This window comes from Notamacropus eugenii, chromosome 3 (assembly GCF_028372415.1).
Source record: "Notamacropus eugenii isolate mMacEug1 chromosome 3, mMacEug1.pri_v2, whole genome shotgun sequence".
Classification (NCBI taxonomy): domain Eukaryota; kingdom Metazoa; phylum Chordata; class Mammalia; order Diprotodontia; family Macropodidae; genus Notamacropus; species Notamacropus eugenii.
The window spans coordinates 480864619-481910244 of record NC_092874.1 but is presented as its reverse complement, the minus strand read 5'-3'; the positions used below and the strand labels follow the sequence as shown (position 1 = coordinate 481910244).

At 42.8% G+C, this 1045626-nt stretch overlaps 5 protein-coding genes, 3 long non-coding RNA genes and 2 pseudogenes across 17 annotated transcripts; 4 read left to right on the top strand and 6 right to left on the bottom strand.

Annotated features, from left to right (window-relative positions):
- Window positions 1–12216: 12216 nt before the first annotated feature.
- On the bottom strand, window positions 12217–61134 carry LOC140531777 (uncharacterized). The gene is made up of 4 exons (XR_011976436.1): window positions 61032–61134; window positions 34760–34880; window positions 13848–13989; window positions 12217–12593 (listed from the first exon to the last, which is right to left on the bottom strand). It is a non-coding gene; the product is annotated as an uncharacterized lncRNA (long non-coding RNA).
- A 9723-nt stretch (window positions 61135–70857) lies between these two features.
- Window positions 70858–705835, bottom strand: SUGCT (succinyl-CoA:glutarate-CoA transferase). 5 transcript variants are annotated; one of them, XM_072599104.1, is made up of 14 exons: window positions 705439–705825; window positions 690736–690787; window positions 690555–690628; window positions 685802–685887; window positions 684407–684457; window positions 674273–674393; window positions 642769–642860; window positions 632221–632364; window positions 588135–588230; window positions 492132–492203; window positions 471342–471439; window positions 439965–440067; window positions 201451–201514; window positions 70858–72127 (listed from the first exon to the last, which is right to left on the bottom strand). In XM_072599104.1, exons 1-14 carry the CDS (start codon window positions 705518–705520, stop codon window positions 71964–71966), a joined length of 1299 nt encoding a protein of 432 aa, XP_072455205.1. In that variant the 5' UTR covers window positions 705521–705825; the 3' UTR covers window positions 70858–71963. The 5 variants fall into 5 exon arrangements, 4 of the variants coding, with proteins under 4 accessions (XP_072455205.1, XP_072455207.1, XP_072455209.1 ...); XR_011964838.1 differs by lacking the exons at window positions 70858–72127; window positions 201451–201514 and adding exons at window positions 409326–409692; window positions 409812–409929 and having other exon boundaries at window positions 705439–705828; XM_072599106.1 differs by lacking the exons at window positions 70858–72127; window positions 201451–201514 and adding an exon at window positions 409326–409929 and having other exon boundaries at window positions 705439–705828.
- On the top strand, window positions 126246–128263 carry LOC140531177 (SH2 domain-containing protein 6-like; annotated as a pseudogene).
- On the bottom strand, window positions 368905–402149 carry LOC140497773 (uncharacterized). Its single transcript, XR_011964840.1, has 2 exons — window positions 381449–402149; window positions 368905–379376 (listed from the first exon to the last, which is right to left on the bottom strand). It is a non-coding gene; the product is annotated as an uncharacterized lncRNA (long non-coding RNA).
- Window positions 467189–475601, top strand: LOC140497772 (uncharacterized). The gene is made up of 4 exons (XR_011964839.1): window positions 467189–468525; window positions 469449–469720; window positions 473878–474060; window positions 475433–475601. It is a non-coding gene; the product is annotated as an uncharacterized lncRNA (long non-coding RNA).
- A 126-nt stretch (window positions 705836–705961) lies between the features above and the next one.
- Window positions 705962–710205, top strand: MPLKIP (M-phase specific PLK1 interacting protein). Its single transcript, XM_072599109.1, has 2 exons — window positions 705962–706398; window positions 709445–710205. Exons 1-2 carry the CDS (start codon window positions 706138–706140, stop codon window positions 709646–709648), a joined length of 465 nt encoding a protein of 154 aa, XP_072455210.1. The 5' UTR covers window positions 705962–706137; the 3' UTR covers window positions 709649–710205.
- Window positions 710206–717136: 6931 nt separating this feature from the next.
- Window positions 717137–830387, bottom strand: CDK13 (cyclin dependent kinase 13). Of its 2 annotated transcripts, none has more exons than XM_072599102.1 (15): window positions 829015–830387; window positions 803288–803899; window positions 797663–797833; window positions 795695–795834; window positions 794249–794419; window positions 770848–770877; window positions 753351–753540; window positions 751783–751839; window positions 736605–736706; window positions 736432–736509; window positions 732291–732407; window positions 731523–731654; window positions 726950–727155; window positions 724937–725212; window positions 717137–720232 (listed from the first exon to the last, which is right to left on the bottom strand). In XM_072599102.1, exons 1-15 carry the CDS (start codon window positions 830370–830372, stop codon window positions 719397–719399), a joined length of 4476 nt encoding a protein of 1491 aa, XP_072455203.1. In that variant the 5' UTR covers window positions 830373–830387; the 3' UTR covers window positions 717137–719396. The 2 variants fall into 2 exon arrangements, with proteins under 2 accessions (XP_072455203.1, XP_072455204.1); XM_072599103.1 differs by lacking the exon at window positions 770848–770877 and having other exon boundaries at window positions 829015–829853; window positions 829938–830387.
- A 29594-nt stretch (window positions 830388–859981) lies between these two features.
- Window positions 859982–869568, top strand: LOC140497768 (lupus La protein pseudogene; annotated as a pseudogene).
- Window positions 869569–904789: 35221 nt separating this feature from the next.
- RALA (RAS like proto-oncogene A) lies at window positions 904790–971344 on the bottom strand. 4 transcript variants are annotated; one of them, XM_072599099.1, is made up of 7 exons: window positions 971215–971344; window positions 944274–944339; window positions 943955–944020; window positions 917196–917346; window positions 915876–916084; window positions 909346–909520; window positions 904790–906828 (listed from the first exon to the last, which is right to left on the bottom strand). In XM_072599099.1, the coding sequence occupies exons 4-7, from the start codon at window positions 917307–917309 to the stop codon at window positions 906706–906708; spliced, it is 621 nt and encodes a 206-aa protein (XP_072455200.1). In that variant the 5' UTR covers window positions 917310–917346; window positions 943955–944020; window positions 944274–944339; window positions 971215–971344; the 3' UTR covers window positions 904790–906705. The 4 variants fall into 4 exon arrangements, with proteins under 4 accessions (XP_072455200.1, XP_072455199.1, XP_072455202.1 ...); XM_072599098.1 differs by lacking the exon at window positions 943955–944020; XM_072599101.1 differs by lacking the exons at window positions 943955–944020; window positions 944274–944339 and having other exon boundaries at window positions 971215–971319.
- Window positions 971345–1015240: 43896 nt separating this feature from the next.
- Window positions 1015241–1022759, bottom strand: YAE1 (YAE1 maturation factor of ABCE1). Of its 2 annotated transcripts, none has more exons than XM_072599095.1 (3): window positions 1022616–1022759; window positions 1018329–1018450; window positions 1015241–1017580 (listed from the first exon to the last, which is right to left on the bottom strand). In XM_072599095.1, the coding sequence occupies exons 1-3, from the start codon at window positions 1022718–1022720 to the stop codon at window positions 1017154–1017156; spliced, it is 654 nt and encodes a 217-aa protein (XP_072455196.1). In that variant the 5' UTR covers window positions 1022721–1022759; the 3' UTR covers window positions 1015241–1017153. The 2 variants fall into 2 exon arrangements, with proteins under 2 accessions (XP_072455196.1, XP_072455197.1); XM_072599096.1 differs by lacking the exon at window positions 1022616–1022759 and adding an exon at window positions 1021653–1022486.
- Window positions 1022760–1045626: the final 22867 nt, after the last annotated feature.

Here is a 1045626-nt window from a genome sequence, read left to right as displayed (position 1 = left end):
AACACAGGTGATGTGACATTGGAAGATTAATACTCAGGTCAGTCAATCAATAAACATTTCTTGTTGTTTGTCCTTCACTCTGGAAGAGGACCATGTCGTCAGGGAGGGGAAGCCATGACGTTCGAGTGAATTGGATTTAAGTGAGGGAGGCTGTGCCAGGTCACCAGCCTCACTGTCTCCTCCAGAGCCATCTGGGGCCAGTGACCAGATATGGATCAGGATGTTGTGGGGAACCTTGGCCTCCTACTACATTCTAGGCACTGGATCAGTGGAGGGGGCACAAAGAAGGATAAAAGACAGCCCCTACCTTCATGGGTAGGCAACATGCAATCAATTAGATAGAAGATAAAGCAAAAGTAATAAACACAGGGAAAGCACTGGAACCAAAAGGGAGGGCTTGGAAAAGATTTCCTGAAGAAGGCAAGATTTCATCTGGTACTTGATGGAAGCCAGAGGCAGAGGTGAGAAGGGAGAGAATTCTAAACATGGGGGAGAAAATACCTGGAATCTGAAAATGGAGTGCTTTGTTGGAGGGGCAAGAAGGTCAATGTCATCAAATCACAGTGTTTGTGTATGTGTGTGTGCGTGGTGTGTATGAGTATGTGTGTGTACGTGTGTGGGTATGTGTATATATGTAGTATGTGTGTGTGGTGTGTATGTGAATGTGGTGTGTGGTGTATGTGGTGTGTGTGTGAATATGTGTGGACATGTCTGTGTATATGTGTGTAGTGTGCATGTGTGTGATGTGTACATGTGTGATGTGTATTGTGTGGTGTGTATGTGTGTGTGTGTGTGGTACGTGTGCATGTGTGGTGTGAGTGTGTGGGTATGTTTGCACACACACATAGTAGTATGGAAAGAGGTGTAGGTATAAGAAGGGACCTGGTTATGAAGGACTTTTACACCAGGGCATTTTATATTTGATCCTGAAAGGAGAACAAGCACTTATTCAGTACTCCTGTGTACCAGGCAGTGGGCTGAGCCCTTCACCAGTATTACCTCATTGATCCCAGCTGGGAGGTCGCTGTTCATATTTTCTCCACTTTACGGTTAAACTGCCTGAGGCAGATGGGTTAAATGACCTGCCCAGGGTCACACAGCTAGGATGAATCCAAGGCTGGATTTGGAAATCTTGAGTCTTTTTGCCTCCAGGCCCAGTGGCCTAACCAGTGTACCACCTACCTACCCAAGGTGACAGGGAACCACTGGGGTTTACTGAATAGGGGGTGACATGATTAGATCTATGTTTGAGAAAGATTCATTGGAGAGCTGAGTGGAGGATGGGAAGTTGTCACATTGCAAGTTACCCATGCCAGGCCAGAAGATTTCTTTTTGTTTTGTTTTGTTGTTGTTTTGGTTTGTTTTTTTTTAATTTAAATTTATTTATTTTTAGTATACAACATTCAGTTCCATAAGCTTTTGAGTTTCAATCTTTCTCCCCCTCCCTCCTCTCCTCTACCCTCCCCAAGACGGTGTGCAATCTGATAGAGGTTCTACATATACATTTATGTTAAACATATTTTTGCATTGGTCATGTTGTAAAGAATTATTATGACCAGTGGAATGAACCATGAGAAAGAAGAAACGAAATAAAACAGAAAAGAAAGGGAGCAAATGGTATGCTTGGATCTCATTCTGACGCCATAGTTCTTTTCCTGGATGTGGATGGCATTTTCCATCATGAGCCTTTGAGAATCTTGCATTCCTGAAAAGAGCCAAGTCTATCGGTTAGTCATTACACACTGTGGCTATAACTGTGTACAGTGTTCTCCTGGTTCTGTTCTTCTCATTCAGCATCAGTTCATATAAGTCTTTCCAGGTTTTTCTAAAGTCTGTCTGCTCCTCATTTCTTCTGGCACAATAGTATTCCATTACATTCCTATACCACAACTTGTTCAGTCATTCCCCAACTGATGGGCATCCCCTCCATTTCCAATTCTTTTAAACCAGAGGATTTCAAGAAGCGTGTAGCTTAAACTCAAAGACTGTCTTTCATCTTTCATGTAATACTTTATTCTAAGAACAGATAGTACGAGTCCCTGAGTGCTGCAAGCTGATCAGGACAGTGTGGGTCCTGGAGCAGGGCTACTTGAAGTATATCCTACCTAGGAATCATCACTGGAACAGACACCAGAACTGCAAGTCTTCCAAGAGGCCCCATTAGCACTAGCAAGTCTGTGGGATTAGAGGGGTTTTCATCACTTGTCATGTTCCCCTTTCCAAGTTTCGTTAGTCCAATTTGGTGGCTCAGGAACCCAGACTGAGAGCAAAATCTGCTGGTCACAGAACTTCCTTCCTCTGGGTCCTTTGTAGTAGACTGGTGATGATGGGGGCACTCTCTATCATTCTGTGCAACAGGGCTTTATGCTTTCTCCCCAAACAGAAGGTAAACTTGAGGAAAGGACCTGCTTCATCTTTGGCATTGGTAACTCCGTATCTGTTGTACACTTAGGACATTATTTTTTAAACAAGTTTAAGACTTTCTATTTTCCCTATGACAGTGCTGGTCGTATCTCCTTGTACCCCAGCACCCAGCTGCCCAGAGTAGCATAGTAGTCACTGAGTAAACATTAGCTGAATATAATTGAATCATCCTAAAGCTAACCTTCTTAACCTAGGATTCGTAGACCTCTCAAGGGCTCAAGGGTAGATTCTGGAGGGGGAGGAGTGGGGCTATGAATTTGTTACTTTAAAAAAAAAAGAAAATAAATTCAATCTAATTGATTTCCTTTGCAAAGTCTGCATAAATATATTTTATACATTAAAAATATGATTCTGAGGGGGTTAGAGGTCCATTAACTTCACCAGACCACAGCCAAAGGGATTTCCATGCCACCAAAAAATGTTAAGATCTCCTGCCCTAAAGGAATCTTGAATTTTCAAAGAAAATGAACTTTTAGTATTCGCCATTTCTAGTGCAGCCCTCTGAAATCGAAGAAATAGCTATCAGCATCAGAAAATCCCAAATCACAGATACCCAAGGGCCATGATATGGGCTTCTATTGCTCAGTGCACCTGGACAGACTATAGGATTTCTGCCCTTTACCTGGGCTGAGGGATGCAGGGCCCTGAGGGGGCAAAAGCTCTTGGGGCAGAAGGGAGTAGTTACATTGAAGATTCCATAAACTCAACATGAACTAGCAGTGTAATAGGGCAACCTACAAAGTGAATGCAATCTTTATCTGCAGAGAGACAGAGATGTTCTAAGACCTAAGGAGTTTTCTTATCTTTAGTGGGTTATCTCAGGCTTCACCAACCATGGACTGACTGACTCCCCATACTAGAGGTCTTCACACAAAGGCTGTGTTGTGACATAATCAGTTATCGGACACATAGCAGAGAGGATTCTTATTCAGATAGGAGTTGGACCACATGGCCACTGGGTCCCTTCCAGTGCTGAGATTCTCAACAGAGATTGGGAAACATCCCGAGTTACAGTGTTGGGGAGCAAGGTTATAGAATGAGATCATATATTGATAGAATCCCCAGCTCTTTTCAAGTGTCCTCTACTATTCAAAACCTTTCCTGATCTACCTACAATTGTTAGTTCACCCTGAAATTATTTTGTCAATTTGGCAAGCTTTTATTAAGAGTCTACTTTTTATTTTACATTAAGAACCTATATTTATTAAGAACCTACTAAATACACACATATACTAAAAAAATGCAAGATGATAGGAATAAATGGATACAGTCCCTGACCTCAAGAAGCTTCCATTCTATTGGAATTGTATTGCTGTTATTTATCTGGGTTATGCATTTCTTTAACTGTAATATACATAGCACACCCACCCACCCAATAGAATGTAATCTCCTTGAAGACTAGAGTTGGTTCATTTTCATTTCCATGCCCTTAGCATTTAGAACATAGCTGGTGTAGTGAATACCTGAATGAATGACTAGACTGAGAGTTGGGAGGGATCTTAAGGGCCACCTAGTGGAATCCCTCATTTTAGAAAGTAGGAAACTGCAAAAGGCTAAATGATTTGCCCCAAGCCATGAAGCTCTTAGAGGTATCAACATGGCATAAGTCAGGGAACAATTAACTAGCCCTTAGCAAAATGGCAGGTGCTGTCATGCTACATCTCCTTCCCTGCAAGAGATCTAGCTACCACATGCCTGCAAAACCCCTGCTCTAGCTGAGCGTCGTGATGGCCGGGAGCCTGAGCACAGAGGGGGGAGGGTACACATGGCTGGCTGAAACAACCTGGACCCACGGTGAAGACAAACACTGACCATAATCTGAGTAAGAAAAAACCCACTTTCAGGACTTGTCTGAGGTTCCTTGGAAGCCTCTCAATCCATCTTCAGCCTGGCTCAGTCTTCTTGCAGAATGGGAGCAAACTCAGAGGAGACATGGCCCAGAATGGTCTTTGGTCTCATCACTGCACCATTGGCTGATGGGCCACCTTCCTTTAAGGGGCAAGGTCGATCTCAGACTCCTGATGAGCATGCTCCATTCAGAGGTCTCTGTTAGTCACTGCAATGAGGAAAGGGTATTGGGAGCTCAACGTTCAGCCTGGTTTATGTCGTTCATCCTTTGAATATGGCTCTGAAGATTAGAGTGACTTGTGATATCCTGTTTTTCTAACATTTCTTCACCAACCTCAGGATATGTTGCAGAGTTGGGTGTGGGCTCTTTTTTTTTCTTGAGTTATTGTTTCATATAATTCTGCATAAGAAATCAGGATGGTCTAATTTCAGGCACTCCCAGAATATGGGAAAGGAGACCCAAAGCCCCATACCCCAGCTTTATCCAAATCCAGGTTCAATTTGGGTGTTGGCTTTTTGAGTGAAAGGTGGAAGGGAGAGAGATTGTTTTGTTTTAATGACTTGGGTGTGGAGGGGTTTGGTTATCTGTTGCCTAGGAAATGTTCTCCAGCTAAAAGATCCTTGCCCATGTCAGCTGCTAAATAGAGATTCCAGGGTCCTCTCATTAATTCTACATTAACTTGGTGACTTGCAATAGCCCTTCAGCCTATAATTCCAACTTGCTCATTCTGATCTCAAAAAGACAACATCCCTGTGCCTTGGGAAACTGCAGGAATCCCAGCTCTATATGGCCATATGTCTTCTGAAGCATTGCAGGTAGAGGAGCTATGGAAGGAAGGGAAGGTGATGTCTCTATCATCCATGATGATGGAGTCAGGAAACACAAAGAGAATGCCATCTCAGCCAAGGTCTTCATCAAACATTTTCTCGGAATCACGGATAGAGAGTCAAACTGAATGGTTTGTACTAATCAAGATGTTTTGCATTAGCAGTTATAGTACATGGGCAGCACACATCTAGGTGCTTTAAGGAATATCATTCATGACCCCTTCAAAGAGTCTACAATCCAGTGGATGAGCTAAGACTGACACACATTAGTAAACAGGGCAAGTGAGTAGATAATGAAGTGCCAAGACTTGACACAGTATTTTCATAGGCTTCTGGGAGCAATTAATCAACAAGCATTTATTAAGCACCTGTTGTGTAAGTCACCTAATCCTGTTTGCCTCAGTTTCCTTATCTGATAAATGAGCTGGAGAAGGAAATGGCAAACCACTCCAGATCTTTGCCAAGAAAACCTCAAATGGGGTCATGAGGAGTCAGCCACGACTGAAAAATGACAACTGTGTACCAGGGAGCATACAGGGACAGGGGACAGGGAACGATGGCGACGATGATGACGATGATGGTGACAACAATAATGATAATGATGATGATAAGATGAAGCTCATTATTATGCAAAACATTTCTACAGGGCTTAAAGTTTGCAAAGTACTTTAAATACACTCTCTCAATGAACCCATCCAGCTGAGAGGGAGGAGCTATGGTTATCCTCATTGAACAGATGAGAGAAGTGAGGCTCACAGTAGCAACCTAACCACTATCAGTCATACTGCAGGTAAATAACTGAGGTAGGATTTTAACCCACTTGACTCCAAATCCCACACTTCATGTCCCACACTAGGAGGATGGAGAGTCTCCTAGATGAGGATGATGAAAAGCTTGGCCAAAGACTTTCAATCTGACAAGGGCCCCCAAAGATCAGAACTTTCCAAAATGGATCTCATATATGAAGTAGGACCAAAGAACTACTAGCAGACTTGAAGAAACAGGCATGGACAAGTCCTGTGAGAAGGGCCTATTGGTCTCCAAAGGCATAAGGGATTACTGAGAGCCAGTAGCTAGAATGAGATGTCCCAAACTCTTAATTGCTATAAGATACAAGAAATAATGATATGCTATTATTTGATGACTCACTGTATCTGTACTTTTGTCAAGAGCCAATAAAGTGAATTGGGATATCATGGCTTATTGTGTAACAGAATGATGTAATGTCCTTAGTCTGACCTAAGCAGAATAATCTTCTATAGTAAATCTCTCTCTCTCTCTCTCTCTCTCTCTCTCTCTCTCTCTCTCTCTCTCTCTCTCTCTCTCTCTCTCCTTTCCTCTCTCTCTCTTTACTTTCTCTCACTCTCGCATGTATATCAGACATTCACAGGATCATGGATTTAAAACTGCATAGGACCTTAGAGAGTCAAATATCCAGCCCTCTCATTTTATAAATGTTAAGAGAAGGTAAGAGATTTGTCCAAAGTCACATAGAAAGTAAGTAGAGGAAATGAGATTTGAACGCTGGTCCTATGAATCTGAATCCACCATTCCCCAATGTGCTGCACTGCATGCATCTCTAGTTTTTTTTTTGCTTAAAGCATGGCTTTCTTTCTGAATGTAAGGTTGCATCATTTCTTCTTCTTGCCTGATAGTTCATTGACATGTTAGATCATAGAATCTTGAAGTTCAAAGGAACCATCTAGTACATCCCCTTCTTTTGCTAGTAAGGGTCAGAGTCCCAGAGAAGAAACATGATTTCTTCTGCCATTTTCAGAAAGGCTGACTTTATTGAGATTTTATTGGCTCTTTCCCCACTACATTCAGCATCCAAATCAGATCTATGTATGTATGTTATTAGAATAAGGTGATTGACATGCAAGGTTTTCTGTGTCCTGTTGTTCATGCAACATTGACTCTGCAGGAGTATTGACAAATACCTCATTTGTCAGTGATGCAACGGGCAGGATCATGCTTTCCTGAAGGCGGTGGTTTGCTCTGGGTCTGAAACTCAAGAAAACACAAAAGCAGATGGAATTGTTTGGTTTGGATTTCTTGTTCTTTCAAAGCAAATCAGTGCATGTTATGAAAGAAACCTCAAGTACCATTCAAGCATGAGGAATTAAAATGGCCCCCAAAATCCAAGCACAGTTCATTTGGGACTGGTCTGTCTATCCTTTTTGTGAGGTTTATCAAGCTTCCCCAGAGAATTCTAAACACTGTGAATCCATCAAACAAAATGAAAGCGCCTGGATTACCAAAAAATGACATGCATTTATACTAAATCATACCGACAATGTTTTTAGCTTTGTTTGGATAGTTCCTGCACATCCCCCATCTTGGAAGAGAGATCATCCCAATCTTTGAGGAATACATGTTGGACTTCAAAAGCCCTCATGGCAGGCATTCGTTTACCCCAGTCAGTAACTGTGTCTTCATAAAGGAGGGTGGCTTGTGTCTACTGTATAAGCATTGAAACTCCTTACCTGATTGGACAAGAATTAACACCCTGGGACCTAGGAAGAAAGTAGAAATGCTACTGGTGAATGATATCTTAGGCCAACCAGAAAATGGAAATGCCAAATGACTTAAAAGAAGAAAGCCAGTGGCAAGGATTTGCTAATGTGGTATCCAATCATTTGGGGGCTCAATCAAGAAGAGGGGTTGACCCAGACCTCTTCAAGTGGATGTGGCATCCTTGTCTATCCTTTTCAGAGGACTATTCTTTGTGCACTCAAAGTAAAGGTCCTCTGAGTTTCTGAAATGGTTCAGTCTCATGAAAACAGTTGAAAAGCATTGACAGTAGTGGAGCTGCCTAGGCATTGCATAAGATTTCTCTAGTTGCCAACATTATTGTGAGCTAAAGCACAATAAGAATAATTATTTGGGCAGGCACTAATGGAGCTCTCTTCTTAAGGACTATCATGATTTATGTACCATGACCCTGCTGGGCAATGGGGGATAAACCAGTCAGAGAACAAAGAGTTGGCTTAAAGGCAAAGTTTGAACATTTCCTTTCCCAGGTTCCATTACAATTGTGTACCCTTCTAAGATGTGCCCTTTGAAGAAAGAAGTGAAAATGAGGCACCATGTACTTTTGAGTGTTGTTGGCTTTTTCTGTTTCACAGAGGGCCAGACAAGGCAGGGATGGGGGTAGGGTGGCAATGAGAGGATTTTCTAGTCATCACAGCCCATTGGATAATGCAGTAGTGGAGATTGTTTGCTAGTGTTCACATGGATACTGTTTGGAGCATGAATTCCAATTCAGGAAATGTCAGTCATGGAATGGATGATAAAGTTACTCGTTAAATGGTGACTGAATGATCCTTGAAGAGTTTGGGGTGAGAAGTTAGGATGTGAGGCCTACAGGAATATTAGTCACACAAGGCAAGAAACTTCTATTCATGTAAGTAGCAGTGAAGCCAGGGATAAAAAAGGAGAACCTACTACATAAAGTGGGAGCTCCAGAGTTCAGGAAAAAGGAAATCATTCATTAAGAAAATAGAGCAAGTAACAACATATCCCCAGAGTCACCATGAATTGGCTCTGCGAGCTGCTTCTTGTATACTTTCCTTTGCTAAAAGGTGCCACCCTAGACTCCCATTCCTGGGCTTCCATGGATGGTGTTTGCTATTAGAGGGAGATGGGGGGTTCCTCATAAAGTCCCTCTTCCTAGCTGGCCTCCCCCTATTCCCTTTGCCCTCCAACCAAGTTTCTTTGTGGAATATCAGGATTTGTCTAGGTCTCCAGAGATGGGGGTAAAAGGCCCAAATTCCCAAGGAGTCATTCAGGCTAACAGTATCAAATCGAGGACAGCCTTCATCCTCTGTACACACTTTTCAAAAAAAAATTCCAGTTCTGAAAATGAAGAATGTGATTGAAAGTGTCAAACACCACAGCTCGTAGTCCCTGCTCCAATACAGGCAGGATTCATGCCTAAACCAAAGTCTCCACTCACAACGTCATCTCCTGAAATTTACGCTCTGCCACAGACCCCTTTTCAATACTTACTCCATTCAGAGTTCAGCGATGGTGAAAGCCCAAGCATGGAGCAAAATTTCCACTAACTTCTGTTTTCACCTATGGCTCCTTTTCCTCAGAGAATCCCAATGAACATGACCCCTGAGGTCTTGGGAAACAAAGCCTCTCACTTGGTCTGGAGTAAACAGGCCCTGACATCTCTTCCACCCACGTTTCCAGGCAGAGGGGTGGATGAAGGGAACTTCTTCTCTCTTCCAAAAACAGGGATGTGAACTTGGAGATCCAGGACAGGCCAGGACAGTTTAGAATCCTGCCATGAACATGGTACAATGCCTGATGAGCCAGAAATTCAGATCTTAGGGGAGGTGATTGCTAATCATTCCCTGACTGTGTAAAATGGTGATACAACTGTAAACAGTCAGTGGGGGATGAGGTAGGGGGTGGAGGCGGGGTGGAAGCCTATTAAAGGAACATGCCACAGGGCAAACTATCTATTTCTGGTATTCTAATGTGTCCCATCACACAAGCTGAGTCACTCCCCACCAGCAATGGAATCTGGGTGCTGTTTCTTTTAGGAAGGGCCTCTCCAACTTTTGGGAAACAACATTTCACAGTAAAGAGACAACATGTCATAGTGGAGGGAGATCTGGTCCTGGGGTCAAGAAGATAAGGGCTCAAGTGCCATACCAGACACAAACCTTGTGACGCTCGGCACGTGTCTTGGCCTCTTGGTGTCCCAAGCAGAGCAGTAGCAATCTGCCTTGGGAGATGAAGTTTCTGACTGGAAGTTCCCCTCACTGAGGAAGTCATGGATCCTTTTACAGAATAAATCTATGAAGACAGAGTTTAGATCTAGACACCAAGAGCAATTTCACTTCATTGATGAAAAGCATGAGGCTTATGCAGAATTGGGGGTTGTGGCCAAGGTCTCACATGGAGCAGGAAAAGGGAAACATGTCAGGTCCTGTCTCCAGCTCCAAGGGCCCATGCTCCCTCTAAGCATCACCTCAAGCCCTGGGCATCTCTGAGTGAAATAAACCCCATTACAGGAACCATTGTTGTAATGAATATGATCACAAGGAGCCCCAAAGCTGTTAACTCATTTGTGTGACTTAGCTGTGTCCTCCCAAAGCCACAGTCTTTGAAGGATTGCCCTCTTCCCATGTGTCTCTAGCCTGGATTGGAGCTATTTCTGCTTCCCGATGGGTTGACACCAGTCATACCATGGGACCCTCCAAAGGGGGCAAGATGTTTTGCCAGAACACAGCATCTAGTCTTTTCCTCCATGAGCTGGTATGGTGGATACCCCAGGCAGGCAGGAGACTCATTGAGGGAGAACAGCTCCCCACTGAGGCAGTTGACTTGAAGACCTAAAGTACTGAAACAGGGGCACTGAAAGTAGAGTGTCGAAGCCCACACAGCTAATTAACAATAGCTCCTGGCTTGGAGACCGAATCTGCTGCAGTAACTGTGGGCAAGAATGAGAAAGCCATAGCACCACCAATCTTTAGGATGACAAGGAGCCTTAGATATCTCCAAGTCTTTCCATAGCTCTGCAGTAGAACAGTCTAGAAGCAAAACCATCAACAACATGGAGGATTCCAATTGAATGGTCTTTGGAACACCCTTTTTGGCTTCAATCCAATATTCTTAGCTCTCTATTCTTTCCTTTTTTTACCAACTAAAGCATTAGCACTCCACTCTCCAACAACTTCGGATTTAATTACATGGCATTTAAAAAATATTTATTCTGCGCATACTGATCGATGTACCTGATGTGTCCCGTTAGAATGTAAGTTTTCTGTAAGTACGGATTGTTTCATTCTTTGTAACCGTACCCCTGGTTCCCAGCACAATGCCTGGCATACATTTACTGATTAGTTGATGTATAACCCCATTAGATGATAGAAAGCCCCAATATCGTCAAGAATCTCCTACAGAAGCCAGTATCCTATGCACCAATGGGGGTTATAAGTGCACCCACCCAAAATTCTGGGAAAACCACCCCACTTGATGGACTCCCTCTGGCCACAAGGCCCCCAGGCAGCTTTGACATGAAAGAATTCTAGAAAGGGGAGCAGAGCATCCTCACAAATGATCCTATGACTCCGTTCCGGTCTCAGAGGATGTTCAGCGCATAAACCCACTTTCTCTTCATGATTCCTGTCGCTCTGAACTTTCTCCTGGAGTGAGAGTTTGAAGCAAATTCTTTTGCTCCATCTCCTCTTTCATATGTGGGGGGCAAGGAAGATGGCAGTGGGAAACACAGAGAAGGACATCAGAGCAGGAACTCCGATAAAAGAGCAGAACAGGCAGGTGAAGAGAGAAGGTGAGGGAAAAATGAAGAAAGCCCAATTTAGATATGGAGATCCCAAAGGACTAAACACAGACCTATGGGGAGCTTCTAGCACACTCATGCTACCTGGTAGATGGGAGGGGCTCTCTGCCAGGGACTGCTGGAGGGAAAAACCACACCCTTTGTCTGGTTTCTTTAATGAGTATATATGGCAGCGCTACCATGTGCAATGGGTCTGAATGAAGTCATCCATGATTCCCATCCCACAGTGATAGAGCATCCTCTTCTCAGGAAAAAGCAAATTAAGCCACAAAGGAAGCCAGAGGGCTGGCCAAGCATCACAAAGGGAGAGGCTGGCATAGCTCCCACCCCTTCCCCACCCCCAATCATCTGCCCTGTGGTTTTGCACTTTAATTTTATCAAAGGTAAAGCAGAAAAACACCCATTCTCTCTCTGTCTCTCCTCATCTCCTCTCTCTCTCTCCCTCGTCCTCTCCCTCACCTCTTCCCTCCCTCCCTAGCCCCCCTCTTCCTCCCCCTCTTTCACTCTCCTCTCTCTCTCTCCCCCATCCTCTCCCTCACCTCTTCCCTCCCTCCCTAGCCCCCTCTCTTCCTCCCCCTCTTTCACTCTCCTCTCTCCCTCTCCTTCTCCCCATCTCCTCTCTCTCTCTCCCCCTCCTCTCCCTCACCTCTTCCCTCCCTCCCTAGCCCCCCCTCTTCCTCCCTCTCTCTCCCTCTCCTTCTCCCCTTTCTCCTCTCTATCTTCTCTATCTGTGTCTTTGTCGGTATCTTTATTTATTAACAACGTACTTAATTCCTGAGCCTGAATCCTTGCTTAGTGTCCCTGACTTAGAAAGGAACATGGCAGGCCAGGCCCATGGGTGACCGGGGCATGGCAGGGGATTAGGGCACTTAGTCTCAAAGAGACAATGGGAAGACAGGCTGCAGCATTTGATCAACTCTGCAGCATACCCCTCTGTTTCTCCCCCTAATCAGATACTGACCTGCTGGCTGGACATCACACTCCTATAATCACTTCCCGCTCCAGCATGGGATCGTAGAGTCAGAGGCAGAAAGGACCTTAGGGGTCACCAGGTCTAGCAATTGAGGTGAAGCACTATGATCAAAGTTATAGAGAGTCCTGCAGTTGGAGCTGGAAGGGATGCTGGAGGCCACTGAGTCCAATTGAGCCATTTCCCAGAAGAGGGAAGTGATGCCTGGGGAGGTAAAGTGACTTGGCCACAGTCATACAGGTACTAATGGGAAAGCTAGGATCTTCATGTGGGCCCCCTGACTCCACATCTCAAGCACTTTTCACTGCATATGACTTTCTTCTGGGTATTAATGTACAGATGAAGCTCTGACCTTCACTGCACACACATGTACACACACATGTGTACACACACTCACGCACATGCACACACATACTCTCCCCAAAGAAGTTCCCTCACCTGAGGATTTCCCTGTATTAATAACCTCAGGAACCCAGTCCTCCCAGTCCTTAATGATGACTGGGCATCTGACAGTTGGAGAGCAGGGTAAAGAAGTGACTACTATATTAACCAGAGGTTCCAACAAATGGACCAAGAGGAAAAGGAAGGGAGCTGCATCCTTAGGACTCTGTGTAAAATACATAGCAAATGCTCCCCACTTTGCACAAGAGAAACTCCCTTGGGAATTCCCATTCAGATTTTTGCTTTGTGAATACAGAATGAGGGCTAAAGTAGTTGACTGATCCCAGGAATGTTTGTACCCAATTATCTGAGCCTAATGCATTCATTCAGGTGAACCTTCAGCAAGCACTTAGTTACTCAGGGATCTTACTTTCTTAAAATAAAAGAGGAGGGGGAGGGAAAGGAAGTGGAGAGGGAGGAGGAGGAAGAAGAGGGGAAGGGGAAGAAGGAGGAGGAAGGCTCTTATGGATGTTGGGGCTGGTCCCACTCTCTTAGAGAAGGTCTCTGCAGAAGATTGGTCTAATGTCATTTTGATCTCTCACTACCTTGTAAAGAGTCAGAGACCTTGAAAAGTTTTCTCTTGGCCTTAGCAATAGGTCACAGACTTTTTGTAGCACCACATTGCATCATGGAATCAGCCAGTGAGTTCCCCAAGCACTTCCCTAGAGACCTGAGGTGGATGGGTATTGGTCTGACCAAGACATTGTTTATTGATTTCTAACTTCTTGGGGCCAAGACACCACTGGCGGCAGGAATTCTACATTGGCAGATGTGTGCCTTCTAGAAATGACCCTCCCACTTCTCCTTGCCCAGCCTAATTGCCTCCAGCTTTGGAAGCTGGCCTGCCAGAAAGCAGCCAGAATAACCAGTTCATAGCTCCAAGTGGGAGATTGTCATTGAAGAACTAGAAGCACACAAGATTGAGGGGTCCCACCTAACTGAAATCAACAATACTTCTTCCTGTCCCACAAACTAGGGTCTAGACAAAGCCCAGAAACAGAAGGGAGAGAAACTCACCAGCTGCAGAGATCAATAAAGGTGAAGGACAAAGGGACGGATGCCTGACCCCAGTGAGAAAGTCCTTTCCATGACCAGGCCAGGAATTCTTTGGCAGAGATGTCTGTTTGCTCCAAGTTCCATTACACATGGAAGACTAACCCTGAAAGACATAAAATAACATAACGGTAAGGAGTGGAATATCGGACCAAAGTCTGTGAACAGAGTTAACATTTGGGTTAAAAGGGTAGAATAAGTCACAAGAGGGAGAGGGTGGCATGGGGAAAATACAAGGTGTTTGCACCTAGTTACACCTGAAGCCAAGCCGACAGTAGCTACCTGTGGGCACAGGCTCTGGGTCTAGGCAAGGTCAGACACCATCCATTATATTTCAGGCCTGAGGCCAGTGCACAGTCTAGCTATGGCAAAAAAAGGTGGGGGGCGGGGAGAGGCAGGAAGGAGCTGTTGATTCTGGATAATGCACAGGGTTATATTTCTATCACATCAGAATTTTCGGTTGTTCTGACCTTTCAGAGGACAGGATAATGAAAATGAAGTTTGGATTTTATCAGAGATTGATATTTCAAATAAGCCCCATGGTATGCTAGTGGACAAAGGTTTTGAAAGCCCTTGGATCCCTAGTTTTTCCAGATTCTGCAGAATGTCTATAATTTTTTTTGCAAAGAGGAGAGAACTAGCAGAGTGCTATGCCTCTATGAAAAGTTAGTTCCCATACATAGATTCAGATCTACCCATCCTCCAACAAGCCCTATCCACAGACTACTACTGTATTGTATGTACCATCCCAGAGGAAGTACACGCACCTCTACCCAGGCTGCCATATTTGGAATGATGGCAGCAAGGCATCCTTCCCAAAACATCTGTCACCCTGTGACCAGCCCAGCATCAAGCTCTATGACGTTGGCCATTTGGACTGGACTGTAGAGTATGAGAGAACAGACTGTGGAATCATCCTGAAGAGGCCATCTGGGGCCAGATTGTGAGGTTCTTTAAATGTCAACCACAGAAGCTCATACAATGAGCTAAAAGCAGAGGGGCCACTGGAACTTCCTGAGAAGAGTGACAATGGTCGGCCTGTGCTGCAAGATATTCATATGGCAAGGGCACAGAGGGTGGCTAGGAAAGGGAGAGAATGGATGAGGGGAGAATTAGGAGGTGACTGAATTAGGCCAAGTGAGGGGCAATAGGGGCTGAGTGTGATGGTGTAAGTAGAAGGGAAACAAACACAAGATGTGATGAGGTGGGATTAACAAGGTTTCACAACTGGCTGCACATAATGAGGGAAGGAGAGCTAGAAGCCTAGCATAAAGCTCAGATTGTGATCCTGGAGGGGGCAGGAAGAATGAAAGTCTCCAAGAGATGTTTGGGATTGGTTTGGTGGGAAAGGGAAGCTGGCGAGTTCTGTTACAAATCTGGGGACTTTGACATGCTTATGGACCATCAGATGAAGATGTCAGCCAGGCAGTAAGTGATGAAGGACTGGAGCTCAGGAGAGAGATGAGGGCTGGATATATCAATTTGGGAGCAATCTGTGCAGTATAGATGCTAACTGAACCCATGGGGGCTGATGAGACCACCGAGAGAAAGAGCAGAAGCTAAAAAGAAGATCCAGTAGACGATGACGCACCTGCAAAGGAGACCAAGAAGAATCAGTCCCACAGGCAGGAGAACGTAACCAAGCACTGACATGAGCACCTAGGGAGAAGAAGCCATCAAGAAGGGTTGGCACCGGGGTGGGGGTGGGGTGAGGAGCTAGAGTGGCAGATGCTGCAGAGAAATCGAGAAAACAAATACATTTCAATGAATTTCACTGAATCCTGATGGAAATCTTCAAGATGCTCTCCAAAGTGTCAATGCCCTTCCTAAAGCAGGCAACCCAGAACTTGACATATACAAATTTATGCATAATATAGGTATATGTCACATACATATATGACATATCCACATATTATATACACACATATGTGCATTGTGTGTGTTAGCCAGCATTTATATAGCTCGTTAAATCTTGCAAATTGCCTTACATGTTAGCTCATTTGATTCTCACAACAACCCTGTGATACAGGAACTATTATCTACATTATACAGATGAGGAAACAGGCTGAGGGACTTGGCCAGGGTTTGAGGTAGAACTCAAATCTTCTTGATTCGATTGCACTTCTGAGATTCCCACAGTATCCCAGAAGTTGTCTCCCAAGGATAGAGTGCAGTAAAATGCACTCTGCTTCTTGTAAAGCTAAAGATGGCAAGAAGTTTCTGATGACTGTGCAAAGAATCACATTGAACTTGCAGTCCACTGAGACTCCCAGATCATTTTTTCAGACAAACTTCTGCCTAACATTGCCTCCTTCATCTTAAACATGTAAAGCTATTCTTTTAAAACTATTTCTTCAATATCGTGGCATATACAAACTCTTCCAGCATGCCTGGGAAGGTCGGCATCCAGAGCTGGTGACTGAAAACTTCCCTCTTCTCTCAGATCTCTACTCTACCAAATTAATATTCCGGAAACAAATCCATGTTCCTCCCTGCTTAGGAAGCTTGAGTAGTTCTCTAATGCCTCAAAAACAAAAAACAACTACTTCATTCAGGGGGAGAGGGAAGGATAATAAAGAAGTTTGCCCAATAATTTTGTTGTGTTTTTAAACTTCTAGGCAAGTTATGCATAGAAGATCTGCAGTTTCATGTGCAGTCATCTTTTTATTGTATTATGTTATGGAAATGCTTGTTTGATTCCATAAAATGAAAACAAAATTTAATAATAAAAAGAGCAAGGAAGGTTTCCTCAGTCTGGCCACTTCCATCCTTTCTAAGCTTGTTTCATAGGACTCCTCTCTGTTCCAGACAAATTTGCCTCCCAGCTGGTCCCTGATTTGGACATTCCCTCTCATCTTGACTCCCTCTCTGTGCTTGGAATCCTCTGCCTCCTAAAATCCCCTCATTTCCAAGGCTCAGCTCAGGTACCACCTTCTATTTAAGGTTTGACTGATCTCCCCCCCACCACCACCACCATTTCCACATGGGCTTTCTCTCTGCTCATATTACTAATGCATACTTCTCTGTGCGCACGCTACTAAATGCCATCTCCTCCAAACAGAATAGAAGTTCTTTGAGGGCAGTGATTGTGTATACCCCACGGTGTTAGCTATATATGGTGCTTTGCATATTGGAGGGTCTTAAGAAATCTTCACTGAACTGAATTTACAGCACATAGAGGAACTCATTACCTCTTTCCGTCTTTCCTGAGCTTTATCTACCTATTACTTGCTTCGTCCAGTCTTCTAGCAAAAAGATCACCCTCTTTAGCAGAGGAGTACAAAGAAAAATAAAGAGTACTTAGGTTGGAAACAAGTGGGGAATGGCTAACCAAAGGGTGGTGCAGGGACAGAACGGAACGCTCCAAAGCTGTGAGAAATGAGACATCTGATGGCTACAGAGAATGAAGTTTATGAACTGATGCAGAGCCAGGAAAACACTACCCAGTAACTAGAATCATGTCAAGGGAAAGCACAACCACATATCCTTAGAATCGAAGATCAATGTAACAGAAGTATAAAGATCAAGCAGGACTCAAAGGAAAAGATACAGGAAGACACAGGGTGCATGGAGGCAGAAGATCCACAGGATTTTGGATTTTGCAATATATCAATCACTTGTGCTGATTTTTTAAATCTCTTTAAAAATGCTATTTACTATATGGGTTGGCTCTCTGAGAAAGGGTTTGGGAGGGATACAGGGCATAGCTAAAAGGATACAAAAAATAGAAGGCAACAAGAGAAGCTTTAAAAATCTACTCTTTGGGTCTGGCCATTCAACCATTTTCAAATCCACTGAACTTCACTGTCATCTAGTCCCCATTTTCATGTGTCTGCAGAATAAATAACAGGGGGGATTTTGTCAAATGAGCCAACTCTCCAGTCAGGAGAAGGATACAAGAATCGGGGAGTTTTCTAAGTATTTAGAAGTTTGCAGTCCAACTCACAGGGAGAATCCATTGTAGATTCTGAATGACAATGCAAAGAGCTATTTTTAAAAGGCAGAGAAGCAAGGCAAAAGAAGATGGAAAAGGAAAGGCCATTATGGGAGCAAAGGATGCTGCATCATGGCTATTGGTCAAGTCCCTTGGGGGCATCTTGTAATATGTGGTCTAGAACAAGCATCTACATTCTAGACATCAAAAAGACTCTGGCCTAAACTTAAGAAATGAAGACAATGACCCTAGTACTTTTTTTTAACTTCCTCTCTACTTCCTTGTTCCCCTCTCCCAAAATGGATATATTGGGCAGCCATTTATGACTTTTTTCCCTGTTTAAATTTATTCCTTATTCTCATACTGATAGTGTTTTTCTTCACATAAAAATATAATTGATCATTTAAAAAAAAAAAAGAACTGGTTATGCTTTCTCATTTGGAGCTAAGGTCACTGATTCATCCTCTAGCAATAATGATTGCATTAGCTATCTGATCATCATATTTTCTCTAAGAGTTTTAAGAAAATTTAAAAAAGCATGTTGATGGTAATTATTGCACATCTACCTCATCTGCTCCTGACACAGGTCTTCTAGAACCATGACACATATTTGTATTCATGCCCTATCCCCGTCCTTGTTTTCTTCCCATACATGTATCTTTTTCAGACTCAGTTTAATTGGTGACCTCCCTGTGCAGGCTCCTTGGCCTCTTCTGACAAGTCTCTCTGTCTTTCCTCACTGGAATACTTTTCATTTGTATCTTCTGGATTCCTTTGTGTCCTTAATATTCATCATCTTGGTAATACAGTAATAGTCTATAGCTCCCCTAGGCTATGATTCATCCCAGCATTTCCTCTATAGTGGTCAATGCTTCAATCACTACTTCAAGGATTCATGATTTCAACAGAATGGGGACTTAATGAGACCCATCTACGATCTATCAAATTGTCTTTGAGTGAGGATGGCCTATCATTCCTTGGAACTAGCCCTCTCCAATCTTCATGAAGTGGGTCTTTGGACAATAAATGCATGGACATTACATGGTCCATTTACTAGCCTTCAATGGCTGGTAAAACCTAACAGACTTCCGGTTTCATTGGCTTAACATTCAAGGTCACAGTAATAAAGCATCAGAATAAGGCTGGAGTGGAGGATTTTGCTCTTCAAAAATGGGGACACTTCTCCATTTGATTGGTCCGAGATCAGAGTATCATTTTGGGGTGACCATAATTTCTCATCTCTCCTCTCCCTCCCTCCCTTTCTCTCTTTTTCTCTCTCTCCCCATCTCTCTCTCTCTCTCTCTCTCTCTCTCTCTCTCTCTCCTCTTTCTTCTCCCATTCCTCCCTCTCTCCTTCCTCTCCCCTATAGGCCCACTCTTCATCTTTCCTCTTTGTTTTCCTTTTTCCTGCATCTGTGTATATATGTGTATATGTATATGTGTGTGAGTGTATGTAAGTATGTACGTGTGTATACATATACATTAAAGATTATATATTTTTTCCCTCCTTGGCCAATATTTTTTGTTAACCCAAACATCCCACTGCTCTCCTGCCCCACTGCAACTTCTCTATTGTTTCCTTTGCAGTTCTCTGAACCTACTCTTTTGCTGGTTTATGACTTCTCTCTCCTGGGTGGGTTACACTGATATAGTTACTGATCAAAACAAGGTTTCTGCTGCTTTCTATTCCTAAATCAATCCATCATTAAGCATTTATTAATTAACCCCTTATTATACACCAGCCACAGTGCTAGGAGCTAAAGAAACAGACAAAGAAATAAATGTTCTCAGTTTTCAAAAAGTGTCCTTTTTGAACACTTAACTAGTGCATAGGGATAAGGGCTGTCACTGTGAGCTCGCTGGTACAGAGAACTGTCAGATGACAAAACTACCTCTGACATTTCAAGTTTGTACCTTTTCTCCAATTTATAGTCTTAGGCAGTGCCCTAGAGAGGCCAGAGGTCAAGTGACTTACCCAGGGATGCACGTCAGCACAAGTCATAGGAAGGACTTAAATCTGGCTCTTCCCAGTACAAAGGTCAACATACTATGCATTACACTATGCTGCCTTTTGTAGGCACACACACATATACATGCATTTATACACATATGCCTAAATATATAGGATATACAGAATAAATAGACATGAAAATACAAAACAGTAGAAGGTAGCTTGGGAAGGCAGTGCTAGAAGTTGGGAGGATCAGGCAAACCTTTGTGCAGGTGATGCTTGAATTGTTTCAAGGAAAGGGAGGGACTCTGGGAGGCAGAGTGAAGAGCACGGTGAATTTGCCACATTGGGAATGGCAAGGGTAAATTCATAGAGATAAGAGATGTATGTCTAGAACAGAGAGAAGGCCATTTTGGCTGGATTAAAGAATGTGGGAGGGCCATGTGAAGCTGGAAAGATAGGCAGGGGCCTGATTCAAAAAAACTTTAGAAGCTAAGCAGAGTAGGTTTTAGAATTTGCTTTTACTTAGGAGGTGATGAAAAAGTCTCTTCGGTTAACCTTGTTCTTTTCCTGGAGCCTTCACCGGGATTTTTCTATCAACATCTCTCCCAACACTGGTCTTGTCTCTACACATTTCTGAAGTCTTTTTGTTGTGATGAACATTGGAGTATGTGACCTGTCACTCTTCTCTCCCTCATACTCATGCAACATTTCTTTGAATAGAATGGTCATTCTTGGTGGCAGCTAATTCAGGGATGAGGCTGAACTTCTCTTGATTTTTTATATACTTATTTTCCAGTTTTTTCTCTCAATATACATGTTGCATTTGAAAATCTTGTATAATTCACATTAGTGTTCTTTGGAGAAAAAAAATCATTATATATTTTATTGGCTGTTTGTAAAATTATTTCTTTGTTATTGTAGTCTTGGAGTTTGGTGATAGTATGTCTCGGTAAGCTGAATCTGGAACTCATTCCAATTGGCATCTGGTAGATTCTGTCAATCTGATATCTATCTTTTGATTTCAATAATTATGGAAAGCTTTATTGTACAATCTCCAGAAATGTGATTTTTTTTTATGTTTCTTGGCTGTCTGATAACTTCATGATATGTACTCTGAGGCTATCTCTTGAATATCTGTCCTCTAATATCTCTAACCACCTCCATCCCCATCTAGTCAGTTGCCAGATCTTGTCAATTCTACTTCCTTGGCATCTTGCTCATTCATCTCCTTCTCTCCACTCACAAGGCCACCACCCATGTCCTGGTCATCATCAGATTTAACCTGGATAATGGAGATGGCCTCCTCATTGGTGTCATTCTCCAGTCTCCCCTTTTCTACCTAGATTCCACAGATTCTCCAAATTGATATTTCCAAAGCATTTCTGACATCTTTCTACTGCTCAAGAAATTCCAGTTACATCCTTTTGCCCCTGAAATACAAAGCTAGCTCTTCTCTTTGACTCGTAAAGCCTTTTACAGCTTTGGTCCAGGATTATCTTTTTGATCATTTCAAATTCATCCACTTTATGTATGCTAAGATACCTACTTTCTGTTTCTCACACATCGTCCCATCTCCCACCTCTATACGTTTGCAAAGGCTTGTCCAGAATGCTCTCCCTCCTCACTTTTATCTCTTAGGCTCCAAGTTTCCAATAAAGCTCAGCTCAAGTGCTATCTGCAGGAGAATGCCAAGCCAGACATCAACCACTTTCCCCTCTTTCTACTTTATTTCCCACTAGAAATTAACTTTTAAATTGCTTTGTATTTAATTTTTGGTGTTCATGTTCTTACCTACAATAAAATATAAATTTTTTGAAGTAATAAAATATTTCCTTTTAATATTTTTTATCCCCAGCACAGTACTTAGTATAAAACCCAACACATAGTAGGTGCTTAATAAGTGCTTCGTGATTCAGACTGGATTCAGGTAAGCCTCAGAAGAAGTGCAGGTAAGGTCTGGTTCCCCAGTGGGACAACTCACGCTCAATGGATCTTACCATAGTGATATGGATAGTTACAGGTTTGGTTTATAGTTAAAGTTATGGTTTATCTCAATTCATACCCTCTGCTCTGGCATAGTGGTTGAGTATGTCCAAGAAAGGACAAGAAGAGATACAGGGAGGTCTCAGGCAGACTCACGGAGCGGTAAACATGGTGGAAGGAAAGCAAAGAGGCCCTCAGAGGGCAGGGTCTGGTCACTCTGGAGACTCTGAATCCCAGAATGCCAGAGGTGGCTACCAACTTCAACCCAGTACTGAACAAGGATTCCTGCTCTGATCTATCTGAAGAGTGGTCACCAGGGAAGTCTGTGTACACCAGCACACCAAAGAGAGTTCAGAAGAGTTCAGAACTGGAAAGCTGAGTCAATGCACAGCCATGTTCTCTGACCCCAAGACCTCAGGCAGTTTACAACACAGTCCCAAGACACAAGTTTTTAAATCTGTTTTGTTTTCCTTTGTTTTCTCCCCAGAGACAAAGGCAGAAAATACAAGCTCACCAGAGCATTGCAGCTCCTCATTAAACAGTCATCCTGTGTCCTTTTGTTCTCAGTCTCTTCCATCAGACTCAGCTCTCCAATTACATTAGAAACTTCAGAATTCCAGCTCAAAAGCCAGCCCCCCTACACACACACATACACACAGGCACATGAACACACACATGCAGACACATGCACACACTTTTATATATGGATTATGAGTTATATTGGAGTGGGGGAGAGGCTGATGAGCTCATCAGAGCTTGTGGCAGAAGCTTCTGGCCTCCTCCTTTCCCAACTCAGCTACTTTGCCTCCCTAGTGTGGCAACAGGGAAGAGGACCACAGAGATCCTGGCCACTATTTTCCAATTCTCTTCAACATTCCTGAGCTTTAGCATCCCCTACCCACACAGCATCAGCTCACCTGGGACCCTGGGCAGGTAAACATTTGACATATGTGGCCCATGCGTGCAGATCCACTCTAGAAGTCCCCCCCACCCCAGGCCATGGCCCTCTCTCTGCACTTTCCTCATCCCTCCTACCATCCTTTTAATGTCTAGTTCTGAAAAAAGTAACCTAATCAACATTAATCCCTGGAAAGGACATTTCAATTAATTGCTTGATTATGCAAATAACTGTCCAAAACTCTGCTCTGTGACTACTGATATATATTTATGTAATTTTCAAATATATGTACATATGTATGTCTCTTGAGTGATATATATGTACATATATGGAATGCTATGAAGACAACCTGAAGAAAGAAGAGACTTTACCATGCCAGGTATGCCAGGCATGATTTTCTGTTTGCAGATGATCGTGCACTCAATGCAGCCTCTGAAGCTAAAATGCAACAAAGTAGGGACCAATTCTCTGCTGCCTATGCTAATTTTGGCCTAATAATTAACATCAAGAAAACACAGGTGCTCCCTCAGCCATCCACACCATCCATACATGGAACCATCAATTACAACAAATGGAGAAGTTTTGAATGCTGTGGATAAGCTCACTTACCTTGGTAGTGTACTTTCCAGGGATGTCCACATTGACAATGAGGTTGATGCAGCATTGCCAGAGCCAGCAGTATGGGAGAGAAGAGGTATTAGACTGACTACCAAACGGAAGGTCTACAGAGCAGTTGTGTTGACCTTATTGTTATATGCCTATGAAATATGGACAGTCTACCACCACCATGCCAGGAAACTGAATCACTTCCATTTGAACTGTCTGAGGAAGATTCTGAGGATCACCTGGCAGGATAAGGTACCAGACACTGAAGTCCTTGCTCAAGCTCAACTAACAAGCATTCAAACTATGCTTCAGAGAGCGCAACTCCAATGGGCTGGCCACATTGTTTGATTGCCAAATGTATGCTTGCTAAATAGACTATTTTATGAAGAACTCACATGGGGCAGGCGATCACATGGTGGCCAGAAGAAACGATACCAGGACACTCTCAAGGTCTCTCTCAAGAACTTTGGATTTGACTGTGCCACATGGGAGACACTGGCACAGGACCACTCAGCATGGCGTGCCCACATCAGAAAGGGTGCTGTGCTCTATGAGCAAAGCAAAATTGAGACAGCACAACATAAATGTAGGATGCGAAAATTTGGAGTAACCACCCCCAAAATTCATATGAACTATCTGTGCCCAACCTGTGGTAGAGCATTCTGAGCTCATGTTGGTCTGATCAGCCACAGTTGGACACGCAATGGTGAGGCCATTTTGGCCCTCTTCAAAAAGGAAGGACAACAACCAACCAATAAGAAATACCCTAGGGCTGTCCCCTCAGGAACAATTCTAGAATTCTGGGAGAAAGCAACATTCACTCTACTGGACCCAATCTGTGAGTGAGAATTAGCATTTGGGTGAGTGGCCCAGAGTGTGTACTCCACTTGGATTATTGTAGTAACTTCCTGAATCATCTTCCTGCTTCAAGTCTATCCCTTCTACAATTTATGTCCAGTATAGTGGCTTAAATAATCTTCCCAAAGAATCAGTCTGAACATCCTTTACTTAAACACATTCATTTCTGTTACTGCAAAAGACAAGATCTTCCAATCTACTTTGTTTCACAAACAAATTTCCTACATCTTGGTTGAATCATTGGAACTTAAAATCATTTAACACACCCCAAGGAAGTTAATTAAAATTCTTTCATGTCACCTCTGTCAAACTGATTGAAATGATCCACCCAAAGTTTCAGCCTCACTTTGTATCGAAATGAAACCCAGACGGGTCCAAGTTATGTCTTCAAGGAACCTGGGAAGGAGTGAAAAGTGATGTTTCCAGGGAGTCATTATCTGAGTGTTGGCCACACCCTGCCTTCCACCTCAAACAATCAAATCAATTCTCCGAGTCCTTGTCAGAAAACTGCCCTCTAATTATGATTAGCATTGTTTGTGTAGCCACATCCAGATCAATGACATGAATGCCTCCATTTATATCATACACTGTAAAACTATGGTGTTGTCCATGTGTTTAGAGTAAAAGGACTTGGGAGGAGGGTCTTTCACCCCCACTACTCCCTTTCTGTTTGACCTTGAGTGAGCTGTCCCCTGTTTCCTCTTCCTCCATCCAATGAGGGTCTTCTGTTAGATGATCTCTAAACTCCCCAGCAGCTCTAACAGGGCACGGATAATATGTGTATGGAACCCCTCATTACTATGCATACAAAGACCTCATAGATGGGTGATCTAATCCAACCCCTGGCCTCATGATGGGGATACTTTCCATCTGGAAAGCACAAAGCCTCTTTCTTTGGCTTTGTTTAGTTAGCTGAGCCTAAACAGTCTAACGACCCCACCCCAGGGGTGAAGCTCAGGGCTCTGTCTGCACACTTCTGTTTTCCAGTGGTACAAATGTAGTTGTAAAAATATACACGCTACTCATTGTAAACGGGCTCACTGTAGCTGAACTGTAAATAGACGTGTAATTTGCCTGTAAAAATTCACTACTTGACGAAAGGGGGTGTAAAAGCTGTCATGACCTGTAGCACAGATATACTCCAGGAGGACCGGACTTTCTGGCTGGCCTGGTACAGATGCTCCTGACTGGAAGGAAGATGGCAGGCCATCCAGCCTTGTCTGGGGTAAGGCTAGGTGCAGGTTCCAACAGACCACACTGCTTTCCAAACATCGCTGCTAGGAAGCTGGAGCCCTGACTAAGAACTATCAAAGAAAGAAGAGGTTGTTCATGGAAACAGTAAGAAAGTCAAAGAAACCAACTCCAGTGTGGTCACTGTTTTCTCTGTCAAGGAGAAAAGTCTGGGGATCAGAAAGGACTTTGTAGAAATCTTTAGCAGGGAACTCAATCCCATTATCCGTGAAGATGGCAAAGAATCAAAGCATTAGGAAGAAGAAGAGGGAAAGCAGACTGAGCGGGGTGGGGGCACAGGGCACAGAGTGGTATACTTAGTGAGGAAGACCTGAGTTCAAATTATGCCTTTGTCTTTTATTAGCTGTGTGACCCTAGGGAAGTCATTTAGCCTAGCTCAGCCTCCGTTTCCTGAGTTGCCAAAAGGGAATAATAATACCCTCACTTCACAGGGTTGTTGTAAGGATGAGATTATACATGTATATGTTTATGCGTACACATACACATATGCATGTGTGTATATATATTTAACATATACATATATATTATAATCTCTAAAACCTTAAAGTGCTATACAAATTACATATGTATGGATCTATACACACATATCACTTTAGGACCAGGAAAGCATGCTCCATGTAATATTACCTCTGATTCTCCTAACAAGTCCATGAAGTAGGTATTCTAGCTATCTTTTCCCTTTTTACAAATCTGATCATTGAAATTCCGGTAAGTTATGTGATGTTCCCCAGGGCACAGAGATAATGAGATTAGTGGTCATAAGTTGCTGAGTTCTGGCCAGGTGGCTCCACTGATCACAATGTTGGGTATTGAAAGAACTGGCAGGTGTGATTGCTGTGATATTGTCAAGGATATATGAAGAATCATGAAGAATGGCACAGATGCCAGGATCCATCAATCAAACACTCATTTAGTGCTCCCTATGGGCTAGGCACTGTGCTGTGCTAGAGATATAAAGACCAAAAGTTAAATGGTCCCTGTCCTCAAGGGCATTACAATCTAATGGCAGAGACAACAGGCATGCAAGTGGGTCCATACAGAGTATATAGGATGCATCTACACTGAGTAGATGAAAGGTAATCTCAAGGAGAAAAGGCTAAATTTGCAGTTGGGAGAAGTAATAAAGGTCTCATGTGGAAGATACAATTTGAGCTGAGTTTTGAAGGAAGTTCTGGTTGAGGTGAGAGGAGAGGGCATTCCTAGCATGGAGGACAGTGAGTATAAAGGCACAGAGGTTAGAGATAAGACTATTTGTTGTCAAGATCTGCAAGTAAACCAGTGTGCCTAGACCACAGAGTGTGTACAAGAGGGATGGATAAGATAAAGAATGAAACCATCAGAAGAGACCAGGTTGTGAAGAACTTGAATACTGATCAGAGGAGGGGATAAAGAGGTCATATAGGGAAAGAGCAGTGATTCTGGAAGTGGAAGGAGAGCTGTGACATGGGCAGACCTACATTTCAGGAAAATCACTTTGGTACAAATCTGGAGACCAGTCCCTGATCAATTAAAGAAGTGAGGGAAGGGCAAATAACAGTTTGAAAATTAGAGGCTGATGATTTTCATGTTCATCATTGACAAAATTCTGTGATACGTTACTAGGGCTAAATGGAAAAGCTTTCATTTCAACTTAAAAAAACCACCTACTTCCCTTGTACCCAATGGGGGTGGGGGGCAGCTTGGCTAGATGAATGTCTGTCCAGGGGAGAGCAGCCAAGATGGCGACTGTCTTGGGTTTGAGGGTTCGAGACCTTGGTCTTGAGGGCAGTTGAAGGAATTCAAGCAGATGAATATGATTGTTCTCCTCAATACCTGGTGGCATGTAGCACAATGCCTGGTATACAACAAGTGCTTAATCAATGTTGACTTCAAATATTCAAAGGCTGCCATGTAGAAGGGTTATTAGAGCAGAACTAGAAAGTGTGACCAGCAGCCACCCAGGGGCCAACCTCAGCTGAATGTTAGGAGCACCTCCCTCCCTGTTAGCAGAATGGCCTGGTGAGGGTTGCAGAGGGTTCTCTCTCATCGGAGGCATCATCTTGCAGCCTGCTTGTTAGGTGTGTTGTAGAAAGGATTTTGTTCTAGACACTGGTTGGTGTTGATGGCAGTCAAGGTCCCTTCAACCCTGAGACATTGTGACTCCATAAGCATTCAAGATGGGAAACAAAGATTATTGAAAGTTGACCTGACTTCCTCAAGACCAGGCATCCTGGGAGAGTCATTTCCTTTTTTTTGTTTTTTTTTCTTTTTCTGGTCAAGGTAGAAGGTTTAGACAATTTTTTCAACTGGTAGAAGGAGAGATGAATCAACATGAGCCCAATGTCAAGCATGCGTGTGTTGATTTGGGATTGGTTTATCGGCTAAGCAAAAAGGGTAGGAGAGGCAACATGCATTTATGAAGTGCTTTCTACGAGCCAGGGACTATGCTAAGGCCTTGGATACAAACACAAGCCAAAAGACAATCCCTGCCCACCTGGGAGAGACAACACACCAAAGAAAGCTGAGAAGAGAGGAGAAGGCCAGAGGAAGGGGGGCACCCCCTCAGGAACATGTTAGCAAAGTCCTAAGGCTACGGTAGTTAGTGATACATGGATGCCCACTTGGAAGGTCATCTCTCCAGAAGTGCCCACCCCAGAGTTCTTGCACAGGGACTGCTTTTTCTTATCAGTGACATAAGCCAAAGCGGAACAAGGAGCATATAAGCTGGAAGGGACAGATAGCCTGCTGGGTAACAGAAACCAGATCTAAAACTTCAGAACTGGGAGTCAAACGTAATTAGGTGAAACCTTATGGGGATAAACTTGAATGTCTGTATTGAGGTTAAAATGAAAACAATCTCACCAAGGAAGAAGAGGGGAAGCATGGCCAAAGGAAAAAATCATTCCTGTGAAAATGAGTTCTAAGAGATGTGTTTCGGTGGAAAGAGCATGGCTCAAATCGCCCCTCTGCCATTCCTCCGTTTGGGGCTCAGTTTCTTCATTTGTGAAAGAAAGCAGTTGAATTGGACAGTGTCATTGCAGCTCATCATCTCAGAGCCTCCCATGGTACCTTGCATATTGAGGCATTATGGTCCAGTAAGGAAAAAAATCGACTGGAGCTAGAGGCAAAGGTCCTGGATTCAAGTCCTGCTTCTGTCACTAAATAACTGTGATTTTAGGCAAATTACTTAATCTCCATGGGAATCAATTTCTTAATCTGTAAAATGGAAGAGTGAGGTGGGAAAAGGGTCAGAATTAGACCTCAGAGGAGTTGCCTTCCAGCACTAAAGGCATTGACCTTTAACTGCCCTGATATTGGGCACACCAGGTGAGCAAAGTTCCTGCCCTATGGCAACTGCACTTCTCTGCCACTTACAGAGTTGCTTGGGGCACTAAGATATTAAAGTGACTTGCCCAGGTTAACACCCCAGAATGTGTCAGAGGTAAGATCTGAACCCAGGTCTTTTTTTTACTCCAGAGTCAATCCTGACTCCATCAGCCTCACACATAGTAAAGCACTCAAATCCATCAGTGAGTGAGGGGGCGTCTGCCCCAAGCATGTGAAGACTTTCCCAAGTGGAAGTATATGAGAACAATGTGTTCCAATGATTATGAAGGTGCGGGCTGCAGGTGCCATGGAGTCCTTAGCGCATGGTTAGACATGGAAGATGCCAGGGTCATCCACGGCCTCCCAGGCCATCACCAGTCCTCCCAACTTTTGTCCTGTGGCTAGATTTTGACCCATCTGGAAGAGAAAGTGAGGCAGGGGACTTTGTTTGGCCCCACCTTCCTTCAATCCAACTTGCCCAGGGGTCAAGACCCCATGGACATCACTGATTCTTTCCACAAATGAAGCAAAAACAATGTTAACAGTAAAGGCCAAAGCCATGGTTATTGAGCTGAACTGAATTCTTTCCAATTTGCCAGTGGGTAAACCAAGGGGCCAGTGGTGCCTTTCCCAGGGTTACAACACATTTCACCGAGCATCCAAGGCCAAACGGAAAGTCCTCTCTTTCGACATTACAATTCCCCCTTTAAAGATACTCCCTGCCACCTCCACCCCCACTGCACACGCACACTTACACACCTCAGTTTTTTACGAGCCAGGCCTCTAAGATGGATGAGGGCTGCCTGGTCTCTCTTGGGGGTGACGACTCCAAGACAGCAAGAAATGGAGCTACAACTCATGCGCTGGGCCCCCACTTTCCCCACTCTGACTTTGAAGCCCACAGAGCTCTGCACTGTCCCTTTATCTTTGGGGTCAGGCATATTTCATCCTTTCAGAGCCCAGCAGTGTAATGGGATCCCAGGACAGAAGGGAGGGGAAGGGCGGCCGCCGAAACACGGAATTTCCTGCCCACTCCAGGCACGTGTCACCGCCCCAATGTTATTCCAACCTTGTGTTTTATCCTTTAAATTAAACATACAGTAAGTGTTTTGTGTTTTTGCATTTAATTTCCTGGAGTTTTTTTTAAGTGTGTGGGGGTGAAAAGAATAGAAGAGATTCATGGAGAGTTTTATTGTGTACTCAAGAGGCTGCAGTGACATTTGTGGAGCCGATTGGGTCTCCAGAGAAAACTCATAATGAAGGGTTTTTTGTTTTGTTATTTTAGCATGTGCGTTGGGTCCTGAAGCGCACAGAATTATAAAGGCTCCTCAAACCTCACACAATAGCCTGGAGCTAGAGCTTTGGCGCCATTTGGGTTCTGTTGGGTAATTACATCGTCCTGATGTATTTATAGAAACTTGGGGGCTCATGCTGTGTTGGACTGGAGCACCCAGTAAAACCAGAAGTCTTCAGGAAAGGTACCTGGGTCGCTCAAAAGCATGGCCAGGGAGTGAGGAGAGATATGGCCATCTTTTCTCACAACGAATCCTTCTCAATTTATCTGCATCCGACACTGTGCCCTCCCTGCTCTTCTTGGGTGCTCTCTCCACTCTCTTGGTTCACCTTCTACCAGCTTGACCACTCTTTCTCAATCTCCTTTGCTGGATCCTCCTCTGGATCAGGAGCCCTACCTGTGGGTGCTCTCCAAAATTCTGTGTTGAGCCCTCTTCTCTCTATTTTTTCTTAGTTATCTCACTGGTTCTGTGGGTTTAAATATCTTCTCTACAAGTTGGCTCCCAGATCTGTACCTCCAGCAACCAACCCCTTCCTGAATGTCTGTGCAGTGTCACCAATTACCTATTAGAGATTTCAAACTGGAGGCATCTCAAAGTCAACATCCCCCAAAGTGATCCCATTATCTTTCCTCCCAAACACTCTCTTCTTCTGAACATGCCAGCTTCTGCCAAAGGCACCACCATCCTTACAGTCTCCCAGGCTCAGAACCTCACCATTAGCCTTGATTCCTCACTTGCCCTTTCTCCACATCCAATCATTGGCCACAACTTACAATTTCACATGGGTCTACTTCTCTCCACTCACACAGGTATACCTTACACCTGCCATTGTCGCTCCTTGCCTGAAGCTCTGACCCTATGGCCCTATGGATTCTCTTTGCTCTCTTCTACCAAGTCTCCTCCATCCTCTGGTTCTTAGATGTCCTAATGGTGTGGGGCCCTACCATAGCCCAAGCTAAAAAACAGACAGCATCTGCTCTCATACCCATCCCCAGCCTTCTGCTAGAAGAGTAGAGAAGTTCTCTGATAGTCTGGGAAATGTCCCCTGGTCCCATGGAGTCACACAGTAAGTGTCTGAGTTCACATGTGAATTCCTGACTCCAAGCCCAGAGCTCTGTCTCCTGGACCATCAAGCTTCCTTGTGGCTCCTGCCTTTTCCTCTTTCCACAAGTTCAAAGTGTAGGGGTGAATTTGAGAAAGTCAAGCCAAACTCTCAGAGAGTGGAAAGGAAAGTTCAAGAAGAAGGAGGCTGGGGGAACTTCGACCCAAACAGCAAACATCAATCTCTAGCATCTTGATTTCCTTGGTAACAGCTGCTAGAGGTGTAGGCAAAACAGGAAAACAGAACCACAACATCTCAGAGATGGAAGAGTCATGGAGGGCTGTGGAATCCATCTCTACAGAGAACAACCCTCTCCACTCCCTAAGAAGCATAGGTCCAGCCTTCACTCTAGCACCTCCATTAATGATCAGTGTCCTGCTTTGGGGAGGGGTGGGGGGGGGGCAGGAAGGGGCAGGAGATGCAGATTCATCCCACTTTTGTTGCCCATCAGGCAGGATGGTTTTTCCCTCCATTATGTCCAAATTGGAATTTTGAAACTCCTACCTCCTGCCCATGGGACTCTCCTCTGGGGCCAAGGAAAGGGAGTTTTCTAAGGACAGTGTTCAGACAGCAATATTAAGTTATATTGTGAGTTATATTGAGGTCTCAGAGGATGCCTACCACACTTTTCCATTGTCTCCTGGAGCTAATTTCAGAGACAAAATAGAAAAGGCATTTGGCCAATGGAAAAGAGCATTAAATTAGGAGTCAGGAGACCTGCATTTTATTCCCATCTGCCTAGGGCCTTCCCAGGATCCCAAAGAGGAGTTGTCCAGCCTCAGGGGGTTGGGTAGCCTCCCATCTGGGAGGAGTGAAAGCTATTTAGGCTGGAAAAGAGGCCTGGAGGGGACGCAATAACTCTATTCAAGTACCTGAAGGATTGCTATATGAAAAAGAGACTAAACTTTTTCAGTTTGGCCCCCTGAGGAAGGAATCAAGAGATATGGGCAGAGGAGGCTCAGTGTGAGGAGACATCTACCACGTGTCCCAAAGAATGGATTACCGTTGAAGACAGTGAGTTCCTTTGCCCTAAATGGAGGTCTCCAAGTAGAAGCTGGATGAGTACTGGCTGGGTGTCTTCCAGTGGGTGGTTTTCCTGATTTTGTCTAGACTGGAAGGCCACTGAGGTCCTTTCTCCCCTAAAATCACATGATTCTTGAACTGTTCAGGCACATGTTCCCTAGTCTCTAGCCCACAGGACGCAGAAGGAGAGGGCTGGGGCTCCTGCTAGCCTAGAGGACTTCCATGCCCTAAAGGAATTGAAATCCCTTTTAAGTGCCTAGCATCAATCAACCAATTAACAAGCTTTTATTAGGTGCCTACCCTGTGTGGGCACTGTGCTAGGCAGGGGGCATACAGAAACAAAGAACAAAACAGTTACCACTTGCAATGAACTTGCATTGGAATAGGGGAGGCAGGAATGTATATAAATGTATATGGCATGAATGTAAGGAGGAGAAATGTGACTCTGTACGAAGTGGATTGTATCCGATAAACACCAGGGGCTTTGGGAGGGAGAGTCCAGGCAATGGGAGGGTCATAAAAGGTGGCACATGGTAAGTGCTTAACAAATGCTCATCCATCCATCTATCCATCCATCCATCCATCCATCCATCCATCCATTTATCCATCCATCCATCCATCCATCCATCCAACGCACAGAGTTCACACATGGTGTAGTCCCTTCATCTGCTGCCCTGAAGCCATGAACTTCCTTGATTTTAACAAAATAAGTAAAATTGCAATAAAACATAATGTTAGTAAGTGGATTTTTTAAGTCAATATGTGGCCCCCAGGGATACTCATGCATTATTTGGTGGCCCCCCATTTCTATTTCAGTTGCATACTACTGGTTGGTGTCTGCCTCAGTCTGCCAGCCATTACAGGTCAGAGGACTTCCAGGCTCCAAAGCCAGCCCTCTTTCTGCCAAAGTAAACCATTCTGCTCATCTTTTTATCACCAAATCATTTCTACATTTAAATCACATCATGGAGCTCATGTCCTGGAAAGACGAACTTCCACATGAAGTCATGGTCCTGTGTGTTCAAAGATCAGCTGTGACCAATGACTGTTCTGGACTATCCTGGAGAGCAGGAATTGGGCAAGAAGTGTGGATGGGAGGAATGTGGATCCTGCTGATTCCATGTAGCATGACATGAAGGACATTAGAAGCACGATGGCTCTGTAACAACAGAGCTGGAGTCACAAAGAAATCGATTCAAATCCTACTTCAGATACTGACTAGCTGCACAATCCTATGCATGCAACACTGAGCCACCCTTCTCCATCTGTAAAATGGGCTAGCTTCATAAACCTTCAATTACCTCAGATATGTGAGTTATATTACGTATTCTAAAATAGATAAGGCATGCAGTGGTACATAGAAAGCCAGGATCAAGCAAATGAAAGATCAAGAACATTTCACAATATTGTTAACAGAAAGTAATAAGAGGTTAGGGGGAAAAGGTCAGGAAATTGGCAGCCAGATGTTCCAAGGTTCATGAAAATTCCTGCCAGTGCCTAGGAAACTGTCGATGGTGGCCTCACCATGACATTTCAGCCTGCCTTTTATGGGCCATTAATTGCAAGAAGGAGGAGTTTTATCTGGTCTTTGGTCTAGGATGAGATAATGTTCTCCATCCTTCCAAAAGTTCCCACCCCAGCTCAGGAAGACAGGAGAAGTAAAGGGCAGGCCAGACCCTGGGATCTATGTGTCAGCTTAGGAGGGGCCTCCTGCCAGAGTCAAAGGTTGGTTCCTAGGGGTTGATTCAAGGAAATGGTACCTTTCTCTTCAAAAACCCAACCCAGAACTGAATGTGTGGGAAGTTGATATTCACAGTCACCACTCCTGGTTTGCTGGCCTGGGCCACAGGAAAAGGGATAAACATTCCCAAAGAGTTTGAATTATTGTCCAATCTGTTCCTTGACTCTCAGAAAACCTCCAAGAGAATCGTGGGGGAGCTCCCACTGAGCAGGACTGAGGTTCATGGCTGTTTAAAAAAAAAAATTTTTTGAAGTCCAGTCCCTTTCTCCAATAGAGTACCTAGAAGTAGATGAGAATCATGGCTCAGCTGACTCGGTGGACCAGTGAGATCTGGTACTCTACCTTCTACAGAACCCATGTGGGGAACATGACCCACAGAGAGTCTCAGAAGTTGTAAGAGGCAAAACAGGGATTTAAACCAAGGTCCTCTGATCTGTTTAAATGCCAAGCTGAGGACATTGTCATTTTTTCCTTTCTACACAGTAGCCAAAATGATGGTTTCTCACATCTGCCACAACATTTGGGAAAAAATAGTAGAACCAGCTTTCATAGACTGGATGGGCTATTTATTGGGTACATGAATCCTGATACCCAGGAGCTCTCATGGAACACAGGATGATGATCACTATAAAAAGCAATTGGACATGAAGTCCTAGAGGGAGAGAACCATGTGGGGCATAGACTCAGATATCATCTCACTCACTTAGAAAATCTCTCCATCAAGGTAGTCCCAATCCACCCACACATGACCTTCCTGGGTAACTCATGCCCACATCTTCCCCTCATCTCTACCAAGGAGTCCACCCAACAGGCTGGAGACTTGCCACACTTCCTCCTGGCATTTTAGAGTTAGCTGTGGAACACTAGGGCTGACCACCTAGTGTCTTTCACCCTTGCCCCATGGTCAGTCCATGTTCTATGCTCACCTTTCATTTCCTCGATGATGCTTGTGGATCCAAATGCTTTTCGGAGTTCCTCATAGGCTGTATGCCACAGATAGCAAGCACACACCAAGCAGGAGCCTCTCCACTGACCTCTGGATGATACCTGCTTTAAAAAAAAATTCTTCAAAGACTGTTGTTTCAGATCTAACAATCAGAGAGCAGCACCAGTGAGATGGTGGATGCTGAACTTCTGTTTATTAGAGACAAAGTGTAGGGCAATAACATTTTGTTCAACTGAATTGAGCTAAACTGAAGCACAATTCAAAATTGTCCCTAGGCCTCTCTGGTTGTTCTCTGTGCATAAAGCCTGTTGGGGAAACTGAGAGCTCTGGGATTTCTAAAGAGCTAAACTCTGTTCTTAAACCAGGGAAAATCTTCATTGTGCTGATGGTTCCCAGAACATTTTCTCTGGACATGCCAACAGCAGAGGAGAGCACTGGCCAGGTTCAATGCTCCTCAGACAGTTTTCCAATGGAATCTTCAAAAATCACCCACAGAATAAAGCTGACTCTTGTACATACATCAAGTATCAGGAGAGCGCAGATGGAAATTGTGTCTCTTTGACTTCAAGTTTCGTTTGTTGTTTCTTGTTTTGGGGTCATTTTGTTTTGTTTTTCCAGGGAAATAATACTACTTAGTAATTCTGAAGCCAACAACATCAGTGAAGGCATGATGGCAGGAAGATTATCCTGTTTTCCTTCTATCTTGGTAGGTTTCTTTCTACCCATGGTAAAAGCATTCCCTTCCTTGGAACACAGTTCCTACGACAAAGCCTTCCTGTTATTTAAGCTTCTGGAAACTAAATTTACAGGAGGCCATTTCTGGAGATGCACATCCCTAAATACTTCCAACTGAGGAGAAATTGTTCCTTGCTTAGGCAGCCGGACCCCAGCTCATCTGGCTGCTAGTTCTTGAGGCAGGGACAGGAGGTGATTGCTGCTCTCTGGGGGCTGCTTAGAGGAAAGGTAACTGGCCTGAAAAGAGGAAGGACAAAATCCTCTGTGCCAATTGAGAAATGAGACCCATTAGAGTCTGGGAAATTTCATTCAATTAAGCAAAGAAAAAAATATATATATATATAATATGTATAGTTATATTCATTTATAGACACATGTGTGTGCATACATATGTGTATATACATATATGAATTTATTTATAAATATAAAACATTAATATATGCAGAAAGACAGAGAGAGAGGGAAAGGGAGAAAGAGGGAGAGAGAACTACAAAATTGAAATGGTAAATAAAGGCCTTGTATAGGAGGTAACATTTGAACTATGCTTTCAAGAAATCTAGGAGTTCCAAGAATCAAGAGCGAAAGAGTGAGGAAAGTTCTTTCTAGACATTAGTACCACACTGGGTAAAGGCATTGTGATGAGAGACGACATTCCCTGTATAGCTAACAAGTCAGTTTGAGAAGAAAAAAAGGCCATAGAAGGGAGGTATATGAAATAAGACTGGAAGAAGGTGGGAGCTAGACTGTGAAGGGTTTTAAATGAGAAGACAAGTGGTTTATATTTTATTTTAGAGGTATTAAAGAGAGACTGAAGATTTTTGAGTGACTAAGGAGACAGGGTTATAATCAGGTTGGCTGTTAGGTTGGAGAATGCATGTGATAGTTATGTGGGAGATGAATTAGGAAAGGGTAAAGAGTCCAAACAAATGACATATATCTCAGCCAAGTCTATCCATCACTATCCTAAAACCACAGGTGACAAACAAACCTCAGGTTTTCTTGAGATTTGGCTGATGAATTTTCTAACTCTAAAATAATTGTTGGTAGATTGATTGGTGTGGCACTGAGTAACTAATTTAATTTAGGTAGAACTGTCATTTTTAATTATTAGTTCAGTCCTTCCATGCACAATTGATATTTTTCCAATTATTTAGATCTGACTTAATTTATATGAAAAGTATTTTGTAATTTTGCTTATATAATTCCTGGGTTGTCTTGGCAGTCGACATCCAAATATTTTATAATGTCTACAGTAACTTTAAATGGTATTTCTTTTTCTATCTCTTGCTGTTGGGCTTTGTTAGTTATATATAGAAATATACATATACATATATATACATACATATATATGTATGTATGTATATATATATATATGTATGTATGTATGTATGTATGTATGTATAAATGCCAGTAATTCATGTGGGTTTATTTTATATATCCTACAACTTTGCTGTTTATTATTTCAAGTAATTTTTATTTGATTCTCTAGGATTCTCTAAATATATCATCATGTCATCTGCAGAGAGAGAGTTCTGTTTCTTCTTTGCCTATTCTAATTCCTTCAATTTCTTTTTCTTCTCTTATTACTATAGCTGACATTTCTAGTCCAATACTGAATAATAGTGGTGATAATGGACATGTTTTTTCACCCCCAATCTTACTAGAAATGCTTCTAACTTATCCCGATTACATATTATGTTTTCTGATGGTTTTAGATAGATGCTACCTGTCATTTTAAGGAAGACTCCATTTATTCCTATGCTCTCTAGTGTTTTTAATAGAAATGGGTATGGTATTTTGTCAAATTCTTTTTCTACATTTCTACATCTCTTAAGATAATCATATGATTGCTATTAGTTTCATTGTTGGTATGATCAATTATGCTGATAGTTTTCCTAATATTGAATATCTGCATTCCTGATATAAATCCTACCTCACCATAATGTATTTTCCTTGAGATGTTACTGTAATCTCTTTCCAAATATTTCACTTAATTTTTTTGCATCTATATTCATTAGGGAAATTGGTCTATAATGTTCTTTCTCTGTTCTGGCTCTTCCTGGTTTAGGTATCAGCACCATATCTATATCATAAAAAGAATTTGGTAAAACTCTTTCTTTAACCTATTTTCCAAAATAGTCTATATAGTATTGAAATTAGTTGCTCTTTAAGTTTTCAGTGGAATTCCCTTGTAAATCCACCTGACCCTAGAGACTGTTTTCTTGGGGAGTTCATTGATAGCTTGTTCATTTTCTATTTCTCAAATGGGGCTAAGTATTTTATTTCCTCCTCTGTTAATCTGGGCAACTTATATTTTGTAAACATGAATCCATTTCATAAGATTATCAAATTTATTGGCATACAGTTGGGCAAAATAGATCCTAATAATTGTTTTGATTTCCTCTTCATTGATGATGAATTCAACCTTTTCATTTTTGATACTGGTAATTTGGTTTTCTTCTTTCTTTTTTTAATCAAATTAACCAAAGGTTTATCTATTAGGTTTTTTTTTTCATAAAACTAACTCCTAGTTTTATTTATTAGTTCAACAGTTTTCTTAATTTAAATTTTATTAGTCCCTCCTTTGGTTTTCAGAATTTCTAATTTGGTACTTAATTGGAGATTTTTAGTTTGATCTTCTTCTAGCAGTTTTTAGTTGCATGCCCAATCCTTTGATTTTTCTTCCTCTATTTTACTCATGTGAGCATTTGGAAAGAACCACTTTCACTGCGTAGCGTAAGTTTAGGATATTGTCTCATTATTGTCATTCACTTGGATCAAGTTATTGCTGTTATGGTTTGTTTGACCTATTCTTTCTTTAGGATTAGATTATTTAGTTTCTAAGTAATTTTGACTCCATCTTTCCACGGCCCTTTATTACACGTAATTTTTATTGCATCATGATCTAAAAAGGATGCATTTAATACTTCTGCCTTTCTGCATCAGATTGTGAGGGTTTTTATGCCATAATAAATTCATTTTATTGTGCAGTCAATTTTTGTGTAGGTGCCACATACCACATTATGTGTCTAGTTATGTGCATGTTGTCTCCCATATTAAAATGTGAGGCAGATGCTGTGTTTTTGCCTTTCCTTGTATCCTCAGCACTTAGCACAGTGCCTGGCACATAATAAGTGCTCAAGAAATGTTTGTGGACTGACTGAGGAAAATAGAGGCAAAAGTGATTGAAGAGAGAGGGGAAGAACATTTCTACCAAAAGCATGGACAGCTAGTCAGATAATAATAGGTCATCTTTGGATGGTGATCTCTGACCTAAGATGGATTCACATATGCCATCTTGTTTGGTCTTCACAAAACATCATTCTCTGGGGTGGAGCCAAGATGGTGGAGTAGAACGACACACGTATGGAAGCTGCCCCCACACAGCCCATAAAACACCTGTAGAGAGGGACTCTCAACAAATTTTGGAGCAGCAGAAGTGAAGAACAACAGAGTGGAAGAGATTTCCAGCCCAGGGTGACCTGAAAGACCCACAGGAAGCATCAGTTGCACTGATGCGGAGGGGAGCTGGGAGTATGGAGCCCAGCCCAGCCTTGACCTCGTGCACACGGCTCATGAGCAGCCCACAAGGGCGGAATCTCCAGTCCTGGAATCCCCGGTCCCAGTAGCAGAGGATCTGCAGATCCCTCAACCCACAGGTGCCAAAGGTCAGTGACAGGGTTTATTCAGGAAGGGAGAAGGGCCTTCACATGGGGCAGGTGGCAGGAGTTCTCAGGGCAGACCCTACAGCAGCCTGAGACCATAGCTGGATTGTAAAAACCCCTGGGGGCTCTGAAGAGCTGAGTCTTGCCTCAGCCCTTTGTAGATGCATTGAGGCAGCTGGTCTTTGTCTCACACTGAATGGTGGCCCTGCCACCACAGCTTGACTGAATCCCACCCCCTCACCCCCCAGTGCTAGCTTGGTGGAACTGGAGGTCAGGTGCCTGTGGAGAGGAAATGCTGCTAAGATTCTGGGCACAAAAATCCTTCCCTGTGCCCAGACCAGTACACACTGGATTGTGCCACCTTGATGGAACTGATATCTTACAGGTCCCCAGAGTATACCCTACTCTTGACAAAGGACCCAAAAGTCAAGTAACTGGTTGGCAAAATGCCCAAAAAAGGGGAAAAAAATAAGACTATAGAAGGTTACTTTCTTGGTGAACAGATATCTCCTCCCATCCTTTCAGATGAAGAAGAACAATGCTTACCATCAGGGAAAGACATAAAACTCAAGGCTTCTGTATCCCAAACATCTAAAATAAATATTCAGTGGGCTCAGGCCATGGAAGGGCTCAAAAAGGATTTTGAAAATCAAGTTAGAGAGGTGGAGGAAAAACTGGGAAGAGAAATGAGAGAGATGCAAGAAAAACATGAAAAGTAGGTCAACACCTTGCTAAAGGAGACCCAAAATATTGCTGAAGAAAATAACACCTTCAAAAATAGGCTAACTCAATTGGCAAAAGAGGTTCAAAAAGCCAATGAGGACAAGAATGCTTTAAAAAGCAGAATTAGCCAAATGGAAAAGGAGGTTCTAAAGCTCACTGAAGAAAATAGTTCTTTAAGACATCATTCTCACTTTCAGATCGTCACACTGCAGGCTCAGAGAGGATCAAGGTTTAAGTTAACTTGACCAAGGTCACAAGGCCTAATGAGTTCACACTTATGTCCTCTAACTCCCAGTATCATCTGTTTCCCTTCTTCCCCTGGCATTCCCTAAGGACTGGAGGGATTTTAAGAGTTCTCTTATTCTTTGGGAAGGAAAAGTGAACTGACAGCATTCATTGTGAGCCTGGTTGTAAGGGGCTGATGTTGCAGATGTGGAAGAGAATTAAGCCTGCAAAGGTCATCTTGCTAGGACCAGGAAATGGGGAAGAGGGTAGTGGAAGTGGAGATAGGACAGCTTACCTGTAGTAGACATGGCGAGTAGACAAGGAAAGGGTTTAGATTTTGGCAGAAATGACAAAGGGCTATAGGAATAAGCATAAGAGATATATGTGCTCTTCCTATACTTCAGAGGCCAGAAGATTTCCCCCACTGGAAGTTAGAGATGCTAGCACAGACAGATATTAACCCAGACAGATGTGGGCTGTAATTAAGTACTCCTTTGGTACGTCCAATGTGCAGAAGAGATATGGAAGATGGGAGCACCATGACAATACAGGACCTGTGTGTCAATGCATGGAGGCTCAGACTGTCTCTTGAAGACCAAGAGAGGAAGTGCATAGACCTAACAGAGTGACAGGAAGTGTTACCTGAGTAGGAAAATGACATTCAATCCATCTCAGGGTCCCATGAAATAGGAACACGAGATCCCCCACTAGAATGTTAGCAAATGGAAGATGGGGCTGGTTTCATCTTCGTCTAGATAGCTCTTGACTCTATCTCAGTGTCTTTTACATAGCAGGCACTTAGTAAATAATTGTGGGATTAAATTGACAGTAATGTAGGCTCCCCTTCCAGAAAGTGGCCTTCAGGAATTTTCCCCAGAATGAAGGGTGAAGGGGCCAGGAGTCGAGAGGCACAGGTTCTGTCATTTGTTACAGTTCATTTTCCTCCAATTTCTGAAATAGCTCATGCTGAAAAAGAAGGACAACTAAAAGATTTGAAGATATCTCATTTGTTGCTCAACATGGACTTGTGATATAAGCAATGCTTGATAGAGTCATGTCAGTGTCCTGTGAGAACACTAAGAATAATCTTATATCTTGATAGACCAAAGGGAAGACAATGGAAATTCACCAATCATTACCTTTGCATTCTACCTTTATCCCTTTAAAGAAGAAAGAGGAAAGAGAAAGAAAAAGAGAGAAGGCAGGAGAGAGAAACAGAAAAAGAGAGATGGGGAAGAGGGGGAAGACTGGGAGAAAGAGTGGAAAAGAGGGAGAGTAGGAGAAGAAAGAAAAGGAAAGGGAGGGGAGAAAGGAGGAAGGAGGAAGGAAGGGAGAGGGGGAGGGAAGAAAAAGAATACTACATTAGTTGTAGAAACAAACCACACCTGAGTTACAGAAACACTTCCAAGACCACCAGAGGGGTGGAATTTTTCTACAGATACACACGGGAAGAGAAGGCTTCTCATCTTTCTGTTCAAAGGCTGGCCAAATTCTATTTGGCAATTGGGGTTAAGTGACTTGCTGAAGGTCACACAACTGGTAAGTGTTAAGTTTCTGAGGTCATATTTGAACTCACATCTTCCTGACTCCAGGGCCAGTGCTCTATTCAGTCACCACCTAGCTGCCCCTCAAATTCTAAATTAACGAGCAATCATTATTCTATATTATTACAAAGAGAAGACAGTAGGTCCTGGTGGTCTGACTACAAGATCCAGAGCCAGGAACTCAAAGTCCTAATTTCTTCCAAGTAATATCCAGTTTGAATAAAGATGGACAACCTGTCCAACAGCTCACAGACCTCAGGAAGAATTAGAATGATGAGATTGCGTGCCTCAACATCCTTTGTATGTAGAACAGCTCCTTGAACAGAGTCACAGTTTAAATCATTGAACTGAAAAATCGAAGTTCACCTTAATTCTTGACTCTTCAGTCTTTCCTATAAACACCAGGGACTACTTGACACGAAGCACTGGTCCCATTCACGTGCCATATTTCCCCTCTTAGGCACTGGTTTTCAAAGAAGTAACCCTCCTGAAGTAGTAGAATGACAACCTCTCCCCTGAACCCCACTTTTTATCCTAGAAGGTAGTGTTTCTATTTTTCCAGAGCTGGAACCCATTCCCCACGGATGGGAGGAAGGAAACAGAAAAAATTGGAAGAGCTCACTGCCCATATCCTGACCACAGACTGCTCAGAGACCTCAGGTACCATTTACCAAATCACTGAAGGTCATGATGAACGGGATCTCAACAGCTATCTAATTCAACTCATACCAACAAAGGAATTTCTCCTAAAACATCCAACAAGGGACCACCCAGTCTTTGCTCTAAGTTTTCCAATAAAGGGGAACCTACTGGCCTTGAAGCAGCCCAGTCCAACCTTGGAGAGCTGTAATGGTAATCAATTCAATTCAATTCCACTCGTTTTAATAAAATATTTTCTATGTTCTAAAGCTAGGCTCTTGTCCAAGCATAAAGAGACCCTGAGCTCAAATGGGACCGGGGGGGGGGGAGTGTATTATTATATTTTTTCAGAAAATTTACAGGTCCCTCCATGTCAGTTTTCCACATCTTGAGCCAAGATAGGATTCCTGGAACTGTTCTAGCCAAAGTAGCGGATGAAGAGAACACAAGGGCAGCTTTGGGGCCCAGGCCCTCATGATCTCTGGGCACTTAAGGATGGTCTTTGAGGGCATCCTAAATCCCCACAAGGACTTGGGGGACAGGCTAGAAACAGATCTTTGGGTTCTAGGTCTCTCTCTAAGTCCCCCCAACACACTTGGGAAATTCAAGCTTCCTCCTTAACGGTTGGCAGGGGCCCACATTACCCTGGTCAGCAAGGTGAGGTGTGGGTTAATGGGAGGACAGGCCACCAGCTGGCTGCCCCAAACTCCAGGAAGCAGAGAGAAGTAGCACACCCAGCCCTCCCTCCATGTTCCTGTAAGAAGTGAAACGCCACCCTTGGCCAACACCAAGACAATCTGCCGCCCTGCAAGCGTCTGAGCAGCAGGAAATTGTCCATTGAATAAACCAGTTTATGTTGGCTCGACTGCAGAAATAATTAGGGCAAGCTCTTATTTCTCTAAACTTTCACCAATTACTGAATTTTTCCCTGAAGTTTCCAACAGTAGGAGTGGGTCTTGTCCTCCTTGGAAGGCCCATGGTAGAGCCCACTGGCCCTCTGAAGCCAAGGTGCACTACCACCTTCAGCCACTGGGCTTTGAAAAAGGAAGAACCAGGTTGAACAGTGGCCTCTAGTCTATTCAATGGGCACTGATTGGAGGAATTAGGAATATTAGCTTACAGAAGAAAAGACTCAGGGGGAAAATGATAGTCAACTTCAAGCATTTCAAAGGCTGCCACGTGGAGCCACAAGACTCATTCTCATTGTCCCCAAAGGGTAGATTTAGGAGCAATGGGTGAAAGTTGTACACAGGTAAATTGAGGCCCAAGGTCAGGAAAAACTTCTTTATGACCAGAGATCTCCAAAAATGACCTGGGTTGCTGAATAAATGTTGTTGGATTTTCTGGTTGCGTCAGGAGTGCGCAAGTCCCTCTTATGGGGAAGTCACCAAGCAAAGTCTGGATGAGTACCTTTGAGGTATGTTCTCAAGGAAACTGTGTCTCCCAAAGGAGTGCCTTGAAAAAGCCACTGACATCTCTCCCGCTGTTGAAATTCGAGGATTCTAAGGCAGCTGGGAATTTCAAGCTGCGTGTTTCCTTTTCTCACTAATTCCTTCTGTTTGGGTTTTGTGCCTTTTAGTAACAGACATTTTAGGAAATGCTCATAAGGGCTGCAAAATCCTAGATCTCCAACTCTGCCATCCCAGGACCCTGCTCTGCTCTTAAAGTTACTGAGGACCCCTATGTTAGTATTCACCATATTAGATACTGAAACATCTTAGTATTATTTCTAAGGAACTAGGTAAGCAGGTTTAGAGTACCAGATCTGAAGTCAGGAAGACTCATTTTCCTGAGTTCAAATTTGGCCTCACATACTTACAAACTGTGTGATCCTGGGCAAGTCTCTTAACCCTGTTGCCTCAGTATCTGCATCTGTCAAATGAACTGGTGAAGGAAATAACAAACCACTCCAGTATCTTTACCAAGAAAACCCTAAATAGGGTCATGAAATAGGGTCATAACTGAAATGATTGAATGAGAAAAATATTATTATGAGAATAATTGATTCCATGACCCCTTCAAAGGCTATAGGGACCCCAAAGGGTCCCCAGACCATACTTGACAAACTACTGATCTCGTCCAAACCACTTATTTTGCAGATGAAGAAACTGAGTCTAAGTGAAATGACCCCAAATCATTTAGCTCTAAGTATCAGATTCAGATTGGAAGCCAGGTCCTTGACTCCAGAATCAGCGTTCTTTCCAATCTCCCCTTCTTTTGACTCAAAGCTGTCTTAACTGGTCTTTTTCTCATTGATAGTGAGGTAGAACAATACTTCAAGCAACTGCTCAGAGAACATGCATCCTTGCTTCTAAATGCCTGTTGGCCATTTGGACTACTTCTTCAATGGACCGCTGGGCTATTTCTAGCAATTCCTTCTAAATGTTTACCATATTTTCCATCTGCTTTGGTAGAAAGAATACTGGACTTCCATAGAGAAAGACTTGAGTTTCAATTCCACTCCTGCCATTGACTCACTGCATGACTCTGGCAATCCCTTTATCTCTCTGAGTCAGTTCCCCAATCCATAAAATAAGGATGGTAGTAGTACTTCCCTCACAATGTTGATGTGAGCCTGAAAAGAGATAATGCTGCTAAGCTCTATAGCCACTGGTGCTCATGGGACGATGTCTCTGAAGTCACATGAATTGAGGGAAGCAGAAGAATGCTAGGCATAGAAACAACAGAAGAATGCAAAAACTAATGGAAGCAGAAATGACAGAATGGCACACAGAGGAAAGAATCAGAGAAATTCATTTTTCAATGTAAATGGTTGTAAATGCTGGTTTATTTTGCTTTGCTGGGGTCCAACATTATATGCGGAGTGAGTTATTCCTAATAAAAAATGGACCTTGAGCTCCCCCAGAAAACTCCTCAGTGGGTCCCAGCCAAAGGAGAGGTGTTTCTGGTCTCTGGAGGACTCCTGTCACTGCTGCAAAATGAGGTCAGGCCATTTCTCTGACTCACCAGTTTGCCTTATCCCAGTTTGTTGCTTGAATTTCCCACAAAAGAGTGCCCTTCACAGAACATTCCACCAACTAGATTCAAGCCCTGGGCCTGAACAAAGGTCCATAGGTAGGGGCTAAGCCAGAGAGCAGCGTCACCCATGCTGGCCTTGCCTGTTCTCAAATGCAGCAAAGGGAAGAGCAGTTCCAGTAGTCTGGCTTAGAGGAGGGCAATGGGGACATTCTCCTCCCTGATCTGGGAAGGAGTTTGGGGGCCCAAGTTTATTACTGATGGTGTTTCTTCACCTGCTACAACTAAAGAATGGGATGCTCACATGTAACTCATCCTTCTAAGGGGTGTCAGTAGGGAGAAGGTGCATCCTAAATGAATGAGACCAAGCCTGGGATGAGAGACATATTACAGAAGCAAACTCATGATGTTTGTCTGAAACTCCTAAGAAGGTGGTTCTATGGCCCTTTTCCTAACAGTTACAACCTTTTGATACAGAGACCAGTAGGAGGGCAAAGACTCAGTTATCCTGCTATTGCCACCCTAAGCAAGAACCTCTGGTGTGAGACATTTATCTAAGTGCCCTCTAAATCTACTGAAGCTTGGTTTGCTCTTTTAGATTGTTGAATTGGGGGCATTGGGGCAGGAAGAGATGATTGACATAGGGTGAAAGATTGATAGAAATATAGCAGCTGATCTTTGGAGGAGAAGTAGAGTAACCCTTCATGCTCTCAGTGGTTCTGACATGAAACTGGCACGAACCATTCTGTTCACTTGCCTTCATCGGCGCAGCTCCCCCTTCCTCCAGTGCTCTGTGCGGACTTACTCCTCAATGGATAGCAATCTCTAATCTCCTCTCATTCATGCCATCCTTGCAATCTTTCTGGAATACTTAAAAGCATTTTAATTCATGTCATTTGCTTTTCCCCCCACATTCCTCCTTCTGCCCTTCCCAGAGAGTTGTTCTGTGTAACAAACAGTGTTTTTTAGAGACTAAAAAGAAAAAAGAGGAAATCAGCACTAAAGATCAATACCTCGGTAAAGTCTGAAAACATGAGCAGTGTCCAACAGATGAGGACCTCCCCCCTCCACACAGGGGTGTATTGGAGTGTTCTTTCAAATATCTCCTTTTTGGGGGAGGGGAGGGTTTCATGCTGGATCTTTCCAATTTGACTATGTTTACTCTGGATTGATGGTTGTGGGTGTGGTTGTCCTTTCCATTTGCATGGTTTTAGTTACCTGTAGATTGTTTTTCTAACTGTCCACTTCACTCTGCCTCCATTCATAAAGCTCTTTCCATACTTGTCCATATGCATCAGATTCATCATTTCTTACAGCCTAATAATATTCCATCACATTCAAGGACCACAATTTGTTTAGCCATTCCCTATTTCACATTTACTTTGTTTCCAATTCTTTGCTATCACAGAAGTGCTGCTAGAAGTATTTTGGAGCATAAAGGGACTTTCCTCTTATTGGTGGCTTCCTTGGTGTATAAGCCCAGTAATGGAATCTCGGAGTCAAAGGGTTGGAATATTTTAGACACTTTGTTTGCATGATTTCAAATGACTTTCCAACATGGAAAACAAATGCTTAGACTTATTTCCTGGTGGATAACATTCTCTCATCTCCTCCTACCCCACCCCCACCCTTAGGATACTGAATCCTGGACCACCTAAATGCAAACTCAGCGCTCCAACCCCACCCCCCATTCAGTGTTCCAGTTCTCATCTTTCCACGCCTTCCACTGTGCCCTCTGGAATGCTTAGTCTATAATTTACAAACTTCCCTTTATTTCACATTACTTCCCTGCCTGCTCTTTTTGTCCTCTGACTCTCCCTGAGCTCTGCCTCCTCCTGGATATTACCTCCTTGGGCTTCCTTTCCAGAATGGGTTGCAGCTTCTTTCAAAGTCTCTGACTTATGCATCTGAAGTGGGGAAATAGGCTACTCCTTGCCTCCTCCATACCAATTCCAGTTTTCTCACCAGTGCCATCACTTAGCAACCTCTCATTTGTTGAGGTTCATTATGTTCTTATTTATTTTAGATTTCATATTCTGGTGATTTGTACCCACTGGCTTCCAGGACATCCTCTCTCCTTTCTCAATAAGGTCAGTGCCTGGTTCATAGTATTCCTCTCCATGCTGTCTCCTCTTATACTAGGGAGCTTCAGTATACATGTTGACATTCCTTCAAATACTCTTACTTACCAATCCCTTAATCTACTCAACTCTTATGACCTGCCTACACCAAGGATGGCCAGATCCTTGACCTTGCCATTACCCACCAAATATATTATTTCCATAACTATTTACTTTAAAAATCCTTTACCTGATTCTCTCATTCCATCTCTCCTTATGTCTTATTCCTTCCAGACCTATTTTTATCCCCACCACAATCACTACTGCACTTGGGAGAAGGGAGGAGGTAAGAGAAGGAACAGAGCATTTATAGGGTGCCTACTATAGGTCAGGCACTGTGCCAAGTGCTTTACTGCTATTGCCCATTTCATCCTCACAACAATCTTGTGAGGTCGATGCTACTGTCATTCTCATTTTACAGAAGAGGAAGCTGAGGCAACCAGAGGGTCACATAGCTACTCAGTATCTGAGGCTGGATTTGGACTCATGTCTTCCTGATTCCAGGTCCATCAGCTTTAACCACTGTGCCCCTGAGCAGAACCAGACACCAAATCTTCTGTTTAACATTCAACACCCTTCATAAGCTCTCCCCCTCTTGTCAATCTTCTTAAGGCTCACACTCCTATCATATACTCTGCAATTCAGTGAGAGTGGCCTCTTTAATCACAGAACAAGACCCTCCATCTCTTGCATTTTCTCTGGCTACCCCTGGCACAGAAGACTCTCCTTCCTCAATTCTGCTTTCTGGCTTCCTTCAAATCCCAACTGAAGTCCCACCTTCTGCAGGAAGTCTTTCTCTATCTTCTTAATTCTGGTGTTTTACCTTTCATGTCTGTTCATTATTTCTTGCCTATATTTTACTTGGTTGTTTGCATCTTGTCCCTCCCATCAGAATGTGAACTCCTCAGGGGAAGGAATTGTCTTTTCCCTTCTTTTGTAACTCTAGCACTTAGCATCGTGCCTGGCATGTACTAGGCCTTTGATGTCTCTTTTATTGGCTGACAAGCAGGCAATTCAGTTAAGGCACTCAGCTGATTTAACTCCCTTGTGGGATAATCAATGTAGCAGCACCCTGTTTCCTTTTAGATTAATGAGGCAACACCCAAGTTACTACAGAGGGTTAAATGAGGGACCCCATATACCTGAGAATACAGAGGAAACCCATCTCACATGGGCTAGCCCTAGTTTTTTCTCTCTCTATCATGCCCACCAACTGCAAACACATCTGCAATGGTGATACCAGCTTCTCTTTTTAACTGCTGCATTGAGATAGGGTTCTCACTGGCAATCAGGATCCATCTACATAGCTTAGAGTATTGTTCTAGTATAGAAGTCATAGAATGCTAGGTTTTTGATCTTGGAAATAACTTAGAGTTCACAAAGTCCCATTGTGTTGCTCTGAAGATGAAGGAATTGAGCTCTAGAGTGGTAAAGGGACTTGACCAAGGTCAAGAAAATGTCAGAAGGAAGGGCAGAGCCAAGATGCTGGAATACAAGGACTGACCTGCGGTAGCTCTCCTCTCCCCCAATAGCTGATAAAATACCTGCAAAAAATTATTCTAAACAAATTCTAGAGCAGCAGAAGCCACAAAATGACAAAGTGAAAGAGATTTCCAGCCCAGGACAGCCTGGAAGGTCAACAGGAAAGGTCTATCACACCGGGCTCAGAGCAGAGTGCAGTCCAGCCTTGGGAACACTGCATGGCTCAGACAAGACTGGAGCATGCTTCAGGGCACAGAATCATGGGTAGCAACTGTGGTTACCAGATTTCTCAACCCACAAATGCCAAAGACAGCATCAAAGGTCAGTAAGAAAGTTCTTTCACTTGGGTAAGAGGGGAGTGCGTACTTGCCCCAGCCCCAGGGCAGCAGTAGCATCCACTTTGGAAGCCCTGGGCCTAAAGACCCTGAGGGGACTTGAGCAGCTGATCTGGGTCTCAGTTCTGAGTGGCAGTCCTGGGGTAAGGAGGAGTGCTGGCATGGTAGAACTAGTTGTGACTGTGGAGAGGGAATCCTACTCACAGATCCTGGGCAGCAAAGCATGATTGTGGTTGCTCACAGACGAGTGTGCAGGCCAAGAGAGGAATAAACTCCTCTCCCTTGATTGTGCCACCTTGAAGGAACTGAGAATTATATAGTAACTGTCTGGGAAAGTGTCCAAAAAAGGGAAAAAATAAGGGTAGAGAAGGTTACTTTCTTGGTGAAAAGGTATTTTATTCCATCTTTTCAGATGAGGAAGAACAAAGCATACCATCAGAGGAAGACATCAAAGTCAAGTTTCTACATTCAAAATCTCCAAAAAAATATTCAATGTTTTCAGGCCATGGAAGAGCTCAAAAAGGATTTTGAAAATCAAGTATGAAAGGTGAAGGAAAAATTGGGAAGAGAAATGAGAGTGATGCAAGAAAATCATGAAAAGCAAATCAATTGCTTGCTAAAGGAGACCCAAAAAATTGCTGAATAAAATTACACCTTTAAAAATACACTAACCCAAATGGTAAACGAGGTCCAAAAAGCCAGTGAGGAGAAAGATGTTTTAAAAAACAGAATTGGCCAAATGGAAAAAGAGGTTCAAGAGTTCTCTGAAGAAAACAGTTATTTAAAAATTAGAATGGAGCAGATGGAAGCTAATGACTTTATGAGAAACCAAGAAATTATGAAACAAAATGAAAAGAATGAAAAAATAGAAGACAATATGAAATATCTCATAGGAAAAATCACTGACCTGGATCCAGGAAAGATAATTTAAAAATTATTGGTCTACCTGAAAACCATGATGAGAAAAAGAACCTAGACATCATCTTCCAAGAAATTATCAAGGAAAACTTCCCTGATATTCTAGAACCAGAAGGTAAAATAGAAATGGAAAGAATTCACTGATTGCCTCCTGAAAGAGATCCTAAAAATAAAACTTCTAGGAATATTGTAGCCAAATTCCAGAGTTCCCAGGTCAAGGAGAAAATTTGCAAGCAGTCAGAAAGAAACAATTCAAGTATTGTGGAAATACAATCAGGATAATACAGGATTTAGCAGCTTCTACACTAAGGGATCAAAGGGCTTGGAATATGGTATCCCAGAGGTCAAAGGAGATGGAATTAAAACCAAGAATCACCTACCCAGAAAAACTGAACATAATACTTCAGGAGAAAAAAAAAGGAATTTCAGTGAAATAGAGGTCTTCCAAGCATTCCTGTTGAAAAGACCAGAGCTGAATAGAAAATTTGACATTCAAATACAAGAATCAAGGAAAACATGAAAAGGTAAATGGGAAAGAAAATCCTTAAGGAACTCATTAAAGTTGGACTGATTACATTCCTTCATGGAAAGACATTATGTGTAACTCATGAGATCTTTTTCAGTATTAGGGTAGTTAGAAGGAATATATATAGAGAGAGAGAGAGAGGTAAGTGTGCATGGGTATATATGCATGTGTATATTATATACTTGTAGGAATGTGTATGTACATGGGTGTATGCATATATGTATATATGTATACATGTGTACATGTGTATATTGTGTGTATATGTATACATACATATATGTACACACATAGATAGAGGGCACAGTGTCAGCTGAATATGAAGGGAGAACACCTATAAGAATTAAAATTTACTGTTGAATGAAATGTACTAGGAGTAAGAGAAGGGATAGGTAGAATGTAGCAAATCATCTCACATAAAAGAGGGAGGAAAGAGCTTTTACAACGGAGGGGAAGGGGGATAGATGAAAGGAAATAACTGAGCCTTACTCTCTTGGGATTTGGTTTAAGGAGAGAATAACACACACTTAATTGGACATGGGAATCTATTTTGCCCTGCAAGAAGGCAAGAGGGAAGGGGATAGGAGAGGGAAGATAATAGAAGGGACAGCAAATTGGGGAAAGGGATAATCAGAAGCAAATACTATTGTGGAAGGACAGGTCAGGGGAGAGAATGGAATAAATGAAGGGCAGGATAGGACAAAGGGAAATGTGGTTAGTCTTTTACAACATAAATATTATGGCAATGCTTTGCATTGTTACACACGTATGAACTATATTGAATTGCTTGTTTTCTCAATGAGGATGGGTGGGGACAGAGGGAGAGAATATGGAACTCAAAGTTTTAAGAACGAATGTTAAAAATTGTTTTGGCATGCAACTGGAAATTAAAATATACAGGCAATGGAGTGTAGAAATCTATTTTTCCCTAAAGGAAAATAGAGGGGAAAGGGGACAGAAGAAGGGTGGGTAATAGAAGGGAAGATGGACTGGAGGAAGGGATGGATGGGATGCATGATGTCCTGGGGTGGGAGGGTGGGGAGGGTTGGGGAGAAAATTTTGAATTCAAATTCTTATGGAAGTGAATGTTGAGAACTGAAAAATAAATAAATTATATATATTTTTTAAAAAAGATAATGTCAGAGCCAGGATGAGAAACCAACTTTCCAGAATCCAAGTTCCAGACTCTTTCCCCCACACCTGTTTGCCTCCTGCATCAAGCATCCTCATTAGTCTTCTGTGTTGTTGGTGTTTCTAGGTGCCTCCAGAAATCCTTTATTGACTAGGAATAAATTAATAGAAGGAAGGGAATGTATAATGGGAGTAGCAGCCCTCAAGGACCATTAGACTGTGCACTCCATGTTCATCTGGGGATCTCTAGATTTTAGCCATAAGACAAATTCAGTAAATAGTTGCTGAATTAATTAAAGGCAATATTCCCCCAATATTCAGGCTTTAACTTTGTGTATGTGTGCACTTATCTATTCAGTGGGGATAAACCTCTTTATACTAGCCCTCCCCGCCAAAAAAAGATAGAGTGAGAAAGTTGTAGATAGATAGATAAATGGATGGATCAGAAAATTGTACTTCCTTTCTTTTTTTGCTATTAGGAGACCATGGTTGTGGAATTTTGTGTATTCCTTCAGACTTGTTTGATGTGTTAGTTTTGCTGAAATAATTATTTTCTCTTTGTCTAAGGAATGGATCACTGGGAGAGAGAGATGAATGATATAGTTTGAAAGGAAGGTATAAAGGCCAATGTTCTCAATAAGAACTTAATTTTTAAATTTAAAAATAATTTCAGGGGCACTTTTCCTGGTAGCAAAGTACTGTTACCAAAGGTGGATTTTTTAATACTCTAAAAAGAAGTGGAACTTCTTAATTGAAAAATCCATGAAGTGTTGCAGAGAAGATGAAACCTATTGATTTCCTGTCATCAGAAGTGGGGGACTACTAAGGCAGAACGTCGTATGCCTTCTCTTATTTTGACAACGTATCTGGGGGTTTTCTTTTTATAAAGAAGAAAGGTTCTTTTTTTTTCCCCAGGGGGAGGCAGGAAATATCTTCTGTTTCAACACTAATGATGAGTACTTGGTGTATAAAGATCTTATCTGTCCATTTCCAAAATAACTGGTCCTCTTTCACAATGAAAGAAGTCTCCTGGGGAAGGCTTCCTTCCTTGAGTTTCAGTAAATGGAAGGTTTAAAATCTGTGGGTTTTCTGACGTGAGCAAGGTTTTTTTTTCCTTTTTTTAAAAGGGGAAAAGTTCACATGTTAAGTAAGAAACAATTTCTCCCCCTTCTCTAAAACAAACTCTCGGGGTTGTAACAAAACACATCATTTAGAAATTCACGGACAAGCCCAAGGTCCTGCTGCCAGGTTCAGGCTAGACCATGTCTTGCAAAGTGCCAATCGGAGTCTCTGACTTGGAATGTAACTGCTCTGAAATTACTGGTGATTTTCCTTTATTTTTTTCGTATAATCATGAAGCTTAGTTTTAAGAAGTGGTTGCTAATTTTTTTATTCATTTATGTACCGATTCATTTATTTTTCATTTATTGAATTTAGAGGAAACGTAGACTTATGACCACTGCAACATTTCCAAATCTATTTTCTCCATCTGGACACACCCTTCAGCTAAGCAAGGCTTCTGTGTCCAAATGGGGCTCCATTACTGTCTCAAGGTGATTAATCTGCAAAAATGGTTTTCTTTTTTAAAAAAATTGAAGTAGAAGACTTCCACATGAAACACTCTTGAATTGAATCCAGCTGCTGTGTTATACATATAGAAAATCTATGTATGCTCGGGGGAAAGGAGAAGCATTGAGCATTTGGGGAAGAGAACTGTCAATTCTAAAATGGTCCTTCTCTTGGGAAGGGAGAGCAATATGGGCCACAATGTTGGAGATTCTCCAAAGGCTGCACACACTCCATCAGCAAGTAGCCTTTGCATTGGCAGGGACTTATGTCAACTGGGAACCAGGGCTCAGAAGAGCATTTATCAAGGATGAGGGCCTTGAGGGAAATCCAGAAACAAGGGCTCATTCAGAGAAGCACTTCACCAACTAGCTCTCAAGTGCTCTCCCACCAGCTCTCTCCGTGCTGGGCCCAAGGCGCCTCATAGGGTGCACACAGCAGAAAGTAGATTTATGTGAGAAATGCTTCCTTTCGGGCCCAGTGGAAAGGAAAGGGCCAAACTAAACATTTCATATGGAATGATTTCCAAGGTATGGGTGGACAGGCAGGCTATAGCTCAGATTTAGTAGAGACTCATCCCCCTTTTCTTTTAAATGTCACAAAAAGGACCTTAAGTTGCCTAGGACTTGAGCTCCAAGTTTGGGATTTAACAAGAAAGGAAGGTCAGTCAATGGGTATTTATTAAGCTTTTACTATATGCCAGGGAATGCTTATAGGACATAAGCAATTGGGATACAAGGAAAGGCAAAAACATTCTCTGCCCTCACGGGGCTCCCCTCTTCATGGGGGTGACAACATGCAAACAGGTAGATACAATTTATTTACAGGGTAAATAGAAGTAGAAAGGGACTGAGTCATGAAAGACATTAAAAGAAAAACAAAGGTTTAAGATAGACCATCCTGGAAGTAATAAAGAAGAATTTATTGAATAGTTAGGTCACATGCTCAGACCTGTGCTTTAGGAAGATCCATTTTGAACCATTGAATCAAGGATGGATTTCAGTGGGAAGACACTTGAGGCAGGGAGACCAAGCCCAGACAGTTGTAATGGTCCAGGTATGAGGTGATAAGGGCCTGAGCCAGGGTGTAGAAGACATAAGGGGGTGTATATAGGAGATGAAGGTAGAATCCACAGGATTTGGCAAAAGATCAAGTGTCAGAGTTGAGAAAGAGTGAGGTCTAGCAGGCAACACCAGTAGGATGGTGGTTTCCTTGAGAGTAATTCAAAAAGTTAGGGAGAGGCAAACATTTGGGGGAAAACATAATGAATTTCATTTTGGACATGTTGTGTTTAAGATATCTATGTCCATTCCATTTAAGTTATCTAATTAAGGCAAATGGAAATGTGAGTCTAGATTTCAGGAAAGAGATCAGGGCTTGATAAATAAGTTATAATAAATAAGTAAATCACCTTTATAGAGAGGGAAATTAAACACATGGGAACTGAGGAAATCGCCAGGTGGCATAGTATAGAGGAAGGAAGAGAAGAGAGTCTATACAAGCACACTGGGGAAGTTGCTGGACCTGGGGTCAAAGGTTAGAATCCCTGCTCTGCTACTTATGACCTATGCTACCTTAGACAGGTTGCTTCATTTTGGGGGCCCTCAGTTTCCTGATATGCACAATCACAAGTTTGTACTCATTAACTCCTCCCTACTTTAAAACTATGGACTATCCTTTTCTTCTGCTTGGCTAGTGTGCTGGATAACAATCTAACGAATGAGAAAGAGGGGATGAAAGAATAGATGAAGCTCAGATTCACCAGTTTTCCTACCTCCTAGCAGTGGATTTCCTTCATTCTTGAAGATCAAAATGACATCACTTTGGTGGAATCAAGGTACAGTGTGTCCAACTGTGACTGATCAACCAATAAGAGCTCAGAAGGCTTGACCACAGGTCAGGCACAAACAATCCATATGAGCATCCAGAGTGGACATATCTCCAAATATGCTCATCTCATGGCTCAGAAGGCTCTACCCCAAGAGAGGCACAAACAATCCATATGAGCATCTCTAAATTTGCTCATCTCATGGTTGCTGCTTTTTGAGCTACTACAATTCTGTTTGCTCTTGGAGCACAACACCATTTTTGATGTGGACATGCCATAGTGGGCAATCCTGTGTCAGTATCTCCCATGACATGTGATCAGTGTCAAAGCTCTTCAGAGAGACCTTGAAAAAAAAGGTCCTTGTATAGCTTGTTATGACCTCCATGTGAGCACTTGCTTTGTGTGAATTCTCCATAAAATAGTCTTTTAGGCAAACATACTTTTAGCATTCAGACAACATGTTCAGACCATCAGTAGTTGAACTCTTTGCAGTAATTTGAATACTTGGCACTTCAGCTAGAGAGAGGACCTCTGTGTCCAGTATCTTATCTGGCTGAGTTATCTTCACAATATTCCTAAGACAATTCACATGGAAGCAATTGTTTCCTAGCATGGCGCTGGTAGAATGTCCAGGCTTCACAGGCGTACAGCAATGAGGTCAGTATCATGGCTCTGTAGACTTTCATTTTGGTAGGCAGTCTAATACCTCTTCTCTCCCACACTTTCCTTTAGAATCTCTCTTTGGGAGGACTATGTACTAGTAAGATAAGGTGAAAGGAGTCCTAGACTTAGAAGCAAACGTTCTAGGTTACAATTCTACCTTTGATATGAGCTGTGTGAACTTGAGGGATTCACAAGCTCTCTGATTCCTCAATTCATTATGTGTAAAATAATGGGGGCAGGCTCAGTGGCCTCCCCACCCAGCTCCACATCTATTATCCAGTGACCCTGCTTCTCAAAAAAAATCTTAAAAAGATAAGAAGCTGGAGTCTAGACTCTAGACATTATGGTTTCAATTCAAGATAGACTTCCTCTATACTCCTTTTCCATTCCATTTTTTCCCTAGCCTGTGCTGTAGGTATCCATCAAGTACCTCACTAAATTAGTGCCTAGCACTGTGCTAAGAAAATATGAAATGTAGTCCCCTCCTCACAATAGCTTGCGATCTAGGTTGGAAAATAAGACAGATAAGATATAATCAAATGTAAAGTCCAGGTTGCATGGGAGCCAATGAGCGAGAGAGATTCAAAGTGCTCTGGGTGCTATTTTTCCCACGTTTGCATCCTAAGGGTCACTTCCTTGGGGGGATTCAGTAGCTACCTGTAGTTCTGGATTTCTGATAGGATACAGGTTGATTCAGAGTCTTGCACCAGATACTGATTCCTCACAATAGAATCTAAGCAATCCGAGGGCAGGGATAGTTCGATTCTTGTCTTTGAATCCACAATGTCTAATACGGTGCCTGACAGTTTATAAAAATACATGCTTTTTGTTTGGCTGGAATAGGATGGCGCACAGTCCTTTCTTCCTCCTTCTGTCTCTCCTCTCCATCCTTTCTTCCCTTCCCTCCCACCCTCCTTCCTTTCTTCCTTCCTCCCTCCCCACCTCCCTTCCTTCCTTCCTTCCTTCTTTCGTCATTTATTAAACATTTTACTTATTGGTTTATTAAAACAAAACTGCCAGGTGCTGTTCATGAAGCTGGGCACACAAAGACACAAGTGAACCAATGCCTTCTCTCAAGCATTTGGCATTCTATTGGGGTGGGGGACACAACAGAAACCCAAATAATATCGAAGATAAATTGAAAATAAATGCGAGGGGGACATGGCGGTGCACACCAGGGGTCCTTGGTACTGCGAGGTTGAGGCTGATAGAGCCTCTAGAGCTCTCAGCTGTCTTATGTGAACTAATCTGGTTCCTTTCGAGGTCCAGCACCAATAGGCTGAGCCTTCCAGAGCAGGTGTCCTCTAGGTTCAAGGAGGGGAGAACAAGGCCATGGTAAAGCTCTTTGCACAGATCAGTTGTGGGAGCAGGTCTGTGGGTGGTGAGGAGCAAGGGGGCGCGGAGAGGAAAAAAAAGGAAATTCAAAATAATGAGATCTTTTCTAAATCCATCAACAACAGGAAATGTATCAGACATAACATTATCAATTGTAACATGCTGACCTGTATTGTGTTAGCAGCTTCAGGGTCTTCTTGGTGTAACTAAAATAACTTCAGACAAGTTGGGAGGAGGACAGGATAACTCCGCTAACAAGTAGTTTGGTGATTTATGGAATGTTCATTATTTGCTGAGTACAATGAGGGTGGGGTTGATGGGATCAGAAATACTGGACCAGCGCCTGAGACTTCCTTGGGGAGACACAACCAAATTACAAATCCACACCCAAGCAAGTGATGCTACTTCGGATCCATAACACCTTAGGCAAAACAGACTTTCACAACTTCCTCTAACTGGCTGCCAGGCTGTATTCCCTCCCTACTCCAAGCCATCCTGCTTATGGCTGACAGAAAACTGCTCCTGGAAAACATTATTTTGTGCGCATCACTCCCCTGTTCAAAAGCCTCCAAAGACCTCCCCCCTCGTTGCCTATAGCAAACATTCTTCACCTTGTTCGGGCTGTGAACCCTTTAACAATCTTGTAAAGCTCATGGATTCCCTCCTCAACATCGTATCTCTAAATGCCTAAAATAAAATGCAGAGGATCATGAAAAAAACCAATTCTACTGAAAAATGTATTTAAGAAAAGAAACAAATTAAGAATCCCCATTAAAGGTAGCGAGTAATAGCTTTCAGGGAGTGGCTTTCAAGCTAGGTGGAGGTGAGAAGGGGATAATGGAGTGACTGGCATTGAGCAGTGACCTAGGGTGGGATCAGCCAATGAGCCTTACAACAAAGGGCCAGAACCCGGGAGGGCAGGTGCTGAAAGAGAAACAGGGCACAGATGGAGAGTTGGGGACTAGAAGGTGGAGGCCAGGGAGACAGCAATATACAGCACCCATCCAGAGCATCGATTCCAAGACCTTTCTCTCTTCTGGGACTTCACTCTGCATCATACAGGGAAGTCACAGAAGAGAAGGTCTTTGGACTTCCCCAGGTTTGAGTACAAACCTTTTCAGTCTCTTTAAATGTATAAATCAAATCATTTTGGTTTTGAAGCCTTGTGACCCTGAGTACTTTAAAGGAATGTGCAGGCCACCCTTGGGAGAGTGTGAGATATAGAAGTTCCCAGCTTCCACATGAGTGGGGTCAATGAACCAGAGAACTGCAGAGGCCCCCAAACCATACTTAACCCTTAGAATCCAGGGGTAGCCTCAACAAGGCTTCTCACCTCAGGCATCATCTACTCCAAGTCACCTTTGGTGATTCCCCAGCTAGAGAGGATCCCTCTCTCTCTCATCCTTTACTTTTTCTCTTCCTAACATGTATAAGTTGCTTTCTTCATCTGCCAAGTGGGAATAATAAAACTCTGTAGCACCTACTTCCCTGAGTTGCTGGGAGATTCAAACGTGATCAAATTTGCAAAGTATTTTTCAAACTCTAAAGTGTTCTATAAATTGCTGTTGCCATTAATTTGGGTTAATGAGTCAACCTTCTAACCAGTAAATTTACAGAGGATAGAACTGTTTTTTATTTTTGTTTTTGTAATTCCAGAATCTAGAAGAGTGTTTTGCATGTAGTAGACCCTTAATAAGTTTGTTGAATTGAATTATATTCGAATGAGTTGAATTGAATTGTCTTACAAATTCCTTAAGGGTGGGAGGCATGCGGCAGCCCTCTGTATTCCCAGCTCCCAGCAGGATGGGTAGCAGGATGGCACCCACACTCAAAGAGAGACTGTTGATAATGGCCCACAAATGAAAAGCATGCCAGAGCATAAGAGGATATTTGATGAGGAAATGAGGAGAATAAGTTTTAAGCAGGGAATTAAAGGAAGGCAGGATTGGCATGGACAAACAGGGATGCCAATGGCTGTGATGGTGTCTGTGCAAAGTGGCACAGCTGGATGTGGGAAAACAGCTTTCAGTCACATTTGCCCCAAGTCCAGTCAAGTCATTGCCATCTTGCATTTTTAGAAGATTTTTAGGTTTGGGGGCTGAACTCATTAGATATCTCATTGGATATTAGCAACAACCCTGTGAAGTCCCCCAGGCAGATCTCATTGTTCTTGTTTGGAAAGATGAAGAAACAGGCTCAGGAACTTGCCCCAAACCACACTACTAGAACAAATGTAACCAGGCATTGTCTAAAGCTAGACCATTCTCGAGATCTTGCTATCAATCATTTCCCCTTTTCTAGAATCAGGTTTGCAAATGTCAGGAAGCTGGAAATGCCAGCTAATAGATCAGGAAGCAGATGCCATATCCAAAGGGGTCTGGGCAGCATAAAACACTGGGCAAAGGCTGGAATTCAACAGGGACAGATGAAAGTCTTACTCTTCAAAAGGACCAACTTCATAAATGCACGATGGGGAGACAAGGTGAAGCTGTCTTTAGCCTGAAAAGGATCCTAGGGTGTTAGTGAACCTCAAGCAGAATGTGAGACAGTCATCCCTAAATGCTAATGTGAACTTGGGCTATATTAAATCTATAAGATGCAATGCATCCTGGGATCAGTCCTGGATTCACCTTGCAGGGCTCACACCGATAAGCCAGAGAGAGGGCAAACAGAATGGGACAAGGCCTTGGGACTATGTCATGAGGAATGGTTGAAGGTTGAGGGGAGGCTGATTTAGGAAAAGAGAAGAGTTGGGGGAGAGGATATGAGAGTGGCATTACAGTATCTGAAGAGCTGTTACAAAGGGAGGGAGGATTAGGGTTGTTTGGCTTAGCCCCAGAGGGAAAGAAGCCACAAAGAGGCAAAATTAGGATTACAGTCTGGAAAAACCAAATCTCAACACTCCCTAGAAGTGAGAACCCCCCAAAATGGGATGGCCTGCCCCATGGTCTGGTGGGGGCTGTTTTTCAGCTGAGGGTGGGGTGGGTGGCCTTGAGTTCCCTGCCAACTCTCAGATACCATAATTCTATGATCCTCTAGGTGCTAAACAAGGCCTGCTCACCTTCAAGTGAGGTCAAGAAAAAGGCACAGATACTAACACTCTGCCTGACCTTTCAAGACTTGGATTCTTTTCAACACCCTCTGGAACTGTTTCCTTTAGCTTGGTTTTGGTAGGAAACATTCATTATCAAGTACCAGGGCTCAGGTCCACATACTTTGATTACCTCTGAGCTCTTGGTTGCCATTAGGATGACTGGGAAGGGAGGAAGGGAAATGACTCTCCCAGTGTGCCCAGGCAGGCTGTCCAACCCTCCCATCCATCTAGAGATGGATGAAGGCTTTCCTTCTCTTGCTCAGCTAACAGATAGGTCGGGTCACTTGGCACACAGAGACAGGAGAGGTCACTAGGCTTTGCTGAATCCAGATCTTGGCAACTCTGCCTAACTAAGCAGATCCAAAGTTCCCCCCAGGCTCCATGTTCTGGCTATCAAATTCACCTGGCACCTTGTCAGATCTCTAAAGTGAACAGCTATGTGACTTGCCTATCAGGAAACCATGAGAAGAAATGCCAGGAAAATTAGACTTTACACTCTCACATTGTTGATTCTCCAAACGCCCCAACCCCGAGGTTTCAGGTTAACCTACAAGTTGCGAGGCCACAGGTTCTGTGGGTGACCCTCCACCCAGGCCTGGGAGCAGCAGTTGGGTATGGTCATGGTCAGGCCCCCACATCCACACATTCAGCCAAAATGATAAGGGAAAAGAAGAGGTGTGGGTCAACACCTCCAGAAAAAAAGGGGAAAGACCCTACACAGTATCAACTGAGAACAGGAACAGGACCCACCTTTTGTTTGCAAATGAGGGATCCAAAGACCAAAACGGCTACTAATTGACCTTCCCACACAGCTGGTGAGGAGTGGAGTGGATCTGAAGCCAGGTCCATCTGAGGAACGGTCCATAGACTATGTGCCAACCTGTTCTGATAGCTTATTTTGACAGAGCTGGTCACGTGTTTTCTCTGCCTTCAGACTGCGATTTCAGTCTTTTGCCTTTCTTCATATTTCCAGCACTTAACATGGTGTCTGACACATAGTAGGTACTTAATAAATGCAGGTTGACTTGACTTAACCTGACTTGCTATGCAGCTCTGCCCATCCTTGAAGATTTAAGATTCTCTATATCTTTTTAAAGTTGGGAAATTTGGCAATCCAATCACCTCCTGAATAACATGCTCTCTCTTTTGTTAACAATCCCAAAGCCCACACTCAGCCCCGTAATGGAGCTTCTGACAAGTATGAACTCATAGATCAGACCTGTGGGGCAGGTCATCAAAGTGGTCATTGAACCCAACTCCCTCTTTTTATGGGGGAGTGAAATGAAAACCAAGGAATTTAATCCACTTGCCCAAGGTCACCCAGCTGGTAGTTTCTGAGGTAAAATTTGAACTCATGTCTTCCTGATTCTGAATCCAAGGGATCTATAGTTTCCATAGTGCAGGGAAATCCTCGTAATATTCCAAGGCTCCCAAATGATCCACAACTTCTAAGAGAAGTCCTAGGTAGACCCTGAGACCATAGACATCCTCATGACCCCAAGTCTGGAACTTTATTAACAACAGTTCTCTTCTGCTTCTAAAACTTTTAATAATAAAGCCTGACTTCAATGGGAATCAAAAACAAATTCCTATCAGAGACTGAATAACATTAATTATTATCATTTGCTCAGAAAGGGAGTCAATCATAATTGGCACAGGGCACAGCCTATGCAAAGTCATGGAGGTTGGAGATGGAATGATGTACACCACATTTATCCATCTTCACTTCTATGGCAGCTTTCTCATCTTTCATGATTTCTCAAGGAGAGCTGCCATCACATACTCAAGTTCTTTGAATTTCCTACAATGTCATTATCTAGAACCACATAATTTAAGCTTGTTGAAGCCAGTGAGGTGTTCTCAAATCATCTTATTTTGGAGAATTCAACAAGGAACTATGAAGCAAAAACGTCCTGCAGTTGAGGCTCCTAAGCTTGGGGTCTATCCTGTATGCACAGGATTCCAGGGTCATCTACAGGTATGGAGGCTCAGGAAAGGTTACATGACTAGTCTGAGGTCCCACAGGCAGTCAGCTTTGCAGACAGGACAGAACCTCTGACTCCCAGTCTAACAGGTTTTCCAAAATGGAGTCCCACAGGGTCTGCACGCACCAGGGTGGTAAGGCCTGGCACATCGACTTAGGCTGGAGGACTCCTGGGAGCTGTGGAGATGATGGACTGAGGATGGACAAACTGAAGACAAGGAGACCAATTGGGAGCCCAGCACTGGAGCCCAAGGGAACCATGGGGGATGGCCACAAGGGCAGGGGCAGTGGGAGGGCTTGCTATGGCCTTTTATTCCCTGCTGCTCATTTTTGCTCTATCCTGCCCAGATTGGCAGATTGTTGTTTTGGTCTGAACAAATGCTATTTCAGCACCTGGGCCACCTCCTTTTGTACTTGAGACCCCAAGATGGGCTAGCCTAGTTCAAAGTGCTTCGGTGGCTCCCTATCCCCTTAGAAAAACACAAAACTCATGAACTCCCACTGACGTGTTTACTTATACTAGTCAATCAGAAGGTACAGTTAATTTAAAGGAAAGGTATTAGTGGCAGCAGAGTGAGACAAGCAAAAATAAAACATCTTCCCCCTAAATCTGGGGCTCTCCAGCTCCTCACATTGTCAGAGAAGTGAGCTTGACTGGCAGGTATGGCCAGGGCCCACAGTTTGGGGAGAAGTGCCCCTCTTTCACTCCTGGACTGCCCCTGTTGGACCTGCTCCTCTCTAGTCTGCCATGGTGCTCACTCTGCCAGGCTGGATAATTAATAATAACTCACACTCACATGACTGAGTAAAGTTTTTGCCTACAGTTCTTTGCCTTCTGAGTCTCATTTGAACCTTGCACTGTTCCTGTGAATGGGTATCACCACCTTTTACAGATGAGGAAGCTGATTCTAGGCAGCTGGGAATTGAGGGTACCCCAGATGGTGAAGAACCATAAGTCCTACTCTGTGAGTATTAAAGGAGCTGGAAACATTTATCCTGAAAAAGAAGATTGGAGGGTGGAAGATGTGATAGTCACCTTTAAGTATAAGAAAGGCTAATGCATGGAGGAGAGATGAGCCCAGACTCCAAAGGACTGAACTGGGAGCAGGAGGTGTGAGCTCTGGAGAGGCTGACGAGGTTGACTGTGAGGAAGATCTGGCTAAGGGTCTGAGTCTGTCCAAAGGAGGAGGCAGACAGCCTTCAAGCAGAACTGGCTGACCACTCATCAGCGATATGGGTCATATACAAATGAGGGGGAGTTGGTAGTGTCTGAGGGTTTCCAACCCTGAGCTTCTGGGATTCTGTGACTCAGTCCTTGTCTATGCTGGTAGGCGACTCCATGGCTATGATGCCACTGACTGATTCCACTGACCTTCAAGGACCTCACTGACGCCAGCCTAGGCAGACTTATCTATGACCCAATTACAGAACAGCTCCATGTCTTAGGAGGGGATAGGCTGACATTATTGCACTTTTTGGAGGTCCTTTCCCTCCCCTACAAGTGCATTTTAAAAATAACAAAAACAAAGGAATTAAAATAACCCTATCTGGGTAGGAGGTTCTGATGTCACAGAGGTCAGTCTATTACCTCTACTGCTGTGGGATGCAGCTGACAGATTCCTCTTCCTCCTCCTCCCCCTCCTTGCCCCTCATTGGAGTCTGGGTGGGTTTTCCTCCTTCTAAATCAGAGCATTGAGAGCTAACTCTGCTGAGGTAAGAAGCCCTCCCCCAGAAGCACACCCACACAAGCCCCCACACTACTCACTTCAGCTCATGTCACCTGGGAGCAGCAGTGGAGAGGGGGGTGAATATGTGTGTATGAGTGTGTGTGTGTGTGTGTGTGTGTGTGTGTGTGTGTGTGTGTGAATGCTGCTGTAACTTTCCCTCTGAGCATTTCCATCAGCAAATGAAACCAGAAAACTACACAGAATACTTAATATCTACAAGAACAAGGGCATGGAGACCAAGCCCAAATGACTGCTTCCAGGCAATCAACAAGCACTTATTAGGCACCAACTGTATGCCAGGCACTATGATAGCCACTGTGACTCCAGAGGGGTGAAAATGAAATGGCTCCCACCTTCTAAGTGTTGACCTTCTGGAGAAGAAGGAGGTAGCACATCAAAGAATTCTAGGACCATAGAGAACTCTAAAACTCTGGGGCCATTTAGTCTATCCCCCCCCTTTTACAGACAGAGAAATTAAGGAAAGTCAGAGAAGCTAAGTGATCCCTCAAGGTCACACAGATAGTGCATGCCAGGGGTAGGATCTGAGGCCAGGTCCTCTGATTTCAGTGCCATACACCCCAAGAAGTATGGACAAAATAGAGACAATCCAGGCTGTGCTCATCACTGCCTGGGCTGGCATGGCCCAATCACACGGCACTTCCTTCCACATCTCAGCTCCATCCTCACCCTGGAGGTGGACACAAGGGTCAGATAGTCCTGGGCTGGATGTCAGGTCAAACGTCCCCAAACCAAAGCCCCACAATACTAAGCTATGGGATGTCAGGGTCACCATTGTTGCCTCTGTCCTCTCCTATCCAAATACCATCTTGCATGAGGATTTCTGGGTAATTCCATAGGGAAGGCCAGGCCTTGAGTTCTCGTATAAGAGAATATTAATGCTGAAAGACACCATGGACATCGCTGAGGCCTGTATCCTCCTGGCCAGAAGGGGCCTTTGACCAAGGAAACGCTAGCAACCTCCCTCACTACCAAGCTCTACCCAACTGCCATTTTCCTGAGATTCTTCCCCCACAAATGTCACTATTTCTTTCCAAGTTAGCAGCATCCTTCTAGCCAACCAAGCTCACAAGCTGCAGGCCTCTGGCTTTCTGTGGCAGGTAACTTCCCCAGGCCTTTTTGGATTTCTTTTACTTGTTTTCATCATTAGAATGTAAACTTCTTGTCTGTTTCACTTGTATTTCTATTTTCAGGGTTTAGCACAGTCTTTGGCACACAGTAGGCACTTAGCAAATGCTTCTTGACTGACTGAGCCACTATGAGAAACCTCCCTAGTTAGTAACTTCCTCTTTCCTCCCATCACCTCATGCCTGCCTATTTGCTTATCAGAGGAAAGTGCAAGCGCCTTGAGAGCAGGCAGGGAATGCTTCATTTGTTCCTAGCCTCCTCTGGGCCAGGAAGATGGAAGGTCCTTCCATGGAAGGGATGTCTCCAGTTTCTAGCACGAACTTGTCCCAAAGCTTTATGACCCCACCTGTCGGTGACTTCTTGGGAAGATGAAACATAGTCCCGTATGTATATGGGGGGGGGGGGGCTGTGTATGTGTGTGTGTGTGTGTGTGTGTGTGTGTGTGTGTGTGTGGTGGGTGAGTGGACGGGGGGAGGCTGGATAGCGCCTGGGTTCCTGGGGTGCTGGAACTGACTCGTCCTGGCTGACAACTGAGCTGATGATTCCAGTCTTACAGCCACTGTTGGCACCTGGGGAATTAGCAAATGATACAAATGGATTATTTTATTGATTGTCTAAACTTAATAAAGTGAAGGAGAAAAGGTAAATAGAGCAAATTAAACCAAAAAAGCATGTCCTGCCACAGTTGTGTTTTTGTTTCAGTTTTTTTTATCCAGAGAGCTAACTGTTAAATGTTTACCAGCTCAGCCCCAGCTCTGCTGATGGGAAGTTGGCTTGGCTCAGGCTTCAACCAAACAGAAAGGGGGACAAAAGGAAAGAAAAATATCTCCCCTTGGACTCCTTTCTTTCCCTCCAAACACAGCAGGACCATAAGGGAGATGAGTGAATTCTCTCAATTCACCTTCCCTGTGGCATTTCTGGGTATCTGACACTCTCCTCCAGGCTTTGCGTGAGGCCTGTGTACCGACAAGCCACCAGCCCCAAATGGAGCTCTGGCCAAGGAGAGAGCAGGGATTGCCTCGCCTTCCCCTGGAGGTTTTGAACTTGCAATGGGGACCCTTGTCTCCTCACTCCTCCAATATTTGCTCGTTAGAATGGAAGGTCCACAAGAATGGGATCTCACACACACACACACACACACACACACACACGAACAGTGACTCCTCTGTTCCTCTTTTCTTCTTCCTCCTGTTCCCTTCGGTGTCACGGGGCTGAAGCCTTGGCAATCATCATCAAAGCACCCTACCAATGATTATGGCCTGTGGAAGGGAAAGTCATGGGGAGAAGGAGACTCCCAGGATTCAGAGTCAGAAAGGAACTTGGAGACCCTGACTCTCAAATGACCTTCCTCAGGGTGAGGCACGTTGAGTTGTGCAGTATGTATTCATCAGCATTTGAGTTTCACTTATTCATGACATATATCTATGTGGGAAGGAGAGAAAAGATGAGAGGCAGGCGGGGAGAGGAAGGAGTCATCAAGAGGCATTTATTAACTTCCAGCTCTGTGTTGGGCACGTAGTTGGGGGCACAGAGACAAAAACGGCTTCTTCCCTCAAAGGACTGGTCATCTAATGGGGGAGGTGGGAGGAATCTGGTGTCTGGTGCCTTACCTGACTTATTTCTGTACAGATGACCTGGAGCCTGAGTCCATCACTTTGCCATGTGACTTGGCCTGAGCACATCCCTCCAGTTCAAGGTTCCTCTAATCTAGTCAGTGCTATATGCAAACACTAATTACTATTATCATTTGTCTGCATAGGTGGGCCTTCGTCCAACCAGAACCTTCCTACTCTCTGTATCCAATAGCATGGCTTGCATCAGAATTGTTGCCTGGGAAGTGGATGATGCAGAAGATGGGAAGGTTTGAGATTTCATCCTTCTAGGGGCTTTGTCAACAAAAGGCCAAGAAGTAGACCAAAGAGAATCTGGCCAGATCAGCCACAAGCATCAGATACTTCGAGGTCTGATCAGCAAGCATCAGCCTCGGCTTCAACTCTTAGAGAGGTGCTCAGCCCCTCCCAATTTTGCCTTCCTGTTAGGGGCTGGAGAGGGCAAAAGGACACAAACATGGCACTTAGGGAAAGCAAGGCCTTGGATATCCCCTGGCTTCCTGAAACAACAAAGCCCAGAGGCTGAAAGAGCCCTTTTGGGATTCAGCACTATCAGGACAGACACTGAGACATCCTCTGAAAGTCAGTGAAGGCAAAGGGTCCTAAGTTTTTCAATACTTCCCAAAAATCCCCATGGTGTGTGACAATATGAAGCAGTGGAAAAAGCACCAAACCTGGAGTTAGCAGAGAAATAGGTTCAAATGACAGCTCTGATCCACTGACACTGATTAGCCTCAATTTTCTCATCTATAAAGGAGGGATAATCATAGTGACTATGAAGCCTTGGTTAGGTTCTTTCTCCTCTCAGTATCTCTACTTCTCAAAGTTGGCAGAATGGATGGCAGTCTGCATTGGGAGAGGGTCTTTCCTCCCTGGGGGTTCTTTGCACCAATTAAATCCCCCTTGAGGACCAAACATAAAAAGGTAGCTTATTCTTGCCTCATCAGAAAGAACTGAGGTGGGGATGGAAGGAGTTAATCGACTTAAAGTATTTGATAAATATTAGCTATTATGGTCCTAATAGTCCATCCAGTTTGTTCCCAAGCCCTATAGATTTGGCCTCTTGAATGTCTGTTTCTAGTGTCTGTCCCATACTTTCCATTTCTCCCCCCATCCTTAATTCAGTTTCTTTCCTGATCTTCTCAGCACTGAATACCTTCCCCCCCTGCCCTCCTATCTATTTTGCATATACTGTGCTGTCACCCTGATTAGAACGTGTCATCCTCATCATCTGCCTTTAGATGTGCTCCAACTTATCAATGCCCTTGCTAAAACATGGCACCCAGAATAGAACAGAACCCTCCAGCTGGGGACTGCCCAGGGCAGAGTGTGGTGGGACTGTGCCATGTCCTCATGGTAGGACCTGCAGAGCCTGACATCTATGGTCATAGTTTTCTGTTCCTCAGGCCACCTCCACCTTGCAGTGACTTCAGTGCCTGGGCTTTGAAAATAAAATAGACTTTAAAACCCTAACCGTGAAATAGTGAAAAGGGCCCACAAGCAGAGGGTTTCTACGTCTGAAATGACCTCCATTTCTCTTCCAAGGGACAACTGCCCCCACTTCTTGTACTGTAAGCTTGCTTTTTACTGGAAAAATAGAAAGTACCAACTGCTTAACAGGAAAAGTCTAGGAGCAGAATCTTGGGCTAGTGACAGAATGCCCAGCTCTCCTTACACACACCCTTGAATAACATCAACTCAAGTTGCTTTTTTAAAGGGGGAGGGATGTTTTTAAGTCATAAACTGCCAGAGTGGGAAAAGACCTGAAGGATTATTTAACCCAGTTATTTTGCAGATCAAGGAAACAAGGCCCAGAAAGGTCAAGATGAAGGTCATCTGGCCAGCCTAGGATGCAGGTCTCCCTCCTCCATAGCCACGTCTCACCCCATCTCCCAGTCAGTCTTTGCAAAAGCCAGAACAAACCTGAGGGAAGGCCTTGGAGAGAGCAGAGTTTGGGCACAGAGCATCTTATCTGTGGATTCAACGTTGGAGATGGGAAGAAAATGGCTCCTTGTTAATGCAAACAATCCATGGGCTTGTAAAGGCCACTTGATAAGAGGCAAGGCTGTACACATTTCACTCAATAGCATTTATCTGGAAACTTGGCCTAGCTAGTACTTTTCCCAAGTATATTCTCCACTGGAATCCATGATTCCCTTCTGTGTGATCCAGTGATCAGATGTTTGTCACTGAGTCCTCTCGGAGAGTTCCATGATTCCCTTCTGTGTGATCCAGTGATCAGATGTTTGTCACTGAGTTCTCTCGGAGAGTTGGAGGCACATTGCATGACCCTCCCCTCATGAGAATGACTCCAATGAGAGCATCTAGGGTTTGCAGCATTGGCTATGCTGGAGAAAGGCAGTCTTCAGGCGACCTTTGCAAGCTCCTTCTCTATTTGGAATGAAAAGTGATCTTTTCAAGGTCACTAAGTGACCTTAGGTGATGAAGGGGTTAGCCTGGATGGCCTCTAAAGTCCCCAGCCACTCTAGATCTATTATCCCATGACTTTTATGGAGCTGTTCTTCCAAAGCAAAGAGGTCAATGAATCAACGTTCTGGATTGCCTTCTGGAAAAGGACTCATCATCACGATGGCACACGGTTGCCTTGATTTTCAAGCTGAGCTGATGAATTTTTACATGATCCCCCAATGCAGACACGATGCCCATTTGCACAGAAATGGAGATGTCACCTAAGAAGGCTGCTCCTAAGACCTTGTCTTCCAAACCTTATCTGTTTGGATAGAATTAGAATCAGCCATCAGCAAAACGCCTTTTGAGGTCCTGTAATGACACTGTGGTCTGCCCAAAATGGGCAGAGAAATTCTGCAGCTCAAGATGCATGTGCAGACAGGAGCAGTATTGGAGTCCTTTACCCAGAGTGAGAAAGGTCCACAGACATTTACCTGGGCCAGATGAGGGCATACGGAACTTACAGATAAATCTGGTAAAATCTGGTAAACAGTCAGTCAACAAGCTTTTATTAAGTGCTTACTGTGTGCCAAGCTTTGTTCTAAGCACTAGGGATACACAGAAAAGGAGCTCACCTTTTTAATGGTAATGGTGAGTAAAACAAGATATCCTGAGGGGCCTGGAAGGGAGGAGCTGACTTTTTGCCGAGGCCAAGGCACATGGCCTCATGGGGACATGGTCATGCCATCATACAGAGTGACTGGGCTCCTACCTGCTTGACCTCCACATGGCAGCCAAACAGCAGCAGCAGCAAGAGCAGTCTTGTTTATGTAATTTAGCAACATAAGGAATGTCTGAGCTAACATGGAGATGGTCCGATCACATGGTGAGACTGAAGAACAATGAGCAGGGACTACCTATGTGTACCAGTGACATGTTTGAGACATCAAGAGAAAGTGAGGAATGCCTGAAACATGCTGGGCAGGTCCCCATGGCAAAATTATAGGAAAGAGTGACTAAGAAGTACAGGATAGGCAGGTAGAAGCTGCAATGTATATCATTGGAGAGATGGTCATATTGTTGAGGTCACAGAACCAATGAAGTATTTAGAATTTGCAAAATCGTGTATGGTGATGAAGCAATTCAGAGACTTGACTCACTGGATCTTCACAACAACCCTGTGACGCAGGTAGACCAAGTATTTGCCAGTGTCATTTTACAGAAGAAAAAAGTGAAGCTTTTGAAAGACTGTTATCTGTTCAAGTGTCTAGGCAAGGAGGGAGATCCGAGGACTTTACTAGGAACAGGGTCTAGACATGCAGTGATGGCAGAAACTTCAAGGTGAGAGTACCAATCTGTGACATGTCCTCTTCACTTGGATAGACAGCAGCCTCTCTGCACCTTAGGAGATAATCTAGATGAGTCGCTGCAGCTGAAACAAGGAATTCCCTGGGGACAACCTTGTGACTGATAAGGGAGATGGAAAGCAGGCTAGACGGTTGGTCATTAAGCCCATGAGAAGATGAATGCCTTATTTATTTAGGGTTCTTGATCTAGTTAATGACAGGGACTAAAAACTGGAGTTATGGGATCAGGAGAAAGAAAAGAGAGTCTGAGTAAGGAGCAAGGAAAGTGAATGGAAGGCCAAACCACAGTCAGAGACATGAACTGCAATGAAAGCTTCAGTTGCAACACGAGTATGCAATAACATTATTTTTTTAATAAGGAGTACATAACAAGCATGAAGGAAGGACTTTGCAATCTATGGAAAATATTGGCTAAAGGGCAACCCTAGGGACAGGGTCAGCCATTGGCCCAAGTCCCCTTCCTTACATGGCTAGAGCCTAGCTTGGCTGGATGTCAGTCTGAATTAATGTGCAGGCCCACTCCAGGGCCGATGTTTCAACGGTTCAAGCCTTCCAGGACCCTGTTTACTTTCCTTGTAAATTATACCCTTGAACACTCAGGTTTCAAGGGCCAAAGAGCTGCCAAACTTGTTAGCGGTGGGGAGGTGCCTTGCTCCCCATCTTGCAAGGGCCGCTCATTCTCCGTTCCTTCCACTCTGGGGGCTGGGCACCGTGGAGGAGCCATTTCCATCCACACTTGACTCAAGCTAGCCTGCCCCTCAGGAACCATGCCACCAGGAAGGAGCGGAGATTGATGGTCTGCAAGCCATCATGGGACCATCAGAGCGATGCACCCTAAAGCAAATATTTACACAGCCCAGCCTGAGAGTGGCTCTCGGTTTTACAATGGACATGGGTAAAGGCCATGGTTTAAATTACAGATTTACAAAGGCTTCATGAGCACAAAATTAGGTTATTCTGTTTAAAATCAATCACAGAGCCTGTCATTTTGCTTATTGCCTTGACTTCATAACAACGGTTTAAATGCGGGCTTTATGTGTGAGTGGAGAGCTGGGAAGACGCAGAGGCTGCCAGGCTCTGTCCAGGCTCTGCTCTTCCTCACCCTCATGCTTGTTCCTGGAGCAAACACAGGGGCAATTAGCAGGATCGGAATGAGAAGGACATTTTTCAGGATTGGGGGATCAGGGAACAAAATCATTGCCTAAAGATGACCCTACAATTGGAGCATTAATTGAAAACAGTTGTGGGATTCCACAGGTGTGGGGAAATTGAAAAAGGGACAAGGGATTTATCAGCCCCAGGCTCATTCTTGGGGAATTGATCATGCCTTCATTTTTATTTTCTGTAGCACCAGAAGAAGGGTGAAGGAACCAGAAGAAGAGCTTTGCCTTCACCAAGGGTGCTCAGTATGGGCTCTTCAGCAATGGAAACAGCCCTTCTCATTGGACTTTGGCTTGGGCCACCACTCCAGCATGGAGCAGGTCACTGATGGTGCTGTCATCATAGCCCAGGGATGTCTTCAATACTTCTACTGTGTGCTGCCCAAGCAAAGGAGGGGGCCTTGGTTCAGCCATGGTGAACCCGCTGTATCTCACAGCTGGTCCTGTCAAAAGAGAAAGAGAACAGGAAGCTTGTTAATGACAAACCGTAGGAAATTAATTCATTGCCCGAGTAGCCTTGGGCATCGTCCGGGAAACCAAACATTTCTTTGCAAGTTCCAACGCTCTGGATCTACCAGCATTTGGGGAAGAAATGGACTTCGGCATGCAGTTTTCCTTGAATCAGGTTACAGGTCACATATTTCTGCCATCTGTTGGTTACCCAGTGTACCTCTCAAAGCAATAACATGAATGTTAGCATGAATAAATGGAAGAAGCTTGGCTGGTCACAGGAGCAGCCAACAATTTCCCAGAAATACCCTCTGCTCTTCAGGGCCAACAGAACCCATCTGAGCTAATGCTCATGGGAGTATTCAACTAGAGCTGAAGCCAAACACAGAAGCCACTCAAGCCAAACTGTCTTTTTAATGAGAAAACCAAAATCCAGGGAGGTAAGTGATTTGGTTGTTCCATATCTATCCTTTCATTTCTCTCTTTTCTTCCCTGCCAACCTCCCAGAAAAAAGCCTACAATAGACACACCAGCTTCTTCTCCAAACATGCACTTGTTAGCTCCTTTCAAACTGCTTTTCTCTCCTACCACTCTACAGAAAGTCTTCTCTAAAATTATCTTCCTCAAGTGTCACTTGGCCCTAGACCTTTATGTCACCCAAGCATCATTTCCATCAGATACATTAACTCCAAGTCTTCATCCCCCTTCACCTCTCAGGCTATAATTGTCCTTGTGGAGCACTCCCTCCTTCTTATTACTATCTACTCATTTGGATCCATAGTATACAGAACTGTTGTGCTGACCTCATTGTTGTATACCTGTCAAACCTGGATAGTCTACCAGTGCCATTCCAGGAAACCGAATCGCTTCCATTTTAATTGTCTTAGGAAGAATCTGAAGATCACCTGGAATAATAAGGTACTAGAACCTGAGGTCCTTACTCGAACTAAACTGTCAAGCATTCAAACTCCGCTTCATAAAGTGCAATTCTGATGGACTGGCCACATTGTTCAAATGCAAAACATACACTAGCCAAAAAGAGTGTTTTATGGAAAACTCACACAGCACGAGCATTCACATAGTGATCAGAAAAAGGGTTACAAGGACACTTTCAAGGTCTCTATCAAGAACTTTGGAATTGATTGTGTGACATGGGAGACACTGGCACAGGATGGCTCAGCATGGTGGGCCCACATCAAAGAAGGTGCTTTGCTCTATGAGCAAAACAGAATTGAAACAGCTCAAAGGGAATGCAGGATGCACAAATGTTCCACCCCAGATGTCCACACAGACTATTTGTGCCTGACCTATGGTAGGTTCATGTTGGTCTGCTCAGTCACAGTCAGACACATTGAAACTCTATTCTAGCACTGTGATATCATTTTGGTCCTTTCTGAGAATGAAGGACAGCAACCAACCAACCAACAAACCAATCCATTTTAATCTTTAACCTGGTGATTTACAAACCAAAGGAATACTCCCTGAGTTCCCTGAAGGCAGGGACCATGCTATTTTTCATCGTCCTATCCCCTGCAACAAATAACATAATATAAACAAAATGGAATACAGCTTGACAGGAATCAATTGATTACTATGGTGGTTGTCATTTATAAATCAGTTCTCTGTGTATAGTCATATATTTTAGTATAAGGAAAAAAGTCAATCTTATATAAGATGAATGAAGAAAAATGAGGCAGTATAGTATGTAAATGAGGCAACTCCAATATGACTTATTTAAGCAAGCTAATTAAGTTAAAACTGAGAAATGGATAAAAGAACACATGTTGACCCAGACTATCACCAATCCCTAAGAATGTCTAACGCATATAAATTAGTATCTATAATAAACATACCAAAAAAGCCTAGAAATCAACTCATTCAGAAATTACTGAATCTCCTTTCCAGACACATAGACATGGCAAGCAATAGCAACTCTTCTTTATAACTGAAACTGAGTTATGACACCTCAGAGGATGATGGAAATATTATGAGTAGTACAACTTCAAAACAGGAAGAGGTAAAGTAAAAAGAATGAGTTGATAGAAAGCTTATTGCAGCATCAAAATTAGGCAGATCATTGCAAAGATATTTAAGAATGAAATTGAAAGGACCATGAACAGATAAAATGGAAATGAGCTTTAAGGATTTCTAAAACAAATTCTTTTATTCATCAATGAGCTATGACACTTGCACTCTAGAAATACAGTCCCCATAGTCCAATGGCTCAGTTGGCAAGAGATCTGTTTATATGTCACAGGCAGATTCTATAACAAAAACTGTTCCTAGAAGCAGCTAGGTGGTAAGATGTACAGAGTGCTGGGTCTGGAGTCAGAAAGACTTGAGTTCATATCCAGCCACAGACACCTACTAGCTGGGCAACCCCAGCAAGTCAACCTCTATTGGCCTCATAATCCTCTATTATAAAGTGAGATAATAATAGCACCTACTTCCCAAGACTGTGGCACTTAACATTTAGTAAATAAATATTTCATCCTCTGATTGTATTGAAATGAAATGATGGTCTTAATATCCAGGGATTTATCTCAGAATATAGACAGGATTATAATAAGGAGAGAGAGAGAGAGAGAGAGAGAGAGAGAGAGAGAGAGAGAGAGAGAGAGAGAGAGAGAGAGAGATTATAGATATATAAGATTATAATAAGTATCAATTTTTCAAAATGACATGGTAGAAGCAGTAACTCATCTGAGCTCTTCCAAATTCCTCTTCTAATAACTTTAAGCTAACAACTCAAATTGAATTCCATGACAGCAGAGCCAACAAAAGTTCAGGACCAAGCCTGCTTTGGAGGACAACAGGAAAAATCTGTCTCAAAAGGGGGGTGGCAGGACCTGGAGCACAACACAGACCACACAGTGGCAATGCTAACAGCAGGTCTTACAGGTAACAGCATCAGTAGCAGCAGCAGCTTCAGGAGCTATCAACCCACAAATAATAAAGGAGTCAGAAGGAGATTACAGGGGACCTTTTGATGGCACTGGAATCAGGATTCTGTTGCATTGCCCTTATGCGATTCTGGGTTGCAGTACAAGGATTAACATATTATACGTTAACATATTAGTACTTGCAGGCTCAGTTGAGCAGGGGCACTGACCACAGTTCCCAGGTGAAGAAGAGTGCTTATGGTTACTCACAAAAGCATAGGACCCTAGGTATCAGTTCCAGGCAGAAAGGAGCACTAGCACTTGAGGCTGTAGGACAGCAGGGGCTCAAGTCACACTTCTGGGCCAAAAGGAGCACTGGCACTTGTGACAACAGAAGAATGAGGTCCCTTCCTAAGTAAAAACCAGAGCTTAGGCCAGGGGAACAGTGACCACACCTCTCCTTACACCATATCACTGTGGAGGAACTAAAAACGGACCCCCAGAACTGATTCTGAAAAGAGCAGCATAAAAAACCTGAAGCTTGTCACAGTGCCACCTCCACTCCAAGAGTAAAGTCAGACTTTAACATAAAGTTAAAAGTAAAAGAAAAAAATAAGCTGAAAAAATGAGCAAAAAAGAAAACCCTAACCAAAAAAATTTACTGTGGTGACAGGAAAGATCAATACACAAATTCAGAATTAGACAATAATGTGAAAACAGATACAAGCAAAGCCTCAAAGGGAAAAAATGTGAACTGAATACACGCTCAAAAAGAATTCCCAGGAGACCTCAAAAAAATTTTCAAAATCAGAGAGGTAGAAGAAAAATTGGGTAAAAAATGAAAGTGATGCAAGAAAATTATGAAAATAGAGCAAATACCTTGGAAAAGGAGGCAAAAAATACTGAAGAAAGTAACACTTTAAAAAACAGAATTGGCCAAATGGTCAAAAGAGGCACAAAAATCCATTGAAGAGAAGTACTCATTAAAAAAAAAAAACAGAACTGGTGACCAAATGGAAAATGAGGTATAAAAATTCACTGAAGAAAATAACTCCTTAGAAGATAGAATGGGACATAAGAAAAAAGTACAAAAATTCACTGAAGAAAATCACTCCTTAAAAAATTAGAATTGGGGAAATAGAAACTAATGATTCCAGGAGACCTTAAGAGATAATAATACAAAGTCAAAAGAATGAGGGGAAAAACCCTGAAGAAAATGTGAAGTATCTCCTCGAAAAAAATAACTGACCTGGAAAAGAAATTGAGGAGCGATGATTTATTATTGTACTACCTGAAAACCAAAATAACAAAAAGCTTAAACATCAGGTTTTGTGAAATTATCAAGAAAAACTTCCCTGATTATCCCAGAGTCAGAGGATAAAATAGAAATTAAAAGAATCCACCAATCACCTCATGAAAGAGACCTCAAATTGAAAACTCCCAGGGATATTATAGCCAAATTCCAGAACTATCTGGTGAAAGAGAAAATATCACAAGCATCCAGAAAAGAAATAATTCTTTTTAAAACTATGAAGCCATAGTCTGGGTCACACAAGGCTTAGATGCTTTCACTCTAAAGGTTCAGAGGTTTGGAATATGATATACCAGAAGATAAAAGAGCTAGGATTTCAACCAAGAATAACTTATCCATTAAAACTGAGTATATTTTTGGGGGGTGGGGGAAATGGATATTTAATGAAATGGAGGACTTTCAAAAGTTGCTGATGTTTGACTAGAGCTGAGGAGAAATTCTGATTTTCAAACGTAAGACACAAGAGAAGCTTAAAAAGGTAAACATCAAAGAGAAATCATGAGGGATTCAATAAGATTAAGTTGTTTACATTCCTATATGGGATGGTTATACTCCTAAGAACTTTATCATTATTAGGACTACTAGAAAGAGTACACATAGACAGAGGACATGGGTATGAGTTGACTATGACAGGAGGATTTAAAAAAAATAAAATTTAAGAGTGATAAACAGGGATGTAGTGCGAGAAGAAGAAAGGGGAGACAAAATGGGGAAATGTATGTTACCAAAAAGAGTTACACAAGGGACAGCTTTTACAGTGGAGGGAAAAACGGAGAGGGTGGGCAATGCTTGAACCTTACTCTCATTGCAATTAGCTCAAAGAAGGAATAATATATACACTCAATTGGTTATATAAATCTATCTTACCCTACAGGAAAGTAGGAAGGGGGAAGGGGAGAAGGGGATTGAGAAGATGCTAATAGAAGGGAGGACAGAATAAGGGTGGTAGTGGTCAGAAGCAAAAGAGACTTTTGAGGAGAGATGGAGGGAGGCAGGAAATAGGATGCAAGTAAATAGTAATTATATGGAGCTAATACATAAATCATAAAGAGAAAAAGCAGAGAAAGAAAACTATATACTAATTTCTTTAATGAATATTGATGTAAAACATTTTAAGAAAAATACTAATAAGGAAATTAAAATAATATATTGCAAAGATCATACATTACAACCATGTGGGATTTATACCAGAAATGCAGGACTGGTTCACTATTAGGAAAACTACCAGAATATTTGGCCATATCAATAATAAAAACAACAAAAATCATACAATTATCTCAATAGATGCAGAAAAAAGCTCTTGAGAAAATACAACACTCATTCCTATTAAAACACTAGGAAACAGAAATAAAATGAGCTTTCCTTAAAATCATAAATAATATCTGTCTAAAACCATTAGCAAGCATTATCTATAATAGGAAAAATCTAAAAGTCATGTCAATAAGATGAGGGGTGAAGCAAAGATTCCCTTTTATCATCACTATTATTCAATTTTATACTAGAAATGCTCACTATAGCAATAAGAGAAGAAAAAGAATTTGAAAGAGAATAGGCAATGAGGAAACAAAAGTATCACTTGTTGAAGATGATATCATGGTATACTTAGAGAATCCTAGAGAACCAACTAAAAAGTTATTGAAATAATTCACTTCAGCAAAATTGCAGGATATAAAATAAACCCACATAAATCATCAGCATTTCTATGTAATATTAACAAAGTCCAGAAAGAAGAGATAGAATGAAAAATTTCATTCAAAAAAAAAATCACAGAAAGGGGGGCAGAGGCAAGATGGCAGAGTAAAAATAGGGATTTACTAGTACTCTCTCCCCAAAATCCAGCCAAATGTCTACAAAAATGACTCTAAACAAATCCTGGAGTTGCAGAACTCACAGGATGATGGAGTGAAGCAAATCTCCAGCCCAAAACAGCCTGGAAGATCAACAGGAATCATCTATAGCTCCATGCTGGGAGCAAACCACCGTCCAGGATGGACCATGCAGTCATAGATTGGACCTGAACAGGACTGAACTAGCACCTGTGAAGTTTGAAGACTTCATGATCTCAAAACACTGAGGACAAATTGGAAGGTTAGTGGAAAAATCTGTGGGACCTGTATGAGAGAGTACAGTGGTTTGGCCCCAGCTCTAGGGTGATAGAGGGGGTGGAGGAGCCCACAGCAGCCACAGCAGGAGTAGCAGCAGTCACTGTTTCTGGAGCTATAGAACTATAGATTGTGGGGGTATGAAGCGACTGATAATACACCCGTCCACCCCCACTGAAAGTAGAGAACTGCCTTGACAAAGAGCTCAAAAGTCAAGTAATAGGCTGGGTAAATGAGCAAAAACAGGAAAAAGACTATAGAATCTTACTTTGGTGACAAGGAGGACCAAAACATACAATTAGAACGAGACAACAAAGCCAAAACTCATGCATCCAAAACCTCTAAGAAAAATATGAATTGGTCTCAGACCATGGAAGAGATCAAAAAGGATTTTGAAAATCCAGTAAGAGAAGTAGAGGAAAAATAGGGAAGAGAAATGAGAGTGATGCAAGAAAATCATGAAAACCAAGTCAACTGCTTACTAAAGGGGACACAAAAATGCTGAAGAAAATAACACATTAAAAAACAGATTAACCCAAATGGCAAAAGAGATCCATAAAGCTAATGAGGAGAAGAATGCTTTAAAAAGCAGAATTGGCCAAATGGTAAAGGAGGTCTAAAAGCTCACTGAAGAAAATAATTCCTTCAAAATTATAATGGAGGGTACCAGTAAGCCGAGGAAGAAGCCCTGGGTGGTCTGAAGCAGCAGCAGCACTGCAGATTCTCAAACATATAAGCCAAGGATGGGAGTCTAGTGGAAGTGAGCAAGAGAGAACTGCAGAACCCCAGGTAACTGCAGAAGCCACTCCTGAGACTATCAGCCTGCAGATTAAATGTAAGTCACCTACTTGAACTTCCAGGACCCAAGATGGTGAAGTGATCAGTAAATGTTATCCCCCTCCCCTTGCTAAACCTGAAAAACCCAGATAATATTTCCCCAAGAAAAATCCTGGAATAGGGAGATCAGCTGAAGGGGTAAACAGTCTCTTAGCCTGTGAGGCTAGGAAAATTGCAAAGGGGGGTCCTTGTTACTGTGGCTGAAGGGGACCAGTGCAGAACCAGAGATGTCCCAGACAGCCCCACCTCAGCAAACCAGGAGAGGATCCTGAGCTTCAGGGGGTGGAGCTCGTAATTGCCAACACTAGGACCCCAGGCAGGCCTCAGCTCAGCCAGGGGAATCAGGATGACACTAGCACAGATGTGGTTCAACAATGACTGAGCTTGCCTGCGCTCTAGCTCAAGAGATTAGACTTCCTGTGGCCAGACCACCCCTCCTCCACATCTTTGATGAAGCTGACTCCAGAGTAACTATGGGGAAACTCAGAAAGACTTCACCTGGCCTCTGCTTTGGCACACCAGCCAGTTCAGCACCAGGTAAGCTGCATCATTTTAGCTTCTAGCTGAAAGAATTAGAGGCCACAACACACAAAGCCTCAAGTTCCTAAAGGGGACTCAAAAATACTGAAGAAAATAACGTATTAAAAATAGATTAACCCAAATGGCAAAAGAGATCCAAAAAGCCAATATAATATTCCATAAGGCAAAGGAGCTCGGACTACAACCAAGGACCAATTACCCAGCAAAACTGAGCATAATATTTCAGGCAAGGGGATGGACACTCAATGAAATAAGGGATTTCCAGACCTTCCTGAAGAAAACAGAGCTCAAGAGAAAACTGGATCTTCAAACACAAGTCTCAAGACAGGCATAAAAAGACAAATGGGAAAAAAAACTTGCTATTCAATATGGAAAAACTGCTTATATCTCTATAAGGGAAGGTGATACTTATTGATCTTGAGAACTGTATATTTATTATGACATATAATAAGGATATACATAGATAGAAGGAGTAGGTATAAGTTAAATGATATGATGATAAAAATGTGATTACAAAGGAATTGTAATGGGAGATACATAAAGTAGGGGGCAGAAAAAGGTAAATTACATCACAGGAAGAGGCACAAAAATATATTAAAGTAGAGGGAAAGAGGGGAGAGAGATGAGCATTCTTTGAGATTTACTCTCATCTGATGTGGTTCAGGGAAGGAACAACAACTCAGTTAAGTACAGAAATCTAACTAGCACTATAGGCAGTGGGAGGGGAAAGGGGAAAGAAAAGGGGGTGCTAAAATGGAGGGAAGAAGTGTAAGGGAAAAGGGGAATAAAAGGGATGGGGCTGAAAGAAGGGAGGAAAGATTGAGGGAGGCGGTGGTCAAAAAACAAAATTAGAATGGAGCAAATGGAAGCTAATGAATTTACAAAAAATCAAGAAATTATAAAACAAAATCAAAAGAATAAAAAAGAGACCATGTGAAATATCTCATTGGAAAAAGAATTGACCTGGAAAATAGATCAAGGAGAGACAATATAAAAAATATTTAACTACTTTGAAAGCTATGATCAAAAAAAGAGCCTAGACAATGTTTTTTTCAAGAAATTGTCAAGGAAAACTGCCCTGATATTCTAGAACCACAGGGTGAAATAAATATGGAAAGAATCCACTGATCACCTCTCAAAAGAGATTTGAAAAGAAAAACTCCTAGGAATACTGTAGCCAAATTCCAGAGTTCCCAGGTCAAGGAGAAAATATTGCAAGTAGCCAGAAAGAAACAATTTGAGTATTGTGGAATTGCAGTCAGGATAATAAAAGATATAGCAGCTTCTACATTAAGAGATCAGAGGACTTGGAATATGATATTCCAGAGGTCAAAGGAGCTAGGATTAAAACCATGAATAACTTACCCATCAAAACTGAATATAATACTTCAGGGGGAAAATGGTCATTCAATGAAGCAGAGGACTTTCAAGCATTCTTTTTGAAAAGACCAGAGGTGAGTAGAAAATTTGACTTTCAAACACAAGAATCAAGAGAAGCATGAAAAGGTAAACAGGAAAGAGAAATCATGAAGGACTTACTAAAGTTGACTTTCCTACATGGAAAAATAATACTTATAACTCTTGAAACTTTTCTCAGTGTTTGGGTTGTTGGAGGGATTATACATACACACACACACACACACACACACACACAGAGGACACAGGATGAGTTGAATTGAAAGGGATGATATCTAAAAAAATAAAATTAAGGGTGAGAGAGGAATATATTGGGAGGAGAAAGGGAGAAATGGAATGGGGCAAATTATCTCTCATAAAAGAGGCAAGAAAAAGCTTTCACAATGCAGGGGAAAAGGGGGGAAGTGAGAGAGAAAAAGTGAAGCTTACTCTCATCACAAGTGGCTTAAGGAGGAAACAATATACACATTCAATTTGGTATGAAAGTCTATCTTAAACTATAGGAGAGTAGGGGAGAAGGGATAAGTGGGATGTGGGGGATGATAGAAGAGAGGGCATATGGGAGGAGGGAGTATTTAGAAGTAAGCACTTTAGGGGAGGGACAAGGTCAGAAGAGAGAATAGAATAAATAGAGGGCAGGATAAAATGGAGGGAAATATAGTTAATCTTTCACAACATGATTATTATGGAAGTCTTTTGCAAAACTATACATATATAGCCTATATTGAATTACTTGCCTTCTCAGTGGGGATGGGTGGGGAGGGAGGAAGGGAGAAAAGTTGGAACTCAAAGTTTTAGGAATGCATGTTGAGAATTGTTTTTACATGTCACTGGGAAATAAGAAATACAGGTAATGGGTATAGAAATCTATCTTGCCTTACAAGAAAAGAGAAAAGATGGGGATTAGGGAAGGGAGGAGTATGATAGAAGGGAGGGCATATTGGGGGAAGGGGTAATCAGAATGCACAGTGTTTTGGGGTGGAGGGTGTGGAGAGATAGGGAGAAAATTTGGAACTCAATATCTTGCAGAAATGAATGTTGACAACTACAAATAAATAAATTAATTTAATTTAAAAAAAAGAATTAAAAACTAAGGGGATGCCCATCAATTGGAGAATGGCTTGAACAAGTTTTGATATGTGATATGATGGAATACTTTTGTCCTATAAGAAATGATGAACAGGATGATTTCAGAAAAGCCTGGAAAGTCTTGCATGGGCTGATGCAATGTGAAATATACTGTCTACAACCTATCTGATGTACAAAGTAACATCAGTGTTGTAAGATGATCAACTGTGAATGACTTAGCTATTCTGAACAGTACAACAATCCAAGACAATTCTGAAGGACTTAGGATGAAAAATGTTATCCACCTCAGAGAAATAATTGATGGTTTGAATACAGACTGAAGCATACTATTTTTTTACTCTCAAAAAAAAAATGCAGACAATATAAAATACTTGGGAGTCTATCTGCCAAGACACACTAAGGAACTATATGAACACAATTATAAAACACTTTTTACACAGAGATCTAAATACATAGATCTAAACAACTGGAGAAATATCAATTGCTCATGGGTAGGCAGAGTCAGTATAATAAAATGACAATTCTACCTCAATTAATTTACTTATTCAGTGCCATAGATATCAAGCTATCAAAAACTATTTTACAGAGCTAGGAAAAATAACAAAATTTTATCTAGCAGGGCAAAAGATCAAGAAAGCCAAGGGATTCAATAAGAAAGCCATGAAGGAAGGCAGTCTAGCAATCCCAGATCTCAAATACATTACAAAGGAATAGTCATCAAAAACAAACTGGTATCGACCACTAAATAGAGTTGTGGATTAGTGGAAGAGATTAAGCACACTAGAACAGTAGTAAATGACTCTAATAATATAGTGTTTGATAAGCCCAAAGACCCAAGATTTAGGGATAAGAACTTACTATTTGACAAAAATTGCTGGGAAAACTAGAAAGCAGTTTGGCAGAAAATATGTATAGACCAACATCTCACACTGTAAAATAAGATAAGATCAAAATGGGCACATGATTTAGACAGAAAAGGTAAAATCATAAGCAATTTAGGGGAGCATGGAAAATGTACCTGTCAGATATGTGGAGAAAAGAAGAATCTATGATCAAACATGAGAGAACATTATAATGTGTAAAATGGATAATTTTGATTACATTAAACTAAAAATGTTTTGTACCAATAAAACCAATGCAGTCACAATTAGAAGAAAAGTGGAAACGTGCAAGGAAAATTGTTTTAGTAAATTTCTGTTGTAAAGGCCTGATTTCTATAAGTCAAATTCATATAAATACAAATTATCCTCCAATTGATAAATGCTGACTCATTCATTCAAAAAGTGGTTATTTGGAGCACTTCGTTGTAAACTCTTCAATGTAATCCTGTCACATGCCATCCATGAAGTTTCCCAAAATGAGAAGAATTGGACAACACTCTGGATAAACACCAATACCTTCACCTAGATCTGCACTAAGCTCCGTTTCAGCAGTTTTGATTTCTGAGCAATTGAATGATCAGTACACATTTATTAAGACATTATTGTGTGTCAGAAACTGTGGAGAAACGTGAAAAAGTCAAAACAGACCCTGCCCCCTGGGAATTTCTATTTTAGGTGAAAAATGTACATAATTACCATATATGCAGGAACCCTGAGATGGGGAAGGCTCAGGGAACTGAGAAGCATTGGGAAAACCTTCTCTAGAATATGGCCTTGAGATAACTCTTGAAATGTGCCAGACATTTTAAGTCAAAAAGGAAGTGGGAGAACCTTGCTGTCATATAAGTAATGGTGCTTATGCATGGAGTGATTTTTTATTTCATCAGTCTTCAATGAAGCAAGAGAAGGGAGCATTTTTATTATTCAATGAATAAACTGATAAACAAGAATTTATTAAAAACTTAATCCTGTGTGCCAAGCACTGTGCTAAGTGTTAGGGACACAGAGGCTAACATGAAATGGTCCTGCTCTCAAGGAGCTTATAGTCTTTGACAGGAAACAACAGATACTTGCATAGGTATAGGCAAAATAGGTGCAGGTTAGATGTGAAATACTTGGGGTGGGAAAGGTAATAGAACAAGCTTCCTATAGAAGGAGGCACTTAAAGTAACTTGAGGAAAACTGAAGATTCTGGGAGGTAGACAGAAGTGAGGAAGAAGTATGACCTGCGCTGGCAGGATGGTCAGTACAAAAGCATGTTGTGTGCTATGGGGGATCAGTAAGGAGACCAGCTGGGCTGAACCATAGTGTGTGTGTGTGTGTGTGTGTGTGTGTGTGTGTGTGTGTGTGTGTGTGTGTGTGTCTGTGTGTGTGTCTGTGTGTCTGTGTGTCTGTGTGTCTGTGTGTGTGTGTCTGTGTGTGTGTGTGTGTATGTGAGTGTGTGTGTATAAGGAAACGAAAAGACTGAAAAGGCTTTTTGTACAGATTCAGGCTGTCATGAGCATGGGATGGATTTGTTCAGGGACCTCTACTTTACTTGCTCCAGGAAAGAAATGGATCCTTCTCTATAAGAATCTTAAGAAGTTGGCTGATCAATACTTGGCATCGCTGTCTCTTTGAGTCAATGCTTAGTCCCCTTCTGCTCAGGTTCCATGGTGAAAGTGGTAGCTGGTTGGCCCCGGGTAAATGTTAATTTGCATTGCTTGTAGTTGTCAGGCCTTGGCACACTCCAATCTCTGTCATTAGGCTGATGCTGGCTTAGGTATCCTTTAAAAGGAAAACTATGCAAAGCCCTGACACAATCATACTCCATTTATTTCCAAATGTTTCTGGGAAAAACCCCACCCCCTACAAAAGACGACAGCATCTGAATACCAGAACTCCAAAGTGGTTGAAGCCCTACCATGAGCTCACATAAGACTCCCCAACCATGGCTATTTACAGGAGCCAATTAAGGGGTCTAAGTCAGCTTGCGGAGTTGACTTTCCATGGCCTCTACTTGGTTTCTCTCTCCATTTGGTATACAGATGAATGGGCAAAGTTCAACTATTATTTACCTTATTTCACTCATCAGATATGCTCCTTTTCTCCAAAGGCCAGTTATTCAGGAAACACAGTTCATGTCTATGTTATGCTCTTAATCATAAGTACAACCTATCTTTTGGGCCACAAAAATAACTGGTCAAACTGTATTTCCCTGAGGAAGCCTGCAGGAAGCAGAAATCAGGGCTATATCTGAATTCTCTGCTGAATGGCACCTGGACCTTAGGCAAAGGGATAAAATGCTCTGGGCTATGTGGGGAATTAGATGGATGGAAAGCATTGTTTTGGTTTGCTCTTACAGAGACAAGACCTCTGTCTCCAGAGCTGTCAGCTTGGCCCTTCATACTCCACATAAAATTCACCAAAGGGGAAAGGAGACCCTTGGCAGGGATCCAAGGGATTTTCCCTGCTCAGAAGTTCTGCCACACTCATCTTTTTTCATTCTCTCCTCTGCCATGCTTGATCACTTATCTGCCATTGTGTTTGCTCAGGACCTGCTTCCTTTTAAAGCTCCTAAAGCTACACACACACACACACACACACACACACACACACACACACACACACACACACACACACACACACACACACCATGCCAGAATCCCCGGCTCATTGTTGCCCAAGACAATTTATTATCAGATTGGTTTCAAAGATCTGGTCAAATCTCATTTCTTACCCTCCTGTCACCCCCTTCCCCCAATTTAAGTATGGCATTTTAGAAAATTAAAAATGTGGGGAAATATGTTCAGAGGAGATTAGATTGAGACTTAGCAGATTCCTGGCCAGCTGACTGAGGACTCTGAGCAAGATGGTAGCCTAGCCAACTGGAACTGGGCATATGCTAGGGTAGATAGTGCTTCTGAAAATCTCCAGGAATTGGAATTGAGGCTAGAATTGCTTCAAGCTAACTATCTCCACTGGGCTTTTCCAAGGGTACTTTAACTCCAGCTATGGAAGGAACAGGTCAAGCAGTCCATATCATTTCTTCCATGGACAACTCTCCAGTGATTTCTGCAGTAAGTCTTATCAAATTTTAGCTCTCAGAATATAGGAATCTCCTAAGTCTCCAGTGGAGTCATGCTGCTTGCCTGGAAGAAGGGATTAGAATCCCCAGAAGAATTCTGAATTGGTAGATGGAGACTGGATAGAATATTTGGAGCTACTGTGACACTCATGAAGACTCGGGTTTGTTTGTACTGAGGAAAAGAACAAGAAGCTCTGGAAGCTCAAAGGAGGATCAGCCCCAGGTTAGTGAGAAAATGGCGGCTCTTTCTGTGTCGCCTCCCCACACCCAAACTTTGGAGGGTCATGGTAAAGGATGGACTGCTGAATGTTGGAAGGGGAGAAATGGGTAGGCTGGAAAGGTAGGTAGGGCCATGGATGGGAAGAGCTTTGAATGCCAAACCTGAGAGTTCCTATTTGATCCCAGATGTGAAAGCACCTGGATTTGCTGACGTTAAGTGGGGAAGGCCAAGGGTCAGACTTTGGCAGCTGACTGGAACATGGGCTAGGATGGGGAGAGGCTCAAAGCATGGCAGACCTCATCACTCAGTGTAGCAATGTCTGCAATCCAATACGTGCTTACCCACGGGCCTGGATAAAATATTGTCAGCAAAACTTAATTTTCTTAACTGGTCAATGGGAAAAGAAACACAGACACAACTGTTCACAATTTAGGCATTAAACAAAAGGTGTCATGTTTAACATGAGTGCATAGGTCTGTAATGAGCATCTGGTCACTGTTCCCTGGATGACAGCCCCTATTATACTTGAAGACAATTATTAGGTCAGCCTCTACTGTTTTATTTTTGGAACATGTAATCCCAGGTCCATTAACCTCTCCTTATGGATCCTACCCTCCAGAACTTTAATTATCTTTGTGGCTGCGTCTATCAACCCAACCAAGCTGTCTTTGTCCCCTCTGAGTGGTAGGAGGTAGACTTCTCTGACTAGTGCTGCAAAAGCATCCACTGGGCCTTGTTCTATACATTCCTCCTTAGAGTCCTTTTATATCAACTTCCAAGTACCATGTACTTGGATACCATGTACTTGGTGGTACTAGAAGCCACTTCTCTGAGCTCCAGATCTTTTTTTTTTTTAATTTATGCTCAGCAAACCATCCCTGTATTGGGTCTTTTAGATTCCTCTTTTAAATGAACATTCCTAAATTTTTCCTTACTTAACCCCATTCTGGTACCTCTGAATGCTCCCACAACTTCTCTACTGGCTACTGAGTTCTGATCCTCATTGATCAATTGCAGTGGAAAGAGTGCTGGGTTTGGAATCAGAAAGACGTCTTCATGAATTCAAATCTGGCCTTAGACACTACCTGTGTGACCTTGGTCAAGTCACTTAACCTTCTTTGCCTCAGTTCCTCATGCATAAAATGAGTTGGAGAAGGAAATGACAAACCACCACTATATCTCTCCCAAGAAAATCCCCTTTGTGATCAAAAAGAGTCAGACATGATTGATTCAGTTCAACAACGATACATATTTGGTGTGATAAGAGAAATGCAAAAAGAAAAAGTTAATATAAATGACAAAATAAATTTAGGTCAAAATAGTGTGCTGGGAAACTAAACCTTTTTTTAATCATAAATCTATGATTTTATTAGTTGGAGAACTCCCTGTATGGAAACTCTCTTCACAGATACAGGTTGACAACCTAAAGTCCTACAGAGGTGCCGACAGCACTGAGAGGTGTGACTTTCCTTTGGTCACACATCAGTACGTGGTCAGAGCTGGAATTTTGAAGGCACCTTTTTCTGACTCTAAGACTCTCCTAGTCCAAATGCTCTGATGCTCTGACTCACAGTCTATATACAAGATAAGTTCAAACATTTACAGCAATGACCCCCAAACTTCTGAGTTTTGACATGATTTCTGCCCAGACTTCTGATACCTTTAAACTTTCCTCCAGTTTGACATACCAGGCAAACATCTATTGACCAGAGGGCAGAAACCCATATGGGGGTGCTGTCTGCAAGAAGAAAGATGCACCTGAGTCCTTACAGGAGGAATCTGAGAAAGCAGCTTTCAGTTCTCCCCCACTGAGCCCTAACAATTCAGGAGTCAATCAGGTTGTGCCTTTGGCTTCTTCTAGACTACCTCTATGACCGAGGGCATCCCCTCTTGGGGCTCCGGTTCCCTCATCTGGAAAATGAGGGCGTTGGACTTCGGTGATCTCTGATGTCTCTTCCAGCCTTGATTCCATGATCCCATGAAATGCATGACTTTGGACAAAAATAAAGGACACAACCTTCCGTCCTAGAAATTAGTCCCATCCTAGAAAGGTAGAGAAGAAAAAACCCGAGGCTGCTTATATGGTTGAGAAAAGCAGGGCTCTTTCATGGGAGGCAAGGTAGCCCACAGACTCGCTACCAAGCTCAGAAACACAAGCTTGCTCCTGGAGCCCACACACCCCTTCTTATCTTGCTGAAATCACACAGTGTTTCTGCTCAATGGAAGCAGAACAGTTTAGTGGGCAGCAAACTGGACCCAGAGTCAGGAAGACCTCCTTTCAAATCCATCTGCGGGATAGATGGAAGTCACTAAACATCTCTGGGGCTCAGTTTCTTCCTTTGTAAAGCAGAAACTGTCTCCTCAGAGAATACCGAGAAGCTCAAATGAGCTAATGTTTGCAAAGGGATTTGCAAACAGGGCAATATAATCTGGCCGAAATCCTGCTAACGCTGGAATCAGAAGACTTGAGTTCAAATACAATCTCTGACACTTTCTCCATATGTCACCTTCAGCAAGTTCCCTGGGCTTCAGTTTCCTATTTGTAAGATGAGGAACTTGGATGGTGTCAGAGGTCCCTGTCAGCTCCTAGTCTACAGTCTACATTTTAAAAAAATAAAATAAATGGAGAGCTAATTGTTGTGCTTTGAAAAGTCTCACTAAGCACAAGGGTTGACAATAACAAGGTACCCAGAAAAGAAAGATTGGAGTCAATGCTCCCTAGTTACTGTTTGGGTCCCCAAAGCAGCAGAGGAGCTATCTTACTTCTCTAGATTATACTAGACTAAACTGCACAGGTGTTTTATCTCCTCCCCCTCCCTACTAATCTCCCCCAACCAAAGTTCCAGAATATGATGCTGATTGTAGGTATCTGGAAACCAGATCAGACCAAAAGTAATCTACCAGATGGAAAATGCCTTTACTGCCCTTGACTCTTCAGGATGCTGACATTAAAGAAGGACAAGGAAGAGATATCCCGGAGCTCCTGTCCTGCCTCCCATAGACCTCTCCCAATTCACACATCCTCCAGTCCCATCTGACATGCATTTGCTGTCTGCCGTGAGTAAAGCACTGGGGATGCAGGCTACACTGGGGGAGAGATTCCCCCAAATGGGGAGACAGAGACTACCTGAGGGAGTGAGTTGTGTCAGGTGGTGCTGATTCAGAGACAAAGAGGGAAAGAAACAAGCTAGTGAGCTGTCATTGCTCTCAAGGAGGGCATAATCTCTTGTGACCAAGGGGCAGGAGGTGGAGGCTTATCACCTGTCAAGATGCCCCAATGTTGCTGAAAATGTGAGCCCCTCCAGCATCTGGGTTAGAAGACAAATTCCTGGGGAGAACAGTCCGCTTCCTTCTTTGTGCCCGTGGCACCTAGCACAGTGTCCATAACACAGGACACAGTAAGGGCTGAATAAATGCTTTTTCATTCACTGAGAATAGGTGTTCCATGAATGTTTGTGGGTTCATTGACTCTTAGGATGCCTTGTGGTAGTATCAAGGTGTCTCTGAGTCCTTGAAGGTTATGGCACAGGACCTCAAATGGGAAAGGAATCTATACTTAAAGCTGGAAGGGACCTCAGGGGTCATCGACTCAAATGCCCTCAGTTTACAGATGAAGGCACTGAGGCTCAGGTAAATCAAGTGCCTTGTCTAAAGTCCCTCGGGACACCAGGGTCATAGAGCTAGAGCCTGAAGAAGGTGCAGAGGTCATCACATTTAACACTTATTTACCGTAGAAGAAAACTGAGACCCAGGAAGTGGGCTTGTCCAAGATTGCAAAGGCACCAAAATCTTTGATGCAGAACTGGAAGAGCCTACAGAGGTCTCCGAGTTCAACCCCCGATATTTTACACATAAAGGAAATGAGGCTGAGAGAGGTTAGCACCTCCTCCTGCTCATCTGTAAAATGGGGATAATAATAGTAGCTGCCTCACAGGGTTGTTAGGAGGATCAAATGAGATAATAGTTGTAAAATCTTTGTAAATCTTAAAGGCCTCCATATACGTAAGCTAGTAATAGTGGTAGTGGTAGTAATAGTAGTGGTGGTGGTAGTGGTAGTAATAGTAATAGCGGTGGTAGTGGTAGTAGTAATAATAGTAGCCCTACCATTTGCCTCCTTTCCCCCCACTCTGTTGACATCACTGGCAGCTGAGTGGCACACTCGCCCTCAGAATGGTAAGGACGTAGACAAAAGCCTCCAACAAGGTGGGTAGGACAAGGATGAGTGGAATGGTATGGGAAGGGAAGGATGAGCAGTGAATGGGGTCACTAGAGAATGACCCACATCCATGACCTCATCAATGCCTCAGTATTGATGCCTCAAGAAGGCTTCACAGACATCATGCCATTGACATTTTACCACAAGCCTAATGGATATATGATGAACATGTTATCATTCTTATTTTATCAGGAGTAAAGCAAGCTTTGCATAGATTTGGGGCTTAATGGCCCTCAAATGGTAGAGCCACGACTCAGGTCTTCTAGCCCCCAATGTAGAGTCTCATTCATGAATGCCCAACCTACTCTATCTAATGATCAAAACACAATGCAGTGTAACAGAGTACCAGGATTTCGGTCAGGAAGACCTAGGTTTAAATATCACCTCAGACACTCACATTCTGTATGTCCCTGGGCAAATCAGTTAATGTCCCTGGGCCTCAGTTTACTCATCTGTAAAATAATAAAACAGCAAAGTACAATACCAGCTGTTGCTAGTAGTGTTATTTTTTGTGTAGTTATGCAAACCAGTTTAGTTCAGGCCATGTGCCCAGCTGCAGGGTACCTAAAATATGGAAAGAATCATCATAGACCCTCAGCCTGGGCACAATTTATTTTAATTGCTTAACTTTTTTTTTTAATCCTCCTCCTCAACATCCAACCTACCCCAATGACAATCCTCAATGAAATGATCTGGAACCTATGCAGAGACAGCATGAAGGCCAGGAAGAAGCTCCACTGTGCAAAAGGCCCCTAATCAGCACTTGGTGGTCTGAGCCTTAGTGGAGCTAAAGGAGGGCACCCTGAGACCATCAGTGTCCAGGTCTCTAGGCTCTGACCACCAGAACCCTATCCATCTGTTCCCAGCATCTCCCAATTGGCAATAGCATGGCCGACAACAGCCTATCTATTGCCACCGGAACGGGGGAAACCTTCCCCAAGTAGACAGTGCTTCACTTCCTTCAACTGTCTCCCTTGGGAGGCAGAGCAGAGGGTACAGGTATGGGTGTGGGTGAGTGGTGGTCAATGGGAGGAAAGTCCTAGCAGCATCAGAGAAGGGGTATGGCCCGCGGCATTTTCCTAAAGTTGGTGTATTTTCTAGCCCCGGCAAAGAAATTTCTACTGAAACCTTTAAACATGCAGTGGTTCATTATTAGCTCACTCTCAGATCATCACCAAGAGTCAAATTCCTGGTAAACCACTCCCCTCTCCCCAGTATAATCACTGGGGTCTTCCTTGAGGAGAGACAGGTCAAGCTAGAGCTGCTTGGAGAAGTAGTATTTTATTTCTCTTTTTTGTCATTTCTGAATTGGGCACTACATTTCCCAAAGTCAAGAATCTGGAAGAAAAACAAACATCTGTTGTAGAATATATGAAATTCCATAGCAAAACATGTTTTATTTTGGCTCCTTGGGTCCATGGTTAAAATACTTGCTAGAGATACAGTTTAATCTTCAAGGCTTAACTGGTGTCAGAAGGAGACAAACTTCATTTGGCTGAAAAGAGAGAACGCTCCAGCCCAGGGTTCTTTGGCAATTTCCCCTCCAGAGCTTGATCTTAGTGTCATCGTTATTGCCACAACATTTTGTATATGGTGCCTATCAGCCGTAGCATCCAAAACAAAAAGCTAAGCCATCCAGTTAGAACACATTAAACCCATTAGATACTAGATAAGACCAGATAAAACCATCCAAATTAGCATGACATAGTGGAAAAAGGTCATAAAGCATAAATGTGCGCTAGGATATTTTAAGAGAGTCTCAATCTGTGGCACTCCTTGGTTTCTGTGATAAAGCATCCAGGAAAATTGCAGCATCAGAGACAATATTATCTATGCTCCAAATCTTGGGACCCCCTTCCACAAGTCACCCAGGGTTCACAAGTACATAGATTAGCATGGCCTGCAAGAAATTTAATCCATTTCTTTCTGGATTTAATACAAATACATTGCATACTAGAGCAAATCAGTTTAGAGTCCAATAAATAATTAAATACTTCTGTCTCATTCCTTCCCCACCCCTCACTATCTCCCCCGCCCCATATCCAAGCTATTTCTGAGACTTGTCAATTTCACTTCTGCAACTTCTCTCAAAAATGCCCCCTTCTCTCCTCTGACACCGCACCCTACTGCTGCAGACCATCATCACCCCACTCCTAGGTTATTATAATAGCTCCTGGTGGGTCCACCTGCCTCAAGTCTCTCCCCACTCACATCCACCCTCCACTCAGTCACCAAAGTAATTTCCCTAAATTGAAGGTCCAATCATGTCAACTTCCTACTCAATAAACTCCAGTGGCTCCCTATCACCTCAAGGATCAAATATAAAATCCTCTGTTTGGCATTCAAAGCCCTTCACAATGCAGTCTTCTCCTATGTTTTGTGTTTTCTTAAACCTTACGACCCATTATGTACTCCTCTATCCAGTGACACTGACATTCTGGCTGTCCCATGAATAAAACATTCCATCTCTCAGTTTGGGGCATTTTCTCTCGCTGTTCTCTATGCCTAGAATGCCCCAACTACTCATCTCCCTAGCTTCTTCTAAGTCTCAGCTAAAATCCCACCTCCTACAGGAAGTCTTCCCCAGCCCATCTTAATTCCACTGCCTTCCTCCATTCATCACCATGTAATAGCACTCTCTCCTCTCTCTCCCTTCCTCCCTCCTTACTTGTGTGTGTGATGTTTGCATGTTGTCTCCCCCGTTAAACTGTAAGCTCCTCAAGGAACTTTTGTATATTTTGTATCCCCATTGCTCAGCACAGGACTTGACCCATGGTAGGTGCTTAATAAATGCTTATTGATTGATTGATTAAAACGTTTGTGGCTAGCTGATGAATATGGAAGATGGCATTTTTAATCCAAACCCCATATCTCTAGTCTTTAATAATATTTAACATCACAGTCTCAAATACTTAGTAAAGGAACAAATGGAGGGGGGAGAATATGTGCGCACCTGTGCGTGTATTTCTGATGTCACATTAATGCTATCCTCTGGCAACCACTGTTAGTATATAAGCATAGATGTAGCTCACAAATCAGAGAAGGAAATGGCAGTCTACTCTGAGAAGGGAATCCCACTGACTCCATTGGCATGCTATGGGTCACAGGATCACAAAGTCAGAGGAGATCGAATGACTGAACAACAAGTCATGAATGTTATGTTCAGTTCTTGGCAATATGACTTAGTAAGATATCAATAAACTGAAATGTCTCCATTGAAGGACCACCAAGATAATAAAGGCCCTGATAGGAGGATAGGCTGAAGGAATTAGGGATGTCTAGTCTGAGGAAGAAGAACCTGCATGTGTTATAGGGGTATTCAAGTATTTGAAAGCTTGTCCTATGAAAGAGAGATTGGACTTGTTCCATTTGGCTACAGAGGGCAGAACCAAGAACAATCAGGGATGATGTGAATTGAGGATTGATGTTAGGAGGGAAAACCTTCCTAACAATGAGAGCTCTAAATGGAATGCACCTCCATAGGTGGCAAAGACTAGATGTTCATTTATAAGGAATGTTGTAGAAAGGACTTGTTTTCAGGTGGAATTTGGCCTGCATGCTTGCTACAAGTCTATGATTTTACGAACTGTTCTGACATGGATTTTTCCTTCTGAAGAAAGAACGGACAATTTGCATTTGCTTATCTCCTCCCCCAATCATTTTACTACCCAATGAGGATAAGGGTCATATCAGGTCCTGGACCTCACCCTAGATCCAAGCAACCATGGGAAAGCCCCATTGGTATACATCTGCCAAAGTCATGGCTCCTTGGGAAGGTCCCAATCCTTTAGCCTAGGGTCCTTTAAGAAGTTGGGCATCTCGCCTACAAGCTTGACCCTCCTCCTTGAACTATCCTTGACCCTTCTGCTCTTTTCAACACTTCTCCAAATGATCAGCCTGGCCATAAACCACCTTGATGACAGTGCATACTTTGCCAAGATAATCAATACTTCTCTTTTTCACCCTCGTAATTCAAAGATTCAACACGCTCTCTGTGGCCAAGTTCCCAAGACTTTGTTTGGTCAGCCTGAAGCATGGGAAACAGTATCAGTTCAACTGGAGCCTGTATCCAGAACATTATAAACTTCATCAGCCTTCAAAGTCATGACCTTCTCTTCACCTCCTCTGCCTCTGAGCACCATGGAGGAGAAGTGGGGAATAAAGTTTCCAGTCAAGAAAGCCGAATTCGATGGAGGTTCATCTCAGAGGCATGAAGGACAGACTGAAAGCTGGACCAGGTGGCTATTCTTGGCTCTGGATACCAGGAAATTCAGAGAAGGCTCTGATGTCAAGGCTCCGGAATCTTCTGGAGTTCATCAGAAGTTCTTTCCACTTGTCTTCCTCTGCTTTGCCTGAGTTTGCCTCTTGCCCACCAACTTTTCCAAGAGGTCTTCAGGTTCACTCAAACTCAAAGAGCAGCACATTAATGGCAATATTTTTTACATCAAGTAGAGGGAAAAGACCATTTTCTGAAAAATTCAATGAAAAAAAGGTTTTTTTAATTGTTGTAGAAGAAAGGCTTTTGTATTCATTGTGGTTTTGATAGTAATTACTGATATGATCTATTTTGGCCTGAGTTAAGTTGGACCAATATCTTCGGGCAGAATATTATTAACAATGCTGTATTATATACAGCAAAAAGTGTTACTTTTAGAGTCAAGATGATTTGGATTCTTGTTAGTTGTATGACCTTGCTTATAGACTCAGAGTCCTTGCTCATAGAGGAGTTTCAGTCTTCTCCTCCTTAAAATGGGAATAAAGAATACTAGCAGGACATCCCTCAAAAGATCACTGTGAGGATCAAATAAAAGAACTGCTGTAAATTTGCATCTTTGCTCTATCAGAGCTGGGAGGGACCTCAGACACTGTCAAGTCCAACCCCACTGTTTGTTGGTTTTCCCTTTTTAAAGGAAGAAACAAGTATACAGAGAAGAATGATGTGGCCAAGGTCACACTGGTCTTATATTTCAGAGCCAAGACAAACTTCTGTCCTCTACAGGGTCATAGCTCCAGAGCTGGAAGGACTCTCAGAGGCCTTCTGGTCCAGCCCCTCCCCCAGTTTGGAAGTGAGCAAACTAGAGTTATGAGAAGGGACCTAAGTTGCTCAAGGTGACACAAGAAGATGTAGCAGAGTGAACATTCAGCCCCAGGTCCTCTGAAGCCAAGTCCAACACTCTCTCCTATCGCCTGATGCCTCTTTTGCCTTCATTTTGCCTGAACTCATCAGACTAAAGAGCACTTTTGGAACAATGCCCCCACCAGAGATGTGTGAAAGAACCCTAACAGCAAAATCTGAGAAAGTGTCTTATTTTTCTGAGGCTTGAAAATATGTGTGATTTGGACAGAATGTCAAGCTGCCCTGATTTAGATTTGAACCAAGTCCCAGTGTCTACTGACTTCAAATTTTTAGGTTCTTGAGACGAACCCTCAAAAACAGAATTAGACAGCTTCATTAACCACTGCTGTGAGTACAATAAACTATATTCACTGTTTGTACTCTACCTGACTTTCCCAAATCTCAAAGCTTTATGTACAACAAAAACAAAACAAAATACAAACAGAGACAACATTAGCAGGGAGCATTTTTAGGTGTCTAAGGTTTACAAAGCATTTTACAGATCTGATCCTTACAACAATCATGGAAGATAGGCGCAACTACTATCCCTATTGTATAGATGAAGAAACTGAGATAGACAGTGACAACAGAACTCAGAAGATGCCTCATCTTAACAACTGGGAGGACTTCAGATCAACTCCTTTAAGTGAGAAGATGTACAGCAGAGAATGGTGCAGTAACCAGGTAATATGTAAGCAGGCAGAATCTGTTGCCGGACTAACTGAGATAGAAAGAAGAAAAAGAAAATTACAAATGAAGGAAAGACATGTTTTTATCAAAATCCCACTCAAATATAACAATTAAAAGCTATTCATACTTTGTTAGGACAATGGCAGAATACAATTTTTAATTTCAGCTCAAACACTAAGCAGATTATACGAGAAAGGATTGAAAAAGCCATAAAAAGGAAAGTCAAGGGGGCAATACCGGTTTAAAAGTCTGAAAAACATCCTTTTTAGATGACAGAAACCTGGGGCAGAGACAAGAAGGTTTTCTTTCCCATTTAGCATCAAGAGTAATCTCAGTTTAGGCAAAGGCTATGCAGGTGAGCTGAAGACTCTGTTTTGCTTGTATTTCTTCCAATGTCCAGTAACATCTATGTGGGTACTGGTACCCCACTGGAGGAGAAAGTAAAGACACTGGGGATAGGCACATTTTTCTGCTTCCCTGCATATCAAGACAATGGCACATTCCCTGAAAGACTGAAAGGATTACTCCAAGAGAAAAACATTCTAAAGAGACAGTGAGACTCCAACAACTTGAATCAGAAGGCTGGAAGATTGATGAAGGTAGCACAGAAGAGACAAGGAATAAAAGAACTGAATAGGCTTGGGGGAGCTTTGTTGTTGTGGTTTCAGTAGAAGATTAAAGTCTAACCCTAGTGGGAGGAATAAGATGCTGGTGTTCTGTAGAATGATAAGGAGGCCCCACTGCTGCAGTCAAGACAGAGGCATTCAGTTCTGGTTATAGGAAGAAGGGAAAAGCTTGGTGACTCCTTGAGGGAGGGTTCTGATGAAGCCACTGATTGACTCAACATGGCTAGCTGAGAGACATGTTGTTTTCCTAGGTTATGCAAATAGAATGAGATGGAGAGACTTCTGGTGCTTGTTAAATCTAATCACCTAAATCCATTTCTGGTGATTTATGTGGAAGTAAAAGATGCTGCCAGAAGGAAGATCTCTAAGGAATATGAAGTACTAAGGAACTAATGCCTTCAGGGGCACAGATAGCATTTCCATCACTGCTGAAGACTGGGAGTAGGAAATTTGGAAGAAGGGGTATATATAAGAAATAAATCCTGAGTTAACAAGACAGTGTCAAGGAAAGGGATGAGGATTTTCTGTCCCAGGACTACAAGCACAGGAATGGAAAATTTTTGTTCAAGAATTGAAGGTTTCATATGATGACCTGAAGAAAAAAATCTATTTAATTAGAGATATATAGATTTGATTTGGTTTGGTAAGCTTTATGTTGAATATGGTAGTGAAAATAGGGAGATGGAGAAAAAAACTATTCAAATCCATCAAAAAGCAATTATCAACACAAATACCAACTAAGCAAGACATTACAGAGATTCAGAGGCAGAACATAAGATTACGCTGAGAGAAGCTCAGAAATCCATGCAGGTAATGTCTAAGAAGAGAGGCATCCATGGCTCAAACTCTATATACAAATGCTCAGACTATGTATAACAAACACAATGAACAAGTGATTTTAATTCAAGGAGGCAAATTTGATCTCAGATAGCACTGAGACTTAGTGAGATGTGACGTATTTCTGAAATATGGCTCTGAAAGAATATTCCTTATTCACAAGATACAGATTAATTTATGGGGTAGTGGAGTTCAATTTTATGTCAAGAAGACATACTCCATTAGGAAATTAATGAACCAGAGCAGAGGAAACAGAGGAAAAAACAAAAAGGATATTGTACTAGAGTTATACTGTAGACCAGCCAGCCAGAAGGAGCACATGGATGAGTTCCAGGCACAGATCAAGCAGCGTGATATACTGATGTGGAACACCAACTAATGGGATATCTACTAGAGCCCTGGCTCTGTTCAAAGTGGAACAACTAATAAATCCTTTATTTGAATTGATGGTAACTTTTTTCTTCAAAAGGCAGAAAACATGATAAAAGAAATTGCTATTCTGAAATTGATTCTGATCAGAAAGGAGGAACTGGCTGCCAAAATACAGGAAAAATAACAGGAAGCTGGGATGGATGGGGGCATGTCATCTCCAAGGTCAGGAGAGATAAACAGGAGAAATCCAGGCAAGTACCCTGAGGTGCTCCCTAGTTTTGTGAGAGCAAAATTCAGAGGATAGATAAAGGTTAGGTAGGAACTCAAATCCTACAATTCTGAGAAGGAAGTTGGCCCAAGAGGAAGGGAATGCTTTCATGAATAAAATTTAGACAACACACACTCAGATTGTGCTGATGAGGGAGAAAGGGTGGGGCGGGGATGATCAAAGCTGTCTAAGAGGAATCAGACCGCAGAGAAAAACTGTAAACCAACTCAGGTTTTATGAAGATATATCCCAAAGATGGAAAAGTGGAAGGAAATGAGGATAAGTATAAGGAGAGGGATTAGAATGTCAGAAACACTAAATCCAGAATGATCTGAGGATGGCAATAATTGTCTTGTTTTTTCCTTCTCTAAAACTCTTTGTGGTACAGAATCAATACTTAAGGTGGATGGGATGGTGATGGCTATTGGAGGGAAAGAAGAGAGACAGGAGAGAGAAGGATTTCTGGAGTGCTCGGGGCCAGAACACAAATCACCTCATGGCATCTCAGAACGTTGCCCATTCAAGAAAGTTGTTTGTGGATTTGCTTTTAGGTTTGCTTGTGGGGTTTTTTTTAATTTTTACATTCCATCACTACATGGGCATTTTGGAGAAAGATAAACACATAAGAAGTGATCCTTGGAGCAGCCTGTTACCTCCCACCCTTATGGTCAGTCTCCAACAAAAGAAGCCATAAACCTATCCTGTTGTGTCTGGGGACCACTACCAATTCAGCTTGGGCTGGAGACAGTAGCAACATTTAAAATGGGCTCAGTACCTGGTCATGAGCTACATGGACCACAATGATTTTTTAAGGACATATCCCCACCATCTGGATCCCATATGCACTGAGCACTTGTGCATTTTTTTCTTCATGTAATTTATATCTAGGGAATTAACAATGCCCTGGCAAACACTCTGTCCCAGAGCATGGACTTACAGGAGCATGGTATCTGGAGGGGGGTAAGACAAACATGGTCATTTTTATATCACAGTTAAAGGCCAGGAAAAGCAGGAATTGCTTATTTCAACAGGAGAGTGAAAGTCCCACCAAAGTCCCACCAAGAAATGGCAAGAGGAAGCCACTGGTTCATCATGACATCCCCTTCCCCCTTCCCTGGTGATTTATCTGACCCGATGCAGTGAAGTAAATAGAACCAGAAGAACAAGATACACAATAACCACACTAATGTAAATGAAAGGATCCCCCAAAGGAAGTAGGACAGTGAAGGAGTGAAAACTCAAAGAACATCCTGGAGGACAGATGATGGAACATGGCTCCCTGCTCAAGGAAAAGAGGTGAGGGACTGCTGGGACAAAGTATAGCATGCAACATCAGATGTCATCAGGGCTTGGGGTGGGGGGAGGAGAAGGGAAGAATCCTTTCCTGCTCTCCCTTACCACTAGTACCTTCCATTTATCTCATCCCATTGGCATATTGTATGGACATGGTAGTTGCACATTATGCTCCCCCATTAGATTGTGAACTCGCTAAGGACAAGGACTATCTTTTGTCTTTCTTGTATGTCCAGTGCTTAGCATAACATTTGGTAAACAGTAGATGCTTAATAAATGCTTGTCCGGTTCTAAGGTAATTGTGCCTGTGTCCTCAGTGGCCCTCTGCTTTCTGAATTCTCAAATAATTCCAAATAAAGGAGTGGAGCAGCTTTTCAAAGCTGCATTCCTTGGAACCCCCTGGCTTATCAGAAAGGGCCAACTATAAGATAAGCCGCTTGCATGAATTGTTTCACTGAGATTGAGCATGGGGGTCAGGCCAGATGTCTGGCATAGGTAAAGCCCATTTTAGGGGGAACAGGCTCTCTGCTCCCTCCTTTCTTTATTTTCTACTCCAGCTATTGAGTGGTGCTAGTGTTTGGAGCCTAGTAGCTGCAAAGATAGCTCAGATTTCCATTTTAAGGTTTACAAGGTATTTTCCAATGTTAACTCACTGGATCCTCACAACACCCTTAAAGTACAGGTGTCACTATTATCTCATTTCATAGATGAGGAAACTGAAGCAGAAATTAAGTGACTTGTCCAGGTCTCACAGTTATGAAATGTCTGAGGCAGAATTTGAACTCAGGTCTTTCTGACTCAAAGATCCACATCGTGTTGCCTTTCCTGGTGACATGAGAACAGATGGGACCCTGCATATCACCACAGGCCTTGGTCTGCCCCTGGAGCACACCCATACTGCAACAGTACCATACAGAGGGAATGCACCCTATCTGGAAGCGCCAGGACGGTTCTTGGGGCTGCAGCATAAATGCTTCCTATCCTGAAGCTTCTGTTATGCTCAACACCTCCTAAAGATGCCCATTTCCATACCATTAGGGGACATCTGTAATTGTTAGGACACTTTTCCTGAAGCCAAGCCTGCATAGGAGATAGGAAAGGAAGGAGAGCATCCAATTAAAGAGAGCCCTGAATGCCAGGTAGAGAAGGTCAAACTTTACTTGGTGGGCATTAAGAAGCTAAATTTTGTTAGGGTTTTTGTTTGGTTGTTTTTTTCTTTTTCTAATAGAGGAGTTAACAGACTTTTTTTCTTGTAGCAGTATGAAGAATGTATTGGAAGGGAGAGACAGGGGAAGAAGAAAGACAGACCTAAGCTCCATGGTCCAGGCAGGTGGTAATGAGGGCCTGAGATGATTAGAGAGAAAAGAGGACAGATTTGAGAAATGCTTAGATATGGAATTGACAGGCCTTGGTAACTGATTAGATCTGAGTCAAAGAAAAAGAAGATCACAGACATGGGCGACTGGTTGAACTGTGATACCACTGACAGAAATAGCAAAGTGAGAAGGAGGAACAGATTTAGAGGGAAAGATAATGAGCTCAGCATGGGACATATTGCATTTGAGGTGGCAATGGGGCTTCCTTCCGGAGAGAGAGGTCTTGTACGTCGGCAGATGGAGATGTAGGTTTGGAGCTCAGAAAAGAGATCTGGACCAGAGCTGCAAACTTGGGATCATTTGCATAAAGAGGATACTTGGAGCCGTGGACCATAAAGAAGACGGTGAAGGAAGATGGTGGTGAGAGAAGATAAAAGGGCTAAGGACTGTCCCTTGGGAAGGGTCCTTTAGGTGGTCAGGAAGAAGATGGGGAGGGAGTGGGGAACCAGGAGAAGGAGGGATTTCTGAAGTCGAGAAGAGAGAGCAGTCTGGAGAAGCAGGGAGTCAACAGTATCAAGCAGTCAACAAACATTTTAAACATTTATCATATGCCAGACACTGGACTAAGTGCTGGGAATGCAAAGAGACAAAAGACAGTCCCTATTCTCAAGAACAGAGCCTAACAGGGGCAAAATATGCAAACAACTATGAAAAGCTAAGTACAAGAAAAATCGGAGAGAATCAACAGATTAGTAATAATCAAAAACTTCAGAAAGGTCAAGAATGATGAGGTCTGCAGTGAGATCCAGGAGATCATTGGATTGGTTGACCAGAGTGTCAATGGTGAGCTTGGAGAACAGTCATAGTGGAGAGCTATGGGATGATAAGAGCTGTGGAGAGTGAGGAGACAAAAAGCAAAGTGATGCATAGTGACAACTTTTTTAAAGCTACTTTGCAGTGAAAGGCAAGATAAATGGAATAGTAACTGGATGAGCCAGAGGGGTCAAGGGATCTTTTCTTTGTGAAGAATTGGGGAGATCCGAGGCAATGTGTAGGAAAATAGAGAAGCCAGTGATGACAGAGATATTGATGATACATGAGGAAGAGGACAAGGCCCTGGAAGGAGAAAGGAGGACTGGAACAAGAATGTAGATAGAAGGACTCTCTACAGAGATTATTCCAGGTTATAGAAAGAGCAAGAACGTGCCTGATAATTGTAGCATCATAGAGCCAGAAGGCAAACCATATTCCAAATTTTCCAAATTAGGGAACTGAGGGTCACATATTAAAAGATTGTAAATACTAAGATTCAAATCCAGGTCCTCAGGGTACTCTAAGACCTACTCCTACAAGGAATGAGCAATGGTGGAGGGGTGCTGAAAGCAATAATGGTGAACAGTTCCAGATTTGGGGGAGAAGGAAGATGATAAATAATATGATATATCTCTGTGTGTTTGCTCATGAGGATAATCACTGATTGACTGATAACTGATTTCATCTGAGAAGTAAGAGATGAGGTGAACATCACCAGTTTGGGACGGGAGGTGAACTGTGATTTCTAAGACAGAGATAGAAGAATTCAGTGAATGAATAGATAAGAAGCCAAGATTAGGTATAATTGGTAGCAAAGAGGAGGAAAAAAAAGTTTAGATCATGTGCTAGGTTGAGTTAAGGAATTGTCTGGGCAGCAGATGATTGTGAAGGGAGGGTCAGCCAGGGCTGAAATTTGTCATAAGGGAAGTCAGTTCAATTTAGGATAAAACATAATAAGCTTAAGATATGTTGAGTTGGCTATTCCAATGGCTGAATCAGCCCTGGAGTGGTAGTGGAAAAATTGTAGGGTAAAGTTACTTAGGGATGAGGTTCCCAGATCAAGAAGGACTGAGAGTAAAAGTATTCGGGGGTAGTAGGGTCACTTTCAGAGAGCTAGAAGGGACCTTGGAGGCCATGTAGGCCAACAGGTTCATTTAATAGATGAGAAAATGGAGACCCAGAGACTCAGCTAATGAAGCACTAAGGGACATACCATGGATTAAATCTAGGTATGGAAGCAAGTAAAACTAAAGTGTGGGAGACAGACTGAGAAAATAGGGAGCAGTCATAAGACTGGAATCCATGATAAGAATCAAGAATAGGATGCTGCAAGTGAACAAGAGGGAGAGAAGGATCAGAGGCTGTGTTTGGAGAGTGGACTTTCAGGGCTCCATATTGAGATGAAGAGAGAACTAGCCAACTTCCACTTGTCATCCAAAAACCAAAGTCACACCAGACCAGATGGCCTCTGAGTTCCTTTCCAATTCTTAAGTTCTGTGATTTTGATTCTTCTGATGTAAGTTTTGAGGAAGGAATTTTAGACTTGAAAACCAGGTACAAACAATCCACCAATGGATAAAGAAAACAAGTTGGAAGACATTGGTCCCCCAATTTACTAATTTTACTAATTTCTCTTGCCAGTGCAAGGCCATAGAACAGAATTCACTGAATGAGTTCTATTTCAGCCCATTAGAGCTTGAGGTGTCTAGGGCACATCCCATTTGAAATGCCAAATACTAGTTGAGGACGCAAGACTGAAGCAGGGGAGAGACTGAGGCTGGAGATGGGGATCTATGAGAGATCTACCTAGAGAAGAGAGGGAGATCCATGGCACCTGATGAGGTCAACAGCAGAGAGGGAATAATAAGAATGGTGGGTACAGGACGAAGCCTTAGGATGCATCACTTACAGTTAGGAGTCATACTCTAAGTGGCGAACCAGAAAAGGAGACTGAATGGGAAAAGTCAGATAAGCAGGAAGATAATCAGGAGAGACCAGCATTGGGAAAACTCAAAGAAGAGAGCGGTAGGAAATAGATTTCAAAGTAGCAGAGAGATCAAGAAGTATGAAGATGAAGAAAAACTATATGATCTGCCAAATAAAAGGTTTTTAATAGCCTTAGAAAGAGCATTTTTCATTTTACTCGCCCTGACATTTGGCACAGGCCCACTGGCCACAAGGGCTGAGTGGTGTGCTCTCTAGAACTCTCAGTCAAGTGTCAGAAGCAAGATTCTTTGAAGTTGGGTTTTCCTTCCTCTAAGCCCCCTCTTCACTGTTCCATAGTGCCTCTGACACTAAAATGGGACTCCTGTTATCTCAGAATCTGATGTGCTAGATGAGGAAGCAGGAAAAAAACATCAAGAATAATGAACCTGACTAGAACATCCGAGAAGAAATGCACACAAGAGGCAACACAATTCGAGGATCGAGGGTTCAAGATATTTCAAAGAGGGGATGGTATCCAAAAAATGGGTGGGGGAAACCCAGATGGCATTATTATGTAACAAGTCTCCAGAGAAGACATCGGCAAGCACCAAGCAAGTGCCTCCTGTCCTATTTCCACAAAACATTTACAACGATGATCTATGCCTCTCTAGAGGGCATCCTCCATAATAATTTCAGAAGCTTTCACAGATGGCTTTCTAGAGCAGATTTTATCATCAAAATCAGACAATTGGCTGAAAAGGCAGACAATAGAACATGCTCCTTTGTTGTTATCGTTGATTACCACGGAATGAATCAGGTAGAACAGAATTCAATCTCAGAGGTGGATATTTTTTCTTACTAGCTTTTATTAAGCACCAATTTATTATATGCCAGGCACTGTGGTAAGGACAGTATATACAAAGAAAAGAAAAAACATCCCACAGTCTATTGGTTAAGACAACATGCAGACAACTGTCACCAACCAAGATCTATACCACAATCCATTGGGAGTGGTCTCAGAGGGAAGACACAAAGGTTAGGAAAGACAGGGAAAGCTTGACGCACCAGGGAGGACTGGAGCAGATGCTTGAGTCTAGAAAGAAGAGACAAAGAGCGAGAGGATTCCAGAACTAGGGGAGACCCACTGGAGAAAGTGTGACGGGGAGATGAAGTATGGTTTGTGAGAAGGCTAGTGTCACTGGGTACTGTATACAGTTGGTTTAGTCTTAGCATAGAATCAAAGCAAGACAACTTGGATACAAGAAAACAAAGCACAAAAATAAACCATCTCCTGAGAAAGTGAGAGTCTGCCTCTCTTAGACCCTGAAAATTTTCCCAGAAACAGGACTGATCCAAACACATGGGGTCTAAGAAATTTCTTATGCTTAAGTCTACCCCTAAACTAGGCAAAAGAATGTCAACAACACATCTTGACAAGAAGCCCAATTCACAATCCATTAGGGCTATTTATCAGATGAGGACACACGAAGTCTGCAGGAGAGATCTTTGTCTCACAGCCTGAGATGTAAGGATCTGGGTCTACTGGGAGCTTGAACTTTACAAGGGTGATGTTTTCCCTCATCTCAAGAGTCCAGTCTCATCTAATCAATCAAGGAAGACAGCAGACTCAGTAGACAAGTTCAATAAGGAGACATGTCACCACTCTCACGTTAGCCTGTCATCCCTTTGTCTCAAACCTTGACCATATTGGCCACTCTTAACTATAACTCTGAGAACTTTCCAACCAAATGTCCATTTGTCCAAGTAGCAGGAATGAAGATGGGGAGACTGGGTGTTATGTGAATCTCATGGATGACATCCCATATAAGTTCTAAACCTCATACATACAGTGCTTTAACCACTGCCAAGTAAACACTCACACACATACACACGCATCATCATTGTCATCATCATCATCATCATCATCATCATCATCATCATCATCATCATCTTTCTTGATCCTCCCAACAATCCTGCAGGACAAGTGCTATTATTATCCTCATTTTGTGGATGAAGAAACCGAGGTTCAGTGAGCTATGAGATATTCTAGGGTCACAGAGCTCTGACGTATTCAAGGGACAATTCTAAACCCGGTCTTCCTGAGTCACAAGTTGGCTCTCCATCCTTTGCGATGCTTTGCCTCTCTCTTTGCCAGGTGCCATAATGTTTCTGCTTCCTCCTTAACTGTGGTTAGGCACTGAAGTGAGACATTAAGATTGCTCCAGTTCTCTCCAACTAGACATGCAAAGAGTATGTTGATCCTTGTACCCTATAGCAAAGGGGCTGCACATCCTCCTTTAGCGGAGAGTGTCAGTCCCAGGATGATTACTATCCCAAGAGCTGACAAACTTAGTCCCTTCTACCAGTAAATAGTAAGAGCACTTAAGCTGATTTCTCTTGAGTTACTTCTTGTCTACCACTATCTAATATTCCAATCGTGCTTTATTTCTATTTTAAATTCTCTGCAGAACAGGCAGTGTTTGGAGTAGGACTCTAAGGAGATGGGGGTAGGCGGTGAGCACATTCCAGATAAGGACCCATACATGCCTTTGGAAGTGGCAACAGGAGCTCAAGGCTGAGGGACATTATGGTGGTAGATTTCTAGTCCTGGCTGTCAGAGTAGGACCTCCTCCTTCCCCTCAGAGGTGAGAGTCCCCAAACACCATGGCATGTCACAGAAAAGCAGCTCTGAACAAGGGGATAGTCTTCTATTTCATTGTATTTCATTGCTGTGCATGGGTGCGGCTCTTCCTGTTCAGTTCCAACTGATCTTCTCTGGAAGTTCTTGTGGCTTTTTAGTACATGCCAGCTTGGCATATGACAAGAGAGGCCTTGATGGTCACTGCTGCCCTGGGAAGGGCAATGGAGCTGGAGGACATGCCTTCTGAGGCCACAAAGTCCAAGAAGGGATTAGGAACAGAAATCTCTGCTGGTCAGCAAGATCTGCCCCACCCATGAGGAGGAAGGAGCCACCAGGGTAGGCATCAGCCCAAAGTTCATTTGCTGATCCTCTTACTGGAATTAAGAAACTCTTCACATTGCCACAGAAAACTGGAAAGTCTGGGTGCCCCAAATTAAAATCAGGTTGAAGCCGGCAAGTGGAGAGGCAATATCTCCCAGTGGTCCAGCTTAGTTTCACTGGAAAATTCCCATCCTCTGTCCTGGGCTCTTGCCCCTCTTCCAAGACACCAGCCAGCAAATTCTAACTCCTTCACCAAATGCTTTTCCCTTATTTAAGTTGTGGGGGGGGGGGGGTCTCATTTCCAAGCAGCAGGTGCTGGATTCTAGTGAAACTTTTCCACCACAGAATAGCTAACAGCATCAGCAGCACCTTCCACCCACACAGTCCATCATCACCTTTGATCACCAGCCATTTGGACTGGGAGCTTTTCAGTTTCCTGGGCTGGATGAGCTCAGTCCAGAAGCTGTTTTTGTGTGTTTCCTTGCCTATTTCCTCACCCCACCAGTAGCTGCTCTTTCCCTCATTTTGCTCCATAAGCAGGAAGATCTTTCTGCACACTTGTACATGGGGCTGGGATTGGGGAGTGAGAAAGAGGATTTGGTTTTTCCATTTTTAAATAAGGAAAGTTCCAATACGAGGATGTCTGCTAGAAAAACAAGCAAGTAAAATCCAGCATCCTGCTGGAAACCAAACTGGGGGTCCAGACAACTCTTTGACCCTACACCATATTCACTGCATCAGTTAATCCCTTGGTCACTCACAGCAGTGCACAATTTTTCTACTTTTCTGCTAGGTTGCCATATTTTATCCCGATGGTGGCAGATAAAGGTCCTTGCCAAATACTTCCTAAATTTCTAAAGGAAACACAATCTCTCTCTCCACATATAAGGGCTGTGTACAAGATTTTAAAAAAATACAACTAACAGGTCCCATAAAACTATGAGTTACTGTGAAGGAGTAAGAAGAGAGATCCTACGCGTGGAGCCCTGGTCAGGCATTGCACTGGATAGTACCCCGGAAAGGGCCCACATGGTCACCATTTGACGAGTGATGCCCAGACTTCTACCAATGTCCTGTTCTCTAAATGGAGAAGCCAGACTATTCCAGGGATGAACTTTCCCTGAACCTCACCTTGAGACTTTTGAAAGCAGACGTAGTATGACTCCAAGGAAGCAAAGCTATGATTAGAAGGGAAAGTGTCACCCCAAATAATATTTAAAGGTGGGGTTCTTCATCATGAGCTTCCCCCCACCATTTCCTGAAAGCCATCCCTCCAGGCAGTCCCAGCTCTTGCTTTGGTCAAGAGGCCCCAAGGTCTAATCTTCTCCCTGGCGCATGTAAAAATGTTTAACGCTCACTCACATACCTCTGGTAGATTGGCCAGGTTCTTTGAATGATTTCTCTACCAGCTGTTCCCAGCCTGATTCAATGAGCAGAATTTCCTGCTAAATCACTGGCTATTCCCTACTGCCACTGCCTCCACTTCTGAATCTTACAGGTGTAGGGCATGTTTGCAACACGTGTGCATCCTCTCACAGGGAGAGGGAACAGAAAATCATAAAATCTAATACTTGGTGTAATTTTCCTGGACCCTGAAGCTTCCCCGACTGCAAGGTGCCAGGAGTGACTTCACCGCATGGTTGTGTACCTGCTGTCGGGGAGGGCGGTGTTCAAATGACTTTCAAAGCCAGCTGCTATTATTATTATCACTCATTTCTATTATTATGAAAGGTAATCCTTGACGGTCTTCTTCCCCCAAATTCCATTTAATATATATTTTTTAAAAAAAGACAACAACTGACTGAGCTGGGCTTGGGAAAAGATACCAGCTGTCATCTTTACCTGTTGTGTTTGTGTCTCCAACTTCATTCACGCTCTCTCTAGACACTCAAGAAGATGGAATTTCAAGGGAAAAAAACAAAACACAAAAGGACACAGCCAGACCTTTGGAGCTTCCTGGGGCTTGTTTGCTTTCTTCTTTCTAGCCGACATATATATAGGTTTACAAAGCTGTGTGTGTGTGTGTGTGTGTGTGTGTGTGTGTGTGTGTACACATATATAATTTTATTTGGTCCTCTCAACATTATCTTATGGCAATAATCATCATTGACCCATGAGTGCAAGCCCTGCCCCCCCAACATACACACACACACACACACACACACACACACACACAATTTGTGAGTGATGAACTGGCTACTCAGAGACCTGTAGATTCACACAGCACCTTATCTAACAGTATAATTTTTTCATTTATTTTCCATATATGTTATTTAGCTGGATTTCTGTTGTTCCCACCACAGCCTGCCCCTGCAGCTCACTGGAAGCTCCTTGAGGGCAGCATTTCCCTTTTGACTTGGAATCCTTAGTGTCTTGTCAAGAGACTTCCACCAAGGAAAAGTTTCATAAATCCCCTTGGACAATTGAAAGCCCTTGGAATTTGGGATTTCTCTTAATTACTACCCAGACAACCTGCAGGCAGAGTTTAATTGCATCTGTTCCCTAACAAAACTTGCAAGAACTGAAAGCAGAGCTCAAGACCAACATTTGCCATGCATCTTTGAAGAGATAAGACAGTCTGGGGCCCTTGCCCACAGTAGAAATTTCTTCATTGCCTTTCCTATATCTTCACCTCCTGTTCCCCTATCTCCTCCTTCATCCTTATTTGGAGAAGAGAGCTAAGAAAACAGTTGTCCTGCCCCATCTCCTCTCCCTGTTCCTCCCCCACCCCCTCAGCCTCCTTTTTCTCCATCTTTGCTTTGAAATAGCAACTCGGCTGGGTTTGTCAGCTGATGCTCCAGGGCTTGGAGACTATCAATCCACTTCACAGCTGGAGGCAGAGCCCTTTCCTTAGGGAACACTTTTGTATAAAGGAATGTGCTTTGTCTTCATCAGGACAGACTGAATTAAATGAAAGGAGTAAAAGCTGCTTGTCACTGGCTGGGATGAGGGGAGGAGAAAGTTGTGTTACTTTTTGATGCTTAAATACCAGCCCTCTAACTTTTTACAATTTACATTTCCCATCTCTCATTTCTCCTGTCCAAAGACTATTGGTCTGCAGATAGAGGACCTGGGTCCAAATCTCGTCTCTAGTACTTGCTACCTGTATGGTTCGGAGCAAGTCTATAAACCTCCCTTAGTCTAATCTAGAAAGTGATGGGGCTGAACTGGATAGCTCTGGGCTTCTGTCTACCTCCCCATCTCTGATGCCACAGCCCTATAATCCATCCTACGTATAGCAAATGAAGTATCAGATAGGAAACCTTTCTGAGCACCCCACCTCTGACAGAGGAGTCCAGGGATCAATCAATCAATTAATTAACATTTATTGAGTATTTACTAGGTGCTAGGCACTGTGCTAAGAGCTAAGGATACAAAGAGGGCAAAAGAGAGTGGCCACTTAACCCTTATTTCTGAAATTTGATAGGAAAGGAAATCTTAACTAATCATGGCAGTCCTTTAAGCCCTTAACAAATTATCACTCTCCCCTCTTTTCACTTGCAAATACAAATAGCATAAAATGAAAAAAGAAAAAAGCTTTTTGGTGAAAATGGCACATTAAGCTTCAGACATTCAGATAATCTTCTCCTCTCCATATAAAGTAAAAATGGGAGAGAAAATCCCAGAAAGCTATCACAAGAAAGGGACCTTGCAAATCACCTACCCCAGTTGTTTTAATAGGCACATGAGAAAACTGAGGCACAGGATGACTTAGTGACTTCTCAAGGTGACACTGTGAGTATCAGAGCTGGGACCCTCAATCCAATTCTCTAGACTAGAGCAGGCTGTCTTCACCTCAATTGCCTTTTAGATATTTCAAACTGGATGTCCCAAAGACATGTCACAAGCTTCACTGTTTTTATCCAAAATAGTTTTCCCTCCCTAACCTAATAGACTTAAGTGTGCATTCAATTAGCTAATTGAACTGTTCTTGTGTGTCAAGTGTGCGTGTGTATGTGCATGTGTGTGTGTGCGTGTGTGTGTGTCTGTATGTGATAGATTTTGAGTTAGATGATGTGAGCTCCAGCTCTGGGCTTCTCACTGTTTAGCTGTATGACCTTGTGCAAGTCTCAAAACTTTTCTGAGCACTGGTTCCTCATCTGTGAGATGAGAGTGGTTGAATTCGATAGCCTCTAAATTTGCTTCCAATTCCACATCTGTGATTTCATAAACCTCTGACAACACCCAAATGATAGAACCTCCATCAACTTTGTTGCGAGTCTTAAATGAAATAACACATGTCAAGTGCTTTGCAACCTTAACGTACTACAGAAATGCCAGCTTTAAGCTCCTCCCCACCCAAGGGTTCCTGATTTAACTCCTGCCCTGCCTTAAGGGACTAGAAGGCTATAATCCCATAACTTGATTGACTTATAGCTTTCTGCTCCAACTTGTCTGCTCGGGTCAATAAACCAAGAGGGCCCCGGGTCTGACCAAAAGCACTGAGAGAAAGAGTGAATGAGTGGTCTCTGAAAGATACTGGAGCATGAGGGAGGCATTGTGTGATGGGAGACCAGGACGTATGATTCTGATTTTTTAAGCAAGTGAAGAAAGTTTAGGAAAGTGAAATTTTCCCAATAAAATGTCATGTTCATTAGATTTGCTGAAGACATATAGCTAGAAAGGACTGCTAAAATAAGCGATGCCTGAATCAGAATGCAAGCATACTTCCACAGGTTTGGCACTGAACTGGATGAACTGAATGAGACTGTGTTGAAGAGAATACAGACTCTTATACCTGAGCATTTTCATGATCAGAGAAGGCATCTCTGGAAGCAAAAACACACAGGCTTCCAGTGGCCCACCAATGGGCCATGAAGATCGGGAAGGAGAAGAATGGATTGCCCACCATACACATCTACCTCTATAAATAAGCAAGACATTCAGAAAGATATATGAGAAATACCTCTATGTTAATTGCTACAAACACATTTCATCCAACATAAAAGTGTTTGAGACACATTTTAAAGTCCTCATGAGAATAATAACAGCTAGCAATTGCATGCTGCGTTAAGGTTCCCAGGAGAAATTTACACACTACTTCATCTGATCCTCATGACAACACTAGGAGGAAGGCACTATGATTATTGCCACTTTAAAGAGGGGAAATTGATATAGACAGAAGTTGGGTGACCTGCCTAGGGCCACATGGTTGACCTATCCACTTGGCATATAAGTGATAATATTCTTCCTTGGATTATACACTATTTATTGCCTAACAGTATTTTTCTCCACAAAAAGCCAGAAACAAAGAGATAACATACATTAATAAAATAGAAAATTTGTTGGCCCCTTCATAACCCAAGGAGGAAAACTGTGTCCATGTGTCTTAAAGCTAGTTTATAGATGAATCAAGAAACATCTTCCTAATACAGAGATACTAAAAGTTGCTGGAAATAGACTTCTCTGGTCAAGGGAGAAGGCAAAATATTTTGTTCTAAATTCCAAGTTGGGGAAAGGGATGTAAAGCCAATATATCAAAGGGAATTGAGCATTTGTGCTGAACTCTCCCAACACAACCCTCTAAACAACTTTTTTTAAAAAAATTCTTCATATCAAATTCACATAAAAGAGATGCACAAGGAGATTTTGCACAATGGCAAGGAAAGCAGAAGGAGTAAACAATGCTTGAACCTCACTCAGGTTCTCACCAGTTCTCAGAGATGAAGTGGTTCAGAGAGGGAATACTATTCATGGTTGAATATAAAAATTGATCTAACATAACAAGTAGGAGAAAGAGAGATTAGTAAGAGGGAGAATAAATTAAGGGAGAAGATCAAATGTAAACAGGTTTTTGATGGGACAGGGTAAAACAAAGAAGAGGATAAATAGAAAAGAATATGATGGAGGGAAATACATAGTATTCATAATTGTAAACATAAATGGAATGAATTCATCCATTAAAATGGAAGTGAATAGCATAATGGATTAAAATCCAAAATCCTTCAATATGTTATGTTTACAAGAGATACATTTGAAACAGAAAGATGCACACAATGTTAAAATAAGAGGTTGGGACAGAATCGATTTTGTTTCAGATGAAGTAAAAAAGACAAAAGAGCAATCATGATTTCAGACAAAGCAAAAGCAAACACAGACCTAATTAAAAGAAATATTCAAGATTTTGCTAAAAAATTATCATAGACAATGAAATAATATCAATATTGAACATATCTACCAAGTGGCATAGTATCAAATTTGTTGAAGAAAAAGTTAAATGAGTTACAGGAGGAACTAGGCAGTAAAATTATACTATTGGGGGACCTCAATTTATCCCTTCAGACTTAGAGAAATCTAACCATAAAATAAAAAAGAAAGAAGTTAAAGAACTTAATAGAATTCTAGAAAAGTTATATATGAGAGATTTCTGAAGAATATAGAATGGGGATAGAAAAGAGTATATCTTCTTCTCAAAGCACCTTCACAAAAAATGATCATATAGTATGTCATAAAAACTTCACAAACCCTTTTAGGATCATATGATAAAATTACAGTCAATAAAGGGCCTTGGAATCATAGATTAAAATTAATTGGAAACTAAATAATCTAATCTTAAAGAATGAGTGGGTCAAAAAACAAATCATGGGAGCAACTAATAAATCCATTAAAGATAAGAACAAGACAATATGTCAAAGTTTGTGTAATGCAGTCAAAATAGTACCTAAGAGAAAATTTTATCTCTGTTTACATCAGTAAAAGAGAGGAAGAGTGAATCAATGAATTGGACATCTACATTAAAAGAAAAACTAGATAAAGAACAAATTTAAAATCCCCAACTGAACACCAAATTAGAAATTCTGAAAATCAAAAGTGAGAGTAATAAAACTGAAAGTAGAAAAAATTAAACTAATAAATAAATACAGGAGATGGTTTTATTAAAAAAAACTATTGACTAACTTGATTTTAAAAAAATACCAATATCAAAATATCCAATCAATAAAGATGAAATTAAGGTAAATACTAGGAGGTGTTTTGCCCAAATATATGCCAATAAAAATGACATTCTACATGAAATAGATGAATGTTTACAAAAATATAAACTGCCAAGATTAACTAAAGAGGAAACAGAATACTTAAATAGCTTTCTCTTTAAAAAATGAAATTAAGCCATAAATGAGTTCCATAAGGGCAAAAAAAAAAAGACCAGATGGATTTGGTAAATTCTACTAAATATTTTTTAAAAACAAGTAATTTCAATATTATATAAAATGTTTAAAAAAGGAGTCCTACCAAATTCCTCCCATGGCACAAATATGGTTTTGATACCTAAATCAGGGATAGCAAAAACAGAGAAATAAAATTATAGATCAGTTTTCCTAATCAATATTGAAGCAAAACATTCAACAAAATACTAGCAAGCACATTACAGCAATAGTTAAGACATAATAAACAATGACTAGGATGGATTTATACCAGGAATGTACAGTTGGTTTCATGTTACAGAAACTATAAGCACAATTGGCCATATTAATAACAAAAACAACAAAATTATATGTTTATTGTAATAGAAATAGAAAAAGCTTTTGACAAAATACAGCACTCACTCCTATTAAAAAGACCCAGAAAACACAGAAATAAATGGAGCTTATAAGTAGTATCTACCAAAACCCAAGAGCAAGCATTATTTGTAATGAGGATAAACTAGAAGCTTTCCCAATAGGATCAGGAGTAAAACAAAGCTGTCCATCATCACTGTCATTATCCAATATTATACTAGAAATGGTAGCTACAGCAATCAGACAAGAAAAAGCAACAGAAAGAATAAGACTAGGAAATAAGGAAACAGAACTATCAGTCTTCTGGTATAGGGAAACCTAGAGAATCAACTAAAAAGAGGTGAAAAAATTAAGAGCTGTAGCAGAGTTGCAAGATATAAAATAAACCTAAATAAATCCTCATTATTTTTATATATTACCAACAAATTTCAGCAGCAAGAGATAGAAAGAGAAATTCCACTGAAAATAATGACAGATGGTAAGAAATACTTCAGAGTCCACCTGCCAAGTATACACAGGAACTATATGAACTACAAAACACTTTTCAAATAAAGACAGATCTACACAACTGGAGAAATGTTTATTGCTCACAAGTAACCTGAGTGAATATAATAAAAATGATAATTCATTTACTCATCCAACGCCATACCAATCAAATTATCAAAGAATTATTTTATGGACTAAGAAAAAATAATAAATTCATCTGTAGGAACAAAAGGTCAAGAATATCAAGAAAATTAATTTAAAAAAAAAAAAAGAGGGAAGGTGTCCTAACAGTACCAGATTTTAAACTATACTACAAATCAGGAATTGAAACAATCTGTTACTGGTTAAGAAACAAAGTGATTGATCAATGGAGTTAGGTAGACAATAGATAGAAGTAAATGATCTTAGTAACCTAGCATTTGATAAACCCAAAGATCCAAGTTTTTGGAGAAAGAACTCACTATTTTACAAAAGCTGCTGGGAAAATTGGAGAGCAATTTGGCAGAAACTAGGCATAGATCAACATCTCACAGAGTATATACCAAGATAAGGTAAAAAGGGGTACATGATTTAGATATAAAAGGTGATATCAGAAACAAATTAAGGAAGCATGAAAAGAAATTTACCTATCAGGTTCATGGATAAAGGAAGACTATGAACAAGCATGAGATAGAAAGGATGGCAGGAAGTAAAATGAATAATTTTGGTTATATTAAATTGAAAAGGTTTTGCACATAACTAATGCAGCCAAAATTAGAAAAGCAGAAAACTGGGCAGAGGGGAGAACTTACTGCAAATTTCTCTGATAAAGGTCTCATTTCTCAAATATATAGGGAACTGAGTTAAATTTATAAAAATGGAAAACATAAATGGTCAAAAGATATGAACAAGCAATTTTCAGATGAAGAAATCAAAGCCATCAATAGTCAAAGGGGAAAAAAGCTCTAAATCACTAATAATTAGAGAAATGTAAATTAAAATAACTCTATAAATTAAGATACCTATCAGATTGGCTAAGGTGACAGAAAAGAAAAATGACAAACACTGGAGAGAATGTAGAAAAATAGGAACACTAATGCAATCCTGGTAGAGTTGTAAACTAGAGAACAATTTAAAACTATGCCCAAAAGGTTTTAAAACTGTTCATACCTTTGACCCAGCAATACCATTATTAGATATATATCCCAAAGAAATCAAAGAAAAAGAAAAAGGACCCTTATGCCCAAAAATACTGACAGCAACTTTTTTTGTAGTGGCAAAGACCTGGAAATTGAGGGAATGCCCATCCATTGGGGAATGGCTGAACAAGTTGTGGTATATGATTGTGACAGAATACTACTGTGCTATAAGAAATGATGAGCAGGATAATTTTAGAATAACCTGAGAAAATTTAGATAAACTGATGCAAAGAGAACTAGAAGATCATTGTACACAGTAACAACAATATTATATGAATAATCAAACATCAAAGACTTAGCTATTTTGATCAAAACAACAATCCAAGGCAATTTCAAAGAACTCATAATGAAAAATGCTACCCACCTCCGAAAGAATTGATGAAATGAGTACACATTGAAGGAGATTTTTTTTTCACTTTCTCCATTTTCCTGCTTTTTTTCACAACATGATTAATGTATAAATATGTTTTGCAGGATGTTATATTTATCTATCTGTATCTTTCTATCTATCTATCTACATATATAATGAGGGTTGTATTTCCTGCCTTCTCCATGGGTGGGAGGAGTGGAGAGAATGTGTAATTGAAAATAAAAAATTTAAAAATAAATAAATATCAAGGACTTCCAAGCCTTGGGACCATCGTGTGCCATTGAAGAAATCAATTTCACTTTCAAGAAGTCTTAGGTTGGATTAAATGCACCAAGATCCCTCAAAATTATTGCACAGCCCCTTCACTGATTTTCTTCATTTCCAGCTTCTACCCTCACCAATCCATTCTATGCACAACTGCCAAATGAGCATTCCTAAAGTGACCTAATCAGGTCATTCTTCTGTTGAAGAAGCTTCTGAAGCTCCATTACCTTTAAGAGACCATGAAAATGCCTCAATTTGCCAATTCAAACCTTTAAAAGTCTAATTTCAGACTGCCTTTCCAAGCTGATTGCTCATAACCTCCTCACATACTCTAAGCTTCTGTTACATGACCCTCCTCCCAATATGACATTCCATGTTTCCCCATGCCTTTGCTCAGACTGTCTCCCACAGCTGGGATGTGTCTGCTCCTTGTAACCCCTAGTTTCCCTGATGGCTCAGCTAAAATGATCCTTTCTTTAATAATTTTTCCAATTAGTAGTAGTATTTCCCCTACAACACTTGTATATACAATCTGCATTTATGTATCTGTGAACACAGTCTCACTAGTAGAATCTATATGCTCCTGGAAAGTAGGAATTGTATGACTTCGATCTTTTTCTCTCCAGTGCCTAGTACAATGCCTAGCATGTAGTTGATACTTAGTAAGTTCTTATTGATTGATTAATTGGCTTAGAATGAGATTCTATGGTTCTGACATTTGGGGGAGGGGAAGTCATATTTAATCATAATTAAATTCCATAGGGACAAAACGCAAGGCACACTTAAAGGTATACACATGCTATCAAGATCAGAACTCTTGGATTGCAACAATAGAAAGAAACTAGAGTGTCAGAGAGGACCACAAGCTGAGAGTGCATTGAGTTTCTAAGGGCTATCTTAAAAAGTGTTGGCTTACATTAAGACCTGACCTGCAGAGCCCAAGATATATAATAGGGCTAGACATTAATCAGACGATGATGATGATGATGGTAGTAGCCAACATTTAAGGTTTACAAAGAACTTTACCAATATTATCTCATTTACTCTTCACAGCACTGGGAGGTAGGTATTATTATGATCCCCATTTTACAGATTGGGAACCTGAGGCAAAGAGAGGCTAAGTAACTTGTCCACAGTAAGTATCTGAGACAGGATTTGAACTCAAGTCTTTCTGACTCCTGTTCCAGTCTTACCCATCACACTACCTAGCAGCATTGCTAAATATTAGCAATTTTAATTGATACATTTTGAAAAATACTGCCATAGTATCACCATAAATATTGATAATTCTTTTGGATAACACAACTTGAACAATCACAAAGCACTTTATATGTGTAATCTCGTTTGATTCTAGACGGCACCACAGTGGAGAGAGTTCCAGAACCAAAGTCAGGAAGACCTGAATTCAAATCCAGCCTCAATCACTTACTAGCTGTGTGACCTTGGGCAAATCGCTTCATGTCTGTGTGCCTCAGTTTTCCATTTGTCAAGCAAGGACAAGAAGAAGCACTTACCTCCCAAGGTATTTTATGAAAACTAAGTAAGGTAACATGTAAAAGTACTTTTCAAATTTTAAAGTACTACTTAAATTCAAGGTGTTATATTATTATTATTATCTTTTCAAGAACTGTCAGACACAGGAGCTATTATTATCCTCATTTGACAAATCAGGAAACTGAGGCTCAGAAGAGTATGTACCTGGCTAAGAATCAGACAACTAAGAAGGTCTGGATTAGGATTCGAACTCTGGTCTTCCTGACACCAAGTCCTGGTCTCTAGCCACCACCCCATTGTGAGGATCTCCAGTTGGGATAGTAGAGAGTTTGGAAAATCAACCATAAGGATTGAAAGAACATAAAATGAAAACAAAGGAAAAGCTAAGGGAAGTGAGCACTTCCTCTTCCAAGACTGAGGGTGTTGTGAGTCAGGTCCTCTGGGCCTTTGGAGATAGTGTTCTCCACTTGCAGGGTGAGGTAGAGAAGAGGAAGCTGGGGGCGGGGGGGAACGTGTTGGTTAACCATTGATCACCAAGAAGATTGCAAAAACCATAACAGATCCCCAGGGAGGTTTTGCCTGCCTCTCCCTGGAGTCAGGATGGCATCCAAAAAGCTTTCAGGGCCCCTTCCTCTCTGGGATTTTATAGTCATATCATGTCTACTTATTGCCAAAAGTTACCAAGAAGATTCCTTTAGTTGCCAGCATAATAGTGAATAGTGCTAGTTTTGAGGTCCCAAAGACCTGGTTTCCAGTTCTGTCTGATACATACTGATTATGGGACCTCTAGATAATTCATTTACTCTCTAATGTGCCTCAAGGAGATGCCTAGGACTGATCTACCCACTCATAGAGCATAAGTTCAGAGATATGGAGCTGGGTGGACTATAATTTGCATAAATGGAATGAGTTTCCAACCCAGGAGTTCACAAGACTGATGCAATCAGCACAATCTCTCAGGAGTGGGAGGGTTTGGAAGCATACCTCCAGGACCTCTCAGCCTCTGAAGTTAGACCCTCAGAAGGTGGGTTCCCAAGAGCCTTGCCTTTAGTTCACTTCTCACTTTTCTGCTTTGCTCATGAGCCTTCTCAGGCAAGGCTCACAAAGGGAGACAGAGCTAAAAGTCAAGTCACCTCCCTCATTGCCTTGACTACAACAGTCTGATAACACATATGGAACCATTTAATGTGTTCCAAAGCATAGTGGGAGCATTGTTACAAAGGACCCCAAAGGAAGCCATGCTCTTTTCATAGGGACAGAAAAGGCAAGACCACATTGACCTGCTGTAGGATAGATCTCAAGCTGTGAAGGCATGAAGACTTGGCTGGAGTGGAGTCCTTGAGGACCTGATTATGAAAGCTCTCCCTGGCAACCAGAGCTCTGAGAGGACCCAGGGCACAGGGAGCAGTCTGGCCATGCACCCACATGCAGCAGCACACACATACATAAACATACACACACACACACACATAAACACACACACACACACACACACACACCTCTCTTCTTTGGGATCCTACTCCCTGTGGTTGGTGCCATCTTGCTCTGGAGTGGGCAGTACAGTTTGGCTTCAACATCTATGCGGATAATGGCTTCCCATTCCCAATCCCAGCTTCCATGTCTGTTTTGATGAATTAGTTATTCAGAAGCAGTGAGTTCATCTCTTTTGGCCTCCAGAAACAGTTGAAGATCCATCTAAATAGTAAACAATGCTCTTTGGCCAGATGCCCCATGACAGCCAGCATGTTTTGTGAATCTAGCCAGATTCTGTCCTGGCCACACCCAGGCAACTCTCGACTACAGTCAATGAGAATTGCATGCAAGTGTTTAAGGGAGCAGCACTTGGCTGGGGTACCATTGGCCCCTGAGCCTGTGAAGGCAAGGCTTTGGCCCAGCACCTAACTAGATGGGTTGGAGTCATAGAAGGCTAAAAAGCAATGCCTTTGCCTTCACAGAATGTAACTGGCATCCTTCAAACAGGCCTGGGAAAGCTGACGCAGGAGCCAGTGAACCCTAAAAGTGTCAGAGTTGTCTGAAGTCACTCTGCTGTCTTCTGAAGTGTGCTTTCGTGTAGACAAGTAGGGGCTGACCACAAATAAAAGTGAAAACAGATTGGGAATCAGAATCAAGGGAAAACAATAGGAAACAAATGGGGGTCTGGATGCAGATGGGACCAGCTTGGGTTCACATGCCCTGTGCTGTTGTCTTAGCATGGCAAGCAGTATTAATGGAATTAAATCATTCCACATGGGTGCTGAAGAGGAGCCAGCCAGGGTGCCAGCATTTGCTTTTCACCCGGGAGATGTGAGAAACACGGAGGCCTTCCCAGAGAATGATCTGCTCTTTCTAACAGCCCTTTAATTTTTGCTGGCTACCCATGGCGAGCCCAGCGACACTTGGAACATATGATGGCATGTTCTCGGCCTGCAAGGATCTAAAAATATTTTTGGTGGGTGAGTTCACCCCAATCTCCATGGAGAACTTGAGGCCTTAGGGTAACCCACATGTAAAGGACAGCTAGTGGCATATAAAGCATATCCTGCCTCTGAAAATCCCAGAGATATGAATGGGACATTCCTGTGGAAAGGGAAATGGAAGGCAGTTCCCATTCCTGTTCTCCCTCCCCATCCCACATTGTGGATTCTGAAATTTGAGACAGAGCACTCAAACCCTTCTGCTACTTAAGCCCCCTGTGGAAATGGCATGTCTTCATTCATGATAGCAACATTTTATCCAAATCAGGAAGCATTTAGTAAAATGCCTACTATGTGCCAGGCACTGGGGAAACAAATATAAAAGAGAGTGCCTGTCCTCAAGAACATTTTATTGGGGGTTGGTATCATGTCCAAGGAGAAGTGGACAGAAAGTCCATACAGAATCCAAACAAAGCAACTTGAAGCAGGGGGGAGGGTATCATCAAAGGGCTCTTGTAGGAGGTTGTACCTGAACTGGAACACTGCAGGTGGGGGGAAGTTTTGTCCATTCCCGTCTAGGATCAGTGCATTTATCCAGTCACTTTATGGCCCTAGAGGTTGGTGTGTAGAGCTCCATGTGCATTCAATATGCATTATATTAACTCTGGTTTAAATTAAAAGTCCCTAGAGGACAACAATCAGTTCTGTGTGGTTCCCTTTGTATCATCAGCCATTAGATGTTTAGGGTCAGAGCCTTCTAAGACTTACAGCTATAAGGGACCTTACAGGTCATGTAGCCATCTCCCTCATTTTTACAAAATTTCATATCTTGACATGTGAAGTGACTTCCTCATGGCCAAATAGACATTAAGGGGAAACATCAGGATTTGATTCCCAGCCATTAGATTCCAAATCAAATTATTTCCACCCCAACCAGTATGCTCCTCCCATGATTTTCAGTGGATATTGATTAGTTAGCCAGACTCAATGAGTTTTAAAGAATGAATATTTACTGCAGTGGTATAATTGGTACAAAACCTCTCCCTTCTCCCAAAAAGTCTGACTTACTTGCCCACCAGTATGTCCAGAGTCCAGCAGAAAATAGGCTTAAGCTTGGAGATCACATGTGATAAAGGGTAAATCCACATCTGCTAGAAATTCTTCTACTGGAGTTTTTAAGATATCCCCCTTAGGTCTGGAGTAGTTTTTTTGTTTGGGTCTTTATAGAACTCTGCTTTCCTCAACTTGTCCATTCTGTCTCTGTCCACAAATGCGGACCCTGCTGCTAGTTGATCAATAGAACACTAAGGTGAAGAAGGAAATTATCAGTTGGTTGTTGTCCTTCAATCTCAAACAGGATCCAGATGACATCAACATGTTGTGGTCAAGGCACAGTGTATCCACCTCAGACTGATCGGATCAATAAAAGCTCAGAAAGCTCTATCCCAGGTTGAGCACAAGTAATCCATATGAACATTTGGATAGAGATGTCTCTAAACTTTCACATCTCCCATTACTTTTGAGCTACTACAATTCTGCTTTGCTCATTGAGTACAATGCCTTCCTTGATGCAGGCACGCTACACTAGATGGTCCTGTGCCAATGGCTCCCATGTCTCACAATCAATTCCAAAGTTCTTCAGAGAGACTTTGAGAGTGTTCTTGCATCACTTCTGACCTTCATGTGAGTGCTTGTTTTGTGTGAGTTCTCCATAAAATAATCTTTTAGGTAAATGTATATTTGGCATTTGAATAATGTGGTTATCACTTTCTGTGACAGAGTTTGAATGCTTGGCAATTCAGCTTGAGAAAGGACCTCAGGGTCTGATACCATATCTTGCCATGTGTATCAAGTCAACATTCATAGCACTGATGGTGACTATGAACATGCTGATGCAGTTCTGAATTGCAAAGGATAACAGACTCTCCATACAGAAGGCAGAAGAAAAACATTTATTCAGACACCAGAAAGCCAAACACAACATAGTAACCAAGAAGTCAATACACATTAGCACTGTAGGGGACAACACCGTTCCCAAGTTGTCTCCATTTCCCCACCTTGCTGGGGCCTTCCCACAAGCAAACTCTCACAGGACTAGCTATGCCTGCCTATATCCTCTCTCCTCCACTCTAACTGCTCTCACTAACTTCCTTCCTGCTCTGCTCCACCCTTCCTGTTCCACCAGTTCAGCAAGCTCCACCCACTACATGTGACTTAGGCTTCCATGTGATCTAAGCAAGTCACATGGGTCTATTAATGAACAGGAAAGATCTTCCCATTTAAATCACCATTACACCAGGTGATCTTAAGAATCTTCCTAAGACAATTCAAATGGAAGCAATTCAGTTTCTTGTAACGGCACAGATATATTGCCCAGGTTTCATAGGCATACAACAATGAGGTTAGTAAGACAGCTCTGTAGACCTTCATTTTGGTAGGCAGTCTAATGTCTCTTCTCTCTCACACTTACCTTCAGAGACTCCTAAACACTGAGCTAGCTGTGGCAATACATGTGTCAACCTCATGTGTAAATCCCTGAATGTATACTACCAAGGTAAATGGATTTATCCACAGCATTCGAGACTTCTCCATCTGCTGTAACCAGTGGTTCCATGTATGCAAGGTGTGGTGCTGGCTAGTGAAGAACTTGTTCTTTCTTGGTATTGTCAGGCCAAAATTAGCACAAGCAGCAGAGAACTGAACTGTACTCTATTGTATCACAGCCTCAGAAAGCTGCGCTACGTGTACAATCATCTGTGAACAAAAAGTCACACACCAACACTCCTCTTTAGTCTTGGACATTAAAGGAAAAGAGAAAATGATAAAATCCTCTAGGACCTTCCAAGTTCATGAGAACCCTTTCTGACCAAAAGGGAAGTGGGAGGAGGTTAAGGCAGAGACATTCTCTATCTATCACTGATTCCTCTGCCACAAGTGTTTCTCAGGAAAATTCCGGAGTTTGCTCTCTGGACTTGCAATTTACTCAGATCTCCTCCTGGTTGGCAGATGCCTGAGTCCTTTGGGTTCTGAACCAGTTCCTGGTTTCTTAAGCCAATCTGTTATTTCCTGTACAACATCATTCCATAAATCAAGGACATTTTTTACACTTAATCTAAAGCCTAAGATTGACTGATCCAGCAGCAAAGTATTCTCTCCTGGTTAGAGTTCCAGAGCTTAAAATCTTTGCACTTGAAATGGGATGAGATGTTATCATTGATTTATTCAAATGACATCTCCCCCATCCTAACACAAGACTGAGGCATCACCACTAGTAATCACAGAAGCAGGATCCATACAGATCATGAAAAGAATAATAGAAACTCAAAAATGCAAAAGTTGGCAACTAGTGAATACTCACAGCCTAGCTAGGGATTCATACCAGAAGCTTTGTACTTTTCAAAAACTAACAAAAAATAAATTCCTACACAAAAGTACAGATTTCTAAATATTTTTGAGATATAAACAAATAAGCTGTATCAGAAATGGAGCATTATTTGTTTACAATCGTCCTTTCATAAAACTGATCAATAAAAACAAGGTGAACAGGATGAGGAAAAACGAGATAACAATGCTGACAACTCAATCCACAAAAACTTAAGAAACTCTTTTTAAATTCATTTTTTTTACATTAGACTCTTCCTCTTCCTCCTCTTCCTACTGAGGAGGCAAGAAAAACAAAACAAAACCAGTTAAAATATGTGTACTTGTGGAAAACAAATTCCTGATTTAGATATATGGGAGAGACAGAGACAGAGGCAGAGGGGAAGGAGAGGGAGGAGAGACAGAGGAGGAGAGAGGAGAAGGGAGGGGAAGGGAGGGGAGGGGAGAAGAGACAGAAAAAGGGGCAGGGGAAATATGATTTAAACCATACAGAGTTCGTCAGCTCTCTGTCTGGAGGTGGGCAACCTATTTCATCATAAAGTCCTATGTAATTGTGGTCAGTCATTGTATTAATCAGATCTTTCTGATTAAGTCTTTCAGAGTTGATTATCCTTACAATAATGCTGTCACTGTATAAATTGTTCCTCTTGTTTTGTTCATTTAATTCTTCTCAATCAATTCATACAAGTCCGCTTAAGGTTTTCTGAAGCTATTGCCTTCATCATTTTGTACAGCACAACAGTATTGGATCGCGTTCATACAACACAACTTGTTCGGTCATAATCTAGAGAGGAGATCATAAGCATGAAAGAACTGAATGAGCTCCATGTTTTCTCCACTGTCCCATCTGATACTAGAATTGTACGGCTAAAGATACTCTCAGGGAATTGATGAAGGATGAACTTACATCCTAATACCTTTTTTTCTGGCTACATGAATTTCATCTACCTGTGCAATGGACCACTGAATGTTAAATATAAAAGTATAGAAGCAGGAGAGGAACTTGCCCCAGGACCTTACCCTGTTAAAAAAGATGGGAACATGAGGATGATTGTTAACCACTATTTCTATTTGAATTCAGTGCAGAAGATAAAGATAAAATGAATGGGAATATAGCAGATATCTTCAATATACAAATAATATATTTGTATATCACTTTTACTCGTACAAAGCATATTACAAATGTTATTTCAATTTACAAAGTAAATGAAGATAAGCTCTTGAATTCGATGACATTAAATAATTAGTTTGGAAGAGTAATAAACCCCATCTCAACCCCTCCCATTCCACATGTATTCTAGGAGATCACCTTCTTATGTCATTTCTAATGACTGCTACTAATATGATATTTTACTCACCTGTAAGGTTGGGGTGTTGAGGGTTTTGAATAGAAGAAAATTTCAAAGAAGTAAGAAGGGACCCAGCAAAAATGTAGTGGAATATGGCACTCTCATTTACCGCAGTTTTCTCTAGACCAGGTGCCTCATTTCCTCTGGGCTCACTCATATACCTTTAGGGTTCCACTGCATTTGCACATGGTTATTCTGGGATGTGGTTTTGCATTTCACAAAAATTAATAATATGGAAATTGGTACTATTAATTCCAATTTGAACAGCAATCTTTTTTTTAAATTGATCACTATTTTCCCTGGGGCTAAGTTGTTTAAGAGCAAAGGGCAGCAGTTACAAAGTTTGATGATAAGAAAAATCTCTGAATAATTAATCAAGAAGAAAAGCTTCTATTTATGTAGCACTTCAAGGCTTTCAAAACACTTTGCATATGTTCACCTCATTTGCTCCTTACAGTAACCTGGTAAAGTAACAGAACCTATCATTATTCCCATTTTACACATGAGGAAACTAAGGCATGGGAAAGTTAATTGATTTGTCCAGGTTTACACAGTAAATGCCTTAGGTAGGATTTGAAACCAGGACTCCAAGACTCCCAGGCATGCACTATATCGACCGCATCCTCTATTTCTCTTTTAGATCTCTCTTATAGTAAAATGGGCTGCCCTGAGATATGGTAGGATCATCCTCACTGGTCTTCAAGCACACTCTAGCAGACTACATGTGACATATGTAGTAGTAAGGATTTTGTTGTGGTATGTGTTGGGCCACACAGCTGAGGTGTTTTATACCTCTAGTACTCTGTGGTTCACTTTCTGGTATTACTTTAGGGCAGGTTTTCTTAGCCTGGGGGGCTGTAAACTTTTTAAAATATATTTTGACAATTGTATTTTTTTGCTTATTTTTTTACTTTGTTTTAATAGTATTTTGGCTTTTTCCAATTACACATAAAAACAATTTCTAACATTCATTTTATTCATCTGGAGTTCCAAATTTTTTCCCTTTCTCCCTTCCCTAAAAAGGTAAGAATTTTAAATAGGTTATATACGTGCAATTATGTGGAACACATTTCCATATTAGTCATTTCTGAAAGAAGAGATTGACCAAAAGGGAAAAGGCACATGAAAAAGATAGAGAAAGTGAAAATGGTATCCTTGCTCTGCATTCAGACGCCATCAGTCTTTCCTCTGGGCGTGGGTAGCATTTTCCATCATGAGTCGTTTGAACTATTGTGTTGCTGAGCAGACCTGAGTTATTCATAGCAGATCACTGCACAATGTTACTGTTACTGTGTATGATCTTCTCCTGATTCTGCTTCAGTTCATGTAAGCCTTTCTAAGTTTTTCTGAAACTATCTTGCTCATCATTTTTTCAAAGCAAAATGGTATTCCATCACACTCATATACTACAACTTGTTCAGCCACTATTCAGTTGATGGGCATCCCCTCAATTTCCAATTCTTGACTACCACAAAAAAGCTGATATAAATATGTTTCTATACGTGGGTCTTTTTCCTTTATCTCTGATATCTTTGGGATACAGACCGAGTAGTGGTATTTCTGGATCCAAGGGTATAAATAGATTGAGTGCCCTTTGGGCATAGTTCCAAATTACTCTCCAGAATGTTTGAATCAGTTCACAACTCCACCAACATTGCATTAGTGTCCCAATTTTCCCACATCCCCTTCAACATTTATCATTTTCCTTTTCTTTCATATTACCCAATCTGATGGATGTGAGGTGGTACCTCAGAGTTGCTTTAATTTGCATTTCTCTAATCAATAGTGACCTAGACCATTTTTCATATGACTATAGTTTTGATTTCTTCATCCAAAAACTGCCTGTTCATATCCTTTGACCATTTATCAATAGTAGAATGACTTGTATTATTTTAAATTTAATTCAATTTTCCATATATTTGAGAAATGAGAATTTTACTGGCGACATTTGCTATAAAAAAAATGTTCCACAGGAAGGGAGAGCAGGAGGGGTGTGAGCAGCTAGGGAAGGACTTGACAATATGGAGAAGGGGAAAGAGAGAGGAAATGGCAAACAAAGAGAGGGAGGGGAGGGAAGGTGGGGAATCTACATAGTTACCAGCCATGGTGCACAGTCCTTTTTTTCCAGATCGATCTATCACTCCTGGATATCCCAAGCCAGTGCCCCAGCCCACCACAGTGCTGGCTGCCCTGCACCTACAGAAGACTGTGGGTGGAGGAGACCGCATTGGGAGAAAAGATTTGACTGCATCTGAAAGCACAGGTTTAGCTGAAGAAGATGCCTCTGAGGAAGCCATCTACCTGGAACTCAGTCTAGTTTCACCTTCAAACCAAGCCTTAGGTATTCAGGCTCCACACTTCTCCCAACCATGATCCCAAGACCAACAATGGCCTCCAGATATGCCTATGAGCCTGTCTCTGTCCCCCCAGAAGCTCGGAGTGGGACAGCAGACATAGCTTACAATGCCCTGCCATGTAATCTCCCTCTTCCAGCTGGGAGGGATCTATTCACAGGGAACACCTCTTACTCTGAGAAGGCCAGCATGCTGAATCAGCCCTGGTATTCAGCACATTATGACTGTCAGACTGTTAAGAATGCCCTTCACTAACTCCAAAAGGCTAACCTTATGGTCATCTCTGCAGGATGGCACCTACACCATGTGACCCAGCTCAGACCCCTAAAGACTGAAGCCATTCACTCTGGCTGTATTCTTCCACAACTATGTCTACAATATCCCCATCTGGTGGCTAGATGCCAGGTGACAATAAGTTCTAGGTTGGGAGGGCGAGAGCTATAAAAAGTTCTTTCTCACCATGGCCACCATGATCCAACATTTGTCCCAGCAGCCACTCCCCCTTGTGAAGAGACATACCGGCAATCACCTTTTCCCTGCCAAGTCCAGACCTTCCCAGTAGAGTAGAAGCCCTTGGAGGACAGGAACTGTCTCCCTTTTGTCTTACTATCTGCATCATGTAGCATGGTGCTTGGCACATGGCAGGAACTTATTAAATGCTTGTTATTGACTGAGAGAAAAAAAAGTGTTTCCCAGCTTTGTTTTCCTTCTAATCTGGGTTACACTGGTTTTGTTTGTCCAAACCCTTTCTAATTTCATATAAACAAAATTATCGATTTTACATTTCACAATGCTCTCTATCTCTAGTTTGGTCAAAATTTCTTCCCTTCTCAATAAATGTGACAGATAAACTATTTCTTGCTTAGGCTATCACCCTTCATGTCTAAATAATGTACTCATTTTGAACTGATCTTGGGATATGGTGTAATATGTTGGTCTATACCTACTTTGTGTCTTATTGTTTTCAAGTTTTTCTCAAATAGTTAGTAATTATCCCAGAAGCTGGGGTCTTTGGGTTAGTCAAATACTAGGTTACTAGCATCATTTACTACTATGTCTTTCGTATGTAATCTATTCCACTGATCCAACCCAATCTATTCCCCTGATCCAGATAATTATATTTCAGTATAATCAGTTTCTTTTGAACATCATATGCATTTTATCTTGTGCTTCTCCAAACATGATTTTGATAAGAGGTCCATAGGCTTCACCACACTGTAGCCAAAGGGATCCATGACATAAAAAAGAGTAAGGACACCACTTATTGGGTAAAGACTTTCAGAGAATATGGTTGATTAGTTGTTGTCCTTCATCTTCGAAGAGGACCAAAATGATATCACCGTGATAAAATCAAGTTTCAGTGTGTATGACCGTGGCTAATCAGACCAATACAAGCTCGGAATATTCTACTACAGATTGGGCACAGATAGTCTGTGTGAACATTTGGGGTGGTTACTCCAAATTTGGGTATTCTACATTTCCTTTGTGCTGTTTCAATTCTGTTTTGCTCATAGAACATAGCACCTTTTCTGATGCGGGCATGCCATGCTGAGCAGTCCTGTGCCAGTGTCTCCCATGTCCCACAATCAAACCCAAAGTTCTTGAGAGTGTCCTTGCATCACTTTTTCTGACCACCATATGATCTCCTGCCCCATGTGAGTTCTCCATAAAATAGTCTTTTTGACAAGTGTACATTTTGCATTCAAACAACGAGGCCAGACCATCAGAGTTGAGCTCTTTGAAGCATAGTTTGAATGCTTGTCAGTGTAGTTCAAGCAAGGACCTCAATGTCTGGTACCTTATCCTGCCAGGTGATCCTCAGAATCTTCTCGAGACAGTTCAAATGGAAGCCATTCAGTTTCCTGGCATGGTGGTGGTAGACTGTCCATGTTTCACGGGCATACAACAATGAGGTCAGTACAACAGCTCTGTAGATCTTCATTTTGGTAGTCAGTCTAATACCTCTTCTCTCCCAAACTTTTCTTTGGAGCCTCCCAAACACTGAACTAGCTCTGGCAATGTGTGCATCAACCTCATTGTCAATGTGTACCTCCCTGGAAAGTGCACTACCAAGGTAAGTGAACACAGCATTCAAAACTTCTTCATTTGTTGTAATTGATGGTTCCATGTATGGATGGTGTGGTGGTGGCTGATGGAGCACCTGTGTTTTCTTGGTGGTGATTATTACTTCAAAGTTAGCACAGGCAGCAGAGAATTGATCCATACTTTGTTTCATCTCAGCTTCAGAGGCTGCATTGAGTGCACAATCATCTGCAAACAGAAAATCATGCACCAGCACTTCCTCCACTTTGGTCTTGGCTTGTAGCCTTTTCAAATTGAAGAATTTATCATCAGTATGGTAGCTGACCTTGATGCCTTGCTTATCCTCACTAAAAGCATTTGGCAACATGACTGAAAACATCATACTAAAAAGCATGAAAGCAAGCACACAGCCCTGTTTCTGTCCATCAGTGACAGGGAAGGCATGAGAGCATTGTCCACTATCCAGAACCCGGGCAAACATGCCATCATGAAATTGACATACAATATTGATGAACTTCTTCAGGCAACCTGCATCTCTCTAAGCTTTGCTTGTACTTTGCTACTGATGGAATTAAATGCTGCCTTCTTAGAGGTGGATGAACTATCCTGTGGCAGGTGGGGAATTCCACTATACAGTCAAAATGCCAAAAAAAAAGTGTACAAAATGTACAAAAACATCTGCAAAAAATGATTCCACTCACCATCAGCACATGGAACGTGTGCACACTCTGGACAACACAAAATCCAGTAGACCTGAAAGATGAACTGCTCTTGTTACAAGAGAACTCAACAGGAATCACATCCAAATAGCAGCCCTGAGTGAATTGAGGCTGGCAAATGAAGGCCAGCGTACTGAAGTTGGAGCTGGATGTACATTTTTCTGGAATGGCTGTAAAGAAGGGGAGCACCATGAAACTGACATAGGTTTTGCTCATCTGGGTCATAGCACTTGAAAACACCAAGACTGGCTTGGTGAAAATGATGGTGAAATCCAGAAATTGCTAAATGAAAAATGAGAACTCCACAGGATTTACCAGCAGGATAGATCATCTGTCTCTAAAAAAGCAACATTTATTTCCATCAAAAATAAAGTACAAGCAAAGCTTAGAGAGATGTAAGATTCCTGGTTCAGCAAGAAGGCAGATGAAATTCAGTTTTATTCTGATAGTAACAATCCAAAGAGATTTCATGATTCCCTGAAAGCTATTTGTGGACCAAAATCCTATGGTGCATCACAACTATTTAGTGTTGATGGAGCCACATTGATTAGTGATAAGGGCATGATCCTAGAGAGATGGGTTCAACACTTCCATAGTATTCTCAACAGACCATCATCAATCAATGCTGAGGTCATTGACCTCAATCAATCCCTCCTTAGCTGAACTTCCAACTGAAGAAGAGGTTTTGAGGGTCATTACGCTCCTTTCATGTGGTAAAGCACCTGGTGCTGATTCTGTTCCAGCTGAGATTTACAAGGTAGGGGGACCATTGCTCATACAAAAGCTGACTGCAAATATTCAGAGAACATAAGGTAGTAATAGACCACTAAGGTCCCTTTGAGTTCTAGTGTTTTATGATTTCATCCATAGCATTCTTGTTTAGCCACCCAAAAAGGCACAAAAAGAAGGGGAACAGGTGGAAGGGAATTGAGAATAATCAGGGTCAAGTGAGTGTTATTGATTTTTAATGAATATTAGAAATCAAATATTAGTATCTTCATTGTGTCTTTTAGGGGGACCCTCATCAAGAACTTCTAAAATAAATGTAGTTAGACTTCTAGGAAAATGACAACGTGAGAGACTCCGAGGGAGCCCGTCTCCATAGTATGGGAAGTCACAGTACGAAATTATGAAAGTCATATGACTTCATCAGGGTAGGGAACTTCTGGTATGGAAGATCATTTCCAACAAAGGAGTTGCAATCCATCTAAGACTACAAGTAGATAGTCCTAGGGGCTGCCTCCAGCACAGAGTGGTTAAATCAATCAACCAATAAGAATTTACTGAGTGCCTTCTACATACCAAACACTGTGCTAAGCTTGGGGATAAGAAGAGGAAAGTGAAATAGTCCCTGCCCTCAAAGAGCTTACATTATTATCTACAGTGACACAGTATCAGAAATGAGAGTGAAAGCAAGTCTACCTGGTTTTTCAAGACAAAATAAAATGGATAAGAAATTAATACAAATAATTCTCAGAATGAACGGAAATAATAAAAATACCTCAAGGAGAATGAACTATGAGATTATCTATCACCCAACCAACAAATATTTATTAAATTTAACTTTAGCCTTGGTGCTGCAGAAGTAAATACAATGAGAGGCAGCCCCTGCCTTAGGCAGCCTGTTACTGTCCAGGGAAGCTACATATGTAAGCAGATATAAAATATACACAAAGCACATACAAGGTCATTTCAGGAAAGTGCCCCAACAGCAAGGGCATAAGAACAGGCCTTGCGTAGGTGGAAGTATTTAATATCTAAAAGTAAGCGTGGTCACTGACTATATAAATCAATCAAATTACCTCCCCCATCATCTCAAGTAAGAAATCAAAAGCTATGCCCTAGTACCTTAACCAGGTGTAACTGCATTTCTATTCAGTAAAAGGCACTCCAACTGGGATTTGATCACTTTTGATATTTCTGATGAGTCACTGGATGAAGCAAAAGGCATTTGTACAGAAAGAGTGCTGAAATTGGTTGAAGAAACTTGTCATACTCTAGAAATGGTCTATAAATTATGAATCCAGTTCAGGTCTGAGGGGAGATTTGAAGTAAAGTGAGTATCCAATGGCCAACAGAAACCAGAGCTGTCTCTGAAAAGAAATGACAGGAAAGAGGTGATGCTGTGGTGGAGAGGTAGAGACCTCCTTGACTTCAGACCTAGGATCCTTCCATCTCATGTTAGGTGGAGAAGGTCCATGTGAATTTTGGAGATCTAATGGACTTCGCATCTCCCTGTCAGCACCCCCAACAGCATCATTGGAATTTCCAGTGACTGTGTCAGCCAAGGAGAGATTGGGTATAGATTCAAGACCATTTAGGAATTAGGGGGCTTACTAAAAACTTTATAATGAAAAATAATACAACAACTATATTTTAGTAATATATTCAGTCCAAATTTCCAAAAATACTGATTTTTAAATAGCAAATATAATGAAAATGGAAACAAGAAAATTCCATTGCCAATATGAGAAAACAACATGCAATACATGTGAAAAATATTTCTTAAAATGATAGACAGGCTAGTATGTGTATCTGTAAGTCAATACAAAAGAAATTTTAAAATATAAATTATTTGTAAAAGATATACATTGAAAATGAATTGACAACAGAAGACAGAGAACCTAAATAAACAAATTTCATGGGAAGACATTCAACAGGTTGTTAATGACCTTTCATTTAAAACATTCCTAGAGGAAGTCCGGGTAATCATTTATGTAATGCATGGAGTCACAGATCTAGCTGGAAGCAATCTGTGAGGCCATCTGATTTACAAGTGAATTCAGGGAAACATTTGAAAAATAACAATTTTCTGCTATGTAGAAATACATAGAAATATACTGTATATGTTTTCGACAATGAAGATAACATGCTACCTACTTTTCTCTCAGAGGCAAATATGAAGGATGATTTTTAATTCTTACAAAGAAAAGGCAAAAATAGAAAAGTACAATCCAACATCTTTAATGACCCTTCATAGAAAATTATTAAACAGGATTATTTATTAAGCATAATGCTATTTATGTTTAAAAGAGAAAATTATTAAACAGCTGCATAACAGTGCAGCAAAATCACAAAAAATTATCTCCAATGAAGGTACATAAGGAACATAAGGAGATCACGGTATTAGAAAAACGATAACTATTTTAAAAATCACATTTACATTTAAAACCGTAAAATGAGATCTTGTGTCAAGACTTTTTAACATTAATGATGGATTTTTAAAAACATTGAAATATGGAAAGGGAGAACGTTTTCTTTCAAAGTGCGAGTTGTAATCAAAATATAATATTATATGTAATGGTGGCACATTAGAAGCCTTCACAGTAATGCCTGGGGCACAGCAAAGTGTCCATCCTCACAATTACTATTTGCCCTAAATTTACAAGTATCGAGGATAGCCATGAGACAAGAACAAAAAAGAAGAAGAATCCCAAAGAATGAAGCAGAATTTCCCTATTTGCAAATGATCTTTAGACAGCTCAAGAGAACTCCAAAACAAAAATTATTCAAGATAACAAGTCACTTTGGCAAAATAATGGGATATAGAATAAATCCACACAAATCTCCAACATGTCAACACATCTCCAACAAAAAACAAAGGAAGTTAGCAGAAGAATGTCATCTGCAATGTTGACAAAGGGCTTCCCGGAGGGGCACCATCTCAGCTGGAAGAAGACATGTAGTCTAAATCATCCTTGAGCAAGAATCCTCTCCATGACCTCCCTGACAAGTGGTCCTCCAGCCTTGACTTGAAGACCTCCAGAGAAGGAGACACGTGGCACTTCACAAGGCAGTTCTACTTCTGGAGAACTTGCGTGGTTAGCATTTGCTTTCTTTTGACTTAACATCAAGTTTCAATGCCTCCCTTTAACTTTCACACATTTATCTTCTATTCACTGGGACAAATGAAAACAAATTTAATAGTATTTTTTTCCTCAAGACAGACCTCAAACCTACCACGGTAATGAATGTTACCTCCCTTCTCTTGCTTTAAATGATTTACATGAAATATCTTGCTTACATTTATTGCAATGATATGCTTATACCGACTTCATTTTCTCACGTCTCTGCCACCTAACCCGGCATCTCTGTGCGGATTTCTTTTTCTCCCATGCCTTGAACTATGTAAGATCTCCTATGTCATAACCTAGGTTGTGCCTCAACTCGGTGATACAGTGGACAGAGCACCAGATCTGAAGTGAGGAGGGCCTGAGTTCAAATCTAAACTGCAGACACTTACTAGCTCTGCGACTCTGGGTAAATTACTTAACCTCTGTTTGCCTCAGCTTCCTAAACCATAAAATGGGAAAAAAACATAGTGTCCACCTCCCAGGATGACTGTGAGAATAAAATGAGATAACACTGTAAAACATATAGCACATGATAGAGTTATATGAAAGTTATTATTATTGCCATTTTCTCTCTATCTATGAATTTTATTATATTGATTTTCTGCCTTTTGCACAATGACTTATCACTGATGCAAAGCAAGCCTTTATCAGCAGTGAGGGCTCAAGCAGATGCCTTGAAAATTGGGAGTCCTTCTCACTATTTCATTGTATTTTTTTGCATTGTGCCTTTGGCCAAGTTAGTGATTTGCTTCCTGTATACAATGCTCCCATCATAAAATCAATTCCATTCCTCTGTCCGTTGACCCTCATTCAAATATTCTCATCATTCCATACACATCCCAGTTCATAAATTTCTTCATGGATAGATCTTCCCCATATTCATTTGTACTTTGAGCTAATTTGCTCCTTTTGAGGAAGACAAATTTTTCTGCTGACGTATTTCATTAATGACCTGTAGTATACCATGTCTCAGTGATGCCGATTAGGTAGAACTTACATTGGTATGGTAAATTCTTAGATTTGTTTTTTCCTATATTCTGCTCCATTCACATAGATGTCTAAGACCATTATTGCCATTATGAATCTCTAGTTTGGGCTATTGTTCCTTCTGAATTATTGGGCTTTCCCTTGGATTTTTTCCATCTCATAACTGCTGCCCTATGTGATATCTGCTACTTAGAAGATAGGCAAGACAACCAATACGAAGCCACCAGATGCCCTAAAGGGGAGATAGGAGATGGCATATGCCAGGAAGGCAAACCACTCCTACTTTTACCATAACCACTCCTCAGTCCCCAACAGAGATAGCCCAGGACTCTGAAGATAAGCACTTTGGAAATAACGGTACCCTTCAGACCATCAGTCTAGGCCCTGTGGTCATCATTAAGGGGGAAAAGTCCTGTGGAGAAGGGCATCACTATCTTCACTACCACAAACTCCAGTTGCTGACTAACTGCCACCAAAGGGCAGGGAAGCCCAATCTCCCTGAGAGTGACAGCAGCCCACAGACCCAGACACTAGTCCTGCTTTCAGCCCATCCCCCATAGCCATCATCCTGGAAAGCAAAACCTGTGGAGATGAAGCTCGGTTACTGCTTCTGCGGGTCTTCCAGCCTTAGCTATTGAAAGTACAGGGGGGGAAATTACCTACATGTATGTCCACACATATACATGCACACACATATATACATATATAATGTGTGCATATATGTGAATATATATGCATATACTTACGAATGCATATTCTTATCACCAAAGTCCTTGACCTTGTCAAATGGTCAGCATCTGAAATGTAAATGATTGTATCTGTGCAAATGACATTAAGGAGGAGAACAATCCAAAGACCATAAAGCCTTTCCATTTGGCTGGCACTGAAATTGTCCTTGCATGTTTTCTCCTCCCATTCAAATGTGAGCTTCTTTATAACAGGGATTGTCTCACTCTTCTGTTTGTATGCACAAGGGGTGGCATGCTGCTTTGTACGTAGCAAGTACTTACTAAATGCTTCCTCATTCATTCATTCATGTGCCTTAAGAGAGGCATGCAAATTTCTCTCTCACTCTTCAACTCTTCAACTTCAGTTTATACCCCGGAAATAGCAATGAGATCTTTGAGGCTAGATCATCTATAGTTACAGCAATATTATGGATACTTGAAGGGCCAATATAAATACAATTATCAAGTAACTCTACTAAAAATAGCGGTGAATTAAATAGAAATCTGGCTAACATCTGTATGTAGGTTGAGCCAATAAAATAAAGATCATGAGATTCCAGGATCACAGGCTTAGAAATGGAAAGCACCTTAGAGACCATTAGGTCCTACCCTCTCACTTTACAGGAAAAGAAACTGAGTCAGGCAACAGTTAAGTGACTTACTTGCCCAGGGCCACACAGATATGTCTGATTCAGAATTCAAATCCTGTGAGAATTCAAGGGAGGGGTGAGAATTCAAACTCAGAAGCCAAGTCTAATACTCTACCCATGATATTCTTGGGTCACTTCAATGAATTAGATAAAATTATAACATCATTTACATAGAAGAACAAACAAAACTCTAAAGGGGAATTCTGAGAGGAAGGAAAAAAAACCCAAGAAAACTTTCACAGCCAGATGTCAACGACACAGTAGAGCTGTAATTGTCGAAAGCTATCTGGTGAGTTAAAAAAGCATTAAAGATAATTAGAAGATAATAAATAATCTCCAATTTGAAGCAAAGGGATGTGATAGACTTGTCTGATGAATTAAAGATTTAAAAAACACTAAGGGAGGTAGAGCCAAGATGGCAGAGTAGAGGCAGTAACCCAGCTGAAATCTCCCACCATCCCCCTCCAAACAACTTTAAAGTAACACATCGAAATGAATTCCACAGAGATATGACCAACAAATGGTCAAATCAAAACATTTTTCCAGCCTAAGACAACTTAGGAGGTGGGAAGGAGAAGTCTGCGGCACTGGGCAGGGGGCAGCCCTGAGTGCAAGCGCAAGGAAGTGGCCACAGCAGCAACTGAAGCAATTTCAGGAACTCTCAGCCCAAAGACATGAGGTCAAACGAGTGGTCAGGAAGAGATTGCAGGGAAGCTGAACTGACGTTGGTACAGGACCACGTTGCACTGCTCACGTGCAGTTCCAGGGCCAAGAGGACCATCATGACTGCAGGAGCCTCTCCATAGTGAATATCAGGGTGCACATGAGGAAAACAGTGACCACACTTCTCTCAGGATCATACCACATTAGAAGAACTAAAACCTTACAGAACCCCAGAATGAGCTCTGAAAACTGAGGAGCAAAAAAAAAAAAGCTTGAAGCTTGGGACACTGTCTCTCCTACCCCAACCTAGAAAGAGAAGTTAACTTTAAAATAAATTCAAAGTCAAGAAATAGACTGAAAAAGTAAGCAAACAACAAAAAGAGAACCTGAACCATAAAAATGACTACGATGATGGGGAAGATGAAGATAAAAGCTTAGAAGACAACAACACATTAACTAACATGACAAATGCTGGGGGGGATGTGGAAAAATAGGGACACTAATGCACTATTGGGAGAGCTGTGAACCAGTCCAACCATTCTAGAGAGCAATTTGGTACTATTCCCAAATAACTAGAAAAGAACCATATACACCTTGTGACAAGTAATACCACTACTAGATTGATATTCCAAAGAGATCAAAGAAAAGAGAAAAGGATCAGTATGTACAAAAATATTTATAACAGTTCTTTTTGTCGTGGCAAAGAATTGGCAATTAAGGGGATGTCCATTAATTAAGAAACTGCTGAAAAAATTATGGTATATGATTGCGATGGAATACTATTATAAGTTATAAGAAATAAGAAGCAGGATGGTTTCAGGAAAACCTAGAAAAAATTTACATGAACTCATACAAACTAAAATGAGCAGAATCAGTAGAACATTATACACAACAATAGAAAACTGATCAATACAGTGATCAAAAACAGTTTTAAAGAACCCATAATAAAAAAGTGTTATCCACCTCCACAGAAAGAACTCATGAAATGTGAATGCATATTCAAAAGCATCCTTTTTTAAAAAGTCTTCATCTGTATTACTTTTTTGTGTTTTCTTTTTTAACTTGACTAATATAGAAATATGTTTTGCATTAACTCACATTTATAATTAATACATAATATATAATTCCCTCAAGAAGGAGGGAAGGGAAAGAAGGAAAGGAGAAAATTTGGGAGTCAAAATTTTAAAAAATTGTTTAAAAATTTACATGCAATTGGGGGATATTAAAAAAATGAATTTTTAATTTTTAAAAGATAACAATGTAAACATAGGCACAAGCAAAGCTTCAGAGAAAAAATGTTAGTTGACAAAAGCCCAACAAGAATTCCTGGAAGAGTTAAAGAAATAAGAGTTATAGACAAAAATGGGGGAAGGAAATAAGAGTGATGCAAGAAAATTATGAAGAGATAATTAACAGCTTGATAAAAGATGCACAAAAAATACTGAAGAAAATAACACCTTAAAAATAGAATTGGCCTAATAGTAGAAGAGAAACAAAAATTCACTGAAGAGGAAAAAAAAAACTCCTTTAAAGCAGAAGTGGCCAAATGTATAAAGAGGTATAAAAACTCACTGAGAAAAATAATTCCTTAAAAATTAGAATTGGGCAAGTGGTATCTAATAACTCCATGAGACATCAAGAAACAATAATACAAAATCAAAAGAATGAAAAAAAAAGAGGAAATTGTTAAATATGTCACCAGAAAAACAACTGACCTAGAAAACAGATCAAGAAGATATAATTTAAGAATACTTGGACTACCTGAAAGCCATGACCAAAGAAAGAGCCTAGACACCATATTTCAAGAAATTATCAAGGAAAACTGCCCTGATATCTTTGAGCCAGAGGGTGAAATAAAAATGGAAAGAGGTCACCAATCACCTCCTAAAAAAGATACCAAAATGAAACTCTCAAAGATATTACAAATGAATTTCAGAATTCCCAGATCAAGAAGAAAATATTGTAGACAGCCAGAAAGAAGTCATTCAAGTACTATGGAATGACAATCAGGATAATACAAGATTTAGCAGAATTTTTCCATATTAAAGGATCAGAGGGCTTGGAATATGATATTCCAGAAGTCAAAGGAACTAGGACTAAAACCAAGAATCACCTACCCAGCAAAACTGAGTATAATACTTCAGGGGAAAAACTGGTCTTTCAACGAAATTGAGGACTTTCAAGCTTTCTTGATGAAAAGGCCAGAGCTGAAAAGAAAATCTGACTTTTAAACACAAGAATGAAGAGAAGCATGAAAAGGTAAATAGCAAAGAGAAGTCATAAGGGACTTACTAAAGTTGAACTGTTTACATTCCTACATGGAAAGACAATATTTGTAACTCTTGAAACTTTTCAGTATCTGGGTAGTTGGTGGGATTATACACACACACACACACACACACACACACACACACAGAGCACAGAGTGAATTGAATAGGATGGGATCATATCTTAAAAAATGAAATTATGTGGTGAGAGAGAAATATATTGGGAGGAGAAAGGGAGAAATGGAATGGGGCAAATTTCTCTCATAAAAGAGGCAAGCAAAAGACTTTTCAGTGGAGAGAAAAAGAGGGGAGGAGAGAGAAAAACATGAAGCTTACTCTCATCACATTCAACTAAAGGAGGGAATAAAATGCATACTCATTTTGGTATGAAAACCTATCTTGCAATACAGGAAAATGGGGGAGAAGGGGATAAGCAGGGTGGGGGGGATGATGGAAGGGAGGGCAGTGGAAGGAGGGAGCAATTTGAAGTCAACACTCCTGGACAGGGACAGGATCAAAAGAGACAATAGAAGCAATGGGGGCAGGATAGGATGGAGGGAAATATAGTTAGTCTTACACAACACGACTATTATGGAAGTCATTTGCAAAACTACACAGATATGGCCTATATTCAATTGCTTGCCTTCCCAAAGGGAATGGGTGGGGAGGGAGGGATGAAGAGAAGCTGGAACTCAAAGTTTTAGGAACAACTGTCAAGTTCTGTTCTTGCTACTAGGAAATAAGAAATACAGGTAATGGGGTATAGAAAGTTATCTGGCCCTACAGGACAAAAGAAAAGATGGGGACAAGGGAAGGGAAGGATGATAGAAGAGAGGGCAGATTGGTGATAGGGCAATTAGAATACTCGGCATTTTGGGGTGGGAGAAGGGGACAAATGGGGAGAAAATCTGGAATCCAAAATTTTGTGAAAATGAATGTTAAAAGTTAAATAAATAAATTAAAAGAAATACCATAAAAAAAAGTATGCAATCATAGCAATTATGATCTCATACAAGGCAAAAGCAAAAATAGGCATAATTAAAACAGATAATCAGCGAAACTACATCTTGATAAAAGGTATCAAAGACAATGAAGTATTATTAGTGATAAACATATATGCAACAAATAGCAGATGATTCACATTCTTAAAGGAAAAATGAAATGAATTACAGGAGGACATGTATATTAAAACTATAGTAGCAGGGAATCTGAACTTTCTCATCTCAGAACTAGACAAATGTAATCATAAACTAAATGGAAAAGAAGTTAGAGATTAATAGAATTTTTTAAAAAGTGAAGTATAGCAGATTTCTAGAGAAGGTTGAATGAAAATAGAAAAGAGTCTACCTTTTTCTTAGCTAACTATACATCTCTCTCCATCCTGTTTTCCCATTGTTTGTCCTTCTCTCTCTTACCTTTCACCCTATCCCTCCTCGCAAGTGGTTTACTTCTGATCACTGCCTCCCCCAGTCCTCCCTTCTTCAATAAGTTCTTCCCTCTTCTCTTATCCTTATCCTCTTTTACTTCCACATAGGGTAAGATGGATTTATTTCATTTTAATTAATTTATTTGTTTTCAGTTTTCTCCAATCACTTCCATATATCTTAGATTCCCCCCCCCCAAGACAGTGTTCAATCTTATATAGGTTCTACACATACATTCTTATTAAATGCATTTTCATCTTAGTCATGTTACATAGAAGAATTAAAATGAATGGGAGAAACCATGAAAACAAAATAAAACATAGGGGGAAATGGTATGCTTCCTTCTGCGATCCAATTCCATGGTTCTTTCTCTGGATGTGGAAGGCATTTTGCCTCAAGAATCCACTGGGAATTTTTTTAGATTGAAAAATTCCTCACACATTGTGGTTGTTGCGGAGTACAAAGTTCTCCTGGATCTGCTCCTTCCATAAGATGGATTTCTATTCCAAAGTGTGTAGGACATTCTCTCTTTGAGCCCATTCTGATGAGGATGAGAGAGGAGGGGAGATGGCATTACTCCATGAATATGTTTTTGATAAAATATTGATACCTAATATCTAGAAGGAATTGATATAAATTTTAAAAATTGAGTCATTCCTCCAAATGATGCCAAATTATGGTATGCAAACCAATAGTTCTTGAAATAATAAAGTTATAGAAGGGAAGGAAGAAGGAAAAGGATGAGAATTACAAAGCTTATGGTTTCACAAACTTTTTAATATTTTTGGCCATCCAATGGCTTCCCTTGATGGCTATTAAGTTTAAAGTAAATAAAACAATTAGAAATCTATTTAAAAAGTAAATTCCAAGTTCATTCACTTAGCTGTGGTCAGGGAATATAAGGCTAGCAAAGATAAATGGAAAACCACAGGTGAAAGCCAAATCTCACTCAAACTACACTGTATTTTCAATAACTTCCTTTCTGAAAATGACCAGAGTCACTAAAAGGAAATAATAGTCACAAAAATTGTTTCCACACCCCCCCAATTCTTTTCTCTTGTCCCTATCCTGGTACAAGACTTAGAGAGAGGAGAAACTGACAGATTTTGAAGGCACGGAGGAAGAGGAAGGAGTAATACATATTCCCAGCTCCTTAGCTAGGCTATTACATGCAGACCTTCCTTCTAATTCATACTGCACATACTGTCATAAATAGGAAGCACATATCCGTCATTACAGTGTTTTCTGCACTTTCTTGTACTCATTCTCAATTAAGTAAATTGTCCAAAGGAAACTGAGGAATAAAATTTTGGATTCCCAGGAACATGTTCCTTTTGAATAAATTAAATAGAAAATCCACATCAACTATTCAAATCATCTTAATGTCCCAGTTTACTAAATATTTTCATTTATGTCATCTCACTTTATCCCCAAAACAACTCTGAAGTGCACAGTTCAAAATTTAGCATTCCCCTCTTGAAAGTGAGGGAATAGATTCAGGGACAATGAATGGATTGTCCCAAGTCACAGAAGCACAGAATTTCTGAGTTAGAAGGGGCTTCAGTAGCTACCTAATCCAAATCATACCTCGAAAAGTATTCCTTCTCCAATATGCTCAATCAAGTGTCACCCAAATTTTGCTTGAAGTTGTCCAGTGAGGGAAATTCACTCCTGTACTTCTCCCACCTGCCTGTTCTCATTTTGAATGGATCTAAGTATTAGGGAGCTTTCCCTTACCTCAAGTTCAAATCTGCCTCTGTAGCTCTCACCCACTCTTCTTAGATTAAATCCCATAGCTTTCAGGGGGTGAGGGCTGAATGAAGGACAGAACCCAGGACTTCTACTTTGCAGGTGAGGACTCCTTCTAATTCTTCCTGCTTTCTATCATCTAGAAGTGGTCCCATCTGTAGAGAAACTGATCTATATAACCAGAAATTCACTGCCATTAGCCACAGGGCAGTGTTTTCATGGAATTCTGTCTGAAATAGAACCAAATGCATTTTTACTTTTAAAACTCAGAGAAATAGCTACTATCCTATAGCTTCTCTCGTCCCTTCCATCATCTCCCTTGAAAGGAAAACAAAAAGTGTGATGGTTTCCCCAAGCACAGAGGAATAGTGAATAGACAAAGTTCATATGAAGGAAATGATTAAGCAAGCAGTGATGAGACCACCAGAATGGGTTAATGTAAGGACCATGACTGACAGAGTCAAGGCAGATCTGAGTCTAGTCTCCCCTCTGCCATTAAAGTAACTGTACAACCTTGAGCAAAGGTCACTTCCCACTTTTATGCCTTGGTTTTGCTCAACTATAAAATGAAGTGGCTGGGCTCCATCCGCTCTAAGGTCCTTGCCAGGTCTCAAATGTTATGATTAATTTCATGGGACAGACATAGCTTTGGGAGGAAGAGAAAAATGCCTCTTGTATATTCTTACGTTGGCAGGGTATATTAAGCTATATGTAGCTCATTTCCTTTTTCCTTAAATATTTTGGCTACATCTAAATATTAAAAAATAAAATGGTCAGATTGACATCTTGAGTTAAAAACACAGAATTGGGAAAGTCATTTTCTCTACAAAGTGCCTCCACCCCTAACCCTAAATGCCTCTAATTCTAACCGTCTGACTCTAACTCTATCTTTTGGTAATGGTGAACTCACAAGAGAGGTGAGGTGATCTAATCAGATAACTGTATTTGAAATCAGAAGACTGGGATTCAGATAGCCATTTGACTGTTTGGAAAGCCTCAGACTTGGAAGAAAATCAGAGGCCACCTAGCTCAGTCATGCCCTGCAAGGATTCCCTCTCTTAACACAGTGATGACACAACCTCTACTGTGAAGATCCCAGTTGTGCTTGAGATGGCCATTCTCAGTGATGGAGATATTTAATGAATTCTTTCTGACATTAAGCCTTAATCTGTACCTTTGCACCTTCTGTCCACTGCTCTTAATTCTACCTTCTGAGATCAAGTAGAAAAAACACAGCCTACGTTTCAGATGATAGCTCTTCAAATACTTAAAAATAGCCATCACCCAACTCTTAAGGTTTCTCTTAGCCTAGCTAAATGGTGCAGGATCTTTTAATCATGTGGCATGACCTTGCAGTCTTTCTCTACCCTGGATGTCTTCCTCTAGTACCTGCTTAGACTATTGGTATCCTTTGTCAAATCTGGTGCCAGAATGGAATTTAATACTTTGACTGTGGTCTGGCCAGGACAAAGAACGGCACTGCCTCATTGAGTCCTAAGGGGCCTTCCAATCCATTTTCCTATAATCCTCCAAACTCTAGAATCAGCTCCATGATAGAAGACACTGGATGCTGGAGTACTGAGTATATAAAAGTATGTGCTTCTCAAGGGACAGAAGAAAGAGACATTCATTTTTCAGCTTGAGTGTTTCACAGGAGGCCAATGAGGTCTCTATTTCCTGCCCCTGTAGAGCAGCCTAGCTTGGTTGGAGTTACAGTTGACTCCTTCTTACCCATCTATTCTCATAAAGAAAGCACTACTGTGGAGTACTAGAGATCACTCGAGCTCACTAGGGAAGGTGTTTACAAGGCTTTAAAGATGATGGAGAGGAAACTATAAGAGTTTTATGACCTCAGCAGAAAACTCTTTGCCTTAATGAAGGAAAAAAAGAGTCATGATATACTTTCACTGCTGAACAAGCAATCCATGTAAGATTGCAAACTTGGTTAAAGGGCTCTTGTGGTTGGGAGGTTTTTATCCCCCCCTTCTCTACCACTCAAAAAAATCTGTCTTGGTAAATTTGAAGTAGAGAGTAACAAGACACCTAGAAATTGATCTTCTTGAGTATGCACAGGTAAGAGTATCTCTGTGTTGCCGTGTGCAGCCACACATGCTCTGAGACATGTAGAAAATGTAGTGAGCAATCCAGAGTTTACTTCCATCTGCTCCTCTGAGTTCTGTAGTTTGGGAGGACTTACTGATGATCTTTCCTTTCAAATCATTCTCCATAGTGCAATGTAATGAATGTAGTTTTTGTTTGGGTGTGGATGGATGACCTCTGTGCCAAAACTGCCACTACCTGAGTGATCTTGGGCAAGAACTTTCACCAGTCTAAGCCTCCACTTCCTTATCTATAAAAGGTAAGTTTTCTAAGGGCAGGGGACAACTTCATTTGTGTGTGTCTCTCTCAGTGCCAAGGACAACGCCTGGCACATGGAAGTTGCTTAATAAGTGCTGGTTGATTATTAAGATGAGGTCAGAGTAGACAGTCTCTAATGTCCCTTTGAAGTCAAAGTTTCTGATCTTATAAATGGTGCCAGAGTTGAGAAAAGTTGACTGGGGTTTTTTTAGCCCAATTTTCTACTTTCACTCATCGCTTCTCAAATTCCCCTGGCAAAAACAGTAACATCTAATAGCCAAAAACCACCACAGAAACCCAGAACTCCCTTCTGTCAGGGCAATGCCTGAAGAGACTATCTCCTTTTTAAGGTGGCTCTCTTTGGCCATGTGTAACATGAATGAGAAGCACACTGTGCACCTCTCTGAGTGGTGACATCATTTTATTTCTTAAAACAAATCTCTTTGCTGGTCTTCTGTCACATCTTCATCAAGATGATTCAGAGAAGGTCATTGGTGTTGTCTGAGCACTGGCTTATTCAGTGTCATCACTGTCCCAGAAAGAGGTGGATCAATGTGCTACTCCTCCATGTCTTCCCCCATCATCTTCGAGGCATTCCAGACAGAAGTGACCATCCCTGGCTGGACTCCCCTCGACGCACTGTTTTCCCCTATTAGCCTGTACATTGGCACCAAACATCTTGGATCTTTTGTACCCTCATTGCTTAGCACATAGTAATAACAGTGCCTTGGTCACTCATTCACTCATTCATTGAGGCCTCAGATGTGACAGTCACACCAAGCTTTGTCCATTATTGATGACAGTTCTTTCTGTCTCACTCTTATCCCCAAAGGGTGTGCACAGAAAAGAAAGGTTTTTGGAATGACCAGGCTGGGCCATTTCAATCCACTTTAAATCCTGTCCACTTGTATACCATAGGAAGCTTCTGGTCTCGTCTTTTCCAAAGAGGAGAACAGTGCCACCTGCTGCATGTGTCTGAGTAAATGGGGTCCTTCCCAGGTGCATTCTTCAATGTCCTGAGAGGCCATCCACACACACTCCCAGAGTGATCAATCCTAACTCGCCCAGTTCCCTACACACCCCTGACCACCCAGAATGCTGAGCAGGATGGAAGCATGACTCATCTCTGTGAGAGGAGCTTGGGAGCTGTCAAGGTCTCTCACCCCACAAACAGCCACAGGGATATACTGGAACCCACGACTGGGGCATATGGAATGTGGTAAGGTCAGGGTGGGATGTAAAAAGGAGGGAGAGGCAGCCCCTGCTACTTAGTTTCAATATGACTTCCTATTTGTGGAGCTAAGTGAAAGTGGCCTGTCGGTAATTCCCATATCCAAGACATTTCCTTTCTCTGGGCTAAGTGGGAAACCAGAGCTATTTACCTTGGCACTTAAAAAAAAACAAAACAAAACAAATGGCTGAGAAAAGATAGGCTTGTCCTAAGCAAAGCTGGTGCAGTTGGGAGGTGATAGGCAATTTCTCAGGCCCTGTGTAGAGTCACTGAGCCTGGAGGAGTTCATGGCAAGGTGGCCCATGCTGATACCAGAGACTGACACACACAGTGCATTTGTATCAATAATGGCAGCCCGAACTTAGATAATGGTCCAGTGTTTGCTGTGCTGGTGTAAGCTCCTTTGAGTTCCACAATAACTTTGGGTGATAAGTACTACTCATTTTACAGATGAGGAACCTGACCCCTTCCCTCACCTTAACTAACTTGCCCAGGATCACTTCGTAAGTGTCAAAGGTGGGGTCAGAACCTAGGCTGACCTGGCTTCAATTTCAGTGGCTAAGGGCCACCATGAATTGCAGAAGCTGTGATAGGTAGGTCTATGTTAGACAATATCATGGAGTAGAAGCATTCCCAGAGACCCTGTCCTGATGCCCAGGAAGCTCTACTCTGCCACCAGCATCTCCAGAGAGTCCTGGGCCTTCAACAGAACTAGAGAATTGATTGTACATACACAGAAAGTAGAACTGCTTTGCATTTGAATAAATGATCCTGGAGGTGGAAAGACCCACAAGGTCCAAAAGAATGGGGAGCGATGAAAGAGCTTCAAACACTGTAGTGTAGGGTGGGGATGATTTGGGGGCACCTGGAGGGAAGGTCAGTCCAAAGCTTCTGGGGAGTGACTGACTCCACCCATTTCTAAGGTTGGCCACAATGGTGATGAGGGCAAATACTACTTCTCTCATCCCTCCATGTGATCATAGAATTGGTACGACATCAGGCAATTCTGCAGTATTGGAGATGCTTAAAATGAAGACAGTAGCAGATTCCCTCTGATGCTGCAGCCAATATTCAAGGCACAGAGGGATGGGAGAAGATGAAAGGATGACGCAAGTCAATACCCCCAATGTGTTACGGTTACTATGTCGTATCATGTGATATTGTGTCATGTTACATGATATGATACTGAATATGATATCACAACATATCATACAGGCCCACTTGACTCCTGTTGAGTATTTTCACTTCATGTATCACTATTTGGATTGTTGCCTCTCAGGATTTGCACACACACACGTGCACACATATTGAATGTAAGATCTTCAAGGAGCAGCAACTGCCTCCCTTTTGTCTTGGTATTTCTAGTGCTTGACACATATTAGGTGCTTAATAAATGTTTGGTGCAATATTGCTTGATCAATAGAGCCCCATCAAGTGTCGTGACCCAGATCATTAGGATCCCTGGGAAAACAGTGTCGAAGAATTTTGAGAATGAGGAGGGCATTCAAGAGTTTATTTTGGCCACTGCCAACCTTAACAAGTGTGACCGTAAAGTCATCCCTAAGAGAGGAGAACTAGAAATCCATGACAGAATTTCAGATACTTGTGTTGGGGAAGGAAAGACTGAAATGTTGGCGATGAAGTTGGTTTGTCTCACAAAAGTCAAAGACAGTCAAGAAAAAACAGCTGTTCTCCTAAATGACTATGGACCATAAAATCCCCAATGTATAGTATATATACTCCATACATTAAACAATACCAGAGGACCACTAGCAGAATTCAGCTCTGTCTTTTTCAACTGACCTGACAGAGGATAACAGGAATGATCACCATCCATCATGGAAAGTAAACTGACTTGGCAAGGATGGTCTTGAGACAAGGACTATATAACTGTTGGGCACGAAAAGTGAAGCTTAGTGTCTTCTCCATGAGACTGTAGCTGTTAGCCAGGACACAGAGAATAGTGGAGTCTTTAAATCCTCACCTATTTTTTTTAAAATTAGGAATTTCTCCTTGTACAAAGCAACACTCGCCGTAACCCTGCTGGCATACAGTTAGTGATACCCAGGCTGTTTCCCCAGGCTGTTCCTTTGAAAGTTTGGTCACTTCCCACAGGAGGGCTACTTCTTGATACCCTGCAGGACCCCTCAAATGCATTTTCTAGCCAAATACCAGGAGTGAGGTCCCTTCATGCCAGGATTTCTCCCCAAATTCATAAATCTGCTGCCATGATCCTACTGCTTCAACTGACAAATGTAATAAACTCCAGGATACAAAGCCTCACATTCCTACAGGGAGTTCTGCCTTTTTTTCCCCTTGACAAGTTTTACAGAGCAGCACTTGAGAGATGTGTTCACGTGCCATAAACTTAATCCGGAGCAATTTCCTCTTTTGCTCAAATAATTTTATGAATGGTAAAGGGTTTCATATGTCAGCCATCTTTCCTGGTCCATCTATCCTCACCCTGCCCCCCTTCACCTCTGTCCCCCCCTTGTCTAGGTCATTCTTTTTTAAGGAAATATATTTTTACCTTAAAAAGAATTCAATCTAAATCTTGTCACTCTACAATACATTTTAATGGAGAGTGTTATTGCCGTAAGAGGCAGCTAAAATAGAAAACAAATATTGATGAAAACGTTCAAAACAGTTTTGACAACGAATACAAATCTTGAGTAAGATTTACAGAGAAATGATTTGTCACTTGGCCTGTCTTCCCGTTTGACATTCTAGCTCCTTTCCTTTCCATCTTCAGACTTGACTATTAAAATGATACAATGCCCCAATTGGTTCATGTGGGTCTGTTGGAAGTATACAGCAGGTGTTTTGTTTTCTTGTTTAATCCCCTGGGAGAACTGCTTTAGACTGCTTGATTTCCTGGGCCATTCCCCAGGGACGACTCTGGAAGTCCCCTCATCCTCGAGATTAAGATGGACTCAAAAAAACAACCCAGGAAATCTGAAGGACTCTGGTGGGTGGGAGAAAGGGAGGGAGGCCAGGCCCCCACTTTTGTGTCTTTCCCAGGGAAGTTGGCCTGCTTTGTTAGCCTTCAGAAATTCCCTACATTGAATCAGCAATTCTTTGCAGCTCAGGAACCAATCAATCAGCAAGAATTTATTAAGCACCTACTCTGTGCCAAGCACTGTGCTATGCATGCGCTGGAACTACAAATACAATGAATGAAACAATCTCCATCCTGAAGTCTCTTACATTTTAATAGAAGAAAGAATGAAGAGAAACTTCAGTACATACAAAGAGAATCAATGGAAGTAACAAGAATTGCTATTGCCAAGCATCAAGGCCATCCAGCCTTCTCCTAAAGGCCTGCCCTGGGGCAGAAAGCACTGCCTCATGGACCAGCCCATTCAGGGAGCTATTCTCTTCCAAGCAGAAATTGGCATTTTTGCAATTTCCAACCATTGTTCAAACTTAAGTCCTTTGGGTCCAAACTGAACCAGCTGAAGGTTTCTCCCACCTGTAAGTGCTTGAAAACAAAAGACCCAGACCCAGATGGAGACTTTGTGAAGAAATCGCTCAATAACAAGTAGGTCAAAGGACAAAGTAGAGAAGCAACTAAGAATTAGGCCAGTGACAATGGAGACGATGAAACAGCATGCTAACATTTCTAGAATGCAACTAATGCTGTCCCCAGGGTGGGGAAATATATCCTTACAAACTATAATAGAAATAGAAAAGTAGATGACTATGAACTGAATACAACTTAATGAAAAATAGAAACCATACAAGTAAAGGAATCCAAAAGAAGCAAAAAAAGAGAAATATTCAAATTTTGAGAAGAAATAGACTAAAGTGGAGCAAAAAGATTACAACATGATAAGAAAAGCTAAAAGCTGGTTATTTAAAAGGGTTAAAAAATGGACAAAATTTTAGCCAATCTGATTAGAAAGAATAATCAAATAAATAAAACATCAAATAAACAAGATGAAATCCTAATAAAACCACAAGAAATAAAAATGATATTCATTACTACTATGCATTCCATGCTAATAAAACTTTCTTTTTGTTAGTATAGAAAATTATCTTCAAAAATATAAAATGTACAAATTAATAGAACATGAACTGGAGAGCTTAAAAATTCAAACCTCAGAAAAGGAAATAAAATTGATTCCAAAGGAACAATCAATGAAAAAATTTCTGATCCTAATGGATTTATAGGAGAATTCTATCAAGCTTTTGAAGAAAAATGAATATCAACACTATACAAACTATTCTCAGATATCAAGAAATAAAGTACTTCACAAGAAATAATGAACAATTCAAATACCTGAAAGAATATTAAAACACTCCTTCTATGAGATGAATGTAGAGCTCATAATTAAATCAAGGAAGGCTAATTGTGACAGATAAGTACAGGAGAACTATAGGAATATTGATTCAAAACCCTAAAACAAAATATTAGCAGATTATAAAAATTCACTCAAGCAACTATTCATGAAAATCAAGCAGGATTTATATTATGGATGCAGAGAGAGTTCAATATTAGGAAAATAATCGATATAAAATAATCATATTAAAAACTAGAATTTTGAGATTTTAAACATGGTTACTCAATAATGTGCAGATTCAGAAAAAAAACTTTGAAAAAGTACAATGCCCATTTATGCTAAAATCCTATGAAGTATAAGTAAGAGAGATACTTTTAATAGCATGAAAATATCTAAAATGTGATGCAATAATCATGTTCAATGAAAATATACTGGAAGTTTTCATAATAAATACCAGAGTAAAACAGAGATGGCCGCTCTTATTTGATGCAGTTCTAGAAGTACTAGAAATAGCAATAAGACAAAAGAAAGAAATCAAAGACGTAAAGATACACAAAGGGGACATAAAATTTTCCTATTTTCTGATTATATGGTGGTTTACTTAGAAATCATAGGGAATCAATAGAGGAATAATTATTTAGGCAATGACTTCAGCAAAATTTCAGTCTATAAAATGACCCAAAATATCCTATTATAATATTAACAAATACTAACAAAAAATTCAAGAGACAATAATACACAGAGAAATTTCATTCTAAATAACTGCTAAATGCATAAGATATAGGGGAGTCAAAATATAAAATTATGTTCAATACTTTTATAGGTTCAATTTCAAAGTGCTCCTTAAAGAAATAAAGAAAAACTCAAATAGTTGGAAGAGTATTAAATGTTCATGTCTGGCCCATGCTAATATAAAAAATTATGATATTATAAAAGTTGTCAGTTTTATTGCTATGCCAATCACACTATACAACACAAAATTCATATGGGCAAACAGACTATCTAGAATATAAAGGGAAATAATTCCTAACTCCAGCACTTAGATCTGTGCCTGGCACATAATAGGCACTTAATAACATTTATTGATTGAGTGCTTAAAATAACAAAAAAATATAGGTATGAAGATGGAATAGCACTTCCAGACCTCAAACTATATTATTAATCATCAGTCACCAAAACCATCTGATATTGGTTTAAAGGCAAAGAAGTACATCAGTGTAAGACAATCAGAAATAATGGAGCATAAAGACCCTGTGTTCAATAAACACAAAAACATGAATTACTTAGGAAAGAAATCCATATTTGATAAGAACTGCTAAGCAAAGTAGAAAGCTATCTGACAAAAAATATACTTGGATTATTACTGTATCCCATAGTAATTTCAAAATGGCTATGTAACCTAAATATTAATAATCATGCTACAAAAAAGCAGAAGCAGATGACGTACCTCTTGCAACTATGTGAAGGAGACTTATTTTTAGCCAGAAAGGGATAGAGGCAATTGCAAAGTGAAATGGAGATGTTTCTGCACAAACAAAATTAATGTCTCTAAGGTAGGAAGCAGTCAAATGGAGAAAAATCTTTGTATCAATTTTTTTCATATATTTTATATTCATAATATAGAGAACTATCAGAAAAATATAAAACCATATGTCATGTCCCAACAGGGAAGTGCTGAAAGCATAAGGACAAAGGGAAGAATTTCACACAATATGAAAGAATTCCCCAAAACACTAATGATAAAGAAATTCAAGTCAAAACAAACCTGAAGTAGTTTCACCTCACACTCAGCAAATTGCCAAAGATAACTGAAGATGGGAATGGTGAATATGGGAAAATAAGCACCCTAATGCATTATTGGTGGAGCTATGAATTAGTACAACCATTTTTAGAAAGCAATTTGGAATTATACAAATAAAGTAATTAAAATATCCATACCTTTTGACCCAGAGATTTACTAGCAGGCATAGAACCCAAGGAGGTAATTGACACTACTAATAACAAAACAGTCCCCATATACACCCAAATATTTGTGGTAGCATTGTTAGAGTTCACAAAGATCTAGAAACAAAGGAAGTGCCCATCTATTGGGGAATGGCCAGACTCATTGTGGTACATGAAAATAATGAAATATTATTATGCTATATGAAACAACAAATATGATGAATAAAGAGAAAGATTTACATTAAATGATACAGAGTGAAGTCAGCAGAGTCAAGAAAATAATATACAACAATGAATACGTAGATGTAAACAGAAAGGACAACTGCAAAACAATCAAAAGTGAAAATTACAAAGTAGAGACATAAGAAGACACCAAAAAAAAAAAAAAAAGGAAAAAGCCAAATGTTGGCAGGGCTGTGGGAAAACAGGCACACTGATGCACTCCCTACTGGTGGAGTGATGAACTGATCCAGCCATTCTGGAAGGTAATGTGGAAATATGTCCCCAAAGTGATTAAACTGTGAATACCCTTTGACCCAGAAGTACCCAGACACAGGTCTATGACCCAAGCAGATCTAAGAAATAGGAAAAAGTATTTTCTGTACAAAAATATTTACAGTATCTCTTTTTGTGATAGCAAAAAAAAAAAACCTCAGGGAGTGTTTATTCATTGGGTAATAGCTAAACAAGCTATGGTAAATTAATATTATGGGCTACTATTGTGTTGCAAGAAATGAGAGGGTTTCAAAGAAATATGAGAACATTTGTACAGACTGAGGTAAAGTGAAATGAATAGAAGCAGAAAAGCACATTTTCGCTATAACATCAACACTTTAAAAACAATTTTGAAAGCCTAAAGGATTCAATCAATGCAGGGAATGATCAATCATGATTCTGGAGGAGCTACAATGAAGAATGCTACCCATTTCCTGATAGAGAGGAGATGAACTCAGGATGCAGAGTGAGACATACATTTCTGGACATGAGCAACATGGACGTTGGTTTTGCTTGACTACGTTTATTTGTTACAATTGTTTTTCTTTTTCATTTGGAGGAGGAAGTAGAAGAGACAACGAATACAAATGGAATTTTAAAAATGGCCATTCCACACTAACCTCATTTCCTTTGTTGACAGGATTACTGCACTAGTGCATGAAGGGAATGTGGTAAATATAATTTATCTAGATTTTATCAAACATTTGATGAATAATCTCCTAAAATTGTTGTGAAGAAGATGACAAACTATGGATTAGACAATAATATATATAGATGGATCTGATTCTTACTGAAGGAGCAGATTCAAAAATTACTTATCAATGGCTCAATGTCAACATGACAGGAGGTCTCCAGTGGAATGCCCTAGGGATCTCTGCTGGGTCTTGGACTATTGAAACTTTTGTCAATGACTTGAAAAAAGAATAGAAAGTGTATGCTCATTGAAGCTGAGAGGAAGAGTTAACATACAAGATGACAGAGTTGAGATCAAAACTGATCTGTCCAAGGAAGAGTTTTGAGAAGAATCTAATAAAATGAAATTTAATAGGAATGAATGCAAAATTCTGCTCTTGGGTACAAAAAAACTCCAAAAATATAAGATGGAGGGAAAAGGGTTAGATACTAAGTGTTCTGACAAAGCTATTAAGATTTTAATGGATGGAAGGCTCAACAGGAGTCAGTAGAGTGATGTGACTTCCCCCACCAAAAAAAAAAAAATTATATGAGCCTGTATGAAGAGGAGAAGAGCTACCAGGAACAGGAAGGCAATGTTCCCACTGTACTCTGTCCTTACTGAAACATGGCTGGAGTGTCAGGCCAAATTCTGGGTACCAGGCTTTACGAAGAGCGTTAAAAAGTTGGATGATGTTCAAAGGAGAGCCTTGAGTACAAGACAAGATGATCAGTTGAAGAAATTGGGTGTGTTTAGCCTGGTACCCAGGAACCCTGAGGGTCTTTCCCTCCTAGTTGGACTTTTTTATTAAAGGAACCATCCCCTGAGTAACTTAAAAAGCCTGTTCATTGAATGGGTTTATCTCTCTCAAACTGAGAATGTGATAAGACCTTAGTCTGAAAGGGTCAGGATCTCCCATTGCATCCTGGGCCATCTCCAGTCATCCTGATGAGTATCAGGCCACTGGACTCAGATGGCTTAGGAAGAGAAAGTGAGGCTGATGACCTTGCACAGCCCTCCCTCCCTCACTCAAATCAAAGTCAACTGCAAGTCATGTCATCCTCTTGATGTCATGCTTCTCTTCGAGAACGAAGGACAAACACATGACAGCTGTCCTGGAGAAAGTCATGATGACTGTCTTCAGGTATCTGAAGGGCTAAGGGGGTACATTTCTTTTGCTTGACCTCAGAGGGCAGAAATAGGAATGATGGGAGGGTACAAAATGACAAGTTTAGGCTTGATTCAAGGAGAAAGCTTTGTAACAAGGAAAGTTGCTTCAAATGAGCAAGATGACCTTCCTGAGGCAGCAGCACATTCCCTGCCCTGGAAGGTCTTCAAGCAGAGAGGGACAGACCTTTGTCAGATAAGGACCAGTAGTGACTCTTTCCGGTGTGCGTGTCTAGCTTTCGCATTATGTGATTCTGTGATTAAGGTCAGTAGTGGAGTAACAGAAAGAAAGCCCTCTGCTTTTAGAGTCAAAGGATTAGGTCTGGACTCCAGCTGAACCATTAAACACCCATGTGACCTTGGACAAGTCACTTCTCTCTGGGCCTCAGTTTCCTCCATTGTACAATGGGAAAAGGGTTGTTAGATGGGGTCTGAGCCTCCTTGGAGCCCTAAATCTATGATTCCAATGCCCAGTGCTTTCCCCTCAGTATTCTTCTTTCTCCTGAAAGGCATTTTGTATGCTGGGAGGGTGGGGGAGAAAAAGAAAGTTGAGAAAGAAAGAACTTTTTGATCTCAGATGGTGAAGGGTTATTGTAAATAACCAGGAGTGGGGGAAGAAAAGGAGGCCATTTAAAAGAGGTCAAAAATACTTAGACAGCACCCTTTTCATTTACATGTTTTCAAATAAAATATCACATCTTCAAAATGTTCCTATTAATTTTTCATATGTGGTACTTAGTCATCATGTTTGACGGTTTCCCTTCATAATGTTTGGGCAGAAAAATGTAAACAGCATTGCACGTCTCCAGCCAAGGTTCCCACAGTCAATTTTCCGTGTAATCGGGGGACCAACAGGCAAGGCCGTGTGCGGCCTTCTGGGGGAAGTCCAAAGACGCGGGATGTGTGTGTGTGTGCGTGTGTGTGTGTGTGTGTGTTTATCACAACTTGTTCTTTTAAGTTTATCTCTGAAATTTAAAAAAGCAACACAGGAGAGCCACAAAAATAAATAAATAGAAATGAGCCATGCAGGACTATATTTCTGTGACAACTAGGGTTGGAAATGTTATGAATTTTTTTTTTAATCTCTAGTTTCTCAACATGTTAAGCCCAAGTCAAGCTCGTGAGCTCCTGTTTTCTGAGTTCATCTCTGTTGTTTTCTCATAGAACTCCACAGATGTCATTATAGCCTTCTTTTGCCTGAAGAAACTTATTTTCGCTTCAAGTAATGAAAAATGTTTGTGTGAAAGGAAAGAGAGATCTCTGGGAAGGAGATCTGTGGACGTCTGGTACAAACTAACAGATCATTATTAATTTGCTTTTTTTTCTTTTATGACAAAGGATAATGGGAAAAGAGAAGAAAGAAAAGGCATGGTCCCTGGACTCTACTCTTAATGGAGGTGCAATGTTGGGTATATTACCTTCACTTCATTTTCTCCCCACACAAGGGTGTGAACTGCCCCATGTGATTTCTAAGGTCCTACATCTAAAATGGTCATTGTCTAAAATGATTCTCCAAAGCATAGGGAGGAGAAAAAGGTCTGGAAATGTAAGTGATTTGCAGACACTATAGAAGGCATGGCACATGGCAACTGGAAGATCTCACAGCATTAAGAATGGTGCAGTATCTAGGACACAGAAGCTGAGACCCCCTCTGTACTCTGCCCTCTCCACACCATTTCTGCAGTTTTATGTTCAGCTCTGGGGGCCACGATATAAGGAGGATGTTGATACTTCAGAAAGTGTCCAGGGGAAAACCAGACTGTAGAAAGGCCTTGAGATCATGACTTACAAGGATCAGCTGGAATGAGGGATGTTTATGCTGGAGTAAGGAAAGTTGATGGGGAGCCTGAGATACCTCTTCAAGGATGGGAAGGGGAAGTGTGGCCAAGACATTCTGTCCATTCTGAGCAGTCAGTAGCCACATGTGGAAGCTGAAATGAGACAACTTAAAGTTCAATGTCAGGGAGAAGGTAAGAAAAAAGTCCTTGTTTCTAAGAAATCATGAGTGGGCTACCTAGAGCAGGGTGGGGTCTGCTTCATGGGAGGTCTTCAAGCAGAAGCTATGTGGCCACTTGCCTGACTTGTGATCTTGGGTGTTCTTTTTTCAGTTATGGTTTGGTAATCCATATTGGCCCACGGTCACACAGCTAGAAGATATCAAAAGTATAACTGAAAAGCAGGACTTCTGTGGCTCTGAGGTCGACTGTATAGCTCCAAACACTGGTGCCTTAATAAATGCTTGGTCAGCATGGTTGAACCTTAATAAGTAAGCAAACAATGCAAGGCTAGTTGAAAAGCGTCCTGTGTAAAGGTAGCCAGAGGAAGGCTATTCTATCTCCTGTTACTGTTTCTAGAGAGGGGGATAAATAATTAGCCTGCGCATAGAACGACCCCAAAACAGATACTGGCATTTTCCAACCCCCTGGTCCAGACTGCTAACTCCTGAGCTGACCACCTATCTTTCAGCCAAACAGTAGCTTTAATGTGCTTATCAGTAATCAGCACAGAAGGGCAGATGGAAGTCAGGTTGTGTCATTGTATAATGCATCTTAGAGACTTTAGGGAGTCATTCAAGTTTCTTGAGCAGGGCAGTGTCACAGTCAGATCTGTGCTTTAGGAACGTCACAGTCTTTTAACTAAAGAGTAGTCTCACTGTGCTTACATGTCACAAACAAATCTAGAAACTAAACCCATCTAGAACTTCCCAGAAAATCCCAAGAGGCTCTCTACATTCACTAAAATTCAGTGCCATTCAAGTATCTATGGGCTTACTGCCTTTTTCTGTTTTGGAGAAATCAAGCCCCAAAAGTGTGAAAGAGAATTAAATTCCAATCCCTGGAGCACAGACAATTTCACCTGCAATAAACAAAACAGGAAATCTCTCTGTTTCTTCTCTGTATGTCAGATAATTAGCGTTGTCTCCTATTTCGCCAACCCTGCCACCCTAGCCCAGTGATCCCACTCTGTCTATGACTTTGCCTCTAGGCTCCAGGGAATTGTGAGAAGGAAGCAGAGGATTCTTATCCAATATTAGTGGTGGGATTTGCACCCAAGGCTTCCTGACTATAAAACCATCAGTCTTTCCACAAGGCCACGCTGCCATTCAAACAGCAAATGTCTAGTCATTTGGAATCAAATTGACCAAAACTCATATTCTATGAATAAAGTAAAAATCCACCACTGAAACAAAAATTCTTACATATTTTGCCAGAGTCAAAGTTGGTCTCCCCTTCTCATTGTGACTGACTTAAGTCGGAGGGGAGTGAGGGCTGGCCTTCCCCAGGCGGAGGTTGGTAATATGTTTCCATTTCTTCTCTTCTTGGAGGGATTGGGGGCTGGAAGGAATGAGCAGGCATGGGGAGAAGCCAGCTTGCTCTTGGATTTTCTTTATGACTTACTCAAAAGAAGATGAAACATTGGACTGTTTGGTCTTTCTCTGTGTAATCATCTCATCCATATTGCATGCCTTTCCTTTGTATGTGGCAAAATCAATTAGCTTGTCAGAGCCTAGAAGGAAGGGACCACATCTGCTGAACCCCAACTTGCAGATAATTACCAAGCCCCTTTATCCAGCCTACAATTTATTTCCCTTTAAAATAAACATACAAGCTTCCATTAGAAATCCCAATGTAACAACCAAGGCGCCATTGTGAGCACCTCATTGAGAGGGGAGTTATTTGAAAGCCTGATCTACCCTACTTGGAACTGCTCCTCATCTCATCAAACCATATTATTTAAGGATCATGACCATATGGGGCATGTGTTCTGTTAAGTCCCAAATATCTTGGGCTGTGATATTCCTAAAGCATAGTTCTGTTCAAGAAACTCCGGGGGCCTCCCTAAGGCGTCTAGGATCAATTACACCATGGGGCTCCACCCTGCCCCTCCATGCATATTACTCACCAGTCCCCTTCACATTCTCTACATTCCAACTCATTCAACCTCATCCCAATGACCCATCTCTTGTCCCGGTCCCCTTTTCCTGGAGTGCTTCACCTTCTCATATCTGCTTCATGTCAGCTCTAACTCTCTTCAAGGTTCAGCCTGAGGGCTCTGGCCTCCAGCAAGCCTTTCTAAGTCCCTTCACCCATCTGTGAGTGCCTCATCCCAGAAATCATGTTTATATATGTATATAAGTACAGACATATAGACTTATGTATATATGTGTGTATATATTTATACATCTCTATCTACACACACATCCAAATTTCCTAATTGTATTATGTTCTCCCAACAGAACATAAGTTTCTTGAGGGCCAGAATTACTTGCATTTTCAGCACCTAGCAAACTACGTGGCACACAGTCCATTGAGTTACATTGCATATCTGTCATCACCAAACACTGGTTAATGTAGATAATGCCCAGGCTGAGAAAGCCCAGTTTGAAAAGAAAGATCTCCAACAAAGACACTCCTTGTCCAATGTCAGGGACTGCCATCAGGGCATACTCTCACCAACAAACTGTTCCTCTGCCTAAGCCTTATTAGGAACTGCAGACAGAAGTTCAGGCCGGAACGTTCCTTTTAAGAGACAAATAACCCTGACTGGAGAGGGGCCACAGAAAGGAAACTATTCCGGGTGCCCCAGATAGTTTACCAGCAGTGACCAGCACCACTCCATAAGTGGCCCTTCTCAAATCCCTGACCACTCATGCGCACCCGCAGACTGGAGCTGTTCCATGCTCCCCCACCCCAGCCCCCATATTGATTTGCCAAGAGGTTGGCCAGACTTCCTCTAGCTCTCTGTGACTGAGGGACCCTCAGTGGCTTTTTATGACCTGGAGGAGAAAATCCACATTCCTTTGTCTGATGTTTCTTCCCTTCAAAGCCTTGTACTATGCTACCTTCCCAACCTTACATCTTGAGTCACATCAACAGAAACCTTGCACTCCAGTCAAGACAAAGAAGCAGAGCACGGAGCCCTGTGGGCCTTCTGGATCTGATGGATGTCAGCTTTCTGAGAGCAGAGAGAGCCTTATTTTTGTTTGCATCCTCAGTGCCAGTTACAAGTAGGCACTCGATAGAAGTCTTCTTGGTCGCCTGATTGCCAGGCATCCAGCTAAGTGTGGAATCAGACCCTGGGCATGTCACTTAACTTCTCTCTGCCTTTTCGTAAAAAATCACGCCAAATGATTCCTGACTCCCAGGCACCTACATTTATTTTTCTTCTAGGGGAGACACAATTTGTACACATAGAAGTATATGCAAAAGAAATTTAAATGATGGAGATGAATTTGGAACTCAATTTTTTAAATGATTGCTAATTTTTTATGCATAATTGGGAAATATTAAATAAATAAAAATAATTTTAGAAAAATAATAATGTGGAAGGAAAAGCTTTCCTCAAGTCTTCCAAGTATTCCATACAAATTCCCTCCTCTGCACCTTTGTCTTGCTTCCCATTCATCAAGTCCCAATCTTCCCATTCTTTGGGTCCTGCTTTCTTCTTCATGAGAGAGGCAGTGGAGTGAAAAGGGTATTAAATATGGATCCGGAAGAGACCTGGTTTCAATCCTGCCTTGGAGATTTATGTGACCATTAGTGAGCTTCCATTTTGTTGTCTGTAGCAAGAGGATGATGATACCTGGAGAATTAACCAGTAAGCATTTATGAAGTGCTTCCCATGTGCTAGGCACTGTGCTGAGCACTGGGGAATCAAAGAAAGGTGATAACAGCCCCTCTCCTCAAGGAGCTTATATCTAATGAAAGTGTATCTGGTGCTTTATAAACCTGAGATCACTGTAGAAATAACAGCCACCATCGACAAAAAGAGCTAGCCCTGGTCTATTAACTCATGTAAGCATCATCGTAATAAAATATTAATTATAATAGCTAAAGGCAGTGCTAGTTGACTCAGTGGATAGTACGCTGGACCTGGAGTCAGGAAGACCCGAGTTCAAATTTGGCTTCAGCCACTTACTACCTGTGTGAACCTGGGCAAGTCATCTAACCTGTTTGCCTTAATCCACTGGAGAAGGAAATGGCAAATCATTCAGGTATCTTTGCACAAAAGGCTCATGTAGGATCACGAAGAATCAGACACGACTGGAAATGGCTGAACAACAAAATGAATCCTCGCTAGCATGTATGGAGTGTTTGAGGGCTCCTAAGTGCTTTATGGATATTATATCATTTTATCTTTAAGATAATATGGAGAAGTGTGATTAGCCTCATTAGTGTCAGATTTGAACTCAGGTCTTCCTGACTCCAGGTCCATGGAGGGAGGTACTGTTATTTTTCCCCTTTTGCAGACAGGGAAACTGAAGCAAACAGGTTGAAGCTATTACATAATTAATTACTATTAATAATTATATCTATAATTATTAGAATTGTTATCATTATTATTACAAAGCCTTCCCTGACAACTCTGCCCTTGAAGCAGTCACCTCCTTTTCTCTGAATCTCTCCAGAACTTAATTCCTCAACTGATTATCTTATCCAAACAAATGCTAAGCTCTAGGAGGAGCGGAACTTTCCAGAAGTTCATAGGAATTCTTCACCTGGGTTCCATGGACTGACTGACTGACTCTCTCTCTCTCTCTCTCTCTCTCTCTCTCTCTCTCTCTCTCTCTCTCTCTCTCTCTCTCTCTCTCCTCTCTCTCTCTTTCTCTCTCTCTCTCTTCTCTCTCTCTCTCTCCTCTCTCTCTCTCCTCTCTCTCTCTTTCTCTCTCTCTCTCTCTCCTCTCTCTCTCTCTTTCTCTCTCTCTCTCTCTCCTCTCTCTCTCTCCTCTCTCTCTCTCTTTCTCTCTCTCTCCTCTCTCTTTCTCTCTCTCTCCTCTCTCTCTCCTCTCCCTCTCCCTCTCCCTCCCTCCCTCCTCTCTCTCTCTTCCTCTCTCTCTCTTTCTCTCTCTCTCTCTCCTCTCTCTCTTTCTCTCTCTCTCTTTCTCCATATATATACGTGTGTGTATGAATAATACGAATGTATGCATATGAATGACAGATCTATATAATTTGTTATATAATGGTATATTTTATATATTATATGTAAAATATTATATGTTTTCAATCATTATATTTCACTAAAAGTCTTTTCAATATATTTTGTTTTGCAGATTCAGAAACATGATTTGGGGAGGTCCCTACGCTTCTGCAGACTGATTCCTCAAGGGGTACAGGGCATCAAAAAGCCGAGCATGCCCTAACTAAGTAAAGGTTTTCTCGGATGCCTTGCTGAATACTCTGTAAAGAGCGAATGAATACCTGTTGGGATGAAGAATAACTCCAGAGTTAAAGAGGAGACCACGAAAGGATGGAAAAGCCATTAAAGTTCTGTGGAGAGAGCTGGAAAGCCTGGCCTTGCCAAGGAAATGTGGTAGGAGAGTGGAGGTCCAGCCGCAGTTGGAAGCCTCCGGCAGGTGGTGGCCTTCTCAGGCCTTTTAATAGGTGGCTTCTGTCTGAAAGCATGAAATCGATCCAAGAGGCATGTGGGCTGTGTCCTGGTGTCAGGCCTGGGTGAAGCCCGGCCGTCGGCTCACAGATTGCCTTAACAGTAAGACTCTGGCCCGAGATAAGAGAAAGTGGGAAACCAGGAAGAAAATCCCCCCTTCCGAGGCCTTCCTGGCTTTATTAAACAATGGCACTGATTGGAAAAACTTGCAAATATTCCACTGTTTGTTTACTTGGGACCTATGGAAACAGAAATTAGAGTTTGCCTCAGCAGGCGCTGCCCAGCCCTTGGAAGCCGGCGTCAGCATCAGAGGGATCTCTTTCAAGGACATGAAGCGGCCGGGCCAGCTGGCACCCCAGTTGCAGACCGTCTCCCTGAACCCGCAGCCCAAGGCCTCCCGAATGAGGGGGAAAGCAAACCCAGAGCTGGGAGGGTAGGGGGCCCTGCTGCTGAAGCTCAGTGGCTCAGCCGGAACTGAAATGTTCTTGGAACAGGGAAGCTGTTTCTCTTCTCTGCAGGCGAAGTCGGGCTCCCAAGCCGCAGCAGAAGCCCACAGCGGGTAACGGAGAGATGGATGCCCTAGCAGAGCTTGGTCAGAGGTCTGGGCCAGCCTGCAGAGGGACCAATTCCCTGGGAAGAACCGGGAGTGCCAAGCCTGGGGGGTGAAGGTACTGGGTTCAAATCCCAAATCTGCCCCTGGTTGCTGGGTCACCCTGGGCTAGTCTCCTTGACACTGTGACGCTCAGTTTCCTCATGTATACACAGAAGGTTCCTAAGGTTCCATCTAGCTCTAGGTCTCTGACTCTGTGAACTTCTTTTAACTGAAAAGAAAATAAATCTCAAAATTTCAGTAAAGAGCAAATGTATTTTGTCTTCATTAAATTTAATAGTCAATTTGTTTTTGTTTTTCTTTTAATGGGGAGAGCGCTCAGATCCAGGATTTCATTGATGGCAGGAGCTCCTGGTGTGACAAGTCCCTCTACCAAGATAACCCTCCCCCTAATCTGTAATGTGAGTCTCAGGAAACACCTGGAACACAGTAGGTGCCTGACAACGTTTACTGACTGGAACAGATCCTGAGGGCCAAAGGACCTGTTCAGGGTCCCACAGACAGTACATGACAGAGGCCCTTCTGGACGCCCAGCCCTGCTGACTATATCCATAATACCACATGGCTCCACACACTCTGGAAGGGTCTCAGACCTTAGATGGGGGCCCAGCTTGCTTTCCTTTGTTTGGTTCAAGCTCTCTGCCCAATAGCTTTCCCTTTTTCCTTGACATCTGTTTGCCTCTCCATATCCGGGAAGCATTCAGCACATTAAGTTTTCAGCTGGAAGCCAATGAGAACACATCTCAGCCACCTCATTTTGTAAAGCCCTTCAATCAATGGTAATGTTTTCTGACTAGCAAATAAAAGAGTTGCATCAAAAAAACCAATTTAACTCATTACTTACAGATGGGGGTAATGAACAACAGTCACCGTTGGCCTGTAGAGCAGGGAGCAACGTATTCTGAAAGTCGGGTCACAAGACCCCAACACAAACAAGCTGGAAGGGACTTTGGTGCCCTCCAGCTTAGTCCACCTAGGAAGGGATCGCCAGCATCCTAGAGCTGACAAGCGGTCATTCAGTGCCCCCTCACTCTATCTCATTGGGAGCAGGGTTCTCCTGGCATCAAACTGAAATCTGCTTCCCTACAAATGGCACCCAAGGCTGCTGGTTCTTCCATGGGAGGCCAAGCAGAAGGTGAATCCCTCTCCTCAGGACAGCTGACTAAATACATGGTCTGTATCGCAGTTTTCATGTCCCTCTCCCCACCCCCCTCCCCAACTCCATTCCAGGCTTCTCTTCATGCCCAGTTCCTCCTACCAACACTCCTGGAGCCTGGACTTAAGCAAGGTCCTTTCCTGTTTCAGTTGTCCCCTCTGGTTTCTGGATTATTACACTGGATTATTGGACTCTGGGTTCCAAACAGGGAAGGTTTTAAAATTCATTAGTTTCTACCAGATGCTTCCTTTTTCCAAAGGAAAGTGGTCACAATTTTACTTTTTAAAGCAGATGTGTTATCATAGCATGGAGTGAATTAAATGCTACAATGGATTTCAGAGGCCAACTAGCCTAATATCCTCATTGGACAGATAGGAAAACCAAGGCAGAAAAAGATGAAATGAATTAGCCACTCTAAGATCTAAACTCAAGCCTTCCGACCATAAATCCAACACTTCCCACTATACATGCATGGGACCCTCTTCTCATTCTTCATGTATGCATATTCATGTGTATGTGCATATGGGTAGGCATGTAGTGGATTGAGGAGGGAGACTTTGCAATGACAGCGACCCATTGTAGGCCATTCCTAAGAGACACAGCTCAGGTCACAAAGAAAACAAAAAAGAAATGAAAAGATGAGATTAATCAGTCTTCTGGATGCCTGGCCCACTTTCCTGGGCTTCTCCTATCTGTCTCAGATAACAATTCAAGGAGATGGTCAGGGTGACTTTCTGCCTTCCCAGCTTCCAGGGTTTTCCTGGGGCTCAGCAAAAATCAGGCCCCAGCTCTGAAAACAATCCTTCTGAAAACAGTCAGTTAAAGTCTGATGGATTTTCAAGATCACAGTGAAATGTCCATGGCCTGTGAGATGCAGGTGACACTTCTCTGAAGCCTAGTTCACATCAGGTGGAACCTTCTGACAATATGGAATAGGAACCATTCACTGGGCAGGTGAAGAAGACTTGGTTCCCCAAAGGAGCCCTAACTGGATTCCTGGATGTCATCAGCTCCTCTCTAAAAATGGTGTTAGTGCACACCTTGGGGGAGAGGGGGTGTGTGTGTGTGTGCACGTGTGTGCATGCATGCACTTACATGTATATGTGTGTGTATATGAGGTTAGACGCATGAGGCAGTGGCTCTAATGAGATGGCTGCCATCTTTGTCTCTTTTGTCTCTCCATCCATTCACATATTCATCTGACAAACACTGAAGGCTCATTGAGGAGAGAGTGCTATGGCAAACCATGGGAGGGCTTATTGCCTACTGAATATTTCAAACTAGATTTCCTTGTCGAATCATTCCAACAGAGGTGTAATCCACAACACACTCACATACCCCTAAAATTGGTGAGGTAGCTAGGTGGAATAATGGATAGAGCCCCAGGCTTGGCATCTAGAAGTCCTGAGTTCAAATCCAGCCTTGGATATTTATAAGTTGTGTGGCCTTGGGCAAATCACTTACCTTCTGTCTGCCTCAGTTTCTTCATCTGAAAAATGGGGATAAACAAGCACCTATATCCCAAGGCAATTGTGAGGATCAATTGAGTTAATGTTTTTAAATTGCCATATAAACACTAGTTATGGAGTAACATTTTATTTCTCTATAAAACCCAGTAACTCACTACTGCCTCTAGATTCACCAGGCAGCCTGCTCTTTGGCTTTAAAGTCCTTTATAATGGAGCTCCAGGCACTTTTCAGCCTCTTCCCCCCTTCCACATGCTGCTATAACCAGGCTGGTCTTCTCTCTGTTCCTCTCAAACGATGCCTATGTTGTCTCCCTTTTCCATGGCTTTGCACTAATCGACCCCCATGACCCCATTGTACCCAAGTCAGTGTGACCAGATTTAAAGGTAGTAGAGGAGAGTTAAGTGTAAGAAAACTGGCAATAGAAGGGAAGAGCCAGGTGTGAAGGGCTTTAAAAGCCAAGCTTAGGAATCTCTATTTGCTCTGGGAGGTGGACTTTATTGAGTTAGAGATGACATGGATAGACCTGTGCTCTGGGAAAATCCCTTTAGTGATTGAATGGAGGATGGCCTGGGACAGGGAGACCCCTCCCCCTGGCAGATACGGCCATAGTACCAGTGTGAGGTGACCTGAGCGTCTGCACCATGGGTTGGCCATGTCAGAGGAGAGATGGGAAAGCTCACGGTCCAGACCAGGCAACCTAGAGCCAGTGTGGTAGAGCATCAGATTCAGAGGTTGTACCTTCTCCTTCCCTTGATCCTAACTTAAGAATCAATCCCTGAAGTCCTAGACCACCCACGGTCAAGGAGCCTGGCACAGAGGGTAGCTGGTGAAGTAGAATTTCACAACTGTCCTTGATACAGGCTAGTATTTTCTATGTCAATCTGGGGCCTGCTGAGAGAGGGAGGAACAGGGGCACAGTCTGACCGCCAGGGGCTTGAGATAAACCAAATGAAGAGTGGAAAGACAGATCACATGCCACTCTCCCAATGTCCATAGTTACCTTTCTCCCATGATCCCACATTTCCCCTACGACACTCTTTCTTGCCACAGTGAAATCTTCCAAACTCTTCCTTTTGATGCTCCAGGCAATTATAACTCAATGATCATCCATAACAGCCAATAAGGGGCACATGAAAATCTCCTCCCCATCACTTAGGGACTAGGGGAGGGGTCTCATCATGGGCTATACCCCCAACTCAATCAGAATGAGGAGCCCAACCTAGTGTGAGGTTTCTAAGTAATGCTCCCATTACCTTCCACTGCCATAATAGAAATGTCCATCAGAAGCACCAGGAAAGCCCCACTCCCCTGAACTGAAATCAAATCAGTCTCTGCTTCCTCAAAAGCGTCACACAAAAGATGGCAGACTGGGGGTGGAGTCAAGATGGCAGAGTAAAAACAGAGACTTGCTAGAGTGCTCCCCCCACCCAAGGCCAGTCAAATACCTGTAAAAAATGACTCTAAACAAATTCTGAAGCTGCAGAACCCACAGAATGACAGACAGAAGCAAATTTCCAGCCCAAGACAGCCTGGAATGTCCACAGGAAGTGTCTATCATGCCATGCTGGGAGCAGAGCACAGTTTAGTACAGATGAGACCTGAGCAGGCCTTGGGGGGACTGAATCTCGGGCACCTGTGATGGTTTCCAGACTTCACGACACCAAAACACCAGGGACAAATTGGAAGGTCAGTGGAAAAAACCATTAAGATCTGTGTGAGAGAGTAGAGTGCTTTTGAACCCAGTCCCAGGGAGGTGGAGAGGACAGAGGATCCCACAACAGCCACAGCAGGGACAGCAGCAGTAGCTGTTTCTGGAGCTCCAGGCTCACAGATTGTGAGGGGATTGAGCAGCTGACAGTACACCCCCCCCCCCTACTCCCACTGGAAGCAGAGAAATGCCTTGACTGAAGTAAATGACTGGGGAAATGAGCAAAAACAGGGAAAAAATCAGACAATAGAATCTTACTTTGGTGATAAGGAAAACCAAAACATGCAAACAGAAGACAACAAAGCTCTTCCATCCAAAGCCTCCAAGAAAATTATGAATTGAAGAGCTCAAAAAGGATTTTGAAAATCAAGTAAGAGAAGTAGAGCAAAAACTGGGAAGAGAAATGAGAGTGATACAGGAAAACCACAAAAACTGAATCAACTGCTTGCTAAAGGAGACCTAAAATGCTAAAGAAAATAACACCTTAAAAGACAGACTAACCCAAATGGCAAAAGAGATCCAAAAAGCCAATGAGGAGAAGAATGCCTTAAAAAGCAGAATTGGCCAGATGGAGAAGGAGGTCCAAAAGTTCAATGAAGAAAACAATTCCTTAAAGATTAGAATGAGCTAATGACAATAAAAAATTGAGAAATTATAAATAAAACCGCAGGAATGAAAAAATAGCAGAAAATGTGAAATATCTCATTGGACAAACAATTGACCTGGAAAATAGATCCAGGAGAGACAATTTAAAAATCATTGGACTACATGAAAGCCATAATCAAAAAAACAAAAGAGCCTAAACATCATCTTTCAAGAAATTATCAAAAGAAAACTGCCCTGATATTCTAGAACCAGAGGGTAAAATAAATATTGAAAGAATCTACTGATAGTCTCCTGAAAGAGATGCCAAAAGGAAAACTAGTAATATTGTAGCCAAATTCCAGAGTTTCCAGGTCAAGGACAAAATATTGCAAACTGCCAGAAAGAAGCAATTTGAGTATTGTGGAAGCACAATCGGGATAACACAAGATCTAGCAGCTTCTACATTAAGGGATCAGGGCCCTTGGAATATGATATTTCAGAGATCAGAGGAGCTAGGATTAAAACCAAGAATCACCTATTCAGCAAAACTGAGTAATAATACTTCAGTGGGGGGGGGGGGGGGAATGGTCCTTCAATGAAATACAGGACTTCCAAGCATTCTTGTTGAAAAGACAGAGCTACGTAGAAAATGTGACTTTCAAACACAAGAATCAAGAAAAGCATGAAAAGGTAAACAAGAAAGAGAAATCATAAGGAACTTACTAAAGTTGAACTGTTTACATTCCTATATGAAAAGATAATATTTGCAACTCTTGAGACTTTTCTCAGTATTTGAGTAGTTGGAGGGATTATATACATATAGACAGAGGGCACAGGGTGAGTTTGAATATGAAGGGATGATATCCAAAAAGATAAAATTAAGGGGTGAGAGAGGAATATATTGGGAGAAGGAGAAAGGGAGAAATAGAATGGGGTTAATTATCTCTCACATAAAAGAGGTAAGAGAAAGCTTTTTCAATGGGAGGGAGGTGAAAGGAAAAGAATGGACCTTACCCTCATTGGATGTGGCAAGGAGGGAATCACATGCACACTTAATTTGGTATGAAGATCTATCTTACGCTACAGGAAAGTAGGGGGAAGGGATAAGCAGGAGAAAGTGGGGGAATGATAGAAAGGAGGGCAAATGGGAGAAGGGGGTAATTAGAAGTAAATACTTTTGAGGAGGGACAGGATCAAAAGAGAGAATAGAATAAATGGGGTGGCAGGATAGGATGGAGAGAAATATAGTTAGAATTTCACGACATGACTTTTATGGAAATCTTTTGCATAACTATACATGTACAACCCATATTGAATTTCTTGCCTTCTCAGTGGGGATGGATGAGGAGGGAGGAAGGGAGAGAAGTTGGAACTCAAAGTTTTAGAAACGAACGTTAAAAATTGTTTTTAAATGCAACTGGGAAATAAGACATACAGGTAATGGGGTATAGAAATCTATCTTGTCCTACAAGAAAATAGAGGGTAAGGGGATGAGAGAAGGGAAGGGTGTGATAGAAGGGAAAGCAGACTGGGGGAAGGGGTCATCGGAATTCATGATGTCTTGGGATGGGCAGAGGGGAGAGATAAGAGAAAATATGGAACTCCAAATCTTGTGGTAGTGAATGTTGAAAACTAAATTGATTAATTGATTGATTAATTCATTTAAAAATATGGAACACTAAGGACATGGTCCAGCATAGCCAGCCCAGGAAGCAGGGAAGAAGATTCCATCTCATACAACAAGGGCAGGGCTAGACAGCTCCCTGACCTCTGGTCTCCGGGCTTTGTCATTATCACTATATCCCTTGTCAATTAGAAAATAATGAGCTAACATTTTCCAAGTACATGTTTCTTTTTCAGTTTTTACTAGGTGGTCACATAGGTCCCTCCCATCTCTGAGACCCTGGGAGTCTGTGAAACACAAGATCGGGTTTTGTATTGGCTAATAGCCCCCCATCTCTAGATAAGCACAAGAGATAGGTAGGAATACAATAGATAGGTAGCAAGGCTGTGAATCTCACTTCAGCTAATATTGCCCTTAAGCAGCAAGTGATAATGGACGTCGCTGATGCCATCTTTCCCTGTGGAGTTGATGGGTGATGGCCTCTGTAGAAAATTACATGTAGGTCCAGCTCAGCCAGGCTTCCCTGAATGCCTCAACCATCTTCCCATCACCTGCCTTGCCTGCCAGACCCCAAACCACTGAAACCCAAGTGGACCGAGCGCTTTCACCCAAGACATTTCTACCTTCAGTCCTAACTTGGTAACCTGGATGTTACCAGTTCCCTATTTTGTTCAGCCCTGCCCCCTGTCATGCTTCCCTTCACTCTCCATATTCTTTCCATCTGTTTTGTCACTATGTGTATAACCTGAGGGCAGCTAGGTGGCATAGTAGAAAGAATGCTAGAACTAGAGTCAGGAAGACTTGGGTTCAAATCCAGCCTCAGACACATACTAGCCATGTGACCCTGTTCAAGACATTTCTGCTTGCCTCAGTTTATTCACCTGTAAAATGAGCTGGACAAGGACATGGCAAACCCCTTTAGTATCTCTACCAAGAGAATCCCAAATGGGATCATGGAGAGTCAGACATGACTGAAAAATGACTAAACAACAAGTGTAACTTCAGATCTCCTCCAATCCTTTGAGTTCCCTTTATCTGTAACCAAATTAGCCCTTCCCTTGCTGTGGGAGAACGTCAATCTACTTGCCCATACAATTCCCCATCATATAACTTCCCAACCCAAAATACACCTTCCTGTACACTATGCCTTTATATGTGTTGTTGTTATTGTTGAGAGATTTAGAAAGGGTTGGGAACAACTTTCTTTGGTCCATACCAGTCTGCCCTTGATAACAGCTGCCTGGGAGGCTTATTCAGACTGAAGTGCTAACAGCAACGGCAACAACAATGTGTAAGAGGTAGTGTGTTATAGTAGACAGTTTCAGAGCTCAGGAGACCTGGGTTCAAGGGTTCCCTTGACACATTCTGGATATGTGACTCAGGTCAAATGACTTCTGAGAGCCCCAAGCAGTAGAATTAGTAGTAGTAGTGGTAACAGTGGTAGTAGTAGTAGTAGTGGTAGTAGTAGTAGTAGTGGTAGTAGTAGTAGTAGTAGTGGTAGTAGTAGCAGCAGCAGTTGTTATCATCATAGTAGTAAAAGTAGTAATAACATTAGCAATAGTAGTAGTAATAGTAAAAATTGTATTAATAAAAGTAGTGGTGGTAATAGTAGAAAAGGTAATAGTAATAGTAGCAGTAATAATAAGAGTAGTAGTAATAATAAAGTAGCAATACTAAAGTTAGTGTGTTCATCCTTTGTTGCCGAAGAAGACCACGCCATCAGAAATGATGACATGACTTGCACTTGACTTTGTTCTGAGTGAGGGAGGGCTGTGCAGGTCACCAGCCTCACTTCTCCTCCAGAGCCATCTGCATCCAGTGACCAGATATTCATCAGGATGACTGGAGATGACCCAGGATGAGGCTATTGGGATTAAGTGACTTGCCCAAGGTCACACAGCTAGTGAGTGTCAAGTGTCTGAGGTGAGATTTGAACTCAGGTCCTCCTGACTCCTGCACTGGTGCTCTATCCACTGCACCACATAGCTACCCCACTAAAGTTAGTAGTAACAGTGGTAAGAGTAATGGTAGTAAGAGTAGTGGCAGCACTACTAATAATAAAGCCGCAATAGCATTGATGGTAATAGTAAAAGTAACAGTCATAGTAATAGTAGTAGTAAAAGCAAGTGTAATAGTAGTAATGAATAAGAAATAGCAAAAATAATAAAAGCAGTCATGGTAATTATAGTAATAGGAAAATATTAATAATAGTGATGCTAAAAGTTTTAATAGCATTCGTAGAAGTAGTAAAAGCAGCAGAAGCATTAGTAATAGTAAAATAGCAGTACTAGTAGTAGCGATGTTAATAGCAGTAATGGTAGTAAGGATAGTAAAAGTAGTATTAGCAATAGTAAAAGTGGTATGAGTGGTAATAGTTAAAGTAGTAATATTAGCACAGCATAGCATTAATAATCTAAAAAGTAGCAGTAATACCAAAAGTAGTAATAGAAGTAATTAGTAGTAGTAATTAATAACAGTAGTAATAAGTAGGAGTTAGCAGTGACAGCAAGGGTAGCAGTTGTAATGGAGTACTCACAAGAGCAGCACCCATCAAGCTCCACAGCCACTATGTAGAACAGATACAATCACCTGTCTCAAAGCCTAGATAAACGCTGTGTTCTTCATTTCATCATTACTCATTTTTCCCCACCAGTCACAGAAATCTGCCTCCTCTGCATCAGAAATATTTGATGGAGAAAAGGAATCATAAATGGAGGACCATTTATGAAGGCGCTGTTGTGAAACCAGAGAGGTTGGAAACCTGGAGAGGGAGGGATCAATCAATAAGTATCACTTAGTAAGGGACTGTGATGGGTCAGAAGCTGTACTGGGGGTTGAAGAGTTGGGCAGAAATAAAATAAAAGTCCCTGCCCTCAAGGAGTTTATATTCTATTCAACACATGCATATAAGTAGATACATATACATACATACAAAGTAAATACAAGACTATGGGTGAAGGTGGTTACTGGGCTGGGAAGGGGCCATATCAGGAAAGACTTCCTTATAAACAGGGGACTTAAACTAAGAGCTAGACACAGGAGGTCAGGATTGTTCTCCTCTGATGAGAACTGGCCATTCAAGAGTACCCTAATCATCCTTCTGTGCTGTCCCCCTCACCCTCCCATCACCTCCACACTGATTTGGTTTCAAAGATCATGATGTACCCCCCATGCCCTAGGATCTCCATTTTTAAACATGCTGACCATTTTCAAAGCCCTCTACCCTAATTTGTCATACCCTGAGCTGCCTTGGCATCACCCAGTCAGGAAGCTGTCACACTGAGAGTCCTTTGTTTCAGTTAGTTATTTCTGATTCTGGAGGGTTACTTCCAAATCTGCATAATCAGCTCCTGACACACAGGAGGGACTGGCTAAATGCTTGCTGACTGCTCTGGGCTGGCATCTATGAGGGGATTGCCTCTAATAATAACAGCTGATACCTAGCACTTATGCAATGTTTTAGGGTTTGCAGAGATTAGCCTGTTTAAGCCTAGAAGACAATGTAACAGCCGCAAAAGTCAATGTGCTTCCTTGATCTTTAACTTTAAGGAGCTGCTTTTTAGACAAAAAGTTATGAATTCAATCACAATTGCTCTGAGCCCCCAGTTAGGAAAATTCCTAACATTTAGGCAAAGGTTGAACTTTCTGCTGAACTTTACATCTGTCTCTAACGCCTGGATCCTTTGTAGTTAAATATATGTAAAATGCTTGAGTAATGCAGCAGCAAACAGTAGATTTTATTGCAATATCTGTCGATAAACACTTACCAAGAAAAGAAGTTGGGAATAGCTGACTTTGTCCTGGGACTTGCCCCAGCCTGGGTGTGTTACTCCAAAATGTCTGTAGAGTTGTTAAAGTTGATCACTATCTTCCCCTCTCTGCCATGACTCAGACTTACCTTCCATCTTCAGAGCTATGTTATACAGCCACGAACTAGAATTGCAAAAATCCCTCTCCTCTATTTCAATTTGTTTGATCATTTTTACCTGACTTCTGGAGGCATCACTAAGTTTCTTAGCCTACTGGAACAGACTTCCTTATCTGGCATCATTTCATTATAGCTAATGACTTTCAAAGTTGTTTCATATTAAGCTTATGGTATTTTGATTGACTGAAAGACATTCTCATCTTATTAGGGCATCTGAGCCAAAATGAGGTGGAGTAGTTTCAACCCTACTTTTACACCATCTCATTTGATCAATACATTGAATTAGATAAACTTATTATCCCCATTTTCTAGATGAGGAAACTGATGCTGAGAGTGGTTAAGTGACTTGCTCCCAGGACTTCATGGCTAGTAAAAGTGTGAATCAGGATTTGAATTCCACTTTTCCTTACTCCAAGTCTAGTACTCTATCTACTACAGCTTCCAGTGGTACCTATTGCAACCCTTCCCTTCCTATCTACCCTCTACAATTCTTGTCTGTACTTCCCTAGTAGCTTTCCACAGGGAGTATGCCCATCATGCTTGGGAGTTTCCTTCAGAGATACTGACATAATGGATACTCCAGTCAGCCATCAGTTTCACAAGAACAGTTCTCTAAGGTATTCTGAATTGGGGTGAGGGTGGCTCCTAAACTTTTAAAAGAAAACATTTTTATAACTATTTCAATATAATTAGTTTGTAATTCTGTGTTTTAATTTATGCTTTTAAAAACATTACCCTGAGAAGGGATCTATAGCCTTCACCATACTGCCAGAGTGGTACATGATGTAAAAAAATGGTTAGGAACCCCTGGTCTAAGAGATCACAATGCTTGCTGTTCTTCAGTTTGGGGAGAAAGGTTATTAAAACTAATGATGTCACTTTCATGGGAAAAATTCAAGATTAAAGTCTAGTGCCAAGGACTTTGAGCTAAGTATTCTTTAAGATCATTAAATAGTGAAGGAATATTTATTAAATACCTACTGCGTCAGAGACTGTACTCAGCCCTTTACAGACTTCATCTCATTTGATCCTCACAACAATCCTAAGAGGTGGATGCTATTATTAATCCCCTATGAGGAAACTGAGATACACAGAAGTTGAGTGATTTGCCCAAGGTCATGTAGCTAGTAAAGTTTTTAGGTTGAATCTGAACTCAGAGCTTCCCAGTACTTTATCCACTGCCCTACCTAGTTATGTCAATAGATAGCACCACCACCAGGAAACTATAGGTGTATATAAAAAGACCCAAACATCTGATGTGAGCATGAAGCAGAACCTGGTGACATGGGGCAAGGGGGAAGAGAGATCTTGAAAACTCTCTGTTCAGTCCCAGGGACGTACTAAGTCATTAACACAAGCACCAGGCAAAGGGCATGGCCAACAAGATGGATTGGCTAATGGAATCTGACAATTTGCTTTTGGGAACTTGATCATAAGAGAGCTCTCCTCTCTCCCAATTTTGAAGATTTATCATGTAATTAGTTATGCTTTTATAAACATCTAGTTGGCCCCAGATAACTGTTTTTCCCAAACGTTTCGAACTTAACAATGTTGTATGTGTGTGTTTTTAAAGAAAAAAACACAAAACACAAAAAACAAAACAAAACAACCCCCCCAAGAACGACGAGTCCTGCCAACGCTTCCTCTCTGCCAAGTCCCGTTAGTATAAATGAATGGTTTATTTTCAGAAATGCCTGATAAATTATTCTACATAATCGGTAATGAGGGGACTGTCAGCAAAGGAGAATCATTTCCAAAATTTCCTTGGCATAAAGGAACAAGCTGCTTCTAACTTAGATTCTGTTATGTGGCCTTAACCCCACTGGAATCTATTCATCTTCTTGCAAGAGGAGGGATGAGCCTGGATGTGCAGTCATGGGGATGAGCTTGCTGCAGTCTCTCTGTCTGCAGGCTGGGGAATCTGACACAGAATGGGATGATCTCAAACTTTCCTAAAGTCATCCTATCTCCTTCCCAGGTTAGATTGCCCTTGAAGACACCGAAGACCTTTTCCCTTCATTTCGTAGATTATGAAACGGAGGCCTTGAAAAATTAAGTCATTTGCCCCAGGTCATATAGTTAAGAAGTAGCTTAGCTGGATTTCCAACACTGGTCTTCGGATTCCTGAGAGTTCTCTTCACCTCAACATACTGTTATCACAAGGTTCAGGGTAGGGACTAGATGGGCCCCAGCTGGTCTCATGGAGAGAATATTAGAATATTAGAATTCAAGCTTCCTCTCAAAATTCAATGTTGTAAAATGCTTTAAAAAACCGTAGCTAGTTCTATGAATAAGTCACTTTTATTCTCATGCCTCTTATCTTTCTCCCCCTCCCCCCATTAGAGTTCAATAAATACAGTCAATAAGCATTTCTTACACACTTACTACTCGTCAGGTACTGTGCCAAGCACTGGGAATACAAAATACACAAAAGAAAGGCAGTCCCTTCCCTCAAGGAGCTCACAATGTAATGTATACACACGCCAAGTTGACAAGTAGGAAGTTGCTGTGTTTGTCCTTCATTCTGGAAGAGGACCATGACATCAAGAGGATAATGTGACTTGCAGTTGACTGTGATTTGAGTGAGGAGGTGAGGGAGGAGTGAAGGAGGTATGGCAGAGATGTTCAAGAAGTCCCTAATAAATGTGGTCAGCACAGTGTGGGTTGACAGATTTTGATAGACTTAGCCCTTCTCAGCAAGGCAAGGATCTAAAATAATTTCTAAGGACTCATGATGGCAAATGCCATCCACATCCAGAGGAAGAACTGTGGAGCTGGAATGCAGAGCGAAGCACACTATTTTGCTTTGCTTTGTTTTTTTCTTTCTCATAGTCTCTCCCGTTCTTCTATGCAACATGACTAATGTGAAAATGTGTTTAATAGGAATGTTATGTGTAGAGCCTGTATCAGAATGCATGCCATCTTGGGGAGGGAGAGGGAGAAAACTTAAAACTTATCAAAGTGAATGTTGAAAACCAAAACTAAGTCAATCAATAATTTTTTAAAATATTGAGTATGGCCAGGTGGGAAGTGAGATGTCTAAAGAGATATCAGTCCTATTTTTTCTCCTTCAGTGGAGGATTTTATGTCTCCATCCTCCAATCAGAGGCGCAGAGAGTAACCAATGAGATGTGAGGAACAGAGATGATTAGGCCTTTCAAGATGATGAATTTCTCAATGATGAGTTTACTGGGGACATCATGGGGAAGTCAAAGAAATGCAGAATGAGTATGGCCAGGTAGACGGTCCTGGGATGAGTCACTGTCCTGCTGACACCAGTGCTGCTGTTGTCAGTATTTTATGTTGTGTGGATTATGGCACAGGTGGACAAAATAACTATTTTAAAAATTAATAGAATGATGATGCTGATAAGGATTTTAAATATTATTACAAATATTAAAGGACTGTCATCAGTTCCTGCATGGACCCCAGGATAAGAGGAACATGTCTCACTAATGTATAGATAGACAGGTAGGCAGGTGGGCAGCTGGATAGACAGGGGATAAATGATCATCTTTCAGGGATCACTTGTAATCTTTTAAGGAAAGAATTTGAAAAATCTGTAGGTTAACTACAGATACGGGAAACCATAGGAGATACAATTTACAATGAAATGTGATAATTATGCTTAATTATTGCCATTCAGCCTCCAAAGCATTCCTCTCTGACTCCATAAATCTGTGGAATGAAATGTGCTGATTTGGGATTCCTTATAATATGAAGTAAGACTCCTGAAATTAGAGGGGCTATGTTCATCTGTCATCTCCCAAACACAGAAGGAATGCTCTGTGGTCTTTCAAACTGTTTCATTTAGTGAAGAGGAGCAGGTGCTCTTTTTGCCCAAGTGTGGCAACCCATCTCTGCCAAGTCCCAGTGGCAACAAAGAGCTTGAGATCTAAGACCTGCCCTTGGCTCTCATGAGAAGAGAATGCACACTAATAGGCAAAGAGAAAAATCCAGTAAACCCATTCCCAGAACCCTTTCCCACCAGGCCCAGCCCAAGTCTGTTCCTCACAAACATCCTCTCCAGCCCCTCAATGACTCCTGAGAAACCCACCAGCACTAGTGGGCCTGTGCCCTTCCTCCTGAGTCAAGCGTTCGGCCTCTGGGCAGCCGACAGACACCCACTTGGTCTTCCTTGGGTCTGTGTAATGTTCACGGCTGGCCCCTATCAAAGCCTGCTGAAGGCCCCAAGGCAGAGATAAAAAGGGTTTCATACAATGTATGCTGCTCATATTTTGTGTTTAATATTTTTAAACACGCGGACCAAAGCTCGTGCTTAATGCACGGTGGTGTGTACACAAGCTGCCTGCATTACAGATGAGCCCAAGGAGCTGCCGCCTAACTTCCTCCAGCCCAAGCCAAGAGGAAAGAGGCTGTTCTTCTAGGGGAGGAATTACAAGGACCCAAGTATTCTGAGCTGCTTCAATCACTGGAAAGCATGGGAGCCCATGCCCCACCCCGCCAAGGTCTGCCTGGGCAACGTGGGGCCATTTTGCAGATGAGGAAACTGAGACCTAGAGACAGGAAGCAACATGCTGCAACAGGAAGAGAGCTGGCCCTTTAGTCAGTGGATCTGGGTTTGAATCTTGCGTCTGAAGTTTACTAGTTAGGGGACCATCTGCAGGTTACAACCCCCAGCTCAGTTCCCTTATCTGTAGATGTCTGAGGGTCCTTTCCGAGAGTCTTTTCTGAGGGCCCTTTCATATCTACATCTACAATCCTGCAAGTCTATGAGTAGAGGGGGAACTTTCTGAGGGCCATAAATAAAAAAGAGGGGTGGGGCCAGAATGGGTATGTCACATTGCTGATGCTGAATCCTGGTGGGGGGGGGCACTTTACTGCCTCATTTTCCCCAGGACCTCCCCTATGGATCCCACCTAATGGACAGCTGGATCCACCACTGACCTGCCCTGCTGCTACTCCAGTATTCATAGTATTGCCCCAACCCACAGTGGTGAAGAAAGATTGAGGTTCAAAGATTTAGAATTTAGTTATCTAGCCCAAGGAGTCTTCATCTTTTGGATGTTGTGGGCCCCTGGGACTGCCCAGGAAAGCGTATGATCCCCTCCTCAGAATCATCTTTTTAAACACATAACACAAAATGTACATGAAGGAAACCAAAGGCTAGTGAAAGTAAAGATGTATTGTTTTCCCACACAAATTCATGGACCCCCAAAGTCTATCCCCAGGCCAATTTCCAGAGACTCAAATTAAGAATCATTGACTTGTTCCTAAAGCCTCATTACAGAGTAGATAAACAAGTCCCAAAGAATGAAAGTGGGAGGTTCAAGGTTACACTGTGAGTAAGTTCCAGAGCCGGCATTTCAAACCAGGGCTTTGGACTGCAAAGCCAGCTGTCTGTTTTTTACTACGCTCAAGAACATCCCACTGATTGACAAGATCACTGGTACCTCCTCCCCCAGAGACCCTTCAAGTAAGAAAGTACAAACTCAGGTTTTGGCTACTCTAAGGGAGGACCCTCCCCCACCCTACCACCCACCACAAAAAATAAATAAATATTAGGGTTCATGCCATGAACTCTGAAGAAGCATGAAATGTTTCATAAGCTGAAATTCCAGGCCTTGGAAAAGTATGCATTTTGAACCAACCCATTTTCTTCTGTCCCAGAACCTAACAATGAGTCTGATTATTTGCCAACGGGGACAGAGGGGAGCAGTCATGTTCAATCCAGTTTAAAAAAAAAAAAGGATCTTGTTGGTTTTGTTACCTTTGGATTAGCACTGAGCACCTACGGCTCCCCTCCCCCATCATCCAAAAGTACTCTGCTGCCTTGATCTTGTCCCTAGAATGTCCCCTCTCTGACCATAATCTCTGTTCCTTCTTCCTCTCCCCAGCCAGTCTATTCCTGAAACACTTCTTACCTCTGTGACCTCGGACAAGTCACTTATAACTTTCTAGGTCTCAGTTTCCTCATCTTTAAAATGGCTGTTCTTCTAACCCTCCATTTATCAGCCCATGACCTTATACATCCGTCCTCTCTTCTACTTAACCACCTTTAAAGTACTTGACAATGTGCATAGTGCTCTCTCCTGAGCTTCGTACCTTCAGCCTGAACATCTCTCCTTCCTTCAAGGCGCATTTGTACCAGGAGTCAGGCTCTTCCCTATCTCAATTGCCTTCTTCTGGACATTCTCCATCTTATCTCTGTCTTCCTCATCACAGTACTCCAGATGGAGTCTCCCTAGTGGATATAGATGGTAGCATATATTTTTCTTTTAAAGTATCCAGAGATGTAGACAGAAACCCCACTGTGGTGAACATCGATTATAAGGTTTACTCTGGATTCCCCCCTAACGCCAGTGCCTTCCTCCATGGCTGGTTTCCAATTTATCTCACATGTATCTTACTTGTGCCTAGTTGCTTGCAAGCTATCTCCCTGTCTAGACTGTGGGCCCCTCTGCTTTCTTTTGTCTCTCCAGTGTTTAGCACAGTACCCAGCACGTAGTAGGTGCTTAATAAATGTTTGTTGACTGACTGATGGGCTGATCAGACAACTACTCATGAGGACCATATCCCCTGCTTCATGGCAGGGTGGGTAGTGACCAGCAAGTGGACTGTCTCAATTATTTGGCTTTTTTTCTTCTTTGGGGATGGCTTTTGTTTTTAATAATTAGAAAGATGCGAATCATTTCAGCATCTTAAAAAATGAGTAATGATAATTATTAACAAGAACCTCTCAAAAGTCATGATTGGCTCTTGATGGGACAATAATGTGGCCCCCACCAACATGCCACAGCCACATTCTGCTGTTGCAATCTTTTGGGTAGATTGGAAATATGACCCTTGTAGAAGAGGTCAACATAAGAGCAAAGCCCCTAAATCTTTCTCAAGGCTGTATGAACTGTGCACCAATCAAGAGGGGGGAGATTCAGAAAGAGCTCTCAGGGGCCAGAGACTGCAAGGACCAAACAGGCTGGTGAGCTCAGAAAGCCAAGGGCCCTCTACCTCAGCCATGAGTAATGAGGAAGTGATAGATTAAATTCTCTGGGTGCTGTGTCTGGAAACATCTCAGGGCTGATTTCCACTTGCACATGTGTATCCAGACTGAGCACATGGGTCCCTGAAGGATAATCAGCAGTCTCTTCTCAGGGACCTGCCGAAACATTCTTTCATGTTACAAACTGACCTTGAGCATTTCACTTCTATTCATTTTATCCTGCTTAAGGAGATGGTATTTGCAGACATCCTTACTCCAGTCATGGGGTTTTTTTTCTTTTAGACCAGTTAAATACATTGATAAAGCTGCTTCATTGCCCACTGGCTGCCAGATCTTCCCCCTGCTGATAGACAGAAGGGAGACCGAGTTTGCTCTCGAACATCGCGGTAGGTCCGATGTCAGTTAGGAAAGGGGTAGAGGAGAGGAGGGGAGAAGAACCTCATGGTTCCCCCAATGGATTCAGCAGGGCGCAGAATCCAGGGATTTGATGAAGTGGATCCACTTTAGTGACCTACGGGCTATTCAGCAGATGTCTGCGTGGGGCAGATTTATGACAGCCATTTTCACTTTTATTTCCTGTTTCTCCATCCATCTACGTAGCCTGGCCTGGAAAGCCTGAAATAACTATAAAGTGTTCTCAGCATTGACCTCTAAAATGATGGCACCTTAGGGAGCAATCCAATTGGACAATACTCATTCTGCACCATTCATGGGAAGCTGGGAGCTTTGGAATGAATCTGCTGGCCTCCCCTTTCTCCATGTGAGTGAACCAGAGCACATCTCCATCTTCCCAAACTCATTTTAAAAAGTGATTCCAGAAAGTTGACAAAATCAACAATTCTTATAGCTTTGTCATATTACAACAGAACTTCACTTATCCAGACATCAATTACCTAACTAGCTCAGCCTAACTCACAGTTGGGGAGTGTTCCGCCAAAATGCAGGTCCCAAGTTGGAGCCCAAAGATCATGCATATTATTCATGGGATATTCCCCAAGTCCCTTGGTCTGCTCGGTCTTTCTATGCAATTCTGACAAGTTTAGTTTTGTGGTTGACCAGCCCACGCCACTTTAGAAGAGAGAGTCTTAACCTTTTTTGTGTGTTATGGACCCCTTTGGCAGCCCAGTGAAACCTCTCGACCTTTTCTCTGAATCACATTTTTAAATGTATTCAATAAAATCCATAGGAGTAAAAAGAAAACTAATCATACTAAAATAGTTACCAAAAGAAAAAGTTCTCAGATTCCTTTAAGAACCCCTTGGAAGCAAGAAATTAATTAACAATACTGGGCTTCTGTTTCAGTCTTCAATAAGCAGAAAACCATGAAAAGATTATCAACAGTAGACACCCTCAAAAACTGTAACAGCCTGAGGATACTTAGTGTAGGAGTAATCAGCCCCACACACAGGTAAGAGGCCCTGAAAGCCTGACCTTATAACAGCCCAGGGCTACAAGTGACGTCTTTACTCCCACCTTCAAACTTTCCAGAAAAGGCTGCCTTCCAGGCTATGGGTTTCCATTTAGAAAGACAGGGCCTTGGTTAGCATGTCTGAAAAAGATTTCTAGTAAAAATTGTTGAAATTCTGAGGTTTAAAAAAATTAGGGCACAGCTAACTGGAAAACCATTTCTCTGGAATCCTCTGTTCTTCCATTAGGCTGGAGAAATTTAGTGTGTGTTTCTTAGAATGGATGACCCTTAGCCACATCAGAAAGTCACGGGGCCATAGAATGAAAGAGATGGGAGGGATCTGGGCAGCTAACATAGCCAAACAAAGATACTAAACACAACACACCCAACAAGGTGGCCAAACTATTCATCGATCCATCCGCAACTGCTGATTTCATGCCTATTATGTGCCAGACACAGTGCTAGACATTTTGGACAAAAATACAACATATGAAATAATTCCAGCTTACAAAGAGTGATGTTTCAATAGGACAGACGATAAGTAAACGCATGTGAATGTCTGTATGTGTACAGCTACATATATCCACCACAAATATCAACTTTATATGTAGAAATCTTTACAAGGTTGTTGAATCCAAGGTAGTTTGGAGCAGGGGGCATAAGCAGGGCTTTATGTTAAAGATGGCACCTGACCTTTGCCTTAAAGGCAGAGGCCTCAGTGAGACAGACCTAAGGAGGGAATTCATTCCAAACACAGAGGATGGCCTGTGCATTGGAAGGATGATGGGAGATGGAATGTGAGAGGTGAGAAGAGCCTGAACGAAGGTGGTAGCTCTTGTTGGGACAGGGAATCCATCTTCATTCCAGGCTTTCTGGAAAGAGCAAAGCCCTTCTAGGACCACATTCTACCTCTAACATGTGTATCATTATAACCTTGGACAATCACTCTACCCCTCTGGAACTCAGCTTCCTTATTCAGTAAAATAAAAAAGGGGGGGAGGACAGCATGGACAGATTTAATTTTCAGGCGTTGCCCCCATTACAGTGTGATCTCCTTGAGGGTGGGGACCATGGTCTTGCCTTCCCTTGCATCCTAGGCCCTTCCTACAGTGCCTGGCACAAAGCAGTGAGCACTTGATTAATGATTGCTGAGTTCCATGGGGTGCAGACAGCTCTAATTAGGGGCCTGAATTGGAGCTCACCAACTCAGCCTTAGCCAGTTGTGTGAATGTGAGGAGAAGGTAACTGCCACCCTTGCCCTGCTCCCAGGGTTGCTGTCTCTACTTGGTTGAGTGATAAATACACCAGAAGTTGTTGCTGTAAGGGCTGGATCAATTGAGTAAATCAACCAAGACACCTCTTCTGCCCCCACTTAAAGTAGAAGATGGAATGCCTTAGCCAGGTCTTGGTCAGTCAATCAAGCAATCACAGGCATTGGACTAAGTGCCTCTACCACCACCACCAAAAGGCCTAGCTGAACTGGAAGGAAACACAAGGGGCATTCAGATTGACTGACTTGGCTACACCTGGGGGGGCCTAGAGCACCCAAGAGAGCTACTTTAGAACCTCGAGGAGAGAGCAGGGAGCTTTCCAGTTAACCCCCTACAGAAGTACTTACTGAGAAGGAGAGCAAAGCCTTGGGTCTTGGGCTTTACCTATCCACCCCAATCATTTATCCCTTTACTGGAACAGAACCCCATGAACTTCAGAGCTCTGGAAGGCCTCCATCTTTCCATAAGCATCCTAGCTGCATCTGTGGATCAGCTCATGGGAGTGTCTGTGTTGGGAGCCAAAACAAAACAGGAGCAGATTTGAGGTGCATAGAGACCTCAGAAGAAAAGCTATACCACACTTAAGGGGAATTCTTTGAGAATCCCAGCAAGACAAGAGGATCCTCTAGCAGAAGCACTTCCAGGTTCTCCTTTGCCACACCCAAGTTTATAAACTTGAGCCCATTGTTCTCTGGATTTTGCCTGTAATTGTGGGAGCACGTTACAGAATGGCAGGAGGAGGGGAAGAGGTGGTGTCACTGACTTTTCTTATTATAGCTACCATTTATCTAGAACTCTAGGGTTTGAAAAGCACTTTACATGTATTACCTCATTTGATCCACACAACAACTCTGCAAGATAGGTGCTATTATTATTCCCATTTTACAAATGAGGAAACTGAGGCTGGTAGAGGTCAAGGGAGCTTTTCAAGGTCACACAGCTGGTAAGTGTCTGAGTTGGGATTTCAACACAGTTCTTCCTAACTCCAAGGCCAGCACTCTATCCACTTGGCCTGTCTATACTCTTATTAGATGACCTTAGGAAATACCACTTTCTAAAAGCTAATTCAGTACGGCTGACTAACGATGATATACACAACACTGAAGGAGACTCATGAGCTACATGGCTCCAGAAAAGGCACTGCCTTCCACATGAGGTCTTCCTTCACCCCATGCATCATCTGAAGGTGATCCCACCTTCCTGCAATATACCATCACTGTCTGTACCTTTCCAATATACTCTACTCGTTGACATGACTATCTTTGGCCCATTGTTGTCTTGCCCATTTTAGAGTGGAAAATACCTGAAGGCAGAAGCTGTGTTTTGGACATGTAGCCCCCAGCACAGTGCCTGGCCTAGAGTCAGTGCTTACGCACTATCTGTTGACTGAAGGAACGTTCAGTATTGACTTTCACATTAACCATGAAGTCTCCAGTGAAGAAAGAGAGTGTTGGAGGAAGCCCAGATGTATTTGTTAGTCTTTGACTTTTGGAACTGAGATGGTGTGGTCTGTTCTGGGAAGGCCAGCATGGGAGGGAGAGGCCAGGAATAACAGTCTCCATTTGAGATTTCTCATTATTCCAATACAAAAGAATATGCCATTCATTCTGCTTATTGGGTTGCTTTGAGTACATTTTAAAAACCCCAAACAGTAAAATTAGCTTTAATTATATTTGTGAAGTTTTAAATGGACTTAACTAATGAGCACATCTTTCCTTGGCCTCACCCCAAAGGAAAGTCATTTTCTACCTCTCCAGGGAGAATTTCATACCCACTGAAGCACTTCTCAATCTTTGTGGAATTGTGCTACTTATTTGTATAATTTTCAAGAATGAACATTACATCCTCAGAATATTTCACTACAAAGTCTTTAATATTCTTAGGAATTCCTGTATGTCTATGGTAAGATTCCTCATCACTCTACACTGAGTTAAACATAGTGTCTCCTATTCTCAGCCTAGATAGTCATTAATGTTCAGCAAGCCTTGATTAAACATCTGTGTGTCAGGCGCTGGTTGGGTGCTAAAACTTGTCAGTCCCTTCCCTCAAAGGGGTTATATTCTACAATAGAGAAATAGCATATGCATAGGGGAAGAAAAAAAACATAGAGTAACGCAAAGCACTTTCTGGGGGATGGAACACCAACTGGAGAGATCACGATAGTTATCCTGTTCCAAGAGAAAGACCTAAGCTGGTGATTGGAATTCATTACAGGGACCATCCCCCCTTTCAGGAAAAATGGAAGGCTGACTACCAGAAAAAAAACAAAGGTTAAAGGACAGTGGACCCTGCAGCCTCGTTCTCACACATTGGCTGCATTCTGAGGCTGCTTAGTGATGGGAAGGAATGGACATATAAGGTCCTACAGAACAATCCAGAATTCAGACTTGAAGACAGGAGCCAATTTGGGCTCTAATAGCACTGTGCATGGCACACATTCAAACCCTCAAATATGCCCTAAGATCTGGGATTCAGGCAACGCAGACACACATTATAACCTCCCATCATTTCACTGCCAGGGTCCTCCCCACAACTTGGAGGCTTTCCTCCCTTTCCCCTTCTATCTTGCAGGTATCAGGAGAACATTCCAGCCACTGGACTGCAGTCCCCCTCCAGTCATGTGACCCAGCCCTCTTCTCTTTGTCTCGCATATTTCCCTGATGACATTTCAGCCCCACATTCTTCTGTGAAATTCCAGAGTGGTCACATATTGCAAGCACGTCACATGGCAGATGCTTAAGAGAGGACTTCTGATTTGAATCACTGTACATGCCACTGGTCCTTCTCCCAGGAAAAGAACAATCTGCCTTTTGACCCCCAATCCTAACACCTCAAAATATCAGTCCTGAAGCGGTATGCATAGTGCCCAGGACCCAAAGGGCCTATATATATATTTAGAGCACAGTAAATGTTTGTTGACCTGAATTGGCGACATAATGGGTCCCCTGCTGTCCTACAGTGAAAGTCAGTATCTCTGGGATAATGAAGGTCACCATTCTCAGGCTTCCTCAGAAACCTCCCAAAGTATTCCAACTCCAACTCCAAGAGCTGGACATCAGTGGGTCATAGGGCAGCTCCACAGAGTGACCGGAGGGACCCCTCCCTATGTGAAATGCCTCCTGTGACTGGCCCCTGGGGGCTGAGATGAGACCAAGAACTAGCCAGGGACACCCTCTGGCTCTGTGCAACAGCCATCGTAATTCCCTGCCTGAGTAATACAAGGAGCAAAGACTGTAAAAAGGAAAAGCATTTCAATGACCAAATACCTGGCTGAGATCCAGTGATGGCGGCAGAAGGGGCTCATCTAAGTAAGGCTGGGCCAGAATCCCCAGCAGGAAGAGGCCAGCCTTTGGTAGAAGCCTCCCTGCAGCTCAAGAGTGCATTCCACTCTGGGACCCTTACCTGTATTAGGAAGCTTACATTCAAAGCTGCTCCTTGCCAGCTTTCACCCAATGTTCCTAGTGCTCTACCTACCCTGTCAAAAACAAATTTGGGCAGGTAGGAGAGAGAGACAGACAGACAGAAAAAGAGAAAGAGGAATCCATTAAGCATTTTCTATGTGGTAAAAAATAAAAGCAATTAAGACAGTGTCTACCCCAAGAGAGCTTACATTCTATTAGAGGAAGATGAGAAAAAAGTGGAAAATACTTTCTTTGTACAGACTTGACCTAGGCGGTACAATCTGCTCTAGCCTCACGATGGGCAATTTTTGTTTTGGTCCTATTACAGATGTAAATATACATAATTTAAATATACACATATATTTTTTCCCTTTGTAAAAAAAAATTAGACAATCTTTGCCCTAATGACTCCACTCTTGGACACATATATGCCCAGGGGGTCAAAGGGGAGGGTCTACTCAATATCACTTTCCCACATCAGATTCATTTTGCTGATGTGTGATATGTTTCGTTTTTCTAAAATTCGTAGTTATAAAGGAGGACTCTGGTTAGAAAAGGTTATTAGAACATAATGAAAGAGAGAAAGAAAGAAAAGCATTGCTTTTGCTTGCTTGTTTTTAGAGAAAAAAAGAAATGCTAGGCTTATTTCCAAAAGGCAAAGCAAGAGGATAAGTGAATGGATGCGCATTCCTGCCTGGTTCCTCATGGAGACTCCCACCGGCCACGCGGCTCTGATACGGCCATCATCGGCTAAATCACTTCTCCTTAAACTGAAACTCTAACTCCTGGGCCTAGTCTAAGGCATCCAGTCGAACCCCATCCAGTTTAATCCCATTTCTCTTGGGCCAAAGGATGCATGTCACAAACAGACACGTAATAACTCAGACCTGCATGATGCGTCCAACTCTACAAAGCACTTTTTCATCATAATCTCATTTTTATGGCACAATAATTCATGCACAAATACATGGTTGTGCACATCAGGGGAAGAGGTTGTTTGCAAGTGCACGTGTGTACACACAGGAACGGCAAACGATGAAAATTAGCTAGCTGATCTCCACGTTTGTCAGAAAATGTTTTCCTGATAAAATCAGAAAAAAATTGACTACTTCACCAAAAAAAAGTGTTATTTAGGAAAAAAGAAATCTGCCTATTGCTACATGTCCCTCACTTGTTGTGTGCCTTCAGAAGAGGCAGCTAGGTGCACCATCATGCATAGAGCACTGGGTCTGGAATCAAGGAAGACCCTAGTTCGAATTGAGCTTCAGATACTTACCAGCAGTGTGACTCTGGGCAAGTCACTTAACCCCAAAATAAGGATAATAACAGCACCTACTTCAAAGGGTTGCTTTGAGGATCAAATGGGATATTTGTCAAGTGCTCAGCACAGTGTTGGTAGGTGCTCAGTAGATGCTCATTCCATCCCCTTACCTTCCTTAGATAAATCCCCTAAATCTCTCTTGGATGCGGATTCCTCATTTGCTTCTTCAACACACTCTGGATCACCACTCTAGAGCTGGAGGGAACTTGGACATCATTGAGAGTCTGACAACCTGATTTTCTAGAAGGAGAAACTGAGGCCTAAAGTAGAAAAGCAAGTTGTCCAAGGTCACACAAGTCATACCGGGTGCCAGGTGTTCCTGACTTCAATGACCGTCCTCTTGATGCCCCTCAGATTTACAGTCTCTGTGATGTGAGAGTGGCCTAAACCAGAAGCCTAGTTGTGGGAGCCATGGCAAACACAGTGGACAAGTCTGATACAATCATCACACTCCCAAGTTGGAGATGGGGGGGCACAGGATTTGACCCACATTCCATCCGTCCATGACAGTAATGGCACATGGTACTCAAGTAGGGCCTCCCGACCTCCCTCTACACTCCCCCCACCCATCCTCTACAAACTGAGTTTCTATCACACCTCCCACCAAGGGCAGAAGTCTAACCTCTCCTTTCATATATGTGATATGTTGAATAAGGATAAAGAGGCACCACCGTCCAAAGAAAACACAGGGTTGACAACTCAGAGGGTGATGCTTGATGTGCTAGAAAAATACTGCAAGGGCCGCCCTTGCCAGAGGATTTCCTCAGCTGTGAGTGAGAGGGCATGAGTGGATAGAGGACTAGTCCAGGCATCTGGGGCAGTTGTAAGCTGTGCCCAGAAAACAATCTCATTCATGCATTTCAAGGGATTTCTTCTTTGTGTGTTATTTTACTCATCCTGATGTATTTGTATTTCCAGTGCCTGGCATGGAGTCAGAGCTTAGATGCTTGTTGACTGATCCCCCAGGGCTAGTATCCTCCTACCCTCTCGAGTAACCTCGCATTGAACTACTTTGCATTTGTACTGATTCTCTTTCTTTGTATTTGTATACATAGGCATGTCTCTTCCAATAGAAAGTTAACTGCCTTGAGAGTAGGGATTTTGTTTTTCATTTTGGTCACTGCGTCTCCAGTAACGAGCCTGGCACATTTAAGAAATACTTGTTGAATGACAGATGGACCAAATGACTGCGTCACCCTCACCACTGACACTATCACCCATGTCTCCTCCTGCCTTTTGAAAGAAGGGTCCCAGAAAAAGAAAAAAAGAAAGGAAACAAGTATGTTTGGGTCATCCTGGGCTTCAAAACTTCTCTTTCCCCAAGGCCAAGTCTTCTTAGTCCTCAAATGCTCAAAATCATCAAAATCCATTTCAAGGGCATCCCTCTGGGCTGGCCATGAATCCTGCATTATTTTGCTTCTGGCTTATCCAGATTTATTTCTGTCACTAACTCTAGTAGACTGGCTTATACTCGGCATCAGAGAGGTGGGGGTAGGGAAGATCCCAAGGGGATGGGAAAGATCCCAAGAAATTTCTTGTTGCAAAAGGGGTGGGAGTCATTTCATTTATTTATTTTTTTGTATCTGAAAAGACCTAAGTCCCACAGAAAACATCTTGGTTAATATAAGGGTCACCTTCGTCTTGAGTGTGGTATTTCACCCAGGATGTCTGTCTCCAGATTAGGAATTTGGTGTTCTTCATCCAATTTAAGACCAACTGTCTTAAAGTCATAATTTTCTTTTTACTCTCCTTGCTGGGAAAATCCACAATGGAAGATTTAAACACACACACACACACACACACACACACACACACACACACACACACAGTCTGTAACTCACTGCAAATGGAGTGAAATAACTAATGGAAATCTGCTTTTGATTAGAGATAAAACCCCCCAATAAGGAGAGTGTCGGCCATCACTCCTACTTTTCTCTAGACTCAGCTATCATATTGCTATAAAAGGGCAGGATGGGGCCCTCTTCTCTCGAGGAATACCATGGCGTCATTTCGATGTTCACTCTAGCTTGAAAAAATAAAAAATATGTATATTAAGAAAAAAAGTTGAAGTTTTCAGGAAAGATGACGGAGACTCTCCTAGGACTGAGAACCTTTAAAATACAGAATGTCAAAAGGTAAGCCTCCCCTTAAGGAATACATGACATCAGGCAGAAGCTATCTCGATGCAAAGATAAAACTTACTAGTTTATAGATTTTGGAGACACTGCTTTGACACTCAGTTGTGACTGGGGTTACAGCCAGCTGGCTGGTCTTGGACTCCAAGTGGAAGAGTGTTTTCTTAGGGGCTCAGTTTCTCTATCTGTTAAATTAGGGGTTGGATAGGACAGCCTCTGTCTGAGCCCTTTCAGCTCTGGATTTGTGCCACTAACATCCAGAAAGTGAGACTGGGGTCAGCCTTGGAGGGAATGCCATTGACTCTGAGGTGGTCAAGGCAGCATTATCTAATTGAGCCCAATGTCTCAGTTTGTCCCCATTAAAAAAAAAAAAAAACATCTCCAAATGGATAATGGAAAGATATTTTTTTGATTGTTGTGGTTGCTATTGTATTAGTGTCTAATTCATGTCCCACCCACCCATGGAAATCCCTTGCTCTTTTAAATCATTCCAGAAGAGTTATTCAAATGCTTTTTTTAACATTCCCATTTGTTCTGGTTTTCCAATCAATCCCAATCTGTCATTTATATATTTATTAAAGTAAAAAAGAAAGTACTATGAGGATCGCCAAATGAGATGATGCATCATGTCGGCTAAGTCCCCTCTCTGGTACTAAATTCCTCAAAATGGAAATCAGTTGCACAAATGTAAAATACATAAGGAGTTGGCCGTAATGACTAAAAAAGGCGAATGAGGTAACGCAAGTATGGACTGTTTGTCTCAGAAGTATCATAAATAGGAATAAGAAATTAAACATTTGCAATCAACATTCACTCAGCTCAAAGGAAAGAATGTATGTATGTATATATATATATATATATATATGTATATAAATATAGATTATAAATACATAAAAATACAGATAGACAGAAATACCCAGGCACGCCAATAGCTCTCCTAACCCTGGCTGCACCTCAGCTTCCTAAAGGACCAGGCATAAATCATTTTAGCTGTGTCCTAGCATCGGTTTGGTTCACAAAGGACACGTCTGCCTACCTCCCACTCTCACATACTGGTAAAGTCACTCCTTGTGATTCTTCTTGTACCGAGAAAAAAAACCCCAGATATCTCGCACACTAAACCTCCTGAGTACAATAGGTAACACAAACAGCTCTAGATATGTACACTGCATTGGAAAGCATGCTGGATTTTTTCATCAGAGGACCTGAGTTCAAATTCTGATTCTGTCATGCAAGGATGCCAAGTAATCTCTCTGGGTCTCACTTCTTTCGTTTATAAAATGAGGGAGATTCCTTTCCCACTCTAAAGCTGTAATCTTGGGATTCCAGTGCATTTAGCAAGAATCGCACTGCTAGGTCTAGGTTAAGAGAAATTATTGACAATTCTGAACTCTTCCATCAACTTACAACATGCCCTCCAGGGAAGTGGGGCCTTTTTGCCCACACCTCACCTTCCTGGTACGGGAAGTGGGAGGAGGAAGAGATAAAAGACATGGTTTTAATAAGATGTGGCCACCTTGGAATGGTCTAGAAGTAAGCGTTGCTTGCTGAATCAATATGTCATTTCCTTGTCTTCCATGAGGAAAGGAGCTGACTCAGTCATTTAGTAGCTTTATGACCTTGAGCCAGTCCAGTCTGTAAGCCTCAGTTTTCCCTTCTATAAAATGGGGGTGGGGGGGGGAGGGAGAGAGCTAGAAAGCCTTGGAAGTCCTTTCCAGTTCTAAGCTACGATCCAATGGCTATCCCATTCCTGTACAGCTCTGAGAAGCCTCTTGGAAGCCTCTGATCCTGTGGGGGTGGCAATCTCCCCATCCTCCCTGATGAACCTTGTTTCCATAATAGACCTTGTTCTGTAGATCAAGGCTGCTTCTCTTCATTCAGCACATTAATCGAGCTTTCCACTTCTTTGACATCATACCTTTGGAGTATTTATAGCCCGTTCTCATGTGCCCGATTGTCTTCTCTCCTCCAGGTCATACATCTCAGATTCATCACATTTCACTACTTCAATTGTATCCTTTAATCACCTCATCAGCCCTGTCATATTTTTTAAAAGTTTCCTTCCACTTAATCAGTCTTATTTCTAAGCTTGAGCTCTGAGAGTTGTTCAGTCTTCCCCAATGCAGCCGCCAGGAAAAGGAAGCATCCTCATCTTCTGCAGGGACGCCATTGCCTTTGGAGGCTGGGCCGATACTCACACAGGTCCCACAAGCCATCTTGTGCACATCCTAGCCAATTGCTTTGAACCTAATCGACTTCCACCATGAATGCATGTGCAAGGAAAACAGAAATTGGGAAGCAAGTTCAAGGAATCACAGGGAATGTAATGAAAGCTCATCTTGACTGCTTTCTATCAGTGCAGCTTGTATCATCTCCTGCTTGGCTCTTCTCTTATTCAAGAGATTTGGGGGCCATTCATATTCACAAGATCAAGCATCATGAAAACACAGATCTAGGTCCAGAAGGGGCTATCCAGCAAAGGCACTGGATTGTGCCATCTTGGAACACATTGCCATTCAGAGTAATATGTGCCACAGGGTCCTTGTGTAGGATGGCACAAGGGATAAAGCATGGGTCTTGGGAGATGTATGGCCCTGGGCATGACACAACACCCTCCATGGGCCTCAATATTCCTTATTTGCAAAATGGGAACAATAATGGTGCATACCTCACAGGGTGGTTTGTGAGGCTTAAATAAGAAATAGATGTCAAGTGATTTGCAAAATTTAAAAGCCATGTAAATGACGTTGTTAATATTACATTTTTACATGTTTTTTATATTATATTTGGGGCAACTAGGTGGTGCTGTGGATAGGGCACTGGGTCAGGAAGACCCAGGGTCCAATCTGACCTCGGACACTTACTAGCTGAGTGACCCTGCCTCCATTTCCTCATCTGTAAAACAGCGTTTTACGTGAAGCACATAAGCTTGGCACATAGCAAGCACCATATTGGCTATTGTTATTAATCCCTGGATAGATGTGTGGGAGTGAGCAGAGGAGGAAATTTTGGCCTGAGGACAAGAATGGTTTTCTTACAGGGGGAGCTGTTCAGCGCCTTTACGGGAGGTGCCCCTGCATGACCCTTGCAGGGACTGTGGCAGAGGGGATTCCTGCTCAGGTGCCTCCGGGCTCTCTGACCTTGGCGACCATGCTCAACTCAGAGATTCTGGATATGAAAGCAAAGCTCCTCTCCCCTCACCTATCACTGGAGGCAGCCTCCCCTCCAGCTGCAGAGGACATTGGCTGCAAGTGGGCCCTGGGTGGCCCCAGACTCAGCTCTGGACAGTAGATATGATAAATGGGATAGATTATACATCTACATTTGTTACTGAGGCTTACAAGAGATGGCTGCAGTTCCTTCTTCCTTTCCTTCATTTTATTTTTCTTTTTAAATTAAGGATCAGACTTGTAACCACTTGGAATGTTGTTAACCCCTTCATTTCCACCAGCCTCCCCTGCCTCCTCCTGATGCCTTCTTCACATCCCCTGCACTGGTCTCTGTCTTTTCCATGTTGTAGAGTACAGCACAGGACAGTCTGGGTGTAATCTCTCCAGGTAAAGGCCAGACTCTCTAGGCTGTTTAGACATGTCTCTGCTTCATTCACTTAACACTGTTTCCCATCACCCACTTCTCTGGCTTCAGGGTGAAGCTAAAGTGTTACTCCAGAGACAAAATACCCCTGGTCTTCAAGTGCGTGTGCTGCTGTAGGGGTATCCAGAATCCAAAGCTTAGAGTCATCTAAGAATGCTTCAATTCCAACCATTTTATCTGTTCAATAATTACAGTGAGTTTAAGTTGGGATTGATATGATATAATATATAATATGTATGCTACATGATGTCACATGATGTCACATGATATAATATATGTTTGCTATTCAATGATTTTTCAGTTATGTCTCTGTGACACCATTTTCTTGGAAGAAATACTGAAGTGGTTTGCCATTTCTTTCTGCAGCTCATTTTATAGATGAGGAAACTGAGGCAAACAGGGTTACGTGACCTGCACAGGGTTATACAGCTAGCAGTATCTTAGGTCAGATTTGAACTCAAGTCTTCCTGATTCCAAGGTCACTTCTCTGTCCGTAATACCTTGCATCTGTGCATATACATATGCAACCAAAAGATGATAAGAAAGCCTTGTTTGGAAGTGCCTTTGCTTGATTCCTTATCATGGCCCCTTTAGGAATACATCTTTCCAGAGAAGTAATGGGGACTCTGAAAGACAGGGGCCACTCTGTCTTAGACTTCAGAATCTGAGAGAAGGCTTGGAGAGCTGGTCAGGGCCTGAGTTATGACCTCAATTTTGAAAAAGCATATTTCAGTTTTTAGAGAGTAGGAGAATAGAGGAAATCTACTTTCAGAAATGGATGCTTAACAAGACGAACACTAACATTGCCATGTGAGTACAGAAGGAACACAGGTCTAACAATTTCCATAAGTGTAATAAAATCTTTTATGCACAAAGAATGAGGGAAAGGAGGGCAAGCAGTCATCTTTTGTCTTCAGGTATATGAAGGGGTATCTTTTGTCAGGAAAAATAACCCTGTTCTCCTCAGTCCTGTTCTACCCAGCAGTTGTGGGTAGAAGATGTCTGTTGACACCAACATCAAAGAAAACTTCCTTTCTCCTCAAGCCATCCTAGAATATAATGGGCAGCCTTGAGAGGACATTTTTATTTTTTTTTCACTGAAGGTCTTCAAGGAGCCACTTGTTGAAGGATGTCCTAGAAGGCTGTCCGTCTCAAGTGGTCTCTGAGGTCCTTTCAGCTGAGATTCTCTGCTTTCATGGAAGCAGTGCCCACAGGCTGAGCTGAATGAGAGCTTAGAGCTTGTCTAATTTACTTTCTTAATTTTATAGGTTAGGAAACTGAGGCTCAGACAGTAGAACTGACCTCCCAAGGTTATATGATAAGACATGAACTCAGTCCAAATTCTCCTACCTCATGAGGCTTCAGTTTATCAGTCCCCAAACCCTTTTAGTAAGCACCTGGCTAGCTTGGCAAATGCTGATCTGAGTTGATGTGTACAGTATCTGGCAAGGGAGAGAACCGAAAGCGCATTTGTTAATGGATTGTCTAATTAAATAGACAAGATTCTTGCCTTCTAAGAAATTATGATAACTGTGCAGCTCTGTACCTGTGACGAATGGCCTGAACCAGGGCACTATAACAAACCATCCAACATATTCACACATACAAGATGCTGGATAATCAAAGAAAATAATATTCAATGCCAAAATCAATGAGACAAATGGGCAGAACCTGAATTCAGCACTCTGATAACTTGGCCTGCTCCACATCGGGTCAGAAGGGTCTCTCTCTTGGAGGAGGACCCAGCTTCCATGAACTAAAAGTACCTCTAAGAGCTAGGTACAATCCCCAAATCCAGAGAGTTAATATTAGGTGAAGGGCCATCCCTTTCCCACCTCCCCGTACAAAAATACATCTTTTAAAATAGTCATTGGTGCTGTCCTCAGAGTTCTGGGAAGTTTGGACTTCCTACCTTTGTGAGTCTCCAAGAGCAGGATAATGATCATATACTCTCTTCTGATGGGGAGAATGCTAAAGTGAGAGATTGTGAAAAGTGCTCCCATGTGCTGCACCCAAACCTGCAGAACATGGGACCAAGGTGTGAATGGGAAAGTCATGTCTACATCCTGTAGCAGGTTCTTTAAGAGACGTCACCACTTAAGGGATGGAGAGTTGGCTTCTGAAATAGGAAGACTCTAGATCAAGTCCCATTTTTTATACAAACTGGCTGAATGACCTTAAATAAGTTCCTAATCCTCTGAGTGGCCCCAGACAATTTTCTAAGACTACCAGAGGCAGTAAAGTTGCCAACCTGCAGGGGTTGGGGAAGCCATTAGACTCTGCTCTATCTTCACACAAAAAAAAGATCCATTAGCCACAAACATACAACCAGAAGAGATGCAATTCCCAGGCTTGGGAAGTAGCTGAAGAAAGTTACATAGAGAGATCAAGCCTTAAAACAACAGCAAGGTCTAGGTTAAATGACATAGAAGAGTTTAGGACTCTTTTAACTCCAAGCTGGAATGGAAAGCAAACAGATGGGAGCTCCTCAACCAAGCAACATGTCTGTTCCCTTTCCCCAATTTTCAGCTTCTTTTTCTGTCTCATCTTCCCCCATTAAATTGTTAGCACCTTGAGGGTAGGAACTGTCTTTCCTTTTATTTGTATTTCCAGCATGTAGCATAGCACCTGACACATAGTAGGTACTTAATACATTGACTATTATTGATTATTGATATGCACTGGCCACCTCTTCCCAATATCCCTACTGGAACTCCCAAAACATTTTTGTAAAGACACGTTGGAATCCACACTGACTTCTTTGGTCTCTAAACGGCAGTTTATCAAGTTTTAGCGAAGTTATCAAGAAAACATTCACTTTCCTGAGCTTTGGTGCTCAGTCTTAAGATCCTATGGCTGCTTATACCATGTGTCTGTGGGAAAATGTAACCTGAGTTTCAAGCAATCGCCTTATAAGCAAAGATGGGAAAGAGAACCCATTTTGTTGGGGGCTTTTGCTTATTTATTTTGGTGTTCTTTTATTGAGTATTGCCTCTGAGACAACTACCTGACCAATAAAATGTCTGGTGCTGACTTTTCTCCTTTCCCTGTGCCCCACCTGCCTCAAATGCCTTTCATTAGCACATCCTGAAAAGAGAGTGTGCATTTAGGCTTCCTATCTGGGAGGGATCGGTAAACAAAGCTGTCACTCACCATTAGGACCCTATGGAGAGCAGAGCTGCACTGTTCTCAGGAGACAGTGAGATGTTAATCTCAAAAATGTCCTGGAAGGATCAGGCTCATTTTAAAACAAAGATGGCGCATATTAAGAATGATTCTTTAGAACAAATATTTCTTTAATCAGAGAAGCATCCTGAAAAACAAGGCAGACTAGAGAGATGTCTAATCCATATAGAAGGCTAACTTTAGTTTGATGTTTTCTGAAGACTCATGATTTCACATGCATTGGCATTCCCTTCCCTGAGGCGGATTCCCCTGACCCCTCCATGCCTTCAGTGCATTGCTGTACCCCAAAAGACCATTCCCCGGGGCCAGCTTCACCATAACAAGCCTCTTCTCCCATTTCTTGGTTCCTCCTTGGATGGTGTACCCATGGTCCATGACAGGTCTTATAAGGAACACATACATTTAGATATGGCAGTGGTCTTAAAGGCCATCTAGTCCAATCCCCTCATTTAACAGGTGAGGAAACTGAGATTCTTATGCTTGAAGCTTTTCCAACCTTAGAGAAATCCTGATCTTTGCCATCAAGGGGTAAAGTATGAAAATATGAGCTTAGTGTAGGTTGTGGAAGGCCAAGGAAGAAGACAAGCTGCAGCCAATCTCCAAAATAACATGTAGAATTCTCAGGGCATGTTGAATCTAGCTCCATATGGCACCACAATGAGGAAGAACCTGAGGAAGAACTCAGGGTGGGGGGAGGAAATGACATATAAATCTTCAGATATCTGAAGGATTTTCAGGGAACAGAGTTTTTCTATTTAGTCCCGGAAGGTAGGAATAAGAGCACTAGGCCACCGTGTGGAACTCGCAATGGTATAAACTTTGGTTTGTCCTCAGGAAAAACTTGACAACTATGATTGTCCCAAATGAAAGTTGTCTCCACTGCCTGGAGAAGTAGTGATTTATCCTCAGTTGGAGGATCATAGGATGATGGGGTTAAGTTGTCAATGAGCATTAAGTATGTACTACATTCATGCCCTGTTCTAAGCATAAATACAGGCAAAAAAAATGGACCCTGCCCTCAGGGAAATTTTATTATAGTGTTAGAAGACACACACGAAAAGGAGATGAAAAGAATAAGAACATGGGGGAAGATTTCCGAAGAGTAAACCATTGCTGATGTCTGGGACCTCCTTAAAAATGGAGGTTCCAGAAGGAAGTCACTGACAGAGAAGGGGACCAAAGGGCGGGCATGGCAATACAAGGGAATTGGAAGCAATCAGAGGTAATTTACTCCAACCCCTTCCTTTGGGCAAATGGTGCCCAACTCAAGATCAGGCAGAAAGGAATTGTGAGACACCAGATTCAAACCCAAGCCCACATTCGGTGTTCTTTCCAGTGGACCACACTGTCTCTCTTTAAGCAGAGGCTGGATAACTACTTGTCAGGGATGTTATAGTAGGAATTCCTTTCATGAATGGATTGGTCTGGATGTCTACCAAGATCCCTTCCAGTCCTGAGGATGCTGTGATTTTATGAAATGCCCATAGAATGAATGATATGACCCTCCTATTCACGCATGATGCCTCCTGACCTTGGTCCTCAGGGATATAAGAGAAGGAACCGCCAAACCTAGTGGAAAGAAAGCAAGCACCAGAGGACGGAAGGAAGTTAAGAAAGTGAAATCTGAGAGGAAAGGGGGTATGTTGGTGGTGGGAGGTGGGATACATGTTTGGAGGCAGCCACCAACCATTTAGGTGATGCTTCTCTGGTTTGGACACTTTTACTGTAGTTTCAGGACAATTTCAACCCAGACTTTACTGTCCACAGGCAAGCGGGAGAAGAGGTAGGTGTTCCTGGTCAGCGTTAGGTTGAAAACTGTGGAACAAGAAGGCTAATGGTCATGCTGACCCAAAATACACCCTCTGGCCATACGTGCTCTGGTCTTGGCATGTGAACATTTGTTTCCCATTGCCTTCCTTCTCCAAACAACTTCTCTCAAACACATCTGGAAGTCTCCAAACATGCAGGTTTACCCTTGTAGGCTATAGAGACTTGAGCTGGGCACATGAAAGCTGAGCTAGAATTGTCATTGCCATGGAGGGGGACCTAGGAAGAACTGATCTTGAGGTCCTTCTGCCTAGTTCTTAAATCCAGGGGGATATCAAAAATTTGGAACTCTGAGAGATCCTGAGCCAGAGGAAACTCCACTCCTACCATCCTGGTATGTGCAGCCTGGTCAGTTAGGCTAAGACTGATATGAGACTCCACAAATGGCAGGAAAGATGGGGGTGGGATGGCTGGGGGAGTTACTGTGAAGATGTTAGTGACAGAGCTTATATTCCAGCATCACCACTGCAAAGTTCTCAGGTCTTGTCCATCCTCTTCAACCCTATCACACTCCAATCTAAGTCAGTGGAATGATTGGACTGTAATCAGAAGCCTGAGGGAATTATACTCAGTAGCTGAGCACAAAGAGAGAAACACAGACACAGAGAGACAGAGAAATAAAGAGAGAGTGACAAAAAAGAGAGGCAGAGAGGAGAGAAGACAGAAAGAAAGAGCAGAAAGGTAGGGGGAAGAAGAGAGGGAATGAAAAGGCAGAGAAGCAGAGAGAAGAGACTTTCCTCAACACAGGGGGATTTATTTGCTCGATAATGTATATGGACTTAATATTATACATCAGGAAAATTGTTAAAAGCTGACTTATAACTAGTAATATGCAAGGCTTCCTGAAAGCAAACTCAAGAGTTTATTTTGAAGTCTGATTAATAGCACAAAGGGTGAAGCAAAGTCTTCCATCCCTGGGGAACCATAGAAAGCAAAGGGAAGGATAAGAAATGAGACACACAAGATCAATGGGAGTTACCTCTGTGTCACCTTAGGTAAGTCATTTAACTCCCTGAACCTCAGTTTTCTCATCTGTGATGTGAGTTGGACAAGATGGCCTCTGCTGTCCCTTCTAACTCTGCATCTATGACCCTCTGAAGTATTCTAACTGCCAAAGAACCCTGCAGTCGAGAGTTTGACCCTTGTACCCAGTAAGGAGCAAACGATCACAGGAAGAGGGGAAGGAGGAAGGTAAAGGGGAAGGGGAAGGAGTGCACAAGGCTAGACATCCAAATGGGTCCATCCCTGGTCATTTTAAAGTTACTTTACACTATTGTGGCAAAGGGACCTAGGCCCAGAAATTCAGTGTACAGATCCACCAGAGAAGCTTCCTTGTTATTATAACCAAAGCTAAGACAGATTGGTCAGTTAAAAGTAATTTTGCAACTCTTGCCCAACAGGCCATTGCTGCAGACACTTTGATTTAAACTAGAGTTTTTGTGCGAGTGGGCTTCACTATTTGCTTGTTTAATGGCTTGTTTTGTCTGGGACCCATGATACAAGTGCTTCTGGACTGCTCGACATGAGAGACCCTGGTTCTGTTTCTTCTGGGTCACTTCTGATACCTGAGAACTGGGATGACAGGAGTTGGCCAAAGGCTAGAACTGAGTGGCACCATTTTGAGTCAGTTGTCTCCTCATGGGCAAAAAGAGCTCTCTAAGGTAGAGAGAGGGGACACAAGGGCCCCCTGGTTCCAGAGTGTACGTGGATCTTTGTTTATCATGCAAAGGTCAAGAGGAGGTCATCCTAGATGGATCAGCTCCATGAAAGTCAGAGTTTTCAAGGCATGCACAAGTAACCTGGAATATTAAACAATCTGTTCTATCCCCTAAACTGGAAATATTGATTGGGAAATCCATCCTTAGTAAACTGTTGCATTAGACTAGGTGATGAGGACATGTGATTTGCTGGCCAAGTGTGCTGGGCATTCTCCTCACCTCACTGAGTTCCCCTGACCTTGCCACCCTGAACCAATAGAGAAAGCTTCGTGTCCTATCCATCATTTACACCCTCATCAGGCAGTCACAAGGCACTTCTTCTTCTCACTCAGGATGTTTTCACTGACCGTCCCCCATGCATGGATCTCTCTCCTCAGATCTATGTCCTAGATTCAGTGGCTTCCCTCAAGACCCAGTTAACATCTCACCTTCTACAGGAAGTCCTACTTCCTCCCTCTTAATTCTAGTAAGTTCCTTATGTTGATTATTTCCTATTGATCCTGTAGCTTTCTTTGTTTGCCTGTTATCTCCCCCATTAGACTGTGGCATGATTGAGAGAAAGGTTTAACTTTGACCTTTCTTCACCTGCCTGGGGCTGAGCATAGTGCCTGGCACACAGTAGGTACTTAATAAGGTTTTATTGATGGAGTGATGGCATCTTTCTGACCATCATCAAACAGGACTTCTCCCCTGAGCACTTAGCCTCTTACAATCCAGAACTACAAAGTCCCATTTTCTCACCTGCTTTAGTCATCCCTTCCCTTGATAAACTTCCCCGCCCCCATACACACACACAGAAGGCACTGAAGTTTCCCCTGTGCTTTGGATGCCTGATTTTCTTACTGTCTTCTGGTTTCTTCCATCCCTTCCCTGATCTGGATCCACTCTTCACAGTAATCTCAAGAATGAGAATTGTAAATCATTTCAATCCTACGTTACCATTTAGATGACACTGTGTGACTTATGAGAAGAGCCCACTTAGGGATCAACGTGGAGGGTGTAGCTTCACTCTCACACCTCATCAAAGACCATGTTTCATCCTCACTCCATTTTGTTAACACAACAGAAATTCTTAGAACATGATGAGGTGAGGGGTGCACATCCATCGCACGTGAGCAGAAACGGCTTTCTCTGTTGTTTCCAGGGCTCTCTCCTTCTCACAATAGTCAGGTCAGAATACACCAAAGAGGCAAAGAGTAAAATCAAAGAACTCTTCATTTCCAACCTGGCACAGAGATCCTCCCCACAGTCGGGTGGTCCATTTCCATGATCAAACCATTGTGTAGCACCTGAAAGAAAGAACAGAGAGTCTTAAACCCAGATGAAATCTTTCATCTCAGGGGATGAACCTGAGACACCAATGCAATTTACAGTGTTCATAAAATTTGAGAACACAAAAGACATTTAAAATTCCCTTTCACAAGTCTACCAAATACATTCCTTGATGAAAAAAATCAAGGAAAGAATTTAAGCCTGCCAGTCCAATTCCTCCTCCTCCAAGAGCAGTTACATGACACCTCCTCCATGAAGCCTTCCCTGATGTCACCACCAATCAGAAATCTCTCTCCTCTCAACTAGCATACTTGTCACTTTCTATTCTGTATTTTATGTTTCATTCATTAAAAACATTTATGGAGGGGCAGCTAGGTGGCACAGTGGATAGAGCACTGACCTAGAGTCAGGAAGACCTGAGTTCAAAACTAGCCTTACTTATCAGTTGTGTGACCTTGGGCAAGAAACCTGACCTCTATCTGTCTCAATTTCCTCAGTTGTAAAATGGGGTTCATAATAGCACCTACCTCCCAGGGCTGTCATCAGGATCAAATGAGATAACATTTGTCAAGTGCTTAGCCCAGTTCCTGGCAAAGAGTAGGTACTTAATAAGTGCATGTTTCCTTCCCTTGTTGTCTACTTTAACATTTGCCAGGCAGCCTTTGATTAGTGAAAGGAGATATTAGACATTTATTATTCTTCTTAAAATACTATGTTGTCTCATTAGACTAATTCCCTTCTCTTAATACAGCCAGTCAGAGTCAATTCCAGTTATCTCCTCATATCTCCAATCCCCTCATCTTCCAAATCCATGCTGTTTCTCATTTCTGTTACAGAGTCTTCCAGTGGGCATAGTATCTGGATAATAGCTCAAGGAATTTGCAGCAACATTATTCCACTTATATTCCTTTTACTCTTCCACCCTACCAAGATGTTCCATCTCAAAACAACTTTGGCACTAACAGGCAGTAGAGGGAGTGATGGACCCACTACTGGGTCAGTGGACCTCCTGAGTGACTGGCATAGAAATGCTCCAATTTTACAGTCATTCAGCATGAGGCTGGCATTACTTTGTAACTGATTCTCTTTTTTTCATACCAAGAAGCTATGTGGCACAGTGAATAGGGCACCAAACTGGAAATCAAGAAGACATCTTCAGGAGTTCAAATTCTGCCTCAAACACTCCTTATTAGCTTCGTGATGCTGGTCAAATCACTTCACCTTCTTTGCCTCAGTTTCCTCATCTATGAAATGAGTTGGAAAAGGAAATGGCAAACCACTACAGTATCTTTGCCAAGAAAACCTTAAATGGGATCATGAAGAGTCAGACAATGAAATAACTAAACAATTTTTTTATACAACCTTTTTACTCTCTTTGACATATAGCTGTGTACTCTGGGCTCCTGTCCTAACAGACTCATCTAGACCCACATGGAGAACATGTTTGCCACCAGCTCCTATGACTGTGGATGGATGTTGTATGGCTTCCAGTACACTAGATGGACTCCTTACAGAGGCTCCAAAGAGCTCATCCAAGAAAAGTCTTTTCAAAGATCGAATCCCAATTTGTATCTCACAGTAGGATGAGAGATCATATCTTTCCCTCTGGTTCCTATATAGGGCTATCCTGAAAATGGAAATGTAGAAATCAATTCCAGCTAAGGCCAGAGACAAAAATCCCAGGCTAAATGTCTCTTTTAGCAACGATATGCCAATTTTTTTCCTTCTTCTCTTGTCCTTTCTTGCTTCTCTCTGTGCAACACCATTCACTGCCCCATGGCGCACACTCAGAAAAATGAAAAGAAAGGCTCTAAATAAAATATAACTCAACTGAGGGCTCTGAAATTAATTAACACTGAAATTTAATCATCTGCCTAAAAGGTAAAGGTCAGGGATGTTACTCAAAGTTTCATGAAGATAAAATACCCAATGATCTCTAAATGCCTAATAGAAATAACCTTTTAAATATCTCATCTGGTTTCTACACAGATTGCTACAAAGAAATCAATGAATGAATGAAGAAAACCATGTATTAAGTACTTATTACACCCTATAGGAGAGGTTTCTGTCTGCTAGGTTTTCCTCAACTCCTTTGCATTTAAAATAGTAAAGTTTAAACTGCAAGCTGGTCTCAGGATGAGAAAGACAAAAAGGGGGCTCATCTCACCATCATCATACTGTCTGTGTGGCCCTGGACAAGTCACAATGCTAAGATTCAGAGTAGATGCTTATGTGTTATTAGAGACATTTCCCCACAGAGAACTTCCCAAAGCAAAGAAATTACACACTTCCTCTCTAGCCACTATTTCTATTTAGAAGTAACATAGGAATTCACCAATTTTCAGAGTGAATGAGACCTCAATGGCCATCTTGTCCTAAGGAAAGATTAACTCTGCAACATCTCAGACACCCTGTCCCTACACTGGGCAACCATCTCCCAAAACAGGGAATGGGATCACCCAATCAAAAAGAGGTGATTAAATACTTACAAAACCAGAACTGAAAAAAGTTCTGCCCTGGGTATACTACAAGTATGACCAGAAGTGATGAGAGATTGAGAGAGACAGAGACAGAGATGGAGATGGAGACAAAGAGACAGACAGAGACAGAGACAGAGAGTGTGTGTGTGTACACATATACATATATATATACTATGAACATATATATTTATATAGAGAGACATTTTATACATAGTATATATACATATATTTATACATGTATATATGTATATATAAGTGCAGATATGGAAATACATGTGTATGTATTTATATACACACACATAGCTATATAAATATAGATAAATATGTGTATGTATGTGTATGCACATTGATGGGGCTGGCTTATCCAGGCTTTTCAAGTCTTCCAAACATGCATCATACAGAATAGAGATTCTCCAGGCTAAGTCCTGATGCGGCCATGTAGTCCATTGGCAAGCCACAGGTATCAACAAGGCCTAAAATGTAAGGATGAAATGATCCAGATTGCCTTGGCATCATGTAGCATGCTTTCTTGTCCCAGGTGGAACCAATCCTTAATCATCAACCCACTAAATCACCTGGTTAGTGTTATCTCAAATGCAAAGGGTGGGGGTGGAGTGTGGGGTCATCTTGAGCTCCCAAAGAAATCTATTCATAGGAAGAGGGTCTGTGCTCAGTGAAGGGGAGAAAGGGTCCAGTGGGCATCAGGCAGCACAAGGAATGATGTCAGGGAGGCCACCTGGACCCACTTTGTGCTCACCACCTGGGGCTAGACATCCATAAATCACTTGCCCTGGGCAAGGAGCCTGAGGGAGGAGAGTCTTCAATCAGGCTCCCTTCCTGTGCCATGTTCACACTCACAAAAGCAGTCCTATATACAAGGAGAATGATTATGACTTCAAAAATGAGTCCAGGGAAATAGTCATTTTTCAGAAACCAATCACCCTTTTTTTTGTTTGTTTTTGTTTTAAATGATTTTCCTGTTTGGTGCTCATTGAATATCTTGTTTGCTTTCAGTTTTTAATCATTCTCTTTATCCAACTTCATACAAGACTATTTTAATGGATTCCAGAAAATGTCATGGAGCTGATCACCTTATTTTTACCCACTTAATTATAGAACTCCCATGCTGCCTTGTCATTGCGTCAATTTCCGAAAGCCGTTTTCAATTGCTCTTGAACTTGTCACAGATATTACGCCTGCCTTACGGCATTCTGGGAAACATGCTGGGAAAGTATGCAAGGACCATGGTCATTAACCTTTAAAAGTATAAAAAAAAAGTCCAAGGGTCTGAAGCCTTGAGTTTTGCCAGAAACAATCACACAAGTGACGGTATCGGTGGTATTCTTTCTGAGATTCTTTTTTATTCTTTTATTTTTTTAAGAGACAAAATATACAAAGGAAACTAGCAAGATCGTTTTCCTTCCTTACCCACAACGAGCAATATTATTCCATGATTCTGCGTGGACTATAACTCTTCATAATTAACTGTGCAAAGAAAGCTGGGTAATTACGTGCATCTCATCATCCATGTTATCATTTCCACTCCATGTGTCATGAAAACAACTTTGTGGGGAGACAGAGCTTCTACTGTTATGAAACGGAGGTCATAATTCAGGAACACAGTGTTAAAGGTTAATTTCACTATTTCCCAAACATTTTTAATGACCACAAAGAAAACACCCTTAAATATCCTTTCACATGAGAAATTAGACTATAATCCCATTGGCCCCAACTGCACTTAGATAATGGAGATCGAATTTAAGCACACCGATTTTCCTGTTTTCTTACTTCATTTAAACCAATCATTGTAATTCAGCTTCTCTTTGGTGCAAATGTACATGACATGGACCCTAAATGCCTCACTTCCCTTTGGAGCCCTAATTGTGTGTTCCAACCATTTCTTGAATTAATTGGCAAAAAGAAGGATAAAAAAAACAACTCTAAAATGGAGGGGGATGGAGGGGGTGGACTCATGTAAGTCATGGAATGTATAGAATGATTTATAAGCACCAAAGTCAAGCTATTAAGAGGCTTCCTCTCCCCCCACCCCAGACTCCCATGACGTCATTAACTCAGGCCTTTCAATCTTGCTTAGCACTTGGTTCTTTAGGAAAATGATCCCAATGTTCATCAATGCAACCTTGGGGATGGCTGGGAAAGCTTTCTTCTCATCCCATGCAGCAAGTCTGCAAAATCTGTTAGAAGGGATGTTTCTAGGCAGTGGTCATGGCAGTGACCTTGGAGGGTCCCCACTCATTCAGAAGAATTTCTCAGTTACTCAGTGGTAAAACAATGCAGTTTGTTCAGTTAATAGAAATATAAAGAGATATTTTGAATTTCTCATCTTCCAAAGCTGAGCTTAGTGCTGATGCACTCTGACAGCCCAGAAGTATGAGGGAAGCTGTGAGGTAAATCCTGCTCTCTGCCATGAAAAGAGACCTTAGAAAGGATTCAGGCCTCTAGTTCATCATGGCCCTAGCTTTACCACAAGAGGATAGAATAATTTCTCTTACTAAGGTTAGGGCTTGGTCTAAAAGCCAACACTTACCACCCCTAGTCTCTTTTGAGAAGTAGGTTAAGCCTAAGAGTGTACACAGAGAGGGATGGCACGGTGGACTGTGGAGAGAAATGATTTTTGAAACAGTATGTGAATTCCAATCTTAGCTCTGATATGTCACAGAGTCACATGATTTCAGTCAGGAAGAATTTCCACCTAAGCCAGACCAGACCCAAGAGGAACCCTAACTCTAATATCCAACAAGTGATAATTTTGAAGAGTTAGTCAGTAAATCAACAAGCATTTCCTAAGCCTTGACTGTTGGCCAGGCACTGTGCTAAGCCCTGGGTTACAAAGAAAGAAAAAAACAGTTCCTGACGTCAAGGAGCTCACATTCTAAAGATGGATACAACATGTGAACAACATATATATAAGATTTACACAAGGTAAATGGGATACAATGAAGGGGAATCTCCCACTTTCTGAGACAACGAATTCTCTTTTTGGAAAGCTCCAATTGTCAAGAAGGTTTTTCCTGACATCAAGCCTGAGTCTGCCTTTTGCAGCTTCAACCTATTGACCCTGGATGTGGCCCCAGGACTAACCAGAATAATCTTCTTCTATTAGACAGACATTCAAGTACTAAAGCACAAAAACTAAGCTCTGCCATAGTCTGCTCTTGGGTTAGAAATTTCCAGTTCCTTCAAGTGGCCTTCTGGACATGGACTCCACATCCTTCACCACCCTCACTGTCTTCCCTCTCACAGTCTCCGGCTTAGTTGTACCTTCCACCAACTATGGCTCCTGAAATTCGATGTGAGATTCCAGATGTGACATGGAGCAGAGTAGAGAGACACATTTTTACTCATGGAAGCTCTTTCTTTCTCAGTGGAGCTCAAGATGCCATTTGCTTGTTCGGCGGCCACACACTGTTAACTCAAGTCCACTAATCTTTTTTTTTGTTCAGAAAATCCACTGCCTAATTATGTTTCCTCCAACTTGTACTTATGTAAGTGATTTTTTTTGGTCCAAGTGTGACTTGACATTTACCCTTACTATTGATGTGGTCTTGGGAAAAGTACTTAAGTTCTCTTGACCTTGAAGGGATTGGTTGGACTTGATACTTCTAAGATTCTTTCCCCCAAACTTAGAATCATCCTGAACATCTTCCTTCTCCCTCCCCCACATAGCCAATCAGCTGCTAAGTCTTGTTGATTCCACTTCTATAAACTCTTCAGCCATCCTCTTCTTTCTACTATTGCCCTAGGTCCAAAGGTCCTTTTCACCTCTAATTGGCTCTGCTGCCATAGGTTTTTGGATGATCATCCCCACCACCAGCCTCTTTGCTTTCCAGTGAGTTCATCTGCATGACTGTCATGTTGGTATTCCTAGAGTACTGAGCTGACCATGTCACTCTATGGTCAAGAAGTTTCCGTGATCGATGGGATCTTGGCAAGAAATACAACAGCAGTGGTCTTGGTGAGAATTCTCCCTATACTATGTTCAACAGATTAAGTCCTGCTTCAGGCAGACCTTCAATTTCCTGGCCTAGCAAGACCACAAATGTAAAGAGGACAAAGGACCACAGATCCAGTTTTGGTCAATGACCCCAGAGTTTTCTTTCATTGAAGCCAGATTCCTTCTTCCCATTAGTTACTCTGAATCTTTTTCTCTTTTTTCTCCAGGGCAATACTCAAGACGGTGTGCACCAAAAACCCACCAGGGGAGGAAGGGAATAAGGAGGTATTTGATGAAGGCTTTCAGTAGTTTCATATAATTAAGGCCACCTGGGGTAGTTTGTCTCTACCAGGAAGCTCTCAAATGTGCCCTCTCCTAGGGAATCAAAAGGATGGAAGCATGTAGGAACATAGCTGTCAACATCTACTTTAGTCCTCATTTCTTCAGTAATAAAGTCCTGAGCATGTCAGAGGCCCATTATCTCTCTATTCAGAGAGAGAGCCAGAGTCTCATCAGGAGTGATGTCCAGGATCAGAAAACCACAAAAGAAATGATGTCTTGGCCTGTTCAGGAACTGGGCAGCCTCAGAGATGGAGGGCCTGCTGATCAATGTGATCCAAGGCATATGGAAGCAGTGCTGTTTGTTGATATTCTGTCAGCTAAAGAGAGGAATGAGAGCCACCCAAGAGCCTCCAAGAAGCCATCCTATGGCCACCCAGGCTCCATGGTCATAGCATCCCAGGCTGAGAGCTAGCAGAGTCTCAAAGGTCAGCTGTTCTAATGGGCTTTGGTTTTGTCTGTCTTCCCAGGAACTAGCAAAGAGCCTGGCACATAGTAGGTGCTTAATAAATGCTTGATGAATATCATTCAGTTAAACCTTCAATGCAATGAATTTGGTTTTGTCTTTGCATCCCTAGTGACAACAATGTATCGCATGCATTTGACCAGAACTTAATAAATGTTTGGTGGATTTGTTGTCCGTCAAAAAGCATTTATCAAAGTGCCTCATATGCATCAGGTGCTGTGCTAAGGGCAAGGGATGCAAAAAAGGGTTAAATCTATCCCTGCTTCTGAGGGGCTTGCTGACTCAACTCCTTGGCTTCATTTCCATGGGAAATTGCAGATGGCAGTGAGGAGAAAGGCTCCAACAGTATATGATTTCCAGGCAAACCATGAGGCTCTTTAGGCCAGAGATGAAGCTATCAGATACTGAAGGAGGGGATGTGTAATGAAGTGGGGTCCAGAGGTGGTACATGGACTGATAGGGGAGGCCAGGGCAGAGAAGCCAACATCTGCATACCAGAAGGCAGATGATGAAGTCAGAGGAGTTCCAAAGCCTACACTGAAGGACCTCAGCTCAAAGCACTCCTAGCTCACCTGACTGCACTGCTTCAAGCTATCTCTGATTGTTCCACCAAGCTCCTGTGTAGTCACCTTACTCTCTCCCGCTTCCTTTTGGGTGTCACCTTCCCTTGTTAGAGTGTAAGCGCCTTTAAAGCAGGGACTGTCTTGTTTTGTATTTATATCCCCAATACTTAGCACAGTGCCTGACACATAGTAGTCTACTGACTGGCTGAGGCAAAGAGATGTAGAAACCAAGAGACGTCATCAGAGAGGATGTTGCCCAATCATTTCAGTCATGTCCAACTTGTCATGACCCCTTTGGAGGTTTTCTTGGAAAAGATATTGGAGTGGTTTCCTTCTCCAGCTAGTTTTACAGATGAGGAAACTGAAGCAAATAGGGTTAAGTAACTTGCCCAGGGCCACAAAGCTAGCAAATGTCTGAGATTGGAGTTCTGGAAGGTCGGTCTTCTTGACTCCAGACCTGGCACTTCATCCACTGGACCACCCAGCTGCCCATCAGAGAAGCCAGGTGAACAGAACTGCATTCATAGAAAATCACCAGCCAGCAGAGAGCTAAACTGAGGCAAAGGAGGGGTGGTGATACAAATTTATATGGTATCAATCTCATAAGAGCTAGAATGTCTATGGGCTTTAGGGTTAGCAAAGTTCTTTCCATATGTTATCTCATGTGCCCCTCACAACAACCACAGGAAGTAGGTGCTATTATTATCTTTTTTTACAGATGAAGAAACTAAGGCTAAGAGAGTTTAAGTGACTTGCACAAGGTAATGCATCTTGTGTCTGAGGTGGGATTCGGACTCAGGCCTTCTTTCCATCAAGTCCTACTCTCTACCCACTTTTCCACCTAGAGACACCTGAGGTCTTTCTCACTCACACATTTTTCCTAACACATATTTATATCCACAGTAGACTTACATAGTTCTGATTATGATCCCCTTGTTTTCTGGGCATACTTCCCAGCCTAGATATTCATAGAACTTTCAGGTCTTACTTATCTTATTGCCTATTTCACTAGACCAAAGACTAGGGTCTCCTCAATCCCCCTGAATTATGACATGGGCATCCACCAAGGTTCATCACTGCTATTTCCACCCTTCATCCTCAGAGCCAACTTTCTTGGAGCACTTGCATGTAGATACCTCCCAAATCTATCTTATCTGCAACTGTTTACTGTCCCTCCCTCTAGTCCAAAACTCCCCCTTTTCTCAGGTACCTCCAAATGGATCACCTCCAGCTACTGTCCCTGGCACATGTAGACCATTTAAGGTTTGGAAAATGATTCACATGCATTATCTCATTTGAACTTCACAGCAATCATATGAAGTTCAGGTATTGGTGTGCCCATTTTGGACATGAGGAAATTGAGGTTCAGAGTGACTTGTCTGGAATCACACAACAAGTGTCAGAACTGGGGGTGAACCCAACAATAGTGTTCTGTTCACTCTGCCAGGATGCTTTTCAAACAGCACCTCTAATAACTGGCACCCAACCCCACAATCATCTATTTGGCCATTCTCATTGCTGATTGACAGGCACAAGAAGCCAAGGTCCAATTCTGAGTGGCTGTAACATCTTTATTGATCGGTGGAGTTCCCAGTCATGCTGTCGAAACCAAGAGAAAAATAAACAAGCAAACAGACCTTTTAATAAGTAGATGACATTTTGTTGGATAAGCTTAAATTTCTTAGCAGTGTATCAAAAACATATCCAGCACCACGCTAGACTGACACTTAGCAAGACCTAACAATGATTGCCAAGGATATCTGAACTTGGGCTCTCTCATGAAGGAGCACGTCAGCCCCAAGAGAGCTTCAACGCTTCCTCAGTGAGACATTTCCCTCCCCTAGGTAGATGAAGTTTCAACCCACCAAGACATGTCCTTTTGTACACTTTGGTACTTGTCCTGCTACAATCTAAGTGATCCAGCCAATGAGGTGGATGGGTGACTTCCACTCACTGTCTGCCTCCACTCACTTCCTAAACCTTTCTGTAATCACTTCTAATGTAGTACCCAATTTCATCAATCCATTGGACTTGTTCTCTCAAACATGACTAAGTCTTTCCTCTGTCTCTATCCTCCTTGACCTCTTGGCAGCTTTTTCCACCATTGACCTTTCTTTTCCTCCTCCTGGACATTCCTTCCCAATTCAACTCTTCTCCTTTCCGCTTGTCACCCTCTTAGGCCATCACACATCCTTGCTCCTCAGGACAAGCAGCCCAAAGGCTCTGATCGAGGCCCTCTTCTCTGGCGGTATTCTATAAAAGCCAGTATTATTACTGACTCCCTCAGATTCAGTGATGACCTTTGTACTGATAACCACTTTACATCTAGCCCCAGACCACCAGTTCTCTACTGGCTCTCTCTCAGTATTTCAAGTTTGAGACATGAGAAATGGAACTCATCTTCCCCCCAAGACCACTCCTTCTCCAAACTTTCCTATTTCCCTAAGAGGGCCCTCATCCATCCATATCAATCTTGTCCCTCAGCCTAGAGTCATATTTTACTCCTCCCTTCACTCTCCTTTATCCCAGAAGTCACCAATCATGTCAGTTCAAAATATCTGTTCCAATCTCTTATGACTATCATGCCAATTCGAACCTCCCTCAATATTTCTCACTCTTGAGGGAAGCTTGTCTTTGTCACAGTGGGCTTTCTGGTGCCTCTCATGACTGGATGCCAGCTGGTACTATTACCTTTGACTTGTAACTAGAGGGGGCGGAGCCAAGATGGCGAAGTAGAAAGATGCACATACACATAGCTCCGAACCCACAAACCACAGAACGGCTAGAGGGGACCAATCCAGGGTGAATTCTGCACCCAGAGACCACGGAATATTGGAGCGAGGGAGATTTCTGTTCCGGAGAGACCTGCAAACCTCTCGCGGGGGGTCCTTCGCGCCGTGGACTGGGCGCTGGGACGGGGAGCAAAGGGCAGCCCTGCCGCAGCCACGACACTGTGAGGAAAAGATCCAAGAGGGCTACGGGGACGGGATCTCCAGCGGCCACGCGGGTCCCCCCACCCACAGAGGGACCTGCAAACCTCTCGCAAAAGGTCCGTCGTGCTGCAGACGCGGAGCCCAGCCTGGACCTGCGGCGCCCGCGGCTCCGAGAGGCACAGATCTGAGAAGGCTCCAGAAACGGGATCTCCAGCGGCGGCACAAGCCCCCCTACTAACAGGTGACTGATGGGGGTAGGTGAGAGAGTCTCTTTGGCGGGTTGAGAGGGGAGTGGGGTGCCCCCATGGCTCGGGCCCCCCCCAGGAGATAGAAGCTGAGAGGCGGCTACAGACAGGGGCTCCCCAAGCGGGCAGGAGCCTGGATCCATTGTGGAAGGTCTGTGCATAAACCCCCTGAGGGAACTGAGCCAGAGAGGTGGCCCTGCCCCTGACCACCTGAACTTAATTCTCACACTGATTAGCAGCCCTGCCCCTGCCAAAAACCCTAAGGCGGGAAGCAGCATTTGAATCTCAGTCCCCAAACGCTGGCTGGGAGGACCAGGAGGCAAGGTGGGTGTGAGGAGAACATTCAGAGGTCAGGTCACTGATTGGGGAGAATGCCCAGAAAAGGCAAAAGAAATAAAACTATTGAAGGGTATTTTCTCGGAGAAAAGACACTTCCTCCCTTCCTTACTGATGGGGAGGAACAATGCTTGCCATCAGGCAAAGACACAGAAATCGAGGATTCTGTGTCCCAGCCCACCCAATGGGCTCGGGCCATGGAAGAGCTCAAGAGGAATTTTGAAAATCAAGTTAGAGAGGTGGAGGAAAGACTGGGAAGGGAAATGAGAGGGATGAGGGAGAAGCATGAAAAGCAGATCAGCTCCCTGCTAAAGGAGAACCAAAAAAATCTTGAAGAAATTGGCACCTTGAGAACTAGCCTAACTCAGTTGGCAAGGGAGGTGCAAGGGGCCAATGAGGAGAAGAATGACTTGTAACTAGAATTATAAATGAAATATGTATGTATATATACATACATACATACATACACATACACACATACATACATACACACACATATATACAGAATCACTTACAATGTTCCAGGCTCTGTATTAAGCCTGGGAATAAAAATTAAAAATGAAAACGGTCTCTACTCTCAAGATGCTTCTGGTCTTAGAGGACAGGGATTCCTGGAGTCCATAACATTTTTTTTAGTGTTCCTCTTGTTATTCTTTGCACTTCATATTATGCATTTAATGACATTACCCTAAGGAGGGATCCATGGGCTTCACTGGACTGCCAAAGGGTTCCATCACATTCACAAAAAAAGGGGTGAAAACTTCTGCTTTATGGAGAGATAACACATAAAAAGGGGGCCAGGGCTAGGTGATGTTTCAGTCACTGAGGTAACCAGAATAGTGGACATGGGTCAGTCAGTGGAGAGCATTTTGCTTTTCCGTTTTGGGTTTTCTCCATGGTCACTTTAAGCAAAGAATTCACTGACCACAGGCCACCAACCATCTGGGGATGCACCCTCTGTACTGAGCAAGGCTCCTTCTTGACCCTTAGAAGTAGGCTGTCACCAGGACTGTGTTTAACCAGCTAATTGATGGATCCACAGACTTCACTTAGGGGCCTGATTTGGTGTTCAAGGGCATTCCATTTTGGTAGAATGTGCTTTGTTGTCAGAGGCTCTAAGAACCCATAGTCACCTCTGCCCCACAAAGAGTGGGACTTTAGGGGCACAGAGGAGCCCTCATCTCATTTTTTAGCATCTTTTTATAATTAACTTTGGTATTCACAATAACCTCGTTGAAACTTAAAACGGAAATCTGGTTTTGCATCAAATTTATCTTCCTCCAATTCAGCAATTTGTTTATGCAGATTAAGGGAGCTTGGATTCATGCTGGTCCTTCAGAGGGAACATGCTCCAAGTAAATGGAGACACATGTTGCCTTCATTATGTTTTTTCATTCATGAGACCTAATCGCTGGCTGGTGTCTATGGAGCTCATGAATATTCACTCACTCACATTTTGTATTCAGAGCAACAAACCAGAAAATAGAAATATAGTGTATTTTCTCATTGCATATAGAATTTCCAAAACAAAATCTATAGAAAGGCACAAAAAGCAGGAGATTCACAAAACACAAACTGGATCCTACTCTACCATCATCCAGGAGTTTAGAAATTAAGATTCATGGCTGCCCCAAGTTTATACCATTATTCTCTAAAGCACTGTTTCTCATCACAAAAATGTACTAATCTATCTATTTTTCTGTTAAAAGGAACAAAGGATCATATGATGCAGCAGTGTTTGTGGCACCACAGGAAGAGAAGGGGACAAGTAACCCCAGATGACCCAATATTGTCATGGAGCTGCCTGACAGGATCCATTCACAAGAATGCAATATTGATTTGTGTCTACCTTGGACATCATTCAAAAGGATTCAATGACTGAAATGACCCAAGGTGTTCCCTGGCCTCCCCTCCTCTACACAGCAATCTTATAAGACAGACTTCTAGAACTGAGTGGTAGTAGGGTTCTCTCTGGTCTGACGGGCTAGTGGTGTGACTCTGGGAAAGTCAAATAACTTCTCTGGACTTCAGTCTCCCCATAGGTTAAAATAAAGAGGTTGAATTTGAGGCCCTCTAAGGTCACTTCCGACGCTAAATCTCTTGTCCCATGATCCTAAGAAGTCAAGCTTTCCCAGAAAAGTCTTCATCCCCTTGATAAAGGCTGGAGCGGGACCTGAACAATTACACTTAATTAGATAAACTGTGGTGTTTGAGCTGAAGATACAAGCTTCATCCTTGGTCCTGAACCCCCTTTCTTGTGCCACTGATCCCTCATGTCCCTCAAGATCTCGGAGGAGGTCTCAAGCCTCTTTTTAAGTGAGTTTAAACATATCCAGAATAAAAGCTTGGGGAGCCATCAGCATCATTTACTGCTTTGCCCCTTCTGAGAAAGCATGAAAATGCCATAGCAGCTAGGGCAGATCCTGGCACACCACTGTAAAGGAAAGGGAACAAGCACTTAAGAAGCCCCTACTATGTGCCAGGCACTGTGCTAAGCCCTTTATCAATATTAGCTCATTTCCCAAAGAAATATAAGTGTATTCCTAAGTTTCACCAAAATGGAAGGGATTAGGGGAGAATGCTATTGTCCTCCAGGCTCCATCAGCAAAGATGGAAAAGTAGACTTATCCAGCATTCTCCAAAATATGGAGGACAGGACCTTGACCACGGTGACTTGGAAACACAAAACTAAAGGCATTTGTCTTGCACCAACTAAAACTGAACTTCGAGGAGGAGAAACTAAGAGGCTCCCTGTTAACAGCATCATGACATCTCAATGCACGTTGTAGATGTGTGTCTCCAGGGAGGCTAAGAACATGCTCCAAAGTCAGGAAAGCACTTGATTCGAGAAAAAAAAAGTCCCAGTCTCAGTTAATGGTGAGCGAAGGAGCCACAAGCAGTAACACTGCACCACTCGTCCTAATATTTCATTCACTATGTGACAGTCCGTGGGGTTCCCACCTGTTTCTCTGTGCACAGAATATACAATCAAACTCACACAAGGCCCAGCTCCCCGGGGCCCTCCTTAAGTACCCCATTCGTCTTTCACCTGCCATCGAAGTGTTGTGGCTTGTTTATACATCACTCTTTGTTTTGTTAGGGCTCGGCCTGTTGGCTCCAGCTCCCTGGGCCGGCCGCAAGAGCGGCTCATCAGCACAAGAAGGCCACCGTGACCTGGCACCTGTGGAGGCAGACATGGCGTATGCATGTCCAGATGGAGGCACCGAGCCAACCCATCTGTGAACTCCCTCCGGCGGAGAAGCCGGGAAGGCCTGCTCCAGATCTTCAATCTTTTCTCCCCTCCAAATGTCATCCTTCCTGGACATGAGTGAAATGAAAAACCTTTGCAGTCTTGGAGGCCAGATCAGCACCTGGGGCCAGACAACACACCTCACTCCCATCAGCCAACCTGCTTCTCCCTGACAGCCCCTTCTCTATTACTTTGCAAGCAAAAGCTTGCCAGTGTTTCCCTCAGAGTCCACCCCACCCCACCTCCACTTTGCTCACCACCCCCTCCCAAGTATTCGTCATTGAAGACTTGAGACCTAACTATAAGCAATGGAGGTTTGGTCTTCCAGCTTAGACCTGGAAAAGATCTCAGAAGCTGTTTGTCCAATCTGTACCTAAAAAATGAAATCCAATGAGCAAGGGAGAATAGGTGGGGTTTGAAGACAGTCAGCCTGGCTTCACGTCCTGGCTCTGGCATTCACTACTCGTGACTGTGGGCATAGTCTCCTCATTTGTAATGAGGAAGTTGGACTAACTGGCCCCTAATTTTTCTTCCAACTATAGATCTCTGACCCCATGGAAGAACCCCTTTACAAATTCCTTACTACACTGTGCTCCATGAAACAAAGGCCTTGTTTTATCCAAGCTCTGTAACACTCTTCACACAATATGTGCCTAATATATGCTTGGTGAGATTAAATGTTGGATTGAATTCAAAACTGTCTAAATGACAATATCTGAAGATTCCTGAATATCACTGTCAACCTGGACAGATATCTCTGCTAAACACTCACAAGACTTTCTGGTTCTAGCCTGGCCTCCAAAATTAGGAGAAAAAGGGCAGGTCCTATGGCATTTTCAGAAAAGGTACAGAGCTTTAATTACCCTGAACTGTCCCTCTGTATAAACTCCCATTATTTTATGCAAAGGTGGTTATTCTTCCAAAGATCCTGGAAGGCTGTGGATGATTCAGTTCTATGACCAGGCATTCTAAAATTTTGCTCCTTTCAATGGAGTGACAAGCCCATTTTGTTAAATATTCCATCCATAACTACAGATCATGCCCAATCCATGCTTACTCATCTGATCCCATGGATCCATACAAGGAATCCAACCCAAATCCACAGACTTTGCTCTAGGTGACATTTTGTGAGTATCAGGACAGCATTTGGGTTATCCCTCACTCCTGCCATGGGACTAGTCCACCTCCCAGCCCAATCATACTTTCTCCCAATAATATCCTCTATTGTTCTTCTTCCAAAAAAAACCATCTTTGGAAATATACGACAGCCTGCAACCACTGGCTCCATCAACCTAGGAATCACTCATAATTCTGATGCTTCCAAAATTGTGATGTTCTGAAGTTACAGCCTTTCCCAGGATTAGAAAAATAAAAAAATCTTTTTAGAAATAATGGTGGTTTGCACCAGGGTGCAGCTTGAGAGGGTTAAATGCTCTGCACAATTTCCTAAATACCATCTAGCCCATACCCTATCACTTCAATTATGGATCCAGTCTGTTGCTTGGATGATGTGCCTGCCAAGGTACACGGACTCATGGCCACTCCAAAGTCTATTGTTGGGACAACAGACACGCTTCATCCTCGAGCCTTCTTCTGTTAGGATGGTTAGGCTGATCTCTTTTGAATAATTCTGCATCTTTTTGAGGAGACACTAATAATAATAATATAAAGATAGTTAGCATTTGCAGAGCACTTAATAATAGTTTGCAAAGCACAGTATCTATGTTACCTTATCTGAGCCTTATAAACACTGTGGGAGGTAGGTGCCAATATTATTCCTATTTTACATATGGAGAAACGGAGGCTGGAGAGGTTGTAATTAACCTAGGCTTACACAACTACTAAATATCTGAGGAGAGATTTGAACATGGGGCTCCTAGACTTCCAGTCTATTTGTGTATCCATTGGGCTACCTAGCTGTGGATGAGACTAAGCTGGCCAGAGCATGATCTCAAGCAAAAATAGAAGAATGTCTCAGACTTAGGTCACCTTAATAGACACATGCTGTCAGACAGGGGAGGTAACTGCCCTCTATGCTCTGCCTTTACCAGATTACGTATATGACCCAAAGTTCATCCCATTTTAGGAAGGATATTGCCAAGCTGGATTACATCTACAGGAAGGTCATGAGGATGATGGGAGCCCTTGAAACCATGACATGTGATCACAGGTAACAGGAAATGGGGATATTTAGCCTGGGAAAGAAAAGAGTTTGATAGGATGTGGCAGATGACTTCCAGTGTTGAATAGCTATCATGGAGAAGAAAGACTAGACAGAAGGTAGAACCAGTAACTATGACTGTCAGTTACTGTATATGGCAGGTAGGAAAATGCTAATAATTAGGTCTTTTCCAAAGGAGAATGGATTAACTCTGGGTGTCATGAGGTCTTCAGCAATGAAAGTCTTTAAGCAGAGGCCAAGGGCCCTTTGTGGAGGATGTAGCTGAGTTTTTTGCACCTATGAGTCGGACTAGATGTCCCCAGAGGGACCTCCCAATTCTGAGTGCCCAGGATGCTTCACTAGCTCAGAAGCTCAGGCAGTACCTCTTTCTTCCATCTACTATCCCCAAAGATTCATGACTTTGAATGGAATGAAGTTAGTGAAGACTTCTCAGTGCTTAACAAAAGGCTTTTAGTAGATGGTTAGACCTAAGTTTTGGGTTCCCAGAAATCATATGCCACATCAACATAACACAACCCGCCTTGGGTTGACATATCAGCATAACACAACCCCCCCTTTCTCCCTTGGGCAGCCACATAACACAACCCGCCCACTTGGGTTGCCACATCAACATCCACATCAACATGGTGCCTATTGGTTATTCACAGGGTAAACTGTCGTGTTCAGATTGTGAGCCTGTCTCCCAGCCAATGGGAGTAAAAGGCCAGTAAGGGGGGCAGGAGCTGTATTAGGGCCATATAATCTCTATTTTTGTCTTCTGTAATTGCCTCACTCTCCTGATTACTTATCAGAGACGAGATGCCCTTTCTCGCAAGATCGTAATAAAATCTTGCTGCTTTGCTTCTACTTTGAGAAGTCTCTGATTTTTTATTTCAGTCGATGGTCTCAAACCCACACAGCTTCTTTCTGCATCAAAGGAAAGGATGTAACTTAAAGAAATTCTGGGGCTGTGTGACTCATATCCATCTGTCCACAGTCGTCCAAGCTTTAAAGGATGAAGAGCAAACAAAGAGGCATTCTCTGCCTTGGCAATATATGGACCCCAAGTAGTACTAGGCCACATGCAAAGAGGACAGCAGACTGCAGAAAGTGCCAGCAAGAGCATGGAGGTGAGCTTTCAACAGGAAGAAGAAACAACCATTGTGAAAAGGGAGCAAAGACTCAAAGGATGATAAATGGAGGGAACTGGAGTACTTGGGAAAATGAGACCACAAGCCAAGCTGAGGAGCCCGGGCCTGCACTCTGCATTGGAATGCAAAGTCACTCTGCCTCATCTGTTTTTGGAGGATACAAGAAAATAGTTTCTTGGTTTGGTGTGTGTAACAGGACACTTCAAGTGATGGACGTTCTTCACCTGTGGGCAAGTGCTTTCAAACATGAGGCTCCCAGGGAAAAGGAAAGGGATATCAGCCTTCACACTGTAAATGACTTTCAGGGAGATAAGTGTTATTCAGCTGTCAAACTGGCATAATAAAATGATGTCAGGCACTTAAAGAAAAAGCTGGACCATGGAAGAGAATGTTTTTAAAGGAAATTTTCTTCTATCACAAATTTGTAGCATAAAAAGAAAATTTGGGGGAACTAACCTAACTAGCCAGGTCCTCAGTGTTTGGGGAATGGCTGAACAAGGAGTGGTCTGTGAGAACAATGAAATACAAAGTGAGAAAGCCAGAGGAAGGTGGGAGGCAATCTCTACTGTGATGACACATCCAAAGTCCAAACAGCATCCCAAATCACTTATTGTTTGTGATGACCAACCCTGGTCCAGGGGGTAGATCATGAAAAACTCTCTTCCAATCATGAAGAGGTGGAGGAATCCAGGTGTAGAGTATACAGCTGACAATGCACGGTTATCATTCTTACCCACTATGTGGGTGTTTGCCTGTGGATGCTCATGTTCAAAGGAAATGTTCAAGGTGGAGGTAGGTGTACCAGGAAAAGCAGCAATAAAACTTTTAAAGAATAAAAACCTTGCATAGTTGGGTATGTGGGGGTGTGGGGGTGGAGGGGGTGAGTGGGGGGGTGGGGGTGGGAGTGGGGGTGTAGGGGTATGGGGTGGGGGTGTATTTTGGGGGAAGAGATTCTCTTTCAATTTTAAAATGATTGTCTAGAAATTGTGATTTAGTAGATAGCCAGGAACACCAGGTTTCCAATTCTGTCCCTAATAGTTGCTTGCTAGGCAACAGTGGGCAAAGGTAAGTGTTCCTTAACCTTTCAGAGACTCCGAATGGGTAGGTCGTGGGATCTACCACGACAAGACTTGGAGGGAGTTTGAGAAACAGAGAAGGAAGGGAAGAGGAAGAGGGAGACAGAGGGGAGAGGGAAAGAGAAAGGGAAGGAACAGTAGAGAAAGAGAGAAAAAAAGACAGGCAGAGAGACCGAAACAGAGACAGAGGTGCTGACAGACATAGAGGGAAACAGAGAGAGAGATAGAGACAGAGACACACAGAGAGAGAACAGACAAAAGAGGAGTTAACTCACATAGCTATGCTTGAAGACACCATGAAAGCCATAACCAGGAAACTGATGTCCCGGTCAGCTTGCTGAGTCGCTAAATATGGTACCTGAACATGGGTACAACACATAAGTAAAGACATAATGATGGTTATCTAACAGCTATGCCTCACCATGGCATGGTGAACTTCCTCCCTGCCCCCAACTCCCAAACCTCATCCAGTTGTCTCCAAAGGTCTTCTCTGGCAGCCTAACCTTTTGCAGTCCATGCAAAGACTGAGAAAGGTATGGGCATGAGCTCCAAGCTGTAGCCTCATCATTAGCGGGAAAGGGATAGCATGAAAAATGTATAGCCATAATCCCACCTAAAGCCCATCCCCCAGAGATGGCACGGAAATGTAATCTCTATGGGAAAAGGCCACAGGCACACCCACAAATCCTCACGGTATTGATGTGTGTCTTCTAGTCATGCTTTTAGATTCCTTGATAGCAGAGAAATCAACTTTTTATTACTATTTTTTCCAGACCACATGTTTTCAAATTGAATTTAGATCTAATCACAACAAAATTTTTAAATTATATAGCCAGAGTAGTAAAGTACCGTGTGTAAAGGAGCTGGGGAAACCCCAGCCCCATCCTGCACTGGCTCCCACAGGAGCAAATAGAGAACGCCTTCTTTGTATGGCTTTGGAGGGTACGTGGTTGAAACAGGAGACCTAGCCTGATGGAGAATATTCCATTTCATACCAGCATCTTTATTCATGACAAATTTTCAGGATGAAAACAATACCCAAACCCTAGGATCCCAAATTGAGAGATAGAAATGACCTGAGATCATCTAGCCCAAACCCTGTCATTTCACAGATGAGAAAACTGAGACCTAGAGAATGGGAGAGCACCTTGTTCAGGGTCAAACAGGGAATGTGCCCCTAGAACACCTGACTCTAAGTCTGGTGCTTCTTTCAGGGCAATCTGACCTCTCTCAGCCCATTCCATGATCTTTCCAGAGGGCGATGGATTCAATGGTCAGAATCTGAAGTTGGGACCATAGGGGGCACAACAACATCAGTCCACCATTGCTACCCCTGAGGTACTCTGCCTGGTGGGCCAGCCCCCCAGCAATCAGCCTGAGCCACTTAGAGAAGTCTTCTGAGGCTGCACCTCACATCTTAAATGATTCAATTCTCACAGTCAAAAATGAGACTCAAGAGGTCCGGGGATAAGTTCAGAGGCAACTCAAGCAGCTCCTTCTCCAGGGCTGCCCCTCCCATACCCACTAGTGGATCGCAGAAGAAAGTGGTCATGCAGCCACACAAAGCCTCCATTCCCATGCAGAGCCCAGCTTGAGGGTCCAGATGTTGTTCATGGTTTATGCAGTTTATAAATAGCATTATCAGACTGATTGAAATCCTCTGTGTGTCATTAACACTGTCGTAGAGGCTTCTATGTAGAAATTCAAATGTAAATATGCATCTAAATAGAATAAAGGGACAGAGGAGCACTAGACCTGGGATTTTCCTGGGGTCAGGAACTCCCAGGTGAGGAAGCTCCCTCTGCCAGGGCCAGCTGGCATCCTCTCTGAAACGTAAGAGTCCAAGAGGGCTGCAAGGAAGACTGAAGGATTCAGGGTCCAAGGTCCACAGTCTTTGCAGATGTAGCCATCTATGTGTATTTATATCTATCTACCTGTATCTGTGCATGTGTATACATGTACACAGAGACATGTAGCTATGTGAGTATGTACATATGTGTGTGTATATGTATGCAGGATAGGAACATTTCCTCTCAAAGGGAAACTCAGAAAATACTATAGAGTAGACATATGGTGCTTTGGAACAGAGGTAAGAATATTTGTATAATAAGGGTTTTCATGATTCATTTTTTGTTAATGGCTTGGTAATGTCAGTGACCTCTCGTGCACCCTCCCCTACCTCTCTGGCCTCTCCCTCTCAGTCACTTTGGCAGGATCATCATCCTTGTCTTATCCCCTATATATGGGTGTTGTACAAGGTTCTGCCCTGGGCTGCTGCTGTCCCTTCTCCTCCTCCCTCCATCTCTCCCTCTTTCTCCACTGGGTTTCATTTTCATCTCTATGTAGATGACTCCTAGAGCCATATATCCAGCCCTAGTGTCTCTCCTGAACCCCAGCTCCATATTACTAACTACCTATGGGACATCTCCAAGTGGGTGACCTATATATATTTCAAACTCAATATGTTTCCATAAAATTCATCATTCCCCAAAACATCTCCCTTTTCCTAGCTTATTTGGGGAACATCATTTTCTTGCCACCTTAGTTTGTAACTTTAGTAATATCTTCAACTCTTTCTTCTCCCTCATCACTCACATCCAATCAGGTGGTAAATTTTGACAATTCTATTTCAATGATATATCCTGCATGGTCCCATCTCTGCCCTCATATAGCCAACATCCCAGTTCAAGTTCTCACCCAGACTAGTCCAACAGCTTACTAATCAAACTCCCCGAACTCATGACCTTCTCTTCTCCAGTCTATCCTCCCTCCAGATGCTAATCGATATTCCCAGAGCAGAGGTCTAGCCACATCATTCCTTGACTCAAAACACCTTAGGGATGTCCAACACCCTATTGGATAGAAGTTTCCCTGTTTGAGCTTTGCCATTTAAATCCCTCTGTCACTTGGCCCTAGCCTAGCTTTCCAGGATAGTTGTACATCATTCCCCTCTATGCCCTTGCATTCCATCCAATCTAGCCTACTCACCTGACTCCACACATGACATCCCATCTCTTGTCTCCATGCTTTTTTATGAGCTGTTCCCCAGGTGCCTCTTCACCTTGGCCTTGGGAACTCCTAGCTCCCTCCTTTCAGTACAGGTGCTGCATTCTACAGAAAGCTTCTCATGATGTCCTCCACCGGAATCCATTTTTAGGCTCTCCTTTGTTCTTGCTTACTTTGTATTTACTTTATGGACATTTTGTGCTAACTCATCCATATACACATGCATGGTCCCCCTCCCCCATTGGGTAAAAGCTCCTTGAAGAACCTCTCTAACATACAGGTCTAAAACCCCAATGACCCTAGAATAGTGCCTGGTATATCGAAGGCCCTTGATGAACACTTGTGGATGATGAAATCAGGAGTGATGGCCTAACCACAGAGAAAGGTAGACTATTTCTGTCATTTCTTAATTCACTTGCTGACATGACAAGTTTTAAAAGAAAAAAGCTGAATAAAAATATAATTCTGTCCAGAAATTCTCAGAATACTATGCCAAAAGCACAAATGGGGATTTCTTTAAATTACAACATTGTGCTTTTGTTTTGTTTTCACAGGTGCCGGGATAAAACAAGACCACCTGGGAAATGAGCCGAAAATGATGACTAGCTCATGCAGTCCTGGAACGTTTCGATTCCCCTCCCCTTGGCCTAAGTCTCCTGAAAGTCCTACCTTCATCTGGGAGTCAGTCTACATGTGTGATGCTGAATTTCCCCATGAAAAATATTCCTGTAAATCCCTAACTAAAAAATGCCTCAAAGGAGGTATACAAAGGAGATCTTGCATTTTCTCTTTTTTAAAAACCTGTATGCTCTGCCCCCAACTGGCTTTATGTTAATTCCATAAAAAGTGTGTCCTGCCTCCCTCACACAAACCTCGATTACAGCAACTAACATGATGCCCTTCTCAGCGAAGCCTTTATTTGGTGAGAATTCCTCTCTGAGTCATGGGATCAAGTAACTACAATGTAGATGGAATCCAAACATTCCCACTGAATCAACTGCAGCATAAATTAACAGATCTTAGCCCAGCTTAGAAAGAGTGAAATGCTCAGAGACGCTGGGTGAAAGAGTTAATGCATCAGGATTCAGTTAAGAGAATTCAATACGCCCCTAGAGCCATATCTAGGAGATGATCCCAGCAGTGAATCAAGTCAAGGTTTGTGACACAAAGCCCTGACACCCATACCAGTGGCCGGCAAGAGGGGCAAGGGTGAGCACAGAGGGAATGTCATACCCTGCCCCCTTCCACTGAACACATCATCCATGAACTTGGACCACTAACAAACTATGCACCCAGCTGGGAGCTGGGCTAAGACAAAAGAGATGGTATATGAAGGAAAAGAAGGGAACATCTGACCTCTGTGGGGAAAAGAGAAACGCAGCCATGGACTTTACCAAGGCATTAACCCTCAGACCACCTCACATGAACTTCCTAAGGATTCCCAGGAGGAGAAAGATTTCCATCCAACCGAGAGTCTTCAGCTATCCCTGTGCTACATGGATGGGCAATCGAGCCTAAGACACCACCACATCCTCAGGGCTACCCTTAGAACTCTGAGGGAAAAAATACTCAGTAATTTTCTAGGGACCAAGTCAATCAATATGAATGGAAACTGGGGCAATTAGTCCTAGAATGGGCGTTACATGAGGATGAGTGAAAACAAGCAGGAATATATGGCCTGGATCAAGAGAGAGTTCAGCAAGCAGAATAACTCTCTTTAATTATCTGCAGGAGTACATGTAAAGGACACATCAATCAATGAGCATTTATTAAGGATTGCTGTGTGCCAGGCATCAAGGCCAGTCCTTCACCTGGAGGAGACTGCCTCTAATGAGGGAAACAAATATATGCATACGTATATATGTATGTATATATAATGATGTGCACACAGGATGTACACAAAGCACACGCAAAGTCCCTCGGGGAGGGAGGCAGACTAGCAGCTGGATGGACCAGGAAAGGCCTCCAGTAGAAAACGATACTTGAACTGAGTAGGAACGGAAGTCAGTGAGGCAGTGGTGAGGAGGGACAGCCATAAGAAAATTCTGGGAATGGGTGAATTTGGCCAGGACCAAGTCACAGAGATGGGGAGAGAATGTCATCTGTCAGAAATAACAGGTCTACAGCTTAAGCCTATAAGGAAGGACCAGGAGTAATGTCGTAAATTGAGGGTTGATGTCAGGAAAGTCTTCCTCACCAAGAGAAATAGTCCATAAGTGAAATGAGCTGCCTCAAGGAGTCTTATCCCCTGGCCTCCCCATCATCAGAGAACCACAGGCTTATCAGGAATATCGGAGAAAGAATTCTTTTTCAGAAATGTGTCAGACTGGATCGAATGGATACTGAGGTCCCTTCTGGGTCTGAGATTCTATTTTTCTATATTTCTGTGATCTTGCTTTCCCAGGCCAGCAGCTAAACCAAAATATTTCAGAGACAAGTCAGGGAGGATTCTGGATTAAAATGAATTTTGAATCTCTCCCTCCCCAAGTTCTGTGAACATATGTGAATAGGATAGAATCAACTTGGTGCCAACATCAAAGCAGAGGGAGGCAGGGCTTATTGTAGTCACTGGAAGTCACTGAGGACATGGGAGAGGGGAAGGCAGGGAGCAGGCTTTCAGAATCTTGTCCATTACTGCTGGCCATTTGATTATGTAAGCCAGGCAACTCAGCGCCCATTAACGGAGAAAAGAACTGACATGATTCGTTTACTTCATGATGGCCACCAATCTGGGGCTATTTAGTTCTATCTTGGTGACAGATGGGAGTAACAGATTTGGACTAGATTTGACCCAGAGATAGTCCACCATTTATCAAATTGCAGAACCAAATAAAATTCCATGCACCGCCGCATTTCGCCATCATGTCTCACATCGAGATGCGTTGATAGCATTCCTTCTCTGTTACCCCCCTTACAGAGGGCCAAATAGGCAAAGAGTTCTCAGGAAGGAAAGTCCCTAATACCTTCCAGGACATGGAAACTATGCATTTTGAATGAATGTGAAGTGACCCAGGCAGAGTCCAAGATGGGAGCCATGATGTAGGTTAATCTGGATGCCCCCTTGCAGGAGACCCCCTCAGTCAGACTCAGGAGGCTCCCATTTACAGGGCAGCTAGTGACAGCACAGTCCATGCTCCTCTTCGTCAACACTCACTCAGATGCCAAAGTCTGAGCACACATCTCCAACTCAAGGCTGAAACTTTCTCAGTCAGGGGTCACAGAAGTGGCTAGTTCTTTTTGCCTTGCCTAAACAAATCTCCAGAGGAAAGAACATCAAAGGACCGGTTTGAAGCCATAAGCCTAAGTTCCTTTACTGTTTGGGCTTTTAAGGAAATTCACCATGGCTGAAATCTCACTCAGGCTGAGAGGGATCACTAAGACAGAGGCAGGGGGGAGGTAGAGAGGGAGAAAGAATGAGAGGAAGGAAGGAAGGAAGGAAGGAAGGAAGGAAGGAAGGAAGGAAGGAAGGAAGGAAGGAAGGAAGGAAGGAAGGAAGGAAGGAAGGAAGAAAAAGAAACAAAGAAAGAAAAATAAAGAAGCTGATGGAGAAAAATAAAAATAAAACTTTTACTCTTGAGTTTTATTTTTAATTTTCAATAATACTGCAAGTATTCCACGTAAAGGAGAATGACTCTAGGTTACACTTCTCCAGGAAGTCAGGTACAAAGAAGTTTTGTGGGCCAGCAATGGATGGTACAGGGGCCAGCACTGCTGGCTCTGCCCCACATCAGTGATACTACCTGGGCAAACTAACTCTCCTGGACTTCAGTTTCTCCATCGTAAATTGAGGGGGGCTGGGCAAAGTCAATGTCCTCCAAGGGCCCTTTCAGCTCTGGAAGTACGATGCTGTGATTAGTGAATAATATTATGAGTTGTACTCTGCAATCAAAAGGCACCATGGAGAGAGGAACACCAGTGTGGGAAAGCCATTAGCATTATTGCGTTAGCTATTTCCAGAGTAAGGATTACTTATACACATAAGAGTTCATACACAATGTCTCCTATTACTGAAGTCATCTCATTTGAAGAAGAAAATGAAATATACTTCAATTTTCCATTTTTCTGAGTCTTTTGAGGTTGTTTTAGACCTAAAATCATATAATAATAATAGAAGTAGCAGAGGAAGTAGTAGTAGTAACAACACCTTGCCTTTATATCACGCTTTGAGGTTTGCAAAGTACTATAGAAATGTTGGGTTCGTGGGTAGATTTCAAGAGGCCTGTGAACTTAAACAGATACACACACACACACACACACACACACACACATATAGCATGTGTATGTATGTATAGATATATGTGTATCTCCATATAGACATACATATATATACACACACATATATAGCATGTGTATGTATGTATAGATAGATAGATATACATAATCTTTATTTTCATTAGCCTACTACTGAAATTCCTCATTTCTCTCAAACATGTTTTAAAAACATGACTCTAAGCAGGAGTCCCGTAGTTTTCACCAGACTGTAACTAAAGGAATCCATGGTACCAAAAGATTCCCTGATCTGGTCCAACCCTCAGTGTTATGAAAACAGTGCTAGGCTTGGACTCAAATGAGTTGGGTTTGAGCCTGTCAGGGGGACAGCCCCTTTTACCTCAATGTCCATGAGCAAATTATTTGGTCCCCTGAGCCTCAATTTTCTCACACATAAAATGAAGAAGCCCAACAAGGAGCACTTCCTGCCTCTTCTCATCCTCTAATTATGATTCTTTGTCACCTTTCACTTGACAAATAAGAAGACAAAATGGTCTAGTCAAGATATGTAACTTTTCTAAGGTCACACAAATTAGTGTCAGAGCCAAGAACAGCTAGAACCCACGTCTTTGATGCTTTCAGTATTCCACATTGTATAATATGCAAATGACTTTCAAATGTATTGGAGCTAGCATACATTTTTAAAACACTCCTATGCATATACTACTGTAATGATATGAGTGGTCAGGTAGTCCTTCACTGGGACCTTAGCTGCTTACCAAAAAGTGGCTATTCTGAAAACCAGTGATGTAGAGATTTCAGATATTTGCAGAAGTTAGATACCAGTCAGAGTCTCCCATCTTAAAATCCAGTTCCATTCACTTTTCAACTAACCCAGCTCATGAATCAGAATCCCAGAGTCAGAAGAAACCTCACAGAATCATCAGTGCCAGCCCAGGAGCCCAATTACTCAGGCTCAAAACCCCAATGCCTTCCTTGACATAGCTTCCCCAAAATCCAACTTCCCATTCACACCATCTATATCTTGGACATATGAGCTGTTTGCACGTTGTCTCTCTGTAGAATGGGAGCTCTTTAGAACAGGGACTCTGTTTTTGTCTCTCTCTGCATCCTCAGGGCTAAGCAGAGAGTCTGGCATACAGTAAGCCTTTATAACTGCTTGTTGGTTGACTGACTCATTTCTGCTTAGCCCCAGTGAGCAGAGTTAGGAGTAAAGAGGTAGATGTTGCAATTTGGGGGGTTAAGCTCCCTAAAGAGCAATGACTACCTTGCTGGTTCTAAAACAAAGGCTCGATGACCATGTTGTTCTAGGTGGCTGCTGAGGCCCCTTAACTCTGACACTCTAGCAGTTCAATTCTGTCCTAATCACGTGTGGTCACCACATTTCAGGATGGACGTTGATAAGCTCTGCACAAACCCCCCATGCACTGGGTGGACCCTAGAGTCATACCTGAGGGTGAGAAGGCATGGATGGGTAGTACCATGAACCCCTGGAGAGAGATCACAGCACCATTGCGGTTGTTCCCATTGGGGAAACAACACCTTCAGCCACAGGATCACGTAGTCACAGAAGGCATCTCAGCAAACATCCCCCAGAAGCATTGCCCCCTCCCCACCAGCTGGATCACAGGCCCCTCCAGCACAGTGGCATCTGACAGCACCATCAAAGTACTTCTCAATTTTCATCCCCTCCCACCCCTGAATCTTCTGAATGATACAGAATGTTAGGCATTGGCGATCTTGTACTACACGATGCTGACCTTTCGAAGTCTCACACACACACACACATGCACATGCACCTCTTTCTTCCATGATGACCAGGTCCCAGTCATCACAGAACATTTTTTCCACCTCCATAATTAGTCATGAACACCTGAGCTTCTCCTGTGAGAATGAAGATCTCCCAAACTGGGACATTCAAAAGCCTTTCCCAGCCCTAATCTTCCTGCCCTTCCCTCTTGTTCTCTTGACCTCTACAGAGAATCCAATCCAATTCCTTTCCCCACATCAGGCACAATTCTTTTGCAAAGGGTGAGGCAGTCCTCAGATCAGTAATCATTATTTATGTACAGGATAATATTAAGATTGTTTGCTCTGAAACAGCAGCTGTCTATATAACTTCTTTTTCCAGCTTCTTTCTTCTGAAAATGGTCCATGACAACCAGTGCCCTTCCAGACTAGAGATCTCTTTTTCCTCCTAAAATAATGCCATATCAAAGGGATTCTCAGCTAATCCTTGCAGCCTTGTCTGGGAGGGCTTCCACATATTTCTCATATCCTCCTTTCTTTTCTCTCCTCCCCTTGCTGATCAGACACAAGCTGTCATCTCTGAGTTTTATGTCTTCCAAAGAAAAATCCTGAAGACTTTTCATTAGCTTTTCCCATTTTTTTCTGGAGATTTCTCTCATCTTCTCCTGGTTTTGCTTGGCCTACAGAAAGGCAGGGAGGTATTAAGGATGGCATGCTGGACCTAAATTCAGGATCTGGGCAGAGTCAGCCAGCTCTGGGTACAAGGTAGACCAGGGCTTGGCACAGACTGCCTGTTTGACCTTGTGTCAAATGCTCAGGGTCCCAAGTAACTTTCTAAGATGAAACTTTCAATTTACTTTGGTGGGTGAAGTTTCTCTACTGTAAAAGCCCCTTTAACCAAGATAATCAGAGGTCTGGCTATAAAAGTCACCCAGAGTCCCTCTCTCCTTCACGATCCACACTGAATAACATTTCCTGGTAAGGATGAAACTCGCCAGCTTATAATGGTTCTACCTCTTCAAGAAAAAACCCAGACAACCCAGTTGGTATAAGTCTGACTTGAAATCCCTGTCCCCTTTTGCTTGGACCTAATAACACCATGGAACCCCTTAAAAACCTGTCCTTGTCTAGCCACCCCTATATCTCCCAAGCTACAGTTTTAACAGAAAGCCAAAAGCTGTTTCCTTCTCCTTTTTATGGCACAATTATTAACTAGCCAGAAACACTAGCAGCTCATCTATCAGACCCAAAAAATGAATAAATGTTTGATGGATTAAGGCTAGAGCCAAAACCCTAGGATTTTATTGGCGTTACAGCATCTCGCCAGAGCATGCCCATTTATCAGCCTCGCGTTACCACGCCATTACCTGTGATAACAGGAAGATATTTTTCTCATTATTTAATAATGCCAGCCCTCAAATAAATAGCAGAACATGAAAAACAGATGTGAAAATGTGACATTTTGTGTCGGGTTACAGTTCATAGTTGCTAATTTTTAAGTTTCCGGTTACTTTGAAAAGCTAGTTCCTGAAACTTGTCAAGGATTGGGAGTTAAAGTCTTAATATGCTTATGAGACAAGAATACAGAAATCAATTCCTGACCTGGTATTAACTGACTTAGCAAGCAAAGGATCAACAAGTTGGAGGCAAGCCAGGGAACAGAGGGAAGGTTCTCAGTACAGAGATGCCCACTTCGTTGTTCACTGATTTCCTCCTCCCTCTTTGCCCTTCTCAGCTAATGACCTGAATGCAATTAATCCCATCCCTGGGTCAATAACTTTGCGCTTAACTGGCCCCAAGCCCCTGAGGAGCCTGCCTTCCTCCCTACTCATCAGATGCAAAAAAGAAACTTCCTCCCCCAGTGATGCTCCTAGAACAGGCCACCAGGGCCAGGAAATCTGAGCTCAACCCATCTTAAGCTGGACAGTTCTTTAGGGGGGCAGGAAAGTGGGCACCAGGAGGCAGATGCTCCAACCACTGATCATGATCGTTCTCAGCAACACATCTTAGAACCAGAGGGCTCACGTGAAAGGCTCTCCCAGTTACTGGCTGCTCGTGTGCCTTATCCATGAAGGCACAACAGCCCCCTTCCCATTGCCACATTCCCTCTCCAGTCTCCTAGGGCTTCCCTCCCTCTGCTAGCCTCTGTGCCATGCGATTGTGGAGGGGGGAGTTGGTTACCTTGACCAACTGTAACTGAGTAAGGGAAATACCTTTGGGAGGATGGGGCCCAGAGTCAGTCACACTTAGCTTGAATGATTTGGATCAGCCTAGGAGTCAGGAAGACCCAGGCTCAGATGCTACCCATGACACACATTGGCAGGGCAGGTCATGAACATCTCAATGCACCCAACAGTTCTGAATCTCAACTCCAAATAAGCAAATAAGATGCTTATTTACACTAATGAAGGAGAGTTCCCTACAAAGATATAATCATGGCTACGGGTGTAAAATAAACCAAACAAAAGACAGCCGCAACAAAAGACACCAAATTACTGATCTCTCTGTGAATGGGAGTGGAAGGGGGGCAGAGAAATGGCAGAAGAGGAGGAGAAACATGGGCACCCCTGGGAAGGGTAGACCAAGCTAAGTTGCTATAGTTCAGAGCAATAGAGTCTGGAAAAGATGTGGGGCAAATGGGAGGCTCAGCTCCGAAGCGGGGGAACGGAAAGGAGGTAGGAGGGCACCCTCGGAATTCCTTGCCAATAGGACCAGGTGCTAACAATCTCTAAGACTATTGATGACAATCATTTCCTGTGCAGTGGGGCCATTGTGACCAAGGGTGATTCACGGATGACTTATTAGACATGAAAGTCATCCATTCCTCAGAGAGAGCTCACAAAAGCACAAATCCAAGTTCAGTTGGATTTGAAAATATGATTGTTTTTCTAATCCAAGCCATATTCTTGGAGTTTTTTTCATGCGACCCAGCAGGGCACTTCCTGGGAAGTGGGGGCTCTCAGACCCTAGATGGATCCAGGCTTGGTGTCATGTCAGAGCATTCATGTTGATCTCATTAAGCAGGATCAGCTGCCCAAGCGGGGAGTTCATAGCGATGCACGTCAGCAGAGATCCAGGGAGGGAAAGCGCTTTCCAAGTACCAGGAATGGTGGCGGGGGTCTCTGTGTCATCTTTTAAAAGTTCCCAGCCTCTGCTCAGATGTCACCGGCCTGATGGATCCCACCCAAGTTTTCCTTGGAAGCTGAGGACAGGGATTTGTGTTAATGTGAACTAATTAGTAACACTCATTATGGCAGATCTCTGTTGGTCCTGAGGAGTTTCATTAAATAGTTTTGAAAAGATTGAGCAACAGAAGGACCCAGGACAGCCAGGGCACCCAAGCACATGGATTTCATTTTGGGTAAGGGCTGGAGAGCAGGGAAGATGCTGGCTTTGTTGCTTCAGGCCAACGAGGGAGGTTAACTGGAAATTCCAGCTCTGGACCGCCCATTTTATAAGGGACACTCCAACTGTGAAGGGCTCTCAAAGTGCTTCTCTTTCTTTTCTTTTCTTTTCTCTTCCTTTCTTTATTTCTTCCTTCCTTCCTTTCTCTTTTTTCTTCCTTTTCCTTTCTCAATCGGAGAGTTAAGGAGCTTATGACACTATGAAAAATAGTCTATCTATAAGGAAGATGCTTCTTTCTTGGATACACCTTGGTGGAAGAGTAGGAGAAGCACTTCAGTGTGGAATCAGGGGACCCAGGGAGTAATTCTGGGCATTGTGCTGCAAGGCCTTGGCTAAGTCACTTTCTTTTTCTGGCCCTTTGTTTCCCCCTCTTTAAAAAAGAGAAGGGAAGGAAGGAAGGAAGAAAGGAAGGAGGCAGGGAGGGAAGGAAGGAAGGAGGGAAGGAGGGAGGGAAGGAAGAAAGGAAGAAAGAGGAAAGAGAGAAAGAAAGAACACAGAAGAAAAGTAAGTTCAGGAGGAGATAAAAGTAGGGCAGTTTTGTTCCTACCAGGTTAAATTTAATTTTAATTTCACTTAATGTACATTTTTAAAAAACTAAACTTCACAAAACAAAAGTTCATATATTAATAAACAATTCTCTTTGCTCTGTATGTTGAAATGTTTGGCTTTGTTTAGTTCAAAACAAAAAAGAAATTTAAAAAAATAAGTTTTAAAAGACCCAAAAAAAGAGAAATAAGAGGAGAAAGAGGAGATAGAGAAGATGAAAAAGGAGGAGGTGGAGAAAGGAAAGAAGAGAAGGAAATGATAGAGAGAAGAAAGGGGAAAGGGAGAGAGAGAAAGAGAGGGAGAGAGAAAGAGAGGGAGAGAGAAAGACAGGGAGAGAGAAAGAGAGGAAGGGGGAAAAAGAAAAAGGGAGGGGGAGAGAGAAAGAGAGGGAGAGAGAAAGAGAGGGAGGGGGAGAAAGAAAAAGGGAGGGGGAGAGAGAAAGAGAGGGAGAGAGAAAGAGAGGGAGGGGGAGAGAGAAATAAATGACAGGGAGCAGAGAGAATCCTTCACATGATGCTTTTCCTTTCAGAATCCTGTTTCCTCATTGGAAAAAATGAAAGACTTAGGCCTAGGGGGCCTGTGGGATGTCTTCTACCTCTGAATCTATGACTGGCCCATTTTCCCAGCATAACTCACTTTTCTGGGTCTCCCCTTCCATACCTCTAACATGATGGGACTGGACTCTGAAGCTCCTCCCAGTTCTGCATCTCTAATCCTCCATCCCAACTACACAAGGCTAGTGATGGCAAGACACACAGGTATGCAGCCAACTCAGGCCTCCACTCAAGAACCAGAGCAGTCCAACTGGTGTGGATTTTATGGGTTACGCAGCACACAATTGTCTTTCAAGTAGGTCAGAAAATGTTGTCCTCTACGGTCTCAGAGAGGAGAATGGACTCTTCTGTACACACATCCCTAGGAATGAGAGCCCTGGTTTTATGACATTGAGGCTAATGCAAGGTCAATCAATAAACATTTATTAAACACCTACTCTGTGCCAGGCACTGCACCGAGCACTAGGGATACAAAGAGGACAAAGATAGTCCCTGTCCCCAAAGAGCTCACAATCTAATGGGGGAGATACCATGTACACAAAACAAGCTGTATACAGGATAAATAGGAAAAACCTAATAGAGAAAAGGCTCTGGAATTCAGAGGGCCTTGGGGACAGTGGGATTTTAATGAGGACTTAAAGGAAGGAAGCCAGGTGTGAAGTACAGGGGTCATGGTCCCCAAATGGCCTTCCTCTCACCATTGTCGCCATTCTGTGGATTATATTTTTAACAGCAGCAGCAGCATTAATATGATGCCTTAAGGTTTGTGAAATACTTCTCAATTGTCTCATTTTGTCCTCCTGATGACCCTGGGAGGTAGGTGCTCCGATTATGCCCATTTTACAGCTTTGAATGTTTGGCCCTAAGAATAACTGACATTAGAGAGACCTTTCATTTTGACAAATGCCTACATACGTTACAGAGTCACAGGATCACAGATCTACAGGTGGAGCAGATCTCTGAGGCATCTAGTCTAACACCATCATTTTATAAGGGGGAAAGTGAGATCTAGAGAAATAAAGGGACTCTCCAAGATCCCCCAGGGAGCAAGTGATATAGGCTGGATTTGAACTCGGATCCTCTGCTGATGTCTTTGGAGCCTCAAACAGCCCTGGAAGTCATTTTATCCTTCTATAGGTAACTCTCAGTGCTAACAGCAAGATCACCATTTCTACCTTGCAGAGGAGGACATGGCGCCTGAGAGAAAGGGGATAAAGTGATTTATATATGCCCACACAACTAGATGTGCAGTAGGATTCGAATCCAAGTCTGCCTGCAGATGGAGGCCAGCCATCTTTTTTAGCAATCCACAAACAAACAGTCATGTATCAAGTGCTTACTATAAGCTGGAGAAGAGAAGTAGAAATACTCCCTCCCCTTCAGAAGTTCACATTCTCATGGGTAATAATAATGATGGCTGGCATTTATATGGAACTTTAATGTTTGCAAAATGCTTTGTGTATATGATTTCATTTGGTCCTCACAACAAAGCTAGGAGGTAGATGCTATTATCTCCTTCTTACATATAAGGAAACTGAGGCTGAGAATGAGTGACTTGTCTAGGGTCACACAGACAGTACGTGTCTGAGGCAGAACTCAAACTCATTCTTCCCAAGTCCACTTCCAGAGCTCTGTGCACTGTGGGACCCCTAGCTATCTCCTCTCCTGATAGAACTATCTACCACCCTTAGATGAAGCTTCCCCTGAATCAGCAGTGATGAGGGCTTAGATGGCTGCTCCCTAAGAAATGAAACCTTTGACATCTCCAACCAATGCAAAGCAAGAATAGAACAGATTTTCCCTCCCACTGAGATTCAATCATCCAAAAGAGCATGGTGGAAAAAGGGGTGGGTCCATTAGATAATGAGAGCAAGGGATCATGGCAGCCAGCCCAAGTACTCTGTTGGTTTCCAAGTCAAAGCCAGAGAATTTAGAGGTTTCATCATCTTGGGGGAAGGGGACCCTCTGAGGTGAACATATGGGAAAATATGAATGCAAGTACCACAACATAGGTCTTCAGGGAGGAGTCGCGATCTGCATTACTGGAGGGAGTACAGACATGACTGAGACCACAATTCTATCAGAGTTTATTGAGGTTACCTATCACTCCATAAGTAAAAGGTGCAAATTTGAACCAAACTCTGTCTGTGGTCATAAATTCCCCTTTCTTTTTCTCCACCACATAGGAAGTGGAAGCAATAGGATGGACAGCCTCCTTTGGCTCTTCATCCTCATCAAGGGTGTTTCTGGCACCATTTGGAATGAAATATGGAAATGAGTCAATTTAATAACTGGAGTATACAATGTGCAATGTGTGCTACTTTCTAGAGGTAATCAGCATAGCCTAGACTTCACATACAGTGCTGGGAGCCAAAGACACATGTGGCTTGTCCACATTTGCTGGACCATCTCTCTAAATGCTGCACATCAGACTCAGAATCTGTTCTAGGAAAATTATGCAAAGACAGGAGGGATCTGCAGCTGTGTCCATGTAGAAAACAGCCTGAGTGGGAACATTGTCCACCAGCGCAGATCACAAACCACCCACAACTTAGCCGTGAAGGCCAAGGGATGTGTATCTGGAGATTTAAGTGAATTTCCCAGGGTCAAAAAAGTGTAAGAGTTGGGATATTAAGTGACTTGCTCTGGGTCTCAGAGGTGGGAGGTGGAGTAGTGGACACCATAATGGACTTGGTATCAAGAAGATCTGAATTCAAATCCTGCCTCAGACACCGTGAGATGGGTGCCCCCTGTCGCCAACCCCCAGGTGAGATTCTTTACCTCTCTTAGCTTTGCCTCTTTTCTTTGTCAGGGGAGATAATCAGAGCTCTTCCCTCCCAGGGATGTGGTCTGGCCAGATGAGATCATTTGTATAAGTTGCATTACAAATCCTAGAACAAGGTATAAGGTCATTTATTGTCATTCTTGCAATTGTTATAATTTTATTCTCCTTCCTAACTCTATCCATAACTACAGTGAAATAACCTCAGTAAGACCCAGAGCTTCCTTGCACATTCTGTGTTGACGTTTCAACTCCACAGGTGAGATCTGCATGGACAGAGAGGAGGGAAAGTGGACACTCAGGGCAGTAGAAAGACTTGTCCCATTCCAGTTTCCTGGAGAAATAGGCATCTTGGGGGGGAGGAGCCAAGATAGCAGAGTAGAAAGATGCACATATGCTAGCTCTTACCCCACAGTCCATAAAATACCTGTAAAGAAGAACTCTCAACAAATTCTAGAACAGCAGAAGCCACAGAACAACAGAGTGAAGGAGATTTCTATCCCAGAGAGACCGGAAAAACTGATGGGAAAGGTCTGTCACACACGGGATGAAGAGCAGAGCCCAGCCCTGCCTTGGACACGCGGCACTGAGGGAAGCAGATCTGAGGATGCTTTAGGGACAGAATCTCCAGCAGCAGCACAGATCCCTCAACCCACAGGCACCAAAGGTCAGTGAGAGGGTCTTTTTTGCTGGCTGAGAGGGGAGCGGGGTGTCCCCATAACTCAGGCCTCCTCAGGAGGCAGCAGTAGAGGCAGCAGACAGGGCTCCCATAGCAGGCAATAGCCCTCATCCATTGTTGAAGATCTCATCGTAAACCTCCTGAGGGAATTGAGCCCTGTGTGGTGGCCCTGCCCCCTCCTGAGCAGCTGATCTTAATCTCACACTGAATAGCAGCCCTGCCCCCACCTAAAACCCCTGAGGCTTTGGAACAGCCTATCTGAATCTCAGCCCCCAGTGCTGGCTTGGCAGAACTGGAGTCTAGGTGGTTGTGGAGAGGAAACTCAGAAGTCAAGTAACTGTGTGGGAAAATGCCCAAAAAAAGGAGAAAAAATAAGACCATAGAAGATTACTTTCTCAGGGAACAGGTGTCTCCTCCCATCCTTTCAGATGAGGAAGAACAAGGCATACTGTCAGAGGAAGTCAAGACCTCTGCCTTCAGGGCCTCCAAAGGGAAATAAAACTAGGCTCAGGCAAAAGAAGACCTTAAAAAAACAAGTTAGCAGCTTACTAAAGGAGAACCAAAAAAATGCTGAGGAAAATAACACCTTTAAAAAGAGGCTAACTCAATTGGAAAAAGAGGTCCAAAAAGTCAATGAGAAGAAAGAGGTTTTAAAAAGCAGAATTAGCCAAATGGAGGAGAAGGTTCAAAAGCTCACTGAACAAAATAATTCATTGAAAGAGAGAACTGAGTTCAGGAAAATGAATGACTATGAGTTAAACCAAGAAATTAGTAAACAAAACCAAAAATTTGAAAAATTAGAAGATAAAGTGAAACATCTCATTGGAAAAACAACTGACCTGGAAAATAGATCCAGGAGAAATAATTTAAAAATTATGGGACTACCTGAAAGCCATGATCAAAAAAAGAGCCTAGACATTGTCTTCCATGAAATTATCAAGGAAAACTGCCCTGATATTCTAGAATCAGAGGGCAAAATACATGTTGAAAGAATTCACCAATCACCTCCTGAAACAGAACTGAACAGAGAAACTCCTAGGCATATTGTGGCCAAATTTCAGAGTTTCCAGATCAAGGAGAAAATACCGCAAGCAGCTAGAAAGAAACAATTTGAGTACTGTGGAAATACAATCAGGATAACAGAGGATCTGGCAGCTTCAACATTAAGGGATTGAAGGGCTTGGAATGGGATATTTCAGAGGTCAAAGGAACTGGGATTGAAACCAAGAATCACCTACCCAGCAAATCTGAGTATAATACTTCAAGGGAATAAATGGTCATTCGATGATATAAATGACTTTCAATCATTCATATTGAGGAAAAGACCAGATCTGTACAGAAAAATTTGACTTCCCAAGACAAGAATCAAGAGAAGCTTGAAAAAGTAAACAGGAAAGAAAAATCATAAAAGACTCTCTAAAGCTGAACTGTTTACATTACTACACGGAAAGAAAAGATTTTTAACTCTTGAATCTTTTCTCAGTATTTGGGTAGATGGAGAGATTGTACATACACACACACACACACACACACACAGATAGAGAGTACAGGGCGTGTTATATTAGAAGAGATGATATCCACACAAAAAAAAATAAAATAAAATAAAAATTAAGGGGTGAAGGAGGAAAATTCCAGGAAGAAAAAGGGAGAAATGGAATGGGGCAGGCTATAACTCAAAAAAGAGATAAGAAAAATTGTATTCAATGGAGGAGAAAAGGGAGAAGAGGAGAGGGGAAAAATGAAGCTACTCTCTCCACATATGGCTGAAGGAGGGAATAACATGTTCACTAAATTTGATATGAAAATTTACATCACACCACAGGAAAGTAGGAGAGGAGGCAACAAGTGGGGTGAGGGGAATGTTAGAAGGGAGGGTATATGCGAGAAGGGAGTCACTAGAAAGAGGCATCTTGAACAAAATGGACCATAAGGACAGAGGTTGTTTCTTGACCCCAGAAATAAAATGTTGGAGCAAAAGTCCAAAAGGAGTCTTGGCTTCTCCCAGGAAGTCAGACAATCATAGATTTAGAGCTAATTGAGTCCTTAGACATTATTAAACCCAATGGTCTCATTTTACAGATGGAGAAATTGAGGCCCAGAGAAATGATGTGATGGAGGCAGTGGTTTTTCTCTCTTTGGATATATTCAAGCAGATACCATATGACCACTTACCAGGTATGCTGCAGACAGGAGAGGGCAGAGGGATAGAAGACCCCAGAGGGAGGTGCCTGCCAACTTTGAAATATTATGATTTTATCTACCCAATCTCCTGCCCCTAATTTCACTGGTTACAACCTCCTGTCTCACACTATTTATTAGTACATTCCTTTCTCTGTCCAGAGACCCCATACAAGTTCTACGCCAACTCCTGAGGGCACTTTGTCAAGAAAGTGCCTTGCTTAGAGGAAAAGCATTTCAATTAATTATGTGCATCTCTAATTCGCTAAAGACAAAGACCAAAGCTGTCAGTTAATTGATCATTAGTTGCCTTCTCTTCTCCAAAAAGACTGTCGAAAATGATCTAATAGCAACAGATTACTTTATTCCAGGAAAATTCTTTAATATGGCCTGGGAAACTTTTCCCCCTTGTCTTCTTCCACTGGTATAATTTGCGTGTGCGTGTGTGTCTGTGCATTTGTGTGTGCATGCATGTGTGTATTGAGACACCAGGTGATGGGATGGGGACTCTCAAAGAAATAAAATGCCTTTGTCAACGTTTTTTTGAGTAACATGATTTCAGGACTGGAAGGGATCTGAGAAGCCACATAGTTTAACTTCTTCCTGACCCAGAATCCCATCTCCTACACACGCCATACATGGGCCTCTCTCCTGCCATCAGCTCCTGGGTCAGCAGCTCCAGTGAGATCCAGAATCACACAAGTGGTGAAGGGTAGGCTGGACTGGCTTCCTCAGACTTCTCAATGAAACAGAACAAAGGACCACCTTTCAATATTAGCCATCTACTGGTGTTGGTGATTGGCTGTATGAAGATCACCCAAAGGGTGAGAAGGAACACCAAGGGACACTGAACACCCCAAGAGGCAGCAAGATAGCACAATGGATAAAGAGCTGGTCCTGGAGTCAGGAAGACTCAAGCTCAAATCTTGCCTCAGACACTCACTGAGTGACCCCAGGGAAGGCCCTTTAACCTCCAGCGCCTCAGTTTCCTCATATGGGACATGGTCTGGATGGCCTCTAAGGCCTCTTTCCCTCAACCAGTGATATGATGAATTTATAACAACTAATGACCCATGAAAAGGAATTGGGGCAAAGTTGTCGATACGGAAGTGGACAACTGAAAAAGAAGAGGATGATCCCAGGCCGAGAGTAAGAGCTAACTGGAGAGCTAACTCTCAGCATGAGAGCTGCCCAGCACAATGACCAACCCCATGATGGATTTGGGAGAGCACATTGATGGCATGGGCAGCTATGAGAGGGTGAAAATCAAATTATTAGAAGTCTTTACACTGTATGTGTAGAACCTATATAAAATTGTATGCCATCTCAGGAATGGAGGGGGGGAGGTAAGAGGGAAGGAGGGAAAGGAAGGTGGAAAAAATCTAAGTTATTTGGTAGTGGTTGTAGAACACTGAAGATAAATAAAAGAAAAAAAGAAAAACCAAAAAAAAAATGAAGTCTGTACACTAAAGGAGATCACAGAGACGTCTGAGGATCTACATTATTGAATTATTTCTTTCTGGTTGCTTGTAATATTTTCTCCTTGACCTGGGAACTCTGGAATTTGGCTACAATATTCCTAGGAGCTTTCCTTTTGGGATTTCTTTCAGGAGGTGATCAGTGAATTCTTTCTATTTCTATTTTACCCTCTGGTTCTAGAATATCCGTGAAGTTTTCCTTGATAATTTCTTGGAAGATGATATCTAGGTTCTTTTTTTTGATCAGGGTTTTCAAGTAGACCAATAATTTTTAAATTGTCTCTCCTGGATCTATTTTCCAGGCCAGTTGTTTTTCCAATGAGATATTTTACACTGTCTTCTATTTTTTCATTCCTTTGGTTTTGTTTTGCAATTTCTTGGTTTCTCATAAAGTTTTTGGCTTCCATCTGCTCCATTCTAATTTTTAAAGAGCTATTTTCTTCAGTGAGTTTTTGAACCTCCTTTTCCATTTGGCAAATTATGCTTTTTAAAGCATTCTTCTCCTCACTGACTTTTTGGACCTCCTTTGCCATTTGGCTTAGTCTATTTTTTGGGTCTTCTTTAGCAAACTGTTGACTTGCTTTTCATGATTTTTCTTGCATCATTTCTCTGCCCAATTTTTCCTTCACTTCTCTTACTTGATTTTCAAAATCCTTTTTGAGATCTTCCATGGTCTAAAAACACTGCATATTTTTTGGAGGTTTTGGATGTAGAATGTATGTCTTCCTCTGATGGTATGCTTTGTTCTTCCTCATCCAAAAGGATGGAAGAAAATACCTGTTCACCAAGAAAGTAACCTCCTATAATCTTATTTTTTTCCCTTTTTTGGACAAAGGACTTTTGAGTCATTTGACAAGTGGAGTAAGGACCTGTAAGTTCTCTGTTCCTCCAAGGTGACACAATCAAGGGAGGGGAGTTTATTCAACTCCTGGCCTGTGCTCTGCATTTTTATCTGCCAAGGATCTGTAAGTAGGATTCCCTCTCCACAGTCACCACCAGCTCCACCACACCAGCACTCTTCTTCACCCTAGGACCGCCACTCAGAACTGAGACCCAGATCAGCTGCTCAATTCCCCCAGGGTCTTTAGGCTGAGGGCTCCAAAAGTGAATGCTGCTGCAGCAGTGGCTGTTGCTGCCCTGCGGCTGGGGGTGAGGCCTGACTGGACTCCCCTCTTACCCAGGTGAAAGAGCTTTCTTACTGACGTTTAAAGTTGTCTTTGGTATTTGTGGGTTGAGAAATCTGCAAACCTCAGCTGCTGCCCATGATTCCATGCCATGAAGCCTACTCTAGTCCTGTCCAAGCCACATGCCAAGGCTGGGATGTGCTCTGCTCTGAGCCAGGTGTGATAGACCTTTCCTGTCAGTTTTCCAGGCTGTCTTGGGTTGGAAATCTCTTTTGCTCTGTCGTTTTCGTGGCTTCTGTTGCTCTAGAATTTGTTTAGAGTCATTTTTACAGGTATTTTATCGGCCATGGTGGGGAGAGCTAGAGCAGTCAACTTTCTACTCTATCATCTTGGCTCTGCCCTCAAGGATCCACATTCTTAAGTAATTATTAGGCCATTTTCCTTTATATCAAGCCAACCTCATCCATTCATCCCAATACTGCCCTCTCATGAAAAGTACAGTCCCTACTTCACATGACAGCCCTTTAAATACTTAAAGACAGAATGCCTACCCACCTTCATCCTTTTCCCCTCCATCTCCAGGCTAGCCACCCCTACCAGCCTCATTTGACCCTCATTTACCACAAATGTGATAGTCTTCCCTGTGCTGGGCTCCTGCTCTGGACACTGTCCAGTTTATCAATAGCATGTCCCACATAGCTTGCTTTACCTCAATTTCATTATCCATTAAATGTAGTAGTCAGACTCGATATTCTTTAATGACCCCATCAGTTCACACATTCTATGACTTTGGACCTCACCACCAGCATCATTAATGGTATATTTGAAGTTACTTTCCAGTTCTAAATCTAAATCCATGATCTGTGATGAATTTGCAACACAGACCTATGTCAACAGAGGCCTTAATTAAAATGTAGAGTGGTGTTCCTGTTTCCTTGCTGGTACCCCATGCATTCCAAAATTAATAAAGTCACATCACAAAACCATTTCCCACCCTCACACCTCCTATAGGGGCCTAAAATGCAAGTAACTTTCTCAAAAAGTCTGGTTGTGTTCTTTGAGATGAATGGGGCGGGACTGTCTGTATTTCACATCAGGCAAAAGGTATAAACAATGAGTGAGGAGGCCCTGAAATGTTCAGTACAGGGAAAGGATTGTACTAAGCACCAAGGATCAGATCTCAAAACCCAGGCATCCATGCCCTCGCTAGACTTCCACTCTAAGTGGCAGAGACAGCACATTGGCCAAGAGGCATTTTGGTGTTCAGGGATGCTATTCACAGAGGGACTTTCTGCTCCTGATAATGTCTTTCATCCACTCTGAGCACTCTCGCATTAGTACGTTTCTGCTTCATTATATACAAGGAAAATGCTTTCAGTTATTACTTATGACTCAAAGTTTGAAAAGAGTAACTTGGGTGAGAGGAGAGTTGAGGGCACGTACCTATAGCTTATTTACTGGAGGGAACTCCCTATCAATGCTGAGTAGAAGCTCAAACTTGCATTCCAGCTTTTGAGAGCTGCCTGAGTGAAGTGATCTGCCCGGGATCATTCAGTCAGCACGGGTCAGAGGCAGTGCTTGAGCTCAGTTCTTCCCAACTTGAAGGCCAGCCTTCTACCCCTACACTGCCATTCCTCTCTTTAATGGTGATTATTCACACATCACTTTAAGCATTTTGGCACACTTTACTCATAGCTATTGGGACTTTTATATCCACTTTTCAGATGTGAAAGTTGAAGCTTAGAAAGTCAAACAGCTTGCCTAACAACACTGACCTCATAGATATCAGGGCTGGGATTTGAACAATGTGCTGCAGTGGAAAGGGCATTAATTAGAGAGTTAGCAAACCACTTATTATTACCTGGTCATCCTGGTCAACTCACTCTACCTCTTTTTGCTCTCCGTTCTATTATCTACAAAATGAGGGAGCTGGCTTAAGTGACCTTGGAGGTCCTCTCCTCTACCCCTAAATCTCTGACCCTCTAATCCAGTGAACACAGGACCATTCCTGACTCTTACCATCATGCACGCATGCTCTTCTATCAACTTAAGAAGCTAATTCTTTTAAAAGGGCTGAGAAACCACAGCATTCTTTTTATTAAAAAAAGGGTAAAATCTGAGGACAATCTGAGGACATTTCTGATATCGCTCTTTATGTTCATGGGATTTCATTTTCCCGTAGGTGAGTTTCCATGGTGCTGGTAGGTAGGTATGAGTCCGTGGGCTCGGGATTTAGGGACTGAAAGTGGTGGGAAGAAAGGTGCTGATATTAAAACAAAACCTTGAATATTTCACATGCCGAAAGGATAATTTCCCGAGAATTCTAGAGGGAGCAAAGTAGTATCTCCCTGCTCCAAGGTAAAGGACCAAGAGCTTATTCATGAGGTTTTTTTTCCATGATCTATTTCCCAGATCTCCCTTCTTACATGGTTTGCTTCCTAAAGGCAAACACACACACACATACACACACACACAATTTTACTCTCTTGCTGTCCAATTTCCTGTAGGAAATCACAATCACAGTATTATTCACTAGTTTCTGGATCCCAATATGCAAACATAGCCATGAGAAGGAGTGTGATAGAGAAAGGAGAGTGGGGAAATGTTTCCCCTTTCTCCCATTTCTGAATCAAGCCATCTGGATGTTATGGCTAGAATTACAGGGGCTTCAGCTGGACAGGATCCGCCAAGATCTCAAATCTGGTATCCCTGACTTAAAAAAAAAAATACAAGTCCAGTTTTTTTTTTAAATTGAGAAGCATAAATTCCCTGCCAAGGAAATGAGCCCTTAGCCAGAGTCTGTTATGCCTTTCATATGTTCCTTTATAAACAAAAGGAATAGACAAGTAGGTAAACCATGAAACCCTCAACTTCCTGCCACATGACAGAAAATCCCTCCCCAGTCCCCATCAACAAATACTAATTATGATACCATTAGGATAATCAGATCTTCTGTCATCATTCTTTCATATCATGGCTCCATCATCATGGAGATGCTAGATGGAGGACAAGAGAATTATAGAAACCATCTTGGGCTTGTTTTCGAAAGCTTAATGACAATTAGCAAACATGGTCTATAAATAAGCATGCTGTCCTTTTTAAAAAGAAAAACAATTAGTTTGGGTGCTTGACTGGCTTCTTCATCTTGGTTTGTATCCGAATCATTAAGGACCAGTGCCATCAAGCACAAACTGACATATCATGTTGAATGAACTATCATAAGAAGTACTTTCTGAATTTCAGGCTACATCCATTGGGTATATAAGCAAGTGAGCACTGACCATCCTTAACGTGGAAGCTTCAGAAAATGATGAGGAACTTAATATCAGTCATTCAGCAACCTTTGATTTCTATGTAAAATGTCTTTGATTCTCTCTTTAAAAGGACATAAAATAGAAACCCCTGAATGTAGTTTATGGTCCTGACACACAGGGTAAAACCCCCAGACATTCCCTTACTCCATAATAAGATTGCTTACCGCCCTTGCTTCACCTGGTGTGAAGACACTTGAGCACCTTGGGGTGGTCAAAGCATATTTCCCAAAAGTACCATTAAATGTAGTTCAGGAATTTAAATCTGACAAATGAGAGCAGCAGCCTGGGGAGGGCACGTTCCTTTCTCCATTGGCCCCAACGCTGCAATTTGGGGATTTATTAAATGACGTGCAAGAGCTGCCTTGTAAGTGGAACCTATAAAGTTGAACTCCAAAGGTATCTTTTATGGGGATCATAAGATTTAGAACTGGGAAGGACCTTCAGGATCACCTCCTCCAGCCCTCTGATTCTACAGAAAAGAAAGCAGGTTAACAAAAGGTTAAGTGGATTACAGGGATCTGGAACTCAAATCCAGGTTTCCTGATCTCCAGTCTAGCCATGTCTTCATCAGACGGCGATGCCTTGATGGTTTGTTTCCCACTTTTGCTGTGCTTGTTGTTGTTTTATGCTGTATTGGGGGAAAGGGAGGATCCAAGGAGAAGCCAGAACCCTACTTAGGTTGGAGGGAGCCATGGAGATGGACACCAGACAGAAGTGAGCGCTGCCCAATCTGTTTCCTTCCTGCTCACTTTTCAAAGGAAAATTCTCTCTGGACTGCACACGACAGACATGGACAAACTGGAGATAAGTAAGACAGTCCAAGGGAGCGAGGAGCTTCCCTTGGGTTCAGGAATTGGGGTCTTGGGGGAAGTGACACAGAAGTGACAGATGGGGGCGGAGACCACCATTCTGAACCTCTGAAAGAGGATAGAGGATGGACAGCTACTATGGGATGGGAAAAGGGTAAATATGAGATTGATCTTAAGACAGAGAACTCGCAAACTCTAGGCCAATAAACAATCCTGATTCATGACAAAATCTTAGGGCTTCCTATTGAAAGGATGGTTAGTAAGCATGGAGAAAAATAAGCTAAACCATAAGGCAAGTGTATATCAAACACATTGCATGCCAAATAACCTCATTGCTTTTCTCCTTTTTTTTTCTGACAAGCTTCCTAGAGTAGGAGATCAGTGAAATGCTAAAGGTATATTTACCATCAAAAACAACTAGATGGCACACAGTGGATCAAATGATGGACTTGGAGACAGGACACTCTGAGTTCAAATCTGCCTTAGATGCTAACCAGATGTGTGACCCTTGGAAAGTGACTTAACCTCCCTCAGACTCAGTTTCCACAACTGTAATATGGGGATATCTCTCATAATTATTGGGAGGATCAAATGAGATACTATTTATAAAATGCTTTCAAACTTTAAAACATTAGATAAATGCTAGCTTTAATTAAGTTTTACCTTGATTTTAATAAGGAAGTAACACAGTATTGTGCATAGAGAGCTGGACCTGGAGGCAGGAGAACAAAGGTTCCAATCCTGGAGGGAGAGGGGAGGAGAAAGGGGGGGAAGGAAGGAAGGAGAGACAGAGGGGTAGGAGGCAGGGGGAGAGGGAGAGAGAGAGAGAGAGAGAGAGAGAGAGAGAGAGAGAGAGAGAGAGAGAGAGAGAGAGAGAGAGAGAGAGAGAGAAACAGACATACATAGACAGCCAGATGAGCAAGTGAATGAATGAATGAATAAAAACAATTATGGGAAACATACAAAAATTTCACTTGAGACCTTGAGCAAGGCCAATATAACAGCTGCCATTTATACAGCGCTTTAAGTTTTGCAAAGTACTTTCTATCCTATAACTACTAAGAGCAGCTAAGGATGAGGACAAGGTTTCCCAGCTCCTCTCTGCCCGTTCTATGATCTTGTCCTCACAGTCTCTTTCACTTCTCAGCTCCCATGACCCGCCTCTCTACTCTTCTTGAGCCATGCTCCAGGGTGGCTGCCACTGATCCAGAGCACCACTGCTCTTTCTAAAAAGTCCTGATCTCTGAAATTGCCTTCTGATCACAGTCTCCCAGTATAGACTTGGCAGGGAATTTAGTCCCAGGACTAAATTTTATAGTCCCAGGAAATCAAAATGATTTGGGCAAGATCCTAACAGGTAGTTAATGGAAGACACTGAGACCATAACACTCAACTTTCAATATTTCATATTTCCTAGATGTAGAGCTGAAAGGACAGCAGAGGTCACTAATCTACTCTCCTCATACAAATGAATAAGACTACATTGGTAATAATTGGAAATATGAGGCTCCTATTTCTCACTCCTTGACTGGGACCTTTGATCTCTGGGCTCCCCACTGGTCTCCTAAAGTGTCCACTCTGTTCTGGTCTCACCTTCATGTCTTTCCCACCCTGCCTGCTCCAATGTTGTCACTTCCATCCCTCTACAGTTTCTTGCCCAGTTGACCCTCAGTCCCTTCTGATGCATTAACTCCTGTTCAGTCAGGACTAATTCTTTCTTCATGATCCCATTTGGGGGTTTTTTTGGTTTTCTGGAGTGGTTTGCCACTTCTTTTCCCAACTCATTTTATAGATAAGGAAATTGAGGCTAACAGGATTTAGTGACTTGCCCAGGATCATATAACTAGCAATTGTCTGAGGTAATACTTGAACTCATGAAGATAGAGCCCAGCACGCTGTGCACTATGGCACTACCTAGCTACTAACTTCTGCTCACCTGTAAAATGACTGATAATAAGTACATTCCCTAGCTCACAAGGTTGTTCTGAGAACAGCTCTTTGCCATCCTGAAGGTGTGGCAGAAATAGTTTATATCATCACCACCAGAAAGTTCTTGTGGGACAGCAAATGGAGGGTCAGGAAATTTCTCTAACACCTACCAGCTCTACGACTTGGACAATCCACCTAACTTCTCAGGCAAATGTCTAAGACTCTGTATCACACTGGGAGAGGGATTTTCCTCCCTGAGAGTTCCTTAAGCCAATGAAATCATAGGTCCAGAACCTGCAGCCTCCAACAATCATGGTTATCACATACCTTCGCATACACTTGGCTCTCCTGGCTGCCCTCCTAACTCTCTCAGCCTCCTTCTCTGCCTCATTTCTTGCCCCTCCCCCTTTCTTCTCCCTCCCCTTAAGGACACTTACCTATTTTCCTGGGTTCTGACTCTTTTCCCTCTCTATTATTTCCCCTGGTGATCTCACCGACTCCCTATCGCTGTCACTGTCACTTATAGACAGGGGATCCCCAGTTTAATACTTCCATCCCCAAACTACCTCCAGGGCTCTCAGCTCCAACTGGATGTCTTTTTAGCACCTCAATCTCCACAGCACCTTCCCCCTAAGGCCTTCCCCTCCCCCCAACTTCTCTATTTCTATCAAAGGCATCATTACTTTCACCGTTTCTAAGGTGTGACCTTGGAATCATTTTGGAGAAGCCGTGTGGCCGTCAGGGGCAAGATGATTGGACCTGGAATCAGAGAACTTGGCCTCGAATGCTAATCTACCCCTTGGGCAAGGCATGTCATAATTAACATGACAACAGTCATAATAGCTAACATTTATAAGGTACTTTATACCAGACACTGTGCCAAATAGTTGACAACTATGGGCTCGTTTGATCCTCACAATAGCCCTGGGAGGTAGGTGCTGTTATTAACCCCGTTTTACAGAGGGGGAAGCTGAGGCAGGCAAGGTAAAGTGACTTGCCCAGTGTCACGCAGCTAGGAAGTTTCTGAGGCTGGATTTGAACTCAGGTCTTCCTGACTCCAGACCCTATCAACTGGGATGCTGAGTCACTCTGGGCTTCAGCTTCTCCCTTTATAAAATAAGGGGGTTGAACTACAGCCATAGGAGAAAGAACCCCAAATATTCAGTCCTAGAACCTAAGTTCCAGTATCTTCTCTATAGTGCACTACATGCATTACCTTGAACAAGTCCTTCAGCTCTCTTAGGGTCAGGTTCTTCACCCATAAAACCAGAGGTTAGACCACGTGATGCTTGAGATCTCAAGCTATGATATTGTATGTGATTCTGTGACCTACAAAGTCGCTTCCAGCTCCTAATGTGGATCCCAGGAACTCCCCACACAGAATTCCCTTGACCTCAAAAAGCCTAAACTAGGAAGCTTTACTGGAAAGACACTATGAATACCCTGCACTTTGTGATCTTTAGGGAAATCTGCCTTTGAAATAATTGGGTTCTATAAGCCCTGAACCTCATGGCATTGGGCTTGAGTGCCCTAGCTGCCCTGATAGTGCTGTTCTGAGTGGTGGCCTAGAGGTGGCATCTACCACAGTGCTCCAGAGGGTTGGGACCAGCTCCTGGCTCAGTTTTCAATGCTGCCCGGATGGCAGTAGTCACAGTGGTAGTCCCTGCAGCCTCCATCCTGGAGCACTGGTCTGGCCAGAGCCACATTAAAAGAGAATGACAGGATCCCCTGTAATGCCTAAGGGGGCTGGGTGGGTGGGGTGTAGGCAGCTGCCCTTTAAAATGACAAGGCAGGAAGGAAACACCCACAAGCTTCTTTGTGTGCCCACATCCCCAATCTCAGCTAAAGGAAGAAGGCCAGGGAGGGGTCTGCGGACATTCAGAAGGAATAAGAGAAAAGGGGTAGAAATCTAGCAATAACCAAAGTCTCATTGGAAGCTTAGAAACACAAACAGAGGGTCACCAAATTGAGAGAGGTTAGTAATAATAATATCTTACATTCGTATCGCACTCTGCTCTTTCAGAGAGCATCTACATTCTCTAGTTGCTTTGGTTTTCCCAAATCCTCATAGTGGATAAGGGGAGGTAGCCCCAATTAATCAACATGCATCTGTTAAGCACCTACTATGTGCTGATCACTGTGGCTAAACAGACAACAGGGAGACAGGCTGGGCCTTCAAGCAACTAACATTCTCTAGACGTCTTTTAGCAGATAGCTACCGAGAGATCAGGCCCCAGGTCACGCTGCTCTTGTGGCCCAGGGAGGCCTGAAGGCCTCTTGTGGCTCCATCTGCTTTATACCTGGAAATGGAAGACATCCAACATTCCTGGGTTCTCTTCTCTGAGAAGGGCCTCTGGACACCCTGTGCCATATAAGCCAGTTCAACTGATCTATGAGCGCTATGCCTGCTATTTTTACTGAATCACAGAAATTTGTTCTGCCTGGCTGCAGAGGAAAGAACCAGGAAAAACAATTCCATTCCAAAGATGAAATTTTAATTTGGTGTAAGAAAAAACACTTTCTAAGAATTCAAGTTAAGCCAATGTGAGATGGGGCCCCCTGGGGAGAGAATAGGTTCCCCTGATGAAGGTCTTCATGGAGAGACCAGATGACCCCTTAATGAATGTGTTTCAGGTGACAAAGAGTCCATTTCAGACATGAGAGAGACCTTGAGCAAATGCATGGCGGTATCATGCCAAGTTTAGGATTCATTTCAGGTATGGGTTGAGATTCCTTCCAACCCAAAGATTCTGGGATTCTAATTGTAGGACCAAGGGCTAAGCCTCTGAAGATTCCTTCATTCAGGAAAGTTCTCAAAAGGAGAGACCTGGGCATTTCTTATCACAGACATACATTTCTGCTATTTTTATCAAACCCTGTGACTGCTGAGAAGCAGCAACATGGCAGTTTATGAGCCTCCCAACACCATGTTACTCATTACTTGCCATAAATCCCTCAGACGAGACATCAGTAGGAGAGAGAGAGCCTGCACCTCCCCTTGGGTCTCAGTCTTTGCCAACACGCCGGCCTTTGCACGGCCAAGAGATTCTCGAGTCCCTTTTAGCGACAGTTGTTCTGACATTCCACAGACCCTGGCGTGCAGCCCCTCCCCTGATCATCCTCCAGAGCCCTGTTAATCTCCCATGTTTATTATCATTTTTTCAGCTGCGGTCACTGTCAACAAGCTGCTACCCTCGCACTCGGTCATGAGCGTTCCCTTTGTGGTCATAAATATTCATGTATTTATGAAGTAATGAGGAAAACATTGCTGGAAAATGAAAGAGGTGATGTCAACAGGCAGATGCTGATGAAACACGACTCGGAAATTGATTCGGACCCTGACACCGGCTCAGCCACCGCCAAGACTGCCACAGCCACCCTATCCCGCCTCCAGAGCGCTTCCATCAGGAGCAGCTGAAATATTTCACTCACAAGATTCGATAATGACTGCAGGATGAGAAGGAAAAGCAGGAGATGAATGTCTATCCAGGGCTAGAAGCCTCATTCTACTGCATGGACCCAGATGGGGCAGGAGTCCTGGGCTGTTTTCTCTCATTGTTCATGCATCCTGACAAGGCCATGATCTTCCAATCACCTCAAACCAAGCAGCGTGAAAAGTGATGATTCTAGATCTCCACGACAGACAAAGGAGAGATGGGGAGAGAGAGAGAGAGAGAGAGAGAGAGAGAGAGAGAGAGAGAGAGTTTGTTCAAGACTTTATCCTCAGGGCTCCACTCAAGACACCAAAAGATAGCAGATTTAGAGCCAGAAGGTTTTCTAAACATATTGGCACATGGAGGGAGAGAGAGGCTGCACTCAACAAGCACTGATTAAACACCTGCTGTGTACCAGCACTTACCTAGGTGCTAGGGTTACAAAAGGAAAGGAAAAACAGTTCAATCTAGCCCAGAAGAAGTGTCCAGAGAGGATAAGTAACTTGTCCAAGGTCAGATATTAAGTGGCACAGCTGGAGTTCAAACTCAGGTCCCTGCCCTCCCAATCCATTCCTTCTCTCTAGCCACAAATACCAATGTCTCTGACACTAAGTGCTGTTTCTCAGTTTCTAGCTGTGCGAGTTAATGAGGATTTACCCCATTTTAGCTGTAAAATGTCTTGCCAAATTTTTATGCAAACTGTCCGCATGTCTGGTCAGAACACATCTGGAGGACAGGGCATAGATCTGGCCTCCATATTTTTGGAACAGACTGAAGAATGGCAGAGAAGTGGGAATCCAGAAATAAGCCTCTCAAAACATGTGAGAAAATGACCCTTCACAGAGGACAAAAGAGGAAGACTCACCCCAGGAGCTCAATCACCAGAGCTACAAATGAAAAAGGCACGGTAATGAGCTAGAAAACTAGAAAGAGAGGCAGGGCCCAGGGTCTAAAGAGCATTCAAGGCCAAACAGAAGATTTCATATTTTATCCTATAGGTAACAGGGAGTCTTACTAACTGGGTGACCCTGGCCAAGTCACTTCACCCTATTTGCCTCAGTTTCCTCATCTGTAAAATGAGCTGGAGAAGGAAACATAAAAACACTCCAGTATCTCTGCCAAGAAAACCCCATATGGGGTCACAGAGTCAGAGAGGACTGAAAAAATGACTGAACACAATAAGGAGGGTTCAGAATTTATTGAGTTGGGAAATCACAGTCAGACCAACTCTATAGGAAACCCACTTTGGCAGCAGGGTGAAGAACATAGGATAGACTTGAGTTGGAGAGACTCATTAAGAGGCTGGTTCAATAGTGAGACCAGAAGTAATGAGGGCCTCAATCAAAATGGCAATCGTGAACAGAGAGAGGGGAATGAATATGAGAGACGTTGGAGGTACAAAAATGGCAAAATGTGTCCAGTGATAGGATCTGTGGGGAGAGGGAGAGAGAAAAGCCAAGGAGGATGACAACGTGGTGCACACGGGTGGCTGACAGTGGTGCTCTCAACAGCAAGGATGTGAATTCTTGACAAGTTTTAATCCTCCTCTTTAAAGGAATAAAACAGCATAAGATTTATGGATTTAGAGCCAGAAGGGACACTGAAGGTCATTCATTCATTTTATAGATGAGGAAACTGAGGCTTTAATTCACTCAGGGTAACACAGGTAAGGTTCAGAGGTGGAATCTGAACTCAGATCTTCTGGACTCTGCCTCTAGAATCTCCCAAGGATCTATTCTTGAACCAGCACATTTTCACAATGTGACTAATGACTGAGTTCAATGTGCTTATGAAATTTGCTGACAACACAAAGCTAGGAGAGAGAAGCAATACTTTGGGAGAATGAATGATGATCCAAAAATACATATTTCAATAGGTTAAGATGGTGGACCACATAGGATACATTGAAATTTAACAAGAAACACATCGTCATAATTTGGATCGAAAATCGGTAAGAACAATGTCAGTGAGACAAGATTAGTATATAGTTTGTATAAAAAAGATCTGAAGATTTTAGTGGGCGGCAAAGTCCGTGTGAGTGGCTGTGTAGTTTGATAAGAGCGAAGCCAAGCATAAGCTGCTACTATCCTTTTCAACTCCACCTTTTGTGAAAGTTATATGTATGCACGCACATATACATACACACACACGTGCATGCCAACCAGGGACGGGGGAAATGCACAAAGAATACTATGAGGACACACAGATCGTGGTGGTAATTCATATTTATACTGCCCCTTAAAGGTTTTAAAGCCATTCAAAAGTAACTGCCCCATGATGCTGATAGTACAAGAAGTACTATCCCCATTTTTTACAGATGAGGAAATGGAGGCCCAGGGAGGCTTGCCCAAGGTCTCACAGGTAGAGTCTTCCAAGGTCTAACCCTTACTCCATACTGCCTCCTAACTAGCCCTCTGGCTCACACAGTAGAGGATTGGCAGCAGCATCTTCACTGAAACAATGGGCAAGAATCTCCTCCCTCTTTATGATGACTAAGACTTGAATCCAAAGGCTGCAAATATCCATCCTCTTTTCCTCATATCTTGGTGCCTCTGTCTGAGAGAAGTTTTTGCTAAGTCTCTCAGGCTTTGTAGGTTAGTGATTGCAAAGACTCAGATAGCAAAGGAGAGGCCTTCTCACTGACGCCAGCTACCCATCCTTCCCAGCCTGCCATCTTTCCACCTTGGCTCTCAGTGCCCTAAATCCAGGAATTCTCACCATGCGCCTCCCTCTGGCACATCCTGGACAGGTTTCGTCTGACCTCCCATCCGACCTGACGTGACCCATGCATCCTCTCCTTCTGTGCCTCTTCTCTGTGATCTAGGCTGATGGCCTGCATTACCTCTTTACTCTTATATATGTGTTTTATCAGGAGACCGTGGTGATACTGCCATTTGACAGGAAGGACATATGGAGGCAGAGAGATCTCTCATTTCCCTTTCCTAGCCTATGCAGGGCTGCTCCCAGTCCACACCAAAATCATTCCTGGCTCTCATCTGTCTCTCTCTCTTGGCTGACATGAACACTGGAGCTGGGGATTTCACAGGGTTGGGCTCAATGAGCCATTCCCACATTTCCTGAGTCATCCAATCCCCATTCAGTCTTTACATCTGAAGTCTAGTTCAGCTCTACCACTAAATCACTTGAGTGCCCTTGGGAAAACCCCAACCCCTTTTGACCCACTTGCCTCTTACATAAAATAGGGAGTCAGAGTTGAGGGGGTCTCACATTCTAGGCTTCCCTTCCCTGCTGGGATTGTTGCCGAGAGAAGAGAGTGACATCATCTGTGGGGAAGCACTTCATGGCTACAAAATACTGTTCAAATATAAGGTAATAATAGTAACACTAACAGATTCAGATCAGTTTTTAAGGGAATATAATGGTGATAATAATGAACATCCTAAATAAAGTATATGAAAGTTTGCAAAGAGACCCAACCTGGAAGAGTTAGTAGGAAGCTAGCTTCCAACGCAAGAAATAAGCAATCAGCATTTATTAAAAACCTCCCGGATATCAGGCACTGATAGGAACTATAGTACAAGTACAAAAATGAAATGACCCCTGCCCTTATGGAGCTTATATTTCATTCAGTGAAATAACACATATACGTAGAAGTAAATGCAAAATAGAATGTAAATCCAAAGTTATAGTAACTAAGGGATCGTGGAAGGCCTCATGCAGGAAGGAGGAGAAGAAGCTTGTGACTGTAAGTAACTGAGATGGGGAGGAAAGGGCATTCTGGGCATGGATGACAATTTGGGTAAAGATATAGAGGTGGGAGATAGCATGTCCCATATCAGGCAAGGAGGCAGGTCTGATTGGAACACAGACTGCTCAAAGGGAAGAACTGTGTAACTCTCCTGAAAAGGTAGACAGAGCCAGGTTGTGACATGGATTCATTTTCCTATTATGATACCTACTAGCCACAAGATCCTGGGCTGGTCACTTCTCTCCTAGTGCCCCAGGCAACCCTCAGAGGTTTGCTGATCTGTCTTGTAAAGGGAATTTTCCAAATTAGAAGTCCCTCTCTAAAGAACTGAGGAGTCTGGGCCAAAGAAAAAGTTCAGAACAGATTATGTTCTCATCTGGTCCTCACCCTAATCCTTTGAGGTCCGCATGACCAAAGAAAAAACTGAGGATCACAGTGGTTCAAAAATGACTGACTTGGCCAAGGTCACCCAGCAAGCAAGTGGTGAAAACCCTGAGTCTTGCTGACCCCAGATCCATTCAAGCCCCAAATCATCACTGTGTACTTTCATCTGTAGAAGCAAAGGATTTTATCACTGATGGGGGTAGAGGGGGAGAGATGGTATGATTACTGTGATATAAAGGGGGAAACACCAACAACGTTCTTTATGTTCATTTGTTTGCTTTGAGCAGCATCCCTATGGTGGCTCCCAGATTTCACAATTGGATGTCTTAGATCTTTCTCATTTCCGTGGAAACAGCTCAGCCACAGCAGGCACCTTCTGTCCACCATAACGAAGAAACTGGTCAATAACCAACCAGATTCATTCCCCAAAGAGCTCCAGAGAGTCTGGGAAGAGTGAGACAGAATGGGATGGATGACATTGTGCAGAAAACTTTATTTATGAGGGCTAAGGAAATTTCAACTGCAAAGGAAGTGTAAGAGACACTCTGGAAAAGCATTAAATTGAATTTACTTCCACCTGGCTCAGATATGTCAATAGGCTAAGGACCAATTCATCAAGAGCCAAGTGCAAAGTGGAGAGTGTCAATATAGGGTTATATCTATCTCTCTCTGTCTCTCTGTCTCTCTGTCTCTCTGTCTCTCTGTCTCTCTATCACACACACACACACACACACACATACACACACACAAGCTGATGCTTTTATCCTCAGAGAATTTATTCTCAGAAAAGACATTGTCAACAATGCAATCAGATCCAATGAGCCTTTCTGAATGCTAAGCCCAAGGACAAAAAAGAAACAGGTCCTGCCCTCAAGGATCTTACACTCTCTCAGGGACATAGGACATATACACAGTACATGTTAGTTTGAGGAGGAAGAGATATCAGGGCAGAGCATCCCATGGGACTTAGTTGATAGAAATGTCAAACAGCATAGGACCAGATCACTGTAGAAGGTGACACCAAAGAAGCACAAGAATTCTAGCACCCAGAGGCCAAAGAGGATTTAGTGCATTTCAGAGGTGGAGGGATAGGCCAAGCAAATGCATGGAGGTGAGAAATTCAGTTCTGAATCTGACAAACAAAAAGTAGGTCACTTTGGTGGAAACATAGAATACAAGAAAGGGTGTAATTAATGTACATTAACAGAGGCTGCCAAGAGTCTAAAAGGATGCCCTGACAGATATATGATGGCAGACCTGAAGTCTTGGCCGCACACCCTCCAGGCTTCATTTTTTGCAGAAGAGAAATACATCTGCTTGGACTCTAGGAAAGCCTCTTTAGGTCAAGCTGTGGAGCTTTTAACCAGTTTTTTTTTATTTTAATGGAAGAGACAATGTCAGCAAGTGCAGAGCCAAGCCTAGAGCTTTAGAACACCTGGAGTCATCTCTCAAGAATCCTAGCTGATAGGAGCTTGAATTGGAAGGTCTGTGAAAATGCTCCACGAGAGATACAGGACAAGAAGGAATCCTTTATCTTCATGGCCCACCATGGTGGGGAAAGGGAACCAGGCTGAGGGGTGTCCCTGCAGCTTGGAGGCTCATTGCTTGTTTTCCTATCCTTCAGGTAGAAGTGAAATCACTTCAGAATACTGCTTCAGGGCCAGCCTGGGCCCAAACCTTTCTCCTGCTCTAGTGGATGGTTCTTAGCCCAAGTCCTGAACTGATGGCTCAGTATCCATTCTTTCTGCCAACCCCAGGAGGTGTGACTCTTGGCAAGTCTTTATTCCCTTTCCTGGACTCAGTTTCTTTATTTACAAAAGGAGGGAGTAAAAGATGACATTATTTCCAAGATCCAACCCAAATCTAAGACCCTATAAATCCATGATGCCGCCTTAAGCATGCGTCTGTGAACTAGATCTGGGAAGAAAGAAAAGCTGACCCAAGAAAAACATCGATCATTCTCAGCTAGGCTTGGACTTTCCAATTGTCTAATCCTGGGCCATGAGCTGAGCTGAGCCAATCAACACTTGACCCAACAAGTCAACCCTAGCTTTTTATAACATACAGTCTCTGGCTGGCCTCAGCACTAAGCAATGGACAAGGTCAAGTGCTCATCTGTAGAATGAAAAGCTAGCTGGCCAATGTCACTTCCATTTTTGTTTTGTTATTTTAAAGAGTAACAGACAATCCTACTGTGTCTAAAGAGTCCTGAACTTGGAAGAACAAGATACAAGACCTGGGGGTTCTGTGTGATGATGCACACTTCACCTCTCTCTGTGCCTTGGTTTCCTCAAATATAAAATAGGGCAAGTAACATTTGCACTACCTACTCCACAGCATCACTGAGGGGAAAGCATTTTGTGATGCTGGAGGCTACGTAAATAACGTCTGCTACTTGAAGTGATATCTCACTTTTTCTTAGAACACACTATGAAGCATGAGCATTTGGTAGAACTTATAAAATCCTGGAATCATATCTCAGAGTTTGAAGAGACATTTGAGACCATCTAGTCCAACTAGTATCTGGACAAGAGCCTCTTCTCCCCCAGTGAGTAATCTCCAAGACTCTGCTTGAATACGTCCAGAAAGAGGAACTCACTACCTCCCAAAGCAGCCCATTCTAGTCTGAGAAAGCTAAAATTGTTGACATCAAGAGTCAATTGGACCTTTGTAACTTCCACTCACCATTTCTTGTTCTGCCTTCTGGGACCAAGCAGAATATGGCAACTCCCTCCTTCAAGTGTCAACCCTGCAAATACTCAAAGATCACCACCATGCCCTTTCCTCAAGGTTAAACATCCCCCATTCCTTTGACTGCTCCTCAGGAGGGAATTAATTCACAGTCCTTTGCTGTCCTGTTTGTCTCCTTCAGAATGTCCCCTAAGTTATCAATATCCTTCTTTTAGTCTCCAGGACTGAACACTTTACTCTGGATTTGATCCTGCCAAGACAAGGTCCAGAAGGACTGACACCTTCCTCATACTGGATGTTAAGCCTTTGTTAATGCAACTTATGATCACATTAGCTCTCTTGGCTGCCATATCCCCTCTAATGAATCATTCTCCTTTTGCAGTTGGCTAATGCCTCCAGAACTTTTTCTGATGAGATGATGTCAAAGCACCCCTCCTCCATCTGATTTATACATGTGAAATTGATTTGGGGACCCCAAGTGTAACATTTTACATTTCTCTCCATGAACTTGCATTGTGTTCAATTCTAGCCCATTCCAGCCAGTGAAGATCTTTTTGGATCCTGACAGTCATCCAGAGTGTTGCAACATTCCCTCCCAACATTATGTCAGCTGCAAATTGGATAAACTTCTTCTAAATAATAGATAAAACTGCTAAGTGGCATAGGGCCAGACAGAGATCACAGGGGGCTTTAACTGCCTACTTTTGGGGTCTGGCCATTAAACTAGTTCTGAACTGATCTAACTGTGGGGTTTTCTAGCTTGTGTCTCTCCATCTTTTCCACAAGAAGAGTATAAGCAGCTTGGGAAAATGTTTTGCTGAAATACAGGCCAACTGCCTCCCCAGCACTGTGTTGATCTAGTCCTGATCGAATGACCCCATCCTCTCAATTGCATGCAATAATCAAATGACTTATTAAACTGTCTACAAGTCACTCAATCAACCAAGCAAGCAATGATTGTTCATGATGTTCTTTCTAGGTGTTGGTACTGTGTTAAGTTACAGGGATACAAAGGAAAAGCCCAAATCAGCCCTTGCCCTCAAGGAGTTTCCTTTCCAATGAGGGAGACAGCATAGCCACAAGTTGGCACCTACTATACAAGACAAATGCACATCAGATGTGGTCCTGTATGGTCAACGGATCAAAGACATGTGATCTTTTCAGGGGAGGAACTTTCTCTACTGAGGAAGAACGGAGAGAGATATGAAGTAAGGCACAGAGATACTAAATGACCTTTCCCTTTAGGATGCTTCGGTCATGCCACTAGCAAGTGTCAGAGGCAGGATGCCAAAGCAGGTCTTCCTGCCACTGCTTTTACCTGCTGTAGCAGCAATCACTTTCACCACGCAGCCCAAATGATTTCTGGGATCAGAGTGGAAGAAGGGGCAGATGGGGGGAACAGGAAGCTGATGTTCTTCTGAAGACACTGGGATCTCCAACTTAAGGAGACACAAGCAGGGAAATACTGAGAATCCAAGTGTGCCATGAGTCTCATTCTTTTCTTCATTTATTCAAATGTTTATGAAGCTCATGGTCTTCCAGAGCACAGAGCCAGGCACTAGAGACCTGAAGATTAAGTCCTCTTGTAGGCTCTAAGACAGGCATCAATAATGATGGTGCCTATCAACATTTGTTGATATGCTAAGCACATAAGTGAGGTGGGAAACAACAGCAAGGGGGGGGGGGGGGAGAAAGGTTAGAATGTCACTGACTCAGCCAAAATAAGAACAGACTTGAGCTAAAGGGTCTTGGGCTTTTACCATAAGAATAACAGGTGACAGAACTAGGGATGTCCAGCCCAGAGAAGACTCAGAGAAACTCGGTGGCTGCCTTCGAATGTTCTGAAGAGCTGTCACTCAGACTGATTCATTGTTTGCTCCCATGAGCTCTCTTTTCTTCTCCCCCTAGATTCTCTCACCTGGTGATTTCACCAGCTCCTATGGGAATATTCTGTCCTTGCTAATGCTCCCATATCTCTATGTCAAGCCCTGGTCTCTCTTTTAAGTTCCCATCACATATCACCAATGGCCTGTTGGGCACAGTCAACTGGTTATCCCATTGGCTTCTTGAGCAAACTCAACATGTCCCAAACAGAACTCATTCTCTGCCCCTCCCTCCCATCTCCATGTCACCCTTCTTCAGAACTTTCTTATTATTGCCAAGGGTATCACTTTTCTTCCAGTTGCCTAGCTTCACAACTTCAGTATCATACCCCAAATCCTTAGTTGTCAAATCTCATTTCTTTAATTTTTTCAATATCTCTTGTATCTGTATCTGTAATCTTCTTACCACTGACCCAGTCACTACCTTCATTGAGACCCTCTTCCCCTCTCACCTGGACTATTTTAAGAGTCTCCTAACTGACCTCCTCATCTGAGAACTCAGTAATGATGAGTGATTTGTTCATGGTCACATGGGTAATCATCATCAGAGGTGGAAGGGTGAGATCTTCCTGACTCCAAGTCGAACACACTTTCCCCAGTACTTCACTCCTCTTTCCCTTCCTCAGACATTCTAAACACTTGTACCTTCTTACAATGCTCCTCAGTTTCACCTTGTCTTTCTAAATGAGAAGCCAGTATCCCATTTTCCCCTCTTTGGCATCCCATAGAATGGATTAGAGTCAGTGAATTCATGAAGCTTCATGGCATAAGTAGGCATTCCTAGAGGCCAGATTGGGTTTCTTGGGGCAAAAAGCGCTTGGAGGTCACCCACAAGTACAAACACACGTGTTATTCCCTCTTCCAGCCCCAGGATTTATGGGACTATCCATATAAATGCAATTCTCTATTCATAAACACATAAATTCATTAGACCCAGGGAAGTCCAGTTAGAAAAGGAAAACAGCGCTGGAGGGACCAGTGATTTATGGGGCCTGTAAGATCCAAAACTCATTGGTCAAGAAGCCTTTCTCATTCTCAATTCCCTTCTGCAAGAAATCAACGTCTGCCCAGAAATTCCCATTCGGTAGCTCTTGCTGGATGCTTGCATTAGCTCCAGGATGGTTACGTATATATAGGATGTGTGTAAATACAAGAAGAGAAGGCACACAAAGAAACAATCCAAAGACATTTGGACCTGATGCCTCTGGGTCAACCGTCTTGGCTTGTGGGCCACATGGTCTGGGTTTCTGGCATCTTCCCCTGACTCAGCAGTAAAGGATCAGATCCAATGGTTCCTTTCCCATGGCCATTCCAAGGGAATAAGAGTACAAACCCATTCATCCAAAGAAGAATTTGGAACTCTCACATAGTGGGGTGACCATAGGCATCAATCCCCAGAAAGACAAAGCAAAATATTCATTTTTCTCTTGTCTGCTGGAGTACTCTGGGTTTCCTGCATGAGGATCTGACCCTATTAGATGGTAATTTATGCGGCTATTTGTTTTCTGAATGTGGAAAAGCCACAGGGAGGGATGATGGGAATTAAGGAACATAGTGTCCTGAGGAAAATAATCTACATGGTTAATTCTCATAATTCAACCAGATGAATAGTTTTTTAAAACCTGCAATTAAGTGAAAAAAATGTCTTTTGACTGCTACGTCAGAACTGTACTGAACATTCTAGGGTAGAAATAGATGTTTTGCCATGGTCTCATCTCATTGATTCCAGCTTCCAAACCGAAGAAGCTCTCTTTTAAGTATGGAAGGCCCCTATGCTGTGTAAGAGAATGAGACAGAGCTGTAAGTAGGAATTAAGCCTCTTGGGGCAAAAATAATTACAGGGAAGGAAGGCGAGAAGGAAGGAAGGAAGGGAGGGAGGGAGGGAGGGAGGGAGGGAGGAAGGAAGGAAGGAAGGAAGGAAGGAAGGAAGGAAGGAAGGAAGGAAGGAAGGAAGGAAGGAAGGAAGGAAGGAAGGAAAAAGGGGGGATCCTGGAAATATTTAACCCAAAGAAGAGAAGACTCAAGGGAAATCAAAGCCATAGGGGAAGTTGCATGTTTCACAAACCATACAGACTGCAGCCACCACAAGAAGAAAGGTCCTCTCAGAATAAGGACCTGAGGCAAAGTTCTATTTACCAGCACTACCTCCCATGCCCCAGTTAGTTGTGGCTCTGAAAAGAACTATTGATCATGGAGGGATTTTTATCTTTATTAAAGGCCAGTAGGCCACAATAACAAGGAGGCTAGGCTTAAAGCCAGAGACATATCTACCCCATTAAGCATTTTCATTTTGGAGGAATGGAAGTTTATCTCCTGTTCCCCTTGAGAGCAACATTCTTAGAAACCCATGTCATTCTCCCTTCCCTTAGAAAGTCGTGATTCTACATTGAATGCATGCAGAAAGAAAATATGAGAAATCCTTTTATGGCTCTTTGCCTCAGATGGACTCCTAATCTGGAGGCCTTAAACAAAGAAGCCAGAATTCCATCTAGAGAAAAGCAGCCTCTGGTGTAGACAGATGTGTCTACACCACCTTACCTGGTGGGTTGAAGATGCACAAATACAGAACACAATATAACTTACATTATATTTTCTTTCATGACAGTCCTCAAAATACATTTCTTAAAACGAGTTTTAAAGATTGCCTAAATTGGGGTATTAGCCCCACGTAATTAAAACTGAGTCTCATTCTTTTCTTTCCTTCATGCCAAGAATAATGAGCATTCACCATATAAAAAGCACATTCCAGCCCCAAATCAACTTAAGAAACATTCATTAATCATCTGTGTAGTGCAATCAATATTAAGCCACTGCTATGTTCCAGACACTGTGTTTGACACTGAGCATGCTCAGAATAAATAAATAAATAAAATGGCCCTGCCCGCAGGCAGCTTCCCTTCTACGATCTTTTGTGTTTGAACTTTAATCAAAATCTTCAACAACTGCTCTTATAAAGTCTGGGATTTGTAATCAGAAGACCTCTGTTCAAATCATGGCTGGACCATTCACCATCAGTTATGACACTGTCTCTGGTCTCACTTTTCTTATCTTTAAAATGGAGGACTTTTATCAGATCATACCCAAGTTTCTTCTAAATCCATCCATACAAGATTTCTCTCTTATAAATACTGGTTTCACCTCCATTACAAGGCAAGTTCCTTGAATCCTGAAACTGTTCGTGCTTTTTCTTTATAGCCCAAGTGCTAGTAAAATCCTTAACCCTAAATGCATGATGACTGACTGACAATAGACTTTAATGGATTTGCTACGTTACTGACATGGATGACATCCAATCCGCACCTAATTTTTTACCATCCTTGTCCATGCCTTGCCACCAAATCTCCACGGGGAATTCATGGAGAGATCTAAACTATCTAATATTGCTAACTGCTCAAATAATTACATTCCTGTACTTCAGGATTCTTTGATGAACTTTAAAATGGTGGTTTCTTTCGAGTATTTAAAAATGTTATTTAAATACCAAGTCTTCTTTATAAACAGTCCAGCTGAAAAGTGGTTTAAAAATTGACCATTTGTATCATGTACAAAAACCAGCCTTGTTTCATTGAAACAGAATCCATGTTGGGAGACTGTCAAATACTAAAGCTGGACTGAGAATGCATCTGTCAGAAAATAGTTTATTCCCATCTACCTACCCATCTTTCTGTCAATTTTTCATCACAAGATGATGACATATTTAGAATGACAGTGATGGATAGGGTAAGCAACTAAGGAAAGCTAAGGAAACACAGGACTTTGGGCACAGAAGGTACTTAATAAGTGTTTGTTGAGTGGATTTAAAGCCTGCATGTCCCTACCACAACAGTGAAGCTGAAAGGCTAGACCTGAAGAAAAAAATGTGCATCTTGACTATTTGAAGGCCCAATATTCAAGCTCTATAGAAAAAATGACGTAAATAAATGACCAAGAGACATTCTCTGAGAGATAATAGGTTCTAGATACCCCTTATGGTGTCTTTCTAAAATACCCGGATTGTCCACAGCTAGATTTTGGAAGAAGATTCAAGTGCAGACATGCAGGAATGTTTGGTTCAACAAGTATTTATTACATATGCACCATGTGTCACACACCATACTCATCTTTGGGGAGATATACAAAGGAAAAAGGAACCCCATGCCTTCAATGGGTTTATATTCTTTTGTAATTTTATTCTTTTTAAATTGATTTTGTGCTTATGAAAAAAGAAACCATACATAATTAACACACTTGTTCATCTATTGAATGTCTATCTCCTATGGCTTGGTCACATGCTAAAAGCTTATTATAACTATATGATACAAGTGTTTGAGAATAGAGGCAGGGTTTCCCAGGAGAACATTATCCACATTTTTAGTATTCTGATCTGGTAAGTCTTCATCCTTTAGGCTAAAATCCAAGCAAAGTCAACAAGAAAGAAATGCTGTTGGGGAAAGGTGGCCAGTTCTCTTAAACCATGAAGAGCTTGGCACTTACTCAGAGCATAGAAGATACAACTGCCAAAGCATATATGAAACTTCCTGGGTCCCGTTTCTTTTGAGAAATAGGATCAGGTTAGTGGTCAGCAGCACCACCTTGTGGTTAAACATATGTAATGCACTTCTAGGACCTGTCCCTTCGTTGGTATAGACACAGCCTCTAACAATATAGATCACAACCGTTCTGTAGTTTGGTAGACAGCTCTTGTAAGTGATTGTGCCCAACCTGATGATGAACCTTTGTGAGTTTAGCTACATAACTTCTCAGACTAGAGACAGCAAGCCTGACACTGGGTCCATACCAGAAGCCTTTCCAGCCTGGCAGAATCTGCTAGAGCTTATGTCCTCACTGACACTCTCTTCAAGGATCCCAGGTCACCCTCCAGGGCCAGAAGGTCACAATAGTGCTATGGCTAATCTCACTGCGCTAACAGAATGGATGTTGTAACAATGAAGGCAAACGTTCTAACCCAATTAGCGCAGTGCCTTGGACATGTTAGCAGCATGGTAAGGACTCGCCTAATGGGACGAATGGAATTGGCTTTCTGATGGCAATTGCTACTTGATTCTAACATTGTCACTTCTACTTTATCCATTCTACGCTATTTAATTAAACATTTTCTATGTGATACACTATATATAGATATGCTAAATTCTATGTATATATATATTTATGTTTATAAATATATAAATTATAAATATATTTATAAATATGTAAATATAGATATATAGATAGGCCAAATTCTAGACATACAAAGAAGAAAAAATGCATTCTCTACCATCAAGGAACTTACACTCTAACACGGAAAGATTACCCATAAAAGGAACGTGAAGAGCACCCAGGGAGGGAAGAGACAGCCTCGTGTGGGCAAGGCTGCTTGAGAAGAGGCAGGGAAGGCCAGAGAGAGGAACACACTGAGAGGCTAGGTGAGGACGTCCTGGACATCTCATGGAATGGTGATCCAGGCCACTCACCAGTCAGAGGACAAGGCCACAAAGTGAAGGCATCTCCATAGAGAGAAGGCTGCTCATTAGGAGGTGACTCAGCTAGGGTACTTATACAAGGAATATCGCAACCCTACCCAAGAAGTAAAACTTCTAAATGGTGGCTAAAAAAATAACCTCAATCATTGTGTATAGGCATGGGGGAGAGGGCAAGACACAAAAATCACTGTTGCTATAGGAAGAGAAATATCTATTTCTAGATCTGTTGGAAGCACAATCCTGCCAACAGTGTAGAGAAGGGCAGTCTTTAACATCCAGTGAAATTAATTCCTTAAGTTCCTCATATATGAGGAACTCTACCAGGTGCTAGGGATACAAAGAGAAAAGAAAAGAAAATTCCTCCAAGAGCTTACACTTCAGAGGAACACAGAATGGAAACTGATAAGTGAATACCTGGCAATTTGGGGAAGGAGAAAAAATTTATGACTGGAATCTGACCAGATTTAGACAATGCTTGAGCTGAACCTGTGAAAAAGTTAAGGACTGAAAACACCAGAATTGAAGATAGATTAGATTACGAGCCAGGGGAATAGCTTATGCCAACGTCCGGGTGGTTGTGTATATATATGTATATAGAGATATATACACACATATATATGCATGTATGTGTATATATGTAAACATAACAAAAATTGACTATAAAAGCTTTTGACTGTGCTAAATGTTAAAGTGTGATAATATCAGAATGGATGATTTCTGATGCTGCTTGGTTATCTGTGGATTCCAGAATCAGATCAATACTTATAGATTAGAGATGCCTAACAGAGAAGATTTGGGGAGTCAATGCCCTAGCAAGGAGGATAACAAATGCTCCCTATTCTCAATGGGCTGACTAGACTGATTTATTAGAAAAAGTTCATTTGAGAACCTACTAAGCAAATACAAGATGGGCATTTACAGTGCTAGATATGGCCAAGATGCCTACAGAAATCTGGGGCAAAGGAGAACCTGGGTCAGCCTCATTCACTCTGTGCTTGGGATTTGTTCTACCTCCTCTGTATCCTGATGGGAATCTCTCGAATGCAGACAACCCCATAGGGCATGCCTGTGATGGAATGTCAGTTGGTAAGTAGCTGAGATCTGACATCATGAACCCTACAACCATTCCCTGGAGTAAAAACAGGGCAAAGCTGAGTTGGCAGGAGAAGACAGCCCATTAAAATACTAGAGAGCAAGTCACTAGAGACCATCCCTGACCCCAATCCATGAGAACCACTTTATTTTACAACTTCACCAGGATTTTGTGTAACTGTCATACCTGCTTATGTTGAATTGCTTTTTGGTTTCCTTAAATAAGACAGAACTCCTCAACAGGAAATAGGCTAACCTGGATTAAGTTACTGCAAGAAAAAGTGAACTTGTCTCTCAAGCTCTTTTAAAAACATGATGGAGGCATAAAGGGGCTGGGATGCTTTAACTGGGGTTCAACAGGAAGTAGGCAAAAGCCTGGAAGATTGGCTGCCTTATTTTATCTCTGATCATTCCTGAGGCCTGCCACAGCTAGAAAATGCTTAGTTATTCAATTGTGCTAATTAAAGGTAAATTAACAAAGCATTACTCAGACCCTGACTGCCACTGGATTGAATTGGGAATTCACATAGAGGATCTTGGAGTTGGAAGGGTCCCTAGTGGCCCTCTGGTCCAACCTTTATTCAAACCAGAATCCCTTCTGCTTAAACCTACTAATTGGTCATCAAGTCTTTGTTGGAAGAACTCGAAGCTCACTGCCTCCGGAGGCAGCCCATTCCACTCCAAATCACTCTCAGGGTTAGCAATTTTTTCTTAACTGTCAGCCTGAATTCACCTCTTTATAACTTCCCCTATTCTCTTGGTCTGCTCTCTGGGGACAAGTGACCTTACTGTCCACAAAGCATTTCTTCCTCACTCACCCCAATCCCCCACCCCTGAAATTACTTCATTTTAATACATGTATATATGCATATAAATACATATGTACACATATATACAATTATTCACACGTGTGGACAGACAAACAGATGGACTGTCAGAAGAATGAATGGATAGATAGATGGACAGACAGACGGATGGATGGACAGAGAGAGACAGGCAGATAGATAGTATTAACTTTTTTTGTTTTCAATTAGTAAAAAGTTTCTTGACGGCAGGAACTGGTTCCTTTTCCCTCTTACACTCCTAGCTCCTAGCATAGCGCTTTGCATAAAATAGTCATTTTATAAATGATTGTTGGATGAATGAATGAGCATGTGTGCAATGGGAATATTTCTTCCACTGGCAGTCCTTCAGTATTTGAAAGTCCCATGTCCTCCAGAAGTCATCTCTTTTCAAATCTGAACATCTCTCCTTTCTTGAAGTGAACTTATAAAAGGAACTTTTGACCCTCTCCCATTCTGACTGCCCTCCTCTAGACACACTCCAGGTCACCAATGCCCTTCCCATAATGTGCTTAGACCTCATTACTCTCTTCCTGTTTTTGCCTAACCAGGACCTGAGGCCCTATAAAGAAGCTTAGCATTTGTAACTTAGGTAGCTATGGGAAGTAGCCTGAGCTCTCATTAGCCTGTAGGAAACATTGCTTTAGATAGAATTCACTAACAGGCTATACTTTAAGGACAGAAGAAGAAGCAATGGGAGCTTGGAGAAGAGGCAAACACTGCCTCTCTAATCCACCTAATCCAAGAGATGGAGAAGGGAAGCTAGAAGGCCAGACTATTTCCTGTACTGACCACCAGATGGTACCATTGACCCAGGGTAGCTTGGCTGCTGTCCAGATGGAGGACAAAAGGCAAAAGGAAGAACAACCTGGAGTTGAGTGGAGGGGGAAAGAGGGAAGCAAGAAGCAACCTAAGATTCAAATGTACAAGACATTAACAAGTCAGGCGTTCATGACTCAGGGTGGGGCTAGAATCAGGAGGTGGTGTGGTCCAGGACAAGCATCATTAGACTAGAAATCCTAAATCTAGACCCAGCACTTTTAAGCTATAAGAGACCTCTACTGTCCCTGTCTAATCTAATATTCTCTGCACATGATATGTGAGCTGACATTTCAGGGAGCCTGCCTCTGGGAACCATATTTTAAGGGGGACACTCACAAACTAGAAAATTACTAATAGATTTCTTATCCAGACAAGGGCATTGTATGAGGAAAGGATATGATCGACACATCATGTCCTGTTACATGTAAAATAGCTGAAAGAACTAGGAAATTCTAGATCAAGAAGGGGAGACAAAGATAGGTGACGATCCAGTATTTGATGGGTTGTCAGTTTCAGGAAGTGGTATTATACTTTTTTCTAGGTCGCTCCAGCCCATTAATCTAGGACCAATGAGTAGAAACCAGGGGAGGGCAATTGTGGCAAATTCTGCCTAGGACTGTCAATTTGGAAGCAATTTTCTTCTTTAATTATGGTTTCCCCATCAATAGAGGCAGTCAAGAATGGTGTAGAAGGATTTCCTGTCTTTAAGAGGAAGACTTGCCCAGATGACTTCTCACACTGAAAACATCCAACATTCACTCTTATATGTAAGAATACAGGGAAAGTGACAGCACCCAGGCATCCCTCTGGATTGACAAAAATGATGCTCCTGAAGAAACATGATTTTTATCATTGGTGTTGCTCCTGAAGTTAACATCTGCATGGGGCTCTAAGTCTGCAAAGCACATTCTCCCGTTTGATCTTTACACCTTGGGTACTGTTATCTGTTGGGGGTGTAAGCTCAGTTCCATGTGGACAGTCTCGGGCAGGTAAAGGTGAGGACTTCTCAACCTTAGAGTTCTCATGAGGCCCCCTAGGGAACAGCAGGGAATTGAGGTGTGAGACCGGGCTATCTCATGCATTTCCCGCCTCTTCCCGTGGGAAACGTGCTGGGAGAGAGCATCCCCAGCCTCGAGATTGGCCCGGGGTCTGAGCACACCTATTGTTGTCTAACAGGCACGGTATTCAGGTGCAAACTATGCGGTGGGAGAGCTTAAGTAGGGTCAGGAAAGCCTGAAGGCGCTCTTAGCGCTGAGGGGCCCTTAGAGGACAGAAGGCCCCTCTTCCCTCTCTCCTCTCTCCCCTCTTCCCTCTCCCCTCTCTCCCTCTTCCACTTCCACTTCCATTCTCTTACTGTAAGATCTTTGCCTCCTTGGGAAGAGGATTCCTCTCTCCTCAGGAAGAATTTACCCTGCACATGTAACCAAGACCCTGAATAAAGCCTAACCCTTGTTCGACTCTGGAAAGTCTCTTCTCTCATACGTTTATCCGGTTTGGCCAGCCGAAGACCTGCGATAGGTAAGGTAAGACTCGGGTAGCCCTTAGGCCTCTAGGCCTGACAGTTATCATTCCTTTTTTACAGATGAGGAAACTGAGATTGAGAGAGGTTGTGACTTGCCTTGGGTCACACAATTAGTGAGCATCTGAAGCAGGGCTTAAATTCAGGTCTTCCTGACTCCAAGTCCAGCATGCTAGCCATGGGGCCACCCAGACATCTCTGTGGTACCTAGTTGTCTCTAATACATGAAAGCTGTAGATACCCCAAATGTTTTGGAGATGTTGGGGTTAGAACTGATCTCTCTGGTGGCTTTCCTGGTATGGATCTACTTCTTCCCTGAGCTCTTGAAATGCTAATGAATATGCTTTATCTCCATTAATCAGAGCTTCTTCCATACTGTCTGGAATTGTCTAGATATTAGGTATTAGTCTTCCTCACCTCCCAGACTTGATATTTTATCACTTCCCAGAGGAAAAGGACGCTCTTAAAATTTCCCTTAATCTCCCCCAATTTTAAACATAGTTGTATACGTAGAGAAAGGCCAGTCATTCGGATGTCAAGATCTTTTTTTTTGGATCTGGGCTCCATCATCTTGTGTGTGAGTCACCCCTCCCAACTCCCTGTCGTGGGCAATTCTGATGAATGTGCCTTCAACATCTTTATCCAAGTCACTGATAAAAAATGAGCAGCACAAAGGAAGAGACACACCAAGGGCGGATCAATCTGGATCAGCCTGGAGCACGGCATTGCCTCGTTCTCATTCCTCATGAGGTCCTTCCGTTCAACCATTTCTAAACAGGACCCTATGGTCGTTGGGGTTGCATTGCTCCAGGTCAGGGTTATGTGGACTTTCTTTTTTCAACATTTGTATACTTTGATGACATGCTACTATCAATCGCTTCCTTTGCCAAGTCTGTGTATTTTATAACATGATTCTGAGAAGGGGACCAGAGACTGCACCCAGACCCAAGGGATCCAGGACACAGAAGAGATAAAGAACCCTTACTTCATGTTGTCATCAAAAATAGCATGAAAGACTTTGTCAAGTGCATTTTCCCTTGGAATATAGACAGGCTAAGGAAAAGGAAGGAGCAGAGGAGAAGGAAGGAGAAAGAAATAAGCACCTACTATGTGCCTGGAGCTGTCCTGAGCAAGTTTTACACATATTATGTCATCTGATCCTCCCAACACCCCGGTGAGGTGGGTGCTATTGTCACTCTCATTTGACATTTGAAGAAACTGAGACAGAAGTTAATCTGCCTAGGGTTTCATAGCCAGATTTGAATTCATCTGCCTGACTCCACGTTTATCACTCTATCTTCTGTGTCACTAACTGCCATACTATATTCTACAACCATTCATTGCTCTTCCAGTCCAGTTACCCTATCAAAAAAAAAAAAAACCAAAGCAAGAATGTTTAGTTCAACCCACTTGGTCTCAAGGAACCTGAGATGGCAGTGGATAACCATTGCTTGCCTTTCATCTTTTTTATCATGTGTTTTACAATTTTACCAAGAGTCAAAGTCATGCTCTCTGTCATGGGGTTGGCTCATGGAACACTCTTCCTCTATCATGAAAATAGATCCCTGTCCGCCATCCTTCTGCTCTTCATGATCTTGCAGAGAGCCATGAATCTTTCAGGTTCTCTGAATGGAGTTCATGTGGGCCTTGGGACGTGAAGCCATCCAGGGCAGCTGGGGGCTCTCTTCCCATGTCCTCGCTTTTCTTGGGTTTCATATACATGCATATATATGCATATATATACATGCATATGTATGTACATATGCATGTACATATGTATGCATACATATGCATGCATGTATGTTGTGTCCGTCAGAAAGCTGCTTTTTTAAACTTCTGTCAGGTTTTTCACTTTTCTGAGTCCCCCAAGCTTGAAGGAGAGCACTCCCTCCAACAATGGAAGACCTTCTGGGTGACTGGACAGTCTGGCCAGACCTGTGGCCCAGGGAGGAGAGCCTTCCACTCAGGAGCTGTCTCCAGCCTCAGTTTCTTCTTCTAGGAAGTGAGATGAGCACCTCCATCCCAAAGTGGGAGCAGGAATACAACGAGACAAGGTGCTCTAGGTGCAGCTTTAAAATGCTATAGAAGCGTTACCTATGATGGCTTAGACTTCTTCTGGGAGGCAACAGGGCTCCGTGCGGAGAGCATCAGCTTGGACCCAAGGAGAGCTTACAGGTAAGTGTCACCTCAGCCCATAAAGGCTGTGTATCCCTGGGTAAGTCATTCATTCCTCATGCTCTCTAGGCAACTCTCTGGGACTATAAAAATGCCAAAGAAGGGAACTGGTCAAAAGCATTCCTCACCCAGAAATCTCTGTGCCAATGAAATTCCAAGTCTTGTCCCTATCCTCATGACAGTTTTCCACATGAATCAGTGAGGTCACAAACATCAAACCTATCCATTCAATCAGACATCATAGATGTGATGCTAGAAGCACTATCACTAGCCCAATGACTCCATTCCACAGATGAGAACACTGAGACCACCTGAGGTCATTACAATGGGCCCCTTTTCTCTCCAGCCGATGCATCAGCCCCAGCTCAAATGTATCTGGATGCTTCTGAAGCCTGGTCTGACTTGTGGCTGTCTGGTGTGCCTCACCAGAAAGGCTCACTCCTCACAAAGTCAGGTCCCAGAAGCCATCAGAAGGAAAGAAAGATTTCAGAAGAATGGGATGGACCACTCTCTTTCTGAAGTCCCAGGTTGTCTCTCTGAGAGATTCTGTTATTGGGAAGGGGGGCCAGAAATGGCTTGCCAGGAAGCCTGAGGAGACATATAGATAAGGTATATTCATTCATTCAACGAGCATTTGAAAGGGTCACCTCTGTGCCAGGCTCTGGTCAGTCATTGCAGAAATGAAGACAAAGGTGAAACATGGGGGGAGGGGGTTGGAATGGGATAGGAAGGAAGAAAAAGTAAATTAAAAAACCACACAAAAAGTAAATGATACAATTTGTTGGTGAGAAGAAGCTAGGACCTAGGGTGATAAGGAAAGGTTCGAGCAGAAGTGGGCAGTGAAAGAAGTTATGGAGCAGGTGGGGAGGGAAAACATTCCAGGCATGGGAGGCACCATGTCCTTCTAAGTTAACAGTTAAACAGAGATGCCTAGAGTCAGGAAGAGCTCAGTTCAAATTTGGCCTCACACCCTTACTGGCTATGTGACCCTGGGCAGGTCACTTAACCTCTGACTTGGCTCCCTCAACTGTAAAATGCAGTTATAATAAAAACTCCTACCTCCCAGGATTATTGTGAAGATCAAATGAGATATTTGTAAAGCAATTAGTGCCTAGCACATAGTAGGAGCTAGATAAATGTTAGCTATTATTAGCTAACATCAGGCAACTAGGTGGCACAGTAGATGGAGTATTTCCAGAAAGTATCATGATACAAAAATGAATGCCAATGAAATTGATAAAAAGAAGTTCAAAAGAGATGTGATAAGAAATCTACGTCCTTCCCTCCCAAACAACAACAACATCTTAAGAATGAGTTTAAATAGTAAAAGGATCTGAAGTTAAAGGGTAAGGGGAATGAAAGTTGAAACTGAACCAAGTGGGAGAGGTAGAGGCATGACGCCTCAAGCCCTTCCTTCCCCTTCATGTTTCAGTTTGTAATTAGCACTCAGAGGAGGGAACGGACTGCCTGTCTGCAAAGAATGCCATCCGGGGACGGAAGGAAGGAGGGAAGAGTTTCTGCAGAGGGAGCCTTTCATCCCAGGATGTGATGCAGGGTCACGGGGAACAAGAGCTTGTGGTTTGACCCTAGCCTGGACAGACTGGGTGGGTAGAGAAGTGGAGCATGGGTCCCCTCTCCTTCCCCTTAGCCCCCACTCCTCACCCTTCTCCAGTGAGGTTACTTACAAATGGACATTTCCCAAAATGGCCAATCATCATCTATATAGAAGACCTGGCCACTTTATCTGCTTCCTGACTATCAGGGGAGAGATTCCCCTCACTGCAGGCTGCTAGCTCCTAACATCATGAGTGGGGAGACAGGGCACATAATGCAGAGAACACTAGATATGGAATCCAGAGGATGGGTCCAAATATTGGGCTGCCTACCAGGGCATTAATAACCCTAGCCTTCAATTTTCTCCTCTGATTGATCTCAAATGTTCCTTCCAATTCTAACATTCAATGATTCTGAAAGTCAGTCTCCAACCTGTTCTTAGATTTTGGCCCTGGTCATTACTAGCTGACTGACCTTGGGAAAGTCACTTACCTTTCCTGGGGCTCAGTTTCCTGATGTGCAAAATGAAAGGATTGGGTCAGATGACCTCTAAAGTCCCACCTAACCCAAATTCCTGAGGGACAGTTAGAATCTGTGATCTGGAAGAAGATCCAGTAAAGGAGGCAGAGAAGAAACTGTCAGAGAAGGAGTAGAAGAACCAGGACAGAAATGGATCAAATATAAACTCTCCTGTTTAGCTTCATATGTGAACCCCACTTAGCTCTCCAGCCTCAAAGGACATGATTCTCCCTCCCTGTCTAGAGAACAACCACACTGGTCTTCTCTCTGTTATTCATGTAAGACACTCCATCTCTCACATCTGTTCATTTGCACTGGACATCCAACCTGCTGTACTCTACTTCTCCTCACCTTTAGCCCCAGAATCTCTCAAGGTGCCAAAAGTCAGCTCAGACACCACCTACACTGAGTCTTTCATGATTTCTCCAATTGACTTGGTTGGTTTGTGTTTTTTAACAATTTTGTGTTTGTATTTATGTGATCTTTCCTTCTGCACATATTTGCTGCCCACATTCTCCCCACCCCCATGTGCCCACAAGTTCTTTGTGAAGAGGGAACATTTAATTTGGTTTTGGTATTTGTAGCTGCAGGTGTAGCAAAGAGCCTAGAACATAATAGGAGCTAGATAAATGTTAGCTATTATTAGCTAACATCAGGCAACTAGGTGGCACAGTAGATGGAGTATTTCCAGAAAGTATCATGATGCAAAAATGAATGCCAATGAAATTGATAAAAAGAAGTTCAAAAGAGATGTGATAAGAAATCTACGTCCTTCCCTCCCAAACAACAACATCTTAAGGATGAGCTGACGCCAGGGACAAGTCCATTATCTCTGCCAGTTTTCAGCCCAAGTTCCTGCCTTCTGTCACATGCAAATGTGGCCACCCCCAGTGGGGGTGACTCAGGACACTTGGGGCTCTCAGCAGCAGCAGACAAGGCTCTGGAGGAATTTCATCTCCTATCCTTAGATTAGACTTGCTCTTCTGATAAGTCCTTGAACCCTGAGCCCCACATTAGCTCAAATGAATTCTAACTACATAGCACATACTTTGGTAGGCACTGGGGATACAAAGAACAAAAAGGAAATAAGCGTGTTACCTACCCAAGAAGCTTGGTATGGACCACACATCCAAAGGAGGCTGTGGCAGGATGGGTGCCTGCTACACCTCATCCCATTCTCTCTAGAAGTCTCAGCTCATTTCAGTGAAAAAGCCCCTCTCCATGGAGGTCCCCAGATCTGCCCACCATCCACTGCTACGGATTCACAGCTTCCTCACTCTCATATGTCCATCTGTCTGTCTGTCTCTCTTTATGGGTGCAGACTCATTCACTCCATCCCTGTGACTGGTGTCTCTCCTCCTCTCATTCCCACATGTGTTCTCTGCAGGTCCCCATTCTGACTTCACACCCTTGGGCTTCCTAACCACACCTGGTCTGCTGATCATTCCCTGCAAAGAGGGTCCTGACCCTACCACCACCAGCACCACCTTGGGGCCTAGAGTTGGGCTGAGCAAGGTCAGACAGATAGATACAACACTTTTGTAACTCACTGGGCTATCTCATCTTCACTTAGTTTCTTCAGCTGCAGAATAAGGACGACAATGTTTGTATTACGGAGCTTTGGGCAGATGAAAGTACTTTGCTTCAAAAACTTTAAAGCTATGTGAATGGAAGTTTTTATTCCCTTTTGTCAGGGAATCTCCTGATGCAAATATCAGGGGATAATTTGAGCTATGCTGTTCGTAAACTGGCTCCAACCAATAAAAACCCTGGGAACTTCAATATCTAGCTGATTTTTTCCATAAAAAAGAGTCCTCTGCAAGCATTCAGGCTAACGACATCAAATACAGGAGAAAACCGGACAAAAATTAGAACTAAGGCTCGATCCCAAGGAAAATCTCATCGCCCTTTCTGGGGCATGTCCAACAACTCACCTTTCTGGTGGTATTCAAACTTGCCCAGGGTCCTACATGATTCCTACTCCTCTTAGTATTTGAAAAGGGTAAGACACAGATAATTTTCTCTGTGTCATGTCTCTGCACATCATGGCTTTTCAGGAAAAACAGTTAGTAGTTTTGCCAATCTTTCTTTCTACTTCAGTATCCCATTGTTCTGTGGATGGTTCAGCCTGATGAGGCACAGATTTCCCTCCTGACCCATGTACATCTTAGTGTCTGTCCCTCTGACTCTTGGAGGTAGCTTTTCTTTAAAGGCTGTACTGATGCAGAGTAGACTACATTCTAGGTCCACACACCTACCTAGGGTGCTCTCCCTCCCTCTCCCTCTTTCGCTCTCTCTCTCTCCTCCCTGACCCACATAACCACTCCTCTATGGAAGCTGCTTTCTTCTTGCATTTGTCCCCTAGGGGTTTTGTTCAGTCATTTTTCAGTCATGTCTGACTCTTCATGACTTCATTTGGAGTTTTCTTGACAAAGATATTAGAGAGGTTTGCCATTTCCTTCTCTAGCACATTTTACAGATGAAAAGCTGAGGCAGAGTTAAGTGACTTGCCCAGGGTCATACAGCTAGTAAGTTTCTGGGGCCAGATTTGAACTCAGGGAGATAAGTCTTCCTGACTCCACTCTATCCACTGTACCACCTAGCTCCCCTGGGAGACTCTGTCACAAAAGATGGGTTGGGATGCAGTAAGGAAAGCTTACCCAACCACTCTGAGTATGAATGGATATTACTACGTTTTCAAAGAAATTTTTATACCAGTGTAGTCACACACCTATTAGGGTAACTCATTCCAGGCCCAGTTCACTGTCCATCGTTGTCAGTGAACGTTGGGCTCTGCCCAGAAATACATTGGGAGCATCTCTGCTCCTTCTGATTCTTCTTCAGAATTCTTCACTTATACCTAATTATTTACAAGTTGTCTCCTCCATTAGCTGTGAGCTCCTTGAGATCAGGTGTGCTGTTTTGGGCTGACCCATAAGTGCTTGATAACTGTTTCTTCGCTGTTTTATTCTGCTTTCCATTAGCTTTGCTAAATACTTTGTGGATAGTAATACATCGACAGCAGACAAAAGACCCAAGCAGATTGGTGATCTCATCGATGTGGATGTTCTTCCCAAGAAAGCCGTTAGCAGCCCAATCAACCACAGGCTGACCATTTGGTGAGGAAGTCTTTGACCACAGAAACCCAGGAAAGAAAGAAAAAACCCAGCAAACAAAGAGGCAGATCCCGAGAGCACATTTTAGGGTTACCCTAAATGGTTAGAAGCTCTGCCCCAACTCCTCAGGCGATATACTTGGGCATCCAGAGATGCTCGACTACTTCCACTCTCTGAGATGCCAAGAAGTAGGTGTCACTTTTAATGAAGGCAGGGAAGTAGAACCTCATCAAAGCGCCCCGTCGGCTCTGCTCTGATTGCTGTCCCGGCCAAAGACAACAAGAACCATTGTTACTGTAGCATGTTATCACGGCCGAATTACTTCCAGTCTGACAACTATAAAGGGAATGATTTCCTCTTACCTCACCAAAAGGGGGGGGGGGACCCTCATACACTTATCATGAGGATCTGATTTAAAACTTTTAAAAAAGCATTAAAATCGTGTAACCTCAAATGAATATTTTCCCTAAAGCCATAAACACACCTCCAGTCATTTTGTCCAAAAAAAATAAGACCTCAGCAGCAGGTGGAGTCCTGCACACAAATGAGATGATTTCAGTCTTCTCACTCATTCTGTTGTATTCCCTCTACAAAAGCTCCAGACTCACAGGTGTACACAAGGCAACATATTTCTGCCATGACATGAGCAGGAGATCTCTGGGACCAGAGCTTCCCCTAATGATGTGTGAACAAAATGTTAACTGGAGCCCAGTGACTCAGGGCCAGCAAGACCCCAGAGGAGCGTCAGGTATGTACAGGAGAGGGACCAGACACAGGACCACAGCAAACAGCCAACCCCTTGGCTTTTTTCTCTTTGGGAGAAGAGAATTTCCCGAGAATTTCCAATGCTACTAGGCCACGGCGTGTGAGTGAAAATTAAGTTCACAGATTGCACACATCCTGTTTCAGACTCTGGTTGTGATTTCGGTCTGGAAATTCACATCTCTGAGGGTTTAAGAACACAGTAGGCTTTTCAGAAAGGTAAAACTAGTCAGACAATGACTGAGGAGAAGCATCTCTTCACATTTGGAATGCACTGTCTTTGGAAGAGAAGCAAAATTTTCCTAAAGATACTAGGCTTAATTACATTTTCATAACATGAAGGAGTCACCTTGTAAATCCAATTAGTCCCAATTAGGGAACAGGGTCATACTTCACGAAGATAAGTTCACAGCCCTAAGGGCTTCATCTGCAAGCTTCGTTTCCCACAGAGCTCAGGGCCAAGACAAAAGCTCCCAAAAGGTTGCGTAGGATCCTATAGGATGGTGACATCACCAGGTGAGAATTTTGATTGGTGGGAGCTTTCAAAAGAGGAAGGGCCAAGGGGACCAGTGGGCAAGAGCAGCAAGATGTGTGATCATGGTTGGAGTAAAGAGAGGAGAAATGGCCCCATGAAGATACCTGAGACCATGGTGATTATTGAAATTATCTTGGACTTAATTCAGAAATATCTCCTCTTTACTTACACACTTACATGTTGCTTCCACAGGAAAATATAAGCTCCTTGAAGGTTTACTCCCATTGGTACTGGGCACAAAGGAGGCAATTAATAAATGTTTATCATATAAATGAATGAGTGAATGAACTGAATGAATGAATGATGACTGCCGAGCCACAGTGAAAGTGATCAATAGTTCTCCAACCTGCCCCAAGGAAGTCCCAGCAAACACTCCAGAAACATACTGTATGGAGTGCACACCAAGCCTCTGCTACTCCAACTGAGCTCTGAAGTCCCTCTGCTTTCCAGCTCTGCCTGAGACTCACAGGGATGGAGAAAGGGTTAGACAATGATTCCTTTCAAAGTCCAGATACCGTTTTGTTATTCGATCCTACCCCGTGTTATTGACGTTGCTTCATTTTTAAACAAATACTTTGCTGTTAGATCTTGTGTTTCTCTGGCATGTTGAAGAGTGGAGAACTGCGTTGGGCAGGGACTTGGTCCTTGTATTAGATGGTTATCACCCCCTCCCCCTGAAAAGCAGGCGCACAACCTGGGAGCAGTTATAGGGGCGCTGTGTCGCTATTATCCACATCTCAGATTCCAAGTTTATCAGCATATTCCATCTGCTAAATAACTGAGGAGTCCAGGATTTCTCTGGCACACACATCCTGCCTGGGGGCTGCTTTGGGCTAGCAGCCCCACATATTCCATTCAGTTCCACAAACTGATCTTCGCTCTATTTTATCCTCACAAAAGGGTCTGCGAGTTCTTTGTGTAAGGTAAGAGCAAATGACCAGCTGGATATTGCACTTGGAAAGTAATGGCTTCTGCCCTGACCTCAGGCGACAAAGGTGCCAGGATGCACTGCCATACTGTAGCCATGGGACCTGGGGGAACTGGTGAGGCATGAATTCAACCAACAGCAAATATTCATTGAAATGGCCTGGTGCCATGTCACTGATTTCTATCGTGCTAGACTTGGAGTCAGGAAGTCTTGAGTTCAGATCCAACTTCTCACCTTAATTGGCCGTGTCACTACAGCACTATCACCTCACTGAGGCTTACTTTCTTCATCACTGAATGAGGATCTGGAGTCTCCCTCATCATACTGTGAGCCCCAAAGGACATGATGCTGCTAGAGGCAGCTAAGTGTTGCTCAGTGGTTAGAGCACTGAACCTGGAGCCAGGAAGATCTGAATTCATCCCTGAAAACTTCTTAGCTGTGTGCTCCTAGACAAGTCACTTAGCCTCTATCTGCCCCAGTTTCCTCGACTGCCAAGGATGTTAATAGCGCTTACCTCCCAGAGCTGTTATAAGGACAAAATAAGAAAACATTTGCAAAGTGCTTTATAAACCTTAAAGATGTGTGTGTGTGTGTGTGTGTGTGTGTGTGGAGTTGTTGTTCATCTTTTGTTTCAGAGAGGACAATTGATATCACAGGTTAATGACTTGAGCGTGACTTGGATTTAAGTGAGGCAGAGCTGCACAAAGTCATTAGCCTCATGCTCTCTTCCAGAGTCGTTGAAGTCCAGTGGCAACATAAAAGTGAAGACAACTGGCCTGGGATGCAGTAGATGACCTTGGCATCTTTGATGTCTGACCGCAGAACCTGTTTCAGCCACCTTCATGGCCACTGGAACAAATTGTTCTCAACTGCCCATTCCACCAGGGCAGCTCTTCACATGCCTGGGGTAGGCAACCCCTAACTCTTCCACAGGTTTGAGACCCGGTGCAGCCTGTGTACCAAGACAGTTTTACTGGGATACAGCTTCTTGGAGCCCTAGGTGAGAGTTGGGTGCCAGGCAGACACCAAAGGTGGGTGAGCAGCCCTGAACAGGGCTCACCCCAAAGGTGTTTGTCCTCCCTGCACATCCCATATACCTTGAACTATTATTATGTGAAATGTTTTGCAAACTTGAAAGACCTACAAATGCCAGTTATTTTTACTGTATTTTAATTTACTCTGTTAGCCGTTGGGATCACAAAGACCAAAAAAATAAGAAAAATAAAAGCTTACGTTGTCATCGTCTTCAAAGAGTTTGTATTTAAGATTCAATAAAGGTAATAAGCTACTGGAAGAGTCTGCAAATTGGGCATTGTCATGCCTAATGTTAGTGGGGAGCAGGGCCTGCTGAAAGTGGGAGGGCATATCCCTACCGAAGTCCTTCTGCCCCTTTCACCCTCTCAGGTCTCACTTTCCCCTCCAAAAGGAGAAGCATTAGCAGAGTTTCAGTCAGTCTTCCCTTCTGAGGACTCATCAGGATGACTTGGACCCATTCATTAACGAGCATTCCTTGAGTGCTCACTATCGATCCAGCCAGACACACAAATCCAAAGGGGTCAGGACCCTGCTGTCAAGGTGCTTTGTAAGCAGAGCATCCTCATGCTGGATGAATGGGAAATGGGAAAAAGGGCTCTGTTGGCTCTCACTGAACATGCCAGGAGCAAAGCCTGGCCTTCCCTGGTGATTCTGCTCAGGATAACCCTGCCCGGACACCCATGGGAAGTATGCTCCTGAGCCTACTGTCTCATCTAGCGAACCACTTCCTGCTAACTCCAGGCTTCCTCTCATCGTTCTCAAAACATACTTGTTTTCCCAATAGGCAGGAAAGGCTGCAATTTCACAACTAAAAAATCGGAAACTAACTGTGAGGTGGAGACGCTAAAACCAACATTTCACTCCTGAAAAGCCAGGTTGTGACCTTTAACAAAACTAAGCCAGAGTATACATGTCACATTAACACCCATGAGGGCGTGGGTGGAGGGTTCAAGCAATACAGCAGAATTTTTTGCATAGGGTAGTTGTTGTAGCCATGAATTTGGATATGTTTATAACATATTCCATTAAACAAGACTTTTCTTCCTAAACTCCTCTTAAAAACACACACAGCAGGAAGAGACATTAGGGCAACGTGTAAATCCTGCTCCTTGAACGGCCTCCTCTCTTGATGGGATGCTAATTGTACATCTCAAGTAGGCGTTTCCATGGTGGGTGTCAAGGGTCAAGATGGCCTGGCTGTGGTGGGCACAGGGAGGAGGGCAGTATCACATGAGAGAGACGTTTCATTAACTAGAAGCTACAGACCCAACACCACACAACAATCCACCACAATTATCCAAAGAAGCCAGAGCTATTTGTCCACACTCTTCAAAATTCATGGGGATGCTCTCAAGGACTGCAGATGTGTGGACGCGCCCTCAGGAAGCTCAAGGCACACCCTGGGATAGGCTTGATATTTCAATGACAAGAACGAAAAGGGAACCAGCCACCATGGGAGGGGCTCCACATCCCCTCCTTATCCTCTGTTCACTCTTCTGCCTGGGTTAATAGCAAGAATAATAATAACAGACAAAGGCGGCCCCAGTCTGGGATTACTGTCAGTGATCTTTCTAGGCCTGGGGCATTTCAGAGTTGGGATATGGAAGGGGTGAGTGTGTGTGTGTGTGTGTGTGTATGTGTGTGTGTGTGTGTGTGAGAGAGAGAGACAGAGAGACAGAGACAGAGACAGACAGAGAGACAGAGACAGAGAGAGACAGAGACAGAGAGAGAGACAGAGAGAGAGGGGGAGACAGGGAGAGAGAGACAGACAGACAGAGAGAGAGACACAGAGAGAGAAACAGAAAGAGACAGACAGAGAGGGAGAGAAAGAGACAGAGAGAGAGACAGTGAGACAGAAAGAGACAGAGAGACAGAAAGAGAGAGAGAGGGAGAGACAGAGACAGAGACAGAGAGAGAGAGACAGCGAGAGAGAGCGCGCACGGAGGCTTGTCGAGGGCCCATCAAAAATGTAATGATGAAATCAACTCTTGGACAGATTGGATGACAGATCTTGGCAGCAACAGATGATGAGCCCCCCCCTTCTTCTCTCTCTCCCTTTCTTCTTCTCTTTCTCTCTTTCTCTCTCCTTCCCTCTCTTCTTTCTCTCTTCCCTCTTCCTCCCTCTCTCTCCCTCTCTCTCTCTCCCTCTCCCTCTCTCTCCCTCTCCTTCCTTCTCTTCTTTCTCTCTTCCTTCTTCCTCCCTCTCTCTCCCTCTCTCTCTCTCCCTCCTTCCCTCCCTCTCTCTCTCTCCCTCCCTCCCTCCCTCTCTCTCTCTCCTTCCCTCTCTTCTTTCTCTCTTCCCTCTTCCTCCCTCTCTCTCCCTCTCTCTCTCTCTCTCTCTCTCTCTCTCTCTCTCTCTCTCTCTCTCTCTCTCTCTCTCTCTCTCTCTCTCTCTCTCTCTCCCCCTCCCTCCCTCCCTCCCTGGCTCCCTCCCTCCTTTTGGTAGGAGTACAACTGAAAAGGAAGCTTTGGCCTAAGATGGTGGTGACTGGTGAAACTTTTTCGTCTCCTGAGCAAGTGCAGGAAGGAATTCTTCCCCCTCCCTAGCACCTTCCCCAGCATCTCTCCGTTGCTAGAGGAACCAGCATCTTCCTCTAGCCCCCAGCCTGTGTGGGGGTTTTTTTCAAACATCCATCTAGCGTGATTCCTGTGTGTTAATGAGATGCTGATACCGCGTGAGAAGCGACTGATGGATTATTTAGAAATAACTCTGCTGAAATCTGTGTACACGACATATTCTTCTGGTGCCTCTTCTTTTGTTGTGTGTTTTAACCATATGTCCCAAGTAGGAAAACATAATCTTTGTTTCTTAACAGTTGCTGTGTTCTTGTTACTGTGTCACATTGGGGTCCGTGATGTTGTTGGTGACATCCAAGTCATTCCCAAGGAAATCAAGCGAGCAGAGAGGAAATGTTCGACCGGGAAAGAAAGAACAGGGGAGCAGGGACCGAGGGCTTGGATTCGAATCCCAGTCTGGCTGCGGCTGGCCACCTGTGTGGCCTTGGACAACTCACTGAACCTTTAGAGGCCTCATGGGTAAAACGAGAGACTCTGACTTGACTGGCATCCCAGGCTCCTCCAGGCTCTAGAACTGGGCTTTTACGATGGGAAGCCCTTAGCAGATCTGGACCTCAGTCTGCTCATCTGTCAAATGGGAGGTTCCTTTCAGCTCTGAATCTAGAATTTTCTGATCCTCTCTGCAGGAGGGGGAAACACCAGGAAACAACATTGCTTCTCTGTTGGTGACTGTGTTTGTCACGTGAATAGGCACAAAACCGCATGCACACATACATACACATACACACACCACACATATATTCATACACACTCTCATATACATATACATATACCACACACACATACACATACACACCTACAAATATATCCACACCTACATACTCATACCCACATATACCACAAATATCCATACCTGCACTCACACCCCCATACACACACACACACACACACACACACACACTCATACACACCACAACATAACACAGTCTAGAAATCCAGACCAGCCATGTACATCTGCCTCTCGATTGAAGCTGAGACAGGGAGAGGACAAGTAGTGATTTAGAGTCATTTAGTGGGCAGGAAAGACCTCAGCTCAGCCCACTAGCCAGGAGTGACCTGGAGGGCATCCTCATTGTTGGAGCAAGGGTCTGAACTCTGACCCCGTCCTCCCAAGGAAAAGTCCCAACAAGGTGAGTGTGCAGGGAAGGCAGCTTCTCTCTCTTCAAGGTCTTCATGCCTGATGGATATCGTCCAGAAGGGACAGAGGTATAGATGCTCCCTCCCAGCTGGTGCTGTGCTCTGTATAGTCTGGGCAACAAACTGGGGAAAGGGGTTACAGATTCAATCCCCCTGCTTCTACAGGGAGGAGGGGACGGTGATAGATCCGTTGCTGCGAATTTTTCTTCTCATTTCACTAGCAACCGGAAGTGAAGCTCCAGTGAATCTCACTGTACCTGGGGTGAATCACCGGCAGGAGGAAGGTGGAGGGGGAAGGGATGAGGCAAAGATGCATACATAATAAGGTGTTTCTCATTAGCCAGTATTTCAAAACGGTTTTGTTTTTGTTTGGAGACAAGAATAGCTGTTGTAGTCACCGAATCCCATCATGCACTCACCTGAGATGCCCTGCCTCTCTCTGGGAATTCCTGCCCTCCACTCGATGCAGTTGGTGTCCAAGACTTGGTCCTTTTGGCCTCTTCTCGCCCCTCTCCCTCTCTTTTGGGTGACCTCATCTAATGACATGGCTTTCATTATCCCCTTCCTAATCCAGGCTTCCAAGTGAATGCTGGAGCCTTCCCCCTAGATGCTCCACTGACCCCTGGGACTGGGCATGTCCCAAATGTGCCCCACATCAGCTTCTTGCCTATTTCTGTGGGTGACCTTCACATTCTCCCAGCTCCTTAGGACTCAAATCCCAGGGTCACCTCTGCCCTCCTCCACTGCTTTCCCTTTCCCACTTTTAGACAGTGGTCAAGTCTCTCTCAAGTCTCCTGCTTGTGCCCCCTCCCCTCCACTCATACTGACAGGAGAGGAGGGGAGGGGAGGGGAAGGAAAGAAAGGGGAGGGAAGGGGAAGGGAGGAGAGGGGAGGAGAGACAGACAGACAGACAGACAGAGACAGGGGGAAGTAAGGCAGAAAAAGTCAGTGGGAACCAGCTATTTTAGGGTCTTTAAGGCCAAGCTGAAAATTTACATCTTATGCCATGAATGATAGTGTGTTGGTAAAAGTCTTCCCTTTCTTGTTATAAATGTGTGCACTGCCGTTCCATGCAGGGGGGTGCCTGGCCCATTACAGTAGCCTCCTTGCTCTCCCTTCTCTAAGCTGATCCTCACACAGCTGCCAAGCTCACCTTGCTAATGAAGACTGGAAGTTTTGTGAAGGCAGCGATTGCCTGATCCTAGTACAGAGCTTCTAGTGGAAAGGGCTTCACAAATGTTGATCAAGTGAATGACCGACCCCTGAGGCCCCTTCCACCTAGGCCCAACCCAGTCACTCGTCACTGTGTCCCTGGGCCACCTCCTGGCAAACTACCTGGCCCCAGGACCAGAAACCACGCCCTGGAGTCTGGAGTTCCCACCCAGCCCGTGTTCTCCATTGGGGAGCACCTCTACATTGAGGCAGCTCTCACCATGTTTCATTTTACTTGCTGGACATGGGCCCTGCCAGCCTCCTTGCCACCGGGAAAGTGACCCCACTGCCCCTGCGTGGTTAAATCAGCTCTGCCAGTGCTCCTGGAAAGGGTGTGTCTACCCACTCCCCTATGGCTCCTCTCTTCACCCCTGTAACTCCCCAAACCAAAATACCCCTCCCCACTTCTCTATATGGCTCAGTTTCCCCCAACTAGAATGGAAGGTCACAGAGGGCAGGGACTGTCTTTAGTGTCACGAAGCACAATGGTCAGTACAGACTAAGAGCTGAATCAATGCTTTTTCCATTCATTCATTCACTGAATCACTACATGACTTAACTTGAAATTCATCTCCTCCAGGAACCCTGCCATGACTCACTCCATCCTACAATGATTGCATGGCTCTTCTTCAACACTTTCTTTGTGTCTAGAAGGCAGCCAGGTATGGGAAGTGGAGTAACTGGGTAGGAAGACTGGGAGGGTAGAAGGGAGTCAGGTTATGAAAGGCTTCTGATGCCAAACAGGACTTTATCCTGGAGGAAACGGGAGCCCCTAGAGCCCAATGGGACAACAAGATCAGAAAAACAGAAAAATCACCTTGGAAGCCAAGCATAAGATACACTGGAGTGGGGAGAGACTTAAGGCAGGAAGATCCAGCAGAAGGCTACTGGCATAGTTCAAGGACAAGGCTGCAAAGATCTGCAGCAGGGGAGTAGCAGGAAAGGATGTGGAGTTGATTTGGTTCACCAAAGATTGAGGCAGGGAAAGAAAAGAAAAGGGTGATGGCCTGGGAAAGAATAGAAGGGTGAAAGGACTGAAAGTCAAGGGAAGGCATGGGGAAAGATGGAAGACTATGATTAAAAGATTCTGGAGATCATGAATATGGAAGTCCATGAATATGGAACACAGACAAAGTACGACATAGCCTAATTGCCAAAGGAAGAAAGGGAACTTGGGAATCAGGAAATGCCTCCTGTTTGAGGTGATACCTGAAAAAAGTGTTTTGAAGAAAGCTAAGGACTCCAAGAGGCAAAAGTAAGGAGGTAGCACCTTCCCCAGCACAAAAGGCCAGGTGGAAATACAATACCACATGTTTCAGTGCTTAAAGGATCATTCTGATTGCAAAGAAGAAAGAGAGAAATAAAATAATATAAAATAAGCTTGGAAAAAAGTGCTTTAAATGCCAGGCTGAGCATTTTGCATTTTGTCCTAAAGGCAACAGGGCACCATTTTGGGGGAGTGGGGTAATACTGTCAGATCCCTATTTTATGAATGTCAGTTGGGTAGTTATGTGGATGATAAATCAGAAAAGCAGGGACACCAGAGGTAGAGAGATCTATTAGGAGGTTACTGTGACAGTCCAGGTAAGGAGTAAGGAGGGCCTGGCCCAGGGTGGCAGCAGCCCAACAGGAGCCAAAGGAGGTGGATGTAAGACCACCCTAATTATCTTGTCTTAGCCACTTACTAACATCTTCCTGAGTTCAAATCCAGACACTTACTAGCTGTGTGACCCTGGGCAAGTCATTAAGCCCTGTTTGCATCATTTCCTCATACGTAAAATGAGCTGGAGAAGGAAACGACAAACCACTGCAGTATCTTTGCCAAGAAAACCCCCAATGAGGTCATGGAGAGTCAGAGGACAGCCATGACAAAAATCTTCCTGACCCTGGGTAGCTCCCGCACCCTCTTAGTACTCAAGGCAACTTTCTAAGGCTTTAAATGGCAGAATGGGCACACTGGTAAAGGTAATCTCTTCATTGGGAGTTTCTCATACCAATAAAATCCTAGATCTAGTGAAAATAATAACAAAAAGCATTGTTATCACCATCATTAATCTCACAATTACATGCCTGTTACAATCATGGAAAAGCATAAATTGGATTTTCAAGGCCGATCAACAGACAGGAGAGGCACTGAGGCCCGCCCGTCTGAGCCACCCAAAGCATCCTCACTATCAAACTTGCTTTTTAAGGAGGGAGGGGGAAAAGATGAAAACCCCCAGGGAGCCCGGGGCCTTGTGAGATCAAACAGGATTCAAGGGCTTATCATCGGAGCCCCACATTACAGGGTGACCTCTACAGACTGGAAATTGGGTTACATCAACAAACTTTTCACTTGAAAGTGTGAGATGAAAGCGGGCCCTCCCTGACGTTTGGCAGTCTCTCTGGCTCGGGTTTAAAGAAAGTCTCCAGCCAGGTATGGGTGTCACATTTCCCTCTGTGATACAGACATGGATGTAAAAAGCCCCAGCCTTTGAAACTGAGCCCTCCGTGCCTTGAACGAAGCCCTGCAAAGCCCCCTGGGAGAGGGAGAGGGTAAAGTGACTGGAGGCAGAGCCCCGACAGCGGGGGCTTCGGACAGTCACTCATGAGTGCTCCAAGACAGGAGCCCCTCAGGTTAATGGCACGACTTAGGCTTGCTTGCTTCCAGATCAACATTTACCTGCCTTGGAGAGGTTGCAAAGGCAGCTGGCCTTTTACCAGAGCCGAAGAACTTCAAAGAAGCAGCCCCCTCTTCCACCGGATTCAATTAAGGCAGATTCCATCGCCCCCGCATCCCCCTCCCCGTCCCCCTCATCATTCATTGACTTAACTGGATTGTTTTTCCTGCTGTCCTGGGGGAGCCCCCCCCCCCCCCCCCCCCCCCCCCGCTCCGATGACCACAGCTTCAACACCCCGAGGGAGGGGCTCTCAGTCTACTTCTTCTTCTCTGATTTCACTCCGGCTTTCTGTACTTTTTATTAATTCCTTGTCTTAATTTTTCCCCCCAGAAATGAACAGAAGTTAAGCCAGATATCTGGAAGCTTCTCTTCAATACTCTGCTTTCCACAGCAGATACCATCAGCTCTTTGATGATGGTGATAAAGATAACAATGTAGCAACAACGTGTTACATCAAGGAGTGTGAGCACGGCCCGGAACCTCCAAGAGCACCCTGGGAAATCGGTGCTATCGTCAGCCCATTTTACAGATGAAGAGCCAAGGCTCTAAGAAGATTTGCCCAGGGCCACAATGCTCCTAAGTAGGAAACAGTGTTAGGCAGTGGAAATAGTTCTGGCTCTTGAGTCCGAGGTTTGGGGTTCAGATCTCGCCTCTGACATTTATCAGCTGTGTGATCCCAAGGCACCTCAACTGTAAAATAAGGAACTGGGCCAGCCCTGGGGTTGTGTCCTGACCCTTTGGGCAGCAGACTGGTGAAGCCTTCTCAGAATCATCAACGCGTGCCATGAAATAAACAGGATGTCAGAGGAAACTGAGTATACTGAAATGCATTTCTCAAAATATTTCTTTTTTAAAAATGAGGTTTGGGGAGCACAGATTGAGAAACCCTGGACCAGACAGTCCTTTCAGCTTTCTATTTACAATGCCGCTGAGCCTGAGGTGGGAGATGAAGTCAGGTCTTCCTTATACAAATCCAACAATCCTTGCAGGCTGCCCCAGGAAGGGGGAGGGGGGAGAGGAAGCTTCTGAGAAGGCTCTTTTACCATCTACCCCAAATCTGCCTCACTGGGTGCTCTCTGGCCAAGCTAAGCCCAGGCTTAAATCCTTAAACGAGAAGTCTATCACATAGGGACCCTTGGAGTAAAGACTTCAGAGCTGGAAAGTGACTTAGAGGGTATCCATTTTAAACCTTTTATTTTAATAATAAAGAAACCAGGACCCAGGAAGTGAGGGAATAACCAAGGCAGGATTTGAATCCAGCACCTTTGAATCCAAGTCCAGTTCTTCTGAATGATTTGTAAACAGTGGTGGGAAAGGAGAGAGGAGGAAATAGAAGGAAAACCTATTTCCTCCTATGCAGTGATGAGAAAACAAGCCTTTCAGCTATAGGACACAGACATGTGTGGATACATCATGCATATAGAAATGTATTGTGCATATGCAGGCTTATGAGTGCTCATAGGCATGGGTGTGTGCGTGTCTAGATGTAAACATACATGTATGCATATGTGCACACATGTATCTGTGTAACCCCCCGGGCTCCAGGTCCTTGCCTTGGCTCTCTGCCAGGCACTGGTCCCGTTTAACTGGGACAGGATCCGGGATTGCTCCATGCTTCCTAATTCTTCCTCGCTTGTTTCGTTTGGCAAAGAACCGAAATCTGACCACAACAGCTTAAAAGAAAGCCTGACATTCTACGATAAAATATACAAATCACAGAATGTATACAACTAACAAAAACAGTCTCGAGACAACTTGATGAGAGGAATTCAGGCTTTTCTCTCTCCCTCTCTCTCTCTCTCTCTCTCTCTCTCTCTCTCTCTCTCTCTCTCTCTCTCTCTCTCTCTCTCTCCCTCTCCCCCCACCCCCCACTCCTCCCCTTTGACATTCCAGTAACGTAAAACCACTGTTTAAGGTACAAAATCATTTTTCAATCTCAGGAAACATCGTTACTAGCTGCCAAAAGTCCATCCATATAATAAGGACTTCTTGCTAATGTCGAACACCTGCAGGTCTAGAGTAGGGAGGCCTCTAAGGAAGGCTGTAACTAAGTACTCCAGTCTACCGATACAGCAGCAAATCAACCCCCTAAATTCTGTGAAAGAATCACTCTTGAGTTAGGCACGTGCACCACCAAACACACACACACACACACACACACGCACACACACACGCATGCACACACACACACAAACTCTCTGGAGTGAGCACTCTGTCTCTCTTTGTCTCTGTCTCTCTCTGTCTCTGTCTATCTCTGTCTCTGTCTCTCTCGGTGTGTCTCTCTGTCTCTGTCTTTCTCCCTCCTTCCCTCCCTAGCCTAGGAGATTTATTGGCCAGTTTTTCTTTTTACAAAGTGACTCCAAACTGCTCCCAAAATGTCAGGGCATGGCCCTTGTGCCCCTGGAAGCTTGAATTTCATGAAGTGGCAGACATAGACACTAACAGACACAGAGCATGAAAACATGCCTCTTACATATATAAATGCCACACAAACATCGACAAGTCATTTTTCTGGTGGGCTGAGGCTTTTGGAGTCCCTTCCTTGCCTTCCTCAGGCCGTCTGGCAACAATAGAGGAGCATCATTAGACCTGGTAATCTGAAGATTATCTCTGACACTAACCCCAGAATAAAATCCCAGAGGATGTAAAAAATAAAAATAAAACTTACGCTCATAACAAGTAACAGTCCTGACAACAAGGACTCCAAGGATAATTGTGATAAGGACTAATGTAGACAGAGATAAAGAAAAAATAAAGTATGAAGTTACAATTCTTTAGGGAGAATCTGGAAAGAAAATAAGCAGATTAGAAAACCTTCCCAAAGTAGGAGACATGCTGAAAAAACTGGACAGATGGAATGGAATTCAAAAATTTAATGATATGCAAGAAATATTAGGACCATGTCACAAGACCAAAAAATCACAAGAATGCATGAGCTCTCTACCATTAAAAAACAGGACAAGGAGAGAAAATTTAGCACCCATTGGCCTCCCTGAAAAGTCTGATGAAACAAAAATCCTTCATGTCATTGTGCAAGAAAACTGCATAGAAATCTCGGAATCCAAGGGTAAAATGAAAATAAATATAACCCGCAGGTCACTATATTACGTCAAGCAATTATTAAGCTCCTAATATATTCCAGGCACTATGATAATAACAACTTACATTTATATAGCACTTACCATGTGCCAGGCACTGTGTAATCATGATCTCATCTGATCCTCACAACAACCCTGAGGGGGACATGTTGTCATCATCCCCTTTACAGATGGAGAAACTGAGGCAAATATTGGATAAGCAATTTGCCCACAGTCATACAACTAGGAAGTCTCTGAAGCTGTATTTGAACTCAGGTCTTTCTGTCTCCAGGCCCGGTGCTCCATCCACTGCACCAATGAATTCCCTCAATGTAAGTGCCTCAGTAAGTGCTGCAAAGAAAAGCACGAAGAAAGTCCCTATCCTTCAGAAGTCTGCAGTCAAAAGCAGGAGACCACATTCAAGCTCTGCACAGACAAGCTATGGACAGAACTAGCAGAGAGAAGGCGCTAATATTAGGGGGGCTGGGGAAAGACTCTTTGGAGAAGATGGGCTGAAGCAGGCAGCAGAGAGGAGGAGAAGCAAATTCTAGGCATGGGGGCGGGGGGGCAGGGGGGCAGCCAGGCCAAAGGTAAAGACTCAGAAGGTGGAAGATGGAAACTCTTAGGTTAGAAACAACAAAGAGGCAGCTGAATTGAGGACAATTTGGGGACAAGAGGGGAATAAGTTGTAAAAAGACTGGAAAAGTAGGTTACTAAGGTCATGAAGAGCCCTTGCCTAATGTCAAAGAGAGGATTTTTATATTTGATTCTGAAGATAGGGAGTCATGGAGCTTATTGACCAGGGGAGGGACATGGTCAGATCTGGACTTCAGGGAAATTGCTTTGATAGCTGCGTGGAAGATGCACTGGAAGCAGGTAGACCAACCAGAAGACCATTCAAATAATCTAGGTGTGAGGTGACATGGCCTACACCAAAGGGATGACACCATCAGAGGGTAGTAGGGGCCATGTGGGAGAGATGTAAAGTCATCAGGACTTGGCAAGAGATTAAATACATGAGGTGCAAGGCTTGGGAGTTGAGAATCACATCCAGGTTATGAGCCATGTGATTAAGAGAACGATGCTGCCTTTTGCAGTCACATGAAAGACAGGAAGAGGGGAAGGTGTGGGGAAAACCTTCATTTCAGTTTTGGACAAGTTGAGTTTAAAATATCTATAGGATATTCAATTTGAGATGATCAGGGGGCAATTAGAGTTGTGAGACTGAAATTAGGGAGATAGGTTAGGGCTGGATAAATAGATCTAAGAATCAAAGCACAGAGATCAGCATTGAATCCTTGGGCGCTGATGAGATCATTAAGTAAAAGAGTTCAGAGGGAGAAGAGAAAAGGACCCAGGACAGATATAGACCTGGAACATGTGAATGTGACCTAGATAGAAATGCAGCAAGAACAGATGAGAATCAGCAATCATTCAGGGAGAAGGAGAACCAGGACTGAATGGTGTCAAAGGAACCTAGAGAGAAGAAAGTATCAAGGAGAAGAGGGTGATCAACAGTGGATGGATGTAGAGATTCTAACAGGATGAGCACTGAGAAAAGGCCATTAGAATTGGCAACTAAAAGATCATCCGTAACTTTGGAGAGAAGAATTTTGATTGAATTACCAAGTCAAAAGTCAAAAACAGAGATTTAAGAAGAGAGTAGAAGAAAAAGTAGAGGTCCCCAGTTATAAATTACCTTCTTTAAGAAATATCTCACAAAAGGGAAAAGAGAACGGGTCAACAGCTAGTGGAGATGGGTGGACCAAATAAAGGTTCGTTTGGTTTTTTGAGAGGAGAGATGGGCATGCTTGTTAGCTGTGGGAAAGCAAAGAGCTGACAAGGAAAAATTGAAGATAAATGGGAGTGGTGCAGCTAGGTGGCACAGTGGATGGAACACTGGCCCTGGAGTCAGGGGGACCTGAGTTCAAATTTGATCTCAGGCACTTGACACTTCCTAGCTGTGTGACCCTGGGCAAGTCACTTAATCCCAATTGCCTTGCAAAAGAAGAAGAAAGAGAAGGAAGAGAGCATGAGGATGATAAAGGGGGAAATCTTTTGGAGAGGAGAGAATGGCATGGGGATCATTTGAGCACTTAGGAGGGGTTTGCCTTGGCAAGGAAAAGCCCCCCCCTCCTTTATGTGAGACAGAAGTAAAGGAGATAGTGGCAGAAGGCATTCAAGTGGCATGAGATGAGGAGGAGGAACAGCATGTAAGTAGGAAAACGCAGCAGATAGTGGTAGTAATCCAAGACTGAAGTCTGGGGTGGCAAGATCAACCACAGAATAAGGAAGCAAGAGACTCAAAGAGGAGGAGAGTCTAGATTTGAAGTGGTTCATCAAGGGGTCAGGATGGGGAGGGGATGACAGTATAGTCAATAGAGGGGTGATGGCCTGGGAAACAAGTGAAGGGCCAAGGGATTAGAGGCTACAGGGAGCATAAAGACTAGGGTTAGGTGTTACTAGGCAGAAGAGGTAGAGGACTGATTGTGATCAGATAAGGGAATTTCAGAGTTCATGAACACAGAAATGGAAGAAAACCCCTATTTAAGATTTCTAGCAAAGTGATGGTCAAATTCTACTGCTTTCAGGCCAAAGAAAAAGCATTACAAGTATCCCATAAGCGGCAAACGTCATGGTTAAAAAGACTCTCAATGGATCGCAAAACTCCTATGAGAAGGAAAAGAAGAAACCAGAATAAAATAGGCTAAAAGGGAAAAGCAAAAGTTCTATGCCCCAAAATATTATCCTACAAAGCTGAGAAGAGTAATGAGAGCTAGTATGTCAATAGCACTTGTTTTGCAAAACATTTTCCATATGCTATCTCATTTGGTCATCTTTTAGACAGAAAAATGAAACTTGAATAGAAATAACTTCCAAGAATTCCTATAGTCACAGGGAAAATCTTTGAAATGCAAATGAAGAAAAAGAAGATGGAAATGTACACAGAATAGAAACATTACAATATAATATGATGCTTGAGAAAGCAACCTTAAGAACCATAACTATGAATCTGAGTGACAAATGGTATAGACAAGAAAGCACAACTCAACAATTGGGCAGTTTCAAGAAACATACATAAAACAAAACTTTCCTCTAAGTGAGGGATTTGAATTTCTATTCTTTATTCCACTAGTGAATAAAAAAAAAATATTGTATAGCAATCATGATATGAAAATAGATATACTTAATGTAGATTAAGCATAAAAACCACATCATGTTCAAGGGCACCGTATAATGAAACAATATCAATGTGAACATGTGAGCAAATAACTATCATAGAATCCTCGTACTTAAAAGCTCTATGGGGATATCCAAGTACTCACTTAGAGCACCTGAATAGGCCTTAGTTGAGAAAGGCCAAGGTCTCCCATTGCATCCTGGGCCATCTCCAGCAATCTTGATAAATATCTGGTCACTGGATCCAGATGGCTCAGGAGGAGAAAGTGAGGCTGGTGACCTGCACAGTCCTCCCTCACTCAAAACAAAGTCAAGTGAAAGTCATGTCACCATTTCTCTGATGTCATGGTCTTCTTTGGCAACGAAGGGTGAACACAACAAAAACAACAGGGAGATCCAGACAGTTAATAATAAAATGTTGGGAATCTCAATCTAGTTTTTCAGAGCTAGACAAATCTAACAGAAATATAAATAAGAAAGAAGGATTCCAAGTAAGATGTCAGAAAACGGATATGTCCTGATTAGGAAATAACTGGGAGTCACTGGGGACATACATATCTTTCAGCTTTTCATAACACCTTGGTGAAAACTGATTGTTTGCTAGATCATAAAGAACTCAACGATAGCAGAAAGAAAAAATATCAAATACATATTTTATAAGACCACAACACAATAAATATTCTAATCAATAAAAAAATCTGGAGAAATAGTTTGGACATTAATGAGAATTAAATAAAATAGTCCTGAAGAAGAAAAGAATCAGAGAAATGAGCAGAACCAGGAGGACATTGTACATAATAACAACAGTATTGGAATGATGATCAATTGTGAAAGACTCTGATGAATACAGTGATCCAAAACAATCTGAAGGACTCAAGAAAATTGCTGCTCACCTACAGAGAGAGAACTGGTGAACTCTGAGTGAAAATTGAAGTATAATTTTTTCTACTTTTTCTACTTTTCTTCCTTTATTTCAGACTAATATGGAAATATGTTTTGCATGATTTCACATGTAAAACTGGTATATTGCTTACCTTCTCAATGGGTGGGGGAGGAATTATAGGAAAGAAAAGAATTCAAAATTCAAAATTTTAAAAAACAAATGTTAAAAGTAAATAAAAATGATTTTATTTTAAAATAAAATAATAAGTTGCTAAGTTACAGACTTTCTAGAGCTGCAGAAAATGGCTGGTCATTAGACTAATTCGATGACAAAAAGGGGGGGAAAAGCAGCTCTATTCTCAAGAAGATTTCATTCTTGATGGAGGGGCTTATTTTTTTCCCAAGAATTCTACTGTAAATGTAATGTTGTTTCTTTAAAATAAGTTTCTTTCTTCAAAAAAAAGGAATAAAAATGTCAACAAAAACATAGAAATAATTACATCAAAGAAAAAGACAACCGTGGGACAATATGCAAAAACCTATGGAACGCAGCCAAAGCAGGCTTTAGAGAAAAAATGTTCTCTTTCAACACTAACATCCACTAAAGAGGAAAAGAAAAGATCATAGAATTGAGCATGAAACTAAACGGGCTAGAAAACTAATGTAACAAATTCATAACCCCAAAATGAACACAAAGATCCCCAAATTACAAATGACATAAAATATTAAAAAGTTATTGAAATAATAAATAAAACTGAGCACCTAATTTTTAAAAATGAAATGGACAAACTATTAGCTAATTTGATTTTTACAAGGGAAAGGTCAAATTACTAAATTTAAAAATAAAAAGAGCCATTGCCTAAAGTAAAAATTAAGCAAGCAGTCCAAAGACATGAAGAAGCCAATTTCAAAAGAAGAAATGCAAACTATCAACAACCATATGAACAAATGTCCCAGATCACTAATAATAAGAGAATTGCACATTAAAACAACCCTGAGGATCTCACATCCCTCATATTGACAAATGTGACAACTGCCAAAGATGATAAATGTTAGAGGAACTATGAGAAGATGATGCACTGTCACTAGGGCTCAGAATTAGTCCAAGAGTTCTGGAAGATGAAGATGAAGAGTACCAGGAAAGGTAGGGGTGAGTGACAGGGAGCTTTTTTTAAGGGTCCTATGATGTCTTCAACTGGGGTTGGGGAGGAAGCAAATTTTCCCATTTTCACTACCCTTCTCTCAATCATGACATTTTTTATCTACCTCACACATTTCCAGGTTCTGTCTCTCCATTATATATTTTCATTTTCTCATCCACTTTATGCAGTAGTCCTTCCCTTCACCCCCCCCCCCTCAAAAAAGGTAAAACACATAAACAAAACTTTCCAATGCACTTTCCTGGCTTAAGTCCTTATCTATTCCTAGTCTCTGTCCTGAGGACTAGTTCCTATATTACCAACTAGCTTTTAAGTCTCAAATCAAAACTTGCTGTTTCTACCATAACAGAGTCTCACATATACATCCTTTTCTCTCCATTCACTCCACCACCACCTGACACCATCCCCTCGACACTCCTCATTGTAATAGCATCTAATTGATCTCCCTTCTTCAAGTTCTTCCTTCTCCAATTCATCCTCCACTAAGTTGCCAATGTATAGGTCACCTCAAGTCATTTCAACTGCTCAGAGAATTCTATCAATTTTTTCTCACCTCCAGGATCAAATATAAAAGCCTTTCCCTGGATTTTTATGTTCTTGAATACCTGACTCCTTTCTATATTTCCAGTCTTCTTATACTTTCTATCCTCCACACGTTTTTTTTTTCAAAAACATCATCTTACTTGCAGCTCCTCTAAGACCGCATCCATCCACTAGTGCTATGCCTTTTCACAAACTATCCCCAGCACCAATAATGATGATGAAATAATGATGACAGATGGTGGTACTGGGAGTCTTGTAGGAATGCAGAGGTGAGAACAAGGAAGGGAGAGAGAACAAGGGCAACGTGATGGCCATCCTAGGGCAACAGCCGCAGCAGCAGCAGCCAGCGTCTGACACTGGTACAGTTCTCCTCCTGGAGACCATGAGACATGGAGAGGGGAATGACTATATTTTTGTTTTCTCAGGCCCTTGCTCCAAAAACAGGAGTGAAGGAGAGAGATTCATGAGAAACAGGCAGGCTCTGACTTCAAACCCTTGCCTTACTTCTGCTCAATTGTGTGGTTTTTAAAGCTGCCTTAAAGAATAATTTGCTGTACTTAATATTGTTTCTCACAAACATCTATGGTTCACTGTCCTTGTGTTGCCTGGTCTCCCTCTAAGACTCTAGGCAGATTTGAGGCATGATGGCCCAATGGAAGCCACATGGGAAAGAGGCCTTTCCTACTGCAAGGCTAGGAGTTCACACACATCTGCAGCTCATTGGCAGAGCTCTGCTCCCTAATTGGGGACATAAGCCATTTCATACCAACATTTCCAAAGGCAGAATTACTTACTATGAACATGTAAAGACAAAAGGGTAATAGGTTATATCTTAATCTACATATTCTACATCCCTAGTTATTTACCTCTTATCTTATCCATTAGGGTAGGAGCCTGTGAGGGCAGAAAAGAATGCTCTCTGCTTTTCTTTGTCTCTCCTATACTTAATGCAGTGCCTCGAATACAGTAAGCACTAAATAGTTGTTGCCAACCTCAGTTCATTTGGAGTTCTAGGACAATCGTCACTCTTCTTAAAGGACTAGGCTATTTTTCATTTTATAATCATGTCTCTTTTTATTTTATTTTTAATTGATGGAATAAAACAAGCATTTCCATAATGCAGTATGATAAAAAAAAGATGGGCACACACGAAACTGCAAACCTACTGTGTACAATTTGCTATTCCTTTCAAACAGAAAACAAAATTATCTTGTAAATTTCTTTTTTCTTCCCTCCTTCCATCCCCGCCCCCATCCTAGAGGTGGCGACCATTAGACACAAACAGGTTTAGACATATAAGGATATAAAATTATTCTATATATACTTCTATGTATCAGTTCTTTCTCTGGATGAGATATCTTTCTTCATATGTCTTTTATAGTTAACTTGGGTATTTATAATAGTCAAAATAACTTACCTGCTCAAAGTCACTCTTAAAATAATATTACTGTTACTGTGCCCAATATTCTCTTGGCTCTGCTCATTTTGCTCTTCATTATTTCACGAAAATCTTTGCATGTTTTTCTAAAATCATTGAGCTCCTCATTTCTTATCGCACAGCAGTTCTCTATCACAATCCTATACCACAACTTGTTCAGCCATTCCCAGTTGATGAGCATCCCTGCAATTTGTCACCACAAAGAAAACTCCGATAAACATTTTAGAACGTATAAGTTCTTTTTCTTTTTGCCCAATAATCACTGGGGATGGAAAAAGGTATCTCTGGGTTAAAGAGTATAGGTGGTTTAATATCTCTTTGGGCGTAACTCCAGATTACTCTCCAAAATGGTTGGATCCATTCACAATTCCACCAAAAATGAATGTGTCCCAGTTTTTCCACATTCCCTCCAACTTCTGTCACTTTCCCTTTTGATCATTTTAGCCAATCTGACAGGTGTAAAATGATATCTCAAGGTTGTTTTAGTTTGCATTTCTCTAGTCAATAATGATTTAGAGCATTTTTCATACACACTATTTTTCTTACACACATACTATAACCATGCCTTGCTATTTTCTTTGTGTGTTCAGGGTTCCATCCTTTAAAACTTCTCCTTCTTCCTTGGCTGATTTCCCCTACAGACATTTAGGACATGGGATCCTGCCTATACTTACTTTGACCAACTTAAAATTTCCATAATCTTCACCAGTTCAATCCAGATCCTCTATCCCACTCCCCCCAAAAGTTCATTTCTTGCCATATTCACATCATACTTCTTTCCCCACTCTCCACTTCCAAATTGATAGCCACTTCCTGCCCTGGGGACAGCGTATTTGACTGGTGATTCTTTACTCCAGACCACTATTGCCTCCACTTTACTGCTCCTCGGCTACCTTCACACCAACCCCCTACTTTCTACCTCTTGCTGTGGACACAGTAATTAAATCACCAGAACAATTCTCTGAAGGGGCACATCAAAAGATCACTCCATGACTCTACTTGCCCTGTCTGTGACATCCCTCTCTAGCTATCACTCTGTTCTATGTATTAGTATATTTACGTTCCCTAAAATCTGAGTCATGGAGTGATTGTCTTGCCTTTCATTTTGATATATGTGGTACTTAAAAGAATTTCTGGCACATAGCAAGTGTTTAATACATTTGTTTCTTCTTATTTTTCCATTCATTTATTTGCTTTCCAAAAACCTAGGGTCAGATTGTACCCAAAGTTCTCCTTCTCCATCATGAATTGTGGCATGAGGTGGGTGCTTCCCCCAAGATTTCCATTGGTTCTATTTCAGCAACTCGCCCTCTCTCCTTGTTGATGCCAGTCCTGCCCCACAGACACACCCTTTACAAGGATGCAGTTGTCAGGAAGGCAGCCAGTCATTTATTACCTGCACTGTTTCAGCAAAGAGTAAATGTATCAGAAGGTCTGGAGATCACTGAAGGTTCCCATTAGAGCTACAGAATGCTCTCATGTCAGGATGATGGTGCATTTGCCAAACTCCTTGGCCACCTCCTCCTTCTGTCCAAGTGATCTTTAGTGAACCAGCACAGAAATACTGCTTTTGTTTCCCCCTCAGTCAGATGTCTGTTTGAGATGCTATTTCAGCCTCCTTTTATCTTATGTTAATAATGCATACCCATTATGAGGAGCACCATCTCACCCATCCTCTTAATGTCTAGGAGATCCAAGTCTCCTACTCAAGCTCTGATCATCTTACTTGTTACCAGCATTTTCTGCATTTCTATGTAAATATATAAAGACAAGGGGTTTTAAAAAATTAATTATTGGTTTCTTTCCTATATTTTGCCTTCTGAATATTATTGACTATTGTCCTTTCTACAATGTACTTTTACTCTTAAGGTATTTGGCCACATGTATATGTTTGTATGTGTTTATCAGTATATATATATATATATAAATAATGTGTGTATACACACATGTATGTATGTACATATGTATGTATATGTGGGCAACCAGGTGGCAAAGTCGATGAAGTGCCAGGCCTAGAGTCAAAAAGACTCATCTTCATGAGTTCAAATCTGGCCTCAGACACTTATTAGCTATGTGACTCTGGGCAAGTCACTTGAACATGTTTGCCTCAATTCCCTCATCTGGAGAAGGAAATGGCAAATCACTGTAATATCTTTGCCAAGAAAACCCCATATAGGGTCATGAAGAGTCAGACATGACTGAAAAATGACTAAACAACAAGTGTGTGTGTGCAACATAAACACTTTTTTCATTCTCCCCCTTCCAAATTAAAGTCCTCAATCAAATTTGTAAGGCTCCAGGCAGATATTTATTTTATGATACCTCATTAAGTGCTCTCTGTGCCTGGCCAAGTTCCTACCATTTTTTTTATTTTACTTTAAGCCATAGGGCATCAATCTATGTTTTGTCCTTAAGCACCATTTTCTTAACCAACTGTTCGCTGCTCATATCTGACATTCTCTTCTGAAGTTCTGAACCTCAATCAACACAGTGATGACAACACCACCTGTGCCCCGAAGGTGTTCAGTTTCTTAGCAGACCTTCCAAATTTCTTACCCAGCTTCTTCAGTTCCTTCCATCAGTACTGTTTCTCCCACGTGAGTAATCAGAAGTGTGTGGCTGTCATAGATGTTGACAGTAGGAAGATGTGGCTGGAAAGAGCTCTGTCCTCTCCACATCTGGATGACACATAGCTACTCAGTGTCATACAGCAGAGAGTCAACAACTGTGTCCTCTCTTCTTCCTCTGAGCCTTACTAGATGATCTCCCACCTCACAGCTCCTGTGGATGCCCATCATAACTTGGAGAAGACAAGCAGGTGCTCCCTCCTTCAACTACCTCCTCCACAGGGAGAGCCTCATGTCTCTTTCTGGGATCCAAGTATTCAGCAGAACTTCCCTGAGCCTCATTCTTCCACTTTCCTGACATCTCAACTTCTTTTCATTCTTGGCTTGTACCTTGAAAGTCTTTTTTCCCCCAATAACTTTATTGTCCCTAACCAACCTGGAGAGCAGACAGGGGTCCTATGAACCTTCTCCTTGTAGCTTCTGTTGCCACATGTAATAGACATAAGCAGGCTGAAAAATATAACCGATGCAGAGCCAAACAAAAATAGAAGGCAAGATGTCATGGACAGAAAGAAGGGAAGTTGGGTTAGTTGTGTGGTGAGAGTAGGAAATGGCAGTACTCCTGTGTTATCAGGAGAAATCAAGAAAAGCAAGGGGGAAAGACAACAAGGTCGCCTCTTATCTCTAATGTCGGTCATTATCTACAGGACACTGTGCCTTTCCCCTATGCCTATAACATATGTGTCATGCATTTTATGAACATATTTCTTATAGGCTTACAGTTCACACAGAAATTTATGTTGAGTCATTCGAACAACTCCAAAAAACTGTTTCACAAACGGGGTCTCTTGCAAAAGCCTTTTCTGGCCAGGCCAGTTGGGGACGGCTTCAGGTTGTTCAGGAAGCCTCCATTTTGAACCCTGTACCTCTCTCTGTGCCCAGACACATTATCACATGGTAGGTATCGATCTAACTATTCGATTCTCTGGGAGGAGCCCAGCTCATTTTCCTTTTCAGCTGGGGTCCTTCTCCTGGGCTTTCAGAGCCTCAATATTGTCAAGCCCTTTGTAAGAAGCCTCATTATGCTTATCCCAAGAGCAGAGAAGTTCACATTTGCATTGCTAATGGAGCTCTTTTGAAGCAAGTTCACGTGTTAATTGATTTTCTGCAGCTTTTAATGTTTCCCCAAATTGGAGCAGGGTTGATGAGCCCTAGGTTAGACAGAAAAGCCCTTCCTGCTGGAAGAATATAACATAAATATACATATGTATGTTAAGCAAATAGTGAACTTCCTTTGAATAAAAATCCTTGCTGAGGCCTCCAGAGCGGAGTGAAAATGACCCCAGATTCTTCAGTGCTGGGACAACTGTATCCAGGGTCTATCATATAGTTCTGGCTTCTAGGAAAGCCCTGTCAACTGACCATCTGCTTCCTGGGGACCAGCCCATCATTCTAGGATTGCTGGGGATCCAGACACCCTCTAGTCCAGTTAACTCCCTTCTATTCCAGTAGCAGAAAACAGTGGTGGTAGAGGGAAGGGGGAAGGGGGGAGCTGTCTTGCACAAGGCCACCCAGGTACTAAGAGACCATCACAGGTAGATCCTTAAATTTCAGAACCAGTTCTCTTCCCACTTTAAAGCCAAGTACAGAAATGATCCTCTCCAGTTGGCTGCTTGGCGGTGAATTCCTTGGCCATAAATTCTCCACCCAGGAATGAAGTGGAAAAAAATGCCTCTCTAAACTGGGCCTATCCTTTCAGTGTTTAAGTATTCAATAAACTTGCCCGGGATGAGTTCATGTAGTATGTGTTGGAAGTGGCCTTTGGCCTCATATATTCGCAGCTTGGCAGTTCATGTTCTACCCAGAAAGAGGTTTTAAACTTAGGGTCCATGATGAAGTTGTGCTGTTAATATTTTGACAAGAATATTTCAATATAATGTGTTTTCTTTATAATGCTGTGTGTTTTATTTATATGTTCATCTATATAAGAATTATATAAAAACATTCTCAATGAACACTCTTGAAAATCATGCCTTAATGCATTGGCAAATTATGTCACCTAATCTTAAATGCAAAGAAATTCATTTATTTTTCCACGAGTGACTATTTTAAACCTTGTCTTTTCTCTGCAGAACTCCTAGATCTCCTCCTCCCCACTCATTCTACAGAGAACAACAGCAAAGGCTGCTGTCTTATGGACAAGAGGCCATTGGGCACACGCTGCCTCTTCTTGCCCATTCTGCCCAGGTCCTAACTAACCCAGCCTCTCTTTCTCTGAGCCAGTGTCTGAGGAACATGCGAGCTACCTCCTCGCCAAGACTAAAGCTTGGACTTGTGCACTTGGACCCATTCTCTTTCTTCTTCTATAAAAGCTAAGCTTCAAGAGAATTTGCCCGCATGCCAAAAGGGCAAAGGCAGGTGTTGGGGTAACCAACCCAGAGTTAAAGTTTGGAAATGAGAGGGGACAAGGGATTATCTGATGGTGACTGATAAGGTGTTGTTGAACTGGCCAGCCCGGTTATCAGTCACTGAGTCTCAGCCCAAAGTGGCAGGAAATGAGGCTCACAGGGCATACACAAACTCTGCACTTGGTATGGGGATTCAACTCTCAAAACCACCATCTCCACAAGACCTCAGGTGTCCAGGTCTGACATGACATGGAATCCTCTTTCCTGAAGGGTATGTTTAGAGCCTTATGAGATTACAAGGTTGAAGCCTAAAATGATGTTTTCCCTAACAACCTACAACCCCCACTCTGGAGGGGGCCGGGCAAAGAAGGCATTCCCTACCTCCTCAAACAATTCTGAAGCAATCTGCCTGCTCTTCCTTCCCCTCCCCGCAAGAATAGGGACTGCACCATTTTCCTTTTTGGCTGCTCCCTCTCTAGCACAGAGCCTAGTGAAAGTACTAAAGGAACGCGTGCTCAAGTAAAGTGCTCATAGGTGGACACTGCTCAGGGAGCTGCTGCCTTTTTCATCACCTTTAGTAATCTTCTTCATGCTGATGGAATGAGGGAGGAACCAAGAACCTGCTGTTGCTGTTGATCTGCTTTGATGATTTAGAGGCTGCTGGTTTCCAAAAAGTGGGACACATGGTTTGAACAGACTAAAAGCAGTGCAATAAAAACAAAATTTTCAAAAGTTAAAAGGAACAGGGAAATAGATATACTGGGCACCAGGGATGAGTTCTGTCCTGGAGTTCAACTCTGAATTTAGCTGTTTCCTGGCAGCCAAGGCGAGAAAGGGGAGCACATTGGAATATATAGTTTTCATCTTCTAAGAAAAGGAAAGAGGAAAGTTTGAATGGTGGGAGAAACTTTCTTTTCCTGGCTCCAATTTCCATCAGGAGTTTATCACATACAGCCATAAATGCATGGCATTGAGAAGTATAACAGATACAGCTTCAATTAGAGTTTTGTTAAAGACACACACACATCCTGCGGTGAGGTCCAGGGAGGCAGCTGGTCAGAGGAGCCCATCAGGGGTGGACAAATAGAGCTCCAGGAGTTTGGGGCATCAAGTTGACCTGAAATGGAACTTAGATTCAGAGATCTAACAAACAAAGTTTGAAGAACCTTCTCCCTTCGAGACAACCGGTGAGTGTTTTCTAAGTCACATAACTAAAATACGAAATGATTCAGTGCTTAAATGAAAGGTTACCTGGAAGAGAAGATGCAAAGCTGAGCTCAGACTCAGGAAGACCGAGGTTCACACTGTGCCTTCAACAGTGGATGACAGTGAGCAAGTCCCTTCACTCCTCAAGTTTACTCATTTGAGGAATGAGGTTAATAATATGTGTGGCCCCTACTTATAGACTCTCGCCAGACCCTGCAGTGTAACATACATCACACATGTCCACACCCATGTGCTTGGCATTTCATTGCAAGTTCTCTGAAGACAAGTACTAGTTCTTTGTTTTCTTTGCTTTCCCAGCACCTACTACAGAACCTGGAATGGAGCAGGAGATGAGTCAATCCTTGCCAAGTGGAATTGGTAAATAATATTAGGTATTATTGTCAAGAGAGAAAATGAAAAACGTGACTACAAAATTTCTGTTAAAAGTTCCATTTCATAAACAGATAAAAAGCTTACTTGATTAGACATGTCTTCTCTGACTAACTCTGTCCCAGTCAGTGACCGCCTCAAGTTGGGGTTTGAAGGCCCAGGGTTGCTGCTTCTCCTACTAGCCTTGTTTCCAATCTGGAGACTCAGCTGGCCTCTCTGACTCCAAAGAGTTCTGGAAGGTTCTTTCACTTTAGATAAAATACAATAAGATCAACATAATTTGTGTGTTAGACAACTATGACACTATGGTCCTAAGTAAGCCAAGCCTTTGAATTAAGAGCCACCAGTAGGTTCTCCATGACAAACTATGTGTGAGTACAGGTAAAAAGGCTTGTTTTCAACATAGACTAGGAAAGAAGAACCAAACTAGGTGTCACTTACAGTTCTTTTGTCCCAGCTTCAAGCAGCAAAACCCATCTTAGTTTCTAAGGCACCACCAAAGCAGCACATAAAAAACACCTTGGATGGGAGCCCAGCTCCCAGGGAAATCTAGCCTAGATTCAAGTGTCTAGAGGTAGGAGCTTATGGATGATAGTAAGGACAAGTGGCCAAGATCAAACATCGATCAATGGCCACTTGGCCAATGAGTAGAGCCTGAGGCGCGTGGCAGGTGGGCATGTGTGGACAGGGTGAATGACAACCGGAGTGCCAGGCAGAACAAAGAAAGACATTGACATTTTCACCAAGAGAAGAACAGAGAGAAGGCGACCTGGACCTGAATCCAGAGGCACAGAGAGGACGGATGCAACGTGTGAGCCAGGGACAGCGGCCATAATCCATGCCCAAGAGGTCTTGGACCCATCTGAAGAGGAAACAGCTGAGATGGTGCGGGGTCCCCAAGAAAGACCTGTCACACTGATCTCTTTCCTTTCTTGATAGGGCTACCAAAAGAATGCTGTAATCCAGGCACTTATGGATCTTAGGAGGAGACTGGACAAATTTCTCCTTATAGATCTTCTTACAGAGAGACAGAAGAAATGGGGGGACTAACAGACAGAATCATAGAGCTAGGAGAGACTTAAGAAGAATGGAATCCAGCTTCTTCTTATTCAGGTGAGGAAGAAACCTCATGGCCAGAGAGGCCAAGTGGCCTCAAGCCATGCAAACTTTTTAGATCCAAAAATTCTTGAGAAATAAGACAAAACCATCTTAGTCATGCTGGAAGTTATTTAAGAATCCAGTGAGGATCACTAAAGGTGAGGAAAACAAAAAGAAAAAGGAAGGAAGGAGGGAAGGAGGGAAGGAGGGAAGGAGGGAAGGAGGGAAGGAAGGAAGGAAGGAAGGAAGGAAGGAAGGAAGGAAGGAAGGAAGGGAGGAAGGAAGGAAGGAGGGAGGGATGGAATGAAGGAAGGAAGGAAGGAAGGAAGGAGGGAAGGAAGGAAGGAAGGAAGGGAGGAAGGAAGGAAGGAGGGAGGGATGGAATGAAGGAAGGAAGGAAGGAAGGAAGGAGGGAGGGATGGAAGGAAAGAAGGAAGGAAGGAAGGAAGAGGAAAGAAGAAAGAGGGGAAAAGGAAGGGAGAGAAGAAAATAAGGAGTAGAGAGGAAGAGTAGAGGTGAGAGGGGGAAAGAGAGAGAAAGAAGAGAAAAGAAAGAAAGAAAGAAAGAAAGAAAGAAAGAAAGAAAGAAAGAAAGAAAGAAAGAAAGGAAGGAAGGAAGGAAGGAAGGAAGGAAGGAAGGAAGGAAGGAAGGAAGGAAGGAAGGAAGGAAGGAAGGAAGGAAGAAAGGAAAGAAAGAAAGAAAGAAAGAAAGAAAGAAAGAAAGAAAGAAAGAAAGAAAGAAAGCTTTTTTTAAATGTGGGAGAAGACAGAAGGTCCATTCCTACTGACAATAAATGGAGGGAGTCAGCAGGCACCGGATCTCTCTCAACATGCTAACCCAGGTCACTTCATGTCAATGTCAGGCATGTCAATATCAACGTCAATGTCTGTGACACAGAACTTAGCTGGGGCAGCAGCTCAGGCCTGCAGAAGATGCCCTTTCAAAGGGACAGCTTTGGACTCAGAACAAAGAACAGTTTTGCTGATAACTGAGATAGTGAAATGAGGAGGAGGCATCGTCAGCTTTCTAACAACACCAAGTTCTTGCGGCTGTTGTTGAAGAGGTGATTTGATAAAAAGGGGGTGGGAGTTCAGAACAGGCCAATCAGGAAGATAGAAAAGGGCTGGCCAACCCTAGGACTTGCGGAGGATTCAGCAACGATGTCCATTTTAAAAAGAGCCACGAATGTGACACGAATACATGAATATTCCATGTTTGTTTAGTTTTGTCTATTCCTCAGAGCATCAGTCTGGAAACTGTGTCAGTTACTGCTGCTGATTTTGCCGTTTGACAGCTATGTGATTATAATAAAAAGAAGAAAATCTGATAAAACATAAGAAAAGAGAGATCAGAAGGGGATCAAGGAGCAAAATATTTTTCTTTGTTAAAGTTTTATACAACTATCCACACGTATACATCGATGTACACTTATACGTATTCTATATGTATTCATTATAATAATAGCTAACATTTACAAAGTGCTTACTTTGTGCCGGGCATTGCACTAAGGGCTTTACAGATTTTATCTCATTTGAGATATATGTATGTATAAATGTTCTATGTGTATATTATAGAGAATAGTTGACATATATAATAATGATAGCTCGCATTCATGTGGCACTTTAGGGTTTGCAAAGCATTTTATAAATATCTCATTTTATCCTACCAACAGTCCTGGGAAGGAGATGCTGTTATTAACCCCATTTTACAGTTGAGGAAATTGAGACAGAGGGGAAGTGACTTGACCAGAGTCACACAGCTAGCAACTATCTAAAGCTGGATTTGAACTCAGATCTTGTGGACTTGAGGGCTAATACTCATTCGCTGCACCACAGAGCTACTTTTCCATATCACCACTTTCCCCACCCAGTTTCCATATATCACAGGTTAGCATAAGAAATTAAATGGGAATTTGGGGGAGATTTGTGGAAGCCGCAGATGACACAGAAAAAGTTTAGAAACTCAGAAAAGCATAAAATAGATGTATAGTATTATGTAATATCAACATATTTTATCTTTTAACACCATAATAATTCAGACTTCTTCTCCAGCACAAAGGGAGAAGCCAAAAATTTTATGTGGATTTTCCAGATCACTATGGCGCCAAGTCTCTAACCTTGAGATGTGGAAAGGATAACTGTAATACATACATCATATGTGTACGTGTGTATAATATACACGTATTTAAATAAGTTAGAAATAAACTGAAGTGGTTTTATATACAATTTCATAGAATCATAGATTTGAAGCTGGAAGGGACCTTGGAGACATCAAGTCCAAACTTCTCACTTACAGGCAGGAACATAGAGCCACAGAGAGGTTAAGTGGGTTGTCCAGAGCAACACAGCTAGTAAGCGTCTGAGATTTGAACCCAGATCTTTTCAGCTCTAGATTTAATGCCTTATGCACTAGGCAAAGCTGCTTTTCTCTCATGTTCATTTTTCTTTTTATTGTCTCCTTATCTGAATGTTTGTGGCGACGGTTACTAAGTTTACAATAAAAATACTTTAAAATTTTTTAAAATGAAGTTATGACTATATTGGCAGGATCAGAAGGATGACAGATGAGAGTTGAGAGCCATAAAAAGAGTCGGATGTCCCTCAATGAAGGCAGCACTCTCTTCTTTGGGGGAGTTGGCTGAACACTGCCACCATCCATCAGATCAAGTCAGCACATGGAGGGAACGAGGGGAAGTGGGGGCTTTCCTCTCCCCTACCCCTCACCCGCCCAGTCAAGCACACAGGAATACAGGTCATAAAGAGCTCATCATCTAGTTGGCAAGAGAAGCCCTAAAGACTGGAGGTATATAAAGTTGTAGTGCTTGAGGAGAACACAGGTGAAAATGCATGGGATGTCACCAGGCAGTGCACAATGAATCACTGCTATATAGAGCAGGCTGTGATTTCAGACAAGCAAAAGCCAACAGTGGGCTGGAGTGGTCTGAGAAGATTTGGGGAGGATGGGGAGAGGAGGGGAAGGGGAGGGGAGGGAAGGAGGATTTAACTCAGAACCAAGCCCTGAAGGAGGATAATAGTATTCATCTGTCATCCATTCATTATGTACTTATTAAACATCTACTATGTGCCATGTACTATGCTAGGCATTAAGCTTCCAAAGGTAAGTCACCATGATCCCTACTCTCAAAGAGCTTAAATTCTATTGGGTGCCTCCTGTCAGGGAGGGACAAGACTTTGAATATAGTATAAAAGGCACATTTTTGGACAGGGCCAATGTAGGCATTTCTTTTGCAGAACTGTGCAAGCGTTTTGGTTTTTTTTTTTTAATTTTGTTTAGATAGTGGTGTTCAATTGGGTGGGTGACAGTAACACATCTATAACAAATAGATGTGTTTAAAAATAATTTTAAAACTAAATAAACATATTGGAGGAAAACCCAAACCCAGATAAGGAAATACAAAACAAATCTGAAGTAATTTCTGGAGCCAGGATATATTAGCAATGAAGAGATCCTGGTACTCCATAAAGAAGAGGGAGCACTGAAGCTAAGGTTAAAGGGTGAGAAGGAGGGAAAGAAGGGTGCTCCAGGCATGGGAACTAAGGTACAAAGACAAGGCAGTGGGAGATGGAGTCAGCATCAAGGAGGTAGGTCTGACAGGAACACACAGAGCATGAAGGGGAAGGAGGGGAATGAGCAATTCGCTGGCAAAAGTCAGCCTGAATCAGATTGTGAAGGGTTAGGGTTAGGGTACACAGCAGGTTGTATATGGTCCAGCTAGGTGGTGCAGTGGATAGAGCACCAGTGCCAGACTCAGGGGGACCTGAGTTCAAATCTCACCTCAGACACTTGACACGCACTAGCTGTGTGACCTTGGGCAAGTCACTTAAACCCAGTTGCCTCATCCTGGGTCATCTCCAGGCATTCTGATGAATATCTGGTCACTGGATTCAGATGACTCTGGAGGAGAAGTGAGGCTGCTGACCTGCACAGCCCTCCCTCACCATCATTTCTCTGATGGCATGTTCTTCTTTGCTAACGAAGGACAAACACACACACAGGAAATAGGTAGCTACTGGAGCTTCCGGAGCAGGAGAGTGAACCAATCAAATCTATAATTTAGGAAAAATCACACCGGTGACCTTGTGGACACATTGGACTGGGAAGAGCCTGAAGGCAGGAAGACCAATCAGGAAGCTATATAACAATAGATCAAGGAACAGTGGAGGAGGCTGAACAGAGTGTGAGATGGGAACAAAGAATCAACAAGACTTGGAAGGCATTGGATATGGGTATGGGGGAGGCAGGGGAGAGTTAAGGAGATGTCCCAGGTGCTGAATTTGGGTGACTGGAATAATGGGGTGACCCTTTACAAGAAAAGAGAATGTGGGAAAGGGGAGCATTTGGGGGAGGAGAGATAAAAGATCTACCTTGGACAAGTTGAGTTTGCGAGGGTTAAGAGAGATCCAGTCTGAAAGAGCCAGTAGACAGCTAGCTAGCAATGTGCCACCCAGCTTCAACTCTGAGAAGAGAGGTTAGGGCTCGGTGTATAATGTGGAGCCCTGTTAGCGATAAGAGTCAAAGGTAGGAGTGGTGAGGAGATCATGGGGACAGACACAGCAGAGAGAGCAGAAAAGAGTCCAGACACCGAGAGGCTGGGAAAGTGGCAGGAGCAGGGCGTCACAAACATCCCACTGGAGTTGATGCTGCGTCCAGTGCTGCACACAGTGGGCGCTTAATCAGTGTTCACTGCTTGGGCAGCAGCGTCCAAAGCGGCACTTCTTCCTCTCAGGCTTCTCAGTTGGCTAAGTGCTCCAAGAGATGGAGAATCTCGCTGGATCTTTGCAATAAAACATGATTTTATATCCTATAATAAAACGCTATTTACAGCCCGCACTCGTCTGCCTCCCTTCTCAGCTTGCCAATATGATCTTAACATTTAAACACTGAAAGTGTTTTTTTACTATTCTATTCAATTCAGCACGAATTTATGAAGCACTTACTGGGTGTCAGACATTGGGCGAGATACTGGAGTTGCAAGAACAAAAGCGGAACCGCCCCTGCCCTCAGGGACCTTGGATTCCACCATTAGCCTGAGTAAGGAAACAATCCCTTACTCTGCACGAAGCATTAAGCTGGGCTTGTGGGGATGCCGGGACCCAAGAGTGGACTGTTTGTGCCAAAAATGAATACAAAATGAGAAGTACTAGAGCCTGGAGGATGGAGAAAGCTTTGGGGATGGTGGCTCTGGAGCTGAGCCAGTATACCAGATGAGGGCATCTCGGAGGCACAGGGGAAGAATATTCCAGGAATGGAGACCATTTAGTGACCATGAGCAAAAACCACTCAAATAAACAAAGGAACTTGGAAAAAAAGAAGCCAGACCTAAAGCCTCCTATCTTTTAAAAAAAATAATTCAATAACATATTTAAAAGGGGTCTCATTTCCCCTTCCAACCTCCTTTTATTCTTTGTCTTTTTCAGATTTTTATCACAGCTTTTTTATTGTGATTCGCTCTCCTTATTGGTGAAGAGCCGTGTGACACCTTGGACAGAGAGCTGACCTTGAATCCAGGAAAACCTGGATTCTTTTCCTTACTCTGTCATCAACAGGCTGTGGGATCCTCTCTGTTCTCTTTAAATTGTAGAGAAGGTGGCAACCTGCACTAGCAGAGGGAGTTTCCTCCTTGGGAGTTCCCTATGTAAAGGAATAACAGTCAGTGCTTCTCCTGCTAAGCAATTACTAAACCCCACAACTTTGCAGTCTTCCTATTTGTCATTTCACATGATTCAACTATATTCTATTACTTTTATGTACCATAATTTATTGAAGTATCTCCTCATGTGGAAGAGGGAGGGGATTATATTACTGGAACTAATATAGTTGAATTTTGAAGACTTATTTTTCTTTCTAATATCCATATTAGGGCACTGGCCTCAAGGTATAATCACTGGGTAAAGGTCTAATTTCCCATTTTCACATTGTTTCCTAAAATGGTGGTGCTGTATCATGGCTTAGTCAATATGTTTTCTAATCTGGAACCAAAACAAGCATCCTAATATAGGTATGATTCTAGCCTAGAGTCAGGACAATTGGAGGTGCTGACTGGATAATAATAGGTACTATCTCCATTTTACTCATAAGTAAATTGACAGAAAGGTCCCACAGAAAATGAGTTAGGGGCAGAAGTGAGAGCCAAGTCTTCTGGATTCCAGATCTAATATCTTAGGGATCCCACCAAACTGTCTCAAGAACAAAAGAAGTTTTTGCTTTAGAAAGGGATGCACAAGGAGGGGCTTCCACACTTGGGGGAGGGGCAGAAAGGAGACATCATGCACAAAATTCTTGCGATTATTATTGCTAACCACACTGAAATTAAAGCATTCTACAGAGAGTTGATCTGACACGCTGCTGTGAATGAAAAAGTAAAAAAAGGAATTGGAGTTACTTAATAAACACTGTGGCTACCCCAACATGTCGCAGATGGATGGAATCCCATTATTACAATAATAGACATGATCTTTCTTTCTTGGATGCATTCAAGTAAGGAGGCAAGGATGACTCTAAGACCTCCAAAGGAAGGGGGGGAGGGGTCATGCCTTTATTTCCTCCTTGGGTTATTGCCATGTAACCTGTTAACACACCGGCCTAATTCCTTCTTTCTCTGCTGTATCTATTCTCTGCTGGTCTTAGGAGGAGTAAGAGGTGAGTCTGTGATCTTATGAACTTGGAAAGGTCAGGGAAGTAAGCTGCTCAAAGTCTGAGAGCCATAGTTCAAACCAGAGTTTGTGGTCTTCTCATGCAGCTGGAATGAGCAACTGGGATCAGTCAAGGAGCTGATGGACTCAGGCTTGAAAATGTTGTCCTTCCAGAGGGAGGGACTTTTCCAGAGACTGTGCCCCCCCCCCCCCATCTGGAATTGAACTTAGTGGGGAAATGCTTCCTAGAAACTGCTTTAAATTTGAGCTCACTGCCCCCAGAAACCATGGGAGTACAGAACAAGGTGTGCTCCCCAGGTGTAGGGAGGAAAATGTCTCTACTTCCATCTGTTCCTGATAATCTTCTTAGGAAATTTATCTTGGTCAAAGCAATTTTCAGAAATCAAAGGCATGGAAGAGGCTTTAAAATCCTGAGCCTCATGGTTTCCCCCATTCATTTTAATTCTTCTATGTAACATGACTAATGTGAAAATGTGTTTAATAGGAATGTATATGTAGAACCCATATAACACTGCATGTTGTCTTGGAGAGAGAGGGGGAGAAAATTTGGAATTTATGGAAGTGATTGTTGAAAATTGAAAACAAATAAGTTAATAAATTTGAGGAAAAAACAAATAAAATAAAATCTTCAAAAGTACTTTAAAAAAGAGAAATCATGAGCTTAAGTCTCTCAAGTCACAGCAGGCAGAGGGTTCGGGTTGGCCTGCCATCCATGGCTACCCGCTGAGGCTCACGATTGCCCAAGATTGCACCGTGAGATGGGAGAAAGGCCAAGGCAGAACCCAGCTCTTTCAACACCCAGTTCAGAACACTGGCCAGTCTACACTGCCAGTTTCATTTCTTTGCGTTACAGCATTGTCCCCTGTTAAAACAAAAACTCTGTAGGGAGCAAGTAAGATAATAAATTCCCTCTTGGTTCTCTTGCTGCCTAACTGACGACTCCTCAGTTTCCTTTGCTATAGCATTATCCAGCCCCCTAACTGTCGGTATAGCCCAAGGTTCTTCCCTAGACCCTCTTTTTTCTTTTACTACCCTCTCTTCTTTGGTGAACCCAACAGCCAAGACCTGATAACGGATTTAATTACTATCTCTATAAAAATGAATCAACCTTTATTAAATGCCCACTCTATATTGGGCACTGTGCTAGGTGCCAAGTATGGTGCTAACTCCCGAATCTATATATGTGTAGGCCTAGTGTGTCTCTCCGGAGTTCTAATGGCACATCCCATCCTGCCTATTAGATATTTGGAACTGACTGCCCCAGGACCTCATTCTCCTTCCTCCCCAAACCACCCTTTTCCAAACTTTTCTACTTCTGTTAAGAATAGATACAGCCATCTTTCCAGTCATCTAGTTTCCCAACCTCTATGTGGTCCTTGAGAAGGTAAATGGTTCATGGAAAAGAAAAAAAAAGAAAAAAGAAAAAGGAAGGAGACAGGCTCTGGAGGGGTAGTCTATGGGAAGAGGCTGGGAGGGACAAGCAACAGCATCCTGGGCAGTTTTTATAAAACCCATCCTGATTTCCTCAAACTGGTGGGGGCGGGAGGGTTCTCTGTAATATTCTCTCAGTAGAACATGAATTCCTCAACGATAGCGGAAGTAATCATCATGGTTTGAGTCTGGATTGGTATCCTAAGCCCCTGGCACAGGGCCTGCCACATACTAGATGCTTAGTAAATATTTGGCAAATTAAATTGAGTCAAATATATTTTGTTTGTCCATTATTATAATTCAGTTTGATTCAACCATCATTTTTAGAAAAGTGCCTCACATGCCAGGCACTCTGCTCAGCCCTGGAAAAGAACACAAGAAGTACACATCTAGACTAAAATGTTCTTTTCTCTTCATTCGTTAGCCTCCCAAGTCAAGCTATCTAGAAAAACAGGATCAAGAAGAGCAGGCGAAAATGATGGTTCGAGTCCCATGTCTTCAGTTGCATGCCAAATTAGAATTACAATCAGATCAGACATCAAAGATTCTTAGCAATCCAGAAGAATAGAAAAGCCTATCCCTAACCAAAACATTTTTCTTTTTTCTCCTCTTCCACTCCACCCATTAGCACACATTAAAATCATATCTACATATGTAAAATTTTTCCCAAGACTTAAAAAAGTATGATTGTAGCAGTTAATCTTCTTTCCAAGGCCAAAAAGCTGAGATAATCCTTTTTTTTTTTCCTGTGAAAACCTCTTGGAAATGTTTTCCTTTTAGCAAAATTTATTAACTTAATAGTTTTCTATAAAAGGAGATGTTAAAAATCGAGGGAGTATTAAAATGATTTGCAGAGACTCATAAAACAATAAATCGTACTTTGTATGCTACAGGAAAGAAAGAAGGGAAAAGAAAAAACCAACACTCCCCTATTTACAGGACTTGGGTTCTTTGATCAGCATTCCCCTGGGTGTGGGCTGTCATTTCAACCCTGTGGATCATAACCCCTCATGCTTTATCAGCTCATATCATTCTCATCTTTGTTTTCCCATGCATCCATCAATGATGGCGTGCCCAAAGGGAAAGGGTCCTTCCTTGGTCCTTTTAATACTGTGTACAGAAACTCTTCCTCACTCAACTAGAATCCTCCTACTTTCCTTTCCTGGTCATGTGTCCTTGATAAGCAACATGTCAATTATCATACACAAGTAATTGGCAGTAACATGGAGTTTGCTCCCACCCACCACATCCCTCCATTTACCCGAGGGTCGCCATTTTGATTCTTTTGAGACTGTAGATTTGGGAGTTGGAAAAGTTGGTCAATCACTCCAACCCATGAAAGTTACATGAAAGTACATACAGCAAACACTTAATCAATGCTTCTTGACAGACTGACTTCACAAGTTAGGCAGGGCTAGAGATTCAAATACAGACACGATAAGCCCTTAAGCTCAAGGAATTTCCATTTGAATGCAGAAGACAACATAGAAAGGAGAACTGGGAAACTGTGGGAGTGTGAGGTAGAGGCCAAGGCCTAGATCTGGGTGAGGAAAGGAGAAGCCCGGTCCCCACCTGCTGGAGAGCCTTGTTTTGTTTGTCCTAGTAGAAGTAGTAGAGATCCTTGAGGAGAGCCTTTCAGGCTGTGGAAGGTACCCCCAATTTGGTCATGGGCTACTTTCCTTCCTTAGCAATCTCTTGGAATCCCCACCTTCCGGTCATTATCAAAGACAGATCCCACCTCCTACAAGCCTTTCCTTCTCCCTTCACTGGTCTATTTACCTCTCAGTGGAATGTAAGGTCCCTAAGCAGGACAAGTTTATTTCATCTTTGTTTCTGGATTCCCCAGCACCTTGCTCAGAGCAGTATGTGATAAAGGACCTGATCACCACCACTCCTGTTGAGCTCAGGCTTTTGCTGTGACACAGAAGGTACTTGGTAGCATGAGGAAAGTAGGTGGGCATGAGATAAAGGAAAGGAGTCCTTCTTATGTTTTTTTTCTGAATGGAAACTATCAAAGTCCCACTATGTCTTGGCTACCAATAGTACAAGCCTGGGATCTCTGGCCCATCTGGATGGGCAAAGGAAGCCTGGGGGTTAAAGGCAGAAGGACAGGGTCTTGTAAGCCCAGCCTCGTTGGGCCAAGGAATGGTTCCATATGTTCTTTCTGGCAGGGAGATGTGGGTCAAGAAAATCCTGCAATGAGCAGCAGGGAGTTTAGAGAGAGCTTCAAATAGATTGCTCAAGGTCACCCGCTGAGTCCTGGAAAACCTGCAGCTAGAACTCATGGCCCCAGAAGGTCCAAGCTGTCACTTGGCCCCCAGAATAGAGGTCCCTGTCAAGGTGGGACCACAGCTGGAGAGCAGCAGTCTCACGCTTCCATTGGGCAGGGTTCAATTGGATTTCACAAGCATTTATTAAGCTCCTGCTGCCTGCTGGGCAGGGCATCAAGACCAGACAAAAAAAAACAAAATTCTCCAGAAGTTTACCACATACAAAGGGAGACATGCAAATGAAAAAGTAGATACAATGTAATTTAAGAAGGAAACAACTTGACCAACCAGAAGAATTAGGAAAGGTGCCTCATAGAAGAAGATGCCTTGGAGGAGTCTGAAACGAAGGTAAGTGCTAAGTTGGAGAACTGAAGGGGGAGGACCTCCCAGTCATGGGGGACAGGTGTACAAAGGTAAGGAGACTGGAAATGGATGCTGAGGAATTCAGCCTCCTTCTTCTGGACCCCACACTCAATTAAATGCTCAAAGTGGGCTTTCACCAGGACAAGTCCTGGGAAGTCATCACCTACCTGCTCCTCTCTATGATGCCTCCCACAGGACAATAGCTTTGTTTGCTGCTATCACACCCATCTGACTCAGGTTGAGCCTGAGGTCCACTGGACTCTCCCTGTCTCGTTCAGATGAACCACTCTTGTGTCATAGTGCCCATCAAAGCTGACATCTGCCCCTCAATGTAAAACTTCATGTGGATTCCTCTTACATTTCATTTTATTCAATCATGTTTAACGCCCTCCGCCAAGATTGTTCTGGAATCTCTGACATTCAACCCACTCAGAGAGCTAATTTGGGTTTGTTTGTTTGTTTGTTTTGCTCTGTTTTTTAAAGTTTTGTGTCTTGTGTCTGGCAAAGCGAAGGCAAAGACAGCACCAGTGTACGGTGCCTATATGTGTACGTATACATTGTAGAACCTACTTCACAGTGTTTATAAACTGAATTATTCATTATTATTCAGAACTAACACCCAAACGTTGGTATTTCTGCAGCTTATTAAAAGTTACAAAGTACAATTTTGTACAACAGCTATTACTGCTTTGGAGCCTTACAAAGCCCTGGGAGGCCAATAAAGAAGATAGCATTGCCCCATTTTCCACGCTGTCCCCATCACACAGTGAGGATCAGAGGGGGCATTCAAATTCAGCTGTTGCTAAGCTAAAGTCCATCATCCTTTTTACATTCAGTCACTTTCTGGAGAGAAAATTATTCTACCTTCTTAAAAAAGTTGTCCTCAAGTCCCCCAAATCTGAACTGAAGATGACTGATGACTGGAAAGGAGATTGATAAAAACCCTTGATCTTCTTGCTGGCCAGAACATGAGCAAAAGCAGTAGGACCCATCTTGTAGCTAGGTGACTAGGCCTAGTCAGCAGCATCACAAACCAGCATGAATCTGGGAAGAAGGGACAGCATTGGCGGTCCATGAGATCAGAACTCAGCATGTCAAATAGGTGGCCAAGTTTAAGTCATCAAATGTGCGGGACATAACTATTTCAAACAACCTCTCGACATTTTTATGGAGAAGGAAAAGGAACCAGAGCAGGAAAGCGGCACAAAATTCAAAGCATGTTGCTCTGGTGTCATGAAATTTCTACCAGGGACCCTTCCTCCCCTGAGGATCCTTCCTCTGTTCCCCAGTTCCCATGGTAAAATTCTGCCTGCTACCAAAGCTCCTTCCAAATCCTAGCCTCCCCCACTGTCCCTTGACGCTAACTAGGGCTCAGCACAATAGATTGCAGGCCCTGATCTCAGGAGGGCCGAGTTCCAAAAACTCATTTTCAGTCAGTTGTCTGGAATGCCAAGTGCCTTTTCCCATTTGGCTTTAACCTTCAGAATGCTAATTTCTCATTAAACAATGTTATAAATGGTGGTTAAGCTCCCAGACCCACTGGCCAACCCCATTTAATCCATAAATGTAGGATCTTAGGATTTAGAACTGGAAGGAACTCTAGGTAACATCCAGGACAAACTCTTCCTCTTACAAAATGAAGCTTTAATGACTTGTCCAAGGTCACCCAGCTAGGAAATAGCAAGGCTGGGTCATGAGTCAAGGTGCTCTGACATCACACGCCAAGCTAAAGGTCATGAATAATGCCAGCCTCATCCAGTCTTCTCTTCCTTCCTGGCAGCAAACCCAAGGCTGAAACAGTCCAAGGTTTGGCCTGTTTGTCTCTGGCATCCTCCCATGGCAGCCAGACCTGCACAGCCTCATAGTCACATTTATACAGCATCTTACAGGAGACCCTGCTCTATACCCCAAGGTGTTCCAGGCTATCAACCCAATTCCAATGCATCAGAAAGCGGACTGGCTGCACGGGAGTTAAAACCCTGAGTGTGAATTTTACTTCTATCTCTTAACTCCTTGCATGACCTTGGACAAGGTCAAAGGACTAAAGATTTAAAGCAAGAAAATCATTTTGTCCATTTGCTTTATTTTACAATTAAGGAAACTGAGGCCCAGAGAGAGGAAATGACTTTTCCAAAGTCAAACATGTAATTAAAGACAGATTGGAATCCAAACATGTCACTTAACCCTCTCCAGACTGCTATTTCCCCATCTGTAAAACAAAAAGACTAGAGGAGGAAACATGAAAGGTTGCTTCTACCTCTAAACCTGTGAGCAGCTGACTCCATTTCCTGGGTGGAGGCCAATAACCAAGTGTGGCTGTTTTGTAATTCTGATCACTCTTCCATAAATAAAGTATCTTTGAAAGAATCCACTAACCCAGTGGATTGCCCAGTTTTCTGGATACCAGGCACCTTGGGTATGCATGAGGTTAGGAAGAAGGGGTATGCTGGAGCCAGCCCTGACCACCTGAGGAAAGTCAGTTGCTAAACCTTTCCCAGCATACCCCAAGTAGGAAGACAAGTGACTTTATGGCAATGAATTCTTATCTTTTCTTTGTGATTCTCTAGGAGCTCCACAGTGTTGATTTGGTGGCAAAGACCCCAATGGGTCACAAGCACAGCAAAAAAAAAAAAAAAAGCTGCAGCTGCTATGGTAAAGGTAGGATCATTGAATATCTATGAATTGCCTGTATGTTAAAAACCAACCAGACATATGCAATTCAGTGTCCCAATTTACAAGGGATGAATAATTGTCGAAAAGGAGTGACCCACAAACTGCCTTGGGGAGCCGTTATCTCTAGTTCTGACATGTATAGATTTTCATATGTGGTCTGTAAATGTCTGGGAGCAGGACTTTTCATTGTACTTAGCCCAGAAGCCTACCATATCGTTAGGGAACTGTACTGAAAGGGCCTAATCAACAGGCTGAGCAAAATGGTAGTAAGAAACCACTGGTATAGCATGGCATGTGCTTTATCCAGGGAATTTGTAAGAGGCCTGCATGGAGAAATCTTGGATATTTAAGACAATGGAGGAAAAATGGCTGAGGCACTTGAGGAGATTCGGAAAAATAGTAAAAGACAGAAGAATCTAAGATAAATAAATAATTGAAATTATTGACATAGAAGTATGAGAGGTGAGAATTACTTTCAAGTAGGTCAAATAAAGTACTTTTCTAATCAAAGAATTACATGAAAGGAAATAGATTTAAAACTTCAAGGGGAAGATGGGTGTAAAAGTTGGTGGTGACAAGGGTTACCATGCTATAAGAGAGGATCAAGAAAGGGTATTCAAACTGAGGACTAGAGGAACAGAAAGGAGACAATTTTGCAGGAAGATTTGAGGGCTGACCTCCATGATGGACAAGGACGACGTCAGAGATTCTTCTTGTCATATCATTTGTTGGGTTTCTTGTGGGTTGGTCTTATCTTCTCAAAGGCATTATAGAGAGCATGGCTGGTGGAGAGAGCTTAGCATTAAGACCCAGGTTCAAACTATGCCTCTAATGTTTACCAGCTGGGGGCTAGGTACCCAAATGCTCAAATCTCACTTTTCTAATCTGTGAAGTGAGGCTAATTAAATTTCCTATAGTATCTGCCTTATGAGGTTGAGAATGATGTGCACTAGAATATAAAGTGCTGTCCCAGTGTCAGTTGTTAAGTTTAATAAGAAGAAGAAATTCCAGAATTTCAAGGTTGCAAGGCCCCTCCATGAGCACCTAGGTTATTTCCTGGCTGAACAAGAATTCCCAAGGAGTGAGCCACCCAGCACTTGCTTGAAGACATCCAGGGAAGAGAACCTTCTACTTCCTGAAACAACTCCATTCCACTCTGGATTAACTCTGTTAGAAGGGGTGTTGAATTTTTTTTTTAATGTTTTGTCTCTTACATCAAGTGTCTTTGTATCTTCCATCTACTCCCCTTCATCTTGTCCGTAGGGGTCAAACAGAGCAAGTTTTCTTCTTCCCTTTCAAGTACCTAAAAACTATTCTGTCCACTTATGTCACCTTCCCTCTTCATCCAATGATCCTCTGACATAGGCTCAAGACCCTTGACCATTCTAGCTGTCCATTTCTGGTCACTCTCCAGATTATCGATGTGCTTCCTAAAACATGGTACCTAGAACTGAACACAACAATCCAGATGATGTCTGAGCAGGGCAGAGGATACTTGGACTATCCATCAATCTAGACATGATTCTTCTAGATAACATAGAGTCTTTGTCTATTGCTTCCTCTCAGTCTTCAGCTAAGAAAACTGAGGTCACCCAGGTGGGTCAGTATTAGTGTCTAGAGTCTAACCCAGTTCCTGGGATTTCACATTGAACACTTTTCCTATACTCCCTATTCCTTCATTACAGTCTTCAATTTCATGAGTCTAAACCTCATTTTTCTCACCTGACCAAATCTCATGATATGATTTCCTCACAATTCTAAGCACTCATCAGGGTCTCCTCTTCCCACAGAACAGAGTTCTTGATCATGACCCATCACATGACCTTCACAGAAAGTTTTCCTTTACAATCCAAAGAAATGTCAGCAGTCTTGAAGGGGAAAATTGTAGACAGAGAGTGACCTGTCACCCTTTTCTAAAAGTTCCTTCTTCAGTCCCACCCGTCATTACCAAATAACTCAGTGGAACACCAAGCATTTGATCTGTTTCATATGTATGGGGCTTTCCTGGATCTCATGACTTGGGAAGCAGGGGCCCAGAAGAGATGGCCCCATCTCAGCCACACAAAAGGGCAAGTTTTCAGGAGAGGGAGAAGAATGGCCCCAGTAAAGGAGCTGAGCCCCAAGGCACAGTCTTGGCAACAGGCAAGTTTGCCAGAGCTGCAAAGCAGACCAGACCTGTGGGCAGAGCAGGCTGGATGCTGAATCGCCCCAGTCCTGGCTCTGGCTGCGGGTTTGCTCATACTTCCTAATTGTTTTCCTTTGGGGCTTTTCCTCCTTGTGGATTTACTATACACATACTTCATTTAAAAAAAAAAAAACCAGTTCAAAGGAGCAACGGTTCTTAGAGAGTTTTCCCGCCCAAGGGCCAGATACATCCCACAGTCTGAGGTAAAGCATAACTACCCACCTCCAGGACAAAGCATGAGATCAGTTATTAAAAATACAATATTGGGTTCAAGAGACACACACATAAATATATAATGTTCCCTAAGTCAAGAGGCCACTAAATTTTCTCAAGTCTTTATTACAAGGGAAGTCCCACTAAGCAGGGAAGGAGGGATGCTCTCCCTGCAAATGACTCAGAAATTTAAAAAAAAGTCATCAATAAAGCCTCTTAAAAAGAAAAGAAACAGCCATGCAAAGAGAGAAAGAGACAAACACGTACAAGAATTGAGTCCCTGAGTCTGCCTTGAGTTTGCAAAGAATTCTGTATTAGCCTTGCCTTCTTTATACAAGTCTGCCAAAGGCTCGGGATTGCTCCCTTCCCCCAGGAATTGCCTCTGGCATTTAATTTTCTATGTACAGTCTGTTTTCTGCCAATAGGGGATAGAGGATGAGCTCCTCACTGGGCAGGGTCAGGTTTGGGGAAGGGGGAAGTCAGGAGTTGTTTTTGCGTGTGACACAGAATGGGTATTGAATAAATGCCTGTTGTTGAATGGAAATGAACTGGTCTGTGTGAAGAGATCCTGGAGTGAGAATTTCCTTTCCTAAGGCAGACTATTGCCCATCTGAATGGGGCACCTTCACTCCTCACCCCGAGCCCTTTTTACATTTTTGCCACTTTACATATGTTAGCTGATCTTCCCAAGGATGCCCAGAGGTGAGCACTTCACAAGTATTCCTGCCATTTTCCAGATGCCCAAAAAGCTGTCACATAGGAAGTATCAGAGGTGGAATTTAAATGCAGGTCTTCCTGACTCCAGACCCAGCACTTCATCCACCCTGTGGCTCAGAGGCAGCTTGGACAGAGCCCTGGCTCTGGATTAGGGAAGACATGGGTCAAATCTGGCCTCAGACACTTGGGAGCTGTGCGGCTCTGGGCAAGACAGGCTGTCATCAATAAATATTTCTTAAGGCCTAGGCAGTGTGCTAAGTACTGGGGATCCAGTCCCTGACCTGAAGGAGCTGACAATCTCATGGATTAACCTCTGTCTGCCTCAGTATCCTAGTCTGTGAAACGGAAATAATATGAGCACCTAACTTCCAGGGGTGCTGAGATAACATTTGTAGAGCACTTTGCAAACCTTAAGGCACTACTTGAATAATAATAGCTAGCTGTTATTATATGCTTTCCATTCTCCACTCATCCTTCCCTACATTAAATATATAATTTACAAAATGCATAATATGGCATGTGTAATATATTATATATAACATGTACATCACGCGGAATATAGGAAACATAACGTATTATGTATATTATAGGTAATATGTATGTTAGATGCAATACATATGTATGTGCGTATGTATACTAATAAACTACGTCCATCCAAGACTAACCTTATCCACATTAAACGCTTTATCTCCTGAATTAGAATGTAAGAAAGCCGTTTTAATGGCTGACACCACAGATGATGTCTCTGGAGTTTCCATGGCATTTACCCAAGACCTGGCTGAGCACATAGAAAGGACCGGGTAAATGTTCATAAATTCAGCTCTTTTCTTTCAAGCCTCTCCTAATGAAAGCTGCTGTGACCGGCCTTGTCCTGAAAGCAGAATCATGCCACCAGGTGGGGAGACTTCGCACAAGTATTTGGTGAGCACTGCCCTGTGGAAGGCAAGGGGGTGGGTCAGGAGGGGGCGGTTCGCTATTGGAGTTGTTCACTCCAAGAACACTTCCTGGCCTTGGGAACAAAAAGACCAGATGAATTGGCCAGGGCCAAACCACAGAAAAATTAGAGAAAAATCAGCATAAACAACTGGATGAAGAATCTGAAGTATCAAAGTTAATAGTTCGAGTTTGATCTCCGAGCCATCAGGTAAATATGCAGTTCATCACATGAACAGAAGGAAAAGCTTAGCACATTAAAGATCCTAATCCAGCCTCCTTTCAGGTGCCTGCTGGCTGGGACAGAAATCTATGGTCTATGCTTGGCTCTTGAGAGGGACAATTTAAGGCAATCGCAAAAAAGCACATTCTGTTATTACTATTTCATAACCGAATCCTTTGAAATTAGGGAAGGGGGGAGCAAAAGCCCATCCAAGCTTCATCAAGGAAAACATATGTACCAGATTTGAAGGTTCTATCTGGAATTATACAAACTATTTATGACTGGTACAACTGAAAAGTAAACCACATTTCTCTTCTCATTTGTAAATACTCCTTCCCATTTGGGAAAGCTTTCATTTCTTTGGTCCTCCCTAAAAAGAAGAGCAGGCTGTGAGGGGCAGAAAGATGTGACCCTGAGACTGACACAGAGTGAAGTCAGAGAAGAGACAATTGCAGATGATGAGCACTGAATGTCCAGTTCTCTTCCTTGACCATTGTTTGGTTTTTTTTCTTGGATCGCGTTCGTCCTTCATTGCCGACGAAGACCATGCCATCAGAGAAATGGTGACATGACTTGCACTTGACTGTGTTTTGAGCGAGGGAGGGCTGTGCAGGTCACCAATCTCACTTCTCCAGAGCCTTCTGAATCCAGTGACCAGATATTCATGAGGATGACTGGAGATGACTGGAGATGCACTGGGAGACTGTGGGCCCTTTAGGCCAAGGTCTTTGCAGATACTCACTTAGGATGAGGTAACACTCATTCATTAAATTCCCAGCTAGCTGGGTAACTCAGCTCCTCCTCTCCTGTATTCCTCCCTCTCCCCTCCCCCTCCCTTTCCTCCCCAAAGGAAGGTATGAATGGCCAAAATATGACCAGCTGACTTGGGCCTTATTGACTCCCCTCCTTTCTCTCCCTTTGTTCCCTTCCCTTCCCTTCCCTTCCCTTCCCTGTTACTCCCAGCTGAGCATCACATGCCAGGAAGCCCCTTCTGGTGGACTGACTTTCTCTACTTTTGAGCAAAAGCTATTCCTAATTTGTGGCATCTGGACATGTTTACACAAGTTCAAGATACCTTATCAGTTCCCTGAAGAAGGATTTTTAGAGTGACCAAATTACTCTAAAATGAGCCATTCATCAATTCCTCAATGTCCTGTCACTTCTTTGATGACCAATTCCTTCTAAAAGTCACTGCAACCCTCCACCACACACACACACACACACACACACACACACACACACACATACACACACACACACACACTTCAGAGGGTCCTTGGTGGTTGCTTAAGGCTCAGAGTGGCTAAGTAATTTGCCCAGGGTCACATAGCCAGTAAGCATCAGAGGCAACATCTGCACCCATGTCTTCCTGGTCCAATGATGGCTATGCCAAGATTCCTAAAAAAACGGATAAAAGGAAAAGTGATGTATAATAAAAAAAAAAGATGGATTTGATCTTGAATCATAAAAGGGAAAATGGTCAGCATCTATCTCTCTAACACTTCTAGAGAAAAGATCTGAGCAGATGATACATGACTTACAGAAGACACCTGAGGACCTTGGACTCATTCTATTACAAAGGGAAAGCAAAGTGAGCTGTAACTTCAGTGATATGTTAGCCCAGTTAGGAGACAGCATGCACACTTGAATGAAGACAGTGAATAATGTTGAAACACTTGCATATGCTTATAAGGATATGCAGCTAACTCAGCGAGAGAAGGAGGAAGAGGAAGATTAGAGCTTCAAAGTATGCAATGTTCTTTTTACAGAACATCTCAAGCCTCATAACAGACTGATGAGGGAGGTTGGGAAAAGCAACATCATTCCCAATAGGAAAGTGAAACTTAGGAAGGTTAAGTGATTTACTTATGGTTGAATGGTGTTAGAAGCAATATTTTAATTCATTTATTAGGCTCAAATGATCATAAATCAGGAGCCAGAAGGAACCTTAGAGGCATTTCTAACTCCTCATTTTATAAACAAGGAAACTAAAGCTGAGAAAGGTGAAATGGGGGAAGGAGCTAAACATTTCAGCAGTACCTACTACGTACCAGGTACTGTGCTAAGTGTTTTACCAATGTTGTCTCATTTGAAGAAACTTACTCAGGGTGACGCAACTAGTGTGTGTCAAAGGGTAGATTTGAACCCAGGTCTGTCAAATCCCAAGTACAGCACTCCATCCACTCAACCCCACTGTGTCTACTTATTACCATGAGCAGAGTAGGAAGGTTAATAATGAGTTGTATCTGTGTGCCTCCTCAGAGTAGTATTTGCATTTTCTTGTCAAATTGGATGGTAGATGGGCTCTTCCAGCGCTGACATTCTATGACTGAAAGCCGATTGGGTGCTTTGATAACCCACTAAAATGGGAATTTGGCTCCTGTTTTCAAAATAGACAAGGGTTGTTACTGCCTTCAAGCCATCCTCTCGGGCAATCACATATGCGTGTCACAAAAACATTTGGCTAAAAAGTGAAAAAGCCCGTCAATCGTCTGGATATTTTTGTCCCCATGACACTCGATCTCAGAATGTTGGGAAACATTCAAATGATTGACGGAAGGTTTCACTTTCCATGCAGATGTCAGCCAGTATGACTTTGTGCTGATCATGCACTTTTTTGGTTTCTTAGACAATGAGAGCATGCCTGTTGTGTTGGATTTTCCAGTAGGGGTGATTGGATCCATTAAAATATTCTCTATGTTCTTCATGAGTCCTCCACCAGCCAAAAGCAAACACATGGAAATCATTGGTTAGGAGTAGGGTCAAAGATGATTGTCCCTCGGCAGAGACACTGTATATCCCCCTAAAGCAGAAGTCAATAGCTGTTCTCCAAAGGGTCAGGGTATTATTTGTGAAAGAAATGCTCATATCAAAAATATGGCATCCATGACTTTACGTTGTAAAGTCATGCTGGATATCCGCTCAGCCTGATGCACATACATAATGATGTCATTGACCTGTCTTTCACACAACCTGGCTTTTATTTTTTTTAATCCTTCTTACAAATGAAAAGTGTTCCATAAGCTTGGGCAGGGGGGTGTATAGAGTGTCAGGAGGAATTAAGCAGTTCCCTTGCCTCTCTAGATTCACTTATCACCCCTTTCTTTCCCCACCATTGCCAACATCAGAATAACAGAATTTTCTCCCCTATATGGTTTGAAAGGATACATTTCTTACACATGGCCTGGTGGGAATCAGAGAATTGGGCTAAATGCCCAAGCACTACATTACCAAAAAAAAAGCTCTCTAAAAAGACAAAAACTAAAAATACATTTAAGAGTTTTCCCTACTTCCAAAATTATAATTTGGAAAATTAGGAAACAAAATTTTTGTTGAATCATTCCATGTGGCTATTATCTAGGACATGATTTCTAACATATAAGGAAAATAATGTAGAAACTCTGCCCCAGTATCCCTGACAGTCTGAGGGAAGAAAGCATTACCATTCCTATGCATTTTTAAAGAGACAGCAATATTTTGGGAAGCCCAAATTAGTTTTTTGTGTTTTCCATTGAAGCAGGTGGATTTCTTTTCAAATTTATTTTTAGGAGTATTTTTGTTCATTGTCATCATAAAGTTATCCTAGGAGGGAAGAGAAAAGGACATGCCTTGGGAATAAACTTTTAACAAAAATTATTGTATTATATGTGTAAAGAATCCATGAGGGTTCAATGCAGAGCTAACTAGACATTGCCCTGATATTACTCATCTTGGCAAAATTTCTGTCCTCCAGGGACAATATCCTAAGAAAAGATGTAGCAGAGAGGTGGAAGACAAGAGATCTCAGAAAGGAGAGGGAAGGACCAAGATCTTTCCATGATAGAATATAGAAAAAGTGAACTAAAAACAGAATTATGCACCTATATCCTCTTTCAATGGTATGGTATAAATGGAAGGCAAAAATGATCTATGGCACAACAACATGCTCGGTAGGAGAACAGTCTTGTCCTGGAATCCGCTGTCTTTTCCCGAGGCATCTCTTCTTGGAAAAGGGGGAGCCTGCTGAACATCTATGGGATTTTTAGAGACAGGTATCCATTAATTTGAATTCAAGTAATGCAAAATTTGGCTTTAGTGTGAATTATAAAAATGACAGGTCACATTTAGCTAGAGAGCCAACATTTACTTACTGAGACACAGCAAGGGTTTTACCACTGCTGCACCGGCAGCCTGCACTTGCTTATCATTGAATGTAGGGGAACTAAGCTGCTTCCTATCACCGTACCAAGAGTTGTGTTCATTTTTAAAGTCATTTAAAAAATGGACAAAAGGAAGCATATTTAGTTGGAAACACTAGCAGTGGGGGGGGAATAGAAAAAGGAGGAGGAAGAGGAGTAGTCAAAAGAGAAAGAGGAGGAGGAGGAGGAAGAAGAAAAATGGAGGAGGAAAAAGAGGTTTGTTATTACACCAGAACAAAAAATTGATAAAATAAAATGACCTGAATGAGGTCAAAGGAACTTTAAAACAGGACTTGGTGTCATAATGCCTGACTTCAGAAGACAGAATATAAACAAAAATACACATTAAATAAATAAATACGAACACAAAACTGCACCAGCTTGTTGAGGTTTGCAAACAGCTACAAGGAACAGAAGCATTCAGTGACAAAGTGGAGTGTCCTTTAGTTTGGGGAACAGAGAACGGGCATCAGTGACATAGCCTTCTTAGCAGAGCAGTCGGTCAGAGAAAAGCTTCAGATTTACCTAAAGTAGTGAAAGAAAAAGGGGATGAAGTGGAGACTGAAGAAACCTTTACTGCAAAACTGGGTTGGTTAGATCACTGTGAAAACCAGCTTCAATGACATAATGTTAAAATTACTGGAGAAGCAGCCAGTGAAGAAAATGAGATGACAACTAAAATTTCCAGTGTTTTGAAGAAAATAATCAAAGAGGGTGGATACACTGATCAACACAATTTTAATGTGGATGAAGCAGCCTTATTCAGGAAAAAATATGCCTTCCAGAACTTAAATTTCTAAGAAAGAAAAAACTCAACTTGGATTTAAAGTGTCTATGATATGGTCATCTCAACAGATGCAGAAAAAACTTTGACAATGTACAATGCTCTTTTCTGCTAAAAGCCCTACAAAGTTTAGGCATAGAGGAATCTTTTTGAAAAAAATCATTAAAAGCATCTCTCTAAAACCAAAATCAAGCATCGTAGATAATGAGAATACACTAGAAACTTTCCCAATAAATATAGCAGTGAAACAAGGATTCTCATTCTCTCCATTACTGTTTAATATGGTTCTGGAAATTTTAGCAATAATAATAAGACAAAAAAGAAATTAAAGTATAAAGACAGGTAAAGAGATAAAACTATCCCTGTTTGCTAAAGATATGATGATTTACTTGGAAAACCCCAGGGAATGAACAAAGATACTAATTGAAACATTAGCTTTCGCAAAGTTGTGGGCTACAAAATAAATCCTCAAAAATCAGCATCATTTCTATATAATAATAACAAAACACAAACAGCAATAATAGAAATGGATATCCCATTCCAAACAACTACAAAATGCATAAATTCTTGGAGATCAACCTCCCAAAGCACAGAAAAGACTTCAATCACAAAGCATTCCTTAAAGAATTAAAGAATAAACTAAATAGCTGGAGAAATCATTGGTTCTCATGGATAGATCATGTCAATATGATGAAAATATCAATACTGACCAAATTAGTTTATACTTTTAATGCTACATCAATCAAAGTGCCAAGAGGAAACTTTACAGAGCTTGATCAAATAGTAGCATAATTCATTTGGAAAAAAAATAGAATATCAAGGGAAATTATGAAAAGAGGTAAGGACAAAAAAGGGAACAGCACTTCCAAACTGCAAATTATATCACAAAGTAGTAATTATCAAAAACATCTGGTACTGGTTTTAAAAAAATAGAAATAGATCAATGAAACAGAATAAACAGAGGAGAATCCGAAATAATAGAACTCAAGAACCGTTTGGTAAAATGGAAAACAGAAGTTACCTAGGGAAAAACTCTCTATTTGATAAAAACTGCTGAGAAAGCTCAAAAGCATTCTGGCAGAAATTAGTTTCAGACCAGCAACTTACACAACACTCCACAATACGTTCTAAATGAATATGTGACTTTAATATTAAAGAGTACATACTATTAAAAATTAGAAGAGAAACAGATCATGTGTCTTTCACAACTATGGGTAAGGGGTGTACTCTCAACCAATAAAAAGATGAGGCAATTGCAAAAGATAAAATACATAACTTTGATCACTTGAAACTGAAAAAACTTCTGCACACACAACATTAATGCATCTAGGATAGGAAGGGAAGTGGTCAAATGGGAAAAAATATTTGTATCAAATTTCTTTGCTAAGAGTTTGGTTTCTGAGATATATAATTAATAAACATAAATAAGAGTAATAGCCATTTTCCAATAGATCAATGGTCAAAAGATAGGAGCAAACAGTTCTCAAAAGAAAAACTGCAAGTTATCACAACCATAAGAAAAAAAACACTCCGTTTCACTAATAAGAGAAATGCAAATCAAAACAACTCTGGGGTTTTACCTCACAGCCCACTAATGGGCAAAAATAACAATAATATTGCAAGGATTGGGGGAAAATAGGCACACTAATACACTGTTAGTGGAGCTGTGAAACAGTTCAGCCTTTTGACTAAAAAGTCCATATTCTGAACCAAAGACTCAATTACTGGACTTACGTATATACCAAAGAAGTCTTTGATAAGAAAAAATGTCCCTATATACTCCAAAATATTTATAGGTAGCTAAGAACTAGAAATTCAGTAGATGCCTATCCATTGGGGAATGGCTAAACAAATTGTGGTACATGAATATAATGAATATATTATGCTATAGGAAATGATGAATATGATGAATACAGGGAAGCATTGGTAGATCTATATGAATTGACATAGTCCAAAAAAGGAAAAACAATGAGTACAGAGGAAATGTAAATAACAACCACACATCAAAAAAAAAAATCAGAAGTAAATGTAAGCAATTACAAAGATCAAAACAGGACTTGAATGAAGAGACATAAGCAGACACTCCAAGCCCCCGTGGCGGAGATGGAGGGGGGGTTCGTAGATGTCATACACGGCATTTCTTTGAGGACTTTCTCCACATATCAATCAGTTTCCCTGACTTTTGTTTTTCCTCTCTAAAAACCAGAACAAAGCACTATTTGAACTGTGGGATGGCTCCTGCAGAAGGACAGGGAAAGGGATACCTGGGATACTAGGACGATGTAAGAAACAGAATACACCAATAAAAATATTTTTTTAAAGTGTGTCTAACAATCACCTAAAACTTTTGTTGTGGGTAATGCAGAAGGGAATTTTGAATAAAAACTAATGTCTGTTTCTTGCTCTCTGAATCCTCAGTCTAAAACCATCAATCATTGCCAGTGCTTTGTCGGTCAAATAAGAAAGCATGGGTGACTAAAGCTGGTTTTGAAGACTGATCTTCAACTCCTTTTAGCCCAGCTATTCAAAACTAGTGGAATGACAACAAATACCCCATTTAAAGCCTTACTGATTTTAGATAAAGCCCAGGTAATCCCAACTACACTTGGTTCATTGTATGAGAGCATAAATTTCTTTTTTTTACCACCAAACACATTTTGATTGAAACCCATAGATCAAGGAGCCACTGCAACATTTAAGGCATGCTACCTTTTGAGTAAAACAAAAATTTTTGAACAGACAATTATTAAAGTTACAGGTGGTGATGCATTCACCTTAACTGACTTCTGGAAAAATTATGACATCAAAGATGCAATCAAAAATGTTCCCCATTGGTAAAAATAGCAGCAAACATATGCAGTGCAAAAGCATACTTTGCCTCGTTGGACAAATACTCATTTGTGAAGCCTTTCCTTCTCAAAAGAAGATTGTCATGGAAGAAATAACCAAAACAGGAAGAAAGTATAGTTTGAATGAAGTAGAAAATGGTGATGTCTAGGAACTGTTTGATTTGGACTCAGAAGAACCAACTGGTGATCCTCTTCATACCAATCAACAAAGAGTGTTGAAAAAGTCAAAAGACATAACACATAAACGAAAGAGTTCATGCTTCAAGAATTGAAAGTTATGTTTCGAGCTGCAGAAATCATGAAACAAACAATTATGGATGCTGACTTTAATGTAGATCAAAACAGGTCAATTTACTGAGATATGGAGAGAGCTCTCTATAACTAACTGAGTAGGTATGACGATTTCAGGAATGAGCAAACAGTTCATTCAATGCTGCTAAAATATTTTAAATGACACTAACGATAGTTAGTCCTACCATAACCATAGGTTCGCAACATTCAGTAATTTCCTTTCATTTAAATTTTTTAAATTTTGCTTTCCGTAACTATTACTTTGTAAGAAACTTGAATCAGAAATACATTTTTATCTTCTGCTGCTATATTTACAAACAGGTCTAAAAGTTTAGAAATTTTTTCATTGCATATGTCCACTGGACCAGAACCAATGACTATTTTACTTATAATCATAACTTTAAATAACATGAATTTGAATAATACAATTATTTCATGTGATTCATTATTTGAACTACTAAGGACCTAGCTATGATCAGGTGCGAAGTTCCAATAGTATCACAGAATCATAGACATAAAGCCAGAAAAATTCTCGGAGGTCATCTATTTCAACCTCCTCATTTTACAAATGAGAAAACTGAGTTCCAAAGAGGGGTAATTATTATTACAGGGTCACACAGCTTATAAGTGGGATATTACGAAATATAAATGAGCATATATGCTAATTACCATTCATTCAATCATAATTCATTCATTGAATACAGTGACCCATGGTAGAAGATATTTTACTCAACCACAGTACAATTTATGGTTGGAAAACCTTCATGTATGCTGAAATAACAATTTTTTAAAAACTTCCTAATGAGAAAGGGTGTTTAATGAGACCATAGGTCTTATGGATGGGATCATTTTCTAATTCATATGATTATAAATTCAGAGCTGAAAGGGACTCAGAGGCCATCTGGTCCAACCATTTCATCTTAAATATATGGAAAAATAGGACCCATAAATGTTAAATGACTTGACTAAGATCACACCATCTTACAAGTAGCAGAGTTGGAATTTTGAAATCAAGTCTTTGACTACAAATCCAGTCCTCCTTCCCTCCTTCCTTCCTTTATGGTCCCATCAGCAGCTCCCTTATGGCTACATCCTCCATCAACTATATTCAAAAACTATCAATGAAGACGAAACAATGAATGATGTAAATTCAATGAAAGTTTCATATTAATAAGAAAAAGGCACCTGTTCAACTAAGGACATAACATTCATTTTCTTAAAAGTCAACCATGTGACAAACATTAAGCACTCACTGTGTGCTAGATAGACACTAAGCAGGGGGCCTGGTAGAAGCCTCCGAATGCACTTGAGGAAGATCCCTTCAGCAGCTGAATGGAAGCTGAATGTGAGAAAGGAGACGTTGGAGGGAGGGAGACCAAGAAAGGGTGGTCTGCCTGAGAGATGTTGTGAAGGCAGAAACAAGATTTAGCAAGAAATGGAACGTATGACTAAAACATACAAACAGCTCATAAACCCTTAAATGCTCATTTGGCATTTTGCTGTGAGTTCCCCCAGAGAGTCCTCGGACTCAAAGCTTGAGAGATATCACTGAATGACTGTGATGCTGATAAAACTATGACCCATAACGTAAAGCCACAACAAATCTTTTTTATACCCAATTTTCAAGGGCACTCATTTATAGGCTAAACTTTCCAAGATGCTGCCCATGCATGCACACAATTGAAAATATTCTGCAATGATGAGTTTGAAAGGCTGAGAGGCAGCATGGTCAAATGGTTAGAGTGCTGGACTTGGAGTCAGGAAGACCTAGGTTTAAATCCCATCTCTGATACTTCCTAGCTATTTGGTCCCTTGCAAGTCTCTTGACCTCAATTTCTTTATCTGTAAAATGGGGACAATGAGACACACAGAACTGATTTCCAAGAACTGCTATGAGGCTCAACTAAGATAATGAATATAAAGTACTGTGCAAACTTTAAAGCACCAGGGGAATGCCGGTAATTATAATTAAGATCAGCACAGCCCTCCATGGGTTGTGATTCTGAACAAACAAACAAAGACCGACAGTAGCATAATTCCATATGGGAAGGAAAGAGGAGGAACGACACTGCAGCTGCTGTTCGCAAGGGGAGAGTTTCCCTTCCTGCCCCTGTGGCTTTCCAGTTTCAGCGGATTAGAATGAGGGGAGCCACATTAAAGGATTGCATGAAAAAAAGAAAGAAAAGAATGGAGGAGGAGGAAGAGAAAGACCCACTGGGCATTCTTTTTGACCAGTCACCCATACAAGGTTTAATGCTTACACCTACTTAAAAGATGTTGCCATATACTTTGGTTTTGAAAAGGAAGTAAAATCAATATCCTTTATCCTTTGTTTTTATTTTGATCAGGGGTATAGAAGTAGGTGTCTTTCAGTGTCAAAATCTGTTGCCCCCTGAAATGACTGAGAAGGGATTTCTGAGTGAGGATTCGATTGTTCAGTTGATTTCCTACAGAAACTAAAGAGCAGTGATTATTTACAGTAACATAAGACAAAGAAAAGAAACCCAACTAAGCCAGAGCATCTAGGAATGGAACCAAACAGAGGAGGACGAGCAGATGAAAAATGGAAAAGATCTGTCAAGACTTCCAAAATAGTGGGACAGTGGAGCAGTGATTTGGGGATTCTACCATCATAGCTCCTGCTGAGTCACAGGCGATGTGGAAATGGCCCTGAAGAAGAAGAAGATCTGGAGAAGCAGCTGCGTTTGCAAGTTCCAAGAATAACAAAGGCTCTGTTGTCAGACAAATGAAAGGTGAGAAGGTAATGAAGAATCTGACTTGCTCTTCTGGACACCAGAAAACAAAATTAGGAACAAAGGGGAGATATTACACACACACACACACACACACACACACACACACACACACACTCTCCATATAAATCATGGATTTATGGAGAATTCATGTTACAAGTCACCTGAGGGACCCACAATGCACAGTGAACATGGACAAGCTGACACACATTACAAATGAGAAGATAACAGGGGGGAAAGTGATGCAAAAAACACCATCAGACAGACAATAAATATTTAAGTACCTACTATGTGCCAGCATTGCTGATTCTTCATCAGAAAAATATATAATCAAAAAGGAAAAAAGACGGGGTAGTCACATAATGAAAACAAAGGGTAGCCAACAGATAGCCCACAGACTCTATCAGCAGCCACACCACATCAAAGGACCTAGAATAAGCTCACTTGCTCTCTTACCTATTAAAATTTACAACAGGTCATAGTCAAGAGTTGCACAAGATGGAAGACATGGATGATTGCTATCAGTGTCAGTGGTGAGTGTGCTCAATGCTTCCCAAGACGGAGTTCTCCCAAAGTGACAGGCAAGGCACTCATTTGAGGTCTTTAAGAAAAGGCTGAATGATTGCTTCTCAGGTATATTTTGGAGATGACGTTGCTTTAGTCAGAGGTTATATGAGTTAAATCCCTTCCAACTCATCAGTTCTATGGTTTCATGACTAGACAAAAGCAGAGACATCACTCCTACCCAAGAAAGAAAAAAAAAGGCAAGTCACTTCTCTTCCGTTTCCTCAGCTATAAAATAAGTACTTTGGAATGGATACCCTCTAGTATATCACAGGTTCATAGACAGAAAGCTAGAAGGGACCTCAGTGATGATCTAGAACAGTGTTTTTTAACTAATCTTTTTGTGTTTTGGGCCCCTTTGGTGACCTATGGACTCTTTCTCAGCATCATGATTTTAAATGCACAAAATAAAACGCATTGTGTTATGAAGGAAACCAATTATATTGAAATAAACCCCCTAGCCCCCGCCAGCCTCTACACAATGACAAGGTCAAATACTCCTGTTCCAGGAGGAACACCCTCATATTACAGATGAGGAAACTGAAACCCCAAGAATTTGAGTACATGCCTACAGACATGAGTAGAAGTGTCAATGGAGAGATTTAAGCCCAACTCTTCCCTCTTCAACTTCTGAATCTATATATGTCTAGAAAATCAGGAACATACCAAATTCCAAAGAGTCAGTCAAGGAATTGACTTCACCACATCCAAAAATACAAGTCATCATTCCTTGGGCATCAGAATAAAGAAGAACCCATCCACCTCCAGTGAAACATTTAATTGATGCCTTCCAAAGCACAACTGAAATTTGATTTTAATCTCCCAGAGATGTGGGATAAGGTCATTCATAGAGGGGCTGACTTCAGATTAAAGGAGACTTTGGTTCAAACCTTGCCTCTGACACATCCTAGTGGTAAACAAGTCACTTAACCTCTCAATGGCTCAAATGCCCTTTAAGTCATACATAAGCTACCAATCTGTACTGATGGGCGGACTTTTAGTGCCAGGGTCCCCAACCCTGATGAAATCAGAGACTCCAACCAAAAATCATACTGGACATGAGTCACAACTAGACGGTAATCATTCAGATGACTGAATCCACATCAGATGTTGATGGAGGCAGTGGCCATAAGTGAGCTGCTGATGGGACCACAAAGGAAGGAGCAGTGGGGAATGACAGACACTCTCACTCTGATCTCAGGAAATAAAGCTGGTCATGGCTATGCCAACTCAAAGCTAAATGGAAACCCAGTCTCTGCCATCTTGTATTTAACTTTGGGAGATGAGGAATTCCCAGTGAATGCGACATCACATGGGTCCCGTTCAAGTTTAATTTCAGCTAAATGTTTTTTTTAAATACTTAAACTCCATCTCAGCTGGTTTGCAGATGCGTTTGGTGGTAGCTTGCAATAGTTTATCTGGTTTGTTTTTGTTTTTGAGGTGGGAAGGATTTAGGGAAATTAGAAGTTGATTGACTATTGAGTTCCAGAAATTTATATTTGGCTTCACTTCTTACTCTAGCCAATTAATGCAATTTACTCTAATTTAGAGTTCCCTCTTTAGCTTAATTTCTTTAAGTATCAAATCCAGGCAACATGGTGAGCCTTGGAACATGAGCATCTGTGAGTGAAATACCAAACGAAGCACCAGTTCAGTCTGAATTCTCGCTTCCCTGTAGCTGCTCACACTCGTATTTTCAAAAGACCAAAACAAACGAACGCATTACTGTGCATACGCACATACACACACACACACACACACACACACACACACACACACACACACACACACACACAGAGTAAGGCAGATGAAGAGGCTGGATCACTTTGAAACGCCACCAGATGAAAGAAAAAAGTCAGGTTATTAGAGCCCACACCACCCAATATAATCCAGGAGTCCTCAATTCAACAAACTCCTCTGTAGATAACTACTGGAAATACACAAGTTAACCAAATTCCTAAAGGTCAGTCTGAGCTAAATGCTGAGGATGTAAAGAAAATCAAAACCATGGTCCCTGCCATAAAGAAGCTCCCTTTCTATTGGGGAGACAACATGAAAGTGACTATGTCCATACAAGTTATAGTCAGTGCAAATGGAACATAATCTCAGAGGGAAGTACTTAGGGAGCTGAGAAAGGACAGACCAGAAAAGACCTTTTGAAGAAGGTACAATTTGACCTGAGTCTTTTCAAGCCCGACAGTAACAGGGAATAATGATTAGTAATCGGTCACTTGGGTAAACCTGAAGTTGTTTGTTTATTTAACTAAGGCCTTCTTCTTTGATCAGATATATCAAAATGAGAAAGTATTAGAATTCCTTGGTATCAGGATTAAGTTTTATGAAATTCAAAGCTTTTTTTCTGATCTTGAAAAGAACTTTTATTTGCAAATGATTCGGGTCAAATTAGATTTCTCTTGGGAGTTCAGTGTGAGACTTGGAGACAGGATCTGAGTTCAAATCATACCTCAGCCACCACTGTGTAACACATTTAAATCTATATACATAGTTATTACAGTAGTGTAATTCAATTGTATCATTCATAGATGACACAGTTTACATAAGACCAGAACAGAAGATGAGTTGTCCATACAGTCAGAATGAGGGAAAGCTGATGGGAAGGCTCTAGGTTTTTAAAAAAATTTATTTTAGACTTTTTTTTTTTATTTAACTTTTGACATTTATTTTCACACAATTTTGGGTTACAAATTTTCTCCCCTTTTATCCCCTCCCCCCCCATACCCAAGCATTCTAGTTGCCCCTGTGACCAATCTGCTCTCTCTTCTATCCTCCCTCTCTGCCCTTGTCTCCATCTTCTCTTTTGTCCTGTAGGGCCAGACAGCTTTCTTTACCCCTTAATCTGTATTTCTTATTTCCTAGTGGTAAGAACATTACAGTTGATCCTAACACTTTGAGTTCCAACTTCCTTACCTCCCTTCCTCCCCACCCCTTCCCTTTGGAAGGCAAGCAATTCAATATAGGCCAAATCTGTGTAGTTTTGCAAATGATTTCCATAATAGTTGTGTTGTATAGGACTAACTATATTTCCCTCCATCCTATCCTGTCCCCCATTACTTCTATTCTTTTATGATCCTTTCCCTCCCCATGAGTGTCGACCTCGGATTGCATTCTCCTCCCCATGCCCTCCCCTCTATCCTCCCCCCCACCCTACTTGTGCCCTTGTCCCCCACTCTCCTGTATTGTGAGATAGGTTTTCCTATCAAAATGAGTGTGCATTTTATTCTTTCCTTTAGTGGAATGTGATGAGAGTAGACTTCATGTTTTTCTCTCGCCTCCCCTCTTTATCCCTCCACTAATAAGTCTTTTGCTTGCCTCTTTTATGAGAGATAATTTGCCCTATTCAATTTCTCCCTTTCTCCTCCCAATATTTCTCTATCACTGCTTGATTTCATTTTTTTTTTTAAGATATGATCCCATCCTCTTCAATTCACTCTGTGCACTCTGTCTCTATGTATGTGTGCGTGTGTGCATGTGTGTGTGTGTACTCCCACCCAGTACCCAGATACTGAAATGATTCAAGAGTTACAAATATTGTCTTTCCATGTAGGAATGTAAACAGTTCAACTTTAGTAAGTCCCTTATGACTTCTCTTTGCTATTCACCTTTTCATGCTTCTCTTCATTCTTGTGTTTGAAAGTCAAATTTTCTTTTCAGCTCTGGTCTTTTCATCAAGAAAATTTGAAAATCCTCTATTTCATTGAAAGACCATTTTTTCTCCTGAAGTATCATACTCAGTTTTGCTGGGTAGGTGATTCTTGGTTTTAGTCCTAGTTCCTTTGACTTCTGGAATATCCTATTCCATTCCCTTCGATCCCTTAATGTAGAGGGTGCTAGATCTTGTGTTATCCTGATTGTATTTCCACAATACTTGAATTGTTTCTTTCTAGCTGCTTGCAATATTTTCTCCTTGACCTGGGAACTCTGGAATTTGGCCACAATGTTCCTAGGAGTTTCTCTTTTTGGATCTCTTTCAGGCGGTGTTCTGTGGATTCCTTGAATATTTATTTTGCCCTCTGGTTCTAGAATCTCAGGGCAGTTTTCCTTGATAATTTCATGAAAGATGATGTCTAGGCTCTTCTTTTGATCATGGCTTTCAGGTAGTCCCATAATTTTTAAATTGTCTCTCCTGGATCTATTTTCCAGGTCAGTTGTTTTTCCAATGAGATATTTCACATTATCTTCCATTTTTCCATTCTTCTCTCTTTGTTCTGTGATATCATGCTTTCTCATAAAGTCATTAGCCTCCATCTGTGCCATTTTAATTTTGAAAGAACTATTTTCTTCAGTGAGCTTTTGAATTTCCTTTTCCATTTGGCTAATTCTGCTTTTGAAAGCATTCTTCTCCTCATTGGCTTTTTGAACCTCTTTTGCCAATTGAGTTAGGCTAGTTTTCAAGGTGTTAATTTCTTCAACATTTTTTTGGGTCTCCTTTAGCAGGGAGCTGATCTGCTTTTCATGCTTTTCTTTCATCTCTCTCATTTCTCTTCCCAGTTTTTCCTCCACCTCTCTAACTTGATTTTCAAAATTCTTTTTGAGCTCTTCCATGGCCTGAGCCCATTGGGTGGGCTGGGGCACAGAAGCCTTGATTTCTGTGTCTTTGCCTGATGGTAAGCATTGTTCTTCCTCATCAGAAAGGAAGGGAGGAAATGTCTGTTCTCCAAGAAAGTATCCTTCAATAGTTTTATTTCTTTTCCCTTTTCTGGGCATTCTCCCCAGCCAGTGACTTGACCTCTGAATATTCTCCTCACTCCCACCTCGCCTCCTGGTCCTCCCAGCCAGCGTTTGGGGACTGAGATTCAAATGCTGCTTCCCGCCTTAGGGCTTTTGGTGGGGGCAGGGTTGCTATTCAGTGTGAGAATTAAGTTCAGGTGGTCAGGTCAGGGCAGGGCCGCCTCTCAGGCTCAGTTCCCTCAGGGGGTTTATGTACAGACCTTCCACAATGGATCCAGGCTCCCGCCTGCTTGGGGAGCCCCTGTCTGCAGCCGCCTCTCAGCTTCTACCTCCCGGGGGGGCCTGAGCCATGGGGGCACCCCACTTCCCTCTCGACCCGCCAAAGAGACTCTCTCACCGACCCCCGTCACCTGTGGGTGGCGGGACTTGTGCCGCCGCTGGAGATCCCGTCCCTGAAGCCTGCTCGGATCTGTACCTCTCGGAGCTGCGGCCGCCGTAGGTCTGGGCTGGGCTCCGCGTCTGCAGCGCGACGGACCTTTTGCGAGAGGTTTGCAGGTCCCTCTGTGGGTGGAGGGACCCGCGTGGCCGCTGGAGATCCCGTCCCCGTAGCCCACTCGGATCTTTTCCTCTCGGTGTCGCAGCCGCTGCAGGGCTGCACTCAGCTCCCAGTCCTGGCGCCCAGTCCGCAGCGCGAAGGACCCCCCGCGAGAGGCTTGCAGGTCTCTCCGGAACAGAAATCTCCCTCGCTCCAATATTCCGTGGCCTCTGGGTGCAGAATTCACCGTGAGTTGGTCCCCTCTAGCCGTTGTGTGGGTTGTGGGTTCGGAGCTATGTGTATGTGCGTCTTTCTACTCCGCCATCTTGGCTCCGCCCCTCTAGGCTTTCTTTACAATTGAAGAAAATCTACAAAATGTGAAAAGGTCTCCAGAATGTTCAGTATTTCAGGTTTTTCCCTATTGAACATTTAAGCATTTATGAAAATAAATGGTACATGTTCAGGATGGACAGACAAGGACAGACTCGTAATGTACATGTAATGTACATCATTAGAAAAAATAAAAAATTGATGAGAGGAGAGTTGTATCCTCAAAGTGTAACACAATTAGTGGGCTTCATGGATCCACTGAGGTTCTCAAGCCCCATTCCTGTGGATAACTGACTCAGCATGCAGCTTCTCTAGTGTACTCAGAGGGAGTCTCAGGGTTTCTCTCCATAGAGTGCCTGTCCCAGGAGAACTAATAAGATGTATGTGTTGTAATGAAAGTACTTTATTATTTTTAAACCCCATGCAAACAGCTAATTTCCTGAAGATTGTAATGTGGCATACAATCCATGGTTTGTTCTTCTTTCAATCACATCCCCGAGTCAAAGGTACAAATACGGAAAAATTCCTAGGGTGATATTTCCAATAAAATTCCCCTAACCATAAATTAAGGGAATATAAATGGCACTTTAAAGAAAATTGATTTTATTGATAAATTTAAGCTAGCACAGTTTTGCTTTGAACAGGGAGATGGATGACTGATTGTTTTCAGATTCACAACACGACACAGACTCTTTTGTTTTATATGCTACATAGCCTCTGAGGAAAAGAATTGTACCTCGAAACACATGGGCATTCAGAAATTTTGTTTTTAAGCTCACTGGACCATGCCCATAAAATTGGGTTTAGAAAGCCAGAGACTTTAGAAAATGGTGCCCCAAAGTGAGATTCAGTGGAAGTTAGCACAGTCTTAAAACAGAGACAATAATTAAGGAGCATGATGACATGGAATTTTCCAGAATGAATACTCATGCCTGATCTACTCAGCATTGCTTTCAGCTTCCAAAGACCATGTTGTTTGGGAACCAGGCTAAAAGTACAAATTCAAAGGGATAAACTATGACGAGTGGTCAGTTGCTTTGTGAATTAATGTATGTAGGCTAAGCTTATGAGGGCAATATGGAAATTCACAGAGTAATTGTCATTGATTATAGCTACATGCAGGGTATCTCAGATGCAACGTTCAACCAAAATATAAGATTTCAATCAATAAAGGCTATTAATGACTAGATCTTTTGTAAAACCAAGGCTCTAATTGCCAAGGTTCGTACTGAATCGCTATGACTTAATTACCCCATTCCAGACCAATCTCCTAAGACTTGACCAAAATCGATCAATCTTTGAGGGATGCTCAATTAATGGTTTATATTTACACGGTGCTTTTTCAATTACAAAATGCTTTCAATAGATGACTTCATTTGCGTCTCATCAGGACCCTGTAACACACGTATTGTGAGTATCATGAGTATCATGACCAGGTGGCTACGGAAAGCTCTAAGTTCAAATGTGACCTCAGACACTTCAGAGCTATATGACCCCAGGCAAGTCACTTCACTTCTGCCTGCCTCAGTCTCCTCATTCAAAATATAGGGCTAATAATAGCCTCTATTTTCCAGGGTTGTTAAGAGGATCAAAGGAAATATTCGTAAAGCATGTTGTAAATCTTCAACTATATAGAACCTCTTCATTTCTTACCTTGCTGCGCTACGTTGACTTTGGCCATGCCTAAGGTGCCCTCACCAGTCACACACACACACACACACATGCACGCACACATACACACACACGCACGCACGCACATACACATGCACACGCACACACACACGCATGCACACCCCTCAGTATTCTTTTATGTGTTGTCTTCTCCCATGGACTGATTTTTTAAAAATATTTTAAAAAAAATTTATAAATATAAAATATTTTATATATGTCATATATAATATATTATGAATATAAAAATATAATTTTTCTAAAAATATTTTAAAATAGCAAATAGCACAGTAGCAGGTATACAGCAGGTGAAAACATTAATAAATGTTTGCTGACTGACTGAAATGTAGCCTGTTATCATTATTACTCTTTCTGCAGCACTTTAGGGTTTGTGAAGCTAGACAGGCCAACGTTTACACGAATATATAAAATCACATTTCAGAGACCAACACTCTGAAAGCCTTAAGCACTCTGGTCAAGCCAATGACCAGCCATACTTCCAGGGGCCAAGCAATGGTGAACGCTCTCCATCTCCCAGCAGACAGAGAGCTGAAGGATCCGAGAGGTTCAGGAGGCAACATTCCTGGACGCTAGGGATGAGGGGCTTGGCTTGGCTGGGCAGAGCTGTAACAGGGCTTCATTGTTCTCTTTTCTTTTCCAGGGGCCATAAGGGAGGTGGAAGGAAGGGAAAATAAATATCTATTAGTTGAGCAAAATAAAGTTTTAAATTTAAAAAACACACGCATATAAGGGAACAGCCTCTGAAGAGCGAAATGACTTGTTTTGGGTCCCAAAGTTTGAACCCAGGGCTTCTGTCTCTACCACAGTCCCTTTGTTTCTGGGCCTCATAGGTAAAATATTTTCAGGTTCTAGTGGGGACATGGCTACTTCCTCCATCCTTGTTTTAAGCTGGAGCTACGTCCCACCGCCATTTGGATTAGCAATACCATAGATGGTGGACAAGCCCCACTACGCTTTACATGCGACGGACTCCTTCCTTGGCATGACCTCCCTCTCCCAGGGTGGCCATCCGATGTTGTTCTTGTTGGGTTCCTACCAGACAGGTGTGGTCTCCCCCTCCCCAGCAGATATTCAGAACTCCAGACACTTTAGGGGTGAGCATGGAAGCATGTCATTGCTCTGTTCTGTAGGATAAGGAATAGAAACTTTGGCCTTTGTAGAATCCTAGCAGCTGCATGACCATAAGTGAGTATCTCTCTGAGTCTCAGCTTCCCTGGCTTTAAAATGGGCTTATAACACCTGTCAGGTCAGGGTTACAGGATCAAGGTGAGAATACAACGAGAAAATATACTGTAAAAAGCACATTGCAAACATCAGAGTCACAGAACAGGAGTTCAAATCTTGACTCAAGCACTTCGATGTGTGACCTGGGCAAACCCTGGTCCTCTCTGAGTCTCATTTGCCTCAAACTTAAAATGAGGAGCTTGCATTACAGGGTCTCCGAAGTCCCTTCTTGGGGCAGCTAGGTGGAGCCACCATGGATAAAGCTGGGGACCTGGAGTCAGGAGCACCTCGGTTTAAATCTGGCCTCAGATACTTACTAACTGTGTGACCCTGGGCCTATTTGGCAAGTAGGACCCTATTTGCCTCAGTTTCATCTTCTGTAAAATGAGCTGGAGAAGGAAATGGCAAACCACTGCTAAGGAAACCCCAAATGGGGTCACAAAGATTCAGAAACGACAATATATAATACATATACACACATATGTGATATATATACATATATACATAAACGTATGTATATATAGATATGTATGTACACATAACACACACACACACATATATCTAACTAGTTTAAGGATAGCGGTAGTGGGAATACTGAGGAAGACATAGGCTTGAGAATTACTATGAAGAGCCGGCTGATAAGACCCAGTGACTGCACATTTAAGATGCTGGAACAAGAAGAGCTAAAGGCAAGGTTAGGACTTTGACCATGGAAGAAGGTACAGATTACGACAATCATCAGAGACAGTAAAGTCAGGAGGAACAACTCTTGGCACATGGTGGATACTCAACCAGCACTTGCAAACTGACTAATGACAACATCACAGATTTAGAGTTTGAGGCCATTGAGACCCAGTGCCTCATTTGCCAGATGAGGAAACAGAAGCCAATGGAAGTTGCATGATTTGCCCTTGTGACACAGATGGCAAATGACAGAGACAGAATTTGAACTCAGGTCCTCTGACTCTAAAGTACACTAGTGATATTCCCATATTGCCATTCAGACTTGCAAGAGGGAGTGGTCATCAGCTCAGTTTGGGAAATATTGAGTTTGAGATGCCATTGGGCCAAACAGGGAGAGAGATGGGCTTATCAAACATTCAGAAATCCCAGCCACTGGAAGATAATGAGATGTTCTGAAGCCTCCAATCAGTGTGTCCATGCTTTGCTCCATATACCCACTCCTGCAAATTTTTCTCTGATTAGAAGTTGAACATTTTTAAAAATTCCTCAGTACTTCCAGACTGTTGTTTTGACAACATTTACACACAAACCGCAATACAGTTACACCATTCCTTGTTCAAATAAAGCAAAATGAAGTAAACATATTTTCAAGTCAATGCATTCAGGATAACATGCTTTATAAAATTAGCCTCTTCCCTCAGCAGCTTGTTGCCTTCTGAAGACAGATTAAAACCCTATAATGGGCTTGGACTAATAACACCTTGGAATTTTTGCTCCGTGTTGTTCTTGGAGTCTACTGGGCTCATTGTTTGTTGAAATAATCTAAGAGTTCCACAAAATCAATTTGCAAATTCAGCTATTGTGGGAAAGTGGTAGGTTCTGTCCAATGGACGCACTAACACAGCAACGGCTCAAAAATCCCGGCCATTTTCCCAAGGCCAACAGTAGTTTTCTAGGATCCATTCCCTTGAGTTACAGCTGAGACTTCTAATGAGCTTTAAGTAATCACATAAATGGAGAACCCAAAGCTGTAATCCCTGATAGGAATCTAAAGGAGTTGGATATGTTTTGGATTACGCCACAGAACAGCGTCTTTTCATGAAATGGAACAAGATCTCATGTGTTACTCATACTTTGGCCCTAGGCTCACATGTATTGAAACCATAATCCCCAATGCATTTGAGTGTATGTTTGGACAACCCAAGTTACTCTATGAAAATCACCCAAAAGGAAAACCCTCATTCCATTAAAAACACAACTTTTTAGCTGTTGGATGTTTAAGCATCATCGATGGTATAGGGAAGTATATGGAACTTTGAAATTCACTGGTCATTTTTTTCCTCACTTAACAAATAGGTTTTGATCAAGAATTCAAGTCTTCTGCCATGTCATAGATAAGGAGGTACCCTGCTCTGGGGAGCAGGAACTGACCACTCCTATCACAGCAGGAAGACTTCATGTCCTCCTGTCCTAGAATCATTCTGCCTAAATCCAGACAGGCTCCCCTCGGGCTGGCTATGGAGGCATTGCTTCATAGCAACTCTCAAGAATAGTTCATTCATTCATTCATTCACTTAATAAACCTTTATTAAGTACCCACTATGCTAAATGAAGAAGACACAAAAAGAGGTAAAGGACAAGTCTCTGCCCTCAAGGAGCTCCAAGCATCATCTTCCTGATGTCACGGTCCTCTTCAAGAATGAAGGACAAACCACACATACAATGCTCATACCGTCTAAAGAGGGAGGCAGCATTCAAGAACTACATATGAAGCAAGCAATGCACAGGATAAATAGGAAACACTTAAAAGAGGAGAAAGCACTGGAATTAAGAGGGGTAGAGAAAGGCTTCCTACAGAAGGTGGGGACTTAAGGAAAGCCAGACCACTGACTGATTGTTGAGAGTTTGGCATCTGTTTCGGAAAAAGGGGTAACCTCATCAAAGAAATGACAGGTCATTGGAAGAGTGTGGTATAGTAGAGAGAGCACTGGCTTTGGAGTCAGGAGGACCTAAGTGCAAATCCTACCTCAGACACTGAGTAGCTTTGTAACCCTGGCAAGATATTTAACATTTTGTGACTTCAATTTCTGAATTTGTAAAATCAGAGAGTTGAACTCAATGACTTCGAAGGTCTCATCCAGCTCTAAATCTATAGTCCTAGTGTCAAAATTAGAAAAAGAAACTAAGCAGGAAAAATGAGGGAGATGTATATACAGGGGAACTTGGGGGAACTCTGAAAGGAAAGGGGCCAGCATTAAGAAATGTCCACACGCACTAACATAGTAACGTACAGATCAAGTGATATCGAATGTGCCATTTTTCAGGAAGATAGTGAAAGCCAACTTGGTTCCATCTAGCCCCAAACCAATTACATCTCCTGAAGAGAAGTGAATTTGGCTTCAGGGTTAAACCATGGATTAATCACTTCCTATTCCCAGGTGACCTTAAAATATATGGCTCTGTAAGAAATCAAATAAAATCACTTATCTACCAGAAACCTTCTCCAACGATATCCAGATATCATTTGGCCTTGAAAAGTGTAGACTTCTTCATGTATGCCAAGAATGAACAGAGCTTGAACACTGAATTCACATCCCCACACCAAACAGAACCAAGAAAAGAAAGTGCTATTTAAAATCCTTTGGTCATCTCTAGGTAAGGTACATGGAGCGCACCATTAACAAGGAGAAAGCTGTGGTGGTATGATGTCAGAGGACTCCTTGGCATCTTGAAATCAAAGCTCAATGGAAAGGTGACTTTTAAAGTAATTAACAGAAATTAACATATTTTTGTAGAAAAGTAAAATGGATGGCAATGAATTTGGGAAGTTAACAAGTGACGAAACAGAGGGAACAAAACCTAGAGCTGCTTCCCCAAGGCAGACGTTGACTTAGGCACCTACTTCTCCTTCTCAACAATAATGACTATGGCAATGACCTAGGTGTCCTTAGTGACAACATGGAGTGGCAACTGGAGAACTTGGGAAGGTGGTTCTGGAGAGCACGGCACATCTTCATTGCATTAGAACTTGCTGAGATGACACGGTTTTTTTTAGTTGATTTTTTTAAAGCATTGGAAGAGGAGAACCTCAAATAGGAGAACCTTCAATAAAGAGAAACAAATGGCAAGACTGGGGACTGACATGACAGGGGAAACCACCGAGACAATCAAGGATTCATTGAAAAAAAAGCTCTCCAGTCAGCCAGGAAAAAGGATGAAAACCCAGGCTCTTCCAAGCTGTTGACCCCGTTCCATAGCCATGCCTGCTTCTCTACCCATAAAAGAGGTCTTCCCTAGAAGAGATCGTGAGGTTCCCCAGAAGATTCTCATTGTATATGGTGCACGGACAACCTGACCACAATTGGGACCTGTGAGATCTAGGGGCATAGCCAATAGTAAGCACGGAGTTTGCAGTGGAGAAGGGTGCACCCACGTTGAAGAGATCGCAAATCTATCAAAGGGATGTTCTCGGAGAGGTCAGCTTTGCAAGGTGACCCCTGACTTTACCTCCAAGGACACAAAGGAAACAGTTTCTAACAAACAGAGAAAGCTACTTTTCAAGAACTCTGAGATAAAGATCATTGAATAACAAGATCATTAAACAGAATGAGGCCAATAAATTTAGTTATTCTTACTATACAGCTAAGGGGGAGGAGCATAGTGCATAGAGCACCATGCTTGCAGTCAAAAGACTCGTCTTCCTGAATTCAAATCTGGCCTCTGATATTTACTAGCTGTGTGACCTTGGGCAAGTCATAACCCTCTTCACCTCAGTTTACTCATCTGCAAAATGAGCTGGAGAAGGAAATGACAAATCACTCCAGTATCTTTGCCAAGAAAACTCCAAATGGGGTCAGCAAGTGTCGGGCACAGTTGAAAACAACTGAACGAAAACAAACAGATGGAGAGGAGGAATGTGGAAATTAATTTCCCTACTCACATAATTTGTTCTTAATAGGAAAATGAAAACTTTGGCAAATATGTCATTTAATATATGTGCAAGCATATGTGATACAATATATTATGTATATACATATATATACTACAGACAAATATATCAATAACAATAAATGTATATAATAGTCATATATTATATGAGAAATTTTTTACTACGTGACATTATATAATGTAGAGTTCATGTTATATGTTAAATTCTGCATGTATGTATAAATCATACACACAAGACTCTTCTCCGGAATGGGGCCAGAAAGAAAGAACCGGAAAGGAATTGTTTTTGCCAGCTTTCTCAGAAGCGGCTTGGAGAGTACTCCTTTAAGTGCTTTTAATCTTTTCCCGTAATTTTTCCCTGGAGTTATTAGGCAAAGGGGCACCAGTAAGGTACTGGTTGAACTTGCCTGAGGGCTGGACATCTTGCATTAGTATTGAACCTGGAGGGTCTCCTCTGCCCAGCAGAGGGGGCACTACCACCAACATGCTGAGCTCTTGGGCCACAAAATGCCAACCTGGACAGGCTGGTACACTAGATTCAGCAAGCTAATATATCTTCATCCAGGTCACTGCACTGACCTTCTGTCCTTCGGTACTCCATGAGCCTTTGTTGGGGGAGCTCAGCTAACAATGAGGTTTTAGAAGTCTTCCAGCTCTTAGGCCAACCCAAGGGAGAGAAGAGGGGGAGGGGGAAGGGAGAGGTCAGTGGAAGAGGCTGTTCATTGAGTAGTGTGGTTACTCTTGGGACGGGAAAACTTTAACCCCGTCACCCCTTGTACCATCAATCTCCGCACAAATTCACCCTGAAACCATCTTCTCCAACGTCCGCATGACGCAATCTCCCTCGCAGCTGAAAAGCAAGCTCAGAAGACTCATGTTCAACAAGCTGGGTTTTTATTAAAACATTCATTCCTTTTGCCTATTTTTTTAACCTATAGGCTTTAACGATGCTGTCCTAACATGTCAAATCAAGCAGTTAGGAAGCTCCCCATGCCAAACCCCTTTGACTAAACAAAGTTCTTAATGAGGAGTAGGACAAAGAACGCTTCCTTTGTTACTGCCGTTTTCCCCAAAGTGACAGAATTCTGCTGGAAAAGACCAGAGCATGGAGGCCACAGTCTGGAACTGGTCAAGAAGACCAGCTACTCCTAACTCTCAAGGACATTCTAGGAGTCTCCATCCCCCATCATGATTACAGGAGACAAGGTCTTACAAGGGTCTCCTCTCCCCCTTTGAACCCCCAGGAGCTGTTACTGGGGCCTGAAAAAACTCCCACTATGAATCAGGAAGCTGGACCAGAGAAGAGGGCTGCTATTCCATCGGTTCCTCCTCCCCTCCTGCATCTTCACCTCCACCCTCCCCTATATACCCAACTGACACTTAATGGGCTTCCCAGCATGCTGGGATTCTTGTCCTTCCCTAGTGTCCAGCATGCCCTCCTTCCTCCCCTCTAGAAGGCTCATGTACCTTCAAATCCTAGCTCAAGTATCATCTCTTACATGCAGTCTTCCCAGATCCTAGCCCCTCCCCACCAAACTACCCCATTTACTAAATATACTATGGAGTATTTATTTATATGAAAAAAGTATTTCCTCCAATAGCATCTTTCTATCCCTATTCTATCTAATAAAAGTTTCTAGTTCCTAGCAACTAATTGATCAATCAACAAGCATCAAGCACCTACTATGTGCCAGGTGCCATGCTAGACATTGGCGATACAAATACAAAAATGAAACAGTTCTTGTTCTCAGGGAGTTAACATTCTAGCACATGGTAGGCACTTAATAAATGTTTGTTGACTGACTGGCTGAGTTCTCATCTCTCTTCATCCCTAACAGTCCCTAACAAATTTCCCAGGACTTTGAATAAGTGACTTTAGGATCACCCTGGGATATATGGGAGCTTCCTTCTGCCTGGGCCCCAGATGATCCTTCTTCTCTGCCCCCCACAAATCAGCTGGCAGACTATGTCCCAGAGCTGGGGTTTCTCTACCCACCCAGGTCTCAGACACACAAGTAGAAGCTATTTTTAATGGCAAAAGATCTTCATCAATACTTCATAGAACTTGAATTCCACTGCAACCTCCCTCCTCACCCATTACAATGTGGACTGGATGACCTCTGGGGGCATCCCTACTTTTCACATGTCCCAAACTAGGATTATTAACAACATGTTTATCAAAAATGTCCACTTACTGAAAGAGTAAAGACACACAAAGGTTTTCTGTCTAGAAGCAGCATGACCAAAATACCCATTCTCTGTCCCCACAAAGCAACATATGCAAAAGGGAAGATCATTTTTCTCTACAAGAAATTCCCCAACTTCTTCTCCAGTTAACCATTCTAATGTCTTGTCACTTCATCTTACTTTTATTAACATAGTTTTGTTTCATGTCACTTTAATTTCCAAATATATCCTTTCTCCTTCCCTAGAATTTTAATGTTTCCTACTCTGTAAAATGAGACAGTTGGATTAGATGCCTCTGAGGTCCCATCTGGTACTAGATCTATGATCCTATGGACAGGGAGAAGCAGCCACTAAAACACCCAAAAAAGGAAAATGGAAGCACAGAACAGGAGGAAGACAAAAGCACAACACAGCCCTGCAAGAGGGGTCCAGAATACGAAAGCTCAGAAGGAGCTGGCATGTTTAAGAAAAGTTAAGAACAACAAAAAGGAGGACAATTCACACAGGTTCTCTCAAATGTCTCCAGATTCTTAGTCTTTTTCATTTTCACGGCATGAAAATATGCCATAATATTGATAAACCACAATACACTCAGTTTCACTCCCCTATCAGTGGGTTTCTTCTTTATTGCCACTTCCTTGCTACCACAAGACTGTTGTTTTTGTATACTTTCCTGTCCTTGGGTGGATGCCTTTGGGTCATGTGTCTAGTGGGGAGGGAAGGGAGCAAGGGAAAAGAATAAGTATTTATTAAATGTCTGCTGATTGCCAAGCACCATTATTAGCACTTTACAAATTGTATCTCATTTGATCCTCACAACCCTGGTAGGTAGGTGCTATTATTATCCACATTTTTCAGTTGAGGAAACTACGTTAGAAAGAAGTTAAGTGACTTGCCCAGGATTACATAGCTAGTAAGTATCTAAAGCTGAATTTAAACTCAGGTCTTCCGGATGCAGGCCTTTTATCCACTACATCACCTAACTATCTAGTGAAATTATTGGGTCAAAGGATACAAAGTTTAGTGACTTTTTTGGAACAACAGTTCCAAAGTGTTTTAAAGAAGGGTTGGATCAGTTCACAGCTCCAACATCAAGTCCATGTAACTGTCTTTCCACAGTACTACCAACATTCGCTATTCTCATCTTTAATTATTGCAATTTTGAGGGATCTAGGAGACACCCTCAGAGTTGTTTTAATTTGCATTTCATTACTAATAACTTGCAAAAAACTCTTTGTTCTTCTTAGCCCCAGGAAACTGACTAAGAAGGAAGAGAGGAATTCATGGAGAGGGGCTGTGATGGAGTAGAGAGAACTTTAAAATGAATGGCATTTGAAGGCTTCCTCCAACACTAACACACAGTAACTTAAGGGAAATCATTCAACCTGAGCGTCTCTTGACCTGGAGTTTACAAAATGGAAATAATAACACTCATAATGCCTATGTCATCGTGTAGTTCAGAGGAGATCACGCGTGAAGAAAGCAAAATCCACATGAAAACTATTAACAGTGTTAATAGGAAGATTTTAGCTTCTTGCAAGGAAAAACTTCCCCTAAAATGGATCTGAAAGTGGCATAAAGTCACCTCAGAAATTAGTGAAGGTTCCAAGCAAAAGTGGAATCCTCCTTGGTTGGGAATGCTTAGCATCCAAGATTCCTCCAAATTCTAGAGGACCTTAGATTTAGAGAGGTAGGAGGGCCCATGGAGGCCAAAGATTTCATCCTATAGAAAAATAAAAGAAGAAATCACCCAGAATAGAGAACTGAGTCAAATGTACAAGAATACGAGCCGTTCCCCAATTGATAAATGATCAAAGGATATGAACAGGCAGTTTTCAGAGGAAGGAATTAAAGCTATCTATAGTCATATGAAAAAATGCTCTAAATCACTGTTGATTAGAGAGATGCAAATCAAAACAACTCTGAGGTACCTCATCATACCTATAAGATTGGCTAACATGACAAAACAGGAAGATGATAAATGTTGGAGAGGATGTGGGAGAGTTGGAACACTAATTCATTGTTGGTGGAGCTGTGAGCTGATCCAGTCATTCTGGAGAGCAATTTGGAACTATGCCTAAAGGGCTACAAAAATGTGCTGACCCTTTGACCCAGCAATATCGCTTCTAGGACTGTATCCCAAAGAGATCATAGAAATGAGAAAGGGTCCCACATGTACAAAAATATTTTTAGCAACTCTCTTTGTGGTGGTCAAAAACTGGAAATCAAGGGGATGTCCACCAATTGGGGAATGGCTGAATAGATTGTGGTATATGAATGTAATGGAATACTATTGTGCCATAAGAAATGATGAACAAGAATGCCAGGCCTAGAGGCCTGTGGGCTACCCGAGTCTTCTTACCTCACCTCCGAGGTCTTCGGTTGGCCAAAACCGGATGCTCATATGAGAGACAGGACGTTCCAGAGTCGAACAAGGGTTGAGCTTTATTTCAGGGTCTCGGTTACAAGTGCAGGGGAGTCTTCCTTAGGAGGAAGAGGGGGAGATTTCCTAAGGAGGCTAAGATCTTAAGGGATTGGAAGTAGAAGTACAAGCGGGGAGAGAGGGGGAGGGGAGAGAGGAAAGAAGAAAAGCGGAGCCTACTGTCCTCTTGGCTCCTCACGTGCTAAGAGAGCTTTCAGGCTTCCTCAATCCTACTTAACCTTCAGCCGCATAGTTTGCATCTGAATACCGTGCTGTTAGGTAACTAGGTGTGCCCAGATCCGGGACAATCTCGAGGGCGGGGAGATCTCTCTCCCATCACGTTTCTCACGGGAAGAGGCGGAATTACTCGAGATAGCTCGGTTCACCTCGATTCCCTGCCGTTTCCTGGGGGGGTCTCGTGAGAGCTCTAAGATTTAGAAGCTCCCACCTTTACCCGCCCGAGACTGTCCACACAGAATTGAGCTTCCAATCCCAACACAAGAAGACTTCAGAGAGGCCTGGAAGGAGTTATACGAACTGATGCTGAGTGAAAGGAGCAGAACCAGGAGGACTTTGTACACAGCAACAACCACAGTGTGGGAAGAATTTTTCTGGTAGACTTAGTACTTCATTGCAATGCAAGAACTTAAGAAATTCCCAATGGACTCTTGAGGCAAAATGCCTTCCACATCTTGAGAAAGAACTATGGAATTGGATCGCAGAATGAATCAGACCATTTTCTTTTGTATTATGTTTTGTTTTATAGTTTCTTCCATTCATTTTAATTCTTCTATGCAACATGACCAAGGTGAAAATGTATTTAATAGGAATGTATGTGTAGAACTTATATAAAACTGTATATTGTCTCAGGGAGGGAGTGGTGAGGGAGGGGGGAAGGACAGAGAGGGAGGGGAAAAAAATCTAAGATATATGGAAGTGATTGTAGAACACTGAAAACAAATAAAATAATTTTTAAAAAAGGTATCACCTAGAGTGGACACTTTCTCTCCCTGATCCCTTTGATTTCCCCAGAACTCATTTAAATAAGAAACTAGATTTAAAATCCAGTAAAAACCCATCTGGTGGGAGGATTGGACCTCCCTTTAGGACAATGCTTTACATAAGGGCATAGATTTGTGGTTTGAGTTCAACCTTTCTCTTTTTATAAAGGAGGAAATAGCTCAGAGAGGTTAGGTGACTTCCCCATGATACACAGCTGCTAAGTGTCCAAGATGGGATTTGAACTCAGAGTTTCCTGACTCTAAGTCCAGTGCCCTATTAACTAAACCATAATGCCTCTTATTTTCTAAATATTTTACCCAAGAAAACGTCATAAAATACTCTGTAACCCTGGGTTTAACCTCTGGGCAAGTGCCTTGGCCTATTTCTTACTCAGGCTACTCCCTAAGACTTACCTACTGAGTTGCTGAAGGGTTGCAAACAATGTTGGTGACTGGGTTTTTCCAGAATGAGAGTTCTTTTTTCTGATGAAATCTAGCTCCTTCACATACTTGCATTATTAAATATGAATTAAATAACAGTTGGCTTTAAAGGACAATTTCATATATTAGGGACAGGTAAGTCACATACATGAAGAAAGTGGTTCATTAACATCAAACCTTTCACTCTTGAGAAGGAAAGTCATGACATCTATAGCTCTATTCCTTACATGTAAAAGGAGAAAACTGATAAATCCCTAAAAACGTAAGAGTGAGACATAAAACATGAGAGGTGTATCGTGAGGCGCAGTGCGGTGTACAGAGGGTCAGATCCAGGGGAAGAAGCTCTGGATATGTGCTATATGACAACAGGCTTCTCCCTTCTCAGTGGCCTCAAGCAACTTTCCATGACTATACCTTAAGAAATGCTGTCGATCTACAACAGTGGAGAGAATTTCTGCACTGTGAGTTTACCATACTGATGAAATCTCAAGGAGAGACGAGAGATGGAAGGGAGGGAGGAAGGAAGGAAGGGAGAGAGAGAGAAAAGGAGAACCAAAGGGGAAAAGAAAAGGAGAGAAAAAGAGAGAAAGAAAAAGACAGATCATGTGGACGCATATATATATACATATATATATATATATATATATATATATATATATATATCTTTATGTATGTATACATATCCTCCATATTTCATTCCCTCCAAAGGTCCATAACTCCATGAGTCTGGGCACTCCCTCCAGGAAGCACAGAGAAATCCAATCACATCTTAGTAGAGTTTTCATCAATCAAGAAGCATTTCTTGAGGACCTACTATGTGCCTGACACTTTGCCAACTGTAGCCAACTAAATCCATCACTTGGTTTCTGGTCTGGGGGTACCGAACTTCAAATATCTCACATACACACATTCAATTCTCTAGTCGCTCTCTCCCCTCCCCCTTTGTCTCCCTTTCTCCCTTTGCCTAGGCCTTCCGGAAGCCTTGATGACCTGGTGGGGCCAACTAGAGACCTTCAAAAGCCACATCAGACCATGGCTGGAGTATGACAGCAGAGGATAACATACATTGTAAATGCTTATGAATCATCAGACAGCTCTTTTCCAAATCCCCCAACGTCTACTTTCCCAAACCCCTGCCGAAAATTTGCTGAATGCACGGAAATCAAATTAGTTGAGCATTTTCCACGTAGTGCTTTCTTTCCCCTGAAAGTAAAGGTTGGATGGTCTTGAAAACATATCATCACCAAAGAACAGGAAAACGCTTGTAAATGCAAATGCTGAAACTCTGCCAGAGCCTTCCACCCAAAGAGGCTCAAATGGGGGGGAGTTACCACCTCAGTCCCCACCCATTCCCTTCAGAATCCATGACAGGGCCAGCTTTTTCCTTCCCCACAATGCTAACCTTCCCTTATCCATGGAGCCAAGCAGAGTCTGTTCCAAATGGGGAACTGGGATCCCTGACTTATCACTTCAAGTCAATAAGTATATGTTAAGTGCTTACTGTATGCTAAGTTCCTGGGGATACACACATGTAAGAAAGTCTGTCCTCGAAAAATTTTACATTTCTGCTGGAGGATACAATATGTACCCAGGTGATGGAAAATATAGAATCGCACCAGTAACTGCAAGAAGGAGAGAGTGTGAATGGGGAGAAGGGCAGAAAATGTCTTGTGTAGGAGATGGTACTTCAGCTGTGCATTGGAGGAAGCTACAGATACAAAGTGGAGAGGGGGGAGGGTAGGAAAGAGTCCCTAGTTGGGGGGGGGGGGGCAGGCAGCTGACCCTTCAAAAACATCAAGGTGGGAAAATATAGCTTTGGCATCAGAGAAAACCCTTTTCCTGTGTGCAGCCTTCAGAGGCGTTGTGTTTCCTCAGGCTGGACGTCTTCAGCGTTTTTGGTCAAAATCTGGATAACCATTTGTTGGGGCTCCTAGAAGGGATTCTCTTTCAGGTACGGGTGAGACTGCAGGGCCACTGAGGTCCCTACAAGCTCAGAGATTCTCTGAGCTGATTCTGCAAAATCTCGCCTACGTCATTTCAACCTATGCAGATCAACAGGCATTTATTAAGCACCTACTGTGCTTAATGGAAAACAAAGAAAAATGAAATAATCTCCACTCTCAAGGACCTTACATTTTCTCAATAAAAGATAAGCAAACATTAATGGCACTTGGATCTACGGTCTTTCTTCGGGTCCTCTGGGTATTTCTCTACAATCTCTGCAAGGTGGCATTTAGTACTAAAGGTTTCCATAGATTTCTTCCTGTATTGCTTATTTCAGCCAGGCTGGGATTCTTAAAGGGCAGTGACTTTCTTGTCCTTTTCCCATGGGCTTGTTCAGTATGAGGCCCAAAGTAGCCTCTCAATACATACGTATTTATGGATTTAGAAAGAGAAGCAGTCTAGTGAAGGAAAAATCATCCTGGACTTGAAATCAGGATGTGGGGTCAAATCCCAGACCTGCTGCTCGCTGCCTGAGAGACTTCTGGGTCACAGCTGCTCTCACCTGGAATAAAGACTCATAGACTTTGAGCATGAAGGGACATTGGGGGCCATGTATTCCAACCACTGACTCTGAAGAGGAGAAAAATCAATAACATTGAACTAAGTCATCTCAAAAGTCCCTATAAGCCGCAAAATGTTGTGATCCACTCAGGGACATAACCATGAAGAAAAAGAGTAAACCCAGCCTCTTTCTATTCCACAAGAGAGGGCTTCAGATATTCGAAGATAACTCTCAGCCTAAACACACCCAGGTCCTTCAACCTTGCATGAACTCCAGCTGCTGTACCTGCTCAGCTGTCTTCCCTGGATGCCCTCCACCTCAGCAAATCCTTCCTGACAAGGGAACCCATTCCTGAGGGAAGTCATTCAGATGTGCTCTGGCTAGACAAGAGCTCAGTGGAATGGGCATCACCCTATGCCTCCAAGTTATAGGCAGCTATCGGAATTCAGCCCACATCTATGTTCACTTTGCCGGCTGCCAGATCACCTTGTAGACTAACGGAACTTGAAATCCGAAAGCCTCCACTGAAAATTACTGTCTAATCTCACCTTCCCCATCATGTTCTCATGAAGCCAAATTTTCTGAAAGCGTAAGACTTTACATTTATTCCAATTTGATTTCATCTAATCAGATTCAGCACAAAGGTCTAGCTTACTGAGATCTTTGGGGGTCCTGATTCTCACCAATGAGTTAGTTATCCCTCCCAGCAAACAGATATATACAAACCAATTATATACAGGAAAGGCAGGAAATAATTAACTGAGGGAAGACACTGGGAATTAAGAGGAGGTGGGGAAGGTTTCCCCTAGAAGGTGAGATTTTATCTGAGGCTTGAAGAAAGTGAGGAAGTCAAAAGGCAAGGATGAGGAAGGAGAGTGTCCCAGGCATGAGGACAGTCAGAGAGAATGCTGGGAACTGTGAGATGGAGGGTTCTATTGGTGGAACAGCCAGGAGGGTCTGTGTCTCTGGATCAAAGAGTACCGTGTCAGGGAATAAGATGTTAAAAGACTGGAAAGGGGGGAAAATGCAAGATTCTGAAGGGTTCTGAATGCCAACCAGAGGATTTTTGTATTTGATCCAGGAGGGGAAAGGGAGCCACTGGAGTCTGAGTGGGGAGACCTGCATTTTAGGAAGATTGTTTTAGGAGCCAAATGGAGACCAGACTGGAATGGGGAGAGACTAGAAGCAGGGAATCCAATAGTTCTGGCATGAAGGGATAAGTGTACCCAATCATGACTGATTATCAATCAGTCAGCCATACTGGATCAGCTTTTAGAAAGTGGTATTTGTAAAGGTGACACAGCAGATAAAGTGCTGGTCTTGGAGTCAGGGAGAGCTGTGTTCAAATTCCACTTCAGACACTTACTAGCTGAGTGATTCTGGGCAATTCTCTTACTCTATCGGCATCAGTTTCTGTATTTGTAAAATGGGGATAATAATAGCACCTACCTCCCAGTGCTGTTCAGAGGATAGAATAAGATTGTATTTATAAAATAAAGCACTTTGACAACCTCGAGGGACTACATATTGTAAGTATTACTACTATCATCATCATCGTGAATGAAGTTATTAGTTCATTTACAGAAAGAGGTTTGAACAGTAGCACCTGTTTTTCTATATAAGCAAGAACTCAAACTTTTCCTTAAGGAAAGGGAAATGGTCTAGTCAAGAAAAAAAGCTATTTGAATGAAAAGCTCATACAAGTCTATTTGTAATTACCCTATACTATGAGGTGGGCAGCTAGGTGAATAGGACTCTAAGTCTGGAGGCAGGAAGACTCATCTTCCTGAGTTCAAATCTGGCCTCAGACACTTACTAGCTGTGTGACCCTGGGAAAGTCACTTAACCCTGTTTGCCTCAGTTTCCTCATCTGTGAAATGAACTGGAGAAGGAAATGGCAAACCGCTCCAGTATCTTTGCCAAGAAAACCTCAGATGGGGTCATGGAGAGTTGGACAAGACTGAAAACAACTAAACAATGACAAAAATATGTAAGATACCAGGCTGAGTTCCAGTCCATTAACTCGATGTGTGACTATTCGGACTCTCTCATCTTCAGTTTCCTCATTTATTAAACAAGATGGTTGGACTTGGTCCCTAAGGTCCTTTCCACGTCTGAAAGTGGGTATACCTCAAGGAATGATTTAGTGTTCCTGTGCTTCAGAGCTGGAAGTAGCCTGAAGCAAATACGCCTTTGTTAGAGGGGCTAACATAAGGGGTACAATTTTCTTCTTATGAAGATTATAGACCTTAAGCTGAGAAGGCAATTAACTCAACTCCTTCATCTTACAATAGAAGAAACCAAAGCCCACAGAGATTAAGAATCACCTAAGTAGTCATGAAATAGAACTAGCAGCCAGATCTCAGATTTCAGAGCCAGCGCTCTTTCCTCTATACTAGGCTTCCAAGTTCTTCCCCTGGGTGACCACCATCTTGGGGCTTTATTTACTTCCTAGTCATCCAGAGGTACTAGTCGCTAGATCAGCTCCCCGTCCTGTCCCCCAAGTCTGGAGTATGAGTGCCCAGTGTGCACCCTACCTCCCCACTGCTGACTCCTCCGAACCTCCACAATGAGCCCTCTTCACAGGGTCCTCTGGACCAGTCTTCCAACATTAGCCCAGGTACAATTTTATCTCATTTCCCACAGCTAGCCTATGCCTGTTTTTCTATCCAGGCATGGAAAAGTCTACTTGCCTCCATGATCTCAGTTCTCTGGGGGCTGAAATGAGGTCGTGAAAAACATGCAAATGTACAATGTAAAGATCACTATGTTTACTGACCTTGGCGAGCTGAACTACCTTTAGCCTATCAAGGAGCAACTAAGTGTGAGGAGAAATGAAATGGAAATAGATTAGTCATTCTCAAATACCCATCCGGAGCTGGGGACGTACCATGTGGCTGCATCCAGATGTGGCCTGAGGCTGCTGTTTGAGGGAGGGAGTGTTTATTGACTAGGCACTGGTGGGGACCTCAGAAGCCAGCAAGGGAAACTCCCTTCTTTTAAAGAATTGGGAATTGAGGCACAGAGAGGTTAAGCGACCTATCAAGCATCACACAGCTAGTGAGTGCATGTAGTGAGATTTGAACCCAGATTTGCTTGCTTCAGAGTCCAGCCCTCTGTCCCCTATACCCCTCTAGACTGTCTCTCTGAGGGGTCATCGAGCAGAGGTGATGTGGCAGTGCAGCTTGGTGCTATGTTCTCCAACGGATAGTTCCCCAATGGATTATACATTCTTTGAGGGCAAGGACTGTTCTGGTTTTGTCTTTGTAACTCCAGGGCCCAGCAGAAGACTTGAGATAGATTAATTGCTTAATACATGTTTATTGACTGATTCCAGGAACAGAGCTGGTGATTGCCCTCACCTCCATCGACTGCTTCCCTGCCTGGACCACTCCCTCCTAAGGGGGCCCCGGCTATACTTTATACCATTCACTAATCAACTTGGCAGAGTTTTTCTCCTCTCCCTGCCCCAGACTTGCCCTTTCCAGTCCCCCTTTATGTTCGGTCTTCTTCTATTTAAATGCAAGCTATTTTCTGTGCATTGATGCAACCATTTTGGAATTTGGCAAATAAAGTCCCTAAAATGTCCATACCCTTTGACCCAGAGGTTTTGATAAGAAGAGAGTCTCTGCCTACACTAAAATATTGATAATAGCACTTTTTGTGATGGCAAAGAATTGGAAACAAATTAGATGTTCATCAGCCAGAGAATGGCTAATGAACGGAATAGAATGGTCCTGGAATGTAAGAAATGATGAATGTGGTGAATTTAGAGAAGCCTGGGAAGACTTACATGAACTGATGCAGAGGGATGCAAACAGAGTCAAGAAAACAAGTTACACAGTAACTGCAAATATGCCAATGGAAGGATGACCACACACACACGCACACACACACGCACACACACACACACAAAATCAATCATCAATCAAAATGCTATATGGTGAAATCATAAAAAACAAGAGCACCTCCATGAAGAGCTTTGAAAGGATATCCCAAACTCACCCTTTTGTGGAGGTGAGAGGTCATCAGGTGTTGCACATGGCACATGCATTTGTATTTTTTCAATGGATCAATGGATCAATCAATTATGCTAATTTATTTTTCTCCTTTTCCTTTTCATCTTAAAAAGTACTATTTTCTATATGGGACTGCTCTCTAAAATGAGAAAGGGGAGGGATACTGAGGGACACCGGGATGATGCAGAAAGAAAGACATCAATAAAACTTTATTTTTGGTAATAGTAATGGGAAGCACCTTGATGGCAGGGAATATCATGCTTAATTGTATTTGTATCACCATTACTAAGCACCTGGCCCCTAATGAGTGCTTAATAAATTATCTATCTACTTGAGACTGAGCATGGGGTTGTGGTACTAAGCTGGGTCCTAGTGCCTCTCTTGAGCATAAGCAGTATCAGGAGAAAAGGACTGAAGAGGATCTATAGGATCAGGTTTGATCTCATGCGCACAACAGGTCTGAGTGGTGGATTTTGGCTGAGCACTTAGTTCTGTGTGAAGAAGGATATACCACCATGGTGACATCATCACAGTGTGACATAGTCAGGTACACTTGATATTAAGAGCAGTCTGGCACCTACTTTATTTACCCCAACCCACCTATCCCTAGGAGGAAGATTACCCTCGGTCTTCTTCCCTCAGACTCTTGACTCACAGTTGTTCACAAGCCTGGTGAGAGTTAAATCTATACAAGTATCTGTAGCACCCGCACTGGGAATCTCTTGGTACCTGCCTCTTTTAAATTTCCATAGCTAGATTCTATCAGAGAAATTAGAAATTGATTCTTTGAAACTTTCAGATGGAAAATTCAGGATAATTAGCCCATATTTAAAAGATTTTCATTTCTACCAAAATCCGACAGAGAAGGGAAGTTGGGTAGTCACAAAAACCCAGCCTTGCAAGCATCAGCTAGGCCTTGTGTTGTTCTCACTGAGCTCCTTCTGGGGAGACCTGGGTGGCTGCTTGGGCTTCCTTATCATCCCTGGTGCCAGTGGCTGGCTGACTTTTCAGCTGTTTTTACTGGCAGGAACAAATGAACTCTTAAAATACAAAGAACCCTTTTTGGTCTCCAAAGGAAATGTGCAAAGAAGGCAATGAAAAGGAGAATAAGTCATTTCTAAATTGAACATTGTGTTTTATGATGCCTTATAGCAATAAAACAAGTCACACAGCCCTTAAGTCCTCCCAGATGAGACGACAGCTTGGTTCTCAGGTCCTAACGGTGATGGGAAGGGCATTGGCACTTGGCCCTATCTAAGAACCAGACTATTGGCTCATAGGATTCCAGATTTAGAGGTGGAAGGGACTTCAGAGCCCATCGAGTCCAATGTCCTTGTTTTACAGATGAAGAAACTGAGGTACAGAGAAGAGTAATGACTTGCCAAGGGTTATATAGCTAGGGAGTGTCTGAAATGGAATTTGACCTTGGATCTTTCTGACTCCAAGTCTCATACATGGCCCATTTGCCTCAACTGTCACATTGAACTATGATTAGTATCATCATTAAAATAAAGTAGGCTGACATTCTTTGTGAGTATTGAAAAGACAAAGTTGATCGGAAGTGGATATTTATAAATCAAAGATCAGTTCTTGTTTGCTTGGAACTGCTCCTCTTTAGTGGGACTGTATACCCTTCAGTCAGCATATTTGCAAGCCCAAATGGCCCACACTGATTTGGATCCAAGCCAGGGCCGGTAGCAACCAAGGAATAGGAACATTTGGAATTTCATTTGCCTCCTTAAAGCATCCTTCAGAAATTTAGGGAATAGCTGCTCAAATCTGCTTGGGATTTTGCAAAGCTGGACGTAAGGGAAGACATGGTTGGCAGTGGCTTTCTATTGGGCCACACTAAGCTTACTGTGAGCAAGAGGGAGATTTCTGTCAAAATAATGATGATATAAATTAACCTTATTTGTCAAAAGCCTTCATTGACTTGTTTCTAGGTTTTCAGCCACTAGGAGCCTGATAGATTCTGAAAGCTTAGATTTGTTGTTTCTACCTGCTAAAGGAGCATAAATACAGCCAGTGCTCTAGGCCAAAGCCTCAGCAACCCTACCCTAGTTATGACCGTATTCGGTTTAAGTAAGATCATCTTGCAAAATGGCACAAGACCAAGGGTTTTCTGCTTGGTGCCACCAAGGATTGAGAGGCCTTCAAGGAAGGGCCAAGGTCTCTTCTTTGTCCCTATGCTCTCTTAATGTTCAGCAATTCCTTGAACAAGGAAAAACAATTCCACACATTGGATGATTCTAGGCTGGCTGAAATACTGTGCAGAAAGAGAACCCCTTTTTTTCCCAGGCATCACAAATAGAAGAACAATCAACAAGGAACAGAGCCTTCTGGTATCTCCGAAAAATGGGGCAAAGTTTGCCTGTGGCTATCCCTGAAAAGAGCCTCTTGTCTCCTCCTGCTGTCAATGGGCCTCCTCCCATGCAGAGCAGGTGGAGGGCAGCCCTGGAGAGCCCCTGTCCATTCATGGGGGTGTCCATCAGCTGCCTCCAGATGTTTCTCCATCTGTGAAATCAATGAACCAGGCTGTCGGGGTCAATCCCTCTGAACTAGCTTCTCCACCTGACTCCCCGGGTCACTTTGTCAATTAGTAAAAAGATCCACCAACAATCCTCATCCATCCCCAACAACTCTAACACCACCAGCACACTTGACTTTGACCCAAACCACTCTGGCCTGACCATTCATGTCACTTTGCCATATTCCATGATGCTTATGATGGTGTTGATAAGGAAAGGGTCTAGACCTCTGGTTCATTGAGATTGGGAACTCCCAGTTGAGGGAACTCCCTCCACCAGAGCAGATCAGAACCACCTATAACTTCTAGTCTCAGAGAATTTCTTAGAGCACTGACAATGTTAGTGACAGCAATGATAATTTAGTGCTTTAAATCGCCAACAAGCATTTACTAAGTCATTGCCCACATGGACCTGGCACTGCCCTACACACTGGGCTTCCCAAAGAAAGGCAAAAAATATAATCCCTGCCTGACCTCAAGGGGCAGACAATGTGCAAACAAGTAGGTACGAAAAAGATCAAAGTCCAATAAATTAAAGATATGCTCAGAGGGAAGTTATTGAGTTAATTGAGATCAGAAAATGCTTCTTGGAAGAAAGTAGGGTAGGATTCTAGCTGAGACTAGACGGAAGCCAAGGAGGAGTGGAGGGTGAGGGGGGGAATTCCAGAAAACAAAAGAATATTTACAAAATTCTGTACTCCCCATGGTTAGAAAGTAGAATTCTATTTTTTTCCAGATCAATAACCAATGAATGAAGGTTAGGTATGAGGTTGTGTGCCCAATGCTGGGGTTATAAGCACAAATCAACAAACAACGAAAAGAACAAAAGTCCCTGTCTTCAAGGAGGTCCTGTTCTAGAAGATGGAAAAAGTAAGTAGCCAGACAGTCAGACGCTGGCGGAGCTGGGGCTCAGACCCACGTCCTCTGACATCCAACCAGGTGCTGTTTCCACTGAAGAAGAAGAGCAAGGCTAGGGACGAGGCACACTCACTCTTTCCCAGCTAGGAAACCACGAAATTATGAGGAGCCCAGTTTCTCCCGTGCTATAATCTTACATGGAATTCACCACAATGCTGAGGCAGGAAACACGGCAAGTCAAGGGTATACCCTGACTCGTTTCTGGACCCTGGTGAGATGAGTGGCATGTGGTCAACCTGGAAACTCAAGCCGGAACCCCTTGATGGGAGACCTTCAATGCTCACCTAAAGAGGCCAAGCGGAGCCACTGGATGTTACAGAGGTATATGACACGGTTTCTTCTTTGTTGTAGGGACATCAGTCTGGAGGCTGTTCAAAGGACAGACTGGAGAGGGCAGAGGCTACAGATATTCCCTGGTACTCCCAGATGTCAAGGCTTTAGCATGGCTCATCTTCCAGAAACACTTAAAGGGAGTCTTTGACCAAGGGCTCGTATAGTAATTTATTCCACAAATGCACATAAATGTATGTGTTTATACATTTGTGTAGATGCGTGTGTATATATTCTTACATCTACGTGTACATACACACACACACACACACACACACACACACACACACACACACTTGTATATAAAGGACTGCCCCTGAGATTTCATTGATAGAGGGAATTCCTAGGCATGGAAACTCCCTCCACCAAGACATACTGACATCTAATCGGTTACCTCTGTTCTTAGGATGGAGCACTGAGATGTTAGTGACTTGCCCAGGATCACAAAGCCAGGCTGGGTCTGAGGTGGACCCCAGATCTTCCTGGCTTTAAAGTCAGCTCTCTGCCTCCAACACCAGACTTTCCAGATGTAAATACAAATATTCAATATTGAATATTCATCAAAATGAATAACACTATGGATATGGAATTAGAAAGAGGGGGAATCCTATATACACATATTTGTATAGAATTATATATATATGGTTGTATATAATTATACATATATAAGTACATGTGTGTATACACACATACATGTATGTCATGTTTGTGCGCACACACATATGTCAGCACCTAGGCTCAGGCTGTCCATGCACTAAGAGAGATGGGGGACAAGAAAAAGAGAAAGAAAAAGAGACAGAAGGAACCTCGTCTACATTCTCATAGAGCTCGGTAAGAAGAAGAAAACCATAGAGAGAGTGGATCCAATTTAACTTTAGATTTCTGGCCTTTGCTCACTACTGTCCCAATCTTAAGGTTATTGAAATGTGGGGTTTTTTTCAGCTTCACAGACCATAACTGATTTTCCACTGGATGCCATGGTCATTACTAAGCTGCCTGACAAGTTCTAACAGAGGCCAATCATTTGTTTTCTATCAGTTCAACCAAACAATTGTACTTAACATGATCCAACTCCAACAGGCTTTGAAAGTCCGTCCTGTGCACATGGGCTTGAAGATGCACATTCATTTAAACCACAGTGAAGCAGCTTTTTATTAGAAATAATGTTAGTTTTCTTTCTGGAAATATTTTTGTTTTGTTCCTTAGAAATCTAGGTTAAAAAAATGCTAAGATATTAAATTTAGAATATCTAGACTTCTCTGTGGACACTTTCACAGTGGAATGGAAGCTGCTTGAAGGCCAGAATGTCCTTTGCATCTTTTTAGCCTCCGCACACAGCATACCCGAGGTGCTTAATAATTGCTCAGTGGATTAGGTTAGATTAAAAAATACCCCATTAGTAAACTTCACCAGTGAGTAGATGTCTTTCTCATCATTTTCATTCAAGTCAACAAGCATTTCCTATGTGCCAGATACTAAACTAATTCACTTTTTCTCCCTCTTCTTGGGGTTATTGAGATTCTTTCTCTAGTAGAAAAAAAAACCCATAAAACTCACAAATGTCTCTCACTTTAGTGATGTCATGAAGGACAAGAATAACTCTGGAAAGTCAGACCTCTTCAAGCTATCTGTAAAGTGGAGACAATGCATGCCGGATCGATTAGGGTCCTCCCACCTCGAAGTCCCCAGAATGAATGGTTCTAAGATTTCTCCACATTAGCCAATGGCACAGGGATGAATACAGTTTTTAAAGATTGAGTTTCTTGTAGAAATAATTCCCCCAAACATTAAAGACTGGAAACACTCAGTATGCATTCAAAGATGCCCAGTGCCTTATCCTTGTCTAGGATGCATGTTTGACTTTTTTTAAATGAGAATTTCATTATGTATTGGGAAATTCTGAAGCAAGCTTTCAAAGGATGTGATGACTTCACCCAACAGCTATTTTTCATTGAAACAAATTAAAGAAAAATGGATTCAGTTATATGACATCGTAGCATTCAGGTTTGATTTAAAAAATGCTTCTCTTGGCACCTCCGCCCTTCTTCCTGTGCCAATGTCAAACAAACACCAAGCTGAACCACTGCAAATGAAATGTTGGAGCATAAACATTGGGGGAAACACTCAAGGTGGACCAGAAGTAGTTCGATGACTTTCCTCCAAGCCTTCATATGTGATGAAGAATCTGCACGATATAACCAAATTGTTTTCCTGGTACACAGATGTTATACTATCTATAACACTCAGGAACATATACATACGGAGTTTGGGAATCATCTGCCATTTGAGGCTTTGGAAAACCCTTGAATTAGAGCCCAGACACCTTGGCCTTTCTGAAGACAAAGATGACCCAACCCTAACTAGGGAAGCCTCATTTCCCATGAGGCCCCCTCCTAATACATAATCTTAGCTAGCCACTGGCCAGACCATCTCTGTCTCAGCTTACACTAACACATCCAGTTAGCATCGCATCACACACACACACACACACACACACACACACACACACACACTGCTCCAATCCACTGATTTATCAAGGACTAGCTCAAGTGTAACCTCCTCCATGAAACCTGTGACCACTGGATTCCAGTCACATTCATCCCTGTCTCCTCTGCACCATGACAAAATGTAGCAGATTCATACTGTTTCTTTTCTCGTATCACTGCTGAGACAATGAAGTGGTGCAATAGATACAGTGCTGGGTTCAGAATCCAGCCTCAGACACTTACTTCCCAGTGGTACAAACCTGGGCAAGTCACTTAACACCTTTCTGTCTGTTTCCCTTTCTGTAAAATGGGGAAAATAGTACCTGTTTCCCAAGGTTGCTGTAAGAATTGTATGGTATACCATGTAAGGTATTCTGCAACCTTAAAGTACAGTGCAAATACTAGTTACTATTATTTATTATTATTATATTCAGACTCTTAGAAGTCCTTTAGTCCAAATCGTACCCCAAAAGAACCCCATCTACCAAATACTTGGCCAGTGGCCCTGTAGGTCCTGCCTAACCGCCTCCAAGTGAGGAGGAACCCACCACTTCCCATGGCAGCTCATCCCACTTCACTTGCTAGAAAGTTTGTCTTCATATCTAGCCTAAACGGGAGTCGTTAAAACTCTGCAGCATGCCTAGTTCTGCCTTCTGAGGCAGAACCATCTAAGTGCTCCTTCATGTGTCCACCCTTCAAATGCTTGGAGCCAGCTCTGCTGAGATGTCCCCCACCCCAAGGCTCCCCTTCTCCAGACTGAACACCTCCTACACTAAGAACAGGGGTGGGGGGCTTCTTCCCACGAGTGACCCTGGTCTCAAAGCTCTCCACTCATCAACATTCTTTCCTAACAAAGCCCAACATGTCAGGTGTGGATCAACCAAGACAGAGAACAGTAGCACGGACCATCCCCTTGTCAGTTAGGTGGAGCCACGGGGCACAGAGCATTGGACTCTGAGTCAAGAACACCAGCCTCGGACACTCACTAGCTAGGTGACTGGCAAGTTACTTCCCTCCATCAGTTCCAATATCCTCATCTGTATAAGAGGGATAACGAAAGCACCTACCTCCCAGGCTTGGAGGATCAAATGAGACAATAACTGTACAGTGCTCTGCAGACCTTAGAGTGTTATTATTCAATTATGTCTAAAATTTTATTCATGTGTGTGTACACACACACACACACACACACACACACACACACACATGCTTGCGAATCTTAAGAAACTTTGCAATGTGGTTATTATTTTACGTTAGCTCTTCCTTCCCAGGATCTTGGCCCTGTCTAACCCCCTACCCCGTCCATTGCTGCTTAAGCTCACATTAACTGTCAAGTCTGTCACTATGGCTTCCTATATTAAGGAATTTTGTAGTGGACAAAAATTCATGGACATCTTCATAATCCTTCCCCCCAGACTCATTTTCCAATGTCTACTCCAAGGGCTGCCAATTACCAAGGTCATTAGGTTCCTAGGTCTGGACCTTGAAGAGGCTGTAGAAACCATACAGAACAACCTCTGTGTTCTATGGGTTAGGACACTGAGGCCCAGGGGGTTTAAGAGACTCACACCCGGAAGAACTAGGTGACCAGACAGGATTTGAACGGGCTCCTCTGAATTCACAAGCCTACCCCTTTACATCTGGTGCTGCTCATGAAGACTGATGGCCATTTGGTGAATCATCGAAGGACAACATGAAAAGCAGCTGATCATCAGTCCAGAGTAAGAAGAGCTCTTAGAAGCCATCAAGACCAACTTTACAAATAAAGAAAGTGAGGCCAGAGAGCTGAGTGAACTGACGAGGGTGACACAGATAGCACATATCATAAGTGAAGATTTGAACCCAGGTTGTCTGATTCCAGAGCCAGGGCGCTCTTCATCAAAGCAAAACAACGTGGATGATTTCAACACTGTGCAGTTTATGGGTTTCCGACCATAAAATTATTGGCAATGGGATTTTCTGAACCTTGTTTGAATGCTCTCTACCCCCCAGTAGCACCGAGGATGGAGAGAGTCCATAATCAGAAGGATCCGGAATCAGCTGCCAGAATCCACATGGAAGCTACAGGCCTGCTCAGCGCCAGCACCAGCACTGGGGGCTTGGAAGCGTTTCCACTCAAGAAGATCCAACATGAGCATCTTTTCCTCTTTTCCCCCCAAAGAGAAGGCCCAATCCCTATCTCAGAACAATGCAGAGCCTGGGGCTCTTGACTTGAAGTTGCGGTCCAGCTTGGAGCTGGCTCACCCAGAGGGTTCCAAGGAGGCCTCCACCCAACCCACCAGGAGGACCTTGCCTTCTCTAATCCCAAGGACTCGCTTCCTTTCACAGATTAAGCTCTTTATGTCATTAACTAAATTTAAATCATGCCTGAAGACTTACTTTTTTGGCAGTTCAGCCCCATATCCTGTTTGGTTTAATTTTTCAAATTCTTTTGTAAAGCGCTCCAAGATGTTTGCATGAAAATCCCTCAACAAATGGGAGGCTCTCGTGTACACGCGCGCATGCGCGCACACACACACATACACACACACACATATACACACACAAACCTGCATCTACAGGAAGAACAAACTACAGCACTTGGGGGTAAACATGAGAAAACAAGTCTGCTGAGAGCAGTTCCTAGCCATCCATTTCCTGGATGCCACACGGCATGGAACACTCCCTTTGGTAGAAGCCTCCACCAAGTTCTCCAAATGGATGGGGGTGGGGATAGTGAGGATGGGGTGAAGACTGGAATCCCTTAGAAACGCCATGAGCGCTCGCTTCAACACAGTCAGGATTTTCAAATAAAACAGACATCCTGGCAGCAGAAAACTCCCTGGTGTTTCAGCTTTTATCAAGAAAATAGCCCTCAGATACCCGAGCTGGGTTACATAAGCACAATTTCCTTATTGCTAGCAGCTGGTCACTGGGCCCCACATTGCACAATGGGCCAGGTGCTCTTCAAGAGAGGTCTCTAGCTCCATGCAGCATCTAAGAAGATGGGCCCCTTCCAGGGTGGTCACCCTTGGGTCCAAATAGATCCAGATTATCTCTCATGGGCCCCTGACTAACGTGTGCCTCTAGGAGGGGAGGGGGATTAAAACAAGAGAGAACAGTATCTGCCATTTTGATTTGTTTGATGAGTTCATTGTGAGTTTAGTGGTCAGTTGGAAAGCATTCTTCCCTCTCCTTGGAGGAGAGGTGGTGGCCTACAGGTGAGGAATGGGGCATAAGAGTCATGTGTTGATTTGTTTTGATCACTTATATTGATTCGCTGTGAGGAAAGGTGTGACTTTTGGAGAGTGTAGTGATGGGGAATCACTGGAAAATGAGAAAGCTTACAGCATGAGATAGTGGATCAAGTTTTCAATTTACAGTAAAACAGAACTAGCTTCAACTTCCACTTTTGACAACAGCCACTTGCCCCTGAACAAGTCACGGCTCTGGGACTTGTTGCCTCTGTTTCTTCTTCCATAAAATAAGGGGGTTGCCTTCCACAGCCTCATAAATCCCTTCAAGCTCGAAGTCTGTGATGCTAATATTGGGCTCTTTTAAGAGTGTCCATCAAGCCTTTATTGATCTAAAGCCTCAGGTCTAAAGACCTGGGTTCAGATCCAGCCCTGCCACTTTCACATTCTGTGGCCCTGAGGGGACACAGCTATTTCGTGTGAAAGAGAAATCCCCCAAACACCAGCTAGGTGATGTCAGCTTCTCACAATTTCTCTGAGCCTCAGTTTTGATCTTCTGTCAAATGGGTATTTGATCCACTAAGCATTTTCTAAGTGCCTCCAATATGCCAGAGGCACTCGATAATAAGATTCATTGGGGCTGCCCACACTACATTGTTTGGGGCAATAACATTAGGGAGGGGAAATGGGCTATGAAAAGGTTTAAGGAAATTTGTGAATCCTTTTGCAAAGCACATTATTTCCCTATAATTTCCCTACTCTATATAACTTGATTTTCACAAACCAGGTTTTCTTACAGGAAAAACAGAATTTGAAAAATAGAGGTGGAGACAATGAATACCACGGCAGCATCGATAGAGGGAAGGCCAAAGGCCGCCATCTGTATTGCAGGTGCAGGGACATGTCAGTGTATCTTGGGCTCATCTTCTTCGAATCCCCTTCCTTCCAGGGATGTTGGCAGAGGCACACCACCATTTCCCAAGGTTGCAAATCCCACAATGGATACAGAGGCACATGTTGGGCAAAAGGCAGCTGCAGTTTCTAACAAACATTTCTTAACTTGTTTTCATCCATAAGCAGCCTCTACAGATGAATGAATGGCCAACATCCACATGATGAGAAATTAATGAATCCTGAATTTCAACAAAGAGCAAAACAGCTATGAGCTTGACATCAGGAACATTAAGATTCATATCCCACTTTTGACACTTACTAGCTCTGTGACCATGGGCAATTCACTTACTCGCTGAGCCTCAGTTTCTTAATATGGAATAGAAGAAATGAGGGCTGGATTTATGATTTATGTTAACTATAATATTATCATTGGGATACAGAACTTCCAAGAAAGACAACTTTCTCTTTTAGTACCTTCTCTGAAATTTAACAGGAAATTGTCTAGATTCCTGAGTGGTTAGGTGACTGGCTTAAGGTCACACAGACAGTATGTTTCAGAACAGAATGTGAACCCGGGTCTTTCTGGCTTCAAGGTCAGCTCCTTATTGCTGTCTCTGAAAATGGGCTAAATGTAAAAGTCTGTAAATCTATGAAATGGAGATGATAAGAGTTAAGGGCAAATGAGATCATGTGGATAATCAGCTAATGGAACACTACAAATGATCAATTAGCAATATAACTGTCAAACTCAATCAAATGAATCAGTTAAGTCAATTAGCAAATGCAGGAGTCCTGCCTGTGGTTTGTTTGTTTGTTTGTTTTCCCTGAAGGGCCACTTTTGGTGAAGAATGATCAAGCATACAATGTTTGAAGCCCTATCTCTATTCCTAATGTCGAGTCCACAAACTTTGTTGTTACTGTTTTGATAACTGTATTTCAGTATGATCGATTCCTTTTTAAATCTTTTATATTTCACTTTTTATATTTACCATTGCTCTACAAAGGGACTTCATCAGTATGCTACCCATGGGGTCCATGGTACGAAGATTGGTTAGAACCCTGTTTGAAGATAGAAAATAACAAAGAAAAGATATTCCCCAAATATCTCATAGGTCAGCAAGCAGCTGAAATGTGTAAGTAAAGGTTTCAAAGAATCGACAAATCTGAATTCCCTTGTTCTCCAAAACTGATTTCACACACGATGCTTCAGCAGCAGAGGAAGGCTAAAAACATTGCCTCAGGCCAAAATCGTGAGGGAGCCAGGGGGCGCAGTGAGGACAGTGCTGGGGTACTGAATTCAAATCCTGCCTCATATCCTTAGTAAATGGGTGACCCTGGACAAGTCACTTAACCTCTGGCTTGGCTTCCTGGTCTGTCAAATATACTAGCAACTCCTTCACACAGGTGTCTTGAGGATCAAATGAGATAGCACAAGGAAAGAGCTTTGAAAATCGTAAATGTGCTATAGAAACCTTAGCTCTTCTTGTTATCAAAATGAAAAGCTACCGGCTGGTGAGGTACTGCCTGATGGGGGCTGAAGTTAGCAGGCCCCAGAACTGTCTCGTTCTCCGGGACACCTTGAAACGAATGCCCTGTCATGTCACATTCTAGGGGTGGGGGCTGGGCCATCCCCAAAGGGTCCCTAAACAAAAGAGGGGAAAACTTTCACTGAAAGAAAAACCATTGTGTGGTTATCACCCATCAGCCGCATTCAGTTCAGCATTGCCAGTTTATTGTGTTCAACTAATCAAGGCCAGGGGGAAGGTTAGTTAAAGGAGCCCCCCCTGGAGGCAGAGGTCAATCCTAGGCTAACACTTTTCTCTGTTGCAAGAGATGGACTCTAGCTCTCAGAACCGCAGAGAGGCCTAGGGGCCAAGGACTTGGGTCCAAATCCAGCTCTAACCCTTAGCGCTCGTCTAGTCCCTGTTTCCCCATGATGCTGGACTCAGTAGCCCTGAGGTCCTCCTAGCTCTCCATCTGTGCTCTTGAGACCTCGAAGCCATAGAAAGAGTGGCTTTTTGTAAAGGGGCTTCTCTGGCTTAATCTCCGAGCACCAGAGAGACAAGGGGCTGTGTGATTATCCAGGAAACGAGGTTCCAACATGGAGTCGATCCAGAGACTTGGGGAACAGATGGGTTTTCCTTCTTCCCGGGAGCTTGTTGGGCCGAGCCGGCTGTTGGAAACTGCCTGTCCCCCTTCCCTTCACCACAGGGGCCCAGACGCTCTCAGCCAGCCCGTGCTGCCGACAAACTGCTTGGTGGAATTCGTTAGCTTAGAGAGGGAATGGTCAATTCTGCCAGATCTTTCCTTGGCCCCACCCTTCAGGTGAGGATCCCCGAGAATCCTGGCCGAAGGGTGCCCATCCCTGCCACCGAGATGGGGTGGACCTGAGCCTCGTTCAAGGTCAAGAGGTTTGGCTCTGACTCGAAGTATGTGTTCCCCAAAAGCACAGGAATGAGTGAAACAGCTTGGTAAAAAGAGGGCTTATGAGAAAAACGGGGACGAGGCATGACCTCAAAAACTTCAGCAGGGACATATTAAAAAAAAAGAAAGGTAAGAACCCATTGAGAATGGCAATCACCTACAAAGGCACAAAATGGTGCGGTGTGCACAACAATGGCTACAACTTGTGACCTTGTCCTTGTGGTCCAGAGTGGTGACACCATCAATACAGGGAAATCCAGGTAAGGAAACACACTCCACTGATGCAGGGGAGAACTAGGGAGAGGTGTGGAAAGGGGGTTGGCTCTAGAAGCAGTGACCCTGGGAAAGTCCTTCATTTCTCAGTTTCCCCATCTGTAAAAGGAGCAGTTTGGACCAGCTAGAGCTAGGGTCCTAGGAATCTCTCTAGGCCTCAGTTTCCCCATCTGTAAAAGGAGCAGTCTGAACTATCTGACCTCTCAGGTCCCTCCCAGTTCTAGAGTTAGAGCCCTAAGAACCTCTTGGAGCCTCAGTTTCCTCATCTGTGAAATGATGAGATTGCCCTGGAATCGTGTTATTAGATGACCACGAAGGTTCCTTCTGGCTTCAAATCTATAATCCTATGATCTGTAACTAGTCTGCAGCTTACAGCCTCAGAGAGTGACCTGCCTAGGTTTATGCAGCCAGTCTACAACCTGGAAGATAGGTACCACTGTTATTCCCATTTTGCAGATGAGGAAACTGAGACTGAGAGAGGCTAAGTCACTTGTCCATGGAGCTGACCTTGGATCTTCCTGTGGGTGTGGCCCACCCTCCACATACTCATCCCTGTTGCCTCCCCCCCCAACATGCACATGGAGGAATGCAATAGAACACTGCCACCTTCTCAATCTTTGCTCCTTCTCCCTGGAATGCCCTCTGCTCTTCCAGCTACCCCAGACCTCTCCACTCCCCACTGCCCACCCACCAGCCAATGGTGATCCCCATCTCCTCTCAGCTGCTAGAGCCTTCATGGTGCACAGGACCAGAGACTTTAGAGGCTGTCAGGCCCAATTCCCTCATTTTACAGATGAAGAAACTGAGGCAGGGGGAGGTTGAGTCACACAGCTGGTGTCTGAGGCCTTCCTGTCCCTGGGGCCAGCACTGTGCCACGTTGCGTCGTGCATCATTATTGGGTTTTTTGGTTATTATTATTCATTGTTAGTATTATTATTGTACATGCTGCCTGCTCTCTCTCCTTATCATGCGCTGGTCCTTCATTTCTCATTCCTAAGGGTGCAATATTATCTCATTGGACCTTCATAAAAACCCTGGAAGATAGGTGCTATTGTTCCCATTCTACAGATGAAGAAACTAAGGCTGACAGAGTTAAGTCATTTGCCCAGGGACACATAGCCTGTATGAGGCAGCATTCAAACTCAGGTCTCCCCACCTCCAAGTCTAGCGCTCTACCCACCATGCCACCTACCTGGCGGGAGACAAGATGGATTAAAAAGATCACAATGCCAGCTTGTGAGTGGCCAGGAAGAGGGTGCCCAGGCACCCTGGCTATGTGCAGAGGAGGGAGGGACCTCTGAAAGGTTAAGTGTGAGAGAAGGAAGACCCCAGTGGAAAGTCAGAACTTGTCTCGGGCCTCAAAGACTGACAGGCTGCATGGCAGAGCCCACCTAGAAAGACCTGGGTTCAAATCCTATTTCTGAAAGAGAATAATTCCTTGACCCTAGGCTTAACTTCTGGGTGTTCTAGATCAGAGAGGTCAGACTCCTCCAAGGGACCCACAAACCTCCTAAGTGAGTCTCAAACAAGATTAAAATATAATTGGGAAATGTTTACCAAAACAAATAAAACAGAACAGATAATGTGAGTTTGTGGCTTTCTAAGTCAATATGCAGTCTGCAGAGGTCTATTTCCATCTGAGTTCGATACCATGCTCTGGAGAACACTCAAAGATACAATGCAGAGAAGGTGCTGGCCTGCATTGGAGGAAGGGAGCTCCCTCACCTGGGAGTGCTATATCGATATCAGTGAAATGCCATTTCCAGTCCCGTATCCCTTTCCCCACAAGGATGAGCAGACTTTAGGTTGTCAGAAGAGGGGAAGGAGCAATGAAATGTCAGGGACGTTAGGAATCGCTGTTCAGAAAGTTTGGGATGTGCTTTTAGAAGGTGTCAGGGTCAGGTGGTCAGTCAGACTTAAGTGGACGGTGTGTCCGGGGATGCCCACGGGAGGCAGGTGGGAGAGGGACTTGAACGTCGAGTTACAGAGTTGGGACTTTAATTCTGTAGACAATGGGGAGTCAGCGCAAATTACTGGGCAGAAGAATGGAATTTCTCTGCTTGAGGACTCTTAGGATGGTCAGGAGACAAGGTGGAGGCAAACCCAATTCAGGAAAGGAGTGGGGATTGAACTCAGGGATCTGGACAGATCTGGAGACTGGTAAAAGGCTTGGTAAAGCATGAAGCCCCAGGAAAGCAAGCATGAGGCTCCTGAAAAGTGAGCGCTGGGCTCCAGGATTGTGGCGTGAGGCTCCAGAGGTGCACGGGCTCCTACTTTCCAAGCATCACTGGCCCTTCTCTCTGCCTCATCACAGCCTTCTCCACTAAGCCCTGTCAGACGCCCATCTGCTTCACCTATGCACAAGGATCTCCCATCCCCACTAGCCCACCCCCTCAATCTTCGTGTCCATAAAAATGCATTTGTTTGAACTTGTTTGCATCTTGTCCATGTGTGTTCTAGGCTGTCTGTTCACTGTGTTTGTTTCAGCTACTCCTCCAGACTGGGCACGGCTCAGTCCTAGCCCCACTTGGATTAGGATGGGGAGGGGGGCGCTGTGGAAGCTGGACACCCCCACAATCCCAGGAGAAATTCAAGCTTATGGGGAGGGTGAGAAGGATTTCTCTGAGCCAGAGGACTCTGGGAGCAAGACTGATATTTCAATTAGCTTTCTGATAGATGAGAATCACAGACACCCAGAACAGAAGGAACCCTAGAGGTCAGGCAGCCAGAGCAGCACCTGAACAAAATTATCTTTAGTAGATTAAATAATAAAATAAGTAATACTAAATAATAAATTTAATAGATTAAACAAGTGTTCTCCAGACTGTGATCTAGGAGAATCAAAGGAGAGAACTAGAGACGTTTTGATGACAGAAGACTGGGGGGAAGAGGCATTTGCATTAGACACTAAGGTTTTTTGTTTTAAGAAAATATGGTCTCAGTGCATGGGGCTGCTGATAAGGAAATACCATTTACCAATGACAACTGATCATCTTCTCTGCAGCTTTAGATTATAAGTACAGAGTTGCTTCCAACAGGAAAAGGTCAAGGGACTTGACCAGGGTCAAGATCAGATCTGTCAGAGGCAGGTCTTGAACCCAAGGTTTTCTGCACTCCAAGGCCATTTCAGTATCCATTAGTTCCACACTGCTGCTCACATGAGAGTTGACATCAAGTATGTGTTGGGCTCTCATGAGGCAGAGCAATCCAACTCACTCTACTGCTCCCCCAACCCCAAAAGGACAGAACCAGGCACAATGAATGGGCCCAGGTGAGCTACCCCTCCCGACTGTAAATCATTTCTCCTATGATGGGCACTTGCCATGGGATATGATGGATTGACCATTTGGGCACATCCCCCAGAACTCAGCTCCAGGATTTGGATACAGAAGGTATTTATTTAAGAAATGTCAGCCAAATGAACAAATGAAATAGTGAACACAGACATCATTTTCATGGAATCACTAAACCTCAGAATGGGAAGAAAGGGTTCCAGTGGCCTTCTTCTGATTTAGCCCACATGCCAGTCATCATCTGCACCAAGTCAGTTTCCAACCTTTCCTTGAAGGTTTCCAGTGAGGAGGGACCCACTGGTTCCTGAGGCATCACATGGCATTTGAGATGGCAAAGCCTTTCCTTCCAGTAATCTGAAATTGGCTTCTATATTTTCCTCAGTCACCTTGAGACAAGCAGAAAAAGTTTGACTTCTTTTCTATGTTACAAACTTTCAAATACTTGAAAGTGGCTACTATGTCTCCCCATCTCCCCCTGCCCTCCAGCCTTTTCTTTCCAGGCTAAACATTCCCTGGTCCTTCTACTATCCTCATGTGGCATAAACTTGAGATCAGCCATCACCCTGTTTGACCACCTGTGACCACTCTCATCCAAGCCCTTTTACAACATATCACTAGAAAGATGGTCTGGCCACCTAAGGCAAGACATCACAATATTAATCCCGCCTAACATTCCACTCACTCTTTTGGCTTCCATTTCACAGCGATTCATAATGAGCCACAAAGCCACCAAAAAAATCTTTCTTTTTAAACAGTAGCTATTAGATAATGGACATATCCCCTCCATCTTGGACTTGTAGAAATCACTTTTGGAAGCATATGTGTGCCTTTATTTTCATCCCTATTAATTTTCTGTTAATTTACATCTCTATTGTAACCTTTCTGCAGGAACTGCAATTTTTTTATTTAAATTTTAAAAAACTCAAAGTTTCTAAACTACCAAAAGGCCAATCAAACTGCAGAAAAATGTCAATGCTCAATACGAAATCGAATCATCTGCTATTTATCCACTTCATCGACTGAATTTCCTCATTGCCAAAAATTCTGTGCACAGTATTCCGTGAAGATTAGTGCATCAATCCTCCACTTAATTACTCCTTCAACCAGCCATTTCAAAGCATTTATTAAGAGCCTACTATGTGCAATTATTCTCTTTCATTACTTGAACTTGACAAGTTAAAATGGGACTTTCATTTATCTTTAAGAAAATAGACTGATTGTTGTATATTTAAAGCTAATAAAGTAGTTTTATCTTACCAGGCAACAAAGAATTCCCTGAAGTACCTACAATATTGGATCTGTCTTACAGGATTCGTTGAATTCTCTAGCATTAGTGGGGGTTTTATTTGAGCTATAAAATGAGCTGGAATACTCACTCTTTACAATCAGTCCATCAGCACAGTCACAAAACAGTTTGCAAGAGTAGACAAAAGAAGCCAATGAAATGAACGGCAGACTAGGTCTTTCCCATCATGGAACCCCACAAGTAATTCACAAGAGAAGTTCCTACTCAAATTGTCTGTCTCCAGAGTGAAATATTTGACAGAAATTTTACTTTTCCTTTGAAAAGAAGCAAAAAGTCAGCAAAATACTTCTCTCTCTCTCTCTCTCTCTCTCTCTTTCTCTCTTTCTCTCTCTGTCTCTCTCTGTCTCTGTCTCTCTCTTTCTCTCTCTCTCTCTCTCTCTCTCTCTCTCTCTCTCTCTCTCTCTCTCTCTCTCTCTCTCTTTTTAATGTGTCTAACATTTTGGGAAATTCTCTTTACAATCCTGGGGAAAGCTGTATTACTTAGGAGAAAAATAGGCTGGATTAAGCCACACCTGGTTGGGGGGGTGGGGAGAGGAAGGAATTTGAGATGTCTGCAGAGCTCATTAGTACCCTGATACCAAATGATTCAAGGATATCATTGGCTTAGATTCAAAGAGTTGTCCTACCAGAGCAAAATGACGACAATCCACAGCTGGATTCTGGAAAAATCCTGCGTGTTTCTTCAGTCCCCAAAGCAACAAATTTGCTCCACAGATTCTGAGATCCCACACCATGTCAGAACCACCCCTGTCAAAGCCAGAGCCAAAGGATACCCCAATGTAGAGTTTTGCTAAATTGTCTGATTAATTTGTCAATTGTCCCAGCACTGGGTCAGATCAGCCAAGAAATTTGGGGAGGTCAGAGTCTAAATTGAGATTCCATTCCCTCTGAGTTAGATTAACATAATCACAGTGTTTTATGAATAGAAAAGACTTGAGAGATCATCTCTCATTTTGCTGATGTGGAAACTGAGAAGATGGTCACTCTACTTAAGAAACTTCAAGTGGTTCACTTTTATCTCTAGGATCAAGTATAAAATCCTGTGCGGCATTTAAAGAGCTTGGCTGCTCATCTTCTTGTTACCCTTCCCGCCTTCTTTACAGACTGTCTCCATCACTCCCCTTCTATCCCCCATACGCTCTCTAGAATCTCACCACAGTGGCTTGCTATGCTCTCCCTCACACGTGATTCTCCATCTCTTGTCTCCATTCCCCCTCCCCCACTGGCTACCTCCATGGTAGGAATGTTCTCCATCTTCACCTTCCTTTTTTAAAATCCCTATATTCCTTCAAGACTCAGTTCAAATGCAACCTTCTACAGGAGCAGAAGCCATTTCCAGCTCCCACAGATGCTAGAGCCTTCTCACTATATCTAATATATGCCGTACATGCCTATTAGCTAGACTCTCAGTATATATATACTGATCATTCCTGTTAACATCTGGGCTGCCTCCAACATAACATAAGCTTCTTGAGGGCAGGGGCTATTTTGTTTTTTATTCATATTCCCTGCTTTTCCCACAGCATCTGGCATATGGTAAGCACTTAATGACTACTTGGTGGTTGATTGATGTTTGGAAAAATCCAAAGTCATTCCAAGGAAGGCCCTAAGAATTCTTCATAAATCACAGAATTTTAGACCTAGAAGGGAGTTTACAGGTCATTAATTCAGGCTTAGTCCTAAGGAAAATATAACGTTACCTGTTGAGAGATTTTCTCTCCTTTGGGGTGGCCATTTGCCCCCATTTTTCTTTTTGCTACGAGGCTAAAGACCACTTCTCTTGCTTGCAAGCATGATTAAATCAGTAAAGAAATGTGCCTTATTCTTCCTTGCCAAGAATGCTCAAATTCAGGCATTGATTGACCCTTTCCCTCTCACTTGAACTTTGCCTGTTGCTCCCCTACTCTCTGATCTCCCTAGACAATGACAAGGAAGGACCCCAAGCCATTTTAAAATTAGTGACCCCAACATATTTCTAGCAAAGGCTTTATCTCCCTTCTAAGACAGACCTACAAAGAAAAATGCCCTGTGGAGCATTTCTCTTTGGGAAGACTAAAGAAATATTTCCCATGGTGCCAAACCATGAATTTTCTTAGAAATTCTCCTTTTTTTACAGAAAAATATGCACATGTAGAATGAATATTTTCAGGCCCTCCCCTCCCAGGAAGTTAATTTCTCATACACCTTCAGACAAACTCTGACCACATCCTGGCCTAGGCCAAACACTGTAACGCTAAACAGACACGGTCCTGCCTCCCATGGACCTCCGTGGACTCTGAGGGCCTCCTGAATTCTCATTCTTCCTTTCTCAGGTCTCATCTCCTTGTCTGGGATTTGTTGGTAGCCAAGCCTCAAGGCAGAGAGAGAGAGACCCCCAAGGAGAAGAGGAAATATCGTCTTACTCTTGCTTTATGAACACCTCACAAAATCTGACCAAAGCGGAAGACGGGTTCCTTCCCAGTATAAATCTTGCTTATGTAACACCTCGCTCCTGGGGTCCTCTGGCATTATTTCACAAATCCCAACAAAGTTCCTGGGAATTAGGGGATAAAGAGTCCTCATACTTGGCTTATAGATTGGCTTGATTCAGACCCTTGGCCTGGTCAGAGGCCAGGGAGCAGTTGGGTGATGACAAAAGAGAGTGCCACGGGATCTTCTGTCTGGGATGTCTATGGGGGGAAGGGGCTGAGGGCTCACAGGGAGTTCAAACAGAGCTGCTTTTCCCTATAAAGGTTCAATTCAAACCCCACAAATGGGTCAGGTTCCAAATCCAAAACACTCATAATCCAGTATCTTGGAGGAGAAAAATTGTCACTTACCAAGAGAAGCTGTGAGCAGCTTAATTCTGTAGCAGCCGTGAAGCAAAGTCTCCCTCTGTAACATGAATACTACCATGTTAATGACATTACTGAGATGATGTGCAACATGGCATCAGTACTAAACTGTTTTGAAAGGGATCCAGTGATGGATTTCAAGCATATTGCATCATGATCTGGAATGTGAAAACCTAACTGACCCACTCTCTGACTGCCACTGAGCAGCCCAGGGCTTTGGACACCATGTCTAACACTGTCCTGCACCAGGGCTGCAGGCATTAATTCTTATGCCCCCCTGGTCTAGGGCCCAAGACGCTCAATGTGCAGGAAGAATGTCTCATCATCCACCTTGGGATAAGGCCCTAGATCTGTAACTATAGGTGAATTTAGGCTCGTCTCTGAGAATCCAGTCACCAGGTGCTACCTGACCCACAACTCTGGCCTGACTCCCTTACATCTGCCAATCAATCAATCAATCAGTCAATCAGGAAGCAGGAACTAAGTGTCTGTGCCAGGCTCTAGGCTCAGATAGGGGTGGAGATGGAGAAAGGGCTACAAAGACAAAACTGAAGCAGTCCCTGCCTTCAGGGACCTTCTATTCCATAACTCACTCAGGTAACTAACCCAGGCTCATTAACTACAAATAAATAGTACAGAATGTGAACTGGCCCTCCCTACAGCCAAAGTGTCCTTCCATTCTACCCTTCTCAACTTCTCATCTTATTTCACACAATGAGGAGTCCAGATCTCTCATTCTCTCCTTTCACCACCATCTATGATCTTAGAGCAGATGTCCCAGGGTGTCCAATTGCTCCACTAATACAATCACATTCTACCTCATGTCACAAAGACAACAGGACCATGAATGTAGAGCTGTAAGGGATCAAGTCCACACACCCCATTTTAAAGGTGAGGAAACTGAGATTGAGAGAGCTTAAGGGACTTTCTTTGGGCCACAGAGCTAGAAAGTATATGAGGCCTTGAGACCAGGAGTCTGTCTCTTACACCCATCAAGCTGAATTACCTACCATAGCTAAGAAGTTCAAGCCCTTCTCACCAACGAGGGTCTGCTTTGTACAGAGGGTATCGCCTTGAGTTTGGCCCATAATTTACGTAGCCTTATTTTACACCCATTTCTAACAACCAAAGCCTATGGTTTGGTCAGGTTTTCTAAACATAAGAAAACTAGAAGGGGAAGTAAAAGGAAGATAAATGTGCTGTCAGGGACCCTCCCTGTTAGAGCAGAGGCAGATGAATGATGGAAAAGCAAACACCAGAACCCAAAAGGTCTCACAGTCTGAGAGTATTCAGCATAGGGGCAGAGAGGCCCTCTCTACAAAGCTCAGTCACCTCTGTGGGCACCATGTGACAGCACCAGACAATAAGGTAGAGACACCAGAAAGAGATGATGATCATCTGCAGGTGGACAGGCAGCCTAGCTTACTTTTTTTCTGGTTTTCCATCTGTCAATCTCTTATTTCTCATGAGAGAAGACAGGCATAAATGCAGATACCCAGAGAACATATATGTATTTATATGTAAGTGTAAGTGTATGTGTGTGTTTGTATATGTATGTAAGCATAGATGTACACACACGTATACACACACATATATGTATGTACGTATGTATTCTGGAGAGGCATTGAAGACCATGAACGGGGCCCAGAATTCAGGAGAAGCAGCATTTACATGTAGCTTTAAAGTTCGTAAAACACTTTACAAATACTATCTTATTTGATCCTCACAACCACCCTGGAGGTAGGTGCTATTTTTAGCCTCATTGTACAGATGCAGAAACGGAGGCAGATATGTTAAATGACTTGCCCAGGGTCACATGGCTAAGAAGTATCTGGGACAGCATTTGAAGTCTGGGTCTTCTTGACTCTACGTCCAGTGTTCTATCTGGTAGTGGTGGTCCAGAGGAGCAAATTCAATAGAGTTCAATGGGATAGACATTCGCACTCTGTTCAAAGCTAAGGCAAAAATGGAAGAAAAAAAAACTGCCCTCAAGGAACTTTCATCCTACTGGAGATATCAATCATGCATAAATAAGTAACGACAAAGTATACTGTAAGTAATCCAAAGGAATTTCTAGAAGCTGAGAGCATGAGTATCTGGGGAATCAGGAAAGGAATTGTGTAGAAGTAAGGCACCTAAGCCATGAGGGAAAGAAGAGATTCCTGGCAATCGTGGAATACTGCACCCTCAGAAAGAATGAGAATGACTTCTAACCAACAAGGTAGTTGTGGGAAGGAAGAAGATTCTGTTGTCCACATTCCTAGGTGATAGGGGTTGTGACCTAGCAAGGACAGTTTAGAGGTCAGAAACTAATGCGCAGACCCAAGGAGCTCTGTGAGGAAGGACCTATCAGAGAGGAGAACATGGAGTCACATGGCTAGGTAATGGTGTCGTGGGAGATCCAAAGTTCAGAAAACAGTATAAGAAACCCCATCTTTCTGCACATATTGCAGTCTTCCTGTAATCTTCCTGTTACCTTACCAGGGGAGGCTACCCATCCATTCAGGGGGAATGGATGTAAAGATTAATAAAGGCCTTCCTGATTTCACAACAGGTATTGTTCTTTATTTAAGATGAGCATGTTTCTCACTGCTGGGGGCTTTTCAGACAGGCTCACTTCTAACAGTAGTGGAAAGACCTGGGGACAGATAAAGGCCTGCAACCCATGACCCACAATCAGGAACTCACTGGAGTCAGTTCAAACTGATGAAATTTCCAGTATAAAAAGTTACACCTCAGAAATCTGCAAAGGCTATAGTACAAATCAGGGGCTTAAATCATCACTTGGTGGATTGTCTAGACTTAAGAAAGTAAAGGCAAAAATGCTAATAAAGCAAATTAATGTAAAAGTGTGTCAAACTCCATTTGTCCAGAAAGCTGGCCATTCAACACTTACTCCTGGCTATGATGTATGACTGACAGAGAATTCTCTTGATGGCCTAAAAGAATGGAACCCAAATAAAGACCTTCACAGAAATGTGTAGATGTATCAGAGCTGCAGACAACACAAACTGGGTTTTCTGTGTTGTTGGGTTTGTTTGTTTTTCAGTAAAGCAGGTAGACCTAGCTGGACTGCACATGGGAAGTAAGGAGAAGGTGAGGCTACACTTTGTCAGTTTCCTGGCCAAGCCTCCCATCCCCTGACCTGTAATTGACCAAGAGAAACTTAGGCAATTACAATGAGCCGCTGCTCCCAGGAAGGAGACCCAGGACTTCAGCCTCCCTTTGGGGATTACCAGCCCCTTCCTTCTCCTATGGTTCTGCAGATAAACGCAGTATCAGGGGCTTGGCAAGCTCTATGCTCTATATCCGGTTTTAAAGATCAAAACCTCTTTGTTCCTAAGTGCGTGGTTTTCCCTGAAAGACCTTCAGCCAAGTATCCCATCCGACTATGACCGTGCAAGGCATGCAAACCAGGTGAACTCTCTCACTGGGAAAGTGACATTCAGTGTTTTCAGATTAAAGGAAATTAAAAGCCTGTTATAGCTTATGTATGTAAATAAATTTACATAAATGCATGCATGTAAAATACTTCTATAAGAGAATCTTGACTATTTTAACAAAGAATGTGCTCACTGTGCCAAGAAACAAAAAATCCTTTTATCAACATCTTGACAGTGTCATTTTCTAGCCAAATGTCTGGCCAGGTGATGTGGGGTTGCATTTTGTGTCTTGCGAAGGCACTGGGATGGCTGCTACCCCAGTAAGACCAGAGCTGGACACTCTCTTGCAGTGAGGATGCCATGAGCCTTCGGGAGAGGAGAAGAGGATTTCTTTAAGATCTGTTTTTATGACCAACATTAAGAAGAGGGGGGAATAATAGCCACATTCTTCTCAGTTAGTTTGGCTTGTCTGAAAGAGGACAAAGAAGAGATGAGAATTTCCATGAGAATTTAAAGCTTAAGGTTACAAAGGTTCAGGAAAGGAGAGGCCCTTGGTTGCAGAGAAATAGAATAATAACTCATGTTTCTCTAGGACAAGAAGGTTTAAAAAGTTCTTTGGCTCACAACAAACCTATGGTACCGTCATTCCTATCTAATACATGAGGGAATTGGAGGTCAGAGGGCTGAAGCTATTGGCTTTACAAACTGGTAAATGCAGAAGCTAGGATTACAATACAAGTATCCTGACCCCAAAACTAGGGATCTGGACAGGACACCCCCTTTCCTTTACTTAAATACCAAAATGGGCAAAGAATCTTCTCAGTTTGGGAGCTTCCCTTGATTCAGATCACAATCACTGATGCTGTAAGAGGTTTTTTTTTTTAAGTTTTCCCATCAGTTTTCCCAAAAGGGCCCATTAAACATGCTGGACCCCTTCTTTGCTTTTCCTGATAACCAGAGAGTGTTGATGGGACACTTTAGGTGCTTCTCTGTCATTCTTCAATCTTACTACATGATCAACCCATCTTCCCTTTCCCTCATACAATTTGGTAATTTGATTTTTACTCCTGTTCTTCAGAGTTTCTATAATCATAATCTTATATCATTCCATTTTTCCCTTCATCTTGCAGTGCCTCACTCTGTTCTTTATCCTCACCACAACATTCACCCCTCAGTTCTTTCCCAGGCTATCACCTTGGCATTGACTGGTCTCTCCTCCTTTATCCATCTTGAACTCTTCGTGAACCAGTCTACCTCTACATTGTCCTCTCCTCTCAACCCTTTTGCCCTTGTATATTGTCATTGATCTTCCCCGCTGAGCCTCAGTCTGAGATCACTGTTGCCTTAGTTCCTAATCTCATGACCCTAAATGAAATGAGAAAATCACAAAACCGTCTTGCCTGGGTACACTACAAAGTTACGTCACATAATCTCAACAGGGCCATCACCGCGGTAAGGCTAGCCTTTTACACCTCCCTGATTGGGACACCATTCCACTCACTCATCACAGCAGCTTCTCCAAAAATTGTTATCCTTCCTCAAACATCTCACAACTCTGTGTCCCCCAACCCCACACTGTTGGTGGAGAACTTTCCCTCATGTTTCACTGAAAAACTTGAGGTATTCACTGAAAGTTCCCTCCTCCCTTCTCCTTCTCATCTCACGTCACTGAAACAGCTTCCCCACTTCCTTCCCTTTCATTCCTGTCTCCCATCAAGAGGTGACCATTCTCCTTGCCAAGGCAGACATCTCTCATGGCACAAGTGACCCTGTTCCATCCCATCTTCTCCATTCAATTGCCTCCTCTATCATCCCAACTCTCTAATATTCAATATCATTCTATCTTCTACTGGATCCTTCCCTCAAACTCAAAATGCCCCAAACACAACTTATGCTCCTCTGCCAACCTCCCTGTTCCTGCTGAGGGCACCACCAGTCACCCAGGCTCAAAACCTCAGAGACTTTCCCAACTCCTCCCTTTCATCTACCTGACCTCTCCAATCTGCTGCCAAATGTTGATGTTTCTAATTTCATGACACCTGTTTTATGTGACCCCTCTCTCCACTCACACGGCCATCAACCTAACATAGGCCTTCAGCACCTCTCCCTTGGACTACTGCACAAACCTTCTATTTGGTCTCTCTGGCTGGTCTCTCCCCACTGTCACTGACCCCCACCTCCAGTTATGTCAGATTCCCTAAAGTGAAGACCCACTCATGATACTGCTTCCTCCCTTAAATACCAGTGGATCCCTATAACCCCCGGATCAAATACAGTCCTCTGGTATCATTTCACAGCTCTTCCTTCCCATGCTAGTCATCTTACACTCTACTCACATCCATACATAAGCTATGACCCAACCTGGCTGTTTCTTTTACCTAACAACCCATCTCCCTAGTCTGTCTCTTTTAACTGGACGTGTCTCAAGCCTGGAATGTTCTTTTTCCTCTCTGTCTTTTGACTTTCTTTAAATCCCACCCCTTGCAGGGGAATTTTTGTAGTCTCTCCCCATTACTGGTGCCTTCCATCTAAGAGTACCTTCTCTTTATACCTACCCTTCCCTTTACAACACACACACACAGAGACACCCACACATATGTATGTATGTATGTATATGTTGTCTCCTCCATGAGACTGTGACCATGCTTTTACCATTCATTGAATCCCAGGATCTTAGCCTAATGCCTGGCCCATAGTAGTTACTTGATAAATGACTGTGGATATAGCAGCCAGTTCCCACCCCCTAGGTGCCTCTCCACTACCACTGGTTCTCTGCTCACTCTTGGTGTGTGGAAGCTGTGTTATTCCATGTCTACACTGAACATATTCATACAATTCAAACAAAACCAACTAAAAAGCAAAAATTTCAGATGAGCCCCCAAATCCTTCTTCCCCTTATCCCTCCAGCATGGCAAGCTGTAATCTCTCTCCTTGGTAAGATTCAAAGCCCATGATATTTGATGTATAAGAGTTTTCAGGGTGGGAGGAACATTTGTCCTTTTACATAGTTCCAGGAAAGGTCACTTAGCAGATTGGCTTCTTCGAGTGAACTTGTTGTTTCAGGACTGTTTTTTGTTTAAGGGTTCTAAAATCCTCAACCCAGACTCTGTCTTTCTTCTAGTTTATGGAGGTAGGGCATCAGACAAGGAAGTGTCTTTTCTGTGTTCACTACCTGTCTGTGTACCAGGCACTGTCCTAAGTACTAGAAACACAAATACAAGGAGAAAGAAAGGCAACCCCTGCCCTGGAGGAGCTTATATTCCAATGAGGGAAAACGACACATAAAAGAAAGTTTAAAAGAAGGGGATGGGGAAGCAGAACGTAAGTACTGGTGGATTGGGATGGTAGATAAAGTCCAGGGGGTCAGGCATACAGCCTGGAGAGGAATGGTGACATGGCTGCCCTGGGCATTTTCCTTCAAATGGAGATCCTAGAGGAACCAGGCTGTCAGAAGAAGGGGACAGAAGGTAGAAGGTACTTCCAATGAGAGAAGTTCAGTGATGAAATGAACTTGTAGGGTGAGTAGGCACAGTAAAGGAGGTTTCTGAAGTGGTTTTTTATCTCCTAAGCTCCTGAGTACACAACATGAAGTCACTGAGGGTATCAGAACAGATGAACAGAACCAGATTTATACCAAAAGGAATGGCATGATCTGTGAGTGGGGCCTAGGATGGCAACGACGAAGGACCATGCCCATAAGGGTGCCAAGAGAAGCAACAGAGAGGAGGGGAAAGATGCAGCAGGCATAGAATGAATTAGCAGGACTTGAGAGATGAAGAAGAGACAAGAATAAAGATAAGAGCTTTCAAATGTAGGACTCTGAGAAATAGTACGACATAATACAAAAACAGCTTGGAAGAGGGAACACAAGGAAACTTTCTTTGGGACATGAAGTGTCTAGCAATGAATGGGACCTCTAGATAGGGTGTCCTCTGGGCACTTGGTAATGTTGACCTAGCATCTAATGGAGGTTCTTAACTGAGTGTCCAGGAACTCGGTTTTTTGAATATATTTTGACAACTATTTCAACATAATTGTTTTCCTCTGTAATCTTTGTATTTTATTTTATGCACTGAAAAAATTACTCTGAGAAAGGATACATAAGTTTCACCAGACTGCCCAAGGGGTCCATGACACAAAAAGGGTCACAAATCCCTGAGTTAGAGCTTAGGGCCAAAGATCTGGGAGTTGGCTGCCTAGCTGTGATAGCTCAAATTATAGAACTGAGAATGACTTGCCAAGGGAGAGAGTTCAGAGAGGGAAGAGAAGAGGACAGAGGGAGAGCCTTGGGAAAACACCCACTTTAAGGGACTGAAAGTCAAGCACAGTGAAAAGGAAACTGAGGAAGAACAATGAGAGGTGTGGTATCTTGGAAGCTGGTGGAGGAAAAAAGTGTCACTTCTGGCAACACTGAATCAGGGTCCATGATGACTCAGGTTATGGAGAAAGAAAAGCTGGGTGTGATGGAGGAGGACAGCAAAGGGCATCAGGCTGTCCTTCAAAGGAAACTCAATGTCAGCTGAGTGCAAGGGTCCTGAGTCACTGCAGCCTGGGCTTCCTTCATCTGAAAATCAAGTGAACCCAAGGTCTGGGGAGCAAGAGAGAATGGAAGAAAGGGAAAAAAAGGATAATCTCTCGGAATATCCAGGCAAAGCCTGGAGAGGAGGAAAATTCTTGAATGGTACATTCATATCATTAATGGCCTCCCAAATGTGTTTTGGACCTTTAATGATTACAAGGTGATTGGGAAACGAGCACTAAGGAACTGTGTTAGATGTACTTTTCTAGGGGAAAATCAAGAGCAGAACCCAGTGATTCTCTCCTTGCTAAGTTAAATAGTGCCAACCACAAAAGGGGGGACTGGGGCATAGGGGCTGATCATTATAGGTTACTTCAAACATACACACATACACACACACACACACACACACAGCTAAAGCTGAAAGAGTTCATTCTGGCCTCCATTGGAGAAAGCTAGGTTGAAGGAAGGACCAGTTCAAAAGTTCTCTAAATAGCAGAAGAATCCATTCGTTTTTCTCAGACTTTGGTGTTTATAGAAGCCATCCCAAGCAGGGTTTTGTCGAATGAATCTCTGACGCCAGTTCCAGCTGTAAGTTAAAACATCTGTGTCCGAGTTGGTTGCGGATGCAGACTGGTTGGAGATTATTTGAATTGTGTGTTTCTTTCTATGACCTTTTTAGATGTGGCTTTTGGGGGGAGGGAAGATAATATTCTTAAGCTTTCAGTTGCCGGCAAGAGTGCCAACAGGGGAACATAGCAGTAATATCTTTTAAAGTCGCCCAGATGAAGAGCAAAAATAGAAAAGTGTGGGGAGGGAGGCGGGCGGGTGAGCCCTTGAGTCATTTCACAATACTGTTGTATGGAGAACCTTAAAAAAATAAATTCTAGTCAGATAAATATAGGCATGTGGCTTGGAGATTCATGGCCTGAAATTTCCAATGAAAAGGGCTTTGAGGAGCAAGAAGGCAGACTCTGCTTGCCGGAGGATGAGGCCACTTCCCCTGTGATATTAACCTGAAAACATGAGCAAAATCTAGAGGATGGGGATTTCCAGGCAAGGCCGCTGCTGTCTGGAGGACAAGAGCGGTTTCTCAATGACCTGCAGAAACTGCCTCAGGTTCCATTGTAGAAAAGAAGAAGGCCAAGTTATCTGTTGTTAAGGACAACTCTAAACGTGCGTAAGTCATAGACGGAGAACTGTAAGGGACGATAGAAGTCATCAAGACCAGCCCTCTCATTTTACAGATGAAGAAACCGAGGCATGGAGAAATTAAGGACTTGCCCACAGGCCCACAGGGTCATCCAGACGATAAGTCTAGTGCCCTATTCCCTAGATAACGCTGCCTTTCATTCAGACAGAGCATAGGTGGATTCTCATTTTTCACTGAAGCAATGAATTCACAATTTTGAACTTCCTATTCAAAAATCAGGAATCCTTTGTTAGGGCTTCCTCAGAAGAAAAGGGCTAGCCTTGAGGAATGTGAAGGATAACAAAGACAGGTAATGATGGCAAACATTGACCTGAGCTCAAATCTGCCTCAGACACGCAACAGCTGTGTGGCCCTGGCCAAGTCACTTCACCTTGTTCAGCCTCATTTTCCCTCCTTGTAAAAGTGGTAAATAATACAATCTACCTCACAGGATTATTGTGAGGATCACATGAGAAAAGATGTAAAGTGCTTTGTAACCTTAAAGAACTATGTTCACACCACTAAAAAGGCCACCTGTCCTTCATCTTGGCCTTGTCCTTGGTGCTGGACCCCATGTCTCACTCTCCTTTATAATAATAACAACAATGATATACTATAACCTTTATAATAATATGAATATCATCTCCTTCACTGTCATTGTGATCATAGCTAACATTTATATGGAGCTTACCATGGGCCAGGCCCTGTGCGAAGCACTTGACAATTCTTATCTCGTTTGATCCGCACAACAACCCTGGCATGTAGGTGCTGTTAGCATTCCCATTTTACACATAAGGAAACAGGCAAAGAGAGGTTAAGTGATTTACCTAGGACCACACAACTTGTAAATATCTGAGGCTGGATGTGACTCCAGGCTCAGTGCTCTATCTACTATATTATCTATCTGGTGGCAAATATTGTCCCAAATCTATTTGGGGATGGTGAGTCAAAGCAGTGGTAAGAGCGTGAGAACAAGGTAATTGGGAATGGCTTAGCACATCAGGACCAGTAAGGTGTCGTAGAAGGAAGCTCTCATGCTAAACAGCTACATGATCACAAGCAAGTTCCTCTACCTCATGAGCCCCAGTTTCCCCATCTATAAAATGGCGGGATATCTATGTGTGTGACAATGCTTGTACAATTAGTAGCATCCCTACCCTTTCCCACCACCCACATCACTTTTACTAATATGGAGGGAGGTCATCTTAGACCAAAGGGTACGCTGAACAATTTCTGTTTCTTGGTTCTCAAAACTTATCACTTAATCACCAACCTTCAGAGGCAAGGCTCTCTTGCATTGATCCAAAAGCCATCTAGAGGCCATCTATCAGCACTAATTTAACTGCTGCTACCCTTGTCCAATGACCCAAAAGCCAGTGTATCATGGTAGGAAGCGAGAGTCCAACCCATCTTGATGTTCTTGCTTAATTTTGAATTAGAAAATATAAAGTTGTAGCCAGATGGAAGAATGGACCACCAGCTCTCCATGGAGAAGCACCTTATTTCACATTACCCCCACTGATAAATTCTATACTTAAGCTCATCTGGAGGGCTTGCTGTCCCCTGAATTCCACATTCCATCTACTATACTCATGACTTTGCTGTGCCCCATGCCTGGAATGCATTGGCCTCTTTAGCCCTGACTCTAAATCTCTGTCTTCTTTCAATGCTCAGCTCAAGTTTCACGAATTCCGTTAAGCCTTCCGTCAGCATTCTTGAGTAGAATTCAGTCTGGTATCCAAGTTAGTGGGTTCCCATCCTAGGCTTAATACTCAAGTGGTCTTGGGAAGGGGCTAAGATTAGATGAGGTATAATTTTCCTTCCAGGCTGAAAATAATAACACCATTAGAAGCGGCCCAGCCTCATGTATAAGGAGGCAGCCACTGAGCCAGGGCAGCCTGGTTCAAGGAGCTGTGTGTAGCCATCAGGGTGGTTCTTCTGTCCCACAGAAATAGATGGAAGGGAATGAGGATTAAGGGCCCAAAATACAGTACAGCAAAGGCCTAGGGAATAAGGAGGGGAGAGAAAAAAGAGAAGGAAAAAATGTATCATTGATTGTCTACCTATGTTATTCCTATCATAGTCAGACTTTATGGTCTTATGTCAACCTGTTTTATGCGCTGCTGTCTCATAAAACAAGATCCACCTCCCCTCCCCTTCATTTCTCTATTTATGACAAAAAAAAAAATGAGGAAAACCTGGGGTGAGTGGGGAGTGAAGGAAGCAGAGCACACAAAGACATTTTAATCACTGAGTGAAATGAGGAAATGGGACCCAGTCTAGACTGTGCCACTGGTGCCTACAGAGAGAAGAGCCAGTCGTCAAGAACCCACAGACAGGTCCAACAAAAGGCATTTGAAAGCCATCTTTATTGCTAGTTCCTCAAATCTCCAGATTTCCAGGGGCCTACAATGGGATGGGAGAAAGAAGCAGAATTAGAAAGTTCTATGGGACATTCTTGTCAGGGGAATGTTATGACTCCTCGGAGGGGTCTGTGGGAGGCACCCGACTGGGGACCAACTGGTCAATGAGCCCAAACCAAGCACACTCTTCTGGACAAGTTTCATAAAATCAGAATGGTAAAATTCAAGGGGAAAACCCACATTAAATGGACTTTGTTCCATTAGAAGACTACAACAAACCTGGACAGCATCAATTTTCAATTAGGTTCATTGTTTCCTCATTTATACATTTGTGTGTATGTGTGTATTTTTGTGTCTTTTGACCCTGTGTTTTCAGCTGAATGCTTCCAAAAACTGCTGAAGCTACTCAGTCCCCTTTGAAGAAAAATTCAGCACACATACACACACACACGCACACACATACAGTATTCTTGAGCAAAAAGGAGGGCCAGAGGAGGCCTCAAGAAGAGACTACATGGTATGTTGAGATCCAACTCTAGGCTACGGTTGAGTCATTCATTCCTTCATTCTATAAATCTAAACCTACTAAGGGCTTAATAAATGCTTGCTGCTGAACTGATAGATCTACATTGGTGAAAAGTGAATCCTGAGAGATGAACAAGTTAGATTTTAAGATGATTCCCAAAGGAAACACTTAACAAATTATAAATTCAAACCAAGTCAACAAGTATATATTAAACACTTACTGTGTGCTAAGCATTGTCCTAGGGAAGCAAAGAAGGGCTAAAGACAAACAGAGAGGCCCCACTCGTCTAAAGTTCCTGGTCTGATGGCAAAGACAAAGCACAAACAAGATACATCCACGATCAATGGAAGCCAGTCTCAGAGGAAAGAACCATTTTGCTACCTCCCTCCCCAGACCGAATTCACAGGTTTTTAAGCTACATGTCAATAACCGCACTAAGTACTAGATACAAACAAGGCAAAAAGACAGGCTCCGATCTCAAGAAGCTCACATCTCATGGGAAAGACAACACAGAAAGAACTACATCCAAGCACAATAAGGGCAAATGGGAGATAATCAACGGAGGAAAGTTACAAGAATTAAGGGGGACCAGGAAAGGCTCCTTGTATAAAGTTGAACATTAGCTGATACTTGAAGGAATCCAAGAAAGCTAAAAGGTGGAGATGAGGAAGGAGAGTTTCAGACATGGACAACAGTGAGTGAAAATGCCCAGAATTGGGAGATGGAGTTTACTAACCATGTCTTTACTAATAGAGTGATAGAAGTCAATGTTACCACTTTATAAATTGCAGGTTCCATTCTCCTCCCTCTGATGAAAATTGGGACATGTTTCATTCTCCAAATCAGTGGTACCTCTCCCAATCTTCATTATATTTCACAGATAGTCAGTCACTCTGCAGTCACAGCCACCAACTCTTGTAAAACCCAAGCATCTTGGTCATCTGGGCTGGATGACTTAAATTCGTCAAAGGCAGCTAAGTGCTTTTTTACCATCTCCCTACTTATCTTGGGTTCCAACCAGAAGTGTGCTAGTAAATGTTTAACAACTGACTCTCTAGGGGAAATGTATTCCCAACACACTTTTAAGTTTTATTAACACTTTCTTGCTCACTTTCTTACATTTAGACAACAAAGAAAGTGATAAATCAATCCCTGGTTTTTTGCATTTGCCAGTTTCTGAGGCGTAAACGCTCGTACTAACAATGTACCAATCAGCTGCCATGAGCCAGTTCGGTCTGACTCCAGCCATCCCTTATTACTTGATTTTATTTCTATCTCCCATCCAAACCTAATGTGCCAATCAAGAAACATTTATTAAGAATATGAAATTAAGCAAGAATTGAACCTTCCCTTCCTCAACCATTATCAATGTCCCATCCACCCTAAGCCACAGTCCCACTGCTTCTTCAACTGTCCTCTTTTCCCCCAAAGAGACTAAAATGGAGGTTGAGAGAATACCCTTAGCTCCACCTGTCATCCTTAGTTCATTCTACTTCATAACTTTTCTGACACTCACTGACTCTTCTACTTGCCCCATCCTGGGAGATCACTCAGCTGACAGTATGGGGGAGATCCCCAGCTTCACTTATTGGAGAACAAGCAAGTGCCACTGATTCAGAGAAGTTTATTCAGAGCATCCTTCCTTCAAGGAAGAACCTCAGATTGATTTCTTCGATCCAGGTATGCTGTGCTCCTTCTTCCCTTTACCCCCCTTGTCACAATTTTCCTCCCTACCTGACAGGTGCCATGATTACCCTCTACCCCTTTGTATATTTTTTCTTCTTTGCTTTGAGATGAAAGATTCCCTCCACCAATTTTTTACAAGAACATTTAATTCTCCTTGAATAGCTAGAAAATAGAGAGGGGCATACCTTCTCTATTATACACCTATGACTTCATAATAAAGAGAATAGCCATTTATTAAGCACCACATGTCTGTTGTCTGTACGACTATGGCTCTGAGAAATCAGGACCAGAGACAGAGCTTAGGGAAGTATTTTCAGAGAAGATGAGGCAGAAACCATGGAAGCGAGGCAGCTAAGGGGAGAGAGGAGAACAGCAAGGGCTAGGGACCAGAAGGTCTTCTAGGGCATCCTCCTTATTTTCAGTGAAAGGATGCTGAAGTTCAAAGTCATTCTAGTTGAAACAACAAGCAGAACATGAAAGAAATCTATCCAGAACCTTCCTAGAAGGAAATCGCTATTGAGGAAATGAGGGTCAGGCTACGTATCTATGCTTTGGAAGGGATGAGAGTGTAGACATGGATGATCTACTCTTTTTGGAAATGAATCTGAAAACTGTTACTGGTGGGGGGAGGGTCAAGTTGGTTAACGAAAGAAAAAGTTAAGAGTCTTCAAGGGCACTGAATTAAAACTATGGCAGTCACCCACAACTTTGCAAAGATAGGACAAATACCTGCATCTCTGTGATGGGATGCATCATCGCAGAAACAGAAGAAATACTCTTCCAGCATTTTACTTACCTGCCACAGGGCTCCAACAGGTAAAGGAGGAGAGGAACCTGCCAGTGGAATCTGAATGTTATGTTTCTGAACAAATTCCTCAGGAGAATATAGCAGCATGGGTAATGAACAGAGTGCCAGATTTTTATTCAGAAAGGCTTGGGTTCACATCCCATGCCTCTAGAACACATCTCACACAGTTCAGAAACCATGTGTAATTTGTTGCCTACACTATATAAACTAAGTGATTATTTTTCTTATTGTTATTAATAGAGAGGTCTGAACTGTGATCACTATCCCCCGTAGTGAAGCCTAAGTGCCAGCTCCAAATGAGTCGTTGGCAATGGGTGCCCAACAAAAGCAGAAAGTTTGAACGTAAGGATGGTGTCTCACATGTGCTCCTCCAGCCCTATGAAACATGGTTATCTTTACGGATGCTATTTTAATCACATCTTGACCCCACTGCTGATTCTGAATGAAAGTGAATTATCTTGTGTTTTCTCTGACAAGAAGGAATAATTTACTTACACCGTAGAGGAAACAAACCAGAAACACCCCCAGCTCTGGCTCAGCAATGACAGACGTGAGGACACACAGGTACAACCCAATGTACCCACTGGGTAATCAGAGGCACATTTTATATAAACAGAGGGTTCAGGCGAAACAGAGATTGGGATTTCCCAAATCCTGTGATTAGGTCAGGAAATCTCAAATCCCTGAGGCAGCTGATTAATACAAGGAGGAAGGATTGAGGAAACTGAGCATTGGGGGCAGGGAAGAGAGGCTGAGAGAGAAAACATATCTTCCTTCTGTGTCCACTGCATTGGGGGAGGTGGGATATAGAGGTCTAGGAAAGGAGTTGTCCAGATCTTAAGACAAAGTTGTCCTTTATTCAACTTTCTTATGCTTTGATCCCTAGATTACTAACCAAGAAAATGAAATGGCACACATACATTCATTCTCTCTCTCTCTCTCTCTCTCTCTCTCTCTCTCTCTCTCTCTCTCTCTCTCTCTCTCTCTCTCTCTCTCTCTCTCTCTCTCTCTCTCTCTCTCTCTCTCTCTCTCTCTCTCTCTCTCTCTCTCTCTCTCATTATAATGAAAGATGGACTGAACAGTTCCATCTCTCCAGCTGAGAAGGCCATCTCCATCCTGTGTGATCCATTAGTCAATGGGCCCAGGTGCAAGCAAGAACCCCAGCTTCGAGCTCTCAGAGAGCAGCCCTGTCCTTTAGCTGCTTAAGGCATTGAGTAACATGGGGGTGGGGAAAACATGTACCATGAAAGTCAATCAGGAAATGGTTATAAATTAGGAAGAGAAAGAGGAATAAAGGGAGAAGGGGCCTCCCATGCCACAGGAATAAAAGTCACTTCCTCTTTTCCTTAATTTCAGACCAGCAGAGCGGAACTCTTCTCTCCAGATAAAACCCCCTCCGCCTTGTGGGCTCGATCCGTCCATCACCTTTGCCGTTCTTAGAAAGTACACACAGAGATAGAAACAGATGTGACTTTTATGATCACACTCCTGGGAGACGAGCCTGCTGGCTGGAGACAATGGCTCCAGAATAAGCCTTCTGAGCACCCTCTGACTCTATTTATTTCCCATAGAAATCCAGGTTCATTCTCTAGACAACCTCATTCCCTAAAGCTTGATCGATTTTCCCCTAGTGAGTTTCAGGATTCTTATACATGTGGCAGGGATTGGAAGATGTTTCCTTTAAAAAAAAAATTGTAAAACCTATCGTGCTGCCTTCACTAAGGTAAACATAGACAGGCATCCTTAACACAGAGTGATAGAAGCGCAGGTAGAAGAGCCAGGTGGAAGTCCTAACCTTGGTACTTAACTGTTTGCATGGCCTCCTGTGACGTATCTCATCTCTTCAAACCTCAGTTTACTTTCATGTAAAATAAAAGGTTTGTGGCAAACCCATGCAAGGGATGCGCTGAGATCTGCAAGACTGGAGGCAGTGAACAGCCCCAGCAAGCCATTCCCAGACTCATAGCGATTTGGGAAAACATAAGGAGACTGGGCTTAATGACATCTGAAGACTGGCCAGGTCAGTCTCAGAGGGGCAGTAATGACATCTATTAAACACTAGGACCGGCTATATCACCAATCACTCTCGTTTTCCTCTTTAAATGATCAACTACTTCAAATAGGCAACTTGATTTGAAAAATGCATCATATTCTGTTTAACTGTGGTTCAAAAGGTACATTCTGGTATTAGAGACCGGATTTGTAATTCCAAGTTCTAATGCAGCATGAGGAATGGATGGTTAGGGACCAGACAGTGGAATAATTTTGACAAACAACAGTCCTTGTTCTAAGAGCAAGGATCTAAGGGGAAAAACATCCTTCTGATTAGGGTTAAATCAGTCATAAAGATGAGCTCTGTGGCTGCAGGCTCTCTGAGGGACTGGAAAGCTTCTCTTATTAGACTGCCCAAGAAGAAGGAGGCAGTCCCAGAAAGAGGAATGAGATGTGCAGACAAAATCTCCCTCTCTCTCAGATATGTGTGTGTGTGTGTGTACGCGTGAATGTATATATGTGTATATACACATACATGCATATGTAACCATATAAAATTAATATGGGTATATATACATATATATATACACATATATTATTTATTTAGCACTTTAAGGTTTAAAAAGGGCTTTACAAATATTATCTCATTTTATTCTTACTACAAAAGCTAAGAGGTAGATCCCATTGTTAAACCTATCTTACAGTTGAGGAAAATGAGAAGTGCCAGAGAGAAGTGAAGGGACTTGCCCAGGGTCACACAACTAGTAAGTTTCTGAGGTTGGATTTGAACTCCAGTCTTCCTGATTTCAAGTCTAGCACTCTACCCACTGCACTACCTAGCAGCCCTTAAATATCTTTCTGGCATCTTACAAATTTGATTGATTAAAAGTTTTAATCTAGAAATGAAAAATGAAAAAGAAGTTTATATATGTATATACACATGTGTGTGTGAAGAGGGAAGGAGGGAGAGGAGGAAAGGGGAGAGGGAGAGGTAGAGAGAGAGAGAGAGAAGTTACACTGTAGAACAAACAATAATATTCTGAGAGGAAACTATAGGAAGGAAACAAGTAATTTTTTTTAACTCATGGCTATATATCATTATGTAGAAATGCAGAAAATACCGGTAACAAGTAAGATGATCATAATGCAAGAAAGAGTAGGCATTATTAATATGGATAAGAATGGGTAATGTGTATATTTATACATACATGCATGTATATATGTGTATATATGTATAGACACATACACATAGAGTAGAAGAAAAGTCATGTGAAAGGGGAAGGTATTAGCACCTGGGGAGGGAGTGGTGCAGGGCAAAAAGGGCCTCTCTGCACAAAATGAGCTTTAAACTGAATCTTGAAGCAAGCCAGGGGAACTAAGACAAGTAGAGGTGAAGGGTCAGAGCATCACAGTCATGGAGGATAGCTGAGGCAAAGGTGTGGGGGTAGCAGATAGAGTACCATGTGCAAAGGACAGCAATTAGGCCAATATGGCTGGTTTGTAGAGTGTATGAAAGGGAGAAGACTTGGAAAAGGAGGGAGGGGCCAAGGTGTAGAAGGCTTTGAATTAGTCAAATTAGTTAGCTATTTAGGGTAACAATAGCAATGATCATTATGGGCCAAATGAAAAAAATCCGGGAAAATGAAAACCCCTCTTCTGTATAAGACAAAGCCCATTACAGGAGACAAACTAAACGTTATGAGGACTGGTAAAGTTGTTGACAGTCCTCAAAGGGTTTGTCTAGGTTCAAGTATTGACAAACAGTGACTCATAATAGATAGGAGAAGTAGAAAAAACAATCAATTGAATTTAGGTATTTGTGTACCTTTAAATCCCACCTAATTATATACCCATTTTAAGTGTTTATTAATCATTACAATTACTATTAATGCTCATTAAAGACTTTTTATGGAAAAAGAATAATTGAATAAAAATTGAGCAATCCATTCAAGTTTTCTCAGCTATGTGTGTTTATGGAAAGCCCAGGTTGTTTTGGGGACTGCCAGAAAAGGGGAAATAACTTCCACCTGCTATGGAAACTGTTACCCTCTCATATGGGTTAAGGTACTAGAACTCTTGGGATCCTCTTAGGCCTTGTTCATACACATGCCTACAAATCTGAATCCTACCAAAATCAAAATAGCCTAGAGAAGAATTCTTGGTTTAGGAATAAACAGACCCTTCTATCAAAAGTGATTCCTAATCCCTGAGGGGATACTGTAGTGGCAACTTGTGCATAGTATTTAACTAAGGAGGAAAGAAGGAAGAGGAGGCCAAAGAGGGCTACAGAGAAAGAAGAGAAAAGAAAGAGAACAGGAAGAGGAAACAAAACAAGAAAAACAAGAACACCTACAATCAGAATAACATAAGACATAACAGCTTCTACACTAAGGGATCAAAAGGTTTGGAATAGGATATTCCAGAGGTCAAAGGAGATAGGATTAAAACCAAGAATCACCTACCCAGAAAAACTGAGTTATAAGCCTTCAGAAGAAAAAAAATGGGTATTTCATGAAATACAGGATTTTTAAGCATTCCTGATAAAAAGACCAGAGCTGAACAGAAAATTTAACTTCCAACTGTAAGACTCAAGAGAAGCATAAAAAAGTAAACAGGAAGGAAAAATCATAAGTTATTCAATAAAGTTAAACAGTTGACATTCTACATGGGAAGATGATACTTGTAACTCCTAAGAACCTTCTCGTTATCAGAGTCACTAGAAGGAGTATACATAGACAAAGGGCATGAGTATGAGTTGAATATGATGGGGTGATATCTAAAAGACAATATTAACAGGTACAAAAGAGGAATGCACTGGGAGAAGAGGAAAGGGAGAGAGGTAGAATGGGGTAAATTATCTCACATAAAAGAGTTTTTACAGTGGAGGAAGAGATGGTAGAAGTGGTGAAGAGTACTTGAACATTACTGTCATGGGAAATGGCTCAAAGTGGGATTAACCAACACATTCAGTTGGGTACATAAATCTCATACCCTACAGGAAAGTAGGAGGGGAATGGGATCAGAGGGTGGGTGCTGACAGAAGGAAAGGCAGATTGGGAGAGATGGTAGTCAGAAGCCAAACACTTTTGAGAATGGACAGGGTGAAGGAGAGAGAGAAGGGTGAACAAAGGAGGGAATATTATGGAAAGAAATACTAATCAGAACTATGAAAAAATATAACAAATATCTCTGATAAAGGCCTCATTTCTAAAATATATAGATAACTGGGTAACATTTATAAAAATAAGAGCTGTTCCCCAACTGATAAATGGTGAAAGGATATGAACAGGCAGTTTTTAGGCAAAGTAATTAAAGATATCTAGTCACAGGAAAAATGTTCTAAATTACTATTGAGTAAAGAAATGCAAATTAAAACAATTCTGAAGTGCCACCCAGTACCTATCAGATATGCTAATATGATAAAAAAGGAAAATGATGAATGTTGGAAGGGATAGGGGAAGACTGAAACATTGGAGTTGTGAATGGATTAAACCATCTGTATGGCATTTTGGAACTGTGCACAAAGGGCTCTGAAAGCATGTATACCCTTTGATCTAACAATACCACTACTAGGTCAGTATCCTAAAGAGACAAAAAACAAAAAGGAAAAGGGCCATATGTACAAAAATAGTTTAGCTTTTTTAATGGTAAAAAGAATGGGAAATTGAGGGGATGCCCATCAATTGGGAAATGGAAGAACAAGTATGGTGTATGATTGTGAGGGAATACTATTGTGCTATAAGAAATGACATGCTCTCAGAATAACCAGGGAAGACTTACATGAACTGATGCAAAGGGAAAAGAGCAGAACCAGGAGAGCATTATACACAGTACTAGCAACATCATAACAAAGATCAACTGTGAATGACTTAGCTCTTCTCAGCAATACAGTGATCCAGGACAATTCCAAAGCACTTATAATGAAGAGTGCTCTGCACCTCCAGAGTAAAAATGATGGCATCTGGATAATGCAGACTGAAGCATACTTTTTAAAGACTGTCTTTATTTTTTTTTTTGGTCTGTATTTTCTTTCACAACATCACTAACATGGAAATATGTTTTGCATGACTGCACATGTATAACCTATATCAAACTGCTTGCCTTCTCAATGAATTGGGACAGAAGAGAGGGAGGGAAAGAATTTGAAAGTCAACATTTAAGAAAGTGAATGTTAAAAATTATTTTTATATGTAATTGGGGAAAAATAAAATGTTAAATATTTTTAATTAATTTATTTTTAGTTTTCAATATTCATTTCCACAAGATTTTGAGTTCCAAATTTTCTCCCCATCTCTCCCCTCCTCCCACCCCAAAACACTGTACATTCTGATTATTCCTTCCCCAATCTGCCCCTCCCTTCTATCACACCCCTCCTTTCCCTTATCCCCATCTTCTCTCTTTTCTTGTAGGGCAAGATAGATTTCTATACTCTATTACCTGTATGTCTTTAAATAAATTTTTCTTTAAAAAAGAATAACAGGGGGCAGAGCCAAGATGGCGGAGTAGAAAGACGCACATACACATAGCTCCGAACCCACAACCCACAGAATGGCTAGAGAGGACCAACTCACGGTGAATTCTGCACCCAGAGGCCACGGAATATTGGAGCGAGGGAGATTTCTGTCGAGCGGGCTACGGGGACGGGATCTCCAGCGGCCACGCGGGTCCCTCCACCCACAGAGGGACCTGCAAACCTCTCGCAAAAGGTCCGTCACTCTGCAGACGCGGAGCCCAGCCCAGACCTGAGGCGGCCGTGGCTCCGAGAGGTACAGATCCGAGCAGGCTTCAGGGACGGGATCTCCAGCGGCCGCACAAATGCCTCCACCCACAGGTGACAGGGGTCGGTGAGAGAGTCTCTTTGGCGGGTCGAGAGGGGAGTGGGGTGCCCCCATGGCTCGGGCCCCCCTGGGAGATAGAAGCTGAGAGGTGGCTGCAGACAGGGGCTCCCCAAGCAGGCGGGAGCCTGGATCCATTGTGGAAGGTCTGTACATAAACCCCCTGAGGGAACTGAGCCTGAGAGGCGGCCCTGCCCTGACCTGACCACCTGAACTTAATTCTCACACTGAATAGCAGCCCTGCCCCCGCCAAAAGCCCTAAGGCGGGAAGCAGCATTTGAATCTCAGTCCCCAAACGCTGGCTGGGAGGACCAGGAGGTGAGGTGGGTGTGAGGAGAATATTCAGAGGTCAAGTCACTGGCTGGGGAGAATGCCCAGAAAAGGGAAAAGAAATAAAACTATTGAAGGATACTTTCTTGGAGAACAGACATTTCCTCCCTTCCTTTCTGATGAGGAAGAACAATGCTTACCATCAGGCAAAGACACAGAAATCAAGGCTTCTGTGTCCCAGCCCACCCAATGGGCTCAGGCCATGGAAGAGCTCAAAAAGAATTTTGAAAATCAAGTTAGAGAGGTGGAGGAAAAACTGGGAAGAGAAATGAGAGGGATGAAAGAGAAGCATGAAAAGCAGATCAGCTCCCTGCTAAAGGAGAACCAAAAAAATGTTGAAGAAATTAACACCTTGAAAACTAGCCTAACTCAATTGGCAAAAGAGGTTCAAAAAGCCAATGAGGAGAAGAATGCTTTCAAAAGCAGAATTAGCCAAATGGAAAAGGAGATTCAAAAGCTCACTGAAGAAAATAGTTCTTTCAAAACTAGAATGGCACAGGTGGACGCTAAGGACTTTATGAGAAAGACAGATATCACAGAACATAGCGAGAAGATTGGAAAAATGGAAGATAATGTGAAATATCTTATTGGAAAAACAACTGACCTGGAAAACAGATTCAGGAGAGACAATGTAAAAATTCTGGGACTACCTGAAAACCATGATCAAAAGGAGAGCCTAGACATCATCTTTCATGAAATTATCAAGGAAAACTGCCCTGAGATTCTAGAACCAGAGGGCAAAATAAATATTCAAGGAATCCACAGAACACCGCCTGAAAGAGATCCAAAAAGAGAAACTGCTAGGAACATTGTGGCCAAATTCCAGAATTCCCAGGTGAAAGAGGAAATATTGCAAGCAGCTAGAAAGAAACAATTCAAGTATTGTGGAAATACAATCAGGATAACACAAGATCTAGCACCCTCTACATTAAGGGATCGAAGGGAATGGAATAGGATATTCCTGAAGTCAAAGGAACTAGGACTAAAACCAAGAATCACCTACCCAGCAAAACTGAGTATAATACTTCAGGAGAAAAAATGGTCTTTCAATAAAATGGAGGATTTTCAGGTTTTCTTGATGAAAAGACCAGAGCTGAAAAGAAAATTTGACTTTCAAACACAAGAATGAAGAGAAGCATGAAAAGGTGAACAGCAAAGAGAAGTCATAAGGGACTTACTAAAGTTGAACTGTTTACATTCCTACATGGAAAGACAATATTTGTAACTCTTGAAACATTTCATGATCTGGGTACTGGGTGGGAGTACACACACACACATGCACACACGCACACATACATAGAGACAGAGTGCACAGAGTGAATTGAAGAGGATGGGATCATATCTTAAAAAAAAAATGAAATCAAGCAGTGAGAGAGAAATATTGGGAGGAGAAAGGGAGAAATTGAATAGGGCAAATTATCTCTCATAAAAGAGGCAAGCAAAAGACTTATTAGTGGAGGGATAAAGAGGGGAGGCGAGAGGAAAACATGAGGTCTACTCTGATCACATTCCAGTAAAGGAAAGAATAAAATGCACACTCATTTTGATAGGAAAACCTATCTCACAATACAGGAGAGTGGGGGACAAGGGCACAAGTAGGGTGGGGGGGAGGATAGAGGGGAGGGCATGGGGAGGAGAATGCAATCCGAGGTCGACACTCATGGGGAGGGAAAGGATCATAAGAAAATAGAAGTAATGGGGGACAGGATAGGATGGAGGGAAATATAGTTAGTCCTATACAACACAACTATTATGGAAATCATTTGCAAAACTACACAGATTTGGCCTATATTGAATTGCTTGTCCTCCAAAGGGAAGGGGTGGAGAGGGAGGGAGCTAAAGAAGTTGGAACTCAAAGTGTTAGGATCAACTGTAATGTTCTTACCACTAGGAAATAAGAAATACAGGTTAAGGGGTAAAGAAAGCCGTCTGGCCCTACAGGACAAAAGAGAAGACGGAGACAAGGGCAGAGAGGGAGGATAGAAGAGAGAGCAGATTGGTCACAGGGGCAATTAGAATGCTTGGGTTTGGGGGGGGGAGGGGATAAAAGGGGAGAAAATTTGTAACCCAAAATTTTGTGAAAATAAATGTTAAAAGTTAAATAAAAAAATAAAATAAAAATAAAAATAAATAAAAAAAATAAAAATAAATAAAAAAGAAAAAGAAAAAAGAATAACAAAAATAAGACAAAGAAGAAACAGAAGAATAAGAAAGATAGGAAGAAGTGAAGAGAGAAAGAAAGCCATGGGGGAGGAAAGGAAGAGGGAGGGAGCATTTTACTCACAAAGGCAACGGTGAAATCTACTCAAAGATTTGAGGCGAGAGATAGAGAAGGATTGCTCAGAGCCAGAAAGTGAAGCTAAAATAGACCCCACAAGGCCCACAATTCCATTAGCAACAGTCTATGTCAAAACTAATAGAGGGGAGGAGCCAAGATGGCAGAGTACAAAGATACACATATGCTAGCTCCAAACCCACAGCCCATAAAATACCTGTAAAGAAGAACTCCCAACAAATTCTGGAGCAGCAGAAGCCACAGAACAATGGAGTGGAGGAGATTTCTGTTCCAGAGAGACCGGAAAAACTGACCTGAAAGGTCCATCACGCCCTGGACCCAGAGCAGAGCCCACCCCTGCTTTGGCCACGCAGCACTGAGGGGAGCAGATCTGAGCAGGCTTCAGGGACAGAATCTCCAGGGGCCTTGCAGGTCCCTCCACCCACAGGCACCAAAGGTCAGTGAGAGGGGCTTTTCAGTTTGCCCAGAGGGGAGAGGGGTGTCTCCATAACTCAGGCCCCCTCAGGAGGCAGCAGCAGAGGCAGCAATGGACAAGGGCTCCCAAAGCAGGCAGGAGCTCGGATCCATTGTTGAAGGTCTCTGCATAAACCCCCTGAGGGAACTGAGCCCCATGTGGCGGCCCTGCCCCCACCCGAGCACCTGAACTTAGTCTCACACTGAATAGCAGCCCTGCCCCCACCAAAAGCCCTGAGGCTAGGGAACAGCATTTGAATCTCAGACCCCAAGAGCTAGCTGGGTGGATCTGGAGGCAAGGTGGGTGTGGAGAGGACACTCAGAAGTCAAGTAACTGGCTGGGAAAATGCCCAGAAAAGGGGGGAAAAAATAAGACTATAGAAGGTTATTTTCTTGGTGAACAGATATCTCTTCCCTTCCTTTCAGATGAGGAAGAACAATGCTTACCATCAGGGAAAGACACAGAAATCAAGTCTTCTGTATCCCAAACATCCAAAATAAATATTCAATGGGCTCAGGCCATGAAAGAGCTCAAAAAGGATTTTGAAAATCAAGTTAGAAAGGTGGAGGAAAAACTGGGAAGAGAAATGAGAGAGATGCAAGAAAAGCATGAAAAGCAGGTCAACACCTTGCTAAAGGAGACCCAAAAAAATGCTGAAGAAAATAACACCTTGAAAAATAGGCTAACTCAACTGGCAAAAGAGGTTCAAAAAGCCAATGAGGAGAAGAATGCTTTCAAAAGCAGAATTAGCCAAATGGAAAAGGAGATTCAAAAGCTCACTGAAGAAAATAGTTCTTTCAAAATTAGAATGGAACAGATGGAGGCTAATGACTTTATGAGAAACCAAGAAATCACAAAACAAAACCACAAGAATGAAAAAATGGAAGATAATGTGAAATATCTCATTGGAAAAACAACTGACCTGGAAAATAGATCCAGGAGAGACAATTTAAAAATTATGGGACTACCTGAAAGCCATGATCAAAAAAAGAGCCTAGACATCATCTTTCATGAAATTATCAAGGAAAACTGCCCTGATATTCTAGAACCAGAGGGCAAAATAAGTATTCAAGGAATCCACCAATCACCTCCTGAAAGAAATCCAAAAAGAGAAACTCCTAGGAAGACTGTGGCCAAATTCCAAAGTTCCCTGGTCAAGGAGAAAATACTGCAAGCAGCTAGAAAGAAGCAATTCAAGTATTGTGGAAATACAATCAGAATAACACAAGATCTAGCAGCTTCTATATTAAGGGATCAAAGGGCATGGAATAGGATATTCCAGAAGTCAAAGGAATTAGGACTAAAACCAAGAATCACCTACCCAGCAAAACTGAGTGTAATACTTCAGGGGAAAAATTGGTTTTTCAATGAAATAGAGAACTTTCAAGCATTCTTGATGAAAAGACCAGAGCTGAAAAGAAAATTTGACTTTCAAACACAAGAATGAAGCATGAAAAGGTAAACAGCAAAGAGAAGTCAGAAGGGACTTACTAGAGTTGAACTGTTTATATTCCTACATGGAAAGACAATATTTGTAACTCTTGAAACTTTTCAGTATCTGGGTACTGGGTGGGATTACACACACACACACACACACACACACACACACACAGAGCACAGAGTGAATTGAATAGGATGGGATCATATCTTAAAAAATGAAATTACTTGGTGAGAGAGAAATATATTGGGAGGAGAAAGGGAGAAATGGAATGGGGCAAATTATCTCTCATAAAAGAGGCAAGCAAAAGACTCATTAGTGGAGGGATAAAGAGGGGAGGTGAGAGAAAAACATGAAGTCTACTCTCATCACATTCCACTAAAGGAAAGAATAAAATGCACACTCATTTTGGTAGGAAAACCTGTCTTACAATACAGGAAAGTGGGGGATAAGGGGATAAGCAGGGTGGGGGGGGGATGATAGAAGGCAGGGCAAGGGGAGGAGAGTGCAATTCGAGGTCGACACTCATGGGGAGGGATAGGATCATAAGAGAATAGAAGTAATGGGGGACAGGATAGCATGGAGGGAAATATAGTTAGTCCTATACAACACAACTAGTATGGAAGTCATTTGCAAAACTACACAGACTTGGCCTATATTGAATTGCTTGCCTTCCAAAGGGAAGGGGTGGGGAGGGAGGGATGAAGAGAAGTTGGAACTCAAAGTTTTAGGAACAACTGTCAAGTTCTGTTCTTGCTACTAGGAAATAAGAAATACAGGTAAAGGGGTATAGAAAGTTATCTGGCCCTGCAGGACAAAAGAGAAGATGGGGACAAGGGAAGGGAGGGATGATAGAAGAGAGGGCAGATTGGTGATAGGGACAATTAGAATTCTTGGTGTTTTGGGGTGGGGGGAGGGGACAAATGGGGAGAAAATTTGGAACCCAAATTTTTGTGAAAATGAATGTTAAAAGTTAAATAAATTTTAAAAAATAAAAAATAAAGTGGAAAAAAAAAAAACTAATAGAGTCACTTCTCCTCAATCTCTTGGTCCTGTATCCTGGACTCTGAGGTTCACTTACTGAACTTTAAACATCACCCTCTAACACAACAGAGCCAGCATTTCATGTTGGTTTTCCATCTGATTATTTAGGGATTTTCCTAACCTCACTGGTAGTCGATTCCCAAGCAGCTGATCAGATTTTGATAGAAAAGCTACATTGCCTTTTAATAGACACAATTAGCACCCAGGACAGTGACTGTGCTGCCAATTAACTCAAGCATTACCAGTCAATCAATCAACAAGCATATATTAAACTCGTACTATGTTTGCAGGCATTGTGGGGACAGAAGAAAGTTGCTGGCCTAATGCTACAGTAATACATGACCCATATTTAGGTAAGTCTCTTCCTTATGTAACTCATTTGACTCTTTAAAGGGGGGCAAAGCAAAGTTCCATGCTTTCCAGATGACCTTCACAGAGTCCAAGCGTCCAAAGAAGTTCTAAACGCTGACACAGGGCTAAAGCGTCTTGCAATTCTTCAGTGTTATCCTTTGCTCTATAATTATGGCAATTAGATATGGCTGAGCACATTTTTAACTTAAGTAGGCTAATTATCTGTGGAAGCCCAACATTTAAGTGCTATGATGTAATGGCAGCTATATAGCTCTGTGATTAGAGGGCTGGACATGGAGTCAGAAAGACCTGAGTTCAAATACAGCCTCAGATGCTTCCTAACTGTGTGACCTTGGGCAAGTAGTTCTCTGCCTCAATTCCCTCATCTTGAAAATGGGGATGATAAAATCCTCTTGTGCTTTTATTCAGACTCCAGACACACTGGCTTGTTTTAAGTTTCGCCTACTCTGGGTAGACTGTAAGTATTCAGTAAATAGTAATAAAATAAGTCATCTTGGACACCATGGCTTAATTGCAAAGACTGAAGAGCCCTCCCTTTTGGAATCCTCTTAGTAATATCAATTATTCTATTAACTTTACAAACGTGTAATGGAAAAACACACACACACACATAGCTTTGAAATAGATTTTAAAAGATCTGTTTTTCATATAAATCTCTTTCACAATCATGGAAAAAGCCAATAGATGAGAAAAACAAACTTGTATCCTGCAAGTTATTTATAATTAAACATGAAATTACTTTAGAAGTTGACACAGCTCAGGGATTTTGTGAATTTATTGGGACATTTTTGATGAATGGAATAAAATATTTGCTAAAGTATGGGTCCCATCCGCAGAGCAGCTTCATGGGCTCCACATCCAAATACCTCAGTTCCTTCTACTTCTGCTCCAACACCTGTATCATAATCCATACATGAGGCCATAGCTTCAGCACTGTGATTTATCTTACATTCAGAGGATGCATGGAGATTGGGCAAAGCCACCTATCCAGCTGAAAGTAAATGAGTGTGTCAGTCTTGATTCTAATGAAGAAATGTCATGCCAGACGTCCAGTAGAACCCTAGTATTTAACTTCAAGCTTTCACCACACACACACACAGCAACACCCACCTGGAATTCATTCTTTCCTCATTAATGGGAGTCAGGAAGTCCTGGGTTCAAATCCTTCCTCAGACACTTACTGTTTGACCCTAGACATATCACTTAACTTGAGCCTCAGTTTCCTCACCTATAAAATGAAAAGATTAGATTAAGTGGCCTCTGAGATTCCTTCTAACTCTAAATCTACAAATCTATGACATCAATAATGGTTTAACATGACGGCTGAAGCAGGTGGGCAATGTAATAGATAAAAAGACAGACCTGGAGTTAGGAATACCTGAGTTCAAATTCCACCTCAAACACCTATGACTGTATGATCCTGGGATGATGCTGTCTGCCTCAGTTTCCTGACTAATAAAATGGGTATAAAAAAGCAAGGTCAAATGAGATAACATTTATAAATCTACTTTAAACTCTGCATCCTCCAAAAGAATGCAAGCAAACTTCTCAAGGGCAGAACATGCTCATGTTTCCTTGCTCTGTCCCAGAGCCTGCTACTGCACCTTGCCACACAGTAGGCGTGGAAGTAGAAAACCATGTGATTTATACTAGAAATCGTTCCACAGCATAGGTCTGATCAAACCAAGGCAACCTTTCACACAGGCTACAGAGATGTGGTTTGACTTCTTGGGCTTTGCTGTGTTCTCTTGCACCAGCTAATACCCAACCCTGGGACATACCCACCATCTGCTCTCTCTGTTCCTACTGCCAAGTGAATGGGCACAGCTGGAAGAAATCACAAGATGCCACCCCCCCCAATGTGTCCATGACAAAGTCATGTGTTCTGCCCCAATTGGGCCCTTCCTGCAGTACAACAACCCTTTGGTCTCGATGACTCTTTCCTTTTCCCTCAGTCAGTCAGTCAGTCAGTCAGAAAACATCCATTAAGCGCTCAGTAGGGGCCAGACTCTGTGCCAGGACCTGGGGAATGAAACAAAAACAGCATTCCTGCCCTCCGGAGGCTCCAGCCCTAAGGCAAGAGAGAACATATAGAGAGCATGTTAAAAAAGAAACATACAAGAGAGATGCCAAGCAGATAAAGGAGAGGTAGAGCAACCTATGATTGAAGTGAAGAAGTGTGGGTTCAAATTCTGCCTCAGGTGCTTACTAGCTGCGTGACTGAGAAAGTTGCTGAATCTCTCTGAGCCCCAGTTTTGTCATCAGTATAAAGCAGTGGTTGGAATTGATGATTCATTTGGTCCTTTGGAGCTCTACATCTATGACCCTATGATGGTAACTCAGAAGGGAAGACACTAATAGCTGGAGAATTTGGGAAAGGCCTCCTGTGGAAGGGGGCATTTGAGCTGAGTCTCTCTGGTCCCTGATTGCATCCCTACCTTCTGTTTTTTAGCTGATGAGGTCTCTTCCCAAGGCGATGGAACTAAGATCATTCAGGAACATCCTCCACTTCCCAGGTGAGGTGGCCTTCCTCCTCCTTGATGAGGCCCATCCTTCCACCTTTCCCTGTGATACCGCCCCAAAACCATTTCCTTCACAGCCTGTCATTCTCTTTGGCCCCCTCCCTGGCTTTCCAGCCATGGTCTCTATCCATCATTCAGTGCTCTCCTTTCCTTCTCCATCAAACTTCTAGAAAGAGCTGTCTTCATTGGTTGCCTCTACTCCCTCACTTCCCTCTCACTCATTAAACCACTGAAAAGTGACTCCTAGACCTTCCTGTCCGCGAAATCACTACAGACACCCTCATAGCTTTTGTCCATTTCCCACTTTCTGTGACCAGTGACTCAACTGTCCCCAAAATAAAACATAACCTCCTGAGCCCACCATTGAAAGCCGTACATAATCTGGTTCCTACCTATTTTCCAAGCCTCACTTTTTAGTATCCCCACTCCCCTTCTTTCGGTCTACATTCTAATCCAACTGGCTCATCAGCAATTCCTCAGAATAATATCTCATCTCCTGTCTCCTTTCCTTTGCTCAGATGGTCCCCAGTACCTGAATATCTCCTCCCCTCCCTTCCACCTTACATAACCCCGAGTTTCCTTCAAAGGCTAGTTCAGGTTCTATCTGCTACATGAGGCCTTTCCTAGATTCAGGCATTATTATCACTCCTTCACTCTTAAAATGATTTGGTGCTTCCTTGTTCCCACTTATTTTTATCTACTTCCCCTCCCCTAGTAGGACAGAAGTTTCCTGAGGTCAGGAGATGCTTTGTTCTTGTCTTTGCCCACCTCTCACCAACCTGGCAAGATGCCTACAGTAGCAATTAATGAAAGTTTAGTGATTGGATTGAATTCAAGAATCCCTAGTCCTTGAACTTCTCCCTGCGCCAGCTCCCATGACACTGCATTTTCCTCCATCTTTGATCACTCCCTCTTCTCTCTTTCAATGCCATTGGCTCTTCTTCCCCCCTCTCACTCCTTCAACTTGGGTGTCCTCCAAACCTCTGTCCTTGGCTCTCTCCTCCTCTCTCTATACTCTCTCCCTTGGCAATCCTATTCATTCCCATGGCTTCAATTATCACCTCTAGGCAGATGACTCTCAGATCTATATTCCCAACTCCAACCTCTCCCCAGAGTGCCAAAACTGCCTTTCCAACGGCCTGCTAAATATCTCCACGTGGACGTCCTGCCAGCATATCAAACTCACTAGGTCCACAGTGGATTTCCCCACCTTCCCCTCACTTCTCTATTTCTGTTGATAGCGCCACCACACTTCCAAGTGCCCAAGCTTGAAACTTCAGAGGAATCTTGGATGTTTTGCTCTCTCTCTTCTCCCACATCCAATCAGCTGTCACACCTTGTCAGCCCTACATCTGTAATTCCTCTTCTATCCATCCCCTTCTTTCCATTGACATAGCAACCACACTAGTTCAAGCTCTCATTACCTCCCACCTGAACTGTTGTCAAAGACTCAGCCCACCTGGTCCTCTTCCTTTGAGTCTCTCCCCCTACAAACCATGCTTCATATGTTTCTCCCTAAGCAACAATTCCAATCATGCCATCTCTCTGCCCCAACAGCAACACCACCCCCACAAACAAGCATCTTAGGTATTTTCCCCTTGCCTGCTGAATAAGCAAACTTATCTTGTCATTCAAGGCTCTCTACAGGCTGACTCTAAGCTGTCTTTCCAGTCTTATCTTCCACTCTTACCCTCCACACGCTATGTTGTAGCAAAACTTAACTACTGACAGCTCTCTTTTCTTCTTATGACCTGTCATGATCTCAATGCCAAGGATGAACTCTCTCCCCACAACAAATCCCTTCCCTCAAGACCTAACTGCCATGACAGCTCCTCCATAAAGCCTTTTCATATCCCTTCAGAGGAAAGCTGTTCTTTTAAAATTTTCTCTCTTTTCTCCTTAGCACAGATTACTTTTTTCACATATCATCCTTATACACTTTGAAATTAATTGAGCTGAGCTGAATCTCTCCTATCAGCTACAATGAGAGCAAGGACTATATTTTCTTTCCTTTTTGTGCCCCTAACAACTAGAAGATATATTTTGTCCATAAAACATCCTTTGGAAATTATGAAATCAATTATTTTATCTCAAATTCTAGTTTCCTTCTAAAGCACAACCAAGTGTGGCTTGATGTCTAGAAACTTTCAGGAAGGGCCATCCACTCAGAGAGAACTGACCTCTGGTCTTGGCAAAAGACCCTCACAGTCAGCACCTCGGTCAGGGCTCCCCAAAGGCAGAACACCCACAGCAAGGGAAGTAGGATTCTCTGTATAATGGTAGATGAAAGAGCCTAGAATACAGCTAGGCAATATATAGAAATGCTGATGATTTCTGGAACTCAAAACTTTTTTAATGTTTAAATGCTTTAAAATTTTTTAAATGTTTAAAAATTGTTTTAACATGTAGTTGGTGAAAAAAATAAAATATTGTTTAAAAAAAAGAATACAACTAGGCTTTATAGACGCTTCAGTAGAAAATCAGAAAGTGGATGTCCCTACCTGTCACTCACTGAAAATGCATTTATTCAGCACCTCCTACATACTAGTTCCTGAAAGCTCCTTGAGAGAAGGGATTGCTTTATTCTTGATATTTTTATCTTCAGTGTCTGGCACACAGCAGGTGTTTAATAAATGCTTGCTGATTGGTTGAGTCATTTGAGAAAAGACAAAAATGAAACAGTCCTCCAAGAGCTTCCACTCTTCTCTGTACACATCTATTCTACATAAAACAGAAGTACAATAAATGCAGGGCAATGTCCAGGGTGATGGAAGGCGCCAGTAGGGGTGAGAGCTTGGATCTCTCTTGCTCCTGCCTGGGATTATTGCCCTGTAGGAAACTCTCAGTCCTCTACATTCAGGAAGAAGTCAGATCCACAATTCCCTGAAAGCAGACAGATGCCCAGTCAACACAAGACACCACTGGACCTTCTCGTTCTGTACTGTCTACTCAGCTTTCTGTACTATGTACTCAGCTTTATGAACCCAAGGAGAAATTGCTGCTAAAACATCCGGGCATTTCTCCCTCTTTTCATTGTGAGCCTAGCCAAGCTCCTTCAGCCTGTTTTCCATAGCCATTCTGATGGAGTGGGAATGATTACGTTAATACCAGCTGGGACAAGAGCTCTGCAGCCTTGTCCTATGCGTGTGTGTGCGTGGATGTGTGTGAGTGCCTGGATACAGAAGAGCATGCGGAGTGCTATTCAATAAAATTATAATACATGTGTAAACCTCTTTCTGTATTTACTGGTTTGTTGTAAGTTCCATCTCGAATGGGAAATAGACCATGTCTCCTTTATTGACTAACTAGGACCATGTGTTTTTGCAAGGGCACAGTCATTTGGAGGACTCCACAGTGATTTTCCTGAACCAAATTAATAACAGCGTTCCAAACTTATTTCCCCAGTGAAAACTGTTGGCTACTACCTTCATCCATGCAAGCAGCACACTGTCACCTAGAATTCAGGAAATCACTCTGAGACCAATGTCTACGCTGCCCCTGGAGAGAAGAGAAAGAACACCAACCGGGATTCTGTGAATCAGAACCCCAGGATAGCTTCAATTTAAGGGGTTTAGTTTAGGTAAGCAATGGAGTAATACTATTAGATCTTTTTTCAGAGGGGGAGAAGGGGGAAGATAGAGCCAGAGAAAGGGAGACAGAGAGAGAGAAAGAGGAAGAGATGGAGAAGTGGGGGAATGTAGAGACAGAGAAAAGAAAAGAGGCAGAGGGGAGACAGGGGGAAGAGGGGGAAAGACAGAGAGGGGGAGGGAGACAGAGACAGAGAGAGAGAGAGAGAGAGAGAGAGAGAGAGAGAGAGAGAGAGAGAGAGAATTGAGGGAGAATTTAGAGACAAGATGGATGTTTATTTATTGTAAAACCTGTCACCACTATTAGGTTTAGTATAATGAAAAGCGGATGGGCAATCCCTCCTCTCTCTCAAGCCTTCTCTCAGGACAAATTCTAGCCCCATCTGGGTCAGAGGGTGTGCTATCTCTCCTCCTTTCACACACCCGCTCAGTGAACAGCAGACCTTCCAATACTGGGCTGTCTCTCTTGCACTTGTGGCATGGCTAACATAAAAGGTGGTGGCTTAGTTGGCTTTGTGGCTTGGTGGACAAAAGGAAGGGGGTTAGGCACATTCATGTTCTGCTCCAAATTGCCCTGAAAATATAGACCCATCTGACTGATGAATATGGGGAGGCAAAGAAGGAAAAGGGGACGGGCACGGAGAAAAGGCTGGATCCTTGCCACTGCCACCCCAAAGTCAAAGAAACCAGGAGCTGGTGCAACATGATTCCCACCACCCCACAATCCAGAAGGATCTCTCCAACCCTGCATCATCTCAAGCCTGAGCATCTCTTGACTGGGGGACGCTTGTGCCAAGTGCGGGGAAAGGAGAACATCCATGAGGTCTAGGTGCACATTCGGAGACCTGGCTTCTCTTGTAGGAAAGCAGCTCACTGTTCAGCTGTCACACCACGTGAACAATTCCATGCTCCCTCCATGGTGCTGTTTCACCAGGAGCACATATGTCCCTCTGTCACAGGTGTATATCCTTCCCAAATTTTCACATTACTAGATCAACACCTCAAGCACCCCTGGACTTTATCTATTATGAGACTCCTGGTGGGAAATGCCCTCCACTGGCTGCAGATAGCAACCTGTTTATATGGTGGAAATGATCATAGTGTTGGAGCTGTAAGGGCCCTCAGAGGTCATTTAAGTGAACCCCTTAATTTTATCAGATGAGGACACTGCATGGCAGGGAGATTATGTTTCAGTGGAAATCTGATGCGGTTTGGAGTCAGTCAGAAGACCTGGGTTCACATCCCACATCTGATGTTTACTACTGATGTGACTTTGGGCAAGGCACTTAACCTCTCATTTGTAAAATGAAAGGTTGAACTAGATAGTCTCTGAAGTCGCTTCCAGCTCTATGGCACTGAGTGACCAATCCAAGGTCATCAAGGTTGTGACAGTTGGGATCTGAATCCAGGACCCAGGACTCTTTCTTCTGTAACACATTACCAGTCTTATTAGAGAGTTAGTTACCTGAGACTCAGAATGGTGATTTAATCAAGATTCTTGAAGCTCGTATGTGTCCAAAGTGGGATATGAACCCTCATCTTCCTAACAGCAAGGGGTTCTCTCCATCACATGGCCTCCCGGGCACAGTGGAAAGAGTGCTAGCCTTAGAGTCTGAGGATCTGAGTTCAGATTCTGCCTGTGTGACCTTGGATGGGTCCCTTAACATCACCATAGACTGTGTACTGAAAAGGGCCTCAGAGGCTATCAGAGAATATCAAAGGCCAATGAGGTCAAGTGACTTGCTCATGCAAGTCAGGTCCAAGCAAACATCAATGGTAGAACTGGAACCCAGGCCCTCTGGTTGTAAATAAAATGCTCTCTTCCACCTGATCCTTCTGGGTCTCAGTTTCCTCATCTGGCAAATAAAGGAGTTGGACTAAATTACTCCTCTTCATCTTTAAATCCATGATTCTATGATCTTAGAAATGTACCTCTATGGAGCTAGTTAAAATACTGGTATTTCCTTTAAAGACAGTTGGAAAGCTTGTGATTGTTTACAGAAGGCAGTAAAAATGTGTGAGCTGTAGCTCTCATTTGGGGATTTCAGTTCCATTTAGTAATCCCAATTAAAGCATGCTCTTCATTCCACAGCATGCCATCTCTGTCCATGAAAATCTTCCTTCTGCTGTTTCCTGATATAACTTTGTTTTAAATGACAGCTCGATTCACAGAAGGAATCTCCATTTTCCGGCTGGGGTCAGCGGCAACAAAAGGGTTAATGGTCCCATCCAGCAGATAAACTTTTGCAGGTTTCCATCTGAAAGTTATAACATAACCTTTTATTCTGTGTGCCATTGGTACGGAAGATTTTTTCAAGGCAGGATTCTCAAAACTGCAAGATGTTAACCAGATGTACAGTGGAGCCTTCCAGGTTCCGACCAGGAGGAGTCTGCTTTTACTCTGTGTGTTGTAACCTAGCTTTTTTTTAACTTTATCAAATCTTCAGTTTTGGAGCCATCTTTTGCTAAAGCATGTGTGCGTGTGTGTGTGTGTGTGTGTGTGTGTGTGTTTAGCCACATAGCTAGTTGGAAGTACCAGGTCCTCAAATACTGTTCTTCTCCAAAGTCAATGTGGGATATTAATTTAAACTGTGCTATTTAAGAATGCATTTCAGGCAGGGGAAATCTCCCTCTGCCTCCCAGAGCAGGTGTTGGCAATCCAGTCCCAGATGCTTAGATGTGTAAACAGCCACAGAAGAACTGGAGAAAAGGGCAGAGATGGAAAAAGAGGGAAGGCGTAAATAAAAGCCAACCCCAAGAAACTTGCATCCTCAACCTTCTTTAACTGAAATGCCCTTCTAAATGGTGGACTTCACTTTCCCCACCAGTAGGCTCCTCATGTGGCCCACTTCTTATCAGTCCCAGGAAGGCCTGGATTTGTCTTGGGGTCCCATCTCTAGAGTTGGAGGGGGCTCAGAAATCATCTATTCCAACCCTTTGGTTTTACGGGTGAGGAAATTGAGACACAAAGAAGCTGGGCTCATTGAATTACATAGAATCAGACCAGACTTGGAAGAGAACTCAGAGATCACTTAATCTAACTTCTTCCTTCTACAGATAATGAAAAAGAGACCCAAGAGGCTGTGATTTGCCTATGGTTTCATGGATAGTATCAGAGATGAGGGTTACGCCACCTATAACTCCAGTCAAGTGTTCACCCATGTGTACGGTGCCTGGAACGTTGAAAGGGCTTAATAAATACTCATTAACTTGACTCAGGGACTTTCTAGTGAAGCACATTGTTCCCTTACCACCTCAGAAACTCACTAGCTGTGTGACCCTGACCAACTTGTTGGAGTTTCTCTGAGCCTCAGCTTACTTCACTGTAAAATGGGGGTAATAAAACCACCTTCATAGGTTATTGTGAGGTTCAAATGAGATACTGGATGTCAAAGACTTTGCAAGTGTTTAAGGTGTTCTATGTAGGGCACCTAGGGGGTGCAGTGGACAGAACACTGGACCTAGAATCAGGAAGTCCTGAGTGAAAATCTGGCCTCAGATTCTTAGTGGTTAGGTGACACCAGAAAGTCACATAGTCATGTTTGCCTCAGTTTCTTCACCTGTAAAATGTGCTGGAGAAGGAAACGGATGACCAGTCCAGTATCTCTGCCAAGAAAACCCCAAATGGGGTCATGAAGGGTGGAACACAGCTGAAATGACTGAACACCAAAACAGAACACTCTAGAAATGGGAATTATTTTTACTATTATTATCATTTTATGATGATTCTCACTGTTATATCTCAAGATTTACTTTATAAATGTAAAAGCATCTCCACAGCCTGCCCTCTACATCTCATTGTTCCCTGTAGACCAAGCCCTGCTCCAAAGTCTCAGAACAAGACGCTGGTACCATGAAGGACACCTGACATAAGTGGCCAGAGTCCACTGGCCTGACAGCCTGGGTGGAATTTGGAATACGCAGTGAGCAGCGTAAGCTGAGCCATTGATCCACCTAAAGCAGCCCCCAGCTCCAACTGCATCAGAACTACATTGCTTGCTTCAGCATTAGCCCTGTGATGCAAAAGCTCACGATGCCCCCTGCTCCCTTCTCCCCATCAGCTTGTCACTGGAGGCATCCAAACATATAGCTCTCATGCTGCTGAATGGTGTTTATAAATGTTTTCTCCTTCAGAGCTTGGCTCTGTGCCTGCTGGCCTCATACTGGCAGAGCTCTTTGTCATGTCTCATGTGCAGCAGGGCCATGGGCTCAGGTCCTCACAGGCTGGGGCACTTTCTTCTGGAGCATCTTTTCTGCAATTGTACCCATCTGTCAAGTGCCCAATAACAAGGGTCATCCATGATGACTTGCCAAGCCTCAGGACCCACCACCCTACCAGCTCCCTCTGCAGCTACTCCAGACAGAGGAAATATGGCATTCTGTCAGGGGGTGACGTGAGGAAAGGAAGGCGGTGTGGGGCCAGAGGCTGTGAGAACCAGAGCTGAGCCCCCAGCCTTGCTCCTTTCCATTTAGTTTCCATTCAGCCAACCTTTCCTAAGCAGCTGTTACACGCCAGGCACCATGCTAGGCACTGGAGATACAGAAACCAACTTACACCCCTGCCCTCTGGGATCATACAGTCTCCTGAGGAATTCTACATACATAAATAAGGAAATACAAAGCAACCAGTACCCCCAAGAGATCCATGACCTCACCAATACTGGGGTTCCTGCAACAATCCAGAACACAGATCAGGGTCTATCCATCCTGGAAGACTGATCCAGGTGTTCCAGGAAACTCACCACCAGGAGGCTCCTTCACCAGCCCAGGAGCCATCCCCTCTCTCCTAAGGATGCAAAATCACCTTCTTTTTCATGCATACTTTTTTGATGACATTCTTAATTCTAATTTTCCTTCACAAGTCCCTAAATTGCTTCCCCTGGATCTGCCCTATGGGGTCAAGCAGAATACATCTAATCCCCCTCCCAGGTCACAACCCCTGAACTAAGTTACCATCTCCTACCTTGAGTCTTCTCTGGGCTCAACATTCCCAGTTCCTTCCCCTGATACTGATACGAACTCAAGGTTCTTTTCCATCCTGGCTGTCCTTCTACAGACCCTTTCCAGAGATTCATTATCTTTCTAAAACACTGATGCCCAGAACTGAACACTGTACTCCAGGCAAACACATTCCCTATTCTGGGCACATGGTACAGTGTGAGCAGTCAGAACAAGATTATGGGAGAGCAAGCCATCCAGTTTGTGTAATGTGACAAGCATGCAGAGGAAAGGAGCAACCAGAAAGATAGGGAGTACCTAATGGGGGAAAGTCTTGAATGTTAGCAGAGACTGATGCAATAGGCCAGACAGGGGGGTTTGAGAACCCATACAAAGATGGCAGCAGCCAAAAGACAAAGGAGGGAAGAGATGCCAGAGATGCCTTAGAGACCAAGTCAACAGACTTTGTAACCAATTAAAAATGGAAAGGGAGAGAGGAGGCAAAGTCAAATACAATCTCACAGTTTCAAACATGGGGCTGGACAGTGGTACCCTGAAAAAAATGGAAAATCAAAAGGCAATGATCTCAGTGAGAAGCGAGAAATCTATTTTTGGTATTTGGAGTTCACCTTGGTAGCAAGACATTCAGGTGAAAAGGTCTAGTGGCTTACAGCATTCACTGGGCTGGTACTCAGGAGAGACATCAGGGCTTGAGAGCCAGATTAGGGAGTCACAGCATGGGAAGTAATTGACATAGGGGTGGTAGCAGTAACAGCTCCCATTCACACAGCAGTACAAGGTCTACAAAAGCCCTTTCCATATACTACTTCATTTGATTCATAGCCAAGTCACAACTTCTCTGAGCCTCAGCTTTCCCATCTTGCACCTTGATAGGGTCCATTTCAGAATCTGTCCATGGTATGATTATCTGGAAAGACCCACAGTAAATAAAGAGATGGAATACAACTAAAGAAACATCAGAAGACAAAAATAGAACACACGAGAAATCGACAATGCAACCCAACACAGACAGCGACAGAACCTGCTTCCTTCTGGATGTTCTTACCGCAGACATAAAATCCCATTGTTCCTCCAAACCCTTTGCTAACAAGTATCTTAAGGCTCCTTGAACCCAAAGCATTTTAGGAAGTGGGGGAAGGACTACTGAGGATGTGATGCACCCAGCACCAGGCCCTGAGGGATGTTCAATATGAGTGAGCGGAGAAGGAGATGGTAGTCACCAAAGTCTTCTCCAAGGGCACCAAAGACAACCTTGGTCCATTTTCCTCCTAGGGGTTCACTCCTCTTGCCTCTTGATAGGGGTTGAGACTCAATGGCAATGTTTAACTGACCTCATAGAAAAGGAGACTGGGGGTGGGGAGAAGGGTAGCAGGGAGCTAGGGAGGAATTGTAGGTTTAAGGGGTTGAGAATTGTTTCCAAAGCTTATCATCAGTTACTGTTTCTTAGATTTCCCTATTGATTATTTTCTCTGATAAGGAAAAAGTACTAAAAAGAATAAAAAATAATCAAATTAGTGATTTTAAAACCCCACAATACAACACTCCTCTTGCCCTACTGTGCTGAAGTCTATTAAGGAAATCCCTTTAACACAAATAACTCATGGTAATTTACTACAGGATGTATAATTTTAAAAAAAAAAGAATATACCTTATTTTCAAAGAACCAAAAACAAAACCCTCAGTTCCCTGGCTTATAATATAATTAAATGATTTAGAATTAACCCCAGGTTTTCTACCTTTCTAATGGGCTATTACAAAAGGCTATGTCTCCTTCTGGATACACAAATTAGCCCTATCTGGTAGCTTCCTGTTTGGATTCTGGTTGATTGAAAGAATGATTTCTTGGTCATTTGAATTATATTAAATTCAATATTCTCAAAGGAAGACCTAGGTTCCTAGGCTGATACATTTACATTTTTTTAAAAGACAGATCTTATAGCCAAAGTTTAAAATTAATTATCCACTTAGAATTCTGTAACCACAGATTTTTTTTTAAATGCATTACTTAGTCAGTGAAGTAGTCAACTTTGAGATTTTTATGTATGTTCATATTTTTCATTGCTTACCATGAATGATGGTATGTTTTTATACTACCTACTATATATTAAGAATCCAATTCAAAACCTAAAATCATGGGTAAATAAAGGCATAGACGTGAGGGGTGAAAATAAAGGCTAATGTATGAAGTTTCATTCATGGCATTTGGCTGGTTTTAGAAATAACTTGGAATACAGACAATCTGTGATTTTAACAGAGTGGAAATTACTTCCACTTTGCCAGCTGTGACCCTTCTGGGATTGCCCATGGGCACCAAGGTCAGACGTATGATCAGAACCCAGGGCTTCTTGACTCCATGGCCAGTCCAGTCTGTACCAGGTCACACTGCCTATAAAGCACTTCTCCATTATGGGCTCAGCACATATTCGTCTATAACCAAAATGAAGAGCAGCCTTCCATCTCAAATGAGACTTGCCTTCCCTCCCATAGTTCCATGGGCCAGATCTCAGATATAGGCTCAAGGAGGACTGAGGCTGACTGGAAGTTGGAATGTCAGTGGAATGACAGAATTCATGTTCATCTTCTTCCCACTGGGACAGGGAACCAACACACTCCTGTATCACAGAAGTTCTCAAAATACAGTCTGGGAATCTCATTGTAGGGGGTCAGTGAGGTCAAAACTGTTTCCATAATAACACTGAGATGTTTTCATTTCTAATATGGTAAACATCACGTGAACAAAATATCGCATGAGCAAGTCTCTTTTATATCTGCATCTCCAGCATAGTGCCTGGCATATAGTTGACCCTCAGCAAATGTGTTTTGATTCATTAAACAATTACAATGCACAAAGCACTGACCTCAGAACCGGAGATACAAAGGCAGAAATGAAACCACCCCTGTCCCCAGGAGGTGTCTATTCTACTGGGGAGACATCAACATGGAGATGGCTTAATCAATATAAGATGACTTGAAGAGCAGAGAGATCCCAGTGGGGGAGCAGGAAGGTCCTTGGGAAGGAGGGGCTGGGGTAGCTTAGCCACAAAGGAAGGAAACCAAGGGGCCAAGGGACTGAGGGGAAGAGGGAATGTATTCCAAGTGTGGGGGTCCCCTGCACCAATTCTTCTATCACCTCCACACGAAGGGTTTTTGAGGCCAATATCTTGCACTCATCAAAAATACTTACAGAAGAGGCTTACATGACCACCTTGTGGATCTTGGACTTCTGCAGCTCATTAACCATTTTCACTCTATCATTTATAGTCCAAAGGCCATTATTCTTGTCAGCAAAAACAGGAACAGCATCCCATGCTGAGGGATCACTTTCCCTTTGTCGTTGCTGTCCATCCACCCCACGTCACAGTCCTAGGCAATCTTTGAGGCTTCTCTTTTCCCCATTAAAGCATAAAAATCCTTTGAAAAAACTTTCCCCTTGTACACCTCAGTAGCCTCAGCTCACTCTGACGTTGAGGACTCCTGCCCCTTCTTCCTGGGGGACAGTCCTGCTCTTCTAGTCAGGCTTTGTTACCTGTCTTCCTATGCTTTTAAGTTGGTCAGTGAATTCCCTATGAGTGCACATTGGTCTCCTTTCAAAAGATTCTCTTCATCAGATTTATTTCTGTCTTTGCTTTCAGGATTTCATTTTTGAGGGCAACCCATCTCTCCTGGATTGACTTTTCCTGGAGAATTGGAGGCCATGAGATCCTATTCATCTTTCCTCTGAAGCCTTTGAAATCTATTCTCCAAAAATTTGGGTAGAAGTCAGTTCATATCCTGATTTCCTCTTCTTCTCTTTCAAGAATTCCAAGAATCCACTAACTTCTTGGCTCCCAAGGTTCCCATCAAATAAAGTCCAGAGAAGCTGTCTCCAAAGCAGTTCAAAGTCCACCAGTCCCTCTACCTTTGGAAGGATGAAATTAACTTCAAGGAAAGCCAAGAATTCATGAACTGCTCTGCTTTTGGCAGAAGGTGAGTTCCAGCAGATGTTCAGATAATAGGAGCTCTCAGTCCAACCATATCATCCTTCCAGGATCAGGCTTGTGCCCTTCTGAGCTCCTCACCCATTTCCTCCTTCTGCACAAGTGGTCTGTAGTGGATTCCTATGATAATACTTCTGCTTCTCTTTCTCCCTACATCATCACACCTAAGATCCATTCCAGTCACAAATCCAGTTGTTCACAAGATTAATTGGCAGTATGGGGTTGTAGATAAGGCACTGAACATTGAGCCAGGTAGCCCTGGGTTCAATTCAAATCATCCTTCAGATATTTCACAGGCATAACGCCCTAGGCAAATCACTTAACTTTTGTGGGGCCTCACTAGCCTTTAGTCTCTTCCATCTCTAAATCTATCATCTTACACTCTCCTGGTGGAGTATGGAGGCAGCATAGTATAAAGGAAAAAGAAAGCTGTGAACTATTTATTGGCCAGTCAATAAATATTTATCAAGCCCTCCCCTGCATTCCACAGACTTGGGTTCTCATTTTTGTTCCACCACTAATTATCTGCATATCAGCTTTCAACACAAAATTGGCCCATAATTAATCTAATGGAGCCTCAGTTCTTTCATTCATTAGGAAAAAGAAAGAAGGAGCTGAAGCAGATTTCCAAGTCCCTCCCCAGAATGACTGGACCCCTGATTTTAGGCTTGCCCTCTCAAGGGAAGACACCGAGGTTAAGTCATTTCCTAGCGACCCCACCACCACCATGATAACTAGGGGGGAAACAGAGGAAATGAGAAGACAATTATCCATTCATCCATCTAAATCATCAGTGAATTTATATGTACTTATTAAGTGCCAATTGTATACCATGCAGCATGTTAGGTTTTCAGAGTTCCACACAGCTTTCCTGATGCTGAAACTCTATTTGGAAAGGCCAGTCATGGATCTAAAAAGAGAACTAGTCATGAAAAGTTGTCTATGTGCCAGAAGAGTGGGTGTGAAGGTTAGAGGACCTGGATTTGGATCCCAGCTCTTCCCCTGATGTCTGAAACTACATTTGAACACGGGTCTTCCTGACTCCAAACCCATAGTTCTTATCTACTGTAACACTTAGATGTCTCTGGTCCTGGAGTCAGGAAGACCTGAGTTCAAATTCAGGCTCAGGCACTTGCTAGTTGTATGACCCTGAGCAAGTCACTGACTCTTTCAGACTCAGTTTCCTTGTCTGTAAAATGAAGACAATCATAGGACCTGCTTCCCAACGTTTTCTTGAGGATCAAATGAGAAAACTGATGTAGCACTTTGTAAATCTTAAAGGGTTACATATTATGGTATGTTGTTGTATTTGTTACAGTTAGGAAACATGAGTACCAGGATTTCATTTTAATTTAGCGCTAAAAGAGACCGTAGGAAGTCACCTAGTCCTCCTTTTACATCTGAGGAAACTGAGAGATATCAAGTGGTTTGTGGGAGATCCCATCGGTAGAAAGTATGTGAAACCGTGAAGCTGCATTGGATCCAGGTCTTCCTGCTTCCAGCTCCAGCCTTCCTTCCCCTCTGCCAATCAGGCACCTCTAAGGACCTAGTGAGGAATCTGTTACTCAGCTGGCCCTCCTGCTCCCTCCCAGAGCCATCTGTTTCCAATGCCGGGCTCCCTTAAGCCCTTCATTTCTGAGCATCTGACATTTTTAAGCATGAATCACCCAGTGAACATAGAAAATGGCTGACCTTGCTTTGGGGCACATTTTGTCACCAGGAGGATCTCGGAGAGAATTAAACCCACCCACCCCACCTCCCCACCCCCGGGAAGGCAGGCAAAGAGAGCCCGCCTGCCCTCCTGAGTGACACCGCCCGAAATAGAAATCATTTAAAACAGCTCTCACACCTTTTCTAAATTTCCTGCGCTGTGAATGACAGCAGGGTCCCCCTTTCAACACTCCCTCCCAGTCAACGTATACAGAAATTAACGATCCCCACATGCTCTGATTTGGTTGGTGTTTACTTTCCCATCAGTCATCAAAAATGGGACACCGGGAAAGGGATGGGTCCTTCTGTGTTTGAGAGCAGGGGAAAGTCGGGGAAAGAAATGTGAACGCGCCGCGGAGGGAGCTGCCAAATTGGGAACTGTTTGAAAGAGGCTGGTGCCACCGAGCAGTGCTCAAAGCCCCATCAATCTGCAACTCTTTTTATAAACTAACCTGCGAGGGAGGAGGGGGCTGCACACAGCCCCTTCACACAGTTACTGCCTTTGATTTGACAAAGAATTTCAAACTCTAACTAATCACACACTCCTTTTTGGCACCGCAAGGGAAAGAATGTTTAGATCACAGAGACGCAGAAGAATGTAAGGGAAAGGTCCAAGAAGTTGAAACTTCCTTCGCAGGGAAGCTAAAAGCCACATTGCTGGGATGACGCCCAGCATGTTTGTTTCTAACTGATGCCATTTGCAACTCGAGCTAATGAAAGGAGAATGGGGGGGGGGGGGGGAGCAGGGGAAGAAGGAACGCCCCGGCTGAAGGAAATTAGCGTGGGATCCAAATGCCAGGATGCTGGACCCGGGCACGATCATGACGTTGGCCTCTGGATCCTCCAGTGTCAAGACAGAGTGCCTGCTGGGGAAACTGGCAGAGCCTTAAAATAACAGAGAAATGCCAGCACTAACAGAGGTAGGGGTCAGTCATCCCTGGGAACATTCAAAGGCAGCAGCTTAATGAAGGCTGTCACCTGCTGACTGGCCACTGCTGCCTCAGAAAACGGAGGATCAGGGTGTACAGCCAAAAGAGGACAGAATTCCTCATTGTAGAGCGTCTGTTTCTATTATGAAGCAAACCTCATTCTTTTTTTCCCTTTCTGATGTCCAATATCAATCTGCAGGCTTTCAGGATAGAGGGGTACAGACAGTCCTCTTCCCTCACCCTTCAGGCAGAAGAGGAGGCAAAAGAGGCAAAAGCAGAAGAGGATAGAATTCAATTAATTTCCAAAGATTGTGTGGCTTTATGAAATCGATAAGGTTCCCAAATTTGCTGTTGAGTTGTCTTAGTGGTGGCGGACTCCCGGTGACCCCATTTGGGGTTTTCTTGGCAAATATACTGGAGTGATTTGCCATTTCCTTCTCCAGCTTATTTTGCAGTTGAGGAAACTGAGGCAAACGGGTGAGTCACCCAGGGTCACACAGCTAGTAAGTGGCTGAGGCTGCATTTGAACTCAAAGTCTTCCTAACTCCAGGCGTGGTGCTCTATCCACTGTGCTGCCTAACTGCCCAGCATTGGGGCTTATAAATAGAAGGCCCAAAGTGCCAAAGAGGCCCAGGTCTGGGGAAGTCTCAAAGACCCCTGACCATCATTTCAGGCCAAGTCACTGGGAAGCCTCTTTGGGGACCATCCATCCCAACTTGAGGACCAACCAAAATAACCCTCTGCTGGTGACATGATCCCTGCATGAATCCACTTCAGTAGGGTGCTGACTCCAGAAGTCCGGAAGACCTGAGTTCAGATTCCACCTCTGATGTGGCAGCTTTGTGACCCTGAGCAAGTCATTTCTCCTCTACTTCCACTTCATAATGTGTGGCACGGGGATACTAATAACCACACCTAACTCCCAAGGCTGCAGTGAGGACCAAATGAGATAATATTTGTAGACTGTCACAAACCTTCAAGCACTCTATTAATGTTAGCTGTTTTCATTGTTATCATCATCCTAGGCCAATCTTTTTTCCTCATTTTGTTCTTCAGTTCCCTCATCACTAAAGTAGGGAGAATAATCCCTGCCATTCTTGCCTCCCAGAGTGGCTGCCAGGCTCAAAGGAGACTGTCTCTGGAAAAATGCAAACTTTCAAGTGCTTTGTAAATGCCCCTTATCAACCTCATCCTCATCTCCCACTTCTTTCCCATAAAGATTCAGCATTGGAGTGGAATTAAAGATGGACAAACTCAAGCTCGGTCTTTTCTTTATTAAGAATTCAAGACCCTGAAGAGGAGCATGTGTTTCCTTCTTTGTCTTTCTATCTCGAGCCCTAGGCCCAAGGCCTCGCACTCATTGGGTAATCAATAAATGACCAGTTGATTCTTACAGTCATTAAAACAGCCAACATTCAAACTGACATACATATACAGTCTTGAAAACTGAACCAGAAAACTTGAATACTCCCTACATCATGGGCTGCTTTCCTCCATTCCTAAGGGATCAGACTGGAAAAGAAATCCTTCAATACTCATCCACCTATAGGATGGGCAGCATATTAATACTTAGCACCTGAACATCTCGTGGCAGGTGGAATCAACTGAACCAGTAGGTTAATAAACTAGAGACTGTGTCCCCCAACAAAATCCCTGTTAAAAAAATCACCATCCACATATGCATCAAGAAGATATAGAGACTGGTGTCTACATAGAGTTGCTTTACCAAGAGCTACAAAGACATAGACAAGAAACATTTGCCTATAATCACACAACTAAGAAGCAGAGACTTGAATTCAGGTCTTGTGAGTTCATGTCCTGATACTGTGATATACTGATTTTCCTTTTGTCTCCAACATAGCTGCCCAAGTCTGACAGAGTCCTAGCTAGTTTGGAGGCTAGAGGGGACCTCAGGGGCCTCCAATCCACCCTGCTCATTTCTAGAGGAAGTGGGTCTCACCAGGGCCACCAATGCAGGGGGCTGGGCACACAGTTTCTCTCTTAATGCAGCCCAAGACTACATGGGCTTGCTCAGCCATCAACCTCTACAGACCCCTGTGTCTCTGTCTATTAAAAGAGGACGTTATGCGTTGTATTGACCCCTATGGTCCCTTTCCTCTCTAAACAGTGATTCTATGCTCAGGAACAATAACAGATGCCATTAAAACACCTCTCCCTGCCTCATTTCATCCTCACAGCAAGCTCTAATCTGGCTATTACAGATATCATTAACCCCATCTTACAGATCAGGAAACAAAACTCTGAGAGCTTAGGTGATGTTGTCACAGTCTCATAGACACCAAGTGTCAGAGTCACTAGAAGAGCCAGGCCCCTCCTGCTTCCTGGTCTAGTTGCTTTCCAATATGGTGCACATTTCTCAGAGTTCAATGGTGAACCAGCATTAGACCTCACCCAAAGAAACACGGCTCAGTGACTGCTAGGAAGGATCCTAGAAGCCAAGAGTCTCATGGCCCATCCAGTTAAATATTCCATTTCCTGGGTGGGTTTTCCTCCTAACTTTGAGCCCCAGCTTAGGGACCATTTTTTCCCACTAACCCTCCAAATCCAGAAAGCCTCAAGAAGCTTAAGGGATTTATTCAAGGTCCATTGAAAGCTACTTATTAAGAGAGTAAGGAAGAGAAAGGGGCAGCTAGGTGGTGCAGTGGATAGAGTGCTGGGCTTTCAGTCAGGAAGACTCACTCATCTTCCAGAGTTCAACTCCAGCCTCAAACATGTACTAGCTGTGTGACAGTGGGCAAGTCACTTAACCCTGTCGCCTCAGTTTGCTCATCTGTAAAATGAGCTGGAGAAGGAAAGGGGAAGCCACTTCAATACTTCTGCCAAGAAAGCAGCAAACCGGGTCTCGAAGAGTCAGATACAACTGAAACAACTCAACAGAGAACAAGAAAACCATTTGTTTTTCTTTGTATCTCCAGAACTAACATGGTACCTGGCACAGAGTAGACATTTGGTAAATACTTACTGAGAGACTGAAGCCAGGAATCAAGCTCCATGCTTAGGGAACTTTTGCACAATAGAAAACACTGATATTGCTGAGTATTTAAAACACAGTTGATGGCTGGAAAGGACTCCTGCTATGGTCCAGTACATCCCCGCACATCCCCCTCATTTCAATACAGGTAAGTTGTCAGTCAACACCCACAAAGAATTCAGCACTTCTCTCCTCTCTCCATTCTATTCTTGACAGGTACGATGAAAAGTGTAATCCCCCAGAGGTGGAGAAAGTAGGAGAAAAATGAACGGAACCTGGTCAACTCCCAAACAAAAACATAAGAAAATGGCCAGAGTATCATCCTGTAAACTTCCATGAAGCTGTAGTCCCAGTGACTGGCAGCTCCTCCCAACAATCCAAAGTATGCCCCCCATTGTATGCCACACTTGCTCATGGCCTTCCAGTGTACAAGAGGATTTGCTTTCATTTTCTTGACAGCACATGGGCACCGATGAACCAAATGGCTGGCCCAGCAATTATTTCTCACTTGTACGTTATGAGTGACTTTTCTGGTCCTCGTCTCTCTGAGGATTTCCCTGATGCCACTTCTCTTCCATGAGTATCACTCAGAAATGTTTGGCAGCTTCCTCACACGCACCACGGCTGTCCACGTTGGTCACCGTTTGGGTGATCTTCAACCTCAGTCTTCAAATAAAGTGATGTAGCCTTTTACAAATAAACTCTAACTTACCCCACCTGCACTGACGTTGGAGACATGTTGACAATACTCAAACACAAGGCCTCCCCAAGTACAGAGAATAGCCCTGCTTGGTTTCCATTTGCCCACCTCTCTGAAGGAAACAAAGAATTTCTGTGAAGAAGCAAAAGAGTTTCTTGGCCTGAATATATTTCAGGTTTGGTCGACATCCAACATGACACTCCATCACCAATGCAAAATGTAGTTTTGAGAACACGAACTGCACATGTGGAGCCACCGTTGACGAGTAAGGGTTTGGTTTTTTTTTTAGATAAATGTCTTCAGAAGTGGAATCTTCAGATGTTCTCAGTCACCAAAAATTCCAGAATCACTAAACAAAAAAAACCATGAAAATGCCCATGTGTCTCTTCTTCATCAGTGAAGAGAAAACGAGGGATAACTTTACACTTTACATGTATAAATGGTGTTTAAAAGCAGTCTTTTGTAGAGCTCAGGACAAATTTTTACATTTAGAATATCTGCAGTTGTTTAGGGGATCTTAGAGGGTCTTTATTCATTAATTTGAACCCCCTCATCTGTTATTTAAAGGCACTTTCAAAAAACAAAACCAAACCAGCCTGGGAGGCAAGAGGTGGTGTTTTCTTTTCCCCCATTAGTATAAACTGTTAGTGAAACTTTCAGGTTAAAAAAAAATGTGAATGCCCTCCAGCGAGAGATGCAATGTTTTCAGAGCAAAGGTCCACTTCAAACATTAAAAACTTAAAACATTCCACTTAAAACCACAATAGATCATCTGTTCCAAAATGCTCACTTTATAAATGAGGAAACTCAAGCCCAGAAACTTTAAGTATTTTGTCCAAGGTCACATAGGTCCCCGAAGTAACCAAAGCTAGGATTCAAACCCAAGTCTGATGCTTGTAAATCTCATTCTTTCCACTCTGCCTCAAGGACTCATTTGCACCCAGAATATCAAGACTGGAAAGGACCTCAGAGGTGTGTAGATCCAACTTCTGACAAATTCAGGAAATCCACCTAAGTCCTCAAAGAGGTCAATGAGTCGTGGAGCTTCTGCCACAGGCCATTTCATGTCTGGACATCTGTGTTTCTTAGGTAGTTTGTCAGTCAGTCAATGAACAAGCGTTTATTAAGCACTTACAGTATGCTAAGCAAGCCAGCCTCCTGAGGACCTCCACACTGCTGCACACTCTGGCCTCTGGAGTCAGGTCAAACAAGGGGAACTCCTACTTGTCTTCGTACCTTAGTGTCCTTGAAGACAGCTCCAGTGTGCCCTGCCCAGTCTTCTATCTTGTCGGCTAAACACTTCAAGGATCTTAGTCCATGGAGTACCATGTTCTGAGTCATCTGGGCCCCTTTTAAAGCACTCCCCAAACCTCCTCTCCTGAGCTAGACGAGTTATCCTGGAGGGGAAGCTGTTTGTCACTGGCCTAGCGGCTGGTCTCTGGGGTTCTGTGACTGTGACCCAGGATGGCATCAGCAGTGCTGGCTGCCTCATCCCAGCCCCAATGCCTCAACTTTAGTTTAGTTTTGAGTCTACCCAGCATCTTTATATTTTTCAAACATGCTACTTTTCAGCCACGTCTCCTTCCCCATGATCAGTATCTGAAACTGATTTTTTGAACTCAAGCGTAGGATTTTACATTGGCCTCTCTTTTCTTTCAGTGATTCGCATGGTCGCCTACTTTTTTAGACGCAAGATGAGCCTGGTTTCTCAAATAAATAAAAGTCTCTCATGCACTCCTTCTAGTACAGAGGGGTTCACCTTTTTCCCATCACAAACCCCTTTGGCCATCTGGTGAAACCTATGGATCCCTTCTCATGACCACTTTTTAAAAACGCATCTACATAGGAAATTAATTATATTGAAATACAGTTGTCAAAAAACATTGTTCCACTCTGTTAAACCCCCTATTGCAGTAGAAAACAATATCTTTGAGGGCAGGCATTCTCTTAGTTTGTCTCTCTATCCCCAGCACTTAGCACAGTACCTGGAATATGACGGGTCCTTAATAAAGGCCTATCAATGGACTGACCCACTGCTTCTTCAGTACACACACACTTCCAAGAAGATTTATTAAATATTACATACCAATGCACAGAGTTCAGAAAGCATTTATTAAGTGCTTATTATGTACAAGGCACAGTGTTAGACCTTAGGGATAAAAATGCCAGAATGAAATCATCCTTGCCTGGGGGGCTAGGGGGAGAGATTATTTTATGCTGATAGAACCTATAAGTAAAAAGAAAACTTGTCAAGTATTTTGGAGGAATCAGTTCCCACTAAGAGAATTAGCCAAGGTCTCTTGTAGGAGGTGGGACCCCAAGAGAAGCAGGGCCCTCAGTGACAGAAATGAGGATGTATGCAAAAGTGTGGAGACAGGAGATGCTGCCTAGAGGCAGCAGTGATAGGAGCAGAGGGTGTGTGAAGGGGAGGAACCTGGGATCAGCCCAGAAGTGGAGAAAGATAGATTGCCTCCACACTTCAGCCCGGCCTGCACCAATACAGTGCTTGGCCTGGAAGGGACTCCAGGCCTCTGAATTTACAGCTGAGGAAACTGAGGCCCAGGAGGTGAAATAACCTTTTCACTCCACAGGGAGTGAGTGTCCAAGGCGGGTTTTTGGCCCAGGCCCTCTGATTCAAGACCTGGGGATCTTCTCAATGTACCACAAGGCTTCTCTTTGCTAAAGGCTTTAAAAGTCAAACAAGAATTTGTGGGTTATCCCAGGATTCCTAGGGGATCTTAACCTTTATTGTCTCAGAGCCCCTTGGCAGTCTCATGGAGTCTATGGTCTCCTCACAACCCTTTTAAATGCCTAAAATGAAATATGCAGGAGTATAAAGAAAACTAATTTTGTTGACATAGTGTTATCAAAAAAAATTTGTTAAGTTCTTAGACCCCACAAGCACCTCTATCCAAGAAGCAACAGGGAGTCACTAGAGATTCCTGAGTAGGGTAGTGATGTGGTGAGTTAAGACCACATGTAGCCCACAGCTATCCTCACAAAACACATGTCTAAGTGTGTGCATCACACAAACCAACGCACATCCTTAAAGATGTAGGGAGACCTTGATCTTTCTCTACTATGTCTGCCATGGATTCCTTCTAGTCATACCCTATGACCTTAAGTCTGCATCAAATGTCAAAAAAAGTAATTTCCAGTGTGATCCCAGATGAGTTTTTAATTTTGCTTCCCTTGAATCACCTTCAGAGATTTAGGAAATGCCATTTAAACAAACACCAACCACCCAAGAAAGACCAAGTCACTCAGGAAGCAACAGAGAAGTGATTTGTTTTCTGGGAAAAACCTGAAAAACATCTCTGTGTCCCTGAGGGTGTTGAAGGGCCCTATCTGAATGGGGAAATTTTTCCAGACCCGACAAACATTTCACCAGGATGTGCTAATGCAAAAGCACTCAGAACCCGAGCTAGCCTGGAGATTCATCAAAGCCTCCAGCTTCACGGGCCTCCGAAAATAATGAGATGAAAACAAGAGATGGTTTCCAGTGATCCCGTCTTTCAATAGCTACCCCAACAAGCCTGTTTGTTTCTATGGCCCACTTATCCCATCCTAAGAGGATCTGCTAAAGGAACTAGCTCAGCCTCCCGGGACAGAAAAAGGACAGTTTCTGTAGCGATGTTAAATTAATTTTTATGGTGAGGCAAAGGCAGGGAAGGGCCGTTAAGGGATGGCTGGCTGCCACCGGGTGGGGTTTTGTTTTGGTCTTCTCTTAGGGCTTGCAGGTGTTTGGCCAGAGTCCCCATCAGGGCCAGCTGCAGTATTTCAGCTCTGATATTTCCCTCCCCACGCTTCTCAGAAGTGATGCACCAGGCCGATGTCTCACACCTGATGTCTTCCACTTGTGTGGTACCCTGGAATGACTCTTTGAAATCATCCCCTCCTGTAACTCTTATGGCCCTCTCTTCCCCAGCCCCAAGGACACCAAGGACAAAACAGAAGGACTAAGAATAGCCCTGCCTCGCTCTTTAGAAACGTGCCTGCGTGCGTGCATGCGTGTGTGTGTGTGTGTGTGTGTACATTTGAAATTGGTGTTGTTTCGTCTTTCCACCTCCAGAGTCTGTTCACGGAGGGTGACAAATGCATATACTGCAAATTCAAGGGGAATGCATTTGGGAGCTAAGCAGGATATACGTTGTCTTGTTTTGGTGAAAACGTACTGATTGATGCTCCCAAGGCCTCCCCTCCAGTAAGGGCCATACCTGGGTGTGCAGGAACGTGAATCGTTCCTATTCAAAATGGTTTTCTCTTTTAAGATTGTTTGGTGCGGAAAACCTCAGACCACAAGGCATTTCACTCTCTTGTTCCCAAGGGTACGTTAAAGAGAATCGCAGTGAGGTCATCGAGTGAGTACGTTTTCAAAACTTTTTAAGAATTCCTTTAATGTACTGGATGATATTGGCTTGATGAAAAGAACATATTTTAAGCAAAAGAGAGCTTGGGGGAAAAAATAGCCCCCACCAAGAGAAAAAAAATGACCTCTCAGCATCAGCCTACAGTAAGATGACATTGGGCTGTTGACTCACAAACTTTGCAGACCCTCCTCTCGGAAGGGAAAATTCGAGGGTCTCTCTAAAAGTTTCCATAGCCAGCTTTTCTTCAACCACCTGAGACTGCCAAAAAGCCAACATCCTCCCTCACCGTCACCTCCCACCACCCGCCCAGCACGTTCTTGATGGACTTACCAGCGAGGGCGCCTGTACGACTCGTTGTCACCACACAAGCAACTGCAAGCACATCAGCAAGAAAAACACAGACAACTTTCCATCCATCTACGGAAAAATGCCTCTCTGGTGCCAGGGCTGGGATCAAGACGTCATCCTCCCTGGCGGCTCAATTAGAGCCGGCTGCAGCCACTAAAGGTGAGGGGAAATGACTCTTGGGGTCAAGGCCAAGTTCACTCACAGAATTATTCATCCTTCCAGGTGGAAGGGACCTCGGTGAACCATCCAGTCTTCTATGTCACAGCGGAGGAGACTGAGGCTTAGGGAAGGTACGATCTGCCTCAGAGGGTCACCCAACGAGTTAGTGACAAAACAGAGCAGATGCCCAGGGCCAGCACTCAGATCACTAGGCTATTTTACAGACAAAAAAGAAATATGAAACGGTGGCAGGAAGGCTGGTCACTGCCTTTCCAGGCCTCAGTTACTCCATCTCTAAAATAAGAAGATTAGATAATCTTTTAGATTTCTTGTTCCTCTCAACGGATACCCTGGCAGCCTGAATTTTTACTGTGTATACCGTAGTCCCCATGATTAAGGCAGCAGTCTGGGCAGTGGCACGACTTTGAACATCCCCTCAGAGCTCTGTCTAGTATTTTCCAGCTTCACAAAGGAAAACTAGACACCGCAACATGGAAGGGGCTCTTGGGTCAACTTTTAAGACACATTCAGTGGAGAGAGAAGAGATGACGACCCCAGAACGTTGACTCCCCAGGGGTAAAGGCCCCTGAATGGGTCTAGGCAAGGCCACTTCATAGCATGGGAGAGAGAACAGGAGATCGATGTGCTTGAGGCAGTGTGAGCCACCTGTTTGCTCCCCATCCAAACTAATTATTCTTGTTAACTAAGTTACAACTTGGCCCCTCACCCCATCCCAAGGTGTTCACTGTCTGGATTATGAGCTCTAAAAACATTCTATTCTCTCAGAAGAAGGGAATTGAGGGAGGATCTTAAGTGTTTATTGAGTTAAACTCAAATTATTTTTTAAAAAACAGGAGAAAAGGAGATTCTCAGTAATTAGAAAGGATGAGGGTGGAGACGCTCCCTGGCATGAAGCTTCCAGATGTGCTGCCGTCAGAGACGCTGAGCTGGATTTTCAGTTAAGCCCCACTGGCCTGAGTTGAGTTATAGAAAGGCTTAAGCCTCAGTTCACACAAGGAGATGAGTAAAGGATGAGGGTGACCAATGAGAATCCTCTCCCATGACCTCAGGGTGGCCACCAAGGACCGTGACATCACTCCCGGTGTGTTAGGTCACCCCTTCCCACACAGTTATTTTCAACGAGCTGGCTCATAATTGGGCGGCAGGGGTCTCTCTACCACTTTGTCCTGAAACCTTGCAAAACTGTTGACTAAAGGCGTGCCTACAGGACAGTGTCCTCTGGGTTTCCTCATCCATGTAGAAAATCTAACTCCTATCTGGCCAAAAACTGAATGAAAGAAAAAGTAAAGACAGGTCATTTGGTGCCCTGCTCTTATTACAGAACCGAAGGAAATCTCCTCAACTCAACATTTTCTCATAACATCTATTTTCCACACATTAATAAAAATATTTCTGTTTTTCTCCTCTCAGCCTCTTTTAGTTTTTTCCAAACTTGTTTTTAATGGAAGGATCAAAACTTTACAGAATGATTCCATATAGTTCTGACCAATTCCAAGTACAGTCCTCAGTTGTACCCCACCCCCCGCCTCCCCAAAAAAGGTAGTAAAGCAGACCAAGCAGATGGAAGACAAATCTGGAGTCAGAAAGCCATGGATTCAGATACTATCTCTAACACTTACTATTTCTGTCACTCAGTTTTCTGATCTAGAAATGGACTCTAGGGAACCTCCAACCTATAAGAGGGGAGAGAGGGAAAGTGATCAGGGCATCCCCTATTCAACTGATTTTCCTCAGGCCTGGTGATGCAAGCAAATTAAAACAAGTGTGAGGTACTCCTCTGATTGGTTAATAGGACAGAAAAGGAAAATGACAATGTGAGAAAAATGAGATATCAAGGCACAGTTGGTGGAGTTGTGAACTGATTCAGTCATTCATTAGAGCAATTTGGAACTATGCCCAGAGCGTTATAAAACTATACATACCCTTTGACATAGCAATACCACTTCTAGGTTTGCATACCAAGAAATAAAAAAAAAAAAGGACCTACATGTACAAAAATATTTATAGCAGCTCTTTTCTGATGGCAGGGAGTTAGAAATTGGAAAGATGCCTATCAATTGGGGAATGGCTGAACAAGGTGTTCTATGTGATTGTAACGGAACATTTATTGTACCACAGGAAATGATGGGCAGGATGCTCTCAGAAAAACCTGGAAAGACTTACATGAGCTGATACAAAGTGAAATGTGTGGTGCACAAAGTAGCAGTAACATTGTAAGATGATGAGCTGGGAATGACTTAGCTATAATGATCCTCTGTGTGTGTGTGCGTGTGCGTGTGTGTGTGTGTGTGTGTGTGTTCATCCTTTGATGCCGAAGAAGGCCATGCCATCAGAGAAATAATGACGACTTGCACTTGACTTTGTTTTGAGTGAGGGAGGGCTGTGCAGGTCACCAGCCTCACTTCTCCTCCAGAGCCATCTGAATCCAGTGACCAGATATTCATCAGGATGACTGGAGATGACAAAGGATGAGGCAATTAGGGTTAAGTGACTTGCCCAAGGTCACACATAGTGAGTGTCAAGTGTCTGAGGTGAGATTTGAACGCAGGTCCTCCTGACTCCTGCACTGGTGCTCTATCTACTGCACCACCTAGCTGCCCCTGCTAAAATGATCCAATACAGCTCGGAAGGACTTCTGATGGAACATGCCACCCATCCCCAGACAGAGACCTGCTGGTGTCTAAATGCAGACTGAAGCAGACTCTTTTTACATTCTTTATTTTTCTTGAGGTGTTTTTTTTGGTCTGTTTTCTTTCACAACATGACTAGTATGGAAATGTTTTGCATGACTACACATGTATAACCTGTATCAAATTGCCTACCCTCCCAATGAGGAGGGAGGGAGAGAATTTGGAATTAGAAGTTTTAAAAACGAATGTTAAAAATTGTTTTTACACGTAATTGGGGGAAAATTAAATCCTAAATAAATTTTTCAAAGAAGAAATCTAATGAGCAAGGGAGTGCTGGGTGACCACATTGCCCTCTTTGACTGTTGGTTCATTGGTTCCTTGGAGTCTTGGAACATGGAGACAACTGAAAATACCTCATGTCTTGTGCATAATTCCTATTTTGAAGAAGTATGAGAGGTTGGGAGGGTCAGAAAGTGTCCAGTCCTCCATCATTCTGGCCATGGAAGTCCAGGAGACCTTTATTTCAACTGACACTGAGTATAATTGTGGTAGCCTGGTCTGGGGGGAGTTGTTTTTGTTATTATGGCTTTCATTAGGCTACTACAGTAAAGCCTCTTGCTTGGAGATAATTCAACCAATCAAGAAACATTTATTAAATACTTTTTACATTGCAAGAGCAGTTGAATAATAAAAGTAAATTCTCAGGTGGGGTCTAATGAGTTATCATTTTAGAAGTTCAGACACCCCCTAATCTGAAGCTTACAAGAACAGGCATTCAAAGACCTTCCTAATTTGACCCTTTCCTACCTTTCCAGTCTTTCTTTCTACCTTCTCTTCAGTTTTCCAGGCTACCTTCTTCCCCTCCACACACCCGGCCATGCAGTGACACCAGCCTCCTTACTGTTCTTCTGACCATGTTCTGTCTTGGGCCATGATACCTGGCCGTCCTTCATGCCTAGAAGGGTCTCCTTCATCACCTCTGCCTCCTGGCCTCCCTGGCTTCCCCAAACACTCAGCTGATATGCCCCCTTGCAGGAGGCCTTTCCTGGTCCCATCGCTGTGACTCTGAGTCTGGCACATCTGTAATAAAAGTTTATTGATTGGTTGGCAGATTGATTGACGTTACTAACTTCTTGGTGCCCTTGGTAACTGTATCATTCTGCGAGAAGTTGTTTCTCTGCATCACAAAGTCACAGGATCAGACTAAGACAAAGATAAAAACAAGACTTTGGTGATTGCTTTTCTTCATCATCACAGCACCTGAGAGGAGTTAAGATCCCACTGCTTAGGAGGGGTAACAGAACACACACCTGCCACCTCATCTCTGACGACTGTGAGCAAAACAGGAAATACCAGTAAAAAATATATGAATAAATAAACTAAATTCCAAAGAACTGTTGAAAACCAAAGCTTGGCCCCTAGGAAAATGAGGAAGTGGGAAAATACACCCTCCTCTAGAGTTTGAGAATGAATTCGACTAAAGAGTCCGGCCAGCACAGGCCAACAATCCTCTCCAGCAGGTCGATCCCATTATCATGAGATCATTTAAGTAAAATCCACAGTCACGCAACAGAAGGCAAATGGACGGAAGATACCCCCTCCCTCCAGACAATGGAAAATGCATCATGTTCGAACAATCCATCCTTAAAGTTTCACCAGAGATTTTAGAACCAGAAGCATGTGTCTTGCCTTCCTTTTGAGGCCATACCAACACACCCACAAAAGGACTCGACAATTTATAAGGAAAAACTAACGAGTTATTGCAAAACGGAGAAAGTGCCTTGAGTGATACACTCAAATAAATCATTTGGACTTGAGTTTGAAAGATCTTATGTCTTTCTTCCCTGGAGCCAATAATCAGTGGAAAACTCATTCCTATGTAGTCAAAGCACTCCTCTAGAATACAGAGATTAATTAATGCTCCTAATTAGCTTTCTGCCCATAAAATTAATTGCAGTTTATAGTCTACATTTGACAATATTCATACAATGTTATATAGCATATTGCTCAACTAACATTCACAAATTTCAAGTACAAAGACATTCAGCCCCAAACAACTGAAACAAGCTTGGGAGTAAGAGGCAGAAAAAGACCAGTGTGAATCCCCACCTACCATCCAGCACTACCGAGAAAGACACTAAGCTGAATGCACTCAGCTCTGCTGGGACATGAGAAATCTGCAGTGTAATCTCCCTGATTCCAAGCCACAGACAACGAATGCACTGAAGGCATCAGTAAATGCAGAGGCCATGACTTATTTCTATGAGTTTTCATTTTGAAAAGAGGAAAAAAACAAGAATAAACGACTCTTCTCTCCAAACCACATTTCAGACCGTATCCAAAGGCTGAATCCACAAACCTGAGGCTCAGCAAACACTTCTCGCATGCCGTTGATGGGCCCATATGGGATCCCACTGCCTTCAAAGAGACGGAGCCAAGTGCTGGTCATTTCCTCTGCAAACCTGGGAACAAACAAGAAATTAACAAATGTGCGTCTTGGTTTCCAATCTAAGGACTGTAAGCTCCGGCCCCAGGCCTTCTTCCTGTGCAAGCCACAAGGACAAGATCTTCTGAGCTGGGAGCCGGGCCAGTGTTAAGAGCGGGGAGTGCCTACTGTCCACTTGGAGAGCCTTGCCTTGTAGTTTTATTACACTTTTAAGGATTTCCCCACCCCAGGCAGATGCCACACTATCTGAAATTTCATGATTAGGGACTTACTCCTTTTGGACATAGTGACATAAGAAGCCAAATCCACTAATATTTTTATATTAAGCTCCCACTAAGAGCATGGCCGGTGCTGGGCATAGACATAAAGACAGACCAGGGGATGAGATGAGAAATCAGGTCCAAATTTTCCTAATTCCAAACCCAATGCTTTTCCATTACCCCCATTGTTTCCTCTCTAATTAATATGACAAAATTTAATTACAGAAGGAAAAAGCAACAAACAGCATGAACATATTAATGAGTCACCAGACTTTTGATCGTAACTTTATCCTTAACAGGAGAAGTCCCAGAAATGTGAGAACATGGAGCAGCAAAGGTGGGGGAGTGTTGTCAAAAGGGATGATGAGGGGGCAGGAAGGGAGAAGGGCATCTCAAAGATGAAATAAGACAATTTTGCTTTAAATTAGGCTCATTTGGAAATGTTGGAGTCAAAGCACAGGGAGGAAATATTCCCCAACAAATTTTTAATTCAACTCTTTATTTGTGATTGATGTAACCCAAAACAATTACCAATAACAATAAAATATGAATAAAATGAAAAGAAAATAATAAAATAAAATAAATTAGTAAGTAGCTTCCTACTAATCCTTAATCACATTTTTTAAATCCTTTATTTAAAATTTTTCTTCTTCTTGCAAAACAAATGGATATCATGTGTGCAGACCATAATGCGCTGTTTGTTATTTAATCTCACACAGCTCCTTTTTCCCTTCCAGAACCTCTAAAGAGTATCAGAATTAATAAGTCCAAGGCTGCCCTTGCTGGGCGTAGTGCTCAGACTTGGGAGGCTGTGCTAGCTTCAGGTGCACACGGATCGGGGGAACACAGTGTCTTCATTGTAACTAGAGGTCAGCACAGAGTTCTGTCTCCTTGGACCATGGATCTTATGCTCAGGCTTAGAGCACTGGATTATGTCTCCACTATCACATCCTAACAAAACCACTGATTCAAAATGTATAAGGAAACATGTGGAAGGTAAAAGCAAAAGTTCCTAAATGAGGAAAGATGCAAAAAATTGTCAGAGGTAAGAAGGCTAAAGCTGAGATTTGCCCAAGATCTACAGGATAAGAAAAAGGCTCAGTTCACACACAGAGAAAATCATGAAAGAGCTGATGCTGAGAATCAAGGGTGATGAGAAGAAATGAGAGAGGAGAGCTAGAGAGAAAACCAAACCACTCGATTCCTATTTTGCTTCTGTTTTCTCTTCCAAGGAGACCAATTTTCAGACCAGAACATGTAGAACATAATTGTATAACAAGAAATTTAAACAAATACAAGAGAACACAGTGTTAAGAAATGTCCATCTACTTCAGCCCAAACAGACAACATCCCAGGACCTAGTGAGAGGACTTCGTCATGTTATTGCTATGTGGATGATTTTTAGAAGTCATGGAGAATGGGAGAGGTCAGCCATTTTTGTTACCCAGTCTTCAAAAAGAAGATGACAGTGGATTTCCCCAAACAAATGACTAGCAAAGTTCAATTCCTAACAAAAAATAATCTAGAAAAACATTATCAAAGGGATGGTTTCTGAATGCTTGGAAAGTGATATTGTGATCACTGATAAATAGGAAGAATAAGGCTGTGTGGTAGGCAATGGAAAGAGGACCAAGCTTGAAGTCAGAAGACCTGGGTTCAAATCACTCCACTCTCTGTATGAACTTGGGCAACCCTCATTTTCCCCATCTATAAAACGTGAGAGTTGAATTAAATCACAGAAAGTCAGAATCATACCAAACCTGAAAAGGATCTCAGTGGTTAGGTAATCAAACTCAGCCAGAAAAACTAACTCCCTCTACAGCATACTTGGCAAATGGTCATCCAGCCCTCAGGCTTCCACAGAAAGGATATCCTACTACCTCTCAAAGTAGCACATTTCACCTCTGGATGGTGCTCATCATTATCAAGGCATTCCTTACATCAAATACGGGTCTTCTCTACAACCTTCACCTACCTGGCCTGCCATTACTCTTCATTCTGCCCTCTGGGGCCCAACAAGACAAGGCTAAGCCCCCCTAACACCTCACAGCTCCTTCCAATACGTAAAGACATCAATCACGTCTCCCATGAGTCTTCCCTTTTCCAAGCCAAACCTCTCCAGTTTCTTCAACTGGCTGTCATACGTCATGACTCAAGACCCTTCACTAATGGGCTGCCTCATATGGATGTTCCACAGTTTATCATTGTCCTTACTAAAATGTCACAACTGGAATCCAACACTATCATCCAGGTGTGCTCTGGCCCCTATATTCCTGGATGCAGCACTTCTCTTGATAAACTTAAGACAACACTAACTTTGGTAGCTCATATCACACTGCAGACTCAAACTATCCCTGCTGTGGAATTCACCCCAACAAGTCCGTTTTGTTTGGCTGGCTTAACACAAACCTCTAGCAGAATGTGCCTTCTTCATCTTTACTTGAGAAGTTGATTTTTTGGAGCCAAGTGGAGCACTTCATATGTATCTCTGTTGAATTGCATCTCACTGAATTTAGCCCACCGTTCCAGCCTGGGCTACAACTAGCCCGGTGTTCTAGTCATAGTCTATTTGGATCTTGAATCAGTCATGCAGTGGGTTATTGACCCTCCTCAACTGTATCAATTGTAAATTGGATATGTATGTCATCTAATATTTAGTCTAGTTCAGTGACAAAAATTTTTAATAGCACAGGATAAAGTCAAGATCCCTGGGATATTCTACTGGATGCCTCCTTCTACATGGATACTGAACCATTTAAGTCCTCTTTGGATCCAGCCACTCAACCAAGTTCAAATCCACTGGATACCTGGAGAAAGTTGCTAGAAAGTGTTGGTAAGGATGCTGAAAGAAAGAATAACAAAGTGGGGAAATTCCTGGAGGAGAAAGGAGGAAATAGAATGAAGACTACAAGAAGAGGGAAAGTCTGTGTCTTTTCCAGAGACTAGAACAAAGATGGACAAAAAGAAAGGTGACAAAGAAGAGATCTCAAGTGTGAAATGAGAAGAATTCAACAACCATTTTTCAGCATATTTTATAGTCTCAACTTGTTTCCATTTTAAATTTTATTTTAAATTCTTATTAAAAACAAAAGACAAGGCTTTCTGCTGAGAGGGAGGGCACAGGGGATGGGGACCAAGACTTGAGGAGGGAAGAGGAAAAGTTTGGAGTGAAATACAATAGAGTCCATAAGGGAAGAAGAAAAGGATTACTGTGCAGCATGGATGGCCCAGTTGATGTTAGACAACTCAATAACACATGAATCCAAATCAAATTAGCACCATTTTGTTACTTTTATCAGGAATGTTCAATATCATGAAAATGGAAATGGAGAAGGTAGATGGTGAGGGTATCCCAGGGATGAGATTTGAACTATTGTTCTATTGACTAGCAATAAAACATAATAGTTTATAATTATATGGCAGCTGGTGATGAGTTGGGTTGAGTGGATTAGAGTTCAAAAGACCTGAGTTCAAATGCATCCTCAGACCTTTACTAGTTTTGAGACCCTGGACAAGTCACTTGACCTCTGTTTGCCTCGGTTTTCTCAACTGTAAAATGGGGGGAAATAGCAACACTTCCCTCACAGGGTTGTTGTGAGGATCAAGTGATAATATCTGTAAAGCACTTAAAACAATGCCTGGCACATAGTAGGTACCATATAGTTCATTCTCTCTCTCTCTCTCTCTCTCTCTCTCTCTCTCTCTCTCTCTCTCTTCCTTGCTCTCTCCCTCTTTCTCTATCTCCTGTGCTGGTTAACTATAGGTTCATAGCTGTGAAGGAGGGAAATGATAATAGAGTAAGGGTGATAAAACACTGGGGAGAAGGAGAAAAGCAAGTGATCCCTTCTAGATTTGAATTTCATTGCCCTACATCATTCTAGCCAAACCTATTTATGTTTGAAAGGACTGAAAGGCTGGAATACTACAGCCATCATATCCTTACATATGAGATCAAGAGTTGGAGTCTAGATTCTACTGCATTGGGTGGATGTGGAATTACGTGGAAACAGGACACAAATAGAAGTAGACAATACCAGTGTTACACAGGAAGAAAGTTCCAGTAGAGACCAACAGATGTGTGCACCCAGTCATTCTTTGTTCAGCATTTCTGTCAATAACTTGAAGGTCAAGATGGTATGTTTAGAAAACACGGCGGTGGGAGGAGAGTCGACACATTAGAAAACAGAATTGGAATCTAAAACAACTTGGACAGCCTGGAACAATGGACCAAATCACAAAAGATAAAACTGAATGGAAATAAAAATAAAGTCCAAGATCCATTACCAATTATTCAGTAAGCATTCACTAAATACCTACTACGTGCCGGGCACTGTGGGGTATGAAGACCAAAGCAAAATTATTCTTTTCTTTAAGGAGCTCGTGCTCTATCAAAGGAGACAAAATGAATACAAGATAATTTAGGAAAATCCTAGCAGCTGGAAGCATCAGGAAAGGCTTCATGTAGGAGGCATTTTTTTTTAGCTGAGCTGTTTAGAAATTAGAGATTTTAAGAAGCGGAAGTGCGAAAGGAACACATGCTAGGCATGGCGGGGGGCAGCCAGTGCAAAAGCAAGTGGAAGGGAGGTAGAATGGCAGCTGTGAAGAACATCCAAAAGGCTGGTTTGGCTGGACTAAAGAATGTGTAAACAAACTAGAGTGTGACAGGAGATCCAGGTTGGGAAGGTTAGGAAGGGTCTGAAATGCCAAAAGGGGGAGGGTAAGGATTAATCAGAGGAAACAAAGGCCCATCAAAGTTTGTCCCCTGAGGAGAGATGTGTCAGAACCATGTTTTAGGAAAAATCACTTGCGGGCTGTGGGGAGGATGGATCGAAGAGGCGGAGGCAATGGCTGGGAAAAATAAAACAGGACTTTTAGGGGACTACAAAATCCATATGAATCAATGATGTGGCCTGGAAGTCAAAAGAGCTAATAGAATCTTAGGCAGGATGAATAAAGGCTCCTAGAGAACTGATCACAGAAGGTTATTTTATTGCTGATGCAGGACAGTAGGCGCAGTTTAATGATGAAAAGGGCTGAAAAAGTACACTTGTGAAAATACAAGTAGATATATCAACTGTTCAAGGATATAAAATATTACTTCTATTCTGGATGGACTGAAAAGAATAAGGGGAAAATGTGACAATAAAAACTTCTAAAATATGTGTATAAACAATCAGCTTTCAGTTTAGAAAGAAAATGAACTGTGGCATAAATATAAAAATATAAATCACCTTGTGAAAGATGTAAGATGGTGCTTTGTACGTAAATAGATGGATGGATTTAAAGGACTGGGAAAGAAATTTAATTCATTACAAACTGGGGGGGGGGGGGGGTAGAAAATAAGTAAGAAGCAAAAAGCTCCAAAGGGAAAAGTGAGATAGAGGAGCATATTTGGAACTTGAGAATCGTGAGGCATTGCCAAGTTCCTGTAAACATGCACTCACTCTTCTTATACTAAGCAGATTAGCGACAATGTGACCCAGGCTTCTGTAGATTGTGACAGTTTGTTATTCATTTTTTCTGTTTAGTATATGAACACCTGTGGCATTTTTCTTTAACCTTATTGTTAAGTAAATGGATATGTTTAAAGTCTCCAAATGGCTCATTTGCATAAATGGAAGTATATCAGGGAAAAGGGATTACTATTTAGGATGATAGGTAGAAGGAATGTGTTTCCCCCCTCAATAGGATTACCCCTAAGACCCTGAGATAATTGATCAGTCCTTCTCTGGAGAACAGGCTGCAGACAGGGATCAAGCCAGTCCAGGGAGTGAACAAGAGTCCATCACAGCCAGATGAGAAGTGTGAGACCTCTAGTATGAGCACACTCTATGTAACTGATGTTCCATTACATTTCTTCACAGTCAGAAAGAATCCCAAGAATCCTGGGCAGTCTTGGGTACCACACTTTAAGAATGACATAGAATCATCTGCATTTCTATATATTACTAACAAAGCCCAAAAGTAAGACATAGAAAGAGAAATTCCATTTAAAGTTATTGTAGACATTATAAAGTATAGCAGGGAAGCAGAAAGCTGGGAAACAACGTTTACAACCAGTGACTCTGATAAAGGCCTTATTTCTAAAATGTATAGGGGAACTGAGTCAAATTTATAAAAATACAAGTCATTCCCCAAGTGATAAATGATCAAAGAATATGAAAAGGCAATTTTCAAATTAAGAAATTGAAGCTATCTATAGTCATATGAAAAAATGCTCTAAATCACTATTGATTAGAGAAATGCAAATCAAAACAACTCTGAGGTACCACATCACACTTACCAGATTGGCTAACAAGACAATACAGGAAGATGATAAATGTTGGAAAAGACGTGGGAAAGTTGAAACACTAATGCATGGCTGATGGAGTTGTGAACTGATCCAGTCATTCTGGAAAACAATTTGAAACTATTCCCAAAGGGGTATAAAAATGTTCATATCCTTTGACCCAGCAATACTATTACTAGGCCTGTATTCCGAAGAGATCATAAAATGGGAAAAGGACCCATATGTACAAAAATATTTATAGCAGCTCTTTTTGAGGTGGCCAAGAACTAGAAATGAAGGGGATGCCCCTCAGTAGGGGCATGGCTGAACAAGTTGTGGCATATGCATGTAGTACTATTGTGCTATAAGAAATGATGAGTAGGCAGACTTCAGAAAAACCTGGAAAGACTTGAATGAATTGATGGTGAGTGAAGTGAGCAGAACCAGGAGAACATTGTACATTGCACAGTAACGGCAACATTGTGTGATGACCAACTTGGACACTTCGCTCTTCTCAGCAATACCAGGATCTAAGACAACTCCAAAAGACTCAAGACAGAAGACGTTGTCCACATCTAGAAAAGAACTATGGAGTCTGAATGCAGATGGAAGCAGACCATTTGCTCTCTTTTTTGTTTCTTCTTTGTCATGGTTCTTCCCATTGGCTCTGATTCTTCTTTACAACATGACTAATGTGAAAATATGTATAATATGAAGTGGAGCCTTTATCAGACTGCACACAGTCTTGGAGAGGAAGGATGGGAGGGAGGGGGAGAAAATTTGGAACCCAAAATCTTATGGAAGTGAACGTTGAAAACTAAAAATAAATTTAAAAAAGAATGACATGGACAAGCTTAACATGTATCCAAAGGGAAAAATGAGAAAGGCAAGCGGTCTCAAAATTGCACTAGGTAAAAAGTGATATATACTAGTTGTATGATTGTGAAAAAGTCACTTAAGGTTTCAGTACCCACAGGTAACTGTCTAAGATTGAGTTTCAGGAGAGTGTCCCTGCCTACTCTCTAAAAGTTTAAGTTTGAGATGAGGTGCTGAACTTCACTAGGTAAGGAAGTTCCTCAGACCCATGAAGTCACAAGTCCAGACCCCCTGTGCTCCCTCCGCCCCCCCGAAGAAAAAAACAGTCTGAGAAAGTTCCTTTGAATCAGCCTGAGAAAGTTATGAAAGAACGTGTCCCTTGCCATTGGTGAGAATTACAAACGCCGTGTCATGTCAGTGGAACATCGGCTGCTTGTCAGTTCTGCAGATGCATATTTTATTTATAGTGACTGGTAAAGTCATCTCCTAGCCAAGGAATACAAAAGGCTCCCCACTTTTAAAAAGGAGAGGGTAGACACAAAGCAGCTGAAAGATGTGCACTGAGAGAACGAACAGGATCCTCTGAACCGGGAGGTTTTCCAAGCAGCATGTCAGCTACTCTTGTCTACAAAGAGGACACTTTCAGGGCAAGACATATTCATGTTCAAGAGGAGCTCATTTATCATCACTGGACTTACATGAGTGTCCCTGAGGGCTCCAGGCAGCAAAGGGAAGTGAGTATCCACACAACCCCGGAGCAAGGGACAAATGGTCAATAGGCCGTGTGGGGTTGGGACTGAACCATTCCTCAAAAAAGCTTTTTCTATGCCATGGAAAACAAAGCTGTTATTGGAAATAGGAAAAAACATAAAAGCAAAACGGCTCCCCACACTCATGTTAGAAGCCAAGTTTTGGGGCCCCTACGTGTGTAACTCCGGGAGGGCTCTGCTCCTTGATGCCATCAACTCCATCAGCTATGTGTGAAGAATCCCAGCATTTCACTGGTCTCCATGGAGACATTTATCATTTGGTATTGAAACTAGATCTCTTGATCTACGATTGATAGGGAATCATTTCCTTTATCTCCATTGAAAAGCAGTGTGAAACCTATTTCCATTAACCAAAAAAATTAAAAAGTCATTTTTAAACCACCAATGAAAACGAAATTTCTAGGTTAAGATGAAAAACCAACAACACCAGGTCTCATCTCAGAGGTACGTAGACAGGGGGCCACCTGGGAGCCCTGGAAACTACGAGATGTCCTAGTTAGCTGCAACTGACTTAGACCCTTTTACCCGTGTCCAGTGGAAGCAAAAAAAAGCATTTAGGAAGCTTTTCTATGTGTCAAGCATTGTACCAAAAGCTAGGGATATAGATACGAAAGCAAAAACAGCCTCAGTGAACAACAATGAGGATGAGGATGACAATGATGAAGATGATGAGGATGGAGATATCATGATGATAACAATGACAAGGATGATAAAGACCTGTGTAGCTACTATGTGCCAGGCCCTCTGCTAAGCATTTTCAAACATTATCTCATTTGATCCTCTCAACTTTGTTATCCCCATTTTACAGCTGAAGAAACTAAGCAAACAGAGGTTAAATAACTTGCCCACAGTCACATTGCTAGGACAGGTGGACTCAAATTTGAACTCAAGTCTTCTCAATTCCAGGTGCAGCACTCTCCCCACTGTGCAACCTAGCTGCTCAGAGAGCTACTGTGCCTCCCATACTCACTGGGAATCAATCTGAGTAAGTCGGATGGTCAGCATCTGAGTAAGAATGAGGTAACCGCAACAGACTTAGGCACAACCAGAACACAAGAAAAAATTCAAGAGGAAAACCCTGAAGGTAGAAAAAACATTATTTTTTCTATTGTCATTTTTGCACAAAAATATGAAAGCTATAAGGGGTCAATAACCCTCTGTCCTATCTGAGTTACTATAGTTAAGTATTTTGGCATTTCCATGGTCTCATTTACATAGCTTCCTCTTCCTATCAGTGCAGGTCACAACTCATCAAAGCTTTTCCTTCCTTTATGATTTATCTCCCTAGTCTGACCCCTGTACTAGGTTAGAAGAGCTCTCCAAAGTGCTGGAGACCATTTTCTAGGTTATCATGGGGGTGCTGAATTTCTTTTGGCCACAGCATTTGTCAAAAGCCACCTACTAAGATGGGCAGCTAGGTGGCACCGTGGGTAGGTTGTGGGGCCTGGAGTTAGGAAGACATCTTCCTGAGTTCAAATCTGGCCTCAGATGCCTGCCAACTGCGTTACTCTGGGCAAGTCACTTCATCCTGTTTGTCTTGGTTTCCTCATCTGCAAAATGAACTGGAGAGAAAATGGAAACCATCCCCGTATCTTTGCCAAGAAAACCTCCAACGGGGTCACAAAGGGTAGGACATGACTGAGATGACTGAACAACAACCTACCAAGATGGAGAGGACTTACAATTTGCATGGTAGCAAGAGGCTCCCCCCACACTGAAAAAAATACAGAAACTGCAGATTCTTGAAGCACTGAAGTATCATACAGAAAATAAAGCTTTGTCTTTTTCCTGATTAATACCGTCTTAGATCCATAAGTTACCTGTACTCAACAGCTTTAGATTTTAATATGCCATTTACTTGGTTCCTACAGGTACTCTTTCTATATGCAAATACATTTCAGTAATGATTTATAATTTTTTCAATTATGAATTGAATTTTGCTAATTTATTCCACCTGACCATGGTTAACATTTTGCTAGAAATATACCTTACTTTTCAATCTTCCGACCTGCAGCAGATGGTTCTTTCTTAGCACTGTATAGGGGAGGAGATGGATTAATTAACTACCTAACTTCAAGTGCTCATTACCATACAAATGAGAGGTGATTAACAGGAAAGAAGGGGAGCTTCTCCCTCCAGTGTAAGGCATCAATCAGTTCTTGGAAATTAAATCCTTGCAGAAATCACAAACTTTTTTCTCACTAAATTGTGCCCACTGATTCTAGTTTCTTGAGCAGCCACTTCAGCATTCAGTGGTGAGGCCAGAGGAACTCTCATGAGGAATGCCTGATCCACTGACAGGGTTCACTTACAAAATCCAAGGAAAGATCCATGAAGTACTGACCTGCTTGCAGATTCTACACTCTGTCAGAGGAATACAACAGAGAAATCATTGCAGAGAAAGGATTACTAGCTCTCTAAATTCAGACATCTCAGCTTCAGGTTCCTTCTTCTAAGGTATGGCACAGTGGGAAAAGGCCTGGGTTTAGAGCCAAAAGACTTGAATTCAAATTCCACCTTTAAAGCAAATGGCAATCTCTGTGGACTTCAGCTTCCTTACCTATAAAATTAAGGGGCTGGACTGAATAAGTCAGTCAGTCAATAAGCATTTTTCTAAGACCTACTGTATGCCAGGCACTGTGCACATTCCTGAGATACAAAGGCCAAAAAAACCCAATCTCTGCCTCCAAGGAGCTTCCAGTCCATTGGGGAGGCAACTATGAAGAAACAAGATATAGACAAGATTGATGGGAGATAATCAGCAGGGGAAAGAAAGGAGCATAAAGGGGGCTTGGGAAAGGCTTCTTGTAGGAGGAGGGATCTGAAGTGGGATTTCAAAGAATCTAGGTAGATTAGGAGGTAGAGAACAGGGGAAGAGAGAGGGGGAGGGGTGGGGAGAGAGACAGAGAGGCAGAGAGATGGGGGAGGGCAGTTTGTGGGACAGCCAGTAAAAAGTCCCAGAGTTAGGAGATGCAGGGTCATGTAGGAGGAACAGCAAAGAGACCAGTGCAAAGGTAGGAAGAAGTCAAATTCTAAAGGGATTTGAACAACAGAGGACTTCATATTTTATCCTGGAGCTAATAGGGAGCCACTGGAGTTTACTGAAGGGATGGCAAGGGATAGTCAGACCTGTGCTTTAGGAAGACTGATCTGACAGCTAAGTAGAGAATGGACAAGAGGGAGGGAAACCAAACAGAAGGATATAACATAGGAAGGAAAGAAGGAAAGAAGGAAGGAAGGAAGGAAGGAAGGAAGGAAGGAAGGAAGGAAGGAAGGAAGGAAGGAAGGAAGGAAGGAAGGAGGGAGCGAGGGAGGAGGAAAGGAGGAAACAAGCATTTATTAAGCATCAGTGCTAGTGCCTACTATGCAAAGTGCTATATAAATATAATTTCATTTGATTCTGATAACAACCCTGGGAGGTAGGTACTCTTATTATCCCCATTTTATAGTTGACAAAGCCAAGGCAAACAGAGGTTAAGTAACTTTCCCATGGTCACACAGCCAGTAAATGTCTGAGACTGTATTTGAACTCAGGTCTTTCAGACTCCAAGTCCAACAGTCTATCGATTCACCATGTAACTGCCAAATAAAAAGAGAAAGAGGGAGAAGAGAAGAGGGCACAGGATAGAGACTTGGGGGACCCTCAGAGCTAGCAGGTTTTACCAGGATAAAGATTCAGCAAGAGAGACTGGGAAGGAGCAGTCAGAGAGGGAGGAGGAGAACCAGGACCAAGCAGTGTCTCAGAACTCCAGAAGAAGAAAATTTCAAGGAGAGTGACCAACAGGCTGCAGAGGAGTCAAGGAGAATGAGGATTGAGAAAAGACCATTGGATTTGGCATCTAAGAGACCACTGGTAACTTCAGAGAGAGCCATTTACATTGAATGATGAGGTCAGAAGAAATGAGGAATTAAGGAAAGGAAGTGGATTGTAGCTGGCCTCCAATGTAGAATGACCTCCAAGTATCCTGTCAGCTCTCGATCTAAGACCCTATTAACCAGTTAATCTTGTAAAAAATGATGTTATTTTGGAGACATTTTTGATACAAGCTCATTTTGGACATGAGCTAACAGATCTTCCTCACACATGGAAAGATCATTTCCTGGGGCACTCACAAGGTTTCTTTTAACCCTTAAGTGGCTACTCAGGCCAGTCCTTCCAATGAGGTTCTGGGTGTCCAATGGCATATCGGGATTTTTAAGGAAGAGCTGGGCACTGGCCCTTCCAGTTCCATTGGAACTTCAACTGTATTATCCCATAGAAACAATGTTCATGATGTTGGCTCCATTTTCAGGCTAGTCCCTCAATAGCTATTCAGCCCATGATGCAACTGAAATGCTCACTGCACGGATGCAATGAAAACCTACAAAAAACATACGGTTGCAATGCTCGCAATTAGACCAGAAACACAATGAAATTGAATAAGAAATAATTTGTTTCTTAAATTTCTCTCAAATGTGAGTGCTTGAGGGAAAGTAGCTTGAGAGGAGGGCAAGGAAATTGGAGGAGACTTTTGTGGAAACTCGAAAGGGGACTTCTGGGCACTTCTGAGGTTTTCTTGGTTGATGGCAGCAGCTCCAGGCATGTATCTAATTTCACTTTGAAACATATGGCTTTTCTTTTCCATTATCCAAGCTTCTTGAAGCCCTGCTCTTAGGCTCATCAGCCATGGTTAGGGTTGTCTCAGGGCTCACACATGGAACAAAGAGAGGGGAAGAGAGAGCCTTCTGAGGTAGCTTGACAAGAGTGAGAAAGAGAGAAGGAGGATAAAGGGGATATGTGTGTGAGAAAAATTACTGACTTGGAGCTGGAAGGGTACTTAGAGGTCAAGTCCAGCTCCCCCATTTCACAGATGAGGAAATGGAGACCCAACGCTACTTTGGTAGCAAGTAGCAGCAAAGCCAGAATTTTACTTAGCACCTCTGACTCCAAAGCCACCAAAATTCATTCCTGGAAAGAAGTTAACCAAGGTGCAAAATGTAAAAGACAGGGGAGAAAAAAGTTGTGGATAGGAAAGGGAGAAGAAAGAAGAGACTAAGTCACACCGCCCCCTTGTTAAAAATGAGATGCTGCCACCAGCATCCGTTCCTTCGATGTGAAGTCCCTGCCTCAGAATTGAGCTCCTGGCAGCATGACTGGCATCAGGAGCAGTGAGTACATGGAGGGGCTGCTCACTCCAAAGTTACCAAAGATCTCTGAATCCCCAAATGTCATGGTCTTTTCTTAAAGCTTGTCCTTCCTGAGCCCCTGGGGGCCTCTGACTGTTGATCATCCTAGGATGCTGGGATGCTGTCTTCTCTCGAGGTTTTCAGAATACTGCACTCTCCTGGTTCTCCTCCAACCTCTCTGACCACTTCTCCTTTGCTGGATCTTTACCCAGGTCACTCCCACCAACCATGGGCATCCCCCAAGGATCTCTCCTGGGCCTTCCTCTCTTATCTCTTTCTACTCTTTCACTTCGTGATTTCTTCACCTTCTGTGGGTTCAATAATTTTCTCTTTGTAAATGACTCCCATATCAAAGCTGTTCTTGCTGTCGCTATTTGCCCTTCTTGGTCAAAGAGGACTAATGACATCAGGACTGGAGTCTTGACTTGGGCATGAACTGGATGGAAGTGAGACAGAGTCCCACAGAGTCATCGGCCTCACTCTCTCTTCCAGGGTGATCCAAGTCCAGTGGCAGGGACAAGAATGGCCTTCTATGCAGTGAATGACCTTGGGATCTTCTTCATATGACCAAGCTCTAAGCACTCCACAGTGCCTGCTTTAGTCACCTTCATGGTACTGGAACAAATTATTCTCATCTACCCAGTTCACCAGGAGAGGTCTTCACATGCTTGGGGTAGACAGCCCCCTAATTTAAAAATGAGTTTGAGGCCTGTCAGTTACCCTCAACCTGGATTAGCTCACCTGCTGAGATAATTTAATTGGCGTGTGACTGCCACACATGCTACAGCTTCTTGAAGCCACAGGGGACCCCAGATCAACACATCCAGCCTGAACTTCTCTCCTGACCTCCAGTCTCCCATCATTAGCTGCTTCTTAGACATCTCAAACTGGGCATCTCATGGGCATCTCCAACTCAACATGTCAAACAGAACTCATTGTCTCTTCCCCCAAACTCTCTCCTCTTCTCAATTTCCCTATTGCTGTCCAGGTACCACCATCCCATCAGCCACCCAGGCCCATCTTGACATCACCCTCTACTCCCTCTCACATACTCTCCACAAATTAAATCAACTGTGATGTCATTTCTACCTTCACAACAGTCTTCATATATATATAATTATATGTACATACATACATACATATATAATTTCCTTTTTTTCAAGTCACACCACTAACCACCCTACTACAGACCCTTATTAACTCCACCCCTTATCGAATATCGCAATACCTTGTACCTCCTCTCAGCCCCAAGTCTGTTCTTACTCTCATCCATCCAACCCTGACCTGCCAAAATGATATCTCCAAGCATAAGTTTGACCATATCACCCCCTACTTACTAATTTAAGTGGCTCCCGATTACCTTTAGGATGAAATATAAAATCCCCTGGCTTTTCAGGCCTTCCCAACCCGCCTCTGTCCTCCCTGGTCAGACTCTTACACTTTATAGCATGCCATGATGGTCAATGCCTTCTTGCTGCACAAATTCTCCTCAACTCAGCCTCCTGACTTTCATAGCTTCCTTCAAAACTTCGCTCACATCCCACCTTCTTCAAAAGTCTTCCTCATGCCCACCTCCATCCCATAGGAGGGCTGGGAGGGCTTTCTCTCTGAGAGTAATCTCCATTTACAACAGCTCAATCTTGTTGAGATGTAGCATGGCTATTTGCACATTATCTCCCCTATTAAAATAGGAGCTCCCTGAGGGCAGGCATGCTGCTTCTTTGGGTCTCTCTTTGTATCTCCAGCACTTAGCACTGTGCATGGCACACAGGAAGACTGTGCTCATCGACTGCCTGAGTGGATATAAGGTGGGTAGGCAACGGGCCCCACATATGCTGAGGGAATGCACAATCTGGCTCTTCTAGCTGCCTCCTTTCTAATACTCCCAGGGGTTACTAACCCTCCCCATGTTTGGGCAAAGCTATGAGAACCACAGTGGTACAAATGAGTAAATGGTTGTGACATTTTTAGCTCTTAGTTAAAAGTAGGTATCATATCATAGAAGATACAGCCATGAGCTTGGAGTCCAAGAAATCTAGTTACCTTCTAGCTAAGTGACCTTGAGCAAATGGTTTAACCTTTCTCTCATCCTCTATTTCTTCACCTGTAAAATGGAAATAAAAGTAGCATTGACCTCACAGGATTGTTATAAGGCTCAAATTCGATAATAAATTTAAAGTCTGCAAAACTTGAATCTCCATATAAACATAAAGGATTAGTAGTAGTGTTAATAATAATTCAGAATTAGAGCTGTTATTGTCATAGGGCATTATTACTAATTCACTTCAATCCTTTGAGGCAATAGATTTTCTAGGCTCAGACGTGCTTTTAAAATCTTGGATGAGAGCTTGCTACGAGTCCCCTCCCCCAAGCTGCCGAAATCTACCCTGTCCTGACCTCTGCTGTTCAACGATCACCTAGGCATTATCACCAAACACAGTTGCACTTTAACATTTCAATGACTCCATGAGTTCATTCAAGGGAGCATTCCTCTTATTACTGTAGAGGACAGGTCACCCCCTCATGTGCTTCTGCATTCTCCAACATGTACTCCATAGGAGGCTAGAGGCCATCCTTTGGGTCTCTTAAATGCTGGGGCAGCTTCACTGAGGCCATACATCCATTAACTTTGCACTTGTGACATGACCAGCTCACCTGCTTTCCTGAGCATCCGCTTTGCACATGACAGACACCTGTTACGCCATTTCCTATATGGCTGCAGAAACCTATCTAGCCATCCATATTGGTTACAGGGCAAGAACTATGAACAGTGTTCTCTAGGCAATTTTGTGATTCACGATGTAAAAATAATAGATTAAAACCAGTTTATGTGAGTAGGGAAGGAAACACTGGGCCTGAGGGCGAACATTTGTGGGGGTAAAAACTCCAGAAATTTTCCAAACACCCAGGGAACCTGGCTCCTGTTTGATGGAGAGCCCAGGACATGGCAAAAAAAGTTCTGTTTCCCATTTGAACTAATAATTCTTCCTAAGTACTAAGCTCAGGTGTTTCTGTGTGGCTGAAGGAGCAAACGTCACCAAGCTAATTGTCCCTAACTTTAAAATCAGTCAATGTTTTCAAATTATTGAGTTTTTATGACCTTTCAAAGTTGGTGCCCCAGGACAAAGTTTCCTACTCACCCACCCTTTTTACAGCTCCACACACAGGCAAACATGAGAAATGTGCTGTAACGGAGCTGTGCTGAGCCTCCTCTGGTTTCCTGCAAAATCAATTCCTCAGAGACTGTGCTATTCTGAATTCACAAACACACAGCACCACTGGGAGAACTCCAGTGTTACAAAGATAGGCTTCTGTGGCAGGGATCCATTATGACTTCCCAAATGGGATCTAATGATCCTTCCTCCCCTTCGGTACTAGGCTGGGCTCACCGCCTATCTATAGAGCCTGTCCCAAATGGGTGGACTGATACACTGAGTCCATGGGGCCACCAATCATCTGACCATATGCCAAAGCCTAGAACAGAGGAATTCTTCATTTGCTTGTTAGGATTTTTTCTCTATGAATTACTAGGAGAAGCAAGGAGGGGAAGGGGAAAGGGGGAGGAGGAAGAAGAGGAGGAGAAGAAAGAGGTAGAGGAGGAGGAGAAGGGGGGAGAATAGTATAATGATAATAGACAGCATTTATATGGCGTTTGAAAGATTGCAGAGTGCGTTATTTATGTCATTAACCCCGTCCAAAGAAAAGGAATGGAGGCTCTCCATGTCAGTCACCAAACATGCTTACTTCCTTATCCTTCTAAAAGACTTTATGAACTGCTAAGAATAAATAATGGCCATCAATTCTGTAGCCCTTCAGGGCGTACAAAACACTTTACATGTGTCATCTCACTTGATCCTCATAACTATAAGGTAAATGCTCTTATGCCCATTTTACAGATGAGGAAACTGAGGCTGTGAGAGGTTAAGTGGCTTGCCAAGTTTTCTAGGAGGTATTTAATAACTATCTGTTCATGTGCATTAGTGTCACCCCTTTACTCAGCAAAATCCTGTAGCTCCCTACTATCTCTGGGTTGAAACACAAACTTGTCTGTTTTTTACAGCCCTTCCCAAACTGGCCCCTGGCCCCCTTTCCGGACTTCCTTCCCCATATTCTAGTCCACCCAAACGTCTCCTGTCTCCCCGCTCTTTGGCCGGGCTACACCACATGCCTGAAGCTCACGGCTGTGTCATCTCCATCCCCTGGCATCTCTCACTTCCTCCCAAAGTCCACTGAAAGACTGTCGCCTAGCCCGGCTTGCTTTCTGGGCCAGCAGATTCCTTCCTCAAACTGCCTCATGGTGCTTTGTGTACCTTTCTCTTTATACTTTTAGACACAGGTGCCACCTTCACCCAACAAAACAGAGGTCCTTTGAGAACAGAGATTCTTCCATTTCTTTGTATCTATATGCCCTTCACCTAGGACAGAGCTTAGCACATGGGAGACACCTAATATATGCTTGTTGATTGAGGGCTTAATCTTATTCAATTAACAATTCTTATGGACAAATGTACACTTTTTAAAGGCCAGGGGAAGGGGGAAGGCAGAGGTCGAGAACTAGATTTATTCTCACGGGACCTGGGTTCAAACTCACTTCTGGAATTTGGACTTCCTTGTAGGGCCTTCAAAGTGCCCTAAAGAGTATCTGGAGGGGGTCAATAAGTGTTTTGTCAGTTTGGAAAAGTCTCTGGTCCATTTTTAAAAAGAGGAAAAGAACCTCGGAGCTGGAGCCTCTGGACCTGCAGCCTCTGGCCCTGCCATCAAACCCAAGCTCCACTACTTTGTTCGCAGTGTGACCTCAGCCAAGTTACTTCAGGTCTTTGGGCTATGTGCAATGAAAGGGTTAATGAGGGTGGGCTCCCCCCCAGCTCCTTCCTCCTCCTCCCTCCTGAGCACTGACTGTCACAACGGGATGGAGGCGCCCCTCCTACACTCAGTTTTTGAAAGTGCCCTGCGGGCTGCATCATATGGCTATGGTTAGGGTGAGCATGGATGTTTTATTGAACAACACAGTAAACAGCGACACAAAGCATGCATAAATTGTTAGTGTATCCTGCTACTTATGTCAGAAGTCAGGGCAGGGGGAGGGGCTGGGGGGGCTGCATTTCATCAAAACTGCATCTTTAGATACAAAATGAGCAGAATTCCACTGAATGCAAACTGGAGACGTTCTCTCCCTGCCCATCTCTGGTTTACCAACATGATGAGGGGAGAGGAAGGGAAAGAGGGAGGGAGGGAAGGGAGGAGGGAGGGAAAGAAGGAAGGAGAGAGGGAGGGAGGGAAGGAGGGAGGGAAGGAAGGAAGGAGGAAAAGAAGGAAGGAAGGAGGAAAAGAAGGAAAGAAGGAGGGAGGGAAAGAAGGAAGGAGGGAGGGAGAGAGGGAAGGAAGGAAGGAAGGAGGGAGGGAAGGAAGGAGGGAAGGAAGGAGAGAAGGAAGGAGGGAGGGAGGAGGGAGGGAAGGAAGGAGGGAAGGAAGGAGAGAAGGAAGGAGGGAGGGAGGACATATTAATTGCTTATTATGTGCTAAGTGCTTTACACACAATTTCATTTGATAACTTTGTAATTTGATAAATTGCGAAGGAGAAAATACTGGATTTAGAGGCACAGGATCTGGATTCAAGTCCTAGCTTTTTAAATGACTTTTTGTGTCCCTTTTGGCAGGTCATTGCTCCTTTCTGGGCCTCGGTTTTTTAATCGATAAAATGGATGAGCTCTGAGGTCCCTTCCAGTTCTGAATCTCCAACTCTAGAAATCCTCCCTGAAGTCTAAACCAGAATAGTTTAAATCCTTAAAAACAGTCTTTCTGAAAGTTCTTAAAATGAAATGTGAGTGCAATGTGTCATGAAACTAGGTCATCTACTCATTTACCCATTTGTTCATTTATTCACTTAATAAGCATTTAAGTACCTACTGCATACCACGTGCTGATCATTTCACCAATACTGGAGAATAGTGAGTCAAAGATTCAAGTCAGCAAGTATTTATTAAGCACCTAAGAGGAAGCATCAGGTGGTGGCCAGAGCTCTGACTTCTGAATCTGGAAGGTCTGGGTGCAAGGCTTACCTCTGACACGCGTGGCCCTCAGCAAGTCATTAAGCTGTTACTGCCCTCAAACTGTTCTCTAAAAGCTTCCTAAGAGTTACTGATTTGTATGGGCACAGAGAATTTTCTCACTGGGAGTTACACAATGCCAAGGAAATTGCAGGTTTGGTTTTAAAAAAATGTTCCAGAGGAGAAGCACTATGTTGTAGTGCAGAGAGACCTCAGTAAGGTTCTCTAAGATTAGATAGATAGATAGATAGACAGATAGATAGATAGATAGATAGATAGATAGATAGATAGATAGATAGATAGATAGATAGATCTATATCAGTTATATGACCTTGGTCAAGTCACTTAACTCCAGGCAGTTCTCTAGGGCAATTCTGCTTCAGGGATGAGAGTTTCCACGCTGGGACGTCTAGATATTACCACACCCCACTTCCAAGAAAATGTGTCAGTCACTGCATTTCTCACTATGGATAAGAAGATAAAAATTAAACCCGTCCCTGCCGTTGGGGACAGTCCATACTTTGCCCATTTGGGGCAAGTGAGCCAAGATAGCAAGACCAAAGGGGAAGACTGAACTCATCTCCTGTGGAAGCACATAATCCATGTCTCCATCTTGGCCCAGATTCCTCTTGCTCCCCTCCTGCTTCGATGAGCAGCCATGGAGCTGATGTGGACCAGAATTTGGGCCAGCCCGGCTGACTCACAGGAGACCAAAGGGTTCCTTGCATTTTCCAACTATAACCAAGAGCAAGGGCCACCAGAAATGCCAATTCTGCAAGCCACCCAGCTCCGGGCCAACACTGTGATTCCCCCATCCCCCCCCCCTCATCATTCCCATTAAATTGAATAGAGTTCTGAGACTTAAATAAACTCAGACATTCCAATGTCTGGATTTTTCTCTCCCCAAAGTTAGCAAATGTTTAAAAAAAAAAAAAAGAACGAAAGAAAACAATTCACCATAAAGGAAAAATCCCCAAAGAATGGAAAAAGTAAATTTACAAATTGAGAGGCTAGAAGCTAAATAGATAAATCAATCAATAAATCTCTCAATTCAAGCAAACAGCCTCTTTCTTAGAAGTTCATAGGAGTTAGAGCTGCAGGGATGGCAGAGAGCTCCCTCTTCCAGCCAGGAGCATTCCAAAGTCAGAATTTAAAGCAAGGGGAAAATGGGAGTGTAGAGGGCTGACTTTCAGGGAAAGAGCAGCAGAGTGGAACAAGCCCTAGACAGGAGGACTGCAAACCTCTCTTAGGTTCAAGAGCCCATTCCTTTACTCGCCAGCAGGGAGGTTATGGAAAATTCACTCCTCCCATCCCCAGCCTCAGTTTCCCCAGGTGAAGACTGAAGAGGAAAGTCTCAAAGGTCCCTTCCCTCACTAGAATTTTATGGCATAGGATGATTTCGATGTAACAAATAAGGCAGGTAGGATTCATACCAGGACTACAGGGCTGGTTCAATATTAGGAAAACTATTAGCATTATTGACCACATCAACAACAAAGCTAACAAAAACCACATGATTATCTCAATAGATGCAGAAAAAGCTTTTGACAAAATACAACATCCATTCCTACTAAAAACATTGGAGAACGTAGGAATAAAGGGAACTTTCCATAAAATAATAAGCAGTATCTATCTAAAACCTTCAGCAAGCATTATATGCAATGGGGATAAGCTAGATGCATTCCCAATAAGATCAGGGGTGAAACAAGGTTGTCCATTATCACCACTATTATTCAATATGGTACTAGAAATGTTAGCTGTAGCAATTAGACAAGATAAAGATATTCAAGGAATTAGAATAGCCAAAGAAGAAACTAAGTTATCTCTCTTTGCAGATGATATGATGATTTACCTAGAGAATCCCAGAGATTCAAGTAAAAAATTACTTGAATTAATAAACAACTTTGGCAAAGTTGCAGGGTACAAAATAAACCCACACAAATCCTCTGCATTCCTATATATTAGCAACAAAGTTCAACAGCAAGAGATAGAAAGAGAAATCCCATTTAAAGTTAGGGTAGACAGTATAAAATACTTAGGAGTCTACCTGCCAAAACAAACCCAGGGATTATATGAACACAATTACAAGACACTTTTTGCACAAATAAAGTCAGATTTAAGTAAGTGGAAAAACATTAGTTGCTCATGGGTAGGCCGTGCTAATATAATAAAAATGACAATTCTACCCAAATTAATATACTTATTTAGTGCCATACCAATTAAACTATCAGACAATTACTTTCTAGAGCTGGATAAAATAATATCAAAATTCATTTGGAAAAACAAAAGGTCCAGAATATCAAAGGGACTAATGAAAAGAAATGCTTGGGAAGGTGGCCTAGCGCTACCAGACCTTAAACTGTACTATAAAGCAGCAATTATCAAAACCACTTGGTATTGGCTAAGAAACAGAGAGGTAGACAAGTGGAATAGACTTGGCACTCAAGATGCAGTAGGCAAGGAATATAGCAACCTTCTGTTTGATAAACCCAAGGACCCCAGCTTCTGGGATAAGAACTCATTGTTTGACAAAAATTGCTGGGAAAACTGGATAACAGTGTGGCGGAAATTAGGCATAGACCCATACCTGACACCGTACACAAGAATAAAGTCCAAATGGGTACATGATTTAGGTATAAAGATTGATACCATGAATAAACTGGAGAAGCAAGGAATAGTGTATTTATCAGATCTATGGAGAAGGGAAGAATTCTTTACTAAAGAAGAGATAGAATGCATTATGAAATGCAAAATGGATAACTGTGAGTACATTAAACTGAGAAGTTTTTGCACAACCAAACCCAATGCAACCAAAATCCGGAGGGAGGTAGTAAATTGGGAAAAAATTTTTACAGCTAAGCTCGGGGATAAAGGCCTCATTTCTAGAATATATAGAGAACTGAACCAAATGTATAATCATACAAGTCATTCCCCAATTGATAAATGGTCAAAGGATATGAACAGGCAATTTTCAGAGGAAGAAATTAAAGCTATCTATAATCATATGAAAAAATGCTCTAAATCACTATTGGTTAGAGAGATGCAAATCAAAACAACTCTGAGGTACCACATCACACCTATAAGATTGGCAAACATGACAGAACAAGAAAATGATAAATGCTGGAGAGGATGTGGGAGAGTTGGAACACTAATTCATTGTTGGTGGAGCTGTGAGCGCATCCAACCATTCTGGAGAGCAATTTGGAACTATGCCCAAAGGGCTACAAAAATGTGCATACCCTTTGACCCAGCAATATCGCTACTAGGACTATATCCCCAAGAGATCATAAAAATGGGAAAGGGTCCCACATGTACAAAAATATTTATAGCAGCACTCTATGTAGTTGCCAAAAACTGGAAGTCAAGGGGATGTCCATCAATTGGGGAATGGCTGAATAAATTATGGTATATGAATGTAATGGAGTACTATTGTGCCATAAGAAATGATGAACAAGAAGACTTCAGAGAGGCCTGGAAGGACTTATATGACCTGATGCTGAGTGAAAGGAGCAGAACCAGGAGAACTTTATGCACAGCAACAACCACAGTGTGTGAGAGTTTTTTCTGGTAGACTTAGATTTTTGTAATAACACAAGAACTTCTGAAAAAAAAAAAAATCCCAATGGTGGACCTCAAGGCAAAAAGCCTTCCACACTCAGAGAGAGAAATATGGAAGTCACTCACATAATGTAGCAGATCATGTTTGTGTATGTGTATCTGTTTGTGTATCATGTTCTGATTTGTTATACGGATTCTTTCATTTATCTTAGTCTGACTACACAGCATGACGATAGTGAAAACATACTCAATAGGAAAGTATATGTAGAATCTATACAGAATTGTATGCAGTCGTGGGGAGGGAGGGAGGTAGTGGGGGGTGGGTGGGGAGGGATAAAATCGCAATTGTATGGCAGTGATTGTTAACCATTAAAAAAAATAAAAAAATTAATAAAAAAAAAAAAAAAAAAAAAAAAACAAATAAGGCAAGGTCTATCTGTCAGCACAGACTTCCTAACCAACCCTCTATAGCACAAGTTCCTAAAAAGAGACCTTCGGTCCAATTGCGCTCTTGCTCTGAATTCTGAATAAGCACACCTTTGGATTCTGGGTCAGAAAGAATTCTCGTTATGAGGTGGAAAGAGCCCAGATCTCAACGAACTTACTTGGAATCTGCCTGTCCCCTGAGGGCCTGAGGAATGAATGCTAAGAGTGATGGGTGCTGATGGTGGATCTTTAGGGGGTGGAGGAGGGAGGGAGAGCCCCCCCAAACTAACCACATTCCTACTTCAGCTGTGCAGCAAGATGGAAGGACTAGCAGAGGAGTCACACAAATATAAGTGATGGTAAGAAGAGAAATCTGCAGAAGGCCTTGGCTGCAGAAGGACCCAGACAGTTAAAGGATCTCTGCACACACTGAAAACAGACTCAGCAGCGAGGTCATGGTCTGGCAGGCATGGAGAAGCAGAAGGAGCCCCCACAAGCATCTAAGGATCCAAAGGGGTGGGATGAGAGACACCCCTGCCCGGGCCCATGCCAGCCTGGGAAGGGAGAGGGCTTCGTGGTCTTCCCTTGACATTCGATGTGAATGGCAAATGCTGTTGTCACCATGGTTCGTTTAACAGCCAAAGACAACAAGAACACTGTTCTGTCTCCAATGGCAAATTCAAGGAATAAATTTTCCTCAACTGGCCAGGAAGTTGTGAATCTTAATTGTGGCAGGAAGTTGATAGAGGAAAATCTGGTTGCTATCCAATAAACTTTCATTAAATAACTTCAAGTGTGTGCAAAGCACCGGTCTAGGTGCTGGGGATGGAAGACAGACACAAAACTGTCCCTGGCCACAAGGAGCTTACATACTTCTGGACATAACAAAGTCAAAACAAAATATGAAAAGCAGTTTTACTGGGTGTGGGGGGGGTTCACAATTTTAAGGGACAAGCAAAGGTCTTATTGTATGAGAGGTGGAATTGAGGTAGGACAAGGAAATGCCAGGCACAGGAGAATTGGAATGTCACATAAAAGCTGGCTAGTCAGTTGGGTTAGGACATAGAAGGCCTGAGGGACATCAAGATGGCCAGTGCTCATCTGGAGAAACCCAGACTTTCTGTGAGAAAACAAATGGGCTGAGCTTTTCGATTTCAATGTTCACAAATGAAAGCAATGCTGCCTCAAATGGGGAGAAATCCAGTGGCCATTAGCTAAGTCTGACTGGCCCAGAAACACTTCAAAGGCAACAATCAACCACGAGGTGCCACCAAGGGGAAGCTAATCACCATCCTAGAGAAGGTGATAAGGATGGGAAAAAAGCATCTCTGCTCTCTGGGGCTAGCAGAGACAGTGAGGTGATGCTTGAAAGAATGGGAGAGGGTGGTTAGGACACTACAGAGAAGAAAGGGGATGTGAAAAGACAGAGGAAAGGAAAATGCGGGGTAGAAGAATGTGACACTGAGACAGGACAAAAGAGAAAGAGCTGGTGGACCCTTGGGGCTTAGTAACAGGTATGAAAATCCTGTCAAGAAAGGGTAAGTGGGATAAACTCTGGAGGAAGCAGCTTCTTGTGTTAGAAGAAATGAGGATACAGGTTCCCAGGTGTCAGCAGGAGAGAGGGCAGCTACCAAAGGACAGGGCAATTTAAAGGGGATGGTAGAACTCATGACTCTCTGTCAATCCAACACAAACTGATCAAACAATATGCATTTATTGAGCACTTTGTGCCAAGGGGATGATCTCTCCACTGGGAAGGATGAATAAAAATAGTTAATAGAAAACTGAAATCCATGGGAAGTGTCCCCACACTTGGTGATTTCTGGGAGAAATGTCCCAGATCCAAGGAAGGGCAAGTGCTCCTCCAGTGTTCAGAAAGGTACAATCCAGGTTCCAATCCTGTGACCTAGGGCTAGTCAGCTAACCTCTCCTCACCCTCAGTTTTCTCCTGTGTAAAATAAAGGAGTCGGACCAGATGTTACAGAGTCTAGTCTAGATGTTCTAGAGTCTAGTCAAGCCCAGGCTCCGTGAGGTTGTTTCTGCCTCATGCTTTTTTCATCTCATTTGTTTCTCCATCTTTTTTCTTCCATCCTCATTTTCTTGCTTCTGCCTGCCATCTCCCCAATCCACCAATTTATCCTCCTCTTCAGTGTTTCAGTAGATATTCTTCCCTCAGAGCCTTGTTCCAACCCAGGTCAATTCACATAGAATCGAAAAGATGGAGAGAGAGGGGGGCTCAGTTTCACATGCCTTGAACTGCAATCCTTTATGTCTGCTATTAAGGATTTCAATCAGGGAGGGATGGGAATCTTCATCAGCCTCGCCTTGTTTAGAGTCAGAACAGCTGCGTAAACAGACTTTTCTGCAACACCATGGACAGAATGGCCTTCCCCATGGAGAAATCTTGTCTCTTGGCCATGGATGAGGAACAGGGGCACCTGAGAGCCCTTCAGGGGAAGGGTGCAAGTGATGTGATGGTGTGTGTGTGTGTGTGTGTGTGTGTGTGCGCGCGTTGGGGGGGGGGGTGTAAAGGAGATGACTGCAAAAACGTGAATTTGCTCTTCCAAAAGAGCCTGCCTGCTGTCTAATAGCAGCACTAAGCAGAGTGGGGTGTACAGGAAGGATGCCCCTAGGCCCGACCTGCCCTGCTTCATTCCCACCAGCACAGGCAGTGATTGTAGGTCACCACCTCCCTGGGAGGCTCTGAAAGGGCTTTCTGTACACTTCCTGCACTCCAAGCCCACTCATCAAGGATTCAATCACCTGCTACCTCGTAGAAGGCATAGAAGAAAGGTCTCATAATCTCTTAGATGTGAGGCTAGCCTCAGGAGCCACTGGTCCAGCATTCTTATTTTACAGATGAAGAAACAGGCCTGGGGAGGGGACAACTCTTAGCCCAGGGCCGATCACACGGTAAGTACTTAATGACCACATGCTGCCTTGACTTGACCAAGTCACCCAGATAATCAGTGTCAGAGGCAGGATCTGAATCTAGGTCTTCTGACTTCAAAGCCAGTATTTTAGATAGGGTTTAAAGAAAACTTGGGGACACATTGGTTGAAGGAGATAGGGGTAAGCAGGTATACTGATTAATGCATGAAAAAGCTAATTAATTAATTAAAATAAATTATGAAATAATTACAATATGCCAGATAGAAAAGCAAGATAGTGTCTGCTCTCCAACAGATCACACACGAACTAGGGGAGATGATACATTTTGGAAGGTTCACCTCCCACGGAAGTGGTGGCCTCTTCTGGGATCATGCCCTCTGCTGATAGGAAAGGTTTCAAAGGGCAGGGATATAGACCTCCCCCCATACACCCCTTTTCTGTGATGAAAAGGCCTACGAATGGCAAAGCCCTGAAGGTCTTAGGATTCAGGGGTAGGTCAGGTGAGAATTCTCGAGAGGGTAGAGACCATAGCCTTTGATCTGACTAGACCCCATGGGGACAAAAAAGCATAGATGCTTTCAACATTTTTAAGATATTTTGATACTGGGGACCTGTTCAATTTTTCTCTTGTCTCACTAATGCCTTGCATAGCTCCCAACACATAATTATTAATAAGTAAACACTTGAATACAACGGAATGAAATGGGGTAACATAATGGGGAGGCTTTGCATTTCAAATGATGGTAACTGTGTTATTCCACAATTCTCCTAATAAGATACTGAGGACAAGATGTTAAGGGGGCGGGCTTAACAACTTGGCCGTAGCACTCGGAATGAACTGATGGAAGAAACAGATCCTGTTGTGTGAGCTCACAGAAGCCCCCCACCCTTGCCTCCAATGCTTTTCACAGCAACTGAAAAACTGGTCATGTTTACATGGCAACGCAGGAATCCTTAAGGGGACATGCTTCTTGACTCTGGGAAGTGACGCTCATATGCAGGATGAAGGCCACATAGGAAAGAACTCATACCATCGTACATCACCAAGAAAATCCACTTCTAAGACTTATGGCTACAAGGAAAAGGTTTTCTGTAGCGAGAAATATGGCTACCACAGCAGTAGATAAGGTGGCCCTTCCTCCAAAGGAATGCCAGTGGTGGCACTGATCAATTTTGTTTTTGTATTGTGTTCACCTAGCCCAAAGTCTAGCACATAGTAGATGCTTGATTGAGAGAGAGTATCTGCAAATTCTGCCTCTAACACATCAGTTATGTGATAATGAGCAAATCCTTTCACCTGTCCAAGTCTCATCTGTAAAATCTGAATTAACCATGACTTCAGAGGGCTGAATGTAAGGTACTACTCCTTTCTTTTCAATAGAGAAGTGGTGGGCTACAGATACTGAATGAGGCATGCCTTGTCAAATATGGCTAAGACTGACATTACTGAATGCACTTGGGTTGTCTCAGCCCCAAAGTCAAGGCTTCCTTAGTGGTTTAAGTACAGGGTCCTACTTGGAAGATGGTGATTTGTGATCATCTCCAGATACCTCCTGGGAATCCCTGTGATTCCTACAAAGGTAGGGGAGAGGCTGATCGACACATTTAGTGAGTGCACTCCCAAACAGAAAAGGAAGAAATCTCTATTCTGTCCCACTGAAGCACTGCCATTAGAGCTCACAGCAAGAAACACAAATCTCAAGGCAAGTGGCCAAGCTGAGGTCCCGAACATGAGAAGGCTGGAGGTTCCTAACAAGACGACACTTTGCAAGCCCGGGCTTGATGTTTCTCTCTAGATCCTCTTCTCACAGGATGGATATAATTTACTTAGATTTTCAAAGACCTTTTGATACAGTTTCTCACAAGTGACTATTATTGAAACTTGGTAACCATGGAGTGAAAGAGAAAGTCATATCAATGAATTAAAAATGGCCTGAGAGAGCGAGTGAGAAAGAAGCAAAAAGGATAGCTCAATGGCCAATTCTCATTGTGGGGAAAGGTTAATTACGAAGGCTCTTGGGACTCAGCAAGGAGCTCAAGTTCTACTTAACTAGTGACCAGGAAGGGGAAAGGCCAATTGGCATTCCCCTCCATGCCCTGCATATCTGCTCCCCACACAGAGCTCCCATTGATTCAGACAGAATCTGGCACACGGGGAGATGCCTGGGGTGAGGATGAGAATTCAAAACCAGCATGGCTGGAGGAAACAGGTGAAGGAAGATGGGTTCAGAGGGTCCTGCAGAGATCCCTGAATATGAAAAGGGAACAGAGGTAAAACGTCAAGAGATGGGCTGGGTTTTCTGGGAAGGTTGCATTTTCTGGGAATGTTTGCATAGTAATCTACAAAAACATATGGTGTTTAAATAAAAAACAACAACAACAAACAGCAAGAAATTCTGATCCGAACAAAGCAGACTTGTTTGCTCACCCAAGAGAAATTTAAGCTGCTATTGGGTTCACAAAATTCACAGAGCCCTGCCGTATAACCAAACTAAATATACCAGCAAGATCTCCCAGTGTGGATGGGTAGAAGTCATTCATTCATTCATCCACTTAGTTCAACAAGTATTTATAAATACCTGCTAACGTGTCAGACATTGTGCTAAGAGCTCAGCATAGAAAACAGAGGTAAAGGCAGGCTACACAACTCTAATGGATTTGGCAAAGCAGCCACAATCTAATGGATTAATATAGCCTCTCTTTGCTTCAAGGAGTTTATATTCTATTTTCAGAAAATGGCATACACAGACAAATAAATACAAAATAAATTCAGAGCAAATATCTCTGTACCAGGATTTACAATATGGGTTAGAGTCTGAGCTGTGGTTAGGAAGTGATCCTAATTCATGGGCCTGAACAATGGGCCTTGACCATTGGGAAAGAGGGAATAACATGAATAATCCTGTATAAGAAACAGCAGTGGCACTGACCCTTAAACAGAAGCAGTCCATTTAAGAGCCAGAGGGAGAAGAGAAGGCATTCCAAGAATGGGGCACAGGCTGAGCAAAGAACAGGAGGGAGACAGTAGGGAAAGTAACACAGACCAGTTTGGCCAGAATGTGGAGGGCACAAAGGGAAACAATACTTAACAAATTTACAAAGGTAAGTTAGCGTCAGATTGGGAAGAGTTTTAAAAGCCGAAGAGAAAAGATCATACTTTGACCTTGACACAATGTCCTTCTCTCTGAGCACAGGAGTGGTACAGTCAGGCCCATGTACCAACTGGTACCAGTGGTACCATGTCAGGTACCATTCAAGACACCAGCAGAATCAGAGAAGGTTGTCAATCCATCAGCCAATCAATTCATTATTAACTGTTGGAACTGTGATTAGAAGAGGATCGTTTCACGGGGGACGCAGAATACCGCCTCTGCTTTGAAATAGACACGGAACATGTTTCAGAGTACATCTCCTTCTCCTGGTCAAGAGACGGGAGTCTAAGCAGCACACGGAGGTGTAGATGGGGGTGAGTTTTCTTTGTTTTTATTTCTTCATTATAGGGGAGAATGCTGCCGAACAAGGGAGAAGAAAGTTTGGAATATGCCAGCAAATAACGGTGGTATTATTTTTTGTGGTTGTTTTTTAAAGGCATTAATACTTCCTCTGCTTTTTTTTAAAAAAAAAGTGAAAAAAAGGAAGAAAAAATGTTTCTTGTTTCGGAATGAAATTTTAAGACTGACTCTTCTTTCCCTTTTCAGAGTGAGCCAAAGCTCTTAAAATTAATGTTCCAAGCTCCTCCTCCGCTTTTACATGGCCAAACTAGGAAATCAGATAATTAGATGGCAAATCAGCACTGATCTTTGGTGATTCCAAAGGCAACTCAGGCTCTGGAAGTGAAAGACTCAAGCTTGGTTAGTCAGAAAAATGGCAGTTACTGAAACGCTAAATAAACTCACTTTTACTAGACAAGTCATGCTAACCCCTGGATGCCACTGCAATGGATCTGACCTAGGAAGGCGCAGCTAGGCATCCCACCTCTAATACTCACTGCTTGTGTGACCTTGGATAAAACCTCAGCGTCCTCATCTGTAAAATAACAGTAGAGCCAGATCCGTGGCGTCAAGCTCAAACAGAAACCTTGGGCTAAAGGGTCTGTGAGGGCTCCATATTGACTTAGAAGATTACATGCTACCATTATCTATGTTCTACTGTATCTTTATTTATTTTGCTAAATATCTCCCAATTTCATTTGTATCTGGCTCAGCTGCTCTTGGGAATGAATGTATCATCTGACAAGCTTGGACCAGATGATCAATAAGAATCCTCCTAGGTCTAGAGCTATGATCCCTTGTATGTGTGCATGACTTTCTTTTTTTACCATAATTATACAAACAATAGGGATTTAGATGGACTAAAATGTTAATAATGGTTGGCATTTATAGAATTCTTTAAAGTCTGCTCATCACTTTGCATTGATTATCTTATATGAGACCCTTACCAGCCCCATGAGATGAATGCAATAGCTATTATCATCCTCATTGTACTGATGAGGAAACTGAGACAGAGATGTGAAGTGACTTTCCCAAGGTCACACAGCTTAAATGCGTCAAAAATAGGACTTCCACCCTTGTCTTCCTGAATCTGAAACCAGCTGGCTAATCTTCTACTTGTCTGCGATTGTTGTTCACTCTACATTCACAGCAGGCCTCTCTTCATCAGCCAATTCTGTGAAACAGCACACGAGAGATTTTTCAAGAGGATCTATTTAAGCAAAGAGAATTCCACCAAGCACCAAGGAATTCTTTCCCACATTCTGTCCTTAAGTATGCATGGTTTTATTGGTGTGCCAGTACAGACTGCAATCCTCCTTTTAATGCGAGGCCTATAGAAAACTTGCCTTCTTGAGTTGTGGAAGTTGTTTTCGGTTGCGGATGAAGCACTTGGCAAGGAGCACCCCTGAATCGAGCTGTGAGGGCTCCGGCCCTTCTCCTTGGTCAGATCTTCTGGAGTTGGTGCTCTGCAGATTGGTCTTCAGGAACCCAGAATTATCTCCAAGCCATGAAAGTAGGAGGTTAGGGAAGGAATTCCTGTAGTGACCCATGAACAGATCAGAGGACCATACCAATCCTGATGTACTTACTACTCACCGTGCTGATAATACTGTAAGGAGCTCTTTTCTATTCTGGACCCGAAGATGGTTAGTTTTATATCTGGAATCATTGATCAATGTAGGCAAATTCAGGACCTAAAGGGGATACACACAAAAAAGGTTTTTTTGTTATTTAAAATTTCCTTCATAAATCCTTTTCCAAAAGCTAAAGCTCAAGACCAACCCACAATACAACCATGGTCACCTTCACAGGTTCTCCCTTCCCCCAGGTAAGCAGTTCCACAGGTGTGGAAGACTGAACTTCAACCAAGTTCCTCAGACTGCTGAATGGGTTGCGTGGAAAGGGAAGGAAAGAAGCGGTGATTAGTCTCTCTCAAAGCTCAGCTAAAGGGCAGCATGTGCCTGACTGTGTGATTCCCACATGATTTACTCTATAAATGAATATAGTCCTCTAGACTTAGAGTATTATGTCACGTGTAGTGGCAAAAGCCTATTTTCTACACAAGGAAAATGAACTCGAGATGAGTGGGGGATCAGGCAGCCCCACAGTCTACAGGGCTCACAGTACAAACAAAAGGCTAGGTTTGTACTGCACCTTCATACAGTGACTCCCAGCTAAACTCATCCTTTTCCCCTTTGTGTCTCCATATTGCCATAGATCCTACTCTTTGGGGAAACCACATGGTGGTGCTGTCTTCTCTCCAGGTCCCAATATGGATGGGTGGGAGAGAGAGACAGACAGAAAGACAGACTCAGGGCCATTTGGTATTTCCTCCATGATGCACAGGCTTCCCAGGAATGCCGTGTGATTGAGTCTTCAGGCCTCGATGGAAGCCATGTCTTCATAAAACTTCTTTTCTTTGCCGTTTCTTTTGCTCTCTCTTTCACATGCACGTAAAATAGTGGCGCAGACAGAAAAAGCCACATTGATAGGGAAATCAAGACTTTAGATTGCCAAAGACACAAAATAGGCACTACCCAGCTCCTGTAAGAATACCTGGGCATGCCCATGACACCAACATCCTGTGAGCAAGACAAATCACCCTTTTCTGCAATGTTACACAATGTTACACAAACACACACACACGTCTCAGGCACATACCACATATATACAACTACTTCCATAAATAAAAATGACTTCCAAAAGCAGCATGTAACCACATGCATGCAGAATCAGCCTTGGAATCAGGAAGCCATGAACCCAAGTCCTCCCTATGACTAATTTTGCTGTTTGGCCATGAGAAAGTCACTTACCTTTGAAAGGAATTAAACATTTGACTTGGTCAACTTTTTAAGCACCTACCATGTGCCAGAGGCTAGAAAATCACTTGTTAGGTATGTTAACATGGGTCCTTGTGGCACATGGGCTAGACTAGAGGGTGATACGTTCATTCCAATTCTCAACTCTGTGTTTCTCTGTGAATCTCTTGGTGCATCCAGGCAACTTTCTAGAATAACTGTAAGTGAAGTTGCCAGTACACATCAGTGGAGAATGGAGTTTCATCCCTGGAAGGTCCCTAGATAGAGGAAATCACAAGTCTGGACCAAAACAAACACAAAAAAGATTTGTTTGGCCTCTCCAAGGTGCTAGGATAAGGTGCTAAAATACAAGGGGAGGCTTTGCAGACTCAGGTTTGACCCCTCCAATAAAAAGCATTTTATGAAAAAGTTCTGCACATGTGTGCACATTGATGTTTAGAGGCCATGCACACATTAGGAGCAGGATGTCACAACCACTGTCAAGAGCAAAAAGATGAGCTAGTTTCTTGGCTACAGGTGGGAAATGAGCAAAATCTGGGTCAAGGGCATGGATGGAAACCACCACTTCTCCCCCCAGAAAATCATCCTCACCTCTACCCTAGCATTTCCAAGCCATATTCCCAGACATTCAGGGTCATAATGGTGGTGAGCCCTGAGAGAGACCTAGTTCTAGGGGAGCCTAGTGTTCCTCTCCTTTGTTCTAGCCTATCCTCCTCCAGTCATAGACTTTACTTAAGCAGGCCCTTGAGGATCAAGGAACCTGGAACTGAATAAAATGAGACTAATGATTTCTAGGTAAGTAAAACCACACCTCCAACAGATATTTCTCAGAAGGCATTTTGGAACACATGGGGCCCCTTCCAATGTGGTACACCCCCATCATCTGAGACCATCTGCCTTACTCAAACAGTGAGGTGGCCAGATCAACCCCCTCCTAGGAAAAAATAAAATTTTATAGTTGAGGAAACTGAGGCAAGTAGAGGCGAAATGAGTCATCCAGGGTCACAGATAGTGTCTGAGGCTGTATTTGAATTCAGGTCTTTCCAATCCCAGTGTTCTATCTATTAAGTCATTCCTGCTTGCCTGGGATCATAGATTTAGGGCTGACAGAGCCTCAGAGACCAATGATGAAGAGGATGATGATGAGGAAGATAATGATGAAAATAATGGAGATGATGATAATGGTGGTGATGATGACGATGAAGATGATGGCATTTAAGCAGAGCTCTAAGGTTTATAAAGTGCTTTACATGTTATTTAGATCCTCATAGCAACGCCGTGCAGCAAACGCTATTATCATTTTTACTTTACAGATAAGGACACCGAGGCAGAGAGAGATGAAGTAGCTTCCCAAGGATGCCACAGCTAGCAAGAATCTGAAGGAAGATTCCAACTCAGGTCTTCCTGACTCGCTCTGTCTACTATGACAAGATACCCATGACAAAAGTATGCCAGTCCCTGCCTTCAATGGCCTTACATTCTACTAGGACATACAGGTAAATGCAAACTGTATTGTATGGTAACTTAGTGCAACAGAAGTCAGTGAACCAGCATTTATTAAATGTTTTTACATGCAGGCACTAGGCTGATGTACTATGTGCCAGGCACTATGTGGACATTCACAACTAGGGGGACCTAGAAGAAAAGGTTCTTGAAGAGAGCTGAACTTTGGACAGAGGTGGAGACATGAAAGGGAAGAAGGGCATCCTAGGCAGGGGGAGCAGGCAGGAAATGGAATACCACCTTGAGTCACTTTGGCCGGAACCTGCAGTCCACCAGGCATGGAGCAGGGTAGGGAGGGATGCTTGTCAGTCTGAAAATATGGATCCTCTGAAGCCAGACTGATGCATCTCAATGCCAAGCAAGACTTTGTATTTTATCCTAGAAGGCAGAGGAAGACGCTGGAGCTTTGTGAGCAGAGTGGGCAGTCAAGAAGCCAGGCCTGTGTTAGAGGAATCTCAGTTTGGCAGCTATGGGGAGGACAGACTGGAAAGAAGAGATAATGGGGGCCGGGAGATGGAAGTGGTCATGATGTGAAAAGTAGAGATTCCAGAGATGGTCCAAAGATAAAATCTTTGTATGTGTAGACATCAGGGTCCCCCTCTACCTGCCCCAGGACAATGAAGCATCAGAAGAGGACACCAACAGCAGAAGAACATTGTCAGGGGAATAAATTGGAAGGTGTTTGCAGCCTGTGGGACCCAGTCAGAACCCCCCCCCTCTTGTGAAGCAACTTCATGAAATACTCCCCCAAAAGAAAGGATCCGCTTTAGTTCCCGATGACATCATTCAACTATAATGTCCCTTAAATGAAAACCATCTTTACGGCCGTGTTTCACAAAAAGCTTTTCAACAACAACAACAAATTAAAGACCCAAATCTGACTTAATTTTTTAATCACATCACAGGGGTTGGCCCAGTTCTCAGCCCTCTGACTTTTATTCACTTGGGGGGAGGGGCATGCTCTCACATGCTATGATATCAAATGAAAAAAACAAACACTTTTTTCCCTGTGAGGGGGTCACTATTTTTCTTTACTATTTCTCCCTTAAGAAATAATGAAGAAAAATGCTAGAGTCCACTTCCTTTTTTTCTTCCTCCCCTATAAAGGAAAAATAGATCTTGGAAGTCCCATCAGGCATCTTGGAAAGGAACAAGGCTATAATGACTGCGCCAAGCAGCCTGGGAATGGAAAAGAAGTTTCCCAAGAATGTGTGGAGACAGGCTCACAGTTGTGCTAAAACATCGGAAGGAGCATTTATGGGATGGGAGAGGGGCCCTGGGCCCCCTGGGAGCTGAGGAGGCCTCTATTAGCCGAGGCATTTGTTTTAAATATATCCATTTAATGAGATCATTTGTTTCCCACAGGTTAAATCCAACCTAGTCATTTATCATCTGAGATATGCAGAAGAGAGGGAGAAGAGGGAAAGCCAACCTAAAATAACAGGCCCTTCTCCAAGGTGTGATTTCTCTTCCCTCTGTTTGCACAGACTCTCATCTTTCTTTCAGCAATGATTAAAGATAGAATGAACCGTCACCAACTAAAGTACCAGAATCCCATCTATTGCCCTTCCTGTCACTCTGTGTTTCGCTAATTTCTTCTTTTATTTACAGTTTTAAGTTGTATTTATATTTTGTACGTTATGCACAATTTCCCATTGAGACCCATCCCTTGTAATAAAGATTGAAAAGTGGGGAGGGGGAGCCAGGGAGGGAAGCAGGTCCATGAAATTAGCCAACACATCACCCAGGTCTGAGATTACATAATGTTATATTTCCACTCCCCCAATCCACCATTTCCATAAAGAAGGGTGGAAGGTGAATTCTCATATCCCTTCTTTGGGTGAAGCATGGTTATCATAATTTTGCAAAATTCAATATCAATGGTCAACGAAATTCTCATTAATAATCCTCATAGCTCCTCACCCAGGAAGGGGAACAGAACAGTTCATGAATCAGAAATCCAGTCTCCTTTGCCTCTACAGTAGCATAGGTCAGGACTGTAAACTTGACTTTATCCACAGCCCACTGGAAACTGTGGATACCCCAGACTCCCTGGGTCAAAATTACCAACAAAATCCTTCCATCGAGTCAACTCAGTGGCCAGTTGATTTCTTTTTCAAAGCTCCTAAAATAACTAACCATCAAAGTAATTATCCAACTTTCCTACACAAACTAAAATTACCTTCAGGTGATTCTCCAGAGATGCCTCCATTTCCATGCTTCTGACTACTCTCTAGCCCAAGGGTCATCACTTTGTTTGGGTCACACACCCAGTGAGCAGCTACTTTAGCCTGTAGACCCTTTCTTAGAATCACATTTAAATGCATAAAATAAAATACATAAGATCACAAAGGAAAGTAATTATATTAAATCTAGTTATCAAAATATTTTTCAAAAACAACTGCATGAACCCTCCGAAATCCATCCAACTAGGGAAGAAGGATCTTGGGCCCTAGGTTAAAAATTCTTGTTTTAGAAGGTGAAAAAAAGAAATATTTCCTTCTCTCCCTATCACCCACAATGTTCTTGGGTAACTGAGGCATTAGTGTAACACACCTAGGTCCTAAGTCCCTAAGTCCATGGTGGACTTGGGAATACTCTTCTCATTAGAAAGAAATAATTAGAAATTAAAAAGAAATAATAAAGCACACATCTAAAAGATGTGTTTAAAACATACATGTTTGAAATGTGTCTTTAACATTTATCCAGTCAGTTGCAGAGTCTTGTCAATTCAACCCCCATCCCTAGCATCATTTCCTCCTCTCCACTCGTAGTCACCACCCTGGTTCAGCTTCTTCTCACCTCTCACCAAGACTATTACAATCTTGTTCTCATTGGTTCCCACCTCCAGCCTTTCCTTAGTCAGTCCATTCTCTGTATGGCTACTGAGGTGACATTCCTAAAGCCCAAATTTGACCACACCATTCCTTTGCTCAAGAACTCTCAGGGGCTCCTATTGCCTCTAAGATTAACTAGGATCTACTCTGGTTAGCATGCAGAGCCCTTCCCATCCTGTTTTCAGGGTCCCTTTGCAAACTGATTTCTCATTACTTCTCAGATTTTATAATCTGGACAAACTGGATTACTCCTTGCACATAACATCCTTCTCCCCCCTCCATGCCTCTGAAAGATGGTCCTCTACGCCTGGAAACCAGTCACTCCTCATCGTCACTTCTTAGGATCTCCAACTTCCCTCAAATTTTACCTTGTGTCACCTCCTATAAGAGACCTTTACTGCCCTTCAATTGTTAATATCCCCTAAATTACTCAGGATTAATTTTGCATATAGTTTTGTATTTACATGCTAAGTAATTTATGTAAGGAATTCACCCTCCCAACATAATTTTAGTTCCATGAGGACAGGCAATGCCACATTGGGGGTTACTTTGGTTCCCAGGATTTAAAACAGGACCAGATCTATGATAGAATCATTGACAGAGAGATAGAAGGAAACTGGAGTCCACATTTTGTCTGGCCTCCTCATTTTACAGAGGAGGAAATGAAGGGCCAAAGAGCTGAACTCTCTTACTCAAGGTCACACTGTTAGGAAATGATATTATGGGCAGGATGTGAACCCAATACTTTGACTCCACAGAGAAAGCATTTTTCATTGTACCACGTGGCCCTGTAGGTCTTTAATAAATGTTTGAGAATGACTAAGTGAATGAATAAACTAATGAATACTGGAAAAACCTATCACAACAGACAGGAGAAAAGCTTAAGGAGTTTGGGGGGGTGGGGTGAAGGGGGGAAAAGTCAGGCTGGCAGAGCTTTCTAGAACAAAATAATCATCCCCCTCAGACCCTGTAAATAAGAGAGTTAGCACTGGACAGGATAATGACTCCAAATTAATGGCAAGAAGACAGTATTATAGAAAGTTTCAGATTTCATCAGCATGACTATATCAGGACAGGCCATACTCCTTCAAAAGGCACATAGTCATGCTGGCCACACTGTATATACATTGTTCTCTGGGTTCTGCTCACTTCACTCTGCATCAGTTCATACAAGCCTTCTCAGATTTCTCTGAAACTGTCCTTTTCATTATTTTTATAGCCTAATACATTTCACTGTATTTACGTACCACACTTTGTTTGCCATTCCCAATTCGACGGGCATCCCATTAGTGTGTAATTCTTTGTCACCATTAAGGGAGCTGCTATGCATATATTTATACATATTGACCCTTATTTTCTTTCTTTGATCTCTTTGGGGTATCAGCCTACCTCCTGACAGAGAGGTCATGAACTCTGATGTTGATGATGCAGGTGATGGTGCAGAATGAGACGTGTAACTTTAGACATGGCCAATGTGGGAATTTGTTTTACTTGATGAAATATATTTGTTAAAAAGGCATTTGTTTTTGTTTTCCAATCATGGGGGTGGTGTAGAAGTGAATTAATTCTTATTTATAAGTTTATTTAAATAAGTTTAAATTAATTCTGAATTTTTTAATGTAATATAAAATAAATTAATTTTAATTCATTTAATTGTTCATTTTAAAATGTCACGTAAAAATAAAAAGGCAAATAAACAAGCCAGTGGACAGTATAGCTGAATGCCTAAGCTGAAGCCACATAACCACAATGAGACTTCCATCAGGGCTAGCTAAGTGGGGACATCAGACACTGCAAAGCACAACCATTTAGTCCTCATGAATAAGAGGGAAAGGGTCCAACAGGCAAGGTGGCCCTACTTTAGCAGTGTCCTCACCATGGCTTCCATCATCACTGACAGGATTCACACATGAAAGAACCTGCCAAGAGCCTCTAAAAGCTACACTTGATTCTAACTCCTAGGGGAAAGAATGTCAGTTCTGCAGAGAGGGAGAATGGAAAAGTCCCAGAGACCACAAGAATCCCACTCAAAAATCCATAAAGAGCTTTTCATGAATCCCAGGATAACAGATAGGGAAACCGGTATGGAAAAGCCATATAAAATTCTGCAAGTCTTATAATCAAGGAGGCACTTCTGAAGGAGCTGGTGAAAGCTTTGGGGGCAATCCTCAGCCTCAGAATGAAGCCATACTCGGGGTCCAGAGCAGACAAGCCAAGTCTAGGACTGCATTCAATCTCCCTCCATTTCCTCTGCCTGAGGATCTCTGGTGGCAGCTAAATACAACCCGGGTGAGCTGGGCCACTACCCTCTCCTCAGACAGGCAAACAGAATAAGGAGGGCTGGAAGAGTCAATCAATTCTTAAGTTCCTTGGGGAAGAAGGAAGAGGTTGACACAGGGAATGACCTTTGGATTGGAAAGGACAGAGCAAAAATAGCAAATGGGGAGCTAATTAAATAGGAAGAGTGCACATAGCTGCCCTTGATGAATCAAGTGAACCTCATCCTTGGGAAAGGAGAAGGAGGGAAGGGAACGAGCATACATTAATCACCTACTATGTTCTAAACACTGTGCTAAGCGCTTTACAAATATTATCACATTTGATCTTTACAACAATTCTCAGAGGTAGGTGTTGCTACTGTCCCCATTTTATAGTGGAGGAAACTGAAACAGACAGAGGTTGATGTGACCTGTCCAAGGTCACACAGCTAGTAAGTGTCTGAATCTGGATTTCAATTTAAGCTCAAATGGGGAGACAAAGAGTCAGACATGACTAATCCACTCAATAACTCCTGAGCTTGGAGCCAGCACTCTATCCACTGTCCACTGCACCATCCATCTGTCTAGGTGGTCTGAGGACTGAAAGCAGTGGGGAATTCATCTTCTCCAAACCCTCCCTATTTGGCAATGGAGTGGAAATATTACTTCAATTGCAGACTGAATGGTATTCAAAAAACTCCACCTCTCTCATCACCCTTGTTTTTGCCATCACCTGCAAGTCTTCCCCTTGAAACTTCTTTATCTCACCACAATCCATCACCATCCTCCCACCCCTGTCCTTCTGCCTTCCCACCCCCAGCATTCTTTGTCTCACTATGACTTCCAATCCCTCCACTCAGCACGTTCCCATCCCCCCTACACTGGCTACACTCACCTTCTTTCCCCATGTTGACCTCAGGTAAAGCCATTTAATTCTACTGCCCCCTTTTCCTATCACCAATCTTGTCCTACAAAGGTCAGTCTTGGATTATTCACACCAACCACTCTGAAGCTGAGACATCCATGAACTGTTGCCTAAGGGCTCTTCTGGACCCTCCTGGCTTTAGAGAGACTAATGAATAGTAACTGTTGCTGTTTCCCTCCCAGCCTGATGCCTTTCTTCTCTTTGCCTCATTAAAGGGGCCATGCCCTGGTTACTTTTAAACAGGCCTATTCAATGAATGGGCATTACCTCACCTCAAGTGAGTGCCTGCAAAGACCTTGGCCTAAAGGGCCCACAGTCTCCTAGTGCATCCTGGGTCATCTCCAATCATCCTGATGAATATCTGGTCACTGGATTCAGATAGCTCTGGAGGACAGGCTGGTGACCTACACGGCCCTCTCTCACTCAAAACAAAGTCACGTGCAAGTCATGTCATCATTTCTCTGATGGCATGGTCTTCTTCGGCAACGAAGGATGGACACAACTGACATGCTGCTAACCAAAGCTAGGGGAAATGACGAAACCTTGCTGATGGGATGCCCTATAAACTTATATTATAAAACCTCAACTGGACCCTCGCTACAACATTTCGTCCTCCACTCAGTGGTCAAACTGATCTTCCTAAAGCACAGGTCTGACCATGCCACCCCACCTCATTCAACAAATTCCAATGGCTTCAATGGCTCTTTAGCTTTTAAAGACCCTCCTAACCTGGCTCCTTCATAAGCCATTGTCCTTCAAGCCTCAGTTAAACTTCCAACTTTTGCAGGAAGCCTTTCCCAGTGTAAAATTATCTACCAATTTATCTTGTCTAAAGTTTGTTTGTACACCATTGCTTTCATATTGTCATCCCCTTAGACTCTGAACTCCTGGACAGCAGAGGTTGAGGGTTTTGTGGATTTTGCTTTGGTTTTGCCTTTCTTTGTACCACCAGCACTCATCACAATGTCAGGCAGACAGAGGGCATTTAATAGAGGAATGACTTAAAAAGTATAAGAAGATAGGAGGAAGGGAAACACAATTAGTGATCATAGCCATGAACATGAATAAGATTAATTAACACATAAAATGGAAGAGAGTAGTAGAATGGATGAGAAAGCATAATCCAACAATATCTGAGTAGGATTTGAGACAAAGGCATGTTACATCTGTTACACAACTGAGGTGGTGTAGGCTCCTAGCACATTTAGGGTCTCCTCTGTGGTGATTTTATGGAGAGCAATAGACAAAAATAACACAGGATAAACTGTGACCCACATCACTGAGAGAACATATACATTCATGAGGTCACCAATTTATTGGGACAAAGAAGTATTTAAGTTTGGTCTCTGGTTAAGAATGGATTGTACCAGTCTGAAATAAACTAGTAGAGGAATCATTTTCCCATATAATTAATCTGTCTTTTGGTGGTTGAGGAAGCTGACATTCACAGTTAAGAACAAACAGCCATATCCAGAAATATACTTAAGATGGGCTGTTGTGTGACTGTCTCAGGAGCAGACTTTTGACCCAGAGAGGCTGACGTTCACCATCGTTCCTATAAATATGGTGATAGCTAAGTCAATCTTCTGAATGACAGTTTTGTGAATATGTTTGCATAACTATGAGTCTTAACCCCACTGGTTATGACCCTTCCAAGCTCATTGCTTACATGCTACACTAACAATGGAGTGACCAGAAGCTAGAACCAGCTCCTTCACTGTGGTCCTCAGGATTGTGCCAAGATGGGCTGTAGGTTGAGGCCAGCAGCATGGGACCTTAGTGAAAGGATTAATAGCCAATATATTCCTTCTACACCCGGTGTGTCTGTTATTATACTGCAGATCACAGAATTCAGAATTTCAGAGTTGGGAAAGAACTTAGTGACCATCAATCCAATCCATATACCCTTATCAGAGCCCCTTCTAGAACAGAGTATATATAGCAAGGAGGGGGGGAAATCTGAGTTTATAGTCATCAAGTGTGGATGTTTCTGCCACTTAATACTTTGGTACTTAAGTGGTAGAGTGGATAGAGTTCTAGATCCATCAGTTCCAATTCAGCCTCAGTTTCCTTATCTGTAACATGGGTATAATAATTTCATCTACTTCCTAGGTTTTTTATAAGAAATAAATAAGCACTTTATGAACCTTAAGACACCATCTAAGTCCTAGTTTTTAATATTACTACCTATAGGACCTTGGAAAAGTCACTTAACTTTAGATAACGTCAAAGGTACTTTTCAGCAACAGGTCTGTGACCTTATGCATCACAAACAATCAGCCCTTGTTTGAAGGTCTCTTGTGAGAGAAAAGGAAGCCACAGGCTCCTGGGACATTCCACCACACTCGCGGATACTTGTTCTTGCTAGGACAGTGTTCTCTCCCCAGAGTACATCTTTCTTCACATTTCATCCATTGCTCCTAGCCCAGCCTTCCAGGGTCTAATAAAACAAGTCAAATCCCTCCTCACATGGTAGCCCTTTCTATATTTAAGCAAGGTTACATCTCCTCCTCATGGTTCTAGAGGTGCCCTTGTGAAGTCTGGGGCTGATTCTCTAAAGGACGCTCAAGTCTCAATATAATCACTTTAGCCAGCCATGATTAAGTAGTTTTGAGAAAGGGCTGTCTACTAAGGTGTATGGTAAGAAGAGTTGGTGTAAAAGCTCCCCCCACCAAAAAAAGTCTGGGACACACCCACCAACATGTACAGCATCCAGGTGTGGGTTCAAGCTCAGAGAGCACATGAGGCAGAAAAATAACACAGATCCTGTTGCTAGAATCCTTTGCTCCCACTCTTGGGGTACTCAAAAAGGTCCCCTTAAGTGAAACATCATTTCTTTGCTGGGTTTCCTGTGGCATCGTGAATCTGCATCTATCTGTCCTTGACTTCCAATACAGATATTGGCATCAATCTACCCAGGTCACTAGAACATTGATGATGAGGTGTCTGATGTTTTCTGAACCCTTCTAGGCTTGCGAGATTCCTCCAGCCAAAGTGTTTGGGGGAGAAGATCAAAGAGAACACTCAAGGTCAAAGTGGACTCATCCAGGGATGTTACAAGTTGAGTTATCAGTAAGCTTGATACAAAAGCAAGGGCTGTTTTTAGAAACACCTCAACATGTTAGACATGGAAGGCATTGAGGCACAGTGACTTGGGTCAGAGGCCATTCTTTCCTTCACAAGCTCTACACTTCATCATTCAGCACAGTCCAATAATTAAGTATTCAATCTACAATCATGACCCCAATCACCAAATAAGCAGCTCTGTCTCTGCAGACAGCCCATAGCCTAGAGCAGAGACAGTAGGGTCCAATTTACTCACAGTGGCCACCAATATATCAGAAAGATAAGAGGACAAGAGAACTAGAGAATCCATGAAATGAGTGACCATTAAGATAGGCAGGAATGGGGAATTCCAATTCGGTCTATTGGCCTCTAGAACTCTCGCCCCCTTCCTTGATGACTTTAGAACTTGGTCTACAATCTTCCCACAAGTCTCACTCCCAACACCTCACTCATCTCCATACCCTGCCATCTTACCAAATGGCTTTAACATTCCCACTGATAAATCTTCTAGTCCAATGGTTTCATGATTTCTTACCCTCCTCATGTCATTTCATCTTCCCTCTACATCCCCCATCCATCAACTTGGCTATATGTCACGACTTGGTGATCATTAGCACTCTCCTACCTGCCCCCAAGATGGTGAATTCTGACTCTTTGATCCTTCTGCCTCCCCCACGTCATTACTCTTGTGCTAAACATGATCCCTGCCCATATCAAGACCTCTGGTCCCTTGGACCCTCCCAAGTCTATGTTCACTTGCCTCCCTAGACTAGGCTGGATGCCCAGAACAGCCATTCATCAGGGCTCTCAATGGACCATCCCCATCCCCTTGCCCTTTAACTCCATCTATTTTAGCAATGCCCAATCCTGGGAAACCTCAAATGTCTACTTTCTTCCCTCCTACCCCTGGGCTGTGGAGCCCTGCCTGAGAGCGGAAAAAACAGAGCTGAAGGACTCTGTTCTAAATTCACGCAGTCTAACCTCAGGCAGGCCCTTAATGCTGCTTGGCAATCCTTCTCCTACATTCCTCAAAATTGTTTAAAGTGATTTATCATTTCCTCCAGGCCCAAACACCATCCTTCTGCTCAGCATATTACTTTGTCTCCTGCGTTACTAAGAAGCTTGCCGCTACCAGATGAGAGCTTCTGTCCATGCATTTAAAAATCTCTCTGCTCTTCCTCCATGCCTCATACGTTTACTGTCTAACGCTTGATACTCCTTTGGAGTTCCAATCTCCATGTCTTTGCTCATGCTGTTTTCCTCAACTGAAATGCACTGGCCCAGAATTGATCACCATACTGCTGATGTAGCTTGACCTGGGCAGAGAGACACCAGTGCCATTGACTGTGATGGTAACAGTGTCATGATGATGACGACGATGATGATGAAGATGATGAAGATGATGACGATGATGACAAAGGCAACCAGAATACCAACAATGAGATCAATAAAAGTAATGACATAAATAACTGGATCAACAGAGGAGTTGATAGAAATGATAATAATACTAACAGCACTGATACAAAACCTTAAGATATGCAAAGCTCTTTCTATGCATTAACTCATTTAATCTTCACAACGAGTCTATGAAGAAGATATTGTTATTATTCCCATTTTACAGATGAGAAAATGAAGGGGGAGAAGGAACAATCATGCACTATATGCCACTCACTGAGTCACATCAGGTATAAATTATATTTCATATAATATTATATATGTATTTGTGCATGTATATGTATAGGTATGTATGCATGTATGTATATATATATATATGTGTGTGTGTGTATATGCATTTATATGCACATAGCTATCAAACAGCACATGACTCAGAACAGATCCCTGGGACCTGCCAGTAGAGACCCACGTGACACAAAACTATTAATTCACCACTAGAGAATCACCAAACATTTAGTCAGTCTCTAAGTGAACCGTGCAAGGTGCTGACTGCTCATCACTCACTGGGTCAGCTTGGAATCCACCTCACCCTGCTGTCCTCCAGCTCACACTCTGGGTCCTGCGTGTGAGCCCAGCAACATCCTCTGCAGCATTGCACCTTACACCGAACTCTAGGCTGTGGTGGAGGGAGCCCGAGTTGAGCCCCACCCCACCCCAAGCCCCACTTGGACCACACTTCTCTCGGTTATGCCCAAGCTTCCTTAACCCTCTTGTCTTTTAGTTTTTCCAAGGCTCGACTGTGCACAGAATTCTGTGGTCTGCTTTCTCTGCTCCAGAGCCTGGGCTGCTGATGAATGCATGAAAACGTACATATTATGCCCTTACTGCATGCCAAGCAATGCTAAGAATGCTGACTTAGCACAAGGGAGAGATGAGAAAGAGCCTGAGCTCAGTAACTCTTTGTTGAATGAACTTCCCTAGACTAGATCCCTCCCTTTGAAGACAAGGGATCCACGATTCCAGGTTATGAAGGAGAACAGAGAGAGGACAGAGAGAATACAGAGTATTCTCTGGAATAGAGTGTCTTCAGGACAACTCAAAGGCAACAAGATGGTAAAATGCTGCTCCTGAGGTTAGGCAGATCTGGGTTCAAAGTCAGCCTCAGACATTTACTGGCTTTACCTTTGCCTCTGCCTGCCTCAGTTCCTTCCCACAACATGAGGGTCATCATGACCTCAAAGCCACGATCACACGGCTAGGTGTAGTGAGCCAATGGAGGCCCCACAGGTCATTAGTGGCAGAGCCAGGTCCTCTGACTTCAAACCCAAACTGGGCCTACCACGGCCCCTACCTGGCCTGGCCCCTTCTCCCCTCCATTGGCCCATGCTGAAGATAAGCCAGACTGCAGTAAAATTAATGGCGAGCAGTGCTTTGGAAGAGAAATCTCACAAAATATTTTTCTTTATGGTTATTTATGAGGAAGTTCAAACACTCCACATTGATCTATGGCAATGAATCAAACATGAAAAGGATTCACTGCAGCTATTTTCAACAACAGGGAGGAAGATGTCAGCCAGTAATTTGCTCTCCCCCCAGCTCCCCACCATATGGGCCCGGTGAGGGTCTGCGATCATTTAGAGCAAGGAGCGGGCTATTACATCTCTGCTGCTCCAGCCATAAGTGACTTCACAGGCAGCGGCTTCCGTATGGTTCAGATTTCTGACGGTGACCCTTCCTAATGAGGAGTCTTTGATCCCAGATCAAATGTTGGAATCCATCTTCCCTACACTCACTCAGGGCCCCATTACCGGGACTCGCCTCTTTTCCACCTTGGCCCGCCCCAGCCCTCCTGCAATCAGAATCAGCGTCATTTATCACCTTCCCTGCTCAGCGGCCCCCACTCTGCTGTGGTTTTCAGCCCCAGCAGTTAACCTCTCATATAAAAGGAGTCATTTCCATTTTTTTTTTGGACGCGTTAAGTTGACTGCATTAAATATGGTTCCCAATAGGATCTCAAAAGGAATTCACGGGCATCTTAAAAACCTCAAATGATGCCCAGAGTGCTGTGGTCAGCTGAAAAACATGAATGGTGCCTGGGCAAGACAGGGAAGGGAAGAGGAAAAATTAAAAACAAAAACAAAAAACAAAACAAAGCTTTCTCTTTGCCCAGAAATATATTTTAATCAACTTTTTTGAAATTAAAAACAAATGTTCTGGTGCCCTCCTCAATCTAGCTTGTATTTAACTAGTTCACATTTATTCTCCAAATGTTTACTCCACATATGCTAATGTAGGTACTTGTTTTCCTACTCCCTCCTTCCAAGGCAGACTCCTGGAGAGCAGGATTCTTTTCTTCATGATCTTTGAGCACTGAACACAAAGCCAAGACAATCATAGGTGTTAAATAAATACCTATTGATTGATATCGATTCTATTCAGGTATTGCTTTCCTCCCTAGACCGACATATTAAAAGAGTGAAATGGAAACACAGACTTGGAAACACAGACTTAAGATAAAAACTTTTGTATGCATATGTGTTTCTGATCAGGGATTTCATCATCATGGGGAAATCCTGGTATGAAAATTCCTTTCACGTATTCCAATAGGCACCCCTTCTGTAACTTAGCTCCTGGAGAGAAAGTACTATTTCATTTTTGACTCTTTCAATAATTCAGTCAACAAACCTTTAGTCAGCATTTACTGCAGCATTACCCAGGGGACAGCACATTGCCTGACATAGAACAGACACTTTAAAAAAATGCTCATTGACAAATTGATCCTCACCTAAGAGAGTTATGGGAGAACTGAAATGTCAGCTCAGTGGTCAAAGAATTATTCTGTCCAAGGCAGGATCTGAACCCAGGACTTCCTGACTCTAACGCCAGTCCTTTAGTCACTATTTAGTGCTGATGCACATAATATATAAAACATATGGTCCCGTAAATGAATTGAGAGAATATCTAGCCCAGGAGTGGAATGTCTAGCCAAGTTTCCAAACTTTGGAAGATGTATCTCTGTGAATAAATATCCAAAATGAAATGGTTTGAAAATGATTTCCCTGAGGATCTCATTTTGGAAACTGAGTTTGTAGAAGTAGCGTTGTTTTAAGAGACTGTAATGAGACCTTAAAATAATAACAAAAATATGTAAGTAAATATTCATCAGAGGATAAGACTGCAAAGTTTTATTAAAATCCCTGCTAGAAAGAACACTGGCCTGGCAAGGCACCCCAGCTCTGCCATTAATGGACAGGTCAACTGACATCTCTAAGTTGGAATTTCTTCATCTCAAAAGTAGGGAAAACAAAGTGGGCACTGCCCTGCAAAGAACCAATGTTGATGCCTACCAAGTGAGGAACTGCTTAGGGAATTGTGGGGCAAGGACATAAAAGAATACCACTGGGATGATGGAAAAAATAAATATGGAGGACACTGAGAAGCCCTGAGGGACTTGTCAGAGGGAAGAAAGTAGCAGCAAGAAAGCACTCACGAAATGAAAGTGCCTAAGCCTGACCCCCAAGGAGTGACAAGAGAGCCACCTCCCTCCTCCCTTTGCAGATGTGGGTGTTTGTGGGCGTGTAGTGCACAGCAGAATACTGGAGTGAACTGATGGACTGATGGGTTTGGGGTTGCTTCTTCTTTACAACAAGAGATAGTTCCTGAGAAATGAGAGGAACAAGGATATATTGGGAAATGTAAATAACATGAAGACAAAAGATCTCAACAAAAATTCATGTTAAAAGATTTAACTGGTGTTACCTGCTTCGCGGAGCTCTTGCAAGAATCACATGGAAACCTGTCCCTCAAGATGGCGCTGAAGGCAAAGAAGGGAGCCAAGTCCAAGGCCTTGAAGGCCAAGAAGGCAGTGTTGAAGGGTGTCCAGAGCCAAAAAAGAAGAAGATCCAAACATCCCCCACCTTCCAGCGACCCAAGACACTAAGACTTTGGAGGCAGCCCAAATATCCTCAGAAAAGTGCTCCTTGGAGAAACAAACTTAATCACTATGCCATCATTAAGTTTCCCTTGACCACTGAGTCAACTATGAAGAAGACTGAGGACAACAACACCCTAGTCTTCATTGTGGACATCAAGGCCAACAAGCATCAGATCAAGCAGGCAGCAAAGAAGCTGTATGACATCGACGTGGCCAAAGTCAACACACTAATCCGACCTGATGGAGAGAAGAAAGCTTGCTCCAGACTATGATGCTTTGGATGTTGCCAACAAAATTGGAATCATCTGAACTGTGTCCAGCTGTCCCACTGCACCTAGAATAAAAAGTTTTCCAGGAAAAAAAAGAATCACATGGAAGTCCCTATCTGAGTGAGATATAAAATATTTTGTAAGCTTCAGGTGCTATATGAATAGGAGCTCCAATGAGTGCTAGTGGCCATAATTATTCATATTAATTAATTCAATTTAATAAAGCCAAGTGCTTGAAGAACAGTGCTCTAAGTACTTGAGATACAAAAAGTACAGATGAGGCACAGACCCTGTCCTCATGATGTTGAGAGTCTAGTGGGGTGTAACATAAACCCATTAGTAACCACCATACCAAATGGCACATGGTAAATGCTTACAAAGGTCAAACCAAGTACTCTCGAATGTGCAAGAGTGAAATGGTTTTGGCCAAATGCTTGGGCCAAAGATGGCGTGGTGGGAGATGGTGGTACTGGACTTGGACTTTAAAAGTCAAAATAGGAGAACTTTCAAGACAGAACTTTGGGGGACCCATTTTAAAAGTAGAAAAAACACAGCCTAGTACAGACAGAAATGGAGAATTAGAGATATGTAATTGAAATGCCTATTAGATATCCAATTATATATGTTCAAAAGGCAGTTAGTGCTGTAAAACTAAAATTTAAGACACAAACATATGCTTACCAATATATAGCCATATATTAACTGTGTTAGGCCCTAAATATATAGATCTTAGAGTCATCAACACAGAGATGACAGTTGAACCCATTTGGAGTTATTGAGCTCACCAACAGAAAATAGAGAGAGAGAAGGAGAGAGGGCTCTTAAAGAAGCTGGAGGTGTAACCATTGTTAGTGGGTGAAGACTGAAAATGAAAGGAACAGACAGATGAGGAGAACTTGGTGTCACAAAAACCAAGGAAAAAGAGAATGTTTGGCAGGACGGAGTGGTCCAAAAAGCCACCAAGAGGTCAAGAAGGTTGAGGACAAAAAAGAGGCCATTGGACTGGAGTGTTAAGAGGTCATTGTCACTTTAGACAGAGCCTTCAGTCGAATAACAAGCATTAATCACTCACTATGTGTCAAGCAGGGCACTGGAAACAAAGAAAGCAAAACTGAAAACAACAACCCAGCCCCCACCCTCACTGAGTTCCCCTTCTGATGGGGCAGGCAACCTGCAAACAGCTGATTACCTAGAAGATGTATATGGTGGTCATCTCAGAGGGAAGGCAGTTCCCAAGTGGGTGGGGATGGAGAAGAGTAAAGGACAAAAGCCAGAGTCCAATGAAGGCTTTTCTAAGAATGGAGATCTGAGAGGGTTTGGAGGTAGCAGGGAAGGAGAGACAGAGGGGCCAGCTGGGAGTAGGAGCAACAGAATAGGGTTTTTGTTTGTTAGTTTTGCCTAAGGAGAAACTTTGATTCACAAGGATTGGAAGAGGAGGAGGAGGTGGGAGTTTTTCAACCTTGAGATTGTGATTAATCTCCCACTCCCTTCAGAGTCTGGTGATGATAAGGATTGGCCTCCACTTGTTCTCTCTCACCCAGCAAGGAAGAAGAGAAATCGGCTTGGGCACTAGTGACCTACAGTGGTGGTCCAGGTCTCAGGAGCCTAATTTCTTGGCCTCATACCCATATGGAAGGGATGATGCAGATAAAAGTTATTGTGTATATGTGTGGTGCCTGGTCAAGCTGGGTTTTCTCATGGAGGTGACAGGTGAGGTCTTTGGCAAATGATAATGGAGACCCAGAGTTCTTGCTATGACACAGACCAGAGTAGTAACAGACTGCAGGTCAATAGGTTTCCTAGTGGAGTAAAGTCTCCAAACAGACCATGAGTGAATCCATACAAACTACATCAGTTCAGCTCCCCTACACAGCTGCCATGTTTTCCCACCCTTGCAGGGCTCTAAAAGGAGAAGCCTTCACTCTCTTCACTTAGACTCTAAGTTAAGAGAACATGCTGACCTGCACTGATAGATGGCATTTTCTCACATGGGAATTTCCTAGAACACTGTCCAGGGTTCAGTCCCTACCCCCATCCCTTCATGCACTCCAGGCTCTAGCACTAACTCTGGACCTTTGCAATGGCGAGCTTCCTCGACTAGTGTGAATCCCTTCTGCCCTTCCTTACAAGTGGTGAAATCCTTCTCTCCTAGACTCTAGGTTTCACTCTGGTCCTACTCTTTCATGAAACCGTTCTCAATCACTCCCGATAAAATGGTCTCCCTTCTTCAAATTTTCTTATAGCTCCTTATCTGAACCTATCCTTTCCCCAAAGTAAAGGTATAATGGAAAAAATGCTAGACTAGGAGTCAGAATACGGGGGTTCAAATGCTACCTCAAACACATAAGCCTGTTACCCTAGGCAAGAGACTACATATTCTTAACCTTATCTTCTTAATCTATAAAAAATATGATAAAGATGGTTATGCCTACTACGGAACTCAGAAGACTCTTCTGTAGATCAAAGACAAGTTTGCACAGTGTTTTACAAACCTGAAAATGTCATATAAATGTAAGCCATGCCTGGGATCACCATCATTTGAGTCCACGTCTTATGACCCTGATATAATACCAACTCCTGGAAGGAAAGGATGGCATCATTTGTGGTCCTTGTATCTACAGCATCTTATACAACCTAGGTGCTTAATAAATGTTGAGTTTTAATTACTGACGGAGTTGATTATAGAGAGAGCAAAAGGTTCAGTGTTCTCTCGGTGTCATTAATTAATCAATAAGCATTTGCTAAGTGCCAGGTGGGGCAGCTAGGTGGCACAATGGATAGAATGCCAGGCTTGGAGTCAGAAAGAGTCATCTTCCTGAGTTCAAATGTTGCTTAAGACATTAGGTGTATGACCCTGGGCAAGTCACCTCACCTTGTTTGTCTCAGTTTCCTCTTCTGTAAAATGAGCTGGAAAAGGAAACAGCAAACCATTCCAGTATCTTTACCAAGAAAATCCCAAAGAGGGTCACAGAGTTAGACAGGACTGAAACGACCGAAAAAACACAGCAAACTATGCAAGGCACTGGCCTAGGGGCTGAGGACACAAAGACAAAAGTCACAGCCCTGCCCTCAAGGAGTTTACAATGTGCATATATATGAGTACACACAAATCGCAAACACAGCAGATACAAGGAGACCTTAGGGGAGGAAGCATCAACCCGGAGGGGATGCAGAAGGCAGAGCCCAAGCAGAGCTCCAAAGACACAAAGGAGAAGGGTGCCTATGAGGGGGAGGGATTTCACCAACTCTCCTAAGCCTTAGAGTTCCAAGTCAGTGCATTCGCCTCCTAGCCCAGCGGACTGACCAGAAAGGAGATGAGCTGTTAACTTTCATAAATGACATCTGAGCCCCTTTCCCTCCTTAAATCTGATCTCCGTTACCTTGCAGATGGTCACAAACTGCTGGTCATTCCCGGCTCCAACCACAAGATAGCCGTCCTTGGTTTTGAAAGCCTGAAAAACAAGTATAAGAACTTTAGCACAAGGAGATACCACCATCCCCCATGAGCCTTGGCCCTTCAGTCTCTCTCATTCCCCATATCCAATCTCACCAAGTCCTTCCATTTCTACCCTTGAAACACCTCTCATATCCACCCCTTCTCTCCTCCTGCCTAGACTACTTCAGTGGCTGCTGGGGGTGGAGTTGGTGGGGAGGAGTATTCCTGCCCCAAGTCTGTCCCCACTCCAGTCCATTCCCATGTCACCTCTACTCAGGAACCATCAGTGACCTTCAGACCCAAATATAAATCCAACTGGGCTCTTAAAGTCTTTCAGAATATGGTTCATTCTACCTTTTCAATCTTATGCCTCACTGTCCCCCATATACTCCAAGATTCAGTGATAATGGCCTTGTGGCTATTCCTCCCCCAAGATGTTCCATCTCCAGTTACCCTTGTCCTCCATGTCTGGAATGCTCTCCCTCCTTGTCTCAGCCTCCCACCTTCGACTTAGGTCAGCATTGAACTCCAATCCAACCTTCTACTTAGCCCTAACCCCAACAGCACTCAGGGTTTTGAGAATCAAATGAGGTAATGATACTTGTTCAGTGCTTAGCACATAGTGGGTGCTTAATGAACACTTGTTTCCATCACTACTCCTTCTGAGATTACCTCCACTTTACCTATATGGTGGAGATACTCTCATATATACATATACGTATATATATGTATGTGTGCGTATATGCTTGTATGTATATACATACATACATATTTGCATGTTGTCTCCCCATTAGACTATGAGCTCCTTAAGGGGAGAGACAGGGTTTTTTTTCCTTTCCCCCAGAATCTAGAACAGTGCCTTGCACATAGTAATCACTTAATAAATGTTGATGCCTGACTGATCAGCACATTAGAGGTGAAAGGGAAGACGTGAGGGGCCACTTATCCAAATACACAGGGGTAGGAAATAATACATCGTACATGAGCAACAGAAAAAATGGCTCATCTTTCTGGAATGAAAAGTCCTACAGCGTGCGTTTGTTCAAAAAGTCAATACCATCCGTAAAGGGGAGAGCACTTTGAAAATCTCCACTTGTTTCTGAGAGTGACATGCCAAGAATGTCTCCCACCTTCTGGATCAATCTCATATTTTTGCCTGAAAGCTTGATCTCTTTCTATCCAGTGTCTCAAGCTCAGACTTCACCCCCCGCCCACATTTCCAGGTACAGCCTAAATCTGTTCTCCTTTATCCACAGACAGTGGCTTCATCTTGCCTTCACTGTGCCATATTCACGGACACGCAGACCAGCTCTGTCTTCTACAGTTTGGAAGCTACTTTGTCCAACAAGTCAACAATTCTAATCATGCTTGAAAATGAGCTTTGACAGCCTGGAAATAGTTCAACCATGTAGGCAGATAGAGCCATAGCCAACAAGAGATGAAGAAACATTGGGGGATGCGTTACCGCTTTAACTTCTCAACTAGATGCTGAAACAGCTGCTCACATTAGCATTAGACTAATTATCAGAAATTTCAAAACTGAAAGGAAAGAACAAAATGAAATGCTAACAGGTGTGATCAATTTAAAAGTTTGCTACGACACTGGGATTTACCTACGAAACAAGCAAAGAGGTATAGCCCCGCCTTCTCTCCAAAAGAAAACAGGATAAAAGATCCAGGTGGGGGACCCCTTCTGAAGGCTGGACTTTTCAATTTGCCCTAGGGCAAACCTCTTAAAGGCCTTTTTAAATGTGTGTCCAGAGTACTCAAGAGGTAACAACAGAATTTCCATTACTATGCAATAGTTGTTGGTGTGCAAAATAGTAGTGATGGTCTTTAGCAGCAGAATCACAAATATGAATGTTTTCCCAAGAAAAGACATATTTCTGGCTTCATGGTGAAATTTTACTCACTACATTCCATTAGAAGAAGTTTGGTTTTTCTCATCTGCAAATGAGAAAAGGCAGGACTCCTATGCTTGCAAACCCAAGGTGGTATTTCTTGCATGTCATCTATATGGGTTTTTCCCCCTGCCCCATTAAAAAAGCCAGGGCAAATTACTCAGACAGAGCCACACAATGATTTTGAAAATATCAAGGAGTGCAACTAGAAGACTGTTTTTCTCTTCATCACAGAATTCTGAATCTAGAACCGGAGAAGACTTTGAGGCCATCTACTCAACCTCTCTCATTTTACAGATGAGGAAACTGAGATTCAGAAAAGTAAAACCACTTGCCCAGGGTCAAATAGAGGGAGCAATGTCACATGGTCCAGCTTGCAGAAAGTTCTCTGGAACCTTTCAAAGTAGTGCTGTGGCTACTGTGGCTCCTAAGTCCCTTGAGAAAACACTGCAGCAAGGGATAAATTATATGTACGTTGTGGGGAAAGAAAAGGAATTTTGATGACTTGCTGAAATTTGGTTTCTTACATTTCTGTCAGAATGGAAGCCAATTTTACAGATAGTTTATTCCTGCAGGTCAGGGTTGTATACAGGAAGTTTGGATGAAAGAGCTCCTAGACAAAACCGTGAGCACATAAAAAAATTTAAGTAACGGAGAGACAGTGGGGCCTGTGGTCAGGGCCCTTCTGGAGGTCCTTGGAAAGACCTGGAATTCCAGGTATTATGGCCCCAAGCGGCTGCTCTGAGCACAAACCCTAAACGCGCTTGGAAGTGCATCCTTTGTCTTAAAGCTTTTAGATATATGAGCTGGCTCTTTCTGCTTTCTCCAGATTATGAATCACTCAGGCTAGGACTTGCCACATTGAGGGGAAAAGTTTGTGACCAGAAAACATTCAGTTACTCAAATGCTGGTTAATTGAGGATTTTCTCTAACTCGTTCATTTGGAATAATTGAGAAAACGAGCAGAATTTGGAGAAAATCATGACTGCAGCAGATTTTTAAACAAAGATTTTGTGATTTATGCGTATGTAGGACCTAAAAACACAACACAGACTAATATGATAATAGTAATAATCACGGATCCTTATTTACTAACGTTCTCAGAATACATCACCCATTATCTCACTTTAGTGTCCAAACACCCTGTGAAATAGGAACCAGGATATTGTCATCCACATTTTACCAACGAGGAAACTGCCTCCAGAGCAGCGATGTGATGCCCACGTGCCAAAACCAAAACGAGCGAGCGAGCCCTCTCCTCTCCCCAACCCAGTTTAACACATTTCATTTGCTTCTTTGGCAAGGGATTTCATCCAAGGCAGAGGACCAAAAGCCTCCATTCCAGCCGAGTTCTGAGTGGATCCAAATGAAGGTGGTGGTGGCCACCATCATCCCAGGAATCTTGCCTGGGTCTTCTGCCACAGGGCTTCCTAGGGCCAGGGACAGATGTCCAAGCTGGGTGCCCTCAAAAGCCTCTGCCAGAGGAGCCAGATTCCCAAAGTGCTTCTCTGAAAGCTTCAGCTCAAAGATAAAAGCCTCATTTCAAAACCATTTAAATATTAATCGAGGCTTCTAAAGCTGGGAGAGAGGAGCACAAGGTGAAGGCAGGCACAAAGCTACCTTTGTTCCAGGGCAGCGCCCACCTGGCTCACCTCCCTCCCATCTCTCTGCATCCAGCTCTCATCTCCACTGCCATTCTAACGAGACCCGCTTTGCTAAGGGGGGGATCCTCCAGCAATTTCACGTTGGCTTTTTTTCCTACTAATTACTTTAACAAGCATTTTCCAATTACCTCCTTGGCTTTTAGAGCTGCCTCTCCATATTTTGGCACACGTGCCATTGTTCACACTTCGAAGACCTTTTTTATTTCTTTTTTAAGCCTGTGACAAGTTTTCAGGAAAGGCCTTATGTTTCCCTGAAATCTAATCCTGCTTATCTAATGGTCGATATTGCCTAACCTGTATCAAGCACTACATGACACGTTTCTCCAAGTCGATGCTGTGGTTCCTCCGTCTGGGTAGGAGGCGAGGGATCTAGGTTGGTAACATGTCAAGGCTCTAAAGATATGTGACTGAGAGAACAACATACTTGCTCAAGTAGGCACCTGAGTGATACCCACAGGAACTGAGAGACAAGAGGCAACCTGGCATTACCAAGGAGAGGCCATCTTTCCCATCAGAAATCCCACAAACCAAAATTTAGAGTAAAAACAAAAGCTATCACCCACAAAATGTTTAAAAGAACAAAAGCATTTACACACCCGAGAAAAAACTATGGAATCGGAATGCAGAATGAAGCAGGCTCTTTCTTCTGGTGTTCTATTTTGTTTTGTTTTTTTTCTCATGGCTTCTCTCATTCATTTTAATTCTTCTGTGTAACATGACTAATGTGAAAATGCATTTTTAATAACAATTTATGTGTAGAACCCATGTAAGACTGTATGCCATTCTGGGGAGGGAGAAGAGAGGGAAGGGGAAAAATTTAAGACTTATGAAAGTGATTGCTGAAAACTGAAAACAAATAAATTAATTTTTTTAAAAGAACATTTACTAAGCAACCTTTAGTACTAGGCAGTAGGAATACAAAATGAAAAGTCCCTGCCTTCAAGGAGCTTATAACTTAAGCTTATAAGATGTGTACGTTTATTGGCAGAGCCAGAGCAGATATGAGGAGATGGGGGAGGTTGGGGCTGGGGAGGCAGGAATCAGAAAAGGCCTCATGAAGAAGATGAGGATTGTCTCACTTCTGGGCCATTGCTATATCCTGCTAGTGGACCTCCCTGCCTCAAGTCTGGAACCACACAGTGTCTCTCCCAAGCCCCTCCTTGGGGCTTGCAGCACTCTATAAGCATTCTCTCCACCAAGCAGAAGTCAGTCTCCCTTGGAAAACTCCAAAGTATGAAAAAGCACCCAGGCTTGGGTGCAAGCTTGGTTCCAACACCCTCCCCCTAAAAATAGTAATTGGGGGAAAGGCACTAGTAGGTGGGGAATGAGGAAAGACTTGTGACTGAAGCATGAGTATCTTCCTGGTCAGTGTTACAGGAAGGTGCAGCTCAGTGGGTGCTCAGGAGGAGCCCTCCAATGGCCAGACAGCTCCAGGGAGAGAGAGATGAAGGGCCTCTGCCCAGGTCTTTGGTTTCCCCAGCAGGCTCTTTAAGGCAAGTCTGTTCTCTCTGCCTCCAAGCTGGATGACTTTAGGACAATAGCCCTGCAAGCCCATTCCCTCCCACTTCAGTACCAGAAGTCAGGGCGTCCCAGGGAGCTGGCTGACCTTCCCAAGAGCAGTGGCCCTTTCTCTAGCTCCATCCTCAGTGACACAAATGATACCAAGAGCTCTGCTGCCCAGACTCAGACACAGGCCTGCCACTAGCATCCATCCCTTGCAAAGGGCCATGGGTCCTGCAGCCTGGATCCTGCTCCCTGGGTCCTGCAGCCTTACCCAGGTCCCCAGACAAAGGTTCTGTGGGGCTGCCTTCTGGCAGCCCCTACTTCCCTAGGCCTGGTCCAACTTTCTTCAGTGAGCAGCAGGGGAATCCATCACAGAAACAGATCACAAAAGTCCTGAAATCCAGACACTAGGAATTCTTTCTGAATAGACCTGAAAATTAAAAGGCACCAAACATCTCAAACTTAAGTAGTGCCTTCTTTGATGATGAAGATGATGATGAGAGCTAACATTTATATACTGCTGACTATGCAGAAGGCATCATGCTAAGCCTTTTACAATAATTATCTCATTTGATCCTTACAACAATCCTGGCAAGTAGGGGCTATATTATCTCCATTTTACAGGTGAGGAAAATGGGGCAGATGGACATTAAGTGACTAATCCAGGGTCACACAACTAGTGTCTGTGGCTGGATTTGAACTCTGGTCTTCCTGACTCCCGTTCAGGCACTGTATCCATTTCACCGTCTAGCTGCCTATCAATAACTATACCATATTCATAATCTATTAGTCTAAGTATTAACTATGTGCCAAGGACTTCCCTGCCTTCTAGTACCTTATATTCTACTAGGGAAGAAAACTGACCTCCTCATTAAACTGTAAGTTCTTTGTGAGCTGGGATTGTTTCATTCTTTTCGATCAATCAAACTCTGTATAAAGGAATAAATAAAAATGCTAAATGTCTGCCATATGCCATGCGCTAAGTGTAGCTACCACTCTGTACTTGTACCTATCTCTCGTGCCTGGCACAGGACATGGCATGGCAGCCACTAACTGATTGAGATCCAGACTGTATTCGGTGTCTACAGAGGAGGGGACATCCTACAAAGTCAGCACTGTCAGTAGGGAGGGTACCTGATGTGCACACTCACTCCACTGATACAGACTGACACTCCCTTTAGGAGCGGTAGTTGATCCCATGGTCACAGACCTGGAAGGTATCAAAGCCAAGGCTGGTAATCCTTACTCCAAGCCCAGCCCCTCAAGAAGTGAGGGATTCCAAGACAAAAACAATACCATGTTTGCCCTCCAATGGCTTCCACTCATTCCTCTAGTCCTAACATGAGCTTGGCTTGGTGGCTCCTCCAACATGGAGATTCGGTGAGCATGCCTCTTGGTGACATGCATGGTAACATGGAAACAGGACCCAGCCAAGGAGCATCACTCCTTCTAGAGGCTCCTAGGAGTCCTAGAACTCCAAGGCAGTGGATGGGTTTGCTGCTCAATCGTTAAAGGTTCCCAACAAACACAAACGGATATTATGTGCCATAACCAGGATTGGGGAAACAAGATCTTCCAGTCATCAACAACTGCTCACCAGGAGAACAACATGAAAGCTTTTGGCTCAAGAAAAGGAAAGACTTTCAGTAAACCTCTTGTTTAAATGAGTCATGTCTTTTTTTCCCTTTCCATGATCACATTTTTAAACAACTGACCATTAGACTATTTGATAAGCCTTATTAAGCCAGGACAGAGAGGCATCATGATTTCATGAGGACAGCCCAAATTTAGTACCACAAGCCCTGGGTTCAAATTCTGAGTCTACCACTGGCCACAGTCCCTGGGGCATTTGCTCTAATTTCTTTGAGCCTCAACTATCTCATCTGTTCTATGGAAATAATGCTGCTCACAATAGTTCCCTCCCAGGACTTCGAGGTGGCTCCAATGAGGATGCACTGGAAAGCCCTTTGCAAACCTTAATCTTGTCACTGTCATTGGGATCAGACTCAGTGTCCTCTGAGGGCTTTTTCAGTTCACAGGAGCTGTGTGATGCTAAGGAGCACCAAGAAAGGAACAGCACAGGATAAGAGGTAGAGACCTCCGCAGAACAGAAGCCCAGAGATGGAAAGGGTCAACAGTGCTAGCCAGTCTAGTCCCTGCCTTGCAATGCTCCCCTCTGGCACACCCAGGGAAGCCACCCTTGCTTGAAGACCCACTACCTCCCAAGGCATGGATGAGAGGAAGTTTCCTCTCCCTAGCTCTACACACATCCCCTCCTCTTTGTTCTGCCCTCTGGTACTAAGCCAGGCAAGGTTAATCCTGCTTCCATGTGACAGCCTGACTGAGCACTCCCATCCTTCCCTCCAAGGCTCCTCTCCTCCAGGCAAAACTACCTGAGTTCCATCAACTTCTCCTCTTAGGGAATGATCTTGAGTCCCTTCATTCTTTATACTTCCCTCCACTGGAAAGTCTCCAGGAGAGCCATGACCTTTCTAAAATGTGGTGCCCAAACCAGAACACAATGTGGTAGCTATGCTCTAGTGGCAGCAGAGTAGTGACATATTCCCTGACACCATGTCTCACAGTGCAATACAAGCACCTCTCAGAGAGGAGCACAGAATCTGGTGCATGGTAGGTATTTAATAAATGCTCCTTGCCTCATGACTGGCAAATATAAGTAGTCAAGGCTGTGGAAACATCGAGGATATTGGATGGGTAAATACTTGTCTATAGGGTCTCCTGGGAACTGACTGAACACACATCCTTTGCCTTAATTCAAAAGGATGGGGGAAAATACCACCCTAAAAGATAATTAATGCCTGTAGTAGTTCTGGGCTCCTGCTCAGGCTGGATGTCTGGGCTTTCAATGATGGGAAAGGACTGAAGCACTCTTGGATGATTGGTTGAAGCAGGGAAGAATGGGTATTTGGGGAAGGAGGTCTCCAAATCTAGAGGGCTGGAATGAACAATGGGAGTGGGCAGGCATGAGTGGGTATGGCAAAGAGAACCCAAGCCTGGGTCAGCTCAGTCACACCTCCAGGATATCCAAGAGCTAAATATTGGGCCTGAGGTCATGGTGCAGCCTGGACTGTTCATAACTTTGCTCTCAGTGGTGATGGTGTAGAGAGCCTCCATGGGATACTGTACACTGGACCACTAAGCAGTGCCTCCAACCCCAATCCATGCCACAGGACAGTGCAGGGGGGGGCCACCTGTACCTGCTCTCAGTCAAGTTCAAGGGGCTGCAACCCAGGTAACTGATGAAGAATAGACAGAAAGAGCAAACAGGGGAGACTCATGCTCAGAGTTAACAACAAAAGAGAAGAGAATCTATTTGTGGGAGATCACTGAGGTCAATGAGCTCATTTTACAGAGAGGGAAACTGAGGCTTGAAAAGTGAAATGCCTCAATGTGAACCTAAATCTTCTGACACCAGATCTAATACTCTGAATTCTTGCTTTCTGCCTTCTACGCAAGTAGCGTGTAAGAAATCCCTTTGCCTTGGTCACCCTTACCCTACCCCACTTTCCCATATATACACAAGGACCTGGAGTAGAGCCAGAAGAGGCCTCAAAAGCCATTTAAGCTAGTGCTTTCATTTTATAGTTGTGGAAACTGAGGTTCAAAGTTATGAAGTGACCTACCAAGGAGATAGGGGTAGTAAGTCACAGAGGCATGATGAGGACCCCAATCCTTAGACCCTGTACCACAAAGACACTCCCACCAAGCTTCTGAAAAGAGCCAGACTCCCTGAGTTAAGTTTCCTTCAAAATATCCATTTTCTTCCCAAAGGCCAACTCTCCCTTTACTTTGTGGCATTTGCCATCAGTGCCTAGTACAGCACCTGGCACACAGTAGGCACTCAAGGAATGCTTGATGACTAATTGATTAATCACATATAGAAACCAAAGTAAAGTTGTCTGAAATAATCAGATCATATCCCGAGAGTTCCCCAATGAACCAGGACCATCCTTGGGTCCATTGATATCACCCTTTGACCCCATTATGACTGATCCCTCCCCCACCCCAAAAACACATTCAAATTAAATGTCACAAAATTTTCATGGAGTAAAGTATGAAATCAACTCGAGTTCTAGCAGAATTACCTCTTCTCATTGCGAACGGTCTCTGAGTTTGGCACAGACATAGAAGGGTTTTGTCAAAGAAACAGGAATCAATTGGGGTATGGGGGTGAGGGGTGGACGCTGGCCAGTTCTACAAAGGCTTAGCAAATATTATCGAGTTTTATGATCGAACTTAATTCCCAAGAACCCCCTTGGATTTGTCAACGCACGCTTGTGTTCCAGCTTTCACAAAATGCCCAAAATAACGGATGGCGAATCATACTCTCCATTGCGACATGAGTTTTCCATTACCTTCCTTATGCCCGTCACTGTGGACTCCCTTAGCCAGAGCATGCGTGCTCAGAGAGGGCAGCATGAGGGGGCTGCTGTAATGAGACTGAGGTCAGTGTTTCCAGCTCAGTGCCTCTTCTGCAGACGTTTACGACTGAACCATAAAAATTCAATTAAGTTGAAATTTGGCAGATAGGTGGGTTCCTGGTAGGTAATTTTAAAGAAAGGGAGAAAAAAACCACTGACCAGGAAAAAAAAATCCAATAGTTTCTCACTTGAAGGAGAATTTAAAAAAAAAAGAAAGAAAAATCTGCTTTGAGGAACAGGTGTTGTCAAGTTATTTTTAAGATAGTATTTTGCAAACTAGATTTTTATAATCATCCTTTTGAAATTTAATGCTAAAATCTGTTGCCAAACAAATTTAGGTACTGGCTAGATTTTAAATTAAATATCTAGTTTAATTTTTCTATAAAATGTTCTGTCATTTCAGACATGCAAGATAGCCATTCAAATTCTTACGCCGCATAACATGCATCGATAATTACAGACTGCTCTTCTCCAGGCACGATCTCTTGGCAGAGATGGGAAAAGAAAGAGTAGAAAGCTGGAGAGGTGGAGGGCTCAGGGAAGGAGGGAGGCAGGGAGTGTTTGCCAAGTTCCACTTGAGGTCCTAGAGTTTAAATTTAAACCAATAATGAAAACAGTCAGTGTATAATCCATGCCTTTGAAATGATTCCCAATTTCTGTTCCCCTGGCACCAAGAATTTGATTCAAATCAACAAGCACTTAGTAAGTGTAGAACCATGTGCCTGGCCCTGTGCTAGCGCTAGAGATCCAAAGAAAAAATTAAAAGTGCCTGTCCCCAACTAGCATACATCCTATCATGGAAAATCACGTGTAAATACAAATTCGTAAAATGTAAACTTCAGAGACTCAGAAGTCAACGTCAGGGAAGTTAAAGGTCTAATAAGAAACCTAACCAAACCATGTAGCCCAGCTTGGCTTGGCTTTCTCCCTGCTAATTACTCATTTCTTATCAGGTTTAGACTACTTCAAAGGCACTCACCAAGAAAAGCTTCTATCAAGGCTCAGAAGTCAGATCTCAAGCTAAGATCTAGTTTGGATCCATACGATCCATCAGGGAAAATATGATGTCAAACTGTCTTGGGGTCACAGAGAGGGGAGGAGTCCTAAATATCCTCGAGATAAGGGGGTGCTTCACCTTTTTGTGCATGTCATAGGTCCTTTCTTAAAATAATGTTTTTAATACATTGAATAAGATAAATAGAAATGCAAAGGAAACCAATTATATGGAAAGAGAGGTGCCAATTTTCCTTATCCAAGCTCATAAGCCCCTCATCAAGAAGCCTTAGTCTGAGCTGACCAGTCCTGCCACAGGAATCCTTCTTCTCAGAATCCTGAAGGAGAGGTCACAGTCTGCTGAAAGACGTCAAAATGGCAGGGACTGAGTTACCACATGGTCCGCAGCAAGAGGTCACAAGATTCAATCCAAATTCCAGTTACCATCTCTGGGCCTCATCTGTAAGAATGAAGAGGGTGAGCCGAGACGATGTCTTCCAGCCCCTTCTAGATCACAGCCTTTGAGCCTGGGAGCTCCGAAGAAGGTTCCTAAGTGGACCAGCTTCCTAACACCTCACCCTCTCAGGATCTGATTTCTCTTAGCAAGCAAATGTTTCATTTTTTGCAATCTCCACCCTGCTCTTCCCTCTAGGAATAAGCAACAAATCTAATCCGTCTCCTGTGTAACAACCCTGCAAATCGTCTTAATGCAAAACTATTATTAATGTACCTTGAAGATAATAAGAATGCTCCCCCTAATCGTCTCTTCCCCACGTTGGACATTCCCCATTCCTAGACCCTGGTGGGAAAAGTGAGGTTTTAAGTTCCCTCTGCCCCCATCACTATCCTTTGGACAGCTTTTGGTGAGGACCCGAGGAGAAGCCTTTGAAATGCTCTATCCAATCCTCTCTCTCTGTAAATGAGGAAAAGGATCCCGGTGACATAACACTGGGGAAGGGGAGGAGAGTCACAGAACTGGGATCTGAACACAGGCCCCTGAATGCCAGTGTAGGCAGGGCTCCTTCCATCCTGCCTCAGGCTAACGTCCAAGTGGGCCAGTCAGACCAAGGATGATTAAGAAAAACTAAATACTTCTGGAGCAGCCCACTGGAACCAAGCAGAAAAACTCCAATCCTACTTCCTTATGAAAATTCTTCTAGTATTTGGAGACAATGGCTATGTACCTGCCAGTCTTCTTTTATACAGACTAAACTCTCTTCCCTCCTCTCAGTCTCTGTAGGTCCTTCCTCATGTGGCCTGGGCTGAAGGCCCTTCAGTGGACTGCTTGCCTTCCGAAAATATGGCAGCCAGATCTGAATCCATTACTTCTCCTCTCAGTCTAACTAGGGCACAGCATGAGGCAGGGTCACTTCCTTCCCTCCTGGATATTAAGCACTGGTTGATGCCACCTAAGTTTCCCAGAGCAGATTCTAGCTTCCTCTAGTATAATCAAGGCTCATCAAAGCAACTCTACGTATTCTATTGTGGCTTAAAATACTTGTTTTTAATCTAATTAATTAAGCTCCTTTAACGATCTCTCCCACTCTTCCTTTCTCATTTAGAAAATTCAAAAGGTGACTATTTGTGGAGAAGAACTTAAAATAGAAGAAAAAGTTCATGAAATGTATTGTACTTCAACCTTCTGGGATGAGGAAGGTCATAGTGCCACCGCATCCCATGTTCTCAGAAAACTTCTGGAGTTGCTCAAATCTGGGCATCACCAAAGCAGAGAAGACTGTGTCTCTACCATGCCACAGCAGACTTCTTATCCTGGAGGTCCCCCTTGGCCCTGTGGTCCCTTCCTCTGACTGGCCGGCTTCCCCCAGGATCTCCATTTGGAGCAGAGTGCCCAGGGCAGGCAGGTTTCATTCCCTCTGGGCTCCTCTCCCAGCTGGAACCTTCTCTCTCCTCCTTCTCCTACTCTTCTGCTTCCCTTTACTTGTTGTCTTTTTTCCATGGGAATATAAACTCCCTGAGGACAGGAAATATCTTTCTTTTTGCTGATACTTTTCTCCCCCGAGCTTAGCACAGTGCCTGAAACAGAATCAGTGTTTCCTCAATGCTTCTTGACTGGATCTGTCCTAAGGAGAGCAGCCAGAGCGTGAAAGAGCCTTAAATCCCATCCAGACAAGGAATTAGTCATGAAACCATGGAAGCCTAGAAATCAGATGAGTGGGGAGAAGCATCCAGGCAGGCTCAAACAACTAAAATTCTGGCACCTGGGAGATGGTTTGGGGTTAGGGTTACGGTTAGTGTTAGGGTTAGAACGATTGAGGGTGAGGGTACATGATGGCCAACGGTAGAACTAGCTTGATGCAGCAGGAGAATGCCAAGTTCCAAGTCAAAGGACCCACATTCAAATCCTAACTCTAGCACTTACTGTCCTTAGACAATTCACTTAAACATCCCTGAATTTCAGTTTTCTCATCTATAAAATGGAGCAACCAAAGAGCATCTAAGATCAGCTAGGCAGTACCGTGCCCAGAGCTCCAGGCCTGCAGTCAGGAAGACCTGAGTTCAAACCTGACCTCAGACCCTTACTAGCTGTGTGACCTTGGGTAAGTCATTAAGTTCTACCCGCCCTAGTTTCCTCATCCACAAAATAGAGATAATAATAGCACTTCCCTCACAGAATAGTTGTGGGGATAAAATGAGATACTATTTGCAAAGTGCTTTGTAAAACTCTAAATGCCATATAACTATGATCCCCACCCTCCTAGCTCTCAAATTAGCATCTGGAGGATGGGAAGCAGGGTCAGGTCCATTAACCAGAGGAATCCTCCTCTGCAGAGATAAGCCAGGCTTCCTTATGAGCTAAGGACTTCTCCATCAGTGGCTGTTAGCCAGCAGAAGGAAGGTCACTGGGCAGAGATGCTATAGAGGGCATCCCTGCCTGCAAGGAGCGTGACTTGGTGCCACCGAGGTTCCTTCAGTTCCAGAATCCTGTAATATCTACAGCGTCCTCTTCTCCCCAAAGTCAAAAGAAATTGTTTCTTTGCCCAAAGTTGACAATTCTGGGAAAATAGAGGCAGCTTCTGCTCTAGCATTGGCCCCAAATAAGGCACCAATATGAGTTAACTTGTAAGAGAATGATGTTCAATTATATTTCCCTCATCTATAAGAAAGAGGCAGGGTAGGGTAATGGGTAAAACACTGAGCTAGGAGTCAGGAAGGCCTGAGTTCAAATCCAAACTCTGACACAGACTGAGTCACTTGAGTCAAGTCACCTCCAATTTCTATGTGTCTCAAGCAGCCCCCTAAGACTCGGTTACAAGTAGATGATGGTTTTTACTGTCAGCAAAGGAAGTTTTTATATCAGGAAAGGGGTAAATGACTGTTTTATAATTATGTGTGGAGAAATAATGATAACCTTCATGGGCTGATAAGGAAACATGCTTTGCATGACTTTGCATGTATAATGGTATCACACCACTTGGTTTCTCAATAAGTCGGGGAGGGACTGAAGGTGGGGAGAGAATTTGGAACAAAAAATTCATTAAATGAATGTTTAAAATATTTACAAATTTTTAATTGAATAACATTTTAATTTTTAATTTAAAAGAATGTTTAAAAAACAAACAATAACATCCATGAAGTTTCATCTCAACCTGCCCACTGAAGGAGGCATCAGGAAGATCTCATTCAGTTCCCACAGTGGACATCGATGAATTGGATCACCTTATCTGAAAAAAAGATAGCCTTCATTTCCCTTCCAGCTATACATCTAGACAGCTAGGACGTACATAGAGTTGGGGGACTGGAGTTAGGAAAACTCAGCTTCCTGGGTTCAAATCCAGCCTCAGACACTTCCTAGCTGTGTGACTCTAGGCAAGTCACTTAACCCTGTTTGCCTCAGTTTCCTCAACTATAAAATGAGCTGGAGAAGGAAATGGCAAACCATTCCATTATCGTTGCCAAGAAAACCCTAAATGAGGTCACAAAGAGTCAGAAATGACTGAAACAAGTCAACAACAAAAGTTCTAAATCTAGGCTTCCATGATATTCAATGACGAAATAACAGCATTTTTCGGTATCCATGTTATCTACAAAAAACCATTCATTGCACTTCTCTGTGAGTGACTTTTAAAACTGTGATTTGACCTCATGTTTCTCAGGTTCTAATAATATAATAATAACCTCCACTCCCCACTAGGCAACTGTTCATCCACAATAAATCATGATCAATTATTTTAAAGGGCTCTACATGGAGTTAGAGGACTTGAGTTTGAATTCTGGCTTTCCCAGTTGTTATTTGTGTGACCTGGGGCAACTCACTTCACCCCCTCCCTACTGGCCTCAGTTTACTCATCTGTAAAATAAGGAGGCTGAACATTCAAATCTACGACCTAATGATCCTTTCAGCACTCCCTGAATACCAAATCTACTTTGAGCTGTGTCTTCTCAGGCTTTTCTTCTCAATTGAGTACTCATCCTCATTAGCAAACCCTGGTACTACTGAGGAAATAGCACTGCTCTCCTGATCTTGATGCATAAGCAATGCATTTTGTACAAGTGTCTGCAGTGCTAACAGCCTCAGAGGCAAGGGACTTGTTTTACACGTGGAACAAGTGGCTCCTATACAAGGAGGTTTAGTTATGTCCCCAGACTCACCGAGAACTAGGGTCAAACCACTGACACCAATGAATCAAGCTGAATCATAAATATTGTAAAGACATTGCCAAACCTTTAAACTGACTCCTCAAGGCTTCTCCAAGTTCCCAGCCGCTTGGAAATGGGAAGAGACAGCTGTCTAAAGCATAATTTAGATTTAGAATGCACCTATGTCCAAAAGAAAAGGGTGTTGGAAAGATCAGTATTTTGAAGAGATTTATAAACAACTTTCAAATAGACGTCAATTGTCCCCAAAGCCAAGACATGAACTAAGTGATTCATGCAGACATTGGGGATGTTGAGCGAACTCGGGCAGAAATATACGTAAATGGATCCAGTTCACCAAGGACAAGAAAAGTGGAGTTCCTCCTCCCAGAGTGGGCTTTGCAGTCTTCCTGGCACTTTTTGCCACCTGCCAAAGAAAGTCCACTAAAAAAAAACAAAACCAAGAACCTCCCTGTGCCCATGAACTCTGCCAGAGTTCCACTCACTGTTATGAGAAGGCCCTTCCCACCATCATATCCAAGCATCCTTCCCCTTCAATCTTAAAGTTCCCCAATACACTTTACTGGAGTGTTCTTCTCTGGGCACTGTCCCTGCTAATGCCATGCCCAAAGAGGGCATTAGGCAGGGCAAAGGATGGGAAGGGAGAAAGGAGGTACCATTTCAGGATTATGAAATATACAGAGAAGCATATAAGATATATATATTAGACACACATATATCATAATTTTTAGTGCTTAGCAATTTATGCCCAATTTCTGGCTTCTGGGGCAATGCTGGTACTAGGTCTGATTTTGTGATCCTAGAATTAACTCCCTCTTTCCCTTTATTCCCACAGCATACCCAGAATTTATAAAGCAGCAGATTTTCTCTGTTATACAAACAGCAAAATTAATTAATTGGTTAATTAATCTGTTGTCTGTCAATCACCCAAATGGCCTGTGAATCAACCTCTGACTTTGGTGAGGTCCTTTATCTGAAAGTGTTTATTTCTATCATAAGAAAAATCAAGCCTACTCCCTTATCTTATAGGAAAAAAACACACAAAAAATCTAGGAGACATAAAAGAGGGACCCTGCGTGAGGACCAAAGTGAAGAATTAAGACAAGGGAAAACTGAGAAGTGAAGAGAAGGAAACGAGCACTTCTGTGGCATCTGCTAAGGACCAGGCATTGTACTGACCAAGGGTTATACAAATATTATCTCACTGGATCCTCACAACACCCCTGGGAGGTAGGAGCTATTATCATCCCTATTTTATAGAAGACGCTGAGGTTCATAGAGGTGAAAGGATTTCCTAAGAGGCCAATAGCTTGTGCTAGCACTTCATGACACTCCCCCTTCTTTCTCTTCCCTTTGGATTGATCTGTGGATGTTGTTTCCCCCCAGGAGACTATAAGATCCATGAGAGTTGGGACAATTTTCCCTTTTTTTCCTGTTTTGGAGGACGAGAGGTTGGGTGGGTACTCCTAACACCTAGGACCGGGTCTGGCACATAATTGGCGCTTAATAAGCCTGTGCTAAATAGAAAGGAGCTAAACAACTTCAAGTCCTGCCAAATTGGGAGTTTGGGGATCAGAAACTTTATGAAGTTTTGTTGCTCTGAATTCACTCTTGAGGCAAAATAGAGGCTCAGGTCTTCGGACAGCAGCCCCCTACCAAAGTGCCCCTCGACCCTTCAAGGACTGAAACAAGAACTCGGTGTTTAATGAGCCTAGGGGTCTGAGGAGAGATTTCACAGTCAGTGAACTTGACATCTTCCTTGTCACTAATCATTGGCTTCCTTTGCAATCCTCTGCATTTCATTTTGTGTATTTAAAAACATGATTCTGAGAAGGGGTTCATCAGCTTCCCCAACTGCAGTCAGATGGATGGCTCAAAACAAGTGAAGAGCCCTGGGCTGGACTTTGGGGCTCAGGAGCAAGGCTGTTTCTGCAGCCTCACCCTTGTTTAGCCAAAGGCCAATGGCCAAACATTTTCTAGTTTGCAATGTTGTGGAAGGAAAGCTGAAATCACTTTATGCAGATGAGATCGGGCCCAGACCGAGTCCAGATCTGGGTCCTGACGTCCCTTGTCCAGTCTCCCTCCCAGTGACCACAGCATGACAGACATTTCAAAGTTCACATAAAGGAGACTGAAAAAGCATGGCCAGCGCTACCATCAACGGAGGAGAATGTTGCCTTGAAAATTGACAGAAACAAAATTGAATTCCTGTTTTCAAAGCATCGCCAGCATAGCTGCCAATGCACTTGAGAAATGGTTGCTGGTTATCGTCATTTAATTAGAAAGGATGGGAACCTTTGGAAGCAGTGACCATGCTGGCTTAGAGTTCATGTGAAGAGGGAAACATCGAACACACTCTGAAGGGAGTCCTAGGCTTTAGGAGACCAGATGTCAAAAAGTGCAGAAATCAAATCAGTGCCATTCTATAAAAAGGCAGTGTGGCATAGTAGGTATAAGATCAGCCCTGGAGCCGGGAAGACTTATGTGTTAGTCCTGTCCATAATAAATACAAGCTGTGTGATCAGGAACAAGTTACCCAGCCTCTCAGTGCCTCAAACAAATATCCAAGAATGCAAATTTCAGAAGAGTTATTGATCTTCACAGGTGAAAAGATTCCATGCTAGAAGTTACCTAGAACAATGAAACCGCTGCTACTATTTCCTTGATTCCTCCAAAGGGGAAAGGCATAGATTCCATAGGTAATAAGCTTAAGAATGGGGAACTCTCAAAAACAAAAGTCTCCTGGTACAGCTATCATCGGTTCAATAGAGAAGGGCACAGAATGGCTACATGGGGAGCCACAGAGCTAGCAGTTGTGGTTCCCTTTGTCTGAGAGCCTACACTTAGCATCAGGGACAGACAAGAAGATTCCTAATGAGTCAACATAGAACGCTTAGGTGGAGGAGACTCCCAGGACAAACCCTCGCTGGGGCAATGAGCCAGTCCTCACCCAATCCAAGCTAACCCTGGGCAATCAGCATAGCTGCCCTCTCTAGACACTGATCTCAACCAATGGGTCCATTTTTGGTCTACCCCTTTCCTACATCTACAAAGAGGAAATCCAAAGGTTCTTATCACCAATTTCCTTACAGCCCTTCACTTTTCTTCAAGTCTTACCTAAGGGCTAATACAAACAGAAGCTTGTAGAGAATAAGCATGTGTCAGTAAGAGGGCACTATCCAGTGTCCAGGGCTTGGGCAAGTCACAGTCACCTGTGGTAAGTGTTGTGATGGGGGGCAGTTTCTCTTCTCTCCCTCAGGGTCACTGATTCACATTGCCCTAGTGTAGAGGTTTCTCAGTACATGCCTCAGTGTAGAGGTTTCTCAGTACATGCCTCAGCCTTCCCATCACCTCTCCTCAGCTGAACAAGGTAAAGGATATTATTGTCAGAGGTCATAGAAGGTTTCCAGGACGACCGGACTTGAGCCAAACACCAAAACCCTCCGTGGGTATACGGTTCTGCTTCTCTGATGACTTCCTCACAAAGGGCTTCATCTTAGATTTCTGTGCTACAAGTAGCATGTATACATATATACACACATATATACATACATACACATATATGTGGCTGTTGTTGAGCCATTCATGACCCCATTTGGGGTTTTCTTGGCAAAGATAGATGAGGAAACAGAGACAAACAGGACTGAGTGACTCACCCAGGATCACACTGCTTAGAGTCTGAGGCTGGATCTGAACTCAGGAAGATGAGTCTTCCTGCCTCCAGGCCCACAGCTCTACTCACCACACCACAGAGCTGCTTAAGTACTTAGCTATTGTTTATTCTTTGCTAGAATTCAGGGTTTATTTGGTTTGGTTTCACCTGGTGCCTGTTAAATACAGGATATACCTTGAAAAGCCTCTAGATGGGCACGCTACCAACAAGCCTTGGTCATCCAGCCTCTGCCTGAAGATCTTTTCTTTGCCAAGACAGCCTATTTCATATATGGAAGGCTCTATCCAGCCACAAGTATCCCTGGCCATGGAGCTCAAATGTGTCTGCTCACAGCTTTTTCCATGCTCTGCCTTCTATGGAAGAAGAGAATCAGTTTGGTTCCTCATCTGAGTGACAGCCCATTAAACATTTGACCAGAGTTCCCATGTCTTCCCTCAGTCCTTCCTTCTCAAAGACAAACATGCCCTTTGTATGAGACCAACTCCAAGTGCTCCCTCCCTGCCTGGCTGCCCTCCTCTGGACTCTCTGAAGCTTGAGGACTCCCTACTGTATCTCTCTGATATTCACCTCATTGTGCCTCCCCTATAAAACTTTCAGGTCATAATCTTATCTTACATCTCAGGACTATGCAAATACAGTCAATATAACTAATTTGGGAAGGAGACAAGGTAAGTTTTCCTCATGGAATATATAGAAGTCATTGGCATTATGCAGAAGCAATCCTCACTAAAAGCACTAAATGAATCCTGCAACCAATGCCAGCTTTTAGGGAAGTAGGATGCTCCATAGTGGGAAGAGCACTTGTCTGAGGGATACTTGGAAAGTGGTCATCACAGTGTGGACATTGCTGCTAACAACACAAACCGTGCCACCTCAGATCAGTCACTTCCCTTCCCTTTAGGAAATAAGGACATTGCTTCTCAAACTTGAAATCATATGATGAAAGCTGTTTGCATCAGGCCAATCTGATAAGGAGCAAAACCAAACATTACAAGAAACAGATTTGGGGAAAAGACTAGAAATTCTGGAGAAACAACCAGAGTCATCCAAAAGATGAGAGTCTAATGAGTCCTTTGTAGACAACAAAAATGAGAAGGAAGGCATTGTGCAAACAGTGTGGAAGGGAAAACCTGCTAGAAATACAGTGAAAAGCAAATATGGAGTCGTGCCTCATAGTACATTCTATAATAAATTCTAGGTAGATCGTAGAACCAAGTATAAGAAATAAAACTATAAGAAAGTTAGAAGAGGAAATGATGTCTCTCAATTCTAGAGTACAAGTAAATATTTAACTTATCTTATTAATAATAAGATTTATATGGAATTGATTAAGTAAAATTTGAAATTTACACAACCAAAACAATAAAATTAAGTTAAGGAAAAAAACTCCAGGGGAAAAAAACATTTTAGCAACCACAGGAGAAAAATAATTTAACATCTAAAATTTATAAGAAACGGATAAAAATATTTCAGGGATCTTAGACCCCCTCCCCCATTGAATTGATGACATTTTACAAAGGATCTGAACATTTTAAGACATTCACATACTGTGACTAATTACTTGAAAAAACTTGAACTTGAATGATAATGAAAGAATTAAAATGAAAACAACCTCAAAGTACCACTTCATACTGTTCTCCAAGCAAAAGGAAAAAAATAATGAATAATGACAAAATCCAATATTAGTAAGATCTTAAAGAAACAAATTCACTTATACATTGTTGGTAGAATTGCAAATTGTTAAAACAAATTTTTTAAAGGATATATGAGAGGGCACAAAAGTTAGAAAAACATTCATCTCTTAGAACAGTCAACAAACAGAGCTTCATGACAGGCTCTGTGCTAAGTACTAAAGGTACAAGGAAAAAGCAACAATAGTCCCTATCCTCAAAGTACTTAAACTGCAAAGAGGAAAACAGCATGTACCTATATGGGCATATGCAAAACACATGCAAAGGAGATCAATGTAACCTTCAAGAAGAAGGTAACAGTAGCTGAGAGTGTCAAGAAAGGCGTCTTACAGAAGGTGATGCTTCCACTGGATTATGAAAGAAGTCAGGGATTCTCAGTGGCAGGAAAGAGAACCCTCTCAGCACAGAGAAGAGCCAGTGCAAAGGCACGGAGACAGAAATGGAGAGTCAGCTGTGAGGAACGACAAGTAAGCCAATATGGTCAGGTATGTAAGAAAAAGGAAAGACAGGAAGAAGCCATGTGGTGAACAGAGGCATTTCTAGCTGATCCCAGCATTGATTCTAATTAGCCACACAGGGATGAAAAGGTCCTGGAACAGATTATCTTTCATCTGAGAATCAGCCTAAGTTTGGAGATACATGTCACCATGTTGGCCAGAGAGTGATAACTTCTTTTTTTTTAACCTCCAGGATTTCTAAGCAAGTAAGGAGTCCAGGCACTGAGGAGTTACAATATACAACAGGGGAGGAAGTATTCTTCACAGAGCCCTGTAGCACTGGAACTTTTTATTCCATTCTGTTCAAACTAGCAAAGGAGATAAAATGTGTCTACCGATGATTGTCAAGCTAAGACCTCTCTCTTTATTTACAAAGTGGCCTGAATACTTTGTTTTCTGGTTTTATTTTAAAAGCCCCAAACCCACCTGGTCAAATGGCAGTCTTCCATAGCTCTGACCAGCCTCACCTTTTCAAATAAGAGAAGCTTTTATTGCTTGGCATGTTAAAGTCTTGCCTTGTGAACGATGGAGGCCTTTCCCTTACATGACCTGATCCTTGGCAGCCAAATGAGTTCCTTGGGCTCTGTCTTTGGCCTCTGCAGGGCTGTGTCCTTGGGCTAGGGTGCCAAAAGGTTACTGGCTGTCCCTGCCAATCCTCCCTTTCTGTATTTTACAATGAGAGGCTGGCCCAAGGCTAGTGGCCGTTTATTGACTTCCCTCATTACAATTTCTAAGAATTGGTATTTCTGAATCCGGCAAACTGAATTCTAATGGAAAAGGGAAAATAGTTCAACTGCATACCTATCCAAAATACAGTAAGGATGGCACACTCCCTAGCTGAAATCAAGAGAAATGCACATCCATTTCCCAGTTCACTAATCTTTTGGTATTTAGCATTCCTTAGCAATCGTGAAACAACAGATGATAGTATGGCTCCATCATCATCGACCCTACTTTCACAGTGTACAGTCTTCTAGACCAAGGATGAAGCCCATGGCAAAGAGTGAGGAGAAGGAAATTGATTTGTTAGGGATGCACAGGATACATGCAAGCTAGCAAGCAAACATAAGAAAGAACATTGAAATGCTTCCCCCAACATCTCTTTGCCAAATAAAGAAAACCTTAAAATTACATTATCATTCTCAGAGGAGATCACAAGAGCAAAGAGAATCATGGTTAGAGGTCAAACATTCAATATCTACTCTCAACAGGGTACAATTAGGCCAATTATGATTGAAACCATGTCGGGCCATCATAGCTGAGGCTTGGGTCCAGGGCTTGGAATTCCTTTGCTTCTGTGAGCTCCAGCTAAAATCAGAATGTTATTTTTATTCCAACCGTTCGGTGAGTTTCCTTTCATTACAGCATTTATACAAAATCCTCCAGCCCTGAACCTGACCAAGGACGACCTGAAGCCCACTGCTCCTCATTTGCTTCAAAGAAAGATGAGCGGCTATTCACTGAGAATGACAATGGAGAATTAAGCCACAAATAAAATCTAAGATGGCTTTGAAATTGTAGGTAGGCCTTGACATTCATTGATAATACATGAAAACCTTTAAGACTAAAATTACAAATTGGAAGGCTTCTCTTACTGATTAAATTGTTTTGAAATGGGGCCAATCACAACCACAGAGCAGACTAGCAGACTGCCAGCTTGGATTTCATTTTCTCGGCCATTAGTTAACAGGACCTTTAAGGATTTATATGCAATTTTTCACAATTACTTTCTTATAAACTTACTGAGCTTGCAATTACTTCTTCTTTTGTTTTTTCCAATTTGGGGAAAACTTTCAAAACATGGAAATTCTATGACCCCAGCTTTACTCCAAGAGGTAGCCTGTGACCAAGAGGTAGGGCTCTGTAAATTAACTTTTTAAGATGGCCAGGCTAGACAAACCACTAGCTTATAGCTATTTTAGCAAATACTCCACTTGAAAGTTCTCTCCCAGTCATGGAGGAGTTGAGGTTGATCAAACCAGTTCTCCATGTGATTGGGGAGGTGAGTGAAACAGCTGCTTGGTCAATTGTATTATCCCTCGTGAATTTCCAGGTCATCTGGAAGGTGGTCTCACTGGCAAACTGGGGATTAAATCATGATCATCCTTTAATCCTAGAAGTCCTGAATTAAATCCTCAAATGGTCTCAGTTATACTTGTCTAGCCAAAGTAGGGCCCAAGGATTTAGCAACAGCACAGCCCTTAGAAATAACCTTTTTCCTACTCTCATTTTATAGATAAGCAAATCGGGGCTCCAAGAGTTTGAGACTTGTCATCAATGACACAGCTTGCAACTGTCAAAGGTAAGACTTGAATCTGGCTCTAGCAGGCTCCAGGCCTGGAGCTCTAAGCACTGTAGCATGACTCCTGTCTATACACGGAAAATGCTATTCCTTGTAACCAACACGCCTCCATTGTCACACATCCGAGCCCCCGCCCGCTCTTCATGATATTTTGCTTCATTTCAGTTGATGCTAATAATCTGCATATCCATTTTAAACCATATTGAATCAAAGATGTTCAAAGAAATATGTGCAGTTTCTAAAAAAGCCCAACTCTTCGACAATGAAAAACACTGAAGAATAAACTCTCCATAGTCATTATTTTCAATGTCCACAATAGACAAGACCTCTGGCCAATAAAAGCAGAAGTTTTGCTACATCTACATGTCATGCTAACTGGCAGGTTGCATATGCTTGGCGGCCAGAAGCAAAGAACATAACTGTGCAGAAAGTCTCTGTTTTACTCCAACTTGGTGGTTCAAGCATTACGGCATCATGTTCATGTGATCTGACTACAGGGTTTACTGATACCAAGCAAATTAATTTCTTAGACATATTCATTCATACAAGAATCACAGAATATGTATGAGCCCTATTTCACTGCCATCCAGGACCATCTTTGACCTGCTTCAAGGAAATGAATTTCATGTGTAATTTCAGCTCAACAGAACCAAGCTGTTGTGGGTGGCCCTTAGTATTAGGGGCTGTGTGGTTTTATGCTGAGGTTACCAAAGGGAGCTGCAGCTTCTTACCAACCACTCAATCTCAGTGTACTTTTAAATCAAGGATGTACTGATAGTAAATGTTTAACAACCGGCTCTGCAAGAAAAAAGCACACCTGGCATGATTTTACATTTAATCTGAATTACTGGCTTTTTCTCAAGTCTAAACAAGTACCAGAACAATAAACCAAGCTCTGATTGGTAGCATTTGCTGATGTCCAAAATGTAAATACTCACACTGATTACTTAACAATCTGCTCATGTGACCTGGTATAAGCCAGTTTCAGCACACTACTGCTTTAAATTCATCAGTTATGAACAGGCTAAGCCTAAGTAGTAAAGTTAATAGAATTCCTTTGGAATTAGGGTCTGCACTCATAAATATTCATTAGTCAATAACTATATCTGTACAAAGTCTGGGTTAACTGGCCTGCGTCACTTAAAGAAATACTATCTTACTCATTTACAGACACCATTCCACTTTCAATTCCTCTTTCTAAAAATCTTGAAATAGTTCCTTAAGAAAACCATAACACATATCTATGGCTAACTACTGTTCTTCAAGGAAACTTAACAGAACATTTGTTGAAATTGTGTCAAAAGAAAAAAAACTGTTAGTTGCAAGAAAAATCATTTAAGGGCTCTCTAAAGCACTCACAGAAAACACTTTAGGACATATTAGAAAATCAGTGGTCGATATCTTATCCTGGAAAGCCACCCCACCCTTACCGAGGACTGGGTTTGGTGAATTCCCTGCCTTTTCTACATTTAGCACTCTCTTTTCAGAAGATGGATCCAAGGTGTGCCACTTGGCACCTTAGAAAAGTGAGACAACCTCCTTCAGTCCATGTTTCCCATCCTTATGCACCACACAGGAAGAAATTAATTGAAAAGAAAATATCAAAGGTGCATCTATGTCCTCCCCCATCTTTCCTTCGATCTTCCCTGGGAGGGACAGCCAGGATGGGATTGGGTACAGCCCCAAAGAAAGTATTTTCAGTGGAGGGTCTTCATCTGTTGTTCAGTCCCCTTCCTTTATGATCTAAACTGAGCATTCTTTTTCAATCAAGTTTGATCTTCTTGCGTCCAGATGTTTACTCATTCAGCTTACACTGCAATATTTTTGTATATCCTCCTGGAACTTTGGTTTGGAGGAATTTTATGAGTGTTTATTGTATCATAAATTTAGCATTCAAAGGTATCCTAGAGGCTATCTTATCCAATCTCCCCACCTTACAAATGAGGAAACTGAGGCCCACTGAGGTTTAGTGACTACCCAAAATCAAACAGGTGGTTTTGAGTTCTCTGACTTCAAATCTACCATTCTCTCCACAGTACCACAAATTGGATAATAAATAAATAAGACATTAATTGACAGGGGGAAAGATTCTTTTCAATGTCTGTAACAAGTGAAATTCACAGGCACATGCCATAGGACTGTATTTCCTTACCCTCAATCTCATTTTCATGTTACCTTCTGGGTTTCATCAAGTGCACCAGAGACATCCCAAAACTAAAAATGTGGTCTGATTATACCCATTCTCTATGATATTCTCTCTCCCATGTCAATTCCAGGGCTTTTGGCTTACTGAACAAAGGATGAGGGCAATATTCACAGTCATGATAACAGTGAGCTAACATTTATTTAGGGTTTTAAGATTTGCCAGCATTTCACATCTGCCATCTCATACCTGTGGGCTTGCATTTCAGAAGCCCTGCACCACCTAGGTGGGTGATGGCCAAAGCAGCTGAGAGGCCTGGCAGATTTAGGGTGTCAGGAAAGGCTTTCTAAAAATTAAACATGCCCTAAAACTTAGTGGGCTGCCTCAGGCAGCTCCCCCTTGTCTTCAAGCAAAGACTGACTGATAGGTTATTCAGTTTGCCATCCATAAGTAGTCTGGACCAGGAGCTATGCCAAGCACTGGATATACAAAGAAAGGCAAAAATGGTCCCTGCCTTCAGGGAGCTTACATTTCAATGGGGGAGACAATATCTAAGAGTACACAAGATACAAACCGAGAAGAGTCATGCCCAGGTTCATACGGGATGTCCCAAAAGTCTTAATGTAGTCTTAAACCTTTGGGGTTTTAATACAAAAACCTATATTAGACCTGATAGTTGTGAAAAACCTTACAACTCTGAAATCCCATGATTCTATAGAAAAGCATCCCTCTGAGACTCACAGAAATCACCATGGCTTTCCTCTTCAGATAGTGGTTAGGCTAATCCTGTGCTCCATACGCTGAGGGACCTTGGCTATACCCACAAGTACTGATGGTGAACCCATCAGGAAGACTTTCATCTTGAATTTTCAGAGTCTTGTCTTTTTCCCTCCTCCTCCCCCTGTAGTTTTTCCCAAACACATGAATGCCACATGAAAGAGGGGTCTCTGTCCTCCCCACTATCCTAGTTTTCTCTCCCCCATAATTCCATGCTCACCATAATACAAGCAGGCCAAGTCAAGACAACAAGCATGGTCACATGACAGAGCGATGCACGTAGAGGAATTCCGCTGCTCTGCAGCCACGCCGCCTTTATTATTAACAGCTCTGGACAGCTGGAAAGAGTTTATTTTACTTCTGCATTGAAAAATTCCCACCCTCCCACATCCAAAATATACGAAAGGGGGAAAGGACTCAGCACATATTCTGCCAACGTAGGTGGTTGTTGTTTGCCCTCCATTTTTGAAGAGGACCGATGACATCACGGGAGATTCCAAGACAGGGTAAAAGGGGGAAGGAATCACCCAAACAGCCAGGAGTTGCTGTATTTCCCAAAAAGTCCAACAGGAAACAGAGACATGATAAAAAGTATATTTTTGTATTTTATATGTGTGGGGTTTTTTCAATGCTAAAGAGTTGCTTAAACAGAGTATGAAATCTGAAGAAACAAAATCCTTCAGTAGAAAGCACACTGGATGTGGAGGCAGAAGACCTAGGGTTTGATTACCTCTGTAATCTTGGGCAAAGCTCTGTGACATCTCTAGGTCTGTTTGTTCATCAGTCAAATGAGGAAATTGGACCATATGGCTCCTAAGGTCACTGCCAGCCCTAAATCAAGGATGTTACTGACTTCATACAAAATGTTATCAAGATACAAAATTCCCGATATGTGACTCCATGAAATGAATGCAAGCCAGGAATCTGAGCTTGAATCTGTCCAGAAATAACTAACAGAAGAGACTTATTCTTTGAAGACAATGTGAGCTTCAAACATTTAACTTTGGGATTTTTTTTAAGTTTGTTATTATTTTATTCACATTCTCCATTTTCTCCACTAAAATACCATTGGATCCCAAAGTTTAGAGTTGGAGAGGCCCTTTGTAGCTCCAGTGCTTAGCACAGCCACTGGCCCCTTATTGATGGACTTATCCAGCAACCGATCAGTCAGTCTTTGCTTGAAGACCCTTTTATTACAGAAGAAGTAACTGAGGCCAGAAAAGTGAGGTGATTTGGCTAACGTCACACAACCCCTAAGGGATGGGCTCACAACTCTAATTTCAGCTCTTCAGATCCAAAGAGATCCCGTGTAAAAAGAGCTCCACCAATCTTAAAGTGTCGTATTAGTGCTAGCTACCATTACTGTCATCACCTGACTCCCAATTCATTTCTCTTTCTAATATATCAGGGGGTTACCATAAATGTGGAATATAAACTCCTTGTGAGCAGGGATTGCTTTTTGCTTTTTTATTTCTAGGACCCAAATAGGCTGGATTGCCTTTGGAAAATTGCACAGTTCTCTTAATGGCTTCGAGTTTCCACTAAAACAATGGCCCACCAAGCACCTATAATCCTTAGGGGTTGTCCTGTGGCTGCAAGTCATAGAAAACTAGAGTCTTTTCAAAACAAACTGGATCACCCAATGACCAAGGGGAAGTTCATGGTGGTAGTGAACAGAATGCAACACAGCAATGGCTCAAACAAACATTTAGAGGATATGGCAGAGAAGTCTATACTTGAGGTGGGGCGGGAAGAGATGAAACAGTCACATTTTTAGGGGAGCTAGGAGGTACAATGGACATAGCTGCTGGGCCTGGAGTCAGGAAGACTCCTCCCTGGATTCAAATCTGGCCTCAGACACTTACTAGCTATGTGACCCTGGGCAAGTCACTTCACCTTATTTGCCTGAATTCCTCATTGTAAAATGATTTGGAGAAGGAAAGGGCAAACCATTCTAGTATCCTTTCCAAGCAAACCCCAAATGGCGTCATAAAGAGTCAGACACAACCGAAATGACTCAACAACAAAAATCACATACGTAGAGCTCACAGGATTATGTTCGTCCTTCGTTGCTGAAGAAGACCGTGCCATCAGAGAAATGACGATGTGACTTGCACGTGACTTTGTTTTGAGTGAGGGAGGGCTGCTCAGGTCACCAGCCTCACTCTTCCTCCAGAGCCATCTGAATCCAGTGACCAGATATTCATCAGGATGACTGGAGATGACCCAGGATGCACTGGGAGACCTTGGGCCCTTTAGGCCAAGGTCTTTGCAGGTACTCACTTAGGTGAGGCAATGCCCATTCATTGAATAGGCCTGTTAAAGAAGTAGCCAGGCCATGGCCCCTTTAATGAGGCCAAGAAAAAAGAAAGACCTCAGGTTGGGAGGGAAACAGCAACAGTTACTATTGATAACCACCCCCAGGCTAGGAGGGTCCAGAGGAGCCCTTAGGCGGGGGCCACCAGAGTCCTAGTTTCAGAGTGCAGCAGGTTCAAGGCTCCAAAGACAGGACAGGACAGGAAAGGAGCCAGTAAAACCCAAGTCAGCTGGGCAGCTTTTGGCCATCCAAATTTACCTTCCTTTGGAGAGAAGAAGGCAGGCAGGGGAGGGGGAGGCAGACAGGGAGTCCTGTCCTGTTCTGTCCTGTCCCAAAACCCCAATCCCACTGCACTCTGAAACTGGGATTCCAATGGGGCCCAAAACCAATGGATGTCCCTCATGGCCCCTGGTACCCATACAATGCCATGAGCATGTAAGAAGGGTCCCACTATGTGGGGTGTACCCCCAGTGATTGATTTGAAAGAAGACACAAGTAACAGCCATACAGCACAGGAAGGCATAGATAGCTAGGTTCTACCATGCATCAAGGGAGGAAGCATTCACATCACAGATCACAATAGAATATGGACCCATCCCCAGAGTCTTGCACATAGTAGGCACTTAAAGAGATAAGTGGTGGATTGTCTTCAAACAGCATCTCTAAACTGTTTATTTTCAAGGGAGAAAGATCTTGGAATAAATCATTTTAAAATTACATTTTTTTCAGAAACCATATTTTCAAAAATGATATTTTAATGATAATTTAACTAAATGATTTTACTTTAAGGGGTTTAAATTTCTATTAAATGTTCATTTAATTTAAATCTCATTTAAAATGTAGATTTTAATGATCCCAGTCAATTCCTTTCAGCTGGAGACGGAGACCAACCTCGACATCCCACGTTCTCTGCCCATAGGCAGGCCTGTCTATTATTCAGAATCACAATTCAAACAGATGAGTTTAGCAAAAACCAGCAGATCTGAAGGAAAAGGTTCTTTGTTTCTGCTCGCAGGTGCCAAGGACAAGCCCAGGGATCATTCGAAAAGCGCCCATTTCTCTGGGCTGCGAGTGCATATGAATGAGTGCCTAAAATCAGCCCGAGGGGGGTTTAGTTACTCTTTTTAAATCCACTCCGCAGACTGGGACAGCTTTTTGGCATATTTCTCCCTGAGCCAGATTTTGAGGCCTGAGTAACAACTTTCTAAAAAAAGGAGTCGTAATTAACACCGCCGAACGAACTGAGAACCTCTGATCAGCTTTCTCCGCTAGCTGGAGCAAACCTCTCCTTGTTTGTTTACTAATGGCCCTTGAACTCATACCTGCGGTGACAGCCCCTTGGGGAAGACGAGGCTGGGGACACCACAGCTCCAGGGGATCTGGAAAAATCTGGAACAGTTCCTTTCTTTGTCTTAGCCCTCGGGCTAAGGGCAGGATCCCTTGAAGCTTCCAATCCCTGTGGTAGGACAGGACTCACTGGGAAAAGTCCAGCATGTCAGAATCCTGGGAGACACGTGCTGGGGGGGCTCGGGGGAGGCAAGGGAGGGTTCGAGTCTCCTGCGCCCCACGCCAAAACTCGGATCTCCTGCGCCTCACCCCAGAGCTCAGGTCTCCTACACCCCCCCAAGACTTGAGTTTCCTGTACCCCACCAACACCCCCATTCCCACCCCAGGACTCAGGTCTCCTGCCTGTACCCCAAGACTCAGATCTCCTTGCCCCCTACAACCCAGGGCTCAGGTTTCCTATCCCCCAACACCCTAAGACTCAGATCTTTTGCCCCCCACCCCATGACTCGGGTTTCCTGCCCCTCCCATTCCCACCTTCACCCCAGGACTCAGGTCTCCTACTCCCACCCATCCCCACAGTCCTCTCTCCTTGGCCTTCAGAATCAGCATCTGCCAGGATTCGGACGGGCTGGCCTTTTCTCAGTGCCTCCTGTCATATAACTGGCCTTTATACTGTCTCCAAGCTGGGGACCAACCTTTATCCTTCAGTGCAGCAGAGAGGGCAAAGGGCATCTTCATTTTAGTGCGGAGAACCTTGGGAAGTCCGCAAGGGGGCATGCCTCAGGGAACTGATAATTAAACTTCCAGGGGGAACATTCACACCCCAGAAATCAGCAAACACCACAAACCAGGGCTTGGCTTCTTGTTTTGTTGATTGTCCAGACTTAAGGAAGTGAAGGGGAAAGTGCTAACAATACAGAGGAGCCTTCAAAGGGTGCTGCTGTGAATATATCTACACATTTATTTATCTGAGCATTTGTAGGCATGTATGTACACGCTTGGAGATTGCTTCTGGACCTAAGAAATGGGCCTGAATTCAAATCTGGCCTTACACATTTATGAGCTGTGTGACCTTGGGCAAGTCATTTAACCATGTTTGCCTCAGAGTCTCCTCATCTGTAAAATGAGCCAGAGAAAGCAATGGTAAACCACTCCAGTATCGTGGCCAAGAAAATTCCAAATGGGATCATGACGTGTCGGACTGCATTTGCCTATAGAGGCTTGTGGCCCAGCAGGGGGCTTGGCATGGTGGCCTCTTTCTCAGCTACAACTCAGAGAGATCCAGACAGATATAGAGTAACCTGCAGGCTTGCCAAGGTGCCACACCCCAGCAAGTAGCCCCAGCAGTCAGCTTTGCGCCCCCCCCCCCCCACAGGTGCCTCCTTCCCCTGTTCCCCACTGACACCATGGCCGCTCCACTTTCTCTCTCCCTTACTTCCCAAGCCCCTAAAAGGTCCATCTCTTGTTTAGTTTGTTCCTACTACACGGTCACTAACGTGTAACAGGTAGCCTGGGGATCCAACACAGAGAGTGCTGACTTGGAGCTGAAATTCCACCTCAGACACTTAGCTGCTGGGTGGACTTGGGCAAGTCACTTAACCTCGACCGGTCTTGGTTCCCTGATATGTAAAATGAGGAGACTAATAGTACCTACTTCCCAGGGTTATTGTGAAGATCCAGTGAAGTGCTCTGTGAACCTTAAAGGAGTTTATAAATGTTAGCTTAAAAAAACCGTGTATCCCTTTAGCCTCGGACCTCACCACAAAGCAGAACCTACGTGCAGGCTCCAAGCCAGGTCACCCTTCACGGTGCTCACACTCAGTAACACTCTCCCCGGTCTGACTCAAGATGCGTCCTTGTTCTCCCTCGCTGGCAGGTAAGATTATTGGGGGCGAGGTTTGGGGCATTCTTTGTCTTTCTCTCCTGTGCTTCCAGTAGACAGCCAAGATTCCTGCCTACAAACTCAGTGTTTCTCCCACTGGCCTGTGTTGCCTCCCCCACTGGGCCACCTTCTTCAGATTTAGTAGCAGGAGCAGTGGTGGCAGCAGCAGCAGCAGCTTACATCTAGGTAGAGCTTACACTGCGCTACATGCTTTACATTACTATCCCACTTGATCCGACAACACACTTGACAAGGAGATACTGTAATTATACCCATTTCACAAATGAAGAAACTTAAAGTAAAATGTAGCCTTGGGTGAAACAGTTAGTAAGTGTCTAAGACAGGATTGGAACTCAGGTCTTCCTGACTGCAGACCCAGCACCCAGCTTCTTCAAATAAGCACTGGCTTCCTCAGCAGGGACTCGCTCCAGCAGCATGACCCTCCATTCTCTCAGTTCATGGCCCTTCCAGGTCTTTGTTCCACAATGTTCTACGATCTTCCTCATCTGGGAAACCTGCTGGAGCAAGCTTCTCTCCTCAGCTTTCTGGTCATCACCGAGCCTGGACCTAAAGCCAGCCCAACTCGGGACGACCCAGAGCCTGCCCCTTGGCAGACCCAGCATGGCTAAGAGACTCCCATGCCTATCATGCTAAAATCCCCCCATTCCATACAAGCCAACAAATCCCATTTTATTTATTAGAAAAACTTGCAGGAGAAGCTTGAATCCTTGACAAGATTCAATGCTGTCTGTCTTCCCCACATCCTTCTACTCCTCCTGCCAGGTCAGCAGCCTACAGACGTGTGGTGTTGTTGTATGAGCCCTAATAAAGTCATGGGATGTGAGAGGAGGGAGGAAGACAGTAGGGGGGAGGGGGAGGGGGTATGGTCCATCCCAAAGGAAACTGGACGGAAATGCATCTGAGAAGGAAAACAGAGCAGAAAGCTGAAGACTGGGGGGGGGGGGGGGGGGGGGTCATCTGGTTTGGTTTGGGTTTTTTAGTCTAATCTGTAACACAGAGACACCAAGCAGATAAAGGGTCTGTGGACGGCTCCCTTCACAGGGCCTAGCTGCCTTGGACCCATCAGGGAGCACTGGAAAAGCCACAAGATCCCTCTGAGGAGAAGGCTGGGGAGCTCGCACCTCAGTCCCTAGAAGACAGGAGTCCTCATCCCTGGAACTACAGATTCAGAGTTGGCAGGGCTTGGTCTGGAGAGACCAGAGCTGGGGCTGTGAGGAAGCTGAACTTCCTCTCACCCTGAGCAGGGTGGGTCCTATCTGATCAGGGTGAATCAGGGGGAAGGAACTCTCTACAGGCTTCTGGTAAGGGGGAGAAGGAGAGAGAGGGAGGAGGGGGGAAAGAAGGGGATGAAGGAGACCAACAGAGACAAGGAGAGACAAAGATACAGACAGAGACAGAGATGAAGAGAGATAGGAGAAAGAGAGATGCAGAGAGGTAAAGACAAAGACAGAGACAGACAGAGACAGAGAGGGAGAGAGAGATGAAGACAGAAAGGAGGGAGAAAAGAGAGGGAAAGAGTGTGGGAGGGAAGGAGAGAGAGGGAGGGATGGGGAGAAAGAAGGGGATGAAGGAGACAGAGACAGGCAAAGATTCAGGGAGAGGGAAGGGAGAGATAGGAGAAACTGAGAGAGGCAAAGAGGTAGAGACAGAGACAAAGAGAGGAAGATGGAGAGAAAGGAGGGAAGGAAAGAGAGGGGAGGGAAGGAGGGAGGAAGAGGAGAAACTGATGCTCTCATTTCCAGAAGTCTGGCTATTAATAAATGGCACATATAGGTTTCCTCCTCCAAATATTTCAAAAACAAAGAGGAAAGCCAGATGTCCCGTCAGAATGGGATTTTAATAAAAACCGGAAAGAAGGGAGGGAAATAAAAGCAATGACTAGAAAACAAAGACAACTGAAGAACAAACATCTTGTTTCCTTTCCTTTTCTTTGTTGTTACTGAATGTTGCCTCTCTGGCCTCAGTTTCCTCATCTGACCCCGGAGGTCTATGATTCATTGAAATGAGGGATGAGCCCCCACTCCAGGGTCTGTTTATAGAGTTTGATCTAGAAAAGACATGAGAGCATCTCTTCCAAACCCTGCACTTACAGATGAGGAAACTGAGGCCTAGAATGGCCCGAGCTTTCAGAGCCAGGATGCAAGCCCAAGGCTTTTGACTTAAGGTCCCAGCATCTGCTTCTCCATCTATCACATTATAAGACTTTGATGGGCCTCTAACCTCATCAATGGGGGTATCCTCCCACCATAGATGATGAGAATCACAATCCAGCAGGGTCTGCCTACCCATAAGTCACCACAGAAAGTCCACCCAGATTAGCTTAATTTTCCATCCCCTGAACATGCCAACATTCTGTGTTTTACCACCATGCTTTCGTACAGGAGGATTTCCCCCTCACCTCTGCCCCTTAAGACCCAGTCATCTCCACCCAGGGTTTAGCCCCCTTCGCCTCTTAGGTTAAGCCTGTGCTGTTCCCCCAGTTGTGAACACTTTCCTGTCCTAAAATTACTTCGAGTTATTTATATAAATGTAGCTGTGTGCATATGTATGTAAACAAAATGTGTATTTTCCTGTTTGTGTATGTGTTGTTTCCCTCCAGGAGAAACTGAGTTCCTTGTGGGCCGGATCTGCTTTATTTTTGTTCCTGTATACCTGGCAGCATCGTGGTCAAACAGTAAGTGCTTAATAACACTTTGTGATTGGAAGTGAATACCATAGTGGACCAACTAGCCTTGAGATATCAACTTGGATTTCCAACTGTCTTCCCTGTTGGAGGATTTCCCACCAAAAAACTCTTAGCTGGATTTCTGGTATAAATCATTCCCATGTGATTGGAGGCACCAGGAGCCAGTTTTCCTCAGGGACTGATCCATCCCTGGATTATCGAAACACTGGAGTGCCAGATCTAGAGAGTGAAGCCCAAAGCCTAGGAAACAAAGAGATGACAGCCTTAAGTCCTTTCCTGGCCAATCCAGCCCCATTCCCTCCCTCGGAGAGGCCTCCTTCCCGTATGATCTGCAGCCGGAGGGGCAGGCCACTCGGGAGCTCCTGGGAACCAACACAGGCTCATCAGCTTCGTTCAATCAGAACCAAATGACTACAATCCACTGGACAGACACACACACACACACACACACACACAAAACCTTCTATTCAAAACCACAGAATTTTTTAGCTACAACGAACCTTCCATATCCTCTCTTTAAACATTATTTTACTGATGAGGAAACATCTCACGCAATTTCATTCAGCTTCCTAGTATCTATGATGTGCCATATATGCTGTACTAGACACTTAGAATGCAAAGCTGTCACTATGATACAGCACACAGAGTCAAGGATGTAGCCGGTCACTGACTGAGGAAGGAGAACACCTCAAGAACTCAGCTCTCTCAGGAGAAGCCCCAAGGGCTGGGCCTGGATGCTGAGGGGGAGGGAGGGTAGGGCTTTCCAGGCATGGAATGGTCAGTGCAAATGTAGCAGTGCGAGCTGAAGGGACAAGTACAGGGAAGAGAGAAAGGCTCCGTTTGAGACAACAAGTGGGTGAGGGGGAAGAAAGTGCTTGGCTGGAGCCAAAAGACGAGAGGCTTTAAAACCAAGGAAGGAGTCTGCTGGACCTGGAGGAGACACAGGAAGAGGGAAGATGCTCCATGTGCCATTAGTGACGGGCACGAAGCAGCACAGGGACAGGGGCCGAGAGCCCAAATCCTCCCTCCAACATTTCCTCGCTTTGGGACTGGAGCAAGTCATCTGACAACCCTCCTGGAGTCCTGTTCTTTTCATCTGGAAAAGAGAGACAATTACACTAATGTGAGCTGATGGGCGCTGCTGTCTACCTTCCTCCTACACTTTAAAGAGTCAGCTACTGTTAGCAATATGGTGGCTGTTATTATTTATTGCTATGCTTCAAGGGACTTTGAATCTATTCACAGAGATACAAGCAAAGAAGGAGAATATCAGGAAGGATGAGAAAATGTAGCCAAAGAGGAAAAAAAGGTCTGAGAGTGTTCATAATACAGAGATCCCACCAGGATGGGAGCCCCAGGAAGGCTTTGGGCACAGCCACAACTATATCCCAGGATGTTGACCACATGCTCCCTGACCAGAGGGCCTTATACCAGGATGCTCGAGGGGAGTCCACCATCCTGTAAAATGAAGTGGCTGTACTCACGGGTCTCTGATGTCCCACCTAATTGTAAAGCTAGGACCCAATGATTCCTATGACCGTGGCCTCCCACAGAGGGCATCACCTGGACTTGCACCCCCTCCCTTCTGCCACTGCTGCCCTCTCCCCAAGATTACCTGGTATAGTTTCCATCATGAGGGTTCTATTCCTAGGAAGGGAGATGGAACAGGGAAGCTTCTAGAAGGAAGGTCCTACCCTAATGTCAGCCCCAGGGGCCTGCTGTTACCTCCCCCTAGGCCAGGGGTGGAGAACTTGTAGCCTCAGAGGTCCTTGAGTGCAGTCTTTTGACTAAGACCAAATTTTACAGAACAAATCCTTTTATTAAGGGGATTTATTTGGTGAAGGTTGGAGTTAGTCACAGGGCCACGCTCATGGACCTAGAGGGCCACATGTGGCCTCAAGGCCATAGCTTCCCTACCCCCTAGGCTTTGTCTGGTCAAAATCCAACTTTGCCCCTTATAGGCATCTGCCAATGCAGCTGAGTCACAAGGATCCTACCCCTCTCCTTTCTAGCTGCCTGCCCCTGACCAATGGCTGCTTAGCTCTCTGATACATTACTGCCATACTCGATGTCATCATGAAAGTAGGCATCAGCAGCTTTGAAAAGTCCAGCAGCAGTATGGTGGCTTCAGGAATGGACCTCAGTGATCAGCTAATATAACTTCTCCATTTCAGAGATCTGGAAACTGAGGTTCAGGGAATATATCCAAGGTCACCCAAGGAGGAAAGGGGATTTTACCCTAGACTGAATGTCCAACTTGACCAGAAGGGGGAGAATCAGTCTTAAGACCTACGTTGAGACTTGAGGTCAGTGGGCCAGTCTTACAGATCCAATAACACTTTTTTTTTTCCATTTATCTGACCACATATTGAATGACCCAGCTGCAAGAATGAAAACATGAGAGGGCCTGGGGACAAGAGTCATTTGTGCTCAAAGGAAATGGGTGGGGGGGAGAGGAGAGGGAGGAAGGAACCATGGCTACACAGGGAGAGAAGAGGCCAGGACTTAATAAATCAGCCCAATACTTCCTTCAGCAGGTGTGTCAGCAATGCACGTGGAAGGGAGGGAGGGAGGGAATTCAGCCAAAACCAATAAAGCCTGGTGACCAATAGAATGCACATTCGTGTGCATAAAGCGGTTTTTCTCGCCTCCTGGGAGAATGAACACTTCTATCCCATGGAAGCCCCATTATTAATCTTATTCTGACTGTAGCCAAGTGGAAAGTGAAATAGCTCCATTGTCAGAACCAAGGTGAAAGGGCGTTATTTCCACTTCCAGTTCAAATACCTGGGGAGGGAGGCAGGACTGATGGAGAACAGAAGAGTCCAGCATCAACATCGCCACAAGTCAGAGTCATTGATCCAGAATGGGAAGGGACATGAGCAGTCCGCCATTCCAGTGTACCCATTTCAAAGATGAAGATGCCAAGGAGGTCCCAAGAACCTGCCTAGGCCACTGAGGCAAGCCAGTCTCGCCACAGCATTCCAAGAATATCGAGTCAAAGGGGTAGCAGACAAGTCAATATGGATATGTCATGATGGAAGTGTGTTCTTATTGACATGGTGCCACTGCCAATCCGGCACCTTCTACTATTCTTGTCACTGTTTGCCCATGAAGATTCAGGAGGGGCCTTGCTCTTAAGCTCTTTGCCTTTTGTAGTCAGCAGGCAACTCTCCACCCATCTGGATGCTGCTTACTCCTGCCACCCAAGAAGACCATTCGTTTCTTTATGACATTCCTTCATTTATGTGTCACTCTTGGAAGAGCTTTGTAGAGTCTAGAACTCCTCTGGCCTTAGATGCTTATTAGCTGTGTGATCCCAGGCAAGTCACTTAACCTCTGCCTCAGTTTCCTCATCTATAAAATGGGAACAATAACAGTTCTGACCTCACGAGGTTGTTGTGAGAATCAAATGGAATAAAATGAGGATAAAATAAGATAACGCGCTTCGTAAACCTCAAAGCCCTGCACGGAACCTAATGAGCATCGTTATCTCTACCAGTGCCTGTCCTTCAAGCCTCAGAGCACCCTTTCCTACCACCTCGGGGACACCTCCATCAAGGCATCCAAACACCTTGGCTACCATCAAAGTATCCCAGAAATGCCTATGACAACCCAAGCCCAAATAATGTATTATCTTTTCTCCTAAATATACCTGGCTTTATCTATTTCCATCACTGGCACCATCATTCACCACATTACCTGTGGTCAAAACCTTGCTATTCTCTGACTTCGCCCTCCCATTTCCCTATGCACAGTCAGTTGTTAAATCTCATCCCTTTCATAGTTGCAGTTCCTCATATTCATCTCTTTTCTCTTTCTAATGACACTCCTGTCTCCCAGTACAAGTTGTCATCAACTCCCACCTGGACCATTCCAATGGCCTCCTGAGTAGTCTTCTCTGCTCCTTTCATCCTTATGCACAGACCAGATCAAGTCACTCAAAGAAACACAGTGATAGAGATGGAAGAGACCACAGAGCCTATCTACTCTGACTTCCTCATTTTACAGATCATGAAACTGAGGCACAGGGAGATACCCCAGATCAGACATAGGATCATCATTGCTCTAGAAAAGACCTCAGAGGTTATTGAGTCATCCTCTGGAAGAGGAAGGTATAGAATCTGCACACAAGTAACCATTATACCAGACAGAAGTAATGAGTGCACGGAAATGGTCACAACAAAATCCTATGAAATACCTGGAGAATGAGATCCCATTGGACTGAAGGAATCCTAAAGGTGCTCCTAGTCAGTAAGCAAAGGAAAAGAAGAATTTCACTTGGAAAAGGTATGGCAGGACAGTGCTCCAGGCACAGAGGACAGACAGCCTAGACAACCAGAACCCATCAATGCTAATGATCTAGTACAGAAGAGGAAACCAGAATCAAAGACAGCGAAGGGACCCAGACAAAGTCACACTGTGATAAGTGTCTAGGGAGGGAATTTGAAGCCAGGATCTCTGACTCCAGAACAGGGTTTTTTCCACTGCATTTTATTTTTATCATCCACTTGTTTAATTTAGGCTGAATTATTCCCATACCTGCTACAGTGAGGATGTGGACATTGTAGGCACGATGGTACCCTGAGATGTGCAATGACGCTTCACAACAATGCCACACGCAGTGTGAATGGAATCAGTGTTATTCCCATGTTACAGATGAAGAAACTGAGACTCGAGACGTCGAGTGAGTGGTCAGGGTCACCCAGCTGGCAGGTGTCAGAGACAAGATATCTACAGAGATGCCAGCCTTTCCCATACTGGCAGTGTTCTCTGGCTTCAAGGGCCGTCCCTTCCAAGATTACATTGTTTCTGATTCCCACATGTCTTGTAAGTAACAATGGTTAACTATATATGTATATATAGTTTTATGTGTGTATTTATATGCGTGTCATACATATATGTACATATACACATGTGTTTATATGTATGCGTGTGCTTATATGTACATGTATACATATAGAAAAATACACCAGTGTTGTCTTACTTAACAGAATGTAAACTCCTTGTGGATAGAAACTGTTTGACTTTTGTCTCTGTGCATACAATGGGTGTTTAATAAAAGCTTGTTGGTTGATTGTTAACTTTATAGTTAATTACTGATACCTTATAGCAAACTCCCCGCTTAGCTCTGCTGTCTTTCAAAATGCCACCTCATGGTTAGCACTTGATAACTTGTAGCTATAAAAGAGAGCCCTTCTCCTACTTACCCAGTATAGGACTGGTCTCCAATGGGTCAGAGAATCAAAGGGGGAAGACTCCATTGTCCAATGGAGTAAGGCCCTCTTGATCTAGAGTCACGGTTTCTGGAGGTTCCGATGGACAAAGCAAACAGCTTTAACAGATTTACCAAAGACTCCCTCTTGGCAGAGTTCACAATGAGAGGGCATACTATTAATGGAGCTGGACCTGAATAAGCCATGCTTCCTGATGGGAGGGCACATGAAGGCCATGTAGCCTTGACTGACCAGGAGCAGTAGGGAGCCTTTCTGTAACTCGGCTACTGACCTCTCTTCTGCCTGAGGACAGACACCTCTGGCCCCACTTCACTCTCCTTTTCATGGGAAAACAGTTTTTGGTCAGGGATCCCACCCTTCTTTTCTCCAAAACCGAGCAGAGAAGTGGAGGCTGCTTATACACTACTCTTCTCTCAATCGGTTTGGCCCATTCTCCTCATGTTCTTCCCTTTTCAGAGAGGCAGTGTGGTTCAGTGGAAAGTATACTGGGTCTAGATTCAAAAATCCTGGACTCAAATGCTGCTTCAGACACTTATTACCTGGGCTAGTCACTTCCCCAATCTGGGCCTCAGTTTCCTCATCTGTAAAATGAAAAAGTAGGACTAGAGGGCCTCCCTTGTAGCTCTAAAACTATGACCCTTCTGATCTGTCTCTCCCTTTGTCTCTGTCTCTCTCTGTCTCTCTGTCCCTGTCCCTCTCTTTTCTCTTCCCCTCCCCCTCCCTTATCCACAATGCTTTATTTTTGCATCCCACAGTGCCTAGCACATAGTAAATACTTGATAAATACTTATTGTCTTTTTAACTGGGTATCTGTAATACTCTTTAAAGCAACAATTACATGCCTCATATGTTTAGGATTATTGTTAAGGATTCTATTTTCATGACATGGCAATAATTTTCAGTGGACTGGGATGTTCATTACTGGGCTAAGAATTCTGCTATAGTATCTATAATGATGATCCTCATTAAAAACCTCTCTCTTAATAGAGCAAAATTATGAGACTAAAGAGAAGGGAGACCCCTTTGTAGGCATACTATGCCCATAGTCCAAAATGATCCCGGTAAATTTGGTTCCCAATGAATTTAGGCACTTGTAAAGACTCAACAGGTAGGACTGTGTGTTAGGACTTGGTGTCAGAAGCCTCTCCTATTTACTCACCATGTGACCCTGGGCAAGTCACTTAAACGATCTCCTGAGCTTGCTGTCCACTAAAAACTCCAGATCTTTTTCCAATGACCCACTGCCCTCCCCAATGCTGCCCCCATCATGGACTTGCAAAGATGACACTGGGGTCCTCAAGGAATGCAGTGTGAATTTTCTGACTTTAGGAAGAGGATAGTACGCCAGCTCTGGCCTGCTTCTCATTATCATCCGCATCCTTCCCCACAGAGGATTGGATGTGATCCCTCCAGGAACAGAGACATGAAAAGAAGCTCTCCATGTGTTGAGGATGCTGGAGAATGTTTAGAGAGATCAAAGCCAGGCTTGGCTGGGCTGATAAGGGCAGCCTGGAGAGGAATCCTGCCCTGGAGAACATTTTGATAACTTTCATCGGCGTCAGTCACAACACCTTCACACACAACTCTCAGATGACTTTGCCTCCGTCTGAGCTCCAGTCACTTCCTATCGCACTAGGAAAACCATGCATGTTAGAGCTCTCACATCCTGCCCTGGCTCTAAGATCCACGTGTAACCTGGTGTCAAACATGTGTACATGTAAAAAAGCACTTCTATAACTATCCTGATGCTAGGAAGTGCCTCCCATGTGAAGAATGGAGGTCAAGGCCACCCCCTGAATCATGATCTCCTCCCTTCCTGGCCACACGTCATCCGTCAGCATCCCCACTGCTATTCAAGAGGCTGACCTTTGATGATCTGAACTGCAGATCCTCCTGACAGCAAGGACTCATCTGTTCATTTAATAGATCAATCAATAAGCATTTATGAAGAACCTACTATGGACCAGACATTGGGGGTACAAGTGCATGGAATAAGACATCTAGCTTAAAGTGAGAAACACTACAGACACAAATAAGTCAATACAAAGAATATACCAGATGAGCAGGGGGCTTATTGGGGTAAGACAGCCAGAAAACTGCCTGTTTGGTTTATTTTGCAAGTAAAGGCACAGGAGGTGGAGATTCTACAGCGTGAAAGTGCTCTTGAGCATGCCACTGAACTCAAAGGCTGAGGGGGGCAGGGGGGCAGTGCATAGAACTGAGAAAGACCTGAGTTCAAATGGAGTTTCAAATACTGACTAGCTGTGTGACCCTGGGCAAGTCACTTATTCTGCCTCAATTTCCTCATTTGTAAAATGACCTGGAGAAAAACACAGCAAACTCTACCAAAAACAAAAACAAAGTTACAGAGAGATGGAACCAACTGAACACCAAGAAGGCGGCATCAAGTAGTGAAAGGAAGGCCAACCTCAAAGTCAAGGAGATATGGAGGGGAGTCCTGCCTCGATGGGATTCTCAGCAAGTCAGTAAAGCCCTCAACGCCCCAGGCAACCCTCTCAGACTATAAGCTGCAGAGTTCAGTGCCCATCAACACTGAGAGTTCTCTATGCCAGTGGGTTCAAGGGTCGTACAATAAAATCAAAACGCTGGGAAATATGTCAGACAAAAATGAAATAGTCACTGCCCTTCCAGGAGTTTACATGGTAATGTGTGAGGCCCCAAGTGGCAATTCTCCCCTCCAAGAAGAAATAGGCTCACAGTCTCAATTTGGTAGGTCCCAGGACTCTTTTAGCCCACCTGACTGAGGCATCACAATAACTGTAGCTTCAGGATGGAGCTGGAGACCACAGCAAAGGGCCTCCTGAAAACCAGCCTTGTATCTGCCTCCACCAGGGTGGGGAGAAGGGCCAGGAGGAGCTCCCTCCCTCCATCCTCTGAGACCCTGATGAAGTCACCTGAGCCTGCTCCCTCAGAGCAGACCAATTCGGCAAATTGGCCTTCCACAGAGTCCAAGTGCCCACTGCATGTGACAGCCATAACAGCCCTGCCGACAGGGCCTGTCAATCAAGAAACACTCATTAAGCACCTACTGCATGCCAGGTGCTAGGCTAAGAGCTGGGTACACAAAAAGAGGTTTAGGCGATTTACTAGCACTTCCTGGGGGAGGGATAGGATAGGATAGGAGGGATTCATTCCTACATGGGGTCCATGAACTAGGCAGGGGTTTTAATATATTTCGATAACTGTATTTCGGTATAATTGGTTTCCCTGGTAATCCTGTGTACTTTATTTATATGCATTTAAAAACATTACTTAGAAAGAAGTCCCTAGGTTTTACCAGACTGCAGCCAAAAGGAATTCCTCCCTCCCTCCCTCCCTCTCTCTCTCTCTATCTCTCTCTCTCTCTCTCTCTCTCTCTCTCTCTCTCTCTCTCTCTCTCTCTCTCACACACACACACACACACACACACACACACACACACACACACACACACACACGCCAAGAACTCTTACAGAAGGAAGTCAGAAACCTCAACAGCATAAAGCAATGTTGCTCACAGCCTGGAAGAGGAAGCCAGTATTGTGCACTAGAAAGAATGCTGGATTTACGGTCACTGACTCTGGGTTCCAGTCTTGGCTCTGACATGTCCTCCTTGTGTAACATCAGTTAAATCACTCCACCTTACTCAGGGTCTCGATGACCTCAAAGGTCCTTTCTGTCGTAAATGTGTGATCTCATATTCATTTCTGGCTTTGAATGGAGGGATTGGAGCTCCCAGGGACTACATTAGAGACAAGGTAGACACATTCCCTCATTTTGCAGATGAGAAAACTGAAGCATAGAGAGATGAAGTGATCTGTTCAAATTCACACAAGTAATAAATGATGAGTTTACCACCATCCAGACAGACTCTTCTCTTGCCCCAGTCAAACTTTCAAGGCCCTCAGATCTTACCTATCCTTTCCCTGAACTCTTTCAATCTGCTTCCCCTCGGGGGTGCCAGTTAGCCTGTGTCCCTGCTTTGCACTTCTCCCTGTCCCAAATTCATAAAGCTGCCCCACTGAGTGAAGAAATGTGAGCCCAAAGTTTCCATCACAACAAGTGTGTTCCTTTTGGCCAGAGTCACATTCAGAATCACAGCCCCCTCACCCCCCGCAGTTGCTTCCTCCACCTTTTGAGGGATGAAATTATCATTAGGGTGAGTCACAAGTGTCTTGTCTCCTTAGTGAGAAAGAGAAAAAGAAGGGGGGAGGGAAAGGGAGAGAGAGAGGGAGAGAGAAAGGGAGAGAAAGAGAGAAAGGGGAGAAGGATGGAGAGAGAGGGAGGAAGGGAGGGAGAGGGAGGGAGAGAGAAAGAGAGAGAGAGAGAGAGGAAGAGGAGAGAGGGAAGGAGAGAGAGAAGGAGAGAGGGAAGGAAAGAGGGAAGAAGAGGGAAAGGGAGAAAGAGAGAGCTCAAGAGAGAGCACTCCCCAGATGTTCACCATCCACCTTTTTTCCTTGATCTCTTTTAAAGCCAGCTGTGCCAGTGCAGATGTTTATGAGCTCACAGGGAGGAGAAACATCCTCATTATGAATGGGTGGGGCTGGGGTGTCAGCTTTCCCCAGGAAATGGTCAACAATTTTACAAGCATTTTGGCAAATCGATGAAATATAAACTGAAAAGTTCGAATGGGGTGGGGGCGAGAGTTCATAATAATTCATCTGACAAAGATCAGGAGGGTTCAAGTGGCCCTCAACAGGAGTCAGCAGTGTGTTATGGCCACCAAGCTTTATTAAGAGAGACACAGAGAAAATCCAGGTTTGGTATAGCCTCTGTCCTGATCTGATTAGAGGTGGAGAGGCAGATTCAGTTCTTACTAGCAGGGTAGACCTAGGCAAATTACTTAATTGCTCAGTCTCAGTTTATTCATCTGAAAAATGGAAAGGAATGGTTGTAGAGAGACCAGTATAGTTTGCTTTCCAAAAAAAGCTTCTTAACAAATAAAAGCTGACCAAGCAGAAAGGAATGTCCCAGAGGGGTAGATTTGTGGGCTCCTGGTCCGTGGGGGGGTGGGGAAGAGTTAAGTGGAAATTAGGCAATCACTCATAAAGTCTACAGATTGGGTAGAACTATAAAGTCACTGAGGTCCCTTCCAGATCTGAGACTCTGCAATGATTCATTAGTGAAATTCAACATGTCAAGACCAATAGTCTTCTCCCATGACTAAGCCCTATCATTTTGGCCTCCATAACTCTCACCCACTTCCTCTGTACCGCCTGCATGGCATCCATTCTATCTTGGGGCCTCCTCACCTTTTGCCTAGGCTGCAGCCTCCTAGGGTCTCCCTGCCTTCTCTTTCCTCCCCTTCCCCCATGTGCTGTACATACAGCTGCCAAAAGAACCCTTCTCAGGCTCGGGGTTTCCCAAGGCCCATCTTTGCCCAAGAAGCTTCGACAGTTGCTAATTAACTCTAGGAGAAAATAAAAACTACTCTTTGGGGCATTTGACACCCTGCATCTCTCCATTAATTTCCCATCGCTCCCCCTCAGGCGTTCCATGTTACAGCCATAGATTTTCCCCCAACAGACGGCCCAATTCCCACCTCTCTGTCTTTGCACACTCATCCCCCATGCCTGGGATGCTCTGTCTCCTCGCTTCTACTTCAGAATCACTGGCTTCCTTCAAGGCCTTTCTAGAGTTTCCCCAATTGTCAGCTCTTTGCCCATAAAATGACTCCACCGAATTTCTCTATTTTTTGTATGAACTTGTGTACATGTTACACAGCCCCAGCAGACTGGAAGCTCCTCAGGGGAAGGGCTCTCGCAGAATGCAGCAGAGTGCCCAACACACAGCAGAACTCAGTGAGTGCTGACTGTGGTACACTGTCGGTTCTTGCTATCACTTCTCAGTGAATAACTCAATTGCAAAAACTAAAAAAAGAAAATGACTTGCTCCCTGCTGATGAAAGTTGGTGGAAGAACAGGATTCAAGAGAGACATCTTACTTAAGGTTAAGGAGGACAAGTGGTGGACTTTGTCAAGACGCTTCCTGCTTGGCTTTCTTCCACCACAAGGTCAACAATGAGGCAGAAGGGCAGCGCTTGGCAGCTTTGCCAGCATGGCTCACTGCCAGCAGGGGACCTGTCAAAGTCGCTGTCTTTCTCCAGCTCACCTTGGACCGGCGTAGACTGTTTCCCACTTTGTTCCTCCCATCTCATAGTCTCCCAGACATTGTAATAGGAAATATTAACAGTGTGTGCTTGGAGCCTGGGGCTGATGCTCTAAACTGTCTCCTAGATGCTCCTTCCTACACACCAGGGGAGTATTCCTTTGCTCAACAGGAGAAATCGGTGATGAGTGCTGTCCTGTGACCCTCTCTGGCCAGTAAACAGGAACAAAGGTGCCAAATTCCTGAGACTGATGTTCTCTCAAGAGATCCACTGGGAAACTGATGAGACTTGTTTCCATGTTGAAATATGTCCTCCTTTCTCTGTTACTCATATATATTTAAAACAGACCCACATATGCATATATACACACCACAGACAGACAGAAATACACAGAAATTCACTCATAGAGACAAGCACACACATACACTCACACATACATGCACACATATACACTCACATGTACATGCACACACATACACACACTCATACTCACACACACAAAAGAAGGGCAGGGGGAGGTAAAAAGAAAATCCTTCTTCTTAGCAACCTAGAGACTTTCACATCGGCAACCTGTCTCCAAAGTCCCCTTTGTTTAGGGGGCCAGTCTCAAGACTGCAACCATTTCTTTAAGACAATTCCATACAGCTTCTTCTAGTGCAGTAAGATTCAATCTGGTGTCAAGATTTTTTAAAAGCCCATCAGGAGCTTTCACAACTGGACTCTGTGGTTTTGGTAGCAATATCACTGAAGAGATGAGTGGATTCAGAGTGTGAAAACCAGAGATCATATCTTGGCTCTGCCACTTCAACCTGTGTGACTGTGGGGAAGTCTCGGAGCCTCAGTTGCCACCTTTGTCCAGCAGACAATATGAACTTGACCTTCAATGATATTGGTTTTCTTCTGAGAGCCATTTCTACCACTTCTGACTTCAACCCTTCCATGCCTTACTGAGACAGTCTAATGAGTTGTTGTGGCAAATAATAAATAAGTGCATCACCTAATGTCCAAGCCCTTGGTGATGAGCATCTATGAACTTCATGAGGCTGGTTGTGAGATAAGACACACCATCAGATCATTGCCAAATCCCTATTCAAAGCCTTTCCAACTTGGTGGGGCCTGACAATGCTCCCACCCCACTCTTAGGACTGAGAACCGATTCTCCATCTTATGATGCCCCAGCAAAACATGGCCTCCCTGGAGGACATTGGGTTAAACCTTATTAAAAGAGAAGCCCATGAATACAGCTTTCAAAGGGAGCATCTTCTACCATTTATTAATCTCTTCATGGCTTAAGAAAGCAAAAGTCTGGTGTCTCCCAGCATTTGAAAAGTAGGAACATTTGCGGAATAAAAAACAGGTATACGTTCGATGTTCCCAAGCAGCAACGTCCCAGACAATAAAGGCTGCCAGGCTTTTTTTTTTGCAAAAATATAACTCTTTGTTTAGACAACTGAACAAAACACAATTACAGAACATGAAAGTCCCAAAGGATACACAGAGTGCACAATTACTACGAACCAAACGCCAACATACAACCTGGGGCTTTTCTCCCTGATCCTTAAGTGTTCCCAGAGCTTGGTCTGCCCAGCCTTTGAAAGGAAAGCTTCTTTGTACCTCCTCCTGTAGAACTCTGCTGCAAAGTGTGAGCAATGGGAAAGCCTGCTGGAGCTGACTCCTAAGACCTAGGTCCTTCAGAGCTGACTGGCTGAGCTGCAAGACTGGGGGCAGTCACTGGACCTCCGTGAGATTTCACAGCAAGCGGCTGAAGCTTTAGGAAGGCATGGGCAGTCCAATCTGCTAGAGTAAATAAAATGTGTATTCCCATTAGCAAAGCAGTGTTACCTTGGCTTTCCTCTGTAGTTAGATGTCAACAAGAGTACTTGCTAAAACAGGATTTGACCCATCCCACTCTCTGCTCATCTCTAACACTTTCTACCTGTGTGACCTCAGTTTCCTCATCTGTAAAATGAGGGGGCCAGTACTAGATAATCTCTTAGGTCTCTTCTAGTTCTGAATCTATAATCCTATAATATACCAACAAATTGGAGAAAACCCAACTTTTTTTGCAAATACCCAAATGTTAATGCTTTGGAAAAATGTTTGTGAGATCAGTGCCATGTAAGGACAGTGGACCATGATGGCTTAACAGCAGCATCACTCATCCCTTTCAATAATTTGTCCACATAAACCAAAAGAACAAACATTCTAAATTTGAGGCAGAAAATTACAGAGCCAGGCTACGTTGGAGAAGATTTTCCCACGAGTCACTGTGAAAACATTGTTTTCTCAAAAGTCACATCAAGATGTTTCACTGCCTGTCCCCTTTACAACCAATGAAAACCCCAGCAGAGATCTAATGAATGAAATGGCCAAGAATATGTAGAGTAGTAGGGGGGATGTCACTTGTGCGTGCCCAGAGCCTCTGCGAGGAACCAAAATCAAAAGAAGAAACCACTTTGTTGATGCATTCTATGGCACTGCACAGGGGACACCCATCCGCCTTCCCAGTCACATCAAAGGCAGCTCTTGGCCACATCTGGCTTTTGCAGTAAGGGAGCAATATAAGCATGGAGGAGGCCAATATTTCTTCATAAAAATCCTAACACTCAAAAATGCCACCGTGCTCTTCTTTAGAGCACAATTATTAAAATCAAATTACTGTCCAGGCTGCATGAATTACGAAGAGAAGTTTCTCTCAATTTCTCCTCCCACCCAGAAGAGGCAAAAACCTTGTAACATGACCACCAGGAGCCACCACCCTCCCGACAGCTTTAACCTCTGGAATTAAGCTTTCTGGAATTCAAAATATTCTTCCAAATCTGATTGTTAATAATTATATTAATTCATTATTAACAAGAGCTCCCTTTTTTAATGGTGCTTTGTTGTTGATCAAAGTCCATCGCTTACACAGATAGTCCCATGAGCCAGTAGTGCTAGAACAGAACAAGGGGCTGGGACGAGGGGCAGAGTGGCCAGGGTGCACACCTTCACCTCAAGGTCTTTTCTCTTTCCGTGACATCACGCTGCATTCTTGGAATACACAATTCCTCCCCATCAAGACACTCTAATCCAGCCAAGTGGGTCTCCTCATGGTTCCCTGCACTCAACATCATCTCCTTCAGCTTCACCTCTTTGCAGAGGCCACAAGCTTAGAACGAAGCCTGTCTTCACTCACCCAGTGCAAAATTCCAAGCTCCCCCAACATGAAAACTTTTCATAACCCCTCCCCCCACCCAGTTATTAGCACTCTGTCCCTCCCCCAATTCTCTTCCATTAACAATAAACACATGGGATCAGAACAGCAGAAGGTAAGATCCTCAGAGGTAAGGCTGTTTGATTTTTGTCTGTTTCCCCAGCACCGAGCATTAAGTCTGATGCATGGTAGGTGCTTGGTGACTATTTGTTGAATTTAATTGAATTTCTTAGGATTTTATAGTTGAGAATTCCAACTTCCTTGTGTATGGGACAATCTCTGAAAGACCCAAGGATTCTAGTTTTAGAAATGGAAAGTACTCAGCGACCTTCTATGCTGAGAAAACTAAGTCCAAAAAAGTAACATGATTTGCCTATAGTCACTCTGGTGAGTGACAGACGGAATTTGAACCCTGGTCTGGGGTATTTGGCCTCTTTTGAGGACTACAAGTGACCTACCACTCACTTCTTTGAGAGGGAGCCTGTTCTGTTTATACCCAACTCTTGTGGTTAGAGAATTCTTCCCCAATGCTGACTTGCAATCTGCATCCCTATAAACTTCAACACTTAGCCCCCATTGTACCCAACTAAGTCACCAAGAACCCTCTTTATCCCTCTTCTACTGATAACCCTTCAACTCTCTGAAGAAAATTAGTATTCTTGCTGCCCGTCTCACAGACCAAACCTTATCTTCTGGACAAAGAGCTTCACTTTTTTCAACTATCATCCAACAACATGGCTTCCAGACTTAGCCAGATCATGGGGACTTCAACACTGAAACATTCAGAGCTATCACTGGCTTCAGTCTGTTCATTTTCCAGATTGCCAGTGCTGGGAAAAGCAGCCTCCAAATTACAGGTTTTGGCAGTAGAGTTACAAAGCTGCCACTTGTTTCTCGGCTTGACCTTCACTCAGTCCACAGTCCAGGACTATGAACACTCCCTCATCTGACCACCACCCCTTCATTCTGCATTGCCTTCCTTCCCATACTTTATAGTCCTAACATACTGACCAGCCTACAGTACTGCACACACTATATTCCATCCACTAACTCTACACCCCAAGCCCGGAATGCTCTCTCTCTTTGCTGCCCTGTGCTGTTTGAGATCCTTGGCCTTCTTCCAAACTCAGTACAAAACATCTTATAAGTGAAGTTTTTCCCAATCCTTTTAAGTACTAATGTGCTCCCTCCCTATCTTACGGTGGTATGTGAATTACTCAGGATAAGTGAACATTTTAATGTGGTATCAGTTTGTGATATCAGTGGTCTTAACTGTATCCCTCTGCTGACATCAGAACATTTAACTGTGACCAGATGAAACAAGATTGAACTAGCTTCGTTCAATTTTTTGTTAGTTGGATGTGGGATTTTGTGCCTAATATGTGTGGTTTGTAACTTTTTAATTCTGTGGTTATACAGAATGGCTACTAATCCCAAGAAACATGCAAAAGTTGTATTTTACATGCATTTATAATGCGTTCCTTCCACTGATCCACCCCAACATTAGCAACAAAACTAAAACACTTCAACACGCGAGTCCAGCAAAACAAATGCTCACATTGGTCATTCCTGAAAATGCATGAATCTCTCTGCATCTTGAGTTCATCACCTCCCTGGGAGATGAGCACATATTCTTTTTGACTCACATTGCAGTTTTTTAAAGTTATTTTTCTATATAATGTCACCATTGTGTATATTTTCTCCTTGTTCTGCTCACTTCCCAGTGCATTAGTTCATAGAGGTCGTCTCAATTTCCTCTGAAACTGCCCATTATGTCATTTCTTATGGTGCAGTAATACTCCATTACATTCATGGGCCATAATTTGTTCAGCAATTTTCCAAATGATTAGCACCTCCTGAGTTCACAGTTTTGGGGTACTAAGAAAAGAATAGCTTTCTAAGTATTTTGTAGACATGAGTCCTTTTATTTTTTCTTTTTCTTTGATCTCTTTCACACATAGACCTAGTAATGATGTCTCTAGGTCAAAGGCTATGCAGCATAGTTTAGTCATATTTGGGGCATAGTTCCAAATTGCCTGAATGACTAGATCAGAGCACAGTTCCACCAAGTCATAATACACCAAGGGTGAATTAATGTGCCTGTTTGTGGATAGCTTCACCAACATTTGTCATTTTCCTTTTTTGTAATCTTGGCCAATTTTATGGGTATGAAGTGGACAGTCAAAGTTATTAACTTGCATTTCTCTAATTCTAAGTGATTTGAAGTATTTAAAAATAGTTATTGATGGCTTGAATTTCTTTCTTTGGAAATTGTTTTGGAAACTACATAAATAAATGGTCCTTTGACCATTTGTCTATTAGAGAATGTCTCTCAGTCTTATAAATTTGAATCATTTTCTTAGATATCTCACATATGACACTTTTATCAGAAAAACTTGCTGTAAAGATTTTCCTACATTTACCTGTTTCCCCATAATTTTAACTACATTTGGTTTGGATAAATCCTTTAAAATTTTATGTCATCAAAACTGTCCATTTGATCTAGTGTATTTCTCTATATATCTTGTTTAGTCATGAACTCTTCCCCTATCCTTAGACCTGAAAGGTAATTTCCTCTTTGCTTCTCTAATTTGTTTATAATGAGACCTCTTACATCTAGGTCATGTATCCATTTGTAGTTTATCCTTGTATATGGTGTGAGATCTTGGTCTAAATTTAATTTCTGACAAACTGCCATCTAGTTTTCCCAATGGTTTTTGTCAAATTGTGAGTCATTTCCTTAGTAATTTCATGTGTATATGTATATATGTATGTGTGTGTGTTTGTGTGTGTCCTTCATGCTTCTCTCCTGGCCCCTTCTCTTCTCCTTCTATCCTACTTCATTTGGTGATCTCATTAACTCACAAGGATTTAACTGCCATCTCTATGCTAAAGATTCTCCAATCTACCTATCCTGTCCTCAACTCTCTGTGGACCTTCAACCTCACATCTCCAACTGCCTTTCAGACAGTAAAAACTGAATGTCCAGTAGACATCTTAAACTCAACCTGTCCAAAACTATCCTATCATTATCTTCCCCATAGTCCTCCCCCTCCCTCCTTCCCTATTACTGTCAAAAATAATACCACCCTCCCAGTCTCTCAGTCTCCCAACCTAGGAGTTATCCTGGACTCCTCACTCTCTCTCACCCCCTCCATGTCCTGTCACACCTTTGTAACATCTCCCAAATATTCCCCCTTCGCTTCTCCAACACTGTCCTCACTCTGGTATAGGCCCCTCACTACCTCACACCTGGACTATTGCAATAGCCTAATAGGTGGTTTGCCTGCCTCCAGTCTATCACCACTCCAGTCAACCTCCATTCAGCCACCAAAGTGACTTTCCTAAAACATGGTTCAGATCACGTCACCCCTACCCACCCCACTAGATGAACTCCATAGCTCCCTATGGCCTCCAAGAGCAAATATAAAATGCTGTTTGACATTCAAAACCCCCTCCCCACCTTGGCAATCTTCTTACACCTCACTTCTTCACCCTGTTCTTTGATCCAATGCAACTGACCTTCTGGATCTTCCATGAACACGGTTTTCCATCTCTTGGCTCTGGGCATTTTCACTGGCTGCACGTCATGCCTAAAGTATTCTCCTTCCTCAACTCCATCTACTGACTTCCATGACTTCTTTTAAGTCTGAAGTAAAATTCAGTCTTTTACAGGACATCTTTCCCAACCTCTCTTAATTCTAGTAACTTCCCTCTGTTAATTATTCCCTATTTATCCTGTATATAGTTTCCTTTGTATATATTTGTTTGAGTGTTATCTCCCCCATTACATCGTAAACTCCTTGAATGTAAAATTTTACCAGTCATGTCTAAGATGAGGGGAAGAGTTTATTCCCAACAAGAGAGAAGATTATGGGGAGTGTAATGAGTATGTTGATGATATGAAATTTAAAAGGGGTTATATAAACAAAACCAATGCAGCCACAATTAGAAGAAAAGCAGCAAACTCATTTCTCAAATATAGAGGGGACTAAGTCAAATTCATAAAAACAAGTGCCATCCTCCAATTGATCAATGGTCAAAGGATATGAGTAGGCAGTTTTCAGAAGAAATGGAAGATATCTATAGTTATAAAAATTCTCTAAATCATTAGTAATTGGACAAATGCAAATTAATACAACTCTGAAATATCATCTCACACCTATCAAACTGACTTAAATGACAGAAAAGAAAAATGACAAATGCTGGAAGGGATGTGAAAAAATAGGGAGACTGATGCACTACTGGTAGAATTGTAGAGTCCAAACATTCTGGAGAACAATTTGGAATCATGCCTAAAGGACTATAAAACTGTAGGTGCCCTTTGACCTGTCTGTATCCCAAAGAGATCAAAGAAAAAAGATATGTACAAAAATTCAATAACTTTCTTTAGTGGTAGCAAAAAGTTGGAAATGGAAGGGATGCCCATCAATTGGGGAATGGCTGATCAAGTTGTGGCATATGATTGTGATGGAATATTCTTGTTCTATAAGAAATGATGATCAGAAGGGCTCCAGAAAAACCCAAGAAGACAAATATGAACTAATGCAGAGTGAAGTCAGCAGAAGCAGCAGAATATTGTACATAATAACAGCAATACTGTAATGATCAACTGGGAAAGACTTATCTTCTCTAATCAATATAATGATCCAAGACAATTCCGAAGGACTCATGAGGGAAAATGCTATACACCTCCAGAGAGAACAAATGAACACAGTGCAAATTATAGTATAACTTTTTCACTTTATTTTTCTTGGGTTTAATGTAACATGGCTAATATGGAAATATGTTTGGCACAATTTCACATATATAACTGGTTTAGTATTATCTGCCTTCTTGAAGAGTAGGGGAAGGATTGGAGATGTTAAAAAATAAATAATAACATTTTTGTATTAATAAAATGTTTAAGATTGTAACCCCCTTAAAGGCAATGACTGTCTTTTGTTTCTTTTTGTATTCCCAGTGCTTAGCACAGGGCCTAACACAAAATAAGCATTTAATAGGAGTGGATCAATTGATTGGTTGGTTTGGCTATCAAGGAAAACAATCATTCATACTCTAACTTGGAAATATCATCATAGTCCTATGCTCCCAACAGATAAAAGAAAGAGGAAACGGACCCATTTGTACAAAAATATGAATAGCAGTTCTTTTCTGGTAGCAAAGACCTGAAAACTGAGGGGATGCCTATCAATTAGGGAGTGACTAAATAAGTTATGGCATACGAATGGGACAGAATAAGAATACTGTTATGTTGTCAGAAGTGATGATGGCTTCAGAGAAATCTTAGAAGGCTTGTACAAACAGATGTGGAGTACAGCAAAAAGAACCAGAACAATTTATATAATATATAATATATATTTATAATTATATTATTATAACAATTATATATTATATTACATATTATATATTATATATAATATATATAATTCTATAATAACAACAGTATGGTAAAGACAATCCACTCTCTGAAAGACTTAGAAACACTGTCTGCACCATGACCAGTTACGACTCCAGAGAAGTCAAGCTGCACCAGTTGGTGCTGACGGAGGCCATGGACTCAGAGCACAGACTGAGGCACATTTTTTGACACGTCAGAATCAGGAATTTGTTTTACTTTGCTGTAAATATTTATTACAGGGTTTTGTTTTTCTTGTTTTCTCGATGGGGTGGGGAGACGTAGATTTTCATTTTTTAAAATTAATTTAAAATAAAATCATCAGAACACCTGAAATCCATGATCAATAAAGAATTTAGACATCTCATTTCAAAAAGAAAAAATCTTAAAATCGACAAGATCCTTGAAACCAGAGTGCCAAGTAAAAACAGGAAGAATCTGTTACCTCCTGAAAGAAGCCACACTTGAAAACTCCTGGTAATATCATAGTCAAAATCCAAAGCTCCTGGAAAGATGAAAAAAGTGCTTCAGGTACCCAGAAAGAAAGAGTCGGGTACCAAGGAGCCACAGCCAGGACCACATAAGATTCAGCTGCCACACTACTATAAAGGATCAAAGAGCTTAAAATGTAATGTTACAAAATGCAAATGACAGAGACTTAAAATCAAGGTTAACTTACCAGTAAATGTGATCCTAATCTTATTGGGGGTGGGAGTTGTTGGGGGGATCTTTAATGAAATGAGGACTTCCAAGAGCATTCCTGATGAAAAGATCAGAGCTAAGTACACACTCTGAAATACAAACACAGGAGTCAAGAGGAACATAAGATAGACATGTCCAATCATACAGGACTAACCAAGGATGAACTGTTTACGTTCTGTTATGGGGAGATGATACATGTATCCCCGCAGAACCCTATCATCATCAGGGCTCACAGAGGGAGGAGGGACTAATTAGACAGAGGGCCTGGGAATGGTTTTGTTATATTCTGATGATCTTAAAAGAAGAAAGTAAAGGGAGAAGGAAAGGAATATGCTGGGGGCTAGGGGAAAGGGAAGAGGATGGATGGGGAAAATTCTATCACATAATTTGGGTTTGCCAATAGAAGACGGTACAAACAAGGAGGAAGAGGTAGGAGGAGGGGCTGGTGATACTCGAACCTCAACTTCATCTGAACTAGTCAAAGGAAGGAGGAATACACACTTGGGTACAGAAATATATTTCACCCACCAGGGAAATTGAAGGGAAGGGGGAGGAATACAAGCAAGGGTAGATCAAGGGGGGGATTAGTCCTAAGTAAAACAAACTCCATCTGTAACCACAGAGAGCAGATCAGGAAGAGGGGTTTAAAGGCTCAGAAACTGTGATTGGGGTCTGGGCGAGGAAAAGAGAAGAGGGGCAGGGGAGCAAAAGCAACTGGCATCAAGCCAAGAGTGTTGGGGCTGAGCACACTGCTCTCTCACCACTCTCCTCTTTGTAAAGAAAAGCCAGGGGAGGCCTCAGGCTGCAGTACATGACCCACCTCCTGATCAGGAGGTAACAGACTCACGATGCGATGGAGACCTTTAATTTTTGGATGTGACCAATGCAGGAATTGGTTCTGCTTGGTTTTATACGTTTGTTGCAAGACTTTTAGAGTGGTTTCCTCCTCTTTCGATGGAGAGTCTGGGTAGAAGGCACAGAAAATTGGGGAAAAAAATAAAATTAAGGTTTTTTAAAGCAAAAAAAAAAATTGCTGCTGGTTTTAATGGACCATAAATTTAGTCTGAGTCAACACTCAGGCTACCTTCATCTAGGCTTAGTGACAGGAACAAGGGAAGTCAAGGGATCGTCAACAAGTGAACTAGCACAAGCCCCTTCATTTTACAAATGTGAAAGTGGAGTTTTAGATTTCTGATTTCATTTGATCCTTGAAGAGTCTTCTCTCCAGAACCAAATGGACCAAGGGAACCAATTTCCTGTGGGAAATTTAGGGGAGGAAATGGACAAGAGTCACAAAGGAAGGGTAGGCACAGATAGGCATCAATCTGTATCTGTGGAGAGAATGCTGAATTGATGGGAATACAGAGTCCTCTCACAGCATTCAAGAATTAGGAGATCCTTGAGAGGCGTTAAATGATCATCACCATCATAGTTCATGATATTAGGCATTTATCGAGTGCTTGGAGGCTTGCAAAGACCTTTACAGATAGAATCTCATTTCATCCTTACAACAACCTCCATTTTACAAACAAAGAACCAAAGCTCTAATAGCTTCAAGAACTTGTCTGTAGTTCTGTGGCTATGAAGTGTCAGAAGCAAGATCAGAACGCAGGTCCTCCTGGCTCCAGGCACAGCCATCCTTACGTCATACTGCATTGCCCTGTTGGCTGTGGTAGTCATGTCCAACTCTTCATGATTCCCTTTGGGGGTTTTCTTGGCCAAGACACTGGAGTGGTTTGCCTTTCCTTCTCCAGCTCATCTTACAGATGAGGAACCTGAGGAAAATGGTGTTAAGTGACTTGCCCACAGACACAAAGCTAGTAGATATCTAGGCCAGATTTGACCTCAGAAAGACTCATCTTCCTGATTCCAAGTCCATTGCTTCAGCCATTGAGTCACTCAGCTGCCATACTAACTGTACTAAGCAACATGTAAGCACAGTACACCGTGTTCCATTTCATTCTACTGGGCACCAGTCCATCCGCCAGCACTAGGTTTTGGGTGCTTAGTAGCCACTTTGTAAGACTTGCTTGTGGATCATTAGGCACTCCAACATGGCGCAATGGTGCAAAGAGCCCATGAGCAGCTTTCCTAGAAACTACAGGAACTTTTCTGAGAAGCAAACAGAGAGGTGGTGAACTAAAGCACCATCAACCCACGTGATACAATGGATGAGAAAGGGGGGAAATTGAAACTGAAGGAAAGCCTTGATTTCCATCCTAAAGATAACAGGTTTTACTGGGGTGATTTTGCACCAGAGTAAACTCGTTAGAGCAATGATGCTCAATTTGTATGTATTTCTCATCTGTAGAAATCGTAAAACTTTCTCACAAATCTCTGTTCATCCCATCATTGACTCACATCACTTGAAATGGAGACACTGTCAAAACCTCCAAAAATACTTTCCAAATGTGAGCTGATAACAAGTCATGAGTCATGCACAGATCAAGCCTCCTATCTCTCTTCCTGCACCTAATACTGCCTTGGGGCTCTCCTAGCTGCCATCAACACCAAATATATCGCTGTGGGCAGAAAGCAGCCTCAGGAGAGAGATGTGCTGCCAAGTTCAATGCAATGATTTCATCACATCTGGGCATCAAACTGCCTTCTGGCCTGCGAAGAACATATTCTCCCACTGACACCTGCAGCCGTGAAGCATTCAGGGCCCAAGTTACAAGATGTCAGCTTTTCTAATAGAGCTTCAAATGTGGAAGGGACTTCAAAGGTGTAATGCATCTCGTACCCATCATACTCATATCAACCATTTATCCTTTCAACAAGCACTTTTGACCCAAATATATGTGTGTATATATGTGTGTGTATGTATACATACATATGTATATGATACACACATATATATATGATACAGTGCCTACCTTCAAGGAGCTTACAATCTATGGGGGCAACAACCAGGATACAGCCAATTAAATTCAAAGTAATTTCCAGAGTAAGGGCACTGGAGAAAAGGGTAGGAATCAGGCTACAAGAGAAGAAACATTCTAATGGTCATCTAGTCTTCATCTGATGACCTTTGGTATTTGGAGAGCTCACTACCCCCTCAGGGAACTGATTCCACTTGTAGATCATTTTGGTCGTTAGGACACTCTTCCTACATAGGCAGGAGGATGGTCAGAAAGGGAGGAGACAGACCCCACTGCAGGCACATGGACACAGCCTGGGGCGATGATTGAAAAATGAAGATGAAGGGAGTCAGGTTTAAACTTGAGGATGGCAAAACCTTCCTCAAAAATAAAGATGTGCCAATATGTATCAGAGCTTCATAGGTTTAAGAGGTCACCCAGGCCACCCCATATGAATCCCCTCTACAGTATCCGCCCTCCAAGTATTTTATCAGACTTTGTTTGATGAGTTTCACAGACAGTGAGCACCTTCCTCCTGAGGTAGCCATAATACATGTTAGCACATCTTTATTTTTGAGGAAGATTTTGCCAGCTGGATGCCTAAGTCTACTATTATTCTACCTTTTTTTCCTAATTACTGTGATTAGTACACCCAACCTCCAGCAGGGTGTAACACTTCTTTATGCCGAGCCCAGACCTGTCCTTTATAAAATCCACCCCTTGGTCAAAGGTCTGGCATCCATAGCCAGGCAAATCAATTCTAGACCATAGGATGGAAAGATTTCAAGCTGGAAGAGACTCATTTTACAGAAAAGGAATCTGAGGCTCAGAAGGGTTAAGTGACTTACCCAGGGTCACACAGGCAGTATCTGAGAAGGGATTCAAACCCAGGTCTTTCTGATACCAAGTTCAAAGCTGTGTCTAACAAACCCTATTAAGATGACCTTAAACTTTGTATCTGCTAGTGACACTGTAGCCTCATACTAAGCTTGCAATTGACTGGCAACCCCAGATCTTTTTCATATGTACTATCCTTGAGCCCCATCACCCTCAGAGACATGTACAGCTTAGTTTCTTCACACATACACACACACACGCATGCACGCACTCACACATGAAAGCATACACACACTCTATATCCCTACTGAATTTATCTTATTAAGTTCAGCCCATTGCTTTCAAATCAGAATCTTTTTATATCCCAATTGTACCATCTAACAGATTCATGATCTCTCCAGTTTCATGTCCTCAGCAAGGTCTGTCACTATGCCAGCAGCAGCTGGGTCTGAATACAAGAAGTCAGAGAATTCTTATGCCCACCAAGGAGTGTCACCTTAATCCTTATTTGGCACCACTAAAATACGCAGCATGAATAACAGGCTTTGTATTAACAGCTTTCTATGACTGATGCTTCATTTGTGGTTGCTTATGGAAAAGAAAAAAAGTTCCAGTTTCTTGGCATGACACATGACTTTTTCACTTAGCTGAACTGTGGCTACCTATTCATTGTGAGTCCCTAGAGTTGCCCAAAAAAAATGGTGACGTTCTTGACATTTTTCCTCTATAACATAAGTTTAGGAAAGTGGATTTTTTTTGTACTTTCCCCATTGAATTAAAAATACCAAATGAGCTAGATGTGGACCAAGAATGGCAGAAACCAGAATGTAAAGGGCTAGAAATGCCAAGTTAGGGAAATTGTATTTTATTCTTGAGGCAAAGAAAAGTGACATGGTCAGAGTTGGGTTTTAAGAAAAGAATTTGGCAGCTGACTGAAGGATAAGTTGGAGAGGGAAAAGTTAGCATCAGGGAGACTCATCCAAAAATGAAGACTCTACTGAAGAAACAGCTGATGGGAAGAGGGCATGACCAAGACAATGATTATGCAAGTGGAGAGAGGAGGAAGGAGATCAGAAAGGAAAAACTGAAAGGGAAGCTGAGTAAACCTGGATGGTATTTTTTTCTGATGAACCCATGCTGGCTGGTTGTGATCCCTGCTTCCCTTTCTGAGTGCCCAGAAACCTTCCCTTTTATAATTCATTCTGGAAACATACTAGAAAATTAAGTCAAGTTCCCTGGTTTAAAATATAACTAATATGCCTCCTTTCCCTTCTAAATTTAATTAATGGTTACAAATGAGGCATGAGGTTTATAACATAAAGTATTAAGTATGATCATTTTCCATTAAACTAGACTTTTAAAACCCTTTACAATTCTGTGGAAGGCCATATTGTAAAACACCTACTGTTTCTAAACTCATTCCACTTTCCTTAGCAAATTAACAGGGGAACAAAATCTAATCACCTTAAACATCACCTTAAACAAAATCTTTTCATTGACTAGCAATGTTAGATTCTTCTGCCACACTATCTACTTCCTCATATTTTTTATTAGCAAAATCTCTCATTTAATTAAAAAAATTAATAAATCATCACTAATATATATATATATATGGGACGCTAGGCGGCACCATCATGCATGGCCCACTGGACCAGGAGTTAGGAAGACCTGAGTTCAAATTTGACAGGAATCTGGTGAAGCTGATGGACCCTTGATCAAAATTATGATTTAAACACACAAATAAAATACAGAGGATTATAGGGGAAAGGTTGGTGAAAATAAAGAGGTAATTTTTTTCCCTATCCAAGTTGATGGACCCCTGAAATCAGGTTATGAATCCCTATTCTATGCCTCTCCTTCAACTAGCCTAGGAAGTTGGAGAAGAAAAAAAAAATGATCCCTTTTATCTCTTATTATCCCAGTTCCATCCCAGATCAGAGGGCCCTTTTTAGGGGGTGCTACAGAGGATAAAACGGTCTTGAATGGAGGAAGTCCAAGCCTGAAAACAATAGGAAGCTAAGCCTGCATCTACTCCCATGACTCCATGTTGCCCCATTTGAAAAGCAAAACCAACTGTTCTGGGTGGAACTGAATAGGAGAGGAGCAAAGTATGATGATCTCCATTTCAAATAACCAGAAAGTGATGTGACCTTGACTGTAATTACAACCTTGCCAAGGATAGCTGAACAGGTAGGCTCCTAACAAGATGCAGGAAGATTTCATGAAAAACATGAATCCTGAGAGGTGTTTAGAACAAAGGGAAAAAAAGTTTAAGACCAAGAATGGGGGGTTGGGGTAGGGAGGGGAAGGAAGGAGAGAAGGAAGGTCCATTACAGAAATAGAGATGGATGAGAGCAAAGCTTCACCTAAGGCAAGACAGAGAAAGGGTGGTAAGTCAACTCTTCCAGGAGACGGAGTCTGTTACAGTAGTGAAGGCAAGGAGTGATGAAATCCTGAACTAAAGCGGTGACAAGAGCCGAAAAGAGGAACAGAGGGTGATATTAGAAAGGCAAATTAAAGAGATTTCAGCAACCTCCTGGATCAAGGAGATGAGGCTGGAGCAGAGGAGAGAAAATGCCCAGAACTCTCAGAATCATTGATTGGAAAGGAGCATGGAGCTCACTTCAGAGAGAAAGAAGCAGAATGAGGCGGGGGGCGGGGGAGTCCACCCAGGGAGTGAGGAGCAGACACAGGATGATGAGCACAAGCCCAAGTCTCTTTCCACTGTACCATGAGGACTCCAGCCAAAGGGAAAGGGAGCTTGGCAGGGCAAGTGGGAGAAATGAGGAAGGTGGGAACACAGGCAGATTTGGGGGGTACAGAATGGGTTAGACACACTGAGTTTGAAATGACAGTGGAGTATCCATCTGTCCAACAGGTCACTGGAGGGAGGAGAAGAGAGCATTTCTTAAGCACCTACTGTGGACTAAGACTTCAGGAATATTAGCTCATTGATCCTCACAACAACCCTGGGAGGTACATGTTATCATTATCCCCATCTTACAGATGAAGAAACTAAAGCAGTCAGCAGTTAAGTGACCTGCCCAGGATCACACAACGAGTAAGTGTTGATTTGAACTCAGGTCTCCCTAACTCCAAACCTGGTCCTCAGTGCCACAAGCTGCCTGTCGGAGATCACAGAAAAGTGGGGGTAGAAATAAGCGGGGGTCATCTGCAAGGAGGTAACCACTGCAGCTGTGAAAGCAAATGAGATCAACAACAGGAGAAGGAAGAAAAAGAGGTCTTGGGAAGCACCCACATGTAGGGAGCAGGAGGGGAGACAGCAACTGCGAGAACGGTCAGAAGCCACAGTTTAAGGACCTTCAAGCTAATCAGTGTCGGCTGCAACCAGAAACCCAAACCAAACCATGATGTCTGTGAACATTAATCACAATTCTGGATATTTCGTAGTAATTCCTTTATAAATGGAGCTCCCTCTTGCAGCCCACCTGCTCTCTCTGTAAAGAAGTCTTTGTAAACGTATACATCTTTATTGTGATAAAGACTGAACTAAAGCAGTGCCAAGAGCTGAAATGACTGACAGTCATTTACGGTAGTGAGCCTGGAAGGCATTGGTGCCCGCTGAGCCTGACTTGTCCTCTCCAGACAGAAGCAGACATACCTGCTCCCCAGACACACTTTCTAGAAGAATATCAAGTTTTCTTGTAAATTTCCCTGAATTTCATCCTGGACAAGTTCTCTCTCTCCCTCATCCCCAGTTTGCAGATGATTCTCCAGTTCAAAGACTTATGGCTAAGTGAGGTTTACATCCCTGAATGACTTCACAGACTTCTTTCCACTGGTATATTAAAGGGGAAAAGTGAGCTTTCTTTTTGTATAACTTAGTTCAAAAACAAACATTGTGATGCTTTTTTTTCCAACTGAAAAACAAATCCATAATGGTAAGGGATACAAACTTTCCAGGAATCCCAAGGCCAAGGCCACTATTTAAGGTATCCTATAAGAACAGTGTCAGAATGTGAAAAGTTCAAAGAAGCCTAAGCTGCTGGAGCAGTTATGGCAAAGATCACAAATCCAGAGGGAACGGGGCCAGGGTAGAGAGAAGAAAAGAAGAATTTGGTGGGGTGGAAGAGCCACACTATGAGAGAGGGAGAACTTAACTGTGATTTCCATGCATTTATTCCCAAGTCCTTTCCAAACATTAATTAATTAAAGATGGAAGGACTGGGATCCCCGGGTACCTTCTGTAACAGCCTTATCCAGCGGGTAGAATTCCAGAGGACTAATGATACAATCACAGGAAGATATAGACACCTGACAGATGATTTTCCAAATATGGCCTCCTGATTCTATTACTGGGCTCAAAAGCAAACAGGAAGAACAGAAAAAAATAAAATTTAAGGGAAAAAAACTTGGAAAAAAACTCTGACCAGTAAGCCCATGTCAAAAAAACAAATAAAAACACCCAGTGCTGGGTTTCGTTTCAAATATACCTTTCATTGCCATGGTTTCTTTTAATCTGGGTTCACAGTGAGCTCTCCAAAATACCCTATTTTTAAACACATATACAAACGCCCCCAAGCAAATAATTACTTTTCCTGTTTACTTAAAGGAATTACAAAGGATTTCCTGCCAACATGATTTTCAAATTAGAGTGGGGGGGTGGGGGGGGGGGTGGAGAGGGATCTGATGATTCCTTGTTTCCCCTGCCTCAGGAAATGGAACTGATTTCGCTTTTTATACTCCTTTTAAATATTAATAAAATGCTGAGTGCTGGTCTCCGGGCCAGCGCAGGGCGATGAGGATGCATAAGCAAACAATGCTGAAACCATCACTGAATTAAATACAGTATCTTCTCAAAACTGTCTGTTTGAGGGTTCTCAAGGACCCAACAGGGATTTCTTTGCAATCTTTCTGACCAGTGTCTGAAAGCCTGGCGAGTCCCCAAACCTTCTCTGTTAGTAGCTGCTGAAGACAGACACAACGCCATAAAATGAATTGCTGTCCCCATCCTTCAGAATTCCTTTTAGGAATTTTAAGTACGCAGGAAATCCCCCCCTGCATTAAGTGTGAGGAACAGCTGGAATTCAGAGCACAAGGTTTTCTGATAGGCCTAATACATCCTTCCCTAGCTTGTTCTCACCTGGTCTGGCTGCTGGCCACACATGCACAGGCCAGCTGGGAGACACGAATCTAGGCTCACAAAGGGAAAAATCGACATACTACTGGCTTGCTCCCTGGACCAATAAAGCTCTTCAGTCCAACACCAGAAAAGGAGTCCACATCCATTTACATGTTCCTTTCCACATCCATGGACTGAGGGCTTATTTAAGAAGCCTGGAAAACAGCAAATTACTTTTAAGAGAAAACTTCAGGAAGTCCTGGGTCAAAATGGCCTCTCCCTTTCTGATCTCAATGCTTCTGATTGGAGAAAACTGGCATCCCACTTAGAGAAGTCTCCCTTTCAGGCTGATTCATTACTAGGACATCTCGCCTAGTCTTCCTGCTTCCAGGTTATGTCCCCTCTCCAATTTATTCTCTTTTCCCTCGGGTCACTTCTCTGATCAAGAAGCAATGGATGAAAAAAATGTATTAAGCACATACTTTGTGCCAGACATATGAGAAGCCTTGGAAATAACAGCTGAAGAAGTTAAAGATGGATCAGAGAGGGATGGATCACATCACAAAAATGAAATCATCTCTGCTTAGTTTATAATCTGCTGGGGACACACCCAATGTGGGGAAGTGGCGGCCAGGAAAGCAGAGTTTTGGTCTGGGGAGTCACCGGGATAGTGAGCTGATGTATAGGGCAGTCAACTGTCACGCCCTCCCCAGAAGGCATGGCAATACCCAGTCGGTTACTGTGCCCAAAGCCAGGGAAGGGGAGGAAGAGGAAGATGCCACCACTGGCTGGGCCAATGACCCCTAGGCTGAATGACTAGAAGAGATGTGAACCATGGAGTGGTTCAGGCTGCCTAAACACAGCAGCCTAGGGGAGTTTGCACCCATTCATTTACCAATTAACAGTAACAACATTTATGTAGCACCTACTATGTGATGGGCATTGTGCTAAGCACTTCATAAACATACCTCATTTGATCCTGACAAGTAGGTGCTATTATCATTGTCATCCCCATTTTTACAGCTGAGGAAACTGAAGCAAACAGAGATTAAGTGACTTGTCCGAGGTCACACTGCCCATTGCTATCTGAGGGTGGATTTTAACTCATATCTTCCTGACTCCAGGTGGGGCACTCTACCCACTGTACCACCCAGCTGCCTGTATACTACAGCTCAATTCTGGGCCAGGGGGAAGTTCCAGACCTGAGTGGATGTAAGGGGGTAGGGATGAAGCCTCATCTGCAAGGTGCTATTTCAGATGGAAGAAATATGGCTCTGAAGGCTAATTACTGATGCCCACTTTAAGGCTTTCTGACCCTTCCACCTACACATTTAATAATGATGGTGGGGGGATGACATTCGTCAATATTTCACAGTTGATAAAGGTCTTTCTTTGTTGAAAGGCCTTGGTTTATTATTAAATATATTTGTATATATTATACGTTATTAAAAGTGGCACAGATGATAACACCACTTTACAGAGGGGTGAGCTAGGAGGCAGGCATGGATGACCCAGTGGAAGGACAGAAGGCTGGGGTCTGAAGGGTAAATCCTAGCTCTACCACTTCCTGCCTGGGTGACTCTGGGCAAACCTGCTTTGCTCCCCTCAGCTTTAGTTCCCTGATCTGTAAAATGAGGGGCCTGGAATAGGTGGGTTCTGAAGGAGCTCCTCTGAAAATGTCACAGGAAGGCCTAGACTAGACCCACCCAGGATGAAAGGAGTAACGGGTGGCTAGCAGTGCCCCAGAATGACTGCCCACGTCAAGGAGTTCATGGGCACAGAAAAGAACTGAAGAAGATAAAATGGATCAGAGACAGCAGAGCCTGGTAACAGATCCACCGGGTGGGTCTGTGAGAGAGCAACACTCCAGAGTTCTGAAAGAACTCATCTGTGCCCCAACAGAACACAAGGAACCAGGTCTCATCCTGGTTCTTCCCCAGACTAGTTCAGTGACCACTTTGAAGCACAGCCAGATGGCAGGAGGGGTTTTCCCAGAGCCAGGAAGTTCAGGGCTTCCAAGAATGTTTAGAAAGCTCACCTGGCGCTCCTTCAGTCGATGTATTTATAGTTGATGCGCTTTTAAAGTTCGCTCTCCCAACACCAGCAGTTTCTAACATATGGTTCATTTGGTGTTTTGCTTAGTAATCTAAAAAAAATCTTTTAATGTTTCCATATATCATTAGGTTAAATGATGTTCTGCATTTGGAATGGCTACCAAGCACTTCCTCATCTACAGTGGGAGGATGGCTGGAGGAGTCATCTCACCATTATGGCACTCAGATGTTGGTAGGCATTCATTTTCAACCTTCCCCTCTTAAACTGGGGTTGCTTATATGAGCCTGGACATCCTCTGATCTGACAGTAAAGTCCACTTCACCTGGGGCCAGTGACTCATGGGAATTCCTGGGGGGGGGGGGGGGAATGGACTGAGGGGGAAAGGGGTGGCTTTCTGCCTGCTTTTTCTCTGACCTGTGGCCTCCTTACCTGGATAGACTGAATAGACCTCCCAGCTTGTACAATCAGTTCTGATCCTATGCCTCCCAAGTAGCTAGGTGACCCAGTGGATAGAGTGCTGAGCCTACAGTCACCAAGACCTGAGTTCAAATCTAGCCTCTGACTATGTGACCCTGGGCAAGTCACTTCACCCTGTTTGCCTCAGTTCCTCATCTGTAAAATGAGCTGGAGAATGAAATGGTGAACCACTCCACGTCTTTGCCAAGAAAACCCCATGGACAGTATGGTCCATAGGTCACAAAGAGTTGATCACAACCCCTCCCAAGTGTGAGAGTTTGGCTTGTTTGTGAATGCAACTTATCTGCAAAATAATCCCAGCTCTCCCACTGCTCGCGAACATGTCTGGGCCTCAGTTTGCTCATCTAAAAAATGAGAAGGGTTGGACCCCATGACTTTTAGTCCCCTGCCAGTGCTAACTCTGTGACTCTTGGACAACCACTGACATTTATACTGCACTTTCATATCTGCCAAGAGTTTGACATTCATGGTCTCACAACCGCCCTGTGAGGTGATGATTCCAGGTATTATCATTGTGCAGACTGCTCTGCCCAGGGTCATCCAGCCAGGGCCTGTCAGAAGTGGCATCCTTCCTGGAGTTCCACTGCTCTGCCCATTGGACCATACTGCCTCATCAGGACCTGAGATACAATGGCACATCAGCCCTTCTCCATCACCTCACAGTGCCCTTGGGAAAGCCCTGCAGCAGCCGCTGCTCTCAGCCAGAGTGGAGAAGTCCCAGTAATTGGACCCATAGACACAAGCAGACACAACAAATTCCTCAGCTCCCTGGAGGAGAGCAGAGCGCTGCAGCTCATTCCTGCAACCTTAGTAACCAGCAGTGGAGCCCAGGCTCTCGGGACAGGCCTGTTGGGTGGGCCGGCTGCAGATGTCCAGCCTGTTTGCATTAGGGACTATTAAAGTAGAAACCTGTCACTTAGGGGCCCATAATGACATGCTCTCTGCTTAGCAAATGAGCATCGTTCCTGCCTCCTCTTACTGTGCTGACGAAATGCAGACTAAATATGAAAAGTCTCCTCAAATCAGATCTCTAACCATCAAGGTTGTGACCTAGAGACATTAAGAGAAAAAACAGGGAGCCAAGGCCACTGGCTGAAGGGACAAAGCTTCTTGTCCCTCTGGAGGAGGCCCTCGTCAGAGATAAGTGGGTCCTCATGGAAGGACAGTAGCCCGACGCCAGAAAAGCAGTCTTCCAAGAGTGGTTTTCCAGGACCAGAGAGTGGTGTGCTAGTATCTTTGACCGGCTGGGGCTAAGTCAGGCCCTTATTTGCCCCCAGCCATTTCAGAGATAAACCATATGCCTGAAATGATGACTTGAATCACTAAGAGCTTTATTTAAAATAGAATCTAATCCATTCCAAAGTCAAAATACTTCAGTGGCTGAGTCTACTCCTAATTCCTGGCCCCTCTGTCTGTGCTGAGCTCATTCCTTTGATTTCTGGGCAATTATTTTGGAAAGATTTCAAGCCATAAAATAGATAGAGGGGGAGCAGGTCAGTTTTCCTTTGTTCAACATTAATAACAGCGACCACCCCCTTCATGATCCCAAGAACGTTTAGAATAATCACACGTGGCAAGATGGCACCTCAAGGCATGGAAAATGCCTCAGACACCCTGACTGGAATGTCTCAGTGTCTGGGGCACCTGTGGCTGTCAGTGATCAAAATCAGGGCATCACCTTCCTGACTGAGAACAAGAGACAAATGTGCTGCAACAAGACTGACAGGGAATGACTAGGGGCCCCTATCTGTGGAGGGGAGGGTTTTCTATACTACCATGAAACCACAGACACAGACCAAGTAAGAAAAAAGCAAACCTCACACAAGGTGAGCCTCTCCAGGGCAAAGGCTGGTGCATCTTTGTCCCAGCACCCCCAGAACCCAGCGTAGAGACCAGCACATAAGACCGGAACAGAATAATGACCAGACCTGTGATTTTCCTACAGAGGGAGCCTCTGGCTGTAGAAGGTCTCTGCCAATGGAGGCATCACCACCTTCCTCACAATTCATAGATAGTCTTAGAGATAAAGGGCTGCTTAGTCAATATGTATCAGAGAGACATGGCCTGCCAGGCCAGCTCTCTATCCACTAGACCAGGCTTCACACGGCACACAGCAGCATCTCTCCTACCTGGACTACTGCAGTCACCCCCAAGGAGGGGGTCCTTCCTGCCTCCAGTCTCCCCCCATACTAGTTTATATTCCAGTTAGCCATCCAATGGAACTTCCTAAAGGACAATCCTGACCATGCCACTCCCTGAGTCATTCTACTTCTGTGGTTCCCTACAGCCTCCATGATGAGATATAATATCTTCTTGGCTTCCATAGTCCTTTATAACATCTCCTCTCCCTTTTCTCATCTTCTTCTACCTCAGTCCCTCCCCCTACTCAACAGTCAGTGACCTCCTTTCTGCTCCTTGCACATGAACCTCAGTTTCCCAGATGTGAGGATTTTCTCTGGCTGTCCCCCTGTCTGGAATTCTTTCCTTTTTCTCCTGATTCCTACAAATCCCAGCTAAAATCCCACCACTCCAAGCAGCCTTTCTCAGTTTCTCTGAATGCTCCCTGGCTTTTCTCAGGGATTACCTCAAATTAACCTTGTATGTACTTTGTCTCCTTTGCATGTTGTCTTCCTCAGGAGAACGGGAGCTCCCTGAGGGCAGGAGCTAGAGGATTTTTTTCACCCTTTCTTTGTATGCCCAAGGTTTAGCACAGTGCTTGGCACATAGTAGCTGCTTGTTAAATCCCTGTTGACTTGACAGGCAACCTTGAAGGATGGACCCAAGATAAAATAAAATTGAAGAGGCATCAAAGTAAAACCTTATACCTGCAGTTACAAGAAAGCCATTGCACAAGTAGTAGACTGGTTCTTTGTCTGAAAAAGATGGAGGGGTCTGAGTGGGCTGCTAGCTCCATCTGCATTGAATATACAGTATAATAGCAAAAAGAAAACCCAACCCTAATATGATTTTTAGGCTACATTCAGAGTAATGAGAAATGGGGAGGTTATTGTCAAATCCTTTACTAAAACTCAGCTACACAAAATCCACAGTCAATCTCCTGATCTACCCATCTAAAAACGCTATCAAAAATGGAAAGGAAGCTAATCCACATCCTGACCCATTCTTACTGACATCGTGTTGGTTCTCTGAGACCTGCTCAGTCACATACCATTCTTCTTTCTTTTCCAAGAGAATTTCATGGACTGCATGGTTCACAGGGTCACAAAGTGTCAGACGCAAGTGAGCAACAAATTTTCTCCCTCTATCTCTGTCTCTCTCCTTATCTGTGAGCTCTCTCTCACACACACACACACACACACACACACGTCAGTCATGGTTTTATCATTGTCCATTATAACTGACCGCATTTCACTGATTTTCAACCTTACTGATCCCCTGCCTCCCTGGTCCTGTTTGGCCAAACACTTGAGGCAGACAAAAGTTAAGTGATTTGCCCAGGGTCACACAGCTCACACATGTCTGAGGCCACACTGGAACTTTCGTCTTTCTTATTTTCAGAAGTAGAGCTCTATCCGCTAGATTCTTTGTTCTAATACCATACTAATAGGTACTTTTGGAGTCAGGAATTCAAATCTGGCCTCAGACACTCACAAGCTATGTGACCCTGGACAAGGCATCTCATCTCTGATTAATAACAGCACCTACCTCCCAAGACTGTTATGAAGATCAAATGAGATACTATTCGTAAGGAGCTGAGCATGGGGCCTTGCAAACAGTAGGTATTATATAAATGCTTATTCTCTTCCCCTTCCCCCTACTTTTTTTTTTTTTTAATTCAGAATTTTTTTTTTTAACAACCTTCAGGGTGAAATTTGATCAAATCCATCCTGAAAGATGAAAGATAACATCTCTACTAATTCCCTCCTGTGTTTCTTTACCTTCTTAAAAAACACAAATCCGATGATGGGACAGTTTTTCCTTTTGCCATTATATCTCCAGCACCTAACACAATGTTGAGTGTATAATAAGCACTTAATAAAAGCTTATCAGATTAGATTCAATGATCATTATCTTTCTTATGGATTCCACCAGTTTGACAATGAAATTCTGTGATTCCAAGTGTTCTATGGAACCCTAACGAGTGGAAATCAGAAGGCACCCTGACCACAAGCCAACGGGGGTTGCACAATTTTGCCTCTATCCCCACACACATCTGCTGCCAGCAAATTATTGACTCTGGCTTTGTCCATTAGATCTAGGATGACCTGTACCTGTGCTGCTGTTCAATGGCGAAAAGAAGAAGGGGGGCGGGGGAAGAGATCATTTAGCAGGGAGTCAGGAGGAGTTGGGGGCACATCCCAGCTCAGGTCACTTCATGTCAATAAGGGTAAGAAAAGAGCTAACATGCGCGTAGCTCTGCAAGGTTTGCAGAGCTCAATACGTGTTGTCTCATTCGATCCTCACAACAACCCTGTGAGGCAGGTGATTTTTTGCCCATTTTACAGATGAGGAAACCAAGACTGAGAGGTTAAGTGATCTACCTGTCTGGGGTCACAGAGATGCTAAACATCAGAGGCAAGATTTAAACTCATGTCTTGCAAGCTTCCAATCCCAATAACTGGCTGCTAGGTCACTTAGGTCTGTTTCTAAACATTTCCTTGTTGCTAAAGTCCAAATAATAATAATGGTGGCATGACGTCACAGTATTCCATAAACGTGAGCTACTATTACTGTTGGATAGCTAGGTGTCGCCTTAGTACATACAGCACCAGGACCTGGAGTCAGGAAGACTCAGCTCGCCTCAGACACGTACTACTTGGGTGACCCTGGGCAAGTCGCTTAACCCTCTTTGCCTCAGTTTCCTCATCTGTAAAATGAGCTGGAGAAGGAAATGCCAAGGCACTACAGGATCTCCATCAAGAAAACCCAAATAAGCTCACAAAAAGTCAAATACAACCAAGAAATGACTGAACAACAGCTATTATTGTTACTATTGATTATTGTATCGTGAATTGTAAAAGACATGAGAAGTTTTAAAAATGTCTTCACCAAGAGATCAACACAGCCACATCACCCTCCTCCCTCAGTGATCTCTGATGGCTCCCAGTCACCCTAGAACCAAACATGTCACTTTCTGGTCCTTTCCAGTCTTCTTACCCTGCCCTGCTCTCCATGACTCTGTAGTCCAGGACAATGGCCTCTTCACACACCACACTTCATCTTCACACCACCATGCCTTTTCTGGGCTGTTCCTGAAGCCTCCGACGCTCTTAGACCTGGCCTCCATGCCCTGGTTTCCCAGGCTTCCTGTAAGACTCAGCACAAACAGCACCTCTTCCAGGAAGCTTTTCTTGCGCTTTCTCCCTCACTCTGTATGGACCTGTCTATTTACGTGTTGTCTACCATGTTAGGATGTAGGCCCCCTGAGGGCAGCAGCTGTTGAGGTTCCTTTTTTGTGTTGCCAGAGTTCAGCACTTGTTGGTTTATTGTTTCATTAGACTTTAATCCTGGCTCTGTCCCTTACAACCTGTATGACCTTGGGTAAATAACTTCTCGGAGCGCAGTGGGTATTGTAGCCTCTGAGGTTCCCCCAGCTCTAAACCTGTGTGGTGCTGATCCATCAGGTCTCTCCATCGTTCTCATATAATACCCAAGGACATCCTCTGGGACTGGATCACCAAGCAGTCAGTCCTCCTAATTCTCCAGCTGGGGTGAGAGGGCACCAGATTTGGGGTCTTCTCATTTCCCCCTCCTCTCACATTTTGCCAGGATCCTGGGAGTGTCTGTGAGACCCCAGTGTCTCTTACCCTTTCACCTTGGAGCACCCTCCAGGCTTCCTCTTGTGTTGGGGCTTTCACACTCCTCCTTTCCATTTTTCCCTAACTTATCCCTTTCATTTTCTCTTTCCTAAAATGTAGTGACTACAGGGTAGATATTTTTTTCCTTTTCCTACCACAAGAATCTTGAGTTTAATGATGCTGTGAATGTTCTTCCATGACTCATGAAGGCTCCCAGCCCCACCAGGTCCTGCCCACAGCTCAGGACAAAGCCCAGCATACTTTCCTTATTGGTGCAAATACTGCTTGTTCTAGGAAGCAGTCATTTGGTACAGCCAAAGATCTACCTTTTCCATCTCAGCTCAATGAGTATTTGCCAGCCTGAATGCAAAATGCCCATTCAGAATGCCAGGCCTAACCTAACAGCTTCCTTAACCCCATACCATCTTTCTAACTTTTCTTCTGACCCTAGTCAAGTAGCATGCTATGTAATTCAATTCAACATTTATTAATTTGTGACAATGGATGACGATACAAAAAGAAAAAAGAAGCAGTCCTTTTTCTACTCATCAACCATTATGGGATATGTCACTGGAATTGGAGCAAGACATTTATCACATGTCCCTTCACCTCATAGCCTCAGTTTCCTCATTTGTAAAGTGGGAATCATAATAACACCTACCTCACAGGGTTGTTTTGAAGGTCAAAGGAGATAATATAGGTAAAGCGTTTTATAAACCCTACAGCTCGGCATAAATGCCAGCTATCACTATTAGAAAATGATCCTATGATAAGTGCTAAGTGCATGTAATCACTGGGCTACAATGACAAAATCAAAAAGAACCCCTACTCTCAAGAAACTTCTATTCTCTCAGGGGATTACAAAACGGCACACAATTTTTAAATAAATATTTTAAGAGATCAAAATTTATTAAATTATAAAAATAATTAAAAATTATTGATTTATTGAATTATTTAAATATTAAATTATTTTTAAAATAAATAATAAATATAACTACAGGTTATTAATTTATTAAATTATTTTAAAAGTATTTAAAATATAAAAGAACCCAGGTGCTGAGGTAAGAACTCACTATTTGACAAAAACGGCTAGGAAAACTTTATAGCAGCCTGGCAGAAATTCAGTATAGACTAACATCTCACACCATATACACCAAGTCAGTTTCCAAATGGATGCATAACTTTGACAAAAAGGATGAAGTCATAAACAAATTAGAGGAACAAGGAAGAAACTATCTTCGTTTCTGTGGATAGAAGAGTTCATGGTCAACAAGAGGTAGGGAAGATCGCAGAAGATACACTGGTAAATTTTGATTACATAATATTGAAAAATTTTTGTACAACAAAACCAATGCAGCTAAAGCTAAAAGGGAAACAGATAGCTGGGAGAGGGGAAGAATTCTTGCACAAAATGTCTGTTAGAGATCTCCTCTCCATAATATAGAGAACTGGTTTAAATTTTCTAAGAAACAGAGCCATTCCAATTGATAAACAAAGTAAATGAAAAGGTAACTTTCTAAAGAAGAAATCCAAACTATCTATAGCCATATGTAAAAGATGCCCCAAGTCAGTAATCATTACAGAACTGCAAATTAAAGCCACTTTGAGGTTCCACTTCACACCGAGCACATTGGCAAGCTTGGGAAAGGAAGAAAATGACAAATATTGGAGGCTGTGGGAAAACAGTCCCATGAAGGCAATACTCCTGTACCCCAGGAACAACCTCAAACCCCTGAGCTGGGCTCTGAAGAATGCTGCCTTCTAAGAAGCAGAGATGAGAAGGGAGAGCATTCTGGACTTGGGGAGACCAAAGGTGCAAAGGTAAGATACGGAATCATATCTTCCTCAGAGAGGCCTCTTCTTTCCAGATATCTGTCCACCTAGGGCCTGCCACAGAAGTGCCTCATCTGCAGCGAGGTGGTGCAGTGGATAAAACTTGAGACTCAGACAATCACTTCCTAGCTACGTGAACCTGGTCAAGTCACTTAGATTTCCCTCAGCCTCAGTTTCCTTGTTTGTAAAATGGCGAGGGTCAAAAATCACATTTGTACAGAACTTGATGGACCTTAAAGAGCTACAGAAATGCCTGCTCTGGTGGTTGAATTATTTTCATTCTGTCTGACTCTTTGTGATCTTTTTGGGGGCTTTCTTAGTAAAGATACTGGAGTGGTTTTCCATTTCCTACTCCAGTGTGTCCCCCCTTTACAGATAAGGAAACTGAGGCAAACAGGGTGAAGTAACTTGCCCAGGGTCACACAGTTAGAAAGTGTCTGAGGTCACATTTGAATTCAGGTCTGGTGTTCTAACCACTGTCCCACCCAGTTGCCCCAAAATGCCTGCTATAATGTTATTATTACCAGCTGCTGCCCACTGCGCTAGCCTACCACAACAGGGACCAGTGGCACGTCAGTGTAAGGAGACAGAAAGAAACACTCACATGTTAAGGCCCTACTATGTGCTGGGCACTGCTGCAAGCACTTCATAACTACTTTCTCATTTGATCCTCACAATCACCCTGGAAGGGAGGAGCTAGCATAAAGGGGACAGAGAAGTAAGAAATGGAGAGCTTGGAGCTAAGACTGGGAAGGGAGATAGCATGGAGCCAGGCTGCGAGGAACCTCCTTTGCCAGGCTGAGGACTCTACCCTTAATTGTGGAGGAGATAGGAAGCCGCTTGGGAATGAGGTTGCTAGCTCTGGAGATAACAGAAATTGGCTGGTCCAGGAAAATGATGCTCTTACCACAGGCATGTCCAGAGCAAGACCACCGAATCCCATCAGAGAATGAAGCCCTGGTCTGGCACTGTTGGCACTCCACCCCTCCCCAGCCCCAGGCACTGAACTCTTGGGTCCTTGCCTCATTTAGAGGCTGTTCACAAGACTCCAGTTCAGTCACAAATCATTTCTGGGCAACCCCTGGGCAGATGGCCCCCCTCCCTCAACACACACCTCCATAAAAGAATAATAATAGCATTTGTCAAGCACCTGACATGCTCTCATTTAATCCTCTTAATAATCCTATGAGATAGGTGCTGTTATATCCCTTTTATAGATGGGGAAACAGTGGCTCACCCAGGATCACACAGCTATTAAGTGTCTAAGGCAAGATTCAAACTCAGAAACTCACTACTACAGACCCAGCCGACTTTGTCTAACCCTAACCCTAAATGCCTCAATGGCCAAAGAGGAACCTGTGCCAGGCAGCTCACCCTTCCTCCACTTGCCAGGTGAAAAACCACTAGGCCTCTGCAATCAGAAAATAAAGCTGGCATGACCACCATGCATAGAGAGCACCTGAACCCAGGATTCAAGCCCATGTCTTCCAACGTCAAGTCTCTCTTCTTGCTGGTACCACGCCCATCTCACCTTGCCATCCCTGACCTCCCTATCTGCTTTGGAGCCCAGACCCCACGACCTTCTACTTTCCTCAGATCCCAAGTCCATGAGCCTGCCACCAAGCGTTCAGCCCATACACTCACTCTTTTCCAGGCTTCTCATCTTCCAAGACTACACAAACCTTTGCACTGTAGGGGCCCTGCTCTCCTCCCACATCTATCAGTGGTCTCATTAAGGGCTCCCTATTTTCCTCAAATGTACCCCCAAATTCCCTCCTGAAGAACCAGCTGAGGCTATCTGCATCACAATGGCACCTGCTTCCACTCAGTTGTGTGTGTGTATCTCTCTCTCTCTCACACACACACACACACACACACACACAATCCTGAAGGGCACACCTATGACCATTAAGCCCACCTGACCTCGGACACCTTGAGGAGTCCCACGCTGACATTATGGGGAGTCCCATTTCTGCCCCCAAGTCCCCTGCCCTGGCTCCACAGTGAAGGATTGGGAGGAATCACTCCAACACAGGCTTTCATGGAAAGTCAGCAAAAAACTATAATGATTACAGAGACTCTACCAACTGAAGACTCTAACTGAGAATCCAGGAGCAAACAAAGAGGAGAAGAGCCAGCCTATGTCCATAGGAGCATGAGTATGCAGCACTGTGACCTGGAGTCTGGAGACCTGGGTTCAAATCTTGGCTCTGCCCGTAGGTCCTAGGTGATCTGGGGCAGTCATTTGACTAGAGAGGCCAAACTGGGATGCAGAGAGAGTTCCCAGAAGTAGTACCAGAAGGGACCATAGAGGCCAGCTAGCCCAAACTGCTCATGTGATAGATGAGGAAACTGAGGCCAGAGAGGTTTAGCCAAGGTCTAAAAGTCATAAGCAGTAGAGGTGACTTCAAACACTGCACTTTATCTGTAAAAGGAGGGTCTTGGATGCTAATAATAATCTCAACAGGTCCCTCCCTGGTCTAAATCCTATGATATTCAACAGTAATTATGATCATAATGATGATAGACTGATAGACAGTATTGATATCACACTTTAATTTGCAAAGTCCTTTACAAATATTATCTTGTTTGACCCTCACCGCAAATGGGGGATGTAGGTGCTGGTATTATCCTTCTCTAATAGAGTAGGAACCTGGGACCAACAAAGGTTAACTGGCTTGCCCAGGGTCACACAGCTAGGAGGTGTCTGAGGAAGGATCTGGACTCAGGGGATCCTGACTCCAAGCCCAGCTCTCTAGAAACTGCACCACCCAGAGGCCGCCATCTTGGCCCTGCCATGTACTAGCTGTGACCTTGGGGGGTTGTGGACTCCATGACCTCCGATACACCTTTCCACCTCTAATACTACCAACAGGAGTCCAGAGAAGGGAGCTTTACCCAAGAAATGGCACAGCCAAGCTGGGACCCAGGTCCCCATTACTTCCAGGATACGCACCCCTACAATTTGACGGAAAGTGTGTGTGTGTTCGTCCTTTGATGCCGAAGAAGGCCATGCCATCAGAGAAATAATGACATGACTTGCACTTGACTTTGTTTTGAGGGAGGGAGGGCTGTGCAGGTCACCAGCCTCACTTCTCCTCCAGAGCCATCTGGGTCCAGTGACCAGATATTCATCAGGATGACTGGAGATGACCCAGGATGAGGCAAATGGGCTTAAGTGACTGCCCAAGGCCACACAGCTAGTGAGTGTCAAGTGTCTGAGGTGACATTTGAACTCAGGTCCTCCTGACTGCTGCTCTGGTGCTCTATCCACTGCACCCCCTAGCAGCCCCTGATGGACAGTACACTGCTCTGAAGGACCCAGGACATCACTTTCAAAAGTCAAGCCAAACTTCGCTTGTGGCTTTTCCAGTGGAGTTTTTAAGAAGATAAAGATGTTAGGGATGTCTGTGGAATGATAAAGTAGTAACTGTTTAAGGAGCTGCTTTGGACTCTTCAGGAGGCTGCATTGGAGTGATTCCTGTTCTTGTATCCAGGGTGCCGCTTCACCCAGCCGAGACATGAGGGGGTGTGACTGTGTTCCTATGATCAGGGATTGTGGTAAGAGGCTCTAAAGATGGCCATCTTCTGCCGGAGGCCCGGCTGAGTTGCGTCAGGATGAGTGGGGGCCACAGCAGCCCCAGAGGACTAGTCACATGCAGGAGTCATCACACGTTCTTAAAATATTGAACCCACTACCTGCAAGATGACCCACCCTTCCCTTCCCTTCCCTTTCCCTGGGATCTACCTAGGGCTCGAAGGAACCTCAGAAGCCACCTAGTCCAACCCATGCCCAAATCACAATCTCCTCTGATAGTCCATTGGTCAACGTTGATAAGTGCCTACTATGTGCCAAGCATTGTGCCTTCCCTGCGTTGATCATTTTGTTCATCCCATCGATGCCTGTCTGTACATTGTCCCTCCCATTAGACCACGAGTTCCTTGAGGGCAGGAGCTGAGTTGCACCTTCCTTTGTATCCCCAGTGCCTGGCACATAGTAGGTGCTTAAAAAATATATGTTACCTGACTAACTAGGCTCTGGAAATACAAAGACAAAATAAAAAAATGGAAAAACCTTTTCCCTCAGGAAGCTTCCCTTCTACAGAGGGAGACAATGTATACACATGTGAGTACATCCCAGAAGTCAAAAACAAATGGAAGATACTTCTGGGGATGGGGAGAGAAATGCTGGAGGCTCTCTGGCCATCCATGTGCCAGACCATCCAACACCATCAGCCACAACCACGTCTCCTCTTCCCCTCCTTATGAGAATGCAAGGCCCATTATCACTGCAGATAGACTCCTCTGGAGGCTCTCTGCCTCCTGCATGGCCTTTAGTGTCCTAGGAAACGGCTTGAAAGGCAAATATTCTGGAACTTAGGTCCAATGACAAAAGTGTTTATGCCAAGCTAGGCTACCTTAAATACTTCACACTCACACACACACACACACACACACACACACACACACACACACACACAAGAAGACTTAAGCTAGAACTATGCTGCTTCCTCAAAGATCAGAAAATTTATTCCACTCAAACAAATTGAACATTCTCTTCTGGACAGCAAATTCAATTACATATTTCTGTCCTCTCCTCCTTTCCTTCTTCCCTTTCCCTGCCCCACCCCCTCACTCCAGTTTAAAAAAAAAAGCCAATTTCTTCCTGGAATCCTATCCTTATTAATGAGATGGAATGAAAGAGGAGAAAAAAGTTACATCAATTTTTTTCTGAAGAAAAAAAATCTAAAAAGAAATGAACTATTTAGCTTAAGAATTCCACCAGTTTTCTCAAGCTGCTATGACTTCTGGGCACCCATCAAGAATATGGAATTTACTGAGCTCAGTCACAAACCTTTCCAGCCCCTGCAGCCCCCCACTCAGTGTGAACATCAGATTATTGTGAGCAGGACTTTGGGGGACAGGGAAGGCCTCCCAGGAACATGGGGTCCCATCCTCCTAGCGCATTGTTGCCACACCTGTCAGCCCCCCTGTACCCATCTCAACGTCTAGGACTCCCTGGAACACTAGGATCTGATTTCTTTTTGCAGTAAAAGTGGCCTCTGCTCTCTTCACAAAACAACCCTCAAGATATCTCCCAAATTCAAAAGAGAATCCATCTCCCATCAAAGAAGAAAACATGAATATAGATATAGATATATGGGGAATGGATTCTCTCCCTCTCCATATATATACATACATGCATACATATATACATATGTATAAATAAAATTTATACCTATATATAAAATTTATACACACATATATACATTCATACATTTTTATGTGTATATATATATATATTTGCCACAGGGGCTGCTTTGGATCCAAAGCCATTTGAGGACAACGAGGAGGGCAGCCGTCCTGATTGGATACAATATGCATCTCCTTCATAATTCTGACTAACCTTGGAGACACCAAAGGAAGTGGATTTCCCATTACAGAATAACTGGTTTTGCCTGAAAGTTCATACTTTGCTACTTGCTGCAATCAGCACCGCTGCAGGTACCCCCCTCCCAGAGCCATATCTGTAGGTTTCTAGGTTTATTTTTCTTTATTTTAATTAAACAGCTACCTAATGATCTGACCATTTGCCTTGATCAGACCACTGATGCATTGAGAAACATGGCCCCATTACGGGATTACAAGAGTGACATCTAGTGGCCAGCTCCTTGAATAACAACAACCTTGTTTTTCCCTGAAGACATTTGGGGGCTAAATCCCAATCAGACCAAATGTGACGGTGCCTTCAGAGCATTTGCCTCCTTCACAAGACCAGCCCAAGTTTCCAAGCGCTTCTTTCTTGAGATCCCCCAGCAAAAGGGCCTGAGCTCCATAGCTGAGGTGAGCTTTGTTGGGCACTCCCCCCCCCAACATACACTTCTCCCCACCAGCATCCACCCAGCTTTTCACATTCGGTAACTGGCCTTTCTGGTCTTCCTACTTTGCTCGCCTCTACCCATTTCACCATCCGGTTACATTGAGCACTCACTATCCCTCACGCAGGACACGCCAGGGGATGCCCACCATCATGCCCACACCATTCTCCCCCTTTCATGCCTGGGATATGCCACCTCCTGCCCTCTGCCTCATGGCTTCCACCAAGACTCAGCTCAAAGAGGCTTCTCCCCATAGAGCCTTCCCTCTGCACACCCAGATATCGGCACATGGTCTCCCCACTAGATGGTGTGTTTCTGAAGGATCGGGAATGTCTTTGCCTTTCCTTGGTTAGCAAGAAGCTGGTCAAGCAGAGGGGTCAGCCAGAGTTTCAGCACATCTCATGGGCTTGGCACAGTGCTGGGCAGAGGATCATGGTATCATAGAGTTAGGTAGGAAGGAACTCTGGAAGCCACCAAGTCCAACCACCTCATTTTACACTTGAAGAGACTGAGGCAGGAAGCGGTTAAATGACTTGTCCAGGGCCACACAGCTAGTAAGCGCCTGAGTCAATATTAAAGATAATGAAAATGCGAGCTGTTATCTAAACTTGACTCGTTTCTCTAGAGGTGATAGAGGCAGCACAGTGAATGGAGAGCTGAACTTGCTGAAGGGTTTAATGAGGGAAACATATACAGGACCTAAACAGAAGAAATGGGAGGTCATCTCTGAAAAAAGCCATTATCAACTGGGAGACTGGGAAAAGCTTCCTACAGAAGGAGGCATTTGAGCTGAGACTTGTTGCAATCAGCACCAGTGAAGGTGGTAGGAGGCAGAGGGAGAAGGAAGAGTCTTCCAGGAATGGGGGGCAGAGTTAGGGAACAAAGAATCCTGGGGGAGGAATGTCAAGGTCACTGACTGGAATGTACCATGTGCTGTAGAAAGCAAAATATGGAAAGACTGGAAAAGTAGGAAGGCTGCAGTTGTAAAGGATTTTAAGTGCCTAGCAGAAGCTTTATATCTGCTCCAGAAAGTAACAAGGAGCCACTGAATCTTCTTGAGTAGGGCACTGACATGGTCAGACGTGTGCTCCAAGAAAGTCCCTTTGGCAGTTGAGTGGGGGAGTGAGCAGGAGCACAAAATTACCCAAGTCAGGGAGACCAGGCAGGCAAGAGGAGGGTGGAAATGGACATAGGAGCAGTGGCTACCTGGAGAGGCCCTTGGAGGCTCAAGCAGGGAACCCAAGCCTCTCCTCCCAGGCCCCAGATTCGACTACTCAGACTAAGGGTCAAGAAGAGAGGCCTATCCCCTTCTTGGAGCTCCAAGGTGGTCATCTCTAAAGTCCCTTCCATGCTGAACAATTTATGAGACTTGGACTCCATCTGACTCAGCTCCTTCTCATTTCAATTTCAATAAGAGTTCAATGAGCTTTCATTTGTGTCTGTGGGCAAATCTCTGATCTGAGGCCTCCATTTCCCTCCCTGTAAAATCAAGAAGTTGAGCTGACCAGATGCTTCCCAAGGTCCCTTGCAGCTCCAACATATTTTGAGGGTTTGAGCAGTTCTGGGGAGAATGGTTTTAAACCCTCTTTCAACCTCCACCCCAAATGTATGTGCTTCCTCCATCCCCAACCCCAGCCCAGTAATCAGACTTTTAGAATGTTAAGGAGGGAGAAACAACTGAGTTGAGTAAGAACTGTCAGTTTAAACAACCCAACACCAAATTGCTCCATTCCACCAAATCTTCTTCTCCGTGCATCATGAGGCATCTGTAGGGGAGATGGTGCTTGGGTCACCACTCTTGGCACTGGAGGGCCCAGACAGAGGGAGAGGACAGGCCTCCCTCTCCACCACCAGGTGATACAAAGGTAAACAAGCAAAAGACAGTAACAGGAAAACTGATTGCACAGTAACAAATCAGAGAAACGGACGCCATTCCTGTGAGCAAAGCCAAGCCTCACTTACAGCATTCCATAACTCACTTCCCCCAGTTTTATCCGTTATTGATTCATTGAAGAGAGAACACCATTTTGGCCTTGCAAACTTCAGTCTGATTAAGAATTAAACACTTCTTAAAAGCTGAATTAAAAAGGAAACCCTTATGTATATAAATCATGGGCTCCTCTTAAATGAGATGAAATCAACCATTTTTTTAAGCACCTATGGCTTTACCAAGAAGAGATTGAGAGGTAAGAGCAATGGGAAGGGAAAATGCATTCACTTATTAGCACCTCCTCTATGCCAGGCACTTCACAAATAGAAGCTGGCACTGGAAGACCTGGGTTCAGTTCTGCCTGTGGAACCCTGGCAAATCAATAACCTCTTTGGGCCCTCAAGACCCAAAGCTGCACAGATGGCTCCTGGTTACATTGGCAACTGAGGAAATCAAAGTAGCAGAACACCAGCCCCCCACCTTCCCCCCAAAATTAACCCACCTTATTTAAAAGAGAGTTCATGTGAAAGGGAGAGAGAGTCAGGGACTTCTTTTTTTTCCCCCTGTTTATATTTCAAAAAAGGAAAATTAGAAAATTCATGCATGGAACACCTCCCTCAGGCCATGTTCAGTCTGTTAGCAACCACTGGGCCACAAACTGCCACCTTGTACCTTGTTTATCTGACTCAGACTAGAAGAACTGGAAGGCAAGAGGAAGAAAAGAAGGGGGAGAAGGTGGTAGAGAGAAGGTGGAGGAAGACAAAGAGAAGGAGGTGGAAAAGGGGAAGAAGGAGGTGGAGAATGAGAAGGAAGAGGAAGAAAAAAGGGAGGAGGAAGTAGGTGAAGGACAAGGAGGAAATAGAAGGAGAGGAGGTAGAGAAGGTAGAAGGTGGAGAAGGACAAGAAGAAATGGAGGAGGAAGAGGTGGGTCAGACTTGGAACTTGGGTGTTCCTCTTTCGGAGGTCACTTCCTCCAACTCCTTCTCTTTTCCAAGTAAGGAAGTGGAGATCAGGAGATAGATAAATGTTAGAGAGGATGTGGGAAAATTGAGACACTATTGCACTGTTTGTGGAGTTGTGAACTGATTCAACCATTATGGAGAGCAAACTGGAACTAGGCTCAAAGGGTCACCAAACTGTGCATACCCTCTGATCCAGCAATACCACTACTATGTCTGTATCCCAAAGAGATCAAAGAAAACAAAAAAAGACTCACATGCACAAAAATATTTATAACAGTTCTTTTTCTTTGGCAAAAGAATTGGAAATTGCAGGGATGTCCATCCATTGGGGAATGGCTGAGAAAGTTGTGACATATGAATGCAATAGAATACTACTGTGCTATAAGAAATGATGAGCAGGTGAATTTCAAAAAACCTGGAAAGATTCACATGAACTGATGCAAAGTGAAGTGAGCAGAACCAGAAGGACATCGTACACAATAACAGCATTACCGTAATTTGATTAGCTCTTCTTAGCAATACAGTGTTCCAAGACAATTCTAAAGCACTCGTGACGGAAAATGCTATCCGTATCCAGAGAAAGAATTGATGGACTCTGAATGCAGACCAAAGCATATATTTCCACTTTACTTTTTTCCCCTTTCGGTCTGTTTTTTCTTTCACCACATGATTAATATGGAAATATGTTTTACATGATTGTGCATATTTAATCTATGTCAGATTGCTCACCATCTTAGGTTGTGCTTGTCCTTCATTTTCGAAGAAGACCATGACATCAGGAAAATGATGACATGACTTGTAGTTGACTTTGATTTGAGTGAGGGAGGGCTGAGCAAAGTCACTAGCCTCACTTTCTTCTCCAGAGCCATCTAGGCCCAGTGGCCAGATATTCATCAGGATGACTGGAGATGGCCCAGGATGCAATAGGAGTCCCTGGCTCTTTTAGGCTAAGTCGTTTTCAGGTTTCCACTTTGAGTGAAGTAATGCCAATTCAGTAAATAGGCCTCTTTAAGAAATGGGGGGGGGGGGTCAAGATGGCAGAATAAGAACATGCACTTTCTAGAGCGCTGCCCCCAAGCCTAGCCAAATACCTGTAAAAAACGGCTCTAAACAAATTCTGGAGCTGCCGAACCCGCAGAAATGATGGAGTGAAGCAAATCTCCAACCCAAGACAGCCTGGAAGGTCACCAGGAAGTGTCCATCATGCCATGTAGGGGGCAGGGCACAGTCCCACAGGCCCACAGCGTGGGCCATGCCATCACAGACAGGACCTAAGCAGGCCTTGGGGAGACAATCTCTCATACCTGTGGCAGTTTCCAGACTTCAGGACCCCAAAACACTGAGAACAAATTGGTAAGTCAGTGGGAAAAGCCTGTAGGACTAGTGTGGGAGAGTGGAGTGGTTCATTCCCAGGGCAGCAGAAGGGGAAGGGGGCAGAGGAACCAGTAGCAGCTGTTTCTGGAGCTCTAGGCCCACAGATTGTGGGGGGATCAAGTGGCTGACAGTACACCTCCCACCCCCACTGGAAGCAGAGATCTACCTTAACCAAGAGCTCAAAAGTCAAGTAAATGGCTGGGGAAATGAGCAAAAATCAGAAAAAGAATCAAATTATATAATCTTACTTTGGTGCCAAGGAAGACCAAAACATGCAAACAGAAGACAACAAAGTCAAAGCTCCTCCATCCAAAGTCTCCAAGAAAAATACGAACTGGTCTCAAGCCATGGAAAAGCTCAAAAAGGATTTTGAAAATCAAGTAAGAGAAGTAGAGCAAAAACTGGGAAGAGAATGGAGAGTGATGCAAGAAAATTATGAAAAACGAGTCAACTGCTTCCTAAGGGAGACCCAAAAAAATGCTGAAGAAAATAACACTGTAAAAATTAGACTAACACAAATGACAAGAGATTCAAAAAGTCAATGAGGAGAAGACTGACCTAAAAAACAGAACTGGTCATATGAAAAAGGGATCCCAAAGCTCACTGAAGAAAATTATTCCTTAAAAACTAGAATGAAGCAGATGGAAGCTAATGACTTAATGAAAAATCAAGAAATTATAAAACGAAACCAAAGGAATGAAAAAGTTCAATGTGAAGTATCTCTTTGGAAAAACAACTGACCTGGAAAATAGATCCAGGACAGACAATTTAAAATGATGGGACTACCTGAAGCCATGATCAAAAAAAGAGCCTAGACATTATCTTTCAAGAAATTATCAAGGAAAAGTGCCCTGATATTCTAAAACCAGAAGGTAAAATAAATATTGAAAGAATCCACAGATTGCCTCCTGAAAGAGATCCCAAAAGAAAAATTCCTAAGAATATTGTAGCCAAATTCCAGAGTTCCCAGGCCAAGGAGAAAATATTGCAAGCAGCCAGAAAGAAACAATTCGAGTATTGTGGAAATACAATCAGGATAACACAAGATCTAGCAGCTTCTACATTAAGAGATCACAGGGCTTGGAATATGATATTCCATAAGTCAAAGGAACTAGGATTAAAACTAAGAATCACCTACCCAGAAAAACTGAGTATAACACTCCAGGGGAAAAAATGATCATTCAATCAAACAGAGGACTTTCAAGCATTCTTGTTGAAAAGACCAGAGCTGAAAAGAAAATCTGACTTTCAAACACAAGAATCAAGAGAAGCATGAAAAGGTAAACAGGAAAGAAAAATCATAAGGGACTTAATAAGTTGAACTGTTTACATTCCTACATGGAAAGATAATATTTATAACTCTTCAGACTTTTCTCACTAGTAGGGTAGTTGGAGGAATTTTATATATATATATATAGACGGAGGGCACAGGGTAAGTTGAATAGGAAGGGATGATATCTTTAAAAAAATTAAATTAAGAGGTGAGAGAGGAATATATTGGGAGGAGAAAGGGAAAAAACAGAATGGGACAAGTTATCTCTCACATAAAAGAGGCAGGAAAAAGCTTTTTCAATGGAAGGGAAGAGAGGGGAGGTAAGAGGGAAAAAGTGGACCTTACTCTCATCATATTTGGCTTAAGGAGGGAACAACATGCATCCTCAATTTGATATGAAATTCTATCTTACACTACAGGAAATCAGGGGAGAAAGGGATAAGTGGGGGTAGGGGATGATAGAAGGGAGGGCAAATGGGAGGAAGGTATAATTAGAAGTAAATACTTTTGAGGAGGGATAGGGTCAAAAGAGAATAGAATAAATGGAGGGGCAGGATAGGATGGAGGGAAATATAGTCTTCTACAACATGACTGTTATGGAAGTCTTTTGCAAAACTACACATGTGTAACATATATTGAATTGCTTGCCTTCTCAGTGAGGATGAATGGGGAGGGAGAGAAGTTGGAACCCAAAGTTTTAAAAACAAATGTTAAAAATTGTTTTTACATGCAACTGGGAAATAAGATATACAGGCAATGGGATATAGAAATCTATCTTGTCCTCCAAAAAAGTAGAGGGGATGGGGATAAGAGAAGGGAGGGGTGTGACAGAAGGGAGGGAAGATTGGGGGAAGGGGTAATCAGAATGCAAGCTGTCTTGGGGTGGGGAGAGGGAAGAGATGGGGAGAAAATTTGGGACTCAAAATCTTGTAGAAATCAATGTTGAAAACTAAAAATAAATAAATTAGAATTAAAAAAAGAATGAAGTCAAGGGATGGCCCCTTTAATTAGAAAGAAAAAGGAAAAAAAAGAAAAAATCAAGCTAGGGAAGAACCTCAGAGTTGCTGGTCCAAAGAGAAATAGTTACCATTGACATTCAGTCTAAGCCAGGAGGGCCCAAAATACAGCCATTAAGTGGAGCTTGGGCAGGGACCTATTGTGGTCCAATCTATGAGCTTCAGAGTGAACTGGGTTTAAGAGGAGAGAAAGAAAGGGAGAGGAATAGAGAGAGGGGGATAAAAAGGGAGAGAGGGAAGAGAGAAAGAGAAAGAAAAGGAGGAAGGGAAGGAGGGAATGAAGGAAGGAGGGAAGGAGGGACATATTAACCGCTTATTATCTGCTAAGTGCTTTAAAAATTTTATTTCATTTCATAACTTTGTAATTTGATAAACTGTGAAGGAGAAAGTGCTACATTTAGAGACACAGGACCTGGAGTCAGAAACCCTAGGTTCAAATCCTCTCTCTGATATTTACTACTTATGTGACCTTGGCTAATCACTAACCTCATTGGGCCTCAGTTTACTAGTCTATAAAAAGTGAGGGTTAAGTTACATGATTTCCACATCTTCTTCAAAAATCATCTGGGTATCCCCAAATCCTGGCATCTCTTATCTCTGATTTGACCCCCAAATCCATCACCTTCACAGGCTCATTAGATCATTGAATCACCAATTGAGAGCTATAAAGAACCTTAACCCCCTTTCGTTTTAAAGATGAGGAAACGGAGGCAGGCTTGAAGGGTGGACCTCACCCAGTTGAGTGATTTGCCCAAGTTATCTGCCCCAAAGCCACTGCTGTTTATTTTGAATTTATTTATATATGTACATGTTGTTTCTTGCAAGAGAATGCGAGCTTGTGAGAAGGGACCCCACATTTTTCTCTTTGAGTTCACACAACCTGATATCATGGTTGGCACATAGTAGGTACTTCATAAACACTTGTTGAATGAAGGGCTGAATCCACCAAAGACCAGGATATCTCAACCATCAGCATCACCTCCTCAACCATCAGGATCCCTCTTCAACCATCAGCATCACCTCCTTGACCATCAGCATCACCTCCTCATGTTCTTCCATTCCAGTTCTTTCTTCTCTGTTCCCTCTGCCATTCCATTCTCCATAGTGTTCATTCTACTATGGATTCTTTCCACTGGCATCTTCATATCAGAATTACAGACTCCAGAATAGTATTGTCTTAGGGCTAATACTGTCTATCAAAAGAGAAGTGTTCAGGAGAGGAAAGTGCTTGATTTGCAGTTACAGGGTCTGGATTCAAATGCTCCCTCTGCTATTCATGACCTTGGTGACCCTGGACAAGTTATGTGACCTCTCAAGGGTGTAGTTTCCCTCCTTGTAAAATGAGGAGGCTGATCTAGATGACCACTAAAGTCCCTTCTAGCTCAGATCTATGACCCTACAGGATGGGTTGAGTCATCCAGCAATGGTTTGCAGAGAAAAAGCCATGAGGTGGTCATTGATCAAGCCCAGCAAACACGTGTCAGCATGGGGAAGACAGTGTCCTGCCTTCCCTGGGTAGCGGTCTGGAATTTGAGGGAGAATCTTCTGGATATGATCAAAACAGACAGGCACTGTCCCCATCCTGTGATTCATAAGGAGACAAATGATCACATCGGGAGAGCCTAGGAAAGCCTGCCCTGGTTATTGTCCTTCATTTTCAAAGAGGATCAAAGAGGACATCACCGTGATAAAGTGAAGTTTCACTGTGTCCAACTGTAGCTGATCAGACCAATACAAGCTCGGAATGCTCTACCACAGGTTGGGCACAGATAGTCCATGTGAATATTTGGGGAAGATGCTCCAGATTTGTGCATCCTGTGTTTACTTTGTGCTGTCTCAATTCTGCTCTGCTCATAGAGCACAGAACTTTACTTACGTGGGCATGCCATGCTGAGCAGTCCTGTGCCAGTGTCTCCCATGTTGCACAGTCAAATCCAAAGTTCTTGAGAGAGACCTGGAGAGTGTGCTTGTATCGCTTTTTCCGACCACCATGTGATCTCCTGCTCCATGTGAGTTCTCCATAAAATAGCCTTTTGGGCAAGCTTATATTTTGCATTCAAACAACGTGGTCCTAACGTCTGGGGGAGCCACTAGGACCTGAGTGATTTGATCCCTGCTGTATGAAGGCTGGAGCTTCAGACTTAAAGACCTGAGTGGATCAAGCCTGCGTTATCATCAAGATCTGGAACAGTGGGTGTCAAAGCAACATTAGACAGATAAAAATCCCGTAGACTTGGTGATGTAAAAATAGAAGATCTCAATAAAGATGTTTGTTTTGTTTTGTTTTTCAAAAAAAAGAAGTCATTAGGAAGAGAAACCCACAGGCATATTTTTTTTTGATCCTCCAAGTCAGCGTCAACTGGGTCCAGAACCCAGGAGTGAGGCAGAGGCGCCTGTTAACCCAAACACAACTGCGGATCACGTCTGTCTTGAGATGCTTTGGTCCCTGGCCTAGCATGATGACTGCAACAGGCCTGTCCTACAACGAGATGCTCATGCAGCACGTCGTTTACATTCTGGGCTTAAGAAAACAACCTCACCATCTGGGTGCTGCTGTCTGTGTACAAGTCCCCTAATCAACACCTGGAGATTTTCTAAAAAGCAACCACTGCTCAGCTGCCCTCCAAACTTAGGTTTTCTTACTCAGCTGAAGCACCACTTGGGCCCAGCAACACAGAGAGCACAATGGCGCCAGCTGGGGTGGAGCCCCCAGCTTCAGGTCACCCTGGTCCCCACTGACAACATGCCTCAAGAGACACTGGAGACAGAGGATGTCATCAACCCCCCAGCCCAGGCTCCGCGTGGAGCCAAGAGAAGCCTGACATTCCTCAGGGACCCTGCTCAGTAAGTCACCAAATCCTCTCTGGTCCTCAGTCTCCACATCTGTAACACAGCAGTATAATACCCATACCACTTAGGAATGACATGAAGCTTCATTGAGACAATCTGCTTGAATTGTAAGGGATATTGTGTCATCTGCCTAGCTGTTGTTGGCCATGTAGGTTTAGAACTAGAAGGGAATGTAGAGGCCACTGAGTATAACAACTGCATTTTATAGATAAGAAAACTAAGTCAAAAGAAGAAAGGAAGCAAAGTGCCAGTATCATATTAATATCTCATTTGATCCTCACAGTCTTGGGAAATGGGTGCTACTAACATCCCCATTTGAGGCAGTCAGAGTTAAGTGACTGGCCCAGGGTCACACAGCTCATTATTATTGATTCTTTATTATGCAATCCTCTGGGAAGCAGCGGAACAAAGAGGACGGAGAACTGACTCCAGAACCAAGAAGCCTCTGACACACTGAGGTCCTTGCACCTCTCGGGACCCCAGACATCTCTCTCAGAGAGGTGGTGGACAAAGAGTCAACCTGAATGGCTAATGGAGCTTCCTCAAGAGAGTTCTCCAGTTTAACGAAATCACAGTCTACTTTCTATCCTCTACAAACCTCTACATTTACAGGAAAATAAAGAAAAGGAAAGGTTAAAAAGAAAACGTTCGGAGCATTCTCCAGCCACGTGCTACTATCCATGCGAGGTCTCCCTACCCTTCAGCAGCTGGTTAGGTGACTCCCTCTGATGCTCCCTCATACTTCTCTTGAGTATGCTTGTATAGAGTTTCCCCCCATGGGGTATAAGCTCCTTAAAAATGAGGACTCTTTCCTCTAAGCCTTTTTATGTCCTATACTCAGCACAGAGCTTGGCCTGTGGGTAGGTGCCTGAATATCTAACAATCAACAAACATTTATTAAGCACCTACTGTGAGTCAGGCATTGTGCCAAAGGCTGGGGATATAAGTGCAAAGGCCAAAACAATCCCTACTCCCAGAAAACTTATATTCTAATAGAATAACAGAAGTAAATTAAAATATATAAATAAATATAAAATAACTGTAAATATATAAATAATATAAATGAATAGATTAGTAAATAATAACACACAAATGCTACAGACATATCTCACGCACGCACACACATACACACACACACATACACACACGCACACGCACGCACACACACGCACACACATACACACACACATACATACACACACACGCACATACACACACATACACACACATACACACACACATACACACACACGCATACACACACATACACACACACATACACGCACACACATGCACACACACACATACACGTGCACACACATACACACACACATACACGCACACACACATACACACACATACACACACATGCACACACACATACACGCGCACACACATACACACACACACACGCACACACGCACGCACACGTACACACGCACACACACGTGCGCACACACACGCACACACATACACACGCACGCACACACATACACACACATACACGCACACACACATACACGCGCACACACATACACACACGTGCACACATGTGCGCACACACACGCACGCGCACACACACGCACACACACACACCACCCCCAGGAGGAGAAATGTCCAATGAGGGTAGAAAGATTGGTGGGAGCCAGGCTATATCGGGCGTGAAGAGCCAAACAGAGGAGTCTGGAGGAGTGGAGGACAAGAGCAAACGGCAGGATGGAAGGGGAAGCCTGCCCACCATTGCTCGCAGCAATGAGAAATCAAGGTTCATAGAGAATCCCAAACCAAAACGCGTCTTTGACATGATCTCTAGCCTTTGATTTCAGCCCATTTCGGGGAAAGCCCAAGACAAGGTGGCCAACAAGCAGAAAAATTGCCTGCTTTGAGTTTTCATCTGTTTTTATATCCCTGAGGGAAATGATAAATGAGGTGCAAAGTATCCAAAAATTGGGTGGCTACAGAAAAGAGCAGAAAGAAATAGAGTCCAAATTGGACAATGCTCCTGAACAATAAGGAGCTGGCTAGCTTTGGAAAAGCAAGCATCCCTGCCTCTCAGGAACTTGCTTTCAGACCACTAAGACTCTACAATCAGGGAGTGTATCATTGAAGATTGTAAGAGGAATAAGATAAATAAGGATACAGTTTCAGAGGGGGTTTAACAAGGGCCTAAGGAGATGAACAGAGAGCCCTCTTTTGCCCCAATTTTCTGAGACCCCCAGAGCCATCCACTATGGGCTTCCTGCTCAAAATACAGACAAGTCAGATTAAGGCACTAAACTGTTTCTATTATTAAAATTGGAATGATAATTATCCTGGCATTCACCCATAAAAATAGTCTCCAAATCTATTTTAAAAATTGGAAACAGACCAGGGTTTATAAACATATCTTGAGCCCATCTTGGTATGTAAGTTACAGTCAGCCCAAATCTGCATTTATCCCTTAATCACAGTGCCTAACCAGGTCTCCTCAGAGAGGAAACAAGATGATTCTGGGCTCATACAGTAAGACTCTCATAAACCTTCTCTTGTTTCTCATGGATAATAAAGCTACAAACAAACCAGTCCAGAGCCTAGGAGGACAGGAGACTGAGACAATTCAACCATGAAGAGGGAACAGGTCTAGGCCTTTCCACCAACAGGGGCCCCAATGACTCTGAATTTCTTCCCCCTACTTTGTCTGCCCCACAGAGGTCAAGGGCTTCATATCCCCTGCAATGTCTAGCCCGATGCCCCTCATACAAAAGGGCTCAGTTAATAGTCACAGATGAATGTCCAAAGACAACAGAGCTTGTACATTGGTACGTTGGTCTGGGATGGACTGCAGATCGGCAGAGAGCTTGACTCAGAACTGAAGAAGGCCCCAAGCATGCTGGAGCTGCTCTCATTGGCCCAAAGTTTGTTCCAGAAACAAAACTCAACCATCCAGGATCAACATTCTCCTGACAAAGCCTCACGGCCACAAGTCACAGAATGATGTAGCATCTAAAACATGGAAGCTGAATATGACCCCCAAGGTTGTGGGGAGGTGCATGAGGGCAGGAGCAGGCCACAAGCTGTGCATTACAAATGAGGGAACACACACAAAAGAAGCAGCACAAAGGATGTCCTCAGAGACACAAAGTCACAGAAGTAACAGACCTCTCACTCAGCAAGAATGAGGGGTGGCCAACAGAGGGTACACGTGCTACGCTGGGATCCATGCAGTGACAACAAGGAATTGTTTTTCCCTGCTCGTGAAGGAAGCACGATGGAGGCCTACAGAAGGCCAGAATATCCGGTCACTGCTTGGGGGGAAGAGAGAGGGGAAGGGGAAGAGCAGGAGGATAGGAGGAGACCAATAAACAAACATGATGTCAGCAAATTGAATAGATCGAAACTGTCTAAGTAAAACTAACAGAGTTGATAGAGGAAGTCAGCGTCTACATAATGGGACTTGAGGGGGACTGCAAGTTGCTGTGACTCAAAAATATTTCTATTGACCCAGTTTTGAACTTTGATATGTTATCACTAGAAATCCATGACCCTGGGGGAGGGCATCATCTGCTGCTGAAATAGGAATATCCTGGGAAGAAGTAATAAGGGAAGTCTTTATTATAGAATCATTTGTACTTTAGTATGAACTGGTTCACTGAGGCAATGTTCTATCTTGGAGTCCTGGGGCTTAGAATCTGGAAGGACCAAGCCCAAATCCTGTCTCTGATATCACCGACATGACTCTGGGCAAGTCTCACAACTTTTGGATGCTTCCAGTCTTCTCTAGGCGGTATCTGTGGAGTCTCAGAAGCCTCTTGATCTTTGTTGGGGGATGAGAGACTAGCCCCACCCCATGAGAGTTCTCCAAGCTGATGAAATCCTCAGCACATACCTTCCTATCTGGTTGGTTACGTCCTTTCCAATGGGACAGTTATGCAAGAGTATGTTTGGTCCACACTCGGAGAAAGAAATATGGAAGTCACTCACAAAATGTAGCAGATCATGTTTGTGTATGTGTGTGTGTGTGTGTGTGTATCATGTTCTGATCTGTTATACGATTTCTTCCATTTATTTTAGTCTGACTACATAGCATGACTATAGTGAAAATGTACTCAATAGGAAAGTATATGTAGAATCTATACAGAACTGTATGCAGTCGTGGGGAGGGAGGGGGGTAGTGGGAGGTAGGTGTGGGGGGGATAAAATCTCAATTGTATGGCAGTGATTGTTAAACATTAAAAAATTAAAAAAAATTATGTACAGAAGAAAAAAAAAAGAGTATGTTTGGGAGGGGAAAGGAAAGGAGTTAGGTGGTTCTTGAGAGCAGGGGGAGGGAAGTAGCCATGAAGCCATCACATGTGCAGAGATGACCAAAGGGAAGTAAGGATAAGGAATGCCACAGGATGGGGGAGGGGAGAGGGTCAAAGCCAAGCTCTGCTTCTTTCACGATTTCCCTCCAGGAAACCACCTGGATTTTTCACTGTTCACCAGACTCTTGGGCATTAAATGACCAGAACCAGAAAAGGTCTTTTGAAGTCAGTTCCTTGAGGGCAGACACCCTGTTTTCCTTATCTTTCAATCAGCCCCCTCACCAAGGAGGCCCATTGCATGTTTGACCAGTAAGTCTGACATCACTGTTGATATTAGACATCTGTGTTCTGTCCAAGATGGAAAGGCCCTTCTCCAGCAGATATTACAGCCAAATAAGATTTCGCTGATAATACTGAAAGATGGCTTGCCCAGGATTACATAGCCAGTAAGTGTCAGAGGCAAGATATGAACCCAGACCTTCTGCCTCCAAGCCCAATAGTGTCCAAAGTAGGCCACACTACCCCCCATAGTAGGAAATTAATGTGTTTTTTACTTGAATAGTGGAATATTCTTCTCAAAAAAAAGGGAAAGGCGTCCATACCCACAGGATGTTAATAGATCACAGTGCCTGCCACCCTTTGCACCACAGGAACATCACTGTGTGGGTGCTGGCACCCCTGGGGAGGACTCAGGGCATTTCTGTACACAACTTTTTCTCTATTGATGGCATGTCATAGAATTGCACACTCGGTTATTTTGTCCTCAGTGAAGATAGCCGGCCTCTGCCCAGGGTGTCCAGGTAGCTGTCCTGAGGGCAGGGAGAGATCATCTACAGACACCAGAGATCCAGCATCTGAGATGCCACCGGCAATGTGTGGCAGAGGACTTCATCTGCTCTACCTCCCTTTTACAAAGGGGGAAACTGAGACCCAGAGAGTGGACCTGACCTGCCTAAAGTCAAGGATGTGGGACCCATAAAAGTGAAAGAGGTGGTCATCACTTAACAGCACAATCGCTTTGGAGAGAGGAGCCGAAATGACCACTTCAACATTTTCCGCAGTGTTCCAAGCATCGACATGGACTCTCTGAACTGTCCAGAGAGGCCAGTTTGGAGCTTTGCTTTTGCTTTCTTAAATCACCTTTCATGTTTGTTTAGCCCAGCAACGGTAAGGCAGACCTGGGGGGGAGGGCAGAAGCATGTATGCAGCGCCTACTATGTGCCAGGCAATGGGCTACACGTGGTTTTTGCATCATCTCATTTTATCCTCACAACAATCCTGGGAGTTGGTGCTATTATCCCTGTTTCACAGACGAAACTGAGACATAGAATGGTGAAAGGACTTGCCCAGAGTCACATAGTAACTAAGTATCTGGCTGGATTTGAACTCAGGTCTTCCTTGCTCCAACCCCAACTCTCTATTCATAGTGCCACAGCCAACGGTAATTACATCTCGAAGGTCGTTTCTGTATACCTTGAATTAGACCTTGAAGGAACTGAAGTAAATAACAGTGCTTATAAAACTCTTCTAGGTCTAAATCTAGGACCCTCAGGCCTTCTTATGTCTCCAAGGTAAGATTATACCCCACACAATTAATCATCTGGCCCCATCCTGGACTGAATATCATTCAATCCACCACTAAGGCCTTGAACAAACCAAGCACTGATTTCCCTGGTAGCCCAAATAAAGAGGAAACAAAGTGGGTGCCCAATGGCTGGCAAATAGCTGAACAAACCACTGAATCTTTGGAAATATTACTATATAAAAAAGAAATGATGAAAATGAGGAATTCAGAGAAGTGTATAGCACCACGTAAGGGCAGAAGAACAACACATATGATCATCACAGTAATGTAAAGCAACAACCCTGAAAGACCTCTGAAATCAGAGTCATACAGTGACCAATCTGGACTCCAGAAAGCTGAAGAGGAAACAGATTTCCCATTCCCCCCGTCCAACCTCCCCCCAAAAGAAAGGCAGTGGACTCCAGGGCCCCAGGGCTATGTGCATTGCCAAACACGTGTGACATGGTGGCTTGTTTTGCTTCGGTGTTTTTGCTTCATGGGACAGTTGTATCAGGGCTGGCTTTATAATGATGCTTAAAAATAAAAATTAAAAAAAAAAGAAGCACCAAGTATTTTTAGAAACAAAACACATTTTCTAAAATCTGTTCAGTCTGAACTTCTCTTGGGCCGTAACATGAGCTCCAAAGTCTCACTTTCAGTAGGAGCCTTTGATCCCCTGAAGGGTCTGGTTACTAATCTGCTCCTGAAGAAACATGCAAAGCTCAGTGTCTTCAGGGAATATTGTTATGTGAAGAAGAAGGACATGTTACAGGATACTCCAAAGGTTAAAAATGACAGGCCCATCCTTTCCCCATCCTGCACCACGCAGGACCAGGACATCAACGGCACCTGAAAGTAGCATCTCTTGGCACATACCTGGTATGGGACAATACTGCTATGGGCGGTGCCCCAACGTTTGGCTTCCTTTCCACCAATGAGGTAATTCGCCGCCACTTGGGTCAGACATGCCACCTGGGGGAGGGGGGAAGAGAGGGTCAGTCTTTTCCGATTTCATAGTGTTTTACAGTCTGAATATTATTTTGGTTTCTCTTCTGTTCACAATGAAAATAAAAATATACAAAAGGAAAAAAAAAACAATTCCCCAACCAAAAATGCAAGGACATGAAACTGAGACTGTGGATGTGAGTCTGGTCATGCCATTCCTGCTCAAACCTCCATAGTCACTCCCTCTTGTAGACCAAATAAAGGTCAGCCTTCCTAACTTGATATTCAAGGGCTTCCAAAGCCTGGAACCAACCTACTTCTCTAGTTGAGTCTCCATGGTATACTCCATGCATGCTTCAGTTAAAATGGCCCATTCACCCCCTTCAGTTCTGTACCTTCTTCAAACTGATTCCTGCACCCAGAATGCCTTTGTTTACCCTTTGTACCTGTTAGAATCCCAGCAGAATCCCATAATCTGAGAGTGAAAAGAGACTTCTAAGACCATTTAATCAGATTCATGCTCTATAACATCCCTGACAAGTGGCCATCCAGTCCTTGCTTGAAAACCTCCAGGGAGGAGGAACCCATCACTCCCTGAGGAACCCACTCCAATTCCAGCAGGCAGCTTTATTCGTGAAGATGTTTTTACATCAAGTGGAAATCTATACCCCTGGTAACTTCTACCTATTGCTCCTAACTGTGCCCTGGGGCCAAGGAATGAGTCTAAAAGAAAGCTGATATCCAAGATAAGAAAGTAAGACAATACTCAGTTGTCCAGGAGATGAGTTCATTTGACCAGACTCAAGGTCCAAAAAGAAGCAAAGGATGAGATATTCAAAAGATCTCAGTTTAATAGGAGCTGTTGGAAAAGCTGGAAAGCCATTTGGCCAAAAAGAGGTTTAAGAGAGAAACTTCGCCCACATTCCACGATACACTCCAAACAGACACAGAACCATCATCTCAAGGTCACATCATTTCAAAACTGCAAGGAAATGAAATGAGGCACCCTTCCCTGCTATACCGGAATGAAAGAATTCTTAGCCAAACAAGGAACGAAGGAAATCACAACATATAAATGAAACAAAGTCAATTACGTTAAAGTGAAAGCTTTTACGTGAACAATGTGAATTGGTCCAAACATCCTGAAAACAACTGCAGGAGTCTGCCCCCCACCAAAAAGAGAAAAAACTGACGTGGACAAAATGCTCAGGCTATTTGAGTGTGTGATCTCCCTACTGGACATGCAGTATATCTCAAAGAAATCAAGGACAGAAAGAAAGGTCCTACAGATGCCAAAATCTTCATGGCAGGAGTTTGTCGAGGCAGCGAAGACCTGGAAATATGTGCATGCCCAGCAGTCGAGGAATGTCTTCACAGCTTGTAGTAAAGGAATGTGATGGAATATCAGCACGCTGTAAGAAATGATGAAAGCAAGAAATACAGAGAAAGGTAGGAAGACTTACAAGAACATATCTCGAGTGAAGCAAGTGGAGCTTGGTAAACAATTTATGAATAATTACAACATAAAACCATGCCTGGATAAAAAGGTCAAAGGATATGAATAAAGAGTTCTCAAAAAAAGAAACTATTAAAAATCATATGAAGAACATTGGTTGTTAAGTTGCTTCAGTCAGTGTCCAACTCTTCGTGACATTATTTGGTGTTTTTCTGGCAGAGGTACTGGAGGAGTCTGCTGTTTCCTTCTCCAGCTCATTTTACAAATGAGGAAACCTAGGCACATAGGGTTGAATGACTTGCCCAGGGTCACACAGTGAGCATCTGAAACTAGATTTGAACTCACAGAGATGAGCCTCCTTGATTCCAAACCCTGTGTGTTGTCCACTATGCCACCTAGCTACCCAGTGAAAAAATATACCAGATCACTTACTAGTGGTGTGACCCTGGACAAGTCACTTAACCTATCTGCCTCAGTTTCCTCAACTGTAAAATGGGGATATCACCCAGGCTGATTATATGGATCAAATGAAATAAAATTTGTAAATTGCTTAGCATGGTGCCTAACACGTAGTGGACAGACACTTAATAAATGCTTTTTCCCTCTCCCCCTTATCTAAAGACACCAGCTTACTTGGGAGATGTTCAAAAGAAATTACTTTGCAAACGTTAAAGTACTCTAGATATGTGTGATTGATTATTATTATCATTAATATAAGGTCAGAGGTCACTGTGCAACTCATAGAAAAGCTGAAAAACCATTTGGCAAAAAAAAAAAAAAACTACCCAAAACTTCCCCCATATGCCACAGTAAACTCCAAAATAGATACAGGACCAATATCTAAAGGTCACGTCATTGTAAAAATGAATAGTATATTTCCCACAGTATTAGACTTGGTGAGGGAGGAATATCTGGTATCAGAGGCAGAAGCAGAGAGAAACAGCCTGAGGTGGAGGCAGACTGGGACTCCAACCACAGAGGGAGGGAATGGTGTCCTCTCCAAGGACTCTGCCTCTCTCCACTTCGTTTTGAGAGTTCTTGGCTCACAGCACCTGGTGAGAGTGAAGCTGCAAGGGGTATAGACCCCATAGCCCTCTCCTCCTCTGAGGCCTTCTGGCCTGAGATACAGGCCTCACTCCTTGACCTTTTCAGTTCTTGGAGTCTCACAATCTGGGTGTTTGAAAGGTCTTCATGAGGGATGTCTGGTTTTATTCCTGAGGCTGGGTTCCAGGTCAAGTGTTGCAACCAGCACAGCATGGAATCATGAAGGTCAAGTGACCTTCTAGACCCAGGCCAGTGGTGACTGAGATCTGGACTTATCTAGTTGGCATGCTGCCTTTTGATATGAACTTGAGTGGGTTCCAACCTAGATGTTAGAGACAATAACAGGAAGGAGCCAGGGCAAACAACATGAAACATGCCTTCAATTCAGCTGAATAGCGGAGGTGTGTGTAGGAGGGAAGGGGAGAGGGCATCTAAGACCATAGAACCCAGCCAAACTGGCTCAGGGCTGGAGGATGAGGAGACAGAACAACATGGTCAAGGAGGTGGTCCATTGAGATCCAGCCATCAGCGAGAGGAAAGACGCCATCTTGTAGCTTCCTCTCTTAACTCACTACTCATACTAACTGCCAAGTTGTTACTATAATATTGACAATAAACATATCAGAGGCCCCTCTGAACTTCAGCATCTTAAGAGAAATTCTCCTGATTCAGTTCCAATTCAAGGATCTCTGAATTCACATCTGAGATGTGAATGGGATGAGAAAAGGAAGGTAGCTATACTCAGAGGATGTTCCAATGCAGGTGTCAGGGTCTATAACTGATGGTTTTCCCCTTCAAGACCCCACCTGAATGACCCTCAAATAAGTCAGAGATGGCAATTTCCCCCTCACTGAAGGTCTGCAAACAAAGAGTGGATGACCCCTTGTTGGGTGTATAGAAGTAGGGCTCTTTTCATTCTGACACAGGTAAAATGGACAAACTGTGATATCACCCATCTCTAAAAGTCTGTGATTCTGAGAGCTGAATTTGAACCCGGGGTCTTTAGGTCTAGTGTGCTCTCCATTATACCACACTGCCTTGGTGCTTATGCCCCATGGGACTCATAATCCAATGAGATAATACTTATGAAGTGCTCCTACAGCACATGTCCTAACAGAGCCTAAGGTAGTACCATTCTTCATAGCCAAACTGGGGGCAGAACAGAACGCCCTCTCCCCTGGGATAGTCTGTCTAGAATGACACACCCACCCCCTTATGAGTACCATGGGGGGATAGGCAGCCTCCCTTCCTCCATCCTTCCTTTGTGGGTCCCAATGTTCCCCAACACTAATCCTCTCCAAACCAGCCACTCCCCCCAAGACAAAGAGTGATTTATCAATTCCTCCTCAGAGGCAAAGTTGGGGGAAAAAAGTTAATTCTCTAAAAGGCATCACTGCTAAACTTAGCAAACCAGCCTTTTAAAGGGGCATCACACGTCTGAAAGTAATTTAGTATTTACAAGAATGTATTTTAAGGCAAAGGGGGGGGGAGAAAGTCACCCTCTCTGATGTGGTTATGTACAAAAATCAGAGGTTCCTTGGCAATTCATGACAGATTTTCCACAAATTAGAAGAATGCAGGATGTGACTTTTTACATTAATAACTACATACAGCATATTTCTTCTAAATACTGCATTAGGTCATGACTGCCGTCCCCCAAACTTGGGCTCATTATTCCATCAAGTGGGCGCTATGTAATTTTCTTAGAATGTTGCTTTTTTACAAGGTATTATTTCTTAGTAAAAGGCAGCTTTGGTTTCATGGTAATTGTTGTGACAGTGAAACCATTGTTTCAGACAACAGAGTGGGCCCCAGCCTTCCTTGGATTTAGTGAGAGAATCTCTGGGCCGGCCAAAGTGTATCTCAAAGGGCACAGCCTGGAAGAAGCCCAGGCAGCAAAGGGCCCTTTGGGCACCAGGCCTCCATCCTTGTGGTAGGACCTGCTTCTGTTTTCTTCTGTTTTTTCCAATGAACCATGAAACAAACAGGCAGGAATATGGCCTGGGTCACACTGTAAGGAGGATGGGCACTGCATGCCCCAAAGGATGCCAGGAAATAAAACAGGTACCCCAGGTCCATCCACTGGAGAATGGCCAAACTGTAATATATGAATGTCAAAATATAGGAGGAAATGGTAAACCCCTCCAGTGTCTTGGCCAAGAAAACTCCAAATGGGTTCACAAGTCAGACATGGCTGAAGCAACTATGAAAGAATATTATTTGCTTTAAGAAATAATATATGACATTTGACAAGACATAGGAACACTTCTGTGAAATCTTCGAGGTGAAGGAAGACCAATCATGAGATCCTTGAAGGTCAGATGACCATTTGGGGAGGCATGTATGAGCTGGCCTAGAAGGCCCATGCAGCCCCTTGAGCCCCTCAAAGTCCAGGACTCTGAGAACAAGGGAAAACATGATATGGGCAAAGTTATATTAGGAGATGACCGTGGTATAAATATATCAATAGAACCATTTCTAAAGGATTCTATGGAGGACAACAATAACATTAGAATGAGAGCCCAGAGTACTGGTAGCTTCGGCCATCACTCCCCTCTACATGGTCTATATTCCAACCAACTGGGGTGTCCACCATTCTCCAAACATGGAGCCTTGGAAATCTCCTCTCATCCCAAAGTACATGATCCCCCATTTCCACCAATCAAAGTCTCAGCCTTCGCAAGGTCCTTCTTAATGCTGCCTTCTCCAGGAACCCTTCACTATCCAACCCAAAACAATCCCTCCTTCATCTGATTTCCAGTACCAGGGTATACACCACTCTTGTTGTCTTTGCATTGGATAGATTACCTTTGTCTTCATAGCACCTTGTACAATGCCAGACACACAGTAGGAGCATGATAAATGCTAACACTAACCCTAAATGCACTTATGGAATGAATGAACCCCTACATGTGAGTAGGAGTAAATGCTGCACACTCAGAGACAAACACTGTAAAGTCACAATGTGAGGGGGAGAGGGAGAAAGAGAGATAGAGACACGCAGAGAAACAGAGAGAGTATGTGTACATTTATTAAGTGCTGACCATGTGCTAGGCTCTGCGCACCATTCTGGGGGCACAGATGCAAGCAAACAAGACAGTCTCTAACACAAAGAGTTTACTTTCTAAAGAGGGAAGACAATACACGTTGTCCCCTTTATATAGGGGACCCAGAAAGGGGAGAGAGAGGAAAAATAAAGCAGCTGGAGGGGGGTGGTTCATCAAGTAAATCAAGTCATGAGTGAACGGAGCAGAGCTGGAATCCCTCAGGAAATGATGCTCCTCAGAAGATGAGATTGAGGGCAGAGGTTTCTTTAAAGTCCAGAGAGTGAGTCAAGCTGAGAGAAATTTCCACCAGTGCCTCACCCGTCCAGGCTTAGAACTTCATTGGCCAGAATATAGTATAGACTACATTCCTTAAATGAAATGTCTTTGACAGGAAAAACATACACACATCTACATAGAAAAACAACCCAATTACAAGTTCTGCTTGGGTTGTGTACAAGTCAGATTTGAGAGCTTAAAGGGATTCAGATCAAAATGATACGAGTCTACATTTCCTTGGGAGTATTCAAGATCACAGAATTGGAACTAAAACCATCTTCAATTTGGCAAACACAGACCCTTCATTTTATAGATGAGAAGGCCGAGGTCCCAGGAGAAAGGTAAAGTAATTGGTCCAAGGTCACATAGGGAGTAAATGGCAAACCCAGAATTTGAACCCATGACCTCCAATGCCAAAGCCAGCAATCTTTCCATTGTACCATGCTGCTTCATTCAGTATTGAAGCAAAATCACAATTTCTGGGGAGTTTGGAATTAAATCAACACATCCTTATTAACTATTGATTATGCACTGAGGATAAAAGTTATGGGTGAATTGTCACTGAGATTTAGCCAATAAGAGAAGAGTTAGTAGATAAACCCATGGTCATAATAGCTGGGCTTCTGTTACAACTCAAAAAATTAAGGGGTTAAATAAGTTTACAGCTATAGCTCAGAACGTGTCCTTTTTACATTTGGCAGAGTTAATGGACATTACCAGCACTCACTTCTTCTAGGTGACAGGGGTCCTGGTCTACATTCCACTATTATCCAGAGGTAGAAAGAAGACAACCGTTAGACCAAGGAAGATTCTGGGAAGTCTAATCCCCACACAACACTCACAATTGACTCATTTTAAACATGAGCAAAAGTAAATTTGTCCTAAGTTTTATTTGGCTACAACACTAAGGTCTATACACAAAATAAGAGAATTTCAGACATCAAAGACCGTCCCCAGCCAGCCCAAGGCTCTCAGACTAGGATTTTATGTTTAGAGTTGTCATTCATTAGCATTGGTACCATCTGTGTAATTCATGGTCCAAGATCTGCAACCACCCCCACCCCCCCCACACACACACACATTTAGGTTCACATGGACCAGATTCGATCCTAAGGTCTCTTTGGTTTACTATCTGTGCCTGGAGGCACTCTCAGAAATCTCCAGAACACAGTTTAGGATGGGCTCATGTCATACAGAATAAAAGGGGTCCTCAATTCCCACATAAGTAATCAGGGTAATGCACACCAACAGAGTGTGGGACAGTTTTTATTTCACTCTAAGAAAATTCAAGACTCAAGAGAGTGAATAACAGATTTGGAAACATACAAGGCACTCGGACTGCCAGCTCCCTCTTCCCTGGGAAGACACCGAATGTGAAGCTATCATCAGTGCAGCCCTTTGACGTTCCGAGGAGGCCATCATTCCCACACAGTCCCATCAAGGCTCATCCCACCATCCTGTGGTTTGCACTCTTCCAGGAAAACAAACATACTTTGGGGAATGTTGCTCAAGGGATCCCCCTTCGCATCCGATCTGAATCGTCCAAGTAATTCAAAGTAATCACTCCTCTACAATGTGGCTTTAGTCCTTCAGCTCTAGGGATCAGGTTTTTGATTCTGTTTCTTCACCAAGAAACACGCTGTTGGGGAAATCTTCTCCCTCTGCAAAATCAGTACCTGAACCCTCAACTTTGGAGTTACTCATGAGACAACTTCCTGAACTGGTGCTGCCCAAGAAAATCCCATTCTCTGGTTAGAAGTCCAAATTTCAGGTTCATTTTGCCTAGAGAATTCAAAACCCTTTACCCTTCCTACCACAACACACACGCACCCCTGGGATTCGTGAAGATTGCCCATGAACTATGCCCTTGGGCTAAATGGATGGGCACATCGGTCCATCAGCCTTTTCATATGCGTTCTCAATAAAATCAATTAGCATCCTAGTTGTTTCAGTCTCTCAAACTGAAAAAATTTACTCTCGAAATTCTTCTCCCAGGTCAAACCTAAACACCTTTACCTCTCATGTGCTTCTACTGCAACACAGGGAGGAGGAACAGAAAGTTGGTCCCTCAACTTGCTTTTATAGATCCCAGAGACTGCTGGCTTCTCAATAAAATCCACCTGAGCCCTAGTCAATCACAGAGAATTTCCTCTCTCCTCAGCAAAAACACCTGTGGGCAGCCCACCCTGCACAGGGAAGTGCCCGTCAAACACTTCTGGAATAAAATACCATCCTCTAATTTCCTTAATCCTGGACCACCTGAGTTCATCTCCCCCAAGCACTGGGGAGCCCAAAGGAGCTGAGGCTACAGACACCTCTTCCCCCAAAATCTTCCTGCCAATGCTCACCACCCCTTTCCTCTTATTGAAGGATGCTGACTAGCCACTTTGGAGGGAATCCAGTAACAACCCTCCTCCTCTCTCCCCCTCAGTCCCATCGCCCTTCTTCCCAGAGGCTGTGGGATGGGCCCCTTGAGCTTGCACCCACAGCCACTCAGGCCAAATGCTGATCAGAGAAGACTACAATCTTTCTGATAAGGTGAAGGACTCCGGGCACTTACTGTTTGCCTTGGAGCCATCCTCTTGAGCCCTGCTATTGTTCTCCCTTTACACTCTCCAGGACCCTGGAAACTGTCATCTGACCGGCCACTCCCTCCCAGGGAAGCATGGACCTTTCCATCCACCCTGCATCTGAACCCATCTTTATGTGTCTCCCCCAGTTAAAACATGAGTTCCATGAAAGGCAAGGATTTTCTCACTTTTCCATTTGTATTCCGAGCACCTGGTACAGAGCAGTTACCTAATAGAAAACATTTATTAATGCATTCGTTAAGCTGACTGAGAAACTCATTAAAATGCTGGAGGATTCACTTGGTGCCCTTCTTTCCCTATCTATATCAGGCGAATTACATAATCCCCAGGGCTTCTGAGGATAGACCTCGAGGAATTATAGGCATCTCTGAAGACCCCTGATTTCTGCCTTCTTCTGTAGGTGAGACCTTTTGCACAGGTCAGCTGGCTTCAAGTGGCTTCCTGTCCATGCAAAGTCAAGTTCCATTAAGGCCGCAGGACAGGAGACATTGGCAGGGAGGGTTCTCTCAGACCAGATTCCCTCTTTCTGGGAGAATCCTCCAATTCTGGAGATTCTTTGGTGGAAGAAAGATGAAAGGATAGTTGGTTCTATCGATCTACACTGTTTTTATTCACATGCTATAAAATAATCAATATCATAATTGATTCAATTAACACATCTTTCTTCAGCAGGTGCTACATGCCAGGCACAGTACTAGGCACTGGTGATGCCAACAATGAAAAGACCTGCTGTTCAGTCATGTTTGACTTTTCATGACCCCACTGGGGGTTTTCTTGGCAGAGATACTGGAAGGTTTGCCATTTCCTTCTCTAGTTCATTTTACAGATGAAGAAACTGAGGCAAACAGGGTTAAGTGACTTGCCCATGGTCACATAGCTAGTAAGTGTCTGAGGCTGGATCTGAACTCATGAACATGAGTCTTCCTGATTACAGGTCCGGCACTCTATGCACTAGGGCACTTAACTGCCCCCAAAACAGACCCTACCCTCAAGCTTACACTGTATCCATCTAAGTACATGCCATAGATACAAAGCAATTGGGAGGGGACCACTAACAGTGACTGGGAAAAGTTCTCAAGAAAACCTTCATGGAGGAGGTGGCAGAAACTAGGAATTCTGTGAGGTAGACATGATGAAAAAGAGCCATCGCCAAGACCCTGAGGAGGACACTGGACAGCCTGACCTGAGGAACAGCCAAAAGGGCAGTCTGACTATACCACATAGTGAGAGAGGGGAGCAAGGTCTCATATGGCTGGAGGGAAAATATAAGGCCAAATTGTCAATAACTTTAAATGCCATGTAGAGGCCTTTATATTTGATCCTGGAAGGAAAAAGGAGCCTTTAAGAGTTTATTAAGTGGAAGAGATACAATCAGAATGACAGTTGATCATTTTGAGATCCACCGCCATGATGGCAATCTCTGCTTCCTCCATTTACAATGACAGCCAGCTCTCCATAGCATGAGTATCATCCCAGCCATCTCAGGGGCACCCATTTTTTCAAAACTTAATAAAAGGAACACCCACATTCACAGTCCTTTACATTACTATCAACAATAATGAAATCACACAACATTTATTCTATATACCAAAGTCAAAAGAAAAACAGATCTCCATGATGCCCGGAATAATTGTGCCCAGTCTGATGGAATCAAAAAGCAAACAGATGAGGAAACCCGATACGAAATGCCAGAAGGTAAGACCAGACAGTAAAGAGAGACCAAATTTCAAAAGCAAGTTTAAGATAGCACATCAAATGTAATTGCTTTACAATGAACCACAGCCTCCCTCGATCAATCAAGAGCACCATGAATCACAGGAAAAAATGTTGATGAGTAAGTGGAAAGATGGGACGGCAACACTCAATGGAGTGGTTTGCTTATTACATCCCTGCAGTGACTCCTCTTTCATTTCCAAAGCCCTTATCGAACTTAGAGTCTCATGCCAGGGAACTTGGTTTCCTCATCATGATCCTTTTGGCAGGAAAAAAAAGTAGACCCCACTGCAGATTCAGACTGAAGCATCAGGCATCTGGCCTTACTTCTTAGGAAGCAGATGCTGCTGTTCTCCACGAGAGCTGCTGTTCTCCAAACTACAGGGGCAATTACACCAAGCAAACTGAAGTGTCTGGGGCATTTTTTAAACCATATACAATCCTGCGCTTACAGCTTAAGAGCTGAAAAGGACAAGGAGAAGTGTAACCAGAATAATAAGCCTTTGACTAAGTTCCACATTTATGGTTTATTCACATACTGCAAATCTATAAAATACAGAGTAGGAACACTAAGGCATCTGTTAACCATGTAGAAAATGCTTTTTTATGTAAAACATGCCGCCAACCCAATAATGTCAAGGAAAATCTATATAAAATGTGCTTCAAGTCAGCCCAATAACCAACCATTGATCTTGTAACGCCCCCCTCCGTTCCCTATCAGGGAGGGGGGTCCAGTACAGGGTCAAGCGTGGGCACAGTTTAAGCAAGGCACATAGTAGGCACTTAAATGTTGATCACTTGAAGTCCCTTATGATTCTACCTAGCCTTAAGCTCATGATCGTCTTTCCTGAATAGAAATTAATATGGTGATCATTAAAGAGGTGATCAAACCAAAACATCTTATTAATCAAGAGATCTTCCATGACCAATAGCCAATGACCCCAATAATAAATGTATTTACAAAGAGGCAACAAACACAAGGCATATCTGTTTAAGGAAACAGAGTGCTTTAGAGTGCCGACTCAAGAGAAGGTCATCCAACCAGAAATTACAGAAAGGTTATTGTTAGAAAGTTCAGACTTCTTGGTCTATGCGATTACACAAGGAGATGACAGAAACTATGTAACGTATCACTCTAGGTTACAAAGATAATTAACTGAGTAACTAGTAAGGCATGACTCAGTGACTAAAATTGTATATCAGAAGCTCAATATTGTTCATGGACTAAAGACAACAAATCTCCATACGTAGATCAGTGATACAATGGATAAAGATCTGAGCCTAGAGTCAGGAAGATCTGAGTTCAAATTTGACCTCAGATACTAGCAGTGTGATCCTGGGCAAGTCACTTAACCACTATTTGCCTCAGTTTCCCCAACCACAAAATGGAGATAATATTACCTACCACTTAGGGTTGCTGTGAGGGTAAAATAATATTTGTAAAGTAGTTGGCACAGTGGCTGGCACAAAACAGACACTATATAGATGCTAGCTATTTTTATTATTAACTACAGACCTCAAAATACCCTTGAAAACTCAGTCAATTAATGGCCCCAGAACTAGACTAATACTATATGCCAAAAGGGTTGAGTGTAACAGCCCAGACATTAATTCATAAAAACTTAAGGACATATGTTTCTAGATTAACCATTCCTAATATTCATTTAGTACCACCTTGTCCGCATTGACACCGGGCATCATCTAGGAGATTTGGTCACCAATGCTAGATAGTCGCTAGTTTCAGAGAGCATCCTCTTCAACATCCCACAGCGAGATTTGCCCTCATATTGGGACTGGCAGAGGTGATGACTTAGACTAAAAATCAATCCCTTCCCATCTTTTAGAATTGTAAGAGGAAGAAGCCAGGAGAGTCTGGGAAGGGAAGGCAGGGGAAGGGTGGCTGCCATGGAGGTGATACAGAAGCTACAATGACAAAGTCAGCAGGGTTGGACTCCCTCTCCCAGCTAGTGGGGGAGAACAAGGCACAAGGAGTACTGCAAAAGGTTCCCCCTTATGGAAACCTGCCAAGGCTGCAGAATGAAGGCACTGGTTCCTCATTTCTCTTCTCCCCTTTCCTCCTCCTCCTTCTGAAGAGGGCTTGAGCCTGATGTCTCCCCCTGGACCTTTAGAGACTTATCCTTATTTCTCCAGAGTTTGTTTACCCTTTTGTGTTTTCACTTTGATTTTGTCTCTTAAGCCAGCAAATGTGAAAAGACTGTTAACCACTTGCATTGCTAAGTTATGTATTCTACTGTTAGGATACACGACTGAGTAAGGAGAATTGGAAGAACCTGGAACAGAAGAGAGTACATTCCAAATGGCAGGATTTTGCCAGTGATTCTTGGGCTGGGAACTCAGAAATTGAAAGGAAAGTTGTTAATGTTTTGCTTGTTTATTCACTAGGAGCCAAGGCAGAGAGAATATTTTTACTATGTCTGCTCTAGGCAAGTGAGTAGCTATGACTGGAAGACAAATAGCTGCACTGGTTTTGAAGCAAGTAGATGGCATTTTCAGGGGCTTGGTTTGAAAGGAAAGTCACTGTGAGAGGGGAGGGCAAAAGGAGGAGGTAGAGAGAAAACCACACCAAAGTTGTTCAAAGTGATTAGCAACCCTATTGCCTTCCTGCCTCACCAATTCAGCATTCAATCAATCAATAACCATTGAATTGTCTACCACACACCAGGCACACTCAGAAACATCACTGCCATTCTCATGATCTCTAAGCTATATAAAATCAAGATTTCACCATACAGAGACCAAGCAAGAGCTAAGGATCACAGAGATTGTGATCTGCCCATGGTGACCCAGCTAGCAAGCGTCTGAGGTGAGATTTGAACCCAAATCTCTCTAGAATCCTTCAAATCACACCACAATAAATTCATTTTACAACATGCTGAATTTAACTGAACGATTAGGCATCTAAGGGGAGATTTCCTAAAAGAAATGATAAAGAAAGGACGTCAGCACAGAACTAGGGATATAGGTCCCAGAAATATAATTTAGAGATGGGAGTGGAAGCCATAGGAGTGGAGGAATTCACTAAAAGAGATATTATCAAGTGAGGAGATAAAGAGTAAGGACAGAATCTTGAGCCCACCCATGGTTGTTGTCCTTCATCTTCGAAGAGGACCAAAATGACATCACCATTGTAAAGTGAGATTTCAGTGTGTCCGACTGTGGCTGATCAGACCAATACGAGCTCGGAATGCTCTACCACAGGTCCGTATGAATACTTCCCCCACAACGTGAGGGAAAAGGTGAGAAAAGCAGAAAGCAAAAAGAGCACGAGGTAAGTCATATGGTGGCACAGGAACCAAGGGCTAAAAGAGTCCAAAGAAATGGATAGAGCTGAGTGGTGGAAGGAAGATTAGGAAGAAAACTCAGAAAAGAATGGCCAACAGGGCAAGAAGAACCCTGATCCATTCCCACTAAGAGCTGCAGGAAAGAAAGGAGGGGAGAGAAAAGTGTAGACAGAGGCATTTGAGTCACCAGGAAAAGAAAAATCAACATGTATAAACAGAGCTAGTTCTCCATTCCCCAAACCACTCCCCACCTCCAGACTTCCCCATAACTGTTCTGGGCACCTTGGTCCTCCCAATCCCCCAGTCTCATGATCTCAGTGCCAATTGAGAGGCAAAGGCTGTCCTTTCCGCTTCCACAGGCTCTCCTCCTAATCACTGTCAGAGCCCTGGTCCAGCTCAGGCCCTCATTACCTCATCCCTAAATTGCTGCAATAGTCTTCCCATTGATCTCTGCCTGCCAGCTCTCTTCAGTCCAAAGCATCTTCTGAAACATCTTGAAAGTGATTTTCCTAAAGCATTAAGTATGACTACATCACTTCTCCAAATCACCTCCACAATCACACATAAAGGTCATTATCACCTGACCTTTCACTTCCTCGCCAGTCTTCCTCTCTTCCAAGCACTCCGCAGCTCTGAGGTACTGCACCTATTTCCACACCTTGACACAGGCTGCCCCCTCCCCATGCCTAGAATGTCTTCCCTCTTCCCAGCTCCCTTCCAGACCTCACTCACACACCACTTCTGCAGGGGGCCTCCCCGTTCCTCCAGATACCAGGGCCTCCCCCTTTCAGATGATCTTCTGCCGATGCCACCACACTATCCACACGTGGAACCATCAATTACAACAAATGGAGAAGTTTGAATGCTGTGGATAAGCTCACTTACCTTGGTAGTGTACTTTCCAGGGATGTACACATTGACAATGAAGTTGATGCAGCATTGCCAGAGCTAGCTCAGTGTTTGGGAGGCTCCAAAGAAAAGTTTGAGAGAGAAGAGGTATTAGACTGACTACCAAACTGAAGGTCCACAGAGCCGTTGTGTTAACCTCATTGTTGTATGCCTGTGAAACATGGACAGTCTACCAGCACCATGCTAGGAAACTGAATCACTTCCATTTGAACTGTCTTAGGAAGATTCTGAGGATCACCTGGCAGGATAAGGCACCAGACACTGAAGTCTTTGCTCAAGCTGAACTGCCAAGTATTCAAACTATGCTTCAGACAGCGCAACTCTGATGGGGGCCACATTGTTTGAATACAAAATGTACGTTTGTCAAAAAGGCTATTTTATGGAGAACTTGCATGGGGCAGGTGATCACATGGTGGCCAGAAGAAACGATACAAGGATACTCGCAAGGCCTCTCTCAAGAACTCTGGATTTGACTGTGCAACATGGGAGACACTGGTACAGGACCACTCAGCATGGCATGCCCACATCAGAAAGAGTGCTGCGCTCTCTGAGCAAAGCAGAATTGAGACAGCACAAAGAAAATGCAGGATGCATAAATCTGGGATATCCACCCCAAATATTCCCACCCACTATCTGTGCCCAGCTTGTGGTGGAGCATTCTGAGCTCGTATGGGTCTGATCAGCCACAGTTGGACCCACTGAAATTTCACTTTATCATGGTGATGTCATTGTGGTCCTCTTCAAAGGCAAAGGACAACAACCAACCATATATCTCAGATTTGCCTATTTGTCTCCCATTGGAATACACACTCCTTGAGAAAAGGGGATCTTTTTTGCGTTTGTCTGTATCCCCAGGCTTAGCACAGGGACTAAGAGAAGTTCAATTCCATTAAGGAGCCCACTAATACTCTGTTGCTTCCCCTACCCAGAGTATAGCGGCCTGCACTTTAATAGGGAACTGAAGACTTCCAAAGGACTGGCTCTCTTAGGGGTAGATATCTCCCAGGAAACTCAGAAGCTGTTGGTACCACCCTCCCTTCTTTCTGGAGGTCAGAGGACCACATGGGCATTGTCTGACCCAGTTGAGTTGGCAGAGTTTGACGAACGCTTCTTTTTGTTCTTCATTACAACAGATGTCTTTCTGAGGAGCTAGCTTTGGAAATGAAGGTCAAGAGATAGGAGCTGGTTTTGTTTTAAAGCTGAGATATTGGAGGACAGTCGGACCTTGTGAAACGCACAAAGAGAATCATGGCTGAGTTGAAAAGAGCCTCAAAAAAACCATCCAGTCCAACCCAAGCCTGGCAATGAATGCAGTGGTAAACACACTACCGCTCCTGAGTGACTGTGGCCCAAACTAGATTCAAATATAAGGGGGACATATTTTACAAACTAAATAAAAATACAATAAAACAGATATTCCATTTTCAAACTAAGGTTATGTAGGACAACAGTTGGCTGGCAGCCCACCCCCACTATAAGATTCAAGGTGACCTCCCTATTCATCCTCACATCCTGAGAGGCACTCCCCCAGCTCCTGAAGCAGTCCATTCATTACAATTTAGGAGATGTTTCCTTAGATAGAGCCGGAATTTGCCTCTCTGCTTCTGGTTCTACCCTCTAGGGCCAGAAACAGGCTTCATTCCTCTTCCAGTGGACAACTCTTCAAATATATGAAAATAGGTGGCATGCCTCCTCCCCCAGCTCATCTTCTTCAGTCTCAATGTCCCTCTTTCCTTCAGTCAATCCTGATATTGAATGGAGGCCACAGGATCACAGATATACAGCTGGGAGGGACTTCAAAAGTCAACTATTCCATCTTCATTTTACAGATGAGGAAACAAGCCTGTACAGGTCAGGTGACTTATCCAAGGACATAAGGCACTCTCCTATCTGGAGCCCAAGAACTAGGGGACAGAGCCAGACATATTGCCTTGGAAACTATGTCTGCTATGTCTTTGTCTTCCATATGGTCAGCACCCAGACCCCAAAGTAAACCTGACCGTCCAATAATCTTATTCACCACTGAACCAGTTCAGAACTAACTACTTTCAGATCCAATGCTTTTCTTTTCCCCCTGTGAAACTCTTCCCAGAATGTCATGGGAAGGTGGCCATTTATTGTGTAGGGTCAGGGGTGAGGTGAAATCACAGGAGTTGAAAGAGAAGGCACAGGGCCAGCTCTTGATGAGGATAAGTTACCCTGGTGGTCAGTGACTCAATCCCACCACAAGTAAAGTATGTGCCAAACCACTACCGACCTGGGAAAGCTGAGACAAGAGCTAGGGGCCCCAAACGTCATAGATTTCACTCTTGACTAATCAAAACCACCTCAGACAGTGACTATGTCTGCTCCAAGAGTGATGACCCCATTACAACTGGCTACTGGGGATCTCTTAAAAACACCTAGTGAACCAGTAAACTCCACTGGCATGGATGGTTTTTCAGAAAGGAAAATGAACAGGGAAGTAACGTCAATGTTCTCATGTCATTGACTAGTAGGAATGCAAAATGAAGGCATTTCATTCACAAATAAAAAGAGTAGAGGTCAAGAATCTTGTGAAGCCAAGTCCATTCCTTGAGGAGTTCCTGAGACTGCTCAAGTAGAAGGGCAAGAGCCCTGTATTTGGAGTTGGACACCCTTGGTTCCACTTACTTTGGTGACCTTGGGTAAATCACTTCATTTCTTAGGGACTACTTCAGTTTCCTCATCTGTAAACGGAGAGGGTTGGTACATTTCCAGCTCTAAACAGGATTCTCTGAAGGGTACCATCAGATCTCCAAAGAGTGGCAAAGGAAGATTCCTGAGCCAGGTATAAATGCTTTGGCAGCCACTAGAACCAAGCGTGACCATCTGCCACTTTGTGATCATTTGTCCTCCCTTGGAGGATGCTTCCCAGTCTTTGGAATATTGTTCTGAACAACAGCAGAGGTTTCTAATGTTTTCAGGTTTGTAAAGCACTTTATACACATGATCTCATGGAGCCTCAAAATAAATGGGTGAAGAGGGGGCTAGTGGGATTGCGTTTCCTGTTTTACAGATGACTCAACTGTTAACATTTAAAATGGTCATTTCTTTGTCCATAGTCACATAGGTAGGAAATGCAAGAGGGAAGACCTCAGAAAAATCTCTATTTTTCCGATTCCAAGTCCATAGAGATGACTGACCAAACTTTCCCTCTGTCTTGTTGTTACTGAGTCATTTTCAGCCATGTTTGACCCTATGACCCTGTTTGGGGTTTTCTTGGCAGAGATGCTGGAGTGGTTTGCATTTCCTTCTCCAGCTCATTTTACAGATGAAGAAACTGAGGCAAACAGTGACTTGCCCAGGCTCACATAGCTAGTAAGTGTCTGAGACTGGATCTAAACTCAGGTCCTCCTGATTCCAGAACTGGCACTCTATTTAGGGCACCACCTAACTGGCCTCCTCTAGTGTGTGCAGTGATTATTCTAGCCATCTAGAAAGCTAAGAAGAATGCCCCTTGGTGAGATTACGACATGCAGTTATGTAGACAACTTACAGAATATATCCATCCTATTGTACATGCATACATAATGAGAAGCATGGCAAACAAGTGAAAAAGTGGATCCAGAGGTAAAGAGAAAGAAGAGGGCAGGCTGCTACACATTTAGGATGCTGAAACAGGACTCAAAACTTCTCCTGAGAGAAAGGCCCACCTTTTTAATACCAATATTATCCATCAACAAGCATGTATTAAGCACCTACTATGTGCCAGGCATCGTGCTAAGCTCTGAAAACACAAAAAGGGTAAAAGACATTCCCTGCCCTCAAGGAGCTCCCAATCTAACTGGAGACAACATGGAATCATCTACATACAATAGAACTATCTATGGGACAAATAAGAACTGAGACACGGAGGGATGGCACTAGAGTGAGGAAGAACTGGGACAGGCTTTCTGTAGAAGAATATGTGTGACCACAAACCAAGAAACGATAACATCTCCAAAGAACTGAAAATGAGCATGGGCCGGAGGGCGGTGTGGAGGGACCGGCAGGCATGAGAAAGCAACGATATAAAACGGGAAGAGACAACTGCGAAGACTCATCCAAGAAACGTATGACTTAAAAAGTTGGTTGGCCCATGGAACCAGCGAGGACCGACTGATGAACAAGCTCTGCCTGGACTCTTATCCTCAAGAACATCCCCAGCAGGTGGGATGGACCCTCCGGGGTCATTTTGTGAGAGGGCATGAACTAGAGTAAGAGAGGCCGGACTGCAGTCTGAATGGCTGGAGGCAGCATCCACACTGGGATCTCATAAATCCAAGGCGCAGATCCTAGACTGAGCCTCTCACTGGCCACTACCCAACAGGAATGCGCTAGATAAGAACACGGTGGAGTCACCCTCACTCACTGGACACACGAACGCCATTTCTGGGAGGGCTACACTGGCCAGTTGTAAGCATCTCCTTCCTTCCTTTCCCTGGGCTGTGCCAAGCTCGCCCTCGGACGCCCGCGCTGGCGGCCTGGATCCTCCAGCCCTGTTCTCAGATGTCTCTCCCACAGCACACTGCATGGGATCGCTGCTCCACACTGCCCGCAAATATGTTTTCGGACCCGAGGAGGTAACACGAGAGAGCCGGGTGGGGGGGCCTGCTGCTTTGTAGTGTCGATTCCCATCGACGTCTGCCAGCCAGCGTTTTCTTGTCCCACTCCGGGCACGTCATTCCATAACCACAAGTAGACTGGGAGGAGGAGCGGGCTGATAAGCGGAGTCTGCCTTTCTGCCTTCGTCAGCACAATGGGCTGCGGAGAAATCTCGAGGTGTCAAGTTCAAAGGCCTGGGTTTCATTTCCAGCCCCGTCACTGACTCACTATGCAGATGTGTTTAACCTAACCCTTGAACCCTCCAAATCACTCAGATGTCACTGTTCAGGTGACATCTCCAGCTCGAGGCCTTTCCTGACCACCCCACCCCCGTCACGGTGCCCCCCCCCCAAAACACCCCATGCCTGTTATGCATCTGTCTATGTGAGTGAGGGTGCTCTGCCTTCCCACTAGAATGTAAGATGCGATTGCGGATCGTCTCATGGTCTTTGCACGGAATCTGGCACACAGGAGATGCTTAATAAATACTGTTTGATTAATGCTCTTTCCCACATGAAATACTTTTGCAGTTACTTGGGATCAGAGCTGGGACCTCAGAGGCCATCTAGTCACCCACTCATTTTACAGATAAGGACATTGAGAACTTGTCCAAGGTCACACAGGTAGGAAAGCTCAGAGGATGCCTTCAAACCCAGACCCTCTGACTGTAGACGTTCCCAGCCTTCATTGCTAGGAGTGGCTTTTGAACCTTACGTAATTAACAAATAAGAATCAAATCCAATGACAATCTTGTAACCTAAGTAATCCCAAAGTATGGAAAGGTGGTTTTAAAAGGGAGAGAATACATGAAGCCAAGCATCCTCCCTCTTAAAACCACCCTAAGACTTTGGGGACAGCCAGTATAATTTATAAAGAATCTCAGTACCACTTAGTCCTTCACTGCTTTCCCAGCTAAGGTGAAGATGAGGAAAGCATTTGAAAAATGCTTAAGGCTCAAAAATGCTTAAAACATTTCAAGCAAATACACTTAAAAAACTCCCAAAGACAGCGAATTAGGATCATAGCAGCAGCTAATTTAGCAGCTTCTCCAAATTCAACAAAGGGCCGCAGTAACCAGAAGATCCATCTTAGCCTTTGGAAGGCCTTGGTTCCAGCCCTGTCTCTGACCCATCCCAGCTGTGTGGCCTTGGATGATTTACCCAATGGTTCAGTGCCCTGCCCCTCCCCCACCTCACCACAATTATTAGGTACAGTGAAGCTAGGTGATTCAGTGGAGGGAATTTCCACACAGGGAATTCTGAACATTGATTAAAAATCATGGGGTCATAGATTTAACATCACTTAATTATTAGCATTGACAGTTGCAAAGCACTTGACAAATGTCTCATTTGATCCTCACAGCCACCTTAAGAGGTAGGTCTATTGTTACCCCTTGGGGGTGACCTCTTTTCCCCAACGTTTCACTGTTATTTCTCCATACAGTAGGTGTACACATGGGTAAAAGTTGTTCTTTATCATTACATCACAAAACTGGCTCCTGGTCGTAACTGAGTTGTTGACAAAAATTGTCTTTTGAACCACAAAAGAAAAGAAAAGCACTGAACTGGTATGCTTAGAAGATGGAAGGTCTGGGGAAATTCTATTTCTGGTGGAAAAAAAATCTGATTGCTCCTCAAAAGTCTGCAGGCTTTTTGGTTTGTCTCCGGACCTTATATGGCTGCCTGCTGGAAACCTTCAAAACCTGAGGAGAAGAAAACCCTCCACAGACAGCCCCATATTAAGTGACTGTATCAACAAAAATGTCTGAGCTTGTAACTGGAGAGGAGGGCAGACAGGAACATTCCCTTTCATGTCACATTAAAACATTTGCATACAGATGATTATGCCCTGACTGACGGCACTGCCCAGGAATTCCCCAGATAACGTCACAGTCTTCCCTGCTCCCGGTCGCTGGGCCTCTACCCCCACAACCCCCTCTCCAAATTCTGCCAAAAGGAGAAGTTAGCAGGGGTTAATGGTAAAAGGTTAATGTGCCAAGGATGGGTCATTGCCTAGATATGGCAAGTTCCTCCATCCATCCCAGAAAATCCTAACTCATTTATAAATAGAAGTGTTCAGGTGTGACCCACAGATCAAAGAGGTTAATTGACTTATCCAGGGTCACACAACCAGCAAGTATCAGATGCTATGTCACACCCAGGTCTTCCGGACTTTGGGACAAGCTTTCTACGCAATGTAGCATACCATTTTTCTCTAGTTCCCAGAACTGAAAAAAAATCCTGGAAGGCCCAAGGTGGATCACTCATTCAAAAAGAATCAAACAGACCACCTTCCTATTCAATAACTGCCCTATTTCTAGGAGCTGCCAATGTGAAAAGCAAATCATTTCCTTCCTGGTCACCAAATCCAACAGTAACATCACAGTATTTGGCAAGAACCTCTACCACAAGGCGCCATTAAAATAAGTTATTCAACCTTTTCTCCAACTTCCTATCCTGATATTCCAATTTTCAAGCCATTGTGGGTTAAAAGAACCCACTTTCTAAAACCCAATGACTAGTCAGAAGATTGTTTGAAAACAATTTGGGGATTTTAACAGGTTAAAAAAGCCAAATGTGAGTCAAGAGGATGACTTTATCAGCCAAAATACGTAATGGACTCTAAGACTGAATTAAGAGAGACATCATGACCAGGAACAAGGAGGTGATGACAGTCCCTGGTCAGACCACATCTGGAGGATGTTGCTTGGGTCAGGGCACCACGTTGTAGGCTGGACATCAAGTTCCTGAGTGTGTCTGTCATGTGGCCCACTCCAACTGGCCGGCTATCTCACCAAGGCCCTCTATCTCCTTTGTCATCCTCTGTTCAGTGTAGTTAGGTGATGCAGTGGATAAAGCACCAGTGCAGGAGTCAGGAGGACCTGAGTTCAAATCTCACTTCAGACACCTGACACTCACTAGCTGTGTGACCTTGGGCAAGTCACTTAACTCCAGTTGTCTCATCCTGGATCATCTCCAGTCATCCTGATGAATACCTAGTCACTGGATTCAGATGCCTCTGGAGGAGAAGTAAGGCTGGTGACCTGCACAGCCCTCCCTCACTCAAAACAAAGTCAAGTGCAAGTCATGTCATCATTTCTCTGATGGCATGGTGTTCTTCGGCAACAAAGGACAAACACACACATATCCTCTGTCCATTTGTCCCTCTTCCTCTCTCTTCCAATTCTAGAACTGTAATCAAATCAAAACCACCATTGCTCCTGGAATGGGCATGCCAATCACTTCCCCAATGGCTTACCCACCATCCCTAAGATTACCTCTGTTTTTTTTGTCCATGTAGGGTCATAGTTTCATTTTTAATGTTTTATTTTTTCTAATTACTTGTAAAGACAATCTTTAATATTCATTTTTGAATAATTTTCAGTTCCAAATTTTTCTCTCTCCCTTCTTCCCTCTCCCCCAAGACAGTAACCAATCTGATGTAAAATGTATTTCCACGTTAATCAAGTTATGAAAGAAGAAACAAAACAAAAAGGGAAAAACCATAAAAAATAAAAAACAAAAAAAGTGAAAACAGCGTACTTCTCTCTGCATTCATCTCTATCAGTTCTTTCTCTGGGTGTGGATAGCATTTTCCATCATGAGTCTTTTGGAATTCTCTTGGATCACTGCATTGCTGAGAAGAGCTAAGTCAATCATAGTTAGTGATTACGTCACTATTACTGCGTACTCCTGCTTCTCCTGGTTCTGCTCCCCTCACTCGGCATCAGTTCATATAAATCTTTCCAGGCTTTTCTGAAGTCTACCTACTCATCATTTCCTATAACACAATAGTATTCCATTACATTCCTATACCACAGCTTGTTCAGCCATTCCCCAATGGATGGGCATCCCTCAATTTCCAGTTCTTGGCCACCACAAAAATGCTGCTAGAAATATTTTTGTGCATGTGGGTCCTTTTCCCTTTCTCTTTGATCTCTTTGGGATAGAGTCCTAGAAGGGATATTGCTGCATCAAAGGGCATTCACAGTTTAATTGTCCATTGGGTATGGTTCCAAAGTGTTCTCCAGAGTTACTGCTAAAATTTTCTAAACACCCTTTACTGGTCATCTCTCCCCTATGTTGGCAGTAAGGCAGCACAGTGGATAAAACACTGGAACTGGAATAAAGAAGTGTTCAAATGTGAACCATGTATTTATTTTGCTGTGTGGCCCTACACACGTCATTTAATCTCTGTCTGCCTCAGTTTCCTTGTCTATATAATGGGGGAAATGCCAACACCTACCTCCCAGGGCTGTTGTGACAGTGAGATAATATTTGTAAAGTGCCTGGCACATAGTAGGTGCTTAGTAAATGCTTTTTCCCTTCCCTAATATTTGTAATGTTGTTGTTCAGCCTTTTCTGTCATGTCTGACTCTTTGTGATCACCTTTGAGATTTTCTTGACTAATATACTGGAGTGGTCTGCCATTTTCTTTTCCAGCTCATTTTACAGATGAGCAAACTGAGGCAAACAAGGTGAAGTACTTGCCCACGGTCACACAGCTAGTAAGTCTGAGGCCACATTTGAACTCAGGAAGACGAGTCTTCCTGACTCAGGCCCAGTGCTCTGTGCACTATGATGCCACCTAGACACCCTTGCAGCAATTTGCAAAGAGCTTTGCAGACCTTAAAGCACTGTATAAATTATATTATGCCACCTCATTAGAGGATAAGCTTCTTGAGGGTAGGGGCGATCTTGCTTTTTAAACTTGTATTCCAGGCACAGCACTTGGTACATAGTGTTTGATCAATTCTTTCTGCCGCATTCCTTCATTTTTAAGCAAGAAAGCATCCAGAGGGTAGTAATCAGGATGATGAAAGGCCTAAAATTCCCACCATAGAATGTCCTTCTTCCAGCCCAAACCTGACAGTTATCATCCACAGTGGGCTATGGAAAGGGGGTCAGCCATCCCCACCAACTGCCAACCAACTGCTCTCTACAGGGAAGGCAAGTCACCTTGAGAGAGATGGAAACATGACCTTGGCAAGTCAAACCACCAACACTAGTCAGATACTGAGCAAGCCAGTCCAAGGCCCCGAACCCAAGAGCCTTGGGAGAAGCCATGCTCCCAGTCCAGTGTCCACAGCCATCATCCTGGAAGCCAGGGGCTGCAACCACAGCCACTGAAGACCAGGAGAGGGGAGAACTTGTCACCAAGGTACTTGGCCCCATTAAATGGGTCAGTATCAGAAAGTGATTGGATTTTATCAATGGGACAACATTAAAGTAGAGGAATGGCCCTCTACTTTGCCACTGCCCCTAAGGACCAGCTACAACTTCCCTTTATGTTGTCTCCCCCTCCCTCCCATGGGAGTTCTCCTCTGGTTGTATCCCCAGTGTTTAGTACAGTATTTTGAACACAGTAGGTATGCAATAAATGTTACATGCATTCACTAATTTAAGATCATGTAAAGGAGCTGAGAATATGAAGTCTGAATCAGAGAGATCTCGGAATGTCATGATATCTACCCCAAATATCTCAAAGATGATAGCCCAGAGGAAGGAATAGCCTCGTTCTTCTTGGCCTTCTTGGAAAGAACAAGGAGCAGTGGACGGAACCAGCAAAGGGGCCAATTTCTACTTCCCCTGTGACAGGGCCAAGGATTTTAGTATTCTCCCCACCAAGAGCCTCAGATCTCCCAACACAGACCTGCAGAAGTTTAAGCAACAGCCTCACCCAGGCATGAATCAGCACCCAGAAAAGGTTCCTCCCTTCCTTCCCCAGTCTTGTGGTGGGCCCTTCCTGGCTTGGGCTGTACCCACTTCTACCTGGGTACCTTGGGGGGATGGTTTCCTTGCCCCCTGACTGCTCCTTCTTACTGCGTTTCTCCTCAATAGAGCTAGATTTCTTTATTTTCTCTCTGTGACTCTGTCTTCTTGTGGTAGGGGTGGCAGGAAAGAGATAAAGAGCCAGAATTTGTTAATTTCCCACTACGTGCCAGGCATTACATCAAGCACTTTACAATTATTATCTCCTTCGATCCTTATAACAACTCTGCAAGGTAGGTACTATCATTATCCCCATCTTACAGATGAGGAAATTGAGGCAATGACTTGCCCAGGGTCACACCACTAGGAAGTGTCAGAGGCTAGATTTGAACTCAGATCTTGCTGACTCCAAACCTAGCATTCTCTGCACTGTGGCGCCCCCTCACTGCCTAGGTCACTGTGCTGCCTTCTTCCTTGTAATGAATTTTGGCATCCCAAACCTAACCAAATGCATTGAAATTTAACCTCCCAACTGTCTAGCCAACTCTGAAAGCAGAAGCAGCAGAAGAACACACCAACTTGTATTAGGAAAGGGAAATTTCTCATTCCAAAGCTCCCTACACCTATGAAATCATGAGGCCACTTACCATCCTCAAAGGTAGGAAAGCTCCTTCATGATTCAGGGCACGGGGATTAGACTTGTGATTTCCTGGGGCTAGGAAACTCCCAAGTGAGGAAGCCTTTTCTGCCAATGAAGGCTGACACTTGGACAGTTGCCGAGAGCACCAAGGGGTAGATGACTTGCCCAGGGCCATACAGCCAAGATATAATAAAGGCAGGGAATACTGGTCTTCCTGGTTTCATGACCAGCTCTCTCTCTGCTCTGTCCCAGGGGGAGCAGCACCAAAGTAGACTGTCCTATAGAACCTCCCTTCAGTGTAGAAGAAAGCTAAAGCCTCCACAAGACAGCCACCTGCCAGATTGGCTGGAGAGGGGATTCTTGTCCTGGGGTAGTTGGGACTGCATGCCTCTGCAGTCTCTTCCAGGGGAGAGATTGGAGCATAAGAGGAAAAGAGAAGGTCAAAGAAAGAAGGGAGAAAACTCCACTATTGTGATGAGAAAGCACAATAAAAAAGAGGGGAGGGCAGTTCAAAATAAGGAGGGGACCCAAGTGCCCTGATGACTTGGCTGGTTCTAGAACTCACTCTGCTCTAGTCCTCCCCATCTCCCCCCACCAAACACTTGTCAATACTGATCCCCAGAAGAGACTCGTGAATAAAAGATGGAAGCCTTAGATCAACCTCTGCCTGAACAAGACTCGTCAACAGGATCTCCAAGCAATCAGCAACAAGCATTTATTAGGTGCTTCCTGTAGGCCAGCCACTGGACGGGCACAAATACAAGCAAAGCAAAAGGCAGACCCTGCCCTCCAAGAGCTTCCATCCTAATGAGCTGAAAAGGGAGAGGGGAGGGCACAGAGAGAAGGTCCCTGGTGAGGTCCCATGATGACAAAGAGCCATCATGATCAGGAGGGGAAGGAGGAATGGCCAACTTGAACCATCCCCACAATGGAGGTCCCTGGAAGGAACTGACCAATGGGAGGGGAAGATCAGCACAGCAGAAGGATGTTATGCAGTGAGGAAGGCTCAGGTCCTGGGAAGTACCAGGGACAGAAGGCATATGAGTTATGATGGCAAAGTTCTGGAAAGTCAGAAGCATGAGCTACTTTGTAGAAAAGATGCAGCCATCTGCATCCAGACCAAAATGTGGTCCTCCCCAGTCACCAGTTGACTGACCTGCCCACATATGCACTGACCAAATGATGAGCTCAGAACTCGGCCACAGGGAAATCTTGAATAAATACTCAGCAGGAGCTCACAAGCTTAGCTATATACATAAGGAATGAGGAGGAGCCTTCTCCTGGATTTCACTGAAGTTTTTTAACCACCCAAGACTTCCTGCTTCTGTGTTTACTGGTGAGGCAACAGTGCCATCCGGTGACAGCCACAGGGAACCTCAGGTCCCCTCACTGGCCCTGACACTAGACTCCAACACAGGCCTGACCTCCCCTCTGTGACTCAGCCAACACATTCTATCCAAAATGGAAAATGACCTAAGCAAAGGCTTCACCTTTGTTTTTCTATAACGTTCACCAAATTTCCTTTAAATTTAAATTATGCATCCACTGATTCCGACTCACACATATGACTTTGACATCATTCTTGAGGAGGAGGGGAAGGTGGGGGGAGCTGCCATCAGCTTTAATAGGCTCACTCATTATCTCCACCACCACCACCACCCCTTCCCCCCTCCCCCGGGAATAATGAGTCACATATCCTGAGCCAGAAACCAGGGAGAGTTCTTGGTTTTCTCCTGTCACCTTGAAGATGACATTACTTACACCTCTAAGACAGTCATGAACCTGAATGCCCACATGTTCCCCTGTGCTGTTCATTCAGGCATGTTTCCCCTAAGTTGGGGAGACCCTGCACCTTAGGGACACTGAGAGACTGCAGGGAAAGGGATCCAAACCCAGGGTCTGAAAAAAATGGCGTTTGGATTGTTGGATCAGATGCATGGAAATTGTTTCTGTCACATATTAAGCACTTACTACATGCCTTATCTATTTCTATCCAGTCCTGTCTGAGCTAACTCTGTGAATGGGGAGCTCGTCAATAATGGGTCCACATATAACGCTACTTTCCACTGTTTGGTAGCAGCAGCACATGGCTCCAGGCTCATCCCGCAGGTCATCACATGAGCCTTCTCCGTGCATGGAGACACAGGCACATCCTTTGGTTCTGGACGCTGTCACCTTCCTGTATCGAGTTCAGTGCTTGGCACCACACCTGGTACATGGTGGTTGTCCTTGGTCAGTCTTTTCAGTCATGTCCTACACTTCCTGACTCCATTTGGTTGACTGACTGATCTCATTGACTAAGAGTTAGAAGGGATCTCTGAGTTCATCTAAGCTAATACTTTCATTTTATATACGAGGAAAATGAAGCCCAGAGATGGATGTGAACTTGTTCAAAGTCACTGATAATAAATGCCAGGGCAAGAATTTGAATCTGGCTTGGTTCAATGAGATGAATCAATAAAGATGGATGAATGGTGAGACAAGATGATTGGCACTGTCTCCACTGCACCAAGCTGTCTTCTACCCCAAAAGAGCCAGAGGACTACAGCATCCATTCAGACCTTCTAGGCTTTATGAATTTCATGAGCAGGCTGATAATCTTCTCTTGCCATTTAATCTTTTATCTCAGTTTTTAAAATCTTCGTGATATATTGTGTTTTAATATCACTCAATAAAGATCAAAACAAACTCCTTTCCAAGTATATCTTCCATGGAAGGGATCACAGCAGAGAAAAAAATTTTGATTACATGAAATTAAAATTGTTTGCACATAGAAAATCAATGTATCCAAAATTAGAAGGAAGATAGTTAACTGGGGGGAGGAGACGAAATTTTGCAGTAAGTTTCTCTAATAATTCTAATTCTGATTATTAGTCTCATTTCTAATATATAAGAAACTTATTCAAATTTATAACAATAATAGACATTTTCCAATTGATAAATGATCAAAGTGTGAGAATAGGAAGTTCTCAGGGAAAGAAATCCAAGCTACTTATAACCATACCAAAAAATGTTCCATGCAAATTAAAGGATCTCAGAGGGTATGCACAGTTTTATCGATCCTTTAGACAGAGTTTCATATTGTTCTTCAGAAAGGTTGGATCAGTTCACAACTCTACCAACAGTGCTTCAGTGTCCCAATTTTCCCACATCTTCTCCAACATCTATCATCTTCCTTTTTTGTCGTATTAGCCAATCTGATAGGTATGAGCTGGTACCTCAGAGTTGTTTTAATGTGTATTTCTCAAATCAATAATGATTTAGAATATTTCTTCATTTGACAATCAATAGCTTTGACTTCTTCATCTGAAAACTGCCTGTTCATATCCTTTGACCATTTATCAACTGGAGATTGATTCATGTTCTTATAAATTTGATTCATTTCCCCTTATGTTTGAGAAGTGAGACCTTTATCAGAGAAACATACTACAAAAAATTTTTTCCATCTCCTGCTTTCCTTCAAATCTTGGCTGCCTTGGTTTTGTTTCTGCAAAAACTTTTTAAATTTAATATGATCAAAATTATCCATTTTACAGATTGTGATGCTTCCTACCTTTTGTTTGGTCATAAATTCTTCCCTTATCCATAGATCTGACAGGCAAACTGTTCATGCTCTCCTAATGTGCTAACAGCATTACTCCTTATGTCTGAATCATGTACCCATTTTGGCCTTATCTTGATATATGGTGTGACATGTTGGTCCCTGGCTAATTTCTGCCAAACTGCTTTCCATTTTCCCAGCAGTTTTTCTCAAATAGTGACTTCTTTTCCCCAAAGCCAGAATCTTTGAGTTTATCAAATACAAGATTACTAGGTCATTTCCAAATCTGTATTGTACCTAATCTATTCCACTGATCTGCTCCTCTGTTTCCTAGACAGCGCCAGACTGTTTTGATGATTACCGCTTTGTAGGACAGTTTGAGACCCCGTACACATGCCACCTTCTTGTTTGTGTTGTTGTAGCTACTGTTCTGTTTCCTTCACTCCAGGTTCATGCAAATTTTCCTGTTTCTCTGAACTCTTTATATTCATCATTCCTTATTCTTTACATTTAATATTTAAAAGATTGGGTAAAACTCTTCCAGAAGCCTTTTTACGGCAGACCTGTCAACAAACACTTATTAAGCATTAACAGTGTTCTTCCAGGCACTGTGCTAAAAGCTAAGGATAAAAGAAAGGCTAAAACAGACACTTCTGAGGCTTGTGATTTAGACCATCTTCTGACAGTAAGCCGACATTCCCTGTGCACTTACATGGAGGAAGTCTTCGAAAAATGCCTGTTCCATAAATGAATGAACTAGAAATGTTTCATCTAGAGAAGACAAGACTGGGGAGAGACATGATAGCTGTCATCCAAGTATCTCCAGGGCTACCTCACAGAAGACAGATCAGAACTGTTCTGTTTGGCCCCAGAGGCAGAACTTGAGGTAATAGGAGAAGTTAGAAAGAGCTAGATTTAAATTCAAAAACAGGAAACACTTCCTTAACATGGAATGTTTTCCAAAAGTGGTAAAGGCTTCTGGGAGCCCCCTGGAGGGATTCAAGAAGAAATTATATTACTGCAGTTGGGCACATGGTAGAAAAGATAAGACATGGATGGGCAAATCTAGCTAGTCAGTGATGTCCCTGGAACTTCTGAGATTCTGGGACTCCTGGGTTTGCCATCTTCCTTTTGATCTCTGGTAGAATGAATTTATGTCAGCTTCTTAGAGGAGCAGCCAAAGGCATGTTTCCTTCCACCCCACTCACATGTTCAAGGCCATTAGGAGCAAGAGGATGATGCAAGCAAAAGACCCCATCTAGGGCTACTTCCCCTAGATCCCACTGACAGAAGGTTGGGTCTCCAATAGATGGTGCTACCTTTCCCTTCAGGGCTCTGACGATAACTCTGAAGTATTTCTAGTACTATCACTCAAGATTCCCCATCCAGTATGCTCCTCTCCACTGATTATCAATAAGCCAGCCAGTGTTAATTAACATTTAGAAAGGGGTATTTACTAGTGTGGTATAAATAAGAACAGATAGTATATATACTAAAAAAAAAAAAAAAAGTCTAAGACACACTCTTCACCAAACACAAACAGAGTCCAGAGGAAAGTGACCTTAAGTTTAGGAAGCACATGCTACAAACGGTAACTCACAGCTCCTGACTAGATGGACATCCTCTTCTCCTTGGGGACATCACCTTCTACGTGTGCGGCTGTTTTCTAGGCTCTGAAAGCCAATGTCCTTGAAGAGTCCTGAAGATGCCTTTCCACAGTGGGTCTGGTCTGCCCTCAGCTCCCTCTGCACACGCTGCTGTTCCAAGGACTCTCCTCCTGACTCTAACGGGAAATCCAACCTTCCGACCTTTTGGAGTTCCAAAGGTCATCTTTTGGTCAAGGTGGGGGGCAGAAGACCCCTCTCAGGGGGTTCAGCCGGAACTTCTCCCCCACTAAGTTGGCCACAGCTGAAATGTTGGATTCTGAACTGTCTCGCTGCTTCATTCAAGGCTCACCAGGCAGGGGTGACTGATCCTTTAAAACAACCCCAGGACATTTCTCATCCTCTGCTTTCATTCAATCCATACTTCATCTACATCTCAGACTGACTGATTAAATAGATATATCTAAGAATGAATCATACCTAATTTACACATTTGATTGACTCTGGAACTCAAAAAAATGGTTCTTATCTGTTCTCATCTAACAAAGGGAATGGAGCATGGAGCATCTTGTCAGTTAAATCGATTGGGGCTGAAGGTAGAGGACACCTCTTTTATACAAGTTTAAAAAGCCCTCACATCTCGGGTAAACATTCTACCCTTAGCCAGAGGCATGCAGCATTGAAGACCACGTTCTGTAGAGTGCAAAATTCAACATTCCCCAGAATCCTAAAGTAATGCATCACTCATCTACTCTGAGACCCCCATTTTCCCCATGCATGCAGCCACAGGTAAAGCTAGACCACAATCACAAAAAGCAAACAATTAACTGGAAAAAAATTATACCAACTCTTGTAATGTAGGTGACTTTAAAATTTCACTTTATAAGCTCTCAATTAAATCAAGGATACATAAAACTACAAAGAGAAAATGGGGACTCTGGAAGACTCTGGAAATGCTACACAAATTTATTTTTTCCATTGGTATGTCCTGATCTCGTTTTTGCTTCTGTTTCCCATGATGCCACCAAATTTCTGCTGCCATTTGTAAGAGCGAGCTAAGTTAGATCACAGTGAACTTACCCTTTGATTCTTTTTAATTCAGGATCTGTCCAAACTAAAAATCAGCATTGTTAAAGGTACCATCAGATGGCCCTGCTCAGCCCTGTGGACCCTGTCACATGCAGACCAACAAAACTTGGGTTACAAATCACTTTGATACAGTATATAGGAAACTTTATGTGTCATTCAGTGATGGGCTACTCACACCCTCTGTCCAAGACAACTGGCATACTGACGTCTTATCAGAGTTTTTACAACAATATGCCAACCTTGAAGGTAGTTCTAGACTTCCCATTCAGACAGGAGAATGATGGGTAATGATCCCAAAGCACGGATCCTTTGTAGCTGACCAGGGGTTGTGACTGAGCTTCCATAATTATAATTTCTTGAGTTTACCACTAAAATTTTTGTATAGACGAGGGTCATGGGAGACTATAGAGACTTAAGAATTTAAATTAGGAATGAAATTTTTTAAAAATCAAATTAACCAAGCATTCATTATGACTCTATGCACCAGGTATTGTGTTAAGTGCTACGGATACAAACATAGGCAAAAAAGAATGACAGTTCCTTCCTTCAGGGTGCTTACATTTTAATGGGGGGAAGACAATACACACACAAAAGGAGCTGAAAAGGGGAAAGGGGGAAATGAAGGTGCCCAGCTTAGGGACAGTCAACAAAATGGAGACCCCAAGAGAAATTCACCACAGGAGAAGGGGAGCCAGCCTAGTGGAGGCATCTTCCAGGGTGAAAAGGACACAGGTATGATTCAATGTTCTAAGAAAAAGAGGGCCCAGGTGCTGAGGGAAGTTTCAGGATGAGACAGAAGCTGACACATGGTTTTGAAAGTCAAGGGCAGATCCACAAGAGAAATATAGCCAAAATGCAGTCCTTGATATCAGAGTTTACATTCTGATGTGGGAACTCCACACAGAAAAGGGACCACATTTACCAAGGAGGAATTACAAAGGAAAAGATACATAAAGGGATCAAATAAAGTAATGATGAATGGGCTGATCAGAATGAGAGAAAGGATAACCCACGAATTTCACCACTAAGTGTCCTCCTAATTTCAAGAGAGAATGGTCAGTCCATTGGGCACACACTCTATGGTGAACTTTGTGGAAGGCACAAACCAGAGCCACACAGGATAGGCAGATTTCAATGCAGACCAATGATTATCACCAAAGGAAACAGTCCCATCAATGAGATGGAGGACTTGAGAAGAACACTGAGAAGCAATTTCCATATGGGGTCCCAGAAGTGCTTGACCTGGATGCCAAGGGACCTCGAACCCACATCAATGGTATTCACAGATACAGTGAAGTGCCTAAGTATTCCTTGAATTAATTTGCACCTGGGCGTGTGTGATAGATAAAGGAAGAAGAACACTTGGTACTGAAAATTTACCAAGGATAATTGGGTGTTTACTACATAAGCTTATAATTTAAAAGTATTCAGTACTGCAGTTGAGAAGATTTATCATACATAAGAATTGATCAATAAATAAATATCTATTAAGTTTGCCAGACAGCATGCTAAGTGCTGGAGATACAAAAGAGGCAAAAGATGGCCTCGGCCCTCAAGGAGCTTATAATCTAATGGGGTGAGACATAACGTAAAATTATGTGTATAAACATGTTATCTGGATGCTTAATAGGAGATAATGAACAGAGGGAAGGCCCTAGAATTAAGAGAGACTGGGGAAGGCTTCCTCTGAAAGGTGAGATTACAGTTGGGAAGGAGCACTGGATTTGGGGCCAGAGATACTGGGCTCAGATCCTAGATCTGACATTTTACTTGCTCTAGAATAAAACCCACCCTTGCGTTTTTCTTGTGTAACCATGGGCAAGTCACTGAATTTCTTTGGGCTTTCATTCTGTTATCTGGACATGAGAAGATTTGACCTCTGAGCTCGCTTTCAGCTCCAAATCTAGGACCCTGCATCCTTAAGCAAATCACTGCCTCTTTCTGACAACCAACCTCCTCACTTCCCTTATCTGTCAAAGGAGGGTCTGCCCAAGAAGGTGTCTCTGATCTCCTATAGCTCAAAGACCTTGAGGGGGAGCGGCTCACAACAAACACAGGTTTGTGTCTTAAGAAAATGATGTACCTGAAGTCGCTGTGCTTTTTCCAAAGCTGTTTCATGTCCACAGGTCTCACAGAACTTTTCATAGAAACCACAAGAATTGAAAGTGTCCCTCTCCTCTCAACACAAACCATACTCGCACATGGAAAAGGGGTACCCCATAAATGGCCCTGGGTGAGGTGGGGGCAGATGTGGACATTCTCTCCCCGCCTAATTTCCTTCTCTCTCTCTCTCTCTCTCTCTCTCTCTCTCTCTCTCTCTCTCTCTCTCTCTCTCTCTCTCTCTCTCTCTCTCTCTTCTCTCCCTCTCCTCCCTCTCTCTCTCTCTCTCTCTCTCTCTCTCTCTCTCTCTCTCTCTCTCTCTCTCTCTCTCTCCTCTCCCTCTCTCTCTCTCCTTCTCTCCCTCTCCCTCTCTCTCTCTTTCTCTCACTCCCTCTTCCTCTCTCTCTCTCTCTCTCTCTCACTCTCCTCTCTCTCTCTCTCTCTCTCTCTCTCTCTCTCTCTCTCTCTCTCTCTCTCTCTCTCATCTCTCTCTCCCTCCCTCCCTCTCCCTCTCCCTCTCCTTCTCTCCCTCTCCCTCTCCCTCTCCCTCTCTCTCTCCTCTCCCTCCTCTTGCTTCCTCTCCTGCTCCCCCCCCACACACATACATACACATTGGGTCCTCCAGAAACTGACCCATTGTGGTGGTGGTGATGTCAGGAGCCTGTTTGCAATTAAATCCAGGAAGGATATTCAAACTTCCAAGAGAGATTTCTTTTCAAGCCACAACAGAGGAAAGGGAGCCACAGCATAATTGAAACCACATCCCAACCCACTTCCTCCTTATTTACCAGTATCATCTACAGGGCACTGTTTAGATGCTGACATTCAAAGGTCTGGAGTTGACAACTATAAATCCTCTTGAGACCAAAGATAAATATATTGATATAGATATGCACTTTATAATGAGGGTTAAAAGTTTATTATCTAGAAGGTATAAGAAGTAGGCACACTTGGCCAACCATACCCAGGAGGTAGGCAGATGGGCAAGTCTTCTCAGGGTGATCCCAGCCGTGGCCCTGTTGGGGTCCATGTTATCATCTGAGCGAACCACCCATTGCCCTCCAACTGTGCCCAGCTCCCACAGGGCCCCTGCACACAATGACCTCTCACAACACCAGCATTCAGTGACTGGTCCTTCACTCATCTCCTCCACACACTGATGTTAACGAGTAAAGAAAGCAGGGGGGGTTACAACTGCACTGGATCTCAGGCTTCTCACAGTGGCAGCTCACGGGGTCTATGTGATCTGCATGAAGAGGACCTCCACTCAAACCCAGCCGCCTCATCACCGGATGTTGGGCATCCTCATCTGCAAAATGAGGCCGGACTTGATGGCTTCAATTGAGCTAGGACCCCTTGACCCTAGAGCCTAGATCAGTGACTCCCAACACCAGCTTCATGTCCTACTGCTCCTCCAAATTCTCTAAAACTAGAAATTATAGATAAGTTGCCAACAGGCATGAAAGGAGCTTCCACTCAAATGAAATCATAGGTATGGACATGGACAGAGAGTTGCGAAGACAGATAAATGAAAGATCAAATAAATAAAATTATATAAGTAAATGATTTTTTTAATTATATAGACTAGACCAGCGATTTCATCTATGTGAGGAAGTCTGGGGTAAGCACCCTCCCCCGACCCTTCTCTGCACCTTCTCTACTATTTAGAGTCTGGAGAGAGGCCTAACCCAGGGACAGCACGTGCTGTCCAGGGTCACTGAGGCAGCACTTGACCCTAAGCTTTCTCTGCTCTGAGGCCACTCTATCCACCATACCATACTGACCTTATTATTATGGTATTATTAATAATTCTTATTTGCTTAAGGCAAATAAATATTCATTCAAAGTAAAAAATGCATGAGAGTGATGAAGATGGGCATGACGTTTTCTTTCTTAGAGGAGAGTACTTCAGAAATAGTATTGGGGTATCTTTCCCTCATAGCTTAGAGGTCAATGACCAGTTCATTCACTCATCTGATAAGCATTTATGAAGCACCTACTGTATGTCAGGCATTGTACAAGGAATGAACCAGTCCCTGCCCTCAAAGAGCAACCAACATGAACACAGATAAGTCAATAGAAAATCTAGACAACGCTAATAAATAGCATCCTCTCTAGACATGGCCTGAACACCAAAGGGGTAATGTGAAAGAAGTAAGAGAGTCCAAGGGGCGAGGCCAAGGAGTGAGAAGATTGTAAGTATGGGGCGCCGCTCATAAAAAGGCAAGGTGGTGGGAGATTCGATGTCATGTGCAAGAGTAGCCATGAAAGCCAAGGGGGCTGTGTGAAGGGGAGTGAAAGGGCAGGGGTGGTGCCCTGCACAGTTCACAATAACTTCTAGAACAAATCTATAAATGTTCTACTAACCTGATTGATGTCTGAAGTTAAATGAGAGAATCCTTCTCCTTTGGGAAAGACGGTATTAATGGTAATGGGAAATTAATTGCTTTCAGCCATTAACATTCTGTTCTCTCAGAACATTTCTGATGCTAAAGAGATGCTTTTTATACAGCCTTGTCTCAGTTCTCCATATTCAGATCTCGCCTAGATAACAGGAGGTACTGAACTGACATTTAAAAGGTACCAGAATTGTGGGAGTCTTGCGCAGATGAAAGTTGGCCTCATACCCTGTTGTCTCCAGGATCAAACCTCAAGTCCTCAGTGGGCTTTTAAAGGCCTTCCTCCTTCCCAGGCCTCTTACACCTTCCTCCCCTCTGTGTCCCAGTCACTCAGGCTTCTTGGTTCTTCTATCTCCACATTACAGGCCCTTCTTCAAAGCTATCCCTCCCCATCTCTGCCTCCTGCGCTCCCCAGCTTCCTTCGAGTCTCAGCTCAAGCCTTACGTACTACCAGCAGCTTTTCCTGCCCCTCTTACTGCTCCGATACATTCAGCATGTAGCTTGTCTGCACCTAGTTATTCACATGCTTTCTCTCCAATTCGATTGTAAGGTCCTCAAGAGCTGGGACTGGCTTTGCCTTTTCTTTCTTTTTATTTCCAGCACTCACCACAGCTCCAAGCACATAGTGGGTGCTTTATAAATCCCTGCTGTCTTGTAAAAACAAAAAACGGGACATTCAGGAAAAGATGATCCAATCACCAATTTTTAAAACATAGGTAGAAAACAACACACACTTACGAATTTTGATATCCTATAGAATGTTTCCCTTTTTATATCCAGTCATTTCATATGCAAAGATTATTATATAGTTGATAAAGAAGCCATAGATGTAATGTCCAAGCCACAGCGATCTTGGAATAATCTTAGAAAATGAGTGGGCAAGATTAGTGACCAAAAAAGATCCAAATTTTCTTTCTTTAATTTTCTTTCTTTTTTTGTTAAATTTTAAGTTCCAAACTTCCCTCCCCACCCCACACTAGAGAAGGCCACCATTTGATACAGATATAGATAGATAGATAGATAGATAGATAGATAGATAGATAGATAGATAGACAGACAGACAGACAGACAGACAGACAGACAGACAGACAGATAGATACAAGAAGATGTAAAACCAAACCATAAACATAGGTCTATTTATCAGTTCTGTCTTGGAGATGGATAGCACCTTCCTCCATAGGTCCTTTGTGGTTGATCTGAGTTTTATAATACTCAAAACCACTCAGTCCTTCACAGTTGTTCTTCAATGTTGCTGTTACCGTAAATAATGTTCTCTTGGCTCTGATCATTTCACTCTTCATTATTTCATGCGAGTCTTTCCATGTTTTTCTAAAATCAACCTGGACACCATTTCTGACAGTGCAATAGTATTCCACTACATTCAGAGACCACAACTCGTTCAGCCATTCCCCAATGGATGGGCATCCCTTCGATTTCCAGTTCTTGGCCACCACAAAGGAGCTGTTATCAATAACTTAGAACATAAAGATTCTTTTCCTTTTTCCCTGATCACTTTGGGGAACACACCTAGTCATGGCATTTCTGGGTCAAGGGGTAACACAGTCAGTCTTGTAACTCTTTGTGCATAATTCCAGATTGCTCTAAAAACTGGTTGGATCAGTTCACAGTTCCACTAACAGTGTATTAGTCTTTTTTTCCACATCGTGCAAATTTTCAAAAGCAAAAGAGATGGATGTTTCCAACCATAGGCCGGGGAGCGTGATCTTATGCTACATTTAATTCCACCTGGTCACAGACTACTGAAGGAATGATCTGTGAGTACTTAGGAAGGAAAGGAAAGGAAAGGAAAGTAGGGATCCCTGAAGGAGCTGAGACTGCTTAGCCAGGAGAGGAGAGGAGAGGATTCAGGAGTGGTCCCACCTCCATGTATGGCTAAAGTTCTTGTATGGAAGTCATTCATTCAGCCTTGATCCATTTGCACAAAGCACAACTCAGGACAACTAAGGAAAGCTCTGTAACTAGAAAGACTTCCTACTGCTCAGAACTGTCCCCAGGGCGAGTAGACAGCTCCAATGACCAGCTCTGAGGGTCTTCCAGAGGAAACCAGATTCCCACGAGTCAGAGCAGCTACAGAGGGCATCCCTGTACGAGTGCAGGCTGGACTCATGGCCTCAGAGGCCCCATCTGGCCTCTGAGGATGGGAGCAATATCACATCATTTTGTATCTCCTGAGATGCTCTTTTTAAAGCAGTCTCTAGATTTGCCCCTTCTCCTAGGTCACTCCATTTTGAACCATACTTCATTTTTCACATATATCTTTTTCTCACTGATTTCAAATGAAAATTCCAATTACAAGACACTTAAGAATGCAGCCGCCCTTGATTATAGCAAGAACATATGAGAGAGAAGCATTTATATTTATCTAAACACAGAGGAAGGTAAAGAAAAAATGAAGAATAAATACCCCTAACTTACAGAAACAATTAGGACTGGGGAGGACCAAGCAGCAGGACGGTGGAATCTGATTGGAGACAATCCCAGAGAGGAAACCACTGATAAGGTCTAGAGGAAATGAAAGGACACTGCCAAGTGCGCTGCTGCCCCCAGAAGCCCAGCCAGGAAGGCACCATGAAGCTTTAACGGGCATGGGCCAAGGCCACATCAAGGCTGCCGTGGGAGGCTGGTTGAGATGGGGCATCCTGAGAAACTGCAGAGGCTGAGCTGAACTTGGGAGGATGAAATGAGCTCAAGGCTGTCTCAGCCCCTCCCTGCGTGCTTCGGAAATCGTCCTTTCACCTCAACTGCTGCAATAACCTTTGGCTCATCTCCCTCCAGCTTCTCCTCCTATTCTTAAGCCAGAGCTCAGAAAATTCAGGGGCCTTCTATTTGTTTAATGATTAAATTCAGATTCTTCCATTTAGAATCAATGGCTTTTCACACTCTGCCTCCATCTGGCTTGATGACTCATCACTTCCCCTCACACATTCTGCATTTCAGTCAAACTGGCCTATTTGTTATTGTCTCTATACAAGATTCCATCTCCCACCACCAAGGCTTTTGCCTAGGCTGTGCTCCATGACAAGCATGATGTTCCTCCTCATCTTAAACCCTGAATCCCAGGTTTGCCTCAAATCTCAATTCACAAGGTCTCTCCTGATATGCCAGTGACAATGATTCCTGCCTCTCCCAATAAAAATCTACTTTATATTTGCTTTTCTACATTTTGTTCTACTTCCTGAGGACAGTGACTAATTTGGTTATGCCTCTTTACTCCTGTAACAACCACACAGGAAGCCTTTCATTAAAGTGAAGGCGATTCTACATCTATTTCACAGCCTATGAAGTACAAAGTTCTCCAAAGGGGCTTCACTGGGCAGCAGCTACTGAGGGAGTATTTCCCTATTTACATATTCCTGTTAGCAACAATATTCACTTAACTAACATAACTTGGACATGTTGACTAAAGTGCGGATAAGCAAAAGGCAACAGGAGCTACAAAATATGTCGGGAAGTCAGCTATCCACTAATTTCACTAAATCCACTAAAATATTCACTAAGTTAATTATTCACATTTTAAATCCTAAGATATTAGAACTAGAAGGTAGTTGGATATAGAGCTGAAAAGGAAGAGGCTGCCATGTTGACCAAATGCCCCCAGCTTTGGAAACAGGACTTTGGGAAATCATGTTTCGTGCAGTAATCCGACCACATGGAAGCCCTCTCCCCACAAAAAAAGGAATCAATAGAAAGGGAGATAAAAGACAAATTAATTTAGTGTTTGGTCATTTTTTAAGAGGCAGCTAGGGGGCATAGTGAATAGACTGCAGTAAAGTCAGGAAGACGTAAGATCTGACCTCAGACTAGCTGTGTGACTGTGGGCAAGTCACTTTACCCTGTTTGCCTCAGTTTCCTCATCTATAAAATGAGCTGGAGGAGGAAATGAGAAACTACTCCGGTATCTCTACCATGAAAACCCCAAAGGGAGTCATGAAGAGTCAGACACAAATGAAGAACATTTTTTAGAAAAATAAATATAAAATAGGCTTTTCATATCTTTGCATTGCGAAAATTGAATACAAACTTTTATTAAGGGAATATAAAATAGTAGAGGATTTCAGGAAGCCAAGGAGCTCCCGATGGTCTCTGCTATGATGCAGATTGCAGCCCCTAAAACTTGGGAGAAGATCAATGGAATGAATGCCCATAACTAAAAATGCCATTACTGGGCAGGAAGCCAACCTAGGGCCAATTTCCCCTTTGTTTGGCTGGTCTCAGACACCAGACATCTCAAGGTCTAGCTGGGAAGCCTGTTCAGAGCATGCTTCCCCTGGAACAGCCTTCAAGAACTCAGGTTCCCCTCCATTCTGTTGTGAGGAATCTAGTACGTGGTAAGTGTCTCCGTATACTGAGGGGCAGGGTCACCTAATCTAGAGAGAGCCAGCCTTTCTATTGGGAGAAAGACTTGAGTACAAATTCTACCTCGAAAACATTCTGCCTGAGTGACTCTGGACAAGTCACTGCACTTGTCAGGACCCCTAGCAATGCCAAAACCACACACATGCATACACACACGTGTATGTGCACATGCATGCATGTGTGTGTGTGTTTCAGATCAATGTCATGGCTACTGAGAATGAAAGAGAAAAGGGGGAAAAGCCAGTGCAGGTCACAGAGACTCACAGTCTCGCTATAATCCTCACTCTCTGTTCTACTCTACACCCACAGACATGCTTATTTTTTGACATTTAAGTTGAGTTATTTTTTTAAAATAGGAGGAAAAGGGAAGTAGAAAAGAATAAATTAAGAGAAATGGGCGGAGACTGTGGTTTGTACACCAGCTTGGATCCTTAGGGCCTGACTCCGGGCAAGTCTTTTCCCTTCTGTGGTCCTCAGTTTCCTCATCTGTAAAATGGGGATAACTGAACCAGCACAACTAAACTCACATGGCTACCGAGGATCACTTGAGTTAATGTATGTAAAGTCCCTTGCAAATCTTGAAGCTCCATATAAATATGATGCCTCTGTTTCCAGGCATAATCCACTGAGCCTTCCTTTGTAACAAGGCAGGGAAAGTGAAACAGAAAAACTGATCCATCACCTATAACTGACAGCACATGCAGGATTCTGTCCTATGGTCCCCCACTTCTCCCTTCCCATCCTCACCAACTGCCCCTCACAGAGAGGATAAGTTAGCTTGTCTGAGGTACCAAGACACCCCAAGGAAGGTGGGGGGGCACTGTCAGACACACCCCTGCAGTTGGAGACAGCACAGAACCAGGGACCCAAGAGGCTTGGGCACAGCCAGATCTCTGGCCCAATGCCCCCAGCCCTCAACCTGGGAAGCCAGCCTTGAAGGGTTGTGGCCTGAACCTGCCCCGCAAACCTTGTAGCCACAACTACCATGAACCCAGAATTGCCCATCCATGGTTCAGGACTCCATCAGTGGCAATGACGTGTAACAGAGACACGTAACCATGGCATTGCCGCTGCATCTAAGGACCATGGAAGCTTCTCCTCTGATCCACAGCTAAGATCTTCCATTTCTGTCTTCTGCCCTCATTAGTCCCTGGAGAGCAAAGAGCAACTGACTACTCTGTATATACTCAGCGCTTGCACACAGTAAGAGTTTAATAAGTGCTTTTTCCCTTCATTCCTTCATTCATTCCCTCCTCTTTTTTCTTGCCTCATCTTTGCCTCATGGCTTCCTTCCTAGCTAAAACATCACCTTGACAGTAAGACAACTTATCTTGTTTGTACTTTACTGTTGGCATGTTGCCTTCCCTATCAAACTGTGAACTCCTTGAGAGCAGGGACTGTCTTTTGCCTTTCTTTGTATACCCAGAACTTAGCACACAGTAGGCGCTTAATACATGCTTACTGATTGACAGCATTCAGGTTTATTTTGTCGCTCTTTTCATTTATACTGCGTACATTTCCGTTGCACTAAACGCTGTTTGAACCACATGGGCTGTCCATCAGCGAGGGCTTGAAGGGGGCCGTCCCACCACAGTGTGAAAGTCTGAAGCATAAAACGATGGTTTATGTCATTTTCCCAATGTGGTGAATTTCTCTCTTTGACAGTTGCGTCTTTTCGTATTTCCCCAGCTTCTTCCCAGACATCATTACTAATGAGGCAATACGGTCCCATTCCATTCCTCCATACCACAGCCTTTGGAAACAAGAGCATGGAGGGTTCTGGGGGCCATCCAGTCCCAGTCTTTCCCTTTACAAGGGAAGAAGCTAATAGCCCAAGGGATTGTGAATCATTGAAGGTCACACAGGTTCTGAACTGTCACCCCTGGAATTCCAATCAGAGGAGCCAGGGTCCCAACCCTACCTCTACCCATTACTACTCAGGTTACCCTGGGAAGCCCCCTAGACTTTGCTGGGACTTGGTTTTCTCATCTGCAAAATGAGCTGGTTGGATTAGAGGCCATCTACTCTATGTTCACTTTCAGCTCGAAATCTACATCCCTATGAGCTTTTGAGATTGTAGTGCAAAAAAAAAAAGTATATTTATGCTCATTTTTCAGATGCAGACACCACATCTTCAATTCCTCTATAATTTGGAGTCTTGGAAAGTTGCCTGAGGCCCTGAGTCCTAGAGGGTAGCTCAGAGGTAGGATCTGAATTCAAGTCTTTATGACATCAAGATCAACCTTATGCAACTTCCAGCACATAGTGCACTCTGTCAGATTACTTCACCTCTGGGCACTTCAGCTCAGGGAGACCCTGTCCACCTCTGACAAACTATATTTTAACTGCCTTGAAAGGGAAAGGAGTTCAGGAACCTTTTTATAACGGTTTTTCTGTTCAAATTTAGAGCAAAAGATCATAGATATAAAGCAGTAAGGGACCCCAAAAGACTTATAGACAAGTATCTCATTTTACTTATAAGGAACTAGTACCTAGAGAAAATACTTCAGATTAACAGAAGGAGTAAATAGCAGTCAGAACTTGAACCCAGCCCCCTGACTCCAGAGCCCACTCCTACCAAGCTATTACAAGTCTCTAAGATTTCTTGTTCAACTTACCTATTTCTTTCTTTTCTTTCTTACTTTCTTTTATTTCTTTTTTTTTTTTTTGTAACAGCATGACCTTCACAATTTCTCCCAAACACTGACAGAAGGACATCAAAACTGGGTTCCTAGGTTTACGATTTGCCCGTGTTTGGCATTCAAGTGGCAAATTCCAAGCTGGAGCCCCCAGAGCCCATAAAGACGTTTTCCCACAGTAAAATGTCTCCTCTCACAAATTAAATTTTATTTTGCTCTCCCTTGGGAGGGTAGACTGAAGCTCCCAGCGAAAAACACATGAAATAAGCCCAAGAGCTAACGTTGGGGGTTTGTCAAGTGCTTCTTGGGAGGTTTAGGACCAAGACAGGCCAGACGTCAGGGCTCAAACCAGGTCTCTCCTGAAATGAATGCCAAGGTCCTTCCATAGGGTCTCACTGTACTTAGAGTGGTAGTGAAGGGAAGAAGGAAGAAACAAACATTTATTAAGCACCTGCTATGAACTAGGCCCTTTACAGTATCTCCTCTGATCCTCACAAAAACCCTGGGAGAATTCTCTCTATTTTACAGATGAGGAAACTGAGACTGTTTAAGCAATTTGCCCAGGGTCACACAGTAAATATATGAGGCTGGATTTGAACTGTCTCACTGACCATGGTGCCCCCTCACTGCAGGCACCCAGCTGTTAGCAAGCCAAGCCTTTTCGTTACCCAAGTGACCAAGAGTTCAAGAACAGCAATGCCTTGTTAACCTCACACCTTGTGATCTGAAGAAAGGAAGACTGAGCCTCAAAAATGGAACAACTGTGCCCTGTCTCAGGAAGCAGAGGAAATCTAGTCTGTTTAATATATTACAATAAATGCCTCGACAGAGAAAATCCACCCTATGGCCACAGACCATTTCTACTTCCACATCTTAGTGGGTCTGGGATGTTGAAATGACTTGGAAAAGGAAAGAGAATCTGGCCACTGCCTTCAGACCTTTCTAGGAAATTAACATTGTTGTTTGGCTCATACCTGAGATGACAGCAGGTTGCAGTCGATGTGGAGACCTCTGCCTGTTTTGTACCTTTGCAAGAGCCCCGCCATGATGGCACCATATGAATACAACCCAGTGGCAAGATCTGTCATGGCTACCCCTGGACGAACTGGATCTCCATCCTGGGGAGAGAAGAAAAGGACAGAATGGAAATGACCACATTTCTCATCACAGCATCATGAGACTAAAGATTCAGTCAGATGGGAACTCAGAGTCACTTAAAATATCTAAAATACATTCTTGGCTTCTTCCAAAGACACCTTGCCTTACTGATATTGAAAAACACTTGAGTAAACTATATTTGAGTCCAGGTCTTCTGGCTCCAATGCCAGGCTTCTTTCCTCTACAACACACAACCCTCAAACAAAGTTTGCCCCATGAAAATCAGTAACTGCCCATGATGGACACCGTCTATTTTGTTTAATTTTTTTTCAAGTAACAAAAACTTATTTTCTCTCCGTTCCATCAACCCCCCTCACATTAAAAAAAAGAAGAAGCCTGAGTGACTGCTGTTCATAGTCAAGAAAACAAATGCTCACATTGGTCGTGTTCAAAAACCAGACACCTCAGGACAACACATCTATCAGGAAACCAGTGCCACGCTCACTGTCTCTGGAACAAGGTTGTCACTGTCTTGTCTATGCTGGTCAGAGTTCTAGTCCTTCCAAGGTGTTTGTCTTACAGCGTTGTGGTTCTTGTACAAATTCTTCTCCTGGTTATGTTCATCTCAGTTTGCATCAGCTCATACCAGTCTTCTGAGGTTTCTCTGAAATCATCCCTTTCCCAATTTCTTACAGCACAATTCCAATTTGTATTCCATTCTAGCTGTGTGACCCTGGGCAAGGCATTTAGCCCTGCTTGCCTCCATTTCCTCAACTGTAAAAATGAAAGAGAAGGAGAGGGCAAACCACTTTGGTGTCTGCCGTCAAAACCCCAGGCGGGGTCATGGAGTCAGGACAACCACAAAAACATTCCCATACCACAATTTGTCCAGCCATGCCCCAGTGACGGGCACTCCCACCACAAAAAGTGACTAAAATGTTTTTCTACATATGGATCCTTTTCCTCTTTCTTTGCCTAACAGCACTCTGGATGGGTCAAAGGATAGGTACAATTCGGGACCAATCCACAGCTCCAACAACAGCGCAGCACCTGGCCAATAGTAGGTACTAGATAAAGGTCTGTTCCTTAATCGCATTCTCCTTCCCAAAGCTCCCACCACTTCATTTTCCTTTTTTGTCAGCTATAGAACCTCAGGGTGGTTTAATTTGGATTTCTCTGATCACCACCACACTGTATTTTTATTCCCCATCATCACCTGAGAGGGCACCTCTAAAGGGTAGTTAACAATAATGACTGATAATAACAGCTAACATTAGCACAGCACCTTAAGACTGGCAAAGCACTTTCTTTATATTAGCTCAGTGGATCCTCACAACCCTGTAAGGTAAATGCTGTTGCTACCCCTATTTTTACAGATGAGAAAGCTTGAGACTGAGAAGTTAAGTGACTTGCCCAGGGTTACACAACTAGTGTCTGAGGAAGGAGCTGAAGTCCAAGGTCAGCACTCTAGCTGTTGCACCACCTAGCTGCCTAGGCATTTACCAATTCCTTCTCCTCTCCCAAGACCCTTCCCAGGCTATTGAGCAGTGGTAAGTTAGCAGCACATCTCCAGAAACGATGGACACACTCTGGGACAGTATCTCAGGTGTCTCCACATCCAGGTCCTGGCTCACATCTCACCATTCACACCATCTAATAGGATCCCTCACTTCCTTCCAAGCTCAGTTTAAGAGTCCTCTGCTCCAAGGAGCCAATATTGACTGCCTGCCCCAGTCCTGGGTTCCTGCCCTAGGAAATTACCTTGTACATTCTTAATGTTTCATTTTCCAGATATGTGCCATCGCTCCTGGAAGGCAGGGTTCTTTGTATCCCTAGTATCCCACTATGGTGAGCATTTAATAAGCATTTGCTGAATAAATGTTAACACATAAGGTTATTCAGTGGACATTTCTTAGAACAGAGAGGAACCAGAAGTAAAGAATGGGGAAAGCATGAACTAGACAAAGCAGAATGAGCTGGCTTGGGAGGTGGTGGCTTTCTCCTTCTTGGAAGGGTCCAAGACAAGACTCAACCACCACTTTGTCATGTACGTCACGGAGGGTTACTCTGGGCCTTGAGATGGGCTCTATGGCTGCCAAGGTCTCTTTAACTCCCCAATTCTGTGCCTCTGGGAAAACGTGTATGGATTTCTATTACGCAACCAGCACCTTGAGGACAATTTACACACGAGGACAATCATGTCAGTGAAAAGAACACCAAATGCAGCCCAAATCTCCTTAATTATTGATAAGCATTTATTAAACACCTACTACATGCCAGGCACTGGAGATACAAAGAAAGGCAAAAACAGCTGCCGTTCTCAAGGATCCCAAGGTACAGTAGAGAGACCACATGAAAACAAGTAGGTACAAACAGGATTAACTCTGGGAAAATCGGAGATAATCCCAGAGGGAAGGCACTAGCATGAAGGGGGACTGAGAAAGGGAACCAGGGAAGACATGAAACAGAGATGGGGCCAGGAGGATGGGATTTGATCCTGGAGAACTAGGGATGGAAGATACCCCCTCCTCTCATGAAGAAATGGAAGACCATAGGTACAAAATGTCACATGTGCCACAGCTTTGGTCCTTTTCCTTAACAGTTTTCCTTTTACAAGGGAGGATTCAATGGGAGTGATCTCAGCAAATCAAATGACTGAATTAGAAACAAAAGGCATCAGTAAAACTGTTTTTGTTAAATGGGAGAAAATTCTGTCTCTTTCCTGACAGTGGTGGGACAAGCAGAGAAGGGCCATTTTACACAGCAGGAGCAAACCGAAAGCGTTCAAGGAGAAAGGGCATACACTGTGAGGAATTAAACAATACGTTCCTTTGCATTCTGCCCAGCCAGGAACCTCTGAGGATTGTAAGAGCCAGGCAGTGGGACCCTGAATCTCTCATCTGTGATGCCGTCCGGCTGCTCCCCAGAGTAGCGCTGAGCACGGCCCCTGAAGGAATGGGGAGGAAGCCAGGAGAGCAGGGACCTGATTTAGGTGACCACTAGGGGGCAGGAAGAAGAATAGTGTGAGGTTAGTAGATATTCCCACACTGCATTTAGGACACAGGGTCAGGACCGGCTTGGAGAGAGGGGCTGCTGCCAAACACATCAGCCCTCAAGTGATAATAGTCCCCATATCCACACAGTCATCCTCCCACCCTCTGAAAAATATAAACTCAGCCTTGGTTCCCTCCTTGATTCCAGGAACTGAGTCCTTGGGAACTCCCAAGTTCTCAAAGCAGGCATAAGCAAAGGCTCTCTCTGAAATACCTTTGAACTCCTTCCCACAGGGGGAGAGAGGCCCCCATACCACCCAGCTAGACTGCCACGGGGCCCTCAAGCTGAGAGGAAACTTTTAGGAGCTGCTTAGGGAATGACTGAGGGTCCTTGAAGGGTTGGAGTCAGCACCAGTGTGCAAGGCTTCTCTCCTCCATTTGCCTTCTTCCCCAGAGAACTCACAAAAGGAGGATTCTCATTAGTCACCTCTCCCTTCTCGGCACTGACTGAAGGGGAAGATGGAACAGCCAGCTAGAGCTAAGGCGCCCCTATTCGAGGCTGCAGACTTGGCAGCCCACAGATGTCAAGCCCTTCCCTCTTCTATCTCACACATGCTCAGTCCCTAAGCCACTCATGGCCCAAGGAGCTGCCCGAGTGGCCGTGGGAAGGAGACTCCAGCCTTCACAGAAAACAAGAGATCAATGCCAATATCTAATAAAGTTTAGATGGCACAGCAAGATTAGTCAGATGGTTTCCCTGAACCCAAAGCTGAAAGGGACTTGGGACTTGTCTCATCATCATTTTACAGATGAGGAAACCAAGGCCCCCAGAGGTGGGATGATTTGCCCAAGTCTACACAACCAGTTCATGGTAGGGCCAGAATTAAAACACAGGGCCCTTCCCATCAGACCATGCTTCCACTTTTGTCTTTGTGTGCCCCATGCATAGCACAGTTCCTGGCAGACAGTAGGCATTTAATAAACACTTGTACTCAAGGTTATCATCTTAGCAAGTAGGATTTCAACCACAGACTCCAATGAGCACCGTTTACGCTCCCTTGGGATGCTCTGTGACCCTGTACTTGAGGATTCGGATCTAATCTGGCCCCAAGGAATGCAGGACAGCTTTATCCTACAGCCCTGAAAGGAGAAGGCTCTCTTTCCAAACTTTTGCTCCATCCTGGCCTTGTGCTGTTAAAACATTTTTATCAATGGATAGCATAGAAGTCACAGTCATAAAAACTGCGCAGAAGACATAAACATCCTGGACACCAGTGCCCACATCCAAAAAGGTTTTCATGAGCTGAACCAGGAGGACAATTTATGCAACAACAACGCTGTAAAAACAAACAATCTTGGAAGACCTAAGACCTCTGGCCAGCCAGGATTTGGAGGAGCACGCTCCCCACCTCCGACAGAGAGCTGATGCGCTCAGCATCCAGAACGAGGCAGCCATGTCTGCACGGGCCAAGGTGGCGACTGGTTTGGCTTAAACATGAACATTTGTTACAACAGGTTTTGTGTTTTCCCTTTCTCTTGTGACTGAAAGAAGGTGCAAAGGAGAGAAAATAAATGTATGTTAGCTGAAAAAACAAAATTTAACTAAAAATAAAATAAAATTGAACAGTAATCACCACAAAGGCTTCCAAAAATTAACCACTAGTCCAAGATGCGCATGGTGCTGCTGATCCAGTTAAATAGAACTGGAGTACAGGAGACCCACCCCCAACACTTGACAGAATATCATCGGTCAGGGCTAGACCCTGCGCAGCTCAAACCCTCTTAAGGGGACTGTAGGACCATGGGTGAGAGGTGAACTGTAACAGCCCCATCCTCCAGGTAGTAAAGGTCAGAACAACAAGAGTTACTGGAATGATGAGGGAGAGGAAGCCAAGGCTGGCCCTCACAGCTGTACTGGAAGAGCTAAGGTTCTTATTGGCCATCGTGGGGCCATCCCTTGACAGGCCTGCGGCCAGAAAGACCTGAGCTCAAATGTGGCCTCAGACAGTTGCTAGCTATGTGACCCTGGGCAAGCCATTTAACCTCTGTTTCCCTCAGTTTCCTCAACTGCAAATGAGGGTCGGAACAGCATGTATTTTACAGGGTTGTTGTGAGGATGAAATGAGAAAGTATCTGTAAAGCTCTGAGTGGAATGCCTGGCACACAGTAGGCTCCATACAGATGCTATACCCTCCGCTTCTCAAGCCTCGCTGTCCGCTTTCAGGGTGCCCATGAAGAGGGCAGGGTGAGCACACACAGCCTGATTTGCCCACGGTCCCCCCAGCCTTCTGGGGAAGCTTGGGTTTCACTAGCCACTTACTTCTCATGACTCAGCAACTTTCCCGGGCCCTTCTGGATCTTCCCTGTTCCCATCAGAGAACAGGAACAAAAATCCAAGAAGGAGTCAGGCCAATCTCTCCCTTGGCTAGTTTTATGGCTAAGTTTCCAGAATGAAAACATCAAAGACAGACTCCCAGGACCCCTGAGCCCCTCTGGGCCAGGCCTGGCCTTCAGGCAGGTTCCGCTCTGAGCCTCACAGGAGGGGGCCTGCCTCCTCTGTTCTTGCAGGGCGCCAAGCACAGAGACTCCCCACTGGGCCTCACGTGTCCATTCCAAAGCTTTGCCCCTCCAACGGTCAAGGCCGCCTCTTTACGGTCCAACCAAAATCTCTTCTCTGTGATTTAGGCTTGTTTTCTCTTGTTCATTCTTCCTCAAACGCTCCACATTCTCCCTATAAAAATCCTTTTATATATTTAAAGACAGAAATCAAGTCATCTCTCAGACTGCTCTGGCTAAACAAATCCAGTCCCTCAGCCTTTTGGCAGATTAGAGGCTCTTCCTCATCTTGGTGTCCTACAGCCTTCCATGGTCATGTTTTTAATGCATAAAATAAAGTATGTACACTTACGACGGATTTCAATTATGCTGAAATACTGCTGTGAAAATACGAAAAACTCCAAGTTCCCAGGCTAAGAAATCTTGGGGGCTTAAAGGGCCTTTTTTCCAGCTGTCAAACAATTCCCGTCATTCTGTTCAGGACTTTCTCAATATCTCTTTTTTGGAAATGTTGGGACCAAAACTGAACATAATGCTCTGTTGCTAACTCGAGTACATGGTCCTTCAAGAGCCCATCCCTTCGCTGCAGGATCTAGGTCAGCCTCCTGACTTAAGCTTCCATTCTCAGTGCCACAGGTCCCCAGCCTCTAAAGGAGGAGGCCACCCCCTTCCATATGAAGACTTTTCTATTTATTTATCATCTATTTAGCTCCTATAGTGTGCCAGGCCATGGGCTAGCCCCTGAAATACAAAGAACCAAAGGGAAACACAGTCCTCTTCTTCAAGGAGTTTCCATTGTGGATGTCATCCAAGCCCCACAGACTTGTTCCTCTCCCCTCATCCTGCCTCAGCTCAATCTCCCATGTACTCTGGCCTCATAGGTACAAAGACAAACCACAAGCCCTTGATAAAAAGGGGGTATAGAGGAGTGTTGGTAAAATTCTGGGCTAAGTCTCACTATTCTCTCCTCCCCCTCCCAGGTATGAAAAAGGTTAGTCTCCTAGGTCACTCATCCAGAAAGAAGCAGGGGCCCATCAATCACCATGACCAGAATTTTGAGTAGCTTTGCTAAGTGAGTTCTAGGTCCCCACAATCTCCATGAGGCCATGAAAGCTGGGGCCATGAACAGTTGGTCACAGTTGGGGAAGGAGAGGTGAGTCAGGTAGCTGTCAAGTGGAGTTTGCATGAAGAATGGGGGTAAGGGCCTAGCAAAGCCTCAGTCACCAGAACTTGCTGAGCTGGGCCTTCGTGGACCCTCTTCTTGCCAAGAATCCTAGCATCTCAGGGTCAGACAGGACCTCAGCGCCAGGCTGATCCCAAACATGTCTGAGCCAGCATCCCTCCTTTCCATTCCCAGGAAGGGCAGCTCTGATGGTTAGGAAGCATGGCCTCTGTCTGCTCTAGAAATCTGCCTCTGCCTCCTGCGGCCTCTGGGACCAATGGATCGATCAAAGCTGAGTAATTCTGATCCACAGGGTCATCACTCACTCAACAGGAGAGTTCTCTCCATATTAAAAAGAAATATAGATACCAATCTACCTAGATATAGCTATGTGGCTATATAGGGATATATCAGTATCTACACATGTATACACACACACACACACACACACACACACACACACACACACACACACATCTCCTGACCCCATCTTTTCTTCTCCAGTCCTACCAAAGGTTCCCCAGTGGCATGGTTTTGAGGCCTTTCTTTCACAGGGATGGTCTCCCTCTTCTGAACACCCTCCAGATTATCAATGTCAATCCATCAGTCAAAAATCACTTATAACTCATTGTACAGAAGGTGCCACCCTGCATCGGTGGAGGGCATTTCCTCAGTGGGGAATCCCCTTTACCAATGAAGTCCAAGGCTAGCCCTTCTCCCCATGTTCCAGGTTCTAGGGAGCCCTTTCTGCTCCCCAGGGGCTTGCATCCTCTCAGTGGAGACACCAGGTCTATCAATCAGCACATAGAAAATAAATTCAAGGTGGGTTTTGGGGAGGAGCAAGGCACTAGGGGAGGGCATCAGGGTAGGTTTCCTGTAGGAGGTGGGCACTGAGATGAATTTTGGAGGAGACCAGGGATTCTAAGCGGGGAGAGGGAGACAGAATATTGCATTCCAGGTGTGGCAGCATAGTCGGTGCAAAGGCAAAAAGACAGAAATAGATTGTGGTGTGTGATGGAGGCCAGCCAGCCAAGACCATTGGCTGCAAGGAATGATGGGCAGAAAGGCTGGAGAAGCTGGTGAGAGACAGGTTGTGAGGGGCTCTGAGACCAAACAAATGGGGTCATATTTGACCCTGGCATTTCTCATTTCAGGGGACACGATCCCAACCACACTTTAATGCCATGACCTTCACCAAGCGAGATACACTGAGAACAATAACGCAGATGTTCTCTGACCAGGGCAGGGTACTATTGCCCACCATCCCCCAAGACACTGTCAGCTTTCTGGACTGCTGGCTCCCCAGAGTTGGTGGTGGGAGCTCCCCAGCCTGCCTGACTGCAGGTGAGATGGCATTCAGCCAGAGAGCCAGGACTGCCACGGTAAACGAAGTAAACTAAGAGGGTGCAGCTGAGTGAACAGCCAGAGCTCTGAGACTGGCCACAGGTGGGGGCTTCCTGCCTAAGGATTCTACCCCAGGCTGGCCTCATGCAGCTCCAGCAGGCCCAGAGAAGCCTGAGGGGTCAAAATTCCAGAGCAACCATGAGTTTGGGTTTGGAAAGAAGGTGGCACAGGCAGCACCCTTCTCTTCCCCACCTCCACCCCTGTCTCCCTCCTGGCTGAGCCTGGGGCTAGTAGGTTAGGTCCACAGAAGGGTATCAAAAATGCCTTGTGTTCCTAAAGGACCTCTGCTTTATGCTTTAATAGGAGGGGGTGAGGGAGGAGCTATTCCTCAGAAGTTTGGAGGGGGAGCAGACGGCCTGTCCCAATGGGCATAGCACTACTAAAAATCACCTGGGGAGGGGGCAAAGGAACAAGTACTCATCATGGGTCATCACCTATCCTGTGCCAGGGCACTGTACTAAGAGCCATAAAAATGTTGTATCATTTGATCTTCACCAAAACTCTGCCAGGGTACAGTCCGGGAAACTGAGGCAAACATTAACTGACTTGCCCAAGGTCATACAGCTAATTAGCAAATATCTAAGACTGTATTTGACTTCCTAACTCCAGGGCCAGTGTTCTATCCACTATGACACCGAGCTGCCCTTGACCACAGATTTTCATGCTAGACCTCTGAGAAAGGCTGTCCCCCTTGGTAAACAAACCTTAGAGCTCACCATGCTGCTGGTAGGCAGGGTAGGCCAGGACAATGGGCTTCTGCTTGTACTTCCCAAGCCATCCTTACTTATCCTGTGGCTGAGTCCCCAAACCCGCAGAGATTTACTCCACTTTGCACGGATACCCTGCCTAGCTTCAATTCCACAGAACAAGATGTCCCCACCTTGGGTCCCAATCCCTTCTCCAGCCCCTCCACTTTTCTGCCTCCCTTTGTGGGTTGTCTCCCTCTTGAGAGTATAAGCTCCTTGAGGGCAGGGACTGTCTTATTTGTTTATATTCGTATCCCCAAGATCTTAGTACGAAGTCTGACACACAGTAAGTTTTTAGTAAACATTTTATGAATCAGCCTAATCAACAAGGATAGAGCAAGAGGCTGCGTTAACTGTCTCACTGAAAACATGACGCCATGAAAAGATCCCTGGATTTAGGGGGTCAGAAAGCCTGGGTTCAAATTCCACCTCTGTCCCTTCTCCAGGTAAGTCTATGCCATATGGATTGTTTCAGCATCTGAAGAGTGAAGAGGTTGCTCCAGAGACCCCAAAAGTCCCTTCCAGCTCTGGGTCAATGACCCTGTGACCAGGTCAAAAAGAAAAGAGGTGAGGGGAATAAGCTCCGTCTGGAGTGAACCAGGTGGTTCTGGGTAATCCCAGCTTCCTCCTCTAAGTATTCATAAAACCACTCACTGAGCGAGGTCATTGGTCCTCTTGGAGAACAAAGAACAACTCACACTTTTATGTCCAGAAACATCTAGTGTAGAGCTATGTATCAGAGCCAGTCAGAAAGAGCCCTCCAGACAGGGACAAACTGGGTTCGAATTCGACCTTTGACAATTTCTAACTCTTTTCAGATGGCAAGTCACAGATTCAGAATCGCAGAGTTGGAAGGAATGGTCGAGGCCATCTAATCCAATCCGTACTGAAATAAGGAATCCTTGTGACAAGGCAGCCCATTTGATTTTTGGGCTGCTGTCAGTCAACAAGCATTTACTGAGTGCCTCCCATACGCCAGACACTGTTCCAAGCGCTGGGGTACAAAGAAAGGCAAAACTACAGCCCTGCCCTCAGGGAGCTGGTAGTTTAAGGAGGGATACAGCATGCAAGCAATCAGGCAGACACAAGATACAGACGTCATCACCAGGAGGCAGGTGTTATTGGGGGAAGGGGACCAGGAAAGGCCTCCTGAAGAAGGAGAATTTGAGCTGGAATCTGGAAGGTGGAGGTGAGGAAGGAGAGAGCTCTAGGCCTGGTGCGAGAGCCAATGATAAGGCCCAGATGTGGAGCCAGGCACAGTAGCTGCATTGTGGATGCAGCACACTGAGGGCAGTCGGGTAAGGCCAGGTCAGGTGTCTGGGAGTTTCTTGGTGGGATGGGGTGGGAAGGTGACAAGATCAGACCTGTGCTCCAGGAAGAAACCTTTGGGTTGGCTCTCATTAGGACATTGGTCCTGCTATCAAGCCTTGAGCTCACTGCAGCTTCCACCCTAACTCTGGGTTCTGACCTCTGGGGCCAACAAGCCCAGCCTCTCCTTAGCGCTTTTCAAGTACCTGATAAGAAATGACTGTGTTTCACTGGGTAAGCATCAGAAATATTTACCTCTGGCCCCGTGATGTGCATGAGACCAGAAAGGGCAGCTGCAACAGCATCGTAACCAGCTCTGTGACTCATTGGACCCGTCTGCCCATAACCTGAAACAGGAAGAGAGATGGGTTAGGACTCCAGGCTTCCAGGACTACATTCCATGTCCCCCCAAGTCAGCATTCACATGTAATCACATGCATCCAAGGATCTCAACACAGAAAGCCGGAATCAGGACCCTGCATTCCTAGGGTCACAGGTCAAAGACCTAGGACTAGAAGGTATCTCAGAGATCATGTGATCCAACCTCTATCTTACAAGTCAGGAAACTGAGGCCAAGGAGATGAAGCCTCACTTTCCCAAGTTCATACCCAGGGAGTAAAAGGCAGAGCTGGTTCATGAACCTAACTGGCCCAACCCCAGCTCCAGAGCCCACTCAGCTGCATTGTATAGATATGTAAAAATACTTCCCCTAAAACTATTATTATATTTGCAAAACTGAATGTTTGCATAGATTGTCTGTGAAGTCACAAGTCAAATAAAAGAATGCTGTCACTGGAAGAACCCACCAGGAGCAGTTAGGAAACTACTCAGGATTGAGGGGAGGGGAGAATCACACCCCTCCTTAGGTTAGGCTCCAGTGAGCACCGAAAGCTACACTTCCTCTCCGGAAATTCCCCTGAGTAAGAGAAGAGGCAATTCCAGATAAATGAGGTCCATTCTCATTCCTTCTGGATCAGCTCAGTCCCCAGCTCTGTGACTTCTCAGAACAAAACACAGCTCCCTGGTCACTATTCCTCCTTACTTAGAGAGTAAGCTCTCTAACGGTAGGAATACTTGGCTTTTTGTGTTGTATCCATACTGCTTAGCACAGTCTGACCCACAGTCAGCCTCTAGTCAATGATTTTTTCCCACCCATCATTCATTTGTTAATTCATTCATTCTTACTGGATTATATTTTTAATGCTTTCTCAGTGTACAAACATAAGTTGGTTTGTCTTGTTTTTTTTTCCTACAGACCTGGGATTTAATTAACATAGGTTAAATGGTTTCACCAAGGTGCCACAGCCATTATATTCCAAAGGTAGAACTGCATCCAAGCCTTCTGGACTCAGAGACCAGCTCTCCATTCACTATCCCATGCCTCCCGATATATCCATACATATAAAGTCACACACATGCACACACACACTCATCTATATAAATATATATATACACAAATACGTACACATATACAGAACTCTTCAGAAATAACATTTACCCACAATTAATAAGAGCTGAAAAGGTTTTCCAATTTCCCAACGAAATTGACAACAGGGGATCTTAACCTTCCTTGTGTCATGCTCTCCTTGGGCAGCCATCTGACAAAGCCTGTAGAGACCTTCTCACAGCTATGTTTTTAAATGCATAAAGTCCATGGGGTAAGAAAGGAAACCCATCACACTGAAATACAGTCGTGTGTGTGTGTGTGTGTTTAAGTTAAGACCCTAGAATTATATCACTTTACAAAAATAAAATACAATTACAGAAAATCTTGAAATGACTCATCTAGAAGCAAGCTCTTATTCAAACATGACTGGAACCCCCGTGGTGAGTTTGCTGACAGATTTGCACATACAGACTGAGAAAGGTAGCAACAAAGAAAATTACCAAACCATCCCTTTAGAAAAGCTCAGAATGTTTTAGAAGAGGTGATGGTAAGAGCAGAGGGGAAGGAAAGAAGGCATGTGTCTAAGGTCTTTCACAGTAAGATACAGAGAAGTCTCTGCCAAATGTGGCAGAGAAAGGCTGATTTCATGGAGCAGGGTGATCAACTGGGAGCTTCAAAGGGCACTGGGCTCTCTCTTCTACCACAGACAGACTACATGCAGACACCAGCCTGTGAAGCCCACCAGGGAGCTGAGAGGAGGGTGCCACCCTCAGGTTGGGCTCCCTTCTGCCATCTGATGCCTCTCTAGGACAGGTGGTCTCCAAGAAGAGTTAAGTCTTCAGAAACTCTGCATTGGACAGATCAGGAGCAGTCTTCTCGGGCTTCTGGCCAAGAGCCCAGATGCCTCCCTGGGAGAAGTCAAGGTCTTTCTCTAATGAGAAAGTCTTCTGCAGGAATTCTCCCCTTCAAAAGTCATCACTGAAAAGAGCTCTTTAAATCAACAAGAGATGGAAGAAGGGGGTTGGTGAAAACAGGCTTGGCCCTAGTGGGGGAGAGAGGCCCACAAAGATCCTGATTCCTATAGATCATAGCTCTTCTGGAGCTTATCTTGTCTTTAACCAGCAATAGGACCCCAGAATATCAAAAACAACCAGGGGAAATGAGTTCATACGAACACACTTTAAAACTTTGGGAAAAGTTTTCCCTATCTTTGTATGTGTGTTGAGAAGAGGCAGGGTAGTATAATCAGGAGAGTTCTCAACTTGTTTTCAGAAGAGTCCTGGGTTAAAATCCTACCTCTAACAGATACAAGCTCAGTGACCTAGGCAAGTCACTACAACTCTCCCAGGAATGCCCCCAGGCTTCCCTGCCTCCCCACCTGCTGATGTCTGAATGAGAGCTGTAGCCTGCTGACTTGTGCTTTAGTCTCAGAGGGTGGGGGACCCAAAGACCCTCCCAACCATCACAGTCTCTCAAGTATGAGAGAAGCTAAGCACCTAGGAAGGAAGTCAACTCAGAAGAGCTGGAATGAAACGATGCCTGCCCTCATGGTCAGGGCCTTTCAATAAGGAGAAAGAGTTTTTCTGAGAAGCTTTGATGCATTTGGGGTCAAAGGGTTAGCAAGCAGAAAATGAAAAGTTATGTCCTACTGGGCTGTGGAGAGTTTACAGTAGTTAGAGACATTGGTGGGGGCTCAAGAAGAAAAATCCACATCAACCACTTAGCTCCCATAGGAGATACGGTGATGTGCAAGTGGACAAGAAAGGATGGACAAACTGCTCAGATTCCTTAGTGTGAGTAATCAGTTCCTCTTTGTGCAGTCTGAAGTATCTCAGAAATAGCCTTGTCCTTTCCCAGAAGGAGAGTGCACTAAACCCAGAGGCAACACCTTTCCTGTCTATACTTCAACCACAGAGATTCCTGGGGTGAAGAAATACCCCCAAGTAGCCAGCCTGCCCCCCAAGTTCAGGTTTAGGAATATATAACTAGGGTTCTGATAAGGACTACACATCAGGGACAACTGTGGACAGACTATTCACCAGCACACAAGAGGGCTAGGTCTGTTCTATCTGCGACCAGACTAGACTTACTTATGACACCAAAAAGGAAACTAGAGATGCAGCCAGATGATAATACTTATTGTTCATTGATGCACATTAATTACTCCAAGTTCTGAATATGCTCCTGTTTTATTTTGCTGTTCGTGTTAATCAGCTGTTATGATAGCATGGGTTGTGGATATGTTTTTGAATTAGCTATGTGGTTTTGTGTTGTCTTCATGTATGCTGACTTTTAGGCATGTTCATTAATATGTAAGCCTATTGAGAGTTAGCTTGGCAGAGTGGCTAGGACACCAAACTTACATTATGAACGATGAGACTTCTAAGCCTGCTTCCCACTTGCCAGAAAGGAGTATACATACTTCTCAGCAATGTATGGCACCTTTACAAAAACTGACTTTGTATTAGGACATGAACAAATGCAGATTAGTAGAAATATTAAACTCACCCTCAATTGACCACAATCCAATGAAAATTATATTGATAAAGGATCACTGAAGAAAAGATTATCAATAAATTGACAAAATTGGGCGGAGCCAAGATGGCGGAGTAGAAAGACGCACATACACATAGCTCCGAACACACAACACATAGAACGGCTACAATGAAGTAACTCATGGCGAATTCTGCACCCAGAGGCCACGGAACATTGGAGCGAGGGAGATTTCTGTTCCGGAGAGACCTGCAAACCTCTCGTGGGGGGTCCTTCGCACTGCGGACTGGGCGCCGGGACTGGGAGCTGAGTGTAGCCCTGCTGCGGCCGCGGCACCGAGAGGAAAAGATCCGAGCGGGTTTCAGGGACGGGATCTCCAGAGGCCATGGGGGTCCCTCCACCCACAGAGGGACCTGCAAAAGGTCCGTCGTACTGCAGATGCGGAGCCCAGCCCAGACCTGCTGTGGCACCGGCCGCGGCACCGAGAGATACAGATCCGAGCAGGCTTCAGGGGCGGGATCTCCAGCGGCCGCACAAATCCCTCCACCCACAGGTGACGGGGGTCGGTGAGAGAGTCTCTTTGGTGGGTCGAGAGGGGAGTGGGGTGCCCCCATAATTCAGGCCCCCCCGGGAGGTAGAAGCTGAGAGGCGGCTGCAGACAGGGGCTCCCCAAGAGGGCGGGAGCCTGAATCCATTGTGGAAGGTCTGTGCATAAACCCCCTGAGGGAACTGAGCCTGAGAGAACCTGCCCCGACCTGACCACCTGAACTTAATTCTCACACTGAATAGCAGCCCTGCCCCCGCCAAAAGCCCTAAGGCTGTAAGCAGCATTTGAATCTCAGACCCCAAACACTGGCTGGGAGGATCAGGAGGTGAGGTGGGTGTGAGGAGAATATTCAGAGGTCAAGTCACTGGCTGGGAAAATGCCCAGAAAAGGGAAAAGAAATAAGACAATAGAAGGTTACTTTCTTGGAGAACAGACATTTCCTCCCTTCCTTTCTGATGAGGAAGAATAATGCTTACTATCAGGCAAAGACACAGAAATCAAGGCTTCTGTGTCCCAGCCCACCCAATGGGCTCAGGCCATGGAAGAGCTCAAAAAGAATTTTGAAAATCAAGTTAGAGAGGTGGAGGAAAAACTGGGAAGAGAAATGAGAGAGATGAAAGAAAAGCATGAAAAGCAGATCAGCTCCCTGCTAAAGGAGACCCAAAAAAATGTTGAAGAAATTAACACCTTGAAAACTAGCCTAACTCAATTGGCAAAAGAGGTTCAAAAAGCCAATGAGGAGAAGAATGCTTTCAAAAGCAGAATTAGCCAAATGGAAAAGGAAATTCAAAAGCTCACTGAAGAAAATAGTTCTTTCAAAATTAAAATGGCACAGATGGAGGCTAATGACTTTATGAGAAAGCATGATATCACAGAACAAAGAGAGAAGAATGGAAAAATGGAAGATAATGTGAAATATCTCATTGGAAAAACAACTGACCTGGAAAATAGATCCAGGAGAGACAATTTAAAAATTATGGGACTACCTGAAAGCCATGATCAAAAGAAGAGCCTAGACATCATCTTTCATGAAATTATCAAGGAAAACTGCCCTGAGATTCTAGAACCAGAGGGCAAAATAAATATTCAAGGAATCCACAGAACACCGCCTGAAAGAGATCCAAAAAGAGAAACTCCTAGGAACATTGTGGCCAAATTCCAGAGTTCCCAGGTCAAGGAGAAAATATTGCAAGCAGCTAGAAAGAAACAATTCAAGTATTGTGGAAATACAATCAGGATAACACAGGATCTAGCAGCCTCTACATTAAGGAATTGAAGGGCATGGAATAGGATATTCCAGAAGTCAAAGGAACTAGGACTAAAACCAAGAATCACCTACCCAGCAAAACTGAGTATAATACTTCAGGGGAAAAATTGGTCTTTCAATGAAATAGAGGATTTTCAAATTTTCTTGATGAAAAGACCAGAGCTGAAAAGAAAATTTGACTTTCAAACACAAGAATGAAGAGAACCATGAAAAGGTGAACAGCAAAGAGAAGTCATAAGGGACTTACTAAAGCTGAACTGTTTACATTCCTACATGGAAAGACAATATTTGTAACTCTTGAAATATTTCAGTTTCTGGGTACTGGGTGGGATTACACACACACACATGCACACACGCACACATACATAGAGACAAAGTGCACAGAGTGAATTGAAGAGGATGGGATCATATCTTAAAAAAAAATGAAATCAAGCAGTGAGAGAGAAATATTGGGAGGAGAAAGGGAGAAATGGTATGGGGCAAGTTATCTCTCATAAAAGAGGCAAGCAAAAGACTCATTAGTGGAGGGATAAAGAGGGGAGGTGAGAGAAAAACATGAAGTCTACTCTCATCACATTCCACTAAAGGAAAGAATAAAATGCAGACTCATTTTGGTAGGAAAACCTATCTCACAATACAGGAAAGTGGGGGATAAGCGGACAAGCAGGGTTGGGGGGATGATAGAAGGGAGGGCATGGGGAGGAGAGTGCAATTCGAGGTCGACACTCATGGGGAGGGATAGGATCAAAAGAGAATAGAAGTAATGGGGGACAGGATAGGATGGAGGGAAATATAGTTAGTCCTATACAACACAACTATTATGGAAGTCATTTGCAAAAATACACAGATTTGGCCTATATTGAATTGCTTGCTTTCCAAAGGGAAGGGGTGGAGAGGGAGGGAGGTAAAGAAGGTGGAACTCAAAGTGTTAGGATCAACTGTCGAGTAATGTTCTTGCCACTAGGAAATAAGAAATACAGGTAAAGGGGTATAGAAAGCTATCTGGCCCTACGGGACAAAAGAGAAGACGGAGACAAGGGCAGAGAGGGAGGATAGAAGAGAGAGCAGATTGGTCACAGGGGCAATTAGAATGCTTGGGTTTGGGGGGGGGAGGGGATAAAAGGGGAGAAAATTTGTAACCCAAAATTTTGTGAAAATGAATGTTAAAAGTTAAATAAATAAATTTCATTAAAAAAATAAATAAATAAATTGACAAAATGATGGAGCTGAACTTCAGTCTTTAAAGTCCATTAAAGCTCTAAATTCATGGTCCTATGTTGCTGCTTTTGCTTTGTTTTGCCATTATGCTTATGTAGAACCCATTTATGGTACTCCTCCAACCTGAACTTACAATCCTCGGTTGATTCCCCGAGGTTCTAGGGTACCCTATTGATCTGAGTTCCTACCACTAATGGCTCATAAGTTTGATGTGATTCCCATTAACAGTCAGCTAGACACAATTAGCTACTAACAAAAATGCATTAAGAACAGTGGTTAACACATTCCCGACCCATAAACCTGGGGCACAACCCCCCACAAATGCCCACAGAGTCTATAGGGAAAGTGGGTCCAAACTTAGGTGACAACGATGGTAAGATGCACGTATAAGGGAGATGCGTGACCAAGGCTACTGACTCCTCTGGCACTGCAGGGTCTCAGAGTCCTTTGTCTGCTGGTGGAGTTCTCGCTGCATCTCAGCTCTTCGTTACCAAGGCCAGCTTTCTCTCAAGCCCACAGTCAACTCTCTCCTCGCCAAGGGTCGCATTTCTTAAAGATGTTTATGGACTTGAATGATTGCCTTTCTCTATCTGTGTCTGTGTCTTTTTGGAATATATGTCTCTGCTCCCTCAGCTGGGCCTCAAACCCTCTTGACCTTAACTTCAAATGAGTGAATCACTCTGCTGCTAAATGCCAAGGCCAATGGAGAGTTGGAAGAGAAAACCTTCTCCTCCCCCTAAGAAGGGGACTGTTCGTGCCTATACTGTCTCTGTTCTCAAACTGCTGGCTGATTCTAGGGGTTATCTAGTTAAACTTTCCAGGAACACTGTCCATTTTCAGCCCATCCAAACAGGTTGCCCTTTCTGATTCAATGGGGGGAGAAAAGAGTCCACTCTTTAAGGGGTGTTATCATACCAGCATCTCATATCTGTGACCACATCTCATAACAACATCAACTGATCTGGGAAGGGAGAGATGGTGATGGGAGTTGAGGGAGATGTTGTATATTTCACTACTGAAAGTACGCAGCAGTAAATTTTGTAAGTGATTCTAAAATTTCTGGCCACAGGGAAGAATGTTGAACTCTCTGAACTCAACTTCTACAAGCATCAATCAATCAATAAATTTTTATTGATAACCTAATATGTGCCAGGCACAGAATTCAGCACTAGGGGTATAGAGATCAGGATGCCAGACATGGAAGTCTGTAAGGTAGAGCAGAAATTCCCCCAGAGTCTCCTTCGTGACTCCACTGAAGAATTTTGTTCTTTCCATGGGCTGAAAGAAATAATGATCTTAATACATGATGCTACCCCTCCCACATCTGACCTGGAGAGAATAAGAAAATTACTACTGAGGAGGGGAGGAAATATCGATGGCTCCATGTCCCAGGACATGGACATGAAGCATCACAACTGATGCTCTGACTTGAACCCAGACTGAACAAGCCATCTGGGCAGGAGATAGACACCAGCGATTTTCATTCTTCTCCCACCCCATTCCCTGAACCTGGTGCTTCCCAAGGAGGCATTACTCTTTTGGGTTTACAAGTTTACTTATTTTTCTTAAACAAGAAATTGTGATAAAGCCCTTGGTCCATGGCAATACCAAACTGTATACTACTGATTGCTTGAATATAGTCAGGGGAGGGGTATATTGGAGATGGTCCAGGAGGGGGAGAGATTGGAAACTGCTGGACCAACAGGAGCAAGATTTCTGGCTAGGACTCAGAGTTAGAACTGGAGTTATTAGCTTCCCAGAGCAGAAAGGACAGAAAGAAGCATTTATTGAGTACCCACTATGTGCCAGGTATTGTGTTAAGCTCTTTAAATTAAATATATGACCTCATCTGATCCTCTCCCAATAACCCTGTGAGATAAAGGCTATTATTATTCCCATTTTACAGTTGAGGAAACTGAGGCAAACAGAGGTTAAGTGACTTGCCTAAGATCACACAGTTAGTAAGTATGTGAGGCCAGATTTGAACTCAGGTCTTCCTAAGTCTAGGCTCAGTGTTCTATCTACTTTACCACCAAGCTGCCTCTACAAGAAGTCAGAAGCAGTACAGGAGGCTAATTGTACATACAAGTCAGGCAACAGTCACCACTAATCCTTAGGGTGGCTGGGTGTGAAAGGAAACTAGTTCCAAAGAATAAGAAGCTGAGAAAGTGACTCAAGAGACAGCTATGTCAGCCCTTCAGCAACTACCATGGTTAAACTGAGGGAATGTCTCAAAGGCCAACCTGACAAAAACAAAGCTGGAGGGAAAGGGGGAGTTATGTGGTCAAAGCCGAAAAAGGGAGGTGATTATACACTCAAGCCTGGGGAAAACAACCTGCATTAAAAAGACTGATAAAATGAAAATCAACCGCAAAGCTGGCCTTTAAGAATATCTTAATAATAAGAGAGCCATCTGAAGGCAGCAGCAGCAGCCACCCAAGCAAGCCTGACACCAAGAGCCCATTTCTTCTCCTGGATGAGACCCAGACGATAACATGACAGGCTCCCCATGAAAGCATTACAGAGATTGAGGAACGGCGACATCTGGAGAGCCTGACCAACCAGCAGCAAACCCAAACTTAAATGACAGAGACATAAAATATATTCTATGGGTAAAAAAGAAAACACACAGCAAGCCAGACTCTCACACCAGCTAATTTCCTACAGCTAAATTCCCACACTGCAAATAGCAGCCCCACGTCAGCTGGGAAAATGATATTTTGGGGAAAGAACAGAAAAAAGGCTCGGTCCAGACCTCTCTACAAATAGGGAATAAAACATCATCTCCTATTCAGTCCAGATAGACAGAAATCCCAGAGGAGAGACAAAGAAACAAGAAACACCTTTAGCTTCAGTCTCCTGCCAAGGAGGAAACATTAGATGGAGCCCATCCCATCTCTTTATTTAATAAAGATTAATGAAACAAATGATCCTATTCAACAAATATGTGTGTATCACACACACACAGTAAGGCCTGTCCTGTGCAAGGCTCTGTGCTAGATGCTAAGACAACTTCGTCTAAAACACACACCAGTCTATGCCTTTTATTGGCTCACATTCTCTTGAGAGGGTACAGAGTATGTGTTGATAAGTAAATTCAAAGTCAATTCTAAAGGGAATGAACAGCAAGGAGGGGAATCTTAAAGGAGATGACCCCTGAACTGGGCTTTATTCTCAGGGTTGAAGATAAGAAGAGGGAGCATCCCAGGCATGGGCAATGGCCTCTGAAAAGGTATAGAGATGGGAGATGAAATTTGGGGGGAGAGAATAAGTAGTTATTAAGCACCTTCTGTGTACCAAGCATTGTGCTAAGTGATTTAATCTCATTGGATCCTCAGAACAGCTCTGGGAGATAGGTGCTACTATTACCTCATTTTATAGCTGACTTGTTTTGTCTAACTAAATACCTGATTATAAGAGTTAACGAGTCACCAGTAACCAAACATTTATTAAGTGCCTATGTCGGGTCAGACACTGTGTTGAGCCCTCAGGATGCAAAGATTCAGCCTGCTCTCCAGAAGCTCACGGTCTCAGGAGGAAGGCCCATTTCTTGATGATGGGCTAAATCACAGATAATCTCAGTGGGGAGGGGCTAAAATTTAAGGAGGATGGGGAAAGGCCTCTTGTAGGAAATGGGACTTTATCTGAGGCTTGAAGGAAACCAGGAGATAGAGCAGTCAAGCGAGGAGCCAGAGCAGTGCATGCATCAGGGAAAGTCAATGAAAGCAGCTGGAGCTGGGAGGTACAAGGAAGAGCCAGGAGACCAAGGTCATGTTGCAGAGCATGTAGGGGTGAGCAAGATCGAGGAAGATTGGAAAGGCTATGGAGGGCTTTAAAAGGCAGACAGAGGATTTTATGTTTCATTGTGGAGGAAATAAGGAACCACTGGAGTGGACTGAATGGGGGTGGCAGGAGAGGAGGGAGGTACAAAGTCATATCTGGCTTTAGAAAGGTCACTCTGATAGCTGGGAAGAGGGTGGATGGGGCGGGGGCGGGGGGAGAGACTTGAGGCAAGCAGACCCCTCTGTGGACTTTCACAATAGTACAAGCATGAGTTGACAAGGACCTGCACCACAGTGGTGGCTATGTCAGAGGAGAGAGGAGGCATATTCAAGAGAGATTGCAAAGGAGATATACAGACCTTGGCAAGATTGGCTGGGGTGGGGATGAGGGGGATAGTGAGGGGGTTAGGGTCCAGGATGACCCCCAAGCTGGGAGCCTCTGGCGGCACCCTGCACAGCATAGGAATTTTTATGGAGGTGGTTTGGGGCCAATGGTTGGGAAATGATAAGGAACTTTGTTTTTTTAGGATTATCAATAAAACATCTATAACAATATATTTTTTCCAAAAAATAAAAGAAAACATAGAATTGTTCCCCCAGTTTTAAGATCTGTCTTTTGGTTCAAAACTACCTGAAGAAGATGAGAAATTCCACTTTGCCAAAATAATTTCTCATGACCCCATGCCATATTGTCAGAATGAAATTCCTCATTTCTTGAACCCCTATTGAACTCCCCATTCTTTAATTTAATGCCTTGCCAGATCCTGCCCATGAAGATCCCTTTATCACATCAGCCCTCACTTGGCACATCTTACAACAGTGAGATCCATCAGGGTCCCTTCAAACAACTGGGTCTTCTGTTTAGCCTGGGAAGGAGAAGGCTGGGAGCTGAGGGGGGGTGGGGAAGGAGAGTGACCTTGACAAGTATCTGAAGGGTAGACAGACAGAAAGGGATTGGACTTGTTCTGTTTGAGTCCCAGAGGATAGAAGCGGGAAAGTGCAGAGACAAATTTAGGCTACTGGAGGTATCGACAAGCCAGGTGAGATAGAGGGTTCCGACATAAGAAGACTAAGTCTCAGGTAGGATGTAGGGAGATCCTGTTCAGGCACAGATTGGCCCCAGAGATTCCTTCTAATTAAAATCTTATGATTCCAAAATTCTACAACATCTGTTATTATAGTTAGCTCTAGAAGAGTTTGGCTTAACCATCCATACTGGAAAGACCAAGAGGATGAAGAATGTCTGTTTCCCCAATCATCACCTGCAGTTGGCTGGACACCTTGTAGAGTATGTCCATCAGCAGGCATACCTGGCAGCAACAGAACAAATGAACAATAAGCAGGGCCTAGAACTGGACAGGAGGAGGAGAGCAGGCTCTGCTGCCTTCAGGAAACTGGAAACCTTAATCATCCAATTTTCTCCTGGAAAGGGGCACCTGACTTTTTAATACATTATTCAAGGCATGCTATTGTGTAGCTTTAAGACATGGAAGATGACAAGATCTGAAGAACAGAAAATTAGTATCACAGCAGATAATGGAGACACCCATGGTGGCTGTGAATAGGTTACAGTACATAACCAGTAAAGAAATCTAAATAACAGAAGTGAAAGATGTCATCAGGGAAACTGCTAACAGGAACAGAACCAGGATGAATGCTGATGAGGGGACGTCCCCTCAAAACCAAGAGAAAGGGAGGAAGACTTCCAGCATCATGGGTGGACTTGCCAAATTCTGGGAAGACACAGATAAGAATCCTCATCGCATTAGAATGAGTAAGTGTGGATGGCTCCTGACCTGTATTGTTGGAGGGGACACTGAAATTGATGAGGTAACAGATTTATCTGGTTTATCAGTTTATGGCTCTTTCCCTTCCACTCAATCATAAGCTCAATGAGGGCAGGAACCGCACATTAGCTAAACTTTGCACCTCTTTCACCTAGCATTCAGTAGGTGCTCAATAATTATTTGTTAAAAAGAGAGGCACATGACTGCAGGTGGGCGGCCAGATGGTTTTAGAGCACCTTCCAACTCCAAATCTCTCATCTATGACTTTAGTCAAAATACATCTGAGCTTATCAGTTAGCATCAAAACCTGATGGTCCTTGAATGTCTTAGGGGTCCAGTAGTACCAAAGTATCAACACCTGCACTGAGACCACATTTTGGGGGCTGTTTTGCACTAATATATTCTCCTCCCTGGAAGAGCTTTTGCCCTGGGACCCCTCTCTCCTGGCTGGGGATGCCTCTTCCAGACAACAATTTCTGGAAAAGCTCCGGTCATGCTTTACTTCAGTCCTCCATGGCCTCCAGAACTGCCAGCCTCACCTCTCCTCCAGTTCTAGAATCATGACCCAACCTCGTCATTGCTGCTGGATGAGATGTAACAACATATTCCCACGGTGCCTGGCACATAGCAGATGCTTAGCAAATGTTTATCGAATTGAACATGTCCCCATTTACCATCCCTGTAACTTCCATGATCAAATACCCTTCCTCCCTGAACACCAATCCTCGAAGGATGTTGTTTCCATTAAAATGGAAATTCCTTGAGGGCAGGGCCTCTCTGCTTTTATATCTGAACCTACAAGGTGTAACTGTATCTGTACTCACACAGTACTTGGCACACAGTAAGTACTTGGTGAATTCTTTTTCATTCATTCATTCTTCTGTTCTCATGTTACTGTTCGTTCTAAATTGTCGAGGCAGATTTCAAACACAGGACTCCTGACTCCAAATCCAGTGCTCTACTCATTACACCATCTAGCTGAGAGGCCAGGGCTACAGGCATCACTCTCTGCATTTTACTGATAAATGAACAGGCTCTAGGAGGCACAGAGAGACTTGCTCAGGGTCACATCGCTAGGAAGTACCAGAGACAAGAAGAAAATCTAGGTTCAGCAAGAACTGGGTTCAACTCTCACCTCAGGCAATAACTGTAGGACCCTGGGTACGTCTTTTACCTCTCAGCCTGTTTGCTCATCTCTAAAATGAGGGGTGAAGCCTGATGATCTAAGGCTCTTTGCAGTTTAAATCTATGATCCTATGAAGCCAGGACTACTTGCCCTCCCCCAGCTGCTTCTCTTCAAGGATTAGCTATTTCAAGTTAACCACAATGGCAGACAAAAAGTCACCACTCAGCCAAGCTAAGTGGAGTTTCACTAATCCAGTCCTTTCACTTTGTAGTTGGGCCACTTGAGACTCAGAGATTAAAAAAAAAAATCCCTGACCCAGGTCACCCAGTCAGCACAGGACCCACACAGATTAGAACCTGCCGATCAATGTTCTGGAGATTCTATTAACAAAGGGCACTTCCTTTTGGAGTCTGGTTACAATGACCAAGCTCTCCTCCTTGGCCAACAGGGTTCTCCTTCCGGGAAATGTGAATTGGGGAAAATTTTCAGAGAAAAAAAAAATGTAGGCCCTAAGTCACAGACACTGAATTTGATCTGTTTCCCTTTTCTGTTTATTCAAGAACTTTGCAGCTAAGCTCAAGAAATTCCATTCACATTCCTGCCCACAGATCTAGGAGACACTGGGGCTCCTGAGCCTGACCTGCCCCAGATAACAAGCCTTCCCCAATGCTGGTTTTGTCTGCAGCTTTATCAGGCTTTTCTGGAAATTGTGTCATGCTTCGGTCACCCTGCACAGTGTAGGAGAGCTCTGTGGCTACGTCACTGGGCTCCTCTGATCAAGCTGGGGCTTGGCAATCAGCATGTGGGACTGGAGCCAGGGCCCTGATGCCCGTCTGCACGCAACCACCACGATCAGGGATTATCAGAAACATGCAAAACAGAAACATCTGGAAAACCAACCTCTGTGCAACTTCAACATTGGCTTTTAGGATTCTCAGACAATAGGCATTTACTAAACAAATACCCAGAGTGTGCTGAGCTGCTGGCTAGAAACAGGATACAAGGAGAAAATAAGACACTCGGTTCTGAGAGCCCCCCCGTACAGCTGACCTGACAAGTGCGCAAATATGAATAACAATAATCAATATTAATTCATATTAATCGCTGTGAGGCAATCTCAATGACACTAATATCATCATTCATAGTAACTGTCGTGATAATGATAATAGTATTATTACTATTAAGAGGGTGTGAGACTCAATTAGTCAATCAACAAAATTTATTAAGAACTTCATTTTCACCAGGTGCTGTGCTAAGTGTCGGGGATACAAAGAGAGGCAGAAACCTTGGGACGCCCCTTAAGGAGCTCCCTTCTTAATGTAAACTTCTGGCTGTATCTAAGACACTTACAAAGTAAGTTTTTGCTGGTATTCAGTCATTTTTCAGTTGGGTCCGACTCTTCCTGACCCCATTTGGAGTTGTCTTGGAAAGATGCTGGAGAGATTCGCCATGTCCTTCTGCTGCTCATTTTACAGATGACGAAACTAAGGCAAGCAGAGTGAAGCGACTTCCCTAGGGTTACACAGCTAGGAAGTGTCTGAGGCGGGATTTGAACTCATGAAGACGAGTCTTGCTGATTCCAGGCTGCCCTGACAAAGTGAATATGGCTGATAATTAAAGCAGAAGAAGCCAATGAGCACACTAAATGAGACTGTAGAAAGGGGGAAGAGAAGAGAGCCCAGGAGAGAGTCTGGTGGCCGTCCATGGACAGTAGGCATGACCTAGAGGATGACAGCAAAGACTGAGAAGGAACAAACAGTCAAGAGGAGAAAACATGGTCATGATGGAGTGTCTGGCCTCAGACACTCACTAGCTGCATGACCCTGGATAAGTCACTCCACCCTATTTGCCTCAGTCTCATCATCTATAAAATGAGCTGAAGAAGGAAATGGCAAACCCCTCCAGTATCTCTGCCAAGAAAATCCCAAATGGGGGCACAAAGAATCAGACACAACTGAAAACAACTGAACGGATATTTAAATGAAAGGATATCTTAGGCATGAGTCAGGAAAAGATGGAAAATATAAGTCAAGGTGCGTGCGTGCGTGCGTGTGTGTGTGTGTGTGTGTGTGTGTGTGTGTGTATGTTAACAATATTAAATCAGACTGCAGCCCTCCACCACACCCAGATTGTGAAGAGTCCTAAGTGTTGGGCTGAGAATTTTATATTTGATCCTAGGGGTAATAGGGAGCCACTGAGGCTTGGGTATGGGAGTGATATGGTCCAACCTGTGTTTTAGGAATTTGGTGGCTGTGCAGAGGACAGATTAGAGTGGGGAGAGACTGGAAGTGAGGCATGAACTGGCCAGATCTGGATGTGCCCAGCTCCTCCATCATGAGAAGAATAAACAAGCTTGCTGCCAATCGCCAAAACAAGGTATTTCTTATTTATTTCCTTCATGTAGAACCACAGGTTTAAAGCAGCAGTTTTCTGATCAGTGCTGGCAAGCAGAAGTCAGCACCATCGACCCCCATGCCACTTGTGGCTTCCTCAGTGGCCAGGCCTGAAATAGTATTTGGAAAGGAGGACAAGCTGCCTCCTATTTTCCCGAGGAATACAAAGACATGGCACTCCACTCCTCTCCTCTCCCTGCCAAATGTCCATAGGACTGAGAGTCGGACAGGAGACTGACCAAACCAACGGTACCCAGGAGGCAGCAGACAAGACCAGCCAGAACAAACAGCAGCATTAGGGGCATAAATGAGAGGGGGTAGGAGCACCCCAGGGCTCAACAGCACCCACCTGTGGCCCTCTTTGGAACCTTTAGCTACTGATCAAGCTTGCAGTAGACAGAGCCATCTGCTCAGCTCTGTTTCCTTCTTCAGGACCCAGACCCTCAGAGGAAACACTCCTGTTCCAATCCAATCAACATTTATCAAGTGCCTGCTACTCAGGCATTGTGCTAAAGTTACAATGAATTAAAAAAAGAAGACAGCCCCTGCCCTCAAGAAACTTGCAATCCTAAAGAGGAAAGACAATATCCAAAGAGAGGGAGGAAAGATGACCAGGAGGTATCTGGCAGACAGTGGAGCCAAAACCAGGCACAGCAGTACAAGCATTGGGAGCAATTTGCTACTCTACCCTTTCTAGTCAGAGGGGAGAAGAGGCTGAAGGAGGCAGTGGCCATCAGGGATTGAGTTAGCAGCATTGTGGTGAGTTTAGATGAGGAAACTGAGGCCCAGGTGGTAAAGTGATTTGCCCAAGGTCACTTGGGGGATCATCATCAGAGAACTAGGTCCTCTGAGTCTAGGGCCAGTGACTTTACCACTGTATGGTGTCTGCTTTGTGAAACTAAAAACATTATATAAAGGCCAGTCATTATTCTGAGAGATGAGAAGTTCAATCCTTCGGCAGGTCTGTACACATGGCCAGAACCCTGGTTGAGCCAGCTACTCATCCATCTCCAGAGCAATATTCATCCTGAGCAGCTGCCCCTGCCCCAAAGCTCACAGGCTCAGGATGCTTCAGTCTATAATATGATAGCCACCCTTTGCATCCAATGTCGAGTTCTCATGGTTTTAATTTATTCTCCCCTCACCCATTCAACCAGTGAAGCAAGAAAGGAGGAGCACATCCATGGAGCCTTGGGAATGTTGTCAAGAGAGACAGTGACAGAACCAAAGATGGTGAAAGGACTTCTAACCTCTGTGTCCTTGGAACATGAATAGGGGTAAAGTAATCCTCAGGCTGTTCCCAGCTGTGAATCCTGGGGTTTTTAGAGTATTTACAATATATTCTACATACTGCGAAGTGTAATCCTAGAAGGTCCAAAAGAAGGGGCTATTTCTCATCATTCACCATAGATTTAGAGCTGGAAAGACCCTCTGAGACTTTCTAGTCCAACTCTAACACTTGACCGACAGAAAACTTGAGCCCCAAGTAGATTAACTGATTTCTCCAGGAAGACACAAGTGGTAAATGGGTACACAAATGAATGAAACAACAGCTCATGTTCAGATCATTCCTGGGCATCTCCATGTGCTTTTCTCACATGACCTTGTGAGGGCAAACATTAGAAGGTTTATTTCAGAATGTGACATTTGAACCTCGCTGCCTCACACAATGACTGCTTAGAGACTGGAGCTCTTTAAACAAAGGATGGCCAACTTCCAGCAGCAAAGTGAGGCTGCCAGGTCCAACCCCTTCCTTTTCTACATGAAGAACCCAAGGTCAAGAGAAGTTATCAACCTTGTCCAAGGTCTCAAAGGTAGAAAGTGGCAGAGCGGGGACTTGAATCCAGGTCTGCTGACCTCAAGTCAGCACACTTTCCATTTTGTGAAGCTTCCTCCCACTGGTTGAGCTATCCTGGAAAAGAATCTTGTTTAAGTAAGGGCTGGAGTAGACAGGCACTTAGATTCCTTCCAACTTAGGGATTCTGCAAGTCTATGATTGGAAAGCATCCTTGAAATCATGAGATCTTAGATTCAGAACTAAAAGGGGCCTGGAAAATTAACTATTCTTGAGGCCCAAAGAAGAGGGCAGAGACACTCAAGGTCACTCAGCTGGGACCAGGATCAGGACTCAAAGTCATATTTTCCAACTTCAAGTTGAAAGCTCTCTTTCCAACACTTCCTCTCCCCGCCTTCCCTGCCCTAAGCCATGCTACCTCAACCATCAGCTGTGGTCTTCAGATTAGCTAGCAACTAGATAAATACTAGCTGCCTCACTGTGGTTCTTATCCATAAATATTAAATGAGGACCATGCTGCAGGCAGAAAGCGATTCGGAGAGGCTGCAGGAGTTGTGATGTGGAGCATTAGAAGTCCCCAGATTAACTATCCAGCAGCTGTAGTACACTTTGGGCTCACATCCTGGCCCCAAGGACACAAACTGAAGACCTGTTGCAAAGGGATCAGCCTTGGAGCAAATTCTTATTATTTTCCCTCCCTTCCTCCACATTGTCCCGGGTTTCCAAAATGGTTAGTGTATATGGAAACCTGCCTCCAGAGTCCTGAGATATATCGGGAAACAGACAGGATAGGAGGGGGAAAGGGGAGAGAAGGGAAGAAACAGGAAAGGGAGAGCAGAATGGAAAGGACAAATATAAATGTAGTTAAATATAAGAAAGTTATAGAAGAGGCAAAGTGTGGGGTTTAGTCCCTGGAATGACAGTCTGGATTGTGAGCATCTCATCATCTTGGCCTCTTCTACCCAAGGGTGTTAAATCTCTGACCCTCTGGATTTTGTGGTTAGCCCCTTAACACAATCATTTAGGATCATAGAATGGTGTAGAACCAGAAGAGGCCATAGAGAACACCTGCAATACACCATGACACATAGGGAGCCCAACGCTAACCCTATTGGCCAGTGCTTACCCTCAAGGACCTCATGGTCTAGGAGGGAGATATGCAAGTAACTATAATATGGAGCAATATATCAGAGAACGCAGGTCTGCTGGGTGATCTCAGGTCAGAGAGGGCAAGTCATTTCCAATAGGAGGAAAAGATCCATGTGAGCTGCGCTTCAAAGGATCGGTAGGAATTGTACCAGGCGAGGAGCAGAGGAGGGCATTTTCAGAAGGAAGGGCTCTGGCAAAGGTACAGAGATGAAGAGAACTTTATGTGTCTGAGGAACAGAAAGGAACTCTCTTTGGTTGGAATATCCCCATAACTCTGTAGAACGCATATGAAGAAAAAATTAATAGGACAGGGTTGAAAATGTACAGTGATCTCAGATTTCCAGAATTTCAACTTTATTTATTGTAGGCACCTGGGAGCCAGTGAAGGTTTTAGAGGTGAGGAAGGAAAAGACATGATCAGAACTGTGTATAAGAAAGGCTAGTGTGGCAGTGAGGTGAATAAAGAAGTGGAGGAGGAAGAACAGAAGAAGGGAAACCTTCAAAGAAGTTATAGCTACAGTCAGGTCCAAGGGAGTGTCTACAAAGGCCTGTTCTAAGGTGGTGGCAGTAAAAATAGCAATGAGGGACATACAAGATATTCTCCTGAGGTAGAAGTGAAGAACTTGGTTGATGATCAACTGGCTGAATAGAGGGAGGGAAAAGGGAAGAGTAAAGTTTTGCACATGGGAAACTGTGAAGTCAAAATCAGAATCACAAACTCTGGGCTCAGGGGGCTCTCAGAGGCCCACTAATCTAACTCACATATGAACATGTATTCTCCCTTACAATGGACCTGACCCATGGTCCTCCAGCCTTTTCATAAAGACTTCCCTCCAGGAAGGTGCTACTCACTCCCTCCTGTACAGCCCCCTCCACACTGGGACAACTCTACATGTTATGGAGTGGTTTTTTTCTCCTTTCTGGCCTCAGTCTGCCTCTCTGAAGCTTCTCCCATTGCTCCTGGGTCTGCCCTCTGGCAAAACCAGAATAAATTCAATCCTTCTTCAGAAGACAGCCATCAAGTTGTCCTGATTCTTCACATCCCCGATTCTACCCCAGCAGACCAAGGGCCCCTCACCACTTAGTTACTTTCCTCTGAAGTACTATCCATTTATCAATGACCTTTCTAAAATATGCAACCTAGAAGCAAACCCTCCAGAAGAGGCCTGAGCAGAGCTGAAGACATCGGGACTCTGCCCTAGCTACACCATGGTCATTCCGTATTTCCCAATGTGCCTAAGATCCGCTTAGGGGGTTGGGGCCCTTATGCTACAATGTAGGAATGCTAGACTGGGAGTTTAGAAAGATGAGTTCAAATCTCTCCCCTGGGACATTTGACCAGTTGCATTTCTCTTTGTCTCTACAAAGTTTCATCTTGAGAGCTTTTCATCCTTCCTGGGTAATTTGTCTTACAGCAGAGGTGTCAAATGTGTAGTATAAGGGCCATCTGGTCCACAAAACTCTGGAATGTGGTCTAAATCAGATTAAAAAGTAACAAAAACTTTTACACAAAAAAAGTCAAACAACAAAACACAGATAATAGTATTTTGTGGTTTTCTTTTTCATATTAAATTTTAAAATATTTTTAAGTTCTAGAATTTCTAAGCCAGTATGTGGCTGGCAGGGATCTATTTCTATTTGAGTTTGACTCCACTGCCTTGGAGAATCTGGGGTGAAAGAATCCTAACTATGACTGTTCTGAAGCCTCTGAATTCTGTTTCCTTTTAGCAGCCACATGAAAGATTCTGTCAAGTCACTAATAATAAGAGAAAAACAAATCAAAACAACTCTAAGGTTCCACCTCATACCCAACAAACTGGAAAAGATGACAAGATGGAAAGAGCCAGTGTTGGAGGGAGTTTGTGAAAACACAGGCCCACTGAGCCATTTTGGGCACAGCTGTGAATTGACTCAACCCTTTGAGAAAACAGTTTGAAGTCATACTTTTTCCCAAAAAATGACTAAAATTTCCATAGGCTTTGATCTAGAAAATCCATTTATGGGTTAACATAACTCCAGAGAGAGGTCCCACATACGCCAAAATATTTATAGAACTAAAAGAACTGGAAATAAAGTGGATGCCCAACAACTGGGAAATAGCAAAACAAACTGTGACACAAATAATTCTCCTTTTCCCAACTCCAAGCCTTTGCCTTGGCTGTTCCTCATGCCTGAAAGGTACTTCCTCCTCACTTATTTCACAGAGTCCCTCTGTTCCTTTAAGAATCATCTCCATCCCCAATTGATAAATGGTCAAAGGATATGAACAGGCAATTTTCAGAGGAAGAAATTAAAGCTATCTATAATCATATGAAAAAATGCTCTAAATCACTATTGGTTAGAGAGATGCAAATCAAAACAACTCTGAGGTACCACATCACACCTATAAGATTGGCAAACATGACAGAACAAGAAAATGATAAATGCTGGAGAGGATGTGGGAAAGTTGGAACACTAATTCATTGTTGGTGGAGCTGTGAGCGCATCCAACCATTCTGGAGAGCAATTTGGAACTATGCCCAAAGGGCTACAAAAATGTGCATACCCTTTGACCCAGCAATATCGCTACTAGGACTATATCCCCAAGAGATCATAAAAATGGGAAAGGGTCCCACATGTACAAAAATATTTATAGCAGCACTCTATGTAGTTGCCAAAAACTGGAAGTCAAGGGGATGTCCATCAATTGGGGAATGGCTGAATAAATTATGGTATATGAATGTAATGGAGTACTATTGTGCCATAAGAAATGATGAACAAGAAGACTTCAGAGAGGCCTGGAAGGACTTATATGACCTGATGCTGAGTGAAAGGAGCAGAACCAGGAGAACTTTATGCACAGCAACGACCACAGTGTGTGAGAGTTTTTTCTGGTAGACTTAGATTTTTGTAATAACACAAGAACTTCTTACAAAAAAAAAAAAAATCCCAATGGTGGTTCTCAAGGCAAAATGCCTTCCACACTCAGAGAGAGAAATATGGAAGTCACTCACATAATGTAACAGATCATGTTTGTGTATGTGTATGTGTTTGTGTATCATGTTCTGATTTGTTATACGATTTCTTTCATTTATCTTAGTCTGACTACATAGCATGACTATAGTGAAAATATACTCAATAGGAAAGTATATGTAGAATCTATACAGAATCGTATGCAGTCGTGGGGAGGGAGGGGGGGAGTGGGGGGTAGGTAGGGGGGATAAAATCGCAATTGTATGGCAGTGATTGTTAAACATTACAAAATAAAAAAAAAAAATCATCTCCAACACAATCTTCTACATGCAGACTTACCTGATCCCCCCGCCTTCATCTTATGCTAATGACTTCACACTTATTTGTATTTATTTTCTTCTTTTGATTCTGTGCACATATATCGAGGTACTTGTTGCCTCCCACGATTTGGAATGTAAGCTCCTTGTAAGCAGCGATTATTTTATTCATTATGTTTTTGTGTCCCAATTCCCTGAAACAGCGCTGGGCACAGAACACTGAACACGTACTTGCTGACTGATGGGCTGGATTATTACTGCCATAAGAACCATGAACTACGAACACAACACACACAGAACCTTGCTGAGCACAGGGGGGCTGGGGACTCCTTTTTCCTCTCTCCTCACCTCTCCAACACATGGACTGAGTTCCATTCTGGGAGGAACCTGGCCTCTGAAGAGAGGGGTCGGTCTCTCTTTCTTGAATTTTCTGGCTCAATAAATCCCTGCTCCCAAGGAGAATCACTTAAAGCTTAAGCTTGGCTCATGTCTTAGATTTCCCCCAAAAAGGAGTGGAAAGTTGCTTGATGTACAGTGTGGGCCAGGTATAGGACAGCTATTTATCTCCTCCATACAAAAGAAAATTCAAGAACCCAAAAGACTCCTAAGCTCACACAGGTAAAAAATGTAAACATGACGCAGTAGCTTCTGACTGGCGGCATACATTACTAGGATGCTGATACTGAACATACTTATGAAAACACAAAGCTTTCTGCACTCCTGTTAAACTGAGCTTTTATCTTTGTAACGCCATTATGTCCCTTGAGGTCTATGTCTTCTGGCAAACCCTTTTCCAAGGATCCCCATAGTGGTTATGAGATGACTCTTCCCAAACCAAAGCCAGCAGCAACGGAGGAATGCAGAAGCTACCAAAGAAGCTACTCCAGAAAACTTGATCTTCCAGGATCATTGGTCAGGCACCTGGATCTACCGCTCAAGGAAAGAAACATGAAGCAAAACTGGCAGCCAGAGACTTGGGGTCACACTTTAGGCTCCCCTCAGTAGCACATGAGTTCAAAGCTATTAAAACTACTGGGTTAGCAGGGGCTGCCCCTCTCTCAGCCTTTAGAAGAAATTCCTATTACATGTAACACATTCTAGAAAGAACCAAAGGGCAGCATCATTCCTTTGAAAGTTTATTGCCTGAGCAGCTCTTTTGGAATCAGTGGCCAATCCTACCTGACACAGCTTTGATGCAGTCCCACCTGTGATGCCCACTCCCCACCCTCAACCATCATGGGTATATATGTATGTGTGTATGCGTCTTGGGAGGTGAGGAGGAAAATCAAGGGTCAGCCAAGGGTTTGCTGCATTATACCAAAACATTACCATTTTCCCTGAGAGTGGCCAGGACAGAGGCTTAGCATGGGCTATCCTCCAGCCAGAGCAGATGACGGGGAACTCCTTTGTACCTCCATTACATAAAGAATTTGGAGAAGCACAAAAAGACTTTTATGAACTGACACAGAGTGAAATAAGAATAACCACGAAAACAATATAGACAATGATTACAGAAATGTAAATGAAAAGAATAAAATAACAAAACAACACTAGCCCTAAGAAGGAAGGAATGAAAAAAAGAAGGAAAAATAAATACAAAGAAGGAAATAGAAAGCTCAGACAGGGACACAAATAAACAGAGCAAATGTGCATTTTTGTTACTAACTTGTAAGCACATTTTAAAAACAAAATGACCATAAGTTTATGACTTCATATCTTTGTTCTTTGTATGTTGTAATATTTGTGTTTGTTGAGGAGGAAGTCCACAATACTAAGGAAAAAAAAGATGTAAAAAGGAGATCAAATAAGAGAAGGGTTAAAGAAATCCAAAGACTAGCTACGATCAAGTCCAATCCAACCTCACTTAGGCCATTATGTCTCCTCATCCTCCGCTACCATTTTCCGGAAAAGAAAGAGAAGCCCAGACTTGAAAAGTGGCCGGAGCTGAGCGAGCTGAGCTGTTTCCTAGGTGTTTCTGGAAATGGGGAAGAAGGAGCCACATGAGTTTGAAGGAAATGGATGAAGGCTGAACCTTAGTGCCCTGGAAACCATCACTTGGGGTTTCTTGCTTCAGATAGGCAGTACTTAGTTCCCAGTGCCTGGGCACTTTAGAGGCACAGAGGCCAATGGAGGGAGCCAGGTGGGGAAGGAGGAGAGAAATTACTGGTTTGTCTATCTGCTATACTAGATGCTGCATATATCACGCCAGATAAACAGGCCAGGATCTGCATAGCATCCAAAAGTCCTGTTATTTAAGAGCTGAATTGCTTCTCCATGTGTCAATAAACCTTGCAGAAATGTATTTCTAAGTTTATAGAAACAAAGGCAAATTTTTACAGAATCAGTGGGAGATGAAGTACAATATGGGAGAGCAGATTGGCCCATGGGGGCCTGGTCCTCAGAGCTATGACAATATTCTCTGCTGGAGCATGTGAGTGGAGGCCTGGGGAGGCCACTTCCAGAAAGCTGGGGAAGCATCCCTGCCTCAGAGCATGGGAGAGGTTTCTGTGACTGTTGCTGGCTTACTGTATGGTGATAAAAATCTTTTTAACAGGCTGCTGGGATGGAACTAAGTAAGCAGACAAAAGGCAAAGAAAGCAGAAAGTCTGGATGGACCTACCATCTTTTCTTAAATAAAAAGTATTTTCTTGATGGGTTTCATTTTTACATTCCATTTTCACACTACTCGTATTTTGTAAGCAGTCTACATGGAACAAAGTGAAACTTTATTAAGTAAAATTAATAAGAAAGTATCTGTAACATTTCATATCTGTGGCACACATAAACACACAAATACACACACACACATCACCCTCAATTTTTTTAAAAATGGACAGAAATATATTTTCTCTTTCTCCCAACCCCCAATCCATTGTGGTGGCAGGGGAGGGGGAGGCAATTTTCTTGTAACCAATATGCATAGTCAAAGAAAACAAATTCTCTCATTGGTCACATACAAAACTATAAGTTCTCCCTCTTCACCCTAATGCCATCACCTCTCCGGAGTGGACGCCATGCTGCACTAGCAGTCCTCTAGAGCTATAGATGGTCCAAAGGTATTTTTTTTACAGCATTGTGGTAATAAATTACATAAATTGTCTTCCTAGTTCTTCCATCATTCTTCATTCGTTTATCTATAGAGGTCTTCAAAATTGTTCATTTTTATAACATTGATGTTCTAATATCGATAGCAAGAATTATTCTTTGATCCTATTCACTTCACTGTGCAACTGCTCAGACAAATCTTTCCAAGTCTCTTTAAAATCAGCACAACAGCGCTCTGGGAGTTTTCAGCTGAGAGGGAAGAAAGTCTCAAAATGTCTGCATGGGAGAGCCTCTCCCCCACCTGCTCACCATCCGGACCTTTAGGGTTTCTACTCTTTGGTCTGGGTTAATTCTTCCCTGATCCAAAGTGAGTGACTATGGGAGATAGAATGATCTCAGGAGCTTCGAAGGGTCAGAATGGACTAGATGTCCAAGTCCACAAAAGTCTGCCCTGCTCACAGGCAGCTAAGTGACAGTGAACCAGCCCAGATCTGAGGGCCAACCTGCTTAAGCCAGTGTAGCAGGGTGTCAGCCTGATACCCTAAGGAGCTGAGACAGCATGTGCTGCATACAAGGGAGCACCTCCTCTACTGGCCACACACTCAGCATCTGGAAGTAAACATGGCAAGAGGCATGTGTGTAGCAACGTAAGCTTGAGCCCGCTCTTTCTAAGGATCAAGGTGGTGAAGGGAAAAGACCTCCTAGTTTACGAGGCTTTTGTAATCAGAACTTGCAATATGTCAGTTCAGTAAAAATCCCTTTGTGAAAGCTAACTGATGTTAATTTGATAATAAATACTGAAGAGAGATCAAGAGACAAACTGATGATGAATCATTCAGTACTGTTTTGATGATATCCAGGTCATAGTAAAGGGTCGCCTGCAGTTGGAATAATACACTGAAAGGGGGATCCTGGGTCATAGTTTAGAACCTCAAAGCCTTCAGGACTACCCCTAGGTGGGATGGAACAGTAGCTTTCCTCTGAGGACCGAACATACTAACCCAAGTAGACACTGGGAGACTGAGCGCAGAGCCTATACTGGGCTACACAGGGGACAAAGTGAGTGGTCCACAGGTGCTGCTTAACTGGAACTGCTTTAGGAATTTCAAGAATACATGATAAAAAAGAATATAACACCCTTCTTTACAAATGGAAATAAGATTATCCACACAGATAGCATCCTCCACCACACACACACACACACACACACACACACACACACACACACACACACACACACACACACACACACACTCTCTCTCTACCACCACCACCACCAGGTCTGTATGGCCTACCCCTTTTATCTCCTCAAGAGAATTTTCTTTCTTTCCAAAAGGAAACTGACCCCATTTCACCAACATGCCAAAGAAGACAAGAGATGACAGCAGGTCCCTTCTATTCTCTCTTCTGCCTCCCAGTAACAGTCTCACAACCCTTGACCACTTGTCTATCCATATTTGGTTGGTATCCATAATTGGGTTTTAGTGTCTATAATTCTTGAGTCCAGGTTCACTTTTACTGTTCACATAGGAAAGAAAAAAGAGGGCTCCCCATGAGTAGAGGCCCAAGAATTTTTCACTTCTGGACATGAAACCCCCAGATGAATGACCAAGATCAAAAGCATGTGGCATAAGGAAAAATCGCACATTCCCAGGCCTGGGAAGGCTGGAGAAGAAACACCACATCATACACCCAGTGTAAGATGATTCATGAAAACAGAAAAACCACAAAAATGCAGCAAGAGGGAAAAACCACAAAGGTAAAAGGGAAGAAAACCACTTGGAGAATGTCCATACTGATGAGGATAAATCAACTTCACCACAAAAGGACATCAGAAGGCATTCCAGAGTGGGGAGGTACCGTCGCTACTTTAGTTTAGGGTCAGCCAGGTGGTGGTGCAATGGATTGAGTTCCAAGCCTGGAGTAAGCAAGACCTGAGTTCAAATCTGGCCTCAGACACTTATAAGCCTTGTGACCCTGGGTAAGTCCTTTAACCTCTGCTTTAATTTCCACATATGGAAGAGGGGGTTATTGTGAGGAGATAATGAAATAACATGTAAAGTGCTTTTGCTAGCTAAAGTTGGCTTACCAGTAAATCTATTTCTTCATAAAATGAATACATCTTGCCCTCTCTCTGGTCAAGTCTCCCTAAACCTGGCATACAGTAGGCACTTAAGAAAGGCTTATTGACGAAAGCAGGGTGATAGAGTAAAAACGAAGGGAAGAAAGGAAACAAACATTTATTAAGTACCTACTATGTGCCAGGCACTATGCTGAGAGCTTTGTAACTAATATCTATTTGCTGCTCACAACAACCTGGGAGGTAGGTACTATTATGAACCCCGTTTTATAACTGAGGAAACTGAGGTAGCAGAGGTTAAATGACTTGGCCAGGGTCACATAGCTAGCAGTGTCTGGGGACAGATTTGAACTCAGGTCTTCCTGACTCTAGGCACAGAACCCCATGTACCGTGGCTCTCTCTAGTACTAGATCTGCACACAGAAGATCTGGCCTGGAACAATGATTCTGCCCCCTGTTTCTTGTGTAACGTTGGGTGAATCTTTCTCCTCTCTCAAGGTTCAAATCTTGACTATTCTACTTAATGCCTGCAGCTCCTTAGTCAATTTCCTTCCCTCTTCTGGGCCTGTTTTCCCTTCTGTAAAAGGTTGTTAGCCTCAATTACGGTAAAAGGTCCTTTCTAGCTCTCCTTCTGTGACTCTGCCACTCATGAGGTCACAGGCTTACCTTCCTGAAAGAAGGAAAGCAAAGAGGAGCCAAAAAAAATGGTGAAAGAAGCAAATTCTGTCCCCAGTTTTTACAGAAGTGAAATGGAAGGCTCCCAAGATGCAAGAGAGAAAACTTGACTCAGGCACAAAACCAGAATGCCAAGAAAGCAATCTTCTCAACACTGCGGTCAGTGGGGCCAGGGAAGCGGCTCCCTCACCCCCAAGTGGCACTTCCAAAGCAACCAGCTCTCTCCTTCCAGAATTTCTTCCTCCTAATGATGTCCAGGAAATGCTGCTGTTTCCCTCCTGCAATGATTCCCAGGAATCTGCCTTGGTACAATAATGTCCTTTTCAAGAGTGCCCCCTAAAGTCCATGCACAGGCATGGACACTGGAAAATAGAGCTCTGGGCTGAACCACGTTGCTTGGCAGGACCAGATGAAGGGCCAGAATCGGATGCCCCCATGTGACCAGAACAGAGTATCTGTCAGAGGGGCCAACATCTGTACTCTTCACAAATGCTAACCACACAGCTGTCAGAATCGATTACATGTAAAATTTGGAACCTTTCTAGAATGACACTCATCAGCGCCAAAGCCAACATGTAAGTAAGAGCAGATACCCTGGGGCCCAACAGCCAAATAGATGGCATCGTGGAATTCTAGTATCCCAGTCGTACCAGGGGGCAGGGGCTGCCTCTCAAAAAAAGGGAAGCTGGAGCTCCCTGGCCAGGAGCACGGGAACTTTGGAAGAGAGTTCAATTTGGCCTTATCTGCATCTGAACTCATCACCCACACATGACCTCTGGTTCTCAAAAAGCCAGCCATTTAAAGTCTCTTGCTACTAAACTTGCTAATGACTTCCACCTCTGTAAACAGAGTGATGAAAAATGAACACAAGACAGGAACAGATACTGATCTCGCAGAAACAGCTAATGGAGGCCAGCATCTCCTGCCCCTGTTATCACAGCAGGCAGGGGTAGCTTCCCACGGACTTGGCTCTCCAGGAATTTAGGGTTTTCCATTGGGATGGGGGGAGCTGCTGTTAGGCTAGAGAACATAGTGTGGCATCCACTTGACTATTTGGCTTCCCAACAGTTCCACTGGCCTTGGGGACTTTAGGGAGGGAAATTCTCTTTCCCCTTGCCTTCTGTACCCATGTACATGGTCAGAGAGAGAACTGCAATATGAACGAGGAAATATAATTGGTTCAATATAGGATGCAAGCTGGTCTTCCTTCAAGGTTACATTGTATCTAATCTCTCCGAAGACATCTATAAAATATATATATGTAGATACATAAAATACATGTATTTTGTATGACACACACGTATATGCATATATATACATACATATATAAATATAATACATATATCCATGCCACGTCACAGAATATGTGCTTGAGGACAAGAATCATTTCTCTTCGAGGTCACTAGGGGGTGCCAGAGTGCACAAAATGCTAGGCCTCGAAACCCCGCTCGGACACTTACTAGCTGTGCGACCTTGGACCAGCCATTTAACCTCCAGTTGCCTCAATTTCCTCAACTGTAAAATGGGGATGATAACGGCACCTACTTCCCAGGGTTGTAGTGGGCATCAAACGAGACAACATGTGTAAAGCATTGCAGACGTTCGGTCTTTTTTCAGTCTTGTCTGACTCTCCTTGGCAGAGATGCTAGAGTGATTTGTCATTTCCTTCTCCAGCTCCTTTTACAGATCAGGAAACCGAGGCAGAAAGGGTAAAGCTCAGGCCCACGTAGCTAGTAAGTGTCTGACGTCAGGTTCTGGAGTCTTCCTGCCTATGCGCTCTGGTGCCACCACACTGCCTGGTACACAGAAGGCATTTAATTGGTGCTTCTTTCCTTTGTCACCTTCCTTTTCCTCCTCTTTCTTTGAATCTCCAGCATCTAACACAACGCCTGGAACATAGTCGTCTCTTTTCAAATGCTTGTTGATTGAAATACTGAGCGTTTCCCAAACACTTAGCACCATAACAGCTACTTAATAAAAGTTAGGCTTGATCAGTGGATTCATTCCATTTCTATGTTTGCCTCTAATTTTGCTGGTATCACTTACCTCTCAGTCTCTTTCAACAGGAAGAATTAACTGTGCGCTCACAGGAGCTTCTCTGAGAGAAGGATTGAGGGGAAAGCGGTGCCTAATAACAAGGCAAGCCTTCCAAACCCTCTGGCTGTGTTGGGCATGGTTGGTCCTGCCCACCTGTTATTCTTTGTGACAAGGGAAGGCTCACTTAGTGGGCCAGGTGGAGAAACGGACATGGTTAGGACCATGAGGAAAAATACAAGGCACTTGGGAAACTCTGATCTCACCTCTTTTAATAAAATGCATCAGTCTTTTGGCTGAAAAGTCTCAAGAATAGTGCAGGGACAACAGAGAGGGAACCTGACTTTGCTAAGGGACAACCCTGTCACGCCTTCACATTGTCAGAAAGACTGAATGGGACGGTGTCCTAGGATAATGAAGGGAAAGAGGACTGGAACTTGGGGTCAGAGGCCCCAGGGTTCTGATCCCGGGTTCCGATCCCAGCTCTCCTACTTATTCACAGTGGGGCCTAAGATGAGTCACTCAACCTCACTGGGTCTCACTTCCTTCATCTGCAAAATGAAGTAGCTGGACATCTGAGGTCCCTCCCAGCTCCAAAGTTCTGATCAATGACCATTATAGGATGTGGATAAGTATAATAAAAGTAACTGGCACTGATATGGCCCTTGGATGTTGAACATAACTGCATCTGAGCCTGGCAGTCACCCTGTACCATGGACTGGTGCTGTCCACTCACTTCAGCCCGGAAGAGCCTGGCTTCTCTCCACCTCATTTAAGCTTTTACGGTAATTATCTATTGGCCTCAATCTACATTTAACCACCAGGGGGTGCTGCTGAGCAGTAGCTTGAGAGCTTCTCAGAATGAAAAGCAGGCATGGGGCAGTCAGTCCCCCACTCACCCAAAACCAGAGGGCCTCTGGAGGCCAAGGGAGAGCGAGTGGGAGGGGAGCTCTTTTTGGTTTTAAGGGCTGCTGGGTGACTTCTATCATAAGCCCTCACAAGCCTCACCACCCTTAAAGCTGCAAGTCTCCGGACATGCCCCCAACCAAAGAATAGACAGCCTGGGCAAGCACCTACAGCTCACAATGCCTTCGAGGTTGCCCCAATCACTGGAAACTGATTTGAGAACTGAGTTCCTTGAGAACTGCCCACTTCCCGTCCCTACCTCCTTGTACTCTATACTCTCTCAGCAAGCTCTCCTCAAACTAATCAAAGCTCTTTCCCCGGTAGAAAGACAAATGGGAAAATACAGATGACAAGATGCTATGTAAAGTAGCAGAACTGAGTGACCATATGGATGCTGACAACAACAGTGAAAATAATGAAAATACACCAACAAAATCCAGGAAAAAATACAGCAAACGAGTTCAGAAGGGGATAGGGAAACCGACACAGCATTCACACTGTCTTGTGAAAGCTCCTCTACTTTCTCTTCCCAAACAAACAGCAAAGTTTCACAGCTTCACATACAATCTGGTTTTCAAAAATTCTTGTTTATATATTTCAGTGTTTGCTTTTGTGGTTGGTTACTAAGTGTATAATAGGATGAGAATTTTTCAAAGGGCCCCACCTCTCTCTAGGCTGAAATAGTCAAGAAAAACCTTATTTAAGGGAAACTGCCCCCACCAGAAGCATCTTATTACCCCCCTGAAGCATCTTCAGCCTCCTCCCTGCACAACGCCGAATCCTGATACAGGGAAGTGACTAAGTACCTGTTATGGAGCAGTAGACCACATGAGGAGCAATCTCACTTATGTCTTCGTAGCCCAGACCCATTTCAAGTAGCTTGCCAGGAACATAGTTCTCCACAAAAACATCACAAACAGCTGCAAGCTGGAAGGAGAGGCAGATCAATGAGACATTTTACTGACATCGAAACTCTATGTGTCCAAAAAGAAATGCATTCTTTTTCTCCTCAAATACACTCCTTTTCCAAACCGCCCTGTTTCTGCTTGGGGTGCCACCTTCTTTCAAGCTATTTGGGTTCGAAAGCTCAGGGTCATCTCTGACAGTACTCACCACCTCCCAACCCACAAAGCAAGCATTTCTATAGCACTTTGAGGTTTGTAAAGTATTGTGCTTCTGTTTTCTCATTTGGTCCTCACAACAGACCAGGGAAGCAGATGCTATTACTATCTCCGTCTTACAGTTAAGGAAACTGAGGCCAAGATAGGTTAAGTGACTTGTCCCAGGGTCACACAACTATTAACTGTGTCATGTGAGATTTGAATTCATGTCTTCTGACTCCCGTCCCTTGCTCTATCCACTGAGCCACCTGGCTACCTATCCAATCAGAATCTTGTTAATTCTACCTCCACATCGTCTCATTAGATTGTAAATTCCTGAAAGCAGACATCATGTTTTTGCCTTTGCCAGCACCTAGTACAGTAACTTGCACACAGTAAGTGCTTAATAAATGCTTCTTGATTGACTAGCCTCTTCTCTCACTCTTATCATCTTGTCATCTAACATCTGCACTCCTGGAAGAGCCTCCTGATTATGTCCCTGTATCTCTCATTTCCAAACCATCTCAAGCAGTTCTGACCATGTCACTCCCCTACTTAACAATCTTCAGTGGCTCTCTACTATCTGTAGGATAAAAAGCAAAATTCACAGCCTAGAATGTAAGGCCAGCCACAATGTGCAAGTCTACATTTCTCATCTTAGCTCCTAATCCTCTCCTTTACTCACTCTGCTCCAGGAACTGATCTGACAGCTGTTTTCTGTACATGACATTGCATATCTTATCTCCATGTCTTTGCACAAATGCTTAACAACCGGCTCTGCAGAAGAAAAAATAGTGTATATGATACACTTTCTAGTTTAATCTGCATTTTCTCCAGCACTTTCTTAAGTCTAGATGATCAATGAAACAATAAAGCAAGCCCTGAGTTGCAGCATTGGCCATTTTCCAAGGTGTAAATACTTTCGGTGAAAATCCTCCCATAATCCCTAGCTTCTGTCAAAGCACAAAGGTTATGCCTCCACAAGACCTTTCCTGGCCTCCCCTGCTTTTATTTCTCTCTCTCTTTGGGGATTACCAAGTATATACTTTGTATTTTCTTATATGGGTACATGTTTTCCTCTCCATTAGAAAGTATAACCCACGACCTGGATTAATGACACTTGTTACTGTTACTGTTGTTATACTGTTACAATTATTACCGTGGTGTCACAAAAGGCTGTGTTTGAATTGTTTCTCCCCCATTCTAAGGTAAGCTCCTTAAGAGAAGAAACTTCATCCTTTGTCTTCATCACCCCAGCACCTAGCATGGTGCCTGGCACAGAGTAGGTGCTTTAAAAATGTTATTATTGTGGGGCCTCACAACAATCCTGGGAAGTAGATCCTAGACACATTATTATTCCCATTTAACAGATGATAAAACTGAGGCTCAAAAAGTTTAAGTGACTTGCCCGGAGGATGGGAAGGGAAGAATGTACAAGGGTCAGAGGCAGGATTAGAATTCAGGTCCTGAACCAGAGTTCAAAGTTCTTTTTACTATATATTACATATATATGTATATATACATATACAATACACACATATCTAATATACATACATACATGTATGTATGTATGTATATGTGTATGCATGCCATACCGCCTCTCTGGCTTCAGTGATGAAGGACATAAAAGTCAATAAGTCAGTTCTGTATTAAGTCCTTACTCTGCCAGGCCCTGTACTCAGAGTATTGGGCATACAAAGAAAAAACAATCCAATATTCTAGTATGCAGCTGACATCTCATCTATAAAAGGCAATAAAAACAGCACCTACCTCCCAGGGCTATGAGGAAGATAAAATGAGATCATATTCACAGAGCACTTTGCAAATTTATTTCTTTTTTTATTAAATTTATTTATCATTTTTAGTTTTCAATTATTCACTTCCATAAGATTTTGAGATCCAAATTTTCTCCCCACCTCTCCCCTCCCCCCACCTCAAGAGGTGTGTAACTTGATACAGGCTCTACATATATATTCATATTAAACCTATTTTCACATGAGTCATGTTATAAAGAAGAATTAGAACCAATGGGAGAAGCCATAAGAAAGAAGAAACAACACAGAGAGACAGAGAGAGAGAGAGAGTAAATAATATGCTTTGATCTGCATTCAGACTCCATAGCTCTTTCTCAAGATGTGGACAGCATTTTCCATCATGAATCTTTTGACATTGTCTTAGATTCTTGCATTGCTAAGAAGAGACAAATCAATCAAAGTTAGTCACTGCACAATGTGCAGTGTTCTCCTGGTTCTGCTGATTTCACCCAGCACCAGTTCATATAAGTCTTTCCAGTTTTTCTGAAGTCTGCCTGTTCACCATTTCTTATAGCACAGCAGTATTCCATCACATCCATATACCACAGCTTGTTCAACCATTCCCCAGCTGATGGGCATCTCCTCAATTTCCAATTCTTGGCCACCACAAAAAAGAGCTGCTATAAATATTTTTGTACATGTGGGGCCTTTTACCCTTTTTATGATCTCTTTGGGTTACAGAACTAGTAGTGGTATTGCTGGGTCAAAGGGTATGCATATTTTTATCCCCCTTTGGGCAGACTTACAAATGGCTCTCCAGAATGGTTGGACCAGTTCACAATTCCATCAATAAAGCATTAATGTTCTAATGTTCCCACATCTTCTCCAGCATTTATCATTTTTCCTGTTTTGTCATGTTAGCTAATCTAATAGGTGTGATGTGGTACCTCAGAGTTGTTTTGATTTGCATTTCTCTATTCAATAATGATATAGGGAACTTTTTCATAGTACTATACATAGTACTATAGATAGTATGCCTGTTCATATCCTTTGACCATTTGTCAATTGGGGAATGACTTGCATTCTTATAAATTTAACTCACTTCTCTATACACTTTAGAGATGAGGACTTTATCAGACACTGGTTATAAAAATTGTTTCTCAGCTTTCTGCTTCCCTTCTAATCTTGGTTGCACTGGCAAAAACTTTTCAATTTAATGTAGTCAAAATCATCCATTTTGCATTTCATACTGTTCTCTTTCTCTTGTTTGGTCATAAATTCTTCCCTTTTCCATAGATCTGAGAGGTAAACTATTCCTTGTTCTCCTACTTTGTTTACAGTATCAATTTTTATATCTAAATCATGTACCCATTTTGACTTTATCTTGGTATACTATGTAAGATGTTGGTCAATGCCTAGATTCTGCCAGACTATTTTTCAGTTTTCCAGGCAGTTTTTATTTAAGTAACTTCTTATCCCAGAAGTTGGAGTCTTTGGATATATCAAATATAGATTACTATAGTCATTGACTACTGTGTCTTGTATACCTAATCTATTCCACTGATCCACCACTCTATTTCTTAGCTAGTGACAAATAGCTTTGATGATTGCTGCTTTATAACACAATTTAAGATCTGGTACAGCTAAGCTACCTTCTCTGGAATTTCTTTTCATTAATTTGCTTGATATTCTGGATCTTTTGTTTTTCTGGATGAATTTAGTTATTGTTTTTACTAGCTCTATAAAATAGTTTTTGGTAGTTTTATTGGTATGGCACTGAATAAGCAAATTAATTTAGGTGGAATTGTCATTTTAGCTCAAATTAGCTAAATTAGAATTGTTGAATTAGCTCAGCCTATCCATGAGCAACTGATATTTTCCCAGTTACTTAGATCTAACATCATATGCATGAAAAGTGTTTTGTGATTGTGTTCAAATAGTTCCTGGGTTTATCTTGGCAGGTAGACTCCTAGATATTTTATAATGTCTACAGTAACTTTAAACGTAATTTCTCTTTCTCTCTCTTGATGTTGGACTTTATAAGTAATACATAGAAATGTCAGTGACTTATGTGGGTTTGTTTTATATCCTGCAAGTTTGCTAAATTTGTTTATTATTTTAAGCAATTTTTTTCACTTGATTCTCTAAGATTCTCTAAGGGTATCATCATATCACAGATGCTATCTATCATTTTAAGGAAGACTCTATTCATTGCTATGCTTTCTAGTGTTTTTTAATAGGAATTGGTGTTGTATTTTATCAAATGCTTTTTGTGTAGCTATTGAGATAATCATATGATTTCTCTTAGTTTTATTGTTGATATGGTCAATTATGCTGACAGTTTTCCTATCCTGCATTCCTGGAGTAAATCCTAACTGTTCCTAGTATGTTATCAATGAGATAAGTTGCCATAATCTCTTTGCTAATATTTTATTTAAATTTTTGCACCTATATTCATTATGGAAATTTGTCTATAATATTCTTTCTCTGTTTTGACTCTTCCCGGTTTAAATATCAATACCATATTTGTATCATAAAAAGAATTTAGTAGGACTCATTCTTCACCTATTTCCCCAAATAGTTTGTATAGTATTGGAATTAATTGTTCTTTAAATGTTTGCTAGAATTCGCTTGTAAATCCATCAGGCTCTGGAGAGTTTTTGGTAGGGAATTCATTGATAGCTTGTTCAATTTCTTTTTCTGAAATGGGATTATTTATTTTATTTCCTCTTGCATTAATCTAGGTAATTTATATTTTTGTAAATATTCATCCATTTCACTAAGATTGTCAAGTTTATTGGCATACAGTTGGGCAAAATAGCTCCTAATAATTGCTTTGGTTTCCTCTTCATTAGTGGTGAATTCACTCTTTTCATTTTTGATGCTGGTAATTTGGTTTTCTTCTCTTTTCAAAATCAAATTAACCCAAGGTTTATCTGTTTTATTGATTTTTTTTCATAAAAGCAGTTCTTAGTTTTATTTATTAGAAATTTCAATTTTATTAATTTTTATATATATTTATACATATACAAATTTATTAATTTTTTCTTAATCTCTCCTTTGGTTTTCTGAATTTCTGATTTGATACTTAATAGGGAATTTTTAATTTGTTCTTATTCTAGCTTTATTAGTTGCATGCCCAATTTATTGGTCTCTTCTTTCTCTTATTCATGTAAACATTTAGAGATGTAAAACTTCCCCTAAGAACCACTTTCACTGCATCCTATAAGTTTTGGTATGTTATCTCATTATTGTCATTCTCTTGGATGAAGTTCTTAATTGTTTCTATGATTTGTTGTTTGAAACACTCATTCTTTAGGATTAGATTATTTATTTTCCAATTAATTTTTAGTCTATCTTTCCATGGCCCTTTATTATATACAATTTCTATTGCATCATAATCCGAAAAGGATGCATTTAATATTTCTGCCTTTCTGCATTGGGATTGTGAGAATTTCATGCCCTAATATGTAGTCAATTTTTGTATAGGTCCAATGTACCACTGAGGAAAAGATACATTTCTTCTTATTCCTATTCAGTTTTCTCCAGAAGTCAACTATATCTAACTTTTCTAAAATTCTATTTATTTCTTTAACTTCTTTCTTGTTTATTTTGTGGTTAGACTTATCTAGTTCTGAGAGGGGAAGTTTGAGGTCCCTCACTGGTATACTTTCACTGTCTATTTCTTCCTGTAACTTCTCCTCTAAGAATCTGGATGCTACATCACTTGGTGAATATGCTTAGTAATGGTATTATTTCATTGTCTATGGTGCTTTTTAGCAGAATGTAGTTTCCTTCCTTCATTTAATTAAATCTATTTTTGCTTTGCTTTGTCTGAGATCAGGATGGCTACCCCTTTTTTTTCTTCAGCTGAAGCGTAATATATTCTACTTCAGTCTTTTATGTTTACTTTGCTGTATTCCTCTGTTTCAAATGTGTTTCTTATAAACAACATACTGTAGGATCATGGATTTCAATCCACCGTTATCCACTTCTGTTTTATGGGGAAGTTCATCCCATTCACATTCACAGTTATGGTTACTGCATCTTTCTCTCCATTCTATTTCCTCATTTATGCTTTCTTTCTTCTTTCTCCCTTTCCCTCCTCACTAGAGTTTTGCTTTTGACCACCTCCTCCTTCAGTCTTCCTTCCCTTCTATCAGCCCCCCCTACCTTTTCTTTCCCTTTTTGCTTACTACTTCTTCCCTCACTCCTAACCACCACCTCCCTTTTCTTTCTCCTTTCCCCTCCTACTGCCTTCAGGGCAAGTTATTCTATACCTGAGTACGTTATTCCCTCTGTGAGTCAAATCTGAAGGTATTAAGGTTCAGACAACGCTCTTCCCCCTCCCTTTTCTAAAATTCTATTCATCTCCTTCTTTCTTGTTTATTTTCTAGTTAGATTTATCTAGTTCTGAGAAGGGGAGGTTGAGGTGCCTCACTAGTACACTTTTACGGTCCATTTCTTTCTATAACTCCCTTACCTTTTCCTCTAAGAATGTGGACGCTACACCACTTGGTGCATATATGTTTGGTAATGATGTCATTTACCTCTCTTCATGTGATGTAATTACCTTCTTCTGCCTCCTCCTTTCCCCTTCTCCCAATATAATCCCTTTTCAGCATGTAATTAGGTTTTTTGCACTTTTCAAATATAAAGCCTTATATAAATGCTAGTTATTGTACTTGTCATTATTATTATTATTCACACAGGGGATAAGAGTTGCCAGATACCTCATAGCATAGGCCAGGAGTAATGGGAAGCCAGTAGCAAAAAGAAAATTTAAGATCTTTGCAGAAGATTCTGTTAATCAGGTCTGTCCAAAAGGAGAATGGGCTGCTTTATGAGGTGGGGACAGGGGGTGTCCTCTCCCCAGAAGCCTTCAAGAAGACCCCAGATGGCCACATGCAGGAACACAACAGCAGGGAGTCCTTTCAGGATGTGTTTGAATTAGTGACCACTGAGGTCCCTCCCTTCTAGCTCTAAAATTCTGTGCTTCCCCAGAAATTAAGCCAGAGGCCAGGATTTTTACCTCCATTTTATAGATAGAAAAGCTGAGATACAGGAAAGAGAAATGCTGTTCACCCAAATTACACGATAAATCAATAGACGAGTCAGGATTAAAATCTACATTACCTTATTCTACTTAATGTTCTGTCCACTAGCAAACCTTTCTGAAAGAAGACAGAGAAAGTAGAGCAGGAAAGAGGAGGGATATGAAGGGTGGTGTTTAGGGATGAAGTTTATTCATGAGTAAAGTAAACTGCCAGATAGCTGTTGGGTTTTTTTTTATCTTAATATCTATTCTAGCATATTCCTACTTAACCCCAGGATAGAATCGTCAGGATAGAAGAATCAATAGGCTGAGAAATCTCCAAAACTAAAGATGGAAACCCTAAAGGCGCTGCCCCAATATTAAGAAACATCTCAAAAGCCAGGGCTTAGTATACTGATTTTATAAATGAAGATTTGGTTTTCAAAGCAGCACGTTTGTGTGCAAGGGTAGGGACCTATGGCCTTAAGGCTACATGTGGCTTTCTAGGTCCTTGGTTGTAGCCTTTTGACTGAGTTCAAACTTCACAGAACAAATTTGTACCTACTCTGAAACTGTAGGTCTTAGAAGGTTAAGTGACTTGCCCAAGGTCACACAGCCAATCTGTATAAGAGGCAGATTTGGGACTAGGTTATTTTGACTCTGAGGCTAGCCCTCTCTCCATTCCAGCATTAGACTTTGCCTTCCCTCCCCAGCTCGCTCGCTCTCTCTCTCTCTCTCTCTCTCTCTCTCTTTCTCACACACACACACACACACACACACACACACACACACCTGTCAAACCTGTCAGACCAAAATCAAGCTCTGGAGATTTACACTAGAAGGTTGGAGGAGTTGGAGAATATTCTGTAATAAAAGGAAAGGAGCAGGAGCTGTGGCTACTACAACAACTCAATCAATAAGCATTTATTAAGCACCTACTATGTACCAGGCCCTGTTCTACAGGTGATGATGAAGAAAGTGACTGGAAAAGGTGAAAACTCCAAATGTGATAGATGGATAGAAGAATTTTCTATAAGGAATTACCCACTAGATAAGAAGAAGATGAAAAGGAAAGCCAGAGGATGAGGACAATGGAGGAGCTGACTTTCAGAAATTTTCTAGAAAAGAAAATTTCTGAAAGAAAATAATTCAGAAAAAGAGTTAATGGAAAGAAGAGAGTTCGTTTATAATAATAACTAACAGTTATATAGCTGCTATCATAAATAAGAATAAGTTATATAGCACCCACTATGTACCATGCACTATACTAAGTACTTTACAAATATTATTTCATCAGATCTTTACAACAACTGTCATGATCCATTATTATGCTGTTACTGTCACCATTTTACAGTTGAGGAAACTGAAACAGAGGTTCAATGGCTTGCCCAATGTCCCACAGCTAATAAATATATAAGGCTGGATTTGAACTAAGGTCTCCCTGACTCCAGGCCCAGCCCTCTTCCATTGTACCACCTAGCTGGTCAGTAAGTGCAGCTTCCTCTGTTTGATGCTAAGGGAGAAACCCATTTCAATAAATTTAATTAGAATCTGAGTATAAAATAAAAACCCAGCAAATTCCAAGCTACATGATTCTGCATCTGTTTGCATATTGGCTGAATTTATACAGCAGGACAAGCACCAAAGATTATGCTATACTTTGCAAACCTTAAAGCATTATATAAGCATGTTCAATAATTACGTCAGTAGACTCAGGCTATGAACATGAAGATTAAATTAAGGAAGCTTGCACTCCCTTTTCTTGCCTAGTCCTGCAAGTACAGAAGGTAAAGTGAACAGCAGAGCAAGGATGCTGACACTGACACCGACACTGACACTGACAGCAACGCCGACACTGACACCGACGCCGACAATGACACCGACGCCGATACTGACACCGACGCCGACACTGACACTGATGCCGATACTGACACTGATGCCGATACTGACACTGATGCTGCTTTGCTGATGCCGATACTGACACTGATGCCGATACTGACACTGATGCTGCTTTGCTGATGCTGACACTGACACTGATGCCGATACTGACACTGATGCCGATACTGACACTGATGCTGATACTGGCACCGACGCCGACGCCGACACTGACACCGACGCCGATACTGACACCGATGCCGATACTGACACCGATGCTGATACTGACACTGATGCTGATACTGACATTGATGCTGATATTGACACTAACGCTGACAATGACACTGATGCTGATATTGACACTGATGCTGCTTTGCTGACGCTGACTGGTGGATGCTGGTGCTGACGCTGAGGGGAAAACACTGGTTTTTAAACATGCATGGAAACAACTGAGGGCCTCATCGTCTCCAATTATTTGTTATTCATTCAACAGTTAAAGAGATAGTGTGGCATAGTGCTTTGGGTGTTAGTCTCAAAACTAGGAGGATCTGAGCTCAAGTCCAACTCCAGTTCAAGTCCAACTACCCTGGTTCTGTAAACCTGGGTAACTCACTTACTATGAGTAACTATGCTCCAGGAAACTCTCTAAGACTCTAAGTTGTGGCATGAAGGCTAACGTACTTTTGCAAAAGGCATTTCCTCATCTGGGAGTTCCCTGTGTCAGCAAAGTCACAGGTCTAGTTTCTATCTTAGTCTCCCACAGTTGAATTACCTTGGGGTCAGGACTAGGCAGACTCAAGGGAGAGAGCTGTGTTTCTCCCTACCCCAGCCAGGCAGATGCAGAGGCCTCAGAAACTCTCAATCCATGTGGCTTTGTCATGGTGGTCATTGTTATTGGAGGGACTTTGCTGTTTCTCTCCCTTTATATCCCCAACAAAGGAGATTTTCAAAATCAGCAGAGTCATGTTGGAATTGGGAGAATGATTCAAACCAGAAAAGAATCACATCTAAAAGCCCCACACTTGCCTGGCCTTGGGGAGGTCAGTTACATCCTTCGATAGTCTTTTCCAGTAACAGAATTCTGTCCTGTTGTGAACAGCTAGAAATAACGCCAAGCTATAAACCGCTGCCCCATCTCCACAGAGGTGTGCACTGCCTCTGCAGAATGCTCCCTACCTTTCTGATGATCTGCACCCCCTTCGGATCCTTGATGTTGACTGCGATGCTCTGAAGAGAAAATGAAACAATGCATTAGTCTGAACAGGGCCCTGACTCAGAATGAGCTCCCTTCTCTTTAGAGCTTCCTTTCTGAAAAGTGATCTATTCTTCCCTTAAAACTTAAAACTCTTTTTTTTTTTTTTACCAATTTCATGGCAATTAGAAAGTGTCAAGAGAGGTTTTTCTTTTGGACAAGACCTTTAATTTCACTGATATAATAATTTCATTATCTTCCTTTACCAGTGATGTGATCGACCACCCTTCTGAAAGTTGACTGGAGCAATGAGAGGTTAAGTGACTTGTCCAGGGTAATACAGCCAGGATGCAAATAAGGAAGTACTTGAATTCAGGACTATCTGAATCCGAAGTCTGTTCTCTCCCCAAGGTGCCCCATTGTCTCTATGTCATGTCATGTTGGCTTATTAGCGAGTTAGAGTAAAGTTGGTGTTATTGTTTTATATTATTATATATATTTATAAAGGTATAGTATTCTTTATATTATTGTACTAAGTATTGTAAAAGTGGTAGCCCTGCCAATTAGTCGGGAGACAACACTGATGATCTAGGTAAGACCATTCTCTTGCATTCTAGAAAGGAAGGTTAGACAGGTCCAGATTTCTTCAGACATGACTCAGAGGTCCATGGCTTTTCACAGGATTGAATACAAAAATGCACTTTAAAAATGTCTTGATGAGGGGGATGTTGCCATGGAGAGTGCCACTGAATTGGGACTCAGAGGACCTGGGTTCAAATTCTGAATTCCTACTTCAGATCATAGGCTAGCAGATTTAAACTTACCTAAAAGGGACCTAGAAGAGTTGAATCATTCTTCTGATGAGGAAATGGAAAGGGTCATATAACTACTAAGTATCTGAGACAGGATTTGAACCCAGGTCCTGATTACAAATCCAGTGCCCTTTGCACTAAGCCTCTTCCTCCTTACCACCTACAGTCTTAGACAACTCACTGAGCCTCAGTTTCCTTTTCTGTAAAATAAGAGGATTAAGCTAGGTGACCACTAAGGTTCCTTTCAGCTCTAGATGTATGATCCTATTTCTCAATAGTAACTCTCAGTACCCTTAAACTAGAACAAAAAAATTAATGCTCATTTGGCAATTTTATTTATATATGAAAAGTGAGTGAGGCCGTATAACCTTCAGCAAGTCCCCTTACTACTCTGTGCCTCAGTTTCCAAATCTGTAAAATAAAGGGGTTGAACTGGATGATCGCAGAGTCCCTTGCAATTCTGAGGTTCTATGATTTTGCATAAAAATATTCTAGGTTGGTAGATTCCATTATCTTAAATTCATTCTTATGAGGGATAAAGCCAAATAAAGCATCCACTTCACTTACCTTTTTATTTCGGTTAACACTGAGAAAATAAGTACTCTCTGATCCCACAAAAGGTGGTCCCCAATGCCGAGTATCATCACCAGCTCCTAGAAATCAGAGCAGTCTTCTCATAATCTCTGACATTTCACATGAAAACACCTGAACACCCTTCCAGCCCAGGGACAAGCACTGACCTCCAGGGTTCCCAGAGGTCTTAAAAAGCACCAGACTAGAGAAATTGAGCCAGCTGAGTCCAAAGGCCCAGCTCTGGCTTCTTTTCTCACTTCAATGCTTCAAGGGACTGAGATTTCATCAATGTGAGCCCTCCTTCCGCAGATTTGATTCCACTAAATCCAATAAGCATCAGGTAAGCACCTACAATATTCTGGGAACTAGGCTAGATACTTATATAACCATGATAAAATTAAAGCAATCTCCACCCTCAGTGAGCTTCCCTTCTTCATTGAAGTCAAACATGAAAATAAATAAATCAAGTCAATAAGCAAATCAGCAAGCATTAAGAAAAGCAAAAAAATGGGGGAAGGGAGAGAGAGGGAGGAAGAGAAGGAGGGAGGGAGGGAGAAAGGGAAGGAGGGGAGGATGGACAGATGGAGAAGGAAGGCAGAAAGGAAGGGAGGACAGATGGAAGGAAGGAAGGAAAGAAGGAAGGAAGGAAGGAAGGAAGGAAGGAAGGAAGGAAGGAAGGAAGGAAGGAAGGAAGGAAGGAAGGAAGGAAGGAAGGAAGGAAAGGATGTTGTTGACAGATGAAAAAGATCACGAACCACATAAGCTGAGCTTTCCCAGGCATTTTTTTTCCTATGACCATTGATTTGGAGCTGGAAGGGATCTTAGAGGGCCTTCATTTTACAGTTGATGAAATTCTAAGGGACTTGTTAAAGGTGTCACAACTACTCATTTCCAGGTACTGTAAGCCCAAATCCAGGGCTCCTTCCTCTGTACTGTTGGCTGTGCATTGGCTCCATCAGACTTCACTCTCCAAAGGCTGCCCCCTAGTATGAATCCTTAATGTCCAGGTAGGTGAACTGTTTTCTTTTAAATGTTTATTTATTTCTTTTTAGTTTTCAACATTCATTTCCACAAAATTTTGGGTTCCAAATTTTCTCCCGATCTCTCCCTACCCCCATCCCAAAACACCATGCATTCTGATTACCCCTTCTCTCAATATGCCCTCTCTTCTATCATATCCCTCCCTTCCCTTATCCCCATCTTCTCTCTTTTCTTATAGGGCAAGATCGATTTCTATACCCCATTACCTGTATTTCTTATTTCCCAGTTGCATGCAAGAACAATTCTCAACATTCATTCCTAAAACTTTGAGTTCCAATTTTTCTCCCTTCCTCCCTCCTCACCTATCCCCACTGAGAAGGCAAGCAATTCAATATAGGCTATATATATGTAGCTTTGCTAAAGATTTCCATAATAGTCATGTTGTGTAAGACTAACTATATTTCTCTCCATCCTATCCAGCCCCCCATTAATTCTATTCTCTCTTTTGACCTCCCCAAAAGTGTTTACTTCTAACTACTCTCTCCTCCCATTTGTCCTCCTTTCTATCATCCCCCCACCCCACTTATCCCCTTCTCCCCTACTTTCCTGTGGTGTAGGATAGATTTTCATACCAAATTAAGTGTGCATGTTATTCCCTCCTTAAGCCAAATATGATGAGAGTAAGCTTCACTTTTTCCCTCTCACCTTCCCCCCTTTCCTCTCCATTGTTAAAGCTTTTTCTTCCCTCTTTTATGAGAGGTAGTTTGCCCCATTCCATTTCTCCTGCCAATATATTCCTCTCTCACCCCTTAATTTTATTTTTTTAGATATCATCTGTTCCTATTCAACTCACCCTGTGGCCTCCATGTGTGTGTGTGTGTGTGTGTGTGTGTGTGTGTGCATGTGTGTGTATACATATATGCATATAATCCTTCCAACTACCCAAATACTGAGAAAAGTCTCAGGAGTTACAAATGTGATCTTTTCATGTAGAAATGTAAACAGTTCAACTTTAGTAAGTCCCTTAGGATTTCTCTTTCCTGTTTACCTTTTCATGCTTCTCTTGACTCTTGTGTTTGAAAGTCAAATTTTCTATTCAGCTCTGGTCTTTTCATCATGAATGCTTGAAAGTCCTCTATTTCATTGAATGACCATTATACTCAGTATTATACTTAGTTTTACTGGGTAGGTGATTCTTGGTTTTAATCCTAATTCCTTTGACTTCTGGAACATCATATTCCAAGTCCTTCAATCCCTTAAAGTAGAAACTGCTAGATCTTATGTTATCCTGATTGCATTTCCACAATACTCAAATTGTTTCTTTCTAGCTGCTTGCAATATTTTCTCATTGACCTAGGAACTCTGGAATTTGGCTAGAATTTTCCTAGGAGTTTTTATTTTCTGATCTCTTTCAAGAGGTGATCGGTGGATTTTTTCAATATTTATTTTACCCTCTGGTTCTAGAATATCAGGGCAGTTTTCCTTGATAATTTCATGAAAGATGATGTCTAGGTTATTTTTATGATCATGGCTTTCAGGTAGTCCCATAATTTTTAAATTGTCTCTCCTGGATCTATTTTCTAGGTCAACTGTTTTTCCAATGACATATTTCACATTGCCTTCTATTTTTTCATTCTTTTGGTTTTGTTTTGTAATTTCTTCATTTCTCATAAAGTCATTAGCTTCCATTTTAATTTTTAAAGAACTATGTTCTTCAGTGAGCTTTTGAACCTCCTTTTCCATTTGGCTAATTCTGCTTTTTAAAGCATTCTTCTCCTCATTGGCTTTTTACACTTCTTTTGCCATTTAAGTTAGTCTATTTTTAAGGGTGTTATTTTCTTCAGCATTTTTTGAGATTCCTTTAGCAAGCTGTTGACTCGCTTTTCATGATTTTCTTGCATTGCTCTCATTTCTCTTCCCAACTTTTCCTCCACCTCTCTTACTTGATTTTCAAAATCCTTCCATGGCCTGAGGCCATAGAATATTTATTTTGGATGTTTTGGATGCAGAAGCCTTGACTAATATATCTTCCTCCAAGAAAGTAGTTTCATTTTTTTCTTTTTTGGGGGCATTTTCCCAGTCAGTAACTTGACTTTTGAGTCCTTTGTCAAGAGGAGAGTATACTCTAGGGACCTGTAAGTTCTCAGTTCCTCCAAGGTGGCACAATCAAGGGAGAGAAATTTACTCCTCTCCTGGCCTATGCTCTGGTCTGGGAGCTACTGCAAGTTTTTCTGCCCAGGATCTGCAAGTAGAATTCCCTGTCCAGAGCCTCCACCAGCTCCACAACTTCAGCACTCTTCCTCACCCCAGGACCGCCACTCAGGGCTGAGATCTAGATCAGCAGCTCAATTCTCCCAATGTCTTTAGGTGGAGGGCTTCAAAATAGATGCTGCTGCTGCAGTGGCTACTGCTGGCAGGGTCAGACCACATTCTCTTCTCACCCAGGTGAAAGAGCTTTCTCATTGACCTTTGAAGCTGTCTTTGACATTTGTGGGTTGAGCAATCTGGAACTGCAGCTGCTGCTGGGGATTCCGCACCCTGAGGCCTGCTTTGGCCCTGTCTCTGCCACGCCATGGCCAAGGCTGGGCTGTCCTCTGCTTTGTGCCCAGTGCAATAGACCTTTCCTGTTGGCCGTCCAGCCTGTCTTGGGCTGGAAAACTCTTTCACTCTGTCATTTTGTGGCTTCTGCTGCTCTAGAATTTGTTTAGAGTCATTTTTTTTACAGGTATTTTATAGGCTATGGGGAAGAGCTTTTACAGGTCCATCCTTCTACTCCGTGATCTTAGCTCCACCCCCAGGTGAACTGTTTTTGAAGAAAATTTTCTTAGGGGTCATTTTCACAAAATATTGCACATTGTACGCATTAATGTTTATTGAATACAAAATAAGAAAAGGAAAATCTGTGTTTAGAAAAGTAAAAGAAAAAGGAGAGCGCTGGGAAGCATTTCATTTATTTTGGAAAAGGTGATTAATATTCACCAATTTTTTTCTGGTCTAATGCACAGCGTGCTATAATAGCTCCTACTAGCTCCTTTCTCCTACTTGGCTTATTCTTTCACTTTTCCTTTCTCTTCTTTCCTCTTCTTTTTTCCTTCTTCTCTCTTTTCCTCTCTCCTCCTCATCTATTCTGTCTTCTCTTTTCTCCTCTTTTCCTTCTCTCTTTTTGTTGCTCCTCCTCTCTCATCTATTCTATCGCCTCTCCTCTTTTCTCCTCTTCTCTTCTTTTCCTTCTCTTTTCCTCACTTCTCATTTTCTCATCTATTCTGTCTTCTGTCCTTTTTTCTCCCCTTATCTTCATTCACCCTCTACCATCTTCTCCACTCTTGCTCTTCTCCTCCTTTCTTTCTTGCCCTATTTCCCCTGCCTCTCCACAGGGCTTTTCCCAAATCAGCTGAGGGCTCTTACTCTTTCTCATAGTTAGGCTCAGCTGCCAAGGCCTGGTTTCTGATCCGAGGCTGGAGTTGCAGGCTCAGCCCTAACTCTTAGAACATCTATTTTTTGCTCTGCATTCCATTCCCAGGCCCCTTGCCCACAATTAGGTTTGGGGCTGGGCACTTCAAGCTTCATCTCAAACCCTGACCCTTGGCACCTCTAGAGGATGAGGAAGGTCACAGCTGGTCTCAAAGTCAGGGGAAGAAAGGCAGCAGAACAGATCCTTTGTGTTTCCACTTCCAAAAAGGTAACCAAAAAAGTGTTGACAAGTCACACAAACAGCTGATTAGTACTGACAATATTTATTCATTGGTAAAAACAAAGGAACCATTACCTGGTCGTTCAACCTTAATCACCTCAGCTCCAAGGTCTCCTAAGTTCATAGTGGCAAAGGGTCCAGCCAGCACTCTGCAACATTTAACATGGATGAATACATTCATTGCCTTCCAGTAAAATGTCCATTTGCTACTTCTCCTCCAAACTGGCCACCCCAAACGAGACACGTGGAGACAAACCTGGTCAGATCCAGAATTTTCACACCATCCAGGGGCTTCACATGGTTGGTATCTAGAAGAAAAAAAAACAATATACCAAAATAAGACTTTTTTCCTTGGTCTTCTAAATAATAATAATTTCAAATTTCCCCCTCAGGAAATTGGGATGGGGGGGGGGGGCGGACAAGAAGTATTTTTTTCTAATACTCTTTTAAATAACTTCAAAGCTAAAAACAAGTGTTGCTGTTGTTATCGCCCTGAAAAACGTATCTGTTTGGCATTTAAACCCTAAAGCTTCCAAGACCCAACTGAAGCCAAGTCAGAGGACAGAAGCCCAACTGCACTGAAGATGTTGACCTGGTGAGACAATGAAGAAGGGCATCCAGTGACTGAATCCAGTGGGAGACACAGAACAAAAAGCCCAACCTTCTGGGGCAGAGGGGAAGGGGACAAAGTGACTGGCAGGCAGGTGTGCCCAGTCTGAGTACCCTAAAACTACAATGGGGACAATTGAAGGTGTCTACAATTTGAAATTATAGAATGAAAAAAACTGCAAATAAAATGAAACTGAATTCTGTGATGACAATGACCAAGCTCATTTCCTAGAGAAGAAATGAGATCCACCTCCATTGAAAAGGAGGGGGGCTCTGGGTATGGAATGCTGCAAATATAGTTGACAATGTTTGCTGGTTTAACAATAGATTTTTTCTTTTTACTTTACTACAAAGTAAAGCTCTCTCAGTAAGGAATGGAAAAAGAGATGTATTCAGAAATGTATTTAATATAAAATTAAACGTGATATAAAAATCAATTAAACACTGAATAAGTGTTCATGAAGAAATTACATTATTTAACCACATCTGGAGGGAAAATTAATTGTTCATCTACTAGGGAATCCTTAAGGACTCTAAGCAATTCAATGACAGATTCCAGAGGACCAAAGATGAACCACGCTCCTAATAGAAGGAGACGAGACTCAACATTCAGAATGAGATGTACATCTTTGAACGTGGACAACATGGGAGTTTGTTTTGGTGATTATCTCTACATGTATAAACAGACATAGATCTCCATCTTGTATTTGTAAATAGGTTCATGTGTATGTTTACATATATATCCCTATGTCTATGTGTATTGCTGTTCAGTGATGCCCACTCTTTGTGACCCCATGGACCACAGCACAACCAAGCCCTTCTATCCTCCACTGCCTCTCAGTTCAGATTCATGCCTATTGTTTCCGTGATATTATCTATCCACCTCATTGTCTGCTGACCTCTTTTTCTTGCCTTTAGCATATGTATGTGCATATATAATATATCCATATTTTTGCCTAGAGGTAGCTAGGTAGCACAGTGGATAGAGCATTGGGCTTGGAGTCAGGAAGAGTTTGAATCTGACCTCAGACACTAATGGTGTTACCCTAGACAAGTCACTTAACCTCACCTGCCTCTGTTTGCTCAACTAGAAAATAGGGAGAATAGTTGTACTTGCTTTGATGGGTTGTTTTGGGTATTAAATGAGATGATATTTGGAAGAGGTGTTTAACACAGTGCCTGGCACATAATAATTGACCCATAATAAGTATCTGTTCCCTCCTCTTTCCCCTTATTTGTTATAAAAGTTTTGTTTTTCTTTTTTCATTCTCAAGTAGAAGAAAGAGAACACAAACGCTTGGTAATTGGAAGAAGCATAATCAAAGTGATGCTGATAAGAAAGCAGATTTCCCACCAAAGAAATCCATCAGAAGATCAGTGCTCTGGCAGCCCGCTCACTTACAAAGGATCAGCATCTGTAATAGGAGATAGATCTCCTCCACAGGGAAGGGGATGGCCACCACAAGACCAACCCCATGTTTTAGAGGCTGCGGGCCCAGGACAGGGTGGAACAGGGTCATGAAGAGAGAAGAGGTGGTGTACATGGTCCCAAAGCTGAATGATCGTCAGGGGAACCCAAGTCACAATTTGGGGGGGCCAAAGACCTAGCCTCTGCCCTCCACTTTTACTGTGAGTCATCCAGACAAGGCAAAGGGGAATTACAACCTCAACTTTGGAAAAGTCCCAGTCCTTGAGAGTAGTCTTCTGCATCTGAACGCCTGTAGAGGTCTCTGGCAAAAAAAGTGGGATTCTCCAAAATGGAGATGGTTGCCTGCCTAGCAACCCCAAAGGTGTTTCCCTCCCGGGCAGTCCAATCCACATAAGGCTGCATACTTGTATGGGTGTCTTTGCTAAAAGAGGGACTCCCTGAAAGCCTGAAAGATCCATCTCCTGGCAACCTCAAGTTCCATTTCCCTTCCTAGGAGAGTCCAGACCACAGGGGGCATTTGATGAGTCTAGTGGATTTTAGGACCCTGGGGCAAATCAGAGTCATAAGAGAAAGAGAGGATAATTGCATTAAGTTTTTATGAGCTTTGGGGAATCCTCAATATGTTTTACTTGAATTTGCTTATTACAAGAGTTTTGTTTCCTTTCCCACTCAGGTTGGGAGGAAGGAAGAAAAAGGAAGAAAAAAGAGAAATACTTGACAGTTGTGGAAAAAATAATCAAGATTAAACATGCTTACTGTTGATGGCAACATTCTTTTCAGAGATAGATACATTGAGTCAGCCCTCCAGACTCCTGTCCTGACCCCTTGAGCTTGTGCAGAGCTCTGTAGAGATCAGATCAAAGAATTCTCACCAGGGAGACTCACCCAGCCCTATTTAGCTACTCTTGTACTTCCTGGGGCAGCAGCTAAGTGGAGCAGTGGATAAAGTCTGGGACACAGTGGAGGGACCTAGAGTCAGGAAGATTGATCTTCCCTCATTCAAAACTGGCCTCAGACACCTACTAGCTGTGTGATCCTGGATAAGTCACTTAAGTCTGCTGGCCTCAGTTTCTTCATCTGCAAAATGAGCTGGAGAAGGATTTGGCAAACTACTCCAGTATCTCTGCCAAGAAAACCCCAAATGGGGTCAGATAAGACTGAAACAACTAAAGAACGAATTCATTTTTCACTACTACCCTGAAGGCTACTAGGTCACCGTTTTTACTCTAACAGAATGTAAACTCTTTGAGAAAAGGGACTGATTCATTATTGGCTTGTATCTTCAGTGCCTAATATACAGCAGGCATTTAATAAATGCATGTTGGTCAGTTGGGTGTGTCCTGCCACAACAGCTGCTCTGATGGAGCTGCCCTGCGGAAGATAAAGCTCCAGGCCACATGCCCGGAATTCCACCTTCTGGGCTTCCCCCTCCCCTGCCTACTCTGCCCAGGGCCGTGGAGCATCCACAATCATTAGTCTTCTAACCCTTCCCAAAGCTGGCTGCGTCAAACCAGAGTGTAACCTTTAACCAGGCTCCTACTAGGACAACAAGAAGATGAGGACAAGGAAAGTAACAAGAAACATTTATTTGAAAAACTTTATTTGTATTGAAAGAAATATCTACAAGTTTGACAACAGTATTTTTATGGAGTAATTTTGTGTAATTTGTTTTAGCCCATGGAAGGAGCTCTCATTGGATCTTAGGTTTAAAAGTAGAGAAGGCCTTAGAACCATCTTGTACAAGTACCTCATTTTGTTGATGAGAAAAGCAAGGCCCAGAGAAGACAAGAGACTTGTCCAAGGTCATAAAAGGGAGAAATGTTGGGATTTGAATCCACATCCTCCTAACTGCAAATTCATGGTTGTTTCCGTGATAGCATGCACCTCTCAAACTGGGCCCTTCATGGGAGAAAATAGTCTGCCTCCTTTTCCAACCCAACCTATAGGAATAATGGGTCGGTTTTTAAATGTATTGGAAAAGATCTGTTTTTAGTAATTTAACTCTGAGACAGCCTAGAGTGAGTCCAAATTTCACGGACTGTGAAGGGTCACACCTGAGGACCTAGAGGGTGACATATGGCCTCAAGATGTCAGGTTCCCTCCTCCCCCCCCACCGGTGGTCTAGAGAATTGTTTCAGGTCAGAGTGGAATGAAAAAGTACTGAGGTCAATGATGGTATCTTGGATGGTTGTTATCCAAGAAAATACCCAGTATTCTGGTAGCCTAGCATTGAACATAAGGGGAGAGAGAGGAGGAGAGAGATGGGGGGAAACAGTGGAGAGAGAGAAAGAAAGAGAGAGAGAGACAGACAGACAGACAGGCTAATTTAGGTCACTTGCAGTTGCTCCAATAACAGAAAGAGAGCAGGGGAACAGTGACAGCTTCTCTTCCCTGCTGAGATTTCCTGAAGCAAACACATTCATTCTGAAGAAATGGCTTCTGGAAAAAGGCTGGTCTCATTACAGTGATATTGTAGAACTTTTGAATACAGATCAAGAGAGCCAGTGCAGCTATACGAGGAAACCTTGGTGTTCCTAGGGGCCTTGGTGATTCTGTAATAACTATTTCATTATCATACCTGGCACTGACATAGCACGCTCAAGGTTTACAAAGCACTTTAAACCTAGTCATTTCATCCCTACTCCAGTGATCCTTTGTATGCTTTGTATATCCATGAAAAAGTCTCATGTGCTAAGCCAAGTTGCCAAGAAGTCTGAGGTTTGTTTCAGGCACAGAGAAAACCAGTTACCCAGACTAAGGGAAGGCAGGGTCCCAAATGGGATATAAGTAAGCATTAACTAAAAAGGGAAGCCATAATGCTTGTAGGGGGGTCTAGAAAGTGTGAAAGGGCTGAGAAAACAGGGAAAGAAGTTGTTGGATCAGAGATTCAGACTGAGAGATTGACATTCAATCAGGAGACAAAATACAAGGAGTGCCCAGAGTTGACCACTGGAAAGACTCAGGCTGGCTCCTTAAAGTTCCCATGAGATCCCTATCAGTAGGAGGGGGCTTCCCACACCAATATGGTCTTGGACCTTTCTCTTCAGCAAAATCAAAGTAAGCTCCCCTTGGCACAGTAAAGGTTTGCGTTTACATACATTAGTAGACTCATGAGACTGGTTAATTATGGATAATATGTAAACATTTTGATGATTTGTTTATGGGCTTGATCCACAGATGTTGGTCTTGTCTACCTCCTTAGGTTGAAAGTTCTTCAAAGACAAATCTTTACTCTTAATTTCCTTGTCATCTTCCCAAAGCTTTGTGAACATCTACACATGTGTGCATGCATGCACACATACATATGTACACACATACACACGATAATAACTACAATTTGCTGAGAAGTCATCTGGCTCCTAACAGATGCAAAAGGCAAGCTCATCTGAGTTTCTGGTTGTTTTTCTGCCTAGAGCAATGAAAGGTTGAGTTACCTGCTTAGGCTCACACTGCCAGTATATATCTGAAATGGGACTTGGACCCAGGTTCTCCTGGCTCCAAGGGCAGCTCTCTAGAGATCCACAGTATCCTCTCCAAGTATTTCATAATCTCTTCTATTGATCATTCCTCAAAATACTAAAGCATTCATTATCCCTTCTGCAATAGATCATGGGAAATGTAAGCGAAGTTAAACCCATCACCCAAGAACACACAGCATGTTCAAGATAAGAAGTGAGGAATGAAAAAGCCAGCATGACTTCTCAATGCATGACAAGAAAAAGAGAGAAGAATCCATGTGTTGGTGATGCTATGGATGGAATGGATCTAAGTATTCTGGAAAATAACTGAGACAAATGACCCAATTAATGACCACTTACTGGGCATTCACCTGCAAGAAGTCAAAAAAGAGAGAGCGAGGATGCAAGGACACCAAAATTTTTATAGCAGCATTTTTATTATATAGTAGCAAGACATCAGATTCTTAGCAGGGAAAAAGGAAGGCATCCAGCAGGTCAAGGGAGTTCCTTATGGCAAACTTTTGGGAAGGCATCGACAAGTCACATAGAATGGACAGACAGGAATGGGCTGCAACATGCATCACTGAAGGGAACACACGATGAAGGGAACAAATCGATGAGGTCACACTTCTCCTGGATTATCTGAATATTAAGAAGGACGATCTCATCAAGTGAGACATATGAGGAGGAGATAGTGGCAGAAGACATCTGAATGAAATGAGTAAAAAGGGAACAGAGGGAGCTCACAACAAATGACCTCAAGATTTTCAGTGAAATAGGAGGAAAGGTTCTCAGCTAGAAATGGGGGGGGGGGGGGCAATGGGTTAGAGGGAAAAAGGAGCCATGAGAAATTTGAGGAGGGATGCAAAGGGTTGATTTTTTTATTCTTTTAAGTTATGGTTGGTAATGCTATGAATTTTTTTGAAGGGAAATTGAAATTTGTAACTTTATTTTTCTTAATTACATGTAAAAACATTTTTAACATTCATTTAAAATATTTTGAGTTCCAAATTCTCTCTCCCCTCCCTCCTCATTGAGAAGGCAAGCAATTTGATATAGATTATACATGTGAAGTCATGCAAAACATATTTCCATATTCGCCATGTTGAACAAAAACACTTCTCCCCTAAAAAACAAGAAAAATAAAGTTGTGGTGTTTTTTATAAAGTATGTTAAAATCTTCATTGAGATTCCACTAGTTCCTTCTCTGGGGCAGAGAGCATTTTTCATCACAAGTCCTTTGGAATTACCATGGATCATTGTATTCATCAGAATATCTTAAGTCATTCACAGTTGATCATCATACAACATTGCTGTTACTGTATACAATGTTTGCCTGGTTCTACCCACTTCACTTTGCAGCAGTTTGCAGATCTGATGCTTTTCTGAAAGTATCCTGCTAATTATTTTTTATCAGCTTCAGTTGATTTCCAGTCACGTCTGATTCTTCACGACCGCATTTGGTGTTTTCTTAGCAAAGATACTGGAGTGGTTTGTCATTTCCTCCTCCAGTTCATTTTACAGATAAGGAAACTGAGGCAAGTAACTTGCTCAGGGTCACACTAGTGTTTGAGGCCAAATTTTGAACTCAGGAAGAGGAGTCTCCTTGGCTCCAGGTCCAGCATTCTATCCACTGCCCTCATTTTGGATAGGATTCCATCACAATCACATATTATGACTTGTTCAGCCATTCCTCAATTCATGGGCATCTCTTCAATTTCCAATTCTTTGCCACCACAAAAAGAGATGCTAGAAATGTGTACAAATAGGTCCTTTCCTTTTTCCTTAGATCTCTTTTACCTCAAAGAGTACGCACAGTTTCATTGCCTTTTGGCCCTGGTTCCTAAATGATATCCAGAACGGTTAGATCAGTTCACAGCTCTATCAACAGTTCATTAGAGTCCAAATATTTCCACATCACCTCCAACGTTTATCATTTTCTTCTTCTGTCATGTAAGTCAATATGACAGGTGTGGGGTGGTACCTCAGAGTTTTAATTTGCATTTCTCTACTTAATAGGAATCTAGCACAGATGATTGTAGATAGCTTTGATTTCTTCTTCTGAAAACTGCCTGTTCATTTCCTTTGATCATTTATCAGTTGGAGAATGATTCATATTCTTATAAATTTGGCTAAATTCTCTATATATTTGAGAAATAATCAGAGAAACCTGCTATAAAATTTTGTTCCACAATTTTCTGTTTTCCTTCTAATCTCAGTTTTACTTGTGCAAAACCTTTTTAATTTAGTATAATCAAAATTATTTATTTTATATTCCATAATGCTCTCTACTTGGCATAAATTCTTCCCTTATCAATGGATCTGAAGATATTCCCCTAATTTGCTAACAGTATCACCCTTTAGGTTTAAGTCGTGTACCTATTTTCACCTTCCCTTGGTTATAATGTGAGTATGTTGGTCTATAACTAGTTTCTGCCGATCTGCTTTCTAGTTTTTCCAGCAATTTTTGTCAAATAATGTGTTCTTATCCCAAAATATTGTATCTTTCAGTTTATCAAACACCAGATAAATGTGGTCATTTACTGCTGTGCATTGTGTATCTAATCTATTCCACTGATCTATCACTCTATTTATTTGCCAGCACCAGATTGTTTTGATGATTATACTTTGTAATATAGTTTGAGATCTGCTACTGTTAGGTCATCTTCCTTCATCTTTTTTTTTCATGGATTCCCTTGATGTGTTTGACCTTTTGTTCTTCCAAATGAACCTTGCTACTTTTTCTTCTACCTCTACAAAATAATTTTTGGTAGTTCAATTTGCATAGCACTGGAAAAGCAAATGAACTTAGGTAGATTTATCATTTTTATCGTATTGACTCAGTCTACCCATGAATGACATCTAGGTGGCGCAGTGGGTAGAGAAATGGGCTTGAAGTCAAGAAGACTTAACTTCCTGAGTTCAAATCTGGCCTCAGACGCTTAATTAGCTATGTGATCCTGGGCAAGTCACTTAATCGTGTTTGCCTCAGTTTCCTCATTTAAAAAATGAGCTGGAGAAAGAAATGGCAAACTGCTCCAGAATCTCTGTCAAGACACCGTCAGACATGACAAACCCATGTGCAAGAAAAAGTAAGATATCTGACAGTAAAAAGAACTGACCTTGAAAAAATTTTGAGAGATAATTTAAGAGTCAATGACTTCCCTGAAAATCATGATTTAAAAAAACCCCTTAATACCCTAATTTAAGCAATCCTAAATGAAAACTGTCTAGTTCTATTAGAATCAAAGAGCAAAGTGAAGACAGAAAGAATCCATACATCACTTCCTGAAAGAAACCCCAAGAGAAAGAAAGTCTCAACATCACAATAAAATTCATAGCTTTCATGCCAAACAACGACCATCATAAACATCCAGAAGGGAGTTCAAGGAACCACAATTAGAATCACACAAGATCTGGCAGCTCTTCCTACATATAAGAGACTCTGTAATGCAACACTCCAAACAGCAAATAATACAGGCTTATGGTTCAAGAATAATCTACCCTGAAAAGTTTAATATAATCATACATGGGGAAAAATGGACCTTTAATTGTAAAGAAGACTTTTAAGCACTGCAAATGAAAAAATGAGAGCTGAATGGAAACTAAGAAACACTAAATCCAAGAGAATAGAGAAACCCAGAAAGGTAAATTTATTTGAACAGGAAAAGGGCCATATGATGATACGCTGCTAACATTTTTAAGAAAGAGAGAAGAAAGAAGTTCCCTTTCAGAAATATGTCTTAAAAGTGCATTAAGTTCAATTTTTTTAAACAAAAAAGAGGAATTGGGCATTAAATTGATTCTGATAAGAGTGTGAGAGTATGGAAAAGGGGGAAGTGAAAAAGAATACACTAGTAAAAAGGAGGTGGAACTTGCTATTTTTCATAACTGGGTCACATGATTAGAAGACTAAACAAACATGGAGGAAGGGATGAAAGGAGCAAGCATTAGATGAACCTCATTCTTATCTAAAATAGACAAAGAATATACACACGCACACAATTACTTTGGTGTAGAAATACATCAAAGTCAAAGAAACAAGAGGGGATAAGGAAGGTTAAGACAAAGAATGAAAACGTGGAGAGAACAGTCTCAAGTAAACCTAACCTTCTGACCCTTAAAAAGGATGCATGGAATTAAAAGGAAAAGCAAAAAGGAAGACATAGAATGGAAGCGAGAAAGGGTCTATCAAAAAGGGAACGACTGAATACAAAGAGAATGTGAGTGTCACGGAGTATTGGGCCATAAGAAATGACAAAAAAAGATGGTGTCAAAAAGTAGTAGGGAACTTCAACTGATGCAGAGGGAAGTGAACAGACCCAGAACCATTTATAGAAGGACAACATCATTGTAAAGACTTAAGAACTGCGATCAACACAAGGACCAACCATGTCACCAGGAAACCTTTAATGAAGTCTGCTAAGCACCCACTGACAGAGAGCTCATGGAGTCAAGGCGCAGAAAGAGATAGACTCTTTGGACATGGCCACTGTGTGATCTGTTTTGTTCGACTTGCTTATCTGTCATGATTTCCTTTCCTCTCAGTTTTCAATTCGGATGGAAGGGTTGGGGAGGAAAAGGGAGAAAGAGGGAGAGAGTGAAGCATGGAGAGGGAGGAAAGGGGAAGAGGAGAGGAGAGAAAGGGAGGAGAGGAGGGAGAGAGGGAGATTGAAACTTTTTTAAATGCAGAGAAGAACAAGAATGTTCAGAAGGAAGCAAAGATGTATATAGGACAATTCTTAAAGCAGCATGTACACTTTATTATACACTTTTAAGGCAAGCAGTATGAAATTAAGGTTTCCATTTCATATGCAATCTTTTTATGTTCTGATGTGTATAAGGAAATGATCATTTGGAGGAATGTTTAGTTTAAAATCTGAAAAGTTAAAAAAAAGAATAAACCTCCCTCTCTGATTCGAAGAGGTAGGAGATGATGAGTGTGGAAGCCTGGATATACCGGCAGATTTGGATGACATGTCGATTAGTTTTGCTGAGACAATTCTTTTCCCTCTCATTAATTCTTCATTATAGGGGTTCACAATGGATGAACAGGGAGGGATGTGTTGGGAAATGAATCTGATATAAAAACAAAAGTTAACAATAAATTTTTTTTAAGTTTGCCAAAAAGGCATTATGTAGCAATCATAATGGGGGCCTCCAGTTATTCAGACCTCTGCAGCTGGGTGGCTCAGTGGCTAGAGTATTTAGGCCTGGAGTCAGAAAGACCCAAGTTCAAATCTAACCTCCGATATCAACTAGCTGTGTGACTCTGGGCAAGTCACTTTACCTTTGTTTGCCTCAGTTTCCTCATCTATAAAAAGGGGATAATAATAGCACCTATCCCCCAAGATTGTTGTGAGGATCAAATAAAGCACCTATTTAAACAACAATACCTAGAACCCATAAGTGCTTTATTTAGCTCTTTACCGCTGTTCTCATTTACCTTATTATCCTGGGGCTGTTCTCTTCAGTCTGATATCGGTCCTTGGAGGTCTCATTACAGGCTTCTCAGAGAGCCCTGGCAAGGGCCCTGGCAGCCGTGCTCCAGGAAAACAACCTTAGCAGATTTGGGCACTGGCATGCAGCAGATGCTACACCCCTGACCTCCTCAGCAGTCACATTAATGAAAACCCAGAAAAGGAAACTGTCACCACCAAAGCCCTGGACATTGGCTGATAAAGGCTCACCATCACAAAGGAATCTGGTCTTCACGACAGAAATAACCTTAAGGAAAAGGCTTCACTGCCCCCTAAGGACAATGGATCTTTCCCTCAGGCCTGCAGCTGAATTGTCCTGTAATATATTTTCTCTTGCTATTGAAATGTGAGGGAGGAGCTTGCATTCTCCATGCTCATCAGTACAGTGCTTTGCACATAGTAAAGGTTTTTTCATTCATTCATCTAGTTCTTACAGCACAGTAACATTCCAGTTCATTCATGTCCCATAATTTATTTATCCAGTTCCTGGTTAAATAGCATCTACTATGTTTCCAGTTCTTTGCTACCAAATAAAGTTCTGTGAAAGTGTTTTGGGGGAAGAAAGGGGATGGGGAAGAACAGACTCTGTATTTGACTTTCTTAGTCAGCCAAGATGACTCCAACACTGCCTAGCATCAATGTCAAGTTCCCAGGCATGAAATTCTGAGGGCACAAAAGGAAATAATGGGGGTTTTAGCGGACTGTGAATTAAGCACAGGCCAGTCAGGTGACGTGGAACCCAAGAGTCCACTTGATCTGGGGGTACATGAAGAAAGGTGTGGCTTCTAGGTAAGTGCCCTGTGCACTGTGCTCAGGTCAGACCCCATCTGGAGTAGGGGGTTCAGTTCAGGGAGTCACATGTTAGGAAGGATAGTGAGAGTTAGGAGGACAAGCAGGATGGAAAAGGACCCTGGCATCTGAATACCAACTGTGGATTGCTTAGTCTGAAGGAGATACAGAGCCATGCCCACTGCCTTCAAGTATTCAAAGGGCTGCAGTGTAGCAGAGGACTCCACCCTGGAAGGGAACATGCACATTAACTTTCAAAGGCACATTCTCTCCATCTCCTGACACAAGGGGCTAAAATGTAGCCTGGGAAGGAATGCTAGTTCTCCAGTATGTTTCATCCCTACTTTGCAACAGATGTTACAAAAGCAGGACAGTCTGGGAAAGCATATGCTAGTTTCTCCAGGGCTTTTGCTACATGGCTCTGTCTGCAAACTTGACTAGGCTGGGGACAGTTACCTCAGCATCTCCAGTGGGCTGCTTAGAGATATGTGGTGGCCAAGAAATTAATTTAAAAGAAATATAATGTGGTGAGTTTTTTCCCTTTTTCTCCTGTATTACAGTAAATAACTGTATTCCAGCACAATGGATAGAGAAAACAAGTTTGGGCTTTACCAGCTATTGTAAGAGTTTGCCTCATAGACTGGGATCAGTGGGGTGGAGGTGGGGGTAAAGAACATAAATTAGGGCAATTCCAAGAATGATATTCTCTAACAGGCACAAACAATAGTCTAAATAGCAGTTTCTAATTCCAATTTTTCTTTTATTTAGTGGGTAAAACTTAGGTCTGTTACTGGTTTTACATAGCACTTTTCTTGTCTTCCAACAAAGGTCTAGAATGATAAACACCTTCACAGGATTTGATTAAATCCAATCCAACACAACAAACATGTATTAAATACCTACTGTATGCAAAGTGAGAGCTTCTGGGACTACAAAAGAAAAGTACTCAGTGACTGCTCTAAATGAGCTCACAGTCCAACAGGACATATATTTCTGACACATTGATTACAATCAATTGCTAGAACCTGGAGTCAGGGAGACCCTGATTCAAATTGCTTAATCTCTCTGAGCTTGTTTCCTCATCTGTAAAATGAGGATAATAATGATAGCTAACATTTATATGGCGCCTTAAGGTTTGCAAAGTGCTTCATATATCTGATCTCATTTCACCCTCAGAACAACACTGTAAGATAGATTCTATTAATATCCCCATTCTACACATGAGGAAACTGAGGCAGACAAAGGTTAACTGAATTGCCCAGGGACACAACTAGTAAACATCTAAAGCCAGATTTGCACTCCCAAGTCAGCGCTCCATCCAATTCACAACCTAGCTGCAGCCAAATGCACACAGATAGTATTAGAGGCTAGAATTAATTTACTTGCAAGATTAAGAGCTAAAAACATCATGGAGTCTAAGCTCTCATTTTATAAGAAAGGAAACTAAGGCCTAGAGAGGTAAAGAGACTTGTCCAAGGTCACAAGGGCAGTGAGTAGCAGAGCTGGGATTTGATCCTCCAAGGCTCTGACTCCATGTATGGCCTTTCTACATCCAAGAGTAATGGAGAGTGGGATTTGTCTTCAGGACTCATGAGTGATTAGCATTCAAAACCTTTGTTAGAGAGAAGATAAGAAAATCCTAGGTAAAATTAGTCATTTTAGTAGTCAATCCTAGTAAAAGACTAGTAAAATTAGTAATCTGAGGATCAGCAAGAGTTCAGGGTTTTCCCTGAGAAGACAAGCCAGGGAGCAAAGAGTAAAGTCCAGCGTTCATGTAAGGAAGCTGGGATTTCACCAAATTCACAGTCTAGTATTTCAGGGAGAAGGACTCTGCCATGGGAGTCTTGGGGTGGGGAGGGGAGACTCCCAGACCTGTGATTTCATTGGTCAAGGAGACTCTTTGTAAGGACATTCCCTCCTCAAGGAAGAACGGTAGCACATAGTAGAGTTGTCTGGGGCACTGAAAGACTATACTCTGGGTCACAAAGCCAGCAGGTGTGAGAGACGGGGAGTACAGGGAGGGAACCAAGATTTACAGAGTGCCTCCTATCTACCAGGCGCTGTGCTAGGGCCTTGAGTTTTACGTTTAGTTGTGGTTATTTACAACTATGGTATTTCAACAAAGTTTGAGGCATAGTTTCTGGGTAACTTCACCATCTTATTAATAAGGCCAGCATATTTATTAACAAAAAGACGGCCATCTGGCTGTCTCTCTTAGACTGAAAGACCCCTAATGGCTCACCGTTTGTATGCCCTTGGAAGAGCAGGATTCAATTAACTCTGACGGTTAAGAATTAATGAGAAAAAGAACATTACAATGAGAAGGTGGGCTTGGAGTAGTGACTTGGGTCACCCAGGTCTCGGTCAAAGACTTCTCAATTTCCGTATCACCTGTCTGACAAAAGGAAGGACCCACGTTTTCCCAGACCTGTCAGAGCGAACCTAACTAGCAAGAAGGCACTCATTAGCCCAAACTTGGGACTTCTTTTACTGCCCGATTAGATCGTGGCCTGGGTACATCCTTGAGGGAGATTTCCCACACTGGTTGATTTCCGAATGAGGGAGTAGAAAAAGGGAAAAACCTGGGTCCTAATATAATAGTTATTAAACAAGGGAGAGAAATCATTTCTCAAGCAAATATTATCTCATTTGATCCTTCACAACAATCATGGGAGAAAAGGGCCGTTATTAACCCCATTTTACAGTCAGGGAAACTGAGGCAAAAGGTTGTGACTTGTCCAGGGTCACACAGGTATTGTCTGAGGCCAGACGACCGGCCCAGAGTCCCGTCCACTGCACCACCAGCTGCCTCCGCTTCTTTGCTAAGAACAGCCTTCACTTAAGCCAAGTATTCCTGTCCCTGAGGCCAGCCTTCTACCCACTAGGTGTCTGGGAAATCGGAGTAAAGTAGGAAAATCTAGCGAAGACATCCAATTTAGAGCTAGAAAGGGTCTAAGAAGCCCCTTAGTGCAACCTCCTTATTCATACAGGTACCAACTGAGCCCCAGGGGTGCTTCTCCAGCGCGTGCCCACTTGGCACCTGCACACCTGTAGACTATGGGGAGGAAGGGACCCGGCGGAAGGGCGCCCAGGGGCGGGCAGACCCTTGGGTCCGAGGGGCCGGAGACGCGCCTGCCCCGCTCCTCCACGGCTTCTTCCGGCCCCGACGGCTGGGGCTGGCAGGGGCTGACTACCTGGACGTGGGCAGCTGCTCCTGAACCGCCTCGGACCTCCGATCCTCCCAGCGCAGCGCGACACGACCCCGACCGCCTGCATCCCGAGCTCCGCGAGCCGACGTCCGAAGCGGGCCCCGCGCACCAGCGCAACCCGGGGGCAAGAGGGCGAGTCCGGGGGCCTGGGCAGGCGCCGTGGGGGGGTGGGGCACAGGGGGCCAAGCAGGCGCCGATGGGGCAGAGGGGGCGGGCAGGCGTCGTGGGGGGCACAGGGGCCCCGGCGGCACAGAGCACCAGGAAGCAGGAGTGCGTTCAGGGACGCTCCAAAGGTACAGGACCCGCACCTGAACCTTGGAGCTCACGTGCACGACCCGGCCACGAGGCGGACTCTGCGTCCGGAGAGGGCGGGCCCAGGCCCCGAAGCCCCGCCCCAGGCCCCGCCGCCCCGCCCCAGGCCCCGCCCCGCCTCCCCTCCAGTCGCTCGCGGAGCCCGGAACGTTGTGGGCCGGAACCTTACTGCAGCAGCCTCGGCGGCATTCTCGGCGGTAACCCGCGGAGGCCTCGGAGCGCAGGCGCGGGGCGCGTAGCCTCGGTCTCGCTTGCGCTCTCGGGCGGAGGCGCCTGCGGAGGCATCCCCCGCGCCCGCGCCCGCGCCGGCCCCGGCCCCCAGCCCCCGGCCCCACAGCCTCGCAGCCCCCAGCCCCGCGGCCCCACGCCCGCATGCACCGGCCGAGTTTCCGCCCGCCCACGCCGCCCTTCGCGGGGCCCAGCCCGGGCTCCTGGGGCGGCGGAGGTGGCGGCTTTCGGAGCTCTCCGCGGCCGTCCTCCCCGCGGGACGGCTACGGGAGCCCGCACCAGACGCCGCCCTTCGGGCCCCGCGCCCGGCCCCGCGCGCCCTCCTCCGGCTCCCCGGCCTCGGGCCCGGGCTACTCGGGCCCTCCGACCGGCTTCTCCCCGGGCCCGCCGCCCAGGCCGCTCCAGGTACGTGCGGGGGCCGCTCGGGGAGGGGGAGGGGAGGAGTGAGCAGCCCCTGGGGTGGCGGGCCGCGCCCCGGGGCTCTTAAAAGGCGTGACCCCCTTTAAACTGGGGGGGCTGGTGCTGCCCCCCCCCCAGCTGGGCGTGAGCGGAGAGCGTTAGCAGGGAACCGTGGCGGGACGAGGAGGAAAAGGGGCGCCCCGCACGCCGGCGCTTCTCCGAGGGGGCCCCTGGACCGAACGGCCCGAAGCTGGGGGGTTCCCCGCGGGGGAAGGTGGGGCCGTCTACACTGGCGGGGCGGCCCCTGGAGCGGTGTGGACGCGAGGCCTCGTGTGTCCGCGGGTGCGGGAAGGGCCCTCCTAGAAGCCGGCCCGCAGGAAGGGGAGAAGGGCGGGGGCGGGCCCCTCGGGCCGGGCGGCGTGCCGACCGCACGTCCAGGCACGGCGGGGGGACCCCGGGGAGCGGGAGCCTTCCGAGAGCGCTGTCGGGGTGTGCCCGGGGGCAGCGGGCGGGCTCAGCTCCTAGGGAGGGCAGACGTGCCCGGGGCGCCCCTCCCCACGGAAGGCCCCTCCCCACGGAAGGCCCCTCCCCACGGAAGGCCCCTCCCCACGGAAGGCCCCTCCCCACGGAAGGCCCCTCCCCACGGAAGGCTCCTCCGTGCCGCCACCAGCAGCTCTGCGGGATGGCGGCGCTCGCTTGTGCGTGGGCCTCCCCGAGGGACGCGGCGCAGCCCGTGCAGCCCTGGTGATAGCAGCCCCTCTTCAGAGCTCGCTCTAAGCTTGTCCACTTAAAAGTGGAGGCACTTGGCCAGAAAAAGCATAAAATGGGCAGGAATCAATTCATGATTTACCTGGATCTTGAGAAGCGCCGACCTGTTGAAGCGCAGCTGACCCTCGCAGGTGTAGACGAATGCGTTTTCTTTTTAAGGATTCATTTTCGAGGTCATATTTCCGGCTTTTCAAAAGTCGGGTTCACCGTATTCTCCGTTCCAGATCCTCTTCCTCCCGCACCCCTCACAGACACACAGAGCCAGGCACAGCGGGTCACCGCCCTGGCCGTGGCGGGGTCAGCCTGCAGGCTCTCCGGACGCTTGTTCCCCCGCGTCTGCCCCCAGGCCTCGGCTCGCCCTGACCCAGGAGCGGTCAGTCCCGTTCTTTCGCCAAGCCTTGCCCAGCTGGCAGACGCCCCTGTTTCCGGCTCTGCCACCATGAGTGCGCTGCCAGGGATACTTCTCTCCCTTCGGGGCCTTTCCTCGTCTCTCTGACCCCCTTGGGGGGCGCTGCAGGCCTGGCGGGGGGTCGCCGGGCCCCAGGGGGCGCAGTCACGGTGACAGCATTCCGGACCGGGTGTGCGGGAAGGAGCCTGTGTCCCTCTGCTGTCCGAGGGATGAGGCGGGACCTCGGAGTTCGGCAGTTAGGCAGACTGGGTTCGGAACCCCCTTCAGACGTTTGTTAGCTGCCTGACCCTGGCACCTCCTCTGTAAAACGGGCTCGATCCCAGCGCTTGCCTCCCGAGGGTGGTGAAGTGCTGAACGCAGCGCCTGGCACGCAGCGCCTGGCACGCAGCGAGGCCGCGTAACGGCCAGCTGTTATCGTTGCGTTGTCGGCAGAAAACACGGCTTTTAAAGTGACCTGTGCGCACGCGTGTCCGGGTCAGAGCCCCAGAGCAGCGCCGGGCGGGGGAGGGGAATGGGGACGGGCAGGCTCCTTCCCGGGGCTCTGGACGCAGAATGTCAGTTGTCTCCACGCGAAGCGGAGAGTCAGAGAGCGTCCTAGAGCCCGACGGTAGGTCGCTCTAGTGCCCGCTGGGACGCAGTCCTGCCAGCCTTGGCTTAGAGAGCGCTGCGGACGGGGCTCCTGTCCGGGGGTCCTGCTGCTCTGCTTAGCGCTCACTCACACGCTGCCTCAGGATGGACCATTTCTTAAAGGCGCTCACTGATGTTTAAGTGGCTAGATTTGGAACGTGGGCATTTGGAGAAAATGTAGCTAGAGGCAGAGGACTTGTTTTGGCGTGCCCTCTGACTTGGAAGGGCCTTGTCTGGAGGCGCAAGGCTGGAGAATGGACTTTCCTGAGAAAATGAAGAGGTCCAAGTAGAGACCGTGGCGGGAGGGGAAGTAAGACAGGACATCCATAGTATTCCTTCATCTGCTTTCCTTCCTGCTTGAAGCCAAGGGGCTTGCCTTTACCAGGTTGATCGGAGGACACTGCGTTGGGCTGAAGGAAGCCCGCTGCCTTTTCCAGACTAGTCCTGCTGTCCTGAGGCAGATCATTTCGCTGGACATTGATGAAATGCGCTGCGTTCTTGCTCTTGGCACGCTTGTATTTTTTCATCACAATAAATGAGAAGCAGTATCATCATCATCGCTTGATGCTGGCAACAGGGAGGAATCGCTGGATCTGTCCAGTGTATTCTCCCTGTTCTGGCTTGGGTAGAGAACAGGGAAGGCTGCTTTAACTCCCCCTCTTTCAGAGCCTCCATCAATACCCTACTTTAGAGTTTAAACCGAGTTTTAACAACCCACGTTTTACAGAAATAGGATTTTTTTTAGTTTTGTTCCGCGTGTTCATCTAAGAGCAGAAGAAATCCTTTTCCCCTTGTGGGGTGCTAGAGTCAAAGCGGGTTTGGCCAGTCCTGACTCCAGTTGTGGGCACTGTGGCTCTTGGTAGGGTGATGCCTCTGACCCCCTGCAGCTCTGCCTGAGGCCCTGCTTAGTGCTCAGTAGTTGTTTGTTTTGTATCGATAACTGCATTTATAAAGCACTGTGGTGAACGTATAAGACAGCGGCCACACGCAGACACTCCTGTGGTTCTTTCTTCAGCTGTGGAACGGTGGCCCTCAGCCCCTCCCGCAGGAGCATGGCAGGAGACACTGCTGTGGATCATAACTCAGCCATCTTCCGTAGTGTCCTTGGTGGCAAGATAACACTGACTTCAGTAAGGTTTTAATTTCTGAAAAAGACTCTGGAGAAGAAGCTAATTCTCATTTTTCTCTTTAAAATCATTTATACTTTGTCTTTTTGCTGAATATTTCCTTTGATGGTTTTCTCCAAAGGGCTCACCCAGGACATCTACACCATTTGGTTCAGCGCGTGGCAAAGAGAAAAGAGTATCTGATGATGTGGAAAATTATTTCAAACCTTCGATGCTTGAGGACCCTTGGGCAGGACTAGAGCCTGTGTCTGTGACAGATGTGAACCAAAAATACAGCAACGAGCAAACGGTGTTTGCTGGCCGAAGGGGGAGATATTTCAGTTAAACGTTTCCGAAGTTCCGATGGCACTCTGCCCTGTCAGTGCCCCACTGCCATCTGGATACAAGTGCTGCCTCTCTGAAGACTCACCAGCAGCTGATTCAGAGATTTGGGTAGATTTCGTGCCCGTGTGGACTAGTTACTACTCCTGCTCTTTTTTTAACATTTGTAGTAAGAGCTTTCTAAGTCCTGTTTTTTAATGTTTTCTTCATGACCCTTTTCCTGATGTTCTGTCATCAGAATTTGGAACTCGTGAAGTGGCCTGTTTTGTAAATATCATACCGTTTAACACTTTTAGTGTGATTCTGTGTACCATGTCTTTTGTAATTTTAACAAAATGTTCTACTTATCACCATTTCAGGAAAGAACTCTTGTGATCTTTGGAAATGAAATTGTTCAACCAGTAATGCGCTTTTGGGTGTTTGTTAACTGGGTTTTTACTTTCCTTCAGAAGCCACACTTTCATAATTAGGCATCATTAGCAGTGTTTGAAGTTTGTTTGGCCCCCCTGTATCGAAGCATATACTGTTTAACAATAAATGAATGGAAAATGTTTACTTTTACTAGACTAAATCTGTTGAGTTATGTTTACCTTGGAATTACAGCTCAATGAGATTAATTGTTATTTCATTTTATTTTAAATCAAGGTCAATGTACTTTGCAGATACCTCTTCTCCCCCCGCCCCCATCAGCTGCTGTAAGAGGTGGGGGGTGGAGCCACCAGGTAAATCTTAATCTTTCCTTGGAATAGACACATCCTGTTAGTGATGGGATCGAAATGTCTGCCACTTGGGAAGTTCTTGGTTTCTCTTTAATTCAGGGCATGGTTTTGTTTTAGCTGTGAAGGAAGCTGCAAGGAAGGGAGGAAGTGGTCTCTTTTCCAATTGAAAATCTGTACATTTCTAGTCCTTTTTCCGCTGAATCACTGCTGGTCGCTCAAAGACTATGGATGTGTTTTTTTGCTATGAGTCTAGTGCTCTATCGCCAGTGACCTCGGGCATAATAGACTGGCCCTTAATCACTGTTCATTGATTATTTGATTAGGTAGTGATGGGGATGATGTTGTTCAAATTTAGTGAGTTGGGGGGGGGAGGGGTTTGTTTTTTTTTTTTTTTTTTTTTACCAAAACTAAATACTAGTTCTGGCACCAATTTTTGTGTTTTACCAAGATCTGTGGAGTTAATCATCTTCTGCACCCTCTTAATCAGGGTGTAAGAACATACTGTAAATACTGAATTTCAAGCAGACTGGCCAAAGAGCTTTCTGGATACAAAATTTAAGGACAAAGCAGCAGCTACTGTAGAATGTAACTGGAAAACAAACTGGAACCAAAACAAAGGCAAATCCCTGGGGAAAAAATACTTCGCCAGCATGAAGCAAAAATTTTAGATTGTATTTCCTGGAAGGTACAAATAAGTTTCAGTTCTTTGTCCTATTTTATGAAAAACCCAAGTTAACTGGCTCAACTTTGGGTGGGGGGGCAGCTCTCCTAAGCTGCCACCTGCTTTAGCATTCCCTTCCCTCTGCTTTCCACCCACACTGGAAACAGGAACTATGAGATCCAAATAACTGGACCCACCCTGAAGTCCTTGGGAAAGGTGCCTGGCCTGACCACCATTCTCCAGCAGGTGGGATTAGATTCTCAGAGCATAAACTCTCAAGGCTTGAGACACTAATGAAACACTTCAGTGCTCTTTCACCGACATTTGCATGAGAAGCTCAAGATCCAGACTGCAAGTCAGGAAGATCTGGGTCTCACCTTGACTGAGCCTCAGTTTCCTCCACTTCCAAGTGGATCCGAAATAACTATTGTACTCCAGATAAAATGAGAAGGTTAGGTAGAGCACTGTACTCCAGCTATCTGATTTCTGGGTAGAGATGCAGGGACATGCATATATACCTTCTTGGCATACCCTCTGTCATGTGGTTTTATGTTCATTTTCAGAAAGAGTCTGCAGAGTGTGAACGAGTCCATAGGATCATTGAGGGGGACACACGTTGAGAACATCCTAAAGTCATACTTTTGGCACCAGAGACAAATTGTAAGCCTTGCCATCTCCCAAGTAGCAAAAGAGCCATTTTTTTCCTTCCCTGGACCAGACTGACCCTGAAGGAGTTGGCCAACTATTAGAGTTGTTATAGGAACATCTCCTAAGGAGACTCTCAGGATGTCCTTTTCCAAGAAATGTGAACCTTGCCCTTGAAGCTTGGGCTTTTCCCAGGCCTTGTAAGAGCACCTCTGCAGGTTCTGTCACCTGTTGATTAATCAAGTACTTTATCTGGTCCTTGCCCCATGTCAATCACTGGGAATTATCCCAAAAGTGATCAGATGTGGTGGTGGAGACCAAGGAATGGGGATTGCTTTCCTCGCAGCTGAATGAAAGGTTTTTCTGGCAGAAGAGAAAAGACAGGGGAATGAGATTGGTCAAGTGTCACTACACACACCAGATGCATGACCCCAAGCAAGTCAGGTGGCAGACAAGCGTGAAACTCCATCAGTAGAGCATTTCTTCACACACACATAGTCGGGGCACTGTGTGGGAGGCAAAAGAGGGAAAATTGTCTTCAAAGAACTCAGAACAGCCTATTTAAGGAACAGAATCTGGGAAAAGGGATATTGAATTTGGTGTTGAAGGTGGTTGTGGGCAACCCAGAATTTGAAGGGGAGGGGTCACGTGAGGGAAGATAAGGAAGGTAGGCTGGCTGGAACCACATTCTGAAGAGGACGGTTTGCTGCACCTGGAGTCAGGAAGACCTGAATTCAGATTTGATGTCAGACACTGTGTGACCCTGGACAAGTCACAACCTCTGCTTACAGTGTACTCAACTGTAAAATAGGTCGATAATAGCACTTACCTCACAAGGTTGTTGTGAGGGCCAAATGAAATGCTTGTTAAAAAGAAAATCTACTTATCTTAGTGGCTGGCACAGAGTAGATGTCAGTGCTTGTTCCCCCTTTCCCACACCTGGAACTAGCCAGGTGAGGGAAGAGACTGAAAACAAGGAGATTAGTTAGACTATTTCAGTGGGCTAGAGAGGAGGTTATGAGGCCCTAATCGGGATGGTGAGCAGCTTTGTACACTCAGGTGGGTGGAAATGCACCACAAGCATGTGTACTCCAAGTTCTTACAGCTCTGAAGGCCTCAGCCTCTCCAGCCAGCCTTAGCCCAGGATCTATAGCGCCTCCCATTCCTCCCCTCCCCTCCCCCAGGTAAAATACAGATGAACAAGAGAAGTCTACTGTATTTTTCCAGCCTCAGCCTCATTTTCTTGGATGTTTTTTGCAGGGGGCAGAGGACATATACTTCAGATGCAAATATGGGGATGCCCTACCTTAGAGAGGGGAAGTTAAATTTTTTAATAATGATCTTTATTTGTTGTTTTTATTACACATTTCAAAAAGAGAGGGAATTATGCTAACAAGAAGAAAAAGTGAATTTATATTAAATTTGAGATAAATATCCTTACACCCTGATTTAATAAAATATTTTAATTAGCTTAATATTGATATTTGTTTGCAATCCCCTCCAAAAAAAGTTGAGCCACAAGAGGAGTTGACCAGCTTACAGTTTTTTAAAATACAGACAATCCACATGTCAAATCAGGAGACTTGAGGCTGGAATACGTATCTAAATCACCTATTTAGAGCAGAAAAGGTACTATCCATTTCATCAAAGTCTTAACTCAGAGAGAACCAGGGACCACTAAACCAAACATCAGGATCCCGGCAGGCTGAGTATTGACTGAGAAAACCACTTATTAGCATCATCTTTGTTCTGTTGGGTATCTCCCAGTTACATTTTAATCTGCTTCGGGAAGCTTCGGGGAGTGTGGCAGACATCCTAGATTTAGGCCAAATCCATTTTTATCAGATTAGGAAATTAACCTCTACCTCCCAGAGGCCACTATTAAGAACAGAAATTCAAACCAAATCCCCTTGGGGAACTCCCTACCCACCCACGTTCTGTGAGGATGTCGGGAATACAGTATGTGCATATTCGTTAGGACTTTGAACCCAGATGGCAGCTCTCATTTCTGTGAGGTCCCAGATGGAGTGCAGCTTCCCATTTTACTGACAGGAACTCTGAGGCCCAGAGAGGGCAGGGACTCGGGTTCTCCCTCCTGAACTACACCACTTCCCTGCGGGACTGGCCACCAAACTGGCTCCTTTCGAAGGGCAGATGAAAACAAAGCTGCTGATTGTACGTTTTCAGGTTCTGCTTATTTGTTCCTCTTCTTTTTCCTTTTGTCTTTAAAAAATACTGTTTGTTATATGGGATGGCTCTTGGAGAGGGGGAAGAACATAGGAAGGAAAACTATGATGCTGTAAAAAAGGAAGACAATAAAAACTTATTTAAAAGAAAAAAGCTTCCGGCAGCGCCAAAGAACAAGCAGTACCAGGCGGGCAGCGGGAGGCCGCTTATGGGGGCGGAGGTTTCTTTGCTGTTAGGCCCCCAAACCCCAAAGCAAATCATGCGTGACCACAGCAGCCCTTCTCCACTGGGGACTTCTATCCTTCACTGTGGCAAACTATCAGCTTCCGATTTAGACACCTATAGTACAACTTTCCAGAAACGAAGGGATGGCGAGAAGAGTTCAAGTTATAAAATTATTGGGTTTTTTGGAAGCATCTTCTTTTCCCCCCTGCCATCCCCTTGCCCGAAATTCAGATCTATTCCACGATCCATCCTCCTTGGTTCACCCATTGTGCCAATTTGATATTGATTCCCCCTTTAAGCTTATGTCCCTGTGGGTTCTCGTCCCTGGGTTTGACCCACATCCTCATGCCACTCATACTCCCAGTACACTGGGAGGGGAGCAACTGATATTTCAGCTACAGCAAGCTGCTGTCCAGCAAATTCTAAGGGGAGTGTAGTCCTTCAGTGGTGGAAGATACCAGATCACTAGCTCTGGCCTTGGTTCTGCCATGAATTAGCTACTCTGGGAAGCTATTTTACCTGTCCTTGCTTCTTCACCTGAAAAACAAAGGCCAACCTATCTAAGATCATATAGAGTTAGAAGGGACTCGAGAGACTGGCCAGTACAACTCCTTACCCATCTCATTTTGTACATAAGGTAACTGATGGTCAGTGACTCGGAGATGGTCAGTGACTTTCCCAAGGCCACACAGGTCTCAGACAGTTTCTAAAATTAAGGTTCGAGGGCAAACCATTTGACTTTTTAAAGGAGCTGCTGGTAATTTTCTAGAGCCCAGGTCTGAACTATGTACCTCCCCTTGTGCAAATTCCCATTTTTCCCTGTTGCTTCTGGGATGGAGAAACTGTTTGATTTTTTAAAACCCATCACAACTTGGTCTCACTATACTTGACCCCCACCCATCCAGTAGGTTTGCCTAACCGGGTCTCCAACTATGGTCTCGACATGGATCCCATCTCTCATGCCTAGTGTACATTCTTGTCTCTGAAAGGTCAAGCACCTCCTACATGAAGCCTTTTCTGTTGGTGCCCTAATTTAAACTCCTGGGTGTTCATTCAGTGGATAGTTAATTACATGGCAGGGCTTCACAGGCTCCTTTAGAGCAGGGGCTGTTTCATTTCTGTCTTTGGAACCCTAGGGCCTAACGGTGTCTGGCATGCAGCAGGTGTTCAGTGAAGAGCTTATCAATGGATATGTCTTTGAAAAAAAATATGCCACCCCTTCCCCCCACCCCCATCCCCAATCCAAACCTGGCCTGGCAGCGTTTCATTCCTATAAAGGAATCGTTGAGAGATCAGCTAACAGTTGTCTGCCTAATAGTACCTCTGGATCTCAGCTGTAGATTTTAAGGACCCTTAGAGATAATCAAGGCCAAACCCCTTGCTTTAGAAAAGGATCTGGAGGGTGACAGAGGCTAAATTACTGGGCCAAGTCAACCAGGTATTAAGTAGCAGAGCGAGAAGATGAACTTGGGTGTTCATTCAAAGCCCATGGGCATCCTTAGTAGACACACAGAGAAACAAGATTAAATTAAAACTACAAGCAGAATTGCTGAAAGATTAATAAAACATTAAATAGGAATCCTCACTCGTTTACCACAGTGTTAGCTAAATAGCAGCTGTAAAAGGAAGGGGCCTGAGCATGGGACAGAGGCCTTCTCTGTTAAGTCCTCACCGTAAAGCAGAACGACTGCTCCACAAAGCCAGGCCACTGTCCCATCCATGTCAAACCATCCCCTGGCACCACTTCTTTCACAAGCTTACCAGCTTGCAGCATTTCCATCCCTAGGACCCACACATGCTCAAGCCCATTAATGTTGGATTCCTGACAAGTAAACACTGACCACCTAATTCCTTCTTGTTGTTTCACAATGACTTACCTACCTTAATCATCCAAAGAACTTAACCAAGGTATTTTTGTCAATCACTGTCTTAAATCTGGGCAGCTTAGGTAGAGTGCTGGGCCCTCAGTCAGGATGACTCATCTCTGTGAGTTCAAATCTTGCCTCAGACACTCGCTGTATGATCCTGGGCAAGCCACTGAACCCTGCTTGCCTCAGTTTCCTCATCTGTCAAGCTGGAGAAGGAAATGGCAAGCCACTCTTATTATCTTTACCAAGAAACCCTAAATGGATTCATGAAGAATTGGATACGACCAAAAACAACTGAAATCTGAAACCTAGCAACCAAATTTCAAACCCAACTGCAAATTCTGTTACCAGGTTTGAGGTAGACATGAAAAATACCTTCTAGGCTGATCCAGTGTATTGTTTGGGGGGGGACAAAAAGACATTTGAGTACTTATCTGGGGCCCAACTACAATAATTAACTGACCTCCCCAGATATCTCTTGTCCTTTAAACTCCTATTTGTTCTTGGGGGAAAAAAATCATTCTGCATTCCATGGCATTTCATTTGGGGAGTGGCATCCCAACAGGAAGAGGCTAAATCTCAAAGAACACTGGCATGTACAGTTATGGTTGGAATGTGAAGTGTCTCACACAAAATGGGTCGAGAGACCTTTTGGTCTTACCCTGGTCTGATGACATAATCAACTGAAACCTTTTTTTTGCATTTAACTTGTTAGTAGCTGTTAGACTCACCTGCTTCTTAAAAAAAAAATTCTCTTTGGGTCTTTTCTCAACTATATTATCGAATGACTCCCACCTCCAAGTTATGCTCAGCCCTTCCAATACAGGGATCTATCTGTAGTTATCCCTTGTGCTTGCATCTCTGGGATAATGGCCTTTGCTCCTTCAGCAGTGTTTTTGGTGGCTACTTTGCAAGAAAGCAGCATTATACATAGAGGCCAAGTCATCACAGCTCAGTCTTCTCATAAGTAAAATGGAGCCAGCGATCCATATATCACAGAGCTGTTTTAAGGCTCTGATAAGGTCAGACATACTGAATGTCCCATAAGCCTTAAAGCGCCGTATCTATAGCAGAGACGTGACTGAAGTGCTAAAGCCAAAAACAGTGTCACTTTCTCCCCCATCATTCCCACAACATGAATAGATATACTGACATATGTTTGATCAGGAAAAACTATCCAAACACAGTTCAATTTTATATAAAATATTTAATTTTTTTTTAAACACAGGCTATTCATGTCACATAAATATCTTCATTTCCAGGTTAGCTGCTTCTCGGCAGCAGGATTCTCTAGGGTGACTATGAAGAATAACTTAGATGCTGTCATTTATAGCAAAGTCTAAAGCTACCAGACTCACCGTACTCAACTTCAGATACTTGAATACTGTACCTATTTTGCTAATTTTACAGATTTTTTTCTTCACTCCCTGCAATGTAGTAATTAATTATAAAAAGTTGTTAGTAACTCAAAGTTCAAATAAAACTTTGGGGTTTTTTCCTTCTACCCCATCCCTCCCCTTCCCCCAAAAAAAACTCCACCAAAAATTAAAAGCCAACTGATACCAACACATTTCATAGTAGGTGAAATGGAAAATTCTACCACTTAAAAAAGTTATGAATGTGCCTTAAGTTTTAACAGTTATATTCATTTACCAGATTCTTTCCACATGCTCTGAAATCCTTTTCCATGAAACGGGGTTCAAGTTTGTTTCTTTTTCCATAAAGGAGAGGGCCTAAAGTTGTAAGGGTGGAGGGAACACATTTGGAAATTAGAGATTAGAAATTAAAAGTTAGACTGGTTTGGATTCAGTAGTCTTTCCAATTTAAAACTCCCAATCAAGCACTGAGCTATCACTAGAATATCTGAATGGCACAATTCTAATTTCCAGGGATGACATTTTCTATTTAGTTATAATGGAAACACTTATTTACCTTTGGCTACCCTTTTAAATGATTCTTTGTGAGCAAAGAGAGTTAAAATTGGTACCACTTGCAGTTGAAATAAGGATTTTTCCATCATTCTCTTCTATTTTACACAAGAAAAACGATGTTAAAATGAACTAAAATTCCATAAACACTTGGCAGAAGAACTCAGGACAAGTCATGTCAAATTTATCTAGAAGAAAGGGGAGGGAGGAGTAAAGGGGATCTGTTTTCCCAACATTTCCCTCTTTTGTCACTTCTGCAATCATTCTGGGCAATGGCTCTCATTAAACCAATGAAATACATGGAGCAGGCTGACAGGAAATGAATAGATGGCGATTAGATAAATTCCCAATGCTGTTTCTATCCCTTATTCATTCTAAAAGGACTGTTCCCATTCTGTTATTGAACCCTGGCTTTTACTGTCACCTCTCAGTTATCCATGGGAATGGGGATAGCATAGATAACTGAACTTCACAGATAAAATAAAAATCCTCCTTCTCCTTGATGCTTTTAGCCAGATCCCTCACAAAACTCTTTGAGCAGAACTCCTGACAAGTAGCAAAATGTACTGAGAGGACCTTCATCCTCTTCTGTTCTCGGTCTCACCCTTTTTTTTAATGGACGTGGTAACGACTAGTGACCTGACTCAAAGGCAGTCAGGTGGGTGGGCAATGGGGAGAATGAAGGGTGATGGGCATGGGAGGGTGGGCATTAGGTGAATAGAGAGTGGGCTCTCTTCCATTCAGGGCACCAATCTCCTTTTTAAAAAATGGGTTGTAAAGGCTATTTTTTCAAACTTTAAGCTTACCTGTTAAGGCACTTACTTTCCCTCCCCACCCCAACATATTTTGTATATAAAACCCATTGTTTCATTTTAGTATTTTGCTAGGCTATGCAGTAATTTGGAAATTTAAAAGAAAAATAACATTGACCATTTTTTTTTTTTATAAAACTGTTGCATCAAGAGAAAGGTTGTGTTTTATTTTCTGAAATGAGCACAAAGTACACCTTTCACAATCACACTGAAAGCAGGTGCAAAGACTGACAGTGACCTTGGGCTGAAGGTAGCTTTGTAAAAAGAAAAATACCCGATAAATCAGTGCCCTTTCTGATTCTTGGCAAACTTTTTTTTTTTTTTTTACATAAAAGTTGGTCCAAACTTACAAAAAAAAGCACAAATGTGCATAGTTCAGAAGATCTGCAATAGGGTCATAAAATGCTCGTGTCCCCAAGTTTAGCATACACTAATACCTGCGAAAATACAAAATAAAATTGCTAACTAGAATCTGAAGATGTACAGTCAGGAGATCTAGTTTTCAGAACAGCATGAATTTAAGCCAAGGTGGGTTTTTTGTGTGAGGTTTTTTTTTTTATAACTATTGTATGCAAGACCCTTTTCCACATAAAAAATAAAGCTGTTGTTGAATTAACATTATTCAAGTCTGTTGGACTGCTGCCTCAAACTGCAGCTAGGAAAAGTCTTTCCAGATAAAAACGATGTGCCTGAGGAAAAACAGATACTCAGAATGGCAACCCTCTGCCTCGCCCTCTGCTTGTAGATGTGCTAATGTGTCCCCTGTATCCTTGGGAATAGCCAGGGCCCTGGGCAGGGGAAGGCCAAGTCTGTCCGTGCAGAAGGCCAGGGCCCACTGGGCTTTCCTGCAAATTGCCCCCATAGTTGTAGCTGTGCATCTTGGCTGGCAAAGAGTGAGCGCTCTCAGGCCCTGTGGCAGGGTCACTGCTATTGGCCAGAACTGCGATTGGGCCATGACTATACTCAAATCTATGGTCCTTATCTCCACTAAACAACATGGAACCAGTGTTGAGGTAAATGTCTCCATACCCAGCTACGGAGCTGGAGAAGGATTCTGAAAAGGCAGGCGGCTGAGGCGGGCCCCCAGAATGAGATGAAGCCGTGCTGTAGGTCTCCAAAGACTGTCTATCTGAGTTTCCAATGAAGCTTCGTCTTTCTAGGGCCGGAACAGATCCACTTCCTAAACCGTCATTAACATAAGAGAAAGAAGAGGATGCAAAATTATCTTTGTAGTCTGAACTTGGAACATAGGTGTCGCCTGCTTGATAATCCATACTTGTTTCCATTTTGGCCTCATCCTGGGTCTGATGTTGAGCAAGGAGCTGCAGCAGAGCAGCCTTCACTCCAGCATGAGGGTCAGTCAATGAAGAAGGCGTGGGCACATGCTGGTTTTCTGTCCGATAATCCAGATCTTCTTCAGAAGGGGGGGGTGGCTCAGGGGGTTCTGGGGGGCGCTGATCTGGAGGCAGGATTCGTGGGCGATCCTGTTCTGGGGTTAGCTCCAACATCCTCATCTCGGCGTGTTTGACGTGTTCATCTGGCCCTAGGTGGATTGGGGGGAGAAAAGTCACAAGGTCTCACACCAAGCTAAACAAAGCAACTTGGAACAGTCATTCTATTAGAGGCTGCTAGGGGGAACCACAGTGGATAGATCACTGGGTCTGGAACTCAGCACCAGACATAAATTACTCAATTCTGTCTGCCTCAGTGATAGCAGTGTGGGAATTGAGTGACCCATATCGACTCCATCTTGTGACTCAATTTTGGAGCTAGCTCAGTTCCCTTTTTATTTAATCTTCTGCCTTGTGAGAAAACTATCCAATTATAGGAATTGTGAGAAAACTTCATTGCATTTATTTGAACCTAGCCTCCCAGCCCCTCAGGGCTTAGAGACTCAAATAAAGGCCTAGGTTATGCTGACCAGAAACCCAGACATCTGAAGATGGATGCAAGAAATTTTCTCACAATTATACAGCTTGAGCAGTTCATACGTCTTATCTGAAAACTGGCCCCAAAGTAATCAATCAGTTACTGTTTCGTTTTTCTTTAACTAAATACCGAGACTTGGGGGAAAGCGGGGCACCTCATTCTCCAATTTCAGGGAATTCCACCTGCTTACTCTCCCCCTTCCAACTTGGAAAGTCCTAATCTTTCGTCCTCCAATTAGAAATCAAATTATCTAATAATGTATCCTGGTTCATTATTTCCTTTTAATTAATTGGTCTTACTTGGCTAATTGTTTTTAATGTAAAAAAACCTGCCTCCCCCTGTATTTGGTGTCCAGCTCCAAGCTAAGGCCTGGTCCCAGTGTTAAGTAATGGGCACACGTTGCCTAGTAAAACAACATACTCAGAAACTCCAAGCTTTGCTTCCTGAGCCATTTCATCTTTCACCTACTACAGCGTCTGCCTCTCGGGGCCTTGCAAAGCTTAAATGGGATATCTGTAAAGTGCTTGGCGAACTTATTGTTGTGGTTATTGTTACCATCGTCATTATATGCTATGTGAAAACAGGAGAGTTTTAGATTACCTGAGGGTGAGGATTAGGGGGAAATTAATTACTGTTTGCCCTAAGAATTCAACTGTTGTAAACAGCTTCAAAGGACTGGGGACACCAAAATACGATTGTACATGACTGTAAATTTGGGAAGGAAAGGAGAAAATTAAAACTGATGGACATGTTAAACTCAACAATCATCATTTAAAAATATCTGAGGCTCATCTGTTTATACTCTTAGAAGTTGTTGTTTTTAAATAAACAGTCAGTACTTTTGTGGGGGATCAGAAGAGACACACGTATTGAAATAACAGTGGCATTGGTATACAGGACATAAATGGCCTAGTACCATTCAGTACCACTTAGGTCAGTGTGATAAACAATCTCTTACATTTAAACCTGAACGTAGAATGACTTCTACAAACATTCTCAGCATTTCCACCTCTAATGTCCGTATGCTCCCAGCCCCATCCTCACTCCACTAAATGTGTTAAGTATGTAAGACCTCACTTACCTGGAAATCTAACTTCTGGCAAGCTCAACCATTTCAGTGTGAGGTGAAGAACTAGGGAAGCCTTTGAGCAGCAAGCAACAATGAAAAGAGCTGACAAGAGCCAACTACCCCAAACTGGAGGTAAATGGCCCTGCATGGTCCAAAAGGAAAGAGAGCTCCCTCCTCTGGCTACGAGAGCTTTGGAAGAAGAAGCCTTACTGGCATAAAGGATGAATGAAAAGAAATAAAGAGTAGCAACTCAAAGGCGGGAGACAAAGGCTATCAGGAAAGACCAGAATTAACCGTGGCAACAGAGCTAAGTATTGCAAGAGATGAAGCCACAGAAGTGGATAAGAAACAGCAAAAAAGTCCATCTGTGCTTCACAGTGTGGATACATATCTGCTAAGGCCTTACTGAAGACACGAAAGCAGGGTCCGGTCCATGAGCTTGTATGGGGGTGAAAGTACATCTTTTTATATTGATAAAATTGGTTTCCTTTGTAATCCTATGCATTTTATTTTATGCCTTTAAAACTATTCTTCTAAGAAAGAGCAGGCAGGTCAACAGGCTTCACCAGACTTCTGCCCAAGGGATCCATGGCATACAAAAGTTAGAAACTCTTAGATCAGAGGAAAGTCAATTCAAGAATGGCTCAGCAGTCTCTGAAGTTATTCAGTGCAAAGACACCCTAAGGCTGACCCACGCCACGTGCCATGACATCAGTCAGTGAACTCCCCAAATCTGTGACAAGCCGTCACTCTCATTATCCCTGTGTTCGGGTGCTACAGTTAGGCGTATGTCCGCTGACACAGAAGAGGCAGCCTACTGCAGGAGTGATGTCACAAGGAAGGGGTTATGCCAGAAATATCAGACGTGAGTTAGGAGTTAGAAGTTAGGAGTTAGAAGACTGCATTACCAGGCAAAAAGGAGGCTCCAGCATAAAGCATTCAGTGTAGAACTGGAGAGTTAGCATGGCTTAACAGAAGTTGTTTCTCAATTGCGTCTCAGTCTTCGTGACTTGCCTGGGGTCACACAGCTAGCATGTGTCTAAAGTCATATTTGAACTTACAAAAAGGGGTCTTCCTGACCCCAGGCCCAGCACTCTATCCACCATACCACCAGCTGCCCAGTGGATAGAAGACCAAGGTTCAAATCCCACTTTTGATCCTTAATAACTTTGTCACTCCAAGAAAATCACTCAAGGCCCCTCCCCAAATATTCACTAAATTATAAGTGGGCTGGGAACTGGGAGCTCCCAACATCTACAAAGAGAGATCTCTAATATATTAAAATAATGGCCAACATTCTAGAAAAAATGTCCATTGGAAAATCTGGTAGCAAAGTGAAGGGAAAGGTGAATGGGAAAGGAAGATGTCAAGAGAGATTACAGGGTGGGTGGGTGGGAAGGGAGCCTGCCAAACAGACTATGCTTGGGCACTGAGAGAACCTAAACCAGGGTAAGATGGTCTTTTTCTGCACCAGGAACAGAACTTCAGCAGGCAAAGCCCACCCACCCCCACCCCAATTTGCCCTCCCCAAAGAAAAAGGAGCAGCTCTGACTTCTGGCTTACTCACCCCCACCTATCTCTTACAAAGTCTGCTTTCTTCTCGATGTCTTCTTCCATGTTCTGAGGATCACAGCACATGCTCATGCTGTCCTCTCCCTTGTCCCTTCAACAAGATCCTCCCACATCTCCACTTGTTGCAATCTTTTCTCTAAAACCCGGCTCTGTGCCCCTTCCCTCAATACACCTTCCCCATCAACCAGGTAGGATGGACAGATCCTTCCTTGCCCTCTACGAATATAAGCCATATTCTGACTTGCCACATAGCAACATTCATGTGTGTTATACAGCACCTTGCATTCAGGAGATGCTCAACAACTGAAGAATCTTTTGGAACATCTAAATGAGGGATTATTATATGTGACACAACTTTCTTGGGCCAATTATAGTAGCCTACTGTGACTTGTGCCTCATTTTTTTCCTTTTTTCAATCGAATGGGATAATCTCCTTATCTAAGTTTTCCAAAAAAATTTACTTTCCAGAGATCTAGCTTTTCCTCTCCTGAAGAACGCAGCTCTCTTTCTCGAACCCTACGCTAAAATTAAGGTGAATGATTTTCTACAAGAATAACCAAGGAGATCCCAGGCCCAGTGAAAAAGCATATACAGGGCATGTTAATAATTAAATACATTTTACTACAAAATACATGGTTGCTTTTCGTAATGACACAAGCTGGGTGGAGGCTAAAAAACTTACTAACCAGTCTTTCAAATGGTCTTGTTCTGTTGGACGCTTTGGCCATGTCATTTAAGATGAAGACCAAATACAAAATGTGATAAGCAGGGCTGAATTCAAAGAGCACCACAAGATGAGCTCCACCCAGTCCCCATCTGTTCTTCATGAACATAAGAACATGGATTTCACTCACTGGTAGAGTCTAGAACTGTGAATGTGCACCATGCCTAACCAAGCATACATACAGTGGAAAGGAAGAGCCTGGGAAGTAAAGGACATTTTTCTTAACCCCTTTTCATGTTACTCTCTTGCTTTGTACTAATGGGTTTCTGCCCATTAGAAGGTTCTGGAAGAAAAATACATCTTTTTGTATAACAAAAACAATATAAGCAATCATCATTGTGGTGTTTAAGAAAGGCCACAGGGAAATGTGCAATGCAGAGATGATCCCCATGCAAATGACCTAAAATTCAGATTCCTTTTTTCCATGCCTTTGAAAAGTCTGTTACTCGGTGATAGGGGATCTGGGGCCCTGCTGTGGTTGGCAGCTTATCCGTACCTCAAGAAACATTGCCCGGAGCTGCAGTAACCAAAATAAACCCTAGCCAACCAAGCCCTCCAGATCCCATGGAATGGGAGCTATCCCAACACAGCCTCTGCAGGACCAGCCTCAGCACCAAACCACAGGAACATACACTAGCCAAGAACGTGGAAGGGATCTCAAGGCCATAAGCCATCAAGACAAACCCACTCACTTTACAGAGAAGGAAAGGGAAGCAAGAGGAAGAAAAGAGACATTGCCTGAGGCCACACTAACCCAAGTCAGCCAGGACCTCAGAAGCAAATACAGCACTTGAAGAAAGGACACTAGATAAAGAGCTGTTGGGCTGAGACCTCTTCCCTTCCCAAAGCCACCTCCTCTGCACGGTAGGGCTCACAGCACCTGCACTGTTCACCTCAGCCCCAACACACTCTCTAGAAATAAAGGCAAGTTGCTCAGACAGTGGGCTACTCACCCAACAGAGGAGGGCTGGGTTCCGGAGGTTGCCGCAGCTGCAGAGACAGCTCGTGGCCAGCTCCATTCTCTTTCTCTTCCATGGCTGTATCCTTCTGCTTAGATTGCTGGGCCTTAATCAGCTGCGACAAGAGAACTGCAAACGCACTTTGTACAGCTGCCTGGGCAGCATCAGCCTCAACTTTCTGCTGCCCAGGCTGAGTCGAAGGCTGCAGTCCTCCTCCCGGCTGTTTTGAAGACTCCTGCTGGGGTGTTGGTGGATCTGTCTGTTTTTCACCTGTTGCCAAAATTCCAGCACAAAGGTTTATTTTATTAAGCTGCTACTGAAGCTCAGGATTTACCTTCATTTTCAACATTTGGGTGCAGTCAGCCACACCAACACTTGGTTTAGACTTCAGTAGGTTTAAAAGCACCGCAGATTCATTGTGGTTTCAATGCTGTCCTGTTTTTACTTTTACTTTTTTCTCTTTTTACCAAAGACAATATTTTAAACAATTATTATTCATCAGAATCGTCATCATTCAAATACCCAAGTCCATCACAGTGTTTAACCAGCAAAGCAGCCTTTCTATCCTAACACCAAAAGGGAAAGGAAGCAAAAGACAAATGTAGGGGAAGGTGACGTTAGACAGCCCAAAGGAAAGTCTCAACGTACAACAACTCCATATACTTTGGGAAAGTTAACATATATTATTCCTGAAAAGACAATGTTCAATTTTTAATGAGTTTACTTTGGGAGGTAAATTCTTTATGAGAAGGAAAAAACTTTAACATTCTTGCCAAAATGCCGTATGTTTAACCAAGTTAAAAAAAAGGTCTTTTCACAACTTTAGAAAGATCCATGCTATGTATGCATTCTTCCAGAAAGCCCTACTGATGTTCTTAGTTGGCCCAAACTTGCCTTACAGCCCTTCGGTGCACCACTGAGGGGCAGGGGGAAAACGCCTCTTTTAGGCCAGCATCTGTATTTGGGAGCATCTGTACAATAGTGAGGCCTTCCCCTAGGACTACAACGGGGAGAAGGCAAGAGCACAGCCACTGGGCATCCTAGATGTTGGAGTGGTCTTTGTTCATTGTTATCTGAATTGAACCATGAGATTCAACAGCAAACCATGAGCCTTTTAGCTCTTCAGCATCACTGGGGAAGTGGTACGTCATCACCATAAGCACCATCATCTCAAAACTCTCCACATTATTTATGGCCTTCCTAACTGAGCACTACAGTCCAGATAGCTATGGTGGTGACCAAGGCAGGGTGCAATAATGCTGGTTACGTGTAATAGGTTAGCAGAGATGAGTCCTTTTCCCAACCAACCAGCAACAAATCCAGAACACTAGCCCTTGGCCTTTCACTGATCAAATATGCTTCCTTCCATAGGTGAGGCTGCAGGCAAGGGCTTTATGCTATGTATAGGGTAAGGCAAAGAGTCTACAAAACATCTTGTTTATTAATAGCTATCCAATAGAATGGAGAGTAAATGTTTAAAGAAACTCACTTTGCAAGGAAAAAGGCTAATCTCAAGTATTACTTACACTGAAAGACATCAATTTTTAATCTTCTCAGGAAGAAAAAAAAGCTGTTACATGAAAGATGTGTACACTGGGTCTTTTGGAATCAGGAGTCTGAAAAAATCAGCTTTAAGAAAGTTGGATGTAAAAGTCTCCCCTCATGCCATGTACCTCCAAAAACCTCTGGTGCTTCAGCTTTGGGGCTGGTCCCGCTGAAGGGTCCCTTCCTCCCTCATCTGCTCCTCTCCTAGGCCTGGCATGTGGGGAACCAGGGGCACTATCTTGCCCTGAACACCTTGGCAATGAGGAGAGGCTCATAATGCTAACAATCATAGCTGCTGTTCTTCTGGCAACAATGCAAAGCAAGGCCAAGCCTAGTTTTGTAGTTTGCTACAGAGAGATCAACTGTTTAGAAACAAGGTATTCTAATTCTACAATAATGTAATAATTAACCATTTTCTAAGAAAAAGTAGGAAAAAAATAAAAGCAAGCAAATGTTACTGACCAAGTGCTACATTGGTGTTGCCCTGAGATTTGAGTTGTGAGTTCGCCTGCATGCCCTGGGGGGTGTTGGTCCTGCTGTCATCCAGGCCCAGAGACAAATCTTTTCTAGGAAGCTTGGCTGAAGATGCGTCCTCAGTCATCCCCATCTGTTTCTGTCTTCTACGCTTCTTGCTCCACAGTTCATGACAGTCTTGCCACAAAGGAAGGCTAAAAGAGAAAATGGAAGGATTCAATACTGTCAACTAGTTAAAAGTTCTGGGGAGCTCTAGGAAATGCTCAATGCAAAACGCCAGGCCTCTTAAGCTCAACAAAATCTTTCCAAAGCAAGAAAAAGACCCTTGACCTCAAACAATGGCACAAAGGCCTTCCTGTTTCACAGTGAGCACCTCTGAACTGGGCAGCTAGGGGATGCCATAGTGCACAGAGCACCAGGCCTGGGGTCAGGAAGACTCATCTTCCTCAGACCCTACTAGCTGTGTGACCCCGGGCAAGTCACTTAACCCCATTTGCTTCAGTTTCCTCATCTGTAAAGTGAGCTGGAGAAGGAAATGACAGACCACTCCAGAATCTTTGCCAAGAAAACTCCAAATGGAGTCAGAGACAATCAGACATGACTGAAAACAACTGAATAAATCAGCAAGTCATAATTTACAAAACCATCAATACCAAATTAAATCAGCTATACATGACATTGAAACATTAAGCCAAGTAACAGAGCAAAATGTTAGATGTTTAAAATCTATACAGTGACAATAGCCAATTACAGATAATTTTTATCAATGAAAATAGTTTAATTTGGATAGGCAAAAGCCCCCTGCACATGGCAGAACAGATAGCAGGCTGGCTCAGGAGTCCCTGAGAGCTGGATTCAAGACCTACCACTGATGCTCTTAGGGCTATACCACCTTGGACAAACACTTAACTAATCAATGCTGAAGGCAACTCTCTGAGATTATACTTGATGTGTATGTTCGTCCTTCGTTGCCAAAGAAGACCTTGCCATCAGAGAAATGATGACATGACTTGCACTTGACTTTGTTTTGAATGAGGGAGGGCTGTGCAGGTCATCAGCCTCACTTCTCCTCCAGAGCCATCTGATTCCAATGAGCAGATATTCATCAGGATGACTGGAGATGACCCAAGATGAGGCAGTTGAGGTTAAGTGACTTGCCCAAGGTCACACAGCTAGAGAGTGTCAAGTGTCTGAGGTGAGATACTTGATAGCGAAATCCTAAATCTAGACCAAAGTCTCTTCTTACTTCTCTTACCAACTCTAAACCTGGCTCAGTGACCCACCAGCATCAGTTACTTTTTCTTTTTGCCAATAAGCATCCCAACTTGGGGAATGGTATTTGATAGCAAAGAGACTTGGGGCCAAGTCATTAACCTAGAACAGTTAAGTTAAATTTGGAAGCTCTGAAGCTAATTTCTGTATATTCTTAAGAAAATAATTTCAATTTAATTTTTATTATGTGGCAACCACTGAGTGCAACTTTAAAATGGTTTTTATGCATAGACATTATGCAAACAACATTCAATTTAAAGCAGACTGAAAAGTCAGCCTATAATCATTCAGTTAATCAGAAAGCACTTTTCTAACAGGAGTTAACATCTGTAGAGTGCTGCAGGGTTTACACACCATTTTACACAGCATCTCGTCTGATCCTCAGAACAACCCTAGGAAGTCGGTGCCGTTATCCTGATCTAAGAGATGAAGAAACTGACGAAGAATGAAGCGCTTTTCAAAGGAACTGCTCCACTGGTGGCTGAGACAGGACTGAGCTTGGGCCTTCCTGGCTACAAGCCCAGGGCTCTATCCGCCACACCCATGGAATAGAGAGGTCACTCAATCACTTTGGTGGCAAGGTAGGAGGAGGACCTGAAGACAGGCAAACACCGCCACCCTCCAGCAGCAACAGCAGCAGTCCAGGCACAGGGTGATGAGGGACTAAACCAGGATTAGGGGGTGTGGGGGTATGCTGGGAAAGGGAACAGCTCTTGACCACTTGGTTGTGACCTGAGGGATGGGGCAAAGGCTGTGTGCCTTCTACAGTGACAGGGAAGGTAAGAGCGTTGGGGGTAAGGAACAAAGAGACAATGTCAGTTTTGGACAAGTCTGCTGGATGTTCAGGTTGAGAAGTCTGAGCAACAATCGGAGATGTCAGATGGAGGTCAGCAGAGTGGCTAGAGCTGGTTAAGTAGATCTGAGAACCATCAGCACGGAGTGGTCATTAAATCCATGGGAGCTGATAAGCTCATCAAATGAAGTAGTCTAGAGGGAGAAGAGAGGACGAGATCCAGGACAGAACCCTGGAGGACACCTGTGGTTAGAGGGCTGATCTGGAAAAGGGTTCAGCAAAGGACACAGAGAAGGAACCATCAGAGGAGGAAGAGAACCAGGAGAGAGGGGTGTCAAAGACAACCCAGAGAGAAGCAAGTTCTCAAGGGAAGAAGGTGATAGAGGGTGTCCAAGGCTGCAGAGAGGTGGAGGAAAACGTGGACTGGGAAAAGGTCATTGGATGTGAAAACTAAGAGATCACTGATGACTTTGGGTAAAATGATGGGACAAGAAGGTAAAGCGCAAGAAGAGAGAGGAGAGATGAGAAAAGAGGAGGCCCCTAGTGTAGACACCTTTTCAAGGAGTTTGGCTAAAAAGGCACAAGACACATAGGATGATAATTAGCAGGGATGGAAGGATCAAGTGAGGGTGGTTGTTTTCTTCTTCCAGGATGGGGGAGATATGGGTATATGTAGGCAGTCAAGAAGGAGCCAGTAGAGAGGGAGCTAAAAGTGAGTGAGGGAGTAGGGATGAAAATGGGGGCTATATGCTGGAGAAGACAGGATGGAATGAGATCACTTGTACAGGAACGGATCTGTCTTGGTAAGAGTGAGGCCAGCTCTTCTATGTGAGACAGGGGCAAGAATGAGAAAGTGGCAGAAAGCACCAGAGTGATGTGAGACGAGCAAGAGGTCACACCTGGTCATACATCTCAGCAATTCTGAACCCTTGTAGGCTGTCATCTAAATCTTACTCTTTTTTTCCCACTAGCCAATCCATTATTCCCATTCCCCTCAATCCTACTACCTCCAAAGCCCAAACAAACTCCTAGCACTGTGCCCTCTGGAATGCCTATTCCCCAGACAACCAACTCCCCTTCATCTTAAAGATTTGTTTCTCCCACTCATTCCAGCTTCTAGCAATCCCTAAGACCTGGTTTCCCTGCTGACAAAACAGCCTCCCTGGCTATACCTTTACTGTTCTCCTCAGCTCACTGGTCCAAGAGGGAGAGAGGGAACACCCCTTGGTCCCCAGGGCCTTTCGCACATTGTCCCCCCACCTCCAGCACTTGGTAACCTCTCCTCCTTTGTGGATCCACATCTACCTAATAAAAATCTTAGTGGCTGTTGTCTACAGACCTGTGTGCCACTCCCCTCCTGGACTCGATTGGTTTGGTGCACGGCTCACACATCTTCTCTCAATTCCTGCCCTTGTACTAGGATTCTCCCTCCAACACCCTAACTATTCAGTTCCTTAGCCTTCTTAAAATAAAACAAAAGGAAAACATGGGAAGAAATGGTATTATCGACATTTCTCTAACTATTCAGTTACTCATTTCCCATGACCTGCTTTTTACCCTCACTTCTGCCACAGACGGTCAAATCATTGATCCTGCCATCACCCAGAAACACACTACTTCCATGCTCAAGAATTTGAAATCCCCTTCCCCTGCAGTAGCCACTCTCTCCCCTTCTGCCCATCCTGACCCCTTGGTGAAAATGTCTTCCTTTGTCCCTGTCTATCTCCAGGTGTGCCCTGCCAAGCCTCAGTCTTGGATCACTCTCACCATTCATTACTGAAAGTTTATACACAAATGCTGCTAAGCAAAAGTGGAGACAATCTCACAGCTGTTCTGATAGGGCTACCTCCACTGGGCCCTCCGTGCTTCCAAGCAATCCTTTTCTACCTCCCTCATCAGCTATCTCTCTCACACCTTCCCATCCGTCCTCAAATCACCCAAAGCTCACTGCAGCTTCCTATTTCACAGAAAAAATGAGGTCATTCACTGTGAGCTCCCCTCTTCTTCTAGTTACATGGTCCAATGCCAAGCAGCACATCACTAATTCCTCTTCCCTATGAAAGCCCATCTCCAGTTAGTTTTTCCTCCATCCTTTCTATCCTTTCCATCCTCGGGTGGGTCCCTTAACTGCTTCTTGCATGACATGATCTTGAGGACCATCCCCATGCCTGTGGCACTCTACCTGCTGGCCAGCTTATCAATGTCCTTGGAACCCAAGAATCATACACCAAGAGCCCACAGAGATCTTAAGAGCAAATCCAACAACCTCGTTTTACAGATGAGGAAACTGAGACCAAAAGATAGTCTCAGTGACCTGACTGAAATCACCCAGATGGGAAGCAGCCCAGCAAGGACATGAATTCATGTCCCCAAACCTGAAGCTAGCACAAAAGACAAGGGGCAATCCCCTAGGCTGGCGTTCATCTGGCCAGAAATCACAGGAGCATTTATGGGTGACTCATCTCACAGTCACTTACAAATAACAGCGCCACTTACTCTGGGGGTGGCATCTTGGAGGGCTCCACATCTCGCAGAAACTCGCACTGAAGGGCCTGCTCTGCCGTGCAGCGTTTGCCAGGATCCAAAGCCAGCATGTAATCGAACAAGTCCAATGCCGCTGTAGGGATACTGTCGCAAAAGAGATGAGGGAAAAAATCACTTCTATTTAGCTACCGTATCAAACAGTGAATGCCCAGCATTCCTGTACAATGCACTCAACAGGGGGCGGCATTGCCAGGCATAGTTTACCACACTGTGCTTAGGTTCTGTGGACACATTTTCCTTTGAATAAAGTAAGTAGTTATTTTGGCACAGATTGTGTAAAGAGTTTTCTATATTACTCTACATTTTGAAATGTGCTTTTCCATGATTCCACAGATAATCTACAGCTTAGAGTTACAAGAAGGAAAGACACCATTTTCTTAAAATAAAACAAAAGGAAAACGTGGGAAGAAATGGTATTACAGACATTTCTCTAACTTTTATCATGGTTCCACAGTGAGGCTTCTCTCTACAATCACCAAATTTCAATACTCATTAAAAATCACTGCTCACAGATCAAACTTGTTACTAGCAGGTCACAAGTGGTCACTGTGGATACTGCTATGAAATAAAGGGATGGGCTCTGAAGGACGTGTGGACCCTGGCCAAGCAGCCCAAGGGAGAAGAAGTTCCTGAGAATCCATGGCTTCCCCACCTGCACACGCATGCACACACTCTCTCTCACTCTCTCTCTCTCTCTGCTCCCATGTACTCTAATCTTACAAGACAAACTCCTCGCGAAGTTTCCGACGATACTGCTTTTTCGGCTTCATCGTATTGAAGTAGGGGAGCTTGATGACATCCGGCCACACAGCAGGACATGGACTCCCACATACTCGGCTAAAAAAATACATTCAAAAAGAGCAAGTTAGCCACTTGTCATTGGCACAGAAAAACTGCTCCCCTGGCCTGGCCTTCACACCAAGCCCACAATGGTGCAATGGGGAGACATTTTACAAAGCAATTGTGTGGCTGCTTCAGGCACACCAAACCCCTTCCCTTAACTGAAGCCCCCTTCACACCTGACAGCATGGGACATGACCAGGGAACAGCTTAGTCCTGCACAGTCCCTTCCCTTTTAGAAGCTGCCTGCTAAGGACAGGCTATCCTTCTTGTCCTACTTCTCCCAGTAATTATTAAGTACTTCAGTCAGCCAGAAGGCAGAAATGGGGCAAGGGAAGGAATCAGGGTTAGAGTGAAGGTTGGAAAGCAGATGTAAAGTTACAGCTCCTTCACTATCTGCTTGGCTTTGACCTTGGAATGTCTTTCAAAGAGCAGTGTCGTGGAAAAGGGGCAAGACTGGGAGTCACTAGAAAGGCCTTCAAATCCTAACTCTGCTACTTCTACATGTCTACTGTGAGCAACTCCTTGCACCTCTCTGTAGGATTTCCTTCTAAACTTGTGATTCTATGTCTAATAAGTAATAAAACGAACTAGTATTTCTACAGCTCCTTAAAGTTAAGGTTCCCATAGCCTACTAAGTATCTCCTTCAGTCCTCACAGCTTGAGGAGAAAAGTGCTATTATCCACATTTGACAGATGTGGAAACTGAGGGGGCATAATTTCCCTCAAGTTACAAAGCCGGTCTCTGTCTGAGGCAGAATTTGAACTCGAATCTTTTCTGACTCTGAGTGTCGTACTGTCTCCACTGTGGCCCTGAGCTGCCCAACACTTGTCCCAAGAGGGATTCAAACTCAGAATTTTCCACCTCTGAGTCTGGTCTATCTCTGTCAGGTCACCTGGTGCCATGTCAAAACAGGTAACCACACATCAAGTGTGCTGGAAAAACCCAACTCAGCAATAACTGAAAAAGCAAATGGGGCCAGTTCTGTCTGTTCTTTGTCAGGACTGAAAGGGCCCATTTCCCCACCACCACTACCAAAGCTGATTTCAGTCAGTCTCTAGACTCGGTGGTGGGAGAAGAAGGGGGTACATATATGTGCACATGTGTGCCGGTACACAGATGAAGTAGGGCTATCCACTAGATGGATTGCACAAGTCTAATTTGCAATCATGCTACACACACACGTGCATACATGCACGCATCTGCATGCACACATGCACCTAAGTCTACGTACATACACACACACACACACACACACACACACACACACACAAAATGAATCAGCAAGGAATCACATTGTAATCTGTTTTAAAACATCATGTTCTGTTTAACTGAGTTTCTCTTTGAAAAGGCAGGTTCGACAGCCCTGATGTACAGTGGGATCTAGGGAAAGAGGCAGAGGTGGTGCTGCAGTAGAGAGAGTACTGGGCCTGGTATCAGGAAGACCTGAGTCCAAATCCAGCCTCAGACACTGACTGTGTGAACCTGGAAGAATCATTTGTCTCAAATCATCGGAGAAGGAAATGGCAAACCCCTCCAGCATCTTTGCCAAGAAAACTCCCTGGACAGCACTGGCATGCTACAGTCCACCAGGTAATGAAAAGTTGGACATGACTGAATGACTGAACAACAGGTACCATTCACAGTCTAATGGAGGAGACAAACGCACAAACAACTCTACTGGAACAAGATGTACATGGGGTAAACTAAACAGGAGGCAACTGCAGAGGTAAGGCACTATGGGGATCTAAAGGGATCAGGAAAGGCTTATCATTCACGCTAGGATTTTAGCAGGGACTTAAAGGAAGCCAGAGGAGCAAAGGAATGAAAACATGCTAGGCATCAGGGGCTGCCTGAGAAAAAGACAGAATCAGGAGAGGGAGCATCTTGGACCAACAACAGCTAGAAGGTCAGAATTACTGAATACAAAGGAGGGGGTAAAGTCTAAGAAGACCAAAAAGTTAGGAGGGGCAGGTTGGGAAGGGCCTTAAAAACCAAGCAGAGATTTTAGTGTTTGATCTCAGAGGTGATAGGGAGCCCCTGAAGTTTATCAACTAAGGGGTAATAGGGTCAGGAGGTCAGGTGAACACATCAGGAAGATCACCCTGATAGCCAAATGGAGGGTGGACCAGAGAGGGGAGAGACTGAGGCAGGGAGCCTCTGAGAGGGTAGTGCGAGGCACCTGCACCAGCAGGTGGGCCAGTCCGTCAGCACAGAGATGTGACAATGATGGCATCAATAGGACATGTGAGTAGGGGTGGCGAAGCGAGGAGCTGAGGGGGAGACCTAGGATGCAAGCCTAATTTTAAAACCTTGCTCCAAAGGGTATACTATCTTTTAAAATGATGAATGGGGCTTTGATGGGCCTGGGTCTCCCTAATTCACTTAGGCTGAAAGGACAGTAGCCTAATGACCCAGCACTCCTAGAGGCTCACCACACAGATCTCTGACACTGTGCACCAGTGTCACCAGTCCTAGCACCACTCAGAACCCACAGCAGGACAAACGGCTGGCAGGGGCTGAGACGCCTGGTCAGTTTCCAAGTCAGTGTTACGTGCACTTAGCAGTTTTAATAAAAAAGGAATGAAAAGCAGAGTGGCTGTGGTAGACCAGAATTCCCAGCTCTGCCAAGAACAGTTGTGACCATGGTCAAGCTGGTCTCAATTTGAGGACATTTGAGCCTCAGTGTCTTCACCTTTAAAATGAAGGGATGGGAATGAATGATCTCTTCAGGTATCTGTAAATTCTAAAGCTTGAAGAGCTGAGGTTCATTTGGTTATTGCAAATCTGAATGATATGCACTGACACAAGAAATCAGGGAGAGAAGTTATTCAGACACCCTCCGGTCTGCCCAGATGCTTGCCTTAAATCACCCAAAAGTAGTGCCAAAGAAAAAAATGCCAACCCTGTTGATCTATACAGTATTGGCAAAGATGACTTATGTGCCCAGATACACACAGGCACAGTTCTTCACATGACTGGGGTGGGGGGAAGCAAATGATCTCTCCTAGGTTAAAAACTGGCTTCAGTAACAATGGCGATCGTTTATTGAGAATGGTTTTACAATTATCAAGCTTTTAAATCTATTGATCCATTTGCCACAAATTTTTTAATGAAACGAAAACTGAAATTGATATAGAAGCAGAAATAAGAGCAAGGTCTGCCCAATGGGGCAGTAAAAAGCTGATTTTTACCCTCTGCTTAATAAAAAAATGGTAAGGTACAATAAAATGAGGAGATTATTCTGGTAAAGAGTAATAATCTATGATGCAACATTATAGATTATTAATAATCACAACTTTATTAAGATATTTATGTGAGAATAAGTCTAAAATATATGCAAGTTTCCATTAGTTAAATCTGAGCCAAATCAAGAAAAATACAGATAAAGCTGCATTGCCACCTAGTGTCTGCAGTCAAAAATACAGAACCTTAACTATATGGATTCTTCCGAAGGAACAGTATTTTGTTCAAGAGATAAAGAATTAACTATAACACTCTGAACCTTTCAGATTCTCAAAATTGGCAAATTATATTCAGATGACTGAGAATTATTTCCTAATTAGAAAAAAAAAAAGACTGGTAAGCAACTTGTGAGTTTCAGAGAAAGCTGTCTGAGCTGGGCTCGAGTTGCTCTATGCACATACTTCATGGATCCTCCCGCATCCATCTTCCTTTCTCTATGCAGATAAATCTCCCTTTCCCCCACAGGCCTACTTTTGCAAGTATTCTTTGACTCGACTCTATGTCATCCCTACGCTTTCTTCCTTCTTCCCCTCTGCTAATTCTTCACAAGCTGCTTCTCCTCTCTGCCCCTGACTCTCAAATCTCTTGTACACATTCCCAAGATGCCCTCCGGATTCCCAGGCTACATATGGAGCTGAGTCGGAGCTTTATCTCTATCCCACAGAGCTTTAGTGGAACAGCAGCCCAATGTTCATTTCCACAAAGATTCCATGGCACTGATGCTATGGACAATTTAACTCCCATCTCAAATACACCCCCCCTCAAAAAGGTTACCTTATCAGTTCTAACTGTGCAAGTTCCTGGTTTGCTTGAAATATCGGTTTTTTAGTGAAGAGTTCACCAAGGATGCATCTGGAAAACAAATACCATTGTTACCGAAGGGATTTATTTTGCTTCAAAACTTAAGACTGAGTGTAAAGTCTAACGGGAAATGCAAGGTTTCTTACCCACAGCTCCAGACGTCAATCGCAGGGGTGTATCGCTCCTCTCCCAGCAAAAGTTCCGGAGGCCGGTACCATAAAGTGATCACTTTGTTGGTGTATGGCCGACTGAAACACAGAAACAAAAGCACTTAAAGTGAATCTGTCATAAGGCAGAAACTGATTTCCTGTGGATGACATAAGATAAAGCATATTTCTAGCTCATCAGAACCACCCTCCAACTCTCCAAATTCAGTTACTTTCACTAGCACACACAAACACACAAGTGCTGATGCCCAATAGCTTTCCGTACTGGAAATACGGGTTCAGAATGTGATTTCACATCTTCAATACATAGCATACTAGTAATAGCCAGCAGAACAAGCTAGGGCCCTTGGAACCCAGCTCTCTGTGCTCTACATTGATGTCACCTAAAAATACAGCAGTGACCAGAATGCTGAGCCTGGAGTCAGGAAGACCTGGGGTTCAAATCCAGCCTCAGGCACCTCCTAGCTGGGCGACCCTGGGCAACTCCCTTCACCTTATTTGCCTCTATTTTCGCATCTGTAAAATGAGCTGGAGAAGGACATGGCAAACCACCCCAGTATCTTTGTCAAGAAAATCACAAATGGGGACACAAAGAGTCAGACACAAATGAACAAATTATCACATGTAAAAGGGAAAAAAACCTGCTTCTCTGGAAATAGAGAAGTAAAGTTTGTTCCTCCTTGCTCATACCTCATGCCAATAAAATCCAGGAACCCTGCCCTTTCCAAGGCCCTGAGGTCAGTCAAACAGCAGGCAGAAAGGTAGCAGTTTATGGGGATGGGTCTGAAGCAATACAGCAACTTCTCTTTCAACTCTGTGTCTAGACAGTATGTCCACATCCAGTACATTCTGAAGGAGCTGATTCACTTTGGATCAGACTTGGAATGTGACTATAAGTTACCAATTTACACCTTAAATTTAGCTCATGTTTCAGTCTAACATCTTGAAAGAAAATGGTCAGCCAGTTTTGAAGCAGGTGGGTCTCTTATTTTTAAATTTTTCAATTATCTCTTCTGAGTAAGTTGACATTTGTAAGGTGTTCTATAATCATCATCTTATTTGATCCTCAAGACAACCCCATGGAGCAGAAATTACAAGAATTATCAGCCCACTTTGCAGGTATGGAAAATGAGTCTGAGAGAGGTCCAGTCACTGGCCATATAGCTGAGCACAGAATGGAATCCATGGTTTTTTCCTTCCTCCCTCCTTGCTTCCTTCCTAGCCAGCATTAGAGCAGGGATCACAATACAGGACTTCTCTACAACACATTTGCTGATATCTTAGAGAAAGGCCCAGAAGATCCCAGAACCATTTTTGTGGTGGCTAGTCCAGTGGTATGATTGATGAAGTAGAGATACCCCAGAGCAGGACAAGACGCTATGTCCAGATCACTGGAGGAGGGGTTAAAGGAGCTGGGAAGTTGTAGCCTGAATAAATACCTTAGCAAAAAATGTCCCAAACGGATTTGAGGGGAGAAGCGGAAGGACTGCAGTGAGGATAAACTTCCTGCAAGTTAGGGGTGGCAAGTCTGCAACCACTTCTCAGGGCTTCTCCCTGCACGTTTATTCTCTGAACAAGACAGCCATGGAGCCTCCTACAAACTCTGAGATTCTGTGTCTCCACTATCTTCCACTGAAGCTGAAACAGCATATTACTTCATCAAATGAAATGAGAGGGAAACCTTTGCAAAGCACAAAGCATACAAATTCTAGCTATTACTGACTCTTATTTTAAGGTGGGCTGGGTGGGGAGCCAGATTCTGATATAGCCTAATACAATGGAAAGACCAAAGTGGTTCTAGGACTAATCTGAAGGTTGAGGTCCTGAATCCCAAACAAACCCGATGCCCAGAAATTTTTATCTCTAGGGAGCTTGTTACAAAAGGAGAAATCAAGGAAAATTTTCCTGGGCACACCCTGCTCCAACCTAACATATTTGAAGAGAGGTAAGGGTGTGTAGGGGTGTGTGCGCGCGTATATTTGAAATCAATCCCACTGCGGATAGGCCAAGAGGTGTGGTGAGCAGAGCCAGCCTAGGGGTCAAGAAGATCCATGTTTAGGTCTCTCTGACATACTCTGGTTGTGTGACCCTAGATTAACTCACCTCTTTCAAAGCCCTAGGCAACAAAATTGCTGCATATTTCCTGATAAGTACTGGCAGAGAAAAGTCTCTTTACCCAGAAGCTCCCTGCACTGATAAAATCACAGGGCTAGACTTTACTCCCCCAAGGTGTCTGCTTAGCCAGTGACTCCCAATTCACAGATAAGAAAACAAATTTCAGTGAAACAAGTTGCTCAAGCTACACAGCTAGTAAGTAGAAAAACTAATCCCTCAGGTGCATTCTGTTACTGTAATTTTAGTGCCTGACCAAGGCCCAGGAAAGAAGGTACCAACCAGGGAAAGCTTTGGCAAAAATAATGGCAGCTCCCCAGAAATATGCACAACTTACAAAGTGCTTTTCTCCCAACTCCCCTGTAAGGCAGGAAATACAATTGGGATCACCACTGACAGGTGAGCAGATTGGGGGTGCACAGGTGATCAGTGACTGACCCAATCACACACCTGACACACCAGGGTGGACCAGCATGAAGTCTAGTGAGAACACACTCCGTTTCATTGCCTTTTCCAGAGAAAAGAGGTGTACATTCTGTACAGACAATATTAAATTTTTTTCTGGCCTTTCTCATGTACATGAGGGCTTTGTTCAGTTAGACCTGCTAATGTTTTCCTTCTTCTAGAACCATCCCAATGCTAGGGATGAGGAATCTAGGTTCCTTTCTGAGAAAATGTCCTATTTCTCCAAGTAAATCATATAGTATATGAAAGAGGAGAAAGAATTATTCAGGGCAATGACAATGTGACAGGATTTCAGAATGAGAAAACAATAACTGTGGGCGGAGGCCAGGCACCAAAAAGATATTGAATGTGCATGTCTGGGGTGACCACAGTGAGGGTGACTGGGAGTGGCCAAGGATCAGGACTGATGGGATTTCTAGGAAAGGACTCACTTTTCTGATGCAATTTTCAAGGTGTAACAAAAGCATGCCAACCTTCCAAGTGCCATCATCACAGCAATACTAAATTTCTATGGTCCCAAGTTCAAATATAAAACTCAAGAATTCCGTGATAAATTACCCTTAGATAAAATCAATACAAAGGCAATGTCCTAAGTCTGCTGCTTTAGCAAAAGAAAAAATAATGACTAGAGAATTCATGCTATTCAATTTTACTAGATAGAAAGTAAACATTTGAATTAAATAAAAGATTAATATGTATTCTACAAACTCATGATTGATTATATGATTAAAGAATAAACAAATAATCCATCTTTAGTGTTAAGACTAAATGAGTAAAGAATTGTACTTAACTGCCTTGTAAAACTAGAAGATCCTGCTTTTAAATGAAAGAGCATATGAAGACAACATCTGTGTGTGTGGACAAAATTAGGAGCTCACACTCTAGAACAGAAACTTCCCAAATACCCAGTGACAACATGAAAGGAAGGTAGTTTTACGAAAGTAATAATACATATACATAAGTAATGATACATACATGATAATTAAGGAAAAAACCCCCAAAGTGAATTATAAATTTAACACAGAAAATTCCATTTTAAAAAAGCCTAGAAAGGGTGGGGAACCTGCAGCCTTCCTATTTGTTCTATAAAATTTGGATTCAGTCCAAAGGAGGCACTCAAAGACCTCAAGGGCTATATGTGGCCTGAAGGCAGGTTCCCCACCCTGATTAATCATCAAAATGTTCCTTCTTTGCTGGTGAAATAAGAGACCATGTAGAAAAAGATTTGGAGCAAATCTATTACATTTGTACTTAGAGGATTCTAAGGGGCAGCTAGGTGGTGCAGTGGATAGAGCACCAGTGCAGGAGTCAGGAGGACCTGAGTTCAAATCTCACCTCAGACACTTGAGACTCACTAGCTATGTGGCCTTGGGCAAGTCATTTAACCCCAACTGCCTCATCCTGGGCCATCTCCAGTCATCCTGATGAATATCTGGTCACTGGATTCAGATGGCTCTGGAGGAGAAGTGAGCCTGGTGACCTGCACAGCCCTCCCTCACTCAAAACAAAGTCAAGTGCAAGTCATATCATCATTTCTCTGAAGGCATGGTCTTCTTTGGCAACGAAGGACAAACACACACAGAGGCTTCTAAGTGGAGTACAATATTGCCATGGATAGATATCAGGCTGGGCTGCTGATACTCTCCCACTCACCCCAAGCCTCTTTTCTCATTTATTTATGAAGGACCTACTATGTGCCACTTGCTGCATATGCCCAGACTAGAACAAGTCTGCCCTCAAGGAGCTCATATTCTACTCAAGTGAAACAACATACATATAAATAAGTCAATACAAATGTATGTAGTATTGGAGGAAGGAAAGCAAGGGGAAAGGAATAGGCATTTATTTGGCACCTACTATGTGCCTGGCACATAAAGTATCATTTGATTGTCACAAAAACCCTGGGAGGCAGGTGCTATCAATATACCCATTTTACAGTTAGCAAAAATGAGTCAAAGGTTCAAATGATTGCCCAGGGTCCCATAGTCCATAATTCATAAATGTCAATGTCTGGACTTGAACTCAAGTCTCCCTAACTCCAGGTCTGGCACTCCACCCACCGTGCTACCCAGACGCTTGTTTCTGAGCACTGTGGCCTCTGTGAAATGAATCTGTATTTATTAAGTGGCTACTCTGCAAGGTCCCGTGCTAAGTGATGGGGACAATCTGACGGGAAGACAACATTTAACCAAATCCATACTAAACCATCTCTATACAGGATCAGAAACAACTGGCAGTGCCAAAGGCTTGGATACCAGGGTGGGGTGGTAAGAGCTGGGGAGGATGGCTCTAGAGTACTAAGGTGAGAGGGGGAAGCTCTTGGGGGAATGATGATGAGTTCAGTTTTGGACATGTCTGCTGGGCATCCAGTTGGAGATACCTGAAAGGCAGCTGGAAAAGATTTGAAAGTCATTAGAATAAACATAGTCATTAAATTCATGGGAACTGATGAGATCACCAAGTGCAGTAGGATGGAGAAGGGGAGGGGAGGGGAGGGGAAAGAGAAGCAGGCTCAAGACTGAGCACTGAAGGACACACCCACGGTCTAGAGAAGGATCCAGTAGTCTGAGAAAGAAGAAAACCCACAAAGCAAGAGGGCTGTCCCAAAAACCCAAGGAGAGTGCTCACCCATGTCAAAGGTCAGGGCAGCCAGGTGGTGCCATAGAAACTTGAGTTCAAATATGGTCACAGTCACTTAACCTCTGTATGCCTAAATATCCTCTCCATAAAATCAGGAGGATGATCACAGCACCTACCTCCTGACCTGGGGCTTTGGAGAGTCAAATGAGATAATAATGGTCAAGTCCTTGGTCCACAGACCCTTGGGAGTGTCTGGCACACAAGCGCTATAGAAACATTAGTCATCACTTCTATAAATCTTCTTCTTGTTGCTGTCCTAGGCTGCAGAAGGGCCAAGGAGAATGAAGATGAAGAAAAGGCCCTTGGATTTGGCAACTGAGAGTTAAACAGGAGGGTACTTTGAAGAAAGCAGTTTCCATGGAATGATATAGTTAAGAGCCAAATTATAAGGGATTCAGTAGAAAGTGGGGGGGGGAAGGAGATGGCACCCAGCACAGACAGCCTTAGATAATGTTACCTACAAAGGGTGGAAGAGAAATAGGACACCAATTAGTGGGGCTGGAAGGAACAAGGGAAGGTTTTTTGAGGATAAAGAAGGCATGGGCATGTTTGTAGGTAGTAGGGAAATGAGCCAGCAGAGAGAGAAAGAGACTGAAAATAAGGGATTGATAGAGGGGGGAACGGCAGAGAGATAACTTTGTTAGAGGAAATGGAAAAGAATGGGATTGATGGAGCAAGTAGAAGGGTCAGCCTTGGTCAGGAGCAGGGCTACTTCATCACGTGAAATAAGAGGGGGCAGAAGGCACCTGAGTGATGGAAGAAGGAAGAAGAAGGAGCTCGTGATGAATGGCCTTATTTTTTTCTATAAAACATGAGGCAAGAATTTTGGCCAAGAGAGTGGATAAAGAGAGAACCACGGGAAGACTGAAGAAAGATGAGATATGGAAGAGCCACGGTGGACAGTGAGAGAGGGAGCTGATGAGGTAAGCAGAGAAGTCATGCCTGGCAGCAAGAAGGAACCCCTGGGAAGCTCTGTCACTTGGATTTGCAGTGGAGGGGGACTGCATCATTTTTTGTGTCCTTAGCACCTAGGTGCTTACAAAAAAATATCGGTGGAAATGAAAATTCAGATTGTTCCAGCTTCTTCATTGCTCAGGTACCAGGAATCTGAGCTCGGATCTTCCTGACTGTAGGCCCTGAACTCTAACCATTGCACCACTCAGCTTCAGGGAGAACACTAACTGCGAGGAAAGACCAGGAAAAGCCTTGGGAAGAAAAAAACGTCATCTGACCTGTACCCTTTGGGGAGCTCAGTGAGAGATTTCAAAAGGTTGAGGTGAAGACAGGGTTCAATCTAGGCAGGGAAGCACACCTGTACGAAAGTGTGAGGGTGGCCAAGGTGCTGCTGACCGGAAGGAAGCCAATGTGGCTGAGATGAGAAGTGTCCCTGTCTGTCTGCAAGGCTGGGCTGGAGCCACCTGGGAAGCAGGCCTAAGGGCCCCTGAGGAGGGAAGGGTCACATTCAGACATGTGCTGTGGGAACACCATTTGGCAGCTGGCAGAAGATGAATTTGAGAGGAGAGAGAAGTGAATCAGACTTCAAAGGCTGCTGGAACAACCTAGGGGAGAAGTGAGGAGGGCCTGCACTACTGAACCAGACTAATTCCAAACATCTCCAAAATTGGAAAAGCTGAAGGAAGGAAAGTGCTCAGGTGGTCAGGCGGAAGCAGGGGCAAAGTAGTAGTTTTATTCCCCTCTATCTCTTGGATGCCTCTGATTCACAGGGCAGATCTGGGCCTGCTTGGGGGACGCAGTCCACCACGGCCACTAGGGCCAGTCATTCGCAAGTCAGGAAAGACAACACTGCATCTTACCACCCAACTCTTACCCCACCACAGTTGATGAAGATATGGGGCTGTTTTTCTTTCTTTCTCCATTTTTAGGGGGTGGGGGTTTAATTCTACAACAATCCTATAAAATACACCAAAAGGTCTATTCACAGAAAAAGGTAGCCTATATTTCAGTGGTTCCAGACAAGTCGCACTGTTCTAAACAGAGTGGTTAACAATTCTCTGGAAGCAGAATTCATGGAAGCCTAGAAAGAGTTTTGTGTCAGGCTCCCATGGGGCCACATCTGGAACAATGGAGGTATTACCTGGAGACAAAAAGCACACACCAACCACCAATGCTTCTTTCCTTTCATATTCATTACTACCATAGTGCTCTTACCAACTGACAACACCAGGAAATAAGCACATCACAAAACCATTACATCCATAAAACTTCTCATTTCTAGACTCAAGGAAGGGTCCACAAAAAGAATGGCTGTCCTGTCAATCTTTGTTGACTGTTTGAGGCCAGATGTCATTCGTTAACACTTAATGAAAACAGCACAGCTGGGTCCAACACTTGTGGACCTGAATGAAACCAGGTGATTGGGGCTACTGTAAACGACTTGGATAATGTGCTGTGGAAAAGTTTCATTTCTAAACTGGAGTCAGACTTAACACTTTGACAGAAGGTCTGACAGACGTCTGGCTTTATAACCACTGCTCCCCCCTTCTCTGTGTGCACTCAGACACACACTTGCTCCTAATATTTCCACTCAAGCTACCTGCTATGCAGCAGCTACCACCCCAGAACTGCTTCAGTCCCTCTCTCTGCTTCCACTGGCAGCAGGAATACTGCCCCAGCTCATGAGAAGTAGGATCTGGGAAAACAGCAGCTCTTTTCTCCCTAGTCCTGACTTCTTCCAGGTCCTCTGCTAAGAATGCACTTTTTACCAAGTCTGCCTTAAGCTGCGACTGGTTATCAGCAGAATGGAATACGTATGGAAAAACTACGCAAGTGTTAGATGGGTAGGGTGAGTGAGGAGGGGGTCAAGAATCGAAGGGCAGAAAAATAAAAATGACACACAGTAGCAGCGAGGGGGCGCCATAGTACACAAAGCATTGGGTCTGGAGTCAGGAAGACTCATCTCAAGTTCAAATCCGACCACAGACACTAACGTGCTGTGTGACCCTGTGTAAGTCATTTCACTTGACCAGTTTGCCTCCGTTCCTCATCTGTATAATGAGCTGGAGAATGGCAATCCCGTCCCTGTACCAAGAAAGCCTCAAATTTGAAGCCCTATCTATTCTCACAGCTGTCACAGGGTAATTTGGTTTCAAAGACCTCTCAGGGGCAATATCCTTAAACCCCACAAGGTGGCACTATCTTCCCACAAGGAGAAGAGGGTGTCCATCAAACTGTCAATTTTGTAGGGCCAAAGTTAATGCCAGCAAGCTGGCAGTGGGGCTGACACTGAAAAGATGGCTCAAAATGGCTATGTTATAATCCCATTTTGTATCCTGACCAAAATTCTGACACTGATAGTGTAGCAAGAAAACAGGTGTGGAGTTATGCAAGCTCTGCCAGCTCCTCAGGATGGTCTACACTTCTCCCCCTCCCTTTCCCACAATGCTGAGCTGCCAGCACCCTCCTCAATCTACTCCTCCCTGGAGATGCCTTCAGGGCCCCTCATCGGCAGCCATCTCCTGCTCCACACAGGCCTCTCCACTCTCAAAAACATGCAATGCCTCACCCTGCCCCCACCCAGCAAAATGTTGGGATTAGAAAGATGGAACTTTGTTTCCAGAAGAAACTTGAGGTCATTAAAAGATTTTTACAATTTCTAAGTCTCATACGTTAGCCATTAATTATGATGCTGAAGAAAAATCCTGTCAATATGGAATCCGACAAATTTTTAACTTTTAATATTCTTCAAACATTCCAGCTCCAGATACTTAACAAAAGGATTTTTAAAACACAATTCTGGAAATGTAAGTCCTGCTCAGACTGCTACCCTCTCTCCAGCAGAGAGGATGGGGATCAAGGAACAAATAAAAGATCCAACTAAATTCACCAAATTGTTCAACCCTTGGGGGATGGCCAGAGCAATGGGGCCTCAATGGAATGGCCCAAGGAGACGGGAGGCACGCAGGGGGTCTGAGACTTGCCTTGAATTTCAGTGTCCCGAAGAGCCATGAGTTGCCTGAGTATGGCCGACTTTCACTCTTCCCCTTACTCTCAGACTTCCTGGTAGCCTTTGGTGCCACCTTTCCAATCCGACTTCCATCTGAGGGTCTGCCTTTCTTTGGCCTTCCTGTGGTATCCCTGGCCTTCAGCAGTCAGACCCACCAGATAGCACAGAAGGCACAATGTGAGCATCTACTAGTCACACCTGATATTGCAGTGCAACGCCTCAAGAGAGGCAGAGGCAGCTTCATTCTTGCACTCAATGAAGCTGAAAGCTGGATCACCTTTCTCAAACAGAGTTGAGTAATTCTGCCTTCTCTCCTCCTTCAGCCAGCCTGCACAGAGCTTAGATCTCTCCTTTCCTCTATTGTGTTCTGAAGCCGTCCTTAGAAGGCATTTTTAAAAGCTGTTTCCCTTTGTGTTGTCACCAAGTTCAGCTTGTTCCAAGCTCTGACTTTTCTCAAACAATTATTAAAGGACTTTATCTCTCTTGGATTCCTCTCAAGTTACCCATGACCTTTAAAGCTACTAGGCTGGTCAGTAAATTCCTGAGCATCCAGGGTCTCTGCAGACAGCTCCCTCTCTTTATCTCATCTTTCTCATTCAAACTTCTTCCTCCAAGCTTTCTAGCTTCCTGTGGAGCATGGGATGACAGGATCTCAACTGGGACTTCAGGGATCACAAACTCCAGCCTGACCACAACAAAGACAGGTGAGTAGATATAAAACACACCTTGCAAGTGGTCATTTAGATTTCATTTTCTGTCCACTAGTAAGAGGAAACCTATCACGGCCCCAAACAGCTCAATGCCATCTGGGGAGAGCATTCTTGAGATCATTCTCAGGAAGATTTCCCCTTCAATGAACCTAAATCCGATTCTCTACTATTTCCCACTGCTCCAACATCTCCTCCCTGGGACCAAACAGAACAAATCTAATCACTACTTGAAAATTGCTACCATTTACCTCACCTTTCCCCTTAAGCTCCATGTGAAGAAAATCCTTTATTGTTATTGAAATTGTATTTTATACCAACATTCCCTTCCCACAGAACAATGTGTTTTCTTAAACATCCATTTCTGTGAACAGATTACACTCCCTATTCTCTGAACCCCTGGAGACCTGCTCTCTCCAAACTGAGGCTGGCTCTGACTCCGAGCCCAAGGACGGAGTGGCTGCTTCCTACCACAACTTCAGGACCTCCAGCAGAGAGACCCAGTCAGTTCAAGCCCCCATCACAACTGCACCATGCAACCAAGGCGTGTCAGTAGTGTTCCTCCAGGCCAGTGTGGTAGATAGTGTATTTCCACACTAAAATCCTTTGTTTCTTCCTCCACCGATCATCACTGAAATAGTCTCCCTCATAACACTATGCCCCTACTTCATGCCAATCACAAATTTTCTCCATAATAAGTCTTCCTGTGATGCAACAGAATGTCACCTGATCTGCCTCTTCAGGGTAGAACATATTGGTTCATTTCCATATTTTGGTCACGACCCAAAGTGATGAAGAGGAAGAACGTGTCCTTTCCCCACATGCGGCAGGCTCTCTTCCATGTTCTACCTGATGTGTATAGACCAGGGAAGTGTCTCCCATGAAGCACCACAGCCTCTCCACCAACAGTTTCCCCTGTGACATACCTGTCTCTCTCTGGGATATCTGCCTTTGAAGAGACGTGGAATGTTCTCCTTCTTCCTCCATTTCCAGTTAAATACCTTTAGTTGGATCTTCCCATCTCCACACAAACATATTTTATCTATTTATCTGAAATCCTATTTGGCTAGTCTCCCTGGGCCTGGAGTATATGATATCTGTGTTTTAGGTCATCATCTAGAGACTCCAAGCTCTGTCTCCCAAAACCACCTTCTTAACCAAATACTGTTTCCTAAAAAGCCGTTCTTGATCGCCATGATTAGAGAGAGACTCTTCTGTGCCCTGAAGCTTCTGAATGTTTTGCCCAGAACACCACAATCCAGAGATCATTTCAAAGCTTCCACCAGGCACATTACTGGCTCTCATCCTTATCACCACATCTATCAGGTTTGACAAGTCTTGGTAACATAGATGCCAATCCAGTGGGATCCACAGTGGCCATTCACCATGGTGCCAATGAGCAGAGGGAAACAAGCTATTCCACTCACTCCTCTCTTGCCCTGCCCAGGCGTGGAGGATATGCTGTGGCCCCAGCAGTTGTGGAGGGCTCAGGCCCAGGCCTTTCAGAAGCAGTTCTTTGGCCCTTCTAGCTCCTCCCCGTTCTCCTCCCTTGGAATATCCTGAAAGAAGCTTCAGATGCTTCTGCCTCTTCCTGGCTTCCCTCCGAGGCGCTTCGTCTCCAGGATGAACTAGAGATTAAAGACTTAAGAGATGAACGTCATTTCCTATTCATTGAGTTTAGTCTTCCTAAGTTTCCTCCTATTTTGCTTATATTGCCTATTACTAAACTTTGCCTTATTTAACTCAATCTGTATTTATAGAGTCCTGTCAACTACAGTGCATTATGGAAAAGTTAATAAAGATTCCAAAATTCCCGTATTTCCCCTGTCTTATAATAAGAGAAAACAGGGAAAGATTCCCTGCCCCATTATTTTTTAAACTGTCAACAATAAATCTATTCCTAAGCCTGGTAGAAGCTTTCTGCCTTTCAGCACATGAGATAGAAATAAAAAAGAACTGAAATTATCTTGGGCGAGGCAGGGAGATATTATAACCAGAAAATGGACCTCCTCTTTCATTTCCATTAATTTTTGGCTGAAAATTGAAGAAAATGAATGAGGTTATAATTTAACATCAGTAGAGAATTCTGTAAATAAAAGTACATACTCTGTAGTTATGGTGGGAAATTTTCCAGATAACTGAAACCATATTACTTTTAAAATCAAGGTGATGAAAAAGGATTCCTAAAGGACAGTAACATTTTAAAGGAAATGTATATATTTTTTTCCTTTCATAAATAAATCATTGTGAAAATTGGCACAGATTTAGTCCATCAAAGAGAATACTGAAGGATTATTCTGATTCTTAAAGACAGGTACTGTCATGTGGAAAATGAATATATAGCATTTCTATACTCTGGAAATGACCAAACACAAAAGAAAGCCACTATGTTACCTAAGTACATAACATTCTGGAGTTAAATTTCTTGCTTCCCTAAAATCAAGATCTCATATTAGATTATACAAGACAATTCAGTGTGAGATACTATACACCTCTTTCACCAATAAGCTCACATTCATAGAGTGTTTAACAGTTTACAAGATATTTTGCAAAAACTATGAAGGGGCAGTATAACTACTGGCATGAATTTCCTAACGCATCAATGTCCTCCTGTCACTTGTCCTGTTTGAAAATCCTCAGTTATTCTGCTTTACCTCCTGAGAAACAGAGAATGTCCTTGACCTGCCACTCTCAGACCCCCAGCGTGGCCCAACCCCACTCTGCAGCACTCCTTCCTGCTACATTTCTCATCCAATATTATTTTCTTGACAAATTCAGGCTGTTATAACTTCTTTGCCCCTTCACACAGCTTTCTACACCTGTGGGATGGTGGCATCCTCGCCCCCACCCGCCCTTCGCCCTGTCTTCCTTTAAAGCCCCGCTTAGGCATTACGGCCTCAAAGAAACCATCCACAGCTCTTCCCAGCCTGCCCAGGCCTGCTCTGTCCGACCCCTCCTCCATAATTCAGAATCTTTTTACTTGTGATATGATTTTTGTGAGTTCCCACCACCACAAGTGCAGGGGCTGTGCTGTTTTGGGGGCATCTCCAGCACCGAGCCCAGGGCCTCCCTTAGAGTAAGTGCTGAACAAAGATACACTTAATTCAACAAGGAAACAATCTCAGAGAAGACTTGCCCAGTCACCTGGAGAGTAATTAGGAGAAGCAGAACTCTTAGCTCCCATCTTATAACCTCCAGCTTTTCATGCCCAAGGTATCTCCCATTTTAAACTGAAAAAGGAAAAAAGGTAGACATATATTGTTGCTCTATCTCTAACTGTTGGAATATATTTTTCTAACTAGACCAATGAATATGTAGAGACTGTTAAATGGAAAATTAGAATTAATTCATAGTTGACTTGAATCTCTATCAAAACATAAGAGGAAAGGATATTCCATTTAAGCAAGAAACATAAAGCTTAATATTGGCAAAACATAATATTCTTACAGTAATTTCAATTAACCACAAATAGGACCCTGAAAACCGAGGCTGGCCCCGTGTTCAAACGCCTCCCCCGACACCTACCTGGGCAAATTCCTTAAGTACTCTAGAGCTCAGTGTTTGCATCTGGACAATGATCCAGTCAGACTAAGCTGTCTCTGGGGCCTCAAGCACTGTGAGCCAGTTCATGAATCCTCCTTAGAAACACATTTTTCCCTACTCTACACCCCAGCAGAAAGAGGAAAACCAAAGCTGAGTGGCCATGTCTCAGAGTGCTGTGGAACAACAGTATACTTGGCTCCAATGACCAGTTTCAACTGCAGACAGCCCAGTAGAAGGACACAACCGTAAAAGTCAGGAGAACTCAGAGTTAAGTCTCCCTCTGGGCTTTCCCAACTACATGAGCCAGACCCAACACCCACCTGAGGGGCTCCAATTACTTATCAATAAAATGAGGGAGTGCTGGGCAGGCAAATCAGAAGATCTCTAAGGTCTTATCCAACCCCAATACTCTCTAATCTACAAGAACAGACATATTCAAAATAAGAGGGGATTCTTAGTGCACTTATTCTCAATACACTCTATTAAGGAAAATGGCACTGTCTTTTAGATACATTTTAACAAGAGTTCAAAAAGACATCCTTTAAAAAAATCTTCATTAACTATAAAATTCAAAATAGAGGACCACAGGGATTGTTAGTATATGAATCAAAGAAGTTTTGCAATGCGAATTATGGTGACACTAAGCTGTGTTGGAGAATTGCTTTCCCTGATGATATGAAATGAAAAAGATGTTAAAATCAAATCTGAACTAGCTTAAAGTCTGTAAACGAGGGGTTATATTTAATGGCTCCAAGGTTTCTTTCAAGCTTTCTGATTAAAATTCAATCCAAGAAGCATTATGCCATGGCTAAGAGTTTATCATTTGCTTACATAAAAATCTACAATTCATTCCCCTTATATATCTTCTAAAGTTTTGTTTTGTAAACCATGTCATTTCTGAGAATAAATTAATGAATAGTATTGAATCACAATTTATTTGTAGAAGAAGTCAAAAGGAAAACTCACTTGATTTAAAATCAAATTAAAATGTCTCACAAATAAAATACGCTATCTAGTCAAATATCCTCAGTATTTAACTAATGGGGAGAGGGAGGAAGGGGATAAGCCCCCAACCATAGCCTGTCCCAGATCTCCTCTGTTTAGACCTGTAGACTAACAAGTAAACCCTCCCTCCACAGATTTGGAATCAAGGGCCAAAAATAATAATCCTCAACATGTCCATATGAAAAGTAAGCCAGACACAAAATTGGAAACCACTAATGAGAATACACACTTAGGGCACATCCCATAAGAGACCAAGTGAATCCATTTAACTCTCATTGCACTACTACAAGGACCAAGAGCATATCGACCAACAGATGTTATACTTATTCATTTAAACATCATTCAGGTAAGGTGTGCGGGGAATAAATATAAACTTAAAAATTTTTCATTTGTAGAAAGTCAACTTTATTTTGACATCGAGAAAGCATTCTGTTACAATTATTCTGACTCGAATAAATGGTTTCCCGACTGTCAGAAGCACCAAGTCTTTACCAAATTCAAAGCAATGAAGTTCTGCTGGATCCTACCAACATTTGGTAAAGAAGATGATCACACTGTCAGGAGCCATCGTTAACCATGACAAGCCCACCTGATGACCTAAGGTACCCTTCACAAGCTTAGGCAGGAAAAGTCATGTCATGCTTCTCAGAAGAAAGTACATGCTTGCTGGTCGGATTTTTAGAATGGGGCCACAAAGTTCACAATATTTGTAGCATCTTACCTTTCTTCTGAGCTATATAATCGAGCAAGTCCGAAGTCGGCTAGCTTTATCTGCCCTCTAAGGGAAAGAAGAGGAAAAATAAGGAATCTCATTACAATCAACTTGGCTGTGAGTTATCCATTCAAATCAAATCACAGGACATTAATTACTGCTAGAGGAAAATATGGTCAAAAAACGAATCTGCAAAAACTACCTGGAGTACCAAGAAATTAAATCAGGAAACAGCACATCTGGGGTTTTCTTTTTTCCCAATCCCAAAATGGAGAAAGTTGATGTTCTATATGAAACTGAAGCACTGTCTATACCCATTCTCACACTGTTTCCTACCTCCCATCAGCGTCATCTGTCCTCACAGGGTTTACCATGACAGAGATACCATCTGTTCAGATGTTAGACAGCATGAACACTAACACACGCTAAAAACACCCAGTGTTGTTTCAAAAGTTGCTAACTATAACACAATTTAGATTTAGTGCTAAGATGAATTCAATTAATGGTCATTTTAAGACAATATTTTTTTATCTAAGCAAGCATTTTCACAAGCCCTTTGCAAAATTCAAATAAATTCCATTATTCATTTACTCACAATGACCAAGTAGCTGTACCTAGAGAACCCCAACCCCAGGAAGGTGTGCTATAAATGAGAAGATTAAAAAAAGTCTGTCATTCCCCTATACATGAAAACAGGCCCAGGCCAGGAAGCTCTATACCAGTCACAAATGGCCTTTCTGATTTGGTTAAGAAGATCCCACAGAGTCTGGGGATCTCAAAAAGGCAATCCTGACACTGAGGTTTGAACTTAAGCCAAACTGGGTGAGCCAGCCTGATTTTCTAAGCAGTCATAAGGATTACATTCCCAGCCCTGGTCCATCTTAGGATTCTAGGAGATTGCTTGAGACTACTGTTGCCAAAAAGTGCCAGAAGTCCCTGGTGGCCCAAGAATAAAAGCATCTCCTTGCATTTCATCAGCCCCTTATATTGAGACCTAAAGCAGCAAGATGTTTCCAGGCCTGGCCCCAGAAGGCGGCTTAGCACTATTCTCTCTCTCCAAGAGTTCAATCTGTATGAAGCCAGTGGAGCTTTGAGGCTGCGTCCCAGAGGCAAGACCAAAACCGACAGGGTCAAGGAGCAACTTCCCTTTCACTTCACACACAATGATCGAAATGAAAAACATTGAGTACGTATTTTGCCAAACACCAGTCTTTTCATGAGTCAGATGGAAACAGATCCATTATTTGGAAAGTATGTCAGGACAAGGCACGCCATGTTGGGCAGCAAGATAAATCACCTGCTTCCTTAGGCAGTCTGTATTCATTTTTTAATTCCCAAAAGCAAGAAATGAAGTGTTTAAACATAATGTTTCAGTTTCAATTCTGATCAGATTCAGTCCACATTCTCAGCTACTACCTGTGATCAGGCATAAAGTCCTACTCCAAAATTAGAGTCAAACTAATAGTATGTGTAACAATAGTGAATGTGCTGTCTTATTGGACACTTTAAAAACCACACCTCCCCACCCCCCAAAAAATGTACATACACAAATATGTAGCCAAAAAATTCAGTCATACCTATTATTTAGCAGAATATTTGAACACTTAATATCTCTATGCAAAAAGTTCTTCTTATGGCAGTAATCCAAGCCCTCCATCAGTTGTCTCATGAATGATTTTATGTGATTTTCATTAAAATGAACCAAGCCTGATTCCAGGAGTCCCATCAGGTCATGGTCCATGTACTCAAACACCAAATAAAATGCACCTAAGGAAAGAGGAAGAGAATTTTTAAAACGTTACTCATTTGTATTCAGTCACTGCAATCAATCCACAAGCACTTAGTCAGCACTCACATGTCCGGTCCCCTGCTAGCTGCTGCCACACAGACACAACCCTCCCTCACTTGGAGCTCCTAAAACTGATCCTCATGCGATACCTGTCTGGTGTCCTCTCGCTACCCTGACTGATGCCCCACATTCAGCTTATCAAGAGCCTTCTCCTCCACACTGACTCTAAGCAGGGCAGAACGTTAGCGCCCTCGATCTAGAGACAATGCTTGTTGCCAACAGTCTAATAGTCATTTTCTTGGCTAACATCACACTGTTGACTCGTTAAATTTGTATTTCATATGAACGATTTAGCTACATTTCCATCCTTATACAGTTTTTTAAAAAATCAGAGTATAGGAATTTACATTTAACCCTTTCATTGAGAAAGACAAGGTGGCATAGTATACACAGGGCTGGCTTTGGAGTCAGGAAGACATGGCTTAAAAATCCTACATGTGCCACACTCAGGCTGACTCCACAGGCAAGTCACATTACTGCTCAGGGCCCTAAAGCAGCTCCCAAAAATATTGTTACAAAATGCATCAATGGATGAGTTTTCCATTCTGGGAGTTCCTTGTAGACGTAGTCTGATTCCAATAAAAAAAAAAAACACAAAAATGCCAATGATCTGTCAAGATCTTTAGGCAACCTAATTCTGCCGAATACCACATGAGCATGTCTCTCTCTCTTCAGAAGGTCATAGACAGAACTGTAGGGTACTCTCCTAGCGCCCTCTCTCTACAACCAAAGCTGACATCAATTAATCACCACTCTGAATCCAACTATTTCAATAGTTCTGAACCAAACCTACTATGTTATTTTCCAGCCCATATCTCTCAGTCTTTACCCATGTGGATATACTGAGACTTTTCACGAGGCACACTGAAATCCACACAACTTTTTTTTTATTTGACTATGGTTTCATTCAAATACTACATTTACATAATATGACTATGAAACACACGTGTCAATCAAAGCCTTGGGTTCTCCAAGGTGATGCCAGTGGTGGGCAAGCAGATGCAACCAGGCTGAAAGAACTTTAGAAATATCCAGGAAACACCAGCCTAACTCGATTCAGAGAAATGTGTCACTGAGTTAGCTACAAGCTATTAATGACTCACCCATACCAACTCTAGAAGGTTAATAACAATCTGAGTCTGTGGAGAGAATAAGCACACTGATACAATCAGATCCTAACACAGCAGTCAGTCAACACGCATATATTAAGGGCCTTCTATGTGCCAGACACCATGGCGAAGTGATGTGACTTGAAAGACGTGAAAGTAGCTTCATATTCATAAAATGTTTACAAGTAAATAAAATCACGAAAAGTGTACTTAGGATAGCTGCTCCAGCAAGATTCTATAGCTAAAAAAGGATTATGGTATTACCCTCCCCTATATGCTATGGGCATTGAGCCTGGTACATTGCCTTGCAAGTGATTATTAGGGCCTTAACCATGTACTGGAAAAATATCCTACAGAACAGAAACAGCTCCATCGAGCTTGATTTTGCAAAGTGAGTACTAACATCTACCTTGTCCATTATCTACTGGCATTATTGAGAGGATCCCAAATACACAAAATTGTATTCACCTATCTCCTGCTAAACAGCCTGATGTAATGGAAAGATGTACAAAAGAGGGATCTGAGTGGTTAAGTCGAAGAGCCTGGGGCCACAGCTGGTCACAGAATCAGTGTGCCCTAGACAGCATTTGAAATGTGTATTGCTGGAAACTTAGAGATTTCACATATGATTGAGACAAAAATAAAATACCTATGTGCCAAGGAGAAAATTATTTCCTTGCACTAAAACTATGCACTTTTTATTAGTCAATCAAGAGGTATTTGTGAAATACACGTATGCCAGGCATTATGCTACGTGCTGGGGGCACAAAGGTATCAACGAGGTATACAAAGCCACTGATCACTGAAGAACACAAGCAGCTGTGTGGGCATGGTAGAGAGAGCACTAGACCTGGTGCCAGAAAAAACCTATGTTCAAATTCAACTTCAGGCACTTACTAGCTGTATGACCCTGAAGCAAATCACTTCACTTCTGTCTGCCTTGGTTTCCTGATCTATAAAATGGGGATAATAATAGCACCTACCTCCCAGGGTTGTTGTGAAGGTTAAATGAGATATCTATAAAGTGCTTTTTACAATGCCTGGTGCACAGTTAGCACTCCATAAATGTTAGCTATGATGATGATTTACTGATGTGGACATGCCTTCCAATGATGCAGCCTGGGATACATGCACATGTTCTTATCCTTCATGACCTCTCCCAAATCCTCCACAGGGGATCTACCCACATGATGAATGCCTTCCCCTAGCTCTCTTGACAGTACATGGATACAAATGCATCTGTGCGGGTTGTCCACGGGTTTCTCAGCCATCCACCCCTTCCAGGCACATATATTCTCAACATCCTTCAGGTTCCTGCTGGCACACACTGGACTTCACTGGTATGATGACTCAAACTTCTTCACGCTCATCATGTATGCTGTCACTGACCTCTGAGACCTCTCGGAAGGCTGAAGGCCTCCGTAGCCTCGAGCTCAGAGAACATGTCAGTTACACAAGCCTGCCCTTGTTCGCAAGGAGAAGCTGAGCACCATTCACAGCCCTGCACCGCCTCCTAGACGACATCGAGCCCATGTGCTTGTGCTCCTGCATCAACAGCGAGCCCAGTTCACATGCCATGGGAAGTCTGTCCAAGACACGCCGACTGATAGCTTCTATTTCTTTCGCTCAAAGTTCTTTATTCACTGTTCCACCCCCCCCTTTTTTTTTATTACCAATGATGACTCTCAGGGTAGGGAAAAAAACGAAGGTGATATGAAAACAATCAGTATCAATAAACATGCTTTTTAACACGGAGCTTGTCCTAAGGTTAATCCGGCCCAAACTGGCTGAGAGTCTTCACACAAGGAGAAGGAGAAGGGGGGCTGACTGCTCCTTTTCTAACCACGTCTGCCTGTCAGGGATACTTTTTCCAGCTCTGAAAGGTTTCTATCCCACCCATCCTCTTATGAGGTTTCAGACACTGTATCTGTTTTGTGTTTCGCAACAGAATTATTCTGGTTAATTCACTCCTATTAAAGTTCTGTGCTTAACTACTTTTGCTACTGGAAAAAATTTAAATAATTTTTAAAAGTCTGTTTATGCCTTTTGACCCCCTAATTAATAGAGAATATTTCTTTTTAGGTTTGTATCAATCTAAGAGAATATGGATATCAGACTTTCATCAGAGACATTATCCTTTTCCTTCAATTTTAGCTGCATTTTTTGAATTTTATATAATCCAAAGCTAATTTTATCTTTTAAGACTGTCCCACATCTTACTATGATCATTTCCCCTATAAATAGTTTGGAAACAAATAACCGTCCGCCATCCTGTAATTTTCTTAGGGTAGGATTTTTTTAGTTATTTAAGCTATCGAGTCATCTGGAACATACAGTCATATTTTGTAAGCTAAGACATTTATTTCCATCCCATCCAACAGAACTTTGTAAAATGGTTTGGGATCTGGCAATGCCAAGCTTCCTCCAGAACTGGGTGATGAAAAGTGTCAAAGGCTACATACATTCTAGCATTCAGGGTTCGTATCCTATCACTAATATTTATTACTGTGTGACCTTCGGCAGATCAGGTTACCTCTCTGGGTCTCAACTTCCTTATCTATAAAATGCAGGAGTTGGACTAAACACCAACAAGCTCTGGACACCATCTGCTTCCATTTTCAAGTCAAGGATACCCAGACGAACAATTCTACCCCCAATCTGTTATTACATCCTTTGATATTTTACCTTTTTGATTTTAACTTTGGTATTTCTTACAACTTTCTGTGCAAATTGATACTATGTAAGTAAGAGCTGTATTTTTTGGTAGGATAACCACCAGACGTTTAAAACAGTCTGTTATCTCAAATAGAATTTCTCTTCCTATTCCTTCAACCTAAACTTTGATAGTAATGTACAAACCACTGGATTTTGGTGGATTTATACTGTATCCCGATACTTCGTGAAGACTTCATCTAGATTAAATTGTTCCTCAATTCTTTGGCATTCTCTAGGTAAACTGTCACATCTACAAATAAGAGTTAATTCTGCTTATATCTATTTTCTTAATTTCTTTTTTTTCTGTTTCATTGCTGTAGCCCACCCATTTCCTGCTTTAGGTCAAAAACCAGTGGAGACAGTGGCATAATGGTTTCGTACCAATTGTCTCCATCACAAAAACATACATGACCAAGTGAACATCTAACTCCTTCACTCACAGAACTGAGGCTAGATAAGTGAGTGGTCCCAAAGATTTGAAGCATCAGAGGTAAGATCCGAACCACAGCCCTCTGACACCAGGGTCAGGTCTCTTTTCTTGGCACCATACAGCCTGCCTCCCCAAAATGAATGTAAGAAACCAGAGAGAGTCAGGAAGACAACTTACACGAAGCGGTAGCGCAAACAAAGAATAACATAAACAAGGGCTTCACAACATGAATAAAATCAACAATGAGAAACTATAAAAATGCAGATAAACACAAAGGTCAATGGTCAGTACTATCCCAGCCAATTCAATCTTTTTTCTTGTAAATGATCCAAAAATTGTTTTCAGGACATTTATTTTTAGAGGAATCTAGGGATTGTTTGAAAAGTGTCTTTTCAAACAAAATAACAGTTTTAAAAAGAAGATCCTGAGGGATCCAGATGATGGGCTGCCCTCCAAATGCTGGAGCTGGGACAGGAGGCATCTTCATCCACTTGGCTATTCCTGTCAAGTGAGCTCTTCAGTGGTTCTGAATCTCATTTAGAAGGCTCTGCAATGTTGTGGGACTTGGGTCAATCAGCACAATTTTATTTCCCAAAGGGAGCATCTAAAGGAAGCCCTCTTCAGTGTGGACTCTACACTGGACATCTTCCATGATCACAGTCAACACCTTTGCCAAGCCTGGGTTATGCCACCTTTGCTATTTATAATCGGAAGGTGACCAGTCATCTCTGATGGAGAATCTTTCTTGTATGATTGTTAACACATGCATGTCACATGCCTTGTGAGAGAAAAAGCCTATAAAGCAACATTTCACTTTACCAAATTAAATGCTTTGTTAAAGAGCAGAACTAGGAACAGTGGGGAGACAACCAAAATCAATTTAGGTCCAGTGTCAGCTACCCCAAAGCAGAACAGGTTTGTTTTCGGGAGGCAGTGGGTTTTCCCTTACTGGAGATCTGCAGGCAAAGGGTGGATCACCACTTACAGCATATGGTATAGAAGAGAGAGAGTAGGCATCAAACTTGTATGGTCAAAAGGCCCTATGGTCTTTTTCAAAGAAGTCACATTTTTAAGACTACTTTCACCTTCATCCCTTATGCTCACCTCTTTATGAAGTCAACAAGTATCAAAATTAAGACAACAAAGCATTTATTAAGTGCCTACTACGTGCTGGACTCTGTACTAAGTCCTCATAGTTTACATTACTTAATTTGGAGCACTGCATTAAAGTTCTTTGTAGATTTTCTTTCCTGTTCTGCATGGGATACTGAGATAGACAATATCCTCATGGCACCCTCTTCACAAATACTGCTTCAGAGCACTCTGAATCAAAGTGACGTGTCCCAAGAAATCATGTTTCTACTTGTCTCTAGACACATAATAAAGCCTACTCAACCAACTCCTGTATCTATTGTCCCCACAGGATCCAAGTCAACCCTCCCTTCAACTGAGCTGAAATTGTCATTTGTCTTCTCGATCGACTTATGTTGACAATGTAAAAATTAATATGATTTATTTAATCCGGGAATATGTCCATTCAGTGGTCACTGGAAAAGGATTTCACATTAAGAATACCAACAACTAAGTTAATACTTTTTTTAAGACAGTAAACAACTACCTGATTCTTGATATACTTGACACTGTTTCCACCAATGTCACTGCCATGACAGAAATGGAACAGGACACAGGAAGAAGGGCCATTCTGAATTCTTCTGTGTTTCATAAACTATTGATACTTAAGAATTTACTGCCTACTGGTCAGCCTAATAGAGACCACTCGCCTCTTTGCACTTAACAAGGCTGGTCCTGGAAAGGCAAACATAAGGCTGTAGTGGGCACAGATTGAAAGTCTTCAGAGCAAAGTAGAAACTTCCAGAGCTTATACTCCACTGGTAAGGTCTTTGAGAAATCTTAGGAAGCTCCATGTCATAAAAAAATAATTTCACAAGTTTTTGGGGAAAATTAGTATGTTCACTCATGAAAAGGAAAACTGAGAAGCATCTCATCTTTAAATCCCTCTGGATCACACACCCAAAAGAACTGCAAACCCATTTTATTTGATCTGTCTGGGGTACACAATGAGTTGGCCTTAAAGTTTCCTGTTGAATCATCGCCCTTAGCAAGTGTAGAAACAGAGGAGGAGCCTAAAATCCATCACCAGAATAAACTCTGGATAACGAGCTCTTCTAAGACCAGATCAATCTGAATCAGTCCCATTCCCAAACCAAGGAGATACCACTGAAGCAGGAACACAAAGAGACTGTTCTGCAGCAAACAAAAAAGCCGAAGTTAAGTGCTGTATCAGAAAACCCAAAATACATAAATTTAATTAAATAATATTCAAATAGATATTTGAAATGATTAGTTTATCAAAGGAAAACAACAACACCTTTAAGCAAGGAGAAGTGGTTATAATGCCAATTAACTCAAAATCTCAATATATGCTAACCAAATAAGGGATAGAGGTGGCCATAAAAAGAAAAAAAATCAACAATTTCAACTACATAAAATGAGAAGGTTTTTGGACAAACAAAATCAGTACAGAAAAAATAGTTGAACAGGGGGAAAAACGTCAGCATCAAATATCAGTGACAGAATTCTGGTATCTGATACCTAACAGAGGAGATGCGTGTGCGTGTGCGTGTGCATGAAACAGAGAAACATCAAGGGTCATTCACCACAGTTAATAGTCCCAAAGGATACCAACAGTTTTTCAAACTATCGATAGTAATATGAAAGAAATATGCCCCACAACACTAATAAGAGAAATGCAAAGGAACACAACTGCCAAGTTTCATCTCATCGCCAACAAAATGGTAAATGTTACAAAAGATGAAAATATAGAGGGGAATACAGAAATGCAAAGATACTAATGAATTGCAGGAAGAACTGTAACCTGGCCCAACTATTTCAAAATACAATCTGGAATTATGAGAAAAATGTCCCTAAACTATTTCTATTCTCTGAGCCAGAAATCCCATTACCAGGATACAGTAAAAAGAGGTCCAAGATAAAAAGGTTCAATAGGTACCCAAATATCTGCAGGAGCACTTTTCGTGCGGCAAAATGTAAAAATAAAATAAATGCCTACTGACTAAGGAGCTACTGAACAACTCCTGGAATACAAAGGTAGCAGAACATTACTGAGCTGTTGAGAGACTGCAAACGTGAGAATCTCAGGGAAACATGGGAGACCGTCTACAAGGTAATGCTGAACAAGACAACAATATTCACCATAACTATAATAATGCCAACAAAAATAACAATAAAACAAAGCCAATTGATTAAGATCTTACTGACCTATCTTGGCCTCGGAGAACAGAGGAGCAAATGTCTCTCCTTGCTTTCAGTCGAGAGGAAGGGGACAGAAAGCTCTGCTGCCTGTGCTGTCTGCTTGTTTTGCAAAACAGCTGTTGTTGGGTTTTTACTGTCGTTACAACGTAAGTGCTCACTGGATTTAGAGGAAAGGAGGACAAAAGTTCTATCTTGAAATGACAGTGACCTAACACCAAAAGGCACCCAAAAGGTCCTGTTAGCGGTCTCAGTTTCCCCTTTTACTACCATCACTTTCACTGTTTTCTGCAGTTCTCCTCTGCCGTCCTTGCGGCTCAGCAGTGACCCTGACTCCCCTAAGGCTCTGCCTGTTATATTCACGGAGGATGCAGGAAATAGCCTGAGCTAACAGAAGCATGTCTAGAGATGCTCGCTCACCCAAAAGAAGCTGAGCACCAGCTAGTAAGAGTCTTGAGTCACAGCAAGTAGCAAAAAGCACTAAATGTACAAAAAAGCCTTCAGCCCCGCAATGGCTTTTCGGCTTCCCTGGTGATAGGGGCTGAGTGGGTAGAAAAGGGGACTAAGGATTTTAAAAATCACAGTCGTGACCATTTATAAAACATTAGTAAAACTTCAGTCACTGTATGTGGTTGTCTAAGAGTCAACACGAACTGAATACAAAATTAGCAGAACTAAATTACATCATCATTATTCTCAGTATGAAAGAAGCCAGGGTCAAAAGGATACTGCAACTAAATGGAAGGACGATTCACTGACTCATCTTAAACAGATTAAAAAAATTGGGCAGAATCGGCTTTTCACCTATCTAAAGACAATAAGGAACATCTTTCATAGAACACCTGGTAATCATGATGAGTGTAACTAAAAGACCATCATTAAGATAACTAGAGTTTACACACTAAAATCTGTTGTAGAGGCTGAAGAAGCTGAGAATGTAACAAAGAACCTGAATCCTCAAAACCAGGTAAAAATATATATGTATTTTTAATACTTGGTGACTTTAATGAACATAAAGGAACACAGAGTACAGAATGTCATAAAACATGACTCAGTCTGAGAAACCAAAGGAAGTCAAAGGCTGTAAGAAGTCTCAAGAAATCTCATACAATTATCATCAATACTTCCTTCAAAAAGAAAGCTGGAAGGCATATAACGTAGTGAGTACCAAGTGAAACCGCAAAAGGAAACGACTGATTCAGACAGAGTAGACGTATCAGAAATGTTGTATTAAAACCACCTACTATTTACAGCCAAGGTCAAAATGATTATCAAATTACAAGGGATAAAGGTATGCAGAAAATATTGTAAAAAGTTAAAAAAGCTATTTAAATGTGCTACTGATGTTAAAAAGTGAAACTATTCTAACTCATCACCATGATTTTTTTTTTTTTGCTAAAGTTTAACAGACAGAAAACAGTTGCCACAGTGAGAAGGCCAAAGAACCCAAGGAATCACCTTCAGCAGCAAACATTTGCTCTCTCTGCCAAGTGGGATGAGAGAAAAACCAAGGCAAGACTATTTCTGAATATAAATTTGTAAAGTACAAAAGGAGGGAGAAGAAAATTATAAGCAACACTGCCTCACACAACAAGGAAAAGCAGAAGTGAAAATAAGCACAAAAAAACTTACCCAGAGAGCCCAGCTGAGTCCCAGTAAGCTAAGAGATGCAAGCGATAAAACGACAAATAGAGGAAAAGCGGACTGAGATTGTCAGCTTTCAAGACTAATCTATTTGCCATCACAAGTCACAAAGACCTTCACCCTTCATTCTGAGGTTCTGTACCTACTGGATAATGCCAAGGCAGATGACGAAGCCAGGAGCAACAGTTGAACTGGATTGAGTAGATACAATGAAGATAGGTTGCTGGAGACATTGACCCTATCTCTGTCTGTCTCAAAAGCACTGAGAGACACTTTCCCAAGAAATTTCAGGGAGGTAAAGACACAAAAAGAATGAAAGAAAACCATGGATGACACTACTACTCAAAAAAAAAAAAAAAAAGGCAATATTTCCCAACCTGTATTCTTAGTTTTCTAAAATCTACAGAATAATCAATGTGCATATCAAGAATGTCATTCAAGAAAATGTAAAAGGAAAGAAAAGGGCTTTTATAAATGACTCTTCAGAGCAGAACATTTTGTCACGTAGCCCTACAACTGGCAGAAAGGACCACCGGATACTACCCTGCTGTGTTCGTTGATTACAAGAGTCTTAAAGGCTCTGCCCCAATAAGAACAGAAATTTCTTATCTATGTTAAGATTATATCAGACTCTCTGATAAATGCAGACATGGGAGCTGTGCTCAGTTTCCCTGATCACTGTGAAGCAAGGTATGAAAAAATAAATATATTTGTGAAAGAGATTTGTTAAGGCAGGAAGCAAATGGAAGATCATGGGTATGTTCAGATGCATTAAGCCCCAGAAATATCACAAGCTTTCTTCTTCTCAAGAGTCCTTTAACTGCCCAAGACCAAGGGCTACGTTTAAAAAAAAAAAAAAAGTGGACAAAAAATGCCTACTTTGCAGATTACTCAGTACGTAGCTGAATGTCTCATTCACTGAGCTAGTGTCCAGCACTAATGCATCCGGGACAGGCACTGAAAGATGGACAAAAAGTTGGGCCCAGGATCAAAGAGAAGGAAGATATCAACTTGTTACTTCAAAGTCTCAAGCTGTTCTCCAGTGTAAAGATCCATCTTTCAACATGAACATTCCTTCTGGTAATGCTGCATGATTGTGAATCTTAGACAAGCACAATATGAGGAATCCATATTGTTGACTCTAAGGGCTAATATGACAATGTTTCTAATGATGACCTAAAATTAAGAAATGGTAACAAGAGTTAACCCCAAACAAAAGCATCATTAACAGGCTGAGTCAAGAGAAAGCAAGGCAACAGAGAGGTTCACTACACGCTCCACTCCCGCCACAAGTAGCCTACTAGCGCCAGAGAAAGGCAAAATGCAAATGTGCAACTGATGCAAGAATGAATCTCTATCAAGATATGAATATATACAGATAGATTTATAAGGAAGGGGGGGTTGAATTCGGAGCGAAGAAGTTAGAATAGAAACCAAGGGCGCAGATAAGATCACCGAGTGTACTGAAAGATAAGAGGGTCTGAAACCTACATACATATATTTAAGTAAAGAATTATTATTCTAAATTACAACTGTGTAATGACCCAGTCAGTTTCATCAATCAATAATAATAAACAGCATTTACATATTGCTTTGAAGTTTGTCAAATGCTTTACATATATATAACCCCACTGAACCCTCACAATAGCCCTGTGTGAAGTAAGTGCTCTTATTACATCCATATTACAAACTGAAACTGAGAAGTTACATGACTTCCCAGGGTCAGTCACACAGTTAGTAAGAATACAAGGCAAGAGTCACATTTAGGTCTTTCCGATTCCAAGTTTAGCCCTCAACTGAGCAGCCTCCTCTGTGCCAGACATTATGAGAGGAACTAGGGTCTCAATACAACCAGCCAAACAATCTCTACTGGTAAGGGAAGAGGGAGTAGGGAAGTGACACAACAAGGTTACACATACACATTTATTTATTACACAAAGAAAATAAATACACAGTGATTAACGGAGGCTGTTTGGGAGAGAGGGTACAAGCTGGCTGAGTGATCAGGAGGCTTCCCACACAAGGTGAGGCTCGAAGTAAGTGATTCTGTGAAAAAGGATTCTTTGAGGCAAGAGAGTCAGAGGTGGGAGTCAGCTGGTGGGGAAGAGGAATGATGTGGTCACACAGCGTGGAGGGCTGAGGGGGGAAGCTGTTGCCCAACAAGGCTAAGAAGATAGGTAGGAGACAGATTCTGAAGGGCTGGAGAAGTTTAATGGAGGCAGTTTATAGCTGATCTTAGAGATAAGAGGAAGACAATGGAGTTGTTTAGTAAGGGACTGCCACGGTCAGCTCTATAGAAACATTAAGCAAAATCTAGTTTTCCTAACACAATGCCTTGCCTAAACATCTGCGTCTGAGAAGTTGGGAGGTGGGCACAAGCCAGAGATGGGCTACAAGTGACTGACAGGTAATCCACGTTTAAGATTTTCCTTCATTTCAATTTCTCAGTGTGAATTCTGGTCCAGAAGGCTAAAAGAAGATGCATTAGGTATGCTCCCAGGCTGATGTCCCCTCCCTAGAGAATTGGGAACACTGTGAGGGCTAGATGGATTATACCCATTTGAGGGGGAATAACTAGAGCTGAATGACTCACCCAGGGTCACGCAGCCAAACACGTTCAGGTCTGTCTAAGACCAAGACCCTAGTACACAGGTGAGGGGTTCAAGCCAAGCATTTCCCTGCTGGTTTGGTCAGAAGCTCAGGGTACTGCTTCATATGATCAAAGTCTAGAAACTGAATGAGGAGTTGCCCATCCATGCAGAGCTAACTGCCCTAGTAAATGAGAAGTCCCTAAAGAAGCAAGTCTGCTCATCACTGAATAGTTAACAAATGGAGACAGGGAAATGTCAGCAGAGGTGACTAGCAACGTAAGAACAGATGGGCCAGGAAGCAAGATATCCAAGGGAGAAGGTCGGGGCCACTCCAAAAGAGCCAACAAGAGGCTCAAGATTGTGAAGGAGGGAAATAAAGCCACAAAGGGCGCAAGGAACTGTGAGAACAGGAAAGGATCAGGAGAAAGGAGGTCAGGATAAGGGCAAATGGGAAGTTTGAGAGGAATAAGGTGATAGGTGTGGAAGAAGATAAGAGCCTGGAACCTGACTCCTCTGTGTGAAGAGTGTGCAGGAGATGCCCAGTGAGCTGATACTTCAGAGTCTCTAGAAGATGAGAAGGCAGGAGCTGAGCATGTTCAGCAGGGATGGGAGGCTATGGAGCTGGTACCCAACGTAACTTCACAATCCTATAGTTGATCTATGGGACCAACTATCCTTGAACGCACTGTCCCCAGGATTCTACCAGCTCTCATGTCCTGTCAGTCCTAAAACCTGGCCTCTTCCCCTCCCCACCACTACCACTGAATCCTGCTAATCATCTAAAAATTTATGTCATCTGATCTCACTTTCCGGATGCATAGCAATTCTTCCCTGATTAACCTGATACTCCTCAAAATCGTTATCCCAAGACTCCTTTTCTGCCTTTAGTCCCACATATCATTCTGCCTTATTCTTCAATAGATAAACTGTCTCAATTTCTCAGAAGAACAGTTTTGAGTTCCTTCCACTATCCTTTCAGAGGCCTCTCCCTCTGTGCCATCTTCTCCTCCTGTTTCTTCTAGGAAATTCCCCAAATAATCCTCCCTTCTCTCTCTTCTTCATATCCTTCCCCAACATCTACTGGATTGAGGGAGGCCTATAAAAAAGTCAATCCTTCAAACAACATTTGACCCTGGCCACCTCCCCACAGTTGCATCTCTATATCCCAGAGCCTCACACATAGTAGAAACTTCATAAATGTTTGTTGACTGTCTTCTTCCCAGTCACAGCCAAACACTTAAAAGAGCAGTCTACTCTTATGGCCTCAACTTCACTCACTCACTTTTCAAGCAATGCCTTCCTTTTTTATCCTATCACTCTCCAGAAAGAGAAAACTCCAAGATTACCAGTGATTTCTTAACGGTTAAATGTAATGCTCTTGGCTTACTCCTTATGCGTCTTTTCTCCTATTTCCTTTGCCAGTTCATCATGCCTCCTTACTATCATCCTCCAGGACTCTCTCGACATAATCTTTGTATAATCACAAGTTCAATTACCTCTTTGCAGAAGACTCCCAGTTTAAATATTTAGCCCTAATCTGGCTCCTTAACTACAGTCCCAGGTTGCCAAATGGGCTAAAGGACATTTCCACTTAGACATCCTACTGGTTTTTTCAAAGTGAGCAGGTCCAAAATAGAGCTACCATCTTTTCCCTAACCTTACCCCCCTCCCCCAAACATGTCCATTTCCATCAGGGCACTAACATCTTTCTAATCAATCAAGCTCGTCAACTTTGGAGAAATCTTTCCTATATCTCTCCTAAATCCAATCCTTCACCAGAGCTTGTAGATTCTATCACCACAGTCTCATATTCATCCCTTATCTCCACAAACACAGACACCACCCTGATCTAGGTCCTAATTAGCTGCACTGCTTCCAGCCTCTCCTCTCTTCATTTAATTCCCAAACTAACCTTCATAAGGCACAGGTCTAACCAGGCTATGTACACCTTTGCCCAAAAGCTTTCAGGGGCTTCCTGTTGCCTCTATGATAAAACAAATTCCTCAGTCAGGTTTCATTTAAGGTCCTCCATGGTCTAAGTCCAATTTGTCTTTCCAGATCATTTCCTGTCACTGTCAAACTGAACTACCTAAGCTGTTGAACTTGGCATCCCTTTCTCCCACTTGCGACCCTTTTTCAAGCTGGCCCCATGCCCGGTCCTTCCTCATCTCTACAACTTTTGGCATTCTCATCTTCCTTTAAGACCCAGATCAGAAGCTATCTTCTCCATGAAGTTTTCTTTAACATCCTGGTCATGAATAGTTTCTTTATCCTTAAATTGGCCATAACTTATCTGAATATATAGTGGATCTTCTCCCAATAAAATATAAGCTCTTTGAAATAGGAACCGTTTGGTTTCAAGTACTCAGAACCTGGCACCATGTCTTGTATAGAGTGAGCACTTAAATGGTGAGGATGGGAGGCGGGGAGAGACACACACAGGACTCTTGTGATTTGGAAACAGAAGACCTCAGTTAAAATCCTGCCTCCTTGCTGCTGATGGGACCCCCTCCCATGTCTTCATCTATGAACCAAGGAGATTGAACTGAAGGATTCTGGGTGCCTATGAGCTCTGGATATATGTCACTGTGGCTAAGAACCACAACTACAAGGTCAGTACCCAATAAGTGAATATACTTACGACACATAAACTGGGGCATAGCAAATCCTTTAGAGCTGACATTCAAAATGGCTGAAAAACTCCTGAAATTCCCAACATATTTTTCTTAATGACTTTTCTAATGACCAGATCACTATTAAATGTCAATGCAAGGACCATGAATTATCTCTAGCAGATTCTTGAAATAAAGTTGTCCCAGGATCATAATCTAAAAGCTAAAGGGATGTTAGGCATCACCTTGTCCAATATCTTCATTTAAGAGATGAGAAAACTGAGACTCAGAAAGGGCCAATGGCTAAGCAGCATTTCAGGCACAAGAAAATCCTATGTTACTTGTATTTGGCTGTGTTTTCTGTTACTGGTGGTTGTTTACTGTTGGTTGGGTTTTCTGGGGGGAGAGGAGCTAAAAATAGAAATGAAAGACACTTTACCAATCTCCTATGAGAAAATTATGATTCTGAAACCCAAAACATAAAGAGATCAATCAGAAACTACAGACTACCACAACTAATTAATACCAATGCAAAAATAGAGAATAATTTTAGGAAAGGAACTATAGCAATGCATTTACAAAGTATTCACTATAACCAGTTTGGATTTACACCAGAAATGCAAGGGTAGTTCAATGTTAGGAATGTCATATACATAATAAACCACATAATTAATGGCAATCATTTAAAATCACATGATCATAGCAAGAGATCCAGGAAAAATACTTCAACAATACATGTTAAAACACTAGGATTTATTGGAACAAAAGAACTTTCTTTTACTATGAAGAAAAATATCTACCTGAAACCAAGACCATTATTCATAACAAAGAAACACCAGAAGCTTTCCCCCCAAAATGAGGGCCAAATAAAGAAAAGCCATCCTTTGTCTTTACTACTCATGAATTATAGGGCAATCGGGTTAGAAGTGGAAAGGCTCTCTGCAGTTGGGCAAACCAGTCACCTCATTTTATAACTGAGGAACAGAGGGTCAGGGGTGAAATGACTTGTCCAAGGCTACGTAAGTGGCAAATTCCAGGTCTGAGCTCAGGTCCTTGGACTCCAAGTCCAACATTCTTTCCACATTACAATGTGGTACAGAAGATTTTAGAAATCTTATCCTATTCTCTGGCATGAAAATTCCATGTGTCAAACCATTACAAACCTTTTTGAATAAATGATCCATAAACGTTTATAATATTAAGGCTACAGAAGTTTAGCGCTGCAGGGCTTTACAGGTCATGCAATTCAACTACTACCAAGTACATGAATTCCTTCTAGAGTAAACTTGAGGGACTGAGTCTGACTTTAGCAATGCAAAACTACCTGCCTTCATGATTTAATTCCACAAGCACCTATTAAGTGCCTACTATGTGCAAGGCACTGTGCTAGGTGCTGAGCATACAAAGACAAAAATGAAAAATTGTTTTGAGACTCAATGAATTCAATCATTTCATTTTCAAACAACACATATCCCATCGACTAAAAAATCTGGCTTTGTACAATTCCTCGCCATTGGCCTCATTTCAGCCCTAGAGTCCTATGAGAGCGACTCAGTCTAGTGCCTTCTTCTACCTAAAAACCCTTCAATGACTCTGGCGGTCATGTCCAAACGGCAGCTTCTCATCTCCAATCTGAACACGCCCCGTTACGATGACACCATTTCATCATCTTTGTCACCTTCTTTTGGTCTATTACACCTGGTCGATTCTCCTCTTAAAACGGAAAACACCACACCCCTGGTCATTCACAGAGGGCAATTCCCCGTTACATAGGAAGGGCAGCAGACTTCCAGGAACACGGTCTAAGTGACTGACATCATTGTCCAGTGACAGCCACACTGCACTTATTAATGTTTGCAGGTAACCAAAACCCACAATCCTGGTAATGTGAACTACTCTCTGCCCATGGAACCAAAGTTTGGGAGTTCACTTTTAACCTTATTTAAATTCTTCTTTAATTTGGCACAATGTTCCAACATTCAAGATTTTTATTACAACTTGATTCTCTCATCCAATAAATTATGTCAGCCATGAATTTGACAAATAAGTCATCAAATGTCCCTGATAAAAATATTTAACATAAAGGGATCAAAGAGTGGGGCATATAGCACACCACTTGAGACCTCCTCCCCCACCTCCATTCCATGTTAAAAACAATCCATTAAATCGATACTCTAAGAAAAGAGTCATCCAACCAGTTTCAAATCCACCTAGTATCCAGCTGGTATCCAGCAAACATTTCTCCCTATTAGGACACCATCCAAGGATATCATGAGAGACTTTATCCAGATGAAGTTCAGACATACTATGTCTATATCCTTCCTCTCCTCTAACCAACTAGTAATAGTGACCCTGTCAAAAAAGGAAATGAGGTTAATGTTAGGGAGTGAACGTGTCTGTGTATATCTACCTATGTTTAATAAAAATATGCACAGCTTATAGCTTTAAGACCTTTAACTAGAACTGGGATTCTCTTTGGCCAACTTACTGCCCCTTTGAGATCATCTGCACTGGGTACACTGGGCTGCTAGGAGCAGCTTATCCCCTATACACACCTGAAGACCCTTCCTCCTCCCCAAAGCCACATCCCCCCACCCCTCAATTTACTGTCACAATTAAAGTTTAGCAAAACAGTCTTCCCAGTTCCTTCCCCTAGCTCTGGACAGTTCTAAGTAGGGCAACTATGGTAGAGGACAAGAATACAAATGACATCATCAACGCTTTCAAAATCATCGTGATTAACACAAAGAACGTTCTAATGGTCTCTACCTCAAGCAATGTCCCAGCCTATTCGTGTCTAACAAAGCTGAACTAGAATATAAATTGTACTTGCCTGAGTGCTGGTTCCTTGAAGCAGGGAGCCCTGCAAAGCAAGAAGGAGGAAGAGGAAGAAGCAGTGGTCACAAAGAGCCAGCATGGCTTCATCAAGGATAGGTCATGCAACACTAACCTTATTTCCTTCTTAAACAGTGTTACTAGACTGGTGGATCAGGGGAATGATGCAGATATATAATTTACCTAGATTTTACCAATGCATTTGACAAGGTCTCTCATGCTATTCTTGTGGAAAAGATGGAGAGATGTGGGCTAGACAATCATACAGTTGGGTGGAGTCAAAATTCACTGAATGGCTAGAAGCAAAGACTATTTAATGGTTCCATATCAATTTGGAAGGAGGTCTTGAGGGGAGGGCCCCAGGGAGGTGTGTTGGACCCTGAGCTGCTTAACAACTTTATCAGTGACTCAGATAAAGGCATGGATGGCATCCTGATCAAACTTGTAGATGACACAAAGCTGGGAGGGAGAGCTACCATGTTACATGACAGAGGCTGGATTGAAAAAGACCTACATAAGGCTAAAATGTTAAGCTGAATCTAATAAGATGAAATTTGGTAGGGATCAATTTAAGTTATTACACTAAGTGGGGAAAACATGGCTGGGCAGGAGTTTGAAAAGGATCTACGGGTTTTAATGGACCACAAGTTCAATATGAATCAACGGTATGACATGGCATTAACGTGATCCCAGCCTACACTAAGAGCATGTCCCAGACTAGGCATATGGCAATCTGGCTATGTGCTGCCCCGATCAGACCACATAAGAGGAATGGGCACCCCATTTTAGGAAGGACAGTAACAGGCAGGAGAGTGCACAGAAAAGGGCCAGTGAGTTGTGATGGGATTGGGGATTAGGCCACAGAAAGAATTTTTGAAGGAAGTAGGGCTCCTCAGCCTGCAAAGTAGAAGATGTTTTGGGAACAGGCGCACCATCTTCAAGTATCTCCACAGGCATCAGGAGGGAAGGCATCAATTCTGCTTTCCTGAGCCACAAACAACAGAATAAGAAAGGCTGGGTACAAGGTACAAAGAGGAATTTAAACGTGATGGAGAAAAACATCCTCCAAATCAGAGCAAGGCAACAAAAGCCAGTTTGGGCAGCCACGAGAGCAAGAGGTCTTCCAAAAGATTCTGCCTAACCACTGCCTAACATAACCTCCAGTATGCTAAGTACATACTGGAGGAAATACCCCTCTAAAGATAAGCTGGTCTATTCCTTCCAACCCTCAAATTCTGTGACAGGAATGATTTCTCATTCTTTCCTGAGGGGAAAGCTGATCCTGGACTCAGAAAAGTCTGGAGTTCAAATCTAACCTCAGACTTACTAATTGTGTGACCCTCGGCAAGTCGCTTAACTCAGGACTGCCTCAGTTTTATCAACTGTAAAATGGGGATGATAATAACAGTATTGCCCCCCCCACACACAAGGCTGTTGTGAGGATTACATGAGATAATATTTGTAAAGCACTTAGCTCAGTGGCTGGCACACAGTAAGTATTTAATAAATGTGTATTCTCCCTCATCGCCATCCCCATGCTTTTTATCTTTTCCATCCAACAGAATATGTAATTTTAATATGCGATTTTATTCCTGTGTCCTCACAGTGTTAAATCTCACAAGTATTTATTAAGCACTACATACCAAGCACTGTAGGAACCAGAAGCAATTTTACTACAGGAAAAAAGGTATGGACTGGTCAGAATGACTACACGCTGCCAGAAACAGGGGGGCTTCCATGCTGTATAATCTGTCCCAAGTTACTGGGATCAGAAATACAACAACAAAGCCGTTTGCCCTAAAAAGCTTACATTCTGCTAGGATGACACAGCACGCATACACAGAAGTCAAACTGGAGGGAAGGAAGGGGTGGAGGCGGAACAGGGACGAGGAGACACACAAAAAATCGAGACTGCCTTCACAAAGAAAATAGCATCTGAGCCAAGCCTCAAAGGAAGGGAAGGATTCCAGGCATGAAGAAGGGTCTAGAAAGGCCTGGAAGCAGGAGATGGAACATCAGGCAGGGAAAAGGATGTCACTGAGGTGAGCTAGACCACAGAACATGTGAGAAGAAATGGGAAAGGAGGCTCAAGATGTAAGCTGAAGTCAGGAGGCTCTGAATGCCAGGCCTAGGCCTTTACCTCCTACTCTCAAAGCAACAGAAAGCTCCTGAAGCAGGGAGGGCCGGGTCACTTGTGCTTTAGGAAGACTATTTAGCAGGTACCTAGGATGGACTGGGAAGAGGAGAAACTAGGGTAGGGGGACCAACTGGAGAGCTTATTGTGATGGTGCAGGCAAGAGCTGAGGAGGCCTCTACCCAGGGGCAGCTGTCTGAGTGGGGGAGACCTCTAGTGCAAGGGAAATCCATAGGCTGTGGCCACAGACTGGATGGCAGAAATAAAGGGAGATGATAAAGTGAGGATGACACTGACACAACCAACATGAAGGCTGGGAGGCACCTTGTGAAAACAGGAGCAAGGGAGCCATGTTTCAGAAAGGGATAAAAAGCAGGTTTTGTTTGGTTGGATTTTTATTTATTTGGAAGAGCATGAAAGCAAAAGAGATGCTACTGGGGGAACATAAAGCTAAGGCTTCTTACTCTGCTGCTTTCTTCCTGCTTGGGAGAATGACCTTCACACTGCAGATGGCAGAACAAAAAGGTCTAACAGGAGCAGTCTAAGAGCTCTTAATGAGCTCCAATGACCTGATCCAGATTAATTACAACATCAGGTAATAAGAATGCAGCCACAGAAGACACAGGGGGTACCCTCAGGGGCGCAGAAGTTCAAGGCTGTCCCGTCATCTGTCTGCAAATTGTAGGCCAATGGTCTTGATTTGGATTTCTGGAAAAATTCTCAATCTCTAGCCAAGAAAGCAGTGATTATAAAAAGCCAATGTGCCAGATTAACCTTTCTTGTGAGAGCTAGGGAACGTCAAGCTTGGTAGGAAACAGCTGGGTGACTGAGAAGCCAAAAGAGGACTTCAAAGGGGCCCCAACTCCCACAGATGGGAGGGAGCTCTGCTGTGCTGGGCCCTGGCCAAATGACATCTGGAACAATGTGTGCATTTCTGAGTCCCACAGTGTACAAAGGACCTTGCTAAGGACAACCAGGATGGGGAAAGAGACCTGAATCCCCATCATGAGGCCAGGTTGAAGGAGCAGGACCAGCAGACTCCTACGAGAAGAGGGATTTGATCTGTCCTGTTTGGACCCAAAAGGCAGAACCAAAAGCCACTGAAGCTTGTTATACAGAAGAGCTTCCTAATAACGAGGACTGCCCCAAAGTGAAATGGGCAGTCCTCTCTGGAGATCTTTCAAGTCTGAAGATGGAGAAGCACTACTTAGAGTAGGGATTCCTTCTGGGTAGACTATGTGGCCACTGAAGTTCATGACTCTATAACTCTGTGATTATTTACAAACCAGAGTGGTTAGAAGCACATGGGGCACTGGACAAAAATAAGCAAGTGAGAGATGGGGCATGTTTACAAGGAAGGATAATGAGTTTTATTTCTAAGTGAATTTACAACTGGTCATTTGGCAATTAAGTACTGGAAGGAGGCAAGGACTAAATATGTCGTTTAGGGAGTAATTCCTATAGAACTAAGAGGTGACTTATGGGGGATTGACAAGAGCACCGAGAAAGGGGAGTGGGGGGTGCAGTTCATAGACGAGACTGAAAGTAATGACCAGACAGATAAGAAAGCCATGAATGACAAGGAAGGAGAGCACACCGAGAAGGAAAGAATGCACACTGTTAAAAGCTGCAGTAGCAAAGAAAAATCAGAAAAGAATCATGGATTTAGTCATTAAAAGATCAATACAAAGATGTAATTAACAACAACAAAAAAACTAAAGTGCACACTGTAATTACAATGACCAAGACTAGACCCAGAGAAGATGAGAAAAAATGTCCTCCCCTCCCTTGGTTGCAAAGATTCACAATTAGGGGTAGAAAATACTGCACAGACTGTTGCGTGCTATCGATACTGGTTGGGTTTACAAGCTATTTTCTCTTTTCCTAATTTTTGTTACAAAGGATGGCTCACAGGTAAGGGAGAGAGAAGGAATATATTCAGAAATGAAGGTGATGTAAAGGTCACTCAAAGAAACATTTATTAAGCACCTACTATGTCCTGGGTCTGAATTATGTGCCAGGCATTGTGCTGAGTGTTGGGCATACAAAAAGAGATAGACCCTGTCCTCAAGGAGCTTACAGGCTAACGGGAGAGATAACATGCAAACAGATAATATACAAAGGCAGCACTACAGAATATTTATAGAAGATAATTAACAGAGGAAGGACGCTGAAATTAAGAGGGGTTGAGGAAGGCTTTTTATTTGGGACTTGAAAGAAACCAAAAAGCTAAAGGAGAGATGAAGAGGGAGAGCATTCCAGGCACGGGTACAGCCAGAGAAAATACCCAAAACCAAAAGATGAAGTTTCTTGTTTGAGGAAAAACCAGGAGCATAGTGGCCCTGATCAAAGTAAGCAGACTGGAAAGTAGAGGGTGGTAGATTATGAAGGGCTTTGAATATGAAGCAGAGGATTTTGTATTTGACTCCAAAAGTGACAGAGAGCCACTGGGGTTGTTTGTTTGTTCGCAGGGGTGAGGGTTGGAGGGTGACAGGATCAGAGTTGCACTTTAGGAAAATCAATGACAGCTAATTGGAGTAATGATTTAAACACGAAAGAAACTGTAATAACCCTGGAGACAGCAGCTTCAGTTAAATGGCAGGGAAAGAAATCAAATTCTTAAGCGATAAAAAGTGAGGACACAGAGGGAGTAAGTGTAGACAGCCTTCCAGAAGTGTGACTCTGAGAAAGAGGAGCAGGCAGGGGGAGGGACCGGGGAGAAATGAAGGAAACAGAAATATTTCATATTCTAGGAAACTGGTCAAGAACCAAGAGCGGCAAAAGGAGACCAGAAAGAAAGTCTGGCACTTCACCTCTCCTTCTCCTTTACATTATCTGTCGCCTCCTGGCTTTCTATCACCTCTTCCTGAGGATTCAGCCTACCGGGTTTCAGGCTACAGATCCCCCTACCACAACTTAAACAGACACCAACAACTCCCGATAAGGCTTGATTAGAATCTATTTTCTTTCTTTTTTTAAATGACTTCTGTCTGTATCTCAAATTCCTTTAGTTTCATGTAACTAAAGCTTCAGTATCTTTATAAAAAATTAACTTTTTAAATAAAGACAGATTCAAGTTCTTTGTCTTTCCCCCAAAACTCTCCTCTCCTTTTCCTCCTCCTTTCCTATTACTGTAGAGGGCAACCCCATCCTCTCTCAGGGGAATCTTCCCAACCTCCTCATCATCTCTCAAGCTGTAGCCAAAACCTGTCCCTCTCAGTTCTGCAGTATCCCTTCTCTCCTTGGATACTGTCACCACCCTCCCTGGTGCAGAGCCCCATCACCTCACACCTGGACTACTGTAGTAGCTGCTGGGGGGCATGCCTGCCTCCAGGCTCCCCTCACTGTGATCCACCCTCCATTTGGCTACCAAAGTGATTTTCCTAAAACACAAGGGTATGTCACACTCCACTCCACCTCCATTCAATAAACTTCAATGGCTCTTTATGGCCTTCAGGAGCAAATACAAATGCTCTTGTTTGACATTCAAAGCTCTTCACAACCTGGCTCTCTTCTCCCTTTCCAGTCTTCTTCCTCCCCATTCCACCAACACAACCTCTTCCAACTGCCCTCATCGATGTTCCACAAACAAGACCCTTCCATCTCTCAGCTCTGAACACTCCCTCTGGCTGTCCCTGGTGCCTCAGAACACCCTCCCTCTTCTGTTCGGACTACTGATCTCCCTGGTTTCCTTTAAGTCACAACTAAAATCTCAGCTTACAGCAGCTAGATGATGCCACAGTTCAGAGTGCTCACCCTGGAACAAGGTAACTCATCTTCCTGAGTTCAAATCTGGCCTCCAACACTTACTCTGTAACACTGGGCAAGTCACTTAACCCTGTTTGCCTCAGTTTCCTCCTCTATAAAATGGGTTGGAGAAGGAAATGGTAAACCACTTCAGTCTCTTTGCCAAGAAAATTCCAAATGGGGTCAGACATGAATGAAAACGACTGAACAACAAGATGCCAGCTTCTCTAAGGCTTCTCCAATTCCTCAATTCTGGTACTTTCCCTCTTTTGGTTACTCTTATTTTTCCTGCACCTAACTTGCTTTGTATATATTTGTCTGGATGCTGTCACCACTGTTAGACTCAAAATTCCTTGAGGGCACGGACTATCCTTTGTTCCTTTTTATATCCTCACTGCTTAGCACGGTGCCTGGGCATGGCCATTAAATGAAGGTTTGCAGGAGGGAAAACATCAGTCCCAATGTCTGGAGGGCCAGAGTCCTATCTTCCAAGAAAGTCTGCCTCGGGGAGCTAGGAGTAATGACGGAAAACAGGGCCTTACATTTGACGTCTCTGTGACCTTAGGAAAAACAAAACCAACTCATTCCCTTTTGTATCTCAGTAAACATGTTCTCTAAATTTCCGCCCAAATCCCATGTTCTATGATTTAAGGAAGCTTTATTGTTCTGAGACAGGCCCTTATTCTGACTGGTTGGTTGGTTCTCTGAAGATAATTTACTTTTCATTTGAAAGAGACTACAGAATTCTCACTCATTAGTAAACTACCAGATTTTGCTAATTTTGACCTGGGAGTAAGTGGGTAACAGTTATCTGTGCGAATTCCAACTCACCCCCTCCCAGAGAAAAAAGAGTCCCATCTAAAGTTTCTGCAGGCCTGACTCTCAGGTGCTTAGCACCAGGCAGTACTGGGAGATAAGAACAACAGAAACCCTAAGCTAAAGTCGTCCTTCAGAGGGGTAATAAAACCCATCAGCACTACAGTGAAGTGGGTCACCTGAAGTCACATCAAGATCTGGGTACGGCCATTGGAATCCACTGCAAGGGGCCCTCAGACTCAGCATATCCCCAACCTGGAAGTGGGACCTGAGTTTGACAATGAGGTCGAGAGGGGCTGCTCACCAGGCTTTCCTACAACTTTGGCTCCTCTTGAAGGGATCTGCTGCCAACAGGACATCACAGACCCCTTTGCTCATTTCCACTTGAACTACCCTGAATACTCTTGCAGAAGAATTCTCTGGCTAGTAGTCAAGAGCAGACTTACGATTCAAACCTTTTGAACCTACAAACCTTTGAATTCAGAAAGCACTTATCTCAATGGGCATGAAGGCTAAGGTATGATACTAGAGAAGACAGGGTCAAAGGCTACCTGATCAATACTCCCCAAACCACCCCATTCTCAATTTCTAGCCTCAGATATAAAACAAAATACCCCCCAAAAATGCAGAGTATGGCTTATTCTTGCAGAAGGTTCTTAAAACACACTGACTAATCAAATAAAATCATTTCTGGATGAATATTTATGCCATATGATGACATGGAAGAATAGGAACTGTCCCTAAGTTTAAAAAGGAGTATCATCAAACCTTTCTTCCATCTTCCACTTCCAGGGACAGGAAGGAAGGAAAAAAGCATTTGTTAAGAACCTACTACATGTTAGTTACTGTGTTAAGCACTTTATAAATGAGGAAACTAAGGCAGAGATTAAGGAACTTGTCTAGAGCTACTCAACCAGAAAACTTAAGGGTCCTGTAGAGGCAACTACTAGCCATGGCAGAGATACCTACAGCTTTCCTACCCACAAAATCTCTCTGTATTACTTGAATTTTTTTCCTAGCCTTTTAAAAAAATTAGCGCTTGAAATTTCATCATGTAAAATTAATTTGAAATAAGTATCTTTTTAAAATTGCAGATATCCCTGGGAAGCTTAAGATGCTAGCATTCAAAAATTAATGTGAACTAATATAATCCGGCCACCAGCCATCAGGAGGAACACAACTGCCTAGAAGAAATGGCATTTTGTGGGGGGGTTTACAGCTTTTGAAGGAGAGGGCAAATGATAAAGAATACTGCAAATGTACTTGAGGCATAGCAGTGGGTAGCTTGGAATAACCGAGGGGCTCAAGACTCCTGGGAACAGGAGCACTAGGTAAGCAGCAGAGGGAAAACAAAGGGCAAGTTCAACCTCAGCCCTTTTCTGACTTCTTGCCTCCTCCATCAGGGATCCATAACTCTGGTTAGCACTCTCTGCCTTGCATTTCTATCACCCCTACAAAATTCTTATTAACCATAAGCTGCCAAAGGTTGCTGGCAGCTTTCCAAGATGGAAGGGCTTCCAGGCTGGCCTGACCACGGGCCATGTCTGCTGCCCAAAAGTCAACCACAAGAGATGAGGATAAAGAGATACATCCCTAGCACGGGGTTCAATAAAACAGACACGCCAAGTCCAAAATGCTTCTCCCTCCCATACCACCAACTTCCATGGGAAGGAGATAGGAGAAAGAACAAACTAGGTGAATGGCTCTTTAATTTGTAGGTCCTTATCAGCTGGCAGCCTGCTGAGGATGTGAGCCCACATCCATATGAACATTTTCCCCATAACAAAAACCAGAAGCCAGAAATAAGCTAAAGCTAAATGGCAGGATGGCTCCTCAGTTTTCAGGGAGGTAAACACAACAGTTGGCAGAGACTGTTTTTATCATGTGCTAAAAGGTCACAAGGAATAGTACCTGGAGTCATCTTTCCCTGCAATGTTCATGGTGAGCAAAACTGGTAAGAAGACCACAACCCTTTTCAATCTGGCTGCCAACCTCATCAACCAACTGAAATTACAGTCTCCAACGTTGTTCATAGGGAGGAAAGAGAAGGAATAAATGTTTATATGGTATCTACTATGCACCAGGCACTGCGCTAACAGCATTTTAGAAATATTACTACCTCACTGAATTCTCACAACTCTGCCAGGGAGGTGCTGTAATGATCTCCATCTGACAGGTGAGAAAACAGCTTCAGAGACTTGCCCAGTCACCGCTGAGGCCACATTTGAACTCATCCTCCTGATCTCAGGCCCAGTGCTCTCTGCACCATGAGCTCCCTCAATAATAGCCAGGTCTGATGGTCTTTTGTCAGACTTCATCCTTCTCAACTATGTATAAAATCTGACACTTTTCCACCTTTCTTCTTTGGGGTCACATAATATTCTCATCTGGTTCACCTCCTACTGACCTGACCCCTCCTTCACTGGCTCCTCCATCTGTATCACATCCCTGCGGTTTCCTCCTAGGCCCCTTCCTCTTCTGCCCCTGGTTAACATCCCAAGTTCCCATGTATTTCACTTTCCTTCTATGCCAATGACTCACAGACAGACAGAGACCATGTACACACCTGCATCTAACCATAGTCTGCCTTCAGCTTCAAGAGCTCCACTCAAACCGTGCCCTAGAAGCATCACAAACTCCACAGGTTAGAAACATTATCTCTTCCCCCAAACTCTTCCAAATGTTCCTATTTCTGCCAACCCACCACCATCCTTCCAGTCTCACAGGTTTGTAACCTCAGTATCTCATTCAAGCCCCCACTCTGGCTCATCCCACCCATTCAAACAACTGTCAAATCTTGCCATCTGCACCTCAACACCACCTCTCTTAGCCAGCCCCTCATCTCTCCTCATACAGTCACCTACTAGGTTTTTGGCCCACATCACTCTACCAGCCGGCTCACTTCCCCTCTGTATTCAATCCTCTCTAGTGGCTCTGAAGCTCTCTGTAAGCAGGCCTCAGTCCATCCAGTCTTCTTTCTCTCCTCACTCTCCTCTCCCCCAACACTGCATCTCTGGTCACTGTGCTTCTCTTTGCCTGGGTCAAGCCTCCAGACTCAGAAGACATTCTGCCCTCACCAAACCTCCAGGAACCCCCATCTTCTTTCTAAAGGCAGCTCCTACACCACCTTATGCACCAAGCCCTTTCCAGTGCCCTGACTTGCCTACTTTGTCACAACTTTGCCTTTATCTGTATTGATTCTCACTAGCTCCTAGAAGTTTGACCACTGTAACACAACTATCCTAATGAGAAGGGCTAAAGGGGCCAAACATTATCTTAGCCAACAAACCCTTGTCACTTCCCCATGCAGAAAGAGTGCAGCTAAATAATAAGTTTAGAAAATGAGGACAAAAGATTACTAAAAGTACTTTTAACAAAAGAGCAACAAGTGTGTCCGAGGCAAGCTTGGTGAGCATTCAGACAAAAAACCAATTCTAAGTAAAACTACTCAGGGGACAAAAGCCAAACAAGTCATCAATTCAGTTCATATCTCAGCTTTCTTTCCTCATTATCCCTGACAGCAGCACTGCTGTCTCTCAGTACTTGGTACCTGCTGCAGAGGAAAGCAGAAATGGTCCCAAGGTAATGAAGGTCAGAAGGAACACTGACACTGGAAGGTCCAGGCAGCTGGGGACACAACTGTACGAGTGCTCAGGAAAGGCTTCTCCATACATCTCAAGGAGGCGGAAATCAAAAAAGGGTGGAAAAGATCACAAGTGGCACTACCCCCAAGAAAGAGTGAGAAAATCAGCAACAGCTGATCTCAGCCTGGCTCCTCCCTGCCTGCATATGTGTCACTTTGATGAAAACCAGAATAAATCCCTCTCATACACAAGTCTTTACAGGTGACCACATATGCAAGCAAGTAACTGGAGGAAAAAGGGAGGGATACACAATCCTACTGTGATTTGTCTCATATAAATGGTAAGGTGACACAGGATTATTTACCTGATAATGCGATCACAAGACTTTAATGAACACTCCTGTAAGTTATCAAAGAGAGGCATAAAACAGGAAAACACATGTGCACCAAACGTATTTACCAGTGACATGGAAGTCACTATACACACAATTCAATAAGGAATGGAAATAGCCTTCAAAAAAAATGTTTGCAGACAACATCAAGCCAAACACACAGAGCTCAAGCTGTCACAGTAACATTTCAGGGTTCTACCACCGCTCATAAGCTCAGCTTCACTAGCCATGGGGGAAAAGTCAAGTGGTTAAAGCAGATGCAGACCCGATTAGGATATGCAGAGGGCTGAGCAGTCAGTTGAAGTTAATCAGTAAATCAATGCTGATCCCTTGAAGAGGAAATGCAGACAGATGAGGAGCTGGACCCCCGAATCAAAAAATTAGCATGGACTCGCTGCTTCTCTCATCTCTCCACCTCCTCATCTAGCTTCTGACCGCATCTCGCCAAGGTGACCAAGATCAGTCCTTCCCACCCTGTCAGCAGCTTTGGACACGGCTCTCTGGATTCTTGCCCAAGAGAGGCACTGAGGGGAGGATACAGACCTCTAGTTACAAAGAGCTGGGTACAACTTTCTGTCAGATGGACTAGCTTTGACACAATATTGAACCTCTGAGTTGGAATCTTCTCTTAATAAACGGGGACAGAAATATTGGTAGCACTTACACCTCACTGGATTACTGAGACTCAAACTTGGCCAGACAGATCCAGTGCTTTGCAAACCTTGAAGCCCTATGTAAAGGTCACTTTTTATTACTATCAATCATCCTGTTGTCATCTTTTCTGGGGAGAAGTTCAGATAGACAGGCACCTGGGACAAGTCACTCCAATGTTAGCATCTTCTTATATTTGGTTTCTTCCGACTACTACATGGGTGAATCAAATAACTGCTTTTCTGTAACTAAATAAAAAGCATTAAGATGTAAACTCTTCTCTATTACTGTTTTACATGCCTGCACATGTCTAACCTATATCTGACCGCTTTACCTCTCAGGAAGTGGGGAAAGGATAGAATTTGGAACTCAAAATTTTAAAAAAATGTTAAAAATTGTTTTAACTATATGTTAATATAATTCGGGGAAAATAAAAAAAATATATATGAAATAAAAAATAAAATAAATTCAGATAATTTTTTAAAAAATAATTCTCATTTTAAAAAAATTTTATTCTATGAGTTGTTTTCTCTGGTTCTTGCTTACCTGATAGCTCTTTCTTGATCTCCCTCGCTAGGTCACTGGCTCCCAAATACATATTCCAACACATCTGCCTCCTGATTGCTAAACCTCTTTCACCAAATACTAGTGCACACAACATCCTCAGGACTTGCAGTCCCCCATCCCTACTCCACCGTTTGGGCCAGTGTAACCTTCAGCAAGTTCCGTCCCCCTCACTGGACTTCAGCTTTCTCACCTACAGAATACTGGAATAGGTGACCTCTGTGCTTCCCCTGCCACTTCTCAGCCCATGATCCTATGAGGTGTCTCCCTGGCATTCCAAACTCAGCATCAGAGCTCTGTCCCAATAAACTGCCCCTCCTCCACACTTCTCTCTTTCTCCCAAGGGTCTACCACCCTTCAAGTCAGCTATGTTTCCAACTTTCAAGTCCTTCCCGACTACTATCCCTCCTTCCCAACATCTCAGAGCTCTGAAGTCTCACCCCTTTATGACTGATTACTACAATGCATGGAACATCACATGAGAAAAATCCAACTGCAAGCAATTCAAAGGGCAACGGAAAAACAAGCAGCAAGTACGAGAGCTGGAATACATGCCCAGCAACGGCCTGTATGCAAGAGGCAGCCCAGAGGACACGGAAACGTGAGAAGAGGTAGGCTGCTCACTCAACTAAACTGAGCAACAAGTGAAGCACCTACCAAAGGGTGCATGAAAATGACATTTTCTGGGCTAATCTGGGAACCCAAAAGTAATTTAATACTAAGTATGGAAGAGGGCATTCTGAGATTTAACCAAGACTTATAAAAACCACTTGGCCTCTCTGGGCCTCAGTTTTCTCACTTGTAAAACACGGGGTTTGGACCAGATGTCCTCTAAAGCTTCTCGCAACTCTCACACCCACTGCTGATGGCTGAGGACTACAATTACACTTTTAGACAGCAACCTGTTCCTAAAGCGGTGGGTACATCTTATTACAGTGTGAAGGTTTTGAGTGAGAAACTCTTTCCCCCTGGCCCCAAGGCTGATGACCTCGTCACATCCTTTATAGAGGGAATGAGGATATTGGGAAGGAGTTCCCTCTCACCCCCTCCTTTGCCATGTGTGTCCATGATAGATTTCTCCTGCTCCTCCAAGAGAATGGCCAAGGACCCCATCCATCCTTCCCTCCCTCCTTGTAGGACACACTTCAAACCCTCTCTTATTTACTCCTTCCGGCTCAGTGTCTTTCCCAGCCTTCTACCATTTCCATGGCAGTACTCAGACTAGAAGAAACACTATCTCACCTTGTTACCTGCTCAACGTCAATGAAAGCTTCTCTTTCCTTTAGCTCTCTATCCATCTCCCTCCATTTCTTGCTTAAGCTCTGTGATAGGGTTTCCAGCTGCACTCCATTTCATGCTCTCTCCAAGGTTACAGTGGTCTTCCTGGACAAATTCCAAGGACTTTTTGTCCTTCAAATTCAATTCAGTCAATATTTAAATTTGTCTTGTCTGAACAGGCCACTGAAACCTGGAAAAGCTGGAAAACTTGATCCCTGCCTCTCTGGCACATGAAACAGATGACATCCCAAAAGTCTTCTTCTTCTGCTTCCTAAACACATCACACACTACCTTAATTCTGCTTCCTACTTTGAGAACCACTCCGCCCCGATTTTCCTGACTGGTTCTTTTTTCTCCATCTACCCATCCATTTGAATATTCAGCTCCCATTCCTTCTGTGGCTGACCACTTTTCTACTTACATTTCCACTTACACATCTACCATCACATAGAACTCTGTATGTTCAAAGCTGAAGTCATAATTATTTTCCTCTAGTGAGTTGTCAAATTACCTCTTCCTTCAAAAAATAACAACTGGTCTTCCTTAAGCCTCCCCTCAAACCAAGCCAACTCAACTACCAGTTAACCTACCTAACTGGTATGACCATGTTACCCTCCCACCTCAGGACCTCCAATGGCTTCCTATTACTTCCAAGATAAAACTTAAAACCTTCTGTTTAGCATTTCAAGGTCTTCATAACCTAGACTTTTACCATTCGAGTCTTATTATAACTTTCTTACACACACCTAATTGAACTTCTCAAAAATGATAGACTACTTTCTCTCTCCATGTCTTTGCAATGGAAGACTCCCCTCCACCTCTTTTGGTCACCCTGGCTTCCTTCCTTCAGGAGTTGGCTCCAATTTTTCCTTCTTTTGGAAGCCATCCCCAGCTGCCGATTCCTACTCCTTCACACATTACTTTCATTTCCCCTGTGTGGCTCTAATCTGCACCTGGAGATTTCCATGTTGGAGCTCCCCCAGGGCTGGGACTAGGTTTTGCCTTTCTTTGTAGCATAGTGCCTTAGCATAGGACCTGGCATGTAATCAGTGCTTAATAAAACGCATGCTGATTATCTGGTGGACATGCCAACACAGATTTTTACTGCCCAATGATCTTTAGCAATTTCATATGTCTAAGAGAAATCCCAGAAAGCCAGTGTCTCAGAGCAGGGAGGGACCTTGGCAATCAGCTACTTTAACCCACGCCCAAAAAGGAACTTCCTCCGTAACACAGCCAACAAAATGGTCTACAGCAACTGCCTGGAGGTTCTCACGGAGGAGGATCAGCTTCTACGCTAAGGTGCTTCAGTTCACTTTCTGCTAACGGGGTTAGCTGAGTCTAGGGTTTTTCCTGACAACATGCCTCTATTTGACCTTTGTAACTTCTACCCATGGGTAGGGTAGGGCCAACAAAAACAAGATGAATCACTCTCCCACATCCCAGTCATTTAAATACTCATAAGACACATAGCACATTCTCCCTATGTCCTCTCTGGATTCATCATACTCAAGAGTTCCTTCAAGCAATTATCATCTGGTATTAAATCTGGGGTCCTTTCCTATCCTAGTTGCCCCTTCTCTGAATATAAACAGCTGACGCTGGAACACTACAGAACTGCTCAGAGCAGGGCAGGCTATGACGAGCGCCCATGATCACCTTCATCCTCAGCAGTAGCAGCAGCAGCAGCAGCATCAAGCTAATAATGACAGACACCGAACACCCAAGGCCACTAAACCCTCACTTCGTTCTCAGATGCACTGCCACCCAGCCACATCTTCCCCAACTGGCAACTCTAAAAATGACTTTTTTAACCCAGGTAACCTGGATGGATAGCCCCCAGTTCTGCATATGTACCTCAGACAGACACTGCTGGGGAACTGGGCCCTGAATGAAAGGGCATGAGAGTTGGCAAGAAAACTGCCAAGTGCTTTTAATGACCCCAGGCTTCTAAAGGAAACAAAGGGCCATCTCTTTTTACCATCACAAGTCTTTTGGTGATGTACTATGACTCAGCTATCTCAGAGAAGCTGCAGGGCATCCAAACAGCCAAGCAGGCTCTTTACTGCTCTGACCCTCTGACTCTCCCTCTCTTGTAAAATGCAAGGACTGGACTCAACGGCTTTCTCCAGCTCTAAAAGCAAGGCTTTCCAATTTTCTCAACAAATTTCATCTTATTAGGATCAGTCTAATGTCCAGCCTGTCAGTCATCCCATCTATGACTTTACTCAAGTGCAAACACTCCGGGGATGCCACCAGAGATACCGTCAGGAGGACATCAAACCATCGATGACTACCCTTTAGATAGGGACGTCCAATGAGTTCTAAAGCCATTTAAATATACTACCATCTAGCCCACATCTCTCCATCTTTTCCACAAGAGAAGCATGAGATATTATCAAATGACTTGCCCAAATTTAAGTAAATGAAAAGCATGTGCTCAATAATACGGTAGAGTAGTTGTTTTCTGAAAATTTCTTGAACCTCAAAACTTCCCACAAAAGAGAACTATGGACCAGACAGAGTAACTAAAACTGAAACCACAAGGTAAGAGTAAAAAATATCAAAGTAAAACAAAACCGTTCTTAAGGCACGGACTTGGTGTAGTTCCCTATCCTCCTCCCTTCCTGCCCCCACGCAATACAACAAACACAAAAGCAACCTCGGGGGCCCAAGGCTTCTAGGAGTTCCTGCCCTCCCCTTCCTTCCCTCACCTCCACAACAAGGACTCAGTCTAGAATCCAGATCATCCCTTAAAAGGCAGTACAGAGGTGGCTAGGTAGCACAGTGGAGAGAGCACCAGACCTGATTTCAAATTGAACCTCAGACACTTACTAGCTGTGTGACCCTGGGTAAGTCACTTAATCCTAACTTCCTCAAAAGAAAACAGAAAAGAAAAGAAAAACAAAAAGAGGCAGTATCTGCCGGTTTGGTGCAGCCATATGAAGGAAGAAGAGGGGAAAGAGTTCTGCCTCTGGCAAAAAGGACTAGAAATACATTTCAAGCCAGTACTCTCCTCACCAGAGTTGACTGGTTAAAAACCCAGGGGAGGTTTCCACATCTCCTATTGGAGAAGGCTAAGTCTGTAAACGGGAAACATGAGTGGTAGAGATTCAGAGACAATCAACTAGAAATACAAAAGTAAGACTGAAAACAGCAAAAAGTCAAGGTGAGAACCCATGAGCAAAAACACCAGCCACAAACAGGAAAACCAACAAAGGAGCTCGTAAAGATGGAAGGATGAGCTCCAAGGAAAGCTTGAACACTGTGAACTAGTACTAAAATATGGAAAAAGATGCACCAACATTTCCCCATCAGAAAGTGTTTGGGGATCATGGATTAACAGAAAAAAATCTAGTTGAGAAAAGTTTCAAATAAGAAATACGGGTAAAAGATGTCAGGAACGCTATAAATGGTAGATGTAAGAACTTTCAACAGAAAGTAAGGGATAAAAATCTTATTGTTTGGGGAAAAAAATTAGATAAAAGAGTGCAAAACTTACTGGGTAGAGTGGACAGTTTCACCAAAGAAATAGCTATGAAACATGCAAATGACAGATTTTGGACAGAAAAAATACAGACGTGGAAGATAATCTGACAAAAGAAGAAAAAGGCAACAATGTTAAAAGAGTATGTGAATTTTATAGAAGCCAAAACAACTTCCTCTGAGAGCAGGATGTGCCAATACAACTTCAAGATCACCCAAACATACGTCAAAAAACTTGAATACGGGAAACATTACAAGTGAACTCCTCAGAATATCTGAATACAGGCAAATGACTAAGCAACTGGCTCTCTGAATTACCACCAGAGGGAAAATAACACTTAAAACTACAAGGCATGCACTGGTTAAATTATAAAATTTCAACAACAAATAACACACTTTGCAAGCAGTCAAGAGAACAGTCTCAAGTAATCAAAGAGAACAGAATAACATATACTGCAAAAAACACAAGAGTTCAAGGCCAACCAAGATAATATTTATTGCAAAATTGAGAAACAATGAAAAGAGGATCCTCAGCAACAGACACATTTGAGGGATTCCTACAGAAAAATAAAAAGACAAAGTCAGAGGGTGAGGGTGAGCCCTAAATGCTCACAGGAAAGGTCATGACTAAGTAATGAAATCAATTTCCTCAGGTTTATATCCTATGGCTAAAAAAAAAAGAAAACTGAGGTATAAAAATAATCAAGGGACCAAAAGGACATAAAGAGCTAAAAATTTAAGGGGAACTTGAAAAATTGGGAGAGAAGAGGTGAATGATTGTTCCTTGTATTAAAGTTAACAATACCCATATACCCATGCCCAGAATCTTTCCAGCTCCCTCCTATGAGAAAAGAATAGGAAAAGGAGAGTCAAGCAAGAGGAAAGGAGAAGATGTGTCCCTACCAAGTCCACAGGTGAACACTGAAAGAAGGGTTTCTTTCATCTCTAAACAAGTGTGGGGCACTATGAGGAAACTGGACGACTGGAACGGAGGCGGGGGGGGGGGGAGGGGGGTGCCATCAAAGAATACTCCCATGAGGGCAGAGGTGACACAGGAACCTTGGAGAGCATTCTATGGGGGCTAGGGGTGGGGGAGGAATTTGAAAACCACCCCCCAAAAAAGGGCTTCCCTGCCAGGATGTGACCAACCACAGGAGAAGAGAGATGGGAGGCCAAGGGCAGCCAACACTCAGGGTGGCAGAACCAGAAATCAGAGTCAAGAGCAGTCATAGGAAGAATGGGGAGCAACTCATCACATTGTACTGTTTCCGTCTGATGCTGCAGCCCCCACGAGTTAACATTTCTAAGAGTACGGAAAAGCAAAAAGAGGTGAGCAGGGTAAGATCAATAACACAGAAATGGGAAGTTCCAAATCAGCACTTCAGGAGCTCCACCTGAACGAGGGATACACAGAGTAAAGAACAAGTGAGCCTACAGCACATGAATTGGAAAACAACTCAGAATAAATATGAAGAAAAGAGAAATGAGAAGGATGAAATTAGAAAAAGATGAAGTAATGTTTAAATGAAAGAGGGGGCATTTGGGATTTTTTTTTGCTGCAAGCTTAAATGGAGAGGAAAGGAAAAGCAAAAAGACAGGGAAAATAGATTTTTAAAAAGCAAGAAAAAAGAAATTAACAACAGAAGTAAGTCAAAGGAACTTAGGATACAGCAAGTAAATGGGACTGCGGAAAGAATCTCTGGAAAGACACAAGCTCCAAAGCAGCATATGCCAAAAAAAAAAAAAACCTCAGGGACAAAGTACTAACAACAAAAAAAATCAACATGAAAGAATATAGGAGGAAAACACAAGCCTAATCATCAATGCAACTGCCTTAAATAATCTTTAAGAAAGTGCATAAAAGTGGATAAATAATCAAACTCTATAATGTAAATCTAAAACAGAAAGACACATTAACAGAAAGAAAATGACTGGAATCAAATGTTCAATGCATCAGATGATTCCCTAAGAGCAAAAGTTATCATCACGCTATTAGATAAAGCAAAAATAAAAATCCACAATACCAAGAGAAAAGCAGGGAAACTGCAAGAGTGTGACTGTGCCACAAGATTTATCTGGACTGATAGGGAGAGCAGCAAAACCAAGCAGACTACTGAAGAGGGCAGGATCAGGGAAGGACTGGGATAAAAAGGACACTGAAACTGTGGCATCTCCCTCCCTCCCTTCTGGGGTGGTTTGGTTGAGCTGCAATTTTCCCTTTCTTCCTTCTTCTCTACCAAGGACAGCTCTCCAGGCAAGTGGACAGGGGAGGAAGATAATTGAAAATCAAGATGATATCAAAGCAAAAGATTACAACAAAAGCATTTTTTAAAAAGGAAGGTAAAGAGAAAATATACTTCTCTCCCCTCATTACATGAGGAGAGACTATTGGGCATACTGTCAGATAGTCTAGTTTTGTTTTACTTAACTGATTTTTTTTCTTTTTTTAAACTTTGTTACAGGGGATGGCTCATAATGTAAAAGAAATAAATGTGATATAAACAAAAGCCAAAAATAAGACACTTTTTCAAAAGCAAGAGGGGAATGTTTTTTAATGTTTAAATGTTTGATTTAAAAACATTTTTATAAATATTTCAATTAGAATGGTTTATAAAGCTTAAATCTAAGAAAAGTACACCTAGATCTGCCTGGATCTATCAGTTTAGCACCTGGTCAAAACAGGAACTCCAGTTACTCTGGCATGACCTGTTCTTGAAGGTGTCATCTTTACTGATTTTTAAAGTAACAAATCTATCAATTAATTTGGGTTGTAAGATCTTTACTATATTTGCGTGTGATAGTGATGAATACTGACACTAGTTCTTTATCTCTAAAATGTGTTTTACAGTTATCTTTACGTAAATTCTGCATGTGTCTTGATAGGTTAATCTCTTGATAATGAATTGTTCTTTTACATAGCATGATACCACTTTCTGCTTTTTATTACTGACACAAAAAAGTTGATGACCAGCGGATTCAAATTCTTTTTCTGCTCCTTTGCTAAAAACCATCTCACATTCACCTAAGAACGCTATACTGTCTTACCATCTGCAACCAAAAAAAAGTAATCTGTAAATTTTCTGTATTATTACTATAGCTGACTTCAACTAATCAATCAATGTTGATTAAGTGCCCACTATGTGCCAGGCACTGTGTTGTGTTAGGATACAAAAAGAAGCAAAAGACAATTCCTGCACTCAGGAAGCTTCCAGAATTCTGTCCAATAACCCTGTTGAGAGTGAACTGACTTGTGGTGAGAGTGCTGGATTTAAACTTTACCTCTGCCACTTTCTACTTGGGTGACTTTCGGCAAACCTCTTCAAGTTTCAATTTCTTTGTTCGTAAAATGAAAAGACCAGACTAGATAGCTTCCAAGGTCCCCTTTAGTGCTACACCTAAGCACCAACCCATCCTACAGCAACGAATGGTTGGGTACAATGTCTGTCGGACATCACCTCCCCTGAGCTTATGACCACGAGAGAGAGAGGCACTGCACATGCTAACATTGTCTGTCTTCAAAGAAGCCAAGTCACTTGTCCACATTCACGTTAGTATTAAAGACAGGATTTCAAACCAGGCCTCCCCGAAACCTCCGACTCTGTGGACTCTACCATGCTACCCCTTGACCTGATCTTTTAGTGCCACTGCTATCACCCCTGTATATCAACTTTCCTCAAGGTACTGCTTTCATCGGGCCACTTTCCTTCTCAAAACTGGCCAGCCCATCTCCAAAATCCAGGCCCCAATCTACCTCACTTATTCAAACTCTATTTTCCCATTACTTTGCAACACAGCTCTCGCCAAGCTACCATCCTCCTTTCACATACATGCTACACTTTCCCCCACTTTTTCCTTAAGATCATGCTAGTTCAAGGTCAACATCATAGATGGGAGCCTGAATCCCTGAACTTGGTTCCTCAGTGTGCAAACTAGTTTCTAAGGCTGTAAATTTAAATTTCAGAATTATGTAAATTACTAAATGCCAAAATTAGAAGAAGAAACAGTTAAAGAGCTCAGAGATGGAAGAGAGGTAGGCTTTGAGGTAGAATCCCCAGGTAGGCTTCATCTAGTCCCCATGACTACATGCCCGAGGAAGAGATCTACGGGAAAGGGCTTTGTTATCAATGACCATGGGTCCACAAGAACAGAGCAGAACAGGGAAAGGGGGCTCTACTGAATAGGGAAGGCAGTACTGGGAGAGCTAGCGGGGAAAATGGGCTTAGCTAAGGCTTTGCTCCTAAGGAGCAACACGCAACTCAAAATTACAGCAACTTAAGAAAGAGAGTTGGGGAGGTCTGCTAGCCATTGGACAGGAAAAGTACCAAGTAAGGCCCAGTCAGACTGTCCAGCATCATGTAAGCAGAAAGGGCAGCTGTAGTACCTGTATCCCCAGGGTCTTCTTTCACTTGGCACTAACAACCTGGCACTGGAGAGACTGAGGCACTTGGACTAGGCAATACCTACTGATTAGGTCTTTAGGGCGAAGACTAAATTCCCACTTGGTGTTACCTTTGTTCCCTCATCCTATAATGGCAGACTATAAGCCACACTCAGAACGCATGTGTTTTGGGCTCCTGATCACATCCAGGCCAACAAACACAAGAGTGTAACTTGGCTACAGGTTTAGCAAAGGCTGTGCACCCACAGCTGGCCGTGTGACCCTGGGCAAGTCACTGGCAGCCGTCTATTCCACAACTGTAGATAAAGCAACAGGCACTGGTTCGAGGGCTGGGGACACAAAAACAAAAATAGACAAGACTGCCCCTTTAACCAGGGGAGAGGTTCTCCCATATGCAGCTGGATAAGCCAAACAAAATATACACAAATCAGTTTTGGGGGCAGGAAGAGGGAATCACCAATGGAAAGAAGGGGTAGGGAGCAAAGCAGGAGAAGCCTGGCCTAGCAAATGATGCAAGAAAGGCTCAGAGGATGTCGAGAATCAAAAGGCCAGGTTCCATGTCTAGCAAAGAGTCAGAAGGCTGGGACAACTGGGAAGGAGCTGTCTTTAGGGGAAGGACTAGATGGTCTCTGATATTTCAAGATTCTAGTTAGAAAGTACAACAGAACCAAACCAAAGAACGGTTTCAAATGTCAAGCTAAGGATTCTAGAGACTTTGACCTAGAAGCAATGGAAAACCTCCAAAAATTAGGAAATTTTAAAAAAGTAATTTATATTTAACTTTCATAAATAGGAAAAGCATTTTTTTTAATTTACAATAGTTTTTTCAATTTCTCTATCACACAGATGCATATAACAGCTTCTTGCTTCAACCTTAGTGCCACATTCACTGAAAGTTTTTGAGTGGAAGAATAGGATCGAAGCAGTATTAGAGAAATATTCACACCTGGCAATGGAATGCTGAATGGAGAATGCTTTCAAATAATAATTTCTTCATTCAAAACATTCAAGATGATACTGCACCTCAAGCTACAAACCCCTCCTTTTTTCTCAATCTTATTCTCCACATCTACATGGTCACTGAAGAGAATCTAGGAAGGGAGAGGAAGAAGGAGCTGAGAACAGGCAGTTCTGCCGCTCATCACCAAGATCCAGGAAGAGCTGCACAACAGGACTCAAGGTCAACACCCTACAGTTTGTGGGGTCTGAGGGCTTTTATTGTTATCTTAAGTTCTTAAAGGTCAGAAAGTCTAAGATATACGTGTTAAACATCTGGCTCTTACGCAAGATTTGCCAACATAAACTCCCACAGCAGTACTGGAGCATAAGCCTTTTCATCTTTAAAAAAAAGTGTTCAAATTGGTGACTAGATTTGAAAACACAGGCTCCTGCACACACTGTGCGCACCTGCTGTTCCCTTAGCTGACGAAAAGAATTCACTAAAAAGAAATAAGCTGCTCATCAAACCGTCCAGATGTTGCTCACAGATGACATGGTGCTGAACACACTGAGCCATCTGAAGACCACAAGCCTTTTTGGTGAGATCCACAACTGCTCCAACAAGACAGCAAATCACACAGGAAAAACCAAGTGGATAAGGAAGGCATGCAGACCAGCTCAGGGCACAAAGCTGGACACCTGGTCCAGTAAATCAGGCCATCAGTGCCCCTCTCTGTGACAGAGATCTAGACTCAACAGGAGGAAGAGGGTAGACTGGAGTGCCTTGGGGAAACTGAGCAGGACTTTCAAGGACTGCAGGATGCCCTACTGCACAAATGAACATCTTTTTAAAACCGATAAAATCCTGAGGATGCTGTGGATCATAGACCGCCATGATCCCAGAAGACTCAAAAGGACCTAAAAGGCAATGGAATGATGTACTGTGTGAAGAGAATGCAGGATACTTCCAGATTATGGCTTAGATGGGAAAAGGATAAAAGACATCCTCAAGGCAATGTATGACCAGAAAAGAGCATGGGCTAGTCCCAGAGCTAGAGCAAAGGGGCAGAGATAGCATGGGTGCTCTCTTGGTATCAATGAGATCTAAGACAGCTCGAAGAAGGCTTTCTACTTGGTACGAAAGATTCATGGAAGGACATGGATAAGAATGGCACACAATGAGCAGGCATGGATGGCTTGTGACCCACTTAAGTACTAAAGCATACTCAATTCCACTAAATTTCTAAATAAAGGGCTTTCCTTAGGTAAACAGGCTCTCATTTAACTCTTTACTACCAAAAGGTCAATTATCTCCCCAAAAATGTACTTCTAATCAAATAACAAGCTAGATCTACAAATTGGTGTCACTATTACTAAGGAAAGCCAGTATTCTAAATGAACACCACATACCTTTGTCCTTCTTAAAATCTAATGCATCTTCTTTGTCTGTGACAATTTCCTTCATGTTGATAATACTCTGGTGGGTAAGCTGCCGCAGGATCTTGATCTCTCGGATGGCTGTGATGGGGAAGCCTTCCTTTTCATTATCTAGTCGGACTTTTTTTAAGGCCACCATTTCTCCTGTAACAAAATTAGATAAATCAAAAGACATCACAAATGGGCAAGCCAGATGTCATTTTTCTCAATTCTCAATTTTAAATTTTAATTCACTATTTAATTCCTATTACTTAAAGCTCCAACCACAGCCAAAATTACAACTCTAACGGATGAATTTAATCATTTGCACCAATCTAAAAGTGGAATCACTCTCTGCCTGGCATTAAACAAGTAACTGAAAGTATGTAGGATTTAAAGCAACTGCCTGATTCAACAAGGCGAAATATAAGAAGGTCATATTTAGACTCTTCTCTTTTTTATAGTCTATCAGCAGGATGTGTTCACGAAGTACATTGTAGTCCTGTGTGTGTGCATGTGTGTGCGTGTGTGTGCATGTGTGCACGTGTGTGCTTATGTGCGTGTGTGTGTGCTTATGTGCGTGTGTGTGTGTATGTGTGAAAAAACTATAAGAATACTGTTATGGAAGTTATAACAAATGCTGATACAACCAACATTCCTAGTATAGTTGCTTCATGTATTTTATTCTAACCACCTTAAATTCTATGTCGTGCTTCTTTGACTACTAATGATTCCAGGGAATCATTAATATTCATTGTTTAACTTGATGAAGAAGTGGTCAAGGCAAGGCACAGAACAGGCCCATTGAGAGTTGTTTTCTCCCTTTTCTCCTGTCTGTGTAACTTGCTCTCATTTCTCATTTGCTTCTGAGCACATTTATTCCTAACGGTTGGCTGTCAAGCACTTAACCTCCTTAGAGGTAGATTGTATGAAGTTACTTTGTAAATAAAATGTTTCTAAATGGCCTAAAGTAATTGTAAAGTACTTTCTTGAACTGGACCACTGCCAATAATAGTAAAAGTACTTTGCTGAACTTACTACAATAAAATCTGCTACATAAAAACAATTCTGGGTAAGGTTTTATTCCTAATCTTTCTTTGAAAAAAAAATTTGCTTACAATTTTTTTAATAATAAAAAAAATAACTAAACAAAAAAAATCTGTCTCATTAAGGTTGAAATAATTGTATGGCTAATGCTAACAAAGGAAATTTTTAAAAATATGTAAAATTCTTTTTAAAAACAAAAGAAATCAGAATGAGAGAAACACTCGATTCCATCAAGAATCACCATGTGGCAAAAGAAGTTGACATGATTATGACATAATTATTCCCTCTATATCAAGTATATTCTTAAAAATTCCTAAAACTCTATTTTGAGAAGACAAAACCAAGCCACGCCCACAGCACATGCCAACATAACCATATTTTATGAGCTCTTACCTGTATCTTTATCCCTGGCTTTGTAAACTTGCCCATAGGTGCCTTCTCCAATAATTCCAATGATATCAAATTTATCCACGCAGCGCTTTCCCCAGTCAATATCCTTTTCTTTTATTTCACCATAGCGAGGCCCACATATTCTAGTAAATATAGTTCTGAAGTTTTATATATAGTCAAGCAAGACTAATTTAAGTACTAATCACCAAAATAAAAATCCATTCCTCCCTTGCAGCGCACTCCACCCCCAACATTATAATAATGCTACACGTTCATTTGATCATCCAGATGCTTATTCATTCTGCATATAAACTAAGAAAGAACAAAATGGAAAAAGCTCCATGAAAGCCTTTCCAAAATAGCAGGTCGCTAAAGCCAAAGAAATCAACATGCATGGGGGGGAATCCCATGTGATCTTGTCCCTTCATCATTTCCCACTCATCACCCACATCTCTTTTCTTAAAGCTTTATGTTAAGCTCATTTTTAATGCAAATTATTGAACTCTGTGGACTAATATAGAGCTCTGTCCTATAGTGGCAACTGTACACCATCGCTACTCAGCTGTGAAGTCAGGGAAGTATATACAATTTTTCATTTCAACTACTCACACAAATATCAGATCACAGGATCACAGATTTAGAGGGGGAAGAGACCATAAAAATTGTCTGGTCTTACCCCTAATTTTATAGATTAGGAAACTGTGTCCCAGAAAAGTCAAATGACTTAACCATAGTCACATTAGGAGTAAGTGGCAGAGGGGATCTGAACCCAGATTCTCTGACTCCCTAACTTTTCCCCCACAAACTCTTTCTAGGACCCCACATTGAGACACAGGAATACCTCAGAAAACTTTTTATATTCTCTAAATGGAATGTTTGGTTAGTTTTAACAGCTACAACCATTTAGTATTCAAATAAGAAGGCATTTTAAAACTGTCCTGGCTCCCCAAACTATGCTAATAACCCAGTCCACGGTAGGGGTGAACAATATCTCACACTTTTCCAATTAATCTGTATGGAATGCTTCACTCTTTTAGTTCACATCGAAGTAACAAATTCCCTTGGTGGGAAGAAAACTGAGAAAAAGGAGCTATGTTTGCAGATGGCTGAATTAGGCCGCAGGAAGACTTCCTTCAGTTACTATACTGAAGCTACTAGAATAAGACTTCAAACCTATTTTAAATTCCAGTTCCTCTCAGAAAGCAAGATACTCCGGAGATATCAAAGGCCAGAAAATAATTAGAAGCTCAAAGCAAAGGCATGTTATCAGCTTTCCCATAATCCACCTTGTGTGGCTTCACTAATAGTTGACCACAAATGCCTTCTGTTGCCTCCAAGTTTTATTGTTTCTATTTTGTTTAGAATCTCTTATATATAAAAGAGAATTATGGTATTTCCTAGAGCCACAGGAAATTAACAAGATAAAAGATCACAGTATTTGAGAGTCAGAAAGCAGCTCGGAAAGTTTAGATTCCACTCCCACCACGCTCTCAGCCAGTCGCTCCTCTCGCCTTTGTTAGCAGATCCCCAAGATACCTGAGTCAGCCCAATGCCCTTTTCGAGAGCTCTAACTGATAAGTCATTTTTCTAGAATCGAATTTACTTCTTTGCAGCTACTACCCATTGCTCCTAGCTCTCTCTTTCCAAGCAAACACATGGAATATCTCTTCCAAGTGACAGCAATCCATATACTTGTTAGATTTTTTTTTTAAATTGGAACTCACTGACAGATTACACCAACTAATTAGAAAGACAGTCTCAATTTTTCCAGTACAGTGAAAACTGCATTTAAAAACTTAAGCTACTAATATAAAAGATTTGGGGTTCTTTGGGGCGTTGGGTTGTTTTTTACTTTTTTTTTCAATTTTGAAATCTGATTTCATGTTTCAGCTTTTCTGGATAAAGAAGAAATATTTGAGGTAAGTTTTAACAGCAGGCAGAAAGCAAGGAGTGGGGCTGTGCAACACGTACTTGGGCCTCCTCTTACTGGGCGTTGGGGTCAAAGCCTTTTTCTCCTCAGGACTCGTGGAGAAGTCGTCGCCTCCTGGGAGCTCAGGGGGAAGGGGCAGGTCTGCGAGCAGGCAGCGAAGTTTCTTCTCGACTTCTTTTTTCACAGCCTTCACTGAAATGTTCCCTCGTAAACTAGAAAAGAAAGGGTCATCTGGTGAATTGCCCACTCACACCCACTCGCTCTGGACGGTGCTGGCTGGGATTACTCTCTCCACCACACTTCCCTCTACTGACCCTTCACATGGACACCGACGACACCCTGGATGTGTGCCCCAAAAAATCAAGCTCCACCAAGCTACCAAGCACCTTATTTCATTCTGACTGACGAGACTCAGGTTATTTTACAATTTCCAAAAAGTAACTGACATATTTAAACACTTCATTTCAACACTGTCACATTCTCCTTCTCTCTGTCCACACTAAACACATTTTTTCATTAAAACAAAAAATGATCCTAAGTAAACAGGGTAAAGTCGTTAATTTTAAAATGATGTGTTTTATTCATGGAACTCTCACTGATTTATTTGCAGCAGCTTCTGAAACAGGAGGAACACAGACAACGGTGTTTGTCACCTCTCTGGCTATCTCTGACACCTCCTATGTGACGGGGCATTTGTTTTCATTCCTCAGTCTCAATGTGCTATTTAATATCTAACATCATTTCCTCAGCAGACACTACCACCTCCTGCAGGATTTCATTTTGTAATCCAAACTCCAGCAAGCTAAAAGCTCCTACATTTGTCTGAAAGTCAAACAAATTTATAATTTTCAGGTAAGGAAATATCAATTTTATGGAGGATCTTAAAAAACAGTCACAACTGTCTATATTAGGTGAAGCCACACTAAGAAATATCAAACTAGTGTCCAGAATGTTTCCAGAAATGCTTTGTATGACTTCACATCTATAACTGAAACCAATACTGCTTGCCTTCTAAATGGATGGGAGAGGGGCTAGAGGTCCTGACAAAATTTGGAACTCAAAATTTTTTTGAAAAGCACTGTCAAAAATAAATAATAAATTTAAAGTAGGCTGGGGGAAAGCAGGCTCAACAGTGATCATACCTTTCCCATAGCAATATCTGCATACCTTTCCCATAGCAATATCTGGTCAAAAACATTCAGTTTCTTCAAGAGTGAATATTTTCTCAAAAATACATGGAAAATTACTGAGTGTCAGCATCGGAAGGGACTTCAGAGGCAAATGAATCTAACTTAGACAAGAAAAAGGAGAATTCCTAACCTAGCCCAGTAAATGGCCAACAAGCCTCTGCTCCAAGGTTTCTGCTCCTGGTTCAACTCTCTGAGGCCAATCTATTCACACCTATACACAAAAGTTTGGACACACTCATGTCCTGAGCCTTGTGTTCTCCAGGCTAAACACTCCTGGTTTCTTCAAATGTTCCTCACAAGGAATGATCTCGATCAAGGGTCTCCACCACATTCTCACTTGTTCAATGTCCTTTCTGATAAGTGGTGCCCAGAATTGAACCCGATATTCCAGATGCCATTACAGCAGAGCTGAGCACCACCTCGGATTGCCTGGGTACGGTGGTGGAGGGCTGATTTTTATTTTACTACAACATCACGTTGTTGATTTATATTGGCTGTGGAGTCCATCAAAACCCAAAGTGTTGCGTAGTAGTCCTTTCTGCCTTACCTCGCTTGTATTTGCAAAAGTAATTTTTAGGGCGCAAGCAGGAGATTTTATATTTACTCTTCATAAATCTCATCTCATCAAATTCTATTCAACAATCCTATTTTTTTCAAGATGACCTTTTTCTCCCAACCTGTTACCTATTCCTCCCAGTCCTGTTGCCATCTACCAATTTGACAAGTGTGTCCGTACATTCCTTGGTCCAGTCCTAAATAAAGATGGTTCAAGAGCACAAGGCCAAGCAAAGATTCTTGGGACACTTCACTCTTGTTACTGCAATCCAAGTTGACATGGGACAATTCATTAGTACAATCTATGCTGGCTAGTTCTGAATCTGTATAATTGCACACAATCGTCTGGTTCCCTCTGTCTTTTGCACAAGAATAATAAATTGCATGTCAATCTATTGCCACCCCCAATGAAGGCAAAGACAGACAGGGAGGTCGCATATTCCAGGAAAGTCAAACCACTTCTAAGACTTTAACTGCTACCTTCCCCTAAAACCCAGATGGAGCCAGGGCAGAATCCTGAGCGCCAGAGTTTCCTACCACACCCAATGTGAACCAAAAGCCCTCTTCCAGCCCAGTCCTAACAGCCATCACCCAGGAAATCAACCTGTGGAGAGAAATGAGAACTGGTTTTATAGGAGATGCAGCCAAAGGCTCCTGAGCAATTGGAAGCTACTTAAAGACTAGGAAAACCAAGTTCTTCTCACAAAAGTCCTTGGGACTATCAAGTGGTTCCATATCAGAAACAAATATGGTTTTATCAGTGTAAATGAGACTAATGAAGAGACCTCACTATCCACTTGGTTCCTCATGTGCTATCTCCTCCTACTAGAACATGAGCTCCTGGAAAGCAGAGACTGTCTGGCTTCCCTAACTTACCCCCAGTACCAATCAGTACAGTGCTTGGCACAGTTAAGAGGGCACAGATTGTAGTGCAGTGCACAGTGCAATGGAACTAGAATCAGAAAACCTGAGTTCAAATGTGACCTCAGAAACATACTAGCCATGTGATCTTGGGTATGTCTGCCTTGTTTCCTCACCTGTACAATGAGGACAGTAACAGCATCTGCTCTGAGAATTGCTTTGAGAATCAAATGAGCCAGTATTTGTAAAGCACTTAGCACAGAAAAAGTATTTACTTTGTATTTTATATATATAAAATATATTCATTATATATAAAATATAAATATATTTTAAATACAAAAATATTTCAACGTGTTTAATTGTATCATGAAAGAAATGAAAGAGTTCGATCCCAAATCCATTCCAAGTGCATCCCCAGCTAAGCAACCTTGCCTGTGACCAGCACAAACACATGCTCCTCACAGGGTAATAGAAGAGCCAAACTGTCACAAGGTGGAATTAATGTAACTCCACAGGGCACTCCATTTCTGATGATAGCACCAACTTCCACACAGATAATCAATCGAAAGCAGATAAAGGGAAGGAGAGAAGAAAAGTCCTTTTAAGAAAGATAAGTATTTTAGATCATGGAAAAATTGGTCACAGCCACACTTTTGAGGCACATTTATAAAAATGCTATGGTCCCTTATCTTCACTTACTAAAGAGAAACACATATACAAATAGACAGAATTCTGGGGAAAAGAAAACCAAAAGAAAATAAGATTACTAACCAACAGTTTCTAAAGTGACTATACAGACCAAAAAGACGAGACATAACAAGGTCATCTTTCAATTTCTTTGATGCCCCTTCAAGCTCATTTAAATTATAGTATAATATAGCTAATGTAGCATAATACAGCTACTGTAGTAGTATACTAGAGTATAATATAGCTACTTGCAAAGCTGAGGAAATAAAGCTGAAAGCTGGTCCCTGCAGTCAGCCAATTTACATGCTTTTCTTTGTTCCAAGGAAAGGTTCAATGATGGTTTAAGGGGAAATGACTGATATAAAAATAAAAGGCCTTAATACACCTATTTTTAATGGAAAATAACAATTAGCCTCAACTACTCCTCTCCCTCTTTCCCCAAGGTAGTGTTTGTAAAGCCAAGACCAGAACCCACCCATCACTTCACTGGATCCTCAAATAACCCTGTAGTCAGGCAACATGAACAGTCCCGTTTTACAGATGAAGTTGTTTACGCTAAAAAAGAAGTTGCGACTTGCTAAGGGTATAAAGTAGAGATGCGGACAATAAATTTCAATCCAATGCCTTTTCCATGTTCCATTGTATTTCCATCATGTTAACCAAAAATTGGCAGTCACATATGTTACTTAAACAAGAAATATTGTACTTCATCTAACCTTAGTAATTATTTTTAAATAAGATTATTCATTATCAGAGTGGCATCTGAGGTGGCACCATTCATCTGAGCCTCAGTTTTCATCTCTTTAAAATGAAGACTAGAGCAGCAGACCTCCAATGTCTTTTCTGACTGTAAATTAGTGAATCCATTATTTTAATAATTAATGTCTGTATATGTGTGCACCTGTGTATGTTCCTGCTTTAGGAGGTGGGGGTAGGGTGGTTAATTCACCTGTCAACAGCTTCCCCACAACAAAAGGAAAATGGGGTAACCAATTAAAAATGGTTATTATTTTAGTTACATCAAATAAAAATTTAATAATTTAGTAACTAAGCTAAAAAAAGAAAAAATCTTCAGAATACAAAGTTTGATGTAACTGATGGCATTTGAACCAACAAACTGCTGCATAATGTAAAGCATATTCACCAATGGTACACAATCTTCCTGCCTACTCCAGATGTGCCCCCTAAACGACCTTCTGTATTTGTGAAAAACAAAAAAAAGAACAAAGGCAGACAGGCAGAAACAGAGAAGGGAAGGGAAGGATGGCAAAGAGAAACAATCTGGACACAGAAAGGGAGACCAGGATGAAGACTTACTAAACATACAATCCAAGAGGCAGTACTTTACTCTCCTCTTTGTAACCTGCTCTCAGGTTCTGGAAAAAAGAGATCAGATTGGAAAAACCGGGGAGGGGTGTTAAAGAAGAAGTGGGGGCAGCAAGCTATAAAGTCACAGGAACAGACCACAAAGCTCCAGATTCTTCTCACATATACAAAAAAATCACAAAATAGTTTAAAAGAACCCAAGAAAGACAACAAATGGCTTGACTGCTTCATGAAGCAAAGACGTCATTGAAAACATTCTTAAGTTTCTACATTTATACTCGAAGATCCCTTAAAAACATACTTAACTGACCTTTCAGTTCATTCTCATGTTTCAACTAAGAAAAGCTACTCTCCTATGACCTAATATTCACAATAATCAAAACAAATTACAGAAAATTTTCTATAACATATATGCAAATGATCGATTCTCTGCAATTTGTGTAATTGTTATTAATCACAATTCTAATAGGAAACATTTTTCTAGAGCTGAAAGCTTTGCAAAATACTTTACATATACTGATGTCTCTGATTCTTCCAACTTGGCAAGGTGAGTGCTATGATCATCTCCCAGTCGGTAACTTAACATACAGAACAGGAAAGACTAGCAAGACCTAGGGAGGCTTAGCCATGGGGACCGTCACAAACCGTTATGGAGACAGGGACATGTGAGGGTCATTTGGGAGCCAAACCAATGTCCCACAAACTGCCCCCAGGTGCTACTGCCTAAACCAGAATCCAAGGTTAAATGGCCCAGGCCTGGGCACCCTAGTCCCATCCCCCTCCACCACCACATTTCTGGGACTCTTCTGTTGGACGCACAGTGTGGATCCAGGCAGCATGGCTTAGATGACACTGTAAATACATAAAACTGTAGCCCTTAACAATAGGTTTGTGTGGCAGTTTTTTAGCTGACATTCACTTTCTTTCTATGATCCTGCAGGAACTAATTTGTTGTCAAAATGCAGACAATAGAAAGCAATTGGATTCCTTGGAGTCCATTAATAGCAACTTGCTCTTTGCTCAGTCTCTGCTTTTCACAGAACTCACCTGTCAGCATCTTTGTCTTCAGGCAGCAGAGGAGGAAAAGGCAAAGGTGGTAAAGTGGAAGTCACCAGAGGCCCATGGTGCTCTTTGTCCTTGGTGCCCAAACTTGGGGTGCGAGGTTTGCTTTTCTCCTTCAGTACCACTGGCTCCTCCTTCACCACAGCAGGCTGGCTCTCTTTGCCCACCACAATACCTTTCTTGGTTTTGTCTACAACCAAATTATTTTCCACCTTTACTCCCTGCACAGGGGGCTTGGCTTTTGCCTTGTCGTTTTTCAGAGTCCCAACGCTGGTGGGGGAAGGTGTGTGTTCGGCCTTCAGCTTCTTCAGTTCTTTCACATGGTTGGCCTGAGGCCCACTGCCGCCACCGGCAGGATCAGTGCTCCCCACTTTAGTGGGCGTCGAGGTGTTGGACGCTTTGGCATGAGCTTTGGCTGCTTCCGCGGCTCTGGCTTTCTTGTTCTTGTTCAACTCCGCAGCCAGGCTACTTTTCAGAGTCAGGGTGCTAGGCGAAATGCTAGAGTGGCGACTCCGGGACCTAGATAATCTATGCCTGCTGCGGGACCTCGAATGCCTAGATGAGTAAGGACTTCTGCTTCTTGACTTGGCGGATCGTCTGCTTGAAAAACAGTAAAAATTGCATTAGCAAAAGTTCATGAGGTTTGGTTTTTTTTGGGGGGGGGGGGGGGGGGAGAAGATGTTCAAATTTGACTATTTACTTCCCAACTGTACAATGAAACAGTTACTAACTTTAATTTAGGATTACTGTAAGACCAGGGATTTCTACCTGTAAGTTTACAGTACTGAACTCCAGTTCAACTGTCTTAATTTTACAAATGAGGTAAACTGAGGTCCAGAAACAGTTTAATTCTTCAACAACAACAAAAACCATAATGTGAGACAAAAAAGAATTAGAGAATGCACCAATACAAAGTGTAATAACTGACTAGAGTTTACAAGTCATGGAAACAGAGCTGCCTAGTCTTCCCAAGGTCCTCTGGTCCATGACAGAAGGCAGAAGAAAAAACATAAAATAGGTGAAAGGGCCACAAGATAAGACTAATCCCTCAGGAAACACAAGCAAGACAAGCCTATGGTGATGACAGAGCTCAGCTACAGCTGAAGCCAGACACCCACAGCAAGACCCAGGGGCCAAGTTCAATGAAGCCCGCCTTCTCCAAGGTCCCCTACCCTCGCCTTCTAGCACACACAGAAGAGCAAATCAGACACAGAAGACAGGAGTTGATTCTGACCAAATTACCATTCTATTAATATCTAAAACATTATTAAGTATTTAATAACAGAAGAATTATTAGAAAGTCATTAATAGCAAATGACATTTGTTGAGTGTTTTCAGCACTTCAAAGTATTTTAACAACCATTATTTATCTTATCCTAACAAAACTCTGAGAGATGGTAAGGCAGGTATTATATATGTTTCAGAGAGGCAGAAACTGAGGTATAAGGGCCTAAAGTCATAAAATTAATGGCATAGTCAGAATTGGAACTCTGGTCCCTTGTCAAGGGTCTGAAACTAAGGAAATGCATAAATTGGTGGAATATCATTTTCAATTTGTTACCACAATTCCATACATTAACTCATTTTATGCTAAAGCAACCCCAATAAGGTAGACAGGGTAAATATTAACCATGTTTTACATATAAAAAACCTGAGGCTCAGGGAAATTAAATGACTTATCAGACAAACAGTAAGAGACAGAGGTGGAAGGGAGCTGGACTTTTGTTCTACACCAAAACTGCCTCTTTCTTTAAAGATGACTCTATACAGACTCTTAAATAGACTTTTAAAGAAAATGACTGATAAATATAGAAATTGATTATCATTAGAAAGTGAAGTCAGTAACTAAACCACCTAATCCAAATTTACAAACATTTCCGGCTTTTTCAAAACAACACACTGGTAAGACAGCTGTCCTCCAATCCTTTGGTCACAGTGGATTTCATGCAGCCCATACAGCAAGTACTAAGAGCTGATATCCCCAACTTGTGCCAAAGGTCATGCAAATGTAGCACTGATTTAAAAATATCACAATGATATCCTTATTTTAAGACTATCCATTCCTACCTGACTTTTTGTTTTAGATTGTATTTGTCTATCCTTCCTACTTCATTTTCTCCCTTTTTTATTTCCTCTTAAAAGAATTTCCCCAAACAATAACAAATTTCTACTTATCAGTTTTATGAATCTCCAAGAGTTTACTAGGTATCTGCTAATGTGCCAAGTACTATACTAGGGGCTGATGATACAAAAATTCCATCACTGTGGAGGAGCAGACGTTCTAAAGAACAGAACAGAGGTTCAAACATGGGTCTAGGCCAATGAGATACAAAGTATTTGGTGGGAGCGCAGGCATCTGGGAGAGTCGATAAAGACTTCCTGGAGAAGGGAAGAAAAAGGGCATTCCAGGGGTGGTGAATATCCAGAGCAAAGGTAGAGAGGGGAAATGGAGAGACCTGTAACAGGGACGATGGGGCCAGATCAACTGGCCCATAGAATTCGTGAAGGGAAGTAGCCTTCACAGGTTGGAAAGATGAACTGGGTTCAAGTTAATAAAAAGCTTGAAATGCCAAAGGGAGAAGTTTATAATTGGTCCTCTATGTAACAGGGAGCCACTGAGGATTATTAGGTAACGGACTGACACAGGCAAATCCGGGCTTCAGAAAAATCACTTTGGCAACTGAAAGATGGATTGAGTAGGAAGACAACTAAGGAAGGAAGACAAGTTAAAAGGCTATTATTTCAATGGTCCAGGTGAGAGATGATAAAGACCTGAACTTCAGTGATGGCTATATAGTGAAAGAAACTATGGGATGTAAAAACTTAGAATAAGGAGCTGAGGCTGAAAACCTGGGGGCCTCCAAAGGCTGTAGCACCACTAATGACAACAGAGAAATATGCAAGAGGAGCAGCTGATAGGAAGGAGAGCTAGATTATGTCTCTTGTTGCTAATTTTTAAAATAAATGGTGGAATGTTTTAGACTTTCTCCATAAAATAAATAAAAGTCAAAAAGGAACCAAGTTAAGCTATCTTTTACTTATATAATTTTTGTTTGATTTCTACCCCCTTCTTGGTTAGTGTTCTCAAGACCTGGAAGAAAGCTTCCAAGCCTGGGTGGCCCAACCCAACCTCTGCCACTGGCACCCTGCCCCCCCCCCCCCAAGAAGCTCTAGTCATAGAGGCTTAGACAGTACAGGTGGGCTGTGATCTACAAGCTGAAAGAGAACCATCAATGAGATCACCCCACAAAGTATTTACTAAAGAACTGACCTAGTCAGTACTCACTTAATTGAGGCCATTTTTTTATTTCTTACAATTATATGGTAAAATATATTCAAACACAGCTAGACCGTATCAAAAAGTTCTTGCCTAACAGAGCAAATCTAAAATATGTACCATCTTTAGAAAAGACAAAACTATCAAGGAAAACTAATAGTAAAGTTGGAAGACAAATGAAGGCATACAAAGGAAAACCTAGTGGGACAGCAGTCAAGTAAGATTGTTTTTTAACTATTCTGAGAAAAGGATAAAATGTTAAAAAGCATGACTGCATACAATAGCCAGTCATTCAGCAAAGCATCTATTAAATGGCTACTGTGTGCCAGACACTGTGCACATATTGAAGATTACTAGAAACAGGAAAGACAGTCTCTGCTCTCAAGGTCACAATTTATATGGGAAAAAGAAAAAGCAAACAACTACGTACAAACCACATGCAGGATAAATTGGAAATAATCAACTGTGTCCAAACAGGAAACTTTGAAACTAATAAAGTTAAGCCTATCCTCTAAATATTTTTTGATACATTCAATTTTTAACTTTATTGATAAGAAACCACTTAGCTCCCCAAGAATTAAGATTCCTCAGTCAAACTGAAATGTCAATTCTTCAATCAACTGAAAAAGAATCTTTGAAATCAACTTCTTTCTTTCACAATATGAAACAAAATATATTTATGTTCTATGTAAGGGATGTCAAGATCAGATGAAGTAACAAACTGAAAAAAAACCCAGACATTTCATAAATACCTGAATCTTAAAAGTAAAATGCTTCAAGATGAGGCATTAAAGTTTCATCTTGTATTTCTGAAGATCTAGGTGCTACTGTGTGTTTTGCTTCTCAGGAATATTTTCATTTAAGACACAGCCTCGTGGACCGTGCGTTTCTAATAAGAAACAAAGAATTTGAAAACATTTATACCTGACACTGAAATAACACTATCTTTAAAAAAAACTTTAAAAATACTGTATTATGAGCAAGTCCAACAAAATCACTTAGGTCACAGTGAGTCTGAAAAGTCTTGCACAGGAGAAGGATGAGAGAAGGTCTGATCAGTGTCACCTCAGAATACACCAAAAACAGTGGAGTAAAGAACAAGTGTAAAGTGAGCCCTTGTGAGGCTAGGCCTGCAAGAAGGACAAACAGACCAAACCCATGAGAGCTCTGACAAAGCTGAATGGCAAACTCTTCACTAATTGGGGGGAGGGGAGGATTGAGGGATTGGGAGGCTGGACTAAAAAGGAGCCCCTGAGACTGGTACAAGAGCTAGGAAAAGCAGCAGACTGAATCCTGACTGGGAAAGCCAAAGAAAAGTCATCAGGAAACTCCAGGGCACCTCAGAGAGACAGAATGGACAGCAGACATGGGCAAGGGTGCTGGCCAGGGAGCTCTCAGTGAACAGGGACTGAAAGAAGGTTCAGACAGAGCATACAAGGGGTCCCTTAACTGGTGCTAGGGCTATCTGTGAGATCCACTGCCCATCACCCAGGTACAGGTCACAGACCAGGTGCAGAAACAAAGAACGAGTTCCTGTAGTGAGGCTATCTGGTTCTGATCCAAGGGGCAGCATTCAAGCCCATTCTGGCCCTTAGTCCTGTGGGGAAAGCTGTAGCAATGACCAGAGGAGAACTAGATCAAAAGGGAGCCGGCAGTTTGGTCTCTAAGAAGCTGCAGAACTTCCAGTGACTCCCAGGGGCTCCCAATGATCAAGTCCAACTGCAGGCCACTAACCCTCCCAACAAAGATAAGCCAAAGACCCAGACCTGGGTCAAAAACTTGCAGGACTCAGACCAGTGAGTGGGCAACAGACTTCTCCCCACACCACACCACTCTGAGGACACTGAAAATTTAGAGGGCCCCAGACAGAGCTGGATAAAACTGCAGAATGATATAAAAGGACACAAGTTAAGGCCAGACATCCCCCACGCTCACCAGGCCCCAGAACACCCAGAATCCTGTCTGAAGTCAAAGAAGACTTCAGGAAGGATAAGCAAGGAAACAAAAGAACCCCACCATAAAGAACAAAAGGGTGACAGGGAAGCTCAAGACACAAACACGGAAGAAGAGATAGAAGAATAATGAACTCAAAGCAAAGCTTCAAGACACAAAGCTGAGACACAAGTTCAACAAGAATTTCAAGAGTTAAGGCAAAAGTTTAAAACAAAGCTAAACATGATTTTAAAAACCAGTTGAGAGAAGTAGATAAAATGGGAAGAGAGAGCAAGGGAACATATGAAAAGAATAGCAACTTGGAAAAAGAGGAACAAAACCTTAGTGAAATACTTGTTCAGTCGTTTTCAGTCATGTCCAACTCTTCACGATCCCATCTGGAGTTCTCTTGGCAGAGACAGTGGAGTGGTTTGCCATTTCTTTCTCCAGTCAGATGAGGAAATCAAAGCAAAACAGGGTTAAGTGACTTGCCCAAGGTCACACAGCTACTAAGTATCTGAGGCCAGATCTGAACTCACAAAGATGAGTCTTCCTGATTCCAGGCCCAGCACTCTTTCCACTGCGCTACGTCACTCCACTAGTGAAATATAACTCCTTAAAAATTAGATTTGGTCATATTTAAACTAATGACTCCATGACAACAAGAAACAAACAGTAAAAACAAAGTCAAAAGTCTGAAATATAGGAGAAAGTGCAAATACCTCACAGGAAAACAAATCTGAGACATAATTTAGAAATTACTAGATTACCTGAAAACAATGAAACAAACAAAAAAAAAAGCCTAGATATCATATTTCAAGAAATCATAAATGAAAACTGCTCAGATATCTGAAAAGTCAGAGGGCAAAATACAAATTTTTAAAAATCCACCAGTTACCTCCTGAAAAAAACAAAAACAAAAACCCAGAATTCAAACTCCCAGGAATATTACAACTAAAATGCAGAGCTTTTTTAGGTCAAGGAGAAAATACCACAAGAAGCTAGAAAGAAAGAATTCAAGTACCAAGGGAAAAGTCAGGAACGCACAAGATTTAACAGCTCTTATAGCTAGATGTGGCTGTGGAAGTGAGAGTCAGGCTGGAGTCAGGGAAGACCTGAGTTCAAATTCTGCCTCAGATACTGACCAGATGTATGACCCTGGCAAACCATTTCACCTCTCTTTACTTCAGTTTCCACAATCTATAAGATGAGAATAATAACAGCAACTTCCTTCCAGGGTTATTGTGGAAATGAAATGAGCTAATAACTGAGCATTTAGCACAGCACCTGGGCACACAGGAAGCACGAAACAAATGTCTGCTGTTATTGTCACAAGTGGCTCCTCTGAACTTCACCATCACCAGGGGCCGTGGAGGGGCTATCATTAGACACAGGGCCTGAGTGGGATTCCATCATTTGGATGATCTCGAAAGAGTAGGAAAGAAGGCGGCACTGGTAGAGAATGGGAAGGAAAGGCTGAATGGAGGGAATGATTTCACATCAATGAGATTATACAACAGAGGGGACAGTAGGGGGAGGGGAGCACCAGGTGCTACTTGAACCTCACCCATCTGAACTGTCTCAAGGATGGAAGAATACATACAACACGCACAGCTGGGCACAGAAACACCTCTCATCTAACAGGGACATGGGAGAGAAAGGCGGGAGGGGAAGGGAGAGGGTAAATTAAGGGAGTCATTAGTCAGAAGCAAAAAAGCATAAAAGACAGAAGGAAATATACAACAGCAATCGTAACTGTGAATGTGAATAGTATGAGTTCACCCATAAAAGGTAAGAAGATACGCAAAATGGACTAGAAATAAGAATCCAATATACTCTTTACATTATAACCAATACACAGGAAATAGAAAGATACATAGTTAAAAATAAGGGCATCGAGCAGAATCTATTACAATTCAGCTGAAGTTTGGGGCTTTGTTTTGTTTTTTAAAAGTCAGAGTGGCAATCATAATCTCAGACAAAGAAATGCCAAAAGAGACCTAATTAAAAGAGATAAACTGAAAAACTACATTTTGCTAATAGGTAACATACCATAGACAATGAATTAATATCAATGCTGAATACATGTACCAAGCAACATATCATCTAAATTCTTACAGGAAAATTTAAATGAGTTATAGAAGTTAACAGTAAATTATAATACTTTTCCTTCCCTATTAATCTGAACAATTTATATTTTAAAAAATATCCATTTCACTTACACCATCAGTTTTACTGACTTAAAGTTAGGCAAAATAGTTCTTAATAACTATTCTAAGTACTTCCAAGTGCTATTTAAATGGCATTTCTTTAATATTACAGTTCTCCAGTTCAAATAGAAAATCAGAAAAACAATAATTGTTTTTATTTCTCATTGGACATTCATTTTTCCCATTTTTTTATATTAGTAATTTGGTTTTCTTTTTTTAAAATTAGCTAACTGCTTATCTCATTTCTTTTTAAAGCAGTGCTTAGTCCTATTTATTAATAGGAAATAGAATATTTAAACAACTTTTATCTTAGAAAAAAAATTAAACAAGTCATAAATGAACTCCCAAAGGAAAAAAAATCCCAGGACCAGATGGATTTAGAAGTAATTTCTAACCAACATTTAAAGAATAATTAATTCTAATGCTGCATAAATCATTTGAAAAATTAAGTAAAGAAGGGGTCCTATCAAATTCCTTCTATGATGCCTGTACGGTCTTGATAACTAAACCAAGCAGAATAAAAACAGGAAAAAAAACTATAAACTAATTGCTTTAATGAATAATGATGCAAAAAATTTTGAATAAAATACTAGTGAAGAAATAATCGCAATATATCACAAAAACACACTATGGCAGCGATGACCAAAGAGATGACAAAGGAGCTCTCTCCGAAGTCAGCAATGACTGATCTCTTAATCGCTAGGCTTCTCAGTCTTTTCTTCTTCCTGATCTGCACCTTCTTACACCGATGACCAAACTCTCCCTTCTCTGGGTTTTACTGACACCACTGTTCTTGGCTATGATCCCACTATCTCAGCCTCTTTTGCTAGATAGTCATCCAGAAAGGTGAATCCACCACTTTTTTATTCTCTATACTCAGCTCCCATGGATTATTTAATTATCATCTCTATACAAATCCGTATCTTCTGCCCTTCTCTCTCCTGAATCCCAATTCCATATCAGCCTTCTAATAGTTCAAAACAGACGTCCCATAAGAATGTCAAACTTATCAAGTCAAAAACAGAATTCAAAATGTTTCTTTCCAAACCCATTTCTGCTCTGAACTTCCCCTATAGCTGTCAAAGGTTACCATCATCTTTCAGTTATCTAGTTTTACAACCCTGGTGTCATCCTCAACCCTTCCCTCTCTTTCAGCCCACAAAGTCAATGACCAGTAGTCAAACCTTGTTGTTTCTATCTCCACCACATCTCACATCCATCCCCCTAACTCCACCCACACAGTCACCACTACACTACCTCTTCCTCACCTCCCACCTGCACTACTACAATAGTGGCCTAACTGTTCTCCCAGGTTCAAGTCTCTCCCCACTCTGAATCACTGAAGTGGTCACAAAGACAATGGAAGCACCTTAGTCCTGGCCAGATGAATATTTTGAATCAAGGAGTAAGGGTGGGAATGTATAAGGTGTATTTGTGCACAAAGAGAAGAAGACCAGTCTTTTCTGGTAGCTTTTGTGGGATATGGTGTGAGTCATGTACTAGTCTAAGACATGAAAGTGTACCCCATTCACATTAAAATCATACTAGAGCCCTTGAAGGATGGAACAGAGTTTGTAATCCTCTGATTATTACTGCCAATTGAGGTTTATAACAGATGTCTACTACTCAAAGGTGTTTGGTACTGTTATAGAGAATATCAAGGAATGAGTTCAAATGATTAGGTCCTCCTGACATTTGTGTGTGCAGGTAACACTGTGCTGATTCAGTTAATCTCTTAAGCACTGCAAAGCATCCTGAATGAGACCCATGATCATTCAAGCATATGACAGCCATCAACACACGAAAAAGCAAGGGGGCTCAAGCCTGCCTGCTGCCATCAGGACACGACATCCTGGACAGACACTGCAGATGGCCAATGAGGGGGCCCAGAATTATTAATTAGAAGGGCCAGTTGGACTGCCGGTAGAAAACTGAGGACTGGTTTTAACGCTGTTGAGATTTTCCATAAAACAAACGTTTATAATAATAGCAACATCATTGTTTCTCTGGTGACATTACATGACTGAAAATTATGGAATACGGGTGTCCAAAGGATTAAAGGTGCAGCTCACCAAAAGGCAGTAGAGATTAATAGGGAGTGCATGAAAGAATCACCATCTGTTAGTCCGTTTCCTCATTTGGGCTGGACTTTCAGCTCAAAACCCACCCTCTTAGTATTCTAAGATTTCAACAGGAGAAGCAGGATAAAGGTGCAATGCGCCCTACAGAGTATCCTATTTGCATACAGGAGATGGTGCACCATAGTGGTCTTCACATCTGCTGCCCAGAAACTTAAAGGGAGCTCTGGAGAAGAACTAGATCACCAGTTTAATCATGGAAAGGCTGTGGGGATTAACTGGAGAACAGCTTAGGTCAGTCTGACATCCTCAGCAGGATCTCAGTAACAAAAGTGTAACAAAAGTGTACACGAAGATGTAGTGCCTCCACAGTTCTGGAGGTCTTTAAGATTTGGTCAGCTGGAAGCAGACAGATTCACAAAAACCTCAGAAGATCTATGCAAGATGATGCAGAGTGAAATGAGCAGAACCAGCCTAACAATCTACAAAGTAACAATACCGTAAGGACAATCAACTGTGAAAGACATAGCTACTCTGATCAGCACACTGATACGTCACAGCTCCAAAGGGTTCATGATATAAAATGCTGTCCACTTCCAGACTGAGAACTGATAGATTTAGAGCACAGATTAAAGCGTATTTTTCCTTCCTTTATTTTTCTCGTGTTCCTCTCCTCCAGCATGGCTAATGTGGAAATGTTTTGCATGATTGTACACATAAAATGAGTATCAAGTTTCTTGCCTTCTCAATGAGTGGGGAGGGAGTGGAGCTAGAAAAAGAGTGTGGAACTAAAAAGGAAAAGAAAATTTGAACTTAAGAAGAAAAATATGGTCATATAAAACTCTAAAGCTACAAGTACACTAGGCCTACATAATATTCACATAAATTATAGCTGGTCTGGAAGGTTTTTTTCCAGTCTTTATTCCTTCTTTAAAAAGTTGTTCTAGAGGAGGGTAAGCTTTCTTCATTTTCAATCCCCGAGGCTGCTCGTTGACGTCTCTCAAAATTATTTTCTTTATAATGTTAATACTGTAAAAATTGTTCTGCTTCTTCATACTTCACACAGATGTTTCTAGATTTCACTGAAACCATGCATTTTATCATGTTTTACGGTGCCATATTGTCCCATTACACTCATATACCATAATTTTCTTACCCAACAAAAGGGCAAACCTACTTTCCTCTTTACTTTCTAGTTTTGGGTTAGTACAGGTTCTTTTCCTTTCTTTGTCTTAGCAAAAATAGTTCTTAATGGAAAATTGTTAATTTTCAGTTACTACTACTGTACCTTGACAATTTTATTTGCTACTTTTTCTCAGGATACAGAGGATGTTTTGTTGCTCATTTAAGTTATTTGGTACTCAAAACAGAAAAACTCGGAATCTGAATCTACCCTTTCTCCAAAATACTTTTATTGTGGAAGAACTTTCAAAATAAAATTTAAAAAATTAAAATATAAAGTTTTTAGATTGTATTCCCATAGTGATCCTATAAGGTCCATAGCCATGTTCTGCCAACTGGTTCATCAAGTTAGGTATAAAGGGTGGGGGAACCCATTCTAGATGGTAATGGCAATGACAGGGGATTACTACTTTTTGTTTTAATAAATAATACTAGTTCTATGAGTGAGACAGATTTCTAATTCTTTTCAAAGATCACAACCTCTGTCCTGGCCAACCAGGAGATCCGGCTAGCCAAAACTGAGGCACCAAGAAATGATTGCTCATGCAAAATGAACAGCTTATGGGATGGCCCACACAGGGTCCTTCAGTGACTGAACTGCACTAAGCACATCTTAGTAGTACTGATAATGGCAATGGAACTGGAGTCCAGCTGGGGAATAGTTAGATGTAGCATGCAGTTCTAGGCAATGTGCCTAGCAGTACTAGGAACAGAAGGTGACCTTCAAGGAGTCCCAAACAATGACTGAATTATAACACACCAACCAACAGATCCCCTACCGTACTGAAAAGAGAACACAGGTCGACTACCTCATAACTCTTACCCCAACTTGCACCCACAAGGATCCAGATCAAATTGACACTTTTTCAATTACTCACACAAGATTTCAGGGGTTTTGACTGTGTGTGACTTTACAAACTCCCTAAAAGTTGAGGAAGTCAAATGTAGCACACAGGTTTCTACCCTCTGACAAGGCTGTAAATGACCCTGCAGTACGCTGGTTCTATGAAGGCCAGAGACAGCCTCAGTCTACAGGGTTGGGATGTGTTATATAATAAAAGGGTGAATCAATGTACAAGTCATCTCTTAAAGCCAGAATATGCCGATACAGTCCTAGTATAAGATGAATCAAGTTCCAATCCTTTCATAAGCTTGACTCCTTGGATCACCTGCCTCATGGTAGTCTGTCTGTGGAGCTCCCTCTCAGATCTCACTGTGAATCTCCAGTGTACTGCACCCTTTTCTTATTCTCTCTGTAATGTTATCACATCCCAAAGGTTCATTTTGTCTCCAATATAGACAAATCACTATAACTGGCCTTCACTGTTCTCAAGACCTGCAGTCCTACATCCTTAACGGCCAGTGAGAGACATTTTCCCCTAGAGATCTTGGGCATTTGTTTCAATGTTCAAATATATCTCCATAGACAAAAACACTGAACTCGATCAATTAAGATAAAATTTAACAAAAGTAATTCACAAACACAAGATGGGGAAAAGCATAACAGGCAACAGTTTTCTTTAAAAAAAAAAAAAGAAGGGGAGGGAACGTTGCTAGATTACAAACTCAAAATAAGTCGGCAGTGTGATATGGCAGTCAAGCTAGGAAATTCAATCTTGGGCTACACTGAGAGCCATGGCATCCGGAATTGAGGTCAGAATCCCATTGTACATAGCTGTGATTAGACATTTGGTACGTTATTATCAGATTTAATAATAATAACTAATATTTATATAGCACCTACTGTGCTAAGCAATTTACAGTTATTTCATTTGAGGCACGGTGCATGGAGTGCTGAAGTTAGGAAATCTGAGTTCAAAACCCAACCTCAGTGATAAGGTGTGTGACCTTGGGCAAGTCACTCAACCTCTGTTTGCTTCAGTTTCCTCAACTGTAAAATGGGGATACTATTAGCAACTCCTCCAAGAATGGTTGTGAGGACAGTGCTTGGCACAGAGCAAGTATAATATAAATGCCAGCTGTCATTATAATTATTATTATTATTAGTGAGAGGGCTCTGATCTGACAGTCTATAAAGCCTCCAGAAAAGGATTCACATCACATGCAGATCCCATGAAAAAACTCAGGACACTTCGTCTAGAGAAGATTTAAAGGGAACATGATAGCAGGATTTAAAGACTTGAAGGGTTAAGTTAAAGATAAATTAACTTATCCTTCTTCCAATCAAACTTACTCAGTGAGTCAACAGTCAATAAGCATTTATTAAGCGCCTTCTCATGAAACAGGCACTGTATATTAAGTACTGGAAATACAAAGAGAAGCAGAAACCGTCCCTACCTTCACATTCAGGAAGGAGCTCACACGTTCGACAATTTCATTAGTAGATACATATGAGATACAGATCCTGATCCTTAAAACAGGAGGTAATATGGGGTTGGAAGTGGGGTGGGAATGTACAAAAGGACTTGAGCTGAAGGAATCCAAGAGGCAGAGGTGAGGAGGAAGCACATTCCAGAAATGGGAGGCAGTGAAAAGGAATAGCTGGAAGATGGACCACATGTTCAAGGAATAGCAAAGAGGCTGATGTCGCTGGTTGGACCATCAAGTATGTAGAAGACTGGAAAAGTAGGATTTGGAAGTCAAACGGAGGGTTTCATAGTTATTTCTGGAAGCAACAGGGATCCACGAGGGGTTAATGAGTAAGGGAGGTGACTGTCAGACCTGCCTGTTAGAAGATCACTTTGATAGCTGAGTGTAGAGTGAACTTGGAGGCCAAGAGACCAAGCAGAAGTCCTGGCATGGGGTAAGGACTGCACCAGACTGCCAGCTATGTGAGGAGAGAAAAGGGGACATATATGAAATGCTGTGGTGGTAGAAAAGACAAGACCTGGCAACAGATTAGATACTTGGGGTGAGTGCAAATGATGAGGAGCAAATGAAACCTAAGTTGCAAGTTTGGGTGACTGGGAGGATGGTGGTGCCTTTAAAAGAAATAAGGAAATTAAGACAAAGGGAAAGCTTTGAAGAAAAGATAATGAATTCAGCTTTGAACATGTTGAGTCTGAGGTATCTACAAGACATCCAATTGTCCTGTTTCTGATTGGAGAATGGAGTTCAGGAGAGAGGTTATGTCTGGATAAATCTATTTGAAAATCATCTGCCTAGAGATGATAACTCAATGTGTAAGTTGATGCGATCACTAAGCAAGATAGTATAGAAGTAGAAGAGAAAATGGCCAAGAACTGATCCCAAGGAGAGAATCCACCATTAGCAGACAGAAACCAGAGGAAGCTCTGGCAAAGGAGAGAAAGAAGGAGCAATGAGACAGAAAGGAAGAAAATGAGGAGTGTCATGAAAATCTGACCAAGATGGTAACTGACAGTGGCAAAGTCCACAGACAAATTTAAGGATAAAGATAAAGGCCATTAGATTTCCAATTAAGAGGTCACTAGTAACTTTGAAGTGAATGGTGAGGTCAGAAGTCAGACTGCAGAGGGTTAAGAAATGAGTGAGAGGAAAGAAAGTGGAGACACTAAATGTAGACAGCTTTCTCATGGAGTTTGGCCAAGAAAAGGAGGAAAGCTAAAGGTAGCAGAGGCAGGTTGAAGTGTGTGTGGGGGGGGGGGGGGTAAGTTCATAGGAGAGAAGCAGGAAGCAGTCTGTAGGTAAGGAAAGACTGAAAATTTAGTGAGAGAGTATTTATGATAAAGGGGACAAATCTTCTGGAGAAAAATGGGTTCAGTTGGGCATGTAAAAGAGCTTTGCCTCTTCACAGCAACAGAGAAACATGAAATAAGGAGAGAAGAGAGAGATCTTGGCAAATGACCTCAATCATTCTTTTTCAATGAAACATGGGAAAAGGTTCTCAAAGAGAAGCTGAAGGGAGAGGTGCCCTGTAAAGTTTGAGAAAGAACAAAAAGTTTTGGGATAACCGCTGTCACGAGTGGGATAGTGAATCAACTAATGAAATTTAAAAGGACCACCTTGATACTGGGAGGGCCCAGTTGAAATTATGAAACAGAAACTTGTAATGGACTCAGCATAGGAGCAAAAGTAGTATTTGATTGGGATAATCTAAGGTTTAGAAAGCTTAGCAAGATACAATGGATAGCAAATAGGATAATGTGGCAAGGGAGGCAAGTACAGAACTGAACTATTTCACCAAGGGATGAAGAAAGGGAAAGGAAGAAAGTATAGTCAGTGCAGAGGTGATAGCATGGGAAAGAAGTGTGTAACAGATGGATTAAAGGTCACTGTGAGGATGAAGAACAAGGCTGGAGCTCACAAAGCACAGGGAAAGATGGAATAATAGCATCCCTTGATAAATAAGTTGTCAATGGATATGAAGAAACAGTTCCCAAAAGAAGAATTCCAAATTAATTAGTAACCATATGAAAGAATGCTCCAAATCACTAACAGGGGTGGGGAGGAGAATGCACATCAAAGCAACTCTTAGATTTGGCCTCATCCAGCAAAGTGCAAAAGACGCAAAGAGACAATGTTGAACAGGCTGTGGGAAGAGAGGCACACCACTGCATTGTTGGTGGAGCTGAGAATCAGTACAACCATTTTCTAAAGCAATTTGGAATGATGCAAATAAAGTGACTAAAATATCCATGTCTTTGACCCAGAAATTCTACTACAGGGCTTCTACAACCCAAGGAGGATACCGGTAAGAATAAAATCCCCACAGACACTCTTTCTGGCAGGAAATAACTGGGAACAAACTAGATGCTCATTGATGGAGCTAAAAAAAAAATGAGTTAGCACGACTATATCATTTGCGTGCCTTAAGAAATGAGAAATATGATGAATACAGAAACATGCAAAGACTTCACATGATCGTGACAAGCAGAGCCAAGAAAGCAGGAGAGAGAAGTAACCACCACAAAAAAGCCAAAGTAAATGTTATATTAATATCATATTAACAAGGAACAATCGGGGCCCAGAAGAAGAGTTATGAGAAGACCTTCCCACTCCACTTCTTTGTGGAGGTGAAAGGTCCACAAGTGTGAAACACTGCATTTATTTTAAGATATTTCCTTTTTTTCTCCAAAAATCATTCTTTATACTGGATGCTTCTTTTGGGGGATAAGGTATACCGGGAGAAAAATTCTGGTGAATTAAACAAGATGTCAGTAAAAAAAAGTTAAGATGTTACGATAAAAGATTATGATCAGATAAGGAATCTGAGGGATCGTGAATGTGGAAGAGGAACACCTGTGGGTGACAGCAAGCTCAAGGGTACCATCCTCAATGAGGAGCTAAAGTGGACATCGGACCTGAGTACACTGAGGAGCTGGGGTCTTGGACCAAGTATTCATGTGAATACTCAAGTCCCCCGAGGGCAGAAGTCAGGATCAAGAAGAAAGGCTCCAAAGCAGGCACTGAACTCTGAGAAAGGAAGGAGAATGCCCTAGAGGTTGGCAGATTACAGCTACCACAATCTGGGCAAGGTGATACGTTTGAATTAAATGAACTTTCTTTAAGGAGAGGTTACTGAGTGATGGTAGCAGCAACCAAGTCGAGCAGGGGCAATGGAGAGCAAAGAGCATTCCCAACTGAAGCCTGGCTTGTTCACCACCTGCCTGACAACTTCCAAAGAGCTTCTTACAGGGCCTGTGAAAGCTTTCAACTAGCTCCCCATCCAACTCCATCAAGGGAGCAGCAGCTTCCAGGCAACTTGGATCAACTACTGATCAAAGTCTGACAGATCCCATCTAAAATGAAGGATCTCCTGTTGAACCAGCAACCACCCACTAGGGCTCATCCAAAATAACCCAAAACAAGACCTGCCTCAATGCCCACTGTGTCAATGCTGTCCCTCTGTTCCTTCTCCATACTTCATCCCTTAAGAAGCCATGAAACTCAGGAGAGGGACTGACACGAGAAGTCAGTCAAGCTTATTGCAGACGGGCCAGTGATACTAAAGCATTATTACCAGGGCATGCCTGGGGAAGGGCTCAAGGGAAAGAGTTTATGGGATCACAGAAGCTTGAGCTGAAAGGGACCTCCAAAGGCATCAAAAGCAAACCCTTCATTTTACAGAGAAGCTGAATAATTTGCCAAAAGCTACAAAAGTAACAACCAGTTAATAAGCATTTGTTATGCTTTTACTATGTGACAAAACCATGCTAAGTGCTGAGGATACAAAGAAGGAAAACAGTTCCTACCCTCAAGCAGCCAACATTCTAATAAGGAAGACAACTCATGGAGGGGAGGGGGGTGCATGTGTGTAATACAAGACACATACAGAGTAGACAGAAAGTCTGAAAAGGGAAGGACCTAGCAGTTAGGCTGGGGGGTGGAGGACACTGGGAAAGGTCTAGAGCCACAGTCAGGTTTGAGCAGAGGCTTGAAGGAAGCCAAGGAAAAGTGGCAAGAGCATTGCCGGCATAGGGGGAAATGCCATGCCAGTGTCCCCAGAGAAAGGGTCATTTTTGAGAAAATGCAGAGTCAAGAGTAAGAAAGCATCAAAGGGCCAAGTTCAGATGTATCAAGTAACTTAGAAGAAAAGGGTGAAGGAATAACTCTTAGTTGTCATCTAAGCCAATGTTTCCAGTGTTCTTAGGGTTTGAAGAGTTAACTCAGCACAATTCCAACGTGTCTTGGGGCACAGGCACCAGCACAGCTTTAGGTTCCTCTCTGCCTCTGGCCAGGAAATTCACAGGAACACAAGTGAGGGGAGCTGCATTCCAACATGCCTCTTAAAAAGCAGAAACCACATTTCTAAGGTATGTAAGGAACTGAGTCAAAAGCAGAAACCACATTTCTAAGGTATGTAAGGAACTGAGTCAAATTTACAAGAATAAGAGCCATTCTCCAATTGATAAAGGGATAAGAATAGGAAGTTTTCAAAGGGAGAAATCAAAGCTATCAACAGCCATATGATAAAAGTGCTCTAAATCACTAATAACTGCAGAAATGCAAATTAAAATCACCTCAAACCCATCAGACTGGCTAAGATGTCAGAAAAGGACAAATACTGCAGATGTGGGAAAATAGGTACATGAGTGCACTGCTGGTGGAGCTGTGAAGTAGGTCAACCATTCTGGAGAACAGTTTGGAACTACACCCAAAAAGTTTTAAACCATGCCTATCTTCTACCCCCACAATGCCCCAAAGACTAGAAAGAAAGGAAAAGGATCTATATGTACAACAACATTTATAGCAGCTCTTTCTGTGGTGGTGAAGAACTGAAAAGTGAGAGGAGGGCTATCAACTGGGGAATGGCTGAACAAGTTATGGTACAGAGTAACGGCGACAGGATGCTATTATGCTGGAAGAAAAGACGGTGACGATTTCAGAAAAAACCTGACAAGACTTATAGGAATGGATGTAAAACGAAGTGAACGGAAGCAGGAGTGCAATGTAAGTATAGCAACATTATAAAAGACAATGAGCTGGGAAAGACTTAGTAACTTTGCTCAACACAATGACCAACCCCAATTTCAAAGAACTCCCGATGTCCACCTTTAGACAGAGAGCAAATGGGCTAAGAATACAAACTGCAGCAAACTTCTTCTTTGGATGTAGCCAATGAAGAAATCTGTGTTGTATGACTGTTGTATCTGTCATGATTTGTTTGGGTTTGTTTGTTTTGCCTTTTCAATGGGTTGGGGGATGGGGGAGAGAATTCAGAACTGGAATTTTTTTTTTAAATTCAATTTAAGAATGGAAAAGGGAAAGGGACAAGGAAAGGGAAAGGAGGACGGAAACCAGAGACCATACAGTCCCAAAAGTCAGATGATTCTCTCAGGATCACTTGTTCTCTTAACCCCAACAAGGGAAGGGTCAGTCTCTGCTGAACTGCTCTATATAGTCAGTCACAACCTAATAGGAAGAGTTGGGGACAGAGACAGGACACCTGGCTTCCAATACAGCCTTTAGACTCATACTAGTAGTGACCAAGGGCAAGTCAAACATCTCAGGGCCTCAGTTTTCTTACTTATAAACGGGGGCTATCTCAAAGAGTTTACAAAGAACATTAGAGCCTGTGGAGCTAGTACTGCCATCCAGGACTTCTATAAGGAGGCTCACTGGATGGTTCCAAGAGCATGCCCCAACAGCCAGGTCACTACTGGTATAGCAACAAGAGCACTGGGTTCAAATCCTGACTCTGAAGCTTTGTTTACCTATTTGACATAAGTCATTCTAGAACTCTGTTTTCTCATCAATGAAGGAAGGCAGCTAGACCACAGTCCTTCAGGCTCTCTCTAGCTCTTAATCTGTGATCCCTTGTGCTATGAAGCTCTGGCAGCCCCATCTCAGACATCTTACAATGTTGGCCAATATTAACCAAAGATTGGGGAATCCATTTGACCCTCAGTGGCACTAATGGTGTCCTGGCAGTAGGAAGAAGCTTGGTATGTATGGGACCCCTCAATCATATTCCCTGCAATTCTCTTGCTGGCAGACAAAGCAGAACCTAACTACCCTAGGGTCTCAAAAAGGTTTAAGTTCCTTCCCTCTGTAGCTAACAATGTCAGCTGGAACAATGAGAAAGGTTCTGGATTCTTTTTTTAGCATTCACAGCCAGCTGGTGCCCTTGGGCAGAGAGAACAGACACTCTCACAGAGAAGCCACCCTTGTAAAGATCTGATTCCACACAAATGGTGAGAACCTCAGTGATAATGGTCACTCCCATTCCCCACCCACTGATAGAGGTTCCTTTAGTCTTCAAGGAAATCTTCCACCTGCACTCACCTCACTGTGGATAATAGCCCCCATTTCAGTTCACCCTCCAAGTTAAGATGAATTTTATTGGCAGAATATCACTTCTGATCTACTACCAAACAAGGCAGAACCAAACGGATATGAAAGCAGGATCTTGACAGTCAGCCCCTCCTCATGAGGGCAGCTCCACCCCATGGAGCTCAACAACAATCACTGGTTCCTCTACTCCACGTTGAACTCATCTTCAACAAAAACAGTATGTTTTTTCATCACAGATTCTTTTCTACAATCAGCCCCTGCTCCACCATGATAACCATGGCAAAGATTTATGAGAGACAATGTGCACCCAAGAGGTGACAGCAAACTGGCCAGGTAGCCAGAGGATTCCAGGGGATTCTTGGCAATTGAAGAACCTCCAGGTTCAATGACCAAAAGGCTGTCTCCTTTCTCACTACCTAAGTAGTGAAACCTGATGCCTTTCAGCTCCCCCTGGTCATGCAGTCACCCCCAGAACTTAGCAAGTAATTAGGATTCCAAACAACTACTCTACAAATACTGATCCAGTCACCCAGTGGATGAGGAAAAGTGATGAAGGCCTGATCACTAAAAAGGACATATTCCAAATATACAGTGCAGGGAGGAATTAGATTTGGTGATGAACTCATGATGTGGAAGTGAGAATGACACCAAGCCTGCAGGCTCAGGGGACTTTGAGGAGGATTGGGGCAGCCTTGATAGTTCAGAAGATAATTCAAAGGAGGTAGGGCTGGGGGACAACAATGTATTCTGTTCTCTGATCTAGAAAGGAGACCCAGGAACGATGGATGGATGATGCAAAAAAGGAAAATTTCTTAAGAGGGAGAAAGGTAATGAAATACTTACCAACTAAAGCAATGACAAGGGCAAATAGGGGCCGCATGAAGTCATGAGTTCCCCATCACTGATGATCTTTAAGCAAAGGGTGGATGACTACTTGTAAGTATGGAATGTTATCTAGGGGATTCTCATTCAGGTAGATGGGGCAGACTAGGTGGCCTCTGAGATCCCTTCCAGGAACTCCGATTCTGGGAATTTGTTTGAGCACTGACAACAAGAAGAATTTGGGGAACTATATATGAAAAAGGTGAAAACAGACTTCAGAGAGATGAGGAAGGCCTTCAAATGGTAAAGTAGGAGTGTGGGCCATATTTAAAGGTAACATGATTAGCATTACACATTATTAAATTTATTCTGGCGGTGGTGCAGAGACAGGAGGCAGGGAGGCTGGTGGAAAGGTTTTTCTGTCTGGGCTAGAAATGTCACTTAACGATGTCACTTAGTGAGGTGACAGTAGGCCTAGAGAGGACAGATTGTAAACATCATGTGGGGCTGAACCTGGTATCAAGAAGAGCCCAGAATCCAAGGCTGAGTGACAGGGAACAGCAGAATCATTCACTCAACAATCAGAGCACCTGGCACTGGGGCCTGGCTACAGAGACAACAATGAAACAGGGAGACCACAAGTATGAACAAAGTAACATGGGAGAAGGTGGTATCAGGGATACTAAGGACACTAAGAGTCCTTTAAGCAAAGAAGGGAACACAATCCAGGCACAGAGACTAGTGGGCAGGCGTGCCCCACATGAAACCAGCCAGGAGGCCAGTTTGGCCATGTGTACCTTGAGACAAAGGCAGAATTAGCTCGGAAAGATAAGCTAGAGAAAAGCCATGAAGGGCTGGAAATGCCAAACAGCACAGCTCATATATGATCCTGAAGAAAACAAGCAAAGGTTCTAAACCATGTCTGCAAGGTCCAAATCCCGTATAGACCCCTTCTCAGTACCCTTTTCAAGAAATAAAACAAAATCCATGGGACTGTCAAGGAAATCAGTTAGACTGAGATATAGATATCAAAATATTATTTGAAAAAATTCACACAGCTCAAGTTAAGAACTGGCACAGAGATACTGCTTGTAAAGCTGTGTCATTCCTAGAAGTGACAAGATCTAACAGCTGATTGACTGTGTAGGAGAAGCGCAAATATAGAAGGAGTTAAAGGTTAGGCTGAAGTCATACAACTGAGGAGTGATAGGATGGTGACACCCTCAACAGAAACTGGGAGATTTGGAAGAGCTGTGCGTTTGTGGAGCCGGTGAGAAAGACAGAAAACAAGTTCTGCTTTGGACACTGAGCTGGAAATGCCTACAGGACATCCGCTCTGAAAACACTCAGCAGGTCGTAAGAAATTAGAGCTCAGAACAGTGTAAATGAGGGATGAGTAGATGCATCTGGGATTCTTCTTCAGTGATGAAATTTGAACGCACGGGACTAGTGAGGTCACTCGGAGTAGAGAAAAAAGAGGACAAAGACCTCAAATAGAAACACAGGGGTTGGGACTTGGATAATGATACAACAAAGGACACTGAAAAGAAGCCAGACAAGAGAACTACTTAGAAAAACTCCAGAGAGAATATAGGAGGAGAGGATGGGCAGTGACCAGTGTAGCAGAGTGACCAGAAAAGATGAACACTTAGAACGGATCAGAATTGGTTACCTGAGAAAGAGCAGTTTCCAAATAAGAATGTAACAAACATTAGAGCTGAGGGCAAGGTAATGAATTTGGTTTGGGGCATCTTCAGCTTGAAGTGCCTGGCGATACCTAGACAGCAACCGAAGACGGGTAGAGATGAGGAGCTAAAGTTAATGCAGGAGCAGCTTCTGGAACAAAGATACGGAGGGTACAACAAGCTAAACTGTAGAACCAAACGCAAGCAAAGGGGAAGGGTACAAAGGAAACAGCCTGTGGCGCCTCCTCCAGCCAGCCTTTCTTTTCCCCTAATAGTGCTTCCTCTCTCATCAAATAGCATGGAGCTACTTATCTAGACTTAGAGTAGAGTCAACAGCCTTGCCCTCAAGAAGATTATCATTCTACCAGGAGTGGGCCCCCTCATAGGGGCACATACAGAAGCATAGAAGGCGAGAGGCCTTCAGGATCCTTCCATCTCCAGCCTTAGGTGTCCTACACAGAGCAGGCACTTAAGTATAATTAATAACTCAATGGGCTGAACTAGACAGATTTGGGAAATTTCTGTATTTACAGGTTAGAAGGAAAACAACAAACCAGAAGTTACCAGATCAGGAGACACAAGAGGTTCAAATGACTTAATGTTATGCAAAGCACTTTGCAAATATGCAAGTATCAGTCACTTCAGCAGTTTACTCTCAGTCCCACTCCACCGATCCATACCCTAGCTCAGCAATCACTTCAGGCTCAGCCCAAGACCAATGACTGGGTCCCTGGATCCATCTTGGCCAACTCCAGACCACAATGAACTTTCCCTTTCTTTATTATAATTTTTTTGGCCTTAATCTCTGTTGCACCATTAGCACTTTTAATACAATTTTCTGTCTGTGGCACAGAATTGAGTGCTTGATGTACTATCTGGTTCCCTAATTCATTCAGACATGCTTTTTTCTTTCTCTCTCCCCTTACTATATTGTTAGCTTTTTGTGATAACCAACACGGTGGTACTTTTGAGACCTACTGTGTCAAGCATAAGATTGCATATGCATATGGCATGGACCCAAACAGTTATTTATAGTCTCTACAAAACTTCACGGTAATACAAGTTCATATGAACCATTTCTAAAATCTTGGGATAGCTTCTGGCAGTAAAAACACTATCTGAACTCCCTATGCATTTTTCATATTCTACCTTTCCCAGTGCAAATTAGGCACTGAAAGTATGTGTTGAATAAAATGTTTATTAAAAAACTGAAAAAAAAAATATTGCTACTGAATTTTTACAATCTGAGTAAAAACCATGGCAAACTATATTCAAAAGTTAACATGGACTGGTGGATTAATTCTGAGGAAACTGTCACAGGACTGTTCAATTTCCTTAATCCATCTTAAACTTTCCACTGACAGCAAAGCACCGAAAGGGGTCCTTGGAAGGTTTATTTTAACAACAAACACCTCACAACATTCCCTGAAGAAATTTTCATACTTACACAAACTATTCATTACATACATACATTCATACATACCCATTCATGTAACTACATCTCATGTATCAGTTTTCATCCAATGATTTATCTAACATTAAACTTCACATGACATTAAAAGCACCAGAAATCACAACTGCTAAATGACTCAAACATAGCATTAAATTAATTTTCCAACAGGTTTGAAGAAGCAAAAGTCTGCTGGGCAATTCTTAAAACATCCAACACTACCCCAACCAATTCTGGCCAAGAAAAGAAAGTTGCTCATCAATTCTAGCCAAACCCGACCATGACACTGTAAAAGCCTGATCCAATGTACTTTAATAACCATCCATTTATAACTCTGCTCCAAGGGATCGAGATGACCGCAGAACACCCCTTCATCTAATTAATGTCACTTTTTAAAAGGAAACCAATAAATGCACCCCCCCCCCCCCCCCGCAACCACCCCATACAGGATATATACCTGCATCTAACGGTTACCCAAGAAATTCCAGCTATCCTGGATATAACTGAGAAGTACTCCACAAGTCTTGTTCTCATGGAGCTATGAGAATGCATCACCCATCGAATTTTACTTTTCCGCAAAGGCAAAAATCTTCAAATAAGACAAAAAAATAATGAAGAGTTCCCATGCCCTGCCTTAGTCAGATCATATGCCATTCTGTCAGCTACATTTGAGGTGTAATGCTGGCAAACTAGGAGGTGTCCAGAGCCCGGCAGCCAGTAAAAAGAAGGGTTCACCTGAAAATCCTTAACCAGGCTAGGCTCTTAGAAGACCAGTTAGAGTCCATTCCCAGATCCATTCTTTATTTAGCTATATGTTCCTAGGCAAGTTACTTCCTCACTACTGGTCCTAGTTCTCCTTATTTTTTCAAAATGAATACGCTGGACAAAATGAGTTCTAAAGTAATTTCCAAGTCTAAAAAATTATATGGTTCCATGTAAAACAAGGGGAAAAAAGATGAACATACTAAGTAAAGTTGGCCTAGAGAAGTCCAAGATTTTCTTGAAATACCTATACAATTCATTGGAAAAGGACTAGACTTCATCTCAAAGCTCTTACATAAGGCAAAATTAGGGGCAAATGGGAGAAGTAAAGAGCAAGACCAGATTTCAGCACAGGACTCAAAAGAAGTCACCTTTGGAACTGTCCAACAATGGAAAGTGCTGAGTCAGTGAGATGCCCACAAGTACCAACCCACCTGAAAGACCATTCAGGGATGTCAGAGAAGACAATTCCCTCCAGATGAAGGAGTTTTCCCTAATGATGACTTCTCAAGTACTTTCTGACTCTAAAACTCGATGAATACAAACACTGCTACCCGCAAAATCACAGGGAGGATTGTTCCGTTTTGTCACCACATTCTTGAAAGGAGCAAGCAGAAGTGGCCAACAAATCAACAAATACATTTACCAGCCAAATACAAACCACAGGCTGCTTTAGGTCCCAAGTCAGTTTTAAAGTTCAAGTTCGGGGACTGGACATAACTAGAGGAAGTGCAAATATAATCACATTTCAAAAGGTTCAAAGCTCCAGTAACATGTTAAGTATGTTAAATAGGAAAAGGCTTAAATCGGCCATACATGTTGACATCAGCTTAGAATAATATTTTTTTCCCTTTAAAAGGGGGAGGGAGGGGGCAGAGAAATTCCTGGGGAGTAAACTCCTTGCAACAATTCCACTCTGCAACTTCTACTCTGAACTGTCTGATACATAAAGCAGTCAAATGGCTTGCCTAGGTCCCGCTGGGAGGGGCATCTTGAACCCATCTTCCTGACTCGCTGACTGGCAAAATACTCCAAGTTTCCTCTTTACAGGATAAACCTGGCTAAATTCAAATTAATTCTCTTTCAGCACAACGCTATTTTTCATCCTGGCCTCTAGCACCATGAGAGGTGCTGTAAAAATTAATTCGTATCTTCATTTTGCTTTAAAAATGACCCCAACCTACAATGCCGTTTTTCTGAGAGGCCTCAAAGCCCGGCCCGGCCCATAGCACATGCTTCATAATGCTGGCTGACTTAGAGAAGCCCAGTGCGCTGATGCTTTAGGACGGGAGAATCGCCGATTCCAAATTCAATCTGGGGAACATTCTGAACCCTTCCCCCTGACAGCCACCTCCGTCCACCCCAGGATGCTCTTAGAGTCAGCAGCACCCCCACAAGAGTCGGTACAACCTCTCCCAGGGTCTTCTTTAGCTAGCAAGCCACCACGGAAACTTAAAGGAGCCACCGAACGTGGAGGCCAACCCGAGGACGCCCGCACAAGACTTGGGGGATGCACGGAGCCGCCACGGGGGGCTCGGCCCCGAAGCCGGCCTCCCGGGCACCTGTGCCAGGCCGGGCCCCGCCCTCCCGCCCGGGGTCCGCCGCCCCCGCCCCTCCCCCGCCGGGCCCCGCACCCACCTGACGGCCGGGCTGTAGGGGCTCCGGGAGCGGCGCCAGCCGCTGCCGCCGTACGGGCTGGGCGACACGTCCCCTCCGCGCTCGTACGAGCTGTGGCGGCTGTAGCTGGGCGAGCGGCGGCGGCCGTAGGGGCTGGGCGAGCGCGGGCCGCGCCGCGAGTACGGGCTGCTGCCGGCGCCGCCCCCCGGGCTGCTCGGGGACTTGCGGCCGCGCAGGGAGCCGTCCTCGCGGGCGCCGGCCGGGCTGGGCGAGCGCGCGCGGCGCCGGTAGGCCTTCGGCTCGCTCTTGTCGTCGCGGTAGGCCCGCGGCGTCTCCTTGTAGGCCGAGGGCGGCTCCTTGGCCGCCTTAGTCCGGCTGCGGTGCGCCTTCGAGTCCCGCTCCTTGCGGCCCGACGCGCCCGACGCGCTCTTGCGGCGCCCCCCGCCGCTCCCGCCGCCGCCGCCGCCCTTGGCCTCGGACGCGCGGTCGTCGCCGTGGCCGTGGCGGCCCCGGGACTTGGCCGAGGCCTCGCCGGCCCCGGCGCGCTGCGCGTCCCGCCGCCGGTGCTCGCGGTGCCGCTCCTTGCTGCGGCCCCCGCCGCCGCCTCCGCCGCCGCCGCCCCGGTGCTCCCGGCGCGGCCTGCGCTCCGACGAGCCCCCGCGCCGCGCCGGCGCCCCGGGCGACGAGGCCGGGCTAGCCCCGCCGCCCCCGGGCCCGGCCCCGGCCCCCGGCGCGCCGGGCGGCCCCAGGCCCTGCTCCGACTGGGAGCTCACGTCGTCGTAGTCGGCGGCGGGCGGGCTGGCCGCTCCGGGCCCGGCCCCGCCGCCCCCGTCCTGCGGCCGCCGCGGCGGCGGCGGGGGCTGCGGGGGCTGCGAGGGCGAGGGCGGCGGGGGCTGCTGCGGCGGCGGCAGCGGCGGGAGCGGCGGCGGCGGGGGCTGCGGCGCGAAGAGCCGGCGCCGCTCGGCCTCCTGCCCGGCGCGGGCCCCGCGGCGCCGCTTCTGCCGGGCCGCGGCGCGCCTCTTCCCCCTGGGCAGCCGCTTGAGCTCGAGCCCCGGCGGCCCCGGCCCCGGCCCCGGGCTGAAGCAGCAGGAGGAGGACGAGGAGGCCGCGGCGGCGGCGGCTGCGGCGGCGGCCGGGCCCGGGGCCGCCAGGAAGAGCAGCGAGGGCGGCGGCTGCGGGGGCGGCGGCGGCTGCGGAGGCGGCGGCGGCGGCTGCAGGAGCTGCGGCTGCAGGAGCGGCAGGAGCAGCGGCGGCTGCTGCGGGGACAGGAAGCGCCGGCGCTTGCGGCGCTCCTCCAGCTTCTTCTCGGCCCAGCTCAGCCCGGCCCCGGACCCGCCGCCGCCGCCGCCGCCCAGGGCCGTGTCCGAGCTGCTCGGCATGGGGGGGCGGCTGCGGGCCCGCGGCGGGACGGGCCGGACGCGGCGGGCGGGCGGGGCGGGCGGGCGCGGCCTCCTCCGACTCCGGCTCCGGCGGGCCCGGCTCACACCCGGGCCATGGCCATGCCCGCGCCCGGAAGCGACGACAACAGCGGCGGCCTCTGCTCGGGTTGCTCCTCAGGGCCGCTCTGGGCGGAAGTGGCGCGGCCGCGGCCCCGGCGCCTCACTCCATCCCGCCCCGACGTTGGGCTCCGGGCGGGCAGGCGTGTGTGTGTGCGTGCGCGGAGCCTCGGCTTCTTCGGGCGGCGGCGGCCCCACGCACGCGCGCGCGCCCTCGCTCCTCCTCGCTCTCCCACGGTCCCGGTCCGGTCCTGGCGGCGGGGTTGGGGGGGCGGCGACGTCGGCGGCCTCCGAGGCCTGGGCCTGACAACAACTCCCGGCCTGCAGCCTCGCGCACGCAGCGGCCCCAGCGGGATTGACGGGCGCGCGCACGGCGGCGGCGGCGGGGCGCGCGAGTGCGTGAGGCCGATCGAGGAGAGCGTAGCTGACAGACTGACGGACCGACGGGGGTCGGATGGGAGAGGGGCGGGGCTTCCGACCGCGTGGGGGAGTGGGGAGGGGACGGGGACGGCCCAGGGAATAGGGCCCGGACGGAGTCTTCTCCCTCCTCGACCCACTTTTGGCCCCTCCCTTTCGCTGGGCTCCCGAGCCGGGCTGCCCCGCCCCTTCCCCTTTCCCTTGTCTGGAGGAAGGCAAGAAGGAGGAGCGTGAGGGGGGTGCATGACACGGCCCCTCCCCCTCGCTCCCCTGGCCTGCCCTCGGCGTGCGCGCTCTCGGCTGGACGCCGCTTCGGGGGCGCGCACGCACGTCTCACACACATAGGCGGAGATGAATGGCGGCGAAGGCTAGTCAAGTTGAATGCCCTCTGGGTCGCCTCGTCTCCGCCCTCGGCGTGCTCGCTCCTCGTGCGTGCGCCGGAAGGCGCTAAGGCAACGTCGCTCTGCTTCCGGGGAAGTGGTGGGGCGAGGAAGAAGCGTTACCGGAAGGGGAGGAAGGACGGGGGTCAGCAACTCTGGCCGCCGCCCCCCCTCGGATCCCGTCCCGCCGCCGGCGCCAGGGCCGGAACGGGAGGTGCGGGGGCCGCGGCTCCCGAGACCCCAAGAAAGCCGCCCTGCGGGGCCTGGAAAGCGGGAGGGTGCAGAGGCCTCGCGGTCCCGCCCCGGCCGTGCCTCCCCCTCGGGGACGGCGCCGGGCCCCCTGGTGCGGCTGGAGCGAGCGCGCCTGCACCCGGGCCGGGGCCGGGGCCGGAAGGCCGGGAGGCCGGGACCAGGCCCGAGCCGGGGCCCCTCCTGGCGGGGCCGGCTTCCTCTCGGAGCTCGGGCTCCCTTTGCGGCCGCGTAGGGTTTACCTTGGGCCTTCAGAAGCCCCCGGGCTGCGGCGTGGCGCCCTCTGGCCGGCCGCCCGGCCCCTCGCCGCGCCCGCGGCCTTTATGCCCCTGGCCTGACGCCTGGGGATCTCAGGGATCCCCAAGGTAGCGTTTGAGCCCCTCGGGCCCGGGGGTGTGCAGCCATGCGCCCCCCCCCTCGGTCCTGGAGCGCTTCCCGAGGGCGTGGAATCGGCGTGAGCCCCCAGAGGCGGCCCCGAGCCCGGAGCAGCGGCCCAGCCCCGGCCCCCTGGAGAGCTCTTACATGGCCCGAAGGGTGAGGGTTTGTTCTTGGCTTTTTACTGGACTCTGGCTTGTGGAGGGTCGTCCGTAATGAAACTCAGCCAACGAATTAACTTTCTGTTGTAAATTAAAGAATAAAACTAAGGAGATTTCAAATGAAACTTAGAGCTCTGATCCTTTTAGAATGTGAATGTTAAAAAAGTAATTGTGTGCCTCCTTTCCACCAGGCCCAGTCGTACTTAGTCCTAACCCTGTTCTCTTGGTGGCACGTGACTTCATTCATCGTCTCATTTCAGGGTTAAGGTTATTTTCTATTATATTTTAAAATTAGGCAGAACAATCGGATTTTTCCCATAATTGTGTTCTGTTGTATAATTCTATAAATGTAACTTGTGTCCTGGCCAGAGGTTCGGCCTTGTGGCTTCTTGCATCATTGTTCTTTGGCTTGTCTTCCTCCCCTCTCTATCCCTCAGCCTGGGGCAGCTAGGGGGTGCAGTGGATAGGGCAGTGCAGGAGTCAGGAGGACCTGAGTTCAGATCTCACCTCAGACTAGCTGTGTGAACCGCTGTTGGCCTTGGCTTCCTCATCCCTAAAATAGGAATAATTGTAGCACCCACCTCTCAAGATTATTGTGAAGATCAAGTAAGATAATGTTTGTAAAGTGCTTAGCATGGTGCTAGGCACATAGTAGCACTGTGTAAATGCTAGAAATTATTATTAGAACACCTTAATTTTATAGATAAGGCGACCTTGGGCAAGTCACTTAACCCCAATTGCCTCATCCTGGGTCATCTCCAGTCATCCTGATGAATATCTGCTCACTGGATGCAGATGGCTCTGGAGGAGAAGTGAGGCTGGTGACCTGCACAGCCCTCCCTCACTCAAAACAAAGTCAAGTGCAAGTCATGTCATTATTCTCTGATGGCATGGTCTTCTTCAGCAACAAAGGACGAACACACACACATCTCTCAGCCTAGAGAACATCAGAATTAGGCTCTTGAGAAAGAATAGCAAGCCCTCAGATCCTATACAAGCACTTAAGTTAACCAACCATCAAGTATGTGGGACGAACTATTTAAGGAGATACAGAAGTCAGAAAGGGTCCTTCAGGCCCATAAACTGGCAGAACAGCTCTGTAGTGGACTTCTGCCACCCAGAGACGTTCCTGTTCTTATATTGTTACTGGGTTTAAAGCCCCCCTCCTACAACTACCACAAGGGGAAAATGCTTGGGGATGTTAGAAAGTCAAGTAATCCTTTCTGGTGCGCTGCCTCCCAGACTAGTCCATTAACATTTCGATTGCTGTTACATCAGTTTCGTTACATTTAATTTCGTGACATATTATCATTTTACTATTTTATTAGCTTAACCTGTCAGTCTGTAAGATAGCCTTATAATGGTGGTTTTCCTTTATTTTTGTCAAAAATAATTTAAAATTTGTCTTTATACATCTTCTGTGTGTATTGGTAGGGTAAACCCAGATAGTTGGTTCATTCTTTTCCTATAAAAATATGTCTCAGTTTATCTTGATGGTTGATAAGATTTATTAAAAAAAAAAATGCAGATGATACTTGTGGGCTTATCTTGTACTCCCTTTCATCAGTTAATGAGTCTCTCCATTTTTCTAAAGCTACCGTCTTGTTCTTGCTATCCACCTAATGCAATAACAACTGTAACTCAGACACCCTGCCGCATGGCTATAATTAGTAATGCAGCCTCCCTAATAGCCTTAATAAGATAGAGCTTTTAGAGGTTAAAGTTTGGCCACCTACTTTTCAATGGCTATTTTAAATCCCTGTGATAAGTGAGCAACAGCTATTGGCATGGCTTCTCACATCCAGTGCTAAGTGTTCCTAAGAACACCCCACTTTGAATCAAGTTCAAATTGTTTTAAAATTGTCACTCGCCCTCTCAAAACAGAGATGGATCGTTCTTACAAGTTTGTATCCACCGGGATCTAGACTCTGTACTGGCTTATTTTAGGTCAAAGAGCAACAAGGCTTTTTACCTCTTGGCTTTGCTTTTAACTGACTTTTACTAACCTTGAGCAGATCCCCTCACCTTAGACTTGTTTTTTTCCTCAGCTGTAAAAGGAAGGGATTTAGACCAGAGAGATGTAACTTTTTCATTGGCCGTATCTTTTTCATGTCTCTTTGCTAGAACTAACATTCCTAAAATTATGCCAGACAGGAGACAGGACAGTGAAGAGCTCTGCCACAGACGGATTTAAAGTTTTCAGCTCGGTGCCAAACACAGTGCCCTGTACACCAACACTTACTAAAAATTAGATCAATTACTTATATTAAGGAAAAATCGTTCTGTTCATATATTTTAATGATTTTTTAGCAAATGAACATTGCATTTTATCAACCTTTTATGCATGTTGATGTAATCATGTTTTTCATATTAATATGATTACGGGCTATTGCATGGCTAGAGAGCTTTCCTTGAAGTAATGAAAACCAGAGGTTGACCCTCCTGAGTCACACTAGCAGCAGGTTGGGAGATAAGTCACCTCCCCATTCGGTGCTCCAGGCAACTCCCTTAGGTTAAGTTGTGGGATGACTTTTTTGACCTAAGTGAAAGCAGTATCTGCCCTCAAGATTTCTTTACAACTTCCATTTTCATTTTTTTAAAAATCCACTGAAAAGATCACAGGTCCAGATCACATTTTTTAGAAGATGCTTATATTGTTTTCCTATTACTTGAATTCCCATTAATTCCTTTTATCAGAATGAAGAAATAGCTTTGTATGTTGCCATATTTTGGCAATATTTTTGTAATATTTTTGCATTGGTATTCATTAGTGATATTGGCCTGTAGTTTTCTTTCTTCATCCATATTGTCTGGTAGAAAGAATTGAGCAGCGTGCTATCTTTCTCTGTATCTAGTAGCTGTCATTCTGTAGGGATTATCTGTAATAGTAAAATTCAACGCAGTGAGCCTGCACTAGTCAAAAAGTTTGTTTTAATCCTGTCTTTGCCACTCGGTAACTGTGACCTTGTAAAACCAACATTCTTAACCTCAGGTATAAAGCTCCATAAACATAACTGTATTTCCAAATAATTGATTCCCTTTGTCATCCTACGTATTTAATGCATTTTAAAATGCTCTTTGATGAAGTTCCTGAGGCTGCTCGTTCCTGACCCATACAATTGCTCCTCCTAAGATAGGCCAGTTCAGATTATCTTCTGCTTCATCAGTTTGGGAATTTTATGTTTGATATTCAGCCATTTCGTTTTGAGTTCTCACATTATCACAGAACTGCACTTAATAGTCTGATGCTTCTGTTAGTTTGTGGCCTTCATAAGGACGTTCTTGTCCTAGTTTGATGTACTCAACTTTTTATCTGTTATTATCCTTTAATAGAAATAGTTTGTGATTTTGAGTGAGAAGATCATAGATATTTTATTTTGAAAATCAGGAGCTTGGAACAGGGAAGCCTCCCATTTCCTCTGCATACAATCAGAGGCAAATTTCCCAGCTTTCCAAAACCATATATGGTACTTGCCCTCTTGGTCTCCCAAGCTAGTTATAAAGAAAGGACTTTGTGAGCCTTAAAGCCCCATGAAAATGTTAGTTATTGGTGTTATTACTATTTCACTGGTTCCCTTTCTTTTGTGATCTATCTTATTTCTGCTGCTTTTTTCCACTTTACTTTCAGTTTCTTATCTTCCTGACTTTCTTTAAGTGACATAAGTACGGAATCAGCTCACGGAGTTTTTCTTTTTAATTCGGGCGTTTATTGCTATTAATTTACACTGACTGTACTTTGCTGCAGCCCATAGATTTGAGCTGGATTTCTGATCCTTAACTAAACTTAAAGAAACAAGCAGCATTTCTATATTTGATAACTATTTGATCAATATCCCCAAAGTGCATTCTCCCCAACTTCATGCTTTTCCTTCCAGTCATCTTACCTTGTTCCCTTTGGCATTCTCAGTTATTACTGTCTAATGATCTGAATCATCTTTTGATTGTATTCTTAGATTTTTTTTTTACCTCCTTTTTTCGGTTTTCCATGCTGTTTCCCATTAAAAATTCAGTGGATTAGACTTGAATCAGAAAACCTGGATTCAAGTATGTGCATACTGTCTGTGTAGTTACCTGATCTCTCAGCGCATCAGGTGGTTCATCTGCCCTCCCTCCCTTACAGAGTTGTGTTGAGGAGAATGCAAATCTTAAAGCTCTTTGTAAATGTGAGTCAGTGTTTTCTAACTCAACAGTATCATCGCTCACTGATTAAAGGATGCAGTACTAAATTTCAATCATTCTGTGGTGCTTACAGTAAGACTACAATTAATCAGAATTGAAAAGGACATTAGCTTAAATTCTCGAACTTTGGAGTGCTTTTACAAGTCCCTTTTTTTTCCACTCAGTATTGAAGGTCCTCAAGATTTTTAACCATCCACCTTGGGTTTTCAAACAATGCTTAGATTTTCTGGATCTAAATTTGTTATCAGGGACCATGTTTTAAACTGTACATCTCCTTTTTCAGTGTATTTAATCAGTGCCAGTTGTTGAAGAAAAATCTGGTGGAATCCAAACTGACGTTTTTGAAAAGTGTTATCTTGCACTCTTCAAATCTGTTGACTTGAAGGATTGCTTCTTTATACCTTGAGTTTTGAAGTTTGAGGATATAGGCAAGTCATTTCACTTGGACTTCATTGAGTCATAATTTTAGAATTAGGGAATTGGGAGGCCTAACCCTAATTCCACACTGCATTCTCAGTTTCCTGAACTTATATAGAATAAGGATACTAAGAAAATTCTTATGAGGATTAAGTAAAATAAGATATTGTGCAGTGTTTTCCAACTCCAGAATTCAGCTCTTACGTTACTTGGGCAAATTCCTTCTTGAAGTTCCATGAATTCTTTATATTTGCCAAATATTAAGTACTTTTTGTTCTTTGGGGGAAAATTTTTGGATGATTTCCTGAGATGTAATTATTCTTTGATATTTTCTCAAACACTACTAATTATGAACTTGTCTTTCCTTGATTAGTAGGTTCATCTGCATTACTTTCTTCTCTAATATTATTTCTGAATTTATTTTTCCATCTAAGCTGGCTTCCTACCATTGTCTTCCAGAATTCATAATTTCTTCCAGATATTTTGTACTGTTTCATCATCATCTTCCTGGACCGGGAGCTTGACTCAGTTTCTAGTGTAATTCCTGTTGTGATGTTTCTTCCTGATTTTATTTCCTTTAATTTTTTGCTCATTGATCATTTAAATATATTTTTCAAGATTTCTTTGACTTTTCCTGAGTTTCTGATGCTGTTTGAATATGTTGGTCTTGTAGTATTTTTCTCTTTGTTACATTTTATAATTTATTTTTGTTTTTTATTGTATCAGCATTTTTAACTCAACATCTTTTAGTTGAGCTTTATTTATTGTGTGAGAATTTCTAACTTTTTTACCTCTTTGGAGCCTTTTTCGTTTTGAGGGAGACGGTGAAGAAGCAAGTTCTCATTGACTTTCCATTTTACTGTCTTCCTTGAAATGTACAGTAATTTTTTTAAGTGAGTGTTAAGAGTAAGCACAACTGATAATGATGTACACTACAAAATTTTTACAAAAATATGTTTAAAAGTGAAATAAAGACAAAGTAATGTATTAGCAACACTAAAACTGAAAATAGCAATTTTAGTGAGAGCAGTGGGTTTGAATATACTTATTTTTGAAAATCTTGGTTTACCATTTTGTGATTGAACAATCAAAGATATGTATCTAAGTTCACATTTATTTTGTTCCTTAGTTAAGGACTATCGTGTCTGGGGGAAAAATACCTGCAAAGATATGTAGATTTATATGAGCTGTACTTGTTAAAAATCATGACACTCATTTTTCTGTGTTATCCACAAATCATGCAAAGGTTATTGTTGATATTTGGCTATTAGATTTCCATCTGCCTTGATATCATTCAATTGCTACAAGTTAATCTGCATTATATTTTTTAATTATTATATATTTTTATATTTTTAATGAGTTCAAAATCCACTGAAAATCTTTGTTCAAAAGAATTTAAATAGTTTGAGAATCTAAGTTTTTAAAATGTGCAGATAGTTTTTATAGGTGACACGCAGCGTTTTTAGCAGCCCACAGAATAGAGAATAAATACAGAAGGTGAGGGTGGACAGCAATGTCACATGCTTCAGAGAGGTCAAGAAAGATGAGGATTGAGAAGATATCATCAGATGTGGCAGTTAGATCCTTGAAGAAAACATTTCATTGAGTGAGGAAACATGGATAATGGAGAAATGAATGTGGAAGATGAGGAGGAGGGGCTTTGAAAGGATTCCCCCCCCCCCACTTCCCATCCTCTTCCACAGTTCTTTCCTACACCATTATCCCTCATGCACCTCCACTCTTCTTGATCCCTCTCATCTCAGTCCCTTGGTGAATCAGGTCACTCTTCTCCTCTTGCCCTATTACACCTACTACACCTTACCAAGCCCCAGCTTTGAATTACTTCATCTTTAGTCCTTTGGGATTATCTTGGATCATCGTATTACTGAGAATAGCTGTCACAGACCTAGCAGTGATATTTCTGGATTAAAGGGTATGCACAATTTTATAGTGCTTTAGGCATAGTTTCAAATTGTTCTACAGAAAGGTTGGATCAGTTTATAACTCCACCATCAGTGCATTAGTGTCCCAGTTTTCCCATATCCCACACACCACGTCCAACATTTTCCTTTTTTGTCACGTTAGCCATTTTGATTGGTGTGAAGTGGTACCTCAGAGTTGTTTTAATTGGCATTTCTCTGATCAATAGTGATTTAGAGCATTTTTTTTAATAGGACTATATATAGCTTTGCTTTGTCTGAAACTGCTTGTTTATATCTGACCATTATCAGTTAGGCAATGACTTATAGTTTTATAAATTTGATTCATTTTTGTATATGTTTGGGAAATGAGGCGTTTCTCAGAGATACTTGTTGCAAATATTTTTTCACAGTTTTCATCTTTTCTTATAATATTGGTGGCATTGGTTTTGTTTGTGCAAAACCTTTTTAATTTTATATAATCAGATTATCTATTTTATATTTTGTAATGCTCTCTGTATCCTCTTTGGTTCTAAATTCTTGTTTTATTCATAAATCTGAAAGATAAATTATTCCATGCTGTCTTTAATTTACTTATGATATCATCCTTTATGTCTAAATCATGTACCCATTTGACTTTGATATACTGTGAGATATTGGTCTATACCTAGTTTCTGCCATACTGTTTTCCAGTTTTCCAGCAGTTTTTGTCAAATAATGAGTTTTTGTTCCAAAAGCTTAGATCATTTCAGACTTTTTCATCCTTCTTCAAACCTTCCATGGCTCCCCCTCTCCCCACTCTGTCCATTGAGATCATGCACCAAGAGCTTCTTCTCTTCTGCACCTAATCTCACATTACTCTGATGTCTTCCCCAGCTCTTTCTGTCATCCCGTCTCACGTAAAGAGGTGGCTCTTCTTGTTGGCAAGGCAAAACCTGCTTCATGCACTGTTAATCCCTCCCCATTCCCCTTCTCAAACAGTTTGCCGTCTGTATCATCTCCACTCATATAATCTTCATTCTCACCATATCTGGCTGCCTACAAACATGCTTATGTTTCCACCATCCTTAGAAACTTTCACTGATCCAAAACCCATCCCCATCAGCTATTGTCCAATATCTCTTCTCCATTTATTGGCTAAACTACTTGAGACAGTTGTCTACCATGGGTGCCTCTACTTCCCCTTACTGTCTTCAGAATTCTGCATTTCTGACTTCTGACTTCATTGATCCACTGTCTCCAGAGTTACCTGTGATCTCATTTCCAGATATAATGGCCTTTACTCCTCTTCCTTCTTCTTGACTTTTCCATCATCTTTGACACTGTCAGTCACCGTCTTCTAAACGCTCTCTAGGTTTTCATGACATTGCTCTTTCCTGGTTCTCCTACCTGTCTGACTACTCCTCAGTCTTTTTTGCCAGATTGAGGAGCTTACCCACAGTACCCTAGGATCTCTCCTCCTCCCTCTAGAATGACTTGATGGACTCATCAGCTCCCATAGATTTCATTACCTCTATGCCAGTGATTCTTAGATCACTTTATCTACCCCAACCTTGCTCTTCAGTTTTGCTTTACTAACTGCCTGATGGACATCTAGAACTGGATAGGGAGATGCTAAGTAGTTCATTTAGTACAGCACTGCACTTTGAGACAGGAAGATTTGAATTCAAATCTTAGACGTATACTAGCTATGTGACCCTGAACATTAAGCCCTGTTTGCCTCAATTGCCTCATCTCTAAAAACAGAGAAAATAATAGCACTTACTCTCGGGGTTGTTGTGGGGATCAAAGAAGATATTTTCTTAGCTCTTGGCAAACCTTAAAGCACTGTATAAATGCTAAGGAATATTATGTCTTGTTGACATCTCAAACTCAGCATGTCCAAAACTCAATTCATTATCTTTCCTCCCCAAATCTTCTCCTTTTCTGAACTTTCCTAATACTATCAAAGGCACTGTCATCACCTGGGCTTACAACCTAGGTGTCATCCTCCTCGCTCCCACTCCCACAACCAGTCTGTTGACAAGTTTTGTTTCAGCCTGTACATCTTGTATATCACCTCTTCAGCCTGCCGTTATCACCTCATGCCTGAACTGCTGCAGTAGCCTGATGCTTGGTCTTACTGCCTCAAGTCTCCCTGCTGCAGTCCCAAGATGATCTTCCTAAGCTACAGGCCTGACCTCACCCCCCTCCTCTAGTGGCTCCTTCGTTACCTCCAAAATCAAATACAAAATGTACTTTTGGACTCTGAAAGTCTTTCACTGCCTGGCTCCTCTTAACATTTTACTCTCCTGTATACTTAATCTACATAGGGATATTTACTTTCTTGCTGTTTTTGACCCAACTTCTTATTTCCCATTTCACTGCCTTTTCAATGGCAGAGTCTCATACTTGGAATACTCTGCCTCCCCACCCTCACCTTCTGTTCCATCTCAGTCTCCCCTGCTTGATCCTTTTCCAGATCATCTCCTTTAATTACAGGTGTCCCTCAAGATTCTGTCCTAGACCTTTTTTCTTTTCTCTCTATCTTACTTCACTTGGTGATCTCATCAACTCTCATGGATATAATTATCATCTCTGTGCTGATGATTTTCAAATCTGCCTTCCTGTCCCAGCTTCTGTACTGAACTTCCAGACTGGCATCTCCAACCACCTTTTAGGCATCTCAAACTGGATGTCGAGTAGACATCTTAAACTTAGTATGTTCAAAACAACTCATTATCTTTCCCCCTAAACCCTCCTTCCTTCTACTTTCCCTATTGATTGGTTGGTTGGTTTCATGGATTTCACCTCTACAACATCTCTCCAGTATGGCCCCTTCTTTCTTCTCACACTGACACCACCCTGGTTCAGACCCTCATTCTCTCATGGCCTGACTGTTACAATCACTGCTGGGGGGTCTGCCTGCCTCACAAGTCTCTCCCTACTCTTCCATTCAGCCACCAGTGACTTTCCTAAGGCACAGTCTGACCATGTCATCCTCTACTCAGTAAACTCCAGTGGCTCCATTACCTCCAGGATCAAATACAAAATGCTCTGTTTCACATTCAAAGTCCTTCACAATCCATCCCCCTTCTACCTTTCCAGTCTTCTTGCACTTTCTTCCTGAGAACTACTCTTCCATCCAGTAACACTGATGACCTGGCTATTTCATGATCACAACACTTCATCTTTTGTCTCCGGACATTTTCTCTTGACTGTCCCCCATGGCTGGAACACTCCCATCTCTGCTCTAGCTACTGACCCTCCCTGGCATTAGTATCAACCATAATTCCACAGGAAGCCTTCCTGTACCTGATTGGTTGTTGTCCGTTCTCCAAGAGGACCAAAATGACATCACCATAGTAAAGTTGAATTTCAGTGTGTCCACCTGTGACCAGAACAATATGAGCTCAAAGTGCTCTACCACAGATTGGGCACAAATAGTCTGTGTGAACATTTGGAGTGGATACTCCAAATTTGCAAAATTTACATTTTCTTTGGCTGTTTCAATCCTACTTTACTTATAGAGCACCCTTTCTGATGTGGGCACGCCATGCTGAGCAGTCTTGTGTCAGTGTCTCCCATGTCACACAATCAAATCTGAAGTTCTTGAGAGTGTCTTTGTATTACTTCTTCTGACCACCATGTGATGGCCTTCCCCATGCAAGTTCTCCATAAAATAGTCTTTTTGGCAAGCATACATTTTGCATTGAACAACGTGGCCAGCCTATCAGAAATGTGCTCTCTGAAACATAGTTTGAATGCTTGGCAATTTAGTTTGTGCAAGGACCTCAGTGTCTAGTACCTTATCCTCTCAGGTGATCTTCAGAATCTTCCTAAGACAGTTCAAATGGAAACGATTCAGTTTCCTGGCATGGCGCTGCTAGACTGTCCATGTTTCACAGGCATTTAACAATAAGGTCAACACAACTGCTCTGTAGACCTTCAGTTTGGTAGTCAGTCTTAATACCTCTTCTTTCCCATACTTTTCTTCAGAGCTTCCCATAAACTGAGCTAGCTCTGACAATGCATGCATCAACCTCATTGTCAACGTGTACATCCTTGGAAAATACACTACCAACGTAAGTGAACTTATCCACAGCATTCAAAACTTCTCCATTTGCTGTAACCAATGGTTCCACATATGTATGGTGTGGTGGTGACTGATGGAGCACCTGTGTTTTCTTGGTGTTAATTATTAGGCCAAAATTAGCATAGGAAGCAGAGAATTGTTCCATACTTTGTTGCATCTCAACTTCAGAGGCTGCACTGAGTGCACAATCATCTGCAAATACAAAATCATGCACCAACACTCCCTCCACTTTGGTCTTGGCTTGTAACCTTTTCAAATTGAAGAATTTACCATCAGCACAGTAGTTGACTTTGACTCTGTGTTCATCCCAATTGAAAGTATTTGACAACATGACTGAAAACATGCTAAAAAAAAAAAAAAGCATGGGAGCAAGCACAGAGCCCTGTTTCACTCCATTGATGACTGGGAAGGCACAAGAGCATTGTCCATTATCTAGAACCCAGAGAAACATGCCATCATGAAATTGATGTACAATGCTGATAAACTTCTCTGGGCAACCAAATTTTGACATAATTTTCCATAAGCCCTTATGACTAACAGTGTCAAAGGCCTTGGTCAGATCTACAAAAGTTGTGTACAGACCTCTGTTCTGCTCCTGGCATTTCTTCTGGAGTTGTTGGGCAGCAAACACCATATCGACTGTTCCTTGGCCCTTTCTGAAGCCACACTAGTTGTCAGGTTTATGACCATCTTCCAGGTGAAAGATCAGACTATTAAGGAGGATTCTAGCAAGAATCTTGCCAGCAATGACTAAGAGAAAGACTGTCTGTGATTGTTGGAAGACAATCTATTTCCTTTACCTTTATAGAGATGGACAGTGGAAGCATCCTTGAACTCCTAGGCAACACCCTCCTCTTGCCATATAACCTGGAATATTTGTCAGCTTTTGTACGAGTGATGGTTCCCCTACCTTGTAAATCTCAGCTGGAATAGAATTAGTACGAGGTGCTTTGCCACATGAAAGGAGCCTAATGGCCCTCAAAACCTCTTCTTCAGTTGGAAGTTCAGCTAAGGAGGGATTGACTTCCACCTGAGGCAAATGGTCAATGGCCTCAGCATTGATTGATGATGGTCTGTTGAGAATACTCAACAGCTCATGTGGAAGTGTTCAGCTCATCTCTCTAGGATCATGTCCTTATCATTGATCAATGTGGCTCCATCAGCGCTGAGTGGTTGTGATGCACCATAGGTTTTTGGTCCATAAATAGCTTTCAGGGAATCGTAAAAGCACTTTGGATTGTTACTATCAGCACTCTTAATTGTAACACCTTCCCTCTTCTAATTATTTCCTATTCATCCTGTATAGCTTGCTTCATGTATATTTGTTTGCATGTTATCTCTCCCATTAGTTTGTAAGCTCCTGGAAAGCATTATCTTTTTCATCTTTGTATTTCCAGCACTTTGCACAGTGCCTGGTATATATGTAGATGTAAAATTTTATTGATTGTTAGTAACATACAGAAATGCTAATGATCTGTGTGGATTTATTTTATATCCTGCAATTTTGAGGAATTTTTTAATATTTTCAATTAAAATTTTTGGTTGTCTTTTTAGCATTTTATAAGTAAATCTTTATTTAATCTCCAAAAAAGTAATCATTTTGTTTCTTCTTTGCCTATACTTCTTCCTTTTATTTATTTCTTATTGCTACAGCTAGCATTTCTAGGGCTATGTTAAGAAGTAGTGTTGATAAAGGGCATTCATGTTTTACCCTTGATCTTATTATAAAGGCCTCTTAAGTTTCTGTAACATACATATAGATATATGTATATACATATACATATACATATATATATAGTCTTGGTATGCATATACATATACATATATAGTCTTGGATTTAGATATGATTTGCTAAATTAATGAAAGATTCAAATTTTCTTATGCTTTCTAGTGGGGTTTTTTTTAATAGAAACAGGTGCTGGATTTTGTCAAAACCCTTTTCAACAGCATCTATTGATATGAACATATGGATTTTATTATTTATACTTTATTATTAACATGATCTATTATATTTATAGTCATCCTTATGTAAAACTATCCCCATGTTCTGTTATAAACCTAACCTGAAATCTTATATTTTATGAAAGCCTATTTGTTCACATTTTATTTAAAATTTTTATGTCAGTGTTCATTAGAGATAGTAGTTTACAATTTTCTTTCTCTGTTTTATCTGATATTGATTTAGGTATGAAGACCTTGTTTCTGTTATAGAAAGAGATGAGAAGAGTGCCTTTTTATTATTGCAAAAACTTTGCATAATGTGGGAATTACTTGTTCTTTACATAGAATTTCCTTATATGTCCTTTGAGTCCTGACAAGTTTTTTGTTTTCTCTCACTTTGGAAGAAAAGGGAAATTGAACAAGACATAAAGGTTCAATGTATTCTTCTGACATTAGGTTATTTAAATAGTGTTTCCTTTTTTTAAATATTTATCCTTTTCCCTTATCAGTTTTGTTAGAATATAATTAAATTCATTTCTAATAATTTGCTTCATTTTCTTATCAGTTGTGGTGAGTTCTTTTTAAATTTTGAAACAATTTGGTTTTCCTCTCTTTTTTCATCAGAATAGTCAAAACTGTTTATCTTTCTTGTTTTCTCAAAAAAATCTATTTCAAGTTTTTTGTTTATCAATTCAATAATCCTTTTACTTTCAACTTGATTAATATCTTCTTTAATTTGGAGATTTTTATTTTGTTACTTAAGGATTTTTTATTTGTTATTTTTAAAAGTTTTTTTAGATATATGCCCAGTTCCTTGATTTGTAAACATGAAAGTGTTTAGACATACAAATTGTCTCTTCAGAACTGCCTTACCTGCATCTCATAAGTTTTGGTATTTTGTCTCATTATGGGCATTTCTTTGATGAAATTTTCTATTTTTCTCTATTTCTTTCGCTTACCAGTTCTTTGATATTGTTATTTAGTTTTGAATTACATTTTTATTCTTTGAAGTCCTTTATTGAATATAATTTTATTGAATTGTAATCAGAAAAGAATGTATTAAATATTTTTGCCTTTCTACATGTTATGTCATGTAAAGGTCTTTATGGTCAGTTTTTTATAAAGGTGCCATTTTCAACTGGAAAATAGTAATAAAAATAATAGCTAGCATTCATATAACGCTTTAAAGTTTACAAAGCATTTTACATGTTATTTCATTTCATCCTCACAACAATCCTGTGAGATAGATGCTGTCATGATCCTTACTTTGTAGATGAGGAAACAGGCTGAAAAGTTAAATGACTTATCCAAAGGCACACAGCTAATAAACGTCTAAAGCAGCAGTTGAATTCAGATCATCCTTACTCCAAGTCCAAGTCTATCCATTATGATGCCTAGCTGCCTCACTTTCTGTTCCTTAGAGTAATGCCAGAGATCTATCATCTCTAATTTTTATAAAGTTATACTCAAGTCCTTGATTTGTTCCTTATTTATCTTTTACTTAGATATGCCTAGGTTTATAAGGAAACCTTTTGGTCCCCTGCTATCATACTATTTCTCTTTCTCCCTCCAGTTCTATTAACTTTCCTTTAAGAATTTAGATGTTATAGTCTTGGACACATATTTGAAGTATCAATGTTGTGCCTTTATGCATGGTGTAGTTTCTTTGCTTGTCATTTTATTCTGGCTATATTTATCATAGTCTTATCTGAAAACACAATAGCTATTTCTGCTTTTTTTTTTTTGTATTCAACTAAAGCATAATAGATTTTTATCCAGCTCTCTTATTTCTAAGATACAGAGGGAACTGACTCAAATCTGTAAAATAGGAAGCATTCCCTCCTTGATAATTGAGGAAAAGATATGAATAAGCAGTTTTTAAAGGAAGAAATCAAAGTTAAGAATAACTATATAAAAATACTCTAAATTACTAATAGAGAAATGCAAGTCAAAACACCCATCAGATCGACAAATGCTTGCAGGGATATGAGAAACTAGACATATTAATGTACTGTTGGTAGAACCATGAATTAGTTTGACCATTCTTGAAAACAATTTGAAATAATGGCAAAAAAAATCTAGAAAACTTAGCATATCACTTGGCCCAGCAATACCACTACTAGGTCTAACCCCCCAAAGAGATCAAAGGAAGACAAGAAGGATCCATATGTAAAAAATATATATTTATAGCAGCCCTTTTTGTGGTGGCAAAGAATTGGAAACTGAGGGGAGATCTGTGTGTTTGTCCTTCATTGCCAAAGAAGACCATGCCATCAGAAAAATGATGACATGATTTACACTTGACTTTGTTTTGAGTGAGGCAGGGCTGTGCAGGTCACCAGCCTCACTTCTCCTCCAGAGCCACCTGAATCCAGTGACCAGATATTCATAAGGATGACTGCAGGTGATGCAGGATGAGGCAGTGGGGGTTAAGTGACTTACACAAGGTCACGCAGCTAGTGTCAAGTGTCTGAGGTGAGATTTGAACTCAGGTCCTCCTCACTGTTGCACTGGTGCTCTATCTACTGCACCACCTAGCTGCTGCCACAGGGGAGATCTACCAATTGGGGAATGGCTGGACATCTCAGAAAATACGAATGTAAGGGAATTGTGTTTGTTCGTCCTTCATTTTCAAAGAAGACCATGACATCAGAGAAATGATGACTTGCACTTGACTTTGTTTTAAATGAGGCAGGGCTGTGCAAGGTCACCAGCCTCACTTTCTCCTCCTGAGCCATCTGGAATGTAAGGGAATACTATTGTGCTGTAAGAAATGATGAAGGAGATGGTTTCAGAGAAAGTTGAGAAGTTTGAATCAGTATGCTTGTGTCTGTATGGAAGTCTGTGTCAGTATAAACTGATACAAAGTGAAGTGAACAAAACCAGGAAAACGATTTGTATAATGATAACAGTATTATAAAGGCAACTTTAAAAAACTTAAGGATTCTAGTCAACACAATGACCAACTACAGTTCTGAAGAACTCATGATGAAACATGTTGTCCACCTCTAGATAAAGAGTTGATTGTTTTATATGACAGAGTAAGGTACAATTTTTTTTTAATGGCTAATGTGGGAATTTGTTTTGCTTGATTTTATATATTTGTAACAGGTTTTGTTTTTCCTATTTTTTCAATGTGGGTGGAGAGGATATGGAGGTGAGAGGGAGAGAGTTTGGAGTTGAAAATAGAATTTTTAAAAATCAAATGAAAATGATGTTTCTGACATGTCCATTCATTTCCCTACATTTTCCTCCATGTTTACTCTTTACATCCCTCTATCATATGATAATGATTTCCATCCCGTTCCTCTACCTCTGTTCTTCCTTAGACACCTGTCTCTCTCATTTTTGTCTTCTACACCTATCAAAACCATCATTTTACTTTTTTATATGACCCATATAGATATTAGATTTCTGACAACACTTTCTTGCCCCCCAATTAACATGTAAACAATTCATCCTCACATATCCCCTTCCAGTTAAACAAATATGTATCTTTTTCTATATTTCCCTTAGTGCCTACATTTCCATTTTACAATGTGTATTCATATCTGGGCTTTTTATTAGGAATGCTTGAAAACCTCATGACTCAGGAGGTGGATGGTATTATTCATCATGAGTCTTCAGATTGATCCTTGCATTGATCACAGTTCTTAAGTCTTTTAAAATTGTTTTTACAATGTTACGGGAGACCATTTGTCCAGAGGCAGAAATGGGATATAAAATATCAACTCAGAAACAGTAGGCAAGTTTGACTGGAACAAAGAATATCTAGAGGGGAGCAGCATGAAATAAGTCTGGTAAGAGAAATGGAAGCCAGATGGCAAAGTACTTGAAATGTCAGGCCTAGAACTTTGTATTTTATTATTGAAGCAATAGGAAACCATTGAAGGTTTTTTTTTTTAAAGGGGGGGAAATATAGATCAGTATTTTAGGAATATCAATTTGACAGCTATGCAGAGGATGAATTGGAAGTATCTGGAGATCAAAAGTAGGAAAACCAATTAGAAAACTGTTGCAGTAGTCCATATGAGTTGATGAGGGCCTGAATTCTAATGTAGAGGCTATGGGGGTACGGGGGAGAGTTTAGGCATCAAAAATTTCATGACAATAGGATCAACAAGGTTGACAACTGACAGAATGTGGCTGAGCTGAGGAAGAGGAGAGCCAAAGATTACTCCAAGATTGCCAGTGTGGGTGACTAGAAGAATAATGGTTCCCTGAACAGAAACATGGAAGATTAAAAAAGGGATAGGTTTGAGGTGAAAACTCTAGATTCCATTTAAAACAGGGAATTTGTGATACATATGGTAGGTACGTCTAAATGGAGAAGTCCAGCGGGCAGCTGGTAATGGAGAGGACTGGATTTAGGAGTTACTTGAATAGAAATGATCATTGAACCCATGAGAGTTATGAGCTTGTACTTGCTCCACCCAGACCTACCTGAGACTTGTATCCCAAAGTCTAGGTCATCATGCTGTTCTTGTGTTCGTCCTTCATTGCCAGAGACCGTGCCATCAGAGAAATGATGACATGACTTGCAGTTGCCTTTGTTTTGAGTGAGGGAGAGCTTGCAGGTCACCAGCCTCACTTCTCCTCCAAAGCCATCTGAATCCCGTGACCTGATATTCCTCAGGATGACTGGAGATGGCCCAGGATGCAGTGGGAGGCCTTGGACCCTTCAGGCCAAGGTCTTTGCAGGTACTCACTTAGGGTGAGGCAATGCCCATTGATTGAGTAGGCCTGTTTAAGAGGTAGCCAGGGCATGGCCCCTTTAATGAAGTCAAGAAAAAAGAAAGCCATCAGGTTAGATGGGAACCAGCAACAGTTACTATTGATAATCACTCTAAAGCTAGGAGATCTTAGGCAGGGGCCCACTGGAGTCCCACTCACTAGCTGTATGACCTTGGGCAAGTCACTTAACTCTAATTGCCTTATCCTGGGTCATCTCCAGTCATCCTGGTGAATATCTGGTCACTAGATTCAGATGGTTCTGGAGAAGTGAGGCTGGTGACCTGCACAGCCCTCCATTACTCAAAACAAAGTCAAGTGCAAGTCATGTCATGCTGTTCTTATGAATTACTAGAAGGGCTGAGGAGTCAAGTTGGGTTGCCTTGCACATTACTCAGTCCTCAGCTGTCAGACACTGTTCCTTACATTGACAAGAAGTGGGTGTGAGGTGGAAGTCATAAAACTTTCTTTGAGGGACAGCCAGGGCTTTCATTTTGGTCATCTGCTTCATGAGAGAGTAGAGGTATAAAGGAGTAAGTAAAACTTGCCTCAGTGCTCCCAAGCTTCAGTCAAAGGAGGTACATCCAGCAAGAATCTTATAGCCATACATGATCATTGTTCAGTCTTTTCAGTCATGTCTGAGTCTATGTGACCCCATTTGGGGTTTTCTAGGCCCATAAAGCCAACTTTAATGGATCTTAAAACAACATTGTATATGTATAATGACAATGGATAAAATATAAATGGAACATGATTAGACATCAACAGTCTTCAGTTTCATCCATTTGGCAATTTCCTCCACCTACACAGATACCATTTGTAATCTAGAACAGGTAAGTCCTAGGGGGAGTTACCTTGTGGTTTCATGGTGTATTGTGGCGGCACCATGAAACCACAACTTCAGAAGCAGAGAAATTCAATAATGTGCCCGTAGTCACCTGAAGATCTGAACCCAGATTTTTCTGATTCCAGCGCTCTATTCACTATGCCATAGAAAAACCTACTGAAAACTATGTCACCCCTTTATGGTTGCAGAAAAAAAAAAAGGATTTTTCCTCAACAAATGTAACATGGGTTGTGCAAAGCATGTGTAGGTAGTTCCTGGCTGCTTCTTGTCATGCATTAATCCCAAACTAAAGAGCTGGTGTTCAGGTATGATATGGTTCACCTGGAGTGGTCCCTTAGTTCTCCCACACTTTGTGACAGTGGTGGGGGATGGTGTCACTTAAAAGGAGCCCCTGTTGCTTACTTGGTCCCAGGTGGTAGCATCATGTAACTTATAGAGACATCCAGCATGGGGACCTCCTCCTCCATCCCAACTTCATGGTGCCACTAACCATGGTGGCGGCTAGAACCAGAGAATGGAGCTTGCCCCTGAGTCCTTGGCTACCTTTTTTTTGCTTTTGAGTCCTTTCTGGATCTCAAATGAAAGAGTACCTGTGCTGAGATGGACATGTCCAGGTTTGGAGGTGACCTTGTGAGCTTGAAAGAGACAGAGGTCTCAGATTCTGTATATCACAATTGAAAGGTAGTGAGGGGAAGAGACCCCAGTCACAAGCCTGGTCTGTTGTGCCAGAAGATAAGTTGGACATTATGGAACTGAAGTAGAATGCAAAGTAAAAGCAATCCCACAGACTGCTTTATGTTCTGAGTTTAAATGCCAAGTCTCCCAGCAGATTGTATCAGAGGTATGAGTTGTTACTGACTCCTGTGTGTACATATTGACATTTTGGATTCAGCATTCACTTTGTGTATAGTCCCATTTCTGGGACATATTGTACATTAAGTTCTTTTTTGTTCTCACCTTTTGGGGAATCTTTACACATGAGTCAAATCCTAAGCTATCAATAAAAATTTCCCCCTGGAGATGGAAGTGGGGAAGTAAAAAAATAAGTCAAAGTTTGAGAAAAGGGTGACTGGTCTCTGCCTCATTAAAAGCCAGGCTCCCCAAGGCTGAACCAAATTTGAGTCACATGAATAGATACAGAGCAGAGGAGTCCCTTAGGGAGAAGGATTGGGCAAGTGTCTCTGCCCCTAACTGCCACTAGTTGTTCTCAGTTTTGGACAAAATAACAAAGTAGAAAAGTATCTGCTTTGGGGCCAAACGAAGTTTACTGTACTGAAAGTGAAGGACTTTTTAGTACAATTTACTTCTAACCATAAAAAAAAAATCAGTTGAAGAGTGTATGGACTAGAATTGTTTCAAAAGTGTTGATGGAATTTAAAGATAAAAGGAGCTTTTATAAGGGAAAACAAATGTACCTTTTCTTTTTAAGAGGTAAATTTTCAGGCTAATTGAAAGATTGTCCCCCACCCCAAAACACTTTAATTGCTTTCAACCTCATACCTGGGTTTACTCTTCCAATTCCCACTCTCACTGGCAGGCTAGTTTCCTAGAGGACAGTTCACTATTCTCATCAGGATACTAGATCTAAACCTGAGTGACTGGGTTATTTTTTAATGCTATCTCTCACAACCCAAACTTGCGTACTCTCAATTGATTGTCATTTATCAATTAACTACCTGATTTTTTTTAGCTTTTAGTTAGGGGTATTTACTGTTATAAAACAGTTGATATAAAATATCCCTTCTAAAAATCTGGGACACATTCTCCTTCAAGTAAATAACAGAATCCAAAGGAAAGTGGACTCAGGCTTAGAAAGTACATTGGCAAAGAGATAATTCATTGCTCTTGGTTGGATGAAAGTCCTTTTCTCTCTTCTTGGAACCCTAATAACTTTTTTCTGAGATGCATGCGGCTTTCTACTTGGATCCAAGTATCTGTACTCCTATAAAGTCCTGAAGCTGCTTGTTCTCAGCACAGATTGTCTTCTCATCTCAGCTTCCAACAATATGGGTTGTTACTAGTCTAGCATCTTTGGTGATAGATTCATTGGGGAGGTAGGGAAAGGAAAGAAGAGGATAGTACTTCCTCTAGGCTTGATTTCCCTCTTGCCCTGTGATCATAGGTATAAGTGTCTGGCCTCTCAAAGCATTCCCAAAGTCTAACTTTTGATTTCTGGTCCCGGGAGCCAAGGTGGCAGAGTGATCTATAATTGCTCTCTCCCTCCCCTTGTTGACCTTGATGAGTCCAGAGAATATCTCCCTGTGAAAAATCCTGGAACAATGGGAGCATTTGAAGGTGTAAACAGATTCTTAAGGCTAGAAAGATCACTAAGGAGGGTCCCTCTTGCTGTTGCTGAAGGAGTCCAGTGCAGTATCAGAGCTGTCCCAGATAGCCCCACCTCAATAAACCAGGAAAGATCCTGAGCCCTGGGGAGGGGGGGGCGGGGAGGGGCGTGAAGCAACTGCCAACACCAGCACCCCAGGGGAATCAGGAAGACACTAGCACAGATGGGATCACTAACAGCTGAGCTTGCCTATGATCTAGCTCAACAGAGGAGACCTGCTGTGGTCAGATCCCCCCCCCCCCCCCCCCCAGCTTCTCCACACTTAACAAGCTAGCTCCAGGGTAAATGTGGGGAAACCCAAAAAGACCTCACCAGATCTCTGTTTCCCAGCACCAGCCAGCTCAGCACCAGGTAAGCAGCAGCATTTTAGCTTCTAGTTGAAAGAACCACAGGCCACAACACACAAAGACTCAAGTTATAGGCACAAGAACTGTGGGACAGAGCCCCCTGTGCCCCAGATGCAGAGATCTACTTTAAAAGCCAGGAAAGGGGTGATTATCATCAGTAAGAATCAAAGCAGAAAAGACCATAGAATCTTTCTATGGGGACAAGGACCAAAACACAAATACCAAAGAGGTCAGCATTGAGACTGTACTCCTATCTGCAACTTCAGAAGGGAATATGAACTGGTCTGAAGCACAAAGAGCCTTCTTAGAAGAGCTCAGGAAGGATTTTAAAAGTCAAATTAGAAGTAGAAGAAAAACTGACCAATGACTTTAAAAATATGAAAAAAGAAATCACAGAAGAATTTAAAAGGACAATTGAACAAATGGAAAACGACGTACAAAACCTAACTAGAGAAAATAACTCCTTAAAAGGAACAATTGGACAGATGGAAAAGGAGTTGTAAAAGTTAACTGAAGAAAACAATTTGATATAAATTAGAATCAGGCAAGTAGAAGCTAATGAATCTATGAGACATCAAGAATCAGTCAAACAGAATCTAAAGAATGAAAATATAGAAGATAATGTAAAATATCTCATTGGAAAAACAACTTACCTGGAAAATAGATCCAGGAGAGAAAATCTAAGGATTATTGATCTACCAGAAAGCCATGATGAAAAAAAGAACCTGGACAATATCATCCAAGAAATCATCAAGGAAAATTGCCCAGAAGTCCTAGATCCAGAGGACAAAATAGTCAACAAAAGAATTCACCGTTCACCTCCTGAAAGGGACCCGAAACTAAAAACACCAAGGAGTATCGTTGCCAAATTCCAGAACTATCAAGGAAAGGAGAAAATACTGCAGGCAGCCAGAAAGAAACAATTCAAATCTTGAGGAGCTACATTCAGAATCACACAGGACCTTGCAGTTTCTACATTAAGAGATCAAAGGAATTGGAATACCATATTCCACACGGCTAAGGAACTGGGACTACAACCAAAGATTAATTACCCAACAATGTTGAGCATAATATTTTAGGCAAGGAAATGGACATTCAGTGAAATAAGGGATTTCCAGACCTTCCTGATGAAAAGGCCAGAATTCAATAGAAAATTCCATCTTCAAACACAGGTCTCAAGAGAGGCATAAAAAGGTAAATAGGGGAAAATAAAAACTTGTTACTCAATATGGGCAAACTGTTTACATCCCTGTAAGGGAAGATGATACTTGTTTATCTTGAGAATTGTATATTTATTATGAAATATAAAAGGGATATACATAGATAGAAGGAGTGGGTATAAATTAAATGATGTGATGATAACAAATGTGATTTAAGGGTTTGAAGGGATTGTAATGGGAGATGTGAAAAGGAGGAGGCAGAAAAAATAAATTTCATCACAGGAAGAGGCACAAAAATATACTACAATAGAGGGAAAGAGGGGAAGGAGATGATCATTGTTTGAGAGGTACTCTCATCTGATTGGGTTCAAGGAGGATACAACAAACTCAGTTAAGTATAGAAATACAACTAGCTCTATAGGCAATAGGAGGGGAAGAGGGAAAGAAAAGAGAGGGGAGGTTAAAAGGGAGAAAAGTAGTAAGGGAAAAGGGGGTTAAAAAAGAGGGGAACTGAAAGAAGGGAGAGAAGACTGAGGGAGACAGTGGTCAAAAATTAAAACTCTATTGTGGAGGGGAAGGGATAACTAAAAGCATAAACAAGGAGAAAGGGGATGGAGGGAAAGACACAGATAATAATCATAGCTGTGAATATGAATGGAATGAACTCTCCCATAAAACAAAGATGGATAGCAGAGTGGATTAAAAACCATAATCCAACAATATGTTGTTTACAAGAAATACATTTAAAATGGAGACATACACACAGGGTAAAGGTAAAAAACTGGAGCAGAATATTTTGTGCTTCAGCTGATGTAAAAAAAGTAGGGGTAGCAATCCTAATCTCAGACAAAGCAAAAGCAGAAATAGCTCTAATCAAAAGAGACAAGGAAAGAAACTATATCCTGCTAAGAGACAACATAGACAATGAAGCAATTTCATTACTAAATATATATGCTCCAAGTGATATAACATCCAGATTCTTAGAGGAGAAGTTAAGGGAGTTACAGGAAGAAATAGACAGCAAAACTATATTATTGGGGAACTCAGCCTTGCCCTCTCTGAACTTGATAAATCAAAATAAGAAAGAAGTTAAGGAGGTCAATAAAAATTCTGGAAAGTAGATATGATAGATCTCTAGAGAAAATTGAATGGGGGTAGAAAGGAATATACCTTTTTCTCAGCAGTATATGGCACATATATAAAGATTGACCATGTACTAGGCCATAAAAAAACCTCAAAATCCAGTGCAGAAAGGCAGAGATAATCAATGCATCCTTCTCAGATCATAATGTAATAAAACTTATATGTAATCAAAGGTCATGGAAATATAAACCAAAAACTAATTGGAAACTAAACAATCTAATCTTAAAGAATGAGTGGGTTAAACAACAAATTATAGAAACAATCAATAACTTCATTCAAGAGAATGACAATAATGAGACAACCTACCAAAACTTATGGGATACTGCAAAAGCAGTTCTTAGGGGAAGTTTTATATCTTTGAATGCCTACATGAATAAAATAGAGAAAGAGGAGATCAATGAATTAGGCATGCAGCTGAAAAAGCTCAAAAAAGAACAAATTGAAAATCCCCAAGTAAATACCAAATTAGAAATACTGAAAACCAAAGGAGAGATAAATAAAATTGAAATTAAGACAACTGTTTAGCTAATAAATAGAACTAAGAGTTGGTTTTATGAAAAAAACCAATAAAATTGGTAAAGCTTTGGTCAATTTGATTTAAAAAAAGAAGAAAACCAAATTACCAATATCAAAAATGAAAAGGGTGAATTAACCTCCAATGAGGAAGAAATTAAAACAATAATTAGAAATTACTTTCCCCAACTGTATGCCCATATATTCGACAATCTAAATGAGATGGATGATTATTTTTAAAACTATAGATTGCCCAGATTAGCAGAAGAGGAAGTTGACTACTTAAATAACCCAATCTCAGAAAATAAAATTGAACAAACCATCAATGAACTCCCTAGGAAAAAATTTCCAGGGCCAGATGCATTTACAAGTGAATTCTATCAAACATTTAAAAAACAGTTAATTCCAATACTATAGAGACTATTTGGGAAAATTGCTGAAGAAGGAGTCCTACCAAATTCTTTTTATGATACAAATATGGTTCTGATACCTAAACCAGGAAGAGCCAAAACAGAGAAAGAAAATTATAGACCAATTTTTCTAATGAATATAGATGCAAAAATTTTAAATAAGATTTTAGCAAAAAGAGTACAGCAACTTACCATGAGAATACTATACGATGATCAGGTAGGATATATACCAGGAATGCAGGGCTGGTTCAATATTAGAAAAACTATTAGCATTTTTTATCATATTGACAACAAAACTATCAGAAACCACATGATTATCTCAATAGATGCAGAAAAAGTTTTTGACAAAATACAACACCAATTCCTTTTGAAAACACTGGAAAGCATAGGAATAAATGGAACTTTCCATAAAATAATAAGCAGTATCTACCTAAAACCATCAGCTAGCATTATATGCAATGGGGACAAGCTTGATGCATTTCCAGTAAGATCAAAGGTGAAACAAGGATGTCCATTATCACCACTATTATTCAATGTGGTATTAGAAATGCTAGCTATAGCAATAAGAGAAGAAAAAGAAATTGAAAGAATTAGAATAGGCAGAGAAGAAACTAAGTTATCACTCTTTGCAGATGATATGATGATATACTTAGAGAATCCCAGAGAATCAGGTAAAAAAAACTACTTGAAATAATAAACAGCTTTGGCAAAGTTGCAGGTTACAAAATAAACCCACATAAATCATTTGCATTTCTATACATTACTAACAAAGCCCAACAGCAAGCGATAGAAAGAGAAATTCCATTTAAAGCTGTGGTAGACACTATAAAATATCTGGGAGTCTACCTGCCAAAACAAACTTAGGAACTATATGAACACAGTTACAAAACACTTTTCACACAAAGTCAGAACTAAGTAAGAGGAAAAACATCAGTTGCTCGTGGGTAGGTAGAGCTAATGTAATGAAAATGACAGTTCTACCTAAATTAATGTACTTATTCAGTGCCATACCAATCAAACTACCAGATAATTATTTTCTAGAGCTAGAAAAAATAATGTCAGAATTCATCTGGAAGAACAAAAAGTCCAGAACATCAAAGAAACTAATGAAAAGAAATGCTAAGGAAGGTGGCCTAGCTCTATCAGATCTCAAATTGTATTATAAAACAGCATTTATCAAAACCATTTGGTACTGGCTAAGAAACAGAAGGGTAGACCAGTGGAATAGATTACATAGTCAAGACACAGTAGTCAATGAATATAGCAATCTACTGTTTGATATACCCAAGGATCCCAGCTTCTGGAATAAGAACTCACTGCTTGACAAAAATTGCTGGGAAAATTGGATAACAGTGTGGCAGAAACTGGGCATAGACTGGTGCCTGACACCATACATATGAATAAAGTCCAAATGGATACATGATCTAGGTATAAAGATTGCTACTATAAACAAATTACATGTGTGTGTTCATCCTTCGTTGCCAAAGAAGACCATGCCATCAAAGAAATGATGACATAATTTGCCCTTGACCTTGTTTTGAGTGAGGGAGGGCTGTGCAGGTCACCAGCCTCACTTCTCCTCCAGAGTGACCAGATATTCATCAGGATGACTGGAGATGACCCAGGATGAGGCAACTGGGGTTAAGTGACTTGCCCAAGGTCACACAGCTAGTGAGTGTCAAGTGTCTGAGATGAGATTTGAACTCAGGTTCTTCTGACTCCTGCACTGGTGCTCTATCCACTGCACCACCTAGCTGACCTTATAAACAAATTAGGGGAGCAAGGAATAGTGTATTTGTCAGATTTATGGAGAGTGGAGAAATTTATTTTTTTTAATTTTTATTATTTTTAATGTTTAACAATCACTGCCATACAATTGAGATTTTATCCCCCCCACACCTACCTCCCATTACCCCCCTCCCTCCCCACGACTGCATACAATTCTGTATAGGTTCTACATATACTTTCCTACTGAATATATTTTCACTATACTCATGCTATGTAGTCAGACTAAAATAAATGAAAGAAATCATATAACAAATCAAAACATGATACACAAACACATACACATACACAAACATGATCTGCTGCATTTTGTGAATGACTTCCATATTTCTTTTTCTGAGTGTGGAAGGCATTTTGCCTTGAGAACCACCTTTGGGATTTTTTTTTTTTTATAAGAAGTTTTTGCGTTATTACAAAATTCCAAGTCTACCAGAAAAAACTCTCGCACACTGTGGTCGTTGCTGTGCACAAAGTTCTCCTGGTTCTGCTCCTTTCACTCAGCATCAGGTCATATAAGTCCTTCCAGGCCTCTCTGAAGTCTTCTTGTTCATCATTTCTTATGGCACAATAGTACTCCATTACATTCATATACCATAATTTATTCAGCCATTCCCCAATTGATGGACATCCCCTTGACTTCCAGTTTTTGGCAACTATATAGAGTGCTGCTATAAATATTTTTGTACATGTGGGACACTTTCCCATTTTTATGATCTCTTGGGGATATAGTCCTAGTAGCGATATTGCTGGGTCAAAGGGTATGCACATTTTTGTAGCCCTTTGGGCATAGTTCCAAATTGCTCTCCAGAATGGTTGGATGCGCTCGCAGCTCCACCAACAATGAATTAGTGTGAGTGGAGAAATTTATGACCCAACAAGAGATAGAGAACATTATGAAGTACAAAATGAGTAATTTTGATTACATTAAATTGAAAAGTTTTTGCACAAACAAACGCAATGCAACCAGGATTAGGAGGGAAGTAGAAAACTAGGAAAGAATTTTTGCAACTAATATCTGTGATAAAGGGCTCATTTCTAAAATATATAGAGAACTGAGTCAAATGTACAAGAATAGAAGTCATTCCCCAATTGATAAATGGTCAAAGGATATGAAGAGGGAATTTTCAGAGGAAGAAATTAAGGCTATCTATAATCATATGAAAAACTGCTCTAAATCACTATTGATTAGAAAGATGCAAATCGAAACAATACTGAGGTAGCACATCACATCTATCAGATTGGCCAACGTGACAAAACAGGAAGATAATAAATGTTGGAGAAGATGTGGGAGAATGGGAACACTGTTTCCTTAATGGTGGAGCTGTGAGCTGATCCAGCCATTCTGGAGAGCAATCTGGAACTATGCTACAAAGTCACTTGACCTCCCTGGTTCCTCATCTCTCTAAAGGGGATCACTTAATTCACAGGAACCCACATTCTACAAAGGGCTACAAAAATATACATACCCTTTGACCCAGCAATATTGCTTCTGGGACTCTATCCCAAAGACATCATAGAAATGGAAAAGGGTCTCACATGTACAAAAATATTTATAGCAGCTCTCTTTGTGGTGACTAAAAACTGGAAATCAAGGGGATGCTCATCAATTGGGGAATGTCTGAACAAGTGGTGGTATATGAATGTAATGGAATACTATTGTGCTATGAGGAATGATGAACAGGAAGACTTCAGAGAAGCCTGAAAAGACTTATATGAACTAAGACTGAGTGAAGGGAGCAGAACCAGGAGAACTTTGTACACAGCAACAACCACAGTCTGTGAGGAATTTTTCTGGTAGACTTAGTACTTCATTGAAATGCATGGACTTAAAAAATTTCCAATGGACTCTTGAGGCAAAATGCCTTCTACATCCAGAGAAAGAACTATGGAATTGGATCGCAGATATAAACAGAACATTTTCTTTTGTATTATGTTTTGTTTTATGGTTTCTCTCATTCATTTTAATTCTTCTATGCAACATACATTTAGTAGGAATGTATGTGTAGAACCTATATAAGATTGCATGCTGTCTCAGGAAGGGAATGGGGAAGGAGAGGGGAGTGAGGGGGAGGGAGTGGGAAAAAAATCTAAGATATATGGAAGTGATTGTAGAACACTGAAAACAAATAAAATAATTCAGTAAAGAAGTCTAACTCTCAAAGCAGTTAGTGAAACATCTCCATTGCAATCTCTTTTTATATACATCTGTCCACAAGTGTGTCTTCTTTCAGCTAATCCCAATATATTTTGTCACCTGATTTCATTCAGTGGCGTGAAGCACCAGTTTATACTTTTGAGTGGTTCTATAACTTAGAGGTTGATAAAGGTATCAAAGCATAGTTAATTAGGTTAATTGGGATTATGAAACCTCTTACATATTGTTAATGTAAAAATAATCTTCAAGGATAAAAATGTTCTTTGACAATTTAATGATACTCTCCCTTTATTTGGAAATAAGGGGTCAGAGACTGAGAACTTATTAACAGAAAGCTCAATCACTTGTGACGAGAACATGGTAGTTTCTATCATAGAAGATATAACCATGATATGTTGTGATTAAATCATCCTGTCCTGTGCAGAAGACACTACTGAAGGTCCTGGCAGGAATTTTGACCTGATTTGGTTTGTTTCAAATCTGTTTGTTGGATGGCACTTGCAGTCAATTTAACACTAACCCTCCCCCAATTTAACCCTCTTTTGTGAAAAGTCAAACACATCTAGTAGTCACTTCATCTGGCAGTGTAGCTAAGATTTGTTCTTAGTAGTCTTCTGCTTCTCTGTCATCAGGGGAGAGTTTTGTTTCATTATCTGTTCTGAGATTTTCATTGGTTTTTCTTTTACTCAGAGTTCAACTTCCTTTTAGTGATCTTTGCATTGATATCAGAACCATTGTGTTGTTCTTCTGTTAAGCATCTGGGTAGCACAGTGAATAGAGCACTATATTTGAAAAGAAGATGTGAATTCAAATCCTGCCACGGATACTAGCTCTGTGACACCAGGAAAGTCACTTGACCTCCCTGGTTCCTCATCTCTCTAAAGGGGATCACTTAATTCACAGGAACCCACATTCTGAATGAGGACTGGCAGAAGGGTCACCATTCTAATAGGAGTGGACAAGGATCTCCCCTTCACTCTTCACTGGAATCATATCTGCTCCCTAAAACTGCAACTCTTCTTTTAAAAGGTTTATTCAGCTGGTCCACCGGCTCTTCATCATCTCAGAGGATAACCACTCTAGCCCTGAGTCATACATGTCAGGAATCAGGCCCCAAAGTTCTCACACAGTTGATCAGATCATGGAAAGATAGCTTTGTACCCTTGTTACACTTGCAACCTTAGAACACACTGCTAGGAATGCTTTTATATCTCTTGGAACTTTGTATCTATCTTTGAATTCCCTGAGATATAAACCCAGTAGCTGCATCAAAGTGTGTGGATAGTTTCCTCACTTTTCTTGCATAATGCCAAATTCACATCAAAAACAATTCAGACCAATTCACTACCTCAGTAGCAGTATCTTATTAAGCCTTTCTTCCCTCCCTAATTTATTACAAGTGACTATAACCAGGTTTTTCTATCAGATCCATTTGATAGCTGAGCAAAAGTTAGAAGGAAGGAAAGGATGGAAGCTCTTATCTCCTTAGGAGGAAAAGAGTTCATTAACACTTCCCCAAGTACAAAAGGCAAAACAGAGCCCAGAGTAAGTTTGTAATTATTCTGGTACAAGATTTATCAAGTTCTAAAGATTCCTAAAATATCTCTAAGAAGGAATTTATATTCAAATGGTTTTCTGATCAATCTGTGGTCTTTTAGGAGACAGAAAATTAGGGTGTCCCCAACTGATAAATGGTCAAAGGATATGAACAGGCAGTCTTCAGATGAAGAAATTAAGGCTATAATCATATGAAAAAATGCTCTACATCACTACTGATTGGAGAAATGCAAATCAAAACAATTCTGAGGTACCACAACACACCTATCAGATTGGTTAACATGAAAAAACAGGAAAATAATAAATCCTGGAGAAGATGTGGGAGAGTGGGAACACTAATTCCTTGTTGGTGGAGCTGTGAACTGATCCAACCATTCTGGAGAGCAATTTGGTACTATGCCCAAAGGGCTACAAAAATGTACATGCCATTTGACCCAGCAATACCTCTTCTAGGTCTGTATCCCAAAGAAATCATAAGAATGGGAAAAGGACCCACATGTACAAAAATATTTGCAGCAGTTCTTTTTGTGGTGGCCAAGAATTGGACATTGAGGGGATGCCCCTCAACTGGGGAATGGCTGAACAAGTTGTGGTATATGAATGTAATGGAATACTATTGTGTTATAAGAAATGATGAGCAGACAGACTTCAGGAAAACATTTAAAGACATATCAACTGATGCTGAGAGAAATGAGCAGAACCAAGAGATCATTGTACACAATAACAGCCTCATTGTGCAATGACTGATTTTGATAGACTTAGCGCTTCTCAACAATGCAAGGATCTAAGACAACACCAAAAGACTCACAATGGAAAATGCCATCCACATGTTGAGAAAGAACTGTGGAGTCTGAAAGAAGATTGAAGCAATACTATGTGCTCTCTTTTTTTGTTGTTGTCTTATTTCTGCTTTCTCATGGTTTCTCTCATTCATTCTAATTCTTTTTTTCAAATTTATTTTTAGTTTTCAACATTCATTTCCACAAGATTTTGAGTTCCAAATTTTCTCCCCATTTCTCCCCTCCCCCCACCATGCATTCTGATTGCCCCTTCCCCCAATCTGCCCTCCCTTCTAACACCCCTCCCTTCCCTTATCCCCATCTTCTCTCTTGTCTTCTAGGGCAAGATAGATTTCCATACCCCATTACCTGTATTTCTTATTTCCCAGTTGCATGCAAAAACAGTTCTCAACATTCATTCCTAAAACTTTGAGTTCCAACTTCTCTCCCTTCTTCCCTCCCCATCCATCCCCACTGAGAAGATCAGCCATTCAATATAGGCTAGACATGTGTAGTTATGCAAAAGACTATCACAATAGTCATGTTGTGATAGAACTATATTTTCCTCCATTCTATCCTGCCCCCCATTTATTCTATTCTTTTTTGACCTTGTCCCTCCCCAAAAGTGTTTACTTCTAACTACTCCCTCTTCCCATTTGCCCTCCCTTCTATCATCCTTCTCATACCCCACTTATCACCTTCTCTACTTTCCTGTAGTGTAAGATAGATTTTCACACCCAATTATGTGTGCATTTTATTCCCTCCTTGAGCCAAATGTGATGGGAGTAAGCTTCACTTTTTCCCTCTAACCTCCCCATTTTTTCCCCTCCATTGAAAAAGTTTTTTCTTGCCTCTTTTATGAGAGATAATTTGCCCCATTCCATTTCTCCCTTTCTCTTCCTAATATATTCCTTTCTCACACCTTAATTTTATTTTTTTACATATTATCGACTGCCACAGGGAATCAAGGAGTGACTTTGTGGGTTGTCAGCATCGTGGCGGGGCGGCGCAGACTCTGCTGGAACCTTACACAATAGGCTTCCACAATGGCCGAGAATGGTGACAGTGAAAAAATGACTGATCTCGAGTCCAAAATTTGCCAACAAATTGAGTACTATTTTGGTGACTTTAACCTTCCATGAGACAAATTTTTAAAGGAACAGATCAAAATAGATGATGGCTGGGTACCTTTGGAGATAATGATCAAATTCAACAGATTAAGCAAACTAACGAAAGACTTTGATGTGATAAGAAGTGCTCTAAAGAAATCCAAGGCAGAACTCGTGGAAGTTAGTGAGGATAAAACTAAAATCAGAAGATCTCCAAATAAACTCCTCCCTGAAGTAACAGGTGAGTATAAAAATGAAGTAAAAAAACAGATCTATCTATGTTAAAGGTCTTCCAACAGATGCAACCCTTGATGACATAAAAGAATGGTTAGAAGGTAAAGGTCAAGTACAAAATATTCAGATGAGGAGAACATTACATGAAGCATTTAAGGGATCAATATTTGCTGTATTTGATAGTGTTGAATCTGCCAAGAAGTTTGTAGAAACCCCAGGACAAAAATACAAAAATACAGAGCTGCTGATACTTTTTAAGGAAGATTACTTTGCAAAAAAGAATGAAGAAAGGAAGCAAAATAAAGCAGAAGCCAAAGCAAAAGCTAAACAAGAGCAGGAAGGAAAACAGAGGCAAGCAGAAGATGCCAAATTGAAATCCCTGGATGAAAAGATTGGATGCTTGCTGAAATTTTCTGGTGATTTAGATGATCAAACCTGTAGAGAAGATCTTCACACACTTTTCTCTAATCATGGAGAAATAAAATGGATAGACTTCATCAGAGGAGCAAAAGAGGGAATAATCCTATTTAAAGAAAAGGCAAAAGAAGCACTGGACAAAGCCAATGAGGCAAATCATGGAAACTTAAAATTAAGAAACAAAGATATAAATTGGGAAGTATTAGAAGGAGAGACAGAAAAAGAAGCTTTGAAAAAAATCATTGAAGACCAACAAGAATCCCTAAATAAGTTGAAGTCAAAAGGTCACAAATTTAAAGGAACAGGAAGAGGAAGTGGTAAAGCTGTCCAAGGGAACCCAATAAAGGAAAAATACAATTCCAGGGCAAGAAAACAAAATTTGGTAGGGATGAAGAACAGGAAAATGGTGATGCTGGAGGATCTCTTAAAAGGACATGAGAAGAACCTGAAAAATAAGAACCTGCACCAAAACAACTGAAAACAGAAAATGGAGCTGGAGACCAGTAGCTTAATACAAAAATTTTTATTCATTTTAAATAAATTTTAAGCTGTTTCAGATTTGGGAGGTCTTTAAAAAGAAAACCGAATTAAATCCACTTCAATGTCCACCTATAATAGAAGGAAAGACTATTTTTGTTAACTTGTTTTTGTTGTCCAGGTATCCTTACTCAATCTGGATGGTTTTTTACATGTATAATTTTGTTCATGATATCAAATGTTGACACTTCGTTGATCTGAACATCAGAAGAAAGGTTCTTTCAGTGAAGCCTGATTCTGTAATGTTGGAAATACCAAGAAATAAAATGTATACTATATAAAAGGGAAAAAAAAGATATTATCCCTTCCTATTCAACTAACCCTGTTCCCTTTGTCTATACGTATATAATCCCTCCAACTATCCAAATACTGGGAAAAGTCTCAAGAGTTGCAAATATTATCTTTCTATGTAGGAATGTAAACAGTTCAACTTTGGCAAGTTTCTTATGATTTTTCTTTCCTGTTTACCTTTTCATGTCTCTCTTGATTCTTGTGTTTGAAAGTCAAATTTTCTATTCAGCTCTGGTCTTTTCATCAAAAATGCTTGAAAGTCCTCTATTTCATTGAAATTCCTTTTTCCCCTGAAGTATTATACTCAGTTTTTCTGAGTAGATGATTCTTGTTCTTAACCCTAGTTCCTTTGACTTCTGGAATATCATATTCCAAGCCCTTTGATCCCTTAATAGAGAGGCTGCTAGATCTTGTGTTATCCTGATTATATTTTCACAGTACTCAAATTGTTTCTTTCTAATTGCTTGCAATATTTTCTCCTTGACCTGGGAACTCTGAAATTTGGCTATTCCAAGGATCTTCTTGTTTCAGATATCTTCCAGGAGGTGATCAGTGGATTTTTTCAATATTTATTTTACCCTCTGGTTCTAGAATATCAGGGCAGTTTTCCTTGATAATTTCATGAAAGGTGATGTCTAGGCTCTTTTTTGTTATCATGGCTTTCAGGTAACCCCATAATTTTTAAATTGTCTCTCCTGGATCTATTTTCCAGGTCAATTGTTATTCCAATGAGATATTTCACATTGTCTTCAATTTTTTCATTCTTTTGGTTTTGTTTTGTAATTATTTTGGTTTCTCATAAAGTCATTAGCCTCCATCTGTTCCATTCTAATTTTTAAAGAATTATTTTCTTCAGTGAGCCTTTGAACCTCCTTTCCCATTTGACTAATTCTGCTTTTTAAAGCATTCTTCTCCTCATTGACTTTTTGAACCTCTTTTGCCAATTGAGTTAGCCTATTATTAAAGGTGTTATTTTCTTCAGCATTTTTTTGGGAGGTCTCCTTTAGCAAGCTGTTGACTCATTTTTCATGGTTTTCTTGCATTGCTCTCATTTCTCTTCCCAATTTTTCCTCCACCTCTCTTACTTGATTTTCAAAATCCTTTTTGAGCTCTTCCATAGCCTGAGACTATTGCATATTTGTTTTGGAGATTTTGGATGCAGAAGCCTTGACTTCTATGTCTTCCTCTGATGGTATGCATTGTTCTTCTTTATCCAAAAGGATGGAAGACAGTATCTGTTCACCAAGAAAGTAACCTTCTATAGTCTTATTTTTCCCCCTTTTTTGGGCATTTTCCCAGCCAGTTACTTGATTTTTGAGTCCTTTATCAAGAGGAGAGTATACTCTGGGGATGTGCAAGTTCTCAGTTCTTCTAAGGTGGCACAATCAAAGGAGAGGAATTTATTCCTCTCCTGGCCTGTGCTCTGGTCTGGGAGCAACCACAAACTTTTCTGCCCAGGATCTGTGAGTAAAATTTCCTCTCCAGAGCATCCACCAGCTCCACCATACCAGCACTCTTCCTCACCCCAGGTCTGCCACTGAGGGCTGAGATTCAGATTATCAATGTGATTCCCCCAGGGTCTTTAGACTGAGAGCTCCAAAAATGAATGCTGTGTCAGAGCAAACACTGCTGCCCTGGGGCTGCTGGGCCAGACCACATTCCCTTCTCACCCAGGTGAAAGTGCTTTCTCATTGATCTTTGAAGCTTTTTTGGGCATTTGTGAGTTGAGTAATCTGGGAACTGCAGCTGCTGCCAGGGATTCCACTCCCTGAGGACAGCTCCAGTTTTGTCCCTGCCAAGCCACGGCCAAGGCTGGGTTTTGTTCCACTCCACACCAGGTGCAATAGACCTTTACTGTTGGCCTTCCAGGCTATCTTGAGCTGGAAATCTCTTTTGCTCAGTCTTTTTGGGGCTTCTGCTGCTCTAGGATTTGTTTAGGGTCATTTTTTACAGGTATTTTATGGGCTGGGGGGGGAAGCTAGAGTAGGTGCGTCTTTTTACTCCGCCATCTTGGCTCCACCCCCCTAATTCTTCTTTACAACATGACTGATATGAAAATTTAAAAAAACAACAACAGAAGGGGAAAAAAGGAAATTTAGGATGTCAATTACCCTTTTCCTCTTGATACTCTCTTCTCTTTAGGTCCTTATGACACTATTCTATCTGACTCCTCCTACCTTTCTGGTCATTCCTTCTCAGTCTCCTTTGCTAGATATCCATCCAGGTCATTCCTGCTAACCACAGATATCTCCCAAAACTAGGTCCTGGGCCCTCTTTTCCATCTGTATTCTTTCACTTACTGATCTTATCAGTTCCCATAGGTTCAATGATCGACACCAGGCTTATGATTCCCAGATCTACCTCTACCGTGCTAACTTTCTCCTGATCTCCAGCATTTCTGACTGCTTTTGAACATATTGAACTGGATCTTCCAAAGACATCTACAATACATGTCTGAAACTAACCTTTTTATTCTTCTCAAGCCCTTCTCTCTTCCTAATTGTCCTATGTCTTGGTCACCACTATCGTCCTAGTCAGCCAGCCTCCTAACCTACATGTCATCATTGAGTCCTCCTTCTTTTTATGCCTCCCTCACCTTTCCAATCCTGTTACCAAGTCCTTTTTTTTTCTACCTTTGTAATATACTTTATACATGCCCTCTTTTCTCCTCTGCCATCACCCCAGGATAGGCTATTATCACACACCACTGCAGTAGCCTTCTGGTTGGTCTCCCTGCATCAAATCTTTTCCTCACATTCAGTCTATCTTCCACTCAGCTGTCAAATTTCTCTAGCTAAAGCACAGGTCTGACTATGTCAGCCCTCCATTCAATTAAAAAGTGCCTAAACCTTTTAACCAACCAAATCCAATTATGTGCTAATATCATATTTAGAATAATTAACATATTTTAGAATAAATTCCAGGGGCTATCACCTCCAGGATCAAATATAAAATCCTCTATTTGGCTTTTAAAACTCTCACTACCTACCCCTTCCTACTATTCCAGTCTTTGTAGCTCAGTTGGGAGAGTGTTAAACTGAAGATCTAAAGGTCCCTGGTTCAGTCCCAGGTTTCAGCAATGAGTTGATACAAGGGCAGCTAGGTGGTGCAGTGGATAGAGCAAAAGTGCAAGAGTCAGAAGGACCTGAATTCAAATCTCACCTCAGACACTTGACACTTACTAGCTGTGTGACCTTGGGCAAGTCACTTAACCCCAACTGCCTCATCCTGGGTCATCTCCAGTCATCCTGATGAATATTTGGTCACTGGATTCAGATAATTCTGAAGAAGTGAGGCTGGTGATCTGCACAGCCCTCCCTTGCTCAAAACAAAGTCAAGTGCAAGTCATGTCATCATCTCTCTGATGGCGTGGTCTTCTTGGGCAATGAAGGATGGACACACACTTTATTCCCACCCCCCACCGTGTACTCTGTCATTCAGTGACACTGGCCTCTTTACTGTTCCTCACACAAGGTACTCCATTCCCTTGCTCCATATATTTTCACTTGCTATTCCCCATGCCTGGAATGCTCTTCCTTCTCCCCTCTGCCTCCTAGTTTCCCTGAATTCAAGTCCTAAAACCTCACCCTCTGTAAGACTTTCCCAATCATAATACTAGTATTTTCCCACTAAGGTTATCACCGTGTATCGTGTATATATCTTTTTTTGTACATAGTTGTTTACATACTATCTCCCCCATCAGATTGAGCTTCTTGAAATTAGGGACTATTTTCTGTCTTTTTTTGTATTCCCAATGTTTAGCACAGTGCCTGGAACATAATAGGTGCTAGATACATACTTATTGAGTAACTGAGTCCAATACTCAAATAAAATCCAAAGTAAAGAAGCAGGTTGGAAGGGTGAGCAAAAAGAAGAAGAATCCAACCATAAAACCATATATCATGGTGATAGGGAAGGTCAAGCTCAGAAGAAAACAATGACTTGGAAACATCTATAAGCAAAGCCTCAAAGAAAAAAAAAATATGAATTGAACACAAACCCAAAGGGAATTCCTGGAAGAAATAAAAAAGGAGCTAAAAAAGACTTTTAAAATGCAAAGGAGAACTATGGAAGAAAGATATGACAAGAGAATAAATAGCTTGATAAAAGAGGTACAAAACCTTATTGAAGAAAATAACTCCTTTACAATTAGAATTGGTCATTAGAAAGTAATGACTCAATAAGATGTCAAGAAATATAAAACAAAGTCAAAAGACTGAAAAAAAAGATCTAAAGATCTTATGAAGATTTACTTAGAGAACTTCAGACAGTGAACTAAAAAAACTAATCAAAACATTTAATACCTTCATCAAGGTTGCAAGATATGAAATGAACCCATACAACACGTTATCATTTCTATATATTACCAAGAAATCTCAGCAGGAAGAAAAAGAAAAAGAAATTCCATTTAAAATGACTACAAATACTACAAAATACCTTGGATTCTACCAGCCAAGATATATACAGGTCTTAACAACTGGTCATCTAAATGCTGGTCCTCCAGTCTGAAAACTGTTCTAAAAACCACATCAGCATCATTAGTGTTTTTGGGTGGCGCTTCATGTGCTTTTCAAAACTGGAATAAATATGTGTGTATATATGTAGAATGTGTGTGTGCACAGTGGTATATAATTTTCAGTGGTGACACCATAGTAATTAGACTATTTTCTTCTGTTTATTGACCAGATTAATTGCTCAATGGGATCACATCAGCTTTAGAATAACATCCAGTTTATTTAGAAGTTCTTGTTTCTAAGAAATATCAATTCATTAGTAGGATATATTTGTATGAAATCAAGCTGGAATTGTATATTCAGGCAGGCTTTCAAAACCCTCAAGGAGGTTATTCTAAATACAATATTAGAATGAAAATTGGATTTGGCTGATTAAAGCGTTTAGTTGTCTTTTTATGCCTATGAATATGGCAAAATGGGCATATATATTTTACTTTCCCCTCCCACATTCAGTCCGTTACTCTTCACTACTATTTTATGGTTTCTTGTTAACATTTAGGAAAGCCACTGAATTTCAATTCTGGTTATAACCAATTAAATCTTATCCTGCCTAATACCATTAGCAAATAATAACAATAGCATTTCTAAGGTGCTTTTAGTTTTAGAACGCACTTTGCAAAACCCTTAAAACTGCCTTGGGAGATGGGGTCTATTATTATTCCTATTTTAAAAATGAGGAAATTGAGAAAAACAGATGTTAAGTGGCTGGCCTATGATCACATAGTTTGTAATTGTCTGATGGTGCATTTGAATTCAGGTTGTCCTGATTACAGGTCAAGTTCTCCATTATGCCATCTAACTGCCGTCTACATTGAAACATTTGGAGAAACAATGTTGCAAAGAGGCATTCCTACTGTAGCAAGTAATCCAGATTGACTCTTGCAGGGCAAAGCTGGCCACATCTTACCCTCAGGTTTCTAGAAGTGAGTACTCCTGAGGGGTTGGGATGCCACTAATGTGTATTGCCATTCCAGGAATATTACCCCTACTATTAGCCACCAATAACCAGTTCTATTTAACCAGCCACCATCAATTAACATCCACAAAGGGATACATACTTCAAAGATATAACAAGATTAGAAGTACTAACATTTCCTTCTAATACCTCAGAGTCCTGCTATATCATCTCTGTCCCTGGCAAAAGTGGGCTCTGACAACACACTGTCTCGATGGTATTCATCTTAACAAGCCTGCATCCAAACTGGCATTTCTTCTGAGTCCTTATCTCAGCTACCCCTTGCATAAGTTTTTAAGTCACTCCTTGTTTCTCAGGACATCAATACTGGGCTGAGGAGCATGGAATGAACTCAATTCTCATATGTCTGAATGTCTTCATTACCCTCCAGGCTGTATTACTGACTCTCAGGATTTCTTAATCATGACCTTTTGTGGGTACTTTCTCTTCTCCCTCCTCCACTTTTCAACTTCTATTTATGTGTTTTCTTCCTCCTTTAGAATGTTTGGATGGACTATTTGTGCCTGACCCTATGAGTTTGTATAGGACTGATCAGCTACAGTTAAACACACTGTACCTTGACCCCAGCATCGTGATGTCATTAGTCCTTTTTCAAGTACAAAGGACAAACAAACTCCTGGGGGAGGGAGAGAAGCAGAGTCAAGATGATGGAGCAATTTTGACCAACTCACCCAATATACCACCTCTACAACAAATTAGAAAATGCACCAGGCTGAATTCTGATCAGAAAAATCAAGAAAAAGTCACAATGTGTCATTTTTTCCAACCCAAACAAGCTTAAGAATATAGGTCTATGGACACTGGAATAGGGGCTGGCCAGGAGTGCAGCATAGCAATGCAAACACAGAACATTCCCATGACAGAAAAGGAGCTAAGACAGGATATAGCAGGAAACCCTAAGGCAGAAAGATCCCAGGGGACCCTTGAATTATGTGGGTGCAGCAACAGGTATCATATGATGACTCTGTTGCTTGTTACCCAGGTCTGATCATAGATCCAAGGCAGAGAGGAATGTTTACCTGTAAATCTAAGACATTCATAAGTACTGAGTAAGATATAAGTTACAGAAACTTATCTGTGGTTCCTGAGGCTAGAAACAGAGCAGTAACTCAGTTCTAACCATTAACCCAATTCATAAGCCTGCAATGGAATAACCAGAGTAGGACACATAGACCAAAGGAGAACCAGCAATTCAGTCACTTTAAACCTCCAGAAACTCCCATCAGATAATAGTGACTGAGTCTAGCAGCAGCCTACTGAAATTCACCAATATACAAGCCTACAGAGTTAAAATGAGGAAGCCAGTGAATAAATGTCTCCTTAGATTGCATCATTTTTGATGCACTGAAAAACTTCAAGCTCTCAGACTGAACTGTGAAAGCAGAAGGACATAAAAGAATAGAATCTCAGATCAGACATCTTCCCCTAGAAGTAGCAGAGCCCAATGCTCAAATAAAATTCAAAGTAAAGAAGCAGGTTGGAAGGGTGAGCAAAAAGAAAAAGAATCCAACCATAAAACCATATATCATGGTGACAGGGAAGGTCAAGCTCAGAAGGAAACAATGACTTGGAAACATCTATAAGCAAAGCCTCAAAGAAAAAAATATGAACTGAACACAAACCCAAAGGGAATTCCTGGAAGAAATAAAAAAGGAGCTAAAAAAAGATTTTTAAAATGGAAAGGAGAGCTATGGAAGAAAGATATGACAAGGAAATTAATAGCTTGATAAAAGAGGTACAAAACCTTATTGAAGAAAATAACTCCTTCAAAATTAGAATTGGTCATTAGGAAGTAATGACTCATTGAGTCCATTAAAAAAACTAATAAAAATATTTAACACCTTCATTAAGGTTGCAAGATATGAAATAAACTCAGAAAACTCATTAGCATTTCTATATATTACCAAGAAATCTTAGCAGGAAGAAAAAGAAATTCCATTTAAAATGACTACAAATACTACAAAATACCTTAGATTCTACCAGCCAAGACACATACAGGAATTATATGAATACAATTATTAAACTTCATACCAAGATAAATAATTGGAGAAATATTAATTCCTCATGAGTGGGCTGAGCCAACATAATAAAAATGATAATTCTACCTAAACTAATTTACTTACTTTGTTCCATACCAAACTACCAAAAAATTATTTTATAGAGTTAGAAAAAAATAGCAAAATGTATCCAAAAGAACAAAAAAGGTCACGAATATCAAGGGAATTAATGAAAAAATAATATGTGAAGGAAGGCAGCCTGGCCATGGCAGATCTCAGACTGTGTTACAAAGTAGTAATCATCCAAACAATCTGGCACTGGCTAAGAAATAGAGGCGTGGGTCAGTGGAATAGATTATATATACAATACATAGTAATAAATGAAATTTAGTGTTTGATAAACCCAAAGGTCCCAGGTTTTTGGACAAGAACTCACTATTTGCAGAAAACCACCAAGAAAACTGGAGGGGGGGGGAGGGAGTTGGCAGAAACTAGATAGAGACCAGCATCTCACATCATATACCAAGATAAAGTCAAAACTGATGCATGATTTAGACATAAAAGTGATACCGTTAGCAAATTAGAACATCATGGAGTAGTTTACACATCAGATTTTATGATTAAAAGAATTTATAATCAAACAAGAGACCACATTGCAAATGTAAAATGGATGTTTTTAATTATATTAACACAAAGAAAACCAGTACAACTGAGATTAGAAGGAGAACAAAGCTGGGAAGAAAATTTTATAGCAAGTGTCTCTAGTAAAGGCCTCATTTCTCAAATATATAGAGAATGGAATCAAGTTTATGAGAATACAAGTTGTTCCATAACTAATAAATGTCAAAGGATATGAACAGGCAGTTTTCAGATGAAGAATTCAAAGGCATCTAGAGTCATATGAAAAATGTGCTTTAAATAACTATTAATTAGAGAAATGAAAATTAAAACAACTTTAAAGTTACACTTCTCACCTATCAGAGGGGCTAATACGACAAAAAACAGAAAAGAAAAATAATGAATGTGGGAAATTTGGGACACTAATTCACTGTTGGTGGAATTGTGAACTGACCCAACCATCCTGCAGAACAATTTGATACTAGGCCCAAAGGGCTATAAAACTGGGCATATTCTTTGACCCAGCAATACCACTACTAGGTCTGTACCCCAAAGTGTGGGAGGGGGGAAGTAAAGGGACCAATATAGACAAAAGTATATCAACTCTTTGTGGTGGCAAAGAATTGGAAATTCAGGGGATGCCCATTAATTGGGGAGTGGCTGAACAAGTTGTGGCATACAATTGTAATAGAATGCTATAAGAAATGACAAGCAGGATGCCTCCAGGAAAGCCTGGAAAGACTTCTATGAACTGATGCAAAGAGAAATGAACAAAACCAAGAGAACCTTGTACCCAGTAACCCAAACCCAGTAACACCGATCAGCTGTGAATGACTTAGCTATTCTCAGCAACATAATGATCCCAAAGGACTCATGACAAAAAAAATGTCATCCTTCTCCAGAGAAAGAAATGATGAAATCTGAAAGCAGATCAAAGCATATTATTTTTTACTTTTATTCTACATGGGGTTGGGGAGGGTCTTTTCTTTCACAAGGTAACTAATATGGAAATAATATTTGGCATTTTTGCACATGTGTAGCCAATATCAAAATTCTTGCCTTCTCAGGGAGCAGAAAGGAGAGGGAGGGAGAAATATTAGAACTCAAAGCTTTTTTTAAAAAAAAATTTTTTAAATTGTTTTTACAATTTTACAAAATTACAATATACAATGGGAAAATAATACTATGGGAAATAATTGGGAAAATAACAAATAATAGATTTATTGGGAAAGAATAAATAATAATAAAATGGGAAAGAAGGGTGCCTATGAGATTTCAAAATATAGTTCAAAATTGTTATCATTAAAACAATTTGGTACTGGGAAAGAAATAGGGCAATTTGGTGGTGCCATGAGTAGAACACTGGGCCTGGTGTTAGGAAGACAGTTCAATCCAACCTCAGACACTTACTAGCTATGTAGCCCTGGGCAAGTCACTCAACTATATTTGCCTCAGTTTCCTCATCTGTAAAATGAGCTGGAGATGAAATGGCAAACTGCTCTGGTATCTTTGCCAAGAAAAACCCAAATGAGACCATAAAGAGTTGGATGTTTCTGAACAACAATGAAGAGAGAAGGTGATCAATGAAACAGACAAGAAATAATATAAAGAATCAAACAGTATTTGATGAACTTAAGGATCCCAGCTATTAGGGCTTGCAAGAACTCACTGTTTTACAAAAACTGTTGGAAAAACTGGAAAATAGTCTGCCAGAAACCAGGCATGGGGCAACACCTCACCTATACCAAGATAAGCTCACAAGGAGCACATCATTTAGATTTAAGCAAATTTGTGAAACATGGAAGAAATTACCTCTCACCTCTATAGAAAAAGGAAGAATTCATGACCAAATGAGATAGAGGTTTGCAGAAGGTAAAATGAATAATTCCGATTACATAAAATTTAAAAGTTTTTTCACAAATAAAACCATTGCAGCTGATGGTGGTGACTGTCCTTCATTCTCAAAGAGGACCAAAATGACATCTCTGTGCTAGAGTCAAGTTTCAATGTGTCTGACTGTGGCTGATCAGACCAATACAAGCTCAGAATGCTCTGCTATAGGTCAGGTACAGATAGTCTATGTGAACATTTGAGGTGGATACTCTAAATTTGCCCACCCTGTGTTTCCTTTGAGGTCTTTGAATTCTGCTTTGCTCACAGAGCATAGCACCTTCTCTGATGTAGGCACTCCATGCTGAGCGGTCCAGTGCCAATGTCTCCCATGTCACACAATCAATTCCAAACCCTTGCAGCTAAAACTAGGAGAAAAGTGGGAAATTAGGGTGGGAGTGCTGAATCTTTTCAACAAATTTCTCCAATAAAGGTATCATTAACAAAATATATACAAAATAGCTAAATTTGCAAGTATGAGTTAATCTGCAGTAGATATATGGTCAAAGGATCTGAATGGGCAGTTTTCAGAGGGAGAAATAGAGGCTATCAATCATCATAAGAGAAATGAAAATTAAAACAATTCTCAGATACCACCTCAAACATATCAGATTGGCTGACCTGATAGGAAAGGAAAATAATAAATGTTGGGATATGGAAAAACAGGTACTGTCATGATTTTGGCAGGATAGGGTGAAAAGGACAGGGGATTTGGTTAATGTGGAAATGTATTTTTCACAACTATATGCATATATATATATATATATATAGATGTACATACATCTATATATAAAATTTATTTTTATTTTATTTTTCTTGCCTTCTCAGTGGAAAGGGGAGGTGGACAGGACTTAGAAATGAAAATAAAATAACTTTTTAAAAGGATGTTAACTCCTTGAAGGCAGAGATTATCTTTCTGCTCATATACTCAGTGCTTAGTTCATGGCACAGTCTCTATGGATCAGGGCCCTATCCTTCCTTCAAGATCCATCTCCAATTCTGCCTCCTCAAAGAACCTTTCCTTTGTGCCCATAGATGAACGGGATTTCTTTCTCATATGATTTCACTGACTTTCTATCCTGACCCATATTCTAATAAGCCCTACTCCTCCCCAGTTCCATGTCAATCTGGTTTGTCTGTCTCTTAATTTATGCTGTTGTGCCCTTTGGAGTCCCTGATCTATGCTCAATAAACTTTCCATTCAATTAATATACCTTCTCGGAGGAGCCAAGATGGAGGAGTAGAAAGATACACATATGCTAGCTCCGAACCCACAGCCCATAAAATACCTGTAAAGAAGAACTCCCAACAAATTTGGGAGCAGCAGAAGCCACAGAACAACAGAGTGGAGGAGATTTCTGCTCCAAAGAGCCCAGAAAAACTGACACCAAAGGTCTGTCCCACACTGGACCCAGAGTGGAGCCCAGCCCTGCCTTGGCCATGAGGCACCGAGAGGAGCAGATCCGAGCAGGCTTCAGGGGCAGAATCTCTAGCAGCCACGCAGGTCCCTCCACCCACAGGTGCCAAAGGTCAGTGAGAGGGTCTTTTTCAGCCTGCCAAGAGGGGAGCAGGGTGTCTCCATAACTCAGGCCCCCTCGGGAAGCAGCAGTAGAGGCAGCAGCGGACAAGGGCTCCCAAAGCAGGCAGGAGCCAGATCCATTGTTGAAGGTCTCCACGTAAACCCCCTGAAGGAACTGAGCCCCATGAGGCCGCCCTGCCCCCACCTGAGCACTTGAACTTAATCTCACACTGAATAGCAGCCCCGCCCCCGCTGAAAGCCCTAAAGCTGGGAAGCAGCATTTGAATCTCAGACCCCAAGCACTGGCTGGGAGGATCTGGAGGGCAAGTGGGTGTGAAGAGAATATTCAGAAGTCAAGTCACTGGCTGGGAAAATGTCCAGAAAAGGGGAAAAAAATAAGACTATAGAAGGTTACTTTCTTGGTGAACAGGTATTTTCTCCCTTCCTTTCTGATGAGGAAGAACAATGCTTACCATCAGGGAAAGACACAGAAGTCAAGGCTTCTGTATCCCAGCCTACCCAATGGGCTCAGGCCATGGAAGAGCTCAAAAAGGATTTTGAAAATCAACTTAGAGAGGTGGAGGAAAAACTGGGAAGAGTAATGAGAGACATGCAAGCAAAGCATGAAAAACAAGTAAACACCCTGCTAAAGGAGACCCAAAAAAGTGCTGAAGAAAATAATATCTTGAAAAATAGGCTAACTCAACTGGCAAAAGAGGTTCAAAAAGCCAATAAGGAGAAGAATGCTTTAAAAAGCAGAATTAGCCAAATGGAAAAGAAGGTTCAAAAGCTCACTGAAGAAAATAGTTCTTTCAAAATTAGAATGGAACAGATGGAGGCTAATGATTTTATGAGAAACCAAGAAATCACAAAACAAAACCACAAGAATGAAAACGTGGAAGATAATGTGAAATATCTCATTGGAAAAACAACTGACCTGGAAAATAGATCCAGGAGAGACAATTTAAAAATTATGGGCCTACCTGAAAGCCATGATCAAAAAAAGAGCCTAGACATCATCTTTCATGGAATTATCAAGGAAAACTGCCCTGATATTCTAGAACCAGAGGCCAAAATAAGTATTCAAGGAATCCACCGATTACCACCTGAAAGAAATCCAAAAAGAGAAACTCCCAGGAACATTGTGGCCAAATTCCAGAGTTCCCTGGTCAAGGAGAAAATATTGCAAGCAGCTAGAAAGAAATAATTCAAGTATTGTGGAAATACAATCAGGATAACACAAGATCTAGCAGCTTCTACATTAAGGGATCAAAGGGTATGGAATATGATATTCCAGAAGTCAAAGGAACTAGGACTAAAACCAAGAATCACCTACCCAGCAAAACTGAGTATAATACTTCAGGAGAAAAAATGGTTTTTCAATGAAACTGGGGACTTTCAAGCATTCTTGATGAAAAGACCAGAGCTGAAAAGAAAATTTCACTTTCAAACACAAGAACAAAGAGAAGCATGAAAAGGTGAACAGCAAAGAGAAGTCATAAGGGACTTTCTAAAGTTGAACTGTTTACATTCCTACATGGAAAGACAATATTTGTAACTCCTGAAACTTTTCAGTATCTGGGTAGTGGGTGGGAATACACACACACACACACACACACACACACACACACAGAGCACAGAGTGAATTGAATAGGATGGGATCATAATTTTAAAAAATGAAATTAAGTGGTGAGAGAGAAATATATTGGGAGAAGAAAGGGAGAAATGGAATGGGGCAAATTATCTCTCATAAAAGAGGCAAGCAAAAAACTTTTTAGTGGAGGGAAAAAGAGAGGAGGTAAGAGAAAAACATGAAGTTTACTCTCATCACATTCCACTAAAGGAAGGAATAAAATGCACACTCATTTTGGTATGAAAATCTATCTTACAATACAGGAAAGTGGGGGAGAAGGGGATAAGCAGGGTGGGGGGGGGGAATGATGGAAGGGAGGGCAATGGGAGGAGGGAGCAATTTGAAGTGAACACTCCTGGGGAGGGACAGGATCCAAAGAGAAAATAGAAGCAATGGCGGGGCAGGATAGGATGGAGGGAAATATAGTTAGTCTTACACAACACGACTATTATAGAAGTCATTTGCAAAACTACACAGATATGGCCTATATTGAATTGCTTGCCTTCCAAAGGGAATGGGTGGGGAGGGAGGGATGAAGAGAAGTTGGAACTCAAAGTTTTAGGACAACTGTTGAGTTCTGTTCTTGCTACTAGGAAATAAGAAATACAGGTAAAGGGGTATAGAAAGTTATCTGGCCCTACAAGACAAAAGAGAAGATGGGGACAAGGGAAGGGAGGGATGATAGAAGAAAGGGCAGATTAGTGATAGGGGCAATTAGAATGCTCGGTGTTTTGGGGTGGGGAGGGGACAAATGGGGCAAAAATTTGGAACCCAAAGTTTTGTGAAAATGAATGTTAAAAGTTAAATAAATAAATTTAAAAATATATATATACCTTCTCACTTTAACTGACATCTTGATTTCCCCTATGAACACCACATCCCTTGCAGCCATCTCCATTGGAAATCCACTTCACTTTCTGCCCATACATCTCTGATTACATCTGAAATCCCTATGTGTCACTATAGCTACTGGGTACTTGTGTCTCTTCCACCCCATTCAACCAGAAAGGAGCTTGAGTCAAAAAATCTCAAAGTCTGGCTTATCTCATCCTCTTGAGTCAACTTGAGGTGGGACTTTCTCCTCTGCTCTCCTTCCCTTTATCATCCCTGCTTCATTTCACATCTCTTTCCTGAGACTAAGGAGAAAAGAAATGCTCAACTGCAAGTGCTCATGATGGAGAGATTAGATGGACTCCATTTTGACAATATGTGACTTTTTATGAGATCTGCCAGACTTGTAGTTAAAAAGAAAATGTAGCACAAACAAAAGACAAACTTGGCTCAATATGGACCCAGGTAATTTTCTTATAAAACAACAAATATGAATAAAGGAGGATCCCAACATATGTGGCCTGAAGAATTATACACATACACACTGCCAAATGTGCATGATAAGCTTCCATTTCTGCATGTTTTACATGCTTTTTACAGTGAACACAATAAAATATGCTTGTCTAGATCAATCACATATGTTTTGTGAACAAAAGGGCTTTTTGCTTCGAAGTTGACAAGACAGAATCAAAGAACATATCTCAAAGATTTGCTTGACACAGTAAATGGAGGTAAAGGGGGGAGGGAGGATGAAGAAATAACTTTTGAGGGATTTCTGCAGAGTCCCTGAAAACAGCTTCACTGTCTTACAGGGCAGCCACCACCTTATTTCATAGCCCCAAATGCATGCATCATAACTTTCTGATGCCATTCTGGTTCCCAGTTCTATCTTCTCCTCCTTAATAACTTCTGCACCTTGATGAAACTCCCCATCAGCTGAGTAAACTTCTCATCATCTTGTGATCTTGCCTAGGGAGCTCAAAGAACAATCCAAGGCTTGAAAGGCTTAGTTAAATATCTGCCCATTCCTGGCCTACAAACCCAACCCAAAGAGAACGTTCATTTCCCTTCTGCTTCCACACATTTATTAATTGGAAATATGTTGCAAATTCTGCACTTTCCCCGTATTTTCTCATTACCTTTTGGATGAACCACAATCTTACTTCTTTGGAGATGGTAGTTAGTATTCCATGCCAAAATGGTTCATCAAGATCAGGTTATGTTAATAACCCATTTTACTTTTTTGATAGACTCACTCCAAAATAGACTTAAAAGAGTGATATAGATAAGTTTACCTAGATTTTTAACAAAACGTAATGATGTCTCATGCCATTCCTTTGGAAAAGACAGATATGGTCTAGAGACAATAGTACAATGCAGGAGATTCAGAACCGGGTCAATGAGTGCTCATATGTCTTTGAGACAGCAGAGTGGAGTAACTGGAGGGCCGGTCTTAGAACCAGGAAGGTGTGGGGTCAAGTCCTAGCTCAGATGCATTCAAGCTGAGTAACCCAGACTAAGTCACTTACGTTCTTTGGATCTCAATTTCTTCATCTATAAAATGAGGTGGTTGGTCAACATGACTTCAAACTTCTCTCCAACTCTTAGATGAGTTTCTGCATAGGAGGATTATATTCTGGAAGTACTCTTCACCCATTAAACCCATCCCTCTCCCAAATCAATACAAGAACAAAAACATCCTCTGTGACTTGTGCCTCACTGGGGCTTAACATAGGATGTGAGTGACAAAAAATCAAAGCTTATGGTCATCCTCAGCTCTCTGACACTATGATCCCGACTCGCTTTCTTAATTCCTCTTGCCTGAGAGACTGATGGATTGTAAGAAGGACATGAGAGATGATGGCAGAAAAAGGTATCACCACTGAGTGACCGGAGCCATAAACTGGATTTAGGTTCCCGTGGTTTTAATAATAAACACACTCCTGGTTGTAGGAACCTTAGGAAAGCAATGACCTGTCTGAGTTTGATCAGGAAACGCCTTATCCCCTATACAGAAATTTGTGTTAATCTTAGACAAAAGAAGGGACCATTGGAACTGTCTGAGGAGGCAGTGACAAATATCAGTCTGGCAACTGTGTGAAGATGGATGGGCATGGGGAGTGGGGAGAGATGGAGGCAGGAAGACCTAATAGGATACTACTTACAAAAATGTAAGGGAGAGTTGATGAGGGCCCCCATTAGGAGAATAACCTTCAATAAAGACACAGGGATGGTGGAAGTCAAAACAAAGAGCTTTGGCAGCTAATTGGATGTGAGGGGGAAGAGAGGGACGAATGGAGAATGACTCCAAGGTTACAAACCTGAATGACTAGAAGAACCATGGCACCCTCAACCAAAACAGAGAAGGCAGCAAGAGAAGTGGTTTGGAAAAGGGTGTGTATATGAGTTCAGTTATGGGCATGCTAAGTTTGAGATGTCGACAAACCATCCAGTCTGGGAGCTGTTGATGTGAGACTGGATCTGAAGAGAGAGGTGAGGTCTGAGCACATCAAGATGTGGGAGTCCTCTGCACAGAGATGACAGTTGAATCCATGGGAGCTGATGTGGGAGGAGAACGGGGAGAGATTGTCTCTTAAGTATTCTTTACTGCAGCAGAAGCAAATGGGGCCAACAAGAGAGACAGAGAAGACTTGAGGTTCCAAAGTCAGATCACTGCCAGTTTTCTCCCTGGTAGTCCAGTGAGAGCCTGAGGTCCCACACACCCCTGCCCTTACTCTTCTGTGCTCATTCCTCCCCCACTGTGCCCTCTGGCATTCCAATTCTCCCTTCAGACCAGACCTTTGCCCCCTCCCTGGAAACTGTTTTGTACGTTTGGTCTTTAATTGTGTTTGAACATGTTGTTTCCCCAAGAGAAAGGAAGCCTCTGGAGGGCAGGAACTATCTTGTCGAGTCAGTATCCCCACTGCTTGGCACAGAGTAGGTGCTAAATAAGGGCTCATTGAATTGACTGGGAAGTGAGAGTTTCTCTGCAGAGAAGAAGAAAAGCAAGCCACTGTCTGTCCATCCCTGCATCCAGCCTCCCTTTGGCTGTGGGGCAGCCCTGCAGAGACCCATGAAGAGCACCCACTCTCTTCACTACGAATGGCCTCCTCTTGGTGTCAGGAAGGGGCACCAGGGCATCCCAGCCAAGCCTGTATTTTTTATACACAGGTATATTTAATAAGCAGACTCCCAGGCAGGGCTCTGGGGCCTGCTGGGAGGAAGCTCTGTCGCCCTCTGGTGACCACTGTGAGAGAAGGCCCTCTGGCTCAGACATGGGGGAGAGGGGCTCCCTCATTTCCTCCTTCCTGCCTTTTTCTGAGATAGAGGGAGCTAGGTATGGTGGTCTCGGCTGATCAGAGTCCCATCATCAGTTTAGTCATCGAGCAATTATTCAGCATCCATCGTGTGCCAGGCACTGTTCTAGGCACCGAGTAGACAAAGGCAAAAGCAGACATCCTTGACTTCCAGTCTGCAATCTACTGAGGATTTGAGTTGGGGTAGGGGGGAAGGAGCAACATTTATCCAGATTCATATATACCTTTCTGCCTGGGAACTGAGCCCAGGGTTTCTCCTCCCTTGTGATGCCCCCTAGCACTCCTCTCCACAGAACTGAGATCTGGGACCCTCCTTATCGGCAGCTGCAAATGCTGGTTCTCCTCTTTGCCCTAGAACTATAACCTAGAACTGCCTATGCGGAATGCAACAGCATCTTGCATCCTGTGCCAATAGAGGGTTCTCTGTAACATTTTTCTGACCAGTTGTCCAATCCCCTTGCTGTCTGTGAACTGACAGCTCCTGACACTGCTGCTTCTGCCATTCCAGCTGCCTCCAAGCTTGCTGCTGGCATAGCAGAGGTGAGTACTGCCTATGCTCTAGGCCAACCACTGCCACAGTGTCACAGACCTCTCCTGCTGATTTAAGTTATCTTGGGCTGGAAAAATGTCTCACTTCAACCTTTTGTTGGTTCTACCACTTCAGAAGTTGATGTGAGGCAGTATTTTACATTTGCTTGGAGGGGAATGTTGGGAGAGTTCAGCTGAGATGCTGCCTGAACTCCACCATCTTGGTAATATAAACATCTCCACAAGGCCTTGTATTCCTTCCTTGAGGAAATAACCCAAAGTTGCTCTCATGGCACTTGCCAAGTAATTGGCTCATATCCTGGAAGTATTCATTATTCTTGGCTATTTGCTCTTGCCCATAAAGCCATCTGAGATGGCCTTCTCCTCCTCAATCATTCTTTCTAGATAAATTGACCATCTGTATCTCAATGGAACCATAGAACCTGGGATCATAAATAAGACCATCCACATTCCCCTAGGCAGCTAACCTTGAGTAAATCAGGGAACATTCCATTCTCATACTCTCATGACTCAACCAATTACCATACTCAAAGAGCTGGCAGGAAGCAAGGAAAGATAATGAGAAGGAAGGGAGAAAAAAAAAGGAAAGAAAGAGAAGGAAGGGAGAGAGGGAGGGAGGAAACAAGGAAGCAAGCATTTATTAAGCACGTCTTATGTGCCAGGCACTGTGCTAAGTGCTGGTGATAGAAATACAAGTAAAAAAGCATATTTCTGGAACAGAGATAGCAGTTGTAAGATTGGGAATTTCCATCCCCCACTCAAATAAATGTAAATGACTGGTAGAATCCCTTGAAGGCCATTACCTTGAAGGAGGAATAAAGATCCTCTCTCTCTCTCTCTCTCTCTCTCTCTCTCTCTCTCTCTCTCTCTCTCTCTCTCTCTCTCTGTCACTCTCTGTCTCTCTGTGTGTTTCTCTCTCCTCCTTCCCTCCCTCCCTCTTCCTTCCCCATTGAATTTTTAAAAGTTGGAATATCTGATATTCCCATCAGTGTCCACCTGGAAATGCAGTCATGTCACCAGAGCACCAATGGCAGATGGCAACATCTTCATTGGGCTATATTGGAGCCAAAGGAGATATGGCAAGGAAAGGCAGCTTTGGGTAGCCTGACACTTCAAGGAAAAGAGAAGCACAATGGTTTCTTAAAAAGGCATCAGTTTCTGGTACTCAGCAGAAAACTCAGGGGATCTGAGGAATTTAATGAGGGCTTTACAAAGCAAGAAAAGGACTCCCAGTGAGTGGGACCTAATATTTACCTCTTTGCCACATGCGTTCCTGAACATATAACTCAGTACCTTTGTTCTTTAAATCTGAGACCACTATCTCCAGGAAACTTGTGAGTGCAAAAGGAGAGCATACTACCAGATTTTTGTGGGGGGGGGGGGGGGTGGTGTAGAGATTATTTTGTAACAACTGTCTCTACTATACTATTTAATAAATATCTTTTCTAAAGCCTGATTAACTGGCTGATAATCAATAAGCAGTGTAGCAATGGGGGTTTGTGAGTGACAGAAACCTCAGCCTGAAGTTACTGGTAATACCCTGTGGGGAATAGGTGGAAACCACTCCTCTGGGCACCCAGCCCACTAGTGCAAGTGGAAGTGGGGAAAGAGGTAACCCTGAAGACAGTGTTACACAAATAACATCTTGCTTCATCCCAGTCCCCATCATGGAAGAAGTATCTCTAAAATACATCAGACATGGGACCTTCCCTGAACAAAAGGATTTGCCACTTTTGGACCTACCGCACTGTTTCTGTCATGACTCCAATAGAATGCAGATTTCCAGGCCTGTAGTCTCCCACTTCTATCTCTAGCAAGACAAAACTGTCCTTTCCTAACTCTCCTTGTCCATGTGTTTTCTTCTTTCCTAAACCTCAACCCACCCCCTCTGTCCAATGGAGAAGCAAGGTTATCGCAGACTCCCTCTTTGGGAGAAGCATTTGCTATCAAATAAAGGAACTGAAAAATCAAGAGAAACTGACCAAGCTGCCTCCTTATTATTAAATTTCCTGAACTCAAGAAGCCTTCATTATTAAAGAAAGAGGCCCCAGCTGATGAAGATAACTGATGGATATCTCTTATCCTCCATTAACATCTGTGTGATGGTGCCCCAGACTCTGTGGATCCCCTCTACTGCTCCCAGGCTTTCCAATTCAGCTTTTCATGAACTTGATCATTTTGACCTCAAACCCTATCTCCTTTCTGCAGTCTTCCTCCTGATTCTTGGTCATTAAGCACCTTGGAGGCAGCCCCAGTCAGTGGGAAACAATCAGAGAGACTCTCTGCATCGTCCTCTTCTAGAGGGGTCCTTCAAGGACCTCCAAAGAAAGCTCCACGCCCTATAATCTCAACAAGTTGTCTGGGAGCATTTACCTAACTGTTCAGGACTCCCCTGATCCACACATTTTAACCTTGGAGAGAGCAGTTTCATTGAGGGATGAGGTCAGAAGTCAAACAACAGGCCTTCTTTATCAGCCAGTTTTTCTTCCATGGATTATTAGGTCAACCTCCCCAGGGGTTCCTCAATATGTTCTGGGGTTTAATGCAATTAACACAATGCTATCCACCCACCAGGGACCTTCTCTGCTAAAGAGAATTCATTTAGATCATTTCTCAACATTCTAATTATACAAATTCACCCCACAGCCAAATGGCAAAAAGACATTATGAAAATAAACCAAACAAAAACAAACTTCTATGAACAGTCGGCAGGGCTAATTGTGAACATACTCTTCTGTAACAGATGGGAGGGTTTGGGTAGGTGGCTCCTTGGCTGCACGAGCCCTGTATATGCACATTTCACTCATTTTTACTCTTCCATACCTTAGTAGGTTTCTTAATGAGTTGATGAGGTCAAAACAATTCATCAGCAGATGGTCAGCCCAAGGTGATCAGCCTTGAGGGATTCAGGGTTGCTCATACAGTCCATTGGTGGACCTGTCCCCTCAGGTACTCATATACCCATGCTCTACTGACTCTCCCACTGCTCTTGCCCCATGACAGCCATCCTCCAAAGACTGTCATCCACTCAGCCAACAGTTAACAAGCATTTGTTAAATGATTGGTTAACTGGTGAGGACTACCAGATCCTTGCTTTCCTGGCAGAGCCTTGATGATCAATGAGTAAGCATAAGTGAAACTGAATTTAATTAATCATATCATTAAATTCACACAGCCCCCACACATATGGACTTCAGATCTGGTGGCCTACTAACAGAGAACATGGACAAAATTCTATATCTATTCCAACTCTGTGGTGTCCACGAATTGTTTATTCCTTCCCACTCAGTTGTGGCATCACCAGCTTGCTTAATGGAACATACTATGGGACTGACTATCTCCTGTTGCATCTTTGGGATGTGAAAGAGAAGGAATGGGACTTGGGCAGGGCTTATGCAAGCCTTGAAGCTATCTCTTGCCCCCTCAAAGAAAGGACAACTGGTCCCTGGGAAAAGGGATGAGAAAATGACACCAATGAATTGTAGCAGTGTGGACATGTTTGCCCAAGACAGCGTACGCTAATAGAAATCTACATGTTTATAAGGTTTGGGGGGGATAAGACCTCTGGTTTCACTGCTATAGGAAATGCCAAGTGAGGACGGTCTCTCTCTACCAATGCAGATTGGCACATGCTCCACAGTCAAAGTTGCCCCACAAGTCAATAGACATGCAATTTGTGCCTATTATGTGCCAAGCCAAGATACTTGTCCAAGGTCATATGGTCAATATATACCACAGGCAGAACTTGTACCCAGGTCTTCCTGACTGTGAGGCTAGCTCTTGGTCCTCTACCTCATGCTGGCTTTCATGCATACACATATACATAGGGTGGAATATTCCATTTTGGGAATGCATGCTCCTCGTGGGGAAGGTAAGCTCTTTGAAAGCAGGGGCTGGCCTGCATTTCTATTTCTGCCTCATCGACAGTTGGTGCTATGTTGTATATCTGACTTTTGAACTAAAGAATGCCCTGTTGGTTTGACAAAGACAATCCCATAATCTGGGCATCCTTCTGAGGGTCTGAAGCTGCAGGTCATGGAATGATGCCTTAGAAGATAGGGCCCAGCTTACCCCATTCTCAGTCCTGTGCTCCATAGCTCCAGCTTAGCTGCCTCAGCTAGCTGATACGGAAGACCTGAGTTCAATATAGCTTCAGACTAGCTATGTGCCCCTTGGCCAGTCACTTAACTTTGGTTTGATTAAGTTTCTCTATCTGTAAAAGGGGGTGGGTGGGTGTAAATAATAACCCTTCCCTCCCAGAGTTGTTGTGAAGATCAAATGAGATAATATTTGTGAAACACAGCACGTAGTAGGTGCTATGTAAAAGTTAGCTATCATCATTTTTATCTCTTTGACTGGCTTATATTTTCCTATCAGAGTAAACTTTTTGAGCTTCCTTTCCCAGACCCATTAAATAAAGAATTTGATGATGCTACATTCCCCCTTTGCTGGGATATTATGAGACTAAAAACTGTGAAAAATCCTTCAAGGGGGTGCAGCCAAGATGACGGAGGAAAGGCAGAACTCACCTGAGTTCTCCCAAATTCCCCTCCAAACCAGGTTAAATAAAAAAATTCCTGAGTAACAGAACCCACAAAAGGATGTGGTGAAATAACCTTCCAACCCAGGACAACTTGGAATTTCAGCAGGAAAGGTCTGTAGGACTGGAGCGAGAGTGAAGCACAGTCTCAACTAGCACAGGCCACAGGTGGCAGCAACTGAATCTGTGGCAGCAGCTACTTCTGGAGCTCTCAGCCCACAGACGGTAAGGGGGCTGGACAACTGGCCAGAAGGAGATGACAGAGGTCCCTTTGCTGGCACTGGGTGCAGGACTCTGTTGCATTATCCATAATCGAGTCCGGGTCCTAGTCCCAGGGTAAGGAGGAGCATTAACACACCAGAGCTCGCAGCCTTACCAAAGGGGAGCAGGACCTTGGTCACAGCTCCAGGGCAGAAAAGAGTACTTGTGATTACTCATAAACCAGAGAAAATGTCAGGAGCATAGTCAATACACCTCTCTGTAGACCATACCATCTTGGAAAAACTGAAAACTTACAGACCTCCAGAACTAGCTCTGAAACAGCTACACCAAAAACAAACAAACAAAAAAACCCCTGAAGCTGAAAATCTGAAGGACAGTGCTTCATCCACCCCAGCAGCAGACCCTAACTTTAATATAAAGTCAAGATACAGGATGGAAAAATGAGCAAACAACAATGAAAAGATCCTGGCCATAGAATGTTACTATGGTGACAGAGAAGATCAAAACACAAACTCAACCTGAAAGCTATGATCAAAAAAGATTAGCTTTAAAGAAATTATCAAAGAAAACTGCCCTGATCTTCTAGAATCAGAGGGCAAAACAGAAATTTAAAGAACTCACTGATCACCTCCTGAAAGAGATACCAAAAAGAGAACTCCAAGGAATATTACAGTCAAATTCCAGAGCTCCAAGGTCAAAGAGAAAATACTTAAGGCACCCAGAAAGAAACAATTTAAATATCATGGAGCTTCAGTCAGGCTCATGCAAAATTAAGCAGCGTCTACATTAAATGATAGGAGGCCTTGGAAGGCAAAGACCTAGGATCTCAATTAAAAATCACCTACACAGCAAAACTGAGTGTAATCCTTCAGGAGAAAAAGTATATATCCAATGAAACACAGGGCTTTCGAGCATTCCTGATGAAAAGACCAGAGCTGAATAGAGAATTTGACTTTCAAATATAAGATTAAAGAGGAGCATAAAAAGAGAAATGTGAAAGAGAAATCATAAGGAATTCCACAAGGTTAATCTGTTTACATTCCTACATGGGAAGATAATACTTGTAACTCCTAAGAACTTTCTCAATATCAGGGCAGTAAGAAAGAGTATAAAGGTATGGATGTGAGTTGATTATGATTAGATGATATCTAAAAGAATAAAAGTGAGGGGTGAGAAAGAGGAATCCATTGGGAGAAGGGAGAAGGAATGGTAGGACAAGAGAAATCATCTAATAAAATAGAAACAAAGAGCATTTATAGTGGAGGGAAAGATGGGCGAGGTAGGCAAGAGCACTTGGAGCTTACTCCCATCAGAACTGGTTCAAAGAGATAAAATACACACTCAGTTGGGTACAAAAATCTATATTACACTACAGGAAAGTTGAAGGGAAAGGACATAAGAGAAGGTAGAACTGATAGAAGAGAGGACAGATTGAGGGAGGTAAATGGTAGAAGCAAAACACTTTTGAGGATGGATAGAATAAAAGGAGAGAGTAGGAAAAATGGGGAAAACTACGATAGCTGGATATACACAGTAATCAAAATTGTGAAAAAAATTTACAACTATCTCTGATAAAGGCTTTATTTCTCAAATTCTCTATAAGAATTGAATGAAATTTATAAAAATAAGAGCCATTCCCTAATTGCTACATGGTCAAAGGATATGAAGAGGCAATTCTGAGACAAAGTAATTAAACCTATCTATAGTCATAGGAAAAAATCATCTAAACCAATATCGATTAAAGAAATGCAAATTAAAACAACTCTAAGGTACCATTCCATATGTCTCAGATTGGCTAATATGACAGAAAAGGAAAATGACAAAAGTTAGAGGGGATGTGGAGAAATTGAGGCACTAATGCATTATTGGTGAAGTTGCAAACTGATCCAACCATTCTGGAGAACAATTTGGAACTATAACCAAAGGGCTATAAAACTGTGCATATCCTTTCACTCACAGACCTCTACAAGGTCTGTATCCCAAAGAAATAAGAAACAAAAAGGAAAAGAACCTATGTGTACAAAAATATGTATAGCATCTCTTCTAGTGGTGACTAAGAATTGGAAGTAGAGGGGACGCCCATCAATTGGGGAATGGCTGATCAAGTCATGGTATATGATTGTGATGGAATAGTATTGTGCCGTAAGAAATGTTGAGCAGGATGCTTTCAGAAAAACCTGGAAAGACCTTCATGAATTGATGCAAAGTGAAGTGAGCAGAACCAGGAGAACATTGTAGTAACAATAACATTGTGTGATGACCAACTTTGACAGACTTAACTCTTTTCAGCAGTACAAGAATCTAAGACAATTCCAAAAGGCCCATGATGGAAAATGCTAACCACATCCAGAGACAGAACTAGGAGTCTGCACGTGGATCAAAGCAGACTATTTGCTCTTTTTTTGTTTTTTTCTTTCTCATGTTTCTTCCCATTTGTTCTAATTCTTCTATACAACATGAATAATGTGAAAATATGTAGAACAGGAATGTATATGTAGAGCCTATATCAAACTGCATGCTGTCATGGGGAAGAGGGAGGGGAGAAAGGTGGAGAAAATCTAAAAGTTATGGAAGTGAATGTTAAAAACTAAAAATAAACAAATTTTAAAAACTTTCTCTGTTTCTTTTTTTGTCTGTTTCCTTTCACAACATGACTGATATGGAAATATGTTTTGCATGACTGTACATGCATAACCGATGTCAAGGAGATGAGGGGGAGGGAAAGAATTTGGAACTCAGAAGTTTTAAGAAATGAATGTCAAAAATTGTTTTTACATGTAATTGGGGGAAAATAAATATTAAATCCCAGTCTTTCTAAGGCATAACACAATGTGACCTGGATTACTTATCTATGACATCATGCCCACATGACATGAAGGGTGGCCACTTGGGCCACAGTAAGCCATCTGGTTATCTGAGGTGAGTGGCTTGGCTGTGGTAACTCTGAGGATAGTGCCAAGGAGGTTTAGTAGCTGCAGACTTGTTGGTCTGTGGGAAAGGCTGTGAGGATGATTGACAGGTCATGCGTTCACATCCTAGTTTTGTAACAGAGCAAAGACTGCCAGTTGGAGTGTTGGGGTCATAGGTGATAGTGAGGGCATGAAAACCAAGGGCAGTAGAGCTGGCACTGACTGAGCCTCTGGGCTGTCTGCTAGTGATGTTCTAGGTCCTTCAAGGTAGTGTGAATACCACTGATGGCTCCTCCCCATATCAACGGCTGCTTTGGATCTTTCCTGATCATTCCCTTGGTTGTACAGCTTTTCTAGGCGTTGGTCATCATGCAGGAGCACTGGCAAGATTTGGAGGAGGCTGGAGAGGCAGATAAGTGGAGGGAGACACAGGATGTAGCTAGTTTGTGATGAGATCTTCCTGCAGATCTGGCTATGTCAATAGTCATTCCATGAGTATTCTGCTTTTGCCATGCGGGAACAAGGACTGAGCTGCTCCAGGGATCAGGTACATTCAATATGACTGAGGTTCCCTTTTGGGCTGAGGTCTTCTAAATGCTTCCTAATCTCTGTTTGCCAAGACTTACTTCCATATTCCAAAATCCTACATGTAACGTGGTTAATGTTAACAGACCACAGCATATCCCTCCCACCACCTTGAACTCAGTAGCTGATCTTTGTGCAATTCTGTGGGAAAAAATCTCACTCAGATACCAAGGGAAGGAGGGAATGTACTTGTAATCCACCAAAGTCCTATAGAGGGGATAAAGGCCTTATCTCTATAAATAGGGGTGCTTCATTTAGGATATTTAGATCCCCATAGCGAGCCCATTGCCTGGAACACAGTGGGCACTTAATAAACAAATTTTAAAAACTTTCTCTGTTTCTTTTTTTGTCTGTTTCCTTTCACAACATGATTGATATGGAAATATGTTTTGCATGACTATGCATGCATAACCGATGTCAAGGAGATGAGGGGGAGGGAAAGAATTTGGAACTCAGAAGTAACTGTTGACTCAGTTAATACGGTGCTGTAGAATGTGTATATGCTTCCATGAATTCCATAGCAAGTAGTTCCAAAATTCTAAAAAGCAAAGCAGGAGAAACCCTACAGAAGGGAAGCTGCTGTCACTGGGACTACCCTCACCCAACCCATGGAAACCACCCAGCTCCCCCCTTAACCGGCCTTCTCGAAGTCAGCCTAGGCATGAGTCTCCCTGAGCTCAGCTGAGCTGGTCCACACAGGATCATCATCACCAGGCTCATCCCTCACTAACAGAACATAAATCGGGCAACCTTGACCTTGAGGGAGGAAGTTGGAATTAGGCGACCATGAAGTCATAATCCAGAAAAGAGGGATTCCTTTCACTCAGGAGGATCTAGCTGGTGTCTATGGCTCTGGGTAAATGTTGTTCCTTCCCCCGCCCTCCCCCCCCAACCCAAATCCTCAGTAGATTGCAAACTGGAGGTCAAGGATGTCTGCTTTTGCCTTTGTCTACTCGGTGCCTAGAACAGTGCCTGGCACACGATGGATGCTGAATAATTGCTCGATGATTAAACTGATGATGGGCCCCTGATCAGCCGAGACCACCATACCTAGCTCCCTCTATCTCAGAAAAAGGCAGGAAGGAGGAAATGAGGGAGCCCTTCTCCCCCATGTCTGAGCCAGAGGGCCTTCTCTCACAGTGGTCACCAGAGGGCGACAGAGCTTCCTCCCAGCAGGCCCCAGAGCCCTGCCTGGGAGTCTGCTTATTAAATATACCTGTGTATAAAAAATACAGGCTTGGCTGGGATGCCCTGGTGCCCCTTCCTGACACCAAGAGGAGGCCATTCGTAGTGAAGAGAGTGGGTGCTCTTCATGGGTCTCTGCAGGGCTGCCCCACAGCCAAAGGGAGGCTGGATGCAGGGATGGACAGACAGTGGCTTGCTTTTCTTCTCTGCAGAGAAACTCTCACTTCCCAGTCAATTCAATGAGCCCTTATTTAGCACCTACTCTGTGCCAGGCAGTGGGGATAGTGACTCAAGACAAAATAGTTCCTGCCCTCCAGAGGCTTCCTTTCTCTTGGGGAAACAACATGTTCAAACACAATTAAAGATCAAACATGTACAAAGCAATTTCCAGGGAGGGGGCAAAGGTCTGGTCTGAAGGGAGAATTGGAATGCCAGAGGGCACAGTGGGGGAGGAATGAGCACAGAAGAGTAAGGGCAGGGGTGTGTGGGACCCCAGGCTCTCACTGGAATGCCAGGGAGAAAACTGGCAGTGATCTGACTTTGGAACCTCAAGTCTTCTCTGTCTCTCTTGTTGGCCCCATTTGCTTCTGCTGCAGCAAAGAATACTTAAGAGACAATCTCTCCCCGTTCTCCTCCCACATCAGCTCCCATGGATTCAACTGTCACCTCTATGCAGAGGACTCCCACATCTTGATGTGCTCAGACCTCACCTCTCTCTTCAGATCTAGTCTCACATCAACAGCTCCCAGACTGGATGGTTTGTCGACATCTCAAACTCAGCATGCCCATAACTGAACTCATATACACACCCTTTTCCAAACCACTTCTCTTGCTGCCTTCTCTGTTTTGGTTGAGGGTGCCATGGTTCTTCTAGTCACTCAGGTTTGTAACCTTGGAGTCATTCTCCATTCGTCCCTCTCTTCCCCCTCACATTCAATTAGCTGCCAAAGCTCTTTGTTTTGACTTCCACCATCCCTTTGTCTTTATTGAAGGTTATCCTCCTAGTGGGGGCCCTCATCAACTCTCCCTTACATTTTTGTAGAGGTCTCCTATTAGGTCTTCCTGCCTCCATCTCTCCCCACTCCCCATGGCCATCTATCTTCACACAGCTGCCAGACTGATATTCATCACTCCCTCCTTTCTTTTGTCTAGGATCCCTTCTTTTGTCTAGAATCAACACAAACTCCCCTTTGGTTTTTAAAGTGCTTCTACCCTACCTTTCCAGGCTTACAGGAAGTTTCTCTCCTACTAGCCTTCTCTTCCCTCCATGTTTTTTCATTGGCTGCTTCCCATGCCAAGAATGCCCTCTCTTCTCACTTCTGCCTAGTAGAATCCACAAATTATTCCTAAGCTTCCAAGGCCATCCCTTTCAGGAAGCCTGTGCAGATCCTCCCATGTACCATTTCCCTACTCCAAGAAGTTACTTTGTAGATCCGTTGTATCTAATGTTGCATATACATGTTTCTTCCCAAAATGATACAAAGAGAGAGTGTATGGGAACCGCGATCGAAGTCTATAGGATTTGGAGCCCAAGAACCTCAGTTCCTATTCCTACCTTTAAGGTGCTTACAACCCTATACGACCTGGGGCAATTTATTTAGCCTCTTGGGTCCTCAGTTTCCTCATTTGTGAAATGTTAAGGCTGGACAACATGACCTCTAAGGTCCCTTGAGGGCAGAGGCTTTTTCAGTTCCTGGTACATAGTAGGGGCTTCATAAATAAATGCTAATTGAATCGAATCTGTTTCTGCATTCAATCAGCTCCTGAGGACTTGTATGCTAACAGAATCCTCCAGGCAGGTGAATTATTGAATCTTTTTTGCTCTAGGAAAAGTGGGAAAGCACCCACAGCAAACGAAGTCTCTAGATGTCTCCAGCATTCATACAGCACAGTGTACCAGACTAGCAAATGGACAGTTTGCAGCAGAGTTAGCCACAAGGATTGGTCAAGAGAATGAGCCCAAAGATGACAGAAGGCCAAGGTGCTGATTTCCAGCAAAGTACGTCTGTGAGATCATGGCTATCTTGGGTTTCCCCTGAAATCAGCTAACACCTCTATATGCACAAAGTATGAACTGACCTAAGAAGGCATCCCTATTCTCCAGGCTGGGAGAACGTGCCAGGGAGACATGTTAAGGACCTCACAAATCTTAGAATGCTTAAAATGCCAGCACTGTTATTAGCTCTTAATTGAAAAAGAGTTTTAAGTAGGAGAGAAAGAAGAAAGGGCTGTGAAATAGAGCAGGGAATCCTGAAATCTACCAGTAGACTTTCGGGTAGAGAAGAACTTGAAGAAGGAAAGAAGGGTCCTAGAGCACTTCGAGCTAAGATGCTCTTTCTGTATATGTGGAGGGCTGGGAAGGCCTGGGAGCAGAGAAGGGAATTGGAGTGTGTTAGGAGAAAGCAGATTCTTGCACTCTGAAGAAGGAAGATGTGGACTCACTGGCATCATTAATTGAAAGGTCACGCAATAGTGATCACAGGGAGATGGGAGAATGGTGGCTGAGGTGTCTTTACTTGTAGTGTCCATGTTACTCTAGACTGTCCTGCCCACTGCCCAGTAGATTATAAGCTCCCTGAATCCAGGCACTGTTTTATTTCTCTTTATCTTCATCACCTAAGCCTAGTGCCTGGCACATAGTAAAAACTTAATAAATGTTTGTTTAATTGAGTTGAGATCTATTGTACGAGACCTTCCTATGGGACTCATCCAGGCCATGACAGAGCAACTCCTATAATCTGTTCAATCTGATGGCCTCCAGCCTCCCCCTGCTATCCTACCAAGTGGCTCACACGGGGACAAATGACCCCATCAGAAAGAACCTGAAAATGCTCGGTAGGGATTAGGACAACACAAGGTCTGTGTGAGGCTCAAATGACCATGTGTACAACTGTCATTTCTTATTGTCATCAGCCAAGAAAGGATGACCACAATCAGGAGAGGAAATGGCATTTATCTAGCATTAATCTTCCAGGCCCCACCCCCAGCCTCTGAAGTCATTTTGCACTGACTTAGTACCTGCACATATGTGCAGGTTATTGGCCCCTGGGGGATGGAAGATTCTTGAAATCAAACCTATTCCATTTTTGCGCCCCTCCCCAGTCTCTCTATCTCTTTCTCTCCTTCCTTTCTCTCTCACTCCTTCCTTTTTCTCTCCTCTCTCTGTCTCTCTGTCTCTGTCTCCTTCCTCCTCCCCCTCTCCCTCCTGTCACAGTCCCTGCTACATCACAGCCTCAGAGATTTAGGGCTTAGAGAGACCATGCAAGCCACTGAGCCCAAGTCCTTCATTTTATTGGTGAGAAACCTAGGTACAGAGTGGTTAAGCGACTTATCCAGGGTCATCTAACTAGTAAAGGTTTGAGGCAGCATTTCAACTCAGGTCTTCCTGACTCCAAGTCCAGCACTCTCTCCACTATGCCAACTAGCTCTCTCTTTTTAAAAAAAATTAATTTACTTATTTTTAGTTTTCAACATTCACTTCCATAAGATTTCAGCTCCAAATTTTTTCCTCTCCCCCCACCCGAAGATGGTGTACAAACTGATAGACTCTAGAACCATGAGAAAGAAGAAACAGAGAGAGAGAGAGAGAGAGAGAGAGAGAGAGAGAGAGAGAGAGAGAGAGAGAGAGAACGCAAACAGTATGATTGGATCTGCATTCAGACTCCAAAATTCTTTTTCTGGATGTGGATAGCATTTTCCATCATGAGTCTTTTGGAGTTGCCTCAGATCCTTGTCTTGCTGAGAAGAGCTGAGTCTATCAAAGTTAGTCATTGTACAATGTTGCCGTTACTGTTACAATGTTGCTGTTACTGTTACAATGTTGCTATTACTGTGTACAATATGCTCCTAGTTCTGCTCATTTCACTCAACATCAGTTCATATAAGTCTTTCCAGGTTTTTCTGAAGTCTGCCTGCCTTATGGAACAATAATAGGATTCTATTATATTCATATACCACAACTTGTTTAACCATTCCCCAGTTGATGGGCAAAATATTTTGTATATGTGAGTCCTTTTCCCATTCTTATGATCTCTTTGGGATATAGACCTGGAAGTGGTATTGCTGAGTCAAAGGGTATGCATATTTTTATAGCCCTTTGAGCATAGTTCCAAATTGTTCTCCAGAATAATTGGATCAGTTCACAACTCCACCAACAATGCATTAGTGTTCCAATTTTCCCACATCTTCTCCAACATTTATTATTTTCCTGTTTTTTTGTCATATTAGACAATCTGTAACTCAGAGTTGTTTTAATTTGCATTTCTTCAATCATGATTTAGAGCATTTTTATATGACTATAGATTAGCTATTTCTCTTAGATGCAGTTTTCTCACCTGTGAAATGGAGTGAATAGTACCTTCCTCTCAGGGTTGGTGTGTGGGTCAAATGAGATAATATTTGTAAAGCATTTTGTAAACCTCAAGTGCTACACAGAGGCACCAAGACTCTGGACTTTTTCTCCTAAGACACACACACTTGCAGGTGGGTCCTCAGAGTTTACCCAGCTACAGTACTACCTCAGGGTTCTAAACATAGCTGTAAAGGGTTATGGGGTTTTCTCTATTGGTTTGCACTTCCCTTCTAGCACGTTCTCCCCAGTATCAATCACCAGTTAATCAGTATCTCCCCTATATCATTGATTAGCCCAGTGATGAGTACCTCACTATGAATCCATTAACATTACTTAGCTTTTACAAAGGGATTAATAATAAAATATAACAAGAAGCACAAAAATATTCCGCCTCCCTAGTGAATGGAGCATCCTCCCAACTGAACAGTGCACAATCTTGCATACCACTTCAATATCTGAGGAGAGGGGGCTTAAGCTTAAAGCGATTGTTACAAAGCCCCCAGTGCACCTCTGAATGCAGCATAGCACGTGAATGTTACTTGCTTATAGGTCACAGTGTGTCAGCTGCTGGGGAGATTCACTACTGGGCTGGGTTAAACCGTTTGCTCCAAAGGACTGGTTCCTTTCCAGGCTCAGCTTCTGGATATCTGATAGCTCTTCTGGTCATCTGAGGTCTCAAGGAAGAAGAAGACACAAACAAGCAATGGCCCTGTCCTTGGAAGAGGTGCTCTCCACACCGGGAGGCTTGCAGCATCTTTTTTCCTTCACTTTGACAGAGAACAGTTTGGTCAGTTGGTGGTTTTGCACCCCCAGATCTATGCCAGCATTCTTCACTGTGCAGCAAATAAACAAGAAACCATCATACAAATACCACACAATCTCTAAAGGGCATGGTGGTGGGAGCAGCATCAGGTCGAACATGCTCTCCCTGCTCCTACCAGCCGGGTTATCATTGGCCAAAGCCTTGTGACACGTCAGCTGTTTCTCCTGTTGCTGCCACTGCTGCTGCTGTAATACCTGCTCCAGCCCTCTCTTTTTCTGCCTGTTCCAATAAATTCACACCCTTGACTTCTTACCGGTGCAGTCAAATCTGGCCCATTATTCATCTCCTGCACCCAAGGCTGGCAGGACAGAGAATACCTGGTTCCACATAATTTCCATCAAGTCACACCTCAACCTGAGCTTTGTGCAATGTCTCTGCTGAGCCTGTGACACCCTCCTCTCCCCACCTTGAAGGCAAGGCCTTTCTTTTGGGGTTTCACGTGCCCCACACCATCACCCATGTGCTTTGTGCTACATATTGGGCAGGATAATGAACATTTGCCAAGCAGAAGGGAGCTGAACAAAACGTGACTTATTTTGAGGACCATTTTCAGTAATATAAAATCTAAACTTTTTAGTGGTAAAAACTTTTCTGTGTGAGCTGCCATTATTAGCAGTCTGCAAGAAAAACGCAGTATACAGTCTGTGGGAAAATGTTTGTTAGGCAAATCAATATGGCTCTTCCTCACACACAACACACCATTTCTCACCTCTGTCTTTGCCCTGGAGACCCCCATGCCTGGAATGCTCTGCCTCCTCACTTCATCTCTTCAAATGTTTCCTTCCAAACTCGGCTCAGGTAGCGCCTTCTGCATGAAAGCCTTTCCTGGACCTTCCTCCTCCCCTTGTGGCAGGGGAGCATCTTCCTTCTCAAAGGACCTTGTGTTTTATTCATATGTAGACTGTATTTATTCTGCATATACTCAAAGTAAGTACATGTTGCAGATTCCCAATAGACTACCCCCCTTGAGGGTAGAGACGTTCTTTTTTTGTCTGTGTATCTCCAATATCTATCAAAGGTCTTAGTACATAGTAGGTGCTCAATCAATTCTTAATAACTGATTGATTCTTCAAAGTTGAAAAGCACCACCATCAAAAACCATTTGAGGGCCTATAGTAACTACGAATGTTAAAAATGGAAATGGGAGAAAAAAATATGAAAGGCAGGGCTGGGGAGGGGGAAGGGCTAGGGTCATAAAAAAGTTCTAGACATACTTCCTGCCTTCGGGGCTGACCCTCTTGAGAGAGATGCAAAAAAGACACCATATGCATGGCAGTGCACACTCCGAGCTTCACAGCAGATACTGGGGCTAGACCTGGAGAGATGTGCAGGTGGAGAGAAAAGGGCCAGCTCACCGTTGTAGGTGGTAGGAACTGCATGGGTAATGAAACAGAAGCAAGGATACACAGGTGTGTTTGTAGACGTGTGGTCAGTCTGAATAAAATGGCCCTTCATCCTTTCCCTATCCACTACAAGTCATTCCTCTAAGCACCAGGATCCATCTTCAGCCTTCTCTTCCTTCTCTTTGGTGAGCTGGTCTAAGTCCGTCTGTTCCAGCTACCATCTCTTTGGGGATGACTCTCAAGCCAACTGTAAGAAGGGACTGTCCAATGGGTGACCAGTCCTTATGACTGTAAATAGCATGCTGTGCTGGATGCAGTCCCCACGTGCACTTCAGAGCATGGGCAAGTATTGTCTAATTGTTTCCTGTCTGCTTACTACATGGTAAAAAGACAGCCTTTTGATTGGCTGTTGAACTAGATCTGAGAGCCCAGCAAAAGGCCTCAATGACTTTACCTCATTCATTCTCTTTTTCCTGAGACTGATCAGGGAAATAATTGCTGTAATTTTCTGGATAGCTAGAGTGGGGCCCCAGTTTAGGCCCACCCATGGCCATGAATCTGTGGCATTTCCACCTTTTGTCTTTCTGCATTTGCTATTTCCTGCTCTTAAGTGAAGAAGTAGAGAAGGTGGCTGTAACCATGTGAAGATCTAAAGGTTGGAAGGCCAGGCAGCCATACATTCAGGAACTTCATTCATACCAGTTTGCTCGCAGCCAAGAGGAGGTCAGCCCCAAGGAACCACCAAGAAGCCCCAGCTCTGTAGTGGATTGGCAGTGAGATGTGTCCTGTAAGAAAGGGAATGACCTATCTATTGGCAATGCCTCTTTCAGAAGTGAATGTGGTAGGGGAGGACGCTGTATATTATCTGCTATATGTCTGAGTCTCTCTTCATTGTGACTGAGGTATATAGGAGATAGTTTGCCTCTGGTGTTGAGGAGAAATGCTTTGCAAGTTCAATTGCTACTAATGGTATTATCCTTCATTTTTGAAGGGACCAGTGACCTCATGGGGTGATGCTTCGACTTGCTATGAATTAGATCTGAATGAGGCAGAGTTGCATAAAGTTGTAAGCCTCACTCTTTCTTCCAGAGTCATCAAAGGCCAGTGCAGTGGAGGACCTTGGCATCTTTGATGTTTGGCCACGCTCTGAGTATTCCACAGCACTTGCCTCTACCACTTTCTTGGCCATCAGAACAAATTGTTCTTGTTTACCCATTCTGCTGGGGGGGCGGCATGTCTTCACATGCTTGAGATAGACATCTAACTCACCAAGGGGGTGGAGACCCCTCAGTGACCCTCCACCTGGTTTAGCCTGTCTGCTGAGACAGTTTTAGCAGGGTGTGGTTGCTGCCCATGCTACAGCTTCTTGGAGCCACAGGTGAGTTGGGTGACAGGTAGACATCAGAGGTGGATGAGCATCCCTGAAAAGGGCTCAGCAAGTCCTCTTACTAGAAGGCTAGTCCCCACTTAACACCTCATACATAATTATTACTATAGCTTCTCAGTAAATATCTCTGTGTAAAAGCCAGTGAACTGGTGACACTGATATGGGGAGCTGTTGGCTGGTTCGTATCTTCATTCTTGAAGAGGACCAAAGTGAGATCACTATGTTGAGGTCAGGGTACAGTGTGGTCAACTGTGGCTAATCAGACTAATACAAGCTCAGAAGGCTCTACCATAGGTTGGGCACCAATAGTTCATATGAATATTTTGAGTTGAGATGTCTCTAAATGTGGGTATCTCACATTTCTTTTTGAAAGTGAGAATTAGTCACTAGTCAATGCAGGGGAGAGTAATTGTAACAGGAGATTGATTGTTAATTGTGGAAAACACAGCAGAAATGGGGGCTCAAGTCAATGCATCAAAGAAAGCTATTGCTCCTCAAAAGGACTCCTAGAATCCTTCCAGGGAGATGTGATCAGAGGCCTTCTGGTGACCTGACTTGTCAGTGCAAGTAGGAGTTGGGATAAAGACCTCTAGAATTTATATGGCCCATACCTATATCCCTAGATCATGCTCTACTGTTCCAGACCAGCCTTTCCAATGGCATAAAAATAATGACCATTTTTGGTCAACTTGAAATTGATGGATTGGTGGAACATGCAGAGGTGTCTATGGTCCCCTTTACCAGGGGAAATGGACTTTAAAAAGGCTTGCATTCTAAGAGAAGGCAACATGCACATAGGGGAGTGACAGCCAGGGATCACAACTGTTTGTGACTGTATCAGTAACAATAATAAGGACCCTGTTGATCCCTACAAAGAGGAGACCCTAGACATAAATCATCTCTAAGCTTTATTTAAGAGACTTCCCCTGGATTTTCTCTAGTTCAGGGTTGGGGGCATAATGAACCAGAGTATGACAAAGACTTGATCCTTCTCCTTAGGGTCAGATTCTCCCACAGGTGAATCCAATGCCAGTCAGTCTTGGGCAGGGGTCCTTTCCTGGGATGGGCCTCTGTGGGCTGCTTGTGAAGGACAACTGAAGTCAAGCTCACTGGCAGGCTCTAGGCAACATCAGACTTGCCTGTTTCATAGGCAATACTCAGGCTGTTCAGCTTCGATGCCTCACTCTTGCCTCAGAATCACTACACTTGATTCTCCAATCATGTTTTCACAATTTTGTCCCTTGGTCACTTCTCAAGTATAGGAATATGTTGCAGCCTCCTGCCTGGCATGTAATAGGACCTAAGTAGATGCTTGTAAGTGGATTGATCTTCAACTTGCTTATACCCTGCTCCCAGAAGTTACTTTGTATCTATTTTCTGTGTACATTTCATTTTTGTCTTTGTATTTATTCCTAGTCCCTAGAACACAGTATGTGCATAATAAATGCTTATGATGGATAAATATTTGTCGAATCAACTTCTGGGATGTGATTTTTTTGATCCCAAGGCTGCCTTAGGCATCACTGAGTGATGTCAGTTCTTTCGAGGTTTGTCATGACAAATGTGGCCCCTCAGGAAGGCCTGCCTAAGACCTGGATGCTCCTACTTTGCCGCACCGTGGGGGTGAGCTCCCTCAGGGGACTGACAGCAAGTGTAAATTTCTTGCATCTTTCATGGCAGTCTCAGTAGAGTTTTCTTAGAATTAATTATGTGATTTTGTCCCTGGGGAAACCCTCGATCTTCCCAGCCCTTGGCTTAGTTCTCATTGGTAGAGAGGAAATAAATTGGACTAAAAGAGAATCATGAAGCCTCAGAGGCCCATTCTCCTTAACTTCCATGATCAGGTAAGAGAAGCAGTAATGGAACAAGCAATGGGGGTGTTCATAAAAGGTGCCAGGAAGTTGGGCTAAAGAGGTTTAAAGAAGAGGCAAAGATGATACTTCAGATGTGCAATCTGCCTTGATTGATCTGTCAAGAGAAGGCCTGGATCACACCTCATGGACAAAGTGGAATCACAGCATGAGACACCCATCTCCCCTTGAAATGGGCCATGGTCCAGCTACTCTGGGGTCTAAACTAGACATTCTGGGCCATGTTTCTGTATTGCTGAGGGGAGTCCCAAAATGGCCACTACCAAACACTAGCAGCTTGGGGAGTGTCTGAAAAGAAAGCAAACCCACTGAACCAATGTAGAGAAACAAGCTCTTTCAGCACCCAAAGTGATGAGGATTTTTCAGAGGTCCTAAATTCAGACTCGTCTGTTTGAAAGGTTCTGAGCTCAAAATTATCCCAAGTTCCTTTTGCTTTGCAGACCTGGCAGTGGCCTAACCATTAAAATGGATTCCTATCTCAGATAATGCACTGGAGCATGGTAGAAATTGTGTAGGGAAAAGAGAGGTCTTTCCAACAGCAAGAGTTAGAAAGAGAAATTTTTGACTAAACAAGAGATATAAAACATTATGAAGTGCAAAATGGATAATTTTGATTATATTAAATTGAAAAGTTTCTGCACAACCAAACCCCTAAACCAAGATTAGGAGGGAAGCAGAAAACTGGGAAAGAATTTTTGCAGCTAGTGTCTGTGATAAAGATCTCATTTCTAAAATATATAGAGAACTGAGTCAAACATACAAGAATACGAGCCGTTCCCCAGTTGATAAATGGTCAAAGGATATGAACAGGCAATTTTCAGAGGAAGAAATTAAAGCTATCTATAGTGATATGAAAAAATGCTCTAAATCACTGTTGATTAGAGATGCAAATCAAAACAACTCTGAGATACCACATAACACCTATCAGACTGGCTAACATGACAGTCAGGAAGACGATAAATGTTGGAGAAGATGTGGGAGTGGGAACACTAATTCATTGTTGGTGGAGCTGTGAGGTAACCCAACCATTCTGGAGAGCAATTTGGAACTATGCCCAAAGGGCTACAAAAACGTGCATACCCTTTGACTGAGCAATATCGCTTCTAGGACTGTATCCCAAAGAGATCATAAAATTGGGAAAGGGTCCCACATGTACAAAAATATTTTTAGCAGCACTCTTTGTGGTGGCCAAAAACTGGAAATCAAGGGATGTCCATCAATTGGGGAATGGCTGAATAAATTGTGGTATATGAAGGTAATGGAATACTATTGTGCTATAAGAAATGATGAACAGGAAGACTTCAGTGAGGCCTAGAAAGACTTATATGAACTGATGCTGAGTGAAAGGAGCAGAACCAGAAGAACTTTGTGCACAGCAACAACCACAGTGTACGAGGAATTTTTCTGGCAGACTTAGTACTTCATTGCAATGCAAGGACTTAAAAAATTCCCAGTGGTCTCTTGAGGCAAAATGCCTTCCACATTCAGAGGAAGAACTATGGAATTTGACTGCAGAATGAAGCAGAACATTTTCTTTTGTATTTTGTTTTGTTTTATGATTTCTCCCATTCATTTTAATGCTTCTATGCAACATAACTAAGGTGAAAATGTATTTAATAGGAATGTATATGTAGAACTGTATAAAATTGTATGCCGTCTCAGGGAGGGAGTGGGGAGGTAGAGGGTAAGGAGGAGAGAGGGGACAAAAATCTAATATATATGGAAGATTGTAGAACACTGAAAACAAATAAAATAATTTTTTTAAAAAAGAGTTCTTTAACTGGGCCATTTCTCCCAAGGGCATCGGCTGTCCCAAGCATTTTTTCCCTTCAACAAACTGAGGATGTTAATCCTGGAGAACATGGAGGAGAGACAAGAGAGGTGACTTCAGGGACTAGAAAAACTATTCTATAGGAGAGTAAACATAATCTGGACACAAAACTGGAAGTAATGTGTGGAATTTACAAAAGGGAAAATTTAGGAATTCAGATAAAGGTTTCTGAAAATTAAAGATGCCCCAAAATGAAATGGGACTGCCTTAGGAAAGTGGGTTCTCTCCCCATCCCATGGATGCCTGCCTGCTTGTGAGGTGTTATGGTCAAGATTCCTATTCTACTATGACGTGAACTGAGATCCCTTTCAATTTTAACTTCTGTGAAATATCAAGTACCTACTATGTGCTCAGTACATATAGGTATATAATAAATGGTCCTTGAATTGAACTGAATGGGTAGGGTAGCTAATCTGAACAGGTACAGTGGTGGACTGGAAAGGGTGTTGGATTTGGAATCAAGGGTTCCTGGGTTCAGTTCTTGGCTCTACTACTATTCAAAGGGCGACTACAAGCAAGTCATTTAACTACTCAGAAGGTTAGATAAATGGCCTCCAAGATTCCTTTCTGTTCTAAATCTATAATCCCTACATAGTTTAAAAAGCTTGGAATTCATGCTTTTGGCAATCATTCTGGCCCAACATGGTATGGGAATTCAGCAGGCTTTAGTAGTGGTCATGGCCAGAGTGCAGCTACCCATCCCTATTTGTGCCAAAGATCCATCACCAGGTGCATATATTAGACTCACCTTACACACAAAGTTCTCCCAGACCCAACTACGAGCTCACAAACACATGTCAACGTTAAGTCAATGCCCAGCAAACAGGAGAGAAAAAACCCAGCCAGCACTGAGCTCAAGAGCTTTGCCCACCAATGGCTACATGGTAAAGACAGAAACATACCAGTGTTTTCTAAACATGAAGGAACGCCACAAGGATTTTAAAAAACAGAAGTTTATTGGTCTTTAAATGGCTCAAATTGCAAGTAAAAGAATTGGGTAATGGCATCAGCCTAAGACATAGGAGGTCTCTGTGTCCCTTGGCTTCATAGCACCTAAGTACCCACAATAAAGGTCTTGAAGCAAAGTCACAATGTTAGTGGTTAGGTTCCCTGGTTTGATAAGACTGAAATGAATACACATGAAGATAGACTAGCATTCCTGGCCATGGTTACAACAGGAACTTTAATTCTGCACATGGTATAGCCTACGAAATGAGAGATGTACATACAAAATCCTTCAATGATATAGTTAACAGGACAAGCCAAATGCCATTTGTAAAGTCGAATCCCTAGGAAGTCTACTTTTGACAGCTGTAGGTATACACTTACTAACTAAAATGCCTGAATACATTTTTGAACTGTTGGATACAGGTTTACAGGTGTAGAAAGAAAACCTTGTGTGCCACGGCCTCCCCCTCACTTCCTCTCAGAGCTCCACACAATTCAGATATTGGTACATTATTTCTCCTTCGAGGGAGACCACAGAAGGCCCATCTGCCTTGGGGCAGTACTCTGATCTCACTGGTGCTCAGATTGGGGATGCAGATGCCAATAACAGGTTTCTGGAAAGTTCATTTGCTTGCTTGATAGTAACTCCCAAGTATGAAAAGGTAGTGAGAATGCTCTGCATTAATGAACACACTCAGACCACCAAGACATTTCATTCTAGTATTCCAACATAGCCACACTATGCTCTCCTGGTGAATGTGAGCTCGGTAATTAACCAGTGGCAAGGAGGATCTTCCTCCAATAGGTGTCAGAAGAGGGGAGGATTCCTCACTGTGTCTGATTCCAGAGCCAGGCCCACAAGTCAGACACTGAAAGGCAGCTCACAATTCACTCAAGGCTAATTTCTCAGTTCAAGCATAAGAACATCCCTCGTATGAGGGGCCTGGGATGTAGATCTAGCTCATCTTTCATCATTCCCACATTGGCTTTCCCTTTCAAGCTTCCTTGATTAAATGTGATTGGCTCTGGATCCTGGTTTCCAAGAATCAGAGGATGGCACACATTTCAAATTCAGATGAGCAAAAGTAGACGAGCAGAGAGCTCCGCTACTTAGCAGAACCATTCACGTAAACACTGGCCTCCTCCCATCCTTGTGCATGTCTATGTTGGGCCCAATAACTGGAGTCCCACAGATTTCCAGGTATTCAGACAGAATTGACTCAGAACAATGCAGCAACCTGCTAGTTTTCAGTTTTTAAATTAAGGCATTTTCAAACACCTCCCCATCCAAGTTGACACCCCTCCTTTCTTGCAGTGAGTCCTCTCCAGGCATTACAGATTCAAGCAATTCACAGGCTCTCCCTGTAAATAGATGCAGAGACAGTCCTTTTCTTCTTGGTCATTTGTATCCCTCAGAACATCAGAAATCAGTCGGACATCCATTATTCTTTTAGCTATTGTGTTCACAATTGTCATTTTCCAAGGCAGTAGATCAAGGCTTTTTAAATGATATAAAATTTATGCTTTACAAGAAACCACAGGAAGCTGTCTTTTCTCCCCTGCTCCCCCCTCAACCACCCCCACCCCACCCAATCTTTATTTTAGCACTGCCCACAAGGCCCCCAGCCACACACATGCACGCTCACTCGCTCACTCACTCTCCATTCAGGGGCTGTGATCATGGAGGCGATTATGAAATGGGCTGAACGGGGCTTCTTGCTGAAGTCACATGAATGTTTCTTTTCTCAGTGAGTGACTTTCAGTGCAGTCCCAATTCATGCTTTGAGTGATACATGACCATTTCCAAAATGTTAAAGTAATTTCAGTCATTTGAGCCTTCCATGGCAATGCTTATAAATTATATTTATTAGTGTGGTCAAGATAAAGAAGCCGTCCGGGCCCGGATTATAAAATGCAGCATCTCTCTCTGATCCGCTTGGCCAGGCTTTTCCTCTTCTTCTTTCCATTCTTCTCTTTGCTGTCTTCCACCTTCCGAGCTCGAATTTCCCTCATTAAATCAAAAAATACCTACAACAACCAAACAAGATGCCTGTTAGAGGACTGGGTGAGAACCTTCAGCTTCCCAAGGAATGGCCTGGGCCCAAGGACACAAGAGCTTGTCTGAGGAGGCGGAGAAGAAAAGCCAGCTATGGGGAAGGAGACATGTATCCTGGGGCCTTGGAGGGCAACTGAGCTCAGCCCCCTCACTTCACAGGTAAAGAAATCCACAGGAAGGAGGATGACTTGCTAATGAGCTACAGACCAGACACTGGAAACTAGAACACAGAACCAAAGACTTAAAAGTTGGAAGAGACCTTAGAGTGCGCCAAATCTAGCCCCTTTGTTTTACAAGATGGGAAAACTATGCCCAGAGAGAGAGTGACTTATGAAGGTAAAAGAGTTTGCAAGTATCTGAGGTGGGATTTGAACCCAAGTTCTCCAGGCTTCAGATCCACTGCATAACAACATTAATAATGACACCGCTTAACATTAATAGAATGCAAAAAAGATTGGCAAAGTACCTCATCTATATTACCCCAGTATGTGCTATGCTTTCATACCACATACTGGTTAAGTCTTAGTACTGCCACTGGGGTACTTGGTGACTTCACCGCCAGTGGTAAAAATACCTGAACTCTCCTCTCAGGAGTATTGCAAGGATCCACGAACACTGTTGTTACCTGTTCTAATTTCCTCTTCAAACTTCCACCTCACTTCCCTCCTCTGAGATGAGGGACCACAAGGGGAGAGTTCCAATAAAAGTGTTTAGAACGACTTTCACAAAGAAGCTACTGGGGAGAAGCTGACTAAATCTGAAGGGCCAACTTTCTGCCAGGTTCTGTTCCAAGCCCTTGGGGAATTCTAAACCCCCTGTAACACCCCAATTCTATCTTGGCAGAATTTGCTTCCTCAAATTCTGCTAAGCTCTGTGGCTACAGCACACTTTCCATTCTGAGGATAGTCACAAAGTCCTATCTACTCTATCAGCATGGGAAGATTGTTTTGAATTCCAAATTAGAGCATCTCAAACAATCCAGCAAATCAGTCCATGCTGGGAGTCTCTGGGGTCATTTTAATAAGCAAAAACAGAACAAGATGTTTCTAGTTTCTCAGCTAAATGACAATATGCTAAAGGAATTACTGATTCAACTATCATGTGAAAAGCAAACATAGGGCTGGGGACTAGGACTGCCTTTGAAAATCTTGTATCAGGTTACAAAGGGTCTTCAAATTACTGGACAAAAAAAGTACACTTAAAAATGTCCTTTTTCAGAAGTATATGTTTTTTCTAATCAATAGTGGAAGGAATTAAACCTTAATAACCATGCTGTTGAGAGATATAAAAGCAGCACATTTAATTAAACTTAAAACTCTCTAAGGATGTATTTATAACATAGCAAATTAAGAAATGACAAAGATCCCATCTTACAGCATGCCAAAGGATCTGCTCAGTGGCAAAGACCAAGGTACTGAAAATGGAGATGGAAAGGGATCATCCTGCATATGCGTCTCTGCCCTCATAGGCAAACCCAGATATCCGCAGTGATTCCAGAAGGACACATTCTAATAGACAGCTTTGAGGAATTGCTGCTCTTCTCAAGTTGGCTGAGCATCAGAAAGGGACAAATCCAAAGAGGAGGGTCAGCCTGACTCATGAAGGATGAAGCCCTGAAGGGGAATCCAGAGCAATCCAGTCTACTGCAGGGCACTTGGTGAATTTAACCTTAAATGGAGTCAGATGACTGTGATAGGGCCAGGAAAAGAAAGGCAGAACACCGTGCTCAGAGTGCTTGGGGTGAGCTCTGGGCTTGTTAACAGACTGAGGCCTGCCTCACTCACGGCTGTCTGTCTACTGCCGTGGGCCAAGCTGGTACAGTCAACTATGGAAACAGCCCTGGATCTGGAGCAGCATCAAATCTCAGCCCCCACCTGCAGGCCCACGGGCCTCACCTATAAAATGAGAGGGCTTTTCCAGGTAAACTCCCAGGTCCCACCCAACTCTAAGTTCATGAGTCAATGGAGAGAATAGACTATCACCTTGATTCTTAGCTCTCCACTGCTGATGAACCTCTAGCAGCAGCCCCCAATGTCAACTTAGACTGAGTCTGTCATCCATCCAGGCACCAGCAGTAAATGTCTAGTCCCTTCTCTCTGCTGCTGTCCACAGACAATGGTGGGTTAAGCCCTGAGTGTCGGTGCAGGCACAAGCCCGGATGCAGTGGAATGACCCTTCCAGCAGAAAAAGCCATCCTTCTCTCCCTCAGTAAACGAGCAGCCCTGTCCTATCTTAAGGCACCTGGCAAAACTCAAGGCTGCTCCTGCCAGTCATGGACTCACTAAGTTTCACTGGGAGAGGCGAGGCAGGAAGCTACAAAAACAACTTCTCCCAATCCAAAGTGGAGGTGGAGTCCCTCTAGGACCTAAGGAGCTCTTCAAAATGCCAGAAATCCAGCTCTCTGTTCCCTGACAAAGGAGTGAAGCAGTTGGGGGGACGGGAAAGATGATGCTGCACTCAGCCACACAGCTCTGCCCTTTGGCCTTTACCTTATCAACATTAGCTCGAGTTTTGGCCGAGGTCTCCACGTAGTTGACATTCCACTGGTCAGCTCGGTTTTTTGCGTCTTCTACAGAAACTTGTCTTTTATCTTCTAAATCTGACTTGTTACCGACTAGAAGAAAGGGAACATTCTCATCCTCCTTGACTCTTAAAATCTGCTCCCTGAAAAAGGGGAAATCAAAAGTGAAAATCAGCACATTCTTTCAATAATAAAAAAAATGAAAATCTACACAAAGTAGTGAATCTCATTGTCGTTATACACTGAGCCCTCTTATCGTTTGGACATATTCTCATTAAAAAGACTGAAATACTTATGTCTCATTTTTCTTGTCTGCAGATGAACAATCACTTGTTCTATTAAGTGCTGGGCCCAGGGTCAAGGGATACAAAGACAAAAAAGGAACCCACCTTGCCCTCAAGGAGCTGACTCTACTGCCACCTAAGCATGTACAAAGAGAGTAGAAGAAGGGGGAGGCAGGTTTGGAGCAAAAGCCTCAAAGTGCCAAAAGGTGGTGCTGGAAGGATACCAGGTTCTCTGAGAGAGGGAAGTTATTTCAGGCGTTGACCATAGCATGAAAAAAAGGCACCAGGGAGAGGGAAAAGTGTGACACATGAGAGCTGGGACAAAGACCAACTTGGCTCCACTGAAGAGTGTGTGAAAGGTAGCAGACGGTGAGAAGGCTAGAGCCAGAGTGCTGACCCTGGAAGCAACGGGAGTCCCCAGAGTTCAGGGCTGGATCGACACCACCCCTTTCTTTAGTTGATCAATGAAGAAAAGACTCTCACAAACTGAATCTGCTATCTCCAAGCATTGCTAACAACTAAAAGAAAGGGGAAGGGAATCCGAGTTTGTGAAAGGCATTGCCCCTGCAAGAAGTATATTAACCACTTATGGACATAGTTTGTATTTTAAAGGAAACACAAGGACACTGCCAATTTCACTAGGATGCTAATACCACAGAGTAGGAGGCACAGTTTTCTTCTGATCCAGTGAACAATTCAAATTCCTGCAATCTAAAAGCAACGGGATCTTGGGTTTCTAAGTCAGCGGAGGATTTCCCTTCTTGTCGTTATTTTTACAGTCCAGACACAGATCAGGGCCTTGCTAACTGCTCAATGCCCCTCCCTCCTGCTCTCTGGGCAAGGCTAGTCTGATGGGAAGCAGAGTCACAGAAAAGCCACTGGAATGTGGCCAAGTCATAGAGCACATGTTTAGGCTTTCACACTTTCTCTTAATTCAGTCTAAGATCATTTCCTCTTTGGGGGCTGCCGTAATGCACTGACCACTACTGTCCACAAGGAAGATGTGGGAAATTCATCAAATGCTTGCTAAGGTTTAGTCAAACTAAGCCTATAGATTTGACTCAATCACTAATTTTATTTTGTAACTGGAGCCCCATTCCCACCCCTCTGTATCTGTCTGGCATGTTACTTATCAGACTGTGTTGGTTTTTTGATTACTGCTTCCTTTTCAAAATTCCACAAACCATCTCTTTAACATATTACTGGAATTTTATAAAGAATAGAATTTTCAGCTGGGACTCATGAAACCTCACAAGAGTCAAAACCTTACAACCCAAGAGTGAGAGAGCTAGGCATGTAAACCTGAGCAGAATGCCTATGGAAGCCTGTAAACAGGAAGTATCTAATCTCTACTAGATCATCTAGGAATTGAATCAGCAGAAAAGAAGGTGAGTTTGTCACACAGTGAGAGTAAGGAACAAAACACAAATATCCTAAAGTCTATTTACTGGAACCCATGAAACATTAAAATACAGGATGGAAGACCTGCCGCAGATTGGGAGAACCTGAGGAGAGGAGGGAGTCTGAGAAAGGACATGGACAAATATACAGGCTATGACATGGCTGAGTTGTGTGATGTGCACCAATGAAGGGAATGGATTCACCAGAGGGACTTTAGGGTCATCTTGGGGAAGGGTTCCCCAAAGGACCCAAAGAAGATGAGAGAAGTATGTTCACAACCAGCCCCTAAACTCCGCCATGAAGTTGTGGCCTGTCTCATTTCTCAAATATATAGAGGGAACGAAGTCAAATTTATAAGAATACAAGTCAATCTCCAATGGATAAATGGTTAAAGAATAAATCTCCAATGGATAAATGGTTAAAGAATATGAACAGGCAGTTTTCAGATGAAGAAATCAAAGCCATCTATAGTTACATGAAAAGAAACGTTCTAAATCACTGTTGATCAGAGAAATGCAAATTAAATCAACTCTGGGGTACCACTTCATACCTATCTGATTGGCTAATACGACACAAAAGGAAAATGATAAATGCTGGAGAAGATGTGGGAAAACTGGGACACTAATGCATTGCTGGTGGAGTTGTGAACTGATCCAACCATTATGGAGAGCCTAAAGGACTATAAAACTGTGCATACCCTTTTACCCCACAATACTATATCCCAAAGGCCTATATCTCAAAGACATAAAAAAAGAGAAGGACCAACATGTATAAAAATATTTACAGCAGCTTTTTTTGTGGTGGCAAAAAATTGGAAATTAAGGGGGTGCCCATCAAATGGGGAACGGCTGTACAAGCTGTTGTATAGGAATGTAACAGAATACTATTGCACTATGAGAAATGATGAGCAGGTGGACATCAGAACAACTTGGAAAGACTTACATGAACTGATGCTAAGTTAAGTGAGCAGAACCAGGAGAACATTGTACACAGTAACAGCAACATTTCACGATGATGAACTGTGAATGACTTAGCTCTTCTCAGCAATACAATGTTCCATCTACCTAAAACCTTCAGCAAGCATTATATGCAATCGAGATAAGCTAGATGCATTTCCAATAAGATTGGGGGTGAAACGAGGATGTCCATTATCACCACTGTTATTCAATATGGTACTAGAAATGTTAGCTGTAGCAATTAGAGAAGATAAAGAAATGGAAGGAATAAGAATAGACAGAGAAGAAACTAAGTTATCACTCTTTGCAGATGATATGATGATACACTTAGAAAATCCTAGAGAATCAAGTAAAAAACTACTTGAAATAATAAACAAATTTGGCAAAGTTGCAGGTTACAAAATAAACCCACACAAATCTTCTGCATTTCTATATGTTACTAACAAAGCCCAACAGCAAGAGATAGAGAAATCCCATTTAAAGCTAGGGTAGACACTATAAAATATTTGGGAGTTTATCTGCCAAAACAAACCCAGGGACGATATGAACACAATTACATGACACTTTTCTCACAAATAAAGTCAGATCTAAGTAAGTGGAAAAACATTAGTTGCTTGTGGGTAGGCTCAGCCAATATAATAAAAATGACAATTCTACCTAAATTAATTTACTTATTTAGTGCCATACCAATCAAACTACCAGATAATTATTTTCTAGAACTGGAAAAAATAATATCAAAATTCATCTGAAAGAACAAAAGGTCCAGAATATCAAGGGGACTAATGAAAAGAAATGCTAGGGAAGGTGGCCTAGCTCTACCAGATCTCAAACTGTATTATAAAGCAGCAATTACTAAAACCACTTGGTACTGGCTAAGAAACAGAAGGGTAGACAAGTGGAATAGGCTAGGTACTCAACACACAGTAGGCAATGAATATAGCAATCTACTTTTTGATAAACCCAAGGACCCCAGCTTCTGGGATAAAAACTCACTGCTTGACAAAAATTCCTGGGAAAACTGGATAACAGTGTGGCAGAAACTAGGCATAGACCAATGCCTAACACCATACACAAGAATAAAGTCCAAATGGGTACATGATCTAGGTATAAAGATTGATACTATGGACAAATTGGTGCAGCAAGGAATAGTGTATCAATTTATGGAGAAGGGAAGAATTTTTGAATAAGACATAGAAAGCATGATGAAGTACAAGATAGATAATTTTGATTACATTAAACTGAAAAGTTTTTGTACAACCAAACCCAATGCAACCAAAATTCAGAGGGATGTAGAAAACTGAGAAAGAATTTTTGTAGCTAGTGCCTGTGATAAAAACCTCATTTCTAAAATATATAGAGAACTGAGGCAAATGTACAAAAATACAAGTCATTCCCCAATTGATAAATGGTCAAAGGATATGAACAGATAGTTTTCAGAGGAAGAAATTAAAGATATCTATAATCATATGAAAAAATGCTCTAAATTACTGATTAGAGAGATGCAAATCAAAACAACTATGAGGTACTACATCACACCTATCAGATTGGGAAACATGACAGAACAGGAAGACGATAAATGGTTGAGAGGATGTAGGAGAGCTGGAACACTAATTCATTGTTGGTGGAGCTATGAGCTGACCCAATCATTCTGCAGAGCAATTTATAACTATGCCCAAAGGGCTACAAAAATGTGCATACCCTTTGACTCAGCAATATCGCTTCTAGGACTGTATCCCCAAGAGATCATCATAAAAATGGGAAAGAGTCCCGTATGTACAAAAATATTTATAGCAGCACTCTTTGTGGTGGCCAAACACTGGAAATCAAGGGGATGACCATCAATTGGGAACGCCTGAATAAATTGTGGTATATGAATGTAATGGAATACTATGGTGTTGTAAGAAATGATGAACAGGAAGACTTCAGAGAGGCCTGGAAAGACTTATATGATCTGATGCTGAGTGAAAGGAACAGAACCAGGAGAACTTTGTGCACAGCAATGACCAGAGTATGTGAGTTTTTTCTGGTAGACTTGGAATTTCATTGCAATGCAAAGACTTAAAAAATTCCCAATGGACTCTTGAAGCAAAACGCCTTCCACATCCAGAGAAAGAACTATGGAATTCAACAGCAAAATGTAGCAGATCTTACGTTTTGATTTGTTATATGATTTCTCCCATTCATTTTAATTCTTCTACACAGCCCATAGTGAAAATGTATTAATAGGAATGTATGTGTAGAACCTATATAAAATTGTATGCCATTTTGGGGAGGAAGGGGGAAAGTATGGGGGAAAAAAAATCTAAGTTATAGGGTAGTGATTGTACAACACTGAAAATAAAATAAAATTAAAAAAAAAATACAATGTTCCAAGACAACTGCAAAGGTCTCACAAGGAAAATTGTTTTTCACATCCAGAGAAAGAACTGTAGAATCTGAATGCAGATCAAAGCAGACGCCTTTCACTTTATTTTGTTTCTGGTTTTTCTTGTTTTGGCTTTGGTCTGTTTCTTCTTTCACAACATGACTAATATGGAATTATTTTGCATGATGGAACACATATAACCTATGCTGAACTGCTTGCCTTGTAAATGAGGGCGGAAGGAAAGGAGGAAGGGAGAGAATTTGGAACTCAAATTTTAAAAAATGTTAAAAATTACTTTTACACCTAATTGGAAAAAATAAGATACATTAATAAAAAAAAAGAAAAGAAAAGAAAAAGCCCCGGCAAGAAAGGATCATCACAGGTGTTAACCCTGTTCCCATGAGAGGGCAGGATTAGGTTTCATAAGCTGGTTCACTATAGTTGGCAATTTTAAAATGGAACGATATGAAAGAATTTAATAATAAACAAATAACTATCCAAAGTATAGTATAGAGACTTCCTGCCTGCATGCATAAGGTATTTTCTTGGCTTCCTTCAAGACTCAATTCAAATTACACTTTCTGCAAGAAGCCTTTTCCAGTCAGTCACTGCGAGGCCCTCCTTCCCTCTGTGATCACATCCCATTTCACCTGTATCTCCCATGTGTGTACATAGGGGGAGACTAGGACAAAACAACTAAAATGAAAGTACTTTAGAAAGGAAAATGGACATAACCGGGGAAGTTCAAGATTGGGGAATGATTGTTATGTAAGAACAAACAGTTATCAACTGAAAAAGAAAATGATGTTTAACAATAGATGCAATTCAACAAAACATTTATTAAGCACCTACTATGTGCAAGGTATGTTCTGGGAATACCAAGGCAGCTCTAATGTACACTCTGGTCTGTGGTGATGAAATCCCAGAATTCTCACCAGTGACTGGTTTTTCTCAGAAGGATAAAGCTGGAAACAAAAGACAGAATCAAATGCTACCCTAGCTGTGCCAGGAGCTGTACTGGGCAAGGGGGATACACACTGGTGGCCCCTGTCCTCAGAAGAAGCTTGGCCCGGGGTGAGAGAGTCTGCTGTGAGGGCACAGTGCTTTGAACGTGGGTATTCCCAAGCAGATCTGAACAAAAGCTGGTGAGACGGGCCTGACCTACCGTACGGATAGATTCTCCTCCTGATTCAGCTCCCTTCCTTGGGATCCAAGTTCCCCCAAACATTGGGGGCCTGAAGAAATTGCTTGACTGGTCCACAAAGTCAAGCCACATTTACAAAGTGCCTCTCAATTGATGGAATGTTACAAAAGGGTATTGAAAGAATGCCCTTGCCCACATATACTGGTGCAGAATCACAGGCTATAATATGAACGAGACAGTGATGATGGAAAAGAAAAAGTGAGAGACCAAGGGGGCAGAGAACACGTCCTCTCCTGTTTTGGCACCAGAAGGGGAAGCTCATTGACACATCAGATCCCTGGACTATACCTGAAGTCAGCAGTTGCTGCGAAAGATTCCAGCTCTGTTATAGAGAAGACACAGAGAAAGCCCTCCCCACTTCGGAAATAATTGTCCCTGATGGCTGCGTAGTCCTCCTGTCCAGCAGTGTCAAGGATATCGATCTGGACCTCCTCACCATCCAGAACAACCTTTTTCCGGTAGCTGTCAGCTTTGGTCGGCTCATAGTCTTCCACAAACTGGAACAGAACAAACCCACATCTTAATGGCTTCATCTGGGGGGTACTTGGGCAAATCTGGCAAAATGTCATCCAACTGAGAATGAGCAACCCTCCACCCCACTCCCCCTCAAAAGAAGGCTTCATCTGCTGCTCCAGGCTTATCCTGAAAGACTGAGGCTGTGGCTGCAGAGGAAGAAGAGCTGGCTTTGGAGCCAAAGGCCCCAAGTGTGAATACTGGCTCTGCGTTCCCCACCCCACTTCCCCTCATCACCCACCTGCAGTCAGCACACATCTCAACTTTCCTGGTGTTTTCCTCACATAACAAAGGCCCATCAAGAGCAATTCCTCCTGCTCATCCCTTGACTGACAGCTTAACACACTCTTTTCTCATGTCCCCTGAGGTTCAGGGCCTTTGCCCCTTTTCTCTCCCTGACCCTACTGTTTGAGTTTTGATCTTTTTCTAGAGAATTCCAAGGTGGAAACACCCTCTACTTACAGCTACAAAATTACTCTTATCTTAGGGGACTTTTACAGGGTTTTCAGACTTACTTCACAGGGCCAAAGCAGTAACTGAATGTGCCACACAGCAGACTTGGCATGTAGTAGGTACTCAAGACTTACTGAACTGAACCAGGACATTTCCTAAAGAGACATGGTCAAGATAGCCAAGAGACAGAAGTACTAGGAAAATGTTCTAGGGGAAAGAAGGCTGGGCCTGGAGCTGGCAGAGAGATGGATTTGAGCCTTGGCTCTGCCAAGATGAGGTCACAGCTACTTTACTCTGTGCCTCAGTCTCCTCATCTGTAACATGAGGAGAATGACGGCCCCCAAGGACAGAGACATGGGGGCCAAGGCCCAAATATGACATGAGAGCATGAAGGTTGGAAAAGGGCTTATTAGTGACACACCTACAGCTTCCCAGAGTCCTGTGCCTCAGCTCCCTCAACTGTAAAGTGAGGATCACGATGACCTGTCCCTCACAGGGGGTTGTGAGTAGCAAGTGAGAGCACTGTAACATTAACTGCAGTGCCTGGCACACTGTATGTATCCTATAAATGCTTTCCCTTTCCCTGTTTCTATCACTGAGAGCCACTCACAGTAATGATGCTGATTAAGGAGCTTCACTCACCTCGTCATACATGAACTGCAAGGTCAGAGCAGACTTCCCCACACCGCCACTGCCCACCATGATGACTTTGTGTAAAGCCAAAGAATTCTGGCCCTTGGGCTTGTTGGTCGCCATCTTTGGTTATGGAAGTATCCCAGGGGGAAAGAAGAATCTAAAAAAAAAGGAATGTACAATATTCAGTTCCATTCTTTCATAGAGCTGCAGTGAAGGAATAATTTTAGTTCTGCTGTGGCCTTCTGCACCAGCCCCTAGAACAACATGGTCCTCGGGAATTCCAGTTGTGCCATTCTAGGGACATTGCTTGTGTGTGTATCCCAGGTGGGCAGCTCAGCCTCCTCGAACACAGGCTCTCTTCCTGCTTCTAGAGACCCACCTCTGGCCCTGTGCTGGGCTCAATGATTAGCAATAGCTGGAGTCAGCTTTTCGTAGCAGCAGGTGGTGGAAAACCTGCACAAACAACTGCTCAACAACAGGCTCATCAAAGAAATGACATCTATTCCTTAAGTTGGGAAAATTAATTTTTGAACAATTGGCAAATGGCTGGTTAAAAAAAAGTATGTCTAAGTAGTTATTCTGAGTGGTTGATGATGCCTTTCATTACTCTTCTACTGGCCTTCCCATCACGAGGCCCTGTCACATCCCGTTGGTGCGTATGGGAGGATTGTAACCTTCCATACTCACTGCTGTCCCCACCACAAGGCCCATTTCCTGGATGACTTCCACTCCATGCCCCCAGCTGCGGGTCCTCCTTTGCCTTTTTTTTCCTTAAATAAAAGATGTATGATTTTGTTGGTACAGGGAAATCCCAGTGAGGAAGTACCCTCCACCACTATCTGCTCTGCCACTAGGCTGCCTTGCCCAACATAACACATCCAAGTTAACAAGCATTTATGAAGTGCCAACTCTGGGCCAAACACTGGCTAAACAAGGCAAAAGCCAGTCCCTGCCTCAAGAAGCTCACATTCTAATGGGGGAGGGGTAGATGGTTTAATGACATGTCACCCACAGAGGGAGGCACCAAAGTCAAGGAGGACCAGGAAGGGCTTTCTGCCCAAGGCAGATCTGCAGCAGAGACTTGAAAAGCAGGAAGGAGAGGAGGGGGGGAGGGAAGGGGAGTTCCAGGCCTGGACTGAGCCAGAAGGCGCATCTTGTGCCAGGGCTTTGAGGAGGCTGGCACCACTCAATCACAGAGATGAAGGGAAAGATGATGCATAAAGTCTGGAAAGGGGGGAAGGGCCACAGAAAGAAGATTCTAAAAGCCAAGCCAGAGGCTTTCTGTTTGATCCAGGATGTGAGAGGAGGCAGTACTGGTCTGAGGGGAAGCCTGAACCACCCCCTTGGCCTTTCTGAGTGGAAGCCACCTCTCCAGCCCCTTGCTCGTGAGTTATCTGATCTATACTAGAATTTCCCCCAGCACTGAAGTCAAGCTCCAGGGAAAACAGCTTGCAGGCTCTGTCTGTGCTCTTTCCTATTTGAAAATCAAGACCACAAGTGGATGCTGAGCAGAATCTAAAAAGATAAAATCTGATAAGGAGAGATTTAAAGTATTACTGCTGGATTCCTAAAAATCAACCTCACCAGAACATATGGCTGGAGAGCACAGAGAGAATCTGAGGTTTCAGTGGCCCCCAAACCCAAATCCAGTCATCAGCATGAAGGGGCAGCACGAGGAGGGGCATGGCTTCCAGGACCAGGGAGGGGCACAGACCCCCGGCTCACTACCTTGAAGTACACTGATCGAGTGGACAGCGCCCAGAAGAGAAACCAGGAAGGCTATGGGGGATCAGTTAACAGGGCCAGGAATACTGAGTTTGGAGAAAACTCAGAGGGGAAGGGGAATAAGGAAAAGAGTGGGTTTGTGCTAGGCAGCTAGCCACTTTCAAGCGTGGAAGGGGAATTACACTCATTCTACTTGGCTCCAAAGGACGGTAGCAGGCTCACTTCCTTACCAGCATCCTCACTACACTAGCTTTGGTTGGTAGAGTCAGAGAACCCAGGTTCAAGTCCACTGGTGACATCATCAGGGTGACCTCATGTGCTCACCACAGCGCTCAGCTTCCACATCTATAAACTCAAAGTACTATACTAGATGGTCTCGAAGGTCTCTTACAATTTTAAAACTCTGTGATCCTGATTTAAAAAAAAAAAGAAAAAAAAGGAAGAAATAACCCAGAAACCACAAGGCAAGTGGATGTTAAAAAAATTATTCTGAAAGGAAAAAAATATTGAAATGGTGGCCATCCCTAAACTAACACTCCGAGAAAGGAGAGATTTCCTAACACACTCATTTCTACAAACCAACGGCTGGAGGAGAGCCACTACTCTAGGCAATTCCCAAATTACAACTGCCTCTACACACCCAATTTACAAATGGATGTCCTGGAACATAACCTATTTATCGTTAGGTCCCAATCACCATCTCCTTATCCTAGGGTACTAGGGTGGGAGAGGGTCTAGGATGATCAGATGGAAGGAAAGATTCTGAGGGTCATTTCCCCAAACCTCTATAACTGTGGCTCCCCCATTCTTGTGATCCCAGCACTGGCCTCAAGAGCTAGACCCTCTCTCCAAGGGCAAAGACTCATTGATTCAGAGCTTAAAGGGACCTTGGAGATCTTCCAGTTCAATCTTCTCATTTTACCATGAGGAAACTGAGGCACTGAGTGATTAAGTGACTTGCCTAAGGTCACCTAGGAAATAAACATCTGAAGCAAGATTTGAACCCAGGTCCTCTTATGGAAGTTTCTTCACGGCTCCAGAATCCTGACATAAAAATGTGAGTCTGAGCATTCTTCTGAAATGCAGTTAACAGACAGTCAGTCTCTGACACCTTTGTTGCTGTACTCCTAGAAGTCTGAACTCATGCACACTGTTTATCTTTTCTTACAGAATCCAAGCAAAAAAAAGGGAAGAGAATAGGAGGGAGTTTTTAAAAAATCTCATGCTTCCCACATAGCGAACCTCAAAAAGGCAGTCGTGCGCTGGCTCCAGGACAGGAAAGGAGGAGGGGAACACAAGTGGGAGTGTGGACAGGCAAACAAACAACTCTGACCACAATCAACACATGGAGAAGCCCCAAAAGTAATTATCTAAGGTTCAGTCTTCAAGTAAACAAAAAACCAAAAAGTGTCTGATGCCCCACAATTCACTATTTGCTCTGAAATATTTGGCCCAATGAATAAATACAAAGTCAAACAAGTGCGGGGGCTGGGCCTTGTTTTCCTCTCCAGGAATTCTGCCCAGTTGTTCACACTGGGACTCACGGTGAGCGCCAACTCTGTAACCTGCAGGAAGTTGGTGAGGGGACGTCCTTGGTGGGCAGTGGGGCTGGAACTCTTGCTCTTTAGGTAGAAAACAAAGGAACGTGTACACAGAAAAAGAGGAGGTGAAGACTGCAGGATGCAGAGCTGTCAGCCCCTCAGGTGCTGATTCAGTGAGTAGTGCTCAAGGCCTGGAGTCAAGAAGACCTGAGTTCAAACCCAGGCCCAACCCCTTTCTAGCTATGTGACGGGGCGGCTAGGTCACCATGTCCTTGTCTTACTTTCTTGGTCTGTAAAATGGTCGTAACAATAGCATTTACCTTGCAAGGTTACTGTGAGCACCAAACAGCATCATTTGTGAAGTACTTTGTAACCCTCAAGTACCATCTACATCCTAGATTATCCGTCCCAAGCACGGCATTTTACAGAGGAGGAAGAAGGAGGCTAAGGGACTTATCCCCAGAAACACATCTAGTCAGGAGTACACACGGAAAGATGGATTCAAAGTGCGAACAGTGGCTAAAGGCTTAAAGCAGGAGCAAGTAGTGAGTGGACAGTGTCTCCATGGAAGTCCACAGCCCTTCTGGACTGCCTCTCTGTCTCCTGCAGAGGCCCTGTCGGAGGAGGCGCTGGCCTCTGGCCTCTTCATGCTCAGACATGGTGGGGACAGCCAGGAAAATCAGCTCATGACATCGGAGTTGGCAGTCACTGGATATGCCACCTGGATTTTTCCTTCCTTGGTTTCGAAGATAATTATTTCTGACAGTGAGGACTCAAATAGCTTCCCCCATTAAGTAACAAAATAACCACTGTAGCTTTTGCCTGAAGACTCACTTGTTGCTACTGAAAAAATAAAGATGGGATTTCCTTGGAGGAAACCACAGCTTCCTTCCTTCCTTCTTTAATGAGGGCAGTTAGGAAAAAGCTCATGGTGGGACAGTCCTCAGGCTGCCCTTCAGGCCCCTCCAGTTAAACTTCCCTGGTTGAAGGCAAATCCCTGGAGAAAATTTTTTCCTGAATAAATGCCACGTGTCACCCCTAATGTAAACCATGGGCCCAGCATGAGAGACAGTACAAGGAGAACAATGTGGAAAGGCATGAAGATTTTTGGTTCTTTTTCTTAAAAAAAAAAAAAAAATCAAGATCTTTCTATCAAGAGGAATAATGAAAATATTTCTAGAACTGTGATCAAATTCCTCACCAACAAATGCCCTCTTGGCATACAAAGCTCTCTATCCCCTGCCCCTTGCCCCTTCCCAGTCTTCTTCCACCTTATTCCCCAGCATCAACTCTTCCATTCAGTGACACTGGCCTGGAACAAGACTCTGCCTCCTCTGCTCTGATCCTTGACCTCCCAGTTTTCCTAAAATCCTACTTTCTACAGGATGCCTCCCCCTCCTCTCTGGATCCTAGGGTATTCCCTGTTCCTTATTTCCTATCCATCCTGCACACAACTCACGCTGTCTACATTTACTTGCCTGGTGTCTCTCCCATCTGATATTAAGCTCCTTGAGGGCAGAGACTGCTTTTTGCCTGCTTTCGTATCCTGAGTGCTTAGCACACAGGAGGAACTTAATATTTACTGAACTGAAAAATGGTGGACTCAGATGAGCACCTGCAATGCTGTGAATACTGACACACTCAAGGCAGGGTGGGCACGGATGCCAGGACTGGTATTTCCTTTTAGGGGGTTGTTCTTATCCCAGCCTTGTATTTAGTGCAATAAAAGATGATGCCTTTGATCCAACAAACATTTATCAAGCATCTACTATGTACCCCTCAGTACTGAGAGACACAAAGGCAAAACCAAACCAGCCCCCTACCTCATTGAGGGCCTTCCATCCTCCATGAGAGAAGGAAGGGGGTAAAATGCACACACAAATCAATGACAAGGATAAGCAATCAGAGAAGGCCTCAGGAAGGTGGGAACAAGCTAAGACAGAAGGAAGACAAGGAGATGAAGGGTGAAGGACTCCCAGGAAAAGCGGTGGCTGGTGTGAATGCCAGTGCATGGTGGTAGGCAGAAGGTAGCATTCAGAGACCAGCTCTTAGCTCCTCCTGCCAAGACGATTGGCTCTGTGAAGGAGAACAAGACAGGGAGGGAGTACTAGATGGCCATTCACTGACTGTGTGGTTCAGCAGGGGTGGGGGCAGTATCTGGGAGCTTTCAGTTTCTCAAAAGGTCAGGATGAGGCCCAAATGAAATAAAGCTCACCCTTAGCATTCTGCCAAATGCTAAGTTCAATTACCACGATGACTATGTGTCTACAGCAAAGGATCTCAGAGGGATGGCCCCAGAGCTTACAGTAATGGCACCAGGGGCTTGAGGAGCTCTTTGCTGGGACTTTCAGAAGAACCTGGCCAAGAATGACACAGGATGGGAAAGTATCAGGGGACGCAATCTGCTCTGGTGGAGGGGGCCTACCCTCACCAATAACTCCATGAAGATTAAGAGGCAGTGAGGCAGTGTAGTGGATAGAATAGTACTAGGCCTGGAGTCTGAAGACTTAAGTTCAAATCTGGTCTCATATACTTAGTAGCTGGGCAAGTCACTCAATGTCTGCTTCAGTTTTCTCAACTGTAAAATAGGGATAATACTAAACTTACCTCACAGGTCACTGTGAGGACCAAATATAATAACATGTGTAAAGCATTTAACATGGTGCTCAGTATACAACAGAGCTTAATAAATACCTGCAAAAAATGACTCTAAACAAATTCTGGAGCAACAGAACCCACAGAATGACAGAGCAAAGCAAATCTCCAGCCCAAGACAGCCTGGTGTCTATCGTACCAGTTGGAAGTGGAGTGCAGTCCTGTGGGCCTCGCCAGTATAGGCAAGGCCTGGGCAGGCCTCAGGGTATTGAATCACTGGCAGCTGCAGTGGTTTCCAAACTTCTCAACCTTAAAACACTGAAGACAACTTGGAAGACTGGTAGAAAAAATGTCATGGTCCAGCCCCTGCCCCAGGGCAGGGGAGGGGATAGAGGAGCTGTGGCAACCACAGCAGTGGCTGTTTCTAGAACTCTAGGCCCACAGATTGTGGGGGAATCCCATGGCTGACAGTATACCCTCCCCCTACACTGGAAGCAGAGAACCACCTAGATGAAGAGCTCAAAAGTCAAGTGACTGGCTGGGGAAATGGGCAAAAACTGGAAAAAAAAATCAGACTATAGAATCTTACTTTAGGGACAAGGAAGACCAAAACATACAATCAGAAGACAACAAAGTCAAAGCTCCTCCATCCAAAGCCTCCAAGAAAAATATGAATTGGTCTCAGGCCATGGAAGAGCTCAAAAAGGATTTCAAAAATCAAGAGAAGTAGAGGAAAAATTGGGAAGAGAAATGAGAGCAATGCAAGAAAATCAAGGAAAACGAGTCAACTGCTTGCTAAAGAGGACTCAAAAATACTGAAGAAAATAACACCTTAAAAAATAGACTAGCCCAAACGACAAAAGAGATACAAAAAGTCAGTGAGGAGAAGAATGCCCTAAAAAGCAGAACTGGTCAAATGGAAAAGGGAGGTCCAAAAGCTCACTGAAGAAAATAATTTCTTAAAAATTAGAATGGAGCAGATGGAAGCTAATGACTTTATGAGAAACCAAGAAATTACAAAACAAAATCAAAAGAACAAAAAAATAGAAGACAATGTGAAATATGTCACTGGAAAAACAACTGACCTGGAAAATAGATCCAGGAAAGAAAATTTAAAAATCACTGGACTACCTGAAAGCCATGATCAAAAAAAGAGCCTAGACATCATCTTTCAAGAAATTATCAAGGAAAAGTGCCCTGATATTCTAGAACCAAGGGTATAATAGATATTGAAAGAATCCATCGATCTCATCCTGAAAGAGATCTCAAAAAAGAAAAGTCCTAAGAATATTGTAGCCAAATCCCAGAGTTTCCAGGTGAAGGAGAAAATATTGCAAGCAGACAAAAAGAAACAATTTGAGTACTGTGGAAACACAATCAGGATAACACAAGATCTAGCAACTTCTACATTAAGGGACTAAAGTGCTTGGAATAAGACATTACAGGGGTCAAAGAAGCTAGGATTAATATCACCTCCCCAACAAAACAGTATAATGCTTCAGGGGCAAAATGGTCATTCAATGAAACAGAGGACTTTCAAGCATCCTTGATGAAAAGACCAGAGCTGAACAGGAAATATGACTTTCAAATACAAGAATCAAGAGAAGCATGAAAAGGTAAAACAGTAAAGAGAAATCATAAAGGGCTTACTAAAGGTGAACTGTTTACCCCTACATGGAAAAATCATATTTATGACTCTTGAGACTTTTCTCAGTATTAGAGTAGCTGAAAGGATTTTATATATATATAATATATATATATGTATGTATATATGTATGTATGTATAGACAGAGGGCGTAAGGTGAGTTGAATATGAAGGGGAGATATCTAAAAAAATAAAATTAAGGGGTGAGAGGAATATACTGGGAGAAGGAGAAAGGGAAAAATAGAATAGGGTAAAGTATTTCTCACATAAAAGAGGCAAGAAAAAGCTTTTACAATGGAGGGAAAGAGGGGGGAGATGAGAGGGAAAGAGTGAAAGGGAAAAAAATCTTATCAAATCTGGCTTAAGGAGGGAATAACATGCACACTCAACTGGGTATGAAAATCTATCTTACCCCACAGGAAAGTAAGGTGGAAAGGGGACAAGTGGGGTTGGGGTGTGGGGAAGAGAGGGGATGATAGAAGGGAGAGCAAATGGGAGGAGGGGGTAATCATAAGTAAATACTTTTGAAGAGGGACAGGGTCAAAAGAGAGAATAAGACAGGATAAGGGAGGCAGGATAGAATGGAGGGAAATATAGTCTTTCACAACATAATTGTTAGAGAAGTGTTTTGCATGACTACACATGTGTAACCTATATTGAACTGCCTGCCTTCTCAATGGGGGTAGGTGCGGAGGGAGAAAGGGAGAAAAGCTGGAACTCAAAGTTTTAAAAACAAATGTTAAAAATTGTTTTTACATGCAACTGGGAAAATAAGACATACAGGCAATGGGGTTTAGAAATCCATCTTGTCCTACAAGAAAACAGAGGGGATGAGGATAAGAGAAATAAGGGGTGTGATAGAAGGGAGGGCAGATTGGGGTGGGGGAGGGGAGAGACAGGGAGAAAATTTGGAACTCAAAATCCTGTGGAAGTGAATACTGAAAACTAAAAATAAATAAATAAATAAGTAAATAAATAAGTGAATGAATGAATGAATGAAGAAATAAATAAAAGGGAAAAAAAAAGAAATCCCCCACTCCCACCCCATCAGGCTACTGCCTCCTACTTCATCTGCCCTGCACCAACTCCAACCCTGGGCAATGTGACTTTCAATCTACTATCCAACTGAAACTGCTTTTTCAGAGGTTCCCTATGACATCTTCACTACATCCTGGAGCCAGAATTAAACCCTAACTCTGCCTTTTACTATCTGAGAAGCAGCATAATATAAAGGGGAAATACAGGAGCTTGAGTCAGAGGTCTTGGGTTCAAATCCTGCCTTGAATACTTCTTGCCTGTATGACCTGGAGCAAGCCCACTCCTATGACCTCATGACCTGAGGTGTCTCTTGCACCAGAGTCAAGATTCCTCCTTTGTCTAACGAAGAGCTTCCAGGTCCTTTCCAGCTGTAGATGAAGGAGCTCCCCCCCAACCCCATAAGCTGTCTGGTTCTATTATCCAGGCCATCTGTTCCATTCCTTCCCAGGGTGTTGCCCTCAAGCTTGGCTCCTCTCACTCACCTGAACCACGGTTCAGAGTCCCAGAACTGTTCTGATTGCTTCCTTTCTTTTATCCATCCATCCAGGAGGGTGTCACAGCAATCTTCCCAAGGTACCTTCCTGGACCTCCTGTGGCCACAATACCAACTTTTCCACAATTCAACCCAGTCTCACCCTCCTCCTCCCCTTCACCCTCTCATTCCAGCCACGGTGACCCACTATTTGTGGTCCAAACCCAACCGCCACCTCTGCCGCCAGTGTTCATGCAGACTCTTTCATCAGCCGTTCTTAGTCACATCCCGCACTCCAGCTAAGCTCGGTGGCTCTCTCCTGTTCATCTACCTCCTGCAGCCCTCTCTTTCCAAAGCAGAGCTCAGCTGAGAGACTGCATGGCTTTGTGTCTTTACATCCCCTGTGCCTGGCACATTGCTGGGTATCCAAGAGAGGTTTGATAAACATGTACGAAACTGAAATCATCTAAGTGCTTTCATACTACTACGTGTGACAGTGAGAATGTTGAGCAAGGAGTTAAAAACCCAGGACAAAGCCCTGACCTCCTTGAGGGGAATCCCTACCCAGAGCCCAGCTAGACAGCTACTCATGGCATGGTCATTCAGGCCACAAACACAACTAGCACCAGCCATTCTTGTGGGCAGCAAGCTTGGCCACCAGTTTGGAAGGGGTGACGACCGAAGAGAAAGGTGTTTCATTTAGTCCTCAGATATTCATGGGGAGAAAAGAAGCCCACTCCTAGCCCCCACAAGGTGGGGAGAAGGGAAATGCTCTGTGAAACCATAACTTACAAAGAGATCCACACATTAGGACTTACAAAACTTAACACAAAATGTCTCATGGAAATATATACTGGATTTGAGTATACTTATCATCTCATTTTAAACTTTATCCTTAAAGACCTTGCCTAATTTAAAATGGCTTTTAACAGAACCACCTAATTCTTGTAGCAAGAAAAAACTGGTCAAAAATGGTTTACAGATTTAATCATCAGGTTCCCAGGAAAAGTCTAATCTTCATCTGCTTCGGATTCTATAGCAAATTAACTCTAAGTTTATAATTTATGCATTCTACCTTAAATAAGTAGCTTGAGCTCCTGTAAGAGCTGCTGGTTGTAATTATGTAAATGATCTCTCACTCTCAAGTTAAGCCTCACTAATTTGAAACAGGAGGAACTGAAGATGACTGGGCCTGAAGGGGAAGCAACACCCCCCCCCCCCACTCCCAACATGCCTCACTCCAGCAACTCTGAAGTTCACAGCAGACTGAATAATGACTAAGAAGTCCAATGACAAATATGGAGGCAAAAATTATAAATAAAAAATTAGCAAGGGGATTGATTACAGCAATATATCACAAAGATCATACACCATGACCAGGTAGGGTTGGTTCAATATTAGAAAAACTACATCAGGATAACTGATCATATCAGTAACAAAGCTAACAAAAATCATATGATTACCTCAATAGATGCAGAAAAAGCTTTTGACAAAATATAGCACCCATTCCTATTAAAAACACTAGAGAGCACAGGAATAAATGGAGCTTTCCTTAAAAGGATAAGCAATATCTATCTAAAACCATCAGCAAGCATTATCTAAAATGGGGATAAGTCAGAAACTTTCCTAATAAGATCAGGATGAACAAGGATGACCATTATCACCACTATTATTCAATAATGTACTAGATATGTTAGCTATAGCAATAAGGGAAGAAAAAGAAACTGAAGGAATTAGTGAGTGAGGACACAAAACTATTATTCTTTGCAAATGATATGACAGTATACTGAGAGAATCCTAGAGAATCAACTAAAAAACTATTTGAAATAATTAACTACTTCAGCGAAGTTGCAGCATATAAAATAAATCCACATAACTTACAATCATTTCTATATTTCACCAACACAGTCCAGCAGCAAGAGAAAGAGAAATTCCATTTAAAATAACTGTAGACAATATAAAATATTTGAGTCTACCTGCCAAGATAAATCCAGGAACTATATGAACACAATTACAAAATCCTTTTCACACAAATGAAGTCGGATTCAAAAAACTGGAAAAATATCAATTGCTCATGGGTAAGCCAAAGCAATATAATAAAATGACAATTCTATCTAAATTAATTTACTTATTCCATGCCATGCCAGTCAAACTACCAAAAACTATCTTATAGAACTAGAAAAAATAATAAAATTCAACTGGAAGAACTCATGAATATCAAAGGAATTAGTGGAAGAAAAAAATGAAAGGAAGGTGGCCTAGCCGTACCAGAGCTCAAGTGATATTATAAAGCAGCAGTCACCAAAACTCTCTAAGAAATAGTGGTGGATCAGTGAAATAGAGTAGGTACAGAAAACACAATAGTAAATGACCACAGTAATCTAGTGTTTGATAAACCCAAAGACTCCAACTTCTGAGATAAAAATCCAGTATTTGACAAAAACTGCTAAGAAAACTGGAAAACAGTATGGCAGAAACTAGGTATATACCAACATCTTATACCATACACCAAGAAAACATCAAAATGGGAAATGTTTTAGACATAAAGGGTGATACCATAAGCAAAGTAGGAGAGCAATAAATAGTTTACCTGTCAGATCTATGGAGAAGGAAAGAATTTTTGACTAAACAAGAGATAGAAAGTATTACAAAATGTAAAATGGATAATTTTGATTATATCAAATTAAAAGAGGCTTGGCACAAACAAAACCAATGAAACCAAGGTTAAAAGGAAAGCAGAAAACTGGGAAACAATTTTTATACCAAGTGTCTATGATAAAGGTCTCTTTTCTCAAATATGTAGAGAACTGAGTAAAATTTATAAGAATAAAAGTCAATCTCCAATCGATACATGATCAAAGGACATAAACAGGCAGTTTTCAGATGAAGAAATCAAAAGCTATCAATAGTCATACAAAAAAATGCTCTAAATCACTAATGATCAGAGAAGTAGAAATGAAAACAACTCTGAGGGACCGCATCATACCTATAAGACTGATTAATATGAAAGAAAAGAAAAATGATAAATGGAGATGTGAGAAAAATGGGACACTAATGCACTGTTGGTGGAGTTGTGAACTAATCCAATCATTCTGGAGAACATTTGGGACTATGCCCAAAGGGCTATAAAACTGTGCAAAACCCTTTGACCCAGCAACACCACTTCTAGGTCTGTATTCCAAAGAGATCATAAAAACAGAAAAAGGACCCACATGTACAAAAACATAGCAGCTCATTTTGTGGTGGCAAAAAACTGGAAATTGAGGGGATGTCCATTAATTGGGGAATGACTGAATAGGCTGTGGTATATGAATGTAATAGAATACTATTGTGCTAGAAGAAATGATGGGCAGGCAGATTTCAGAAAAACTTGGAAAGTCTTACATGAACTGATACAAAGCGAAAGGGGTAGAACCAGGAGAACACTGTACACAGTGACAGCAACACTGTGCAATGATCAAGTACAAATGAGTTTGCTCTTCTCAGCAAAACAATGATCCAAGACAATTCCAAAGGATTTATGACAGAAAATATCCAGAGAAAGAGCTAATGGGAGTCTGAATGCAGATTGAAACATACTATTTTCACCTTATTTTTTTCCCCTTTGGTCTGTTTCTTCTTTTACAACATGACTAATATGGAAATATATTTCACATGACTACACATATACAACCTATATCAAATGGCTCACCATTTTAGGGAGGGAGTAGGGAAAAATGGGAGGGAGAAAATTTTGGAACTCAAAATCTTTTAAAAATGAATGGTAAAAATTGTCTTCACATACAGCTGGAAAAAAAACAAAATACTATTTAAAAAATAAAAAGAAATCCAATGAGAAGCAATAGTGACTTCTATTCCCTTGATAAAGGAGTAGGGTGCTCAGAAAGCCCTCAGGTATAGCATCTCACAGCAATTAGGTACCACACCAATCACACCACGCCCAGAAAATTAAAACATCAAAGATCTAGAGGAGACCACTCCAGGAGGTGAAGGTCAGCACATAAAGTCAGGGCAAGACAAAGCAGATAACCATTCTTCCCAAAAGCACAGAGCAAAAATTTTTTCTAAAAGAAAAAATATAAGAAACAAAACAAAACAAAAGAATTAATTAGGTTTATATTATTCAGTAATTAATTCAGTCCTTCAACAGATGTTCCCAGGATCATAGATTCAGAGCTGAAAGGGACCTGGGAAGCTTCCTTCTTCTCCTTCAGAAATCCTAAGGTCTTGATCCTCATACATGATACTGTCTCCCAGGGTGCCTTCTCCCATACAGCCATACAGGTCCTCATCACTTCCATCTCTTAGTATCTTTAGTTTCCTTTCCAGCTCAGTTCAAAGTCAGCTTCATATGTGAAGGCCTCCTTGATCTTTCTAACTCCCAGCATCTTTCCCTTAAAATCACCTTCTATTTACTTTGTAGTGGCCAGATAGGTACCTTATCTTCCAAGATAGAATCTAAACTTTTGGAGAGCAAGGACTGTTTCAATTTTGCTGTTAAATCCTTAGCCCTAGCACAGTGCCTGACACATAGTAGGTATTCAAAATATGCTTTCTGATTGAATGAATGATTTGTGATCTCATTAATGCAAGCAGACAGACTGGATCCCAAACACACCTTCTCATCCTCAACAATTGCTGTCTATGTTCTCCTAGAAATCTTCCAGGGATCTGCCCAAGGAGCTGGGGGCCTCCCTGCCTCAACAATGAACACCACTAGAAGCAGAAGCCAATGAAGTTGCCTATGCGTGTTCCCTTGTTTCAGTTACGTCACCAGCCCACCTCCTCTTACCAGTCACTTCTCTCTGATGACAATGTTTACACAATTCTTTGTTGGAAATTCACTGTAACCTGCTTATGCTCACCATATGCCTCTCCATTGCTCTTTGGGTGACCTTTAACTTTAATTCTTTGGGAAGTATGGAATTCTAATGACTTATAGCCATATATTGTCACCAGAAAAAGATATTAAAAAGATGGATCTTGGTTTCAGGGAGAAGTTTGGAGTCACTGTAAACCAAAAAATTTCCCAAAAGCAATTCAACATTTTCCTACACCTATTTGATTTAAGGTCCAGTTGATCTTCCAGCTGTAGCTTCTGTCCCAAACCTATATACTGATGGACTATTTCTATAGGATGCCCATCCAACTACAATTCTCACCACCATAACCATTCACACTTATGGAGTGCTTTAAGGTTTGCAAAGAGCTTTACATACATCATCTCATTTAACCTTCACATTTAAACCCGAGTAGTAGATGTTATAACCCACATTTTAATATACATACCAGTAAGTGCTTGCAGTGAAATTCAAATTCAAGTCTCATAACTCTAAAGTCTAACACTCTATCCATTGTAGCAGACTGCCTATCTTTATCATGGCTTGTAAACATGTTTCGTCCTTGTTTCATCTTGTTTTTTCCTGTGTAGATAGTTAGAACAAACACGTCCTTCATCTGGAGACACAACCATCATGGGCTTGACGCAATCAACACATCATCCACAAACAAAACCTCCCTTTCCCATTTAGCCTTGGCATCTTCCATGACACTGAAAAACACCTTCAGTGAATCTAGGCCTCCCTATTTTACAACTCAATAATCAGATGATTGAACAATGTCATCTCTTTTGTTATATCTTTCAAGGATTCTTATACAGTTTTGATGAATGAGTAAGGAGAAACCTAGTTGGAAAAAAGTAAAATTAAATGATTTTAAAAAGTGTTAAACAATAAGTAAGCATTGGGGGCTCTTGAATTTACCAAACACTTTCAGTCAAATGTGACTATAATGTTTGATATAGAATAACGATTTCAAAATCCTGTCTGTTCCCATCACAGAGAAACACTTGCATGCTTAGGTACTCAAAACAGCATAAAATTACTTGTGTTTTCTAGAACCAGGTGTAACAGAAATTACAAAAAAGGTGAATTCAAGCAGACTGGTTCTACAGGAGGCCAGGTTTAACTTTCATCCTTGTATGAGTTAGATGAAAAGAAGTCAGTCCTACATGATCCATCCAGAAAGTATGACCACTTGGAACTCCAAAGGAAGAAAAAAAAGTCTTTAGACTCTCATGAATGCAAGTTATTTCAAGACTTCATTCTTCCTGCTGCTACCAAAGAGTTAGTCTTGGATTATCCTCGAAATTTTCATATAACTGAGTCACGGTTGACTAGGATTTCTGTTCTCTTCACCCTCTGGGAAAGCTTCCTTCATCTCTGTTTCATAGATGAACTTCATATTTCAACTGGAAAACATGACGCTCTCTTTAGCTTGATCATCTAACACAGAAATCATTTCATCAAAGAAGAAGAAAGAAATGACCTGGACTTGAAAGAGGAAATACAAAAGTAATTTCTCACAGGGTATTAAACAGGAAGCCTTTTGAAATAAACTCTAAGGAGGCAACTTACATCCTAGAGAGGTCTGTGAGCAATCAGGACCCAAACCAATCTGTCTTGTAAGTTTTAAGCCAACTGTTTAAAGTCTTAGAAAGGAATACACTTATACACACACACACGTATGCATGCATGCATGTGTATACACACATATACACACATATGTATGTATGTGTGTATACACACACACAAATATATAAACACAACAGCCAAATGGAAGCAAAAACCAGATTTTTCATTTTCTGAATACAGTATTGAAATGGATTAATTTTTGTGATCCAGAATTATTTCAAAGACAAAATGCAAAATCACATTATTTTTAAAAGTCCTTTGATGAGCACTAAGTCAAGGCCAGCTCTCCTTGTCACCCACACAGCCTAGCTTGCTGAAATGTAAATCAGGTTCTTATTCATCTGGGAGACCTAAGAGAGTAATAAAGCAATTCTTCATATTTGGAATGAACACTGACAGCTGTCCTATACCTCGCATTAGCACTACAAAAAAATAAAAGTGACAGGAAAGGCAGGAATCTCAGTTCTTACCACACTAGGGTCAAAAAGATGTAAGAAGTCACCAGCTCCTCCTGAACATTTAGAACGAATCATTAAAAGATGAAACTTGTGAAGTGTCCTTCCTATGAGTCATTTCTGCAAATGGAGCAGCTGGAATGTCTGCATGTGCTCATGACTCTCAGCATGACTGCCTCAAGTGGTCTTTACTACTGCTCTGCTTGGCCTCCTACCTGGCCCAGGGACAAGTGCTGCTCACTAGCAGGCTTTCCTCAGCACTAAGAGGGAGGAGAAGAGAAAAAAGGTTTGGCAGTACGCTAGAGAAGCATTCCATGGGACTCCTGAGAGTAGCTGCCACCAATGATGCTGGGGTAGTCTGAGTTAGCAGGGTGGGAGGGGGGCAATCAATAAGCACTGGTCAGGCAAGGGTAAAGAAGAGTAGGTTATAGAGTCAAGATGGGGAAGGAAAGGAATAAGGAAGCACAACTGGAAAATCATGGTGACGGAGGCCACCTTGGCCTTCGAGGGCACAGAACTTGTGCTCCCCAGACATAACTTCCAAGAACCAAGGGTCACTGAACCATCAGCAGGAGGCACTGGGGTCTAAATTTCAGAGAAGAGGCTGTCAAGTGATGGTGAACAAGGGTCTAGAAGCAGTAGTGGGGACCCCACCTCCAGGACCATGAGAAAGGGGTTAGGCAGCTGCTTACTGTAAAGATCACAGAGATACAGCTGGAAGGGACTTTACAGGTAATCACTTCTGACTTTCACTTAACAGATGAAGATACTGAGACAGAGAAAGGCTAAGTGATGAGAGGGAATGAGTATAATAGAAAAATGTGCAGAATGAAGGGAAATTTGTTCATCTGAAGGGCCCAGTAGAAGAGGTGGGAAGAAAAAGACTCAGACAGGGAGGCTGGAAACCTGGTGGAACTGAGGTGAATACAGACATGATAGGAATGGGGAGGAGCACCAGGACAGGGAGCATATCCAGAGCAGTGAATCTTGATGACGGGAGCTGTCTGAAGTAGGAGTCTGGGTGATGAACCAGAGGGCTCCTTAATCTTTTCACAGGGGAAGGTCAAGATAATGCAGGCAGAACTGGGATCCAGATGAGTAGTCTGGGGTTGTAGCATGGGGGTGTGACTGCATGCGCTGCTAGTGTCTGGGCCCCAAGGACACACCACAGCCTTAGATGACAGATGGTCTCGTTGCAACAGTGCTATGGGGAAGCAGATGGAACGTCCACCATCAGCTCCTTCTGGGTATCCTGGAAGAGACGCAGTGCAGGGCACCACGAGGAGGAAGGCAGAATTTTCCAAGAATTGCCCCTGTTGCGGGAATTGCTCAATCATGCAAAACTACAGGAATGCTTTCATGTGAGACCCCACGTCAACAGACAACACACCGTGGCCTTCCCAACTGCCCACTAGAGAGGCTCCATCCTCTTCAGCCTAAAAGAATTTAAAAAACTCATTTGTATCAACATACAAGATTGCTGGTGTTATAGCTTCAGTGAAGACTAAAGTGGTTTAACTAAGTGAGACAATATGCACTTTATGTTCATAATTCTACATAATCAAGGTACACTGGGTATAGGAAACCGCCATCACATTTTACTGCCACTCTACTGTCAAGATGGGATCCTGTGAAATCTCAACGATTAAAAAATAAACCTCTAAAAGGAGAAATCCAGAGGCTAGAACAAGTTCTGGTATTCCCAGGGACTGTTTGACAGCCCCTCTCCTTGGAGAACAAAAACATTTTTCACAATTTAAGGTCATCATGATTAAGTCCTTCCCTTCACCCAACTTGAGTTTAACACGATCTCCCTCAAATACTTTGTGGTCATTAAAGGCCATTTTGTGGAACGGGTTGCCAGCTGAGAAGGCACCATGAGTTACCTATTGCTCAAGATCCTCCCATCTCCGGATTAAGAGGAGTAAAGGTTTCTGACTTTCTCCCCCATGGCATAATCCCAGTATGCCAGTATAGTCACTAGTGCTTTGGAATTTCTGAGTAAATGACCAACTAAATGCCTAACACTTTTGCCATCAAATGTCCTTATTGCCTTGACAACAGTCTGCAGAAGATTTAAAAAAAAAAAAAACCAAAACCAAACATGCAAGAAGAAATAATACTAGTAGCTCAGATACTTTATATCATTTAATACTCACAACAAACTTTTAAGGTGGGTACTATAACGATTAGCTCTGTTTTTCCAGATGAAGAAACTGAGACTGACAGAGGCAGGTGGTTTGCGCAGGGTTACCCAGCCACCTTCTGTCTAAAGAAGAATTTGAACTATATCATCTGGTTCTTTCTCAACATGGTGGTCAGTTTTACTGAATTTTTTTCTTTTTTTCTTCCTCTTTTCTTTTTATATTTTAAACTCTTTCTTATAAAGGGTAGTTGAGGGGAAGGTATACAAGAAGAATCCCAGTGAAATAAAAACAAGGGAAAATGTATAAAAATTTATTTTTTTTTAAAGTGGGGTAAGACTAGCATGTAGCATTCTGTAGCCACTGATGCAGGAGGCCTCAGACGAAGTCAGGAAAGCTAGCTGCGTGGGCCTTTTGTGAGCACACAGTATCTAATCTCAAGCAGACCACTGTCTACCCTCCCCACTTACTCTCAACAGAAAATCTGGAAGTCGAAAGGCCTGAACTTGATGGCTTCTACCAGCTCCAAATCTAGGACCAAGATGCAACACATCCTTATCTTCTCTCAGGTCATTCCCAACAATGGACTACCCTGACCAAAATCTTCTTCCTTCTTTCCATAAACAGCTCCTGGAGGTCACACCTCCCACTAAGTCCTTCTGGCTCTGTCTAGCTTAGAGGATTCTCTCCCTCTTCAAAATTTCCAAAAATAAAAACTAAACCTGATATAGGTAAGAAGATAGGACCTCACTACTAGGACGAATTGAAGTGATCATATGCAGAAAAACAACATCCCAGGATTCTTGAAGGAACTGGCAGGTGTAAGAGGTGGGAAATGGGAGGGGAATTGCACAGATAAAAGTAAAAGTGTAAAGGTCTCAAAAAAAAAAAGTGAGAGACATGACTGTGTAAACACAAGGTCAATGAACTTGACTCTTGAGGCCAGGCAAACTTCTAGAAACCTTATGAAAAGGAGAGGCAGCATTTAATATATATTTTTTTTTTATTTTTTTTATTTTTTTTATTTTGTAATGTTTAACAGTCACTGCCATACAATTGTGATTTAATCCCCCCCACCTACCCCCCACTCCCCCCCTCCCTCCCCACGACTGCATACAATTCTGTATAGATTCTACATATACTTTCCTATTGAGTATATTTTCACTATAGTCATGCTATGTAGTCAGACTAAGATAAATGAAAGAAATCGTATAACAAATCAGAACATGATACACAAACACATACACATACACAAACATGATCTGCTACAATATGTGAGTGACTTCCATATTTCTCTCTCTGAGTGTGGCAGGCATTTTGCCTTGAGATCCTCCATTGGGATTTTTTTTTTTTTTGGTAAGAAGTTCTTGTGTTATTACAAAAATCTAAGTCTACCAGAAAAAAACTCTCACACACTGTGGTTGTTGCTGTGCATAAAGTTCTCCTGGTTCTGCTCCTTTCACTCAGCATCAGGTCATATAAGTCCTTCCAGGGAGAGGCAGCATTTAAAGCAAAGGGTTGGCACAGCTTCAAGTAGAGTGGGCCATGACAGACTAACTGCACTTTGGGGGTACAGGCTTACTCGGCTTGCTGACCTCAAAAGAATATAAGCTGCTCAAGGGCAGGGACTGCTTCATTTCCCCCTTCAATTATAAATATCTAAGTCAACTTATAGCTACTTAAAGACTATTTAATCATTTATGAGTTGCTACAACTCAGCATTTACCTCCCTAATTCCCAACAATTACAAGGTTAACTAAAGCCAGAATTTTCTGGTGGGGTTTGTCGATCCCTAGAGAGGGAAGAAGTCTTTTGCCTACTTTTCAATCCCTGTCCAGGGTCCTCAGTTTTGAGTCACCATAACTCTAATCCCAAGCTTCTATGATGCCTCTCTAGCCTTCCCACAATGCAGGAATCACTGGCACTCAGGGCACTTCACACAGATCTTCCCTGGCTTTCTTCTCTCCTGGATGGGAAGCCAACTGATACCCCACCTTCGCAGCACTCAGCACAGTGCCTTGGTACTCAACAAATAGGAGTGAATGAAGAGTTGTATGAGTTGCTTGGGACTTATTTTCATATGAACTTAGAAACAAAAAAACAGGGAGTTTTTCAGTCATAACCAAAATAGCTGGTCTTTTATAACCCTAAGGGGAACAAGTTTATAAAATGGAGTTCTCCCACCATTCACACAAGGCAATAATCAGGAAGAGAAAGTATTTATGTAGCAGTCTCCAAATCTAACTGGTGTGATTAAGGCTCAAGGGTCCATTTAGTAAATTATCATATAATTTATATATGGTGCATTATTATACTCGAGTTTCATTTTTCAAAATTAATTCAATTTGAGGAAATCAGGTTTTCATCTTGTGGTAGACTGTGCCAAATATTAAATAACGAAGTAAAATTACCTCCAGTAATAGCTTTTGTACAAAATATAAGCAGACTGTGTCAATTAAAGGCAAAATTCTAAGAATCTTGTTTTCAAGAAGAGTGCTGAAAATGGAAGCATCTTCCTAGCGACAACAAAGAATTCATTAGCACTCCAAGACCCACAGATAGGCGTATCACTAGCTGTATTCTTCCCTAAGAAAACCCTACGGCATAATCAGACCTTCATCAGGGAAACGTGGCCTCGACTTTTATGATAGGTCAAATAATGCTAAATAATACAATTTTGCCTGAAGTAAGTGATACAGAAGGTTAATAAGATTATGGTTTCTGCTACAACAGAGGGCCACAGACCTCTGATTTCTTTGGTTTGGCTATTTCCTTTGCTAAAAGATTACAGCCCTTACTGACAAGCCCTGTGAGGTATTGAGGCCAAATATTTCATCACCTTGGGTCTGAGGTTTTGATGATGAACCTCTTCAAAGTTCACTGGGCTGGTTCTCAGACAAAAGACAAAGGGTTTCACTGGGTCACCAAAACCTCTCCAGCGTGACTGTCGTGCTAGCCCGGGCTTCTCAATGCAGCCCCAGGTTTCCTTGAGACAACAGAGGAGTTCACTGGTAGAAGCTTTATATGTGCTTTGGAAACGTGTATAAATTCAAAAACGTTATTGGCTCCATTTTTTTGATTCTCATTATAGCTCAATTAAAATACAAACCAATTTCCCAGCAAAAAAAGGTTTAGTTTCACCAGGGCTTCTTTTCAGGTAAAGTAAACAGGCCCAAGCACAGACTTAGACAAACGTGGGTGGTTACCAAGGTTCTGGACTCATTAGCTGGCCTCTTCTCCATGCTGCTGAGTATGAAGAGGAAGGGGAGCCTTTCTCTGCATACCTGGGGTGACCCCCCTCAACATACTTACTGCCCTATGATGGCCAGTGTTTTGTTTGACTAGTGTGAGAGCATCATTAGTTTAGACTAACTTCAGAGGCCATTCTTGATGAGAAAAAAGTCTGAATTAGAGAATATTATAAAATAAATACATTGTGATAAGCAGGGAGTTTTGCCTTATTTTTTCATATGTACTCATATTAAATTTATTTTCACATTAGTCATGCTGTGAAAGAAGAATGAGAACAAAAGAGAAAAATCACTAGAAAGAAAAAACAAAAACAAAGTGAAAACCATATGCTTTGATCTGCATTCAGATAAAACGGAGGCCCAGGAGGGCCCAGTCATTATGTTCTTCTCTCGGCAGTATTGTCCAGAACCAGGGCACCGCGGTCTGCTCTCTTACTGGGCCTTTGGAACCAAAGGGCCTTATCTGTCATTTTCACTGTAGGCGAAGCTGCCTCAGTGCACTGCCTTCCTCAGTGAGAATGAAGGCCCTGGGAGGAGGAATTGTCCTGACTCCCTATTTATATTTCAGGTGCTTGACACACATAGCAAGTGTTTAATAATGTCTCATTCATTCGCACTAATTTTATTACTAGTTTACGCAGTAACGCATTGCTTAGAAGCCTGCTGCAGAAGTAGTTCACCATGAATTACAATGAAACAAGGAACCAAGGTGGACTGGTATAGAGACATCTCCACATTTCACCTGCTCACTAAGCCCCTTTCTAACCTTACAGGAAATGCCTTTCCTGTCACCCCCATTTCAGATTCCGTCCAGCCTCCTGCCTCAGTCACCTCCTGGGGTCTCATTTGGGGTGCTACTTGGGGACTTCTCCCCTAGGCCCTGGGGAGCTCTTCACTGGGACAACCTCATAATTCTGCAAGATCTCACTACTTGGAGTCTCCACTACATGTTGACCCCTCAGCCTCTCTGACTGGAAGGTCAGGCCATTTACTGACTACTGAGTCTCTCTACAACTGAGGACCCCAGGACCTCCCAAAGGCCACACCCAAGTGAACTTCAGGGCGAGGCAGTCCAGACCGGTGAGTCAGTGACAGCTAACTCTCAGAGGTCACATCTGGCCCATGGCAGCCACGCTTCACATCCATCCTGTCCCTACTGTGGCTGTTTTCTTGAAATCCAGCCTGAAGCTGGGCTAGGAACTATAATCAAATCAATATTACCGTTGTTTCTGGAAAGAGGGTGCCACAAAATACAACACTCATTCCAACAGAAAACACCGAAGAACATAGGAATAAATGGAACTTTCCATAAAATAATAAGCGGTATCTACCTAAAACCTTCAGCAAGCATTATATGCAATGGGGATAAGCCAGAAGCACTTCCAATAAGATCAGGGGTGAAACAAGGATGTCCATCATCACCACTGTTATTGAATATGGTACTAGAAATGTTAGCTGTAGCAATTAGAGAAGATAAAGAAACTGAAGGAATTAGAATAGGCAAAGAAGAAACTAAGTTATCACTTTTTGCAGATGATATGATGATACACTTAGAAAATCCTAGAGAATCAAGTAAAAAACTACTTGAAATAATAAACAAATTTGTCAAAGTTGCAGGTTACAAAATAAATCCACACAAATCTTCTGCATTTCTATATGTTACTAACAAAGCCTAATAGCAAGAGACTGAAAGAAAAATCTCATTTAAAGCTAGGGTAGGCACTATAAAATATTTGGGAGTCTACCTGCCAAAACACACTCAGGAAACTACATAAACACAATTACAAAACACTTTTCACACAAATAAAGTCAGATCTAAGTAAGTGGAAAAACATCAACTGCTCATGGGTAGGCCTAGGCAATACAATAAAAATGACAATTCTATCTAAATTAATTTACTTATTTAGTGCCATACTAATCAAACTATCAGATAATTATTTTCTAGAGCTGGAAAAAATAATATCAAAATTCATCTGAAAGAACAAAAGGTCCAGAATATCAAGGGAACTAATGAAAAGAAATGCTAAGGAAGGTGGCCTTGCCCTACCAGATCTCAAACTGTATTATAAAGCAGCAATTATCAAAACCACTTGGTACTGGCTAAGAAACAGAAGGGTAGACAAGTGGAATAGATTAGGTACTCAAGACATAGTAGTCAATGAATATAGCCATCTACTGTTTGATAAACCCAAGGACCTCAGCTTCTGGGATAAGTACTCACTGCTTGACAAAAATTACTGGGAAAACTGGATAACAGTGTGGCAGAAACTAGGCACAGACCAATGCCTGATGCTGTACACAAGAATAAAGTCCAAATGGGTACAAGATCTACGTATAAAGATTGATACTATAAACAAATTAGCGGAGAAAAGCATTGTGTATTTATCAGATTTATGGAGAAGGGAAGAATTTTTGACTAAACGAGATAGAAAACATTACGAAGTGCAAAATGGATAATTTTGATTACATTAAATTGAAAAGTTTTTGCACAAACAATGCAACCAAGATTAGAAGGGAAGCAGAAAACTGGGAAAGAATTTTTGGCAACTAGTGTCTGTGATAAAGACCTCATTTCTAAAATATATAGAGAACTGAGTAAAATGTACAAGAATATGAGCCGTTCCCAAATTGATAAATGGTCAAAGGATATGAACAGGCAGTTTTCAGAGTAAGAAATTAAAGCTATCTATAGTGATATGAAAAAATGCTCTAAATCACTATTGATTAGAGAGGTGCAAATCAAAACAACTCTGAGGTACCACATCACACCTATCAGAATGGCTAACATGAGAAAACAGGAAGATGATAAATGTTGGAGAAGATGTGAGAGAATGGGAACACTAATTCCTTGTTAGTGGAGCTATGAGCTGATCCAACCATTCTGGAGAGCAATTTGGAACTATGCCCAAAGAGCTACAAAAATGTGCATACCCTTTGACTCAGCAATATCGCTTCTAGGACTGTATCCCCAAAAATCATTAAAATGGGAAAGGGCCCTACATGTACAAAAATATTTATAGCAGCACTCTTTGTGGTGGCCAAACACTGGAAATCAAAGGGATGCCCATCAATTGAGGAATGGCTGAATAAATTGTTGTATACGAATGTAATGGAATACTATCGTGCTATAAGAAATGATGAATAGGAAGACTTCAGAGATGCCTGGAAAGACTTATATGATCTGATGCTGAGTGAAAGGAGCAGAACCAGGAGAATTTTTGTACACAGCTACAACCACAGTGTGCGAGGATTTTTTCTGGTAGTCGTAGAACTTCATTTCAATGCAAGAACTTAAAAAATTCCCAACAGTCTCTTAAGGCAAAATGCCTTTCACATCCAGAGAAAGAACTATGGAATTCGATCACAGAACATAGCAGGTCATTTTCTTTTGTATTACGTTTTGGTTTGTTTTATGATTTCTTCCATTCATTTTAATTCTTCTATGCAACATGACTAAAGTGAAAATGTATTTAATAGGAATGTATGTGTAGAACCTATATAAAATTGTATGCCATCTCAGGGAGGGAGAGGGAGGGGAAAAAAAATCTAAATTATATGGAAGTGATTGTAGAACACTGAAAACAAAATAATAAGTGAAAAAAAAGAGAAAAGTTAGAGGGGAATATAGGGAAGAGGCATTATCATTACAAGAAACTGAAGAATAAATGAGACTCCTGTGAGGCTGAAGAAAAAAAAAGAGTGTGCCTATTCACTGTCCTAAGCCTTACTTATCATCCCTGGGACTTCATCCCAGCACAGTATCAATGCAACTGAGACATATCAAAGTATATTTTAGAAAGATTAATCTGGCAGTGATGTGTTAGACAGAAAAGAACTAGTGGAAACAGACAATCCAGTTAGAAGACTATTCTAATAACCCAAGTCTGAGAAGATAAGGATTTGGAATAGGGTGATGGCTATGAATTTGAAATGAGAGAGGCAAGACACACATTAAAAAAGAAATGGGACCTGGTGATTGGCTTATGTAATATGAAAGGCATCAAAGATAACATAAGGATCCTGGCTTAGGGGGTGTATGAGCACGTGTGCGTGTGTGTGTGCGTGTGCGTGTGTGCACGTTGGTGGTGGTGGTGGTGGTGGTGGTGTGGGTGGTGAGGCCCAAATGTTTACAAGACGATTTTCCCTCAAGGAGGCAAAAAGGCAGTTCTACACCTATAGGCAATTATTGTTCAGTTGTTTTTCAGTCAAGTCTGACTCTTTGTGACCCCATTTGAGGTTTTCTGGCAGAGATACTGCAGTGGTTTTACCATGGCCAGCTCATTTTATAAATGAAGAATCGAGGCAGGGTAACACAGCTAGTAAGTGTCTGAGGCCAGATTTTAACTCAGGTAAAGGAGTCAGTAAAATGAGCTGAAGACAATGGCAAACCACTTCAATATCTTTGCCAAGAAAACCCCAAATGGGGTCATGAAGAGTAAGACTTGACTGAAAAACTAAACAGCAATTGCCTTAGACCTAGAATGACCTTTTTGCAAATGGGGTCAGGAAGAGTCAGACATGACTGAAATGACTGAACAACAACATTCATGGTACTACAGGGAATTTTTTAGAATGCCACTCTTGCCTTCATGGAATTCATTCTCCAGTAGGACTTAGAGCAAGAGATGGCCGTATACAATTCCCTATCCCTCCTCTTCTGAGAAAACAAGCAGATCCCTGCTCACGCTGCAGAGGAGGTAATACCACACTTATCTGACAGTTATAGAAGCTGCCTCAACACCACTCAACAACACTTCAGCTGACCTTTCCATACTCATGACAGATTACAAAGCATTTGAGCATGGTCAATATTCAGAAGGTCCAAGATTCTGACACCATACATTTAGAAGTTCCTTTAAAAAATTCTTTGTTGGATCTTCACTGAGCTAAATGGGAGATGACTCAATTTATCGTTTTATTTTAAATGCATGGAAAGACAACATAGCTCAGGCTTTCCACTACATTAAAAGCTAAATGCGGAATATGCGATGTAATTTAATCTCAGGCAATTGATGAGTTAGTTTCATTTGAGGATGGTTTCCAAGAAAATAATGTAGAGGAACACAACCTACCAGCAAATGTGGCACACAAAGACCAATGACATCCAGCTCATGCTAGCCAAGAGCACAGTGGCTCAGAACTACTGTAGAAATGATTGCTGGGAAAAAACAAATAACCAATAAACTATTCAGCATCAAGATTCTAACAACTCATTCTCCTCCACCTCTAAATCTCAAATGAGCTTGTCTGAGTATGACATTGAAGTAGCAAGCCTTCTTAGAGTAAAATAAGGTATAAAGTGAAAATTGTTCAAATATCATCTTGCCTCTCCAGGACATTAAGAAGGGAGATGGAACACCACCAGGTAACTAGTGGGGTGGCATAGAGAAGACACTGGCCTCAGGAAGACTGGGTATAAATCTCACCTCTGACCTTTCTAGTTGGGTGATCAGGGGGCCATCACTGAACGTCTCTGAAGCTCAGTTCTGCATCTGTGAAATGGGGATGATAATCCACTGTAATACCCATTTTGCAGGGTTACCGTAAAGCTCAAACAAGATACTGTAGAAAAGCATGACATGCCTGTTCCTGACTGTGATGGGTGGGGGAACACAAGTGAAGTGGAACCAAGTTCAACCTTAGTGTAGAACTCACATGCCCCTTCTATCCAGATGGCAGGAAATTCTTTTCTGTGATTTAACTTTTTAAGGAAGTGTTATTAAATGAGAGTAATTTGCTTCTTACCTTCTATGTGCAGAATTTTGTTTTAACAATCTTGACAAGACATCAAAATGGCTGTTGTCTCCAAGCCTGGAAGAGAAATGAAGGAGATTTAATTGATTCTCAGGCAGATCTCAGGCACCTCTCTGAGGTCCTGGTTTCCTCCTCTGTGAAAACAAGGAGATGACCAACATTCGCGCTAGAGGCTGTACTTGTTTCTGGAGGGTCCAAGAAACAACAGTTGCAAATCAAACACTAAGGGTTGGAGGGGGTAAATGGTACCCAAAAAGACAAGGAACAGAGAAGGGCTGGTGGAGGTCAAGGAAGAGAGGCCTGAACTCCGTTCTACCCGTGTTCTATTCCTTCCGAGCTCTTACAAAAGCTTCACTCTGTGAAGCCACAGAGTGGAGAAGACTAGGGAAAGAATGTGATGGCTTGTGCAGGTGAAGGGGTGGGGTTGGGTGAGAAGTGAGGCCAGCTCTTCAAGGGAGTCAGGGTGAAGGAGGAGAGAGTGAAAGAAGGCATCAGTGACAGGAGACAAGGAAGGAAGAAGAGAAGGGAGCTTCTGGTGAATGGCTTTGATTTTGGGGTAAAATATGAGGCAAGGTTCTCAGCTGAGAGGAGTGAGGGGGTTGCCCTGGGAAATCTAACGAGGGAGGAGAAGGTTTAGAAGAACTGTTGTGAACAGTGGGACAGGACGCAGATAAGGGAAATATAGATTGGCTTGGCGGTGATGAGGGCCCAGCTAAGGTTGAGTGGACCCAATCAGAACAGTGGCACGATTTTTACCACCTTTGTTCTGCAGCCTGCATGGAGGGGCGAAGATGATAGATGTGGATGGGAGTGATGCAAGGTTGAGGTTTGGCAGGGGGCAATGATACGGGGACTAAGGATTGGAGAGAAGAAGACCTCCTGAAATAAACAGAACATGGAATAGAAATTCAATTTTTTTCCTGCCCCTCTCCCCACTTTTCAGAAGTAACTAGAGGTCAGACAATGAGGTTTGTTATAATTATGTCAAGAACAAAGGGAAGAGGGCTGACCCAAAGCCTTTCCTGGGAGTAAAGCACTTCTATGGACTTTTGTGATGTTTTACTGGACACAGCACTGGACAACCAGGAAATTCCATCTCATCTCTGTGTTCCAGATTCATTATCTACAAAATGGAGCTAAAACCTGCCAGGAGAGCCGAAAGGGTTGTTGTGAAGATAAAGGCAATAAAGCACAACAAGCATTATATAAATGAGATGCGGTTGGGTGAGGGAGGGTGGGCAAACATCTTGCTTTGCAGCTGTTCTCGGAACGGAGGCTGGTGTTTCATTGTATTTTCATAAAACCGAGGGAGCACAATTAGAACCTATGTTATGAGTGGAGATGCTCTTGCTCTCTGGCTCACTGTGCCAAGCCAATATTTTCCTTGCAAAAAGAATTTGGCACTACAGCTGTTTCCACAAAGAGACCTCCCACACAAGGCCTGAAATCCTTCACCTGACAGGAAACACAAAGGACTTACAGAATCCTAGCCTGGAAAGAACCTCAGACACCATCTGGTTCATCCTTCCCCACAAGAGCCCCAACAAATGACACACTGGTCTTTGCTTGACAAGGAAACCATTATCTCCCAAGGCTGCTCAATGCACATTTGGATCCCCCACAGTGTGAATAAGTTTTTTCTACATTCAGCAAACACTCCCGTTGTCTGCCCTACTTATAGAAGGAAGTGTGGCTCACGTTGCTATTTGCCAAAATAGTAGACAAGGGCTTCTGGGCAGCCAGGACAATTCTCCTTCTTTCCAGAGATACCTAGAGTTGATCCTTCACCCTTCACTCATATCCCACCCCCGACAGCCAATGAAGTCAATCCTTCCTCCAATACATTCTCCACACATATATAACCAAGTACCCTTCATTCAAGTTTCCCCAAAAGAACTTGGATTCATTTCCCCCAAGCCTATCCCACCCATTTAATTGACTGCATTTGCAAAGGGCAAGATCTAGGTCGGATCCTCCACACCTGGCTTTTGCCCACTTTAAATTCTATGACATATACAAAACAAAGCACTAATACAGTGGAATGAACTACAAGAAGGCTGACTTCACCAACCTTTAAGTAGGTAGCAATCCCATTACATTCTAACGTAGCCCTTACATTATAAGCAACCAGTTGAAACAAAAGGCAATATTTTTTAAATTATCAATGTTATTTTGGAGGGGAAATGAAAAGGAAGGAGTGTGTTGCTTACATAAATATATCCATGTTTTCAAAATGTTTTACTGATGTTTTTTGTCTTTATATCAGTCATTTCAACACCCTCCCTTCTCCTCATGTGAGGGAGAAAAGCACTGGGTTATAAGATCCATTATTTTTCCTACAGGAAAATGCTCCTGTAAGAGCACATGTTGAAGGGTGGGGGAGGTGGGATTTCATTTCTTCTCTGGGACTTTCACTGGTTAGGTTCTCTATACCTTTCAGTCAACTATGAAATGGTAAAGATATAGTTCACTGCTGAAAGGCTCTTTGTTACCAATGTTTTCATCAGACACCCTATATTTGTGTATGGATACTCATAAAAAATTTCCTGTAGATGGGAGAGCAGGTACATTGGTGAGGAGTCACTGAAATGTTCTCTTAGCCTTCTGGGGGGTATAACAAGAGTTGGGATTTCTGCCACACCTTTGGTGTTTTCTCCTTTCTCAGACACCTCGAGCACATCAGCCTCTCAAAGCCTTTGCAATGTTGCCTCTGAGATTTCTCCTCTAGAGCATGCAGGGTAAAATCCTACAACTCTATTTCTTCCTTCTCTATATGAAAATCTGGGGACGTAATGTAGGGTCCAAGGATGGCAGTTCCACTGTCCTTAATTAAGAGTTTGTTAAAACGTTCTCTGCAAATCTTTTCCATTTTTCTCTATTTAATTTCCATCTTTAAGTGCCCTCAGCACCAATTCCTTCTTTTTTGTGGGCAAGTGACTTTCATAATTGTCCATCTTTGTAAGATTTTTCAAGTGAGTTTATACTCTAAACCAGTGGTGCCTTTGGCTCTTGCTCCCTCTCCATCTGGCCAGTCGGATGTTTGATGGGTGAGACGCTTTCTGGGATTTCTTGGTCTCTTGTTGTGACAACTAATTTACATTGGTTAAACTTTTGGACACTGATGTTGGTGTCGTCATTTTGTCACCCATTTCTCATTTTTTTGTTTTTAATTAATTATATATTTCTGGCTAAATGACATGCTATGTTTTTCATTATTATTCTTTTTAAGGAAGAATTCCCTTCTTAGCTTTGATGAATGTACATGACAACTGATTCAAGGATAAATCCAATATTAATGACAAGTCTTTTTCTTTCTGTAAAAATATGGTGTTCTTTGGTGCTTCCCATGTCCAGAGTCTATCAATTCTTTTTTCAAAGCAAGTGTTAACATAGGGGTATGAGGCTTCTGCATACTCTACATGTTCTGGGCCTCTCTCATTCTTTCCTTCCCGAAAGTTTTTATCTTTACCTTTTCCCACGTTTGCATTAAAGCTACCAAATATTAAAATGTTGATTTGGAGGGTCTCAACTCCACCCCCAGCAATCAATGAGATATTTGCATAAATGAGACATCTGAAAAGCAAAATGCTTATTACCTTTCATCAGCCCCCCAAGTTCATTCAAACAGAAATTCTAATTTCCTTAAGTTATATATGCCTGTCATGAGACAATAATGTGAAACGAATTCACATATGCTCTTTGTAGTTTTTTGAGCCAATTCTCAACTGAAAGGTATTCAGTTCTATGCTACAACCATGAAGGCTAGTTTGAATATTTTAGCATATGTTGGATTTGGTTTTCTCTGACCTTGTCATAAGTCTATGTACAGTAGTGAGTTTGAGATGTCAAAGGCCAGAAGCAATATACTAACTTTTATTGCATAATTTGAAATATGTCTGGAATGGTTGGACCACTTTTCAGTTCTACCCAGAAGTTATCAGTGTGCCTGTGGATCCTGAGGCCCTCCAACACTAACTGTTCTTTTGGTATCTGTGCTAATGTGTATGGTGTACTCTAATCTTCTTTATTTATTTGAGACAGTTCAAATAGATTTCTGAATCAAAAGTATGCCACTCATCAGGACTAAATCAATATTAATCAGGTAAAAATCATCTGAGGCACTTCTTATATTGGAGGCGATGTAGAATGGTCCAGAGAGTATGAAACCTAACCCACTACTAATCTAAAATATAATAAAAAACTAGTTATCCTATATAGTGGGAAGATCAAATTGTCCCATGGTACCTGTCTTTGCTCCTGGGGATTCCAAAGTGATCAGATTCTTGTTACTTAATGACAGATGTCATTATCTACAAATGGTTTTTAACTCAACATTTATTATAGGTAGAATATTTTGCTATGCCAAGGATGTATGGCACAAGTAATATTACCCAGAGATCTTTAGGTTTCATTTTGCCATGGCAAACTGGGCAAATCTTAGAACTAGAATTGGCTAATAGTAAAAATAAGAGAAAAACGCAGCAAACACTTTTAAAGTTAAAATAGAACAAATATGGAAATGTTTTACATGATTGCACATGTATAACCCATATCAAATTGTTTACCATCTCGGGGAGGGGGATATATCTATTAACTTGTTTGAAAAAAGAGACAGACAGACAAGCAATGAACAGGGTGGGGGAGCAGGGTATCAAATTGTATGGACCCTAGTCTTGCCAAAACATTTCTGTTATAGTTTACCCATCAGCTCCCTCAGTAAAGATTAATTAATTAGCAGGGATAGAAAACTTTTTAAGATGGTAACATACAGTATAATACTATCATGGTAATTGCTTGCATCCAATTGTATTATAAATAAAAGTACATTCAAATGCAAAAAAAAGTTAATTAGGCCCAGAAAGGAAGGACTACAACAAAATTATTAAGAGTTGGCAATCATCTATTTCCTTGTTTGAATGTTTCAAGATACATATGCATACAGACAGACAGACTAAGCATAGGGAGAGAATGTATAAAATAACTCTTTGTAGAATGGGGAGGCTCTGTCTTGCTAAAGTGCCAAATGTCTGCACAATGTCTGACATCTTATTGTGAAGCAAAGTTAATATTCTACGATATTACGTGATAACATCTTTAAATTAGAGGTGTATGTTTGAGAAGATTTCTAGAGTAGTGAAACCCTCCTGGGGAAGGAAATCAAACACTAAGTACCAAGGATGCAAAGTGGGGACAATCAAAGGACCTGCCTCCAGAGCCACTGCAAGAATCAAATGAGATGTCACAATGCCTGGAGAACAATAGGATATGCTCTACAGAACGCCATCTTATAGCAAGGCCCCAAGGATATTCTCTATGTCCTTCATGGAGGTAGAGAGAACACAAAGACTGATCTCTGGGATCAGGAGGAGTCAGGGAGTTAGGGCTCCATTGAGAAGAGAGGAATGCCTGATGATGAAATTCAGTTCCATTCCCAGGCACGTCCATATTTCCAGTACATGTTGTTTCTCCTAATAGACCCCAAGTTCCTTAAAGTCAAGGGCAGTTCATGACTGTCTTTGTATCCCCAGCACTTCATTTAGCACCTGACACAAAATCAGGCACATACCAACTTAATAACTGCTTATATTATAAAACCGTTCAAAATACAATCACTCTTTACTTCATATCTTCTTGGTAAAATTTGTTAGAAAAATGTAGGATTGGGTGGAAAGGGAGGAAGGGAGAAAAGTTGGAACTCAAAAGTTTTCGGAATGAATATTGAGAATTGTTTTTGCATACAACTGGGAAATAAGAAATACAGGTAATGGGGTATAGAAATCTATCTTGTCCTAGAAGAAAAGAGAGAAGATGGGGATAAGGAAGGGAGGGGTGTGATAAAAGGGAGGGCATACTGATGGAAGGAGTAATCAGAATGTAAGGCATTATCAGGTGGGGGGAGGGAAGAGACGGGGAGAAAACTTGGAACTCAAAATTTTGTGGAAATGAATGTTGACAACTAAAAATAAATAAATTTAAAAAAAAAAGAAAAATGTAGGATTGAAGCAGTTTGGAGCAATAGATAGAGAACTAATCTCTGAGTCTGGAAAACCTAGGTTCCAATTCTATTTCTTAACACATCCAGGATATGGGAAGTCAACTGAGCTTAAGTGCCCAGGCAAGTCTCAAGGCCTATAAAGTGAAGGAAATGCGTGGGTGTGCATCAGCAGAGGGAGTTTCTCCATGGAAATTTCCTGTACCAGAGAAAAAACAAATTAGGTTAAAAAAAGGGAGGGGGGAGAAATATCATTTTTGTTCCCCCTTAGCTACAAATTTTGAGTTAAACAGAGCAAGTTATCAATAACAGATACACTTATATTTATATAAACACATTGCAGCTTCCAGGGATGTTTCCACACATAATCCCAACAATCCTGTTATCAAAGTATATCCCCAATAAAGCATCCCCACTTAACAAAGGAACTAAGACCAGAAAGAGAAGCCCAGTGGTTGAGGGATTTGCCCACGGTCCCAATGATGGTCCATCTATGACAGAGCCAGGATTCAAATCTGACCCTATGAGCTTCTTCTATTTCATGGAAGCAACCTTGGTTACTGAAATTCAGCTCTTTTTAAACTGTATTACTAATGCCTTTTTAAAGGCTCTATCACTTTGTAATACTTCTCCACCCCCACCTCCCATACACACACAATGGAAGCCTCCCATATTACAAGGTACCCTTAAGCAAAAGGGAGGAAAACAACACATCCCTGTAAATGGGAAAGAGTGTACAATGAAGGATCAGGTACCCAAGGGTCACCCAATAAGTGTCTTTGGAAAGAACCACACCAAAGAGCAGCAATTAGGCGCCCACCTTTTGCCTTCCAAGCCATCTTATCTGCAGGCCTGCAGGTCCTGGGTGACACGGTCTCATTGAGCTGGCCAGACTCCAGCTAGCTAGTGTCATCCTTCCCTGTGGGTTAGATACAATTTGAAATGATCAATGTGATCACTTCTGATCCTGACAGTGAAGCTTTCTCAGACCCAGGTGTTACAAAAGAACAAGGAACTTCCCAGTTCCTGGCAGAGGGACCAGACAGACAAGCATGTGCATGACTAAACTCAAGGGCTAAAATCTCAGCTCAGAAAGAAGGAAGAACCAAATTTGTGAACGCCTCCTATAGCTATAGTGTAGAGAATGTACATGCATGTACACATAGAGGCTACACATACTGTGGCTTACTGCCTTATACCTTGTTTTTAAATCTGATTCCAGTAACTTCTCCCTCAATTACATACATATACACACGTACACTGCTTCCCAAAGTGAAAGAGCATCCCAGGCTGCCTGCCCTCTCATAGGCTCCCCCCTCCAAATCCCAAAGGCTCCACTCCCAGGACAACACCAGTCAGAGAGGGAATCCCTAAGCAGGAATAGGGTTCATGAAGAAGATTCATTAAAACCAATTAGAAAGCTAGGTTGGACTTGGCTGTCCAGGCTCAAAACGTTTCTAGTTTATCATTGAGGCTTCTGAACCCAGTGGAAGGGGCAGCAAACAGGCAAAGCAGGCCACTTCGATATTACAGGAGTCCAGATTCAATCAGCACTGTGAGCAGAGAAAAGGTGGAGATGACGACATGGAGATAATGAACAAAACTTGGTGACTTCTTACCCAGTGGGGGGGTCTAGAGATAGTGAAAAGCAGTGGCCTGAACTTGCAGCCCTACTCTGCTCCTCACAACCTATGTGGTCTTGGTCAATCACCTAGGTAGCTAGGTGGTACAGAGGATAGAGTGCTGAGCTTGGTGTCAGGAAGACCCAAGTTCAAATCCAGTCTCACTAGCTGTGTGACCATGGGCAAATTACTTAATCTGTCTGCCTCAATTTCTTCAAATGTAAAATAGTGATAACAGCACCTTCCCCCATAGTGTTAGGAATATCAACTAAGCTAATATTTTTAAAATGCACCTAGCACAGTGCCTGGCTTATAGTAGGTATTATGGAAATTCTTCTTCCCTTCCCTTTCCCTTCAACTATTTCTGATTTATCCTGAACATAGCTTATTTATACAGATTTCCTCCAGTAGATGGTGAACGCCTTGAAGGCAGGGATTTCTTTTGCCTCTTTTTGTATCCCCAGAACTTTGCAAAAGCCTGACACAGGGGAGGTGCTTAGTAATGTTCACCATCAAGACAGAGATAAAGCATTCTCAAACCAGGAGCAAAAACAGCTCCTGCCCTCCAAGAGTCTTTATTCTAATGGGGAAGGGAGAAGGGGGAGGGGAGGCAGCTCCAGTTCCCGGGGCTGCGGAGGAGGCTGGGAGCTCGCCCATCAGAGGCGGTCAGAGAGCAGGACCACGGTAAGGTGACGATTGAGAGAAAGGGGGTCAAAGAGATAAGACCACAGCTGGGACTGGACTGACACAACAGACACAAAGGGAAGGCAGAAGTGATTCTTTTATTAGGTTTTTCCCCCTGTCTAGGAGAATAAATAACCTTTGGTCCGTAAAAGACAAAAAGAGTGTGGCTCACAGAGTCAATAGCAAAAGTAATTTGTAAAGAAAGAATGAAAGAATCTGGATGCCTACATGAATGTGTGCCCACAGAACTGGCCACTGGGAATGCTAAGGCATTGCCTAAGGTTATTCCAATTATACACCACTCTTTCCAATTTCCCTCTTTTGGGGCAGAACCGCCATGCATCCAGTCACCATGGTATCATCCCAGCCTCTACACTCAACATGTTCAACCAACTGTCAAATCTGGCTGTTCCTCCTACGTCTTCCACAGCTGCCATTTTGGTTCATGTCCTCATCATCTCTCACCTAGACCACTGCAATCTTCTTCTCCTGTCTAAAGTTTTCCCCCTCTGCATTGCATTGCTAACACAACCATCAAAGTGATTTTCATAAAGTACATGTGTGAGGTCACTCCTCACATTCCAAAGGTTCCCAAATACCTCTAGGCTCAAATATAGTCTTCTCTTTGGTATTTAAAGATCTTCACCACCACACAGTCCCATCTTGCCCTTCTTGCCTTTGTCATCATTCCTCCACTTTCCACATGCTCGCCAATGAACCAACTGACCTTCTTGCCACTTTTCAAGCACAATAGTGCTTGAAATAGCCTCCATGCCTTTGCACTATTAGGCTTTGCTAGTCAGTGTTGGTCGGGGTGAGCTACTTTCTGCTTGGACTTAATCTGAAAATACAGAGATTGAAAGAGGCCAAAATTTGGATCCAGAAGCCCTGGTTTCAAATCCTAACTCTGCATCTTATTATCTGTGAAACCTTGGAGAAGTCCTTTCCTTTCTCTGGGCCTCAACTTCTTTTCCCCTCAAGTGTAAGGGAAAGGACTAGGTGGACTTTAAGGTCCCTTCTCAATGCTCTCTGGTCTAAGGTTACTCTTCTATAAAATGCTGGCAAATGCACGTGGAAGGACTGGACCAAGCCTCTCTATAGTCTCCTCCAGTTGTAAATCAACGCTCTCCTCAGAAGGCTGTCTCAGTGAATTTACAGCTCCCTAAAAGCCCTGGACTGATGCCAGGTGGCTTTAGGAATCCTTAAGGACTCAGTAATACTTTTCCTAATATGACCTTAGATCCTTGGGGCTCCTGATTTTCAATTTTAGTTGCAGCTCTCCCAACTCAGTGTCCTCTGCACATCTGATGAGTATGCCTTGGGTACCTTCCATTTACTGACAGAAACACTGGTGTGGGATAAAGGAAAGAAGCAAATACAGAAGAGCACGTAAGTTATTGGATGTGTGCCTAAAAGGAAAAGCTGGACATCAAAGATTTATAGTTTCATGTACTATTCTCTTTTTTCTTTTATCCTGCTTTGTATATGGAAATGCTTATTGTATTTGTTTGAGATTTTTAAGAAATTATTTTAAAAGAAGGCAACTAGGATGATGGAAGGGTCTTGAGAGTATGCTGTGGGATGACTGGCTGACAAAACTGGAGTGATTCCCAGATAAGCTGAAAGAATAGAGAAATATAGAGAGGAAGGGGCTCCACCTTCCCACCCTTCCCCTCCTGTCTTCTAGTATCTAAATATCTTTCATACATAAAAAGGCTGAAATTTCTTCTGCTTAGCCTTAGAGGATACAGCTAGTAACAAAAGGGGAAAGCTGGTCCTGGACCTTTCTGACAGTCTAATGAAATCTATGGACCCCTTCTCAAAATAATATTTCCCAACGTGTAAAATGCAGAGTTGAGGGTGGAGTCAAGATGGCAGAGTGAGAGCAACCACTCACCTAACCTCTAAGACAAACTCCACTTCAGTGAACCAGGAGGAGATCCTGAGCCCCAGTGGGATGGAGCCCGCAACTGTCAACACCAGGACCCCAGGCGTGCCTCAGCACAGCCAGGGGAATAGGGAAGACACTAGAGCAAATGGGGATCACCAACTACTGAGCCTGCCTGTGCTCAGGAGAGAAGACCTCCTGTGGCCAGACCCCATACTTAATGCAGTTTGCTCCAGGGAAACTCAGAAAGACTTCACCTAGCCTCTGCTTTGGCACATTAGCCAGCTCAGCACCAGATAAGTTACAGCATTCTAGCCTCTAGTTGAAAGAACCAGAGGCCACAATACAAAAAGCCTCAAGTTCTAAGCGCAAGAATGGTGGGAAAGAGCCCTCTGCATCCCAAAGGCAGAGATACACTTTCAAAGCCAGGAAAAGAGCAATCATCACGAGCAAGAAGCAAACCAGAAAAGATAAGGCCATAGAATCTTTCTATGAGTACAAGGACCAAAACACGAACACCAAAGAGGGCAGCATTGAGACTGTACTCCCATCTGAAACTTCAGAAGGGAATATGAACTGGTCTCTAACCCAAAGAACATTCCTGGAAAAGCTCAACAAGGATTTTAAAAGCCAAATTAGAGAAGGAGAAGATAAACTGACCAATAATTTTAAAAATATCAAAAAAGAAATCACTGAAGAATTTAAAAGGAAAATTGGACTAATGGAAAAGGAAGTACAAAAACTAACTGGGGAAAATAACTCCTTAGAAGGAACTACTGGACAGATGGAAAAGGAGATGCAAAAGTTAACTGAAGAAAACAATTTCATAAAAATTAGAATCAAGAATCAGTCAAACAGAGTCTAAAGAATGAAAAGATAGAAGAAATGTAAAATATCTACTTGGAAAAACAACTGACATGAAAAGCAGATCCAGGAGAGAAAAATCTAAGAATTATTAGTCTACCAGAAAGCCATGATGAAAAAAAGACTTTGGACAATTATCTTCCAAGAAATTATCAAGGAAAACTGGCCAGAAGTCCTAGATTCAGAGGGTAAAATAGTCATCAAAAAAATCCACCGTTCATCTCCTGAAAGGTATCCCAAACTAAAAATACCAAGGAATATTGTTGTCAAATTTCAGAACTATCAATTAAAGGAGAAAATACTGCAGGCAGCCAGAAAGAAACCATTCAAATATCGAGGAACTGGTCAGGATAGCACAGGACCTTACAGCTTCTACATTAAAAGATCCAGAGGGACTGGAATATGATATTCCGTAAGGCAAAGGAGCTGGGACTACAACCAAGGATCAAAAAAATTGAGCATAATATTTCAGGCAAGGAGATGGACACTGGAGGAAATAAGGGATTTCCAGATTTTCTTGATGAAAAGGCCAGAGCTCAATAGAAAATTCAATCTTCAAACACAAGTCTCAAGAGAGGCATAAAAAGGTAAACGGGGGGGGGGGGGGGGGGGGGGAAGAATGTGTTATTCAATATGGGCAAACTGTTTACATCCCTATAAGGGAAGATGATATTTGTTAATCTTGAGAACTGCATATTTATTATGATATATAAAAGGGATATACAGCGAGAGGGAGTGGGTATAAAGTAAATGATGTGATGATAAAAATGTGATTTAAGGGTGCGAAGGGATTGTAATGGGAGATGTGAAAAGGAGGAGGCAGAAAAAGGTAAAATACATCACAAGAAGAGGAACAAAAATATATTACAGTAGAAGGAAAGAGTTCTCCATAAAATAAGTTTTTTTGACAAGCGTATATTTTGCATTTGAACAACATGGCCAGACCATCAGAGCTGCACTCTCTGAAGCATCCAAATTCTTAGAGGAGAAGTTAAGGGAGTTACAGGAAGAAATAGACAGCAAAACTATACTAGTGGGGGAGGGACCTCAACCTCCCCTTCTCTGAACTTGATAAATCTAACCTTAAAATAAGCAAGAAAGAATAAAACTCTGGACAAGATATGATATGATAGATCTCTGGAGAAAACTGAATGGGTTTAGAAAGGAATTTACCTTTTTCTCAGCAGTACATGGCACATATACAAAAACTGACCATGTACTAGGGCATAAAAACCCCACAATCCAGTGTAGAAAGGCAGAGATAGTCAATGCATCCTTCTCAGATCATAATGCAATAAAAATTATATGTAATCAAAAGCCATGGAAAGATAAACCAAAAACTAATTGGAAACTAAATAATCTAATCCTAAAGAATGAGTGGGTTAAACAACAAATCATAGAAACAATCAACAACTTCATTCAAGAGAATGACAATAATGAGACAACCTACTAAATCTTATGGGATACTGCAAAAGTAGTTCTTAGGGGAAATTTTATATATTTCAATGCCTACATGAATAAAATAGAGAAAGAGGAGATCAATGAATTGGGCATTCAGCTGAAAAGAACAAATTGAAAATCTCCAAGTAAATACCAAACTAGAAATACTGAAAACCAAAGGAGAGATTAATAAAATTGAAATTAACTATTGAAGTGCACAGTTACTAAGGAAAACAACAATACTGAAATATAAAATAGTTACCAAAAAAACCTGTAGTTTTTTATGTTCTTGAAATCTAGGTTAAGATGTGATGTAAGAACAATGTACTAACAATGAGAGCTATCCTAAAAGAGAGGGACAACCTCAAGAGACTTTGGCCAGCTGCAAGCCTGTATAAGGCTCACAAATGACCACACTAGAGGTGGGGTCCTTGTCCAGGTAGACTTAATTCGAACTAGATAGTCTCTGTGATCCCTGCTAATTCTCTGGATCTGGGACCATACCATAATAGAAGCAACAACCAAAATCCAGCAGAATGTATCTGGATCACTCACTAATGGTCAATTGCTTTCCTCTGAGCAGGTGAGCTTCCTTCATTTTACTGGCCCAAATTACCCCGAGTACCATTAGGCCAATGAGATGTAAATTCTAGTGGTGTTCTCAAATTTGCTCATATGCCTCCAAACTTAATTTTCCCCTATCTACATTTTGTACCTATCTTGCATTGTGCCACCATTTTGAAGGGAAGGGTAAAAAGTTCCAAGACAAGGGTTGATGGCACTGCAACAGATTCAGCTCAGAATGCCTAGGAGAGACAAATATTTCTGAAGCCAGAGACATGAACTGTCCAAGGAGCTACAACGTACCAAGAATTTATCCAAAGCACCTGCAAACTGCTGAACAAATGGCTGGATTGGGCTTTGGCCCGAACAAGGTTCTCCCTCTTCTCTCTCAGTCATCAAAATCAGGTAGGAAGAAGGCAAGGATATCATCTTGTTTTGAGTTTATCTTGTGCAGACACAAAGAGCAAAACCCCCAAGACATTTTTCTTGAATGAATAAATGAATATTGTGAATTAACATAAAATGTAGGAGAAAGACTGCAAGACAGCCAAGCAAAGGTAGGGTCTTGCATGACCTCTCCCAAACATCCCTCCAAACAACTTTAAAATAACATCTCAAAATTAATTCTGGAATGGCAGAACTAACAAAAGGACAGGCTGAAACAATTCTCCAGCCCAGGACAACTTAGAAGGTAGGTAGGAAAGGTCTCTCTTACTAGGGTGAGAGTGGAATGAAGGATGAATCCTGGCAAGACAGCAGCAGGCCCTGAGGACAACTGAATTGGCAGCAATAGCTTCCAGAGCTCTCAGCTCACAGACAGCAAGGACAGACAACTGGTCAGAAGGAGATTACAAAGGACCCTTTGCTGACACTACATGCAGAACTGTGTTGGATTGCCCACATGTGGTTCCAGGTTGTGGTCTCTGGGAGAGAAGGAGCACAAGTACACTAAAGCATGTGGCCATAAGGATACAGAGTTCATGGTCACAGTCTAAGGACAGAGAACAGTGCTTGCAGTTCCACTTGGATCAGTACAGAGGTCAGAAGAGCAGTGACCATACCTCTCCTTAGATCATAATACCTTAGGAGAAATGAAAACTTGCAGCTCCCCCTTCCCACTAGCTCCTAAACCAGCTCCATACACGTATACAAAACTGAAGCTTGGCACAGGTCCCCCTCTACTCTGGAATCAGGGCGCAACTTTAAATAATACAAAAAATATATAATATATGTATATATCATGTATATTATTATAATTATAATAATAAACTAAACTTTAAAATAAAACTTAAGAAATGGGCTGGGAAAATGAGCAAACAAAAGAAGAGCCTGAATACAGAAAGTTACTACGGTGACAGAGAAGATTAAGACACAAACTCAGCAGACAACAAAATAAACACAAAATAAAAACACTTACACCCAAGGTCTCAAAGAAAAATGTGAATTGGTTTCAGGCCCCCAGAGAATTTGTGGAAGAGCTCAAAAAACATTTTCAAATCAAATAAGAGAGGTAGAGGAAAAATGGGGAAAGAAATGACAACGATGCAAAAAATAATGGTGAAAAAAATCAATAGCTTTGCAAGGTGGCCAAAAAAACAGTATTGAAGAAAATAACACCTTAAAAACCAGAAAAGGCAAATGGTAAAAGAGACACACAAATCTACTGAAGAACTCCTTAAAAACCAAAATTGGCCAAATGGAAAAAGGGACACAAAAATTCACTGAGAACAACTCCTTAACAAAGTAGAAAAGTACTTCACAAAAGTAGAAAGGAGGTATAAGAGCTTAACGAAGAAAATAATTCCTTAAAATTAGAATGTGGCAACTAGAAACTAATCACTTCATGAGACATTAAGAAACAAACAAAATCAAAAGAATGAAAAAAGAAGAAAATGTGGAATATCTTGTTAGAAAAACATCTGGAAAAATATCAAGCAGAGATAATGTAATAATTATCTCTGATAATTATTGATGATTGTTATGATGATAATTAAATGAGAGCCACGATTTTAAAAAAGAGCCTGGACATCATCTTTCACAAAATTACCAAGGAAAATTGTTCTGACATCCCAGAACTAGAAGGTAAAATAGAAATTGAAAGAATCCACTGATCCACTCCTGAAAGAAATCCCCAAAAGAAAACTCCCAGGAATAATTATAGCCAAATTCCAGAGTTACCAGGTCAAGCAAAAAAGTATCATAAGCAGCCAAAAAGAAACAATTCTAATATAATAGAGCCACAATCAGGATAATACAAGATTGGCAAATTCCACCTTAAAGAAGTAGATAGCTTGGAATATGACATTTTAGAGGACAAAGGCACTAAGATTACAACCAAAAATCACCTAACCAGCAAAACTGAGTGTAATCCTTCAGGTGGGAAAATGGAGATTCAATGAAATAGGGGGCTTTCAAGCATTCCTGATGAAAAGACCAGAGCTGAACAGAAAATCTGACTTTCAAATATAAGACTCAAGAGAAGCATAAAAAGGTACAGGAAGAGAAGTCATAAGGAATTCCACAAGGTTAAACTGTTTCTATTCCTACATGAGAAAATGATACTTGTAACTCTTAAGAACTTTCAGGACAATTAGGAGTATACACAGGCAGAGGTACAGGTGTAAGTATGTTATTCCCTCTTAAAGACAATTCTGATGAGAGTAAGGCTCACCTCTTTCTAATACAGAAACTCTTTTGCATGTCTTTTATGTGAAATAATTTGCCCCATTCTACCTTTCACTTCCTCCATTTCCCTCTGCATTCCTCATTTTTACCTCTCAAATTTTACAGATATCCCATAATATTCAACTCACACCTGTACCTCTATGTATAGATAAATTTGATTTGTCTAAAAACTGCCTGTTCATATCTTTTTGACCATTTATCAACTGAGGAATGACTTGTATTCTTATAAATTTGACTGAGTTCTCTATATATTTGACAAATGAGGCCTTTAACAGAGAAACTTGCTGTAAATTTTTTTTCAGTTATGATTACTGTATATTTCCCTCCACTCTGTTTCCCCTGTTTATCCTCCTTTCTCCTTTTACCCTTTCCCTCCTCAAAGTGTTTTGCTTCTGGCCACTGCCTCTCCTCAATCTGCCCTCCCTTCTATTATCACCCCCACTTCATCCCTTCCCCTATGGGTTAAATTTACAGTAAGTTTCTCTGTTAAAGGCCTCATTTCTCAAATATATAGAGAACTCAGTCAAATTTATAAGAATACAAGTCAGTTTCTCAACTGATAAATGGTCAAAAGATATAAACAGGTAGTTTTCAGACAAAGAAATCAAATTTATCTATAGTCACATGAAAAAATGTTCTAAATCACTGTAGATTAGAGAAATGCACATTAAAACTCTGAGGTACCACACCTATCAGATTGGCTAATATGACTGAAAATGAAAATGACAGATGTAAGGGGGACTGTGGGAAAACTGGATCATTGAAGCTGTGAATCAATCCAGCTATTCTGGAGAGTAATTTGGAGCTATGCCCAAAGGTCTATAAAATTGTGCCTGCCCTTTGACCATGCAATACCACTTCTAGGTCTGTACCCTAAGAGATCAAAGAAAAAGGAAAAGGACCTATATGGACAAAATATTTATGCCAGCTCTTTTTGTAGTGGCAAAGAACTGGAACTTGAGGGGATGCCCATCATTGAGGAATGGCTGAACAAATTGTGATATATAATTGTGATGGAATACTGTTGTGCTATAAGAAATGAAGGGCAGAATAAGTTCAGAAAAACCTGGAAAGACTTCTCTGAACTGATGCATAGTGAAATAAGCATAAGTAGGAGAACACTGCATACACCAACAGTAACACTGTACAGTGACCAGTTGTGAATGACTTAGCTATCCTCAGCAATACAATGACTGAAGACAATTCTGAAGGACTTAGGATGAAAAAACCTATACGCTTCCAGAAGCAAAACTAATGATATCTACAGAGTGAAGCCTACTTTTTAAAGCCCTTTTTGTGGTGGGGGTGGCAATGGGGTTAGTCCATGTTTTCTTTCATAATATGACTAATATGGAAATGTTTTGCATGATTTCACATATATAATCTATATCAAATTGCTTGCCTTCTCAATGAGGAGTGAAGAGAAGTAGAGAATTCAGAACTCAAAAAAAATTTTTAATGTATTTTTTAAATATAATTGGAAAAAATAAAATATTAAGAAAAAAGGTAAAATGTAGGTTTCCAAAAATCCTGGGAACACTAAATAATGATGAAATAATGTGAAAGACTATGGATAGATAGAGGGGGCCCGCCATTACCACAGTTTTTCTCATGCCAGCTAACCCTCCCTTCCTCCCCCCCAGTAAGATGATTCTTGCACACACATAACCACCACCACCTCCTTCCACCCACCCATGTCTGATCTTCTTTGGGTTGTATCTTCTGCATAAAAATGCTACTTGGAAAGTCTAGACAAAATGGCAACCCTCTTGTTCTATGCCCATCTACATAGCATAGAGAAGAGCAGTCCCCTGTTGGATGTGATTGCACGTGTGTAACTTATATCAGATTGCCTGATGTCTTGTGGAGGGGGAAGGGGAAAGAAGGAAAAAAATTTACAACTCAAAATCTTATGAAAAATGAATACTGAAAACTATCTTTACATGTAATTGGAAAACAATAAAATGTTATTAAGTAGGAGTGGGAGACAGAAAGCAAACAGCAGTGCCCTTGTACCTTCCCTCTTGATCTAAGCCTCTGAACCGACTTGGTTTCATCAGCGCATATGCCACCCAAGTGGAAAATACTACAGATCAAAGTCTCTCCAGCTGGATGCTCACAAAATCTCCACCAATTAAGTCCATTTATTTCCTTAAAACCAAAAAAAGGGGAGAAAGCAGCAGTGCAGTAGCAACATCTCCATAGAAAAGCAATGCAGATGGACCACCAAGTACTGCAGGGCCCAGGCACATGGGGTCATCAGGTTTCATGGGAGCCTTCCTTAGTTACTATGGATACACTGCGCAGTTCCATAATAGATCACTTTTCCAAACAGGCGCTCTTCTCATTCCTCTGCCCCTCATTGAGGTTCTAGCTAATACTGAGGGTTATATAAGGCAGAGTGCAAGAAAAGCAAGACAGCAGGTTCCAAATTCTACTATGGCCCAATTCTGAGCAACTCCAAGTCGTCTTCCTCCTAACTACATCCTGGATGTAGAAGCCTGCAGTTGCACAGGATTAATACAGAAATTCAATACTGAATACAGCCACATGCATACATTGCACAAATATACACATACCACACACAAATACTTACAGTATGTATCTCTACTTCCAGCCTCAAATGGCTGAGTCAGGAAGATATAAATTCAAATCCAGATCCAGAAACATCCCAGCTACGTGGCTTTCGATAAGTCACTTGTTTGTCTCAGTTTACCCAACTACAAAATGGGGATAATAATAGCATCTACCTCCCAGGGTTATACGGATAAAATGAGATAATATTTGCATTAGTGCCTGGCACACAGTAGGCACTTAAGTATTTATCATTTCCTTATTTTTTTTAATGGCACAATCTGTTGAGAACCCACCACTACCTCAATCAAGTGCTACATAGAATCTCGGAGTTGGAAGGGCTCTCACAGACCACCTAAACCATCTGAGAGCAGACAGAGAATGCTTTCTACAAAGTAGTACATTCTAACTTAATTTTTGCTTTTGTTTCCAGAATCACAGGTCACGGCTAGAGAGCTATAAAGGACCCTGCAAGGTCATTCTCTTCAGCCCCCCTCATGTTATAGACTGGGCCCTGAGAGATTAAGTAAATGCTCATAGTCACAGAGACAGTAAACATCTGAGCCAGGAATTCAAACCTAGATCCTATGACTCTAAATGGAGACTTCTTTCCACTCTGTTATAGTCAATCTGTTGTAACTGAGTTTCAAAAATGCAAATTTGTTCTGATTTTACTATTACATTAGAGAATAATATACCTGTATTAGATATATCAGGTATCACTGTGGGCTTAAGAGGAATTCTGAATTTGCTTCTGCCCAGACAAAAATCAGCAAATAGCCTCACTACACAAGTGATAAGGGGCAGCACCACTCTCCCACAAGCAAACTTCATGTCTTGATCAAGGTCAAGGTGTCAATTTATTATTCATCTTCTGGGGCAGGAGGAACCTGGCCAGCAGCCCTGTCCTCTGACCCACTGTCTTCCAGGGATTGGGGCATGGCTCACTGTAGTCTTTAGAGATCTCTTATCCATCTGGCATGGATAAACCTTTTTTTTTTTTGACATGTCGCTGACAAAGTTTTTGAGCTCTATGCCCCAACCTCATTTTCCTAATAAACCTTATGTTTTTTTATAAATGCTATTTGATCCTTTCAGGAACATACAACAGGCCTCCCCAACCCCTTCTCCCTGAGAAAAACAACTGGAATAAAAGTTTGGGAATCAAAAAATCCGGAAGCTACTAACAGTCTATTTTGACTGTTATTAAGTTATTAAGTGCCTACTATGTTCTAAGCACTGTGCAAAGTGTTGGGATGCTGAAACGAGAAAGAAGGCCTCCACAGTGCTGTTCAGAGTTCAAACCAAGCAGAGCTAATGGGAAATGAAGTTAGCTGGAAAATTCTGAGCCCATTAGAAAGGGAGGATTTAGGAAGAGCTTACTGCTTCTCCCTCCAATCAAAGGGGAGAGGCAGCTAAGGGTGCTGAGGAGGTGATGAGTATCTAAGCTGAATCAGCCTCCAAGATGATGAGATTTCAGGTAATGAGGTTATCCTGGATAGGCCCGGATGTTCCAAGCAGAGCAGCTAACGGGAAATGAAGTGAAGACTGAGATGGAAGGCAAGCTAAAAGAATGTTAAACAGCATTGGATACAGAAACTGGGGGCACTCCATGGGAAATCTCCTTCCTAGGTGACACTGAATCATTAAGGACTAGTCTTGGTGCCTGATCATTCAACAAGTGCCGAATCCACGTAATGGCACTATGTTCCAAAAAAGGAAATAAGGGAAGGGGTGGCCTACCCTGTTTTGGATGAAGCTGGCTGGCTCATTGCAATCAAGGGTTCTTCTTCTCCATGTTCATTTAGTGTTCCCTTAATAATAAGTTTGAGTTTTACTAGGAATCTAGGTCGAGCTCACAGGCCTTGAGTTGCAGAGATTGTATTCCTTGTCTATTTAAAACAACAAAACCCCAAGCTGTCTGCCACTCTTCCATCCTGCAAGCACCTCTCCTGTTTTCTATCATCTTTTTACAAAATGCCATTGGGGTAGAATCAGTCTATGCATGACCTGAATGCACCAGGGTACTTGCCAATCAGTCAGGCAACCAGAATTTTTAATCGCCTACTATGTGCCAGGCACCCTGCAAAGTGCTAGGGATACAAAGAAAGGCAAAAGACAGATCTGCTGTCAAGGAGCTCCTGGTCTTATGAAGAGGACAACACCCACACAAACGTATACAAACATGTTATACTCAGCACAAAAAGGGAGCAGTCAACAGCAGGAAGGCACAAGAACAAAGAAAGACTGGGCTTCACCTCATTAAGTCCTTTCTTAGTCATCTACTATGTGCCAGGCATTTTCCTTCCAATCTACCATCATTCTTGGCAGAGGAAACAGAAGCAAAATCCCCTGCATGGCTTTGTCTCTCCCTGTGCCCTGGTCCCGGGAGCAGTGGCCGCTCTATCCGCGCCTTCTTCTCTCTTCCAGACCAGAGCGATATGGTTCCTCCTGCTTTCTGCTCCAAGCATTCCATTGGCCTCCTGCAGAACCTTCATGTTCTTGGCACATCTTGGGCAGTATGCCAGCCTTTCACCCTCCATTACCTGCTGTTACATCAGTAATGCCTACCTTTTCACAACCAAAGCAGGCCCAAGATATAAGTGGTTAAAGGATGTGAACTACTTAAACAGTTTAACAGCTTAAAAACAACATCCCATATGAAAGACTGCTCCAAATCACGCATAAGAAAAGTACAAATAGAAACAACTGAGGGAGCAACTCATACCCTACAGACTAGACAAGATGACAAAGACAGAGGTAACCAATGCTGCAGGAGTTCTGGGGTGATCCCCATGGAGGATCTGTGAAATGTCAACCATTCTAGAAAATTCACTTGAATGTGAGAATAGCCCTTGAACTCTCCCAGTCTCTGACCCAAGGATCCCACTGGGCACATCCTATGAAAGACACAGAGCCTCATACAAGTGGCCACTGACTAACGGAAGGAACCTTCCTGCCATACCTGGGATTTCATTTGTGCTGGGTCTTCCCAGTTGAGGAAACTCTACCAAGGTTGGTTAGCAAGTGCTTTGAACAAGGGTCAGAACATTGCCTCAGGCATCGAGAGGATCAGCTGCTACCAGCTGGGGCAGATAGAGGCAGGATTTCTTCAACCCAGAGCTTGCTGACTGAGGCCAGACCTAAACCCTAGATCATTGGTCCCCAAATTTACTTGGCCTGCCTCCCTCTTATACAAAAAAAATTACTCAACACCTTCCTGGAAATATACTTTCTTTAACCTTTTAACGTTTTCCCCCCAAAATTTGCATAATTTCAAAATACATATATTTTAAATAACACATCTTAAAGTTAAAAATTTATTATAAATTTGTGAGCTTTTCTTGCACTGAAATTTTGATGACATAATACTATATCATGTAGCTGTACAGCATCATATTGTAAACAAATTATTACACGCACACATTCCTGCCCATGACACATGCTAGACTTCCCCTACAACGCAGTACTTGATTGCCTGCCAACATTTGCTTGTCAAGATCTTGACCACTGATCAGTTATAACTTGCATTTTGTGTTTTGATTTGGAAAATAATGTAATCGCTGTAACTTTAACTCTGTTACACAGCAGATGAAACGTACAAATGGTTTCTCAAAATCTTCTTCTCTTCATTCCTTATGCTTCCACCACCCTTATTTTATCCAACACCCCCACAACTGCACCCCCCAGGTGATGGTGTCTCAAACTCTGGAAACCTCTGCTCTGGACTGAAGAAAAGCTGAACCAGTTGTGGTGTATGAAATGCAGAGAACATCATTACACCATAAGAAAGGGTGAACACAAGGAATTCTGAGGCTCAATCAGACGCAGTGATGTAAGCAGATGAATACAAAATACACAATGACAATAACGTAAACGGAAAGTTCATTAAAATGAAACCAAAGTCTGAGTAACCAACTCTCGAATTTGAGCTCTGCTGAGAAATCAGGAAACGGATGTCCCTCTTTTCACCAGGGGTAGGAGGGCTCTAGCTGCAAAACCCAACATACACTGTCAGACCTGGTCACGGGGTCAGTAGGTTCTGCTATAGGGGTGCATCACTAGATGGATGGGGCGGGGGAAGAAGTAGGGAAAGGTATATGGGAAAAAACTGATGCAGAGGGGTCGGACTTGGGATGTGGCCCCTCAATGTCTCAAAGACATTCTTTAAGAATCTAAGTTGCAGAGAAGGTCCCAGGAGGCACTAACAGTGGGATTTTCCTCACCAGGGTAAGATCTATACCACAGGTATCAGACTCAGAGAAAAGCAGCCATATAAACTAACTAAAGAAATCATATATTAATATTAAATGTGTTTTATTATATTTTAATTTGTTAACTATTTCCCAATTACATTTTAATCTGGTCCAGCTGCCCTTGGGAGCTTTTGACACCATCTACTTACAGGAGTGAAATCAGGTCTAGTTGCTCTCCTTAAAAACAAAAAGTATTAATAAAGTTAGTACAAAAATCAAATCAAATCTGAGTTGAGATGGATGATTCCTGAGAGCTCCTCACTCCAACTGTTTCACTTCTCTCCTCAGAATCTCCTTTCTCAGAGCACCACCCTACTCCTCACTGGGTTCTGTTGTCCTCAAGAACTTTAGGTCATGGGATTTTCTCTGAACCCACTTGAAATTTGCTGTACTCAATGTTTGCTATGGAAGCCTACATAGAGCTTTCCTCTTCTTTGCTATCAGTACCACAAAGGTACTGGTTTCGAGCTCTCTTCTTTTTGGTCTGAATTCATTTAGTCCAGGAAAGCAGTCCAGCCTCCCTAATCATTTCCTAAACCACCAGGATAGTTTGATAATTAAGTCAGGACAATACTTTATCGCCTCCGGTTATTTTGGCAGAGGAACAGTTCCAAATGTCTAGATGAAGTCCTCTACAATGAAAAAGTATTTATGAAATGCCTACTCCCCAACAGAAAAGATGGCACCAACTCTTGAGTTACTCCCACACTACTGGGGGCCCCAACACAGGTTTCAGCTGCAAGTGAGCTGGACAGGCAATGCTAGTCAGGGCAAGGCAGATAGGACTGGGTCTGAAACGTTTTTGTGCATCTGAGAGTGAACAGTTCCCAATAACCCCTAGGATCAAACACCACCTCCTCAGCTGGGTGTCCCAAAGTCCTTCGCTCCCTTGTTGCCACTTACCTGCACAGGCGCAGCATGTTCCACTGGGTGTCACTGTTCAGTCAAATGGATCTTATGGCTGCCCTTCATCACCCTTTTTGTATGGGAGACTCCCAAGGCCTCGGAGGCCCTTCCCTTCAATAACTCTTCCTCCCTCCTCCATTCTTCTGCTCTAAAAATACTCCTCAAAGCTCAGCTTTTTCGTGGGTCATTCACCCCAACCCACCCAGCTCTTTGCTGGCAGGTCTAGTTTTCTTTTGTCTCTGAATCCCCAACACCTCACCCAATGCTTGCTGGTTATTCTGATCGATGCTGTCATGCCAGGGCTACATTCTGTTTGCCCTCTTCTTCCTTTTACCTAAGTGGTCTCCAGGCCACACTCACACTCTCTCAGTTCCCTTCCTGTGTACCCCAAAGCTCGGGTCCCTGTGTCTCTCCAAAGGTATGTATTGCCAGCACACTTCTGACCCACTCTGTTTCTTTGGAAATCATCAGTTTAGCTGAACTCAAGGAGCAAGTCTGGTGCTTCGGCACGAGGTCTGCCCCACTGCAGGTTTTGAGGACGTGACCACATAGGCAGGCTTGGGGCTGGTCTTTACTGCCTGGGTCTCTCCTGTAAAGCACTAAGTGTGTCTGTGGCCACTCTTCCTACTCTATAATCACCCTCGAGGGGTCGCTGCTTAGAGAGAGGTTGGTAGTTTTCACCTGCCCTTTTCATTTCACTTATAACAACTGATGAAAATCTTTTTTTCTAGAATTTATATACCCTAGTCCTAGTCAGGAGACTATCATTCCTATATTTTTAAGCCATGATCCCCAAACCCTTATTATGTGTTTCTAAACAGCTTTGATTGTCACAGGAAAATTCTGAAGATCATCTGGTAAGATAAGGTACAAGGTCCTTTCTTGAACTAAACTGTCAAGCATTCAAACTCTCTGGCAGAGAGTTCAACCCTGACAGGGTGGCTACATTGTTCCAATAATTATATATACGTAGGCCTAGAAGACTCACAAGGCAAACACTCACATGGAGGTCAGAAGAAGAAACACAAGGACACTCTGGAGGTCTCTCACGGGAGACACCGGCACAGGACTGCCCAGTATAGTATGCCCACAGCAAAGAAGGTGCTGTGCTCTATGAGCAAAGCAGAACTGCAGCAGCCCCAAAGCAGTGTGAGATACACAAATTCAGAGATATTTTCACTCCCAATACTCATGTGGATTCTTGGTGACCAAGCTGTGGTGGAGCCTTCCGAGCCCGCATCGGTCTGATCCGCCACAGGTACAGTACAGACATACTGTACTGATAACAATTTGGTCTTTTTTGAGAAGGAAGGACATCAACCAATGACCACAACTGAGCACCAGTACTAAAGAAGTCAAAGATCTCTGAGTTTCCTTTCTGAAATTTTAAAAAGCTCTATTTCTCAGACTTTTGTCCTCTTTTAGTAGGCTGAACTCCAAGCCACAAAGGAAAATCGCTCCCTCCCTCCCAAAATTCAAAGTGGTTCAAGCGCGATAACTGAACGGAAGATAATTCGCCAAAGGAATAAATGACTGTCGGGAGTGACGTCCGTGCACCCAGACAATAAGAGCATCACTCTCTGGCACACTTGTAATACAAAATTCAGTTTACAGTTTGGAGAGTCATGGGAATACTTACAATGTTTTATATTCAATTTACTGAGAAGATAAATGTAGCATCGTTTCTTTTTCACAATTTAATTATAATCATAGAGTTAAGGACACAATAGTCGCCGAAACAATTTATAAATCTTAACCTGAAATATAATACAGTCAAGGATCTGGCAGGAGGTTCTTCTCCTGAATTATTTTTAGAACCACACATCCTTAAATTGCTTTTACAATAAGTAATACCAACAAAGCGTTATCTTTTTTTGGTCCACACAGGATTTAGAGATCATATTTACTGCAACTTAACATCCCTGTGTGAGGTAAGTACTTATGCCAGGTATTAACATCCCATTTTAGGAATAAGAAAACTGATCTGAACCAAGGTTTTCCTGACTCCAAATCCAATCCTCTCCCTACACTATGACAGCCTGCCTCCCTGAGGAATTACTCTCAACAACAAAACCATTTGTGGCAGACAAGTTGGAATAAAATAAAGAACCTATCAGGCCAATTTTTCTCTCAACTCTTAATATAAATGTTACCATTTCAAAAAAAAATACACATAGAAACTAAATCCTTGGGTTAAAAACAAAGGCAATGTCAGCACCCCAGAAAAGTATTTTAGGGTGTGGCACTGGAGATGACAGAGGAACTCAGAAATCTGGGTTTTATGTTCGGACAGCGAAGAGCCCTTAGAAGACTCTCTAGTCTAACTCCGGCCTTCAACAGATGAACAAACTGAGGCCCAAAGCACCTCAATCAAACGGAAAGCTTCCACCTTTCTCTAGCCCAGGGAGGTTATCTAAGAGCTTCAGGTGGCTCCCCCGCCCCCCTCCATTTCCTCCAAATCAAAAACAAGCAGCAGAGCTCACCCACACCCAAAGCCACTAAAACCCACAATCTGAAAACCCCTTCCGAAGGCTGGAAGTGGATCGGGCTCCCCTACCCCAACCGAGGAGGCTCCAGCCCGGCCCGGCCTCCCGAGCTCGCCCTTCCCCCACCTCAGCGGCTCGGTCCGCATTAGGTGGGGCTGCCGCACCCCGAAGCCCCCCAGGTGGGGCGCCCGCGGGACTTCCCCAGGGCAGGACGGCCGTCTAGACGCTTTATACGGGATTCCCCGGACGTGGGAAGCGAGCCTAGGGAATAGGAGTGACCGAGCCGAGGTACGCTCGGCCAGGGCGGGCCCAGGGGTCCAGGGGCCACACTCGAACCCTGCTCCTCCTCCCAAAGGAGTCCCCACTGGACGGGGACACCCCACATCAAGGATCGGCTCTTTCCTCCCGCCCCGCCCCCGGGCCCTGGCACACAGCAGGTGCTCACAGGAGCGGCGCCCCTCCTCTCCTCGGTCCCCCCACCGCGCGGTACACTGCAGGCGATTCTCCCCCACCCTGCCGAAAGGAGGGGCGCCCCTTTCCTCCTCGGCACCCCAGGAGCCTGGTACACCGTAGGCGCCTAATGGAAGCTGCGGTTCTCCAAAACCCTCCTCGAGGGGTGGTTCCCCTCGGGGCTCGGCACACAGCAGGAACCAAAAAGGGGGCGCGCCTTTCTTCCCCTCCCCAGCCCGGCACACAGCAGGCGCCTAATGGATGGGTGATGCTGCGGCTCTCCCCCGCCCCTCCCCCCGCCCGGCACACAGCAGGCGCCTAATGGATGGGTGATGCGGAGGCTCTCCTCTCCACCCCCGCAGGAGGGGCGCCCCGTTCCTCCCCCGCCCCCACCCTGAGCGCGGCACACAGCTGGCGCCTAATGGATGCCCCAGCGCGGGCGGGGTGACCTTCGGGCCGCGCTCCCGAGGCCTGGCCCGCCCGGCCCGGACACACCCACCGCCCCGCGAGCCCACGCTCACCTGCAGCCGGCCGGGGAGCGGAGGCGGGCACGCACGCACGGCCGGCCGGGGCGAGGCTGAGGCCGCCGCCGCCGCGGGGCCGGGACCGGGCCGGACAGCTCGGGACTCCTCCTGGCAGCCGCCGCCGCCGCCGCCGCCGCCGCTGCCGATCACTTCCGGGGCACGGGGGCCGGGGTCGCACCACCCGGGGAGGGGGCCCCTAGCTGGGGAGCTACTTCCGGCGAAGAGCACGCCCAAAACCAGGAGCAGGACCCAGGCCCCGCTAGAGAACAATGATGGGAAACCCTGCTCCTCGCCCCGCCCGCGGTGGGGAGGGAACGTTGGGGGGAGGGGGTGGAGCGCCGGTCCCGTCTGCGCAGGTGCGAGCGTCCTGGCCCTTCGGGCAGCCCCGCCCTCCTCCTGCGCGGCGGTGACGTCAGCGCTGTTCCCCCGGCGGGCACGCCGCCAAAATCCCAGCCGAGATTCCCGGATGATGACGTCACCGACGTCCGGGCCTCCTCGTCGACGTAGGGCTCGTGCTCCCTGGGGGGGGGGGGGGGGGGGGGGACCTCGCCATGTTGGGCGTCGAGAGGTTTCCCGTCGTGGGTTGTGCTCTGGCTTGGGCCGTAAAGATCGGGTCCTCCCATCCTCCTCCGGCGAGGTGGAACATGAGGCCCCGAAAACTCTGAGAGTTCCCCGCCGAGGAGCGGAACCCGAGCGGGGCTTGGGGGGGGGGGGGGGGCAGCAATGGTCGGTCGAGGGCCCCGGGCCCTAGTCGCGCATGCGCTTCCTGGCCCCTCTCTGAGGCCCCCTGGGGGCGGGGCTGTAAGATCGCGAGATCAGGGACCTGATGGACGAGGAAACTGAGGCCCAGAGAAGGGAGAGGGCTTGTCCGAACTCCCCGGAGGATAAGTCACTTGAATAAAGCTCCTCGGGAGCCGCAAGCCCAGCGCCCTGGTACGGGGGGGCCAGGGACCCCCGGTCCGCTGCGCCCCCCTCCCTCCTGGGCCGCCCAGGGGAGCCTGTGAACCTCCTTCCCTGCCCTCGGCCTCCAGAGAGGGCTAGGGCTGGACTCCAGGATTTCCGAAGGACTTCCCGACCAGGAGGGAGCCCCCTGAGGGGCAGGGGAGAGCCCTGGGCCCCGGTGGAGTGGCAGGACTGGAGCTCGGTTGTCTCTCTTTTCTAAGCAGCTACCGGGTCACTGCGTGAGGAAGCGCACGGTCCGGGTCCTGCACCGCTTAATGCTTGAATGCCTTCTGAAGTCATCGGCCCTAGGGATGAGACCATGACGTCAGAGGTGACGCCATGACCCGCCCTGGACTCTGATTGGAGGCAGGTGGCCGGCCCGCTACCTCTTCTGCAACAGTAACCAGCTTGGGAAGTACACGTGGCTGGGTCAGCGCGGCCCAGCCTTGGGAGCATGGATCTGTCCGTGTGGATTGATGGCGTGATGCGTGATGATGGGATCCGAATCCGTGTCCCCAGGGAGCTGCGAGTGGATCCGGGCCCGCCTCACGCACCACGAGGTGGCTTCAAAAAGTCACATCACAGCCAAAATGCGGCATTGACCGTCGTGCCCCTGCTATAGAGGAGAAAATAAAGCAGAGCTTGGCCCCACTTTTCTTTCCCCACTCTTTGACCCTTTCTGTGCCCTAGATTCTCTTGATGTACAACTGGGATAATGATAACTTTCTACTGCCCTGCCTCACAGGGATGTTATGAGACATAACAAATTAATGTTTGAAAAGCCCTTTGAGGTTCTTGGATGAAAGGTATTAATGAAAGGACATATTAATAATGAGCACTAATCCCCTGGAGCATGACTGAATTTGGGCACTTACCAAGAGAAGACATCAAGGCTTTTGTTCAAAAACTTAGTCTGGGTTTTTTGGATGAATATCATTTTGATTATATTCAAAAACGCTTCATCACCTATTAGTAAATATAACTTTAGTCAAGAGTTAAGGGTTATCATGTAAGATTCACCGCTATCAACTGCTATCATATTTCCTTGAAAGCATTTGCATGGTCTTGTCAGACTGTTGTTTTTGCAGGGGGTTCTGAGCCTTTTTGGCCCACGTGCCATGGACCCCTTGGGGCAGTCAGTCTGATGAAGCCCATGAGCCCCTTCTTAGGGATATTTTTAAATGCATAAAATAAAATCCATAGGATTACAAAGAAGCCAATTATACTGTAATACAGTTATCAATATTTATTTTTGAAATAATGGGCCCTGGTCTAAGAACCTCTGTTCTAATATTTGTAAAGTGCTTATTAACATAGTACCTGACACATAGTAGGCACCTAATAAATGCTTGCTCCCTTGCCTACAGCATCCTTTTTAATGGCTGTTAAAGAATTTTAAAGAATATCCCTTTTTTAAATGATGTTATATTAATAAAAGTACTATTCATATTTGTATAGAATAATATAAAATGTATATATAATAGTCCATATCTAAAGATAACAAAGAATTGAATTGATAATGAATCTTTGGAACCTATTATTATTCATAGGCATGTCTATACCCAAAAGAAAATGATTTGTGAGAGGTAGCCTTAGTATCCAGAAGACATGGGTTCACATTCCATCTCAGATTTGTTCTATTATATGACCCTGCACCAGGCCTTGAAACTCTCATTTCCAGACAACTCTCCACAAGTGGCTCATCTGCATTAGTAGATGGAATTTCCTTATTGGAAATCCCCTGCAACATTAAAATTACCTTTCCATCTTTGAAAATTAGAGATTTAGATAGAATTAGGCTTTATTTCTTCTCCATTGTTGCTATTCTAAAATTCTAACCATTTCTTTTAGTTCATCTACGTTGTCTATCTTTTCATCTCTCCTCATTCCTCCTAAACTTCTTCACCTTCACTACAACCCTGTTCCCTCCCCTACCTTATTCTCCTGGTTCAGTAGCCCTGCTCTGGCCTCACTTTCCTCTCACCAGTTTCTTGACAAATTCAATACCATCAGTCATTCTTTTTCACTGCTAGTCCTTACCTCCACCATATGCCTTCTCTTTTGAACACATTCTACCTACTGCTGTTGAACATAGCCCAAATCATACTGTTTGACTCTGGGCAACTAGATAACACCATAGTGCATAGAGCACCAGGCCAGGAGTCCATAAATTCAAATCCAGCCTTGGACACATATTAGCTGTATGACCCTGGCTAAGTCACTTAATCCTGTTTGTCTCAGCTTCCTCATCTAAAATGAGCCAGAGAAGGAAATGGCAAACCACTCCATTATCTTTGCCAAGAAAACCCCAAATAGGGTCAGGAAGTGTTTGACATGACTGAACAACAACTGATTGACTCCACCATAGACTGAGGTCACCTGAAGTCAACAGCACCTTCCCAACCAAGTGGCAAAACTTTTATTCATCCTCAATTGATTGATCCCATTCCCTGAGTCTTCATTTAGAAACTTCCCGTTTTCTGAAAGTCCCAGAGCTATCATCCTCCCCCATCATCCTCACCTCTCCTACTTTAATGACGAAATCAAGATCATTCATTGTGAACTCCTACATCTCTAGCCCCACATCTTCTACAACCATTCTTATCCTTTCTTTTCTTACACCAGTGTCCTAGGAAGTAGTGGCCTTCTTCTGAGGACCAAACCTTCTAGCCGTGAACTGAGTACCATTCTCTCTCTGTCTCTGTGTGTTATCTAAATCTATATCTGTCTATCTGTCTGTCTGTCTGTCCGTTTGTCTATCTATCTATCTGTCTGTCTATCTATATCTTTCCGTCTGTCTCTCCAATACAATGTAAAGTCTGCAGCACCTAACACAGTACCTAGTACATATCTGGTATTTAGTAAATATTCATCGATTGATCATGCACTTTCAGTCCCTCAATTTACTTCCACACCTTCACTAGCTATAGAAAGGTCAGATCTAATTAGGGCTGAAAAAAACCCTTCACTTGACCCTGCTGTTCCCTCAAGCAATTGTCCTTTATCTCTGCTCTTTCACTATCTCTATCCCACAATCAGAAAAAAAAAATCATCTACCCTCATTGTCTTTACTTCCTTATTGCCGAATCTTTAGCCTCCTGCAATCTGGCTTCTGATTCCTCCCTGACTGAAATTGCACTTTCCAGGATTTATATCACTGATGGATGAATTGCTTGATCCAGTGATGTTTTCTTAGTCCCCGTTGTCCTTAATTGTACTTCATACAGCTGACCACCTCTTGGACATTGTCTCTTTTCTCATTTTCCATTTCTCTTTTTGCCTATACAACTGGTCCTTTTCAGTTTCTGGCTTCCTAAATAAGTGCCTGTGGTGCGCTGGCTTTCTTATTCATTGGTAGTGCTCTCTCTAGACACTCTCCCAATCCCTACTTAAAGTGGAAGATCAGTTTCCCAGTAAGTAGTTGGGATTTGGTGAGATGTGCAGACAGGGATTTTATCACTGGCCCCTTTTCTTGATTTTTTGTCTCCTAGGAATTTGTAGGTATTTCATCTGTTGCCTGTTGTACTTGGGAAGTTTCCTCCTTCCTTCTTCATTTGTTAACAGCAGCAGGTGAGGTAAATATAAACAGACGTTACACTTGGCCTGCAGATCATTGTCATTTCAATGAAGAGGGAAAATAAAAGAGGATGAAATGAATAGCTGAGAATCCCAGGGAGAAAATCTCAGCAACCAGAAGATACATCCCTTTGAAAGAGTAGATGGTGATAATGAAGGAGAAATAAAGGCAAAGCTGGACAGGGGTTTAGAAACACCTCCATATTTGAAAGAATCCCAGTCTAGAAGGTCACATTGCTCGAGGCTCATTGTTTTAAAGTAGCAAAGAACTAAAACCAATTCAAGGACGACTGTGCTGGGAAAAAAAGTGCCAATATTTCAGATGAGACTAGAAGCAACCTCTTGTCTGTCTGGGACACAGAAAGAAGCTGAGTTAGAAATAGCTAGGACAGTCAGCTGTCCAAGTGTCCACAGTGATGGTGTTCCTTTCCACTGAATTTGATAAAAAGTGAAACACTCATTTCCATCAGTCTCATCATATGATAGAAAGTATTAAGTGCTGGACAATGCATTTTACTAAACAGATATTAGTCAGTTATCTTGGATCTGGATTCTGTAGAACAGTTTTGGTTTGAGGTCTGGGATATTAAAATCTGCCTTTGCAGATAGAGGAAGTTGTGGGCACAACTTTTCGTGTATATACAAGAAGTATAGCAACTGGGCTTATCAGAGTCCTACCATTCCTGCCCCTCCCTTCCACCGCGTGTGTGTAACCAGGGGAGAAATCATCTCTATAGCACTCTGACATTCTTTGATCCCTTTTGTTTGTGATTGTAGCCCCAAACTAGCCTGTGCCACAGAGAAGGGGAGAAAAAGTCTTTGCTACTTCCCAATTCTTATAGTATAATATGAACAAAACATAGGCTAAAGGACTAAATTATTTCATTTCCAATGTGCTTTTAGTAGCTAAAAAATGATGAAACTATATATGAACACCTGAAATTAAATCCTAAAAATTTACTGCATATTGAGATGATTCTGCTAACGCAAGAGTTTTTCACTGGGCATCTGTGGATTTGTTGAATACTTGGATAACTGTATTTTGCTGTAATTGGTTCTGTTTGTAATCCTATGCATTGTTTTATACATTTGAAAACATGATTTTGAGAATTGATCCATAGACTTCATCATTTGCTGCCAAAGGTGTCAGCGACACAGAAAGATGAAAAGCCCTGCTCTGAAGGCTGCCCCGTAGCTCTCTGCCCTATCCTTTTCTGTCTTCCTGTGTTCCAGCATCCTGTCTGTCCACCAAAATAAAGGCAGGAAACCTAAAAGGGAAACGGAAGTACGTGGGCTATTAGGAGTGGAAGGGATCTTGGAGGGAGGCCACCTTGTGTGCTCTTTCACCCAGGCAGGAATTTTTTTGACAAGACCCTTCTCCATGGCTACCCAGCTTCTGTGTGGACATTTCCAGGGTGGTAGGACCCATGAGTCATTACACTCTTGACCTGCTCTCATGGACAAAGTTCTTTATATTGAGCTCAGATTTATCTTGCTATAACTATTCTACTACTCCTAGTTTTCCCCTCCATTGCTTCACAGAAGGAGGCAAATTCTTTTTCTATAACACAGTTTTTCAAAAGATGGACAGCCCAGCGCTTAGCCCTATACCCAGCACATAGTAGGAGCTTAGTAAATGTTTGCTAACTTGACTGTGGACCACTTGTAGTGAATTCATCACACTGTTCAGCAAGGCAGAATTCAAAAATGCAAAAAGGAGAATGGGATTAAGACAGCAAGAAATGAGAAGTAGATCCCAGTACCCTGTCAGAATAAAGGTCTTCAGAAGTATTGCACACCCCAATTTGGGATAGAATTCAGAAGAGTACCCCAAAAGGTCTTGAAGAGGGAATGGAGAAAGGTATGGGACTAGGGGCAGAGCACTGAGCACATCACCTTGGGTTTTCTTCAAACCAGGATAGTTGAATGAAAGAATTTATAACATTTTATGGCAATCTGAGAAATACTGTGCTAAATGGAACTACAAAAGAGAAGATAGTCTCTGCCCTCATGGAGTTTATATTCTAACAGGGAAACCCACACAGACAAAGGAGGTGCTGCCAGGGGAAAATAGTGGTTTGTAGAATATCTGGTCAGATGAGTGGAGCCTTAGGGGAATTTTGCTTTGCAATCAGTACTCATCAACTCATGAAATCTTTGGCTCCTCAGCAAATACTCTGGATTTTTTCCTAGGCACTTCCAAAAAAGATAATTTGAGGCATTTACCTCATGTCAGTTTTAATGTCCCCTGGGAAAAAATATTGATAAAATGATTTCCCATTCTTGATAACCTAACACATTTTCTCTATCCCTTTCCTGGAGCTATCAACTGCCTGTTCCAATCTACAGACGACCTCATTCTATCACTAGGGACAGACCAACTTCAATGAATCTTATAAAGCTTCCCAGGTCTATTTGCACTCCCTCCCCCCAAATAGTATGTGAAAGGCCTGGTGGTGAAAAGGAGACAGCTGGCCTTGGTGCCAGGAAGAAGTAGGCTGTCCCTCTACTCTCTTCTGGCTGTGTAATCATGAATAAGTCTAATCAAGTGAAGACGTAATCAGTGAGCACTTATTAAGAACCTACTATGTGCCAGGCAGTGTGCTAAGTGCTGTGGATACAAAGAAAGACAAGAAAATCCCTCGTCTTGAGGAACTTATCATTCAAACAGGAAACAATATGTATGCAACTCTTTACGAATACAGTATAGGCAGGATCTCAGATGGAAGACACTATGACCAAGGAGTGGGAAAAGCTTCCTGTGGGAGGTGGGACTGGAGCTAAAATTTGAAGGAGATCAGGGAAGCCAGAAGGTAGAGGTAAGGAGGGAAAAGAGCTCCAAGAAACAGAGACCAGTGTCACTGGATCTCTTGGTATATGGAGGGCAATGAGGGGACCTGCTTATAAAAGGCTTTAAAAACCAAATAAAGGATTGTAAATCTGATCCCGAAGTTAGTAGAGAATCACTGGCACTTATTAAATGGGAGGGAGTGACATCATCAGACTCGCACTTTAGGAAGATCAATTCGACAGCTGACTGAGGGATGGACTGGAGTGGAGAGACTTATTGAAGGGAGCCCAACCAGTAGACTATTGAAATAACCTAGGCATGAGGTGATGATGGCTTATACCAGGGTGTTGGCAGTGTGAATGGGAAGCATGAGTCATAGAGGGCTGGGAAATGGATTGGTTATAGGGGCTGAGAAAGAATGAGGAGTCAAGGATGAAACCTAAGCTATGAGTCTAGGAGGCTGGGAAGATAGTGGTAGCCTCAACAGTAAAAGAGAAGTTAGGAAGAGGGGAGGGTTTGGGGAAAAGATAATGAGTTCAGTCTTGGACATGTTAAGTTTAAGATGTCTATGGGACATCCAGCTTGAGATATCCACCAGGCAACTGGAAATACAAGATTGGAAGTCAGGGAAATATTAAGGCTAGACAAATATATCTGCATGGAGAAGATCATTGAAACTGTGAAAGCTGATGAGATCACTAAGTGAAAGAACATGGAGGGAGAAGAGGACCCAGAATAAAGTCAATGAAATGGATGAAAATACAGCAAAAAAAACTGATCAGACGGGTAGGAGGACAACCAGGAGGCAGCAGTGTCATGAAAACCTAGTGAGAAAAGAGTATTAAGAAAAAGAGGGTGGATGAGAATGCTAAAGGCTACAGAGAGGTCAAGAAGGGCACATTTAGGGAAAATCACTGTGATCAAGAGAATCCCAGGACCCCATGAGTGCAAGAAGATGGAAGTACTGGGAAAGGAAGAGTCTAAGAAAAAATCAAATTTGTTCGCTATGGGGACGGTGGGCAGCTTTAGAGAACCAGATGATGTTAGGGGTGGGAGGCATGGCAGGAAGGAGTGTTTAAGGGAGAACCAAGAGCTGAGTGATTTAACCTCTGTCCCCCCCTCCTTCCTACCCCTGTTCCTCCTCTACCCCGCACCCCAGCAACTCTCTAAACGAAGAGTAAATGCTGAAGAAAAGTGGATCGGGGTTGGGAAAGAAGGGTTCCCTACATAAGGAAATCACAGGTATAGACCAAAGAAAAAAAGAAGAAACTAAACCAAAGTTAGAGCAGCTCATCAATTTCCATGTATTCAATGGAATTTTGAAACTCCGACAGAGATAACAGAAAAATCCTTAAAAGGATGAAGAAATTGTTCCCTTGGAATCATGTTTGTCTTTTAAAAACTCTCAAGTTGCCGGAGTTCTTTACCGAAGCTTTGTGAACTTTTGAAAAAACAATTTTTTGAAAACTGAATTTCAGTAGAATTGGTTTCCTTAGTAATCCAATACATTTTATCTTATGCATTTAAAAACATTCAGAGAAGGAGTTTCACCAAACTCCCTCAGGGGTCCATGACAAACAGAAGATTAGGAAACTCCATAGGAGGTAACCCGTGAGGGACTAGGGGACAGAGAAAGAGCCTTTTCTAGCGGTACCTCCATAGACTGGAAGTGGTTATTAACAATCAGTTAGTTTGGGATCGCCAACCTAAGTCACTCCTGCTCCCAACTCATTGCTTGGTGCCTGTTTAGACATTTCCCCTTCTTTTTCCTTTCAAGGTTACACTGTATTAGATTCTCATTTTAAAAAACACATTACAAACAACGGTGAAGTGGCCCAGTCCCCAGAGCACTGGGCCTGAAGTTAAGAAGACCTGAGTTTAAATCCAGCCTCAGACACTTACTGTGTGTGACTCTGGACAAGTTACTTAGCCTCTGCCTACTTCACTTTTCTTAACTATAAAATGGGGGTAATAACAGCTCTACCTTGTAGGTCAAATAAAATAATAATTACAAAGCACTTAGTGTCTGGCAGAGAAGAGGTTCAATAGAAATGCTTTTGATGAATCTGATGCTTCCAAATTCACCTGAAGTCAATCAATGAGCATTTATTAAGCTCCTACTATGTGCCAGGTACTATCCTGCACACTGGGAACCCAAAGACCAAAACCAAAACAGGCACTCCAAAGAAAACTATTTTGATAATTTAATATTAAGAGTAAGACCCAAAAGGAAATCAAACAGATCTCCCTTTCCCTAGCTTCCTCATCCCTGGCTAATCTTTTTCTAGTTTAAGATTGTAGATGTAGAAAACACCTGGACAGCCCAAGATAAGGAAGTTGTGGCCACCTCTGCTGCTGTGATGAACCCTGGAGTCTCCTACTATAGGGAGGAACAGTCTATACTCAGGGGAGGAAATATGGAATAGAAACAAAGTAAATACAAAGGTTTATTTTTTCGTGGGGTGAGGAGGGAAGCATCATGAAAGACTTCCTAGAGAGGGTGGCAGAGGTGAGGGGGCCCACATCCCGACAGATGGTATGCTGTGTATGGCAAATGTCCAGCAGCTGGGTCTGGTGGGAATGTGAGGACATGATTTATACTAAGGCTGGAGAGGTTAGAGGTTGGCTGGAACTAGGTGGTAAAAGCCTTCATACAGCAAACAGCAGTCTGTATTTGATCCTAGAACTAATGGGAGACCACTGATCAGAGCTGTGCTTTAGGAAAGTCATTTTGGCAGTTGAGTGGAGGATATATGAAGAATGGAGGGGCTCGTGGTAGAGAGGAAAATGAGGAGCTGTTGCAATAGTCCAGGTGAGAAGTGATTCCTGAGCAAAGAGAAGGGGCATGATGTGAGAAATGGTGGGGAGGTGGAGTCAGTGAGACGCAGAAACTGATTGATTATGTCAGGGGAGGGAGAGTGAGACTCATGGATGGTGCTGAGATCAAGACCCTAAATGCCTGGAAGTTTGAATATTTCTGATGTAAGCCCTCTCATTCTCTTACTCTCATTCATTGGGGATTTTGCCCAAGGTATATGCACTGACAGACAGATTAAGGTTATCCAACTACGTGCACGTCACAGTACTGGTGGTAGACATCCTTCAGCCACTTGGCTTTGCCGTGGATTTTCAGGCCCATCTCCTTTGAGTGGCTGTGGATCAGTCTTTGGGGCTTAATGTCATCTGCATGTATGTCCTCTATAGCCAGGACACCACCATCTTCTACTGGGAATCTGTTTGGGATTCCTCAGTATAGTTTGGCCTTGTTTATATTTTAGGCCTTGACTGAGGTTGATAATAAGGAATAAACCGGAGGCTCAAAAGAAGTCATATATACAAAATGCTTCACAAACTCAAAGTCCTATATAAATATCAGTGATCATTATTAATTCTAACAGCTAGTGCGTGCGCACACACACACACACATTTTCTCTAGGTCCCAAATAAAGCATTTGTAATACAAAAATATCAATGTGAAAACAGCTCTTTTTCCCCCAGAATTTATTAATTTATTTGTTTTCAGTTTTCAACAATCACTTCCATAAGTTCCAAATTTTCTCCTCCTCCTTTCTGCTTCCCTCCCCAAGATGGCATGCAATCTTCTATGGGCTCTACACATGCATTCCTATTAAACACATTTTCACATTAGTCATGTTGCATAGAAGAATTAAAATGAATGGGAGAAACCATGAGAAAAAGAAAACAAAATATAACAAAAGAGAAAATAATCTGCTTCATTTTGCATTCTGACTCCATAGTTCTTTTAGAAATATTTTAGGTCCTTGTATTGCTAGGAAGGGCTAAGTAAGTCTATCAAAAACAATCCTTGCACACTGTGGCTGTTACTGTGTATAATGTTCTCCTGGTTCTGCTCATTTCACTCAGCATCAGTTCATATAAGTCTTTCCAAGTCTCTCTGAAGTCTTGCTGTTCATAATTTCTTATAGGACAATAGTATTTCATTACATTCATATACCACAATTTATTCAGCCATTCCCCAACTGATGGGCATCCCCTTGATTTCCAGTTTTTGGCCACCACAAAGAGAACTGCTATAAATATTTTTGTACATGTGGGACCCTTTCTTATTTTTATGATCCCTTTGGGACACAGTCCTAGAATCGATATTGCTGTGTCAAAGGGTATGCACATTTTTGTAGCCCTTTGGGCTTAGTTCCAAATTGCTCTCCAGAATGGCTGGATCAGCTCACAACTCCACCAACAATGAATTAGTGTTCCAACTCTCCCACATCTTCGCCAACATTTATCATCTTCCTGTTTTGTCATATTAGCCAGTCTTATAGGTGTAATGTGGTATCTCAGAGTTGTTCTGATTTGCATCTCTCTAATCAATAGTGATTTGGAACAATTTGTCATATGACTATAGATAGCTTTAATTTCTTTCTCTGAAAACTGCCTGTTCATATCCTTTGACCATTTATTACTTGGGGAATTACTTGTATTCTTGTAAATTTACCTTAGTTCTCTATATATTTTAGAAATGAAGCTTTTATCACAGACACTAGTTGTAAAAATTCTTTCCCAGTTTTCTGCTTTCCTCCTAATCTTGGTTGCATTGGCTTTGTGCAAAAACTTTTCAATTTTATGTAATCAAATTTTATGTTATCCACTTTGCATTTCATAATATTTTCTATCTCTTCTTTGGTCATAAATCCCTCCATTCTCCAAAAATCTGAGAGATAAACTATTCATTGCTCCCCTAATTTGTTTACAGTATCAGCCTTCATACCTAGGTCATGTACCCATTTGGACTTTATTCTAGTATACAGTCTCAGGAGTTGGTCTATGCCCAGTTTCTGTCACACTATTTTCCAGTTTTCCCAGCAGTTTTTATAAATTCTTATGCCCAAAGCTGGCATCCTTGGATTTATCAAAACAGTAGATTGCTATTGTCATTGACTACTGTGTACCTAATCCATTCTACCAATCTACTACTTAGTCAGTACTAAGTAGTTTTGATGATTGCTGCTTCATAATATAATTTAAGATCTCATATGACTAGGCCACTTTCTCTAGCATTTCTTTTCATTAATTCCCTTGATATTCTGGACTTTTTTTACTTCCAGGTGAATTTTAATATTATTTTTTCTAGATCTATAAAATAATTTTTGGTAGTTTGATTGTTATGACACTAAATAAGTAAATTAATTTAGGCAGAACTGTCATTTTTATTATATTAGCCTGGCCTACACACAAGCAACTGATGTTTTTCCACTTACTTAGATCTGACTTTATTTGTGTGAAAAGTGTTTTGTAATTGTGTTCATATAGTCCCTGGGTTTGTTTTGGCAGGTAAACTCCCAGATATTTTATAGTATCTATAGTAACTTTAAATAATATTTCTCTTTCTGTCTCTTGCTGTTGGGCTTTATTAGTAATATATAGAAATGCAAATGATTTATGCAGGTTTATTTTGTATCCTGCAACTTTGCTAAAGTTTGTTATTATTTTAAATAGTTTTTTACTTGATTCTCTGGGATTCTCTAAGTATATCATCATATCATCTACAAAGAGTTATAACGTAGTTTCTTCTTTGCCTGCTGTAATTCCTTCTATTTCTTTTTCTTCTCTTAATGCTGAAGTTAACATTTCTGGTGCCATATTGAATAACAGTGGTGACAATGGACATCCTTGTTTCACCCCTGATCTCATTGGAAATTCTTATCCCTGTTACATATAATGCTTGCTGATGGTTTTAGAAAGATACTGCTTAGTATTTTAAGGAAGACTCCACTTATTCCTATGCTCTCCAGTGTCTTCGATAGGAATAGATGTTGTATTTTGTTGAAGGCTTTTTCTCCATCCATAGAGAAAATTATATGGTTTCTGTTAGTTTTGTTGTTGATATGATCAATAAAGCTGATAGTTTTCCTAATATTGAACCAGCCCTGCATGCCTGGTATAAATTCTACCTGTTCAATGTGTATTATTCTCATGATAAATTGCTGTAATCTTTTTGCTAATATCTTATTTAAAATATTTGCATCTATATTCATTAGGGACATTGGTCTATAATTTTCTTTCTCTGTTTTGGCTTTTCCTGGTTTAGGTAATTTGGTTAGGTATTTGTATCATAAAAAGAATTTGATAGGACTCATTCTTTGCCAATTTTCCCAAATAGTCTATATAGTATTGGAATTAACTGTTCTTTAAATGTTTGATAGAATTAGCTTGTCAATCCATTTGGCCCTGGAGATTTTTTCCTAGGGAGTTCGTTGATGCCTTGTTCAATTTCTTTTTCTGAGATGGGGTTATTTAAGTATTTTACTTCCTCTTCTGATATTCTGGGTAATTTATATTTTTGTAAATATTCATCCATTTCATTAAGATTGTCAAATTTATGGTCATACAGTTGGACAAAATAATTTCTAATTATTGTTTTAATTTCCTCTTCGTTGGAGGTGAATTCAACCTTTTCATTTTTGATACTGGTAATTGTTTCTTCTTTCCTTTTTTAAATCAAATTGACCAAAGGCTTGTCAATTTTATGCTTTTTTTCATAAAACCAGCTCTTAGTTTTATTTATTTATTTTAGTTTAATAGTTTTCTTAATTTCAGTTTTATTAATTGCTCCTTTGGTTTTCAGTATTTCTAATTTAGTATGTAATTGGAGATTTTTAATTTGTTCTTTTTCTAGCTTTTTAAGTTGCATGCCCAATCCATTGATCTCCTCTTTCTTTATTTTGTTTATATAAACATTCAGAGATATAAAGCTTCCCCAAAGAACTGCTTTTGCTGCATCCCATAAGTTTTGGTAGATTGTCTCATTGTTGTCATTCTCTTGAATGAAGTTAGTGATTATTTCTATGATTTGTTGTTTGATCCCCTCATTCTTTAGGATTAGATTATTTAGTTTCCAATTAATTTTTAATCCATTTGTCAATAGCCTTTTATTACATATGATTTTTATTGCATCACGATCTGAAAAGAATGCATTGACTATTTCTGCCTTTCTGCACTGGATTGTGAGGTTTTTATGCCCTGGTACATGGTCAGTTTTTGTGTATGTGCCATGTACCACTAAGAAAAAGGTATATTTCTTTCTATCCCCATTCAGTTTTCTCCAGAGATCTATCATATCTACCTTTTCCAGAATTCTATTCACCTCCTTAATTTTTTTCTAGTTTATTTTGAAGTTAGATTTATCAGGTTCAGAGAGGGTGAGACTGAGGTCTCCTACTATTATAGTTTTGCTATCTATTTCTTCCTGTAAATCCTATAAATCCCTTAAACTTCTCCTCTAAGAATTTGGATGCTATACCACTTGGTGCATATAAAGCTTGGTTGCCCAGAGAAGTTCATTAATGTTGTATGTCAGTTTCATGATGGCATGTTACCCAGGTTCTGGATAGTGGACAAAGCTCTTGTGTTTTCCCAGTCACCAATGGAGTGAAACAAGGCTGTGTGCTTGCTCCCATACTTTTCAGCATGATGTTTCAGCCATGTTGACAAATGCTTTCAATGAGAATGAACAAGGTATCAAGGTCAACTACCATACTGAAGGCAAGTTCTTCAGTTTGCAAAGGCTACAAGCCAAGACCAAAGTGGAGGAAGTGTTGGAGCATGATTTTGTGTTTGCAGATGATTGTGCACTCAATGCAACCTCTCAAGCTGAGATGCAACAAAGTATGAATCAATTCTCTGCTGCCTGTGCTAATTTTGACCTAATAATGACACCAAGAAAACACAGGTGCTCCATGAGCCACCACCACACCATCCATATGTGGAACTATCGGTTACAACAAATGGAGAAGTTTTGAATGCTGTGGATAATTTCACTTACCTTGGTAGTGTACTTTCCAGGGATGTACACATTGACAATGAGGTTGATGCACACATTGCCAGAGCTAGCTCAGTGTTTGGGAGGCTCTGAAGAAAGGTTAGGGAGAGAAGAGGTATTAGATTGACTACCAAAATGAAGGTCTACAGAGCCATTGGTTGTGCTGACTTCATTGTTACATGCTTGTGAAACATGGACAGTCTACCAGTGCCATGCCAGGAAACTGAATCATTTTCATTTGAACTGTCTTAGGAAGATTCTGAAGATCACCTGGCAGGATAAGGTACCAGACACTGAAGTCCTTGCTCAAGCTGAACTGTCAAGGATTCAAACTATGCTTCAGAAAGCACAACTCCAATGGGCTAGCCACATTGTTTGAATGCAAAATGCATACTTGCCAAAAACAGTATTTTATGGAGAACTCACATGAGGCAGGTGATCACATGGTAGCCAGAAGAAATGATACAAGGACACTCTCAAGGTCTCTCTCAAGAACTTTGGATTTGATTGTGCAACAAGGGAGACACTGGCACAAGACCACTCAGCATGGCATGCCCACATCAGAATGAGTGCTGTGCTCTTTGAGCAAACTAGAATTGAGACAGCACAAAGTAAATGTAGGATGCCCAAATCTGGAGTATCCACCCCAAATATTCACACATGCTATCTGTGCACAAACTGTGGTAGAGCATTCTGAGCTCGTATTGTGAGCAGTCACAGTCAGACACACTGAAATTTCACTTTATCATGGTGATGTCATTTTGGTCCTCTTTGAAGATGGAGGACAACAACCAACCAACAATATGTTTAGTAATGATATTACTTCATTGTCTACGGTGCCTTTTAGCAGGATATAGTTTCCTTCCTTGTCTCTTTTGATTTAATTGCTTTGTCTGAGATTAGGATTGCTACCCCTGCCTTTTTTACTTCAGTTGAAGCATTATATATTCTGCTATAGCCTTTTACTTTTACCCTGTGTGTATCCCCGTGTTTCAAATGTGCTTCTTGCAAACAACATATTGTTGGATTATGTTTTTTAATCCATTCTCCTATCTGTCTCCATTTTATGGGAGAATTCATCCCATTCACATTCACAGTTATGATTACTATCTGTGTCTTTCCATCCTATTAATACCCCCCCTTTAAGCTTTTATTTCTCCTTTCTCCCTTCCTCTTCTCAAAACAGTTTTACCTTTGTCCACACTGCCTCCCTTATTCTTCCCTCCCTTCTAACCACTCCTTCCCTTTTCTTTCCCCTTTCCCCTCCTTCTACCTGTAGGACAAGTTAGATTTCTATGCTTAACTAAGTATGTTATTCCCTCCTTGAACTAAATCCAATGAGAGTAAAACTCAAACAATGCTCATCTCCCTCTCTTCTTTCCCTCTACTATGTTTTTGTGCCTCTTCATGTGATGTAGTTTATCCTTTTCTGCCTCCTCCTTTCCTCTTCTCCCTTTGTACCCCTTAATTAGGTTTGTCCGTAACAGTTTGTCCATAATGAATAACAGTTTTTTTCTTTTTTCTTTTTTTCCTGTTTACCTTTTCATGTCTCTCTTGAGTCTTGTATTGGAAGATCAAATTTTCTATAGAGCTCTGGCCTTTTCATCAGGAAGGTCTGGAAATCCCTTATTTCATTGAATATCTACCTCCTTGACTGAAAGATTCTGCTCCATTTTATTGGGTAATTGATCATTGGTTGTAGTCCAAGCTCCTTTGCCTTGTGGAAAATCATATTCCAATCCCTCTGGATCTTTTAATGTACAAAATTCAAGATCCTGTGTGATCCTGATTGTAGTTTCTCGATATTTGAATTATTTCTTTCTTGTGAATGCTTGTAGTATTTTCTCCTTGACCTGATAATTCTGGAATTTGGCAACAATATTCCTTAGCATCTTCAATTTGGGATCTCTTTCAGGAGGTGATTGGTGGATTCTTTCAATGACTATTTTGCCCTCTGGATCTAGGACCTTAGGGCAGTTTTCCATAATGATTTCTTGAAAGATACTGTCCAGGCTCTTTTCTTCATCATGGCTTTCTAGTACATCAATAATTCTTAGATTTTCTCTCCTGGATCTATTTTCCAGGTCAGTTGTTTTTCCAATGAGATATTTTATATTTTCTTCTATTTTTTCATTCTTTAGATTATGTTTGACTGATTTTTGATACTTCCTAGAGTCATTAGCTTCTACCTGCCCAATTCTAATTTTTAATGAATTGTTTTCTTCAGTTAGCTTTTGTACCTCCTTTTCCATTTGTACAAATTTTTCTTTTAAATTTTATTTTCTCCAGTTAGGTTTTGTATCTCTTTATCCATTTGGCCAATTGTATTTTTAAAACCATGGGTCAAATTTTCTTCTACCTCTCTAATTTGGTTTTTAAAATCCTTCTTGAGCTCTTTCAAGAATGCTTTTTGGGCTTGAGACCAGTTCATGTTCCCTTTTGAGGTTTCAAATGTGGGTGTATTGTCAGTGCTGTCCTCTTCTGAATTCGTATTTTGATTTTCCCTGTGCCCATAATAAGATACAATGGTTTTTGCTTTTCTTATTTAAATTCTAATCTAATTTCAATTCTAATCTTGCTCATGGTGATTGCCTTTTTCCTGTCTTTTAAAGCAGATCTCTGCTTTTGGGGCACAGGGGGATCTCTCCCCCATTTCTTGTGCTGAGAGCTATGGGCCTGGGTACTGGCTTTGTGTGCTGTAGCTTCTGGTTCTTTTAACTAGAAGCTATATAATGCTGCAGCTTACCAGGTGCTGAGCTGGCTGGTGTGTGCCAAGGCTGAGGCCAGGGGAAGTCTGTCTGAGTTTCCCTGGCATTACACAGAAGCTGTCAGAGTGAGGTGTGGGGGAGGGGTGGTCTGGCCACTGGAGATCTCCTCCTCCCCTAGAGCCTGGGCATGCTCCCAAGCTGGTGAACCCCATCTGTACTGGTGTCTGCCCAATTTCACTGGCTGTGCTAAGACATGCTTGGGTCTTGGTGTTGGCACTTACTGGTTCTACTCCTGTGGGGCTCAGGATCTCTTGCTGGTCCACTGAGGTGGGGCTTGCTGGGATGCCTCTGGTCCTGCACTGGTCCCCTTTAGCAACAGCAAGAGGGACGCTTCCCAGTGATCTCCTTAGCCTCCTAAGCTAAAAGACTGCTGTACCCCTTCTGCTGGCTCCACTATTCCAGGATTTTTCCTGGGACAATATTCTTTGACTTTTTCAAGGTTAGTAAGGGAGGGAGAGAGCATTTATAGTTTTCTCTGCCATCTTGGCTCCTGGAAGTTCAAGTAGGTGACTTTCAAACATTTAGTCTGTAGGCTAATAGCCCCAGGAGTAGCTGCTGTTGCTGCTGCAGGGCCTGTGCTTCTCTCTCACTTAGCTTCATCAGACTCCTGCCCTGTGCTGAGAGGTTTGGGAATTGGCACTACAACTGGTGATTCAGATGGAAACCAGCTCTTCATGCAGTGTATTTGATTGGGACCAAAAGATCCTCATGGCAATGCTTGGTGAACAAATAGCTTTTTGGGCCCGTTTGCAATAATTTCTCAGCCCACAGCTGGAGCCTCTGCCACTCTGTACCTCCCATTCAGTTATGAGATTGTGGAGATGTGGAGGTAGATTATTTATGATGACCTGTCTGGTCCTTTATTCTTACTCATTGATAGTATCCCTGAAGATTCCTCTGTAAACAATGAAAAAAAGCTTCCCCATAAGTGTAGTTTGGGGCACAGGTGCTATTGTTTGGTTTCCCAAGTCTTCTGAATGACTTACTAATATGATTATCAAGATCTTGTAGAACTGTGAGGTGGAGGGGAAGGAATGTTGGAATTGGGATCAGATCCTGGCTCTGTTCCTTCTCACTTCTGGGTATGTGCAATCTTAAACCAGTCATTTGGCCCTCATCTTCCTCATCTGCAAAGTAAGAAGACTGGACTAGATGACACAATCTCAGGTCTCCAGTTGAAAGAGCCCTTGGAGATTGGCTGGTTCAAGGCCCTCATTTACAGAAGAGAACAAGTGACTTGCCAGAGGCCATGATGGCACAATCCAAATGTACACTCAGCTCCTGAAACTCCAAGTCCCATGACTCTGGTTAGTTTCAATTTGATGGGACAAAATGCCCCTCCTAGGATATAAGCTCATCACCTCTCATCTGTGCTGCTAACTCATCCTTAGATTCTCCTTCTCACCTCCCTCCACCTCCTCTCTTTCTGATTGGAAGGTGGAGGGTGAGCACTCAACTCTTTCCAAAGCCTTCCTTCCTGGAGAGCAGGACCGGGACTTCCAGCTCATGTACTGTCCTTTGCAGGATGGTATTCCAATGTGTCCCTCTACTTCTTTCCCCCAACTTTCTTTTGTGTGTTCCTTCCCCATTAGATTATAAGCTCCTTAAGGGCAGAGACTTTTAAAAATAATCTCTCCAGTCCTTAGTACATTGCCTAGCACATGGTAAGCCCTTTTTAAATGTTCATTGAATTGAATTGAACACAGTCCTGCTTTTTATTTTTATCATCTCTTAAGTTCCTTTCAACTCCAAATCCTACCAGAATCATTGACTTTTTAGCTGTTTTTCCCATTTGCTAGCTTTGTGGTCTCTGATGTCAGAAACCAGGCGTGTTCTAAGTCAAAAGACCTAATGTGAAGCTACATTTTCTTTTCCTTACTGACTTTTAAAAGTCTTCTCTGTCATACTCCCAGAAGGATACTTTCACCATCATTGTCCAGAAAAAGGCTTTTCAAAACCATTTCTCACTTCAGATTTGGTTTGGTTTGAACATTGGACTCTTCTTCAGCAGAGACTCGTCACTAAAAAAAGCTAGATCTATTTTAGATAAAAGCAAATTTGGCAGCAGAAACCTCCCAGTGCTCTGTCCTTTGAGACAAGAAGTCGATGTTTGTAATATGCACTAAGAATTCTTTTTTTTTCTATAACAGGAATGGGTTTGTGAAGATCCATCCACACACAAGGTAACAGTGGAAGGATGCCTGGACTGTGTTTCAGCTCTGCCCCTTACTACCTGTGTGACCTTGGATAAGTCCCTGGACCAAGCCTCTGTTTCCTGTATTGTAAAATGGCTTTGAAAGTCCTTCTAGCTCTAAATCTGTGACCCCATAATCCTGCCCAGAAAACAGACTCTATCCAACCTCTAAAAAGAAAGACAACAGTAGCTGCTATTTCTTCAGTGCTTTAAGGTCGGATTTGTGGAATCAGTTTGATTCTCACAACAATCCCGTGAGGTAGGCACTATAATACTCCCACTTTACAAAGGAAGAGACTGAGACTTGAATAAGTTAAGTGTCACCTAACTACTAAGTGTCAGTGGCATTATTTTAACCCAGGTCTTCCTGACCCTGAGTCTAGCCTTCAACCCTCTACAGTGATAAAGGCAATCAGAGACAACATGATGGGATTTGTTTTAAGGATGTCTCCATTTACCTTTCAACAGAGAAACTCAAGAGACTGCAGTACAGCATGAAGAGCACCAAGGTGCCTTTCTGGTTGACTGACTCCTTGACTGCCTTCCTTTTCACCTCCATGATTTTCCAGCCTCTTCACTGCTGCCTTTCACCCCACCCCTGACGTGAGATAACTTGGCTCTCCTTAGTGTCATGTCTTTCCTTAATGCTGGGGGAGCAGCTCTTTTACTTCAGATCATGGGCCCCTGTTGTCTTCTTCATATGATGTTGACGAATCTAAAGAGGTGGGATGGGAACACTCTTTGTTGACTTTCTATTCTGGGGCTCCAGGGTAATTAAGAAGTTTCTTACTTGGCCTTTGATATTAGAATAAAGAACACCCCTCCCCCACTTCTTTCTTAACATTCCTTGTGTTTTAAGGAGTGAAGGAAGGACATTCTTGCTACTAAGGAGGTCAGTCTTTGTCTCCAAGGAATTCTTTTGGATCATCCATCATTCCTCGTTCTGACAGTACCTCAGGATATTGCTGGTGCTGCTGCTAGTGCTAGTGTGAGCTCCAAGCAGAATCAACATAGATGCTGAGGATGAGAAGGTCAGGATGACCCTGCCCTCCTCTCAGGGAACTTACACTCTTGTACTGGTGGTGGCAAAGAGGCTACAAAAATCATGAGGATGAGACAAGTGAGAGTGGGGAGTTCCAGAAAAGTGCTCTAAGAAGTCTGACATGATAGAATTGGACTGACAGGGAGGTGGATGGTAGTGCTAGGAACAGAAACAAAGAAGTTAGGGTAGGGAAAGATTTAAAGGTGATGGGAATGATGAGCCCTAGGTTTGTTTGTTTTTTCACTTCCTAAAACTCATCCCCTATTTCCTTAAATTCTTTATATTCATGATTTCTTATGGGGAAACAATATTTCATTTGGAGGACCTGGCAGACACTCCATGGGCAGTTGCCATTTCCTCAGAGGCAAATACACCACCCTCTGGGAAATATATTTTTTAGGTTTACATGGAATTGGTGCATGGAGAGAGGGGACAGAGATAAGCTGGTCCTGGGAAGACTGGAGGAGCATGGGGAGTAATTACAATTCCTTTTTTGGGGAGTGGTTGTTGAGAGTTAGTGGAAGGATGAGTCTAGTTTTAATAGTGGCCTCCAGGACCACAGGAGCTAAGAGGCGGCCACCCATCCCAGGCCATCAGGAGAAAGAGGGAAGACAATGGGGATTGTCTGGAAAACAGAAATACTATTTTCAAATCATTTTACTGTTATATAACTCAACTTCCTTATAAATTATGGCACGTTAAAAATTTGATCCCTCTCTGTATTTTGAAAGACATAGCATCCTTTAGTTTGGTTAATGATTTTTAAACTGTAAATTATTGAATAATTTGGAATGTGTCATGATCGATATATGATATGAGATACTGGTTTGCTCCTACTTCTGACTGAATTATTACTCAGTTTTCCCATTAGTTTTTGTTGATTGATGAATGCTTTCCCAAACATGAGCCTAGATATGTGTGTAACTGCTTCTAGGTCATCATCATCCAATCTTTTTCACTGATCTATTTGTCTTATGTTTTTATCTAGTATCAGATAGTTTGGAAAATTACAGTTTTCCAGCCCTGTTTGCAGTAGCAAGTGATTGGAAACAAAATAGCTGCCCATGGACTGAGGACTGGTTAATAGGAATGGTATATAAATATTATCACTGAGCTACCAGAAACTATGAATATGAAAAATAGAGAAAAGTATGATAAAACTTATATAAAATGATGCCATAAATTGACCCAGAAAAGCAGTAATATAATGATTCTACTCATGTATATGGAAATAATAGCAATGATTAAAAAACCAATAGTGTGCAAAAAACCCCAATAAAAAACCCAATCATTGTGTGCAATAATGACCATTTGGTCCTTGGCAACAGTTGAGAAAATACACCTTCTCTCACTTCTTTGTTGGTGGGGAACATTTCATATACTATCCACGTCAATTAATTTGTTGGCTAGATTTACTGAAATGTTTTATTTTTCTTTTCTATTTTTTTCTTTGTTTTGTTACAAGGGACAAGGAAGGGGGGAAAATAATTTAGAAATGAATTCAATTTTTTTTTTAAATTAAAGGGAGAAATATGTCACTATAAAAATTCTGATAGGTATGTTCCATTTTTTGACTCATTGGCACCAGTTTCATCTATAAATATTCTTGGAGTCATATGGTTCATCTGAGCCTCATGTCAAACTTTTTTACATACTTATTCTCACCTTGCTGTGGGTGGGATACCAGCAGATCGTGGAGCAGCTTCAGTTAACTTCCTCATCTCAAAACCATCAACCAGGGCTGTTGTGAGCCCAGACGCTATAGAACAAACACAGGGCAAGTATTCTGGAAAGGAATTTGGAATCATACTAACAAAGTGACTAAAGAGTCCACATTCTCTGGCCCAGAAAAATCACTGTTGAGCATATATTCCCAAGAAAATCAAAGATCGGAAGAAAGGTCCCAAATATATCAAAGCATTCATAGCAGCACTTTCTGTAGTAGCAAAGAACTGGAAACAAAGTAGATCCCATCTATTGGGGAACAAATAAATTACTTATGGTCCATGAATGTATTGGGATATTAGTGCACCATAAAACACAATATGAAAAATACAGAGAAGCGTAGAAAGGCTACTGTGAACTGCTGCAGAGTAAAGCAAATAGAACCAGGAAGACAACATACACAATGACTATAATGATGCCAATGGACTGAAAAATAGCAGAAAACCACAAAATTTGAATTCACAGTTGTCCCCAAATAAGAGGGGAGAACACGCACCTCTCTCCATTCTTTGCTGAGGGGGCTAGAGGTGTGGAACACTGCATGTATTGTCAGGCGTGATTGATGTGTTAGTTCACTTCCCCTCTTTTTAAAATTCTTTATTACAAGGTTGGCTGGGGATAATGAAACTAATAACAACGAAACTGGCATTTATATAGAACTTTAAGGCTCGCAAAATCATTTATATATATATATATAATTTCATCTTCACGACAATCCTGGGATAGAGGTACTATTATTCACATTTCACAGTTGAGGTAGAGTAAGTGACTTGCTCAGGGTCCCACACCTAGTGTCTGAGGCCAGATTTGAACTCATGAAGATGAGTCTTCCTGACTCCAGGCCCTGAGGAAATCAGTTAGAAAATTCATCCTCTCCTAACCCCATCTGGGATTAAATTATCAGGGAGTGAAAATTAAAAGCTGTATATTTACTATAGTAGTCATTTTTCTACAATTCCTGCCTAATTTCTGTTATTCGATAACTTACATTTCATACCTTTGGAAAAGTACTCTTTGCTGGGTAAGGAAGAATCATTGAAAAGTCACTGATAGTGCAGTAATGGTATGTCAGAAGGATTCTACATCCCTTTTCCACCTTTAAATTTGAGGCAATAGCATATCACATGCCTCAGCGTCTCAATCTAGTTCCATTACAAGCAGAAAGAACACTGAATATTTTAAAGAAATGCAGTTCCTGCTCCTGCCCTCTGAGCTCCATCCCAGTCCTTGAGTCACTAAGTCTCAGGGAATGAAAATAAATTTCACAACTGAGTTAAACCCTAAGGAGACCACCCGAATATTCTAAAGGCATCCCAAGGGCCAAAGACAAGTGTGGTCTCTGCCCTGTCACAGGCTTCAAGCGCATTCAGAGCTCACCATAAGCACATGGCTACAGTTTGCTATTAGTAAAATGAACTTTGTTTTTGTGGATTTGTTTGGACAAAACTTTCAAACTTAGCTGTGTTCTCTTCTCAATGTAACCCTTCCTATTCACTCTGGGGACCTTTTCTTAGCTTGAGCCTCTCTGACCTGGAAAATAAAGTTTGTTCTCCAGGATCCAGCATACATCTTTGTCAATGCCTCTGCTCTCTGTGTGAAACACAGATGGCCTGCTTTTGGCCACTTACATCACTGGACTTGGATAAATTTCCCCACAACTTCCTCTTTGGAGACTCCCCTCACTTCTTATTTGTCTATAATTCACAGGACACACATACGCTGACCTGATTCATAAAAGGTGGGCATGTTTGCTGTTCTCTGTACCTTAAATCACATGGATAATTTCCAGGGCAGAGAGTATGTCTAGTTAAAGCACTCCACCAACTCTATCAGCGGCGCCCCACCTGTTGTTGGCCACCCACTTCTCTGGTCTTTCCTACACGATCCCACAGCTTCCTCCTTGGAGATGACAGCTCACTGAACAGGATCTTCTGCAGACCTTAAGAGAGGAAAAGATTGGAAAATACCTCAGATATCTGAGAGTACTCAGCTCTCATCTGACCTCCATCTGCTCCTGCTCAGCCAGTTGACCCTTTGTTCTCAGCTCAACACCAGGCACCAAAATCAAGGGATCAGAAGTGAAAAGAGTCATAGGAGAGTCATTTGAGTGAATCACCAGGTGCCTGGCCCTAGATGAATCTCATGCCAGTTGAGTCCTAAATCCCAAATAAAATGATAATTTCCTATCTCACTAAAAAATTTAAAATAATATAGAAAATATATGGTTTGGCTTCTTGGCATCAAATCATAAAGTATCACCAAATTAAAAACCTACATGTTTAACTTCCTCCTGGGACTTAGGGCTGAACAGATTCTTTCCAGGATTCCCCTTCTCTGGGATCTATTTATAGCACATGAATTTGGCACAGGAAATAACCACACTTTTGGTTTGGTTTTAATAAATATGCCATATCATCATAATATCAAAAGCCATAGCTTTTTAAGATTTGCACATACAATCTCATTTGATCCTCACAACAGGACCCAGTGGAAGGGGCTGTTATTATCCCATTTTATAGGTGACACACAAAAGTGAGGTCGTGGATGGGATCTGTTTGGGTATTCCCTTCTCAGACACAAATTGCCTCCCTTCCACCCCTTTACACACAATCTTCAGTAGTGGTGGTGGCCTACTTTGTGATCGAGTTGCTTTGTAAAATTAGCACAGGTCCACAGGTCATGCCTGGAGCTCCCCTCAAAGTCCTTCCAGCTCAGTGGGATCAGGTGGTGCAGCCCTCAGTAATCCAGGGTCACCTCCACACCAGGTGGGCTTGTTATAATAGAAGACTGAACATCGTGTCAGGGAGAAAGGGTTCAAATCCTTCTGTAAACAGAGCTGTGTGATCTTGGCAACTGACTTAGACTCTTTGTGTCTCAAATTTCTCATCTGAAAAATGAGGGGTTTGGACTAGATCTATGCCTGGCAATTTGGATGGGCTGACCTGAAGCAGAGGTGGGTCATATTACTCCACTGACGTGGTTCCCCAAAGCACAGCCTGGTTTTGTCCAAGAACCTCAGTCTGTTTGTGAAACCCAAAGCCAAGACTTTCCGGTCACTTCTGATTTAGAGAACCAGAGAAGGCCAGATCTAGGGGGACCCCAGTGAGCCTCGGTCTTCTCTGACCTCTGATAAACTCCTGTCTGTGCTCAGCTCCCTCCAGATCCTGCAGCTGCAGAAGAAACATGGCCGCAAAGGGCCAAAAGTTGAGTCTTCCATACAGATTCCCCTTTTAAAGGGTTCTGCTGAGGCCATTGTTTTTAAGTCACTGTCATTTCTGAGGATCTTCCTCTAAAAGACAGGACCATAGAATTTGAGAGTCGAAGGGACTTAGCAGCAAACCAGTCCCACCTCCATGTGAAAAGAATCCCTACATACCCAACAAGTGGTACCAGATAGGCAAAGACACTCAACACCATGACAAAGTCTGAACTTGGAGTGACTTTGTACCTGTTTTGTAGGTGATATATGCCTTTCCCATTAGAATGAAAACTTCTTGAGGTCAGGGTCTGTCCCACATTTGGCTTTTTATCTCTAGAGCCTCCCACACAATAACTGGTGAATGGGAGGAGCTTAATAAATGCTTATTGGTTGACACTGTCTGCAGCCTTCTGAAGGCTTCATTATATATTTCCCAGGATCTTCATTGGTTTTTCAGTCACTCAGAGTTGGGTTTCCTTTCACTGATCTTTACATGTACACGGCTAAAGTCCTGGTAGAGGTTGTTCTGGTCCTCCCTATTCAATCTTCCATCAGTGTATACACATGTTTCTATGAATTCCTTCCATTCAAGACTCACTTTTTAAAGATCAGTACAGAGAGGTGGCTCCTTTCGCTACCTTGGCAACCAATCCATCCTTAGTCAAACCTTACTGAAGACATATAATGGGTCAGTCCTCAAGTCCTTCATAGGGAAATGAACTGATTACATTGATCAGGGAAGTCCCCTAATCAGTTTCTTTTTTTTTTTAAATTTATTTATTTGACATTCATTTGCACAAAATTTTGGGTTCCAAATTTTCTCCCCTTTTGTCCCCTCCCCCCCAAACACCGAGCATTCTAATTGCCCCTATCACCAATCTGCTCTCTCTTCTATCATTCCTCTCTGCCCTTGTCTCCATCTTCTCTTTTGTCCTGTAGGGCCAGATAACTTTCTATACCCCTTTACCTGTATTTCTTATTTCCTAGTGGCAAGAACATTACTCGACAGTTGTTCCGAACACTTTGAGTTCCAACTTCTTTACCTCCCTCCCTCCCCACCCCTTCCCTTTGGAAGGCAAGCAATTCAATATAGACCAAATCTGTGTAGTTTTGCAAATGACTTCCATAATAGTTGTGTTGTATAAGACTGACTATATTTCCCTCCATCCTATCCTGTCCCCCATTACTTCTATTCTCTTTTGATCCTGTCCCTCCCCATAAGTGTCAACCTCAAATTGCTCCCTCCTCCCCATGCCCTCCCTTCCATCATCCCCCCCACCCTGCTTATCCCCTTATCCTCCACTTTCCTGTATTGTAAGATAGGTTTTCATACCAAAATGAGCATGCATTTTATTCCTTCCTTTAGTGGGATGTGATGAGAGTAAACTTCATGTTTTTCTCTCTCCTCCCCTCTTTATCCCTCCACTAATAAGTCTTTTGCTTGCCTCTTTTATGAGAGATAATTTGCCCCATTCAATTTCTCCCTTTCTCCTCCCAATATATCTCTCTCACTGCTTGATTTCATTTTTTAAAGATATGATCCCATCCTCTTCAATTCACTCTGTGCACTCTGTGTGTGTGTGTGTGTGTGCATGTGTGCGTGTGTAATCCCACCCAGTACCCAGATACTGAAAAGTTTCAAGAGTTACAAATATTGTCTTTCCATGTAGGAATGTAAACAGTTCAACTTTAGTAAGTCCTTTATGACTTCTCTTTGCTGTTCACCTTTTCATGCTTCTCTTCATTCTTGTGTTTGAAAGTCAAATTTTCTTTTCAGCTCTGGTCTTTTCATCAAGAATGCTTGAAAGTCCTCTATTTCATTGAAAGACCATTTTTTCCCCTGAAGTACTATACTCAGTTTTGCTGGGTAGGTGATTCTTGGTTTTAGTCCTAGTTCCTTTGACTTCTGGAATATCCTATTCCATGCCCTTCCATCCCTTAATGTAGAGGCTGCTAGATCTTGTGTTATCCTGATTGTACTTCCACAATACTTGAATTGTTTCTTTCTAGCTGCTTGCAATATTTTCTCCTTGACCTGGGAACTCTGGAATTTAGCCACAATGTTCCTAGGAGTTTCTCTTTTCGGATCTCTTTCAGGCGGTGTTCTGTGGATTCCTTGAATATTTATTTTGCCCTCTGGTTCTAGAATCTCAGGGCAGTTTTCCTTGATAATCTCATGAAAGATGATGTCTAGGCTCTTTTTTTGATCATGGCTTTCAGGTAGTCCCATAATTTTTAAATTGTCTCTCTTGGATCTATTTTCCAGGTCAGTTGTTTTTCCAATGAGATATTTCACATTATCTTCCATTTTTTCATTCTTGTGGTTTTGTTTTGTGATTTCTTGGTTTCTCATAAAGTCATTAGCCTCCATCTGTTCCATTCTAATTTTGAAAGAACTATTTTCTTCAGTGAGCTTTTGAACCTTCTTTTCCATTTGGCTAATTCTGCTTTTAAAAGCATTCTTCCCCTCGTTGGCTTTTTGAACCTCTTTTGCCAATTGAGTTAGGCTAGTTTTCAAGGTGTTATTTTCTTTAGCATTTTTTTGGGTCTCCTTTAGCAGGGTGCTGACCTGCTGTTCATGCTTCACTTGCATGTCTCTCATTTCTCTTCCCAGCTTTTCCTCCACTTCTCTAAGTTGATTTTCAAAATCCTTTTTGAGCTTTTCCATGGCCTGAGCCCACAGAATATTTAGTCTGGATGTTTGGGATACAGAGCCCTTGACTTCTATGTCTTTGTCTGATGGTAAGCATTGTTCTTCCTCATCAGAAGGGAAGGGAGGAGATGCCTGTTCACCAAGAAAGTAACCTTCTATAGTCTTATTTCTTTTCCCTTTTCTGGGCATTTTCCCAGCCAGTGACTTGACCTTTGAATATTCTCCTCACACCCACCTCACCTCCTGATCCTCCCAGCCAGAGCTTGGGGTCTGAGATTCAAATGCTGCTTCCCAGCCTCATGGCTTCCGCAGGGGCAGGGCTGCTATTCAGTGTGAGATTAAGTTCAGGTACTCAGGTCAGGGCCGGGCCGCCTCTCGGGCTCAGTTCCCTCAGGGGGTTTATGCAGAGACCTTCAACAATGGATCCAGGCTCCTGCCTGCTTGGGGAGCCCTGGTCTGCCGCTGTGTCAGCTACTGCCTCCCGAGGGGGCCTGAGTTATGGGGGCACCCCACTCCCCTCTCGACCTGCCAAGAAGACCCTCTCACTGACCCCCATCACCTGTGGGTGGAGGGACCCGCGCGGCCGCTGGAGATCCCGTCCCTGAAGTCCGCTCAGATCTGCTCCTCTCCGTACCGTGGCCGTGGCGGGGCTGGGCTGGGCTCCACGTCCGCAGCACAACGGACCTTTTGCGAGAGGTTTGCAGGTCCCTCTGGAACAGAAATCTCCTTTGCTCCACTGTGCTGTGGCCTCTACTACTCCAGAATTCGCCGTGAGTTCCTTTTTACCGATGTTCTATGGGTTGTGGGTTCGGAGCTATGTGCATATGCGTCTTTCTGCTCCGCCCCCCCAATCAGTTTCTTATACATACAGGTGATTATCAAAACCTAATCTAGTCAATGAACTGGTTCAGCTTAGGTTTTGGTGAACCCATTAACATTCACAGTGTCTAACACCCTGATTCCGCCCCCCTACTCCCTTCTTTTCTTCATTACTGTTAGTGTTTCCATTTGCACCCTCAAAATTTCAGTATTAGGAGCTTCCCATCCTTGCTGGAGAGTATAAATCACTCCTTAGTAATTTTAAACCAAGGGATTCTACCCATCTTTTCCCTGAACCTATTGAAGTTTCCTCTCCAGTAATCTAGGGTGTATAGCCCACTCTGTTCAGCTTTCCTTCTCTCCTCTAAAGCTGACACTAAGATGTGGTATTCACTTCTCCTCCAGGCTTCCTCAATTTCTAGCCCAGCACCCTAGTTCCTCTTTGCCAGTCAGAATCAGTTCTGGAATTGCAGTTTCCCTCCTGGTTTCCATTGCTTTTTATTTTTAACAACTTAAAAGATAAAGGGCACATCATTCATAATTACAGAACTTTGGGTCTGTCCTAGAAGACTGAAACTTCTTAATATGAGAATGGACCCTATTTTGTTCTTATGCCACTCATACTTTTCCCTTTAATTTCACTACAGCTGGACTCTATTGACTATATCTAATGTTGAATTGTCAAGATTTGGAGTGTGGAAGGGGGATGCAGTTTTGAATGGTCACAGTTAATTTGTCAGGACACTATAACAAACATTTATTAAATGCCCAATTTGTGCAGAGCACTGGGAAAGAGAAAACATTGAAATAAGAAATGATCTCTGTCTGACAGTCTAGTAGAAATGGTATCAACACAGTCTCAAACTCAATCTGTTTCAAGCAGAGCCTACTATCTGCCCTCCTGCCCTCAGCTCACCCTACTTACTAACTTCTGTCTTTGTGTGAGGGCATCAGCCTCCTAACCAGATTCACAACACCAGGGGCACTTTTCTTTATCTCCTTGCCCCAATGGTCAATCACTTGCCAAGTCCTCTCCATCATCTACCCACAACATGCCTCTCATTTGCCCCCCCTCTACACCGGTAAGGCCACCATCTTTGTTCAGGCCCTCATATCTCTTGCTTGGGCTAGTGATGTAGCTCTTCCTAGGTCCATCCTCCATACAGCTGCCAGACATGTTCCTAGGGCAAGGCTATGAGCAAGCACATTGTTCCCCTGCAAAAGAAACCGTAGCAACTCCTTGTTGGTGCTAGGAAGAAAGAGAAGGGCTTCACAGTCTGGCTCCAGTTTATTTTTACAGCTTTCGCCGTGTCAGGCCCTTCACGCACACCCTGCTTCTGCCACACTGGACTTACACAGAACCTTACATATCCCATTTTCACGATTCTGAGTTGATCCTGTGCCTGGAAGGCTCTCCCTCCTCACCTTCAGCTCCCAGAGTCCTTGTCATCCTTCAAGGCTCTGCTTGCATGCCACCTCTTGCAGGAAACCTTCCCTGATCTCTTCTCTCCTTTGGCACTTGCTCCCCATGTAATTTTGGACAGATAAGAAAAACCGCCATGAGCCTCACTTTCCTCATCTGTAAAAGAAGGAGTCTAGACCTCTAGATAGCCTCTGAAGTTCCTCCTAGACCCATGATTTTTATGACCCACCTCATATTAATATTTTAAAGATTTGCTTATTTTTTTTATGCTTAATTTTGTCTCCTGGTATTTCAGGATTCAATTTAATTCAACACATATTTATCAGAACCTGGGTTTGAATCCTGACTCTGTCATGTTCTTCCTATGTGACCTTGGACAAGTTACTAAACCTCTGTAGGCCTCAGTTTCCTCATCAGTAAAATGAAGAGGCTGAACTTGGCCAATTCCAAGCTCTGAATCTAAGAGCTGATGAGTCTGTGATCCCATTAAGCACATTCTATGTGTAGGATGCAAAAATGAGGAGTGACACAGACCCTGCTCTCAAGGAGCTCATGGCTTATATGTGAATGTGAACATAAGTAAGTGTAATAGGAGGAAGAATGTGATGGGGCAAAGAGGGTCCAGAGAGAATGTCCTGGGAACATTTGAGGAAGGGGTTGGGAGTCCTGGGGAGGCTTCCTGAAGGGGGAGGCTGCACCGGAGAGAAGGCAGGTTATGCAGTCAGGAAGACCTGGCCTGTTAGATGGTTTCAGATACTAGCTGTAGGGCCCTGGATAAGTCATGTAACCTGGTCTGAACCTTGGTTCCCCTATCTTAAAAATGGGGCTAAGAATAGTATCTATATACTATAGGGATGCAGAAACATCAAATGAAATAATCTCTGTGAAGTGCTTTGCAAACGTTGGGGCTTTTGTTACGAGTATCTGGAATGTGAGGCCTGCCTCAAATGGTATGAGGAAGCTGAGGGAGGTCCCTGAATGGGGAATAAGCCAGTTGGGCTGGAGGTGAGTAAGCAGGACCAGAGCAAGAACTCAGTCCCTCATCCTGCAGGTGATGAGGAGCCCTGGAAGGCTTTTGGACTGGTAAGTGATTTTCAGTTAAGTAAGTGAACAAATATTGTTCAAAAACGACACCATGGTAGGTATTAGAGAAGCACAGAAAACAGCACCTGGCCAGATGGAACTTCAATCCTCACACAATTACAGGCCTTCAGGGAGCCCTTGATTTGTTGGCCTGGGCAGCCTTCCTAGGACCTCCAGGAGAAAGGAGCAGGGAGAGAAGGGGTCAGCTCTAGAAGGTGTAGAGGCTGCACCAGTACTGAGCTGTGCAGGTTCTGAACAGCAGAGATGAGGGGGATGTGCCTGCCCAAGAGAGGGGCTGCTCCTGTGACTACATCATGCTGGGGAATGGAACCGTGAGTTTGCCATGTTCTGCTACTACTACCCCCCCTTCCTCGGAACACAGAGCCGAGAGAGGAGATTGATGGGAAATAAGGATGGGAAGGGAAGGGGAGTCAGATTGTGGAAAGCCTTCCTTGCTATAGTAATAGAGTATGGTACCTCCTCTAGACATAGGGGAGCAATGGAAGACTTTTGAGCAGAAGAGTGACACAGAGGGATCTAGACCTTAGGAAGATGATTTTGGAAGCTGCATGGTGGAATCAGAGAGACCAGTGTTCAGACATGGGTTCATGAAGATTAGGACCAAGATGGTGAGAGAGGAGAGCAGGGATAGGAAGTCACCAGAAAGATGCAGTTGAAATCCACAACTGTTTGGATCCTGGGGCTGAGTGAGAAGGAAGAGTCAGGGATGACTGCAAGATAGCGAACAGACACAGGTAAGTCAGGAATGGTTCCAGAGAGAATCTGCTCTGGACCCGACTCAAAGATCCATGGGAGGTTCTGAGCAGGCAGCTGGGGATGCCAGGGATGCCAGGAGAGAGCTGGGATTTGGACAGACAGATGGGAGAGAGGGAGCTGAGGAGGGGGCATAGAAGAATAGCTAAGAGAGCTTGGGCAGAGGCCCCATACAAGGAGGAAATAGGAGATGAACCATCAGCCATCAAAGTTCTGACTCTGAGGAGGAGTCAGAGCATGGCAGACTCTGGGGAGAAGACCAAAGAATACATTCCAGAGGGAGGCAGGGGAGGGGCAGCCAGGAAGAGAAGGTGCTTCTAATGTGACCAGACCCATGGACTGGGATTATCATTTAGGAGGTACTTGTGAAATAGGCTAGAGAGAGGAAAGACCTCACACTGGGAGAGCTCTTCTCCCCCATTCACTTGTCTGTCCATCTGAGTAGTTTGGAGTCCTCAGTTAGGATTTTTGTTCATGTATAAAAACAGAAGAGGGGAGATGCTGGAGGCAGAAGGATGAGGCAGGACATCGTTGAAAGGATGCTCCAGAGTGAGGCTCTTTGATGATGGAGAGCCAGTTTTGAACTAGAACATCAGAGGCAGTGGGAGTGGAGGGACTTGCTAGGACCTGGAGACCAGTTGGGGAATGGAAGGAGTTAAAGCTGGATGGGCTGGGGAGAGGGTTCACCCAGGAGCAGAAGCAGGGTGGCTGAGAGGAGGAGCAGGCTCAGGGAACCATGTGCTGTGTTGGGCTTTGGTCATGTGGGGTTCGAGGGCCAGTGAGACAAGTTTAGGTGACCCCAGCAGGCAGTTGGAGAGCTTGAGACCAGAAGTCATCCATCTGCACTTAGGTCATGATTCCAACCAGATCACCAAGGGAGAGACTGAAAGGAGAAGGTGGAGAGTGGGGCCTTGGGGAGGGGGAAGAAGGGGCAGATGAAGAATCAGTGAGCTGGATGAAGGGCATTTACAGACGCTGCCATGAGCCTAAGAGCAACAGCAAGCACGGTGGAGAAGCGCATCGGATCCAAAAAGATATTAGTGGGACATAAAGATGGGACACGCCCAACAAGATGAAATTCTAGAGAGAATTAATTTCAATTCTACAGACTGTGCTTAGGTGCCTACTGTGCACAAAGCATGGTGCTAGGTGCCAGATGCATATAAAGACTTATGTTAAAAAAGAATTGTGCAAGTGGAGAAGGGGGAAGTCCGGGTAGCTAATATTTAATGTGAAAAAGATCAAGGGATTGGAATGGACCGTGTCAGCAGTGCATTGAGACCTTGTGCAGACCTTAGAGTGAGACCTTAGAGTCCCCGATGAGGCAGGTGATATGGCCTTGGTCTGATCACATCAACAGTATTGTGTTTGGTTCTTCTAATAGGGAAGAATGTTGAAAAACCAAATGTTTCCAACGGAGATTGACCAGGATAGTGTGTGTGTGTGTGTGTGTGTGTGTGTGTGTGTGTGTGTGTGTGTGTGTGTGTGTGTGTGTGAGAGAGAGAGAGAGAGAGAGAGAGACAGACAGACAGACAGACAGACAGAGAGACAGAGACAAAGACAGAGACAGAGAGACAGGGACAGAGGAAGGAAAGAGGGAGATACAGAGAGACAGAATGATACAGAAAAATAGAGGGAAAGGCAGACAGAAAAAGGAAGAGAGACAGATAGAGGCAGAATGGAAGGAGAGGAGAGAGACAGGAGAACAGAGGGGGAAGAATGGGTCAAGGCTGAGGAGGAAAGTGAGGACAGAATCAACATCAGGTGGACGTGTGGACTGTGGACAGGGGGGGCAGGGAGTTAATCGCTGTGCTGTCTGGCAGTGGCCAGGGTCAGTGTAGGTCAGAGAGCTGCAATTTGTGGTCCCAGGTAGCTTGGCTTCAGGCAAGCAGAAGCGGAGAAGGAGCCAGGCTTGAGGATCTTGCTTCCTCCTTAAGAAGATCCTGGGATTTAAGGAGGAGTTATCAAACCTGTTCTTAGCGGACAAGAAACCTGGGTCTCCCTGCCCCTGGAAGGGAACTGGGTCAGCTCTTGGGGTGTGGAAGACAGGCTTGTTATATGTTAACAAGGGTGGGGGAAGGGAGTGGATGGGAGTGGGATTATTGTTGCAATAAATCTTTAAACAAGATGGTGCCTAAACTTTCCCAGACAAAGAAGTACAAACAGTCGTCCATTTTTATGAGAAAAATGAATGACTAGAGAACCAGTCATCTTCCCACTAATAGGGGCCACTCCCTTCAACGGTAGCAGATGAGAAAGGTCACCACCCATCCCTGCCTTCTCATCAGGGGTGCACAAGAAACTCTTTAACAACAGACTCACCGGGGCAGGTGGTGGTGGAGACTACAAAAATTATGCAAGATATACACACTTTTCCCCCCCTTTTTTATTAATTAATTTATTTGTTTTCACTTTTCTACAATCACTTCCATAAATCTTAGATTTTCTCCCCCTACCTCCACACTCTTTCCCCACTCTTTCTCCTTCCCTCCCTGAGACAGCATGCCATTTTATATAAGTTCTACACATACATTTTCACCTTAGTTATGTTGCATGGAAGAATTAAAATGAATGGGAGAAATCATAAGAAAAGCCAAACCAAACCAAACCAAAACACAAGAAAAAATAGTCTGCTTCATTCGGTGATCAAATTTCATAGTTCTTTCTCTGGATGCAGAAGGTGTTTTGTCTCAAGAGTCCATTGGGAATTTTTTAAGTCCTTGTGTTGCTATGAAGGACTAAGTCTACCAGAAAAATTCCTCACACACTGTGGTTGTTGCTGTGTACAAAGTTCTCCTGGTTCTGCTCCTTTGACTCAGCATCAGTTCATATAAGTCGTTCCATGCCTCTCTGAAATCTTCCTGTTCATCATTTCTTATAGCATAATAGTATTCCATTACATTCATATACAACAATTTATTCAGCCATTCCCCAATTGATGGACATCCCTTGATTTCTAGTTTTTGGCCACCACAAAGAGTGCTGCTAAAAATATTTTTGTACATGTGGGACCCCTTTCCCGTTTTTATGATCTCTTTGGGATACAGTCCCAGAAGCAATATTGCTGGGTCAAAGGGTATGCACATTTTTGTAGCCCTTTGGGCATAGTTCCAAATTGCTCTCCAGAATGGTTGGATCAGTTCACAACTCTACCAGCAGTGAATTAGTGTTCTAACTATCCTACATCTTCTCCAACATTTATCATCTTCCTGTTTTGTCATGTTAGCCAATCTGATAGGTATGATGTAGTATCTCAGAGTTGTATTGATTTATATCTCTAATCAATACTGATTTAGAGCATTTTTTGATATACATACTTTTAAGTTCAATCTGCATTATTAACATTTTCTCCATCTCTTTCTTAAGTCTAGATCAGCAAAATAAATCAAGCTATGATTTGTAAAGTTTGTCAGATTCTGAGGTGGAAATGCTCACTCTGAAAATTTGACCATCTGCTCTGGGAGCCATTTGAAGCTGGCTTCAGAACCCCAGCCTCTTCCCCTGTCTACAGACCTTTTTCCAGGTCCTCTCACAAATCGTGGACATGTGTCCTCCCAATGTCCCTTCTCTAGGTCTCTTTACATTGCAAGGACACTGATGGGGCCCCTGGCCCTGGGGAATACTATTCCCCTGCTCATGAGCCTTCACTGGCCCCCTATTGCCTTTAGGACAAATCACCAACTCTATCTGGCATTTGGACATTTCCCAAATCTGGTTCTAGTCTACTTTAAAAATTTTTTTCAAATATTTAAATTTATTTAAAATAGTATTTTATTTTCTCCAATTGCATGTAAAGCTAGTTTTCAACATTCATTTTTATAAGTATTTGAGTCACAAATTTTTCTCCCTTCCTCCTCCCCAAAAAGGCAAGCAACCTGATATAGGTTATACATGTATAATCATGGAAACATATTTTTCCACATTAGTCATGTTGCGAAAGAAGAAACAGAAAAAAGGGGGAAAGCCACAAACAACAAACAAACAAAAAAAGAGAGAAAATCATATGCTTCAATCTGCATTCAGATTCCAGGGTTCTACCCTAGGATGTAGACAGCACTTTCCATCCTGAGCTCACCTGTTTTTCTAAACTTACTTCACATCATTCCTTCTTACCTGCTCTCCCTTCCAGCCACACTGGCTGACTTGGGGGCCTCCCAGCATGCCATTCTAACTCTTGCCTACTAAGTGCTGGCACCTTAACAAGCATTATGAAGGCTTGTTGTTGGAGCATGTAGGCTGTCCTTTTGGTCACACACCTCCCTGGAAAATCCAACTAGCTCTCTCATAATTTTGCATTCTTTTTCATTTGGGGTTTTCTTCAGAGTGTCAGGCCTTTGAAAAATTAAAAAGTTCTATTTTCTTTTGGTTCCATCCAATTCAACAAGCGATGATTAATTCCTATAACATGTAGATGCCACCCTTGGGGATACAAATACAGACAAAACAAGACTTTTTCTATTTTCTTTGGGGGATCATAAGTGCATCATTTTAGAGCTGGAAGGACCTCAAAGGCCAACATGTAAACACCTAAATATACCTGGAATTCTTGGTTTCCTTCTACAAAAAACTTTCTCAATCCCCTTAATGCTAGCCCCTTCCCTCTACTGGTAGTCTCTAAGTAACCTGAATCTAGCCTGTTTGAATTTAGCTGCTTGCTTACTGGTGTCTCCATTAGAGTGGGAGTCGCTTGAGAGTGACCTACTATGTGCCAGGCTTCCCAGCTGGGGAGAGGTTTCTGTTCTCCTATAACCCATGGGGATCCAGCCTGGGATCAGATCTGCTGTTGGGAGCTCCCTCTGCCCACACAAGGTGCTACCTGCTCAATGGACACCTTCTGCTTTCATAGTTGCATAGGGCTTTGAGAGGCACAGTAATTCGCCCAGAGTCAAACAGGCAGCAGGTGTGAGAAGCAGGCTTTGAATCCTGCTCTCTGGACACTACTACAGTCACCAACCACATAGAGATGGGATTCTCTTCCCTGGGTATGTGTCATTAGACATAATTGTTTCCACTTCCTTTCTTGGGACGTGGTTTTATTTCTCTTTGGAATCTAGGTAATTGTACTTCCAATTTCCTGAGGTTGGAAGAATTCCCCAGATGCCTTGCTCTCTCTCCCTTTCCCTGCTTTAACTTTGGAGATTATTCAGTCTTTTGGGGATAAAATGGGGAAAAAAACTACTTCTTGCCCATCTGTGAGTCTTAAAGCTCAAACAACAGCAAACTTCTGAAATGTGCTGGGGCTGATCATCTAATCCAACAGCATCACTTAAATTATTTAAAAAAAAAACATTTCATTTCTTTCTCCCATGGAAAAGAAAATACAAATAATTATACTTCTCCCCTCCTCCAGATTCATGAAAACTGTGAGGAATACCAATCAAGAAGTAATAGAAACATGTTTCTAACAAACTCAGTTAAATCAGTGCCATCCTTTCCTGCTGCCCTTTCTAGTTAAAAGGTAGGAGGAGAGAAGTGGTTTTTTGGTTACTGCTGCTACTCTAGAATGCTACAGCATATGATTTTGGCTTACTGTTCAAAATTATTGACCAATCAGTCAGCACCAGGCAGGGAGATATACAAAGGCCAAAATGAAATAATCCTTGTCTTCAAAGAGTTAATACTCTAGTACAAAATACATAACAATAATTACAAAGTAACTTTTCTCTTTTGGAGGGGAAGTACCAAGACCTAGGGTTGTGTGTGGTGGGGAGGGAATTTACCTGCCATTGAGTCGGCGATAGCCATTATTAAGTACACTCCTTTGAGCTGAAGTTTGGGTCTCTAGAAAATACTGATTAAAATGAATATACAGAGTGTCCCAAAAGACTTAGTGCAATTTGTGCCCCTAAAACTCAAAAGAAAAAAAAAAGTTGCACGAAGACTTGTGGGACACCCTATATTTTACCTAAGAGGGAGAGCACATTATATTACTGGCTTTGGCCAACATATTAGCACAGATTAGTTATCAATTTTATAGCACACAACAAGGCCCTGAGAAAAAGGAACAAAGGAAAAGTAAACTTTGATGGAGAAAGGAAGGAAAAAGGATTTATTAGGGACCTACAATGTACCAGGCATTGTGCTTTACAAATATACCTCTAGGAGGTATGTGCTATTATTATCCCCATTTTGCAGTTGAGGAAACTGAGGCAGACAGAAGTTAAATGACTTGCCCAGGGTCACACAGCTAATAAGTATCTGAGGCCAATGTGGAAGTCAGGTCCTCCTGACTGAAGGCCCAGCCTCTATCCACTGCAACAAGTGGCAGCCACAGGAGGATGTGGGAGAATTGCAATAGAATGACTCAGAGAGAACAGAAGGGAGGAAAGGGGAGAGGGGCTGTAAAATGTGAGGGTCTAAGGGGTGCCTTAAGAAGGGGGAAAAATGAGGGGTGGGTTGCTTAGACAAACATTACCTATCTAACACAGTCTTGAAGATACCAAAAACATATCTTTCATTCTCAAAAACTGCAAGTATTTTTGGGGAAAAAAGCCTTATAAAACAAAGGTCTTGTTTTCAGCAACATAATCCTAAGGGGGAAAAATCTCCTTGCTGCTTTTTTTCTTAAGGAGGACTCAAGATTATCTTAATGGAGGAGGGGGTGCTTCAGAAGACAAAGAAGGCCAACCAGGATGGTGAGGAGACTGGTGACTGTGTTGGAAGAGGGAGGGGCCAGATGGTACGTTTTTAGTATTGGAAAAAAACAGTCTTGCTCTGCTTTGTCCCAAAAGTCAGAACTGGGAGCAGTGGGGAAGATTTTAGATTCATATGTGGCAAAACTTCTAAGTCATCAGAGAAATTAAACAGTGGAGGTGGCGGGTTCCCCGCTCTCTGGAAGATTTCAAGCAAAGATTCTTGCGGGGAATGGCATGATGGGGGACTGGGCTAGGTATGGGGTGGATTGGATGGCTGCTGGGCCCCTTCTTCCTGTGAGATGCTGAGATACTAAAAAGGAGAACAAAGGAAGGACACTTGGAACTCTTGTACCCCAAAGACTATCTAAGGGACATCATTGATGGTTTGTTCAATTTCTTTTTCTAAGATATAGTTCTTCTGTTAATCTGGGTAATTTATGTTTTTGCAAATATTCATTCATTTCACTTAGACTGTCAGATTTATTGGCATAGAATTGGGCAAGATAACTCCTAATAACTGCTTTAATTTCGTCTTCATTGGGGGTGCATTTAATTTGATTTTCTTCTTTTAATCAAATTGACCAGTGGTTTATCTATTTTATTGGCTTTTTCATAAAACCAGTTCCTGGTTTTATTTATGATTTCAATTTTTTAAACTTTCAAGTTTATTAATCTCTCCTTTGAACCTCAAAGACTACCATGCAAAGGAATGAGTTCATATATTTCCTTAAAAACATCATTTCCTTAAAAACATCATTACGAAAGCAGGCTCCTAGATCTTCCAATTGTTTCCATTAGGGGTAGTTCCGGGACACAGAGTTGATTTATGGCTTTCTGGAAGATCACCCTACAGCAACGGGTTTCCCCGCTGCTTTTACAAGTCATTGAGACAAAAAGGCTGTCACTCCCCCCAGAGGCAGCTTAGCAACCACATTCACACTGCAGTGAAACCAAAACAAATCAATAAATCAGACAGGCATGTTTATTGCGGAAATAGCAACTAAGCCTTTAGTTGTCAAGGACCATCAGATTTTCCTGACGCTTGAGGAAAAAGAAGGTAAAGGAAAATTCCTTCCTGCTCCCAGGGTGCACTTAGATTGGGCTCTGGAACAGCAGCCAGAGCACTTCATACTTCTATCTCTTGCACTATAACAGAAAACAGAAAAGGATCGAGTCCTTTCAATAGGATTACTAATCCCCACCATTCTATTATAAATACAATAATCACAGCGGGCATTTGTATAATCTTTAAGGTTTACAAAACACTTCTACTTGTCTCATTTGATCCTTCCCACAACCTTGGAAGGTTGGGGCTATTTTTAGGAAACTGAGTCAGAGAGGTTAAGTGACTTGCCCACAGTCATGCAGCTAGTATGTATCTGAGACATGATGTGAACTCAGGTCTTCCTGGCTCCAAGTCCTTCTATCCAAAGAATGCTCTCACACGTGGAATAGTCACTAACAGTTTCAAATTCTGCAAGTTTTTAGCATCTATTGGAAAGCGGAGGCTACTGTTACAGCCCAGTAGCCATATCAGATTATTGCTTTGTTCAGTCTTTTCAGTTATGCCTGACTCTTCGTGGCCCCATTTGGGATTTTCTTGGTCAAGATACTGGAGTGGTTTGCTATTTTCTTCCCCAGCTCATTTTTCAGATGGGGAACTGAGGCAAACAAGGTGAAGTGACTTGTCCAGGGTCACACAGCTGGTAAGTGTCTGAGGTCAAATTTGAACTCAGATCCTCCTGACTCCAGGCCTGGTGCTTTATCCACTGTGCTCCCTAGCTGCCCTTTGGATTATTATCATTTAACATAATTGAAGGAAGAGGCCACTTTTCTTAGAGATTGGGACAGTGGATGAGAAAGCTGGACAGAGCTTCCCATACATTTCCCTTTCAGAGAAAGGACAGATACGATCCTAAGCAATAAAACTACACTAGAGGAACAGGAACTTCTCAAGGATGAAATTATGGACAGAGAAACAATTTAGACTGCAAGTTCATCAGTCCATCAACAAACATTACTGAACACCTATTATGAATGAATGACTAAGCCTGTTAGGCACTGTCAATGTGCTGGGCACTGCGCAAGGAGCTTGAGAAGGGGGAGGAGGCAGAAGAACCCAGGAGATGTTGAAGGAACGCACTGTCCCACAAGGGATTTTGGGGGGCCACATAGAAGCTACAGAGGAGGGGACAGAGGAATGCAGAAGTCTGGCCAGTCCTAGGGGAATGTCTGCCAGGGGAGCTGAAGCCCAGAGGATTAAGGAAGCCTAGGAACCCTGCTGGAGGTGGAGGGGGGATGCTGATGCTTTCCCTGGACAGTGGCAGAGAGGCTCAGCTCTTCCTTTGCTTCTGTACTCTTTGCCAAGCAGAATGAACCATCTGTGGCCTGGAAAGAACAATGATATGAGGATGGGTGGGGGGCCACTTAGAGAGGTCCCAGCTGCCCCTGATGAGTTCAGGGCAGAACAGAACTCCATCCTTGGCTTCTGGAAAACTGCCCTGTGTGATTCCTGAGGCACCGTCAGCGCCCTCTGAAGGATGGCGGAAGACAGGGAGGGTGCCATACTTTTCAATTAGGGGAAGAGAACAGATGCTGATAACTGTAGGCCTATGAGTTTCCTTCAATTCTTGGCAAAATTCTAGAAATGTCTAGAAGAATCACTGGTTTTAAAGATGTCACCAAGATGAAATCAGTCAGCCTAACCTAATTTCCTTTTTTTAAAAAACAGCATTAGTAAAGTGGTGATAGAGGAAAGGGGGCTGGATTTGGTAGTGGGAGACTTGGATTCAAATCCTGGCTCTGCCACTTAGAACTCATGTGACCTTGGGCATGTCATTTACTATTTCTAGGCTTGTTTCCTCATCTGTAAAATAAGGCACTGAATTTAATGCTTTGGATGTCCCCTCAAGCTCTAAACCCACAAGCCTGCTAGAAACGCTGTAGACATTACCTGCCCTGGTTTTAATAAAGTGTCTGACACTGAGAAAATGATGAAGAAATGTTAGAAGAGAGAGGAAAAGAGGCAGGTGTATGGGGGTAGATCTGGAGCCCAATGGCTGGCTGGACCCAGAGGAGTCACTCAGACTTTGGAGAGCTCTGAAGGTCCCTAGTGGAGTGCCCAGATCATTCCTTAGGCTTGTGCTAGTTAATGTATGTTTATCGTGTGTATAGCATGTATACGATTTAGAAAAAGATGCAGGTGGGGGCTCTAATGTACCAGATGAGTCACGATTCCATTCCAGGATGTTCAAAGCCTAGACAGGTTAGAACACTGGGCCAAACTGAACAAAATGAAATTGAATAGTGATAAATTAAAGTTCCTATCTGGGTTCAAATGATTAACCTGACAAATATAAGATGGGGGAGACATGGGCTAGACAGTGACTTGTCTGAAAAAGCTAGAAAGGTTTAAAAATACTAGCTGGCATTAGTGGTCTGTGAGTTCAGCATGAGTCAATAGCTTGATATGCCTATCAAGAAGCTGGCTCAGTGGATGGAGCCATGGACTTGAAGTAGAGTTTTGTACAAATCCTGCCTCAGACACTTACTAGCTGTATGACCCTGGGCAAGTCACATAAACCCTAGGAGGTCACATTTGAACCCAGGTCTTCCTGACTTCAGGTCCAGCACTCTGATGCCACCTTGTTGCTTTGAAATGAGACTGGCCTGGACAGATAGCTTCTGGTATCTCATATTCACTTCTAAGTCCACATCTTAAGTAAAGATACTAATGAGTTGGAGTGTCCAGAGGAGAGTAGCCAAGATGGTGAAGAGTCTCGAGTCTTTCTTTGTGGGAGGTAGACTGGTCGAAGCAAGTGGGACATTGAGCCTGGAGGAGGATACTCAGAGGAGACAGGGTACCTGCCTTCCAGCATCTGAAAGGCTGCCACGTGCCAAAGGGATCTGCCCCCCAGAGGCTGTAATGGAGGTTTCTAATCAGGTTTAGACTTGATAAAAGGAAACACTTCTAAACAATGAGATCAGTCCAAGTGGATCCCGCTGTGTGGTGGTTGTCCTTCGTTCTGGAGGAGGACCATGACATCAGGAAGGTGAAGCCATGGCTTGCAAGCGAACTGGATTTAAGGGTTAGGGTGAAGGTTAGACTGTGCAGTCACCAGCCTCACTCTGTCCTCGAGCCCTTCAGGGGTGGTGATCTTCTCAAGGGAGGGCTTGAAGCCAAGGTGAGCTGAGCCCCTGCTGAGACGATGGAGAGGGGTTTCCTCTTCCAGTGTCCAGCCCCAGGAGGGCCTTGATGCCTGGCCCAGTGCTGACCACACACTGGGAAGTGGACCTCGAGCCCAGGGCACAAGTCCTCTGGGAGCCAAACAACTTGGAAAACACTTGTGTCATTACTCATTAAGAGAAAATCCTGCTTTGCTGCTTTTCTCCAGGGCATTTTCACCTTCCTGAGAGACTTCCACAGTTCTTACTGTACCAAGGGAGGCACATTCTCCCTCCAGAGGTGTGGGTGACACTTATCCATATTCTCCCATGTGCTCTCCACCAAGGACCTCCCCAAGGTGCTGGAGGCTTCCTCCCTGGCTACAGTGCAAATGATCCCAATAAGAAGCAAAATGCATAGAAAGAAACCAATGTGCCTTCATAGGGAGCATTTATTGATGAGCTCAGATGTAAAAAAGGCAATCTGCAGTAAGTCAACAAGCATTTATTAGGCACCTAATGTGTGCCAGGCACTCTGCTGGGGACACAAAGAATAGTCCCTGGCCCTAAGGAGCTCAGTCTAGTGGGGGAACATTTCTGGCCGAATTGCAGCCAAGGGTGGGGTGGGCCCTCCCTTAGTTGGGTCCTCTGCCTGGGATCTGCTTCCTCCATTTCCAAAGCCTGGGGTGGGAGAAGGAAGAGAGAGGGGCCGAAGAAGAACCTTCCAGACCCATCCATTCCCTCTGACCGCTTTCCTAGCAGGTGTGGCCACCACTACTAGCAGGCTTTAACTTCCCCAGCTACTACGCAAGGCTGCAGACTGACTGCAGCCTCAGTAGGACCCAGGTGGGTGCTGGTGTGGCTGATGCTCATGGTGGCCTGTGATACAGCTACAAGGCTTCATCCCTGGACGCCTGAGGGCAGGGACTGAACCAATGCCCTCCTCTGTACTGAGACAGACCCCGCCTCCCATTACTGCTGCCCACTGGACTCTGGCTGCTGCTGGGGAGAAAACCTCCCTCAAAGGGCCACCAGAGCCCATGGCGGCTGCTAGCAAAGGAAGCAGAACTTCAGGTCAAGGAGTGGAGACAGGCGCATTGTAAGAAGGCACCAAGGGGCTTGAATGTGCCTAGTGACTCCAGGTTAGCCACTGTCTACTACACCAGCCACTGTCCACCACACCAGCAGTGGCTCCAAGAGAGGGGCCAGGCACACAGAATCCCAGAAAAGTCTAAACTTATGGTCACTTATGGCCATCAAAATCCTGCCCCACTTTGTTTGCTTAAATGAAAAGGTACAATGAGGTACATCCTGAGGTGGCTCTTTAGTTTTTGGGCAGGTCACCCCTGGATTAACCTTAGTTTGTGTGGCATCAGAGGGCAGAGTGGTGACCAGCTAGAGGAAGGCTGCTTGCAGCTCAACATGAAGACTTCCTCACCATCAGAGGACCCTGAGATCTCCTGAGGTAGTGAGCTCTTGTCATGGAGAAGATTCAAACAGAGAGCCCATGGTCACTCATGGGGAAGGGAATGAGCAGACTTAGGCAGCAGCGAGGGGTGAGGCAGGACAACCATAACTAATTCCATAACTAATGTGATCGGAGCGAAGTTAAGCAGGACAGTTGGGGGTGGTGGTCCATAATGGCTAGAGTCTAAGATAATCGGGGCTGTGTGGCCACAGGTAAGTCTCGTCAGCTGGAGGAGCCTTGAGTATCTCATCTACATAATGGGGGTATGACCCACTTTAGGGGCAGCTACTGACTGCTGTGACTTACAAGCCGTAACAGTTCAAAGAAAGAATCTAAAGTGGTTTTCATCTACGCACATGCAGAATGAGAGTTCCAGCGATTCACGTGAGCCACATTTGGGGGCTGGGCATTAATTTCTGATTCTGTGATGAGATCAGTGATAAGGACATCAGGGAAGAAATGTGTGCCTAGCTCTGGTCCACTTTTGTTATTAAGTTGCCAGCCAATGATAGTGCGACGAGAATGTGCTTACAGAATTGCATTAGACTCATAATTACAGCAGAGCTGGGGGAAAACTCTTCTGGGATTCAAGAATCTTTTTCCCCCCAATTCCTCACTCATAAGATGAGGGAGCAGAGACCACTATTACCTGAGTAAGACAGCAGACACAATGGGGTGTGAGGGGCAGGTGCCAAGGGCTGGGACACAGGGAGAAGCTTATGCCAAGTCAAGTTTAGATGTTTACAAGTGCAACGATGACAGTGGAATAGATCAAAACAGAACTCAATAAGTACTTTGGTCCAATGGCTGACCAAGATAAAATAAAATAAATTCTATAAAATGGACTTTTAAAATGCTATTTGTGACACAAGAATGAAGCTAGATTCCTGTCCGCTTGATATTCCGCAGCATATCTGCGGAAAAACCCAGCTGTTCTATGATGCTGGTGGTTTGTTCCATGATCCAGGAAAGAGTGGGCTTTGCAGGACACGTCCCCCTCTGTGTTCTATGATCTGGAGAACATGGACCACTGCTTGGGTCAGCCTCCTGGTGGCAGTTTGTGTTTAAATTGGCATCAGGCCTCCTGAGTTTCTCCTCTTCAATCTTTTCATGGGCTGGAGCCGCAGGACAAAGGTCCATATCCTGGATGGAATCCAACAAATCTGCCATGTGGGGCTGAGGAGGGATGGCTGTCAGGTGCTGAAGCACAGACTCTTCACAATGGCCCACCGCGTCCAGAAGGTCATTTAGGGGAGCAATCCAATGTGAACTGCTGTCCTGCAGGCCACACCAGGAGAGCAGGGCACTGGACAAACACAAAAGTCAGAGTTACAAAGCAAAAATGTCAAGGGTGTTCTCAGAGATCCTGCCAGCTTTTACAGAAGTCACGCTATTTTCAAGTTAACACTGCGTGCCAAAGAGAGTGAAATAACCAAATGTGGCCCGTATTTTAGGGGCTTTTTCTTTAAGTCTGTGTAATATACTTCAGTTTCATGATCCTTTAGTTTTCAACACTTAATACTAATAACAGATTTTATTTTCCCTTATGACATGTTACTTTATTAGCAGCAGTCAGGGGGCAAAGTGGATTAAAAAAAAAAAGTTTACTTAGCATCTACTACATGCCAGGCCCTGTGCTAAGCACTTTATGAATATGAGCTCACTTAATCCTCACCACAAGTCAGGGAGGTAGGATTATTATTATCCCATTTTACAGATGAGGAAACCAAGGCAAGCAGAGGTGAATTGACTTGCCAAGGGTCACAGAGTCAGGAAGCGCCTGCAGGTACATTTGAACTCTGCACTGTCCACTTAACCCTGAGCTGAGTAACCCGCAAAGAAGTAAATACAAGAAAATCCTATCCCTCCCTCCCCTGGCAGGACTGAATTATCTGTGGGACTGAGTTTCTATCACACAAGAAGACCATGAACATACTTCGTTTTTAGATATTTCTTCCACAACACTTTCTCATAAGTTTCCAGGCTGAAATAGTTGAATGTGAAGCTGTTTACAAATTGTGGCTCCCAGAAGGAAACAGGTTTTTAGGGGTTACCTTAGGGTTCCTCTGAGCTGCCCATAGCTAACAATCACTTCGGCACCCTCCTTGTAACCTTGATTGAAGCCCTGCTGAAGGACAGCTGCTTTCCCAGCATCGACCCCATCTCTATAACCTTCCTAGAAACAAGGCAACCAGAAAGAAATGACCACTAAGGAACAGCTGCTGAGAAGGAATGTTTCCAAGTGCTGAGCTCCAGGCCAATCTAGGAGACAGTGATAAGTCTGGGCCCCAGTGGAGGCCCCCCCTTAGTCACTAAAATCACCGGGAAAAGTCCTGGGTCCTTCTGAGGATCTCTAGGAATATCCCTTCCCAAAGGGTCCCTGGGATTGAAGCAGTCTACATCCAGGACAGGGACCTGGTCATTATTCGTCTGCACTGAGCTAAGCCATGGTCAAAGGGGTCTGTTTTCCTGGTCTCTGGACTCTTGTATTTAGTTCTGGGAACCACATTTTCAGATTAGAGAAAGGCTGAGGTGAGTTCAGAAGAGTGTGACTGGCATCTGGTGAGGGGTCAGAGAGGATACAAAGTCACAGCCTGGAAGGACCTCAGAACTAATCTAGTTAAACTCTGACTTGAATGAGAATGCGATCTATGATATCCCCAGGAACTGGTTATTCAACACCCTTGAAAAAAACTCTCTCCTGCCCCACCCTCAAACCAGTGCCTTCCAAGGAAGTCTTTTCCCTTTGGAGAGCACTAATTGGGACATGGAGCTGAAACAGGCTTCTCAGTCCCTTCCTCCCAATGGACCTTAGCAGGACAAGGAGAAACCTTACAAAGAGCCACACAGGCATTTGGTGGTAACCTGTATGTCACCTTTACTGCTCTTCCTTCTCTAGACTAAACCATTTTCCAATCTTCAGGCACCCCTCCCCCCAAAACCTGCTGGAGGCCAGAATTCAGGGGACTTTCCAGGAACCAGCCCTGACAATGTCCGAAGTTGAAGGCCAGAGAATAGATAGATCCACAGTGAACTCCCCAGCCCTGTCCAAGCTGAGAGGAGGCCAAGAGGCCACTGCTCCTGCAGGCAGGCCTGGAGAAGAATGAGGAGAGAGGGAGGGTACAGGACCACATGGTGCCTTCCTTCCAAGTGGGGCAGAGAGCAGGATGAAACACCCCCAGGGCAAAAGACGATGGCTGGTCAAACTGGGAATTGTTGTCCCAGCCATGCTCCTCCTGGCTGGGATTCACACTCATCCCTCCCTCATTTCTTTCCCAAGGTGGGATGCAATCTCTTAGCTCCATCCAGCATCTAAGAAGCTCCTTTGGCTTCTATAAGATGGGGATAATAGCACCTAGTGCATGGCCCTGGTGTGAGGATCAAATAGAACACATGTGAGATGGTCTCCCAGTCTTACAGCTCTGTGACTGCCAGTCATGAGTAAGCCCTCTGCTAGGAAGGACTGAGTGGAGACCACTCTGACACAGGAGGATGGGCTGTGTACTTCCTGACATTTGACCTGTTAGAAGGCTAACTACGCTATTGCTAAGGGTGGCCTCAAGATCATGCAGAATCATGGATTTAAATCTGGGTGGCCCCTCAGAAGGCCTGATCCAGTCCAATCCCCTCATTTTACAAATGGGGCCACAGAGGCCCAGGGGGAGCAAGGACTTGTCCACAGTCACACAAAGAATCTGAGAGGTCACCAGAAGGTCTGAGGATTCCGAAGTCACGTTTTTCCTCCTTGAGCCATGCTTATGTACCTACAGTCAATCCTCAACTTTCACAGGGGTAACATTCCTACAAAACAGCATAAAAGTAAAAATATGATTTTATGGGAAATAGACTGCCCAAACTGTCATCTTGTTGCTGGAGATGGTTGAAGGGGCAGCTACCCTCTATCTTCCTTCCTTTGGGCTCTTTGGCTGAACTGTTCCCTAAAGCACACACCTGGGGCCAGTACCCCAGCATGCAGATCGCCTCTCATTTATTTCTCTACTGCACAGAGCTGCAAATGTGTAATGTCCATGCGGCTGCCCACATAAAAGTGAAAATGAAGTTACTAATAAAATCACACACAGGCTTCAAGTTGAAAAGTTAAACTCTTGAATGGAGGAGTGACTTGGGTTGCTTCCAGATTACTCCCTGCATCAGACTGAGCTCCCAGGACCATTTGTCTTTTTTCTTTCTTCATATCCTTGGTGTTTGGCCCATGGTAGGCACTTAACACATGCTTATGGAATTGATCCCTGACAAATTTTCTAAGACTGTCATTGACAGTGTCCTCTGGGTCCCTGGGGTGCAGCTGGCCCTGACCTGGAACCTCATGATTCTTATCATCACCTCAGTTATCTCGAGCTTCAACTTTTTATTCTAACCTTCGAGGTCCAAAGATCGTTCTCAGAAGCAGAGCAAATTTGCCTTCTGTTAGCAACACCCCATGGCCTTGGAGTAGTGGCCTTATCCCTTATCTGACCTCCATCGACAACGCCCAACAGAGCTTAGAAAAAAGTCCTCCGTGGCCATCATCCCCAGCCTTAGCACACGTCGACATTAGGACTCCTGACATAATTTTTATAGGATATCTCATTTGCAGTTACTGGCCCTTGCTTCCCTCCTCTCTGATCGTATGTTGTTCTATGGACATGGATGGGGGAAAAAAGATTATGTCTTCTCATTCACTTTTGGTTTCCTATAATTCTGAGAGCCTACCTCTCCCACACTGCCAAAGGGGTCCATGACACACAAAAAGGAAAGAATTCGGTCTTAATTTTTAATTTTAACTGCCATTAACACAAATAAGAATAAAAGAAAATACAATAGCCAGTAGAAGAAACCAAACGTGTTCTAACTTTTAACAAGGTGGTAACAGTAACTGACAAAGTCCCTGAGTATCAGAGGCGAGCTTTGCTACTGTGGATGAGTCTATTTACAAAGTTACAACCGTGCTGCCCACAGGTCCGGCTTCTCACGCTAGCTTTCGCTTTCAGGGGAGGGCTCCAAAGGTGCACTGGCGTTTCAGGCTCCAAACTGGCCCCTTACCGGGCGCACAACGTCCCCGCCGCCAGCCCCGGGCCCTGGGGTAAGGAGAGTACCCTGCACACGCCTTTTATTTGTAAACAAATGCCTTTAAAAGCACGTACGTGGGAGGAGGGATGCCCCAGCTTTATCAAAGTCACGGCTAGGGAGCCGGTCGAGGGGGAGGGGCCGACCGCCACGTGCAGGCATCGCGGAATCGAAGCCCCGCCCCTAGCACGACTTATTGGCCGCACGACTCTAACGTCACTTCCGCTCCCTGCCCTCTGTCTCTTTCACACACACCTCCCCTACGCTGACCCCGCCTCTCTGGAATAGAGGGCTTCCGGAACGAGCCTCACCCGCACGCGCCGCTCCAAGCGGCTCCTCCACTCCCGCTGCGCCGGCAGTGTCTCGTCTGCTTCGTCGTCGAACACGTCCACGTCCGCGCCCCCGTCCTGCCCGGGTCTCGCGCATGCCGCCTTTAACCACGACATCGCGACCTCGCCGCCGACGGGCCCCGCCCCCGGAAGTGCCCGCCCCTGCTTCCGGGGATCGTGAGGCGAGTTCCAGAGCTCCACCCTTTCGTTCTTAGGGCGCCGCCGCGAAGTCCGCCAGCGGTGGGTGACTGCGCGGCCATCTTTGAAGAGGGCACGCGCTAAGTGTTCTTATGCGTATGCCCCGGAAGGAGCCGCAGTAGAAACGCCTGTACTACGGTGGCCATCTTTGGAGAGGGCGGGCACAGCTCCTCCCCGCCCCATTCTGTGCACGGAGCGCGCTTGCACTATGACCGCCATCTTTTTGAAGGGTACACTCTGCTCTGTCCCACTGTTCTTTCCTCACTGCCTCCGGAAAGGAGTTGTCAGGACATTGGGTAACATGTGATCGCCATCTTTATAAAGGGCAAGCTGTCCTTCGTCTCTCCCTTCCGTCTTCACCGTTCTGCGCATGTGCGGAAGGGATCGTTGGCTGCGGGGTGAACCGAAGTTTGAGGTCGCCATCTTTGTGAAGGGCAGCCACAGCTCCACCTCTCTTGCAGACGGCGCTTTTGCGCATGCCCTGGAAAGAGCCCCCTGGCCACACTAGCTTTATGACGTCAGCTATCCTCTGTAACCCACTCGTACACGGAGGGAGGCTTAGAGGCAGATTTGGAACTCAGGTCCTCTGGCACTAAGAGAGGGTCTAGTCGTGCCTGGCTGTTGTGAGCCTCAGTAGAGGGAGTGCCCTCCCCTGAGAAGTCTCTTCCAGCTGGGCAGCTCCTGTCCTAAGCGTGAGCCCATCACGTGTCCGCCCTTGGGCTGGGGCGGGGGAGGGGTGCTGGTAACCTGGAAAGGGTGTCCTGCTGAGCTTGGGCTCTTGCGCTCAGTCTTTCCAGGGTCCTTCCGCTCAGGCGCCACTTTCCCCACTGGATACATTGTGTCCAGCTTCATCTCTCTCCACCCCCTCCTTGTGACCGCACCTCCTCGCCCGCCCAGCATCAAGCGCGTTCTGCTGTTCCTAACATCTCGGCTGCACTCTCCTGACCCGCAGCCCGGGGAGGGCAGTGACCCCATTGTGTGTCTCCCCCCTCTCCCACCGTGCTGAAGGTACCTTCAGCTTTGGCTCAATCAGTTCTGCTGAGATTTGCAAGGATCCACAACCCGGATGCATTTGGGGATGGCTCTTCGCTTCAGGGTTTACTGGGTGATTAATTCGTTGAGGTCAGGGGTTCCGCCTTGGTTCTCTTGGTGAAGCCCCCACTGAGCCTGGCACTCAGCGATACCTTAGGTGATGAATAACTTTTGGCTTTCCCATCACGATCTCTTTGCAGCCTCCAGATAACACTTTGAGTAGGACAAGGATTTGACCTATTTTGGAGGTGGAGATCTCAGAACTCCAAAGAAAACAAGTTGTTGAGGCAACTGTGGAGTGCCCCAGTGCACAGAGCGCTAAACAGCCCAGGACCTGCCCCAGGGGCAACAAGACTGGAGTTCAAATGTGAACTTAGACACTAGCTGTGTGGCATTGGGCAAGTCATTTCACCTCTGTTTGCCTCTGTTTCCTCCAGTGTAAAATGGGGAGAATAACAGCACCTACCTCCCATATGGTTTTGACGATCAAGTGAGATATTTGAAAGCATTTAATCTAGTGACAGGCATATAATAGGCACTTAATACATGCTTATTTCCTTCCTTCCACAAATGACTTCCCCAAGGTCACACAGCTAGCCAGGCACTAGTGGGACCCTGAAGCTAGCACCTCTGAATTCCAAGGGTGGTATTCTCTTCCCATTGTGCAGATGACCCATAAATATGTCTGGGTGTGGACCAGAGGACCTAGACCAAGCTGAAAGGGCCTTTATAGGGCATCTAGTTTGAGCCCTTCATTTTTCAGCTGAGAGCTAAGGTCCAGGTCACATGGGAAGTAAGGGTGAAGGCATGATTTGAACCCAAGCCCTCCATGTACCATGTGACAGAACTTTGTAAAACTTGTTGAACCGAACTGTTACTATCTTCTGGTGACTTAGGAGGAAACGATACTGCCATGACAAAGTATGTAAGCCTTGCTTTGAATGAAGAAATTTTTATCAAGAAATTGAAGACATTGGGGGCCTAGATGGTGTGTTCATCATGGTTAATGGCTTCAGAAGTTCCTCTAGAAATCTGTATCATCAGTCATTGTCTCTTCTCTTTGTCTTGGCTTTCTCCATCTCTGCCTGCTGTCTTCTGTCTCTCCTGAGCATCTGTATCCATTTCCATCTCACCCTAGCTACTTAACTGGTTTCTTACCCACATTTTACAAACATTCAGGTCTAAGCCAGTTTGGGTCATGGATTGACCCAGCCAGAGTCTCAGCCTGTCACCTTCTATTTTGCTTCCTTTCCATTACCGAATTCCCATTCACTTTTCAAGCCCTTTCATTCTGGTTTCTAACCCCACCATTGTGTAGAAACTCTAAGGTTCCCGATGCTTGCTTAACTGATCAGTCACCCTTGTAAGGGTTCATTCAGATGGAAGTGCAGCTGAGAGCTTGGGACTTCCAGGAGGGAGTGGGTTATCACTGCCTGTGAATGATCCTTGGTGACTGCAGCAGACACGGCTTCGTGAGAAAGGGCTTCTAGAAGTGACAAGTTAAGGATCCAGGACGACTCAGTTTGGATGCTGTTGCGAAAACTTCCTGCACAGTGCATGCTTCGTGTACTTTGTGTTTTTAGTTCAGTATCTTTTCCATAAATCCTGCTCTGTCTGCTTTTGATGGCGCTCTATTTTCTGTCCACTGTTCTGCTTGTATTTTACCCTTGTCCTTTCAAAGACGTGCAGATCTTAAAAAAGAAAACTTCTTCCCGACTCTTCCTATTCTGTTGTTCCATTGTTTGTCTTCTGCTCACAAATCTGGGCCTTTTGCAAAATTACAATTTGTTTTTAATGTATTAAATTACAGGAGGGCTATGACCTTTCCTAGTATCTTTTGCTAAGTTTCTGGCCTGTTGGGATGCTTACAAAATATTGTGTAGCCAGTTCAATAATATAGATACTCTTCTCCAAGTCCCTCCTAAAACCCTATTTTAGGAATAGGGTCTCTAGCCTGTTCATCAGTTCTATTGAGTGACATACTGTACTGGTTTGTGACTTTAGAATGCAAGAACAGCCAGCCTCAGGAGAAAGCATTTAACTGTTGATATCAGTCTTGGTAGAAATGCATCATGATTTAGCAGCTAGAGAGGTGGGTTCAAATCTGCATCTCTGAGACTTACTAGCTGTGTGAGCATGGGCAAATCACTTAACTTTTTTGAGCATCAGGCAATTGACTCCAAGACTTTTTTGCTAAACTAAAACATGAATTGCCATCTTTCTTGGTGGAACGAATTCTTATACCAGGGATATCACAGATTCCTGATATAGTACCACAGCAATGACCAAAGCATATAGCAAACACATTTTCTAGATTATCTGCAGAACTCTTTTCCTCAGTGAAGTTACACAGTCAGGGCCTCGGGCTCTTCTTCTTCCTCTGCTCCTATCTCAAAAAGGGCTTCACTGTTTGACCTACTCATCCCTTGACTCTCTCTTTGGACTGATTTTATTTAGATACATCTGCTTTGAATGAATTCTGGCTCTTGGCTGACTCATGAAGGTCAGCACGTTGGTGGGGGCTCATAAGCTATGGTTTTTGAGGGGATACTTTGAATCTGGGGAATCCACTGTGTTAATTGAAGGGCTACAATTGTGACTTTCTTACTTGCAGACAAGGCATCAGTCTTAGGATACTGGCTGGTTGTATAGTATGCTCTGAACAATGTATGCATTGTCTCTAAGCCCTTCATGCCACTGTAATGTCCCTGGTAGTGACAGTTAGATGGTGTGTGTCACACAAAATAACAATGGTAATTGTTGAAGGAGGGGGTTCATAGGATCCCAGAATCATAGAATTTTATATTTAGACCAGTCCTCAGTCCAACCTGAACCTGAGCAAGAACCCTTCTCCAACATTGTTGACAAGTCTTCATTTATTATGGGCTTGAAAAGTTCTGGAAAGGAAAAGGAGCTCATGTAGAATAGTCTGGAACTCTGAGAGATTAAGTCTGTTGCCTGGAGTCACACAATCAAAGTGCTAGAGACCATAGCTGAACCCAGGTCTTTCGTGTATATCATTTAGGCAAATTGTTTTAAGTGACTTCATTGAGGAGGTCTTTCTGTGGTGTCCTGGGGCTTGATAAGGTCAACTCAATGAACTTGTAAACTGAAGCTTCCAGAGGACCTGACCACCCATAGGAAAGTCTGTTCCATCTGTATGTTTCATGCTAGATAATACCTTAGCAAGGTGCTATTACTCTGTTTCAAGCCTTGCTTAATATGAATAATTAGAGGATTGACTGCCAAAGTGAGCTCTTTGCAGCTGTTTGACCCTGGGCAAAGTACTTAACCTTACCCAGCCTCACTTTCCTTTTCTGTAAAATGGAGATAATAAGTCCTCCCTTCCTGGGTGGTTTTGAGGAGCAAATAAAGGAATTTCATATAAGTATAAATATATAAATTTATATATACATGTATGTATATATTTATATAAGTGCTTTGCAAGCTTGAAGATGATTATAGAAATGCAGACTATTATTACAGTTGTGATTATTATCACTATTATTATGGCATCTTTTGAGGAGTCATATGATTTTTCCCGTATGCCTGGGAGACTCTTTGTTGGAGAACCTTTGATGAGAGGCTTTGCTCTGCCAAATAATATGTTTTGTCATGGTCGATGAAGAAAAAATCCAGTGGAATTCTGTCTTCTCTGCACCTTTCAGTGACTGTAGAGATGTGAGTCATCTGTAGAATCTCACTTGCCAAAATCATGACTTCATCATGGATGCCCTTGATAGATGCGTTAATTTATCCTCATAAAGATTTTGTAGAGATGGGAAAGTGGTCATATTGTTGAGTCATTGATATTTTTATTATTTTTATGTGGTAACGATAGCCATAGGATCAAGACTTAAAGGTTGAAGTTTCTGCAGAGGCCATATGGTTGAACTCTATTTTTACAGATGAGTACAGTGAGGCACAGGGAGGTTAAGAGTCCAGTATCACATGAATTGTATTAGGGATAGAATTAAACTTAGATCCTCTGATTTGAAATCCAGTGTTCTTTCCACTATCAGCCTGATGACTTACCCCAAGCATTTGGACTCTCCTCCTCTTTCATATTTCTTGACAATCAGTCGTCAATGAGCTTGGACTGCCTTTACATAGATTTCATCTGGCCAGCTATTCTTGCCACTTTGTTTTTGTTAGAGCCATCTCTCAGTATCATGTCTAAATCAAGGTGATGATTTTACTTTTTTCTCTTCAGGTCACATTTGAGGTATTGTGTCTGGTTTGGCCACCATACTTTTAGAAGAATATTGACAAGCTAGAACTTCCTTAATCAGCTCTTCAACCAATAAGCACTTATTAAGCACTAATTATATGTGGAACTGTGCTAAGCACTGAGCATACACAAATGTGAAATGAGGTCCCTTACCTCAAGAAACTTACATTTGACTGAAGAAGACAACATTCACCTTTGTAAGCATCCAGGGTGGTTAGGAAAAAAAGTGTTACAGGAAACATCCTTTCAGAACCCAAAGAAGGTAGTTGGGATATTTAGCTGGGAGAAGAGATTTCAGGAGACATCATAGCTCTTCTTAAATATTTGAAGAGCAGTGTGAAAGAAGGAACACACTCTTGGTCCCTCTAAAGGACTCATTAGAACTAACAAGTGAATGCTACAAGGAGACAGGTCTGGAAACAAGGACTTTGTAGCAATTAGGAGTGTATGAAAAAGAAACAGCTTGTCTTTCAAAGTAATGAGTTCCTTGTCTTTGGAAGTGTTAAGACTGTCAAGGATTCTGCAGGAGGGATGTTTTCATTGGGAGGTGGTACCTGCCTCTAAGACTGCTGAGAACATTTAAAGATTCTATGACTACCTACTTCTCTTTGATTGATTCCTCAATTCTTGACATTGGCCTCAATTTCCAGGAGCTCTTCTGATTCTGTCACTGTATGTTTGAAATGCCAGCAACCCCTCGAATAATGAGAGCAGTGTGTGGGTGCACATCAGGGCACTCAGATCCAAACCCAGCTCCTGCCACTCACTACTTGTGTGACCGTGTCAAGTCACTTTCCACTCCCTGTGTCTTAGTGTCCGATGACTCTAGGGGATTTGACTAGATGGTCTCTAAGGTCCCTTCAAGGACCTTAATCTTTGATTCTATGATTCTCTAATTACTTAATAGACAATGTGCTATTTAAAGAGACTAGATTTGTGATTTAATTCCTGTAGGAAACTCCAGGTTGAGAAAATCCCCTCTACCCATGCAGATTGCTGCCCAAAGTCCTGAGAGTACACATGTCCTGGGCCATGTTAGAGGCAGGACATTTGAGTGACTTGCTTAAATGGAATTTCCTATTCAGGGATGATCCAGGTCCATAGAACTCTCATCAGTAACAATAGTGTGAAGAGTTCCAGCTTGTTAAAAATCTACAAATTTAATTATTTAGCTAAGGACCAGTTGCATCGTCTATCTTTGAGCCAATCAAACAATTTGCAAGATGCCTCTGTCAAGTGATATCTAAAACCTTTAAACATGTGCCTCAGGCCACAATATGCCCTTGTCTTGCTGTCTGGGAGATGTGGCATGGAAACTCTGTGGTTTCCATTACCTCGTTTTTCTCATATACATCCTCCAGCATGTGCCTCATGTGATCATGTCTGCCTGAGTCTTTTCAGTCACCGAGGTGGCTCTGATTTCTAGTTTGTCAAATGACTGAAAAGGTGCCAAATAGGTGGCTATAACCCCTGGAGCACTAGGGGCCTGTGGATCCTAAGGAATGACATCTTTAATTTATAGACAGAGCTAGGAGGATGGTGCCTACAAGCTTCATAGTTCTCTAGGCAGGAGTATTTCCTGGCCACCCAACCTATGTGTCTTTTTCTTTCTGAGGCATCAGTGTGGCTGAGGGACATATTTCAAAATCATACTGACAAGGGCTCCAGGTTTCTTTATAGGGATTTTATCAAACTCCATTTCTTTGAGTGTGGTGAGTAATCTCCAGCTCTCCTGCAGGCTTTTTCTCATAAAGCTTTCAATGAGCGCGTGGAGTGGGTTGGCCAGGCAGGGAGTGTGTCTGGGTTAGTCAGGAGAGTGTGTGTGGAGCTGCTTCAATTGAAATGCCAATGTCCGATCACTCTTTGCTCTGAAATTTATGGTAGCAATAAAATGGAAGCGCTCTTCTGCATGCTGGAGTGAGCTGCCTGTGAAGCCCAGTGCGTGAATCCTCCTGACTCTCCCAAGTCTCTCTTTTTGCTAGTATTGGAATTCTCAGGGCTGAGCACAGTGCCTAGCACATAGTAAGGACTCGATAAGTGCTTGCTGACTTGATCCTGTGTAAATCAATGGTCAGTCATTTTGTTCCAATCCATCTGGCAATTCTGTTGACTATGTGGGTCAGGAAAGACTCTATTACCCTGGGAATCCTGCTATTTTTTGGGGAGGGGGCTGCAACTTGAGTCTAGGAGGAGAAAGGCCATGCCAAGTCTTTTACTTTGGATAAAAGTTTGGGTTTTTCTACCTCTTGGGAAATACAAATGCAGGGGCTCTAAGGCAGAATTTTCTTTTCTGAACAATTCATCAGATGGTAGATACATGGGGACATAAATCATAGCTTTAATCAGCAAGTTTTGAGCTGGGGGAAGTTGAGGAGATAGAAGTATAAGAGGTTAACCTAGGGTGAGGTGGGTGCAAAGTAATAGAAAGCACCAAAGGGTCATAGCAAGGTTTCCGTGGTGCTGAAGATCTGGTTGTTAGCAGAGAGTCAAGATGAAAGGGTTGCCAGCCACAGGAGGGAGAAAGTGTTTCCTGAATCAGATACTGCCAAGGGTAGGATTGGGCAAGGAAGGAGATTTAGTTGGGATTGCTCATGCTGGGGCAAAGCACCATTGGCCCCTCTTTAGGTTCGGCTCTGCATACAACTGGGCACCCGGTCAGCAGGAAGAACACATAATCCCCTTCAAATCCTAAAGCAGTTTTCTACCTCATTTGGGGCAAATATACTCCACAAGAATACTGTTAAACAATAACCACCTTACTGTCATCGCATGTATTGGAGAATGTGTAGTCATTTTAAAAAATGGATTTATTGTGATCTCTAAGTTACTGTGGGTTTTCCAAGGCCAAGTCTTAGAAGAAATTAGTTTGTATTTAAAAAGTTTGAACTTAATTTTCCTTTTGTTTTAAGTAGAGGGGAGAGAAGTCTCTTCTCAATTCTACCAGCCAGATTCTTCATCCCCTTGAGCCCATATTCATTTCCAGGGATTAATTACTGTTAATTTAGTTGCTGTCTTACAAATGCAAAGATATGTTATAGCAGTACATTGTAGGCCATTGCTCAAGTCCTGAGTGGATGCTGGTTGGGGTCAAGGGTTATTAGTTAAGGGGAACATCAATTGTTTTATATTAGCTATGGGAATGGGAAAGACCAGGGGGCACACATTAATTGTAGATGTATGAAGACCTATTCCATCTGTATGCAAGAAAAATAACTGAGAATGTTTATTCAAAAGGAAATAGTATATCTCCACTTGTTCATTACAATTGGATATTTCATATATATGTGTGTGTGTATATATATAAATGTATACACATACATATATATATATATATATATATATATATATATATATATATATATATATATGTATGATTGAATTGAGAATATGGGGAAAGTTGGTGAAGTTTCTACAAAGGTTACAGACTGGTCCCTGACTGAGAGATATTATGTTCTTTTGGAAAGCACATTCCCCAGAATTCCATAGAAGAATACCTCAGGGATGATGCCATCTAGGAGACTAGAGTGAGAAGTGCATAGGGTTGAAGGAGAAAGGGAGAAAAAAGAGGGAGGAAGGGGAAGGGGAGAAGGAAATGACCACAGCCAGTGAGTTCCCCTCATGCAATACCCCACTTTCTAGAGGCTTACAGAGACTGAGGCTCTCTCCCACTTCCTATGGTGCCAGATTTTCATCTTGGATGCAGTCATACTCTGCCAGCCCTGGGAGACTTCCCCCATTCTAGCCCAGAAACAGGATGAATGGGATGTCAGGGTCAGCTTTGGGCTACTCTCTCTCCCCTCAATCTCTCTGTGAAATCTCTTCCTTTACTTGGATGTTTCTTCCTCATTTCCATCAAGCCTTCCTTTGTCCTGCTGCCATTTTGTGTCTCCCATTGGAATGTGAACTTTGACTTTCTTTATATCCCCAGTGCTTAGCATCAGCCTGATACTGTAAGGCTCTAAATCTATGATCCTCATAGATTCTTTCGGTTCTTATGTAATTCAGACCATAGCCATTGCTGTCTGGGGAAACTCAGTTATTAAGTCTGATTTCTGAACTGCTTTTCTTCTGTTCTAGCTTTTTGCCTTTGAGTTCATTCTTCCCTTTGACTTAGTGTGAGAAAAATTTCAATGCACTGGGAGACCTTGCTGTGAAGTCCTTAACGTAAGGAGTCCTTTGGCTTTTTGACAATGGAGGGGAAGGTTAGTGGTGGGGAAAAACAATAACAATTTTCTTTCAAAGGAAATGGATTCACCAGTTTTGAAAATCTCATTGCAGTCGGTTTTTAGCACAGGCTTTGCCTGATTAAAGATTTCATTAAGGGCCATTTTTTTGTTCTTTGTTTCGCTACAACTGAGCTCAGTGGGTTAGACTTTTAAATTGTTCAGCCACATTTTAATTTTCTGCTCCATATCCAATGACATCTGATTTCTTCCTTATTTTTTATTGGTAAGGGTAAAGTATATCAAATGATTGAACACCATAAAATGCTCTTTGGCAGCTTCCCAAACTGCCAAAGGTTTCATGGAAAACATCCTCCTGACACCAGCATAGTTTAAACAAACAGGAAAGAAGAGAATCTTCTTGCTTTGAAAATACAGTTTTGTGATTTGGCTTAAAAAAGCCCCAGGGTAGAACTGGAAAGAACCAGGACACATGCTAAATGAAATGGAGGGACAGGGCCATTTTCTACCTAATTTAGGTCAAAGATATATCTTGACATCAATTATCTAAGCGTTCCATTTGGAATTAGCCTGCTCTAAACCTTGAAGAAGCTTGGGTACTTTCAGGAAATCATTTGGGTTGGAGTTCTGCCCTTGCCGCAGCGCACAGCCCCTCCTTGTTTTTTCCTCTTGGGCATCTCTCCTTTCGTTATACCTCAGTGAAGGTATACCTGCTGTCCTGGAGGCCTGATTTTCATCCTTTTCATATCCTAAGGGTGCATAGGTTCCCAACATGGGTGACAGCTCCTGGGGAATTCTGGAACGGTCTTGGGGGGCATAGTAGCTTCGGGTATAATTTGGGGGCATGGAATAAAAAAAGGGGGTGTGGAAGCATAAGGAAAGAGAAGACAAGAAAATTTTGTAAAACCATTTGCACGTTTCATGGGTTGTATAATAGAGTTAAAGTAGTAGTGTTTACATTTTTTTCCAAAAAAACCTCCACATAAAATGCAAGTGATCACCAGTCAGTGATCAAGTGTGCTGACTGATTTTCATAAGCAAGTGTTGGCAGGCAAGCATATTGCACATTTTCGGGAAGTCCAGCATGAATCAGCAGGAATATGTGTATGTGTAATGATTTATTTACAATACATTACTATAGAGTTACATCACACAATATTGCATCATCAAAATTTCAGTGCTGGAAAAACTCCACAAATTAACAAAAAACTTATTTAAGATGTGTCATTGAAAAAAACTACTTTTTTGAAATGTTGAAAATTTCAAAAAAATTTGGTAAAGGGTTAAAGAAAGTAGATTTCCAGAGGGGTTTTTTTTGAAAAGGGGTGGTAGGCCAAATAAGTTTGGGAACCTCTGTGTCATTCCAGTTCATGCAGGCCTAGATTTAGAGCTGGAAAGGACCTTAGAAGGCCAAGTCCAATTGCCCTACTTTATAATGTGGTTCTCTTTCCAATTGTCTTAGACTGGAGACACCGAGACATAAGAGATCAAGGAATTTTCTAGGGTTATATAGTCAGTGTCTGTGGTGAGGTTTGAACTTTCCGATGCTGCTCTCCTAGCTTCACAAGATATGGATGATGATGGAAAAAATGTCTTTAAATATTCCAAGCATTCGGATATTTGGTGTCATATGGACAAATAATGGACATTTTTAGGTTTCATTTGGGCTTTTGCTCATGCACAATCTTGTAGGAAGGAGAGTTAATTGGATTCTTCAGGACAGCAGAATCTAGTCCTCTGCTTCTCAGATTGAAGAGGCAATTAACCCCTGAGCATTAAAAAAAAATCATCCAACTTCTTTGAGGTTGATTTTAAATTTTCAAGTTGATAAGAAACAGATTTACCAACTAGAAGCCTAATTTATGAAGCTATAATAGCTTTATATAATATAATATGATATCTCTATATAATATCTGTAGCTGCAATGTAATATAATCTTGTCCAAGAACCATGACTACTACCTTTCCAGGTGACTCTTCTCTGGGTAATTAAGAAAACATAACTAAAACATAACATAAAAGAATTAGACAAGAGAAAAAAGATATTTTTTTGCCTGATACTCTCTCATTTTTAAAATAATAGTTTATTTCCCTTCCAATTACATTTTAAAATATTTTTAACATTTTAATAAAGTTTTGAGTTCCAAACTCTCTCCCTCCCTCCCCACCTTCCTCCATGAGATGTAAGTAATCTAATATAGGTTATATAAGTGCAATCATGTTAAGCATTTCCATTTTATTCATTTTGTGCAAGAAGACTCAAAAGAAAAAAGTGAAAAATAGCATGTTTCAGTCTGTATTTGGACACTCTCAGTTCTTTCTCTGGAGTCGGGTAACATGTTCTATTATGAGTCCTTTGGGATTGTCTTCGATCATTGCATTGCTAAGAAGAGCTAAGTCATTCAATTTTTCGTCATCAATATTGCTGTTACTGTGTACAGTGTTCTCTTGGTTCTGCTCACTTCACTTTACATCAATTCATATAAATCTTCCAAGGTTTTTCAGAAATCATCCTGCTTGTTATTTCTTATACCATAATAGTATTCCACCATAATCATATACCACAGCTTGTTCAGCTATTCCCCAATTGATGGGAATCCCCTCAATTTCCAATTCTTATCAACTGCAAAAAGAGCTGCTATAAATATTTTTGTACAAATAGGTCCTTCCCCCCACCCCATTTTTAATTTTTGTCAATTTATTTGTTTTCACTTTTCTACAATCACTTTCATAAGTGATTCTTAGATTTACTCCCCCTCCCTCCCCGAGATGGCATGTAATCTTCTATAGGTTCTACACATACATTCTTATTAAATACATTTCCACATTAGTCATGTTGCATGGAAGAATTAAAATGGATAGGAGAAACCATGAGAAAAACCAAAACAAAATATAACACAAGAGAAAATATTCTGCTTTGTTCTGCTTTCCAATTCCATAGTTCTTTCTCTGGATGTACCACCCCGTTTTTTGATGTCTTTGGGATATAGTCCTAACAGTGGTATTGCTGGATCAAAGGGTATGCACAGTTTTGTAGGCCTTTGGGCATAGTTCCAAATTGTTCTTTGGAATGTTTGGATCAGTTTACAACTCCACTAACAGTATGTCAGTGTCCTAGTTTTCCCACATCCCCTCCAATTTTTTTTGTCATATTAGCCAACCTGATAGGTGTGAGGTGGTAACTCAGAGATATTTTAATTTGCATTTCTCTAATCAAAAAAAGGGTATTCTTAAGGGATATTTATGCCAGTGATGGATTGTCCTTTTCAGGTGGTGGTGGATACATAATGGATATGGCTGAATCTATAATCCAAGGCCAGATTCAGTCAGGGAGCAAAGAAAACCAGAACTGGACCAATAATTTGGGAGAATTAAATATGGTTTGAATGTGATTAAAAAGGTTTGGTTGGTAGAAACAAGAGAGCAAGAGATGTGGAAGGACAGGAAATTGTTCATTTAATCATTCAGCAAACACTTATGAAGTGCCTTTTATATTCCAGACACTGTGCTAGGCACTGAGGAATTCAAGGGCAAACTTTAAAAATGTCCCTGCCCTAAAAACGCTTACAAAGAAAAGGAAATCTAAAATATATGCAAAATAGTAACTAATGCTCAGAGAAATTTCTGAGGTCAAGAAACTACGAGTGCAATTCCAGGTGACAGTGAGATCTGATGAGGTGGTGGAATGGTGGGTCTACAGCAGTTAGTAATTGACATGGAGTGGAGGGAGGATTCATCAAAGTTGGGGCAAAGAAAGTGAGGTTGGGAGATAGAAAGATTGCTTTCAGATGGCAGCAGAGAAGCAATGAGGTAGTACAGAGGACAAAAGTTCTAGTATTGAAGTCCGGAAGACTTGGGTTCAAATCCTGCTTCAGAAGCTTATTAGATATGTGACCCTGGGCAGGTCATTTAACTTTTCTGCTTCAGTTTCCTCATCTGTGAGATGGGCATAATAGTAGCACTTACTTCACAAGTTTGTTAAAGGATCTAATTGGATAACATATGAAAAAGTACTTTTTAAATCTTAAAGAATGATATAAATGTTAATTATTTAAAAATTGAACAAATGAGATAGAAAATAAGACTGTGGACTAGGGTCATCATGGAAGATGTGGAAGTATCCTGGAAGTGTATAGATAAAAGAGATGAAGCCAGAGAATGGATGGCATAATTGAATGGCATAAATTAGAAAAGCCCTGAACTAGGCATCAAAAGAACATGATTCTAGTACCAGTTTCACTACTTCCTAGCAGTGTGACTTTGATTGTTATATTTGTGTAGATCTGAAAGGAGTACATTGAGGTCCTTTACTTTTATAGTTATTGTCTATTTCTTCTATGACTTGCTTAGCTTTTCCTTTAAGTATATAGATGTGATGCCTATACATGCATATATATTAAGTATTGATATAAATCCATTGTCTGTGCTACCTCCTAGCATGGTTTCCCTCTTTATTTTAATTGAATTTATTTTTGCTATTGCCTCATTGATGTTGAGTGTCATTTAACTTCTCTGAACTTCAGATTCTGAGGTTTCTTCTGTGTCTAAGATATTATGCTCTGCGATTTCCAGGCAGGGGCTAATAGCATGATCACAAAGGTGATTGTGGAAATGAATAAGACATATGTAAGTGCATTTAAGGACAGAGCCATAAGAGGGACAAGGCAGACACTTGTCTCAGGAGTGCAGAGCTGGGATGCATGTACAAAATATACACCTGTTATCCCAATCACACCATGTTTAAGATAGGAAAACTCAGTTATATTGTCTTGTTCCAGATATAAACTTAGCTATTTATGGTTCTAAGGAAGGACACTGCTCTGGCTAAAGGGAAGGAGCCATTGTGGATGTTCAAGGGAGATTAGTTATGTTGGGAAGGTAGGTGGAGTAGTGGGACCATCCCATTCATTGTCAGTGTCTAATTTTACTATGAGCTCCACCCCCAAGGTCATTGGTCTGGAAACAGTCTGCATGCCATTGACAGGATCCCTGCCTTAACCCACTTTCCTTTTACTGCCAAAAATAAAGAGCTTGCAGCTTTTCAAACCTTGCTGGGGTGGGAACTCATTGGGAGGGTACACGTTTCCATGCCACAGTACAATAAAATAAAAAGTACAACAAATGGAGAGAATGAAATTTAAGACATAGACTGTAAAATAAATTTAGTGTTTCATAAAATCATTTTGGGGAGGGGTGAGGAGGGAAGAACTCATTAGATTGTGAAAATTAATCACAATGTGAAGAGTGTCCCTTTGGCGAAGCATCACTCACAGCCGAGTAATTCTCCTGTTGTCGTGGGACGCAGCATAGAGAGCAGATTGATGGTGATGTGGGCTTTATTGAGATTTGGGGCTCACATCTCATTTCTGTTTATGCCTGCCAGATGGCAGCTCCTTTATTTGTCATTGTATTTCTTAGAGATTCCTTGATCTCTGAGGCTGGAGAATATGCAAGCCAAAGTTGTGCAGCATGGGGGAGGAGATTCAGTAAATGCTAAGGAAAGGAGGAGGCAACACAGAGGATGGGAGATGATTCCAAAGAATAATGGGGAAGGAACAAGGACAATATCCAAGAAAAAAAATCCCTCTCTCTTTGACTTAAAGAATACCATCCCACGGGAAGCTGCGAATTTCCGAATAGATTGGAGGATGCACTCTCACTTATACAGTGGGAAAGGAAATGTACTCCAGGCCAGCGATAGACTGGAATAGCCAATGGCTTCTGCTTGTCTCTCATGGTTCATTTCAGGGAGTCTGATCATGTCTTGTGTACAAATGTGTATGTTGTAACCCTCTGCATGAGATTCAGTGCACTGAACTCAAGAGCAGCCTGCTTAGACTTGTGCCTTTGTGATTCTCACATAACCACAGAATGGGAAGCTAACTTGCTATTCAAGGCTGGTTCTGTCTGGTATAATTGCCCAGGTAGGCACTGCAGCTCCCTCTTCCCACAGTCTAGCTGTCCTTTGGGAATTGCTAATGTGAACTGTCCAAGGAAAGGAGAGAGGGAATAAAGAAGAGATATGAAAATCAAAGTTAAGGAGTGTAGTTTATTCTCATGCTTGGGAAGTTCTGCTCTTTGAGTACACATTATCAGGGAATCCACTCATGCTATAATACATGCTGCCAGGTGGCTTGATATTCAGAGGAGAAAAAAGGAGTCAAGACCTAGCCATGTAGGTATGAAAAAAAAGTGTGAAGTTGAGTTAGTTCATGTAGTCCATGAAACACATTAGGATTTTGAGGTTGGACTGGTTCACTATTCCTAAAGAGTGAGTAAGTCCTCCAGAGAAGAGTAGGGAAGAAAAAGCAGAGCAGAAAGGCTGTGGAAATTAGTTTAAGGGATCCTCCATGTTTCCCATCTGTTGTATTGGCATTCGATGCTTCAGAATCTGGGGGAATTGATGCATTTAGTAGTCAGTAACATTATAGCAGAGAAACTACTGAAGAGAATAAATAAAGATATGTGCAATAAGCTACAAGACTGAAAACGCTGTGACTGAATGGACCATCTTCTAGCTTTTTCATAGCTTGAAGGAGTAGCTAATATTATGTTTTGGGAATTTCTCTGAAGCCCAGAGCTGGGAGGAGAAGGATATACTGGAACAGGGTTCGAGAATCAGAGTGGTCCTTGAACTAGGCAAGAGCCTAAGGGTGTATCAGAGAAAAAGTCAGAGGGCTGTTTCCTCCTCCCCCACCCCCATATCTATTCCATGTACCATTATTATTCTATCCTTAGTGAAATATACCATTGCTATCACTAATTCCAATATTTCTACTAAGTGATTTAAAATTTGCAAAGGGCTTTACATAGATTATTTTATTTAATCCCTCCAACACTGAAGTTTATGCTATTATTTCCATTTCTACAACTGAAGAAAGTCAAGCAGAAGGAATTTTAGTGATTTGCCCAGGGCCACACAACCAATAAGTGTCAGAGGTGGGATTTGAACCCAGGTCTTCTTGACTCCAGGTCCAATCCAATAACCACTATACTGTTCTACCTAATTTAGTTTAACACTGTTTTACAACTAATTATAATGACTAGCATTTCTCTGGCCTTTTGTAAAAATTTAATTAATTTGTTTTCAGTTTTCAACAATCACTTGCATAAGTTCTAAATTTTCTCCCTCTCCCTCTTCCCTCCTTCCCCAAGATGGCATGCAATCTTATATGGGTTCTGCACATGCATTCCTATTACACACATTTTCACATTAGTCATGTTGCATAGAACAATTAAAATGAATGGGAGAAACCATGAGAAAAACTAAACCAAACCAAAACATAACACAAGAGAAAATAGTCTGCTTCATTCTGTGTTCTGATTCCATAGTTCTTTCTCTGGATGTGGCATTTTGCCTCAAGAGTTCTTTAGAAATTTTTTAGGTCCTTGCATTGCTGTGAAGGGCTAAGTCTATCAGAAATCATCCCCACACATTGTGGCTGTTACTGTGTATAATGTTTTCCTGGTTCTGTTCATTTCACTTAGCATCAGTTCATATAAATCTTTCTAGGTTTTGTTGAAGTCTTCCAGTTTGTCATTTCTTATAGCACAATAGTATGCCATTACATTCATATACCACAAGATGTTCAGCCATTCCCCAATTGTTGGGCATCCCCTTGATTTCCAGCTCTTGGCCACCACAAAAAGAGCTGCTGTAAATATTTTTGTGCATGTGGGACCTTTTCCCATTTTTATGATTTCTTTAGGATACAGTCCTAGAAACAATATTTCTGAGTCAAAGGGTATGCACATTTTTGTAGCCCTTTGGGCATAGTTCCAAATTGCTCTCCAGAATGGCTGGATCAGCTCACAGCTTCACCAACAATGAATCAGTGTTCCAACTCTCCCACATTTTCTCCAACATTTATCATCTTCTTGTTCTGTCATGTTTGCCAATCTGATAGTTGTGATGTGGTATCTCAGAGTTGTTTTGATTTTTATCTCTCTAATCAATAGTGATTTAGAGCATTTTTTTATATGACTATAGAGAGCTTTAATTTCTTCCTCTGAAAACTGCCTGTTCATATCCTTTGACGTTTATCAATTGGGGAATGACTTGCATTCTTGTACATTTGACTCAGTTCTCTATATATTTTAGAAATGAGGCCTTTATCACAGACACTAGTTGTAAAAATCTCTGGCCTTTTAAGGTTTGCAAAATGCTTTGCAAATAGTATTTCATTTGATCTCACAACAACCCTGGGTGGTAGGTGCTATTATTATCTTCATTTTACAGTAAAGGACATTGAGGTATATGGAGTTTAACGGACACACAGTTAAGTGTCTTGAGCTAGATTTGAATTGAGGTCTTCCTGATTCCAATTCCATTGTCAATCTATTGTGCCATCTGTCTGCCAACCCTGGACAGATACCCCCAAATATATGATATTGACCACAAAAGGGCTCAACATAGGATATGGATGGACTAGGGCAAATCTATTCCACTACAGAGAAACTCTGTATCACTGAGGGAGCTTGGTGTGTTGGGGGTAGGGTCCCTGGAGTGTGGCAGAACTCTGTGCTTGGTCTTGTCCTGTTCAACACTTTTGTCAATGATTTGGATGGTTTAAAAGGGTTGATTACCAAATTTACAGAGGGCAGAAACTGGGAATTTTATCTAAAGCTATAGAAGACAATCTAAATTTAAAATCATCACAACAGGCTGGAATGCTGGGCCCAAACTATCAAGGCAATCAATGTAAAGTCTTGCAATAAGACTCAAAAAGTCACTTTTCCAAATACAAGTTCATGGAGGCTGGCAGCAATTCACCTGAAAAAAATCTGGGAATTTAACGTAATACCAAATGACAGGAGAATAGTACTGCTAAACCAAAGCAAGCCAAACCAAAGCAAAGTAAAGTAAAGCAAACCAAATCCAAGCAAACTCAACTCAATCAAATCCAATTCAACCAACTAAAGCAAACCAAACCAAATCCAACCCAGCCCAACCCAGACAAATCAAATTCAACCAAATCCAGCCAAACAAACTACCACCATCTTATGCTGCATTGGTATAGAAGAGAAAAAGAGGACTGGGTATCACTAGGTCACAGAGTCTCAGAAATTGAATAGGAACTTTTTTAGCTTTCAGGGTCATAGATTGGAAGCTGGAAGGGACTTTAGAGCTCACCTTCTCCAGAATCCTCATTTTGAAGATGAGTTTAATGGAGATCAAGAGAGGTGGAATAACTTGACCAAAACCACTCAGATAGGAAGTGGCAGGGGCAGAAGTCAAACCTATTTCCTCTGATTTTGAATTAATTCCTCCTTCCTTGATATCCACTGCATGACACTGCCAAATAAACTAACAGAGAAGCCTCCTTCAAAATGTATTCAGCAAGTGGATATCCAACTTTTGCTTAATGACGTCTAGCAAGAGAGAAAGATTGCCTCACCTTCTGGAGCAGCCTATTCCACTCCTGGGTAGCACTGATTGGTAGGAAATGTTTTGTTCAACCAAGTCTAGATTTTCCTTATAGGTTTAAAAGGTTTTAAAAGGTTCACTCTGAACCTTTTATCTATTGCCTCTCATTTTCCTCACTGGGACTAAGGAATAAGTCTAACAGTTCTTGCACTTCATATACCTATAAGATAATAATCATGTTTCACTCCCACCTCCATCTTTTCCTCTTTAGGTGAAACATTTGTAGCAACTTCAGATGGTTTTCATCTGCCATGTTCTCCAGTTCGCTTGTCATCCTGATTGCTCTCCTCTGAATACTCTTAATTTTTCAAAGTCTCCTTCCTCCAGTGCATGGCCTAGAACTGAGCATGTCACTCCAGGTGTCCTCTTGGGGGGGGGGGGTTCTGGTTTTCTCATCTCTAGTCACAAGTGGGCTTTATCTGAAAAGAACTCCTGGAGTGAGAAGTCAGGAGACCCTGGATGGGATTTTCATGCAACCTTATATCCCATTTAGGGCCAACTCATTCAGCTATTGTTTCTGTCATCTTTAAAAAGAAACAATGCTGATCTCAGTCAGAAAGGTGTTAAGGACTTTGGGTCTCCTAGACAAAAGATTCTTGTTATGAAGCATTATTTTTGTCTGCCTGTTCACTCACACTGCTACAGAGCTTAACTGGTTTGCCATTTTTTTTTTTTGTTGTTTGTTTCCAGAAGCCTGAATAAGATGGGGGAGATTACTGCATGAGGCTTGCAATTCCATTATCTGTCAGCATGGGAGAGATAAAAAGTGCCACCAGTGGCTCTAGGAAATCATTTTTCAGTAGCCATAGGTGAGAGGAATTCCATTTCTTTACCAGGATGTGTTGATATGGCATATCATAAATATTCAGCTTCCTGAGACTTTAAAAAAGAGATATAATGCCTCCTTTCCCATCTAACACCTCAGTACTGGGACACTTTCCATCTCAAGGTTAGAGTCAGTGCAACTTATAAATAGGAGCTATGCGTTCTGGCTTTTACAAACGAGAGGACAAAGAGGAGGGGTGGAAGGGTTGCAGAATAGATGTGAGGAGTGGATGATGGGGAGAAAAGTTAAAGGAAGAGAAAGAAAGGGATATGAGCTCATAAATGTTTCTGGAAAGTAAGTGATCCAATTTTTTAAGAGATATGTGTATTATAGCTATTAATAGGATAAGCTTCTTGAAGGCAAGAGTTTTTTTTCCCATTAGTCTTTGTATCCATGATGCCTAGAATGGTGTGTCTTTATAATAAACTTATTTAGTAAAAGCTTGTTGAAGTGAATTGAAGGTATCTGGACTTCAGAATGGGAAGGACTTCAGGGACCATCAAGTTCAGCTCATACCTAAGAATCCTCTTACAATATCGTGCCCAGTGGTTGGTCTGCCTCTGCTGGATAGCTTTCATCATGAGGAAGGGGTTTCTTACATTCCTCCTGCATCTTCCTCTCAGCAGTGTCTATCTATTACTTCTTTTCCCTGATGGGCCAAATAATACCAGCCTTATCCTTCTTACATATGCTAGTCTTTCAGATTCTTAAAGGTAGCTATTATATTTCTACTCAGTTTTCTTTTCTCCAGGCTAAACATTCCCAGTTCCTTCAACTAACACTTATATGGCATGAACTTGAGACTTTATTTACCCTGGTTGCTCTCTTTTGTACACTTTCCATCTTATCAATGTTCTTCTTAAATTGTGGTGCCCAGAACTCAATACCATCATCCAGATTTGGCCTAAGCATGACATAGAACTATAACCTGAACCTGCTGCCTCTCAGTAAAGCCCGACATTGATTTAACTTTCTTCACTGCTGTGTGACTCTGTTGATTCACATTGAATTTGCAGTCTGCTAAAACTCCCAGATAGTTTTCATGTGAATGATTGTGTAGCCATGTCTCCCTCCTCTTTGTACTTAGGAAGCTGATTCTTTGAATCCATGGGAAGAATTTTACATTTATTCTTATTAAATTTTATCTCTGGAGAGTTGGTCCATTGTTGTAGCCTGTTGAAATCTTCTTGAGTCCTTTGTCATTTTCATCTGCTATCACTTCTAGCTTTGTGGTATTTGCAAATTCGAAAAGTATACCCTCAGGTAAATCACAGAGATTGGGTGAACAGCATGAAACCAAGGACAGTTCCCTGGGGGACTCTATTATAGAGAGCTTACTTTAAGTTGACAAGAATTGAATTACATTCTTTGAATCTAATCATTCAATCAATTCCTCATCCACCTAACTGTAGATTCATCTATCCCACACCTCTCCACCTTGTCCTCAAGGACAGTAAGAGAAATTTTGTCAGATGCTTTGCTGAAATCCAGATCTCTCAGGTTATCTGTGTCCAAAGAATGTTATGCATGTGGTTCAGCTTGATACAAAGCAGTCCGAGCATCCAAGAGGATGAAGGGGTTATACAGATTTTTTTTTTTTAACTCTAGCTTTTTAACAGGAAGCTTTTGGTAGAGAAAACACTTTCTTATTTAGAAAACTTTGCCTTGGTCCGACTTCTGAGAAATACATACATGCACTCAATTCTATAATGGTCAAATCCCTCAGTTTTCTTTGTAGATAGTGGTGTGGATTCTAACTGCTGATTAGCTAGTCCTTTTTGCAACCTAATGGGGGCCTTGCCTGCCCCAGTATCTTTCTCCACTGGCGTCTCATGGGGGTTTAAGTTCCCACCCTTCTTTGGATTCCAGCACAGTCTGTAGGAAGTGATTGTCCAAGTCAAGTGAGGCTTCAAGGGGAGCCAATTAATGCTTTAGATTAATCTGTCCAGTTTTTTAGCCTTTTGCAGAAAGCAGGGCACAGAGGAGGCAAGGCATGGAACAGACTCTGGGGCAAGGCTTCCTGTGGTCTAGAATACAGAGGATTGTTGGGAAGGATGGGACCAGGGGAAACTCTGAAGTGGGGAGCCCTGGTCGGGTGCAGGAACAGGAAGGCCCTGGGTGCAATAGGAAAAGGGAAGAAGAAGGTGCCGGGGGCAGGAAGGTGGGGTAGCATGGAGTCTCGAGTGCAGTAGGGAGAAGGAGGAGATCTGTTTTGCCCCCTTCCTAGTTTTGTCCCAGGGCTGCCTTGTTCCCTTTGGAGGTTTCAAGACTAATTAGGAGTGACTTTTCCCATCTATCTAACAAGGAAGAAAGCTTTAACACCTTTTTTTTCTGGGGGGGGAGGGGGGCAGGAGTCACTAGCACAGCCTCCCTGAAAGACTCCTAAGTTGTCTAAGTTTCCCCTTTCTCCAGGTGATTTTTATTTCCAGGAACTTTAGCAAATGAATGTCTTCTTCCTCACCCTTTCCTGCCTCCAGTTCATTTTCTTGTTCTTTTCTTTCTTCCCTTCCTCTCGCTTGCTTTCTTTTTTCTTCTTTCCTCTTCCCCTCCTCTTTTCTTTTCATCTAGAGTGAGGGTTGCTAGGAAGAACTTGTCTCTATTACTGGGCAACCTGACATATTTCTGTATAATATTCTTGTGAGTCGCGAGAGACCTTCATTTTCTGGCCTTGCTCTCTCTCCTTTTGGTGGAATGATTATTTATTTAAGGTGTTTCTGGGGTTTAATGATGTTCCCATTCTTCTGTGGAACATTCTTACAGACAGAATTTCAGATAGTGCCCTTTCGGTAGTCTCTATTTTCCTCTCCTCTCAGCATTGAACAATTGCCGGTATCTATCATGTTAACAGAGCTAGAAACACAGACCTCTCCCTTCCCCAAACACAGTGAGCAGATTCTGAGCCCCCACTGGAACCTTCTGCCCTGGAGTATACAACATTCCACTTCATTACCTTCTTGATTCCCTAGCTTCTAATTGACCTGGGCTGTCTTTTCTGTGATGGTCCATCAATGTTCATGCAAGTTTCTCAGTTGTTTTTTTTTTTAAATCAAGTACAAGAGAGTTGAGAGCTCAGTGTGCTCCCAGGAGTAAGGAGGGACCCAGATTATGTTTTTTAAATGATTTACAGCTCTACAGTGTCTCTGTCTTTAAATTATTGATGTCAGTGATAGCTTCTGTCAGTGAGACCAGGGCCCTAATAGGAAGCAATGTTCAGCTGATGATGGAAGATGCCCATTCAACCTTCCAAACTTTTTTAGGGCAGGGAAAGAAGATATCCTTACTCCCTTGGTTTCCTGTAGCCTATACCTTGTTGGTTGTTATGAGGGACAATACTGAAAACTAGAATCAGATTGTTTTAGAATTCTCTCTTTAATGGATGTGGCTGCTAGGATGGGGTTCTGCCCATTCAGTGGGTCTCCCACACTCTGACCATATAACCCTCTCACTTCCTTTTCATTCATTCATTTATTCAACAAAAATATAGTTAGTACTTAGTCTGTACAAGGTCATGTAGTAGGTGATTGGAATTATAAATACAAAAGCAAAACCATCCCTGCCATTAAAGAGTGGGGGTTGGGGAGGATAGGGGAGATATGGATTGATACAGCATTTAAGCGGATAAGTAAACACAAAATAATACGAGGAAGGAGAATGCATTGACATCTAAGTGGATCTGGGAAGGCTTCCTGTAAGAGCTGAAGCTTTCCCCTGCTGATTTTAAGTACTCTTTCCCTCCCCAAATGAACTTGTCTCCTTTTATGTTTCCATGTCATATTTTACTGGGGATGTGGGACAACCCAGAGATAAGGAAATACAAAAATATAAACAGGCAACATGCAAAATAATATACGGGAATAGATCCCCTGCCGGGGAGGGAAGGGAGGAGTCAGGAAAAGCATGGTGATGTCATGTTGACCCCTGAGGGCATGATCTCTGAGGGCTTGCTCTGATTCTTCCATTTTGAGCTGAGCCTAGGAAGGAGCTGAGGATTCTAGCAGGCACAAGTGAGGGGGAGCAGCTGGTCCCAAGGCAGGGAGATCCAGTACTTTGTACAGGGAG

Bases quoted from the DNA above. Each gene is read 5' to 3' on its own strand.
- SUGCT (XM_072599104.1), bottom strand. From the start codon at position 705,520: ATGCAGGCGGTCGGGGTCGTGTCGCGCTGCGCTGGGAGGATCGGAGGT. The intron at 492,204-588,134 runs GTATGTGCCAAG...CTTGTTTTTCAG, and splicing joins GCAGTATTGTCCCATACCAG to GCTTTCAAAACCAAGGACGG. The intron at 440,068-471,341 runs GTGAGTAGTAAG...GTTTGTTCCCAG, and splicing joins CTTACAGTATTATCAGCACG to GTTTGCAGAGGAAATGACCA.
- MPLKIP (XM_072599109.1), top strand. From the start codon at position 706,138: ATGCACCGGCCGAGTTTCCGCCCGCCCACGCCGCCCTTCGCGGGGCCC. The intron at 706,399-709,444 runs GTACGTGCGGGG...TTTTCTCCAAAG, and splicing joins CGCCGCCCAGGCCGCTCCAG to GGCTCACCCAGGACATCTAC.
- CDK13 (XM_072599102.1), bottom strand. From the start codon at position 830,372: ATGCCGAGCAGCTCGGACACGGCCCTGGGCGGCGGCGGCGGCGGCGGG. The intron at 770,878-794,248 runs GTATGTGGTGTT...CTTGCTTTGCAG, and splicing joins AGATTTTAAGAAGGACAAAG to GGCTCCCTGCTTCAAGGAAC. The intron at 720,233-724,936 runs GTGAGTAGCCCA...CAATCCACCTAG, and splicing joins ACCCAGCCCTCCTCTGTTGG to GGCCAGATGAACACGTCAAA.
- RALA (XM_072599099.1), bottom strand. From the start codon at position 917,309: ATGGCGACCAACAAGCCCAAGGGCCAGAATTCTTTGGCTTTACACAAA. The intron at 916,085-917,195 runs GTGAGTGAAGCT...GTTCTGTTCCAG, and splicing joins TGCAGTTCATGTATGACGAG to TTTGTGGAAGACTATGAGCC. The intron at 906,829-909,345 runs GTAAAGGCCAAA...TGGTTGTTGTAG, and splicing joins CTCGAGCTAATGTTGATAAG to GTATTTTTTGATTTAATGAG.
- YAE1 (XM_072599096.1), bottom strand. From the start codon at position 1,021,787: ATGTCGTGGTTAAAGGCGGCATGCGCGAGACCCGGGCAGGACGGGGGC. The intron at 1,018,451-1,021,652 runs GTGAGGCTCGTT...CCTTGTTTCTAG, and splicing joins GCTTGGAGCGGCGCGTGCGG to GAAGGTTATAGAGATGGGGT. The intron at 1,017,581-1,018,328 runs GTAACCCCTAAA...GTGTTTGTCCAG, and splicing joins CAGCTCAGAGGAACCCTAAG to TGCCCTGCTCTCCTGGTGTG.